Here is a 1013928-nt window from a genome sequence, read left to right on the forward strand (position 1 = left end):
ACATCAGGTTTGCATTAGAAAAGTCAACCTGGCTGCACTCTGGAGAAAAATCCACTAGAGTGGAGAAACCTGTCAGGCGTCTGTTGAAAGACTCCAGATAAAACATGATAGTTGGCTCAAGTAGGGGAGTTGTGGTGGGAACAGAGAGATGTGGACAGTATCTGAAGAGAGTTGACAGAATGCAGTAACATAAGGGACGGCCAAGAATATTGAGTGCCTAAGGTGTGCCAGATACTAAAGTAAGTTATAGGGATCCCACATTGAACAAGACAGAAAGGGTCAGTGTCTGCCTACAGTCTGGTGGAAAACAACACTGATTATGTGATTACAGTTCAATAGGATGTTATCAGCAAGTTAGGCTGTGGGAATCAGTAGACTCGTTTAGTTTGGGAAGTTCACAGGTTACATGGAAGAAATGATGTTTAAGCCGAGACCTGCCTGAAAAAGTGAGCTAAGTGAAGGAGGGAATGGGGGAGGGCATTCTAAAGAGTGCAGCACATAGACTCTGAAATAAGAATAAGCAGGGTTGCACTCAGGAAACTAAAGGAACTACAGTATGGTTGAAGCATAGGAAGCAGAAGAGCATGTGGTAAGAGCTGGTGCAGGAACAATAGGCAGGAATCAGATCATGTCTTCTTGAGTAATGTTACGGATGTTGGGCTTTGTGGCCTCTATTTTGGTTATTGCCTCAGTTTACAGCAGCAGTCAGCAAACCTTTTCTATAAAGGGCAAGATGGTTTCTGTCACAACTATTAATCTCTGCCAGTATAATACAGAAGCATCCTAGACACACACACACACACACACACACACATATACACACATATATATGCATATGGATGTGTATGTGTGTGTGTGAATGAGCATGGCTGTGTTCCAATAAGACTTAATTTACAAAAGCAGGCCGTAGGCCAAGAGAATGAGAGGAGGGGAACAGGAACATTTGGAAAAACCATTCAGGAGGGTAACTCAGTAGCCAGAGGAGAGATGAGGATGGTGTATGATGTATACTAGGGCAGTGACAGAAACCACTTATGTTCTGGCCTGATGGTTGGTTTTGTTATTTCATGAGCTAGAATCAACTTTATCCAGGTATAAAGTTGAATGTGATGTGTACAGATTTTGACCAGTTGAAAGTGAGGCTTTTGTGAGTCATCCAAATGGGGATGTGATAATTGATGGGTTTGAAGGGTAGATGCTCAGGGGAGTCATCACCAACAAATTGTAACTGAAGCCGTGGGACTGGATCTCATCCAGAGAGAAAAGGGCCTGTGGTAATACCCTTAAATACTATCTTCATTTAGAGGACAAGCTGAAGATGGTTAGCCTAAGGACAAGATTTATGAGAGACGCAGATAGGAAGGGGAAAATTTGGAATGTGAAATCCTAGAAGGAATGTTTTTTTAAAAAAAGGAACCAGTCAACAAGTGTCAAGTTCTGTGGAGAGGTTAAGAGCCAAAATGTATTCATTGGATTTTGTGACAAAGGAGGCAGTTGATATCCTTGATGAGGATAGTTTTGGTGACGTGGTTGGGGTAGAAGCCAGAACATGGCTTTTGGAGGTTACAAAGTAGAAAATTTGACAATAAAGTGGATGAGTAGAACATAATTTCCTTACTCTCCCTGGCATGGTCAGGACTTCTGCAGGACACCTGGACATGTTTGCACCAGAACCTACTTCTAATTAGATGTTGTGTTTAGTCCGATGGTATTGTCTACCATTTGAGTTACTTCTCCTTACATGAGTATATCAATTAGGAATGTGTCCTGTTTCAAGCCGCAGAAAACCTGACTAAGAAATGGCCTAAACAAGTAAGGAGTTTATTAGTTTCAGGCAAAAGAAAGGCTGAGGCAGACATACGAGGAAGGGGCTGTGGCTCAAGGGAATCAATATGGATCTCAGCTTCTCTTGTTTTCCTTTTCCATACCATTAGATTATAGGTTTTATCCTCATGGCTGCAAGATGGCTGCTAATATCCAGGCTGCTATGAGGATGAAAGCAAGATAGTAGCTAACCTCATTTTCCAGGCAGGATAAAAGCAAATGGGCCAAAAGCCTTTTCCTAAGCCTTTATCCTTTGTTCAACAAGAGAAGCCCTTTCCTGGTGCACTTGTAAGTACATCTCATTAGTCAGTAATGGTAGGTGGCCGCTACAAAATGCGAGGAAATCTGGAGGGGCTGGGGGCGGGGGGGGGGATTTTAGCTTGCGAGCTGCTATGCTAGAGGAATCCAAAGGCAAAAAGGATTATTAGTGGCTTTTTGGTGGCTAATTCGATATCTGCCACACTTTGGTTTCTTATCTGTGCAATGGAAACAATAGCTAATGTGATGATTAAATGAACATAGACACTGTTGCTTCCAGTAATGGCAGAGTAAGTGATTCAGACTGTATTAGTTGTCTATTGCTGTGTTTCAGATTACTGTAAAACATAATGCCATGAAACAGTACACATTACATCACAGTTTTTGTGGATCAGGAATCCAGGAGCAGCTTAGCTGGGTGATTCTGGCCCAGAGTCTTTTACAAGACTGAATTAAGGTGTTAGCCATGGCAGCAGTCATCAGAGGCTTGATTGGGGTTGGAGAATCTGTTTCTAAACTCACTCATACGGCTGTTGGCCAGAGACTTCAGTTTCTCACCATGTGGGCCTCTCCACAGTGCTGCTAACAACAGCAGCTGATTTTCCACAGAAGAAGTGACCCAAGAGAGGGAGACACAGAACACATAAAAAAGCATGCCTACAAGGAAAGCCCTGGTGTCTTTTATCACCTCATCTTAGAAGTGGCATATTATTTCTGCCAAACATGCCAACCCCGAGACCATGTAGGAGGTTACACAAGAGTCTAAATACTGGGGGGAGGAGAGATCATTAGGGGCCCATCTTACTGAAGAAAAAATGCCAAATGAGTGGGCAAAAGTTGAAGAACCAGGTTTGCATTGTTTCATGGTACATCCCTCCAGGTACATATGAATTACAAAGGGAAAGATTGTAGCTTTACAGAAGAGAAACCTGATAGATAAGTGATTAAAGTTCATTATTACCAGTAAAGACAATAAACCCCTAAATATGATTCACTGAGAAGTTATATAGTATCATTACTGCAATATAACTGCAAATGTTGCATAACTTCATTATAATCATGTAAAAACATAGGACAAAGTCAACTGAAGGACATTCTACAAAATAACTTACCAGTACTCTTTGAAAGTGTCAAAGTGAAAGAAGAGGAAAAATCAAAGACTTGTTACAGACTGTAGGGGACTGAGGAGATATAACTAAATGCAATGTGAAATCTTGGACAAAATCCTGACACCAAAAATAGATAATAGTGAGAAAACGCAAAATCCAAATAAAGTGTTGTTTAGTTAATAGTATTTAGCTAATTTCTGATTTTGATGATTGTGCTATATTTCTGTGAATTGTTATATTAGGGGAAGCAGAGTCAAGGATATACAGGCACTCTGTGCATTATTCATGCAACTCTTCTGTATATCTAAAATTTATTTAAAAATGGGAAGTTTTTTAAGAAAAGACCAATAACCTAAGAAAGCTTTCCTCACATAAAAAGACCTGAGTTCATATTGAAAGAGCCCACAGAGTACCAGGAAAATTGATCATCAATAGTAAACTTCAAGACATACCCTAGAAAAACTATTTAACTATAAAGACAAGTTCCCAAGACTTACAGAGAGAATTAGACTGGGTATTAGACTTCTCACAAGCAAGAGCAAGGCAAAATTGAGCAGAATTTTCAAGAACACCTCAAGGAAAGAAAGTGTAAGCCAGTGATTTTATATAAGGTCATGCTGTCCTTCAAGTATCAGATCATAGAAAAATAGTTTAAAGTATGCCTATGTCAGTCTTTCTAGTGAAAATCTACTAAAAGATTGGCTTCATTTAACCACAAGTAGACTGGAGGAAACTTCAACTAGACTGTTGAAGTGGAGGTATTAATTGTACTCCAGCTCTAAAACAAAATCAAATCTTGGTCACAGACTGCTATTACTCTCTAGTGCCTGGAAAAAAATATCCTCTCTGGAGACTGATGACATCATCCTAATTCTCAAACTATTTCTGAAAGTGTTTCAAGTAAACAAACATGATGAGACAATACACAAAAGCCAGAATCAATAGAAAAATAATAAAAACAGATCACAGGGACTCCAGTTGTTATAATTACTTGACTCACGTAATTTTTTATTTGAAAAAATTTTAGAGATTCTAGTCCTGAAAAGATAACCAAAAATAAGAACTAAATGGAGCTGTTTACCAGATGAAATACAGCTAAAGAAAGACTTGGTAAACTGGGTTATAAATTAGAAGGAGGCACATAGAATAGAGCACAGAGACTAAAAGATGAAAAAGGACTAAGAGGCAAAAGACATAAAGCACCCTGTGAAAACACCAAACACACTTGTAATTGGAGCCCCAGGAAGGGAGAGGAGAGAGAATATGGCAGAGACAATATTAGAAGAGATAATGGCTGAGAATTTTTCAGAAGTGATGAATGACATTGAACCATAAATTCAGGAGGTTCAAAAGATCACAAATAGGATAAATGGAAAATAGTCCATACCTAGAGAAATAATAGTGAAACTGCAATGAATAAAAAGTATCTTAAAAACTGCTCAGTGGAAAAAGGATGGATTACCTCAAAAGGCTTCTGTCTTCTTAATAGTAACATTGGAAACAGAGCAATAGAAAAATATCCTCAAAATGTGGAAAGAAAATAACTCAACCAAAGATCCTCTACACAACAAATACTCTTCAAAAATGATAGCAAAATAATGACATTAAAATAAAAATGGAGAGAATGTAACAGCAGCATAACCACAGTAAGGAAGGAAAACACAAAAAGAGTTTTTGGGCAGAAGGAAAATAAACCCTGGTGGAAGATTAAATTTTGGCAAGAAAATAAAAATTGTGAATATATGTATAGTATAACTAAATGAACGCTTTCTGCATAAAATGATTATGATACTGCATTATATGGGATTTCAGTATGTGTGTATGTTGGTGTTTAACAGAAATATAAGCAGACGGAGATAGATGTTCCAAAGTCCTTGCATTATCTCAGAAAATGGTGAAGGTTAATATTATACTTAGGACATAGTTTTAAGTCCTTATTGCCTTAGATTAGGCAATCATTTCCTAGATATAACATCTAAAGCAGGGAGTCCCTAACCTCTGGGCCACGGACCCATACCAGTCCAAGGCCTGTTAGGAACCAGGCTGCACAGCAGGAGGTGAGTGGCTGTGAACAAAACTTCATCTGTATTTACAGCCACTCCCCATGGCACCCATTACTGCCTGATCTCCACCTCCTGTCAGATCAGTGGTGGCAGCAGATTCTCATAGGAGTGTGAACTCTATTGTGAACTAGCATGCGAGGGATTTAGGTTGCTTACTGCTTATGAGAATCTAATGCCTGATGATCTGTCACTGTTTACCATCACCCCCAGACGGGGCTATCTAGTTGCAGGAAAACAAGCTCAGGGCTTCCACTGATTCCACATTATGGTGAGTTGAATTATTATTTCATGATATGTTAGAATGTAATAATAGAAATAAAGTACACAATAAATGTAATGTGCTTGCATTATCCAAAAACCATGCCCTCGCTCCCACCCCCCAGTCTGAAAAAACTGTTTACCACAAAACCAGGCCCTGGCACCAAAAAGTTTGGGAAGCACTAATCTATAAAGCACAAGCAATTCCCCACCCTTCAAAAGGAAAAATTTGACTTCACCAAATTTAAAACTTTTGTGCTTCAAAGGACACAATCAAGAAAATGAAAAAACAATCCACAGAATGGGAGAAAATATTTTCAAATCATATATTTGCTAAGCCTTAATGTCCAAAATAAAGAACTCCTATCAACAATAAAAGGACAACCCACTTAAACAATAGGCCAAGGACTTGAATACTTTGATCTAAGGAAGATATACAGAAGGCAAATAAGCACATGAAAAGATTTCAACATCATTCATCATGATGGAAATGGAAATCAAAACCACCATGGAATACCACTTCACACCCACTAGGATGGCTTTAATGAAAAACATGAACAGTAAATGTTGAGGAGGATGTAGAGAAATTAGACTCTCCTACATTGCTGGTAGGTATGTGAAAGGATGCTGTGTTCCCTCAAAAGGTTAAACATAAAATTGCCACATGACCCAGCAATTCCACTCTTGGCTATTTACCCAAGAGAATGAAAAATATGTTCACACAAAAACTTGCACACAAATGTTTACACAGCATTATTCATAATAGTGAAAAATGTCTGCCAACCAATGAATAAGCAAAGGGTGGTATATCTGCATGGTGGAATATTCAACCATAAAAGGAATGAAGTACTGATACATGTTACAACATGGACGGACCTTAAAAACATGCTCAGTGAAAGAAGCCAGACACAAAGGCTACAAAAAAGGCCATTTATATGACATATCCAGGATAGGCATCTTTATACAGACAGAAAGTAGATTTGTGGTTGCCAGGGGGCTGGGGGAAGGGAAATACAGAATGACTGCTAATAGGGACGGAGTTTCTTTGCGGTGAGTTGAAAACATTCTGGAATTAAAAAGTGATCATGGTTGCACAACGTTGTGAATGTGATAAAAACCAGTCAGTTATGCACTTTAAAGAATACGTTTTGTAGTATGTAATTGTACCTCAAAAAATAAAGTGACAATCATATGCACTCAAAGTAGCAATGCATATTACAGTTATTTAGCCTACCTTTTGACACATTCTGTGATAAGGTGGGAAAAATATATAGTCATTAGAGATGGGTATAGGTCTGGGTTCAAATCCAGTCCACCCCTTAATGGCTGTATGATCCTGGGAAAATCTCGTTGAAATCAGTTTTCTCCTCTGTATAATGGAGATAATAGTTCACTTGAAGCTTGTGGTGAGGATAGCTGTAATGGTGTAAAAAGATACTTGTAAAGATCCAGAACAGCTGGATCCTTTGAAATGACAAACCCACACCAAAAAATATTTCAAAAAGACTGATATAATAGCTGACAATCTCTACAATAAGCTCATAAAATATTGAATTTATTTGTAAATATATGGTATTTGCAGAAAGAAAAGAAGTAGTGGTCTGAACTTGGGAGACCTGGAGATCCTTCAAAAGAAAAATGAAGAGGTTGACTTAGACTTAAGTTCTTCAGGAAGAGAGACTGTGCTACTCACCTTCTTAGCCCCATTGCATTTTACTTCACCTGATATATGGACATACTTCATACATATTAATGAAAGAAGAAGAGTAATATTATACCTTGGAAAGCTGATTTCTAGGGTAGGTTTTTTGAAAATTTTTCAGATAGAGTATAAAGAGGGTAAAACTTCCAAACTAATGTGGGAGTGGATAATGCAATAATAAAAAGCAATCTAAAATAATAAGTGAAAAAGAAATGTAGCCAGTGAAGAGAAATAAAAGTACAATAAGAGGGTGGTATTTAAGTTCATACAGTAATTACATTAAATTGCGTATGATCTGAATTCCTAGTTAAAAGACAAAGATTGTCAGACTAAATAGAAAACCAGCACATGCTGTTTACAAGAGACACATATAAAACAATTACTGCTATATTTTAAATTACTTTGATAAAAATTAGCTATCAAAAAACTAGCTATAGGTCATATATCGAATGGTGAAAGATTGAAAGCTTACCTTTGAGATTGGGAACAAGGTAAGATGTCCTATTTAGTTCAATAAGACAAGCAAAGGAATAAAAAGTATAATGATAGAATAAATAAAACTCATTTTTCAGTGATGATATGATTGTGTACACCTGATATATGTACACAGAAAATTCAGATATACAGATGTACTATTCCAATTAACGTCAATGGGTTACTGGAAGTAATTTCTAATAATTTGATAAGTAATTTCTATCAAAAATTAAAAAATTTAATAGTTACTATCTAAAAGCATGCAAGTATCAAATTTCTGAGCAATAAAAGATTTGTAAGACTTCTTTAGATAAAACAAGATATCAATAAGAATCAAAGAGAACCTAATTAAACATGTACATGATAAAAATTGGTAGACTCATTGTAAAGATAGTCTTCCTTAAATATATCTATAATCAATGCCAATGCAGTAAAAATTCAAAGATACAAAATTCAAGGATGAATCTAAATTTTATATAGAAATGTAGCATTGGCGAGGCGCTGTGGCTCACGCCTGTAATCCCAGCACTTTGGGACACCAAGGTGGGAGGATCACGAGGTCAGGAGTTCAAGACCAGCCTGGCCAACATGGTGAAACCCTGTCTCTACTAAAAGTACAAAAACTAGCCAGGCATGGTGGTGCATGCCTGTAATCCCAGCTACTTGGGAGGCAGAGGCAGGAGAATCACTTGAAACTGGGAGGCAGAGGTTGCAGTGAGCTGAGATCGCTCCATTGCACTCCAGCCTGGGAGACAAAGCAAGACTCCATCTCAGGAAAAAAAAAAAAAATATATATATATATATGTAGACATCAAGGTTAAGCCAGGACAAGAGCAAGGCGGGAGATTCACTCTGTTATCCGGTCTTTTCAATAGCAGTGAAGATAATGTGCAAGCCAGGTGTGATGGCACATGCCTGTAGTCCCAGCTACTTGGGTGGTGGTGTGAGACTGTAGTCCCCGCTACTTGGGAAACTGAAGTGGAAGTCTTGCTGGAGCCCAGGAGTTCAAGTCCAGCGTGGGCAACATAGTAAGACCCTAACTCTTAAGAAAAAGTTGAAAAACTACCTATCAGGCTGGGCATAGTGGCATGCGTCTGTAGTCCCAACTACTCGGGAGGCTGAGGTTGGAGGATCACTTGAGCCCAGTAGTTTGAGGCTGCAGTGATCATGCCACCCATGATCATGCCACTGCACCACTCCAGCCTAGGCAACAGTAAAACCTTGTCTAAAAAACAAAAAAAAAAAAAAACAAAAAACAAAAAAATGACAACAACAAAAAACTACCTATCAGGTACTATAATATGGTACTATAATATGTTCACTACTTGGGTGAGGGGATTATTAGAAGCCTACCTCAGCATCATGCAATATACTCATGTAACAAACCTGCACATCTACCCCTGAATCTAAAAAAAAAAAAAAATTTTAAAGAAGATAATATGCAGTTTGTGCAAGGGTAATAAGTAGACCAAAGGAAAAGAGTCAAGAGCCCAGAAAGAGAGCTGTGCATCTATGAACACTGATTTAAAACAAGGGAAGTACTGCACAGCAGTGGAAAGAGGATGAGCTTTTCAATAAATGATACAATCTATATTGGATCTCATCACACCATGCAAAAATCTGTTCCAGTTAGATGGTAGCCCTAAATATGAAAAGCAAAACAATAAAGATACTGGAAGATGTCATGGTCATTAATGTTGCCCACCAAATATTTCTAGTTCCTTTTCGGGTCCATGTCAGGATTATAATTCCCTACCCCTTGAAATTGGGTATAGCCACATAACTTGCTTTGGCTAATGTCATGTGACTGGAAGTGATATGTTCTACCTGTGGAATTTTTCAAAGCCAGTGAGTGATCATTCTGTTCTTTTTCCCACTGTCATGACAATTTGCGATGTTCCAGTTGTCAGCCTAGGTCTCAGTTTGAGAACAAGCCAATCTGGCTGGATGAGCAAAATAAACATGAGCAAAAGTAAACCCAGTGTTTTAATGTGATGAGATTCTTGGAGTTGTTGAAACGTAACTTGGATTATGCATACTGATAGAAATTGCTAGGAGGAACACGATGCTTTTGTAACAAAAAGTTATTAATATATGTATTAATGATTTAAAAGTTGATGGTAGGTGATAATGAAGAATGAAAGGGAGATCCATGTTATCCAGGAGCAAAGTATTTGTTGAGCTGTTGTGTGCAGTAAATTATAAGATAATAACACACTGAATGAATTTGTGACCATAAGGAAAAGAGCTGGAAAACAGAATGTGTTGCCTGGCAGTGTTTGCATTACACAGGGTATTACATGGAAGAGATAAACTCATATATATATAAATGGCCATTTTGTAGCAGAAATAAAAAATAGTATAGTCTAGAAATTTGGGGGATTTAAGAGTTGGAAAACACAACTGCTCTTAACCGTAACCACTAACAGATAAACCTGAGAGAGCTTTGAGCAACAAAGATTAAACTCAGCCTTGTGGCAAAGATTAAATGAGATTATGGTCTTGACACTATGGTTAAAACCTCTGAAAAGCTTCTGTGAAAGTGTTTGTCTCAGAATCAAGGTCCAACTAAGGGTGTGTAGCAGTACATCCTTTCAATTAGACAAAATGGTTTAAGGAAAAGAGACTAAAAGTGTGACTCTCTCACTGAAGTCCTGATAAATTCAATTTACCCGAAAATAAGTTGAAAGAGAGTCATGGAAACTAGAAAGCAATGAATAGAGCAAATCTAAGGAGAATGTCTAGAAAGGAGCTGTTGATGTAGATTTTGAAACATGGAACTAATTGGAGTCCAATATATAAAAAGTATGTTTTTAGGAGAGTTGTGTTGTTAAACCATAAATCTAGATATTAAAAGTCTGTGACTCTTTGGGACTTGAAATGACTTTGTACTACCAGCCATATATGGGAAAGAAGCTGAGAGAACTGCACAACTCTCAAGGAGGCATATTCTCAAATACCCACTCCAGATGTGGACCAAGAGTATAATGGGAAGGGAATATATTCCCAGAGCCTGGAGCCACAAGCTACTAAGAACAATGGACAAAGGAGCTCTTCCCAAGGAGCAGAATCTGGACGTAATCGAGAAATATTACATACCCACCCCTAGAGGGACTTCAGAGTATCTTCCCAGCCACATTTCAAAATTGCTATGAATCAGTGACTGCTGTGTTTAATTTTCTTTCTTTCTTTTTTTTTTGGAGACAGTCTTGCTCTTGCTCTGTTACCCAGGCTGGAGTGCAGTGGCACGATCTCAGCTCACTGCAACCTCCACCTCCCAGGTTCAAGTGATTCTCCTGCCTCAGCCTCCCGAGTAGCTGGGATTACAGGTGCATACCATCACACCCAGCCAATTTTTGTATTTTTAGTAGAGACGGGATTTCACCAAGTTGGCCAGGCTGGTCTCAAACTCCTGGCCTCAAGTGATTGGCCCACCTTGGCCTCCCAAAGTGCTGGGATTACAGGTGTAAGCTACCACACCTAGACTAATTTTTTGATTTTCTAATTGGAAGTGTTTATTGTTATTATCTAATCCCTTTTCCCTTATTATATATTCACATTTTATTTTCTATGTAATTCGACTTTTTTACTAAATGTTTTTCTCTGCAACAAATTTTTAATAAATATGATTTTTAAAATGTATATTAAATCACTTTATATTTCTTCTCTTAAAGTGTTCTAAGGAAAACTAATCATTAAAATAAAAACTCCAGGGATTACGGGCTTTAGTTAGATATAAAGAAGCAAAGGTCAAAGTTAAATAAAATATTTTGTCTAAAAGGAATATGACAACTGTAATTAAAATATATATAAGCAAGTACCAAAGGTTAATAAGAAAATTTAGATGAAATAAAATTACAGGTTTTTGGCCTAAAATGTTTGAGAATTCCTGTCTGAGGCCAAATATTTTATTTTGATTTTATTTCATTGTTAATAATGTCCCATATACTCTAGCTAGTTTCCTTTAAAAAATAGATTATAGTTTTTTGCCAGCCATTTGCTGTTAAATTTTCTAAGTTATCCAAACTAGTTATATTATATGGATACTTTAAGAGAATCATAATTATGTAACTTTACCTCTAGGCTTCTCTTTTCCTATATGACATTTGGGTTTTTTTAAGTTTATAACTCTTTCAGTGACCTTTACATTTCTTCAGATCAGTGCCCCTCACTTTAGTTTTTCCAAAGGGGATATTTACAGTGGATGATTGTGTAGAGATGATCCCATCACCTTGGAGACCCAGATCTACACAGATTGGTTGCTTGCCTGGAATGGGTATTATAGTCAAGCAATTTCTCTTTAATGTTCTTAGTTATTTAAAGGAACAGTTGCTTCAAAGAAATTACTTTCTCTGTAATTTTCTATTATTACATATTATATGTATTATATATAATAATATATAATTATAATATATAACAGTGAGAGATCCCCAAAGTTCCTGACACACTGGAGAGTCTGGTTTAGAGACAGTTCAGGAACAACCTTCCTCCACTGACTTTCCCCATACCCACTACTCCCTGGATGTGCTCCTAGACTGGGCTTTGAACTTGCCCTCTACTTACTGTTATCCTCCTTAAAAGCAAACTCTGTACTATAAATGGTAGAAAGAGGGAGATCTTTGTGGTGATTGAAAGAATCTTATGTTTGATTGCGGTAATGAATGGTTACACAGAACCGCATGTGATAAAATGACATAGAACTGTACACACTACCCATGTCAGTTTCCACCTTCCAGTGGAGGAAGGTTTTTATATTGTACTATGATTATGTATGATGTAAACATTGGGTGAAGGATATTGGGACCTCTCTGTACTATCTTTGCAACTTTCTGCAAATCTATGATTATTTCAAAATAAAAAGCTAGAAAAGAAAAAAAAAAGACAGGTGATTCTGTCCATTCCATCTCTCTTTGTTTTTGACCTGCTCATTGACAACATATTTGGGGCCTTTCTCAATATCCTCTAATTGTGTTTAACCATCAGCCTTGAAGGTTTATTTTTCTTGGTTTCAGTTCTGCTTGTTTCTAGATTTCACTGGCTTACTTCCAATTCTAATACTACTCTGGCCCCCACCGCTATACTTATGTCATCATTTGGAAAGAAAGATAGATATACGGTAGAAAAAAAATGTACCTACATATGGCCACACATAAAGATTTATAGGTCAGAAATTCATTAGTCAGGGGACTGAACAATGACCAGATGAGCTTGGCGTGGTGGCTCATGCCCGTAATCCCAGCACTTTGGGAGTCTGAGGCAGTTGGATCACCTGAGGTTGGGAGTTCGAGACCAGCCTGACCAACATGGAGAAACCCCATCTCTACTAAAAATACATTATTAGCCGGGCGTAATGGTGCATGTCTGTAATGGGAGGCTGAGGCAGGAGAATCACTTGAACCCAGGAGGCGGAGGTTGCAGTGAGCAGAGATCGTGCCACTGCACTCCAGCCTGAGCAACAAGAGCGAAACTCTGTCTCAAAAAAAAAAAAAAAAAAGAAAACCAGATGAACTTTTATTTTTATTTACTCGCTCATACACCGTATTTACTTAAGTTCTATGTTCTTATGTTATTCCATCCAAAAAACCCCCAAGGCATACAATCTTCTACATTTCACCAATAAGAAAACTAAAACAGTAACAGAAATAACTGCCTCAGATGATTCAATCAGTGAATGGTCTGACCCAACATGGCGCTAAATCTTTTAGATCTTTCAGCTGTAACTGTTTAAATTAGCCACGAATATGACAAAGATCAAATGCAAACAGGCAGTGTACCTAAAAGAACTATCAAGCATTTCTGTTTTCTGTGGAAATCGATGGCAGAAAGTGGGATAGAGGGATATAGAAGTGTTTTATGTATTTATTTGTTTTAAAGCAACGTGTATTTATTGAGGGCCTCATGTTTAAGGCCCTGTGTCAGTTGTTTCCAGCAATACAAAGAAGTCAAAAGTCCGGGTACTCAAGGAGGTGATACTATATAGTTGGTGAAACATTAATTTACCTGTAAAACAAAAAACTAAGTAGTAATACAATTACAGTATGAACCACACATGGCTAGCAGAGTAAAAACTATAAATGTCCCAGCATTAGAGACATTGATATTATTGAGAAATACAGACTTTGATGAAGGGGAAAGGAAACAAAAGATACAATAGAAGGTGGGAAGTGGAGGACAGATGTTCTCAATCTGCTAGAAGGAAATGGGGGCAATTGTTATGACCATAGACTTTTTTTAATCATACAACTTTATTCTCATTTAAGAAAATTTTTGTGGGTACCTAGTAGGTGTATATGGGCATAGACTTTTAGATCAGATAAATCTGGGAGTAAATCTGTTGTCCATCTTCCAAGTAGGTCTTTGATCTTAGGTAAGTGATTTAGCCTCTCTGGTCTCAGTCTTCTTGTCTATAAAATGAGGATTATAATGGCACTGATTTCTGGGGTCACTGGGAGGATTAAATAAGGTAGAACAGGACCTCCTCCCCGACTTGATGTTGGTTACTGCAAATATCTTCCTCACTGGGTTATCTGTTTTATTTGAATTTTGCCTATAGTGTTGTTCCTGGAGGAGAAATGTTTAGTTTTGGTATCAAATTTATCAATTGTTTATTAGTTTGTCCTTTTGGGGTGACTTGTTTAAATTAGTCAATAGTACCTGGAAACCTGGTAGCAAAATGAGAAAATAATACAAATAAGTAATTCACAGAACCAGAAATCTGTATTATTATTATGTGGATGAAAGAAATGCTCAGCCTCACTAACAGTCAGGGAAATACAGGCTAAAAACATAATGAGATACTATTCTAGAAAGCATTAGGATTTCTTTGCTGGCAGTACCTGGCAAAGATAAATATGAATACTTTATGATCCAGCTATCCCAATCCTAGATATATATTCCAGAGATACTTTTTTTTACACAGGAGATGGGTAAGAGAATATTCTCTGCAGTGTTTTTTGTTATTCAGCACAAAAGGAAAAGACAGATTCTTTTTGAATAGTAGATACATGCTGAGGAAACTCTGCGGCTGTCAGATGTGCACATGGTAACAGAGATAATTGTTCAAAAACATGACACTGGGTGAAAAAAGAAAAAGGAATAAGATCTATAGCCCAAACTATTTATGTATACTAAAATGTATACACATTAAAAAACTGTATATAATTTTAAAGAATACAATCGACACCCAAGGATAGTTTCAGGAACATTCTCTAGAAACCTATGGTTGGGCGCAAGAGGAGGACAGGAAGAGAAGAATTGGGGACACTGGAAAAAAAGACAAAACAAAACCATAGACAGACCTTGTGCAAATAGGGGATGATTATCCCAGCTCTCTGACCCTAAGACCAGCACTCCCTAAATAAAAGTATACCACTCCATGTTTTGTAAGGACCACTAGTGTTAGTCATAGCGGCAATAGTTACTGTCAGTGATAGGTAACAGTGGTGAGTGAAATATGGGTGAAGCTGATGCAAATTTTATAAAACAAGAAGATTTATAGAGATCTAAAAATATTTGTAAATGACTGTTAATTAGATACAGTTAAATCAACACATTTTTCAGGTCATTCTGCTAGTGTTCAATTGGTTAATGCCAAATGCAAACTGCAGTTTCAAAATGCAGTTTACAAATGTTTCAAGACATAATAGCACTCTATTTTCATGTTTATTATTAAATTTTTTGGTGTGGAACAAATTTTCAGAAAAGTACATAATTCATAATTGTTTACTTTAGTGAGTTATCACAAAGTAAACATATCATCACCCAAGTCAAAAATAGAACGCAGCAGAGATGCCAGAAGCCCTCCATGACCCCACCCAGATGCTACACCCTTTTTCCTTTCCAGGCACAATTACTGTCTTCCAACACCATAGCTTAGTTTTGTCTGTTTTTGAACTTTTGTTTAGAATTTTTAAATGCCTTAGTACAATAGAAATTTTAAAAAATCTAAAGTTGAATATTAGACCTATATTTGAGATTTCATTTTATAAATGGTGTTTTCTTAAAAAAAATCTTCGTTTCCAACGGTTTATTGCTAGTATTTAAAAATCAAGTGATTTTTGTGTGTTGGCCTGATATGTTGCGACCTTATCAAACTTATTTATTAGTTCTAGGAGATGTTTTTTCTTTTTTTTTTGTGGTAGCTTTTTTAGGATCTTCCATGTGGATAATTATGTCATCTGTGAATAGAAACAGTTTTTTGTTCCTTTCTAATTTGTATGACTTTTATTACTTTTTCTTGCCTTATTGCACTGATTAGGATATCCAGTCAGGGATAAGAGAGATAACAGCAGATCCTTCCCTTGGTCCTAATCTTAAGAAAAAATTATCCAGTCTTTAACCACTAAGTATAATGTTAGCCATATATATATTTTTTAGTTGTCCTTTCACAGGTTAAGGAAGTTTCCTTATTTTTTAGTTTGCTGCTAGTTTCAATTATGAAGAGATGTTGAATTTGTCAAATTCTTTTTTTGTGTCAATTGGTACAATCTTTACACCATGTATAGGGTAGATTACATTTATTGACTTCTCCCCCTCCCCGTGGAAGTTATAAAATGATTGCTTTTTTGTTGTTTTACATTTTAAGTTCCGGGATACACACGCAGGACGTGCAGGTTTGTTACATAGGTAAACATTTGCCATCATTGTTTGCTGCACCTATCAACCCATCACCTAGGTATTAAGCCTCACGTGCATTAGCTATTTATCCTGATGCTCTCCCTCCCCCCAGCCCCTGACAGGCCACAGTGTCTGTTGTTCCCCTCCCTGTGTCCATGTGTTCTCATTGTTCAGCTCCCACTTATAACTGAGAACATGTGGTGTTTGGTTTTCTGTTCCTGTGTTAGTTTGCTGAGGATAATGGCTTCTGGCTCCATCTATGTCCCTACGAAAAACACGATCTCATTCCTTTTTATGGCTGCATAGTATTTCATGGTGTATATGTACCACATTTTCTTTATCCAGTCTATCATTGATGGGCATTTGGGTTGATTCCATGTCTTTGCTATTGTGAATAGTGCATTTATTATTGAAATCAGCCTTATATTCCTAGGATAAATCCTAGTTGATGTTAGTGTACTATGATTATTTATTTATAATGCATTCAATTATCTAACATTTCATTGAGGAATTTTGCATCTATGTTGATGAAGGATATTGGTCTATAGTTTCCTTGTATTGTCTTTGTCAAGTTTTAGTATCAGGGTAGTTCTGGCCTCATAAAATGAGATGTTTTCTGAAAGACATTGTATAGAATTAGTATTATTTCTTCTTTAAAGGTTAGGTGGAATTTGCCAGTGAAGTAATTTGGGCCTCTTGATTTCTTGTTCAGAAGATTTTAAACCACAGATTTAATTTATTTACAGTTTTAGGACTATGTAGGTTATTTGTTTCATTTAGAGTGAGTTTTAGTAGTTTGAGGTTTTTGAGGAGTTGGTCCATTTTATCTAATTTTTTAGTCTATAAGCATTTAATTGTTCATAGTATTCACTTATCCTATTAATGCATATGAAATCTCTAGTAATATTCTTTTTCATTCCTGATAGAATTTATGTCTTTCTTCTATTTTCTTTTCAGTCTTCCAAGATATTTGTGAATTTTATTATTTTCACAGAACTAGCTTTTGATTTCATTTATTTTCCCTATTGCTTTTCTGCTTTCAATTTCATTGATTTCTGCTTTTATTATTTCCCTCCTTCTTCCTCTGAGTTTGTCTTACTATTCTTTATCTAGTTTCTTTAGGAAGAAGCTTAGATTATTGGTTTGAAATTTTTCTTTTTTTTCTGAAATTAGTATTTAGTGTTTGGATATCTTTCTGTTCTCTTTCAGTTGATGATTTCTGATTTAATTCCATTATGGTCAGAGAACATATATTGTATAATTCCAACTCTTTCAAATTTGTTAGTTTATTTTATGACATGGAATATGGTCCATCTTGGTAAATGTTCTATGTGTATTTGAAAAGAATTCTGCCATTGTTGGGTGGAATATTCCAAAATTTTCAGTTAGATACAGTTGGCTGATGATGTTCAGTTCTTATAATCTTGCAGATTTTCTATGTGCTAGTTCTATTCATTACTGAGCAAGGAGTATGAACTCTCCAACTCTAACTGTAATTTATGTGTTTCTCCTTTCAGTTCTATTAGTTTTTCTTCACGTTCGAAGCTCTGTTGTTAGGCACACACACATTTAAGATTGTTCTGTCTTCTTGGTGAAATGACCATTGTATCATTATAGAATGCCCTTTTTTATACCTGGTCATTCTCTTTGCTCTGAAGTCTACTTTGTTATTAATATAGCCACTCAGCTTAAAAAAAATGTGTTCTTGGTATATATTTCTCCATCCTTTACTTTAAACTTACCTATATCATCATATATAAAATAAGTTTTTTGAAGATATTATAGTTGGAACTTGAACAAAATCATTCTGATAATCTCTGTCTTTTAACATGTATTTAGACCATGTACATTCATGTAATTATTAATATATTTAGATTTAGGTCTATATTTTTAGTGTTTTTCTGTTTATGAGTATTTGTTTCTGTTTTCAGGCTTGTGAGATCCTAAACAAAGAACCTACTAAGTTCTGCCCAGATTTCTCACTTACAGAACAGTAAAATAACAGACTTGTATGGTTTTCAACTGCTAACTTTGTGGTAACTTGTTATGCAGCAGTAGAAAATTAATACAGGTCCCTTTCCACATTAAATCAGTGCTGGCCTATGTGATCAGTACAGTATGGAGGAAGCAACAATGTGTGACTTTGTTTGTGTGTGTGTGTGCGTGTGTGTGTTTGTAGAGATGGGGTCTCCCTTTGTTGCCCAGGCTGGTCTTGAACTCCTGACCTCAAGCAATCTTTCCAACTCTGTGTGACTTTGACGACTACATCACACAAGCATCATGGCAGCCCTGTGAAGAGGCTGACATGGAAAAAAAAAGAAATGCTTCTGCCAACGTCCAGCATCATCTTCTAGCCATATGAATGAGCCACCTTGGAAGTGGATCCTCCAGCTCCAAACAAGTCTTCAGATCTGTGTAACCCTAGCCAATATCCAACTGAAACCTCATGAGAGACCCTTGGCCAGAACCACCTAGCTAAGAAACTCCTAAATTCCTCATCACAGAAACAGTAAGAGATAATAAATGACTAGTATTTAAGCACTACATTTTGGGGTACTTTTTAATGCAGCCTTAGATAACTAATACATGGCCCTATTACATGCCTACATACTAGAAATATAGCAATGAGTAAAGCCAAGTGCCTGTGTCATGCAGTTTTTATTCTACTTTAAAGGAGATATATAAACTATACAAATAGTTAAAAATACACTTTGCTAGGTAGAAATAAGTGTTGAGAGAAAAATAAATCAGTATAAGAAGTTGAAAAGTAATAGTGGGGCTTCTATAAGATGGCCAAGGAACACATCTTTGATAAGTAAAAATATGAGTACTGACCCAAAGTGAGGGATCAAGCCATGCAGGTATTTTGGGGAAGAACATTCTAGCAGAGGGAACTTCAAGTATAAAGACCATGAGGTGGGAGTACCCTTAGTGAGTATGAAGAATTGCCAAAGATGTGAAGAGTTCTGTGTTGTGTTTTAATTGAAAAACTTCAAGAATGTTTGGAATGAGGATTGCCAGATTAAATATAGACCCCCTGTTAAATTTGAATTTCAGATAAATAACTTTTGTTTTAGTAAAAGTATGTTTCAAATACTGCAAAAATTATTAGTTCTTTATCTGAAATTCAAATTTAAGTAGGTATCTTGTAATTTCATTTGATAAAGTAAAATGATTGCAGGAATGGAAAGCACATCCCTTTGGAGGAATGGTGAAGGAGTGCATATGCATATTCCAGAACAGAGAAGGGAGGATGCACCCATTTCCATCCCCAAATTAAAGCCACATTGAATTTCTAAATTCTATGGACAGTACCGGAGGAAGATTAGCTTAGCCAACTCTGTCTCAGACAGCTTCCCTCAGATGTTTTGCAGACACTGGAAACTAAAACCCACTGAATTCATGCATATCTTTGGGCAGCATCCATGTAGGTAGAATATGGGAGTAATGCCAGATAATATCTGCAGTTTCGTTTGGCTTTTACACTGCGATTCAATGAAGGGTTAGAAATTACACACTAACTTCTTGTTTTTCAATCTCCAGAGAGAATAGAGCAAGAGTTGATGAGTCTTGCAATGACAGAATTGATGAAATACTTAAGGAAGAACTTCTTAACTGAAGGGCAATTAAACACAAATGGCTTTGCATGGGAGGATGTGGAAATCTTGCTCCTTTGTGATATTTGAGAAGAGGCAGCAGCTGTTGTGAGCAACTTAGACTCACAGAGTGCTATCCTGGAGGAGGAGGAGGATGAACCAGATCCTGGCAATAACTCTCTATACACTTTAATATATTTTCCTGGTGGTCCTTATGCACACTACAGTTTGAGAATCATGGTTATTGAGAAATAAAAGGCTTTCTTTCTCTGCTTAGGCTTAGGCCTTTAATGACCTATTTAGTCTTACATGTGGTGATGGAGACCTCTGCCTAAGCTTATTTTCTACAGGGATGGTACACATGCTAAGAATGAAATGGGAGATGGAGATGCTAAAGGATTTAAAAAGAGGTTTTTAGATCAAGGTGTTCTAGGCCAGGTAGAGGAGAGGTTTATGGGCTCCTACTTTTGCCAAAAGCTCCCCTTACAACTTTTTCATCTGTATGTCCTAAAACCATCTCTGTCTCTTATCTTCCTCAAGTTTTCTGCCAAATCTTTTCTTTAATTGAATGATATCTTTATTAAGTGAAAATGAAGGATTCTTTCCATTCCACCATCGGTTCAGATTGGGGACCCAGAATATCCCAAACCTTTATGGGGCAGACAACCATCCCTTCTCAAAGTTTCAGGAAGAACTACTGGAGCTAGTGAAAATAAAATAGGGGAAGAGCTTAGGGTCAGCTAGGAAGCAATTTAATGTCATTTAATATTACAAAAGGAATCTAAAGGCACCTAGCATCTCCAAGTTCTATTTTGACCCCATAACTCAAGAGTTGTGGTTGTGAAAGTCCTTGTTAAGAAGGAAATTTGAAGGAAAGACTATTAAGTAGAACATTTCAGACGTCCCCTTTACGGCCACTGGAGATTCTGCTGGGCAGCACCCTCCAGCTGACTTGATGGGTTACATCTCAGCTCTGGGTCGTTTTTGGATTCCTCCAGATTTCTGCCAAGCCCTGGGTTGCCCGTTCCTCTCCTCCTATCAGCATTCCCACGTGTATCAGTCTGTTTCAAGCTTTCTTTGAATGGCCTCCTGCTGGTGGATGACCCTGTCATTATTAGGATGTCCCATGCCTCAAACTCCTTTTACCCTCCACAGACTTTTATCCTCATTTCAAGTTGATGCAGGGCAGATAATGGCTTTCCTGACCTTTTGTCTCCTCTGCCTTAGATACAGAAAGAACCCTGATCTTGTGTCTACGGGTGGCAGTCAACTTGGGGTCAGGAAAATTGCCGGCTTCTTATAAACTGAGAGCACTGAAACATGTCAGAATTTATTGTTCAAGCACCTGAACAAGCCAATTCAGCCCAAACGGGGTAAACCCCCACTCTAAGCCCAGGCCCATGAATCTTGCCCCATAGCAGGCTACAGCCAGTCTTTGCTTATGGTAACTCCAAACTGGTTCTAAAAGTTTCTTCCAGGAGATTCACACAAAATACTTTTCTCCTAGCAGAGCAGCTTGGTTTGATTTGGGCTATCTGACTACAAAAGCCCAGAGGCCTTGCATTTATTTCAAAATATTAGGAATCAGCAGCACAAATGAGATTGCATTTTTGTGAGAAGTTAAAGATTTCTCATTTAGGGAGAGAGTTCACAAAGGACCCCATTAGCCAAGCCTCACCAGTAATTAGTCTGATTTCTCAGGCAAAAGGCAGGTTAATGGTCTGCCATCCATTCCAAAACCTACCACCCATTGAAAAATATCTCTGGAGAATTTCCTGCCATATCTGAAGTATTTTCCATTAATGAAATGTTCAAACTAAAATTAATATATGAAGTTATGAACAAAGTGGCTGACTATAAATGTGTCTTTTCAAATGTCAAAACATGAGCCTATTACTTATGACACTGAACTATAGAGAAATGGAAAGGGGCTGATATTTATAAAGCAATACTGTGAAATATATATTATTATTTAACAGATGGGGCAACTGAAGCCCAAAGAAGGTAAACAACTATTCCAAAGTCACACAACAAGTTAGTGGCAGAGCTGGGATTCAATGGATTAAAGCAAATATCATTTCCACAACCCAATGTAGAGCATGAGAAGAAAGCAACATCGAGTTAGGGGTGTCTGAGGCTGGATATCAAGAGATCTGCAGGATGGTCTAGTTTTAACTGTGTGATCTCTCAAGGGACAGAATCCATTAGCCAAGTGCATATGATGAGACCAAAGTTGAAACCAGTGTAGCAGAGCCGGTTTTTGAGCCTAACCTGTGCTCACCTGAGAGTTGGACTTGTCTCACTAGGTTTGATAGACCAGTGGCCCATCTGGGATATATGCACATAGCATGTTGGCCCATGACAGTGTCCTGGGGAACACGGCTATAGTCAAACTCCATGCACATGAAGCCTGCAGAAGCAATGGTGCTGTATGCTTCAGAAACATTTCTCTCCATGCAGACAACTTGAGACACTGGCAGCTTTGGTGTGAATAGCTCACCCACCTCCCCAACCCTTGCAAGTTCCATGAATGCATCAAGAGGTCCCTGGAAGCAGCAAAGCCATGCTAGATCAGAAACAGTGACCTCTTGGCTACTTCCTCTCTGCACCTCTCTAATGCCAGAGTGTGGCTCTATTCACTCCAGCTTGTCCACATGATGTCCTCTGCTCCTTCTCCTCCATTCCAGTATGCAATGACTGCTGCCACTGTTCCCATGCTGCACCCCAAGGTCTCCCAGCAATCACAATGCTGGGGTGGGGTGAAGTCCCTTCGTCCTCAGTTCCCAAAGCCACAGCCCTTCTGTTTCTTCAAGAGTTTTCATGGGTTCTGCCCCATTATTGATACCTCCCCTTCAGTCCTATGGGTCCCTAGGAGCTACATAGAAATAGACCCCAATGAGCCTGTGCTACTGCACAAAAATGTACAGGTGTGACTAAAGGCACAGATGTGGCTAAAGCTTCAGTGGGGTGTAGGACAGATCTGTGAGTACTAAACTTGGGAGTACTTTAGACACCATTGTTAAAATGCAGATTTCAAGGTCTTACACACAGAGATTCTGATTTGGTAGTTCTGGTGTTTGGGGCCTGGATGCTGCATTTTAAATTAGTTGCTCAGTTACTGTGGTGCAGAAGGTGGGCTGGGAAGCACTGGTGTAGGGCTGGGAAGCACTGGTGTAGGCCTGTGAGCGGCGACTCTACCTGCCTCTCCTGTCTGTGTTCATGTGTCTCGCTGGATGCTGAGCTCCTGCTGGGGAGGGACAATGGCTCGTCCCTCCCCACATTTTAGTGTCTAGACCAGTATCTGGCACACAAATGGGCATCAGTAAATGTCTGTGTCATGAATGGGTGGAGGCATTGTGTGAGGAGACTTCTTTTTAACAAATTAAAGAACTAGATGAAGAACCACCCTTGGTGCACTGTATTTACAGTGGCCATCCTGATTCAGATGCTGTGAGTAGATAGAGGGCGATGGGAAAAGAAAGAATATTGGGAACATAGAGAACCTAATAAGCAAACGATGTGCAGGCAATAAGCATTTAGGACCCGCCCCAGAATCCTCATGTGGCTCAGGTTAAGTGTCTTTGGAAGTAGAGAGGTCACCAGGCAATTCCAAAAAGGTGAGTGATTGAGCCAGGCAGATGATGATCATGCTGCAGAAAGACAGGCGCTGCTCTCCAGGGAGACTCTGGTTTCTTCCTACTTTCCAGATTTCTTAGAGTAGAGTTAACTATTTAAAGGAATTTTTTACTTTTTTTTTTTTTTTTTTTGGGGGGGGGACGGAGTCTTGCTCTGTCGCCCAGGCTGGAGGGCAGTGGTGCGATCTCAGCTCACTGCAAGCTCTGCCTCCTGGGTTCACGCCATTCTCCTGCCTCAGTCTCCCAAGTAGCTGGGACTACAGGCGCCCACCACCACGCCCGGCTAATTTTTCCTATTTTTAGTAGAGATGGGTTTCACCATGTTAGCCAGGATGGTCTCTATCCTGACCTCGTGATTCGCCTGCCTCGGCCTCCCAAAGTGCTGGGATTACAGGTGTGAGCCACCATATCTGGCCCAGTTTTTACTTTTTAAAGTATTTGTTGGGGGCTGGAAAAGTTTGACTTAAGAGAAAGAATTGGTAAATTCTTACAGCAGAGATTTGGCTTTCATGGTAAATTGCCCAATATACCCAGCTTTTTATCAAATAAAGCCTGTGTGCATATGTGTTTTGTCTTATTCAATGGTGGACAAAGGCCTGAGCAGATTGTGGCTGTCATCTGGAGAAGCTCCCCAGAGCAAACACTGTCTGGTCTAAGTTGCTCTCTTGTTAGGCCTTCTCCCACTGAAGAACTCTGCCTTCAGAAGTCCTGCTTCCAGGACCACACCCCCGTGACTACCCTGCGCTTGGACTCAGGAGTCTTTTTAACTGCATCCATCTGCATCCACAGAGTCAGGGGCAGGAGACACCATCTTTATAATAACAGCTACCGATGGCTGAACGCTTACCGTGCCTGAACTTTATATACTCTAAGCACTTCATATAATCTGCTTCCCTCAATCTTCATCATAATCTTTGGAAATTATCTCTCCACAGAGGAGGAAACTGAGGCTCAGGAGACAAAGTAACTTGCCTCAGGTGCCACAGCTGGTAGAGGCAGAATCAGAATTTAGACCCAGATCCACAGGTCTCCCAAGCCACATTCAATCTCTATGCTATATGGCATCTCTGATTTTTGCTCAAAAAAATAGAGTTTGAAGTCGATTTGAGTTTTTGTTGCTCTGTCAGTCCCAACAGCTGGGCATTGTTTATTTTCTGAATTGGACTTGGGAGGCGGTCATGGCTGGGGTTTGCTCTCTCTAAAGCCCTTGCACTGAGCCTGGCATTGGGCAAAATGGAGCCATGGGTTAAACTTGCCTAGCTTTATGCGCCCCACTCTGCCTTCAGCCCTCCTTAGCCCATTCATGTCTTCCTCCAGTGGAAGCCCAGGGCCCCCAGAGTGGCTGCTGTCATGGAGCATTTGCTTCAGAATTATAGGTAAGTTCAAAATGCATTCCCTCTCATGACACCTTGCAAACCTGAGGGGTTTCACTGAGATATGGCCTCATATCATCTTTGCCCTGGTTCAGAAGGTTCAGACTCTAAGAATATGTAAGGATCAGAATAAGTGCAGTTATATTTTTGAAATTTGTATTTGAAAATAAAAATTTCAAAATTACAGAAAGTTGCAAAAATAAAAATAGTACAAAGAGCATCTATTTGGTCATGTTTGTACTCCACTTGCTTTATTATTTGCATGTTTCTCCTCTGCTTGACATACATATATATAATTTTCTGAGTCACTTGAAGGTAAGTTACATATTTCATGGCCCTTTACCCCTAAATATTCCAGTGTGTATTTCCTAAGAACAGGGATGTTCTAATACATAACCATAATACTTGGCTGTAGGAGATCAGTCAGCGTGGTAGGAAAAATTGTAGAAAGATGCAAACCTTTTTGGAAGGCCGGGAGGCTTTACAAAAGCTTTGGGAAAGGATTTGGCTGAAGGCAGCCAGATTCTCTTATCCGGTGCCTGAAAGCTTAGGTTAGATAACAAGGGGATGTAAAGAAACTGAGCTAGATAAGTTAGTTTACTTAGGCCTTGGAACCTGGCCTTTAATCATCCGTGCACAGGACTGCTCTCTCTGGGGTGGGGGTGACCCACAGTGTGTTGACTCAGGCCTTTGTCATTGAATCTGTACTGAATAAATGCCTGCAGTGCCAGTGGGTCAGGGCCGTGGCTGCTGACTCTTTACAGCATCCTCCTTGGGGTCTGTAAATGGCCCGGTCCCCTAGCCCACTCTTTCACTGGATACCTGTGTCTGAGTGCATTCTTTCATCCATCACTTGCCCAGGGTCTGCGGGTTGGACCCGGCAGGTGGTGCCCCGTGTGAGGAACACCACAGCAGATCGCGACGGAACCCTTGAAAACGAAGGTGAAGAGACTGCAGTCAGTAAGTCATTGGTGCCTGCTTGGGATTTCCATGTTCAAGGGAATTGTTCAGGCTAGAGTTTCATCATAGGACAACAGTTATTGGCTCAACAGCAACAGTATATAAAAGTATTGAAACAGCTGCTTAAAGCTAGTGGAGCCTCGGTTTTGCAAGCTCAATTAAGGGACCTAATGCAAACTGTTGTTTCCCATAACCCATGGTTCCTGGAAGAAGGTATGCTAGACATAGAACTCTGGGAACAACTGGGGAGAAATCTTAAACAACATCATGAGCAAGGGCAACGGGTCCCAGTAACATCTCTAATGTTACAGGCTTTAGTTAGGGTGGCTCTGGTTCCACTTTACATAGAAGAGCCTAAAAAGGGAAGGGAGGAGGAACCGTCACCTACTTTACTGCCTCCTTATCCCTCAGCCCTGCTACCACCAGGCCAAAATAACAAAGAGGAAATGGAGGTTTTGCCTAAGCCCCCTCCTCCAATAAATCGGAAAAAAGACAAGGGATACACTACAGCTATGGGACCCTGTGTTAGGCAAGCGGCATTAGAAGGGAAGTTCTTAGCCTGCCCAGTAATGCAAGATCAACAGGGCAATCAGGTACTTGAACCCATTTCTTTTAACACTTATAAAGAGCTATGAAAAAGCATTAAATAAAATGGAGCTGCTAGCCCATTTATGAAAGGAATGATTGAAGCCATGGCAGACAACTTCTGTATGACCCCATGGACTGGTCAGTGCTAGCTAAAACAACTTTGCAGTCCAGCCAATACATCCTCTGGAGAGCAGAATATGATGAGTTGTGTGAACAGTAAGCCAACCAGAACCAGGTTGCCAGGCAAGACGAAACAGCTGCTATGCTCCAGGGGTGGGGCCCCCATGCCGATGTACAACAACAACTAACTTTTGATCCCCAGGTCTATGCACAAGTGTTTTTGTGCACTCTCAGGACTTGGGACTGAATTCCCAAAAGTGGAGTTCAACAGGGATCTTTTATAAATGTTTGACAAGGGCCTCAGGAGCCATTTGTTGAGTTTATCAATCGGTTAACCCGGACAATTAAGAGACAAATTAGTCACGCCAGGCTGCTGATATCTTATTGTTGCAATTGGCTTATGAAAATGCTAATGTGGATTGCCTGCAAGAAATGCAGGCACTCAGAGGAAAGGCAGCCACAGTTGGAGAATTTATATGAGCATGTCAACTGGTGAGGACTGAAACACACAAAGCCAAAATATTGGCTATGGTATTAAGGCCTCTTAAAGTGAAAGGGGAGAGAAACTCAAATTGTTTTCTATGTGGAGAGCCAGGTCATATGAAGAGAGAATGCCTCAATAATAGAGACCAAGATAATTCAGGAAAAGAACCCCCTTCTATATTTCCCCGATGTAAACAGGGGAAACAATGGGCAAATCAACGCAGGTCCAAATTTCATAAAAACGGCAACCCTATAACTAACCAGGTGGGAAACTTCATGAGAGGGCTGGCCCCAGGCCCCGCTTCAAACTGGGGCAACGCCAGTGGCTTTCCTCGGTCAGATGGAAAGCCCACAGTCCTCTCTCTCAGAGCAGCCACCACTGGAAGCACAAGACTGGACTTACTCTGCCCCAGTGAATTAGTGCTAAAAGAAAGAGAAGACCCTAAAAGGGTTGCAACTGGGATCTGGGGCCCACTGCCTCTGGGAACAGTGGGATTAGTCCCAGAATGATCGAACCTATCCAGTAAAGGAATTAATGTGCTCACTGGGGTAATTGATAGTAATTATCAAGGTCAGATATTACTTATGATGGAATGTAAAGGTCTGCATATTCTTCCTCCAGATCAAAGATAGCGCAGTTACTGCTTTCACCATACTGGGTTCCCAACGTCCGCAGAAAGGAAAGGGGAAAGGGAAGTTTTGGAAGTACAGGAGCCATAGGAGTACATTGGAATCAATTAATCACTGATCAGAGACCCATGATTACCTTAAAAATTGGAAATAAAAATTTTACTGGCTTATAGGACACAGGGGTGGACATTTCAATCATTAGTGATGAAAACTGGCCAGAAACTTGGCCTTGGGTCACTCAGAAACAAAAAATTGTCGGCATCAGGGAAGCACACACAGCTAAGCAGAGCATGTGTCCCCTAACCTGTTGGGATTCAGAGGGAAGAAAGGCAGTTATACAACCTTTAATCATGCCCATCCCTGTTAATCTTTGAGTACGGGATCTATTAGCCCAATGTGGGGGGTCACTCTGCAGTCCCCTTTCTAATAATGGCCACTGTTATTATCCCTCTGGTACCCCTGACATGGCTCTCTCAAGATCCAATTTGAGTAGAACAGTGGCCTTTAAAGGGACAGAAATTACAAAGAGCCTATGAATTAGTTGAGGAGCAATTAAAAACCAGCCATATAGAACCATCAAACAGCCCTTGGAATTCGCCCATTTTTGTCATTCCCAAAAAGTCTGGTAAATGGAGACTTTTGCATGACTTATGTGCCATCAATGCTCATTTGCAACCTATGGGACACCTTCAGCAGGGGTTCCCCTTCCCTGAGGAGATTCCTCGAGATTGGCCTATAATCATTATTGACTTAAAAGACTGCTTTTATACTATTCCCCTTGCAAAGCAGGATAGAAAATTTGTGTTTACAATACCAGCTATCAATAATGAAAGGCCAACTCACTGATTTCATTGGAAAGTGCTTCCTCAAAGGATGCTAAACAGTGCTACTATGTGTCAGTATCATGTAAATCAGGCTTTGCTCCCCAGTAGAAAAAAATTTCCTAATTGCAAGGTTATTCATTCTATGGATGATATTTTACTAGTAGCCCCAACAGAGCCAGTACTTGTAAATTTATATGCCTCTGTCATAAAGAATACACAGTTAAGAGGTTTAATCATAGCACCTGAAAAAGTATAGATGTCTTCTCCTTGGAAATATCTTGGATACATACTAACTTCTTGGTCAGTAATACCTCAAAAGTTTAAATTAAATACTAGCAACTTATACACCTTAAATGATTATCAGAAATTACTAGGCAATGTTAACTGGCTTCGCCCCACCTTAGGCATAACTACTGATAAGTTACAGAACCTGTTTTCTATCTTAAAATGCAATGCTGCCCTAGACTCTCCTAGGTATTTAACTCCTGCAGCACAAAGGGAAATTGAAGAGATAAAGCAAGCTATTTCTCAGAGGCAACTAGATCGCATAGATCCATGGTACTCAGTTCAATTGTTTGTTTCCACTAAATACTCCCCTACAGGGTTAATAGGACAGATGACTCCAGGACTGCGCTTCCTATAATGGGTTTTTTGCTCTCATACCGGGACTATAACACTCTTTCCCTATATCCGTTTCGTCAGTAAAGTCATCTATTCAGGCTGCAGATGATGCAATCAGTTGCTAGGTTATGACCCTGATATCACCAGGATTCCTTTAAGTAAAAAGCAATTCAAAGCAGTATTGCCTTTATCTACAGACCTGCAAATAGCACTCTCTGATTACACAGGCCAAATAGAGCATGACCTACCTGCTGACAAACTCCTTCAATTCTTATCTCATACTTCTGTGGTTTTGCCTACTAAAAAAATGCAATCCCCCATATCTAACACTTTAACACCGTTTACTGATGGCTCCGGTAAACATGGAAAAGCAGCTGTTTGGTGGATTCTGCATAATTCCCTCACTTGGTCTGGATTTACTAGCACTCAGAGAGCTGAGGTTGGAGCTTTAATATTGGCCTTGGAAACTTTTTCCGCTCAGCCCATCAATATTGTTAGTGACTCTGTTTACTCTGTTTGTTTATTGCAGAATCTTGAGACAGCCCTCATTTAGTCCACATTGGAGCCCATCCTGTGTGCACTTTTTCTCCAACTTCAGCATTTGTTAGATTAACATACACATCCTATTTTTATCACACATATTTGAGCCTACAGCTCACTGCCTGGTCCACTGTCACATGGCAATGATCAAGCAGACTACCAGTTATGACATCACTGCTTGACCAAGCCACCCAATTGCAACAATTTTTCCACCAAAACTGGAGAAACTTATCTAAACAATTTCAACTTACCCAGAGACTAAACAAATTATCCTGCAATGCCCAGATTGCCAGCTCAGTCATGCACCCTCCCTCCACAGGTGTTAACCCTACAGGACTAGAACCTAATCAGTTATGGCAAACAGATGTTACACACATCTGTGAATTCGGAAAACTTAGATATGTACATGTATCCGTTGATACCAATTATCACTTAATTAGCACTTATGCCTTTCCTAGAGAGTCCACCCAATATGTCATTAAACATCTTCTTTTAACTTTTGCATTTATGGGGCAGCCCACAAAAATTAAAACTGATAATGGTCCGGCTTATGCCAGCTCACAATTTCAACAATTTTGTCACACGTGGAACATCCAACATTCCACAGGCATCCCATATAACCCCAAATACAGGCCATAGAACATATCCACTCCACCCTTAAAAATATGCTCAGAAAACAAAATAGGAGGAATATGAGTAAGGGCCCTGCAATACTATTGGCACAAGCCTTATTTACCCTTAATTTTTAAAATTTAAATGATAAATTTCAATCAGCTGTAGAAAAGCACTTTGCTAAAACCGCTGAAGACATAAAACCTGCAGTTTTATGGAAAGATGTAAACAGTAATGTATGGTGTGGTCCAAGTGAATTGTTAATGTAAGGAAGAGGATATGCTTGTGTTCACACCCCCTCAGGTCCCCTTTGGATTCCAGCACAATGCATCAAAACATACCATGGCATGGCTAGGACCCAACCCAGTACCAGAAATGAAGAAAATGACCCTACAGGACCCACAGCCCCAGAAGATGTGGCTTCCTTTGATGACTAAAGCCTCAGACATTACCTAGGGGATGATGAAGAAGACAACTTAGGAGGCGGAATGAATCCTGCTCCGGACACAGACACAATTCACTCCAGATAATTTGTTCCTTGCTATGTTCTCTGTCGTATATTGCAACTCAGGTAGGGTATTGATCCTTTTTATGCTCTTGCTTTGTCTGCAACCTGTACCTGCTACACTCTGTTGGACTCATATCTTAGATCTGCCTTTCTTCACCCTGTCACCTGGGCAGACACCCCCTTTTCCACCCTCTAATAACATAACTGCTTGGCTGGGAGGGACAGATTTACCCCCAGTGGGGTCCCTCATTAATGGCATACATTGGACTAAGGTGCCTGGTAACACTACATATCACTCCACTATCCTCCCACTGTGTGTAGTTACAAAAGTTCTTACCCTTACCCTTACTGTGTACCTGCCCCAAATACAATTATGGCTACATCACGGCAAAGGAAATGCCTTAACATTCTTAGCTGCAGGTAGCCTCAAACCGGGCAATGCAATCAATGCCACTTTCCCAAACATTCCTCCCAGTACTAAAGAACAAACCCGGAAAAGTAATGGATTCCACTTTAGCTGGGAGGTCTGTCATGGGGGACAAGCCTGTAGCTTCCAGTTAGGCAATTATAACATCTTAGACTGGAGCCCCCACAGCCATTTGCAGGGCAATCATACTGATGTCGGTGTCTATCGTGGCATCAATGACAGTTTCGAAGCCACTTCCCGTTCCCCTATAATTTGGGCTGATAGGAAGATGTGACATCCCAGACCCCAAGTAGAGTCCATACCACCTCAAGACACTTTATGGCGCCTGGGACATATTAGCGCCCCCCTTAACACCTGGCATGGGACATGTCATAATTCCAGTCACAATTATACTATGACATTTTTTCATAATCACACTGATCAGTGCCTGATTTGCACTACCTATGCAGATGTTTTCCCTTACGGGAACCAATATTTCTATTACACTCCAAAACTCCACATTTGTGATCCGAGTACAGGGACAGGCTTGGTTTGCCTCTGTATCTCTAATTATAATATATCTAATTTAAATATTACCAGTGTCATGGTATTGAGGGGACAATCTGAGGCTTTTCTACCGGTCAATTTAATACATGATTGGCAAAGTTCCTCTACCCTTGCCACCTTAGAACGTGCCCTGTCCCAGTTCAGACACAAAAGATTCACAGTTACACTTATAGCCTTTATAGTCTCAGCCATAGTCATCCTAGCAATTGCTAGCGTGGCTGTAGCATCTATTACTGAATCAGTACAAATAGCTACTTTTATAGATATTTGGCAGAAATGTGTCTAATGGACTTCTCTTACAGCAGGGTATAGATCAAAAGATTCTTGCATTGTCTGCAAGCCCTGGAGGCTACCTTGGAAGATGTGGGGGAGTGACAAGATGCACTGGTATTCTGACAGCAATTAAACTGTTACTGGGAGCATAAGGATATCTGTGTCACTTCTCTACCTTGGAATCAATCAATACATAGTTGGGATGAGGTGAAACCACTTCTGGGGAACATTTCATGACAATTTAACAGCAGACATAAAGCAACTTAAAACTAAAATTCTAGAATCCCTAAATGCCATAGATCTACATGCCCAACAAATAGCCACATGGAAGGGTGTGCGAGATCATCTCTCCTGGATAGATCCCCATTCCTGGGGGCCACTCCTTCATTGGAAAAGAACGTTGCTAATTATACTCATGTTTGCTTATGTTATTTACTAATTCTAGGATGCAAAGCCAGAATATGAGCAATGACCGCCACGCCTGACAAACCTGTTCCTGCACAAATCTGTACTCTTCAATCAACAAAACCTAATGCAAAAAAAACAGAAAAAGGGGGAGATGTAGGAGATCGGTCAGGATGGTGGGAAAAATTGTAGAAAGATGCAAACCTTCTTGAAAGGCTGGGAGGTTTTACAAAAGCTTTGGAAAAGGATTTGGCTGAAGGCAGCCAGATTCTCTGAAAGCTTAGGTTAGATAACAAGGGGATGTAAAGAAACTGCTCTAGATAAGTTAGTTTACTTAGGCCTCAAAACCTGGCCTTTAATCATCTTCACACAGGACTGCTCTCTCTGGGTTGGGGGTTTGGGGGGCTGGGGGATGACCCACAAGTGTGTTGACTCAGGCCTTTGTCATTGAATCTGCACTGAATAAATGCCTGCAGCACCAGCGGGTCAGGGTCGCGGCTGCTGACTGTTTACGACACCCTCCTCAGGGTCTGTAAATGGCCAGGTCTCCTAGCCTGCTCTTTCACTGGATACCTGTGTCTGAGTGTATTCTTTCATCCATCGTTCAGCCAGGGTCTGCAGGTTGGACCTGGCACTTGGCAAAGTACTTTATATAGTGTATCACCATATGTCACTTTTATTAATTAACTTATCAATGTCCTTTATGGCATTTCCCCATCTCCAGTACAGGATTCAGTCTAGGGTCAGGTATGGCATTTTGTTGTCATTTCTCTTTAGCCTCCTTTAATCTGGCTTTCACGATGTTGATTCTCCCATCTGACCCCACTCCACCATCACCCACCACCAATGCCCTTTTCTGTTCCTCACAAATTTGTGTCATCTTTGTGCAGGGCAATGCTAATCTTCTCTGTGTCATTTCAATTTTCACATATCTGCTGCCAAAGCAAGCACCGTGCACCATTTTTGTTTCAATAGCATGTTCCTCATTGTGTGTTTGTCTCATGTTTCCTCATGGTCAGATTATATAATTTCAACCTGAATACCGTCCTATCCAGGGTGTCACATCAAGAGCCACACAATGTCATCTGTACTGCAGAAATGAGGTTAATTTTGATCACCTGGTCAAAAAGTGTTACACGGTTTCTCCTTGGTCTCGTTACCGTTTTGGTTTTTTTCTTCCTCACAACTAATAAGAAACTAATAATATGTGGGGATCACTTTAAGATTATGCAGATACCCTAACGATGACAATTGTGAGCGTACCTTTCCCATGCCAAGCACTGTGCATTCCAGATGTGGCCTCTTCCCATCCTAGGAGGGCTCCTTCATTTCTCACGACCACAAACCCATCTTCTCTTGGCTTGAAGCCCTCTCTTGGACGCACTGTATCAGGAGCAGGATCAGATCTGAGGTTGCTAATGTTGTGATTAGGAAGCTGCAGATAGAACTGGAGCAGAGAAAAAGAGAAAAGAAGACATGTTAATGAGGGGGTCCCATCAAGAGGAGGAAACTGTCTTCAGAATCCTGGCTCAGCTCCAGGAAAGGGAGAAACAGACTCAAAGGGCTGGGAGGTTGGGGACTTAGAGTCACTGAGTCATACTAGTGAGACTTGGTCTTGTTCTGTGAAACTGAGCCCCTGGCTTCCCACACTCTGTGGGGCCAGCAGCCTGGGCACTTTTCTCTGCAGGGTTGTCAGTGGGCAGTGGTAACCCAGAACATCTGAGGAATGATACCCTTTAGAGCAAAGCCAGCGGCTGCCAAGGCTTTTAAAAAAACCAAAAAATCCAACAGCCTCATGACAAAGAAAAACAGGCCCAACTTTAATTGCTTCAGAGCCCCAGAAGAGCCATTTGAACTGCTATCCAGACCCCAAACTGTGCACAGCCATTCCAGGACAAAGCAGATGCCAAGGGGCCTGACAGAACTGAGCTGTGCTGGAAGCACACAACCGTGCAACCATTCACTGAGAAATTCTACCCAGGACCCAAGGCAGCCAGGTTTTCATCCAGCTTTTCTGCAAAGGATAGCAAAGAATCAAATAAAGGAGTCTTCATTATTAAATTCTATTGCATGAACCCCAAATAGGCTTAAAAGGTATCTCTTTGATAGGCAGGTCCCTGAAGAAGAGCTACCAAGGAGCATGATGAGGGGTTTCTACCAAGTTGGGAAGGTGTCCTAGAAGGCAACAATTCTGTCCATCTGTCCATCCATCCATCCACCCATCCACCTATCCATCTGTCCATCCATCCATCCATCCACCCTCCACCCCATCCATCTGTCCATCCGTCCGTCCGTCCATCCATCCATCCGTTCGTTCTTTCATTCATTCAACCAATGAATATTTCTTTAGTAGCTACTATGTGCCTAGAGACCCAGGACACTGAGCTGGAGATGAAGTGGGAAGACAATGCCCCAATAATAAAAGAGAAAACTTCTGTCCTCGTAGGGTGAATAGGGAAAATCTTTACTTTTCCTGTCATTGAGGAAATGTATAGCCCTTAAGATCTTTGTAAATATAGAATCTAGACTCTTCTGAAAGAAAAAAACCTTTCTTTCCTTTCACTCTAGGAAAAGAAAAATAAACATGAGCTGACATTCATTAGAATCCACTAAAAGGTGGAATTTCACTTTGATATTGAGCTTTAGAACCAGCACACCACGGACCCCAGAGTGATTCAACACTTTTCTATGCCCTCTGTCTTGAGCTTGTAAAAATAGGTCAGGTAAGTGTGAGATGCCCAGAGGCTGTAAAAGGCTGGAAAGAAGCTCATAGGCCAGCCTCTCTGGGGACAGAGGGTTAGGATATGAGTGTGTATTCCAGGACAAGAGCACCTGTCTCCCCAGAGGGCCCCTCACAGCCTGAGGAGGGCCATTTGCCTGAGCAATGTCCCAGTGCAAGGAATGGTTGGGTACCTCTGCAGTCTTATGCCAGGAGACTTTGGGGGAACAGAAGCAGCAGGGCTCTTCCTGAGCCAATGTGCAGGCTCCTGGGGACAGTTGAGATTTCTGCTGTATAAGGAATTAAATGGTTGGCATCTCACTCACCCACTGAAAATGCGCCCCAGGATGATACTGAAATGTTGGGCTGGGGGTTTCTCCTGGTACAGAAAAATCCAGTGACTGGATGGTGTGCTGCAGGGAGAGGCAGCAGCAGAAGAAGCCCTGCCTGGAAGCCATTTCTGCAGGATGGAAGTGTGGTATCTAGTAGCTCAAGGTCTCCTGGAGGGCAGGGACCCCACTCACAGCCAAACTTATGGAGCAGAGTTCCCTCAGGGATGGGGAAGACCTCATTCTTTTAGTAATTCTCTATAAGGAATAAGGAAATTGTGAGGGTGCCCTCTTCTGCCCCTCCCTCCCCCAACTCTTCTGCCTCCTGCCACAGTCATTGGCAAGTCTTTCCCTGAGGTATTTCAAGAGTTGCTAATCCAAGTGACTGGTTCCATTTCCAACCCAGCTGATACCCATGACGTTCTGGAGCAAGTAAAGCACACCTGAAGCTTAGTCCCCTTGTGAGGTTCCTACCACCCACCAGTGTAGGACATGGCCAGGAATGACAAAACAAGCCAGTAAATCACCAAAGAGGCCAAAATCGATGTCACAAAATGTTTCACTTGTTCTATTTATTTATACCCAACCTATTTTCAGAAAAAGCCTCAGAGTAACTTTAATTTATTCACATGTAAAATATCCATTTGGGACCCATTTACACTAACTTTACACATAATTCTAATAAGTTTTCTAAGCTCTTAAATATAAAAAGCAGCAAATAATTAAATGTGGGAGAAGCTACTACAGACAGATAAACTGATAACAGCAGGAAATGACAAGTGCCAACAAGAGGGGAGACAGAAAAACTGAAATAGTTCCCAGAACTCAAAACCAACAGCCTGGGCCCATTTAGTGTGGGGTTAAATAACCCTTAGACTCTTACACCTAATCTAGACTGGGCCACTTATTGATATTTTCATTGATGACCCCAAGTCTCTTAGAGGAGGTAAAATTATGTTCACTTTAAGGAAGTTGAAATGTATTTGTTTAGAAAGATTTTTGTCTCAAATCACTAAAATTTTTAAGTTTTGTGTATACATGATTGAATTTTCAAGTACTTGGAGACTTAGTCATCTAGAATGACTCACAGCATGAAGTTCAAACAAGCCTGGGTAGCAGGTTTTCAGTGTGAACACGGGTGTGTTTGGGGTTTTAATCAGTTGACTCTTGGTACAAATTACACTTCCCATCTTGAAAGGTGTAATTTGGGGCTCAACATAGACCTTCCTTGCTATTAATGCAAATAGCATTAATATGATTCACACAGCAATGAATCAGAACCACAAAACCAAATGTTTCACCTGGAATCTATATGGGCTTATAAATAAGTGACCAAATGGATTTGGTGCCTCTTCAAATTAAAAAGAGAATTTGCAAATATAACTCAAGGTGTTTTGTCTAAATTCCAAGGCTGTCAAAATTATTATTTTTGATTTGGTTGGTTACATCCTAAACCCCTGGAATTGGGTGGCTGTAGGGTACAGCAGCCACTAGTCTTTGGCTGCTAAGAATCTCCCTTGTTACTTGGAAGAAATCCTGGTGGAAAGATGAGCTGTACTTCTGCCTACAGAAGCCAGAGGAGCCCAGGTATCTCTCCTAGCCCAGAAAGAATGCAGCCATGTGACCCAGGATTGCCCTTGGCCTTTGAATCCACAGGAAGTAGTAGTTGTTCATGACATCTATACTATTTTAATAAGATAGACTGGGAGTGTCAGAGTAGGGGGAAATGACTGCCCTTGGGAAAAAGAAAGGATCTTGCAAGATAGACTTTGATGTGTGTGTGTGGCATGTGTGTAGGATGTGGTGTGTGTGTATGTGTGCATGCATGCATGTGCTTGTGTTTGCTTGACAGAAGGATTTCTAGTGTCATACCTTGGGGTATGGGTGGTGAGACAAAGCAAATAGAGACAGTAGGACCAGAAGAGACTCTGTATCTGCCCTAATATTGATATACTATGGTAAGACAAGGGCGGGGTCCAGTGACACAAAAGGCAAACATATTTAACAATAACAACAATTAAGATATCTTGTATTTTTAACACTTCATATGTCCCAAGTCCTATGCTAAGGAATTAGCATGAATTGTCTCAATTAATACTCATTAACATATGTGATGTAGCCCGTTGATACCCCCATTTCATAGCATCAGTCATGACTGTTTTATTGCCTAATTCAGGGGTAATTTTTAAGTCCTCATTCTGATGTTTAACCTCTCCTTTGGATGTTTGCCTACTTTGTTTTCCAGGACACCATATTCTTCTTGTTCCTGCTTTCTGGTCATTGCTCTATTTTCTTTGCGGTCTACACTCTGCTCTCATCATGTATGTGGGGTTCCATCCTAAGCCTTCACACTCTCTGAAAATGATCCCATAATTTATAGTACCACCTATACATTAATGATGCTCAAGAATAGTAAATGTCAGTTACTATTCTTGAATGGTTTCTATGTTCTAGGTTTTTTTCTAAGTAGTTTAGATGTAATAGTTCACTTGACGTTCAACACCATGAGGTAATTCCTATTATCATTCTGATTTTATAGATGAAGAAACTGAGGTACTGAGGCTGCTCATGGTCATAAGCTACTAAGTGGTGGAGACAGAATTCTAACCAGGTGGTTCAGCTCAAGAGCTTGAGTAAAGGACCCAAGGTTGAGGGCCCTCTTTAAGAAAAAGAACACAAAATTACAAACGAAAATTAAGTAGAAAAGTGAATATTAAGAATGAGAATAGAAATCATAACAAATTATAACTTTGAAATCACTAATAGAGGTTTCCACTTTTGGTTAAGATGGAATAACAGACCACATTTACATCTTGCCTGAAACAGCCAAAAACAACATCCAAAAAAGTGGAAAGCATATATAATCCAGTGATTTTTCAAGACAGTGGTTATCAAGTTACAAAGGACAGTGATCACAAAGAAATAAGAAACAAATAAAATAAATCTTATAATTACCCTTACTTTATCGAGCATTTCCAGGCTGTAGAGCAAAGAAGAAAATTCCAAATGAAACCTGGTGTACTCCTTGAATTGAACAGGCTGAACTGAGAGTCTGTGAAGTCCAAAGCAGCTAGAGTTCATAGGTGGACTGCTGGGGAGGAAAGAGCTCCACAGAGAAGGAATTCCAGAGATCTGCAGAGGGCTGCCCTTGTGTATTGGCAGAGTACTAATCAGTGCATGTGTATGAGAAAACTACACAGGGCCAAAGAAAGAATCACCCAAAAGGATATCTAGTGTTTGTACAGGGCCAAGAATAGTATTTCTTTCTACCAGCCATATTGGAAACCATCAGAATTCTCAAAGCATTAGGTATAATACTCAGAAATGTATAGTCCCTGTGGTGGGAAGTAGTTAGCTCTAGAAAAAACCATGGCCTTCCCTCACATTAAAAAAAAATCTTGGAAGATGGCTGAGTAGAAATAGCTCTGGTCTGCAGCTCCCAGCGAGATTGACGCAGAAGGCGAGTGATTTCTGCATTTCCAATTGAGGTACTTGATTCATCTCATTGGGACTGGTTGGACAGTGAGTGCAGCCCATGGAGGGCGAGCCGAAGCAGGGTGGGGCTTTGCCTCACCCAGGAAACGCAAAGGGTCAGGGAATTCTCTCCCCAACCCAAAGGAAGCTGTGAGAGACTGTGCATAAGGAACGGTGCACTCCGGCCCAGATACTGCGCTTTTCCTAGTCTTCACAATCCGCAAACCAGGAGATTCCCTCTGGTGCCTGTGCCACCAGTGCCCTGGGTTTCAAGCACAAAACTGGGTGGCCGTTTGGGCAGACACCAAGCTAGCTGCAGGAGATTTTTTTTTTTTTTTTTTCCCCATACCCAGTGGTGCCTGGAACGCCAGCGAGACAGAACCATTCACTCCCCTGGAAAGGGGGCTGAAGCCAGGGAGCCAAGTGGTCCGGCTCGACAAGTCCCACCTCCACGGAGCCCAGCAAGCTAAGATCCACTAGCTTGAAATTCTTGCTGCCAGCAAAGCAGTCTGAGGTTGACCTGGGATGCTTGAGCTTGGTGGGGCGAGGGGCATCTGCCATTGCTGAGGCCTGAGTAGGCAGTTTTCCCCCTCACAGTGTAAACAAAGCCACCTGGAAGTTTGAACTGGGCAGAGCCCACCGCAGCTCAGCAAGGCCGCTGTGGCCAGACTGCCCCTCTATATTCCTCCTCTCTGGGCAGGCTATCTCTGAAAAAAAGGCAGGAGTGCCAGACAGGGACTTACAGATATAACTCCCATCTCCCTGAGACAGAGCACCCCGGGAAAGGGGCGGCTGTGGGTGCAGCTTCAACAGACTTAAATGTTCCTACCTGATAGCCCTGAAGAGATCAGTGGATCTCCCAGCACAGTGTTCGAGCTCTAATAAGGGTCAGACTGTCTCCTCAAGTGGGTCCCTGACCCCCGTGTATCCTGATGGGGAGACACCTCCCAGTAGGGGCTGACAAACACCTCATACAGGAGAGCTCTGGCTAGCATCTGGCGGCTGCCCCTCTGGGACAAAGCTTCCAGAGGAAGGAATAGGCAGCAATCTTTGCTGTTCTTCAGCCTATGCTGGTGATACCCAGGCAAATAGGGTCTGGAGTGGACCTCCAACAAACTCCAGCAGACCTGCAGCAGAGGGACCTAACTGTTAGAAGGAAAACTAACAAACAGAAAGGACTAGCATCATCATCAACAAAAAGGACATCCACTCAGAGACCCCATCCAAAGGTCACCAACATCAAAGACCAAAGGTAGGTAAATCCACGAAGATGGGGAGAAACCAGCAGAAAAAGGCTGAAAATTCCAAAAACCAGAATGCCTCTTCCCCTCCAAAGGATCACAACTCTTCACCAGCAAGGAAACAAAACTGGATGGAGAATGAGTTTGATGAATTGACAGAAATCGGCTTCAGAAGGTGGGTAATAACAAACTCCTCCGAGCTAAAGGAGCACATTCTAACCCAATGCAAGGAAGCTAAGAGCCTTCAAAAAAGGTTAGATGAATTGCTAACTAGAATAACCAGTTTAGAGAAGAACATAAATGACCTGATGGAGCTTGAAAAACACAGCACAAGAACTTCGTGAAGCATACACAAGTATCAATAGCTGAATCAGTCAAGCGGAAGGAAGGATATCAGAGATTGAAGATCAACTTAACAAAATAAAGTGAGAAGGCAAGATTAGAGAAAAAAGAATGAAAAGGAACAAACAAAACCTCCAAAAAATATGAGACTCTGCAAAAAGACCAAATCTACATTTGACTGGTGTACCTGAAAGTGACGGGGAGAATGGAACCAAGTTGGAAACACTATTCAGGATATTATCCAGGAGAACTTCCCCAACCTAGCAAGACAGGCCAACATTCAAATTCAGGAAATACAGAGAACCCCACAAAGATACTCTTTGAGAGGAGCAACCCCAAGACACATAATCGTTAGATTCACCAAGGTTGAAATGAAGAAAATATTAAGGGCAGCCAGAGAGAAAGGTTGGGTTACCCACAAAGGCAAGTCCATCAGACTAACAGCTGATCTCTCTGCAGAAACCCTACAAGCCAGAAGAGAGTGGGGGTCAATATTCAACACTCTTAAAGAAAAGAATTTTCAACCCAGAATTTCATATCCAGCCAAACTAAGCTTCATAAGTGAAGAAGAAATAGAATCCTTTACAGACAAGCAAATGCTGAGAGATTTTGTCACCACCAGGACTGCCTTACAAAAGCTCCTGAAGGAAGCACTAAACATGGAAAGGAACAACTGGTACCAACCACTGCAAAAACATGCCAAATTGTAAAGACCATCAACACTATGAAGAAACTGCATCAACTAATGGGCAAAATAACCAGCTAGCATCATAATGACAGGGTCAGCTTCACACATAACAATATTAACCTTAAATGTAAATGGGCTAAATGCCCCAATTAAAAGACAAAGACTGGCAAATCAGATAAAGAGTGAAGACCCATTGGTGTGCTGTATTCAGGAGACCCATCTCACGTGCAAAGATACACACAGGCTCAAAATAAAGGGATGGAGGAAAATTTACCTAGCAAATGGAAAGCAAAAAAAAAAAAAAAAAAAGCAGGGGTTGCAATCCTAGTTTCTGACAAAACAGACTTTAAACCAACAAAGATAAAAAAAGACAAAGAAGGCCATTACACAATGGTAAAGGGATCAATTCAACAAGAAGAACTATCAAATATATATGCACCCAATACAGGAGTACCCAGATTCATAAAGCAAGTTCTTAGAGACCTACAAAGAGACTTAGACTCCCACAAAATAATAGTGGGAGAGTTTAACACCCCACTGTCAATATTAGACAGATCAACAAGACGGAAAATTAACAAGAATATTCAGGACTTGAACTCAGCTCTGGACCAAGTGGACCTAATAGACATCTACAGAACTCTCCACCCCAAATCAACAAAATATACATTCTTCCCAGCACCTCATCACACTTATTCTAAAATTGACCACATAATTGGAAGTAAACCACTCCTCAGCAAATGCAAAAAATGGAAATCATAACAAACAGTCTGTCAGACCAGTGCAATCAAACTAGAACTCAGGATTAAGAAGCTCACTCAAAACCACACAACTACATGGAAACTGAACAACCTGCTCCTGAATGACTACTGGGTAAATAACAAAATGAAGGCAGAAATGAAGATGTTCTTTGAAGCCAATGAGAACAAAGACACAATGTACCAGAATCTCTGGGACACATTTAAAGCAGTGGTTAGAGGGAAATTTATACCACTAAATGTCCACAAGAGAAAGCAGAAAAGATCTAAAATTGACACCCTAACATCAAATTTAAAGGAGCTAGAGAAGCAAGAGCAAACAAATTCAAAAGCTAGCAGAGGACAAGAAATAATTAAGATCAGAGCAGAACTAAAGGAGATAGAGACACGAAAAACCTTAAAAAAAAAAAATCAATGAATCCAGGAGCTGGTTTTTTGAAAAGATCAACAAAACAGATAGACCACTAGCCAGACTAAGAAAGAAGAAGAGAACAGTCAAATAGACATGATAAAAAATGATAAAGGGGATATCACCACTGATCCCACAGAAAAACAAACTACCATCAGAGAATACTATAAATACCTCTATGCAAATAAACTAGAAAATCTAGAAGAAATGGATAAATCCCTGGACACATACACCCACCCAAGTCTAAACCAGGAAGAAGTCAAATCCCTGAATAGATCAATAACAAGTTCTGAAACTGAGGCAGTAATTAATAGACTACCAACCAAAAAAGTCCAGGACCAGACAGATTCATAGCTGAATTCTACCAGAGGTACAAAGAGGAAATGGTACCATTCCTTCTGAAACTATTCCAAACAATAGAAAAAGAGGGAATCCTCCCTACATCATTTTATGAGCCCAGCATCATCCTGATACCAAAACCTGGCAGAGACACAATAAAAAAAGAAAATTTCAGGCCAATATTCCTGAGGAACACTGATGCGAAAATCCTCAATATAATACTGGCAAACAGACTCCAGCAGCACATCAAAAAGCTTATCCACTACAATCAAGTCAGCTTCATCCCTGGGATGCAAGGCTGGTTCAACATTTGCAAATCAAGAAATATAATCTGTCACATAAACAGAACCAATGATAAAAAACACATGATTATCTCAATAGATGCAGAAAAGGCCTTTGACAAAATTCAACAGCCCTTCATGCTAAAAACTCTCAATAAACTAGGTATTGATGGAACATATCTCAAAATAATAAGAACTATTTATGACAAACCCACAGCCAATATCATACTGAATGGTCAAAAACTGGAAGCATTCCCTTTGAAAACTGACAAGGATGCCGTCTCTCACCACTTCTATTCAACATAGTATTGGAAATTCTGGCTAGGGCAATCAGGCAAGAGAAAGAAATAAAGGGTACTCAATTAGGAAAAGAGGAAGTCAAATTGTCTCTGCAGATGACATGATTGTATATTTAGAAAACCCCACTGTCTCAGCCCAAATTCTCCTTAAGCTGATAAGCAACTTCAGTAAAGTCTCAGGATACAAAATCAATGTGCAAAAATCACAAGCATTCCTATACACCAATAACAGACAAACAGAGAGCCAAATCATGAGTGAACTCCCATTCACAATTGCTACAAAGAGAACAAAATACCTAGGAATACAACTTACATGGGATGTGAAGGACCTCTTCAAGGAGAACTACATACCACTACTCAAGGAAATAAGAGAGGACACAAATAAATGGAAGATGATTCCATGCTCATGGATAGGAAGAATATCATGAAAATGGCCATACTGCCCAAAGTAATTTATAGTTTCAATGGTATCTTCATCAAGCTACTATTGACTTTCTTCACAGAATGGAAAAAAACTGCTTTAAACTTCATATGGAGCCAAAGAAAGGGCCTGTATAGCTAAGACAATCCTAAGCAAAAAGAACAAAGCTGGAGGCATCATGCTACCTGACTTCAAACTATACTACAAGGCTACAGTAACCAAAACAGCATGGTACTGGTACCAAAACAGATATATAGACCAATGGAACAGAACAGAGGCCTCAGAAATAACACCACACATCTACAACCACCAGATCTTTGACAAATCCGACAAAAACAAGAAATGGGGAAAGGATTCCCTATTTAATAAATGGTGTTGGGAAAACTGGCTAGCCATATGTAGAAAACTGAAACTGGACCCCTTCCTTACACCTTATACAAAAATTAACTCAAGATGGCTTAAAGACTTAAACATAAGACCTAAAACCATAAAAATCCTAGAAGAAATCCTAGGGAATACCATTCAGTACATAGGCATGGGCAAAGACTTCATGTCTAAAACACCAGAAGGAATGGCAACAAAAGCCAAAATTGACAAATGGGATCTAATTAAACTAGAGAGCTTCTGCACAGCAAAAGAAACTATCAGAGTGAATAGGCAACCTACAGAATGGGAGAAAATTTTTGCAGTCTATGCATCTGACAAAGGGCTAATATCCAGAATCTACAAATAATTAAACAAATTTACAAGAAAAAAACAAACGACCCCATTAAAAAGTGGGCAAAGTATATGAACAGATGCTTCTCAAAAGAAGACATTTATGTGGCCAAAAAGCATATGAAAAAAAGCTCATCATCACTCATCATTAGAGAAATGCAAATTAAACCACAATGAGATACCATCTCACACTAGTTAGAATGGCAATCACTAAAAAGTCAGGAAACAATAGATGCTGGAGAGGATGTGGAGAAACAGAAACACTTTTACACTGTTGGTGGGAGTGTAAATTAGTTCAACCATTGTGGAAGACAGTATGACGATTCCTCAAGGATCTACACTAGAAATAAGATTTGACCCAGCAATCCCATTACTGGGTATATATCCAAAGGATTATAAATCATTCCACTATAAAGACACATGCACACATATGTTTATTGCAGCACTATTCACAATAGCAAAGAGTTGGAACCAACCCAAATGTCCATCAATGATAGACTGGATAAAGAAAATGTGGCACATATACACCATGGAATACTATGCAGCCATAAAAAAGGATGAATTCATGTCCTTTACAGGGACATGGATGAAGCTGGAAACCATCATTCTCAGTAAACTAACACAAGAACAGAAAACCAAACACTGCATGTTCTCACTCATAAGTGGGAGCTGAACAATGAGAACACATGGACACAGGAAGGGGAACATCACACACTAGGGCCTGTCAGGGGGGTGTAGGGGAGAGGGGAGGGTAGCATTAGGAGAAATACCTAATGTAGGTGACGGGTTGATGGGTGCAGCAAACCACCATGGCAGGTGTATACCTACATAACAAAACTGCACGTTCTGCACATGTACCCCAGAACTTAAATTAAAAAAAAAAACACACACAACACACAAATCCAAAGGAAAAAAAAATCTTAAGAACTCAAAATGACTGGCATCCAATGAATTACCAGGCATACAAAGCAGAGGGAAAATATGACTTATAATAATGAGAAAACCAATTGAAATTGACCCAGAACTCATATAGATGTTAGAATTGATAGGTAAAGACATAAAAACAGTTTTTTTAATGACTGCATTACATATGTTTATAACAGTAAATAGAGACATGAAAGATATTTAAAAAAATCAAATTGAATCTCTAGAGATGAAAATTCTTATTTCTTTTCTATAAAAGTCCATTAGAGGGAATTAATGGTAAACTAGACACTGCAGAAGAAAAGCTGCATGGAAACTATACCACTGCACTTATCTAGAAACAGAATCACCACACCCTTCCTAACCAACACACTAAGATTAAACTGTAGGTGAAAGTCTTTCTCTATGAAAGCCACTCTAGATAGATTAGAAGAGGCAATTCCACCAGATGCACAGACTTCAATGCAGAGACATAAGAAACATGAAAAAACAAAGAATTATGACACTACAAAGGAACGTAATAAATCTTTAGTAACAGACCCCAACAAAAAAAAATTGACAAATTGCTGGAAACGATTTTCAAAATGATGATCTTAAGGAAACTCAAATGGGATACAAGAAAATACAGATAGACAATTGGAAAGACAATGAAATCATGAAAACAATTTATGTTATGAACAAGAAATTCAACAAAGAACTAGATAACATACAAAAGCCAAAACAGAAATTTTATAGCTGAAAAATTCAATAAATAAAATAAAAAATACAATCAAGAGGTTCAGCAGCAGACTTGATTAAGCAGAAGAAAGTGTCCCTGAACTTGAAGATAGATTGTTTGGAATTGCCCAGCTAGAGAAAAAAAAAAACAAAAAACGAAATAGGAATAAAAATAGAGAACAAAGCCTATAAGACTTATGGGACAGCAAATTTGAAAGAATTTAAATTACATCCAGTATATTTTCTGACCACAATGGAATAAAATTAGAAATCAATAACAAGAGGAACTTTTGAAACTGTACAAATACATGGAAATTAAACAACATGTTTCTGAATGACCAAGGGGTAAATGAAGAAATTAAGAAGGAAATTTAAAAATTTCTTACATGAAAATAGAAATACAACATAACAACCTATGGAATACAGCAAAAGCAGTATGAAGAGGGAATTTTATAGTAATAAATGCCTACATCAAAAAAGTAGAATAATTTCAAATAAACAACCTAAAGATGCATCTCAAGGAACCAGAGAAGCAAGAACAAATGAAACCCCAAATAAGTAGAAGGAAAAAAAGAATAAAGACCAGAGTACAAATTTTTAAAAACTGAAATGCTTTTACACTGTTGGTGGGAGGTAAATTAGTTCAACCATTGTGGAAGACAGTGTGGCGATTCCTGAAGGATCTAGAACTAGAAATACCATTTGACCCAGCAATCCCATTACTGGGTATATACACAAAGGATTATAAATCATTCTACTATAAAGACACATGCACATGTATGTTTATTACACCACTATTCACAATAGCAAAGACTTGGAACCAACCCAAATGTCCACCAATGATAGACTGGATTAAGAAGATGTGGTACATATACACCATGGAATAGTATGCAGCCATAAGAAAGGATGAGTTCATGTCCTTCGTAGGGACGTGGATGAAGCTGGAAACTATCATTCTCAGAAAACTATCACCAGGACAGTAAACCAAACCCCCAGTGTTCTCACTTATAGGTGAGAATTCAACAATGAGAACACCTGGACACAGGGTGGGAAACATCACACACCAGGGCCTGTGGGGGGCGGGGGGGGGGTGGGCAGCAGGAGGAGGGATAGCATTAGAAGAAATACCTAATGTAAGTGACGAGTTGATGGATGCAGCAAACCACCATGGCACATGTATACCTATGTAACAAACCTGCACATTGTGCACGTGTACCCTAGAACTTAAAGAATAATTTTAAAAATTTGAGACAAAAATACAAAATATTAATAAAATGAAAAGTTGCTTTTTAAAAACATAAAAATAAACCATTAGCTAGACTAACCAAGAAAAAGAGAAAAGATCCAAATAAATAAAAACAGAAACATATTTACAACTGATACCACAGAAATACAAAGGATGATTAGAAACTATTACAAACAACTATATGCCAGAAAATTGGAAAACCTAATAGAAAGAGATGAATTCCAGGAAACATACAACCTACTAAGATTGAACCAAGATGAAATAGAAGACCTAAACAGACCAATTACAAGAAACAAAGTTGAATTAGTAATAAAAGGTCTCCAATCAAAGAAAAGCCCAGGACCTCATGGTTTCACTGATGAATTCTATCAAACTTTTAAAGCAGAACTAATACCAATTCTTCTCAAACTCTTCCAGAAAATTGAAGAGGAGGAAATTCTTTCAAACTCATTCTATGAGGCTAACACTACACTGATACAAAAACAGACAAGTACACAACAACAAAAAAAGAAAATCATAGGCCAATATCCCTAATGAACATAGATGAAAAATACTCAACAAAACACTAGCAAACTGAATCCAGCAGTACATTAACATGGTCATCCCACATGACCAAGTGGGATTTATCCCAGGGAGATCAGGATGGTTCAACATTTGTGAATCAATAAACATGATACATCACATCAACAGAATGAAGGACAAAGCCATATGATAATTTCAATAGATGCAGAAAATGCATTAAGTAACATTCAAGATTCTTTGATAATAAAAATTCCCAATAAACAGGTATAGAAGGAGTGTATCTCAATACAATGAAGGCCATATATGACAAACCCACAGGTAACATTATAGTGAAAAGCTTTCAGTTTCTTCTCTAAGAACTGAAACAAGAGAAAAATGCCCACTCTCGCCACTCTTACTCAACAAAGAACTGGAAGTCCTAGCCAGAGCAATTAGGCAAGGAAAAGAAATAATGGACATCTAAATGAAAAAGGAGAGAGTAAAAATATCCCTATTTGCAGATGACATGATTTTGTATCTAGAAAACCGTAAAAGCTTCACAAAATACTCTTAGAACTGATCAACAAATTCGATAAAGTTTCAGGATAAAAAAAATCAACATACAAAAATCAGCAGCGTTTCTATATACCAACAATGAACCTGAGGAAAAATTAATCCAGAAAGTAATCTCGCTTACAATATCTACAAAAAAAAATACCTAGGAATAAATTCAACCAGGGAGGTAAAATCTCACTACAAAGAAAACTATCAAACACTTATGAAAGAACTGAAGAGGTAACAAAAAAATAGAAAAGCATCCCACGTTCATGGATTGGAAAAACTATAATTGTGAAAAATTATTATACTACCAAAAGTGATGTACACATTCAATGCAATCCCTATCAAAATACCAATGACATTCTTCACATAAACAGAAAAACAATCTTAAAATTCATATGGTATTACAAAAGATCTCAAATAGCCAAAGCAATCCTAGCAAAATGAACAAGGCTGAAGGAATCACACTTCCTGACATCAAAATATACTACAAAGTTATAGTAATCAAAAGAACATGGCACTGGCATAAAAATAGGCACATAGACCAATTGAACAGATTAGAGAACCCAGAAATGAATCCACATATTTACAGCCAACTGATTTTTGACAAAGGTGCCAAGAACATTTAGTGGGGAAATGAAAACCTCTTCAATAAGTGGCGCTGGGAAAATTGAATATCTATATGCTGAAAAATGAAAGTAGACTCTTATCTCTCACCATATACAAAAATCAAATGAAGGTGGATTAAATACTTAAATGTAAGACCTTAACTATGAAACTACTAGAAGAAAACATTGGGGAAATGATCTAGGACATTGATCTGGGCAAAGATTTTTTGGGTAAGACCTCAAAAGTATAGGCAACAAAGACCAAAAAGACAAACGGTATTATGTCAAGCTAAATACCATCCATGCAGCAAAGCGAACAATCTACAGAGTGAAGAGACAACCTATAGAATGGGAGAAAATATTTGCAAACTATCCATCCAACAAGGGGTTAGTAACTACAAAATATAAGGGACTCAACCCAATATCAGAAAAACAATTAAACTTCAAAATGGACAAATGATCTAAATATACATTTCTCAAAAGAAGACATACCAATGGCCAACAGGCATATGAAAAAATGCTCAACATCAATCATCAGGGAACTGCAAATAAAAACCACAATGAGATATCATCTCACTCCAGTTAAAATAGCTATTATCAAAAAGACAAAAAATAATAGACGCTGAAGAGGATGCTGTGAAAAAGAAATGTTAGTATCCTGCTGGTGAGAATGTAAATTAGTACTGCCACTTGGAAAACAATATTGAAGTTCCTCAGAAAATGGAAAATACATCTACCACATCATCCAGCAATCCCACTGCTGGCTAGATAGAAAGCAATCTCACAACCGGGTTAAAAAAAGAAAATCAGTACATTGAAGAGATATCTGCATGCCCATGTTTATTGTAGCAGTATTCACAATAGCCAAGATATGAAATCAACCTACGTATGTATGAATGGATAAATGCAGAAAGTGTAGTATAATTTATACAATGGAATATTATTCAGTTATAAAAAAGAATGAAATATTGTTATTTGCAGCAACATGGATAGAACTTGAGGTCATCATGCTAAGTGAAATAAGCCAGGCACAGAAAGACAAATATTGCATGTTCTCACCCACATACGGGAGCTAAAAAAGTGGATCTCATGGAGGCAGAATGGTGGTTACCAGAGGCTGGGAAGGGGGAGGGGAATGAAGAGCGATTGGCTAATGGATACAAAAATACAGGTAAATAGAAGGAATAAGTTCCAGTGTTTGATAGCACGGTAGGATGACTATAGTTAACAATAATTTATTGTATATTTCAAAATAGCTACAAGAGATTTTAAATATCCCCAACACAAAGGAATCATAAATGTTTAAGGTGATGTACATCTTAATTACCTTATTTGATCATTACACATTGTGTACATGTATCAAAATATATATACCCCATAAATATGTACAATTATTATGTACAGACAAAAAAGTCATTTCTTAAAGATGAAGCCAGTGGGTTCTTTGAGAGAACATAAAAATCCTAAATGTTTATGCACTAAATAACAATGCTTTAAAAGATGCAAAGTGAAAACCAATATAACTGCAAGGAGAAATAGACAAACTCCAATTATAGCCGGAGATTTCAAAACCCCTAACTTAATAGGATAAGTAGAAAAAATAGGAAAATAAAAATATAGAAGACTTGATCAATAGTATCAACTAACTTGATCTAACTGACATTAAGAGACCACTCCACTAATAACAGCAGAATACATATTCTCTTCACAGTCCATTTACCAAGATAAATCATATTCTGCAGCATAAAACAGTTCTCAGTAAATTTTAAAAGATTCAAGTCACATAATGAATGTTCTCTGACTATAATGGATTTAAATAAGAAAACAACAAAAGAAAGACTTCTGGAAAACCTCTAAATTTTTGGAAACTAAAGAGCATATCTCTACATGGGTCAAAGACGAAATCAAAAGGAAAATTAGAAAGTATTTTAAACTAAATGAAAATAAAGCCACAGCCTATCGAGAAGCAGGTGAGGAAGGGTTACAATAGGTTATAAAGGGTCCCACAGAAAGTTTTGAGAGTGATGGCTATATTCACTATCTTGATAATGATGTATGAGTGTGAGAATTTCATGGGTTTACAGAAATGTCAAAACATCAAATTGTGCCCTCCAAATGCATGCAGTTTGTTCTATGTCAGTTATACCTCAACAAAGTAGTCAATGAAAAGTCATAAAAAGCTAACAGGGGGCAGGGCACAGTAGCTCACGCCTGTAATCACAGCTCTTCGGGAGGCCGAGGCGGGCGGATTTCCTGAGCTCAGGAGTTCGAGACCAGCCTGGGCAACATGGTGAAACCCCCATCTCTACTAAAGTACAAAAAACTAGCCGGGCCTGGCAGCCTGTACCTGTAGTCCCAGCTACTCGGGAGGCTGAGGCAGGAGAATTGCTTGAACCCAGGAGGCAGAGGTTGCAGTGAGCCGAGGTCGTGCTACTGCATTCCAGCCTGGGTGACAGAGCGAGACTCTGTTTCAAAAAAAAAAAAAGGCTGACAGATGCAGAAAAATAACATATCTTATCAGCCTTCTGACACATCTTTAAAGTACTTCTTCCCTAAAATCTTTACTGAACACTCTTTCTTTATAAAAGTTTTGTAACATTATTTTTGACCAAGAGAATAGAAATAATTCAGCTTCTCTTTTATCACTGTTGATCAAAGTTGGGTTTTATTTATATCTCAGGAAAATTTTAAACTATTTAACTCCATTGGTGGCAATCATGCATTCTACTTTGGTATCATCAGATGTCATCAGGATAAGGTGAGTCAAATACACTAAATTATGATTTGCTGTGATGTAAAAGCATACGTTTTCATCTATAGCAGCACTTGCTGTTTTTAATGCTGCTGTAGTATTGTGCCTTAACAACACAGGAATGCTAGTATATTCTACTTTGTGTGATTCCAATTGTATATGCTGCATTTTAAAATACAATTTTTGAGGGCCTATAAGTGCCAGGTACTATTCTAAGTGCTTCAGGTATAGCAGTGAATGAGACTGGCAAAAAATCCTTGTCCTTATTGAGCATAGATTTTACTGACAGGAGAAAGAAAATTAATAAAAATCATATATAGTATGTTATATTGTTGAATGCTATGGTGAGAAAAAAAGCAGGAAATGAGGATGGAAGTTGCATACAACGTGGTCTGGGGCAGCCTCACTGAGTGGATGACTTTTGAGAAAAGATCTGAAGAATCCAAGGCAGTGGGCCACGGGAGTAACTAGCGGGACAGTGTTTCAGGTAGAGAGGCAGTGTGTGCAAAGGCTGAGGCTGGCCTGTGTGTGGAGTGTTGAGGAACAGAGTAGTTTCAGGAGTGTGAGAAACATGAGAGCAGAAGGAGGGGAAATCATAAAGGGGAAGTGACAGATTCGGGAGGAGTGTAGTTTGGACTCAGGATGAGCTGGGACTCTTTGGAAGATTTTGAGCAGAGGGGTGATGTGATGTGATTTGTGTTTTAACAGAATCACGGCAGGGGGTTGAAGACTGACCCCTAAAAGATATGTCCAAATCTAGATATGTCCATGTCTAAGACTAGATATATCCTAGTACCGTGAATGTGACCTTATTTGGAAATACGGTCTTTGCAGATGTAATTAAGTTAGGGATCTCAAGATGAGATCATACTAGATTCAGGGTAAGCCCTAAATCCAGTGACTGGTGGGAGATAAGGAGTGAACACAGCTGCAGAGAAGAAGGTAATGGGAAAACACAGGCCGACGCCTGAGCGATGCATCTAAGAACTAAAGACTCCAAGGCTCGCCAGCGCCCACCAGCAGCTAGGAAAGAGGTGTGGAACATCTAGACCTTCCCCCCACAGCCTCTAGAGGAAACCAACCCTACCAAAACCTTAATCACAGACTTCTGGCTTCCAGAATTGTAAAAGAATAAATTTCCATTGTTTTAATCCATCAAGTTTGTGGTAATTTGTTCCAGCAGTCCTCATTAATGAATGCAATCTTGTTGGCTTCTGGTTGGAGAACTGACTCTCAGGGAAGCCAAGGACACCCCTGAGGAGGCCACTGCAGTGATCCAGGTGAGGCCTGCTGTTTAGATCACAATGGTGGCAGCAGAGTGGGGAGAAGCAGTACAATCCTGAAAATGTTACAGATAGAACTCAGAGGATTTGTTGGCAGGTTGGAGGTGGAGGATGAGAGAAAAAGTTTTTAGAAAGTTGTGTGGAGCCTCAGTAGCCAAAGACGTGGGCAGTGCTGGTTCTTAAGTTTATGCTTCTCACCCAATGTTTCTGCAAACCAGTCTTCATTTTTCCCAGCCCCAGCTCCACGTTCAGCAGAGCTAGAGAGAGATACAAGGCTGGGGAGAGAGAAGAGACGTGTTCCGCTGTGTTGACTTTCTGTCCCTGTCAGCAACACTACCACAGGAGCTAGTTCCAAATTCTAGCTTTTCCTCACACTCCCAGAGCGGCCTCACTGGGCCCCTCCGAGGTACCAGCACCCACTGGCCCTCGCGCCTTCCTGGGTGGTCTAACTCTGTGGGTCCTTCCAGGAGGCTGCAGGCTTTTGATGAGCCCAGCTCTTCTGTTTCCCCAGCCCTCCAGGCGGAGGCTGCTTCCTACAGTTACAACCTCCGTGCTGCCTCGGGGACCCCTTTTGCCTTTCAGACCTCTAATACCTGGTTAACAATTATTTATATTCAACTCTGAGAATAACGGTGTGAGTTCTAGTTCTCAGACTCTGACTAATGGAGAAAGCATCAACGATCCCAAGAAAATCCTGAGCCACAGGAAGCACAGAGTTGCCATAAACAAGGCTGTGAACAGCAGGTTTGGGGCCTGGTTTTGGACCAGACATTAAGATGCCTGCTGGACATCATGAGGTGTCTGAGGGAGATCCTGAGTGGGCTGTCGGGTGTGTGAGTTTTGACTTCACGGAAGAGGCCTGGGCTGGAGATGGCCATGCGGAGGCCACCAACATGGGCATTCAGTGCCACAGGCCTCCAAGGCAGCCTGGAGACATTCTGGGTCTTATATTTCTTCTCAGTTCCAGAATCTTAGCACAGATGGCACAGAGAGAGGCTTCGCAAATATTTGCGGAGGAAAGGATATATGGATAAGAGTCAGTGAATGGTATTAGTTGAGTTACCGTGCTTACAACAGTAAACTATTTCAAAAATAAGAAGGAAGTTTCCTAGGAATAGAACCCAGAGGACAGGGAGGAACACGGACACCTCAGAACCGACTTGCATGGCAAGCCGGGTGCACTCCGTGGTGGCCAGTCTCCAAAGCGGGCATTTTCCCCAACAGCAAGTGTCCCCTTGGGATTTTTTGGAACCCACGGCCTGGTTTTTCTCAGTCCAAAACTAACATTTGGAAAGAGAGGCTCAGTTCCCAGCACATGAACGTGAACCTCCCCTTTCTGAGCTTCCTTAGGGGTAAAATGTGGCCTTTCCTGTTGAGTGTTTCTTTTATTCACCCCAGGCCTCACACTTACCTTCCGTTCCGCTTCAAGTTCTGGGGCATTATTAATTATTCATCTCTCCCAGTCCTTTTTCTTGGGAGCAGGATTTCCCCTGGTTTAGTCTCATCTCTGGTCAGGTGGAACAATGGCAGGTAAGGCCCTTCCTCCTCTGCCAGGAGCACAGTGAGTGAAAAATAATGCCTGGACCCTGGTACCTCAGGCGGCCCCAGCAGGCTGGCAGCAGGGCCTCGGGTGTCAGGTGGCTGTCATGATTCTGCTTTTTTGCTTGTCGTTGCAGCAGCATTGGATGTGAGCAGCGAAGGTGCCGAAGAGGACAAAACAAGGTAAGAGGAAAAATTTTCAAAGCCACTCATTCCCCCTCGGAGAACTAGACCTGGCTGCTCTTTCTGTCCTGCATTAATTGGTATCATCCTGAAGAAGCTTCCTTTTTAAGAACATTACAGCTGCGAGTCATGTGATCGTGATTGTGTCAGCTGCGGAATCAGAAGAGTTAAAATTAGTAAGGTTTCAGTAAATTTGTCTTAAACTATGATTGAAAACTGCTGCGTACCCCTCCGCCTGCACGTTCCGGTAAACTGCCTGCTGTGCCCCCGTGATGGGCCTCACCTGCTTTCCCCGTGGGGAGTCATGCAGCTCAAGGAGTGGGGCTGGTTCCCTTCCCTTTAGCTGTGTGACACCTTCCTCTCCCAGAGTAGCCCAGACCATGAGGGAGCCGCAGTGCCGATGGAGCATGGACAGATCGCTGCTGAGCGGGTCACTTAGGAAGCAGGTGGGTGGGCTGCAGAATTGCTCAGACCCAGACCCCTAAGGGCTCTTGCTCAGGGCTTCGGTGAACTTACCTACCTGGTTTTTTCCCCTATAGTCCAAAAGTTTTACCATGCAATCAGTCCTGTGACATTTTTGGAGGGAAAGCTTCAGAGTTCCAAGCACTAGGCAGGTAGGTGGGTGGTCTGATTCCCATTTCTGCCCACCACAGGCTGGGCAGGCCTCCCTCCTTCCCCGTCTCCAAGGCCGCCCCTCTGCGTGGCAGAGGGAAGCTGATGGAAGGCCATGCCAGTGTTATCAGATGATAAGATGACAAGGTTTAGGATAGTGGAAAGAGGACAGATGCATGTAGCTTTCCTTACCCTCATTGTAACCACTGCTCTAAAACTGATTTATGCCGTTCTGCCGGCCCTGAAGCTGGCCAGGGAGTGCCTTTGCTGGCAGTCTGTCTTCAGATGGGAGGAGATAAGGGAGATCCGGAGAATGGGTCATCAGGAAGCATTTAGAGAAAATTGCTTGCCCTCCCAGTGCCTTACACAGTCCACTGACAGACACTGTCGTGGCTGAGAGTTATTTCATGATTTTTAAACAACTACAGAATGTGGTGTGTGATCCCAGATGCAATCATGAGCTCATTGTGTTCATCCTTGCTAATGCCTAGCAGAAAGGCTAGTTGTTGGAAGACTCTCATGAGGAGGCAAAAATGAGGTTAAGATGAGCACATTTTCTTCGGTGGCAATGGGCTTTGTGAGAGGTGGGAGTGGTGCTGGCTCCCATTGCTGCTGGGCATCACCTGGAGTGGTCACTGCTGTTTGCCAGGAGTGGCTGTTCCCAAGCAGAAGACAGTGAACCTAATGCTTTTGCTGTCCTCTTCCCCACTTCCCCAGATGATCTCCAGACAGATCTCTTGGGGGTTTCACTGGCTGCTTTGGGAGTAAATACTTGATGTGCTCAAGTCCTCGGATGGAAACATGAAGAATGCTTTCCGGGTGGTTATCAGCGCAGGCAGGGGACTCCTTGATAAGGATTGCCTAAGACTTTGCTCTCTCATTCTAACCAGAATGAGAACATAGCTATTGTCTACTTAACATCAAAACCCCCACATATGAAGTCCAAAACAAATTCACTTACAGTTTTGCCTGGACAAGGCCATGCATTTAGGTATCTTGGCTCTGACACATGGCTTGGTTGTATTTTTTAATCAAAAATACACTTGGGCTAGTAGATTTGAGTATCCTCAATCTTCTTCTCTATGGTGGTGACCTTGGGCTCAGCCAGAATCTTTTGCCAGGTTGTGAACAAGCATTTTTTTTTTTTTTTTTTTCCAAAACAGAAGATGACTTGACAAGGTAATCAGATATTGAGGTATAAGCATAAGTAACGCTAAATAAATAATTATTTAAAAATTTGAAAAAGAATGTTTTTAAACCACTAGTCAGGAAACAGCAGGGCATTTTTTATGGATCGGCCTCCTGTAATTTTCAGTGGCCTTGGGCTTGTGGGCAGGAGGTAACTGCAGGGTTGGATTAGCTTATTGATGCAGTGTGCTTGGAAAGGACAGTAGGATAAAAGGTTTTTTAACTGGCGGGCCCACGACCCTGTGACTGGCTGATCATCCTGGCGAGGAAGGAGACCTAAATTGATTTAAGGACCCTGCCAGCTTGCCATTGCCCTTCCTGCTTGTCTCTCTCCCTGCTCTGCCTCTGTCTCTTTGCTTTAGTCTCTCCTCTTTTTCTGTTTCTCTCCCTCTCTTTGTTCTCTCTTACACTTGTCTCCACCTATAAACTTTACAAAATAGTAGGTATAATTGGGTATATACATACATTTAAAACATTCTGGAAAGAGTCTCCCCCACAACCCAGCAACATTTTAACAAATATCTCTGAATGACAGGATTACACATGACTTTACTCTTTTCCTTCATATGTGTCAATACTTTTTAATTTTTTCAGTGACTATATCTTTCATACTCAGACATTTTTAATAAAAATGAGAAGTAGGATGCTGAATTATCTACACAGGATGAAGGTAGTAGTCAAATGTGAAAACAGTTTGTGTAAGAGTCTCCTCTCTTGACTAACATCAGCTGGGGACAGTGTGGGGACAGTGTCTTCTTCAATGATGTCCTCAGGCCTGGGAGAACCACTTCACAGAGTGGAATTTGATAGGTGTTTGTGGCATTAATAATTAGGGAAGGATATATGATGAAAAGAAAAAGCAATTTTGGAGGAGGCAACTGTTTGGTTTTCAAATGATTGCTATTGAAGATTCGGTCTACTTGAATAAAGTGAAAAGGATAGTGGTGTAGAACTAAAAGGCTTGACTGGACACAGGCAGGATTTAATAAAACTCTCATTTTTAACCCCAGTAATCTTTTACCAGAAAGAATATTACAGGGATCGGGAAGTGGCTGTCTCCATGAAAAACAAATCTGGCAGATGTTTTTTAACCAAGAAAGTCAGTCCTCTGTGGGAATCCTAAATACTGGTCTTTGGTTACTTGCTAAAAATATATATAAAAGCAAGTGTGGGATGTGGGGGCAGCTCCATTTTTCTCTGCGTTTAACAAGCCTGTTTCTTTCAAGGAGAAATATTAATGGATTTCTCTGGTGCCCAAACCTACTTGTGGAAGGAGGAGCCTGACCTTACTGTCTCCCCATTCTACATAATCTGGGTGTTCAGCCAACTGGCACAGATGGGCCAGACGCCAGGCTCAGCAACGTGCCCTGTACACAGCTTTCTACCTCCCTGAAAGCAACCACCTATAAATGTCTGGTGTGAAGACTACAAAAGTTGAGCGAGTTAGTAAAATGCTAAGCTGCTTCCAACAGGACATTCATCCCAGCTATTGCTTTGATGGGTGAATTTAAAGCTCTGCTAAAGGAATATTTCCAGGAATTCCATCTCTAAAGCAGCACACTCTGGGACTTTAGTGGTGGAGAATCCACACCCATATTTTTCCCCCAAAAATCACTTGTCTAGTTGCCATGTCTCCTCAGGACTATGTTACATGACTCCGATGTTTCTAGAATATTTTGTGCTGAGTGACTTTCTTAGAAAAAAAAAAAAAGAAAAGCAATTGGTAATAGCTAACAGAATTTGGATTGGTGATGACTAAGGACTCAAGGTGCAATTTCTGGTTATTGAGTAGTCACTTTATTTACTTGGCAGGATGACAGCAGTATTTTGAGAGAGTAATCTTTATTAATTTTGGTCCTAAAAAAAAAAACCTGAATTTCTTTTAGAGAGAGGCCCCCAAAGTATATTTTTTCATGTCAAAATAATATGAAAAAAGACTGAAATTTCAATAAGGGAATTCCTCAAGCACATTTTATGTTCAGCATCAACTGAATTGTGTTTTCTCTTTTATGTGGGCAATCCATGGACTGTTGTAAGTCTATAAGCCGTCGTGTCTAACATCTCATTAGCATCAGCGGAAGTATCATTGTGAATGGCCTTTCTCCTAAAAATAGATACCTTCCTGGTATGGATGGGTGACCCTGCATGTCCCTGCTACCATCCCTCTGTGCTTACTGTCTCCTTCGCTTCAGCCTCTTGAGTTCATTTGAAAAAATAGAGCCCCAGAATAGCGACAGATGACTCCAGGAATGCCCTGACCTTTGAAAACGTTTGTGGACACTCTGAGCCAGCCATGAGCTGTGAAAAGACATCTACTCATCTTCCCTGTCTCCTACACGCCCTCTGGCTTTCCTCATTCAAATACAAATTTGCTTAAATGATTAAAGAGAAGTTAACTAAGTAAAAACAGTACTGCTTCCTGTGCAGAAATTACATGCTTGTTTTGATGAGGGCCATTTATTTATTAGATGGTTTGCTGCATGTTATATTGTCTTTGCAGTCTGCTGAGCTACCTTGATTGGATACCAGGAGGAAATTATTTCTTAATGTAATTTTATGCTTAATTTATAGATGCAATGCCTATGTTTTTTAATCATTTCTGCTAGCTTTTAAAGCTCTATTAATACTTTAATTATGAGTTTTCTTTGTTTTCATAACCTAAGGCTATTTGATGGGCAGGCAGATTTTTATAAATTAAGTAGATATGGTTCACTTACAGAGGAAACAAAATAATCAGAGAAAGTAAACTATTTGGAGGAATGACTATAATCAGTTTCCTAATTTAAATAAAGATCTGCCCACAGGGCAGAGCCTTGGCGATTTGACTAGACCATCACTTTCTGAAATAATGGAGCCTCCACTGCCACCTGCTACTGCTCTTACCTCAGACATAGAAAAACTTTCAACCATTATGTGAAAAAGGAATAAGATTGAATTATATTATATTGTAAGAAGAAAAAAAAAGAAAAAGGAAAAAGTACAGAAACTCTAAGACCTGGGAATGCTAGCCTTGACTCTTATTAATTGGCTATGTGAACTTGGGCAAGTTATTTACTTTCTATGAGCCTCAGTTTCCACATCTCTAAAAGTTTTAATAATAACATCTATTTTTTTCTGTCTTTGTAGGGCTTTTTTTTTTTTTGAGACAGGACCTTACTATATTGCCCAGGCTAGTCTCAAACTCCTAGGCTCTAGTGATTCTCATGCCTCAGCCTCCCAAGTAGCTGGGACTGCAGGGGCACACCGCTGTGCCTAGCTTTGACAGGGCTTTTATAAGGGAGAAAGGACATAATAGATGTAAAACTGCTTGTCAAACTGTAAAGTGTTGTACAAATATAAGGCAGATGCCACATGCTGGCAGTCATCGGCCAAATATTGCACATGTATTTCACTTGGTTTGCACTGTATTTTTAAAAACAGAGCTAACATTTAAAAATAGAACAATTTACATAAATTTTAGATTTCCTACTTCTCTTGAAAAACCAAACAATGTGGCAACCTGGGCCCTGTCTCTGTGTGGCAGCAGTTGGCCCGAGTTGAATTGTGGCAGCCCCTCAAGAAGGGGCATGCCTTTCCAGTTCTGGTGATCTGTACCCTTCCCTGACAGCTCTCTGACAATGACAGTGGTCTCTTTCATGGTTGATACAACTTACCTGGCTCATGTGTGCATTTAAATGTGTGATACTTGAGTAAGATATTAGACAGACTGCTTTAATTCTGTGGCAAAACTCTTTGGATTTGTGAAGACAAAGCTAAAGCCCCAGCTTGGACATTTTTCAGCTGGGGCAACTTGGTCAAGTCACTTCGCCTTTTTGAACCTTTTTCTTTCTATGTACAATGGAAATATGATAACTACCTCATAAGATTTTGGAAAGGTTTTATATAAGATAAGCACCTCAGCTTATAAATAAGAATGAGTAACACATATCTGTTATGTGTTAGTAGATATACAGTTATTTATTACCACACTGCTGCTTCGTGTAACAACCATAAAATCTCAGTGGCCTATAGCAATAAGCACTTATTTTTCCCTATTAATTTATAGGTTGAATGGATGGCTCTGCTGATCAGGGTTGGGCTCTCTCACATGTCTGAGGGCAGTGGCTGGGCATTCTGTTCCATGTATCTCATCCTCCAGCAGGTTGGTCTGGGCTTGTTCTCATGGCGATGTCAGAGGAACAAGAGGGAAAAAGCAAGAATGTGCAAGTGCTTTTTCAAGTCATTGCTTGTGTTATATTTGCTATTATCCCAGTGATCACAGTAAATCACATGGCAAAACCTAAAGTCGAGAGTTGGGACAGAAAGGCCCTTCTGCAGTGGGAAGGCACTGCAAAGTTACATAGGAAAAAGACCCAAGGAGGGGTGAGGATTTGAGGCCATGCCTGCCATCAATCAGCCACAGTAGGGCAGGCTAACCTGCTGAAACAAATTCCAAAGTAGATAATAACTGAAATACTCTAGAAGTTAATTTCTTGTTCATTTTAACAGTACAAGTCCTGGTTACTGGGTGGCTCCTTTCATTTCTTAGCTCCATCATCACCTAGCATCCCACTAATGCGTATATCAGGGGTTGACAAACTTCTTAAAAGGCTAGGTAGTAAATATTTTAAGCTTTGAGGGCCATATGGTTTCTCTTGCAACCACTCAATGCTTCTCTTGTACATAAGCAGCAATAGACAATGTGTGAATGAATGGGCATGGCTGTGTTCCAGTAAAAGTTTATTTACAAAAACAGACAACAAGCTAAACTGGCCATGAGTCATAGTTTGCTGACTCCTGCCCCAAGAGCTACAGGCCTGGTAGATATTAGGTTAATATGCAAGTTAACAGAGAGGAAAATTTTACCAAATATTTTGCCCATGGAATGAGAGGAATCTCCAGCTTCCCATCCTGCCCTATCTGAGTCTTTGCTTTCTCTGGTGCCAAAACATTAAGCCAATTCTCATATATGCACATTTTCCAAACAGTTGTTTTCTACTTCAAGATAATAATTTTTTAATTAAAGAGTTAGAATAGGCCAGGTGCGGTGGCTCATGCCTGTAATCCCAGGACTTTGGGAGGTCGAGGCAGGTGGATTGCCTAAGCTCAGGAGTTCAAGACCAGCCTGGGCAACACGGTGAAACCCCATCTCTACTAAAATACTAAAAATTAGCCGGGCATGGCAGTGCTAGTCCCAGCTACTCGGGAGGCTGAGGCAGGAGAATTGCTTGAACCCAGGAAGTGGAGGTTGCAGTGAGCTGAGATCGCACCACTGCACTCCAGCCTGGGTGACACAGCAAGACTCTATCTCCAAAAAAAAAAAAACAAAAAAACAAAAAAAAAGAGTTCGAATAGCTTAACTGCTTTTTCTTTTCTTTTCTTTCTAAAAAGGCTTCAAGATGTGTAATGGCTCTAACATAATAGAAATGTATGTGTAGAATAGTTAAGGCAGGTGTTCCTGATCAATGACTGGCTTTTTTCCACAAAGACATTCAGGGACCTACTTCCTTGCCCTCTTGGGGCTTCACCATCCCCTCATAGCTACTTCTTGAAAGCTTCGGTCATAAATGGCACACATTACTTCTCACTTTCCACAGAGGAGAATGTTGACATATGGCCACGTGGAACTGCAACAGAGGCTGAGAAATCAGTCTAACCACATATGCTACAAGTATGTTCCTATGCAAAGAAAGAATAGCTTCAGATGGATAATTAGTGTTGTCTAATGCTTACAGAGCCACAAATATCCCAGTACCTAACATAGTGCCAGGTATGGGTGAATTGTTAAGTATTTATGGAGGAAGGAAGGGAGAGAGGGAGGCACACCAGTCTAGGTATATGGCCTACCCATTGACAGGCAGATGGGACTGTCTGTGAAGGATCATGCAACCCCATCTTGCCATCTGAGGTTTAATCTTTGCAGTACTAAGTAATTATTTGTGTCCCTTGGATTCTGTAAATGTTGTACTACAATCGTACACATGTCCTCTTTGACTTTTATAGACCTGGGGGAAGAAAATTAAACATTCTTCATTTTACTTACATAATTAACTCGTTCCTTTTGTCACTTATGTGTAAGTCAATAGGAAGGAGGAAACAATATAAGAGTAACTGGAACACAACCTTCCTAAGCATATAGGCTCAGAGTTGTCAGAATCATGTCACAGAACAGTGAGAGAGCATGCTTATATTTCTCTGCACTCTCATCTGCCTTTAAGGTGTATCTTAAATGGACTTTATAAAGGTCAGCTTCATTACAGGACTTTGAAGCAATTCCAAATGGCACTCTCTAGGTGCTGCCTGTGTCTGGTTGAGGAGGAAGACTGTGCAGTTACCTCCCTGGCTGCACATATGGCGCCTCTCTGCTCAGTCACCTCTTACCACCCTCTGCTGTTTTGGTGACCGTGTAGGGAAGTTCCATGTTGGAATCTGAAGAAATCCACTTTACCATTGAGGACAGTGCTAAGGGCCCAGTGGCTGAGGGGGAAATCCTTGGGACGATGTTGAACACAGTTAATGCAGGGAGGGAAGAGACACCTGGCACTCATAGCTACCACTCTGCCTTACTCAGAAGGTGAAGAAGAGAGGATGAGTAGAGAGGTCTACTGGTGGAACAGAAATGATGGGGAATGGACTGGTATCCGCTTTAGGGCCCTGTGGAGCTGCAAGGCTGGTTCACGCTTGCCCCAAGGTACCTACCAGACTGAAGGTCTGAACTGCCATCTTAACCTGACTCTTTCTCTTGGAGTGACTTCCAGTGGTGGGTGTGTACAGTCTGCTAGACACAGTGCCTAACCAACCATGAAAGATGCCTTGGCTGGGATTCCCAGCAGTGGACTGGGGTGACTTTCTAAAACAGAACTCAGGCTCCACCTCTAAGCAGGGTGTGGGAGTCTAGACAGGAAGAGAAAATAAAAATTAAAAAAAAGATTTCTCAATTATATCAAATCTGGCCCAAATGACATAAAACCAGTCTAATTACTTGAGATACATGGTCTAGGAAAGAATTTAATATTTATTAGTCTAGTACTATAAGAGAAAATTTATTTTTGAGCATTTGACACTTTGACATTTCTGGATTGAGTCAAAACAATAGGCCACAGTCTCCTTTTTCTTCCATTCCATGTCATTCCATTTCATTCCACTGTATCTTTTTTCATTTCATAATATTAGCACATACTTAATGTTTCATAGTGTGCTTGTGTTTTTCTGCTTCAAGTGGAATATTGCTTAAGTTGTACAATTGCTTAAGTTGTAATCACTATAGCAAGCACTAAAAAAAAAAACTATACAGAGATACGGTAAGAAAACAAATACATTAAATAGAATACTAAAAAATGTTTAATTAACCCAAAAGAAGGGAGGGAAAAGGAAACTAATTCCAGTTAATACTAATTAAAAGCAGAGATGGTAAAATAGATTTTTAAAAAGGATCCAACTTAGAAACAAACAGAAAACAAATAATAAGATGGTAGAACTAAATCCAAACTGATCAATAATTATATTAAATGTAAATGGTCTAAACACACCAACTATATGCTGTCTACAAGAAATTCACTTCAAACATAGTTATACAGGCAGAGGACAGGAAAAGATTGTACTATGTCAATTTTTTTTTTATGCTGTGTAACAGATTACTACAAGTAGTGGTTTAAATGCTATGTAACAGATTACTATAGGTAGTGGCTTAAATGCTGTGTAACAGATTACTACAAGTAGTGGTTTAAATGCTAAGTAACAGATTACTACAAGTAGTGGCTTAAATGCTGTGTAACAGATTACTATGAGTAGTGGTTTAAATGCTACGTTACAGATTACTACAGGTAGTGGCTTAAATGCTGTGTAACAGATTACTACAAGTAGTGGCTTAAAACAACACATATTTATTATTTCAGGGGTCAGAAGCCTGGGTATGGCTTAGTTGGTTACTTTACTTCAGGGCCTCACCAAGTTTTAACCCTCAGGGTCTTGGATGAAGCTGTGGCCTCATCAGAAGCTTGGGGGTGGATGATGGTGGGGGGAAGTGCAGAATCTGATTCCAAACTTCCTCAGGTTGTTGGTAGAATTTATTTCCTTGTGGCTGCAGGACTGAAGCATAAGTTTCTTATTCACATACATTTGCCAATGTAGATGAAACAGACTAGCTCCTCAGAAAACCAGAAGTTACCAAAACTAACTCAAGACAAAATAGATAATCTGAATAATCTTATAATTATCAAAAGTAATTGAATCTATAATAAAAAATCTTAAAAAACCAGAGTTTCAGTTAGTCTATCAAATATTTAAAAAAGAAATCAATCCTCAACAATTTCTTTCAGGAAATAGAAGAGAAAGAAATACTTCCCAACTCATTTTATGAGGCCAACATTACACTGAAAGCAAAACTAGACAAAGGCAGTAACAAGACAAGGAAACTACACGTCAATATCCTCATGACCATAGACACAAAACCCCCCAACAAATTATTAGCACAACAATCCAGCAATATAAAAAAAGAATACTACGCCACAACCAAGTGGAGTTTATCCTGAGAATGCAAAAGTAGTTCAGTCTATGAAAATCAATCAATGCAATTCACCCTATTAATAGTCAAAAGAAAAAGAGCACATGATTATATCAATTGATGCAGAGAAAACATTTAAAAAATTCAACATTCACTCATGAAAACAAACAGCAAACTAGGAATAGAAGGGAAATTATTATCATTTAATTATTTTTGAGACAGGGTCTTGCTCTGTTGCCCAGGCTAGAGTGCAGTGGCATAAACATGGCTCACTGCAGTCTTGACCTCCTGGGCTCAACCAATCCTTTCACCTCCACCTCCCAAGTAGCTGGAACCATAGGTGTATGCCACCATGCCCAGCAATTAATTTTTTAGAAAATTTTTTATAGAGATGGAGTCTTGCCATGTTGACTAGGGTGGTCTTGAACTCCTGGGCTCAAGCAAGTTTCCTGCCTGAGCCTCCCAAAGTGCTGGGATTATAGGCATGAGCCATTGTGCCTAGCTGTGGCTCATGCCTGTAATCTGTAATTCTTAAACCTAATAAAGGATACCTACAAAAAGCCTTGAATGTGGCAAAAACAACAAAGAGTTCTCAAATGCTGGGCAACACTGCACAGTACAATTGCTTTCCTTGTCCTAGTGGAGTGCAGCAAGAAAATCCCAAGGCATCACCATTTCCAAAATTGTGCTTATCGTTCCTGATAGTCTAGTGACCAGCAGTTGGCGAGAACATGAGTGCAACAAAAGTGAGCTCTGGATCTTTATTGTGTAGCCTTGGGATCGGGACTGCACACTCTGTGTCTTACTGTGACTACATCGTGCAGAAATGGGGTGGTGAAAAGAACATTAAGTTGGTGGAGAAGCACTTTGCTGAACAAGGATATAGGCTCTGATAACAAGGCTGTGCGTCAGGAAGCTGGCAGTTAATCCGATCTTGGGCGCCTTCTGGGAACCAGAGCCAGCAATCAGCATCACGCAGAAAAACAGCAGGGACCTGGAAATGAGATTTCTGAAAGTCAGGAAGTTGGCAGTTGAGTCAGAGCTGCAGAACCAGCTGGAATAAGAACCTTTAGCTATCAGTACCAAGTAACAAAGCAGCAAGGAAGTGCTCACTAAAGGGACCACGGAGAGTTTTTTTCATTGTTTTTTTTTTTAAATGAAGGGACTCAGAAATAAAAAGCTTTGCTTAATTATTGTCACAGCCAGCCAGAGATTCGAAACAGCAGAGTCATAAAGAGAAATGTCTCATGAAGGTTATTGTCTCATGCAGACGAGTGCACTTGAATTTGTAGTCAGGCACTTCTGCTTTTGAGCTTATTTCTGTCAACCAGACTTTCCACACTTTCTTCTTAATGACTGGAACTTCTGACTTCCCCAAGCTCTTCCATGAGAAGCTGGGTCTCTCAGTCAGTTCAAGCAGAAAAAAAAAGTTCAACAATAAGGCAAAGTTGGAAGTATAATTTCAGGAGTTCTAATCTTCAGCACACACTTAAATATGAGTATGTATCTTTTTCTTTCCTGTCCTCCTCTGGAATTGCTAACAGAATGCGTCAGTTTAATCGCTCAAAGAATGTGTCAGTTAAAGCTTAGCTTAACTGTAGTTCTGAAGTTGAGCTGCTCTGGTTCTCAAGATGCCCTAAGCAAAGAAAAGTATGGAATTTTGCAGAGGCAAAGAAGTGGTATGGAAAAGTCTCAGAAACAAGCCAGCTCTTCCTGGAAAGAAAAATCACTGGATCTCTCAGTGGCCAACAGAAGAACTCCAGCTTTTTATTTGAGACTCACAGGCTTCAAAGCAGCACATGTGACAGAGAGCACCCAGTGTGGACATCCAACGACCTGGTTTCAGACCCACATTTGCCCCTCTGGGGTAGTGGTGATGGTGGACTCTTGATTCAGGCAGTCTGGATTCAAGGGGCAAGTCTGATATTTTCTTATTGTTGACCATGAGCAACTTAGTTCACCTCTTTGTGCATCAGTTTCCTTATCTATAAAAAGAGATGATAAGCATATCTATCTTGTAGAGTTGTTGTGAAGATTAAATGAATTCCTACTGCATGTGTAAAACGTCTGGAACCATACCTAGCTCATTATAAGTGCTATATAAACGTTCGCTGTTATTATATACTAACTAGGTCCTAGGATAATTTACCTGTCTGGTTTCAGCTTCCTCAGCTGTAAAGCTAGAGTGCTGGCTCTCAAAATGTGGTCTGGAGACCTCTAGCATCAAAATAACCTAGAGTATCAGTTTAAATAAAATCTCTTAGAGTGGGGCCTGGAAAGGAGCTTATAAAAATGCTTTCAAAGTCATTCTTATGCATGTTTATTTAATCATAGGAGAACCCACATAATTAAATGAGCATTGAGCTCATTCAAACTGTTGGCATTGAGTTGCTTTGGGAAGAAGAGAAAAATTATGCCCTGAGAGGCACAGCACTGACCCTCTGACAAGAGAATGGAAAGCTGAGTCTGAGCTGTAGACAGGATGTGCCCATCCTGGCAGTGAGTGGGAATCATGGCCTGGAGATGGGTGAGTCACCTTTTTCATAAATGTCCATGGACTGGTCATGGAATGACCTGATAAAATTCTCCTTCCCTCTTGTATGGACTCAGAGTGAGCCCTTGAATCTTTGTGGCAATAAACAAAAAAAGTAACTTGTTGGAAGTCGGAACTGACTTCTCTGTCTTCTGTGCTCCCATTCACATTATTTCTATCCTATTATAATTCACATCCGACTGTAACACAGTGAAGTACTATGTGTATCTCCTCCTGAAACTATGAGCTTCTTAAATATAGGGTGAATACCATATTCATCATTGGATTCCTCTCTCTTCCTCCTCCTTTGCCCTGACATTTAGCACAGTGATTTGCATGTGGTTGTTCTTTAGTGTTTGTTGAATGAATCAGCAGAAGACCCTGTTTGAACTGAGTCACTGGGATGGTGTTTACAAGTCTGTGATCCCAGGCAATGTACACTGTAATCGATGAGACCCACAGAAACAAAGGCAGTGGAAAAATCCTGCCTCCATCACAAAGGCCTTTGCAGTATTAATACAGTGGAAGATATAAATCTTAATTAGTAGCAGGAAAAAGTGATGATGTATCAAGGTTCTCAAAATGTCAGCTGGTGGCTGCTCAATCCATTCATTTATAGCCGCTAACCATAGCACTGTGATACTGAAACCAATACTGCTAATTAAAGGTGTAATGACAATCAGCCAGCTCACTGTTAATTGATTCTTAATACTTCAATTACTTGTTTTTATGCCAGTCGAATTTAATCAAAGGAGGTCAGAGAGTCATACAAGGCTTATAATTTTTAAATGATTTGCATACATTAACTTTTATGGGCATCATTTTCAGAAGCCAAGTGAAAAGGTACCTATATTCATATATACTTTACTTGCTCATTAAAACTTTTGGAAAATAAATTTAATCCATGATGACAAATAGATATAAATATTTCAACAACAAAGGGGAAATTTTGTTACACCTTAGACTTTGGTTCTATATTCTATTTCTTTATCCTCTGCTGGAAAATAACCCCTGGATTTTTAATAACTTAAGGAAAAGTTTCCCTTGGGGCCCATTCTCCATCACCTTATTTTTCGCTTCTTGTTGTTGACAAGTTTTGAGGGGAAAGTGGTTTACAGATCCTCTGTAACCCTTACAATGTGGCTTCTGCCTCCTTTGCGTATTTGAAAGCCACCATTAGCCTTTACCAGCTTAACTTAAATGGCCTTTTCACGGTCCTTGGTTGTCTTGTAGACTTTAATACTATCGACCACTGTGTCTCTGAAACTCTGCCTTCCTTGACTAGGATCTCCACTAACTACTCCATCAGAAATATTTTCCAGAAGGAATTAAAATAGCCTGCAAGATAGGCGGGGAACATAAGCATGGAGGCTTACTGGGCCACAGGAGGCAAGGAAACCCTGGAGCAAGAAGTGGTGGCTCCTTCTCAGGAAGAGGTCAATGACCAGCAGGTCAGAACACCCAGACCAAGAGGGAATGGAAAATTCTACTCCAATTCTAGGCCTGTGTTTGTATTTAAGGGGGCAGGCTAGGAGCACATCTCTGGGAGGGTGGGATGCAGATTTTAGTTGCAGAACAATGCTGTGTTGATCAAGTCCTTTAAAGAGAGGACCACCAGGGATCCAGTCCACCCTTGGAAATAGGATTGGCAGGAGAGAGAGAAAGCAGACCCCAGGTGGCTGTCTGGGGCACAGGTCTGGGCTTTTCCTGGGTGGTGGAGGTGAGACAGCTCCTCATCTGGAGTTGATTGGAGATTCCCCATGTGGTGTAGGTGGTATGCACAAAGCCACTGTTGCCAAATTCCTCTTTTGACATTTGGGTGTTTTTTTTTAAAAAAACCACTGTTTGCCAACTTATACCCACAGTTTGCAGACGGCATCCATGACTACGAGAAGCTGGGGAGGGAAAGACACTCCCATAATCCCTCTCGGTCTCTTTTCCCATTCAGTCTCCATCCGTCTTCCCCAACCCTGATAGTCTCTGGCGATCTCTTGGTGATTTCACCTCTCATAACACCAGCTGGGGAGGCAATGAGCTGTGAAGATTGAGGCCTTCCTGAGTTAGGCAGACCCAGGCTGGAAAAGCTGCCTCTTACTCATCCTTCCTAAGCCAGTTTTCTCATCTTTAAATGGCCTTGTTGGGTTGTTGTGAGAATTATATAAAATAAAGCATGTGAAGAGCCCAGCACAGTGGCAGTCACGTTGCTGTTTCTTGATTATTTCAAGCTCTGCCTTCTCTCCATCCCCAAATCCAAATTGTCTAGCCATGAACTCATGTCCAGGCTCTGGGTTCTACACCTCCAGTGGCTTAAAGACATTGAATGGAAGGCTTTCTCCTGTCAGACACTGTGCCAGACTCTTGATTTACATCACCTCAGCTATTGGAATTGTTCCCATTAAAGATGGAGAAGAGGCACAGAGAGATTGTGAAACTTTCCCAAAGCCACACAGCCAGATTCAAACTGAGATTTGTGTGACTTCAAGGAGCTCATACTTTTTGGGTCAAAATTTGGACTCATCATCCCTGAGTAGACCTGCTCCTCACCAGGGGAAGCATAAAAATTAAAAATTCCAAGTCCCTTTGAATTTTCCTTTCTTATCACCCCTAGCCCCACTCCCTATCCCCTCTCCCTTGCTGTCCTACCCCACTCATATCCAACCAGTCATTATATTATCTATTCCTTATTCCTCCAGTGTCCTTCTCCCCTCCTTCCACCATCACCCTGATTCAGTTCTCAACCCCTGGGTGGGGACTCCTGACCTACTTCCAGGAGGCACATTCTGCCCTGGTCTTCTTGGTAGGGTATAACATGGTGCTGAGCAGGACAGACCTGGGAGCCTGACTGCTGGCTGCAAATACTGGTTCCATCCCTTATTAATGGTGTGGCCATAGGCAAGTTACTGTAACCACTCTGTGCATTAGCTTCCTAATACCCACCTCAAAGGGGTGTCATGAGGATGAATTGAGTTAATCTTTAAAAAGCACTTGGAACTGCATCTGGAACACAGTAAGCAATTAAACCAATTGGAACAAATAAACCAATTGCAACCAGACCCCTGGTCCTGAAATGACAATTTTATTTGAGATTCTCTTAAGAAACTTCTAAACCCTGAAGAACTGAAGGCCAGGGTTGTGCCAAAACATCCACCCAGGCTGATCCCACTGCCTCCTGGAGAGCCCCTATGCTGGTTCTCTTGTTTGCTTTCTAGATTCTAGATTTGAGCCTCACATTCCTGCTTCTCAGCTGCGCAGCCCTCTCCTGTGACTCTTAGTCAGCTTGCAGGACCCCTTCAGGACTTCCTCCTCCAGGCGGTCTCCCCAGCCCACAGTGATGACCCCTGCTTGAGACTGGGAGTTTCTTGCCCTTATTTTGTACTTAATCGTGACCTGCCACATGATATTTGTTATATCGCATTTTTTTTTTTTTTTTTTGAGATGGAGTTTTGCTCTTGTTGCCCAGGCTGGAGTGTAATGATGTGATCTTGGTTCACTGCAACCTCCGCTTCCTGGGTTCAAGTGATTCTCCTGCCTCACCCTCCCAAGTAGCTGGGACTACAGGTATGCGTCAGCCTGCTCAGCTAATTTTGTATTTTTAGTAGAGATGGGGTTTCACCATGTTGGTCAGGCTGGTCTCCAACTCCTGACCTCAGGTGATCCACCCACCTCGGCCTCCCAAAGTGCTGGGATTACAGGTGTGATCCACAGTGCCTGGCCCATAATGCATTCTTATACATTTTTATTTAACTTGTAACAATACTTATGCTTTGTCTACACAACTTAATTATAAGCTTCAAGCCAGTAGAGACTTTTCCTTTTGCCTCTTTGTTTTCTCCACCGTGTCTAGGATAATATTTTGCACATGAGATATGTTCCCTAAACATTTGCCAATTGAATCATAAACCACTTTAAAACAAAAATAGCTGACATGAGGCTAAATATAACAAAATTAAGTGTTACTTGGTTTCTTAGTTTCATTTTGAAAATTTTTGTTTCGTTTTCAAAGTTTGGAAGTCTTTAATTAGAAATGCATTTATCCTATATGGTACTTTGAAACCAAAGATGTTAGAGTGACACTTTATTGTTTTCTTGAAGTGTTAAGTGATGTGTAAATAGAATATTGTTTGACTAATTTTTTTTTACATTTGTATATTTTAAGGTATGGGGAGGGTGGTTTTTGAAATATGACTAGAAGTCAAGTGAGAAGAATATACATTATCACCCAATTTAATTTTAAGATTAGACTGAAGCACAAGAAACTTCAGCATCATTTAGTTCTCCTTCACATTATATGGAACCAGCAATCTAATACCTATCCTGAGAATCTGTGGGCTTCTCTCTTTCTTTTCTCACCCTACTCTAGTAACTACTTTAACTTTCAATATCCCTTCACGAGTAGGTTTTTGTCATTTTGAGATACCCCCACATCTTTTCAATCAAAAGGCAGAGTGGGAGGAGAGGAGGAAAAAGAGAAGGAAAGAAGTACAGCTATTCTTTATGTCTAGCACAACTCTCTAATATTGCAGATAGGAACTAAGTACCTTACTGGTGCATGTCATTTATTCAATCTTCTTAATCTTTTCTTTGTAGTGAAAAATCCTAGATTCTTGAGCTTTTCTCAGAACGTATTTATGACTTTAATCATCCGGGTTTCTCTCTTTGAAACCTTTTCCAGTTTCACAATAAAAACAATTTAACAGAGTTTCTGAGCCCTAGTGTTTTTTCTTTAGAAAAAGGGTACTTGCTTCACTGGAATTTATCCTCCTTCCCTTTCTTCCCCACTTCTTCACTTTCTTTTCAGTGTAAAGCTGAATTATACAAGAATTAAAGAAGTCATTTGCTTCTGTTCATTCTTGATCAGTGTGTGTGTTTGTGTGTGTCTGTGTGCGTGTGTACAGTCTTAGCTCAAAAGAACAAACTTTAGTCAATAAATTAAGCCAATAGTGAGAAATATCTAAACTCCCCTCCTGGACTGGGGCTTAAGGCTCTTGGAGCCTTGCCTGATGGAGAAATTTGAATGAGCTTATGGTGAAAACATGGCTTACAGTATGTGGATCCTGAAGCCCTTTCACCCCATCTACTCTAGTGGACCGATGTTGTTTTTGCCCACTCAACATCCTTTCTCCTTTCCTCTGGGAGAGGAAGGAGCAGGAGTCCCATTTCCCATGGGGAGTCCTTGTGGCTTGACTGGGGCAGACACTGCTCACATCTCACAGGAGCAGGCAGTGACTCGGGCCTGGCCAATCAGAGAGCTCCATTTCCCAATTCGCAGTGATTGGTTCAGGGCTAGACACATGATCAAAGCCAGATCAGTTCAAGTTTGCCTTGGGACACTTCTTTTTGTGCTGTTCTTCCAGTGGAGGGGGCTAACTTTATAGATTAGCAACCTTGGGTTGCTGTGGCCACCTTGTTTCTCAGGTGGAGAGAGCCTGTTAGAAAGATGGAGAGAGTGAGAGAGAGAGCTCTGATGAAATCCTGTGAGTGATGCCTGAAGTCAGTATAGCCCTGGGCATGTCTGAAATATGAGCCGAGAAACCACCTTTGGAAAAAAAAAAAAAAAAAAAAAAGCTAGTTTAAGTCATGTTTTTGTCACTTATACACAGTTCCTAATACACTTGTCACTTTATGATGAGGACATTGAGCCACAGAGTGATGAAGTGTCTGCCGTAGCCTCCTAATTAGAATTTTTGCTGCCATGCTGGCATTATCCCATGTCCTTGACTTCCAGCCCACCACTCCCCTTTTCCCTGTGATGCCAGAGTGGTCTTTCTAAACCTCGTATGTGGTTGTCTGATTGAGCTCTTTTTTTTTTTCTTTTGAGGCAAAGTTGCTCAGTCACCCAGGCTAGAGTGCAATGGCACGATCTCGGCTCACTGCAACCTCCGCCTCCCAGGTTCAAGTGATTCTCGTGCCTCGGCCTCCCAGGTAGCTGGGATTACAGGCGCCTACCACCACACCTGGGTAATTTTTGTATTTTTAGTAGAAGCAGGGTTTCGCCATGTTGGCCAGTCTGATCTCAAACTCCTGACCTCCAGTGATCTGTCCACCTCAGCCTCCCAAAGTGCTGGGATTACAGGCATGAGCCACCATGCCTGGCCTGAATGAGCTCTTTATGATGAAACTCTTTGATCACTCTCCAGTTGCCTATGCTGAATACAGCTGAAGCTTCCCAGCACGGCACACATGATCTCACAGTCAGGTCTCTGTCCCACACGACTGCCTCTGCTTCTCCTTGGTATTTATGTTCCAGCTATTCTAAAATACTTAAGGTTCCCCAAGCATGCCATGCCATTTTAAACTTCTTTCTTTTGCCACCTAGAATTCCCTCTGTCCGGAATGTTCTTCATGTTCTATGCTAATTTTGAGCTTTTTATTTGTCCTTCAAAATTAATCTAGTTATAACAAAAGTCAACCTAGTCATCATCCCTCTCCCTGAAGGAGCTTAGAAACTAATAATAATTCAAGTGACTTCCCTGAGATGACTTGACTGGTAGTCAGAACTGGAACCCAAGTCTCCTGACTTCCAGCCCATTGCTCTCCTACTGCCCTATGATAGATTTAACCTGGAAAAGGTCCAGTGGATGCTTAATTCTCCTCTGTTTATGAAAGCACATCAGTTGCACTGGATCACCCTTATTCCCCACCCTGGCATCTGGATGGCAGCAGCAGACTTCATTGTACAGAATTTTTAACGTGCCACCAATTATGTGCTGTCTTTCAGGTTGTGCTAATAGCATAAAATGTACTATTCATGTATAGTGGTAGCTCCCGGCTCTAAGCATCTGGCCTGCTAACTGCATAGTAAATAATAGTAAACATGCTGCAAGTCTTAATGAACTACTTGTCTAAAATTATTTCTGTAAAATCAGAATACTATTGTTGCTATCAATAAAAACAGCCATTGTGGACGGGTGCCTGGGCCCCACTCTGGCCCAATTAAATAAGAATTGCTGAGGGTGAAGCCAGGCCTTGTGATTGTGAAAGCTTCTGTGGTGATTCCAATGTATAGTCAGGGTTGAGAATCACTCGGCTCATCCGTTCCTCCTTGAGAGGAGGCCTAAGCAGGATTGACAAAAGTTTTGAGCTATGGAACCAAAATAAGGTCATAAGGGGAAGATGTGACATTTTAAAAGAGTTATAAAATATATTTACTTTTTGGCTGATTTGGGGCACACTGCCTAGGAGTTAGGCCTCCTCTGGAAAGATATTTTTTAGAAAAGAAAAAATAATTATATACATATATATATGTGTGTATATATATGTATATATGTGTATATATATGTGTATATATATGTATATGTGTGTGTATATATATGTACTTTTTAATGGCTAAAGCTAGATGTTGTCTGTATACTAAACATCATTTTCTTTGTTTCTGTATTTTTTCCTCATTAAAATATCATTATAAAGTGCTGCCTTATTGCCGGGAAAACAGAGAGGAGTTCACCTACTTAGCTTAACCTTTCCTGGAGACTTTGTTCTACTTGATCACACTTTGTGTTCCTAACTCTCCTCATTCCTGCAGTGGTGAGAATACAAAAAAATTCTACAAAATGCTCTGTTGGCTTCTTTTGCCCTTCCCTTTGCCTCTCCAGGGTAGCACTGGTCTGTACATTGTATCTAAATGCACTAACTGAACCCGTTTTGTTTTTACATTTAACTCCTCGTAAGTGATAGATATCTTCTCTAGTTAAAGCAATCTGTACAATATTTAAAAGTTTCCAGTTTAACAAAATCATCCTTGCTTAGTTTTGCTTTGTGCCTGGTATACACAACATCAGGCTCAGGATATTCAGAGTTCATATATGCCTTGGCAAGTGGCAGCAGGGCTTTCCTGGCTTTGGGGATCACGTATGGAAATCCAAACCCCTCAAAATGTGTTCTGTGCTTCTGAATGCTGTTTTATTGTTTTACTCTCTCTGCAAACATGCTACAAGTCTTTTTTTTTTTTTTTTTTGAGACAGAGTCTTGCTCTGTTGCCCAGGCTGCAGTGCAGTGGTGCAATCTTTGGCTTACTGCAACCTCTGCCTCCTGGGCTCAAGCAATCCTCCTGCCTCAGCCCCACAAGTAGCTGGGATTACAGGTGCATGCCACCACACCTGGCTAACTTTTTGTATTTTTAGTAGAGATGGGGTTTCACCATGTTGGCCAGGCTGGTCTCGAACTCCTGACCTCAAGTGATCCACCTGCCTTGGCCTCCCAAACTGCTGGGATGACAGGTGTGAGCCACTGTACCTGGTCATGATACAAGTCTTAATGAACTACTTGTATAAAATCATCTTCTTTCCTTTTGACTAGGAGTAGAAGTCCTATTTTATATGAGGAGCCCATTCCATATGGCTTGAGCAGGGCAGCCCCTGCCCTTATTTCATAGGAGGAGGATTTGACTTAGACCTGGACAATCAGAGAGCTCCATTTCTCCATTCATAATGATCTTTGTGATTCATAGGGAACTCTGGTCGTAGTGATTTATAGTGAACTCTGGTTCAGAGTTTCCTGTGTCCACCTCTTCACTTTTCTCTTAGAGTGGAGAAATTGATTCCTGCACTTCCCACCCACGGAACTGAGTGCCCAAGCCATGGCAATATGTCAAACGAGAAACACATCCATGAATCCCTCCACAATGAGTTATGAATGAAATAAAACAGACATAGCCCATGTTCTAGTGTCTGTAGAGAATGAAAGAGAACTTCATTTTAAAGTGCTACTAAATTCACAGTAGCTTGTGCTATATGTTTTTCAATACCAGATAGTGAAAGTAAGCCTCTGTTATGGTAAGAGGTGGGGTGAAAAAAAAAAGCATACATTTTTTGGCTTTGAAAAATGAGTCTTTCTCTGGAAATGGTGGGAACCATTGTTGTGCATAAAGACACTGGTGCAGTGGTGTTCCTTATACTCTCCCTTTACAGGCCACAAAATGATGAGTTTAGAGCAGGGCTTCTGAATTTGAGGGACACAACATACTCCCCTCAAACACAAGGGCTCATTGCCGCAGTGATCCTCAACTAGTGCTCTGCGTGCTCCTAAGGAGAATAATTGGAATCTAAGGGTGGCCTGGGACATCGTGGTAGGTATAGATGACTGGAAAAGAGACACCATGGTGATGTTTATATCCCTATCCCTGTTCAGAATGTCGGAGAATGTGATTTGAGACCTGAACCTTAATTGCTACTTAATGGCAAAACCAAGAGAGTAAAACAGCTCAGGTACTGTTTCGTTCCCACTCCTTGTTTTGCCTAACCCACTGTTCATTCCTTCATTTGTTCATCAAAATTTTGCTGAGTGCCTCTTATGTGCCAGATGCTATACTACTAGGCAATGGGATTATAGAGGGAGCAAGACAGACAAGGTTAATATCAAAAAGAGATCTTGTATAATGGAGATGTTGCTGCGAATGAAGAAGCCTGAGAAAGCGCTTTTGAACAGGAGAGTTTGTTAGCCGCTGGATATGGTAGTCAAGTGAACAATGTGTTTTCCAGGAACCACTGCAACTTTCTCCAAATGGCTTTGTTTTATAGATTTTTCTCCCAACTCTGCCACCTATTTTTATCCTTGAAAAGGGAATTTTACTTGCAATGTAAAAGAAAAAAATGGTCTTGGGGTTATTTCCATCTCAAATAGAATTTGCTTTCACAATACAAAATAGTTTTTAAAAATAACTTAAACATTCTGAAATTACGTTAAATTATAAAATTTCAAACTTAAGGAAAAGAGCATAAAGTTTAAATTTAAAATGAAAGGAGATCTTAAGACCCATCAATTCTATTCCTAGGTATTACATCAATTCTATTCCTAGGTATTATATGCAAGAGAAAGAAAACATTTGCCCACACACACAAAAAAATACTTTGTGCAAGACTGTTCATAGTAGCTCTGTTCATAATAGACCCAAAGTGGAAACAACTCAGATGTCCATGACTAGGAGAATAGATAAGCTGGGACAGATCCATAAAAGGAATACTACTTAGCAAAACAAACAACCACCACAAAGTAACTACCCTAAATATAACAACATGGATCCATATCAAAATATGCTGAATGAGGTCCAGGCTTCAGTGAGCCGTGATTGCACCACTGTACTCCAGCCTGGGCGACACAAATGAGGCCCTGTCTTAATTAAAACAAAAACGAAAAACCCCTGCATGCCACATAATTCCATTATGGAATTTTGAAACTGGTAAAATTAACCTGTGGTGATAGAACTCTGATCAGTGGTTTCTTCTGAGGGAAGTGGGAATTGCCTGGGAATGGGAACAGGGGGCTTTTCTGGAGTGGTGAAAATATTTTGCCTCTTCATATGCATTCGGCAAAATTAAATTGAATGGTATATGTAAGATCTGAACATTTCAGTCTGAGTAAAGTATGCTTTAACTAAAAAATAACACACAGATATTTTATAAATATAGTATGTTTCTGTCCCTTTCCCTATTAGCTTGAGTTCCTTGAGGCTAAGAAACATTGTCTTACTTGTTCTTTATTCTCTTTTAATTTCAGCATCTACCACAGAGTAAAGATAAAATAAATGTTTGTTGAATGAGGAAGGAATAATATTATCCTATACTGATGTAGTGCTTTCACATTTATAATCTTATTTAATCCCTGTAGTAACTCTGTAAGTTTACAGCTGAGGCCCAGAAAGGTGACCACCTGAGGTCACACAGCAGGGACTGGTATGGGTCTCCTGCTATCATAATCATCTAACTCCAAATCTCATGCTATTTCCATGACATCTCAATTGATGACATTTGAATAATTATCTGTATTTTTTCTTCAATTTTGTCAACATATATTACACATCTATAACTTCAAATTTTTAAAGAATTTAACAGTTATTTGGAGTTAGAAACTTGGCATTGTCCTTTAATATGCATTCCACCATAACGTGTCATTTTCTTTAGACTTCAGACATGATTTGGCAGCTCCTGGCTATAAGTATCTCACCTGAGAGGTAACTGAGAATCAGAGATAAAGAGAAATCCTTTCTGTTGTCTTGAATCAGGTTGCCGTTTAAGCTACTGAAACAGCCCTGCTAATGTTCAATGGTGTTGGCTGACAAAGAAAGGCCACCAGTCTACTGTCTGTCTTTAACATTCAGGGTCAGAGAAATCCTCTTTTCACTGAATTCAATAGTGTTTAACCTTGTGTCAATATAGTGAATATCAGTATGTAGTTGGCATTAATGCTACAGTACCCATTTAATGGGCAAGTGAAGGAAACTGACTCACATTTATTCAACACCTACTGTGGATTTATGTTTGTTCTCCCCTTTAACCCTTACAACAACAAAATGAAGTAGGCACTCTGGCCCCGCTTTAAGGGTGACAAAACTGAGGCTCAGGGGGTTTGAGTCTATTGGCTAAGGTCACATAGCTAGAAAACGGCCAAAGCCAGGATTCAAACACTGTGTCCCTCACTCCCCAAATGTGTTCCATCCACCCCTCATATGCTACATCTTCAGGATACTACACGATGCTAAACGCCAGTTTCAGAAGGTGTGGTTGGGAGAATAACGGCCTTGAAAGACGTCTATGTCCTAATCCCTGGAATCTGTGTTATCTTACGTGGCAAAAAAGACTTTATAGATGTGATTAAATTAAGGATCTTGAGTTGGGGAAGTTACTCTGGATTATCTGGGTAGGCTCTAGGTAATCACAAGGGGCCTTATAAGTGAAAGAGGGAAGCAGGAGAGTCAGGGGTCAAGGTCAGGGAGAAGTTTGAAGATGCTATACTGCTGGCTTTGAAGGTGGAGAAGGGCAGCCTCTACAAAGTGGAAAAGTCAAAGAAACAGGTTCTCCACTAAATCCTCCAGAAGGAATGCAGCCCTGCTGACACCTTGAATTTAGTACAGTAAGACCTATTTCAGATGTCCAATTCAGAACTGTAAAGTAATAAATTTGTGTTGTTTTAAGTTATGAAATTTGTGTTAACTTACAGCAGCAATAGGAAACAAGTACAGAGGAATAGCAGTTAACTAATACAGAAAGTATCTTCTTTTGGCATTTCAAAGAAGCACATATAATTCTCTCTTTTCATAGCTTGTATCTTGATTAGGAATCCTTATAGTCAATACCAAATTAAAATGTGCTTGTATTATGAGTCTTAGTACTGTAGGAGAAATCCAACATTGTCAAGGCTTTTGTAGAGAAATGGTAATAATTAAACATAACAATAACAATGCATTAAAATTCATAGAGACCCAAATAATGTGGAAATTTGTTACTTTCTCCACTATTGTGGACATTATCTGACATGCCATCTTAATTTACAATATTTATTACATTTATTCATCGTTCATTTAATAATAATCAGGTAAAATTATGCAGCAATAAGGTAAATGTGTAGGGGTATACATTAGTAGATAGGTAAATAGACATATCATAAATTCTACAGGGCCTTAAGTTCTGACAGATAGATTTTCCATTTTCAGTATTAGTTCACTTGCCATCTTTGAATTAGGTGAATACATAAATGTTTAAAAGTTTACCAGGTATCTGATTACAAGAGATTATAAATAATTCAATACAGATAATTACCCCTTTAGAGTTGATAGAAGTGGCAAGTAATATAAATTTTATAATATAAATGATAAATTTCAATCTTATACTATAAGTTGCTTTGATGATTAATCTTTTTTTCAAAAAAAGAATTAGAACTCCTACCAGAGAAAGAACACTCTGACAGCTTATAAACACTCTGATCTTATAAAAGGTTGATTTATTTCTTTTTTATCAGAGTTAATTTTGAAACTTAGGAAAAAAATCTTGATGCTAAAAGATATGGAAAATCATTCCATGCAGTAACACGACCCAGTCAGAATTCAGTCTCAATCAAACTGCAAAGCTGCTCATTTATCATTAGAATTGCTTAGCCAGGGACCTAAAAGTAGGTCCTGTGGGGTGTGTGAGGGGCAGTTTAGGGCCTAGATTAAATGCAAAATTAAAGTTATATCTGATTTGGCCTAAGAGTGCTATTTTAAGAGTCTGGTAATCTAGATGAGCTCTTTGAGCCTCTTTTTCTTAAGGACATGTTCTCTAAATTCTCTTCCATTGCTAAAATGTTATGTGTTCCCAAATCATCCTGGGACTTTTCCCCCTCATAGTAGTCTTAATATAATTATCAACTAACAATGTACTCAATCTATTTAATGTTTGCTGATGGAGCGTATTGGCATATTTTAAAACTTTGCTACATTTGGTTGAGGAATATGAGTAAACAAAACACAGAGGACTTGTCTAAGTGCCATTGCGTAAATTGCAAAAAGCTGTACAACTTGGTGAGCAAATGTACCTTTGTGATCATTAGAAAAAATTGCCCTTTTCTCTGGGTGGATGAAGCCCCACACTAGGGCACATGTGTTGGTGAAGAGAGCGTGGGCTAGATTACAGCTTCTGCATCTGTCCTTGGCTAGGTAAATTTGGGCAGGCATAACCTCTCTGACTGTACTCAGCAACTCAGTCACCACTTTGTCATCTACTTGTGGAAATAGCACATCTACTCTACTTTCAGTTCTTACAAATTGCTTCTAATGGTGCATTGTTGATTCCTCTAATGAAATCAGAGGAACTAGGATATTTTCATCCTTAACAACCGTTGTGAGGAAATCACCATATGGCTGTTTGCAAACTGTTTTGTCAAGTTTGTTTTTAAATATCCAAAGTGCTTATGAATTTCACAAGTCTTGCATATAAAAGGGAGGTTGCTAAATCTTATCTATTCATCTAGCAAACATGTTTTGAAAACTGTTGTCAAGCACTAGAAGTTCAGCAGTGGATGGTAAATAGACAGCCACCCTCCCTGCCTGCACAGAGAAATAGTCCAGGGTCGGGGGGGATTAGTAAAATAGGGATCCTGATAAAGGAGTCTTATTCCTGCTAATATCAGGGCTTACTGAGCAGGAGTTGTTGGGGCAGTGGTGCAGATGGTTGCCAAGGAAACCTTTCCCATTTGAAAAGTAACAGGTGTGGGCCTGGGTGTGCAGACGTGTGTATCGTCATGCTTAGCCTTTCTATCCTGACTTGGAAAGAAAAGGAAGCTGGAGGCTTCCCCTTGAAGGGACTGGATAGGCAGTTAGAGAGTGCCAGAGGTACTTAGGAAAATTAAGGAGGCTAATTAATTGGTTTCCTGAGCCGGCATAGCATAGTGTCTCTGAAGCTGCAATGCAGATTGATGGGAGAGTTTCCTTGGGGACCGCATATGCCTGGAACCTGGATGTTTGACATCTAAGTAAGAAAGAGAAAGGCCATGGTTGTCTTTTACCTAGGAGAACCAGTGACTGAAAACAGTTCGTTCATTGTAAGAAATATTCTTAATATAGTCAAAAGTTTTTATATATTTTGATCATTCTCTAGTCTATGCTACATCTTTCCCCAAAAGTTATTCATAAGCCTTAAAAATATTCAAATCCTTTTGTCTAGCAAGTCTGTATCCAGGACTTTAAGTTAAAACCATTAGGTATGTATATATGAATGCTAAGATGTTGATTGTAGTAGCTCATAAATAAGGAAAAATTGGAAACAACAAAATGCTTATGGGGCATCAGTTAACTAATTTGGTGTGCCCATGTAAGGGAAAGAGGAATGGTCAGTAATACCTCTTGCAGACTAGCAGTTCTCATATGTCTGTACAAGCCCTAGCCCACCAAGAAATCTTAATGTGAGGGTGGGTGGAGGAGGATTGCAGCTTCGGAAGGAAGGTATAATTTTTAAAACGCCTCCTTGGTGATTCTGATATCCTGAGAGTGGATATATCCCCTTTTAAGAATCACAATTATAGTTAAATGATGTTAAAACCTACTAAAAAATGATGTAATATTTTTTAAAATACCAAATATCAAACAATAGGTAGTCAACACTGGTAAAAAAAAAAAAAAATGCACACCCACCCATAGACACTCTTTCACCTACCCACATGCATTTTTTTTTTTTTTAAATCTGAAGGAAAGACAAGAAAATGTTGAAAGTGATTAGTTTTTGGGTAGGATTAGGGGTGATTTTATTTGATTTGTATCCTGTCTGTATTTTCCAACATCTCAACTACAAACATGTACTACTTTATAATCACAGAAAAAGACACAACACATTCTTGAATTTAAAAAGAATGTAAAAATTAAAATAGCCAATATTTTCTGAAGAGTGTTAATTTTGACAGAAAAAAAAATCCTGAATTGTTTATTATATTTGTATGATCTCTAAGTTATCCATAGTTTGCCTAGCCTGTTGGCTTACGGTAGAACCAAACCCAGACATTATTTCCCCTCATGGCAGCTACCCAAATTTCAGGACTAGTGTCTAAGAATGTGATAACAAACACCTGAGTTCTCTTCCAAATCAACTTTACACTCTGACTGAATTTTTTTTTTTTTTTTTTTTTTTTTGAGACAGGGTCTCTCTGTCATCCAGGCTGGACTGCAGTGGTGAGATCATAGCTCACTACAGCCTTCTGGGTTCAAGGGATTCTCCCGTTTTAGCCTCCTGAGTATCTGGGACTACAAGCATATGCCACCACATGAGCTAATTTTTAAATTTGTGGAGATTGGTGGGGTAGTTCTCCCTATGTTGCTCGGGCTGGTCTTGAACTCCTGACATTAAGCAATCCTCCTCTCTTGGCCTCCCAAGGTACTGGGATTACAGGCATAAGCCACCATGCCTGGCTTTTGGATTGAATTTCTGGAGAGTCAAATAGTTGTCTAAACATAGCCAGGGCCTTCTGGAACAGTCTCTGGTGACACATGCGTAAATGCTATGGGCAGGTGTGTATGTTACCACCTATGTGGAGAGCTGGTTTCTCCCGTATTTTTCTCAGCACTTTGACAAGAATTTTCTAGAGGACTGGACTTTTCCATTTGTGGGTAGAAGTAAACGCTGGAGGGTAATGAGCTATAGTAGAAGATGACCAGACCGGAAGGCTGATAATGGGGTTCTAGACCTGGCAAAACGAAGGCAGGAGTGCCAGACCTTCTTGCATTCCAGGATTTCTTTAAGAATTGGATGAGATAACACTTGCAAAAGTGTCATGAAGGCTATAAAATGTTAACCCTGCAAAGAGTGTTATTACTTTTTAATAATAAGCCAGCCTGGATTTTTCATAATCTGAGAGTTAAGAAACCTACTGATTGGACGATACTAATGTGGCCAATCCTTGTGAAGAGGAGCAGCCTCTTTTGCTTCGTGAAGTCATTTTTTTCTCAGTCAGAATCACAGATGGCAGGACCAGGGTTTGTGTCCACCTATCACTGGCCTCACCCTGCATGACTCTCCCTGCTCCCTAACCTCTGGCCATGCCTCAAATCTTTTGGTTCCAGGAATATTTGCTTGCCGCGGTGCTATCTCCACTTTGGGCCTTCACACAGTGCTTCCCTCTGTCGAAAACACTCCCCCGTCCCCTATCCCTTCAGCTCACTTCCTCAGTTGGCCTTCTGGAGCAGTGTTTCTCAAAGGGTGGTCCAGCATCACCTGGGAACTTGTTAGAGATGCATATTCCGTGGCTCTTCTCCACCACCAGGGTCAGAAACTCTGGATGTGGAGTCCAGCAGTCTGTTTTGCCAAGCCCTCCAGAAGATTCTGATGAATACGAAAGTTCGAGAACCACCCCCCTAGAGCAATGATTCACAGACTTTTTTGCTTCATTGGGAAGCTTAAAAACTGCTGGTGCTCAGAGCCATACTCCAGAATCTCCAGGGAGAAGTAGGACCAGGAATCCATATTTGTAAATCTCTTCAGGTGATTCCAATGTGCAACCAAGTTGGAGAATCACCTCAGAGGCCTGATTTCCTTTGTCATGGGCTCCTATAGCACCTTGCACTTCCTTTCTGTAACACTCATGCTCTGAGCCCCATAGGGATAAGGAGGCTACTTTATGTCACCAGGACTTGCCACACCACAGGCATCATGGAATGTTTTTGTTTGTTTTGTTTGTTTTTTGTAGAAACAGTATCTCACTCTGTTGTCCAGGCTGCAGTGCAGTGGCAAGATCATAGCTCACTGCATCCTCGAATTCCTGGACTCAAGCCATCCTCCCATCTCAGCCTCTCAAGTTGCTGGGACTACAGTTGCACACCACCATGCCTGGATAATTTTTTTGATCTTTTATTTTTGTAGAAATGGGGTCTCACTATATTGCCCAGGCTGGTCTTGAACTCCTGGGCTCAAGCAGTCCTCCCACCTTGGCCTCCCAAAGCCACTGGATGTTGACAGAATGAATCACACTGTGCTTTGATTACAGGGTATGTTGAAAAGATTGATTTAAAAATACTAATACCAAAAAGATTTCCGCATGACATTTTCCAAAATATGATTAGGGAAGTAGTATGGAAAATCATAGTAGTTTCACCATATTCAGGATGAAGGAAGATTGAGCTTTATGGAGAGAGAAGTATAGAAGTGTAGGAACAACCCCCAGGGATCTCTGTGTGTACTATGTGTGTGTGTGTGTGATAAAGCAGGCGAACTCCAGATACAAATTTTTAAAATCTGAAACTGGACACATTGTTTGCCCTGTTTTTCAGGGCAGACTTAATACCCAGAGATTCTCCTTTTACCATGAGGATTTATTTTGTTTTAAGTATTAGCTGATGACTTTGGTTAAGTTCTTATTTGACTTAGAATGTCATTTGGAATTGAGGGATAAAACCCATGAAATGAAAATGTGGATATTAAAATGGAGCAGAAAATAGATTATTTGGTTCTGCCAAAAATTCATCTGTTTAGAGTAAAACATTTTTTTTTTTTTTGAGACGGAGTCCTGCTCTGTCACTCAGGTTGGAGTGCAGTGGCACCATCTCAGCTCACTGCAACCTCCACCTCCTGAGTTCAAGTGATTCTCCTGCCTCAGCCTCCTGAGTAGCTGGGTTTACAGGCGCCTGCCACCACACCCAGCTAATTTTTGTATTTTTAGTAGAGATGGGGTTTCACCATGTTGGTCAGGCTGGTCTCCAACTCCTGACCTTAGGTGATTCACTCGCCTTGGCCTCTCAAAGTGCTGGGATTACAGGCATGAGCCATCGTGTCTGGCCTGTTTAGAGTATAACTTAGTAGGATGTTCTTTGGAAAAATTATCCAGGAGAAGACACTCAACAGTTAGGTATTTTCTTTTTTTCCTTCTTTGCAATTTGTCAGCCATCAAGTGTAGTGTCTGGCACTCCATAAATGGATGAAGAAAACTAAGAGGTTTACTTGTGGTAATTCATTTTACAGCGTTATTAAATGCTTTGCTAGTTTGAAATGTTTCTGCTATAATAAATAATTTAAGACTTAAAGTCCTTTCTTTTCAATGTAGTTCCTTCTTAAGGTGTTTTTACTTGAAGGGTGTGTGTGTTTGCCCGTGCACACATGTGGGCACGTATGCTTATGAATGAACATGATCATGAAATTATTGCTCTTTTAGTTCTTTGGAAAAATAAATCTTATGCATATATTTCTTAGGTATTTTAATTGCCTTTGTTATGTAAAGAAATCCCATTCATTCATCCATCCAGTAGGTCATTTCTTTCAACATTATATAGCCACATGCCAGGCCCTATGTTAGGCATGGGAGATATAATGGTGGACCTGATAGGCATGGTTCCTGTCCTCCTGTTGCTGTGTAGTGGTTTTAGCACTTGCAGAAGTCATCTATGAGATTCTTTTGCTTCCGGGTTCTTCAATTTTTATTTTTGAGGTGGGATCTCACTTTGTCTCCCAGGCGAGAGTGTGGTGGTGTGATCATAGCTCACTGCAGACTTGAACTTCAGGGCCCAAATGATCCTCCCACCTCAGCCTCCCAAGTAGCTGGGACTACAGGCATGCACCATCATGCCCTGCTAATTTATTTATTTTTTGTAGAGACAGAGTTTTGCTGTGGTTCCCAGGCTGGTCACTTCTGCATTCTTGAGTCATTCCTGACTTGATGTGTGTGCATATATTTTATTCTTGACATTAATTAGCATTTTTCTGCTACTCTCGGATGAACTTTCTAAACACGCTACCTTCCAACCTTATCAGTACATTCAAACCAAGTGGACATCCCAGACTAAGGTGGTGATTCTATAGTAATACAAATTAAATGTCCATTCCCCAAAATGTCTCATTGGAGAGAACAAATAATATACCACATAATTAATAGATTTAAAATCTTTATGGTACTTTAGCTTCATTAAAGATAGCAGCTCAAGCAAATTTAAAATTAATAGATTCTATCTAGTTTGCCTATTGTTATTTTTGAAGTCTGTTACAGAAGAGAAATTATGCAAATGGCTGTCAGGCTATTGCTGCTGCACTCACACTAGGAGTGCATTATAATTTCTTTCTTAGAGGAAACACTTATCTGGAGCAGACCAGGCCCTCGGTTCATTCGCAAGAGGTTGTCCCTTCCTTCAGATGGTCCATTTTGAGGTAATAAGTACTGTCAGGGTTGAGGTGGAGAGGCGGGGCTGTGGGGAAGGAAATTAGGATAAATTACTGGGGCCCAGCGGCTGAAAGGGCCTGGGGCAAATCCCTGGTAAAGACAGTCTAGCCAGTCCTCCTCTGCTGGGGCATCTGGTATTTTTTTCCCTTGGGCCTGGGCAGGCTGTTGGTCACCTTCCAGACTGTGTAGCCTTTAACTCCTTGTTGCAATGGAATCCTGCTGGCCTTCTGATTTGCCTTTTCCTGCAAAAATCTGCCAAGACAATATTTCTCAAAGGAAATTTCCTATGTTACTCTACTGTTTAAAAGCCTGGTGTGGCACCCTGTCACCTTTGAGGTAAAATTCCAACCCCCAGGCTGCCTGAAAGCTCTGCCTTCAACTGACTCTTGTATACAAATTCAACTTCAACTCTTGATTATTTTTATAATTCTTCTATTGGAACCAGGCTGATCTTTTTAATAACCTGTTCATTTATTCATTCATTTATTTATTCTGCAAGCAGATGGGATGATAAATTCAGTCCAACTGTAGGAATCCATGATCTTACTAGCTATAATATGAGCAATTATTATGTGCAAATACTGTAGGAAATATAGGAAGACAGAACACATTATCCCTATTCTTAAGATTCTTATGACAGTAAATGGAAACACAAAGGCTGTTATTGACTAATAGGAGGAAGATCGCTGTCCTTTAAATCACCTTCTTCATATTTGCATTCTCTGTGTGCTGTTTCTTGGCTCTGGATTTCTCTCCTGCCTCATCTACACTAATTCTTTTCACTTCTTCATTCAAAACTGTACCTAGATTTATCTGCTCCAGGAAGCATTCCCACTCAAGTCTTGGTCCTGGGTTGAACTGACTCTTCCTCAGAATTGATGGATATAGCTTATCCAGTGTTATTTAGCTCTTGCTGCCTGCTGCTTTGCACAGTCTTCGGCTATTTCACATGGGCCTATGTATCATGTTAGCTGGCCAGAAAAGAAGCTTTCTGGGGACCCTACCCTCCTGTTTCTCACTTCCCCTCTCACCTCTTTTTTTTTTGAGATGGAGGCTTACTTTGTTGCCCAGCCTGGAGTGCAGTGGCACAATCTCTACTCACTGCAACCTCTGTCTCCCAGGTTCAAACAATTCTCCTGCCTCTGCATCCCCCATAGCTGGGATTACAGGCGCACACCACCATACCCTGCTAATTTTTGTATTTTTAGTAGAGATGGGGTTTCACCATGTTGGCCAGGCTGGTCTCAAACTCCTGACCTCAGGTGATCCACATGCCTTGGCCTCCCAAAGTACTGGGATTACAGGCGTGAGCCACCACACCCGGCACCCCCCCAACCCCCTGCCTCCTCTTAACCTACTGTTCTGTATATAGCCCAGGGCATGCTACTGAATGAATAGTCACTGTTGAATAGTCACTGTTTTATTTATTGGTAATTCAGATCAGAAACTCACGGTGTTTCCCCTGGGTTTATCTGCAGTTCAGAAAAGTGACCCTGACTACATGCTTTGACTATGCCCTTTGCTCACAAAAAGATGATTAGTTTTGATTGTGCAGCATTTGGAATGAAAGAATTTAATCTGGAATGAAGGAACTTTAAAAGGTTGGGGGAATATCACATTGGAACTGTTAAATGACATGCAAACGGGATCTGTGAAAATGGTTTTGATTCTGCTCTGTGTCCCGGTAGGAGACACTAAATAGATCAGGCTCACTACCAATTAGCATCATCTTAATCTTGCCTAATAGTGAAGCAAAGTCACCAAGGATTTGGTGGATTTATCAGCTCCTCCCACAATAGTCATCTGAGGCTAACACCTCTTGGAACCTAGATCGAAAGAAAGTCCTTTGGTAATGACGTGTCATACATTCTAGTCATCAAAGACACCATTTTCTGGGCCTGAAGTGTTCTGCTGGTTTTTGGAGGAATGAGAATCCAATCTCTCATAAGCCGGATTCAGAAAATAGGTCATCGATGTGAGTTGCAGTTATTTTCCTTCCAGCTCTCTTCTGTGCTTGCTTTAGATTGCTTTTCTGCAAAGGGCAGATGCAGCTGCCCTGGCTGGTGGGCAGTTGAGAGGGATGACAGCCACTCTGGCTTTGGGCCTCTGTCTGACATCACCCAGATGCCTGGGTCCTCTCAGTTAGCATCTGCCTTTTGTCTGGGTGGTTAAATTTCTCTTGAAGGAGTAGGAGAAATACCCTCTTGAGTATTGCTTTTTACACAGACACACACACACACACACACACACACACACACGGCATAGTTCATAGTCACTTGATTTGCCACCTGCGGTTTATAATAGAATGGACCTGTGGGATTATAAACCACTTTATTTCTGCACAGAATTTCTCAGCTTGAGGCCAAATTGAAGGGCATTAGTCATCAGTAATTTGCAGATGTTTTTAACGTTTTTCACTCAAGAGAGGTTTAAGGCAGCTAAAGCTAAGATAAATTTCCTCATGCTTTGGTGGGGAAATGAAAAATCTGATCATTAATTAATCATTTGTAAGAGCTATGGGTATGTATTGTTCCTTAGTGACTGCAATATCATGACAGATTTGTTAATTTGGTAACATGACAATGTAAACAATAGTAGATAAATTCCATTATGCCATGATTCTTTTCTTCCTCTCAATAGTTTTGTATATTCAAGGTTTAAAATCCATAGAACATTAGAGAAGGAACTTAGAGATCAACCTAGAGATCATTGGATTCCTCTACCGAGCTCTGTCAAATGCCAGTCCTGAGTCTCTCCCCTGGAGCATCAGGATAAATAGCTAATGCATGGGGGGCTTAATAGGTGAAGCCAACCCACCATAGCACGTGTTTATCTATGTAACAAACCTGCACGTCCTGCACATGTATCCTGGAACTTAAAATAAAATAAAATTTGAAAAAAAGAAAGGAAAAGAGTACATAATCAGTGGAACCATAAAGGTCAGTTCTAGTGGGAAAATTACGAAAGGCCTCCTAAAAGAGAAGACATTTGAGCTATACTTGAACAGGCCCTATCTAGCAGTATCCAGATAGGTGGTTTGTGAACAAGCGAGTTCCTACTCTTACATCTTTACCATTGCTATGGTTTGAATGTCCCCTCCAAAGATCATGTTGAAATTTAATTGCCATTGTGAGAAGAAATGGGACCTTTAAGAGGTGACTAGGTCATGAAGGCTCTGCCCTTATGAATGGATTAATGCTGTTATTGTGGGAGATGGCTCCTAGTAAAAGGATAAGTTCAGTCTCTTTTTTCTCTCTCTTGAGCTGTCACTCTCTTGCCCTGTCTCACTATGTGAGACCTTCCACCATGTTATGATGCAGCAAGAAGGCCCTCACCAGATGTGGCCCCTTGATCTTGGACTTCCCAGCCTCCAGAACCATGAGCCAAATAAACTTCTATTGTTTGTAAGTGATGCAGTCTGTGGTATTCTGTTATAGCAGCAGAAAATGGACTAACACAACTATTATGCACTTGCTTATGTATTGGTTTGGAATTATTCTCTAATTTGCTCACACTTGTATGGTATGTGTTTCCTTATTCTGTGTATCTCTGGGTGTTATATTTAATATTTGTACAGATTTCCTCTGACATTTCACAGTTCAGGTTTCTGATTTCTTCTTTCTAAAATCTATTCTCTAGATTTGAAAGCATTCTATGATTTGTGATTCATATATACCATACTATAACATCTAGAAAAAATATTCTGAATAGCATACTGAGCAATGGAAATCTTCATCATGAATTTTCTAATGAGTATAAAATGTTGCTGGGCAAGTTTCTATTTAAATCATGCTCGCTAGGCTTGACTAACTGCAGACATTCACAGGGTGCATGCTGCAGAGTGCTTTACTTTCAACAAGGTAAGGCTGTACCTCCATTAGGGACTAATTCAGGGTATTCAACAAGGGATCAGACTAGGTCCATTTGGGGGGTTGTTAAAGAACTAAAACTAGCTCACGAGAAACTCAAATCAGCTCATGAAAAGAGGGTCTGCTTAGAAGAATGCAATAGGAAATTTCATGGGTTACAGGACAGACAGCAAAGCTTAGCAGGCCTCAGAGGGCCAAGATGTAGAATTCATAGTGAACCCACTCACTAATCCTCTGTCTCACTCTCTCAAGCATGGTCCTTTCAGTTTCTTATTTCTCTGTTTTCTTTTTCTTCTCAGGATGAGCCTCTGTTTCATACGGTTTCTGCTGTCCTATGACTTCAGCACACATCTGGGTCATAATAGTCTCCTCTGTAGAGATCTCTTATATGTTTTTTTAAAAAAGATTTATTTTAAAAAATAGAATAACAAATGCAGTAGCAAAAAACATGACTAAAAATGTATAATTTTAAAAAGCATATAAATTTCTCTCTTTTTCAAATTCTCTGATTTTTACTACCTCTCCCTGAAGTTTAAGAGTTTCCTGTGTTGCCTTCTGGAAAAATGTATATAAGGATATATACATTCATAGATACATACACACAAATATACACATAAAATGACTAGAAATGCAAATATTCTTTGTATTTACACAAAAGTTGTCCTCCCTATACACTATTCAACACTTTTAAAACAAATCTTAATTGTATATTTGGCATTCTTTCCATATTAATTGGCACAAAATTTACCTTTTTTCTTTTTAGTGGTTACCTGTGGCTACATTGTATTTAATTTTATGTAACTATTATGATTTATTAGATAATCTCTCCATGATGATGGGCCTCTAGGTTGTATCTGGTTTTCTACTGGAAATAATACTATAGTGAACAATCTTGTATGTCTATCTACTACATGTTTAATAGAGTTTTAGCTCTTACATCTGTTTAATGATTAAAGTTAATTTTTACATGTGGTGTAAGGATAAAGATTCTTTTTTTCTTTTTGCATATTGCTCTACAATTGTTTTAGCACTGTTGAAAAGTTTTCCTTTCTAGTATGTAGAAATATAATTGAATTTAAAATATTGACCTTGTTTGTATCCTGTAATTCTGATAAACTCACTAATTAGTTCTAGTAATGTTTTTATAAATTCCATCAGTTTTTTTTAATAGATAATCATATGATCTTCAAATTTAGCCCATTTTACTTCTTCCCCTCTAATCTGGATTTTTAAATTTTCTTTTTCTTGACTTATTATTCTGGTTTCACCACAGTATTCAATATAAATGATGAGAGCAGACATCCTTGGCTTCTGATCTTAAGGTGAAAGCATTCAGTTTTTCACCATTAAGTGTGGTGTTAACTTTAGGTTTTTCCTAGATTCCTGTATCAGATGAAGAAGTTCCTTTCAATTTCTAGTCTGTTGAGAGTTTTTTTTTTGTTTTTAAATTTTGAATAAATGTTGAATTTTTTTCAAATGCTTTTTCTGCATCAATCGAGATGATGATTTTTCTTTTATGTTCTGTTAATATGAATCTAAGTGTGCTTTTTTTGATTATATATGTAAAGTAAATGCCTACCAGTAGAATTACAGAGACAAAGGGTATGGGCATTTGGTAGATTTTGACTAATAATTCCTCAAAAAATTGTTTACACTTTCACTCATGTAGTCTCAGAGTGCTTATTTCTCTTAACACTATTATCAAACTTTTAAAAATCTTGACAGTATGATAGGAGACAAATGGTATCTCATTATTTTGATTTGCCATTTAAAATTTATTAGTGAGATTTAGCATCTTTTATACATTTGAATTTTTTGAGTCTTTTTTTTGTTGTATATAATCTTGATATAATAAGAAAATTAGCTCCTGATGCAAACCTTCTTTTCTAGTTATTTTTTGGAAAAATGTTAGTACTTAAAACAATTCTTTTGGTTGTAGAGACTTTTTTACTTGTATGCAATTATCAATTTTTTTATTAGGCCATGTGAGTTTTCTATTCTACTTGAAAATATTTCTTGCCTACACCAAGACTATAATGTATTTAGCTATTTTTCTTTTTTAATTTTGAGCCACCATACTCTATTTTGGAGAAAGGAATGAAGTAGCAATCTGGCTTAACTTTTTTTCTAAACAGCCAGCAAGTTAAGCCAGCATTATTTATTGAACAGTATTATTTAGTCCACCTTTTGCCTATTGATTTGAAATGTGATTTTTATCATAAACCCTATTTCTTTGTGTATTTGAGTCTACTTTTGGTTTCTAGTCTAACGATCTGACTGCTTATTTCTACTCCTGTGGCATAATGTTTTAATTACTCTAGCGTATAACATGTTTTAGTGTCTGATCAAATTATGTTCACTAATTATTCTTTTCTAAAATTTTCATGTTATGTGTTTTTCTTTTTCGAGACTGAGTTTCACTCCATTGCCCAAGGTGGAGTGCAGTGGCGTGATCTCAGCTGTCTGCAACCTATGCCTCCCAGGTTTAAGTTATTCTCCTGCCTCAGCCTCCTGAGTAGCTGGGATTACAGGCACCTGCACTACTCCCGGCTAAGTTTTCTGTTTTTAGTAGAGACAAAGTTTCACCATGTTGGCCTGGCTGGTCAAACTCCTGACCTCACGTGATCCGTCTGCCTCGGCCTCCCAAAGTGCTGGGATTACAGGTGTGAGCCACTGTGACCAGCCCTCATGTGTTTAATTTTCTAATGAAGTTTAATATCATTTTGTCAAATTCTCAAAAAAAAACTTAAAGTGGCTGGGCGCTGTGGCTCATGCCTGTAATCTAGGACTTTGGGAGGCCAAGGCAGGTGGATTGCCTGAGCTCAGGAGTTCAAGACCAGCCTGGGCAACACGGTGAAACCCCATCTCTACTAAAATTCTACTAAAATACAAAAAAAATTAGCTGGGCGTGGTGGCATGCACTTGTAATCCCAGTTACTTGGGAGGCTCAGGCAAGAAAATTGCTTGAACCTGGGAGGCAGAGGTTGCAGTGAGCTGAGATCACGCCATTGCCCTCCAGCCTGGGCCACAGAGCGAGACTCTGTCTCAAAAAAAAAAAAAAAATTATTTACTTTCAGACTAAATTTAGGAAGAATTGACATCTTCACAGTAAGGTTTTCTATCCAAGCCTAAGGTATATGGTTTTGCATTTTTTTGGTCTCTTTTCATTTAATCCATTGATTTTAAGATTTTACTTTTATACATTCTGTTCTGTTCTTGTTAGGTTTAGCTTTGGGCATTTTAGTCTCTTTAATTCCTATTAAAATGCTATTTGCTTTCTGGCTGATTACTTTTAACATATAGAAAAATATATTTAGAAATTGCTTGATTTCTATATAATAATTTTATACTCAGCTCCTCAATGAATCAACTTAATTTTTTTCGTTGTTAAACTTTGATTGTCCAGGAATAAATCATTCCACTATTTATTTTATTTTCACCATCTTCCCAGTTGTTTATATCTGTTCTTTTTTTGTCTAATTGCAGTGGCTAATACTTCAAAAACAATGCAAAATTATATAATGTTTGTGAGAGATACTTGTCTTTTTTCTTGATTTTTATTAGCAATGATTGTAGAAATCCATTATTAACTAAGATGTTGACTTTTGGTTTGAGAGATATGTTTCTGTGCTGTTTAAATGCTAGAAAGGAATTAACCCATTTGAATTTTTCTAATGTTCTAAAAATTAAAACAGATATTAAAATTTACCAGATTCATTTTGGATTTCCATTTTTAATGATGTTTTATACTTTGATATATTAATGGGAAAATCATAGTAATATATTCCCTAATGTTGCATTATCTTTGCTAAATTCTAATAGCTGATTTTTTTCTGTGGTTTTATGTTTGTTTATTTTTAATTTTTAGTTTTTGTGGGTACATAATAGGTGTATATATTTCTGGGGAACATGAGATTTTGATACAGGCATATAATGCATAATAATCACATCAGGGTAAATGGGGTATCCATCACCTCAAGTATTTATCATTTCTTTGTATTACAAACAACCTAATTATACTTTTAGTTATTTTTAAATGTACAATAAATTAGTGTTGATTGAAGTCATCCCTTTGTGCTATCAAATACTAGATCATATTCATTCTATTTTTCTGTACCTATTAACCATCCCTACTCCCCACCACCACTACCCTTCCCAGCCTCTGGTAACTGTCCTTCTACTCTGTCTCCATGAGTTCATTTGTTTTAATATTTAGCTTTCACAAGTAAGTGAGAACATGCAAAGTTTGTCTTTTTGTGCCTGGTTTATTTCACCTAACATAATTACCTCCAGTTCCATCCATGTTGTTGCAAATGACAGGATCTCATTCTTTTTATGGCTGAATAATATTCCATTGTATATATAAACCTGATTTTATTTTTCCATTTATCTGTTGATGGACACTTAGGTTGCTTGCAAATCTTGGCTATTGTGAATAGTGCTGCAATAAACATGGGAGTGCAGATATTTCTTCAATATACTGATAACCTTTCCTTTGGGGTGTACCTAGCAGTGGGATTGCTGAATCATATGGTAGTTTTATTTTTAGTTTTTTGAAGAACCTCCATTCTGTTCTCCTTAGTAATTGTGTTAATTTATATTCCCACCAACAGTGTACAAGAGTCTACTTTTCTCCACATTCTTACCAGCCATTTGTTATTGCTTATTTTTTTTGGTTAAAAGCCATTTTAACTGGGGTGAGATGATATCTGATTGTAATTTTGATTTACATTTCTCTGATTATTGATTTTGAGCACCTTTTCATAAACCTATTTGCCATTTTTGAGAAATGTCTATTTGGATCATTTGTTCATTTTAAAATCAGATTATTAGATTTTTCTTATAGAGTTGTTTGATCTCCTTATATATTCTCATTATTAATAACTTGTCAGATGGATAGTTTGCAAATATTTTCTCTCATTCTGTGAGTTGTCTCCTCACTTTGTTTATTGTTTCCTTTGCTGTTCAGAAGCTTTTAAACTTGATGTAATCCCATTTGTCCATGTTTGCTGTGGCTGCCTGTGCCTGTAGGGTATCACTCAAGAAATCATTGCCCAGACCAATGTCCTGGAGAGTTTCTCTATCGTTTTCTTTGAGTAGTTTCATAGTTTGAGGTCTTAGATTTAAGTCTTTAATCCATTTAGATTTTATTTCATTCATTTGCATATGGATAACCAATTTTCCCAGCACCATTTATTGAGGAGCCTGTCCTTTCCTCAATGTATGTTTGTGGCAGCTTTGTCAAATAAGAGTTCACTGTGAATGCATTGATTTGTTTCTGTGTTCTCTATTCTGTCCTATTAGTCTATATATCTGTTTTTATGCCAGTGCCATGCTGTTTTGGTTACTATAGCTCTGTAGTATAATTTGAAGTTAGGTAAAGTGATTCTTCTAGTTTTGTTTGTTTTGCTTAGGACAGCTTTGGCTATTCTGGGTCTTTTATGGCTCCATATACATTTTATGATGTTTTTTCTATTTATGTGAAGAATGACTTTGGTATTTTGATAGGGAATGCATTGAATCTGTAGAGTGCTTTGGGTAGTATGGACATTTTAATGATATTGATTCTTTCAAACTATGAACATGGAATATCTTTCCCTTCTCTTTTCATGTGTGTCCCGTTCAATTTCTTTCATCAATGTTTTATAGTTTTTGTTGTAGAAATCTTTCATTTTTTTGGGTTAATTCCTAGGTATTTTATTTGTAGCTATTGCAAATGGGATTACTTTCTTGATTTCTTTTTCCAATTGTTTGCTATTGGCATATAGAAATGCTACCGATTTTTGTATGTTGATTTTGTATCCTGAAACTTTACTGACTTTATCAGTTCTAATAGTTTTTTAATAGTGTTTTGGTTTTTCCAAATATAAGATCATACCATCTACAAACAAGTCTAATTTGACTTCTTCCTTTCCAATTTGGATGCCTTTTATTTCTCTCTCTTGTCTGATTGCTCTAGCAAGGACTTCCAGGACTATGTTGAGTAACAGTGGTGAAAGTGGGCATCCTTGTCATATTCCAGATATTAGTGGAAAGGCTTTCAATGTTTCCCCATTCAGTATGTGGGTCTGTCATATGCAACTTTTATTGTATTGAGGTATGTTCCTTCTATACCCAGTTTTTTTTAGGGTTTTTATCATGAAGCGATGTTGAGTTTTATCAAATGCTTTTTCAGCATGAACTGAAATGATCATATGATTTTTTGTCCTTCATTCTGTTGATATGATGTATCACATTGATTGATTTGCATTTGTTGAACCATTCTTGCATTCCTGGGATAAATCCCACTTGGTCAGGATGAATAATCTTTTTAATGTATTGTTGAATTTGGTTTGCTAGTATTTTGTTGAAGAGTTTTGCTTCTATGTTCATCAGGAATATTAGCCTGTAGTTTCCTTTTTTTGATGTGCCTTTGTCAGGTTTTGGTATCAGGCTAATACCGGCCTCATAAAATGAGTTTGAAAGTATTCCCTCCTCCTCTATTTTTCAGAATAGCTTGAGTAGGATTGGCATTAGTTCTTCTTTAAATGTTTAGTAAAATTCAGCAGTGAAGCCATCAGGTTCCAGGATTTTCTTTGTTGGGAGACTTTTTTATGGCTTTGATCTCATTACTTGTTACTGGTCTATTTAGGTTTTGGATTTCTTCATGGTTCAATCTTGGTAGGATGTATATGTCTAGGAACTTACCCATTTATTCTAGATTTTTCCGATTTATTGATATATAGTTACTCATAGTAGCCACTAATGATCATTTGGATTTCTGTGGTATCAGTTGTAAGTCTGGCTAAAGGTTATTTATCTTTTCAAAAAACAAACTTTTTGTTTCCTTGACTTTGTTATTGTTTTCTTCATTTCAATTTTATTTCTTTCTGCTCTGATCTTTATTATTTCTTTTCTTCTAGTAATTTTGGTTTTGGTTTGCTCTTGCTTTTCTGGTTCTTTTTTTTGTTTTGTTTTTTTGAGATGGAGTCTTGCTCTGTCTCCCAGCCTGTAGTGCAGTGATGCAATCTTGGCTCACTGCAACCTCTGCCTCCCGGGTTCAAGCGATTCTCCTGCCTCAGCCTCCTGAGTAGCTGGGATTACAAGTGTGTGCCAGCATACCTGGCTAATTTCTGTATTTTAGCAGAGACAAAGTTTCACCATGTTGGCCAGGCTGGTCTCAAACTCTTGACCTCAAGTGACCTGCCTGCTTCGTCCCAAAGTGCTGGGATTACAGATGTGAGCCACTGTGCCCAGCCACTTTTCTAGTTCTTTAACATGCATCATTAAGTTGTTTATTTGAAGTTTTTCTACCTTTTTGGATGTAGGCAGTTATAGCTATAACCATTCCTCTTAGCACTGCTTTCACTGTATCCCATAGGTTTTGGTATATAATGTTTCTGTTACCATTTGCTACAATACACTTTTAAGTTTCCTTCGTAATTTCTTCATTGACCCACTGGTCATTCAGGAACATATTGTTTAATTTCCATGTGTTTGTACAGTTTCCAAAATTCCTACTGTTACTGATTTCTAGTTTTAATCCATCATGGTTGGAGAAGATACTTGATATAATTTCAATTCTTTTGAATTTTTTAAGACTAATTTGGTGGCATAACATATGATCTATCCTTGGGAGTGATATATGTGCTGGGGAAAATGTGTATTCTGCAGCCATTGTATGAAGTGTTCTGTAACTATCTAATAGGTCCATTTGGTCTGTAATGCAGATAAAGTCCAATGTTTCTTTGTTGATTTTCTGTCTGGATGATCTGTTCAATGCTTAAAGTGAGGTGTTGAAGTCTCTAGCTATTAATTTATTGGAGCCTCTCTTTAGCTCTAAAATTTACTTTACATATCAGAGTGCTTCAGTGTTAGGTGCATATATTTACATTTGTTATATCATCTTCCTGAATTAACCCCTTTGTCATTATATAATGACCTTCTTTGTCTCTTTGTATAGTTTTTGTCTTGAAATCTATTTTGTCTAATGTAAGTATAGCTACTTCTGCTCTTTTTTGGCTTCCATTTATATAGAATATCTTTTTTTCATCCAAATAGAAGCCCAAAGTAGTTTATATTCAGTCTGTGTGTGCCTTGATAAGTGAAATAGGTTTCTTGTAGGCAACAGATCATTCGGTCATTAAAAAAATCTATTCAGCCATTCTGTCTTTCGATTGGAGAGTTTAGTTCATTTATATTCAATATTATTGATAAGGACTTAATTCTGCCATTTTGTCATTTGTTATATTTTCTGATTGTGTTTGTGGTTATCTCTTATTTCTTTCCTTTTTTTCTTTTTAGTGAAGGTGATTTTCTCTAGGAATGTTTTGATTACTTGCTTTTTATTTTTTGTGTATCTGTTATGTTTTTTGATTTGCAGTTACCATGAAGCTTGCAAATAATATCTTATAATCCATTATTTTATTAATAAACTAATGATAACAGTGATTTCATAAGCAAAAAAGCAAAGAGAAATTAATGAGAACTCTACACTTTAACTTCATCTCCCTGCTTTTTTGGCTGTTCATATCTTATTGTACTGTCTATGTCTTGAAAAGTTGCTGTAGTTATTATCTTTGATCAATTCATCTTTTAGTCTTTCTAGATACGCATAGTTTACACACCACAATTAGTGTTATAATATTCTGTGTTTTTCTGTGTGCTTACTATTGCCAGTGAGTTTTGTACCTTGAAATAATTTATTCTTGCTTTTTGACATCCTTTTTTTCAGATTGAAGAACTCCCTTTAGCATTTATTGTAGGTCAGGTCTGGTGCTGATCAAATCCCTCAGCTTTTGTTTGTCTGGGAAAGTCTTTATTTTTCCTTCCTGTTTGAAGGATATTTTGGATGGATATACTACTCTAGGATAAGAGTTTTTTTCCTTCAGCAATTTAAATATGCCATGTCACTCTCTCCTCCTCAGTAAAGTTTCTACGGAGGAGTCTGCTGCCAGATGACTGGAGCTCTTTGTATGTAATTTGTTTCATTTCTCCTGCTGCTTGTAGGATCTTTTCTTTATTTTTCACCTTTTGCAGTTTGATTACTAAATGTCTTAAGGTGGTTTTCTTTGGGTTAAATCAACTTGGTGTTCTATAATCTTCTTGTACTTGAATATTGATATCTTTCTCTAGGTTTAGGAGGTTCTCTGTTATTATCCCTTTGAATAAACATTCTACCCCTTTCTCTCTTTCTGCCTTCTCTTTAAGGCCATTAACTCTTAGATTTGCCCTTTTGAGGCTACTTTCTAGGTCTTATAGGTGTGAGTTCTTTTTTTTATTATTCATTTTTCTTTTGTCTACTCTGACTTTATATTTTCAAATAGCCTGTCTTCAAGCTCACTAATTCTTTCTTCTGCTTGATCAATTCTGCTGTTGAGACTCTGATGCATTCTTTAGCATGTTAGTTGAATTTTTCCGTGCCAGAATGTCTGCTTGATTGTTTTAAATTATTTCAATCTCTATTAAATTTATCTGATAGGATTCTGAATTCCTTCTCTGTGTTATCTTGAATTTTGTTGAGTTTCCTCAAAGCAGCTATTTTGAATTCTCTGCCTGAAAGGTCAGATATTTCTGTCTCCCCAGGATTTGTCCCTGGTACCTTATTTAGTTTGTTTGGTTAGGTCATGTTTTCCTGGATGGTCTTGACATTTGTGGATGTTTCTTGGTGGCTAGGCATTAAAGAGTTAGGTATTTATTGTGTTCTTCACAGTCTGGGCTTGTTTGTACTTGTCTTTTTAGGAAGACTTTCCAGGTATTCAAAGGGACATGAGTGTTGTGATCTAAGTTTTTGGTCACAGCAGCAATATTTGCATCAGGGGACACCCCAAGTCCAGTAACACTGTGGTTCTCGCGGACTCATATAGGTACCACCATGGTGGTCTTAGATAAGATCTGGAAGAATTCTCTTGATTGCCAGGTGGAGACTCTTGTTCTCTTTCCTTACTTTCTCCCAAACAAACAGAGTCTCTCTCTCTCTCTCTCTTTGCTGAGCTGCCTAGAACTGGGAGAGGGGTGACAGAAGTGCCCCTATGGCCACAACCATTGGGACTATGTGGAGTCAGACCTGAAGCCAGCACAGTACTGGGTCTTGTCCAAGGCCCGCAGTAACCACTGCCTGGCTACCGCCTACATTCACTCGAGGCCCTAGGGCTCTGCAGTCAGCAGGTGATGAAGCCAGCTAGGCTTGTGTCTTTCCCCTGTAGGGCAGCAAGATCCCCCTGGTCCTACATGGGCTCAGTGATGATGTCTGGAAGCCAGGGCCTGAGTCAGAAACCTTAGGGAGGTACCTGGTGCTCTATTATACTGAGGCTGAGCTGGCACCCAAGCCACAAGACAAAGTCCTTCCCACTCTTCCCTCCCCTTTCCATAGCAGAGGAGTCTCCCTGTGGCCACCACCCAGGCCACAGCAAGAACTGCCTGACTACAGCTAATGTTCATTCAAGGCCCAAATGCTCTTCAGTCAGCTTATGATGAATGCTGCCTGGGACTCTCCCTTCAGGGTAGTAGGCTTCCCCAACCCCTGGCCCAGGACAGGTCCAGAAATGCCATCCAAGAGCCAAGGCCTAGAACTGAGGACCCTAAGAGCCCACTTGGTGCTCTACCCTACTGTGGCTGAGCTGCTGCCTAAGCTGCAAGACAAAGTCTCCTTTACTCCTTTCTCTCCTTTTCTCAAGCAGGAGTCCCTCCCCATTGCTACCACAGTTAGGTAGGTCACACCTGAGGCCAGCATGTCTTTGAATCTTACCCAAGGCCTGCTGCAAATACTGCCTGGGTACCACCGCTGAATATTCAGGGCCCAAGTGCTCTTATTAGCAAGTGATGAATCCTGTCAGGACTGGGTCCTTCCCTTTAAGGCAGCAGGTTTCCTTCTGACCCAGGGTGTGTATAGAAATGTCATAGAGGAGATGGGGCCTCAGGGCTCTTCCTAGTGCCCTGTCCTACTGTGGCTGAGCTGGTATCCAAGTTGCAAGACAAACTCCTCTTTACTCTTCCCTCTCCTCTCCTCAAGCAGAAGGAAAATGTCTCTTCTGGAGCTGTGAGCTGCACTGCCTGGGGTTGGAAGAGGGGTAGCACAAATACTCCCTTGGCTCTGGCTGATGTGTTACTAGGTTGCATACCCATCAAGTCCACTGGCTTTGAGCCCAGCACAGTGTCAGGACTTGCCCAGGAATTGCAGTCTTTGTGGCCTCGACTACTTTTCAGATTTCTTTAGAACCCCAGAGCAATTTAGTTCACAGTGATGAGACTTGCCAGAACTCAAGTTCCTATCACTGGGATGTGCAATTTCCCCCTGGCTAGGTTGTTCTAAATGCTTCCTCCATGGGTGCAGGCTGAGTTCTGCCTGGTGTTACTTTCCACTGTGACAGGGCAGTACTGAGTTCCAATGCAAAGTTCCCCAATCACTGTGCTCTCCCTCCCGCAAGTGCACAGATTATCTCTGTGCCACATGGCTGCAGCTGGGAGATTGGGGGAAGGGTGGCATCAGCAATTCAAGACTGTCTGTCCTACCCTCTTCAGTGTCTCTTTCACTAATATGAAGTTAAAACCAGGTATTGTGATCACTCATCTGATTTTAGGTTCTTATAAAGGTGCTTTTTTGTGTGGATAGTTTTTCAGTTTGGTGTTCCTATAGGGAGGACTATCAGTGGAAGCTTCTGTTTGGTCATCTTGCTCTGCCTCTAACCCAAGATTCTCCTATTGGCTGATTTTTAATTTAGTATTTTTATACAGGTATTCTTATGTGAGGTTGATTGTAGTTTTATTTTTCTGTGCTACTTTTATCATGTTTTGGTAGGAATATTTTGTTATTTTACTCTAAGTGATTTGAAGCTTTTTTCTTCATGACCTGGAAAACATAAATAGCATTGGAATTATCTGTTCTTTGAAGGTCTGGAAGAATTTATTGTTAAAACCATCTAAGCCTGTGGCTTTTTGAGGGCTAGCTCTTTTTTTTAATATTCTGAATTTCTTCCATTATTATATGTCTACTTAAGTTTTCTATTTCCTTTGGATTCAATTTTTGTTATTTGTATTTAAGAAAGCATTCATTTTATAATTATTTATAATTACAAAAAATATTTATAATTTACTTATTTAGCGACTTTCAAAGTACTCATAATTTTTAAATTTGTTATGCATCTTTTTCTTTTCTATTTTTATTTGTGTTTTTCTCTTTTTCTTGATTAATCTATTTTGTCTATTTTATTGTTTTGTCCCCAGAGAACTACATCTTTAATTTAATTATATATTCTACTGTTTTTCTGTTTTCTAACTCATCAGTTTCTGCTTTTATTTTTTCTTCTACTTTCCTTATGCTTATTTTATTTATCTATTTCTACCTTTTTGAATAGAATATGAAAAAAAATTCTTTTTAATTATAATTTCCTTGCAAAATATTTAATTCTTTTTTTAAAATTTTATTATTATTATACTTTAAGTTTTAGGGTACATGGGCACAATGTGCAGGTTTGTTACATATGTATACGTGTACCATGTTGGTGTGCTGCACCTATTAACTCATCATTTAGCATTAGGTATATCTCCTAATGCTATCCCTCCCCACTCCCCCCACCCCACAACAGTCCCTGGAGTGTGATGTTCCCCTTCCTGTGTCCATGTGTTCTCATTGTTCAATTCCCACCTATGAGTGAGAACATGCAGTGTTTGTTTTTTTGTCCTTGTGATAGTTTGCTCAGAATGATGGTTTCCAGTTTCATCCATGTCCCTACAAAGGACATGAACTCATCATTTTTTATGGCTGCATAGTATTCCATGGTGTATATGTGCCACATTTTCTTAATCCAGTCTATCATTGTTGGACATTTGGGTTGGTTCCAAGTCTTTGCTATTGTGAATAGTGTCACAGTAAACATACATGTGCATGTGTCTTTATAGCAGCATGATTTATAATCCTTTGGGTATATACCCAGTAATGGGATGACTGGGTCAAATGGTATTTCTAGTTCTAGATCCCTGAGGAATCGCCACACTGACTTCCACAATGGTTGAACTAGTTTACAGTCCCACCAACAGTGTAAAAGTGTTCCTATTTCTCCACATCCTCTCCAGCACCTGTTGTTTCCTGACTTTTTAATGATCGCCATTCTAACTGGTGTGAGATGGTATCTCATTGTGGTTTTGATTTGCATTTCTCTGATGGCCAGTGATGATGAGCAATTTTTCATGTGTTTTTTGGCTGCATAAATGTCTTCTTTTGAGAAGTGTCTGTTCAGTTCCTTCACCCACTTTTTGATGGGGTTGTTTGTTTTTTTCTTGTAAATTTGTTTGCGTTCATTATAGATTCTGGATATTAGCCCTTTGTCAGATGAGTAGGTTGCGAAAATTTTCTCCCATTCTGTAGGTTGCCTGTTCCCTCTGATGGTAGTTTCTTTTGCTGTGTAGAAGCTCTTTAGTTTAATTAGATCCCATTTGTCAATTTTGGCTTTTGTTGCCATTGCTTTTGGTGTTTTAGACATGAAGTCCTTGCCCATGCCTGTGTCCTGAATGGTATTGCCTAGGTTTTCTTCTAGAGTTTTTATGGTTTTAGGTCTAACATGTAAGTCTTTAATCCATCTTGAATTAATTTTTGTATAAGGTGTAAGGAAGGGATCCAGTTTCAGCTTTCTACATATGGCTAGCCAGTTTTCCCAGCACCATTTATTAAACAGGGAATCCTTTCCCCATTGCTTGTTTTTCTCAGGTTTGTCAAAGATCAGATGGTAGTAGATATGCGGCATTATTTCTGAGGGCTCTGTTCTGTTCCATTGATCTATATCTCTATTTTGGTACCAGTACCATGCTGTTTTGGTTACTGTAGCCTTGTAGTATAGTTTGAAGTCAGGTAGCGTGATGCCTCCAGCTTTGTTCTTTTGGCTTAGGATTGACTTGGTGATGTGGGCTCTTTTTTGGTTCCATATGAACTTTAAAGTATTTTTTTCTAATTCTGTGAAGAAAGTCATTGGTAGCTTGATGGGGATGGCATTGAATCTATAAATTACCTTGGGCAGTATGACTGTTTTCACGCTATTGATTCTTCCTACCCATGAGCATGGAATGTTCTTCCATTTGTTTGTATCCTCTTTTATTTCGTTGAGCAGTGGTTTGCAGTTCTCCTTGAAGAGGTCCTTCACGTCCCTTGTAAGTTGGATTCCTAAGTATTTTATTCTCTTTGAAGCAATTGTGAATGGGAGTTCACTCATGATTTGGCTCTCTGTTTGCCTGTTATTGGTGTATAAGAATGCTTGTGATTTTTGTACATTGATTTTGTATCCTGAGACTTTGCTGAAGTTGCTTATCAGCTTAAGGAGATTTTGGGCTGAGACAATGGGGTTTTCTAGATATACAATCATGTCATCTGCAAACAGGGACAATTTGACTTCCTCTTTTCCTAATTGAATACCCTTTATTTCCTTCTCCTGCCTAATTGCCCTGGCCAGAACTTCCAACACTATGTTGAATAGGAGTGGTGAGAGAGGGCATCCCTGTCTTGTGCCAGTTTTCAAAGGGAATGCTTCCAGTTTTTGCCCATTCAGTATGATATTGGCTGTGGGTTTGTCATAGATAGCTTTTATTATTTTGAGATACATCCCATCAATACCTAATTTCTTGAGAGTTTTTAGCATGAAGGGTTGTTGAATTTTGTCAGAGGCCTTTTCTGCATCTATTGAGATAATCATGTGGTTTTTGTCTTTGGTTCTGTTTATATGTTGGATTCCATTTATTGATTTGCGTATATTGAACCAGCCTTGCATCCCAGGGGTGAAGCCCACTTGATCATGGTGGATAAGCTTTTTGATGTGCTGCTGGATTCTGTTTGCCAGTATTTTATTGAGGATTTTTGCATCAATGTTCATCAGGGATATTGGTCTAAAATTCTCTTTTTTGGTTGTGTCTCTACCCGGCTTTGGTATCAGGATGATGCTGGCCTCATAAAATGAGTTAGGGAGGATTCCCTCTTTTTCTATTGATTGGAATAGTTTCAGAAGGAATGGTACCAGCTCCTCCTTGTACCTCTGGTAGAATTCGGCTGTGAACCCATCTGGTCCTGGACTTTTTCTGGTTGGTAAGCTATTGATTATTGCCACAATTTCAGAGCCTGTTATTGGTCTATTCAGAGATTCAACTTCTTCCTGGTTTAGTCTTGGGAGAGTGTATGTATCCAGGAATTTATCCATTTCTTCTAGATTTTCTAGTTTATTTGCGTAGAGGTGTTTATAGTATTCTCTTATGGTAGTTTGTATTTCTGTGGGATCAGTGGTGATATCCCCTTTATCATTTTTTATTGCGTCTATTTGATTCTTCTCTCTTTTCTTTATTAGTCTTGCTAGCGGTCTATCGATTTTGTTGATCTTTTCAAAAAACAAGCTCCTGGATTCATTAATTTTTTGAAGGGTTTTTTGTGTCTCTATTTCCTTCAGTTCTGCTCTGATTTTAGTTATTTCTTGCCTTCTGCTAGGTTTTGAATGTGTTTGCTTTTGCTTTTCTAGTTCTTTTAATTGTGATGTTAGGGTGTCAATTTTGGATCTTTCCTGCTTTCTCTTGTGGGCATTTAGTGCTATAAATTTCCCGCTACACACTGCTTTGAATGTGTCCCAGAGATTCTGGTATGTTGTGTCTTTGTTCTCGTTGGTTTCAAAGAACATCTTTATTTCTGCCTTCATTTCGTTATGTACCCAGTAGTCATTCAGGAGCAGGTTGTTCAGTTTCCATGTAGTTGAGCGGTTTTGAGTGAGTTTCTTAATCCTGAGTTCTAGTTTGATTGCACTGTGGGCTGAGAGACAGTTTGTTATAATTTCTGTTCCTTTACATTTGTTGAGGAGTGCTTTACTTCCAACTATGTGGTTAATTTTGGAATAGGTGTGTGTCGTGCTGAGAAGAATGTATATTCTGTTGATTTGGTGTGGAGAGTTGTGTAGATGCCTATTAGGTCTGCTTGGTGCAGAGCTGAGTTCAATTCCTGGGTATCCTTGTTAACTTTCTGTCTCATTGATCTGTCTATTGTTGACAGTGGGGTGTTAAAGTCTCCCATTATTATTGTGTGGGAGTCTAAGTCTCTTTGTAGGTCACTCAGGACTTGCTTTATGAATCTGGGTGCTCCTGTATTGGGTGCATATATATTTAGGATAGTTAGCTCTTGTTGAATTGATCCCTTTACCATTATGTAATGGCCTTCTTTGTCTCTTTTGATCTTTGTTGGTTTAAAGTCTGTTTTATCAGAGACTAGGATTGCAACCCCTGCCTTTTTTTGTTTGTTTTCCATTTGCTTGGTAGATCTTCCTCCATCCCTTTATTTTGCACCTATGTGTGTCTCTGCATGTGAGATGGGTTTCCTGAATACAGCACACTGATGGGTCTTGACTCTTTATCCAATTTGCCAGTCTGTGTCTTTTAATTGGAGCATTTAGCCCATTTACATTTAAAGTTAATATTGTTATGTGTGAATTTGGTCCTGTCATTATGATGTTAGCTGGTTATTTGCTCGTTAGTTGATGCAGTTTCTTCCTAGCCTTGATGGTCTTTACATTTTGGCATGCTTTTGCAGTGGCTGGTACCGGCTGTTCCTTTCCATGTTTAGTGTTTCCTTCAGGAGCTCTTTTAGGGCAGGCCTGGTGGTGGCAAAATCTCTCAGCATTTCTTTGTCTGTAAAGTATTTTATTTCTCCTCCACTTATGAAGCTTAGTTTGGCTGGATATGAAATTCTGGGTTGAAAATTCTTTTCTTTAAGAATGTTGAATATTGGCCCCCACTCTCTTCTGGCTTGTAGAGTTTCTGCCAAGAGATCTGCTGTTAGTCTGATGGGCTTCCTTTTGTGGGTAACCCAACCTTTCTCTCTGGCTGCCCTTAACATTTTTTCCTTCATTTCAACTTTGGTGAATCTGACAATTATGTGTCTTGGAGTTGCTCTTCTCGAGGAGCATCTTTGTGGCGTTCTCTGTATTTCCTGAATCTGAATGTTGGCCTGCCTTGCTAGATTGGGGAAGTTCTCCTGGATAATATCCTGCAGAGTGTTTTCCAACTTGGTTCCATTCTCCCTGGTGTACTTTCAGGTACACCAATCAGACGTAGATTTGTTCTTTTCACATAGTCCCATATTTCTTGGAGGCTTTGTTGGTTTCTTTTTATTCTTTTTTCTCTAAACTTCCCTTCTCACTTCACTTCATTCATTTCATCTTCCATAACTGATACCCTTTCTTCCAGTTGATCACATCGGCTCCTGAGACGTCTGCATTCTTCATGTGGTTCTCAAGCCTTGGCTTTCAGCTCCATCAGCTCCTTTAAGGACTTCTCTGCATTGGTTATTCTAGTTATCCATTCGTCTCATTTTTTTTCAAAGTTTTTAACTTCTTTGCCATTGGTTTGAATTTCCTCGTGTAGCTCGGGGTAGTTTGATCATCTGAAGCCTTCTTCTCTCAACTCGTCAAAGTCATTCTCCGTCCAGCTTTGTTCCATTGCTGGTGAGGAGCTGCGTTCCTTTGGAGGAGGAGAGGCACTCTGCTTTTTAGAGTTTCCAGTTTTTCTACTCTGTTTTTTCCCCATCTTTGTGGTTTTATCTACTTTTGGTCTTTAATGATGGTGACGTACAGAAGGGTTTTTGGTGTGGATGTCCTTTCTGTTTGTTAGTTTTCCTTTTAACAGACAGGACCCTCAGCTGCAGGTCTGTTGGAGTTTGCTAGAGGTCCACTCCAGACCCTGTTTGCCTGGGTATCAGCAGCAGTGGCTGCAGAACAGCGGTGGCAGTAGAACAGTGGATATTGGTGACCCACAAATGCTGCTGCCTGATTGTTCCTCTGGAAGTTTTGTCTCAGAGGAGTACCCAGCCATGTGAGGTATCAGTCTGCCCCTACTTGTGGGTGCCTCCCAGTTAGGCTGCTCGGGGGTCAAAGACCCACTTGAGGAGGCAGTCTGTCAGTTCTCAGATCTCCAGCTGCATGCTGGGAGAACCACTACTCTCTTCAAAGCTGTCAGACAGGGACATTTAAGTCTGCAGAGGTTACTGCTGTCTTTTTGTTTGTCTGTGCCCTGCCCCCAGAGGTGGAGCCTACAGAGGCAGGCAGGCCTCCTTGAGCTGTGGTGGGCTCCACCCAGTTCGAACTTCCCAGCTGCTTTGTTTACCTAAGCAAGCCTGGGCAATGGCAGGCGCCCCTCCCCCAGCCTTGCTGCCGCCTTGCAATTTGATCTCAGACTGCTGTGCTAGACCCTCCGAGCCAGGTGTGGGATATAATCTCCTGGTGTGCCGTTTTTTAAGCCTGTTGGAAAAGCGCAGTATTAGGGTGGGAATGACCCGATTTTCCAGGTGTCATCTGTCACCCCTTTCTTTGACTAGGAAAGGGAACTCCCTGACCCCTTGCGCTTCCTGAGTGAGGCAATGCCTCGCCCTGCTTCGGCTCACACCTGGTGCACTGCACCCACTGTCCTGCACCCACTGTCTGGCACTCCCTAGTGAGATGAACCTGGTACCTCAGATGGAAATGCAGAAATCACCCGTCTTCTGCGTCGCTCACACTGGGAGCTGTAGACGGGAGCTGTTCCTATTCAGCCATCTTGGCTCCACCCCCATAAAATGTTTAATTCTATAAGGTTTTGTTTTCAGCCCAGCTTCTTAAGTTTTTTGCTTGATAGTATCTTCAATATTTTTATTTTTATGTACTCTGTAATTTCAGTTTTAACTTTTTGTTTTATATCAAGACCTAAAAGAGTTTTAATATTCTCAGGCGGCTAGGTTTCTTCTTTCTATTGTTAATATTTAGTTTTATTGTAGTGTGGCCGGGGAAGATTGTTCACATTTCATTTTCTTGGAATGTATTTAGGCTTTACTTTGTGGCTTAATGTATTCCTTGTTTTTAAAATTAAAATATCCCATTATTGCTTGAAAATAAGTTTTATGTTAAATATGCACTTATTGATGTGCATCTAATGGGTTAATCTTTTTATTGTATCATATATTTCTTATTGTCACCTTGTTCTGTCATAGCTGATAATGTCTTTTACTATTATTGTGTTTTGTTTATTTCTTCTATAAGTTTATGCTTTTATGAATTTTGACACATTGTTTTTGATGCTGAAGGATTTATGACATTTATAAGCTTATTATTGATTTAAACTCTGCCCATTCTAACAGTATATAGAATAGTATCTGGTGCCTAGTAATTGCTCAATTACTATTGTTGAATGTAAAATAACCCTTTATGTTCTTTGATAGTTTTTAACTTTACTCTTTTCTGATATTAATATTATGATTCTTTTTGGTTTTGTTATCATTTACCTGGTTTATCTTTGACTTCTTTTTTTCACTTTTAAAGTTTCTGAGTCATAGACTCTTGAACAGTTTGTTTCAGATGTGGATATCTATAGATCTGTTTTTTCTATGTTTTGACCTTATTAAAGAATCTTAATTGATACAATAGATATTTACCTCTGTTTTTAATGTCCCCCTCACCATCATCTCCGCTCATCCTCTCTTACTCCATGGATTGTCTTTTTGTTGTTTGATGTTTGTATGTGTGTTCATATGAGTAAGTGTGCTTTTTTTGTTGTTATGTGAAAGACTTATAGTCTATTTTTAGGTCTTTTAGAGATTTGATAACTATAGTGGTTTTAGCATCCATTTATTAATTTATCAATTATCTATTGCCTACTTACGGAAATTAGTGAGAAAATTAACATACATATTTTCTCCTTATTAATATTGTCTTTTTGCTTGTTTACCTTAATTTTAAAAAGGATATTTAAATCTCAGTTTCTTAATTTAGCATCTAAAAAAAAATTAGGAAATTTTACCCTTATTTTTCTCTCTGTTTAATTTGATTATTCACTTTTATTTTTGAAATGTATAATATTTCCCTTTTGTAAACATACTTCACACTGTTGATTAGCTTTGTTTCTAAGTATAAATGGGTTCAGTTCTTCTTATCAGACTTTTTACTAGGGCTTCACATTTATCTCTTGGTTAGCTGGATTTTGGAATCATGTGACTTTTTCAGGAAGGACTCAAGCTGTTGCATGTCTGAAAGTGTCTGTTGTTGTCTTTATACTTCAACAACAGTTTGGCTGAATATAAAAATATTTGCTCATACTTTTTTTCCCTTCGGAACTTTGTAAATTCTGGACATGGTGGCTCATGCCTGTCATCGCATCACTTTGAGAGGCCAGGGTGGGAGGATCACTTGAGCCCAGGAGTTCAAGACCAGCCTGGGCTGTTAGGAAGACCCTGTCTTTACAAAAAATAAAAATATTTAGCCAGGTGTGGTAGTGTGCACCTGTGGTCCCATCTACTCCAGAGGCTGAGGTGGGAGGATTGCTTGAGCCTGGGAGGTTGAGGCTGCAGTGAGCCATGATTGTGCCGCTGCACTCCAGTCTAGACAACAGAGCAAGACCCTGTCTCAAGAAAAAAAAGAGCTTTGTTCATATACATGGTTTACATATTTTTCTGGTTTTGAATGTTAATTGGAGAGAAACCTGAGCTTTTGTTTTATTTGCTTTTATTTGGTTTTGGTTTTGTGTGTGTGTGTGCATCCTGTTGTATTAGTCAGGGTTCTCTAGAGGGACAGAACTAATAGGATATATGTATATACGAAAGGGAGCTTATTAAGGAGAATTGACTCACATGATGACAAGGTAAAGCCCTCTGCAAGTTGAAGAGTAAGGAAGTCAGTGGTAGATCAGTCCAAGTCCCAAAACCTCAAAAGTAGGGAAGCTGACAGTGCAGCCTTCAGTCTGTGGCCAAAGGCCTGAGAGTCCCTGGCAAACCACTGGTCTAAGTCCAAGAGTCCAAAGGCTGAAGAACTTGGAGTCTGATGTTTGAGGGCAGGAAGCATCCAGCACAACAGAAAGATGACGTCCAGAAGACTCAGCAAGTCTAGCCCTTCTGCGTTCTTCTGCTTGCTTTATCCTAACTGCTCTGGCAACTGATTAGATGGTCCCACCTAGATTGAGGGTGGGTCTGCCTCTCCCAGTCCACTAACTCAAATGTTAATCTCCTTTGGCAACACCCTCACAGACACATCCAGTGATATGGACAGGAGACAGGGAAACACTAGGTAGAAGAGGGCATCACCTGGCAAAGATCCCACCCACAGGCATGGAAACCCATGGCCCTAATGGGAAGAGGCATTCTGTTTTCATGCCCAAAAGTTGCCTTTTGGCCACGCCCTCCTATCCTGTACCCGTATAAACCTCAAACCCCAGGCTCCACAGAGGATGAGAAGAACAGAAGAACGGCAGAACGGCACAGCAGAGAGAAGAGAAGGAGCATCTGAACGCCAAGAGGAATTCAGCTTGGGGTGGTTGGAGAAGAGATCTGCCACTGGACAGCCAAGCTTCAGGGGAAGATCATCTTCCCACCCCATCCCCATCCATCCCACTGAGAGCCACCTCCACCACTCAGTAAAATCCCCACATTCACCATCCTCAAGTCTGTGTGACCTGATTATTCCTGGACACTGGACAAGGACCTGGGTACTGAGGGCGCTTAGCTGGTTAACACTTAAGCCGTCTGTGGACAGCAAAGCTAAAAGAATGCACTGTAACACATGCCCACTTGGGCTTTAGGAGTTTTAGGTACCCACCTCTAGATGCTAACATGGGTCTGGAGCCCCCAAGGTGCTCAACCCAGATCCTGCACCTGCCTGTCTACGTGCTCCCCCTCCCATAAGGAGTTTGAGCAGACACACAGCCAAACAGTCAAGCCACACCCCTGCAGCATGTCCTATAAGAGGGGTCAGGGAACTCTGCCATTTCACCAGGAACAATAATTTGGATCTTTTAATCCAAGCAAGTTGACACTCAATATTAACCATTACACATATACCTAAAAATTTATTTCTCTACCTTGATGTTCAGTGATTTTAACAGAAATATTTGTTTTTCTGAGAGTTGTTCATTTTTCCCTCAGATTTGTGGGTTTCTGAGTGTTAGGGGCAGCCACAGTTGATGGATATCAGCTTTACTCTTCTTTCTGAAATGTCATTTAATGTGCATATTAGGGTCATTCCGCCTGATAGGAGGCAACTCCTACAGAATAGCTTTGGAAATGTTCCTCATTTTAGAATAGAGCCTGATTATTTCTCCTATTTCCTTTTAAGAGCCTAGTATTGGCCAGGTGTGGTGGCTCATGTCTGTAATCCCAGCACTTTGGGAAGCTGAGTCAGGAGGATCACTTTAGCCCAGGAGTTTGAGACTAGCGTGGGCAACACGGCAAGACCCTGTCTTTACTCTTCACCCCACCAAAAAAATTAGCCAGGTGTAGTAGCACATGCTTGTGGTCCCAGCTATTAATACTTGGGAGGCTGAGATATGATTGCTTGAGGCCAGGAGGTTGAGGCTACAGTGGGCGGTGATCACACCACTGCACTACAGCCTGGGTGACAGAGTGAGGGCCTGTCTCAAAAAAGCCTAGTGTTGAGTATTACATGTAAAAAGTTCTTAATAAATTCTTACTGAATGTATAAATGAATGAACCTAGACTCATTTTCCTGCTGCTGCCTTTCCTTCTCTGTCCATTTTTCTCTAAATAGAGATGAAACTGCCTTTGCAAAAATTATATCAGTGAGAAAATTACAGCAGTGGAGAAGATTTGATCTAGCTAATCCCTCTAGTGCTGTTAGCCTTCAAGCTGCCTTCAGTTATTCCTGGGTTAACTTTAGGAGACATTTAGTTTATAGTTTAAATGATAATAGCCCTTCCCCAAAACTCAACTGCCTTTGCAAAGCTAATGAGAGAGCACCAGGCTAGGAGAAGGAAAGGAGCCTGAATTCTGCTAAGGTGTAGACATACCTGATTGCTAGCCATTATTTCGGAGGTCATAAGATACGCAACTTCCCCAATTACTCCTGCAAGTAACATCACTATTTTTGAACCTAGGATTGGTCTTTTGAGATATCTTTTCAATTTTTTTTTTTTTTTTTTAAACATGTTTGACACCTGGCTCCACCTGGATGGCCAACTCCTCCTGTGGCCCCACCCAGCAGCAACTCAGAGCAAGAGGACAGCTTCAACGCCCTGTGATTGTATCTCTGACCCAACCAATCAGCAGCAAGTGCCCAGTGCCTTGCCACTCCCACCCCTTCCTTCAAACTGCCTTTGAAAAACCCCTAACCTTCAAGCTTTCAAGGAGGTTGATTTGAGTAATAACTCCATCTCCCACATGGTGTGGCCAGCCTCATTTCAAACTTTCTTTACTGCAATGCCATGAATTGATTTTGTTTGTGCAGTAGGCAGGAAGAACCCATCAGGCAGTTACAGGGAGTGTTGCTGAGATTTTTCAATATTTTGTTCCTTCACCATCTGGCAAATCCCATCACACTCTGGGAAAAGAGAGTGAACTGCTTGAGCAGTGATTCTTGGGATCTTCTCTCATTTTCACTGAATGCTACTCTTCAAAGATTATGGCATGAACTTATATCCCTTCTTTTGTTTGATTACTGCTAGTATATTTTGATTTGTTTGCTGGATTTCAAGTTTCCATTTTAGTGTTGTTCATTCATTCGGTTTTAGGGAAAGGAGATACTTGACTTCACTTTGCCATCTCACCCCAGAAGTCATAAAAATTTTTGAAACAAATTCAGAACCTCCAGAGCAGAGCTCAATTTCTTCTTCCTCCTTATATTTCTTGTAGAATCTAGTGTAGCTTGAATGGGATTGGAATTTATTAACTATTTACTGAATACATAAATAACACTTTATGGTAATTTTGGCTAATTTATGACCTGTTATTGAAAGAAGGATAGATGGTGTACAATCACCTTGAAAAAAGTATCATTTCTGATTAATCTTAAGAGGTGATGGGCAAAGCAGCAAGGAATGTGCAATAAGACATGGGAGAATCAGCCACACGTCAGACTGAGCATGTTTAGTGCTCACTGCAACCCTGAAGAATTGAGCCCATCTATTGCTTTTGACCTAACGTGGGAAATAAGCTCCTAGGGCCTCTGAAAAGATACGGGTGAATGATCAGAAATTTATCAGGAGCACCTTTCTCCTTTGGGTTTTTTTTTTTTTTTCCCTTCTTCACTAAACACATCAGTTTCAAGGGCACCATGTGAAATTTCATTTTTGATTCCTTTCATTGCTAACGTCAAGGCCCACTTTACACTATTCTTCATTTTCCCTCCAGGCCTTTCACTGGCTGCTTAAGGGCAGTCCACCCAGCTAGTTAATGTATATTTCTCTCTTCTTTTATGTGACTCTGTTTACACTTGGGCAGACATAGCTTCATGCCAATGGGCAGTTTCTTTTCAGGGACAAGATGAGAAAGATCACAGAGCTTTGTAGTGATGAGCGGTTTTGTTCATCTCGGTTTCTGCATGTTGATATTCTTTCTGTTTTCCTCCTTCAGGAGGAAGGAACAAGAGTTGGACTAGAAGAAGAAAGTCATTTGTATTCTTCTATTGATTTTCCTTCTACCATTCAGCAGTTCAGTAGTTTTTCATAACTACAGCTGTTTGGGCTGGGACATCAGCCATATTGTGGGACTGACTGTATTTCAGTAAGCAAGAAGTAGATTGCGAAGGTGAATTTCTGACAATATGAGTGTGGGTGCTTTAAATTTACTTCTTTTCATTCAAGTTATCTAACATACAGCGAGGATAAAAAAGAAGAAATATGAGTCAAATGCCTGGTCATACACTGATGTTGGGGATTAGCTCCCAGTGACTATCAGGGAGCCCTCATCAAGGTTACCATAACCTAGGGACAAAGGTGTTAGACTAACAGTTTTCAGCCACTTTCCCTGGCAGCAGCCACCATTCAGCAGCCTATCAATACAACTGTCCAATCATGACCAGAACATCCTCTTTGGCTGTTTTACTCTCTCCTGTGGTGTGTACATAATTTGCATTTTTAGAATCATGTTTTTAGGATGTTTCAGATCCATGTTACTCCTCCACTCTATCTTTTATTACCATTTCTTAAGGAGGGTTCAAGTTCTTTTTCAAAAAATTTATTTACAATAGAGGAAGAAAATAAAAAGTAACACGAGGTTGCTGGTTAAGAAATAAAAATCTTTTTGTTTCAAAAGTCCACTGCCCCCAGTTCTGTGATCTGTTGCACATAACAAATTTTTCTCCCAACCAGGAAACATCTGTATGGATTATTTCACTATAATTCTATGATGCTTGGACTTGAATCGCTTCCAGATCCCACGGACACCTGGGAAATTATAGAGACCATTGGTAAAGGCACCTATGGCAAGGTCTACAAGGTAACTAACAAGAGAGATGGGAGCCTGGCTGCAGTGAAAATTCTGGATCCAATCAGTGTAAGTAACAGTTGTAAATTATAACCAGAATTTGGTGTTTTATGCACACTGAGTTTTCAACTTCTTTTCTTGATTTTAGGTTTAATTTTCATGAAACCTGGCATGAAATCTCAAAATGGGTCATGATTTGTCAGCTTCTCTGAATGAAGGGACTCCACTTGGAGTTAAAGCTTCCCTTGACTTTTGTTTCTTGTCCATTTTACTGTTGTGTTGGTTTGAGACCACTGGGATCTTCAAAAGTTTTATTCTCTTGGAAAGAGTAATATATTTTACTACCTGGTCTTTCTGTAAGTTACAAAGTGACCCAGACTTGTGATATTCGATCATCTTAGGCTGACATCTTATTTTAGAGCACCGAGGTTATAATGCTGTATGCTGTTTTGCACAGTGAGGTTTTACATGTCCTATCCTGTGATAGGTCCCTTCAAGCAACTTCTCTGTAACTGCTTTGAAAATTCAGACACTTTTCAATAAAAAAGATATTTGTGATCATATTATTAAAGAAAAAAGAATATCATAAACATTATTGATATAAGTATGTAATAATAGGTGTAGGTTGTAATAATAGAATGTAATAATGTAATACTAGAAGGTGTAGATTCGTATCTGAATGTCCATCGTTAGATATTTTGAAGATATGGTAATAAGATTGAAAATACATAGCAAATATGTTTTACTAAGTATTTGAGCATGATGTCATATCTGTACCCTTCCTTACACATTAGATTTAATCCACCTTGCATTTTTCTACCCTATTTAGGATATGGATGAAAAAATTGAGGCAGAATACAACATTTTGCAGTTCCTTCCTAATCATCCCAATGTTGTAAAGTTTTACGGGATGTTTTACAAAGCGGATCACTGTGTAGGGGGACAGCTGTGGCTGGTCCTGGAGGTAAGAGGCTCCCATTGGGTAACCAGTGATTTGAACAGAGTGCCAGAGGCCAACAGATGCTTGATTACCTAGAGGGTGTTTTAAGGTACACGTTTGAGGAGTAGGTCCCTCCTGCATGTCACAGGTACCTCACCAGATGTGACATTCTCCTCCACAGTTCTTACAGGTAGGCCTTATGCTAAAAATATTTTTGTTTCTCTGCTTCAGAGGTTTAATAATCTTTTATTCTAGTACAGGGTGAATATAGGAATATAATTGAAAACATTAATTTTCTTCCCTAACATTTAATTGTAAACATGTTTGAATTGGTTGCAACTTATTTGCAAAAACTGTTAACCCAAGGTTTACTTGGCTTGCCAAGTTTGGATTTGCCCACTCATGTCCTCATTTTAGATTGGGTTTCCTGAAAACTGACTCTGAGAATTGTGTATGGAAAGTTTGTTGGAGAGTTCTTACCAGAGATAGACCTAGAAAAAAGTGAGGAAGGCAGGATCAGGCAAGGGAGACACTGAACAGCAATATGGTTATAACAGAGACCTAAGCTGGTCCTCTGGGAAATGGAGAGCTGGGAAGTTTTTGGAATTTTGTCCTGAATTGTATCTCCACATCAGCCAATCATTGGCTGCATGCCACCCCTGGGAAGGAGCGTGACTTTGGGGGAGTCAGTTCTCTTAAGTGGATGCCAACTTGGGTGAGGGGTGCAGCTGAGGGCTGGGAGCTGTTCCTATTTCTAGCAGCATCCACTGTGAAGAGGGAATCTGAAGGGAACAACACTGTATCCACTATAGTCCTGCATTTTTTTCTCCAACAAACCTTCCATACACAATTCTCAGAGTCAGTTTTCAGTTATTAATGGGAATGAATGTGTGCATCTGGGTGCAAAAGAGTCAATTCCGAACAAATACAATTCCCTATGAGACTAAAATGACAAGGAAAATAATGACGGTATATGAATTAATATATTAGGACAGGTCTATTGCCACATTCTCACTAGGCCTATCCTGTTTTGTTCTGGGCTCTGACCCTGTGAACCAGTTCATGTCTCCATGTCTGAGGTCACATAGGTGACCTGGCACTGTGTGGACACAAATGGAAGCCTTAAGAGAGAAGCACCAGGGGAGAAACCAGCCCTCACTTCACTGTCTGGTACCTCTTGTCCACATGTTTCTGGCTCTGGGAGGGCCTGAGCCTGGGACAATATGTACTGGCTGCCATGGCAACCGTGTTTGGGGAATTCATTTGTTATATTCAAATGGGATAATCTGCAGGGAAACTGGTTTGAATTTATTTCTGTCACATCAGTTGCCTTCCTCAGAATATAAAGATGTAAGGGATTTTGGTTTTCTAATTATCTTTGTTCCTTTAGTTGACTGGTTAAGTCATATAACACACTTCTTTGGTGTTTTATTAATTCCCCACCCCCACCCCAAGAATATTAGGATTTTATCTTGCCAATGAAGCTCTTCAACAATGCTATTTGGAAATGATAAAATACTGTTCCTGGGGTCTCTGATTATATTTGTCTTCAGCTCCGTAAGATCACTGTGTTTTAAACCTCGTTGTAACTTAGTAATGGAAGTACAGTGACCAAGGAACCTCAGTTTCTGCTCATTTTTAACTCCTGACTAAAAAAGGCTCTGCATCAGACATAGAGAACTGAAAACTTCAGTAATTTTCGAGGGCCTAAAAAGGAGCCTTCCCTCCATGCAACCAGGCAGGCAGGTGGGCTGCTCATACCTGAGGCCACCTGGTGAATGAACATCCTTCCGGATGAGGAGTGACCCTCAGGCATGGCAACTCAGGTATGGCCAAAGCAGCCAGGAAGTAGCACATGGCCTTGAAAGATGAGAAAGAGCCCAGAACTATGAGCTGAGCCTTGCGCAGCTGCTCCCTTGCCAACTGTTTTTAGCTTTTTCAGGGTGACCACGATAATGAGGCTGCCCTGAGACACTGAATTATTCATATCTCTGCAATACAATATGCTGTCATTTATGACTTTTGCTGGTTGTTTTGGTCCATGCCAAAGTGGGTGATATGAGATGCTGGATGTCCTCAGTCTTTTCTGTCCCAGGATGGGCAGTCTAAACCAGGCTGCTAGATGGTCATGTGCACTCAGTGCCTCCAATAGTCTCAGGGAAGCACAGGAATTTCTAGACTCCTAATACCAGCAGAAGCCTCTCTGTTCAGTCCCCTAGCCTTCAGATGAGGGACAGAGGCCCACAGAGTTGAGTAACATGCCTGTGGTCACATAATTGGTTGCATGGCAGAACTGGAAGGAAAAGCACATTTCAGCACATTTTCTTTCACCATGTGCAGCTGCTCCTCTGATGTTATCCATTGGGTCATGAAAACACAGATGTGAAGTCTCTCGCTGGGATCGTAGCACTTCCTGATCACACACACAGAGCCAGATGACAACGACAGTCCACATAGTACCCTAGTTTGTTCCCTCTGCAGCTTTTTAAGGCATGCTTTAGGGGACTCACACAAAAAAATTATGATCCGTTTAATACTGTTCTCCTCATCTTGTATATTAAGAATAAATTTATGTTGCCTTTGCTCTTTATTTGCCTGACTCGATGAAAGGACGAGGGAGAAGCTATTCCACAGAGCAAGTCTAGAAGATAGAAAAATGTTATTAATAATCCCCTTAAATCACGACAACTCTGAAAACAAAAGCAAATAAAAATGTCATTTTCTGAAATTCATTACTAATTGTTAGTAGAAAGCAAACAAAAGCTCTCTTTCATGATAGACACCTACTGAGAGAAAATACACATACATAATGGTGTTTTGGAAAATCTGTGAATGCATTTTAAGTGAATATTAAATTTTTAAAAATATGTAAGTCTGTCTTTCACCTAAATGATATACATATTAATAAATTAGACCTTTAAGAAAAACATGATACTCAGAAAAAATACCTAACTTGTGGTAGCTAAGGCATGAACTATATTTTCTTTTTCCTTTTAGTGTAAAATCTTTGGCAGGTAGAAACTTAATTTCCACATGAATCAAGTGTTCTTCTTAAAAGAAATGGTTTGGAGTACTGGTAAATGAGGCTGGAAAGTAAAATAAACAACTTTGTTCTTTAAACCATTTATGAGAATTAGTTTTACATTTTTTTTTTTCCTTCAGAGATCTCATTGTAAGTTCAGTATCTAATATGTAGAACCAAAGCAAAAGGGGGCGGGGGGGAGAAAGAGAGACAGAGAGACAGACAGATTGATGGACCTTTGTGCAGGTTTTGCTTTTATCCAAGGCCCTAGAAAGTATAATCTAGACCTGAATATCACTGGAAGTGTTATACATCGAACCATTTTCACCTGTTGATACTGTGGCATGAATTAAGTTTATCAGGTTAACAAATCAGGGTCTTAGTCATACTCTGACGGACTCAAATGTAGGACTGGTGGATTTTGATTGACCAGAAGTGGTTAGAAAGTACTGCAGTATTGAACACTGACTCAGTGGGTTCTAGAGTGAGAGACATTGGAATGCTGGGAGCCAGGATGAAGGCACAGAAAACTTGAGACTGGAGAAGGGAAGGACTTTGAAATGGAACAGCATTACATCCTACAAACATATACTATATGTGTTCAACAAAAGAGAGAGAGTTGAGAGGCTGAGACCTGGGAGTGATTCTGCCCACTGTTGGCTCTGTTCAATAAGGATATGCCCCAGAAAGAGAATGAGATGGGAGGTCACTCTCAGGGCCCACTTCCCTCTCATTGTATGAGCATCTCTCCACTCTGATAGAAGCTCTAGGGTTTCAAGTGACATAGTTTTCATTGGTCTTGTGGCAAGCCAGTGACTTTAGCTGGCTTTCATTAAAATAAACATGATTTGTCCAACACCGGAGGAAAAAATGTGCTGTTCTGGAATTACTGAGAGGTGGACCGTGTCCAACATGATACTTCCTAAGGGATTTTCTAAAGTAATTTTGACTATCTTTGACTTTTCCTTTATGTTTTCTGTAGAACCCTACACCCTTAAAAGACAAAGTCTACTGAACAAAAGGGCACCAAAAAGAAATTCCTCTTAATTCTGCAAACTGACTATGTCAAAGCAGCACACTAGTACAGAATCTACTTGAACGTTGGAGCCTAGGTCTGGTGATTGTGTTGCATGGACCATTCTTTAATAATGTGGAAGAAAGTTGATGGCTTATTGAGCAAGGAACATTTTATTGCTTGAAATGATGACTGTCTTAGCAAATGCACATACTGTGATTGAATCAATATTCAATGACGTTTTGGAAAATAGATGTGGAATGTAAATGATTTTTCTATTTTTCTTGGTTTGGAGCAAAATGCTCATTAAATTCTAGATGCATTCAGCTACCACATTTCCTGAATGCTGAGGGCGTAGGGAGGAACTGCAGGAATGAAAACACACTTCTGTATTTGAATCTGGTGGCTGGCAGAGTGGGCGGGAATAAAGGGCTGATGTGTCAACCCTCAGGGCTGGGGTGGGAGGCTTGGTTGCCTTCTTACAATTCTAAAGGGATTATTTTACTCGGTGCATTTAAATATAATTCTTTGTCATGCTTTTAAAATGTTCAACCCATTTCACTGAACATTTATTCTGATTAGACAATTGTCAGTATACACCTGATTTCTTTTTTTATATCCAAGTGCCCAGTCTTTTTTCTGTAACCCATAGGCTGTCCTTGAAAACCTTGCTGGTGGGCTTATCAACTTCACAGGACAGCTTCCTTTAAAAGTGTCCTGAGCAGTTTAATTATATGTTTCTGTGAGTTCTTGGAAGTCAGACAGCTCTTATACTCTGACATTTAGTGAACAAAAAGCACTGGCTGGGTAAGATTCCTTTGTTGTTTTTAAATCCATAGCTGAGTTTTGATCCTGCTGACAAATAGCTACTCTTAATCCCTTCATAGGTTCTAGAGTTACAAATAAAGTTTATAAGTTGGCTACCTATATAAAATATTGCTGAAGAGGCCTTGGTGCAAAAATGGCCACACTTAAAGTAGGGCAGGGAGAGAGACCAAAATGAGGTGTCAGGGGAAAATTCCAGGGTTGCATTTTCTGGGATCATCACCCAGCATTTAATTTAAAATTCCTCTCAGTAGAATTTTAATAGCATGCTTGCAATGCAAGAAAGCCTGTGCCTCCCTGAGATGTGAGCCAGGGTGGGGAGTGGTCCTGATGAAGGTTCTATCATGATTTGCATCCCTATTACTGCCTTTCCTTTAGAGGAGCAAAGACTATTGATATTTTCCTAATTCTCACAGTTTCCCTAGACTCTGTCTCTTCTTCACCTTTCACATGTGGCTGGTCAGAAATTCCCGTTATTTGTATCTCAAAAAAAGTCTCCCAAATCTCTCCTTCCCTTTTATCCTCATGACTTTTTGACCCTGCCTCCCTTGATTACCTCAATATCTTCTAATGGATACTCCAGCTCCTAGTGTTGTCTTCTGTCCATCCTCCAATCTGCTGACCAAGTCATTTTTCTAGAATACCAATCTGAACATTGAGACCTCCTGCCTAAAATCTGTTCATAGTTACCCTTTTTTATCTAGTGATATATCATGGTATTATAATATACATAGAATGTTATATGGGTGGTATACAGGTATATATTATATGGGTAGTATATGGGTATATATTATATGGGTAGTATACAGAGTATATTATAATAAAGCCCATACTCCTTAGCAGGGCATACCTGTCATTCCCTGTCATTGGCCTTCCTCCTCCGTCTTCCCTGCCCCAGGATTCTGGCACCCTTTGTCCCAACAGTAGTAGAGTATTTAGAACTCATCACACACATGTACACTCACATGCACACTCCCCCTCATTCTTTCATGCCCCCTACATTTGCACAAGATGTCCCCATGTTCCTTTTCACAGAATCTTCTTCCCTTCTTGTCCACCTGCCCAAAACCCATTTGTCCTTCAAATCCATTGTAAATGTTACATCCTCTGGGAAGTTTTCCTAGACTGTCCCCTCTTTGCCCTCCCTCAGCAGAGTTCACCCTTCCTTCTTTGGTGCCACCACACTTCCTTAGGCACAGCTCTGCTTCCACATTCCACGCTATAATTACTCGTATGTCCATTACTGGGCAGTGACCTCTTTGAGGCTAGAGATTGTGTCATATTCATGATTGAGTAATAGGTAATAAACTGGACAATCATAAACTATTGATAACAAAGAGGTGCCTTTCTTCTCAATAACCGAACTAAACTGGGTTCTTGAGCTCCCAGCCTGACTAAAGGAGGCAACTGATTCTAACCCATTTTGTTAAACTTAAGTCCAGTTGAGTGACTTCTTTGTGGAGTGGCATATTCCAGTATTTATATCCAATTTTCAATGTCCAGTTCAAGGCTTAGTCATTTGGGTAAGTACTCAGTTTTTTAGGGCCTCTTCTCTCCCTCTTTCCTCTCCCTTTTCCCTGGGTGGCATCTGGATCTGGGTACAAGTAGATGCTTACATAATGCCATGGTAGTGAGGGCAGAGGCTTCTGAACTGTATGGTAACCACAAAGTCCTTGTGATAATAAAACTGTATTTTCTCCCTTTGGTATCTTTGATGTTCCTGGTCTCTGACACTCCCTCCTATCATGAGGTCCTCACGTTCTTTGTCCTTCTTATTTAAACTCTAACCTTATCCGTGTCCCCAAATAGAGCACGAAGTTCTGAATGTCTTACAAGTTGCCAGCAGATTGTAGAAAACTGTTGTTGTAATCTCAAGCATGGTCTGCCTCACCATGCCAAACTTTCATTTCACTTGACACAGACACCCCTTGTTATCAAGAGGTCTCCTCTTAGATTTCCAAATGGGAAGAGGATCATAAGAAACTGAAGTTTCTATTATCATTACCCGCTTACACAGACAGCCCCCTCCCAGAGGGAGCATCCTCATTCTAATCTTGTTCTCTTAATCTCCCCTAACTCTATAAGGACTCCTCTTTTTTTTATCAGGTGAGAACTTCCCTTATGTCAAGTCCTGGGTTCTTTCCTGGTCATCAGTGGACCCTGTGGTCAATTATCCAATTTTTGTTTCTTGATATGTACCATATATTTTGGGGAATTCTGAAAACATTATTTTGTCTCTCTCAAAAGCCTAGGTTTTAAGACTGTTCTATGAATTATGGCACCAAAAACGCATTCAGTGCTCAAGAGGGTATTAGATTGAATACGGAAAGTTATTTGTCCTTTCAGAGTCATGTGAGCCATAGTTAGAATCAAAAGAATATGGAATCCTTTGGAAGACATTATGCTGGCACTTAACGTTTGGGCCACCATCAGAGTCATGGATGTTGAGTTGCAAGTTAAACCTGAAATTGGCAGACAGTGGATTTCAGGGTCATTTAATATAGTCCCAAACTCATGGAATCGTCATAGCCTTCAATGCATTTCACTGCTTTTAGGGTCCCTTCTAAGTCATTCTAAGTCATTCCTGAGATAGTAATTTTATGCTAGTTTTAAAGATTCCTTAATTCTGTATTCAATTTTTAGCCACATACTATTGTATGGTAAAAACATGGGCAGATTCAGTTCCAGGCTATCTTGATTTTTAATATGTGTGCAAGGTATCTGCCAAGTATGTAGCAGGGACTGATACACATGTCAAGTAAAAACATCTGTTCACCCTTTATTAAAATGTTGCAGAGCTTCATAATTAGAGTTGAATAGATCCTAATGTATTATTATCTTGATAAAAGTAATCTTCTTTTAGGGAAGCTGTTAATCTGTGCTTCTTCAGGTTTCCTTGCTTAAGAAAAGCCAGGCACAGTGGCTCACACCTATAATACTAGCACTTTGGGAAGCTGAGGTGGGTGGATCGCTTGAGCTCAGGAGTTGGAGACCAGCCTGGGCAACATGCAAAACCTCATCTCTACAATAAAACAATTAGCTGGGTGTGGTGGCATGCACCTGTAGTCCCAGCTACTCAGAGGGCTGAAGTGGGAGACTGGCTTGAGACTGGGAGGCAGAGGTTGCAGTGAGCCGAGATTGCAGCACTGCAGTCTTGCCTAGGCAATAAGAACCAGACCCTGTCTCAAAAAATAAAACAAAAAACCAGACTGTCTCAAAAAAAAAAAAAAAAAAAAAAAAGTAAGTTGACTTAAGCAGCCACAATGCAGGGGATCACCTGCTGTTCACTAGTTAATTATTTCCCAAATTGCAGACTAAGTGCCAAGAGGAAACCTAGGGCTTTAAAGTAGGGATTTTACCTTCATAAGGTCAAGGATACTGTTGCAGAACTTTCTCCTTAATTCAGCCAAAGCCAGGTTCTTCTCACATGACCAGAAAAGATCAGGTTTGCGGACACATAGAAGGATGAGGAGCAGAATTTACTGGGCAAAAAGGAAAAAAAGAAAAAACTTAGAAAAGTGAGATGGAGCCCTGCTAACAGGCCCTCTACCTCACCGACGGATTCTCAGGTCACCACATGAGCCGAAGACAGCAGAGTCCTCCCATGCATAAGGCAGGGATTCCCCATGGCTGTAGCTCCACCTATTTTCCCCAGTGTGCCTGTCGGCTCTGGTCCGCTGTGGGCTCCGGTCTGCTGTGGGTATGCCCAGACAAGCCCTGGGCAGGTTCCCTCATCTGTACAAAAGCAACTGATGCAAACACTTGTAGGGCGGGTTAGAGATTCTCCAGGGACTCCTTTTTATTTGCCTAGGCATTTGGCTATCTCATTCCCTCATCTAAAGCCCATCTAACTGCCATTAAAATAAGGATAAGGGTAAGGATGAAGACCACTCTTAACTGCTTCCTGCTGGCAGGGGGTGCTGTTTTGGGAAAACAGATCTCCCTCAGAGGCCTACCTAAGGGTTCCCGGCCAAAGGGGTCATCATCCGAGGCTCCAGTTGCATGACCATTTGGAGTTTGATGGCATGAAGGTGAGAAAGAGACAAACTGGGTTATTAGAAAACATATATTAAAACGGAGGCGGGGGGTAAGGATAGCTCAAAAGTCTTGAGGCCTTTTATGTTTGCACAGGAAGAGGGAGGCCAAAAGCCCAACTGGTAAAAAAACTTCTACCCTTCTGCCAGCATGTCAGGCTTTTGGGTTCCCTTCCCCTGAGCCCAATCCTAAGCCAACCAGTCTAAGGTTTGGGAAATTAACTCCTCCCAGTTTGGAGGATGCATCTGAGGGGAGTGTCCCATACTACAGAGAGACAATTACCTATCAGTAAAGAGAGGAAGAGAAAGAAAAAAAAGGCTTTTTTTTTTTCTCAAAGGAGTCCCAGGGGTTCAAGATGCACTCAAAAGGGGTACAGAATGAAGATGAATGGCTACTCATCTAGAAAGAGGAGAGCAAGGCATCCCTGGTTCCCTTCTCTTCCTAGCAAATACCTGGGGTATGTGAGGGAGAGAAACTGAGCCATTCCTCTTTCTTTTCCTCTATCCTTGTATCCCCAAGTTCCAGTGACTGTGACAGGGTACTGCCCATGGAGTCAAAGCAGCTTTCACCCTTGTTAAAAGGGAGTCTAGGGGGTGGGAGTATCCACTCTTACCCACGTATGCCCTATCTCCTCTGTTGTCAGTAGCCTTTGAATTCTCTAGACCTCATTTATGCCATGGATAGTATCATGACCTTTATCCATGAAATGGGAAGCTTGGCTTAATTGGCAGGAAACCAGTCATGCTCACCTGTGCTATGCCTTTTAACTTCCATGATCATCTACCTCTGGATCCCTCAAATCGAGTTTTCTTTCCTAGGGCTTTGACCTGAAGCTTGGAATTGAGTTTGGGACAAAAATGTGCCTCGGAGAAGGGGTGTTGCATGGACTCCTTATCATAAGCCAAATGCTAAGGTGAAGCTGTGGAATTGAGTCCTCCTCCAACAAGGGAGAGAAAAGGATGTCTTGTGACATGCCCAGATAACTGGTGGCTATAGTTATGCTTGCTAAGATCTAGGTGCATGGGGCTTGGCTTTGGTTAGCTCTCTTGGTCTTACTTTCCCAAGAAGAAAACCTCTGGGTGATGGGCACCCTATTTATGTCCTATTTATTCCCATCACCTGGCAGGATTTGCAGGATAATTGCTCAGAACTAGAATTTTGATCCAGGTTTTTACATCACCTATCCCTTTTATTCTTTCTAAGCTGCAGCTGGAGATTCCTGGTTGGTTCACAAGAACAAGCAGGGTTAGTCTAAAGTGTAGGCAAAAACTTAAAAACAACTAATGAGTCTAGAATTTAATGACAAATGTATGGTAAGTTTTGAAACATAATTTCTCTATCTCCAGTCCTCATTTTTTTGTTAAAAAAAAATCATGATAGGACTGAGTTGCTGGCAAAATAGACTTTAGTCTTACACTTGACCTGATTATTTGCATAAAGTGCAGCAAGAATAATTGTTTCTCCATAGGCCTTTTAGATTAGCTTTGATGGAACTCTGTTCCACAAGGAATTTCGGATAAGACCTTTTAAAGCTGAGCACAGCCATGGGTTTGTATCCTCAAATACCTGTGAGTTGGGTGATCCTCTCCTCTTAAGGTCCCAAGATAAACTCAGAGCTCCTGGTCCTGTCATAAAGTAACATTCTTTACTTACTACAGGTCAGGAACCCTATACAGGTACTGCGTAGATAAGGGTATGAGGCCAGTTTTCCCAAGGGGCTTTTATCAGCTCTGCAAGTCGAGCTTGACTCCTTAAAGGGAAGCATACCCTTCCAGTCAAAGCCTTGGTAAAACAGTTTCTCCAATTGCATCATACTGCAAAAGAAAATGGATTCTTATGGCACTGATGCAAACAACTACATTGCTGTAAGTTAAGAATACTCACAACTAGTTTCTAAATTCTGGGGAAGCCAGGCAGAGAGAGGACATATATGCTCCAAATTTTGTTCACAGGAGTATACCTTAATCATTAAAGGCTGTAAATAGTTCCAAATAAGTTTCCTTGACTCTGAAAAACAAAACAAGGATCAGCAATATTCCAAGCAAAAGTCAAAAAGATAGCTTCAGTTTTCTATGAGTTCAGTCCATTTAGTTAACTCTTATTTGATATTCATGAACATTTCAGCTCTTTATGAGTCCTATACGTTTTTCCTTTTTTCCAATGTCACAATCTCCAAAGTTATCAGAAACCTGTATTTGAGAGCACCTGTCAGAGTCCTGTGGCACCTGTCAGAGTCCAGTTTATTATAAACTATCTTTTGAAAAGGACCAAAACAAGACAACAATTGTTGGGAATAAAAAAATTGCCCAGGGTAGTTACAGTTAGAAACACAATTAACAAAGAAGTTTGGTTATCTCTCTTCTTCTCAAAGAAGTTTGGTTTACAATAACATAACAACCTTAATTATGATGATAGCATATACATTAGACATTATAATTTTAAAAATTCCATACAATTTTGGAACATAATATTATTCATCAAAATATAACCTAAATAAGATTGAACACCATTTTGGCAATTCCATGTAACTAAACATGTCAAATGATCCCTTTTACCTCTCTTTTGGATATTCCAGGGCCCTCTGTAGCATCCAAAACTAGGTGTCAGGAAGGCAATTTTGAAACTGAAGTTTGATTTTTGGAAGCCTGTTAAATATGTTAGTGGTTTAAAACACTGAAATAGAATTCCAGATTACCATAAGTTATTTATTTTGCCAAACGATGACTCAGAAATTTAAAAAAGCAAAAACGTTTTATAACCCTTTACAAATTTTGCTACAGAGCAGATTAGTGCCTTAAGAGTACCTTGTTGTGCTTTTATTTCAATGCTCAATTTACAGAAAAACTATATAAAACCCTTTTGAATTTAGTCAATCTGTTCACACACTGAATTTTTGCAATATTAATTTTTACAGTCCTTCCATCATTTGTTTAAACTGTCAGCTTAATTTTATCTAATTCAAAACAATCCTTTAAACCTAGGCAAGAATTTACATTTCCATGCCTTCTTGTAATCTTTTACTAAAAACACATCTTACTGTTCCTACGTACCTTGCATGTAAATCTATTTCCAGTAGTTTCAATTACATGTTATAATGGTAACCCCTAGCAATTTTAAGTTTAATGTAAAACCTGGTAAGTTGTTTTAATTATGTGCTAGGTTCAGGCAAGGTTTGACTCCTTCCAACATAATTAAGGGTGTGGTTAGTTCCATATGTCCCCAGACCTTACCAATTGTCAAGCTGGCAAGTTGAAAAGTTCTTAAAAACCAAAAAGGCAGTTTATAACCTTAAAACATTTAACAAACCTAGTATCTGACCTGCATAATTTAGTTCACCTGTCTATATTTGACAACATCTGCATTTTACCAATAATCTTTAAGTCTGTTTTTATTTCTCAAAGATTAAAGTCACATCAACTAAAACGTACCACAGCTTTAATCTTCCCTTTAAAAAAATATTTGATCCAAGCACTTGTCTTCCATTAGACCAATTAATTAGAGCTTTTTTATAGACATCACACACACAACACATATGTAACTATACAGACAGGCAGAAGAAAACCCAGCAGCCATAAGATTTTCATTTGCCCATCTCCTATTTGGATTATTGGCCTCTGGGTGGAGCCCTTTAAGAGACAGGGCTAGGAAAACATGCAGCTTTTAAGGCCTAATAAACAGGCATGACTGGGAGGCAAAAATAGAGTTTGAGAGAGATCTATCTACTTTTAATTCCTGGGGTTCCATGAGAAAAACAGGTTTCTTCCCAAAACGGAGTGGTGCCTTGTCTGTTTTTCCCAAGGAGTCCCATGGCCCCAGGAGTTACCTTAGGGCCTGCCATGCATGCATTGAGAGTGGCAAGGCAAAATGGAGAAAAGTAATTTAGTCAACTGAGGAAAAGCCTTTTTCCAGCAAAGCAAGAACCCCAAAGAGGAAAAAGCATAAAGGCCTTTTAAATAAACCATAACTTGGACATCCACTTTTAGTTAAGATGAGCACTCTCTAAGAAAATCCTTTTAACTCCCTTATTAGCCGATTTTAGCCATGCCAAGCAGCTAGTATTTCTGGCTTTCAAACTTTACTAAAGGTAACCTCACAGGTGAAACCAACAAGCCTCACTTAAGGTTATGATTTCACTGTGAGCATATGCGGTATTTTCGAAGGGGATAAGGGTAAGCAATTCTTACAAAATTTAGAACCTTTAAAGGTAACTCAGAGAAAGGAAGATGTAAGAAAAAGGCTAGACGCTGTTCATGGTGGGGAAGAGAATCAGCAAATGGCAGAAGTCACACAGATATTAACACATTTCCTAAGCCAGGATTGAACCTAGGCATCATTGTGAAATGAAAGAAAAAAACATTGCCACATGGTTACAGGTCACAATCCCAAGCACATAAAACAAGATGGAGGCCTGCAGGAAAGTTTGCTGTTGGCCATACAGCAAGTCATGCAAAGCACACCAGATTGGCTACAGCTTAAGACCAACCTCACAAATCCTTTTTCATAATTAAAACTTTACAGAAAATATAAACCCTGATAGTTGGGGTCCTGGCCTGGTAAAATGTTTTCTTTAAAAAAAAAAAAAAAAAAAATGCCGCTGGGTTCTGTGGCTCAGGCCTGCAATCCCAGCACCTTGGGAGGCCAAGGCGGGCAGATCACCTGAAGTCGGGAGTTCGAGACCAGCCTGACCAACATGGAGAAACCCTGTCTCTACTAAAAATACAAAATTAGCTGGGTGTGGTGGCATATACCTGTAATCCCAGCTACTCGGGAGGCTGAGGCAGGAGAATCGCTTGGACCCAGGAGGCGGAGGTTGCGGTGAGCCGAGATGGCACCACTGCACTCCAGCCTGGGCAAAAAGAGCGAAACTCCCTCTCAAAAAAAAAAAAAAAAAAAAGTCTGGGGGAAGAATCTCTTATTTTTATGCCAATGAGTTTCTCCAACAGGGAGAGAAACTTGGGAGCTGGGGAGCCACCAGTTTGCCCGTCCAGCCGACATTCCTGACCCCCAGGAATGACATGGTGGGGGGGCATAATTTCTGTACCCTCAGAAGAAGTCCAAGGACAAAAAGGTTTAGAAGCCAAAGGAAAACGACTTTTTGGTTTGCATGTTACTCACCTTTCCTCAAGCCCCACGTCTGGATGCCAAAAATGTTGCGGAACTTTCTCCTTAGTTCCTCCAAAACGGGGTTCTTGTCACATGACCAGGAAAGATTAGACTGGTAGACATATAAAAGGGTGAGGAGCAGAATTTATTGGGAGAAAAGGAAAAAAAGAGCAAAGTGAGATGGAGTCCTGCTAACATGCCCTCTACCTCACCGATTGATTCCCAGGTCACCACACGAGCTAAAGAGAGCAGGCTCCTCCCCTGCATAAGGCGTGAATTACCCGTGGCTCCACCCATTTGCCCCCAGTGCTCATGTCCGGCTCCAGTCTGCTGTGGGGATGCCCAGACAAGCCCAGGGCACAATTGTTGCCTAATCTGCACAAAGCATCTGATGTAAACACTTGTGGGGCAGGTCAGAGATTCTCTGGGGTCCCCTTTTTATCTGCCTAGGCATTTGGCTATCTCAGTAGCTTTTAGAATCTGGTAAAAGCTCTGCATTTTCTCCCCAGTAAACTGCAAGATGCATATACAGCATGCTGCCAACAATTTCAGGGTATTTCCGTGCTCTGCTCAAAACAGTTGAGAACCCTTGATTTAGGATAGCTTGTAGCAAACCCAAACCTGCACATTGACTTCTGCAGTTAGTCATCTTTGGAAATCCTTAAGGTGATGAAAAAGTATTGTAGCAGGACGAGTGGCAGACAAAACTCCTCAGACACCGAGTTAAAGAAGGAAGTGGTTTATTCCGCTGGGAGCATTGGGCAAGACTCCTGTCTCAAGAGCCGAGCTCTCCCAGTGAGCAATTCCTGTCCCTTTTAAGGGCTCACAACTCTAACGGGGTCCGCATGAGAGAGTCGTGATCGATTGACCAAGCAGGGGGTATGTGACAGGGGCTGCATGCACTGGTGGTCAGAGTGAAACAGAACAGACCGGGAAGTTTCACAATGTCTTTTCTATACAATATCTGGAATCTATAGATAACATATTCGGTTAGGTCCGGGGTCAATCTTTAACTACCAGGCTCAGGTCAGGCAGGCCCAGGCCTGGTTTCGGGTCTGGTTCCTAGGCGCCGGGCTACCTGCCTTTTGTTTTGCTTTTCTTTTCTTTTCTGAGTATAAAACAATATGAGAGGGTCTGTCTCTCTTCTCTCAGTATAACTGCCTTATGTACTCAAACTTCAGTAAGATACAATATATGACAAAGAACAAATATGCAAAATAAAATGAGTGTTTTTAATTACAGACAAAAAAGAGAGAAGAGCATAAAGTTGCTGAGAGCCTAAAATTGAACATTAAAAAGTTAATAAATGCACTTATGATGCAACTTCACTCCATAAACTTTATCTGCAATGGCAGTTCTAGGAAGAGCTGCTGGTTGGGCTTCTGATATGTGCTAGCACTGGAGAAATCACTGAAATTTATTCTCTCTCAGGTATCAAGGGCATCCATCTTGCCTCTCCCGGTTTTTCCTTATCCTCAAAATGCACATTAAAAACATAGACAATATTCATATAAAGTGAAAAATAGCCAGTAAGTTGCCATGATTATTTATATGCTTTTTCTTTCCAAAAATTTTATTTCTAAAAAATTTCTAATTGTGCTTTATATTTTATTTTTATTTTATATTTGGCAATCAGAAAGTTAGCATTTTGAACATGCACTTTCACTCATAAATCATCACCTCAAATAAAAAATACATACGCAAAGAATTAGATTAGACTGGGTAATGGAAATGTGAAGTCTGAGTATTCCAAGCTGGAGTTTTGTAATCTGGAAATTTACTACATTGAATCAGTATCAGTCGGTTTTTCTTAATTTCTTTTTCTTTTCTTTCTTACATGTGGTCTCCTGCTCTCCCTGTGTCTGGCACCTCTTCTTGCAGCTGTGTAATGGGGGCTCAGTCACCGAGCTTGTCAAAGGTCTACTCAGATGTGGCCAGCGGTTGGATGAAGCAATGATCTCATACATCTTGTACGGGGCCCTCTTGGTAAGAACATCTATCAAACGGGGTATGACAGCAAATGGGATGGTTTGTTCATTGCTTGGGTCCTTATTGCATATTAACAATGGGGAAACTGCCCTATGATATGCAAGGATTATTAACAGCAGGAAGGTGTAGCCAAAAGTAGACTTTCATGAGACTTTTCAATAGTAGGGTAATTGCTTTAAAATAAGCATGTAAATTTCCCCTTTCTCTTTCCTGTTGTTTGATGGTGGTGGGATGCCATGCAGGGCCTTCAGCATTTGCACAACAACCGAATCATCCACCGTGATGTGAAGGGGAATAACATTCTTCTGACAACAGAAGGAGGAGTTAAGCTCGTTGACTTTGGTAATGACTGCTTGTCGTTTGTTTTCTTGATGTGTGCAGTTTAGCCAAAGGGGACAATTTATTGCAATCTCAGAAGACTGGGGCTTCTCTGCTGCACCATAGGCTGAGGGACTTTTCCAGTCAAACACAAGCTGGAGGGGGTGGGGGCTCCAGATGGATCACCCTAGGAGACGCTGTTTGCTAATCTAGTTTCAGCTTTAGAAGCAATTTTATAAAGATTGAAAATAAAAGTGTTTCAAAAGAAGAACTTGATGGAAAAACTTCTTGGTTTTCTGCTAAGAATTTCACATCTCAGGGCAATTGTCTATAATTTACATTTTGTCATTTCTTCTTTTGCATATGAAAAGAGAAAGCAGTTTGGTCTTTCAAATGACTTTCACTAGCCTTAGGCATACTTATTCCCAGTGAGCAGAAGGTAAAATAGTCCTCTGGGCCTGGGAGCTAACATCCTTTTAAATTGTGTTTATTGCTGCTACATGTGAGGCTGGTTGAACTGGAAACATTAACGGGAAATGGAAGTGTGAGAGGAAATGCAGGGCAATATCACCTAAGGCCAGAGAACTATTAAATATCTCCTTGTAATATCATATGTTGATATTCACAAAACAACAAACCATTTTTTTTTTTAAGTTTATTGAAGGTTTAGTCTTCTAAATGAGTTCAACAATAGTACTTCAGAGTCATTGTTACAAATAATGAGAAAACATTTAGAGAAACACTTTAAACGTGTTGTCAATGTCATTATAGTAAACAAGATTGATGATTTTTAAAAGAATATTTATTGTCTTCTTGCTAAGAAAGAGTTCAGTGTAAACATGTATCAGTTTATCACTTGCTCAGAAGAAATTACTTAAAAATAAATGAAGTTGCTTTAGACGTACTGGTCTATTTTTACTGAAACACAAGCAAAGAAAAATAGCAGAGGAAGCATTTTGTTTAAGTCTTATGCTCCTCTTTATAAGAAACGATATGACTCCAATAATATGCTGTGTGTATAACATTTGAGATTTTTTGCACGTGATTCTGGGGACTGTAAATACGTTGTGAGGGGAAACAGACTGGAAGGATGAGGATGGGCTGGGAATTGATACTGATTTATTCACTCAGCAGCTTTGCGATTTGACATAGAGTAAATGTTCCTAATCTTTCCATTAGAAGGTTCCTGAACTTTCAGTGGCTGCAAAAGAAATGTCTAGAAATTAAAACCAGAAAGGTATAGTTGTTTTTACCAAAATTGTGGTGGAGGACTTGGTAAAATGGGAAATTATCTAGGTCCAATAGACTTTAAAGAGCTTCTTGGCTCTCTAATAAAGAGAATGTCCACAGTGAACACAACAGTCATCCCCCAATAAACCCGCAGACCCTTGGCAAATCTATGCTCATGTTTCAAAGGTGTGTCCTTTGCTAAGAACACATAGTGTTCAGTTTCTAAGTTTTTGTCATCAACGACATTAGTGGCAACCCTTGTCATTCTCTTAAGGGCTATGTGAGACTTCTGTGTGGTATAAAAGAATACCTTATGTGTGTACAATGCTTTGCAATTTATAAAGCATTTTCACATTTGTTCTCCTATTTGGTCTTAAGAAGATCCTCTGTGTTAGGTGTGACTGTTGTGATTATCCCTAGTTTAAAGATGAAAAAACTGAGGCTCAAAGGTGAAGCAATCACATAATTAGTAAAAAGCGTAATTGGGATGGAAAACATTGATTCTTAATCCTGTGGACCTTTACGCCCTCATGATACGAAGAAGACAGCTGGTTAAAGGACATTGGAGTTACATTAGAATTCAGGTCCTCAACATTGAGCCCCAGATAATGTATTAGTCATTTTCTTTTTCCATTTGACAAACACAGCTTTCTTGCCAGGTTTCCAGGCTTCTAGGCAAGATAAGGCACTGAAATCTTTTTATGTCTACACTGATGCTCTGTTACAGATAGTGCAGCCGATCTTCTTTCTCCATAAAATTAAGCCCCTTATTAAGAAAGAAGTCATGTGAAATAATTTGGAAATATAATAGGACGATATTTTGGATTAATCCTAGTTGTTGATATTTTTCTTTTGATTTTTGCAGTGATATAGACAGGGATGTCCATTAGGGGGAAAAAAAATCTCAATGATTTAAATAGAGTGATACATACTTCAGAGTTGTAGTTTGGCAACTACAGCTAGTGGGCTAAATATGACCTACCTCCTATTTTCATATGGCCTATGAGCTAGGAATGGTTTTTGCATTTTTAAATGATTGGAAAAAAAAAACCCAAAATATTTCGTGATGTGAAAATTACATGGAATTCAAATTTCAGCATCTATAAATAAAGTTTTATTGGAATGCAGCCACATTCATTCATTTGTGTGTTTACTATGGCTGCTTTTGTACTATGGCAGCAGAGCTGAGTAGCTGTGACAGACACCATATGGCCCACAAAGCCTAAAGTACTTATCTGGCCTTTGTGGAAACAGTCTGCCAATCGCTGGTCTAGCATCATACTTTGCTCACTTTTGAATTCTGATACTCTTTCCTTATAGGTGTTTCAGCTCAACTCACCAGTACACGTCTGCGGAGAAACACATCTGTTGGCACCCCATTCTGGATGGCCCCTGAGGTAAGCTGGAAATATCTAGTTCTTTCTTTACACTTGTTGAGTGCCTTGGTACTATGCCTTTTTATGGGTAAGTCATATGCTCTCCAGAATTTTTAGGGAGAAGAAAGTCCATTATCCTCACTGAACTGTAAGAGTACTAGTTTGGTCAGTGATGCTGGTGAGATGTAATCTCAGAAAAGCAAGATTAAGTTATAGCTATCCCATAGGGTACCTTCATGCAATTAGAAGAAAGTGTCCCTCCAGAAGATGCAGCCCCCTCCAAGGGCCATGGCTTGGCAAATTCATCCAGCCCTTGTATAAATTAGAAAAAGTCAACTTCCCTGGATAGATGCAGCCCCAGAGGTATATGGCTTTGTGAAGAGCCAGATTTCAGCACCAACTGGCCTACAGAACTGTATGTGGTGGCCCTGGTTGTTTTTGTGTTACCAGATACATAGCAACTTATCTTGTGTACTTTGTCGGCTCTCTGTAGTAAAACATGGGATTTATTCCTAATTTAGGTTTGGCATCATCACAGAACTCTCTAGAAAATGACGCATGTAGAAGTTTGGGGAACCTTCCAGCTAGATGAGGCATGCTCTGAAACACCAGTGCAGTTTAGTTTTTCAGGTCATTTAATTCCACAGTATGCTGACCTTTGCCTGAGAGCAGCTTTCTGGATTAAACAAATGGGTTCTTTTAATAAAAGGACTCAGATGATCACCTCCTTAGATGTCTTTCCATCTCTGCATGATGGTATTTCCTCTGTGTGACTGCCAAAGTGGTCTCCTAACAAAGTAAGTGGTTCACACTAATCTCTGCTTAAATTTCTTCAATGACCCCCCCGCTTCCTATCATCTATGGCTCTTTCTTTCATACTGGGTAATGGATAGGCCCATTTTAAAGAAAAAGAAAAATGCTACAATTTCCAGTGTTTACCTAAATCTTAAATATTTCTTAAATAGGTTTTACAAAACATAAAACTAGATATAAACTCTTTGTCATTTTTATTTGTAGAAGTATAAAACCAAAAGGAAAAAAATGTATTATGAAAAAGCTATTATACAATGCCAGTAACATTCAAGTAAGCAGCTTTAATTTTATGAGACAAATGATACTGTTTTGTGAATCTCCATTGTCCTTTGCAGTGTGCTTATGTTTCAGGACACAATAGTATGGGTTATTTTGAGTCTGGCACACCTACAACCACGTACCATGTGGCTACTCAGTTCTCCTACTACTTTATTCCATTTCAGCTAGCATAATCTGTTTGTTCAAACAGCACCTCCTTTGATCTCCAACTGTTACATCTGTGTTGGCTTTGTGCCAACTTAATAGTAAACATAATATGAACACTGTGTGACAAATGCTCATCCAGATGATCTAGACTATGTTTTTACTCCTCCTTTTCCCATTATTATTATTAATACAGTTATCACTGAAACAAAACCAAAAACATAAAAAGTTATCTAGGGACTTTGTGAATCCCACTTTGAGAAACACTGCAGGATAAAGTCAAAACTTCTTTGAATTTTGAATGAAGCTCTTAATATTCCAGCCCCTATCTATCCAGCTTTATTTCAGATTACTTCCCCCAATTTACTTGTTCTTAATGCCCCAACAGTAGTGAACAACAGGTGACTCTCCAAATCCCTACCAATGTGTCTTTCCTTTAAACCCTTGGTGTACTATTATATCATCTGGAATGGCCCCCAGGCCTCTGGAAAATTCCTCCTTAATTGACAAGTCTCAAATGCTAGCTCCGCTGGGAAACATTCCCTAATCCCTTGCCCACATTGAGGCTCCTTTCCCTAAGTTTCCACCACGTCCTTACACCCTCTGTTAATACAGTATCACCACTGCATTGTAGTTGTTGGCAGGCAGTTCTCCTAACTGGACTCAGCTCTGGCAGGGACTTGGGATGTCTAAGCTCTTAATATAGTGCTTGATACTATATTAAGAGTACAATTTTTGAGCATATATAGAGTACATGCTCAAAAAAAATATCTGTTGGGTCAGGAGTGGTGGCTCATGCCTGTAATCACAGCACTTTGGGAGGCCGAGGCAGGCAGATCATTTGAGATCAGGAGTTTGAGACTAGCCTGGCCAACATGGCAAAACCCCGTCTCTACTAAAAATACAAAAATTAGCTGGGTATGGTGGCATACACCTGTAATTCCAGCTACTCTGGAGGCTGAGGCAGGATAATTGTTTGAACCCGGGAGGCAGAGGTTGTAGTGAGCCGAGATGCCACCACTGCACTTCAGCCTGGGTGACAGAGTTAGACTCTGTCTCTCAAAAAAAAAAAAAAAAAAAAAAGTTGAATGAATGAATGCATCGGTAAGAAAGCCAAAGGGATAAGATGCACTTGGAGGACAGTTTGAGGACTGCTTCACAACTATTGATATTAGCAAATTTCTCTGTAGATTTAGATCTGTTCTTAAAGGAAAGCATAACTAAGGTCACTCAACTAATATTTGGGGTGGCATAACATGGAAGATGGTATTCCTGTTCTAATCTAGAGCAAATTGGTATTTTCAAAATCACAAAATATAATTAAGAGAAGCATTTTCTTGGCTTTGTACATTTATGTATAAATGGCTTTGTACATTTATTAAGAGGTGTTTGTGGCTGGGTGCGGTGGCTCACACCTGTAATTCCAGCACTTTGGGAGGCCAAGGTGGGCAGATCACGAGGTCAGCAGATCGAGACCATCCTGGCTAACACAGTGAAACCCCGTCTCTACTAAAAATACAAAAAATTAGCTGGGCATAGTGGCGGGTGCCTGTAGTCCCACCTAGTCAGGAGGCTGAGGCAGGAGAATGGTGTGAACCCGGAAGGCGGAGCTTGCAGTGAGCCGAGATTCTGCCACTGCACTCCAGCCTGGGCGACAGAGTGAGACTCCATCTCAAAAACAAAACAAAACAAAACAAACAAAAAAGAGGTATTTGTGACTTTTCAACTTTAACTGGCTTGAATAAAATATGTGGAGTGTTGACCGGGCGCGGTGGCTCACGCCTGTAATCCCAGCACTCTGGGAGGCTGAGACATGCGAATCACAAGGTCAGGAGATTGAGACCATCCTGGCTAACACGGTGAAGCCCCATCTCTACTAAAAATACAAAAATTAGCCTGGCAGGATGGCAGGGGCCTGTAGTCCCAGCTACTCGGGAGGCTGAGGCAGGAGAATGGCGTGAACCCGGGAGGCGGAGCTTGCAGTGAGCTGAGATTGCACCACTGCATTCCAGCCTGGGCGACAGAGCCAGACTCCGTCTCAAAAAAAAAAAAAAAAAAAAAAAAAATGTAGTGTGTTTCTGTAGGGAACAGTTTATGGTGAGCTTTTTGCTCAGATTCCCTGGAAGTGGTTCCCCTGTTAGCTGGGAAAAGCCAGCACTGCATCCTGCCTGTTGCAGTGGATGAATTGAAGAGCAAGCAGTTTAAGGTATGGACACCTTGACAGCACGTTGCAGGAGTGAATGTCTGACTGTTCAAGTGCAGGATTCTCAAAGGATGTGTGATTGTGTCCAGTATGCTCTGGGACCCAGGCTGTAGCTCTTGGGAATCAGGCCTGCACCATTCTCACATTTTTATTTTCTAAATGGAGAAGTATTTTTTCCAACAAAGTCTCTTTTTGCGCCATAATCCTCCATAGGAATGTCCACAAGAACAACCTTCCATTTTTCAATTCAATTCAACAAGCGCTTATATTATCCATCTGAGCAATGCTTTGGGTCAAGAACAGTCCTTGAAAGCATAATCAGTGATGGTTCAAATTAACACTGTCTTCATATGATGGCCTGTGTGGTATATTGATCCTGATATGCTTTCACTTCTGCTTGTATGAATAAGTGGCCTTTAGATTAAACACAACAATGCATGCAATATCAATGCCAGTGGAATAAGAGCATTGCAGATGACTTGTGCTTTATTTTTAAAATGCAGCTGAGAGATCCTTGATCCTATTTTATTTTTGAGGAATTGAACCAAATTGTTTTTTCCCTTTTTTATTTCCATTTTTATTCCACAAGCATGAGTAAGTGTAATATTTAATTCAGATAGCTATTCTACAAACCAGGTAGCTAATGGAATGTGACCACAGTACAATCAAATGTTGATGAGCAGTCAAGACACACAATTCACTGGGGCACCTCAAAGCTGCAGCGTGAAATGACTATCATATTGTCAACAGTCTCTACTCATTTTCTCTTACTACCTCATTTGGACACTACTAAAGTTGAAAGATACTGGCAGAGTAGTATCAACTCAGCAGTATAGGAGAAGAGTTCTGTGGGATGCCCTTAGTGTATTAGTACTTTGAAACAATACTACTGGGGAAATAAATTGCTTGGCATAGTAAAAGGGTTAATCTAAAAGTCGAGATCAGTAGAATTTTTTTTTTAAAGATGGGGTCTTACTATTTTGCCCAGGCTGGTCTCCAACTCCTAAGCTCAAGCATTCCTTCTGCCTCAGCCGCCCGAGTAGCTGGGACTACAGGCATGCACCAACATGCCTGGCTTAAGATCAGAACAATTTTCTATAAACTAAACACACTGTATGTCAGTAGCATACTGTGACTACAGGAAAGATTATCTTAAGAGAGAAAGAAAAATTTCAAATGGAGACTATTTAGCAGATTATCATGAGCAAAATAACTTGAACAATAGATAATTAAGTTTCTCGTGTAATAAGATCAGAGGTAGGTTGTTCCGGAGTTTGTTGATTTAGCAGCTCATAATAATAAAGTCATGAAAACTTCAGATTTTTAAATCTCCCTGGCTATGACTGCTGCAGGCTGCCTGGCTTCATTGTTCAGGGACTGACTTTAGGGCAGTTATGACAACAGTGCCTGTGAATATCTGAGGGGCAGTAGTGGCTCCAACATGCCAATAGCCACAGGTGAAGGCACTCACGGTGCAACCAAACAGCAAGAAGTTAAAGTGGGTTTTCCTTCTCTCTTGGGGTTGAAGACTTGTGCACCCTATATTTATTTCCCCGGTCTGCTGTAATCAAGTAGTACAAACTGGGTAGCTTTAAACAACAGAAATATATTATCTCACACTTCTGGAGGCTAGAAATCTGAAACCAAGATGCCAGCAGGGTCAGGCTTCCTCTGAAGCCTTTAGGGGAGGGATCTTGCTTTGTCTCTTCCTAGCTACTGGAGGTTTGCTGGTGATCTTTGGTGTTCCCTGGCTTGCAGCTGCATAACTCCAGTCTCTGCCTTTGTAGTGCCATGGTATTTTCTCTGTGTGTCTTCACATGTCCATGTCTTGTTATAAGAACACCAGTCTCATTGGATTAGAGGCCCACCCTACTCCAGTATGACCTCATCTGAATTCAACTAATTGTATATGAAGTGACCCTATTTCCAAATAAGTTCACATTCTGAGATTTTGGGGGCTAGGACTTCAATGTACCTTTTTTTTGGAGGACACAGTTCAACCAATAACGAGCTCCCAAATGTTAATATTTAGCGCCCTTCCTTTGTATTAAATCATTCAAGTTTCCAAGGTAATTAGTCAACTGTTTAGAATCTGCAGGGCTGCAGGTTATAGATGCTAGCATAGTTAGAGGGCTCAGCTTTGCCTGTTTACACACACATACACAACCACCTCCGCTACTCTACACACACCACACACATAGACTGCACTCTCTCAGCCTTTGGTGTTTGAGGCAAACATGGTTCTTTCTGAATGTACAAAGCATACCAAATTGCCTTCCTGTGTGGACTCCCAACACCCCCAGACTTTTGTTCTCTCCTACCTACTCTCAGGCAAAGCATTTTTAAAATTATTATTACCTCCTGAGATGTTTGGCCAGCTCCTAGTCACTTCCTTGAACCTTCTCTTCACCTGATTAAGCCACTCTGGTCTCCTGGCCTATAACTTTAGCCTGCATTTTATGCACCTAAAAAAACCCACAAAAACAACACAGTCTTCCTATTAGCCATGTTTCTTATCTCTTTTCTCCTCCACTGTCTCCTTACATATTACTTATAGTAAGTAATATGAATAATAGTATCCCACATTTGCATAGAATTTTTACAAATAGTATTTTAAAAACACTATCATCTACCTGTGAGAGTGCCACTCGGGCATGCTTACATTGATGTTGTAGATGAAGAATCTAAGGCTCTGTCCGGCCAAGTGTCTATAGACACAGGGTGGGTAGGTGGGTAATGGTGACTGGAATCCATAATTTGTGACTCACTCAACTAAGGGATTTCCAATATAACCCATGTCCACTGTCAATAGTGCTCAACCAATTTTTATATCAAACACATGCCAGGTAATATCCTGGCCTATAGCAAAAGGGATACAAGGCTAGTTTATGCTGATTAATGGTAATAGCGGGGGGTTAGGGGTAGTTGATACCTAAAATACTTTTTCCACCATCACATATAGCAAAGAATTAAATTCAATGTTTGTAAATGACTGAAACCCAAGAGAAAGAACTAATGTTGTCATTATCGTTTTTATTGAGGACACCAGTAGACTTTTAAAATAATGGCTTATATTTAGCTGATGTACACTGTGTGGCCAGGCTGGTTGTTAAGATATTAAACTGTATTCATTCTGGATGGTAAATGGCCGCCATCCAGAGCCCCTTGAGTGCTCCTCAGCCACCAGAGGTGCCCTGTCTTTTACCCTGGGATGTTTCTAACCTGATGATCCAGTAACTATGGGGGGAAAGGTCTGTTTGACAAGCAGGGATGGCCAGTGCCACATGCCACCTGATTGTCAGATATTTTGAACATTGCACTTGCTAAGCAGAGGCATAGTGGGAAGGAAACTTTCACTTACTGAGGACTGACTCCATACCAGGGACTATGATAGGGGCTTTTAAAATATTTTATTTCATTTTCACAACAGGTCTCAATAGTTGATATTATTTTCTCCATTTTATCACTGAGGAAAGCGAGGCTTAAAGAGCTATAGGAGGAATCGGGCCCAAATTCACATACCTAGTAAACATTGAAGCTGTCTGGCTTTTCAGAGAGCATGGGAATGCAAGTCCCATTTTGCAGATGAAGAAACCAAGGCAGGGAAAGGATACTTGTACTCTTTCACTTTACAGTGTGTTCATATGAGATATTCATTGTGGAAAATGTGTACCAGCTAACTGAGACAACAGCTCATATTACAAAGACATGCAGAGATGTAGTGGAAGTATACTCTGAAATTGGAGTGTGAGACACATCATTTTAAAAGATGCACGTGAAGGACCTATCACCTATAATTTATAGGTTGACTACACTTTGCAATTCCACCATGCATTAAGGATCTAGTAAATGCAGCATCTTCCTAAAACAGCTAACGGTCTGTTTCTGTGCTGGAAAACAGACTTGTGGATAAAATAAACATTTGCTTCTTTTTAGAAAATTTTCCCCCTCTTTACTTCCATCTGCTCATTGTTGCAAACAAGAGCTAATCAGCAGAGCAGAGAAACAGATGTGCTGTGACTGCTCCAAAAATGGGTCTCTCTCTGCCTGGCAAAGGGTCGTTGACAAGGGACGGTTGCCATAACAACTAGCTTACACCAATGCAGAAATATCGCAAGCCTTTTGCAGCCACTCTTGCCTTTGTTAATTATGCCATTCCTAGTAAATGATAACGATAATGCTATTTCCTTTGGCATTGCCAGGGCTAGAGATGACAAATGAGATATTTTGCGTCAAAGGGCTGAGAAAGACATACAACACTATGGAGTTGAATTATTATTATTGTCATTATTACCATTTTGTTCCCTAAGCTCTAGCTAATGGGTTTGGTTCCCAAATAAGAGCTAGCGTTTAGCGAGTGCTTACTATGTGTTAGGTGCTAAGTGAGTTGTGTGTATTAACTCATTTATAAATCTTACATTACCAAAAAGGGGGTGCTATTGCTAGTGCAATGTTTTAGAAGAAGTAGATGAGTCACAGAAAGTAACTGTTCTTGTCCTTGGACAAGTTATTAGGTGATGCCACCAGAATTTGAACCCAGATATTTGTCTCCAAAGTCCTTACTTTTAACCACTATACCACAGCAAATTATTTAATTGTGACAACCAGAGTACCAGATAAGTCGTGAATTGTTTTTTTCCCCCAATTCTTAACTTAGATGAGAATTATCCTTCCTAATATATGAAGGAAAATGTAATATTTCAATGTGATGCTAAAAGCCAGTGTAATTAATGCCCAAGAGAAGGAAACGGAAAAAATAAAATGAAGTTCTTTAGAAGTGAATTTAGGAGATTTACATTTTAGTCTTAGCTCTGCCACTCATTTTCTAAAAAATGATTGTGGTTCAGTTATTTTAATATGGCTTCAGTTTGAGTAAAAAAGCATAAATTTTAGGGTCAGATAGATCTGGGAGCAAATCATAGATACCTGCTACCTAGGAACCTCAGGCAAATTACTTAATATTTCTATTAAATTATTTTCTATCTATTAAATAACTATTAAAATATTTCTATTAAACTAGTAAAATGGGGAGAAGTTAAAAGAGGTAAAATGGGGAGAAAAAAACCTGCCTCAAAAGATAAAATGAAATAATGTACTGCAACTGTTCAGGATGGTGCCAGACACAATAGGGGCCTCTAACAATGGTGGCATATGTTACCCCTACCCCTACCTCTACCTCTGCTTAGCCTGTTCTCATCTGTAAAAAAGAAGAAATTGGCTTAGGTAGTCTTTGCCTTTTAAGGTCCTTTCTATTTTACAGGGAACGTTTGCTGTTTTTAGAGGGAAGAGCCACTTTCAGTTCTCATATTCCATGGCTCTGATGTTCCACAAGCAATAAGGGTGGGATCTCACCAAGTTCCCAGTAAGAGTGAACTAATGATGATGACATGGCTGCTAGGTTCCATTTTACCTGGCTCTGTTAAAAGACTGGAGATTCATGGGACCCTGTCTGCCGGTCATATCCCTGTGAGGAATGCAGGCTTTGGGAGCTCAGGAGAGTTAAATGAGAGGTTTAGAACTTCAGATCATTGGCTGAAAGACCTGCCTACCTTCTCCAGAAACATTCATCTCTGAGATTCCGTAACCTTTTGCTGTTCCCTAGTTCACCCCAGGCATTGTGTGTCAGGCTCAAAGAAACAGATTCCTTCTCTGGTTCTGAGGCTGGCCCTGGCCTGCTTACATTTGCAGAGTGGTTCTGTCTTCTAAGGCCCTGAGGCACAACCCAGACGCTCAGTGCTCCAGCAGGCAAAGGGCCCAAGGTGCGGGGGGTGGAAATGACTGGATGCAGCCCCAGGTTTTCACCTCAGCTCCAGCAATATAGTTCCCTCTCAGCTGGAGCTCTGTGGGGAGGTTGAGTCATGTGTCATATGTCAGTGTGGAGGCGGGAGGCCGGTTCTGGAGGAGGCGGTGATATGTTATCACCCTCTTCCTGGTGGGTCTAAATATAAGACCTTATCTGAGGGCTTTAGATCCCAGATGTGCAGAAGCATGTGAGGCCTAGAGCGGAGGCCTCACATCCCCTCTGAGTGCTGAGCGAGAAGTGCTAAGCCAGAAATGTCAAAGGAACAACTACCAGGAGCATTTGGAATTTTTAAGCCTGTCTTCACTCCTCTCCGGGGAGCTGAGAAGGGTCAAAGCATCTGCTGTTGCCCCTTCTCTTCATCCACCAAAGAGGAAAAGAGGAAAAACTGATTCTGTTACTGCAGGAACAGAAGTGTTTGCTGAAGGAATGTCAGAGTTGGCCTCAGCTCTTCCTGAGCTCTGGGTCCCAAATTACCCATGACTGACCTCCAGTCAGTGCCTCCACTGCCCTGTTCTGGGTACAGTCTCAGCCCATGAAAGAGAATTCCCACCCAAGCCAAACTCTACATTTGCTTCCTTGCCTGATGGCCACTGGGCCACCATGAGCGCAAACGGAGGAGAGCAGTCAGCATGAGGGATGGGACCTCAGAGGAGCCGTGAGTAGGATGAAATAGGAACAAGACAGACAGATGGACTAGTGTTTCTTGAGCTCTATTATGTCCCGGGCATTTCTCATACTTTTTTGCCAGGGGAAGTGGGGGGTACAGGGTCTTGCTCTGTCATCTAGGCTGGAGTACAGTGGTGTGATCTCGGCTCACTGTGACCTCCACCTCCAGGGCTCAAGCGATTCTTGTGCCTTAGCCTCTCTAGTAGCTGGGATTATAGGCATGCGCCACCACGCCCAGCTGATTTTTGTATTTTTAGTAGAGACAGGGTTCATCATGTTGCCCAGGCTGGTCTTGAACTCCTGGGCTCAATGATCCACCTGTTTTGGCCTCTCAAAGTGCTGAGATGACAGGCATGAGCCACAGTGCCCGGCCTCCCATTCCTTTTTTAATTTTAGAGAGCTAAACAGAATCGCTCTCTAACAGGAACATATGACATTCTCAAGGACATCCTTATTTGCATGGTGCTGTCAGCCTGGATGAGGACAGAAACCACAGATACTTGCTGATGAAGGGGTATGTCCAAGTGGGAACTTTCAGATACTCTGATTGATTTGCTTCCCTTCCTGTTTTTCAGATGTGTCATGAAGGAGAAAAACATTTTTTCCTCAATAGTTTCTGATTAGGTACTCATCCTTCAGTTCTATCCACTACTAGCTGTGGCCTTCAGCGCATATATCTCTTAACTTTCTGAATCTGTTTCCTGACTTGGTGTAATAATACGTGACCTGACAAGCTGTAAAATGGACTGAATTGTAGAGGTTCTCCTTGTCCTTAACATACTCTGGTGGAAATGGAGCACTAACTGGCAAAGGAAAGGGGCAGCAAGGGAGAGTGAAGGGACAGGGAAATGCGAGGCGGCAGGAAATCCATCCGCTTAATGCTTGCATGCTGTGCCTATGGGTTCATAGCGTAGACGTTACTGTGACTGCAGCTCTCTGAATATGGACTCTGTTTGGAAGTGGCTCAGCATTCTCCATAATTACAAGGATTCCCGAGAGATGCTCACTCAGGAAGGTGGTAGGTAACCATGGAGTTTGCTCCTGCTTTCATCATGAACCAACTGTGTGATTTCAGACAAATCAACTGACTCTCCCCTCAGGCCCTCAGTTTTCCCTTCTGTAAAAAAGGGGGTTGAATGAGTGAACCTTAAAGGTCCTTTCATTGTCCATCTCTATATGAGGAAGCTCTGGAACAGGCAAGGACAGTGGGATTGCACTGGGTCTCCAAGCAAATGTGCTCCTTCACTTTTTGAGTACTAAGGACAAATACGAAATTTGGACATGCTAGGAGTTCTGCAGATATCGGTCCTGAGTCTGAGAAGGGGACTTAACACACAAGTAAGAATAAATGATCGATTCCCAGGGCTTCAGGGAATTTAGGTGCAAAAATCAGTGTGTGGGCTGACCTCAAACCCAGAGTGAGTTCCCCTTCTACCCTCCTATGGTTCCTATGGTGGGGAACTGGTGCAGTGTAAGCGTGCTTTGTGTGCTTTTAATTTGAACCTGGCTTTATTTCTCTGTAGACGTAAGCTGAAACTTACAATCCTGGGAAAAAAGAGACCCATAGAACATCACATTATAATTAGAGACCTTCCTGAAGTTCATAAGAACAGTCTAATTTAAATTATTTCTGGCAATTTCATAGTGTACAAAATGTGGATTCAATCTTAGCCCTAGTTTTAGTTTTATGAAAGACCATCCCCCTGCCAAATACTTCAATTTCAGTTCATCTAGTCCATATTTCCTTTACCAAAAAAAAAAAAAAGAACGAATCTCAAATATATCCTCCCTTGAAATTATGTATCATCTTACGTAAGAAACTTCATTTGTTTATTCAGTATCTCAGCTTATAACACTTTAAGATGTTCATTTGTAAAAGTGATAAAAATATTTGCCACTGGAGTATTTATACTGTAACTACAATTTCTGATTCCAGAGAAGTTCTGACTTAGAAATCTTTATGATCAATAACATTTATCAATTATGCTGCATGAATTGTGTAAGCAAAATTAAGAATCCTGTTTGCCTTCCTACCTCTCAGCCCATCTTATTTGCCAGTCTATTGCCTGCATTTTTGGGCTCAAGGTCAGCCAAGGATTAATAGCTTTAGGTCTGTTTGCCTTGCCTCTTATTTAGCTGAATTTAGCTCTTGAGATAACAGCATTTTGCCTGTGTACTTGAATGAAATTTTAATCCTATCCTTTGGTTATAATTTTGGATTGCACGAATGATTCTAGTAAGGTGAGAAATCAGAACATAGAAGGCAAACCTAATTACATTTTTAATGACATTTAAAAATATTAGTGGAAAAATAAAGTAGTCTGAATAATACCTGTTGTTTAAGTTTGATAAATTATTTCTTATGACAGCAAAAATACTATAATACTATTTGCTTGAAAACATTGCTTAAAATTACATTATTGGAAGAAATTTCAGCCCAGCAGCTCTCTGATATAAAATTTGATAAATGGTTTAACTATGTTGTTAGAGAAACTAGGTTTTCCGAATCTAGAAGCTCATATATTGACTGTTTTTATCCCTTTCACGTATAATATAATACAGATGATCTCTCTGGATAATGAAGATCTTGAGATGAGAAGCTGTAAGCTCAGATTCTTATATACCAAGTCTTTGTGCAAGAGAGGGTGGAACTCACCCCTATCTTGGTAACTTTATCAATAAGTCCTAGTTATGGATCATGATGGTCCGAGAAAGTGAAAGTACTCTACTCATGCCCTGTGCTTATAGTAGAAAGGGATATAGTTGTGAAGGGAATTTCATTTGTAAAACTGATTTAAAAAAATCTACCACTGGAATAGCTATACTGTGACTACAACTTCTGATTCCAGAGAAGTTCCATTTTAGAAAGCCTTATGTTCAATACCATTTATTGATTATACTACATGAATAATTATGCTTCATTCTTCTGGTATTAATCTCATGGAGACCTAGTTTTGTTTTTTTTTTTTTGAGACGGAGTCTTGCTCCGTTACCCAGGCTGGAGTGCAGTGGAATGATCTTGGCTCACTGCAACCTCTGCCTCCCGGGTTCAAGCAATTCTCCTGCCTCAGCCTCCCGAGTAGCTGGGATCACAGGCATGTGCCACCACGCTTGGCTAATTTTTTTTTTTTTTTTTTGTATTTTTAGTAGAGACGGGGTTTCACCATGTTGGTCAGGCTGGTCTCTAACTCCTGACCTCGTGATCTGCCTACCTTGGCCTCCCAAAGTGCTGGGATTATAGGCGTGAGCCACCATATCCAGCCAGGGACCTAGTTATATAATCAAGACACCACCTTTAACCTGCCAACTTCTTGATAAAGAATCCCAGCAGTCAACAAATACTCCAGAAGAAAGAAACATGCCCTTGAAAATTAAGGCAAACTTTCCAATATTTATTTATATTTTCAAGACCAAAAAAACATAAAATTTGCTTCTTTTTATTATAGAAATAATCCATGCTCTCTATAGACACTTTAGAAAACACAAAAGATCTTAAAGAAGTAAGTAAATAAAATAATTATTACCCATATGTCAGTGATCCAGTGATATTTACTATTAACATTTTAGGGCCATAGTAAAAGCTGAATAACCAGCATTTTCATAAGCAGTGCTTCGGATGAGGCCCATGAAAAAGGGGTTGCTTGGTTTGCTTGCAAAGAAGAGGTACAGGGAGATAAAATATTTTGTCAAAGTCACCCAGTGAGAGGGTGGCAAAACCAAAACAAAGATGCCAGGCTCTGGGATTTTCTAGCATTAGTCAGAGGTGAAAGTCTCTTCGTGACCCAAGAGCTGCTGACAGTTGTTTTTCTCTGCCATTCTCTGGCTGGTGGCTAAGGAAAGGAACAGCCGTCTTCAACAGAACACAGCTGACCCTGCTCAAGGACAGACAAGGGGATGATATGTGTCAAAGCAGTTGTGGATGTGGTTTCATCCCATAGATTCCCACAGGAGAGGGGAGGTGTTCCCTGTGTGGGGTAGGAGGGAGTGACTGGGGGTAGATTTAAGGAGTCTGGATCTGTGAACTCCTTAGCCTGAAGAAGGCTAAAGAGAATTGCCTCAACAATTGAAGACAGATAATGACTAGCCTTTGCTCCAAAGACCTGTCAAGCTAAACCATTAGTGAAAACTTGTTTCTTGTTCTCAATCTTCTCCAGAAAGAAAAGTTTTTGGCAGCTAAGGTGGTAATGACCAACATTTGGGAGTCTCAAGCCCACTGCTAGGTAAAACAGCTATTGGCCTTGGGCACTAAAGCTGCCAGTGGGTAGATATTGCTAGTAATCCAGGATTAGTGTTTTTCTTCTTCCTAAAATAAGCAGCAGTGTAGTCTAACTGTACCAGAAAAGCCATAAGTTTGCATTTCAAGGTAGGAACCCGGACATGCTCCATTAACCAGCTTCCAAACAATTGCTCTGTCGCTGAAGCTCATCTTCCTTAACAGAGGCATTATTACAGCAACCAGCATATTTTCATAGACCTTAAGACCTTCTACAAAACATTGGCAACAAAATCCCCTCAAAGTTCCAGCCATCCTGTTCACATCTCAGAATAATGTACTGTTCGCTCTAGCTCATTTGTATGGCAGTGTTAGCCTCTCAGTTTGAGATACTACCCAAAGATCACTTACTTGGAAGTCGCAAAGTCGTAGAATATTAGAGCTAGAAGGGGTGGTATAGGTTGTTTATTTCCACCTTACCACTTTATAGATAGAGGTCCTGAGAATATAAGTGATTTGTTTTCAGATGTGAAAGGGTGTGCATTTGGGGTCCTGGGCCTTTGTCAACACCATCTCATTTCTCTCCACTCCTTTAATGTGACTTACAGAACCTGGAAAACCTGGTCCCAAAGCAGTGCACTTACTTGCTATCGCCACTCTCCTTTCTTAATGGAGCATCCCAACAACTGATTCAGAGAGTTCTTTTTGAGGTCACCTTCTCCTGGGGGCAAGGGAAGAAAGACCGTTCGACCATCCAAGCATCCTTAACTCAGCTCTATTTAACCTAGAGACAAGGAGAATGTTGAGCTAAAGAGAATGATAGTAGTGTTTTCTCTTAAAGAAATAGCTTCAGACTTTAATATTGGATTGATAGGGAATCCCATTCCAGGATGTTGACCTTCAGTTGCCATGCATCCTCTTAAGAGTGCTTCTTTAATTCTCATCGTATGTGTAACCTGCAGAAAGGGCTGTTTCCTACTGGTAAGGAGCAATCCTGAAGAGAGACCCCCAAAGAAGATGGAGTTGAAATGACAAAACCTCAGAACACCTGAGTGTAGTCAAAATATGAGTGCAGAAGCTGATAATTTTAACAATTTTAACCAACTATAACTTTTATTATAGATAGCACTTATATGGCAATGATTTGTTTAGTTATCTTTCTCCCTGCCTGGGTTCAAATTCTGGCCCTGACAATTACTAGCTATGTGATGCCAGGTAAGCTGTTTAACCATGCTATCCTCAGTTTCCACACCTGCATAAGTGATAATAGCACCTACTTTGCCAAATTATTATGAAGATTAAGTTCAGCGTGTATTTGACTTTCTCTTCCTAGGGCCTACTATCATGCCAGACTAATGAGTACTCAATAATTATTTGTGAATTATTTTATTAGCATAATTTTCAATAAACTTCCTTGGAAGGCTGAACTTTAATAATTTCTTTGTTACATGATGCACTAAAGAGAAGAATTAGGCCAAGATATGCTTTTCTATTAATCAGAATGAGCTGAAGATAATGTTTGTCTGTAAAGAGAAGTTGAAACCAGATACAAGTTTTGAATATTTCAGGATAACACTTGAGAAATGTTAGAATATCTCCATTTTCACATTTAGATATGTTCTTAGAATTGCCTTTTGTGTCCCATCCAAGTTGGCTAGAAGCTGATTTGAGTTTCTTTGCAAAAGTTGTAGACTATGGGTACTAGATACTTTTTATTGTCTTGCTTAGCCAGCAGTGGTCTCCTTCTAAAATCTTAAGCATTTAGAGCCCATATCCTTTATTGGACATGTTAGTACACATTGTCTTACAGCATTTATAGTTGTCATGGTTTGTCATTTAATTATGATAGGTTCACCTTATATTTTGATTGGCCATAGCTCCTACTGGGGAAGGACAGAGTCTTATTTCTCTCTCCCTCACAGGCCCTATCACAGTGTCATGAATAACAGTGAACTATTTGTTGATTGATAGGTCTAAAATTATGTTTGTCTTACACTTTCGAAAGTGTCACTTCTGAAAGGAAAGGTGTTGAATAACCTTCTCTAGGGATCTTTAAAAATAATGTAGGTTCTCACCTGATTGGGGTGAGGAAAGGGAGGTCTTTGGGGGCAATGAAATGGCCTTTGGTTCTGAAATTGGAATTATTTGAACTTCAGTTTGAATGTACATTTGAAAATAACGTGTTAAAAGTATGACAGGATATTCTATTCAGAAGATGGGGCTGGGGCCAGGCCAAGGATATGGATATATAGAAAATATTTTCCAGCTCAGAAGAGAAGAGTACAGGGCAATTACGAGAACAAGAGCACGGAGTTTAGAGCACATTTTGCACGGTTGGCGCATTTTGCCAGGCCTTACAAGTCCAATGCACTGTGTCTGGAAGAGAGCAGGAATACTAGTTTTCTATCACTGCCATAACAATACCACAAACTTAGTGGCTTAAAACACCCGTTTCTTAGTCTTAATCTGTTTCATGCTGCTATAACAGATTATCTGAGACTGGGTAATTTATAAAGAACAGAAATTTATTTTCTCACAGTTCTAGAGGCTGGGAAGCCTAAGGTCAAAGTGCTGGCATCTGGTGTGGGCCTTCATACTGCGTCCTCACATGGCAGAAGGCAGAAGGGAGCAAACCCAGTCTTGCAAGCCCTTTTCATGGTAGCATTAATCCATTCATAAGGGCAGAATTCTCATGACCTAACCACCTCCCGAAAGGATCCACCTTCCATTGGTTGCATTGGGGATTAAATTTCTAACACATGAATTTTGGGAGACATGTTCAGACGATGACAGTTATCTTACGATTCTCTAGATCAGAAGTCCAGTAGGAGTCTCAGCAGGCTAAAATACTCTTCTCCATTTAGAAGTGTCCCAGGCATCTGAGGCTTAATATATCCTAAATGGAGCTCCACTCTTCACCCCAAACCTGACCCTCCTACTGTCTTCCTCATCTTAGTAAATACGAATTCTATTCTGGTGGTTGCTCATGTCAAAAACTTTGGAGTTTTCCTTAGCTCTCCTTTCTTCTAAGCCCTGTTCAACAAATCCAGTTGACTCTACATTCAAAATTATATCTAGAATCTGATTATTTCTCACCATCTCACAATCTCTCATCTGGATCCCTGCAGTAACATATTTAACTGCTTTTGTTTCTTCTCCTCATAATCTATCCTCTGCACAGTAGCCAGAGTGATCTTGCTAAAACATAAGCTAGATCTGTCACTCCTCTGCTCACCACAGTCAGTTGTCCCATCTCATTTGGAATAAAAAAAGCTAAAGACATTATGATGGCCTAAGAGGGTGGCTCTATTACTCTGGTCTTCCTGTGCTCACCATTATAGGTGTTGCCCCCTCCCTGATGTTTTGGATCATCAGACATCGAAGTCTCCCACCTGGCCATGGCCATGGGTCATCCTGGTGGCAGATTTTAGGTCAAATAGGAGTTCCTGGTCCTCCACATCCTCTGGCTCACTCCTGACTTCTCCTGTCACCATTGTGATAGTCATCAGAGTCTGAGTGTAGGAGATGTTCTTGCCTGACTCAAAAAGTTGATAAAAACATTCCTCCACAGGGTTACAGACTCCTCAACCCAACGACAAGCCCAGGGTCATTTTCTGGTTCTGCTGCTCTTGTACCTAGTCAGGCCAAGTAACTGGAATGGCAGTTGTTTCTGTGATGTACACCATTGTTGGAGTTTGAGGAGGGGAAAGATGCTCTTAGAAAAAGGGAAGGGTGGAGTGGTGTCATTTCTACTTTATGTTAACCATGTGAGTCTTCCAACATCTCTCTGCTTAGTTTGTTATACTCTTGGGGATTTCATGCATCTCAAAGTACACAAGCATCTTTGAGAACAATTGTTGCTTGTTATTGAATTCAGTAGCTGGTAATGAGGTGAAGGATGTAGACAAAGCCTTTCCTTAAAGAATAGCAGGGTTGGGATGGTGTGGTATACACCCACTTCCTCCCCTTGCACTGTTCTTGTTACTTAGACGGTTCAATGCGTGCTTTTTAAAAACAAAACTGACACATTTTTAAAAGCTAATGAACATATAAGGTAATAAATTGGTTACACACAAATAAGGCCTAGAATATACACATCTTATTACTGGAATTCAATATCATCGTGGCCAAGAAAACTGAGAAGGGGGCTAAGATCAGCCCAGGGCCTTTTTAGGACATCTGATGTGGCAGTAGGGTTGATGTGTCATGTCCTACTTTTGTCTAATAGGTCATTGCCTGTGAGCAGCAGTATGACTCTTCCTATGACGCTCGCTGTGACGTCTGGTCCTTGGGGATCACAGCTATTGAACTGGGGGATGGAGACCCTCCCCTCTTTGACATGCATCCTGTGAAAACACTCTTTAAGATTCCAAGGTAAGACACAAGATGGCGCTCTTGACTCATTAGTTCTTTGTGAAAGCGTCTAGTTAGAGGGATAATAAATAGTTTGTAAGCAATTTCTCTCCAAACCTGACAAAGCCTGATTGTGAAATATATTTTCTTTGAAAAAGCAAGGGGGGTTGGGGGGATAGAGAAGAGGATGTTCCTGAAAGATAACATAGCCCAAGGAATAATAAGACCATGTTGGAACAATTGCATATTTTTAGCACTCAGCTTTTTCTGAGATACTCATTTTTTGTACTTTGCACGATAAGACTACGAATGGAATTGTGGATTAAGTAATCTGTCTAAATGCTAGTGTTTTCTTTTTAATTACATACTTTCTCTAGTATTCAGTGAAAACATATGTATATCATATTGCTGTATTCATTCAGACTAGCATTGAAATGTATCAGAAAATGTTACATCAGTGCTATATCTTACTCTCCATCCCTTAATTTCTGTCTCAGTGGAAAATTGTGCGGAAAGAGGTCTGTTTGGAGAGCATTTAAATGCAAGTATACTTTCTATTCTGTGTATTCATTAGGGGTTTGTACAAGAGGTTGGGTTGCCTTTCATTGGAATCGGGCTGATGTATGGCCAGCTCACGGCTCTAGTTACGGAAAATGAAGCTATCCAGGGACTCCTTCTCAACCAGGGTGCAGATTGAGAGATAATTTGTACCTTCCAAATGTCTCTTTCAAAGGAAGGCTCTGGGCAGGCTGGGAGCCATTTAACTGCCTTAACAATACAAGTGTTGACCTTTCCTTATCTGCACAATCACAGAGCTATCACAGCCTTTAAAAATTTCTCCTGATTGCAATTTGCATTTCTGATTAGGTCTATTTATATGCAGATGAGGCTCTCTGGTGTTCATCATCATAATGTTATCATTTTATACCTAATCCAGATGTGAACAACCACCAACCACTATTCCAAAAATGATTCCCACCCAAGCCAGAGTTAGTCTTTTTGCCTTTTTCGAATCACAAAAACAGGTCACAGTAATTAGAGGAGCAGACGAAGCACCTGGCTTTTTAAATTAATAGTCTGGTGAGCATTCAAAAGGATATAAGAATGCAGGAGCTACAAGCTGCATTGTGTATAGTAATAAGTCAGAAAATGGGAAGTGGTGTCTGGAATGATTTGTGTGTGTGCTTTGATTTTTTTACAAATGGTTTACCCCTCACCATTTATTTAATGTGGGAACATAATTTCCTGAATATCAGGATTAAGGTGTAGCTTCTTATTAGCAAAATAATATGTACTTTTGATAAGAGATCATCTATATTTTTTCCTTTCTTGTTATGTATTTGTATATAGACCAGGTGTTCAAAAATTTCTTAAGGTGATAAATGTGAGGCAGCAAAGAGTGTGTGTGCTGGGGGAGAGGGGGTGTGTATGTGTCTAAATAGACCCTTCCACTCCAGTGACTCCACTTAGCTTGCTTCTGTGCCCAGCCAAGCTTATGATCTCTAATAATCTCTATATTCTCTCACCACTCATCTCTTCCATCTTGGGAGAAGCCTCCAGATCTCCAGATGTGGGATACGAGTAACTAAGTCTCTACTGCCTGCCTCGGGACAGAGTGGATCCCAAGAATTGGGCAATTGTTAGAAAAGGATCCTTATCCCAACTTAGTTTAAGGCTTTGTTTCTCTCCTCCTAGTGTAACCTCCTGCCCTTTTAATGTCTCTTGGTTCCTGTGCAAATGATGAATCAGATTGAACTAGGCAATGTCAGCAATAATCAGTCAGCAGATTCTCAGTGTGATTATGTGTGCTCATGTGTGTTCAACACTTGCCGTTGTCACAACCTTAATGGCTGACTTGACATTCTTGGACAAGAATGATAAGAAGTTTTATTTTAAATCTCAGCATATTTACATACACTGTACAGCTTTTTTCTTCCCCAAACCAAGAAAAATATGTTGGGTTTATATTCACCAAGTTATTTACTTTAAAATTACTCTGTCAATTAGAATTGCACAGTTCTCTTTGAAGGGTTATGGATTGACCAAATGTGTGCATCCCGTGTCAGTGCTACTTAATTTCTAGTGCTAAAAATGTATCCTTTCCCCAGAAAAGCTCTTTGATGAAAAGTAGAGAAATTAAGCATTTATGTATTTTAAAAAGGCATTCAAATTATTTACCTGTGTGTTTCATTGGAATCGATTTCAGTTCAGTGCCTGTCTGTCTGTCTGTCTCTCTTTCTCTCTCTCTCTCTCCGCCCCCTCAGTGGAGAAAAGCAAATGAAAAATAATGACAAAAATCCTTTGAATCCATTTGGCTTCAGAATTAATTTTCTTTCTATTTGAATGTGACTATTGGAGTGTTTTGGAATTCTTGTCAGTGAAACAATGAAATCCTTTTCAGGATATGCTGGGATCCAGAATACTGCGTGTGGCTTCTTCCTCTGGCTTTCCTCACTGACCTTTTCCCGGAAACCCTTTCTTTATTGGAAATAAATTGAGTAAATTACCCAGTAAGGGAAGAAAATAAAACCTTGACGGAGTCAGGGAAGAAGTGACTTTCACAAGTTAAAGAAAGATTTATGAGTTAATGAAGTGCTGGTTACCTGTGAGCCTCAGATGTCAATAAAACAGGTAATTAGGAAGGTTCCCTGGGTACTGTCAGGAAATAGGAAGCAACTTGCCTTGATGTGGTTGATTTGCCTGTACATGGGTCTCCTTGCTTTTCCCTTTTCTTCCTTTATCCACCTTCTCCTTTCTCTTGACCTTCACATTAGAAGATCACACACAGGGTCATCGTGACCTGCTTTGAAATACTGCGTGACTCACAATCTTTCCCACTTTGCAAACGTACAGAAATTATCTGCTGATTGGCAGAGCATCCACTATTTGCTGAACCTGTCAGCATGTGTCATCTCGTCTAACGCCTTTGCTCCAAAAAAGTCACCCCTCTCTGACTGTCACTGCTCTGTCTGCTGCTATTTTTCCCCAGGAGTTATAAGAGAGCAAATGAATGAAAATCATTTCTCTCAACATCAGTGGATTCAACTCTCTCTCATGAGTCTTTACTGAGCACTTCTTTCAAATTCCAAAGGCTTAAAAGGATCCTGAAGATGACCTGGATATATTTTTCCCTTAAAAAGAGATCCGTTTCATAGATATAATTGCAAGAATCAATAGAGTTAGTGGAAATATACAATTATGTTGGTCTCTTGACAAGCAGGTATCTTTCCTTAGCTTTGAGTCTTTGGCTAATGACCCCCTCGACTTCCATAGAGGGGAGTGAGGAAGGCTGTGGGCATCAGTGTGGGTGTGTTCACTAGTCAGTCACTGACAGCTGCATCATCTGCCCATTTATTTGGGGCCAGGTAGGAGCTGACTCTGTCCGTTGTCTCATCACACATTGAATATTTCCACTTTATTCCTTGTGGAAAAATGCAGAATGTTTTCAGGATTCTCAGCAGAAATGTCTTTGGCTGGAAGTGGACAGCACAGGCTGGCCTGAACATTCCAGTCCCTGAAGCTGGTGATTATCCCTTCCTAAACAGAATTTCCCAGCAGTACACAATTCAAAAAAAAGGACAGCTCATGATCATCACCAATTTGCATTTCGGCTTGTTTCCCTCACTAAATCTAGGTTGTTCCAAAGTCACCTGGACCCAACTGTATTTGTTTCTTAGGGCTGCTACAGCAAATGGCCACAAACTTGGTGGATTAAAGCAACAGACATTTATTCTCTCAGAGTTCTGGAGGTCAGAAGCCCCAAATCAGCTGGTCAGCAGGGCCACACTCCCTTTGAAGACTCTAGGGAAGAATCTGTCTTTGCCTCTGCCAGCTTCTGGTGACTCCAGCTTTTCCTTGGCTTGTGGCAGTATGATTCCAATCTCTGGCTTTGTCTTCACATGGCCGCCTTTCCCATGTCTTTGGGTCTTCTTTTCTGGTCTCATATAAGGACGTAGACTTAGGGCTTATCCTAATTCGGGATGATTTCATCTGGGGATCCTTGCCTTAATTACATCTGCAAAAATTCTTATTCCAAATGAGGTCACATTCTCAGGTTCTGAGTAGACATATCTTTTGGGGTTCACAATTTAACCCTTTATACCAACCAACTTTTATGTTTACCACATTCCCTGAGAAACTAATTTGGGGGCAAGATACAAGACAATTAGCTCAACGATCATGGAAAAATAATAGCTGCTAAGATCTGTCAAGTGCTAACTATGGGGTAGGTACATCGTTCTGTGTTTTAGAAATAGAAATGCATTTAATCCCCACAGCAGCTCTGTGAAGTAAGTACTGTCACCACTCTTTTTTCCAGATGAGAAAACTCAAGGATGTTAGGCAGGCTTGCTTCCTCTGGTCATGTACCCAGGGAGGAAAAATGATTTGAATCTGAGAAGTTTGACTCTAAAGCCCACACGTTTTGCTACTACATTGAAAAGTTAAAGCCCTTCCTTAAATTATATTATGTGTTGATGAATTATATGTTGAGCACTGAGGGGACTGGGGTATATGGAAATGAATAGAAAGTGGTCCTGCCCTTTAAGAAGCTTACAGTCCAATATCTTTCCTTCTCCCAATTTTAAGCTGACATTATCAACCTGAAAGTTAGAATATTGTTAGCATCATAACTGAATCAGCCAAGAAACGGAAGAAGAGAAATCAAGAGTGTTGTCATAGGTGAACATAAGCTGTCTCTGGCTCATTGATTTATGACCCCCAAACCAGAAATCTCTTCTTTCTGCAAACTCCCCTTAAAGCAACTGCTTTTTAGTTCCTAATTTAGAACACTTAAGGCAAGTTTTTAAACTAAAGAATTGTGGAACACATGTTATATAAAAGTAGAAAAATACTTCAGGATATCATTATTCTCACCCAGAAGTTTCTGTCCCATCTCACCTTCCTTGCAAAGCTGTATCTCCCGTGTTAGGGCTATTTCTAGTATAGCCAACACCTTGTCCCCCTTTGCCTTTCTCTTATTTTTTCTCTTCCCTTCTATTTATTTGTTTATTTATTTGTTTATTTTTTTTTTTTTAGCAGGAAAAGCTCATTCTTGGTCTTGAGGAAAATGGAAATCTGTTTCTGGCATGCTAAGTTGGAACACATTTTCTCATGAAAGCAGTATTTTCAATGGTTATTTAGGAGGAAGCAATAGAATAGCTGAAGTTCTCTACTTTGGATGCATTATTAGATTTTTGTGGCTAAATAGAGCTGTATGACCTAGTGTAAGGACTTAGGCTCTCTCTAGAGCTTTATACTTATGGAAAAAGAAAATGCTTTCCAAGTTCTAAACTACCAATTTACAAAAGCGCTTTGGAGCACAATCCACTGGGAACTTGGGAATGCCCTTGTCCTCTGCCCTAGGACACCTTAAACTTTGTTCGTCCAGACTCAGGCTTGGGTTGGGTGCTTGAGTTGCAGAGATGACAGAGTTTTTGCTGTCAAGGAGCACATCAGTTTACTGCATCCTCCTCATTTATCGGTAAAGGTGAAATGGAGAGAGTTTGGATAACAAAAAGGAGAAATCAGATTTTTGGGAACCCAGGGTCTGGATCCTTGTGGACTGCCTGGACGCTGTGGGTAGTGGGGCTCAGATGGGCAAGTCACTGCTTGAAATATTTGTGTGTCTATTTGAAGAGCTTCCTCAGGGACTCAGAGCCTACAATTGACTCTCATCCTGAAATAGGATCCTTGGGCTAAATTTTTATCTTACATAGGCATTTTGTTTTTTTTAAGATTCCTTTTGATTCTGACTTTCCTAATTCACAAACCAAATTGTTCCTATATGGGAAGCAGTAGTCCCTGCCTGCTCCTCAGCTGTGAGATGCAGAGGCAGCAGGGAGCCCTGAGTCACCAGTAATTGTCTCACTATTACAGAATTGTCACAGGACATTTTCCTTTAGGGCTGTGAAATATAAAGAAAAGAAATTAAAACTAAACTATTGTTGAAGTGTAATGAGTGAGGGATGGTGAGTGTTTAATGGCACAGTGAGGCTGGATTTGCCCTGGGGAGTGTTAGTTTCTCTTCACCAACCCAGGTCACTTAGCTATTGGCCTTTTGAGTAATGAATCCTCACAATCCAAGCTTCACTCATAAAGCAAGAAGTGCTAGAAGAATTAGCATTGTTTAGCATTTATTGAGTGCCTAATAGCAAAAAAAAAAAAAAAAAGAGTTTAAAAATATTCCAATAGAAAAACAATTATCTTTTATGAATCTTTTTCTTTCTTTGAGAGATTTCTAATCCCATTTTTAATGGATTGCCTTCAGTATGTACCCTGTTCCAGATCTCCGGAATATCTTCTGGGCCCAGGACTTGACACTCCATTTCTGTGGGAACCTAGTAGCTGAAGGCATCTGACAGAAATGCCCCAGAAGGCTTTCACTCTGTGGAACACATTTCCAAATTATTTTAAAATTCGAGTTGAGCAGCTGGGGTCGTTGAGACCTATGTAGGTACTGCTTGCTGCCCCCTGCCTGAGTTCTGGCAGGCAGGGAGAATTTAGCTTTGCAAGGTTTCATTTGGGGATCAGGTGGCAAAGCAGGAGCATGCCTTCAGGGACTTTGGGTCCCCACCACTGCTGAGTAAGAAGCTCACCCTGAGAGACCGGCCAAAGGTGCGAGGGGTTGATTCACAGCGCTATCTGTGCCTTCTTCTCATTACCCTGGTTTCATTATTTTGGCACCACTGACTGTGGCTAATTCCAACCCAGCTCCTAAATGATGGAGAGATGGGCAAAGAAGTAGGCAAGGAAACAGAGCTCAAAATTGTACTAGAGTTGAGGCACCCTAGTTTCCTCTCTACTCCAGAAAAAACTAAGGAATAAAGGTGAGGAAGAATTATAACTGCCTTTATATATAACTGCCTTTATATATATATATAACCCATAATATATTTGTATCTTTGGCCTTAAGTAAAATCTGTTGTGATATCTTAGTGGCTAAGATGGAAAAACATAGACTGGAGAATGGTGGTAGTGATGGAGTCACAACCCGGGAAAGATTGTGTTGAGGGACACTGGGTAATTGTGTCAATATGAACACACTGGCTGGGGGAAAATTGTGTCAGTATGAATGCACTGGCTGGGGGATAATTGTGTTGGTATGAACACACTGACTGGGGGAAGTTCTGGGGGCCTGTGGCAGGACTCTGCTGACCGTCCTGCCAACTGAACATTTAAAAATATTTAATGAGTTGGAGGACATTGGCAGCCTTTCTGTCACATTCAAGGAAGGGGTGGTTGTTGTGCTGGATGACAGGCTTGGAATCCCAAAATATCTTAGTTGTTAAAGGCAATGGGGGTCTCTAACTAGCAAATAGAACCCTTGGAAACCCTGGTGAACTGTATAGGCTGAGAGAGCCGTGACTTAATAGCCCGCGGTGAAAAATGAATTTATTTGTAACTGTAAGCCCAGTGGGGGGGTCAAATAGTAAGACCATCTTGCATGAAACATGAAGTTTGATAGAGCACCCACTACCAGCATCCCCCAAAGTGGCTCTGTCCTAGCCAGATGGAATGATGTCTTCCTTCGGAGTACCACACCAAAACTGCCACAAGGGAGTCTTACCCTGGCAGAACTCTAAACCTGAAGCTGACATTTCAAACTTGGATTCAGATACCTGGGTTCTGGTTCTGCTCCTGCTCTGTTACTATTCCATCATTTCACCTTTCAGAGGGGAATAAATGGCTACCATTCTTGAGCAAGAATGTTCTGCACTCAGATAACAGGGCTTATGTAAAGTTTTCTTAAGCATCCTCTCTACCTTCTGTGGCTTCTCAATAGACAGGAATGAGAATAGCTACCAACTGCAGGGCTGGGGCCATGCATTACAGCAGCAAGTCTCACCCAGGACAGGGTCCTCAGTCCTTGCTATAGATGAGAATACCCCGGGAGCTTTAAAAAGATACCAGTGCCTCAGGTATACATAAGTAACAAACCTAACAAACCTGCACGTTGTGCACCTGTGCCCTAGAACTTAAAGTATAATAAAATAAATAAATAAATAAATAATAAAAAGATACCAGTGCCTGGGTACCATTCCCGAAGAATTTCAATTTAATTGGTTTGGGTCAAGTTCAGCATTTATATACAAATACAATTAATTTTACAAATATATTGTTGGGATAACATGCATATTATTTTATATTTACAAGTTCCCTAGATGATTCTGAAGGGGTTGAGTAAAACCCTTCCCTGAAACAACTATCAGACCCTTTTTTTGTTGTTGTTGTTGTTGATATTTTAAAACTACAGAGTCTCCCTCTGGAAATTCTTGCTCCTACCTTCCCTATTCCCGCCCCATGGTTGATAATTGAGAAATGAGAGATGATATCAACGGAAGTGTGTTGCACATTATGAAGAATGTAAAAGTAGAAAAAAGGATTCTAGCAGAATAGCCAGTGGTGGCGTTATGGGTTGAACTGTGGTGTGCCCCCCACAAACAGATATGTTGAGGTTTTAACCTCCAGTACTTTATTTGCAAACAGCGTCACGTGGACATAATTAGCTCACGTAAGATGAGGTTATACTGGAGCAGAGTTGATCCTTAACCCAATGTGACTGGTATCCTTATAAGAAGAGGAAAATTTGGACACAGACCCACACACACAACACACACACGAACATCATATAAAGACAGACACACAGGAAGACCACACTAGAAGAGGCAAGGAAGGATCCTCCCCCAGAGGCTTCAGAGGGAGCATGGCCCTACCAACACCTTGATTTTGGATTTCTAGCTTCCAGAACTGTGAAAGCATAAATTTCTGTTGTTTAAAGCCACCTGGTTTGTGGTACTTTCTTATGGCAGCCCTAGGAAACTAGTACAGTGACTATCTAGTTTGGAGTCCATTGCTCCTAGTAGCATCCTGGAGGTCTGCCTAGGGCATGGTTAGGGATGGGACAATGCGGGGAGGGAGGTAGGTATTCTTCCTAGGAGAGTCCTAGGGGTGGGTATGGGGGTTAGATTGGCCAGACTTCCATTCTTCAACCCCTAAGTTGCATTTCTGTAGAAGTCAAGACAATCTTACATAACATGCTTGGCAGGTCTCAGTCTGCTTCTAGATAGGAAGTGGGTACATGAGAGATTCTTCCTCTCCCTTGCTCCAGACAGCTGAGCCGAGAACTTCCCTTTCTATCCAGACTCTTCTGCAGTGCTCAGGGTGGAGAAGGGAGCTCTATGTTTCTTCTCTGAGGTCTTCCCAGACTCAGTACTTCCAGAATGAAGTACAGAATAAAGACATGGCTTTTAACCTTCAATCTTTCCATCTCAGAACACAGTAGTACTTGGGGGCATTGAGAGGTAGCTGTTGTGGCCTATCAGCACAGGTCCTCTGAAGTTAGGATTTCCGAGAAGATTCAGGTGTCCCTCTGTGCAAGGGTCAAGCACCTGTGGAATATGATCCGAAGAGCAGCACCATCCGCTTCTTATGTCCCAAAGGGGCTTAAAACCTGCACAGAGGGCAGGCAGCATCCTGACATCATGCTTCATCCTGGTCATGGGGAATGGGCATTGACTTCTACCAGGCCTCATCAAGGTTTTGTTCTTTATCTCCACGCCAAGCAACTGGCCCATTTAGGGTGTCTTCGTTCATTCAAGCTGCTATAACAAAATACCTGACTTAGACTGGGTAGCTTACAAACAATAGAAATTTGTTTCTCACAGTCCTGGAAGCTGGGAAGTCCAAGATCAAGATGTCATCAGATTTGGTGTCTGATGAGGGCTCACTTTCTGGTTCATAGATGGTACCTTCTTGCTGTGTCTTCACATGGGGGAAAGCATGAGGGGGTCTCTCTTAGGCCTCTTTTATAAAGGTACTAATCCCATTCATGAGAAGTCTGTCCTCATGACCTAATTTCCTCCAGAGACCCCATTTCCTACAACAGTCACACTGGTGATTAGATTTCAACCTATGAATTTTAAGGGGACATAAACCTTCAGACCATAGCACAAGGAATGGTAAGGAGCACTGTGTGGGGAGTCCCCTCCTGAACCCTCCTTTCTTCTTGCTTCCTCTACATCTGAACCTTCAGCTCTTGCTTCCTTTGGCCTCACATTCTTGGTGGCAATTTTGGCTTGCTCTCTGGATTCATGGTTCCCAGCTCCCCCTCTTTCCGTGCCACCTGTTGTTTGGACTGGAAGCTCTTGTGTTCATGCTGCATTACTCATCAGTCTTGACTGGCAAGACCCCTCCTGGCTGCCCTTACTCCTACAGTCCACACTTATCTCTGAAGAAAATATCTCTTTTCTTTCCTCCTTCCTTCTGGAAGAGTGAAGGGATAGGAAGTCTCCCACTTGAAGGGCTGAGGAGGGGTTTAAAATTAGTCACACCTAGGCCTCCAAGTCACAGGGATCCTATCTGCCTGATAATACTGCTTTCTATTTATGTGGTTCTGATGTCTTCAGGCTCAGTTCCATACTAGCAAGATCTGAGCTGCATACCTCTTGTGTTAGTTTTAAGAAACTGCAGTAACAAATTACTGTACGTTTAGTAGTATAAAACAGCACCGATTTATTATCCTCTAGTTCTGAAAGTCAGAAGTCTGAAATGGGTCTCCCTGGGCTAAAATCAAGGTGTCATAGGGCTGTGTTTCTTTCTGGAGGCTCTAGGGGAGAATCTGTTTTCTTGCCTTTTCCACCTTCTAGAAGCTGCCTGGATTTGTTGACTTGTGGCTCCCTTCTATCTTAAAAGCCACCAATGGCTGCTTTAGTCTTTCTCACGTTGCACCACTCTGACACTGTATCTTCTACCTCCCTCTCCCCCAGTTTAAAGACCCTTTTGATTATACTGGACCCACCCAGGTAATCCAGGATAATCTTCCTATTTTGTCAGCTGATTGGTAACCATACCTGCCTGTAAACTTAATCCTCCCTTGCCATATAACCTAACATATTCACAGGTTCTGGGTATTAGGACATGGACATCTTTATTCTGCTTACAACGCCTCCCAAAGCATTGCCCAAGAATTTTTAGAAACCTTCAAGAGCGTGCTCCTTATGTACTCATAGCCATTTTGAGCTATCATTATTGTGTGGCCTCTGCCTTGTTATTTCTCTACCATCTAGTTCTTCTTTGGCCATGTTTACTGCCTTCTTATCTACCATCAGAACATCCAGGCCTTTGCGGGCTACTCATTCTGGTAACTCCCAAAGCCTCCAGTCCTGGGTGCCAAAGCACTGGGTTCCACCCAGAGGAAGGGAGGTAGCCCCTATCCTGAGCTCTGAGCCATTCTCTGCCACTTAGGACCCTGAGCAACTCTTGTGGCCAGAGCCTCACCATTTTGGCTCTCCTCTCTCAACAGAGTAACATCGACTCCCTGTATATAAACACGCCTTTCTATTTTTATCCTTATTCTTTTAATTATTCCGAGGAACTAGAGAGAAAACAAACCCACACCACTCTGCCCACCTTCCTCCACATTTCCTCTGCCCCAAACCTAACCCTTTTGGCCTCAGCAGTTTAGTAACAGATGTTCTTATTTGTATCAACATTTGCTTGAGGGAGAAGAGAAATAAGGGAGAGTTACTGACTATTCCTGTGGTCTCCAGTGCGGGAACATCTGAACCAATCCCTTGGAGTGCAGAGAGAAAATATTAGAACTTCTGTTCCTAAGTATTTCAGATCAAAAAACAAGAAAAACAAGAAACAAATTATGCTTTCCTATTACTAAGTGTAAAGATGATCACTGCTGCCTTTGCTCAGTCCAAACATCGGACAGTCCTGTCTGGTTGGGTTTACAGATGAATCATGAGGGAGCTCCACAGCAAAAAGGCTGAGGAAGCTCCACTTGTGGGTTCAGTTCTAGAATTCTGGAAAGCATTTTCATTTAAGGGTGCCTCGTTAGTGGTTATATGGCAAACGTCCTTGAGTTTCAACTAAAGAGAACTTCACAAAATGGACAAGTGGCTTTCAAAGATTTCTGTAAAGAAACCTCAGACTGAATCTAATTCTACTAATACAAGCAAAAGTGAGCAACAGAAAAAAATGGCTGAAATGCTGACACTTCTCCTCCTATGACAAGCTCTTCATCAGCCACTTGAGGTTTAGAACAATGACAGGCTAATCAGATCTGACAAGAAATCATTAAAAAATTCAAAATTATCGTGAAGACTATTGGAAATACGGATTTATATCCACTATTATTGATGATGAGCCCTCTTCATAAGTGTGTTTTATGCATGAAGTTATTAGCATGACACCATCAAAATTATTCAGCATTTAGATCAGAAAGATAAATTACTACAATTCAACTACAAAATATTTTGGGGGTACTGTTAAAACATGTTATTTATTTCATCTTATTCATTTTAAAATTTAGTAACACTTGTACACAATTGATAAGAAAGGAAATAGTTACTGGACCATATACTCAACATTTGTTACTGATGAAGTGTGCAGTCAAAAACGTTTGGAGACCACTGTCTTAAAGCAGTAGCTTTGGGCCCCATTTCAGCCAATGTGAAATGGGAGCATTCCCTGACCCCCATCGCAGGATGTGACAGGGGTGTGGCTTTTCTGTCCGGTTGCTCCTGCTGCTCAAACCCATTACAGGAAGGGGGACATGCAGATGGACAGGTGCAGGAGCCCAAGCGGGCGTGTGTTACAGTGCATTCCTTTAGGTTTGCCATCCATGGATGGCTTAAGTGTTAACTAGCTCAGTAGATCTTCTGCCTTTTTGCAAGGGTAGAGGGCCAGTGTGACAGCCTTCTGTATCCCGAGCTCTTGTCCAGTGTCGCGGAAGAATTGGGTCACACACAGACTTGAAGAATGTTGAATGCGGGGTTTTATTGGATGGTGGAGGTGGCTCTCAGCAGGACGGATGAGGAGCTGGACAGGGGATGGAGTGGGAAGATGATTTTCCCCTGGAGTTTGGCTGTCTAGCGGCCGCCTCTCCCACTGTCCCGAGCCGAACTTCTGATGTTCAGACACTCCTTCTCTTCTCATGCCGTTCTGCCATTTGTCTGCTTGTCTGCGTTTCTCCTTCTGGAGCCTGGGGTTCGAGGTTTATATGGGTACAGGTGAGGGGGTGTGGTGGGCCAAAAAGCAACTTTCTGGGGTACAAAAACAGGAATGCCTGTTTTCACTTACGGCCACGGGTATTCAGGCTTGAGGGTGGGGCCTTTGTCAGGGAACCGCCCTCTTCTACCCAGTATTGCCCTGTCTCCTGTCCGTGTCAACTGTACATAGCTTTTTTACAATTGTTTGTCCCTTCACAATTTACATTTACTGTCTTATACAGTTTCTTTGAATCTTTACTGCAACTCTGATAGGTATGGTTTTTTTTTTCTTCATGTTAGAGTTCAGAGGATTCAGGACTCAGTGTCGTGATTGGCTCAAGGACACACAGTTAATAAAAACAAATAAGTGGCAGAGGGCAAGCTTGAAGGGATCTGCATTCAATCAAGATTGATTGCAAAATGGACCATTTTTAGGAAAATGGTTTTTATGGGTTGAATCGTGTTTCTCAGAAAAGAAACATTGAAGTCCTAATCCCCAGTGTCTCAGAATTTGACCTTATTTGGAAATAGGGTCTTTACAGAAGTAATCAAGTTGAGTGAAGTCATCAGGGTGGACCCTAATTCAATATGACTGGTGTCTTTATGGAAAGGAGTTAATTTAGACACAGAGACAGACACGTAGAGGCCCAGGAACGCCTGGGCTACCAGAAGCTGAAAGAGGCAAGGAAGGATCCTTCCCTTACAGGTTTTAGAAGGTGAATGGTCTTGCTGAAACCTTGACTTTGGACTGCTAGTTTCCAGAATTGTAAGACAATAAATTTCTGTTTTTCTAAGCCAGCTGGTTTGTGGTGCTTTGTTATAGCAGGTCTAGGAAACTATGGTCCATTGCTCTGAAAAGAGTCTAGGATCCAAAAGCAGCTAAAACCACTGATATAAACCAGTACAACCATAAGCAGAGGAGGAAGCCCAGAGACTGAGAGTGAGTTTTCCTAGGTGATATGGCTAGTTAGAGAGATGGCTAGTTAGATCCATGGCTGGATCTCATGCATTCTGACTCCTAAGTTCAACTTTAAGGCCAGGAGAAGTAAATGTGGGGAAGTTGGCTTACCTCTCTCATCATTAGGCTTGGTGATCTGCCTTGATCTGGCATAGTTCACCATTCTTCCAATGACTTCAAAGGAACAAATGGAAAATATGTTGCATTTTCCATTTGCACTTAAATGGAAATTTAATTTGCACTTAAAATATGGCTTAGATAATGCACTTACCTGAAGATCACAGTCCTCCTGCTGGCTCCACCCTTCACTCCCTTCCTTTCCACAGTTTGCATGTTATCACTTCAGTGTCTATTAAAAAGGAAAAAAACCCAACTGTTACTAAATATGTATATCTACAAGGAAATAGTTCATTGGATTGGTAATAATATGCTCTCCAACTGGAAAGGGATTTTAAAAGTCAATGCACCTGGCACAAAATTGTAAGTAAGGAAAGAATGACCTTAAGGGAAAAATGTTTGCCAAATGAGTTTGGCAAAATACAAGACATTTAATTAAAATTATTTTAATTCTCTAAGAGCATGTGTATGGGTAGTGGCCTACTTACACATGGACTATAAGTTCATGCTTGGAACTAGTTTATTCAATCATTTATTAAATATGTTTTGAGTATTTACTATGGTCAGGAACTATATCAGGCATGGCAGTAAACAAAACAGTCCCTGTCCTCATGGAGCTTACATTCTAGAGGGGGAAAGAAATAATAAACAAGTAAAAATAAATAATATGCTAGGTGACAATATGTGCCCGTATGAAGAAAAATAAAGTGAGATAAAGAGAATACAGAGTGACAGTTGGGGTGGGGTTTGTTATATAATGTGCTGAGAGAAGGCTTCTCTGATAAGATGAAGAAAAATGTCTCAAGGGAATAAGGGAGCAAGCCACATTTAGAGGAAACATAAGTGCAAAGGTCCTGAGGTGGGAATGAGGTGGGAACATGGTGGAGACGTTTTAGGAATAGCAAGGAGACCAAGGCAGCTGGAGCACATGAGAACAGTGGAGAGTGGTAGATAATGATGCCCTGGAGAGAGCTGGGGACAGATCATGTAGTGCCTTATGAGTTATTGTAGTGATTTTGAATATTTCTGTGAATGAGATAGGAAGCCATTAGGGTTTGGAGTAGAAAAGTAACATGAATTAGCTTCTGTTTTAAAGGGGTCTTCTGCATACTATGTGGAGAATAGAATATTAGGGAAGGAGGTGGTAAGAGTAGAAGCAGAGAATCAAGGTAAGAGGCTCTTGTCATAATTTAAGTAAAGGAGAATGGCAGCTTGGACCAAGGTGGAGGTAGTGAGACATAGTTGGATTATGGATATAATTTGGAGGTAGTGCTGATAGGATTGCTTATGGATTGGATGTAGGGTATGAGAGGGAGAGAGGACTTAGTGAAAATCTCAAGATTTTTGACTTGAGCAACTGCAGAACAGGAGTTTCCATTTTCCAAGTTGGAGATGGTTGAGCAAAGAGCTAACTTGGTGGGAGTATGCAGCCGAATCGAGTTCCTTTTCAGACATTAAGTTTGAGACGCAAATTTGTCATCTGAGTGGCGACATTGAGTATGCAGTTGATACAAGTCTGGAGTTCAGTGGAGACACCTAGACTGGAGACATAAATGCAGGAGTCATCAGAGTCTAGATATTTAATGTCATGGGATGAGTAGAATTTACCTGGGCAGTGGGTGTGTGTACAGAAGACAAGAGCTCCTGAGGGCTACTCCCACACTGATAGATAAGAAAGATGAGGAAAAACCAGGAAAGGAGTTTGAGAAGGAGTAGCCATTGAGATAAGAGAAGAATAAGAGGATAGTATTCCAGAAGCCAAGGAAGAAAGCGCTAAGAGAGTAAATGATCAACTGTATCAAATGCTCCTGAGTCAAGCAAGGTGAAGATTGAGATTTCACCATTGGATATGACAACTCGGAGAAAACTGGTGATGCTGTGAAGAGCTGTTCTGGGGAGGGGAGGGCGGGCAGTGATAAGATGGCTGATTAGATGCAGCCAGGAAGTGCCTCTCCTACTGAGAGAAAACAAAATATGCAGTAAATCATCATACTTCAAACAGATCTTTTGAGAAAAAACACTGAAAGTTGATAAGAGAGATGATGCAGACACCAAGATTGAAGAGGGAGGAAGCTGGAAAGCCAACATGGAGTCACTGAGCACCAGGACCAGCTCCTGGTACTGAAAAGGTTCTCAGGAAGGGGTGAATGAAGGAACTCTTTGGCACTACACTCCTGCCACAAACCTCTGGGATACTAGCTAGAAAAGATCCCATGATCCCTATAGACATTTAGATGGACAGGAGGAGCTGCCTGTAGAGTAGGCAGAAGTAGAGCTGGAACCTGCATGGCGCCCAGAAGGTTACACTCATGTGCGGCAGCTGCAGCAAAACACCATAGACGCCCACCCGCCAAGGCTCTCCATCTTACTCTGAATGACCACAGCCCTCACTGACTGCCAACCTGAGAGAGAGAAGAGCTGCCTTTCCTGCGGGACTGGGGTGCATCTGATCTGCATGCTCCCAGTGTCTGCTGGCCCCTCCCAAGGCCTCCTGCCTGGCTGCTCCCACAAGAGGGTGCACACAACAGAGCCACCACTGTCCTACCTGCGTGTTTTGCTAGTGGGCTGGGAGCAGTTCATCATCACCCCCAGCACAGCTGGTGCTTGACCCAGAGGGGTCAGAGGACAAAGCCACAGGCCTTGTTCCAACTTCCCAGGGTGTGAGCACACCACCCAGGGATATTGAGCTGAGATCTGTGGCCAGAGCTTGAGTGAGAGAGGAGGCCTCACTCTCAGAACACAGAGAGGAGTGAGGCACAGGTTCATGTGCCAGCATGGGAACTGGGTATCCCACCCTGTTCAAGACCAGTCTGGGAAGAGTGTAGCCTGTTGGCTAGCCACAGCTTCTACCTGAGGGAGCCCCATATCCCTGAACACCTGGAATGGTGCAGCAATCTGGGTGCAGAAGGTTTAGGACAAAACTAGTTGAGTGGGCCTGCTCCTGGGGCAGACACTGGAGGGAGATCTGATTTGGGAAGACAGAGCTGGGCAGACCCCATAGTCCTCTGCTGGGATAAAAGCCCCAGGCCACAGGTGCCACACCAGCTGCACACCCATGGCACTACTGCCCTGCCTGGGGATCCTACGCCCTTGACTCGTTGCATCACCAGAACACCTGCACACATACTCCATCACCCGCTCTGACTCTGCCAACCTCAGAGAATGAGTGGGTCTCCTTGTGACCTAACCTTTGGCTTGAGCCGTTGCTAAAAGAGGTGGGAGTAGAGCCCGCTAGGGTCCCCTTGGGGTGAAGAAACACAGATGCAATGTCAGTGATTGTAGGAGCCTCCCTGAAAACCCAGGAGTGGACTTGGTAAGGGAGTCATCTCTTGTGCACCTCCCCCCTTCCCCCACCATCCCTCCCTGCCCAGAGCACTGCTGTGCACACACTGAAGTACAAAAAAGGTACATAACTAAGAGCCTATCTGCTGGCCCTTACTCTTAGGCACTGCCTACTGGATTGCAGCCTGAATTATACAAAAATAAGTTCCTTCAGCACCCAACACCTGTGAAACTCAATACAGGAAATTAGCTACAACCAAGGAACTCATATAGAGCACTGGCCCTCTGAAAGCACCAGAAACGAAGCCAATTGACTGTGTACAGCATACAAAGCAGCCAAACTCTGAAGGGAAAAAGAAACCCCAGAACCCCATTCAAGCAACAGCAAAGTCAAAAAGAAAAACACCAGGCCCCTGAGATGAGAAGCAATGAGCCAAAGAGCTCTGGCCATTCAAGAAATCAGAGTGTTTCCTTACCTATAAAGGATTGTACTAGCTCCCCAGCCATAGATCCTCACCAAATTGAAATGTCTGAAATGACAGATGTAGAGTTAGGAATCTGGATGGCAAGGAGGCTCAACAAGATTCAAGAGAAAGTTGAAATTCAATCCAAGGAAGCCAGTTGTTAATACAAGAGTTGGAAGATGACATAGCCACTTTAAGAAAGAATCAAACTGAACTTCTGGAATTGAAAAATTCACTACAGGAATTTCAAAATACAGTGGAAGCCTGAACGACAGACTAGACCAAGCTGAGAATTTCAGAGCTTGAAGACTAGCCGTTTGAATCAACCCAGTTAGACAAAAATAAAGAAAAATGACTTAGAAAAATGAACAAAGCCTTTGAGAAATAGATTATCTAAAGAGACCAAACCTATGACTCATTGGCATTCCTGTGAGAGAAGGAGAGAGAGTTAGCAATTTGGCTAACATATTTGAGGATATAGTCCACAAAAATTTCCCCAATTTCACAAGAAAGGTTAATATGCAAATTCAAAAAATTCAGAGAACCTCTGTGAGATACTATATAAGATAGCTATCCCTAAGATGCATAGTAATCAGACTTTTCAAGGTCAATGTGAAAGAAAAATCTTAAAGACAGCTTAAGAAAAGAGTCAGATCACTTACAAAGGGAACCCCATTATGCTAACAGTGGACTTCTCAACAGATATCTTACAAGCCAGAAGAGAATGGGGGCATATTTTCACCATTTTTCAAAGAAAAGAAATTCTAACCAAGAATTTCATATCCCACCAAATCAAGATTCATAAGCAAAGGAGAAATAAATTTTTTTCCAGGTAGGTAATCATGAAGGAAATTGATTTCCACTAGCCTGCTACCACAAAAATACTGTTAAGGACATAGCCCACAGACTCTATAAAGCAACTACACAATTGAGACTACAAAGCAACCATATGGGCTGGTTGCTATTAGCAACCAGCTAATAACATCATGACAGGATCAAAACCTCACATAACAATATTAACCTTGAATGTTAATGGTCTAAATGCCCCACTTAAAAGGCACAGAGTGGCAAGTTGAATAATAAAACAAGACCCAACTGTCTGCTGACTTCAAGAGACCTATCTCACCTGTAATGGCACCCGTGGACTCAAAGTAAAGAAATGAAGAGCTATCATGCAAATGAAAAATAAAAAAGAGCAGGGGTCATTGTTCTTATATTAGATAAAACAGACTTTAAACCAAGAATAGTAAAAAAGGACAAAGAAGGGCATTACATAATGATAAAAGATTCAATTCCTCAGAAATAATTAACTATCCTAAATATATATGCACTCAACGTTGGAACACCCAGATTTATAAAACAAGTACTTCTAAATGTATGAAAAGACTTAGACACAATAATAGTGGGGGACTTCAACACCCCACTGACAGTGTTAGATCATCAAGGCAAAAAACTAAGAAATTCTGGACTTAAATTTGACACTTGACCAATTGGACCTAATAGATGTCTACAGAATATTCCACCCCACAATCACAGAATATACATTCTTCTCATCTCCGTACAGAACATAACTCTGATCAACTGCATTCTCAGCTATAAGACAAGTCTTGATAAATTCAAAAAAATTGAAATAATACCAACCATACTCTTGGACCACAGTGGAATAAAAATAGAAATCAATACCAAGAAGATCTCTCAAAACCACACAATTGCATGGAAACTAAACAACTTGCTCCTGAATGACTTTTGGGTAAATAACAAAATTAAGGCAGAAATCAAAAAATTATTTAAAATAAATGGTAACAGAGATGCAACATACGAAAATTTCTGGGATGCAGCAAAACCAGTGTTAAGAGGGAAGTTTATAGTGCTAAACACATATGTCAAGAAGTTAGAAAGTTCTCGAATTAACAATCTAACATCACACCTAGAGGAACTAGAAAAACAAGAACAAACCCCAGAGCTAGCAGAAGATAAGAAATAACTAAGAGTGGAACAGAGCAAAATAGAGGCTCCAAAATACAAAGGATCAATGAAACCAAAAGTTGGTTATTTGAAAAGATAAACAAGATCAACAGACCACTAATTAAGTTAAAGAAAAGAGAGAAGACTCAAATAAACACAATCAGAAGTGACAGAGGTAACATTACAACCAATCCCACAGAAATACCAAAGGTCTTCAGAAACTTATGAACACCTTCATGCACACAAACTAGAAAATCTAGAGGAAATGGATAAATTCTTGGAAATGCACAACCTCCCAAAATTGAATCAGAAATTAATTGAAACCCTAAACAGATCAATAACAAGTTCTGAAATTGAATCACTAATTAAAAATTTTAAAAACCTGGCAACCTAAAAAGCCATGGACTAGATGGATTCCCAGCTGAATTCTGCGAGACAAACAAAGAGCTGGTACCAATCCTACTGAAATAATCCACAAAAGTCAAGGAGGACAGACTCCTCCCTAACTTATTCTATGAAGCCAGCAACATTCTGATACCAAAATCTGGCAATGACACAATGAAAAAAGAAAACATCAGGCCAGTATCCCTGATGAACATAGATACAAAAATCCTCAACAAAATACTGGCAAACTGAAGCTGGCAGAACATCAGAAAGTTAATTCATTACAATCAGGTAGACTTTCTTCCTGAGATGTAAGGTTGGTTCAACATATGCAAATCAATAAATGTGATTCACCACATAAACAGAATTAAAATAAGAAATCATATGATCATCTCAATAGATATAGAAAAAGCTTCTGATAAAATCCGATATTCAGTTAAGACAAAAATCCTCAAAAAACTAGGCATCAAAGGAACATCCTGAAAATAATGAGTCATCTATGACAAACCCACAGCCAACATGATACTGGATGGGAAAAAGCTGGAAGCATTTCCCTTAAGAACTGGAACAAGACAATGATGCCCACGTTCACTACTTCTATATGTCATAGTATTGGAAGTTCTAGCCAGAGCAGTCAGAGGAGAAAAAGAAATAAAAGGCACCCAAATAGGAAAAGCAAAAGACAAATTATCTCTCTTCACTAATGATATGATTTGATACCTAGAAAGCCTTAAACCTTAAAGACTCCACCTAAAAGGCTCCTAGAACTGATAAACGACTTCAGTAAAGCTTCAGGATACAAAATTATTGTACAAAAATCAGTAGTATTTCTATACACCAATCTTGTTCAAACTGAGAGCCAAATCAAGAACACTGTCCCATTTACAATACACACACACACACACAACCTAGGAATTCATCTAACCAAGGAGGTGAGAGATCTCTATGAGGATAACTAAAAATGAAACACTGCTGAAAGAAATCATAGATGACACAAACAAATGGAAAAACATTCCATACCCATGGACTGGAAAAATCAACATTGTTAAAAAGGCCATTCTGTCCTTTAGCAATCTGTAGATTCAACACTATTCCTATGAAACTATCGATGTCATTTTTCATAGAATTATAAAAAACTATTCTAAAATTTATATGGGACAAAAAAATAGCCCAAATAGCTGAAGCAATCCTAAGCAAAAAGAACACAGCCAGAGGCATCACGTCACTCAACTTCAAACTATACTGCAAGGTTACAGTAGCCAAAAAGCATGGTACTGGTACAAAAACAGTCACATACACCAGTGGAACAGAATAGATTACCCAGAAATAAAGCCACTATAACCATCTAATCTTCAACAAAGTCAACACAAATAAGCAATGGGGAAAGGACTCCCTTTTCAATAAATCGTGCTTGGATAACTGGCTATCCTTTTGCAGAAGAATGAAGCTAGACTCCTACCTATTGCCATATACAAAAATTAACTCAGGATGGATTAAAAACTTATGACCTAAAACTATAAAAAATCCAACTGGAAGCCTAGGAAATGCTATTATGGACATTGGCCTTGGCAAAGAATTTATGACGAAGTCCTCAAAAGTAATTGCAATGAAAACACAAATTGACAAGTGAGACATAATTAAACACAAATTGATAAGTGGGACACATTAAGCTTTTGCATAGCGAAATAAAATATCAATAAATGGATAACTTACAGAATGGGAGAATATATTCACCAACTATGCACCCACAAAGGTCAAATATCCAGAATGTGTAAGGAACTTAAATAATCTAACAAGCAAAAAACATATAATCCCATTAAAAAGTGGGCAAAGGACATGAAGAAGAAGACACACAAGCAGCCAACAAACATGAAAAAAAATGCTCAACACCACTAATCATCAGACAAATGCAAATCAAAACAACAATGAAATATCTCACATTAGTCAGAATGGCTATTATTAAAAAGTCAAAAAATAACATGCTGGTGAGGCTGCAGAGAAAAGGGAATGCTCATACACTGTTGATGGGAATGTAAATTAGTTAAACAGTGGAAAGCAGTTTAGAGATTTCTCAAAGAACTAAAAGTAGAATGACCATTCAACCCAGCAATCCCGTTACTGGGCATATGCCCAAAAGAAAAGAAATCATTCTACCAAAAAGACACATGTGCATGTATGTTAGTTGCAGCACCATTCACAATAGCAAAGACATAGGTGCCCATCAGTGGTGGATTGGATAAAGAAAATGTGGTACATATATATCATGGAATACTATGCAGCCATAAAAAGGGATAAAATCATGTTCTTTGCAGCAGCATGGATGCAGCTGGATGCTATTATCCTAAGCGAATTAATGCAGAAAGAGAAAACTAAATGCCATATGTTCTCACTTAAAAGTGGCAGCTAAACATTGGGTACCTACGGACATAAAGATTGGAACAGTAGACACTGGGTACTACTGGAGTTGGGAGGGGAAAAGAAGGGTTGAAAAACCACCTATTGGGTACTGTGCTCACTACTTGGGTGATGGGACCAATTGTACCCCAAACCTAAGCATCACACACTATACTTATGTAACAAACCTGCACATGCACTCTGTCAATCTAACATAAAAGTTGACGTTTTCTAAAAAAGAATTCAGTTGAGAAAAAGAGCTGTTTTGATGGAGTATGGGGATAAAAACCAAATTGGAATGGGACCTGGGGTGCTGGCAATAGCCTATTTCTTGACTCTAGTGGGTAATTATACTAGTGTTGGGTTATGTGTGATATATTTCATAGTAAGAAGAGAGGGGAAACAAAAACAGTCATTTGAGATAGCGAGCACAGACACTCTTATGAGAAGTTTGCTTTAAAGTGAAGCAGAAAAATGGGATGGCACCTGGAGAGGAAAATAAAGAATACATTTTTTCTTTTCTTTCTTTTCTTTTTGTTTTTGTTTTTGTTTTGAGACGGAGTTTCACCCTTGTTGCCCAGGCTGGAGTGCAATGGCACGATCTTGGCTCACTGCAACCTCCGCCTTCCGGGTTGAAGCAATTGTCCTGCCTCAGCCTCCCAAGTAGCTGGGACTACAGGCATACACCACCACGCCCAGCTAATTTTGTATTTTTTAGTAAAGACGGGGTTTCTCCATGTTGGTCAAGCTGGTCTCGAACTCCTGGCCTCAAGTGATCCCACCCGCCTCAGCCTCCCAAAGTGCTGGGATTACAGATGTGAGCTACCACGCCCAGCCAAGAATACATTTTTTCAAGACCAGCCTAGGCAACATAGCGAGACCCTGTCTCTACCAAAAAAAAAAAAAAAAAAAACCTGGACATGGTGGTGAGCACCTATTGTCTTAGCTACTTGGGAGGCTAAGGAGGGAGAATTGATCCCGTCACCAGATTGAGGCTGCAGTGAGCTATGATTTTGCCACTGTATTCTAGCCTGGGCAACAGAGTGAGTTTCAATGGTCATCACTACATGTGTGTTTTAAGTAGGGAGACTGCCAGTACACATGCATAATCCCATGATATGTGTGCTAAGTGGCCACATATAATGTGATCTTTCATCATGAAGTGTACACAGTATAAAAAGTTTTAGGAGAAAATGCCTGGTTGTGGCATGATGCTGTGTTTAGCATTGTTCCGCATTGTTTCATGCTACAAAGGATGATTTGATCCTGTCAGCATTTAATCTGCATCTTTTTGGCTGATGGTACAAATGTCTAAGAATGAGATAGATTAGGCAGGCTTAATCAAAGTTCAAATATATAAATGTTTAGGAAGATTGGAAATAGAATATAAGATAGCATCAATAGAAGATATATATGTGTGTATATATATATGTGTGTGTGTATATATATGCATCTACAATGTATGAAGGACTACTCAAAGCTGGGGAGATGTGGTGATCAGTGAGGCAGTGCTTCTGCCCTTGAGCGTTTGCAGTCTGTTTGAAACTCCATATTATGACTAAGTGTACACATCAGACAGAATGGAATGAAGGTATAAAGAAAGGGCTTTGGAAACGTAAAGGGGAAAATGATTAATTTTGACCAAGGAGATCCAGGAAGGCCTTGTACCTCATTTAAGCTGAACCTACAAGGGACAGAATTTTCAAAAGGATGGGGATTGGGGCCAAAGTGATCCTTCAGAACGTTAGTGAGAGCATTAGCAAAGGAATAGCTGTGCAAAAGTGGGTCCAGGTCTGGAGTTGCTGGGGTGAGAGATGGGGCTAGAAGGTTACCTTAAGAACAGAATGCTTAGCATCTTGGTAGCCATGCAGAGCCATTGGGTGGGACTCTGGGGAACTGGAAGCCATCAGCTGCTTTGAGAACAGTGACAAGAAATTTACTTGTGTTTTAGAAAGATCCTTCTAGAGACAGTAAAGATGAGTTGGGGAAAATAGGAGGGAGGAGGCAAGGTGAAATGTGAGGAGGCTGTAACAAGGTTGTAACAAGCAAATCAGCACAGGGCAGAGGACGGGACAATGAAGTAAGAGTTGGCCATGTGGACTTGGTGACTGGTTGTGTGACAGGTTCTGAGGGCTAGGGAGAAATCAAAGCTGATCCTTGTCCACATTTGGGTAGATGCGCATCCATGGACAATGTATGGAAGCCACCCTCTAAATCTGGGGGTCCCAGTCAGAACCCTGGGCCTGTGCTCTTTCCTGTTCAGGTTGCTACTCTAGCATCATCTTTGCTCACTCCTTTGTGTATTTAGGCCCATTTGTGTATTTGGTTATCTCTCTCTCAGGATGTAAGAGCCTTTGAGGTCTAGGACTATAAATTTCTGAATTTTTGTATCTGTCGTAGCACCTAGCACCACATTTAATGCATACTTAATCTATTCAAAATGCTTTTAAATTTAAAATTAAAACATGATTTTGACGTTACCAATGATCATTTGATCATTGCATCATTAAATGACTTGAAGGATAAATTGGTTTGATAGAAATTAGGAGATGGTAAAAAATTGGAGGGGCTAAGCAGCAGGAGATCTTAGAACCAGACTTTGGTTATTTATTGCTGTGTAACAAACAACCCGAACACTTAGCAGCTTAAATAACAATTTGTGGTTTATCATGAGTTGGTAGGTTAGGAATGCAGGCAGGGCTTGGCTAGATGGTTTTCCTGCTCTACATAGTGAGTGTCAATTGGAGTCATCAACTTGGCTGCTACATTGAGTAGGTAATTGGGCTGGGTTGGAAGGTCCTAGAAGTCTTCATTTGAAGGGGTGGCCTGCCCCGCCACACCTGTGGGTGTTTCTCGTCAGGTGAGACGAGAGCCTGGGAAAAGAAAGAGACACAGAGGCAAAGTATAGAGAAAGAAAAGTGGGCCCAGGGGACCGGCACTCAGCATACGGAAGACCCACACCGGCACCAGTCTCTGAGTTCCCTCAGTGTTTATTGATCATTATCTCTACCATCTCAGAGAGGGTGATGTGGCAGGACAATAGAGTAATAGTGGGGAAAGGGTCAGCAGGAAAACATGTGAACAAATGTCTCTGTGTCATAAACAAGGTTAAGAAAAGGTGCTGTGCTTTGATGTGCACATACATAAACATCTCAGTGCATTAAAGAGCAGTATTGCTGCCAGCATGTCTCACTGCCAGCCTTAAGGCGATTTTCTCCTATCTCAGTAAATAGAACATACAATCGGGTTTTACACCGAGATATTCCATTGCTCAGGGACGAGTAGGAGACAGATTCCTTCCTCTTATCTCAACTGCAAAGAGGCCTTCCTCTTTTACTAATCCTCCTCAGCACAGACCCTTTACTGGTGTCGGGCTGGGGGATGGTCAGGTCTTTCCCTTCCCACAGGCCATATCTCAGGCTATCACATAGGGGGAAACCTTGGACAATACCTGGCTTTCCTAGGCAGAGGTCCCTGTGGCCTTCCGCGGTGTATTGTGTCCCTGGGTACTTGAGATTAGAGAGTGGTGATGACTTTTAACAAGCATACTGCCTTCAAGCATTTGTTTAACAAAGCACATCCTGCATAGCCCTAAATCCATTAAACCTTGAGTCAACACAGCACATGTCTCTGCGAGCACAGGGCTGGGGCTAGGATTACAGAATTTTTCTTAGTACAGAACAAAACGGAGTCTCTTATGTCTACTTCTTTCTACATAGACACAGTAACAGTCTGATCTCTCTTTCTTTTCCCCACATTCATTTAAATGCCCCAGTGCTCTGTTACATGGCCTCCTTTCTTTACCTGACTTTTTCACAGTATGGTGGTATCAGGGTAGTTGGATTTCCTATGTGGCAGTCATCATCCAAGAGGGTCCTCTCCCAGTACAGGAAAGCAGAGCTGCAGATCTTGTAAGGCTCAGTCTTGGAAGTTACACCCGTCACTTTTGCCACATTCTACTGGTCAAGACAAATCACAGGGCCAGCCCAGTTTTAAGGAGAGAACTATACTTCTTCAAAGGAGGAGGGACAAAGAATTTACAGTCATCCTTAATCCACCATGCAGACATTCAATCTGCCACGTGCTGGTTGTGTGATTTTGGATGAGTTATGTGAACTCTTCTAGCTGACGTAATATCAGTGTTTTATTGGGTGCTATGAGGGAAAGAGATGGTAGGGCAAAATACCCTGATATATAGTAGTTGCTCAATAAATAATAGCTACTATTGTTACTATTGTCTTATGCTCTTAAAGGATAAATACAATGAAAATTGGAAAGAGGATGTTTGTTGGATTTGACATTTGAGGGACTTTGGGTGACGGCTTAGTTTTGGAGGACGGCAGTAGTAAGGTAAGGAGCAAAAGCTAGTGGCAAAAGTTAAGTTGTAAGTGGATTTGAGGGTAAGTGAGTGCAGCTTGTCAGTGAAAAGGGAAATCCTGCTGTCATGTGGGAAAATCAGGTTAAGCCAAAGGGGCAAATGGAGAGGTAGAAAATGAAGATATGTGATAGGAGATAATTGTTGAGGGCAGAGTTTTAAAAAGGCCTTTTAAGATTTTACAGAATTCATATTTAAAATGCTGTGATTATAAGCCAGAAAGCCTTTGGGGCTGGCTTTCATAATGGCACCCCATCTCTTTACTGAAACAGTTCTTACCTCCTGACAGAGGGCTGTCTTTTCCTCACCTCCCAAAGTCTTCCTCTAGTTGGAGACAGACTTTTAAAGAATATGTAGCTCCTCTAGATTTTTAAGTCTTGGCCTCAATTTCAGAGCACCATGAATTCTTAGCCTATAAATTACATAGCTGGAGGTTCCAAACTCTCAAAAGGTTTATGTATTTCAGAAAGGTTCTAAAAAGAAAGCACTCTTTTATATAACTTGGAAAGTAATTGTGATAAAAACCTACATTATATGTGAACTTGAGAATAATTATAGCATGGCTGGGGCCAGAATCAACTAATCAGAGTTATTAGGAACACTGCCAGGTATCCAAAGGCTCATGCCAATTGGTCAAGACAATTTCCACTTTTCCTGTCATGAACAAGGAAAAGTTCTTCCCATGCCAAGATATGAGTGATACAGAGACAGGGCACAGGCAAGGTCAGGCTAGGTCAGGGCATGTGGCAGGCATGGGCCAAGACACAAAGTTGTTGTCAGGTCAGAGGGATATCAAAACCAGGAGCATCAAGATAGGCAGAGATAGTGGAAGTAAAGGAATGTTTGTCTCTGGTTACATTACAGTCCAGGTAATACCAGATTTTATTGCTTGAAGAAAATCTGTGGTCCTACTGAGAGTCTCCTTTTACCTTCCAGTCCTGTACCTTGATTTTTCTCTTTTCTCTAGTTATGTGTACATCCCTCTATTACTTGGCTCATTCTAAAAAGTATTTAAGACCATTTACAAAAGCACAGAGTATGCAACAAGATGAAAACACATGATGGAGGAATTTTGTATGAATACAACATAAAAATAGAATAAAAAATAGGAAAAAGAAGATTAAGCCAAGGAGAGGCTGCTAAACAAAATGCACACCATACTTTCCTGTTCACTAGTGGACCGCACACTTACTTCTGAGCTCCCTAGCTGCCAAGGCAAAAAGGAAAATATAGTCAGTTACACTATTTGCAGTATTCAGAAAATTAAACACAAGCAGATTACTCAGGATGGGTAATTATAATTATAATTTTTATGGTAAATCCAATAATAATTGTTCAGTGTAGATTGATATAATGATTATAAAGAAAAATTCAGTCAAAATTAATAAAACAATGCAGCCTCATGTATATAGCTCCCTGGTGGCTTGGCCTAATACAAGATTAATTTTTGGATTTTTTAGAGTAATGGATTGAGTGCCTGCGTTGCCCATAAAACAAAACAGTTCTAAACTCAACAAAACATTAATTTTTAAACTAGCTGTATGTCATTTCTTGGTATGCTAAGTTAAACAAATGCATTTCTAGATAACTGATCAATGTGGTTTGTTGCTGGTTATAAGCTAATTACATTTCTGTAGGATATCTACCAGAAATTATAACTTGGTTTTAGAATACTCTTAAAGTCATTCTTTCAATGGCTGATCTATTTCTTAACAGTTTGTGTCAAAGAGGCCAGTGCTCTGCATATAGAAATGTGCTTATTATGCTTTTTTCTGTCAAGCAGAATAGTACAAGGACTCTGACAAATGAGAGAAGGAAGTCCCAGGTTCTTACGTAAGTGTCACAATACCTAGGGGTCTATAGTGAGTTCATACCTCTTAGTTCATGACAGATCCTCATCTGTGGGGTCAAAAGTTTATGGAAAGTCAATAAAAGCTGTAAACAGCCCCATGTCATTCCTAATAGGTTTCTTCTGATGGCAATAGAGTGAAACAGTGGATAATGGAGGAATGACAACACTTGGCATCCTCTGCCCCTTTTGGGGAATATCAGCTGAAAATGACCAAACTTGCAGTTTTCCAGAAAGGAAACTGGTATATAGATTTTATTGTTTTGAAAACATTAAAAAAGTTTACAAGTAATTAGAATACATAAATAAGCCAAATGAAGGAAACAAACCCCAGTATCTGATTAACATCTTGATATACATTTTCTCAGACATTTTTCTAGGGATATATTTCTGTATTAGAGCCAGGAAAGTTAGCTAGAAATCTTCCTGTTCTCAGTGGCTCAACAGATGAAAGTTTATTTTTTGTTCACAGAAAACTCAAATAGCAGCTGGGGATGGGGTGGGGATTGGGTTCTGCCCCACACAGTTTTTGGGGAACCCAGCCTGATAGAGGCTCTGCATTATTTAGCAAGCAGACCTGCCATCTTGTAGGGCCCCTTAGTCCTCTGCTGGACGCTCAGCATTGGGTTGGCAGACACAGTAGAAAGAATATGGAGGATTGCACAAGAGCGGCTTCCATTCCTTATGCCCACATTCCATTGGCCAATACTTAGTCACATGGTGATACCTAATTATAAGGCTGGGAATATAATCTAGTTTTGTGTGCAGGAGGAAAGAGAATTGGTTTGGCAGACTAGTTGGTTTCTGCTACTCACACATAACATATTATTCTTCCATAAAAATAGAATTATACTGTATATACAGTTATGTATCTGTTTTTACCATAGAGACAAATATCATTATTCATCCAAGATGTGGGGATAAGGTCCCTTAGCTGGTCTTGAGCTCTGTAGGGTTATTCATTCCAAAGGCTCATGCCAACTGGTCAAGACAATTTCCACTTTTCCTGTCATGAACAGTTAGTTTATCTTGTAGAAACTTTCTTCCTCTTGATATCTGATAGGAACAAAGTTGCAGATAGAGTAATCTGTGCTAATATTTATTTTCAAGGACATAGATGACAGAATTTGAAGAATTGGCCTGGAGACCCAGAGTAAGAGATTAGTGTTCAGAAAATCTGGCATTTGGGCACATAGTTGTGAAAGAGCTTAGGGTTGGACAGAATCCATGTTGGAGGGAAAAAATGGATAAAGAAACTATGGAAAGTCCAGGTGTGGTGGCTCATGCTTGTAATCCCAGCACTTTGGGAGGCTGAGGCAGGTGGATTACCTGAGGTCAGGAGTTCGAGACCAGCCTGACCAACATGGTGAAACCCCATCTCTACTGAAAATACAAAAAAATTAGCTGAGTGTGGTGGCAGACACCTGCAATTCCAGCTACTTGGGAGGCTGAGGCGGGAGAATCACTTGAACCCGGGAGGCAGAGTTTGCAGTGAAAGAAAGAAACTAAAGGAATGGAGGTGGCCTTTATGCATCACACCTGGATGACAAAGGATATATAAAAGAGGAATTTGGAGATGATTTCTGGAGAAAAGGGCAAACTCCGCTAAAGTAGGATCCTGTTGACTATGATGAAAACAAGCCAAAATGGGTTAGAAAATGGCAGAATGATTAGACCTAGCTTTTATGGTGGCCAAAGTAGTGTGGGCAGAATAAAAGATGAACTAAAAAGAAGGAATGGCTTGACCCAGAGAATCCAATTGTAAAATCTGTAGGCCAGAGTGATTTAAAGAAAGAATGCTAGTGAAAACTGGTCAAAATATTGAGTAATACAGCTTTATGTACATAAAACTTTGCTTTTCTAGATAGTCGTTTATTCACTTTATTGAGCATTTTTGCCTACATATACCTCCACTACAAACTTGGGGGCTAGAAGGGATGAGGAAATAAATTTTAAAATGCAAGTCATATTTACTGCCCTTTAGTCCTATAGTTGTCTAGTTGGAAAAACACATAAAACTGATAAATAATGTGATAAATAAAGGGGTACCAAACTAGCAACACGCAGATGGAAAGAAAATATTTACAACACATATAACAGATAAAAATTAATATACATAATATATAAATAACTTCTTCAAATAAGAAAAAGATCGGCCACACGAAAAGAAGACAAAGGATAGAAATTAGCATTCCACAGAAGAAAAATACAAATGGCCATTCAAAACACGAAAAAGGTCTTAACCTGGTCAAACCACTATACATATAAATCAAGAAAATGTGAAATAAAACAATGGGACATTGCATGATTCAGGTAACAAAAGTGCATGATAGGTGCACTTCTGTTTCCTGAATCCAGCTCATTGTAGGGATTGAGGTGGGGCAGTTCTGCCTGAGTGAAGGTAAGATGCCAGCTGTGAATCTGCTTTTGCTCAGGTGGTTGTACACCTTACAGGCTGCCTCTTAATCTAAGAAGTTCCTGTCATACAGAGTGTGAGCCCAGCATTTAAAGATATGTACTTTTCATATGACAATGCCCCCAAACATTTTAAACATTTTTTCCTAGGCTCCAGAGACAGCCTAGGAAAACAATTTGACTGGGTTCTCTCCGTATTGGTCACCAAAGTGGCATATTTCTAAAAGATCTTCAAAGGAAATTTTGACTATACAATATGTGGTTCTCACCTTACCACTTCAGAACCTAAATCCCTCCTTTCCCAATGGCATGTGATTTTATGCTTCCATTTTTTTTCCCCACCTATCAGAGTAGGAAAACTAGGAAAGACTGATAATAACAAGTGTTGGTAAGAATGTGGGGAAACAAGCACTAGCACTTTCAATGGAAGTATTGATAGAGGCTTTTAGAGGACAATTTGGCATTATCAAAATTTGAATAAAAATACACTTGGCACAGCAGTGGCTCTTAAGAATCCATCTATAGGCATGCCACATAAGTTCATTGAGGTAATATACCAGAATGTTCATTGCAGCATTTTCTTTTAATATTAGGAAAAACTAACCAAAAGTAGGGAAATGGCCAAACAATTAGGATATATAAATTCTATGGAATAAAATGCATCTGTTAAAAAGAATGTGGTAGAGCTGTATGTCCTGACATGCAAAGATTTCAAAACCAGAGGTCCTCAAACTTTAGTGTGCATCAGAATCATCTGCAAGCCTTATTAAAACACAGATTGCTGGGCTTCCCAGAGTTTCTGATTGAGTAGGTTCGGTGAGGAGCAGGGCAGGAATAATTTGTATTTCTAAACAAGTATTAGGAGATAATGATGCTGCTAGTCTGGGGTCCACATGTTAAGAACAACTGTTCCAAAACAGTGTTAAAGGAAAAATATCAAGTTGCAGATTATTATGCACAGTATAGTCCCAGTTATAATAAATATTTGCATATTTGAATGGTCATAAATTCATGGAAGAAGGCTCCAAGGATATACATCAAATGGTTAACAGTGCTTTCCTCTGAGAGGGGAGTTATTTTACTTTTTCTATGCTACTGTATTATTTAAATATTTTACACTGAGGGTATATTTATATATTACTTGTGTTAAAAAGAAAAATTACAAAAACTAACGGGAAGAGTGCAAACCCATTTTGTTCCACCCTCAGAACTAGTAAGTGTGCTCAATAGTTGTAAGAAAAATAGTACTAGAGTTTGGATGAGAAAGACTGATCGTGATAGGATGTATCCTGAATCAAGAACCAGAGATTTTAAAAAATGATAGGGTTTAGAACAATAGAATTCAAAGCTTTACTTTGAATTTGCTCATCTCTCAGACTCTGGACACAGCTGGCTTAGATCTGATGTATTTGTTTACTTTTCTCTGAGCCTGTTCTGTCAGATTTTGGATTAGATTTTTCTAGTCCTTGGCTTTAACTTCATGTTGTTTAAAACTGTAGTATCCACCGACATGCACAGTTTAGTCTCCTGTCCTTGCTGCCCTGCCCTGTATAGAAGCCCTCCATTGCCTGACAGTCACTGCTAGAGCCACTTTCTATGTTTCCTCCAACTGTGGCAAGGGTGTTGGAATGGTAGTTTAGGAGAGGACATAGCAGGGTTTGAGAGGGTTGGAGGTGTGACCCCAGGGAAGAAGCGTACTCAACAAGGGAGCTACAACCGATGGCTAGCCATTGCATGAACTTAAACATTTGGCCCTTTTCATTGTGTGTTTCGTAAGCCTTTTGTAGTTGAATTTGGATGGTAAATATGAGATAAAGGAAGAAAAGTACTTTATTCCAACAACCACTACAGCCAGTTCCACAACCGTGGAGTTGGGTAACACTTCACCGTTTATAGCATATCCACATGTATTATCTAAGTTAATTCTCAGACCTTGAAAGGCAGTTATATTTATTTGCCAGATATAGAAATTGGAGCCGGTAAAGATTGCTACTAAGTAGCAACTTTGGAAGTCACATGCAGGTTTTGTAACCTGGTTTCCAGGAGTTCAGAAATGAGAAAGACTTCTTCCTTTTCTCTTCAGGTGTTGTTTTAGTATTTGTTAATGGAGTAAAGAAATGGGTGGGACACAGGGAATGTTAAAATGGTGAACATTTAGCCTTTAACTGGAAAGCAGCATAATCTTAAAATAAATGTTATTTTGTTTTTAAATAATACACATATTTCCTTCAACAAAATGGAATCTTATAGGTAGCTCATACATCTCTTGAATAGGGGCCTCTGGTGCCTACAGATTTAAATAAATCACACTGAGAGAATGGTGAACCATGAAATGACTCTGTTAACATGTCATCTGTCTAGAATATATTTTCAACTCTCCAACAGAAGTGTCTCAATTATGAAGGGAGGTGGCCTACCAAAGTTGATACTTTGATATTTGATGCTTTTAACCTCCTCCATCTGCTGCCTTTGCCTAAGTGTGGAATCTGGCCCAGTGCATAGAGTACAACGTGGCCTAACGGCCGAGAGTCATTGTAACTGGTGATTTTAACATGCAATGAACTCTGAAGTTCCTCAAACTGTACTATCTTGTGAAGTCATATATCAGTGCTACTTGTCTGGTCTTATTAAGGAATTCTGAAAATTGCTAATTGTTATAATAAGAATTTTAACCACAAACAAGCCAAATTTACTGAATTCTTGCTTTATGCCCAGCACTGACTGACACTATAGTGGGCTTTGGAAACGTTCCCAAAATGACTTTTGTTTTTAAGTTACTCTGAATGTAGTCTCGGAATTTGAGGTGGGGACTAGTAGGTTTTAGTGAACTATTTGTATTCAGGTTTCAGTATATAATAATGTGAAAATAGCTCTTTGTATCTAGTAAACTTGCAGATGCCAGCTGACTGGTGAGTGACTGTTCTATTTCTACATTTCATCTTACTGCTTCTAACCCAGTGATGTCCCTCTTTCTAAATAGTGACAGAAGGGAAACTTTTTTTTTTTAACTTGGCCCATGGAAATGGGCTATTCCAATGATTCTCAAAGCTTGGTCTCTGAACCAATAGCATCAGCATCACTTGGGAACATGTTAGAAATGCAAATTCACAGGCCCTAGCCGAGACTGACTGAATCAGAAACTCGGAGTGGGGACCAGTGATCTGTGTTTTAACAAGCCCTGTGGGTGCTTCTGAGGCTCACTCAAACTTGAGAATCCTGTGATGGCTCCTTTCCAACCCTTCTGTTACTGCCTTGGTGTAACCCTCATCAGTTTGGACCATTGGTGCAGTCCCCAGCTGGTCTCCCTACTTCCAGAGTTAACCTGTCCAATCCATTCTCCACATCAGTTGGCCTTTGATTTTTGTCTCATCACCAGTGGAATACTCAACACTCTAAAGGGAGCCCAAGTTTTCCTCCTTCAGTTTACTCACCCACAAGGAGTAGACCAAGGCAATGAATGCAGTAGTCCACAGTAGTGACAGGGCAGGTAGAGGTGGGAGTGGTAACTACCATGGTTTGAGAGTGTCTCCCAAAAACCATGTGTTGAGAACTTAATCCCCCGTGCAACAGTGTTGGGAGGTGGGGCATAATGATAGGTGATTGGGCCATGAGGGTGGAGTGACTGTATTAATGCTATTATTGTAAGAGTGAGTTCTTTATAAAAGGACAAGTTTGGCCCTCTTCTGTTTTTCTTTTGCCCTTTCTTTGCCCCTTTGCCATGGGACGATGTAGCAAGATCCTTAAGCCTTCAGTTTTGTACATCTCAATCTTGTACATCTCATAATACTATTCTGGTATAATGAACAGAAAATGTATTATCTTGTGGATACCAATGTCTGGTATTCTGTTACAGCAGCACAAAACAGACTAAGACAGTAACCATTATGGGAAGGAGTATTGGGTCAATTGCTCTTTCTCCCTTTTCTTTTAGATGGGTTGGGGTGGGGTGGTGTATATGTGTTTCCCTTCGGATCAACTGTATTTGCCATTTGAGACTTAAGACCAAGAGGGCCAAGATTCAAAAGTGGATCTCCAGGAAGAATCCAGAGAGACTACTCAGCCAGGAGCCAAGGCCAAAAGGATGCTCTGAGCAATCTATAGTCTGGCCCATCTCACCCAGTGACCATGTGGGGGTTTGAGGTCAAAGCCTCAACTGATAATTAAAAGTGATTTAGCCTGGAGCAACCCATCTGCATTTCTGTCTTGGGAACTGGAGGCGAAACTAGGGATCTCAGAATGCTGAGACCCTGGGTCCTTGCTGTATATTATCCCAATAAGTCTAGAATCCTCCTCTTGCCTTACACCCCTGGATGGCCCACAGCTGCCCAAAGATGAAGTTCAAATCTCTTGTTACAGCCTAGAAGGCCTTTCATACTCTAGTTCCTGCTTATTTTCTCTTGACTCTGCCTAAAGAACCTGCTCTCCAGCTGTATCAAATTAAGTCTCTGAAGAAAACATAGTCTTTCATTGTTCTTTATGTTTAACACATACTGTATAGTCTGCCTGGGATGCTCATTTCTTCCTTCCTGTCACGTACCTCATCTTCCATATTCCCCTTGGACCTGCCACTATCTACATGGTGACCATCCTTCAAAACTCAGCTCATATGTCACTTCCTCTGGGAAACCTTCCTCAAACCCGTCAAGCAGGATTGGACTCATATGTGTATTTATCACATAAAGTTGCTCTAGTAAATATTTTTTTTGTGACAATTGCTTTATTCCTGGAATAAGACATTTCCAGGCTCAAAAGGACCGCAATTCCCTAGCCCCTAGCTATTAATGAGAGGCCTGGAGACCCCACTTTAAATGGCGGTCGGGGGGCACCAGGGGAAGCCATAGATGCGGAGCTGGGCCAACCAGATTTCCTTTCTTGGAAATTCTAACTGAGACACAGAGAGTCATTTCATCGGTGATGTGCATATCAGCTGAAAAGTTGGAAAGAGTTTGGGCTGGGCTGGCCATATTAGACATATATCACATGCATAGGTAGAGCAAACTGCGAGAGAGAGAGAGAGAGAGAGAGAGAGAGAGAGAGATCAAGACCGAGAGAGAGAGACCAAGATGGCTTTAGACAGAGGGAGGGAGAGAGAATGAGAGAGAGAGACACTGAGAGAGAGAGAAAGACAGAGACCAAGCTGACGTTAGACGTAGGTGAGACAATAATATCCAGGGATTAATCCAAATTTCCAGACTTTCTTCTTTTCTGTTCCTAGCTTATTTACTTGAGGCCTGTCTGAATGTAATTTTGGATTCTCAGATTCATTGGAATGCTTTATCCCTTTGCATCCTTAAATAAAACTCCTTAACTCAAGCTTTTTGAAGCAGGTTTCTTTTCAATGCAACTGGGAAAGCTTTGATTAGCACAAGGATTCTACTCACTGTATTCTCAGTTCCACATAGCAAAGTGGCTACTTTTAGCGGGCTCGGTAAATATTGGATGAGTGAACTAACAGTAGGCACTAAAGATGCTGCAGGGCACCCAGAAAATTATTCTGTAGAGTCAATACCTGAAAGGCATAGGGTTGTGTGAGGAAGAGGGAACTGACTACAAAGAGGCATGAAGCTACTGTTTGGAGTGATGGAAATGTTCTATATCTTGATTCTAGTGATAATTACATGACTCTATATGCTTATCAAAATGCACAGAACTCTACATCTAAAAAGGTAAATTTTACTGTATGTAAATTATAACTTAATAACTTAACCTAAAAAAGAATCAATAAAAAAGAAAAAATGCAAAGTAAAATACTGTAACACATTAATTTCCTAATTAAGAATCTTCCATTTTTTTTGCATCATTTTACCCAATTCTTTTTCTTTTTTCCTGTGACCATAGGATCCGGATAATAGAAATGTTGATTATGGAACATGATATTGCTTTTTGACTTGCTTGACATTATTCAAAATGTTGCCAAAATAGAAAGTACTATTTCTCTACTTTCCAGTTCTGAGTACTGATAAAAACAAAATATTATGTTCAAAAAGAAATAAGCCCATATTTCTGAGCTCCAGCTTCCGCTAGGCCCCCATTTAATGTTGTTGCCTAACTATTAACTATTTGATTTGAAAGCTTTAAACAATATTGATTATACTCTCCTGAGCAGGCATCTCTCAGACTTAAACATTGCTTCATAAGATATTTAAGCACGTCAATTGAAAACAATAATAACAATGACAATTTACGAAGGTTGCATTCCCAAATGTATTTGGGAAATTCTAGTTTAAGCAAAGTGAACATGTTTCTTTATTTCAAGACTTCCCGATGTCTTAGAATAGTCAGACATCAAGTTTCATCCACAGTTTCCAGAGTTGCTATTTCTTTCCCATACCTTTGCTTTGGAACTTGATTTAATGGAATTGTTACTGTTACTATGACATTTTTCATGTGTACTATGTCCTAAAAACACTCTGTGGTTGCATTCATTTTATTTTATTTTTGAAAGACATGAATCTAGGGCCTCTTGAACTTTTTATTCATAGTTATGCTGAGTACTAGCTTACTTTAAAAAATAAGTCTCCAGTACTTGTGAGGAAGACTCATTGTCAGAGCATGAAAGATTTTTCTGCCTTTTGTTGTGACTTCTAAGATACATTTCTTTATTAAGGGATAGTTTTATGCTTTGCAGAAGATGCATTGTACCATAAAAACCAGTAAAATCTGTGCATTAAAAAAAAATGCCTGGATTTAAACCAGTTACTTGGCATTCTGTGAAGGTAAAGGAATACATTTTTACCTTAAATGATAGTGTTTATATTTTGTTCACACAGAAAAAAAAAACAAAATAAAAACAAGCAACTCTTAGTGATTCTGCATATAGTTATAGTGGTTGTGGACCTTTAAATATTCTCCATCAGTTATGTTTTTTTAAAAGCAGAATTTTGTAAACTACTAAATTCAAGCTGCTCTCCTGTCTGCGATGGCTGAGGACATTGAAAGAATAGTTCTGTACTTTTCCATGGCAGCCAGTGTCACCTCCTGGAAGCAATCATTCGTAGATTACTTATAAATTTTACTTCTAGAATAGCAATGGTCACTTTAGACAAATGAAGTCATGCAAAGAGCTGGTATCAATTTCCCACCTATACCCACTTTCACCCAAGTCAGGAGGGGGCAATGTGGAACCTGGTGTGGGTCCAAGTCCTAAGTGAATTATTCCTAGTATAGCCCGTTGAAATGGCAAATAAATGGCCACTTAGAGAATGCTTGAGTGAAACAAATTGGTCGTCTGTTATTTTTAGACTACTTATTCATAAAATCCAAGCTATATTATCTCTGGCCTCATGATGCACTAAATAATTTTCTATTGTAGAACCCATATGCTTATGGTTATCCAAGAGCTTCTAAAATCTACTTTGGTAAAATAAGGAAATATTTTATATAGTATACAAACCCTGTAGCCTAACCATCCTGCCATCTTTATTGTACAGTTTGCTGCTATAATTATTAATAGATTGTAAATTAGGGACAGCTGGCCAATTATTAGAAACACAAAAATAAATCTTGAAATTGTTATGAGAGCCTAAAGTGATGACCATTAAAAAGTCAGGCAGGAATATTTTGTCTTTCGTCCTTCACAGGTAAATAATTTAATGCCTGCCTAATAGTTACCTTTCTTGTAAATTTAATTCTTTGATCTCCATTTCCTTTTGTAGCAGCAATTTCCTATGTAAATTTCAGCAGCAGAAAAACAATCAAGAACCTATAATATAAAACAACTGTATTTTTTGCTTTCTAATGTGTTTATGTGGATCATCATTCTCATTTCTGGTTTCTGTATAGTCTAAAAGTCAAGGATTGTTCCCCTCCCCAAGATATGGGCCATTTTATGGATTATATAATAAATTGGCTCTAACGGTAAATTGTTATTATTCAAAACCAGCTGGTCAGGCAGGCAAGGCAGCTTAGATACAGTGAGTTCTGTTTTGCTCCAGTGGAAAATGTCATGCTGACAAGGTCAGTGCTGGGAACCGGTGTCATCCAGAAGCAGGCATGCAGCACCTGGGGAAGGCTGAGAAGGAGGCCCCTGCTCAGTTTGCTGTCGGTCAAATGAGTGCCAGAAATGCAGGGCTTCAGCAGCACCTAGAAGTCCAGGTTTAGCAGTAGGTTTGGGGGCTCACATAATTTGTACTAGTGATTGTTATTGTTAATCACATAATTACTAGTGTGTTTTTAGAGTATACTATGCTTTAAATAGGATTTCCCAAGGAACTAAAACGTAATGGTGTTTTTCGCTGACCACAGTTGTCTTGTGGCAATCTCTTGAGTAGTCAACATCTGTGGCTGGCACAATAAGTCATTAAATCAAAATACATCAATTACTGGTTTTCAAAGAGAGTCTGGATTTCTGTATAATGTAACTTATATAAGGGTAACTGTATTGTTGCTGAGTGTGATTGCACAAAGAACTCACTGGGCACTGCTTTAACAAATGAAAGCAGGTCAGAGGGAAATGCATCCTTTATAAATGGCTTCATCTATTCATTCAATTTAGGAAACCATTTCTTTTAGGCTGGTAATTTAAGGATAGCACTGCTGAGGACTAGGAATTTGTTTTTACCTGTACTGTTTCATCTGATTATAAAAGTAATATATGCTGACCAAAAAAAAAAAAATATTACACAAATAAATGTCTTACAGAGAATGAAATCTGCTGAGATCCTACCCCTCAGTACCACTGTCACCAGTTTGCTGCACATCTTTCAGATATTTTCCATGTAAAATACATACATATGCATTTCTGCAATTTGCTTTTCCCCTGTAGCAATGAAGGGGATATGCATTTTAGAAGGACATTTTCTGATATATCTGAATATTTCTGATAGAAATTAACTTTTCTGTATATCAGCTTTTAAAAATTATGTGTGTGCCTGGAATAGGTTAAGATAGAGACATTTTCAATGCCTATTTATCGCTGTAATATTCAAAATCCCTGAGAGACTGTGGATAGTTTATTAGTTAGAATTAGAAAGAATAACTGCAGTACTAAGCTTTTTGCTACAGAGTGGGCTTCCAGTGCACAAAGCATTATGATTATTTGAAGACAATCTGTAGCCTTGGAAACAATATGGCAATAGTGACATCAGTAGCAATTATGTGTAATTTTTATCCCCAGTTTATCACCAAGGTAACCAGAGCAGGTCTCCCTGCTTGAAATTTTAAGAATGTCATAGTCTTATATACAGCAAGGATGTAGGAAAGGATTATATTCCGAATTCCTTCTACAGTTCATTCTATTTCCCTTATAAAAGAGCTCTTTAGAATTCAAATAGCACACATCTATTTTTGGCAACAGCTGCAAGTTTTTGAAGCTATTAAATATAATTCCAAATATTGTAGATACTAAAAAGAGTTCATTCTAGTGCATAAATTTTTTCTTTTTACTGATACAGAATATTTGTGCATATATGATGTTCATGTGATGTTTTATGCATAGAATGCCTAGTGATCAAGTCAAGGTATTTAGGATATCTGTCCTCAAGTGCCTTATAATTTTATGTGTTGAGAACATTCGAGTCCTCATTTCTAGCTATTTTGAAATGTATAATACATTGTCAGTAAATTTAGTAACCCTACTCCACTACCAGACATCAGAACTTATCCCTTTTACCTAACTGTATGTTTGTACCCGTTAACCAACCTCTCTTCCTTATCCCCCTAACCCCTGCCACGTATACCCACATTGTTCCCAGCCGCTGGTAACTATTCTTCTACTCCCTACCTTCATGAATTCAATTTGCTTAGTTCCCACATTTGAATGAGTACATGCGATATTTGTCTTTCAGTTTCTAGGTTATTTTGCTTAATGTAGTGACCTTCAGTTATATCCTTGCTACTGCAAGTGACAGGATTTTATTCTTTTTTATGGCAGAATAATATTCCATTGTGTAATTCCATTGGGTAAATGTATCACATATTCTTTATTCATTCATCTGTTGACAGACATTTAGGTTGATTTTTTATCTTTGCTATTGTGAATAGAAACATGGGGGTGCATGTATCCCTTTTATATATTGATTCCCTTTCCTTTGGGTAAATACCCAGCAGTGGGATTGCTGGATTGTACAGGAGTTCTATTTTTAGGTTTTCTGAGAAATCTCTTTACTATTTTCCCTAATGGCTGTTCTAATTTACATTCCCATCAATAGTGTATGAAAGTTCCCTTTTATCTGCGTCCTTGCCAGCACATTTGTTATTTTTTGTCTTTTTGATAATAGCTATTCTAATTGGGGTAAGAAGCTATCTCATTGTGGTTCGATTTGCATTTCCCTGATAATTAGTGATGTTGAGCACTTTTTCATATTACCTCTTGGTATGTATTTTTTTGAGAAATGTCTGTCTTTATCCTTTGTCCATTTAAAAAAAAAACTTTTAGGTTCAGGGGTACATGTGAAGGTTTGTTACATAGGTAAACTTGTGTCATGGGGGTTTGTTGTACAGATTTATCTCATCACCCAGGTATTAAGCCCAGTACCCAATAGTTATCTTTTCTGCTCCTCTCCCTCCTCCCACCCTCCACCCTCAAGTAGGCCTCAGTGTCTGTTGTTTTCTTCTTTGTGTTCATAAGTTCTCATCATTTAGTTCCCACTTATAAGCGAGAACATGCAGTATTTGGTTTCCTGTTCCTGTGTTAGTTTGCCGGAATAATGGCCTCCAGCTCCATCCATGTTCCTGCAAAAGACATGATCTCATTCTTTTTTATGGCTGCATAGTATTCCATGGTGTATATATACCACATTTTCTTTATCCAGTCTACCATTGATGGACAGTTAGGTTGATTCCATGTCTTTGCTATTGTGAATAGAGCTGCAGTAAACATTTGTGTGCATATGTCTTTATGGTAGAATGATTTATATTCCTTTGGGTATATATCCAGTAATGGATTGTTGGGTTGAATGGTAGTTCTGCTTTTAGCTATTTGAGGAATAACCATACTGCTTTCCACAATCATTGAAATAATTTACACTCCCACCAACAGTGTATAAGTGTTTCGTTTTTTCCGCAACCTTGCCAGCATCTGTTATTTGACTTTTTAATAATAGACATTCTGACTGGTGAGAGATGGTATCACATTGTGGTTTTGATTTGCATTTCTTTAATGATCAGTGATGTTGAGCTTTTTACATATGATTATTGGCTGCACATATGTCTTATTTTGAAAAGTGTCTGTTTATGTCCTTTGTCCACTTTTTAGTGGGGTTGTTTATTTTTCTCTTATAAATTTGTTTAAATTTCTTATAGATGCTGCATATTGACCTTGGTTAAATGTGTAGTTTGCAAATATTTTCTCCCATTCTCTAGGTTGTCTTCTTACTCTGCTGATAGTTTCTTTTGCCGTGCAGAAGCTCTTAAGTTTAATTAGATCCTACTTGTCAATTTTTGCTTTTGTTGCAATTTTGCCATGAAATTTTTGCCATTAAATTTTGTCATGAAATTTTTGCATGTTTCTGTGTCCAGGATGGTATTGCCTAGGTTGTCTTCTGGGGTTTTTATAGTTGGGTTTTACATTTAAGTCTGTAATCTATCTTGAATTGAATTTTGTATATGGTGTAAGGAAGGGGTCCAGCTTCAGTCTTCTGCATTTGGCTATTCAGTTATCACAGCACCATTTATTGAATAGGGAATCTTTTCCCCATTGCTTGGTTTTGTCAGCTTTGTCAAAGATCAGGTGGTCATAGGTATGTAGCCTTATTTCTGGGCTCTCCATTCTGTTCCATTGGTCTGTATACCTGTTTTTGTATCAGTACTATGCTGTTTTGGTTACTGTAGCCCTGTAGTATAGTTTAAAGTTGAGTAATATGATGCCTCCAGTTTTGTTCTTTTTGCTTAGGAGTGCCTTGGCTATTTGGGCTCCTTTTTAGTACCATATGAATTTTAAAATACTTTTTCCTGGTTCTGTGAAGAATGTCATTTGTAATTTGATAGGAATAGCATTGATTATATAAATTGCTTTGAGCAGTATGGCCATTTTAATTGTATTGATTCTTTCTATCCGTGAGCATGGGATGTTTTTCCATTTATTTGTGTCTTCTCTGATTTCTTTGAGCAGTGTTTTGTAATTCTCATTGTAGAGATCTTTCACCTCCCTGGTTAACTGTATTCCCAGGTATTTTATTCTTTTTGTGGCAATTGTGAATGGGATTGTCTTTCTGATTTGGCTGTCAGCTTGGCTGTTGTCAGAATCCTCCTCCCAAAAACAACAGAATATATATTCTTCTCATTGTCAAATGGCATGTACTCTAATATTGACCACATAATTGGACATATAACAATCCTCAGCAAAGGCAAAAGAACGAAAATCACACCAAACACACTCTTGGACTACAATGCAATAAAAATAGGATTTAAGACTAAGCAAATTGCTCAAAATCATGTTTATATTCCTGAATGACTTTTGGGTAAATAATGAAATTAAGGGAGAAATCAAGTTTTTTGAAACTAATGAGAACAAAGATGCAACATACCAGAGTCTCTGGGACACAGCTAAGGCAGTTAAGAGAGAAATTAATAGCACTAAATGCCCACATCAAAAAGTTAAAAAGATCTCATATTAACAACCTAAAGTCATAACTGAAATAATTAGAGAAGCAAGAATAAGTCAACTCCAAAGCTAGCAGAAGCTGAACTGAAAGAAATTGAGACACACAAAAAAAATTCAAAAGATCAATGAATCCAGGAGTTGGTTTTTTAAAAAAATTAATAAGATAGGCCACTAGCTAGACTAATAAGAAAAGAGAGAAGATCCAAATAAACACAATTAGAAATGATGATGGGAATGTTACCACTGACCCCACAGAAATAAAAATAACCATCAGAAACTACTACAAATACCTCTATGCCCACTTTTTAATGGAATTTTTTGTTGTTGTTGAGTTCCTTGTATATTCTAGATATTAGCCCCTTGTCAGATGAATATTTTGCAAATATTTTCTCCCATTCAACATGTTGTATCTTCACTCTGCTGATTATTTCCTTTGCCATGCAGCTTTTTAGTTTAATGTCTTCCCATTTATCTACTTTTGTTGTCAATTTTGCCTGTGCTTTAGGGGTTTTAGCCATAAAATCTTTGCCTAGACCAGTGTCCTGGAGTGTTTCACCTATGTTTTCTTCATAGTGTTTCAACTATGTTTTATAGTTTGGGGTCTTAAGTTTAAGTCTTTAATCCATTTTGATTTGATTTTTGTGTATGTTGAGAGATAGGGTTCTAGTTTCATTCTTCTGCATATAGATATCCAATTTTCCCAGCACCACTTATTGAAAAAGGTAACCTTTCTCACTGAATGTTCTTAGCACCTTTGTCAAACATCAGTTGGCTGTAAATATGTGGGTTTACTTTGGGTTTAACTTTATTCTGTTCCATTGATCTACATGTTTGTTTTTATACCAATACCATGCTCTCATTGTTACTCTAGCCTTATAGTATATTTTAAAGTCAGGCAGTGTGAAGCCCCTAGCTTTGTTCATTTTGCTTAGGATTTCTTTGGCTTTTCAGGCTCTTTTTTGGTTTCATATAAATTTTAGGTTTTTTTTTTCTAATTCTGTGAAAAATGTCATCATATTTTAATAGGGATGCATTGACTCTGTAGATTACTTTGATTAGCATGATCATTTAAACAATATTAATGCTTCCAATCCCCAGGCCTTGGGTAGTGTCCTAGAGTGGGTGCAGTAGCAGTGCAGTGGGTGGGGAAAGCCTATTCTTAGAGTGCATGCAAACACAGAGCTGTTGAGGGGTCAGGATTGCTATCTGTGACAGCCACCTCAGGCAGGCAGGTTTGAGGCTCTGAGGAGTACATACTTTGGCTCCCCTTTCCCCAGCATGCAGATCACTGTGTGGGCTAGAGTTCTGGGGACTCTGTTTTTCCAGTGAATCCAAGTGGCATTTCACCATTGCAGTCCTCTGGGTGGACTCAGGGGGATGCCAGTGGTGTGCTCCCAAGAGGCAGAGATGCAGAGGCTGTTGTGCCCTGTGCTAGGATGCAGTTTGGTGGGGCTGGGCTCTCAAAATCGTGCGGTGCTGCCGCTGCCTGGAACTTCAGGAATGTGTGGGACCCAGTGTAAGCTCCTTCTCTAGGGCAATGATATTGTATAGACTCTGGGAGCTCTCTACTTCAGTCTCAGGGAGAGTCAAGAGACTCTCCTGTGGCTAGGGTTATAGGAGCCTGAGGTGAGAATGTGGACTGCTGGAGATCCCTCTTATCCATTTCCCACACTGGGGAACCTATCAAGGCTCCCAGGGGATCCCAGCTGGGCTGTCACTTGCCTCCTTCTCCTTCATTGCCTCAGGTGTTTCCTGTCACTTCTTTACTTAGATGTTCTATTTAAAGCGTGACTATCTACTTGCTATTTTTGTTCTTTTTGTAGGAGTTTGTGTCCTGCATCTCTGGTCAGCCATCTTGAATCTCTCCCCTATAGTGTTTAAATTTTATGATGCTCCTTCCTGTTAGAATATCTCCTTTTGCTCTTAACTGTGGTTATGGAACATACCTTTTTGGTCTTTTGGTCCTTTGTAAACCCCATACAGACTGGATCATTCCTGAAACCAACTGCTGTAAAGCTACAAGCCACTAATAACAATCATAATTGTCTCCTCCTAGATTGGAAGATTGTGGTCAGTTAATTGTGTGGGTTAAATATCAGAAGGCTGGAGGTGAGCAGTAGTACCTCTGGTTGAAATTGGCAGTTTATATTGGCACTTTCTGATTGAAAGTAGCACGTTATATTTAGATTCCTGGGTTATTCTTGATAAATTTGGATAAGTTGCATACTGATTCTGAATGAGTGAATAAGTGGATGAGTGAATGCAAAGATGCATACATGTACATCACTGTGCATTATTGTAACAATACAGTGGCTTCTCAGTTTTCCAAGAATCCCTTGGTCCTATAGCTGAGCAGCTCTTATGAATTCTTCACGCATATATGCTACTTCTAGTCCTTTCCATAAGTAGAACTCCATGGAACAAATACCAAAACAATGGTTACTCTACAGTTCCTTTCTGATCTAGGCTGGAAAATGTTTGTGTCAGATGTCTATCCTTTTAAAGCTGGGGGGAAGAGACTGAAAGAGAGGTGCAGAGGAAATTCCTCTCATTATGGGACTAATTTAATTTAAATGTCCAAATGAGTGCCCTATATGTACCAATCCTTAGATAGGGCAGTGAATCAAACATGGACATTCAAGGGTTCCAGAGTCTGATAGCAAAGACAGATATGTAAATATCATTATCAGTTAAACTATATGACATTCCCTATATTCAAATGTTTTGACCTACCAAAAGCAGCAATCTCTTATGGTTCAGCTCAATACATGTCAGTATGATAGCTAAGATAATAGAGGTGTGTGTACATCCAGCAGGAGTGCAAAGAGGGGAGAGGCAGGCAGAGTGAGGGCTCTGGAAATTTTTTCAGGAGTTAAGGCCTACAAAGCACATTTTGGTGAATGATGGGGAAAATAGGGAGAAGGGGAAAGGGAGCGAATGAAAATTTTGGAAAATATAAAAGGATGTGTTTCCTGAGGAGAGTGGCCTACATTGTTAAATTTGATTTTGTTTTTATGTCTAAATATTTAAAACATACCAAAAAGCTTAAAAAATAATATGACCTCCCACATACTCAAAATAATGTTTTGAGAAAAAGGAATTCGCACATTTGCTTAAATTCCTTTTTCTTCATAAATCAAATGTAATAAGGGTAAAGCACCACTATCTATCCTACTTGTCTTTCTCCTTTCCAATAGATGACCATCACAATGAAATTGGTGTGTATTTTTCTTATGCATTTTAAAAAACTTTTATTGCATATGCATATATTCATAATATAGAGTATGGTTTGATTGTTTTAAAATGTTATATAAACTGTCTCATACCGTACATATCCAATTGCATCTTGCTTTTGAGTTGCTAAACATAATGTTTTGAAAACTTATCCATGTTGATGCATGCAGATCTAGTTTATTCAGTTTACCTGCTGCATAGCATTCTGTTATTGGACTATATCATACTTTATCTATTAATAGCTATGTTCTTACTGATGGATGGGCATCTACATTGTTATTATAATACAAATAATACTCTACTTGTCTTCTTGTGGACAGGTATGAAGATTTCTCTGGAGGACATATCCAGAAGTAGAATTTTGATGTCAACTTAATCAGATATTAACAACTTGCATTCCAAAGGGTTTTTTTTGTCTTTATTAATTTATAGGTACATCTTATATATTCAGGATACTAATATTTTATATTTTATGTGTTGCAAATATCTTCTGTCAGTCTGTGACCTTTTTTTTTTTTTTTTTTTTTTTTTGGGAGACAGAGTCTTACTCTGTTGCCCAGGCTGGAGTGCAGTGGCACAATCTCGGCACCTCCGCCTCCCAGGTTCAAGTGATTCTCCTGCCTCAGCTTCCCAAGTAGCTGGGACTACAGGCATGTGCCACCATGCCCAGCTAATTTTTGTATTTTTTTAGTAGAGATGGTGTTTCACCATATGTTGGCCAGGCTGGTCTCAAACTCCTGACCTCAGTTAATCCACCTCCCTTGGCCCCTCAAAGTGCTGGGATGACAGGCGTGAGCCACCGTGCTCACCTGTGACCTATCTTTTAACTTTGTGGTATTTATTATTGTGCAAAAACTTTTAAGTTTAATGTCAAATTTCTCAATCTTTTTATTTTTGGGTATGCTTTTCATGTTATAGAAATCATTATTTATGTGAAAGTCATAATGTTGTTGTTTTTTTTTTACAAGTTTTAAACGTTTGCTTTTCTCACTTAAGGTCTTTAATTCATCTGGAATTTTAGATTTTTATACATAATATGAGGGAGAAACCTAAGTCTTTCTTACATGAAAAGCCAATTGTTCCAATATCATTTACTGATTAGTGTTTTATCAACTGATTTATCATGTCATGTCTACCATATATCCAGATCCCACCTATATGTGGATCTATTTCTGGTCTCTTTGTTTTGTTCCATTGATCTGTTTGACAATCCTTGTGTGAATACCACACAATTTGAATTATTGTGCTTTGATAATAATTTTTGATATTGTAAAGCAGGCCCCTTTTAATAAGCCAGATCATGGAGTGTGGTCCAGGTTTGAGGATGGGTAAGCAGAACTTCCAAAGCAGCCAAAGCAACGTAAAGGAAATGGATAAGTTTCTCCATTGCTCTGTTTTATCTCATTGAACTATATCTGATGTTCACAGTTCTTGGTAGTCCTAACAGAGTAAGACGCCCTCTACATCTGATTAACCTAAAGCTGGGGGCATGAATATATGTCAATAATTCTACACGGATCTTGGGGTCTTGCTTGCTGGGTCAGTACTGGGGCAGTTGGCTTCTATCTGTACCTGTACCACATGATGTAGGAAGTTTCTCATTTATATCTATTTAGAGGCTTTCCTGGAGCATATCTAGTCATGGTTGCTATATTCTTTCTCCTTTTCCCCTTCCTTCTCAAAAATTATTATGACTAATCGTGGCTTTTAATTTTTTTTATATAAAATTTAGGAACAGTATGTCAAGTTCCATCTTACTGGGAGTTATTTGGAATTGCATAAAGAGTAATTTAGGAAGAATCAACTTTTTTGAGGTATTAGTCTTCCCATGTGTCAAAATGGCATAGACCTTCTTTAACTTAGGTCTTCTTTTATGTCCTCCAGTTAAGTTGTTTTTGTTTGTATTTTTTCATTTTATTTTTTTATTGGGTAAAAAATAAACGTAAAATGTATCATCTTTACCATTTTTAAGTGTAGAGTTCAGCGGTAATAACTACATTTATATTTCTTTTTTCCTCTTTATCCCTCCCTCCCTGCTACCCTTTCCTGGCCTCTGGTAACCATTAATTTACTCTCTGTCTTTATGAGATCCACTTTTTTGAGCTCCCACAAATGAATGGGAACATGAGGTATTTGTCTTTCTGTGCATGGCTTATTTCACTTAACACAATGGCCTCCAGTTCTATCCATGTTGCTGCCAGTGACAGGATTTCATTCTGTTTATGGCTGAATAATATTCTATTGTGTATGTCTACCACATTTTCTTTACCAATTCATCCATTGATGAGCACTTAGCTTGATTCCGTAGTTTGGCTATTGTGAATAGTGATGCAATAAAGATGGGGATGCATGTATCTCTTTTATATACTGATTTCCTTTCCTTTGGATATATACCCAGTAGTGGAATAGCTGGATCATATGGTAGCTCTACTTTTAGTTTTTTGAGGAACCTCCATACTGTTCTCCATAGTGGCTGTACTAATTTGCATTCCCACCAACAGGGTATCAGGGTTCTCTTTTCTTCACATCCTCACCAACATCTGTTATTGCCTTTTTTTTTTTTAATGTAAGCTATTGTAACTGAGATGAGGTGATATATCATTGTGGTTTTGATTTGCATTTCCCTGATGATTAGTGATGTTGAGCATGTTTTCATATGCTTTTTGGCCATTTGTATGTCTTATTTTGAGAAGTGCCTCTTCATATGTTTTGTCCATTTTTAAATTGTAGTATTTGGTTTTTTGCTATTGATTTGTTTAAGCTCCTTACATATTCTGATTATTAATTCTTTGTCAGATGAATAGTTTACAAATATTTTCTCCTATTATGTAGGTTGTTTCTTCAATTTCCTTTGATTTGCAGAAGCTTTTTAGCTTGATATAATCCCATTTGTTTATTTTTGCTTTGGTTGCCTGTGCTTTTGATGTCTTACATAAAAAAACTGCCCAGATTAATGTCCTAGAGCATTTTCTCAATGTTTTCTTCTAGTAGTTTCATTGTTTCAAGTCTCAGATTTAATTATTTAATCCATTTTGATTTGACTTTTCTGTATGGAGAGAGACTGGGGTCTAGTTTCATTCTTCTACATATAGTTATCCTGTTTTCCCTGCACCACTTGAAAAGACTGTCCTTTCCCCATTGTATGTTCTTGGTACCTTTGTCAAAGATGAGCTGATTGTAAATTCATTGATTTATATTTGGGTTCTCTATTCTGTTCCATTTGTCTCTGTGTCCATTTTTTTGCCAGTACCATACTGTTTTGGTTGCTATAGATTTGTAGTAAATTTTGAAGTCAGAGAGTGTGGTGCCTCCAGCTTTGCTCTTTTTGCTCAGGATTGATTTGTCTTTTTGGGGTCTTTTGTGGTTTCACATAAATTTTAGGGGTTTTTTTCTATTTCTGTGAAGAATGTCATTAGTATTCTAATAGGGACTTCATTGAATCTGTAAATTGCTTTGAGTAATGTTGTCATTTTGACAATATTAATTATTCCAATCCATAAGCAGGGAGTATCTTTCCATTTTTTTGGTATCCTCTTCAATTTCTTTCATCTGAGCTTTATAGTTTTCATTGTATAGATCTTTCACTTCTTTAGTTAGATTGATTCCTCTGTATGTCATATTTTTTGTAGCTATTATAAATGGTATTGCTTTCTTGATTTTTTTGTTTGCTCTTGGCATATATAAATGCTGCTGATTTTTGTATGTTGATTTTGTATCCTGCAACTTTATTGAATTTGTTTTTAAGATATAACAGTTTTTTTGGTGGAATCTTTAGGTTTTTCTAGATATGAAATCATGTGGTCTACAAACAAAGCTAATTTGACTTCTTCCTTTCTGCTTTAGATGCCCTTTTTTTCATTCTTTCCTAATTGCTCTGGCAGGGACTTCCAGTGTTGTATTGAATAAGAGAAGTGAAAGTGGGCATCCTTCTCTTATTCCATTCCTTAGAGGAATAGCTGAAAGCTTTGTAGTACAATGTTTGTTGTGGGTTTGTCATATATAGCCTTTATCATATTGAGGTATGTTCCTTCTATACTCATTTTGATGAGCGTTTTTATATAAAGCCATGTTGAATTTTATCAAATGTTTTTCAGCATCTATTGAAACAATCGGTTGGTTTTTGTTCTCAATTCTGTTCATGTGTTGTATTACATTTATTAATTTTACTGTGTTGAACCATCTTTGCATTTCTGGGGTGACTCCCACTTGATCATAGTGAGTGACCTTTTTAATGTGTTGTTGAATTTGGTTTGCTAGTGTTTTATTGAGCATTTTTGCACATGTGTTCATCAGTGATATCAGCCTGTCATTTTTGTTGTTCGTTGTGTCCTTGTCTGTTTTTGGTATCAAGGTGATGCTGTCCTTGTAGAATAGTTGGGAAGTAGTTCCCTTGTCTTCAATTTTTTTGAAGACAAAGAGTTTGAGTAAGATTGTTACTAGTTATTCTTTAAATGTTTGTAGAATTTATCAGTGAAGCCATCAGATGCTGGACTTTTCTTTGATGGGAAACTTTATTACAGCCTTCTTCTCATTAACAATTATTGGTTTTGTGAGGTTTTCTATTTCTTCATGGTTCAATTTTGATAGGTTCTATGATTCCGGGAGTTTATCCATTCTTCCAGGTTTTCCAATTTGTTGGCATATAGTTGTTCATAACCATCTCTAATGACTCTGTATTTATGAGGTCTCAGTTTTAATGTCTTTTTTTCATTTCCGACTTTATTTGGGTATTCTTTTTTCTTAGTCTAGCTAAAGGTTTGTCAATTTATTTATCTTTTCAAAAAACAAACTTTTCATTTCCTTGACCTTTTGTGGTTTTTTTAGTCTCAATTTCATTTATTTTTGCTCTGATCTTTATTATTTCTTTCCTTTTACTAATTTGGGGTTTGGTTCATTCTTTCTACTTCCTTGAGGGGTGTCATTAGGTTGTTTATTTGAAGTCTTTCTACTCCTTTTGATTATAGGCATTTACTGCTCTACATTTCCCTCTTAGTGTTGCTGTTACCATATCCCACAGATTTGGGTATGCTGTATTTCTATTTTTGTGTGTTTCAAGAAATTTTAAAATTTCCTTCTTAATTTCATTGACCCATTGGTCATTCAGGAGCACATTATTTAATTTCTATGTGTTTGTGTGTTTTCCAAAGTTCTTCCTGTTTTTGATTTCTAGTTGTATTCCATTGTGATCCATTGTGATCAGAAAAGAGACCTGATGTAATTTATATTTTTTGAATTTGTTCAGAGTTGTTTTGTGGCCTAAACTGTGATTCATTCTGGAGAATGTCCTGTGTGCTGTTAAAAAGAATATGTATTTTGCAGCAGTTGGGCCTATTAGATCTAGTGTGGAGTTTAACTCTACTTTTTCTTTGTTGATTTTCTCTCTGGATGATCTTTACATTACTGAGAATGGAGTGCTAAAGTTCCCTATCATTATCGTACTGCAATCTGTTTCTCCCTTTAGATCTGTTAATTTTTGCTTTATATACTTGAGAGCTCCATTGTTGGGTGCATATGTACTTACAATTGTTATATTCTCTTGCTGAATTGACCCTTTTATCATTATATAGTTACCTTCTTTGTTTCTTTTTACAATCTTAGATTTGTAGTCTATTTTATCTGAAATAAGTATAGCTATTTCTGCTTTCTTTTTAGCTTCCAGCTGCATGGGATACATTTTTCTACCCCTTCATTTTCAGTCTATGTGTATCTTTATATGTGAAGTGGGTTTCTTCAAGGCAGCATATAATTGGATCTTGTTTCTGTCCCTTCAGCCACTCTCTAACTTTTAGTTGGAGAATTCAGACTTTTTACATTCAGTGTTATTATTGATAAGTAAAGACTTACTATTGCCATTTTGTTGCCTGTTTTATGGTTGTTTTGAGACTCCTCTCTTCCTTTCTTCCTGTCTTCCTTTGTAGTTATTTTCACTGATAGTATGTTTTACTCTTTTGCTTTTTATTCTTAGTGAATCTATTATAGGCATTCATGCTGTGGTTACCATGAGGCTTCCAAAAAAAAAAAAAAAAGGAACTTGTAGATATAACAGGTTACTTTAAAGAGAAGAAAAGTTATCTTAGATCACAAATAAAATAATAAAAACAAACAAAGGTGGCCAGGTACGGTGGCTCATGCCTGTAATCCCAGCACTTTGGGAGGCTGAGGCAGGTGGATCACCTGAGTCAGGAGTTCGAGACCAGCCTGGCCAACATGGTAAAACCCCGTCTCTACTATAAATACAAAAATTAGCCAGGCATGGTGATGGGCACCTGTAATCTCAGCTACTCAGGAGGCTGAGGCAGGAGAATTGCTGGAACCTGGGAGGCAGAAGCTGCAGTGAGCCGAGATCACACCATTGCACTCCAGCCTGGGCCAGCAACAGTGAGACTCCATTTGAAACAAACATACAAACAAAAAAAAAATCCAAAGTCAAAAGACAATCTACGCTTTAACTGCATCCCCCCAAATTTTGACTTTTAGTTGTCTCAGTTTACATAGTTTTATATTACTTGTCCCTCAACAGGTTGCTGTAACTATTATTGTTTTTGATAGATTTGCCTTTTTGGCTTCATACTAGAGTTATGAGTGGATTGCACACCAAAATTTACAGTAATAGAATATTCTGGGTTTGTCCATGCAGTTACTTTTACCAGTGGTTTTTATACCCTGAAGATTTTTCTTTTTGCGTGATAGTGTTTTTCTTCTTTTAGATAGAATAACTCCCTTTATCATTTCTTGTAAAATATGTGTGGTGGTGAATTCTCTCAGCTTTTATTTGCCTGGGAAAGATTTTATCTCTATTTCATATTCGAAGAATAATTTTGCTGGGCATAGTATTCTTGGATGACAGGTTTTTTAAAATTTTCTTAAAGCACTTTGAAGATGCCATTTTATCCCTTCCTGGCCCATATGGTTTCCATTGAAAAGCCTGTTGCCAGACAAATTGGAGATCCTTTATGTCTTATTTCCTTCTTATTTCTTGCTGCATTTAAGATCTTCACTTTGTCCTTGACCTTTAAGATTTTGATTATTATATGCTTTGAATTAGTCTTTTTTGGGTTGAATCTGTTTGGTGTTCTTTGACCTTCCTGTACCTGGATATTTATACCTTTCTCACATTTTGGAAAATTTTCTGTTACTTCTTTGAATAAGCTTTCTACCACTTGCTCCCACTCAGTTCCCTCTTGTACATCAATAATTCTTAGATTTGGTCTTGTGAGATAATTTTCTGCACCTTGTAGTTGGTTTTCTTTCCTTTTTACTCTTCTTTTTTCTCTGACTGTGTATTTTCAAATCATCTTCAAGCTCACTGATTTTTTTTTCTCTGCTTGGTCCATTCTGCTATTGAGAGTCTCTAATGAGTTCATTTCAGCAAATATATTTCTCAGTTCCAAGGTTTCTATTTGATTTCTAAAATTATTTTAATGTCTTTGTTAAATTTCTCTGATAAATTTCTGAATTACTTTTCTGTGTTACCTTGGAGATCACTGCATTTCCTTAAAACTGCAATTCTGAATTCCTGGTCAGAGAGCCTACAAATGGCTGTCTCATTAGGTCAGTCACTGGATTTTTGCTTTGTCTTTTTGGGGAGGTAATGGTTCTGTTTGCTGTTGTTTCTTATGGGTAAATGTCTATGTCTTTGAAGGATTAGCTATTTATTCCAATTTTCTCTGTCCAGCTTGTTTTGGTTTTTATTAAATATATTTGCTTAGTATATCTTTATCACAAGGTTGCGGTTTCCTTTTTGCCTCTAGGTGGTACCTTAAGCCCAGGTCTACCTCAGCTCTAGTAAATGATCTGAGCCCTGCCTCTCTCAAATGTGGAGATCCCAAAGGGATTATCCAACCAGTGTGGGAAGGCTGGGTAGGGGTTCATGTTCAAAAGACCTCTGAATTGTATCTTCTACAATGTGATGCTGCTGAACAGCCACTCTGATTTGGCATCTTCTTTAGCCAAGTTACGGAACAGTTTCCAGGAATAAGGATGGTAGTCCTGCCTCCCACCTTTGTCTTTGCAGGCAGTATGATGCTTCCAATGGGTAGAGGCAAGTACAGAACTCCTGCCAGGGAACCCAAGCTGGTGGGAAAGTTGATTTACCACCTCAATCTCACATTTTTCCAGTGTAGAAATTGTGAGTTGGGGAAAGATTTTCCACACACTTGTTGCAGGGCACCATGATGGGGAGAGGCCTCAAGGATTTGGAAGTCCAATTCTTTCACTGTTGACTTGGAGTTTTTTCACCTCTCTGTGGCCCCAGGATGCATCTCATCTTCATATTTGACTTCTTGGTTGTTGCTGGTGAAAATCTTGGCACTGTATATTTGGTTTTGGTTTTCTGTGGAGGCAAATGAAGCTAGATTGTTTTTGTACTGCTATTTCAAAACTGGAACTCTTCCAGTTAAGGTTTATACTTTTTCCATAAAAGTTTGGCACATTAAAAAAGATTTATTTTTAGATACTTATTTTTTGTTACTATATAAATGATATTTTTGCTTGTTCTAATGTTTATTTGTTCTAGTTAGTTCTACTGCTTATTTCTTATATTATGTTGAATAAAGTGGTGACAATGGGCATCTCTCTCACTTCCCACTTTAAGAGAATGCTTCCAATGTTTTCACAGATTTTTTTGGTGGTAATACTCTGTCAGATTATAAATTTTTATGGAATTGCTTTCTCAACCTCTTCTCTCTCTGCAATCTCCATGGTACTGTCTGGCTTCCTGCAGTTTCCCTTTTCAGTCTTCCAGTCAAAAATCTAAGATTTATTTGGTCTGCTTTGCTACACACTTTTTATGACTGCACTTGTGTCTGAGGCCAAGTGGCTGGAGGATAGAGAAAGAGAAGCAGTAGGGATTCACCTCACCTTCTGAGACCGCAGCTCCCCTGATTGAAAGGAAATTTCCCTTTCTTTAGAGTTTCAGCTGACAGTTGCTACTGTACCAAAGAAGCCTTTTTTTTTTTTTTTTTTTAATACTTCTAGAGCCCAACCTAAAGGTATTCTGCATGAGCTTTTCTCTGCCCATGTCAATATCCACTTCTTGGTTTCAGGGTGCCTTGAGACCAGGCTAAGGGATATGGAGGGAAAAAAATGATAAATTCACCACTGGTTGGGTGATTCTTAGAATTTCGTTCTTTTTTTTTCCCTGTTCACCTGCTCCTATTTACTTCTCAGAATCCTCAAATAACTGCTCCATGCATTCTGTTCAAATCTTGTAGCTTCATTCGATAGGAGAGACAAGGCAGAGTTTATCTATTTCAGATACAGAACCTATTGATCTCTTTAAACAAACAGTTTTTGGCTCAATCAACTTTATTCTTTCTTTGTTTCTATTCTATTTAATTTCTCTTCTTAAAAACAAAATTCTCTATATACTGTTTTCTTTGGGCTTATCTTGCTATTTCTCTACCACCAATCTTGAGTTGCAGACAGCCTAATTTTTGGTTTTTCCCCTCATAATATATAGATAAAATAATATATTATAAAACTTATTCTAAAAACTAATTTGGGTATGTTTACTTTCATTTTAAGTTAGTTCTAATTAGTTCCTAGTTTCTATTTTTGTAGTTTTCTTTGACTCAAAAATATAAGTTTCAAACAAATAGCTTGCTATATTTTTGAAGATTGATTTCTAGTTTTATTTTACTGTGGTTATATACTGTGATTTGTGTGAATTCAATTTTATATTATTTATTAAAAATTTGTGACCCAGTTTATGTTCAATTTTTGAATTCATGTATGCTTGGAAGGAATGTGTACCCTTTAATTGTGAGTGGCAAGGTTCAACATATCACTATCAAATTAAACTTATTAAAAATTATCATACTCAGTGAAACTACCCTGTATGATACTATGGTGGTAAATATATGTCATTATAAATTTGTCTAAATCCATAGAATGTACAACACCAAGATTGAACTTTAAGATAAACTATGGACTTTGAGTGATAGTGATGTGTCAATGTAGGTTCAATTGTACCACTCTGGTGGAAGATATTGAGAATGGGGGAAGCTATGCTCATATAAGGTAGGGGATATGTGAGAAATTGCTGTACCTTCTGCTTAATTTTTCTGAAAAACTAAAATTACTCTAAAAAATAAAGTGTATTAAACATAATTCTCACCATGCTGATTGTTAATTGATTCATTTCTCCTTGTAATTCTTTCAATTTTTAAAAGTACCGAACTATTATTTATTACTGATGAATAGTTACCTTTGTCATTATACAATCTTAGTTTTACTATAACTAAATTTTTGTTAGTATTTGTCTTATATCTTATTAAATCTCCCTCCTTTCAACATTGATGAGCCATTATGCTTCAAGTGTATCTTGTAAATGACATATAGTTGGGTTTTTAAAAAAATTTATCCTGAGACTTTCTAACTGGCTAGTTTATTATCTTTATACTCATTATTTCTGATATCTTTGGATTCATTTATACCATTTAATTTTATTTTCTATTTATGATCCTTTTCTTTTTGTGTACATTCTGTTGTATTGATTGAGTTTCTTTATTCTTTCTCTTTTTTTCCCCATCTATCATTTGGAAACTATATATTTGATTTATATTATTTTAGTGGATTCTCTTAAATTTTTAATATACTATATTGGTTTAACGAGGTAAAAAGAATCTCTATCTTTACCTGTTTGCTAAAGAATATATGGGACTTAAAAAACTTTAACTCTAGAAATCTCTCAATTCATCCATGTATTCTATTTATATCTTATTTTTAACATCCCCTGCTCCCAAATTAGTCATTACTATTATCATTTAAAATAGATGTATCCATGTTGAGCCAAATGTCTTTGTTCCATATAGTTTTTTGTATAATATTTTTTCATGTAAGATCAAAGTATAACCTTAAATAGTTCTTTCAGAGTCTTTGAGTAATAAACTCTCAAGTCTTTGCCTTTGTAAAAATATCTTAATTTCTTCTTTATTATAAGACATATTTACTTTTGAAAAATAACTTAGCTGGGTATAGAATTCCATGATGAGAATTATTTTCTCTTGGTATGTTGAATATGTTATTCCATAACGTGCTGGCTATCTTCTCCAAGTCTTCTCTACCTGAAGCCCACTCTGGACCTGCTAAGCCAGTAGAGTGCACCTTTTTCAGGGGTCCTAAACCTGTAGCAGCCTACTGAAAATCATATAACTTTCTCCCTAGAAAAATGGATAAAATATTTCCTACTAATTTGAGAGTTACAGATGCTCTGACACTCATCCTAGCCTTCAGTTTAAGAACACTTGTAATAGGGCTTTCAAAGGTGGAAGATCTTTCCCAGTGAGAGACAGGCCCTACATCTTTCCTTGTACAAGTTTGGCCCTAAAGTTCCCCCCCAATGAGCAGAGTGCTGGATCATGGGCTGAGAGAGCTGCTTTTGTCTTTCCAGCCTAAGGCTTAGCTGAAAGACGGTAATGGAGACAAGAAGCTTATCCAATGTGAAATAAATTGCTAAACAGCTATCTGTGTAGAAGCTGGAGGTGAAATACAAGTTGCTATTCTGTCTGTATAACCATTGGTGGTTAGTGGTACAGCTACACTCACATGGTACACCACAAGAGGGGTATTCAAACAGACTTATCAACAGGAATTATTTAGACGTCTCCATGTCAATTCAGTCAATAGAAGGTTCTTGTTAACCAGGCATTGGAGACTACAAAATAACATTGTGTGAGATTAGGAAGAGGCTACAGAACTGAGCAGAATCCTGCAATGGGGAGGTATGGGGGTCTTTATGGGTCATAAGCCCACTCTTTATTGCCCAAAGGAGAGCAAAACCTTTTTACCAACTGACCTCCGTATTAGTCTGTTCTCACGTTGCTATAAAGAAATACCTGAAACTAGGTAATTTATAAAGAAAAGAAGTTTAATTGGCTTGCAGTTCCACAGGCCGTAAAGGAAGCATAGCAGCTTCTGCTTCTGAGGAGACTTCAAGAAACGTACAGTCATGGTGGAAGGTGAACAGAAAGGAGACACATCTTATATAGCTGGAGTGGGGACAAGATAGAGAGTGGGGAGGTCTACACACTTTTAAACAACCACATGTCATGAGAACTTACTCTTGTGATGACAGCACCAAAGGAGGTTGGTGTTAAGCCATGAGAAACCGCACCCATGATCCAATCGCCTCCCACCAGGCCCCATCTCCAACATAGGGGATTACATTTCAGCATGAGATTTGGGTGGGTACACAGATCCAAGCCATATCAATCTCCTTCACGTATTGAATAAGGTTATGAATAGGTAAGAACCATGTGAGAAATTCACAAGAAGATGTACAACTTTTTCATCTTCAATAAACTTTTATCTAACATCTGTTGTGACTGAGGTATGCCGCTAGGTACTGGGATGTAAGAGCTCACCTTAGAAAAAGATTTTTTCCCCAATTCCTCTTCCATATTTTATAGGCCTGAAAAACAAAACACACCCGCTCCCAATGACCACCCCCTCCCCCAATGACATGCACCCACAGACAGTTAAGGATGTGTGGGTATTTGTATACCTTGTAAAATGAGTTGAGCTAAATTATAGCTTCCCATTTGAAAAACAGTGGTAGTCTAAAGCTGCAGAGTGCAAAATTCAGAGATTGCCATAGTAACTCTGCTTTTCCCAGGAAGTAATTGAAAAAAGGCACATTTTATAAAAATAGAATATTGATGTTCATATCTATAAAGGAATTAATTTACTGACTGATAGAGGGGAAAGAAGAAAGATGAGCCATTGAGCTGCATTTTAATGTGATTGCGATTATCCCCAGGGTGGCAAGCAGCTTAAACTCGTTCTTTTATTTTTGCAGCAAAGAGCACTTTTCTTTTCAGCTTGGTTTGTGTATAGAAATAGTTTCCAGAAATATATAGAGTAATAAGGAATTAGAGAGCACATTTGGTAAAACACTGAAAGACTCCAATTTGTTTCTTGCCATTATCAGTCTGATGAATGTTAAAATTGCTTGGAGTATATTTAATCGCTGTTCATGATTAGTACAGCAGCGATACTGTAGGAATAGCTGCAAATGTACCATTAGCAATTAGGGAATTCTGGTCTATCACAGGTGCCATCATGAGACCAAAGACAAATACATGAATGAAAAATGATTAGGCTAGGAAATAATAATAATGATAATCATATTCTAGAAATACTATTTAGAGGGTTGACAGAATTTTGATGAAGACTTATATATGTGTATATTTTTATATATGTGGTATAAATATATGACATAAATATTCCAGGGCCTGTTCTCTGGAAATTTTCTTCTAGAGAATTAGAATTATTCTCAAGGTAATTTTTTAAAATTTCCCAATCAGATCCCAGCTGGCTAAAAAATGATCCAGTTGAAAGCATCTCAGATGGTGAACTCTTAGGCTTTATGGCAGGAATAGGGAGGAGAGTTTGAGGAGAGAGCCCTCCCTAGAGACCAGTGAGATCACACCCCTGGTAAGATTGGTTCTAGCTGGCAGGAAGTGAGAATAATGTGGGTTTTCTCTCAGAACAATTCTTAAATTGAAGGATTAGAACTTTAAAAGTTGAATTTCAGGCTGGGTGCAGTGGCTCATGCCTGTACTCCCAACACTTTGGGAGGCCGAGGTGGGTGGATCACGAGGTCAGGAGTTCATGACCAGCCTGGCCAAGATGGTGAAACTCTGTCTCTACTAAAAATACAAAAATTAGCCGGGTGTGCTGGCAGGCACCTGTAATGCCAGCTACTCAGAAGGATGAGGCAGAGGCAGAGAATTTCTTGAACCTGGGAGGCAGAGGTTGCAGTGAGCTGAGATCACGCCACTGCCCTGCACTTCAGCCTGGGTGACAGAGCAAGACTCTGTCTCAAAAAAAAAAAAAAAAAAGTAGAGTTTCAAGCATAGATACCCTGGCATGGGAGTTTTGGATGGATGGAGTTTTGGAGAGGCTGCACTGGGCTCTATTTAGGATTTATATCTATAGTCATACACCATATAATGATGTTTTGGTTAATGACAGACCACATATATGACAGTGGTCCCTTAAGCTTATAATACCATATTTCTACTGTACCTTTTCTATGTTTAGATACATAAATACTATTGTGTTAAAATTGCCTACAATATTCAGTAGAATAACATGCTTTACAGGTCCATAGGCTAGGAGGAATAGGCTATACGATATAGCCTAGGTGTGTGGTAGGCTAGGTTTGTCTAAGTATATTCTATGATGTTCACACAAGGACAAAATTGCCTAATCATGCATTTCTCAGAATGTATGCCTATCTTTAAGTGATGCATGACTGTATTATGATATTTCTTAGGCTTTGGAACAACACTACTATTTTTCATTTATCTATTGCTTCCCCTACTAGGATATGAGCTCACAGAAGGAGGGAAGGATAGTGTCTTAATAATCTCTGAGGCCATAGGCCTGGCACAGTTCCCGAAATAGAGAGAGAGAGTGGTAAATAAATGCCTGATTGATTGATTAAATGAATGAATCCAGTGAGGCAGACTCACATTCTCTTTTTTAGGGCCGTCCTTGCTCCCTGGACATTGCCACTGGCTTGTCTGATATCACAGTCACCTTCACTGCTGCCATGATCCTTGATAGAATTTTACAATAAATTTCTTTTCTAAAAATGAAATTTCTTTTTTTTTTAGAAGAAATGAAAAGAGCCAATATTTATTGAATACTTGCTATAAGCCAGGCACTGGCCTGAGTACTTTGTATGTTACTATGTACCTTTAATCTTTCCCAAAACCCTGGTAGAGTATTATTAATATCCCCACTTTTCAGAAAGGGAAACTGAGGTCCAGAAAGAATAAGTAACTTGGCTGAGATTTTGTAACTGGCAAATGGCAGGGCCAGAATTAGAAATCAAGCAGTCTAGCTTTCATTATTTTCCCCTTTGTTCTCAGAACACTGAGTATAAATGGAAATAAACCCAATTCTTAGATCTCAGAAATTAGGGTAAAGATCTTTTCATTATGGGCAACAGCAGTAAGGAAAAAAGATGCATTGCTAGATCACAGGAATAATTATGTGGGGTCTTTGATAAAATCTAAAAACCTAGAAAGCATTTTCCAAGTATTAGAAAGCATTCATGTTTACATTGTTGGAATGAGATTGTAGCATCCCAGTGTAAGAAAGGTCTTGGATAATTCTTGATGGTGTGCCACTTAATGATAACTCACTATTGTTTTGAGCTTGCAGCTTTTAAAAATACTTTCATATCTTGCTTTGTTTGATCCTCACACCCCCTCTGAGATATTCAGTGCTGATAGGGCAGACATTAGAGAAGCTCAGTATTCTGGCTTTCTTCTTTCGGCCCAGGGTAGATTGTACTTACCTGTACCTTTGAAATTGGGTCTGACTGTATGAGCTGCTTTGGCCAAAGAAATGTGAGTGGAAATAACACGTGACATTTCTAGGTGGAAGCCTTTGAAAAGTGATTCACCATGTTCTCTTTTCCCTGCTACAATGATGAGCTATGTTCTGGATAGTGTAAGTTCATTAGCTTGTGTGTTTAGAGGACTGATATGGAGGAGGGCCTATATGCAAATTATGACTCCATTATTTTAATATCAATATGTCTTATATTTCTGATTTTCTAAATCCTTATTATAGTGCATATATTATTTGAATCTCTTCCCCCAAACACGTGTCCCTCTGGGGAGTAATGTGGATTGCACTGGTCTCCCTAGGAGGCTGGTAATCAGGCACAAGGGCATTTGGTGCCTGGATAAAGGTGGCAGAATAAGGAGCTTAGTGTTATAGATACAAGAATACCTATTTCTCCTTTTCTTTTCATTTTTGGGCTTTGAAAAGTAGACGATCAAGCATTATAGGAAACAACAACAGTATCCAACTCAGAATTCCTGCTGGCTATTTTCACCTTGGCACATCCAGTCTGCAACCAGCTTCAAGTGCTCATGAAACAGACATCAGAGTATTTTTCTACTTTTTGAAACCTACCACATTACATCTTAAGTGACTTACTTGATAAGACTTATATTTAGGGTTTTTTTTTGTTTGTTTTTATTTTCACCCATGTCAAAATTGGCTAAGCATGAAGATGAAACAGATTTCTGTATGAAGACTAAAATCTCAAGAAGAGGTGCTGAATTACAAAGGGAGTTTGTTTAGTTAGTTGATGAACCATGGTAGGTGCCAGCATGTAGGCACGTCACGTTTTACAGGCTACGTCTTTGTGCCTTGCCTGTTGAGAAGGCATCCCAGCCAGGATATATCCTCCAAAAGGAAAGGGAATTGGACTCTAACTGGGCAGCAATGAGAATAATTTCTTTGAATGTTACACCATTTACTTGTCAGTGAGTGCTGAGCACTCAGCTTAACTGTAATGACCACAGGACCCTGAGTTATCTGCACCAGCTGCTCAACCAGGTTTTATTTTGGTGATTGAAATCCTAGTTAAAAGTATCCTAGTTGACTAATGAAGATATTCTAGACTTACATAAGTAACTGAGTCCTAGCAATATATTCAAATGTCAAATTAGAGATGTTGACATTTTAGATTACTTTATACATCAAATGATTTATCTGAAATCAGGAAACAACCACTTATAATACCTCAGATTGAATTGATAATAGTTTTAGATCACTCTATTTTTATACATTTCTGGGCACAAAACATGATCAAAATAATGTGGGATGTAACTAAAAAATTTCTCTCCATTCAAACTCTTCTACTAAATTCAATTTACGTTTAAAATGGCTGGAAGGTGAAAGAGGCAGAATCCTTTAAGGAGAATGCCCTTAGCCAGAATCCCAGCTTCCATCAAGCGAAACAAAACAGTGGCTGGGAGTAGATGGGTGTTTAATGACTAAAATCTTCAACAATATATGGGCAATAACAAATGACAGTGATCATGAGTAATTGTTTCCTGATTGTGTGATACACAGTCATGCGCAGGGTGGCAGTGAGGACACGTGGTCCAGTATTTCATGGCCTTTTTGTGTGTAAGAGTATGTGCAAGGTGAGAAAGCCTACAGGAAACGAGCAACATAGAGCGGCCACATAGGCAAAGTGGAGGCTTTTTTTTTTTTTTTTTTTTTTTTTAGGAGGCTGGATTTTCCCTCTCAGGCACTGGCTTGATAATTAGAGCCAGCAGCAGGAGGCAAATTAAAGCCTTATTGGAAAATTCTAAATAGATAGGTGTTTGTGGGTTTTGGACATTTCTCCAAAGCCCTGAAGCAAGACTGAAATGTGGGAGCAGGCATAAGCAAGTCTTCCCACCAAGCCAGATACATCCTTTAGCAGCTCTCAAAGTTCTTAAAAACCGTAATGCTGCCATTGAGAATGAGGTCTGCATGACTTCTGTTTTTAAAAAAGAGCAGGCATAACGAGTAATAACAATTGAAGTTGAAATTCTGTGACTAAGGTTCCTGTATGTGGTCTTGTATTTCTTCAACTCTTACTCCACAAGGCATTTTCTTTGAGAATTAAAACATAAATGTACACAATTAATATCTACTTAATATGATTATTAAGAGTTTCTAAATAGAAAGAAACCCAGCAATATTGCATGGAAGTACTTGCCTTAAGTGGGTGAGTTCTCTGTTTTCTGTAATTGAAATGACTTCAGCTGGGGCTGGAACTGTACAATCTAAATAAGCATTATTGTCCACCTAGCGACAACGGCCCCAATCTCAGCATGAGATTTTGAAGGAACTAACTTGCTAACTTTAGAGCTTCCTGACTCCAAACTCTTAAAGCTGTAACATCTATTAGGAGGGACTTTCTATATTCATTAAAGTTTATTCCAGTTCGTTCTAGTAAAAGTCTTGCTATACCAAGGCAGGGGTGGGGGAAAAGATATCTGGAGGGGATGAGGAAAGTGTGGTTTAAAAAATTTCTTCTTCTTGCATTGAGATCACTGGTTTAAAGAATGAGTCCTGCAAAAAGCAATTTTATATGTGTTAATTTCTCAGGTGTTAAGCATATATTAGGAGAAAGAGCTAAAACATAGAGCTATTGCCTATGAGGCAAGGATGCAGGCAGTTTTGGTGATATGATGCAGCTACAAAGAGAAGATGGTGCTTGATCTATTATTATCCCTTTTATGTCACTTATTTTTGTTTTTGTTTTCTACTTGAACATTTATTGAGCAGTTATCTTTTCGTTCTTGAGTCTACTAAAACAAACATGCCACATTTTGTTTTACATAAAAGGCATACCATATATAATGTTTAGGATTTTTTTTCCAATCACTTAACAATATATCTTAGAGCTACAACAAAACTACTTCATTCTTCCTTTATGGCTTTATAGTTTACTATTATTGTAAATGTTCCAACTATGTTAATAGTTGTCTATGAATGGAAAACTGTTTTTTTGGTTTCTTGTTACTAAAAAAAGTATTATAATAAATGTTTATGTGTATACATCTTTGCTGTCCAAAGAGATGGGCATTTAGAAGTTTGGCAGGTTTTACCCAATTCTTGCTCAAAGAAGTTTTGCTAAATTGTACTCACACCCACAGCGTATGAAAGTGAATCTCTGCCCCCTTGGCTATGGTATATTGTCATTTAAAAAATCTCCATCCATCTTATGGGTGGAAAAAATGGTATTTCATGTTCTCATTTACATTTTTAAAATTATGCATGAGGCTGATTATATTTATAATTTTTCTTAACGTTTATTTGAAGTTCAGGGGTACATGTGCAGGTTTGTTATATAGGTAAATGTGTGTCATGAGGATTTATTGTGCAGATGATTTCATCACTTAGGTATTAAGCCTAGTACCGATTAGTTATGTCACTTTATTCTTTGAGTGCTTTCCTATTTTTTAAAAAAACTGATAGATCTTTGTTATAAAAAGATTGTTCAATACAAAATACTGTGAATCTCTCCATTAGATGGAGCCACTGATTACAGTTTGTTTTATATTTGCCCAGACATCTCTTTTCTGGAATATGTATCTATTCGTGCGTTTATGCACACGTGTTTTTCTTATGCATGTACTAATATATATTAATATGCAATTACTCATTTGTAACTTTGATTTTTTTACCAAAATATGATCATACATTTGTGTTTTGCTTTTATTCACTTAGCAATTTTATTAAAGATGTCTTTCCTTGTTAGTACTTACATAGACACACCTTATTCTTTTAAAATGGCTGCGTTGTCTTCAATAATATAGAAGTTTCATAATATATTTAACTATGCCCTTATAGATGCACATTTTGGTTCTTTCCCTTTTTTGTTGCTGTTATAAACAAAGCTTTGGTGAATATCATTCTGTGTGTATTTGTATATCTATGTATTCGGTGTGAGAAATTCTGTAGGATAGTAAAAAACAGAACCTATGATTCAAAAGATTACTTATTTTTAATATTGACACATATTGCCAAGTTATTCTAAAAAAATGGCCATAGTGATTTATATTTTCCTTCAACAGTGTATGAAAACACCATTTTCTTATATTTTTATCAACACTTGGTATTACTAATCTTCAAAAATTTTTCCAATATGATGGATAAAATTATATCTTGTTTTCATTATTTTGATTATTGGTGGAGTTGAATATAATTCTATATATTTCAGGCCATGTACACTTCATCTAAGTGAATTGTTGCTCATTTTTTCACTTTATTTTTTTTTCTTTTTTCTTTTTTTTTTGAGACAGAGTCTCGCTCTGTCACCCAGGCTGGAGTGCAGTGGCGTGACCTCAGCTCACTGCAACCTTCATCTCCCAGGTTCAAGTGATTCTCCTGCCTCAGCCTCCTGAGTAGCTGGGATTATATAGGCATATACCACCACACCCAGCTAACTTTTGTATTTTTAGTAGAGATGGGGTTTCACCATGTTGGCCAAACTGGTCTCAAATTCCTGACCTCAAGTGATCCACCTGCCTCAGCCACCCAAAGTACTGGGATTACGGACATGAGCCATTGCGTCCGGCCCTTTTCATCCATTTTTCTACTGGGGCTTTTATATTTTCTTAGTAATATATTATGGCTCTTAACCCTTTGACTGTTATGTCACAGATACACAGATATTTTTTCCCCCAGTTTTCTTTTGGCCTTCTAAGTTTGTTTAAAGTGTTTTTTTTTTCCCCCTGTAAGAATCTGACATTTTAATACATTTAAACCTGTCAGTTTTTCCCTTTATGGCTTTTGAATTCTATTTCATGCTTATGAATCTCTTTTCTGTCTCAAGATTTTAAAAGTATGCTTTATTTTATCACTGAAGTTTTATATTTAGATAATATAAATATTTTGATTTTTAGAAATTTAGATTTCTAGTTACACTGGAACTTTTTCTGATTGATTCAAGTAGGAATGTAATTAGACTTCTTAAGTATGAATAACCTGTTGTTTCAATACCATGGGACACATCCTCTATTCTCTGTCACTGTGTAGGATAGTTCATCCTTTCCTAGTGATTTGGAGTATTTATCCTACACTAAAACGTTATGTACACATAGATATGCTTCTCTACTTTTTATTCTGTTCTGTGATTAAAATAGTACTATACTGTTTTAGTTATTTTAAGGTATATTTTCTTAACTGAGAGGGTAAGTCCTCATTTTCCCCCCAAAATGTTTCTGCCGATTTTTCCACAATTATTCCTCCAGAAGCTTTTCATTTTAAAATATGGTAGTGATAATCTCAGAGGCAGTTGTCTTGGTCCAACCCTTGTAGTTCTAGTTTTCTAGCCTTTCTTCCAAGCATTATCATGTCTTGAATAATAATGGGGAGAAAGAGATACAGACTTCCCTCTGTCTGCTAATTAATGCCTTCCCAGGACACTTTTCCCTGTGCCCATCATTCAAGTAGTCTTAGCCCTGAGATCCTATAAATTTTTGTCCCAAGTACTTATTGCTGCATGATAGACTACCCCAAACCTTTTTGTTAATGGGCCAATTGGGACCATTAACAAATAAATAATAGATAAATTTTTATTTATTACTTTTTGAAACAGGGTCTTACTATATTACCCAGGGTGATCTCAAACTCCTGGGCTCAAGTGACTTCCTCCCTCAGCCTCCTGTGTAGCTGGGATTACACGTATGCATTACCACTCTTGGCTGTATCCCAAACCTTAGTGGGTTAAAGCGATAAACATTTTATTACATTTTATAACTTTGGGGTCAGGAAATAGGGCAGAGCTTAGCTGGGTAATTCTTTTATTTTACATGATATGAACTGGGGTCAGCCAATGCTAATCTGCTGGTAACCAGTCCAGTCTACGGGGTCCATGGTGGTTTCACTCATATGCCTGGGTGCCTTTGGTGGGAATGGCTGGTAGCCTGGGTTAAGCTGGATCCCGCTTCCTATGCTTGTGGTTTCTTCAGCGGGATAGTTGGACTCACATATCTGTTCAAGGCTCCAAGAGTAGGCATTCAAAGGCATAGGAAGTGGAGGCTGCCATTCTTTGAAGATCTAAATTCCCAAACTGGCACCGCATACCCGCAAGATACTGTTGGTCACAGAAGTTACAGAGCCTGCCCAGATTCGAGGAGTGAGAGCATAGACCCCCACCTCTTAATGGGAAAAGTGTCAAAGAATTTGCATGTGGCAGTTTCTAATGATTACTTTGTGCATGGTTCCATAGCATTTAGAACCTAAAATCAGACCATGCGATGACTTTATTGTTTTATGAACTCCAGAAATGTACATATACAATTTATGTGAGTGTGTGTGGGTGATGATATGGGGAAATTAGAATTCAAACGACCTGATCCTTGAAAACTATTGGTTATCACACAGTGACTGGTGACTGGCCATTAGTCTGACTTGTGGTTTTCAAAATGTCATTGTCAAGTAGAGTTCAGTTGTCTGGAGCACTGAGCCTGTGAGCCCAAAGTCAGCATGTCCATTCCCATGTCAGACTAGAAAACTTCTGTCGTTCTGGCCCTGAGTTTACCTATCTGCCATTGCATGTGTGGGTGTGAAGTGGCAACATGACAGATGATTATTTTAGGGAAAAACAAGCCTAAGTTCTTCTGCACTTGGGTCTGAGGTGACATCTTAGTGCATAAAAATCATAGGTTCACATTGCATGTGAGTATTTTCCATATTTGGAGACTCTAGTAGAAAAGTACATTTTAATTAATGTTTTTTTTTACAAGTAGCTTTGTATGTTCTCAAGCATATGGAAATGGGGAAAACATTTTTTTTAACACTTTTTATTCTCATTCACCCAAAAGTGATATTATTTTCCTTTTATTTCAGAATTTCTGTGTTTCCCAGCCTGGGCAACATAGCAAAACCTTGTCTCTACAGAGGTAAAAAATGAAAAAATTAGCCGAGTGTGATCGTGCACACCAGTAGTCCTAACTACTCTGGAGGCTAAGGCAGGAAGGTCACTTGAGCCCAAGAGTTTGAGGTTGCGGTAAGCTATGATCATGTCACTGTACTCCAGCCTAGGTGACAGAGTGAGGCCTTATCTCAAAAAAAAAAACAAACAAAAAAAAAACAACTTTGTGATTCACCATTTATTTTAGGTTGCTCATAATATTATCTGCTTTCCTCTTGACTAGTGGCTTAAAAAATCATATGTACTTTCACCAAAGAACAGGTTCTCAAACAGATAACGAATTGTGTCTTTAACCTGAGAAAATTAAAATGCTCTGTTCAGTGAGTCAAAAGTTTTATTCTCAATGCTACCTTTCTTGCTGTTATCAATATAATAGAGAATTTATTGCATATCAGTAGTACATGTGATCCTCTTAAACTGTGAAATTCTATTTTAGTGTAGATTCCCTATCCTACCATATGGCCTTGAAGTGTTGCAGGACGGGGGGCCCCAAAATTGAGGCTCTGCCCAGGAAGTTTCTTTATTTTTCCCAGGAAGAAATTCAAAGGCAAGCTGGTGGTGAAAGAAAACAGCTTTATTGAGGCAGCAGTATTACAGCTTCATGATTGCTCTTGCAGAGCAGGGACACCCCATGGGTAGTGCAGCAAGAATAGCAGCTCAAGGGCAGTCAGGCAGTCACATTTATATCTGCTTTTAATTACATGCAAATTCAGAGGCAAGTTATTCAGAAATTTCTAGAAAAGGGTGGTAACTTCTGGGTTGTTGTCAGGGAATGGGTGAACTGTCATGGCTTTGGTGGGCATGTCAGCCAGTCTTCAGTCTGGTCCAGAGTCGATCCCTGCCTCCTATTTCAGAAATAGGAAGGCAAGACCCTTTGTGCAACAGATGTAAAGAATGATTTATCTCAACTGAGAATGAGAAGTCATTCTCTTGTATCCCCACATCTAGCCTGCTCTGGCTCATAGTAAATACTCAATAAATATTTATTGAGTCAATGGCCAGGGCAATGATTTGAATGTACTGATCTATTTCCAGCCTTTTGTTTGCCCTATTGAACCCCATTGTCTCAGAACATGCTGTGATAATAGAGTACTCTCAGGTTCTGAGAAAAACGTGAATGTTCTGTTCTAGCAACATTGCAAAAGGATGTTGTAATTGCTGTAGGCAGTGCCCTTTGGAGGCCTCTCTGGCATGCAGAAGCCCGAAAGCAAAAATCAAAGAAATGATTGCTTCATGTAATTATTTTTGTAGCCATGTTGCTGAGTGCGACACATGCATCTCTCTCTCTGTAGAAAGGCACCTCCCTGGGCCTGGTGGGTACTGATCACAACATCCCTGCCTAGGATTTATGTCAACGGATGTGTGAAAATCACTGATCCCATAACAATTTTGACATTTATATAGGGATAATTGCTGCCTCCTTTTTGATCTTAGATAGTCTTTACTATCTGAGGCATACTCTGGGTATATCCGGGTCTCTGTGCCTTTAAGTCCAATGGGGCTGGCTTCATATACTCATGTTGATTTAATTTCTCATCTTTCTCCCCAGGATCCTTTTCTTTCTTGATATATTGGAAATACCACTTTTATTCTGTATTATAGTTACTGATTCCTTCTCACAGTCCTACACACCTTTCCCTGTTGGACTCTCATGTCCCTTTCCTCCCCAGCCTTCAAGAAAGACAACATCAAAGCCAGTCACTCGTGGAAAAATGCCTGTTCCTTTAGAAGGGGGGACACAAATTCAAATGTAGTCAGAGGCCAAGCAGAAAATGAAAATGAGGGAAACATGTAGGTGTAAAATTAAACAATAGGAAGTAGAGGGGCCTGGGGTTAGACTGAAGAGGTTATGCCCTCTGTAAAGGCATTCAGAATCTTATTTTTAAGGCCAGGGAGGCCAATAAAAATGTGTCTTTTGGCTGAATCTGGCCAGCTCTCCCTGTTGAATCTATAGAGCACTGGATGATCTCAAGGGGATTCTCTTGAGACCTTTAAATAATGTATGTCACTATGGCATATAATTTCCCCTGTAAAATGCCACAAAGTATGTGAAAATTTTAAGTAGACCCTTCAATACTAATGAAAATATGATAGAACAACTAAGTTGACTAGGGCCACTCAGCCTTACAATTTGAATTGGTATCTCTACCAAATCGTAAATTACTGTGGGTAATAAACCAGTGGTTTGCTTGCAAATAGTCAAAACTATTACTGATAAATCATTCAAATGCTAAGGAGGTACTAGCTTCCTTTTTATCCTGCCACTAGATCTTTATACATGTTGTTTCCCTTGAAGGAATGTTCTCCCCGCCGCTGCCCTGAACCTTCCCTAACCTCTGAACTCTAACTTATCTTTTCTACCTTAGCTCATATTTTTTGCATCTTCAGGGAGATCTTCCCTGATCCTGTCAGCCTAGAACCTTATCTCTTTGATTTGTGGTATTTACACTTCACGAGGGTGATTATTTGATGAAGTCTGTCTTGGCTGCTAGACTGGCATGCGTGTGCTCACTGTTTTATCCCCAGTCCAGTGCCTGATCCATCGTACTAGTTCTGCACTGAACCTTTCCCTATTGTTGAATAAATGAATAAATGAATTTTCTGTAGACATCTTTTTTTTTAATTTGAAGTTTTTGGATTTTCTTTTTTGAGGTGAAATTGACACAGTATAAAATTAACCATTTTAAAGTAAACAATTTAGTGACATTTAGTACATTCACAATGTTGTGCAACCAACACCTCTATTTAGTTCCAAAACATTTTCATCACCCCAAAAGGAAACAGTGTACTCATTAAGCAGTTGCTCCCCATTCCCTGTTTCTCCCAGACCCTGGTAACTATCAATTTGCATTCTGTCTCCATGCCTCTACCTATTCTGGATATCTTATATAAGCGGAATTATACAATATATGGCTGTTTGTATTTGGATTTTTTCACTTAGCATAATGTTTTCAAGGCTTATGCACATTGTAGCGTGCATCAATACTTATATCCTGACTGATCTGAGTGAATAATATTCCATTGATTTATAAACACAATTTGTGTATCCATTCATCCATTGATGAACATTTGAGCTCTCGACAAAAAGAGTCAAACTCTGTAAAATATTTGAAGAGATTTATTCTGAGCCAAACATGAGTGATGATTGCCCATGACAGCGCCCTCAGGAGGTCCTGAGAATCTGTGCCCAAGGTGATTGGGATGCAGCTTGGTTTTATACATTTTAGGGAGGCATAAGACATCAATCAAATACATTTAAGAAATACACTGGGCTGTGTGCAGTGGCTCATGCCTGTAATCCCAGCACTTTGCGATGCCTAGGCAGGCGGATCACCGCGGTCAGGAGTTTGAGACCAGCCTGGCCATCGTGGTGAAACCCCATCTCTACTAAAAATACAAAAAATTAGCTGGGCATGGTGGTAGGCACCTGTAATCCCAGCTACTTGGGAGGCTGAGGCAGGAGAATCTCGCTTGAACCTGGAGATGGAGGTTGGAGTGAGCCGAGATTGTGCTACTGCACTCCAGCCTGGGCGACAAGAGCAAGACTCCGTCTCAAAAAAAAAAAAGAAATACATTGGTTTGGTCCAGAAAGGCAGTACAACTTGAAGGTGGGGGATGGTTCCAGGCTATAGGCAAATTTAAACATTTTCTGGTTGAATCTGTCTAAAGACCTGGGATTAACAGAAAGGAATGTCTGGGTTAAGATAAAGGATTGTGGAGACCCAAGTTCTTATTTGCAGAGGAAGCCTTCAGGTAGTAAGGCTTCAGAGAGAATAGGTTATAAAATGTTTCTTATGAGACTTAAAGTCTGTGTTAATGTTAATGCCAGAGATGTATAATGATGCATGTTAGACCCCCCACTTCCCATCATGGCCTGAAACAGTCTCTCAGGTTAAATTTTAAAAGAGCCCTGACTGAGGAGGAAGTCCATTCAGATGGTTGGGGGGCCTTACGAATTTATTTTTGGTTTACAGGCCTGTTTCCACCTTTTGTGTATTGTGAATAGTGTTGCTGTGAACATGCATGTATGTATATTTGTTGGAATACTTGTTTTCAGTTCTTTTCACTGTGTATCTGGGAGTGGAAATGCTGGGCGAGTCTGTGTTTTAGCCTTTTGAACAACCACCACCAAACCATTTTCTACAGTAACTGCACCATTTACATCCCTACCAGCAATGTATGGGAGTTCGAATTTCTCCACATTTGCTCCGACACTTTTTGTTTTCCATTTTATAGCCATCCTAGTGGGTGTAAAGTGATACTGCTGGTGGTTTTGATTTGCATTTTTCTGATGACTTAATGGTGTTTTAACATGTTTTCATGTGCTTCTTGGCTATTTGTATACCTGCTTTGGAGAATGTCTATTCATGTTTTTTGACCACTTAAAAATTTAACGGTTTGTCTTTGTGTTGCTGAGTTTTAAGGTTTTTTCTAATATATTCTGGATACTAGATCCTTATCAGATATATGATTTACAAATATTTTTTCCTGTTTTGTGGGTTGTCTTTTTACTTTCTTGGTGATGTCGTTTGAAACATAAAAGCTTTAAATTGTGATGACATCCAGTTTTTTTTTTCTTATGTTGCTTGTGCTTTTGGTGTGTCATACCTAAGAATCCATTGCCACGTCCAAGATCGTGAAGATTTACCCCTATGTGTTCTTCTGAGGGTTTTATGGTTTTAGTTCTCATATTTAGGTTGTTGATCCATTTTGAGTTAATTTTATATTTGTTGTAATGTATGGGTCCAACTTCATCTTTTGTGTGTGTATATGCAGTTTTCCCAGCACCATTTGTTAAAGAGACTATTCTTTCTCCATTGAATGGTCTTGGCAATGTTGTTGAAAATCAATCAAATATATGGGTTTATTTCTGGACTCTCCATTCTATCCCATTGATCTGTACGTCGCTTCTTATGCCGGTAATCACACTACTTTGATTGCTGTTGCTTTGTAGTAAGTGTTGAAATAAGAAAGTGTGAGTACTCTTTTCTTATTTTTCAATATTGCTTTTTGCACGGGATAACTTTTTATTTGCTCCTAACTATGTCTTATTTCTTTGCACACCCTCTTCTACCACTCACACAGCCAAGTATCCTAAGATGCACATTTCTTCAGGGTTTCATCTTTTCTCACAGTCACAAATGTGTCTAGACCACAGTTCAGGTTTGTTGTGAGTTCATGATATGACTACTTTAAGACTGGTCTGGGACAGGTTAAATTGATAGAAGGGAGCTGAAATGTGACATGAGCATCCTTCTCTGACTCATCCAGACAGCATTTACTTAATGGTCCATTTACTTATCTATGAGAAAACTCAGTGTGAGAATGGCTCCCCTAATATTTAGTACAGCTCCTGGCTTTTAGTAGGGGATTACTGTGCCTATTTAGTGTATTGCTGAACAAAGAAATCCCTGACTAAATGTGAGTAGATGTCATGTCATGCCTAGGCAAGTGTTCTGACCCCATTGACAAAGGACTTGCTGGTGGTGGTAATAAACCAGTTCTTAAATTGTGATCTAAGTTTGATCTGAACCAAGAGGCAAATGCCGTCAAAGTGAATCCTGCATGGAAGGCTGGTAGGAAGGAATAGAAATGTTTATTTTGCAATTAGCTAAGCATAAGGGAGACTTTTCTGATTATTTTGCTTGGTAGCTCTGCAGACCACTGTTCTAACCACATTCACTGAGGGTTAGAGGCCAGTTGAAATCACTTCCGTTTGGTATCCAGGGAAATCACACCTACGTACAATTTTGGGGGCATGTTTCCCTACAATTATTGTTTGAATTCTGGTTGCACTTAAAGCTGATGAGTTTCTTGGTGCCTTCTATGGAGTGCTGATTTTCACCTACATACCTGCAAATGTTTCTAAGTTACACATAGAGGAACTATTTATATTTCATTTGTGATATAATCATGGTGTTTTATTTTCTTAACCATTATGGAATTGAAGGACCTAGACAACTGGGTATCTGTTTTAGACAAGTGTAATAAATACATTAGCATTGCCCCTTCTTCTACTCTTAGTAATTGGCATTCCTGCTTTCTAAATTTGTGATTTTTTTGACTGTAGTAAGAAATAAAATGCTGCACTGTTTGGCACTTTGAAGTTGGCCTGCCTGGGTTGTTCACCTTAATACTTAACATCCTTGAGATAGTTATTTCACCTTTCTCAACTTCGTTTTCCCTCTCTGTAAAATAAGGGTTATGACCTTTCCCTTGAAGGGGAGTAATGTGGATTATGTGAGGCATGTAGATAACATGTATGGCCAGGTGCCAAACATAGCGCTCAGTAAGTACATGAGAGCTCCCCATATACATACTAAAAAAAAAAAATAAAGGTTAGGTGTTGGGTTAACCTTAGAAAAGTGATTCCAGATGAAGAGAGGGAAAAACCTACAGCTGAGCCCATCTTCAGGGCCAGCCTTGGTCTATGTCTAATCTTGCTGCTCTCTGATCAGTGACAGCATCTCTGCACTTGAACACTCAAAATGTTCCTGAAAGGGACCTACGTTATTCAGATATGCAGCCAGCCACCTGGACCCTAGAATCAGTTTTAATGTCGGCAAGCATGATCTCTTCAAAATGCTCCTTTGAGAATATCCTGAATTCATTTTGTATTGTTTCCCCCTCTTCTGACAGGGCCTCTCTTCCTCTTTCCACGCCCACCTCTTGGCCACCCTCTCATCCCAGCAGCTGCAGGCAAGATTTCTCTCCAGCTGTCCATCAAGTCTTCAAAGCCCAGCCGGAATGTAATTGTAATCTATTTTCCACCCCTCAATAGTAGCGGGTGAAACACACACACAGACACACACACACAGCTCAAAATTGCAAGGAGAAGGGAGCCAGAGCTACCTCATGACTCACACAGAGCCCTGCATGGATAATTACTGCCATTCATTACTGGCCCAGGAAAGAAAACAAGGGTCCAATTGGGTTTTCGTGAACCACAAGCCTGACAAGTAAGAGGGGGAAAGAAGGGGACTGTGCTCCCTCCCTACAGCCCCCCTGCCAATGCCGTTTTCAGAAAAGTAACATCCTGCTGGCCTTCTATTCCCGGCGCACATCTTTTATTATGTTTATTTAGTGTGCAGTTTAGAATTGGTACTGTGGCCAAATTCTGCCAAGCACCTCTCTCCAGAAGGCCTCAATCACCTTGAGCCAGGTCCTTATTTGCCTATTTTCCTGTATGAGGGCAAAATAGGCTCTGTTTCATTAATTCATGTATACGTTCAACCAACAGTTTGCATGAATTCACAGAAAAGAGCTAGATTCTGTAGGAAATGTCCAAGCTGCATTCATCTCAATGAAGTGTGTATGCTTCGCTACCCACTGTAACCCCTGCCTAGTAACATCTCTTGCAGCCATACTAGGGTGCCATGTGCTGGCTCATCCCACTGAAGCATTCTGTCCCTCCTCTGAATTCCCTTGGTTGTGCTCTCATCTTATCACCTTTCATTAGATCTTTAACTTGTTGTGGACAGAAAACATCACTAAGAAAGGGGGAGTATATACAAAAATACATCTAATCAGCTTTTGGCGGTTTTTTATATTATTGGTGGGAAATTCAATTAAACTGTATTGAATGAATGAATGAATGATCAAATAAAGAACTATGTATTTTAAACTAAATGTTTTGTGATGACTATGGGGAGAGGCAAGTCCTAATGAAACAATAAGATTTGGGTTAGTTGGCAGAGATGGAAAGTCCTTCTAGAATGGAAAGTGTTGGAAGAAAAGCATCTTGTGCTGGTGCTGGGAGTGAATCTCTAGAATTAGAATACATAGAAGACTACACTACAGCTATATTACTCAACGTTGTATTTCTTACTCAGGCATTACTCAGTTTTGTGCCCACTATGCTACTCAAGACTGGTGCATCAGTATCCATGTATTTCATTTGGCAGCAGCCATTCTTTGCAGGAGCTCATTAAGTGTATGGACTTTGTACTGGGTGATTATGGACCCAATTGACATTTTTAGGACTATCAAGTTTTGCTTCAAATTACAGGCATTTTGTTGTTCTTAATGTTTTATTCTGTTGGTTTGTGGTTCTCACAAATCAGTACACAATTCCCTATTTCTTTTGCTTCTGAAAAGACTGAAGCTTCAGGAATTAGAAGCAGCATTTAACTTATGATTCCTGAGAGTCTGCATTATTTTGCAGACTGATTGACTGATTTCTCAGAAATGTGTCATACCATGTCAGAGATAATCTGGAGAATTAGTGACAGTGAAGAGACATACAATTTACTTATAATTCTTTTTTTTTTTTTTGAGACAGTCTCGCTCTGTTGCCCAGGATGGAGTGCAGTGGCACGATCTCAGCTCACTGCAACCTCCGCCTCCAGGTTCAAGTGATTCTCCTGCCTCAGCCTCCTGAGTAGCTGGGATCACAGGCATGCACCACCACACCTAGCTAATTTTTGTGTTTTTAGTAGAGATGGGTTTTCACCATGTTGGCCAGGCTGGTCTTGAACTTCTGACCTCACGTGACCCGCCTGTCTCAGCCTTCCAAAGTGCTGGGATTACAGGTGTGAGCCATCGTGCCCGGCCTTATAATTCTTAATAATAGGGGCAATTTTACCTATTGCTTATTGAATGTTTACTTCATGTTTGACAGTGTTAAATGTTTTACATGAATCATTTTATTTAACACTCATTTGATTTCTGTCATATATGTACCATTGCTATCGCATTTTACATGTGATACAACTGAGGCTTAGAGGAGTTAGGAAATTGCCCAGGCTGATGAAGATAGTAAGAACTAGAACTGGAATTTGAACCCAGGCAATCTGACTTCAGAGCCCACACTCTGCAGGCTCTCCTAGCCTTAGCTTATCTCTGTGACTGGAACCCTCATCCTGACAGATATCTGGAAAAAATCACATTCTTTGTCTCCTAGGATCTAGGCAGATCAATGCAAATGTGATCTCAAAATGACAGATGTCTGGGCTATTTCAGAGATGATTCCAAAGCTGATTTAGTGGATTATTTTTTACTGGCATGATTACTATTGATTGTTATTGTGTTCTTAGATGAAATAATTGGCCTAGTATTCTATATTCCCATATCTCACAGTGTTATGATCTTCAAAACTTCAGCCATACATGCATATGCATATAGACACATATATATGTGTGTGTATTAATGAAGTATATGTACGTGTGTGTGTATTAATGACGTATCTGACTTTAAAAGCTAATTAATTATTTTAGATATAACAATTTACTGAATTATTTCCAAATTACTCTGAAACCAAGGTATTTCTAGGAAAATCAGCTGAAGTTCTTAAAATGGTCTTTAAATGAATCATTTCTTCTTCCAAAGAATTTATTTTTGTCCCTAAGAGCAATTTTCCCTCCCTGCATCTTCTGAATACTCATAAAATCTTCATTCTAAAATCTGAAAAGGTCATCTTATCTACCCGCTTATGACTGGGCAGGAAATCTTAGAGGATCATATTACTGTTTTTAATGACCTATAGAGGACGCCATGCCACCTATTTTGGCAGTTTATTGCCTTTCCTAATAATCTAGCTAGTCAGCAGGTACTTCCTGATGTGTGAACAAAATGTCTTCTGCTGCCTTGGCTTATTCCATTTGATGGTCATGAGACTAATGTTATCTTGTTCATGGTCCTTTTCCTAAGGCCAGGAAATCACAGTATTTATAACTCAGTCGATAGTTATGGTCACATTCTAATTTCCTTAAGTGCCTCCATCTTGAACAGTCCTCTGAGTCCCAATTTTTGTAATGTGGCTGAGGTGCTGTGAGCATGCCATCTGTTTGCAAGAATGGGGCCACTGATGGCTACACATTTGACACTGAAGATGGCACTGCTCATCTAAATCAAAATTTGGGACCTATAGAAGCTGGCCGCAGACACCTGCGTTGACTCTCACTTTGTAAAGAGATGTGGCCATTGAAGGTAATTGGATGGAAACACGAGCCTGGAGTGTCATTTGTATTGCATTTTTGTTTATTGAGGATAACTGCTATACTCATCTTTGTATAAAGCATGGAAGTAATAGGATCAAATTAAGAAAAACTACTTAGATGGAATAGCAGGGAAGTTTCCCTAATGAAAAGATCTGATAGACCATGGAATAGCCTTCCCCAGGAAGGCTGGTCTCATTGAGATGTGGTTATTACCGAGAAACCAAATAGTCCCCCACTGGATGCATCTTGGGCGATTTGCATTTTGGTTTGTGACTTTGATTTAATTGGAAAAGTATCTCACATCTGTTGTTGACTACATAAGGCTGTGTTTCTCAAATTCTAGTTATGTCACAGTCGCCTAGCGAACTTGTTAAAATGCAGATTCCTGGGCCCTGTTCCCAGAGGTTCTGTTTCATTAGGTCTGTGATAGCCCGGGACTCTTTATGTTCACCAAATTTCCTGGATGATTCTATGCAAAGAGCTGTAAACTCTGTTTTGAAAAACATGGAGTTAAGGCCACTTTGGGAAGATTTCAGATCTGATAGTAAGTATAGCTGTGTATTTTGATTTGTCCCTTATCCTCATCCTAATACTCTACTTTGCCCCATCACCAGAGTCCTCTTCTATTTGCAGACAGGAGGAAATGTTTGGTGAAAGGCTGGAGGTTGCTAAGAGGAGAGTATTCCTCCAAGGAGCCCTATCCTTACTCAATCTGGCATTCCCTGTGCTTTCCATGAGGCAGCTTAGTATAGGGTAGTGTTTTTCAAAATTCTGTGGGAATTTATTCTTAAAAAAGGAGGTTCCATGATCAGAGAAGTGTGAGAAACATTGTGGAAAACAAAGGTAACCAGATGCTTTACTGCAAGATTTCCTAGAGTTTTTATCGTGATAAATCTTCAACATTTTCTAACTTTTTGGTCACAGGATTTCTCATGGGACTACTGATTCATGGGACGCATTGAAAAACTCAGTGAGTTGAAAGCAAGAAAAATTAGTTTATAACTGCTACTTTTCACCCAAATAATAGAGTGACCTTGGATATGTCCTTTATTTTCCTCAAGTTTGTTTTCTCATCTGTGAAATAAGAATAATCATGCCACCTTACCTAGGTCATAGGGTCATTTTGAGGATTGAATGAAATACATTTGTGACAGTGCTTTGTAAAATATAAAGCGTCATTAGTTGTCATTGGGAAACTAACTAGTTGCCTACAAGTTTGGAGAGTAGAGAGAAAGCACTGGACAGTTTATATTCATCTTTGCTTAGACTTTCCTTATATTGACCAAATGGGACTGAAAAATCTGGTCTGTTTGCTTCACCAGGGTTTGTCTTAATACCATGTTAATGGTTAACTAGAAATTCTCTTTTACTACTTTCTAAATTATTCCACTGACACACTGATTTGACTAAATATTATAGTCCTTAATACCTTGTAGTCAGTGCAGATCCAGGACTAGGAAGTGGTGGCACATGGTGAAGGAGATGTTCAGGGCGATGAGCCAATAGGATGGGGAGGGCTAGGACTGAGAAGAACTGGAACCTGGGATGCTGATGTGGTTATTGGGCTGTACCCCGTGATATGTGTGGTCTCACGCCAAATTTCCTTGTCTCAAAGAGTTTGGCCAAACTTGGGGTCAAATAAGTAGGAGTCATATGTAAGAGATCCAGTATAGTGGGTGGCAAGAGCAGAGCAGGAGGTACCTCTCTGCAGAGAAGATGTATATAAATTCAGTAGCTGTGGTGCTGTAATTCTGAGTTGTTAGTGTGGGTTGGAGCTTGATGACAACTAACACCCAAAGGTATGAGAATCAAGGTCCAGACCTTCTGGAGATGAGGCCAAAAAAATCTGTGTCATGTGTCAAAATCTCACCAAGTGAACTTAGTATTAGCCCTAGTGGTGTGACCATAGTGTAATTTAGCAAAACAATAGGGAAACCCAAATATACCTACGGAACAAGCATAGTGGAACTTGAGAAGAAAGAATAGGAAAGGCTGAAGAGGTCACATATGTGGGGCTAATCTTTCTTACCCCATATCTCAGGTTTGGAGTATGAAACTAATTTCAGTTCATGTCTGCTAGGATGACCAAACTCCTACATCAGAGTAATAATAGCAAAAGGTTATTGGGATGCTTATTTTATGACAGGCTTTACTCTAAACAGTTTATGTAGTAGCTCAATTCTCAAACTGCACTATGAGTTAGGCACTGTTGTGGGAAGTCAGGGACCCCAAACGGAGGGACCAGCTGAAGCCATGGCAGAAGAACGTGGATTGTGAAGATTTCATGGACATTTATTAGTTCCCCAAATTGATACTCTTCTAATTTCTTATGCCTGTCTTTACTGCAATCTCTAAACATAAATTGTAAAGATTTCATGGACACTTATCACTTCCCCAATCAATACCCTTGTGATTTCCTATGCCTGTCTTTACTTTAATCTCTTAATCCTGTCAGCTGAGGAGGATGTGTATCGCCTCAGGACCATGTGATAATTGCATTAACTGCACAAATTGTACAGCATGTGTGTTTGAGCAATATGAAATGTGGGCACCTTGGAAAAAGAACAGGATAACAGCAATTGTTCAGGAAATAAGAGAGGTAACCTTAAACTGACCGCTGGTGAGCCGGGCAGAACAGAGCCATATTTCTCTTCTTTCAAAAGCAAATGGGAGAAATATCGCTGAATTCTTTTTCTCAGCATGGAATATCCCTGAGAAAGAGAATGTGCACCTGTGGGTAGGTCTCTGAACTGGCCCCCCTGGGCGTAGCCTGTCTCTTATGGTCGAAGCTGCAGAGATGAAATAGACTCCAGTTTCCCATAGCGTTCCCAGGCTTATTAGGAAGAGGAAATTCCCACCTAATAAATTTTGGTCAGACTGGTTGATCTCAAAACCCTGTCTCCTGATAAGATGTTGTCAATGACAATGGTGCCCAAAACTTCATTAGCAATTTTAATTTCGCCTCAGTCCTGTGGTCCTGTGATCTCGCCCTGCCTCCACTTGCCTTGTGATATTCTATTACCCTGTTAAGTACTTGATGTCTGTCACCCACACCTATTCACACACTCCCTCCCCTTTTGAAAATCCCTAATAAAAACTTGCTGTTTTTTGTGGCTTGCGGGGCATCACGGATCCTACCAATGTGTGATGTCTCTCCCAGACACCCACCTTTAAAATTTCTCTCTTTTGTACTCTGTCCCTTTATTTCTCAAGCTGGCCAACGCTTAGGAAAAATACAAAAGACCCTACGTGATTATTGGGGCAGTTCCCCAGAAAGACACTTTCAGTATTTGCATTTTCTAGGTTATAAATTTGATGTAGAGAGAAGCCAAGTAAATTGTTTTAGTTCACACAGCTAATAAGTGGTGGTATGCAGACTTGAATTCATAAAGCTTGGCTCCAGAGCTATGTTCTTTTTCACCATTTTAGGCTGCCTCCATCCCAATGATGGTGAAAAGTGTAATTGTTGAAATGAAAAAAATTAATTATGGATCTCAGCAGATTTGAGATGGTAAAAGAAAGAATTAGTGAACCTGATGAGAGATCTATAGAAATTAACCAACCTGAAGAACACAGAGGGAAAAAGGACATTGCAGAAAAATTAACAGAGCTACAAAGACCCATGAGACACCATAATGCATTACGACTTACCTGTAAAGGAACTTCCAGAAGGAGGTGAGATAAATGTTCAAATTTTTTTTGAAAATATAAGAGGTCCAAACATTCCAAATTTGATGAAAAACATTAGTCTACACAACTGAAAATCTCAACAAACCCAAAGTAGGATAAATACAAAGAGATTGCAACCTGTACACATCCTAGTTAAACTGTTGAAAGATGAAGAGAAAATCTTGAAATCAGCAAGGGAAAAAACAATTGATCATGTACAAGGGAAGGTCAGTATGATTAATGGCTAACTTTTCATCTGAAAAATAGAAGTCAGAAGGCAGTGGGATGACATATTCAAAGTGCTGAAAAAAATTGTCAACCAAGAATTTTTTATGTAGCAAAATTATCCTTCAAAAAAATGAAGTTAAAATAAAGGAAACCCCAAATAAACAGAAATTGAGAGAACTTGTTGCTAGCCAACCCATATTATAAGAAATACTAAAGGTTGTCCTTCAGGCTGAATAGAAATGGTGACTGAAGTCCACAGTAAGAAATAAAGAGCACAGGAAATGGCATAGATGTGGGTTAATATGAAAGATTCTTTAAATATATTTTTCTCATTTTCTCAGTCCCCCCCTGCCCCCCAAGTTGCTGGGACTACAAGCATGTGCCACAATGCCCAGATAATTTATTTTTAGTTTATTTTTTGTGGAGACAAGGTCTCACTGTGTTGCCCAGGCTGATCTTGAACTCTTGGGCTCAAGCGATCTTCCCACCCTAGTCTTCCAAAATGTTGGGATTACAGGTGTGAAACACTGTGTCTGGCCAGATGTTATTTTATAACGAAAATATAAGAAGTATATTTATTTATGGCATCACATTCATAAAGCAGAAGCTATGAAAAATACAAGGAGATGCACATTGGTTGCAAAAGTTATTTAATGAACCTCTCTCATTTTATGAGAAATAAAATTTAAAATTAAGATAGATTTAAAAATAAGCAACAGTGTATGTTTTTGTGAATGTTTCATGGGCACTTGAAAAGAGATGCATCCTCTAATTTCAAAGACAGGGTTTGAGATAGCTATCTATATACACTTAGTTTTAAATATAATTATATATTTATGATATATGTTATGTATGTCATATGTAAATATTATTAATATTATTTTTATATATATATATGCTTATACCTGCTATGAAGGCTACAGAGACATTCTCAAATTTCAAAAATGTAAGTAGTACGGACAACATTCTCTGACTGTAATGCATTACAACTAGAAATAAACAAACAAAGAAAACAAAAAGTCCCTACCACCTAGGTATGAAAAAACAAAACCATCTTTAACAGGTCAGGTGAAAAAAATCAAAATGGAAATTGAAGAATACATAGAAAATAATAATTTTCAAAGTACTGTATAACCAAGCTGGGTGCAGTGTCATGCAACTGTAGTCCCAACTACTTGGGATGCTGAGGCAGTAAGATCACTTAGGTCCAGCAGTTCAAGGCTGTAGTGCCCTATGATTAGGCCTTTGAATAGCCACTGTAGTCCAGCCTGGGCAACATAATGATACCCCATCTGCTAAAAAAATCAAGAAACAAACAAAAAAACTCCATGTCAGAATTAATGGAAAATAGTTAAAGCAGGGATTAGAGACAAATTCATAGCCCTGAATACCTATATTAATGATCCAGAAATAATGAAAGCAAATGAATTAAGCTTTCCACCCAAGAAATTAGAATTTTTAAAAATCTAAGTAAAACATAAGAAAGGATTTAATAAAATGGAAGTAGAAATTACTGAAGCAGAATGTAGAAACATAGTAGAAACAATATATAAATCAGGAGCTTTTTTTGGGACAAAAATAATAAAATAGATCGTTTATTAACTAACCTAATCAAGAAAAAAGAAAGTTTAAATATACAAAATATAAAAAGAGGGAAGTAACTACAGATACAGAGGAAGTTAAAAGAACTTCTTAGCTTAGTTCCTTGCGAATGAACTTGAACACCTAAATGAAAGGGTCCTTTTTGTAGGAAAATATAATTTAGTGAAAAGAAGGAGACCAGACACACAAGAATGCAGCATTATTCACTAGTCATTCACAACTAGGGTGAGGTGACAGAGATTACAGTTTCCTCTCAGGCATGTCTGGGACATGCCTGAGAGAGAATGGTGATATGGGCACTGAATACTCAATGTGTTTCTGATGACTTAATGTTGATGTATTTATTTTTCATCTTAATTAATACGCAGTATCAGTGATACACTTCCCCAGTTCCTGAAAATTCTTGGGTAAATACACTTGCTGGCACTGTGTGTTCCTGCTAGAAGAGTAGGCCGGGTACGGTGGCTCACACCTGTAATCCCAGCACTCTGGGAGGCCAAGGCGGGTGGATTATGAGGTCAGGAGATTGAGATCATCCTGGCCAACATGGTGAAACCCCGTATCTACTAAAAATACCAAAATTAGCTGGGCGTGGTGGCGCGTGCCTGTAATCCCAGGTACTCGGGAGGCTGAGGCAGGAGAATTGCTTGAACCCGGGAGATGGAGGTTGCAGTGAGCCGAGATCACGACACTGTGCTCCAGCCTGGCAAAAGAGCAAGACTCTTTCTCAAAAAAAAAAAAAAAAAAAAAAAATAGCAGCACTGTAATACAGCACAGCTCCTCCACCTTCACCCCACTCCCACCCCAGGAAGTGACAACAGATTGATTTTTGAAAAGAAATCTGTGAAATAAACACTTATCTATTAGTCTCCAGTATCCTTCTTCCTATTTCTGTCCCCTCAAAAGGTTGCTAGGCAACCAGGTAGGAAAAAATGTCCAAAGCCCTTTTAAAGAGAAGACATGCTTACAGTGTCAGAAAAATAAACGTGTGCTTCCTCAGTTAGGCCCCCTTACAAACTACCAGGACCCGCAGCATAATCCATTCAGTAGCAATTATTGCAATTGATCTTGAGGTTGGTGAAAACAATTGGCCATATTCTGGCTCAGTGGAGACATGACCCAAGCCATCCAGGTGTGAGAGGGGGTGTTGCTGTGCTGTCTTTTGCCCTTGAAAGAGGACGAATGTTCGGTAGTTACTGCTTGGGGCCTCTCTGCCCATGTGTGTGATTCCATTCTTGCAGTTCGCACAATCTCTATAAAGCCTTTGTAGCGCTCAGTGTTGTTGATAGCCAGTCTTCCTCAGGAACTGCTACTACCTCTCCTCTGGTATTTCGTATATCCACCTGACTTTAAACGGAGCCTGTCAGCCTATGCTTCTGTGGGCATGCACATTTTCTCTGGTGACCCAGGCTCAGATTGCTCTAAGGAACTGTACAGCCTTCCTACCTGGTGTGTGTGCCAGGGTCTGCTCATGGTGACAGGTGTTGATGTTCAGCTGCTAATTTCCCCCATTAGAGACAATGTGGTAGGATCTGACGGTACAATCTGTTCATCTGAGGTCTGCCCTGATTTTTTTTCTGTCTAGAATATAATGCTAACTTTATGGAAATGATAAAAGAAGGAATAGATGCACAATCTGCCCTTTAAATGGTTTTGCTTTGCTGAGGAAAAAAAAAATCCATAGTAGTCCATTTCTTTTTGTCTATTACAAATTTATTAACAGTGTGTTGTAATTAGGTGCATGGCTTTGCCTTAGAGGACAAATGGTGCTTGTTGAACTGTGACGTTGGTCTTATTGTGGTAAAATGACCCATTTGGTTTTACCAGCTGTGACTTTGGAGGGAGCTAAATGACAGAAAACACATAAAACTCAACAGATGAAAACATTCTCAGCTTATACTCTCTATCGCTGATCATTCAGCATCTCAAACAAAATGTTCTTTGGATTTGCTTGCTAGTGTCTTACAATCTGAAGAATGCTATGCTTAAGTTGATAGGATGAACTGAAGAATAATACGCTTGAGTTGATGCTTAAGTTGATATGATGTCAGAAGGGCAACTGGCTTATCATATCAGGCCTGGATTCCCCATTAATATGATATAAAATACTCTAGCAGAATCTAAAGAGGTGGTGTCTCATTAACCAAGAATGAATCCCAAATGCAGAAACAAGATGGTTGTAATTGTGGGCTTTGGAATTGGGCTGCCTGCATTTGAAGCTCGGCCGCACCATTACCAGCTTCTGAACTTCTGTAAGCCTCTGTTTTCTTATCTCTAAAACAGACTTGTTTATCTTCCTCATAGGGTTTATGTGAGGATTAAATCCGTGCATTATTAGCACAGTGCTTTCACATAGTAAGTTCTCAAGAAGTGTTAGCTGTTATTATTATTATCATGAATGACTCAGGCTTCAGAAATAATATTAGACTCTGCAGAAAAATGGCCCAGCTTATAGGAAGTCTTGGGTTCCTGACTGGACCTAAAAGAGCCAGGGGGAGACCCATGAATCAGCTCCCTTCAGCTGACTCCCTACCTTTGACTTAGCACTCATGACCGAGTTGGTGAGAAATTGGGGCCCAGAAGAAAAAAGAGTTCCCCTTTTATGGCCATGATCCTGGCAAAAGAGTTTTGAATCACATGGACTTTCACTGGTTCTTTCACCTTTCTATGCTGGGCGAAATCCTAGAGGCAGAGCGACAGGAAAGAGTCAGAAAGGTGCCATGCCACCTGACTCTTCACTTTTTCAGCTCATACAACATTGGAATCATAAGAATGGAAAACCATAAAGAGATTAAGTCTGTATTTGTGGTCCTGTCCCCTCACTGGCCCCTTTGCTGGATCCCTTTTTCTACATTATTATTCTTGACTGTCATTTATCCCAAGGAAGTTTTGGTCAATAAAGGTTTACAAAAGGATGCCTCACAGAACATTCCCATTTCAAATAAGGAACTTCTGGATTGAAAAACTGAGTCTTAATGAGGAAATTTCATGCCCATCACAAGACCTATCTTTTTAAGTAGGGGAAGAGGGTTTCTATAATCTCTTCATTATCTCTCAAATATATACAAGTGCTCCTAATGTCGGAGGAGACTGGACTCATTCAGTTGACGATAGCTTGAAGTTGCCTATTGCAAGCCCCAAATTGAAATTCCTTGAAAGCTGGTTTTTCATCTTTTTTTAAAGAGCATTGTAACATTCCTGGCCTCTCTCTGTTTTCTAATTCACTTCGTTCCTGCACTTTCAGCGCTGAATCTACCCTTTGCTCTGCTTTGTGATGCTGGAGTGGACTTGGTGAACATTTCTTCTTTGCCATGTGGTAGATGTTAAGCTCTGTCAGTAGAGGGCACTAGAAGGCCATTGCAGGAGGAAAGAACGCTCTTGGCAGGTTTCAGTGTGCTTTTTCCTAATTGCTTCTGTGGCCTTTGGCTCTCAGTGGCATTTGGGACACCCTGTGGTGCTCACCCTCCAGCGAATTCTTCTGGCACCTAATCTGGTGGCTTCTCAATGAGTTTCAAAGGCACCCCAGCAGGTGGTCTTATGCTTGCCAGCCCTGGCTTGTCTCACCTCAGAGAACTTCACCACCGAGGCCCATAGTGATAGCCTTTCCACTGAGGCCTGAATCTCAGGGTTGGGTCTGGGGGCAGGGGCTCTTCCAAATTTGTTTCTTCTTGGGTACTCCAGCTCAGTAGAGGTAGCAGCTGCTTCCAATACCTGCTATATCTGTATTCTTTAGAATTCTCTTTACTCCTTAGTATCTAGTCCGCTGTTACAAGTTAAACATTCTTTTTTGTTTCGTTTTGTTTTGTTTGTTTTTTTTGAGATGGAGTCTCACTCTGTTGCCCAGGCTGGAGTGCACTGGTACAATCTTGGCTCACTGCAACCTCCGCCTCCCGGGTTCAAGCAATTCTCCTGCTTCAGCCTCCCAAGTAGCTGGGATTACAAGCACCCACCACCATGTCCAGCTAATTTTTGTATTTTTAGTAGAGACGGGGTTTCACCATGTTGGCCAGGCTGGTCTTGAACTCCTGACCTCAGGTGATCCACCCGCCTCAGCCTCCTAAAGTGCTGGGATTACAGGCGTGAGCCACCACGCCTGGCCTAAGTTAAACATTCTTTATACTAAATTTTCCTTGTTCAAATTTCTGGTGTGGTTTCTGTCTTTTGATTGGACCCAAACTGATAGATGCTAGAGGATGAGAAGTGATTTATGCAGATGGTGAGTTTGGGGAGGAACTGGTCATGCATGCTCCTGCTCTTTCCCTTCTGCTTTCTCCCAGAAGTTAGCCTGCCTGCTTGATTGCTCTCAGCATAGTTAAGCTCAGGGGCAAAGGCTCTGCTCCTGAGTGAGGTACCTGTGGGGGTCTAGCCCAGTCCCAAGGCTGGCCAGATGAGTCTATCTCTACCTCTGCCTTTCAGTTTGAGAAAGCCCACTCCCTGCAGATGAAAGCTACATTCTCCAAGATCAGTTCTATCCATAATAAAGGTATTATTTTGGACCTTATCTGCTGACTGTGTTCATCGTGTTCAGAATCCAGGTAGGGAGAAGTCCTGTTTTTTATTGCCGACCCCCTTTCCCCAACAATTTTCATATAAAACAACTATTTTAAAATAACTTGCCACCAGAAAAAGTGATTGATAAGCATGGCATGTTTAACCTTTGGCTTTAACTATACTCCGGCCCTCCGCCATACCACTGGGGTTTTTATCCCACCACACATATAAAGCTTTTTTTTTTCCTTAAAATACTAATCTAATTGAGGAGTGATTCTACATCTCTCATTAGACACACTGTAATGATGACCTTCAAAGAACACACTTCCAAAGAACCCACATAAACAGTCCAGAATTTGATGATGGAAAAGCATTTAGAGAACAACATGATCTCTTTGAAACACATCTCTTTAAAATCATAATTTTTTTAAAAAATTATGCGTTTACAAATGTGTGTGAAAAAGAACAGCGTTGTGGTTTCCACTCCGTATGTGAAGGACCACCTAGGAAAAGGGTCATTAGCCAGCCCTGGGGCAAGGTCTGCTTCCCTGACACATTGGACATGAACAGTTGGAATTGATGATATTGCCGAGTTCTTACTGAAGGAAGAAATTAAAGAGTGGATGTCAGTAAATGCCCACATTGGCTCCGACAGCAAGCCACACACCCACTTGTCCCCTCCATCATCTCTATTGACATGGCACCTTCTATTGTCCTTGACTTTCTCCTGCACTCTTCACGCATGGCTGAATTGCTTATGCGTCCTCTGTGTTTGTGTAAGGAGAGTACAGTAGAGGGAAAGGTACCCCAATGTGCTTTAGATATAATAAGAAAATGTCATTCGTGCCTTTTGTGAATATTTAAATTTTGAGGTAGTGATCAAGGATTAATAGAGCTTGGTGACACCTCCCAACCTCTGCAAGTCATTCCCACAGGCCTGGGGTGATAATGCCTGACATGGGAAACATGTAATCTTCATATTCTGGGATGACCTTCGAAGCAGATTGGTGCTGGGCTGGAAAGCCAGAGGACGTGAACACCTGTCACTTACTGACTACAGTGGTTAGGAATGGTTTATTATGAACTGTGTGATTCAATGTAGTAACTTTACATTTTAGTGATTATAGCCTAACACTGCAAATGGCATTATTTAAGGTATAGGACCAAACAGGTCATTAAGAATCAGAATCAAAAGAATCGACAAGGCTGGGTGTGGTGGCTCACGCCTGTAATCCCAGCACTTTGGGAGGCCAAGGCGGGCAAATCACAAGGTCAGCAGATCGAGACCATCCTGGCCCACATGGTAAAACCCCGTCTACTAAAAATACAAAAATCAGCTGGGTGTGATGGCACACGCCTGTATTCCCAACTACTCGGGAGGCTGAGGCAGGAGAATCTCTTGAACCCAGGAAACGGAGATTGAAGTGAGCCGAGATCGCGCCACTGCACTCCAGCCTGGGTGACAGAGCAAGACTTCTTCTCAACGACAACAAAGAAGAATCAACAAGCTTGAAATTTAACTACAAGCTTTTGCTTTTCTCCTTACTACCTTTAGTAATTTCTTCAGTTACTGTAAAGTATCATAGTTATTAATCATAGAAGCTTCCCTTTGTTAGACAGTGGTGATCTAAGGCTGAGATGTGATCTAGGAGCATTTTGTCTTTGCTTTCTTCCAGACATTTCCCCATCTCATGTTCTCCTTACACACCTCTTCTTCTCTTCCTTTTCCCTACTTTAAGGGATTGACCGTGATTGGGAGGTGCCTTTGTGGTGGATTTAGCACTTAGCATGGATATCTTTTCTAACCTGGACAAATCCTTCACACTTAATGATGGTATAGTATGTAGCATTGTGATACTGATTTCTGTTTCATTTTCATATCATCTGTTTTCTAATTATAAATGTCTCCAACTATTTCTGTAATTTTTTCAAATGTTTTCGCTAGTGGAATTATTAGCATCTATATATACTATATATATAATGTATAAATATATATATTTGAAAGACAGTCTCACTTTGTCACCCAGGCTGGAGTACAGTGGCTCCATCTCGGCTCACTGCAGCCCCGACCTCCCAGGTTCAGACGATCCTCCTGCCTCAGCCTCCGAAGTAGCTGGTACTACAGTCACCTGCCACCATGCCTGGCTAAGTGTTGTATTTTTAGTAGAGACAGGGTTTCGTTGTGTTGCCCAGGCTGGTCTTGAACCCTTGAGCTCAAGGAATCTGCCTGCCTCAGCCTCTCAAAGTGCTGGGATTACAGGCATGAGCCACCACCCTGGCCACATATGCATATTTTGAATATATCTTCATCTGTGTCACGTATGCTGAGGTTATTACCCAGGGATATCCACCACTGGAACGAGGTAGCAGATTCTTGCAAGTGGAACCCAGCAATAAGGTTCAGTGTTTGTAGCTGCTGGAATCGAACCACTCAAGGTCACTATTTACAGTGTGTTCTATGGAGTTTTGGCCCACAGAACACTGTTAATAATCCTGTGGGACCATTTGCTGATTGCTTCCTCCTTGGCTGTAGCTCTGTTGCCCCCACTGCTCTGAAATTCTCACTGAGCCACCCCCAGAAGATGCGGCAGTATATTCTCTCTTTGCATTTAAGTTTCTTGGAAGGATACTAAGTGTTCATTTGTCAGTGCTTTTGCCACCTAAGAAATATTTTAAAAGTTTGAAATCCCATATGACATGTGGCATATGTAAGCCATTTCAGCCTTCTTTCTAATAGTAACAAAAATAGAAACAACCTAAAGGTTCACCAATACATGAATGGCTAAATAAACTATAGTTACCCACTTTGTGGAATGCCATTTAGGTATGAAAGTGATATGGATGAACTTTAAGCTGTGTTACTGAATGGAAAAAATAAGTACCAGGACATTTGTGTGGTATATAATCCCATTTCTATTGGGATTATACATTCAACTATATTATAAAAATTATAAAAATTAAGGCCGGGTGCGGTGGCTCATGCCTGTAATCCCAGCACTTTGGGAGGCCAAGGCGGATGGATCACCTGAGGTTAGGAGTTCAAGACCAGCCTGGCCCACATGGTGAAACACTGTCTCTACAAAATTTAGCCGGGCATGATGGCAGGTGTCTGTAATCCCAGCTACTTGGGAAGCTGAGACAGGAGAATCACTTGAACCTGAGCGGCAGAGGTTGCAGTGAGCCAAGATCGCTCCATTGCACTCCAGCCTGGGCGACTGAGTGAGACTCTGTCTCAAAAAAAAGAAAAAAAAATTAATATATTGTCCAATTTATATTGTAACATTTACTTACAACACAGAAAAACTGTGTGTGTGTATATATATATATATAAAATATTTATAGCAGATACTACAAATGCATATAATAAAAGGTCTAAAAGAATACAACCCATACTGATAATGGGGAGGAGACTGTATAATGAGGAGGAATTTTGCTTTTTATTCTCTACATTCCAGTATTGGGGATTTTTTTTTTCTGTGTTGCCAGGCTGGAGTGGAGTGGCGCCATCTTGGCTCACTGCAACCTCCACCTCACAGGTTCCAGTGATTCTTCTGCCTCAGCTTCCCGAGTAGCTGGGATTACAGGCACAGGCCACCACAACTGGCTAATTTTTTTTTTTTTTTTTTTAGTACGGATGGAGTTTCACCATGTTGGCCAGACTGGTCTCGAACTCCTGACCTCAAGTGATCTGCCTGCCTTGGCCTCCCAAAGTGCTAGGATTATAGGGGTGAGCCACCGCGCCTGGCCAGGGAATGTTTCTTACACTGAGATGAAACATGTATTACAATTAATGTAAACTTTTAAAAATAATTAATTTTGAACAGGTAAGATGTGACTTAGGGAGAAAAGCGAAGTTAGGAACAGCTGGGGCAAGATAAAGAGACACAGACACAGACACATGACTAGCTATTCAACTTTATTAATGGGATCTACCAATTGTAATCAGAATGGCAGCTCTGTTGCTGTAGTTAATACTATCAGAACTGTTAATTACACTCAAATGTCTTGCTTTCTTGCTTTTATGAGTAAGTAAACAGAATTTTTTTAACACATTCCTAAGTGTTTAACTGGATGTTAACAATTGTTTCTTAGTTATTATACTTCATTCTTTGTATCTTCCTCTGTTATTCCCCTTCTCCCATAACACCCTCCTCCCCTAGTTAGCTGATTTATGTCCCCTCTGTGAACAGAGGTCCTGCTTTAAAATTCACAACTTTCAGGAAGCCTTTCTTAATTAACTCTGCCTCATTGAGAAATTTTTTACTCAGCATCTCCTTGGTGAGTGTGCTTTAATGTTTGAGGGCTTGATTTTGCACCTTCTTGAGGCATTGCTTGCTAATTAGTTTTCTGTCATTTTTTTGCATATATGTTCTCTTAATTCATCTTCCAAAGTAATGGACTCTTCACGAGATAAAATACAGAAAAGAGTGAGGTATATGGGCATTGGAGACAGAAATACCTGAATTTAAAACCTGGTTCTTCCAATTTTTGCTGAATGTTTTTTAGAAAATTTCCTCTTTTAAGTTGCATTTTCTTCACTTGTGAAACTGGAATAATTCCTATTTAATAGGATTATTGCAACATTTAGTTGACCTACATGTGAAGCACTTGGCATGAAGCTTTGTGTAGTAAGCACTCAACATATGATGGTTATTGGTATTCATCTCCTGTCTCTGACCCACCACGTATGTGTGTATAATGGTTGTGACGTCAGCTTATGTCTACAATGAGGTTTAAATCATGATTTATTTGCTCATTTTGGTTATATATATTCAGGGACCTGGCGACATTTGGGCTTCAAAAGTAGAGGAATGAGGCTTATATTTTCAAATCCAAATCAAGTCAATACTCCTTTATTCTTCAAACCTGCTTGCTGTGAATAATTTAGTTGGAATTTGCTCATTTCCAAAAGAGCTGTTCCATATTTGTCTAATTTTATGCTACTTTGAAGACCAAGTCATATTTTGTTATATCACCATTTCTTGGCCTACCTACAACACGTATATGTTTGTGTGCATTCATTCAAAAAATTTACCGAGTAGTTCTGTGCTGGGCACTATAGATACACATGAAACATGAGTAGGAGCCTGCCAGGTGGACAAATTAGGGAGAGTAATCTAAACTGAAGGTACATCATGTGCAAAGGCCCTGAGGCATGAAAGAATAGGACCTGTTTTGGAGCTACAAGTGCTGTGCAGCACAGTGCTACAGCATCTGGTGAGCAAGTGATTTAAGATGAAATCAAGTAGACAGGTAGGTGGCAGGCAAGACCATTTGTATATATCATGCAAAGGGGTTAACATTTTATCATTCTGGCAGTGTGCATCTGCTGAAGAATTTTGAGGAAGGAAACAACGAGGTCATATTTGTATGTTATAAAGAAACTCTAGCTACCAAGTACAAGAGGGATTAGAGGGGTATGAGGTAGAGGGAAGGAGAAAAACAAGGAGGACATTGGAGTAGTGTGGGTATGAGATGATGGGTAACTGGACTAGGATGTGAAAGAGGGGACAGGTTGTGAGTAAGGGATTTAGGAAGTAGAACTGAGAAGACTTGATATTTGATTGGTATATTAGTTTTCGATTACTGTCATAACAAATCACCACAAACTTAGAGGCTGAAAACAACACAAATTTATTATCTTATGGTTCTTTAAGTTAGAAATCTGCCATGGGTCTCAGTGGGCTAAGATCAAGGTGTCAGTAGGGCTGTACTCCTTTCTTAAGGCTTAGGGGAAATTTATTTTCTGGCTCATTCAGGTTATTAGCAGAATTCATTTCCTTGCATCTGTAGAATTGAGGATCTCATTTCTTTGCTAGGTATCAGCTGAGGCCCATTTCCATCTTCCAGATGCTGCCTGCATTCCTTGGCTGATGGCCACTTCCTCCATTTTCAAAGGCAGCAATGACGGGTTAAGTCCCTTTCATACGTTGAATCTCTCCTGCCTCTTCTTTTTTCTTTCTGCCTCCCTCTTCCACTTTAAAAGACTCATGTGATTAAGTTGGCCCATCCAGGTAATCCAAGACAATCTCCCCGTCTCTAGGACCTTTACCTTAATTACATAAATAAAGTCCCTTTGCCATATGAAGTAGCATATTAATAGGTTCTGAGGATTAGAATGTGGACATCTTTGAGGGAGCCATTATTCTGCCTGCTTTAATTGGATATGGGGTCAAGGGAGAATGTAGAATCCAGGTTTCTGACTTCAACAACCAGGTGGGATGCAGCCTTAAGAAAGGAAGATGTTTGGTTTTGAACATGTTGACCTTAAGATGTCTCTGGGAAATCAAAATGCAACCATCTAGTAAGTAGTCAGATTCACCAGCTAAAAGGCAGACAAGAAATCAAGGCATGTTAGGAAGCTGTCAACATACAGTAAGCCCTCAGTGAATGTATGGAATGGGAAGAGAATAGGGAGAAAAACAGGATTCTGGGATCAATAATGTTCTAGCTGCAACAGAGAGGAGCACTCACAAATGAAACAAAAGAATAACCTACATGGTTTCCCTTCACTGGTGTTCTTTCTGGGTTGTGAGAGAATTAGAATTTATATTGCCAGTCCAAACAAAGTACTGCAAAGTCTTCAAATTCATTTGGTTTTCATTATATCAGATAATAATTTTCACAAGATCTTGCTTTACTGAACCAAAGTAGGATGAACTCCAGGAAAGGCAGGACATTTACAGGATCAAATGAGGTTCTCTTAACCAACTTGATATGACGCTGGGCTTCAAAGAAGATATTTCCTTGTGTTTATGTGAAGCCATAGAGGGTTGGTGGTGACCTGGGTGAGTGGTGGTTTGCTGCCATTCTCCTCAGCCAACAAATAAACAATACCCCTTGTGCATATTTCCTGCTGAGAAAGAGACTGAAAACAAGAAGGTACATTGTTCTCTATACTAAAGTGGATATTCACCATCCATTTCTCATTGGACCCTTGCCAGGTCACTCTCTATTTATGGAAGAGAGATGCCCCTTCCCTGCTGGGCTGGCCAGTGTTGAGCCTACTAGTGTTGTTTCAGTCAAATCTGTTCAGTCTGTCTACAAATGACTTAGTCGTGGTGAACTGCTTTGGGGGTGAATTAAGTCTATTAGACAGTAGATTGCTTAAGCAGCTCTTCTATGTGGGACTGACCTCAGTGAGAATAGAATGGTCAGGAAACCTGAGATCAAGGAAAGTGCAAATCCTGGAAAGGGCTGTAGAGATGATCTAGGATAACTGACTCTCTGAAAGATATAGCACCAAAGCTGCCCACAGAGGTGAGCTGGCAGGGCATGTAAAACCTCAGATAGCCACAGGCAGTAAGAACTGCTCAGCCAAACTAGGATTGAAGCTGAAGTTACGTGATGGTACTAGGGAAAGATGAAGGCATATATTGTTGAATGGAGTGAATGAGATAAAGAGGCAGCCTCCTCCTTTGTCTCTGATCCAGGATAAGGGGGAAAAAAACTTAACTGCTATTCTTTCTGGGTAATACACAGATAATTTACTGGTTTTTGAATTATAAGATATGAAGGGTAACTAAATTCGTATGCAGAACAGATAAATCATCTCCTTCCTTCCTCTAATCATTCTTCCTTCTCACCTTATCCTTCCCCCCACTCTCTCTTCAGATCCAAAAGATCATATGTAGTCTAGCCTCAATAAATGAGGTTTTTTGGACTTACTATGCTTTTTTACATGCCTGTGTCTTGGTACATATTGTTTTCTGAGCCTAAAATGGCTTCACTCTCCTTCTCTATCTTGAACAATCCAATCTAATTTTCAGGAGCCAGCTCAAGTTTATCTTCTTTATAAAGTCTTTTGGGACTCCCTAGATTGAGTAAGCAGCACCTTAATTATTCTACCCACATATCGTGCTTGTGCTTCTAGTATATCACTTATCATATTATGTTCTAATCATATGGTAGGAAAATACTCGGAAGGATTATCTGACTGAGGATTAGACTCAGCTGCATGTACCAGTGCCTTGAAGAAGATGGAAGTTTATTTCTCTCTCTTAGTAAGGAAGATTAGGGAGAAGCAGACTAGAGCTGGTCTGGCAGCTTTGCAGTGTCATCATGAATCCAGTTTTCTATTTGCTTTGTCATATTCAGCTCATAGTTTTCACTTTCAGGTTCATCTGATGTCCACAATGGCTGCTCAAGCTCTAGCCATCGTACCCATGCTCTAAAAAGAAAGAAGGGGAAGGAGAAGAACGGCATGTCTCCGCTCTTTTAAGGAGACTTTCTGGAAATACCATATAATACTTCTATTTATATATCATTGACTAGAACTTGGTCACAGAACCACATCTAGCCATAAGGAACTCAAGAAATTGTAATCTTTATTATGGCAGCAGTATGCTGAAATAAAAATTGTACTATAAGAAATGAGAAGATGATGGATATCGAGGGGCAAATTGTGATCACATTGTCTGATATATATTTATTTCTGGTAATTCTTGCTGCTTCCCATTCCTCTGCTTATTGAATCTGAGCAGTCCATGGCTTTAGGAAGCAGTTAGAATCCAGGTAAAAACAAGGATCACATATGATGGCTTTAAAATTTACAGCCATAATTCAGGTGTGCAGAACTGTCACTTTCTTCATTTTCTGAACTTGAGTTGCCGACACGCCCCTATTTCCATGTATTGCTAGAAAAAAGTCTCATCAATTAAAGGTAATATAGTCACTTCTGTTTTGAAATCAGATCCCTCTCTTTGGGGTATTCAATCAAATTCAGGGCTCTTCCCACATCCCCTACCTCCTTTTTTTTTTGTCCTCTCACCAGGAGGTGGTCTGCTTACCTAAAGTTCTTTCTGCCATTCTCTCATTCTCTTGGACCTCCAATTATTAGGTATGGTGTACGTCTGTCTACTTCTCTACCCAGGAACTTCACGGAGTCTGGGACATTGTTTTGACTGTTTGACTTTCTCCAGTGCTTATTGCAGAAGTTGATACATAGGAAATAGTTAAAAATGTGACTATGAATTTATGAGTATACTGTAAATGCGTCACATAATTAATTCAAATGATACTGTAATGATCTGAAAATCCTGTACAATTAAAAGTCTATTAACTAAAGCCCCTAGCACTATGTTTATAGCTTTCTTATAGCACTAATAATCCTCAGCTCTGTTATAGTAGTTTGTGTGCTTGCTTCACCTCTCATTAGGGTGTCTGCTTCTGGAAGAATGTTCCTGATCTTTGTAACTTTCACAGGTCCCGAGAAGGCCAGGAACATAGTAGGTCTTCAGTCAATGAAAATGAATGACTACAGGAACAAGGGTTGGCACTTTATAATCTACCACCAAAAAATGACTCTCATGTGAGAACAAACAGATTTTATGAGAGCTATTTAGAATGATATCAATAAAAACAAGCTGATATTTTGCCTTTAATGAAACTCTTCTTTTTTAAGAAAAAATTGCTTTTGTTTTTTCAGAAATCCTCCACCTACTTTACTTCATCCAGAAAAATGGTGTGAAGAATTCAACCACTTTATTTCACAGTGAGTATTTCTTCCACTAAAAACTGCATTTCTAGCAAGGCCTTGAACAGTGATTGGAGAAATCCAGGCTGTGGAATTTACTTGGCACTAGAGATTGTTATGCCTGTTAGCACATTATGACTCAGGCTTTGTTCTAGTAAATGATAGAAGATGCCTTTGCAAGATGTGAAAAGTAAGGTGTTCCATTTGACTCTTCGTTATAATAAGTCCTTCTTATCATATGGGTCACATTTATCTGAGAACCTACTTTGTCCTAGGGCAAATATTGACAACTTGTCATGTTTAATTGGAAGAGATGAAACATCTGAAAATCTGATGCCCACACTAGGACCAAAGAGAAGACAGAAGGTAGCAGCCTCCAACAGAGTTTGTGCAGTGTGAAAGTTGGGCTTGCTCTAGGATCTGTGGCATGGGAACAAGGGTCCAGTTTCCAAGATGATTGAGGGGCAAAGTAGAATCTCAGGCCTGGGGTACCAAGGTAAGGTATCCCAGCAAAGGCTCAAGGTATGAGGAACAAAATGAAGACCAAGCTGATGGTGTGACATACCTGGTAGGAGCTATGTCACTAGGCAAGAATTACTGGGACTCAAACAGGAGCAGAATCAACAGTGAAACCAACAGTGGCTCAGTTCTGGGGTCATGGGCTTTTGGACCACACTGGTCCTAAATCTGAGAAAGATACTCAGACTACTGGAGGGGTTTACAAGTCCCCAGGCTAGGGGCCTGGTGAATTGAGAGGACAGGAATCTAGACCAGGCATTACCAAGCGTACCAAGGCACAGGAGCTTGGAAGAAGTACTGTGGGATCTAGTATATCAAACAAGGTGTTCAGAGGTCATGGGAGGAGAAAAGAAGTGACCAAAATAGCTGATAAATAAGAAGTGGGGAAGGGTCAACACAAATTTTTCTAATTTATGCCTCTGTGCAAACTTAGCTTTCACAAAGAAGCCAGGCAATAAAGCAAAGTGGGTCTTTTGATCATCTTCCTTAATAAATCACAATATAGATCAACAATCTCTTATCCATAATTCCAAAATCCAAGGAGCTCCAAAAGCTAAAAGTTATTTTGTAGTTGAGTCATTTAGCAGCAAAACCTTACCTTACATGAACTGACTTGGTGGTAACATATGACCTTAACTGTGAGGCTATTTATAGTTGTTATTTATCTTACTTAATGTGAATATTCATGTGTTTGGCAGCAGATATATTTGTTTGATTATAGTGTGCTGCCCCAGATCCTGCTGAGGCTGTTACATAATATACAGTAAATGTACCAGTTTACCTTTGTAAAATTCGATAAAATTCTGAATTCCAAAATACATTTGGCTCCAGGGTTTTGTGTAAACAGCTGTGAACCTGTATTTCACTTTCATTTTCATTTCAAATATAGTATAGTTCAGGGTCCCTGAATTTGTTTTCTTGTCCTATCCCTCCTGGACTTTTGCCATGTTCCTCAGGAAAGGGGAGTGGAAAAGAACTCAAAGACCCCTACTAAGAAAGACTGTGTTGGAACATGACCATGAAGTTGAAGGTCTGGGGTGGAGGGTATCTCGTTGCCCCTTTAGCCCCATGTTGACATTTTTGTCCTGGCTGCAGAATGCACTAGGAGCAGCCACAAGTCAAAGGTGGTGGTGTCAGGCCATGTTGAGAGGAAAAACAGATACTTGTAGGAGGGATGATGCTCACATAACAGCAGTGGAAAAGCCACTTCCAGAGGTTTGGGACCCAAAAGAGTAAGAGGGAACCAAAGGGCTGAAGACATGCTGGTAGCTTGGGACCACATTTCAGACCACCCCAAGGAAAGACATCTGGGAGCTAAGGTTCCAATGATTTTGCTGGTAAAGGCTGGATCCAAAGATTTTTCCTTTTCATTTCATTGCCGCACACAGATACCCTTGATTGACCTTGTCTAAGCTGTTGTCCTAGAAAAATCCATTACATATTCACTAACACGCCTTCCCATACCAAACTCTCCTGATGTGATTTGACTCACTCTAAAAATGTGATTTGACTCACAAAACTTAGGCTTATGTATACTTTTTCAAGAGTATGTTCGTAATCATAAACTAAGCACAGTATTCCTTGGATGCATTTGAGAATAAAGGTACATAATTGATGAGATTGGACTGTACATAATGCAGTTGACTCTTAAACGATGCAGGGGTTAGGGGTGCTGACTACCCCCCACCTAGTGAAGTCAAAAATTGCCTATAACTTTTGACTCTCCAAAACCTTAACTACTGATAGCTTACTGTTGACTGGAAGCCTTGCTGATAACATAAACTGTTGATTAATACATGTTTTATGTGTTATATGTATTATATACTGTATTCTTACAATAAAGTAAGCTAGAGAAAGAAAATGTTATCAAGAAAGTCATAAGGAAGAGAAACGTGCTTACTGTTCATTACTTGGAAGTGGATCATCATAAAGGTCTTCACCCTCATCTTTTTCACATTGAATAGGCTGAGGGGGAGGAAGAAGAGGAGGGGTTGGTTCTGCTGTCTCAGGGTTAGCAGAGGTGGAAGAAAATCCACGTATAAGTGCATCTGTGCAGTTAAAATCCATGTTGTTCAAGGGTCAACTATGCAGAAATTCCTCCCTAACACTGATAGTTCCTTATGGCAAATCCTATTATATGCCAATTCAAATCTGCTATGTTTTTCCCAATTCTGAGAATTTCAGATGCACTCATTCTGAGTTGCAAAAGGTCTTGAATACTAGAATGGAGGGCTAAACACAGAAAACAATGCCTTTAAGTATGCATACTGTCAGGAGCAAAGCGAAAAGCATCCTGTTGAAATTGCAAGGGAGGGAGAGTCTGGAAAGTTTATAATGAATCAGGAAGGCAATTAGAAATTAAGTGATTATGTGGTTTATTACTAGTTTAAGATGGAAATATGTCATCAGTCTTCTTTTTGTTTACTGAGTTGTCTTTACAGTTTTTTATTAGTGAAAAGTTTTATATAATAGGTGTTTATAGATTCCTTATTGACCTCAGCCCTCCAATCCTGTTTTCCCGTAACATCTTAGGTTCTTCAACCATAAATTCTTCTGCAATATTTTTGGGAATATTTCTCAAAATTGGGAACTGATTATTATATTATATATTTTTAAATAGAAGCCTGCCCACCATTCCCAAATAATATACTTTCTTTTTTTTGTTGTTTGTTTTTGTTTTGAGACAGAGTCTCACTGTGTTGCCCAGGCTGGAGTGCAGTGGCATGATCTTGGCTCACGGCAAGCTTGGCCTCCTGGGATCAAATGATTCTTGTGCCTCAGCCTCCCAAGTAGCTGGAATTACAGGTGTGTCCCACCAGGACCAGCTAGTTTTTGTATTTTTAGCAGAGATGGGGTTTCGCCATGTTGGCCAGGTTGGTCTCAAACGCCTAACCTCAAGTGATCTGCCCACCTCAGCCTCCCAAATTGCTGGGATTACAGGTGTGAGCCACTAAGCCCAGCCCCAAATAATATCCTTTCATTCTGTAGAGGAGACTGCTGACACTAGGCTGCCATTACTCAGCCTATCAAATGCAGTTTGACTAAATGCCATGCATTATATTTATTCAAATCTCTAATTCAATATAAACAATGATATTCACTGGGTTTGAAATGTCTATTTAAAGAGAGAGCCTTCGTTTGTTTTTATACTTATCTTGCTCATGTTAGGAGTCAAGGGAAAGAGAGATGGAGGATTAAGACCTTCAGATTATAAGCTTTTCATTATTGGAGGGACTGGGCTGGAGATGATGATTATCTGGTAATTTTAGGAAAAGTTTCTTTTAACCTGGATTATACAGATAATTGCTTCAGTTCCCTTTGTAGACCAAGACATAGTAAATCTAACTGTTTTTCTTTAAAGAATAAATAGGACTAAAAGTTCCTTAACGGCTTTAAGACCTTTAATACTTTGTCCTCGTGTGACTCCTGAGCCGTAACAGAGTTGATTCAATACTCTAGGTCTGTTTTAGTCCATGCTGGTCACTACCCAGCAAAAGATTTCGTATCGACTGCTGCAGGGATCTGAACAAGCTGGTCTGGCTGCAGCCTAGTGATTATAGCTATGTAGACAGGGCACGGGGGTGCGTGTGTGTGCACGTGCATACGCGTGGCTATGTAGACAGGGCACGGGGGTGCGTGTGTGTGCACGTGCATACGCGTGGCTGTGTAGACAGGGCACGGGGGTGCGTGTGTGTGCACGTGCATATGCGTGGCTATGTAGACAGGGCACGGGGGTGTGTGTGTGCACGTGCATACGCGTGTAGGAGGGCCAAGAAGGTAGGAAAGCAGGAGAACTGGGGGTGTGGCTTAGTGTGTTTCAGATTTATTTCCAGCCTCCTTAATTTGGAGATAGTAAGAGAGATTTTTTAAAACATCTAAAAGTCTGAAATACTATTAGTAAACCTATTTGGGGGTTTTAAAAGAAGCATTAGCCTGTTTGGTTCTGAAGCTTTGGTTGTTAGTGATAATTGATTCATTTATATTCATTAGTTATGCGTTTGTCAAAGCATGATTCCTGACAGCTTAGTTATGATAAATTAAATGCAATGCTCACATAAATTCTGCACTGCTTTTTATCCATATGCTAGGACCCTGCTTGATGTGTTTTGTCACCTCTATAATGTGTAGTTGGCTTTGTAGAGATTTCATTATCAGCCCTTTCCCCTATTACTAAAGCTATTTGCATAACAAGTTTATCTGGTTCAAGTACCAGCCAGACTTCTGCTTTGTCAGGAGGCTCCATTCAGAAGTAGCCTTTTGATAAGATAAAAATAATTTTCATTTTGTCAACTTCACCTTGGTCCTAATGGATGTCACTTTTCTTTTTAAGTCAAACTAATTTCAGGTCTTTGGAATAAACTACAAAAATACTTTCCAAGTCATTGGTCAAGGTATTTGTGAGCTATGCTTTCTCATTTTGCCTCTAAAACTTTAGGGGTTTTATTAGGAATTAAATTTAGGACCTCATCATCAATGGCCCTTGAGCCAATTATTGAGACAATCAAGATGGATTTCTCTTGGTCAAGGGCAATTCCACCAATAGCATCATGGCTGCTCAGCTTTGGATTTAATGATGACTTGAACTACATGGTCACCTGCACATGAACTGTTCTTTCTTGAGGTGGCTGGCTTGGGTAGTATAGGGGAGAAAAAGTAATATCTTTTCGTCACCTACTGTGAGGTTAATGGCTGACATTCCTGTAACAAAAGACAGATTAACAAGAGAAAAGTGGAACAAATTTATTTAATGTAAGTTTTATGTGACACAGGAGCCTTCACTCAAAAACCGAGTGAAAACTACTTTTGTGTTAGGTTTAATGAATGATGGACAGTTGTATAGAAGTATGATTGAACAAAAAAGGCATATGATCTAATGGTAATAAACTGGGGAAAACTTAGCAAGTCCTCAGATTCTTCTCAGCCTCTCTGTGTAACATTTCTTCCTTCTGATTATATGGCAGGTCACCTGTCACATGAGGATCTTCAAGAGAGAGAGAGGGTGGGAGAAGGTCAGAGGGACCTTTCTGTTTTTGTGGTTTTCTTAATTGTCTTCTGCTTAAAATACTCAGTATGCTGAGGGGCCATATTTTGGAGTAGCATTTCCTGAACTGCATCACCATCTAGCATACTGGTGTGTCTATTTCTCATTTCTCAGAGTGAGCATTGTGGCTGAGCCCTGCCATTTAGTCATCAAATGTTGAAGCAGCCTTTCCTAGCCCCCTAAATGACATTCAAATGGGTATAAGCAGTTGCCCTGAATGTTAACAAGATAAGATCACTCTGAGCCATAAAACTACTAAGACTAATGGTCATTTGCATATGTTTATTCTTTAAAAATTGAAACTCAGATCTGGAACATTTGCTTTCACTGTAGGCCTGAATGCTGATAAAGCTAACCATTTTGGGGTGGTTGTTTGCTTGACATTGATTATATTTCCCTGAAGGCAACAATTCTCAGCTCTTAGCCTTTCTCCATTTTGTGTTTCAAGGCTGCTTAATTCCATATGGCTTTATAGTGTCAATGAACAACACACTTGCAGTGATAAATATTGTAACTCACTGATTAAGTTCCACAGATATTCTTGGCTATTTACGTCTTGTCAGATTCTCAGGAGGCCATGCAAAGGGTTAATACTTCCTAGAGTAGAAGGATACAATAACCTTTATTTACGTTACTTCACAAATTCAGAATTTTAATTAAAATGAGCAGTGGTATCTCTAGTGACAGACTCTCTCCGTTTTAGATTTATTTAGCCAATGATTAGCTATTATGATTTGTTGAATTAATTAGCATCTCTTGAGCTACAGGGAATTAGTGAATTAATAAAAACTCATGGAGAATCTCAAAATTAACACAAAAAATAAGTTAACCTCCCCCCCAAATTATCCACTCCTCACTTAACATATATTGATCAATATACTTATAAATGCAACTCAAATCCTCTCTTATTTTGAAATATTGGGATTTTGTTTTTCATGAGAAGAACAAATAAAGCTATGTGTGAATTTCAAGGTTATATCTCCCTGAAGAGCATCTAATTTAAATTACCTAATAGATCATCTAAACACCAAGGGCCTGATTTGATCTCACTTATACCCTACTTATAAAGTCACCTGATAAAATCTGATTTTCTCATAGTGTAAACCAGGAAGCAGCTGAGTGTGACTTGAAGTTTGAAACATGGTACCCACATATACCTGGAATATACTAGGAATATATTCTGTCTTCTCAGGAACCATGGCAATGTGAGAGAAATGAAGGTTTAGCCTCATACAAAATAAGAAAAAGCATAGTAACGTGGGTAATCTAGACTGTTGTCAGCATATCCTGTTTATTTCCTGACAGATGCTGGGTTTAGATCTTGCGAGAAACCAGATCTATGGCGTATGTCATAGATTTTATGTTAGTGCTTGTGGCACATTATATTAGCTGACTTTTGTAGCTGCTGTGGATTCATTAAATTATGTCTGTACCATTTTCTCCATACTGGCTTTTCTTTCTTCTTTGAAAAAAATTACACTTGATTTTCATACTGTGAATAAAAAAGACTCTGCAACTGAAATAATAGAAAGTGAGGGTGAGTGCTGCATTGTGTGTGTGTGCTTGTGCCTGGAGGTGGTGGCTCACACATTCGCCTCTCCCCAGAGTCCTGCCTGGATCATCACCAGGAAGAGGCAGCTGTGGAAGAGCTGTGCTATAGGGTGTGTATCCAGCTGTGTCACTTACTGGCTGTGTAATCTTGGAAAAGATATTTAATGTGTCTGACTGCCGGGCCTCATTTGTCAAATTGCGGCTGAGAGTAGTAACGCTGTGAGGATTAAATTACATAATGTATGTGTAGCACTTGACAAATAATAATAATAATTAACATATGTAACTCTTATGCTAGGCACTGTTCTCTACATGTTGTATAATTTACTTAATCCTCATAATTCTATGAAGTAGTTCTAATATCCTTATTTTATAGAAATTAAGGTAAAAAGAGGCCAAGAGTCCCAAGACCACAGCTAGTAAGTGGCGGAGCTGGGATTTGAACCCCAGAAAGCTTGTTCCAGAGTTCACGCTCAACCAGCAGTAGAGATTATTTTTATTACCCTTTGCATTTGGTCTGTGCTGCTATTCTGAAACTGTGTTTTGAAAGTGGCAATGACTTTTTCCTCTTTGACACCAATGTGCTGTTTCAATCTGTTGTCCACTGTCTCTTTATTTAGACTTCAGCTCACTTACTTCCACAGTTCGGGCCTCTAACACATACACACACACACACACACCTCTCCACCCCTTCTCAATGACAACAGCTCCCTCAGCCTGAAAGAATTGGCTGCAACAGGAGTCAAGACAGAGTCAGGCCAGATGTGGTAGGCTTATGACTGTAATCCTAGCACTTTGAGGGGCTGAGATGGGAGGATCACTTGAGACGAGGAGTTCGAGCCTGGGCAACAAAGGGAGCCTGTCTCTACAAAAAATTTAAAAATTAGCCAGGCATGGTGGTGTGTGCCTATATAGTCCCAGCTACCAAGGAGGCTGAAGCAGGAGGGTCCCCTGAGCACAAGGGTTTAAGGTTATAGTGAGCTGATTGTGCCATTGCACTCTAGCCTGAATGATGAAGAGAGACCTTGTTTAAAAAAAAAATCGACTCAGGCTCACCTTCACTTCTTTGCTCTGCAAACAACCCTACCTTCCCCACCTGGCCCAGGTAACACCTTCTCCAAGTTGAGCTGTCAGTCAGCCACAGGCTTCTCCATGGGGAGGGAACAGTGGGAAGGAAAATGGGTGTCTGGACCCTGAGGGGTAGAATCCACAGTGCTTGGCAACTAACTATGGGAGGAGACAGGTACTACAGAGAGAGAAGAGTTAAACATGACTCCAGTGTTTTCAGCATGGAAACAGGGCTTTTTTGAAAATATATATTGGAGAGACTAAGAGCGTAGGGTCTAAAGTCAAATTGTATTCTAGCACTGCTAATTAGATTTTTGGCCTTGAATAAGTCAGTTAACTTTTCTGAGCCTCAATTTCCTCATCTGCAAAATGAGAATAATAATACTTCTATAATGATAACTAGTTGGGATTAAGATCAAGTCTGTATGTAATAGAAAGCCCAAAAAACAGTGGCTTCAAAGAGTTAGGCTTTTATTTTTCTCTCACATGAAATCAGCTGGGAGTTAGGCCACATATATACTGCTGGTGTGGCAGGGCCACATGGCAGCCACCTGGGCTCCTGTCCTCAGGCTGCCCCACTAAATATGATTTCCATTCTGTGGAACCTCATGGGCCAAGATGGCTGCTGGAGCTCTGACATTCACATACTTCTTTTAGTTAGAGAGAAAGAGAAAAAAATGCAAGTCTCCTTACTTTAAGACTCTCTGGGCCGGGCACGGTGGCTCATGCCTGTAATCCTAGCACTTTTGGAGGCCGAAGCGGGTGGATCACAAGGTCTAGGGTTCAAGACCAGCCTGGCCAACATGGTTGACCAATAGAGACTTAGTAGTTAGTTTCTACTAAGAATACAAAAATTAGCCGGGTGTGGTGGTGGGCACCTGCAATCCCAGCTACTTGGGAGGCTGAGGCAGGAGAATTGCTTGAATCCAGGAGGCAGGGGTTGCAGTGAGCTGAGATCACACCACTGCACTCCAGCCTGGGTGGCAGAGAAAGACTCCGTCTCGGGGGGGCGCGGGCGGGGCGGGAAGGCTCTCTGTCAGTTTCACACAATGTATCATTAGCTACAACTTTATCACATGGCCACACCTAGCTGCAAAGGAAGCTAAGAAATACAGTACTTGACTGGGCAGCAGTGGACCCAGGTCACTACTAGGGCTCTATCCCTAAGTAAAGGGGAGAGTGTATGGACAGGAAGCAGTTTGCATCATGCTACTTATAGGGTGACTGAGAGAATTAAGTGAGATACAGAATAAAAGCTCAGCAAATACTAGTGATGAGAATAGTATTATTAAATGAGTAGTATCAAATGACAGTGATGAATACTATGACTCACAGTAGTGATGCCATCCAAAGAAATGTAAGAGTCAGGAAGGAGAAACTGTAGGGCCTGGGGGGGATGAATCACAACAGAGAGGATCTTGAGGAGTAGCCGTCAGGATCCCTCTGAACCCCAGGGCTGATCTGTGGCCTGTGGGGAGAGATGAGGAAAATAAGGACAAGGTGGGAGCAGTAGTGTGGCCATGTTGACACCTTTCCGGGTTTTCGCCTAAGAGCTGTGATGTCTTCCTGGTTCAGTGCAAAGCTCCCAGCTTCTTGCCTGCTCTTCCAGTCTCTGCTGCTTCCACTGTGGCGCTTCCACAGGCTCTGGTGCAGAAGGAAATCTGGCTCTGGGTCAGTTAGAATTTTAATTAAAAACGGAAATGCAGGCTCATGTCACCAGTACTACATTCTTTCAGCCCAGTGATGATTTCTGGCAGGGATAAAAATAACAGACACAGCCCTTTGGCACTAATGAAGAAAGGGGTATATGTGTGGCTGTGTTTTAATGAATTAAAAATGTATAACAGAAAATTTAGATATAATAAGTCATCATAGATTATCTTGGTCTTATGTGCTTTTGGGCATATGTGTGGCTTCCACTGCCTTCTTAGTATTTTAATTCAGAGTTTTCTAGGGTCATCAAATGCATAATATTTAGCTGTCATACCAGGTTAGTGAATGGAGGGGGAAATCTCATAATTTATTTTTAGTATGAAGGGCTATTTAATGATTTTTTGAAATAATAGTTTTATTTAAAAGCTGACATTTTAGTGAATAATGAGAATTTTTGCCTTTAAAAGAGGCCCAAAGCTTGAACCCTCAGGCTCAAGCAGTGCTTCACACACACATACAGAAAGCCTGGCTTCAATCCGCCATGTCATGGGTCGAATTGTGTCCCCTCAAAATTCATATGTTGACGTTCTCATCCTCAATATCTCAAATGGGGCCATTACAGATGTAATTAGTTAACATGAGGTCATACTGGAGTAGGATGGGCCCCAATCTAGTATGACTGGTGTATTTTAAAATGGGGCAATGTGTACACAGACAAACAGATAAGATCATGTGAAGACTGGAGTTATGCTGTCTTAGGCCAAGAACTACCAGCAGCTAGGAGAGAGACCTGGAATAGATCCTTCCCTAGTACTTCCAGAGGGAGAATAGCCCTGCTGACATCTTGATCTTGGAAGTCTGTCCCTCAGACTGGAGATAACAAATGTCTGTTGTTTAAGTCACTTGGTTTGTGATACTTTATTATAGCAGCCCTAGGAAATTAATACACTTCATGACTGGGTAGTTACAGGACCTTAAGGCATTTGATCTTCCAAGACTTTGTTTCCTAAGTTGTGGGACAGTAATATTCACCCATCTACCAGTGAGGATCAAGTGTACCTTTGAATATTGTAGAGCAAGCTTGTCCAATCCTCAGCTCATGGTTCTCATGCCACCCAGGACAGCTTTGAATGTGGCCCAACACAAATTTGTAAACTTTCTTAAAACACTATGAGATTTTGTTTTGTGATTTTTTTAAAGCTCATTAGCTATTGTTAGTGTTAGTGTATTTTATGTGTGGTCGAAGACAATTCTTCCAATGTGGTCCAGGGAAGGCAAAAGATTGGACACCCCTATTGTAGAGCATCACTACAATGTCAAGTATTAATATGATACCATAAAACAATCACTACAATGTCAAGTATTAATATGAAATCATAAAACCATAGTGTATTTTCTTCCCTCCCTACCTTCCTTTTTCTCTCTTTCATTTTATTTTTTGTTTAAATATATATCATAATGGTTTATGTTAAATTCCTCCTCCTGAACCAACTGCACAGTAGTAAAAGTGGAGAATTTCTGTAATCGTCAATGATTTGCTGACCTTTATAGAGGACTTCAGGAACTAAATATATACTGTACATTAAGATTTCTTGGTAACAAGTATCTCTCTATGAGGAACAAATTATAGAATGAGATGGCCAATTAGTGTCATCTTGCATCCCAGCACTGACCAACTGATCACCTCCCTGCAATGCTGTGTTAAGGAGGATTCTGACACTGCATCTAGGATGGAGCATCATGATCGCTTAGTGACATTTACTATGGGTCTGAACTGCAGTAATTGTAGCTCATACTTTTGTGGACCTACAGTTTACATTTCTTTTTAATTATGACCAAGTTCTTTGTTATGTGAAAATCTTTATTCATGGCAAAATTCATTTAGCCAAAGAAAGCAAATTGGCATACGTTCAACTAAATCAGCTGTAGCCTAAAAATACCTGAGAGCTAAAATAAAAGTAGTTGAATAAATTTGGAGTTGTCTGTGTGAGGAGTACAGATAATAATATTAACAGTAAGATTTATTTAAAGCTTACTGTCAGATGTTGTGCATCTGACATGGTGAAGTGCACTTTACTTGCATGATTTCAGTGAATCCTCACTGCTGCCATATAAAGTAGGTCACTACTCAGATGGGAAGCTGAGTCTCTTATAAATCAAGTGATGGGGGGCCAGGTGTGGTGGCTCACACCTGTAATCCCAGCACTTTGGGAGGCTGAGGCAGACAGATCACTTGAGGTCAGGAGTTCAAGACCAGCCTGGCCAACACAGTGAAACCCCATCTCTACCGAAAATACAAAACTTAGCCAGGTGTGGTGGCATGTGCCTGTAATTCTAGCTACTTGGGAGGTTGAGGCATGAGAATCGCTTGAACCCGGGAGGTTGAGGTTCCAGTGAGCCAAGATCCACTACTGCATTGCAGCCTGGGTGATGCAGTGAGATTGTCTCGAAAAAAAAATAAAAAGAAAATAAATCAAGTGATGGGCTTTAGGCCTCACAGCTGGCAGAGCTATCATTTAACACCAGGTCTGTGACATATTTCAATGTCTGCTCTGACGCTCGTGAAGCTAGAGTGTGCATGCGTGAATATGTGTGTTTGAGGTAAAATTCACATAAAATATTAACCGTCTTAAAGTGAACAATTCAGTGGTATTTAGTACATTCATTGTGTGCAACCACCACTTTGATCTACTTCCAGAATGTTTCCATCACGCCACAAACAAACCCCACATCCATTAAACAGCTACTCCTCATTTCCTTCTCCCCTCCAGCCCCTGACAAACAGCAATCTGCTAGATTTACCTATTTTGGATATTTCATATAAATGGAATCATACAATAGGTGACTCCTTTTTCTTAGTAAAATATTTTTGGCCAGGTGCAGTGGTTCACACCTAGCACTTTGGGAGGCCAAGATGGGTGGATCATTTGAGCCCCAGAGTTTGAGACCAGCCTGGGCAACATAGCAAGACATTATTTCTGTGAAAAAATTAAAGCAAAATATAATGTTTTTAAAGTTCATCCATGTATCAGTACCATGTATCAGTATTTCATTCCTCTTTATGGCTACATAATATTGTGTTGTTGTTGTTGTTGTTTTGAGATGGAGTCTCGCTCTGCCACCCAGGCTGGAGTACAGTGGCACAATCTCAGCTCACTGCAACCTCTGCCTCGCGGGTTCAAGCAATTCTCCTGCCTCAGCCTCCGGAGTAGCTGGGATTACAGGTGCCTGCTACTATGCCTGGCTATTTTTTGTATTTTTAGTATTTAGTATTTTGTATTTTTGTATTTTGTATTTTCATCATGTTGGCCAGGCCGGTCTCGAACTGCTGACCTCAGGTGATCCTCCTACCTCGGCCTCCCAAAGTGCTGGGATTACAGGTGAGCCACCACACCCAGCCCATATTGTGTATATTTTGAGGCAGAATATCAACATCCTATGTACCTCTTTCACCTGGAAGTACGAAGAAAACCCAAGTCTGGCTACTCAGACACCTCCTCCATTTCCCCCTGTCATTCTCCACATGGTGACATGGATGACCACACTGCTAAAATATCAGGTGCTCTCCCTCTCCCTGGATATGGAGTGTTTGGACATGGTCTTCTGCCCTCCTGATGCATGAAGCCAAAGCATCCACAGGCTCTAGATGTAGGAGAGCTGGCTATAGCTTAGTATATGTGCTTTCCCTAATCCACTTCTAATTTGGGGTAGTAGTTTTGTTGTCTGGCTTTTTCTGGCTACCCAGAACATTCCATCTTATAGGGGCCAGGTGTTTCTGGGTGATGATTCAGATCTCTGCTCCAACTAGAGCAGCAGCTTTCATAATACTCTCCCTGGATCTCATCACAAATTATCCTGCACAAAACAGTCAGTGTGATCTTTCTGAATCCCTAAACTGATCAAGTCATGCCCTACTCATAATTATTCCGTGTCTTCCCAGTGCTTACAGGGTGCACTAAAACTCTTTAACACACAAGGTCATGAAGGATCTGCCCCTTTCTATGTAATATCATTCTCTCCTCCAAACTCCCTGCACATTCTAGAAAAATTGAACAAGTGATGCTTCCCCTGACTTCCCCAGGAGGACTCAGAGGCCCCTTCCTTCATGCTTTTATGTCAGCGTTGTGCCTTTTACAGAACTTTATAATAACGAGGAGAGAGGGAGCATGTCAAGCCATCTTGGAATTATTTGCTTCTACGTCTGTCTCCCCACTCAAACTGTAAATTCCTTGAGAGCAGAGAATGTATCTTTACTGCTTCATATCCCCAATACCTAGCACAGTTCCTAGAACATGGCAGGAACTCAGTAAATATCCATTCCTTTTGAAGAACCACAAATTCTTTAGAGGAAGTGATACTCTTAAAATTATGCACCTCATGGCCGGGTGTGGTGGCTCATGCCTATAATCTCAGCACTTTGGAAGGCCGAGGTGGGTGGATCACTTGAGGTCAGGAGTTTGAGACCAGCCTGGCCAACATGGTGAAACCGTGTCTTTACTAAAAATACAAAAATTTGCCGGGAATGGTAGTGGGTGACTGTAATCCCAGCTACTTGAGAGGCTGAGGCAGGAGATCACTGGAATCCGGGAGGTGGAGGTTGCAGTGAGCTGAGATTGCACCACTGCACTCCATCCTGGGTGACAGAATGAGACCCTGTCTCAAAAAAAGAAAAAAAAGAAAGAAAAAAATTATGCACCTCATATAATGGACCTCGTTAGAAGTTGGATGTTAGAACTCATGATCTTTGGACAGTCTCTCCAAATGACAAACATAATGCTAAGGAAGAGAATAAGGGGTGGCAAAAGTGGTCAGATACACTTTCCTCTCCCAATATACATACAGTATCCCAGAACAAAACTGAACATTTTTTTTTCCTTTGAGATAGTGTCTCGCTCTGTTGCCCAGGCTGGAGTGCAGTGGCGCGATCTCGGCTCATTGCAATCTCCACCTCCCAGGGTGAAGCAATCCTTCTACCTCAGCCTCCCATCTCAGCCTCCCAAGTAGCTGGGATTATAGACACGTGCACACCCAGCTAATTTTCTGTATTTTTAGTAGAGACTGGGTTTTGCCATGTTGCCCAGGCTGGTCTCCAACTTGTGGGGTCAAGTGATCCGCCCGCCTCGACCTCCCAAAAACCGAAATTTTAACTGTAAGAAGAAACATGATAGGATTGTTAAATTCATAGCTACATGGTTAGCTGTGGATTCTTTTTTGATTGCATTGAATACATGAAAATAATGTCAAAATGAATCTTCCCTGGCAATCTCAGTGGGTTATTCCTCTCCAAAAACTTCTGCCCATTCCTCTTCATCCCCTCCTTCCCTTACTTCCCACCACCAGCTCCTTTATCACGTGGTTTAGAATTCCACAGAAAGGTTGAAGAGAAGGCACTTCTGAACTCTGAATTACAGGAAACATCACCATTTGAAGGCTGCCTTAGGAAAATATGCAGAGATGATGGGTAAAAATCGAGATGTGGAAAAGTTCAAGGCCTATGAATGCAACTTTACTTCCTCACTATAAAATAAAATTAGGTTAAAATCAAGGTGTTTGCAGGGGGAAAAAAAGATTAGGGGCACGTCTCACAGATGTTAATTTTGGCCACGTACCTTAATATCTTAATACATTAATATGATACTTACATTAATAGCTTAATAGCTTCACACTAATAGATCTTACTAAAGAAAAATGATTTAGGATGGTAGTAAGCAGAAGAAATGATTGGATAAATTTGAATTTGAAGGATTTTTGCCTTTAGATGTTTCCATGGAAGATATTTTCTGTAAAGGTGATGCCTTAAGTTTATGCTTTTCCAAACACATGATATTGATAGGCCACATATATAAAGAAAAGGCCAAAAACATATTAAGAAGGAAGGAAGGGAGAAAAGAAAAAAGGGAGGAAGGAAGAAGGAAGGCAGGGAGGAAGGGAAAGCAGGGAGGGAGGGAGGGAGGAAGGATGGAAGGAAGGAAGAAAGGAGGGAAGGAAGGAAGTTAGTTATATTCAGAATGTTCATTGTGATGGATGAGAATGGAATGCTCATGAAGTGCTCAGCTGGGCTGAAGTCACAGGTCTGCAGGTATCAAGAGCAGTGGTGACTCCTGTGAGTAAAAAGACTAACAGGGCTCCAAACAAGATAGGATTCAGAGTTGAGACTCCTACTTGAAGCCAGTAAATGAGGTGGTTCATTTAGGCTGATAAAAAGCATCTGGGAAAAAGAATGGGGTAGGGGAGAGGTTATGTGATCCTGTGCTGTAACTGTAGCAATTTCTTCCACATGTTCTCCATTGTCTGGGGTGATGCTGACCATCACCCGGGACTATGACTTTTAGCCACCTTCTGGCTGAGGGTGGTAGAAGGATATATAAGCAGCCAGGCCTGTGGCTGCCACAGTCATAGGCTCTTCCATATGCCCAATAAGACGATGGGACAGCAGCACAAAATGCCATTCTAAAACTTGGCTCTGGGCTAGAGACCCAGATAGCCAAGCAGACATAACCATAACATTACTAGAATAGGAGGGTGGGTACAGGGGAAGTGAGAGGGAGAGAGAAAACAAAATCCTCTTCCTCCTCACCCTTTCAGTGAGCCTGCAAACTGAAATTTCAAAACACATGAATAAATCTAAAGCTGAGGAAGACAACCCACCAAAACAACGAATGAAGCATAAATTCATTTGAAATGAAACTAAATTCATGGAATAGTCTGAAGGATTAATGTAGATAACTATTAACTGTAAGAAAGAAAACAATTTGGGATAAAATATGTAAAAACTAACTCTAGTCATACAGTTGGGGCAGGGACGGTGTCCAGTGTGTGATTTAGGCATGCATAGGTTGGTTTTGTTTGGTTGGTTTTTTGTTGTTGTTTTTGAGATGGAGTCTCGCTCCGTCACCCAGGCTAGAGTGCAGTGGCATGATCTTGGCTCACTGCAACCTGTGCCTCCCAGGTTCAAGTGATCCTCTTGCCTCAGCCTCATGAGTAGCTGGGATTGCAGGTGTGTACCACAACACCTGGCTGATTTTTGTATTTTTAGTAGAGATGGGGTTTCACCATGTTGGCCAGGCTGGTCTCGAACTCCTGACCTCAGGTGACCCGCCCTCCTTGGTCTCCCAAAGTGCTGAGATTACAGGTGTGAGCCACTGTGCCCGGCCTAGGCACGCATAGGTTTTTGTACTCAGAAAGGGGATAGAACTACAGGAAAATTTATAGTTAAGCAAACATGTTAAACTAATTTGTAGTTAAGCAAATATGTTAAAACTATAGAAAAACAATGTCTAGTTTCTAAACCAAAAGAAGAAAGGGTCTACAGAAAATTTAATCAATCTAACAGAAGGCAGGAAATGAGGGAAAAAAGCATTGGAGGAAAAGGTCGGTAAAAAGAGATTTCTATCTATATGACCGTGCTTTTGAATTATCAGGCAGTCAGTTTTACCCAAGATTTCCAGTACACAAGCAGTGGTGTGCTGGTAAATGTTTAAACTGGCTGGTTGCGGGTAGGGGTGGGAGTGGGGCTGATTTTCACTGTTTACTCATTTTCATGGTGTAAATATTCCCACCATAGCCAATTTCAAGGTATCAATCTGATATCAACCAGTTCACAGAATTCCTGAAAATCTAACAATAATGTCTAGTAAGCTTATGCATGCTGGTTCTAGGATACTATTGTTTACTCATTTGTGATAGACAGGATTTTCTCATAGTCTTCATACTGCATATAACTTTTGACAATAAAATAAAAAGATTCAACAATGAGATACCACTAATACCTATTGGAATGACCAAAATCTGGAACACTGATAATACCAAATGCTGCCAAGGATGTGGAGCAAAAGGAACTCTCCTTCATTTTTGGTGGGAATACAAATGGTACAGCCACTTTGGAAGACAGTTTGCTAATTTCTTACAAAAGTAGACATATGCTTACCATAGGGTCTAGCCATCACCCTTTTCAATATTTACCTAAAGGAATTGAAAACTTATATACACGTAAAAATCTGCACATAAATGTTTATAACAGTTTTATTTACAATTGCCAAAACTTGGAAATCACCAAGATGTCCTTCAGTAGGTGAATGGATGAGTAAACTGTGCAATATCCAGACAATGGAACATTATTCACTGCTAAAAAGAAATTGGCTATCAAGCCATGAAAAGACATGGAGGAATCTTAAATTCATGTTACCATGTGAAAGAAACCAATCTGAAGAGTCTATATACTGTAGGATTCCAGTTACATGACATTCTGGAGAAGGCAAAACATGGAGACAGTAGGGAGATCAGGAGTTGTCAGGAGTTGTGAGCAGGGAGGGAGGGGAAGAACAGGTGGAACCCACAGGATTTTTCGGGCAGTGAAAATACTCTGTATAATACTCTAGGAATGGATTACATGTCATTATAAATTTGCCCAAACCCACAGAATGTACAACACTGAGAGTGAACTTTAATGTAAACCATGGACTCTGGGTAATTACGATGTGTCAGTATGAGTTCCTTAATTGTAACAAATGTACAGGTGGGGGATGTTGACAGTGGGGAGGCTGTGCATGTAGTGGGGCTGGGGTATATGGGAAATCTCTGTACCTTTCTCTCAATTTTGCTGTGAACCTAAAACTGTTGTGAAAATAAAGACTTTAATAAAATAAAACAAATTCTCTGCATGCTACTTTTCTAACTGAAATCATAAGAGAATTTATTATGAAAACAGGACCTGGTGGCATTCTGTTATTAGAGTATTCATCATATGGTTATGGAAGGCTAGTAATTTATGATCCTTGCTAGCAAAGCCAGATCAATACAGAGATAAATGTCCTCAGCACAATAGAATTTATATCACCCACATGATAATTGACCACTGTGTCACACATTCAATCATTCATCGCATTATCTGATATAACTAGCAGGAAGGGTAATATGTCTATGATTTATTATTAATGCGTACTAGTATGAAATTCATGGTCCATCTAACCTGTTACCTGTCCTTGGCAACATAGTATGTACAGTCATCTACCTCCAGTAATAGGATCCCACAGAAAGAATCAGACAACCCTGTTTAATGCTAGGCGTTGCCTGTTGAATTAGAAGAGATCCAAGAAGTGCCTGAGCTAGTGTTACTCCCTCTCTTCTTTCCCCTTCTCTTCCCTTTCTCCTTGTCATGAGTTCTGGTTCCTTTTTTTTGTTCTGTTTTGTTTTTCTTTCCCCAGAGCACAGTGGCCTGTCTAGAGCAGACATGGGTGGGTAAATGATCCTAAAAGAGCCTTTGATGTCACTGATTTGCTGCTATGTGTATATTTTGTGACAGTCATTCTATATCACCTATCTATGCGTGCCAGTGAATTAACAGTGGCTTCAAGCTCAGGACATACCGTAATACCAGGGCGGGGAGGCAGCACGTGCCCTGGGGAGACAAAATGGAGAAAATTAGAAAGGAAAACAGAAAGATAACCATTTAGAAACCCATGCATAGAGTTAGTTCCCTAACAGTAGGAGTCAAAACTATTCCAAACTGTGTCCCCCTCCCCCTTCTTTCCCAACCTCTTGGGAACATGTGTTGGTTGCCTGCAACGTCTGTGCTTTACTTTGCAAGGGTTAATTAGATGGCCTATTATTCAGCAAATTAAAGGCTTGGTTGCCTGAGTTCCTTTCAGAAAGGATTAGGGTCTCTGATGAGGCTTTGATGTAATAGATGGAGCTGCTCTGCTCCATCTTGTTAATGGAGGAGTTTTAAGGACTCCCCAGACTCTATTTGGCAGTCAGTCTCTTTATTCATTCCCTTTCCTAAAGAAGAAAAATATTTTATCTTGCAAAAATTTAGTGCTTGAACAAGGCACTGCATTGACATCCTGGGGGTGGGGTGGGGGGTGGAGGGTGAAGTGTTCATTTCTTGTCTAAAATCACACAGAAGCAGCACTTCCTGGCTTCCTTGGGTGGCCACTTCCTCTGCAAAAACCATCTCTCCAAAAAAGCAGCAGGGGCAGTAATTTGGGCCTTGTGGTTCATTGTCCTTTGAAGCATTTTTGCTAAGAAGTTGGGCAGCAGAGATGGCAGGTGACAGGCATGGTGGTGGTTTGTGTCCCCAGGAACATGAACCAAGACAGCCAATAACTGTGCAAAATACTACCTTGCATAAAATGTGTGCACCTACATATTATCTGACAAGATTTTTTTCCAGACTTTTTAGTGTGGTTAAGTTGTTATGAAAATCTGGCTTAGTTCATTTTCTCCAATTTGATGTTCACATAATTGGCAGTCAGCCAGAGAAGTGTTTAGTCAATTTTAGTCTTTACCAAAAGAACACACATTAAGGGAAGGGTACAAAATGTGGGTAGACACAATGCCAGTACGACTATTGCAGCTCTAGGTCATTATCCTGCCTCTTTATCTAATCTCCTAGCCCCACTGTGTATTATGGCCTGACATTTTAGCTGGAGTAATTATTGTCATCATTTAGGGAGCAAATCAGCTGTCCTTTTGTTGCCAACTCCCACTTGTGTGATGCTCCAGTCTTATTCCTGCCCTTCCCAAACTCACATTGTTGGGACTGAATTGCTCCCTCCTTTGAGTTACTTTTGATTCATGGGCTCAACATTTTCAGCAATCTTCTTTTCATTCTTTGCAATGAATAGCACATGGTAGCTTGGCATCCACCTTTTCTTTCCTTAATCAATGCCAGCATCCAGACATTCAACGTGTCAGGAATCAAGGGGCCTGACCCTATAAAAATTCACCAAGTTGCTGATAGATTTAGCAATGGATTAAGACAGATGGCTCTTGTCTCTTTGTGTTGGCCACCCAGGGAGAATTTTTTTTACTAGATGATGTAAGGCATCAGTTTATTTATTTATTTATTTATATTTTATTTTATTGTTTGAGATGGAGTCTCGCTCTGTCACCCAGGTTGGAGTGCAGTGACGTGATCTCGGCTCACTGCAAGCTCTGCCTCCTGGGTTCATGCCATTCTCCTGCCTCAGCCTCGCAAGTAGCTGGGACTTCAGGTGCCTGTCACCACGCCCGGCTGACTTTTTTGTATTTTTACTGGAGACGGGGTTTCACCGTGTTAGCCAGGATGGTCTCGAACTCCCGACCTCAGGTGATCCACCCACCTCGGCCTCCCAAAGTGCTGGGATTACAGGCATGAGCCACCGCGCCTGGCCTACCGGCTTCAGTTTATGTTGAAGAGTGTCATAACAAACAGCCCTGTTAAACCCATAGCTGCATTTACTAGAGAGTGATAATATTCATTACATAGCATGGAGCCATTTCTTTTCTTTTTGAGACAGATTTTCCCTCTTTTTGCCCAGCCTGGAGTACAATGGCGTGATCTCAGCTCCCTGTAACCTCTGCCTCCTGGGTTCAGGCAATTCTCCTGCCTCAGCTAGGATTACAGGCATCCGTCACCACGCCTGGCTAATTTTGTATTTTTAGTAGAGATGGGGTTTCACCATGTTGGCCAGGCTGGTCTCGAACTCCTGACCTTAGGTGATCTGCCCGCCTTGGCCTCCCAAAGTTCTGGGATTATAAGTGTGAGCCACCGCACCTGGCTGCATGGAGCCATTTCTATGAAAACCCTGGAAAGCTATATCTTTAGTCTTGTTACCTGTCATTACATCATAGTTCTCCAAATTGCTGGTCTGTTTTATTTATTTATTTTTATTTTTATTTTTAAAAAAATGTTTTAAGACAAGGTCTCACCCTGTGGCCCAGGCTGGAGTGCAGTGGTACAATCATGGCTCACTGCAGCCTCAACCTCCTGGGCTCAAGCAGTCCTCCCACCTCAGCCTCCCAAGTGGCTGGGACCATAGGGGTGCACCACCACACCCCCCTGATGTAAAAACAATATTTTTGGTAGAGACAGGGTCTCCCTGTGTTGTTCAGGCTTGTCTCTAACTCCTGGGCTCAAGCAATACTCCTGGCTCAACCTCCCAAAGTGCTGGGATCACAGACAGGTTTGAGACACTGTGCATGGCCTAGTCTGTTTTTATATCATGGATTTTAAGAAATATAGAACAGAATCCCCGTCTCTACTAAAAATACAAAAATTAGCTGGGCATGGTGGCAGGCGCCTGTAATCCCAGCTACTCAGGAAGCTGAGGCAGGAGAATCCCTTGAACCTGGGACGCGGAGGTTGCAGTGAGCCAAGATCACGCCTTGCACCCTAGCCTGGGCAACAGAGAGAGACTCCGTCTCAAAAAATATATATATATATAAAAATATATATATTATATAATATATATATAATATATAATATATAATCTATTATATATTATATAATATATATGTTATATAATATATAATCTATTATATATTATATAATATATAATTATTATATAATATATAATACATATAATCTATTATATAATATATAATATATTCTATAATATATAATATATTCTATATATTATATAATATGTAAAATATATATTATATAATATATAATATATATTTAATATATTCTATATTCTATATTATATTATATATTTAATATATAATATAATATAGAATATAGAATATATTAAATATATATTATACATATATATACACACATATATATATATTATACATATATAAAATATATAATATATAATATATTATATATTATACTATATTATACATAATCTATTATATATTATATATTATACTATATTATATATAATATATTATATATTATACTATATTATATATAATCTATTATATATTATATATTATATTATATTATATATAATCTATTATATATTATATATTATACTATATTATATATAATCTATTATATATTATATATTATACTATATTATATATAATATATTATATATTATATATTATACATAATATTATATATTATATATAATATAATATATAATGTATTATGTATATAACATATATATTATATATATAGAATATATATAATATATGTAATATATATTATATAATATAGAATAAAATATATAATATTATATATAATATAGTATATAATATATTATATAATATATAATATAGTATATAATATATTATATAATATATAATATATTATATATAATATTCTATATTGTATATATCATATATTATATATTATATATTATACATTATATGTTATATATATTATATATTATATATTATACATTATATATTATATATTTATTATATATTATATATTATATATTATATATTATACATTTTATATATTTATATATTATATAATAATAATATAATAATATATTAATATATATTATATATATTATATTTCATATATTATATATAATATTTATATATTATACATATATAAAATATAATATATATTATATAATCTATATTTTATATAGATTATATATAATCTATATTTTATATATAGATTTATATCTATATATAAATATATATCTATATTTAAAATCTATATATTTAAAATCTATCTATATTTAAATCTATCCATATCTATATAGATATAGATAAAAATATATATTTAAAATCTATATTTTATATAGATTATATACATAGATTATATATAATCTATATTTTATATAGATTACATACATAGATTATATAGAGATTATATAATCTATATTTTATATAGATTATATATAGAGATTATATAATCTATATTTTATATAGATCATATATAGATATATAATCTATATTTTATATAGATCATATATAGATTATATATTCTATATTTTATGTAGATTATATATTCTATATTTTATATAGATTATATATAGATTATATATAATCTATATTTTATATAGATTGTATATATAATATATATGTATATAACTGACTACATTTTATCTTTCACATTGTCTGACATAAAGCCCAGAGCCCCATCTGTGGACACCTCTAACAAAGTCTTTTATTTGGTATTCTAATTCCTATTAGATTCCAGGGTATCTTTCTTCCCTAATTTCACCTTTACTTCATTTTTCTCTTTGGTTTATAATTTTTTTTATCTTTCCTTATCATATATACGTTTATTTAAGCACCTATTGTTTTAAGATGTCTTATTTCTGGAGCAAGATGGAATATTTTAAAATTTGCATACGTTGGTAGGAATATAAAATGATGCTATGATTTTGGAAAACAGCCTAGTAGTTCCTCAAGAAGATAAACATAAAGTTACCATAACCAGCAATCCAGGGGAAATGAAAACATGTGTCCCCATAAAAACTTGTACAGAAATGTTGGTAGTAGCAATAATTCATAATAGCTTAAAAGTAGAAAAAACCGGCTGTGTGCGGTGGCTCACGCCTGTAATCCCAGCACTTTGGGAGGCCGAGGTGGGTGGATCACCTGAGGTCGGGAGTTCGAGACCAGCCTGACCAACATGGAGAAACCCCATCTCTACTAAAAATACAAAAGTAGCCGGGCGTGGTGGGGAGTGCCTGTAATCCCAGCTATTCCGGAGGCTGAGGCAAGAGAATCACTTGAACCTGGGAAGCAGAGGTTGAGGTGAGCTGAGATCGCGCCATTGCACTCCAGCCTGGGCAACAAGAGCGAAACTCCTTCTCAAAAAAAAAAAAAGTAGAAACAACCTAAGTGTCTATCAACTGATAGATGGATCAACAAAATGTCCATATAATGAAACATTATTTAACAATAAAAATGAATGAAATATTAATATATGCTGTGATATGAATGAACCTTGAAAACATGCACAATGAGAGAAGCTAGTCACAAAAGACCATACATATTATATGAAATATCCAGATTAGACAAATCTACAGAGACAGAAAGTAGATTAGTGGTTGCCTGGGACTGAGGAGGTTGAGGGAGTATAGGGTGTGAATGCTAATGGATATAGGGTTTCTTTTTGGGGTGATGAAAATGTTCTGAAATTGATTGTGGTAATGGTTGCACAACTGTGTGAATATATTAAAAATCATTGAATTGTACATTTTTAATGGACGAACTGTATAGTATGTGAATTATATCTCATTAAAGCTATTATAAGAATTATTAGCAATAATCAGTTGTAAATTTTATTGAGTAGTTTTTGCTGATTTTCTTACATTTAAAATTTTTACTTAATGCCAGCTATGCACATTATAGTTGCACCCACTCATTTTGAGCAGAATCTACAGACTTGTTTGGGATTGTGGGTCTCCAAGAATAGGGACGGCCTTCTCCATAGTATGCAAAGTCCCTCTATATTACTTAATTTATAAATTTGAGCTACTAGGCAAAGGCAGTAGTTGTTCAGGAGCAAGTTCTAAGCCTGTGCACATAAAAGCTGTCAGTTCTGTTTTCACTTCTCCTTGTCTTTGCATACCCTATCTCCTCTGCCCTTGTCATCTTATTCCACCTGGTAATGAAAATAAATGAACGAGAGTAGTCAGAAAAGTAAAAGAATAACTAAGAGATGTGGCATCACTACAGGCAATGAAACAGAATGTTTCAAGAAACTAAAAGTATAATAAAAAAATAAAAAGAAAAAAAAGAAACCAGGGTAATAGTGGTCATTAGTGACCTCTTGAACAGAGAGGTTGAATACAATGAGAACTAAAAAGGGAACACAGAATCGGCAACTTAAAGGCCTTTAGGGTCCTTTAAGAGAGGTTTTAGTTGGGTATTGAAGATAAAAGATTTTTATGTTCACAAACATTTAGCTACAGGCCCATCTATTAAATTTAAGTTTGCCTAAGATTCCATTGGTGACCTCTTCTCTTTTCTTTCAACACTCGACTTGTCTTCAAGTTCCAGGGCTACAATCATCATCTTTCCCTTTCTACTTCATTAATTCAGACTGTATTCTTCCTAAATGAATTCACTCCCTCCCTCTAATCTACTCTCTAATGTGGTGCCACTTTGCTTTCTAACGCAAATATCCAATTGTGTTATATCCTTGTTCATGAACCTCAGTTTAATGTGGCTAAGAAAGCCCAAACTTACCAGCGAGACCTTCTGGGTTCTGAAAAGATGTTCCAGCCAGACTCTCACCCCCATCTCTATTACAACTGCATTGTTCTGTTCTACTCATATCCCTAGATGAGCCTTGCATTTTATACCAATGAACTTCCTCAAAAGGCTACTGTACCCTCCACTTGGAATGCCTCTTCCCTGCATTTTCTGTCAATACCCCTTTTGTTCTTTAAGACCCAAGGATCATCTCTCATGTGAAACTCTTGCTCCTAGTTAGAATTATTTACTTCGTCTGCGCTATTCTAGTGCTTATACTTTTCAGGCTTAAATTATTATTATTTATGTCTATGTCTATTCTACTACTTCTTTCTAAATCCCATGAAATCAAATGTCTCATTCCAGGCATTATCTTCCCCAAGCATTTGCTGTAGCACCATTTACAGTAAATACCTAGTAAGTTTTTGAATGAATCAATGAAATCAATCTCATCTGATTCTCTAAATCTTTCATATGTGTAAGTTTGGTATTACCCCAGAAGCTGGTAAGTTTCTTGTGGATGAATATAATGTCTTTTGTTTGATTTGCACTCTCTTAGCCCCAACCCCAGTTCTGGTATAGTCCTGAGCATGTAATGATCATGCACTGTGGAACAGATTGTTCATTTCTATTAGAGGATGGCTGGGTACTATCTATTCCTTCTCCTTGTAGGGAGAAGAATGCATACAAATGAGAATTGTGAATGTAATTCAGGGAAGTGTGGCAAGTAGGATCACGGGAAGAAATACAATTCATGTGTCCCTGGGCATTTAAGCCTGGACTAAGAAGCAGACCATGACTGTTTGTCAAAATGGAAATTGATTTTCGAATCAAACAAATGAGCCAGACATTAAAAAAAATTACCCAAAGGCATGAACTTGAAAATGCCAAAGTTCTTTGCTTTTGCTGAATTGCCAGACCCCAGAAATTCCTTTCCCCTCAGAACTTTGAAAGTTCTGATCAGGACATCTACTATCAAACAGAAATTTGTCCTCAGTGGTGGGAATCACACTGAGAGAAAGTAGCTAACTAATGAGCACAGTATTATTAAAATCTAACTCAAGGAGCCATTGCACGTTAACATTTCCTTGTTGCTGTGGTTTGAATGTGTCTCCTCCAAAATTCAGGTGCTGCCTTTGTGATAGTATTAAGAGGTGGGTTCTTTAAGAGGTCGTTAGGTCATGAGAGCCTCTCCGTGGTGAATGGGATTAAGGATTAAGTACTGGATAAACAGGCTTGAAGGGGAGGCAGTTAGTCTCTTCTTGCCTTTTGGCCTTCCACTGTGTGAAGACACAGCATTCCTCCCCTCTGAAGGAGCCATCTTGGAAGTAGAGAGCAGCCCTCACCAGACAACTGAACCTGCTGGAGGCTTGATCTTGGAATTCTCAGCCATCAGAACTGTGAGAAAGTACATTTTTGTTCTTTATAAATTACCCAGTCTTGGGTCATCTGATAGAGCAGTGCAAAATGGAGTAAGACACTTATGTAGCACTCATACTGCTAATTATCAATAGGTGTACCACAGCTGTCTTCCTCTAATGGACTGACTGACTGTATACCCAGCAACTAGTACAGTGTCTGGCCCAGGGAGCTGGCATTTATCAAGTGTTTGCTATGTACCAAATACTAGACATGAATTAACTCATTTATTCCCCACAATAACCTTTCTGACCATTTTAGGCGTGATCTCCCAGGAACCACACCTTCTCCAGCCCTTTGAACTAAAGGGTGGCATTTGAACATATACTAACAATCTGATAAGCTAGTTGCTGGGGCTGTGTTTATCTGTGTCCTGACTGTGTCACATGGGTGGAGTTGCCTGGAGAAATATCTGGTTAATTGCAAGGTGCTTTTTATAAAAACTCAACCAAAGAAAAAAGAAAGCCAGGAGGAGGGAGAAGGTGATGACTTGGGGTCACCAGTTAACAATCCTTAAGATTGCCTTAATTCTCGGACACAAAAATGACATCTTCTTGGCTGCTACCGTGTCCAACAGAGGGCATCCTTATCCCCATTCTTTGTCAAATGCCGTAGGACAGTTTGAAAGCATAGCTTAAACACAAGAAGGAGGTGCCAATAACAAGAACAAAACAGCCAACTCGGTCAGTGTGCCTTCAGTAACTTCTTGGAGATATCTCTCTTTACCTTGAATCTGTGCCCCATCTTGACCTGCTACTTGGCTCTGGCCTGGTTCACTTGGCCATTCTAACTTCATCTCATTTGTTTAGCACTTTTACATCTCTCTCCTTTTCCTCCTCCCAGACTGATTCTGCCTTTTGTCTATAGTATAGTCTCCTTTCCTCTGTTCCTCCTCACTGTGGCTCTCCACTTGTCCCCAGACAAGCAGGGCTTGAGGATCTAGAATTTTTGTTACCACATCTCCTTCCCTAAGAACATAGTCAGTTAGTCTGGGCTTTTCAAACTATTTCATATTGACTAAGGGATTAGAGATAGAGGGTAAAGAGGTTCCTGGTTGACAGGTTTCACTGAGGTTGCAACCCTGGGGCATTACAGGGTTACAAATTGCAGCTCTCTGCCTTATTGGGGGTCTCTGATCCTGGGCCTTGTTTTTGCATAGAGACTTTCTCCAGCCACACTGGTGCACACTTCTTAACTCTAGAGGTAGATTCTGTCCCATTTGCTCAGAGATGTGATATTTTGGCTTCAAACCACCGCCCTATATATTTTCTTTCGTCACCTTCTTTACTTTCTTTGAGTCTTCTCTGGGTGAGAAAAGTAGATGTTCTTTATCCCCAAGTTTTCTGCCCAGTGTCAGGCTTCAGGAAATGCAATGTTCTTCCCTTTCCATTTCCGTCCTACATTCACTTGAGCTTACTGTGGACCTTTGGTGCTGACAGCTTTGTCTAAAGATCAGGCTGACTTGCTTATCCTTCAAACCTTGTCCCAGGATCTCTGGCAAGATGGCAGCTGCCCTGTTGTCCAGTAGCCCTGTGGTCTCTTGCTTTTTACACAGACTCTATTCCCATTACTCATTTCAAAGGGAGATTCAGCTTCCTGTTCAAAAACTCTGCATCCTACCTTCTTGGGGATTTTTGTCTTTTAGCAAATACTGACTATTCTCCTCTGATTGATAACCATAGACCTGCCTAACTGAGTAATGCACTCCCAGCTCTCATTTACCTGTTTCAGGGGAGGACCCCACTTCCCCACCCCAAGTGTGAAGTTAGCATGCAATTTCAATTCTCACCAGTGAGACTTTAAAACAGCGTCAAATGTGATATTCAGACTTCAGGAAAACTGAAATGCAGTTAAATATTCCACCAAACGGGGGTGATGTTTCACAGAAATACCATACACAACATCAAGTTTCTCATTCTGCCTTCTTTTGAGGCATTAGTCATTTTGGGAAAATGCCTGTTTGTCATAGTCTTGTCTTGCAGAATGGAAATTTTTCTTCCAAGACAGAGTACTGTGGGCTCTGATATTTAACCTATAATTAGTGTATCCTCTGGAGGATTTTCTCCCCTTGATGTAGAGGTCTCTTTGTCAGTCAGCCTTCTGTTTGATGATGATAGCAACCACGGGGCAGCACAGTGAATCACAGAGCAGGGAAATGCTTGCTCAGACCCAAAATGTTTAGATCTTCTGTAGCAATGGGAACACATAACAATTCAAGTAGCAGGCCTGCAAGAAAATAGCAGGAAGTATAAAAGACAGAATATTTATAAAGAAATGAGAAGAGTCATAAATCCTGAGTTTTGATCTAATTTTGCCCCAATGTATGGAATACATTGCTCACCCTCATGCTTTTCTTACTCAGTTACTAGTATTTTTAGTTTTCGCCTTTTCAGCTGCTCTATATCAAGTGTTTTGTTCATTGGTAAACAACAGTCAGAGGCTCTTGACAAATAGCTCCCCCTTGCAGGCACCCGGTTTTTTGGTTATGAAATGGCAGTTTACAGACACAGAGTAGCTGTGTCACGACAGCATTATTGACTGGGAGCAGAGGGCGCACAGATACCACCAGCTCGAGAGCCCGACCATGCTTCTTGCTAAGAAATGTCTCCTTTTTGCCTGTTTTTGGCAGAAGCCAGACTGGGAGATTGCTGCAAATGGCTGCAACAACCTGTGTTTAATGTGGTGACACTAATAGATTCTGAGAATTAATCTTCAGCCAAGAAAGCATGATGGAAGGTAATAGAATTTCAAATTAGGTAGTGGATTGATTTCCTTCAAGGCTGAAATTTGCTTCCTTTAACTTCTGGTGGACTTTTCTATTGTATTCAAACCACCCACCATGGCCTTATTTCCAGAGTCTCTTGCATATATCTCGTGGTATAAATAAATTGTTATTCTGTTGTTTTGTCTGTTAGCACAGAGAAAGCATATCTAAATCCAAATTTTTTAAAAAAGATTAAAAAATCCAGGAATGAATAAAAGAAAGAATTACTTATGATTTGGGGAAAAGTAGTTTATCTAAATCTAGTCCTTGCTACTTGTTTTCTAGAATAAAGGACTCTGGAAAGAACTGAGCTCAGGAAAATATCTCCCCAGGTTGAAACTCTGTCTTTTGCAGAAACAATAGCCCACCAGAGTGTCTCAGATGTGACAATTATTAAGAGTTCTTACAGTGTCCCCTCAGTCCACTGAGTTGAGGACTCTGGTGTCCATTATAAAATCATGCGACTAACTGCTTACAACAGAACTTCCAAGGATATCATTTGTGGGGCCCAAACAACAACAACAAAAAAAGGTCTCTGTGGCTAAGTAAGTTTAGAAACGTGGGCTCCAACAGAATTAAACTTTTTTTTTTACCCTAGCTCTTGTAAGAACCTTTAATAGGCTTGTGTGCATTATGAAACTCCAAACTTACTTAGTTTAGAGAATCACCATTGTTTTCCAAACTCTTTTGACTAGGAAACTAGTTTCTTTTTTTGATGGAATGCTTTATGTGTCTAGTGCTTCCCCTAATTCACCTCATGTTGGCAGGCCCCCAGTCCCATACAAAGTTTAACATTTTATGCGTCCTTTTGTAAAAACTGCTCAGTCCCTGGCTGGGGGAATATAGTCTTCATTTGGAATTTGCAATTCCTGGTTTAATAAGCAATACCTGAAATGAATAAGTATATTAGAACTCCTTTAGTTTTACTTGTTTGTTCTCCAAATCAGGTTAAAGGATTCTGTCTTGCTTTATAAAAGGACATGGAGGCTGTCAGGAGTTTTAGGAATCCCAGCTGTCAGTTTCATCTTCATCTTCATCCACTAAATCTCTGCTGACCAGGGATAGAAATGACAAGCCGACAAACTTAAACAGCAAGAATTTTGGGCACCAAACTACAAAGTCTTAAGCAACAACAGTTATACCTTAGTTAAAGTTGGTAAAGGGACTAAAGGCAATAAATGTTGTTAGGCATTCAAAAGAAGCAGCTTAGGAGGTGAAGGTCAGTGTTCTGGTGGCCTCCTGACTTACTGGCTTTGCAGCTTGTCTAGTCTGCTTCTTGCATTGCTGATCTGGCTCCCCAGTATGACTTCTGCCTTTACTCGCACAGTTTAGTTCAATTTAGTTCCGAAACTTCCTCCAAGACTTACCTAGCTCAATTCTTACCAGCTCCAGGAAGTCTTCTCTGACTACAGTTCTTCCCTCTGGCCCCGAAGTATTGTTTAGTACGTTGTACCTTTGCCATTTTTAACAACACGGAGCAGAGCAGGAAGGGTCCTCCTGTGGGAGTTGAGGAATTGACCTCATCATTGCCATGACTTGATCTCATTTCCTCACCTCTTAAAAGAGGGGCTAGAATGGAAAATCTCAGTCCCCGTGGCTCTGAAACCCTGTGCTTTTGTGCTATTATTTCTTATCCTAAAGATACAAGCAAACATATGGCTTTTGCTGTTTCTTGTGTTTCTCTTGTCCTTCTGTCTTTCCAATTAGATTGTAGATCCTTGAGGAAAAGGGTCATAGTTTTTAATTAATTTATATATTGTGGCTAGTTCTAGTGATGTGTAATAAATGTTTGCTGAGTAAACGATATGATGCTATGCCCTCCTATCTAGTAACGCAGGACTTTCTATCTGCTCTTAAGGCATAACTTTCCTCTATTTATCTGTAAAATAATAGTTCCATTTCAGACTGGCTCTTTGCTCCCCATAAGAAAAAAATATATAGAGGAGTATTTTAGAATAAAGCTATACCTTCAAGTTCTTCATGCCCTTTCCCTAAAAATCTTCCAGTGCAGTTGGAGAGTCACAACTCTGCTTAGCCTTCTTCCTCTTTACACTCAGCTTCAGTTGTGCTGATCCTGTGGTATGATGGTATACGGTAGACACACCCGACAGCAATAATTTAACTTGAGCATACCCTGAGGATGACCCTGTATGGCAATTGCACCTGAATATGTGTTTGGAGTTCAGAGCATGCCCAACCCAGAGATAAATTCCTTGTCTGTGAGGAACATCTGAGCTCTGGGCCCTTCCTGTGGAACATCAGCATACAGGGGAGTGAGGCTCTTTGTTTTGGGTTAAATGAAGGTTGCCAGGTGGAGGTTGTTAGGAGGAGGGAGTGAAGTGAAAATGCTATATAAACTGCATGCTTTTTGCAGGCAGTGGTGGTTCTTCTGTCCAACACATGGCTACTGCATCATCCCTGTATGTGAGTTTCTCCTAATAAAACCCTATGTCTCATTTGTTGGCTCTGGGTCTCTCCTTCAGCCTCTTGAACCTGCTGCCATCCCTACTGAAGTTAATAGGGGTTTATCGTGCAGACATTCAACCCACTTGTTACTTGGAGAACTAACAAAGCATTTTTTTCGTTTGTTTTTTGGAGACAGGGTCTCACTCTGTTGCCAGACTGGAGTGTAGTGGTGTGATCATAGCTCACTGCAGTCTCAAACTCCTGGGCTCAAGTGATCCTCCTGCCTCAGCCTCCCGAGTAGCTGGGACTACAGGTGTGCTCCGCTAATTTTTGAATTATTTTTAGTAGAGGTGAGGTCTCACTATGTTGCTCAGGCTTGTCTTGAACTCCTGGGCTCAAGTAATCCTCCTATCTGGGCTCCCAAACTGTTGGGATTATGGGCGTGAGCCACCACGCCTGGCCAACAGATCCTCTTGATCATTGCTTCCAGAAAGTAGAATGCCTACTATCTTCATTTTTTGGATCTTCAAGAAATAACAGATTTACTCGTTGGTTTCTTCTTTGTCTAATTCTCTGACTTCATTATTCATTCATTTCTTTTATTCCTCCATAATCTAGAGAGGGACCCTCTCTAACATATCAAATGATCTTGCAACCTTGTTGGAAGTCTTGCTTCTCCAGTGGATGCTAACATTGTGAAACAAGCTATACCACCTTTAACTGTGGTCCCTAGACTCCAGTGGAGACATATTTTCATAAGGCTGGATGGAGTATGGGTTTCCTAGTCTTTCTCAATCCCTGTTCAAGCAGCTTTACTTACTGAAGTACCCAAAGGACCTTGTTTTCAGGCCTCACCTGGAACACTGCCCTGAGGTACCTATCTTAAGAAGGAAGGTAGAGGCAGCTCCAGCTCACTTTCCCCTTCACGTGCTATGAATTTTTTATGAATTGCCTCCTCCCACCTTCAGCCTCTGCCCCTGTGTTTACTAATTTGAAGTGTTGCCACTAGTCAACAGGCTATTTAGGGACCCCTGGTCCTTTTGTTCATTCTTTCTTTTCAATGAGCATTTCCTGGTAGTCAGATGACTCTTCAACAATTAACACAGGAAGAAAGCCAAAAGAAAAATGTGGGGAGGGTGACAGATGGGTGGGATGAATATTATGTGAGGAAACAAGAAATTTCTCTCCCCATGTTTGGGAAATACTTCAATACTGATATGCCTATTTGGTGATGAGAAACAGACATAATGTGACTTATTAAAAAATCACTAAGCAGGCTTAGCTTCAGATCCAGCAGTTCCTGGACTCCCATCCTACCCATTCCCTCTGAGGTTCCTGGGGGTGTGCAAAACTACCGGGTGCATCTTCAGTAGGAACTTTCAGAGGACATAGGGGCTATGTTTATCTTAGGAGTTTTTATACACTATTCCTAATGCTAGAAGGACTGGGCCATACACCTATGTTACTGACAGTATAACTACCTCTTGGGTTCCCTCTTTTTTCAGGAAACATGGTTATTAGCATTTTTGCATGATATCAAAGCATATTAACTTTGATAGTTACATATAGAGATGAATATACAAGGAATCAAGGGAAGATTGCTGATGTAAAGACATGAACACAGTATTTTTAAAGCATATGCACTGATTTTTTATTTTTCACAGAAAAATGATAGATTATACAAAAGGCCCTGAACCTATAAAAGTCAAATGATGTATTTCTTCCCATGGCAAGGCAGAGGTGGTATTTATAGTCCTGCAAGCAGCCAAATGGAGATAATTTAGGTTCTGTTGGCTTTTCTGGCTGAAAGCTCCAGTTCCAATAGATAGGGAATCCCCTGAATCAATATAAAATGGACTGACTGGGAAATTTACCGAATATCTTTTCGGGACTAGAAGGTAAGGGATATGAAAGTGTTTTGAACTGAAAACTGCAAAAGCTAAAGCTTTTTTGTAAATTTAACTTTTGAGGATTGTTTCAAGAACTCTGCTTAAATGTTTTGAAAAGATGTTCAAGGTGAGGCTGAACTGTTTTACCATTTGTCAGTGAATTTCATTAAAAATATGTTGTATGTTAGATGTTGCTGGCATGCCACTGTTGAGAAAACTAAAGACGTTTATTTCCTGGAGTGGGCAGAATGGCATCCATTTATCCTAAGCCTCCAATGTGGGCTAAAGACTGATAGCTTAAAAGGGTAGATGTTAAAATTTCTTCGTCTCGCCAAGGGCAGCTACGCAGAATAGAAATGTGATGGCAGTTGGAGGGATATTCGTCAGATTCAATTTCACTAGAAATTTCCCTGTATCAAAATCATCTTGAATAACACAGAAGGTGCAGCAAAATGTACTAAATCATTGTTTGCTTTGAAAAGGATTTTGAATCTAAAACAGAAAGTAGTTATGCTAGTATGATTTTAACCAATTAACCACAGAAGAGTTTAAATGCAACCCAGTTTTTACCATTTTGAATGGACTTTTTGTTCCCTGTTTGTATAATTCTATTCCAGTTCATCTGAATTATATTGTAGTCACTTCCTGTTCTGTGGTTTTTCCGGTTCTTCAGAAGACATTAGAAATCAAGCGCCAGAGTTTCTGTGAAGGTTTCTTTATGATTAGTTTCTTTCCTTTTAACACCTAGATGCCTTTTCCCTACCACTAAACAAAGGGCATTTCATATATTAGGATTTAATTGAGGTGATAGTATTTAATTCTACATATTTCTAAAAGAAAGTATATATACAAATCAACTTGACTCCACTGAAAATATTTTTCTGTAATGAAAATGCGGATAGAAAATTGAGCAGTCTATATTTTTAGTGTTTTGAGTACTTCAAGTTGATGGTACAAATTGTGTTTTCAACTTTGCTTAAAACAAACTAAGACAGATTTCTGATGTTTTAATTAATTCAACTAATAGAGAATTACTATTTTTCTATTTTCTGGTACATATTAATAAAGAAAGAGCTGTGTATCATTAACCAATGATCAGGTTGTATAAATGAGCTTTTACCTTCTTTCCCTCTCCCATATTCATAGGGGAACAGGGTGTCTAAGATTGTACTTTGGATTGTTTGTTGGTTTTTGCAAACAGGTGTCTTATTAAGGATTTTGAAAGGCGACCTTCCGTCACACATCTCCTTGACCACCCATTTATTAAAGGAGTACATGGAAAAGTTCTGTTTTTGCAAAAACAGCTGGCCAAGGTTCTCCAAGACCAGAAGCATCAAAATCCTGTTGCTAAAACCAGGTACTGTACTCTCTTTCTTCTTTCTCCCTGTGGTTGTTTATAAAAATGTCATGTCATGTGTTTTGATTTGCCCAGCATTATTACTGGTAGTTATTACATTCCTGCATTTTTAACAGTTTTATTTACATGACATTAAGTACTCCATGCCCAGTGGACGAGAGCAGGAGAGCTTCAGAAACAAACTGCCCATTTGTGCTCTTACAGCCAATTTCTCTCAAGTAGCTGAAATCTTACTCTGCCCTGGTGTTCAGTTAGCTCTAGTTAAAAAATCAACAAATATATATATTTACATTTAACAGAAATTTGGATTTTTTTTTTTTTTTTTTTTTACCAATAAAGGTACGAAAGCAACCATGGCTGACACTGTGTGACATACCTTTACTTGGCCATTGTAGACTGAAGAGCAGTAATGTAGGCTGTAAAGTGATTTTGGAAAGATTATGAGCTAAACACTGGAGGCTGTTTCTCTAATGTGCTCTGAGACCATTTTCTCTTTAGTTTCAAACTCCTTAGAGTCGATTTAGTATTTTTAAGTAACATTTTTCAGGTATTGCTTATGCTATCTAAAGCAACTGTGATTCCTGCCCTACCTCATCCTCTTTTTTTTTTTTTTTTTAAGAAGGTAGATTTTTATACAAATGTTTCTTTTCAGGGGCAAGTGCTTTAAACAGTATTCCCTGGTGAATCTCTAAGAAATAGATCTTCGATTTCTGTCCAGAGGGTGGCAGAATTTCTCTTTAAAAAAAATTAAATGCAAATAAACCTGCTTCCTATGCTCAGCAATTATTTGGTTTTATGAAACCATCCAGGATGTAGATAAGCTCCAGTCCATTATTATTAAAAGAACATTGGAAGTACTGGAGGTGAAGAAAATAAAATATCATAAGTTACAAGTTCTGGAAATATTCATGTATTCTGCAGAAAACTGTTTACTAATCAAAAAGCCAAACACTGGCATCAGAACTCTTGGAGCTGGAGGCGTAGTATCAAGGTGACTATATTTTGCTGATTTTTCTCCACCAGGTTCCCTTTTGGATAGCTCAGAGTGGATTTTTTTTCCTACTTGTTTCCTTTTTCCACTGCCTTTTCTGTTTCTATGGGCTCCCTACAGAGTAGAGAAATGCAGAGAAATTCTTGTGACTTGGGGTCTTTTTGAAGCAGCAGGAACTTGTGTTTAAGCCCCAGGGAGCTGAAATCTCTTTTCTTCCTTGTTTTGGTTCCCGTACACCAGCCACCACCCCTACTACCCACCTACACACACACACACACACACACACACACACACACACACACACACACACACACACACACACAGCACCACCACCACCAAAAATGAAGACGAAGTAAAAGAAAATACAAACCAAGCAAAAAACAAACCCAGCATCTAAAGGATGTGAGTCAAATCCAGCATCTCCTCCTTGTCTCCCTGTTCTGGGATTTGCCATGGAATGATTTCTAAGACTTCATTTGCCAAGTTATCTGGACTTTCACATTTGCCTGACTTTGCCTGTCCAGATCTACACTCTCTCTCTCTTTTTTTTTTCAAAAAGAAAAAGAACAGGCCAGGTGCGGTGGCTCACGCCTGTAATCCCAGCACTTTGGGAGGCCGAGGTGGACGAATCACAAGGTCAGGAGTTTGAGAACAGCCTGGCCAACATGGTGAAACCCTGTCTCTACTAAAAATACAGAAAATTAGCTGGGCGTAGTGGCAGGCACCTGTAATCCCAGCTGCTTGGGAGGCTGAGGCAGGAGAATCGCTTGAACCTGGGAGGCGGAGGTTGCAGTGAACTGAGATCGCGCCACTGCACTCCAGCCTGGGCGACAGAGTGAGACACTGTCTAAAAAAAAAAAAAAACAAAAAACACCCAAACCTTTCTTCTTTTACCATAAAAAATTGTAACAGGAGCCTCTCTCACCCCCTTTCTCTAATTTCTCTTTATCTTTGTTAACTCCTTTGATGTCAGAAGCCTCGTGGTGGCAAAGGCTTCTCACAGAGTCTTCGTAATCTTGAGTTTCACTCAGTGGTTTGTGTTTCTTTGAACTATCATTAAAAAAAAAATACAACTTCACAAATAGGTATCAACACTTTAAACAGTCACTTCCTTAGGATGTAGGAAAATTAATTCCAAAGGAAACACAGTGCACGTAATTGACACTTAACCTGCCACCTCTCTTGTACTATTACTTCCTCTTAGCAACTGGCAAGGAGCTGGCTACATAGATGTTTTTCAGCCCACCAGGAAAAACTCTCAAATATCATTCCATGCTGATAAATCAATATATTTAAAGCTGTGGTTTTTCAAGTTAAAGCAGAAAAAAAAAAAAACCAGAAAAATCGAGGTGAGTATATAGATGATTGAGGCCAAATTACCCACTCATCATTTTTCTACACAGTTATGGCCACCCGGCAGGCAGTGCAATGTGGTGGTTAAAACCACTGACTTGGCAGGGTGTGGTGGCTCACACCTGTAATCCCAGCACGTTGGGAGGCTGAGATAGGAGGATCACTTGAGCCCAGGAGTTTGAGACCAGGCTGGTCACTATAGCAAGACCTCATCTCTACTAAAAAATTAAATAAATAGTAAAAAATAAAAGAAAAATTAGCTGTGCATGGTGGCACATGCCTGTAGTCCCCGAGGCTGACATGGGAGGATCACTTGAGCCCAGGAGTTTGAGGCTGCAGCAAACTGTGATTGCACCACGGCTCTCCAGCCTGGGCAACAGAGTGAGACCCTGTCTCAAAAAAAAAAAAAAAAAAAAACAGAGAAAGAAAAACAATCTATTGCTCTGCCAGGTTTGGATCTCAGGCCAGCCACTAACTGGATAAGTTTTTAATCTTTCTCTTCCAAAGTTTCTTCTATAAAATGGGGGTTATTTTGAGGGTTAAGTGAGTCAATACATGTAAAATGCTTAGAATAGTGCAACCTCCATAAATGTTAGTAGTAGAAGTAGTGTACAAGGTCTATTTAATTCTGAGTCTTTCATTTCTTTTTAACACTAACTACCTCTTGCCCATAATCCATGCAAATTCATCTTTTTACTTACTGTAAAAGATCATGAAAATAAACACTACTGAGGTACTGAATGTTAAAAATATCCCATTTTATCTCTTATTCAATATCTAATTTATTCATTCAAGAGGCATTTATACATGTGTATATGTCAGGCCCTATGCTGAACAGAGGGACTACAAAGGCAAATCAGATGCAGTTCCTGATAAAGAGCTAATAGTCTGGTGTGTGATAGACACAAGAATCAGGTGAGAACAGCTCAACATGAAAAGTACCTAGATAAAGGAATGCCTGGGATACCTCCCAGGGCACCTGGGAAAGACACCTAAGTCAATCTGGGGTTGGGATGGTAGGGGAAGACGCCCTGGAGCTGCTGGGTAGATGATCCTTGAACTGGCCTGAAGAACAAATCAAAGATAGTCAAGGAAAGGGGGTTATTCGAGGTAGAGGGGAAAGAATGAGCAATGAGCAAGGGGCAAGGCACAAGGGCTAGAGAGAGCTTGGGGAATCTGGTGAACAATTAGTTGACATGGCTGGAGCTTGGCGTGGGGTACATGGGAGGGAGAGACAAGGTAGACAAGAGCCAGGTCATAATGGGCCTAAGGAGCTTGAATTTGTTTCTTAGGTGCTAGGGAGCCATTGAAGAGTTCCAGAAAGTTGTCCTGATTGCAGTATGGAGAATGAAGTAGGGCAAAGCTGCAGCCAGGGACACTAGTAGCAGATCATAGTAATTACAAACGGCAGAAGATATTAAAATAATGGCATTGTCAGGACTTAGTGATGCATTGATTGAGGGAGATTAGGGAAGCAGAGAAGTGTGTTGGGGCCTACCCAAACTGGGCTGCCTGCCTGGCCTGGTTCACAATGCAATCATGTAGAAATTGCAAGACACGTCTTCATAGTCTATCAAATGCAATGCCAAGTACTTCCAGATATTACACAAAGCTTCCAGCTTTCTGCCCAAAAGAGAGTTCTTCAATGGTCTAAGCAGTCCTGGGCCCTCCAGCTGTAGCAACTCTTTTGGATTTGAGAGCTGATACAGAGTAATGAAACCTATAACCTACAGGGAAAACTTTCTTACCATTCCTGCAAAGGTAAGGAATGTTCTGTCCACTGTAGTACTTTTCCCAGGGGAGAGAGAAGTTGGTAGTTTCAGCGGGGTGCAGGGAAGAATGCAAGTTCTTAAAGGATGGGGGAACACTTGGACAGGTAAAGGGGAAGGATATATAGAGAGAGGGAGACAATGAAGACAGAAGAGAGAGGAAGCAATGGAGGAAGCAAGAGGGAGTGGGTCAGGGGCCTAAGAGGAAGGCTGACTTTAGAAAGAGAGAAACCCTAAGTTGGGAAAGACACAGAAAAGTTAGATAAAAGTACTCAGAAAACTTAGGAGAGGAGGCATTGTGATGAAGTTGATGTTGAATGGCCTTTAAAAAAAAAAAGAAAAAAAAAACTTAGCAAGGTTTCAGAGTTGGGAGTGGATTGTGGACTCCAGGGAAGCGTTAAATCTTTGAGATAGTCACTATGAGGAATATGATAAAGGGTCAATTAAAGATCGACATCATGATTGCTTAATAGCATAGAAAACCCAGGTGGAATGTAACTGAATAGCATCCTATTGTAGTGAAGTTAATCAGCGTCTAAGATAATGCATGTAGAGCATTCAGGACAGCACTTGGCACTAGAAACTCTCAGAAAATGCACCATCGCCACTGCCGCCTTTCTCATCTGTCATCTCAATTAACTCTTAGCAGCAAGGAGTTGGGAGTAGAGAAAGCAGACATTATGGTCTTCTTGAGGCTGGAGACTGACTTCAGTGGACATGATGAGTGGGCAAGGAAGCAAGGGAATCGAGGTTAGTAGAAGAGTGGCCTTGGGATCTTTGGGGGTAGGGAAGAAAGTGACACCAGACTGGCTTATTGACTTTGAGGCTGATCTAGTCCCGGGACTGGCTATTACAACAAAGATGAAGAGCAGATTCGGTGAGGGGATGATGAGAAAAGGGATTGTAGAACTGAGATCCTAGGAACTTCTGATAGATAATTAGGAACTAGGGATAGCTGAGCTTGTGGGCAACTTCAGTGGAATAGAAAGAAATGTTTTTTAAGTGTTGACAAGTTGAAGAACTCTTAGATCAAATCCACCTCAGTTATGGCACATATTCAAGAGTATTCAAAAGCAAGGCTAAGAATCATGGAGGGTTTGTTCACATAGAGCAGAAGCTGTACTGTGCATGGAGGGCTTGAGTTTGTTAGTCCCACGTCTCACCTCTCCTGGGTCTAACCATTCAGGCTTTTCTGAGTGCTTTTTGGAAAGCCAGGATGTGATTCATCCCTATTTCACTATATATATATGTGTGTGTGTGTATGCATATATATATATATGCATACACACACACACATATATATATACACACACATACACACACACACACAACAGATATAGATACAGGACAGCAGAGGCACCTGTGGAGAAGTGATATTGTACTATCTGAGATTTGATAGATACCGTTACCTGATGCTGATTATAGTGTATGTATGACACCACTGGAATTTAAGTTTTTCCAGTAAATTATAATTGTGCCAATGCATGTATTTGATTCCGGTACAATAGAGCAGTTATTAATCCAAGTCTTACTCTTTTAAAGGAGTAAGCCCTAAAGGGCTAAAGAAGCCCTAAAACTACGTGAACAATGGGCTGAAGGTACATTGTTACTTAATCTGTTGGAGGTGTTTTTAAACTATTTGGTCATTTCCTTTATATCAGCACCTATTTCCTTGATCTGCAAAAAGACTTCTTCCCCAAACCAGTTTTACAAATCCCTGAATTCATTAGTATCATCTGGTATGTCATCTCACTGTTAAAGTTCAGAGAAGTAGATTGAAAACATGCTTTTTATCATTTTACAAGGGTTATTGGGAGAAGAGTGAAACCACTCTCTGGAATGTGAGTGGAGGCAGGGAAAGGACTTGATTGTCTCTGCCACGACCATGAAATCAACTGTGAACCTCAGTAAAATTACAAGATCCAGCATGCCGTGCCCCTGCAGGTGGCTTGGTACTAGCTGAAACCGCAGATGTTAAACCCTAAATGCCAAGGGTCTGTTCTAAGTATTACTTGGTAGAAGAATTAAGTTGCTGGGTTTTTTTTTTCTGCTCTGTTTAATGGATTGTAATTTTGCCCTTGCAATTTGCCTGAGGCTGATTAAAACAATGACTTTAGCTTTTGATTTTTCAACCCGCAGCAATGACCTTTAAAAACAGATTTCTCACTATTTAACTGCTGAGTTTTCCCCAGTAATCCTTGCTCACTCTCTCCCTCTTCTACCTTCAAATATGTGCATGCATGCACACACACACACACACACACAGCACCCCATATTATATACACTAATGGGTTCTTGGGTTCTTATGTAAATGAGTAACTCCAGAAAGATTACTTCATAAAGTGCTGAAGAAGCTTGACACACAAGAAGTTAAAGATCCTTTTATCTTCCTAACAGAAGAAATAAATGTACACCTTGCTATAATTAGTATCTGCTATCTATCTATACCTATATCTGTCTATCTACAAATGAGTGAGGAAGTTAGTTAATATTAATTTTATGCTGGTGTTACTGATTCTTGCCGCTTAGAGAAGTTGGGTATATCAAATACTGTTTAATATGATTAATGATAAGATGCTGACTTATTGGGATTCTGGCCAAAACTGTGCTTAGATGAAAAATGGGCAGATACTATAATAATTTCCACCCAAACAATTCTCCTATTTTAAATTTGTGCACTGTATTGTTTGAAAGACATAGCCTTAAGTTCAGGGTAAAGATACAGCTCATGTAGTTAAAGGTATCCAGCTGCTACCTCTGTCCACATTTGACTTTCAGTAGAATAATGTCATTCCTCAATGGTCTGCTATTGTTTTTCTCGCTCGAGGTCCATTATTTTATAGTTATAGTTAAAATAAAAGTCCCTCTTTCATTGGCTCTGTTATCAAAGGGTATATTGAATGGAAATAAAGATTTAGAAGAAATATTCAACATCACTGACCTTGGTTTAGTAACAGTACTCTATTCTCAGATTTGAGTAATGTTTTCCTTCTTATATGGAATCCACTGAATGTAGTGATAAGGGAGTGATTCCTGAGTTCTCTCTATGGCCATGGAGGCTTTTGTCCTAGATTCTTGAGGACTGACATCTTTGAGCCTGCACCTTTTTCCTTATTCTCTCTCTCTCTCTTTTTTTTTTTTTTTTTTGCCTCTATCCCCAACAAATTTTACTTCCTTTTCCATCTGGAATCTGGTAACAGTGATAGTCTTTCTCCACTTCTTGCAGTTCCACTCTTGGATGGAGGAGAGGGTTCTTATCCTGGGTGTGGAGGAGCAGAGGCAGAGGTGACCTTCACAATGGTACTGACACAGGGTGACTCTCTAAGAAGCCAGCAGGCATTTCTCAGTGCAAGGATTAACCTCTTAGGAGTATATTGCTTGTTGTTATTATTATTAGGCCGAATTGATAAGCTAGAATAATTTGTTTCCTTCTCATGTTTGAGTTATGATTTAGAGCACCTTCTTCTATTACTTGTGCTTCATCATAGTTGGGGAGTGAAGGGAAGAGCATATCCTGTCTCACCTATGTGAAGTTCTTGCAGCCCTGTTTGTACCTACCTACATGGAAGCCTCCACTTCCACAGGCATAATTGGCAGACAGAAAGAGGCTAATTGATTAATGAGTCACTTTTGGGCAAAATATGTTTGTCAATATAGTTCATAGGACTAGCAGCTCAAACAAAGAAGCTAGCAGGCCCAGTGATGGGATATTAGAGAACAATGACACAGAAATAGTTTTAACCATAATACAGATATAGAGATTAAACTAGCGTGAAAGCTGCAACACTTTAGGAGTTTATTTCATGAGAATAATTCCTCTAGTATTTGAACCAGTTTGGTGCCCTCTAAAGCTCCTTTCCCACTCATTGGCTGGGCCAAAGATCTGAACAAAGACCCCCATCCTCTACTTCATCTATGCCCACTGTTGTCTTAGGGGAACTCCCAGCCTCTACCTCTGGCTCTGTCTTTCCCGTTCTTCAGATTCTATTCTTACGCTGCACCCATTTCCTTGGACTTGATGGTACAGATTTGCCCTCATTCCCACCCTACTTGATCCATGGATTCAGGCACCAGTTTCCCCTTTACCTGATCCCTGAAACCTAAGGCCCGTCCTGCTCTCCACACTCTCCCACTCCACTGCCACACCAAAAGCAAACTCCAGGAACCAGTCGAAACCAAGACTTTCCCTCTAAGCTCCAACTCGCAAAGTCTGTTTGTCTGAGAAGCCAGCCTTGGCAGCCAACGTACTTACAGACTCATAAAAACAAGTAGGAAATCTAAGAAAAGCAATATAAACTTTACTGGAATTTGAAAACATCTTCTGAGCCATTAAAACTACAGTGCCTTACCACATACTTTTGATTTAGTAGAATGTTTTTTGCTGTTTATCCATTCATTTATCTATGTCTCCATTCCTCTGAGCTTTGGAATACTCAATCCAAGTAGCTTTTAGTTGGAGATCTGTAATTTTCACATTAAACGAGGAGTTCTTCAGCAAAAATTGATAATAGGTCCTATTCTCAAGTAGGGCACTAGATGGAGCATGTGAATTTAAAGGAAATTAAGATCTATAGTTACTAAATGACACAAATCACTTAACTCAATAACATTGAAAAAAATTAAACCAAATTTATTTTTATTAATTTCAACTAAAAATAGAGAAATATAAAACAACGTAACACTTTTTATAAGCTTATGCAAAGTCTAGGATAATGTTTTAAAAGGAGATAAAAATTGAAATAAATAATGCTTTTTCTCTACAATAGACCCTCCAAACCCCATAGCCAGAGGAGGAAAGTTAAGCGGGCAGCAGTCTCCAAAGAACACTAGTTGGGGAAGGCAGAAATAGTGCTACCCATATATATTTTTTTTCTGGTTGAGAAAACGAAGTGTTCTTTATCAGAGTAGAGAAGTCTTGCATCTACACCCACTTCTAGATTGCCTACTTCACTTTTAGGAGCAAATATTTCTGAAGAATTTGATCACCTGTAAGCAAGGAAAGAGGTCACACATTGCGACTAATAGCAGTTAAAATTTTTAAAAAGTTATTTGTTGTTAATATAATATTATTGGGGAAGATTTTTTACAAGAATCAAGCTCAGATTTGCAGACAACATCTGCATGATTCTTGGAAGTTATATCTGTGAGACAGATTGGCATAGCATACAATCTGCTTCAGGCTCAGAAGATACTAATTTTGATCCTAGTGATATTGCATTGTGTATATTCACACTGAAAATTAAAACTTTCTACTAGACTGCATCTATTTGTGAGATTGCAAGTAAGGTTTTGTCCGTGCTTCCATTTTTAGTTGGCTATAAAAATGTCATCCAATGTGAAGCTTGGCATTCCTGTATGAAGCTCAGGCTGCCATTAAATCCAGGTCAGGAGTTACTGAAGGAAAAAGAAACCCTGGAAAACTCACCATTGGTTCAGTGGTATTTTGAATTCTGACTTCCTTCCCCAGTCTGCCTGTTACAATTTACTTCTCAGAGTCTTAAGACAGCTGCTCCATGCATTCTGACGAGGGTATTTAGTTGTCTTCAGTGAGGAGTGGAGAGGGCTTACTCCATCTTGACCAGAACCAGATCTGAAGTAATTTTTTAATTATTGATTTTCTTTGTCAAATGATGTGCAGAATATGCAATTATAAGATATAAATGTGAGAAGGAGACAAACTAGCTGAATTTAATATGGTAATTTAATTATTTCATGAAAATGTGGTGTAATTTTTTTTTTTTTTTGAGACAGAGCCTTGCTCTGTTGCCAGGCTGGCATGCAGTGGCTTGATCTCGGCCCACTGCAACCTCCGCCTCCTGGGTTCAAGCAATTCTCCTGCCTCAGCCTCCTGAGTAGCTGGGGCTACAGGTGTGTGCCACCACGCCCAGCTAATTTTTGTATTTTTAGTAGAGACGGGGTTTCACCATGTTGGCCAGGATGGTCTCAATCTCTTGACCTTGTGATCCACCCGCCTCGGCCTCCCGAAGTGCTGGGATTATGGGCGTGAACCACCGTACCCAGCCAGTATTTTGTTTTTTGATTAACTTCAAGCAAAATTATTCTTCGGTTTTATGTGAAGGGGATTTTGATCAGAAATATGTATCCTCCTGCTGTTTTATTTAACAAAATGGCTAGCTAGAGGCAGGCAGCAGCTCTGAGTTTTAGTAAAAATCTGTATTACAAACCAATTTGATTTTTCTTTGCCATCACCAATATGTAAAGTCACAGATAAATAATTCTGTTTAATAATTTTAAAATGCTTAGGTTATAAATTTGATTTGATTAAATAAAAACTAAGCTTCATTCTGCTTTGGACCTTTATATGAATTAGCAGCAAAACTGATTCTAGGATTGGAGATGACTAATAGCATGCTTCAAATATCCCTTTTCAAATTTATCAGTGATGGAGATTGAAAGGTAAGATTTAACTTAATAGGCTAGAAAGAGAGAAATCAGTTTTATTTGGCCATTTCTATTGCATTATAAACTCAAGACTCAATATGCAGAGCTGATAAGTTTGCTTCTTCCTTTTTACCTACTTTTGTGAAATGCATACCAAAGGGTGGGGTGTACATCAAGATTCCATGACTTCTAGCTGGTACTTACCATAAAACTTTCAGTCAACACCAGCTTCTAGGATCTAGCTGGATAGAATTGTATTGGTGGGTGATATCCTCATAAGCTGTGATGATGATGGGCATAAAAGTGACAGAGAAGAACCAAGAAGTTATGCTTCTGGGCTAGTGAATTTACAGTATGTAGGACAGTTTATGTATGATTTTGTTTAGTCAGTGATATTCAGAGTAATGTGTGTAGTTATGCACATTGTTGATTCCAAATTTTAACAAGGATGTAAGAATAATAATTAGTACATGTTTTCAACTTTATTGCATTTTTATATCCATGACTATATGTGCTTTCACAGCTACCTGGGAGATAGACAGATCAGTCATGAGTAATTCTATTTGTAGATGAAGAAAACTGATATACTGGCTGTTAAGGGATTTGCTGAGTGTCTCATATCACATTGCTCGCAACTCTGAAACTAGGGTCCAGAGCTCTTCTAGCCAATGCTTTCCTCCTAAACCACATTGAGGAATGATGAGTTTATGAAAGGAATTGTGGGAAGGCCTACTTTGACCTTGAATTAATTTTAAACCTTAAAGAACTATATTTTAGTATACCAGAGAGGATTATTACTGATTATCAAACAAGATTTTTAATCCCTAGTGAACCGTGCCCTCCAGGAGAAAAACTCACATATATACACAAAAAGATGTGTATAAAGCTTTAAGTGTTGCATTATTACTAGTAGCAAAAAAGTTGGAATCAGCCTAAATGTTGATCAACACAGGACTGAGTAGGCCGGGTAGAGTGGCATATGCCTGTAATCCCAGCACTTTGAGAGGCCAAGGTGGCAGGATCACTTGAAGCCAGGAGTTCGAGATTAGCCTGGACAAAAAAGCAAAACCCCATCTCTACAAAAAGTAATTTTAAAAAATTAGCCAGGCACAGTAGTGCATACTTCTAGTACCAGCTAGTCGACAGGCTGAGCGGGGAGGGTTGCTTGAGCCCAGGAGTTTGAGGCTGCAGTGAGCTATGACTATGCCACTGCATTTCAGCCTGGTGACAGAGCAAGACCCCGTCTCTAAAAATTACTAAATAAATAAATAAAATTTTAAAAACAACAACCCCCCCATCGGACTGAGTAAATAAATAGGTACATATTCATAAAGTATAATACTACCCAGTGATTAAAGTGAATGAACTAGGTAGGTAGGTAAGTGGGTAAGGTAGATAGGTAGATAGATAGATAAATAGACTTTAAAAATCATAATGTTTAATGAAAAAAGTAAGCTTACAGTATAAACCTAAGTATGATATCATTTTTATAACTAAACATACAGAACCTGTATATTGCTCATGGCTATCTATATGCATATGACCAATATTTAAAAATAGACTGGAAGGAAACCCATCAAATAGTGGTCATCTCAGGAGAGAGGAGTGGGATGGGACAAGGGTCACAAAGGGATTTCACATAAATAAGAAAAAACATAAACGATGATCAATTATTTGGTATTTACTATATTAATCTCTGAAAGTATTACATAGGTTAAAGACTGTCACAAAAGTTGGGGGTGGTGCTGGTAGATAGAGCAAGGGGACCTCAAGGGAAGTAAGGCACTTATTGGCTATACCCCAGTGAGAACTATGTGCCTGACACTGAGCAGAAATCAGAGGTGTTTATTCTGGAAGTGCTGTCTTTGGCGTTTAAGAAAAGCAAATACGTGTATTAGGTGGGCCCATTTAGTAACACTCCTCACTCTGGCAGGAAGTAGACTTGAACTATGGAGATCACTTTATCCCATAGTTCTACAGTGGCAGGAAAAGCTTGGGGACCTGGACTGGGCTTCCTGTCCCTGTCTCTGAAGTCTCTGAACATATCATGTGATAAGATTGTGAATGAGCCATGCTTGCTGCCTGCTTTCTGCTACATTATTTGCTGTCTTAATGCTTAAACTCTCTTGATAAATTTCTAGGCACGAGAGGATGCATACCAGAAGACCTTATCATGTGGAAGACGCTGAAAAATACTGCCTTGAGGATGATTTGGTCAACCTAGAGGTTCTGGATGAGGTACTAAATATTTAGTAGACAATTCTCATTGAAGACATTTGTTTCATGTGAATGGTCTGACCTTTCTGTTGTAGACCATGTCCTCCTAAGGTCATTTGACAGTTTAATTGTTTGTGTAGCCATGGGATGAAGTTCAGGGAGCATTCAGTTGCTGTGACTATGATCCTGTGCTGTGTTTATTTAGATAGCCCCTAGAATGATGAAGAGAAAAGGATTTGGAGTTTTGCAATAAAGCTCTTTATATTGTAGCCTTAATGATGGATTCTATCAGGTGAAAATATTTTCTGTTTGATAAAATTTGATAAAATATTTCAATTAACCCTTAAGAAGTTGTTTGTTCTTCATAAGAAAGAGCTTCATTTAGGGAAATAGTGAAGTTAATATAGCTTGAATTCTAAATTTGAAGTCTGTGATAATCCCCATTTAAAATATGCATGTTTAATAGAGCTGTTAATTGCACTGGACCTGTTTATGCTGAGTCTAACTCTGGGGATTGTTACTTTCAATGTCTAAATCACTAAAGTATAATAAAAAGTGGTTAATTCTGTATTTATGCCACCTAGGTTTTAAGTGCAGTGCTTTGAGAAATTAACTTACCATTCTGTCTGTGCTCTATCAGTAGGAACAGCCTATTAAATAAAACTTTAAATACAACATTTTGACTGGTTGAGATGAGTTTTTTTTCACAATAACAAGTAAAATCTTTGTTGGATATCTCAGTGTCTTTTAGCAAGTCCTAAGTGGGCCTAATTCTTTCAGTGTATTCCTATTTTTTCTTTCAAGGCAAATATTGGCATTGTTTTAATGAATTAGGATCATTAGGGTCATCGTATGATTTAAATGGATTACTTTCATCGTTTAAAGAAAGATGTTCTTGGAAGAATAAATTTGTTGTCATTTTTAGAATCTATCCCTTGACTGGAAATAATATTTACTCTCAATACCATTTATCCTCTTCTTAGGATACAATTATCCATCAGTTGCAGAAACGTTATGCAGACTTGCTAATTTACACATATGTTGGAGACATCTTAATTGCCTTAAACCCCTTCCAGAATCTAAGCATATACTCTCCACAGGTAAGGGATGTTTTAAGAGCATACTGCTCCTTAATAGGAAATTAAAACTCACAAGGGCAAATGAAAAGAAAAAGTAAGAATAAAGTTATGCTACCCTAGATGTATATACTCCAAACTGCAGATAGTAATGTAGTACAAATGGAATTTTTACATCTTGAGGATAACTTTTTAAAGCAAGCTATAACAATAATAGTTAACATTTATTGCGTGCTTACTGCATGTTAGACACGGGTTACCTCACTTTTTCACATCCTGTGGGACAGGTACTGTTGTTAAACCAAGTTGGCAGACAAGGAGACTTAGCATAGAGTGAACTCCCTCTTACTAGCTCATGAAGCCAGTAAGCACAGAAGTGAAATTTGAACTCAGGCCTGCAGGCTCCAGAGCCTGTACCCTACAGTCTTCCTAATGCAACAAGTACCCTAATAAGTGACAGATTCTTGGTTTCATGGGCAATAGGTAGTGGAGTGTTAGATGGTCCAGGGGAGAGTTTCCTTTAATTATTTTTCCTTCAGTTTTCCAGACTTTATCATGGGGTGAAACGCGCCTCCAATCCCCCCCACATATTTGCATCAGCAGATGCTGCTTACCAGTGCATGGTTACTCTCAGCAAAGACCAGGTAAGAACTCACCTTCCTTTCCTACGGAGTCACCCAGTTAAGACATGTTCTGTCTTCCTCGTCAGCTCCTAAGTCTTCCTGAAACCTTTCCATTCTGGTTGCTGGTGCTGACCCAAAGAGACAGGAGATGAAGTGGCAGCTCTGTGGAACTTGAGCATAGGTAAAGCCATAGCATCTGGAGAATGTGAAAATGCTTTTCAAGAAACATAAAACATTCACATCAAGAGCACTCATTTTCTCTGATAAGATATAATAAAAATGTCTCTAATATGAATATGATGAGAACAGTGCAAACGCAACCTGATTACATGGCAATGATTGTAATAAAAATAGCATATAGAATGGCATAAGTGAAATTCTTTCCTATTAAGGTCTTAGAATTTTCATGATTCAGTCTTTTTTGTATGAAATATTGCACAGAGGTTGACAGTGACCATGCACCACACCATTTAGCTGCTGAAAAATTGTGATAGATTGGGTAGAGAATGAACAAACCTTAAACTCAATGCTAAACACAGGCTCATCCATTTTACCTTTCTAGCCTTCTAATTCACATTGCTCATATATCTAACCTTTCATCCCTCCTTTACTTTCAATAGGTATATTTTTCTTTGTTTCTTTATTCTGTTTGAAATAGAAGTAGTCTAATTTGGTAAGCAAATTTTCTGAGGGTATCACTGTGTGGATTTCCTAAGATCTGGGAAGGTCCCAGCTTTGGGGTTTGTTGAGTAATAGATGACATTATAACAATGTAGATTATAAAATGGAATACATGGATTCACTGTAGCTTAGAAACTAACCTCTTCCAAATTCTTACCTTTCCCAGATACTTGTAAAATGTGCATAGATTTCATAGGGAGGAAGTAAATGGAGAGAAATATATATTGTTTTTAAGTTAAGAAGTTGCCTCACTGTGTTGTCTTTTCTGACACCATTTCTGACACCAAATGTTGTATTTTTTCCAACACGAACCAATTCTCCAACACCAACTGGGTGCCCAACAATTCAGTTCAATTCTGACACTACCTGGAGTTAGCGCAGACTCCACAGATTAAGCGATTAGTGGCACAAGACTGTTCCCACTTTAGATGCCAGCTGCAAATGGAGTACCTAGGCTTCTCACACATCTGCCCAGCTGAATACCAGTCCAGGGGTTCTTGTGACTCTCTTTAGGTTTGACAATTCACTAAGAATGATTCAAGGAACTGAGGAAAACACTTTATTTACATTTACCAGTTTATTATGAAGGGTGTAACTCCAGGAACAGCCAAATAGAAGAGACACTTGGGGCAGGGTATATGGGGGGAGGAAGGGGGCATGGCACACAGAGCTTCCATGCCTTTTTTGGGCACATCCCCCTCCCAGCACTTCAACGTGTTCACCAACTCAGAAGCTCTCTGAATCTCATTGTTCAAGAATTTGTATAACTTAATCTTTAAATCCCCTCTTCTTTCTAGAAGTTGGGAGGTAGGGCTGAAAGTTCCCACACTCTAATCACATGTTTGGTCTTTCTAATGACCAGTCTGAAGCTGTCTAGGGGCCCCACCTTGAACCACCTTCTTAGGAATAAACTGAGGTATGGTTGAAAGGGGCTCCTTGGGAATAACAAAAGATACTCCTACCACTCTTGGAAATTCCAAAGGTTTTAGGAGCTCAGTGCCAGGAACCAGGGACAAAGACCCAATATATAATTTTTATTATACCACATCCACTAATTTCCTTTATACATAAAGAGCTCCTAGAAATGAATGATAAAAATATCAACAATACAATAAAAAATGGGCAAACAATATGGACAGGTCACGTAAAAGAAAAGCCTCTTAAGCATATGGAAGGAGGCCTCATTCATAATTTTTAAAATGCAGAATAAGGCTGCACTGAGATACCATTTTTTTAACTTATTAGATTGTCAAAAATCTAACATTCTGTTGTTGAGGCTACAGGATAGCAGGCACTTTCATATATTGGTATAGTCCCTAGGGAAGCAATTTGGTAATGTGTGTCAAATTTATAAATGTATTTACCTTTTGATCCAACATCCCCATTTCTAGGAATTTCTCCTGCAGATGAACCTGCATAAAAATATAATGACTTAAGTATAAGGTTATTCATTGCAATGTTGTTTATAATTACAAGGAAAAAACTCAAATATCCCAATATTGGACTGATTAAACAGGTTATGGTACATCTGTACAATGGAACAACAAGTAGCTATACAAAAGGTTGAAGAAGGTCTCTATGTACTGAAATAGGAAGATGCCTAAGATCTATTTCTCAGTGAAAAATTAAGTTGTACAGTAGTGGATGTTATATGAAGCATGCAAGTTGCTTCTGTGCCATAAATTCTTCACTTGACGCTCCATTTTCTGTGCCAGTGCATTGTCATCAGCGGAGAGAGTGGCTCTGGGAAGACAGAAAGCGCCCACCTGATTGTTCAGCATTTGACTTTCTTGGGAAAGGTATTGACTAATCTGCTTTATGTATTGTGGCGAGAAGTTCCTACAGAGTAACTGCATATTTGATAAATGATGGAAGTACTGGGTTTTTTTATTAGGGCTTACATAAAGACAATTCCATCTTTGCTATGTTTGCCTCCTGATAGCGAGGCCTCTTAAGATGTCAGCATGCTATCCTTCTTTCACGTAGGGAGGAGAATAATTCCAGCACAAATTTACTAGATTACTGGCAATTAATTTTCATGTTTTCAATGTAATAGAAACATTCAGCCATTAAGTAGTAAAAATGGTTAAGCACTAGGAACAGGATCAGGGAAAGCCACTATAGTGATTTAAAGGATGTAAAATAGAAGCCTTTGAGCAAAAGTTGAGGGAAATGAAAATTTTCAGCTTGGTGAAATCAATATTGAAAGAATGAATTCAAAAGTAGTCTAGTAGTTACTTACACTCTGAATTAGTGTACTAGGTGACTAAGAAAGAATGTATGGAATTTTTATAGATAAGGGTTATAGACTATTATGATAAATGCCAGAAAAGTTACGGGATCTATTTAAAAATCTTTCTAAACTGGTTAGGCATTTTATCTGTCAAGGATTTTAAATGAAATATGGCTGGATTTTTAAAACTACTGTCCTAATCTAGCCAAATCTGATTCATATGCGGATCTGGGGAGTTGCTCATATGAGAAAATGATGCTGGTGGTTGATGCTAACTTCCCCCAAATGGGGCTCTCTGTAAAAAGACAATGTGGATTTTGGTGGGCAAGGGATGGGTGCATGTCAACTTTGCTGGTGTAATGTTTCTAGAGTCTCTTCTTGACTGTTCTCTGTTTGGCACAGGCCAATAATCAGACCTTGAGAGAGAAAATTCTACAAGTCAACTCCCTGGTGGAAGCCTTTGGGAACTCATGCACTGCCATCAATGACAACTCGAGCCGTTTTGGAAAATATCTGGAAATGATGTTTACACCAACTGGAGTTGTGATGGGGGCAAGAATCTCTGAATATCTCCTTGAAAAATCCAGAGTTATAAAACAGGCAGCGTAGGTTTACTACTTTATCCTTGTGTTTTTGCCCTGCGGTAAAAACTCGGAGGCTTTGGGAATTTTAATGGTTCAGTTTTCATCCTTGTTCTTAACATTCCCCTACCCTCCCCAAGGGCAAAGAATTATTTAAGCAAAGGATCAGTGGTAGTTTTTGACCTAAAAGAAATTAGTGGAAAGAGTACAAAGGGCTGGGGTAGGTGTGCTTTGGGGATGGGTATGCTTGTTTCTCCCGAGTTGGTTGTGTCAGGTCGAATTTAGCAGCTTTGCAGACATTTTTTAAAACTCTGAGGCCCCTTAAAATTGAATTTGTTTGTTAAAAAAAAAAAAAAAGACACCAAGAATATTTCACATGTTAATTTTTTCCTTAGATCGAGACAGATAGGGAAAACAATTATTCTGTTTTTAGGGAAAGCATTTGGTAATAGAAATCAATAGCACAGACTTTGATCTGGGTTCAAATGCAGGTTCTGATACTCACTGTGTGACATTGGGCATTTCACTAACCTCTGTGCCTCATCTGTGAAATGGAAATGCTACTAGTGCTGACCTCATGGGTTTGTTGTAAGGATTAACATGTTCATTTATATAAAATTACTTAAAAGAATGCCTAGTGTGGTACATCCTATCAGTGTTAGCTACTCTTCCTATTATAATAATATAACCACTAGTGTGGTACACACTATCAGAGTGTTAGCTACTCTTCCTATTATAATAATAACTCTTCATATAATAATAATAGCTACTATTATTAATAATAGTATTATTAATAATAGTAGTATTATTTAATATTAATAATAATTATTATTATATCTATATTATATTGTAAAATATTAATAAAATATAATTATTAATAAAATATAATTAATATAATAATAAAATATTATAATTAATACAATTAATAATGATAGTATTAATAATAGTATCATTAATAACAGTATTGATAGTATCATTAATAGTATCATTAATAATAGTATCATTAATAGTATTAATAATAGTATCATTAATAATAGCATCATTAATAGTATTAATAATAGTATCATTAATAGTATTATTCATAATAGTGTTATTAATAGTATTAATAATAGTAGCTATTATTAATAATAGTAGCTATTATTATTATTGTAGGACACCAGAGTTTCTCAGGAGCATGGCTCCGCACTTCCATATTAATGCATTGTTGAATCCCTGCTGTTTGCCAGTGCTGTGCTTCGTGTTGGCTTGTAAGAGTAAACTAAATAAAAAAGATTCTTGTATGCACGGGGCTTGGAGTATGCGGTATATGAGGAAGCAGTAGGGGAGGATCACAGGCATTAAACAAATAAACTTAAACGTAGAACAATTGTAATAAGCACCAGAAAGCAAAGTAGGTGCTATTAAGGTGAAACGAGAGAAGGGAAGGACACATAACCTAGTCTAGGGAGAAAGAGGGGCTCCCTGTATGTGAGATCACAGGATCACTAGGAGTTAGGCAACGAGGTGGGGACCAGAGTAAGGAGGAAAAGTGGCAAAGATAAGACTGAGACCAAATCATGCAGGGCTTTGGAACCAGGATGAGGATCTCAAACTTTTTTCTAAGGGCAATAGGAAGCCACTGAACATTTTCAAGCAGGGGAGTCACCAAACCCAACTTGCATTTTGAGATGATCACGCTAGCTTCAATGGGGAATGGACTGGGGGAGATGCAAGGATTGTGTTGACATGATTAGGAGGCTGTTGCCAAATTCACGTGAGAGAGAACGCTGGCCTAGACTAAGGTGGTGGCAGTGGAGATGCAAAGAGGTTGAGGAGTCTGAGAGATACTGTGCAAGTAGAATTTACAGGAATTGTTCTGGGTTGAAAACCCAAGCATCTTCCTCTATCATGTACTTGCAGTTTCCTCACGCAGTAGGGACTGGCATGAACATTAAACAAATGAAAGATAGAGTCATTTACAGTTCCCTGTGGCTTTTTGATTAATTTTTATGAGGTCCCCTGCTTTTGTCTCCCCAGCTTAGGGTGGTTTTAAAATTTAGGGAGCTACCTCTGACAGAATGGAAAGCATAGTGTTCTGTGTTCAAATGTAAAGTGGTCTTTTACAAAGATAATGTGAGGAGAGTTCTAGGTCACTTAATGTGATATGTTGCTTATTAGTGTAAATATTCATATACCTTACTTTCCTCATATGCAACATGGGCATAATGATGTCAACTTCACAAAGCTGTTATGAGAATTAAATGAGATGAAGAGAAGATGGGGCCTGTCCCAGTCCTGTTCATCTAACTGTTGGGGTTCATCCCCTTCTGGGCACACTGTAGGGTTCCTGTGTGGCTGGGTGTGGTCATATAACTGGTTCTGGCAAGTGGGCATGTAATGGCAACCCTCCAGAGTCCAGCACAGCGTAAGATGGGGGCTGCTCTGCCAGCCACAGCCCATCAGTGACTGCAGTGAGCACAGTCCCACCGCTGACCCGCCATGGACATGTACTCTGTGCAAGAACTAAACCTTTGTTGAGTTAAGCTACTAAGATCTTGGGGTGTTTATTGCCGTAACAAAGCCTAGCCAATCCTGACAGATAAAGGGATGAAAATGAAACTGAAGTGATGCTAGGGATGGATATCGGCAGGAAAAGCTTGGAAGAATTGAGAACTAGATGGATCTGTAGAAAAGCTATAGGAATGTAAGACTAAGATGGGCCAGCCAAAGCCTGCGCATGTAACAGAGGTTAAAGAACAAGTGACATGCATCTTAGGCCTTTCGGTTCCTGTCTCAGTGAAGGGTGCCACCATCACTAGATGCTCAAGCTAGAAATCTAGGAGGCAGACTCTAGGTTTCTTTCCCTCACCATCCTCATTCAGTCTATTAGGATGTTCTTTCGGTTGTTTCTCCAGAATATATCTAATATTTAAGCTTACTCTTATTCTCCATCACCACTACCATTACCCTATCCAAGCTATTATGCTTTCTCACCTGGACCCCCTCACTGGTTTCCCTGTAGCCATCTTGGCTTCTTATAATGACACTTAGAGAACATGAATCCCTTTAGTCCTGTATCCCTGGCACCTGGTACAGTGCCTACCATGACTGGCAATTAATATGTTTATTCATTGAATAGTCACATTTTTCTATTTATGTATATCCTATAAAATGTTGTATATCTTAAATATACACAATAAAATTTATTTTTAAAAAATAAAAATGGGCTGGGCACAGTGGCTCACACCTGTAATCCTAGCACTTTGGGAGGCCAAGGCAGGAAGATAGCTTTTTTGAGACCATTCTGGGCAACATGGTGAGACTCTGTCTCTACAAACACAAAAACCTTAGCAGGGGATGGTGGTGTGTGCCTATAGTCATGGCTACTTGGGAGGCTGAGGTGCAAGAATTGCTTGAGCCCAGAAATTTGAGGCTGCAGTGAGCTGTGACCACACCACTGCACTCCAGCCTGGACAACAGAGTGAGACCCTGTCTCTTAACTAGATTTATTAGTTAAGTGAACAAGTGAGTGAGAAATGGCAAATAGAGGCATCTAGAATACAGGGCAAGGATAAAGAATGTCACAGAAGGGCTTTGACAGGATAAACAACCAAAGGAAGATGAGGAGACCCAGGAGAGGCTGAACAGAATGGGGGCCATGCCACAAAGGCGGATAAGGGGAGAAGAAAGACACGATTTCTTTCCATGGAGCTAGGTTGACCAAAGAAAAGATTTGCCAAAATCCAAGGGTATCTACAGAAGAGACTGTCCTCCTCCAGAGGAAAGAAGGGGATGTGAAGCAGTGCTTTTCAAACTCTGTGCTAAAGGACCACTTTTTAAAAAAAAATCTCCAACCCATTTTGAACTAATACCTTTGTAAAATGCAATGAAAATTAATTATCAGAAAAATTATCATGCTCTTGGATGTCATGGCAGTGTCACTTGCTATAAAATGTCCAGGCATGTACTTACCAGTTCCTTCTCTTGTTATAAACTGACAGCAGTCCACAGACTATGCTCAGAGCTGACAGCAGTCCACAGGCTATTAGCACCTATCTGAAAGGAGCCTGGCCAGGGTAGCCTAAAAGAGGTGGATGGCAGGAGACCAGACTAATGAATGACATTTTGAGTAGTATTTTTAAGAATACCAGCTTGGGAGAGTGAAAACCTCAGTTCTGGACCAATTCTGCTCCCTAACCTGCTGTGAGACTTGCAGGCCACTTCCTGTCTAGGGCTCCAGTAAAGTAGAGGATTTGGCTGATGTCTCTAAGATGGACCTCACTGTCTCTGAAGCAACATGTGGTACAAACAGAAGGCAGTAGGCATTTGGGCTACAAAAGAAAGATCTCAACATATGTAACCTGAGCTGTTTCCTGTAAATGTCCCATTCTCTGAAACCTTTTGCTTGTAGTAACGTGTGTTTAATAATGCAACATTATGACAATTACTATACTAATCCTATCACTATTCTGTAAGTGGAATTTATAATATTTAATTGCCTGAAAATACAAATTTGCCATGGAATAATATTTTGTACAGAAAGGAAATGGTGTAAAATACTTGGGATGGGGAAGCCAGAATATATTATTACTAAAGTCTCTTTTTTTTCAGGGGAGAGAAAAATTTTCACATATTTTACTATATTTATGCTGGTCTTCATCACCAAAAGAAGCTTTCTGATTTCAGACTTCCTGAGGAAAAACCTCCTAGGTAAGTGTCAGGGGGGTTGGTTGTTAATTTTTGATGAATGTACAATTAGCAGTTGACAAACTTGGAAGTAAATGGAGCTGTTTTCCTAACTGGAAACTCACAGTTTATTTAACTAAGGTGCCCAGGATGAGGTGGCAGGAACTATCTCACCATTTTCATTGTCTAGAAAGTTCAAAAACTCAACTGCACATGGTTTATTTTTTTCAGCCATTTGCATCATTATTCCACCACAGTATTAGACTATAAAGGAAATGGGCTGGGTGTGGCGGCTCATACCTACAATCCAAGTGCTTCGGCAAGCTGAAGAGGGAGGATTACTTGAAGCCTGGAGTTTGAGACCAGCCAGGGCAGCATAGTGAGACCCTGTCTCTACAATTTTTTTTTTAATTAGCTACTCGGGAGGCTGAGGTGGGAGGACTGCTTGAGCCTGGGAGGTCGAGGCTGCAGTGAGCCAAGTTCGTGCCACTGCGCTCCAGCCTGGGTGATAGAGCAAGACCCTGTCAAAAAAAAAAAAAATTAGCTGGGTGTGGTGGCATACACCTGTAGTCCAATCTACTCAGGAGGCTGAGGCAGGAGGATCACTAGAGCCCAGGAGTTCAAGGCTGCAGTGAGCTATGATCACACCACCGCACTTCAGACTGGGCAACAGAGTGAGGTCCCATCTTTAAACAAACAACAAACAAAAAATGGAAATGCCTGTACCACTTTCCAAGTCAGTGCTCATTCTGTTTGGTCATGCTCCACTTCATTTAGGTACATAGCTGATGAAACTGGAAGGGTGATGCACGACATAACTTCCAAGGAGTCTTACAGAAGACAGTTCAAAGCAATTCAGCATTGCTTCAGGATTATAGGGTTCACGGACAAAGTAAGTGATGATCAAGAGAGAAACTGAAGTGACAATATTCTTATATGAATGTGAGTAAAGATGTGGTATTTCTCACTTGGATAAGATACTTGCTTTCAAATGCCATGTTGGTCATGTTATAAGGTCTTGCTACTCAAAGTGTGGTCCCAGGACCAGAAACATTGTTATCACCTGAGAGCTTATTAGAAATGCAGACCCTGAGGTCTATCCAAGAATGACTGCATCAGAATATAATCATTTTAACAAGAAGCCCAGATGAACATCAAACTAGGAGAGCACTGTTGTAAGGACCATGTGCTGATAAATTGTTATCATTGTCATCAATTCATTACACGTGTAATAACAAATACCAAAACAATACTGTGGTTTTTTTTTTTTTTCTGATTTAGAGTTGTTCCAACCATTAAAGTGAGTGGGGGGTAGGAGTACAGGAATATGTAGATGACACCCAAGTCACAGAAATATATTTATGCAAGTAGCTCCTTAGGTAACAAGACAAATTAATTAAAACCCTTTCAACTTTCTTGCAGTTATTTCCTTCTCCAGGGTACACAGTTGCACGTTATTAACTATAGCTCTAAGTACTGTACTACTTTTTTTTTGAGACAGAATGTCACTCTGTCACCCAGGCTGGAGAGCAGTGGCGGGATCTCAGCTCACTGCAACCTCTGCCTCCTGGCTTCAAGTGATTCTCCTGCTTCAGCCTCCCGAGTAGCTGGGATTACAGGTGCGTGCCACCATGCCTGACTAATTTTTGTATTTTTAGTGGAGACGGGGTTTCACCATGTTGGCCAAGCTGGTCTTGAACTCCTGACCTCAAGTGATCCACCTGCCTCGGCCTCCCAAAGTGCCGGGATTACAGGCATGAGCCACCATGCCCGGCCAATACTGTACTACTCTTATCATTCCTAGATACAGGCTGTCTGTATTAAATTTATGCTAGGGGTGACAGACAATATTTATAACCCTAGGCTCAAATATTATTCTGTGATACATTATGTCATAGTTTCTGGGCTTCATGCCACCAATTTTGCAAAATATATAGATTCTTTTGCTTTTCCAGCAAAGGGGGTGAATGATTAGGAGGTAGGCGAGAGTGTTAAATCTTAAGGGATTAGATTACAAGACACTCCAGTTACCCTGGGATGGCCACTCCAGATAAAGGATTACTTCTGTGTAATGCAGTATGATTGGCTAGCCCTTCCCTCCCCTGCATGGTTGATTTTAGTCATAATAGCACCTTTCTTTTTTGTCCAGACAGCTGTTAATTTTCTCTGTCAGCCTCCCACAGACTTTAAACTGACAGACAATGGAAAATCCCAAAGGTCAGATGAAAATATAAATATATTTTCCTTGGCTCCTTAGGGGGGAGCAATTAAACAGGTTCTAGCATTGTTAAAGGACCTTTGTGGTTATTAACTTATAGAACAGGTTTTTTAAATCAAAGATGCATCCCCAGAAGAGTTAAAGCTTGGTAGGAATGGCAGTGGAGCAATTTAAAGTCACTTGTGTCATGCCGAAGTACGCAGGGGCACATGTCCTTAAAAGGGTACAGGAACCATAGAGAAGTCAAAGTTAATAATCATTAATAGAGTTAATATTTTGTTTTCTTTGAGTACAAATATGGTTGTAGAATACTGTGAAGAGATTGATCCTAGCTGAACCCATTTATGCCTAGTGTTCCATTATTGGAGTGCTAAACATGTGGGAGTTATTTATACCCTACTGCTCAAGGTCATCACCAAGGTCTGATTGCAAAAATTCAAAAAATTGCAAGCTCAGGCTGAGGTGGGTTAAAAGAAAGTATATAATGTTGCCATTCTAATAATAGCAATGTACTGCTAATAATAATAAAACAGATGCTATCTGTTTCAGGATAAACAACATTGAAAACTGTTAAAATCTGTTTTAGTACAACAACACTAAAGCATTAAAAACGGAAGAAATTAAGTGTGTTAAGTATATGTCCTTGAAGTAAGCCATCCCTAGCCCCTCTGGGAAAAAAGGTACAATAGAAATAAATGAATGACTGCATGAATAAACATGAAAAGAAAAAAATGTAAAAGATGGTGAACATTTTTAATTTGTGCCTGGTCTGTACTGTTGAATGAATAACCAGAATGTAATGGTGTTATGTGTGTATATTTTCACCATGTCCCACATTAATTCATACAGGAAATAAACCAATCTATATAAGCTGCAACCTTAGAAATGAAAGGAAGAAGCAGGATCTTATCTCTCCACCTCTGAACTCTGTGGTTCTATCTCTGCAGACAACCTGTTTTGCTGAGTTAACTCAGTTCACTTTATGTTTATAAACTCAAAAAGTAGTGTGACTAAATTCAGAAAGATCCAGTTGGATGTAGTCAGGAAACAGATGCCAAATGCTGATGTAACAGAACTTTCTCTTAAGTTTTTCTGGCAGACATTTCTAGATAAAGCTTAAATGAACTGGTCAAGTCAATCAAAATTATGGTTCTTCTCCTTTCTTACAATGTCACTAGTTCCCTGCAGGAATCCCTTTAGTTTTTCTCAAACCCTTACAGCAAAATTATGAGTAGCAAACTTTAGTGTGGAGTCAGGAGCATGAATTTTAATTCTGGGACAACAGCCAAAGTATCTGAAAGAACACTTGACCCTGAGTTTATTGTAAAGAAATTTCCCTGGTGGAGGAGTCTTCCACTAATGATAATGACTCCTTGTGGAGGGCTGGGGGAATTATACCTAAGATCTTATTGTGAAGATTGTGCTTTTCAACTCTTATTTCTGGAGCCAAACCATACTATTTTTGTTTAATATTATACTTGTCTTCCTGGTAGGAATTAACATATTACATAAATTGGGTTTTAGATATGTTTCTATTTAATGCTACATGAAAACTTTTTGGGCACATGATCTATGTGATGGTGAAAATTGGATGTACACTATAGATCCCTGTTGGAGAGGTTAGGGAGAAGCCTTTGAGATCGGTGCAAAATTTCTTCCCTTTCTTCAAAATAGATTATGAATTGAGAGAGTACTGCTCTGAAGAGAGATTGAAGGATTATATGTGAAAATATGACTTGGGAGTCTCGAGGATTTCTAATGTCTTGATGACAGACAATAGGATACCATTGACTTTTAAGATGCCAAAAGTTGTGAGCCTCTGCGAAGGAGACCGAGAAGTGTTGGAATAGAGCCTGTAGGGAGGTCCTTCAGCTGGTCCTAATGCAGTGCTTAGGGAAGAACTGATGAAAAACTGAAGAGATATACAAAAAAGAAAGAAAGGGAGACTGGGAAGGGAAGTAAATTCCTAGGGATATACCAGAGAAACAACTACCGGAGATGCCTATGAGCCAGGCCAAGGGGGATTTTCTTAGAGTAGTGCCAGGCTACCAGACAGAACTAAGTTTTCTCTCAACTTTTCAATTAGCCTCAACTCTATCAAGAGAATATCTACACCAAAAGAAGTGTCTTATGAGAAAAGAGAAGAAAATATCAGACATCCTGCAGTGGGGCTTTGATGGAGAAATGCCCTTTCTTCCCCACTTTTGTTGATTGGTAGTGAAACAGTTTATACTTGTCAACAATAAATTGAGAAACCCAGTTGGAGGACTTGGTCTTCTTGAGTAAAGCTATTCCACTTTATAATATAGAAAGTTGAAAACTGGTAGAAATAAAAAGAGATAGCAGCATAGCAAGATTCTGCAGAAAAGGCAGAGATGTCAGGAAAGGCTCTGCAGCTGGAGATGAAGCAAGAGAAAATGGACAAGGTAAAGAAGGTGAAAAAACCTTCCCTGGCTGTCTGTGGGGAGACAATAAGAAAAATTTGATCGAAAAGTTTTAAGGCAGGAAGGGTAATCCCTCAGGTGGACATATAACTAATTGAATTTTGCCATGAGTGTAACTGATGTTTTGACCTGAACGCAGAGGCTCCTAGATCAGAAAGGGAGAACTAATTAACCCAAGGTTAGGACTGATGGAGTCAAGTGGATGGAATAGACCAGAAACATAAACTCCTTAATAAGGTGAGCATTGGTTACCCCTCTGTTAGTTCTCACTAAATCAAGGAAGGAGACCCAATCGATCATTAATTTCAGTGATTCACACAGTGTTTGAACCTAAAAGTTTTTGCTCAGGGTCATAGATAGTTTTTCACTTTAAATGGTTGTCTAGGCACTATGCTGAAGAGGGTATTGCCAGAGAAGCAACAGGGCAAGATGCTGGTTTCAAGGGTATTGTCTTTGACAGTCATTTTCTATGGTGATTATCCCAGTGGTGAAATGCTGCAAGTCTTACTTTGGGAGGTTTCAGAGCTTGTACTGTAATACATGAAGAAAGAGAGAGAGAGAGAAAGTCTTTGTGTGATGTATGTTTTAATTACAGGAAATACATTTATTTTTTCTAAGAGTACTGAGAGTTTCAGATAACCTCTTGAGATAGCTGGATATAGAAACAGCTGATGTAGAACTCACTGCAAGAGTTTCTGTTTTACCCCCTGGGATCTGCCTCTGTGGGAAGTTGCTCAGTGTAGTGAGCAAGCCTCACACTGTATTGATCAAAGTAATGAGGTGCCGTCATGTTAAATCCGAGCAAGTCCCAGAAAACCTACTTAGTAGGTGTTCTCCTTAGCCACTCTTAAGTTGGGTGATTAAACAATGATTCTTAAAGTAAAAAACATGACATATTGCCTTTGATTTAGAAGTTGGAAGAATAACATGTATCCATTGTAGAAGCCTAGTTTAAAATCTTCATTTGTCTTTGTAGCATTATCAGGTATCCAGCAGATGTCACTATTATAGTCTGTGTTCCTTTTTTTGGCTTTACTGAGTAATGTTTACAGGAAGTTGTAATCTGTGAGGCAATGCTTTATCAATGGTCTAGTGACCGTTCCTATTCCTTTGCTGCTGTGTAGAGTAGTAAATCAAGTTACCTGCCTTTTTTGTGAAAGTACTTTTCTCTATCTATAAGCATAAAATGCAAAATTTTCCTGGCTATATATTTCGTTGTTTCACACATAGAAAATGTAAGGTTTTAAATAGGTAAATATACTTTAGTTTCTTTTTACCATTAATGATACATATGTATTCAACTTTCAATATAAAAATAGAGCTTAGATAATCGGAACCGTTTTTACTCACATTTCTGACACCAAATATGTGGGTTTTTCTCCCCCATACCTACAAATTATCTGGCACCAGCTGGGTGTCCTACAATTCACTCAATTCTGACACTCTCCACCTGGAGTTAGCATCAGATCCCACAAGCTAAGGGCTCAGTCCCACAAGACTACCCTGACTCCAGACACCTATGCTTCTGTCTCCTATACTTCTGACTGACTGGCTATAAATTGAAAGTCCCCACAGCTCCCTCCTCAAGTTTGATAATTTGCTAGGATAGTTTATAGAACTCAGGAAAACACTTTACTTACCATTACTGTTTTATGTAGGATACAGCTCTGCCAGGCGTGGTGGCTCATGGCTGTAATCCCAGCACTTTGGGAGTCCGAGGTGGGTGGATCACCTGAGGTCAGGAGTTCAAGACCAACCTGACCAACATGGTGAAATGCCATCTCTACTAAAAATACAAAAATTTAGCCAGGCATGGTGGCAGGCGCCTGTAATCCTAGCTACTTAGGAGGCTGAGGCATGAGAATCACTTGAACCTGGGTGGTGGAGGTTTTAGTGAGCCACGATCATGCCATTGCACTCCAGCCTGGGCAACAAGAGCAAAACTCTGTCTCAAAAAAAAAAAAAAAAAAAAAAGGATACAACTCAAGAATAGTCAAATGGAAAAAATGCATAGGGCAAGGTGTGTGGGAAGTAACATAGAGCTTCCATTCCCTCTGAGCACACCACTCTCCCAGCACCCATGTGTTCACCAACCTGAAAACTCCCCGAATCTCATCATTTAGGGGTTTTTACGGAGGTTCCATTATATTCACATGATTGGTTAATTATTGGCCATTGGTGATTAACTCAATGTCTAATCCCTCTCTGCTCCTCAGAGATTGGGTTGAGGAGGACCCAAAAGTTCGAACACTCTAATCACATGACTGGTTCCTCTGGCAACCAGCTCTCCATCCTAAAGCTATCTAGAGGTCCACCAAGAGTCACCTGCTTAGTATAAACTCAGGTATGGTTGAAAGGGGCTTGTTGTAAATAACAAAAGACTCCTAGCATTCCTATCACTCACTTTCAAGGGTTTTAGATGCTTTTGTGCCAGGAACTGGGAGCAAAGAACAAATACAATAGGCCCTCGATATATGTGAGGGATTAGTTCTGGGAACCCCCAATTCATATACCAAAATCCAAGCATACTCGAGTCCTGCATTCAGCCCTGCAGAACCCACATATATGAAAAGTCAGCCCTCTGTATATGTGGGTTTCACATCTTGTGAATACTGTATTTTTGATCCGTGTTTGGTTGAAAAATATCTATATATAGGAGGACATGTGCAGTTCCAACCTGTGTTGCTTAAAAGTCAATTGTTGGCCAGGAGTGGCTCACGCCTGGAATCCCAGCACTTTGGGAGGCTGAGGCGGGCAGATCACCTGAGGTCAGGAGTTCGAGACCAGCCTCAACATGGAGAAACCCTGTCTCTACTAAAAATACAAAATTAGCCGGGCGTGGTGGTGCATGTCTGTAATCTCAGCTACTCGGGAGGCTGAGGCAGGAGAATTGCTTGAACCTGGGAGGCAGAGGTTGCAGTGAGCCGAGATCGTGCCATTGCACTCCATCCTGGGCAACAAGAGCGAAACTCCGTCTCAAAAAAAAGAGACCAGCCTGGCCAACAGGGCAAAACTCCGTCTCTACTAAAAAATACCAAAAAGAGCCGGGTGTGGTGGTGCGTGTCTGTAATCCCAGCTACTTGGGAGGCTGAAGCAGGAGAATCACTTGAACCCAGGAGGCAGGGGTTGCAGTGAGCCGAGATTGCCCCACTGTACTCCAGCCTGGGTAACAGAGCAAGACTCTATCTCAAAAAAAAAAAAAAAAAGGTTAATTATATATATTTCTTGTTATATAAAAATATAATTTAATATACAATTATCACAGATAATTTCTAGTGAGTCTTTCAAAATATTTCCTGACTTCATAACTATATATTCCATCATTTAACTTTAAAATGTTCTAGGAGCCATGAATGAATGTCTTCCCAACTACTTCATAAAAGCGATATTCAAAAGAGGTTAAGGAAACAGCTCCTCTCTTGCTTTGAACAAAAGATCAGACCTGAATTTGGGAACTGGTATTAGGGTAAAAGGCTAAAAGTGGCTTAAAGAACAAAGAAGATTAGTTATCTCTTAATAACCATTTCCAGATAAGAGGTTCAGGTTGCAGAGCAACTCCATTTATGCAATTGTTGGTCTAAGGCATCTTCATCAGTGGCATGGTTAAGGCTGTGTTGCTGGGAGTTCCAGCCGGCAATAATGAGAAGGAAAGTGTGGAGGAGGCATGCTCATGCCGGTAAGGCCTGGGCCTAGAAGTGACCCACATCATTCTGCTCACTTCATTGTTAAAATGTAGTTATATGACGACCTCTAACTGCAAAGAAGTTTGGGAAATTTGGCTGTGTGTCCAGGAAAAGAGGGAGAATGGACTTTGGTAGACAACTAGTAGTTTCCACTACAGATCTAATGGTTCATTAGTTTGACTGGCAACGACCTTCATATATGGTTCTTGATGTCCTTTTCAGGAGGTGCACTCAGTGTACAGAATTTTGGCTGGAATTTTGAATATTGGGAACATTGAGTTTGCAGCTATTTCTTCTCAACATCAGACTGATAAAAGTGAGGTGCCCAATGCTGAAGCTTTGCAAAATGGTAATTATTTGATGTTTGTGGGCTGTGTTGTTGCTAAAGCACATGCTTCTTTAGGCTCTGTAAAATATAATGCAGCATTTGCTGGTCCTTTTTTTTTTTTTTTTTCTTTTTTATTGAGATGGAGTCTCGCTCTGTCATCTAGACTGGAGTGTAGTGGTGCGATCTCCGCTCACTGCAACCTCTGCTTCCCAGGTTCAAGCAGTTCTTTGCCTCAGCCTCCAGAGTAGCTGGGATTACAGGCACCTCCCACCACGCCTGGCTAATTTTTGTATTTTTAGTAGAGACGGGGTTTCACCATCTTGGCCAGGCTGGTCTTGAACTCCTGACCTCATGATCCACACACCCCCCCCGCCCCCCCAGCCTCCCAAAGTGTTGGGATTTGCCCAGCCTGCTGGTCTTTCTAACGGCTCTGGATGTTTTCACGAACTAGTATTTCCCCAAGGATGTCCTGTGGAACACCAGTGTTCCTTCCATAAGCTGCAAGTATTCTGCAGAAAAGAATTCTATGGCAGGTAATTTTGGGCAGTGGTTTTTTTTTGTTTTTTTTTTTTGAGGCGGAGTCTTACTCTGTCGCCCAGGCTGGAGTGCAATGGCGCTATCTCGGCTCACTGCGGGCAGTGGTTTTTAACCTTAGCTGTTTTTGAAAAATCATCTACAAACTGAAAAAAATACAGGAGGTTGGGCCCATTCTGAATCCACTAAATCAGCCTATACAGGAGAGAAAGCAGGCACCTATTTATTTTTAAAGTTCCACAGATAATTATGGTGGCACAAAGAGTGAGAATCCTCAATTATGAACAACAAACAAACAAACAAACTGATTTAAATGAAGTAAAAACCTTTTTGTGTGAAACTGTAGGACGTTTTAGGGCCTTTAATATACGAATGTATTTTGTGACTAAGGGTAGAATACAGTCTGCAGCTATTTCCCCAATTTATTTGGCAAAAGACCACCTCCTCTTCCTTTTTTTCATCAAGCATCTATGAAGTAAGACTTTCAGAACAGTTTGGGAGATACTGTGTCAGTCTGGAAGCTTCTTGGGGTTAGGGATCTAGCCTGTTTGTCTTTGAGTCAAAAGTACCAAAATGGAGTCTGGCACATAGTAGATGTTGAATAAATGCTGACAGACTGACTGAATGAAGGTCTGGCTACATGCTGTGTTATCCTTACTCTTTGTTTCAGCTGCCTCTGTTCTGTGCATCAGCCCCGAAGAGCTACAGGAGGCCCTCACCTCCCACTGTGTGGTCACCCGGGGCGAGACCATCATCCGTGCCAACACTGTAGACAGGGCTGCGGACGTTCGAGACGCTATGTCCAAAGCCCTGTATGGGAGGCTCTTCAGCTGGATTGTGAATCGCATTAATACACTCCTGCAGCCAGACAAAAACATATGGCAAGTTCCTCGGAGACAAGAGGGTCTCAGGAGAGCTGTCATTGACCCCGCCGTCTCTTAGAGTTTGCAAAAGGAAGCATTTGGTTCTCTCTGGGATTTTCTTTCTCTCTCTCTTTTTTTTTTTTTTGTGGAGTCAGAGTCTCACGCTGTTGCCCAGGCCGGAGTGCAGTGGCACAATCTCCGCTCACTGCAACCTCCACCTCCAGGGTTCAAGCGATTCAACTGCCTCCGCCTCTTGAGTAGCTGGGATTACAGGCGTATGCCACCACGCCCGGCTAATTTAGGCATTCTCTTTTAGAAGACACAGTGAGATCTAGGAGAGTTGAAGCATTTGTACCCGAGAGGCAAATGACTGAAGGAGCCACTAAATATAGTATTTGAGAGAATAGTCTTGGCTGGGAGCTGGACAAACTGGGTTCGCACCCAAACTCTACAGCTTAACCCATTTATGCCTGAGGTTGCAATTTTTTGAATTTTTTCAATCAGACCTTGGCGATGACCTTGAGCAGTAGGATGTGAATAACTCCCATATGGTTAGTGTTCCAATAATGGAACACCAGGCATAAATGGGTTTTAATCAGCTGCATGTTCTAAGTCAGTTTTCTCACCTGTAAAATGAGGATAATACTATCCTCTTCATAGTTTTGTTTTTAGAATCAAAGAGATATTTTATGGAAAATTTTAAAGCACACTATCTTACATTATTATTCCTACTTCTTCGACTACTTTTTCTTGCTCTTTCCTAAGCATAGTTTCCTATATTGTGGAGGAATTCACCACATCAAATTCTGAAAAGTACTCCTCCACTTACCTTTGTGGGTAGATAGGTGGGAGAATAAATAAGCAACAGCTGCAACCCCTTCAAACAAAAGGACTTTTAAAATTTTATTTTATACATGGAGTTTCTGAGTAAGATTTTAAAGGATTCTACTGCTTTAAAAAAAAAGAAGTTGAAAATACTATTGAAAGGTCAAAAGAACAAACAGTTTAAGACATAAACTGCTTCTTTTCTTAGGGGTGGCAGGATCCTGCTTTCCATGAGTGGGTGAATTGGGTACTTGAGTTGATAAGCACTTGGGCACATATATTCTCATCATCTTGAGGTGGGTGTTTCCTCCCCTAAAGAGTTTTATTCTTCTCTCTCATGCAGTAGTGCAGGAGATGGAATGAATGTGGGGATCTTGGATATCTTTGGATTCGAGAATTTTCAGAGAAATTCATTTGAGCAGCTCTGCATAAACATTGCCAATGAGCAAATCCAGTACTACTTCAATCAGCACGTTTTTGCTCTTGAGCAGGTAATAGTGAACTCTGAGGTAACTAAACTTGATGGGGAAGAGGTGTCTCCAAGCTGCCCACAATTTGTAGCAGAAACCCTGTAGACTAACAGGTAAAAGACCCTAGAGAGAAAATAGGGTAAGGCAGTCCTGGCTAAATAGTCTAAATTTGTCTGAAAAAGGTCTTGATTTCTGTGGAAAGGTATATTTCCTCACTTGAGTGGAGCTGGTGACAAGCCACTCATTTAAATCTTGCGTCAAAACTCTTTCGTGCATATTGCTCAAAATGCTGTATTTCTTGTACTTTATTTAACTAAAAATATTTATGATTGCATTCAAAATGACACAGATGAACTTGAATTCGGGACATAGGTTCTTAACTGCTACACTAGCCCTCCCTATCCCCTATCTGCTATGTACCAGATCCCACAGTAACTGGAGAGGTATCTCCAGGGAGGAGTAAGATGTGTTCTTGGTTTTCTAGAAATGGAAATCATCCCTCTATGAGTTTAATAATAAATAAGACAGAGTAAGAAGCTAGTGGACCCAAGGGATGGGGCTCTTTTCCTGTGGCAGCAGTCTATATAGCAGTCTGCTCAACCCCAACCTTTACTTAAACCTTAAGACTCTCTTCTGTATGAAGTAGTTGCAATAATGAAACATTCTGGCTAAGCCTCTTCCATGCAGGCATGATTGTTTTAATGCAGGCATGAGGACACACAAACTAAACTTTGATTAGATAGACACAAAGACATTTAGTGAAAATACCAGCATTGCTTTTATCTCTGGAGCTGGATAAATCTGTATAGCACTCCTCTCCCATCCACCCTTGTTTCAGTCCAGGTTCCTTCCATTCATTCCCCGGTAATCTGGACTTTTTCTAGTTTTCCAACCCTAGATGATTCCTTTGTCGAATTCCTTGCAGAAGAGAAGTCTGTTTTCTTGGTTTAAACAATATTTCTCACCAAAATAAATTTTTTTTCAGCTTCACTTCCTTGTACATTAGTTTCTAAATGATAAGTTACCAAGTCCACGTTTGAGAGAGAGCTTTTACTGGTTTAGCTGCCTGCCATAGGCCACTTGTAAGTCAGATTTAAATGCACAGCTTTAATGGTGTTATATGCAGAAGATTCCTTTATTATACACATAAAACATATCCTGCTTTCCACATGCATTCAATGTTGCTAGACCCAGAAAGTCCATGTCAAAGTATCCTGGTGGTACCAAGGCTAGTTTTGGGCTGGAGAGAATCACAATCGATTTCCCTCCAGATGGAATATCAGAATGAAGGCATTGATGCTATACCCGTGGAGTATGAGGACAACCGCCCGCTCTTAGACATGTTCCTCCAGAAACCCCTGGGACTGCTTGCACTTTTGGATGAGGAAAGTCGGTTTCCCCAAGCAACTGACCAGACCCTGGTTGGTAGGTACCTTCTGAGAAAAAGGCATATACATTTAGAACAAAACTTGGCTCGTGTCATCAATTGAGTGTACTTTAATGAATTTACCCTACATATTTTGTCTATATGGTGGGTTGTAAGAATATAGGCCTTCTTTTTAATTGAATTGAAGTGTTGTGGTAGAATTTGAATCTTAAAGCAAACCCATCACTATTCCTAACCCCTTCCCACTTTCCTATTCTTGCCAACATGATTAGCATTACCCCCATGTTGATTTCATTTTTACACCTTCCTCTCTCTTCTTTCCTATAGGCAATGTTTGCTTCTCCTCCTTTGTGTGCCCCCATCTCATGTCTTCCCCTGTACCCCCATCCACCACCTCTGATCTGATTTCATGCAGAAGCCCTTTCCAGTCTCCTGACTTCCAGGCTCCTACCTGCCCCATCTACCCTGGACATCCCAGCTAGTTTAGTCTTTTTCTAAAGCCACCTTCTCATTAGGTTACTATTATCTACAGGATGAATATAGGGCACCTCGTCCTGACATCAAAGGCCCTCTATTCTGTACCCTATTCTTCTTGAATCTTCAGTGTTTTTCACAACCTTTGTTCCTCACTTAGATTGTGAGGTGCTTGGGGCAATGAAGCCTCAGTCTTTATGTGCCTTTAGTGCTTAGCAGTTTCTCACACGTAAGATCGTGTGTTGAAGGAGGAACAAAAAGTTTCAAGCCTTTTCCCCAGTTGGAAAATTGATTTGTGGCAGAGATTCACTTTTATGAGTTGAAATTATAACCCTCAGTGGTTTTCTTTTATATATAACATTGTCACAAGTTGTCCAGATGAGTTTAAACCAGGTCCTAAAACTAACTGGCAGGGCCTCTGGTGTCATCAGTGTCCATGCTAGGAGTTCTTAGAAACAGCAGGAGAATGTATGATCTTAGAGCACACCCTGACATTAAGACAATGCTACACAACTAAGCAAGGTTATAATGATAAATGCCCATCATATCGGTGATCTTTCTCCACCCTTGTTAATATCAAGGCCTTATTCTGAAAGCCCTTATTCTGAGTCATTCATGGCTTAAGGAACAAGTTTTTGTTTGAAAGAGGAAATAATTCACATTCTAACTCTCCAACATAAAAATCCACACAGATAAATTTGAAGATAATCTACGATGCAAATACTTCTGGAGGCCCAAAGGAGTGGAACTGTGCTTTGGCATTCAGCATTATGCTGGAAAGGTGAGGCCAGTGTGACAGTTATTAGACCTGAATTTGACAAAGGGTAAGTGTCTGCATTACCTTGTCTGTGCTGCTGGTGAAATTGCTTACAGATTTCTTTCCCCTTTTAATTCTTCCTGAATACCTAATCATAATTCTTAAAGTTTCTCAGTGGTGCCACTCACAGAAAGTTGCCCCTGGCATAGAAGCAATTTCTCACTGGGGTGGCCCACAGTGTTACCATCTGCTTCTCACCTGAGGTTTGGCCTAGAACTGACAGCTCTCCAGAGAGAAAACATATTACAGCTTTTTGTGGTGTTTAGCAGTAAATGTTCACATTCTAAAGTCATTTGGAGACATGTAGGTAATGGAGGAAGGTTAATATCACAGTGGGACTCAATTTTTAGTACTTTAATCATAAGTCTAAGGGCCCCAAAATGTCCAGATGAAAAGAAAAAAAAATCACATTATTATCCAGATGTTAAGCTTTTGCAACTTAACTGAAATGTCCACTTTTCATACATTATGCCTCAGTCTCAATTTCAAGTTCCTAAAGCAGATTAGTGACTGATTCAGGAAATTCCCTATCCCATAACCACAAGCTCCTTGCTTATGTTACTCTCAAAGGAGCCATTTGAATTATGGCTAATTGGTTCCTCTGGGGTCTGCTGAGTCTGTAGGTCCAGAAAATTGGTAGGAGTTCAATAAAAGGCATTTTTGATTATTTTATTGATTTAAGATGTATTGAAATTGTCATTCATATTCACATCATGGCATTGGAACTGATTTTCCTAACTGGATGTTGGGAAATTCTAGTACAAGGGAAGGGGATTATTTTTCTCTCCGCATAGTACTTTATGATATCTATTTTGGATCTTTGTCAGACATTGCAATTCAGTTTTTGCCCTTAAATATTTTATTTACCTTAGCATATTAATGTCCTCCTCAGAGTCTGAAATACCAGCATCTACCCTAATTCCCCTCCCCATTCCTCTTTTCTGCCTCCCATTCCTGTCTTCCTCTTCTCACCTCTTTCTGTCCTTTTATACCTATGTGTTACCCACCCTTCTTCTTCATTCCTTCTTACTATTTTCCTTTCTTGATTTTAGGGGAAAAACTTTTTTTATTTTTATTTTTTCTGGGCTCTGTGTCCTTTGCTGCATCCATTTGCCATTCAAAGCTTATTTGTAGAGAAGGAATTCTCTGAGGGTGCTCCTTAAAATTTATCTGAACTGGATCCCCTCTGTTCTGAGAACCAAGAACTACTCAGCATCCTTGAGTGATCACTCAGATCTCATGAGGACCTAGGGAGGCAGTGAGAGTACTTAAAGTAGTTGTGAGCATAGAGTCAAACTGCCTGAGTTTTGATACCTACCTACCACTTGTGAAATGTGTGACCATGGGCACATTACTCAGCCTCTTCCTAAGTCTCTGCCTGCCTACCAGTAAAATGGAGGTAATAATAGTGCTTACCTCATAGGATGGATGCTTTGCACATGGTATCTAATATATTTTAATAATTATTCTGATGTGATTATCTTTGATAGGACTCTTCAAAAAGCAACTAGACAGGCCAGGTGCGGTGGCTAACACCTGTAATCCCAGCACTTTGGGAGGCCGAGGCAGGTGGATCACAAGATCAGGAGATCGAGACCATCCTGGCTAACACAGTGAAACCCCATCTCTGCTAAAAATAAAAAAAAATTATCTGGGCATGGTGGCACGTACCTGTGGTCCCAGCTAGTCGGGAGGCTGAGGCAGGAGAATCACTTGAACCCAGGAGGCGGAGGTTGCAGTGAGCCAAGATCATGCCACTACACTCTGGCCTGGGTGATAGAGTAAGACTCCATCTCAAGAAAGAAAAAAAACAAAACAACAACAAAAAAAACCATAAAAAACAAAAACTAAAGCAACTAGACAATAAGTTAAGATAAACTGGTCTGTCAAAATCATAATTATTCCCTTTATCTGGTGCTCTGGATATAAAAGCATGGCTATGTCAAGATGAGTTCTATATAGAGGTCGATTAACAACTGGTTAGACAAGTTGCCAATGTCACCAATGATGGACAGTTGACTTGGCTAATTTGCCATTTGCTATTCATGTTACAGGTATTATATGATGCTTCTGGGGTTCTTGAGAAGAATAGAGACACTCTCCCTGCCGATGTGGTTGTGGTCCTGAGAACGTCAGAAAACAAGCTTCTTCAGCAGCTCTTCTCAATCCCTCTGACCAAAACAGGTACCTGGGAACCCTCTGATAGCCCTGCTCCTAAAGCTTTTGCAAGACCAGGTGGAATTTTCCAGTTAGTGTCTGAATACTGCCAGGGCTGCACCACTAACATTGAACTTCCTTAAGCAGGAGTAAGGGTCTAAATCCAAGAAAAGGAAAATGTTTGTTTCTTTTGTAATTTAATTGTGCAGCATCAGTGTGTACACAGACACATGTACTTGCACACATATACATACATACACTATCCATAATATCAACTCTTAGACTTTCTTGTCTTTCTTTTCATTCTTCCCTTTATAAAGCCATACGATATCATTAATTCATGCTAAGCACTCTAGGATAGTCTCAGTTTACCAAGACTTATCAGGAAGATTATTTCTATTTGTGTGTCGTTCCAAGTGAAAGGAGTATGTTGAATCAGAGTTCAGGGGATCCTCAAAGATCACCTTGGTCCAATTTCTACCCAGTTATGACCCCACCCCACCTCTCTCCTAACTAATTTGGAACAGGTCCATCACCTATGTATGTGGCCTTTGCCTACTTACAGTTACCTTCTGTTTAATTGCTGTCAGTCCTCATGCCAAAAAAGCAGGAAACTAGGGCCAAAGAACAGAACTTCCAAGTCCTAACTGTTTTTCCAAATGGATTCTAATAGAGTCAGCCTTTTAGAATGTACCTGGGATTCTAGCTGGGCGGCCAACTCAGCCTTCTCACAGCTCTACTCTCAAGGGCTTTGTGTTTTTTAGGCTAGGTCTGGAAATAGCAGTGGGCATGCTTTTAAGAAAAAAAGGAAGAGAAACCTCTTTATCACTGTCCATTGTTCACTATTTCCTCTTCTTTTCTTCCCACATCCCTCTTAACTGGCTGCCAGGTCTGATTTTTAGCAGCTTGCAGAGGAATGAAAAGCCTGGCTAAGGAAAAAAAAAAAAAAAAAAAGCTACAGTCTACAGTATTTGCTTCATCTTAACTTGGAAGGAAAGTTGAAATCCAGCTCTTTTTTCAGACATGCTCCTGTAAACAGAACTAGTAGCAGTGCCCATCAGAAGGCTGCCCTCCAGCTTCCATTCCAGACCTTCCTTGGGGCAGCCGGGATTTAATTCAGTATGGACTCCCGGGAGCTCGGGGAAGGTGTGGAAAGGGCTGGCTGGTGTTTCCTTACCAGAGACCCAGGGATGTAGACTTCTCATCAGGCGACTTCAGCACAGAGGTGAAGAGACAGCCATTATTGATAGGGGACATGCTGTCTGGGAAAAAAATCTATCCAAATAACTCTTCAGCTTGCATTTGCATCTTCCCACAAATATTAATAACGACTTGTCAAATCTGTTCACAACTTTGGAATTTCCGATTTTTCAACCTTTGGCAAAATAAAAACCATTTAACAGCCTGGACCACTAGGTGGCGCTATGCAGAAAGTAAGGCCCTGCAGCCGGTGTCTGTTCTCCCTTGATTCACCCAACTGTGGGAGGAACAGGAACAAAGAGATAACCTCCGCCGCTGCGTCTTTTTTACCCCCTCCCAAAGAGCTTTCCTCTTGTCTTGTAACTGTTTCTGAATCTTGTTTTGAAACTACACTCCACACCACTTGATAGAAACAAAAGTGAAAAATAAGACTAGAAACAAACGTGATGTACCAATAGGCTTCCCTGTATTCCTGACTATATATTATGCATAGTAATTTCCTTTGAGATCCTAAGCTTGAGTATAGCTTAGGATTCTCCACATTTTGAGTATAATTAAGAAGCCACAAACATCAAAACTTATAAGCATGATTCTGTTTTCTTTTTCTGGAATTATTTATGTAGGAATGAATTCAATCAACAAACATTTATAGAACAGCTTCTAGTAATAAGGTACTTTTTAGGCAACGAGGGAAATATAGGAGTAAAGGTAATATGGCTTTGCCGTACACCAACTAGAACTTTCTTTTAAATTCATTTTCTGTGTAGAATTTTCTATACAGAATTGGGCACTAATTTATCTCCTTATGACAATAGTTGTCCTCAAACCTCGATTCTAACATGATTGTGCATCCTGTGTTCAATGTCAGAATATTACTTTTCTAAATTTTAAAACATTCATAGTCTGTTTTTTTGGGGGTTATTATGTTACAGCCTTTGAAGATGGGAAACCTCACTGGACAGAAATAAGTTATGCTGTTCATTTCCAATGCTTGTTTCAGGCATGTCCCTCTCGTGAAGGGGAAGGTGCCTATACGTCTTGACAGTCCCACTGAAAGCAAGATCCCACACTATCCTGGCAGTTTGGAAAAGAATATGCTAATATTTTCAATGCATAAGAAACCATTTTCTTGTCAGTTTTATTTTTCCTTGCTTTAATTGTTTTATCGAAATTAAATGGAGCACTAGTTCAGTAAGCATAGATATTATGGGCAATTACTTTACAAACCTCTTTTGAGGAATGAACTACAGAGAGGAAGGAAAAAGATCAAAGTTGAGGCCAGGCGCAGTGGCTCACGCCTGTAATCCCACCACTTTGGGAGGCCAAGGCAGGCGGATCACAAGGCGGGTGGATCACGAGGTCAAGAGTTCGAGACCAGCCTAGCCAACATAGTGAAACCCTGTCTCTACTAAAAATACAAAAAATTAGCCGGGTGTGGTGGCGGTCACCTGTAATCCCAGCTACTAGGGAGGCTGGAGCAGGAGAATTGCTTGAACCCAGGAGGTGGAGGTTGCAGTGAGCCAAGACCATGCCATTGCACTCCAGCCTGGGAACAGTGCAAGACTCTGTCTCAAAAAAAAAAAAAAAAAAAATCTAACTTGGGAAACCTTGGAGGCAATTAGCCCAAAGCATAAAAGGAGGTTCAGTGCTGGACTCCTCAATTTTGAAAGAGGAGAGGATGTTTGTTAGGAAGACCCCTAAGAGATGTTGGCAGTGGTCTGGCTCCTGATCTTGGTGGTGGTTACATGGATGCTTGCATTATATTTATTATGCTGTACATTTACGTTTTGCATACTTTTCTGTGTGTGCATTCTGTATCACAGTAATGTTGGTTTTTTCTCCCCAAAAGATAGAGAAGACCCCTTAAAATGCAAAGAAAAAGAAAGCTTGATGTGGTAGTGCATGGCTAGAGTCCCAGCTACTCAGGAGGCTGAGGCAGGAGAATCACTTGAGCCCAGGAGTTCAAGGCCAGTCTGGGCAACACAGTGACACCCCCATCTCTGAAAAAAAATTAGAATTATAATTGTTTAAATGCAAAGAAAAACTTTAATTTCTTTATCAAAGGATTCCTGACAGTTAACTTGAGGTTTTCTGGTAGCTAGGTTGCCACTGTCCTTTGTTTTCAAAAGAGCCCTAGTATCACTTTCCTGTTCTTTCAAGTTACGTCCTCTTTGGGCTGCTGGGCAGGTAACAATCCCTTCATTAGTATATATCAAAAAAAGTATAGTCATGCATAGCTTAATGATGGGGATGCATTCTGAGAAATACACTGTTAGTTGATTTCATCGTTGTACAAACATCATAGAGTTCTTACACAAACCTAAATGATATAGTCTACTGTACACCTAGGCTATATGTTGTAGTCTACTGTTCTTGGGCTGTAAACCTGTACAGTATGTTACTGTACTAAATGTTGTAGTTAATTGTAAGACAATGCCAAGTATTTGTGTATCTAAACATACCTAAACATAGAAAAGGTACAGTACAACTATGGTATGATAATGTTACGGGACCACCAGTTTATATGCAGTCCATTGTTGACCAAAATGTACGTGGCGCATGACACTACTGGGGCTTGATTTAATTTCTTATCAAGGTTGAGAGGATCAACCTCTGTGTGTATATGTGCAATCATAGTATAAAATCATAGATAGTAATCCAGTTGGCATTTTCTTGTTTCCAGCTCCCACTTTCCAGACTACTGAAGAGATTAAAAACCATGAGGAGTAGAATAATGAGGCCCAAGGTCACCAGGAGACAGGGCTCCTCCCAGGTTTCTGCAGCCCCCTTCTGCTTACACCCGGCTGCATCTGGCTGTGGAGGTGCCTGTGCCTGAGAGGTACACTCTCCCTGCAAGGTTCTCAGTGACCTTCTGGTAAAAGGAGGCAGCCACAGTCAATATGAATTCTCTCTGTTCCCTTCTCATGCTTATGCAACCAGCCTTTTGCCTGCAGATAGGCCACTTCAGACATGATGAAATGTTCTTTGTAATACTTCCTATTGATAGGAAATCCTCTGAAGATTTTAGGTGTGAAAATTTGAAGTAGCAGCAACACTGCTTTCTAACCCTTCGGCTGGGACTTTTCAAACTGAATAATCTAGATAGAAAAACATTAAAAGGAAAGATGTTATAACATGGTTTCAAGGCATATTTTCCTGTTTGGGAAATGTTCCACTTGCTACTAGCAAATTGAGAGAAAAGCTTAAAAGGCTCAGGGGAAGAAAGAAAGAGGGTTTCAAAAAGAACTTGAAAATTCATTTTTGTCTTTGAATCATGAATTCTGACTTCCAAATAGTAGTTTGGGGTGTTAAAGTAGTTATGAATTTGGGAGAAACTAGGAAAAATAAGAATAGCACCAGAGGGAACATTCTCTGAACCTCAAAGTTTGATTTTTGCTTCAGAACCTAGAACTGAGTTTTACCCTCATTGCTTTCTTCTGTCTGAAGACTCCGGTCTCTTCCATGGGATTTGATTTGCAGTGAAAATCAACAATAAAATATCTGTTTCTTGACTTCTATTTGCTCCTCTTTTTTTGGATGGGGGGGACAAGATGAGCCCCCACATTATCATATCTGTAAAGCACTATAGCACCTTCACTGCTGAAACCCTTGCAGTCAATTTTCTGAGTCCTTATTCTGTAATGCCCAAAATGAATTAAGCTCTTAAGAGAGCGCCTTTTGGTATCCATCTCTCAGTTTCCATTTTCCATTTGTGGCTGTTGGTCTATCCTGACAGTTTAGCAAAAGGGTCTGGCAGATGAGCTGAACCTAAGTGACACAATTTCAGGGCCACAGACATGGATAGTGCTGGCTCTTCCTGAAATGGAGGCTCTGATGAGCCAGCCCCATCAGGGAGCCCTGGGGAATGAGTTCCTCCTTACAAAGAGACCCACTTTTTTCTATTTAATTTGGGAAGTGTATCTCAGTCAGTAGATAATTATGTATTTAGAATCTGTCTAGATATGGTGCTATGTATAGATTATTTCTAGAAGTAGAACAACAAAGTCCCAGCTAGAATGGCCAGAGATCAATAGTGCCAAATCCCAAAATGTATAAAAGATGAACAGAAAATCTACATTCTGAACAGGCATGCAAATCCATAAGTGAAGCAATGTAACAAATATATCCATACAAATAAAAATAGAAGGAAAAGTCAGGGAAATGTCATGGGTAAACATGAGGAAAGACTTTTTTTTAACTAAGAAAGGCTTATTGGAGTGGTGTTTGTTTGTTTGTTTGTTTTTAATAGGAGACTAGAGAAAATTGGATAGTCTGGGAGTAATGAGGCATTCTAAGCCAGGGCCTACAGCACTGGAAAGGAGAGGGAGGTGGAAGTTAGATGATTAAATGAATAGGGCAAGGAGAAAAGAACTCTTTGGGCAGAGGGAGGTTGTGAGGAGGAAGAAATGATGGCAGGCTGCTGAGCAGAGGATGGCTCATGATGCTGATCTGAACTGCCATGAGTGGTGGGGCTGTGCTCTTGAAGAGCACAGCTTTAGGGTGAGAAAGGAAAATTTGAACAAGGGTGTTAAAGACTGACTAGTGAGAGCCAGGGTGCACCCACAGTGTTGTGTGTATATCTGTGTATGAGTAGGTGCTCAATTAATACTTTTACATTCTAGATTTAGATTTAGGATCCAGTTTGAGTAAATTTTTGTATAAAATGTAAGGTTAAGGTGTTTTGGTTTTTTTCTTCACAATTGTGCCTAGTTGTTCCAAAACCATTTGTTGAAATAACTATCCTTAGGCCGGGCGCGGTGGCTCATGCCTGTAATCTCAGCACTTTGGGAGGCCGAGGCGGGTGGATCACGAGGTCAGGAGATCGAGACCATCCTGGCTAACATGGTGAAACCCTGACTCTACTAAAAATACAAAAAAATTAGCCAGGTGTGGTGGTGGGTGCCTGTAGTCCCAGCTACTTGGGAGGCTGAGGCAGGAGAATCATGTGAACCTGGGAGGCAGAGGTTGCAATGAGCCGAGATCACGCCACTACACTCGAGCCTGGGCGACAGAGCGAGACTCCATCTCAAAAAAATAAATAAATAAAATAACTATCCTTTCTCCATTGAATTGCTTTTGCACCATTGTCAAAAATCAATTGGTTATTATTTATGTGGGTCTGTTTCATTGATCAAACTATCTCCCTCTTCACCAATACCACACTAATGCAGATTTATAGTAAGTCTTTTTTTTTTTTTTTTTGAGATGGAGTTTCACTCTTGTCACCCAGGCTGGAGTACAATGGCGTGATCTCAGCTCACTGAAGCATCCATCTCCCAGGTTCAAGCGATTCTCCTGCCTCAGCCTCTTGAGTAGCTGGAATTACAGGCCCCCACTACCATGCCTGGCTAATTTTTTGCATTTTTAGTAGAGATGGGATTTCACTGTGTTGGCCAGGCTGGTCTCGAACTCCTGACCTCGTGATCCACCGCCTCGGCCTCCCGAAGTGTGGGGATTACAGGCATGAGCCACGACGCCCAACTATAGTAAATCTTAAAATCAGGTAGTATGATTCCTTCAACTTTATTCTTCTTTTTCAAAATGGTTTTGGCTGTTCTAGCTCCTTTGTCTTTCCATATAAATTTTAAATGCAGCTTGTCTATATCTATAAAAAGTCCTGCTGGGATTTTGGCTAGAATTGCATTAAATCTACAGATGAATTTAGGAAGAATTAGCAACCTTGCTATGTTGAATATTCCATTCCATGAACATGGTGTGTCTATTTATTTGGATCTTCTTTGATTTATTTAATCAATAGTTTGTTGTTTTCAGCATGCAGATCCTGTACATGTTTTATTAGATGCATAATGAAGTATTTTAGTTTATAGAACTAGTATAAATGGGTTTTTTATTTTGATTTTAGTTATTCATTGCTAATATGTAGAAATACAGATGATTTTTGTGTACTGACTTTGTCATTCACAACCTTGCTAAACTCATTAGTCCTAGAAGTCGTCTTGTTTTTGTTTTTGTAGATTCCTTGGGATTTTCTGTATAGACAATTATGTTGTCTGTGAATGAGAACTCTTTTGTTTCTTCCTTTACAATCTTAATGCTTTTTATGTATTTTTCTTGCCTTATGATACTGGCTAGGACTTCCACTGTGATATTGGATAAAAGTGGTGAGAGGAAACATATTGCTTTGTTCCTGATCCTGAGGTGAAAACCTTCTGTCTTTAACCATTAAGTATGATGCTAGCTATGGGTTTTATGTAGGTGCCTTTGCACTTACTGTTCCCTGTATCTGGAACTTTTTTTTTTTCCTAAGACATACCCATGGCTAACTTCTCTTCATTCAGATCTTTTCTCTAAACCTACCTTTTCTGGCTATCCTATCTAAAATTTCAACCTATTCAACATTTTATAACCACATTCCTGTTTTTTCTTCTTAGCACTTACTATTACCTTACATACTGTATACATTTTACTTATGTATCATGTTTATTGTCTGTCTTCCTTCACTATAATGTAAGCTCCAAGAGGGTAGGGAATTTTTATCTCATTTTTCCATTACTGTGTCCTCAAAGCCTTAAAATATGTCTGGCATATAGTAGGCATTCAATATATTTTTGCTCAATGAAAGAATAGATAGATGAGCCGAATCTACGCATCTACCTGCATTGTTCCTGTTTGCTCTATCTTCCTTCTATATATTTTTTTTCACAAAGATACCACATGACCAATGTATCTATCTTCCTTCTGGTCTAAGGGCTTCTGAACCATCCCTGCTCTTCTTACAGATAAGATGCTCTCTACTTGTACGCAGCATCCCTTCCTCTCTTACCTCCACAAAGATTTTGATCCTGTAGGTATTTCTCATCTCTTCTGCATATCTGTTTATTCCTCTTGATGTGGTTGTTCTTATCAACATAGTCTCTTTCATCTTTTCAATTATTTCTTATGGGTTGAATTGTGTTCCCTCCAAAAAAAGATACATTGAAATCCTAAGCCTCAGTACCTCAGAATGTTACCTTATTTGGAATTAGGGTATTTGCAGAGATAGTCAACTTAAAATCATGTCCTTAGGGTGAGCCCCCAATCCAATATAAATAATGTTTTTATAAAAATGGGAAATCTGAACACAGACACACACACCAGGAGAACACCCTGTGAAGATGAAAGCAGAGTTCATGGTGATGCATCTACAGCATCGCTCACCTGAACCTGCTAACTTAACTCTGCTTCTCCACTTGCCTCATATAGCCCAACAGCCATCTTAAAAGATACAAACTAGGCCGGATGCAGTGGCTCACGACTGTAATCCCAGCACTTTGGGAGGCCGAGGCAGGTGGATCACTTGAGGTCAGGAGTTCGAGACCAGCCTGGCCAACATGGTGAAACCCCGTCTCTACTAAAAATACAAAAATTTAGCCAAGCGTGGTGGTGCATGCCTGCAATCCCAGCTACTCAGGAGTCTGAGGTAGGAGAATCACTTGAACCCGGGAGGCAGAGGTTGCAGTGAGCTAAGATTGTGCTGTTGCACTCCAGCCTGGACAAAAGAGTGAGACTCCGTCTCAAAAAAAAAAAAAAAAAAAGATACAAACTAGATCATGTCATTCCTCTGTTTAAAGTTTCCACTGGATCCTCATCACACCTAGAATAAAATCCAAACTCCTTTTTTTTTTTTGTACGCACAAACTCCTATGTGATCTGTCCCTGCCTGTATCTCTGTCCTCACTTCCTTGAAGTCTTTCATTTACTCTGTTTTCATTTTGTTCCTTAGGTATTCCAAACCTTTTCCTGACTCTGCTCCAGCTGCTCACTCTGCCTGGAACCCTCTTTCCCCAGATTTTTTTTTTTTTTTTTTGAGACAGAGTCTCTCTGTGTTGCCCGGGCTGGAGAGTGCAGTGGCACGATCTTGGCTCACTGCAACCTCCGCCTCCTGGGTTGAAGCAATTCTCCTGCCTCAGCCTCCCGAGTAGCTGGGTCTACAGATGTGTGCCACCACACCCGGCTAATTTTTTTTGTATTTTTAGTAGAGACAGAGTTTCACTGCGTTAGCCAGGATCTCAATCTCCTGACCTCGTGATCTGCCTGCCTCGGCCTCCCAAAGTGCTGGGATTATAGGCTTTCCCAGATCTTTATGGGTCCATCTCTTTCTTGTGAGCCAGAATTTAAGCTCAAATGTCACCTCCAAAGAGAGGTCTTCTCTGTCTACCCAATGGAAAGTAGCCCCTCTCTTCCCCACTCATTCTATCACATCATCTGTTTAACTGTCTCCTTCAAGAGCCAACATACGTCTGTCTCTATCCCTGCCCCCACTCCATGCTAGCCTGTAAACAACTTGAAGATAGAGCCCTTATTGGTCCTGTTTACTACTGTATATCCATGACCCAGAGCAGTGCCCAGTGCATAGAAAGTATTCAATAAATATTTGTTAAATAACTCAGTTAACTACTGCAAGATAGAAACTAAAGTTGAAGTCCAAGTCTGGACTCCCAATCTAAGGCTCTGTATTAGTATAATAGGGCTACCATGTCAGAACACCACAAACAACAGAAATGTATTGTCCTTGTTCTGGAGGCTACAAGTTCAAGATTCAGGTGAAGGCAGGGTTGGTTCCTTCTGGAGGCTCTGAGGGAGTGTTTGTTCCAGGCCTCTCTCCTGGTTCCCAGTGGTTTTCTGGCAATCGTTGGTGTTCCTTGTTTCTGCACCAACCGTCTGTCTGCCTTCACCTTCACAAGGTGTTCTCCCTCCACGTCTGTGTTTAAGTTTCCCCTTTTTATAAGGACATCATCAAAATGGATTAAGGATCCACCCTACTCCAGTATGACCTAATCTAAACTTATTAAATCTACAAAGGCCCTATATCCAAATAAGGTCACATTCTGAGGTACTTAAGGGTTAGGACTCCAATATATGGATTTTTTAGGGACACAATTCAATGTATAATAGGCTGTTTCTGAGTGGGAGGGAATGGGGGATTGGGAGAGCTTAAGGTACTGAGGCATCACCAAGGAGGAGGGAGTGGGGCTGCCAAGCCCTAGGCCTGGGTAAGGATGGGACCAGATTCCTGAGTTTAAATCGCCCAGTCCTGTGGGTGTGTAGGAGGCTTCAGTGAGGTCAGGTCCTAGTTTGACCTTCATGCCATTGCCAGCATATTGTCCCTAGTGAGTTGAGATTGCTCTCATTTGGGCCAAAAGAGCTAGGGAGCCCTGGTTTCCATGGCTGAGGGGCCTGTGTGTCTGGCTTGCAGGGCAGAGGAGGGCCCATGCTGTCCATACTTCCCTTGCCCTCCTGTGTTATTTCTGAGTCTGACAATAAAGCATTGTTGGTTTGTCTTTTACATACCTAAGCTAAGTTAAAATGCATCTTTTTATTAGCAGAGGCATTATTGTATTAATATCATCACTACTAAATTTTCTCTTTGCAAAACTAGAATTTTAAGCTGGAATCTGGAGAAGTGTGATTTCCCTGGAAAAGAGTTTGTAGACCTCTTTGTTTGTGAAAAGTGCATCCCTAGGTCTTCATAAAAGTTCTAGCACCTAACTGAAAAACAAAAGGAGCTCTTAACAACAGCCAGTGTTTACAACAGGGTGGAGTGTGGTGCTCGGTCCAGACCTGTTTTCCTGGAAATAAGGCCCATGATGAGAACAGAAGTCCCTGCACCTCACATTCTAAGTTCAGGAAAGGTCTAAGAGTTGTTACCTCCATCCCCTGGCCCTGGGCCACCTGGGGGCAAAGGGAGAGTATGCTTTTCCTCCCCCAAACTGGGGGAAGGAGGCAGTTCTCAAAAGAATCACTCGTGAAATTTGGAGGCAATTACTTTAAAAAAGAAAAAAAGATGCTTACAATTTCATCCCCTAATTGGATGCTTGCTTAGCTGGCAAAATATATAACCTTTCCCTTTGTAGGGGAAAAGGTAACTAGAGAGCAAGAGATGTCATGAGGGGGAACTGTCCCATTTTCAGTTTTCAGTTCTTCACAAAAATGGAGGGATCCTTTGTGAGCCCACAGCCCTATCATTGTCTGAGGACATAGAAGAAATCAAGGGCTACTGTCTCATTGGGAATCAGACAACACAAGGCAAAAAGATGCACACATCAGACGAATGTACTGTGAGTGTTGAGCTCAAGGTCAGTTAAAAGATGTAGCCAGTCTGGCAAGGGATCATATATTAGTTTGATATGGTGCTGGAGCAAATCCCCAGCTAGTGCTGGGACCTGTCAGCCTCTGAGGATCAGGATGTACTTTTCACAGATAAAGAGGTCTAGGAAACTCTATTTTATCTAGGGCTGCCAGAACAAATTAACACAGACTGAGTGGTTTAAACAATAGGCATTTACTTCTCACAGTTCTGGAGGATAGAAGTAGGAGATCAAGGTGTCAGCAGGTTTGGTTTCTTGTGAGGCCTCTTTCCATGGCTTACTAATAAGGACACCAGTCATAATGGATTAGGACCCACTCTTACAGCCACATTTTAATTTACCGTCACCTCTTTAAAGACCTTATCTCCAAATACAGTCACATTCTGAAGTACTGGGGGTTATTAGGGCTCCAACATGCGAATTATGGAGAAGAAACAACTCAGCTGGTAACAGATCACTAGGAGCTTGGGTAGCTGTTAAGTGTGAGCTCCTTAATTGTGGGGCATTGGGGACTACCACCTTTCCTTATAAAGCCCAAGGACCACTGTGGCCACCTAGAGCAGGTCTGCAGCATCCCCAGTCAGAGAAGGAGAGCTCTGCCCCTCTGATCCCCACTCCCTCTGCCACACCTAGGGAGCTAGCCTAGAGAAGCAGAGCAGAGAGAAGAACCCTCCAAGCCCGTGAAAGCCATACATCCAGCCTGGGGGCAGGAGGAAAGTGGGGGAAAAGCTGCGAATTGATGTAATATTAAAGGTTAAAAACAAACAAGAATGAAGCCAGGTGTGGTGGGTCACGCCTGTCATCCCAGCACTTTGGGAGGCCGAGATAGGTGGATCACAAGGTCAGGAGTTCAAGAGCACCCTGGCCAACATGGTGAAACCCCGTCTCTACTAAAAATACAAAAATTAACTGGGCGTGGTGATGCATGCCTGTAGTCCCAGCCACTTGCGAGGCTGAGGTAGGAGAATTGTTTGAACTGGGACCCGGGAGGCGGAGGTGGCAGTGAGCCGAGATCGCACCACTGCATTCCAGCCTGGGCTACAAGAGGGAGACTCTGTCTCAAAAAAACAAACAAACAAAAAAAACAAGAATGAATTATCAAAACCATAATAATATTTAATAACTGAAAAATCTATGAAATGGGACTATAATACAGTTAAGGAGCTGCCATCTTCACAGAAAGCTGAGTCCGCATGGGTGAGGGAAGTTAGAGGGAAAAGTGAAATTGTTTCTGGATTACCCCCAGAGAACGGAGATGTCTCAGTATGTTGATTTCATGCCTAAGGCACAAGCAGAGAACCACAGAGCTTTTGCAGACCTGATCTTGGAAGGACTGGCAGGTTCTATCACTAGCTGGGGATTTCTTCCAGCACCAGCCTGGAGTGGGTGACAGATTCTTGTCTCAGGGAAAGGGCAAGACACAGAGAGTCGCTTGTGAATAATGGAACTAGCAAATGTTAATTACATGGGCTCCTCATCTCCATCAGTCTGCCGCTGGAGCTGTGCAATTCAGCACATCGGTCTAGCCAGCTGCACAGTCCTGTCTCATGTGACCATCTTGTCTGACTGACGAGATCGTAAGTGCCATGAGAACAAAAACTGGGTCTCCTGTTTCATTTATATACCAAACATGTAGTCAGTACTGGTCACATTACTTCACAGCTCCAGGCTAATTCTGCTTTTAGAATTACTTCTGCTCCGCGCCACCACCCCTCATCACCACACCTTCCAGCCCTGCCCTTCCTCTGCCTCCCCAACATTTGTGTGTTCGAAACTCAGTCCCAGCATCACCTCTTCCAGGGATTTTCTAGTCTGGGTTGGGTAAAATTCCTGGTACCACTAGAATGTAAGTTCCATCAGGACAGGGATTTTTGTCCATTTGGTTGGCGCCTCTTTCCATCGTCTAGAGAGGAGTGTGACAGCAGGTGCTCAGAGAGTCTTTCTGTCCAGATAGAGAGTGCGATTTGCGGACAGTTTCCTGGTAGTGCTGGGAACACTTTGAAAGCACATCACAAATGTGGGTCATCCTGTGATTTATGGTGCTGGCAGGAAGCCCACCAGAATCAGATCTATTTTAACAAGTGGTGAAATTCAGAAGACGCTCCATTCAGAACTTCATATTCTGAATGTAGAGAGATGAGTATGAAGCCCTTATTAGGATGCTTGCACCAGAGGAGTGCAGATGTAATTGCAGTTACTTCTGGCATCTGAAACCAATTGCTGGCCCCCTTCTTGGATTGGTTGGGGTGGGGGCTTTCCCAGAAGCAAACAGTACACTTGTGGCTAAAGTACAGATCTTGAAGCACGACAACCACTTACTCCCTTCACATTACAACTTCCCTCTTGAAACTTGGCTGCCCCGGGGTTCCACCCAGCCCTCTCCAGCCGCCCTGACTGGAGGGCGTGTGAGGGTGAGTCCCACCTTACTGCCACAGCCTGCTGGGAGGACCAGAAGCTGTATCTGTGAGATGTTGTGAGGGCTGTGCCCTCTTCTGCCCTTGTTGTGGCCTCATCTGGACAGCTGCAAGAGGAACTTCACACCTTCCTGGCTCTTCCCCTGTAAATGGTTTTCAGCCCTTGTTTAGAAGAATCTGATTTTCTTTGTAAAGCTTATTGAGGGTAAAATACGTGTATGATGTGGCTGTGGGGTGAAAAGAGCATCCCTTGAAATTCTTGTTGCCTTTTTCCCCCATCCCTGAATGTTTTTAGGTTTTAATTTATACTCTGCAAGTGCTGTTTTGTTTTTTGTTTAAGTATAGGTGGCTTAAGTGTTTCTTTCATTTTTAAAATTCTCCATGTAGTTTCTCCTACCCTATCAGCTATGGTGGAATGAAGAACTCTGGACTGTACGTCAGGAGATAAGCTAAGAGCTACCTGAACTGGTACTTTGCATCTGGCAGATTTGATTTAAAGTTCTGAGCAGCTTCCACATCTGCAAAGTGAGGGATGTGCATTAAGAAGAGCCTCCAGATTAGATGGGACCTTAAAATTGAACAGACCACCCCCTAATATCTCTAGACCAGATGTTCAGTCTTGAGTTGCTTTGTTGTTGTTGTTGTTTAAGGAAATGGGGTCTCACTCTGTTGCCCAGGCTGGGGTACAGTGGTACCACCATAGCTCACTGCAGCCTGGAACTCCTGGGCTCAAGCAATCCCCCTGCCTCTGCCCCCCAAGTAGTTGAGATCACAGGCATGAGCCATTGCACCTGCCTGATTTACTCTGGTTTGGAAGTGTTTACTTGGCTCTCTTTAGAAAACCTTATGGGACAATGCTATACAATGAAATGTAAAATGTTCTATTAGCCACTTTTTTTTTTTTTTTTTTTTTGAGATGGAGTCTCTCTCTGTTGCCCAGGCTGGAGTGCATTGGCTCGATCTCGGCTCACTGCAGCCTCTGCCTCCCAGGTTCAAGCGATTCTCCTGCCTCAGCCTCCCAAGTAGCCAGGATTACAGGCGAGCGCCACCATGCCCAGCTGATTTTTGTATTATTAGTAGAGATGGGGTTTCACCATGTTGGCCAGGCTGCTCTCGAACTGACCTCAGGTGATCCACCCGCCTTGGCCTCCCAAAGTGCTGGGATTATAGGTATGAGCCACCACACCCAACAGCCACATTTTTTTAATTAGCCACATTTTAAAAGTAATAAATAACAAGTCACTGAAATTAATTTCAATAATAGATCTTCAATTCACATATCAAAAGTATTATTCAACATGTAACCAATATAAAAGTTATTGAAATAGTTTACTTTTTTTTGTACTAAGTCTTCAAAATCTGATGTGCATTTTATATCTATGGCACATTTCAATTTAGACCAACCATATTTCTTTCTTTTTTTTTTTTTTTTTTTGAGACAGAGTTTCACTCCTGTTGCGGAGGCTGGAATGCAATGGCATAATCTCAGCTCACTGCAACTTCTGCCCCCCGAGTTCAAGTGATTCTCCTGCCTCAGCTTCCCAAGTAGCTGAGATTACAGGTGCCCACCACCACACCCAGCTAATTTTTTGTATTTTTAGTAGAGATGGGGTTTCACCATGTTGGCCAGTCTGATCTTGAACTCCAGACCTCAGGTGATCCACCCACCTTGGCCTCTCAAAGTGCTGGGATTACAGGCGTGAGCCACCATGCCCAGCCTAATCCAGCCACATTTCATATGCGCAGTAGCCACCATATTGAGTAGCATGACTGCAGAGAATCGCTGCATCGGCCACAGAAGTGCCTCATTCCTGCTCGCAAAGAGAAATGCAGAAATGCCAAGGAGCCCTTCTTGTTGATCCTCCCAAAGAAAATAAAGTGAGGTGGGGTAGCACAAAATAATTCTGCAGATTGGCTTCTTCATAAAATATTTATTTTCTTGTGTGCAGACTTGACTTCAGATTATCTCCCAGTGTGTAAGAGACATTATTGTTCCCCGGATTTGCAGAGTTTCAGCAAAAGCTTTTTTTTTTTTTTTTTTTTTTTTGAGACATAATTCACTCTGTTGCCAGGCCAGAGTGCAGTGGTGCAATCTCAGCTCACTGCAACCACCGCCTCCTGGGTTCAAGTGATTCTTCTGCCTCAGCCTCCTGAGTAGCTGGGACTACAGGCGTGCACCACCACACCCAGCTAATTTTTGTATTTTTGGTAAAGACGGGGTTTCACCATGTTGGCCAGGATGGTCTTGGTCTCTTTACTTCGTGATCCGCCTGCCTCGGCCTCCCAAAGTACTAGGATCATAGGTATGAGCCACCACGCCCAGCCCATAGCAAAACTTTTTAGCAGTTTCCTTTGTTCTTTTTGGAGAGATAGAAGTGTTCCATATTATCAGTACTGAGCAGTGTTTTCCAAAGTGTTTTTCTTGAAACACCAGATTTGTTAAGAGGTGTGAGCTGAATAAGATTTCCATGACCAAAAAGTGTGGGGAAGGAACATTGATTAAGAATATCCAACAGGTATCTTTACTGCAGAAATACCAAGAGATGGCTCCTGTGTACCAGACATCCAAAATCAGTGAGATCCTTTTTGTGAGAAGCACCTTGAGGGTCAAGAATCATGTGGGACCTGCTAAGGCAATGCTGATCAGATGATCTTCCTGAGTCTTCCTTTTTCAGGACATCCTTCCAGTGTGGGTCTTAAATCCATTTCCAAAAGTTCCTCTTGCCTTCCTGGCTCTAAGACCCTGTTGCTACTGCGTCTTTGAAAAAGAAAAACTAGGCCAGGCACAGTGGCTCACGCCTATAATCCCAGCACTTTGGGAGGCCGAGGTGCGTGGATCACAAGGTCAAGAGTTCGAGACCAGCCTGGCCAACATGGTGAAACCCCGTCTCTACCAAGAATATAAAAATTAGCTGGGCATGTTGGTGCGTGCCTGTGGTCCCGGCTACTCGGGAGGCTGAGGCAGGAGAATCACTTGAACCCGGGAGGCGGAGGTTGCAGTGAACCGAGATTACACTCCAGCCTGGGCAAAAGAGGAAGACTCCGTCTCAAAAAAAAAAAAGAGAAAAAGAAAAACTAAAATAAACTTTAATAATGAGTTATGATAATGACTCTAATCTTGGGAAAATTAGTGTCTGTTGTGAATCAGATTCACCATCTTCCCCAACACATTTTAATAGTTCTCTTATAGGTCCTGAATAAGACAGTGAATGTATATTTTAAGTGGAAGTTCAATTTAGAGCCATTTTGTTTTATTTCTTTAATGATCCTGCTAAGTATAGCAAACATAGCAGCTTTGATTTTTCAAATGGTCAGAATACAAGAAAAAGAAATTCTGCTTCTCTCTGCCAGCATCCTTCTCATTCATAGAAAAGAAAAATGTTCCCATTTGAAATGAAAGATTCTTTACTTTTTCCATATTTATTTCATATTTCAATAGCTCATATTGGAGAAAAGGTCTCAAAGCCATTTATAGTTTATTAAGTCATCCCACTCTAAAATCTTTTTATAATGAGGCTTTCAGGTCATTTCCCTCCCCTAGTAACAGATACCTCCTGGCACTTTAAATCAAATAAATTAGAAACAAAACCATTCTAATTATCATCTCTCTACTTAAAGATGGAATAAAACTTAACATTTTTCCCCAGGAATTTAGGTCATGTTAATAGAAACTGTATTTTTCTTTTTAGAACACAAGACTGCCTTCTAACAGTCTGGTCCATATGTTAGAAGCATATAAAGTTAATCATTTTGCTTTGGTGCCAACGTGTTGTGTGCAAAGAGACGCTGTAAACCACAGCTGTGTGGAGTAACAATTGTGAACTTTACTGGCTTGCACATGTGAGTCATCAGTAAACTAAATTAAATGTTGCTTAACTGAACTTGAGAGCTGGAGGTTGCAAGGGAAGACTGCTAAGATTTTATTAAGGTTTGAATTTAGTAGAGTGGTTCCATCTTTGCATTTCGCAAGGGACTTCAAGTTATACAAAAATCAAATCAACTGTTGTCCAGATGATTAGGTTTTTTGGCTTCTCCATAACAATAGTGATTGCCGGGTAATCAGTGGGAATCACTGTTCAGTTGACCTAGTTTGGTGTGTAAACAGCCAAAAAAAATCCAGACATCCTCTAAAATCAATTGGGCCCAATTAGTTTGGCCAGGCAGCAATCCCATCAGCTACTCAGTAGTCTTCCTTGCATAAGATCAAAATCCCTGCAATGATTACAGTGTAATTGGAGCATCTTGATAGGTTCTCTGAGCATTACTACTTAGTGCTACGACCTTGAGCAAGAGACTTGAATACTCGGCCTCAGTTTTATTTCTTTGTGAACAGGTGACATGGCTCACAGGGTTGTTGTATTAAGTAATTCATTTTAAAACATTTAGCATGGTATGTACGACATTGTAAACCCTCAAAAAATGTTAGTATTTAAGTATTGTTAAATATTTTTTGATCTGGAGCAGAGTGATAAATATGAGACAAAAGTACGTAGATTTCCACATTTATTTTCTTAATCTCTGATTTTTTTTTTTTTTTTACAATAAAGCAGTAGATAACATTTGTTTATTCTCTTTTTCCTCTTTCTCTGTCTTTTGTTGAGAGTTTGAGATTTCTGTGTTTACCTTAAGAAGATAAACAGAGGGTGCTGGGGCTCATGCCTGTAATCACAGCTACTCAGGAGGCTGAGGCGAGAGGATTGCTTGAGCCCAGGAGTTCGAGACTGCAGTGAGCCACGATTATGCCATTGCACTCTAGCCCGGGTGACAGAGCAAGACCTCATCTCTTTTTTTTTTTTTTTTTTTTTTTTGAGATGGAGTCTCGCTCTGTCACCCAGGCTCGAGTGCAGTGGCGCGATCTCAGCTCACTGCAAATTCTGCCTCCTGGGTTCACACCATTCTACTGCCTCAGCCTCCTGAGTAGCTGGGACTACAGGCACCCACCACCATGCCTGGATGATTTTTTTATATTTTTAGTAGAGACGGAGTTTCATCATGTTAGCCAGGATGGTCTGGATCTCCTGACTTCGTGATCTGCCCACCTCGGCCTCCCAAAGTGCTGGGATTACAGACGTGAGCCACCACGTCCAGCCGACCTCATCTCTTAGAAAGAAGATATACATGAAAGAATAAAATAAACCCCCAAACCTTATAATGTTCAATTTATTTACTTTTTTCCTAGTCATCCAATTCTACATTAAGGAGGATTTAGGCAATAGAAAATTGGATCGTCTGTAAAACTCTGATTAACCAAAACTCCTAATTAATAGCAGTTTTATAAATTTCAAAATATATGCTGAACTCCATAAATATGTGTAATTATTGTGTCAATTATAAATAAAAATAAATTTAAAATACATATATATATATGCTGAATAGATCATTACTTAGCTGAGCCAACTGATTTAGCTTGAACTAAAATTGCTTGGCTAACTAACACCTCTAAAGGTTCCACATGGCTCCAATCAAATTCTCTGCACCATCAACATCTGCATCTCCACTTGCCATTGGAAACTCTGTTAACTATACATTTTTTATTTTTTTTGAGATGGAGTCTCGCTCTGTTGCCCAGGCTGGAGTGCAGTGGCTCAATCTCGGCTCACCCCAACCTCCACCTCCCACATTCAAGCGATGATTCTCCTGCCTCAACCTCCTGAGTAGCTAGGACTACAGGTGCGTGCCACCACACCTGGCTAATTTTTGTATTTTTAGTAGAGATGGGGTTTCACTATGTTGGCCAGGCTGGTCTCGAACTCCTGACCTCATGATCTGCCCCCCTCGGCCTCCCAAAGTGCTGGGATTATATGCGTTACACTGCGTCCGGCCTAAACTCTGTTAACTATAAATTTAACAGGAACACTTTATTCCTCACGCTCAGTAAACATTCATCCAGCCCTCTGTGGTGGATGAAACCCAGGTACTAAGAAGGCAAGTAAAGTCACCCAAGCCCTCCTAACAAGTATGTGGCAGAGCTGAGACAAATCCCGGGTGGTTTGACCCCAGAACATACATCCTTTTTTCTTTTAATTTTTTTAATTCTTATTTTTAATTTTTGTAGGTACATAGTAGGTGTATATATTTATAGGGTACATAAGATATTTTGTTACAGGCATTCTTTTTTTTTTTTTTTTTTGTGGAGTTGGAGTCTCACTCTGTTGCCCAGGCTGGAGTGCAATGGTGCGATCTCAGCTCACTGCAACCTCCGCCTCCCAGATTCAAGCAATTCTCCTGCCTCAGCTTCCTGAGTAGCTGGGATTACAGGTGTGCGCCACCATGCCCAGCTAATTTTTGTATTTTTAGTAGAGACAGGGTTTCACCATGTTGGCCAGGCTGGTCTCAAAATCCTAACCTTGTGATCCACCCACCTCGGCCTCCCAAAGTTCTGGCATTACAGGCATGAGCCACCGTGCCCGGCCGATACAGGCATTCTTAACCACTGACTGCACCTCTGCAATCCAGGCATCAAATAGCTTGAGCAAAGAGTCTGAAATATGAAAGGATCTTGGCATGGCTAGAGACCAGCAAAGAGTTCGTGGTATGTGGAGGGAAGTGGGGTAAGCTGGTGTCTGCTTTTAGAGGGCTTTGGATGTTATGTTAAATTTAAAAATTTAAGAAAATATTCAGTGCCACACAATTCATTCATCCACTCATTCATTCACAAATAATTATTGAATGCCTACTATATGCTAGGTATATTGTGCTAAGCATTAAGTGTGAGGTGCTAAGTAGAATAGACTTAGTATTTGCCCTCATGCAGCTTAGAATGGGGAATCACAGATAATGTTAGATTCATGGATAGCTTTCAGTGTTGCATCATTAATTAACATCTTTGCCTTTGATGAGACATTCTCTAGAAATATTTAAACCATAAATCTATTTCATTAAGGTGTTTTTTTTTTTTTTTGAGATGGAGTTTCGCTCTTATTGCCCAGGCTGGAGTGCATGGTGTGATCTCGGCTCACCGTAACCTCTGCCTCCCAGGTTCAAGCGATTCTCCTACCTCAGCCTCCCAAGTAGCTGAGATTACAGGCATGTGCCACCACACCTGGCTAATTTTTTAAATATTTTTAGTAGAGATGGGATTTCTCCATGTTGGTCAGGCTGGTCTCAAACTCCTGACCTCAGGTGATCGGCCTGCCTTGGCTTCCCAAAGTGCTGGGATTACAGGCATGAGCCACTGCGCCTGGCCTTCATTCAGTTTTATCATTCATCCATGGTGATACACTAGCCCTGCAAAATGGTTCACAGTCAGTTGCTTAAAGTGTTCTTGGACGATTGAAAGAAGAACCTGTGATGCTGATGTTTGCCAAGAGATAGTAAATATAATCCGTCTCTAGGCGGCAAGGGTAGAAACATTCTAAAATGTTCTTCTAGTTCATTGTAACTTTTTCTTTTCTTTATTGTCTATGTGAAGGCTTAGGCAAAGGGCCCTTGGCAAGTCTTACAGCAGTAGCTGAAGAAATATTTTTTGAATTAATGAATGGAAGTAGAAATAGATACTTAGGGCCAGGCGTGGCAGCTCACGCCTGTAATCCCAGCACTTTGGGAGGCCAAGGCGGGCGGATCATGAGGTCAGGAGTTCGAGACCAGCCTGGCCAACACGGTGAAACCCCGTCTCTACTAAAAATACAAAAAATTAGCCAGGCATGGTGGCATGTGCCTGTAATCCCAGCTACTTGGGAGGCTGAGGCAGGAGAATTGCTTGAACCGGGAGGCAGAGGATGCAGTCAGCCAAGACTGCGCCATTGCACTCTAGCCCGGGTGATAGTGCAAGACTCGGTCTCAAAAAAAAAAAAAAAAAAAGAAAAGAAATAGATACTTAGTACCTGGCTTCAAAGAGGTTGTAACATCTATAAGGAGCCAAATCATTTCTAAAGATTAATACTAATATAAGATAGCATATTTGCATTGAGTTTAAAGGACTCAAACACAAATGTACTGACTAGCTGCAACCTCTAGAATTAGTGTAGAGTTGTGATGCTTGTAGAGTTCCTTCATCAGATAAATAATCTTTATTGCAGCGCACCAGCATGGCACATGTATACATATGTAACTAACCTGCACATTGCGCACATGTACCCTAAAACCTAAAGTATAATAATAATAAATAAATAAATAAATAAAATAATCTTTATTGGCCTTTATTCTCAATAGGTTTCACTCTTTCAAAAAAAAAAATCAGTAATTGCATCGCAAGTCTGTCAGATAATACTTTAATTTAGAAAGTCTTTTTGAAATCAGTTAGTTTGGATAATACAGCATTAGAGTTCCATAAAGCCAGGGTCTCCAAAAAACAATGCCTGTGCTTAAGAATGTAAGTTATATTAACTTCATTCTTCAACACCGTGAAGCATATAAGTTTCAATGGAAGAAGTGTTTCTGAGCACTGACATTTTATGAACGGGTTATACATATATCTATGAGAAATATGGGTGTTCAGAAACATTATGACAATGTAGCTTAGATATGAGTAATGCTGGCCAATTGGGCACATTGCAAGTTTGGTTTCCTGTAGAATACTACCTATTTCAGTATGCTTCTCCTTATTTTCTGGATTCTCAAGTTGCTATAGTTTTCCCAAGGATATATACATACACATGGATGTTTATACTAGGTCATTTTATAAAAGAGCTAGTGACATGGAATAGTCATTCTTTAAAATATAACAAAAATAACTGGTAAATGTGAAAATTAGACTTGGATACCTATATATCAAAAGCTACCCTTGAGTACTTTCAGAGACCCAGTAGAAAAAAAAAGCTCATATAAGTGATTATTGCCTTGACAGTAGCACCCAGTTTTTCAAAATGGCTGGTATTTGCCAATATGCAAACAGAAGCATAATCTTTTACTAGGAGGATAGATGTTATAAAGATGTTGAGAAATGAACACCTTGAATTCATTAATCTTAAAAAACATTGCAGAAAGGGAGCAAAAAACTATACCTCTGTCTCCTCTCATGTGCTAAGAAACAAGAATGATATTAAAAAATTAGGGAACTGAATAAGCTCACCTTAGCCACAATAGCAAAGTAAAGAAGGAGGAATAACTGAAGAGATCATAGCAACAGAGCCGTTGCTGGTTGCCTATGTTAGCTGTGAAGAGAACATTGGCAAATTAAATATCCAGGCCTCTGTAAAACCACTATCTAAGCTTCCTCCACTTATCTAAGCGAGGCTATCATCACCACCTACTTCTTCTGTTGCCTACTGAACTGCTAAGAAATAATATATTTTGCAGATTTTAGTTTTATTGTCTTTATTCTGTTCTTTCTTATTTCCCCCACTTCATGGGTCTTTTAGGAGATATTTCACAACTATAGATAAAATTTCAGGGCTGGATGGAAGCCTAACACTACTTAACTTTTTTTACTCCAACTTGCATCTAGTTATTGCACTTACGTGTTTCGTTGTTGTTCAGCGTGTTGTTGATTTTTGAACAATACTGTCTACTTCCTTGATTAGCTCTCTGATTTATAGCTTAGGTAAAGCTCACACATGTCCTGGCCATAGATATCACACAATATTTTATTTTGGCACCAGGTTGACATTACACACTGTTTGTTGTAGTTCCCTTTCAGAGAACAGTCCACACCTGTCTACACCACATGCCTGGCATTGATCTAGGTGAAGCTACGTAGTCACAAAGGGTGTTCATTATGGGCACCATGACGGAATGCCATGACACACACATGCAGAACCACTGATCTTCTCAAACTCCTCATTTGACATATAATACAAACGAGTCATAAAGAGTAGACATGATCTCCTTAAGTCAGTGGCAGGTTTGGGATAGGAATCCAAGTTTCTTGCTTTCCAGTGTCCTTTTCCTTGCTTCCATGCTAAAGAGGGAAATTCAAAAAAGCAGTTATAGTTCCAAGCACTGAATCATAATCCTGCACAATGGGAAGCTAGCAGCGTCTTGTTTGCTGAAGCCTTGTGTAACTTTTTCAGGCTTAAAAACACGAGGAAGCATAGGTGTTGTGGGAAATGATATGACTGACCTACCACCAATAGATAAGGTATATTGTGCAAATCTTCTAGGGAGAGATTTTTTAATTTGCAGTAATCAGTTGATTTGCTCCTGCCTGGGCATTTTATTTAGGATTCTATTCTTAGACTGTGGAATGTAACTTCTCTATATGAAACTACCTGACCCATATGAGATTTTACTTAAGACTTTGGCCATATCAGCACTATTTTAACTGGAATGAGTCCCCTAGTAGCTCGTATCCAAACCATCCTACCTTTGGCCACACAGATGAATGGGCATTCTACCTGAAGGCCACCTGAAGAGCAGAACAAGCTTTTGTTCACAGTCCCACCAGTGACTTATGATACCTTAGCAAAGCCTTCTTACCCATATTTTCTTCCCCCTAAAACTGTCCCCATAGGTAGTATTTTCACTGGAAGGGAGTGGTAAGTAACTTGTTTTTATGTTTGCAAGGGCAAAATAATAAATGTTTTAATGCTATTATTAAATGTCTAATTTTAAAAATAAGCCTCCTAGAAATTTGCCTTACAAGCTCCCTGGAACCCTCTGGAACCCTCAGGTTTACATTCTGTATCATCTTGCGCGTGTCTTCCAGATAGAATACCTTCCATTTCCTATCAAACTCATGTTAAGCTTTCACAATCTAGCTCATTCATTGACTACTCTTCAGTTTTTGTTTTCCTCATTCTCTCATGAAAACTTAGTATTCTGTCCCCTCGTGTCACTTTATTCAGGGATTTATTCTAACACTCACCAGTTTCAATCGCAATGAATTGTTTATATGTCAGCCTTTCCCCTTCCCTGCAAGAGCTTCTCTGGGCTGTCTTCTCCTTAAAACAAAGAACTGTATAGTTGGCTCTTGGACAATGTTGGTTTGAACTGTGCAGGTCCACTTATACACAGGTTTTGTTTTTTTTTTTTTCCAAACAAATGCAGATAAAAAATACAGTATTGGTTGGATGCAAAACTGCATATATGGAGGGCCAACTTTTCATATATGTGGGTTCTTCAGGGCTGAGTGTGTAGGTTTTGGTATACTCGGGGGTACTAGAATGAATCCCTCATATATACTAACTGCATTCTATTCATCTTTATAAGACTCATAGAAGGCCTTTACTGTATTATTTCAAAGTATGAATAACTTGAGCATCATTAAACGAAATGTCCCCTATTTCAAAACTGTCCCCCTTATCTGGACACTAGATCATCTACAGGTTTTCAACATTCCCATCAAAATTTTTCTTCTAGATAGCTTTTTTTTTTTTTTGAGACGGAGTCTAGCTCTGTCACCCAGGCTGGAGTGCAGTGGCACAATCTCAGCTTACTGCAGTCTCTGCCTCCTGGGTTCAAGGGATTCTCCTGCCTCAGCCTCCTGAGTGACTGGTATTACAGGCGTGTGCCACCATGCCCAGCTTATTTTTGTATTTTTAGTACAGATGGGGTTTTACTGTGTTGGCCAGGCTGGTCTTGAACTCTTGACTTCGTGATCTGCCTGCCTCAGCCTCCCAAAGTACTGGGATGACAAGCATAAGCCACCGCGCCTGGCCGAGATAGCTTTTGTACCATATAAACATCTCACCTGAGTGAATTAATACATTTATTTGTCCATTAACAAATTACACCTGGATTAAGTATCAGAAGAATAGTAACCTGAAGGTTTGGAACAAAAACAAAAGGAGATTTGATGAGAATATGGAGGAGGTGTGTACTGCATGGAAAAGTTCAAGGGTGGGACAAAGAAGTAGGGGGAACTGGATATTGGGATAGGGAGGAGATAGCATTAAAGCCATGTTGCACCTTCAGAAGTGGAAATAGGTGAAAAGGGATGTGGGGAAGTTGAATACATCCTTTGCCTAAATTGTGATTTTGCCCAGGACTATCCCTGATTGCTCTGAGATTGGAATAAGCCATTCTCACACCTCATGACATGGGTGCTGACAGACGTGTATGTGGCTTTTATTTTGTTGTATTTTTAAATGGGTCAGGTCTTCTTGGGTAGGTATTGGGTAGATGTCAGTAGCATCGGCTCTTGTACTTTTGTGAACACACATCAGGCCATGTGGCAGCCATGTTATTTTCAAGCAAACTCCACCAAGAAAATATGGGAAGAGCTTTCTTCATCTGGCTCTAAAAGGAAATTCTCCTCGTTAAAAGAGACTGACCTTCTGCCAACGTGGCAATAAAATGCAGAAAACAGAGCAACTCCACTATTGACTGTGTTAGGAAAGAGAAGCCTTGTTAGCTCCTTGAAACAGTCTGGGATTCAGTATAGTTGTTTGCTGGACTGACATCCTGTTTATGAGTTTTAAAGCTTAAGGACAGAGGAAGGAGTTACTATTTTTTCCCTAGCTCTACTATTTGAGATCTCTGGGTCACAAATCTTTAAAGCTGTAGTTTACATTCTAAAGAAAAAAGTCAGTGAAAACATTGGTTTGGCTTTCTTTAAGCAAATAGTGTAAAGGTGTTAATTATGCAGAAATTCCTTAAAATGCCAGACAATTACCAATTAAAAGTCAATACAGGAATAGGGAAGGGATTTCTTTGGGGCTTTGAATTTCCCACATGCAAGATAAGGTTGTATATTCAGAAAAGAGAGTGAATTTGTTATCTGTGCATACCTTTCTTCAATAAAACAGATGGGAGAATAGTCTGGTCTCTTATTTACTCTTGATTCCTTCCCTCCACAAAACTACAATCCCTTCTATATACAGTCATGCATCACATAATGACATTTCAGTCAATGACAGACCACATATACAACTGTGGTCCCATAAGATTACAATGGAGCTGAAAAATTCCTATCACCTAGTGGTGTCCTAGCCTTCGCAATACATTACTCAGGTGTTTGTGGTGATGCCGATATAACAAGCCCGCTGCTTTGTCAGTTGTATAAAATATAGCAGATACAGTTATGTGCAGTACATACCACTGAATAATGATAATAAACAACTATATTACTGGTTTCTGTATATGCTATAGTAGGCTTTTAAGTTATTACTTTAGCATGTACTCCTACTTATTTTTTTTAAGTTAACTATAGAACTGCCTCAGGCAGTTTCTTTAGGAGGTATTCTAGAAGAAACCATTGTGATTATAGGAGATGGCAACTCCCTGTGTGTTATTGCCCCATAGACCTTACAGTGGCATAAGATGTGTGGAGGTAGAAGACAGTGATATTGATTATCCTGACCGTGTGTAGGCTTCGGCTAGTATGGGTGTTAGTGTCTTTGTTTTTAATTAAAAAATTAAAAAGTAAACAAAAAAATCTTAAAAATTTAAAAAGGCTTATAGAATTAAGATATAAAGAAAATATTTTTGTACATCTTACAATGTGTGTTTTAAGCTAAGTGTTATTTCAAAAGAGTCGAAAAAATTTAAAAAATTTTAAAGCTTGTGAAGTAAAAAAGTGATGGTAAGTGGTTAATTTATTATTGAAAAAAAGAAATATTTTGTATAAATTTAGTGTAGCCTAAGTGTGCAGTATTTATAAAGTCTACATTAGTGTACAGTAATGTCCTAGGTCTTCACTTTCACACATCACTCACTCACTCACTCACTCACTCACTGACTCACCCAGAGCGACTTCCAGTCCTGCAAGTCTCATTCATGTTATGTGCCCTATATAGGTGTACTCTTTTTTTACATTTTATACCATATTTTTACTGTACCTTTTCTATGTTTAGATACACAAATACTTTCCATTGTGTTATATAATTGCCTATAGTATTCCATACAGCAACATGCTATACGGGTTTTTAGCCTAGAAGAAATAGGCTATACCATATAGCCCAGGTGTGTCAACCAAAACAAAACAAAAAAAACCAAAGAAAATTATCTATAAATATGCTGGGTTTCCTTAGGAATAAAAATAAGGATTATAATCTGGAATGGTATAAAATGGCAAGCCACCAGTGCATTCAGTGAGGGAAGGGGAAGGGGAAGTTTTATTAGCAAAAAGAGATTTACATAAGCTGCTTAGAAACAGAGTTCATTGGTTCCAGAGGTTCAAAGCCAGAGTTGTCAGTTCATTGGTGGAGATACTGTTACTGGGCAAGTGTTCTTCTGAGAACATCTTAACTGAATTACTTCAGTCCTATAGAATGCCTAGTGATAAACCTTATCAAAGCAGGAGATGCATGAAGGATGCAAAAGGGTTTTTTGTGGGGTTTTTAGAAAGTCCTTGGAAACAGTTCTTATCTCAGACATGTAAGCATGAGCCTCCTCTTTTTCGGGCCTTCCCAGCTCTATCTTGTCTGGGTCTGACAAAAGTGATTTCATCCTGTATCTGTAACTTTCACGGTGTGCAGAGGCTATATATACCATCTAGGTTTTTGTAAGTACACTCTATGCTGTTCACATAATAACAAAATTCCCTATGACTCTTTTCTTGGAATATGTCCCTGTCATTAAACAGCACAGCACGTGACTGTATATAAATTATCCATGTTCTTTTCATAAGACATTAGGTCATGTCCAAGTGGGCTGGGAACTCTTCCATCCTGCTCTGCCCATTTATCGATATTAACCCGAAAGCTGTAGATAAATGCTAAGGGAGAAAGTAAAAACTGCAGAACAAAATTTAACATCACACATGATCTCCTTTTCTTGGCTTCCTACAGCAGTGTCATATTTTGTGGCTATCTTAAGTTACTTCAATTTATCAAATCTAAAATAAATCCTTCTTATAAATTTAGGAGAGATGGTTATGTGAAGATGAACTAAGTTTTTTTAGTATACAAAATACTATAGGTTTGTGTTTTTTTGAGATTGGGTCTTGCTCTGTTGCCCAGGCTAGAGTACAGTGGTGTGATCATGGCTCACTGCAGCCTCAACCTCCCGGGCTCAACTTGTTATATATAAAGTTTCAGTGCCGCAAAAGGAATAGCACTCGAATATAACATTTTCTTTTAATTCTCAGCAAGGCAAGGTACTTCTGTATAGAAGGGTGCGCCCTTACAGATGGAACAATGGTGAGCGCACACTTGGACAAGGGAGGGGAAGGGGTTCTTATTCCTGACGCAGGTGGCCCCTGCTGCTGCGTCTTTCCCCTATTGGCTAGGGTTAGACCACACATGCTAAACTAATTCCGATTGGCTAATGTAAAGCGAATGACGGGTGAGTGCTTTAGCGGGAGTCAGGGCAGAGAAGGTAGCAGGTAATTGGAATGAGTTAGGGTGGAGCAGGTGATTGGAATGTAGGGTGGAGCAGGTGATCAGAATGAGTCAGAGTGGCGTAGGTAATCGAAAAAGGTTGCTTTACGAGGAAGTTAAGTTTAGAAGCAAAGAATTGAACACACTGACATATTCTTTGGAAAGAAATTCAGAACTCATATCTAACAAACTGTTCCTACCACTTCAGCCTCCTGAGTAGCTGGGACCACAGGCGTGGCACCACGCCCAGTTAATTTTTAAAACTTTGTAGAGACGGGGCCTCGCTATGTTGCCCAGGCTGGTCTCAAACTTCTGGGCTTAGGTGATCCTTACACTTGGACTCCCCAAATTCTGGGATTACAGGTGAGAGCCATTGCACTTAGCTACTATAGTATTTTTTTTATAGTATGTTTGTATACAACTATGTACTGAATTTAACTCCTTGCATTTTTGTTAGCTACAGTGTTATAAACTGAAATTGGAACATGTTAATTACTGCAAGTATTGCACTAGCATAGGTCTGTCTCAAGCTTGCTCCCAAACATTACCAGCACAACTCGCTGATAAGATAAAGTGGAGGTTATTGCTTCCCACCACCTCTCAAAGCTTTGGCAATATCTCGGAGAAGGGAAGTCAAGGTCAGAGTTTGTTGAGAAATCATTGATTTTTAGGAGGGTCTTTCAAAGTGAGGGCCTTTGATTAGGATTGGGTAAGGATCACAGTGCAGCAGTCCAGGGCTGGTGGAAACAGCAAGGGGAGGACTTTGAAAGGAGACGTTATAGGAATCATAGGGAATGAACTGTCAGGTTGATCCTTTCCATGGAAGAGCTGATGAGTCTTTCAGTAAGTTTCTGTAATGAGCAATCTAACCATTTGCCTGGGCTTAGAGACTCCTGAAAAAAGAAAGTCATACTAATGGAGACAGGAATTACACAAAGTCATTGTATTGTAGACAGTAAGATGTGGTTTCAGTTCTCAGTGTCTAAGCTGAATGTGGGCTACATGGTTTCAGTTCTCAGGTCTACTGAGATATAACTTAATCTTGTAACAGATGAACTGAAGCATCTGATTTTTATTTACTGCTCCTTATATTTGTAGCTATTTGACACAAACAGCTTTTTACATTTCAGCATTGCTTTGCAATCATTTCTTAGTTTATTAGCCTATTTCTTGTGTTTGGAGAGAAAATTAAAATTGGAAAATTTCTCAAATGCCCACCAACAATCACCACTGGAACCCTGCAACAAGTCCTATAAACCCAGAGGGTGCAGCAGAGGGAGACTGAATTCTATGTTTGATTATTTAAAACAACAACCTGTCCTTTGGGGCAGTTAGTAAAAGATGACTACAGGTGACACCCTGGATTCTGGGTACTTTCCAAGCAAGGAAAATCCTCTGAAGCAGGCGGAAAATTGCCATCTTTTAAAAGTTCCAGCTCTGTCTTCAGACCACTTGTGTCTTTTCCTTTAAGTTGGAAGCAGGGAAATTGTGTGAGATCTTTGTAATCTCCAACTCAGATTCTCTCTTAACACAGTTCCCACATAGGATATAAATTCCATTAGATGCCTCTGACTTCCGTTTTCTTCTTCCAACACAGGACACATGTTGGTAGTTGCAGTTTTGAGAAGCACAGAAGGGTGTTCTGGGGCAATGAGCGATGCTTAGCTGGGAAGAGGCTGTCTAGGGGGTGAAGCACTGAGGATGCTTAACATTTGAAAGAAGTGTGAGCACTGTATTTACATTTAAATTAAAATGGAAACTTTGTATGGTTATGTTTCTGAAAGGTGTGTGTGGTGCATCTGCTGAGGTCTATTGTTTATTCATGCTGTAAATCCTTTGAAATGTGTTAAAATGCTTCCCACTCATTATAAAGCTCCTGCCACCCCTGGATTACGACTTTGATGTCACCAATCCTGCTTCAAAGGGTTCTTTCTGGGCTATTAATCACAGTTTAGCCTCTGAAGATATCGCCAGAGAAAACATTTGGACATCTTTGTGCTAGACTTGCTGAAACTTTGAAATCTCGAGTGACTTGCATATGCACAAATTGCAGCACTTCCTTTCATTAACAACTTTTTATTTTGCTACAGAATCAAATGACACTGTAGGTAAAAATGCAAACAAATCTCTTCACACACTTGGTTTGGGGGAAGAACAATCAGAGAAGTGGTGAAGGCTGTGTGGGGTAGTGAGCAGGCCATTCAGACTCTTCAAAGGCAGAAAGTGGGAGGAATCTGAGTAGCCAAGAGTTGCCCTATCATTTTTTCTCACCTTTCATAGTTTTTTTGACTAGCCAGTGATCACACAGAGATTTGGTGAGATTTCCTGGTCTTTTCTTGCTCTCTCCTTTGAGATCTTTGTGAACAGTTCACAGCAAATAATAATAAAATACTACCTAATGTGAAATGAATAGTTGCCTTGCTCTAGTCCTGTATTGACAGTGCTTTTTGTGGGTTGTCTTGTTGAATCCCCATAATAACTCTTATGGGAGGAAAACAGATGGTACTGTTTTCTTGTTATGGACTAGGAAACTGAGGCTTTGAGAAGTCAACTTGTTCAAGGTCACGCTCCTGACAAATGCAAAGCTCTGCAAAACTTCATTGGCCCCCAGGACTCAGAAGCTGCTGTCTCCCACTACTGGGGGTGGCTAGGTTTCTCCTTATGTGCAGAGAGATTGATGGGGTTCAGTCAGGGCTCACTATCCCAAAATGTGGCCCCTTGACCTATTGAATATTTTAAGCCGAAGGAATTTGAGAAAATGACAGATGCAGGAATGTCACTCTTAGCCCCCACCCCCTTCTCCCTTGAAGCAGGTCATAAAATCTAGGAAGGGTTTTTCTGACCTTCTCCTAAAGCAGGCTGTAAGACTCATGCAGGAGCTGCTCTTCCTATACCCACAGAAAAGAAGTGTCTTTATCTCTGCAGACACAAGGACACAGAGAAGAATCTGAACAAATAGGCCTTGCTAAGTTTCATTAGTTTCTTACCATTAGATGATACTTTTTCCTATCATATTTCTTTACTGCTTTCCTTTTTATTTCCTTATAAAAGCTCTAGTGTCAACTAAAACTTACATTAAGTAAATTTTTGTGCTTTTCACTTAGTAATCTGTCCTTTGTTATAAGTGCCTCAACCATGAACCTAGGATGGGTAGAGAAAAAGATATTTTTCCTCACCTGAAGGATCCTTACTGCCCAGTCTACTAATCGGTGTCTGTGTCCTCAACCCTCACAATGGTGCGCTCTATTGTCTAACTTCTTTCTCGGGAAAACTTCCTTCACTTCCTTTTTTCTTCCATATTCATCTGTTTCAATGATTAGCAGTGTCCCAGTTGGAGACTTTTTCTTGTTGTTGTAGTAAAAAATATATATATAACATGAAATCTCTCTTTTTAAGTATACAGTACAGTATCGAATATGTGCAGTTTTGCACAGCAGATCTCTAGAATTTTTTCATATTATGCGACTAAAACTCAATACCCATTGAATAGCCGCTCCCATTTCCTCATGCCCCCAGCCACTGACAGCTACCATTCTACTCTCTGCTTTTGTGAGTTTAGATACCTCAGGTAAGTGGAATTGTGCAGTGCTGTGTTCCTGTGACTGGCTTATTTCACTTAGCCTAATGTCCTCCAGGTTCATCCATGTTGTAGCGTATGGCAGGATTTCCTTGTTTTTTTTTTTAAGGATGGGTATTCAATTGTATGTATATACCAAATGTTCCTTGTCCATTTACCTATTGATAGGCATTTAGTTTGTTTACACTTCTTGGCCCTTGTGAATAATGGTGCAATGAACACAGGAGTGCAAATATCTCTTGGAGATCTTGTTTTCAACTCTTTTAGGTAAATACTCAGAAGAGGGATTGCTGTATCATATGGTAGATCTATTTTTAATTTTTTGAGGAACCTTTATGCTACATTTTCCATAGCAGCTGCACCATTTTATATTCCCACCAATAGTGCAGAGTGTTCTAATTTCTCTATATCCTCTTCAGCACTTGTTTCTGTTTCTTTGATGATGACCATCTTAATTGGGATGAGGTAATATTTCTTTTTTTTTTTTTTTTTTTTTTTTTGAGACAGAGCCTTACTCTGTAGCCCAAGCTGGAGTGCAGTGGAATGATCTCAGCTCACTGCAGCCTCCCCCTCCCAGGTTCAAGTGCTTCTCCTGCCTCAGCCTCCTGAGTAGCTGGTACCACAGGCGCCTGCCACTATGTCTGGCTAACTTTTGTATTTCTAGTAGAGACAGGGTTTCACCATATTGGCCAGGCTGGTCTCAAACTCCTGACTTATGATCCACCAGCTTCCGCCTCCTAAAGTGCTGGGATTACAGGTGTGTGAGCCACCGCGCCCGGCCAAGGATGACGTAATATTTTATCTCATTATAGTTTTGATTTTCATTTCCCTAATGTTTAGTGATACTGAGTATCTCTTCATATACCGGTTAGCCATTTGTATGCCTTCTTTGGCGATACGTGTAGTCAAGTCCGTATTTAAATTGTTTTTTTTTTTTTTGGGGCCAGGCATGGTGGCTCACACCTGTAATCCCAGCACTTTGGGAGGCCTAGGCAGGCAGATCATGAGGTCAAGAGATCGAGTCCACCCTGGCTAACATGGTGAAACCCCATCTCTACTAAAAATACAAAAAATTAGCCAGGCGTGCTGGCAGGCACCTGTAGTCACAGCTACTCAGGAGGCTGAGGCAGGAGAATGGTGTGAACCCAGGAAGTGGAGCTTGCAGTGAGCCGAGATCATGCCACTGCACTCCAGCCTAGGCGACAAAGAGAGACTCCATCTCAAAAATAATAATAATAATAATAATAATAATAAATAAATTTTTTTTGTTATTTAGCTTTTTTACTATTGATTTGTAGGAGTTCCTTATATATTTTCATGTTAATCCTTTATTAGCTATATAGTTTGAAAATAGTGTCTCCTATTCCATAGCTTATCTCTACAATCCATTGATTGTTTCCTTGGTTGAATAGAAGTTCTAGTTTTATGTAGTCCCATTGTCTATATTTGCTTTTATAGCCTATGTTTTGGTTTCATATCCAAAAAAATTTTTGCCAAGACTAATGTTATGAAGCTTTTCTCCTATGTTTTCTTCTGGGAGTTTTATAGTTTCAGTTCTTTTTTTTTGAGACGGAGTCTCGCTCTGTCGCCCAGGCTGGAATGCAGTGGCGCGATCCCTGCTCACTGCAAGCTCCACCTCCCAGGTTCACGCCATTCTCCTGCCTCAGCCTCCTGAGTAGCTGGGACCACAGGTGCCCACCACCACGCCTGGCTAATTTTTTGTATTTTTAGTAGAGATGGGGTTTCACCATGTTAGTCAGGATGGTCTCGATCTCCTGACCTTGTGATCCACCTGCCTCAGCTTCCCAAAGTGCTGGGATTACAGGCGTGAGCCACCATGCCTGGCTATAGTTTCAGTTCTTGCGTTTTAATCTTCAATCCATTTTTATTTGATTTTTGTGTATGGTGTAAGGTAGCAGTTAAATTTTATTCTTTTGCATGTGGATATTCACTTTTCCTAACACTATTTGTTGAAGAGATTATTTTACCCCATTGTATACTCTTGGTGATTTTATCAAAGATCATTTGATCATGCATCTGTTGTGTGTTTTTTTCTGGGCACTCTATTTTGAATTCAGGAAATGTGAGTCCTCCAGCTTTATTCTTTTTCTCACTGTTGTTTTGGTTATTCTGGGTCCTTTGTGGTTCTATATGAATTTTAGGGTATCTTTTCTATCTGCAAAAGATGCCATTGGGACTTAATAGGGATTACACTGAATCTGTAGCACGCTTGGGGTAGTATGAACATTTTAACAATGTTAAGTCTTCCAACCCATGAACAGTGATGTCCATCAGTTTATGTGCTTTCTTTAATTTCTCCCAGCAATGTTTTGTAGTTTTTGGTGTAAAAGTCTTTTGCCTCCTTGGTTAAATTTATTCCTATTGTATTTTGATGCTATTTTAAATGGAATTATTTCCTTAATTTCTTTTTTGAATAGTTCATTTTTAGTGTATAAAAATGCAACTGAATTAGCTGGGATTGGTGGCGCGTGCCACTAATCCCAGCTACTCTGGAGGCTGAGGCATGAGAATCACTTGAATCTGGGAGGTGGAGGTTGCAGTGAGTTTGAGATCACGCCACTGCACTTCAGCCAGAGCGACAGAGTGAGACTTTGTCTGAAAAAACAACAACAACAACAACAACAAACTGATTTTTGGGTGTTGGGTTTTTTGTTTGTTTGTTTGTTTGTTTTTGAGACGGAGTCTCGCTCTGTCCCAGGCTGGAGTGCAGTGGCATGATCTCGGTTCACTGCAACCTCCACCTCCTGGGTTCAAGCGATTCTCCTGCCTCAGCCTCCAGAGTAGCTGGGATTACAGGCGTGTGCCACCATGCCCGGCTAATTTTTGTATTTTTAGTAGAGACGGGGTTTCACCACGTTGGCCTGGCTGGTCTCGAACTCCTGACCTCATGATCCACCTGCCTCGGCCTCCCAAAGTGCTGGGATTACAGGCGCGAGCCACCGTGTCCAGCCTGGGTGTTGGTTTTGTATCAGCAATTTTGCTAAAGTTAGTTCTAACTTATTAGTTCTAACACTTCTTTTAATGTGGAATCTTTAGGGTTTTCTACATATAAGATCGTGAACAGAGATTAATTTTACTTCTTCCTTTCTGATGTGGATGCCTTTTATTTCTTTTTCTTACCTAATTGCCCCAGCTAATACTTCCAGTACTATAATGTTTTGAATAGAAGTGGTGAGTGTGTGAATCCTTGTCTTGTTTTTGATCGTGTGGAAAAAGCTTTCAATTTTTCACTGTTTGGTATGACGTTAGTGTTACTGGAAGGGGATCCCAATCCAGATCCCAAGAGAGGGTTCCTGGATCTTGCACAAGAAAGAATTTGGGATGAGTTCATAGAGTAAAGTGAAAGCAAGTTAATTAGGAAAATAAAGGAATAAAAGAATGGCTGCTCCATAGGCAGAGCAGCCCCAAGGGCTGCTGGTTGCCCATTTTTATGGTTATTTCTTGATTATATGCTTAATAAGGGGTAGATTTGTCACGAGTTTTCTGGGAAAAGGGTGGGCAATTCCCGGAACTGAGGGGTCCTCCCCCTTTTAGACCATATAGGGTAACTTCCTGATGTTGCCATGCATTTGTTGTCATGGAGATGGTGGGAGTGTCTTTTAGCATGCTAATGCATTATAATTAGCATATAATGAGCAATGAGGATGACCAGAGGTCACTTTCATTGCCATCTTGGTTTTGGTGAGATTTGACCAGCCTTTTCTTTTTTTAACTGCGACCTGTTTTATCAGCAAGGTCTTTATGATCTGTATTTTGTGCCAACCTCCTATCTCATCCTATGACTAAGAATGCCTAACCTTCTGGGAATGCAGCCCAGTAGGTCTCAGCCTTATTTTTACCCAGCCCCTATTCAAGATGGAGTTGCTCTGGTTCAAATGCCTCTGACATTTCACTGTGAGATTTTCATAAATGGCCATTATTATATTGAGGTAATTTCCTTTTATTTTTTTTGTGGACATACATTTTTATTTCTCTTTGGTAAATATCTGGAAGTGTTATTGCTGAGCTATATGAATTTATGCTTACTTTATAAGAAATTTTCCACCTGATTTCAACAGTAGCTCTAATATTTTGTATTCCTATCAGCAATGAAGGTTCCAGTTGTTCCTAATACTTGCCAACACGTGTTATTGTCTGCCTTTTTTATTTTAGCCATAATAGCAGGTATGTAGAGCTGTATCATTGTGGTTTTTATTTCTACTTCCCTAATGACTAATTAAGTTAAAGTTATATCATGTGCTTATTTGCCCTTTGAGTATCTTCTTCAGTGAAGTTTCTGTTCAAATATATTGCCCATTTATTAATTTATTGTCCCTCTTCTTGTTATTTAGTAGGAGGTGTTCTTTTTTTTTTTTATTATACTTGAAGTTCTAGGGTACATGTGCACAACGTGCAGGTTTGTTACATAGTATACATGTACTATGTTGGTGTGCTGCACCCATTAACTCATCATTTACATTAGGTATATCTCCTAATGCTATCCCTCCCCACTTCCCCCACTCCCCGACAGGCCCCGGTGTGTGATGTTCCCCACCCTGCGTCCAAGTGTTCTCATTGTTGAATTCCCACCTATGAGTGAGAACATGCGGTATTTGGTTTTCTGTCCTTGCAATAGTTTGCTCAGAATGATGGTTTCCAGCTTCATCCGTGTCCCTACAAAAAAAGGATGACATGAACTCATCCTTTTTTATGGCTGCATAGTATTCCATGGTGTATATGTGCCACATTTTCTTAATCCAGTCTTTCATTGATGGACGTTTGGGTTGGTTCCAAGTCTTTGCTGTTGTAATAGTGCTGCAATAAACATACGTGTGCATGTGTCTTTATAGCAGCATGATTTATAACACTTTGGGTATATGCCCAGTAATGGGATAGCTGGGTCAAATGGTATTTCTAGTTCTAGATCCTTGAGGAATCGCCACACTGACTTCCACAATGGTTGAACTAGTTTACAGTCCCACCAACAGTGTAAAAGTGTTCCTATTTCTCCACATCCTCTCCAGCACCTGTTGTTTCCTGACTTTTTAATGATCGCCATTCTAACTGATGTGAGATGGTATCTCATTGTGGTTTTGATTTGCATTTCTCTGATGGCCAGTGATGATGAGCATTTTTTCATGTGTCTGATGGCTGCATAAAAGTCTTCTTTTGAGAAGTGTCTGTTCATATCCTTTGCCCACTTTTTGATGGGGTTGTTTGATTTTTTCTTGTAAATTTAAGTTCTTTATAGATTCTGGATATTAGCCCTTTGTTAGACGGGTAGATTGTAAAAATTTTCTCCCATTCTGTAGGTTGCCTGTTCACTGTGATGGTAGTTTCTTTTGCTGTGCAGAAGCTCTTTAGTTTAATTAGATCCCATTTGTCAATTTTGGCTTTCGTTGCCATTGCTTTTGGTGTTTTAGTCATGAAGTCCTTGCCCATGCCTATGGCCTGAATGGTATTGCCTAGGTTTTCTTCTAGGGTTTTTATGGTTTTAGGTCTAACATTTAAATCTTTAATCCATCTTGAATTAATTTTTGTATAAGGTGAATTTCCTTTTATGTCTAATTTGTTCAGTGAATTTAATAATTTCATGTTCTTTCTTTTTGCTTATAAAATGAATATAAATTCAATTTATAAGTTACTTACAAATTATTTTAAACTTATAAATAATTATTATAATTTATAATTTATATCATCAAAGTTTCAAAATTTTCCAAATTTGAAAAATTCAGAGCAGATTATTTTGAAAATTCAGAAAAATACAAGGACACAAAGGGAAAAGTCACTCACGATCCTATTCCTTAACTTTTCCTTTAATTTATGTTCTTTGTGGTCTCTTTCTCAGGTAATTTGGCCCAGACAAGAGCTAGGATAACAGTGGCCTCAAGATCTTTGCCTCCACATTTCAGTGCTGGGAAAGCCAAGGTGAGTAACAGATTTGCACCAAATATGGTATGGACTGGCAGGTAGTCTTGACCCAGGGATAATGTTAGAGTGGGCAGCATTAGTTCCCTTCAAGCAGCCCTCTGCCTGGGCAGTCTAGTAGAGAGATTAAAGGCATTTAGGAAATCAGGGGTTAGGAAATTGGAAACATCATGGAATCCTTACAATCCTGATTCTTAGAAAGAGCACTTAAGAACAATGCTACCTGAAAAAATAAAGTATATCTAAGAAAAGATAAAGCATTTCTCTGAAACTATCAGCAAGCTAGTGGACCAAATGGAATCAGGGAGGAAAGAAACTACAGTGTTTCCTATTGCTCTCCTTTGCCCTCTGAAAAATGAGTTGTACACTCATCTGTGCAAAGGAGATATTAGAAGGGTTAAAAAATATCCAGCTGTAAAATATGTCTTTAACTGTTCTATCCTTCCAGCTAAAGTTTAACAAGAGTCTTAAGGACTGCTTGGTTAATATTCATTGTAAGTGCTAACAGAGAAACACAGTTATCTTGAAGGTGTTGGAGTAAAGGCTGGTCACATTTCTGAATTTTCTTATCTTTTGGTTTACACTGAAAATTTATTTAATAAAGAATAAACAATTTGGCCACACGTTAATACTGTTGAATAGTATTCCAAAATTGATACAGATATACATATTTATACTTACTTTGCTTGAGAATAAAAGACTTATTTGCACAGAGTAGGAAATCAAATCATTTTTTGTTAAAAATAATTTTTATACCAATATTGCTATTATAATTCATTGTAATACCCTACATTTCAACCTTGCTACTTCACGGCAAAACGTTAGTACTATCTGGGCCTCTAGAAGAGATTTACACAGGAGTTTCAGTGGTTCTGATGGCCTCTTGATAGCGCATGTAAAATTTTATCTGTATTTAATACAGTTGGTTCTCATTATTTGTAAAAGTTGTGCTCTCGACAGTTGCTGCAAACTCTGAATCAGCAAATACTGAACCATTGCTTCTAGGAAGAAATACGGGGTCAATACTTAGGCCACAATATTTTTGTGAAGTGATCAATGCATAACCTCATTTTACACGTTTCTGTTAAAAGACGCCTTATTTAACACATGTTTATTCTAAATAATTATAGTCAGTATTTTAAAATATAAAACAGTATGTCAGTTACAGCATTTGTGTCATTGAACTCATAATCAACAGCACTGTAACACATGCCTGAACAATAAGTATTTTCTCCATGAGGCATATCACAACCTTCTTGTGCTTAGAAACACTAGACAGCACCACACTTGCAGGGATACATTTTTAAAAATTTTTTTTTGAGACGGAGTTTCACTCTTTTGCCCAGGCTAGAGTGCAATGGCGTGATCTTGGCTCACTGCAACCTCTGCCTCCTGCGTTCAAGTGATTCTCCTGCCTCAGCCTCCCGAGTAGCTGGGATTACAGGCATGTACCACCTCGCCCAGCTAATTTTGTATTTTTAGTAGAGACAGGGTTTCTCCATGTTGGTCAGGCTGGTCTCGAACTCCCGACCTCAGGTGATCCACCCACCTGGGCCTCCCCAAGTGCTGGATTACAGGCGCTCGCCACCACACCTGGCCCATTTTTTTTTTAGACAAGGTCTCACTCTATTGTCCAGGCTTGAGTGTAGTGGCATGATCATAGCTCACTGTAACCTTGAATTTCTGGCTTCAAGAATCCTTCCACCTCAGCCTCCAGAATAGCTAGGACTATAGGTGGGCACCACCATACCTGGCTAATTAAAAAAAAATTTTTTTTTGTAGAGATGAGGTCTTGCTATGTTGTTCATGCTGGTCTCGAACTCCTGGTCTAAAGTGATCCTTCTGCCTTGGCCTCCCAAAGTGCTGGGTTTGCAGATGTGAGCCACCACACCCACCCTGGGTTGGGGAGGGGTGGGGGGCAGCATTTTAAACAGCAAAATTACCAGTGGCAAATCACAAAAATGCAAAAAAAAAAAATGTGGTACTTAAACAGACCTCAAAAAGGACACTTGTTTATGAGAGCTGAAATAAGAAGGCAGAGCATCATCCTCTTTGACATCAGCTGGAAATGTGCGCATCGGGGGACTAAGCATTCTGTGAATGACCAAGAAAGCATTTCAGATATTGACTTTGGGTTACAACTAAATTTTAGCAAGTAGGCAAATCCTCAGATAATGAAGATGGATTGTCTATGTGGTTTTTTGGAGTCACTGGCTTCCACCAGTTCTAAAAGGGATTATGACACAGAAACATTAAAGAACCCCATGTCATATTTCCTGTCAACCCACATTCCTCTCCTTTCCTCTGTTTGATTTTTGACTACTGGACTAAGGCATATCCCCTGCCTTCCACACCCATAGTACCAGCACAGTGTTGCCTCCCTCCCTGTACTATCTACCATGGCTCAGACCCTACCCACATGAAAAGCGTGCCTTCTAGTGTGTGGCATATATTTACATCATTAATAATAATGTGTATGGGTCTGATGAAAATGACTAAAGATTTGTTTTCACTTAGAAAATGAGTTGAAAATTAATTAAGGCATCAAAAATATGAAGTGCAGTAACAGCAATAAAAAATGAAACAAAACCAACTCCAGTTACTATCTGACTTATCCAAGGTAAAATTACAGAAGTGGCCCTGGATAAAGCTGGGCTCTATAAGTGTGGGGGAAAAGTAATATTGTTTCCTCACCCATCAAAACGTTTATGGCTGAGACCTCTATAACAAAAAACAGACTAATAAGAGAAAAAGCATACAAATTTATTTAATATAAGTTTTAGATGACATGAGAGCCATCAGATATGAAGACCCAAAGAAACAGGGAAATCTGTGTATTTTTATGGTCAGTTGTGCAGAATTATGACTGAAAAACAAAAGGGTATGATTTAGTGGTAATAAACTGGGTCTTACTTAGCAAGGACTGTTTGCTCAGATTCTTCTTGGTGTCCCTATATGACATTCCTTACCTCTGGGTATTCCTTACCTCAGGTCAGGACATCTGTCACATGAGGGTCTTCAGGGGAGAAGGGAGAGAGAATGGCAGAGAGTGACCTTCCTAGGTATTCTGGCCTGCTTCAGAGAAGAGCTGTGGGAAGGTGACAGTGGCCTTCCTGCTTCTGCTGTTTAAATGCCTAAGTCCCATGTTTGGGGATAGCATGTCCTTTACTCTGTCAGCTCCAACACATGGAGCAGCACTGCACAGAGTCAGTTTTCAATGTGTCTTGCTTTCTATTCAGTACTCTAAAGATGTTTGAGATCAGTGGTGCTGTAGGGTTTTTTTTCTTCTTCTTAAGGGATAGATACATTACTTGATAGCAATAAAAATTCTTCTAAAGAGGCTTTGTCAAGAAGATAATAAATATGAACACTTCTGAGGCTTCAGGATGCAAATGGTGAGCACTTACTAAGAACAGGAGGAAATTCTTCAGTTTTCATTTATTGCCAAAATCTAGATGGTTTATGGGATTCTTTGGAGTCTATATCTTCATCCAAGAGTAAATTTAGTTGACAAATGAGGCAAATCTTTTTACTGATACCGTGCTTTCAGACTTTTATTTTCTAAGTTATATAAACCACATCGGGTGGTGTAACCACCCAGTGGGTTCATCTTGGCCACTGCCTAGACAGAGCCAATTGATCAAGATGGGAATTGCAATAGAGAAAGAGTAATTCACACAATGCTGGCTGCGCAGGAGACCAGAGTTTTATTATCACTCAAATCAGTCTCCTCGAGTAGTCAAGGATTGGAGTTTTGAAGGATACTTTGGTAGGTAGGGAGCAAGTCAATCAGGAGTTCTGATTGGTGAGGTCAGAGATGAAATAATAGGGAGTTGAAGCTGTCCTCTGGCACTGAGTCAGTTTCTGGGTTGGGGCTATAAGACCAGATGAGTCAGTTTATTGATCTGAGTGGTGCCAGCTGATCCATCAAGTCCAGGGTCTGTAAAATATCTCAAGCACTGATCTTAGGTCTTACAATACTGATGTTATCCCCAGGAGCAATTTGGGGAGGTTTAGAGTCTTGCAGCCTCCAGCTGCTTGACTCCTGTACCATATTTTCTAATCTTGTGGCTAATTTGTTAGTCTTGCAAAGGCAGTCTAGTCCCCAGGCAGGAAGGGGATTTGTTTTGGGAAAGGGCTGTTATTGTCTTGGTTTCAAAGCTAAACTATAAACTAAGTTCCTCCTGAAGTTAGTTCGGCCTACACCCAGGAATGAACAAGGACAGCTTGGAGGTTAGAAGCAAGATGGAGTCAGTTATGTTAGATCTCTTTCACTGTAATAATTGTCTCAGTTACAATTTTTGCAAAGGTAGTTTCAGTCCCTTTCTTTGGGTTTTGTAACACCTTATTCTTCAGATGTGGGCTGTGAAGATGGAAAAAGGATGAAGACCACTCTAACATCTTCCTGCTGAACAGGGGGAGTAGTGGGGTTAGGTATTGACCCCAAGGTAAGAGGAGTAGAACTGCTTTGCAGCTGTCTGCACGTACTCATAGGTGCCTGGTTGGGGTTTCAAGGCTTACATCACAAGGGTGTTAGTATTCTCATCTATGGTTTTAATGCAGCATTTATAGAACAGCATACTGTAAGGTAAATAATGCGTTCTGGGATAAGCAGTGCAATTCCAAGTTTTAAAAGTAAAGATTTGAAAGCATTAGTTTGGGGACTTGTAGCCCACAGATAATTTAGAATTTAATCCAAATTGCAGAAAATAATAAAAACTCAAGAACAACTAACAACAGGTGTACGATAGTTGTTGTTGTTGTTGTTTTGAAGTATAATTTTTCTCTCACTAGTCCCCAATTTTACTAAAGATAAATCATAGTAGGTCAAATTTACTTGCAAAATAAATTTTAGCCCTATTATGCTTGGCTTGATTATTTGCATAAAGTCCAGTAGGAATAACTATTTGCCACATAGGCTCTTTTAAAATTGGCTTTGCTGAAACTTTGTTCTATAAGGAATCTCAGATTGTACTTTTAAAGCCTTGAAGCCCAGTCACAGATTTATGTATGCCTGCAAACACCTGTATGAGTTGAGTGAATTTTCCTCCTCTGAAGGTCCTAAGATAACTTGGTGCTCCTGGGCCTGTCAGAAAGTGACATTCTTTATTTAGTACAGGTCAGGAACCCAGTACAGGGACTGTGTAGACAAGGTATCAGGACAGCTTTCCCTTTATTGGCTCTATAAGTCAACTTTGGTTATTTAAAGAAAGCATGCCATTCCAGTCAAGGTCTTGGTAAAATAACCAGTTTCTCCAATTGTGTCCTGTTACAAAAGAAATGAGATTTTTATTGCAGTTATGCAAAAAACTAGACTGCCATAAGTTGAGAATACTCACAAATAGTTTCTAAATTCTGGATGAATCAGGTAGAGAGAAAGCAATATGCTCCAAATTTCATTCATGGGAGTATACTTTACTCAATTGCTAAATGTTCTAAATAGCTCAAAAAAAAAGTTTTCTTGGCTGAGCGCAGTGGCTCATGCCTATAATCCCAGCACTTTGGGAGGCTGAGGTGGGTGGATCACCTGAGGTCTGGAGTTTGAGACCAGCCTGACCAACATGAAGAAACCCCATCTCTACTAAAAATACAAAATTAGCTGGGCATGGAGGTACATGCCTGTAATCCTAGCTACTCAGGAGGCTGAGGCAGGAGAATTGCTTGAACCCGGGAGGCAGAGGTTGTGGTGAGCTGAGATCGCGCCATTGCACTCCAGCCTGGGTGACAAGAGCAGAACTCTGTCTCAAAAAAAAAAAAAAAAAAGAAAAAGAAAAAGAAAAAGTTTTCTTGACTCTGAAAACTAAAAGGATTAGCAATTTTTATCACATCAGCTCTCCATGAGTCCTAGAAGTTTGTTTTGTTTCCTCTATTCCAATAACACAATTTCTACATTATCAGAGACCTGCATTCAAGAGAACCCATCAGAGCCCTATATCTGATTATAAACTGCCTTCTGAAAAGGATCAAAACAAGACAATTGTCTGTGGATGACAAAAGTCTTAGGACAGCCACTATTAAATCTACAATTGACTAGGAATTTTGGTTACTTCTGTGGCATACAACAATTTTACATAATAATTAAAAGGCTTAATATACATTAAATTATATCAGAATTATAGAAGCCTCCTATAATTTTGGAACACATACAAATAACATATTTATAAAAATGCAGTCCAAAGAAAGCCAAACATCATTTCATATTTGACAATGTTTCCTGTGTGATTTTTATATGAAATAAGCAAATACATCATTTTTGCACTTTAGGGGACCTAATATCTAAAAGATTAATTAGGTCAGAAAAAGACATACTTTATCATTTGATTTTGCAAAGTTTGTCACATATCAAAGGTTTACAACACTGGATATCACTAAATAGAATCCCAGGTCACCGTAAGTCATTCATTTAGCCAAAATGATAACCCAGAAATTTTAAAAAGGAAAAGACCTTTACTCCGATAGAGAGGAGACTCAGCTTTCTAGACAACAAGATCCTATGAAGACAGCATGAGGCCAGCTGAATCTGTCTCTTCTCTCTCCCCTCCCTTTTTTTTGTAGTTTACTCAAAAGGCAAACAAGATTTGTTTTAATTGTCTCTTAATATTACATAAAAATCTTTTTCAAAAGAGAAAACTAAGTTTCATGTTTGCTTTAGGGCGTCTTTAATGCTAAAGCTAGTTTTTAATAAAATTTTATAAATTTATGCAGTTTTAATTAGTTTGACCATAAGGTAAGATTTTCATAAACTTCTTATAACTCTTTACAATTTTCTGTTAAACAGATCAATTTTTTTAAAAGAAAACCCTGTTATTCAGACACGTGGGCCCAGATTCTGGCTCCACATCAATGTGCTTTTATTTTAATGTTTGAGCTACAGAAAAATACTGAACAATTGCCTTCAACTCTTAGCCAACTTGCTGCTTCTCACAGAACTTCCTTTACCACATCAACCCTTCACAAACCTTTCCAACTTGCTTAAACCTTCAGTTTTGTCCCTTTACTCTTTTAGGTTAAGACATTCTTTAAAACCCTCTGAACTAGACAAAATTACATTCTCTTTAACAAAAACCGTATTCCCATGACTTCTTATAATTTCCCACCAAAACCACATCCTACTTTCCTTCTATACCTTGCAACCTTGCATGTAAAACTCTTTTTCCAGTGGACTCAAGTACATGTTACACTATTAACTTTTAGCATCTTTCATCTTTGGTGAAAAGCCTGATAAGTAAATGATTTTAATATATACTAGCTGTGGAGCCTAGGACACCAGACAGAAGTACAAATAAGGTTTGATTCTTCCTAGTACAGGTAGGGGGCATGGCTTACGCCATATGTCCCCAGGCCTTATCTAGAACCTAATGGCTCCAAAGTAGGTAAGTCAAACAGTTTTCAAAAGTCAAAGAAGTAGTTTATTACCTTAAAGCATTTAGCAAACCTAATATCTGACCTAATTTAGACCAAATGTTTTGACCAAATGTCTAAATTTTGAAGACATTTTTATTTTACCAATAATCTTTAAAATTCTCTTTATTTCCAAAAGATTACTAAAGTCACATGAACAAAAAGCATTACAGTTTCTATTTTTCTGACAAAATATTTGATTTAAGCCCTTACTTTTACCCCCAATTGTTCAGAGCTCTTTCATATATAAACGTCACACAAACAGATATAAATATACAGAGAAAAGAAGATCCAGTAGTTGTCAAGATTTTCATTAGTCAGTAATTGGATTACTGGCTTCAGGGTGGAGCCCTTGGAGGAATAGGGTGAGGAAAGCTTGCAGTTTTCAGGGCCTAATAAGCAGGCACAGCTGGAAGGCAAAAACAGATCCCCAAAATTAAGGGTCCCATTTTTATATCACATCCTGGATCCCCCAAAAGAGGGAAACACTATGGAAGAAGACAGTGCAATGCTTTTTCTGTGCATTTTATTGCCAGGCAACCAAAAGCCAATCGGCCCATTTTGTAATCAGCCCATCCACATGGGAGTCTCATCTCTCAGTGGAAGGTGGGGATGTTTGCATACCTTCCAGATGGCCAAGCATGCTTCTCTAATCCAAGCATGCAAAGAGCCAAGTCTCCCTCCATAACAGCCAATATCACTTAAAGTTGCTATACACCAAGGCTAAAGGCTTTTCCATAATGCAAAGTAATTTCTGATACCCCCAAAAGTAAAAAAAAAAAGGTCAGGTAACATAATGTAAAACCAAACAGAGCCTTAGATTTTGAGAGAGATCTATCCACTTTCAATTCCTGGGGTTCTATGAGGAAAACAGGTTTTTTCCAGAATGGGGTCTGTGGTGCCACCTCTGTTTTACCCCAGGAGTCCCAGGCTGTTTGAAATTCTTAGGTTCTCTCATGTGGCCATCAAGAGCGGCAAGAAGACAAAATGGAGAAAAATAATTCCGTCAACTGAGAAGAAAAACCTTTTTCAGAAAAACATGATTCAAGAAGAGGAAAAAGATAAAGCCCTTTTAAATATGTATAGCTTGGATATCCATTTTAATTAAGCTGATTTTAACAGTAGAGCTCTTTTGTTTTTTTAAAAAACTTTTAAAATCTCTTATTCCAGACTCCAGCCAGGAGAGCCAATATTTTTGGCTTTTGAATTCTACCACAGGTAACCTCCCAGTGAAATTAATAAGTTTTAACTAAGGTTATAACTTAACCATGAATGCATAAGTTGTCTCAAAGAGACAGTGAACAGTTTCTTTATTTACAAGATTTAGAATCTACCCAAAGGTAATTCAGAGAAATAAAAAATTAAGACAGGAAATCAGAAGCAGTCCATAGGGGAAAATAATCAATAAATGGCAAAAAGTTACACAAATAACAAACCAGAAAGGACTGATTTCCTAAGCAAAGAATTGAACCTAGGCTGCCATTGTCAAAAAAACAAAGCCTTAGCTATGGAGCTACAACATTAAGCAGTTCCTATTGTTCTTCCCAAAACAGGCCTAGAGTAGCCAATTTTGAGCTTGCAAAGGCTTTAAACCGCTTAAGATAATTTTTAGGGATAGCTATGACATGAACCACAAAATCCTTGTCCTCTGGATGGCAGAGACTAAAATAAAGTATCCCCACATGGTCACATGGTTAAGATTTTAAGGACATAAAACAACATGAGAAACTTCATCCGGTATTGGTTTCAGGGGACTGCAGCAAAGTTTGTAACTGACAAGCCTGCCAGGCTGGCTTGAAAAGTAGGGGTTTAGGGGTCCACAGCCCATGTTCTATCCTGTGGCACTGCCTCTCCATTACAGAAAGACAAATTCTTAGCACAAAGTACACCAGATTTGCTGCAGCCTAATAAGACGAGTCTCACAAATCCTTTTTTTCTATTAATCAAACCTTTGCAGAAGAGACAAACAGTGATGTTTGCCATTTACACACACACACACACACACACACACACCCACCCACCCGAGAGAGAGAGAGAGAGAGAGACCAACTGACCAGAAACCTGGCTGGTAAGAAATTCTTACCCTTTTTGCCAGCATACCAAGTACCAGGTTTCTGGGCTCCCTTTCTCTGCAACTTTCAGAAGAACAGAGCAGCTTTTGATGACCCTGCTCACTGCACCATAGCTGTGGGGACCAAGCCCCATCACAAAAGAAAATCATCACTTTCTGTTTTATGGAACCATAGGCAAAAGCTTTCTAGTTTTGCAAGATGCCGCCCGATAGGCTGCATGAGGAACCGAATTAACATTTTCCATCCCAGCCTAAGCAAAATACGCATAACAAAACAGACACTAGTCACCTCATTCCACACCCAATATTGACCTAACAAGGCTCAAACTTTCTCCCATTGGTCTCTGTCATCTTTGATCCACTTAAGGTGAGGAGGGATGACCTCCAACCAGGAATTCAATGAGTGGTCTCTGGGCAAGACGAAGAGTGGAGAATCACAGAGTCAGGCCTGTTGAGCTTTCATCAGGGCTCACTGAATGTGATTACACTTACAGAGGGTTCTTCAAGTTAGGCCTGTTGGACTTTGGTTAGCAGTTTCTTCAGAGATCCGTTCCACACATACAAACACACAAAACAAAGACAAGATGGACAGAAGGCCTTCCAAATCAAGATCCTTTGCCAAGAATTCCAGGAGTATTCCTTCCAAACTAACCTCCTATTCTCCATCTGAGAAATCTCTCCAAAATCTTCCTGATTGAGGAGAAATCTCCGGAACCAAGACTCTTCTTACTCATTAGGGAGGGCCAGCTGAGACCTTGAAGGAGCCAAACCTATCAGGAGAAGGGAAGAGGTGTTGGCAGCTCCTAGAATACTCACCAAATCAGACACCCCATAATGGGGCTACAGCTATAGACACTCCAAGATTGGGCTACAGACAGAGACACACCCTGTGATATGGCTCCAGTTACAGACACCCTGTGGTGGAGATACAGACAGACATCCTACCATGGGGCTACAGTTATGAAATGTCTCCGCAGGACTACTTCTCTATTGCAATTAAATTCATGCACATTGGGCTGGCAGTGACCTGCCAGTAGAGACAGTGCCAGAGTCAGCCCCTAATCCAAGAGAACTAGGTGGCTGCTTGGGCTGGCCTCTGGATCCATCAAAGGAGAGGGGCTACCAAACCACAGGCAGGTAGCCACAAAGGCAATCCCAGACCAGCCCCCAAATTTGTAACCACCTAATGGGCTCACCTTGCCCGCTGCCTAGACAGAGCCGATTGATCAAGACGGAAATTGCAATAGAGAAAGAGTAATTCACATAGAACCAGCTATGTGGGAGACTAGAGTTTTTTTTATTACTAAAATCAGAGAATTTGGGGATCCGAATTTTTAAGTATAATTCTGTGGGTAGGGGGGACAGTGCATTAGGAGTTCTGATTGGTCAGGTCAGAGATGAAATCATAGGGAGTCGAAACTGTCCTCTTGCACTGAGTCAATTCCTGGGTTGGGGCCACAAGACCAGATGAGCCAGTTTATTGATCTGGATGGTGCTAGCTGATCTATTGAGTGCAGGGTTTGTAAAATATCTCAAGCATTGATCTTAGGTCTTACAATACTGATGTTATCCCCAGGAGCAATTTGGAAAAATTTACAATCTTGCAGCCTCCAGCTGCATGACTCCTAAACCATGATTTCTAGTCTTGTGGCTAATTTGTTAGTCCTGCAAAGGCAGTTTAGTCCCCAGGCAGGAAGGGGGTTTGTTTTGGGAAAGGGCTGTTACTGTCTTTGTTTCAAAGCTAAACTATAAGTTCCTCCTAAAGTTAGTTCGGCCTACACCCAGGAATGAACAAGGACAGCTTGTAGGTTAGAAGCAAGATGGAGTCAGTTACATCAGATCTCTTTTCACTGTAATAATCGTCTCAGTTATAATTTTTGCAAAGGTGGTTTCAGTGGCAGTATATAATGTTTAAGAATTATGGTTTACGAATCAAAGTGGGTTCAGATATAGGCATGGCCGTCTACTGGCTGTAGGACTCTGAGAATTTTATCTAAAATATGTTATTCTTAACTTCCTCATATGTAGAATGGGAAGAATAATATCATTTACCTCATAGGTTATTTTGAGAATTTAGTGACATAACATAGGAAGTGTTTAGTACAGTGATTTCAGATAGGAAACACTCAATATATACTGTATTACTCAAGTTTTGATAACCATTTAAAATTCCATGTGTGGAGCCTTATGTATATAGAAGCTTGCTCAACTGCTGTGGCGTAGGGACTGTAACACAATTTGTAAAACTTATTCGTGACTACTCTGAAGGCTAACCATTCACAAGGAACCAAACAGGATGTTTATCATGTGGGCAGAAAACACGCTTGCTCAGCTCCAACTGACTTACATTGTTGTGTAAGTCTGTGTTGTAGGAGGAAAGTATACTGGGTTAGACAGACAATGGTTTTGTCCAGAATATGGCTTGTATTGATCATTTTGATATTGGTCGTATAGGGGCCAGGGGAAAACTTCCTCACTCTCTGAAAGTTTGCTGAAAATAAACTGAGAAGAGGCAGATTAATAGGAGAAAAGGCATACAGATGTATTAACAGGAATAGGGGAGAATCACAGAGTGATTACCCACCAGACAAATGGTACACAGATGGTTATATACCCTTCTTAAGGGAGAGGGAGATGGAGAAGTGTGGATGATTTTGAGGGGGCGGTAAATGATTTTAGGGGAATTTAATGGCCTTGAAGAACATACAGTGGCCTGGGACAAAGTCTGCTAGGTCTGCAAAACAAACTATGGTTTGGGACAAGTCTGTCCAGTTGTGTTGACAGACTGCAGCCCTTCTTCCTGTGATAGGAGTTTAGTTAATGAAAAACTCAGGGAAGGGATCACAGGTAATTGTTTTCTTTGGTGGGTCTAGGCTTCAGGCAGATAAAGGAATTTCAGAGAACAGCTTCATCCTGGGCTATGGGAGAGACAGAGGATTAAGAGATGGGGGTTGGGGTATCAGAGAGACCTTGACTCTTCTTCAGTTCAACATGTCAAAGCACCATATTTTGGGGTATATGTTTCTGTACCCCAACAGTTTCATTGGAACTATTTTTCTTACCAATAAATATACAGATCTCCTTGCTGAGTTGCGTGGTAGCAGAACTCTCCTTCTGCCACTGAACGCGCTTTGCGTCCTTGATGTTTATCACTATGCTAAAACTAAATCAATCATGGTAATGATGGAAGGAGAACTAATGTTATTTGTTATATGTGTGCAAGGCAGCAGTTTTGACTAACCAGTTTTATTAACGAGGAAAACAGAGGCTTTTAAAAGTTAAATACAGTCATCAGTCACTTAATAAGGTGATATATATTCTGAGGACTCCGTCATTGGGTGATTTTTGTCGTTGTTCAATCATAGAGTGTGCTTACACAAACCTAGATGGTATAGCTTACTATACACCTAGGCTATAAGCTATAGCCTATCGCTCCGAGACTACAAACCATACATGTTACTGTACTGAATACTGTAGGCAGTATAACACAGTGTAAGTATTTTTGTATCTAAACATAGAAAAGGTATAGTAAAAATGTACAAAAGATTAAAAATGGCACACCTGCATAGTGCACTTACCATGAATGGAGCTTACAGGACTGGAAGTCACCCTGGGTGAGTCAGTAAGTGTGTGTCGAGTGAATATGAAGGCCTCAGACATTAGTGTACACTCCTGTAGACTTTATAAATAATGTACACTTAGGCTATACTAAATTTATTTTAAAATGCATTTTCTTCAGTCATAAATTAACCTCAGTTTACTTTAATTTTTTTTAATGAACTTAAAAAGGCCTATAAAACAAAGAATGTTTTGGGACAAGTCTGTCTAAAGACTTTTTCACTCTTTTTTTGTAATAGCACTTAGCTTAAAACACAAACACATTGTACAACTGTACAAAAATCTTCTTTCTTTATATCTTTATTCTATAAACTTCTATTTAAAAATTTTTTACTTTTACAACTTTTTTGTGAAAAACAAAGACACCAACACATACATTAGCCTAGGCCTACACAGGATCAGGATCATCAACATCACTGTCTTCTACTAACGCCACATCTTGTCCAACTGGAAGGTCTAACACGCATAGTGTCATCATCTCCTATGATAACAATGCCTTCTTTTGGAATACCTCCTAAAGGACCTGCCTGAGGATGTTCCACGGTTAATGTTTTTTGTTTTGTTTTTAATGTAAGTAGAAGGAGTACACCCTAAAATAATAATTTTTTTGTTTTTTTGAGACAGAGTCTCGCTCTGTCATCCAGGCTGGAATGCAGTGGCATAATCGCGGCTCACTACAACCTCCACCTCCCAGGTTCAAGCAATTATCCTGCCTCAGCCTTCTGAGTAGTTGGGACTACAGGTGCCCACCATCACGCCTGGCTAAGTTTTATATTTAAGTAGAGACAGTGTTTCACTACGTTGGCCAGGTTAGTCTCGAACTGCTGACCTCAAGTGGTCCACCCACCTCGGCCTCCCAAAGTGTTAGGATTACAGGCGTGAGCCACCACACCTGGCTAAAATAATGATTACAAGTATTGTAAATACGTAAACCAGTAACATAGTTGTTTACTATCATTATCCAGTATTATATACTGTACATTATTGTACATGCTCTGCTTTGATATAATTGGCAGCGCAGGTTTGTTTACACCAAATCACCACAAACACATGAATAATGAAGTGCACTATGACATTATGATGTCTACAACATTACTAGGCAATGGGATTTTTTCAGCTCCATTATAATCTATGGGACTACTGTAGTATATACAGTTTACCATTGACTGAAATGTCCTACTTCTGTGGCACATGAGTGTAACAGGTGCATGGCCACACAGCTAGCAAGAATTTCAACCAGGTTTGTCAATAGCAATCACTCAGCCTAGGAAAGCTTTTCTGGTCTCTTTTTTTATCCTAAGGTAAAAAACATATACTTTGGAGAGGATTTTCTCTTTGTCAAATCCCCACTTTTGGGAAGAATTATTTGCTAGATGATGCCCTAATAGAACTCACTTTCCAGGTTGTTTCTAAAAGCATTTTTGGTTAAAAAAGTAAATGATGCTACTACTATTATATTAATGACATTAGCTCAGGAAGACAAACTCTTAGGTTATATACAACAGCCTTCTTAGCCCTTTTGGTTTGGAGTGTTGGGGCTGGCTTTGGAGCTCCGTGGAAGGCGTGATACAGAGAGAGGTCTAGTTTAAAAGGCTGAGAGAAGCAACTTCTGGTTTGTTCCTTGTCAGAAATTCTTTTAGATCCATTCCAAGTTCAGAAGAACCTTATGACTATGCAAATATACAAGAGATCCCTCGCCAACCAAAGACCTTTTTAAATTCTTAAATTAGAAAATACTCCAATAACATACTGTGAATTGGTGGGTTCTTGGTCTCGCTGACTTCAAGAATGAAGCCACGGACACTCGCGGTGAGTGTTACAGTTCTTAAAGATGGTGTGTCCAGAGTTTGTTCATTCCTCCCATCCGGAGTTGTTTGTCCCTCCTGGTGGGTTCGTGGTCTTGCTGGCTTCAGGAGTGAAGCTACAGACCTTTGCAGTGAGTGTTACAGCTCATAAAGGCAGCGTGGACCCAAAGAGTGAGCAGCAGCAAGATTTACTGTGAAGAGTGAAAGAACAAAGCTTCCACAGCGTTGAAAGGGACCCCAGTCGGTTGCCACTGCTGGCTCCGGCAGCCTGCTTTTATTCCCTAATCTGACCCCACCCACATCCTGTGGATTGGTCCATTTTACTGAGAGCTGATTGGTCCGTTTTGACAGGGTGCTGATTGGTGGGTTTACAAACCTTGAGCTAGACACAGAGTGCTGATTGGTGCATTTACAATCCTTTAGCTAGACACAAAAGTTCTCCAAGTCCCCACTAGATTAGCTAGACACAGAGCACTGATAGGTGCGTTTACAAACCTTGAGCTAGACACAAGATTGGTCTAGCTTTAGACCAAGGTTGGTGCAAACCTTTAGCTAGACATAAAAGTTCTCCAAGTCCCCACCCCCACTCAGGAGCCCAGCTGGCTTCCCTAGTGGATCCTGCTGCAGGTGGAGCTGCCCGCCAGTCCCCGGCCACGTTCCTGCACTCCTCAGCCCTTGGGCAGTGATGGGACCAGGTGCCATGGAGCAGGGGGTGGTGCCCCTCGAGGAGGCTCAAGGTTCGGGCCGCATGGGAATCCACTGGGGTTGGGGGGGCTCGGGCGTGGCGGGCTGAAGGTCCCAAGCCCTGCCCCAGGGGGAGGCGGCTGAGGCCCGGCGAGAATTTGAGCGTGGTGCGGGCAGGCCGGCAGTGCTGGGGGACCTGGCACAACTTCCGCAGCTGCTGGCCCAGATGCTAAGCCCCTCACTGCCCGTGGCCAGCGGTGCCAGCCAGCCGCTTCCAGGGCGGGGCCCACCGAGCCTGCATCCACCTGGAACTCATGCTGGCTCTTAAGCGAGGCGCAGCCCTGGTTCCCGGCCCGCACCTCTCCCTCCTTATCTCCCCGCAAGCAGAGGGAGCCAGCTCTGGCCTCGGCCAGCCCAGAGAGGGGCTCCCACAGTGCAGTGGTGGGCTGAAGGGCTCCTCGAGCGTGGCCAGAGTGGATGCTGAGGCAGAGGAGTCCCCGAGAGCAAGCAAGGGCTGCTAGCATGGGCCGCTAACACGTTGTCATCTCTCAATATCACCTATTCTAGGCCGGGCGTGGTGGCTCACGCCTGTAAACCCAGCACTTTGGGAGGCCGAGGCGGGCGGATCTCAAGGTCAGGGGTTCAAGACCAGCCTGACCAACATGGTGAAACCGTGTCTCTACTAAAAATACCAAAATTAGCCAGGCGTGGTGGTGTGCACCTGTAATCCCAGCTACTCAGGAGGCTGAGGCAGGAGAATCACTTGAACCCAGGAGGCGGAGGTTGCAGTGAACTGAGATTGCACCATTGCACTCCAGCCTAGGTGACAGAGTGAGACTCTGTCTCAAAAAAAAAAAAAAAAAAAAAAAAAAGACATATCACCTATTCTGTCAAACACAGTACTAAGTATGTAGGTGGTGAATTACAGACAAGCATTAGCATTTCCAGGTTGTATATATCAAAGAATAGGTTTTTACTTTATTTCCAAACATCACTCTGTATGTGATTGCAAGGACAGAATTTAAAGTCCTGTTGAAACACAGATGCTGTGCAGTTAGACAGGGGCTGTCACTAGCTGGGAGCTACCTCCTGAACACATAGCCTTATAACTTTTAGAGTGCAAATTGGTGCTTAACTCTGCATTTTTCCAATTTGCTGCAGGGAACCGGTGCTGATCTTGAAAACAATACAGATTATTCCTTTTATTTATTTATATTTTATTTGTGCAGATTTATGGGGTATATGTGAAATTTTCTTATAAGAGTATTCCTTTTAAATTGTGTTTCAGCTGAATTAATACACATCAAGGATTTTTTGGTCACTAAACTTAAATTCTCAAATGCTAAGTGTCTAAGTTCTGAGGGAGGGTAATAGGTCAATTCATAAACATCTACCAATAGAAAATTATAAATGAGCTTTTCAGCTGCCTGGGGGGCTGGTGCTCACTAGTTAATTTGAATAAAAAGGGAGGGAAATGAAGGAGGAAAAGCCAGGTTCAAAGCAAGAGGTGCTTCTTCAGGGAGGATCTCTTAACAAAAAGAAGTGCTGAGGCCGGGCGAGGTGATTCACTCTTGTAATCCCAGCACTTTGGGAGGCCGAGGCGGGTGGATCATCTGAGGTCGGGAGTTTCAGACCAGCCTGACCAACATGGAGAAGCTCTGTCTCTATTAAAAACATAAAATTAGCCAGGCATGGTGGCGGGCACCTGTAATCCCAGCTACTCGGGAGGCTGAGGCAGGAAAACACTTCAACCCCGGAGGTGGAGGTTGCAGTGAGCCGAGATCACACCATTGCACTCCAGCCTGGGAGCAAAACTCAGTCTCAAAAAAAAAAAAAGAAAAAAGAAAAAAAGGCTGGGCCGAGCACGGTGGCTCAAGTCCGTAATCCTAGCACTTTGGGAGGCCGAGGCAGGCAGATCGCTTGAGGTCAGGAATTCGAGACCAGCCTGGCCAACATGGTAAAACCTCGTCTCTACCAAAAATACAAAAATTAGCTGGGTGTGGTGGCAGGCGCCTGTAATCCCAGCTACTCAGGAGGCTGAGGCAGGAGAATTGCTTGAATCCGGCAGGTGGTGGTTGTAGTGAGCTGAGATCGCGCCATTGCACTCCAGCCTGGGCAACAAGAGTGAAACTCCATTTAAAAAAAAAATAAATAAATAAAAAGAAGTGGTGGAGAAATTCCCGAAGTTGTGTGTATGTATATGTATGGAGGTCGGGGGGGCCGGGGTAGAAGAAGAAAATAAGGAGAAAAAAGTTGAAGAAAATCCAGAATTTACAATTTAGCCAAAGGCTGGCCCTAGCCAAGACCTTTTCTTCAGACCTGATTAGTTTGCCCCAAACCTCACCAGCTCTGAGTTCTGTACTCAAATGGGGGTGAGAAAGGGAAAGAAACCTCCAGAGTGGACCCATCTGGTGACAGTGGAGAGAGTGTAACACGCTCTGCAGGTGGGGCTGGTGTGTTGTGTTTTCTCTTTATTCCCTCTTCTTTCTAAACCCAGGATCTTTCCTTTCCTCCTTTCCCATTAGAAAAAATTAAAATGTCAAACCTACAGGCCGTTGTATCATTGTTTCAGCTGCATGTGAATGGACTGATGGCATCTGCCATGCAGCTCATTAAAATAAAGCTGCACTGTCTCTGATGTCTTCACTCGGGTCATAGAGCTGCTCACTGTTTAGGTTGTTTTTCTAGGTTTTGAAAACTTAGCTGCATGTTTTCTCCCCTTTTTAAATAAACCTGTTTTCTTTACCCCTCCCAATTGAAACATTTCCTTCCATTTTGCACACAGTCTCCCACATACTCCTTTAGGCAAGCCTCTTTATTCACCCCTCCTAACTCCCACCCCTTTTAGCACCTGTTTTTCACTTTCATTGAACAAGGCTGCAGACATCCTTACCCCATGGGAAGGTGGCTGCCTGGATGGCAGTCCACCCAGTCTAAACCACATGCTGACAGCAGTGTCTTCCATTTCAAACATTTCTGCTTTGTACCCTTGCCACCTGTTCAGAGCAGATGGGAAGCTGCCACGGCAAGGCCAGTGCTAAATGCCACTCATGCACTCTGCAAACCAAAGCAGGGTTTTTGTTGTTGCATTATAATAATGGAACACAGGCTGCTTGCAGTCAGCCCCTACAGTTGTTTTCATCAATAAATTCCTTCCAGTCAGCCCAGGTAGTTGGGATAGATATTGAGAACAGGTGCATTCCATTGGGTTTCCGAGTGATTTGGTGCCTGAGCTCCTATCTGCAGTGAGCACATGGGAACCGTGGGAGGCAGGAGGAGTGTTGCAGCATCAGAGTCTGACGACATGGAAGGCAACTGATGCTGGCCTAATTCCCTGTGGTACAACCTGGGCTTTGGGGCCGTCATGTCTTTACAATGATTTCGCCTCATGGCCTTTTGCCAAGTTTCCTTTTAAGCAATAGTTTGGTCTCATATGACCTTACTAGAGAATTTAACAGGGGTTCATTAGAAGATGTAGAAGTATAGAAGTACCAGGGGTTTACACTGAAACCATATGGTATTTTATAGAGTGAGGTATTGTTGTCAAATGAGTAGAACAATGCATATTCTTTTGTTTCTATGTTTTGAAAAATTCTCCCCACAGTATACACTATTGTGTCCTAAATACCATGGCCCCTCAGATATTTGGCCAAACAGCCTTTCAGATTTTGGAAGACATGGAGCATGAGGTAAGTGCCTAGATCCTCAAACCACTTGCCTCCACCTATGCTTCCAGGTGGACACTCTGGAGGTGATACGGCATCCGGAAGAAACCACCAACATGAAGAGGCAAACTGTGGCTTCTTACTTCCGGGTATGGAGTCTTCTTGATCTCTATTCTGCCTGCTTCCAAAAAGGACTGTCCAAGCCTTCTTATGAGATGCCCAGATGGAGTCAGTGAAACAACGGCAAAGCACAGAGTCAAGAAAGATTGGGTTGGGGAAGTGGCGGAAGCAAGGAGGGAAGAGAACATTGGGCACAAAATCCTGCCCATTAAATGACTGATTCTGTTAGCATTTGAGCCGCTTCTTGGTCTTAAAGCTACTAGAGGCAGCCACTTTTCTAGCATACTGAATAGTAAAGTAGTTAATAAAGTTCCAGAAGGTGGCTTATAAGTTCAGATACTGAGAGAATCTGTCTTAGCATTGACTTTATTTTCCTAGATTGAATTGACCCATTGTAAAACCCACTTGTCTGAGCCCTATTATTTCCCATTTCTGCCATCCCTATTTCTGATACTTCATCTAGTTAAATGCCTCCTTTGGGTAAAAACATGGTCTCCAGAAGGGCTCTGTTAAATGCACATTATATAGCAAAGATAAGACATATACACTCTTGCAGCAATTTGCACAGATTTGTTTGTCTTCAAATTATAAAGCATTAGAGTTGGGAGGCCCTTAGAGACTGGGAGCTAAGGTCCGGATAGTTTCACAGTAGAAATACTGTTAGGCCGAGTGCAATGGCTCACACTTATAGTCCCAGCATTTTGGGAGGCTGAGGCAGGCGCATCACCTGAGGTCAAGAGTTAAGAGACCAGACTGGCCAACATGATGAAACCCCGTCTCTACTAAAAATGCAAAAATTAGGCATGGTGGCAGATGCCTGTAGTCCCAGCTACTTGGGAGGCTGAGGCAGGAGAAGCACTTGAACCTGGGAGGTGGAGGTTGCCGTCAGCCGAGATTGTGCCATTGCAGGCCTGGGTGACAAAGTGAGACTCCGTCTCAAAAAAAAAAAAAAAAAGTGCTGTTGGATCAAATTTAGAACTGATCTCAGGGATAGCAGTATGAGGTAGTAAGACAGGGTTGGCACAGGAAAGGGCTTGGCAGGTATGAGAGGTCAGGTGGGAGGGAAGCTGGAAGAGCCAGGAAGGCTGAAGGGCAGGACTTGGGAGCCAGCACTCTGGATAGAAGGCTCCATGGAAAGCTAGCAGGTGCAGGGATCTAAAACGCAGAAGTCCAGCCTAGCCAATTGTGCTTCAGAGGCAGGCTAGAATTGGGCTCAGGGTATGAATTGCAGGAGCCCCAGACCTTTGAATCCAGTATTCCATCCATTCAGTGAGTCGTGCTATATAGCATCTGTGGCAGGTGGACACTTCCTCATCATTCTGATGTTTGGTTATTTATAATTGCTACTTATATTGAGACCCACCTGGTCCTGTCCCCTTCAGTGGGTCTATCCTCATCTGTTAGTCCATTTTATGTTGCTGTGAAGGAATACTTGAGACTGGATAATTTTTTTTTTCTTTTAAGACAGAGTCTCGCTCTGTCACCCAGGCTGGAGTTCAATGGCGCCATCTCGGCTGACTGCAACTTCCGCCTCCTGGGTTCAAGCAATTCTCCTGCCTCAGCCTCCCATGTAGCTGGGACTACAGGCACGTGCCACCATGCCTGGCAAATTTTTTTACTAGAGACGAGGCTTCACCATTTTGGCCAGTCCAGTCTCGAACTCCTAACCTTAGGTGATCCACCCACCTCGGCCTCCCAAAGTGCTAGGATTACAGGCACGAGCCACCATGCCCAGCCAAGACTGGATAATTTGTAAAGAAAAGAGGTTTATTTGGCTCACGGTTCTGCAGGCTGTACAAGCCTGGCACCAGCATCTACCTGGCTTCCGGTGAGGCCTCAGGAAGCTTTTATTCATAGAGCAGACATGTTACATGGCAAGAGAGAGAGAAATGGGGAGGGAACAAGACAGAGGGGGGATCCCAGACTCTTTTAAATAGCCCGATTTTGCATGAACTAATAGAGTGAGAACTCACTCATTGCCGTGGGGACAGCACCAAGCCATTCATAAGGAATCTGCCCCCATGACCCAAACATCTCCCACTGGGCCCATCTCCCACATTAGAGGTCACATTTCAACATGAGATTTGGAGGAAACACTCGTCCAAACCATATCATCCTCCTGGTAACCCTTGGTGTCTGTATGTGTTTTCCCACTGGATTTAGTGGCTCCATTTACTCTGTGAAGTGATCCTCAAGATCTTAGGGCCCCCCTATCAGCAGAAAAGCCTCTGGCTTATGGTTTTTCAGAAATATACCCATAACAACCAGTTTGGTGTTCTCAAAATACCCATTCACAATGTTAAACCTGAAAAATAAGTTATCTTGGTAAGCTAGGTAACACCAATTTTGATCGGTAGGAGCAGTGACTATGAAATAATGGAACTGATTTCCTTTGGCTTATAATAGCTTCTGAAGGTGTGCCCAGAAGAGCTCCAGCAGTGGATGCCCCTGAGGAACAACTGAGGCCCCCCTTCATAAGCACCCCTCTGATTTTCTGTGTCCTTCCTCCCCCCTTGCTATGAGAGCCCTGCACCAGCTCTTGGTTTATGTTAGTTGATAGTCACCACAATCTTCTTTTTGTGTACTTCTCTCATTTTCTTTGCCTTGTTTTTGTATTTTTCTTTTCTGTCCCACTACCATATTACCAAGCTGTCTGTAGGATTTGCTTAGACTATCTGGTGGTTCTTAGGCTGAAGAAGCAATTATCCCCTTCCTCAAAAGCTGGACATTTTAAATTACAGATACAGATTGTGGAACATCACCTTGGAGTAACAGTGACAAGCATTCTAGTTCTGGCAGTGGAATTACAGGTTAACCTAGAGCATGTTCTTAGCTAAGTTTCTGCCATATGGGATATTGCTTGGCACTAGGTGATGTTTAAAAAATGTGTTTGAGTCTGCAGATGGCTATAAGTGCAACTTACATTATTATCTCCTATTGTTGATTTCATGTTCTTCCTCAAGGTCTGTGAGCCTCAAACTGCTCTAGAGGCTTCTGCAGGCCTGTGTTGTAATTATCCATTGCGTTGGTGGTAACCTTGTTCCTTATGCATTTTTCTCCCTCATAGTATTCTCTGATGGACCTGCTCTCCAAAATGGTCGTTGGACAGCCCCACTTTGTGCGCTGCATTAAACCCAATGATGACCGAGAGGCCCTGCAGTTCTCTCGAGAGAGGGTGCTGGCCCAGCTCCGCTCCACAGGGATTCTGGAGACAGTCAGCATCCGCCGCCAGGGCTATTCCCACCGCATCCTCTTTGAAGAATTTGTGAAAAGGTCAGACTGTCATCTACGGGAATGCATTCTTATAAATGTAACTCTACTCTGGCCATCCCTGTGTCCTAAGATTGTTCCTCCTGCCCGCTCTCCTCCAAACATGTAATTGGCTAGTTGCCAGCTACCATTTACTTGCTTGAATGTTGCATTTTTATTGTGCTTCAACTAAACTACAGTGATCCAGCAGCCAGGTTAAGCTTCCTTCTGATCACATTATTTTAAATGTCCATATACGTTTATATGTTATAAATCCTTAGGTCTCAAGTTCTCCAGGTATTTTGTTGTTATGATGAAAGTATCCCTCCATAAGTGGTCCCAGATTCTGGTGGATTTGAATGCACCCAAGCACCAGTTCTTCTTCCAGATTCTGGCATAATATAATACGATAATTAACACTTACATAACACCTGAAGTATCCTAAGAGTACAGGACGTTTTAGAGCACTATTCTAAAATGTATTATCTCATTTGATTCCTAGAACAACTCTATAAGCTAGCCTCTATTATTATCCCCATTTTACAAAACGTAAAGGTTAGAAAACTTGGGTATGAAAAGAAAGTAAGTGATTTTCCCACGGTCTTATGCTGGTCAGTGTAGAGCCAGGATTTGAACCCAGGCAGTCTGGTTTCAGCATGCATGCTTTTAATCTCTTCAGTTCAGCGCATTCAATCAATATTTATTGAAATAAATTGCATGGCACTTTCTTAACCCAGAAAGTGCCTTTGCCTAAGAATGAAATGCTACTCTTTTCTGAACAACTGCCATAGAGATTATGTATGAATGTGATTACAAGTAGAATTTTCTGTGAAGAAATAAGGAAAACAATAACAAAAAAACACCTCTGAGAAGCACTGCTGTCTGAGGATGCCTGGAGAGGAATATTGAAATCCACTGTATGCCTGACAAAGACAAGGCAATCAAGAAAAAAAAATACATTGTAGAATCTGCCTCACTCCTTAAGCCATCTTTAGTGTCTTTTTACCTCCACTCTGAAACATGTGCCCAAAGTCATTTTTTCCAACTTTTTCTCAGGAGAGGATGGGTCATAAATATGGTAGCTTGCTTTATCAAGTCTCCCAAACTCTGCTAAATTCCATGGAAAAGATAAGGCAAAAAAAAAGTTCCTTGCAATGAGAGCTTTTAAATTAAAAATAAGAATGAAATGGCTTTTTTTTTTAAGTGTCTTTGAGCCTCTTTTTTCCTCTTAAATTTGGAAGTGGAACAAGAAAAAAATTTAGCACATGAATTTGACTAGTCAAGTATTTTTTGTAACAATGTTTGAATACATAAAAATATTTAAGAAAACAGGTCAAATGCTGAACAGATTGGCACTTCTTTGTTCATAATCAGAAAGCCATTAGGCAAGTATGAACAGGAATTTCAAAATGCCAGTAAATCTGAGGATATCAAAGATTTCTGAGCCAGCAAGTTAATTGGTATTTTGATCCTTTTGAACCACTTAACAAAATGGATGAGTTAGCAGTTTTCTCCCTTGATGTTATTCAAGAAATAGGTACACTTCTTATCTTCCTGTTCAAGAGTGCTGTTTTGTAAACTCTTAGCAGGAAATATGCAGACAGGACAATCAAAGACAGGAAACAGAGCCATTCAAGGTTTATTAAATGGAGGCAAATAAAAGATAAAAACTCATTTAATGTTACTCTACGTTTTTGTATTTTCTGGCATTCAGGACTGAAACCCTGAGTATACACCTGGTGGTGTTCTTGGGATCATGTTGTTGGGTTCCAGAAAGGGGAAAGACTTCCCCAGTTCCCAAATTACCCAAGTCTGCAGGCTTGGACAAACCTAAAATACTTTCTCGCCCCTATTATCTTTGAGCTTTCTGTCAAAATGACTTGGAAATGCCCTTCCTTATCCTCTACTCATGGAGCCTTTGAGGAAGAGGGTGTCCCCAACATCCTCTCATCAATAGGGCCAGGTGAATTGGAAGTCTTTATGTTCTTAACTAGGCATGAAAGAGGCCACCTGGAAATGCTGGAGCCACACTGTTGAGGGACGTCACAGAAAAGCAATCTAAGCATTTATTGTTTTTATGGTCAATGGATTCTGATGCATAGTCTCTCAGAATGTCTACAGAGGGCAAACACATAACTGCATGTATTGGGATGTGTTCTGGCAAATGTCTAAAAAGTAGGGCTGAGTCAGGCTGGGCACGGTGGCTTACACCTGTAATCCCAGCACTTTGGGAGGCAGGCAGATCACCTGAGGTTACGATTTCGAGACCAGCCTGGCCAACATGGTGAAATCCTGTCTTTACTAAAAATACAAAAATTAGCTGGGTGTGGTGGCTACTTGGGAGGCTGAGACAGGAGAATTGCTTGAACCCAGGAGGCAGAGGTTGCAGTGAGCCAAGATCGTGCCACTGCACTCCAGCCAGGGCGACGGAGTGAGACTTCCTCTCAAAAAAATAAAGAATAGGGCTGAGTCTAATTGTTTGTTTATGAAGCTATTGTAGTAAATAATGCAGTTTAGTAAGGAGACCTGAATTCTAGTCTCCTTTGATATATAACATCTGGAAAGTAACCCAATATTCTGTAAAAGATGTTTCCTCGCCTGCACGACAAGAAGGCAGGAATATACAAAGCCCACATTCTAAAGATTTTCAAGGATTACTTGCAGATGCCTGGGGCTTACTTAGTTTCTAAGTCTTCTAGGGATTTTTGCCTTCCCAGTCGAGCTCACTGGATGAGAGACCTGCATCTACCAGGCTGTGATGCATAACAGTTGTTAACCATTGAACAAAATGAAACTCTTCCCTCTTCTCTTTCATTGGCATCTTCCATTTCTTCTCATGATGGCGTGGAGAACCATGGTGTCTTGGTATCTCTTTCATCTCATTCTCCTTTCTATTCCTTCACTCTCTCTCTTCCAGAAACTGGGAGTCACCTTTGACTTCTCCTCACTTCCTTTAAGTAATCCATCACCAGGTCCAGCTCACTACCTGCTAAAGTTTCTCAAAAACGTTCCCTTGGGAATCTCTCATCCCTTCTCCCATAGCTTTAGTCCAGGCCTTTTGTTATTAATAACAGCTCAATTTAGATATAATTCATGTATGATAAAAGTCATCTTTTGAAAGTACACAATTCAGCTGGGCACGGTGGCTCACACCTGTAATCCCAGCACTTTGGGAGGCCGAGGTGGGTGGATCACCTGAGGTCGGGAGTTTGAGACCAGCCTGATCAACATGGAGAAAAATACAAATTAGCTAGGTGTGTTGGTGCATGCCTGTAATCCCAGCTACTCGGGAGGCTGAGGCAGGAGAATCACTTGAACCTGGGAGGTGAAGGTTGTGGTGAGCTGAGATCGTGCCATTGCCCTCCAGCCTGGGCAACAAGAGTGAAACTCCATCTCAAAAAAAAAAGAAGGAAAGTATACAATTCAAAGGTTTTTAATTATTCACAGAGTTGTATAAACATCACCACCATCTAATCATAGAACATTTCATTACCTAAAAAACTCCAAACTCGTTAGCCATTCTCCCCTTTCTCCTCAATCCCACCAAACTTAGGCAACCAATAATCTAACTTCCGTCTGCATGGATTTGCCTATTCTTGACATTTCATGTAAATGGAATCATACAACATGGCCTTTTGTGTCTGGCTTCTTTCACTTAGCATGTTTTCAGTGTTGGATGAAATAAATACTGGTACTATGTACCAGTATTTTATTTTTTTGTAGATGAATAATATCCCATTGTATGAATATATCACGTTTTGCTTGCTCATTTATCAGGGGATGAACTTTTGCATTGTTTCCGCTTTTTGGCTGTTATGAATAATGCTGCTATGAATATTCATGTACAACTTTTAATGTGGACATATGTTTTCACTTCTTTGGGGTATATACCTACGAGTAGAATTTCTTGGTCATATGGTAACCCTCTGTTCCAAGTGGCTGAACAATTTAAATTACCGTCACCAGTGTTATGAGAGTCCCAATTTTTCCACATCGTCTCCAACATTTATTATTGTTTGTCTTTTTTATTTTAGTCATTCTAGTTGATGTGAAGTGGCATGTCATTGTAGTTTTGATCTGCATTTCTCTAATGACTAATGATGTTGAGCAGCTTTTCTGTGTTTCTTGGTTATGTGTATACCTTCTTTGGAGAAATGTTTATTCAAATCCCTTACCCACTTTATATTGTTGATGTTTATGTATTCCAAATATTAGTCCCTTATCAGATAGATAATTTGCAAATATTTTCTCTCTCTCTCTTTTTTTTCATGAGCTACTGGTCACTTTGATATTTCCCACTCTATGAGTTGTTTTCTTTTTTTTTTTTCCTTTGAGATGGAGTCTCGCTCTGTCACCTAGGCTGGAGTGCCCTCGCACAGTCTTGGCTCACCGCAACCTCCGCCTCCTGAGTTCAAGCAATCTCATGCCTCAGCCTCCGGAGTAGCTGAGATTACAGGCATCTGCCACCATGCTCTGCTAATTTTTGTATTTTTAGTAGAGATGGGGTTTCACCATGTTGGCCAGGGTGGTCTCAAATTCCTGACCTCATGTCATCCGCCCACCTCGGCCTCCCAAAGTGCTGGGATTACAGGAGTGACCCACTGCACCTGGCCTGGGTTGTCTTCTTGATGGTGTCCTTTGAAGCACAAAAATTTTTAATTTTGATGAAGTTCAATTTATGTATGTTTTCTTTTGTTGCTCGTACTTTTGGTATTCTACCTAAGAAGCTATAATCTAATCCAATGTGACAAAGATTTACTCCTGTCATTATTCTGGGAGTTTTGTAGTTTTAGCTCTTATATTTTAGATCTGTGGTCCATTTGGATTTAATTTTTTGTATGGTGTGAGGTAGAAGTCTAACTTCATTCTTTCGTATGTGGATATCCAGAAGTTTCAACACCATTTTGTTGAAAATACTGTTATTTCCTCTCATTGAATTGTCCTTGGATTCTTGTTGAAAATCACTTGACCAGGCCGGGGCCAAGTGGCTCACGCCTGTAATCCCCGCACTTTGGGAGGCTGATGCGGGCGGATCACCTGAGGTTAGGAGTTCGAGACCAGCCTGATTAACATGGAGAAACCCCATCTCTACTAAAGATACAAAATTAGCCGGGCATGGTGGCACATGCGTGTAATCCCAGCTACTTGGGAGGCGGAGACAGGAGAATCGCTTGAACCCGGAAGGCAGAGGTTGCGGTGAGCCAAGATCGTGCCATTGCACTCCAGCCTGGGCAACAAGAGTGAAACTCTGTCTCAAAAAAAAAAAAAAACAAAAAAAACTCACTTGACCAACTTGACCATAAATTTAAGGGTTTATTTCTGGACTCTCTATTCTATTCTTTTCTCTATATCTTTTCTGGGCCTTTTAAAACTTTTTTTGCTCACCCTCTTGCCAGTTTTCTAAGTGGACTTCCTGCCTATTTCATTCTCCAAAGAGACAGCAGAATAGAATTTGTTAAAATTCCTATCTGCGCATACTGTTTCCTTGATTAAAATGACCATCCAGGCCCCCATGGGGTGAGCTGCAGTGCTCTGGCCTGGTGTAAGGGAGTCCACCTGATTTGGCCCCTGCTTACTTTCCTAGTCTCTTCTCTCATTTCCCACATCTCAGATCACACTCCAGCCAAAACTGAATTACTTGGTGTTCCCTAACCACCCCACGCTGTTCTATTCTTTTGTGCTTTGCTCAGGCCATGTCAACTAAATCTCCCTTCAACAAGCCCTCAGTCTGCTGTCTTAGCCAAGCTAACTCCTGCTCATTCCTTAGGTCTTTGACCAGGCATTAACTTTTCTGTGATACCCTCCTTGACTTCCCCAGGCTGGGTTAGGATCTCTTTTGATGAGCTTCTTTGGTAGTACTTACTACATTGTAGAGCAATTATCTACCTCTCATCTCAACCTTAACTGCCTGGGAGGCAGGGATATTTTTCAGCTCACTTTATTTTTATTTATTTATTTATTTATTTATTTATTTATTTATTTATTTATTTTTTGAGACAGGGTCTCACTCTGTCACCCAGGCTGGAATGCAGTGGCACAATGTTGGCTCACTGCAACCTCTAACCGCTGGCTTCAAGCAATCCTCCCACCTTAGCCTCCCAAGTAGCTGGGCCACAGGCGTGAACCACCATGCCTGGCTTATTTTTTGTATTTTTAGTAGTGATGAGGTCTCACCATGTTGCCCAGGCTGGTTTGGAACTCCTGAGCTCAAGCAATCTGCCTGTCTTGGCCTCACAAACTGCTGGGATTATAGGTGTGAGCCACCATGCCTGAACTTCAGCTCACTTTATGTCTGTGTTGTCCAGTGCAGTGCCTGGCACAAATTCAGTGTTTAATAAATATTTATTGAGTTGAATCAAACACTTACCTCTTCTTTTTAATCACTATTTTCTTTTTTTCTTTTTTTTTTGAGAAGGAGTCTTGCTCTGTCGCCCAGGCTGGAGCGTAGTGGCGCGATGTCGGCTTACTGCAAGCTTCGCCTCCTGGATTCACGCCATTCTCCTGCCTCAGCCTCCCGAGTAGCTGGGACTACAGGCGCCTGCTACCACGCCCAGCTAATTTTTTTGTATTTTTTTTTAGTAGAGACGGAGTTTCACCGTGTTAGCCAGGATGGTCTCGATCTGCTGACCTCGTGATCCGCCTGCCTCGGACTCCCAAAGTACTGGGATTACAGACGTGAGCCACCGCGCCCAGCCGTTTTATCACTATTTTCTTTTACCATCCTTTGACTCACACTTTGATCCTTGCTCTTTGAAATATATGACAGATATCTAGAACTGGCTTTGTTGAGGTTAAGTTTTACTTGTACTGTAATGTACAACCTAGATTGATAGAATGTAAGATTTCAGGTAAGTCATAGTAGCTCTTTATCAATAAAAGGTAAGAAACCTAAATAAGTTGATTTAAAATAAGGCTCTAACCCAGTTTGATAATGCTATTATTAGAAGTTAATACATTGAAAGGCTAACTTTAAACAAATTTGCCTCCCTTCTCTCTATAACAAAAAATGATTTTTTTTTTCGAAATCCAAAGAGATAAGCTTAATAGGACAAGGAAGACTCTCTCGTTTTCCAGCTTCTTCTCTCTCATCTCCCCATCTCTCAGCTCATACTCCAGAAAAAAAGAAACTACTTGGAGCTTCCTAACACAGCATACGTACATTTTATGAAAGCACTTTTCTGTGAAAGCGGGCTGCTTACTTGGTGTGTTAGTTAGGAACCTCTCAATAACAAGTAACTGAAACTCAAACTAGTTGAAGCAACAATTAAAAGGGGATGATGTATTGGCTTATAAAATTAGGAAGTCCAAAGACATGTCTGGATCCAGGCAATCAAACAGTTTTACCAAGCCAGTGTCTTTTTCCTTGTAGCAGTTTTCTTTTTCCCTTTTTTGAGTTTCTGATAAGGAGCCAGGTTAGCTCTGCTTACATGCTGGCGAAGATGGTCCCTGGATGCTCCCATAGAAAGCATTCTATAGGCTTAGCAATATTAGCAGCAAGAGAGTTTCTGAGAGTTCTTATGCAAGGAACTCTCTGATTATCTGAGCCTGGATCACATGCCCACCTTTGAGCCAATTACTGTGCCCAGGGGTATGATTGGCAGGGTCCTGGGTCAACTGCCAGGGATGGAGTCAACCCCACTTGAACCATGGCCTCATGGACTCTGTTAAAGGAAGGAGAGAGAGGGATGGATAGGCTAAAACGACAGGCATCCATGGCTGGACATGGTGGCTGATGCCTGTAATCCCAGCACTTTGGGAGGCCGAGGTGGGTGGATCACCTGAGGTCGGGAGTACAGGACCAGCCTGACCAACATGGAGAAACCCCGTTTCTACTAAAAAAAATACAAAATAAGGCTGGCGTGGTGGCACATGCCTGTAATCCCAGCTATTCGGGAGGCTGAGGCAGGAGAATCACTTGAACCTGGGAGGTGGAGGTTGCGGTGAGCTGAGATCACCCCATTGCACTCCAGCCTGGACGACAAGAGCGAAACTCCATCTCAAAAAAAAAAAAAAAAAAAAGATAGGCATCCATTACCCTTAATTTTGGCTGTTTTGTGTCCTAGAATAAATGACAACAGTTCAGAAAGGTTCACCTTAGCCCAGGTATCTACATACCTATAGGAGCCCTTTAATTTAGAATTTCATAGGAACAAAAATGTTGTTGACAATAACTGAATGTTAACTTTGGAATAAGAGCTAAATATATATAGTTACTATCGTTTTCACTTAAGAATGGTCATCTTGTTTGTTTTGTTTAAACACGACTTCACATAGCATACAGTGGGTTATTGAAAATAGTTTCCCGCTCCACTTCACTAAGGGATTAGAGAAAACTCAGTCTATTCTGGCCCAGTTTGAATTCATCTTCTTGCATTTGACACAGTTCTCTGACTCTCTCACCCATGATGTTCTTGTCCCACCTAGGACCCAGCATAGAAGTGCTGCATGTCACTACGTCACTTCCCTTTTGCAGGTTCTCTTCTCCTAGCCTCTATTTGTGTTTTGTTTGTTTGAGATAGGGCCCTGCTCTGTTGCCTAGGCTGGAGTGCAGTGGCGTGATCATGGTTCACTGCAGCTTTGAACTCCTGAGCTCAAGCAATTCTCCTGCCTCAGCCTACAAGCAACCGATAGTACATGTGCGAACCACCATCCCTGGTGAATTTTTTAATTTTTTGTAGAGACAAGATCTCATTGTGTTGCCTAAGCTGGTCTCAAACTCCTGGGCTCAAGCTATCTGTCCTCCCACCTTGGCCTCCCAAAGTGCTGGGATTACAGGTGTGAGCAACCACATCCAGCTTATTCTCTCCTTTTGACTATTTCCTGCCATACTTTCAGAATACTAATCTTAATCTTTCAGCTAAATTTTTGCTTACACTTTGTGCCTTGCTAACTCTAGTCTCTGTTTACCTTACATGATCCTTTATACTGCCACCAGGGTTACGTTTATAAAAATATCAAGATGATCATGTCACTCTCAGGAATAAACTTCTGTGCCTCTTCTTCGTTGTCTATAGGACGAGGTCTAAAGCCTTTAGCTCAGCAAAGTGAGGAGGCCAAAGCAATTCCATCTTGGACATTAACTTGCCATGTTAACTTCTGCTTAACCCCAGTTCCAGCAATGCCTCTAAGATTTTTATTTTATTTACTGTTTCTTCTGCAAGAGCATCTACTTACCATAAATCCTGCCCTTAGGTCAGAACAACCTTGACCATAAATCCCGCCCTTAGGCAGATTTACACAGCATTCTTGCTTTTCCCTGGGAGGTTGACTTTGATTGTCCTACACGTTCCTTTCCTTTTGAAACGGGAGTGTTCCCTGACCCCCCTCAAAGGACATGTGACAAGGGTGTGGCTTGTCTGTTTGGTCACCATCACTGCTCAAACCACCTGCGGGAAGCGGAGCACATGGATGGACACGTGCAGGAGCTGGGACAAGTGCTTGGGGTTCCAGCCCTACTCCCCAAGTAGTGTCTAGGGGTGGGGTATCTGCAACTCCCAAAGCCCAAGTGGGCATGTTACAGTGTGCTCTTTCAGCTGGCTGTCCGCAGATGGCTTAAGTGTTAACCAGCTCAGTGGACCCTCTGCCTTTTCCCAAGGGCAGTGGGCCAGTGTGATAGCTTTCTCTATCCCAAGCTCTTCTCTTGCATCCCAGAAGAATCAGGTCATACATGGGCTTGAAGGATGCATGCAGGGGTTTTATTGAATGGTGGAGGTGGCTCTCAGTGGGATGGATGGGGAGCCGGAAGGGGGATGGAATGGGAAGATGATCTTCCTCTGGAGTTTGGCTGTCCAGTGGCCAGACTCCACTCCAACTGCCCCTAGTAGAACTCCTCTCGGCCTTCAGACGCTCCTTCTATTCTCTCTTTCGCTGCCATGCTGTTGTGCCATGCTCTGCTTGTCTCCTCGTCTGCTCTGAAGCCTGGGGTTCATGGTTTGTATGGGTACAAAATAGGGGATGTGGTGGGCCCAAAGGCAATTTTTTGAGTGCAAAAACAGGAATACCTGTCCTTATTTAGGGCCACAGGTATTCAGACTTGAGGGTGGGACCATTGCCAGGGAACCATCCTCTTCTACTGAGTATTTCCCTGTCTCTTGTTCATATCACTTTCCTATGGTATATAAGCACTGGGTTGGGGGGTAATGGTCCAGGGATCCTCCATCTTGTCCCACTGCCATCCTAGACACAGACATGGCTTTTGTTCATAAATCTCTATTAAATGTTTCTTTCCTTCTAAGGAACTGGATACGTCAGCCTCTTTCTTTGGCCTCTCAGCTTCCTTGGACTTTTGGGGGTAGGTTTGCCTAGGCCTGCCTACCGCAGAACACAAAGCTTTCCGTAACTGGTCTCAACTGACTATTCTCATTTTTCCCCACCGTTCTCCCTCACACAGCCTAGACTGCTGTCAGCCTGACCTTGGGCCCTCCAGCCCCATGCATGATGGTCAGCCTTTGTGCATTCTCTTCAATGATGGAAAGCCTCTTCATCTGGTAGTTTTCTCTTCATCTTTCAATCCCCAGCCCAGGCACCTTCTCTATGAAGCCTGCCTGGACTCTGCCAAACTAGTTGTTGCTCCATCCTCTGCGCTCCCACAACTGGATGTTGATATCTCTGTATTAGAGCCTATAGTCTTATTTTTATCCTAACATGTCTGTCTGCCCCACAAGACTGTGAACTTTTACAGGGATGGAGTGGACCTTACTCATTTTTTTATCCCTAGCACTTCATGTGTTATGGTATCTGGCTCATGGTGTGTGTCCAGTGTTTCCTGAATGAAGGACTCTATTAATCAGGAATACATCTGACTGTGAATAGCAAATAAACATTCTTAGTGGCTTAAGCCAGAGTTTCTCAACCTCTGTGTTGTTGACATTTTGGACCAGATAATTCTTTGTTGTGAGCTGTCCTGTGCCTTACAAGATGTTTAGCAGCCTCTTTCTAGATTCTACATACTAGATACCAACACTTCCACCCCCAGCAGTTGTGACAATCAAAAGTATCTCTAGATGTTGTCAAATGTCTCCCGAGGGAGAGGGGAGAGTTGCCCAAGTTGAGAACCACTGGCAAATAGGTTTGTTTATTTCTTCTCACGTAAAAAAGAAGTTGAGAGGTAAGCTGTTTCTAGCATTAGTTCAGCTGTTCAGCGATGTCATCAGAGACCTGGACACGTTCTGACCTTCTTTCATCCCTTTTGGCCATCTTTAGTGTGTGGGTTGGCTTATAGTGCCACAGTCACAAGATGGCTACTGCCCCTTCAACTATCATGTCTGCGTTTAAGGCAGGAAAAAAGGAGCAGGATGAATGGCTAAGGCAGCCACATCTCCACCATTTTTTATCAGGAAAGAAAAAATTTTTTCAGAAGCCATTTTACATATACCTCATTGACCTGACCTGGGTCCCGTGACCATTCCTAGCTTCAGGGAGAGGCTTAGAAAGTGGAGAGCAGGACTGGGGCACATTGTCACCCAGTAAAAAACTGGTGTTCATTTAGCCAGGGAGAAGTGAGTGTGGAAATGGGGGAGGCAGTTAGTCATGTTTCTCTCAGAGAAGAAATCTAATATTTATTAATCGAATGAGGGAGTGATTGAAAGAATAGGGGCTGAATGAATATTAAATAAATATTTTGAGTTCCTTACAATCCATTCATTTCTTACTCCTTGTTACCTCATTTAAGAATCAGAAAGTGCAGAAGTGCCTGACTAGAAGCAGGTGAGATCCTGGGAATCTTCTAATTCCATGGCCATGGAGAAGGTGTGTGGGGTGTGTTATACACACACACACACGCACACACACAGGTTTTGTTTTTTTTTTTTTTTTTTTTTTTTTGAGATGGAGTCTCACTCTGTCTCCCAGGACGGAGTACAGTAATGCGATCTCAGCTCACTACAACCTCTGCCTCCTGGGTTCAAGTGATTCTCCTGCCTCAGCCTCCCTGAGTAGCTGGGACTACAGGCAAGCACCACCACACCCAGCTAATTTTTTGTATTTTTAATAGAGTTGGGGTTTCACCATGTTGGCCAGGCTGATCTGGAACTCCTGACCTCAGGTGATCTGGGAGGCCTTGGCCTCCCAAAATGTTGAGATTACAGGTGTGAGCCACCATGCCCGGCCCATATATAGGTTTTACATATGTGTGTGTATATATATATATACACACACACACACACACATTAAACCTATATTATATATATAAAATACGTGTTATATATATGTGTACATATATTTTAAAAACCTATATACAAATATATATTATGGCTGGGCATGGTGGCTCATGCCTGTAATCCCAGCACTTTGGGAGGCCAAGGCAGGTGGATCACCTGAGGTCAGGAGTTCAAGACTAGCCTGGCCAACATGGTAAAACTCTGTCTCTACTAAAACTATGAAAATTAGCTGGGTGTAGTGGCGCATGCCTGTAATCTCAGCTACTCGGGAGGCTGAGGCAGGAGAATCACTTGAACCCAGGAGGCGGAGGTTGCAGTAAGCCAAGATGGTGCCACTGCACTCCAGCCTGGGCAACAGAGTGAGACTCTGTCTCAAAAAGAATAAATAAATAAATAATTAAAATATAAATATTATATGTATGTGTGTATGTATATAAAACCTATGTATTTATATATAAAAATAAAAATATAGAATATAATTGTATATCTATTATATAGATGTGTGTATATGTATTTAAAATATATAAATATATAGGTTTTATACATATATACACACATGTATTTTAAAAACCTATATATAAATATATGTTTTATATATATACATACATCTATATAATAGAGGTGCATTTTATATATATTCATATAAATGTATGTTTTATATATATACATACATCTATATAATAGAGGTGTATTTTATATCTATTATATATATAAATACATAGGTTTTTTATATATACATATATAACAGATATTATATATACACTATATATATAAACATAGGTATTATATATACACATATATAACACCTATTATATGTAGGTTTAATATATATACCCACTGTGGAGATATATATATATACCCACATATATGTGTGTATGTATATTTATGTATACACACATGTGTATATGTATATTAATGTGTACAATGTGTATTAATGTGTACAATGCATATTAATATATCTACACATACATGTAACTGTTAACTTTGTAATAAGAACTAAATATACTAATATACATATACACATATATAGGTTTAATATATACCTATATACACATATATAGGTGTATATGTGTGTATATATATGCACACATATTTATAGCTTTAACATATATTTTATAGGTTTAATATGTGTGTTAATATATATTAAACCTATAAAACTGTGTATGTGTATATACATATATGTGTATATATGTATATGTGTATATATGTGTGTGTATATATATTAAACCTATATATATGTATGTGTGTATATATATAATAACACCACACACATATATTTATTTATTTATAGACAGAGAGGTTTTCAGCATGGTTCCTGGCTCATAACTCCCATAACCCTTATTACAGTCTTTTATTTATAATGTTGGGTGCATCAGGCCTCAGGAAACAGAATCCTTCTGCCCTCCTTTCACGGGCCCCAAGGCAAGGCTTTAATCTTCCCCTTTTTGATTGTGGGTCATAAGACCCTCCACAGAGAGGGTCCCATCATATATTGTAGGGGAAGGAATGCTGAAGTCATGAAGCTTTCTTGATAACCCAACAGGTTTGGATTCTGGGTAGTTGAACACATGGAGGTTCCTGGAGGGTGGCATACCAAAGCAAGGCATGGAAGCTTTGCGCCTTTTCCCCCGTAACTTGCCCTACTCATCTCTTCATCTGTATCCTTTGCAATATCCTTTATAATAAACTGGTAAAAGTAAGTAAGTGTTTCCCTAAGTTCTAAGAGCTGCTCCAGCAAATTAATTGAACCCAGAGAGGGTGTCATGGGAACCCCAACTTGAAGCTGGTCAGTGAGAAATTTCAAAGGCCCAGACTTGTGACTGGCACTGGGGGGTGGGGAGTGGTTAGTCTTGGGGACTGAGCCCTCAACCAGTGGGATCTGACACTATCTCCAGGTGGACAGTGTCCAAATTGATTTGAAGGATGCCCAGTTTGTATCTGCTGCAGAATTAACTGCTTGCTTGTGGTGGGGAAAAACTCACACACATTTGGTCATAGAAGTCTTAGTGTTAATGATTGTTGTAGTCATGTGAGAGCAGAGGAAAAACATCATTTGAGAGTTTTTCCCACAACAGTGTGTTTGCAGTTTTAAGCCTACAACACATCCTTTAACTCTCGCAAAGTGAACTGAATATCATCAGTTAACGTTGTGAAAAGTTCACCTGTGAGGACATGGTCCACCATATTCCCTTATTAAGCCCTAAGGTTAGTGCCTACTCACAGCATAGTGTTTAGAGAAATCAGCAGCACAGAAGAACCCAGACATCTCGAGAAAGGCTGAATGTCAAACTTCAATTTTCAATGAGTGAAAGCTTCGGCTTTTTTTTCTGGGCAGACAACAGTAAATAAGGAATAAGAAAACACAAATCCTCCAGGACATCATTGTACTTCTTTTCTTTTCACCTGTAACTACATAGATGAGAGTCTGATATAAACAGATCTTAATGTGTCATCCAGGTAAGCTAGTACATTTGCAGCAAAGTGAACAGCATCCTCAGTTCCCTGGAAATTGCTGGGTGCAGTGGCTAGCACCTGTAACCCCAGGAGGCCAAGGTGGGTGGATCACTTGAGCCCAGTAGTTCGAGATCTGCCTTGGCAACATGGCAAAACCCTAAAATACAAAAATGAGCACAGTGTGTTGGCGGACGCCTGTGGTCCTAGCTACTTGGTGGCTGAGGTGAGAGGATCGCTTGAGCCTCAGAGGTCAAGGCTGCAGTGAGCTGTGATTGTGCCACTGCACTCCAGCCTCGGTGACAGAGTGAGATGTTTCAAAAAAAATTTAAAAATTTTTAAAAAGTGAAGAAAAATATTCCGTGAAAATTAACTTACATGGTGAAAGGAACCTGTTAAGACATAGTTAGGGAGGATGACAGCTTCAACATTGTGAGTAAAATATATTTCATGCTTGTGTGAAGTATCCACATCTACCTTCTAGGGGGCAGGAGTGGCATGGTGGCTTCTCTGGGAGGGTCTTTAACATTGCTGTCCTTGCATACTATCATTTCCATCTGCTTTTCTTTGTTTAGTTGAGAGGGTGAGTTGCTACCTGCTTCCCAACTGTGTGTGTTGGTACCTTTTAGGTAGTTTATGTATTAGAGTATTAGGGAGGTGAAACTTTGAATGACTTCTTTTCTCTCTTAATCCTTACATTACCAATGTTATAATCTTGGTGATATGGTTTGGCTGTGTCCTCACCCAAGTCTCATCTTGAATGCCCATGTGTTGTGGGAGGAATGCAGTGGGAGGTAATTGAATCATGGGGGCACATCTTTCCCTTGCTGTTGTTGTGATAGTGAATAAGTCTCAGGAGATCTGATGGTTTTAAAAAGGGGAATTTTCCTGCACAAGTTCTCTCTCTTTTTTTTTTTTTTTTTTTTTTGAGACAGGGTCTCACTCTGTCACCCAGGCTAGAGTGCAGTGGAGCGATCTCTGCTCACTGCAACCTCTCCCTCCAGATTCAACTGATTCTCCTGCCTCAGCCTCCCAAGTAGCTGGAATTACAGGCACGCGCCACCACGCCCAACTGATTTTTGTATTTTTAGTAGAGACGGGGTTTCACCATGTTGGCCAAGCTGGTCTTGAACTCCTGACTTCAGGTGATCTGCCTGCCTTGGCCTCCCAAAGTGCTGGGATTACAAGCATGAGCTCAAGCTCTCTCTTTGCCTGCCGTCATCCACGTAAAAGGTGACTTGCTCCTCCTTGCCTTCTGCCATGATTGTGAGGCCTCCCCAGCCATATGGAACTGTAAGTTCAATTAAACCTCTTTCTTTTGTAAATTGCCCATTCTCAGGTATGTCTTTATCAGCAGCGTGAAAACAGACTAATACACTTGGTTAGTGCAGTAAACAAAAAACTTTCTTAGAATGCCTTTTACAATATCACTGAAAGACTCTAAGAGATGGCTTGATCCAACTTTCTCATTTACAGATCTATATTTACAGATCTCATTTACAGAGTCTGAGGCAAGCAATAGAGGTAAAATCACTTCCCCAAGGTATCTCTAGGAATAGGCAGTATCAGTCTCTCCAGAATGTTATAGGCTAAAGAGAACTTCTGTGACCACCTCTACTCATTCTTTTGGGGCAGGATGGGTTCAAATTGGCATTGTGGGCTGAGGACCCTTTCTTAGTTGCCTAAGGCAATTGGGACAAAATCCCAAAACGAATTCTTTTAAGCCCTGCCTTTTTCATGGAGCCCATGCTGCTGGCAGCAGCTTTTCACATAGTCAGTTAGAAAAATCATTTCTGTAGTTGACAGCTCTGTAGATTTAGCCAGGAATTTGTAGTGGTGGTTTGAAAAAGTGGATGCAAGAATTAATATTCATTTCACTGTTCTCCAGTATACTGAATGGTGGCAGAATAATAAGCCCAGGCTATCTTTCCTGATTTTCCAGATGTTCTGTGTTATAAGCAACCTCGTGAATTAATTCAGTTGTAGGAAAGAAGAAATAATAAAGGAAAACAAGAGGAAAGACATTATGAAGGCATTAAATAATATCTGGACATTTGGATTTGCTTGCCCAGCTTACTCTGGAAATCAGTGGCTGAATTAAAACTCCTTGCTTGGGGAGTCTTTAAAACAAATATCAGTGGGGCTAACTTATGTCAGATAATAACAATGAAGCAGCAATAAGAAAAAGGAATGAAGAAAATAACAAAATGGAGAAAAGGAGGAAGAGGAGAAAAAGAGGAAAGAGAATGTGAGGAGACCTCCTGGCATGGGGATGGCAAATACATGGGTATGAGCACAGCTTCACTCTTCAACCCTAGCTGCAGACCTGGCTCTTCAGTCAAGGCAGGTTTTCTTCACAGCCTCGATGTGGCCTTGGAATCCCTCCCAACATGGTGCTCTAGGAGAACACTACCCAGTCCATCAACTAAGCAGTTGTCCTCTTAGCCATTACTGGTACAGCATGCTCTAGTTGCTTACAGTAAATATCTGTCTACCCCTGAGCACAATGGTTTAGGGATGACTTACAGAAAAGATTGCTAACTATGTTTCTTCACATGTTTGGGTAGGAGAAGAGAAAAATAGATTTTTCTTAAAGGGAAGAAGAGAGAGATGGACATTTATTGAGAACCTACTTATGGTGGGCTTCATGCTAGGGTTTTACATATATCATCTCACTTAACACTGGTAGTAGTCTCCCAGATAGATAGTATTTATTCTGGTTTTACAAATGAGGAAACTAGCTCAGAGTTACACAGACAGTATGTGGATGGTGGAGTCAGGATGTGAAATGCCCATCCTCAAAATAAATAAATTGAGATGGTTGAACCCATCTGAATATTCATTGTGAAATCAATCTGTAGAGTTCAATCAGAAAAAAATGCATTAATAAATTTTCTAAGTGTAAATAATCAGTTTAAACTTAAGCTTTTATTACAAATTAATTTGAGTAAATCCAGCCTCAATTTCCAATTCCCAGTGTCATTGTGATTTTTCCCCTTTAGGGGCCTCTCATTTAAAGTTTATGAGGAGGCAGCAGCAGCAGTATCAGAAACATTTATTAAGCACCTGTTGTATGCTAAGTGCTATCTATAGTGAGTAATACTGCATTGGAAGGAATCTATAATTTCAGGACTTTTTCTTTCTAATAGCACAGATTAGTGCAATTTCTTAACCCAAGGCCCAAATTTAGGAGTCTAAGGATATAATGAATATATGGCTTTTTTTTAGGAAGCAGATGGTGGCCAGCTGTTCTCTCTCTTTACTCAATGCCAAACATGAAGGGAAAAAATTAAAGTAACAGGGATTATGGTAAATATAAGATAGAACTTAAACTAAATCTGAATTTTTATACACACAAAGGGAAATGGGCAATTGGGGGTAATTATCAAATTATCCAAGCCAAAATAGTTCTGCTGCCTCCATTATCTACATAAGAGAAAATTATGTATATGGATTGAATTGTTCAGATAATTGTCTAGTATTTTGGGTCTCTGAGTAGACAGTCTGGGTGGTCATTGTTATAGATTGAGGGTCCTTCAAGGAATATTTTAAAATGGGAAAAGCGTTTATTTCTTTGCCATATAACTGGGGGCGTTTCTACTTAGATGCAAGTAATATTGATCAAATTTGTATATTCACGATTCTTTGACCAGGATTTGGGCCCATTACAATAAAACCATAACAATTTTTACCCAATGTTTGAAGTCAATTTTTAATTGTAAAAATAATGTATGAGTACCCTTTCCTCTATAATTTTTAAGTATCACATAGAAAGCTAAAATTTCTTTTCCATATCCCTAATTCCATTTCCCAGCATCTGCCCAATGATGGCCCCTCTCTAAAGTAGCTTTAGTAGTGTTATCCTTTCAGAACACACACACACACACACACACGGAGAGAGAGAGAGAGAGTTAGAGGAAGAGGAATTTGCACTTTTAGCTTGTGAACCACACTTTTTATACCATTTGCCAACTGCTTTTCTACTTAATACGTGTTAGAGATAAAACCATGTTATTCCATAGCTCTAACAAAATTCATTTCAACCCCCTCATTGAAATTCATGATATTTATTTAGCCATTCCTCTACTGGTGGATACTAAAATTGTTTCCAATTGTTTGCTAGCAGTGCTCAATAAACAATCCTAAATATTAAACATGTGTGAGGATTTCTTTAGGGTAGATTCTGAGCAATTGACCTTTTCCAGGAGAAAATGATGTGCTCCAGAGACTCCGTAAGTCATTTGGGCCTAACAAAGAGAAAAGATGATGGAGAGACTTGGGAGCCAGTTTCTTTGCTTATATAAACTCTGTCACTGGAAACAAGTCACTTAATTTCCCTGGGATTCTATTTCTCTAAGTCAGTGATTCTCCAACCTTCTCACACAACAGAAACTCCTGGAGGGCTAGCTAAAATGCAGATTGGTGGACCTCACCCTCAGAGTTTCTGATTCAGTGAGAAAGAAAGAGGGAGAGAGAGAGAGAGAGAGAAGAGAGAATTTGCATCTTTAACAAGTTTCCAGGTCATGCTGCAGCTGCTGATGAGGACACTACACTGACAGCCACTGTTCTAGGTGTATGTTGGGGAGACTATCCTGTGAACAGATCATAGTTGAGGTTTTAAAGCCCCTAATAGATTATCTAGGGATATTTTAGGAGGCTTCCAACTTATTATCCAAGCATAAGACAATAACTCAAGATTTGTCACAGTAACAGTATTGGATCAATGATAAACATCTATTTTAATATTTTAAAAATCACAGAATCCATTCTTTTTTTTTTTTTTTTTTTTTGAGATGTAGTTTCGCTCTTGTTGCCCAGGCTGGAGTGTAATGGCGCAATCTCGGCTCACCACAACCTCCACCTCCCAGGTTCAAGCAATTCTCCTGCCTCAGCCTCCCAAGTAGCTGGGATTACAGGCATGCACCACCACGCCTGGCTAATTTTGTATTTTTAGTAGAGACGGGGTTTCTCCATGTTGAGGCTGGTCTCGAACTCCTGACCTCAGGTGATCCGCCCGCCTTGGCCTCCCAAAGTGCTGGGATTACAGGCGTGAGCCACCGCGCCTGGCTTAGAATCCTTTCTTTTTAACCAAGAGAGAAGTCAACCTAGAATCTTTGTTAGAAGGAATCTTGAAGGGTCGTCCCGTCCAACTACCTGGCTAGGCTTTCATCAGTAGCATTCTTGACCTTGTCAACTAGCATCTCATTGAATAAATTCAGTGTTTACGAATTCACTCCCCAGCTCCTGAAGTAGCCCATTCCCTGTGTTGAGATGTGTGATCACCGTCATGTCCTTCATAACCCTGACCGTAGGAAACCATCCTTCAGAAGCTTCTAAGCATCTACCCCCGTTCTACCCTCAAGGCTTTACTGAACAAATCATCTCCCTTCTCCACTTGATGGCAGTCAATTATCATGTTCCCCTAAGTCAGTGGTTCTCAAACTTTAGTACTCTATATCACTGTAGTTTATTAAAATATAGACTCCCAAGGTCCAGCCCCAGAGATTCTGATTCTATGTCTGGAGTGTGGCCCAGGAATCCAAATCTTTCATTATATCTCCAGGTGATTCTGATGCAGGTGGTCTGCATATGACTGTTTAAGAGACCCTGCTAAGTCTTTGTTTTTAAGCTCCATGTTCCCAGCCTCTTCATCAGTTTCTCATGTGACATGTCTTGAGTTTCATCACTATTCTGGTTGCTTAAGGCTGCCTGCCAAAATATACCCCCAAAGTATACTCATTTACCTTCCCACGCTGATTTTTTATTCTTATCGTTAGCCAAAATGATGTCCTTCATATTTTTGTTTATGTTTGTCTTCCCAACTAGAATATAAAGCTTCATGAGGGCAGGGAAATTATGTGCATTGCTTACTCATGTCATTCAGCACTTCTGCCCATGCCTGATACATCAGTAGATCCTACGTAAAGTTTTAGTTAATGGAGATGAAAAACCAATTTGATTTACAAAGTGGTAAATGGTGACAACATGGTTATACCAAAGCCCTAAAACTCTACAGAGTGAATGATCCATTCTAAAAGAAGGAATTTGTTTAAAGTCTTTAGAAATAAAAAAATGTTTTAGTCTGTATAATTAGCCTTGAGATAAATTTTCTCATTGACTTAGGGTTGTGCAAATCTCCAAGCTGGCTGCACATGTTTTATATGCCTTTGAGTGCAAAACTCAATTGGAGGGAGGAATCAAAGCAGAGCTCATTCCTTCTAGGTTAGGATTTCAAAGCCATCCTTAAAACATACAAATCCTTCCCCAGTGTAAAAATGCAGGAGCAGAATGACCAAAATGAGAGGTGCAAATAAAAATTTAAGCCATCTCCCACGCTAATACAATTTTTATCTAAAATGGTGATTCTTCTTTCTCCTCTCCCTTCCAGGAGTAAGAGTAACCATGGGGAAAAAAATAGAGAAATACAATTCATTGTTCATTGTGAGAGAACATCATTGAAAACAAAAGGAAAAGTCCAGCCTCTTTAATCAAGGAAATACAAATTAAAACCACAATTCAATACCATGTTATACCCATTTTGGCAGTAACCAATAAGTCTGTTAATTCCATAGATTGTCATAGTTAGAGAGCAATGGGACTCTCATATTCTAGTGGTGAGGATATAAATTGGTGTAATCTCTTCGGGAAATAGTTTGACTTTCTTGGTAAAGTCCAACATGAGCATATTCCACGAATATTTTCCACTTCAAAGATTATAAGTAGAAAAGTGACAGTGGTTTTATTTACTTATTTATTTTATTTATTTATTTATTTTAGCCTAGTAGGTAGGCCTTTTAGGATTGCTTGCTAGCATTGGGTCTACCCAGGTATGAAGAATTCCTACCTCAAAACTTGCCGATTTGTGTGTGCGCCTTTGTGTCAAACCTGGATCTATAGCCTAGATTTTTGTACTTCTTTCTTTCCCTTGTTAAAAAAAAAAAAATGTTCGGAAGAAGATAAAATCATGACTGGCATACAGAAATAAAGATGAATGTGTTAAAAAGAATTTATTTTAGTCATATGTTATGAGGGAACTAGGCAGATGTTATAATCAGTTCAAAGGAAGAGTCAAAATAGCATAGCTTATATGAAATAAAAGAATGTTGGGATGAATTACAAATGGAAATAAAACTGGTTTTCTGCAGTGGGGAGGAAGTCAATTCGAATCATTATCAGTCTGGACAGAATTTACATATCTGTTTATCAGTTGGAATTTAGAAAGAGTTGCAAAATGGCTCAAAGGGGATAACAGGACTCTAATAATCTGATAACCCAGAAAGGTATTTTAAAGATAATGTATATAGCTTTCTACTGAAACAGAAGCACCTTCCTGATACACTAATCCAAATAGAATATTCTCTGGATCCCTCACACATATGTCAAGGAGAGCCAGACTGCTGGTACTCAGATAGAAGAAATCAACACTTTAAGTCAAAAGCCTGATATTCCAGATACCTGTAAACACTCATGAGTTCCAATGAGGTGAAAGGTGCTGGAGCATCAAAAGTGCCTGCTAGAGAGTCAAAGATACCAGGTGCACACAGGAAGAGCTAGGAAGGTTTGATAAGTATAAAGAAGCCTGAATTAGCAGACCTGGTAAGCCTCAGATCTACATACTAAATTTCTCATCTTGGGCCAATTGCCTTCTCTCTGGCTTTCTTCTCTGTACAAAGAAAGAGTTTTTATCAATGATTTTAAGTTCTCCCTCAGGATTTAAATGTTTGCTAAAGGAGCCAGCCAGTCCCTTGCAGAGACAGCCCTGTGGGAATGCCCAGGCATAGAGTTTTGACGCAGGGCAGGGAAGATCTGTTTGTGAGTGTGAGGAGGAACAACGGGATTGGGGTGTCCTAGATCGCCAGTGTGCGGTGCAGAAGCCCCCAAATCTGTGGGGAACTTGGGTAGTCAGTGAACAAAGAGAAGAGAAATGATAGGGAAGGAAGTCACTAAAAACAACCTTCTACCATTTATGGTTTTGCCCAGAACTTACCTCTACCTTTAGCAATATTGTAAGTTTATCACCAAGGTTGGCTCTGTCTCCCCAGTTTACCTACATGAGAGCAATCCGGGTTCTCCAGAGAAACAAAACCAGTAGGGTATGTGTGTGTGTGTGTGTAAGTGTGGGTAAGTGTGTGTGGTGTGTAGACTCAGTATAGTCTAGAGACAGAATCCCTTTCTTCCTCGTCACGGGACTTCAATCTTTTAAGGCCTTCAACTAATTTTATGAGGTCCACCCACATTACAGAGGGTAATCTGCTTTACTTAAATAATAACAATATTAATTCTTCTGACCTATAAACATGATATCTCTCTCCATTTATTTAGGTCTTCTTTAACTTTTTTTAGCCAGTGTTTTGTAGTTTTCAATGTATAGGTTTTATACATTGTCAGATTTATCCCTATTTATTTTACATTAAAATGCTATTAGAAAATTATATTTTTTCATTTTCAGTTTCTTTTTTTTTTTTTTTGAGACGAAGTCTTTCACTGTTGCCCAGGCTGGAGTGCAGTGGCGTGATCTCGGCTCAGTGCAACCTCTGCCTCCCGGGTTCAAGCCATTCTCCTGCCTCAGCCTCCCGAGTAGCTGGGACTACAGGCATCTGCTACCATGCCCGGCTAATTTTTTGTGCTTTTAGTAGAGATGGGGTTTCACCATGTTAGCCAGGATGGTCTCGATTTCCTGACCTCGTGATCCACCATCCTCGGCCTCCCAAAGTGTTGGGATTACAGGCGTGAGCCACCGCACCTGGCCTCATTTTCAGTTTCTAATTGTTTGTTGCTAATATATAGAAGTACAATGGTTTTTGTATATTGATCTTTATCCTAAAGTCTTGCTAAATTCCCTTACTAGTTATGGTAGCTTTTTTGTAGATTACATTGGATTTTCTGTTCAAATAATTGTGTCATCTTCAAATTAAGACAATTCTACTTATGCCCTTCAAACATGGATGTTATTATTTATTTTTATTTTTTTGTCTTATTGTGCTGGCTAGGACATCTGGTACAATGTTGAATAGAAGTGATGAGAGTGGACATCTTGATTGGTTCCTAATCTTAGGAAGATAGCATTCAGCTTTTCACCATTAAATATGGTGTTAGCCTTAAGTTTTTCATAGATATTTTTTAAAAATCAAGATTCAGAAAGTTGTCTCTTAGTTTGAGGTTGTTGAATTAATTTTTTTTAATTTTAGTAAGAATTAGATGTTGGATTTTGTCAAATGCTTTTTTTCATTTATTAGGATCATATGCTTTTTCTCTTTAGCTTATTGGTATGGCATAAAGTCATTCACAATATTTCCCTGATTATTCTTTTAATATTTGTAGAAACTATAGGATATCACCAATCTCATACCTGATATTGGTAATTTGTTTCTTCTTTTCCTTTCTTTTTTTCTGATCTGTATGGATAGAGGCTTACCAATTTTATTAGCTTTCTCAGAAAACCAGCTTTTGGTTTCATCAGTTGCTTTCCTATTTTCTATTTCATTGACTTCTACTTTGATCTTTATTATTTCCTTTATTCTGCTTACTTTGGGTTTAATTTGCTCTTCTTTTTCTAATTTCTTATGGTGGAGGTGAGGTCACATATTTGAGATCATTCTCTCCTGATAACTTTTTAACACTACACATTTCTAAATACTGCTTTAGCAATCAAATCTTGAAACATTGTATTTTCATTTTTATTTAATTTAAAATACTTTCCAATTTTCTTTTTGATTTTTTCTCTGGCCTCTGGGTAATTTAGAAGTCTCTTCATAAATATTTGGGAATTTTCCAGATATCTTTCTGTTGTTGATTTCTAATTTAATTCCACTGTGGCCAGAGAATATACTTGTGTGACTTGAGTATTTTTTAATTAATTAATTATTATTATTATTTTTTTTTTTGAGAGGGAGTCTCGCTCTGTCAACAGGCTGGAGTGCAGTGGCGGGATCTCTGCTCACTGCAAGCTCCGCCTCCCAGGTTCACGCCATTCTCCTGCCTCAGCCTCCCGAGTAGCTGGGACTACAGGTGCCCGCCACCGTGCCTGGCTAATTTTTTGTATTTTTAGTAGAGACGGGGTTTCACCGCGTTAGCCAGGACAGTCTCGATCTCCTGACCTCATGATCTGCCCGCCTTGGCCTCCCAAAGTGCTGGGATTACAGGCATGAGCCACCGTGCCTGGCCATGTATTTTTTAATTTATTAAGTCATATTTTATGAAACAGAATATGATATATCATGGTAAATGTGTCATGTACACATGTCAGCACTTTGGAAGGCCAATCACTTGAGTCAGGAGTTCAAGACCAGCCTGGTCAACGTGGCAAAACCCTGTCTCTACTAAAAATACAAAAATTAGCCAGGTGTGGTGGCGCATGCCTGCAATCCCAGCTACTCAGGAAGCTGAGGCAGGAGAATCGCTTGAACCTGGGAGGCAGAGGCTGCAGTAAGCTGGATCTCACCATTGTACTTCATTCAGCCTGGGTGACAGAGATGAGACTCTGTCTCCAAAAAAAAAAAAAAAAGAAAGAAAAGTTTTGTTAGGTAGAACCAGAGCTGTGTTAATGACTAATATTTCCTCACTATGAAGTAAGATCCTTCTGAGTACTCTATTGTCCTATGAATTATGAGGTCAACTGGTCGGGCTGGCATAAGCAGCTGGTATTGCCAGCCCTTTGTAAGCACTAGGTACTGTTCCCTCTAATCCTCTCAGATGGTTCTTTCCAGCCTTGGATAGTTTCCTCGTATGCATATGCCAGTTAGTACTCTGCTGAATGCTTGAGGATATCCTCCACAGATCTCCAGGGTTCTCTTTATCTTTAGCTTTCTCCTAGTTTTCTGTCCTATAAATTCTAGCTGCCTAGGTGGTAGCTCTCGACATGTGGTAGTAGAGTCTGAAGTCTGATCAGTTAAGTTCAGTTCAGTTTTGCCCATGTTGTGTTGAAAGAGGTCAGCTACTAGTTCTTTACATGAACGAAAACAACCTAAGAAATAATCTGACAACTGATCAGGAACACACAAAGATTCCAAAATTTCTAAACACTTCTTTTCCTCCATAATTAAGTTGTCTTTCAGAAATACAGAGCTCATGTTGAATAAAGTCCAGGGCCACATTCCCTCTTTACTCCTTCTCCATAGTGCCCTCAGTCTCTCCTACCTGTCTTCTCTTTAAGGTCCTGCTTCCTCTGGGGGAAAGCCTGGAAGTTCTTGGAGACCTGATAGACTTTGTTTCTGGCACTATCCTGGAAAAGCAATGTTTGGTCGTTACAATTTCTCAGACTTATGTCCTTCACATTCTTCTGAGTGGAGCCAGAGCAAAGACCACAAATCTTGTTTTTGCTGACATGGACCAGGTCTCATAGGACAACTGTGGTGCATTTAACAAAGTCTCTGTTTCCCTACTCTGTCTTACCAAAGATTTTTCTTCATTTGCACTAAAGAACATAAGAAAGGAGAATGAAGGGAAATGAAAGCTCCCTTCTGCCCTCAAAGGTAATACTCTTCAAGTTAAGTCAGTCAGCCAAGAAATTAACCACCATTGATTTGATGAGGGATGTGCCTACATTCCAAACAATAGCATTTTGTTGGGACCTCTCTATAAAGAGCATAATAAAGTGTAACATGGAAAACCCATTATATCTAAACAAACAAAAGCTAAAAAACTAAAAGAGATCAATTTTTCCCAAATCTGCGATTTTTTTTTTAGGTAGGAAAATTTTATTTTTGTGTAGGCAAGTTTGTCAGTCTTTTCCTTTCTGGCAAGAAGTAGCATTTAACTTTACTCTGTCTTGTTTTTTTTCCCCTTGCATCAAAAATTAAACTTCATTAGCTGGAGTCTTGTCAGTTGTTTAAAAATATTAATGACCTGGACATTGGTGACCTTGGATAATAATTTTAGCCTCTGTCATTTAATCTGTCATCTTGGATAAGTCATTTTATATCATTGAGAGTGGTTTTTGTTATCATTACTAGATAGAAGACTTGATGAGCTTGAGAGATCTTTTGTGGTGGCTTTAACATATGTCTACAAATTATTTGATATTCTTCCCTTCATTCCTCTCCCATTGAATGTGATCTGGACTTAGTGACTCACTTCTAAGGAATAGAAGAATATAGAAGAAATGAGAGTATGTCACTTCTAAGCCTAGGCCATAAAACACATTGTGAATTCTTCTCTTTCTCTCCCTCTCTGCCCCCCACCGCAATCCCAAGACGCTTTGTTCTGAGGGAAGCCATCTTCTATATAATGAAAGGACTCAGGCAGTCCCCTGGAGAGGCCCATGTGGCAAGGAGCTGAGGCCTCCTGCCAACAGCCAGTGAGGAACGGAATCTTGCCACCAACAGCTATGTGAGTGAGTCATCTTGGAAATGGATCCTCCAGTGCCAGTCAGGCTTTAAAATGACTGCAGCCATGGCTGACATCTGGACTGTAATCTCATGAGAGACCCTGGGCCAGAAATAAGCTGCTCCTGAATTCCTGACCCTCAGAAACTGTGTGATGATAAATATGTTTTTAAGGCATTAAATTTTGAAGTAATTTGTTATGCAGCAATATAAAACAAACATATCCTGGAATCTTACAGATCCTTCCAGTTTATGATTCCATAATTTAAATGCAGGAAGATGTATCTCTAGTTGCCTGTTGCTTTTGCTAACAAACTGCTTTGCCTGTTATATTTAAAAACTCTTCCTTGAACAGCCTGCATTCCATGCAACAAAACATTTTAGACAGAAAATGAAATGACATTTTTTGAATAGAGATATTTTTCAACTGGATACTTGCTATTTTGATAGCTTATATGTTTTAATAAAATGAAGCCTTGGGAAATTTATGTCTTCATAAAGTTCTGCAGCAGGAAGTGCTCTTTGGTCCTTGAGGGCCATCAGAAGTTATGTGGGGCCAGATGCGTTGGCTCATGCCTGTAATCTCAGCACTTTGGGAGGCTGAGGCGGGCAGATCACTTGAGGTCAGGAATTCAAGATCTGCCTGGCCAATATAGTGAAGCCCCGTCTCTACTAAAAATACAAAGGTTAGCCAGGTGTGGTGGCACATGCCTGCAATCCCAGCTACTCAGGAGGCTGAGGCACAAGAATTGCTTGAACCTGGGAGGCAGAGGTTGCAGAGAGCCCAGATCACACCACTGTACTCCAGCCTGGGCAACAGAATTAAACTGTGTCTCAAAAAAAAAAAAAAAAAAAAAGAAGAGAAAAAAGAAAAAAAAGTTACGTGGATTTCTTGACGTTGTGGATTTCTTGACGTTGTATGCAATGTATTGTGTTAAGAGTATTTTCCAAGATAGAATTTGTATAGCTTTTACCAGACTTTCACAAAGCCTAGAGCCCCATGTCCTTCTCCCTACCCAAGATAAGAGTTAAGAACCACTTATCTGGTTCCTATTCCCACCTGTGGAAAGTTATGTACAGAGAGGTGAGTGACTCACCCACAGTTAGAGACAGAGATCTTCTGACTCTGAACTCAGTGCTCAGACTCCAATATATAAAATCAATTCTACTTAGAAGAGGCAGCTCAGGGAAGTCTGGTTTTTGCAATGCCCTAAAGTGTGCAGATTCTCAAGACAGACTTTTACATTTATTATTTTGCTGTTGCATATCTTTTGCTTAACTCATCATGCTGCTTCAGGAAAGGGGTAAAATGGATCTTTCCAGAAAACTCTCCCTTCCTGATGGCCCTCTTGGCTTGATTCCTTTCAGCTTAGCCTTTACATTGAAGTACACAGGAGCTCAAAATGATTTATCACCATGGTGCCTGCTAGAATCCAAAATTATTCCATGAAGGAAACATATTATGCTTTTCTTACTTGATTACTATAGATATGTCACTTACATGTTTCTTCACTATATTTTGAAAACTACCTCTTTACATATAGTACTGTTACCCATGTCTTTCTGAACTAAGGTAGATATGAATATTATTATCATAATAAATTAAGATGTTTTGGTTGATGGACTGAAAATCAAAGTTAAGTTCTAATATTAATGTTCAGAATACATTCTGCCTATTTAGAAACTAACAGTTGCTAAAAAAACACCCATAGATGTCCGAAAAATAAGTATAAATCTTTGATTGGTGAACTGGAACATATCTTGCACTCCACTTATATCTTTCAAGTGCTGGTCATTCATCAGATTCTTTAAATACTTCATCACCAGTAACACTGAGCATTCACCATAAGCAAGCCTGGGCTACTTAAAGCCAGTGGAGCTCATGTTGTAAATGGCTGGTCCTAAAAGTATAGGAAATCCTGATTTTACCATTGACTTTTCTCACCGCAATAGATTTGCCAGCCATTCCCACTATCCCTATGTGCTCCATGACACAATCTTTTTGCCGTGGCCAAAGCCAAGTCAGAGAAATCATAACCAAAACTACAGTCCTGGAGAACCTGGGGCTGAAGAATCTGTGCTGATGCCATGAACTGTCCAGAGAAAGGTCTAAGCTTGACTCCTGGCTTTCCCTCGTCCCACTTAGCTCCGGAAGATATCTGCTATGAGCAGATTCCTGGGTTCTGCCAAATGATCTAGCATCATCTGGTCTTGGCTACTGTTCATGTTCAGACAGCACTGCCGCTCCTCCCCAAAGGTGGAAACAGAGATTCAGAGCCTTGGAAACAGTCCCAGGGTTTCTGAATGCAAATGTTTCCAGCAAATTCAGCATTGTATCCTAACTTGCAAAATAATCTTGTTGCAGGAAGATAAAGTTGAATGAGTCAAGTACTAATTAGGTACGCTTATTCTTCCATAAACAGGAAGATATGGATATATTTGGCAGGGGGGAGGGATATCTTTCACATTTTAAAAAGTAAAAACAGCTCTATATTTAAAAGTAATTTCAAAATATCAGATTAGTCTCGTTTGAGGAATGGCAGGAAAATCCTTTGACAAAGACATTAAGTTTATTTCAAAGTTTTCAAGGGGTTGAACTTAATTATAGATGGCAGCAAAGAGCAGAGAAAAAAATGCCTTGCAAGTTTTCTAAAGAAAAACTAAGGTGAGATTTTCTAAAAGGATAATATATTCAAAAAGTTATATATAATATATATGTATAATATAATATATAAAATACATATTTATATATATGTATATTTTTAAATTTTGAGACAAGATCTCCTTGTGTCACCCAGGCTAGAGTGCAGTGGTGTGATCATGGCTCACTGCAGCCCCAAACTCTGGGCTCCAGCCTCCCAAGTAGCTGGGACTACAGGCACATGTCACCATGCCTGGCTAATTTTTTAAATTTTTTGCAGAGACGGGATTTGGCCATGTTGCCCAGGCTGGTCTTGAACTCCTGGGCTTAAGTGATCCTCCCACTTTGGCCTCTCAAAGTACTGGGATTATAGGAATAAGCCACTATGCCTGGTGCCTCAACAAGTTATATTTTTTAAAAACAGGGAGAATAAAGGAGAAGAAAGGAAAGGGGAGGAAAAAACTCTTTTGGTAATGATGGAGTTCAGGACACACTACCCCAAAATATGGCACTGTAGCATTTGAGAAAATAGCAGAGGCAGGAAGTTCACTCTCACCTTCTCCTGCCCTTCTGCCCTGAAGCAGTTCATAAGACCCACATGTGAAAGGTACTCTTCCTATACCCAGAGAAAAGGAACATTTGTATCTCTGAAGACACAGGGACACAGAGAAGAATCTGAACAAACAGGTCTTGCTAAATTTCCTCAGTTAATTACCATTAGGGTAATAAACTCTTTTTTCAATTCTGTTTCTCCACCATCATCCACTTCTTCATCAAAGTTGGCATAGAAATACACAAGTCTAGGCCAGGCGCGGTGGCTCACGCCTGTAATCCCAGCACTTTGGGAGGTCAAGGTGGGCGGATCACGAGGTCAGGAGATTGAGACCATCCTGGCTAACATGGTGAAACCGTGTCTCTACTAAAAATACAAAAAATTAGCCGGGCACAGTGGCGGGCGCCTGTAGTCCCAGCTACTCGGGACGCTGAGAGGCAGGAGAATGGTGCGAACCCGGGAGGCGGAGCTTGCAGTGAGCTGAGATCACGCCACTGCACTCCAGCCTGGGCAACAGAGTGAGACTCAGTCTCAAAAAAGAAAAGAAATACACAAGTTTAATTGTTTCTTCAGGTTTTCATTTCCTCATGAAGGCTCCTGTGTCACTTAAAACTTACGTTAAATGAATTGGTACGCATTTCTCTTGTTTATCTGTCTCTTGTTCTAGGGGCCTCAGCTGTGAACTTGGATGGGTGAGGAAAAGATATTTTTCCTGGCTGGGCAAGGTGGCTCACGCCTGTGATCCCAGCATTTTGGGACACTAAGGCGGGTGGATCACCTGAGGTCAGGAGTTCAAGACCAGCCTGACCAACATGGTGAAACCCCGTCTCTACTAAAAATACAAAATTAGCTGGATGTGGTGGCGTATGCCTGTAATCCCCAGCTACTCGGGAGGCTGAGGCAGGAGAATCGCTTGAACCCAGGAGGCAGAGGTTGCAGTGAGCCGAGATGGCACCACTGGACTCTAGCCTGGGCAACAAGAGCGAAATTCTGCCTCAGAAAAAAAAAAAAAAAAAAAGATACTTTTCCTTCACTACAATGTTCTTTGAAACTCTTTAATCTGAAAGTTTAGAAGATCACTAAAATGAAGTAATTTAAGAAAACAAATGTGGTTTTCATGATTGTATCAAGAAAATACACCTCCTCTATACGCTGAGTAAGATGAATAGCTCAGCAGAATCAGTAGTGTTAGGCTGTCATCACTTCTGCTATCTACAAATTGCTTTAGATGGGACTTTGCAAAGCAGAGTCAAAATATATACAATGGAATTTATTTTTTATAATAGTAATACTAATATTTAGGAGTATTACTTTCATTAGGAGAGTTGTCTAAGTTTCAGCTTTCTAAAAAGACTATTTTGATTTTGAATGCACTAGACACCAAGTATGCACTGAATATGAATTACAAAGCAACATTAAAAGGGAAATAAATATACATTGCAGAACATATGAAAGTAAGGAAGAGCCAAGTTCATAAGTATAAATTTTGTATCTTTTACTACCTACTATGCTATTATTGGTGCTCGACAAATATTTACTATTAAAAAACAAGGTTGTCAATGGTCCCAAGTAATTCTTCTATGCTGAGTCAAATGGTGACTGAAAATGCTTCACTTAACTGTTTTGTTTTGCAGGTATTATTACTTGGCATTCAGAGCACATCAAACACCTCTTGCTAGCAAAGAGAGCTGTGTGGCTATCTTGGAAAAGTCCAGATTAGATCACTGGGTGCTGGGAAAAACAAAGGTAGTTCGTTCTTTATTGTTCAAATTGTCCCGTATGATTTCTTTGTCTCTTGTCAGTGATGTCACTGGCATGAATGGCTCTGTAAGTTGTGTAGCTTAGCAAACAAGACTCCAACCTAACAATGATCTCTGCTGGTCTTAAGTCAAGAGGTTGGGGACCTTAGGGAGCAGAGGAGGAGGGTTTGCCTCCTGTTCTGTGTGTAATTTGAGAGCCATTTAGCATTTTTAGAATGAGATCTTTGAGCTCATTTAAAAATGTTTCTTTTCTCAATGCTGCTTATTCCAGTACCACATGTAAATACACAAATCATATTAATGGCAGTGATGAGTTTCTAGTAGAATTTTGTCCATTTTTTCACGGGACTCATGTTATTTGCTGCATAGCCTGATTATTAGTCTCAGCATCTGTAGCTTTTCATGTGGGAGAACATCACGTCCCCATAGGATCCCAGGTTTTTATGGTCTATCCTGATTGCCTTATAAAACCAGCCTCAGCCTGAGAGTCGATGGCAGCATTGCTCCTCCTCAACAGATCACTGTGGATCATCCAGGTACCTCGCCCTCTGAACTTCCACTGTTGGCTGGGTCAGTCCTCTTGGTTAGTACCTTTATCAGAGGCTATGGGGAAAGAGAGTAGATAGAGCTCAAACTGAGAAAATGAACTCCTGACTGACATGAGACAGGCCTGGAGAGCATTTGGAATCGCTAAAACCCTGTTGACCTCATCATCTGTTTATATCAATTATCAAGGATTGGCTCAATCTTAGAAGGAGAATTGTATTTACCCCCATGAAGTCAGTAATGTGAGCATAAGTCACATCGCTATAAACTTTATTTATATCATTGTTTTAATATTTTCATTTAGAATATGCGGTAGTGGAGTGAATTTCTGCTGAGGAACCCATATGTAATGCTAAAACTAATGTCTCATTTCAGGTTTTTCTCAAATATTACCATGTTGAGCAATTAAATGTGCTGCTTCGAGAAGTCATAGGCAGAGTGGTTGTGCTACAGGCATATACCAAGGGGTGGCTTGGAGCCAGGAAATACAAAAGAGTCAGAGAGAAGAGAGAGAAGGGAGCCATTGCCATCCAGTCAGGTAAATGGTCCAGCTCTCATAAATACTGCCCTGGGTATTGGCATGTCATTAAGTACTGGGGAATACTCAACTGTTTCTCTTCTAAGTGGTTTCCCTCCCTCCTTCCCTCCCTCCCTCCCTCCCTTCCTTCTCCCTTCCCTCCCTCCCTCCCTTCCTTCTCCCTTCCCTCCCTCCCTCCCTTCTCCCTTCCCTCCCTCCCTCCCTTCCTTCTCCCTTCCCTCCCTCCCTCCCTTCCTTCTCCCTTCCCTCCCTCCCTCCCTTCCTTCTCCCTTCCCTCCCTCCCTCCCTTCCTTCTCCCTTCCCTCCCTCCCTCCCTTCCTTCTCCCTTCCCTCCCTCCCTCCCTTCCTTCTCCCTTCCCTCCCTCCCTCCCTTCCTTCTCCCTTCCCTCCCTCCCTCCCCTCCTTCCTTCCTTCCTTCCTTCTTTCCTTCCTTGCTTTAGCAAATGTGTATGAAATGTGTATCAAGTGCCTACTACACAGGTTCTGTGCCAGGTGCTGAAATCACAGCCATGAGCAAGACTGTGTAGGGGTGAAAGAAACTTTCTGTCCGTGTCCTGAAGGTTTGATAATTTGAGTCTATAAAACAAACTGAGAAAGACAGATTAACAGGAGAAAAGACATACAAATTTATTAACATGCAAGTCATAAAAAGTGTGAAACTCAAAGGCCAGATGGTTGAAGCTTAAATACCCTCTTCACAGGGGAGAGGGAAGTGGAGGATGTAGATAATTTTAAGGGAAGATTCAAAGGTTTACAAGGGAAATGAATGGGCCTAAAGAACAGCAATAGCCTGGGACAAAGTTCCTCTGACCTCTGGGTGATATTTACTCCAGTCTTCCTTCCTGGGGTATGCATCAGTTTCTCCTGGTTGAGGAGATATCTGGGGAAGGGATTCACACAGTTGAATGTCTTCTGGAGGAGCTTGCCTTTAATAGATAGGGAGAGTTCAGAGAAAGCCCTTCCCTGCATTTGCTGCTACCCAGGTGCTCTAAGTTTGAAGTTCAAAGCAGCGTATTTTGGAAAATTACTATCTGAGCCCCAACAACTGCCATGGTCGCTGACCTGCAGGTAAGCAAACAAGTCTTTACAACATGAGTGACAGGATAGATAGTGGCAGTATAAATGGACCAGTGATGTAAAGCCCCAGTCACACAGATATGTGCCGCATCTCCCAGAATGACTGAGATAATATACAGTTCAGGTCTGTGGTCGGGTGTTCAGTACCAGAGTTACTAATGCCATTTCCAGAAGGCTTTTCTAGTCCAGATGGAACTTATAAACCAAGGGAACAGGTTGTTAATCTCTTTCATGTGCCCTGCCTAGTCAGTGCCTCTTTGTTTACATATATGCGTTATTAGTGTTACACACAACATTTAAGTTCCTGTGCAATAGACATAAATGATTATGAAAGCACCAGATCTTGAACAAAGTGGATGATTTCCCTTATGCTCTCATAACCCAGAATCCTAATGTGGCTCAGTCTATTTTGGACTTCATGAGCTCACCCAGCAACTTCGAGCGTTGTGATGCTGAGATGGGAGGAACAAAGAGACATTATGCTCCTCGTGGGTGGCTTAATGCCCCAGTTTTGTATCTAAAGGGCTTACCACCTTTGCCCCAGATAGTCCCTTCCTCTTTTCTCTCTTTTTCTTCACCTTTCTTCCGTGCCTTTTCCCTTCCCACTGCACATCTTTCCTCTCCCTCAGCATACCTCTCGGCACAGAATTCACTCACAGCAAATGACGGTGTTGTGCTACTTACTATTTCCCTTGACTCCGCTCTTTCTCTTCTTCAACTTTCATATTTATATTTTTCTCCCAAATAACAGATTTTGAAAGGGTCAGGCTATTCCAGTTCCTTTCTACCATCCCTCCCAAACCCCTCCCCCGTATCATATCCTCAAGTCTTGAAGACAGGGCTTTCACCAGGGATTAGAATGATAGGAAACCATCTCACCTGGAGTAGGGGTCCCACGTGATTCATCAGTGGAACCCAGAATGCCTGAACAAATCACTGCCTGAACAAAAGCAACCCCTCAGAAGCATCTTCAAAGCCAAGCTGTGAGAACAGAGAGGCCTCTCTTCTCGCCATAGATCACGTACCTCTGCTTATTTTGTTCAGTGAGAAAGCAGGAGGGAGGATGAGACGGGCAATAGACTGGAGGAGAAAACAGCTTATATCAATTCTCCGGCACGTTCTTAAATTAATGTCATTCCTAGCACATGGTTTTATATTTTTAGCCTGGAGAGGATATGATGCTCGGAGGAAATTTAAGAAAATAAGCAACAGAAGGAATGAGTCTGCTGCTCATAATCAAGCAGGTAATTAAAACATCATTTTCACAGTGTCCACTTGAAAATATTCTGTGACTAACTTCCTGTGAATGTAGAAAAGCTGAAAGGTGAATAATTCAGGAGCACTGGAATGAGTCAAGAGTTCTGGGAGACAGGAGTCCTAGTGTTCCGACCCTCCTTGTGTGATAACTATGATGCTAACAGTGAGCATGAGCATTTGCTGTTTGCCACACTTGGCTAAGGATGCTCTGACTGGGTTCTCTTGTATACCTGATATTATAGAGGAGGAAATTGAGGCACTGAGAAGTGAAGGGACTTGTCCACCATCACACAGTTCATCAGTTGCAGAGCCAGCATTTGAACACAGGCCGTTTGGATAGAGTCAGCATCGCATACTGCCACCTGAACAAAACCGTTTCCCTCTCGGAGTCACACGTCCTTCATCTGTTAAATGAGAGCGCTGGTTAAAAAGGTCCAGAAGGTGCCTTCCCATTTTGGAATTCTCTAATTATATGCAAGACCTGTTTCTTAGCATCACAGAGGAGGAATCACTCAGGGAGTTTCCCAGCAAACTGAGTTTCCCAAACCCAGGCTTATATGTGGCTATCATGGTCCTCTGGGCCCCATGGCATGAGCACACGGTGGCTGTTATGGCTCAGCTTACTGTTGGCAGCCTGAGAGGTGTAAGCTCTGGTTTCTGACTCATCCGTCCCCTCTCTGGCTCTTCAGTCACTCTGCTCTTCTGCAAATGGCAGTGTCCACTGTGGGTGCCAGGCTGGGCTCCTTCCCTCATTTGAAACTGCATATTCCTACTCGAGGCTCTGGAAGAAACAGGCCCCTGAGCTCCAGGAGCCACAAGAAATTAGAGACAGAATGAGAGAAATAGCCAGGCTGGTAGACTCAGCAGCAGAGAGAGAGATAGGATTTCACATACAGCTGAGCTTGAAGTAAACTCTTACATAAAACAGCTGCAACCTTTTCAAAGAGGTCCCTGCCCAGAACCTGGCTCCAAGTAAACTTCTCAGAACTCTTAGACCACTGTAGAAGCCTGATGTCTTCATTCAAAACTAAAATAGTTGGGAGGAAAGGGTGCTATTAAAATGCAAATGTTAACTTTTAACACCATCCCCTAGGAATTCTAAGCTCTACAACTTCAAAGCCCCAGGAAGAGGGATGCAATTCTTGTTACAGCTTAAGAGAGAACTTAAAGTGCATCATTTGTTCCCTACTTGCCTGCCTCCCAACACACACACACACACACACACACACACACACACACACACATAATCTCTCATTAAAAGAGGGTACCAAACTGATTTCTGATCTTGCAGTTTGGTACAAAGCCCAACATGTGTTTTAAAATTTAAACTTGCTTGAGCTTATTTATTGTTGATCCACTGAGTTCAGTATATAGGAATCATAAATCCAATTTTCCCTAAGTGAAAATCATCTTTAGCGTGCTCCCTGTTTTGCACTCTGTTAATGCCAAGTGAATACTGCTGTAAAACAGAAATGGGTCTGCTTCATCATCATGCTATCAGGATAGTAATAATTGTAACTTTTCAGTGGAGCACCTATGGGGAAGCTACCGTGGAAGGATAATGTTGCTCAGCGGAACTTTAAAAAACATATTTCTTTAAGGGTGTCTCCCTTTTTTTTTTTTTTTTTTTTTTTTTTTAGCCTTACAAGCACCCAGGAGAACTTTAGAAAACACATTTCTTTAAGGGCGCCTTCCTTTTTTTTTAGTCTTGCAAGCACCTCCCCTTTCTTAGCCTTGCAGCCAAAGTGTTCTTGCCTATCAAGTGATGTTGGGAACTTCCATTAACAGAGTCTGCAGCAGCTTAGATGGGCATGAAGGTGGCACCAACACCACCTCTGCCCTCTTAGAAGTAGTGTGGCAGCCAGAAAAAAGGCAGACAGCATCTGCCCTTTGGCCAACACCACGGACAGGAATTGTTGTGCTGGTTTTTGTTGGTGGTAAAGATGCACGAATAGGGTAGCAATCTTTGCAATTTTATGGGCAGTTTACTTTTACTTGGGAATATTTTCCTTATCTTTAGATTTGAAGGCATAATTGCATGTATCTAAGAAGTAAAGCAACTCATTCTGACTTTTCTGTTTGGGGTTGTGATCTTCTCCAAACATAATCTCATTACAAGCCTCTCTTCGTCCCACTAGGACATTTCCGAGTAGAACCAGACCCAGATACAGCAGCTCCCTGCTTTAGGAGCCTGCAGGAAGTGGCTTAGGGATGTTATCATAGCACAACCATTTCCGGTTGTTTTCTAAGGTTATTCTCTAATTTATCATTTTTTCAACAAATCGTTTCATTTGAAATTTAGATTCTGTGGAATGCATTTGTATTTCTAGTTCTGGCCCATAGTATTTTCTTAAGTGGTGTTGCTAAGATATGTTATATATTTTTAAAAGAGCAGCCCTTGAAATTTAGGAAGCATTTGGCCTACATGTTGCTACAGAGCAGCGCATATTGAAATTTGTTTTCCTTTCATCTCCTTCCCAATAAAAGCAGCCGTGCGGCTTATCCCTTTAGCTTCCTCAGAACTTCCTTTCAGAATTCCCGATCTATTACGGCACATTCACATACCAGAAACAAGATGCCTTTTCATGCTGTCAACCTTTTTCATCTGAAATGTAAATTAATTCTTGCTGGTATGCCTTGACAGAGATCAAAGTCAGGGTATTAACCTTCCCAGGCTTTCTCCTCATAAGGACTGGGCGGCCACCATTAGGAACTCTGTGTCCTTGTTATCGGGCCCTCCTCCAGGCAGCCCTCAGTTTAGGAGCCACCATTTCAAAGGCTCAGAGTCCTTGGTAAATGTCCTCATCATTACTTTAAACTGGGTGAGACATAATCTGCCTGGCTAATTATTGCTCATTTTTAATTGTGGGCCCTTCATTCAGATTCCAGGAGCAGGTTTCAGTGGTTCTAACAGCCAGTGGTCTTGGTGTGATCGAGGGAGGGACAGGGCTTCAGATTGGAAACCTCTCCCCCAACTCAGTGGGTCATTTCTTGCCTGTCAGTCTTTGAGGTAGGCCACATTTGCATTTTCAAAATAAACAGATGCCTTTCAAATACATGAGCTGGTGGTCTAGAGATCTCTGTGGGCCCAAACAGTTCACCAGCCAGTAATCAAATGCTGGAAGAGAAAACAAACGGAAAAAAAATACCCTGGGTACACAAGGATACATTTCCTATGTGTATAACACTGCACAGTCAATAAAGGGCCTTTATGAGATGTAGGGAGGAGAGGGGAGAGGGGAGAGGAAGAGAAAGTAAAGGAGCCTGAGCAAAGGTATCATCCATCAGTTTCTTTTCTGAGGGGTTGGGGGAGGTAGGAAGCAACTCTGACTATCACCTTGGCAAGAAGTGGCACGTTTCATTGTTTTTTATATTGGTTAATTCTGACAATGGGTTCTTGCCACAGGAAAACACATTCCTTTAAATGCCAAATAATTAAAATACATACTTTGTTAAAATCTGAAAAAAACTGTACATATTAGTGTTCAAATAGATGGTGTATTCTAAGTAAAAGCTAACAGTGACCTTGATTCCATTGCTAATCTACTATATTTTTAAATTACCTTATGTTTCAGAAATTGGACCTAACTACATTTATTCAACCAAAAAAAGCTTACATTCCTCAGTGAAAATTATCAAAACAAACAAACTGCAGGGAACTTTATTAAACACCTACATGTAGTGTCTCATTCATTAATTTTTCTAAAGCACTGGCTTTAAAACTGCCCCTCTAATTCAGGATATGTGTTTTAGATGAGAGCAAAGTTGTGGTCCTCCCTGTCTCAAAGGAGAAATGCCCTTTGAATAGGTGACAGTGGAGCCCTAGGGGCTGGAAGCATCTCCCAGGAGGAGTGGTCTTCCAGCACCTCACTGCTTCTCCCCCCACACACACAGAGGAGTCGGAAGAGCCACTAGTTTACAGGACATTTTCATCTAATTGCTTCAGTGCTGTGGAAATTGCTATTTTCTCTTTCTCTCTGTTGTTGGATCAGCTTCCTACATACTCCCCGCCTTGGCCCTGCCAACAACACAGATGTTATCAGAAGATAACAATAGCTGTAACAGTGACGGCCATTTCTCCTCTGATGCTCTTTGGGGAGAGTGCTTTTCCCAGCATCAGCAGGGACTCTGACAAGGCTGGCAGGGTGCCTTCCTTGAGCCTGTGAACAGGCATTTTAAGCCACTGCAGCTGGGAACCACTGGGCACATCATGTGATGCGTGCAGAGCAGAGTTGCTTTAAATGCTGCTACCAGAAGAGAAAGCAAACATCGTATCCAGACAGCCTGACCCTACTTTGTAATAGAACCAAGTTTTTGGTGTATAAAACTGCCTGAACTTTTAAACTCTTTCAGTGCAAGGTTTTCTCCTAGCCGTTTCAAAAGGCTGTTTAAAAGGCTGTTTCCTTTAGCATCGTCAGTGGGTTGGCAATGATTAGGTGGTTGTAATTTCCTAGAACTAAATTTCCCGATATATCCCTACATGTGCAGGACAACTATATTTAAACTGGGATATTTCTTTCATTCACTTACTTAACTACTATTTGTTAAGCACCTACTTTATGCTAGGGCTCCCGTGGTAAGACAATGAGATTTAATTTGGGGCTTCAAATTCTCCAACTCCAATACAGAGCACTCTAAAATATGCTTTCCCTCAAAGGAATGCTGTTTGAATAAATCAAGTACTCTGTATTTTGCCAACACTCATTGGAAAGGAGCTCTGTAAAATCTAAAACAATACAAAGAGTACAAGTTATTATAAAACACAGCCAAGGGTATGCATTGAAATGACCCATGCTTCTTGAAGGTAAAAATGACTGTAGTCGATATTTTCCATCCTGCTAAAGCTGTACATAAGTAGATTGTTGATCCCAAGCCAAACAAGAGGGGGACTGTAAGTAAATGCACCATTGAGAGAAAAGGTCCATTTTGAACAAACAGAAGGAAAACAATCATGCCCTCTGTCACACTTTTCTGTGTCTCTATTTGTAGTTCTACCTCTATTTCACTTTTTCTTCACTCATTTCATTTCTATTTCTTAGATCCCTGGTCATTTCACACAAAAGCTTAATTCCTCAAACTGACATTCTTTATCAGAGGAAGCACAGGTGTGAGAGAAGACAAGATCCAAACTCTTCTTGGCCATAGGGCAGGAGGCAGCTTCTTCTCTTTTCCTGGTGTTTTCCATATCCACATATCCACAGAATAGCAATGAAACATCTGGGGGAAATAATTTACCTGGTGCACCTGAGCTTGAGATGCACTGTGAACTGCAAACTAGCCCTCCCCATCCCCCTACCCCGCCATCTTCTAAACCTTTGTTTAACACAAGACAGGATGCCCTTCAGTCCTAGGCGAGGGGTCCTGCTCACTTCACTCTCATGCTATCTTGGTTTCCCTAGCTCTCCCATACTTGAGAAAGTGGGGCTTTCTTTCTTCTTTTTCTTTTTTTTTTTTTTTGAGATGGAGTCTCGCTCTGTCACCCAGGCTGGGGTGCAATGGCGCATTCTTGGCTTACTGCAATCTCCCCTTCCCGAGTTCAAGGGATTCTCCTGCCTCAGCCTCCCGAGTAGCTAGGATTACAGACATACACCACCACACCCAGCTCTTTTATTAGTAGAGATGGGGTTTCACCATGTTGGTCAGGCTGGTCTCGAACTCCTGACCTCAAGTGATCCACACCCCTCAGCCTCCCAAAGTGCTGGGATTACAGGTGTGAGCTACTGTGCCTGGCCTGGGGCTGATTTCTGACAGCTGCAGGCTTAACATATCTTGTAGGGGAAAATGTCTAGGGGGCAAGCATTGTGGTTTACTTTAGGAAAACATACCTTGTCTGTGACAAGGCTTAGAGCAAGTGGTGTAGTACAGAGAGAGGATGGCCTGTGGCTTCAAGGTTTCTGACAAGAAATGAGCTCTGCCAAATCTCTCTTTGGCACAAACCATAGAATTTTTGTCATGGCATAGCTTGGAATGCACAGGAATCTCCTTTGCTATGGAATAAAATTATTGCCCATGCTAGGATTAAATAAGCCAGAGGGCAGAATACCGTTTACCTAATGCACAGAGAGGAAGCTGCAAAGTCATTGTGGGCTGGAGGTCCACTCGTGCCCAACATCGTACTGGCATGGCACAAGTATGCTTAAGATGAAACTTTTGTGCAACAGTAGGTACCCCTAGGACTCGATATTATAAGTTCGGAGGATGCCAGTGGTTAGAGCCTACAATCTGGAATCAGTTTTCTCCATTATGAACCTTGTTTAGCATTCCAGACTCGGCCGCAAAGAAGTGGTGCCTGAAAAGGTATCTTTGCCACCTCAACACGGAATGAAACAACATTATTATGATCAATTACATACTCGAGTTGTCTTTACGTCTTTAAAAAAATTTCATGTAGAATCGTAAAATATGTTATCACATTTTATAACTTTTATTAGTTGTGTAGACTGTAACTATACAATAGTAAAGAAACATTTAGGGGAAAGCTAACTGGGCTGTGGCAAGAATGATCATGCTATTTTTCTTCAAGAGACTCTTGGAAATAGAAAGGCAGACTTTGTTTTACCTCTTAACAGAGGAACCAGGAGCACAGAGAGTTAAATAAGTTGTGTCTCCCCTTACGTGTTCTGCGAGTTTAAACACTGGTTTCAGAGCCCTCTTCAGAGCCTTCACTCGGTGCTCTTTCCAGTAGACCATGCCCTGCCATTGGTTTCCATCTTGAATATGACACATTAGACATAAGGTACCAGTCAAAGCTTTGGAAAGAGTTAAAATACTGTCCTAGGCATGTGGAGTTTAGAGTCAAACAATGAAAGTTAAATGATGGCTATGCTGCCATTTGCCATGTAGTTTGGGGAAAGTTCCTTAACTTCTGAGCCTTAGTTTCCTCAGCTGTAAAATGGGACTCATTAAGGCCTAATCCTCAGGACTGCTATGAAAATGGTAGCAGGTAATATATGCAAAGCATCCTGCACAGTACCTGGCACATGGTACGTATTCACTAAATGAAATGTTACTTCCCTCTCTGTACTCCCTTCCTAAATGTGAACTTCACTGGGGGCGGGGGTGGGAAAACTCTGTGAAATACTCTTCTATGGAGAACATAATAATGCTGTAACTTCAGGCCGGGCACAGTGGCTCAAGCATATAATCCCAGCACTTTGGGAGGCCGAGGTGGGTGGATCACTTGAGGTCAGGAGTTTGAGACCAGCCTGGCCAATATGGCAAAATCCCATCTCTACTAAAAACACAAAAATTAGCTGGACATGGTGGCGCACGCCTGTAATCCCAGGTACTTGGGAGGCTGAGCGGGGAGGATTGCATGAACCCAGGAGGCAGAGGTTGCAGTGAGCCAAGATCGCACCACTGCACTCCAATATGGGTGACACGGTGAGACCCCGTCTCAAAAAACAAAAACAAAATGCTGTAACTTCAAAAAGATGAAACAATTTCTTTCATTTCTGGAGAAAAATAGTACCTGTCAAATCTCAAATTCGATTACAGTAAAATCTTCATAAAAAGAATTTTCCAAGTCTTAACTTACGTCTTATTTATTTGACAGGGAAAAAATAGAATACAACAATAACATGTAAGAGATTTCAAGTGGTTTTGTTTTTGTTTTTTTGCGAAGAGCTGTGCTCCATTCATGCTGAAACCTTGATTCGTTTGTGTATATAAAATTTTCAGGAACCTCAAAATTGTTAAGACTTAGGTGTGCTCCTGACATCATTTGTCCCCCTCACTAGTTTGAGGCCCTTTTGCAACTTGTTCTGAAAGATAGCAAGTTCCCTTGTCACCCTGCTTCTGTAAAGCCAGAAATTCTAAAATCTAGGAGCTAAATATCACCCAGATTTGTTGCCTTCTGGTGTGGAAAGCAAGTTGCCTTTCAGATGTCTGAAGAGCTGGAAGATCTTGGTGTACGTATCATGTTTAACCCACAGTGACGGGTGATTGGCAGCCTAACAGCTGAACGACAGCCGTTTGGCCAGGAGTTCAAACCTCAACACGATGAGCCATAGCAGGATCACGGTTTGATTTGCTGTGGCCATGAAGTCTGAATCACCAAATACAGAAGCAGAGGCAAGGGTGACAGCTGGTAGCCATTCTCATCAATAAAGTTGTGACGGTTGAGATGTACAAGTAACTAGAGCCTGCTAATTTCATAGACTTTGAGCCAAGTGCTTAGTGTCAAAACCAGCTATGGTCAATGATGCAAATGGTTGTGAAAAGTCCCTCATCAACAGCAAGGCTCTCCCCATCAGACTCTTTCCTCTGATGGATTAGAAGCAAATCTATTCCTGCTTTCTAGGAATAGATCCAGTTTGAAGAAAAGGAGGCCTTATTTTTTAAAATTCTAGTAAATTCTTAAAAGTCTATTAAGTATAATTTACATACAGTAAAATTCAGTTTGAGAAAACTAGATCCCCTCCATAATCAAGAAAAAGAACATTTCCAAAAAGTTCCCTTATGCCCTTCTTGACATCCACCCCCCCTCACCCTCACTAATGGGTTTTCTGTCCTATAGTCTTACCTCTTCCAGAGTCTTGTCCTTATAGTCTTGACTCTGTAAATGGAGTCATACAGTGTGAAACTTTTGAGTCTGGCTTTTTTCACTTAGCATAATGCTTCTGAGATTCATCTGCATGTTGCGTTTTTTAGTAGTTCATTTATTTTCATTGCTGAGCAGAATTTCAGTGTATGGATGTACCACAATTTTATTCATTTACCAGCTGAAGGACAATTGGATTGTTTCCTGTTCTTGGTGATTATGAATAAAGCTGCTATAAACATTTAGAGCATTTTCCTTTTTATTTTTTATTTTTTATTTTTTGAGACGGAGTCTCACTCTGTTGCCTAGGCTGGAGTGCAGTGGCGCCATCTCAGCTCACTGCAAACTCCGCCTCCCAGGTTCATGCCATTCTCCTGCCTCAGCCTCCCAAGTAGCTCGGACTACAGGTGCCCGCCACCACTCCTAGCTAATTTTTTTTTTTTGTATTTTTAGTAGAGACGGGGTTTCACCGTGTTAGCCAAGATGGTCTCGATCTCCTGACCTCGTGATCCGCCTGCCTCGGCCTCCCAAAGTGCTAGGATTACAGGTGTGAGCCACCGCGCCCAGCCTTAGAGCATTTTCCTTTTAAGGAAAATGTATAGTAAAGTAAATAACTTTGCTTCACAGGAAACCAGAACTGTAGGAGCAGGAATGATCCTAGAGGTGGAGGAAGTTGTTTTCTTTTTGATTAGCTGACAGGTATAGTTATTTTATACTTTTGCATAGCAATTTAGTCTATTCAAAGCACTTTCACACACCTTACTTCCCGTAATTATCATTATAGTAACCCTGAGAAGTAGGCTAGGAATCTTGCTTCATTTTACAGATAGAAGCTAGGAAATCTCCTATAATCCAGACTTCCTAATCCTTATTTGCTGTCGTTCCTTCTGAACATTTTCTCAACATCCTGTCTGTGCAGAACAGTCTGCTAGATTCTTTTGGGGTACCCACAAAATTTTTTTTTCCCATCAAGATGGAGCAGTCTTACATGGAATCAAACTGACCACTCTGGCCCAGGCTTGAAAGGAATACAAAACTGGGCCACTTAACACAGCCACAAGAAGCAAACAGTCTATGAAGCTACCAGAAGCAGGCAGGACATAAATTTTAAGAAAGAAATCCTGAAGCTGGTGGGAGTCAGAAGAGAATGGATTGACGGTCCCTAGATGATCAGCAGGAAGGGGAATTCCCCAGACAATGCTGTTCCAGGACAAGCAAGAAACTGATTTCTAGGATAATGGAAAACTTCCCTCCCTGGCTTCCAGGTTGGGAAAAACAGTTACCAGGGAAGATTTTCTTTGAACTCAGTCAAAGTTTAACTGGGATAATGACTGGAATTAAGTACTGGATAATCAAAGTGGAAAATGCTTTCAGAGGCCTGAAATTACTAGACTTGTTTTGTGTGGTAGAGATGGAGGCCAGGATTTCTTATAGGGCTGTAGAAAAAAAAAATGTGTCAATGAGATTCTATTGTTTAAGAATCCAACTTTCTTGGTGCTGCTTTTGGTGGCATTTGCCTGTCAGACCTCCCACAAGTTGGCCTCTTTATCCTTTATATTCTGATAAGATGGCTGATGACCAGCTGTCAGTCCAAGCCAGAAACCACACTGGCTCCTTGTAAAATCTGCCAGCAGCGGTTAGGAGGGGAAGCCTGGGCTTTTGTGCCTCATCCGTATACGCCTTCTCTGCCAGATACAGTGGGTGCCGTTTGCCAGGCCCATTATGAGGGCAGGAACGTTTACCCAGCCTAGATCACCAACCAGGAAACCTACCAGGACAGTGTCTCTGCTGAAACAATGCCTGATCTGTCCTTTGGGTGGGTCACTAAATGCCAGGCCAGGCCAGAGCCTCTTTCTGCAGCAGCTAGTCTGTGGGACCATTAGAGGCCCAAGCACATGAAAGAATGTAACAAAGGTCTGATTTTTTTACTTTCATTTATAAAGGGGGAAAAAAAGGAGAATAGGGATTATTATTTTTAAATGTTTAAATAAATGACTTGCATCATGTAATATTTAGGAGTTCAGACTTTAGGAAAAAATTTTGTGCTTGGGTTCAAATCCTGGCTCTGCCAGTCTACAGCTGTGTGACTTTGGGCAAGTCATTTAACCTCCCCTTGTCTCAATTTCCTCAGCTATAAAATGGGAATAATGTAGTCGCTCTCTTTTACGGTTACTATGAGGATTAAATGAGTTAATGTTTGTAAAGGGCTGAGAACAATGCATGGAACATAATAATCCATATGTGTGATAATTGTTAAATAAAAATAATGGAGCTTTTCTTCCCACCCAATTTTTCCCCGCACCCCCCAGCCAAATCAAGCTGAAAGTACATACCTTTCAGCTTGATCTTTTCCTTCTCTTTCTTCGAATTTCAGTGCTTAACATCTGTCATGCCACTCCCCAACCCCAAAATTAGATTCCTAGGGCTGCCATAACAAATTACCACAAACTGTGTAGCTGAAAACAGCAGCAACTTATTCTGTCACAGTTCTGGAGGCTAGACATCCATCAGGGTGTCAGCAACATTGGTTTCTACTGGAGGTTCTGACGGAAAGTCTGTTCCAAGTCTCTCTCCAGTCTCCTGTTGGTTCCTGGCAATCCTTGGCCTTCCTTGGTTTGTAGACCCATCACTCCACTCTCAGTTTCCATTGTCATATGCATTCTCACTGAGTCTCTCTGTGTCTTCACATGGCCTGTTTATGAGGACACCAGTCATTGGCTTCAGGACCCACCTTCATCCAGTATGACCTCATTTTTAATTAACTACATCTGCGAAAACCCTGTTTCCAACTAAAGTCACATTCTGAGGTTCTGAATGGACATGAATTTTGGGATATCACTAGTCAAACTGACACACCCCCTTAAAAGTTTCAGGTGCTTTCATATCTTTAATCTCTTTTTATTCTTACTTTGTGTATTAGAATGTGAGCTCCTTGGAGGAAGGGCCTGTGTCTCTTTAATTTACTTTGAGGCAGCTAGAAATGTTTACTTGGCCACTTGAAAGGAATGGAGAGACAAGGGTGACACCAAGCTGGGTGTGGAAAGGTGATACCTGAGATGGAGGAGTCAACCAGAAGGAGGCAGAAAGACAGGATTTTAAAAAATCACATCTGAGCAAATAATAAAGGAGAAAGATCAGGGATACCAAATATTCTAATGTGGTATATTTGGAAGCACTGCTGCCAGAAATAGAAATAGCCAAAGCCAGAAGGAAGGTGCAGGAAGTGAGAACAAGGTCTAGGTAAGAGGCCAGGAAAAAAGGAGATGGGGACAGAGTTATTGCCTTGGGGCAGGAACCAGAAAAAATCTCCTCCATGAGGAGGGGGACTCCTGCTGCCAGTGTAGTTTCTGTCTAAAGTCAGGAGATCCAGTGGAAAGAACCTGCCTTCTCCAGATATCTGAGGTAAAAGATGTTGGAACATCTTCAGCCCCTCGTGACCTTGAGGTCATGGAGAATGGAAGAAGAGATGTGACAGCTGGGAAAATCCCTGGTAGAGCCATTATGTTGTGGAATCCAACAGGAAGTAAGCTGACTAGACAATGAGAAGCTGCAATGTGATATTCCTCAAGTGAATAGAGTATGTAGTCCATCTTCTCCCTGACAGCATAATAAAGATCTATGATCAGGGCTGCAAGACCATAGGAAGGGAGGGGCACTTCCAAGAGGCAGAGATGTGGAGGAGAAAAAGGAGCAGCTTCCTGGGAGAGAGCTCACCCTTCTGTTTACTTCCCTGGTAGTGGCAACTGAAAGACAGCAGGAAAGCTATCCAGTGATCAAACCAAGAGTCCTAGCCTGGTGCACTGATGACCTGTGTTTGTCACTGAGTTTCCCTGTTTGACTAATGTGATCAGTGACACAGTTTCCCCAAATTACCCGATGTCATCCAGCTAGTAGAGAATCTAGCCAGAACAATTATTAATTCTCCTGTTTCCTACTATTGTGCCCTTTCTCAACTACACTGTATTAAATCTTAAAAATAAGCACCAAGTCCATAAGTGAGATTAGTCACCTTGGTGCCTTGAACCATAAGAAAAGTATGGATTTTCCTGGCTAGCTTGTATCACTCAGTTTGGTAATTCATCTAGGTGTGGGAGCATAACTTTGAGAAAGTCCTTTTGTTTCATTCCACAGGGGACACTTCAAACCAAAGCAGTGGGCCACATTCCCCCGTCGCAGCGGCTACCAGGGGAAGTGCCAAGGTTCAAGACTGCAGCGAGCCTGCTGACCATAAAGGTAGAGTCTTTCGAGGTTTAGAATGGGTGTTCTAAATTCAGGGCATTCCAGAGAAGGTTCCAAAGCTGGAAGTGATCACCTCTTATATAAGAACCTTCTGTCCACCACTCCTTCTTTTTTCTATAGGTGACAGCCGATTAAATTTAAGGCCAATCTTGCAAAGGATTCTGAAAGGTGATTTCATAGAAGGGAATAGAATAGACAGGGATAAGCTCAGTTCCTCGAGCTGGCTCTCCACCTCCTTCCGTGTTCCCTGGGACACTGGTCTCGTTGCAGCTCTCCTTACCAATGGCTTCGCCTTAACCCATCCTCTTGAGGCAGACTCTGACATGTTTGTATCAGATTTACCTTAAGACTGAGGAAAGTTTAGTGTCTCGGGAAGATCTTTCTATGATCCAGAACCTGGTATATAGATCTCAGACTAATTGAGAACATTCATGGAAGGAAAGAGTACTGTGGACAAGAAGTGGAAACGTGGGTTTCTGGTCTCAGTTCTCCACCAGTTAATATCCCTAAGCTCCAGTCATGGTAACATGAGAGAATTGGACTAAATCATGGTTTTCAAACATTTTAAAAATATTGCAGTCTCACCCTTTTGAATTTTGAAGGTACCTGGACTTCTGCTTGAGAGGCTGTGATTTTTGAAGTATGGTCTTTAATGCCAGCACCTGCATTTGATGGAAAGTGAAGATTTTGTGGTAGAATTTACAGTTACAGTTTATCTGCCAGCCCAAGTGCCACTGCCCAGTGTGTAGGCAGAGAGGGTCTGGGTAGTTCAGACTCCTTTAGTATCTCTCACTCAGTCTGTTTCAAGGAAATACTGAACTGGAACTTTACCTTGGGGCAAGGAGGTTAGGAAGTAGGAGAAAAAGAGAAGTAGCAGGATCCAGGAGAACATCAGTGTTTCTTGAACTTGAGGAGACTTGGGGATGGAGACAATGAGAAAGTTTTCATTTTCAAAAGAAAGGTGTCTGGCTATTACTGACTGAGGATGCAGACCACTGTTTTCCCCTAGAAATCACAAATAGGAGATCCTCCAGTATAGGAAGTCACAAATAGGAGATCCTCCAAAGATGTGTTATGCTTGGCCAGGCACAGTGCTTTTTAAAAAACTTTGAACCTGAATGTCTTTAAGTGGGGTGTGAATTCTCTGGTTCATCACAAACCCCATGATTCCCCATCCTCTTTGCCTGATACTTCACACATTGATATGTCTTCCTATATGGCCCCGAAGGCATTTGCAACACCTCCTAATGGTGTTCTTGGTGGGTTGGTTGGTTTGTTTGTTTGTTTGTTTTCTGACAGGCAGATGCTTTTCCATCTTACTTCAAAACAGTCTGATAGAGACAGGCGCAGTGGCTCATGCCTGTAATCCCAGCACTTTAGGAGGCTGAGGCAGGTGGATCACCTGAGGTTGGGAGTTCGAGACCAGCCTGACCAACATGGAGAAACCCCATCTCTACTAAAAGTAGAAAAAATTAGCTGGGCGTGGTGGCGCATGCCTGTAATCCCAGCTACTTGGGAGGCTGAGGCAGGAGAATTGCTTGAACCTAGGAGGCGGAGGTTGCAGTGAGCCGAGATCGAGTCATTGCACTCCAGTCTGGGCAACAAGAGCGAAACTCCATCTCAAAAAAAAAAAAAAAAAAAAAAAGTCTGATAAAGACTTGACACTTGACTAATTTTTCTCCTTGAAAAATATGAATGGCTCAGCTGGGCAAGGTACCTCACGCCTGTAATCCCAGCACTTTGGGAGGCCGAGATGGGCCGATCACGAGGTCAGGAAATAGAGACCACCCTGGCTAACACACAATGAAACCCTGTCTCTACTAAAAATACAAAAAATTAGCTGGGCATGGTGGCAGGCACCTGTAGTCCCAGCTGCTTGGGAGGCTGAGGCAGGAGAATGGTGTGAACCTGGGAGGCTGAGCTTGCAGTGAGCCGAGATCACGGCACTGAACTACAGCCTGGGTAACAGAGCGAGACTCCGTCTCAAAAAAAAAAAAAAAAAAAAATATGAATGGCTCATAGAGCTCAATCAGATTTTGGAAGGATTCAGTTCCTCCAGAACTCCACTCCAAGTATTGCTTTACTTCATTAAACCAGAAACACTTAGGAACCCTCCCTGATGAAAGGTGACCCATCTCTAGAGAAACTTCTATTGTCACACCTGTACATTCCCCAAGTTCGGCATTTTATGAATATTTCTACTATTTAAGTTCATAATTTTATTTTTCAGCCATGTCACTGGTCTAATTTTTTTTTTAACTCAACCTATTCATACACTTAAAATGAGTCACCTTCTCTGTCTTTTTTTTCCTTCATATCTCCATTTCTCCAATTTCCTTGTTCAGCAATTCATTTGCCAGCGAGAAGCCAGGTGATTCCAACTGTCACCAGATCATACTGAAAACCGTTTGACAATTTTGGATGCTGCCTTGAATTCGATGGTTTGATAATCTTATTTATCTCTTTAGTTTGACCCAAATCCTTCTCCCTGTTCTTCAGCAAAGCTGGGGGATGGAGGAGCAGATTCCCTCTAAGCTTTATTCAGAATATTCTGTAAGTTTCTGGTTTTATACTTCAAATAACTCTTAAAAATCAATATTTTGATGACTGAAGTGTAAATTAATAAGAAACATGGAATAAGTTTTCCCTTCAATTACATGAACAGAAATTCTATGGAAACCCCAGCAAAGTAGCTGGGGTCATTTGCTGAACCAGGTAAAGATGTTGCTTCCTCTCATTCTGGTCTTGGACATGGCACCTTCATAAGGAGAGTCCCAAACCAAAAGAGATTTTACAGTTTTTTTTTTCAGATCTCTTTGTGCTATTTTCTTCTTTGGATGGCTATTGCTCCTTATTATTATTAGTTTTTTAACTGAGGATTTCAAAATAGGTACAGACAAAAGCTTGCAATCTTAGCTTTCCACAAGGGCACTATCATTTGGCCTTTGATCAGTGGTAGCTCTTAGTGCTGCTGATTTGGGCCAGAGAACAAGATTAAAAATTATTTGTGGTGATTTTTCCTTCTTAACAGGGAAACAGAAAGATATTTGTACCCCTGAAGTGGGTTCCCCTTTTTTGTTTTTATGTCAGTTCTTGCTTTTATGTTGCTTATCACAGCACTGCAAGTGAGTGTGGGCCAAACAGTGGTTTAGAATCTCCAAGAGGGGGAAAACCTGCCTGGTGCTCTAACTAGAGGATTTTATCAACGGAGAAAAGGCAATGGGGGAAGGGAAGGGAATTAGTTAATGAAATTCTAATAGGCTGTGGCTATTTTTCTTTATTTCTACTTTTTCCTTCTTTCAATATTGTTGTTTCACTGTTTGGCCATAATGTTTTGTGTGTGTGTGTGTGTGTGTGTGTGTGTGTGTGTGTAATAATAAAAATGTATTAATGTCTCATTTAAATTTTTCTCTTTGTCCTTTTGGTGTTTGTAGCAATAATAATAATAACAACAACAACAAATCTTTTTATCCATTACCTTAGCTCAAAGAATTGCACTTATTCCACACAAGAAATATTTATGCTAAGGAACCAAACTAACAATTTAAAATCAGCACATGTTCTTTCCAGAACAGACAACACAGAAACAACTGATTTATATACTTTTTGTTTATTTTTCTACACTCCATTTCTATCATGTATTCTGTAATCATAATGTCAACCATTTATGCATCTTCCCAGTAAGTCACAATTCCCGAATTTATAGATTATCTTTGTTGGTTATATTTCAGTTTGGATGGTTCTAGGTTATCTAAAATAAGGATGACAAGTAGGTGTGCGGTCTCCTTCCAACCCTAACTGATTGGTAGTGACTACTTGGAACAGTGGTTCTCAGCCCTGGCCACATATTAAAATTGTCTAGGGAACTTTTAATAATTGAAAGCAGCTCCCATCCCAGATCAATGTCAGAATCTCTAGGGCTGGTCCTAGGCATGTTTAAAATCTTCCTGGATGTTTCTAATGTACAGCCAGGAGTAAGACTCGCTGATCTGGAAGCAGTGTCTCTCAAAATTTAACATGGATCAAGATCACCTGGAGAGCTTGATAAAAACACAGATTGCAAGACCCTACCTGTAGAGTCTCTGATTCACTAAGTCTGAAGTTGGGCCCAAGAATGTTCATTTCTAGTAAGTTTCCAGGTGATGTTGATGCTACTTGTTGGGCCACACTTTGACAACCACTGATGCGAAGTGTTAAGAAGGAACTTGAGGTTGAATTAAAGTTCAGTGGAAAAGAAGGCCATGATTGATTAGCCATGGTCACTGGAAGAAAGAATTCTATTTGTTACCCTCATTCTTGAGAAACTCATCAATAAACTGTCCTCAATCAAGATGTGGAAATAGGTTACTCCTGGGACGATTCCCTGTTTACAGTTAATCCTAGCCACATCATCACATTTTGTTCCTTGCCCTATCCACATCAGCAGGCAGCCTAGCCAGAACTAGAAGTTGATCTGCTGACTCTGTCTAGCACAGTGTTGTTCCAGCTATTGTATACTGCTTCTACCAGGACCCAAATCACTTGGGGCCTCTAATCTGTGTACTCTTTATATCTATTGCCAAAGAGAGGTAGCTTGTTTTCCTATAAGCATAAAAACAGTTTGCTGACTGAGACCAAGCATGGAACAAGACCTGGAATTGAGAACATCTCAATTTTAATGACACATCCTAGAAAAAAAACCTATAGCAAGTCAGGGAGTGGTATAAGGGCGGGGAGAGAAGGGCTGCAGAGAGTGCAGATGGGCACCAAAAGCTAACCCTACCTACTTCTGAACATATGCTTAGCCCTCCTTTATTTTCTCTCAGTTCTCAGGGGCTCTGTAGATCGTAGAAGCCATTCACAAGCAGAATCCAACAATGGCCATGCACAGACTTCAAGCAACTCTCCTGCTGTCACAGAGAAAAATGGGTGAGTGTTATCTGTAAAAGTTCCCTGTTGTAAACTCAGGTGCTCCATGGTAATGGATAATGAAACAAGTATTTCTACCACTATGGTATTTTGGTGAACTGGAGAGAGTGAAACCAAAAAGTGCTTCCAGGACTGGGCATGGTGGCTCATGCCTGTAATCCCAGCACTTTGGGGGGGCCGAGGTGGGTGGATCACCTGAGGACAGGAGTTCGAGACTAGCGTGGCCCACATGGCAAAACCCCGCCTCTACTAAAAATACAAAAATGAGCCGGCCATGGTGGCATGTGCCTGTAATCCCAGCTACTCAGGAGGCTGAGGCAGGAGAATCACTTGAACCCTGGAGGTGGAGGTTTCAGTGAGTCAAGATTGTGCCACTGCACTTCAGTCTGGGAAACACAGCAAGACTCTGTCTCAAAAAAGAAAAAAAAAAAAAGCGTTTCCATCAGATTCTCCCAAAAGTCTTTATTCTACAGAGCAACCTGAACACAACCCTACTTTTTGGGTTCTCTTCATGGTTAAATCTATACTTAGCCTCATTAGGTTAAACATCCTCCCCCTGGATATTTAGCAATGTCTGGAGACATTTTTGATTGTCACAACTTTGGAGGGAAGAGTTGTGCAGTTGGCATCTAATGGGCAGAAGCCTGTGACGCTGCTAAACCTCCTACAATGTACGACAAAGCCTCCCCGCAGCAAAGAATTGTCCAGCCTCAAATGTCAGTAGTCCCACAGTTGAGAAACCTACAGCCAGGCATGGTGGTGTGTGCCTGGAGACCCAGGTAATTGGGAGGCTGAGGTGGGAGTATCACTTCAGCCCAGGAATTTGAGTCCAGCCTAGGAAATATAGTTAGACTCTGTCTGTATATTAAAATATAAACATATATATATATATAAAATCTCATTTGGGGGAGATATATATATTATCTCATTTGGGTAGAAAAATGATGAGCTTCTAGAAAAACCCTAGATTTAAGCTAAAGCAAAAAGGGAGTATCATTTCCTGTTTAGCCACAGGTTTGAGTTAAATATAATTCAAAAGGAGTATAGCAGAGCTTGCCTTTCAGTGACCTCTGAGCTGCTCAAGCTGCAGGGCCCGATACCCTGGCTAAATGTAGGCTCAAGACACTTTAAGTCCAGCCAGGCCAGGCATGACACCAAGAGCTAAAGACACAAACAACTCCTAGGCCTGTTCTTCAGGGAAGCCTTTATAATCTGCCTTCTCTCAGATAAGGTTTCCAGAACCCATCACATATGTCACCAGGAGGAGGACACAGCTACAGGAAGGAGTGGACCATGGCAAAGGGAAGGCCTAATAGAATGAAACTTGCCTCTCTTATTTTCTTCCACATTGATTATGGGGAACTTCCTTAAAAGTTTTAGTCAAAGATTTCAAGAAAGAAGCAGGTCATTAGAGAGTTCTTTGCATCTTTTCACCTGGAAAAGAGAAAGTCTTAATTTACAATTTTAAACAATAATTTTAATTATTTTTATTATTTTATTTTGTGAGATCTCTTAAGATTTTTGAGACTTGATAAATTCTTAATACTTCCCCAGTGGTCTCAAATTGTCATTGGGCTGCTTTTAAAGTAAAGTACTTGCCTAAAAAGTCAGAATAGCTCATTTAAGGGCACTTTAGGAAAAGACCTAATATCTCATATTAGAATAACAAAGTTTACAATTTCTAATGTGGTAGAAAGATCACTGAGCTTGGGTGGAAGACTTAGTTTCTGATCCTAGCTAACATTTTCCAACTGTCTGACCTTGGGCAAGTCAGTGAACCAGTTTGGAAAATGACTTCAACCCCAGTCTGACTTCCTTAACCTCAACTGATGTCTGTCTTTACTGAGAACATCAGGACAGTGCTCTGAGCTCTTCTACTGCCCTTCTCTTCACCTTAGAATCTCTCCTTATCTTCAGCTGTCCTTCCTTCCTTTGCTCCCATCTCACAGACCCCAGATCCTCTTCCTTGTGCTGTGTTCCTGCCATCCAGGCCCTACCACTGTCAGTTAGCACCTCCCCTGCTTTCCCATCTTTTACATTCTACTATCACTTTCCATTTTGCTTATACCTCCCCCCATCCTAACAAAAGCCTGCCCTTGGCCTGTCCTTCCCTCTTTTTACTTTTACCACCAGACTTCCTCCAACTGCTATCCAGGTCCACACTGCCTCATTTCCTTGCTAAACCAACCCCTTTCTCCTTAATCCTGAATTCTGATTTGTGTCCCTACAATGTCCCTAAAACTCTTCTTGGGAAGCACAGCTCCCAGTTGCTAGAGCTTTATGTTCATCAGACTCTGCAGCATTTAGTTCCATGGGCCGTGTGTGCTTTCTTTGAAGAGCCCTCTTCCAAGGGTATCTGTAGTATTGCCTTCTTCAGGTGCTTCCTCAGAGGTATTCTCAGTGTTTGTTTTCTCTGGTTCCATCCTTCTTCTCTTCCACTCACCATTAAAATAAAGGCAATTCTCCAAGTCTTAGATTCTCTCCTTTCTCTCTTTCTCCCCTGGATGATACCATCTCTCACCAGTGTGTTATGGTATCAAGTCTCAGCTGTGTGAGCACGAGTCCCAAGTCTCTGTTCTGAGCTCCACACTCCTACACCCAACTCAGAGTGGACGTATATTCCTGATTCACACACCAAGACTTCAACAGAAAAGCCCCTCCTAAAGCACCTCCTCCACTCACCCTTCCGACTTCTATGATTGACATAAACACTCTCTTGTGAACTGGCCTTCAAACCTGGCACAGTCACTCTTGACCCCTACCTCTCACTTAACCTCACTTCCAATCATTTTCCAAGTACCCTTTCCTGGTCAAGGACTGCCATTATCTCTTTTTCTTTCTCCTTCTGTCTTTACAGACCAGCTTTCATTTCTCACACCTGATCAATTGTCTTACAACATATTCTGACTTGTTCAAAGAACTTTAATGGCTTCCTATTTTAGACCAAAAGAGGTTCCGACTTCTCAGGCTGCTGTTCCATGCTTCTCTCTAGCTCACTTCAGTTTGTCCTCCAGGATCACCTCCACCTTGTCCCTAATACACCTTATGGCCAACAAGAATCAGACTTCTTATTGTTCTACCAGTGCACCTTCCTCTCTTCTCTCTGCCCATTCCTTTCTGTTCAGCTCTTACCTTTTGGTCAAGACACATTGTCATATCCCTTTCCTCCATGAAGACCTAATTCTTTTTAATACTCCTTGAGCTGTAGCCCTTTTGTAACAGTACTACTCAAAGTGCTTTTTCACAACAGAATAATGAATTTGTCCCCAAATGTAAATCAACTCACTGCTTTCTTCATTAAGAAAGTCTCGTTACTAAAAAAAAAAAATCAGCTGAACCAAACAATGTACTTGGTGATGAATTAATTTACATTCTGGCACTAGCCCCTTATGTCATTGTGAGTAGTAACAATTCACAGACTGGGTCCTCACACCACACTTTGGTGTTTCAGTCTCTCTGGTGCTCTTCATATTTTACCTGGTGTTATGGTTGACCTTGTGCTAGCAAGTTAGCTTCTCAACAGTGAGGACTGAGTCTTACTCTTTCTTGTATCCAGTATACACAATAGCTACTCAATAAGTTTATTGAGCTAACTTTCAAAGCCACTTCTCAGCACTCAGATTTTTATGAGGGAAGTGTTTTTCCTGTCAGTCTTTGGGTAGTGGCAACAATAAGAGGATCCCGGATAACTTACCAAACAGTGGGCCAGGGTATCCCTGATCCAGGGACTGGGATTCTGTTGTCCCCCTTATGTTTGTCAACTCAGTGTTCTGTGAATCAACAAGGGCTGATAGGAAGGAGTTCTGGGGCAGAGGGTGGGGTAGGAGTAGGGAGGGGTTTGGGGTGGGCAGAGTAAGAAGAGAGCTGGGTTGTGTCACTGGTGATGTTCTCATTGGGAGTAACAAACATTCAACCCATAGATTCAAGGATCCCTCGAGACAAAAGGTCCAAAGACAGAAGTTCCGGGGCTGGGTCAGCCATTCAGGAATGTCAGCAAAGACACAGGCCCCTTGCATCTCTTTGCTTTGCTGTTCTCGGCATGTCAGTCATGCCCCAACTTATGGCCACGAGGTGGCCGAAGCAACACTAAGCATCACTTCCTCACGTGGCAATGTCTGGAGCAGGAAGACAGAAGTGGATGGAAAGGGGGTTCTTCTCAGGAGTCTCTCTCCATTTGCTAGGAGGGAAATCTTTCCCAGAAGTCATCCAGGAGACTTGTCTTGCATATGATTGGCCAGAATTTGCAGTGGTGGTTCTGCAGGAGAGCTGCAAAGGAGGTTGAGAGATTAGGCAAAGAAGAAGAGGGAAGCAACAAACAAGGTCTGCCTCAAGAGTCCTGGAGAGACAGTGATGGGAGCAGATAGGTACCAGGAAAAGATGAAGGGAAGGCAAAATCAGAGGGAAGAGTTCATAAGGAAGATCCATACACGTCAAGAAATATTGCTGCAAATAAGAACTGAAGGGAAGTGTTGAGATCATTCAGATTTATTGTTAGCATTTATTGCTATGCCAGTTTTTTTTTCCCCCACATTTTATCTCATGTAATTCTCACACCAGCCTTCTGGGTTGGTGTTACTCACTCTATATTACAGATAAACTGAACCTGAGGAAAGCTAAGGCAAATAGCTCATAAACAGTATCTCAGAGACCAGTGCTGGATTGGTTTCAGATCTACCTACACCTGCCCCCCATCAGCTAGTCGGGGAATCACTGGGTTATGCAGGGTCACACAGAGAATAAATGGTGGGTCTGGGCTTTGAATTCAGATCTTCTGTCTCCAACAATATTAACAACTGCTAGCATTTGGTTCATTAGGAACTTCCTGGGCACTGTGCTAAGTGGTTTTGTTTTTGTTTTTTGAGATGGAGTTTCACTCTGTTGCCCAGGCTGGAGTGCAATAGCACGATCTCAGCTCACTGCAACCTCCACCCTCTGGGTTCAAGTGATTCTCCTGCCTCAGCCTCCCGAGTAGCTGGGATTACAGGTGCGTGCCACAACACCTGGCTAATTTTCGTGTTTTTAGTGGAGATGGGGTTTTACCATGTTGGCCAGGCTGATCTCAAACTCCTGACGTCTAGCGATCCATCCCCCTCAGCCTCCCAAAGTGCTGGGATTATAGGCATCAGCCACCGTGCCTGGCCTGTGCTAAGGGTTTTACACGCATTATCCTGTTCAACCTTGTGGGAAAGGTACAGATTTTGTAATCTCTGACATTGAGAGATTACAAGTAACTTGCCAATGTTACTTAATCAGTAAAGTGACAGAATCAGGATTTGAACATGGGCCTTCTGACCACAGCACTCATTTTTTAACTGGTACATTCTACTGCCTCTCATGGCTCCAGGCTCCAAATAATTAGTCCAAGGCTTTTTCTCTCTACCCACATTGTCTCTATACCTGTCATTGTTTAAATCTTAAATCACCACCCACTGAGAAATACACCCTAATTGTTATAACTGTCACCCTGTGATTGATGAAGAAAATTCCAGCACCCAGTTCTTGGGAGAAAGCCTAAAGCCTTTCATGGGAAAGGTGGTCCCATCTGTGCATGATGGGACAGGGTTAACTTGGCTGGAGAGAAGGAAACCTCAAGTTGAAAGTAAAAGTGAGTGGTTGGGGTGATGCTTCTCTGCTTCACTTCCTATGTGAGCCTGTAACTGTGTACAGTGAATGCCAGAATGGAAATAGTCTTTTATGTTGTGGGGCTTTGTTCCCATGATGGTAGTCCCCCATTTTAATGCTGATAAATACAATGGTGAGGATTATGCCCCTTAATTTAATTTGGCCTGCATATGGCAAAGCTCTCACAAGGCTTTTATGTGATATTCTTTAACACAGCTAGCCTGTTGTTGTGTAAAAGGAACCCATATGAAGAGGCAGGAGATTGATAATGCTGGTGCAAATGTTTTCACAAGACGGCTTGTAACACACCCCCAGTGAAGCTGCTTCGTTATGGGCCCTTCAGTGAGGATTCAGATTCAGAGTGATGGGAACCTCCGTGACTCAGGCAGCTCGAGGAGAACTGGCACCTCACAAGGGGAAAATGAGTGCATATTTCTCCTGTGTGTCATCCTTGCGGCTCTGGGGCTTGGAGCCAATTGGGCTGACCTCAGAATTGATGAGCCAGAGAAACAGCCTCCCAGTCAGCAGGGCCAACTGTGGGCCAGATTTTCATGTGGGCTGTGAAGTACAGATTGTCACATATCTTGACGAACGTTGTGTGTGAGGGGTCACGGCAGAAATACATGGCAGTTCTAAGACTGTTGAACAGAACAAATCCTCCAGCAAATTTCCTACCAGTGTGGTCAAGTTAGTGCACTAATACGTTAGAGGACCCCATATGAAACCAGAGGGAAAATGGCAGGATGATGTGGGAGTGGTGGTAGGAATAGTAGCCTTCTCTGATCAAGTGCTTAAGATGTGGTAGACACTGTATATATTGTCTCATTTGGGTAGAAAAATGATGAGCTTTGGTGACAGACCTGGGTTTGAATCCTAGTTCAATTACTTACAAGCTATGAGACATTGGACAAGTTCCTTCCTCTCTCTGAACCTCAGTATCCTAGACTGCAAAAAGGGAATAATTGGGAGGACTGGAGATAATCAAAGCAAAGGAATTAGCACAGTTCTAGACATGTAATGAATACTCAATAAGGAATTATGGCAAGCTGTTGTTGGTCATGGTGATAGAAGTAGCAGCAATAATAGTAGTAATATTAGTATGGAGAAGTTTTCTATAAAGTTAAACTCATATGAAGGATCAAGACTTTGACTTAGCTCTAGAATTGTAGACTAAAATAAGCATTGAGGTTTCCATCACCTTAGAAACTTTGAACAATGCTCACTCTGTGCTTTAACTTTAGAGACAAATTTTATTTTCTTGTCTCTAAAGACTCCTGGCTCTTATCTCAGGAGTGAATCTGAGATTGACTTTGGGCTCAGGAGTCACCCTTACCAACATTGCCAGCATGACATTATCATACCCTCAAATAATAACTTTCAGAGCTTAGTTGATTGCTAGAACTTTCTTAGACTTTCTAGATTTTTAAAATATTAATTGGTCACATGTATTTTCAAAACCCTTTTGAAGGCAGAAACCTTATCACCAGCTGAAAGAAGCTTCAAGGAAAAAATCTGTTTTGAGTTATGTTTTTCCTTGAGGACTTGCTTATGGCCGTACATAAATATTTATCTGAACTATTTCAACAAACCCTAAATCATCAGTGATTCTTATGCAAAGAGTCCTTTTAGAAGATTTCTGTATGTCAAGAATTCCAGCAGTCTCTTTCTAAGAACAGATTCCAAGGACCAGAGGCCTCTTTTAAAATAGTTGGAACTCTTTGGTGGTTTTCAACATGTCTTTTGTTTTCATATTCTGTATATCTGTTCACACTATTCCATCTAAATAGAATTCCCTTGCCAGTCCTGTCTTTACCTGTTGATGTTTTACTCATCCTTCAAGGTCTCATTCACGTGACATGCAGACAAGGGCAAGAGAAGAGCATCCCAGGCAGGAGAAACAGAGTGTGCCATAGCCAGAGGCAGGATATGCAGAGCCACTCTTGGAAGGTGAGAGGTCCAGTGAGAAGAAGGCAGAGGGTAGGATGGGGGTGGTGTGAGGCAGGAAGAACTATTACAGGGAATAAGGCACCAAGATATGGGAGGTCTTCAAAGTACACAAAATGTTTTGTCATTCTATAGGTCAAAAGATGTAAACCCATAGTGTTTGGGTAGAATATAGTCTACAGACATGTTTTGTTTGGCTGAATGTTTTTAAATTTTTAAAATTAGATTCTAACACATAAAAATAGATTTCATGTCATTCGGACTTCTGATAGCTCTTAAAAAACCTGAGTATCTGGCAGCAAACTGCTGGAAGTGAGCAGGAGCTGTCTTTTACAGATCCCTACTTGCCCGCCTGCATAATTCATGGCTTGGCCTGCCAGCATCCAAGTTTGATTCTTGCCCGCTGTGTGCAGGGCACCATCTAGGTAGAGGAAACGATTCAGCTACAGACCCTGGAGCTGAACTGCCTCTGTTCTGGCCCAGGTTTGTGTCCAACTACCTCAATGACCTTGGGCAAGTGTGTTTCTAATAATGGTACTTACCTCATGTGGCCATTGTGAGAATAAACCATAGGAAACGTTTAGATGACTACCTAGTATGTAGTTAAGTGGACAAAAATGTTAGCTCTTATTACTGTATCCCACATGAGATAATAAACTTTAGGGCTGAAACTGTCGCTTATTTCTGTAGCACTCACAGACTCTAGAATTTAGAATCTTTGGCCATAACTGGCATAAAATGAAATAATTGATGAATGGATAAGTGAATATGTGCTCCTTGAGTTTTTATTTCTGTGAGGTCCAAAGCTAAATTTAATTACTTTGTTCTCTAGAAATGCTTCCTATTTACCTTGAGTTTGATTTGAGCATCCTAGTTAGTTGATAAAGGAGCTAGCTTCTCAAAAAGTCAAAAATCCTAATTAAACAAGTGAAGGGAGATTCTATTAACACTGTGTCATTTTTCTGTGATGCATCTACCTTCCTAACTCAAAAATAAACTCCAAGTTTGGGAAGATGTTTCTGTGTTTTCTTTAGGAAGCTCACTTATTGGCTGGTAGCCGTCTATGGTTAATATCTCAAATTGAGGGTCAGTTGCTAGGAACTAGGATGTGCTGGACTTCAGCAGATATGATGTTAGAATGGATGTTTGACTTGGGTTTTCTTATACCCCATGCCTGCCATGTGATCCACACTTCAAGGCAAAACTTTATTTATTTGTTTTTTTGAGATGGAGTTTCGCTCTGTCGCCAGACTGGAGTGCAGTGGCGCAATCTCAGCTCACTGCAACCTCTGCCTCCTGGGTTCAACTGATTCTCCTGCCTCAGCCTCCTGAGTAGCTGGGACTATAGCTGCGTACCACAATGACCAGCTAATTTTTGTATTTTTAGTAGAGACGGAGTTTCACCATGTTGGCCAGGATGGTCTCAATCTCTTGACCTCAAGTGATCCACCTGCCTCAGCCTCCCAAAGTGCTGGGATTGCGTGCATGAGCCACTGTGCCCAGCCTCAAGGCAAATATTTTTGTGTCCGATGCATCAGATGACGATGGACGGTTTGGCATAGGAACCAACTTTCAGTTTTTTAACATTTCTTCTGTATAACTGAAGTCACATCATCATCCCCATCAAGGCCTTCAATGTGATCACCTGTGGACGTGAACTTTTATGTTTACATTAATTTATCCCTAAACATACTTGCTGTCAACAATGTTGCTCTACAAAGTTGACTAGCAATGTTGGGCTCACGGGCTCTCTGGAAAACTTGAACATTTTCAAACCCATTTTAATTTCGTTTGAATAAACTTCATCTAAAACTGAATCATGTACTCAAGATTCCAAAAAATTGCTGTTTAATTTCACCTGATAGCTCTCTTCTTTCTTATAAAAAGTCAATTTTTTAGTATGATATTTTTAGCATGATAGTGCCTCTGCTTTTTCTAAAGAACTCTAAATCTCTCACACATGAACACAAAGAGTAGAACAACAGACACTGGAACCTACTTGAGGGTAGAGGTCGGGAGGAGGGGGAGGAGCAGAGAAAATGATTATTGGGTATTAAGCTTAGTACCTGGGTGATGGAATAATCTGTACAACAAACCCCTATGACACAAGTTTACCGATATAACAAACCGGAGCATGTATTCTTGGACCTAAAATAAAAGTTAAAAAAAAAAAAAAGAAATTTCAATCTCCTTTAGACCTCTCCTTTCCTTCCTTCCCTTCTGTCCTCCTTCTCTCCCTCCCTCCCTTCCTTCTTCCTTTTCTTTCTTTCTTCTTTGTGTCTCTCCTTATACTATTTATATCTACATCTCTAAAGTTCTGGTTTCTGATCCAAAAGACAATTTCAAATAATAAGAAAATCTGATAAGATCTCTAACCATTTCTCTGTTCCTCATCCCCTTCCTGCATTACCCGTAGAAATTCAGCACATTGCTGGTACCTACATTGTATCCTCATCAAGACCTTTATTATATTCAGTCTCAGAATGAGTTTCTGCCCAAAAGATCTTTACATATTGAGCCTATTTTCAAAAGTTTGAGAAAGGAAAATGGACTCAAGTGGAAAATATTACAGGAAACAAAATTTTGTAAAAATGTGCTTTATATAAGAGTGCTTCATTATCAACACATAAAGAAACCTAGATTATAATCCTACAGGTTGAAAGAAGATTAACTTTGTACATTTTCACAATTTTATTAACTTCACTTTCTTCACTGGGTTATAAGGAAAACATAGTGGTGTTTCAGTTCCAAGTATATTTTGTGAATTAAATAGCAGCTTGTTCCTCACTATAAAAAACAAATATGCCAATGTATTTTCCACTAGCATCGCCCTGGTCACCTTAAATTAAGAAGACACTGGAGTATTTGCCATTAAAGGCTGTTAACAGTGGTAATGCCAAATCTCTGTGTGCATCTTAGTAACTTCTCAGACTTGTCTCCTTGATGAATAGACAAAACAGGAGGAGGGGTGAATTTGTTCTTTTTATCTGAATGGTGTAGGTAGGGAAGACAGAGAGCAATAGAGAGCTCTCGTGAAACAGAGCTGTAGCAACTGCTGTGCTTGGGAAATTAGATAATAAACAGTCCCTGATACCAAAATTCTAATGGCCTAAGATCAACACAGTCTGGAGACGCAGGTGGGAGTGGCCTTCCTTGCTCTGATCCAGACCCTCCCAGGAGAGCTCTTTGTGTCAACAAGAACAGCCAGTGCTCCTGGCCAGCTCCCAGGACTCAGAGTGGGGCTATCATTTTTGTTTGCTTTGCAAATATCTTAATGGGAAGTGGTTCAACACCACCTATGGGTTAATCTGAGGGGTTCTGCTTGGCAGCTGTTAGCTCTGAGAACCACATGGCCACTCTCGGGTGCAGGGAGTCAGGCTAGCTGTTAACTACCCAGTGCCAGGTTGAGGCATCATCTTTGCTTATTGGATTTACTGACTGGCAGGAAACACCTTGTTGACTTTTATTTTTAGTTTGTTCCTCCTGGGAGAGCAAGGATGTTATTCTCAGATCCAACTGTGCTTTTTTCTCCAAGGGAGGGCAGTTGTTTAAATTATTTTTACTAGCGTGAAGGATCCTTTCACCTAAGCTCATTCTCAGAATCTGAAACTTCATATTAAAAGTGGTGGTATGGTGAAGGTGGAAGGGGCATTGTTGCCACGAGAAAGATTTAGTGTATTAGCCTGCAGGGAGGGCAAACAGTGGAAGCCACAGCCCTTGTCTTCACCTGGGATCTAAAGAGTTGGATAGACAGTGAATTTCTCTGCTCTACAGTTCCCTTAGTCCTCTCCCCCTCCCTCTCCTCCACCCCAGCATGGCTTTAACTTGTCTTATCTTGACCCATAGGAATGTTTCCCTGGGTGACACAACGAAGTCATGCCTTTCTGGATCTGTGTCTGCTGACATTGACACAGATGATCTCTTTCTTTATGCTTTCCTTACTGGATTTCAGGCAGGGTAGGATGGTTTCCACGAAGCAGGTTAGGGAAGTACCTGGAGTGATGACAGACATGTAGACAGTTTCCAAATGCCCCATTTGTGAAAATGCAGAAAGTTCAGATTTCTCTGTAGGTCCTGGAAAAAGTGTCTAGCTACCCTCAGGAATAGTGTGACCCTGCTTTTAAAGACTCATTCTTTCCTGGGGGTTTTCTACACCTACTTGTAGGATTGTCTTGTGGTTGACAACAAGGGCCCTAGAGTGCACTAGACCTGCTACTACAGGGTAAGAACTTCATAAACCCACTTATTTTCTCAAGGCTTCAGTTTCCTCATCTTTAAATGGAAGATCAAATAGCACAATATCTACCTCACCAAGACATGAAAGTTAAATGAGGTAACATATACAAAGTATGTAGCATCTCATTTGATGCATAAAAAGCACTCACAAATCGTAGTTCATCAGCCACTTTCTCTTTAGACTCCTGATCCCTCTCCATTCACACCTAAAAGTCTATTCCACATCATCATTGCCCTGCTCAGTGATGGTCCTCAAGCTTCTCGGCTGTGACATTGCTGACTAGTCACCACCCACTGCACACAATCTTGTTTAGGCTTTTCATTTGTAAAAGTTTCTGAAAATGTCCTTCCCTCCTCTCACGCCCCCTCCCTCACCTGTCCTTGGGCCCCATCGTTTAGTGTCATGTGCATCATGCACTTCATTTCAGCACTTCTTTCTTCTCCTTCCCTGAACTAAGTACTACTTTCAGAATTAAAAGAAGAAAACTGGGTTAAATATTATCTTTTGTGGGGGTGGGGGTGTGTGCAGTGGTGAAAAGAACATCCCCCAGTTACAGCATGAAAAGGGTGTAATAAATGGTCTCTGAAGTTTCCTTTTTCTCCACAAGTCTATGCCTTGGCCTAATTCAGTCTTAAAGTGCTAGAACTGTAACTCAAAAGTAGCTCAACCCACAAGTTATCTTAAGACTCCACCCAAAGGAAAAGCACAGATTCTAGAAAGGCAGCCACACAGATACCTCATCATTATTATTCTCCCTTGAAGTTTCCATGTTTACGGATTTGTCTTTCAGATGTGCAAAATCATAAACAATAAGTAACCACATTGTTAAGTATGTGTTTTATTTCTAACTTCTGACTATATATGCATCTTTAATTTAATTATTTTAAAATCTTGTCTTGTGTTTTTATTTTGTTCTGCCCAGGAGAACAAATGTAATCATTTTTTCCTTAGCTCAGGCAAGAGTTTTTATTTATATTTTGCTGATGAAGAAGTGGAGAGGTGATTTGCCCAAGTTAGAGTTGCCATGTTTGGCAAATAAAAATGCAAGATACCCACTTAGATTTGAATTTTCTATAAACAACAAATAATCTTTTTTGTTTAAGTATATCCCATTAAGTATTTGAAAATACTTATACTAAATAATTACAAACATACCTTGTTTTATTCCCTTTTGCTTCATTACACTTCACAGATACTGTGTTTTTTACGAACTGAAGGTTTGTGCCACCCTGTGTTGAGCAAGTCTATTTTTGCCATTTTTCTAATAGCATGTGCTTACTTCATGTCTCTATGTCAGAATTTTTTAGCCATATTTTGAAATTAAGATATGTACATATTTTAGACATAAGGCTATTGCACACTTAATAGATAATAGTGTAAAAATAACTTTATATGCACTGGGAAACCCAAAAATGTGTATGACTCACTTTATTGCGATATTTGCTTTATTGAGGAAGTCTAGAACAAAACCCACAGTATCTCTGAGATATGTTTGTTGTTAGTCTGGAGTTCAAATTCAACTGGTTATCCTGTTTTTTTGTTTGTTTGTTGAGACAGGGCCTCACTCTGTCACCCAGGCTGGAGTGCAGTGGAATGATCTTGGCTTACTGTAACCTCAACCTTCTGGGCTTAAGTGATCCTCCCATTTTAGCCACCTAAGTAGCTGGGACTACAGACGTGCGCCACCATGCCTGACTAAATTTTTTTGTAGAAACAAGTTCTCACTATGTTGCTCAGGATGGTTTTGAACTTTTGAGCTTAAGCAGTCCTCTCATCTTGGCCTTCCCAAAGTGCTAGGAGTACAGGCATGAGCCACCACACCCAGCCTCGGTGTCCTGTATTTTATCTGGCAACTCTAGTTCAGGTGTTTTAGAACTAATGTATCATGAATATGTATGCGTATAGCCTGACTGTATATCATGAAATATATTGCTAAATCTACCAAGTGTTTATAGCATTCCTCTAACCTCTGCATGCCATAACACATAGTGTTTTTTGCCCTTTAAGGACTTTTGAAACCATATTCAGGGATATCAATTCCTACTTATTTATTAAGGTCTTTATTCAAATGTCACTTTCTGTAGCCACTCAATCTAAAATTGCAGACCCTGCCTCCAGTACTTTCTATCCCCCTTCCCTGCTTTAATTTTCCTCTTTGGCATTTACTTGTATTTAATATGCTACATAGTTACTTTTCTGTTTCAATTTGAATTGAATGTAGGTTCACTTGAATGTAGGTTCATGAGCAGAGGACTATTGGATCTCCTCTGCTGTATCCCCGGTACTTACAATAGTAGGAGACAAATTTAAAGGTGCTCAGTAAAGACTTGGGAGCTGAATGACTGATGTCTGGGAGCCTATAGAAGACCTTACATTGCACATGTCATACACATTGTTCTTATACAGAATCTCAAGGAGACTTGCACCAGATTAGAGTCTTCAGTGTGGTACGAGTGTGTATAATCTTAGTAATAGTCCACAAAAGACACAAGATAAATAGAAAGTCAGGCCAGGGGTTATACCTCCAGATATCATTGGGCTTCATTTAATCTGCCTCCTAGCAAATTTTCTAGAACTAAATGTTAGTAGCCCCAGGTATTATTCATTAAGATCCTTAATAGAATTGTGTGATTATCTGGAAGAGTCCAGTAACAAAATTATGCTGAGGCTGAGAGCATGGGCTCTGGGTCAACCAGATCAGGATTTGTATCTGGTTATGACCTATGTTACTCAAATAGGCCAAGCTTGGGTTTCCTGGTCTGTGAATTGGGAACACTGGGGGACCTATGCTGCTAGCACTGGCATGGGATGAAATGGATACTCCAGCCAAGTCCTCAGCACAGTGCCTGACAGAAAGGAAGCTGCTTCCATCACCATCACCCAGGCCACACCACAAATTCCACCTGAGCTCACATGAAGCTCAGTTGTTCTAGCCATGCTGTGGCCCTCAGCCCACAGCTCTGCATCCCTTCAGATCATAGTGCGCTTCTCCACTACTGCATCTTTTGTTTTATCCCTGAACTTTCAGCTCCCTTGGTTGCTGACAAAGAACTGAAATAAGCTTTATGGGCAGCTCTCAGTTGAGTGTCCTTTTTTCCAATAAAGCAAGCATTCTCAGCAGAATGAAGAAAAGCCTTCTGCTCCTACCTTAGGCTTTTACACAGTGACAGCTGCCTGCAGTAAAGTAGTGAAGGAGGGAAAAGAAAATAAATGAGAATGCAAGGACTGGCAAATTAAGACTGTGTGGGCTCACGGTTGGGGAAAAGCAATGAGGTAAACAAATATGATCACATTTAAAGGGCTCAGTGGGATTTGAGAAATTAGCATAAGTGCATAAATCTAACTACTGCTAACTTAGAGCAATGGCATTATGAGACAGTCATCAGCCTTTTTGAGCCCTTCTGATGAATTTATCCTTGAGCCATGTTCTAAAACTTAAAATAATTGTGTGTTTTAGAGCAAACAAATATCCATATATTTAGATGTAACTTGCATATTCAACTCATTCAGTAATGATTGGTGTGGGATGCAGTGCATGCATTCAAAATTGTTCTAAAAGTTACTGGGTATCCAAACCTAATGAGAAAAAGTAATACAAAAGGTGTGAAGTTTATTCCTTCTTGTTTCCCTTATTTTCCTGCAATAATGGTGATCTTATTGTGTACTGTTATTGTTTCTCCTTTCCTATGCTCTTTGCATTTCCTTCATATCACACATTAAAGCCCAGGAATAATGTTTTTCCTCTTTAGAAATCAAGAAGTACAAATTAAAATAATAGTGAGGCATGCTTTGCAAAGAGATAAGCAAAGATTTAAAAGACAGACTATTCCCAGTGCTGGCAATATAATAGGAAATGGGCCCTTTCATATTTTTTGTGGATATGAGTGTTAATTTTTGTTGCTTTTTAGAGAATTTGATGACATAATTTCAAAACTTTAAAATAGAAAAAAATTTCTCACCCTTTGACCTGACAGCTTTATGTATAAGATTTATCCTAGCAAGATAACTAAATGAATACTCATAACACTGGCTCCAAATATTTAATGATCCATTGTTTATAATGTGAAAAATTTATAAACAACTTAAATATCCAAACATAAGAGATTAGTTAAATCATGATAATCACCCAATAGAATACTATATAGCTATGAATATGATGATATACGTGTACATGTGGATGTATGTGTGTTATATACAAATATGTGGAAAGATGCTCATAATTGTAAGGTAGGTTAAAATGATAAATATGATGAGCTATTATTTTTAAAAATGTATTTTATGTGCATAGAGAAGTATCTGAAAAGATATATGCAAGAAACTAATTATATCTGGATATGGACATTTTCCCTAGTCTTTATTTTCTTCTCATAGAGTATCTGTATTTCGTACAGTACAACAATATATATGTATTATTTTTTAATCATACAAAATAATTTTTGATCAGAAAAAAGGGAAAAAGAGCAACATTTTGCCATCAGTTCTTTTAGTCATTTACTTTGGGAGAAAGGCAGATATTACTACATTTTCATTGATTAGTGACTGGTGAATATTCAGACAACTTGGGAATTTGGAGCATTTTCATCAGCTAAAAAATAAAAGACAAAGATAATGAGCACAGCAATACCTAGAGCTCCGATATCTCAAAAGCCAAGTGGCTTATGGTACTTGCTATGGTTTGCTGTCCTCCCTTGCAAAATTTTCTACAGGATGCTTTCAGTAGGTGATTTGCAGACACTTTTAGTTGGTCAGAAAGTAGCACCAGACAAATCAGTTGCAAACCAATTTTCAGTGTGGTTATCCTCAATATATTGTGTAAATACACCAGGCAGCCTCCAATTCTTCCTAGAGTGGAAGTAGATGGGGGAGTTGAGGCAGGAAAGGCTTTTCAGAGGAGCTGACACCTGAGCTAAAAGGTAAGAATGCAACGACCAGTTGAACAAGAGAAGAGGGAGCATTCAAAAGCATGGAAATCAGAATACAACCCTCGGAGATTTTGTAGGTACTTGACAAAAGCTTATTTGTGGTGGTAGTGCTAGCAGTGAATAGGAAACAAAAATGTTCTATAAATCCTAGCTTTCCAGTTTTTGTAATAAAAGGTGCATTAATTTACACATTTTGGGGTGCCTTTTAACTTAACCCATAATGACACACAATAATACAGTAGATAGTTTGTGTTTTTCTTGAGACATTTGTTACCTTCCAATCCTCTATGTCTTCAAAACTATTTAAATATCTACATAAAGTAAGAAAAATATGCAATAATACCCAGCTGATGCAAATCAGGGAAGTGATACATAGTGACAATGTTGGGGGATTCATATCTGGGTGTTCTTCTGCATTTATACCCTCAGTCCTTGGAATGTTCAGATTCCATATAAAAACTAAATAAGAATGCTTGAGTTGCCAATTGGGGTTCAACCTATGCCAAGTTCATATGAAAATCCTGTTGGCACTTAAGTCAGCACTGCATCATTAACAATGGACAGTGTCCTCTTCTCTGATATCATTCCTTAAATGTCTTAATTTGCCTTCATAATTTGAATTTACTGAAACCGTTTCTGAAGATGTATATGTTTTCTATTATCTCTTATGGTAATAACTTCCATAATGAAAGTTATATGACTTGTTTATCTGAAACTTGCCTCCCTCAAGATTCTTGGGGACCCCTACTATTTATAAGTATCCTGGTCTCAGCTGGGCGCAGTGGCTCACGCCTGTAATCCCAGCACTTTGGGAGTCTGAGGCGGGTGGCTCACGAGGTCAGGCGTTCAAGACCAGCCTGGCGGCCAACATAGTGAAACCCCATCTCAACTAAAAATACAAAAAATTAGCTGGGCGTGGTGGCAGGCACTTGTAATCCCAGCTACTTGGGAGGCTGAGGCAGGAGAATCGCTTGAATCCGGAGTGGCCGAGATCGTGCCACTGCGCTCCAGCCTGGGCGACAGTGCGAGACTCCATCTCAAAAAAAAAAAAAAAAAAAAAGTATCCTGGTCTCAGGAGGCTGAGATAAGAGGATCACCTGAGCCTGAGAGGTTGAGGCTGCAGTGAGCCATGATCTCACCACTGTACTCCATCCTGGGTGACAGAGTTAGACCCTACCTCAAAAATAATAATTCTGGTCTGATCATATCTTCTGCAGAGTGGTTTTACTGCTGCTTCTTGGGAACAAGAAATTGACCTTCTCTTATTAAGAGCTCTTTGATATTTTTTTTTTTGGTGAGGAAGCTGGAGTGCAATGGCACAATCATAGCTCACTGCAGCCTCGACCTCCCGGGTCCAGATGATCCTCCCACCCCAGCTTCCTGAGTAGCTGGGACTACAAGGGCGTGCCACCCTGTCTGGCTAGTTTTTGTATTTTTTGTAGAGACAGGGTTTCACCATGTTCCCCAGGCTAATCTCTAACTCCTAGATTCAAGGAGTCTTCCTGCCTCAACTTCCCAAAGTATTGGGATTACAGGCTTGAGCCACCATGCCCAGCCAAGAGCTCTTTGGTTTTTGTTCAAAGTTATCAAAGAAGTAGAAACAAATTACTTGGCTATGCTGATTAGCCTTTCTTCTGGGGCTACCAAATGAGACACAAATTTATTAGGAGAAATACTCCCAAATTTAGAGACAATGGAAAGCTAACAAAAATCAACCAACGTTGAATTAGCTATTTTGAAATTAGAGTATGCTTTCAAGTGTGAATGAATAAATGGATTTCTCAGTTTGTCTCCAAGCCATTCTAACTTATAATTGATAAAAGATAATCTTGAAAACTTTATCAAAATTAATAAAAAGTACACAAAGAAACTAAGTAAAGTTTAGAAAATGGAGAATCTGAGGGAAGCCAGTGTGTCTCAACGCCTATCCAAGCAAAAAGGTACTGATTCTAACCCTAAAATAGAAAAAGCCAGTTACTAGACAAGCTTGACTGATCAGATACATCCTCAAAGAGCACCCTGCTTCTTTTGCTTTAATTCTAATGTGTAATTTAGTCTCCAGAGTGTATCAACCAACTAGAGAGGGGAAAAGTATAGTCCAGATCATACCATTCATTGTAAAATCACACTTGCATTGTACATTTCAAATATGACTCTTTTGAGATTGGTTATTGCAACTCAGCTCTCCCTAAAATCATCATCCCTCAATGAACTGACAAATTGAATTTTGGAGCCTGTGAAGCTGAGGCCCAGTCCCTGGACCACGGTGACTTCACCTAGTGCCACCAGCGCAGCGTGACAGAGCCAGCTGGCCTCATGGATCTCTGCTGCAGAAGAAGGGAGATGCTGGGTATTCTCAGCAGCCAGCTACTCAGGAGTCAGCCTTCACTTTGCCCCTCATCCACTCACACTGGGATCCGGGTTTAAGAAGAAGGAATTAGATGTGAGTTTTGTCTGGGGGCTTTTTCAGGACAGATGCCCAGCAGAAGGGTTCTCAACGGTGACTGAGAGTTTCCGTCTCCCCTAGAACCCACAGTTCAATGAACTGACTTCAGCGAAGCAGTTGAGCCCTGGAGGCAATCTGTTTGAGACTTTAGTTATGCTTCCAAGAGGCCAGTGGAGCCCTAGAAATATGTGATGAATTATACAAAGAGGGACAAGTACTTTCTATTCACCTTATTTTGATAGTCATATACACTGCTTCTGCCCATTTAGCTTATGATTTCCAACAGAGGCCGAGGACAGTGTTATTTGTTAAAAAAAATTTCCTGCGGATTCAAAAAACAGTATCACACTTCATAAATGAATTAATTCCTTAATATCGTCCCATACCAATTCATAGTCAAAATTTCCCAATTGTCCTAAGAATGTCCTTTGCACATGTTTATCCAGGCCAGGATCCAATCTAGAATGTTACAGTGCATCAAGTAGTTATTTCATCTAAATCTCTTTTGATACGGAATAGTCACTTTTTTCAGAATATTGACTTTTTCAGAGGATCGAGCGATAAAATAGGATTATCTCATAAAATAGCTCACCTTCTGTATTTAGCTGCTTGCTTCCTGTGGTCTTATACAGCTTGTCCCCCTGTGCCCTGTGTTTTGTGTAGACTGTAAGTTAGATCTAAAGACTTAATCCGATTTAAGTTAAATGTTTTTGACCAAAAAGAAAAAATACATCCTGGGTGATATTACGTACTTCATGTTGCCTCACATTACAAGACAATGTTGTCGTGGCGTTAGTGGTGTTAAAATTGAGCACTGGATTACAATAGTGACCTTCTGATTTCTCCAGTGTACATTGCCTCTCTTGTGAAATGAAAGGAGGTATATCACCTGTATGGTGGTACTTTGGCTCCATATGAATGTCCTGTTCCCTATTAACAGTTTGTCTAATGATTTTATCAGCAATTAATAATTGTTTTGTTTTGTTTTGTTTTGTTTTGAGATAGGGTCTCACTCCGGCTGTCCAGGCTGGAGTGCAGTGGTGCGATCTTGGCTCAGTGCAGCCTCGACCTCCGGGGCTCAGGTAATGCTCCCACCTCAACCTCCTGAGTAGCTGGGACTACAGGTGCACATCACTACGGCCCGGCTAGTTTTTTGTATTTTTAGTAGAGACAGGGTTTTACCATGTTGCCCAGGCTAGTCTCCAACTCCTCAACTCAAACAATCCACCTGCCTCGACCTCCCAAAGTGCTAGGATACCAGGTGTGAGCCACCACACCCAGCAACAATTGATAATTTTGGCCTGATAATTTCCCTCTGGCATCACCTTTTCCATAGTCAATATACCATAGTCTTATGGTATACTGCTTACCAGTTATAGTTTGAAGCAAATCACTGGCTTCTTGATGCTTAATTCCTTTATCTGTAAAAATAGGTTATTTTAGGAAGCAGAGGCAGGAGGATCACTTGAGGCCAAGAGTTCGAGATCAGCCTGGGCAATATAGTGAGACCTCATCTCTCCAAATAAAAAATTAGCCAGGTGTGGTGGTAGCACATGCCTGTAGTCCCACCTACTTCGGAGTCTGCAGTGGGAGGATCACTTGAGCCCAGGAGTTCGAAGCTGCAGTGAGCCATGATCATGTCACTGCACTCTAGCCTGGGCAATAGAGTGCGATTCTATCTCAAAAGAAAAAAAAAAAAAAAAAAAAGAACTAATCCACGTGGCTGTCAGCAGTATGTAACATGCTTTGCCTGGTGCCTGGTGGTATGTATCCATGCAATAAGCATTGGCTTTTTTTTCTTTCTTTTTAAAAAATATTTTAAAAATTCAATTAAATAGAGACAGGGTCTTGCTATATTGCCCAAGCTAATCTTGAACTCCTGGGCTCAAGCAGTTCTCCCACCTCCACTTACCCAGTAGCTGGGATTGTAAGCTTGAGCCATGGCTTTTTGTTATTATTGTGCTTTTCCTTATTTTGGTAGTGATGGATTGCAGAGCATTATCCAGTCTCCTGTCCCTGAGGCAAAAAACAACAACAACAACAACAACAACAACTCTATAAAGGAGTTGAGGAAGTTAGATTTTTTAAGAAAACTGACTTGTACCATTTTCTTAAAAGCAACGTGTGTTCTAAGAATCAGTAGTGCCTCAACATGCTACAGAGGAGAAGGGCCCATTGTTAAAATAATGTCTAGATGTTTCCCATTCTTTTCCTTTCTTGGAGTCTCATTGAACATATTATTAAATTAAAGTTGCTGGAAAGCCTCTCAGGAAAGAAACCTGGCTTGTAGGCTAATCTAGTATTTTCTAATTTATTTGCCTGTAGACGCTACTCCCTGATCTCTGCCGCTTACTTTTCTTAAACACACACAAACATTACATTGAGCTGCCTTCGATTCTTCCAAAGGCTTGAATGAAGAGGGAATAAAACAGATAAGCTGACTCCCTGTGGAGAGTTGGGAGGTGTCTGCCATTGGCTTTGGATTCTGAAAAGCCACACAAGCTAGAGGAGTTGTCAAGAGGTTCATTTTTTGAGGGGTCAGGAAAGGCATAAATTGGGGGTCTGGCAGTAATTCAACAGCTAAACTCTCTTTCTTAGACTTTCTCCTAGAGGATCTTAGAATCCACCCATCCTATAGGTGTGTCACAGCTACTGGGATTTGCCTAGGCCAGACAGGAGTGAGTCCTTTGGGCCAATGCTTAGATACTGAAGGGTATAGAATATATTATGGTTCAGAGGAAGAGTAGAGGATTTGGAGTCAGACAAACATGGGTGAATGCCGTAGCTCTACCACGTATTTACCATGATACCTGGGAAAATCTCTTAACCTCTCTGAACCTCTTTGTTCATCTATATAATAGATACAATTAAAGTACTTAGACCAAATGGTTGTGAAGCTTTCTTAAATATTTAAAAGCATTTTTTTTAAATGAAGTAGTATATAAATGATAGTTAATTTAATTTTAATAGTAAGAGTATTCTTACTGATCTACATGGCCCCACATTTTGTGGATTGACTAATCATTGTTTTATTTATTCAAATGGTCAATATTTATTGAGCATTTACTATGTACCAGGCACTGGGTAGGTGCTTACACAGAACGTGAAATAGAGCAGATCCAGTCCCTGACTTAATGTAGCTTACATTCCATTGTGGGAGACATATGATAAGCAAATATACACAGAAATAAATATAGAATTATAGTCCCCTCCTTCCAGGTACTGATGTGGTAATTTTTAAATGGGCATATTGCTTATAATACATATTTTGAAGGTAATATCCACAAATAAATATATGGAAATGAATTTGTCAGCTTAAGTAAAGAATAAGATTATTAATATAGAACTGGAAGAGATCTTGGGAATAATTTATCTCAATCTCCTCATTTTATAGATGAGGAAAACTAGGACCCCGAATACTATAGAAACTTACCCAAAGTCACATGTTTGTTGTGTCATGTGTGTCACATGTGTGCGTGTGTGTGAGGCAGGGGTCAGAACACAGATTTCCCTTCTTTACTCAGTGCTTTCCACTCTGCTGGTTCCGTCTGAAAGGCATTATGAGTGGCTCCTATTTTATCTGTGTGTTAGAAGCACACTCTTATGCAATGTGTTCTGATTATAAAAAATTGGGGACCCAGACCAATTGATTTTTCCAAACTTTGTTCCATGAAGCATTAGGATTTTACTAGATGTTAATAGGTTATCACTTTAAGCTTCTTGGTCAAATTACTTTTGGACACTCTGCATCCCCCCTGGATCTTTACAATAGAGATCCATAAATGTATATTGTAATTTTAAAAGATTATTCCTGCAGTAAGGAAACCTTTCAAACTACACCCAACCTAACATTCCCCAAACTTACTTGATTACAGAATCCATTTTAAATTCTGTAACCGTGAATGTGATTCATGTGCTGTGCAGGAAGGGTAGCCTTAGCATCCATTTAGTTGGCTTCTTGGTAAAGGTTGTGGAAGCCCAATAGAGCTCACTAAACCGAAGCCAATCACACAACTTTAAAAGGAGCAGTTTCTTGGGTCTTAGGAATTCAGGCAGACTGTGGATGTGCTGTAACATGTAGGAGCAACACCTAGTAGGACTCATTTTCTTAAGGTGACCATGTCCTTTTAACCAAGGACTGAAATGGGAAACCATGGAAGCATAAAGAGTATGTTTTGATATATCTTTGAAGAAAAACAGTCCTCTTAAAGTTTTTCTATTATATTTTCAAGTCTTTTAAAATTATTATTATTGTTATCTTTTCAGGCATTCACAAGCCCAGAGTTCTCCAAAAGGGTGCGATATCTTCGCAGGACATGCAAACAAGGTAGCTGGATATCTTGATTCCAAAGTAACTGTGTATCACTCCTTCAGACTCATCCAAGTTCATAGGCATGAAGCTTGTCTGTGGCTCCTTGGTCGGGCCATCCAAACTTGAAACTGTTAGTGATATTTTGAAGTCTTTGAGACAAAAGCCCAGCTTGCTAAAGAACTTTGGTTCAGTAGAGAGACAGGGAGGTACAGTGGAGAGAGAATCAAAAGCCTGGAAATTTGCTGCTGAGAATAAATGTTAGCTGCTCCCTGAGGTGATTTGTCTGTGCACTCCACTCTCTACAGATGTTAGAGCCTCTTTTTGAGTAAGGACCCGAGGTTCTTTGGTAGCACTTTGATATCCTGCTCGAATTCAATATGTGAAATGGAGGCGTCTCTCTGTGACTTGGAGCCCACAGCAGGCTTTGAAGTCTGATCCAATTTTTGCTGCCGACTATTTGATGTTGAAAGGATGAAATGAAGAAAATGTACAGTTTTTGCCAGTAACTCTACTGAGCATATGTAAGATTAAAAAAAATCCTTTGGATGATGTACTTAGAAATGTTAAGCAGATTAATACCTTCCTATAGGTTTTCTTTTTTCTTTCTTAGAGATTAAAAAATAAGAATAGGTGAAAATCAGCACATAGCTGTTTTATATTCTGGACTATAATTAATTTAACAGGAAGCTATGCTGACTTGTTCTGAGGAAGAAATGAATGAAGCAAAAGATGTTAAGACTTGGCTTCTAATTGCCCCAAGGAGAGGACCTCCATTCAATTCTATGTAAGATGGGAGCAACTTACAAATGACTCCAGTATACTTAGCCTCTTGCTTTTAGTCAGGGTTAAGTGCCCCTTCATTAAATAGAAGCCATGTCCTTAAGGCTGTTTCATCAGAGGATAAGAATAATATTTCTCTTACTGGGTTTTTCTGAAGCACTCGGTTTCTGGGACTGATTTGCTGTCTTCTCAGATATGCCATCCTGCTCCAGATCACCAAGGATTGAGTCTCTGGGGACCCCCTCAAAAGCCTGGTAAGAAGAACATTTTGAATTGCATGCTGCTTCTACCATTTGCATGTTTGTGTACTTTTTAGTGTGTTGTTTGGGCAGGACTCAATTAGATAGTAATATGACCAAATGTTGGCAAAAGGTTTTGGGAAGCCGTACATGCTGGATGTAAAACTTGTATTAAAGGTAGCAGTTTACCATGTACCCATGTCATTTAAGACAATGAATATCAAAGTCCATGCTTTTCCATTTACTTAACCTTAAACTAGGAAACTGTTCTAAAATTCCATTTTATTAAAGGGAAGATAAACAGCTGACCAGCTTTTAGTGGAGCAGATCACGCAGGGTCGAAGTCTAGGAGTTGATAAAGAATATGGATTTAGAAAGTAGTTCTGCCCTTTTGGCAACATGGCCATTCTTTGAGCAAGAAGACAGACATGCCTTTGGGACACAACTCTTTCTGGCTCGTTTTCTAAATGTCTTGCTACAGAATATAGTAAAAGTCAGTTTCAGGTTTGCATGCAGCTAAAACCAGTGCTTCTGGAAGATAAAATAGAAACATAATTGTAAGAAATATTTACAAGCTAGAAGATACTAAGGACTACGTGAACCATTCCAAGAAAAGAAATGCTCCTGATGTTACACTTAATGTCAACCTCATCTATTTTTCTGAAATATAAAGTAATTTCTCAGATCTCTTCAATTTTCTTCTTAGCCTGTTTTTCAGTGACAAAGTAGCACAATAGGAAGTGGGAAATGCATAATAAATGTGTTATGACTTCAGTCTATATGGATCTTAAACTTTTGGAGAGAGTTGGGTCCATTATAGCAGAACCTTTTAAATGGACGTGTAGTAAATGATAAACCTGACAAAGGAAATATTTTCCTCATAGGCAGACAGTATTCAGGAATAAGGCCACAATGAAGTGGAGGTAAAAGTAGTACAAAAAAAGAGGAGAGAATTTAGGGGAAAAACAGTATAATGGAGCAAAATTCATTATGCAAGAGTTTGGTTGGTACTTTTCTCTATCCAAACAGACAGTCTCTGTATTTTAATTAGAGTGTTTAGATCATTTATATTTAATGTGATTATTGATATGTTTTGGTTTAAATCTATCATCTTGCTATTTATTTTCTATTTGTCCTATCTAGTTTTTGTTCTCTCTTGGTATATTCTATTTTTAAATAGATGTAATTCCTAAAAACAAAACTTTGAAGTACGGTTGAATAGCTAAACCATACTGACAGGTTCTGGCATCAGACCTGCCTGGATTCAAATCTCTGCTCTCCTGTGTTAATCAAGTTACATAGCAACTCCTTACCTTGGTACCTACACATGTAAAGTGAGGGAAATAGTAATGCATATCTGAGAGGTTTTACTTAGGATTAAATGAGCTAGTGTAAGTAAAGGGCATAGCATAGTGTCTGGCTCATAGTGAGTGTTTAGTAAATGTCAATTGCTGTTATGGTAATTATTGTTATTGACATTGTATAAATACAAAGTTAATTTATGAACATGAATACTAGGTAGAGAAATAAAGTTCTTTTTGTAAGGCATTAAGTTTTGGTGTGATAGTTCAGGGGAAGTAAAAATACATTGCATTTTGAATTAATATTTATTAAAAAGAAAAGAGACTTGTTGGATTACAATAATCTTTCCCATTCTTTAGGAAAGTATCTTAAAAAGTCAAATTGATTAATAAGTTACACATCTGATTTGCTATAAATGGCTCATATGCACTTTTTTTCTAGAGTTGTCTCTTCCTTCCAGTCTAAATGATTTTCTATTGGGTCTGCCACCATCACCATTACTTCTGCTTACACTCTTATAAACAGCATCCTAAGTCATCTTCCTGCCTCCATTCTTCTCCTTTAGCTTCTCTTATGCCAACAGAAACCTAAGATTTCTAAAGCAAAATCCTAATCATGACATTCTCTCCCTCCATAGTCTTCAGTGACTCCCTAGTATCCCAGCATGACCTTCAAAGTTTTCTCTGTTCTGGTCCTAATCTTCTTTTCTAGCTCTAACTTCCACTGCTCTCTCTTTTTCATTCTGTGCTTCAGAATCTCCAAACTATTCTCTATTCTCCGAACATGACTGGTGTGTTCTTTCCCTCCTCTGTGACTGTTCATGCTGCCTCTTCCGCTCCACATGTCCTTCCTCGTTTACTTTTCAAAATCCTCTCCATTCTTCGAGGTCCACAATGGCTCCCTACTCTTTTACTCTTTCTTATAATACTTATCACATCCTGCTTTGTATTATAGTTACTTTAATGCATCTACTAGATTTAAAACTCTCTAGAATCATATCTTCCCATTTATGAGTTCTCTCCTCACAACCTAGCCTAGGTCTCGAGTTGAATTCTTGAGCATCCAAAGTGGTGATGAAATATAATGGAAGCAATAATGAAATGAAACTCTACCTAAGTAGGCAATCAGAGAAAAGTTTTAAAATGTTATTTCCAACAATCCTAGAACAAAGTAAATGTTTCTGAGACAACCTCCAAATAGATATAGTGTACTAGTGGAAGAAATTAAAATAATCCAAGCTATTTCATTTTGTTGCTATTGCTGTCTTGAGCACAAGAAGCAAAGAAAGTTTAGACATGAAGACATGAGAAAACATTACATGTAAATCAAATTGCCCTTGATCTTAGAAAACGACAAAGATGAAGAACAAAATATTTTTTCTGTTTCGCTTATATTGTCAGTTGTAGAAACAAGAATATATTATTTAAGCAACATTTTTAGCAAATTATACCTTTGTGTTTAATTCTGTGCTTTAAACGACCCATTATTTTAACCCATGTTTTTGTGGAAGGCTGAATGAGAACATTGTGACATTTTCAGTTTAAAAGAACACTAACATCCAGAAGGTTTGCCTTCTAACTTGCAGTGAGGCCTAACTTCGTTATTCTATGAAGGGGTCTGGTGAGGTGAGAGTGAGAGGCAGGGAATAAGTCTAAAGTTACTCCATCTCAAGCTCAGCTTAGAGCAGCCACGCAAAGAAGTCTCTAAATATGGGGCTTAAACAAGGCTGTCTTCAGAGTATAAGAAGTGTCCCTGGCTGCGCGCGGTGGCTCACGCCTGTAATCCCAGCACCTTGGGAGGCCGAGGCGGGCAGATCACGAGGTCAGGAGATGGAGACAATCCTGGCTAACACGGTGAAACCCCATCTCTACTAAAAATACAAAAAAAACGGGCGTGGTGGCGGGTGCCTGTAATCCCAGCTACTGGGGAGGCTGAGGCAGGAGAATGGCGTGGACCCGGGAGGCGGAGCTTGCAGTGAGCCGAGATCGCGCCACTGCACTCCAGCCTAGGCGACAGAGCAAGACTCTGTCTCAAAAACAAAAAAAAAATGAAGTGTCCCTAACTGGCCCATGTGGGCCGGCTTATTGCTCACACTAAGAGAAAAGCACAATATACCCAGGAAGTGCATAATTTTAGTCACTTGGTCACTAATCCAAGCAGTGAAATTATTTAATAGGACTGACAGCAATGTATACAGACCTCATCTGTTTTACTAATGTAAATGGTTATACTTTAGGCATTTGTACTTCTATTTATTTATTTATTTATTCAAAAAATAATTATTAACGCTATGTGCCGGCAACTGACCAGTATTTCTCAAAACTTTTATAAAAGACCAGTTTTTGGTTGGTTGTTTTCCATTTCACCACAGTCTGATACTTTTGTGGAATACAATAAAAATGAATTACTAACACAATAATCATGCACTTGGATGTTGTGTCAATATCAAAACACTGTCCACTTGATGCTACACTCTAGCAGAGGGAGATAGACAATAAACAATAAGCAGACAAATAAGTCAATTATGTGGGATGTTAGCGGGGTGAGGAGTTACAGGGAGAAAATACAGCAGCAAGGGTGATAAGGAGTGGCCCAAGTGTAGAGGGTGAGTTTGGGTGGTTGTATTTTTAAACAGGGTGGCTTCATTAAGAATGTGAGTTTTGTAGCCGGGCGTGGTGGCGGGCGCCTGTAGTCCCAGCTACTCGGGAGACTGAGACAGGAGAATGGTGTGAACCCGGGAGGCGGAGCTTGCAGTGAGCCGAGATCGCACCACTGCACTCCAGCCTGGGAAACAGAGAGACTCCGTCTCAAAAAAAAAAAAAAAAAAAAAGAATGTGAGGTTTGAGTAAAGGCTTGAGGGTGGTGAGCCAGTTCACCCTGTAAATATCTAAGAGAAGAACATTCCTGGCAGAAGACCATGATAAAGGCCTGGAGGAGAGAACGTGAATGGACTATATGAAGAGTAGAAGTCCCTGTATTGGAGCTAAGAGAGCAAAAAGTAGAGTCATAGGAAATGAGGAGCCAGATAGTACAGGTTCGTACCGCTTAATGTCCTAACCAACATCCTAGGGATCTAGATACAATGAAGATTCTCATTCAGCAGCTCTGAGTGGCTCTGAGATTCTGCCGCACTAATGAGCTTGCGGGTGGTTCTGATATTGTTGGTCTGAGGTTCACTTTATGAGTAGTGAGTGTTTAGTCTCAGTGAAATGGGAAGCCAGTGAGTGGGAGAGTGGCATGATCTGGGTTATGATTTTAACAATAACTCCAGTTTTGGAGTTGAGAACCAACTAGATATCATCAAGAAATGAGATAGTCTGTGTAAGTACATTTTCTGTACAGCTGAAACTCTCTCAGACCTAAAATTACCTTCCATATTGAGTGCACAAACACAGTTCTCCTTATTCTTTGTATCTAGGGGCATGATTATTAACAGCAGTTATCACATTGGGCTGTAATGCAGAGCAATCCTCAGAGACCATTATGAAATGGGGCCACCTACCCTTGCAGTAAATGACCCTTGACCATTATGATTTTTAGTTAATGTGCCAGATTCTCTGTTTAGTTTCTCCTCTCTCAACACAAAGCTGATGTTTCTTGCTGTTGTTAATGAGCTGACTTTTTGTAACATACTTTTCTTCTCCTTCTTCCTTTTTCGTCTTTGCTGTGGTCTAAAAAACAGGTTTTAAGCATTTTTTTTAGGCAGTAAAAGAAGTGGGTTTGAGAGGGAGATCTGAGAAAATCCCCTATGAATAAAAGAACAGGAACTCTCATGTATGTAGTACCTATATTAGGTACCATGCCAGGCCCTTTACTTACATTTTCTTAATGTAAAGTACACAACCTTTAGTTTAACCTTGTGACCTGTGCTTGTTAAAGAACCCTCACTACCTGCGCTTGGGTTTTCTGTTATACCTCACCTAAGAGGTACCTCTGTTCTGGGTTTTCTTCCTGTCTACAGGGAGTATACCTTAATCACATTTCTTTTTGAAGGTCAAAAGTAGCAAGCAGTATTCTACTGGCCTCCTGAGGGGCTCACAGTTGGCAAAGCACACTGTTGGGATGTGGTAGAGTCACCAGAGAGCATGTGGAACCTGGCATCGGGCATTAGTGATTGATTTTGTATCTTTCATGGCCTGTCTAGCCACGGCTCCTGAGCAAATCACACCACTTTCTTTCACTTAGCAGCTTCTTTAATGCCATCTACTTCATTATTTTCCTTTACCTTTCCAGTTTCTCTCATTACTAAATTTTATAAATTTTATAGTTTTTGGCAGCAATTCAGCTATCAGAAAGCAAACTCAGGCTGTATTTTATTCTTGGAAACTTTGATCCTTAAGGTGACCAAATATCTCAACTTTCCTGTGACAGAAATGTTTTCCAAAATGTGGGATTTTCAGTGCTTACACCAGGACAGTCCCAGGCAAACAGATGAGTCGGTCACCCTGTAATAATACAGGAGATTGAGTTTGATTTGAGCAAGATCACTATATCGGGCAAGACTATGCCTCAGATCCATGCAACAGAATCACTTCACACTGGCCGCCTGTGTTTGGAAGGGAGTGCAAGCAGCTTGCCAGATAGCAATGCTGTGATCATAAAGGGCTAAGATGTCTCCCATTTGATAGGGAAAGCGTGTTCCTACAACAGAGTCTCAAAGGCCGCATAATCTCCCTCAGGAAGGCACATGGAAATCAGACACTAAACAAAGGCAAGGCTACTGGGCCTGTCTGTCCCATACCCAAATTCATGACTGAATGTCACACACAAGACTGTATTCATTTATGGGTAGTCTCTGAGGTTCTGAATCCCTGCTCTTTTTGGCTCCCTTAGGCTGAAAATATCTTTTCTTCTTGTCTGGATGCCATTGAATTCACCTTAAACCCTCATCAGTAAAACTTGGTAAAGTCTTATGTGAGGACTTTTCTCAGTAAAATGACAAAGGAATTACAGGTATAGAATTGTTATTGCTACCATGTGAGGTTAGAAAAACACCTCATATTAAGGGATCTTTTTAGACAAATGGCTCTCAAACTTCACTGTGCTCTCCAGAATCACCTAGAATGCTAGCTAAGACAGACTGCTGAACCCACTGCATAGTTTCCAATTCTGTGTGTGATGGAGGCGGGGATTCGTATTGTTATCAAGTTTCCAGAGGATGAGATGCTGCTGGTCTGGGGACTTCCCTTTGAAAACCACTGCTCTGGACATTCCCCATCTCTGTGACACAACACTGAATCAGAGAAAGTGGGCTTTATATATGTGGCTTTCTCCTCATTCATTCAACAAACATTTATTGAGCACCTACTATATGTCAAACACAGGGCCAGGAAACGAAATAAGACACTTAAGAGACTAATACGATTATAATATCTTGGTCTTTGTAGCTGTTGTTTTCCAAAGCTAGTCTGGTGACATGTCGAGTGTCCTCCTGTATCTCAAGTGATCTCATTAAATTCTCAGGAAGTTGTCAAGAACAAAGTTACATTTACTTTTAGCTTTGCTGTGCAGGAAGAGGGTGGGAGTGTTCCAGACTTCTAAATAGTCTATAAAGTATTTCATTTTCTAAAATTATTAGGAATGACTGCCTTTATTGTTTGTTTGTTTTTGTGAGACAGAGTCTTGCTCTGTCACCCAGGCTGGAGTGCAGTGGCATGATCTCACCTCACTGCAACCTCTGCCTCCTGGGTTCAGGCTTTTCTCATGCCTCAGCCTCCTAAGTAACTGGGATTACAGGCCTGAGCCACCACACCTGGCTAATTTTTGTATGTTTTTGTAGAGACAGGATTTCACTATGCTGCCCAGCCTGGTCTTGAACTCCTGGACTCAAGTGATCCACCCGCCTCAGCCTCCCAGAGTGCTGAGATTACAGGCATGAGCCACCACACCCAGCCAGAAATTATTGCTTTTAAAGGTTATTTCCAGATTATAAACTATGCTACTTCTGCTAACCTGGCTGTAGTATATTCTCCCACATGGCAAAATTACTCTAAGCCCCACCAGATCTGAATGTTTTCATATATATTTAATTTAATTAATTAATTAATTTATTTATTTATTTATTTATTTATTTATTTTTAGATGCAGTCTTACTCTGCCACACAGGGTGGAGTGCAGTGGTATGGTCTCAGCTCACTGGAGCCTCCACCTCCCGGGTTCATGTGATTCGTTCTTACATATTTCTAATACGTATGTCATTGCCATAATGTTTGTTCCCTGACTTTTTGCAAAAAAAAAAATCTAGGCAAGACCAACATAAGGAAGTGTACAGTTTGAGGCTTGTGGGCATGAGGACAAAGGGATGGAAGGAGAAAGAAGACAGATTATAGTTGTCTTAATCCCCAATCCAATTTCTAATTTAGCTTCATTTATATTAATCATACACTTTCTCTATTTTGCTTAAGAGACTGATATGGTTTAGCTCTGCGTCCCCACCCAAATCCCATATTGAATTGTAATCCTCAGTGTTGGGGGAGGGACCTGGTGGGAGGTGATTGGATCATTGAGGTGGGGATTTCCCCTTTGCTGTTCTGATGATTGTGAATGAGTTCTTGTGAGATCTGGTTGTTTAAAAGTGTGTAGCACTTCCCCCTTCTCTCTCTCCTGCTGCCATGTGAAGATGTGCTTTTTTCCCCTTCCCCCTTCTGCCATGATTTTAAAGCTTCCTGAAGCCTCTCCAGTCATGCCTCCTGTACACCCTGTGGAACTGTAAGCCAATTAAACCTCTTTTCTTTATAAGTTACCCAGTCTCACAGTCTCAGGTAGTTTTTTATAGCAGCATGAGAATGGACTAATACAGAAAATTGGTACCAGGAGTGGGGTATTGCTATAAAGGTATTACCATAAAGATAACTGAAAATGTAGAAACAACTTTGGAACTGGGTAATGGGCAGAGGTAGGAACAGTTTGGAGGGATCAGAAGACAGGAAGATGAGGGAAAGTTTGGAACTTCCTAGAGACTTGTTAAAGGGTTGTGACCAAAATGCTGATAGTGATATGGACAGTGAAGTCCAGGCTGAGGTGGCTTCAAATGAAGATGAGAAACTTATTGGGAACTGCAGTAAAGGTCACTCTCACTATGCTTATCAAAGAGACTGGTAGCATTGTGTCTCTAGAGATCTGTGGAACTTTGAACTTTGAGAGAGATGATTTAGGATATCTGGTAGAAGAAATTTCCAAGCAGCAAAGCATTCAAGAGGGGTCCTGGCTGCTTCCAAAAGTCTACACTCATTTACATAAACAAAGAAATGACCTGAAACTAGAACGTTTATTTAAAAGGGAAGCAGAGCATAAAAGTTTGGAAAATTTGCAGCCCAATCATGTGGTTGTAAAGAAAAACACATTTTCTGTGGAAGAATTCAAGGCTGCAGAAATTTGTATGAGTAAAGAGGAGCTGAATGTTAATAGCCAAAACAATGGAAAAAAATGCCGCCAGGGCATTTCAGAGACCTTTGTGGCAGCCCCTCCCATCAAAGGCCTGCAGGCTTAGGAGGGAAAAATGGTTTCCTGGGCTGGGCCCAGGGTCCCACTGCTCTGTGCAGCCTCAGGACATGGTGCCCTGCATCCCAGCCGTTCTAGCTTCAGCTGTGGCTAAAAGGGGCCAAGGTACAGCTCAAGCCATTGCTTCAAGCCCCAAACCTTGGTGGCTTCCACGTGGTGTTGGGCCTGTGGGTGCACAAAAACAAGAGTTGAGACTTAGAAGACTCCGCCTAGATTTCAGAGGATGTGTGGAATCACCTGGATGTCCAAGCAGAAGTCTGCTGCAATTGCAGAGCCTCACGGAGAACCTCTAATAGGGCAGTGCAGAGGAGAAATGTGGGGTTGGAGCCCCCACACAGAGTCCCCACTGGAGTACTGCCTAGTGGAGCTTTGAGAAGAGGGTTACTGTCCTCCAGACCCCAAATGGTAGATCTACCAATACCCTGCACTATGTGTCTAGAAAAGCTGCAGGCACTCAATGCCAGCCTGTGAAAGCAGCCAAACTTGCAGAACCAAAACACCGAGCTGCCCAAGGCCTTGGGAGCCCACCTCTTGCATCAGTGTGGCCTGGATGTGAGACATGGGGTCAAAGGATATTATTTTGAACCTTTAAGATTTAATGACTACCCTGCTGGGTTTCAGATTTGCATGGGGCCTATAGCCGCTTTCTTTTGTCCAATTTCTTCCTTTTGGAATGGGAGCATTTACCCAATGCCTATACCCCCATTGTATCTTAGAAGTAACTAACCTGTTTTTGGTTTTACAGGCTTATAGGTGGAAGGGACTTGCCTTGCCTCAGATGAGACTTTGCACTTGGACTTTTGGGTTAATGCTGGAATGAGTTAAGACTTTGGGGGACTCTTGGGAAGGCATGATTGGTTTTGAAATGTGAGAAGGACATGAGATTTGGGAGGGGTTGGGGTGGAATAATATGGTTTAGCTCTGCATCACCACCCAAATCTCATGTTGAATTGTAATCCCCAGTGTTGGGAGAGACACCTGGTGGGAGGTGATTGGATCGTGGGGGCAGATTTCCCCCTTGCTGTTCTCATGATAGTGAGTGAGTTCTCCCAAGATCTGATTGTTTAAAAGTAAGCAGCACTTCCCCCTTCCCTCTGTCCTGCTGACATGTGAAAACGTGCTTGCTTCCCCTTTACCTTCTGCCAGAACTGTAAGTTTTCTGAGGCCTCCCCAATCGTGCCTCCTGTACAGATTATGGAACTGTAAGTCAATTACACCTCTTTTCTTTATAAACTACGGAGTCTCGGGTAGTTCTTTATAGCAGTGTGAGAATGGACAAATACAGAGACTTTTCTCATTTTTACTAGATCTGGGTGTTTGGTTTCTTTGTTTTTGTTTTGCTTTATTTTGTAATTTTGAAGAATAGGAACAGGATGCTTTGGACATCAGTTATAGTCCTAGTAGTTTACCTCAACTGAGGGCTCTGTTCAAAATTGGGGCTCTCTGAAGGAACTCTGTGGATACCTACCAAGATTGATCATAGCACCCCATTTCCCTTGAAAGAATCAGGATGATAAGGAAGAACGAGGGATGTACTCCACAAAGGTCAGTGCTTTTCTCCACCCTCAGCCAGCTGAATCAATAGCAATTTTCTGACTCTATTGGAGGAGCTGAGGCTAAAGGAGTCTAGAGGAGGCTGGAGGGGAAAGTGGCCACAGCTGTGAGAGTGTCAGATACAAGCCACAGAGGTCACATGCCAGGCCACCATTCCTGAGGCCACATACCTCAGGAAAATCCTTTCACAGCCTGTTCTCATTCCTGCGACTCATTAAAGCACATTACAGAATTGAACAGTTTTTGACATCATTTCTTCTTAGATTGTTGCTGCAAACATAGCTGTGAAAAGTTCTTGCTAAACTTTTCCGGTGCTTTCCTGAGTTCGTTAGGTCATGATGCACTTTTTGCCAATGCCAAGTTAGGTTTTGGCGTTGGCCCAGGACATCAGGAGTGCAGATGCCAAACAACACAAGGCGGGCAGTGTGTGAGTCAAGTTAGGGTATTTGGCTTCCAAGATTGGATGTTGATGGCATGGCTGTAAAACGTGCCTAGAGAAAATTTATTTTTAAATTCTTTTCTTATTTGATATAATTGAAACAACACATACTCTCTAGACTGCCCTGTTAACCACAGCTGCCTAGTTTATTTCATTTTAAAGGATTCTTTCAGCTTGAAAATCAAACATACATTTGTTTAATGGTAGGGGTGTAGTGATTTTTCTTCTTTTTATGTTTGTTTGTTTTCTAAGATTGAGAATAATAAATTTTTTTGAGTTTTAAAAAATTAATAGAGTTTATTTATTTGAGTAATTTTCGGCTTACAGAAATATTGAGCTGAAAGTACAAAATTCTTACATACCCTTGCCCCTCTCCTTTTCTCCCTGTTTCCTCTATAATTAACATCTTGTTTTAGCATGGTTCATTTATTACAATTGATGAGCCCATATTGGTACACTATTATTATTATTATTAGATTAGAGTTCACTCTTTGTGCTGTACGTTCTGTGAGCTTTGACAAATGCATGATGACCTGTATTCATCATGACAGTATCATACAGAATAATTTCACTGACCTAAAAATCCCATCTCTACCTCTTTATTCCTCCTTCCCCACAAGCCCTTGGCAACCACTATTTTTTTTTTATTTATTTACTTATTTATTTTAGTGCCTCTGTAGCTTTGCCTTTTTCAGAATGTCATATAGTTGGAATGATACAGTATATAGCCATTTCTGATTGACTTCTTTCACTTTAGCAATACGTACTTAAGAGGCCAGGTGTGGTGGTTTACACCTGTAATCCCAGCACTTTGGGAGGCTGAGGTGGGAGGATTGCCTGAGGCCAAGAGTTCAAGACCAGCCTGGACAACACAGCAAGACCCTGTCTCTACAAAAAATTTAAATGTTAGCCAAGTGTTTTGGTGCATGTCTATATTCCTAGCTACATGGAAGGCTGAGGTGGAAAGATCACTTGAGCCCAGGAGGTTAAGGGTGCAGTGAGCTATGATGGTACCACTGCACTCCAGCCTAGGCAGTAGAGCAAGATCCTATCTCTAAAGTAATAATAATAATATGCATTTAAGATTCCTCCATGTCGGCTGGGTGTGGTGGCTCACGCTTGTAATCCCAGCACTTTGGGATGCCAAGACAGGTGGATCACTTGAGGTCAGGAGTTCCAGACCAGACTGACAAACATGACGAAACGCTGTCTCTACTAAAAATACAAAAATTAGCTGGGCATGATAGCACACGCCTGTAAACCCAGCTACTCAGGAGGCTGAGGCAGGAGAATCACTTGAACCTGGGAGGTGGAGGTTGCAGTGAGCCGAGATCACGCCATTGCACTCCAGCCTGGGCGACAGACTGAGACTCTGTCTAGAAAAAAAAAAAAAAGATTCCTCCATGTCTTGTCATGGCTTGATAGCTTAATACCTTGGTTGCTTCCAAGTTTGGACAGTTATGAGTGAACCTACCATAAACATTTGTGTTCAGGTTTTGGTGTGGATGTAACTTTTTAATTCATTTGAGTTAATACCTAGGAGCATGATTACTGGATTGTGTGGTAAGAGTATGTTTAGCTTTGCAAGAAACTGCCAAACTGTCTTCCAAACTGGCTGTACCATTTTGCATTTCCTTCAGCAGTGAGTGAGAGTTCCTGTTGCTCTGCATCCTTGTCAGCCTTTGGGGTCATCAGTATCTTGGATTTTTACTTTTTTTTTTTTGAGACAGAGTTTAGCTCTTGTTGCCCAAGCTGGAGTGCAATGGCATAATCTTGGCTCACTGCAACCTCCGCCTCCCAGGCTCAAGTGATTCTCCTGCCTCAGCTTCCCAAGTAGCTGAGATTACAGGCGTGTGCCACCATGTCTGGCTAATTTTTTGTATTTTCAGTAGAAATGGGGTTTCACCATGTTAGCCAGGCTGGTCTCGAACTCCTGACCTCAGGTGCTCCACCTGCCTTGGCCTCGCAAAGTGCTGGGATTACAGGTGTGAGCCACCGCACCTGGCCAGATTTTGACATTTTAATAGTTGTGTAGTCACATCTCATTATTTTAATTTGCAATTCACTGATAACATGACGTTAAGCATCTTTTCACATGCTTATTTCTTTCACATGCTTATTTGACATCTGCGTATCTTATTTGGTGAGGTATCTATTCAGATTTTTTGACCATTTTAAAATTGCATTGTTTTCCTATTGTTGAGTTTTAAGAGTTCTTTGTATATTTTGGATACAGTCCTACGTTAGATATGTGTTTTTTTTGTTTTTCTTTCCAACTTTTATTTTAGGTTCAAAGGGTTTGAATCTGCAGATTTGTTACACACAATTGTAAATTGCAGGTCACAGAGGTTTGGTGTAAAGATAATTTTGTTACCCCAATAATCAGCATAATACCCGATAAATAGTTTTTCAATCCTCGCTCTCCTCCCACCCTCCACCCTCAAATAGGCCCCAGTGTCTGTTGTTCCCTTCTTTGTGTCCATGTGTACTCAATGTTTAGCTCCCACTTATAAATGAGAAAATGTAGTATTTGGCTTTCTGCTCTTGCATTAATTCACTTAGGATAATGGCCTCCAGCTCCATCCATGTTGTTGCAAAGGCCATGGTCTCGTCCTTCTTTTATGGCTATGTAGTATTCCATGATGTATCTGTACCACATTTTCTTTATCCAGGCTACCATTGATGGGCATCTAGATTGATTCCATGTCTTTGCTATTGTGAATAGTGCTGCAATGAACATACACGTGCATGTGTCAAGTATGTGTTTTGCAAATACTTTTTCCCAGTCTGTGGCTTATCTTTATTTCTCTTAACAGTGTCTTTTGCAGAAAAATAATGATTTTTATATGTATATAATCAGGGAGAAGAACGTTTTTAAATAAGCCACTTTGGCTTGATACCCACTATACCTACCTAAGAAAAATAAGAACAGCTTGAGAGGAACAAGGTAGTTGGTGGTACAGAAGTTGAATACATAAGAACCATGGCGTGAGTGTGATCCCTAAATTCAGTGTAATCAGTTTTTAGTGCTTATAGGGCGGCCAGAGAGATGTGGTCCCAAATTATATAAGGAGAAAAAAGAAACTTGGCTGTGTGATTGTAGAACCATATATTTTCTCTCAGTCTTTATTTTTATTTTACTCTCTTGGTTTCGTCACTATTTATGTTTGTTAAGTAACTATAACTCCTGGAAAAACTAGAAAAACTCCGGTTGTCTGCTAAAACAGTATTTAGCAAGAGATCAATTTTTTGGTTTAAATTTCAGAGGGGGCTGAGAGAGAATAAAATATACCTTTATTCGTCATTCATTAGGATATTTGTCCAGCAGATGTTACTTGAGCACCCACTAAATGGCAGACACTATGTTTGATGTAATACAGGGAGCAAGATCCAGGCTTGCTCTTGGGAAATTTATATTCCGAGAGAGATGGACAAATAAATTTGAAAACAAGTCTCCTTTGACTAGGGTGTTGATAGGGGTGAGCACAGGAGCTGTGGGAGCTGCAACAGTGATATGGTCTCCGGGAAAGGTTCAGACAAGCTTACTCCAAAACTCAGACCTGCGGTGAAGAGTCAGAAAAGATGTTTCCAGCCGTCTGCCCATTCTTTTTCCACACTGGGAAAAGCTCACATGTGAGAGATACAAGATCAAGGTGGTTGTTTATTTTTGTTTTGCACCCCCAGCCCCCATCCTTAGTTATTTTTGGTTTTGCCTTTTTAAAAATTCTGAAAAGTAACATGTTTACAGAAAAAAAAAATGCTTAAAACGGAGGCCAGGTGCCATGGCTCACACCTGTAATCCCAGCACTTTGGGAGGCTGAGGTGGGCAGATCAAGAGGTCAGGAGATCAAGACCATCCTGGCTAACACGGTGAAACCCCGTCTCTACTAAAAATACAAAAAATTAGCCGGGCGTGGTGGCGGGCGCCTGTAGTTCCAGCTACTTGGGAAGCTGAGGCAGGAGAATGGCGTGAACCCAGGAGGCGGAGCTTGCGGTGAGCTGAGATCGTGCCACTGTACTCCAGCCTGGGTGACAGAGTGAGACTCTGTCTCAAAAAAAAAAAAAAAAAAAAGCTTAAAACGAAAACAGACAGTGTAATAAATTATTATAATGCAAGCACCATGTGAGCACAACCGAGATCACAAAACAGACGTTGCCAGTGCCACGGAAGCCGTCAGCATGCCCTTTCAGGATTATGACTCTCTTCCTGCACCCTACAGGTAGCCACCTAAGTATGCATCCCTAAATACTATAGCTTAATTTTGCCTGTTTTTAAACTTTGCACAGCTGGAACCACATAGCATATATTCTTTGACTTCTAGCTTTTTCTCTTTTTTTCCCTTAACATTATATTTTAAAGATTCACTTGTATATTTTCATTACTGTATAGTATCCCATTTTAGGATGAGAGCACACTTTATGAATTCACGTTTCTGTTGATGGGCATCTGGGTTGTTTCTAGTTTGGAACCCTTACAAAGAAGAGATGTTCATGGATGATGGTCCCATACCCTTGGCAGGGTGGCAAAGCTGGCTTTGGAGTCAGTCAAACTTAAATTTACATCCCAGCTGTGCCACTCTAATAGCTTTGTGACTTTGGTCAAGTTAACTTAACCTCCCTATATCCCTCTTTCCTCATCTCCAAAACAGGAGTAGTAACAGCACCTACGTCATAGGGTATAGATGTAAAGTGCTTAACACACTACTTCACATGTAGTAAGCATTCAACAAAAATTTGGTGCTGCATGGAGTTATTCTTGTTACTCATAGAAATATTTCATTTTTCTTTGAGGAAGTTTTCTACAGAGTTAATATGGCCTAACCCATCCAGATTTAAGATTGTAGAAGCTTTTGAGGTCCTTTTGTTCAACTCTCATTTTATAGATGAAAAAACTGCATATTAGTTGGCCAATCCAGAGCTAGAACCCAACCCAGAGCTGGGCTTTAGTGAGACATAGAGTCAGTAGTACCTCTGGATCAGCATTCTGGCCCAGGCTATTCTTAAGGGCTCATTGGATGGCCATTTTAGCTTCTTAAATGTATTTTCCTCTTTGTTCTATAAATAAATGGTAAAACAGAAGCCTTAAGGGGTTGACCAGTTAGCTCTATATTTAGCTGTAGACTGTAAAGTCTATTACATTATATCCAAGTTGTTTGATTATTTATTCATTGGTCAGAATTTAGGGTTTCAAGGGCTCTATCCTAATTAGGCCCAAAGATCAGAGAGCAAAATAAGGGACATAAAGCCATGCCTGGGGAATTATTGGCATTAGGTAGAGGTGTTCTGTTTAGTTTGGACTGCTGTTGAATTTGGATTAACAATACTTGCAATTTTTTAAAGAGAACAGCTATATCTCTTATTAAACAAACTGTAAATATAGTTTGGATAATGACAGGAGGGAGAAATTCAACATAAACTGGATATTAAATGAGTCTGTAATTTTTCTCCCAACCAAGAACAATTCACAATGACTTCCTGACCTCCCACCTTCAAATCATGCACTCTGTCCTAGCCTAGAGCTTTGCCTGAGCACTGCCCATCACCATCACCGCCACACTCACTCCTCCGGTCCCACATTGTCCCCTCTTTCCAGTGTTTTGCTGATATTTAAGGTTTTTATTACACTAAAATTCCCTGTTCTGTGATCTGTGTTCCTAGGTTCCTAAGAATGTGTATGTGTTTATCTGTGTGTGTGTGATACTCTGGAAGCTTTGAGGGGATTCTGGGTCAGGACTTATCCAAAAATAAGACTCCAGATTATTAGCTTACTACATGTAGATTAATGCCTGGTACATAGTAAGCATCTAATAAAGTTTAGCTGCTGCTACTGCTATTTCTCACTCTTCCAATGAGTATCACTTTTGAAAGTACCTAATTTCCAAGTTAGCAACTCCTTTCTTCTTTCCATTCAAATGATCAAGTCTTCTGGAGTGTGCTACAATTTCTAAAAAACTGTACTTATTTTCTCTCGATACTACCACAAGTCTCAAGAGTATATCACCTTGAATCTTTACTGCATTTGAGTGGGACCAATTTGTTGGTATTTTCTGTGTGTGGCAGTTTGTGCAATGGGAGGGAGTTGTTTCATTAATCCACCTAAACGATTTCAGGAATATTTATAGCTCCCACAGACTCAGATCCCCAAGTCACCATCCAGAAAGGTCTGTTTGGCTGCTTAGCAGTGAGCAATTAGAACAGCCAGTCTACCCAGACACCAGGCTGGTTTGTCTGACCTAATATACGTGAAGACTCAGTGTTCCCAAAGGGATTCTTCCTTTTTAGAGGAAGAAATTAATGATATCCCTTTTTGTTAAATTGGTGCCAGTGTTTTCCCTAAGCAGCCCATTTAAAAGAGCAAATTCAAACAGGGTCCAAGAAACAATTGCAAGAGATCTACAAAGCTCTTAGGGGATGAGTTTACACACTATCCTAATTTCAAAGGAGTCGTTTTTATGCCAAGACACAATGGCTGGGTTCTCCCAATGGATATACACCCACTTTAAATGGCAAACTCTGCATTTGTGCAGAAATCAGATAAATGGAAAGAGCTCTAGATTTGTTTCTGCTCTTAACTGATTTGTCCTCCAAAGTACAGTTTCCATGCTAACTCAGCCTGGGTGAATGTTTGGGGTACCGATGGGGGACAGAACATCCAAGGATCCATTCTAAATCTCTGAGGGTCAGATTACAAAGTGTTCATTCCTTTTTTGTCCTTTACTGCTATGTTTACCCATGTCCAGAGCAGTCAGCTCACAACACACTTGTACTCTGCCTTCTGATTTTCAACTTGGGTTGCCATTAAGAAAGCAAGGTACCTCCCTTCTCTTGTGCACTGCTTATTCTTTGCCCTAGACCCACATCCTCATATTCAGTCCATTAATGTTCAACCTCGAAATTTAATGAAAAATAAAAATTTATTTTTTTGCATATCAAACAGGCTAGGATTGAACAAAAAAGATAGTACATGGGCTGTCAAGAATACAAGGAAACAAGAGCATTCGTAGTATTGTTTGTGGCAGGAAACAGCCTTTTTGTAGAGCAATCTGCCAATATATTATTTGACCCAGCAATACCTGTTTTATAAAGTATCCTCTGTACATAATTGGATTAAGCTATGCATAATATTTTTGTGATGGTTGTACTGAAACAAAAACTCAATGATGTTCATTTTGGGTCATCCTGAGAATGGTGGTAGATGAACAGAGGAACAGGAAACTGCTCAACGTGGTACCTAGCACACAGTAAGTGCCTAATAAGTGTTTGCCGAATGATGAAATTCATTCAGATGGGTAGTCTCTAAGGGAGAAATTGGTTTTGTTTCAAACAGCATTTTGCATCTTGCATTTTAGTCACACTTTGTAGATATTTCTTGTCAACAATTATAGCCATAGGACTGGAGCTCAGGAGATGGGCACAGCCGTCTGCCTGGAACAGTGGGGAACTATAAGGAATGACATTTCTTTCTGTTTGTCTTTTTTTATATAGTCAAATTCATTGCGGAAATGAAGTCTCCAAGTGAGAGTAGAGAAAGAGATTAGTAGTGGGCCTTAAAAAGTCTGCAGGGGGCAAGGTAGACCAAATGAGGTTACTCTTGTGGTTTATGTAACTGTATACAATACTTTCGATGAGAGAAAAATTAACTGGGTTATCTGATTGATAAGCATAATCATTTTAGATAAATTTGCATAGTCTATAGAGATGGTCTCAGGCCCTACTGAGAGAGGAGGGTGTAGCTTGCTTTAAAGTCTTTTCTCCTCCTCTGCTCAGATACTTTTCCCATAACACACCTCAAAAATCCCCAAACCTTTGTTGCAAGATTCTGACTATAATAATCAGTGAAGGCAACTTGAAATATTACTCTTCATATCAGTAGGTTACAGTACATTAAAATATCCTTGGATTTTAATGATGAAAATATGCTGAATTAGAAACTTCTGCAAGTTTCATTATTTTCTCAGTAATTCCCAACAGATTGTACTCAAATCATTTAATGTAAGAAAGCATCTAAAATAGGAGATTAAGGAATTTATTCTTAACTGTTTATGTTACAAAAGGATGAAGTAATGCTGCTAGTTAGAATGATTATTTCGGGTTGAAAGTGCAGTGTAAGTACATGGTGACAAATAAAAATTATGAGTTCCAGAATATGGCATTGCACAATGATTTTGTTGATTGTAATGCTTGAGAGTTTTTACCACGTGAACCATGTAGGCAATAATGTTAAAATAGTTTAAAGTTTAGTCTCTTTTTGAATATGCATTACAGCTAGAATTCTGTCACCTGGATTTTCCTGGGTTCTGCTTACCCAGGTAACTAAGTATTACTGATCTTATAGAGGGAGTTATGAGTAGCCAGTGAGAAAATTCTAATTTCTTCAATAACATTTTTCACTGATCAATTTATTACTGATATCCCCACTAATTTTATTAAAATATTGAAATCTCTGGAGTTACTAGATGACACAGGTAGAAGAAAGCTCAAATTTTAAAAAATTGTGCACCAAGTGTGAATGGATTTAGGATTTTGAAGAGGGTCTCATTCTCAGTAAATAAATCTTCTCTGTATAAATCTGGAGTTCAGATGGCTCTGATTTGAACCATTTGAGCCCTGCTGTCTTACTGGTACCTCCTGAAAAGCAATTAGATTAGTGGAGTGCATGAATCCTTTATATCTTGTCATGATTGAGTCCAGGTTTGAAAGCAGGGCAGTAACCCTGATGAAGAACCACATCATTCTATGCCTGAGTCACAGACTCAGACTTTAACATGGCTGTTTTTCAACCATCCAATCTTTAATATTGTCGTATTTAAAATGAGACACTTAGCCAAGTGGCATATGAAAAAGAGGTGGTAGATCTTTGCAGGCAACCTTCTGTTGAAACAACAATTTGAGCTGTATTTATTGCATACATTGTTATGAAGAGGATGTCTTGTCTTTCCAGAGCCTATTTCCTAAGAGCAAAAATTAAATAAGGCAGTAGAGGAAGAAGAGGAGCTGATTTAGTTCTAAACTTAGTACCAATTTTAATAATGTATTCTACTGAAATTGTCATTCTGATACCAAAATCATGGCTAGATGAGTATTAATGAAATGAATAAGGATTTCAATAAGATCTTTGTGAATTTCTTTAAGATTCTCAGCTAACCATGTAAATTTTTTCCTGTAACCACTGATTTTAGTTGATGCTAGTGAAGCGTAGGGGAGATCCAAAGCAAAGGACTAATAGAAATGTTTGAAGCCCTCTTTGGACCTGAAAGTATGACATTCCTTTGTTTTTATTGTTTTTAATCACATAATGAAATGTTTATGAACGTTAACAGGACACAAAACTCCAATCAGAGCAGCAAAGAACAAATCATTGCGCTTTGCTTCTGTCAGCAGAGAATGCTTTGTTTCAGTCTTTGGCTGAAGTTGGAAGGGGAATGACCTTCTGAACAGCTCTTCTGGTAGTGCTGAGAGGCCTCCAGGCAGAAAGTCCAGTGCAAAAAGTACAACACAGCAAGAGTGACAAACTGAGTATCACTGTGAGAAAAGCGGACATGACTCCAGGTGTTTGGAGAGTAGCATCTTAAGTAGTCTTGACACAGACCCAAATTCTGAAAAGTTTGATGAAATTTAGACACGGGATGGTGAAAAGCCATGCACATTTTTTATGTGCTTTTAAGTAAACCTTTATATTCCATCTAACAACTTTTTAAAGAAGTAGTAGTATAACATCACATGGAAAATGAATACATTTTATAATGGAACTTCAAGCAAGGTCCCAAGGTGCATTGATGGGTCATGGATGTGTTATGGTTGTGCCAAGATATTGATACCCTCAGCTTTCAAAGCAGTCAGGCAGTGCTGGGCAACTGGAGGCACTTCTGTGTACTTGATCTCTGTTTACCAGACCAGACCGTACAAATATTATCATTTTCTATGTGTGCCATGACATGGCAAAGCCTGAAAAACTCTGCTTTGCAAACGTACTTTGCAAAACCGCTGAATTCCAATAAGAAGGGGTATGTAAAGTTATCTTATATCTAAATAAACAGAGGCAGAAAGAGTGTAGTATATATCCCCAGATACTATGCACAGTGCATTTGGTAATAACAGGGGCGGAATATGGAAGAAGGCCAGTGAAGGAAAGCCAGGGACTTCCCGTCTGGGCTTTTCTGCTTCTTCTGCCTGACTGCACTGACTCTCTAACAATAAATATTCAGAAATTTTCTAGCAAATGTTCAGGAGTGAGGGCATATGGAGCGTTTGATTTTGTTTGTGTTTAAAATATTGTTTCCACACAGATGGCATTGGTTTAGCTATTGTGTGACTTTGTTTGGATCTTCTTTTGCCCAAATAAGAGATGAGAACCATAGCTCTTTGAAACTCAAGCTACTAGGTTTGTATTCTGCAGTTTGCCCCACCACATTCTGCAGAGGCTCTTGTCCCATTTTGTCCACAAAGATACCTTTGCGTATCAATGAGAATACAGTGACTTTCAGCAACGATTTTAATTGGCTCTGGAAATATAAGGATTAAGACATAAAAGGAGACCATGAAAATTGCATGAACCGTGGGTTTAGATGTTTAGATATTTAGATTCCAGAGTGCAGTGACTGTAGCAGCAATCTGGCCATGATACTAGGGCTGACAAAGTCAACTCACTGTTTCTTTAAAGGTTGGACAGTCTTCTTAAAAGATGTTTAGGGAAAAGGTCTACAAAAAATGAACTTGGTGACATGTGTGTCCTATTAGATAAGTTTCTGTTTTGTATCTAAAGATATTTTTAGACATCCAGTCTGCCATTTTTTTGCTTCTAACCTTGTTAGTGTCGGTGGGTAGGAGGAGAGAAAAACAAGCAAACACATAGAAATAATACCTTAAAATACAAGAAATTTATAAAATTGTGAACGTTTTTCTTTTGTTTATTAACCCTCATGACTACACTTTCCTGTTACCAAGGGCCTCGATACTACTCCAGGGAACAAGAGAGTGCCTATTTGTTTCCTCCCCTCTGTATTTAGCTTTCCTTCACCCATTCTTCCAAAAGTTGGCTAAAGTCAGAGTCTCACTTTTGCATCTCCCCAGAGCTAGGCAAAAAAAAGTCTACTTCCAGCAATAATCAAATATATGTTCTTCTCTTCACAATATGACTGTATAATAAGATACCCACTTAGTCACTAACAGCCTCTAAAGGCTGTTCTTCTGGAATCTGTGGACCTGAACTTGAATTGTATGCTAATTCATAAGCAGAAGAGCCATTTCCTTCCTGGAATCTTGTGAGAGAGGGAGAGACAGAATCTATAAAACTGGGCTGAGGTTTTTTTTTTTTTTTTTAAACTTTACTTTTTGAATTATGATCCATAGCAAACTGAGAGTTGGCTGGGTGAGGTGGCTCACGCCTGTAATCCCAGCACTCTGGGTGGCCGAGATGGGCAGATCACTTGAGGTCAGGAGTTCAAGACCAGCCTGGCCAACATGGGGAAACCCCATTTCTACTAAAAATAACAAAATTAGCCAGCCGTGATAGCACGTGCCTGTAATCCCAGCTACTCGGGAGGCTGAGGCAGGAGAATCACTTGAACCCTGGGGTGGAGGTTGCAGTGAGCTGAGATTGCACCACAGCACTCCAGCCTGGGTGACAGAGCAAGGCTCCATCTCGAAAAAAAAAAAAAAAAAAAGTAAGAAAACTGAGAGTCATGGAAACGTTTTGCTCTTCTATTCCCTAAATCCTAGAATTCAGACTGTTTTGCCAGGTCTTTCTGAAGGACCTGGCTCTTTTAAAAAGCTCCTCAAGATAAGACAACATGGATTATTTGAACATGAGCATATTTCGCCTACCTAAACCCAATTTAACTAGAAGAGGGTTAAGGAGACAGACACTGGTGTGATTCTGGAGGAAGATCCAAGATTAATATACTGAGATGCCAGAATTATTGTTTCAAATGTTGCAAAATCAGATTTAGATCTTGTATGAAAGTTCTTGGCTGAAGAAAAAGAGTTTTCCAATTTAGAGAGAAAACCAACTTTGCCCAGTTGCTGTAACAAGAGTAAGTAAGGAAATGATGTTTAGAGGGAAAGGAGACCTGAATGTAAAACATTAGTTTGAAGATTGGAGTTGAGTTGGTTTGTCTATCTTCCTTGTTATTTAGCTCCTTCTTTTATGCTAGGAAACCTTATATTATGAGATACTTAATCTTTTTTATATTAGATCTCTGTGAACCAAATAAAAGAATATTTCCATCTCACCGGTGAGGAAACTGCTGCTTGTAAAGGTTGGGTGCATTGGCCACATTCATTCAGCCAGAAAGTGTTGGAGCCAAGATGCAACCCAGGCTCTTTTCACTCCAGTGCCTGGGCTCTAGCAGACCTTGCTATGTCTTCCACAGCAAATTACTCTACTCAGTGTTGTAAGACATGTAACTGTGCTTTTTGGCGGTTTTCTTTGATCATTATTGTAAGGCCAGCAGGGCTGATTTTATTTAGCAAATGACCATTTTGATTATTTGTCCTTGAAGAAACAGTCATTTGCATGTTATTCTGGCCTTGTTTTTGGATTCTTTATTTGATTTTTTTTCAGTGGTTTTTCAGATTTCCAGGCAGTTCTCAATTGTTGCACAAATATCAAAATGCTCTACAAATTAGCATTATCCCAGCAACCCTCTTTGAGCCTCTTGCTCTCATTGTTCTCTGTGTGGTGCTAGGAATGTAGATGGGACTCAATCTCTGTGAAATGAATGAGGCTATCCCATCATCCTAAAAGGATCACCAATAACATCTCTTTTGCTGAAGTAGGATTACCTCCAAAAAACATATTTTTAATATAACCTTATGTTTCCTAAGACAGGTAACCTGTATATAGATTTAATTTGTCAGACTAGCTGGCTTTCACCAAGCAATGAGTAATTTCTGAAGGAACAGGAGATGTTAGTGGATGTTTTTGAGCAAGAGCAACTAAAGGATTTATTCATTCCTGAATATACATTCCTTTGTTATTTGCTGTGATCCATGCCACAGAAATAGAAATATGAATGATTCTGTACCTGCCCTCAGGTGGATAATATTATTATGTTGTTATGCACAGGATGAAATGGGAGCCCTGTGGAAGGGCATTTAACATGGACCTAGAAGTCAGGGAAGGCTTCCAGAGAAGATGAGCCTGAGGTGTTTCTTATGGGGCTAGCAAGGCTAGTAGTTTGCTGTGTTAGAGTGTAGGTTGAGTTCTGAGGAATGGCAGGAGGTGAGCTGGAGAGGTAAGTAGGCATCAGATTAGGAAGGGCTTTATGTGCTGAAGAGTGCCATTTTTGTTCTGAATGTTGTGGAGAACCACTAAAGATAGTAAGCAGAGGCATGACATGTTCATTTAGAAGATTATATTGTCTACCATGTGGAGAATAGATAGGATAGTACAAAACTGGAGATGAGATTAGCAGAGAGGCTGTCACTGTGGTCCAAGCAAGAACTGATGAGAGCCTGAGTCAAAGCAGTGAGATAAATGGGATGATTCATGTGGGGAGGATAAAAGTGGAGTATATAGGGCTTGATGACTGATGTATGGTGGGGAGTAATAGAGGGAGGAATCTGGAATGATGAGGAATTTGGAATGTTTCTGACTTGTGTTCTCTCTGAACACATTGCAGAAAAGTGATGCCTTTTCAACAACTTTTTAAGGCAGTAAATCTCAATGACAGCTGCTACATGATGATGAAATGATGCTAGAGAAATAAGCATGTAAACAAGGGTTAGTCTTTCAGTATACCATTGAAACATCAGTGGTCAGGTGATAGAGAGGTGGAGAAAGCATTCAAAGGTTAACACCTCAACCAGGAGCAGTGGCTCACCCCTGTAATCCCAGCACTTTGGGAGGCTGAGGCAGGTAGATTGCTTGAGCTCAGGAGTTCAAGACCAGCTTGGGCAACATGACAAAACCCTTTCTCTGGCCGGGCATGGTGGCTCACACCTGTAATCCCAGCACTTTAGGAGGCCGAGGCGGGTGGATCACGAGGTCAGGGGTTCGAGACCAGCCTGACCAACATGGTGAAACCCCGTCTCTACTAAAAATACAAAAATTAAATGGGTGTGGTGGCGGGTGCCTATAATCCCAGCTACTCAGGAGGCTGAGGCAGGAGAATTGCTTGAACCTGGGAGGCGGAGGTTGCAGTGAGCTGAGATTGCGCCACTGCACTCCAGCCTGGGTGACAGAGCAAGACTCCGTCTCAAAAAAAAAAAAAAAAAAAAAACCACCTGTCTCTACAAAAAATACAAAAATTAGCTGGGTGTGGTGGTGTGCTCCTGAAGTCCCATGAAGTCCCAGCTACTTGTGGAACTGAGATGGGAGGATTGCTTGAGAACAGGAGCTTGAGGCTGCAGTGAGCCATGATTGAACCACTGCACTCCAGCCTGGGCAGTGACCCTATATCAAAAAAAAAAGAAAGGTAAGGACCTCCTCCTCCTCCCACCAACAGCATACGCCCTATGCTCAAGGCCAAAGTTAGCAACTTTTGATGTGATGCACCCCTTGTACAACATGAGAGATGTTCCACTGGATAATCCTCTTTTTGAAATAATTTTAGCAAACATAAATATCTACAAATATGTTTTGCTTAGTTTAAGAATCAAATGCACAATGTAATATATGTTGTGAATCTCTACCTGGTTTCTCACTTATTCCAGACTAAAATATTATGAGAAATAATTAATGACTGTTTTTTTCCCTAGTTATTCCTTAGTCTCTTATCCCTTCAGTAATTCATTGTATAAACTCTAATCTCCCATGCTTAGTATTTTGGCTTTGCCTTTTAGTTGGTCTTTGTGTTTTAGTGATCAGAGATAGGACTCTCATAAAAGGTATATATTCTTTAGAGGTACAGTATGAATCTCTAAGGCAGAACTGCTCTCTCTTCTAGAGAGAGTCTCTAGAAGAATTCTGTTATTCTAGAAATTGGACTGCTTCTAGGGGATACTATATATATATATACACCTAGTATACATCTATATGTAGTAAACATATGTAATAAACATATATGTATACTATGTGTATATATATGTATGCTATGTTGTACTAGCAAAGTTTAACTGAATTTAGAATCAAACTGAATTATCTAATAACTAGTAGGCTGTAGCATGCTTGTGAATCAAAGTACAAGAAGACTATAGAGTGGATACCTGTGTGATTAATTAAAAATTAATTCTTCCAAAAAGAGCTGCATATAGGCCTAAGAACATAACTCTCCTATGGTTCAAAGGGGCTGTCAATTCCATTATAAGTCTAGGATATTGTTTATTTTCCAAAGTAAAATGAACAGCTGGCAAAAGGCAATTAACCTTATAAATAATCAGGAATAATTTATGCTATTTAGTGGCATACAAATGCCACTTTAGTTGGCCTTTCATTGATATAAAATTCTCCTAAAAATATTTTGTACCATTATTAAATAAGCTCTAAGGGGAGGGAATGACTGTCCCAGCACAAACTGGAAGAATATTTCAAGGTAAGAAGTGAAAAGATAATGCTAATACATATTTTATTTTTTTAAGAAAAAAGAGACTTGTTAAAAGACTAGGTGTGATCATAAATAGGACATATAAGTGGTCCTGCTTAAGGTGAATTTCTATCAATCAACCATAGTTGTCCTTTTCCCTCCCTAGTCATTCTCAAGTTAATTATTAACTAGAATCTCAGTTACGTTTCAAGTTCCTTTAAATTGTGTTCGGTGACTGCCTTGTTATTATTTCTTACTTGTGCTTAGAGTTGGAATATGCCTTAGAATTCACCATTAGAAAACACCCTGTTTTAAAAATACAGGAAACTGAGGGCCAAGAAAGCAAAATGACTTGCAGCAGCTCAAAGGAAGCAAAGAAGACTCCCACCCCGCACTGCTTCAGAACCCTGAAGCACTTAATAGAATGTGCATATATTCATTAATCGGAAACACTTTATTGTGTTCTATTTACTAAAGATAAGTAAATCACAAAGCCTTTACTAGTTTAGCCCTGAAATGTGACCATCTTGATGATATGCATGCACGGTAGGCTCTCATTAACCTTTGTCAGATTTAAGTATACTTAATTCTAATTGGCTTTATTTTCAGTTGGCCGTTATTTGATTTATTGAGATTGACTAATGTAATATATGGTTTTTAGGATTTCAACACAATTTGGGGATTTTTTTGCAATGCAGATATTTTCCTTTTGCCCAAGGTAATAATAGACAGGGATGAAAACACTACTTTAAAGAGGGTGTCTGCTGATTTACATATTTTAAAAGTATTAAGATCAAAGGTAATGAGAATTTAATCCATATGGCATGCAGAAGATAAATAAGAATATTAATACTGTATCAAATACTAATTAAAAGAAACACATGGATCTAATTTTAAGAATGTAACGCAAGGATGAAATACTCTTTGTAAAGTTAAAACACGATTCTTTTGTAAAAAGGACAGTTATGTTGCGTTGTTTTTCCCCCCTCAGGGTGAAAACTGGCTGGTTCATATATACAGCTTTCTTAGAATCAGGGTAATAATTATGAGCACAGTGATTGTGCCTTAACAGTTAACAAAGTGCTTTCACATCTTTTTTCATCCTCAAAGGAAATCTTTTAGTTCCTAGAACTCTTACCCCTGTTTCACTGAAGAGGAAAGATGCTCATAGAGGCAAATGAACTTGGACCTAATAAATCAGTCTCAGTCTTGATCTCCTTCTCCCTCTCCCTCTTCTCTTTCCCCTTTCACTTACCCTCCCCACTCCCTTTAATAATAATTACTCAGAAGAGTGCAGGGAGATGAGTGCTCTCATTCACTGGGAATAAGGGTGTGTAAACTGGTTTTGAGAGTACCTATAACTTAAAATCAAAGATGTAGTGAAATATTTATGCCTAGGGATGTTTGTGGCACTTCTAAGTGAAAAATTTTAATAAACTGAGTGTCCAACAAAAGAATATTTGGATTATATTATAGCTTAAATGATATAATATTAGGGCACTATTAAAATCATGTTTACGAAGAATACTTACAGTTTACCAGCAAGTGTTTGTATTTAAATGTTAGGAAAGAAGTAGAAAATAAAGTATATAATTTTCATGTATGTATTTATATATTCCCATATGTTTGTATTTTTTTTTCTCTCTATCGGGGTCAGCAAATATTTCATGAAAGAAACCAGAGAGTCAATAGTTCTGGCCTTTTGGATCTTAAGGTCTCTGTTGCAGTTATTCAGCTCTGCCATTGTAGGGTAAAAAAAGCATAGACAGTACATAAATAAACATGAATGTGGTTCCAGTAAAACTTTATTTATGTGCACTGAAATTTGAACTTCATATAATTTTTATGTCCCACAAAATATTATTAGTGTTTTGGGCTTTTTTTCTAACCATTTAAATATGTACAAACCATCCTTAGCTCATGGGCTATCCCTGAACAGATATGGGCCAATGGTCATATCAACCCAATTGATATTACGGACAAACATACCCTAAAATAGTCAGTTACCTCTGGGTAACAAGATTATAGGCAGTCCTTACTTTCTTCCTTAATACTTACCTATACTTCTAATATTTTCTCTAATACATATTCTATACTTTAAAAATACAAAGAAAAAGCATTTTTTAAAAGAAAAAGTTTGTCCAAGCTTAACAAATCGTAACTGGCAGGGACAGGTTTTGAACAGAAAACCCCTTTCTCCCATTCTTATTGCCTCCTAGACTCTCATAGCTGAAAGGATTCATTAGAGATTTATGAACAATCTATTCCTTTATTTTACAAAAGAAATGAAGACTCCAAAAACTTAAACAGCTTACCCAAGGTCATGAGGCAATTAGTGGCAGAGTCCCAGCTAGCCAAAGTCCCCAGACTCCCTATGCAGTGCTCTTTCTTTAAAGAATTTAACAATTCAACATTTTTTTTAGTTGTTAACTTATATTAGAGAACTGAAAAAGACAGAAAGGAGATGCAGCAGTATGCCAGAGATAATAATTTTAGGAAGCAGCTACCACTCCTAAAGCCTGAGGAACAGAGAGAAGATGTGATTGTTGGAACTTAGACTTGGATGAGGGGCCTCATATAGTTGAAACTCAGACCTCTGTGTAGGGTTACTGTCTGGCTGATGCTGGTCTCTGAAGGGATTGCTGAGGCTAGTTCTGGGAGTATGGGGACCCTGCAAACTGGAACTACTGCTACAGCTGAAATCAAGCATTGCTGCCAGAATGAAGATCTGTTGCTGTGGCAACCGTGGTAGGAACAAGAAGCAAACTGGAAGAAGCAAGTCCCTCTTCTCCCTCGTGCCTTGTAGTTTTCCTCTAGCATCCCCTGTTGGGAGTCTAATGAAGAGTCATATGGCAAAGGAGAAGTATGATTTGTGGAGTCCCATTCCACCATCACACAGAGCGTGAGGCTGTGAGTGATATTATTAGGACAAGAAAGAAAGAGAAAAGAAATTAATGTTCTTGTGTGTACATACTTGTGCATTAAAACAAGCAAGAAGAAAATGTATATAACTGCTATAGTCCTTGTTACTGTAAGTGAAATGGCCACAAAGCAATAGTTGATGCTTATAATTTCCTTATTCCTTACTCTATGATCTCTTAGCAGGGACCTCAGCTTGTTGAGATTCTTTGCCTGGCAAGGTGAGCCTAGCCTCATTCCTGAAGGGTCTGAATCACCAGCGGTTCTGCAGATTTCTGCTTGCTGTAGTTTTCTGTAAACCTTTACTATTAGACATGCAAGTACTAAGAGGTACTCGGAGAATATCCTGGGCTCCAGACATAGTTCTCTTTGCCCCCATTGTATAGTCCCAATCCTAGCTAATCAGGATCAATACATCCAACAGAGTAATTTCTTGGCCTATCGGTTCAGTTGCAGAAGGAAGCCAAATGCCAAGTGGCAGTGTCAACTTCTAATTCAGTGGAACCGTTGTTGCATCCCTTGGTAGAAGCATTCCCTTCTTAAGTACAAAGATCTTTGAACCAGTAGAACTCAAAGTTGTGAGGAGAAAGAGCAAAAAATTCTACGTAAAACTATTTTAATTATTTTAAAAGTAATTTTTAAAATCCAGAGTGGACCGATTATCTCTGATTTATCATTTCCCTGAAAATACGTTTTTTACCTTTGACTTTAATCTCCTTGAGGACAAAATCTGTAGCTGGTTCATGTTCACATATCCAGTGGGCCTTATTATAACGTCTGTTACCTGGCAGGCAGTCAATAAACCCTGGTTGAATGTATAGGTTGATAGGTAGCTATAAACCAGCTTATATTGACTAACTGGTTAATATTAGAAGACTAACAATTTTAAATTTTCCTTTGCTACCTTGCACATGAAAGCTGTTTCTTCCATCTCTGGACTTACGAATAAACTCTAGTAATTTGTGACTCAGCAATTCCATTGATCAGTATTAGGTTGTTGGTTACAAGTATATGCATTCCTTAGGGGAGACAGTGGGTCTCCACTCCCCATCAGAGAATTGTAGCTTTGGGTAGTGTTAATATTACTGGGCACTTTAAAATGAAATATCTTAAATTTTAGAAGATTCATTTTCCTGTGAGTGACTTGAAGCAGAGAAGCATTTCATTAGCTCCTCTTCCCAAGTCCTGAGGAACTTCTGAAATAAGAACCAAAGCAGTCTTCCACTGCCTGGAGCTCCTTTGCAACATCAAACACTTAATAAAAATGTTTTCCTTAAACCTCAAGCATTTCCAAATATTAAATGTGAAGAGCAAAGATTTTGCTCAAACATACATGCACACACAGGTATGTTTTTCCTGTTTAATATTTTGGAAATGGATTTAATATTAGGCCCAAACCCTCTCTAAACAAGGTTGCATAAACAAACATACCTGCTTATGTTTGCCTGGTCCCCAGTGTTAACGTCAAGCGTTCATTAGGAAGAGGTAGAAGGGGCGTATGCTCTCCCCACAACACAGACAAGCTGTTAGCCTGAGAAAAAGTGGGTTCTCACAGCCAAGGTCACAGCCTGCAGCTCTTGGGGTTGTGATGTCTGGAGACCTGAGGGATGTTGTTTGTGGGGAGGACGAAGGCAGGGCCAAAAGGGTGACCACTCAGATTAATTTGGATTGTATCTATCTTACTGAAGCACAATTTAAGGGATGGCCTGGACTTTTAAAACAGAACAGCTGTTTTGTATTTGAAGTTTCACTCTCTCCCGAGTGTCTATGAAGTACTTTGTTTTAAACAAACCATATCAAAAGTAGTTCCCAGTGAGTGGGTGTTGGAAACTTAGTGTACATTTTCTGTTGAAGTATTTCAAAAGCATTGAAGGTAAAGAGGCAAAGGCTGTTAATTACTACTAATTTTAATTACTACTAAAATTTACATTTTACATAATCTGTGCGTTGTTAAAAATTTATTCAACATCCTAGTGTGTTAATGTATTCACTGCATTATCCACAGTTTGTACTCATTTCTCTAAACTAACTGCTAAAAAAATATTTCCGATGTTCACTTGTGAAACTTGCTTTAACAGGTAGCTATTGTGGTCTAAGTGAACGGACCTCCGCTGCCCCGCCGCGAGGAATTGTGCTGTCCTCAGCCTGTTGTGGCATTACGCAGAGGGCCTTGAAAGCCTACCCAAGGCTTGGCTCTTTAGCAGTAGCTCCAAAGCGCTTAGCATTTTCTTAGAAGAATGACTTGGTACTGAAATTTTGTATAGTCTGGGGAGCAGCAAGTTATTGTACTCAGGAAGTCCACATTCTAATTAGTCTGTAAATCCTGGGCAAACTCAAAGTTATGGATTGAATATAATTACTCAGTATGTTTGCAGAGCACATCGCCATAGAAACAACTATTCATATAAAGCAATAGAAGTATAATTCTTGGTTGTGTAACTAGTTATGTGGAAAAACTATGACTAGCAAAGAACTGGAGAATCAGGATCATCAAATGTAAAGATTTGCATTCTGTAAACAATATGCTTTGTTTGCATGAGACCATTTCCAGCAATTTGAGCACAGTGGGGCACTACTAGTTACAACCCAATACTTGGTCCTTTGATTTTTAAAAATATAATTATGTAGTATATTATAAACAAAATATAATTATTATATTATAAATAAAGTATAATTATATCTCAAACACCCAGAAGAGAGGGAAAATACCAAAAACCACCCACGTAATAGGTTTTAACATTTTACCATATTTGCTTCAAGTCTTGTTAAATTGAAATTCTGTTGAAACCCCCACCATTCCTCTGTCCCAATTCTATCCTTCTTCTCTCATCTCCATAGTAATCACTATCCTGAATTTTCATTTTATTCCCTACCGTATTTTTATACTTTTACTAAATGTGTAGGCAGAAGCCAATTTATCCTGAAGCAAAGGAATACTGGGCCTCTGGGCCAGTCACTCCCACCACTTCCTCCAAGGCCCAGAAGTTGTCGGGGCCATTGTCAGGGAAGCAGCCACAGCCACAGGCTAGAAACCTGGAGCACCACCACAGCCTGGAGGGCAGTGCCAGGTCTTCAGTGGGTGGTCTTGGAGCCATTGGCACTACCTCCAGAGCCTCCCAGCTCCCAAGGAAAACCTGCTCTTGGTGGATCCCTCAGTGCCTCTGATGACCGTACATTATCCTGTGTGAACTGATGACCATACATTATCCTGTGTGAAGGATCTGCTCCTTGTTCAGGGGCCATAGCCCAGGCTGCTCTGGGAACCCTGCCCAGAGAGGTCAAACAGCTACTCTGCTATCCAAGAACAGAAGTTGTAGAGTTGTGATGCTTAAAGACTCTTTTCTAAAGTGCCATTTTTCTTCCTTAAATTTGTTGATCAACCATGCTAGAGAAAAAAATGGCATTATCTTTTTACTCTTTACAGAAAAATTTATTACTATATTAGAGTTAAAAAGAATGCAACTAATAAATATAAGAAAAACAATATTATCAAGGTATGTCTAATAGTAATCATAAAGGTATGTCTAGTAGTTAATAATATCACATTGTTTTTCTGGACTTTATTATGTAGGGTATTTGCCAGCTTTTGCAAATTTATAACTTAGTATGTTTTTTTATTCAAACTTGATATTCAATTTTGTACCTAATTTTATATTTATAATTTTATATTCCTTTTCTTAAAAGCAAGTGCTCAGGCCAGGCACAGTGGCTTACGCCTGTAATCCCAACGCTTTAGGAGGCCGAGGTGGGCAGATTGCCCAAGGTCAGGAGTTCAAGACCAGCCTGGCCAACATGGCAAAACCCCGTCTCTACTAAAAATACAAAAATTAGCTGGGTATGGCGGCACATGCCTGTAATCCCAGCTACTCGGGAGGCTGAGGCAGGAGAATTCCTTGAACCTGGGAGGCGGAGGTTGCAGTGAGCTGAGATCACACCACTGCACTCCAGCCAGGGTGACAGAGCAAGATCTGTCTCAAAAACAAAAACAAAAGAAAACAAAAAAAACCACTCCTCAAATTGTATAAGTTTCAGGTCCCACAAAACCTTATATACATATGTGTGTGTGTGTGTGTGTGTGTGTGTGTGTGTGTATGAAAGCATAAATAGTATATGTTTTTAATCTTTGTATAAATGCAGAATATATTTATCACTCTGCAGGATTTTATTTTTCCTTGAAATGTTTCCAATATTTATCATGTTGATACATATAGAACTCTCATTAATTTCATGACTACAACACAATATTCTCTTTTTTATTGCCATTTTGGTTGTTCATGATTTCTCGCTATCATAAATGACACTGTGATGGATGTTCTTGTATATATCTCTTCACGTGGAAGCACAAGAAAATTTCTGGGGTATATATCTCCCTAGGAAGGAATTGCTAAGCCACACAGGATGCACATCTACCATTCAGAATATCGCCAACTTGCTCTCCAAACATGTAGTACAAATTTGCACTCATACCAACAGACTGATGAACCTTCCTTTTCTCCATATTCTCACCAACTCTTTGAATTTCCAGATTAAAAAAATAAATATCGGAGTCAGAAACACAAATGACATATCACTTTCTTTGCTTGTCTCTGATTAGTAATAAAGATAGTCATTTTCTCATGTGTTACTTTTTGGTGAACTACGTATTCATGTCCTTTGTCCATTTTTCATTTTTTTGTAAGAATTATTTCTATATTGTGGCTGTTAATTATTTGCAGATTATATGCATTGCAAATATATTCTCCTAGCCTGTGCCTTGCCTTCTGTATGTATATGTAGCATTCTTCATTGAACAGATGATTTTAATTTTAACAGTTTTATTAGTTTCTTTTTTTAATGGCTTATGTGCCTTAAGAAGTCTTTCCTCTGCAAACTTATAAAGATATTAAGCCTTATATCTTTTTAAAGTTTTAATCTTTTTTTTCCACACATAGGTAATCACTCCACCTCAAATTTATTTTTATATATGATATATGGGATGAACTTAATTTTCTTTTTTTCTATATGTATAACTAATAGGTCCAGCTCCATTTATTGAATAGTGCATCCTTCCCCATTAGATCTTGCTCAACTCTCACAATTTTAGCTAAACAACCTAACCTCTGATTTATTATAAAAGCTAATATTTCCTGTATATACAATAATAACATCACGCTTTTGATGATGATGGTATATGTTAATGAGCTACCTTCTCAGGCGAGATTTTTTTATGGCAAGTTTACCAAAGCTGTAAATGTCTCCTTAATGTAATGTGGGATATACACCAAGATTGGACAGGCCAACAGTTGGAAGGCAGTTGTAAGGCAGCCTATTGATTTATAAATTACCTTCTATCCACTTTTGCGGAAGAAAAAAATAAATATCTGCAAGGGCAAAGATTCTTTCATGCAACATAACTTTGTGAAGAAGTAGTTTTAGGGCTGTAATCAGATTAAAGTTCATGATGGCTACAGACTCACTACCAGTAGGTCTGTAGAATTACCAGGAAGCAAAGGGATAGGAGCTTCTGGGGTTTGATGTCATTCAGAGAAGCAAATGAAGTTAGTGTAACAAGTGTTGCTTCCCTACTTCTACTCTGGAAAGAAAACAGGACAATAAGGCTTTGGGGCAAATGTGCGTGGGGTGGAGTCAAGCTTTAGGGGAGCAGCGCTGTTTGCAGGGAAGATGACCTCACTGCCCTCCTCTTCAGTTCTGGTATCATTTTCGGGTGAGCTGAATCCAACCACACATCCCTGGTGAGGGGTGCTCTAAATGGCTGCCAAGATGGCCCCTCCAATGGGCAGCACTGATTTACAGGTGCTCAGCAAGGCCTTGTTCTCCTCCAAAGCAGGAAGAAATCCCATTTCCTTCAGTGGCTTGCTTTTTCTTCCACCTTCCTTTCCCCTACTTTGCCACCCTACCCTTCCTCTACTTCTTTCTTCCTCTCTCAACTTTTTATTAAAAAAAGAAAAAAAAAAAATCCCAGCAGGAGTTGTTGCTCCTAGTTCCCCTGGAAAAGCGAAATAAGTACTCAGCAACAGGCATTAAAAATTCAGGCCTTTTGTTAAGAAAAAAATTGTCATTGTGGCTTTTCTTTCTTGAGGCCCAGGGGAGAGAAACAATGGGATTTTCTCTTTCCCTCTTCCACAGAATTCCCTCCTGAGCTTATTCTCTGGAGGTCAACAGATCCTTTTCAGCCACAGCTCACTTCAAAGGGTATAAAAGCAGTAGCTTGGCTAGGAGACACAACCCCTTTGCCACAAAAACTTGCCTTGGACTCTCTGGCTGCTCCTGACAGCTCCCCCTGTCCTGGAGTGCTGCCACACTGCAGAGTCTACCCGCCACACCGCCTGACACCCCGCACCCCCCCCACTGGATCCCCTCCACCCCCTCCCCCTTGACTGAGCTCTGATGATTATTTGAGTGTACTTATGTGTGTAATTACCCCTTGTCTCCCTTACCAGACTGATAGATTTTTTAGAGCAGGGATAAAGTCTAGCTCAATATAATCCACATCTGATCCCTATCTAGGGTTGATCACACAGAAAGTGCTCAGGGAGAGATCTCAGCCTGCCTCACCTTCTGACATGAGGCAGAGGCTCTCAGCGGTTAGGTCCTTTCTCGCTGAGCCTTGCCTGCAGGCCTCGAAGAACATGGCATCATTTCTAAATTTGCCTCCACCATTCCCTTGGCCACATCAAAATCTCTAGAAGAAATGGGAATGACAGGTCAAGGCTAGGAGCATAGTTTTTTTTGAATTTTTATTTTACTTACGGCCACTGGTCTGTATTCATATATAAACCGAAGCCTTTGCTCTGAGGGCTCCACTTCTATAATAATTGCATTTCTCTGTGGAAAAATTAAGATGGATACTAGGATTGTCTATGCATAGTAAATAACAACAACAAATATTTCTTGAGCACTTTATTCTGTGCATGCAACTGGGTTAAGTGTTTTTCACACAATATTGTATTTAATCCTGACAATATCTTTTTAAGTAGGCTAGTGTCTAAAAGTATCTAGTATCTAAAAGATACTCTTCCTTGATGAGCAAACAGTTTGAGAGAAGTTTAGCTCCTTGCCCAAGGTCACACAGCTGGCAAATAGTACATTGTGACTTCAGACTCAGGTCTCATGGTAAGGAAAAAATATTTTCCATCTTGAAGATGTGATTTTCCATATGCAACAGTAAACTTGAAAAAAATTAAACCTCAGAAAGCAAGCTAACTTACAAAAGATCTTTTTTGTTTTCAAGATAACCTGGCAAAGAGCTGTATGTTTCTCCTCTCCTGTCTCTGTCTTGCTTTCTTTACTTCTGTCTATGGTTACAGTTACACAATGCCAACCTAGTGGATCAAAACAAAAATATAGTGACACCCAGATGTAGAGAATGTCTTATGTGCGTGCCACCAGGCTTCTGGCCAATTAAATGAATCTGAATTTTTTATTTGATTTTAAACTTTTCATCCAGGATTGTGGTCCCCCTATGGGGCTCTAATTCTGTGGTGTGTCTCCCTCCAACAAACTTGGAAAACGTTATGAAATTGAAGAGGGTGAGATGTGGGTATTTATATCAAAGCTATGGATAAAGTTTTTTAATTTTCTTTTTAAGAGTAAAACAGGGTCTGTACACCCATCACCATCTTTATAAAGTATTTATTTACCAATTAGTCTGCACTGTGAACTGGTTGATTTAATGATCTCTCATATGAGTTATGCATAGCTTTTATTAATTGAGCCTGTGGAGATGAAGGGCAGATATAAATTAATGTGGAAAATGTATCACTTGTCATTCCTTTAAGGAAATACATTTCTCTTCAACTATCTTTGTTGTTTGTGCTTTTTCCCCCATTAAGTGTTTCTTGGATTTTAGGTAAAGAATTGCATAAGCGCCAGAGAATACTCATAGGGATTAGGTGTTGGATTGGACCTTTCGCACTTGTTAACATGATTAATAAGACCTTTTATTGATCTGTAACCTGATTCTTAATAGTTACATTATTTCAAAGGGAGAAGGCAATAAGCTTAAGTTAAAAGGCAACTTAGAATTTCCAACATTGCCATCAGCCACGCAAGCTGCTAATGAGTTATTTTTAGGCTGTCTGCCTTTGATTCTAACCCACAGGAGAAAAATTGAAATAAGTTTTCAGTAGACAGTAGGTAGTTACTTTAGACATCTGGGATGCTTTTAAGAAGTCAGCTGAACTGAGAACCTTTCCACCTTTGTGTTCTCAGCTCGTGAAATGCAGGTTCATGCTACTGACTGTTATTCCTCTCATGCAGCAGTTCTCAACCTTGGCTACACATTGAAATCACCAGAGGAGCTTTAAAGAATATTGATCTGCTGGAGTCCCACCTCCAGAGATTCTGATGTAATTGTGCTGGGGTGTGGCCTGGCCATTGGGATTATTTTAAAGTTCCCCAGATGACTCTAATGTGCAGCCAGGGTTGAAAATTACTGCTCTAGGGGCATGCACAAAAAGGAAACCTGATAAATAAGTCTTACACATAAATTCCAGCATGTCCTCAGGTTTCTACTAGCCTAAATAATGCATCCCAGGTGAGTAATGTAGTACTCATAGTAATTCTATGTGTCCTGAGCCAAGAAGAGTTTCAGGAGTCACTTGAGCATGTCTTCATTTTATGCAGTTGGGGAGGACCCAAAAAAGTGTCAGTTCTTATACCCAACTGCCCTCTGAAATCTCCAGACAGAAAAAAAAAAAGCAACATGGATGTCCTACCTGCTCACCTCCACCTCCTGCCTGCATTGTAGAGCGTTGAGCTCTTGCAGAACCATCCTCAATTTTTCATACCTTTTTGTGGTTTTTCAGGAGTGGACACACTAGGCACAGGTATTCTCTTGGCCTGGCCCCCTTGTGAGATTTGTGAGATGATCAACTAGCATTAGGGGTACCATTTGTGGGCAGTACAACAGTCCAGGTGATCAGGACACCTATAGCTCTGGCCTTACCAGCAATGGGCTCTGAACAAGCAATAAGTAAGGAAATCGAGTCACAGTTCTTGGAGTTGGAAATCACTTCAAGAAATCACACAGTAGCCAGGCGTGGTGGCTCACGCCTGTAATCCCAGCACCTTGGGAGGCCGAGGCAGGTGGATCACTTGAGGCCAGGAGTTCGAGACTTACCCGGCTAACATGGCGAAACCCTGTCTCTACTAAAAATATTAAGATAAAAGTTTGCCTGGCATGGTGGCACGTGCCTGTAGTCCCAGCTACTTGGGAGGCTGAGGCAGGAGAGGTGGAGGTTGCATTCCAGCCTGGGCCACAGAGGAGACTTTGTCTCAAAAAAAAAAAAAAAATCACAGAGTGTTTGTTCAGGGAAAGAAGGTTTTATTGTCCTCAGTTAGGAAGCAGCACCTTTGGCGGAGTGAATTTACTAAGCAGTGGAGTGAAAACTGGAAACTAGAATGCAGATCTTTTTCTAGTAAACACTATATTATAATCCAAAAGTATATCTCTAGATTGCTTTGTGTTTGGTCTTTGACTTTGTGGGATGTAGCCATTTGTTTTTGTTGCCTTTACTCTGTGACCTAAAGTTCACAGGCCCAGTCATTTTGCAGTTCCTCTGCACTAGACTCAACAGAAACACAAGGCTGAGAGCAGTAATTTTCACAGCAGCCTGGACCTCACCAACATGATTTATGTGTTTTTACTTGGAGAATATACTTTAATGCTAAGATTTTTCTGATTATCTTTTTGTGTGCACCCGCTCACCACATGGGCTCTTAATTTAGAAAATATTTAGCAATTACATATGGAATTGATACTTTACATAAAAGCAAAAATGGTGTCTGTTATGTATGTTACTAAAAATTTTGATGTCTTTTATTTTTCTGGCAACAGAGATACATGACCCAAAGAAATGGCTCATTATTTTTCATTTTCTGTGAGATGAAAAGTTCTTAAGTTAAAAGTGGATCTGCCCCTGGAATAAAGGTCACATGGTAGAAGTTTTCGTTTTAGTGGTCCTGAAGCCTTTGCCAGGCACCAGAGATACTGCTGTGTACTCATAAATTTTAATTACTGATGTCTGGGAGCCAAATCTAAATTTGATTTGAACTAAGTCTAAAATTTTGTGAAATTAATTTTGATGTCAAAATCAGATATCTTGGCAGCCTTTTAGAACATAATTCTTCCAGAACTTCTACTTTGACAATTGATTATCCAAATATTTAAGAGTTTGTATAAACAACACTCAACTAAAAGCTTTGGAACTCAATTCGTATGGATTTTCTTCTTTTAATGAATGAATATGTTGGTTTTCTCTCTTGCCAAGTCTACCCAATGCCAACAAAGCAAGAATTTCAGCATTTTTGCTGAAGGGTCACTTTGTGATAAGAGAAAAATTACATAAACATCTGTGCTACCAGTTGTGTAAAAGTATAGCACATATACTTACGTATATTACATAATTTTAGATAATGATAATACTGACTTATGTATTTACTATACTGTACTTTTTATTATTATGCCTTCTACTTATAAAACAATGTGTGCCGTAAAACAGTATGCCATGTTATGCCAGCAGCAGCCTCATACATCTTGTGTTTACCACATCTCTTGATTGCATCATTTTCTCTTGTGCTTGATTTAATCTCATGTTGTTTTGTTCATTATGGCCCCTAAGTGTACAAAACTCATGGCTAATGTTGCCAGTAAGAGGCCACAATGAGTGACTGACCTCGAAACAAAAGTGATTAAGAACCACTTAATTACAAAGGTAGAAAGTCAGTGATGGTTATTGCTCACCAGTCAGGTATGTCCTATTCCACCATAGCTATGATCTTGAAGAACAAGAGCAAAGTGATGGAAGTTGTTAAGGGATCGGCTTTATTGAAAATAATGAGACTCACAAAAATGCAAGAAGGGTCTATATCATGTATAGAGAAACTTTTAATGACCTGGACTGATGGCCAGTCACAGAAGCACATTCTTCTCAGTACCATAATGATCACAGCCCAGGCAGAAGGTTTGTTTGCAGTGTAAAAGAAAGGCCAGACCTGACTACCGTGTTGAATTTACTGTTAGCTCTGGATGATTTAAACAATTCAAGACTTGTTATTCACTACATAATGCAAAAGTGAGCACTGAATCTGTGAGTGCTGATGTGAAAGCAGATGAAGAATTTTTGGAAAGTCTAGATAAGCTGATTATGGAGGAAAATTACTTGTCAGAGCAAATTTTCAGTATGGATGAAACCTCCCTATTCTAGAAATAGATTTCTAAATGGACTTATACATATGGAGGCCAAGTCAATGTCAGGTTTCAAGGCTTTTAAGAATAGGATAACAGTCTTGGTTGGGGGGAATGTTGAAGGCTACAAATTAAAACCGTTTATGATCTGGCACTATGAGAACCCCAGGGCCTTCAAGTATATCAATAAACACACACAAGCCAGGCTTGGTGACTCACTTCTGTAATCCTAGCCCTTTGGGAGGCCGAGGAGGGTGGATCCCTTCAGGCTAAGAACTTCAAGACAGCCTGGGCAACATAGTGAGACTTCATCTCTATACAAAAATAAAAGAAAAAAAAAAAATTAGCCAGGTGTGGGGCACATGCCTGTAGTCCTAGCTACTCAGGAGGCTGAGGCAGGAGGATTTCTTAAGCCCAGGATTTTGAGGTTGTAGTAAGCAATGATCTTGCCATTGCACTCCAGCCTGGGTGACAGAGCAAGACACTGGCTCAAAAAAAGGGAGAGGGCACACAGTGCCAGTGTACTACAGGAGCAATAAGAAGTCATGGTTGACTCAACTCCTCTCCAGGATGCCCTCCTGAATTGCTATGCCAGTGAAATGAAGTACCGTTTGGAGAATACCTTCCAAGGTTTTGCATATTGTTGATAATGCTCCCACACAGTCTTCTTTTATTGACAATCTTTATCCCAACATCGAAGTGGCATTTCTCCTTCCAAATATCACCTCTGACCCAACCAATGGATCAAGGAGTTATAGCAGCTTTTAAGGTCTACTGCCTGAAGAGGACCTTTGTTCAAGCTATTGCTGCAGCTGAGGAAGACACTGAGAAAACACTGATGCAATTCTGGAAGGATTATAACATCTATGACTGCATCAGGAACCTTGCTTGGGCCTGGGGTAATGTCACCAAAGAATCTATGAATGTCTTCTGGAAGATGACACTCAAGAGGTTCATCCATGATTTTAAAGAATTTGCCAATGTTGCAAAAATCAACAAGGCTGTGGTTGAGATGGCCAACAACTTTATTTTATTTATTTATTTATTTTTTTTTTTTTTTATTTTTTTGAGACAGAGTCTCACTCTGTCGCCCAGGCTGGAGTGCAGTGGCGCAATCTCGGCTCACTGCAAGCTCCGCCTCCTGGGTTCACACCATTCTCCTGCCTCAGCCTCCCAAGTAGCTGGGACTACAGGCGCCCGCCACCATGCCCGGCTAATTTTTTGTATTTTTAGTAGAGGCGGGGTTTCACTGTGTTAGCCAGGATGCTCTCAATCTCCTGACCTTGTGATCTGCCCGCCTCTGCCTCCCAAAGTGCTGGGACTACAGGCGTGAGCCACCGCGCCCAGCCAAGATGGCCAACAACTTTAACCTGGGTGTGAATAAGAATGAGATTGGGAGCTTCCAGAAGTGATTCCTAAGGAATTAACTAATAATTAGTTATTGGAACTGGAACAAGAACATGTAGCTGAAGAAGAGGCAAGAGAAAAGGAAACTACAGGAGAAGATGAAAAAAAGAAGAACCCCCAAGAAAATTCAGGGTTTAGCAGAAGTTTTGCAGACCTCAACAAGCTCCTTAAAAAGTTTGATACCATGGACCCCAACACTGAAAGGTTTTCAATAATACAGAGGATGTTCATGGTGTATTATCTGCTTACAAGAAAACCTAGAATGAAAAAAGAAATGAACCAAGTAAACTACTGTGGACATATTTGTGAAAAGAGTGACACCACCTCCTCAAGAAGAGCCTCAGGCAGGTCCTTTAGGAGGTGTTTCAGAAGGCATTGTTATCATAGGAGATGACAGATCTGTGCATATTCTTGCCTCTGAAGGCCTTCCAGTGGGACAAGATATGGAGGTAGAAGACAGTAATATTGATGATCCTGATCTTGTGTAGGCCTAGGTTAATGTATATGTTTTTGTCTTAGTTTTTAACAAAAAAAAAGTTTTAAAAGTAAAAAAAAATTTTTTTTAATAGAAAAATGCTTATAGAATAAAGATATAAAGAAAATGTTTTTGTACAGCTGCACAATGTGTTTATGTTTTGAGCTGTGTTATCATGAGTCAAAACATTTAGAAAATTTAAGTTTATAAGGTTAAAAAGTTACAGTAAGCTAAGGTTAATTTATTATTGAAGAAAGAAAAAATTTTAAATAAATTTAGTGTAGTCTAAGTGTACAGTGTTTATAAACTCTGGCAATGTACAGTAATGTCCTTCGCATTCACTCACCACTCACTCACTGACTCACTCAGTGCAACTTCCAGTCCTGTAAGCATCATTTATGTCAGGTGCCCTATACAGATGTACCATTTTTTATCTTTCGTATCATATTTTTCCTGCACCTTTTCTATGTTTAGATACACAAATACCATCATATTGTAATTGCCTATTGTATTCAGTACAATAATATGATGTACAGGTTTGTAGCCTAGGAGCAAAGGCTGTACTGTATTAACCAAGGTATGTAGTAGGCTGTACTGTCTAGGTTTGTGTAAGTACTCTATGAAGTTTACACAATAACAAAATGACCTAACAACACATTTCTCAGAACATTATCCCCATCATGAAGTGATATATGCCTGTATATACGTGATATGGGAAGTTACTTTCCAGGACAAAAGTCTTGTTACAGTTACTTTCTCCAAACAGAACCAAAAGGGATAGGAGAGTAAATGTTTTCTATGGGTAAAAGAACAAATATTTTTTTAAATGAGGAGTTTCTTTCTCAAAAGTTCTATCTTAACTTTTCTCCTTCTAGTACAAGAGTAGACACCTGAGGTGGTTGGAAGAAATGGAAATACTCCTTCATATTTTGTTTTTCCATCCAGTGAAATTTCTCATTGTATCCCCACCTCACCCTCACACCCCTACATTAACATATTATTTTAAGTTACCTGTAATGAGGGAGCCAGAACCCACCAAATGTACCTCTCCTCACACCAGCTGAGGCTACTTTCTTCAAACATTTCCCTGCCCATTACCCGAAGTAGTATACTATATATGATTGATTGATTTTTTTTTTTTTTTTTGCCTCAAAACTCTCTGAATCTACAAAATTCAGTTACCTGAAAGATCTTCCTTTTTGTATTTTCCTGCATGGAACTGAGCTAAGAAAAATCTGGCTGAATTTGGAGAAGAAAAAGTGGTCTGCTGCAGAGAAACCCAAAAGGGGAGAGTCGGTGGTGGGGTGCTACACTTGGACACCAGACTTAGAATTGCCTGGACCATGGGTCATAGTATTCACAGTGGCTTCTCTCCCTCAGACCCTCTAGGGTGCTGCAGGGAGAAACGTTTGGCCGCGATACTCTACACTCACAGTCTCTCAGATTTTGGCTTTGCAGTGGGATCTTAGAGTCAATTACCTTGGGAGAATATGTCTCAATATTCAGAGGCCACAGACTCCTGCTAAAATGGGCTGGAGAAGAAAAAGGGCATAATAGCAGATTTGCTCTCAACGTTTAAAAGTGAACATTATCAAAGTGGGCCTTTGGATGCTTGATTACTTCTCTCTCCCAACTTGGAGCTTTATTTTTTCCAGTTGCCTCAGGTGTAGGTAATTTTTTCTTTCGGAAAATCTATTGACATAATTATTAATTTAGGCTTTTGATTGCTCTCCTTTGAGCATCAGGGGATTCCTGTGGACTTAAGAGATTGTACAGTATCAATATGTGTCTGCAATTTCAGACCTTCACAAAGGCTCATCTCATTTCCAGGAGGCCTAAAACTCTTGGGTATCTGTATTAAAGGTTCATAGACCCTCTAGTATTTTGCATGATATGCTAAATAAGTCCAAACTACTTTCTCTGAGATCAAAAATTAAAAATCAAAGAGATGTCAGGGTTGTAAACTACACCTTTTCACATTCAATGGACAGAAGAGATTTTCTGTGAAAATGTGAGGTTAATGACAAAGAGGTTAGTGACAGCAAAGGGTGGCTAACACAGTCATCAGTTGGCAGGTCTAGTGTGGAAAGGGAGGGTGCAGCAGAGCAGGAGAAAGACTATTTTTTTTTTCTTTTGTGGAAAATTCTCCCACAGATTTTCAGCCCTGCAATCATAGAATTTAGAATTAAAAAGGATTTTAGTGATTATCTATTCCAACCCTCTTGTTTCAGGGGTGAGGAACTAAAGCCCAGAGCATGTGATTGGCCCAAGGCCACTACATTTCCTGGTTACCTTTCTTAATGTCTCTTCCCCCATACTTCTGCCAAAAGAATAATGTATATACAGAATGCACAGTATTACATATTGAACTTAAAAACACATTAAGCTTGGTCGTAGAAATCTAGAACCAGCTGCAAATGTTTACTTCCAGAAGTTCAACCATTTTGCAATAAACATGCAGTTGCTTCTCAACTCAAGGCAGTATATTCCATTATTAAACACGTACTCCATACTAAGCATTATCTTATACACATTATCTTATTCAATTCCCACAATAATTCTGTTGAAGTTGATTTTTTAATTCCCACCTACAATGTGGAAAGTGAGGTATGAAGAGGTTAAATCATTTGCCCAAATCCCATACCCAGTGCTGGGATTCCAACCAGATCTACCTGAGCCAAAGCCCTCACCATAACCATATCACTAAAATTGTTCTCGTATGTGCCATTCTGTTGATAGAGGTGCTTTTTGAGGATGTTTCAGGTGTGGCAGGGTACAAATATCCCTAAAAAGCTTTATATTATTGTGAAGTGGGTGGTAAAGGGCCAACCTGGCAATACTAATGAGGCTGTCCTTCAAAGACATAGGATTCGAGTGAAAGTTTCTCTTTAATAAGACCATTCCCTACACCCTGGGTGAAGAGGAAAGAGAACCAAAAATCTGCAGAATTTTGGGGCAAGAAGAGAGATTAGAAAGCCTCCCCAAACACCTCAATAAACCCATGAGGAAACCACAGCTTAGAGAAATTAAGAGCCTTGCCACCATTTCTAGGTTAAAACAAAATGAGTGAGTGAATTGGCAGGCAAAGAGAAAATAAGGCAATTCACATTTATTGAGCACTTACTGTGTACCAGGCCCTGTCCCTGGGTGCTGTTTGAATTTCCTTTCCTTTTGTCTGTCTCCTTCAATGACCATAAGGTTCATGAGGACAGGGCAGGGATCATGTCCATTCTCTTTAGTGAAGTATCCTTGGTGCCCATCATATGGCCATGGTAGATGCTCAATAAATATTTCTGACTGTTGGAATACATTAATGAATGAATCACTCACCAACTCTAAGGAGTCTTACCATCTCTGAGATCTCTTTCTCTCTCTCTATCTATATAGATAGATATATCTATAGATACATATAGATATATAGATATCTATATAGATACATATAGATATATAGATATCTATATAGATACATATAGATATATAGATATCTATATAGATACATATAGATATATAGATATCTATATAGATACATATAGATATATAGATATCTATATAGATACATATAGATATATAGATATCTATATAGATACATATAGATATATAGATATCTATATAGATACATATAGATATATAGATATCTATATAGATACATATAGATATATAGATATCTATATAGATACATATAGATATATAGATATCTATATAGATACATATAGATATATAGATATCTATATAGATATATACACAGATATATCTATATGTTTTATGAGATAGATATATATAGATATCTAGATATCTAGATCTATATATAGATATCTAGATATCTAGATCTATATATAGATATCTAGATATCTAGATCTATATATAGATATATATCTATAGATAGAGATTATATACCTAAAGAGATAGATAGATAGATAGATAGATGGATAAATAGATATATAGATCTCTAGATAAATCTATTTACATCTCTTTCTATACATAGATCTATCTGTCTATAGCGAGAGGAGGAGACAGATTTCTAGAAAGAGAGAGAGAGAGTGAGCCAGCCTTGATCTGTTGCCCAGGGTGGAGTGTAGTGGCATGATCATAGATCACTGCAACCTCAAATTCCTGAACTCAAGCGATCCTCCCACCTCAGCATCCCAAGTGACTGGGACTACCTGAGCTTGCCACCACACTTGGCTAATTTTTTAAAATTATTTTTTGTAGGGACAAGGTCTCACTATGTTGCCCAGGCTGGTCTTGAACTCCTGGGCTCACGTGATCCTCCCAGCTTGGCTTTCCAAAGTGCTGGGGTTGCAGGCATGAGCCACCATGCCTGGCCCCATCTCCATTTTATAAATAAGAAAACCAAGGTGCAGTGACCCAAAACAACTTACCCAGGTTCATAGAGTTTACCTAAGTCAGTTGATTGCAAGGTGCATAGCCCCTTGTATACATCAGCACAGAAAAGCTACATCACCAAGCTGAGAAGCAAATCTGAATATCAGCTAACACTGGCTCTCTCCTGCCTCTTAGCAAGAGCTGGAGAACAAAGACCCAAGTGAGGTCTGTTAGTCCTAAGATGTTGTTGTTATCACAATACATACTGGGATCTACTTATAGTATGCTGTGAGACATCATAAGTAATTAAAAGAGAACTGCACATCTTAAAATAAATGAGCTCTATACACTTGAACATGATGCAGCCTTGGCCTTCCACTGTTGTTTCCAGCTCTCTCTGATGTGCACCTTAGTAGTCACTAGTCAGGAGCATCTGCAAGATTTTCCTGTATCATGAAACATCCAAACATTTTTCCTAGAGAATCTTTGTTATTTCTTGGGGCTCACTGATATTGTACATTCTGATATTCATAAAGACACTGTCACCAACTGTTAGTGGTGTCAGCCCAGCATTCCTTCTTGTCCACTTTAATCATGTTACCTTCCTTCCTTTGGAAAATTATACCCTCACATACACACTGTGGTTCTGATGGGGCTGTCAGGCATATTACACTAAACCCTGGCCAGAACTTTGGGTTTGTGACCCAAGCTCATCTGTCCAAATCAACTATCTCTCTGATCACTGTAATTGGTCCAGAGTAAGACAAATGCCTCAAGTTAGGCCTCTCTGAGACTTTATATATGGCTACCTCTTGACCTCCAAATCCCATCCTCCTGCCCTATCATTTCTACCACCACCGCCATGGCCAAGTAGAGGAAGGCTGTATGAAGTTAAAAAAAAAAAAGTATCGTCAGTGCATAGAGAAGCTGGGGAGAAGAGAGCGGAGATGAGAGATGAGGAGAGGAGAGACTCTAGGCTTACAGGGGACAGCAGGAGAGAGAAGATACAGGTTACATGATTTTAGTCCCTGGAGTACCTAAAGCCAGCTCTTCTAGTAAGCCAGTGTTTCCTATGTTGGGTAAACACATTTACAGTGGTTTCTGTTATTTGCAACTAACAGACATCTAACAAATTTTCTAATAGCAAATAGGAATTTTACCACAGGTTTCAAGGGAGAGGGGAACATGATGGCTAACTTTGTGCTGTGAACTCATTGCCATGCTGAACATCCCACCCAGTAGCAGATGTGTTGAGGTAAACTGTGCCTCAAGCTAAGACTTACCCTTTGTGTGCAAATCCCAATCCCATCTATATTTCAGTCGCCACCTCCTCCTTGCAGCCTTTCCTACCTTGCTTTTCTCTGGTTGTTCCAATCTGCCCAATGAGTGTGCACTCTCCCAGCACACACACACACCCTTGTTGCTGTCACTTTCCTCTCTACTTTCCTGAAGGCAGCAACTACCAGGTACAGAAGGTAATCATTAAATCCTCATTAGCTGCTCTTGACCCAGCTGAATTTGTGGTGTGAAGAGGATCTAAGGACAGTGTCGTGCCCCAGGCTTCTGAGAAAGAACCTGTGCAGGAGAGGGACATAGACATGGGCTCTGGAGCCTGATGATCACATCTGGCTCTGATACTGAGCCATGGGATCTCAGGCAAGTAAGTTACTTACCCTCCCCAAACCTAAGTTTTGATTTCTGTAAAATAGGAACAGTAACCATCATTTTGCAGGGTTGTGGTGAAGAGTAAAGATAGTACATGCCAATCACACCAGGTAGGACGTGTTCCAAAAATGATAGTTTTTGCACTACTGCCTTAACTAAAGATGGCCAGATGATTGATGGGGATCTTGTGGGCACTGGAGACATGAGTTGTCTGGTGCAGCCTTAGATGAATTACAAGGTAGAAGCCATTATTAGCTTTATGTCTCTGCTGCATCTTAATTTTGCCCCTTTTTTCCTTGTTTACTGTTATTCTCTAAGTGCTTGTTTTTGTTTTTGTTTTATGAGACAGAGTCTCACTCTGTTACTCAGGCTGGAGTGCAGCGGCATGAACATGGCTCACTGCAGCTTTGAACCCCCAGATTCAAGCAATCTTCCCACTTCAGCCTCCTGAGTAGCTGGGACCAAGCACATGCACCACCACAACTGGCTAATTTTTGTATTTTTTGTAGAGATGGGGTCTTGTCATGTTGCCCAGGCTAGTCTTGAACTCCTGGGCTCAAGCAGTCTTCCTGCCTTGGCCTCCCAAGGTGCTGGGATTATAGGTGTGAGCCACCATGCCTGGCTTCTGAGTGCTTTAAGGGTATTCCCAGCTATCCAAGGTCCCCCAGCTCCAAAGAGCACGCCATCTGTGCCTTCGTAGCCTTCCCTTCTCACTGTTATTCCAACCAACTTTCTCCTTGCTCAGCTAGCCTAATTAATGAATGAGGCTTCTGTGGTTGTGGTTGCTAAGGAATCCACTCTCCCAAATGTAGTTGCGTCTTAGTGAGGACCTTTTACAGTCAAAATACCTGAATCCAGGTGTTTCTAACATTTTCATCATCTATTACACCTTTTATTATTCTCTGTCTTCTTGATGCTATATTTTGAAATGGATGTCTTCTCCCAAGGGTAGGATTTGTTTAATAAAATTAACTTTCCTACTTCATTAATTATAGGAATGGTTGCCATTAGGGCTTAACCCAAGAGCATGATACAGTCAATGTTACCACACAGAGTAAGTTAGTTTCTGGCCAAAAGGAAAAAAAAATTTGAAGTACTAATTAGCCTGTTTGTGATTCTGGCTGGGTTTGTTGTAATACTGCAAATAATTCAAGTCCCATCACAACCTTTCTGAAGGGCACCCCTACCTGAACTCCCCCAAAAGCTGTCACTTCAGGTAGAGGCCCTGGAGAGGACTGGCCCGTGAGCCCCTTACCTGGTAGGTGGTCCCTGTTTGACTGTTACCATTTCCAGCCCCTCTGCTTTCTCCTCACCAGAGCTGGCTTTTACCTGAGTTTATCTGGGCCTCAGAGTACAACGTAAATCGTGCAGAACGATGTTTCTAAATGTTCCACATACCTACGCATTACCACACATTCATAATTGGACTTGATTTGGCCATAAATTCCTTAATTCTGACTACATGTTTTCTCCCACCCATAAGGTTTATAGGGGGAAGAAAAACTCATTTAAATAGGCAACTCTTCCTCTGTTCTTTTTCCACCCTCTGCCCCCAAACCACCACTACCCTACAAACCTCTCGCTGCCCCCCAGGGCCTAGAGAAGGCCCTTTAAGGGGATAAGAAATGGTGCATTTTGTAGAAAGCAACCTCCAAGCTGAATTAGGTGAAAGAAGCCATTGTTCTTAACACACATAGTCACCAGCCACAGGCCTGTAAAATAGGCTTAGATTCCTTCAGAAAAGGAGTCTCTTTGAGCAGCCTAGCCCCTTCTAACTAGGTGTACTATCTTCACCTCTTCTTGACCCTCATGAAGTTGGTTTTCTGTCTACACATTTTTCTGCTTAGGCAGGAAAATATGGCTGGGGTGGGGAATCTCTGTTTCAGGAGTGTAGTGCCAGAATTCTGGGCTGTCCAACATTTACTTTGCCCTACTCTCAGCATCCCTGTCTTCTTTGGGAAATCTCACTGTCTAGGTGGGAAGTAGGCTCCATGTTGTCTCTCTCCCACTACAGAGCCACCATGGAACAAACCCTTGAAAGAGGCCCTGCCTCGAGAGCAGCCTGGCCAACATGGTGAAACCTCGGCTCTACTAAAATACAAACAAAATTAGCCGGACATGGTGGCACACCTGTAATCCCAGCTACTCAGGAGGCTGAAGCAGGAGAATCGCTTGAGCCCGGGAGGCAGTTGCAGTGAGCCGAGATTGCGCTACTGCACTCCAGCTTGGGCAACAGAGGGAGACTCCTTCTCAAAAGAAAAAAAAAAAGAAGCCCTGCCAAGCTGGTGCTCCTCCCAGACTCTGCAGCCAACCAAGCAAGGAGATGTGGAGGTTGGAGAACAACAGCAGCAAGGCCTGTTTGTATTGCCTGGCCCTCCAGAGTACCCCTGGATCCTGCCTATTGTCCATGCTGGGTTCTCAACCCTCCCATCAATTCTATGAGTCCCTGACTTCCTTCCAGTGAATTTCCTTTTTGCATAAGGTGGTCTCAATTGTTCCCACCCTGTCTAGTGGTTAGGGGAAAAAAAGAAAAGATGGTCTCAGTTTCTGATGACTACAGTCATGAACCCTATATGACTGTGGTATTATCTTCAAGGTGAATGAATCTTCTGGACAAGTAGATATAATAATATCTATTATTAGTGCCTCTGTTGCCAACATTTCTGGCCCTGTGTTCTGCTGTTTGTTGCTCACTTAACTAAAAAGCTTCACATTCTAATACAATGAATTAGAATAAGATGGCTAGAGAAAGATCAGGACAATATCAGAGTAGGGAACAAACAATTCTAAAAGGGTCTAGTTGTGCAACCTATTTCTCAACATAGCACCTAAACATAATTATAGCATTTGGGGACAGCTAAAATGATTGATTTTCCAGAAAATATCTGTTGTTTAATTACAGGATCATATGGGTCTTTTGGCAACGAACAGATGCCAAAACAGACTTTAAGCACCATCTTGAGAAACTTGTGATTTGCTTAGTGTGCTTTTAATTTAAAGCATATGGTTTCACATGCAACTCCAGTGTCCAAAATGAAGACATTCGCAATGAATCACTCTATTGGAGAAAATGCAGTGCTCCTGGACCAGGTCTTTTGGTCTGTGTATTCAAATGGTTCTGTTTAGAGGCATAAACACAAAGCAGCTCTGCCTGCTTCAGCCGGCTGTTCCTGGGATTCATGAGACATCAAAGGGCCTCACGAACGAATTCCCCTGCAATGCACAGTGCTTGGCACCACGGCCTGCCTCCATCTGAATAAACAGAATGCAGTTTGGTCACTGGAAACTACGATTAGAATGATTAGAAGGCCGAAAAGATCATTTATTTTGTGGCAACTTTTCCTTTTTGAATCTCTCAGCCTTCCAGCTTAGTCTGACACTTCATGGCCCTTGGGGAATCCAGCTCTCCTGTGTGGAAATTCAGAACTGCAGCCTTTATACTAAGAACCACGCTATGGCTACAGGCCACAGACCTGAGTCCGTTGAGACCACATGTGGTGTCTACCTGCTGGTGAGGGATGGCAGTAAGGACACAGAGTGTAGTTGTAAGGATGTGGGCTCTGGACTTACATGGCCCAAATTTGTATCAACAAGCCATTTCCTAGTTATGTGAACTTGGGTTAAGGGGTCCTGGGCTACAGTTTCAGAATCTATAAAATGGTATAACAGTACAAATCTTTCAGAGTTGTTACGGGAATTAAATGAAATTACCCATGTCCAGAGCTAAGCTAAGAATCTAGTACCTAGTAAGCTATAAAACTATAGTTAACCATTATCGTAATTACATTTACAATTATTATTAGAAATAGGTCCTGCCTCTTTGCCTCAAGTCCTTTCATGCCTCTGCTTAAATTCAATGCACATTTAATGAAGTGCCTACTGCAGGTCAGGCCCAGTGTGTTAGATGCTTTTACATACTTCTCAGAGTGCTGTATGGCTTGAAAAATAGCTTTTGTATTTCTGTGTTCATTTTCTTCAGTGTTCCACCCATCCTGTCTTCATTTCACCCTACAGGACATTCTCCCTCACTCCTCATTGTGTTCCTAGTCATTCTTTATCTCTGTACCACCCAGTAGTAAGGACTACATCAAGCTAAAGCATAGAATACTGTTCGTACTGGTAGCACCCATTTGACAATACTCCAGGCAGTTACATCAAAGGAGAGGCATTTCAGAAGGTGTATACAATCTGTTTTATTTTCTGGGTAGAAAATCTATTACTCCCAAAGATTTGTAGTAGCTCTTTACATATTAGGCACAGTAATCTGTTGTCAAATATAGCTGTTACAAGTATTTTTTTTCTATTTATCACTTGTTTGTTTTTACTGTTAAAAGGGATTTTTTTGCCTGTAATCCCAGCACTTTGGGAGGCCAAGGCAGGCAGATCATTTGAGGTCAGGAGTTAGCGACCAGCCTGGCCAACATGGTGAAACCCCATCTCTACTAAAAATACAAAAACTTAGCCAGGCATGGTGGCAGGCGCCTGTAATCCCAGCTACTTGGGAGGCTGAGGCAGAAGAATTGCTTGAACCTGGGAGGTGGAGGTTGCAGTGAGCCGAGATTGTGCCACTGCACTCCAGCCTGGGCGACAGAGTGAAACTCTGTCTCAGAAAAACAGCAAAAAAAGTTCTTTTTGATGTACTCAGCTCAATATTTTAGAGTGCTTGCCCTTAGTCTCATGCTTAGAAAAGTCTTTCCCATCCTGTGATTAAATATTCACCCATATTTGCTTTTATCATTTTTCAAATTTTTTAATATTTAGATTTAATACAAATATCCTTAAAATGTTTATCTTTAAACTATCTAGGATTTATCTAGCAAAAATTATTAAATTCATAAGTCAGCCATGATTGTTGATTATTTTCCCTTCCTGGAGATCTTGCCTTGCATCTTATGGCAGTGATGAAGCAATATGGCAGCTCTGGGAAGGCACTAATGAAGGAATGCAAAAATGGTCCACTGGATGTAAACAATAGAGAACTCTGAAGATAAGCCCTTCCTTTTTTTTTTTTTAACTCTGCAATTATTAGTTTATTAGTATCATCTAGGACTCAGATGTTCAGTATTCCTCCTGAAATTACATAAACAAATGCAAATGGAAATAATCCAAGTCAAAATTATATAACAAAACAACACTCCATCATAAAAGCATGTAAAATTATAAGAACGCCATTTTAGAATACTGGCACTTCAAGAAAACGATAATCTGGAAACCACAAAATTGCCAAATTGTTCCCTAAACTGCTAAGCAGATAAACATGACTAATGAATGAGTTTGGGCTTTGTAAAAAAAAATCATTCAAATAAATTGAATAATTCATACCGAAATGCAAAGTTTAAGTGTCTTCCTTCCTCCTATCTACTTGGATTTATAAAGGGGCAAACCATAATATGGGAAAATATACCCCATTTTAAAAGCTGGCCCAATTAATTAAAAATACTTTTAATGGAAAGTCTCATTTCCTGAGCAGTCCATATTTAGATAAATGGGAAAAGACATTTATAGCCAGCATTTTCGTAGTCTTCACTGAGACTAATGTCAACAAAAAATTTAATTTGGCAGTCTTATATTCTAAGCTCATGCTTTTGGCAATACATTCTCAGGTCTTCTTTAATGTGGGAACTGCAAAATATCACTGCCATTACATGGTAATGGGAGTTAAAAGAATAGAGTCTTCGTGTAAAGGATAAAGCATACTTTTCTATTAGTCCTTTAAGGACAGACTTTCAAAATGTTTGCTTCTAATAATCCCATGCTGTGAGTAGATTGATTACTCATCAGTTTGTAAATATAAGTGGGCTATGTGAAATTTCTTAACTGATCAAGATTTTGGATTTTCAGTTACGGATGAAAACTATCTCAACTTAACTTTACCCCCATTATGATATGCAGGGTGCATAGACAAAAGTTTTTTATTAGCTAACTATATGAAAGGATAAACGCTGTAATAATTCATGTGATTCAAAATGGGCAAAAGCAAAAGACTAGCTTCCCCTCAAGAAGAAAAATTTCAGACCTATGAAAAGGACAACAATACTAATAAAAAAAAATTGTATTTACTTAGAAGCATTCAGAATGTCAACAAGACAGCTGCAACTTTTTATTTTGCAATTACAGAGTGGTATTCAGTTAACAGAACAACGATTATTTCATATAAGCTGCATCAGAGACAACTAAAGATGAAAAACTACCATCCCCATATATAACTAATTTGTGCTGTGCACCAACAAGAACCTGCTTTAAATTTCCATACCAGTTTACAACCCCCATACTGTACCAGGCAAGGTTAGTGGCTATTGAAAATACCACCAGGACAGGGCTATCTAAAGACACATTTGGTAGTGTGTTAACTGTACAAAAAAAGACATTGTACAGTGTAAAAACAAATCTTACACAGCCTTACATTTTAATTTTTTTCTTTAAAAGGAGTGAGTTGTATACAGGGGGGTTAAATGCTTTATAGACAAGGAAAACTAGGCTAGAACCAACTTATTCATCATCATCTTCTTCATCTTCCTCATCTTCCTCCTCTTCCTTCTTTTTCTTGCTTTTTTCAGCCTTGACAACTCCCTTTTTTGCTGCATCAGGCTTTCCTTTAGCTCGGTATGTAGCAGTATCATTTTCGTATTTTTCCTTCAGCTTGGCAGGCTTCTTTTCATAAGGCTGCTTGTCATCTGCAGCAGTGTTATTCCACATCTCTCCCAGTTTCTTCGCAACATCACCAGTGGACAGGCCAGGATGTTCTCCTTTGATTTTTGGGCAATACTCAGAGCAGAACAGGAAAAAGCCCATAGGAGCCTCTTGGGTGCATTGGAATCCTCGAACTTCTTTTTTGTCTCCCCTTTAGGAGGGATATAGGTTTTCATTTCTCTTTCATAATGGGCCTTGTCCGCCTTTGCCATATCTTCAAATTTTCCTTTCTCTTTAGCAGACATGGCCTTCCACCTCTCTGAGCACTTCTTAGAAAACTCTGAGAAGCTGACTGAGGCATCTGGGTACTTCTTCTTAAGCTCCTCCCGACAAGTTTGCACAAAAAATGCATAAGATGACATTTTGCCTCTCGGCTTCTTAGGGTCTCCTTTGCCCATGTTGAGTTATTTTTCCTCAGCAAGGCACAGAGTCGCCCAGTGCCCGTCCAGCTCTCACTTGCCCCAGCACTGTCTCTATGGAGCTCAATGTACTGCAGTGGCTGTGAGAGTGGGAGCCAGGCACAGCCTCCTCACCCTCTCCGCTCTGTAACATTACCCTTCCTTGTTTTTATATAGTTTAATGATTTGTACCAATATACTGTAATAGCTTAGCCTTTTAATTTGGGTTTTCTGCTGCCCTTATAACAAAGTTTTGAATACAGAGTGAATCACTGTTAATAGGATTTGTCTTCTCAAGTGTGCTAGGGCAGGAAAAAAAGTTAAATTCACTCTTAGGTCCTTTTTACTTTTTGCTTCTGCTGTTCCCATTCCAGCCAAGGCTTTCCTCACCTCAGTTGGACTATTATAATGTCCTTTTTGATTCTCTTCTTTCACTCTCTCCTCTAAATTATTCTGCATGCCACTGCCGATTACTATATGTCATCCTCCTGATCAGAAGCTCCAATGTCTCTCCAGAGCCCATGGGATAAAAGACAAAATCTTTAAGAATGACTTCTGCCAGGCGCAGTGGCTCACACCTGTAATCCCAGCACTTTGGGAGGCCAAGGCGGGTGGATCACCTGAGGTCGGGAGTTCGAGACCAGCCTGATCAACATGGAGAAACGCTGTCTCTGCTAAAAATATAAGATTAGCCAGGCATGGTGGTGCATGCGTGTGTGGTCCCAGCTACTCAGGAGGCTGAGACAGGAGAATCACTTGAACCTGGGAGGCAGAGGTTGCAGTAAGCCAAGATCGCACCATTGCACTCCAGCCTGGGCAACAAGAGCGAAACTCTGTCTCACAAAAAAAATAAACAAGCAAACAAAATAAAACTTCCAAACCTTCATAAACTTTATTTTCCTAAAATCTCCACTTCCCTGCCCCTGAAATCAGTGGTGACACTAGGGGAAGGCCTGTGGGCACTTTAAGCACCCTCAGAATACATTACTTAGGTCCATGAAATCCACCCCCCCCCCATAGAAGTCTTAGTATTGTTTGAAATTGAAAATATTAATTGTCCATATAAGTGTGAAAGAAAGCATCTTTAGGAAACATTGCTATTTTGAAAAAAATCTAGTAGCATATTATTATCTAAGAAAATACAAAATACTATGCATTTGCTATATAAGCCATTTGATAGCCCATAAAATATTTTTTATTCTGAAAGATTGTTTTTCTAAAAGTCTTAAAACTTTCATATTTTTTCTCTTCTCATTATTCCTATGGCATAGATTAGTGTCACTGATATCCCCAGATTTCATAGATGAGTCACACAAACATCCGCCACCTTTTTTTCACCACAAAACAGGAAAACAGTAGTTATTCCCAATCCAACCGTCTTTGGGATTTAGGATGACAGTTGTCTACTTCATATTGGGTAAAGATTTTGTGTGTTTTTAGGCAAAGGTTTTGTGTAATCATTCAAGAAAATTTTTGGTTTGGTTTTAAAATGCTTAGAAAAACATAAATATTCATCAGTAGAAATTTGTTAACATAATGGCACATCCATAAAATGGAATACTATGGAACCATGAATAAGAATGAGACAGCTATATCATCACGGACCACATAACAATGTTGTGATCAACAATGAACCACATGTAGGATGGTGGTCCCATAAGATTATAATACCCTATTTTTGCTGTACCTTTTCTAAGTTTACATATGTTTAGATACACAATTTTTTTACCACTGTGTTATAATTGCCTACAGTATTGTGTACAGGAACATGCTATACAGGTTTGCAGCCTAAGAGCAACAGGCTATAACATATAGCTTAGGTGTCTGATGGACTATATCATCTATGTTTGTGTAAGTACACTGTAGGTTATTCCAACAAAGACAAAATTGTCTAATGGCACATTTCTCAGAACATATCCTCGTTGTTAAGCAATGCTTGACTTTATGCAAAAGCCTCCGTGTTATATTGAAATATGAAAAAAGCAAAGCACAGAGTGTGTAAATATGCTCACATTTGAGGCTTTTGTTTTTATTTTTATTTTTGTTTCACAGGCAGGAGATGTAGCCTTAGAATTGTGTGTATATAGAATAGTTCACACAAGATAGTAATGGCAACAGTTTCCTCTGGAGCAAGGGCTAGGGTTCTGGGGAGGACTTATTTATTCCATAATCTTTGGTGCTGTTTAACTTTTTTCCTATACCTAAAGTGTGGGAATTTTTTCAATTAAAACTGTTAATTAAACATTTTAAAAATAAAATTTATAATACCCTCATTTAATGACCCTTAAGCTAACAGGGAAGTGAACTCTATCAACAGATACAGAAACCAACTAGGTCAGCACCTTTGAGTTAGAGAGGAACAATAATTCTTTCTGAAACAGAAGAACATTCTTCAGTGACTGCATATCATTCAGAACTTAAGCAACAAAAAAAAGACAAAGCAGGGATAGAAAAGCTATAATAATGCAACCCAAACCATTTCCTTCCAGAAATGTGGGAAAAGAAAGTAGAAGAGAAGGTGACCCTTAAGGAACATGGTATTCCAGAAACAGGTCACACAATGCAGTTGTGCACATGTATAGCAAGTTAGCTAGTTCTCAAGTCTCCATTTTTGCTGATGGTAGAAAACAATCTGGTAGCTTCCAGGTAAACTCAATCACTTCCAGGATTTTTCACAGCCTCTCTTTAATATAAACACTCAGTTAATTTAGGCTTCTCCTCCCTCACCCTTCTTCTCTTATCCCCTTCTTAGCCAAATTTTGAAACATTTTTTACTGTACCTGTTATCTGTATTTCCCCCTAGAGAACTCCTTTGGGTCCTATCGCTCTCCTGAAACACATTATCAGGGTTGCCAAAGACCTCCAGGTTGCCAGATCCAGAGGGTCTTCTCTGTCCTTTTCTCATTCCACCTCTCAGCAGCATTTGACAAGGCTGACCCATGGTTTTCTTAAACCACTCTCTTCTCAGCTTCTGTGAAGACTCACCCTTCTGGCTTCCCCCCAGCCTCATGGCTGCTCTTTGTTTCCTCCCAAACCTCTAAATGCCAGCGTTCGTCAGGCATCAGAGAACCTTTTTTCTTCTCCCTTTACATTTATTCTCCAAGCCTGAAATTCCACTGATGTGTTGATGATGCCCCAGTTCATATGTCCAGCCCAGATTTTTTCTCTGGATTTCAGACACACACAGAGCTTCCTACTTGATATCTCCACTCAGATATTTCCAGGGTATCCTATGCTTAGCATGTCCAGAACTGAACTCTTGATCCCCTCACATCTTGAAAACCTTAATCCTCCCTTGGTATTTCCTGTTTTAATAAGTGGCATCATGTTTGGCCGGGCACGGTGGCTCACGCCTGTAATCCCAGCACTTTGGGAGGCGATGGGGGTGGATCACCTGAGGTCAGGAGCTCAAAACCAGCCTGGACAACATGGTAAAACCGCATCTCTACTAAAAATACAAAAAAAATTAGCCAAGCCTGCTGGCGGGTGCCTGTAATCCCAGCTACTTGGGAGGCTGAGGCAGGAAAATTGCTTGAACCTGGGAGGCAGAGGTTGTAGTGAGCTGAGATCATGCTACTGCACTCTAGCCTGGGTGACAGAGTGAGACTCCATCTAAAAAAAAAAGAAGTGGCACCAACGTCCATCCAAGGATTCAAGCCAGAAGTCTAGAAGCCATTCTTGCTGGTCTCCTTTTCCTCATTTTCCACATCCAGTGCATCAACAAGTTCTGTTTTGGCCTTCTGCGTACATCTTGATTTTGTCCGTTTCTCTTCCTCTTAACTGCCACAACCCTGGTCCAGATAACCATCGCCTCTTACCTGTAGTAGCCTCCTCACTGGTCCCCTCACTTCCCCTCTTGTGTCAGTACGTATATGGGACTCCCACCAGAGACAGTGATCAGTGTTGAAGAAATAAACTGCTTCATGTCTTTTTCTTCACATTTTCCTTCCATAGTTTCCCATTGACTTAAAAAAAAAATTCAAACACCCTCCCTGGCCATCAAAGCTCTGTATGACATGTCCGTACTCCATTTCTTCAGCTTTACCTCACATCATGATCCCCTTCCTCACTACATTCTAGCTGCACTGGGCAGATCTGATCTGCCTCCGGGATGTGGAGATGGCATTTGCATTATGCTGTCCCCTCAGCCTAGAACACTTTTCTCATTCTTCAGGCCTCAACCATCAACTCTTCAGAGAGGCCATCACCCACCACCGTATCTTCAAGTTCCTTTTCCTCTGTAATTTTGACTTAAAACAACCTATTCGTTTCCTAGCCTGCAATTATTGTTTATAGTTGAACTCCATCACTAGAATGAATGAAATCTCCATGAAGGTATGAGTCATGTCTGTCTTGCCCACCTAATACATTCCTAGAAAGTGACACATGGAGGACATTCAATCAATGATGAGGGTTGCTGTGGATTTAGGAATGCGTAAATATTTGCGACATTTTCTCTAACTCTGCTATGGTGTTCCTTATAAAAATAAAATACAGGCTGGGCGCGGTGGCTCACACCTGTAATCCCAGCACTTTAGGAGGCCGAGGAAGGCAGATCACCTGAGGTTGGGAGTTCAAGACTAGCCTGACCAACATGGAGAAATCCTGTCTCTACTGAAAATACAAAATTAGCCGGGCGTGGTGGCACATGCCTGTAATCCCAGCTACTGGGGAGGCTGAGGGAGGAGAATCGCTTGAACCCAGGAGGCAGAGGTTGCTGTGAGCCCAGATAGCGCCATTGCACTCCAGCCTGGGCAAAAAGAGTGAAACTCTGTCTCAAAAAATAAAATAAAATAAAACAAAATACAAGTAATAAATATGCTCTTCTCTTAATAAGTAATTATCGTCTGGGAGGGAAAGCATTCATGAGTAGAAATTTATATTCCTATTTTTCTCAGTTATAATAAGTCAAATTGTATGAGATTGTTGCTATTAGATAGTTTGTTACTACCAAACAACAATTTCAAAAGGTACAAACTAATAAAGTGTACATATTTAGTTTAAGCTATTGTATCAGTAGGGATAGATTAGATTATGATGCAGAAATAAAGAATCCCCACAACTTCGTGGCTTACAACCACAAAGGTTTCTTTCGTATTTGTGCTATACTATGTGGGTCAGCTGCGGCTCTGCTCTGTGTCCTCTTCACTCCAGACCCCAGGCTGATAATAGCAGTTTTCATCTAGATCATCCTGGGGGTTATGGCAGAGACTTGGCAAACCACACTCCAGTTTCTATCTACAAATACACATATCCTTTTGGCCCACATTTCACTGGCCAAAGGAAGTTTCACGACCATTCCTGAATTCAGCAGCGTAGAGAAGTGAATCTTTCTGCTGGGAGAGGCACTTCAGGGATAGGAACACAAATATTTAGTGTAAAAGTAATACAGTCTATCACAGTTAGCCTGAGCAGCTACTGTTTTCACCTGGCAGTAGTTAGCTACATTTTAATTATTAATATATATCCTAGCAGTAAATAGGACTAGGCTTATGCCATTTAGCCTATTCATAAATGCAATATTATGTGGTAAAAATACCTACATTAGTGTTCTGACCTGTATTTAGTATTTTATAATAATGTAGGTAGGTTTCTTTTATTTAGTAGACACTCTAGGTAAAGGAACAAAGTTTGTAGAAATCAGGAATTCTAAAGTATAATAGAAATCCCTCTCCTTTGCTTGTTGATTTGAAAGATATGTTTTGTGAAGGAGAAGTAATGTAATTAGGGGTCACTGACTTTTGATGTTCTGTTTTAAATTTGTACACTTTTAAGGATACCTATAGACAAAATCCAGAAATGCTTATGAAGTTGCCTGAAATTTAGGGACAGGTACACTTCTGGAGGTTTCCTATTCTAAGTTAATCCCATGATGTAAAGAATAGTTACAGGTGAGGCGAAGGTTGCAGTGAGCCGAAATCAGGCCACTGCACTTCAGCCTGGGTGACAACGTGAGACTCCGTCTCAAAAAAAAAAGAATAGTTACAGACATCAGAATGGTTTGGGAGCATATGGATTCTGGGGTAATTTTATTACTTACTTGCTATGTACCTTCTCCTTCTACAAGATACAGATATGTATATGTAAGTGACACAGACTTCTGAGTACAGTTCATGGGCAACAAAAGAACTGATAATCAATTAATAGACATTAAAAGGATGGTACTTTGTAAGCATTACTTTGACTTCCCAATGGGATTATACAAGATTGAAGGATCCAAAAGGCAACCAAGAGAAGTTCCCATTAATGATAAACAGCATTTCTCTTATCCTCTCCTTTGCTTCTCCAGAGGTGGTACTTCAGATTCTTGTTACCGTTTAAATGTCCTTTGCATAGATGTGCTCAGAAAGACATCATCCAACAGGAAAAAAAAACATATAACTTTGCTCATGGTCCCAGTATGCTTCAACTGGCTTATTCAAGCCCAAAGAGAAAGAGAGACAGACAGATAGAGAAAGACAGAATGTGTGTGTGTTTCAGCACTTCCAGCATCTCAGGAAATTAACCATTGATCTAAAACTCAGAGATGCAAATCCAGAGAAAACTGGAAGCAGTCCAGGGCCCACAATGTAAAGTTAATTACCTAAGGAAAACTACAAGAAAGACTTTTGTTTTCCATCAAAATCTCCTCCCCAGGCTGTTAGCTATGTCGTACATGGGCCCAATCGATATATTAGCGCTTGAGAACCAAAGTCCCTTGGAATAAATTAATCTGTCAGGGAAAGAAATAAACAAAGAACAAATTAACATGTTTTAAGACATTGCTTAAATTTTCATAAATACAGACCTTGAGATGGGATGATTAGTTCCCAGGAGCCAAAGCTAATATTTGGTTGTAATTAAGAGTTGCTCTTTCATGTTTCTTCTGATGTAGGTGGGAAATGACCCACGTGCTTGCTGAGTTCCTTGCCCATACTTCTACACAAATGCCACTGTTTACTTCATTAATGAGAAATGGGTGCCCCACACATTATACTGGCATACTTAGCTTGTTTCACCTCTAGCTAACATTAACATAATGGAAAACTATACACAAATGTACACACTCACACATATACATACCACACACACACACACACACGTCATATAAGCAGGCATTCCTTCAGGAATCTCCATACATTTTTAGTGGCTCAAAAGGACCTAATGGCCTAATACATGATATGCTAGACCCATCCAAGATGTTCATACCTCAGACCTCTGTTGCTAACAATCCCTATGTGCCCTTCACTGTGTGCAGGTGTGGAGTGAAATTGCTGATGATTAGCAGGAAGAGAGACAACTATGTAAGTTACTTATTTGTAAGAACTCTTTTAAATACAAGAACCAGAAAAAATCTATGTCAAACTAGCGTAGACTAAAAGACAATTTATTGGGGTCCAATGATGTCATTAGGCTGCTGTTTCTGTCTTCCTATGGTTCAGTGCTGCTTATTCTCAGCAGGTGACATTATCAGTGCTGGTTAAGGTGGCCACTGCCAGCCCTGAGCCTATATCCGTGAAGTAGAACTCAAGATTCCAAAAGACAAAGAGCTGTTCCTCTTCCAGTGTCCATATCTCAGATCTCCTAGAGGAACTTCAGCTCTGCCTAGGTCCTGTGCCCACTCTTGAACTAATTAATCACTCTGGGTGGGGAAAGGGGGGCCAGGCCCTGGCCATGTGTTCAAATTGATTTGGAAAGAGGCAGACCGGGGGGATCAGCCACATCCAAATGCCTGCAAAGGAAAGAGAAGACTCTCACCACAGCAGAGGGGTAGAGATGTTAGACAGGTCAAACAACCAATGCCCCCCTCAAGAATTTTATTTCCAAGGCCAGGAATGGTGGCCCACACCTGTAATCCCAGCACTTTGGGAGGCCGAGGCGGGTGGATTACGAGGTCAGGAGATCGAGACCATCCTGGCTAACACAGTGAAACCCCATCTCTACTGAAAATACAAAAACAAAATTAGACAGGCATGGTGGCGGGCACCTGTTGTCCCAGCTACTTGGGAGGATGAGGCAGGAGAATGGCGTGAACCTGGGAGGTTGAGCTTGCAGTGAGCTGAGATCATGCCACTGTACTCCAGCCTGGACAACAGAGCAAGACTTTGTCTCAAAAAAAAAAAAAAAAAAAAAAAAGAATTTTATTTCCAGTGTATTCATCATGTTCAATTGCTGAATTAGCTGATTTACAGAAGAGGCCAAGATAGAGATCCTTATGTTTATATAGCAAGTCCAAGCTCTGTTATCAAAATTGATTACCCTCTATCAGGCAGTCAAGTAATTTTCTATCAAGTTCTAAACAAAAACTCACTATAGGCCTTTAAAAGCTGACATGAGTTACCTACATATGTTTCTTTTTCCAGTTATGGTAGCTTTCTCAAATGAATTTAAATAACTTCCTACTTCCCACTACATCCTACTTGATGGAATATATCTGTGCTAATTATTACTTACTATTACTAAAGCATACCCAGGAAAAACCAACAGAGTACAGTACTTTTTATCAGTTGAGAACTTGTAAAATGCTCATTTCTGTGTTTGCATAATTTCATAACTCAGCACTCTTGAGGATTTCGCATTTGGGTAGTAGATGAAATTTGAATTGCTTATTTTGGTGTGAGATGCTTGTTCTAATTATTGAGCAATTTATATATTGTGAAGCTAGTTTATATAATTCTCAATACATGGACACAGAGCTGGAAATATATTAATATTCTCCAAAGCTATACTATCATGGAAAAGAGAATAGTCTCTGAACCAAGTAGTTGCAGATCCATGAGACCAGAGGAGCCATTGAGTCTGTTCTTTTTGGGAAGAAAGATAAGCATGGCTGGTGCTTCATTAACGTCCAAGTAGGATTCAGATTTACCCCAGTGAAAGGCATGGCAAATTCATCAGGATTACAAACAAACCATGTTCTGAGATGGATGGGATTAGCAGGTCAGCCCCCTCGGCAACTGGAGGGGCACCACCTAGATCCTTATGAAGCGGAGATTTGGCAGATTAAAAACACTCTGCCTCAAAATTACTTACATAACATCCATCATGTAGAAGCAGTATGTTTAACCCATGATTGGGGTAATGTTTTTAAGTAAATATTCTATCAACAATGATTGGGCTCTTTTGTTTGTTTGTTTTTTTAAAGGGCAAGGACCAGAGTCATTTTGATAAAATAGAATCCCCAAAGACCAGCCCCTGGAATAACACTTATTGCGGCAAAGCTTCATGTAAAATGTGTAAAATGTGTGTGAAAAAAAATTTGCACAAAATGCGGGTGTTGAGGACAGTGGGGACAGTGGGAATTCTACAGATTGGAAATGAAATCAGGAGTAGTTCAGTGTTTTCTCCTTGAAAGTTATATTCCTGGGGATGGGAGAGGACCAGGCAGGAGAATTCAAAAGCCTCCTACTACTGCATTCAATAAAATAAAAAGAAGACAGCATGTTAAAAAGACTAGCAGTAACATTTCATAAATCTTTGAAAATAGCAACCATGGGTATAGCACAATTAATTTCTATACACCATCTCTTGTTCATAGGGAACTTGTCAGTTTCTCCCTCCCTATAGCTTCAATGAGGAGTTTATGGCTTTATTTTGCTTTGTTACAAGTGAATAGACTGAAGCAGGGTTTTTCCTCCTGTGTGGACCTACATCCAAATGTAGAAACTTCACACATCAATTTTTGAATTCCATTTCTTCCTTGGCCCAAAAATGCTTCTCAAAAAATAGAAAAATATGTTGTCTATAGCATCCTAATGGATCTCCAGGTCAGTTCTCAGGGACACTGAGTCCTACTCATAGAGCAACAGTGGACTGCCTGGCCACACCTTCTCTTGATACCTGGGCACAATAGGAGAGCCTGGACTCAGCCACCCCCTCCCTAAAAATCTGCACTCCCACCAGTTAGCATAATCTAATGCATTGTCTTGTCTGTCACCTGTTCCACTCTTTGGTCCAGCTCCCATTAACCCAAACATTTTACAGGAAACAGCATGACAGGGCAGGCCAACCCTGGTGGTGCAAGGGCCATTCCTAGTGTGTGTTTGTATTAAGGGGTTTGTGTGAGGTGTCATCAGATCTTGGGAAAGGAAGCTTGGCAGCGCCAGTGCTCAGGGCCTTATGGACAGCAGGGCTAGTCGTTGTGCCCTGACTTATGATTCCTTTTTTTGTGTAAATAATCTCTATCACTTTCTAACATTCTATATGCCACACTTATTTATTACCCCTGTTGTTTATTGTGTCTGCCCCTCATTAACTTCTAAACTCCATAAGGGCAGAGATCTTTGTTCACTACCACATCCCCAGTGTGTAGAAAAAAGCCAGGCCCAGAATAGGCACTGAATAAAATCAAATGAGCAACAAGGAACAGATTTCACCATCAGGGAGAAAAGGAGTCTGACACACTGACCCACACGTAACAGTGGAGGCAGGAGTTAGAGGGAGTGAGGATTCTGGGTGCAACATGGCAACTGATATTTGCACTCATCTTACCTCACCTAGCCTAGTGCAGGTATTGCATGGAGAAAGAGACCATGCTTGTGAACAAGAGAGAGGCCTTGTTAAATTCCCTAATACTTCAGGACAAGCAACCTTACTGTGCAGCTTTCTTAGCAGAGCATGACCCAAGGAAGATGTCTCCTTTTTCACTTTAGAAAGACTCAAGCACTGTCTTTTTGAGGACTATAAGCTCTCACAGATTGGGTGCATCAGAAGCGATCTGTCCTTGGTAAGTGGGGAGGCCCATGCAGAGCACTGGGACCAGGAACAACACTCAGCTGAGGGTGTGGACTGGCCATCCTGAGCAGGCGACTCTGGTAATGCGGAAAGCACGGCCATACTCCAGTCTCTCTCACCACCCATCTGGAGCTCTGCAGGAACTTCCCAGCTACCCTCCAGCTTTCACAAACTATTCTGTGTACCAACACCAGATCATCTCTATTAATCTCACTCACTCTCAGCAATGACTTTTCAGAAGCATGAAAACAACCTCCCATCAACTTCTGGTTTGGAGTGCTGAACACAATCCAGCCTGCCAGCTCTTAGTTCCCACCCCTGCCTGCAATCCAAGTTCACACTGGCACTGATGGGACTTCACAGAAGAGGTTGTTCTATTTGATATCTTAAGTCTATGTTGAACTCTGACGCACACCTCAGTCCTTCCATCCTCTACCCAGAGCATCCAAGCTCCACATTAATCCTTCTTTCTCTATTACCACACCTGAGATTCTAAGCACGACTGCTAAAAAGCATATTAATGCAGATTGATGCCACTCACAAAATCATCATCTCCAGTCCTAGCTGGGCCTATAACACTCTCCCAAGTCTGAGTCCTGTGATGGTTAATACTGAGTGTCAACTTGACTGGATTGAAGGATACAAAGTATTGATCCTGGGTATGTCTGTGAGGATGTTGCCAAAGGAGATTAACATTTGAGTCAGTGGGCTGGGAAAGGTAGACCCACCCTTAATGTGGATGGGCATCATCTAATCAGCTGCCAGTGTGGCTAGAATATAAAGCAGGCAGAAAAATGTGAAAGGAAGAGACAAGACAAGACGAGCCTCCCAGCCCACATCTTTCACCGTGCTAGATGCTTCCTGTCCTCGAACATGGGACTCCAAGTTCCTCAGTTTTGGGACTTGACTGACTCTCCTTGCTCCTCAGCTTGTAGATGGCCTATTGTGGGACCTTGTGATCATGTAAGTTAATACTTAATAAACTCCCCTTAATATGTATATCCTATTAGTTCTGTCCCTCTAGAGAACCCTGATTAATACAAGTCCTGAACAAGTTCCCATTCCCATCCCCTTCTGCATTCTATTTCAAGATTTCATCCCTCTCTTCAATGCTCATGCTCTCTCTCCCACCTCCCCTACCACTAGGGTGTAGCAGAAGCAATGGGGCATATCAAAGGGGGCATGGACTTTGGTGCCAAATGAATCCTGGCTCGACTCTCTGCTTCTTAGTTGGATAAACCTAAGTGATTTATTTTTTTCTGCAAAATGAGGATAATAATTCTCACCTTGTAAGGTTGCTAGAGTATTAAGTGAGATAATTTATATAAGGCATCCAGAATGCCACCTGACACAAAGCACACTACTCAACACATAGTAGCTATTATGATGGGGATCATCATTGTCAGCAGACTATCTGGATTCCTGGGCTCTCTTTGGAGTAGGGAGAGGCCGCAAGGTAGGAACTCCCTTTACTTCCTACTGGGATTTCCAAATGTTAAATCCACCTGTACCCATCATGAGCTGACCCTGCCATTTCCACAAACAAATTGCTCTTCCTTCTCTCACCAGCACTTACTTACTCCTCTTTGCTGTGCTCTTAACCAGAGTTTCTCAAATTTAATGCCCTCACAGATCATCTGGAACCTTAATATCAGATTCTGATTCAGTAGGTCTGGAACAGACTGAGATCCCATATTTCTGACAATCTCCCAGGTGATGTTGATGCTGCTGGTCCAAAGCCCAGCATCTATAGCATAAGGCTTTCTATCACATTCTGTCCTGCTGCACCAAGGCCACAACTCCCCTCAGTCCTGACTCTCAGAGAATTCACAGGCCCTATCTCTTCTGTCTTTAGAAAGTTCCCTCCCAGCATGAACCCTCCACCCGTTACTGTCTTGTCTTCTCCACTCTTCACAGCCTCATTCCTTGGAAGGTAACTCTTACTACTGGCCCTTCTTCACCTCCCGCTCCCTCCCTTGCTCACTAATCTAGCTTTCGCCTCCAACACAGTCTTGAAACTGATGTTATTTAATGTTACAGTCACTTTCTGTTTCTTACATTAAATGACCTCCCTGCCTCTCTGTAGCATTCACTACTGTGGAGTCCCTCTCCCTGTGTTTCGGTATCACACTTTCCTCTGTTTTGCCCCCTGCTCTCTGATCCTGCCTTCACATGTGACCACACTTGAAAATCCCACAGGCCTTCACATGTGACTACACTTGAAAATCCCACAGGTACCTAAAACCCAACATATCTAGCTCTAGACGTATCTTCCTCCCTCACTTCACCACACATGTTTACTCAGTACCTACCATGTACCAAATCCACTTCTAGGCACTGAAGGAAAAGCTGTGAACAAAACAGGCAAAAATCCCTGGCCCCATGGAGCTGACAATGGGAAAGTCAGACAAGAAAGAAAATCACTTGTATAGAAGGTGGCACCTACAAGTCAGGACGGAGGGATAGGGTGTGCTAGAGGCACAAAGCTGTCTGAGAAAAGAGCTTTCTAAAGACGGAATGGCCAGTGCCAAGGTCCTGAAGTGGGAGTAAAGCTGGTATGTTCCAGAAACAGTAAGGAATTCAGTGTAGACAGAGGGAAGTGAGTGAGGGTAGGAGGAGAAGTGTATTCATTATCTATTGCTTCTTACAAATTACACCAAAACTTAGTGGCTTAAAACGGCAAACATTTGTTATATCACAGTTTCTGTGGGTTAGGAATCTGGATACAGCTTAGTATTGCAGGATCTGGCCAGCAGCCTGCAATGCAACGGGGCTCTCTCTTTGTTCCCAGGCGGATCGGCAGGTTGAGAAATAATAGACACACACAAGATAGTGAAAGCTGGGTCCAGGGGGGGTCACTGCCTTCCGGTCCCATGGTGCCAACAATGCACTGGATATACCAGCATTTATTATTAAGTTTAGTGAGGGCAGGGGTAGGTTAGTGAGGGATTTAGGGTCATTTGATTATGAGGTGAGATGGTCACATGGGGATGAAGTAATTCTTTAACATAACATTTGTATGTAGAAATATAGTATACAGAGATAAGAATTTACAATATAGTATGTGCATCAGTAATTTCTAACAGAGACTTAAAACAGAAACACAATCTTTCCATAACCTATGATTAGCAAGCTGTTAATCAGCAGTAACAATTGAAACAAAAGCTGGTTACAAACAATCCATGGAAACAGGACGTGAAGCTAGACAAGCAGTTAGACCAGAAATTCTCAGAAGGGAGTATGCCTTAACCCTAAAGAGGCCTAGAAGAGCCGTGGCAAGATGAGGACGTTTATAGCCCTGTCTTATCCATATGGACAGGTGCCTCCCCATGCGTCCGTTTATAGGCTCTCCACAAGGGTCGCATTCCATTCCCAAAGCTATGAACATCTGCTTTTCTGGGATAGGAATCTTGGTGATGTGAAACCTCCCTGACTGCACGTCCATTCATAGGCTCTCTGAAGGGGGAAGCACATCACACGCTGTTGGCTCGTTCTGGCAGTCCAACCTGGCATTGTCTTTACACAATCCCGCATGCAACTTTGTATTTACAATAATCAGGAGCATTTCATCTTTTATTCCGTAGCAATAGTTTCAGGGGATCTCCCTACATCTCCCCCTTTTCTCTGATTTAATTGAACCATAGCAATCATAGCTTGGCACTGATCACAATTGGATTGAAGAATATTTTTTCCAATTTTATACATGAACAATAAACCAATAGTACAAATTATACACAGAACAAAATTAACGATAGTGGATCCTCCCAAAGATTTTACCCATTGAATGGGGTTGAGATTAGATAATCCCTCAGAGATACCGTCTAAAGCTTCAGCACCAGGTAAAGCAGTTAAGTGTGCTTGGGAGGCCTCAAAAATCTGTTCTTTTAGCTTGCTTATGTCTAAAGATTTAAATTATCTTCACTTCCTTATAAATGGCATTTTACTGATTCCCAATTGTGAACAGACTCATTATATTGAAATGGAGTTATACAAAAATCAGAAGTATTCCAATCACATTGCATTTGTAATCTATGTTCTAAACTCATAATTCTGTCTCCCATCCATATAACAGTTTGTCTTAGATCGTTAATTTGATTAGCCAATTTTTGATCAATACCTGAGAATTCCACATCCGAGTAGAATTTTTTTGCCATTTATCCACAAAATGAACAGTTTGAATAGATTGCTGTAATGCAACTCCAGCAGTAGCAGCAGTCACAGTAACAGCAATCAAGCCATTATTGCAATTAATGTAAAAATAAATTGTTTACTCCATATTGTTAATAACATGGATAGAGGGGGAAGATTCCCAAGGCCTATGTAAGGCTACAGGGAGCCAAATACCTTCTCTGGCTCACTCTGACTATTAAAATACTATGATATTGATTAAAGGATGAGTCAATACAAGTATACAAGTAACAATTAACACAGGTAATTATGTTGGTTTTTGAACTAATATGCAGCTTTCCTACTAATAACATATATGGTGGTTTAACACAACTTTTAAGTGGTATAGTTTTGTTGGACTCCATATAGATAATATATATATTTTGAGGTGACAAGGTGGATTTACTTATAACACTTTCTCCAGCCCAAACTCTCACACCAGTCATAGCTATTGTTAATCTCCATAATTCTGAATGTTCAGGTCCTAAGTGGGGAACAATGAGCCTTGGCTTTGGAGGTGCAACCCCTGCCCTTTTCCACTTAAGAGAAAAAAAGGAGTTAAATCTACAATATAATAGGGGAGGGTTGTCACTGCCTTTTTGATAAGTAATATTAAAGAGAAAATGTTGACAATCTCTGTGACCTTGAGAGCAATCATTAGTAATATGACCTTTAGGAGCCCAATCAACAATGATGTAGTGAGAAGAATTAAATAACACGGTTCCTTCTGAGCTAACACAATCTTTCCATATTAATTTGTGAGCATCTGAAGACAAGTTGAGAGGACACGCAGGTCCTAAAGGCTTATATTGGGATGTGTGAATATAATCAGTGATTACTGTTTTGATCTGCCTTAGAGGTTTTAATGAGAGCCCTGATACCAAGTGTCCTAAAGGAGGGACAGAGTGACCAGATGGTAGTGTGGCAGCCCAAGTTTGAATATCTAATGAGAGACATCCATTAGTGGGTCCCAGGCACAAAGGTGGATACCTCAAACCTAAAGTGATATTGAAAGGGGTTCCGTCTTTTGAAGGTTGTGCAGGACAACGATCATCTACAGAACCAGGCATCCAAATACTATCATTAACATAGACCTCGATAGGAGCATCCATCCATGTCACGGCTCGAATAAGAGGAGGAAAAGGAATATAGCCCAATATGTATAGTTTTTAACAGTCTGTGGGGTGACAGAGGGTAGAAGGATCAGTGTCATCAGGAGGAGGTAGAGGTTGAGCCATACCTGGATCACTGGAGACAAGTTGTTCAGGGTGGCTGTCTGGATTGTCTGTTGTAAAGGTGTTTGTTAGTGTGATCTTTTCTTCTTTTTGATGATTGGATGTGTTAGTTGTTTCCTGCTATGGTGCTTTTTCAGCAAGTTTCTCTGTCTTGTTGTTGCATGCATCTTCAGGATCTGGCCAGCAGCCCACAATGCAACGGGGCTCTCTCTTTGTTCCCAGGCAGATCGGCAGGTTGAGAAATAATAGACACACACAAGATAGTGAAAGCTGGGTCCAGGGGGTCACCGCCTTCTGGTTCCATGGTGCCAACAATGCACTGGATATACCAGAATTTATTATTAAGTTTAGTGAGGGTGGGGGTAGGTTAGTGAGGGATTTAGGGTCATTTGATTATGAGGTGAGATGGTCACTTGGGGATGAAGTAATTCTTTAACATAACATTTATATGTAGAAGTACAGTATACAGAGATAAGAATTTACAATATAGTGTGTGCATCAGTAATTTCTAACAGAGCCTTAAAACAGAAACACAATCTTTCCATAACCTATGATTAGCAAGATATTAATCAGTAGTAACAGTTGCAACAAAAGCTGGTTACAAACAATCCATGGAAACAGGACGTGAAGCTAGACAACCAGTTAGACCAGAAATTCTCAGAAGGGAGTATGCCTTAACCCTAAAGAGGCCTAGAAGAGCCATGGCAAGATGAGGACGTTTATAGCCCTATCTTATCCATATGGACAGGCGCCCCCCCCCCCCCCCCCGCCATGCATCCGTTTATAGGCTCTCCACAAGGGTTGCATTCCATTCCCAAAGCTATGAACATCTGCTTTTCTGGAATAGGAATCTTGGTGATGTGAAACCTCCCTGACTGCACGTCCATTCATAGGCTCTCTGCAGGGGGAAGCACATCACGTGCAGTTAGCTCGTTCTGGCAGTCCAACCTGGCATTGTCTTTACACAATCCTGCATGCAACTTTGTATTTATAATCATCAGGAGCATTTCATCTTTTATTCCGTAGCAATAGTTTCAGGGGGTCTCCCTACAGCTTAGCTGGGTGCTTGTGGCTCGAGGTCTGTTGTGAGGTTACAGTGAAGCTGTTGGCCAGAGCTGCAGTCTCATGTGAAGTCTCAGTTTGGGGACCAGGGTTGGGGATCCACTTCCAAGCTCACTCCCAACCATGTGTCCCACCACATGGGACTCTTCACAGGACTGCGTTACCACATGGAAGCTGTCTTCCCCTGGAGAGAGTGAGAGAAAGCACACAAGATAGAAACCACAGTCTTTTTGAAACCTCATCTCTAAAGTGATGGCCCATCACTGCTGCCATATTCTTTTTTTTTTTTTTTTTTTTTTTGAGACAGGGTCTCATTCTGTTGCCCAAGCTAGAGTGCAGTGGGGTGATCTCAGCTCACTGCAACCTCTGCCTCCCAGGTTCAAGCAATTCTCCAGCCTCAGCCTCCTGAGTAGGTGGGATTACAGGCATGCGCCACCATGCCTGGCTAATTTTTGTATTTTTAATAGAGACGGGGTTTCACCATGTTGGCCAGGCTGGCTTGCTGCCATATTATGTTTATTAGAAGCAAGTCACTAAGCCCAAAGAGAGGGAATTAAACAGAATGTGAATACCAAGAAGTGGGGATCATTAAAGGACCACCTTAGAGGCTGTCCACCATAATATGAGATAAGGCTTATAAGGACTTTGGCTTTTACTCCAAGTGAGATGATAAATCTTTGGAGGGTTTCAAACAAAGAAACAACATGATTTCTTTGCTTTTTCCAAACCAAAAAAACACTTCTTCATTAAGAATTTCATACAAATACCTCAGTCTAACATTCAAGGCAAAACTCCACTTTGCTTTTAGACTGTACTTCCATGACACATAACAGGCTGAGGCCAATTAATAAGAGTTTACTGTACTGGTTAAGAGTTCAATTCTAGAGACAGAGCGCCTGAGCTGGAATGTCAGTTCCTCTTCCATTTATTAACTATCTTAGGCAAGTCATCAAATCTCTCTGCCTCTTTCTCTATAAATAGTGACAATAATTGTACTTTTGTCAAGAACTGTAAAGGGTCTGAGATTTTACCCTGCTTGTAAGCTAACAAGTTAGCCTGCCCCATCTTCACAGAAACTAGCAGAAGGCATGAGATTCCTATGTCAGAGACAAAAGACTTTATTATTCACAGGACAGTAGGCAGCATGAGCTTCATGTTCCCATTTGTTTCCCTTGTCCCCAAATCCCATGGGGTAGATGGAAAATGGCCCAAGTAGATCTGTGCACACAGTGGATTTGTGTCACTGTTGAAGAACCCTGAGCTTAGGAACCTTTCAGTCTCATAACAGGCTGCAGCAAGCCTGCCCACCATTTGGCCTGGAGGGAGACATTTTCTTTATTATCCTAGTCAGGAAGCAACTCTGTCCTCTGCACTGGAGAAAGACATGATCTCTAGCCTCTCAGGGTGTTTGCCATACAAATTTTTTTTTTTTTCAGATGGAGTCTTGCTCTGTCACCCAGGCTAGAGTGCAGTGGCTTGATCTCGGCTCACTGCAACCTCTGCCTCCCGGGTTCAAGCGCTTCTCCTGCCTCAGCCTCCCGAGTAGCTGGGATTACAGGCACCCACCACCGTGCCCGGCTAATTTTTGTATTTTTAGCAGAGATGGGGTTTCACCATCTTGGCCAGGCTGGTCTCGAACTCCTGACCTCAAGCAATCCACCCACCTCGGCCTCCCAAAGTGCTGGGATTACAGGCATGAGCCACCGTGCCCGGCCAACCATACAAATATTTTTGAAAAGATAATCCAGGACAACAGTTGTCACATATGTATAGAAACACTTGGAGAACTGCTCCCCAGGAGGTTACTTCATAGGTTTATTTTATGTTTTATTCAATGAGTTAATTCATGTGGAGTATCTGGTACATAGTAAGGGCTCAATAAATTATTATGACACCGCTTCTAATATAACACCTTCCTTCAGGCAACTTACAAGATGCTCTTCTTTCCCACCTTTCACACATATTTTAAGCTCCATATTAAATACTGCAACTTATATGAAACCTTTTCTTACTACCAACTGGAAATGATTTTTTTTTTTTTTTTTTTTTGAGACAGAGTCTCACTCTGTGCCCAGGCTGGAGTGCAGTGGCATGATCTTGGCTCAGTGCAACCTCCGCCTCCCAGGTTCAAGTGATTCTTCTGCCTCAGCCTCCTGGGTAGTTGGGACTACAGACGTGTGCCACCACGCCCAGCTAATTTTTTTGTATTTTTAGTAGAGATGTTATTTCGTCACGTTGGTCAGGCCACTCTCAAACTACTGACCTCAAATGATCCACCCGCCTCGGCCTCCCAAAGTACTGGGGCCACCGTGAGCCACCAGGCATTAGCCACCATGCCTGGCTAGGAATGACCTTTATAATCTGAATTGCATACCTGTTTTGGAGCACATGTCACATTCTGCCATGTATTACAATTTACCTATTTTTCCCACCTGTCCCCTAGATTTTAAACCCTTTGAATGTAGGAGCTGATCTTACCCTTGTATTTGCTTTGCATACAACTGACCCTCAGGAAGTAATCTTGCAACTTGGTGGTTGTTCTCGACCTTCATTTCAAAAGCCAAAAGCCAACTATTTCTACCTTTAAATTGGCTCCACCCTTCTAAATACTGAGAATCTAAATCTTACGTCCTTTACTTATATAGTTCTAAAAAGAAAAATGCTCAAGTTTCAATTTTCATGTAAGAAAGCCTGAACTACTTAATGTTCAGAAAATCAGTAATTTCCAGTGTTGCAATGTGGCTAATTATTAAGGATCCTAACCCTAGCCTACTGTACAGTTTTGAAGCTAGAAATTATGCCTTAGTCCTTTCACAATGTGAGGATATTTTAAAATATTCTCAATCAATGCTTATTTGAATTAGAAAGGAATCAAAATGATTTTCTGTCCTGAGAAGAGCAACTTTTAAATATCATATAAAGTAATACATGCTTGCTTAAAAAGCAAGCAAAAACTTCAAACAATACAAAAGGAATACAGTGAAAATTACTTTCCTCCCACAAGCCTTACCCCAAGTCCCTGTTAACAGTTTCTTATGCCATTAATATGCAAGGAAATAAATATGCACATTCTTACATTCTTTTATATATATATATTTTTTATTATACTTTAAGTTCTAGGGTACATGTGTACAACGTGCAGGTTTGTTACATACGTATACATGTGCCATGTTGGTATGCTGCACTCATTAACTTATCATTTACATTAGGTATATCTCCTAAGGCTATCCCTCACCCCTCCCCCCACCGCACAACACGCCCCAGTGTGTGATGTTCCCCAACCTGTGTCCAAGTGTTCTCATTGTTCAATCCCACCTATGAGTGAGAACATGCGGTGTTTGGTTTTTTGTCCTTGAGATAGTTTGCTCAGAAGGATGGTTTCCAGCTTCATCCATGTCCCTACAAAGGACATGAACTCATCATTTTTTATGGCTGCATAGTATTCCATGGTGTATATGTGCCACATTTTCTTAATCCAGTCTATCATTGTTGGACATTTGGGTTGGTTCCAAGTCTTTGCTATTGTGAGTAGTGCCGCAATAAACATACATGTGCATGTGTCTTTATAGCAGTATGATTTATATTCCTTTGAGTATATACCCAGTAATGGGATAGCTGGGTCAAATGGTATTTCTAGTTCTAGATCCCTGAGGAATCGCCACACTATCTTCCACAATGGTTGAACTAGTGTACAGTCCCACCAACAGTGTAAAAGTGTTCCTATTTCTCCACATCCTCTCCAGCACCTGTTGTTTCCTGACTTTTTAATGATTGCCATTCTAACTGGTGTGAGATGGTATCTCATTGTGGTTTTGATTTGCATTTCTCTGATGGCCAGTGATGATGAGCGTTTTTTCATATGTTTGTTGGCTGCATAAATGTCTTCTTTTGAAAAGTGTCTGTTCATATCCTTCACCCACTTTTTGATGGGGTTGTTTGATTTTTTCTTGTAAATTTGAGCTCTTTGTAGATTCTGGATTTTAGCCCTTTGTCAGATTGCAAAAATTTTCTCCCATTCTGTAGGTTGCCTGTTCACTCTGATGGTAGTTTCTTTTGCTGTGCAGAAGCTCTTTAATTAGATCCCATTTGTCAATTTTGGCTTTTGTTGCCATTGGTTTTGGTGTTTCAGACATGAAGTCCTTGCCCATGCCTATGTCCTGAATGGTATTGCCTAAGTTTTCTTCTAGGGTTTTTATGGTTTTAGGTCTAACATGTAAGTCTTTAATCCATCTTGAATTAATTTTTGTATAAGGTGTAACGAAGGGATCCAGTTTCATCTTTCTACATATGGCTAGCCAGTTTTCCCAGCACCATTTGTTAAATAGGGAATCCTTTTCCCGTTTCTTGTTTTTGTCAGGTTTGTCAAAGATCAGGTAGTGTAGATGTGTGGTATTATTTCTGAGGGCTCTGTTCTGTTCCATTGATCTATATCTCTGTTTTGGTACCAGTACCATGCTGTTTTGGTTACTGTAGCCTTGTAGTATAGTTTGAAGTCAGGTAGCGTGATGCCTCCAGCTTTGTTCTTTTGGCTTAGGATTGACTTGGCAATGTGGGCTCTTTTTTGGTTCCATATGAACTTTAGTTTTTTCCAATTCTGTGAAGAAAGTCATTGGTAGCTTGATGGGGATGGCATTGAATCTATAAATTACCTTGGGCAGTATAGCCATTTTCACAATATTGATTCTTCCTATCCAAGAGCATGGAATGTTCTTCCATTTGTTTGTGTCCTCTTTTATTTCCTTGAGCAGTGGTTTGTAGTTCTCCTTGAAGAGGTCCTTCACATCCCTTGTAAGTTGCATTCCTAGCAATTGTGAATGGGAGTTCACTCATGATTTGGCTCTCTGTTTGTCTGTTATTGGTGTATAGGAATGCTTGTGATTTTTGCACATTGATTTTGTATCCTGAGACTTTGCTGAAGTTGCTTATCAGCTTAAGGAGATTTTGGGCTGAGACAATGGGGTTTTCTAGATATAGGACAATCATGTCATCTGCAAACAGGGACAATTTGACTTCCTCTTTTCCTAATTGAATACCCTTTATTTCTTTCTCGTGCCTGATTGCCCTGGCCAGAATTTCCAACACTATGTTGGATAGGAGTGGTGAGAGAGGGCATCCCTGTCTTGTGCCAGTTTTCAAAGGGAATGCTTCCAGTTTTTGCCCATTCAGTATGATATTGGCTGTGGGTCTGTCATAAATAGCTCTTATTTTGAGATACATCCCATAGATACCTAATTTATTGAGAGTTTTTAGCATGAAAGGCTGTTGAATTTTGTCTAAGGCCTTTTCTGCATCTAATGAGATAATGATATGGTTTTTGTCTTTGGTTCTGTTTATATGATGGATTACGTTTATTGATTTGCATATGTTGAACCAGCCTTGCATCCCAGGAATGAAGCCCACTTGATCATGGTGGATAAGCTTTTTGATGTGCTGCTGGATTCCATTTGCCAGTATTTTATTGAGGATTTTTACATCGATGTTCATCAGGGATATTGGTCTAAAATTCTCTTTTTTTGTTGTGTCTCTGCCAGACTTTGGTATCAGGATGATGCTGGCCTCATAAAATGAGTTAGGGAGGATTCCCTCTTTTTCCATTGATTGGAATAGTTTCAGAAGGAATGGTACCAGCTCCTCCTTGTACCCCTGGTAGAATTCGGCTGTGAATCCATCTGGTCCTGGACTTTTTTTGGTCGGTAAGCAATTAATTATTGCCTCAATTTTAGAGCCTGTTATTGGTCTATTCAGAGATTCAGCTTCTTCCTGGTTTAGTCTTGGGAGGGTATATGTGTGGAGGAATTTATCCATTTCTTCTAGATTTTCTAGTTTATTTGCGTAGAGGTGTTTATAGTATTCTCTGATGGTAGTTTGTATTTCTGTGGGAAGGGTGGTGATATCCCCTTTATCATTTTTTATTATGTCTATTTGATTCTTCTCTCTTTTCTTCCTTATTAGTCTTGCTAGCAGTCTATCAATTTTGTTGATCTTTTCAGAAAACCAACTCCTGGATTCATTGATTTTTTGAAGGGTTTTTGTGTCTCTATCTCCTTCAGTTCTGCTCTGATCTTAGTTATTTCTTGCCTTCTGCTAGCTTTTGAATGTGTTTGCTCTTGCTTCTCTAGTTCTTTTAATTGTGACGTTAGGGTGTCAATTTTAGATCTTTCCTGCTTTCTCTTGTGGGCATTTAGTGCTATAAATTTCCCCCTACACACTGCTTTAAATGTGTCCCAGAGATTCTGGTATGTTGTGTCTTTGTTCTCGTTGGTTTCAAAGAACATCTTTATTTCTGCCTTCATTTCATTATGTACCCAGTAGTCATTCAGAAGCAGGTTGTTCAGTTCCCATGTAGTTGAGCTGTTTTGAGTGAGTTTCTTAATCCTGAGTTCTAGTTTGATTGCACTGTGGTCTGAGAGACAGTTTGTTATAATTTCTCTTCTTTTACATTTGCTGAGGAGTGCTTTACTTCCAACTATGTGGTCAATTTTGGAATAGGTCTGGTGTGGTGCTGAGAACAATGTATATTCTGTTGATTTGGGGTGGAGAGTTCTGTAGATGTCTATTAGGTCCACCTGGTGCTGAGCTAAATTCAATTCCTGGATATCTTTGTTAAATTTCTGTCTCATTGATCTGTCTAATGTTGACAGTGGGGTGTTGAAGTCTCCCATCATTATTGTGTGGGAGTCTAAGTCTCTTTGTAGGTCTCTAAGGACTTGCTTTATGAATCCGGGTGCTCTTGTATTGGATGCATATATATTTAGGATAGTCAGCTCTTCTTGTTGAATTGATCCTTTTACCATTATGTAATGGCCTTCTTTGTCTCTTTTGATCTTTGTTGGTTTAAAGTCTGTTTTATCAGAGACTAGGATTGCAACCCCTGCTTTTTTTTGTTTTCCATTTGCTTAGTAGATCTGCCTCCATCCCTTTATTTTGAGCCTATGTGTGTCTCTGCACATGAGATGGGTTTCCTGAATACAGCACACTGATGGGTCTTGATTCTTCATCCAGTTTGCCAGTCTGTCTTTTAATTGGAGCATTTAGCCCATTTACATTTAGGGTTAATATTGTTATGTGTGAATTTGATCCTGTCATTATGATGTTAGCTTGTTATTTTGCCCGTTAGTTGATGCAGTTTCTTCCTAGCATCGATGGTCTTTACAATCTGGCATGCTTTGGCAGTGGCTGGTACTGGTTGTTCCTTTCCATGTTTAGTGCTTCCTTCAGGAGCTCTTGTAGGGCAAGCCTGGTGGTGACAGAATCTCTCAGCATTTGCTTGTCTGTAAAGGATTTTATTTCTCCTTCACTTATGAAGCTTAGTTTGGCTGGATATGAAATTCTGGGTGGAAAATTCATTTCTTTAAGAATGTTGAATATCGGCCCCCACTCTCTTCTGCCTTGTAGAGTTTCTGCCGAGAGATCCGCTGTTAGTCTGATGGGCTTCCCTTTGTGGGTAACCCGACCTTTCTCTCTGGCTGCCCTTAACGTTTTTTCCTTCATTTCAACTTTGGTGAATCTGACAATTATGTGTCTTGGAGTTGCTGTTCTCGAGGAGTATCTTTGTGGTGTTCTCTGTATTTCCTGAATTTGAATGTTGGCCTGCCTTGCTAGGTTGGGGAAGTTGTGGATAATATCCTGCAGAGTGTTTTCCAGCTTGGTTCCATTCTCTCCATCACTTTCAGGCACACCAATCAGACGTAGAGTTGGTCTTTTCACATAGTCCCCTATTTCTTGGAGGCTTTGTTCGTTTCTTTTTATTCTTTTTTCTCTAAACTTCCCTTCTCACTTCATTTCACTCATTTGATCTTCAATCACTGATACCCTTTCTTCCAGTTGATAGAATTGGCTACTGAAACTTGTGCATTCGTCACATAGTTCTCTTGCCATGGTTTTCAGCTCCATCAGGTCCTTTAAGGACTTCTCTGCATTGGTTATTCCAGTTAGCCATTCATCCAATCTTTTTTCAAGGTTTTTAACTTCTTTGCCATGGGTTCGAACTTCCTCCTTTAGCTCAGAGAAGTTTGGTCGTCTGAAGCCTTCTTCTCTCAATTCGTCAAAGTCATTCTCATCCAGCTTTGTTCCGTTGCTGGTGAGGAGCTGTGTTTCTTTGGAAGAGGAGAGGTGCTCTGATTTTTAGAATTTTCTGTTTTTCTGTTCTGTTTTCCCCATCTTTGTGGTTTATCTACCTTTGGTCTTTGATGATGGTGATGTACAGATGGGGTTTTGGTGTGGACGTCCTTTCTGTTTGTTAGTTTTTCCTTCTAACAGGACCCTCAGCTGCAGGTCTGTTGGAGTTTGTTGGAGGTCCACTCCAGACCCTGTTTGCCTGGGTATCAGCAGCGGAGGGTGTAGAACAGCGAATATTGCTGAACAGCAAATATTGCTCTCTGATCGTTCTTCTGGAGGTTTTGTCTCAGGGGGGTACCCGGCCATGTGATGTGTCAGTCTGCCCCCTACTGGGGGGTGCCTCCCAGTTAGGCTACTCGGGGGTCAGACAGGCAGTCTGTCCGTTCTCTGATTTCAAACTCCGTGCTGGGAGAACCACTACTCTCTTCAAAGCTGTCAGCAGGGACATTTAAGTCTGCAGAGGTTTCTGCTGCCTTTTTTGGGGCTATGTCCTGTCCACAGAGGCAGGCAGGCCTCCTTGAGCTGCAGTGGGCTCCACCCAGTTCGAGTTTCCTGGCTGCTTTGTTTACCTACTCAAGCCTCAGCAATGGCGGACACCCCACCCCCAGCCTCACTGCTGCCTTGCAGTTCGATCTCAGACTGTTGTGCTAGCAATAAGCGAGGCTCCGTGGGCGTGGGACCCTCCTAGCCAGGCGCAGGATATAATCTCCTGGTGTGCTGTTTGCTAAGACCATTGGAAAAGCACAGTATTAGGGTGGGAGTGACCCAATTTTCCAGGTGCCATCTGTCACAGCTTTGCTTGGCTATGAAAGGGAATTCCCTGACCCCTTGTGCTTCCCGGATGAGGTGATGCGTTGCCCTGCTTCAGCTCACGCTCGGTGCACTGCACCCACTGTCCTGCACCCACTGTCTGACAAGCCCCTGTGAGATGAACCCGGTACCTCAGTTGGAAATGCAGAAATCACTCGTCTTCTGCGTCGCTCACGCTGGGAGCTGTAGACTGGAGCTGTTCCTATTCGGCCATCTTGGAACTGCCCTCTTATATTCTTATAAATCAAACTCTGAGATTACAAAACCTATAGCCACTAAAGGCATCAAAGCCCCCCTAGAAGTTCACTTTACCAACAATGGTCCATACAGCATCTTTTGTGAAGCTTTAGTATAGGATTGGACACTAGGTTCAAGTTTGGTTATTTTTACCAAATAATTGTTTTTAAAAGAATCTTCCCATAGTCTTTCCCAGGAACCCTATAACTCTGATCAGGTCTGGGTTTTCATTACTCAAGTGTCATGTTTATGTAGGCACACTTATATCCTATGAAAACCAAAAGTCTCCATGAGAACAGTGAGAAACATCAAAATCAGAGTGAGCCCAATTAAAGAACATTAAGGACAGGATTCATCCATACCCACAGTGTTCTGTCTCTGGGACTTGCTTGTCTGTTTTTAAACAAACTCTGTTCTGTGTAATTGGACCTCCAATTAATACACTGTCTCGGACAGGCTGGCCAGTATGGGCATAAACTGTCAAAAGTTTAGGATTGGATGATTTAAAATGATCCAGATTCAATCCCCAGCATCTTGCATTTCTGCTGGGCTGCCAGCCACCTTGATTACCCCTCCAAATGATGCCCACTTTCTGGATCAGCAGCCAGTATCACCTGACTCACCCTCTGGTGAGGCTGTATCTGAGGCTACAGAGTCTTAGATCTTCCCTGTTATTTTTCTCCCATCCCAGGCATCTATAAACCGGCCAAAAGCTTCATGAGGGTAATTTTAGCAGAGGGTAAAATTATCAGAAAAGTACCATCACCATCTAAAAACAAATATACCCTGAATCCTTTTTCTTGTACTAGCTTTTTAATATCAGAACTAAGGGTATACTGAAGACTAATGTTAAAAGCCACACAACGGGCTGGGTGCAGTGGCTCACGCCTGTAATCCTAACACTTTGGGAGGCCAAGGCAGGTGGATTGCCTGAGCTTAGGAGTTCAAGACCAGCCTGGGCAACATGGTGAAACTCCATCTCTACTAAAATACAAAAAATTAGCTGGGCATGGTGGCACATGCCTGTAATCCCAGCTACTCAAGAGGCTGAGACAGGAGAATCACTTGAACCTGGGAGGCAGAGATTGCATTTAGCCAAGATCGCGCCACTGTACTCCAGCCTGGGCAACAGAGTGAGACTCCATCTAAAAACAAACAAACAAAACCCACACAAGAATGAACTAGAATGTAATTCCTCTAATGAACTCAGCTATAATATTAATGATCTGATTTCTGTTCCAAGACGGCCGAATAGGAACAGCTGCATTCTACACCTCCCAGCGTGATCAACACAGAAGGTGGGCGATTTCTGCATTTCCAACTGAGGTATCTGGTTCATCTCATTGCGACTGGTCAGAAAGTGGGTGCAGCCCATGGAGGGCGAGCTGAAGCAGGGCGGGGCATTGCTTCACCTGAGAAGCACAAGGGATCAGGGGATTTCCCTTTCCTAGCCAAGGGAAGCCATGACAGACTGTACCAGGAAAATCGGGACACTGCCACCTAAACATGGCACTTTTCCAAAGGTCTTAGCATATGGCACACCAGGAGATTATATCCTGCACTTTGCTCAGTGGGTCCCACGCCCATGGAGCCTTGCTCATTGCTAGTCCGAGATCAAATTGCAAGGCGGCAAGGCTGGCTGGGGGAGGGGTGTCCACCATTGCTGAGGCTTGAGTAGGTAAACAAAGCTGCCAGGAAGCTGGAACTGAGTGGAACCGTGGAACCCACTGCAGCTCAATGAGGCCCGCCTGCCTCTACAGACTCCACCTCTGGGGACAGGGCATAGCTGAACAAAAGGCACAGAAATTTCTGCAGACTTAAACCTCCCTGTGTGACAGCTCTGAAGAGAGCAGTGGTTCTCCCAGCACGGTGTTTGAGCTCTGAGAACGGACAGACTGCCTCCTCAAGTGGGTCCCTGACCCCCGTGTAGCCTAACTGGGAGACACCTCCCAGTAGGGGCCGACTGACACCTCATATAGCTGGGTGCCCCTCTGAGACGAAGCTCCTGAAGGTTCAGGCAGCAATATTTGCTGTTCTGCAGCCTCCGCTGGTGATACCCAGGCAAACAGGATCTGGAGTGGACCTCCAACAAATTCCAACAGACCTGCAACTGAGGGACCTGACTGTTAGAAGGAAAACTAACAAACACAAAGGAATAGCAACAACATCAACGAAAAGGACATCCACACCAAAACTCCATCTGTACGTCACCATCATCAAAGACCAAAGGTAGATAAAACCACAAAGATGGGGAGATACCAGAGCAGAAAAGCTGAAAATTCTAAAAACCAGAGTGCCCTTCTCCTCCAAAGGATCGCAGCTCCTCGCCAGCAATGGAACAAAGCTGGACAAAGAATGACTTTGACAAGTTGAGAGAAGGCTTCAGACAACCAAACTTCTCTAAGCTAAAGGAGGAAGTTTGAATCCACGGCAAAGAAGTTAAAAACCTTGAAAAAAGATTAGATGAATGGCTAACTAGAATAACCAATGCAGAGAAGTCCTCAAACGACCTGATGAAGCTGAAAATCAAGAGAACTACATGACGAATGCACAAGCTTCAGTAACCAATTCTATCAACTGGAAGAAAGGGTATCAGTGATTGAAGATCAAATGAATGAAATGAAGTGAGAAGGGAAGTTTAGAGAAAAAAAGAATAAAAAGAAACGAACAAAGCCTCCAAGAAATAGGGGACTATGTGAAAAGACCAAATCTACGTCTGATTGGTGTGCCTGAAAGTGATGGGGAGAATGGAACCAAGCTGGAAAACCCTCTTCAGGATATTATCCAGGAGAACTTCCCCAACCAAGCAAGGCAGGCCAACGTTCAAATTCAGGAAATACAGAGAACACCACAAAGATACTCCTCGAGAACAGCAACTCCAAGACACATAATTGTCAGATTCACCAAAGTTGAAATGAAGGAAAAAACATTAAGGGCAGCCAGAGAGAAAGGTCGGGTTACCCACAAAGGGAAGCCCATCAGACTAACAGCGGATCTCTTGGCAGAAACTCTACAAGGCAGAAGAGAGTGGGGGCCGATATTCAACATTCTTAAAGCAATGAATTTTCCACCCAGAATTTCATACCCAGCCAAACTAAGCTTCATAAGTGAAGGAGAAATAAAATCCTTTACAGACAAACAAATGCTGAGAGATTCTGTCACCACCAGGCCTGCCCTACAAGAGCTCCTGAAGGAAGCACTAAACATGGAAAGGAACAACCAGTACCAGCCACTGCCAAAGCATGCCAAATTGTAAAGACCATCGATGCTAGGAAGAAACTGCATCAACTAACGGGCAAAATAACAAGCTAACATCATAATGACAGGATCAAATTCACACATAACAATATTAACCCTAAATGTAAATGGGCTAAATGCTCCAATTAAAAGACACAGACTGGCAAATTGGATGAAGAATCAAGACCCATCAGTGTGCTGTATTCAGGAAACCCATCTCACATGGAGAGATACACATAGGCTCAAAATAAAGTGATGGAGGAAGATCAACCAAGCAAATGGAAAGCAGAAAAAAGCAGGGGTTGTGATCCTAGTCTCTGATAAAACAGACTTTAAACCAACAAAGATCAAAAGAGACAAAGAAGACTATTACATAATGGTAAAGTGATCATTCCAAAAAGAAGAGCTAACTATCCTAAATATATACAGGAGCACCCAGATTCATAAAGCAAGTCCTGAGAGACCCACAAGGAGACTTAGACTCCCACACAATAATCGTGGGATACTTTAACACCCCACTGTCAATATTAGACAGATCAACGAGACAGAAGATTAACACAGATATCCAGGACTTGAACTCAGCTCTGCACCAAGCAGACCTAATAGACATCTACAGAACTCTCCACCCCAAATCAGCAGAATATACATTCTTTTCTGCACCACATCACACTTATTCCAAAATTGACCACATAGTTGGAAGTAAAGCACTCTTCAGCAAATGTAAAAGAACAGAAATCATAACAAACTGTCTATCAGACCACAGTGTAATCAAATTAGAACTCAGGATTAAGAAACTCACTCAAAACCGCACAACTACATGGAAACTGAACAACCTCCTCCTGAATGACTACTGGGTAAATAACAAAATGAAGGCAGAAATAAAGATGTTCTTTGAAACCAATGAGAATGAAGACACAACATACCAGAATCTCTGGGACACATTTAAAGCAGTGTGTAGAGAGAAACTTATAGCACTAAATGCCCACAGGAGAGAGCAGGAAGGATCTAAAATTGACACCCTAACATCACAATTAAAAGAACTAGAGAGGCAAGAGCAAACATTCAAAAGCTAGCAGAAGGCAAGGAATAACTAAGATCAGAGCAGAACTAAAGGAGACAGAGACACAAAAAAACCCTTCAAAAAAACCAATGAATCCAGGAGCTGGTTTTTTGAAAAGATCAACAAGATTGATAGACCACTAGCAAGACTAATAAAGAAAAGAGAGGAGAATCAAACAGACATAATAAAAAATGATAAAGGGGATATCACCACCCTTCCCACAGAAATACAAACTACCATCAGAGAATACTATAAACACCTCTATGCAAATAAACTAGAAAATTTAGAAGAAATGGGTAAATTCCTCAACGCATATACCCTCCCAAGACTAATCCAGGAAAAAGTTGAATTGCTGAGTAGACCAAAAACAGGCTCTGAAATTGAGGCAATAATTAATAGCCTACCAACCAAAAAAAGTCCAGGGCCAGACAGATTCACAGCCGAATTCTACTAGAGGTATAAAGAGGAGCTGGTACCATTCCTTCTGAAACTATTCCAATCAATGGAAAAAGAGGGAATCCTCCCTAACTCATTTTATGAGGCCAGCATCATCCTGATACCAAAGTCTGGCAGAGACACAACAAAAAAAGAGAATTTTAGACCAATATCCCTGATGAACATCGATGCAAAAATCCTCAATAAAATACTGGCAAACCAAATCCAGCAGCACATCAAAAAGCTTTCCACCAAAATCAATTTGGATTCATCGCTGGATGCAAGGCTGGTTCAACATACACAAATCAGTAAACGTAATCCATCATATAAACAGAACCAAAGACAAAAACCACATGATTATCTCAATAGATGCAGAAAAGGCCTTGGATATAATTCAACAGTGCTTCATGCTAAAAACTCTCAATAAACTATGTATTCAAGGAAAATATCTCAAAATAATAAGAGCTATTTATGATAAACCCACAGCCAGTATCATACTGAATGGGCAAAAACTGGAAGCATTCCCTTTGAAAACTGGCACAAGACAGGGATGCCCTCTCTCACCACTCCTATTCAACAGTGTTGGAAATTCTGGCCAGGGCAATCAGGCACGAGAAGGAAATAAAGGGTATTCAATTAGGAAGAGAGGAAGTCAAATTGTCCCTGTTTGCAGATGATTGTATATTTCGAAAACCCCATCGTCTCAGCCCAAAATCTCCTTAAGCTAATAAGCAACTTCAGCAAAGTCTCAGGATACAAAATCAATGTGCAAAAATCACAAGCATTCTTATACACCAATAACAGACAAACAGAGAGCCAAATCATGAGTGAACTCCCATTCACAATTGCTTCAAAGAGAATAAAATACCTAGGAATGCAACTTACAAGGGATGTGAAGGACCTCTTCAAGGAGAACTACAAACCACTGATCAACGAAATAAAAGAGGACACAAACAAATGGAAGAACATTCCATGCTCATGGATACAAAGAATCAATATTGTGAAAATGGCTATACTGCCCAAGGTAATTTATAGATTCAATGCCATCCCCATCAAGCTACCAATGACTTTCTTCACAGAGTTGGAAAAAAACTACTTTAAAATTCATATGGAACCAAAAAAATTCATATGGAGCCAAGACAATCCTAAGCCAAAAGAACAAAGCTGGAAGCATCACGCTACCTGACTTCAAACTATACTACAAGGCTACAGTAACCAAAACAGCATGGTACTGGTACCAAAACAGAGATATAGACCAATGGAACAGAACAGAGGCCTCAGAAATAACACCACACATCTACAACCATCTTATCTTTGACAAACCTGACAAAAACAAGCAATGGGGAAAGGATTCCCTATTTAATAAATGGTGCTGGGAAAACTGGCTAGCCATATGTAGAAAGCTGAAACTGGATCCCTTCGTTACACCTTATACAAAAATTAATTCAAGATGGATTAAAGACTTACATGTTAGACCTAAAACCATAAAAACCCTAGAAGAAAACTTAGGCAATACCATTCAGGACATAGTCATGGGCAAGGACTTCATGACTAAAACACCAAAACCAATGGCAACAAAAGCCAAAATTGACAAATGGGATCTAATTAAAGAGCTTCTGCACAGCAAAAGAAACTACCATCAGAGTGAACAGGCAACCTACAGAATGGGAGAAAATTTTTGCAATCTGACAAAGGGCTAAAATCCAGAATCTACAAAGAGCTCAAATTTACAAGAAAAAATCAAACAACCCCATCAAAAAGTGGGTGAAGGATATGAACAGACACTTTTCAAAAGAAGACATTTATGCAGCCAACAAACATATGAAAAAACGCTCATCATCACTGGCCATCAGAGAAATGCAAATCAAAACCACAATGAGATACCATCTCACACCAGTTAGAATGGCAATCATTAAAAAGTCAGGAAACAACAGGTGCTGGAGAGGATGTGGAGAAATAGGAACACTTTTACACTGTTCGTGGGAGTACATACTAGTTCAACCATTGTGGAAGACAGTGTGGTGATTCCTCAAGGATCTAGAACTAGAAATACCATTTGACCCAGGGATCCCATTACTGGGTATATACCCAAAGGATTATAAATCATGCTACTATGAAGACACACGCACATGTATGTTTATTGTGGCATTATTCACAATATCAAAGACTTGGAACCAACCCAAATGTCCATCAATGATAGACTGGATTAAGAAAATGTGGCACATATACACCATGGAATACTATGAAGCCATAAAAAATGATGGGTTCATGTCCTTTGTAGTGACATGGATGAAGCTGGAAACCATCATTCTGAGCAAACTGTCTCAAGGATAGAAAACCAAACACCACATGTTCTTGCTCATAGGTGGAAATTGAACAATGAGAACACTTGGACACAGGGTGGGGAACATCATACCCCGGGACCTGTCGTGGGGTGGGGGGAAGGGGGGAGGGATAGCATTAGGAGATATACCTAATGTAAATGACGAGTTAATGGGTGCAGCAAACCAACACAACACATGTATACATATGTAAGAAACCTGCATGTTGTGCACATGTACCCTAGAACTTAAAGTATAATAAAATATATGTATATATTAATGATCCTTACGGTGAGATTAAGAGATATTACAAAGCTTCCAAAGATCACATTATAGGGCATCTCTGTTCTCTAAGTCTAATCTGTGATCAAAAGAAACAAAATACTGTATTTTACACGTTTTCTTTCTTACATATTTATAGATAAGGAGAAGGAGGAGGAGATACCCAAAGGTCTAAAAAAAAGAAAGAGAAAATGAATTTAATCAATAATGTAAAGTTGGTAACCATGTTTATCTAACATGCAACACCCCTGACTGCCATTTCCTTGTACAAATTACCTTAGAAAGTGAACCCAGGCTTGTTTTATAATTCTTTAAGTTGTGTCAAAAATCATAACTTAAATGATCAGCTTGAACACAAGTTAAGCAAAGCTGTTTTTTTCTTTTTAGTCACAGATCATATTGTAGTGTGTGGAATACGATTAATGCATTATTGGATATGAGCCGTGCCCCATACTTTACATCTGACATATTCCAGTTACCTTATTATGAAGCATGTGTGTTACGATCTCTCGCCACTATCAAAGTATAAGAGTTTGTTGGCCATACACTTGGTCTTGGGCTGGTCCCAACCCAGGTGCCAGTAACTGGTTCATCATGGCCAGAAACAGGCTTAGAAATGTGACTGCCTGGCCCTACTCTCAAAAACAGAGCACTTTGAAAATAATAACCTAACTTCCAAGGAAGGAACCACGTTGGAAATAACATAACTGTTTGTGTTATGTTATTGAAAAGAAAAGATCTCCATGAAGTTCTTTTTTTTTTTAAAGCCAACTTTGACAGCCTCTTTCCTTCCAGATGGTGCCTGGAGCCAAGCCTGTCAGAGACCCTTAGTCTCCTGCTGCCTTTTAATGCTGGTCCTTGATTGCTAATGACCCCTGGCTGGACTGGCTTCTCAACCCATTTAACCCCTCTCTGCTGGGTCCCCATCTCATGCAGGATGAGCGGCCATGAGAGCTGGAAGTGGGAAGGTGCCAAGTCAGCCAGAGCCTCCCACCCTTTCAGAGCTGGTGGCGTGTTTCCCGGTGCCATCATGGATGTCCAAGATCATTCCAGTGAAGAGCTCATGTTAATATGATTTCCTCTATATTGTCAGATAAATGCTGCCAGGTTTCTGATTGTTAATATTTTATTTGACTAAACCAAGACAACCAAGTCCCTGAAAGAATGTTTCCTTCAGGGGTCAAGAGCTGAGGACCACTGATATGAGCCTCCTGGAATATGTTCATTTGGAAACTTAAAATTACATTGCACTGGAACTATCTTTTAGTTTGGTCGAACTTCATGGCCAAAGCATTTGCTTTTGTGCGTGCGTGCGTGTGTGTGTGTGTTTGTGTGTAGGCAATAATTTCCTTGTCAAGGCTGAAATATCACTTGTATAACACAGGAGATACCCATTTCTCAGCTTTGTTAGCAACAGCTGTAACCATTTACTTTGGTTAAGCTTGGTTTGTTTTTTATGACATACAGGAAGGTGCTTATAGCTATACTGATCAGGTAGGTCACTCAGAGTATAGGGGTTTTTTTTTTTTTTTTTTTTTTGAGATGGAGTATCACTCTGCTGCCCAGGCTGGAGTGCAGTGGCCTCATCTTGGCTCACTGCAACCTCTGCCTCCCGGGTTCAAGCGATTCTCCTGCCTCACCTCCCGAGTAGCTGGGATTACAGGCATACGCCACCAGGACCGGCTAATTTTTCGTATTTTTAGTAGAGACAGGGTTTCGCTATGTTGGACAGGCTGGTCTCAAACTCCTGGCCTCAAGTGATCCACCCGCCTCGGCCTCCCAAAGTGCTGGGATTACAGGTGTGAGCCACTGAGCCCCGCCTGAGTATAGGGATATTTAAAAGGGGTGGGGGCAGGAAGCTGCTGATGCTAATTTGTTGAGAAATCTTGAGTCCAGTGGAGAAATTCAGATCTCTTGCAACCTCCTCAGGTCAGGGAGGGCATGAGAAGTCATCATTTTATGCATTATTTCCATAACGGATTTTTACTAATCTCATATTGGATTGTAAAACAAGGCAAAGAAATTTGGTAGTTCTCTGTGACCCTGAAGAACTGAAATTTAAATTCTTGATTAGAGCAGAGAACTGAAAGCTTTGTGCTGCCCTACTTGTATAAATGTCTTAATGTTTACTGGATAGTTGGACCAAATTGATTTTATAATGTACTTAAGAAATTTGTTCCAAAATTCAGCACAAATTAGGAAAATAACCAAACCATACCTTTCTATTTAATCTTTGCTTCTCTCAGATACTTACTATTTTCTTGGCTTTTTTGAAGATTAAGACTGAAAGAATCACAACTGAATTTCTCACCACTAACACTTCATTGATTTCATTTTTACATCTTATTAATTAAATGCAAGATAAAAACTGTATTTGTGATTTTATTTTGGTCTACTACTCACATTCTTTTCTATTTCCACTCAATCTCTCTCTCTCTCTCACACTCACACACACACCTGCCAGACATTTGTAGATATAACCTTCCCCAAATCATGTCACTCATACTAATGACTGCCCTGTCTATTATGTGTAAAAATATTTTATAATTTATGGACCTGGGTGGGTATTTGCACAGCTGTGCAATATTAATCTATACACTGCAGGTTTTGTTCACAGCTGGGCAAAGGCTGAGGTGAGGTTTTAATGATGTCCTTTAGCCCATCAGTAACCAAATGACCCAGAAAGTGGTTCAGAGGAACCTACCTTGTGCAGCTTTGCTCTTTGAATGAATGAATCATGTTAGAATGAAATTCTGGTGTATTTATGGAGAACTTTTTCCTTTGAAGCCTAAATACATTTTGATTGGTCATCTTTAAATTCCAACAAGCTGAAAAGCAAAAGCATTTATGTCAGTTTCACAGATGAGGCTCCAAGAGGTTAACTGGCGATTACTCTGGAGTTATAGCGTCTTAAAGTTGGAAGGAACTTTAAAGGGCCTCTGGGCTAACGGTTCTTACCCTTTTCCTGCCTTCACACTGGCTTCAGGCAACAGATCCCCATCAGGCATGTCTCTCACTGCACACGGATGTTCATACACTGGGAAAGAATGTGACTCCAAGGAGAGCAGCTCAGAATCTTCAGGCCAGAACATGTGTAATTTGCCACACCAATGTCCTCCATTAAAAATTACTACCTCAGTCCACCCCTCTCTTTATCATTTTACACATAAAACATGGCAGCAGAGGGGTAAGGGATTCACTTAAGGTCACATACCAATATGTGTCAGAACTTGAACTATGTGTGCCCAGGTCTTCTGATCCCCCATGTCCAGTGCTAGTTTTGCTACAGCTGACCAACCCCCCCTTGCACACTCACAGTAGAACTGGAACTAGCTCCTCAAAGAGTGAGGCAGAGCTGGAGACGAGTGCCCCAGGGTCCCCTGCTGCAGGGAATCAAAGACCCCGTCACAATTAGCTTAGTAAAACCAACACTATCTGGTGTCCCATATCCGCAAGCACTTAAAATGTCGTTCCAATCTTCAAAGAAATTCTTTCATTCCATTTTTATCTGCTTTTACCCAGGACATTGTTTCCCAGCTCCCCAGTAGTTCACTAGGTGATTTGCATCTCATTAGAAGCTCCAGAAGTGACATCTCCCAGACTGCTGCCTGGCATTGTGGGTCCACTAAGCATCAGATCTAGGTCTTGGATTTTCCAAGTTGATGCTTTTTTTAAAAGCTGAGTTAATGCTGTTTTCCCACTGGGTGCCATTTGGGTGGCCATTTTCGCCTTAATTTCTGCTCCCGTGCTGGATCGAGGTTAGGGAACTGCCATTATCAAAGATGAAGTCAGTCATCTCCACGTGAAAGCACGTGGTGGATGAGAATATTCTGGGGCCTCAGAATAAAGGATTTTAAAGACTCCTAAAAATAGAAAGATGCTACATGATGCAGATATTCTGAGCACTACACAAAGCAAAACAAAAAGACAGCAAGACAATAGCAAACCATTGCTGAAGCTGTATAACTGATTCTAAACGTTTGCCTTGTAAACATTTTCCCCTGGATCCAATCCTCCTGAGACCGCAGAGTTTTTGCCCTACATTTATATTTTGATTTAAAGAGAGTCTCCCTAGTTCAGAATGCCTTTTTGGCTTTGTCATTTCTTCATACTACAACCTCCAGAAGTGCACTGAACAGCATTTTACCTCTGGAAACCAGAGATAGTATTTCCATGGTCAGCAAAATTGTTTTCTTGGAATAAGAGAAATGATTTTCTCAGTGTCCAGGGAGATAAGGAGCCCTTATGTCTGCTTTGGGCTCAAGCCATTTGATGCAGCTTCCAGCACAAAGCAAATGCCTGATGGTGCCTAGAGCTTCCCCCATCCAGAATTCCTTTCGTCCAGTGAATACTTCCCTGAGCCTATGCCACCTTTTCAAAATGGCAGATAGCTAATCTGCAGAACTGATCTAAGCTCTTAGGAAAGGGTTAAGTCCATGGGTTTTTCCAACACTGGCTACAAATTAAAATCACTGGGAAGGAGGAGGAACTTTGTTTTAAACAAGTAACAATGCCAGAACCCTACCCCGACCAATGAGGATCTCCAGGGGTGAGGTCATGATATCCGTATTTTTAAAAAAGCCCTTCAGATGATCCTAATATGCATCCAGGGTGGAGAACCACTCCAGTATAACAAGAAATACAACAGCCCCTCACAGCACCTGCTAATGCCTCTGGTACCATGTTTTATCTTTTCGTATATTATCTGTCATTCTCACTACAACCCTACAAGGAAGGGGTCATCATTCCCAAGTGAAGGCCTCTAATAAGTGCTGAGGTGGTTATCATACTCCAGTTTTTCTGATTTCAGATTCCCACCCCAACACATGTTTCTCAAAGTGTGGGACATGGGCCACTGGTGGTCACCAAGTTGACTTTTGATGACGTATGGATGTGGCATTAAATAACATAATTCTTTTACATAATTTCCTATGTAAAATAAAGTTACTTTTTTCAATTCTCAATTTAAATCCTCCAGATTACTTTAAGGAGAAAGTCTTAGTGGTGCTAGTATGTCTTAAATTCCTCTCACATTTACTCATCTCTCTTTTTAACAAGCCTTTTAAGAAACCCAGAACCTTTTATAGGAAATGGAATCTAGCACAAGTGTGATGATACCATTTCATTTTCACTGTATTTACTATATAGTTCACTTCTATATACGGCAAATGACACTGGTTTTCCATTTACAGTGGTGAATAAAGTTCCAGTTTTAAAGAAATGTATTTAAGCAAAAAAAAAAATCAGTCGAATTTTAAAAATATTAAATAGTAGTACAGGTGAATAAAGTAAAAAATGCCTAAGAGTTAGATATGTGACAAAAGTTTGAGAAATATTCCCCTACAACATGCTAATTTTTAAAATAGGCATACCCACACCTGTTAGCCAAGGGGACTGCTCATCTACCATCCTACTCCAATAGACTGGCAACAACCTGTTCCATCCACTTTATATCCACCCACGACCTGTGAACTTTGCTGCTGTTTCCAACTGAAAAGGAATCCTGAAACACAAATGGTTAATAAACTGGGAGGGTAGGGAACATTCACCCTTTTCAAATAATCAATGACATGCAAATAGAAACACAAATGAGGTGTTATTTTTGCACCTATTAAATCATCAGACTTTTTCTTAAGAACCATCTCATGCTGGTGAGGGCTTGCTTAAATGGGTAATATAGGTACGGGTAGCAGAAGTGTATTTTGCTGCACAATTTCTGGATGGCAATTGAAAAAAACAAATCATAAGTTTTTAAAATATGCATACCTTTGGCCAGTAATTCTTCTTTTAGAAATTTATCCTAAGGAATAAGGAGCATTTGTCAAACACCAAACTATGAGTATGTTCCTCAAAGCACTGTTATTATAGAAAAACATTGGAAACAACTTCTATGCCCAAAATAGGAAATTGTATAAATTAATCATGATTCATCCATAAAATGAAATACCATGCAAGCATTAGAAATGATGCCATTTAAACTATCTCTGGAAGACAGGTATCTCTGGAAACTTGTCTCAGCAGTTACTACTATTGTGGGAATGAGATTGGATGTGGAAAAAAGACAAACTTTTCACTGCTTAACTTATTTGAACATTAGGTTCATTTATTACCTTTTCAAAAAGTAACTCTAAAAGAAACATACTATTTTAAAAGTTACCTAATAGAATGGAAATATTTATGATTTTATTATTAAGTGGGGGGGTAGGGAGCCATAACCCAAATTAAATGAATGAATGAATTTTTTAGTTAAAAAAAAAAAGAATACATATTCCTATAAAGATACTGAAAGGACAGTAATAAAAAATAGTAAGGAACTTTGTTTTTAGAGACTGATTTCATCTACCTCTTTGAAATGCCTCTGGACAGTTTCCCCAGAGGTATCCCAGGATAGGAAAGACCCTCTTCCTATTGGAAGCCTGGACAAAAACATCCCAATTAACAGTCTGAGAACCAAAGAATAGGCCACATAGATGGAAGAGGTCTTAATGAGAATGGTGAATAGTCAGTATTCACTCATTCACTCATTCACTCATTCATTCTTCATTCATTCGTCATTTGTTGAGAGTGTGCCAGGCTCTGAGCTATTGGTTTCAGGAGAAGTTATTGCCACCTCCTTAACTAATAAGTAGAAAATTCCACATAGACAATTTATAACTCCAGCATCTTCCACAGGCACTAATTTCACTCAGGGATGTTTTCTTTGTAGCAGTTTTGCAATTTTGAAGAAGATTGTTCATGACATAACATGGCAAGTGGGAAAATTTGTAGTTTTCCTTTCATCTTAAAAGCAGGATCTGAATTACATGCACCCCAGGAGAAAATCTCTCTTTCTGGTTGTGTGTGTACGTGTTTTACAAAAGCCCACTGAATTCCTTAGTTCCTCCTGAAGTTAGACTTGGTGAAGTGAAAACTTATGAAAATGTCTCAGCAAAAGTACAAGCATCATAATAGAGGCCATGACCTAGGCCCTGGGATTTTGAATCAAGAATCTTGAGTTATAGCTTAGGGACCTAAGCTCCTTGAACCTCAGACCTCTCAGATATAAGAGCAAGGAGCCAGACCACAGAGAATTATCCTCCATGACATGACTTAAATTTGGAAATCTGAGCTACCAGAGCATACTTACCTTTCTCCAATAACCTGAGGATCTGTTAGGCTCTGAGCATTCCTGAAATAGTCCATGCCTCAAGGCATATTAGGGACAAGGGGATTACAATACATTTCTTCATTTTTAAGGTGATGTAGATTATTGGTAGACTTTCTGCTGATATAGTTCTTATTGGGAAGGAAAGATTTAATACGGTCAAGCACAATGGTTCTTAACCCTGACTACACAGTAGAACCACCTAAAGAGATTTGAAAAAAAAAAATCGATGTCCAGGCTTTGACCCGGGCATTAGTATTTTAAAAGTTGAACAATTGGTATCATGTTAAAAAATACTCTCAGTTGGACTTCAGAAACCTGTCATTTGGGCTTTGCCTCTAACTGTATAATCTCTTAGTCTCACTATGCCTCTGTTAGCTCTTTAGGGTTATTTGGCCTTGCTAAAATGAGAAGAAGTAAACAAAAAGCACTTTGCAAAACAGGAGTTGCTATATAAAAATGAAATGGTTAGGGGAAGAGACAGAGCCAGAAAAGACAGGTCATGTCTTCAGAAGCTATTTCATAGGAGTATCCACTGGAGTACCATGCGCATGGTCAACCCTCATTGAGGAGAAAGATTGTCTAGCTGACAGCTGGGTTATTGTCACCTCCAAATGCCCTGAGAACCTTGGTCAGAGGAGTGACGCACCTTCCTTTATGCACAGAGTTGACAGAGCTCTGTAAATTAATTGCACAACTCTAATCCTATTTAAATGCCCCAGGGGTATAGCTTATAACCTCATATAGGATTTGCCATCTGTAAATCTAGAACACTGAACACTCTGTTTGCTTAAAGGGGATGTTTCATTTGGCAAACGAACCTGAGAACACCTCATCCACAAAATGGCAATCAGATCAGCAATCACACTGCTCAGAAAGTATCCATACCTGACGAAGGACCATAGGAGAGTGCCAGGGACTATGGCTCTCCCAGGATATTCTCTCCCTTTCTTCCCAGGACCCCTGTGCGTTCCCTGCCCGTTCCTCAGGAGCCAAGAACCCATTCTGCCCCACCAAGCTGGGGAATACGTGGGCTGCCTGCTCCATCCTGCCCTTCCTTGCAGTTGTCCTTCCCTTCCTTCAATCTTGCTAGGAAGTTTACCAGAACTGGCACATCTGTAGCAGGTGATGAAAATTGAAACATTAAGTTTTAGAGGACAGTGTAGGAGGGGGCATGTGTAGCCAAAATAGCTGGAACTCAGCAAGTCAAATGGAGTAGAAGAAGACATTTTCTTCTTCATCTCTGAAACCTTGGAAGACAACAAAAGCCTCATTTGTGACTTACAACTGTGCATGAATTAGGGTTGCCAGATTTAACAAATAGAAATGCAGTACACTCAGCTAGATTTGAATCTCAAATAACCAATCATTTTTTAATATGTCTTAAATATTTCATGGATGTAATAAAGAATTATTCGTTGTTTATCTGAAATTCAAATCTATCTAACTGTGTGTCTTTTTTTTTTTTTTCTTTTTTGAGACGAAGTCTCAGTCTTGTCCCCCAGGCTGGAGTGCAATGATGCGATCTCAGCTCACTGCAACCTCTGCCTCCCGGGTTCAAGTGATTCTCCTGCTTCAGCCTCCCCAATAGCTGGAATTACAGGTGCATACCACCACACACAGCTAATTTTTGTATTTTAAGTAGAGACAGGGTTTCACCATGTTGGCCAGGCTGGTTTCGAACTCCTGACCTCAGGCCATCAGCCCACCTTGGCCTCCCAAAGTGCTGGGATTACAGGCGTGAGCCACTGCGCCCAGCTGAGCCACCGCACCCGGCAGTGTCCTCCATTTCATCTGGCAACTCTAGCTTGAGTATACCGGCATGTTCAATAAAGAGAAAAGAAAAATTAAACTTACAAACCAGTTGTTTGAAATTATGTGACAGATTGACTGAATTCAGCTATTTGTCTCTCACCAAGGGCTTGGGCGCATGTGCAGCCACAGTGTGACAGTCTGGGATTAGGAAGTAAGGAGTATGCATTTGCCAGTGCTCCTGAAATGCTGTCCAGATTTCTTCCATTTTCGGACAGATTTAGCTCCAGTTTATTATAAAGTTCTATAACAATTCAGAAGAGAAAGATGTGTTAAAGTTCTCAAATATGAAATCAGAAGGTGCAGGGCAGGGGGTTGCGGGGAGATGCAAAGATTCTTGAAAAGGAAAGAGACCTATGTTAAATGCAAACTGGTATTCATAACATAATATACCTTTAAAAGCCCAGTAAGGAGGTAGTTGCCAATGTACGACAAAGTGGAGAATTTGGTTTGTCTCATGGGCATCTATGCGAGGTAGAAATAAGCCACTTTGAGAATATGAGCATTATGGTCCTCAAAGTAAAAACTCACATTCTAATGTGAATATTCAGGTCAGCGGCAGTGGCTCACGCCTGTAATCCCAACACTTTAGGAAGCCAAGGCAGGTGGATTGCTTGAGGTCAGGAGTTCGAGACCAGCCTGGCCAACATGGTGAAATGCCATCTCTACTAAAAATACAAAAAATTAGCCAGGCACAGTGGTGGGCGCCTATAATCCCAGCTACTCAAGAGACTGAGGGAGGAGAATCACTTGAACTCCGGTGGTGGAGGTTGCAGTGAACCAAGATCGTGCCACTGCACTCCAGCCTGGGTAACAGAGCAAGACTCCGTCTCAAAAAAATAAAAAATAAAAAAATAAAGTGAATGTTCAAACTTGGGTTGCCCAGTTTCTGTATATAAACTAATCAAACAAACTAGGTAACTATCTGATAACCATATTGTTTTATGTCTTAATGCAAACTGACCTGCCCAAAATCCAAAAGACAGGGTTCAAGTTTTCACTCTGCCACTTACAAATTTAGCCTTTTTTGGTTATACTTTCTTCATATATGCAAAGAACTAACAATTTTGGTACTATGTGCCTTATTGATTTTTTAATATTTAAATTTTCAAGGGAAAAATTATGATAAACTTCTCAATGCATGTACATGCATAGATTTAGTCAATGTGCTGTATGTTATTTTGTATTTTACTTCTTTTTCCAAGTTTTGAATTTTCTTCTGTCAACATCATACACATTTATCGCTGCTTTGTCAGTGACTCAAGATATGAAACAATTTTTATATCTGAGTTAATTTCTTCTCGATTATTAAATATGTATCATGTTTCCAGCTTTTTTACTGCTATAAAAGTGTTATGGCCGGGCACGGTGGCTCATGCCTGTAATCCCAGCACTTAGGGAGGCTGAGGCAGGCGGATCACCTGAGGTCGGGATTTCGAGACCAGCCTGACCAACATGGAGAAACCCCGTCTCTACTAAAAATACAAAATTAGCCGGGCGTGGTGGCACATGCCTGTAATCCCAGCTACTAGGGAGGCTGAGGAAGGAGAATCGCTTGAACCTGGGAGGCAGAGGTTGTGGTGAGGTGAGATCACGCCATTGCACTCTAGCCTGGGCAAGAAAAGCGAAACTCCGTCTCAAAAAAAAAAAAAAAGCGTTATGTCTGTCTGTCTTCATACAAATTGGGTCTTTTTATTTTGGTTTACTTCATTGCAACGTATTCCTTGGAACAAGTTGCTGAGTTCTGGGGGTTTTTTCTGGTTTTTTTTTTTTGGAGACCAAGTGTCACTCTATTACCCAGGCTGGAGTACAGAGGCATGATCTCAGCTCACTGCAACCCCTGCCTCCTGAACTCAAGGGATCCTCCTTTCTCAGCCTCCGGAGTAGTTTGGACCATAGGTGCATGCCAACATGCCTGGCTAATTTTTTGTATTTTTTGTAGAGATGGCGCTTCGCCATGTTGCCTGGGCTGCTCTCGAACTCCTGAGCTCAAGCAATCTGCCCGCCTAGGCCTCCCAAAGTGTTGGGATTACAGGCGTGAGCCACCGTGCCCGGCCAGCTCTGTTTATTGCCAAGTTGCACTTCAGGAGGCAGGGAACCTGTGGATTCTCCTGTTTCTCTGGGGCCCCTCCCACATTGTCTTTTAACCTTATGGTGTATGAATTAATAGAGAAGCGGTAGTAATTGTTAAATTGAAGCTGTTTGTCAGAATAGTTCAACATTTTTCAGTATCTCGTCTTCTAACTATATTTCTCTGTCTCTTGCCTCAGCCTTTCCACATTATGGATGTAACTTTTATGGGTATATATCTTTTAATTGTTTTTATCTTTCTGTTGTACTTCCTTTCATCTTAGTTTTGTTACTGTCCATCATATGGAATGTTTTACTTTAATATAATTAAACGCATGCATGTCACATCTTCTTGTACAGCTGAGATACTCTATTTCATTTCTTTCTAAAGTTTTTTGGAGAATGTTTAAAATTCTCAACTATATAACTCATCTAGAATTTATTGTGGCCTGTGAGAATCAAGAAATGTATTGAGAAGAGTAAAGGATTTAGAATTTTAAAAACTAAACAATTTGAGTACAACAGCACTAGCTTAAACGGCTTTAAAGAAGTCACAACATCTTAAGACGGTGTCCTCTACTAGATTGAAAACAGGGACTTTGTCTTATTTCTCTTCGTATTTTCCACAAAATCCAGTAAAGTACCCTGTATATAGGATAAATGTTAATATGTCTGTATTTAAGTTATATTTTTGCATATTGCCATTAAATTGTTCCAATAGCATTTATTAAATAACGGTCTACTTCCCAATTATTTATTTGGTTCCTTACAATGGATCATTATATCAGTGACACTCAGATTTCTTCCAATGGCAAAGCACCTGGAAGTTACAGCATTCTTTGCAGAACATTGTGAAATATGGAAAAATTAAACTTAAAATAATGAAAATTAAAATTTGATGCTAAATCAGATAACTAGCTTATACCAGATTCTAGTATAGTATAGAAACCATAAGATTAGACACCAACAGTTGTTTTTAAGTAATGGGAGAAATATTAAAATTAAGAACATTCTATCCAATAACTTAATTCCTTATAAGAATCAGGAAAAAAATAAAAGCCAATGAAACAGCAAGTTCGTCAAGAACAAAAGTTGAAAATCATATCGTATATAAAGCATTACCAGTTGAGACAATATAAATAAAAACCTCTGATAAAATGTAAACACTATATAAATATGAAGTCCAGCTGAACTAGGCTGAACTCTAGTTGAACCCAAAAACTTCTTAAGATCAGTCTTTTGAGTTACCATGGACGGAATTCCTGCCGTATTAGAAAGTCTGAGGGAGAGTGGATGTCAGACCTCCAGAGCATACTTCACACCAGCAGCCTGACCTAAGGACACTTCTGTTCATTGATCTATAAATCAGAAAGGAGATGACACAAAAGGGACTCACAGCTTCACATTCTACCATATTGCAGAGTATGGACTTCAGAAAGCAAACAAGGAGGAGGTATGCTGGAACCATCAGAAAGAACCGCTGTGTTCTTTGTGTTCTGAGGACTCTGCCAGCACAACAGGCAAGATTCCTGTGCTCTGCACAGTGATCATGAAGAGGTGGATGAGAATGTCTGTTAAGGCTGTTGGACCTTCTGCAAGCAACACTGTTTTGCTATGCTAATTAATATGTTTTCATTGAGGCCGGACATGGTGGCTCATGCCTGTAATCTCAACACTTTGGGAGGCTGAGGTGGGCAGATCACTTGAGGTCAGGAGTTCGAGACCAGGCTGAGCAACATGACAAAACCCCATCTCTATTAAAAATACAAAAAATTAGCCGGGTGTAGTGGTGTCTGCCTATAATCTTAGCTACCTGGGAGGCTAAGGCAGGAGCATCGCTTGAGGTGGAGGCTACAGTGAGCTGAGATCATGCCACTGCACTCTAGCCTGGGCGACAGAATGAGACTCTGTCTCAAAAAATATGTATATATAAAATATATATAAAATATATTATATATTCTATAGAATATATAATATGTATAATATAATATAATATATTCTATAGAATATATTATATAGATTATATATAGAATATTTTACATATTATTTATAATCTATATATTATATATGAAATATAATATAAAAAATATATTATATATAAATATAACATATATTATATAAAATATATTATATATAAAATATATATTATATAATATATTATATATAAAATATATATTATATAATATATTATATATAAAATATATATTATATAAAATATCTTATATTTTATATAAAATATAATATAATATAAAATATATTATAGTATATAAAATATAAAATATATTATAGTATATAAAATATAATATATATTATATAAAATATAGTATATATAAAATATAATATATATTATATATATTTTTTCATTGAACTTACTATTACTTAGACCTTTGACTTTAAAAAATGTTTCTTCTTAAGAAAGGCAATATCCTATAAGATGGGCATGGTGGCTCACGCCTGTAACCCCAGCACTTTAGGAGGCCGAGGAGGGCAGATCACTTGAGGCTAGGAGTTCAAGACCAGCCTGGCCAACATGATGAAATCCCATCTCTACAAAAAATACAAAAATTTGCTGGGCGTGGTGGTGCACACCTGTAATCCCAGCTACTTGGGAGGCTGAGACAGGAGAATAGCTTGAACCTGGGAGGCAGAAATTGCAGTGAGCCAAGATCCCACCATTGCACTCCAGCCTGGGCAACAGCGAGACTATCTCAAAAAAAAAAAAAAAAGGACCATATGCTATAGTGCAAAAAAAAAAAACCTATTGGAACAAGAAGTAAGAAATCTAGGGTTGAGTACCCACCTGGCCACTTGATCTGAGATGAGCCATTCAATGTTATGGGCCTCAGTTTCTCTTCTGAAAAAAAAAAAATGGGTATTTAGAATGGATGGATCTGATACTTTTTTTTTTTTTTTTTTTTTTTTTGAGACAGAGTCTCACTCTGTCACCCAGGCTGGAGTGCAGTGGCTCAATCTCGGCTCACCACAACCTCTGCCTCCCGGGTTCAAGTGATTCTCCTGCCTCAGCCTCTCAAGCAGCTGGGACTACAGGCACCTGCCACCACACCCAGCTAATTTTTGTATTTTTAGTAGAGATGGGGTTTCACCATGTTGGCCAGGCTGGGTTCTGATAGTCTTGTCCAAATATAGATATGTCCCAATTCAAGAAAAATCAAGATACAAAACTTTATGCTTAGGGAACAAATATTTTGCTATTAATAATGGACCTTGTTAAGTCACCCTCTACTTTAAAAATTCCCCCAGAATTTTTTAAATCTTGGAAATCTCTGGTGAAGTTAAAACATGATTCCAAGTAAAATCTCCAACTCTTTTTAATGAATAGTTTATAATAAACACTCTGTCCTCCAGGATAGTGATAGCTTTTCTCTAAATAACAACAACATTCATGGACAATTTTCTATGACAGAGGTGTGTGTGTGTTGCCAAGAAATTAGAACTGCTGAATCCTGATTCAGATATAGAGCCAAAAGGACAGTAGATCCATAAAATCATTTGCTTGGAAAGGAAATGAATTATGACTTTTTTTTTTTTTTGAGATGGAGTCTCACCCTGTCGCTCAGGCTGGAGTGCAGTGACACGATCTTGGCTCACTGCAACTTCCGCCTCCCGGGTTCAAGCTATTCTCCTGTCTCAGCCTCCCGAGTAGCTGGGATCACAGGTGTGCACCTCTACACCCAGCTAATTTTTGTATTTTTAGTAGAGACGGGGTTTCACCATGTTGGCTAGGCTGGTCTCGAACCCCTGACCTCGTGATCCACCCACCTCGGCCTCCCAAAATGCTGGGATTACAGGCATGAGCCACTGCGCCCAGCCATGAATTGTGACTTCTTCTGACTCGTGGTTTCTTAATCTCCAGTGCACTCTTGGTCCAGAGTTCTGAAATCAGGTCAAACAGGGAGAGACTGCTTCATGTAATCGTGCAATCATCCTTTCTCCTTCTTTACATTACCTCCAAAGACTGCATGCATCAGTGGTATTGTTCAAAGCATTTCAGTAAATTTTAGCTCGAGCCATTTCCCCCCCGACAAAATGTATCCCACCAAAAGGTTTGCTTCTCATCTCCCCAAGAGTATGTGTGCTCCAGATGTTTTTGAACTCTCACTGCAGGATGTGGTGCAAACAATCCCAGATTAGTTTGGTTGTCCTAACATAGTCATCCCACTAAGGGCACCCTACTCTATAAATGCTGACCACCAATTTATACTTCACCAATGTGGAAACAGCAACTTGCTTTCTGTCACCCTGGACCGCTGTTTCAGATCAGAAAGCTGAATGCAAGGTTACAGACAGTGGCCCCTGTTTACACTTAGCAATCTGTGTGTATTTTTTAGGATGGCATTTCTCCTAATATTAGTAAAGCTTTTAATATGCCCATTAAAATAGGACACAGTTTATACTAAGTGCATTTATGTGAACAGCCATTTTTCACTTAATTTTCCCAACACCTCGGACAGTTTACAGCAAAGTTTTGCTCTTTTTTCAGGTTCAGAAAATGGTCTTGCACAGAAGCATCGAACACCTCGCCGACGATGTCAGCAGCCCAAAATGCTGAGTAGCCCTGAGGACACCATGTACTATAACCAGTTAAATGTGAGTTCAAAGTGGCCATAAAGCTGTTTCACTGGCTTTGTTTCCAGTTAATAATTCTGTTATTACTACCTGTTCCAGCCCCTGCAGCCCCACCCCCACCCTCATGCTCTTGTCTTGAACATGTGCTTAGGCTCTTTATCTGTTGCTTTCATGTCAGGATGTCTGCCTTCACGGTGAATAATTGATGTGGTTTATCAAAGATGAGCAAGATGCATGCTTCATCAGGCTCACTTGAGCCCTTTGATCAAAAAAATTATGCTGTGACTTCTGATATTATCAGCATCTGCTTGCATTCAACACAAAATCACTTTGAATTAAAAATTAACGACTTGCTGCTTTGCTTTGACTGTGTTCTTGGCCCTCTCCACAGGGAACTCTAGAATATCAAGGGAGCAAGAGGAAGCCAAGAAAACTTGGGTAAATATCTGTCTTCTTAGTTCTAAGCAACTGTAAACAGAAGGGGTCCTTTGTGATATTACAGAAAATGCAAAACTTTCCAGAGAGGCTTCTAAAAATATGCAATCCAGATATTGCCACTCTTATTGACATTGGAAATTACTTTTCACAGTAGCAAGTATACAAAACTTGAATCTATTCTGTCCAAAAAGGTTGAAATTGTCACCTAAGGGCAAATGTTATTTCTCATAATTATTCCAGGGAATTGTACTTTCTTCATAATTAGAGACATGTAGTGGGTTATATAAAACTCTCCTTCCACAAATAAGAGCACTCTACAAAGTACAAATAGGCCACTTCCTCCACATTATCCTACCCCTGGGCCTTAAAAACATGGACAAGGAGAAACATGCCCAACTGGTTAGATAGAGGATAGTAAGGAATTTGTCGTTCATTTCATTGTTAGCATCTCAATTGAGAATAGCAATGAAGTACATAATGGTAATAATTAGAGAACTGGGGGAGGTCAGGAGGAAAACTTTCTCATCTAGAGGGAACCAGATGGAGACAGAGTTCAATCCCATAAAGCAAGTTGCAATATGACCACAACTTCCAGACACCACAAAACTGGACCCATTATCAGTGCGTGACCCAAAGGTGAAGGGCTTTGTAGATCAGACCCTGGTACCTCTGTACTGGGAGACCCTGAACTACCTAGGAGCTGTCCTTCCCCTCCGGTGTTGGACCCCAACCCTGTTCCATCTACTCACATGATTTTAGCTGCCCCAGTGATGATTGTAACATTTGTTTTCTTTTTTGTTGAAAATCCTGTTGTTTTCTTTGTTGCAGCCAAATCAAAGTACTTGATGGGGAAGATGAATATTACAAATCTCTGTCACCAGTGGACTGTATCCCTGAGGAGAACAACTCAGCCCACCCTTCCTTTTTTTCTTCATCCTCAAAAGGAGACTCTTTTGCTCAACATTAATTGTACTTCCTAACCCCAAATCTGTCCAGAGTAGGAACATTCATGGTAATTGACTGTCTGTCATTGCAGAAGAAAGCACTGATATGGGGTCAGCTTCTTTGGACATATGGTCCATGCCTGAACCTTACTGAACAACTTGCAGATTCCAAAACATCTTATCCTATCTCCACCACTCTCCCATATCTGTTGTGCAGCCTGAGCTGGACGCTCCCTTCCTTTCTCATCCCATGGGGCCCTGTGGGACACTGAGAACAGCTTTACAACAGTATAAACAGTCATTCATGCCCCCAGTGTCTAGGAAGATAACAGTCTCACCCCAGTCTAATCATGGACACTGATAATATTTCTTGATTTTTCCTATCAAGTTACTTTTCAATCCATTCAGAATCTGTCCCAGTGGAGACCCAGGAGTTCCTTTCCTGCACTCTTCTCCACCCTCCCACCTTTGCTGGGCTTTTCTATCACTCCCACCTTCCCCAGAGTCAGGGCTCCATTGCTGAGTGCCCCATCCTGGAGGATTGGCCCCAAGATCTCCTAGAACAGGATAATTGCCTGTGTTTAGGCAGATAGGCATAAATCTTTCAGATTCTTTCTACAAGGCAAATAACCCCTCTCTTGTGAATTGTTATGCTGAGAAAGCCTTTGTCTCTTTATTTCACCTTGCCAAGACACCCACACTACTTTAGTAATGAAAAGAAAGGAATGAGAGGGAAAGTTTGGACCTGTCACTTTGGTGACAGGGAAAGTCCAGGTCACTTTATTCTGTAACTCTCCATTCACTGGTCAAATAACTCCATGAGGCTATCAGTGGCTACAGTGGAAGGACCTGATCTTGTCCATCTTTGTGTGCACAGAGCCTAGCACAGGGCCTGGCAGAGGGGATATCTAGTGAATGTAGAATACATGGAGAGACTTAACTAAGTTACACAAGCATATCTGACAGGAATGTTACTTTCAATTGTATGTTACATATGATTAGTCACTTTTCGTACACTATAACCTCTGATTTTTCACTCGTTTGGGCTAATTCTATTGTAATGATATTAGATAATATAATACTCAACATGATTCAATATGACAAACTTTTTTGAGCACCTACTTTATATAAAACACGACAAATTGCTGTGTGATGTAATCAAAAACAAAGAAGCTCTATAAGACCATTTCTGTAGAACAGATGTTCTTAATATTTTTCTTACTCTAAAATATGTGGTAGATAGTATGCAAGAAAAGCCGGGTGCGGTGGCTCAGGCCTGTAATCCCAGTGCTTTGGGAGGCCAAGATGGGCGGATCATGAGGTCAGGAGTTTGAGACCAGCCTGACCAACATGGTGAAACCTTGTCTCTACTAAAAAAAAAAAAAAAATACAAAAATTAGCCCGGCATGGTGGCGCATACCTGTAATCCCAGCTACTCAGGAGGCTGACGCAGGAGAATCACTTGAACCCGGGAGGCGGAGGTTGCAGTCAGCTGAGAGCGCACCACTGCACTCCAGCCTGGGCAACAGGGCAAGACTCTGTCTCAAAAAAAAAAAAAAAAGATAGTATGCAAGAAGATACCTAAATTTTGAGAGAAGTAACCTTGAAAAATCTTATCAGAGTTTTGAAAGGGAGCACATTAATAGGCCTTTTATGAAGATGAATAATGAAATGAGGCATTTAAAGATCTCAGAAATTATAATTTTACAAGTAAAATAAATATAGCCAATTTTTCAATAGCTGAACTTCACCCAAAAGGTAATGTTTATAAGTAGAGCAGAAAAAATGCAGATAAATTTTATTTTATTGTTTAAAAAATAATGCATAGAATATATAAATTTTTCATGTTACTATTAATATATGAGTGCTTTTGGAAGTTTCACTTTTGTCATTGATTGTCTACTTTTGGTTTGATAATATTAGCTGCTTTTCAAATTGTTGAATGGAAATGTTCATAACTCCCTGTTTGTCTGTGCACAATGTAATTCTAAACCTGGCTTGTTTCTCATTTAAATATATCTATAAATAAACTTAAAAAGAAAACAGAAGTAATTGTGGAATCATAATCCAGAAGCTCTGCATAATTAAGTCATTAATACAGCTGTACTCCTAAGAGTACTTTAGAAATGATGTTCACTTTCAGTCACAGTATAGAGAAGACAGACTGTAGACATTATTCTTGGGCTAGTCACAGTGCCACAAACTCAAAAAGCAATTCTTTTTTTTTTTTTTTTTTTTTGAGACAGAGTTTCACTCTTGTTTCCCAGGCTGGAGTGCAATGGCATGATCTTGGCTCACTGCAACCTCCACCTCCCGGGTTCAAGCGATTCTCCTGCCTCAGCCTCCCTAGTAGATGGGACTATAGGCATGTGCCACCACGCCCAGCTAATTTTGCATTTTTAGTAGAGACGGGGTTTCTCCATGTTGGTCAGGCTGGTCTCAAACTCCCAACCTCAGGTGATCCGCCGGAATTGGCCTCCCAAAGTGCTGGGATTACAGGTATTAGCCACTGTGCCCGGCCTCAAAAAGCAATTCTTAAACCAAGTAGATGAGAATGATGCAACCTGGAATCTTGTAACTTTTATTAGATTTATCAAAGTAATATGCACATGACAAAAATCAAATAGTCCAGAGGGTTTATAGTGGAGAGCAGTCTTCTTCTCCGTGTGCCTCTCTCCAGGAAGCAATCACTGTTTAAAATTATTTCTAATTCTTCTAATGGTTGCTAGTGTGCCTCTGAATAATTTGCTTCTATCTTCTTGATTTGTCATTTTAGACAATATTTAATCTCCCCCTTATGAAAAATGTAGATTTGGCCTGGCACGGTGGCTCATGCCTGTAATCCCAGCACTCTGGGAGGCCGAGGCAGGTGGATCACCCGAGGTCGGGAGTTCAAGACCAGCCTGACCAACATGGAGAAACCCTGTCTCTATTAAAAATACAAAATTAGCCAGGCATGGTGGCACATGCCTGTAATCCCAGCTACTAGGGAGGCTGAAGCAGGAGAATCGCTTGAACCTGGGAGGTGGAGGTTGCAGCAAGCCAAGATCACGCCACTGTACTCCAGCCTGGGCAACAGAGTGAGACTCTGTCTCAAAAAAAATAAAAATAAATAAAATAAGAAAACCAGCAGACTGAACAATGTCAAGTCAAACAGAAATGATTCTGGGAGTAGAACATTTTTTAAAAGTTCCACTGCAGACATTTAGTGTTCATATTTTGAGCTGCTGCTTCTTCCATTTTGGTCATTTGCAGAGATGCCTTCATCCACTTTTTTTAAACTTTTTCTTTTTTTCTTTTTTTTTTTTTTTTTTGAGACAGAGAGTCTTGCTCTGTCACTGCAGCTGCAGTGCAGTGGCACAATCACGGCTCACTGCAACCTCTGCCTCCCGGGTCCAAGCAATTCTTATGCCTCAGCCTCCTGAGTAGCTGGGATTACAGCCATATACCACCACACCTAGCTAATTTTTCTGTTTTTAGTAGAGATGGGTTTTTGCCATGTTGCCCAGGCTGGTCTCAAACTCCTGGCCTCAAGCAGTCCACCTGCCTTAGCTTCCCAAAGTGTTGGGATTACAGGTGTGAGCCACTGCACCCGGCCCAAACTTTCTTTTCAAATATAATACATATCTAGAAAAGGGCACAAATCAGAAGATTGAGCTCAATAAATTATCAGAAAATCAACGCCCATGTAACCATCCTCCCATCTAGAACAGAGCATTGTTAGCACCTAGAAGCCTCTCTCCAGGCTCTTGCCAATTACCGCTCCTGTCTGTGCCTCCCCAAAGATAAACATTCTCATGACTTTATTGGTAAACACTTCCTTGATTTTCTTTATAGTTTTATACTTACATGCATTCCTAAACACTATAGTTAGGTTTTGCCTCATAATTAGGTTTGGAGAACTTTATATAAATGGAATCCTACAGTAAATAATTTTTTAGGTCTTGTTTCATTCAATGTTGCATTTGCAAGGTTCACCTATGTCATGGAACGCAAATGTAGTTTGCTCATTTTCATGTCTGTGTAGCATTCTAGTAGAAGAATATGACATAATTGATGTAGTCATTCTACTTTTTTTTTTTTTTTTTTTCGAGACTGAGTCTCACTCTGTCACCCTAGCTGGAGTGCAGTGGTGTGATCTCGGCTGACTGCAACCTCCACCTCCCGGATTCAAGTGATTCTCCTGCCTCAGCCTCCCAAGTAGCTGGGATTACAGTCACCTGCCACCATGCCTGGCTAATTTTTGTATTTTTAGTAGAGACGGGGTTTCACCATGTTGGCCAGGCTGGTCTCGAACTCCTGACCTCAAGTGATCCGCCAGCCTCAGCCTCCCAAAGTGCTGGAATTACAGGCATGAGCCACCGCACCCGGCCAGTCATTCTACTTTTAATGAATATGAATTTTTTCCAATTTGGGGCTATTTTAGAAATTGCTGCTATGAGCATTATTCTATCTATCTCTTGGTGTCTGTTTTTGCATGGTTTTCTGTTGGCTATATACCTAAGATGAGAGTTGCAGAGTCATAAGGTATACATATCTTTACTTTAGTACAGAATGCCAAACTGTTTTCCAAAGTAGTCATACCAGTTTACAATCCTGTTAGTCATATAAAAGAGCTCCCATTGTTCTGCATTCTTACCAACTCTTGCCAACTCTTCGCCTGTCATCTGGGGACTCTGATGCGGTGCTGAATCCCAGAATCTCACTGTGATTATAGCTTATATATCCCTCATTAATAATGATACTGGGCACATTTTATGTATTTTGTGCCCAACTTAGATAACTTTTATAACATGACCATTTTGAATTAGTTTAACCATTTTTTCTTTTAATGTGAAGAAACACATTACATGTCAGTTATATGTATTGCAAATATTTTCTCCGCTAGGCAGCTTACGCTTTCATTCTTTTAAAGTGCCTTTGATGAGAAAAAAGTATGTAGTTTTAATGTGGTATAATTTATCAATCTTTTCCTTTTTTAACTTTTATTTTACGTTCTGGGATACATGAGCAGGTTTGTAACATAGGTAAACTCATGTCATGGGGGCTTGTTGTACAGATTATTTTGTCACCCAGCTTTTCCTTTTTCATTAGTGCGTTTTTATGGTCTGTTAAGAAATCTGGTGGCTCACGCCTATAATCCCAGCACTTCAAGAGGCCAAGGTGGGCAGACTGCTTGAGCTCAGGAGTTCTTGACCAGACTGGGCAACATGGCAAAACCCAGTCTTCACCAAAACTACAAAAATTAGCTGGGTGTGGTGGCATGCACCTGTAGTCCCAGCTACTCGGGAGGCTGAGGTGGGAGGATTGCTTGAGCCCCAGGAGGTCAAGGCTGCAGTGAACTGTATTGCACCACTGCAATCCATCCTGGGTGACGGAGTAAATCTCTGTCTCAAAACAAACAAACAAACAAAAAACTTTTCCTACCCCAGGGCCACAGAAATACTTGCTTTTAGAATCTCCTGGAAGCATTATTGTTTTGCCTTTCACATTTAGCTCCTCAGCCCTCCAGAATTGATTTTGTGAATGGTGTGCAGTGAGGGTCAATTTTCATGTTTTCTATAGGGTTATTCAATGGTCTCAGCCCCATTTAATAAAAAGGCCATTACTTTCTTACTGCTCTAAAATAGTACCATTTATGTAAGTCAAGTGTTCATGGGTCTGTTTCCAGATTCTCTATTCTGTTCATTGATTTGTTTTTCCTTGTCTTAAATACTATACCTTTATAATAGGCTTCAGTATATGGCAACACAAGGCCTCCAACATTGTTTTTCTTCTCCAGAAGAAACTTCCCATTAGTCTGGGCCCTATGTACATAATGGAATCAGTCAACCTCTGAAAAACAAAAGCTGTTGGAGGGCCAGGCATGGTGGCTCATGCCTGTAATCTCAGCACTTTAGGAGGCCAAGGCAGGAGGATCTCTTCAGACCAGGAGTTGAAGACTACCCTGGGCAACATAGTGAGACCCCATCTCTACAAAAATAATTTTTTTTAATTAGCCAGGCATAGTAGCATGGATCCTTTCAGGCCAGGAGTTGGAGACCACCATGGGCAACATAGTGAGACCCCATCTCTACAAAAAAAAAAGTGTTTTTTTGTTTGTTTTTGAGACAGAGTCTGGCTCTGTCACCTAGGCTAGAGTACAGTGGCACAATCTTGGCTTACTGCAACCTCCACCTCCCAGGTTCAAGCAATTCTCCTGCCTTAGCCTCCCGAGTAGCTAGGATTACAGGTGCCTGCCACCACACCCGGCTAATTTTTGTATTTTTTAGTAGAGATGGGGTTTCACCATGTTGGCCAGGCTGGTCTTGAACTCCCGACCTTGTGATCCTCCCACCTCGGCCTCCCAAAGTGCTGGGATCACAGGTGTGAGCCACCATGCCCAGCCAAAAAAATGTTTTTAATTAACCAGGCATAGTAGTGTGCACTCGTAGTCCCAGCTACTTGGGAGGCTGAGGTGGGGGGATCATTTGAACCCAGGAAGTCAAGTCTGCAGTGAGCTCTGGATTGTACACTGCACTCCAGCCTGAGTGACAGAATGAGACTGTGTCTCTAAATAATACTGTTAAAACTATTGGGATTTCTTTGGAATTATCTTGAATTTATAAGTGAATTTAAAAGGAATCGTCATGTTTACAATATTGACTTTTTCGATCCATAAATATGGCATATCCTTCCATTTATTTAGTTATTTATTCCTTTTTGTCTCTAAATAATGATTTATACTTTTTTTTTTTGAGACAGAGTCTCACTCTGTCACCTAGGCTGGAGTGCAGTGACGTGATCTCAGCTCACTGCAACCTCTGCCTCCTGGGTTCAAGCTGTTCTCCTGCCTCAGCCTCCTGAGTAACTGAGATTACAGGCACACGCCACAGGCCCGGCTAATTTTTTGTGTTTTTAGTAGAGACAGGGTTTTGCCATATTGCCCAGGCTGGTCTCAAACTGCTGAACTCAAGCAATTCACCCACCTCGGCCTCCCAAAGTGCTGGGATTACAGGCATGAGCCACCACATCCGGCCAGTGATTTATAATTCTACATGAGAATTTTGGCACAGATTTTGTTAGTTTTATTTCTATGTGCCACATATGATTTGATGTTATTTGAAAGGTTTTTTTTAGTTATTTTCTATTTGTTTCTGTTATATGGAAATGCAGTTGATTTTTAGCATTTGAGATCCACAACTCATTAATTCTAATAATCTATCTATGGATACCTTTGGATTTTCCGTATACACAATTTTACCATCTGCAAATAACTATCGATTTTTTTTCTTTTTCATCTTTATACCTTGTTTTTTCTTGACTTATTGCCTGTATCATTTAGCTATTACTACATTACCCAAAACAACTACATATTTCTCACAAGTCTAGGGGTTGGCTGAGTATTTCTACTGATTTGAGCTAGTCTTGCCAGGGTTCACTTGTGCATCTGCAATTAGCTACAAGTCAGCTAAGCAGCTTTGTTGATTTTGGCTGGGTTTCTCACATACTTGGGGCCACAGCAGAGACAGCTGGGCTAACTTAGTTCTGTTCTACATGGTCTCAAGCTCCAAGTTGCTATTATTCCCAGTGGCAGTGGCAGAGTCTCCAAGAAGGGAAGGGAGAGAGAGAGAGGTCTCTTTATTCTCAGAAGTGCTACATTGACAATTCCACCACATTCTTTGAATCAAACCAAATCACAGGGCTAGATATTTTTAATATTGTACAACCTATTGTAAGATCCTCTTTATCATTTGTGATGCTGATTGTCACTTATTTTTTGTTATTGAGTTCTAGCTTACTCGTATTACGAACAGAGAACAATTCAGTAATGATTTCAAGTCTGAAATTTGTTGAGACTTTATAGCTGGAGTGCAGTGGTGCAATCATACCTCACTGCAGCCTCAAACTCTTGGGCTCAGAGATCCTCCTGCCTCCGCCTTCTAAGTAGGTGGGACTATAGGCACACGCCACTGCACCCAGCTAATTGTGTGTGTGTGTGTGTGTGTGTGTGTGTGTGTGTGTGTGTAGAGACAGGACGCTCACTTTGTTCCCCAGGTTGGTCTTGAACTCCTGGGCTCAAATAATCCTTCCCCTCTCATTCTCTCAAAGTGCTGGGATTACATGGGTTTACAGGGATAAGCCACAGTGCCCAGCCAATTTTTGTCAAATTTTAGTACACTTTAAAACTGTAATACATTATTAGGTGCATACAAACACTTTTATCATCATTCTCTTGTAGCTACCCAAGAAATTACAGTATGCATCCTTAACTTATCCAATAATAGTAATCCAATAATAGTCACCTAATATGATTTGTATTTTTACTCTCTACCTAGACAATTCCAGAATTGAAGGACCTCAAAACATTATCTATACTTCTATGTGTGTGTTCATATATATATGTGTGTTCATATATATGTGTGTTCATATATATATACACACACACACACATATAACATATATTCCTTCTTATTTTGCCATTGTTGTGGTATATTTAATTTTGTAGCTATTGCAAGTCACATAAGACATTATTATTATTGTTTACATTACTCTTCATTTCTTCTCACATTGACCTGCTATTCTGGGATCAATTTTCTTCTACCTAAAGAACATTCTTTAGTGTTTCCTTTAGTGTGACTCTGCTGCCGTAAGCTTTTGTTTAACAGAAAATGTCTTTATTTCACTGTCATTCTTGAAAGATGTGTTTGATGGGTACAGAATTCTATATTGGTGGTTATTTTCTCTTATCACCTTAAAGATTGTACTTCATTATCTTCTAGTTCTCCTTGTTTCTGCTGAAAGGTCAGCTGTGAGTCAAGTTGTTGTTCCTTTGAAGATAATCAGTCTTTTTCCCTGACTGCTTTTAAGGTTTTCTCTTCCTTTGGTTTTTAGCATTTTTACTATAATGTGGTTCTTATTCATGTTTTCTTACTTTCTTGGTTATTTGTTTATTGCATGCTGGAAATTGCATTTGCAAAATTATTTGTAAAGATAATTGGAGGCCCAGGATAATATTCCATTCCTCCATAAAATAGTAATATAGTTATATTTGCTGGGGGCATGAGTAAGTCAGGATCACTTTAATCCAACTTCAGAGCTGTAATGATTTGAAACTGGCCTGCAGTTCCTCTAAGAGCAGTTCACTCTCTGGTTCACTATCTCCTACAGTGCAGCTCTTTGTGATCCTAAGTCAAAGTGCAAGTGTGTTGAGGGGTAGATATTTAAGACTTCAACTTTTGTCCTGTTGGCCCCACACTGCTCAGCCTCACAGCTTCTTAGTTACCTCTTCTGGAATGGGCAAATGCCTCCCAGAACTCTCCTCTTAGAATGTGTCTTCTGGCTGGGTACGGTGGCTCACACATGTAATCCCAGCACTTTGAGAGGCAGAGGCGGGCAGATCACGGGGTCAGGAGTTGGAGACCAGCCTGGCAAACATGGTGAAACCCCATCTCTACTAACTAAAAATACAAAAATTAGCCGGGCATGGTGGCATGCGCCTGTAATTCCAGCTACTCGAGAGGCTGAGGCAGGAGAATTGCTTGAACCCGGGAGGTGGAAGCTGCAGTGAGCTGAGATCGTGCCACTGCACTCCAGCCTGGGCGACAGAGCAAGACTCCATATCAGAAAAAAGAAAAAAAGAATTTTGTTTTCTACTAGACCATGGTTCAACATTTCCCTACTCTCGTGCTAGCTCTCCAATGCCTACAATAAGGTATATTTTTAATTTTGTCCTAATTTTCAAGAGGAGGCCAATTTGAATCACCTATTTCTTTATTACTAAAAGCAAGTATCTTCTTCTTTCCATTTGCCATCTTCCAGAAATACGTTGAAATCTGCCTTCTCTTGATCAGTTCCTCTTCCAGTCTTATCACTATTTTGAGCTTATTCTCTTTTGTTCTTATTTGTTGTGATTAAAATTGTAGGCATGTACCACCACAGCAGCCAATTTTTAAATTTTTGTAGAGACAGAATCCCACTATGTTGCCCAAGCTGGTCTCAAACCTCTGGGCTCAAGCGATTCTCCTGCCTCAGCCTCCCAAAGTATTGGGATTAAAGATGAAACTGAGGAGAAAATTCCGGAGAAATTGAGATAAATGTGTGCATGCTATATCTGCCATGTTGTACCAGGTCCTGCTTAAAATTATTATTATTATTATTGTTATTATTATTATCATTAAGACGGAGTCTCGCTCTGTCGCCCAGACTGGAGTGCCCTGGTGCGATCTCGGCTCACTGCAAGCTCCGCCTCCCAGGTTCACGCCATTCTCCTGCCTCAGCCTCCAGAGTAGCTGGGACTACAGGCGCCCGCCACCGCACCTGCCTAATTTTTTGTATTTTTAGTGGAGACGGGGTCTCACCATGTTAGCCAGGATGGTTTCAATCTCCTGACCTCGTGATACTCCCGCCTCAGCCTCCCAAAGTGCTGAGATTACAGGCGTGAGCCATCGCGCCCGGCCTAAAATTATTTTTAAGTAACTTAAAATCATTCGTTAATATTAGGATTCAGGCTGGGTTATGGTGGCTTATGCCTGTAATCCCAGCACTTTGGGAGGCTGAGGCAAAACGATCTCTTGAGCCCAGGGGTTCAAGACCATCCTAGGCAACATAGTGGGATTGTCTTTACAAAAATTTAAAAATTATCCGGTATAGTGGCACGTGCCTGTAATCCCAGCTACTCAGGAGACTGAGGTGGAAGGATTGCTTGAGCCCAGGAGGCCAAGGCAGCAGTGAGCTATGAACACACCACTGCACTTCAGCCTGGGAGACAGAATGAGACCCTGTCTCAAAAAAATAGATAAACAAATAAATATTAGGATTTGAACTATTATTTTTATAACAACTGTTTTGAAATATTATTCATATACCATATAATTCCCCCTTTTACAGTAAAGCCAAAGTACTTGGAACTGTTATTAAGAATAAATTATTTGTGCCATGCCTCATGACAATTCTTCAGATTCTACTGTAGGTTTCTGTTTGTGTTTGTTTGTTTTTGAGACATGGTCTCACTGTGTCACCCAGGCTGGAGTGCAGCGGTGCAATTTCAGCTCACTGCAACCTCCACCTCCTGGGCTCAAACAATCCTCCACCTCAGCCTCCCTAGTAGCTAGGACTACAGGCGCCCACCACCATGCCCAGATAATTTTTGTATTTTTTTGTAGAGATGGGGTTTCACCATGTTGCTCAGGCTGGTCTTGAACTCCCGAGCTCAAGTGATCCGCCCGCCTCGGCCTCCCAAAGTACTGGGATTACAGACATGAGCCACTGCGCCCAACCAGATACTACTGTTTTAAGACACTGTTGTGGAGCTGCTCCAGGAGCTTACAACATAGAAGGGGAGATGTGACACATGCATAGACATTTACAATAAGAAATGGCAAAGCAGGTAAGATGAGAGGAGGCCGCATAAAGGAATGTTTCATGAAGGAATTAGTATTTAAGTTGAATCTTGAATGGTCAGTGCAGCAGAAATGGCCAGAAGTCGGACAAACTGGCACTCCATCAAGCGGGTCACCAAGACTGCTGGGCTAGCCCTTGGTGAGGTTTAGAGACAGCCTTCCTGCCCCACATTCTAAGCAGCCTTGTGCAACCGGAACAACTAAGTGCCCTGGAAAAGCCCAGTTAGACTGAGGAAATAGGAAACTTCAGGCCCTATTGTCATTTTGTGTTTTTTTGTTGTTGTTGTTTTTTGTTTGTTTTTGAGATGGAGTCTCACTCTGTCAACCAGGCTGGAGTGTAGTGGCGCAATATCAGCTCACTGCAAACTCCACCTCCCGGGTTCAAGCGATTCCTGCCTTAGCCTCCTGAGTAGCTGGGATTACAGGTGTCCGCCACCACGCCCAACTAATTTTTTATTTTTATTAGAGACGGGGTTTCACCATGTTGGCCAGGCCGGTCTTGAACTCTTGACCTCAGGTGATCCACCTGCCTTGGCCTCCCAAAGTGCTGGGATTACAGGCGTGAGCCACCACGCCCGCTCCCTGTTGTCGTTTTGAATAGAGCATAGTCAAACTAAAAATAAAAGGTAAAACTGAAGAAGTAGACTGTGGGAGACTTTGAATGCTACAGTAAGTAGTTTGGACTCTATTTAGTAAACAATAAGAAGCCACGGGGGATTTTGTTCAGAGGAATGCCATAAACAGAGCTGAAATTTGAAGAGGGCTTGTTGGCAGTTGTGTAAAGGGGAGAAGCAAGAGACAAGGAGATCCATTAGAAGATCAATTAGAGATCAATTAGTAAGCTAGAGTAATGATAGGAGAATAGAGAGGGGCTTGAGACCAACACATCGTGCAAAGACATCACTTTACATACCGGAGAGCATGGGCTACAGAAGGAAGGGGTGGAGGAAGGATACATTAAAGATGATGCCATGCAGAAGAAATGGGTTGAGATCTGGCTCCACAGTTTTTTAACTGCGTGATTAGGACAGTCACTTTAGTTTCCTGTGGCCTCAGACAACTCCAGAAACTTGGTGGCAGAAGGAAGGAAAGAAATGGAAAGGTAATTAAAGGGGGTTGTGGGATTGGCCAGATTTTTAGGATGGAAACGATCAGAGACTGAAGAGAAGGATTAGGATTAAGGTTTAGATTGAAGATGGGAGGGATTAAATATTTTCTATGTTAATGAACTAGACGAAGTTCAAGAGTGAAAAATCAGTGTATTAACTGGACTTCACATTCTTATTAATCATTACAGTAGTCATCGAAAGATAGTTTGCTGAGGGCTGTGTTTGCTAATGTTGATTTATGGGATTTCATAATGTATTTATTACCAGTTCCTTGGTGACAGTTAACATCACCTCCAACAGAAAGGGCCAGTTATATCACATATACCATTTTATAGATATTTCAAAGTTCAGAGACTATCCCTAAAGTAAATGTTTGGGTATTGCTTTCTTTTTAATTGCATATGGTGCCACTTTTCTATGGAGCTTTGACAGAATTACATTAATTTTCATCCTAAATCAAATTTGTTTGAAACGGACATTTTAAAGAGATACTGAGATGTTTTCACTTAAATGTTTTTTGTTTGTATCCATAACTAACTCATAATCTCATATTTAATTATATGTGGTGGTTTGAATTATTTGATGCACAGAGGACCTCTAATAAAGTCACTAACTGGTTATTGATCAAGTTAATTGGTTAAATGACTGAACGGGTCATCAATTCAGATTGTGTCTATGTGTAAAAACCAGTCTGACTGCTTTTACTGAAGTGTCCAGCCAAATCAGGTTTTCATTATATTCATGTTAAAAGTAGGGAAGGATTTTGTGCATTTACACATGACGCACACAAACCATCGACAACCTGTGAATATAGCAGGTGGTTGGGGCGGACACTATACTTGTTTAATTGGGTAGTGCTTCCCACTTCCGTGAACTTCTGGTATTTACTGTTCTCCAAACCGGCTCCTTGGTTGATGACAGCAAAAAATGCTAGTTTTTGAGTCACGCAGAATGTTTTCTTCATTTCTATACTGTTAATATATTACTGGGCCACATATCATTCAAAACAAAAGGAGGGGAACACAAATAAAACCACAAAGACAAAACCCTTATTGCTACTCACCCTGCAATGTTAAAAGCAAAGAAACTATTCCGACCAACTAACATTTCCTTGACAACACTAGACAGTTGGATGCCTCTTGCCAGATCAGTGTAGACACATAAGTAATGCCATATCACTGCCCTATACACACAAAGCCTATGTTTTAGAACAGTAAGAATCCGTAGAAAATACGTAGGCCAATCCACTCTTTACAGGACAAGACAGAGATCCAGAGAGCCACTAACAGAGTCAAGAATCTAGGTTGATTTTTTCTGCATTCTGAGCTCGTTGGACCAAACTGCCAATGATATACTATCCAAGACCAGCCTTGTCTGCACACAGAACAGACAGCTTGCTTAGAAAGAAGATGTTCTGTCGGGCACGGTGGCTCACGCCTGTAATCCCAGCACTTTGGGAGGCCGAGGTGGGCGGATCCCCAGAGGTCAGGAGTTCAAGACCAGCCTGGCCAACATGGTGAAACCCCGTCTCTACTAAAAATACAAAAATTAGCTGGGCATGGTGGCAGGCACCTGTAATCCCAGCTACTCGGGAGGCTGAGGCAGAAGAACCGCTTGAACCTGGGTGGCGGAGGTTGCAGTGAGCCGAGATCGCGCCATTGCACTCCAGCCTGGGGAACAAGAGTGAGACTTCATCTCAAAAAAAAAAAAAAAGAAAAGAAACAAAGAAAGAAGATGTTCTTCTCTCCAGAAATATTTCCCTAACTAATTCTCCCAATTTGTAAGATATTGATACCTGGCCTAATGCCTTGCAAGAACTCCACAGATATTTGCAGATATAAACTGAGGACATCCAAGACCATTATTAAAATAAAAATATTTAACAAGAACTTGCCATTTCACTGGCATTCTCCCATGATGTACTGTCCATACCAGCTGTACATAGGTAAAAATTATAAATGGTAAACTCAGTAAAGCAATGTTACCTGACCATGGTCAGAGAGCTAGTAGGGAGGAACAATGTGCACATCCAAGTGGGTCAGATTCCTAAACCATGCTCCTTGCAGGAGCCAAGGAGCCTGTTTTTCAGTGTCTTTAAGGAATGCTAATGGTTAAATGGCAATCTGCTCGTAGCTAGAGCAACCAAAATATAGCTCAATATAAATTATGCTGATACCGAGCCAGGCATGGTGGCTCACGCCTGTAATCCCAGGACTTTGGGAGGCCAAGGCGGGTGGATCACCTAAGGTCAGGAGTTCAAGACCAGCCTGACCAACATGGTGAAACCCTGTCTCTACTAAAGATACAAAATTAGCCAGGCGTGCTGGTGCGTGCCTGTAATCCCAGCTACTTGGGAGGCTGAGGCAGGAGAATCGCTTGAACCCGGGAGGTAGAAGTTGCAGTGAGCCAAGATCACGCCATTGCATTCCACCCTAGGTGACAAAGTGAGACTCCATCTCAAAAAAAAAAAAAAAAAAAAAAAAAGTGCTGATGCTTTTATCTCATTTCTATCTGAGAATAACAATAACTGACATGTATTGAGTACTTGTGTACCAAGCTCTGGCTTTACCCTATTGCTTCATTTAATCTTCACAAGTAACCTATTAGATAAATGTTTTTATCATTGTTAGTAACATTTTTACAAGAAACTGAGGTGTAGAGCAATTTAGTGACTCACCAAAGACCTCACAATTTGCAGCAGGGATTTGAGCCTGGGCAGTGACTCCAGAGTCCTTAATTACTACTTTATGCTGCCATGTAGACACCTTCAGCCTCCATAAGAAGCCTACAGAAGGGGCCTGGTGGTGGTTCCATGAAGAAAGTTGTGGAGACACCAGATTGCTAAAGGTGCAATGGAGGCAGAGGTAGAAAGAAGTCTGAATCTTTTAGACAACTATTATTAATAGTTTACACAATTATCAAAGGTCTTGAGGCAGCATGAACTAGCCTTTACAGAGCCTTGTGGAGAAATTCCTGATCTCTTGCTGACAATTAACAAGGCAATGGGGGAAATGATGTGAGTCTTCTCTTTGGAGACCACTCTGAGCCATCTTTTTTCCCAAAGAAGAATGCCTAAAATTATTATTACAATCTATGCTTCGGTTGTAATTAGTGCCTCAGATGAGAGCTGGTCCTGAGACAATGAACCAATGAACCGGGATAAGCAAGTTTGTTGGGGATCTGTGGGCAATAAGAAGTCTAGGGCATGTACTGCAAAGGCAGATGGAGACACAAAGCAGGAAGAACGTTAACCAGCAAAGAAAACCTGCAGGGATAAAGGAAAGCAGGAAAAACAGAAGACAATTTCTCTGTCAGTTCTGGCTGTAGTTCTGACATTCAGAAACTAAACTGAAAAACTCAGGCAGTTACCCAACTATTGTGCAAGTATAACTCTAAATTAACAGTGTCTTTATTTTTGGTTAGCGATCATTTCTGCTTTCATTCAAAGAACATTCAGACCAAAAATTCAAGCATATAACTCATTGGGCTTCTCCCCAGCAACCCAATAGTAAATCTATCCAGGGAATAAAATAAATATTATCAACTTTCTTTTTTTTTTTTTGAAACGGAGTTTCGCTCTTGTTGCCCAGGCTGGAGCGCAATGGTGCGATCATGGCTCACCGCAACCTCTGCCTCCCAGGTTCAAGCGATTCTCCTGCCTCAGCCTCCTGAATAGCTGGGATTACAGGCATGTGCCACCACATCTGGCTAATTTTGTATTTTTAGTAGAGACAGGGTTTCTCTATGTTGGTCAGGCTGGTCTTGAACTCTCGACCTCAGGTGATACGCCTGCCTCAGCCTCCCAAAGTGCTGGGATTATAGGCGTGAGCCACCACGCCCGGCCCTTCAACTTTCTTAATTACTTACATGCAAAATTTGTTCCTCATCTTGGCCATGCAGGGAAGTGGCATCTCTCAATGTTATGTGTTCACAAACTACCACCTGTGTGGGCCAAAGCTCCGGAACCACAGTGTTTTTGGTTTTATATTTTTTTCTTTCGTTTTATTTTGTTTTTGGTGATGGAGTTTCACTCTTGTTGCCCAGGCAGGAGTGCAATGGCATGATCCAGGCTTACCGCAACCTCCACCTCCTGGGTTCAAGCCATTCTCCTGCCTCAGCCTCCCAAGTAGCTTGGATTACAGGCATGCACTACCATGCCCGGCTAATTTTGTATTTTTAGTAGAGACGGGGTTTCTTCACGTTGATCAGGCTGGTCTCGAACTCCTGACCTCAGGTGATCCGCCCACCTCAGCCTCCCAAAGTACTGAGATTACAGATGTGAGCCATCGCTCCTGGCATGTTTTTTTTTTTTTTTTTTTTTTTTACTAGAGATGAGGGTCTTACTATGTTGCCCAGGCTGGCCTCAAACTCCTAGGTTCAAGCTATCCTCCTGCCTCTGCCCCCCCAGGTAGCTGGGACCATATTGATTGCCTCTGTACCCAACTCCAAAGTGTCTTTTTATAGATAAAGTTTTATTGGCACACAGTCACACCCATTCATTTACATATTGTCCACAGCTGCTTTCACACTACAACAGTAGCGTTGAGTAGTTAAGACAAAAACCTTATGGCCTACAAAGCCTAAAATATTTACTATTGGCCCTTTACAGAAAAAGTTTGCCAACCCCTAGTCTAGACTACTAATGATAGAAATGGAGGAAAAACTTTTTTCTAACACCTTTCTAACAATTTTGGGGGGAACACCATATAAATTTGGCTTAGTAAAAGACTCTTGGACTGCCCCCAGAAAATTGTGCCAAAGAGTTTAGAAAAATACATATACAATAAAAGTAAACACACACACACAGAAAACAGCAAACTTCAGGTAACTATTTTGGATTGCAAACAGGATAAATTAAATGTTCAAACAATCTGATAAAATAACCATTTGGAAACTGAAAAAAAAAAAGACTCTTAGACCACTATCAGAAGCCTGATAATATGATTCTGTTGCCTTTTTTTTAAGTTACAGGATTAATATTATATGAATGGGACTATGGAATATGAGCCAGTAAGGTTATCCTAACTACTGGCCCCTGTATCAAGCAATAACTGTGGGAAGAGGGAAGACAGTGTGAAACGCTTTACAGCTCACCATGCAAGAGGAGAAAAAATGAGTGAAGGAGCCTAGAGGGAAAGAATGTTTTCAAAGCTGTGGTTTCCTCATCTATTGAATAAGGGCACTGGGCTTCTCCACGGGGCCTAGGATTAACTTCACTGGCTTTTTCTGAATCACCACAAAAATCCCAAGATTTTATGTCCTGAAATCCAGCATCCTACATTCACTCCTGGATGTGGATGTCTTCTTGGATTATACCATCAGTAATCATCAAACCAATGAGGCATCTATTCAGTATACTGGGATTCTCTGGTTACCTATTACTATTCCAACATCTTTAGTTTCCATATGTATAATATGTCTGAATGACTTAACAACTTTAATTATTAGCAAATTCACATCTTTTCCCCAATATTAATACATACAAGCCAGCTATCACAAGACACCATTCTCAGCCGAACACTACAAGATTCAAAAGTTCTCTGAGGCCTCAGCAGTATCTTATTAATGACTAACTGCCGACTAACCTACACATTTTGGGTCAGGCTAGGAGTGACTAATAACTGTCCGTGTGACTGGGTAGCTGTAGGTTCCTGACAATCATGGTAGGTAATCTTGTGACCAAATAGCAGCTTAATTGAGATTTTAAAAACTGTCACAGCTCTCTGAAGAGGTGTAAATAGAAATTATCTGTGCGTCTCATATGTCTATATTATACAGCTAGGAATAGGGCTTGGGCCTATTAAAAACATATTCAGGCCGGGAGCGGCAGCTCACGCCTGTAATCCCAGCACTTTGGGAGGCCAAGGCGGGCGGATCACAAGGTCAGGAGATCGAGACCATCCTGGCTAACATGGTAAAACTCTGTCTCTAATAAAAATACCAAAAAAAAAAAAAATTAGCCAGGCGTGGTGGCGGGCGCCTGTAGTCCCAGCTACTCAGGAGGCTGAGGCAGGAGAATGGCATGAACCCGGGAGGCGGAGCTTGCAGCGAGCCGAGATCGCACCACTGTAATCCAGCCTGGGCAACAGAGCAAGACTCCGTCTCAATAAATAAATAAATATATATATATATATTCATTTATTCAACAAATATATATATATATTCATTTATTCAACAAATATATGCTGAATACCTACTTTATGCCAGGAATTGGGTTAAACTCATGTCTCCAGCTATAATCCTTACATTATTTTGTGTTTCATTTTATCCCACATTCTTGCTAAAATAAGCCACACTACACAAGTTTTCCCTGATTTTTCTGATAAATATTGAGCTGTCTACTTGATGATATTTTCACACAAAAATCACAGGGAAAAAGCACTTCCTGCAAGGACATCAGAGGCATTACCCACTTTTTCTTGATGGCTTTGGCTCCAGGGGGTCAAAATGTCCCATCATATTTAACTAATACGGTTCCCTCAGTGATAGTGCCCACTTTTTCCATCCCATTTAGAGCTAAAAAGGAGCCTGCCACTTTTAGCTCCAGGATATGTATGAGAAAGCCATAAGAATTCAAGAAAGGGATGGGGGAGATGGGGCGGGGCTGGTCACAGAAACTGGATTGTCCCTCTCAGCTTTGGAGGGCAGAGAGAAGTATTGGGGGCAGAAGCCACCTTTTCTTCTTCAGAAATAGGAGAGATGAGAGGAGGTTCTTGGGACCTGATCCAGGGCAGAAGGGGTAAAAATAGTGACTGCTAAGCTGATGTTTCTCCAAGAGCCTCCCAGCTCAGTATATCAGAGCTGCCTGCAGTGCTCCATACGGTAGACCTTTCCCTGGGCCCACCCAGACCTGGGGAATCAGGGCCTCTGGAGTGGGGTGAGGGAAAGTCTATACACCAAAGTGATTTCCATGCACAAAAAAGTATGAGAACCCCTGTTGAAATATTTATGAATTTATGAATTAATGTACAGGCCTTTAACTTTAAATTAATTAAAACATTGATTTAAACAAGTGTGGCTAATATTATAATGGAGTTTATTAAAACTCAAGCCCTTAAAGCACCATGATGAGTGACAGAAAATTACCTTGGAGTGGGTCTTTCTTCCCACCCTCTTCTCTCCAGCTTCCCTGTCTCTTCCCACCCCTCTCTCCCTTTTATCATATGGGAAGGGCTGTAGGACTAAAAACCAAGCAATAAAAGCAGCAGCAGCAGCACCAACAACAAAGACTGAAGGCCAGATGCAGGGCAGGACTAGGCATTAGCTCATGGATAAGAAAGGTTGCTGAAAAAAGCAGAGAAGGGAAAATGTTTACATTTCTGTTGTAGACATTTCCATATATACATATATATATCCCAGATGTGATATATGTATATATCACATTTGATCTGTAAAGGTTAACAAGACTGGCGAATTTATCCCTGAAATAGAAATCTCCTTCCAAATTATCCCTGAAGCTTAACTTCTTAATAATGATTACAGATGATATATGCGATTACCCCTATTGCAAGAAGTAGTTTTCCTCAATCTCTCTATCCTGTTCTTGTGTTGCCTAAACAGACTGACACCCAGGGGTCCCTTTCTTCCTCATCCTGCTGCTCTCAGAAGCCTTTTGCTCCACTGACCACTCTTCTATCCTTGGGCAGGTTCTCTTTCTGTCTTCTTAACTTAACTTTGTCCCCACACTCCTACATATTCTGTGATGTTTTAGACAGAAAGATGAAATAAATATCCTTGCCCTCCAGTCTCATGCCATCTACATGAGACAGCGATCAACTAAACCTAAATCAGATGTTCAATTCAACACAGCTCTTCCTGGCCACTCCTCAGCTCCTTCTCTTGCTCCTCTTTCTGCTCGCTCACCCTTTTAAGTTTCCAACTTTTCTCCTATGCCCTTTGCTTTTCTCTAAACACTATCTTTCCCACACATCACTGAAAACATTTTGCTAATGAGAAATACTTCCTTTGCTATGTTAAACAAAAGGCATTTGATGATGAAGTCATTTTAAAATCTTAAATCATTTTTTAAGGTAAGTGCAAGTACCACCTGGGCTTTCAAGAAAGAAAATAGTTGACTTCAATAGTTGTTTTATTTTATAGGATAACCAAAACAGCTTTTAAATTGCACCAAAATAATGGGGAGCAATGAATGAAAGAGCAGTATAAAAATACATGTTTAAGCCGGGTGTGGTTGTACATGTCCACAGTCCTAGCTACTCAGGAGGTGGAGGTAGGAGCTCCAGGAGCTCAAGACTGCAGTGAGCCATGATCCTAACACTGCACTCTAGCCTGGGTGACAGAGCAAGACCCTGTCTAAACAAACAAACAAACAAAAAAAAACGGCTGAAGCACAGTCTTTCCTATTTCCCTCCTGATTATACTGAAAAATACATATTGGTGTCAAGACAGATACATACAGATAGATAGGTAGATAGATAGATACATAGATACATAGATACATAGATAGATACATAGATAGATACATAGATAGATACATAGATAGATGGCAAAGTGAGAAAATTAAGTGGAGACTATGCAGGAACTAATTCATCAAGAGTTGTTGGTTAATACCTAATGGGCAAAAAAACAGTAGGAAGAATATGAAATCACACCATGTGGGAAGGCTGTCTGTACATTAATATTTTAATTCATGCCAAAAACAAAACTATATGAGAAAATGTTAAAATGCAGATAATTTCTCCTTAAAAGTGAAAATAGGGTGAGGCATGGTGGCCCACACCTGTAATCCCAACACTTTGGGAGACCAAGGTAGAGGGATTGCCTGTGGCCAGGAGTTGGAGACCAGCCTGGGCAACATAGTGAGACCCCCATCTCTACAAAAAATTTAAAAATAAGCTGGGCATGTTGGTACATGCCTGTAGTTCCAGCTACTAAAGGAGGCTGAGGCAGAAGGATCCTTTGAGCCCAGGAGTTCAAGGCTGCAGTAAGTTATGATTGCACCACTGCACTCTAGCCTGGGCAACAGAGCAAGACTCTGTCTCTTAAAAAAAAAAAAAAAAAAGGTGACAATAGCTCTCCAAGTGGGCAGAAAGGGGATACAGAACACTTGAACGTGTTATGTTACTATACAATAAATCAACCCTCACTTACCCATCCTAATGAAGGAAAATAGCAGCACATCAGTCCAGGGTGGCCAACCAAAAATAGCATTACTATTAGACTTTAAATATATTTGAGTTACTCATTTTAACAGGGATGGGGTTCTGTTCTGAGAATTCATCAGATCTCAAACCAATTAACAAGGAAATATTTAGCGTGCTCTTTTTATGTGCAGAACACTCAACACAATGTCTTGATGTGGCAAAGACTTGGCACCGTATGGGATAGTTTAAAACATTCCTTCACATTTACATAACATCTTTTCCAAAATGAATTTTTTTATCATTCATTCATTCATATACTCATTCATTCAATGAATCTCCGACCTATTAGTTCCAAGCACTGCTCCGGCCCTTGGAATATGTCAGTAACCAAACAGATAAAAAGCTCTGCCTTCTCACTCCTGTGAAGCTTCAATTTAGGTTGGGGGGATGACTGGTAAGCATAATGAAAAACTCAACTACATGGTGTGTCTAAAGTTGCCAGACATCCTAGTTTGCTTCAGATAGCCTCAGACTGTAGACATTGCCCTGGCTTCCCTCATCCCAGGTTGATGACCCCTTTCACTCTCAGAAGGGTCATATTTGATTAATAAATTGTATAGTCACTCTAAGTATGTTTGAAGTTAATAAGGATCATGGAAAGAAGGGAGAACAGAGGGTGGATTGCAATTTTAACAGGGTGGTCCAGGTGGGTCTGATCAGAGCAAGAGACATTTGAGCTAAGATGTGAAGGCCAGAAGAATATGACTTTAAAAGTCTACATCCTTATTATAAAAGATTGAAATAATACCAAAGTGTAAAAAGTTACCTCTCTTTCTTCCCTACTTAATTCTACTGTTAAACAGTTTCTTTTGCACTTTGGGAGGCTGAGGCAGGCAGATCACAAGGTCAGGAGATCGAGACCATCCTGGCTAAAATGGTGAAACCCCGTCTCTGCTAAAAATATAAAAAAAAATTAGCTGGACGTGGTGGCACGCACCTGCAGTCCCAGCTACTTGGGGGCTGAAACAGGAGAATCGCTTGAACCTGCAGGGTGGAGGTTGCACTGAGCCGAGATCGCACCATTGCATTCCAGCCTGGTCAAAACAGCGAGACTCCATCTCAAAAAAAAAAAAAAAAAACAGTTTCTTTTTCAGGCATATACAAGACTTTAAAACATAAGTTGTATCATATTGCATACCATATGGCATTTTTAAAAGCAACAACTTGTTATGAAAACATCACATTCTACATCTTAAATATATACAATTTTATTTTAAAATAAAATAAAATGATTTAAAAAAATTTATTACCTCTCCATCTAAATCAAATATGCTCTAGTAAAAGAAGGGAGTGGGGCATTTGGGGGAAAGGATGGGGAGAAGGGAGAGAAGGCTTAAACTTTTCTTGGTAATGGAGTTTATGCTAAGACTCAATGCATCTTGCAGGCTACAGCAAGTTTCTGTAAAACATACAGAGATACGCCAGGCGCAGTGGCTCACGCCTGTAATGCCAGCACTTTGGGAGGCTGAGGTGGGTGGATAACAAGGTCAGGAGTTTGAGACCAGCCTGGCAACATGGTGAAACCCCATCTCTACTAAAAATACAAAAATTAGCTGGCTGTGGTGGTGGGCACCTATAGTTCCAGCTATTCGGGAGGCTGAGGCAGGAGAATGGCGTGAACCTGGGAAGCGGAGCTTGCAGTGAGCAGAGATCGCGCCACTGCACTCTAGCCTGGGTGACAGAGCGAGATTCCGTCTCCAAAAAAAAAAAAATACAGAGATATTGAGGATGACCACAAAGAATGCTTTAAGAATGATAGTATCTTTCCATGCAGAAGTTGAAGAATTTGATCATCTCAATAGCAGTGAAATCAGCAAAGAAATATTTGAGAGATTTCACTAACATCATGAATGCATTGGATTCATTTCTTTTCTTCACTGGGGTTCCCTTCTTTCTTTCCCCTGCAAACAGGGAAGAGGGTGGGTGTCACTGACATTATGGATGAGTTTTTATTTTGTTTCTCCTCTTTCCTGACCCCTCCCACACTCCATCTGAAGAGTGGGGCCATCATGATGTCACATTAAGCTAAGGGTATCCGTAAGGATAAAAGGCTGGGTGGGTACAAGGTCATGATTTATAATAGAAACACTTCTCCATGACCAGCATATTGTAAGCTCCACTTGATCAAGTTAATGTTGTGGCAAGTTAAGTGTGTAATTTATTTCTTTGGGTGAAACTAGTCCTATAATAACGGTACATTTTATGTAAAATCTGTCAGCAGGCACTGAGTTAATAAAAAGACCATATCACCAAGACATTTATAGAACCAGATTCAGTACATCTTAGTAACTGATCCTTCCTTTGGTGATTTATTATTATTGTGAAGGCATATGAACTGATACTGGGTGTTCAGGACTTCAAAAATATCAGAATGAAAAGTAAAAAGATTCAATCTAGCATCTGGACCTTATGGCCTACCGTGCACCAAGCATTATCTGGCTTTTTCTAAATAGTATCAGCATGTTCCCAAGTCTCTGGAGGACAAAACACCCAGGCTGAAACCATCACTTGTCAGTCCTGAGTTTAGGGTATGTAGACATAGCTTAATACCATAACTCAGAAAGAAGACAGGAAAGCCTTTAGCAAATAGGATAAATCCTTGTTAAGGTAGAGCTAATTAGACAGTGTATATAAGCCTTTTGGTGGTTTAAATTGAATTCCCTCTGAATTGTGAGGATCTTATTCATGAATAAGAGCCTGATTAGCTTTAGTAGCTTTTCCAAAGTATGTGTTCAGGAAAATAAGACCTGCCCTCAGAGGCTGAGTCTAGCAACTCAGTCTCATAAAGGGATGTGTTTATTAGTTTGTAATGTAAGTCTATAAACTATAGTGTTTTTTGTTTTTGTTTTTGAGATAGGGTCTCACTCTGTTGTCCAGGTTGGAGTGTAGTGGTGCCATCACAGCTCACTGCAGCCTCGACCTCCTGGGCTCAGGTGATCCTCCTACCCAGCCTCCCGAGTAGCTGGGATTACAGGCACATGCCACCACGCCCGGCTAATTTTTTTATTTTTAGTACAGATGGGGTTTCGCCATGTTGCCCAGGCTGGTCTCAAACTCCTAGGCTCAAGTGATCTGCTTGCCTAGGCCTCCCAAAGTGCTGGCATTTCAGGTGTGAGCCACCACTCCTAAACTACAATGTTTTTATTAGTGACTTAATTTTTCTTACAGTAATCCATTTTATATCAGATGATAATATTTTTATATTGAATAAAATATCCTTTTCTTTTTTAAAAATTGTATCATGTAGGCCTTCCACAAAGTCAGACTACCCATCCACAGCCACACACACTCATTCTCAAGTAATGAAATCGAACTGCACTATTATCATTATACAAAGCTATGTAAAATGACACAAGTGCGTTAGGATGTATTGCACCCAGCTTTTGTCTATAGGAAAACCTGAGAAAAAATGAAATGGGTGTCTATCCCTAATTCTTAACAGTAAATGTCTTTGCCTTTGGACCTTTCTGTGTTCTTGGACAGAAAAGAGATCCAGGTGAAAAATATCAAGGAGTAAGAACAGACAAGGCTAAGATGAAAGAAGTTTGCCAACCACCTGCTAGATGGGAAAATCCTTACAGTTCACGAGCATCTGAATTGCCCAAGATTTTTTAGAGAGAGACATAAGTTATACATAGAAGAGGAATTGCCTGAGCCTCTGATTCACAAACTCTCTAAGACCGCCTAATGTTATTTTTAAAAATGTATGAATATATACATCTTCATTTTTACTTTATAATCTGAGCTACAGAAAATTTACTACAGCATTATCATCCACGCCTCATTACCTCTTGGTTAATTAGCTAACATTTGTAAAGTGCTTTGAAGATGAAAAGCATCATATAAATACTAAGAATTATTAAATAATATGAGGGGAAATTATAAAATAGCTACATTGTTAACATTAATTTGTATTTTATCTGATTATCTTCTCCCTAGCATTTGACATTTAGGGCTGGACTATACATAAAGGCTGAGGAAGTTACAATGTCTATTACAGCTGCACTCAGGATTTCAACTAGCTCCAAATTAATACTTGCCAAAAAACAAGTTTCAAGCAGAAAGAAATCAACTATCCAGAGATCGCCACTTATACTGGTTAAAGTGTTAACTAGTTAAGCAAACAATTTGCCCCCCCACCCACAGTTAAAGGGAAAAGTATGTTGATCCAGAGACTATTAATAAACATTTCTACATCAAGAAAACACAAAATATACTCATGAATAGTGAGCTCAGCCAGACCATTTTGGTGTGAAACATGTGATTCCACTTTGCACCCACAGTACAGTTGCAGATCCTGCTGCTGAGTAGCTCAGGGCGGTATATTGTGCAGTGTTGACTGTTCCGGACATTTTGCTGTCATCAAAGTGAGTTAAACAAACTTTTCTGAAGCTGCAGTTCCACTCCCTGTCATCTCACCTCTCCCTTCCCCCAATCCCAAATGGACAGAAGGACAGGCAAACCTGCCTTAGAAAGTCTTTGGCAGCCTGCCAGGGATTGATACAAGGGGGGAGAAAAGCTATAGTAAAATATTATTTAAATATATGTATCATGAAAGCTTTCAGTAAAACAGGAAGTAATAGATCAAGTACATTCAAAGTATTTGCAAACTGCTTAATTGGGTAAGGGCAAGTCAAACTCTTCTGATCACAGCAACTTCCTTATTGTAAAGCCCACTTCAGTGATACTGAAGTTAATCCCAAGTCCTGTTACAGGAAACGCATCCTTATTAAAGTAACATTAAGTGCTCCTTTTTTATTGATCTTTCCCTTCAGCTTAATGATAGAAACTTACTGATGTTTTAATAATAACCTCACAAGCTTTATCTCATTTTACTTTGCCTTGGTACTAAAAGATGCAGTGGAAACTAACTTAGCATAAACATTTTGCAGATGTCTTTAAAGGCCAGAGGGAGGTGAAAAAAAAAGATTCAACTGAGCTGCTTGTTAACAAAGATGGCTGAAAAACTAAAAGATAAAAGGGAGGCTCCAGTGTGAACATCAAAGAATTGTTAATGACAAGAAATACCATTAGGGTTAGCATCTCTTTTGTTTCAACCCTTTCACACCTGCAGTGTGTGGTGAGCTAAGCCTTTGTTCCAAAATCTGAATTACCTCCATTAGCATTTATAGAAAAATGGTTGCAAAACAACAGAAATGTACTTTTGGTTCTCCCCCTTTGCTTGAAAAGTCAGAAATTAGCTAGGTATCTGTGGGTTTCCTTCTAGTTACTGGGTGTAACTATAGAGACTATAGAGGTGGAAGGTAATAGGTTGCAAATGAGTTTGGTTGAAATCTGAGAATAGCTTTGTAACTGAAAAAGAGAAGTAATACAAGCAACGTGGAGAAGCTCACATAAGAAGCTCAGACATTAGCAATAGCAAAATCAGAGCGTGAAATTCAGATTAGCCCTCCCCAGGCTGTGAGAGGAAGGGGGTATTGCAAGACTTGGCATGGCTAAAGGTGTAACCTGTTTTATTTGGCCCCTGAAAAATTTTAACAGATGGTGGGACCAGCTGTCTTTTTCAGCCATTTAATAAACTCTTCGGTGGTAACAGTTTGGAAAGTGGGGGTTTTTCGTTTTAGGCCAGAGGAGAAAATAAAGAAATCTGTCCTAAATTGTCTTTGCCAAGTAGTAAAGCCTGGAAACATTTTGAAAAGTTAAAGGCAAAAAAAAAAAAAAAAAAAAAAAAAAATCTAACAGACTATACAGTTGTCATTATATTTTTTAAGAGAGCAGCAACAAAAACAAATCTGCCAAATAAGATGACTAAATACCGGCCAAATGCATTTTGTACCAGTCTTCTAATCTGGGTTTTAAATTTTGGTCTTTTAAAAAGAGATGCCTGGTTATCCTGTTTAAGACTTATTGGCAAATTAACAGCACTTTAAGGCAACTATCCACAGCAGCACAAAAAGAAGCAAACTAAACATTTATTACAAGTTAGTACTCATAAGATAAATACTTATTCATAATGAAGGGGTGAATTCCCTCCAATTTACATAATTAGTCTAAAATGGCATAGAACCCTCCTAATCATGTCATGTAAATTACAGAATCCAGGCCAGACCTCAGGGAATGTGGAAAATGCTTATGTCAACTTATTTTCAGAACAGGATCTAAGAGATTTTGCTATTTTGTAAAATTGGGCATTTTTTTCCCCACCAATAAAATGGCAACTCTCAATTATGAGAGAAAGAGTTTATTTACAAAGATTCTCTCCAATGGCTACAAACACAACTCCTCTTTTTGCAAATGTTCATGATTCCTGGCTGAGCAACAGCTACTTCCATGTGACAAAGCTTTGTTCGGCCCACAGGCCTATTATGGATACCAGATCTATATTGTCCCAAGTAAATTGCAACAGTAAAATGCAAACTCTTTTTAGGAGAGATTCAGACACCTTTTCAGACACCTCAGCCATTTGCAGCTTTCATTATGTGTAGTAAATCTCTTTTACTTAGATTCCAGCTTGCTTGCTTTCTGGACTGCTAGTGATGTTTGCTTCTAAAACAATTAGTAAAGTGTAGCTGGTTGAGGAAAGCATAATGAATAATCCTACCTGGAATAAGTTATACAGTCATCAAGCTAGTTACCAGAATTCACGGAATGCCATTTCTAATTCCCCGATTGCCATGACAAATTGCAGTTCTTCTTTTAGGAACACTTTTTCTTTTTTTTTTTTTGAGACGGAGTTTCGCTCTTGTTGCCCAGGCTGGAGTGCAATGGCGTGATCTTGGCTCACCGCAACCTCCGTCTCCCGGGTTCAAGCAATTCTCCTGCCTCAGCCTCCTGAGTAGCTGGGATTACAGGCATGCGCCACCACCCCGGCTAATTCTTTGCATTTTTAGTAGAGACGGGGTTTCTCCATGTTGGTCAGGCTGGTCTTGAACTCCCAACCTCAGGTGATCCACCCGCCTCGGCCTCCCAAAGTGCTGGGATTACAGGCATGAGCCACCAAGCCCAGCCAGGAACACTTTCTCTAGTCTGTAACACCAGCTACCATTCATGCAACACATTCTTACTGAGCACTTACTATGCTTCGAGCACTGGGTCAGCAGCTGAAATATCACGGCGACCAAGACAAACAAGATCCCTGCTCTCTTTGGCGCTTACACAGCCTCACGTCTTCACTGGATAAGGAATGAGAGAAAAGACAAAGGCCATAAACATAAAGCCCTTCACAGCAGGATGTTTAGGATCGATCCATGCAACTTCAAAACTATCTAAATGACACAGATGAGTTTGACAACTAAATGTGGGGGAAGGGGACTCGCCCTCCACTTCAGGAGGAGCAATGGAAGAGATTGCAAGTTCATCTTAGCAACCCTTAGCAAAGCACCTGGCTTTTTTATTGTAACATTTTTGTTTTCCAGTCACTGGTTTCAAACAGACGTCATAAGCCTCTCACTAGAAAGTATGATCATCTAGAAATTGTATAAATCTAGAAATTGTATGTATTTCCTTACATATTACAAAGTGCTTTGCTAAATTTTGGGAATAGTTTCAAGTGAGAAGAATAAAGAAATGGAGCCTTACTTTATAGAAATAGAAGCATTAGCCAGGCATGGTGGTGTGTTCCTGTAATCCCAGCCACTGGGGAGGCTGAGACAGAAGGATCGCTTGAACCCGGGAGGTGGAGGTTGCAGTGAACCGAGATCGTGCCACTGCACTCCAGCCTGGGCAACAGAGTGAGACTTCATCTTAAAAAAAAAAAAAAAAAGAAAGAAAGAAAGAAAGAAATAGTAGCATTAACACTAAGTAAAAGCCAGGTTGATCTTGTGGCTAGAAGGCAGATACTTGCAAATATTTCTAGTCCCTACCTCCAAAACTTCAACACCTTTATGTCTATATGAACCACTGCAGGTACCAAAGTCATTTAAAGACTGACAGCATAGTGGCCAGGCGTGGTGGCTCACACCTGTAATCCTGGCACTTTGGGAGGCCAAGGCGGGCAGATCACGAGGTCAGGAGATCAAGACCATCCTGGCTAACACAATGAAACCCCGTCTCCTACTAAAACTACAAAAAAATTAGCCAGGCGTGGTGGCGGGCACCTGTAGTCCCAGCTACTCGGGAGGCTGAAGCAGGAGAATGGCATGAACCTGGGAAGCGGAGCTTGCAGTGAGCCGAGATCATGCCACTGCACTCCAGCCTGGGCGACAGAGCAAGACTCTGTCTCAAAAAAAAAAATAAAATAAAAAAAGACTGACAGTATGGCCAGGTGTGGTGGCTTATGTCTGTAATCCCAACGCTTTGGGAGGTGGGCAGATCACTTGAGGTCAGGAGTTCAAGACCAGCCTGGGCAAAATGGTGAAACCCCATCTCTACTAAAAATATAATAATTAGCCAGGCATAATGGTGCACACCTGTAATCCCAGCTACTTGGGAGGCTGAGGCAGGAGAATCGCTTGAACCCAGCAGGTGGAGGTCGCAGTGAGCTGAGATCCCACCACTGCACTCCAGCCTGGGCGACAGAGTGAAACTCCATCTAAAAAATTTATATATATAATAAAATAAATAAATAAATACTGACAGCAATTCTACCAGATTTTCCAGAATGTGGAAATGGAGTTTGCCCTGAACACAAGAGAAGAACGAGAAAATTCATGTGAACTCAACTAAACCTGTGCTGGAAAATTTATTTGTTTCCCTGTAGGGTATTATCCTTTTATTTTTCTTTCAATATCGTCAATCAACAGGTCATCTGGGCTTAGTGAACATGGGATTTAGGACTAGTTGCCAGCTTTAATGTTTTCAGGTCAACAAAGTTAGGATCCCTATCTGTCTGCAAGGCAAGTGCTCTAGAAGTTGCTGCCTTTGCCAAGGTCTTAGATACCCACGTACGGGACACTATCTGCTGTGGCTGGCCATGTCACCTTCACAGTGCCAGGCAGGTCACCAGCAGTGGTCACGGCCCAAGCAGCGACTCAGAGTAGCCCATAGAAAGGCAGCAACCCCTGGCCGGGCACCGTGAATCACGCCTGTAATCCCAGCACTTTGGGAGGCAGAGGCAGGCAGATCACCTGAGGTCAGGAGTTCAAGACCAGCCTGGCCAACATGGAGAAACCCCGTCTCTACTAAAAATACAAAATTAGCTGGGTGTGGTGGCAAATGCCCGTAATCCCAGCTATTCGGGAGGCTGAGGCAGGAGAACAGCTTGAACCCTGGAGGTGAAGGCGAAGGTTGCAGTGAGTCGAGACCACGCCATTGCACTCCAGGCTGGGCAACAAGATCGAAACTCTGTCTCAAAAAAATTAAAAAAAAAAAAAAAGAGAAAAAGAAAAGAAAAGCAGCAATCCCTAAGAATAATCTCAGTGACACCTAAGTAACAATCTGATAACAGACTAAGTTCACATATTTACCCTGTCCCTAATGTCTCGCATAAATAAATGCTATATTTGACATCAATTTTTTTTTTTTTTTTTACTAAAAAGTCTCTTCTGAGATGGTAAACTGTAACATTCCTAGCAAAGACAAAAGCAATATTTTACTCTAATGGAAAGCAGGAATGACAAAATAATAAAGCCCATTAAAAGATGATAAATAAATATTGGCCTATAAATGTCCTTAGGATTGTTGAAAAATATCATTAATTTCAGAACTCTCTAAATATCCAGGAAACTGAAATTTAGAAAACAGTGCAAGAACACTTTTTACTTATATTAGGCATTTTGTAATAGGTTAAATTCTTTGCTTAAATTGTATAATCAGTAACAGTTGAATTCTTAACATTTAAAGGAACGGTTTAATAAATTAGTAGTACATGTGAAAATTGTTTCCAGTTTCATTGCTATAATTATAAAAATTCAAAAGGGATTGAGTACTTGACAAAATAACTTAATTTCACTAACATTGTTCAAAACATATTTATTGAATATTTGCTGTGTGCCAGGTACCATTTATCTGGTACAAAGAGCCCCAGAAAATACTAAAAGTGACAGGGAAGGAAAAAAGAAAAAAGGAGGGGGGAAAATCAGAAAGAAAGAGGATATTTACCGCTCAATGTTAAAATAAACTATAAAATTACAAAAATAAGAGCATTTTGCTGGCACCAGAATAGACAGAGAAATAGAACAGCAAAGATATGAAACAAACACAAGTATATCTTCATATTTCTTATGATACAAGTGAAATTTCAAATCAGTCCAGAATAATTCAATAGATGGCATTGAAAAAATTAAACTTTCAAAAAAAATACAGTTCAGTCCTTGTCAAAAACTGTGAGGGCCTCGGGCTTTTTACCTACTTGCAAACTACCAAGTTAGCCTGCTGTAGTTTCACAGATATTGGCAGAAGGTACAAGACTTTTGGGTCAGAGACAAAAGGGCAGTAGCAGCAGCCCGGAGGTCAACGTTTACACTGGCTCCCTGAGCCCCCATTTCCCACAGGGTGATGTGAAGAGGGCCAGATGCTGCCTGCAGGCAGCAGGGTGGATTACAGGAGAGGAATCCCAAGCTGAAGGAGCTATGCTCTTTTGTAATGGGCAGTATGCCTGCTTGATCTTTGCCCCTGATCTTTATTGCATGCATAAGTCGCCAACCTGCTCTCTGCTCCTAAGAGGACACCATCTCTGTCTTCCAAGTCTGTTCACTATACACACTCTGAAAAGATAGTTGAGGACGAAGCAGTGCCTTTGCTCAGAAAACATGCAGCAACATGAGAGACATGGAGAATTGTCCCCCTCAATGGCCATTAACTAGTGCTTTATTTTAAAAGAATTCTAGATAGATTAAAGAAGGAGTTGAATATAAAAAGAACAAGGTGCATGGGCCTGTAATCCCAGCTATTTAGGAGGCTGAGACAGGAGGATTGCTAGAGTCCAGGAATTCAAGACCAGCCTGGGCAACATAGTGAAACCCTGAGAAAGAAAAGAAAAGAAAGAAAAGAGGAGAAGAGAGAGGAGAGGAGAGGAGAGGAGAGGAAAGGGGAGGAGAGGAGAGGGGAGGGGAGGAGAAAGGAGGGGAGGGGAGGGAAGGGGAGGGGAGGAAAGAGGGAGGGGAGGAAAGAGGTAGGGGAGGAAAGAAGGAGGGGAGGAAAGAAGGAGGGGAAGAAAAAATGAGGGGAGGAAAAAAGGAGGGGAGGGGAGGGGAAGGGAGGGGAGGGGAGGGGAGGCAAGGCAATAGAAAAACTAGGAGAAAATGTATATGAACGTATCCATGTTTCTCAGGCAGGGAGACCTTTCTAAGCATAACATCAAAGACAACTTAAAGGAAAAAATCATAATGTATTTTACTACATAAAAATTTAAAACCTGCTCATGTCAAAGACACCATAAAATAAATTGCACTGAGGGAATGGAGTTATTGTTTAATGTGTACTGAGTTTCAGTTTGGAAAGATGAAAAAGTTTTGGAAATGGGTATCAGTGATGATTTCCCAACAATGTTAATATATTTAATGTCACTGAATTGCACACTTAAAAATGTTTAAAATGATAAATGCTATATATATTTTACAATAAAAATGTTGTAAAATATTAAATTGCACCAATAAGCTGGAAAGAAAATTTGTTGCATATAGGATAAAGACTAATAGCCTTACTATTTTTTTATTCAACGAATACGTATTGACTGCTATGATGCATTAGGAATATGATGGAAATCAAGACATCATGGTCTTGCCTTCAAGGACAATAATGAGCTTCTGCAAGCTATTAAGAACAAGAAAAACATCCCAATAAAAAAATAAAGAAGAGAGGCATACACAGGTAGTTCACAAAATAATACAAATGGATAGATATGAAAAAGTGTTCAGGTTAGGCACGGTGGCTCACACCTGTAATCCCAGCTGAGTGAGGGAGGAGAATCACTCCAGTCTGGGAGATGGTGGTTGCAGTGGGCCGAGATGGCACCACTGCACTCCTGCCTGGGCAACAGGAGTAAAACCCTGTCTCAGAAAAAAAGAAGAGCCAGGCACGGTGGCTCACGCCTATAATCCCAGCACTTTGGGAGGCCAAGGCGAGTGGACCACGAGGTCAGGAGTTTGAGACCAGCCTGGCCAATATGGTGAAACCCCATCTCCACTAAAAATACAAAAATTAGCCAGGTGTGGTGGCAGGCGCCTGTAGTCCCAGCTACTTGGGAGGCTGAGGCAGAAGAATCGCTTGAACCTGGGAGGCGGAGGTTGCAGTGAGCCGAGATTGAACCGCTACCTCCAGCCTGGGCAACAGAGCTAGACACCATTTCAAAAAAAAAAAAAGTGTTCAACCTCACTAGTAGTAAAATAGAAATTACAAACAAAATACCATTTTACTTTCAGAATAGCAGTTTTTTCCTTAAAGTGCTCAGTGTTGGTGAGGATACCGGGAAATGGGTACTACCCAAGTCAGCTGAAGTTCATGAATTGGCATGAAGTTCCTGGCCTGCACCCAGAGTGAATACATCAGAAACCTGAAAACCATGCTTATTTCTTGCCCAGCTATTCCCTAATAGGAAGGCATCCTGGGAGAATGGTCTGAGATACATACAAAATGTTCTTTGCAGCACTGTATATAATAGCAAAAAAAAAAAAAACAAAAACAAAAAAACACTGGAAACAATTTAAATATTCAAAGGTAGGACATTAATTAGGTAATTATGTTGCCACCATTCAATGGAATAATAGTCTTTTTCTTTTCTTTTTTTTTTTTTTTTGAGATGGAGTCTCGCTCTGTCTTCCAGGCTGGAGTGCCCTGGCGCGATCTCGGCTCACTGCAAGCTCCGCCTCCAGGGTTCACGCCATTCTCCTGCCTCAGCCTCCCGAGAAGCTGGGACTACAGGTGCCCATCATGCCCGGCTAATTTTTTTTTTTGTATTTTTAGTACAGACGGGGTTTCATTGTGTTAGCCAGGATGGTCTCGATTTCCTGAACTCGTGATCCGCCCGCCTCGGCCTCCCAAAGTGCTGGGGTTACAGGCGTGAGCCACCCCGCCCAGCCGGAATAATAGTCCTTAAAATGGCTCAAAAAAGGTAGAAAAAGAAGCCTGGCTATTAAAAAAATACAAAATGACACTATTTTTATTTTTCAATTAAGCCTAAGTAGCCGTGAAAATATTAGAAAGTTATACTAGAAAGTTGGCAATGTTTGTCTTTGTGCATTGAACATTTAATAGTTGTTGTGGCCGGGCACGGTGGCTGACGCCTGTAATCCCAACACTTTGGGAGGCCAAGGCGGGCGGATCACAAGGTCGAGAGATCGAGACCATCCTGGCCAACATGGTGAAACCCCGTCTCTACCAAAAATACAAAAATTAGCTGGGCATGGTGGCGCACACCTGCAGTCCCAGCTACTCAGGAGGCTGAGGCAGGAGAATCGCTTGAACCCGGGAGGCAGAAGTTGCAGTGAGCCGAGATCATGCGACTGCATTCCAGCCTGGGTGACAGAGTGAGACTCTGTCTCAAAAAAAAAAAAACACAAAACCAAAAACAAACAAAAGCACAGAACAAGCTGTTCTAGTTTCAGAGAAGGCAGAGCCGGCCCAAGCTCCTCTCCTTCAGGTTCCCTCACCCCCAGTACTCCGAGGCACCTCTGCTGAACCCTAAGCCTTTAAGCAAGTTAAAACCTCCACATAATCTTCCAGAAGACAGATTTATAAAACAGAATAGCAGTTTATTGTCAGTAGGAAAATCTAAACAAACTCTGAGAAGATCAAGCTAAGATGACTGGGGAGGTCGCCAGGCATGGTGGCTCACGCCTGTAATCCCAGCACTTTGGGAGGCTGAGGCAGGTGGATCACCTGAGGTCGGGAGTTCGAGACCAGCCTGACCAACATGGAGAAACCCAGTCGCTACTAAAAATACAAAATTAGCCAGTCGTGGTGACGCATGTCTGTAATCCCAGCTACTCGGGAGGGTGAGGCAGGAGAATCGGTTGAACCCAGGAGGCAGAAGTTGCAGTGAGCCGAGATCGCATTATTGTACTTCAGCCAGGGCAACAAGAGCGAAACTCCATCTCCAAAAAAAAAAAAAAAAAAAATGACCGGGGAGGATGAGGTCAATAGAGGAGCTGTAGGCACATTTCTCAAAGTGCTGGGTGAGAACCACTGCATGACAACCACACAAGCCAAGTGCCTTGTGGCTACATGAAAGGAAGTTGGGGGTATGAGTCTCCAAGGTAGGGCCCGGGAGTCTGCATGGAGACACACTCTCCAAGGAGGGGGCTGTCGCAAGGGAGAAGGTGTGGAGTGACAAAGTCCTCATGTATCAGCTCCATCACCTAGTCTCCTACAAGGCAGGACAGGTTGTGTCAGGCTAGCTGAGCACCATTTTCTCATGACTGACAAATGCTTCTTCATTCAAGATCGTTTCCGATATTTTACCTTCATCACCATGATCATCTGACCTTACAACATTGTTTCAGAGCAGAGGAAACACCAATAATTAAAATACTGCTAATCCCGAATGAGTCACCTGTTTAGCTGAGAGTTGGGAGAAACATCAGTCCCGTCAGTCACACTTGCCAATCATTTATGAGAATAGTTGGAGAGATTTCCAAAGATGCAACATTCATACATGCAAAACTTCATCCATACTTATGTTATTTCCAATTCAGAGAGAGATATTTCCTTCTTACGCTCCTAATTTTGGAGATACACTCTACTTAGGGTCTGAAAATCTCTATATATTAATAAAAATCAACACTTTAAATCTGAACTCCTCATAGACAACAAGAAGATAATTTAAAAATCCTTTCTTGGCTGGGCACGGTGGCTCATGCCTGTACTCCCAGCACTTTGGGAGGCCAAGCCACGCAGGTCACCTGAGGTCAGGAGTTTGAGACCAGCCTGGCCAACATGGCAAAACCTCATCTCTACTAAAAATACAAAAATTAGCTGTGCATGGTGGCGAGCACCTGTAATCCCAGCTATTTGGAAAGCTGAGGCTGGAGAATCGTTTGAACCCAGGAGGCAGAGGTTGCAGTAAGCCAAGATCACGCCACTGCACTCCAGCCTGGGCAACAGGAGCAAAACTGCATCTCAAAAAAAAAAAAAAGACAATAAATCCTTTCTTTACCAGCACTCTTTGATTAAAATAAAAACTTCTAAAGAAAAGGTAATGTCCATGGCACTGATTTATTTCATTTCTGACAGCAGAATTCAGGGCCTAAAACTTTGCATTAATTACATTATTCTTTTGATAATACAAGCGATGCATCTGATTCTTTGAAACACTTGTGGCCAGATGGAAGTATTGTGTGAATATGACAGCAGCTATGAAAGTTGTTGGATTGACTGCTCTGGGGACCAGAACTTGAGATTTCTCTGCAAAACAGAACATAAGCAAAAGTGAAGGTTTTAACTCTAGCCGCCCACTCTCTGTCACTGAGCCTCAGCCCTGTCCTGCTGAGGCCACCAGCTCCAGGTGGAAGAGCAATTTGGTCTCCTCTCGACTTAATCCTCTCCTGTCTGTGGAGGCCTCACCAAGGGTGCCAATTCTAAGGATGGCACGGAGTTTCAAACACCTGTCCACTAGGAACTGGACTCATACCCCCAACTTCCTTTCATGTAGCCACAAGACAGACATCAGATGGTGACGGCTTCTGGTCCCGCCTGAGCAGATCAGTTACACGGTGTCCAACAGCTCCCTGCTACAGCGTCACTATTTTCTGGATATTTATCTGGCTGTGGAATTTTAAATCTAGACTAAAACAGCAGCAAAATCTTCAGGGAGCCTTGCCAGAATCATAGGCAACATGACTCCGCTTTCCTTCTATTTCATTCCCACAGCATTCCTTTATGCTCATTGTATTTTTTGTGCATTTTAAAAATGTAATTGACATTAATTTTGTGCATTGCTCTAAGTCCTTTACATTTAGGAGCTGTTTTAATCCTCATAACCCTATAGGGTAGATATTGCGATTATGCCTATTTTGTAGATGAGAAAATGAGGCACAGAGAGAGAGGTTAAGTGTCCAAAGTCACGAAGTAGGAAGTGCAGGGGCTGGGATTCACCCCCAGGCAGTCTGCCTCCAGAACCTGTGCCTAAGGTATAACACCAACTGTCCACATTTTGCGTATCACTAAAGCCAGGTGCAGAGAGGTTATGGCACTCACACCGCTTGACCTTGCCTCTGCCAACTGAAGCCCAGACTTGCTCTGCTCCTACCACCTCGGTGAGGCCTGTGGTGGTAACCTTGTGCACGTCCTCCCAGGCTGTAGTGCTTCCCTCCGAGTGCTCACTGTCAACCTGACAGCTGGAAACCCCTAGCAGGGAGAAGTCAGTGACCACCCAAGGCTCTGCCTTCTGCTCAGGCTTCCTTAGCCTCCACCGCCCTGAGTAAGGAGCAAACCAGGACCTCCTCAGGGAACTCACTGGGGGTGAAATCCTCTCCTGCCACACACACTAACGGGACCCTGGGGTCATTCATTTGTTCATCCATTCATCATCTGTTTAATGAGGACCTACTATCAAGCACTATGCCAAGTACCAGATAAAATGTGAACAAGACACACATCCCTGCCCCCAAGGAGCCCACAGTGCACATACAGATGAAGACAGACACAAAAAGAGGCAACTTCAATATCCAGGAGGAAGTGTCATAAAAGGAACAGCCACGCTAGGGTGTTGTGGAGCACAGCAAAGGGGCTAAAACCAACAGAAGTTTCTCAGGAGGAAGTGGCGCCCACCCTCAGACTTCAGCCCCCTCAAAGTTTCACGATATACGAGCTAATGAAAGCTTGCACGTAGGACCCCAGGTGATTATTGCAATAGCCACTGAGGAGTTTTAGGCCAGGAATCAACAAGACTTAAGTTCAGTTTCCAACACAATAATAATAAGCACTAGCACTTGCCGAGCTGTGTTCTAAGTATCTATGTACGTTATATTCATTGCATGCTCACAACGATACAATGAGCTGCCAGGCACAGTGGCTCACACCTGTAATCCCAGCACTTTGGGAGGCCGAGGTGGGCAGATCACCTGAGATCAGGAGTTCAAGACCAGCCTGGCCAACATGGTGAAACCCCATCTCTACAAAAATACAAAGAATATTAGCCAGGCATGATGGTGGGTGCCTGTAATCCCAGCTACTTGGGAGGCTGAGGCAGGAGAAGCGCTTGAACCCAAGAGGTGGAGGTTGCAGTGTGCCGAAATCACACCATTGCACTCCAGCCTGGGGGACAGAGCGAGACTCCATCACACACACACACAAAAAAAAAAAAAAAAAACAAACCCAATACAATGAAGTTGGTGTTGCTGCCCACTTTATAGATGAGCAGCAGCACGCAGGCTCTTATTTACTCTGATACACTCCCTACCACACAGCACAAGCTCACACAAGGGATTTAAGAAATGTTTGGGACATTTGGTATTCAAATATCTACGTTTTTCACTTCCCCACCTAGTCCAAGGGTTCTTAGCCCTGCTTCTCATTGGAATCACCGGAGAAGCTTTAAAAAAATGAAACAGGTGTGGTGGCTCACACCTGTAATCCCAGCACTTTGGGAGGCCAAGGCAGGCGGATCACGAGGTCAGGAGATCGGGACCATCCTGGCTAACACAGTGAAACTCCGTCTCTACTAAAAATACAAAAAATTAGCCAGGCATGGTGGCGGGGGCCTGTAATCCCAGCTACTCAGGAGGCTGAAGGGGGAGATCGCTTGAACCCGGGAGGCGGAGATTGCAGTGAGCCATCTGCACTCCAGCCTGGGCAACAGAGCAAGACTCCATCAAAAAAAAAACAAAGAGAGAGAGAGAGAAAGAAAAGAAAGAAAAAGAGAGAGAGAAAAAAAGAAAGGAAGGAAGGAACAAAGAAAGAAAGAAAAAGAAGAAAATGTGCATGAATGTTTATAGCAGCTTTATTTGTAATAGCCCCAAACTGGAAACACGGGGACATTTGGTATTCGAATATCTATGTTTTCACTTCTCCACCTAGTCCAAGTTTGTCCCAATATGCCCATCAGTAGGTGAATGGGTAAACTGTAGCAGCTCTGTACAATGGAATACCATGTAGCAATAACAAGGCCCAAAGACAGATGCACACAACTTTGAACAGCTCACAGGGAATTATATTCAGTGAAAAGAGCCCGTCTCAGAAGGTCACATGCTGGAAAATCTCGTTTGTATGACAACCTCAAAATGACAAAATTAGAGAGATGAAGAACAGATTAGCATTACCAGGGGTTAGGGATGGTGGAACATGGAGAGTGGGTATGACTATAGAGGGTAAAGGGGCAACAGGAAGGAGTCTTGCAAGGATGGAATAGTCTGGGTCCTGACCGTGGTGGTGGTTACACAACAAAACAACAAAATTGCATGTATCATAAAATGGCAGGAACCATACACAGTGCACCAACACAGATGTGGTATTTTTTTGTTTGGTTGGTTTTTTTGTTTTTTTTTTGAGACAGAGTCTTGCTCTGTCTCCCAGGCTGGAGTGCGGTGGTGCGATCTTGGCTCACCACAACCTCTGCCTCCCAGGTTCAAGCGATTGTCCTGCCTCAGCCTCCTGAGTAGCTGGGATTACAGGCACCCGCCACCACATCTGGCTAATTTTTGTATTTTTAATAGAGACAGGGGTTTGAAATGTTGACCAAGCTGGTCTCAAACTCCTGACCTCAAACAATCTGTCCACCTCAGCCTCCCAAAGTGCTGGGATTACAGGCATGAGCCACTGCACCCAGCGACGTCCTGGTTTTAATATTGTACTATAGATACCTCAGATGTAATCACTGGGGGAGCCTGAATGAAGGATACATGGGACATCTCTATTTTTGCAACTTCCTACAAATCTGTATTTCAAAATAAAAGTATATTTTAAAAAGCCCATGCCTGAGCCTCACAGATTCTGATTTAATTAGTGTGGGTGGGGCCTGGGTGGCATTAGGTTTGAAAATCTCCCCAAATAATTCTCACCTACAGCCAGAGTTAAGCACCTCTGTGGGAATCCCTAAAGATGGAGACACTCTTTTGAGTTGAGATGTTGTCTTCAAAAGCCTCTGATAGAATGCACGAGGCCGTTTATGAGGTTCCTAGCTGTCACCTGGCAGAAGACAGACCACTGAGAGGCCGGGACCCCAGACATATCCACATTACTTACGGGGGTTGGGGACCGTGGGGGGTGTCCTACAGCAGGAGGTGTGATCAGCAATCAGCAGCGTCAATCCCCAATGTGCTGGTTTGGCTGGGCTCCTTGCTGGTGTTGCCTGCGGAAGTCGGAGCCCAGATGCCCACAGAGGGATCCCAGCTCCTGCATTAAGACCTTTTTCCCGCTGGATTTGGTGGTTCACGTCTGTAATCCCAACAGTTTGGGAGACCAAGGCGGGCTGATCACTTGAGGTTGGGAGTTGGAGACCAGCCTGACCAACATGGGAAAACCCCATCTCTACTAAAAATACAAAATTAGCCGGGCATGATGGCACATGCCTGTAATCCCAGCTACTCAGGAGGCTGAGGCAGGAGAGTCGCTTGAACCCCAAGAGGCAGAGGTTGCGGTGAGCTGAGATGGCACCATTGCACTCCAGCCTGGGCAACAAGAGCGAAACTCCGTCTCAAAAAAAAAAAAAAAAAGACCTTTTTCCCCTCCTGGAAGCCCTAGTCACCAGGTCCAGTTTCAGGGCCTTTTCTATTTACTCTCTTACCATAGCCTCGTAGAAAGTGTCGCTGAGTCCCAGAAGGCCAACACTGATTTGCTGGGTGATAAGCCGTCTCCAGAACAGTCTCATACACAAAGGTACCACCTTGTACCCCATGTATGTGAATGTTTTCAAAGGGGTTATTCAATCGGTATTGATTAAGAGCAGGTCGAGAAATCCACTGCTGATTCTTGGCAGCCGGCAGCTCAGGTTTCTGCTGGAAGTCTCCAAGAGCTCCAGAAGAGTCTCAAATCAAAGAGGGAAATAGACATTGGGTGTCTGAAGCCCCCAGCTTCCCTGAGACTGCTCATCAGATGGGAGCCACGTGTGCTCCCACGTTAGCAGAGTGGCCACCCACGGAGCTGCCTGGGCAGCTGCAGAGCAGCCCTGGAATGAATGTTCTGGTCGCTGCATCTGGGTGAGTGGCAGACTTCCTGGCCGCCTCTTTTTCTTTTTTTATAGCCTTTTGGCTGCCAGTGTGCAGAGATGTTCTGGCAGCTGGGGACCTGCCTTGGGGCAGACTTGGGGTCAGGGTCCTGATGAGTGGCTTTGTTCTCTTAAACACTATTGTCATCTGACTCACCTATTACTGTGAATAACTTGCCAATTTTGGCCAAAAAAAAAAAAAAACAAGTTCTTAGACAATCTGCAGTAATGTGTCTTTTTATGTCGGTCAGGGGAGTATTTTCCTGCCTCCTCTTTGATATGGAAATGAGCCTGATAGGTTCATAGGCAGCCAGGAGCTGAACAGAGGAGAGAAAGAAAATTGTGTCCATCATAAAGGTGGCTTCTGCTCTCTTCTGCAAGTCTCTGAAGAATTAGTTCTCAGAAAACGAAGTCTCTCAAAATAAATGAACATCCAGTTAAGGTTTCCATGGGTGTGCGTGAGTACATTCTGGGTGTCTATAAAACATACATATTATGTGTTGCCTGATATTGCTATTCATGAATCATCTGAGACAAAGCTTCCTTGTTAAAGAAACGAACTGGGTTAAGAAAATAAGATCATCATAAATCATGCAAATCTAATCTATGGATTCACATTCATATTGTCTGGCCACAGCAGGTCTGCCACCCAGGCCTACCACCACCGCAGACAAATGAGGCTGAGATCAAGCCATAGTGCAGGTGTCTTTGATTTGGCTTCCCCCGTGGTTCCCTCCTGCATGAATACAGTAGCTCCCTTTTTAGCAATCCAGCAACCCACCTGTTCCGCTCACTCTCCTTCCCAGAAGTTTCTGATAAAAATCATTTACACTTGTTGAAGGCTGGTTGATTATACTCTAAAGGGCCAGAGTGCCAATCAATCTGTTACCTCAGCAAGGCATGTGCAATTTAAGACTTCTCTCCACTGCCTGAAAGCCATTGTCCTACTTTCAGGTATTTCAAGCATCAGTGGACAGGTAGGAGTCGGGGACACTAGAGAATTCCATGCTTTTTCACTAAACTTAGCTTATTGAAGGAGGTGGGCCTGAAGTAAATAGGATTTAGCTGCTATAGGGCAAGAGTAATTTTTATTCACTAGCACTTAAAAAGTTTTTTTCAGTTTTTGGAGATAAGGTTGCTCTGTCCCCTAGGCTGAAATACAGGGGGCATGATTATAGCTCACTGTGCTCTCCAACTCCTGGGCTCAAGGGATCCTCCCATCTCAGCCTCTGCAGTAGCTGGGACTACAGGCATGTGCCACCACACCCAGCTAACTTTTTAAATTTTTGTTGAGACAGAGTCTTATTATATTGCCCAAGCTGTTCTCAAGCTCCTGATTTCAAGTGATCCTCCTGCCTGGGCCTCCCAAAATGCTGGGATTATAAGCGTGAGCCACAGAGCCAGGTCACTAGCACTTTTATAAAGCCTGGGTCTTCCACCATCGCTAAGTTCCCATCCTTCCCTCTCCTTCCCTCCTCTCCTAATTTTCTCTCCCTTTAACTTCTCCCTTCCCCATATCAGTCTTTCCTCTACCCCCACCCCCTCCTTATATTCTAACCCCTCACCTGGCTGGCTGCCGCACATCCCCAGGTGCACATTGTGTTGTCCTGCACAACCAAGGCTATTTTCCCTTCTCTCTAATGCTATTTTAAACCCTGTAATTTTTCTTTTTGGATTACCTGTAGTGCAGCCCCTCATCTCCTCATGTGGCAGAAAAAGTACTTCCTCTGAATGTCCTCAGACCCTGGTTTCTGACCTAGGCACCTACACTCACCTTCGGGGTGGCTTTCTATGAGTAACTTCTCTGGCCCTCAAATTGGATTTCCATGTCTATCTCTAGCCTAAAATACTATAATCTTATCTACCTTCCAGGCCTATCTCTAACCTAAAATGTTATCATCTTATCTACCTCCAGGAGCAAGGTTTCTTTAAAAAAAAAAAAAACAAAAAACACACACTGTCTTGATTTCAGGCTTAAAAAGGAAGGAAACCCTGGCTGGGTGTGGTGGCTCATGCCTGTAATCTTTGGGATTACTTTGGGAGGCCAAGGCGGGCGGATCACCTGAGGTCAGGAGTTCGAGACCAGCCTGGCCAACATGGTGAAACCCCGTTTCTACTAAAAATACAAAAGTTAGCCAGCCATGGTGGCAGTCGTCTGTGTCTGTAATTCCAGCTACTCAGGAGGCTGAGGCCGGAGAATCGCTTGAACCCGGGAGGCGGAGTTTGCAGTGAGCTGAGATCGCTCCATTGCACTCCAGCCTGGGGGACAAGAGTGAGACTTCATCTCAAAAAAAAAAAGGAAATCCTGATGTGCAATACAACCTAGAGGAACCTTGAGGACATGATGCTAAGTGAAATCAGCCAGACGCAAAGGGATGAATACCGTATGATTCCCCTTATATGAGGTGTCTGGAGTGTCAAATTCATAGGAACAGGAAGTAGAATGGTGGTTGCCAAGGGCTGGGGGTAGGAGGAGAAAGAGGGAGTTATTGTTTAACGAGTACAGAGTTCTCATTTTGCCAGATGAAAACGTTCTAGAGATTAGTTACACAACAATGTGAATATACTTAACACTACTGAAATGGTTAAGAAATGGTTAAGATGGTCAATTTTTTGTGGGTTTTTTTTTTATAACCACAATTAACAACATTTTTTAAAGGGGAAAAAAACTGGCCAGTGGCTCACACCTGTAATCCCAGCACTTTGGAAGGCCGAGGCAGGTGGATCATGAGGTCAAGAGATCGAGACCATCCTGGCCAACATGGTGAAACCCCGTCTCTACTAAAAATACAAAAATTAGCTGGGCGTGGTGGCACACGCCTGTAGTCCCAGCTACTCGGGAGTCTGAGGCAGGAGAATCACTTGAACCAGGGAGGCAGAGGCTGTAGTGAGCTGAGATGGTGCCACTGCACTCCAGCCTGGCAACAGAGCAAGACTCCATCTCAAAAAAAATAAAAAATAAAAAATAAAAAGGGGAAAAAGCCTTCTCAAACTTCACATATAAGGAAAAATTATGTTATTACTGTATTGTTGGAATCCAGAAAGAAAAGCAGGCAGGAAGAAAATTTGTCCCTTATTTCACAGGTGACGAAAATGCATTGTCAAGAGCCTTGCTATGGTCACACATCTCTGCCTGTGGGCTCACAGAGAGCGCTGAACTTCTTACTAGTTTATCATCAAAAACAGGAAAGTTAAAGCCTCTATGGTTTCTTGTACAGCTTTTAGAAGAAAACAATGTTAACTCTTCATGCTATGCCAAGAGTGCACAGCAATATACATGTTTGTCAATTATTAATTAGGTTAGTAGAAAATAAAATACACAGGTGTTTTATATGGTTCTCCCTTTTAGATCTAAATGTAAGCCATCATATTCTTAAGCTGTTGAGGTCTGAAGAGTGATATTGCTATTGTGGCTAATTATGTGGAAAGTTATTAACACCCCCTCCTGGTCCTGGGATGTGCGTCCAGGGCACCACTCACTTGGCAGACACTCCCTGGTAAAGAAACAGACGGTGGCCTCACCCTCAGCAAGTACTGGGGATGGGAGAAGGGTGACTGACCTGCTGTGGGCCACAGTGAGATGCCCCTGCTGGAGTTCTGCTTTGCCTCAGCCCCAAAGGCACTTATTTATTTATTTATTTATTTATTTATTTATGTTTATTTAAGATGGAGTTTCGCTCTTGTTGCCCAGGCTGGAGTGTAGTGGTGCAATCTCGGCTCACTGCAACCTCTGCCTCCCGGATTCAAGCGATTCTCCTGCCTCAGCCTCCCGAGTAGCTGGGATTATAGGCACTTGCCACCATGCTTGGTTAATTTTTGTATTTTTCGTAGAGACGGGGTTTCACCATGTTTGCCAGGCTGGCCTCAAACTCCTGACCTCAGGTGATCCACCCACCTCATCCTCCCAAAGTACCAGGATTACAGGTGTGAGCCACTGCGCCTGGCTTGCTTTCTGCATCTTAAAAACACATCCTAACAAAATAAGCACAAAATGTTGTCATTGTGGCTGAAATAATAATCATTCTTGGCCAGGTGGAGTGGCTCACGCCTGTAATCCCAGCACTTTGGGAGGCCGAGGAGGGTGGATTGGAGGCAGAGGTTGCAGTGAGCCGAGATCACGCCATTGCACTCCAGCCTAGGCGACAGAGAGAGACTCCATCTCAAAAAAGAAATTATTCTAAAGTGACAGCTAAGTTAGGAGAGAGGCCCAAAGGTATCCAAAAGTCATGAAATCCAAAACCAAAGAGCAATGACCTGATTTTCGGCATCTATTCCAGATAAATTCCCATTTATTACTGTTAGATAAAAGTAAGGTTATTGAGTAACTGAAAAGGGGCTTCTGTTACAGAGGCCAGGTTTTTATATTTAAAACAGAATGTTTAAGCCAGGTGCGGTAGCTCACGCCTGTAACCCCAGCACTTTGGGAGAAGGCCGAGGTGGGTGGATCACTTGAGGCCAGGAGTTTGAGACCAGCCTGGCCAACATGGTGAAACCTTGTTTCTACTAAAAATACAAAATTAGCCATGCATGGTGGCGGGCATCTGTACTCCCAGCTACTCGGGAGGCTGAGGCACGAGAATTGCTTGAGCCCAGGAGGTGGAGGTTGCAGTGAGCCAAGATTACACCACTGTACTCCAGCCTGGGTGACAGAGCAAGACTCTGTCTCAAAAACTAATGATAAAATAATAAAATAGAACGTTTAGATTAAGTAAATATTACCCTCAACCTCAAAAATGTCTCAGGTTTAAGAGGAGCTCACTCTCGGGCTGTGAGTGAAGGGAAACGAAAACAGTCAACACTGTTAACATGAACACATCATCATGTGATATATGAACACCATCAAGGGCTATCTCTACAGGGCTTGTGAAAGGCCACGTTAATTAACACAGTGCATCTATCACATGCCTAATAACTGCTTTCTTGTACAGGTAAAATTTAGATGGTTAACTTGAAAATAATTACACATACATACAATCAAGTAGTCTTGTCACATAGCATATAATGTTAGAATTCAATTTTTGTGCTTTATTAGTATGAATTTAATAATTTAGGGATTGGTGATAATCTTTTCTGAAACTGGAAGGAATTTCATCAGTCTGGTGATTGGTTGTGCTTATGTCTTCCTTGGTCAGAGAAGCAACAGTGAGAAGGAAATTCTTCCTTGGCTTGATGGCATGTAGCGTTGGCAGATAGATTAAGACGTCAGGAGGACTAGGCAAAAAACTGGCATACATTGAGACAAAACACATGCAAGCACACACTCTAAAATAATTAAACACCTAAAATAGCTGCTGGAGAGAACAGAAACAGCTATACCAGAATGGCAGAATGCTCCTCTCAAGAGACCTTCCTCCCAAATCATCTGTGATTTAAAAAATAGCTATCCTGGTAGATTATACATTGTTGAAGATAACAGACTTATGTTGTTTGTTGAATATTTTACTGGAAAAGATCATAAGAGGTCATTTCACCCAGACCCGTTAGTATAGTATAGAGATTAACCACTGCTTCCTCCCAACTCAATTAATATTTGAGCCACCTCCCATTTACAGAGCAGTGCACTAGAATGGTAGAAAGCCAAGGTGTATCTGTAATTTTATGGATTTGGATTACACAATCCTCAAAAATATTCAGGTCAAAATTGCTAAAAATGCATTTTTAAGGTTATATGGGAGAAGGAGAGATTAGTTGAGAAAGGAAAAGCTAAAAAGACAGTGCTGTTCAGTGGGATGTGGCCCCTGAGCACTGAAAGTGGCCAGTGAGACTGAGGAACTAAACTTTAGATTTTAATCAGTGCTATTTTAAATGTAAATAGCCACATGTGGCTACTGGCTACCACATTGGGCAACAAAGTCTTACAGGATGTGAGATTTGCACCGAGCTTGAAGGAAGGATAGCTAGGAATTTGGTAAATATAGAAAACGACAATTTCAAGCAAAAGGCCAGTGCTGGTGAAAGGGCACAGGGATAGGAAGGCATCAGTCGTGGCCCAGTGAAGATCTGATATACGGTACAAGTGGATTGAAAGTGAGTAGCGGGTTAAAGTGAAAGATAAGGTAGTAAGATTCAAAACTGAGCAGGATCTTGAATGCAAGCCTAAAGAACATATAATTAATTCCATATTCAATGGGGGAACCATTTAAGGTTTTTTGAGCAAGATAAAAATATGAGCTGCTTGGTAACAGTGAAAGATAACCATCAGATAATAAGCAACATGAATGTGAGGGGTGTTTTGATTCCTTATTGCTATATAGCAAACCACCCTATACTTAGTGGAGTAAAACAAAAGCCATTTCATTGTGCTCATGGATTTTCTGGGTCAAGAATTTGGACTGTGCAGAGAGGATGGCTCATCTCTGCTCCATGATATCTGGCATCTCAGCTATGGTGGCTCCAACAGCTGGAGGCTGGGTCACCTGAAGGCTTCTTCCCTCACATGTTGGATCCTGGGCTATATATACATTGGTTTGACCTAAAAAGGTGGAACATCTCAAAGGGGGCCCACAGGTCATAGGTAAATTCTAAGATTTTCTTATTTGCAATTGGTTAAGGAGGCGAAGCTTCATCTAAAAATTTGGAATCAGTAAGAAGAATGTTAGCTCTGGCTTGTGGGTGTGACCTCCTCCAGGCCCCTTAGGAAGAAATCTGAAACAAGGAACAGTGGTCAGAGTTCAGTCCTCAGTTCCCCCTTATCTGACTGAGGTCTGCATGCCAGGGGATCCATTTTGTGGGGTTCCAGGTTTCTAAAAAACAACTCAAGGACATATATTAAGAGGTGACTTTTGCCAGGTGCGGTGGCTCACACCTGTAATCCCAGCACTTTGGGAGGCTGAGGCAGAAGGATCACGAGGTCGGGAGTTCAAGACCAGCCTGGCCAACATGGTGAAACCCCGTCTCTACTAAAATGCAAAAATTAGCCGGGCATGTTGACTGGTGCCCGTTAATCCCAGCTACTCAGGAGGCTGAGGCAGGAGAATTGCTTGAACCAAAGAGGCGGAAATTGCAGTGAGCCAAGATGGCGCCATTGCACTTCAGCCTGGGGGACAGAGCAAGACTCTATCTGAAAAAAAAAAAAAAAAAAAAAGGTTATTTTTAGTTTCTACAGGGAACCAAACATTCTTATGACTCTAACTTCCTTGGCTATTACTTTAAGCGACAATTACATTCTCGCTTATCCAATTGCTCATTTACTTCTGAGCTCTAGCCAGGTGCCTGGAATTACCCTTAAAGGAACTCAAGATTTTCCTTTATTTCCATGCTGGGGGGTCCCTACTCCATCTCAATACCATGATATGTGTCTTATCTCTTGACAACTATGAATATAGGGCTGGGACTTAGGACCTGTTACATCTGTCATAGAAAAACCAAAGGTATCACCACTGTGCTTACTAGTAGGAACAGCCAAAGCACAGTTCTTGCCTTACAACTGTTTACTTCTGCTTTCCAAATTTGGTATGCTACATCTGATGGGTATGATCTAAATATTATATATGGAACCCTAGCTGCAAGGGAATCTGGAAAATATACTTTTTTTGTTTTCTGTCTTAGAAAGAGATTGGAATAGCTGAAATGAACCAATCCAAATATCTGCTACATTTGCTAATTATGCAGTTGCTTCATGTTAATTCCTGGTCTCCATTCCTAGAACCTCACTTCTCCTTTATGGCCAAAAACCAATGTGCTCTTTCTGCTCACTACAAACACTAATTATGGTTTAGCCAGTCTGGTCCCAGCTGTGATGGGGTTATGTCATTCAACCAACATTTATTGAGTTCCTACAATGTGCACTCCCTTGACTACCTCTCTCTCACATGACTCCCAAATCTGTCTCCAGCTTCACTTTTCTCTAGAGTTCCAGCTCTGAATTACTAACTGCCTCCTTGATATCCCCTCAGGAACGTCCCACTAGAGCTTCAAAATAAATACATGCCCAGGAAACACCTCCCCTCTTCCCACTTTACAAACCAATTTGTCTTCCCAAGATTTCTGATTGGTGTTTTTAAATTGGTTCAAGTTCAAACTCAGTTCTTGGCAGAACTGTGAATCAATTAAACCTCTTTTCTTCATAAATTACCCAGTCTCGGGTAGTTCTTTATAGCAGTGTGAGAACTGATTTATAATTTTGCCTGTGTGTTAGTCTATTCTCACACTGCTATAAAGAAGTACCTGAAGGGGCTGGGCATGGTGGCTCATGCCTGTAATCACAGCACTTTGGGAGGCCGAGGCAGATGGATCACGAGGTCAGGAGTTCGAGACCAGCCTGACCAACATGGTGAAAACCAGTCTTTACTAAAAATACAAAAATTAGCCAGGCATGGTGGCGCGTGCATGTAATCTCAGCTACTCAGGAGGCTGAGACAGTTAAATCGCTTGAACCAGGGAGGTGGAGGTTGCAGTGAGCCAAGATCGCGACATTGCACTCCAGCCTGGGTGACAGAGCAAGACATCTGAGACTATGTAATTTATGAAGAAAAGAAGTGTAATTGATTCACAGTTCTGTGAGCTAGACAGGAAGTATGGCTGGAAGGTCTCAAGAAACTTACAATCATGGCAGAAGGCAAAGGGGAAGCAAGCATGCCCTACCATGGTAGAGCAGGCGAGAGAAAACAAAGGGGGAAGTGCTACACATATTTAAACAACCAGATCTTGTGAGAACTCACTACCATGAGAACAGCAAGGGGGAAGTCTACCCCCATGATCCAATCACCTCCCACCAGGTCCCTCCCCCAACAATGGGAATTACAGTTCGACATGAGATTTGGGTGGGGACACAAAGCCAAACCATAGCAGCCTATAACATCTTCCTCCCTGCCTTTAAAAACCCTTAACTGCAAACCATCTGGGAGTTCAGGTCATAAGCTTTAGCTGCCCAGTCCTTCTTGCTTGGCATCCTGTAATAAATGCCTCACTTCTCTTGCTGCAATCCCAGTGTCAATGTTTGGCTTTGCTGCGCTAGGTGGGCAGACCCAAGTTCAGTTTGATAACAGTAGAGGTGGCATGAGTCTGAAGCTGGGCAGCTGTCACTATGGCTTCCCAGGAGGCAGGCAGCTTTCTGATTCCACAATCTCCTGATCCTGGTGGGAGCAGCAGCTCCCTTGTCAACCTAAGTCTGTGATGTGGCACTGGGAGTCATGCCTGAAAGCTCAGTAGCAATTCTGTTTCTTCTGCCCTCCAGTCATTCTGAAAGACATTAAATTTTTTTTTTTTTTTTTTTTTTTTTTTTGAGACAGAGTCTCACTGTCACCCAGGCTGGAGTGCAGTGGCGCAATCTTGGCTCACTGCAACCTCTGCCTCCCAAATTCAAGTGATTCTCCTACTTCAGCTTCCCGAATAGCTGGAACTATAGATGTGCACCACCATGCTCAGCTAATTTTTGTATTTTTAGTAGAGACGGGGTTTCACTATGTTGGCCAGGCTGGTCTCAAACTCCTGACCTCAGGTGATCCACCCACCTTGGCCTCCCAAAGTGCTGGGATTACAGGCATGAGCCACTACGCCTGGCCTAGACATTAAATATCTTATAATAAGTCCCTTTCTCTTAAACCAGGTAGAATGGGTTCTGTTCACTGTGAATGAGCCCTAATGACGTAATAAACAAGAGATAAGCAGAGATTCTGGTGCAGGTTTAGAGCTTCTTGTAGCAGTTACCTAGGGAAACCTTTAAAAAATAACAAATGAGAAGGGCATCAGGGAGCAGCCATGAATAAAGCCTAGAGAAGGAGAAGAGAACAAAGGCAAAGGGGGATTGGTGCTGGTGCCCTGGAAGGGAGGATCTATCTCTGTGATTCTGCAGGGGAAGGTGCAGAGGAAAGAGGACAGATCCAGCTTGAAACTACACCATGACACTGAAACACAAATAAAAAGGGCATTGCCTCCCGAAGACCAAAAGGCCCATGGGTGAGACACTTGTCAGTCCTAAAGGAAGTAGAGATGATCTTTTAAATGGAAATGGGGACAGACACCTGATATTAGTGTTAGTCTATTCCCAGCTGTACCTCTAAAGATACTGGACTGATATTTATCCATATCCTTAAAATTGGTGCCTTAAATTTTCCAAGGTAAATGGCCAATTCTGTGTGCCCCCTGGTGGCTTGGGGCAAGGGGTGGGGGGAAGAAAAGAGTACTCTAGAAGTGAAAGAAAAAGTCATCATGGATCTGAACTATAATCCTTGAGGTCAAGACCCATATTTCTCTTGGGTAAAACCAGATAACAAACATCTCATGTGGGACCGACATTTTCACCATGAGGCAAATAATAAACAACCTGTAATGTGGCCAGTAAATATCCCAGACTTCATATTTAATAATTCCACCACAGACTGACATACGTGTTTCATTGTTTTTCCAATAATAGAAAGAGATTTGCACTCACCCAAGGAGGCACTCTAATCTGATGGTTAAAAGGTTGCCCTCTGGAGTAACATTACCTGCACTCAATTCCAAGAACAAGATGTGGGATCTTGGGCAAATTACCCATCTATAAAATAGAGTCATTGAGAGGATTCCATGAGACTCCATGCTGTGATTGGCAGCAGCAGCATGGTCGTCCAACCACATGGTCAAACAAGCACACTGGGTGGGAGACAGCGCACAGGCTGTGACCCCCAAGAGACCACTACCAACAAACCAGAGCAAACCCATGACCTCACCAGCATGCGTCTCTCCAGCCTAAGTTAGCCAACCCCCACCTCCATCTAGGGGTGCTAGACTTAGAGGGGTGGAAATGGGGGTTTCAGACTTTATTTGCATTTCTTGATATATGACAATGTTTTTCATTAATTCTTTGTTGGGTTTGTATCCAAAGTAATTCTCCTATATATTTATGCATGTTTTAGTTTATTGCTATAATCCAGATCAAATTTCAAGATTTTATATGTGAAACATTATTGCTCAGCCTAAAAGAAAGATTTATCACATTCATTTCTTTTTAGGAAATAAATGCCACCACAGAGGGGTAACAGTACATGGAGAATCTTTTCTTTCAGTACTCATGTTCCCTAGAAAAATGTTCACTGGAAAAATGATGAAGCTGGGTGTGGTGGCTCACATCCATAATCCTAACATTTTGGGAGGCCAAGGCGGGAGAATTACTTGAGCCCAGGAGTTTGAGACCAGCTTGAGCCACATAGGGAGACCCTGTCTCCACGAGAAAATAAAAAACAAGTTAGCTGGATGTGCTGGCACATGCCTGTGGTCCTAGCTACTAGGGAGGCTGAGGTGGGAGGATTGCTTGAGCCCAAAAGATGGAGGTTGCAGTGAGCCGAGATTGTACCACTGCCCCCCAACCTGGGTGACAGAGAGAGAACCTGTCTCAAATAATGTATGTGAGACTCAGTTCTTTCACTCTGTGATCTCAAGGAGCCACGTTACTTCACTGGACCTGTTTCTTCATGAGTCATAGATAGCTGCCAGGCCCTTGCAGCCAACAGTATTCTTCCCAAGATTGTGGGACCCACCTGTGCTCCCCATGACCTCTTTTTTTCTCAGGGCTGGATTCTAAACTCTCTGAGGGCGCAGTGACTCTTTGTATCGGGTCCTCTGCAGCACCTGGCACTGTGTCTGTGCTCACCTGGGCATTCTTCCACCACACTCAGTAAAGATTTGGTTTCTTGTGCCTAGAAAGAAAGATAGATGACACAGCCACAGAGTACAAGGCCACAGTACTGTGAGCTTCTGCAGGCTCCTGCCATGACCTTAAGTTCATGCCTTATCCATGAACCTGCCTTGATTCCTTCTCACATCAAGTGGTACTTGCTACAGGGTCATTTTGAAACATGAATATTAATGACTAAATAGGAAAATATATACTTAATAAAGGAATTTTGGCACTACCTTTTCCTAACATGTGTCTGTTGTAAGGAGGCCTTGTCTGTACCTAAAGATCATCCGTGTCCATGGCAGTACTGTTGAAAGCAACTGTGCATGTCTAAGCAGGTTTACCAGAGGACCTCCCTGCCATGGGAGGCAGGTGGCACCCAGGACTCCTCCCTTTGCTCCAGATCACGGCACCTGCTCTCCTTACCTTTTTTTTTTCTTTTTTTGAGATGGAGTCTCACTCTGTCGCCTAGGCTGGAGTGCAGTGGCATGATCTCGGCTCACTGCAACCATCGCCTCCTGGATTCAAACGATTCTCCTGCCTGAGCCTCCCAAGTAGCTGGGATTATAGGCACCCACCACCATGTCTGGCTAAATTTTTTGTATTTTTAGTAGAGAGGGGATTTCACCATGTTGGCCAGGCTAGTCTCGAACTCCTGACCTCAAGTGATCCGTCCACCTCCACCTCCCAAAGTGCTGGGATTACAGGCATGAGCCACTGCACCCAGCCCATTCTCCTTACCTTCTTATCTAAGGGAATACAAATGGCAGCAGAGTGGAAGAGAAGGGCGTGGCTGACCTGTCACAGTTTCCTACTGCCTTTTGAATGTGCGACCACCCTTTTCACTCCCAGCAACGACTGCGCCCTTGTCCTTTCAAACCAATAAAGCAGCAGCTTCTCCTTGAGTTTGTTTCACTCCCCCCAGCTCAGAAGTTCTGTCCTGGGGATATACTTGCTTCACCCCAGGCTGGGAAAAAGAAGTTCCTCTCCTCATTAATGGAAACACCCACACTCCACTGCAAATGGCCAGTTTCTAGGCTCCCTACCTACCACTTCCCCCTTTTTACCAGGTCCTAAAACACAAACATAACTTTTTTCTTGCCCTGCTATCTGTTCTCACTGCTTCTTAAACTCGAATCTTCTGCCTTCTTCCCCACCTCGGCTCTGCGAATGGACCCTCAAGGCTTCCTCTCCAGCAAATAGACTCTTCCTGTTGCTCACCACGCGGCCCTCTCCACCGCCTTCCCCAGCCTGGGCAGGCACATTGGTCTTGCTCATCCTCCCACCCCTACTCTCTGTGTTTTCTCCTGCCTCTCTCACCCTTTTTTTCTTGGGCTGCTTTGATGGCTTCTCTTCCTCTGTTTATCTTATATTTGTGCATTCTCTCCAAATCCTGTTGTAGCTTTTCTCTACCTGTTTGATCTCCACTCACTCTTATGAGCTCACTTTTTCAGCCCTCCCTACTTACCAAAAGTTCATGAGTCTTCTCTTTAGCCTTGTCCATCAGACTCACTGCCACTGCTGGCATTTACAGCTTTCTGCAGGCATTTCTTCATGAGCAGCCAGTCAAAATCTTAGATTCAACAGCCCACCCTGAATTCAGTCCTTCTGCTTAACTCCCAACTGTCTCTTTTCCTTGTTCTCCTGCTTTTGTCAGCAACTGAGCTATTCCTCCTGCTGCACAGGCTAAAACCTTGGGGTCCTTTTGATGTTATTTTTAAACAGCTTTATTGAAATAGAATTACATATCATATCGTATCATATAATTCATCCATTTAAACTGTACAATTTTTTTTAGTACATTCACAGAGTTGTATAACCATCACTACAATTGATTTGAAGATATTTTTACCCCTACCAAAAAGCCTTACCCATTGGCAGTCATTCCCTCTTCCCCCACCCCAAGTCCCTAGCAGCTACTAATGTGCTTTCCGTCCCTGGATTTTTCTATTCCAGACATTTCATATACATGGAAACATAAAATAAGTGACTTTTGTGACTGGCTTCCTTTAGCATGTTTTCAAGGTTCATCCATATTGTAACATGTGTCGGTACTTCATCCCTTTTTATAGCTGAATAATATTCCTTTACATAGATGTATCACATATGATCCATTTATCAGGGGATGGACATCTAGGTTTCCAACTTTTGGCTATTATGAATAATGCTGCTATGAACATTCATGTACAACTCTTTATGTGGATGTATATTTTCCATTCTCTTTGTACCTACCTAGCAAGAGAATTATAATTCCATGTTCAACATTTTGAGGAATTGCCACATTGTTTTTCAATTGTTTTCTGTACCATTTTACATTCCTATTAGCAATGTATAAGGGTTCCAGTTCTCCACATCCTTACTAACACTTACTATCTTTTCTATAATCTAGTCATCCTAGTAGGTGTGAAGGGGTTCCTCTCATTGTGGTTTTAATTTGCTTTTCAGTGATGGCTATAATGATGTTGGGTTTCTTTTCATGTGTTTATTGGCCACTTGTATATCTTCCTTGGGAAAATGTTTATCCAAATCCTTTATCCAGTTTTAAATTGGGTTGTCTTTTTACTGTTGAGTTGCAAGGGTTCCTTTATTAGATATATAATTTGCAAATGATTTCTCTGATTCTGTGAGTTGTCTTCACTTTCTTGACAGTGTTCATTAAAGCACAAAAGTTTTAAATGTGGTGAAGTTCAATGTAACATTTTTTCTTTCGTCATTTGTGCTTTTGGTGTCACATCTAAGAAGGTTTTGCCTAACTAAGGTCATGAGGATTTACTCCTTTTTTTTTTTTTTTTTTTTTTTTTTTTTTGAGATGGAGTCTCACTCTGTCACCCGGGCTGTAGTGCAGTGGCATGATCTTGGCTTACAGCAACCTCCGCGTCTCAGGTTCAAGCAATTCTCCTGCATCAGCCTCCTGAGTAGCTGGGATTACAGGCATCCGCCACTATGCCCAGCTAATTTTTTTGTATTTTTAGTAGAGACAGGGTTTCACCATGTTGGCCAGGCTGGTCTCGAACTCCTGACCTTGTGATTCGGCCTCCCGACCTTGTGATTCGGCCTCCCAAAGTGCTGGGATTACAGGTGTGAGCCACCATGCCCAGCCTCCTTTGTTTTCTTCTAAGAGCGTTAGAGTTTAACTCTTACATTTAAATCTATGATTAGCGTTAATTTGTGTGTGTGTTGTAAGGAAAGGGTCCAATTTCATTGTTTTACATGTTGATATGCAGTTGTCCCAGCACCATTTGCTCAAAAGAGAAGTTCTTTTGAGTGCCCCCTTTATTTAATGTCTTATTCCAACCTGTCACCAAATTTTGCTCTTTTTCCCCTTTAAAATGCTGAGTCATCCTTTCACTACTGCCACCAGTTCCCAATCAAAACTTTCACCATCTTACACCTAGGTAACTGCATTTGCATCTATCCTTCCAGACTCTGCAAGCCAGTCCTTCTAGGGAAGAAGCTTTCAGAAATGGAATTTAACTCACATTATTTACCTGCTTAGGAGTTCCTACTATAATGTATACAGCATGGGGGCAAACTCCTTGTTCTGACTTCTCTCATCTGGCCCCACCATGTCCACACCAACAGATCAAAGGCCCAAAACTTCATTGTTGTTCAACTTTTCACTGAAGTGGAATTCTCTTTCTTCTGCTGTCCCTTTCCCCTTCATCTTCTTCCTTTCTTTGCACTAAAGTTAACTAAAGTTAAAATTCTGTAGGTCCTTAAAGTCTCCTCCAAACCCCAGCTCCTTGATAAAGCCTCCCTTGACCACCCCAGCCCTCACCAATCCTCTCTGACTTCCTACTACCTTTGTGTGCTCTGTGGCACCAGTCATTACGCAGATGACATTGGTACACACAATTCCACTCCACCACCCAACATCAATGAGCATTCATTGAGCATCTACTGAAGCTCACAGCGTTGTGCAGGCAGGATACATATCATAAAAATGCTGTTTCCTCCTCCCACCAAATGAGGGAGAATTAGATGAGATTTTTAAAAATTCCTCCTACTTCTACAACCAGTATTGTATACTGATCCAATTTGGAAGTTTAAGTTTAAAATTAATTCAAGGATTCCAGTTGAGGAAATGGTCCCATTTCCTTGGAAAGTAAACTAGCTCGGTCACCAGGCTAGGTTACCCTCATTATAATTGCTTGTGACTGACTACTCCACCGTATTAATGATGAAGTGCCCCCGACTTGAGACGCAGGCGTTAGGGCATCTGTGATTTGATGTGCAGCTTAAACTGGGAGACGACTCCAAATCCTCAAAGTTAACTTTGAGTATCAGATTGCAATCCCTCCCCCCACCACCATAAAAAAAATCTTTCAAATTGAAGAGGCAAAGTTTGATCCTTTCCTTGTTGAGAGATGAGAACAATAGAAGCTTTCTGCTCTAGCACAGCTTCAAAAGGCTGCCGAGGGACTGCTCTGAGAATTCTTGGTTGTAGATGACTGAAGAAATGCATGGGCAGCCTCCTGCGATTCAGTGCCGCATTAGCACGGGGGAAATTCTGTCCCCACCCTCCCAGAACCTTTAGTATAGCAATGATTTAACTAGGCAGATTTGGGCAATTGCAAAGTTGAGTCTCCTTGGCAAGGAGGGGGGAGATCCAGCCGATTAAGCAACATCTTACCGTGAAAGGCCAAAGCATTAAGAATTTGCTGAAATGATCTAAATAATATCTAGATTTTTAAAAAATCAGCTGGAGAGGGGTGACTATCTGGTTGGATTTATGCCAGAGGCGTGCGTCCCTTCTTGCTGCAAGAAAATGCCCGAGGCGAGGTACCAAGCTTGGGCTCGAAGTAGCAACCCCAGAGTTAATCCCAGAGCGCGCAGAGCTGGTCTGTCCCCTGCGCAAGTGTCGCTGCGGGTTCACCTACCGGCCTCTTCCTCTCGCAGGTGGCATGCAGTCGGCGCTCGCCGCCCGCCCGCAAAGAAACTGCAATGCAAACTTCCCAGCCTGGGAACCCCGTTGCTTGGAGAGCAGCTCCGCTGTGCCAGCCGCCGCCAGGAGACTGGTATTCAACCTCCCCGCCCCCCGCCACGGTTAAAGTTTGCTCCACATTCGCAGCTCCCACCCCACCCCCATCTCCGCCCCGAGGCAGGAGGACCACATAGGAGTTCCTGGGTCCACCGTGCGCAAACACACCCACCAACAAAAGAAAGCCCATTAAATCTTCCCTCCTGTGAACTCGCGCCCCAGCGGATACCTCTTTGAACTGACCCCCGCCCCCGCAGCCCCCGCGCTGTCTGGGGCGCGCCTGGCCCTCCTGGGCTTACTTCCTCCCCCACAGCTGCGCACTTTTGCAGCGCGCTCAGTCTTTGATGTCTCTTTATATTATGGCAGAGCAGCCACACGCTCTTCCTGGGCGCGGGGCTTTGTGTAATGGAACTGACATTTGGCCTTGATACCTGTATCTCTTGGTGATTGCAACAAATTTCTAAAATAAATATTGTACTTTGATCTCCCAGCATTGCATTTTTAATGGACGCTCTCAACATTACTTCATTAAGAACTTTTTCCGGGAGCTCCGAGGGCCAAGGGGGTTGGGGGAGACTAAAGAGCTATTCGGCAAAGCCTCTCTCCAAACTTCAGCTGGGGCCTGGGAGGACCGGAATCTGGGTGGGTTTTCACAAACGGAGATGAGGCCGAGAGCAGCCAACTGCGACCACTCAAGAGAGGGCCTTCTGCGCGCTCAGCACAGTCCTAAAGACCTTGCGTATATTAACTCTTAAACCTATAGCCACTCTACAAGGAATGCACTATTGTAACTCCCATTTTACAAATCGCAAAACTGAGGTACACAGCGGCTGAGTACCTTGCTTGCCAAGGTCACCAACTAGAAAGTGGCAAGACGGGAAAAAAGTCTTCAGAGAGCTCGGACTCCGAGCTTTTAACCACCAAGCCACTAACTTTGACCCTGTTGGCCCACTGATGGTTTAATTGGCTAATGGGAGCATCTTGGAGAAAAAGTTTATTCCTATAACTATGGAGATGTGAAATGGCTTTTCTGGCCTTTTTGGGAAAGTAGCTATCAGATTCAACAAAAAGGGCTGCCTTCCATCCTGCTTAGCCTGGCCCTGCCCGCCTCCCTGGGAAAGGGGACTTCGAAGAGCTCAAAGGAGCTGGAGAGGAAACCAGCGCTAAGGAACCAGATCGCTTCGAGGGTGCGAGCATGTGCAGGCGCGAGTGTGTGCCAAGGGGCTCCCTGGCCTCCGACTTGATCCAGGAAAGAGCTCCCTCGGGTCCCACGCTTCTCCAAGACTCAAATCCTGGACGGGAGCGTGGGAAGGAGCAGGTTGGCCAGGCCTCGGATGAAACCACTAAGCTCTCTCCCCTTCTCCGCTCCCAGAGCAGCCGACCTCATCTTCAGAAGCCAGATCGGGTCGGCCAAGCTGTGTGGTCGCCGCTCGCGTTTTAGAGGGGACAATTCGTTGGGGGAGAAGGGGGCGTGCGAGTGCAGGATGTGCGAGGGGCCCATTGTATTTGGGTCGCAAGCAGCCCACTCGTCTTCAGTACGATATTCTCATTCCGCAGGCGCGCCCTGGGCGTGGGAGAAGGTGGGCCCGGAGACATCGCATCCCCGACCCCTGATGGAAGTGCGGAGGGCATCCTTATACAGTCCAGACTCCGAGTCCGTTGTGGTTAGGCTAACCTCTGACGCTGCATCGGGAGATAGGTCACCCCGTCCGTCCTCTCCCGTCCGTCCCGGTCGTGGTGCGGTTCCCGTGAGGAAGACGGGCAGAGAGGCCGGGCGCGAACTGATTAGGGGTTCCCCCACGGCCGGCGGCCTGGAGAGTGGAGACTGTGTCCGACAGGAGGTGGGTGGGGGAGAGGAGTTGGCCGAGCTCCCGCGGCCACTCCGCAGTGCGGTCTCGCGAGCCGGGGCCGCGAGGCCTCCAACGCGGTTCCGCGCCCCTAATGCCCCAGGGCGGTGAGGACCCCGCGGTTCCCCGCCCGCCTCTTCCTCCTTCCCCGCCCGCGCGCCCGGGGGAAGCGATCCTGGGGTCCGCAGTGCCGGGGCAGGACGCGCCCTGCGCCCTGGGCCAGGAGGAGGCGGACGGCCCTTCTCCGCAGGAGGTGAGCGGCCAGGGAGGGATGGGGGTCACCCAAGCCCCTGCAAGCGCGACCCTGCCCAGGGCAAAGCACGCCCCGCGCCTGGTGAGGAACTTTTTCTTCCCAAAGGTGACAGGAACAAGTTTGTACTGACTTTTCTCCCCTCTTCGGGATCCTCTCTCGTATGATTTGTGGTTTGTGGGACCACAACAACCAGGCTTTCTCGACCTCGCCTTTTTTCCAGTAGTTTCTGGTCTGCCAGGCTTGCGAGAGCGCGCGCTGGCTTGGCGGGGCTCTGGGCGAGAAATCACCAGCAGCGCTGGGGCTTTCGGACCCCCACAGCCCAGCCCGGGCCTCCTGGGCGTCCAGGCTGGCCTAGGGAGAAGGGGGCGGGAGAGCACAGCTTCTTCCCTTCGGGTGGGCATGACGGGTCGCCTTGGGTGTCCTGCCAAGCTCAGCTTTGAGGGTATGTGCGGCGCGGGTGTTTTTCCCAGGTCCACTCTGCAAAAGTTGTGGCCTGAGGAAAACTTCTAGGTCGCCAGCAGGAACGTCCCAGGAGAGCCCCGGTCGCTCGTCAGGCGGGCGGCCCTGAAGCGTGGGCGCCACCCAACGCTGCGCTGGGCGGCCGCCAGGCCCCGCCCCAGGTCACAGCCCTGCCCTCGGCCCCACCGCGGCGGGCGGGGGACACGCGGCGGGCCGGACGCTATCGGTCCCACGCCCCACCGGGGATCTCGCTTGGGACCGCTGTGTGCGCGGGCGGGTGCGTGTGCGGCGCGGGTGCAGGGTGTGCAAATAAATACAGAGGAGAGTTACACTCTTTCCAGTCTCAAGGTCCGGCGCCTGGAAGCCGAAGGCAGATTTTTCCAGAGATAACAAAGACACTTTGTCACTTTGGGCGCTGCCTCGCTGCAAATCTTTAATTGCAAGTGTGTGTGTGTGTTGGGGGGGCGGGAAGAGTGTCTCAAGCAACCCAAGCGCGGGTCTCCAGGCGGCAAGGCCCCCTTTGATCAGGAAAATCCAATTATTTGTGTATATACATTTCCCACATAGTGATTACTTCATTAATTGTCCCGCCTTTATCTCCTCCCTTCCCATCCCCCCTAATAATCAGTTCTTTTATCCAGACCAACAAACACACCATAGGAGCTTTGTGGATTCAAAGGATTTGCTTTCGCTTCTGAAAGAGCCGCTATTCTTTGATGATTGGGTAGCGGCAAACTTCAAAGCCATAAATCTTCCCTCTGACTGGCTGGCGGCCCAGCAAAGTCCTTATCAAATTCTTGGAGGTGATCCTGAAGCGCTCAGACCGCGCGCGGGGCGAGAGAGCGGGGCGCGGCGAGGGGCGAGGGCGGGGAGAGCCCCGGCGCGCAGAGCAGGCGCCAGGGAGGCAGGCTGGGCGGCCCTTCGTCCTCGCCTTCGGGTGTCCATGCCTCGGCGGCGGCGTCCCGCTCCGCAGCCAGGGGCCTGCAAGCCGTAGCCATGGCCGCGGTGGCCGTCCTCCGGAACGACTCGCTGCAGGCCTTTCTCCAGGTCAGGGCCGAGCCCGGAGGGGGCGGGAGAAAGGTGGAAAGGGCCGTGTCCGGCTCTCTCCTGGTACTCTGTGCACCTTGAACCTCAAAGGGAACCCCGCCGATGGGTGCAGCCGGAGCCAGGCGTAGGGGTGCTCACGCCAACTTCACACCTAATCCGGTGTGGCCTTTGCGGGAGGGACGCGTGGATCCGGGGTTGTTCGGAGGTGCCCGGCTGGCCGAGAACAGGACCGGAGCTCACCCTGCTGGGCCCTCCTGCTGATTTCAGCCTGGGGCGGGCCAGGGAGGAGCGCGAAGGCAGTGAGGACAAGAGAGCTTAAAAGATGGGAGGGAGAGCGGCTGGGCGGCGGGGTTGTGGGTGTTTCCCGACTCTTACTGACCACGGAGCCGGGAGCGGCCCGTCGGATGCCTCCCCCTCCCACTTCGCGCCTGCTTCCTCTAAGGCTGGATGGCGTCTCAGTGCACCAAGTAGTTTAGCAAGAAGCGCTCGCGGGTCCCACGTTCAGGTAGCACAGGCACCAAAAGTTTCCCGCGGCCGGTGGGTGCGTGCGTGGGGTGCGGTGGCGGGGGAGGGATGGGAGGGACGGCCGGGACGGAGGAGGGGTAGCAGTATAATAGCGGGCGTGGGGGCGGCGGGCTGGCCCGGAGTCCGCGCTTGGAGCTAACCTTTTGTCTCTTCTCCGCCCTCCCTCGCCGCCTATGCAGGACCGCACCCCCAGCGCCTCCCCGGACCTAGGCAAGCACTCGCCCTTGGCATTGCTGGCCGCCACCTGTAGCCGCATCGGCCAGCCGGGCGCGACGGCGCCCCCGGACTTCCTGCAGGTGCCCTACGACCCCGCGCTGGGCTCACCCTCCAGGCTCTTCCACCCGTGGACCGCCGACATGCCGGCGCACTCGCCAGGCGCACTGCCGCCCCCGCACCCCAGCCTGGGGCTGACGCCACAGAAGACGCACCTGCAGCCGTCCTTCGGGGCTGCGCACGAGCTTCCCCTCACACCCCCCGCCGACCCCTCGTACCCCTATGAGTTTTCGCCGGTCAAGATGCTGCCCTCGAGTATGGCGGCTCTGCCCGCCAGCTGCGCGCCCGCCTACGTGCCCTACGCGGCGCAGGCCGCGCTCCCGCCAGGCTACTCCAACCTGCTGCCTCCGCCGCCACCGCCGCCCCCGCCGCCCACCTGCCGCCAGTTGTCACCCAACCCGGCCCCCGACGACCTCCCGTGGTGGAGCATCCCGCAGGCGGGCGCCGGGCCGGGGGCCTCCGGGGTTCCGGGAAGCGGCCTCTCCGGCGCCTGTGCCGGGGGCCCCCACGCCCCCCGCTTCCCCGCCTCTGCGGCCGCTGCTGCTGCGGCCGCAGCCGCCCTGCAAAGAGGCCTGGTGTTGGGCCCGTCGGACTTTGCACAGTACCAGAGCCAGATCGCCGCGCTGCTGCAGACCAAGGCCCCCCTGGCGGCCACGGCCAGGAGGTGCCGCCGCTGCCGCTGTCCCAACTGCCAGGCGGCGGGCGGCGCCCCCGAGGCGGAGCCGGGCAAGAAGAAGCAGCACGTGTGCCACGTGCCGGGCTGCGGCAAGGTGTACGGGAAGACGTCGCACCTGAAGGCGCACCTGCGCTGGCACACGGGCGAGCGACCCTTCGTGTGCAACTGGCTCTTCTGCGGGAAGAGCTTCACGCGCTCGGACGAGCTGCAGCGGCACCTGCGGACTCACACGGGCGAGAAGCGCTTCGCCTGTCCCGAGTGCGGCAAGCGCTTCATGCGCAGCGACCACCTCGCGAAGCACGTCAAGACTCACCAGAATAAGAAGCTCAAAGTCGCTGAGGCCGGGGTTAAGCGGGAGGACGCGCGGGACCTGTGAGCCCTCCCGGAGGTGGATCCCCTTCCCAGCACCTCTGCGGGAAATCCGGGGACCTGTGGGCAGCTGGCGGAGAGGAGACTCAGCAGACGGACCCTCTCCGTTGCCTGCCTCCCAAAATGGAGCCAGGCTCCCAACTTCCCCTGCCCTCGGATATAGGGACCCAGTTCCCAGGAGCGGGGAGGTGGGGTTGGGGATGGGGCATTTGGATTATAATTGGGAGCTCTGCCTTACGCCAGGGCGGTTCCAAACTCTAAACCGTTCCCACCGTCAGGGAGACCTACAGTTTTGGGGGACTACCCTGGGCTGGCCTTGTATATAGGAAATGCTGCTGAATTGAAGCGAAAGGAAGTTGGGAGATTTGAAATAGTGCTCGGGTTTTCGCTAGGACCGGTTTGGGCTTTGTACAGGTTATTTAATAGCTTTGTTAAAGATAATTATAATAATTATAACATTAATAAAAATGTTGCTTTTGTCTTCAGCTCCATGCAGAGCTACAGCATGATATGTCTCTGTAAAGTGATCAGCAGTTGCAGCGTGAAAATAAATACGTTAACTCAGGGGTCACTACAGGAAGACCCCGCTGAGCCGGTCTCATTTGATCTTTTCTTCTTCTGGGAGGCTGTACTAAGCGGTCGGGTTTCCCCAGGAATTTGATGGTTCCTATAGTCTGCCTGTGTCGGAGGCTTCTTTGGTTTGGAAGGATCTGGGCAAATGTGTTGGGTTCAGGAATGGGAAAAGGCAGGCAATTCCGTTTTGTGCTAAAGAGGTAGGGCAAGATTTTCCAATCACAACTTGAGTTTCTCATGCGGCCTTAGGATTCACCCGAGACTGTTTCTCTTCCAAGTTTGTTTTTACCTGACGAATTCCCTGTGGCTTTCTATTTGTTGGTACTCTCGGGACAGGTCACAACTATGCTGGTGTTAAGAGAGGTATTAGAGGCGCGAGAATCTGTTCACAGGTGAGACTTTGTGGAGAGGTACAGAGAAACGGGACCCTTGTTCAGGTTAGTCTTTGCCTGGGAAAGAACCAAGAAGATGGTTTCCCAGACGCCACTCCTGTATTTCAGTCCCGTCACGATACCCAGCGTTGTCTTGCTTGTTTTCTTCTTAATCTTGCGATGGAAATCTTAACAAGTCTTATTTCACAGTAACCACCCAGGAATTTCTGGCTAGGCCAAGACGTTTAGTTCCATTTTGTATCTGAATTTTGTTATGTTTTTAATCATTGAAATAGTCTAAGATTTTCTCAAGGAAGAGCCAGGAATACTCATGGTTTGGAAATGTGGAAATAGGGTATTTTTTGTCCAGGTGCCTCGCCTTTCTCTAAAAGTTGAAGTTTTGAAGTTTACAAATGTTTTATCAAGTGTCTAACTCCTTGATATTTTCTAATATTTGAGTTTTTAAACCTGTAACTGGAACTTTAATCAGCAGTTAAATCTTCTGATTTAAGATAGCAAAGAACAGAAAATGTTGTAAATTTTATTAACATGTTAAGCTAGCATCATTAATGCCAAATTTTAATAGAGCCGAATAATCTTTTCATGATAGTTGAAGTGTGTACAAATTGATAGGATTTCACAGTTTACAAACTGCTTTTACCTTGCCTTTTGTTTGAAGTCAAACTGAAGGATCAGTTCTTAAAAGCTTTGAGGGTTGTTCTTGAATTCTTATACGAAGTGAAACACAAATATCAACATAATTCAGATGAAAATTACTTTTATACTCCTAAGAAATAGCATTTTTATTCTGTAACTTGGGACAAGGTAGTAAATGAATATTAGATTCATAGTGGCAATATACCTTAGAATAAGAGATATTGGAACTATTTGGTGACTAATTAGAATGTGAGTCTTCATGGTTCTTCACCTGGGAAGAGGAGTTTGGGTTAAATTTTCAAGGGTGTGGCAGTTTTGCAAGCAATAGTGATAAAGTTACTAGGCAGTAACATTAATAAACACTTAAATATGTAATCTTAATCAAAACCATTAGATCTAAGTCATTAGATCAAGACTACACATTTTGATGTATAAAGCAATGTGAAAAGTTATAGAAACTCTCACCTTTCTCTAAAAAGTTACAGAAACTCCCATCTGAACCATGCCCTGGGATCAACTATAGATTCAGAAAAGTATTTTTGGAAAGTGGTGAGAAAGAGGAATCCTTGTTAGAGAGTGAAAAGACCAACGGCTTTGGACTCAAAATTTGAAATGATTCTTTCATCTGAAAGAATGACCTCGGTAGAGAAAGAAAAATGGCAATTTAAAAATGAGTCTACTAGCTATTATTGACAGAGCCAATCATTTATTTAGTATCCAAACAGAAGAGGTGTTGAAGATAAAGTTTTCTTATAATTTTTTGGTTGTTAAATATATGGAATTTAATATCTAAAGAAATGAGATATTGGAGATAGATAATTTTGTGGTTATTAGAGAAAAACTGAATAAATATATATAATTTTTTAAAGCAGAACAAAGTCATATGACAAAATAACTTTCTTATGGTTTTACTTAATTACACCTGCAAATTGAAAAAGTATGGTCTTTAACTTGGTACAGCTGAAAGGCTTGCTCATTGTACCACTGCAAATCTGATAGGATTTGCAACATTAAAAAAGTAGGCAGCATTAAAAAAGTAAGTTTAATCCACCAACTTTATTCAAGGTTTCACTTAAAGATCCCAGCACACAATTCAATTAAGTTTAAAAAACTAATTGAAGAAAATATGTTAATGATTGCCTCAAATGTCAGTAGGCATTGTAGATTTTAAAGCAACTTTTATTAGCATGCAAATGTAATGTAGAGTATTCTTTTAAAATACTAAAATTTGTGTGGTGTTATTTTAACAATTTTTGAACCATTTTGAGCAAGAACTTGGAAACATGGAGAAATTGAAATATCAGTAAATTAGTTAATTTAGAAGCATGTGTTTCTGAATTTATTAACACTGTAGTTATCTGCTTTTCTCAAGAAAAAATTGTGCAAATATACTCTTACCTGATCACTAGTTTTAAATAGTTCTGGTAATGAAAGAAAGTAAATTATGTTAAAGAAAATACAACTGTAATCTCCATGTTATTTTCTAGTTTCAATTAGTGTTTAAATCTTATGACTATATTATATATATATATATATTTTTTTGAGACAGAGTCTCGCTCTGTCGCCAGGCTGCAGTGCAGTGGCACCATCTCGGCTCACTGCAACCTCTGCCTCCCGGGTTCAAGCAGTTCTCCTGCCTCAGACTCCTGAGTAGCTGGGACTACAGGTGCGTGCCACCATGCCTGGCTAATTTTTGTATTTTTAGTAGAGACAGAGTTTTACCATGTTGGCCAGGATGGTCTCAATCTCTTGATCTCATGATGCGCCCACCTTGGCCTCCCAAAGTGCTGGGATTACAGGCATGAGCCGCTGTGCCCGGCCGTATATTGTACATTCTTTTAAATTATTTTACTTTAATCAAACAAGACATGCCAATTAAAAAATTAATCTTGCCAAGCATGCCTTTTGCAGAAACCTATTTGAAACAATGACATTTGTAGAAAAGTCAGTTTTTTTACCCCAAGCTGTACTATTTTTTATTCTAATATTGTGGGGTTTTAAGTATTAGTTTAAAGCAACATCTTCAGTGTTTTCTATTTATTTCATTTCTGCTATGACTTTCACAGAATGTTATAGCTTTAGCTATGACTTCAAATTCTTGTAAACATCTAGTAAGTTGTTTAGGGCTCTAAAATTGCAAGCCACTTTTACTTGCATTAGCTCATCACATTAAATAATGACTAGTCAAGGTAAGTTGACCATTCTCACTGGGAAATAGTCAGTGTTATAGAATCAGATTCAAACCTTAAGCTTTGTGTTATAGTAAGTGTAATTATAGTTTGCTAATGTCCCAAATTGAGGGCCACTCAAAACAAGCGATATTAATTTTCTATTAAGTATCGTGACCTTCTGGTTTGCACGATAGAGAGAACTTTAAAGGAGTATGAGACCCAGGGCAGTTTTGAAATGTTACGCACCAACATAGTTCAATAGAGTAGAAAAAAATAACGAAAATATCTAGATAAATGTATGTTAGTAATGAGATATATGTTTAGATTAATACAACAAAAGAACTTGTTTCATTATTGGGCCACTATAATGGTAACCTGATTAGTGTGGCATGTGATTTATTTAATATAGACAGTAAATTTTTCTCTGATGTTCAGACTCAACACATTTTTGTATAAAGATCTGGATGTCAGTTGCTCCTTCCTTGATTATTTTTAAAGAATCTGATATGTTGCCAGAGACAGCAATGTTTCAGATTAATTTATGGACATTGTAGAATAACTTAATGTTCCTGACTATAATTAACAAGTGATATTTGTTCAACAAAGATGTAATCAAACAGCTACGGATTGATAGTTCACAATTGTTTTACTATTACAACTTATTACCAACTGAAGATTTGTACATGATGATTGATATAGTTTCATGCTGACATTTTGATGACTTCCCTTTCGAGACTTTATGCACTTTTCTTTCCGTGCCTTCAGCAATTATCTAAAGTCTAATCCTCTATTGGATATTTGAGACTTAATTCATAAATCAGCCTATGCATATGAACTATAGTAGTATCTGCACAACACATAATAAACCACATTAACTAATACATTTTGGTTGTCTATCTAATACCAAAATTTAATTCAGGGTAAATAAACCCAGCTCTTAGTTTGATACCACTTGGAAAATCTGCAGCTTTCACTTTTCAAAAAGTTGCTTCAGCATTATGAAGATTCATTATGCCTATTATGAAATGGAAGTTTGTTTTACAGTAAAACTATTCATCTAATATTTTCATTACTTGTCAAAATTCTGACATCAAAATACACTAAAATTTTCTAAAGTCTAAGGCAGTGTCTAAATGTCATCCGATTTTTTCATGTATAGTTAAACCAGTCATATATGGGTGCTTTCTAATCATTTTATGTTTAGCATAATCTAAAACACAGATGGAAAACATCTGGCCCTCAGCTTAATTTTACCCAATTCATGAAGCAAATATCAAGGCTAACTCATTTATGCTTATGGTTGGGAAAATGTGTCCTAATTTTAAAAATATTTGGTGGCAATTTCCTAAAAGCCTACATCAGATATCATGAAAGCTCATTTCTCTTATCTCTATGTGAGTTTTATTCTTATAAATTCTATGTCTTGCTTTCTTTTCCATTCTGACTTGTGGATGTCACACGTCTTCTATATATCCATGTCCATCTCTAGCATGGAACTTTCATTTTGTGTCAAGTGTCTCTCTTGCTTTTCTCAAAGTATTTATGTCCATGATTTGATTTTGCTCCCAATAATGCAGAACTCAACAGGATTCTAAATTGTAGTATTTTAAATCTATTGTTTTGTTTTTTGGTTTTTTTTTGAAACAGAGTCTCACTCTGTCACCCAGGCTAGAGTGCAGTGACAGGATCTTGGCTCACTGCAATCTCCGTCTCCTGGGTTCAAGTGATTCTCCTGCCTCAGCCTCCCAAGTAGTGGGATTACAGGTGCCCACCATCACACCCAGCTAATTTTTGTATTTTAGTAGAGATGGGGTTTCACCACAATGGCCAGGCTGGTCTCGAACTCCTGACCTCAGATGATTCACCCACCTCGGCCTCCCAAAGTGCTGGGATTACAGGTGTGAGTCACCATGCTTGGCTGTATTTTTAATAGATATTTTTATTCTTTGGTCTAAATTTTACATGTGCATGAATTAAATTTATAGTTCTATTTGTCAATTCAATTCATATTTTATTTAGTACATGGCTGATGTTTCCTTTGAATTTGTGAACATCAGTGGGAAAAATACACGGCAATTGAAAGTAAAATTATAAAATATAGTAGAAGATTATGGTTTGAGGTAATACCAGTTTGGATAGATTTTAGTAAGTAAAAAATATACAAATGAAGTATATTTATATACCTAAGTCATTAAACAGCCCTTTATTTCTTGAGCTATAATTTTAATGAGGGGAATGTGAACTAAGACCTGTAAGCACATAGCTATGTATTGTTCTCATTGTGGTTATTACCTTTGATGGAGACTTGTTTTTCTTTTAAGTTTTTTTCTCCCCTGTTTGATCCTTGAAGTCCATGTCATCTCTTAATAGTACTGCAGACAACCGCCAAGAAAGTCACTGTGGTAAGAAATTCTGTAGTGAGCCTGGGTTTGAAGTAGAAAGTTGCCAAGTTGTTTTCTAGGGAGAGAGCACTCCCTTCGACAGTCATGATTCAGACTTGTCAATAGCAAGCCTGTGTGCCCTGAGCAGCCAGCAGCTAGAGGCTGTGGAGCTGTGGCTGCCCCCTTGCTTCTGGAGCAGGGAGATCTAGGAGTAAGGAAAGGGGAAACAAATGGGGAATAACAGACGTGGGGAATATCCTATCTAAACAGGATATCAAAAGGGGTTGAAATAGGGTCATTGGGTAGAAGTAGAGAGGCAAGGTTTGAGCACCTTCTCAAATTTGGAATGGACCCCAGGAAGGAAGGTGCCTCCCTCACCCCAGGTTTTTGGAATTTTGTGTTTTGTGTTTTTTTAACTAAAGGTGAGTATGAGTAGGCTGTAGAGGAGATGTGGTGCACTTTAAGGACCTTTGGACTTGAATTATCCTTATGGTCGCTTCCAAAGCTGAAAGGCCTCAAATCTAACATCTGTAAGCCAGAAAGTCTGAATAAATCTTATTATAGCTGGGCACAGTGGTGCACGCCTATAATCCCAGCTACTTGGGAGGCTGAGGCAGGAGAATTGCTTGAACCCAGGAGGCGGAGGTTGCAGTGAGCGGAGACCACGCCACTGCACTCCAGCCTGGGTGGCAGAGTGAGATTCTGTCTCAAAAAAAAAAAGAATATGTGAGCTGCAACCTTGATATTTGTTGTTTATAATTATTACATGTAGGAAAGCAGGCACAAAACATGTATACATCACTAAATTCAATTTACCAAACAATGATTTGAAGTCTACAAGATGTAAGGTACAATGAGGATTTAAAGATGAACACAGTCCTTCAAAGAGCTCACAGTCACAAAGGAGATAAAGCATAGGTACAAATGAGTGTAATACAAGGCTTAATGCCTGATAAAAGCGACCAACAAAACTCCTCTAAAAACACAAAGGAAAGAGAAATTACTTCAGGTAATAACCATGATAAACTGTTTTATTCCACAAATGGATATTCTGCTTTGAAAAACAACCTCCAAACTGCATCTGTGGCATTCAGAATCCAATTAGATTTTTATTCAGAGCTGTTAGTTCAAGACATTGGTCCCCAGACCTGCAGCATCAGCATCACTTGGGATCACTGGTTAGAAATGCAGATTCTCAGGTCCAACGGCCAGACTTACTAAATCAGAAACCCTGAGAATGGCCTGGCAATCTGTGTTTTAACCAGCCCTCCAGGTGATTCTAAGGCACACTGATGTTTGAGAACCACTGGTTTAGGAAACTGCACATTTTAACCATGTGCAAGATGGAAAATATATAAGCAAATTCTAGCCTAAGACATTTCTCACAAGTTACTTTGGGGAAATAGAAAATGGATAGACTGGCCAGGCACAGTGGCTCACGCCTGTAATCCTAGCACTTTGGGAGGCCCAGGCAGGCAGATCACCTGAGGTCAGGAGTTTGACACCAGCCTGGCCAACATGGTGAAACCCCACCTCTACTAAAAATACAAAAATTAGCCAGACATGGTGGCGCGCACCTGTAATCCCAGCTGTTCAGGAGTCTGAGACAGGAGAATCGCTTGAACTCAGGAGGTGGAGGTTGCAGTGAGCCAAGCTCGCACCATTGCACTCCAGCCTGGGCAACAAAGCAAGATCTGTCTCAAAAAAAAAAAAAAGAAAAGAAAAGAAAATGAATAGACTATTTGGCTGAAATTCTCACCCAATTGAGAATATTGGGCTCTAACTCCCAATGAGAATACAGCAATAGTCTTAATTAAATATTGATCCTTACATGCATGTTATGTAATTCTGTAGACAATTGTCCTTTTATAGTATGTAATACCAATACAGGATTTACATTTTTGAATTATAAATCATATATTTTATATGCTAGTGGAATTTTCCCCATTAAGTCGAACAGTGACTTTAGCAATATCTGGTTTCCTAAAGGGAATCCTGAGCTAACTAAGCAGTATTTAGTGTCATTGGATGATTAACAACTAAACATCATGAGTCACATATAAACTCCACCACTAAGAGTAAAAAACGCATGTATATTCTGCGCTGCAGAAATGCAATGATGGCTCTTATAAAAGATAAAAGCATAGTCACCACCAGCCTCTGTTTTGCTACAATAGCTTTTTAAAACTACCCACAGGGAAGTGTAGGAGCCTGGATCTTCTCTGTAGTACACATGAAAAACTTAGAAGGTTGTGGATATTTATCTAAACCAAGAATGTTCACTTTTCTCTGGTTCTAGCCCAATCCTCATTGGTCCACCTTTTTTCTCCTCTACAAAGTCTTTCTTGCTCAAAGTGCATTTCAGGGCTGTATCCCAGACCAGAACATGATTTAGTAAAATTTTTTTGGCAGTTTATTTCTGACCTTTGGAATTGTAGAAAGCTGCTAGGAATTACCAGTACCAGGGAAACCTGTAACATAAATGAAAATACCTCTGTGATTCTATGATTTTTTTTTTTCAGAGAATGGGCCCCTCACTCTGCCCCCAAGTCTAAACTATCTAATCATCGTTGTTTGGGGTCCTTTAGGAGGCCTCCCTAGTGTACAATAACAAGAAGCTAGGATGATGCTGACTGTAGCATATTCCCAAGGAGGCCCCAATGCCTGAGAGATCAAGGGAGCTCTCTAAGACAAGATAAATCTTCCCAGCCACAACTTACAGAATTTAGCATGTTGGGGTTAGAGACTTAAAAATCACTGACCCTGAGGCTGGGCACAGTGGCTCAAGCCTGTAATCCTAGCACTTTGGGAGGCTGAGGCAGGTGGATCACCTGAGGTCAGGAGTTCCAGACCAGCCTGGCCAACCATGGCCAATATGGTGAAACCCCATCTCTACTAAAAATACAAAAATTAGCTGGGCATGGTGGCAGGCGCCTATAATCCCAGCTACTCAGGAGGCAGGAGAATCACTTGAACTGGGGAGGTGGAGGTTGCAGTGAGCCGAGATCGCGCCACTGCACTCCAGACTGGGTGACAGAGGGAGATTCTGTCTTAAATAAAAAAAAAAAAAAATCAGCAACTCTGACCCTCTCATTTAACAGAGGAGAAAACAGCATGCCAGATCCAATGAAAACATCATTATCCATGTGCATTAACAAGTAAGCACATTCAGTAGGAATCCAGCAGCCTAGCAAAGGGAGAGATGGTTGAGGAGCATAGAGACTGAGAGAAGACTCGGAAGAAGTATGGAGAGAAGCTTTGGTCTGAAGTTGCCAAAGTACTAAGAATGGTGGCTCTCAGCTTTTTACATGCATGAAAATTACCTGGGATGCTTATTTAAATGGAGGATCCTGAGCTACATCCCTAGAACTGCTAATTCGTTTGGTCTAGTGGTGACGAAGCTAGTTTCATTATAAACATCACCCCAGTGACTCTAAGACAGGTGGTTGGAAGATCACCATTAGAGAAATGCTTCCTTACAAGAGAAAACCTAGTGAATGGGGTAACATCTACACATTTTGACAACGGCAAATGCTCAGGTAATAAATCCATATCTGATTTTCCTTTTTAAAAAGTCCACAGCTGATTGCTGAGGTCTGACACAATATATTCCATGATCTCGAAGAGGAGAAGTGACTTAGAAGTTTTATCTTATTTACGTGGGTCTGTACCAAATGCTGTAGTAGATGTCATAATCCTTTCCCTGTCAAAATATAAGAATAAAGACACTAAATAATCACTTGGGTTTGCTAAATTCCCAACTAAAATTAATTAAATTCTGAACTGAAGTCACAAAAATTGAGTTAAATATATATGTTCTGGATATTTTATTCTGTGCTCATATCTTTCTGTGAGAGTTCAGAATCAGAGTCATTGAGGTTTATAACCAAAATGATTTCAGAGTTCATCAAATCAAGCCTCTTTATTGTACAGATGAAGCAACCAATACTCATCAAGGTCTAGCCCTCGTAGAGTTTGCATTCTAGTTAAGTCACCGTGTTGTAAAATCTTACTCCCTCACCTGATATCTTACCTCTTTATCATTCCATTCACTTTTGGATTCAGGTATTCCACAAATATTTATTAAATATTTACAGATGGCACAGATGAACATCCGTCATGAAAAAGTCATACAAGTTTCTTGCTGTCATGGAGCTGGCAGTCTAGTAAGAAATACAGAATGTTGACAGGGAATATTTAGGGACATCAGGAGAGCAGAGGCTATTCACTACCACATACTGGAGCCTAATATAATGCCTGGCACATACTATATACTCAATAAGTATTTTGTTGTGAATATAAGGTACTACAAGTATGGTCAGTATAGTAAATATGCCATAGTTTTAACTGGTAGTGTCTCTTCCCATTGGCATCTATAAGAGGTGGGTTCAGATTAAAGACCAGAATCCCTTTCTTCCTTGAGCTGTTTGAGTGGGGATATGGTGGTGGTTCTAGGAAGATCCTAACTGTCTCTCTCTATCTCTCCCAGAATCCTGGGTCTGATGGCTTCTCTGAGGCAATCTCAACTTCCCAATGTCTAACAGTCATTCGTTTGCATTCCTCAAGTCTCATTTCTCCAGCTTTTAAAGACATTCCTGTGCCACTACCTTCCTGGCTATTATCATAATCTAAACTAACTTAGAAGAGTATGTTGAGTGACCATTCAAAGGAAAAAAAAAAAGCAAAAACCACAAGGAAGGAGGTGGAAGAAGCCACAGCTGAAGAGAGAAGGAGAGTGTCTCAGATGGAGAAGAGGTGGTAGTGGTGTGGGTGTGTGTTGTTTGGAGGACTGATGGATCTGGAGGTATGGAAGGGCCATGCCTCAGAAGGAACAGGTACGGTGCTCCTTAAACAGACCCAGAGCAGCAGTCTTAAAAACAGTTAGACCCAGAGCAGCAGTCTTAACAAAGACCCCTATGTATTAGTTATTTTTTGTTGCAACAAATTACCACCAACTTAGAGGCTTCAAACAACATACATTTATTATCTCACAAGTTCTGTGCATCCCAAGTCCAGGCACAGTTTAGTTGCATCATCTGCTTCAGGATCTTTCATAAGGCTACAGTGAAGGTGTCAACCAAGGCTGGGGTCTAATCTGAAGGCTCATTTGGTAAGGGATCCATTTCCAAACTCAAGTGGTTATTGGTAGGATTCAGTTCTTTGTGGGCTATTGGACTGAGGACCTCAGTTCTTTGTTGGCTATTGCTTGGAGACCGACTTTGGTTTCTTGCCATATGGGCCTCCCCAACACGGCTGCTTCATCAAAGCTTGCAAGCTGCAAAGGCAATAAAGTCTGCTAGGAAAATGGAGGTACATCTTTAATAATCTAATCATAGAAGTGGCAGCCTATCAACAGTCTATTAACTTGAAGGAAGTCATTCAAGAAAAAGGGATTACACAAGGGCTTGAGTACCAGGAGACAGGCATCATTTGAGGCCATTTTAGAAGCCACCTACCACACCCTGTGATGCACATTGTCAGTAATATGGAGTTACATATATAGGCCATAAAGACTTGGGCAAAGAGTTTCTCAGCATCAGTCATGATGCTTTCCTACTGATGAGAGACTGCCAATCCCACCCATTCATATTTTCTTTCTTCCTTTTGGTAATAGTAATCCCCAAGTTTTTGGGAGGTACATGATTGTCCATCTAGAGATGACATATCCCAGCCTCACTTGCAACTAGGTGTGGCCATATGACTAAGTTCCCACCAATGGCATGTGAGCCTAAGTGATGTATGTCACTTCTAGGTCACATCCTTAAAAGAAAGTTGCATGCTCTCCCTTTCTTCTTTCCTCTTTCTTGAGGCTGGAATGCGGACATAATGGTGGGCATTTAACTCAATCATGTGGATAGGACAACACCCCAGAGGATGGCAAAGCAACAAAACAGAAGGCATAAGGGTCCTCAGACCATCACATGAAGCAGAGCAGCCCACCTTTCCTGGGCTGCCTACCAGCTGGACTTTTATTTGAAAGACAGACCATCTTGTTTAAGCCATTGTTACTTGGTACCTGTTACAGCAACTAAACAAATATCCTAAATGATAGATCACAAAATGCTTCTAAGGCAGTTATTAACAGTGTTCCTGGTGAGTCTTCTTGGGACAGCTGTGAATTACATCCTTTTAAAAGAGTACCTGAGAAAGCAAGCCCAGGTGATATCACCATTTAAGCCCCTCTTAGGCTGTGTTTGCTGATGTCCTCAAAATGCGTTCTCACCCACTCAAGGGTGTCTTCTTAGGATGCTGCTATGGAAAACTCCATCACTGTTTTCCAGCTTTGCCCATACTCAGGTACCAAGAGGATTTCACCCATGTGATTCTTCATTTATTTCACTATTTTAGGGGCTCTTCTCATGTGGCAGTCACTGTGTCAGGCACCAGGGAAACAGCAGACAGCAGAATAGACATGAGCTTTACACTCTCAGGAAGCTGATATTCTAGTAAGGCATGAAAGACCCAATAAACAAGATAATTTCAGGGAATTATACAACAAAACAGCAACCTGAAATTTGTCTTCATGTCCTCTATAAATTACACAGGCAAACTGAGTTTATCACGTTGCTGAATATCTTATGGTCTCTGTGATAGCCAGCCTCAGAGATGGCCCCCAATAGTCCTTATCTAACTGCCTCAGCCTGAAGGAGACACATTATTTCCACACACATTCCATTGGTGAGAATTAGTCCCACGAACACACCTAGAAACATAGAGAATGGGAAATATAGAGAAGCACATGGATATTTGTTGAACACTAACCGTGATCTGCCAACATGCTCATCATAAAAATTCAAGCAGGTCAGGGCATGGTGGGTCATGCCTGCAATCCCAGCACTTTGGGAGGCCGAGGCAGGTGGATCACCTGAGGTCTGGAGTTCAAGACCAGCCTGGCCAACATGATGAAACCCCATCTCTACTAAAAATACAAAAATCAGCCAGGCACGGTGGTGGGCACCTGTAATCCCAGCTACTTGGGAGGCTGAGGCAGGAGAATCACTTGAACCCAGGAGGCAGAGGTTGCAGGGGGTCGAGATCACGCCATTGCACTTCAGCCTGGGCAACAGGAGCAAATCTCTGTTTCAAAAAAAAAGAAAGAAAAAATTTCAAGTAGGCTGGGCGCAGTGGCTCACGCCTGTAATCCCAGCACTTTGGGAGGCTGAGGAGGGTAGATCACTTGAGGTTAGGAGTTTGAGACCAACCTGGCCATCATGGCAAAACCCTGTCTCTACTAAAAATACAAAAATTAGCCGGTCATGGTGGTGTGCACCTGTAGTCCCAGCTACTCGGGAGGCTGAGGCAGGAGAATCACTTGAACCCAGGAGGCGGAGGTCACAGTCAGCTGAGATGGTGCCACTGCACTCCAGCCTGGGCAACAGAGCTCAACTCCATCTAAAAAAAGAAAAAAATTAAGTACAAAACACAAGTAGACAATAAAAGGGTTGCCTTATCCTCTACCTCTGTTAAAAAAGAAAAACAAAAAACTGTTAACATTTGGCTCATTCATTAAATCAACACAACTTTATGTATCACCTTCAGTGTGCCTTGCCATGTCCCAGATGCTGGATATGATTCCTAACCTCATGTGGCTTCCAGTTTGAGTGTGTATGTGTGTGTGTGTGTGTGTGTCATTTCCTCATTTGCAAAATGGTTATAACAATAGTGTCTAACTTATAGGGTTGCTGTGGGGATTAAGTTGTATAGGTTAACATGGAATACAAGGGAATGAAATAATGGTGTTTGCAGCAACCTGGATAGAGTTGGAGACTATTATTCTAAGTGAATAGAATAACTAAGTGAATTGAATAACTCAAGAATGAAAAACCAAACATTGTATGTTCTCTCTTATCAGTGGGAGCTAAGCTATGGGGACGCAAAGACATAAGAATGATATAATGGACTTTGGGGACTCAAGGGGAAGGGTAGGAGTGGAGTGAGTGATAAAAGACTACACAATCAGTACAGTGTACACTGCTTGGGAGATGGGTGCACCAAAATCTCAGAAATCACCACTAAAGAACATTTCCATGCAACCAAACACCACCTGTTCCCCCCAAATTATTGAAATTTAAAAGAGAAAAGAATTCATCCATTAAAAAATAAAATATGTAGATTAAATAACTTAGAAAAATGGTACATAACAAGTATTCAATAAAATTGTTTTGCTATATATGCACAATATAAATATTTACTTTAATAAAAATAGCATTATACTACTTATATGGTCCTATTCTATGGTCTACTCCTTAAACCATTCAGTTATAGGGCTCAATTTCTACTTCAAAACGTAGAAGATGGAGTTCATCATTTTAACCACTTTATCCATTGTCTAGATTTATCCTATATTTAGCCCAGAGATTCACAGATGTGGGATTCATGAATGGGCATTGTATGCTGTTATAGATGGAATGTTTCTGTCTCCTCAAAATTCATATGTTGAAATCCTAACCCACCATGTGATGGTATTAGGAGGTGGAGCCTTTGGAAGGTCATTAGGTCATGACCCTCATAAATGGGATTACTGCCCTTATAAAAGAGACCCCAAGGAGCTCCCTAGTCCTGTTTCTGCCATGTAAGGATGCAATGAAAAGTTGGCTGTCTGAAACCTGAAGAGGGTCCTCACCAGAACCCCACCATGTTGTTACTCTTATCTTGGGCTCCCAGCCTCCAGAACTATGAAAAATAAATTTCTGTTGTTTATAGGCTATCAGGTTTATGGAACTCTGTTACAGTAGCCAGAACTGACTAAGACATATGTGAATTTTTTAATGTCCAAATTTTTCTGGAGAGTGGATCCAAACTTTAGTTGAATCCTGAAAGAATTCATAATCCAAAAGCAGTTAAGAACTGTGATTTAAGTGGACCAATCCTTGACCTTGATCAACTATGTTTACCTTTTTGTGCACCAGTCTCTCCATCTGTGTGTTTAGTTAAATCATTCATCTTTCTGGACTGGGCATGGTGGTTCACGTCTGTAATCCCAGCACTTTGGGAGGCCAAGGTGGAAAGATTGCTCGAGCTCAGGAGTTCGAGATCAGCCTGGGCAACATGGCAAAACCCGTCTCTACTATAAATACAAACAAACAAACAAAACAAGTTTAGCAGGGGATGGTGGCACGTGCCTGTAGTCCCAGCTACTCGGGAGGCTGAGGTGGGAGGATTGCTTGAATCCAGCAGGCAGAGGTTGCAGTAAGCAGAGATGGCGCCACTGCTCTCCAGCCTCGGCGACAGAGCAAGACCTTGTGTTAAAACTAAATATATAAAAATCATTTCTCTTTCTTTTCTGGAAATGTGAAAGCTTTCTAGAAAATAGATAAAAACAGCAACATAGAACCCAAACCAACAATTTTACTAGGTTTAAACTTAATGATTCCTTTATATTTCCAGCTCCTCAGTGGGACAGAATGAACTGTCAACCTCTTAGATATACTTGAGTTTAGTTAAACAACCCCTAAATATCTTCCCAGACCAGGCCTTAAAAATCCGATTTTCTGTTTTCTTTATTCATAAGGGTTATTTTTTTCCTCTGAAGAATATGGCCTTGTTTTAGAATTTCCCCTCTTTATAGTCATGCTAAAGCACCACTCTTGAGAAGATACATATGTTCCATTAAACACTTGAAAAGCATCCTTTTAATGTGTTCCCAATGCTAGAACTTAATGCTGCTATCTATAAAGTCTAAATTTTTGATGTTGAAAATGTACCTTTGAATATCAGTGATTTAAATATTAAACGGCCACAAATAAAATCTTTAAAGGAGAAAAATGCAACTACCCATTTTGATGCTTTGGGATTTCCAAAGAGGCACAAAGACTATGTATGATCTAGGAAAATCATTTCACTTCTCTGAGATCATATAAATGGAAGAGAGGTTAAAGAATTTCCAAATGTAATTCCTTAGGACCCTGGTGACTGATGAGATGTGTCAGGAGTCTCCTTGTAGATGGGGTGCTCTACTTCTGTCTGTTTCATATCTTGAGCTCCTCCGATAACTACCAACAGCTGGATGATCCCTTTCACTTCTGTTATGAGTCTTACCCCATAATTTCAAGCATACTCTATGCCCCTCAAGGCCATTGGTTGATACACAGTATTTCAATACCCAGTGTTGAAAAAGGGAAAGAGAAGAAAATAGTGGAGTGGCAGAAGCCACAAGGAAGAGAGGGAGAAAGACCAAAGAAGATTGAGAAAAGGAAAAACCAAGTTGGCCAGCCTAGTAAAGTGAGGGATGACTCTTTAGATAGACCCCACAGGGAGCTTCAGTTTAAAGGCTTACCCAAAGTCAGGGCTTTCTCCCTCCAGAGAGCTGGAACTTTAGAGAAGAACCTGTCCCTGGCAGAACAGCTGCTGTAGTTCCAGTTCATAGGAGTTTGCAGGGCATGATGAGCATGTCTGTATCGTGATGGAAAAGGACTTCAGACTCTTTGTCCGCCAGCTAATTGCATGACTTCAGGCAAGTCATGTAACTCATTCCTTATCTGAAAACTGAGGGAGGAGGACTGGATGATCTCTTGAGGTCTTGAGGTCTTTTCCTGCTTGAAAATGACATGATTCTTATGAATGCTTGTGTATCTAACCAGGTGTTCTGGCTTACCTAGTGCTAAGTAGAACCACCCCAATACTTAATGGCATAAAATAGTAACCATTGTACTATGCTCATGTACTCTGCAGGACAGGAATTCACAAAGGGCACAGTGAGAGTGGGCTGTGTCCTACAGTGTCTGGAGGCTCCTTTAGGAATGACTCCATTGGAGGTGACTTGAATGCCTGGGAGCTAGAATCATCTGGAGACTGCTTTGCTGACATGCCTGGTGCCTGAGCTAGCATGAATTGAAGTCTGAGCTCAGTTGAGTTTGTCAACCAGAGCACCTATTTGTGGCCTCCACACATGGCTTGTGTTTCACACAACATGGCAGCTGGGTTCCAAGAGGGAATGTCTTTTTAATGATAATTCTGTCACATTTTATTGGTTATAAGCAAATCACTAAGGCTAGCCTAGATTCAAGGGAATCTAGTTCTGGAGTAGACTCCAGAACTTGAAGGGGGAGTGGCCAATTCACATTGCAAAAGATCCATCTTCCATTGTAAACCAAAAATAAAATTCTAAGCCAACTGAATGGACTCCTCCTCTTGGCCAAGGGCATTCCAAAGTAAACCTGAAAAACTAGCTCAAGCCATGATGGAAAGGGAGGGTTAGACATGCCTCACTATGCCCTCCTCCCTTGAAATTCAGGCACAACTGACCAGCATTAGCATTGTAACAGAGATCTTAAGACTGACAAAAGAGCTGGCGTGGTGGCTCACGCTTGTAATCCCAGCACTTTGGGAGGCCAAGGTGGGTGGATCACCCGAGGTCAGGAGTTCAAGACCAGCCTGGCCAACATGGCAAAACCCTCTCTTTACTAAAAATACAAAAATTAGCCAGGCAAGGTGGTACGCACTTGTAATCCCAGCTACTAGGAAGGCTGAGGCAGGAGAATCACTTGAACTTGGGTGGAGAAGGTTGCAGTGAGCTGAGATTGTACCACTGCACTCCAGCCTGGGTGACAGAGAGAGACCATCTTAAAAAAAAAAAAAAAAAATATATATATATATATATATATATATATATATATGGACAAAAGAGAATGTTTGTAACAATAAGATACCAAATTCCAGGCTGACTGTAGTATAGCATCACATGACAAATAGCAGGCCCTGAAAGTAATCAAAGTATTTTACCCCTAAATATGTTTCTTTGATGTATTTTGCAATGACCCTGAAAAACTATCTCTGTTGGAGAAAAATCTCCATTCTGTAGAAAATCCCCTTCTCTTTCCAGGTCTTTTCCTGATCCAGGAGAGATTAAACTGAGTCCGGTATCCTTAAGGGTCTGATAAGAGACATTTACCATCTATTCTCTCTGAATCCTGCTAGCTGGAGGCTTCATCTACATAATAAAAGCTTTGGTGTCCACAACCCCTTATCTTAACCCAGTCACTCCTTTCTATTGATTCCAAGTCTTCTTTTGCTTTTTTTTTTTTTTTGAGACAGAGTCTCACTCTGTCGCCCAGGCTGGAGTGCAGTAAAATGATCTCAGCTCACTGCAATCTCTGCCTCCCAGATTCAACTGATTCTCCTGCCTCAGTCTCCCAAGTAGCTGGGATTACAGGCACGTGCCACCATGCCCTGCTAATTTTTGTATTTTTAGTAGAGACAGGGTTTCACCATGTTTGCCACGCTAGTCTCAAACTCCTGACCTCAAGTGATCTGCCCGCCTCAGCCTCCCAAAGTGCTGGGATTACAGGTGTGAGCCATTGTGCCCAGCCAATTCCAAGACTTTAGATAATAACTTAGCTCTCTCTAGCAATTGCCAGTCAGAAAATCGTTGAATCCATCTGTGACCTGGAAGCCCCTGCTTTCAGTTGTCTCACCTTTCTGGATCAAACCAATGTACACCTCACATGTATTGATTGATGTCTGCCTGTAACTTCTGTCCCCCTAAAATATATAAAATCAAGCTGTAACCCAGCCACATTGGGCACATGTTCTCAGGACCTCTTGAGACCGTGTCTCGGGCCTTGGTCACTCATATTTGGCTCAGAATAAACCTCTTTTACTATTTTACAGAGTTTGACTCTTTTCATCAACACCATCATCTTTGGAAAAGTGCAATCTGTCACAGTCCACACTCCGGCAATAGCAGCTCACATCCCTCCCACATAGAAAAGATGCAGCCAACGATGTGACTCTAAATACTTTTATAAGACCTCAGAAAGATTTCAGATGGTACCTCATGAACACTTTCAGACAGAAGTAGGCCTTTCAAGGATCTTAAGACACCACTTGTGTCTTTGGCCCACAGGTCTTCCAGATTTCGAGAAACCATACTAAAGGGGCTGTACCTGAGAAACCTCATCAGTGCTGGCACCTGATTTGATGGCAAAATCTTGGACTTTGAACTGATGCAGTAATAGGATAAGACTCTGTAGACCTTCAGGAAAGGGAGAGTACATTTTGTATGTGGGAGAGATGTGAGCTGCTATTGAGACTGAATTTAGTCTCAGAATGTGCCCCCAATTCAGCCATTGCACTGAGGACCTTTCTTTGAGAATGCTTTGCTAACTAGAAAGACTGATTTGAGCCCTCCATACTTCCTCTAAAGTGTCCTGGAAAACTGACAGTTCCTCTTTCTCCAGCCATATTTCATCATAAGTAGAAATAAATTGACACTTTAAATTGTCTGCCAGGAAATATCCTTGGCCAAACCCACTGGTTCATTAGGTATATTTTCTATTTTCAGTGTTACTGTAGGTGACAATGTTGCTAGACCTTTTGCTACATTTAACAAGGTCACTTTTCTTCCACCCTCCAGTCATAACTTCCTCCCCATCTTTCCAGCCTTCACTGATAGTCTTCTCAAGGTCAGTCCAGCTTTCACCAACAAACTTCTCAAGGCCATTTAAGCCTGAAAGACTGAATATACATACAGACAAAGGCCAGAAAATATATAAAAATAGAACTCTGACCCACAATCTGCAGCAACCAACCTAGAAAACCAGCCCATGATTTAGAGAAACCAGCCAAAGAAGCAAGCCTACTAGAAATCAGACTGCTATCTCTAGCAACAGTCCAGGAAACCAAACAATAGCCTCTGTAACAACTGGCCCCAAATGATCAAGACTTGATTAATAACTGACAGCTTCCCTAATTTTTTTATTTTTGTCCCCACTTCCAACTTACGGCCAACCAGGGAAAGCCAAATGTGCAGTCTAACCAGTCAAAGAGGATGCCCCACTTCTAGTTAGCCTTCCCAATGCCAGCAGCCTCCAATAGGGCATACCCAAAGCTTTCCCTTTTTTCCACTAAAAGCTTTCCCACTCCTCCGCCTGCCTTTGAGTGTCTTCCAAAATGCAAGTAATGGCAGCTGGCTCCCTTGCTACAGCAAATAAATAGCCTTTGGTTATTCTCATTTGGTTGATCTTCCTTTATTTCCACAAGCTTCTTTCTGCTGACTAGTCAAAAGCTGATTGCTTTCGCTTATGTTTTGGGTTTTTGTTATGGGAGAATCCCACTTCCAGGTACCAAATTCTGTTCTGGTTATCTATTACTCCACAACAAACCACCCCCAAAACTTAGTGGCATAGACAATAGTTATCTTACTGTGCTCACAGATTCTGTGGGTCAGGAATTCAGACACAGTAGAACAAGGATGGTCTATTTTTGCCCCACAATATCTAGGGTGTCAGTTGGGAAAACTGCAATGACTAGGGGCAGGAATCACCTGGCGGCTGCCCCACTCACATGTCTGTTGCCTGGGCTGGGGTGGCTTGAAGACTGGGCTCAGCTGGAGCTGGCAACCAGAAAACCTGCCATGTGGCTTTCCCATGTGGCTTGGCTCTTCACAGCATGGTGGCTGGGTCCTGTGAGGGAATGTCCTGAGAGGCACAGCCAAGCCATGAATGTTCTAAGAGAGAAAGGTGGAAGCGACTGACCTTTCTGATTAGCTTTGGAAGTCACATTTGTTGGTTCAAGTGAGTCACTTAGACTAATATATATTCAAAAGGAGGGAATTAGATTCTGCATCTTTTTTTCTTTTTTCATTTATTTAGTTTAGAGACAGAGTCTCACTCCATCACCCAGGCTGGAATGCAGTGGCACAATCTCAGCTCACTGCAACCTCCGCTTCCCGGGTTCAAGCGATTCTTGTGCCTCAGCCTCTTGAGTAGCTGGGCTTACAGGCAAGTGCCACCATGCCCAGCTAATTTTTGTATTTTGGGTAGAGATGGGGTTTCACCATGTTGGCCATGCTGGTCCCGAACTCCTGACCTCAAGTGATCTGCCTGCTTCAGCCTCCCAAAGTGCTGGAATTACAGGCATGAGCCACCGTGCCTGGCCAGATTCTGTCTCTTGATGTGGGAGTGACAAAGTCCCTCTGCAGAACACGTGGAATGGGAGAGACTGTTGCAGTCATTTTGATAACTATGATTTGCCACTCCAGGCCACCCTCTTCCTGAAATCCATCTATTCATTTATTCATACATTACTTATATTTACCCTGCTTTCTTTCAAAAATAATTTCAGAGCTGAGTACAGTGATGCAAATGTGTAGTCCCAGCTATTCAGGAAGCTGAGGCAGGAGGATTGCTTGAGCCCAGGAGTTTGAGACCAGCCTGGGCAATATAGTGTAGAGATGGGATCTTGCCATGTTGACCAGGCTGGGCTGGAACTCCTGGGCTACAAAAATTTTTCAAGAAATTAGTGGTGCATGGTGATATCTGCCTGTAGTTCTAGCTACTTAGGAGGCTGAGGCGGAAGGATCACTGGAGCCCAGGAATTGGAGGTTACAGTGAGCTATGATTGAGCCACCGCACTCCAGCCTGGGTGACAGACTGAAAGACCCTGTCTCTAAAAAAAAGAAGAAGAATTTGAGGAAACTTCATTGTAGTTAGAAGATGGATTGGTGGGCATGGAAGCAAAACAAAGGAAGTTGGTTGCTCTCAGGTGATAATTTCATACAGGTATTCATTTATTCATTCCGTACGTATTTTTTAAGCATTAACAATAGGCTCACGCTGTGGTCAGCACAGATGTGAGGGGAGCAAAATTAATACAGATCCTGTTCTCATGAAGCTTAAGTCCAGTTGGCAAGGCAAACACTCTAAAATAATCACACAAATATGTAACTCTGAGTGCCGCGTAGCTCACAAATGTTATGCAGTCATGGTCCAGGAATGTGCAGCATAGGAGCTTGGTCTGGTCCAAGCAGTTAGAGAAGACTTCCCTAAAACAAAGCAATATTTAAGCTAATAAAAAACTCAACAATGAGTAAAAAGTAATTAAACTAGGGTGTTGCAAAGTATGTTACAGAAACTACTAGTGGTACACAGATATATTATTGTCATTATTCTGTATTTTACAGTTTTGCATTATTTGTGGCCAGTGAAATTGGCTTTCCGTTTACGTTGGCATATAAAATTTCCTTGTAAAATAAATGTATTTAAGTTTTAAAAGCTGTCAATGTAAAGAAAGATCGTAAGAAAAATAATAGAGTACGCATTACACAGAAAGGGCAAACATGAAGGTATTAGGTGTAAACCTGAAGCTTGGTAAATACTGGACTAGGCGTGTTGGAGGATGGGTTGAGGAGAGGAGTCATGGGCATAAAGGGAGCTCCTGGTGCAAAAGCCTGAAGTGGAAGAAAGACTCAGGGGTCCAACAAGCAGAAAAGGAGCCAATATGGTTTGAGCAGAAAGAGGAAGTCACTCACTGTGAGCCAGGAGAGGCCAGCAGGACCTTGATATTCAGGGACTTTAGTTCAGAACTGAAACCCCCTAAAATCAAAATGAGCAGCTGCACTTTTTTTCCCTTAAATATTGTACTTGTGGAAGCTTACTACAAAATCACTGATACTTCACTGAGTATTTGAATAGTGATTTTTTTTTTTTTTTTTGAGACACAGTCCTGCTCTGTTGCCCAGGTTGGAGTGCAATAGTGCAATCACAGCTCATTGCAATCTCAACCTCCTAAGCGCAAGCGATCCTCCCACCTCAGCCTCCAAAGTAGCAGGGACTGCAGGCACCTGCCACAATGCCTGGCTAATTTAAAAAAAAAAAATTTGTAGAGATGGGATCTTGCCATGTTGACCAGGCCCATTCTGGAACTCCTGGGCTCAAGTGATCCACGCACCCTGGCCTCCCAAAGTGCTAGGATTACAGGCAAGAGCCACTGCACCCAGCCTGAATAGTAAATTTTTAATAGAACAAACTTAGGCTATATAAATAACAACAATATTAACTTGCAGTGTCTAAGAGCTAATATTCCCACAGAAAAATAGTGTCGTTCAATCTGTTTTAATTATCCTAAAAGCAATGGGACACCAGTGAAGAATTTGGGAAAGGGGAGTGATAAAACCTAGTTTGTGAGTTTTTAAAAAGTGATTTCTATCAATGTATCCATGCATTTAAAAAATTGTACAGGAATGCTAATAATAATAAGATGCAACATTCTGCTCTCCAACCTCTTTCCCACCTCCAGAGACAACCACCTTACCTTTTTTCTGTTTGTATTCTCCTGGTGGTTTCCTCCTTCTCTCCAGAAAAAAATATGCTTCTATCTCCCTTTATTGCTTTTTCACATTTGGACACTGCAGTGCATACATCACAGGTGCTTGCTTAGATATCTTAGGCTCAGCTGTCTCCCAGCCACTCGGCCTGCCCTGCCCAGGCCATCCCAGTGGTGACTGACCAAGTGTGAGCATGTGGTTCCACCGCAGGAGCCATCAGGCCACATGCCTAGATCTGGCTTCCCCAGTGGCTACCAAAGGGACCAGGTGACACAACTCGGATGTCTGAGGGCATTAACTGCCCCAGCCAGCAAATTTTGACCAGCAGAAGAAAGAAGACAAAGTGAGCTTGCAGATACATTTTCTCTCCCTCCTGCCTTTGAGGGACTGTCCTAGGCACAGTATTTCCATAAAGCCTGTCCAAAGAGGTCCTTTGTGACTGAGCAGCCAGTCACCTGCTGAGAAACTGGCTCTGTTTTTTCATGGCTCTTCGTGAAGCAATGGCCAGTGCAGTCATTCATCACCTTGTACTTGCTGCCATTCCTTCTCTGCCTCTCTTCCTTTTCCCCGGCTCTCACAGAGCTGGGTCTGTACCTCCCGAAAAAGCGTAAGCACTTAAGCTTCGCCTCAGGCTCTGTGTTCTAGGGAAATCAGACAAAGACAGACATTGCCAATATTATTGATGAACTCAAAGTTATGATTTATATCATCACTTCCATTTCCCTCCCATGTTAACTCATTGTTTCTAGTTCTATCAGTTATGCTTACAAGCATAAGTTACAACTTTCAATTTTGTGCTTATAACTTTACTTCATTTTCTAACCATCAGAGCCAGTCTCTTGTTTCTGATACTTTGCAAGATGAAGACATTGGTGTCATTTCCCTTCTTTTCACCTCTCCTTCCCTGATCACCTCCAAACCTCTGTCATCATACTGTCCCATCCTTAAGGTTGAAAGCATCTACATACTGTTCTGTAATCATAATTATCTTCTGCTATTTTCCTAAGTGCTGATTCTAAATTTGAAAATCAATATGCAGTGTCAATTACTATGATGACTATCCACTGAACAGTGAATGTTTATCAAGAGTTTTCTATGTTTTGGGCACAGTTCTCTAGGCTCTAGGGATAGCACAGGGAACGAAATGGACAGAAATCCTTGCCTTCACAGAGCTTTCATTTCAGTGGGGAGACAAAAAAAAAACAAGACAGATATGTAAACTATAGAGAACGCTGGGTAATGGAAAGTACTAAGAGGAGAATAAGGCAAGGAAGAAGAATAAGAGTCGGTCAAAGGAGTTGAAATTTTAGGTAGGCTGGGCAGGGAAGGCTGCTCTGAGAAGGTAACTTAAGGAAGTGAGAGATCGAGTCAAGCAGCCATCTGCTGGAACAGCATTCCAGGCAAAGGGAACAGCAAGTACAATGGCCCTAAGACAGGAGTGTGCTTACTGTATTCAAGCAACAGCAAGGAAGCTCATGTGGCTAGAGAAGATTGACAAAGGGGGAGAGTAGAGGGAAATAAAGACAGAGAAGTCATGGGGAGCAGATCATGGAGGGCCTTAGAAGTCAAAGCAAGGACTTTGGCTATTACTATAGCGGAGGCAGATAGCCTTGAGAGGGTTTGAGCAGTGTACGGACAGGATCTAATGTACACATGAACACAACCCACTCTGGATATTGTGATAAGAAGAGACTGAAGAGGGTGTGGAGAGGAAGCAGGAAAAGTAGTTGGGAGACTCGAAACAATCTAAGCAAAGGATGATGGTGGCCTGAAGTAGGGTGACGGCAGTGAAGGAGATGAGAAGAGGTCAGAATCTCGGTCTATTTTGAAGGTAGAGCCAATATGAATGGTGAATGATTGGATGTGGGAGAAAATGCAGTCAAGATGACTCTAGGGTTTTTACCTGAGCACCTGGCAGAGTGGAGTTGTCACATAAAGAGACGGGGAAGACTGTAGTGAGAATAGAGCTTAAGAGAAAAGATACAGGCTCTGCTGTAGCCAGTTTGAGTTGCTGTTTTATGTTTTGTTTGTTTTTTTCGAGACAGAGTCTTTCTCTGTCGCCCAGGCTGGAGTGCAATGGCGTGATCTCAGCTCACTGCAACCTCCGCCTCCCAGGTTCAAGCCATTCTCCTGCCTCAGCCTCCTGAGTAGCTGGGATTACAAGTACTCGCCACCGCGCCAGGCTAATTTTTGTATTTTTAGTAGAGACGCGGTTTCACCATGTTGGCCAGGCTGGTCTTGAACTCCTGACCTCGTGATCCGCCCACCTTGTCCTCCCAAAGTGCTGGGATTACAGGTGAGAGCCACCACGCCTGGCCTTGTTGCTGTTTTAATTATCTGTACTGCATAACCAATCATCCCAAAAACTTAGTTGCTGAAAACAGCAATTTACTGTCATCACTCATGGTTTCTGTAGGTCAGGAATTTGGATAGGATTCAGTTGAGCAGTTCTTGCTCGAGGTCTCTCACTGAAACTGCCCCAGTTTTAGCTCTGAAAGCCCTGTGTCCTGGCAAATCCCTTCCAAGGATATGAAACGTTCTGGTTGTCAGTAATGGGGGCAGAAGTTGGAGAGAAAATACAAAACCTATACAGTGGCCGTGAAAACTAGAGACTGAAAGCCATGCTATTTATAATGTTAAATGGATACAGCATAGACTCTCTGCCTTTGGGAGTCACTATCACTGATTTTCCCTGACCACTGAGGTTAGCAACAGTGGTTTGTGGTTAACATAATAGATCACTCATTGTGGCATCACTTCAAGTAACAGGAATTAAGTATACAACTTGAGTTGCAATTATGTGTATTAATAGTCTGTTTGACTTCACCTATAGATTAACCGTTGTGCTTTTTTTTTTTTTTTTTTTGAGACAGGATCTTGCTCTGTCACTCAGATTGGAGGGCATTGGCACAATCATGGCTCACTGCAGCCTTAACTTCCCAGGCTCAAGCGATCCTCCCACCTTAGCCTCCTGAGTAGCTGAGACCACAGGCACGTGCCACCACACCCAGCTAATTTTTTATTTTTTGTAGAGACAGGGTCTCCCTGTGTTGCCCAGACTGATCTCAAACTCCTGGGCTCAAGAGCTGGGATTACAGGCGTGAGCCTCCCACCTGGGCCTCCCAAAGAGCTGGGATTACAGGCGTGAGCCATTGCGCCCCACCAAATGTCTGAAGGTTACTGTGACCACTCTGGAGAACTAGGATAAGCCCCACCCAAAGTTCAGTTCAGATGTTAAGACTCATAATGCCAAGTACACCTCAAGCGATAATGGAAAGGTTGATTACTTACATACTTGAGGTCTCTGGGGAAAGCAGAGCAGGCCTCTCTGTAAATCCAGAATGGCTTGAGAGAGCAGGGAACAGAGACTGGCTTTGAGTTTTATTGCAGTTAGGGGGTGGGGGGCGGGGTGAGGGCTCTCCCCTGTTGGGAGGAGCTTATGTAGTTTGAGTCTCTCCACAGCACAGAGAGAACACCCAGCCTTTCTTATCAGCTTGCCCAGATGTGGGGCAGACGAGAGACAGAGAGGTGGGTCTCAATGCTGTTGCTAGTCAAATGCCAAAGAGTGGAGCCAGACTCCTTATTCCAGAGAGAGTGCTAGTTTAATTTTTAACATTGTGAATATTGTGGCAATATTTTCTAAAAGTTCAGATCGTGAAAAATAGAATAACTACAATATCACCAGCATGACCCAGATCTCACTGAAAAGGAACGCTAAATGACTGTGTTCTTTTAAGGACAGAAGGAAGGACACATACAACTGGATTAGGGAGGTAAGTCGCCAAAATGGCGCACACTGCACACTATGCAGAAAACAGCTTTGGCCTGGGCATTGCGGAAAAGGTGATTGCGAGAACACATGTGGACGCTGGATTTCACAATTCTGGGATTAGACAAGGAAGAATTTCTAAATCAGAAGAGGTTTTTTTTTTGGTCTCCCAAAGACACCTATGCTCAGTTAAAAACAGTGACCACTGAATTGGTATGGGCATACCACATGAACAAACACACCGTATTTTATCATTCTCTTGATGGTACTATGGAAGTGAGTGAAGTTACATTTCCTGATTCGCAAGCTGAAGCTATAATGTCCTGTGGGCAAACAAAAGGGGGAAATTTGAGAACTGACATGTTGGCCCCTGTAATAGGTTGCTAGGGCCGCCATAACCAAGTACCACAAAACAGGTGGCTTGACACAACAAATTTATCCTCTCATAGTTCTGGAGGCGGAAACTCTGCAATCAAGGCGTCAGCAAGACTGTGCTCCCGCCGAGGTTCTAGGGAGGAACCTGTCGCGTGCCTCCATCCTAGCTTCGGGTAATCCTGGCAGTCCTTGGCATGCCTTCGCCTGAAGCTACAGCACTCCAATTTCTCCTTCCAGCCTCTCCTGGAATCACACGTCTTCTGTGTGTGTGTGTGTGTCTGTCTGTCTGAATTTCCCTCTTAAGGACAGCAGTTATATTGGATTTATGGCCCACCCTAATCCAGTATGACTTCATCTGAACTTGATTACATCTACAAAGACCCTTATTTCCAAATAAGGTCACATTCACGGGTTGCAGGTGGACATGAATTTTAATGTTGGGGATGACACTGTTCAACACAGTACAGCCCTTTGGAACTCATCTCATCAGGTTGTACCTATGATCATGCCTCCTATAATATATTAAGAAATGAGTCAAATTATAGCAACAACAAAATGTTCTCCTGCTCTTAGTTACTTTAATTTGAAAAATGGAGTTTCAAACAATTGCCTTATTTCTATGAAGATTTTAGGGAAACTACAGAAAGCACAAAACAAAAAATTGTTGATATTTTGTTCAAAAAAAAAAAACGACTTTCCTCATCTGTCTGCATATTCAGCAGAAAGTGCTGCTGGGAAAATCCTGGGAAATTCCATTCTGTTTATAAACTTCTATAATACAAACTTGATAATAGCAGAGCTGCAAGTCAAAATGAATTTACATTTGACTGTATTCAGTTTTACCACTATATAAAAGGAAGGAAGGATGTCCTAAAAGCTGCAGGCAGTTCAGAGAAATATTATTGAAAAAGGCGGCCAGGCCCAGTGGCTCACGCCTGTAATCCCAGCACTTTGGGAGGCAGAGGCGGGCAGATCACCTGAGGTCAGGAGTTCAAGACCAGCCTGACTAACATGGGGAAATCCCGTCTCTACTAAAAATACAAAATTAGCCAGGCATGGTGGTGCATGCCTGTAATCCCAGCTACTCAGGAGGCTGAAGCAGGAGAATTGCTTGAATGATCATGCCATTGCATTCCAGCCTGGGCAATAAGAGAGAAACTCCATCTCAAAAAATAAAAAAAAATAAAATAAACAAGAAAAAGGCAACAGAAGATTAAAAAAAAATACCTACCATATCACAGGACAGAAGGAAACATGTCATTGCAATTTTTTATTAAATATAGGTAATATCTGGTTAATAATACTATTTATGTTCTTTTAAAATACCTTATGTATATTTTCTTAAGAATATATAATAATAGAACCTGCAAAATTTAAATACCTAATATAGAGTTAAAAAAAGATAAAACAAATTGCTGTATCAAAGGACAAGAAGAAAGTTCTTAAAATATTGTCATATTTTGCTCACACATATTATGTGTTTAGTTAATCCTACTGTTAATTACTTCTAATGGCATTATTTATTAGTCCCATTGTTTATTTACAAATTTTTAAGTAATTTAAATAGTTAATTTAAATTTATGTTTGTGTGCATATAAGATCTCTGATAGTCTACTTTTGAGAATAATTTAGTAAAGCTTTTAAATAAAAACCAGAAGTAACTCCATTAATTGCATTATATATCATAATTACATTTTTCTGTTTATTTAATGAAATAAAACTTTATAGCTGACTAAAAAAAAAATTCTTTTTTTTTGAGACAGGGTCTTGCTCTGTCACCCAGGCTGGAGTTCAGTGGCATGATCTCATCTCACTGCAACCTCTGCCTCCCAGGTTCAAGCGACTGTCATGCCTCAGCCTTCTGAGTATCTGGGACTGCAGGCATGCACCACCACACCCAGCTAATTTTTTGTATGTTTAGTAGAGATGGGGTTTCACCATGTTGGCCAGGCTGGTCTTGAACTCCTGAGCTCAAGTGATCCACCCACCTCGGCCTCCCAAAGTGCTGGGATTACAGGCGTGAGCCACTGCACCCAGCCACTAGCAACCATTTTTTAATAGGAGGTAGATAATATTTAACACTTTATGACAGTTGACTGTAAGTGAAATATTTCATGATATAATTTTATAAAATAGGTACTAACTATATTATTTAATACAGTACACCCAATCTGAAAGAAATCACATAAAAGTTTTATCTATAGCTTTTATTTAATATATCTTTTTAAAACTGGTAGTCTCAGAAATCATTCCAGTTACAGTGGAAGAATTCTTGTTATTAACTTACACTGATTTGCTATTCAAAAAGTTTTTTTCTTCCTAGGTAATCACATAGACCTAAGGATGAGAATAGAGAAAAAGTTTTTCTAATGTTTAAATACATTTAAAAAGTCTTTGGTTTTTTTTTGGCCAGGCGTAGTGGCTCATGCCTGTAATCCTAGCACTTTGGGAGACCAACGAGGGAGGATCTCTTGAGCCTAAGAGTTTGAGACCAGCCTGGGCAAAGTAGTGAGACCTGGTCTCAATTTTTTTTTAATTAACTCTAAAAAAATAATTTTTTTCTCATTAATAGTCAATAATTTACCAATCAATATCCTCATCAATATTTCTCACTAATCATCTCTTTGTTCTCCTGGACTGTCCCCCAAGAGTGATGCATTCTTGACAAAAAGTCTGGGTGTTTCAACAAAAACTGTCAATGATCTACCATCCTACTCTACAATGTATAGGAACTGAAAACACTTCAGTGTGGGTCAAATACTGACTTCCCTTGAATGGAAATATACTCAGAACAGAGAAATGTTAAATGTTTCTGTGTCTTGATCAGAGGTGACAGGGAACTGCCCTGTGGCTTAGCCCAGGAGGTATTGAGATCCTCAGGGCCACCCTGAGATTGGAGGTGGTGAGAGATTGCCTTTGTTTTGTACAGTGAGAGAAGAAACTTTGTGATGTGAATTTTAGGAAACTCCATCATGTAGATGTTGAGGATCTGGTAGCTAATTCCCTTCAACTCTTTTCTCCTTGGAAAGCCATCACAGTTTGAAAACCACTGGTACAGGAGAGAAGGAGAGCAGACAGACTGAGCACATGTGGTATGAGGGAGGGCCGCACTGAGGGTCTCCTGAGATTAACCAGGAAGAATCTGAAGTGAAACTGGTCATGTGTTTCCATCAACTGCAGTCTGCTGTGCTGATACAGTCATGAAGGAGTCAGAGATCTGGATTTAACCAGGGTTGTAGATTTAACCAAGCAAGTAGTTTTGAGAATTTAAAGATGTGATACAGGCCAACAATGAACAATAGGGAAGAAAAAAAAAAAAAGACCATACAAGAAAGGAAACGTAATCACAGTACACCACTAGATTGTGCAGCAACACGTTTGTATAGACTTTAGCTCCTGACTCATCATGCTCTCTAAGATCAGCCAGTCATGTTCCTGATAAGTCCATTACCCATGCAGAAGCATAAGGGATTTAAAGGTATATGCCAGGGAGTGATTAAAATGATTGTGGCCAGACGTGGTGGCTCACACCTGTAATCCCAGTACTTTGGGAGGCCAAAGCGGGCAGATTGCTTGAGCCCAAGAGTTTGAGACCAGCCAGGGCAACATAATGAGACCCTATCTCAAAAAAAAAAAAAAAAAAGATAAAAAGAAAAAAAGCCGGATGTGGTGGCATGCACCTGTAGTCCCCACTACTTAGGTGGCTGAGGTGGGAAGATCACCTGAGCCCTGGAGTTTGAGGCTGTATGAGCTGTGATGGCGCCATTGCACTTGAGCCTGGGTGACAGAGTGAGACCTTGTCTCAAAAAAAAATTTTTTTTTAATGATTCAACATGGCATTTTAGCTAGGTAAGAAAGGCTGTGAGGATCCTAGGGGAGGGGAGAAGGTTCAGTGAAAAGGTGATAGCATCAGTGAATTAAAAGTTTGGTGGGAAGGAAAAGTTATTAGAGGTGAAGTCCCATAGGAAATGAACTGAGAAAATAATGTTCAGCGAACAGGGTGATTAAAATGGAAATTAAGGAGAATTTTCTGTGATTGATAATAAAATCTAGTGACTGCTAATAGAAATATAAAGTGAGTAACATATGTAATTTAAAATATTCTACCAGTCACATTTAAAAAAGTAAAATGAAACAGGTGAAATTTCTTTTGATAACATTTTACTCAACAAATATATGCAAAGTACTATCATTATAATATGTAATCAATATAAAAAATTCATTAGATATTTCATATTCTTTACTTTCTGAAACTACATCTTCAAAATTCAGTGTATATTTTACACTTGGGTACATCTCATTTTGACCTAGCCACATTCAAGGCTGCAGTGAGCTATGATCACATTGCTGCACTGAAGTGTGGGCAACAGAGCAAGACCCTGTCTCTTATAAAAGAAACCAAAAAACGGGGGAGGGGTGTTTGTAAGATTAGTCATTTGAAACTAACCTAGATTTGATACAAATGATAGAATTCGTGGACAAGGGTATTAATGCAGCCATTATAATTATCATCAAGAAGCTAGAGAAAAGGTTGAGCATGTAATTGAAGACATGGAAGTTATAAAAAAGATCCATATCAAACTTTTAGAGATGAAAACTAAAATGTCTAATATGAAAAACACACAGGATGGGATTAATATCAGATTAGACATTGCAGAAGAAATGATTAGTGAATTTGAAGACATTTTCATAGAAACTATCCAAAATGAAACACACAGAGAAAAAATATTAAAAAAAGAAAGGAATAGAATATCAGCAAGCTATGGGACAAGGGGCCTAATACATGTGTAACTAAAGTTCCCACAGAAGAAAAATGAGAGAAGAGAGAATGTCAAGTAATAATGGATGAAATTTTCCAAATTTGATAAAAGGATAAACCAACAAATTCACAATGCTCGCTGTATTAGTCCATTCTCAAGCTGCTATAAACTGCCCCAGACTGGGTAATTTAGAAGTAAAGAGGATTAATTGACTCACAGTTCCACACTGCTGAGGAGGCCTCAGGAAACTTTCGATCATGGCGGAACGCAAAGGAGAAGCAGGCACTTTCTTCACAGGACAGCAGGACGGAGTGAGTACAAGCAGGGGAAATGCCAGATACTTATAAAACCATCAGACTCCATGAGATTCATTCACTATCAGGAGAACAGGGTGGGGGACACCACCCCATGATCCGATTATTCCACCTGGTCCCACCCTTGACACGTGAGGATTATGGGGATTACAATTCAAGATGAAATTTTGGGTGGGGACACAGAACCAAACCATATCACTCACCAAACCTCAAGCATAAGAAACTTGGAAGAAACTACATCAAGGCTCAGAGTAACAAAATTGCTTAAAAACAGTAATAAAGAGAGAATCCTAAAGCAGATTGAGGCAAAACAACATCACATGCAGAAAAACAAAGAACAGTATGACAGATTTCTTTTTAGAAACAATGCAAGTGTAGCATGGCAAATGAAGGTGCAAGACAATGGAGCAACATTTTTTAATGTCCCGAAGGGAGGCAAGGAGAGGGAATCACTGGCAACACAAAATCCTTTACTCAGCCAAAATCTCTGTCAAAAAATGGAAGGCAAAACAAGGACCCTTTTTAGACATACAAAAGCCAAAAGAATTTATCATCACCAGACCAGCACTACAAGAAATGTTAACAGTAATCCTTCAAGCAGAAGGAAAATGCTACCAGATATAAATCTGCATCTACATAAAGGAATGAAGTATAGTGGAGATGGTAACTATGTGGGTAAATATAAAGTTTTTTCTTATTATTTAAATCTCTTTAAAAGATAACCAACTCTTTAAAGCAAAAAATAAGACAATGTATTATCTATTTGGAAACTAAATGTAAATATAACACATACATATAACACAGATAGAAATATAGGACAACAAAAGCACAAAGGACAAGAGGGGAGAAAAGGAAGCATGTTTTACATTTCTTATATTCTACGTGTAGTGGTATAATATTACTCAAAGATAGATTGTGATAAGTTAAAGATGTCTACTCTATGCCTTAGCAATCACTGAAATAATACAGTAAAGAGTTATACTAATAAACCAACAAAGGAGATACAATTTAATCATAAAAATAATTTAATCCAAGACAATGAAGAAAAATAGGAAAAAGGGAATAAAGAACAGGTAGGATGAATAGAAAACAAATAATATAAAATCCCAACCATATCAACATAATATTAAATTAAAATGGTCTAAATACTTCAATTAAAAGGCGAAGATGTGAGACTGGTTAAAAAGGCAAGATGCAAATCTATTCTAACTACTAGGGACCAGCTTTATATATAAGGACACAAATAGGTAAAAAGTAATAGGATAAAAGATAGATCTATCACGGTAACACAAATCAAAAAAAGTCTGGGGGCTATATTAATATCAGACAAAGTAGATTACAGAGCAAAGAATACTACCAGGGATAAAAAGGGTCATTTAATTTTGATAAAATGATCAATTTATCAAGAGGCTATAACAATCCTGAATGTTTATGTCCCTACTAACAGAACTTGCAAACACATGTAGAGAAGCTGATAAAATTGCAAAGAGAAATAAACAAGTATACAATTATAGTTGGAGATTTTGACACCCTTCTCTCAATAATTGGTAGGATAAGTGGACCTAAAATCAGTAAGATATAGAAGATTTGAACAAAACTATCAACCAACTTGACCTAATTGACATTTATGAACTCCCCATGTAACAACAGCTGAATACACATTCTTTTCATGTGCATATAAAACATTTACCAGGATAGACCATAGTCTGGGCACTAAAAAGTACAAATATGTTTAATAGAATTCAAGTCATACAAAGTATTCTCTGATCACAATGGAATTGAATTAGAAAGCAACAACAGAAAGATCTCTGCAAAATCCCCAGTTATTTGAAAACTAAGCTATACACTTCTAAATACCTCATGTGTCAAAGAATAAATGAAAAGGGAACTTAGGAAGTATTTAGAACTAAATGAACATGAAAGACACAACATTCAAAATTTGTGGAATGCAACTAAAGTTGAACTTAGGAAGAAATTTATAGCACTGAACATATTTGAAAAAAAAAAGCCTTCAATCATTGATGTGAGAGCTCTCATCTTAAGAAGAAACTTGAAAAGGAAGGCCAAATGAAACCTAAAGTAAGTAAAAGAAAGGAAATATCAAAAATCAAAGTAAGCCAGACATGGTGGTGCACGCCCATCATCCTAGCTACTCGGGAGGCTGAGACAGGAAGAGTGCTTGCGCCCAGGAGCTCAAAGTTGCAGTGAGCTATGATTGTGCCACTGCACTCCAGCCTGGGTGACACAGTGAGACCCTGTCTCAAAATAATAATAATAATAATAAAGTCAGAGTAGATATCAGTGACAGAAAACAGAAAATAATACAGCAGATTGATGAAACCAAAAGTTGGTTTGAGAAAACAAATACAATTATGAAACCTCTAATTATACTGATACGGAAAAAAGAGAGAAGACCCAAATTATCAGTATCAGGAATGAGAAGAGTGGCATCAATATATATTTTATAGGTAGTAAAAGGACAATAAGGACTACTATGAACATCTTTATGCCAATAATTCAACTTATACAAAATGGACAAATTCCTTGGAAGACATAAACTGCCAAAGCTCACTTAAGAAAAAATAGGTAACCAGAATAGCTCTATACCTACGAAAGAAAGTTTTAAAAACTTTCCAACAAAGAAACTCCATGTCTAGATGGCTTCACTTGGGAATTCTACCAAACATTTAAGAGAGAAATTCTATACAAATTCTCCCAGAAAATTGAAGAGAAAGAATACTTTCCAACTCATTCTAGAAGGTCAGTATTACTCTGATACCAAAACTAGACAAAGACTTTACAAAGAAAGAAAAGCAATGACTAATGTTATTATGAATGTATACATAAAAATTCTTAATAAAACTTCAGCAGATTGAATCTGGCAATATTTTTCAAAGATAATATATCATGGCTAAGTTAGTTTATCCCAAGAATTTGTTCGGTTTAATAGTAGAAAAATCAATGCAATTCAACATAATAGTAAACTTAAAAAGAAAAACCATATGATCATCTCAGTAGGTACAGAAAAAGCATTTGGCAAAATTGAATGTTTATTCCTGACAAAAATTATCAGGAATAGAAGGAAACTTAAAATCTTATAAAGGGTATTCGTTAAAAAAAACTACCAAAAGCATTATACTTAATGTTGAAAGACTGACTGCTTTCCCCATCTCTGATAAAAAATAAAGCAAAGATGTCTACTCTCACCACTTCTATACAGCATTATACTGGAGGCTCTAACCAGTGCAATAAGACAAAAAAAAAAAAAAAAAGAAATAATAGGCTCCTAGAATGAAACAAAATGATAAACTGTCTTTATTCACAGATGACATGCTCTTCTATGTATAAAATTCAGTGGAATTCACAGAACAGCTATCAGAAATAAGCAAATTTAGCAAAGTTTCAGGATACCAAATCAAAATACGAAAATTACTTGTATTTGGCTGGGCTCAGTGTCTCACACCTGTAATCTCAGTACTTTAGGGGGCCGAGGCAGGTAGATTGCTTGAGCCCATGAGTTCAAGACCAGCCTGGGCAACATGGCGAAATCCTGTCCAGTCTGGGTGAAAGAGAGAGACCCCAATTGGCCAGGCACAGTGGCTCACGCCTGTAATCCCAGCACTTTGGGAGGCCAAGGCAGGTGGATCACGAGGTCAGGAGTTCAAGACCAACCTGGCCAAGATGGTGAAACCCCGTCTCTACTGAAAATAAAAAAGTTAGCCGGGTGTGATGGCAGGCACCTGTAATCCTAGCTACTCGGGAGGCTGAGGCAGAGAATTGCTTGAACCCAGGAGGCGGAGGTTGCAGTGAACCGAGATCAGGACACTGCACTCCAGCCTGGGTGACAGAGTGAGACGCCATCTCAAAAAAAAAAAAAAAAAAAAAAGAAAAAATTAATTGTACTTCTATATACTAATGGCAAATAATCAGAAATTGAAATTTAAACACTCTTTACAGTAGCATCAAAAAATATGAAATACTTAGGAATAAGTCTGACAAAAGATGTTCAAGACCTGTACACTAGAAACTGCAAAACATGGCCGGGCGCTGTGGCTCAAGCCTGTAATCACATCACTTTGAGAGGCCGAGGTGGGCAGATTGCTTGAGCCCAGTTTGAGACCAGCCTGGGCAAAATGGCAAAACCATATCTCTACAAAAAAACACAAAAAATGGCCGGGCGCAGTGACTCACGTCTGTAATCCCAGCACTTTGGGAGGCCGAGGTGGGCGGATCACCTGAGGTCAGGAGTTCGAGACCAGCCTGACTAACATGGAGAAACCCCGTCTCTACTAAAAAAAAAAAATACAACATTAGCCAGGCATGGTGGCACATGCCTGTAATCCCAGCTACTCGGGAGGCTGAGGCAGAAGAACCACTTGAACCCAGGAGGCGGAGTTTGCAGTGAGCTGAGACCACGCCATTGCACTCCAGCCTGGGCAACAAAAGCAAAACTCCGTCTCAAAAACAAAATAAAATAAAATAAAAGTTAGCCACACATGTTCACAGGCCCATGTAGTCTCAGCTACTTGGGAGGCTGAGGCAGGGGGATCACTTGAGCCCAGGAGGTCAAGTCTGCAGTGGGCCATGATTGTGCCAATGCACTCCAGCCTGGGTGACAGAGCAAGACCCTGTCTCAAAAAAGAGGAAAAAAAGCCCAGGCGCGGTGGCTCACGCCTGTAATCCCAGCACTTTGGGACGCTTAGCGGGAAGGATCACAAGGTCAGGAGTTCAAGACCAGCCTGATCAACATGGTGAAACCCCGTCTCTACTAAAAAAATACAAAATGAGCCAGGCGTGGTGGCGCGTTCCTGTAATCCCAGCTACTCGGGAGGCTGAGGCAGGAGAATCGCTTGAACCCGGGAGGCGGAGGTTGCAGTGAGCCAAGGTCACGCCATTGCACTCCAGCATGGGCGACAGAGCGAGACTCCATCTCAAAAAAAAAAAAAAGAGGAGAAAAGAAAAAAAAAGAAACTACAAAACACTGCAAGATAAATTATTAAAGGAGATCTAAATAAATGAAGAGATATATAATCTTCATGGGTGATAAAGCTCAATATTGACAAAATGTCAAATCTCTCCCAAATTCAATGTAATTGCAATCAAAAGTTCAGCAGGCTTTTCTGTAGAATTTGACAAGATGATTTTAACATTTATATGGAAATGCAAGACAAAAAACAATAAAAAAACACCCAAAAACCTAGACTAGCCAAAACAACTCTTTTTTTTGGACACAGAGTCTCATTCTGTCACCCAGGCTGGAGCATAGTGGCACAATCATACCTCCTTGCAGCTGCAAATTCCTGGGCTCAAGGGATTTTCCTGCCTCAGCCTCCTGAGTAGCTGGGACTATAGGTGCATGCCACCACACCAGGCTAATTTTTTTCATTTTTTGCAGAGGTGGGGTCTCTTTGTGTTGCCAAGGGTGGTCTCAAATTCCTGGGCTCAAGAAATCCTGGCACCTTGGCCTCCCAAAGCACTGAAATTACAAGCCTGAGCCACCACGCCCAACCAACAACTGACAGAGAAGAACCAAGTTAGAAGACATACATTACTTGAATTCAAGAGTTATTATAAATCTACAGTAATCAAGATATTTTGAAATTGACACTAAGATTGATGAATAAAATAGATTAATGTAACATGATAGAGCCCAGAAATATACTGATTTATTTGGTCAGTTGATTTTTGGCAAAGGTACAAAGGCAATTCAGAGTAGAAAAAACATTTTTTAACAAATAGTGCTGGCTGGGCACAGTGGCTCACGCCTGTAATCCCAACACTTTGCGGGGCCGAGGCAGGCAGATCATCTGAGGTCAGGATTCTTTCTTTTTTTTTGAGACAGAGTCTCGCTGTGTCGCCCAGGCTGGAGTGCAGTGGCACAATCTCGGCTCACTGCAAGCTCCGCCTCCCGGGTTCACGCTATTCTCCTGCCTCAGCCTCCAGAGTAGCTGGGACTACGGGCACCCGCCACCACGCCCAGCTAATTTTTTGTATTTTTAGTAGAGACGGGGTTTCACCGTGTTAGGCAGGATGGTCTCGATCTCCTGGCCTCGTGATCCACCCTCCTCGGCCTCCCAAAGTGCTGGGATTACAGGCGCAAGCCACCGCACCCAGCAAGGTCAGGGTTTCAAGACCAGCCTGGCCTTCATGGTGAAACCCTGTCTCTACTAAAAATACAAAAAAATTAGCTGGGTGTGGTGGCGGGCGCCTCTAATCAATCCCAGCTACTTGGGAGGCTGAGGCAAGAGAATCACTTGAACCCGGGAGGCAGAGGTTGCAGTGAGCCGAGATCGCACCATTGCACTCCAGCCTGGGCAACAAGAGGGAAATTCCATCTAAAAAAAAAAAAACAAAACAGTGCTGGACTACTTGGAAAACCATACGTTTTTAAAAATAGACTTCAGGCCAGGCGAGGTGGCTCACGCCTATAATCCCAGCACTTTGGGAGGCCGAGGCAGGTGGATCACGAGGTCGAGTTCAAGGCCAGCCTGGCCAAGATGGTGAAACCCCGTCTCTACTAAAAATACAAAAAATTAGCCGGGCATGGTGGTGGGTGCCTGTAATCCCAGCTACTCGGGAGGCTGAGGCAGGGGAATTGCTTGAACCCAGGAGGTGGAGGTTACAGTGAGCCATGATCACACCACTGCAGTCCAAGCCTGGGCGACACAGCGAGACTCTGTCTCAAATAAATAAATAAATAAACAAACTAAAAATAGACTTCAATTCATACCTTGTACCATATAGAAAAATTAATGAAGATGGATAGTAGACAAAAATATAAAACCTAAACATATGAAACTTCTGGAAGAAAATAAAGGAGAAAATCTTTTTGGTCTAGGATTAGGCAAAAATTTCTTACATATAAAACACACAGGTCAGGTGTGGTAGCTCACACCTGTAATCCCAGCACTTTGGGAGGCTGAGGCGGGTGGATCCCTGAGGTCAGGAGTTTGAGACCAGCCTGGCCAACATGGAGAAACCGCGTCTCTACTAAAAATACAAAAAAAGTTAGCCAGGCATGGTGGCGGGCACCTGTAATCCCAACTATTTGGGAGGCTGAGGCAGGAGAATCACTTGAACCTGGGAGGTGGAGGTTGCAGTGAGCCGAGATCACGCCGTTGCACTTCAGCCTGAGTGACAAGAGCAAAACTCGGTCTCAAAAAAAAAAAAAAAAAAGATATAAAACACACAATAGTGATTTATAAAAGCAAAAATTTGATCTAGACTTCATCAAAATTAAAAGCTTCTGCTTTTGAAAGACACTTTAAGAGAATGAAAAGACAACATATATGGATTTATTTATTAGTATATACATATTTATACTATATATGTGTGTGTATATATATATTTTATATATAGTCCTATGCTACATAACATTTAAGTCAAGGACAGATTGCAGACAGTCGCATAAGATTATATCATATTTTTACTGTACCTTTTTTATGTTTAGATATGTTTATTTATTTTTGAGACAGAGTCTCGCTATGTCACCCAGGCTGGAGTGCAGTGGCATGATCTTGGCTCACTGCAACCTCTGGCTCCCAGGTTCAAGCGATTCTCATGCCACAGCCTCTCAAGTAGCTGGGATTACAGGCATTCACCACCACGCCCAGCTAGAGACAGGGTTTCATCATGTTGGCCAGGCTTGTCTTGAACTCCAGGCCTCAAGTGATTTATCTGCCTTAGCCTCCCAAAGTGCTGGGATTGCAGATCTGAGCCACCGAGCCTGGCCTAGATATGTTTAGATACACAAATACTTATCACTGTGTTATAATTGCCTATGGTATTCAGTACAGTAACACGCTATTGAGGTTGGTAGCCTAGGAGCAACAGGCCATACCATGCAGCCTAGGTGTATAGTAGGCTATAGCATCTAGGTTCGTGTACGTTCACTCTAGGATGTTCCCACAAGGATGAAATCACATAATGACACATTTCTCAGAAAGTATCCCCACCATTAAGCAATATAAGACTGTACACAAACCCTCCCATCTAAATAATTAGAAAGGAAATTTTTAAACAGTCCCAATATTTGAACAAAGACTTCACCAAAGAAAATATATGGACAGCAAATGAAAAAAGCCCTCAAAATCATTAATCATTGGGGAAATTAACATTAAAACTACAATGAGATAATGCAACGGACCTAATAGAATGGCTAAAATTTAAAAGACTGCCTATGGAGAATCGCTTGAACCTAGGAGGCGGAGGTTGCGGTGAGCCGAGATCGCACCATTGCATTCCAGCCTGGGCAACAAGAGTGAAACTCCATCTCAAAACAAAACAAAACAAAACAAAACAAAAGACTGCCTATACCTGGACTAAGTGAGGAAGTAGACGAACTGGAATTTTCATATGCTGCTGGTAAGAACATAAAACATACAATCACATTGCCAGTGTCTTAAAAAGTGAAACATACATATACCAAAAGACCCAGCCATTTCACTCCTATGTGTTTACCCAAGAAAACAAAAGTATATGTCCATAGAAAGTCTTTTTGTTTTTTTTTAATTTATTTTTCTTTTATTTTATTTTAATTTATTTTATTAGAGACAGGGTCTCACTCTGTTGCCCAGGCTGGTCTCAAACTTCTGGGCTCAAGTGATCCTCCCACCTCAGCCTCTTGAGTAGCTAGGACTACAGGCACATGCTACCACACCCAGTTAATTTTTTTTATTTTTGTATTTTTTGTAGAGACAGAGTCTCACTATGTTACCCAGGCTGAACTCAGACACCTGACCTCAAGTGATCCTCCTGCCTTAGCCTCCCAAAGCATTGGAATTACAGGCATGAGTCACTGCACCCAGCCTAAAGTCATACATGTGAATGTTAATAACAGCTCCATTTGTAACAGCCGGAAACTGAAAACAACCCAAATGTCCATCAACAAGTGAACAGATAAATTGTGGTATATCCATGCAATGGACTACTGCTTGGCAACAAAAAGGAATGAACTATTGATTTTGCAACATGATTAAATCTGAAATTATGATGCTGAGTTAAAGAAGCTAGACAAGGCCGGGCTCAGTGGCTCACGCCTGTAATCCCAGCACTTTGGGAGGCCGAGGCAGGCGGATCATGAGGTCAGGAGATCGAGACCATCCTGGCTAACACGGTGAAACCCCATCTCTACTAAAAATATAAAAAGTTTTTCAGGCATGGTTGTGGGCGCCTGTAGTCCCAGCTACTCAGGAGGCTGAGGCAGGAGAATGGCGTGAACCCGGGAGGCGGAGGTTGCAGTGAGCCAAGATCACGCCACTGCACTCCAGCCTGGGCGACAGAGCGAGACTCCATCTCAAAAAAAAAAAAAAAGAAGCTAGATAAAAAAGTATATACTGTATAATTCCATTGATATAAAATTGTAGAAAATACAAAGATCTATAGTGGTAGGAGGCAGATCAATAATGGCTTAGGAATGAGAGGAAGGACAGAAGATCTTTTTTAAAGAAAGAGAGTTCATTTAATATTTTTGGAGATACACCTTCACCTCCTCCTCCTTCTTTGGCCTAAGGTAAGGTAGGGAATACTTGGCTACTAACTGTTCTGTCCTAGAAGGAATGAGGAGGATGGTGTTCGTTGCAGGCCATCACTTAACCTCTCTTTTTTCTGTTCCATGTCACATGTCTGCCTTTCATACCTGCAGCCATCTAGTCCAAAATATCTAGGCTTTTCCAGAAGAATCTCTTTTTGGATCTATTTTCCATGCAACAAAGAGGCTTAGACTACCTCTATCTTGATTCATCAGTCACTATTTCTCCATTGCTTTCCTCCCTCTAAAAATGTTGAACTTAATGATGGTCAGCCCTGCCTCAATTCTCTTTGTTATGGATGTAGGCGTTTCAAAATTTTATATTATTTTAATAAAGGTATTGGGAGGAAGAGATGACAAGCATAGCTGCTTAGTTTGTCACCTTGAACAAAAAGTTATCAAATTGCATTTTAAATGACTACTCTGGCTCTTGAATGGAGAATGGATTTGATAGAGGGGACAAGAGTGAATGAAGTGACATTAGGGGACAGTTGCAGTAATCCAAGTAAAGTGTGCTGGTAGCTCGGCCTAAAGTGGTAGAAGTGGAAATAGAGAAAAGTGCATGGTGTGGAGAGTTATTCAAAATATAAAATTGACATGACTGGGTTATGAATTGGACATGGGGAAAGAAAAAAAAAAAAGAAGTTTGCCCAGGCTTCTTAACTTGACAGTGGTTATAGTCACTAAGATAGGGACTGAAAGAGGACAAGATTTCTGGCAGAAAATCATTAATATAGTTTTAGAGCTATCAAGCTTGTATCATTGATACATCCAAAAGAAGAAGTCAAGGAGGCTCATGCTGTATGAATTCAGAGGTGAGGTCTGAGAAGAAGACATGTATTAGGCAGTTATTGATGGACAATGAGCCAAGCTGAATGGATGAAATCTCTTAGAAAATGATTATGAAAAAGAAGAGGAAAGGGTTGTAGTATACTGTAAAAAAAATAGCCACATATGCCTCTTGCCAAATTTGCATGACTCTGCAATGTGATTTTGTCTCCCACTAAAAGGTGGAGTTTATTTCTCCACCCCTGGAGTCTGAACTGGCCTTGTGTCTTGCTCTGACCAATAGAATATGGTGAAAGTGATGAGGGGGAATCTGAGCCCAGAAGTCAAGAGGACTGGCAGCTTCTGCTCTTGCCCTTGAGACCGCCATATTAAGAAGCCTAGATTAACCCTTTGAGAAGGTAAACGACAATGAGACAAAGGCTCAGCCAACAGCCACCACCAACACCCATACGTGAGAATAAAGTCATAGATTACTGAGGCCCCAGTCAGCCACCAGACAAGTACATGAGTGACCACAGATAGGAGCAGCAGAAGCCCTCAGCCAAGCCAACCTCAACTTGCTACCCCATAGAATCATGATCAAATAAAATATTTGCCATTTTTTTAGCCTCTAAGTTTCTTTTTTTCTCTTTTGTTTTTAGACAGAGTCTTGCTCTGTCACCTAGGCTGGAGTGCAGTGGCACGATCTTGGCTCACTGCAACCTCTACCTCCAGGGTTCAAGCAATTCTCCTGTCTCAGCCTCCCAAGTAGCTGGGACTACAGTTGCACATCACCACACCTGGCTAATTTTTGTATTTTTTAGTAGAGACAGCGTTTCACCATGTTGGCCAGGCTGGTCTCGAACTCCTGACCTCAGGTGATTCGCCCGCCTTGGCCGCCCAAAGTACTGGGATTACATTTAGCCACTAAGTTTCAAGATTGGTTGTTATGCAGTAATAGACCACTGATGCAGTAGCCGAGGAGTCTTGAGAAACTCCAATATTTAAATATTTAGTAGAGAAATGTAAATTGGCAAAAAAAAAAAAAAAAAGGTAGTCAGAAACAGTAAGAAAATCAGAAAGGTACAATGTCACAGAAACAAGATATAGACCCACAGAAACAAAGCAAAATGTTTTCAGAATAAAGGAACACAATGTGTCAAATATAGCTGAAAGGTCAAATAAGATGAGATGAAAAGTTACTTTTGAATTTAATGACATGAAGGTTGTGGTCACACAGTGACAACTGGGACAGAGGGAAAACTTTGAAGCTCAGCTTTGGACAAATACAGTTTGAGATGTCTATGGGATATTTAAGTATATTTGTCCAGCATGTAGTTAGATAATATATGACCTGAAGCTCGGTTTAGGGCCAGTCAGCGTAAAGGTGGCCGATAAAACTATCAGTGTAAATGAGATCACCAGGCAGACCGTGTCGACAGGTGGGAGGGGATCTTAGCGCACAACAAGGTTTTATAGCGTGAGCACAGGTAGAAAACACACAAAGAAGCTCATGAAGAGGAGAACTGGGAGAATGAGGTTGATGAAAGACAAAAGTGTTTCAAAAAGAAACGAGAAAGACCAGGCATGGTGGCTCATACCTGTAATCCTAACACTTTGGGAGGCCAAGGTAGGAGGATCATTTCAGCCCAGGAGTTCAAGACCAGCCGGGGCAACACAGGAAGGCCTCATCTCTACAAAAATATAAATAAAAAAATTACCCAGGCATGGTGTCACACACTGTAGTCCCAGCTATTCTGGTGGCTGAGGAGGGAGGATAGCTTAAGCCTGGGAGGTGGAAACTGCAGTGAGTTGTGGTGGCGCCACTGCACTCCAGCCTGGGCCACAGAGCAAGACCCTGTTGGTGCAGGGTAAGTGAGTGCCAAAGTGGACCTTAGCTCACTGGGTTCTCGGTTTTGCCCAGGAAAGAATTTAAGGGCAAGCCAAGGGTGGAAGGAAACAGCTTTATTGAAGAGGCAGTGTTACAGCTCTGTGACTGCTCCTGCAAAGCAGGAGCATTAGGCAGAGAGTAGCAGCTCAGGGCATTTTGCAGTCATAGTTATACTCATTTTTACATGCATGCAGATTAAGGGATGGTTTATGCAGAAATTCCTAGGGAAGGGATAGTAACCATTGGGCCATTTCCATGGAAAGGGGTGGTAACTACCAAGTGTTGCCATGGCAATAGTACATTGACATGGCACACAGTGGGCATATCTGATTGAAAGCTGATTTTGTCCTGGCCCTGTTTTAGCTACTTCTCAATCTGGTCCAGGGTACAAGCCCCGCCTCTCGAGTCGAGACCTGCCTCCTACCTCACCATCTAAAAAAAAAGAGAAGGCCGGAAGCCGTGGCTTACGCCTGTAATCCCAGCACTTTGGGAGGCCGAGGCGGGCGGATCACAAGGTCAGGAGATCGAGACCATCCTGCCTAACACGGTGAAACCCCATCTCTACTAAAAATACAAAAAATTAGCCGGGCATGGTGGCGGGTGCCTGTAGTCCCAGCTACTCTGGAGGCTGAGGCAGGAGAATGGCATGAACCCGGGAGGCGGAGCTTGCAGTGAGCCGAGATCGAGCCACTGCACTGCAGCCTGGGCGACAGAGCGAGACTCCGTCTCAAAAAAAAAAAAAAGGAATGAGAAGTAATTATGTCAAATGCAGTAGAAAGACCTCCTAAGGCAAGAAACAGAAGGTCCCCTCTCACATACCGCTCTGAATCTGACACTATTTGCCAGAGCAGTTTCAGCAGTGCAGTGCGAAGCCAGCAAGGGCACGCTGAGCAATGATGAAAATTAGAATATGGATGCCCACATGTAGAGACTCTTGGTGCTGAGGACGGGAAAAAAGGGCACTTTTGAGGGCCATGTGCTTTGTTTTCTGTTTCATTTTGTTTTGAGACTGACTTAAATTTGTTTATTAATTGAGGGGAAACACCCCAGTGGAATGTTTTTCCAACATTTGCTTTCCCCAGCTTTTATGAAAAGCCCTTCAACTTGTATTTAGTTTTAACAATATCACTTTTCATGTCAATATACAATTGGGTACAATTCCCAGGTTTATTTGCTTTTAGATTAGTTGATTCTCAATTGAGTGAGGGTGGGGCGGGGCCTTTTTCTCACCGCTATCTTCAAGTCACAGTCAGAGGAAGTATCTAGCACTTCAAGAGTTCCTAAACAGCACTAAGAAAAAAAGCAAAATTCCCTGGTCAAATAAATTTGAGAAAGGCTACACATTAAAAAAAACTCCCTCTGAGAAACTGACAAAGTATATTAGCATATTAAAGCCTCTGAGACATTCTACATTAAACAAAAAACTTTGTTTAACAGTTTAATAAACAAACTAATTTCCTCCAGGGGGAATGCTTTTTTCTCTGCATGTTAATAACATACCAGAAGAATTTTTCCTTATCACCAGTTTAGGAAACCCTGCTGTAGCCGATTGATTCTATCTACAGATTCCTTTTGGGTTTTACAATAGAGAGAGAGATTCTTCCCCATTTTATCTCTAGATTTAGGGATTCCTGTTACCTCAGGAACTTGGAGCCCTCCCTAGACTATTTACAGTAAAGAATGGTGGTAATACCACCAGTTATTACCTTAGGAACCCCTTTGTAACACTAGGGTCAGTGGGTACTTAATAAAATATTGGGCTGAGGGCAAGGATGATTGAGGAGAGCTCAGCAAGAGACATCTTTAACTAAGGGTAACAAAATTCCCAGTCCGTGAAAGGATTGGTAAGTTATTAAACACTTTCCTAGAAGGACATGAGTTGGTGACAGGATCCAAGTGCCTCCTTACATGTCTGGAGGAAGCCATCAACTAAATTGCAATGACTCTAAGATACAAAACTGGGAATGGTAACATATTTTGAAGTTCTGTTGAAATACAGAATCATGATATTAATGCCCATGGAAATGAAAGAGTGATCAACACTATGGTTTGAAAAGGGAGAAATTGTAGAGCACAGATGTGTTCGTGTGGCAGTGTGCTGTCTCTAAGCAATACTCAGAGAAGAGACAGAACAATGAAATTCTGATTAGCCCCAGCGTGAGCCCAGATGAGGTTCAGCTGCCAACCTTCTCTTTCACATCTTATGAAAGTCATTTAAGCACAACTAACTTTTTTTTTTTTTTTTTTTTTTTTTGAGACAGAGTCTTGCTCTGTTGCCCAGGACAGAGTGCAGCAGTGGCTCAGTCTCGGCTCACTGCAGCCTCCACCTCCCAGGCTCAAACGGTTCTCCTGCGTCAGCCTCCCAAGTAGCTGGAATTACAGGAGTGGCCCACCATGCCCAGCTAATTTTTGTATTTTTAATAGAGATGGGGTTTCACCATATTACCCAGGCTGATCTCGAACTCCTGGCCTCAAGTGATCCATCTGCCTCCGCCTCCCAAAGTGCTGGGATTACAGGTGTCAGCCACTACGCCCAACCCAACCAACCTTTTTTAAAATAAATATTTTAAAAATTGCTATTTCACATATATACTAGCATTTACATTTATCCACACATCAAGAATTGGAGGATAATAATCATTTCCATGAAGCCTACAATAACAATGTTTTGGCTCCAGGCTCCCTCTACTGTCTTTGAAATAATAAACAAACATTTTATGGCACCCTCCTGACTAGATTCTAATACTTATGAAAGTCAAAACAAACACAATCTCATGCAATAATAAAGGATATCCTTAGTATGATAATCAGGAAGTTCAGTATTCGAAGAAAGTTGAAAAAATATAAACTACTTAATAAAATATTAATTTAATAAAGCCATATGAAGTTGCCATTATTTGACCATTTTTTATCCACAAATGGTAATTTCATAAGGTTTGACCTAATATAGGAATGTTTAATTGTCAAAGAATAGTAAGGTATGTGTGTGTTTGTGTGTGTGTGTGTGTGTGTGTGTGTGTGTGTGGTGTGTTGCAGGAAAAATTGTTGCTTTTAATCAATAATATCTATTATTAAATTCCCTAAATGCATTGGTTAATTTACATGATGTTTCTTGACAAATATTAACTACAGGATATGTAAAGTCCATGTCTTATAGGAATATATGTATTATAATTTGGATTTAGAAGAAAAAAAATCTGCCCTCAGATTAATAAGTGTGAAAATACAAAATGTTTCATATGAAAAGGTAAATGAAAGAAATGCAGCAAAGCCACATGCTTACAAGAGGAAAGCTGGAAATAAAATAGTTAACATTTTAACTGTGAGAGAAGGAAGTAGGGCAATTTGCATAGACTTCAAACAATCTCACACTGTTGAGAAAACCAGCAAATCCTGGAAAGAATTAGAGGTAAAAGCCAAAGTCAATACACTTCAAATATCCTGGGTATTTCACAGTAACTAACAAGAAAGCATCTTCTGGGTAAGTTCACACTTTGCACGAAATAAATATTAATTCAGTTGTTGGTAGTTTTCCAAAAAGTTAATATTTTACAGTTCAGAAATTTGGTTTCTTAAATTTGCCTTTGAAGCTCGAAGAATGCCTTTTGAAGTTGTGTTTTCATAGTCCTAGGAATTGAGTCTAAAAATGAAAGATGCCACCAAAGATTTGTTTACAAAGATGTTCATCAAAACCTTATCTTTATAGTTTACTGTTCTTCAATTAAATCTTATGTCTGGCATAATGCCTGGTAATATACTAAGTACTCAACAAATTTTTCTTTTTTTTTTTTGAGACGGAGTCTCACTCTGTCGCCTAGGCTGGAGTGCAGTGGCACGATCTCGGCTTACTGCAAGCTCCGCCTCCCGGGTTCACGCCATTCTCCTGCCTCAGCCTCCTGAGTAGCTGGGACTACAGGCGCCCGCCACCACGCCCAGCTAATTTTTTGTATTTTTAGTAGAGATGAGGTTTCACCGTGTTAACCAGGATGGTCTCCATCTCCTGACCTCGTGATCCGCCCGCCTCGGCCTCCCAAAGTGCTGGGATTACAGGCGTGAGCCACCGCGTCCGGCCCTCAACAAATTTTTTTCAAACAACGAGTTACATAAGAAAAGTTGAAAAATTTCAAATTGGGGACTGTTTGAATACATTATGGATAAATATTATACAGCCATTAAAAATGTTTTGAGACTTAAATACATTTGGGAAATGTTTAAGAGGGAAAGTTAAGCAAAAAAGGATGCTAGCACTGTGTACACATCTAATGCAAATGTTGTAAAGTACATATATGTATGTGAGCACAAAGAGGATAGAAGGAAAAATAGAATTATTGACTGAGGTTATTACTGAGTGGTAGAATTCTGGATGGTTTTAATTTTTTCTTTTGTGTTTCTCTGCATTCGTTTTATAATCAGAAAAACACTAAAAGTGATTTAAACATTTTTAACATAAGGCACTGCTAACATTCAGATCTGTAATAAAAATGAGTCCATGAAAAATCAGGGAGTCAGCCGGGCACGGTAGCTCACGCCATGTAATCCCAGCACCTTGGGAGGCCAAAGTGGGTGAATTGCTTGTGCCCAGGAGTTTGAGACCAGCCTACGCAACACAGTGAGACCTTGTCTCTATAAAAAAAGAAAAAAAAAAAATAGTGGGGGGGCAGTGGCCTGTGCCTGTAGTCCTAGCTACTCAGGAGGCTGAGGGGATACAGAGGTTGCAGTGAGCTGAGATCAGGCCACTGCACTCCAGCTTTGCAGCCTGGGCTGCAGAGCAAGACTCTGTTTTAAAAAAAGAAATCAGGGAATTTAATGAAATGTAGTTGCGGAATGATTCAATATTTGTATAAGACTGGCTCTTCCTCTCCACTATGTTAGAACAAACTCTTGCTAGACAGACACTTTTGGTAATTTATTCAGTGATGTAAATGCACAGGCCAGGGCTAAACTGTGCTTTATTTTTGAGTATAACACCAATAATAACTTCTGCACAAAAGTTAGGTGAATTGTTTCTCAAGTTATACAAATAAAGATGAAATGTAGTGCTTTTTCATCAGAGAGAAGCAAAATAATCATCAGGGGTTCAAATAGGCACTGGGCCAGGCACTTTACCTAATGATCTTTAATTCTTATGGCTATCCTGAAAGTACTTTTATTTATATACAGAATATTACGGTAGAAGTAATAATATCTGAGTTGTTGACGAATTGTCATGTGCCAGGCTCTGTGTCAGGGGCTTTATTTTCTCTCATTCCATGTTCTGAGCTACAGGGGCAGGTAGTGCATGTATTTCCACTTGGCACTTGAAGACCTTGAGGCCCAAGGTGGAAGCCAGATCGCTCTAACCGCTCCTCCATGTGGAGAAAATACCTTTATTCTCCAAGGTCATGAATCTTTTTTTTAATACAGGGTCTCACTTTGTCGCCCAGGCTAGAATGCAGTGGCGCAATCAAGGCTCACTACAGCTTCGACCTCCCTTACCCCACCCGACCCGTGCCACTATGCCCAGTTAATTTTTTATATTTTTTGTGGAGACAGCGTTTCGCCATGTTGCCCAAGCTGGTCTGAAACACCTGAGCTCAAGCGATCCGCCCACCTCGGCCTCCCAAAGTGCTGGGATTACCAGGTGCGGTGGCTCACGCCTGTAATCCCAGCACTTTGGGAGTCCGAGGTGGGCGGATCACGAGGTCAGGAGATCGAGACCATCCTTGCTAACACGGTGAAACCTCATCTCTACTAAAAATACAAAAAAATTAGCCAGGCATGGTGGCGGGCGCCTGTAGTTCCAGCTACTCGGGAGGCTGAGGCAGGACAATGGAGTGAACCCGGGAGGCGGAACTTGCAGTGAGCCGTGATCGCGCCACTGCACTCCAGCCTGGGCGACAGAGGGAGACTCCGTCTCAAAAAAAAAAAAAAGTGCTGGGATTACAAGTGTGAGCCACCATGCCCGGCCCATTAATCTATTTTTGCTCCCTTCAGGAGCAGTAAGTAAACTAAACACTGCATTCTACAAACGAACTTGAGCTTTTCTGTTAGGGGGAAGAAGAGTAGGTAGAGAAAGAAAGTTTAATCAAAAAAATTTGAGGTTTTCTTACACTTCCTTGTAGTAGATCAATGGGAATAACCAGTCAGTCATTACCCATTCATCAGTACTAAGCAAATTCACCAAAACTAATGTTTTCAAAGGTGTTGATGAAGACATACCCTTTGCCCTGTTTAAATGAAAAGTCCTCAATCAAACAAGACATTTTTTATGTAAGGGTGTTCCTGTAATAGAGGAGGCAGTGGCCTGCTATGTCCTTATCAAACTAGGGATGTATTTGTCAATGACTCCATTGAGTTCTTTTCAAAAACTTCCATTTTGGCATTTTTCCTTTGCCTCCTACCTATCATCAAGGGCTCACAGGAGATTTAAAGAATGAATGTGAACAGATGACTAAGAGAATTAAAAAATGACCACATCTCTGTATTCTCTTGGTTCCGGAAATGGTGCAGCTGGTTCTATTTTTGTTATAATAATAATAATAAAATTTGCCATTTATTAAGCATCTTCTACATGTCAGAGCTTTATATATTTTTATGTCATTTTAGCTTCACAACCATCTACCAAGGTACATATCCTCAGCGGGTACCAACTCCAGAGATTAAATAGGGAGTACACCTGATTATTATGTGTCTACCATGTGAAAGTCGAATCCAGATTTGAGTCCAACAAACAGGCGTCCTTCAAAACACGTTGCCTAGCAACAAATTGATTCTAGTTACTTCCGGCATCCCAAGTGGAGAAAAATAACCAATTCCTTCCTAGAAGCCAAGCCTGAGGGACCTTTAGAATTCTGTAACAGAAAAGCTCCCCACCCCCTACTGTGACCCAAGCAGTTACTTAAACACTAATACCTCCCATTGGCCGGCGTGGCAGAGCAGCAGCTCCGGGGCTAGAGGGAACCTGGGCTGCTCTCGCTGGGGGAGAGCCGGGTCTCTGGTTCTAATCACTTGAACTTGACTTCTGGGAAAACTGGCATCCAGGGACTCCCCCCGGAGACCCATATTCTTCTTGGGGCGACCTCAGGTTGGGGGACTAAGTCCTGCAGGGGACACTTGTTCATCCACAACCAGGGACACCCATCTCTCCCAACTCAAGACTTCTTTTTACTCCCCAAGTTTAAAACTCTGAGGCCACCCCGCCCCTTTCCCTGTCCCTCGCTTAGAATCAGGTATGGACACCGACATTCCAACCCTCTTTCCTTCTTCGGCGCTCCTGAAGGTAACCGGTGCGCGTGCGCACGTCAATCTGAGGGTGTGTGCGCCCAGTTTCCGGCGCCGCGGGACACCCACGACCGCGGGGCTGTCCCTCAGCTCTGCCGCCCGCCCCTCCCCGCCCCCCCGGGCCCGCCTCCCAGCCCCGCCCCGGGCCCTCCGCGCCCCGCCCGCTCCGTCCCGCGCCCTCCACCGCCCTACGGCCTGGGCCTGCCTCCACCCTGCATCTCCGTGGCTCCCAGGGCTGCCCCCGCCCCCGCCCCCGCCCCCGCCACCTCCCCCGCCGTCGCCCCATTCCCCCAGCCCCCACTCTCGGCTGCTGCCCGAGCTTCCTCCACGCGCCGTGCAGTCTCCACGGCGACGCTGCGTCCCCGACTCGGAGCCCCGAGCTCCGCGCGAGCAGCTAGCCGGGCTGGCTCTCGGTGTGTGCCCTTCGGATGGTCGGCTGGAGAGGGCAGCCAGCTGGTAAGACACTCCGAGGCAACGACCGGTCTCCCTCTCCCCAGCCCGGTGTACAGTCTGACCCAGCCCCCACGGCAGACCACCCCCAGACCTGGCGCCCGAGCCTGCGGACTGCTCTACCGCACCTGGTTCCGGCTCTGGGCCCCAGGCCCGTGGCTGCCAGGGGCCGCCGGGAAGGGAGGATGCGCGCGACTGGGGTGCGCCTGGCTCGCGGCACCCTCCTCCCGCAGTGGTCGGTAAGAGGTGAGGAAGCGCTGTTCGTGTCTACGCGGGTGTGGAGATAACTGGGCGATTCTGACAGGATTGTCTACACTACCATGCTTTGACCGGCCGGTTCACACGCACCAACTCCTTCCCCGCAAATAACGAAGATGGCCCAGCCCATCCCAGGGCTTCCCGACCCCCTCCCTCAGTCCTTGCCCTTGCCTGGAATTCTTTTACTTATTTTTGGAAAATTAGTTAAGACATCACTACTAGCTAGATATAACTTGCTAGCCATGCAAATTTCGATGGAATTTGGACAAATCATTTATATTCCCGGGACTTATTCTCATCTTATGAGATGATGAAATTGACTTGAAACTTCCAAAATGTTGATATTGTTCTTTTGACTACTCAGACTGCTCTACACTGAGCCCCTGTAGCATTTAAAGTAACACATGGTGTAATGATCAATTTATTGTTTGGCATAGGTGTCTTAGCTGAATTTATTTTTACCCTAGGAGAACCCCTGGAAGTCACTTTTTAAAAATCTGAAAAGGACACTGGAAATGTCTTTTAATATGTTTCATTTTTCTAAAAACCAAATACAATGATCCCCAAATCCAACTTATTTTTAAATTTTTATTTTGTTTTTTGTGAATTGAAATTGTTTTGGTTTTCGTAATCTCTGGAAAACAATAATAACAATAGCATTTATCTTTAAGTGTTAAGAGTTTTCCAGAGCTGAAATTCCAGCATCTCTAGGTATTCTACTGCACCCACTCCAGAATTCCAGAGCTTTCTACCTACGCTCACCGGTTGAGCCACATCCTCAGTGTTTTCTCCCCTCTTTGCCCCATCCAGTTTCGGCGTTTAGAACTGGCTTCATTTGTGACAGTTCACCTTCAGGACTGGCCTCCCTGGGCTGTAAATATTAACAATAGTATAGGAGGAGGAATTATAGTAATTGCAGTTCTAGCAGGAGATGAGTGCTACTATTATTATTTATTAGTAGCTAATTATTTTAACCCTTGCAATTTAACTCTATAAGGTAGGTGGTATTTTTATCCACACTTTACAGTTGAGGAACTGAATCACAGAGAGGTTAAGGAATTTGCTCAAGGTCACACAATTTACTGGGATTTAAACATAGACAACCTGACTCCAGAGTCTGGAATCCTAGCACTATATTACACTGTAAAGAAAATATATAAAATTTATATTTAATCAGTTTAAAAAATGAATGTAAGTGATGGATGATCCTTGACACCATTTGTATACACATTTGAAGCTATGCCATGAAATATTGTTCCTGCATCATGTAATGTTTCCCCCACCAAGCTCCCAGAGGATAGAGGGTAGTGCTTAATCAGCTCTGTCTCTCCTTCTCACCAGAGTTGCAGGGCCTGAGTGTGTAGCTAGCTAGCTATTTATTCATTCTGTCTTTGCCTATTAGACTACAAGGTAGCTTATAAAAACCAGTAGCACAAAACAGTAAAATAATTGCATAAGTGGGATGAAGAAAAACATGTAATGTCTTCCAATATTACAAGAGAAATGTAAAATAAAAATTTTTTGAAATCTGAATTTTAAATGTTGGTAATTCATTTTATAAAAGGTGTTTTTGTTTTTTTGTTTTGTTTTGTTTTTCCTGAAGTCTGTGGAGTGTGGAGTCCAAATAATACCAACTGGGGAGGTTCAGAATCTTTTGGCCTCTGGTTGCATGACTCCTAAACTACAGTTTCTGAATCTTGTGGCTAATTTGTTAATCCTGCAAAGGCAGTCTGGTCCCCAGGCAAGAAGAGGGTTTGCTTTAGGAAAGGGTGGTTATCATCTTTGTTTCAGTGTTAACTATCAACTGATTTCTTCCCAAAGTTAGTTTGGCCTATACCTAGGAAAGAACAAGGGCAGCTAGGAGGTTAGAAGCAAGATGGAATCAGTTAAGTCAGATCTCTGTCACTGTCATAATTTTCTCACTGTTATAATCTTTGCAAAGGCAATTTCACCTCTGTCCTTCCAGTTCTGCCTCCACTGCCTGCTGACTTCCTAGGTATCTCCAGTCCTTGAGCCCAAAAGAAAGAATTTGATTGGTCCTCGTAATCACTCTTCCTCAGTTTGGGCAGTATGGGAAATTACACTGTAGCCCCTTAGAGGGAAGCATTTGTTATAGTATTTTGAAGCTTGCTCTGTGACATACATATAAGAAATTAGTACCCATTTCACCTATAAGATTCTGAACTTCTCAAAGTAGAGTATCTTCATCTTTGTGTCCCCAGAGCTTAGCATAGTTACATCTGACATGTAGTAGGTGCTCATCAAATGTCTGGTATTGTATTATTATTGTCTTTTAGAGACAGAGTCCCACTCTCTTGCCCAGGCTGGAGTACAGTGGCACTATCATAGTTCATTGTAACCTCAAGCTCCTGGGCTCAAGCCATCCTCCCACCTCAGCCTCTTGAGTAGCTGAGACTACAGGCATACACCACCATGCCTGGCTAATTAATTTTTTATAGAGGCAGAGTTTTGCTGTGTTCCCCAGGCTGGTGTCGACCTCATCCTCAAGCTATCCTCTGGCCTCGACCTCCCAAAGTGTTGGGATTACAGGTGTGAGCCACGACACCTGACCCAAATACCTGTTTTAAATAGACATTGAATAGTGCATGAAAATTTGGAACTATCATAAACGGTGTTGTTCCCATTGCCACAAGGACTGTTAAAAGATAACAACTTTATCTGTGTTCTAAATTAGTCTGCTTTTTCCCTGGAGTCAGTGATCTTTCTAAACAAGTATCAGTACTTTAGGTAGTTTTTAAAATTAATTAAAAGCCCTCAGAGATAATCTGCTTGTCTCAATCACAGTAAAGGCCCATTTTTGCTTCCCTAAGCAATTTTAATCATCCCCATAGGACATCTTTCCAAACTTTTCTTTTAGATAAAACATTGAATTGTTTCAACAGTGTCCTTCCTTTATGCCAGGCTCTGCTGAACACTTTACCCAGATTATCCCATTTAATCCTTATAATAATCCACCAAAGGTGGCACCATGGTAATCCCCATTTTTCAGATGGAAGAATGGAATCTTGAAGAAGTTAAGTGACTTCTCCAGGCTCACCTGGGAAGTGACAGGAACTGGGATGTGAATCTAGTCTCTTTCACTCAAGAGCCCCATCTTCTTTTTTTTTTTTTTGAGATGAAGTCTCACTCTGTCACCCAGGCTGGAATGCAGTGGCATGATCTCGGCTCACTGCAGCCTTCACCTTCACCTCCCGGGTTCAAGCAGTTCTCCTGCCTCAGCCTCCCGAGTAGCTGGGACTACAGGCTCACACCACCACGCCCGGCTAAATTTTTTTTTGGTATTTTTAGTAGAGACAGGGTTTCATCATGTTAGCCAGGATGGTCTCGATCTCCTGACCTCGTTATCCACCTGCCTCAGCCTCCCAAAGTGCTGGGATTACAGGCATGAGCCACCATGCCCAGCCCAAGAGCCCCATCTTTTGAGTATTCTTTACTGCCCCCCAAGGAATTCAATGTAATGAAAGGAGATGAAATGGACATTTCCTAGCTAATGATAAAGCCAGACCTAGCAGAGCATGGGTCTCCATCAAGGGCTGGGATCTGTCCATCCTACGTTTTCACCAGGTGAAAATGGGAGGAGAATTATGTGCATGAATGTTTCATCTAGGTGAAGAGTTGAATGTTGCAATCCTTGAAGATCCTAGAGCTAGAAAGGAGAGGACTGCTCTAAATATAAAGGTGGGCCAGCACGGTGGCTTACACCTGCAATCCCAGCACTTTGGGAGGCCCAGGCAGGAGGATCGCTTAAGAGCCAGGAATTCAAGATCAGCTTGGGCAACAAAGTGAGACCCTGTCTCTTCAAAAATAATAAAAAAATAATAGCCGGATGTGGTGGTGCACACCTGTGGTCTCAGATACTCAGGAGGCTGAGGTGGGAGGATTGCTTGAGCCCAGGTGATTGAGGCTGCAGTGAGTCGTGATCATACCATCACACTCCAGCCTGGGTGACAGAGCGAGACTCTGTCTCAAAATACTAATAATATTATTAATAAATATAAATGTGATGCTGTACATCACATTTATATACAGGTACCCATGGGATTGTGGAACTCTGTGAAGTGAAAGTGTCTCTCAGGGGAGATGATGTTAGATTTCTTTTGTTAAGGCCTTATTTAGTTCATTATTGCTTTGTTTCCTCTTTGGAGCTTTGCTGCCCTAGATAACCAGAGGAAAATCTTTCATTTATCCTAGAGTTTGGTCTTCCACAACTGTGTTTCCCCAAAAGATGCCGTGCTGTTCTGATAGACTTTAGTTCTCTGTGAGCCTCTTGGAGAGCTAATCGAATTAACATATGTAATGTTGGCTTGGTCAGGGTTCCCCAGAAAGCAAAGCCTGAGGCAAAAGTTTATATACAGCTGCTTTATTCAGGAGCATAAGTCAATATAAGGGAGTTGGATTAAAAAAAATAAAAACTTAATATGAAATAATGACGCTTTGCTTTTAATGTCCACAGTCTTGGCCCTGAATTTTATATTCCAGAAACCCCTCAGTAGGTAATAATTATGATAATTTTTAAAGTCTGGTTTGGGTGTGAGAACAAGTGTTAGAGGGGTGAGGAAGTGGATTGTTACTTAGGAAAATTTTAAGTGTGGCCACTCCCATACTTGAAAAAAAACGTAAGAGTTTATTTTTCTCTTAACTATGAGAATGAAATTTATCCAGATATATAAAAGGCTACATTATACGAAAATCAGTCCTATGATCAGGTAACTTACGTAAAAATTCATAGAGAAAACATTGTACCTTTATATTAATAAACACATGAGAACTTACGAGGTAAGGATTATATTTTAAAATCAAAAGTAATTTCTATATGTATTTGTTTAAATAATACTTTATTAAAAATACCATAGCTTGAGACACTGTGGAAGAATTTCTTCTTGTTCTGGTCACATGTACTCTAAAAGGTGTTTTGTTGTTGTAGTTGTTGTTTTTTGAGACAGAGTCTCACTCTGTTGCCCAGGCTGGAGTGCAGTGGCGCGATCTCGGCTCACTGCAACTTCCACCTCCTGGGTTCAAGCTATTCTCATATCTCAGCCTCCCGAGTAGCTGGGCTCACAGGCACCTGCCACCATGCCCGGCTAATTTTTGTATTTTTAGTAGAGATGGGGTTTCGCCATGTTGGTCAGGTTGGTCTCGACCTCCTGACCTCAGGTGATCCACCTGCCTTGGCTTCCCAAAGTGCTGAGATTACAGGTTTGAGCCACCACGCCCGGCCTTAAAAGCTGTTTTTTATTTTTGTGACACCAATAAACTGGAATGTGGCAGATAAGTTATGTAAAACCAAAAAGATAACAGAGAATTTCTTTTTTTTTAACTTTCATTTTAGATTTGGGGGTACGTGTAAAGGTTGGTTACATAGGTAAACGTGTCATGAGGGTTTGTTTTACGTGTTATTTCATCACCCATGTATTAAGCTCAGTACCCCTTAGTTATCTTTTGTGCTTCTCTCCCTCCCCACCCCCTCCCCCAGAAGGCTTAATTTCTCTAGATTTTTTTAAACTAAATTTCATAATCCAGAAGAATGAGGTTTTACAGTTAGAATGGAAATAATGCTACTACATACAAAAACAAAATACATACTTAATACCCAACTGACAGACTGTGTTCTGTGTTCTATTTGTATTTTAAATCTATATAAGTGTTTAGAGACTTATGAAGTAAATATTTTGGTTTTTGCAGGACTTCTGTAGACAAGACAGATACTGTAAAGGTAAGAGTATATAATTTTTTTAGGATGTTTTGGGTCTATTTTACCATCAATTTATACAGTTTTTAAATAACCAGCTTTAGCATAAAATTGTATATTATTCTAGCTAGTAGAAATGTTTACATAAAGGCTATTAGTAAATTATTTCAAATATCTCAAACTAAAATAATAATGCTAGTTTTTATTTTTGCTTCTACTTTAGACAGCAAAGAACAAACAGAATGGCAGATTGCTAATGTTTGATCCAAAGGGTAAATGATTTATTACTTTGAAAGAATATGTTTAGCCACTATTTTGTCCTAAATAGTAAGAAGACTATTGGAATGTTGAGTGTCATTGAATGACTTAGCAATTAAATCTTTTATTATGTTGCCTATCCTTTTAAAAATCCTAAATATTTGCCATTTAGAAATGTATGTTAGGGACATCAGTGTTAATAAAATACTGAGGGTATTTTTTTCTCTTTCAGAAAAAGTGATGATTGAATCAAACAAAGCAATGTCAGAGTAAGAAGATGTTTTTGATTGTGTAGCTGATCTCTCCTATGCCTTTTAAGCAATTAGAACTAGATAATGCAGCCATTTGTCACCCAATTAAATTTGAAAGGCCAGAAATGCGTGGATTAGCACTTCAGGTTTTGCTGCAGTCAAATAAATTGTTACTTAGATAGAAGGACAGTTAAAATGAAAAATGAATTTTGATAAAAATGTAGAAGTATAGATAATATTCACTTCTACTTTTTAATGCTTAAACACCCTGTATTCCATATTTTACTTGTATCATAATTTTCATTGCTCGTTCCTGTTTCCCTTTGATACTTATTTCTTTCACAATATTTCTTCAAGTGAATATGTACTTTAAAATTAAACAAATTATTTACTATAACATGAATTGTTACTACTCAATAAAGAAAATAATCACCTCAACTAGTTGAAGAAACTGGTGTTAAAAAAACTGTATTGTTTCCAGCCTTTTGGCTAAGATCAAGTTTAAAAAATCACAGTACAATATCAATTTAGTAACTAAATTTTAAATATCTGCTCTGTTCAAGGCTCTGATTCTGATAATCTATTAAAGCTCTTCCTGTAGTCATCTACTTTCTGAAAAAAAATCTCTATTCTATGAAAAATTACAGCTTGAAAGTTGATCATAAACACTTTTGTGGGGATTACTGACAAATTAGTAGGTACTATTCTGGTGGGATTCTTCTATTCGAATTCATATTGTTTTGGTTTATTCTAAATATTGGCTGGGAAAAATTCTACCCTAGGCAACATATATTTAAATTTTCATATTGTCAAAACTAAAAATGTCCACCTTGGCTTTTGTTGTAAATTACATGTATATTACATATTATATAATATATGTTTTTATATTAAAGAGAAAGTAATGTATAGCAAATCAGTGATAGAGGAATGTATTTATTTTCATTTAAAGTTAAAACCAACTAGAAAAAAAGAGCCTTGTTACATATAGTAATCTACATGTAATTTTATATGTATCCTATTACATGGTTGAAAACATTTAATAAAATCTAAAAAATGTTTAGTTGTCTTTGAGGGATATTTGAAATATAACTTTCAATAATAGTAATAGAAGTTACTAGATCACAGATGAAAAGAAATTACTGTTGTATCCATGAGCCCCAATGTTCTTTGAGTGATAAGCAGTGTTGGAACTGGAGCAAGGGGTGTTCCACCTCCTGAGGTAGATAAACCCCAAGGATAAATCAGATGCAGCCTAGGCCAAAATAGAAAAGCAGAGTGGCTACTTGTTCTCTTGATCTCAGTCATAATTGCATCTGCCTCTCAAACTGCTTCTTGCAAGGTCAAAATGATCATTTCCCTTTAATTTGCTTTCAGAGAAGGACAAGGGTGGATAGTGTAGCCAGTAAACTTCACAGGTATGTAGTTTTGTCACCTCAGGTACTTCACCCAGAGTTGAAGGTAAACAGGGCTAGTCCTAGAGAAAAATGATCAAGTAGGAAAAAACATCGGAGTGGGGGGATCTTTGCATGGGAAGAGTGTCACTGACCTGCAAAGTTGATGAATTTTTTCAACGTAGCTTCCATTCCACTCTCCACCCTGCTGCTGGCTTCATAGTCTGACTGGCAAGTGAGATTTGCCAAAAGATTTCATTTAGGTTGGGTTAGGGAAAACTAAAAGTTTTTTCTTTGCTTTAGTTTTTGTATTTTTCACTTCAGTCCTAGACACAAGAAGTATGTGGACTCTATAAACCACAAGTTTCAAACTTCTGGGTACACAAATGCCACATTTACCATTTTCTTTTTCCTTAGAAATCCTATGTGGGAAAGATTTTGTCTACCCAGCAAATCGCTTTTAGTTAACAAACTATTTTCAGCAAGAGAAATAAAATATGTATTTAATGCTGGATAAAGTTTTCTAGATTTTGGACCTTACTTGATTTTTTGGTCAAGCTTTCAAGCATAAAGATTGAGGGGAAAATGGCTGAAGCAAATCCACAGCACTCAACGCTGACTGAGCTTGAAAAAAATTGTTATCTCTAGGACTTTTCTTACATAATCACGTTTTATCACCTTTTCTAAAATGAATAATGAGCTATTTTTTATTCCCATTTTTATACCTCAAGTAAATGCCTCTTTGGACGCAGACCAAGATTGGCAAGCAAACTTAATACCTCACCAACACAGGTCTCTGTAAATGTAGCTAAAACATTCTCAGAAAAGTAAGTTTTAATTAATTTTGTTTCTAGGCCCATGTTTGACAAGTATAAATCATTTTATGACAAAGTTTAAAATAGAAATCTCCTGAAAAAATTATTTATTTCAATAGAAGTTTTGGGACACTAAATATACCCAACACGCTGAGGAAGAAATTCTAAAACTTAGGTTATCTGCCCTCTAGCATAAATATGTTCCAATGGAATGTCTAACCTGATTAACTCTGTAATTTTATTAAGTACTAAATTAAAGACTTGCATTTCCAAAGAATATTATTACATAAAGTAAAATTTTAAATCTTTCCTCAGTTGTAATTGCAGTTAACAAAAACAGATCTGTTAGAGTATATTAGTTACCTGTTTTTCTTAAATAGTTAGGGGCCTTATTACCATAAATAACATCACTTTCTCAAATAGAAGTCAATAGATTTTAGGTGAAGAGGAAATTGACCTTTGGGCCTCTGATTCTTTGAAACTGTGCAAGAAAGACCATAGAAAGTAAACAGAAAAGCCATTTATATCTTACTTTTAAAATCAGGATTTGATCAGCTCTCAGATAGGTATTTTTCTGGCATGTTCACTGCTTCCAAATAGTAATATTCCATTTATCTTCAGGTCATTGAGTATGTTGGCTGCCTTCATGTGTGTTTCATTAAAATTATTATAGGCATTTCCAATTATTCAAATACTCAGAACTATACTAGCTAAATTCCTGTTTTAAGGGATGTAACTCAGTGGGATATTTTATTCTAAAGCACACATTTTTTCATATTTTTACACCTTTTACAATCAATGTCATCTTACACTTATATTTGGCAATTTTTTTTCTTTTTTAGTGTACATAAAACAATGGTATGTCTTATAATAAACAGATTGTATCTTAAATTCAATGAAATACTTTAATTCAGGGAAGAAAAAAGACATCGAAGCCCTTTTATGTAGATCAGCTATGAGAGCATATAAATTTTAGTAATCACTAGTGTGACCTTTTACATAACAGGAGTCTCACAATCCTGGAAACTGAATATTTCAGTGATTCCACAACTTTTCATATGTAGAGTTTCTTGGATGCTTTCTGTCACAATTAGAAGATCAAGCAGGGCAGAGGCAGAACAAATGTAAATCATCTTTGCTGTGCATTTTTCATTTCCAGAGAAGGGTTTTGCTTTAGCTATATATACTGGAGGAATAAAGATTCCATTCCCTCCCGTAGTATTAAGGAGATAACAACCTGGTCAACCTATTTGCTAAATTAGTGCATAGGACCACTAACTTAACTACTAATGTTCTGGATTTACATTTCCATGAGGGAAAAAAACAGAGCCATTGTAACTTTGGGGAACAAATAATACTTTACATCTTTTTATATATTTCCATGCAAACTAGAAGGTGAATTTTTAAAAGTTTATGAAGGAGACAAATTGAAAGATTCTCAAGACCTCAAAAAAAGAGACTTGAGGGGCCGGGCACAGTGGCTCATGCTTGTAATCCCAGCACTTTGGAAGGCCGAGCTGGGTGGATCACAAGGTCAGGAGTTCAAGACCAACCTGGCCAAGGTGGTGAAACCCCGTTTCTACTAAAAATACAAAAATTAGCCGGGCATTGTGGCGGGTGCCTGTAATCCCAGCTACTAGGGAGGCTGAGACAGAGAATTGCTTGAACCTGGGAGGCAGAGGTTGCAGTGAGCTGAGATCGCGCCACAGCACTCCAGCCTGGGTGATAGAGCGAGACTTGGTCTAAAAAAAAAAAAAACAAGAGACTTGGGTTTTTTTTCCCACAAGCATAGGGTGCCTGTCTTTGTGAACAGTGGGCACCGCATTAAGAATTCCTTGTTTCAGTGTGTTATTTACTAACATGAAGCTTCAAGTTTAAAGATTAAAAGGGAGAGTTAACCCATTTTTAGATAAGCTACTTAATGAAAAAGGCTATTTTATATTATGACCAAGGTTAATAGTATTGAACTCTGCATAGCATTTAGCAATGGCAAAAATCGATTTGTAAACTTAAAAACTCAAGGCTAATTTTCTTAGTTTTATTTCATCATATCACTATGATGTACCAAAGACATTTATGTAACTGATTACTTAAATGCTCTGTGTTAAAGAACTCTGAAAAGAGTCTACGAATTGTTATACAATAACAAATGCCAGTCAGCAATAGAATTTTAATCATCGTAAAATAATTTGTAATGCTTTTCCACAAAGAAGATACTACATTTCAGCTATTTAGTTTATTGTTGGCATATTATATTGTATGTTTATATTAAACAGAATTATGACCTAAGAAAATATTTTTTCACTGTCTAACATAAAGGAAGGAAGTCCCTTCTAAGAATATTGAAAATAAAGTCTCTTTAAAGACTACTGAAAATAGAGTATCTTCAAGGAGTATCGAAAGTAAAGATATCGTAACAAGTCTACAGTCTGACCTATTGTCATCTCCCTGCTTAAAAGAAAGCACAGGTAATAACATCTGTTTCATTGAATTAACTAACTATGGCTTCTAATTGAACCCTCCTTTTCTGCGACCTTTGGGAACTGACAACTCTGTAGATCTGGGGCAGGTCATGAGAATCAGTAGTTCTTCAAAGTCATGTTCTAGGTGATTCTTATATTCAGCCAGGTATGAGATCCATGGATATACATTACATAAGATGATAATTACAGTCTTAAGTCCTGGAATGAATTAAAATACCTATGAAAGCATTAACACGTTCCATTCATTTAACAACAGTTGAAAGCCAGAGTGCCAGGCACTGGTTTAGAGGCTATGGATACAACAGTTGGCAAAATAGGGAAAGCCCTTGTCCTTATAAAGTTTACATTCTAGTAGAAGACAGACAGCTGACTATTAAAAATAACAGGCCAGGTATAGTGGCTCATACCTGTAACTCTCAGCACTTTGGGAGACCAAGGTAAGAGGATCAGGCCAGGTCGAGCCCTAGCGTTTGAGAACAGACTGGGCAATATAGCAAGACCCCATCTTTAAAAAAAATTTAAAATTAAAAGAGAAAAATTGCGAAGCACGCTAGTATACACTTGTAGTCCTAGCTACTAGGAAGGCTGAGGCAGGAGCATTGCTTGAACCCAGGAGTTCAAGGCTGCAGTGAACTATGATCATGCGTCTGCACTGGGTGGGTGACAGAGCAAGACCCTGTCTCAAAAAGAAGTTTAAAAAATTTTGAAAATTAAAAATAAAAATAAATAAAAATAGGCTGATGCAAAGATAGTAAGTTATCCAAGTTGATTGTTCATAGCTACAGAATTAACTCCTTGTTTTACTCTTTCTCCCCTTCTCACTACTGCACTTGACTAGTCTAAAAGAAAAGACAATTAAAAACACAAAGACTATAAACTTAGCACTTTGGGAGGCTGAGGCGGGTGGATCACTTGAGGTCAGGAGTTCAAGACCAGCCTAGCCAACATGGCGAAACCCCATCTCTACTAAAAATACAAAAACTAGCCGGATGTGGTGACACATGCCTGTAATCCCAGCTACTCAGGAGGCTAAGGCACAAGACTCACGTGAACCTGGGAAGCAGAGGCTGCAGTGAGCCGAGATCATACCACTGAACTCCAGCCTGGGTGACAAACTGAGACCCTGTCTCCAAAAAAATAAATAACTAAAAATAAAAACACAAACACATAAGCAAGGTAATTGCAGGTTGTGGTAGGTGCTATAATGTAAATAAACAGCTCCTGGGGAGAGGACTGCTTTAGATCTAAGGATCAGGAAACTTCTTTCATGCTGCTAAGTGTTTGTGAAGTGAATGAGACAGTTCCTGTGACATCACAAAATGTCCCTAATTCCTCATTATGACCTCCGTTGGTGACATCAGTGCATTGAGTCAGTCTACAGGCTGAGTGCACACTGGATGATCAGGGCGGTTGTGAGCTGATGGAGACTGTAAATGAACCAGAAACAGGTAGACAGATGGCCTGAATAACACAACCATCATACTCTTGGAAGAACTTGATATTCCTTTTCAGGGTAGCACTTTGGGTTTAGAGTCAGGAGTTTGTTTTAGAGTCATAAGTTTTATCTTTTTGTTGTTGTTGTTGTTCTGTGTTTTCTTAACATTGTCTTCTATAAGTTCTCCTAGATTTCCTCATTTTCTTCTTTCTAACACAATATATATACACTATTTAGAGTAGCTCATGGCCACCTTCCCATCAAAGAAGGCATCTCAGAGACTTCCCAGGCACTCAAAATCATACAAGAAGGGGTGGATGTAACACAAGTTCAATTTCAAACTGTGAAAGACTTCCACAAAGCTGAAGGAGCCAACAGGCTCACTCAGTAGTATTTCCCCAGGAGATGATTTAAACTTACTTTAATAGAAGTATATTTATTTTATTGTGTATTAGTAAAAATAGTACAAGATATAGTTAAGAATATGGACTCTAGGGCCAGACCAACTCACAGATCTACCACTTAATTAGCTGTGTGAAGTTGGCCAGTATATTTAACCTCTCTGTCCCTCAGTTTCCTCACCTATAAATGGGAATAAAAATAGTACATACTGCCTTGATGTTGAGAGATTTAAATGAGTTAAAATATGTAGTGTTTTGAATATGTTTGTTATGATAATTATGTTACTTTAATTAATATATCAGTTTAATGAATAGTAATAGGATCTGGCAAAATTTGATTTGTGAACTTTTCGATGTCTATTGTTTAAATTAGGTATATTCTCTTTTAGGTGAAGTGAGCAAAGATGCAGTCATTGTAAAGCAAGAGAAAAATAATGAATATTGCCTTCAGGATATTGATGATAAATTGTCAGAATCAGCAGAGGATGATGGTGAAGATGATACCAATGATGAAGATGATGATGAAGATAGTAACCCTAAAAAGAATACTCAGGCCCCACTAGAATTAATGGCAGAAGTAAGTTTTACTTGTGCATATAATTTAAGAAACTTTAAAATATTGAAGTAACTAAAGATTGAAGATTTAAAATCACTACTGTGAGAACTAAAAAAGTGGATCTCATGGAGGCAGAACATAGAATGGTGGTTACCAGAAGCTGGACGGGAAGAAGGGAGATAAAGAGAAGTCCATTAAGGGGCACAAAAGTACAGTTAGATGGAAGGAATAAATTCTAGTATTCAGTAGTACAGTAGGGAAATTATAGTTAACAGTAGTTTATTGTATACTTTAACCAGAAGAGAAAAATTGTAATATTCGCAGCACAAAGAAAAGATAAATGTTTGAGATGATGGATAATCCAATTGCCTTGATTTGATCATTACACATTGTATACAAGTATCAAACATGTACCCCCAAAATGTATACAATATTATATATCAATAAAAAATAAACCTTTTTAAAAATTAATAAAAAGATCCTTGTCCACACACAGATGCTTACCTGGCTACTCATCTCTCTTACTACTTTCACCAGGTTAGAGGTGAAAGAAGATTCTGGAAGGGACATGCAGTGTTTTGGTAAGGCTGAGGCAGGAGTAAGAGAAGTTTTGGTATAAAACTCTTCAAGGACTGCTTTAAGGAAAGCTTTCTATACACGGGCACCATGCTAGTTGCTGGGGATATAGAAATAAATAAGAAAGACCTGTCTTCACCCTTGATAACAGGTGCATATATAAATAATTACAGTAAGATGAAATGTATGCTAGTAACAAAAGTATTTATTAAGTTTTCTGGGAACAAGGAGGATTAAGGGACTAACTGAGAAAAGAAGCAGGAGGATCAAAGAGTAAGAGGAGGATTTTTAGAGGAAGAGACGCGAATAGAATCTTGGAAACCTGAAGGAAGAGGCAAGTACAGAATTCATCTGTTAAAACAAGAGAAGGCATTACTGGCATCAGAAAACGCACATATGAAGGCATTGAAGCCTGAAACAACACACTCAAAAATTATACGTAAGCATTTACTGACAATTCTATGGAGAACAAAACAATTTTACCTCGCTTGTTGTGACATTACAGTCTACCTTTAATTATTATTATACAACCTCGTGTATGTTGTATAATAGGACACTCATTTCCCTTTCCCATCCTTTGTATTATTTCCCATACATTTTACTTCTATTAATGCATATGTTATAAGCCCCTCAATACATTATTTTTAAATGGTTAATTCTCTTTTAAAGAGATTTTAAAATCTCTTTTCAAATGTCCTTTTTATTTACCCACATATGTGCAATTTCTGGTGTTCTTCATAGCTTTCTGTAGATCCCAATTTCTACCTGATATAATTTTCCCTTTACCCAAAAAACTTATTTTAGTATTTCTTATAACACAGTTCCACTGGCAATAAATTCTCTCAGCTTTTTTTTTGTCTTAAAAGGTCTTAATTTCATTTTCATTTAAAACAAATATTTAGCTGGAGAATTCCAGATTGCCAAGATTTTTTTCTAGTGCTTTGAACAGTTACTTCATTGTCTCATAGCTTGCATAGTTTCAGAAGAGATATCTGCTGTTCTTATCTTTATTCATCTGTATATGTCTTATAAAAATTTTTTTCTTCCATATTATTTTATTTCACAATTTGATTATGACATGCCTAGGTGTGGTTTTCCTCATATTTCTTCTGCTCATTAAGATTCTTGGATCTGTGAGTTTACAGTCTTCATCAGGTTTGGGAAATGTTCAGTTATTCTTCAAATATTTTTGCTGACCTCTGCTCTTCCTCTTTTCATCTAAGGTGCAATTGCTAAAACACTGAACCACCCAGTATTGTCCCAGAGGTCACTGATATTCCACTTAAATTTTTTTCAGGTTTTTTCATTTTTTTTTTAGATAATATCTATTGCTGTGTCTTCAAGTTTATAATCTTTTCTTTGCAGTTATAATCTGCTGTTAATCCCATCCTGCATTATATTTTTTTGCATTTCAGATACTATAGTTATCGTCTCTAGAAGTTCTATTAAGATATTTTTATACCTATTATTTCTCTCATCATCATGTTCATATTTACCTCTATTTTTGAGCATATGGCATATATTTATAATAGCTGTTCTAACATGCCTGCCTGCTATTCTATCATCTTTGTTAATTCTAGGTCAGTTTCTACTGATTGTTTTCTCCTGCTTATGGGTCTTATTTTCCTCCTCCTTTGCATGCCTGTATTTTGTGTGTTTGTTTGTTTGTTTTAACAGATAGGGTCTTGCTTTGCCAGGCTGGAGTGCAGTGACTACTCACAGGCGTGATCATGATACACTACACCCTTAAACTCCTGGGCTCAAGCAATTCTGCCTCAGCCTCCTGAATAGCTGGGACTACAGTGTGCACACCACCACACCTGGTACCTGGCAATTATTTACTGAATCCCAAACATCGTAAATTTTATGTTTTGGGGTACAAACTTTTTTGTTTTTCTGTAAATATTGGTGGACTTTGGTAAATATTTGTTCTGGTGCACAGCTAAGGTGCTTGGAAGCAGGTATCTCTTTGACCCTTGCTTTTAAGCTTTGTTAGGGGGCATCCGGGGCAGCCTTTATGTAGCATAAGGACAGTACTAAGGCAGTGCCCTTATGGGGATTCTCCCCAGTGCGCTGTGTGTTAGGAGGAACTTCCACTCTGGCTGGTAAGAACATGAGCTGCTCTCAACCCTGTCTGATAGCCAGTGATTATTCCACCTGCTCATTCTAGCGATTCTTTCTCCAGGTTCAGATAGTTTCTTCACACTCACATGCAGATCATTACCAGCCAAAGACTCAAAGAAACACCTCTGCAGATTGCTGGAGCCCTCTGTCTTTGTGAAACTCCCTCCTCTTTTGAAAATTATAGCCACCTTGGCTATAATCTCTGCAGTCCAAACTATGTTATTTCAACCCAGAGAAATCACTGGTTTCTGTTTAGATTCTTCTTCCTCATGCTGGCCCCTGGAAAGAGCCTACAAGTGGTAAGCTAAGGCAATCATAGGACCCACTTTGTTTCCCTACTCTGAGAAATATCACTGTCCTGTGATATCTGTTGTCCAGTGTCTGAAAACTGTTGTTTCATATATTTTTGTCTAATTTTATGGTTGTTTAAGGAAGGACAGTAAGTCTGGTCTCTATTACTCCATCAGGGCCAAAACCCTCAATTAGATTTTTAGCACAAAATAAAAAATGCTTATGTACTTCTCTTCTTAGATAATTTAATTGCTAGCCATGGAATCATATAAAGAAATCAGTCATATTATATTTACTATATTTCCTTCCGAGAATAAAGCATATATAGGAAATTTTGAAACCTCCTTAATATTATAAGGTGCTTTTAAGAAGGAAGAAGAAAAATTGATGCCAAATATTAGAAAGGCTTCACTTAGTCTTCTTTTGACTAGACACCTAAATCATTCATGAATTATAGAGCATTCAATGACCCTATCTACCATAACTAGACTCTCTGGAGTTGCTTGTTTTCTTTTTTTCTTTCTTTTTCAACATTTAATTATAAAAGTTATCCATTAATTCATTTTCATGTAAAAATTCAGATAATATGAGATTGCTTACTTTCATATCTTGTTTTGTACTGTGCATAAGATTTTTTGTTTTCACAATGCGTCCCCTTTTAGTTGTCCCAATTTTTAATTTTTATTTTATTTTCGAGATGGAGTCTCGCTCTGTCACCCAGGCTGAGTGCAGTGGCATGATCTTGGCTCACTGCAGCCTCTGCCTCTCGGGTTCAAGTGAGTCTCCTGCCTCAGCCTCCCGAGTACCTGAGAATACAGGTGCACGCCACCACGCCCAGCTAATTTTGTGTGTGTTTGTTTTTAGTAGAGACGGGGTTTCACCATGTTGGCCAGGATGGTCTCGATCTCCTGACCTTGTGATTCACCTGCCTTGGTCTCCCAAAGTGCTGGGATTACAGGTGTGAGCAACCACGCCTGGCTGATTTTGTAAATTTTAAAACCTATAGAAAAATGGAAAGAGTAAAACAATGAACACCTGAATACTCTTTACCTAGATTCACTACTCATTAACATTGTGCCTCATTTGCTTTATCTTTCTCTTTTGATAGGAGAGGCATAGATATAGCCTAGCCATATACTTCTTCTTCTTTATTTATTTATTTATTTTTTTAATTTTTTGAGACAGAGTCTTGCTCAGTTGCCCAGGCTGGAGTGCAGTGGCACGATCTCACCCCACTGCAGCCTCTGCCTCTGGGTCGAAGTGATTCTCGTGCCTCAGCCTCCTGAGTAGCTGCGATTACAGTTATGCACCACCATGCCTGGCTAATTTTTTTTTTTTTTTTTTAAGTAGAGATCGGGTTTCACCATGTTGGCCAGGCTGGTCTCGAACTCTTGGCCTCAGGTGATCCGCCCACCTCGGCCTCCCAAAGTGTTGGGATTACAGGCATGAACCACTGCGCCCATCCTAGATATATACTTCTGACTGAAACACTTGAAATTAGTTGTAGACATCATGAAACTTCACCCATAAATACTCAAGCATGGGTCTCCAAAGTTCATTCTTCAGTGTAACACTATATCCTTATCACAACTAAGAAAATTAGTAATTCTGTAATATATAATATTCCACCAAATTCAGATTTCTGAATTTATCTTTAAACTGGCTTTTGTAGCTTCTAGCTGGATTTTTTTTCCAGTCAGATTTCATCAGTGTTTATGCTTTTTGTTTAGTTGTTAAGCATCTCTTTATTTTGAATATCACAAATAATTTTTTAAACCTGTCTTCAGCTTAATTTTGGAGTGTTAGTTAATTCTCATCAAGGGCTTCTGCAAAACATCCATTGCAAGAATTTCTTAATTTTACTGCCTTTTGAATTGTTAAAGGAAATATATTTTATGCTAACAAAAACAACAAATAGGTCAATACAAGGGAGTCTGAAATTGATTCCATACTTCTTTTCTTTTTCTGAGGCTAGTATTATTAATATAATGCTTCATTAAATAGACTACCTATTAGATAATATTAAGAAATTCCTAAATGTTTAGGTATGATAGTAATATTTTGATTGGGTTTTATAGTAATGTAAAATGAGATGATATCTGTAAAGTACTTTAAAATAATCCAGACAGAGGTGGGGAAAGAGTGTGTGGTGATATTGGTAGAACCCAAATTTTGAAGCTGAGAATTGGGAAATTGGATTTCTTTTACTATTCTTTCTACTTTTGTGTATATTTAAATTTTTCACAATAGATTTTAAAAATATAAAAATAGCTGCATATTTTACTGATCACATTCTCTGTCCATGATCAATTAAACTAGGCATTAACAACAAAAATAACAATGACAAATTAAAACCACTTAAAACTAAAAAAAAATTTTCTAAATGGCATGAATGTAAAACAAAAATAAAAAATAAACTTAAGCTGGGCGTGGTGGCTCATGTCTGTAATCCCTGAACTTTGGGAGGCTAGGCAGGAGAATCACTTGACGTCAGGAGTTCAAGACCGGCCTGGCCAACATGGTGAAATCCCCTCTCTACTAAAAATACAAACAGCCGGGCGCGGTGCCTCACGCCTGTAATCCCAGCACTTTGGGAGGCCAAGGCAGGCAGATCACCTGAGGTCAGGAGTTCAAGACCAGCCTGAACAACATGATGAAACCTTGTCTCTGCTAAAACTACAAAAATTAGCCAGGCATGGTGGCAGGCGCCCATAATCCCAGCTACTCAGGAGGCTGAGGCAGGAGAATCTTGAACCTGGGAGGCGGAGATTGCAGTGAGCCGAGATCACACCACTGCACTCCAGCCTGGGCAATAGAGCGAGACTCCGTCTCAAAAAAAAATAAAAAAATAAAATAAAATAAAATAAATAATTAGTATGTGAATGAGAATTTTGATGAATTTAATGACTTATAGAAAAGTCTCTGGAAGAGTTATATTTACATTAGAAATAAATTTTTTTTAACCCATGGGAGAAATTGAGAAAACTGATAGAGAACTACTTCTGAAAACAGTATCTGGGTATTTATCAAATATCTGGAAGTGTATGAGAAGGGTCTCTTTTATATTACTATATGCTTCTATCTCTTACAGAATAAAACTCATATACCTGCATGTGGTTCAGAATGTGTCACACACAAGCAAGAACAATCACCAAAGTATAGGTGATTTTTTGTGCATTTTTTAAATGGAAGCAGTCTAAATAGCTATAATAGAAGATTAGTTTAGTAAATTGTAGCCTAAGTAAGTAAAAAATATGTAAGAATATTTCATGCCATGAGGAGAAAATGATCACAATCTGTGGTTTATTTTTTTTAAGTTACTAAATAATCTTAAATGTTATAAATGCATATGTGTTAATTTATGGAAAATAGTACTTGAAAGAATATACATGAAGATGTTAAAAATAAATGTGTTTATTTTTCATAGATGGTAGAAATTAAGTGCTTCTTAAATGGGGACAGAATGTGTGTATTTAGCTTTTAAATTTCCTACATAAAAAAAGATGTATTATTTTGTAACAAGAAAAGTATAATAAAAATAATAAAAACAAAACTGGATGATATAAGAGCAATGCTGGAAAATATCAAATGTACATTTTGTAAGTCTGCATTTTTTTCAACTGTCATATAATTATGGACTAAGTTACAAATGAAACCTGTATCTGAACCAAAGGAATATTAAAATAAAGTGATTAATGTCTTCACTATCTGTGCCAGTTGAATCAACCTACATATTCTCAAATTGTTCAGTAGTACATACACAGTATGGTTGCAGGAAAGCAGAGGTATCATCCTTACCCCAGGTGGCTTTGCCATCAGAGGTACTTCAATATCCTTGATTAACTGATTGAGTATTCATTATAGACTGACTCCTGGAAAAACATGTGCAAATGTTAAAAGCAAAATAACTAATGATTAATGGAAGATTTTCTAGGGAGTTTAGAGTTGACAACATTTAAATTCACTTATCTGAAGAATTTAATGTTTTCCAGTTCCTGAGAGCAGAAATGGCCCGAGAGTACCAGCTGGCAAAAAAATTATGTCAGATGAGTAAGTACAAAATACTTTCATATTTTCTAATCTTCTCTTTGTTTTCAAAAATGAATTCCATAATATATAAAATGGCTTGATTATCATAGGTCTAGTGAATTCCCTGATAGTGTCTCAGTGATTCCTTGATAATAAATTAGGTTGATTGGTATAAGGACTAATTTAGATCTCTAGAGTACATTTTAGTGGAATAAATTAATATAAACTAGCATCAGCTAATTACCATCACTGGAAAATAAGTCAAAAATGTTACCCTCATGATGATGGATTAGTAACTTTATACCTTTAGTTTCAAAGAAGTGTCAGGTGATACAGCAGTCAAACCTTAACTGAGCGTGCATTTATCCCACAAACATTGAGTGCCTACACGTGCCAGCCACTGTTCCAGGCACTGGAAATACAATAGTCAATCAGACAGATGACAAACCCACATTTGTGTCTAGTGTTGGAAAGACAATAAACATATAGTGTGTCATGAATGATAGGTGCCATGGTGAGAAATAAAGTAGGGAAGAAGGAATAGAAGGTACTGGAGGAAGGCAAAGCAGTTTTAAATAGGATGGCCCAGGAAGGCCTCACTGAAAGGCTTGAGGAATAGCCACGTGAATATCTGGAGGAAGAGTGTGCCAGGGAGGATGAATGGCAAACGTGCTATGACAGGAGTGTGCCTGAAAGGAATAGTGAGGAGGACAGTGTAACTGGAGCAGAATGAGCATGGGGAAGTGTGATAGGAAATGAAGTCAGAGGCGTCATAGGCAGGGGGTTGTCAGATTGCATAGGATCTTTTCTTTCCCTGAGGTGGGAAAACCACTGGAGGCTTTTGAGTAGAGCAGTGATATGATCTACCTTATTTTTCTTTTTATCTTTGGTTTTTAGTGGTTTGACTTGATGTTCAAAATAGTTGTGGGTTTTTTGTTGCAGTTGTACTGTTCAGGGCATTTGCTGAGTTTCTTAACTCTGTGGGTTGGTGTTTCTATCAGCTTTGAAAATTTCGTGGCCATTACCTTTTCAAATACCACTTCTACTCTATTCTCTCTCTTCTCTTCCTGGGTCTCCAATTACACATAAATTCGACTTTTTTTTCATGGTGTCCCATGTGTATCTTATACTCAGCTCTAGTGTGTTTTGTTTTCCTTCCTTCCTTCCTTTCTTTTCTTTCTTTCTTTCTTTCTTTTCTTTCCTTCCTTCCTTCCTCCTTCCTTTCTTTTTTTTTGACAGGGTCTCGCTCTGTCACCCAGGCTGGAGTACAGTGGTGCAATCTCCGCTCACTGCAACCTCTGCCTCCTGAGTTCAAGCGATTCTTATGCTTCACCCTCATAAGCAGCTGGGATTACAGGCTTGTGCCACCATGCCTGGCTAATTTTTGTATTTTTAGAAGAGATGGAGGTTTCACCATGTTGGCCAGGCTGGTCTCGAACTCTTGGCCTCAAGTGATTCTCCTGCCTCAGCCTCCCAAAGTGCTGGGTGAGCTATGGTGCCTGGCTCTCTTTCTTTTATTGCTATGTGTCAGTTTTAATATTTTCTATCTACCTGTTTTTGAGTTTCTTTATTCTATCTTCTGCTGTGTCCAATATGCTGTTAAAACTATTTAGTGAGTCCAAGGTTGTCTTTTCCAATTTTAGAATTTCCATTTAATGATCTGGAAAGATTCTGGTTCTTTGTTGAACTCTATCATCTTTTCAACTATTTTATGCATCTTTTTCTTCTAACATATTAGTGATAATACGTTAAAAAAGAGAAAATAGCAACTCCACAATTAAACTTGTTGACAGTAGGACTCAAAATATTAAGCAGTGTTAAACTTAAATTCATTCTTACAGTAAAGTCCTTAAGTGAAAATGTAGCACAGGGATTGAGTGAGGGTCTGCCCTGGTTTGCCTCACAAGAATCCCAACTGTGGATAGAGTACTTCTAGATCATTGGCTCATTTTACAAATTGGTTTCTTGAATACTTCAACATTTCCTATCTTGTATCTGAGGTAAATAATCCTTTCAAGCACTTTTGACCTTTAGAGCCATTGAATAAATATTTTAGTCAAAATTATTTTTGGTGACCCACGAATATAGAATTTTTTTTGAGACAGGGTCTTGCTTTGTCACGCAGGCTGGAGTGGAGTGGCACAATGTCAGCCACTGCAGTCTCAATCTCCCAGCTCAGGCAATCCTCCCACCTCAGCCTCCCTAGTAGCTGGGACTACAGGTGCGTACAACCACACCCACTAATTTTTGTATTTTTTGTAGAGACGGGTTTTGCCATATTCTCCAGGCTGGTCTCGAACTGCTAGGCTCAAGTGATCTGTCTGCCGTGGCCTCTCAAAGCAATGGGATTACAGATGAGAGTCACAGCATCCAGCCAGAATTTCAAATTAGAAGGAATCCTGATAGAATGATGTTCAATTCTCTATTTTTATAAAAACACTGAAGTATTATTATTACTATTTTTGAGGCAGGGTCTCACTCTGTCACCCAGGCTGGAGTGCAGTGGTGTCATCACAGCTCACTTCAGCCTTGAACTCCCATGCTCAAGGGATCCTACCACCTCAGCCTCTCAAGTAGCTGGGACTGTGGACATGTAACACCATGCCCAGGTAATTTTTGTATTTTTTGTAGAGGCGGAGTTTCACCACATTGCCCAGGTTGGTCTCAAACTCCTGGGCTCAAGCGATCCTTCCACCTCAGCCTCCCGAAGTGTTGGAATTACAGACATGAGCCACTGCACCTGGCCAAAAGTGGTTTTTAAATGGAACTGAAAGTCAAGAGTCCAAAGTACTTTACGTTTCTCCATTCATCTCATGAGTGACTATGAGATTTGGTGCAAATCAGTCTTCCTATTTTTTGGTCACTTCACCTGTAAGTCAAAAGCCTGCAGCTCTGTCTCTTTAGGGTACCACACTTCTGCTCCCAGGCAGCCTGAGATTCTCTACATAATACATGGAGGTCCTGGAAGATTTATTTAATAAGTCATCAGTTGTAAATGCTAAAGAATAATGGCTCAAAAACCAAAATACTTCATGCCATTATATGTCTAATGCAAATACAGATATACTGTATCTTCCGAAAATATAGTTCCTACAAAACCTTCTATTTATTTTTGAATAAAGTAACTCACTCTTTCCTATTAGCCTACAGTATACTTTTAAAGAAACTAGTATCTAAAGAAGCAAGCTGGAGAAACCCTCTTATGGAAAGAAGCTTAGCCTCAGAGATTTAGACTATTAATGATAAGCATATTTTAGTCCAAGGTAAAATGTGCAAAAAATTACTTTGCTCAGAAACCTTATGGGTATGTATAATGATACATAAAATACTTACAGGACCCTTAAAAGCAGCTTCTAAGCAGGCACGCAGTCATGCTAACCCAGATTGATGACAAATTGTTAGTTATATTAGTAGATTAGGAAATAAAGTCCCTTATTTGGTGTATCAAGATGAAAGCCATGGGTGGGATCCTATGAGCCAATGGGGTCTAGTTGAACCATCCACAATGGTTATCTCTCTCTCTCTCTCTCTCTTTTTTTTTTTTTTTTTTTTGAGACAGAGTCTCCCTCAGTCACTTAGGCTGGGATGCGGTGGCACGATCTCAACCCACTGCAACCTCCATCTCCTGGGCTTATGTCATCCTCCTGCCTCAGCCTCCCAAGGAGCTGGGACTACAAGCACGTGTTACCCATGCCCAGCTAATTTTTGTATTTTTTTATAGAAACAGGGTTTCACCAGGTTGCGAAGGCTGGTCTTGAACTCCTGAGCTCAAATGATCCACCTGCCTCAGCCTCCCAAAGTTCTGGGATTACAAGTGTGAGTCACCATGCCCAGCTTCACAATTATGTCTTACTTTTAGCCAGATGAAGAGCACACTTTATGTTTCAGTGCCCCCCTTGGAGGCCACCAAGATATTGAGCAGGAGTCACAACATTAAACGGATGATGCGAAATTATGAATACTCCTCAAGGCTGGTAGGAAGAAGTAGAGAGAGATCTGTGGAGCGAGATCTAAAAAAGTGAATAAAATAGTCTAGACAACTCTGAAACTAAGGGTATAAATCTTTCTGGCCTCTAGGATTTCGGTAACATACTAACAAGCCTAAAAAAGTCTATTGGTGTGGTCCAAAAGAAAGGTGACACAGTCACATAAAGGATCAGCAGAAAGGAATAAATAGTACTGAAAACAATGGGTCCAATGAAGGTGGAGAATGTTGTTGAGCAGGCAATGACCAACGTGTAGACTACAGTAAAAGTTGTCAAGATGAAGAGAAAGAAGTAACATCAGTTTCCCCTATTGCAAAGATGTAACAAAATGGCATCTCTAGCATGGAAGAGGTTGCATTAAAAACAAACAGAAACTTCCTCTGTGTTCCGATGAGACCTTTAGTAAAGGATGTCATGTAGATGGGTGGATGACATGAGATGAAGGATTAACAGATCTCTAGGCACACAGTCTTCTCATTAGCAAAGTCTCCATATTTTGCAGAATTTGTACCTTCTTTGGGAAATGATTATGTTCATGAAACACTCTGGCTACTGGCCTATGAGGGAAGCTATATTGAGGTGATAGAGATTGCTTTCTATGGATAGGAGGTAGAAAATATAATGAGGGCTGGGTGCAGTGGCTCACGCCTGTAATCCCAGCACTTTGGGAGGCCGAGGTGGGTGGATCACCTGAGGTCAGGAGTTTGAGACCAGCCTGGGCAACATGGTGAAACCCTGTCTCTACCAAAAATACAAAACTTAGCCAGGCATAGTGGCACATGCCTGTAGCTACTCAGGAAACTGAGGCACGAGAATCACTTGAACCCGGGAGGCAGAGGCTGCAGTGAGCCAAGATCATGTCACTGCACTCCAGTCTGGGTAACAGAGCGACACCCTGTCTCAGGGAAAAAAAAAAAAAAAAGAAAAAGAAAATATAATGAGGATAATTTATCTTCCAAAGCACAAAATATAAGTGCAGCATTTTCTCTATTTGCACTCAGATATACCTGTGGTATAATTGTTAGTGTTTATCGCATTGTGCATTTCACCTGTTCTGACTGACAGTTCAATTTCATTCTAAGGAGCCTGTTTGCTGAAACACTGAACGTTAATAACACACATTCTGTTGTCCATTTTCATTTTCAGTCCTAATCTATGAACCGGAAAATCCTGAGGCCAAGGAGTTTTTCACACTTATTGAAGAAATGTTGCTGATGGGTAATTTTAAAAATTGAAATTCCTTGTTTCTCATAGAACTATAAGCAGTCACTTTTTAAAAACCCATTATCCCGGGAGATTGTCGATACATCTTTAGGAAGTGGTTAAGAAAAGGCTAAATGGCTGTCTTAAATGGTTTAGTGAAACAGCTTATCCTCTGTGGATGGTCACAATGACCCCCATCTCTCTGTGGGATAGAACTGCCCGAGCAGAGCAGGCTCCCTGGGCACCAGGCATCAGATATTGACAAGCAGAACATGCTAACACAGCTGTGTGTTAAAGGAATTACCCACAATTCCAAGGGAAGCCAAACCCTCTCAATTACCCTGTCTCACTTCCTTTCAATGGACAATTTTACTATTGTCAATAAAATTCTATGATAGAAAGAATTCTATGAAATTATTAAATAGAATTTCATTGACAATAGTAAAATTATTTTTATAGACTTATGTTTTAAATTATCAAAAACACCTGTATGCCAGTAAAAATACATTTCTTCTTTGTACTACCGCTTTGACCCTAGTGCAGTTAGCCAAGTCCAACCCAGTTTTTATGTTACAAATATATGTATTTCTTGGTAGAAGGAGTGGCAAGGAGAATTATTTTTCAGAGTGAAATATTAAGAAACACTTTAAGCAATCCTCTTCCTTTCTGTGGCAGAGAAAACTCAGAATCATGAGCAAGACGGTGAACACAGTGATGAAGACAGCAGCGGTGAGAGTAAAGGAGAAAGCGATGAGGAGATGAGTGACGAGAGCTCTGACGAGGGTGAAGATGGATCATGAGTGTTGCTGCGATACTTAAAGCTTCATGTATTTTCATTAATGTATACCATGCAAATATAAAGACGAGAGTGACATTTTAGTCTAATTCTTCCTTATTTGGTACAGTTTCTTTTAAGTTATCTATATTCTTAGCTTAAGACTCTTCCTAATATTTAGGCCTTAGCTCAATATATGAGTTACTCAGAGAGGAAAATAGTTGAAAACACTTACATAGCACTATGTGCCAGGTTCAAACTGCTCTACACACATTGTATAATTCAATGTGTGTAGAGCAGTTCAAACTGCTCTACACACATTATATAATTCAACAACCCCATTAAGTACTATTATTATGCCATTCTACAGATGAGAAAACTGAGGCACAGACAGGGTGAATAATTCGTCCAGTATCATACACCTATTTGTTTGTAGAGCCTGGATTTGTGCATGGACATTATTGCCCCAGAATTCATATGTTTAGTCCCCTATAAATTACCACCATTTCAGGCACTTTTATATCATTCATCATTTGTTTGTTTGTTTGTCTAGATAATGGGATCTTGCCACATCAACCAGGCTGGTCTCGAACTCCTGGCCTCGAGCAATCCCCCCATCTTGGCCTCCCAAAGTTCTGGGATTACAGGCGTGAGCCACTGTGCCCAGCCCATTCACTGTGAGTTCTTTACAGCATGTATCAGTGTCTGAAATGTTTAATTGTTCATTTCATCTTCTCCCTACCTGCCAGAGAATGTAACACCCATGAAGCAGAACTTTATCATTTTCCTCATAATATCCCTAGCAACTGGACAAGTACCTGGCAAATAATAGAACACATATACCGAATTAATGAACAAATGAAGTGAAAGTTAGTGGAAATATTTATATTCTTTCATAAAACATTTACAAGACTTATACTTCTTATGTATCAATCTATTTTATTGTGCTGATTCTGTAGTTCTTGCTGGATTTCTGCCACCTTCAAATTAGGTTGTAAGGTAACTGTCTTAGTCTGTTTTTTGTTACTATAAGAAAATACCTGAGGCTCGGTAATTTGTAAAGAAAAGAGGTTTATTTAGCTTACGGTTCTCAGGCTGGGAAGTTGAAGATTGGGTAGTTGAATCTGGTGAGGGCCTCATGCTGTTTCCACTCATGGCAGAAAGTAGAAGGGAAACAGGCATGTGCAAAGAGATCACACAGCAAGAGAGGAAGCAAGAGAAACCAAGGAAGCCACACTCTTTTTAACAACCCACTCTCATGGGAACTAATCCATTCCTATGAGAGCAAGACCTCACTCACCCCCAGCCCCCAAATTAATCTACTCAGGAGGGATTCAACTCACCTGCCTGACCCAAACACCTCCCACCTCCCAACTCCACCACATACTGGGGATCAAATTTCAGCATGAATTTTGTTTTGTTTTGTTTTTATGTTGTTGTTGAGACAGGGTCTTGCTCCATCACCCAGGCTGGAGTGTAGTGGTGTGATCATGGCTCACTGCAGCTTTGAACTGCTGAGCTCAAGTGATCCTTCTGCCTCAGACTCCTGAGTAGCTAGGAATACAGTCATGTGCCACCACATCTAGCTAATATTTTTTAAAACAATTTTTGTAGAGACAGGATCTTGCTATGTTGCCCACACGGGTCTCAAATTTCTGGCCCCAAGTGATTCTTCCACCTCAGCTTCCCCAAATCCTGAGATTATAGGTGTGAGCCACTGCACCCAGCCCAACATGGGTTTTGAAGGGGGCAAACCACATATAGACCAAAGCAGTAACTGAGGTAAAAGAAAAATATTCCTAAGTAATTTGTTTACAAATGTGCCAATCTGATTTGAGGGGAAGCATTTTGAATTTTTATCTTATGTCAGTACAGTGTCACAACATATCCAAAATGCTTGTGGCATTGCTTATTCTTTAGGCATTTTGTGGCCTGTTAACATTCAGAGGAAGAAAATCTGCAGCACCAATTCATAGGGATGACCAAAAGAAATGAAGATGGATATGTGTAATCCTCTAGTTACCCTTTCTGAATCTGCAGTAAACTCTCAGGGCTTCATGCATAAATAACCAAATAGCATCAGAGGTTTGGCTGACAGATCTCAGGAATTACCTGTTCTTTTCATTTTCATTTGGGTTTAATATTCATTCCACCATGGGAAAACCACCATATCTCAATCTGATGATGCTTACCTGATTAAGGAGAACTCTCCATAAGAAGTTCATAGCATACCCTAAAGCTGACATTGAAGACTAAATAAGTTACAATGAGATTTTAGTTGTCTTTTAAAGGAACAGGGAAGCTTTGAGGAAGAAACTGTCTGAATAAAAAGCCATGATATCACAGGCTATGTTATAGCTAAATCTAAGAATTTATGAGGTTTGTTCATTCAGGATCATCAGTACCCCCTGTCCATACTCTTCATCCTACTAGCACTCACTAATGAATGAAATGGTAAGGTGTTGGCATGACCTGAAAATAGGCATGTGTGTATAATAGGTATGTAGTAATAATAGCTTTTAAAAAATCTGCAAATTATTGTTTACATTATTTAACCTACTTGCTTCTCACAGTCATCTGAAGAGCATGCTATTATCCCCATCAATTACACAAACTGAATTTGACATAATTGAGGAATCTAAGGTTAAATATTGGCTAGGATGTTGGAATTCAGATGAGGAAACTGAAACTTAGAGATGCTTGGTTATGTCCCAGTATGAGAGATTTTGTGAACCTTAAACCCAATGTTCTCTGTTACCTTACACAGAGCTAGCATCTAGGAACTATTTAGTAAGTCTGCCAATGAGTTATGTCTGTGTAGACAGTTCAGTTCCAGACCTGTGCCTTCTTCAATAACTTTACAACACATTGTAATGATGTTAATGAACCCAAATATCCAACAATATGAGACTATATAAGAATGCCTACTCAATAGACTTCAGAGGGGAACCCACTGAAAAAGTTTCATGTATTCAATAAGGTTTGTTTTTGTTTGTTTGTTTGTTTGTTTTGAGATGGAGTTTCACTCTTGTTGCCCAGGCTGGAATGCAATGGCGTGATCTTGGCTCACTGCAACCTCCACCTCCCAAGTTCAAATGATTCTCCTGTCTCAGCCTCCCGAGTAGCTGGGACTACAGGTGCCCGCCACCACGCCCGGCTAATTTTTGTATTTTTAGTAGAGACAGGGTTTCGCCATGTTGACCAGGCTGGTCTCGAACTCCTGACTTCAGGTGATTTGCTTGTCTTGACCTCCCAAAGTGCTGGGATTATAGGCATGAGCCACTGCATCCAGCCTCAATAAGTATTTACTGAAGGCCTTCTAGGTATTCTGGAGGGAACAAAACCCAGTGTCTGCTCTTCAACAGCATTGTTGTTAAATACAGGGAGATAAACACTGCCATTGTAGGGGTCCTGGGCACTAAGGGAGAATGTGGGAGGGCAGGAGAGACAGTCTAGGCATCCAGGAAAAGCATTTAGAGGGAAGTGAAGTCTAAGCTAAGAAGGTAGAGGAAGTGGGAACTAGCAGTAAGAAAAGGGTATGTAGAAGACAGTCTGAGCAGAGTAACACAACTTGCAAAAGTACAGAGACACAATCTGAGTTCAGAAAGTTAAGCAGGTAAGGTTGGATTATAAAATGAAAATGAACCAGTTAGAGTGGAGAAAGACAAAGCTACAGTGATAAAAGAACTGGGTGATGGGAGGGTCTTAGAAGCCATGTTAGAGTTTGAACTTTATCCTTAGAGTCATGGAGGCATTGAATGCTTTTAAGGAAAATAATTGTATTTTAGAAAGAGCATTCTGGTAGTCAGGTAAAAAAGATGTCTTCTTAAACTACACATTACGATCCATTGGTCAGTTATGAAATCATTGCAGTAAATCACAAATACCTGGGGTTTTACAAAGTTACATACATAGAATAGAAAATATCAGCATATACTGCAAAAGAGTATGGCAAGTATTGTTTTATGAAACTTTTGTTTCAGGAGTGTATTCCCTAGACCTTGAAGTGAAATGTATTTCTTCCTATGGATCTCAATGAAAAATAAAATTTGAAAGTTTAAAGAACAGACTAGAGTTGAATACAGACTCTAGCAGTTCAAACTCGTAATCTGAAAAGAGACAGTAGCAGGGAGATGGAATGGAGGGGTAACTCTAGAGGTAGAAAGAATTGGCAGGAATTGGGGATAAAGTAAACATGGTAAAGAGGCAGAGGTCAAGGATGACTCTTAGTGGGAGGACAAGGTATATGGTGATGCCAGCCCCTAAAGACAGGAACACAGGAAAGCAGCTTTGTTGAAGAAGATGGAGGTTCACTTGCACAAGTTGACTATGGGAAATGTATTAGTTTAGTATTGCTGCTATAAAAAGTTACCACAAACTTTGTGGCTTAAAACAACACAAGTTTATGATCTTATAGTTCTGGAGGTTCTAAGTCCAAAATGGGTCTCACTGGGCCAAAAGCAAGGTGTCAGCAAGGCTGCATTCCTTCTGGAGGCTCTAGGAGATAATCCATTTCCTTGCCTTTTCCAGACGTCATGCTGCCATCTCTCTATTCTCTCTCCTGACTTTTTCTTCTGCTTTTAAAGATGCTTGTGATTACCTTGGGTCCATCTGGATAATTCAAGATAGTCACCCTATCTTAAAGTCAGCTGATCAGCAAGGTTAACTCCATCTGCAATCTCAATGCCCCATTGCTATGTAACCTAACATATTTGCAGTTTCTGGGTATTAAGATGTAGACATCTTGGGAGAAGAGGGGTGCATTATTCTGCCTAACTCAGGAAGTATTGGGTAAGTGTTAACTAGTTTTCATGGTATGAAGCTTAAAAAAGACACTTGGGTGGGAAATATACCTTTATTAGGAGTCACCAATTAGAGATAGTAGTCAAATAAACAGAATGGAGGACCCATGGAGAGAGTGTAGTCCAAATAGGAGAGGACCAGGGATAGAATTATAATGATCACCAACATTTAAGTGGTAGTCCATGAAAGAGAAGTGCACATAATAGACTGAGAAGGAACAACCAAGAGGAAAATTGGGAAAGCAAATATAGTGGGCACTGTTGGTTTCCTACTCAGCAACTATCTTTTTCCCTTTCTTTGCAAAGAGCAAAGACAGTCCTGATTCTGTTCAGACATTCGCTCCCCACATACATAGCCACGAGACTCAGCCAACCAGTCCCTGGCATTTCTCTGGTGACTGTTATTGTTCCAGAGATGGACATGTGACCTACTTCTTCTAAAAAGATCGAGGACTTTATTTCATGATTGGGAGGAGATGTTCCTCCATTCTTCTGGTTAAGAACCAGGAAGCATGCTGCCCTAGTTTCTGCTGGCAGTCATCTCATGATCATGAGAGAAGCTAATCTTAGGAAGAAGCTGACGCTGTGGATGGAAGAACAAAAAGAACCTAGGTCCCTGCTAATGCTCAGCCACTGAGTCGATGGGCCTGGGAGCCACCCCTCTGAGTTTATGTTATGAGATAAACTTTCTTATTGTTCAAGCCAGTTGGATCAAGGTATCTTTTACCTGCTGCCAAAAGCCTTCTAACTGATATTGAGCAGCACCACTGAAACCCAGAAAAAGAGTTTCAAGGAGCCTGCAAAAACCTGCTTTGCCAAAAGTTGCAGAGAAGACAAGTAAGATAAGAACTAAAAGGGTAATTGGATAGCAACAAACAGGCAGTTGGTGATATTAGGAAAAGCTGTGTCATTTGAGTGTGAATTGGGGGTGCCGTATTTCAGTGAATTTGAATGCATTGGAGGTGAGGAAAAGGAAAACAAGGAAAGAAAAAAGATGAAGCATCATTGGAAGACATAAGGTAAGTGGAGTATTATTTGTAAAACATTTAAGATGAGCATGTTTACCGGCCTGGGCAACATGGAAAAAACATCTCTATAAAACATAAAAATTAGCTGAGAGTGGTGACACATGCCTGTAGTCTCAGCTACCTGGGAAGCTGAGGCAGGAAGATCGCCTGAGCCTGGGAGTTTGAGGCCTCAGTGAGCCATAATCTGATTGCGCCACTGCACTCCAGCCTGGGAGACTGTCTCAAAAAAAAAAAAAAAAAATAGATGAGCCTGAGCCTGTTTAATAGGATGGATGATAATAACAGCTACTGATAGCCTGTTATGTGTTAGGCACTATACTAAGCATTCATATGTTAATGTTTTTAATCCTCATAACACCTGTATGGGATAGACATTATTATTCCCAATTTACATACGAAGAAAGTGAGGTGTAGAGAGGTTGAAAGTAACTTTCTAAAGATCACATACTTGGGAACTGGCAGATTCAAGTCCAGGTCATTTTATTCTAATACCCTGCCCTTCACGCTATGGCTTCCTCCCTAAGAGGCCAGTAGAGAGGAACAGATTGGAAAAACGGATAACTTACAAGGCATTTATCTAATATTTTAGAAGATCCACGTAAGAGAACCTTAACACATGGCAGTGTTTAGTTGAACCACTGCCCCAGCAGTCCAAGTGTGAAATCAGAGCTGTCTCCTCTTCTCCAGTATTGGTCCTTTCATAGCCTTCAATTACCCTATATTATATACTAAACAAGGTGATAACCTGCCTTTATTTATTTATTGAGACAGGGTCTCACTCTGTTGCCTAGGCTTAGGCTGGTGTGCAGTGGCATAAACACGGCTCACTGCAGCATCAAACTCCTGGGCTCAAGTGATCTTCCCACCTAAGCCTCTCGAGTAGCTGGGACTACAGGCGCACACCACCACCCCTCGCTAATTTTTTAATATTTTGTAGAGACTGGGTCTTGCTATGGTCCCAGGCTGGTCTTCAATTCCTGGCCTCGAGGGATTCCTCCCACCTCAGCCTCCCAAAGTGTTAGGATTATAGGTGTGAGTCACCATGACCAGCGTGCATTTACTTTAATTACAACGTTTATTTCCCTTTAGCTTGATCGTGGTGGACATGTAAAATAGATGTAATTTTGGTATTTGCCTGAAATATTGATGTTGGTCAAGGGGGAGCACGTGAACAGAGCTCATGGTACCAGATGTGAAGTCAAGCCTACGGCCATTGGAAACACTGTGGGGTTTGGGGCAAAAGTCCTATACCATGAGGTCTTGAGAGTTCACAAGAGGCAGGTAAGATAAGGCCTCCAAGGCCAGACTAAGGAGTACAATGGTCTTTCTGACTGTCTCTCCTAATAAGCCCCCCAGTCCTCATAGGATATGAGTTATAATGGAGCAGGGGGTGCATACAGAGCTTGGAGGAGCTTGGGAAGTAAAGCACTGGGAGAAGAGATTGGCTTGCATAGCCTGTTCAAAATGTACCCTTCTGAACAAAGAGACAACTTATGACACATATTGTGGTTGGTTCCCCCTATGTCCATTCCACCCCAGATGATAAATCTAATCATGGTAATCCTATCCCCTTTGCTACTAGTTATCGCTAGGCATGGGCAGAACTACACCAATTTCAGCTGATAAAACATCAGCAGGAGTTGGATATTAACAAGAAGGAATGGAGCCCTCATGGCTGCTGGCAGCCATCTTAGAACAAGGAGTAGGCCTTATAATGAAGCCAAGGCTAAGGACAGCAGAGCAGAGCGAAAAAGGAACCCGGTCCTTGAAGACATTTTCTTACTATGTAAGACAGTACATTTTCTTGCTATTTAAACCATTTTGCTTCAGATTTTCTATCACTAGTAGCTGAGAGTATATCCAATGTATCTGCCACAGCGCAGTAAGCATGATAATGCCAATAACATCTCCTAAGAGTGTGTAAGTCAAACTGGATGCTTCCGTTACCCTCAGTTCCCCAAGGGTTCATGGCCATTCGAAGCCAAGGAAGAGGAATTGGTGGGTCCTTCTGTCAGTCAGAAAAAGCAGAAACATGAAACTGGTTACAATGGTTATCTCTGGGTTGTGCAATTGAGGGGAGGTAGATAAGAAGAGTTGTACTTTTCATTTTACACCTTTTATTTATTCCCTTAAAATTTTAAAATCATGGGCATGTATCACTTTTATAACTAAAAGCTTTTTTATTATAAACCATACACAGCATGCAATTTATCATTTTAAGCATTTTCAAGCGTATACTTCAGTGGTATTACGCACATTTACATTGCTGTGTAACCACCACCAGCACCCATCTCAGAAACTGCTTCATCTTCCCAACTGAAATTCTGTCCTCATTAAACAATAATTCCTCATTTCCCACTCCCACTAGCCACCATTCTACTTTTTGCTTCGATTAATTTGACTACTCTAGGTACTGCATATAAAAGGAATCATATATGTCATTTTGTGACTGGCTTATTTCACTTAGCATAATGTCTTCAAGGTTCATGCATGTCATAGCATATGTCAATACTTTATTCCTTTTACTGCTAAATAATATTCCACTGTATGCATATGCCACATTTTGTTCATCTGTTCATCCACTGATGGACATTTGGGTGGCTTTCACCTTTTGGTTATGGTGAATAATGCTGCTATGAACACAGGTGTACAAATATCTGTTGGAGGCTAAAACCTCTTAAATTAAGCCTATACATGGGGTAGGAGAAAATATGGGGGTGGGGGGATTACTGAAAATGCTAACCATGGTTGTGTTTGTATGATGAGGTTATTTCCTTTTTCATCATTCTAAAGTCATAAGCTTTCTTTAGCAATCATATATTACTTTAAAAGAAAGAAGATGTACATTTTTTCAAAAGAAAAAAATTTTAAAAGAGAATTAAGGTAAAATTGACCTTAGAATCAGAAAAGTTAACATAAGGAAAGAAATCAACATTCATAGAGTACCAATTATGTGAGGTATTTTAGCAGGCCTTAGTATTCTTTCTGGTGTGATGGAAGCTTTTAATGAGGATAAATACTAATAAATAAGCCAATAAATAGTTCATTAAGTACAGGAAAAAAAAAGTCACCTGAGATAGAAATTTGCTGATTTTCATAAAATATTAACCAGTTAGTACATTTATAAATTGCTTACCCTGATGCCTAATAGGATATTTAAGCAGGGTTAATTGTGATCCATCACAAATAGCCCCCAAAGTCCCTGTTTTCTTAGGATTTATTATGTAGTTCCTGTTGCTGCACAACAACATATATTTTAATACTGAATTTTCATAAACTCCTCTCCCCGCTTTTTAATACTTCAGCTATTTTGTAACAAGGCTTTTGGTGTCCCATGCTCTCAGGTCCCTAATGTATCTTCATCTCTAATTAAGTTCTAAATGTTTTTCCATAAAAAGCCTTGCTTGAAAGTGACTATTCTTTAAGATGATAGATTTCACAGTTCCCTGCCTACCACTGGATAATATATTAAGAGGAAAATCTCTTTCCCATCAAAACATGCATCAAAATCAGTTTCTTCCAACTGGCACCAGAAGAACCCAACTAAAGTTGGGAGCAGGGTGTTTTTTTGTTTTGTTTTGTTTTGTTTTGAGACGGAGTCTCGCTGTGTTGCCCAGGGTGAAGTGCAATGGAGCGATCTCAGTTCACTGCAACCTCCGCCTCCCAGGTTCAAGCGAGTCTCCTGCCTCCGCCTCCCAAGTAGCTGGGATTACAAGTGCGTGCCACCATGCCTGGCTAATTTTTGTATTTTTAGTAGAGGCGGGGTTTCACCATTTGGTCAGACTGGTCTCGAACACCTGACCTCAGATGATCCGCCCATCTCGGCCTCCCAAAGTTCTGGGATTACAGGTGTGAGCCACGGCACCCAGTGGGGGGACAGAGTATTTAAATCAGCAGACAACATCCTCATCTAAAGCCACCTTCTCTTAGCTCACAACCTGCCAATGAAAGAAAATAAGAGAAAAAATATTAAAAATCATATGCCACTAAACAAAATTAAGGGAATACTTCAAGAAACTTATCTCAAATGAAAAGTTGCTAAATTGAGCTTTCTTTGAAAACCTGTTAAAGCAGACTGGGCACAGTAGCTCACACCTGTAATCCCAGCATCTTGGGAAGCCGAGGTGGGAGGATCACTTGAGCCCAGGAGTTCAAGACCAGCCTGGGCAACATAATGAGACCCTGTCTCCATAAAATATAAAAAACCAAAACCAAAAAATTAGCCAAGTGTAACGATGGGAGCCTATAGTCCCAGCTACTCAGGGGTGGGGCCGAGGTGGGAGGATCATGTGAGCCAGGGAGGTCGAGGCTGCAGTAAGACATGATTGTCCCACTGCACTCTAGCCTGAGTGACAGAGTGAGATTCTTGGCCTCCCAAAGTTCTGGGATTCTAGGCATGAGCCACAGTGCCCAGTCTGCAATTTTAAATACAAGGATAAAAGAAAACCTCACTGGGAAAAGAACACTTGAACATTTGAGTAAAGACAGAATGAGAAGGAACAAACCCTACAAATGCCTGGAGGAAGAGCTTTCCAAGCACAGGGTTAGTAATTACAAAGTCCCTGGCCCATTCTATTCTAGTTCATATTTATGAAACAGCAAGGAGGCCATTGTCCCTAGGGTGGAGTGAGGATGGGGCAGAGCAGTATAAGAAGAACTCAAACAGTTAACAAGGTCAGACCGTGTAGGGCTTTGTCGGTATTATAAAGACTTTGTCTGTTCCTCTGAGATGCGGAATCATTAGAGGGTTTTGAGTAGAGGAAAGCCATGATATGAGTATGACCTAGTATTTTACATTGTGTGTGTTAGGGAAGGAAACGAGGGATAGTAAGAGCAGAAATAGAGAGTGAAGTTGTTAAAGTTTGAAAGTAGCTCCACCAGAATTTACTGACAGATTGTAAGGAAGAAGTCAGTGATAACTCCAAGGTTTTGGACCAGACCAACTGGAAGGTGGAGTTGCCTCTAGTTATTTACAGAGATGGAGAAAACTATAATAGGAGCAGGTTTGGAAAAAAGCATCAGGAGTTCAATTTGGGACACCTTAAGTTTCAGATGCCTATTAGAAATCCAAGTGGATGGCCAGGTGTGGTGGCTCATGCTTGTAATCCCAGCACTTTGGGCAGCCGAGGCAGGTGGATCACCTGAGGTCAGGGGTTCGATACCAGCCTGGCCAACATGGCAAAACCCCGTCTCTACTAAAAATACAAAAATTAGCCGGGCGTGGTAGCGCACGCCTGTAATCCCAGCTACGAGACAGGCTGAGGCAGGAGAATTGCTTGAACCTAGGGGGCAGAGGTTGCAGTGAGCTGAGATCACGCCACTGCACTCCAGCCTGGGCGACAGAGCAAGACTCCATCTCAAAAAAAAAAAGAAAAAAGAAAAAAAAATCCAAGTGGAAAATTCAACTGGACATATCAACCTGGAATGCTGGACAGAGGTTCAGGGTAAAGATATAAATTTGGGAGTCAATAACATCTAAATTTTTTTATTTTAATTTAAATAAAAATTAAGATATTTAAAACTGCCAGATTGGATGAGATTACAGAGGGAGAGAATGAAGGTAGGAAAATTGAAAGATCAAAAGATTGAATCCCAGCAGAAATCCATAATTATGTGTAAATGTCATCTCATCACAAAACTGGCTCCCTCTCTCCCTTTCCTAAGAGAGTCTGAATACTCCATCAGAAAACTTTCTCTACAAATCAAACTATCTTTGTGGACTAATAAAAACCTCTAAGGCACTAAAGAGGAGGGCTTTGAGTCCTACGTCCGGGAATGATCAGTAGCTCTACTAAAAGAAATTGGCAAAATAATACAAATATTATGCTTAGCTTATACATCCAAGGAGAACAAATTTAAATTGATCAAAATCACTGTTGAACTAAGGGGAAGGAGCAGAAGCAGCAATTAAACATGTATTGAACACCATTAACTAGGCACACTTGAGCTTGCTAAAATGGGTTCTTTTTTAGACTGAGTCTTGCTCTGTTGCCCAGGCTGGAGTGCAGTGGCGCAATCTTGGCTCACTGCAACCTCTGCCTCCCAGGTTCAAGCAATTCTGCCTCAGCCTCCCGAGCAGCTGGGATTACAGGCGTGCGCAACCATGCCCAGCTAATTTTTTTATTTTTAGTGGAGACGGTGGTTTCACCACGTTGGCCAGGCTGATCTTGAACTCCTGACCTCAGGTGATTTGCCTGCCTCAGCCTCCCAAAGTGCTGGGAATTACAGGCATAAGCCACCACGCCCGGCCTAAAATGGGTTCTATGAGCATCAAATAAGATATCCCACAAGGCTGATATTAACCCCCATTTCACTTAGAAGTAAACTTGGAGCAGTCAAACAATAGCCGATAAGTAGAATCTAGATTTAAACTCAACAACGTTTTTGCTTTTCTCCCAGTAAAAGCTGCCTTGAGGGCCTCAAGAGGTTCTTGAGTCCATGGTATTTACAACATGAGAAGAGTTGCCGGTGAGAAGAATCACAAAATACCTGTAATAATAAATTGTTTCAGATGAATGAAGCCTCATCTGGTCTTATCTTGTACCCTAACCCTCCCATCATGGGGGTTTGGAGAGATTCTGTGATTTTTCCAAGGTCAAATGATTATTATGTGACAGAGCCAGAAGGCTTCACTGAACAAGCATAAGGTGCTGGGACTGAGGGAAGAAGAAAGCATTTCCAGCCCCCTGCGCACTAAGCGTGTGGTCTGGGAAGTCCTGTAGCCTCTCTGGACTTAAGTTTCCTCATCAAGAAAACAGAAGACCTCAGGTGATAATTAACTGAGAATTCATACAATAAACACACCACACAATTTCCCTGAGACTTATTTCCTACCTCTATGAGGATAATTATTAGTCATGTTGCTAAAGAGAGAGAGGTCTCTAATGTCCCCCACAGACCCCAGCACCACCACTGTTGGCCAGACTGGGCCCACAGTAAGCAATTCTGGGCAGCCTACATCAGACTTTACCCTGAGTTCCACCTTGCTCCTGCCCTGGCATTTTTTTTTTTTTTTTTTTTGAGATGAGTCTCACTCTGTTGCTCAGGCTGGAGTGCAGTGGCACGATCTTGGCTCCCTGCAACCTCTGCCTCCCGACTTCACACGATTCTCGTGCCTCAGCCTCCCAAGTAGCTGGGATTACAGGTCATGCAGCACCATACCCAGCTAATTTTTGTATGTTTAATAGAGATTGGGTTTCTCCATGTTGCCCAGGCTAGTCTCGAACTCCTGGCCTCAAGAGATCTGCCTGCCTCGGCCTCCTAAAGTGCAGGGATTACAGGCGTGAACCACCGCGCACAGTCTCCGCTTGCCCTTCTTGGTATAGGAGAGTGTATTCGTCAGCTATTGTCACAATATTTGATGTAGTTTGGATGTTTGTCCCCTCTAAATCTCGTGCTGAAATGTGACCCCCAGTGTTGAAGGTGGGGCCTAATGGGAACGGCAATCAATCATGCACCCCTTCTGTTAAGGTTTCAGTTTCCTCCCCTGAGTAACTGGCCAGGATTAGGGGAAGAAACCTGGTCTGGAATAGAAGTTTAAATTATTAGATTCTCCACAACTAAGTCAGAACTTTCCAGAACCTTTTCACAAACAACAGTCCCAGATACCTATGTTTGAAAATGGGGACTAAATATCTGTTATTTTAAATAGTTCAAGAGCTTTTACACTAAAAGAAATGAATAAAATATTACTCTTCTCAGTCTCCCATGAATTCTGTATTTCACGAAAGCATCTCAGGTGGGAAATCCTCCTTTTTGCATCCCACCCTTTTGGGGAAGGACTGATTTTGCCTTGGTTTTTGTTGAGATCAGAAAACACAGATATACCTTTAAAGCTCCCCATCAGAATTACAATCCAGAACTGTATTACCTTGGTTTCCAGTTTTGCAATGAAACAGTTTCTTGCCTAATATTCAAAGGTTCACTACATTTGAGACACAGCTAGGTGGGAAAAAAACAGATGCCATGCATCCCCTAGTCTTTCACCAAAGGGACACACCACGCTGGGTGCTTCAGGTCACTTCCGGAGCACTTCTGACCATTTGAAAAGGCCCTGCTTTGTGAAATATGGCAGGGATGAGTATGAGCCTGCATTCTTCCTTGAAGAACTGCTCCCTTGGGAGGCCTGTTGTTTCTTCTCAGAAATTGTAGTCTATTGCCACCTGGTGTTCATTCTGTGTTCGTGTTCAGAATAGCAAGAACTGGACGTTTTAAGATTTGCACAAGGAGATTTGCCCAAACACAAATCACCTGTCCTCCTTGATTCATTTCTTTGTATTAGAATATTTTCATCTTCTGACTATCAAGGGGGAAGGACCATTTGCCAGTTATTCGAAGAATCCAGCTCTCTTCTTTAGAAAAAGTGACTGTAATTCCTAGAGTCCTCTCCAGCCTTCCAGCATTCTGCTGTCACCCCTCCCACCCCCTCGCACTCTTTTGACACTTTCCTGCCTCCCAGCTGTGAGTGTTGTGTGGTCTGTTGGGATGGGGGTGTGGATTTAGCTATGGTCCTTCAAGAAAGTCCAGAATAATTCAGGGAACTATCTTTAAAGAACAAAAACAGCAAATGGACCTTAGCTCCGACTTAAGCAGAATGAAAGGTTAAGTAACGCTTCCCCCAGTTCTCGTGTCGGGAGACAGACGTTTAACCGGTGAGCACTGCCATTTTTTTTTTTTTCCTTTTTGGTCATAAATTAGACACTTAAAATAGATTTTAAGGAGCCAGCTGAAACGAACCAATACCGTGGCTCTAAATTACGTTTCCTGGAGGCTAAAAATTCTAATTGCGTCAAAAAAAGAATTGACGTGTCCTGTCTACTCACCTTGACTGACCACGTTTTAGGCATGAAGATCTCCCCGCAGCCCGTTTGGGCGCTCCTTCAACGCCTCACGCTCCTCCTACTCACCCGTTTTTCCCTTTGCAGAAAAGGCTTGGCCCCAAATCCGGTTGGAATATCTTTCAACAATCCCCCACCCACCCACGACGGGGAAAGGAATGAAGGGCATTGTGGGCGGAGGGTCGTGTTCCCAAGTCCCAGCCGTGGTTGACCTAAGGAAACGTTATCCTCGGCAGACAGGGTGGAGTAGCCGGGGCTGCAAGCTCGCAAATCCCTAAAGCCCGAGAGAGACTGGAGGGGTCGCACATCGCCCCCTCCTTCTTCTGCCTTTGAGCGCCGCGTTCCCATTTCTTCAAAACGCTTCAAATACAATCGAAACAGCTGGGCGGACACCACTCCCTTCCGGGCCACCCCTCATCACCGGTTCGAGTCCCTGGAGAGGATATCTTTTTTCCACCCCCATTATCCCAAGAATCCTCCCCCAGGAGTGATAAAAGATTAAAGGAAGAGTGAAAGACATAAACAAAAATATAGGTTTCAAATGTTGTTTAGAGCCGAATGACAACCACGGCCACTCAGTTCAAATTCCTACCGGAGAGAAGAGCAGTGGGCGAAATACCTCACCCCGCAACTAGGCAAAACAAACACAGCGGTTACTGCCAGGAGGGAGGGGGGCTGGGGCGAGCCTGGTGGGTTGGCCCATAGCTATTGGCGGAAGCAAACGAAACAGAGGCGTGGGGACCAGAAGGGCGGGCGCTGTCCTTCGTGCTGAAAGATCTATGCCCTACCTCAAAACTCAGTATCTGAATGGAGTGGAATTCCAGGCCTTCAATTCCTTACCATTCCTGCTGTGCCCAAGAGTCCGAGTTGGAGGAGGAGATCATTGAAAATTAAATCAAATTATCAAATTTATGAAGTTTCTAAGTCCGCTTCTCTCCCTGCCTCACTGGAATGTCCACTCCCGGCGTGCAGGATAATATAAACCGCAGGGATAATGCAAGCTCCAAAAAATAAGTGCTTGGCACATAGTAGGGGATTAATAAATATTCGTTTAGTCAATTATTGCTAATATTCAATTAAACATTCTAAACAAGGACGGGCAAGAGGCTTCATTTCTCCCCTACTCACCATAAAGGAGAAAGAGAGGGATGTCCTCGAAGCTGGACGGACTCAACTTCAGCTTGCGTTACCTAGCCTTGCAGGAGATTCCTTCTCCAACGAGATTATTTTATTGGCTAAAACGTTAGGGGTGTTTTGAACTCTGGGGTCAAAGGAGGAAGTGGTTGGAAATGTCTGAATCTCGTGCCACAGGTGAGGTAAACGAATCTTCCTTTCCAGGGAATCACGGGTTTTGGGAAAAGGTTGAGGCGAGCGGACGTCTATGCTGGACAATGAAGAACGAGGGGCAACGGGAGATGTGTTGCCTCCTCCCTCCTGTCTCCTGCCCCGTGCGTCTTGAATGATTTAGCACTGGCACCTGGCTCCCTGATTGGTGCGACCGTCTCGTTTAGGGAAGGCTCTAGGAGGGCCGGTGGATGGAATTCCGAGCTTCACCTGATTGTATGCCGCCCACTTCAAGCGGCGCAGAGCAGCTGCCGGTTGAGTGGTTTGGGGGGACGTTTCCTACGTGGAGCAGGCACCCCCAGCCTGTCCAGCCCCAAGCCTCAGTGCCCAGGGCTGCAGTCACCGCGCGCCCCGCCGTTTAGGATGTTTTTTGTGCCCTTAAAAAGTGCCCGGGATTTTATCGTCAGGTGGAGACAAGGCGACAAAACAGTAGTTTCTTTAGTACCAAAGGCAACGCGATTATTTCAAACCCCACAGCGAGATCCCTCTTGCTGATCAGGCCATGTCTGCCCAGAGCGGACCCTTCGATCTCCCTTATGGAACTGTCGGTGATTTACAATTTTTTTGTGTGTGTTTCCATTGTGTTGTGGTGAAAGGCGATAAGGCATTCAAAGAAAACGGACGGGCCTCGGCTGAACCAGTGAGGCCCCAGACGCGCATAAATAACCCCTGCGTGCTGCACCATCCGGGGAGAGGGGGAGGACCACGGTAAATACCAGTAAAGGAATCACTGCCTACACGGTGTCACCCAGATACGCACAGACATCAACTTTTTTGCCCTAAAGAAAAAGAAACTGGGGGAGAAGAAAGGGGAGAACTTAAACTAGTGACAGGGCGGTGAGGGAAGGCATGAAGAGGCAGGCCGGCGCGTAACCGCCTGGCCAGCAGCTCCAGGTGTGGGCTCCGCTCGGGCGCTGGAGGAGAGACCCGGGAGCTCAGGGCCGCTCGGTCTCTGGGCTCTTGGCGCCCTCTGGTGGGAATTTCTCTATCAACGCATTTTTACGGCGAGGGGCTTTTCCCAACGCAGCGGTTCTTTTAACTACGCCTAAATATTGCAAAGGGAGAATCCTTAAAGCGCGTGAAATCGAAGGGGGAGTGGACCAGAGCAAGGGGGGCTGGTCCGCCCCTCCCGGGGCACCTCTGTGCTCGGGTTCCCCATGCGCGTGCAGCGGCGCTCGTGCGTGTCATGAACCTTCAGACGTGATTAATCAGGAGGCCTTCTTTTCCCATCACCAAGAGGGCCAAAGCGAGGAGCGAGCGCATAGCGAAAGGGACGCGGGGTCCTTTTCTCTGCCGGTGGCACTGGGTAGCTGTGGCCAGGTGTGGTACTTTGATGAGGCCCCGGGCTGGATGAGGAAACTGTAATTCCTCCATGGTCTGAGAGGGCTCCCCTCATTTCTGCCTCCTTTGCTGTTACAAAAATCCCAGCTCGGTAGAGAGCCAACGAGGACACGACTCAAAGCGCGCTTTCGCTCAAGGAAGCATCGCAGGGTCACAGATCTGGGGGAACCCCGGGGAAAAGGACTGAGGCAAAGCCGCCGCTCGTCTCCTACAAGATATGGGAGGGGGAGGGGAAATGGGAGAGGGGAAAGGAGGGGAGGGAAGAAGAAACGCTCAAAAAGGCAGAATTCTTCGTAGGAATTATCTTTTCCCTCCTCTCACCCGACAGCCTTCCTATTTCCAAAGGAAAAAAAAAGCGTGTTGAGTACATTCTGGATTACTCATAAGACCTTTTTTTTTTTCCTTCCGGGCACAAAACCGTGAGCTGGATTTATAATCGCCCTATAAAGCTCCAGAGGCGGTCAGGCACCTGCAGAGGAGCCCCGCCGCTCCACCGACGAGCTGCCCCCGCGAGCAACGGCCTCGTGATTTCCCCGCCGATCCGGTCCCCGCCTCCCCACTCTGCCCCCGCCTACCCCGAAGCAGTGCAGCCGCCTCTCCGAATCTCTCTCTTCTCCTGGCACTCGCGTGCGAGACGGAACTAGCGAGAACGAGGAAGCAGCTGGAGGTGACGCCGGGCAGATTACGCCTGTCAGGGCCGAGTCGAGCGGATCGCTAGGCGCTGTGCAGAGGAAAGGCAGGAGTGCCCGGCTCGCTGTCGCCGAGCCGAGGTGGGTAAGCGAGCGACCACCTGGACTTCCCAGCGCCCAACCGTGGCTTTTCAGCCAGGTCCTCTCCGCCCGCGGCTTCTCAACCAACCCCATCCCCAGCGCCGGCCACCCAACCTCCCGAAATGAGTGCTTCCTGCCAGCCCTAGTCCCTGCTCTCCACGGGTGCACTGCGCAGGGACCCCCCCCTCTCCCCGCCCTCGTCACTCTTCTTATCCCTGCCCTCCGGATTCACGCCCCGGGGACGCACGGAGGCTGAGGCTCTAGTTGAAGTGGGGCAAGAGCGATTTTCCCTTGAGCTTCCATGCTGCGAGCGCCTGTCCTTCCAAAGGGCGCCTGGGCAGCAGTAGCCGAAGGCGCTACTAGGAACGGTAACCTGTTACTCTCCCAGCGGCCGTAGTCGACCGGCTGCCCGAGTTGCTGTGCGAGTGCGCGCGCGGGGCTAGGTATGAGGTCGGAGGGAGGGTGTGGAGGCGATGGCCGGTGGGCGCTTCTCTGTGGGGTCTTCGATCTACCCAGATTAGCCCGCACTCTCTCTGTCCCGGGGCCTTCGGGCGCCATCGCGCCAGCGCCGAGAGTCAAGCAGGGGCGCCGCGCAAGATCTTTGTCCGCCGCCTCCTGCGCGCTGCGCGCAAGTTCGTTTCCCCGGTGACGTTCCCCATTCTTACTTACCCCACCCTCTCGGGATCTGTACCGCGAGAAATCTGGGGTCCTCAGGGGGCTAGGTAGAGGAGAAACGCTGAAACCGGACCGAAACCTCGCCCTAGGCTTAGCGATGGCTAAAAACCGGCTGGGATAAGAGGGAGACAAGCAAGGTTCCGACTCGCTGCTTTCTGGCTGTCTGGAGTGCAAGGTGACTGTGGTTCTTCTCTGGCCAAGTCCGAGGGAGAACGTAAAGATATGGGCCTTTTTCCCCCTCTCACCTTGTCTCACCAAAGTCCCCAGTCCCCGGAGCAGTTAGCCTCTTTCTTTCCAGGGAATTAGCCAGACACAACAAAGGGAACCAGACACCGAACCAGACATGCCCGCCCCGTGCGCCCTCCCCCCGCTGGCCCACACGCCGGCTGCTGAGTGCCCAATGGGGCTTGTAGCGGCTCGGCTGGAAAATCGCTCACTGAGCGCTCCCCTGTGCTCCTAGCCCAGTCCCCCACACCCCTGCGTCTTGTACTGGCCTTGGACCCCCCCCCGACCCCGACCCCGACCCCGCCTCGTCTCGGCGCTTCACTCCAGGTCGCGCTGATGCACCGCCAGACTCGAGAGCGGCCCAGGGCTACGCTCCCCGCGCCCCAGTACCGGAGCTAGCGCGCACGTCTCCTCCGCTGCCCCCACCCCTGCGCACCCCTACCAGGCAGGCTCGCTGCCCTTCCTCCCTCTTGTCTCTCCAGAGCCGGATCTTCAAGGGGAGCCTCCACGCCCCCGGCTGCTCAGTCCCTCCGGTGTGCAGGACCCCGGAAGTCCTCCCCGCACAGCTCTCGCTTCTCTTTGCAGCTTGTTTCTGCGCCGGACCAGTCGAGGACCCCGGACAGTAGAGGCCCCGGGACGACCGAGCTGATGGCGTCTTCGACCCCATCTTCGTCCGCAACCTCCTCGAACGCGGGAGCGGACCCCAATACCACTAACCTGCGCCCCACAAGTAGGTCCCGCCCCAATTTTCTATCAAATGAACTGCAGGGAAGATGGGGGCGCTGGGACGTCGGGAGGCTGAGCTGGCGGAAAGGGAAGGGGGAGCGCGGAGATGATGGAGGCTGGGAAATAAATGGGGCTCTGACCCCGTCCCTGCCAGAGGTCATTCGGCTGTCAGGGACGCTAGGTGACTCCCAGAGCACCGGAGAGCGAGGACCACGCAAAGTCTGAGCAGCGGCGATCGTTGAGGGCTTCGCGGCGGAGGAGGGGCGCGCAGCCAGACTGTCGTTTTTATTCTGTTGTGTGTGGTTTCTTTGCTCCGTGGGACGACAGGGGTCAGGGCAGGGGGCAGAATGAAGAGCTAGGAGCCCCAGCAGGAATAAGAGTTTTCAGTCCCTGGCTTTCGTTGAGCCAAGATCTGACCTCCTCCTTTCCCCCTGCGCTGTGTTCAATGTCTATAATCAGCGGAAATTTCGACGTTAATTGCAGCTTTTAGAAAACTCAAGGTCCCTAATTGCTCCAAATTTGCATCAAGCTATTGACGAGTTAGGGAGAAGTCAGGGGCGGGAAAGGTGCATAAAACTGAGACTGAGCCTTGACATTTCATACAATTAATTACATCTCAGAGACATAAATAAATAAATAGGGGAGTGGGCAGCATCCTGAGTGGCAAGAGATGGGGAACGGGGAGGGGGCAAGAAGATTTATCATAGTGAGGAGAGAGCACCTCTCTCCTTATCCCAGGCAAGAGATCTGTCAGGAGGTGACACGTCCCGAAAAAAGAGAAAGAAAAGAGACACCAGATAAAAGAGGGGGGAGGATTTATGCTTCCCTGTCTTAAGTGCGACAGGCTCCTCAACCCATTTCCAGAATCTGTCTTTAATTTTATTTCCTACCTCTGTAAAGGCTTGAGATGAGAAAATTGTTTTTCTTCTTCCTTGTTGGAGTGAAGAAGTGTCTCCTGACCCCATCCCCCTAAAAAAAACTATCAGCTTCAGACTGTAAGTGTTCCTGCTCCCCCCTTTATTTATTTTGTTTCTGAGATGTAATTAATTATATGAATTTCCAGAATTTGTATACAGAAAGGGCTTAAGAAGGATAGTGTGGTTACAGGGAGTTCTTATTGATGTGCTTTTATGGCACTTTATATTTGAGAAAATAAGTATCCTCATCAATGAAGTGGGGATTATTACCGGAAAGCCCCTTTAGACGCTGGCATTGGCTCCCGGGCAGGAGGTCTTGTGTTAAGTCCTCAGGTCTCATTCCAATTTCCTTTGCAGCTCCCTCTTCCCGCCACCCAGGAGGGATACAATTACCCACACAACAAAGAGGGCCTCGGGAGAGTCGCCAGCCCTGGTAGCATATGAACCAGGCACCGGCATTGGAGCTGGCTAGGGCAAGGCGGGAGGAACGCGAGGCCTGCGCGCCTTTGTGTGTTGCTTTCGCCTTGATGGATTTCTTTTCTGACGCTTTACACATTTCCCGCCCCCTTTTGCCGCCTGGGGGTGGGGGTGGGGGGTTAGCAGGCAGTTGTGTTAATTTACCCTCCACTCCCGGCGCCCTTACTTCCCGTGGCCGCCAGTCGCCGGCGCAAATGCCAAGTCACAGGTAGGAGACCCAACAGAGGCGATGACCTGAATCCGCAAGTGGCCTGGTTCGCCTGGAAGCTACCAAAGTGAAGGCAAGAGAGCCGGGGACCCTGATGTAAAACAGCAAGCAGCACGTGTCCCAGGCACACTGTTGCGGACCCTTAGCCTAGCTATGGCATCGCACCCCAGGCTTCAAAGGCGCGCTGGGCGCTCTATCCACTCTCACCCTCCCTTGCAGACAATACCTTTGCCCGCCCAGCTAACTCCACTTCTCTGCCCCTTTAGAGTCTCCTGGGAGGTGGCCTTAGTGCAGGCAACCTTAGGCACTCTCTTGTTCCAGCAACCTTTGGGTGGGGCTTGGAGCCCTCCTTGTCCTCAACCACTAGGTCTTCCCGACCCTTGCTACATCAAAGGGGCTCTCTCGCTTGCTCTCCCCGTCTCTCTTTCCCTTTCTTTCATTGCAACCCCCAATTTTGAAAGGCAGTGCAATGTGTCTGAACTCCAACTTCCCTGCTGAGTGACCTTGGAAAACTCATGTAACCTCTCTGAGCCTCGATGTTTTTTCTTTGTCAAATGACTCTTAGATCAACACTCCTGCCAGTTTCACAGGACTGTTAGGAGAATTAGATGAGATGATGTTTAAAGTGAAAGCACTTTATCAGGTCCAAATAGCTCATTATCCGCCAGGTATTATTAGGGTTTTGCTTTTGCACTGATTTCCTGTCTGTCACTGGAACTCCATCTGTGACATGTCTCACCGACGTCAGGCTGTTTCTTCTCCCCGCTGGGGCTCTGTTGTGCCTCGGGTTTAATGGATGTCACTCTCCTTATCGCCTCCAACACTTGTGCGAAGCTGGAGGCACCAGTCAGGGTAGGGTAAGCGAGTGCTTGGAGAGCTTTGCTTTGAGAGATTGGAAGGGGATTTCATGCTGGGCTCACCACACCAGTCCGCTTGGGGGCTTAGCGGGGATGGGGCTGCTTTCCACGCTTCTTGCTGGAAGTTGAACACCGAAGGCAGCAGGTAGACCTTGAGGGGTTTGAGAACAGCCTGGAAAAGAAGGAAAATCCAGCAGCACCTCCACCCTCAGTTGTAACTCAGAGGAAAGGTGCTTGATTCCATTTACCTTTGCCTGCTCCAGACCCAAGATGTCAGAGGGAAGGGTTAATGAGGGGCAGGTTGGAAAGAGGGGCCAGGGATAAGGACCCGAGGCGCACTATTGTCTTCCCCACTCCTCGGTCTGACTGAAGAGCAGCCATGCGAGCCCGATGATCTAGTCAAATACTATTTTTCACCCAATTAATTCTTGAACTCTTCCGCGACCCCATTTCATGCCAGTTTATTTTAAGCTGCCACTAGGCTGGAGACCCGCCAAGAAATTATGAGACGTTTCGGTCCCAGATGCCTGTGTTCCCTTTCTGGGCTGCTGTGGTCGCCCTTTGAGTCTGCGGGACCTGGCCAGTGGGTGTTGGGCAGCTCTATCAGAGCCTGGCTCTTTGCGTGTGGGTCAGCCTTCACCCAACTCCGACCCCACCTCCGGGGCTGCCGGGCGGGGGTCGCTTGGGGGCTCGGAGGGGCGCCGGGTGCCCCGCCTCTCAGAGACACCGTTCTGTATTTGAAGCCAGAAGCAGGAAGGGAGTATGATGGGGGCTTAGAGGATATGCCTGTCGGCTCACAGATTTGGCTCCTAGCTCCTTTCAGGAAGTAGCTTTTAATGAAGAGCTCTGGCAAAGACCTCATCCTCCCCCAAGAAAACCATTGCCCTCCACCCATTTCCCCACGGTCGGAGCCTCTCTGACCGAACCTCTCTCCCTCTCTCTCGTCCTAGCGTACGATACCTGGTGCGGCGTGGCCCATGGATGCACCAGAAAACTGGGGCTCAAGATCTGCGGTAAGTGACAGGACCCACTGGGGCCCGGCTGGGAGGCGCGGCGCGCGGACCTCTGGGGCTTGGGAGACTGGGACGCAAGCGCAGGGGGATCCGGGCTCTTGGGTCTGATTTTCTAACGTAATTACAGCCAGGACAGCCAGCGACCACGCTCCCCTACAGGCCCTGACCCTCCTCTGCCCACCCCAGACCTGGTCCCCAGGGGTCTTTTTCTCTGGAGTCCCCGATCCCCAAGACCCCGTGGAGCGAACGCCGGGTGCCCTGCCTGGGCGCAGAAGCGGGAGGAAAGCGCCCCCGCGCTGCAACCCCGCTTTCCTAGCCCCGCGCGCAAGCAGCTCCCACCCGGTGCCGTGCACTCTGCCCGCGCGTCCCAAAGGTCGCGTAGAAAAGGTGAACTGATCTGGCTTGCTGGAGAGCAGACCAAAGGCGCGTGTATCTGCCTAAAGCTGTAGCTGACACGTCTCCCCCATCCCCTACATCATCGCCTACCCCTCACTCGCACCTCCACTCGCGCAGTGGAGTCGCATTGAAAGTGGTCTCTCCACCTTGAGGGGTTTCGCCCTGAGATGTCATAACGGATTCAAGTTTCTTTATTTGGGGCCTCGGAGGCTAAAGAAAAGGATTGCCTGGAGCCCACCGTGGCCTGCCTGAGGGAGGCACGAGGGTTTGCCTGGCGCATCCTTGAAAGCTAGGAGGGAAGGGAAGGGGACGAGCAGGCACGAGGAGCCGCAGGGGGCGAAAGAACCGGGAAGGAAGAAAATAGATCAGGGAGCTGGAGAGGAGAAAGAACTGCTCTCTGGAGACAGGAGGGTCTGAAATGAAAATGCCTAAAGGATGTTATTTTTTTAAAGGAAAAAGGGAGATTTGTTTGAAGGGACACAGCTGAGTGACTCTGGCTGAACAATGAGGACTTGCTTTCCTTGCTACATTTCACCGACTAAAATTCTCTAGCCTTATCGAGCCAGAAAATACGGATGTCCCTGGGCAGAGGTTGGAGAGGCGGGGGAAGATTAACGAGGGGCTTATTAAAGAGCCGTCCGTCAGCTGCTGCGCGCGGGAGATAGCGGCAGAGCAGGCACGGGACACGCCCTCCCTCCCCACCCCCAGCCCCGGAGCGCCAGAGCCGCCCGCCGCCTGGGTGCTCTCTGCACCTGCTCTTCCCAGCCTCCCTGCGTCCTGGAGCGAGGGCGGTGGCAGTTTGCAGTCAGAGCAGAGTAGCCGCTTTGGGGAACTACTCCCTTCCCCGCTTGGCCGCGCCGCGCCCTCCCTGCGTTTCTGGGGCTCTGTCCTCTAGACCCTGGGACTCGGCGTTTAGGGAGGAAGGGGTGCTCGATTCCTAGACCCAGCCATTTTCCACCGAAAGCCCAGCCCTGCCGCCGGGCGGCCTTGGGGTTTTGCCTTCTCCCCAGCGCGGGACGCCCGTGGGGCGAGGCCAGGGCTACATCCCTGTGCTGGGGCAGCCGGCGGCCTCTGATCTTTGTTCTATAAATAGCCCCGTCCCACTCCCACCCCCACCCCCACCTCCACCCCCACCCTGCCGCCATTCTGGGCTTAATGGCCCGTTTCGCGCCAGGTCTCTTCAGCGGCCGCAGCGCTCGGCTTCTGCAGCCGTCATTGTCATGCAGCCAGCCGGGCAGGCAGAACTGAGCGAGCCCTGGGCAGCCGAGGACAGGGTAGGGGCAGGCTCTGGGTGAGGGCTCCTTACCCGCGGCGCCTGGCCTGCTGAGGGTGGGGGGCAGCCCTCATTCACCCCCATCCTGCCCCCTGCTGTCCCCTGCTCCTCTGGCTGCAGGCGCTCCACTTCCACGGGAATAAAAGGTCTAAGTGCTTCTTATGGGGACATACCCGACGAGTTCAGAAAGGGTAAAGAGGCGGGAAAGAGTGGGGCTTCGCTGGGTCCGGAAATAGGGAACCCGGAGTTGGCCTCACCTCCCCCTCCCCCACTGTCAGCCAAAGCTAGGAGGGAGAGCTCTTGGGGGCTACAGTCCTCAGTTTCCTCCCTGTGTCTGCTCCCCACAACCCACGGTAGTCTGTTGAGGAGAAATTCCCTTGGGCTAAAATGCCCTGCTTTTCGGGCCACAGGTTAGGAGGCTTCCCATTAGGTTTGATTCTGAAAGAAAACAAAACACCAAGATTTATTTTCCACACCTTGAGACAACTTTGGCTTTCCATTTTAATCTAGTGGAGGCAGAGTGCAGTCTTTGGTGTTGGCCCTGGGTCCACAGCTCCCTGCCTGCCTACGTACACACACACACACACACATACACACGTGCGTGCACACACACACACACACCCCTCCCTTCATCCCTGGAGGGATGGACCTGGAGGGTTCCTTCTTGACTTGACAGCATCCAGGTTGGTTTACCCTTTCACATTAAGAGAGCAGAGGAACTCATGGTCCTCTTCCCACTTCCAAACCCACTGCCCTGGATGACTCTCAGAAGCACCCTCAGTGCCTTGCCAAAATTCAACCCTCACCCACTCTCCCCTTGCCCTTCCCCAAAAGCCACAGAATGAGGCTGCAAGGAAGGCCCTGGGCCCCACTAGTGGTAGGTACCCTTAGCTCTGGAGGCAGAATCCCCCAGGGAGAGTAATCAGCTAGAAGAAACCCATGGTCTTGCCAAGAGCTGGAGAGTGCTGCAGGCATGGTGGCATGATCTAAATACGATGAGTTGCAGGGATCCCTAAGTTCTGGCTCTGGGCTCTGCTAACTTCCCAGGGTGTCCTTGGGCTGCCATCACTTATCTCTTGCTGCCAACTATAGCCCCTGAGCTGTTTTATGTAGCCTACACTGTGTGTGTGTGTGTGTGTGTGTGTGTGTGTGTGTGTGTGTGTAATTTTGTATCAAGTGCCAAACCTTAAAAATAGAGAGATTTCAAGTGCTCTCTTTTTCTGGTTTCTCTTGAAAAAACTTGGGGATGGGCAATGGGAAGGGAAACATGGCAGGTGCTGTTAGCCCAAGAAAATCAGAAAAAGAAGTCATGGTGGCTCACATCTGTAATCCCAACACTTTGGGAGGCCAAGGTGGTAGGATCATTTGAGGCCAGGAGTTTGAGACTAGCCTGAGCAGCATAGGGAGACCCCATCTCTACAAAAACTTTAAAAAAATTAGCCAGGTGTGGTGGCCACATAGCTGCAGTCCTAGCTACTCAGGAGGATGAGGCAGGAGGATCGCTTGAGCCCAGGAGTTTGAAATTACAATGAGCTATGATGGTGCCACTACACTCCAGTCTGGACAACAGCAATAGAGTATGACCCTGTCTCAAAAACAAATGAACAAATGAAAAAGAGCCCCTTCGTCTATGCATATGCAATTCCATGCCGTAGCTTGGTGAACAGAGAATGTGCTGGGCTTCAGCTCCCACGTGCCCTGTTGGCCACAGGTGCTTATGCCATGCACAGCTCAAAGCCCCACTTGGCAACAACTGGCTGGAGCCAGGTGCTTTCTAGCTACACATACATGTGCACACATGCACACACACATACACATACACACTCTCTCACTTGGCCCCATAAGGCTTTGAGTTTGGCAGCTGGGGTGAGGAACCTGCAGCAGGAGCTCCCCTCAGCTCAGAGGTGGAGCCGTGACTTTTTCTCCCCTTGCGGCTGGCCAGTGTGCTAGCACCCAACCAAACACAACTGCAGCTTTGCCTCTCCTTTGCTTTCCTCTTTGCCTCTAAGAATGTAGAGCTCTGTGACCAGTTACCCACAGGCTTAAACTAGGTCCTTGAAGCTGGGGTGTAGAGCAAGAGGGAGTACACTCGGCTTCATTCTCTGGGACCCCTTCTTACAGGACCCCTTGCTAGCCAGGGAGATTGTCAAGGCACTGACCTCCAGGTCATCCACCACCTCTTCATCCTTGGAGAAGCAGTTCCTTCCAGGGCCTCTCAGAGCCAAGGGAGGCCTGGATCACCTACCTTTCTGAGGATCCCAGTATTTTAGAAAACAAACACCTTCCTAAACAAAGTGAAAGACATGACAATATATATTATATGTTTATATTAGCAAATTAATTGTTTTACAGTAAATTATAATGCAGTGTAAGTGTGCTATTCATAAAATAATTACAGGATTTAGAGAGGATTCTGATTCTTAGTACATTACTGGAAGTGCAGCCCAAGGAATGGGATGCAGGTTTAAAGCTGCGTCGTAGGGCCAGGCGTGGTGGCTCGCACCTGTAATCCCAGCACTTTGGGAGGCCGAGACAGGTGGATCACCCGAGGTCAGGAGTTTGAGACCAGCCTGACCAACATGGCGAAAACCCCGTCTCTACTAAAAACACAAAAATTAGCCGGACGTGGTGGTGGGCACCTGTAATCCCAACTACTTGGGAGGCTGAGGCAGGAGAATCACTTGAACTCGGGAGATGGAGGTTGTGATGAGCCAAGATCATGCCACTGCACTCCAGCCTGGGTGACAGAGCGAGACTCCGTCTCAAAAAAAACAAAACAAAACAAAAAAAACTGTGGCATAATGATCGTTTCTCAGCCTCATCAGGGCACCTCTGGGAGAGCCTGTGTCAAAACCTCAAGCCGAGTTTCTGCTTCCTGCAGCTGCCCAGAGGGAAGGGGCTTCAAGGTGGGGAGACTCAGGGAGTGAGTCAGAAGCCTAACCAGATGTCGGGGACAACAGAGTGGGGGTTCAGCTGGGCAGGACCTCACTGCATGAGGCCACATGGGTTTAGTCTTTCAAGTCTGGCAAATTCCACAGCTCAATGTTCTGGGACGAGAGGAGCAGTCTCAGAGCTCAGGTGCCATCTGATCCTGCATCCCTCTGGCAAATGAGTGCTGGCTCCTGGTTCTGGACTTTGAGGATTTGGAGGAGGAATTCAGGAAGTAGGCAAAGAGATATGGAAAAGGATACAAACCCCATCTTTATACCCAAGTGTGGAGCTCTATTATAGTGTATTTCCCCCCGTCTCATGTCCTTTGGGCTTTAGTGATAAATGTAAAAGGTGCTGGGAGCAACAAAAAGCTTGGTGGCTCTGCTTTCCCATTCTTCCCTCCAGAAATAGCCCCTGACTCCCTTGTGTGGGAGGATTCTAATCACCGCAGCCTTCCCATGCATCCCTCCTTCTCCCACCCATCACAGCTGAATTGTAGTCCTGGGAAGCAAAGCTGAATTCTCCAGATTAACTTGCCTTTTTGCACCTCTTGGGACTTTCTTCCAAGTCTGCCTTGTGACACATGTGACTCCCCAAGGATCTTGGTATTTACAGAGACAGCTTTGGGGTCACCAAGAAGCTTAGAACTTTTTTCCTCTTTTCAGTACACTGCATTTTGGGCTAAGACTGAGGCTGAATTGAAGGAGGAGAAGCCAAGGGAAAGAGCAGACGTGTGGGCCAGGAGCCCCACAGGGGATGGTGGAGATGTGGAGGGAGTGTGCTCCACGCTGGCAGGTTCTCCTGCCCTTTTGGCTCAACCCTCCTTCCCCATTTGCTGCCGAAGTTTGTCCTGCTCACCTCGGGCAGGAGAACTTTCCACTCCCTCCGAGGGGCAGAGGTGAGGCACTGAGAATCCCACCCTGGGCTCAGATCCCTCCTGTCATCTCTGTGGAGTTCTTGGATGACTAGTTTTATTCCAGCATTGGTCACCATCTGCCAGGCTTGTAGGCTCCTGGAGGGCAGGAGATCTGTCTCACTAGCTTTATCGGTCCCCAATCCTAGATGCTTAGCAAAGTGTTTTTGTACAACAGGTGCTCAATAAGTACTTATAGAATTAAATGGCAACACACATAAGATTGAAGCTTTTTTTTTGTCTCGCAATACCTTTATTCAAGGAGAGGGGGTGGTGCAAGAAAAGCTGCATTCAGGTTTGCATTCAGAAAAATACCACTTATGTTCAACCCTGTGAGCATTACCTGGTGCTGGAGGAAAGTGTCTGCCCGAATCCTCTGTGTTGGACCGCATTCCTTCTCCTTCTGCCATCCTCACCCCTCCTCCTTCTGCTGTCATCCCTCTGCTGTCCTCACCCTCCTCCCTCCGCAGTCCTCACCTTCCTCCCTCTGCTGTCTTCATCCCCTTCCCTCTGCTGTCCTCATCCTCCTCCTCTGCTGTCCTCACCCTCCTCCCTCTGCTGTCCTCACCCTCCTCCCTCTGCTGTCCTCACCCTCCTCCCTCTGCTGTCCTCACCCCTCCTCTCTGCTGTCCTCACCCCTCCTCTCTCTGCTGTCCTCACCCCTCCTCTCTCTGCTGTCCTCACCCCTCCTCTTCCCTCTGCTGTCCTCACCTCTTCTCCCTCTGCTGTCCTCGCCCTCCTCCCTCTGCTGTCCTCACCCTCCTCTCTCTGCTGTCCTCACCCTCCTCCCTCTGCTGTCCTCACCCTCTTCCCTCTGCTGTCCTCATCATCTTTCCTCTGCTGTCCTCATCTTCCTCCCTCTGCTGTCCTCATCCCCTTCCCTCTGCTGTCTCCACCCTCCTCCCTCTGCTGTCCTCACCCCTCCTCTTCCCTCTGCTGTCCTCGCTGTCCTCCCTCTGCTGTCCTTGATCTTCTCCCTCTGCTGTCCTTACTCTCCTCCCTCTGCTGTCCTCACCCTCCTCCTCTGCTGTCCTCACCCCTCCTCTTCCCTCTGTTGTCCTTGCCCTCCTCCCTCTGCTGTCCTCACCCTCCTCCCTCTGCTGTCCTCACCCTCCTTCTCTGTTGTCTTCACACTCCTCCTCTGTTGTCCACACCCTCCTCCCTCTGCTGTCCTCGCCCTCCTCCCTCTGCTGTCCTCACCCTCCTCCCTCTGCTGTCCTCACACCTCCTCTTCCCTCTGCTGTCCTCGCCCGCCTCCCTCTGCTGTCCTCACCCCTCCTCTTCCCTCTGCCGTCCTCACCTCTCCTCCCTCTGCTGTCCTCGCCTTCCTCCCTCTGCGGTCCTTGCTCTCCTCCCTCTGTGGTCCTCACTTTCCTTCCTCTGCTGTCCTCACCCCTCCTCATCCCTCTGCTGTCCTCATCTCTCCTCCCTCTGCTATCCTCATCCTCCTCCCTCAGCTGTCCTCACCTCTCCTCCTCCCTCTGCTGTCCTCACCCTCCTCCCTCAGCTGTCCTCACCTCTCCTCCTCCCCCTGCTGTTCTCTCCCCTCCTCCTTCTGGTTATACAGCCCATAAACAGTGCTGGCAGCATCTTCTCTGATTGTGTCCCCTCCTTTAAAGCCCTATCCTGGGGCTGGTCACTGGAGTGGAAGCTGTCCAACTTACTTAATTGTGAGTTCACTGTCACATTCAGAGAGGAGAACGGGCTTCACTTACTGTTTTTCTCTCTTGCATGACTGGGTCTCTGCCACTGATGACACTTGGCACTGCCCCCCTCCCTGCCTGAAGGCGAGCAGTGCCACAGCCACTGTATTTAAAACACAGACACTCACTTCTTTTCTCAGGAGAAAGAAGAGCCCTGCTTGGAGAGTTAATTCGCTCTGCAGCTGACCCTCAGGGGCTGGGCAGTTTGCAGCACTCTCTCTGACCAGCTTCTTGTGCCATAGGCTTCTTGCAAAGGACCAACAGCCTGGAAGAGAAGAGTCGCCTTGTGAGTGCCTTCAAGGAGAGGCAGTCCTCCAAGAACCTGCTTTCCTGTGAAAACAGCGACCGGGATGCCCGCTTCCGGCGCACAGAGACAGACTTCTCCAATCTGTTTGCTAGAGGTAGCCCCTGCCCCACTCCCTTCCCATGCTAGCCAGTAGATTTCTTATTTGAGTTTCTTGACTTTTTCCTGGAATTTTACTTCTTTTATCAAGAAATGTCATTATTCTCTCTGAACCCACATGAAACTGCTTTTGTGACTTTGGGGGAATATAATTGACTCCCTCCCTCCCTGCTGCCCAGGTCTCCATCATTTTGGAAACTGGATGAAGGCAGTCAATAAAAGTCAACTCTAAGGACACTCGAGGGAACAAATATGGATTCATAGACTCTCAGAGTCGAAGGAACCTTGCATATAAGAAAATCTAATGATTTCCTTAATAACATTTATCCTGGAAGATTGGCCACACACATACACACAAAATCACACTATGGGAAGTTGCATGCTGAGCCTCATAACCAACGAGTGTCCTGGAACTTGTTTTCCTTTCAGAGATGTTTCACTAACCCCTGCTGCCCTACAACTCTCATCTCAGGAGGTGCTTTACCAGTCTCTCCCAAACAGCTCACAGGTAGATCCACTGCCATCCCCTTCCGTGAACTTCCCACAGTGCCACAGAAGGCAGACCAGAGTATTAAACAATATGTCCCTAAAACCCTGGAGCTAACCCAGGGAGTCACAGAGAGTATCGTGCACAGCTGCACAGCCTGCCTGTGAGCTACAGAATTGGGCCCCTACAGCTTTTTTCCCTGCCTAACCCCTAGCTTGACTACTGCAGAGCCTGTCATCCAAAGTCATCTCTGGATATCTCAGAGTCCAGGCCCAAAAGGGTGGGGTCAAGAAAGAGGCAGGGGTTCCCTGTCTCACCTTCTTGAGCCCCATCTTCCAGCTCCAGTTTCCTGTCTAAGGATACCACCAAGGACCACCCTCTTCAGGGGGAACCTCAGCCTCTACCCACAGAGGCCTTACCCTCTGATGCCAACAGACCAAGCACATCACAACACCTAACCAGATGGACAGGGACACACCTGGTCCCAGGGGAGCACGACAGATGCCCCCTCCATCACACTCCTCACAGGTGCCCATTCAACCTGCAGATGACAACCGCAGTCGCAGGTTTTTCACGGCGTCTCAGAGCACTTCATTCCATGTCTGAGCAGCCTGTCAGAAAGGCTGTGAACTCCCAGGAAGCATGTGCAAAACTTCTGTGTATGTGCATTTTTCTGGGGATGTGGCGTGTCAGATTCTCAGTGCACATACCTATCCCAGAATGAAATCAGGCCTATACAGATAGCATGGTTAATATTAGGGGTCTCTGGACTGAAGAAATCTAGATATGAGTCAGGTGATAACCATTCATTGCTCTCCTCAATTCAGATCTGCTTCCGGCTAAGAACGGGGAAGAGCAAACCGTGCAATTCCTCCTGGAAGTGGTGGACATACTCCTCAACTATGTCCGCAAGACATTTGATCGCTCCACCAAGGTGCTGGACTTCCATCACCCACACCAGTTGCTGGAAGGCATGGAGGGCTTCAACTTGGAGCTCTCTGACCACCCCGAGTCCCTGGAGCAGATCCTGGTTGACTGCAGAGACACCTTGAAGTATGGAGTTCGCACAGGTAAGGCGGAGAGTCGGGTAGACAGGTGGTGGCAACTTTGCCCTCCATCTCACCCTTGCCAGTTGTGAGGATATTAAACTTGTGTTGGAGGAAAAACACAGCCCTGGTGAGAGAAGGCAGCAAAGTACCCAGTGACCACAAGAACAAGCTTGGGCAGTAACAGTTGGTGGAGGGACCCGACCCAGGCAAAAGTTCATCAGCATATATCATGGTAAAAGTAGATAAAAAAGATACAAATGCTTGGTGCTAGGTCAAGTTCTGTATAAAGAGTTTTCATTCTGGCCAAGCGCAATGGCTCATGCCTATAATGCCAGCACTTTGGGAGGCCAAGGTGGGCAGAACACTTGAGCTCAGGAGTTCGAGACCAGCCTGGGCAACATGGTGAAACCTTATCTCTACATATATATATATATGTTTATATATATATGAAAATGAGCTGGGCATGTTGGTGTGCACCTGTAGTCCCAGCTATTCAGGAGGCTGAGGCCAAGAGGCAGAGGCTGCAGTGAGCCAAGATCGTGCCACTGTACTCCAGCCCGGGCAACAGATCGGGACCCTATCTCAAAAAAAAGAATTTTCATTCTTGGATTTAGGCTATTCACAACCTAAAGAGAGCAGAATGACCATCCTCTGCTTCTTTTCTTGCCTCCATTTTCAGGTCTATTTCATTCTGATAAATCCTGCCCTTGCCTGTCCCTGACACTGGGGAGAATTGGGCTATTTCCCCTCCCTTTCTGTATTAGTTTCCTAGGAATGCCATTATAAATGACCACAATTCGGATGGCTCAAAACAATAGAAATTTGTTCTCTCACGGTTCTGGAGGCTAGGAGTTTAAAATCAAGGTGCTGGCTATGCTGTCTCTGATGGCTGTTGGAGAGGATCCACCCTTGCCTCTACTAGCTTCCAGGTGTTGTGGATATTCCTTGGCATTTGTTGGCTTGTAGAGGCATCGCTCCAACCTCTGCCTTCACTTCACATGGCCTTTTTCCTGTGTGCATGTCCAAATTTCCCTCTCCTCATAAGAATGCCAGTCATTGGATTAAGGCCCACCCCAATCCAGCATGACCTCATCTTAACATGATGACATCCGCAAAGACCTGATTTCCAAATAAGGTCACATTCACAGGAACCAGGGATTAGGACTTGAACACATCTTTTTGAGGAACACAATTCAACCCATGACACCTTTTACCGGCTAGGCCAAAAAGACACATGCACACATGCACAGGCATACACACACACACACACACACACACACACACACACACACATGCCTTCTCATTCTACTGCAACTTCTGGAACTTAGGACACTCTGAGTCACCAAATTCTATTTCCAATGGGAGTCCTTGAGGATGTCCTCTTGCCTCCTTTTCATGTTCCAGGAGCCCTCTCTAATCAGCAATCCTCATCAAAGCAGTTGCTTTCCAATTGCCTCAAGTTCAAGGACTTTGGGGCCTCTGTCTGAGATGCTTAGAAACAGCTCAGACTGCGGACTAAGCCCAGGAGTGACGCAGTGGTTTCTTCTCTTCTCCCTATAACTCTCTCCACACTACAGTCTGGCTTTCCTGAGCTCTCAGGCAGACAGATCTAGAAGAATTGACAGTCCCTAGCATAGTTGCCACCACAGGGGAAGCCCCAAGGCCACAACTGGCAATCCTGTGTTCTTTCTTCTTCTTTGTCTCTCCTTCTTTATTTTCCCTCTCATTCTTCCTCGTCATTTGAAGATAGATTTAAGACTGAGACTAGGAGGCTGGTGGTGATAGAGCTGAGTAAGACTATTGAATGTCAAAATCAAAGTGTTATAATGAAATAATGATGCTGGCCAAAGACGCTTTTTAAAATGAGGAATCCCAGAGAGCTGCTGAGGTCTGCCAGCACCACTGGAATAAGTGTAGCTTCATTAAATGACTGCTGGATACACAAAACTCAATTATATGTACAAAATTTATGTTGTTTGATTTTTAAAGCAAAGCACTCTATCAATTTACATTTAGTTACTTCTCATCTTGGCCATATGGCTAATATACTCCTGATTGAAAACAAATAGTGTTATTTGGCTGCATTTTAAAAAGAGTCAGAATTCCCCATGTATGTTTAGCTTGACTTGCTTTGGGGTGATATTTTGAACTTTGCCAGTTTGCTCTACATGCGCTTTCTCAGAGAGATGAGAACTACATCATTTTATTATGAAAGCCCAGAATGGTGTTGTCCCTCAAATAAAAATATCTGATTTTGTCATAATATAATCTAATATTATCTACAAAACCAAAGCATCTTGCGGTCAGAGAAAGCACTGATGGGCCTGGCCTTGTGGCCCACGCTCGTGATCCCATCACGTTGGCAGGCTGGCAGGTGGATCACGTGAGCTCAGGAGTTCAAGACTAACCTGGGCAAAACCCCATCTCTACCAAAAATACAAAAATTAGCTGAGCGTGGTAGTGTGCACCTGTGATCCCAGCTACTCTGGAGGCTGAAGTGGGAGGATCACTTGAGCCCGGGAGGTGGAGGTTGCAGTGAGCTGAGATCGCACCACTGCACCACTCCAGCCTGGGTGACAGAAGGACCCTGTTTCAAAAAAAAAAAAAGCAGAGAGAGAGAAAGCATTGACTTTTATTAGTCCAGTGTATGAACCCACTTAGGTACTTAGCCTGCACACATTCATTTTTGTTCCTCAGAGTTGCTTCTTGGGGCAGATATTTGTCTTTACAGAGTTCACAGTCTTCCAAGCAATGTGAAACCTCCTGCTATATCTCAGGATTTTGGCCCTGATAAAAGCATGCTGTTGCTGCCGTGTCAAAACAGCTCCTGGTTGCTGATGTGGAATTTAAGCATAGATAAGGAGCAATAGGGTAAACCCCACGGGTAGCTACACACAGTAGAAAGTATTTTTTCAAGGATATTAATGCATTAATAGGCTCAGCCAAAATAATGAATTGGATTTTAATGGTGAAAACATACTGATCCGGGTATAGTCTGTGAAGAGATTATGGCATTTAGAAATTTCTCTATAAATTAATAAAAGACTTCTTTTAAAAAATGAACCAGCCTATAGAGATTTCCCATGAACTAACAGGCACCAGTCAGCCTTCAGCCACAGCAGCTACTTAAGTGATTTGTAGATATGCTGGACTCTCTTCGTTGTTCTTTTTAAAACTTTTTTTTATGGAAAATTTTAAACTTATACAAAAGTAGAATCCTATAATGAACTCTATATACTAATGCCCTGCTTTATTATCAGCTTTTACCTGTACCGCCATCCACTCCCCATCACCTACATTACATGAAAGCAAATCCCCAACATAATATTACTGTATCCATAAATATTCATTCTTTTTTTTTTTTTTTTTTTTTGAGATGGAGTTTCAGTCTTGTTGCCCAAGCTGGAGTGGAATGTAGTGGCATGATCTCGGCTCACTGCAACCTCCCCTCTTGGGTTCAAGCGATTCCCCTGCCTCAGCCTCCTGAGAAGCTGGGATTATAGGTGCACGCCACCATGGCTGGCTAATTTTTGTATTTTTTTAGTAGAGACGGGGTTTCACCATGTTGGCCAGGCTGGTCTCGAACTCCTGACTTCAGATGACCCACCCGCCTTGGCCTCCCAAAGTGTTGGGATTGCAGGCATGAGCCACCGCACCTGGCCCAATATTCATTCTTAAGAACTTTTTAAAAAAAATCCACAATGTCATTGTCATACCCTAAAAAAAAAATTATAGCTCCTTAATGAAATATTTAGTGAGTTTTCAAATTTCTATTGTATCATGAACATCATAAATGCTTTAATTTAGTTAAACTCATTTGAATCGGGATCCAAATAAGTTTTTTACATGCAGTTGTTTGCCATGTCTCCTAATCAAGAGATCTCCCCATCCAACTCTTCTTTTTTTCTTGTAGTTTATTTGTAGGAAAACTTTACTTTAAAAAATAATTCTTTCCTTCTCCTCCTACCTGAATTTAGGCCATGAGCCGCCCAGCACCATATCTATCATCTGTTATTTTCATCCAATATAGAGAATTGAAATTGAAATTGAAACTATTTCGTTACTTAATAGAAATTCTGGTAGATATAAGATTTGGGGGCACAAGGTTGTCACCATAAGCTAAAAATAAGATTTTGAAGGACTTTGTGTCCTTTATATTTTAAAGGACAAAGAGATACTATTTCACTTTGTGTTAATCTCTCTTTATCCATCTTTTGTTTCTGCCAAGCTGTATGGTTTTGATACATTATCAAATAGTGTGATTGCATTTATTTACCATTCAGTCTTGTCTTAAAATGAAGTGTTATTGTTAAAAGTTTTTAAATGGATATTGCATATATATTTTAATGACTTTCAATACAATGTGTTGTTTCAAAAGACCTCAGATTCTGTTGGCAATGAGCAAAGTAGAGTAACATGGAATCATTTAACTATCTAGGATAGTCCACATGAATATCTAGAATATGGCCCCATACTTAAACTAAGTTTACTAGTTATGCTTCTTTTAGTTTTCTCTAAAAACCAGTATTATTTTGTGAGGGCTCTTAAGATGCAGAGATTGGTATCTTCTGATATAAGAAGTCATAGTCCAGATGTTCTGAATCACATCTAGGGAAGAATAGAGATTCTCAGAGAGGAGAGTTAGACCAGGAACATTCTAACACTAGCTCTGTGACCGTTTTTGGTTTTTTTTTTCAGAAGCAAAGGCAATTTCCACTGGAAACACAGCAGTCAGCATATCTTTCTAACACCAGTTCCCAGCCACACGTCCCTAGATAATCTATTGCGTTGACTCCTTCCTGACAGCTGAGCCAAGCCTGCTGATGTGGAGTTGAGTTTTCTGTTGAATGCCAAGTTGGCAAAAACTTGGCAACAATCCTGAATTTGCTGAGAGCAAAGCCTGTTAAAGCATACTGTGGGTTGCACAGGGATTTAGAGTTACGTAGCAAAAGCAATTATTTCACCAACAACTGAATGAGTGAAATAGGCTGCCCATTTCACAGAGGAGAGCTAAGTTATCTCAGCCATAAATTTAATTTGAAGGTCATTTGACTATATATGTATTGGCAAAACACATCAAAACACAAAACACTGGAAAGCATGATTTGTTTCATGATACTGGATATTATTCTTTAAAAGCATGATGCTTTAGAAACATAGAAGTTTGAGGGACATCATGAATGTTAATGGTTGGTATAGGGTGGGTCAACCTGCCCTTCCTTCTTCAATATCCTTGAGCAGCCTTATTCGAGATATCACTGGGATGGAAGCCCCATCAGTGTGACCCACTGGGGCAGGCTGTTTGCCTTCAAGATAGGTTGAGAAATCTGCATTTTCCTTGATGCTTTTCTGTTTCCTACCCAGGTCATCCTCGATTTTTCAACCAGCTCTCCACTGGATTGGATATTATTGGCCTAGCTGGAGAATGGCTGACATCAACGGCCAATACCAACATGTAAGTCTCATATGTTTTCATATAAGCAACCCTGATGTATGACTATGGCTTGTTGCTTTAAAAGTTCAATCCCAGTGGTTCTATTTTATTAAAGTTTCCCTGGTCATTTTTTCTCTTAAAATCTTTAGGTTTATCACAGTTCTGATTTAATGGTAAATACTTGATAAACTATTGTTGAATTTAATAATGGAATTTAAGAAAACCATGGTCATGAGAAATAATAACTCTAACTTCCAAAACGTAGTGTTGAAATTTCATGTTAAAAGACCCATTTTTCTTAATGGTGTATCTAAAGAGGTTATGTTTTGAGGTATGATCTTGGTTTTACCTTTTTCCACCCAAGCACATTGGTCCTTATCATTTAGGTCATGTTTCTTCCATAATTAAAGCAGCCATAAACCCACAAACCAATTTGATCAACCTATTGCTTAACTAAAAATTCTAAAACAAAATTCAGCTGGTACTGATACAGTATATATTCTTTTCAAAATAAGTGATTGTTTTTCTAAACGTGACATTTTTTTCATACATGTTTGTGTAGGCAAAGCCTTTCTTTGTTTTTAAGTTCTTGAAAATTTACACAAAACTGACTCTAAGGTCCTGTAGGGTATGGGGTACAAGTACTACCTGGGTAGTCTTAAAGCAATCATCCCAGATTTTCCTCCACATACATGTGCCCTCTTTTAAGAAAATGTCAGATTACTAATCGATGGAGGGCCATCAGAGTACTGCCTTTGCTCTCAACACTAATGACAATGTTTTACCAGTATCTATACATCCAGACAATGGCACTACATCCTATTAAAGTATCCAAAGGAAAATAACAAAACAAATATCTTATAATAATTTAAAAACAACTATATAAGAATTATATGGGTGTCCATCACTGTGGAAATATTCAGAAAATAGCCACTCACTTTTTAAGTTCATAGAAAAGTAGATTCCAAAAAATGAATTTAGGTAAAAGGGTAGTATTGCTTAAAATGAGAAAATCCATTTGATATCAAGATAGAATGTAAATTATTGAAGTTTAAGGTAGTCTGTTTTTCTTAAACTACTCTCAGCCAAAAAACCTGAAGGGCATTTAAAATTATATAGTGACCCATATGTATTCTAAAGCTGTTTAATGCTGTGACTCGAAATACTTAACTATATTCAGAAAAGTTTCTATTAATTAAGGATTCCTGTTTTCTTGGCTAATTTAAAACAACAGTGACAAATTTTAAAGAGCAAATGTGACAACTGAAGCCTCTGGTGGTAAAAAAGCATAAAAGATTAAACTGATTGAAAAACTAAAATGATTTTCATGCTCCCTGCTTGCAAGTCATGGTTAGCTTCACAGAGTGTCCATGTTGGGTCACTGAGATTTGGAAGGGCCAAGAGGAATACAGGTCAAAGATACAGTTGCTTGGAATTTGAACAAAAAGCTCCATTTAGCAATCTTTACTGTATTGTGATTTTTGAGATAAAAATATACCAGCCAGCACAGACATCATAGTAGAGTTAATTATAACTTGAGAAAAGACACTAATGTTTACTTGTAGTATCTAGCACTAAGGAACAATTTAAATTAGGAAATATAGTTGTTGTTTTTAACTCAACCATTTGGAAAGTAAGTGAGAAAAACAGAGTAAAAGATACATATCTATTAAAGTCCAAGTACCCATATTAATACAGGCACTGAATTTACTCAGCACCTTTAAGTATGTGTTCTGCAGGGCATTCAGCTGCTTTTTCCATGTATATATATGTCTCCAGTCTCAAGGTAAATACGGGACCTCCCCCCTTTCAACCGCTTATGACCAGATATTCCTAAACCAGAAAAATCCCACAAATTCTTTTTTTGGCATATGTTCATAAAACCAAAGTCCCTTACTCTTCTCTTAGCTCAGCTGCAAAACAGTAAAATGTGTCCCAGCCATCTGAGGTCAAGGCCAATCCAACTAAATGACATGTAGTAATTGCAGCTGTACTGAATGGGAGATATTTATAAAATATGACCGATTCCAAGAGATCGATAGAGAAGGTTATTTAAAATAGCAAGATAGTTTCTGTCAGTTCTAGAGACAAGGCATTGTCTGAAGGAGTAATAACTATTATCTAGAAATTGTTCTAAGCCAGTTCCCCTGGAAGATCATGAAATGTGGCAGCACTGTCAGGAGCTGAGGCAAAATTTGCTCCCTTGTGACAATTCCTTCTCCAATTGGGAACAGTGTTCAAAATAAGTCTGGGAAAGAATGGCAAAAGGATCTTTCTATGGCAGTGCAGGATTTATTTAGTGATAATGCCTGGTTTTTGGTCCTGTACTCTCATTGAGTTTAGGTGGCACCTGACATAGAAAATAAGAACTATGTTCCTCAGTCATAGCCTCTTTAAAAGAACGATCCAATAACCTGACTCAGGTGCAAAGTGCAAGGTGTCTGACAATTAGAATAGAAAGACCGTAGGTCGGGCGCGGTGGCTCACGCCTGTAATCCCAGCACTTTGGGAGGCCAAGGTGGATGGGTCACTTAAAATGGGAGTTCAAGGCCAGCCTGGCCAACATGGTGAAACTCCACGTCTACTAAAAACACAAAAATGAGCCGGGTGTGGTGGCGGGTGCCTGTAATCCCAGCTACTCAGGAGGCTGAGGCAGGAGAATCGCTTGAGCCTGGGAGGTAGAGGTTGCAGTGAGCTGAGACTATGCCACTGCACTCCAGCCTGGGCAACAGAACTAGACTCCATCTCAAAAAAAAAAAAAAAAAAAAATTTATGTCCATGCCTTTACACCTGCTTTTGCACACAGCTATGCAGTATATTCTTCTTCTAAGCAACGACCCAGTGAAGATCCAAAGAAAACTTCACAAATATGTAGTTGTCCAAGGCACATACAGCTCTTTTCTTCCAGAACAGGGCCACCAAGCACAATTGTGCAGGTTAAGCAGGGCCCGAGTGTAAACAACAGCCTGCCCTCAAACATCTAATGGCAATACATAATCTTAATGGCAAGATCTATCATAACCCTTTGCTATGAGGTTATGATTTCAAGCATCTAGCACTTTATTTTCATAGAAAATATCCAGGAGAAATTCTCTATGGGAGTTATTCATCATTTTACACCACCGGGCAGGTCATTAGAGAGGAGCCTGCAGTAAGCAGTTCTCGTTTGTCATGGAAAAGCAGCTGTGACATAGACTTGGAATTCTGGTTAAACACACTAACTCGGAGATCTTAAAACAAATCACTGAATTTCTCTGAACCTCAGTTTCCTCATCAGGAAAATGGAGGATAATAGTATCCATCCTACAGAGTGGTTCTGAAGACTAAAAATGGCTCCAGTCCTAAGTGCCTAGTGTATACAAGGTACAGTGTGTGCACCTAGGAAAGGCAACCAACACACAGTCACTGTTGCTATTTGAGACCTTCCTGACTCTTTTATTTCTGTCCCTCTTCATCTAGACAGTAGAGTGTTTCCCTAAGCTCCCCTCAGCTATGTTACCTTTTAAGGAGAAGGTGTACTACCTGCCACATCTGTAAGGAGAAGTCAAGAGGAGTATCAGGATAGAGTCAGCATGGAAGATTATTTCTCTCATTAAAGAAGTTCCCAGTTTGACAGTCACCAGGGATCCAGATTTTGTGTGCCTTTCTAATCCCTATTGTAGCACATGGCTCCCATCCTCAAAGTTGCATTATGGTGCAGCCTGGCTGCTGGAGCTCCAGCCATCACTCCAGTGTTCCAGAACTCAGAAAGGAAGGGAGGGAGGGAGGAAGGGGAGGAAGGAAGGAAGGGAGGAAGGGAGGGAGGTGGGGAAGGGAGGGAGGGAGGGAGGGAGGGAAGGGCAAAAGAGACATACTCCTTTTTTATTTAAACAAAAAACAAAAAACAAAAAAGCAACCTTCTCAGAAGTCTCACACATTTCCATTAAGCCTCTTTAGCCAGAACTTAGTCCAAGACCACACCAAAAAAGGGTAGAAAATATAGTCTTTGATCAGAGTGAACAGCAACCCTAAATAAAATTTAACAAAGCAAGGGAAAATTGATATGGCTAGCAACAAACAGACTCTGCCACACAAGAACTACAGCTTGTTGACAGTCAGTTTGCCTTCGCTCTGAGTGAACCCCTCTGGGAAGGTGAGTTGAACCACTGCAAAAGGGCTGACTCACTTCCCTACTCAGAATATAGACATGCTCAGAATGCTCCTCTAGTGTCACTCCATGAACGCCACCATCCTACTGTTTTAAATCTTTACTTCCAATCCCATGTTCTCATGCTTCAACCCAGAGCTTCTGGCAGGTTTAGTTTCTGGTTCTGACTCTGAAATGTAATCTTGTACTTCGACTTTAGCATCTAACCAGCTTCTTCTGAATTCATATTTGACCTTTGATCTCTTGACTTCATTTGCTTTCCTCAGTCATTTAGGAAAAGGGTACCCAACCTGGAGTCTAGGTTGCAAGAGAAGAATCTCCTATAGTTCTATACAAAATGATGTGCCTATCTTCATTTTTTACTTGGAGAGAAGGACTACAGATTTCCTAGGATTCCCAAAGGGATCTGTAATCCCAATTAGGTGAAGAACCACTGGGCACGGTGGCTCATGACTGTAATCTCAGAACTTTGGGAGGTGAAGGCGGGAGGATTGCTTGAGGCCAAGAATTGAAGACCAGCCTGGGCAACATAGTGAGACCTCCATCTCTACACAAAATAAAATAAATTTTAAAAATTGAAAATAAAAAATTTTAAAAAACTGTTTTGGTGAACTACAAGGCCTTCTTTAAGGCTGTGGGTGCAGCTGCACAGATTGTAAACATGGCCCAGGATGGGGCAGCAGGGTCAGAAGAAGTGTCAGGAATGAAGAACACCATGTCAGCCCATTTGTCAGGCCTGGCTGTGGATCAGCAGCCATGGACTGATATACTAGCTTTCAGGAGAGAGTGTCAGGACTAAGCTAATGAGCCAGGAAAAGAGTGAAAAATTGGTCCTTTAGACTCAGGCGGGGACTTTCAAACTGGATACAGCTAAGGCCAAGAACCAGATGCTAGATTCATCCTAGTAGGTTTCCTCCTCAAGGTTGAGAATGGTGTCTTCTAATATCTTAGTTTCCTTAGTACACAGGATGTCACCTGGCAGAGAATAGTCACTCAGTAAGTATGTTGAATAGAACTGAAAGAAAGTTTAGGAATCAGGTACCTGGCATAGATAAGGAACCTGAAATAGATTAGATCAGTTAATCTCATGATAAACTCTCTAGACTCTTCCTCCTAATCCTGAGAGTGATGGCCATGTTCCTGGTCCTTGGGGAGGCTAATTCATGCAAACCTGGGGCCTAATTGGTTTTAAATCTGAAGCATGGAGTGGGACCTATGCCTGATATTCAGTCCCATTCCCTCTCCCTTGTCCATGTGGTTCCTGCCTGGCCAACATTGACTTGATCCTAAGCCAGCTTTCATCCAGTCTTTGATATGGTTCTGATATTATGGTATGTGATTTCATTTGTTCCTTGCCTTACCCCAGAGAGCTTTCTTATATAGTACTGGGAGATTCTGGCACAGTATCTCCTCGCCATGCAAACATTTTTGTCATGTCAACATTTCCAAAAACCAGTGCAACCATTAATAACACATTTGTTCAAGAATGGTTAAAAGCCCATCATGAGTTTGCCTCTTGGTACACTTGGCAGCACAGGCTAAACCAGGAATCCTTCTCTTCTTCTTCCTTTATCAGGCCATCAGACATGAGGGAGTGTTGGTTGCTACGGTGATGGGGCTCAGAGCAGAACCAAAGCATGATTGTGACCTCCAGAGGTGATGGTAACTGCACACATGGTTTCCAAGGGTCTTCCTCCTAAATTTCCAGGGGCCTCCCAAGGAAAATGGACATATTCTTTTTGGAAATAAAATACTTCTACCAACATATCTGAGGATCCTTCAGGATCTTTTTGTCTTCTTTTACTTCCATGTGATTAATTTGACTGCTTTTTTCATCCACAGTTAAAACTTAGTAGCTTCACCTGTGTCTTATGTAAAACAATAGTTATCTCATCCTTACAAATAGCTTTGCCTTACATTAAGCAAGCAAGAATTCCCATTAGTCTTCAACATTAGCACTTGGCTCAAACACCCTAACCAGTGATAAAGCTTCCCCATGTCACTTAGCTGAGTCAGTCTAGGCATCTCTTTTCGGTGAGGATGATCTGAGCCCAGCCTACAGACACTAATGCTAAAGAATGCCAAGCAAAAACAAGAAAGACAAAGAGCCTCAGAGCTTAGTAAATATCTTTTTGTTTTCTGGCTTAATTTTCTGTGGACAGACCTTCCTTGATTTTTCTTAGGCCCCACGTTTGGTCTCACGATCTTGTTTCAATGACTAGTCTACCAGACTATGCCTCTGTGTTGAATTGCTTTGAAAAGAGCATGGCTTGCTACTTTTAAATCAGTTTGTTAGAAGACAAATGTAACCTTCCAAGATATCTGATGCCCACAGCTAGTTGTTTATGCCAGTTGACCGTCTTCTTGTTATAATTTGTAATTAGAAGATCATCACTTAGAATTATTCTTGACAGATATTGACTTCAGAGAATTACAGAAACATAGCTGTCCTTGAGGATTATTAGTAGAAAAACCACGTAGATAATTATATTGAGATCTTTAAAACCTGGGTCAATATTTCCAATTATCTTCACAGTTAGCCTTCAGATGTTTACATTATTTTTAAAAGATAGACTTTGGCTCTGGCTTTTATATATTCTACAAGTGTGAAACTGGCAGTCAGTTTTTTTTTTAAAACAAATTGTAAACCAATTTTACATAGAACTTGGAATGCATTTTTCAATTAACATTTGCATTGTCCTATAATCTTAGAGGTAAAAGGGACTCAGAAAAGTCATTTTCTTTCCTTCTATTCCTCTGGGTGGACCATGCCTAAGACATTCCATTCAGATAAGAATCTATTTTGTTGGTGAAGTATCACAGGGCTGGCACTTCCACCACCTCTCTCAGTAACCCAGGCTGGTTTCTGACATTTTATGATCGGCGACTTAATGCATTTCCAGGAAATGAATCATGTTAGTGGTTTGGAACAGCTTTTTTTTAGAACCCAACTACAAATACTAAACCAATCCTCTGTGTTCCTAAAATAAGTGGCTTCTTTATTTTCTTTCATCCTTTTTCTTACCACCTTTCCAGGTTTACATATGAAATTGCACCAGTGTTTGTCCTCATGGAACAAATAACACTTAAGAAGATGAGAGAGATAGTTGGATGGTCAAGTAAAGATGGTGATGGGATATTTTCTCCTGGTAGGTTTCTCTTCTCTTCCTCTTCTCAAGGTTTGGGATTCTTAAGAATACAAAATATGAAGTAGGTTTGTGGAAGAATAATGCCTTAAAATTTTTTTTGGATACTCTGACTTCCTGTTTTTTCAGATGAAGGCTAACAAAAATGCTACATTCTATATGAATTAACTAACAAAGGCTATGCCTAAATCTGTAAAAACTGACAAAGGCTGTGTCTAGATAATGCTAAAGAACCCCATTTTTTTTTTTTTTTTTTTTGAGACAGGGTCTCACTGTGTCATCCAGGCTAGAGTGCAGTGGTGTGATCCTAGCTCACTGCAGCCTCGAACTCCTGGGCTCAGGCAATCCTCCTGCTTCAGCTTCTCAAGTAGCTGGGACTATAGGCATGTGCCACCATGCCCAGCCGTTTTAAAATTTCTTTTGTAGAAACAAGGTCTCACTATTGAACAACTCCATTCTGTCAACAGCAGTTTGATTACCTGGGGATCAGTGAATCAAGATTATTAATTAATTGATTGATTTCAGCCAAAATAGTATATCTACTTTGAATCTCTAGTTTGAAGTAGATAAAATAAGAATTTTTAAAACAAGGATAGGTATTCTGATGGTGTCAGAGACAGTGTGATTGTGTACAAGGGGAAAAGAAGAAATAAGAATTGCGGTTATCTAGGTAATTCAAGCAGACCACAAATTTGCCTAAGTTTAATTGTCAGATAATTAATGTAAAATTAACTAGTTTGTATTGGCCAAACATACATAGTTATGTCAGTTCTCCTTGTGTCTTTATTTAGGTAAACATGAGTTTGTTCTTATTTTAATAAACTTAGAGTTCTCCTAAATGACTCAGTAACTCAGTTGGGCTGAAGAGAGCACCTAGGCAGGTAACCAAGAAATGTCATTGTTTCTTTCTGTAGGCTCCATTCTCTTTCTTTCTCTGTCTTTCTGAACTCAGGGAACAGATTCATCTTTGTTCAGTAAATAGATTGAGCAGAAAGTAAAGCAGGAAAGATATAACTCACCTATCCCTTTGCAGCCACTGATGCAGCTACCTCTTATATTTCTGTCTAGACTTCAGGTGGAAAGGGCACTGAAGTACACGAATCACCTCCAGCCAAATTGCCTAGATAGCTTTGGTAATAAGTGTGACTACTTGTATTCCCAGGGTAAAGGGTCCAGTGGGAAGCCCCAGCAATAGGGAAGCCAGCAAAACCTATCAGGATATTATCCTTCCGCTTCCTGACCTCCCTTGTCTCTTGAGACACCAGCTCAGCGTTCGTTTTTAGAAACAATAATGAAAGAGCCCCAACACCTCCCAATATGTCCGCTTGCTGACAGGGGGCGCCATATCCAACATGTACAGCATCATGGCTGCTCGCTACAAGTACTTCCCGGAAGTTAAGACAAAGGGCATGGCGGCTGTGCCCAAACTGGTCCTCTTCACCTCAGAACACGTGAGTCGGGGATGCTTTCTCATGGATAGTGGTGTTTTTTAGGGGACTTTCCAACTTCTAACCTCGAGCCTTTGTTTGTTGCAGAGTCACTATTCCATAAAGAAAGCTGGGGCTGCACTTGGCTTTGGAACTGACAATGTGATTTTGATAAAGTGCAATGAAAGGTAGGCAGGGGAGAGTGAATATTAGGTTCTTGATGTATTAAATGTGTTCATCTGTTAAATTTGTTTTATTGTGCTTAAGGACTGGCTCAGTACATTGTACCAAGCTGCTAATGGTCTGTTGAAAATGTCCGATTAAATTGCTTTCTGCTGCTGCTAAAGTTTTTTTCATGTGCAATCTCATTGATTCTTCATTTTAATTTCCCTCCTTTTCCAATAATTATAGGGGGAAAATAATTCCAGCTGATTTTGAGGCAAAAATTCTTGAAGCCAAACAGAAGGTATGTACTCTGTGGTGCATCTAAACTCCAGTTTAAAAATACCTTCTTTCTGCCCTAGACAAAAAAGTCCTTGATAATATGAGACAATTTTCTTGTGCTTCTAAAATTCTATTCTTAGATATTTGCTTATTTCCAACTAGTAAAATAATTTGGTTTTAAAACTGTGTCTACACAATATCAGGGTTTTTATGAAAAATTTGGTCATTAAACTATTTGTCCTGTCTTCATTGTGCCAAGTGATTGGTTTGATGTTCTTCAATAAATCAAATCCCTGAGCATCATGAAGATATAGCCTAATTGAACTTTTTACTTACTACTTGTTGGGTATTATCTCATTTTAACAAATGCCATTTTAGCTTAGGATTCTGTTTAGCAAAGTGCTTCCATGCCCTGGCAGATGGCCCATGGTACTTGGCACATCCAGCCTCAACAAACTCTATTAAACAAAAAAACTCATAGAACAGATGTATCCACAAGTCAGTGCCAGGTAGCTGTCAGGCCACTTACCAACACATGGTTGTTTCAGTCACATTCTTATACCTCCTTCTCTAATTGTAGTTATTTGCTGGGGTCTTGGCATAGGAAGTGGATCTAAGTGTTGTAAAGACTGAGCAAGGAGCAGAGGTGGAGCTGAGCTTCACAAAAGCCTAAGAGGCAGGGCATAGGGGCTCACACCTGTAATCCCAGCACTTTGGGAGGCTGAGGCAGGAGGATCCCTTCAGCCCAGGAATTCAAGACCAGCCTGGGCAACATAGGGTGACCCACATCTCTACAAAAAATTTTTAAAAATAGCCAGGTGTGGTGGTGCACGCCTATAGTCCCAGCCACTCAGAAAGGTGAGGTGGGAGGATTGCTTGAGTTGGAGAGGTAGAGGCTGAAGTGAGCCATGATCATGCCAATGCACTCCAGCCTAGGTGACAGAGCAAGAACCTGTCTCAGAAAAAAAAAAAGCTTAAGATTCACAGATTTCCCCAAACTTGTCTTAGATCTATTACTCTACTCCTTCATTTATTTTTTGTTTATGTCAACATTTCACCACATCCACTGTTAGTGAGTGTATCAGCTTTCACAGTGTACAGACCTTTTTTAAATAATCGAACCCCACAATGTTTCAGTATAATTATTATATCAGTACACTTAAAACAACACAGCCTCTTAAAAGAATGATGCACAGGTGATATTCAGAACAATCTGACCATCATTCCAAACACTTATTATTACTCTTTCCTGCTTTATTTTTTGCCATAGAAATTATTGCTATTAAATATACTGTATATTTTGCTTATTTAATTTAGCTTACTATCTGTCACCTGCCACTAAAATGTAAACTCCGCAATGACAGAATTCTTTATCTGTTGTGCTCACTGCTGAGTCCCTAGCATCTATGGCAGGGCCTGGCACATAAAAGGCAATCAAAAAATATTTGTTGAATAAATGAATGAATGAATGAATGAGCCAACAAAACACTACTAGACGTAGTATCTGCTAACACATAAGTTTTGCCATTTACTGTTAGAAATAAATGTTACACAATTCTTCTTCCTGTGAAAATCAGCAAATGAGAAAGGTTAAAAATACTCATCAGCGTGTATCTGTCTTACCTTGTAGGGATATGTTCCCTTTTATGTCAATGCAACTGCTGGCACGACTGTTTATGGAGCTTTTGATCCGATACAAGAGATTGCAGATATATGTGAGAAATATAACCTTTGGCTTCATGTCGATGTAAGTGCTATAACTCAAGAGAGGCCAGTCCATGTGGGGCGTGGAGGCACCTCTTTTTTATGATTTGCCTCAAGCTTCTCCCCATGCCCCAACCAGCCCTCTCTACACACCACATTAGTTCCAGTTCTTGTCTGGACCCTAGCCAGCCATTCACAACTGGTACACACCACAGACCTGGAACATCCTCTGGGACTCATCCAGTTCCTTACTAGTCGATTGCTGTCTTCTGTGGTTCATCCTAGAATATGGTCTCATTGCCTTCCCAGGTAGCTTTGTTGGGACAAATGGCTACAGAATAAAATATAACTGATTTCAGAGGGAAAAAATAGAAGACACAACATACAGAAAGTGGCCATGAATGTGAACCCTCAGCTACCTGCCTTCAGTCCAGCCATCTATGACACATCTCTTAAAAAGGACATATCTGGCTGGGCGCGGTGGCTCACGCCTGTAATGCCAGCACTTTGGGAGGCTGAGGCAGGTGGATCACCTGAGGTCAGGAGGTTGAGACCAGCCTGGCCAACATGGTGAAACCCCGTCTCTACTAAAAATACAAAAATTAGCCGGGTGTGGTGGCATGCGCCTATAATCCCAGCTACTCTGGAGGCTGAGACAGGAGAATCACTTGAACCTGGGGACGGAGGTTGCAGTGAGCCGGGATCACGCCATATCACTCCATCCTGGGCAAAAGAGCAAAACTCTGTCTCAAAAAAAAAAAAAAAAAAGAAAAGAAAAGAAAAAGAATATCTGCTACATTTAGAAAAAATAAGGCAGTATACGGAAGACATTATCAACTAAGAGACTTAATCCCAAATTTTCCCAGGAACACAAAAGATGCATTTTTACATGTGTGACTGGGTGTACTTTTTTTTCTTTCTCTCTGCCCATTTTCTTAGGGATTTAACTTCTCACAATTGGCCAATAGGATAATCTGCCTTGCTACTGAACTAATGACTGACAAAGGCTGTGTCACGTGGCATCCCAGCTATTCAGTAAACATGCATCATGGTACCCACAAAAATGTCTTGTTGTTATATAAGTTGTTGTGAGACCTCCAAACCCAGCAGGAACTGCTTTTTGAGTTTTTCAGGAGCTGTTAGAATTCTACTCTGGGAAGAACCAGACAGCAGGTCTCCGTTTTTTGGGCAGCTTCCAGAGCCACCCGGAGGGGGACTTACTGTGTTGGCTTTCCACAGCACACTGGGCTAATGGGCCATTGGACCTTTGGGTCTTGGTAGAACAGGCACCTCAGGCTCAGACCTGGCCTAGCTATATCACTTGTGCAGCTATACTCCAGAGGAACTTTGAAAAAGAAATGACAAGCAATGAAGAATCACAACTGATTGAACAATCAGTGTGGGCTGAACTTTTCTGAGAAACTTATGTTTTTCACCTTGTACTTTCTTGCTCATGTTTTAGTAGAAGTGAGGAGTGACTAGTTTTAGATTCTTAAATGTCACTGCTCCCCTCTTCCTCTCCTTTCTCTGTCCCCACAGGCTGCCTGGGGAGGTGGGCTGCTTATGTCCCGGAAGCACCGCCATAAACTCAATGGCATAGAAAGGTAACGGCCAGAACTCGCCAGGCCTCCTTCCACCCAGCACATCAAACAGACCATGCTCTGATGTCAGCCTGCACCGCCCTGCCCTGATCCCCAGCATCATATTTCAGTCTAAGTTTGCTTCAGTTCAGCAGGCATTTGTGGAGCATTTATTGGATGATTGATTTCCCAGTCAAATGAGTCCTGAAGGAGTTCACAATTTAGAAAGAAAGAAAGACAGGCCAGGTGTGGTGGCTCACGCCTGTAATCCTAACAATTTAGGAGGCCGAGGTGAGAGGATCGTTTGAGCCCAAGAGTTCGAGACCAGCCTGGGCAACATAGTGAGACCCTGTCTCTAATAACAATCAATCAATCAATCAATCAATGAGAAAGACTGTAAACAAGTAGTTAGAACACAATGTGATAAGTGTAACAGGAGACAATTGCAGGTACCCAGGTAGGAGATGAGAGAGACTAACCAGTGAGGGGAATTGGAGGCCATCAGAGTTTGCCAAGGGCACAGGAAGGGTCACTGGTTCACTTTCCTCTTCTTCCTCATTAAGCTTACTTCCAGAAAGGGCAGGACACTCAGCTCCTAACTTATTTTCTTTTTCACTGTTCAAATTCAGTAGATGTTCTAGGCCAAATATGATTTTGACCTGACTCCTAAGTGTTGATCCATAACAAAGTCACAATGATTCATTGATTCATTCAGCATATATTTACTGAGCACCTATCATGAGCCAGGTAGGGGTGGATGTGAATATTCAGTTACGTGTCTTCCATCCAGCCACCTATGGTGCTTTTCTAATAAAAATGCATATCTGATAAATGCAGGAAAATAAGGCAGTATATGAAAGGTGTTATCAACTAAGAGATTTGCCCTCCTGAAGTTTACATTCCAGTGGGCTAGATGTTAATAACAAATATTTAATCTGTCTCATAGTAAAGAAAAATAAAACAGGGTTAGGTAACAGTGAGTGACAAGGCATGCTGTTTCAGACAGGGTAGTCAGAGGCCTTCCTGAGGAGGTAACATATCAGCAGATACTGCGATAAAGGGAGACAGGAAGCAAGGATATGAGGAAGAGTATTCTAGGCAGTGCAAGTGGCAAGTGCAAAGGCCCTGAGGCAGGACTGTTCTTGGCAAGTGGGAGGATGATCAAAGAGGCCATTGGGGCTGGAGCAAGGTGAGACAGGTAGAAGCAGACTGAGGAGGGAGAGGCAAACATGGAGCAGGCAGGGAGAGCCCGCCCAGGGCTTCTTCCACAGCCAGGACTCTGGCTTTTGTTACCTCTACTATGCCTCCCCAAACTTTTGTCTCAGTTTTGAAAGACCAGTGTCAACGTGGGTGAGACTGGCTCTGTGAAGTGGACAACCCCTAACTCGAAGGATAATGTAAAAAATATGGGCAGGGTGTAGTGGCCTGTAATCCCAGCACTTTGGTAGGCCAAGGAGAGCAGATCACTTGAGGTCAGGAGTTCGAGACCAGCCTGGCCAACATGGTGAAACCCTGTCTCTACTAAAAATACAAAAATTAACTGGCATGGTGGTGCACACCTGTAATTCTAGCTACGCAGGAGGCTGAGGCTGGAGAATCACTAGAACCTGGGAGGCAGAGGTTTCAGTGAACCGAGATCACGCCGCTGCACTCCCGCCTGAGTGACAGAGCTCTGTCTTAAAAAAAAAAAAAAGAAAAAGAACTCTGGATGAGCCAGCCCAATTTAACTTTAGATTTCTCAGACAATTTTAATTTTCTGTCTTTGAGTCTAGGAAAACTTAAAACATTTCACACTAGACTTTTTCTTTTCTAACACTTTAAATCACATAAGTCTTCTAAAGGAAATTGAATTCATATTATGTCTTATTACTTTCCTTTTGTAGCAGCAAAGAATCATTTACTTCAGACCTTTAGAATATGCAGAAAACCATTTAAGACATTTTATGAGACCTAAATATAATTTTTTAACGACTTGGTAAATGATAGCAATGAGAAATTTGATTAAATTCACTACCATTTAAAAATGACCTGACACTGATGCTTTTTAGTGAGCTAAGCACTTAGTTAACTTTCCTTGGAATTTTTCGCAGGTCTCTTTCACAAAGGGTTTATTATACACTGAAGGGAAAAGTTCTTTAGACCTTCCTCTCTTCTCCTTGAAACACAGTGCACTAAATTATTTTGTTAGGTCCTTTAGTTAAAGGACCTAAGCACAATGAAGAGGTTGAAAGTTCACAGCAAGGGTTTAGCTCTAGGGAGAGCAGAGGCAGGATGATTCTGAGCCAATTGCTCTATCTAGGGGAAAAGATCCTTCACAGGTACTAAAATGCAGCACCTAGCTATGGGCCAGGCCTTTGGGAAGGAGTCTGCAAACCAATGAAGCAAGTTATCCATGTTTTAATCATCATACATTAGACTTAGTTGTTTCTGTAATGCCCTAGCTAGTGTGCTCCTTAACCATCTAATTGTGTCTGACAGAATGATGCAGTTGCTAGGAGACCATGCTTGTTAAGCTATGCTTGCAGCCCAAACTGGCAAAATCACTCTAATTTAGCATTTAAATAATGCTGCTAGGTAGTCAGAGTCTAGAGTAGTCCAGTCGAGCCTTGCTTTTAGGTGCCACTCTTGATAACTGCCCCGTAAGTGGGTAGGTCTGCATCACCAGCCTATAAATGAGAAGAGAAAGGCAGAAAGAAGCCACTGTGTCTCCTAGAGAGAAGCAATCTAGTGGAGTGGTTATGAACGAGGGCTGTGCAGTTAGAGGCCTTGGACTTGAATCCAGGCTCCAACACTTCCCAGCTCTGTGACTTTGGGTAATATATTTAACCTTTTGGCATGTTAGTTTCCCCATCTAAAATAGAGGTAGTAATAGTACCTACCTTATAGGGTTGTAGTGAGAATTATGTGTGCCAGGTACTCTTATAAGCATTTTATATGAAGTTATTTTGTCCTTTATTCAATTCTGTGAGGTACACACTCCTCATTTAAAAGCAACTGAGGCACATAAGAGTTATATAATGTGCCCAAGCTAACAAATGTCAGAGCCAGGACTCAGACTTAGACAGTTTGGCTCCAAAGCCTGAGTTCTTAACCATACCATATTGATATAATACCTAAAAGCTCTGAAAACAATAAGATATATAATAAGTTATTCATAAATGTTAGCTGTTGTTAATAGCAGTTACTTCTAAAATATAGTCCATAATGTTATACTCCGAGACTGCCTGCAAAATATTTGTTTGCTACTTGATTAGTCAATTCAGGAGAATAGGCATGGATAATATTTACTGACTTGGGTTGGAATGGGTGATGTTTTCCTCAAGAGAACAGTTGCCTCTTTCCGACTCCTGCACCTTCTCGAAGTCTCATGTGCTTCTTTCAGGGCCAACTCAGTCACCTGGAACCCTCACAAGATGATGGGCGTGCTGTTGCAGTGCTCTGCCATTCTCGTCAAGGAAAAGGTCTGTACTCCCTCCAAAGCTATACTGGGGCCCATACATTCTTTAGAAAGCACAGAAAGAGACACACATGGGGTCTCTTTGCAGTACTTGTTGGCTGACTCACGAGATTGGCAGCCCCACTGAGAGACTGCTGCTGCTGTCCTTTCCTGCCCTTGCAGCTAACCTGGTTTCTTCTCTTGGCTCTTGCTGGCTACTGTGCTTCTTCCTTGATCAGTACTCAGGGTCTGTCAGCAACTGAACCTTTAAGGGAATTATTTAATTGAGTATTCCTTCATGTTTGCACAAAAAAAGTGAGAGCATGTAGGTGAGGCATCCAATCAGTTTTGTCCTCAGTGAGGACAAAAAGCACTCACTGGAGCATACTCGGAGTTCTTAGTATAAATGTGTGGTCCCAAGAACTGAAATAAATGAGACAGAACAACAACTACAAATATCAACTTAGGGCCACAAGGAATATTGCCCCAAAAGCTGCTGTAAATGGTTGAGCGTCATATTCCCTTCTTCACATGCCTAATGTTAGGACCCTGCCCTCCAAGGCTTTGTTGCTCCAGTAAGACTTCTGCACACAGAAGCATTCCAGAAAGTCTGTCTCCAGCCTGTAGGAGCCAGAATCTGCACAGCCTCTTTAGTCCACTCATATGTGGAATCCATATTAATGTCATAGGAGGTCCTGGAAAGGTTGGAAGACTTTTGCCAGAGCGCTTTTGGAGAGAAAAATTCTTCACAGCATGAAACTATCCCACCCACTGAGGAATTTTCTATCTCTAACCCCAGCCCACTGAATGCCATAGCACTTCCCAATCTTGAAACAATCCCAGACACCCATACATATTTCCCCTTAGAGGGATGGCATCTGAGACGGAAAGATCATTTTCTAATCAGAGAGTCAGAGACAAAGGGATGGCAGTTTTTCCAAGAGTGATTTTAGAAAAGGGCATCAGAACAAGTGTAAGGCCTCATAAAGACATCAGAAGAAAGATTGCATATGACCCCAAGCCCCTCCTTCCAAGCCAGCCTGGTTTTAAAGCCACCCACATCTCTGATGGGTAAATGCAGATGCACCCATCTTAATTTTCATGACAGGGTATACTCCAAGGATGCAACCAGATGTGTGCAGGATACCTCTTCCAGCCAGACAAGCAGTATGATGTCTCCTATGACACCGGGGACAAGGCAATTCAGTGTGGCCGCCACGTGGATATCTTCAAGTTCTGGCTGATGTGGAAAGCAAAGGTATGAAGGGAATAATTCAGGAAATAGAGCAGAAACATAATTTGCACAGACTGGCTGGCAAAAGAGGGGCAAAGATATATCACAGATAATTCACTATATGTGGAATCAATATCTAGATAATTGAATTAACTGTGTTTTCTTTGTGAATGAAATTACTTTATTCCTTATGTCAAATTCTCTCTCCTTTTGTTCAGTCTCCTCAATTTGAACTATTATGAAGTCTTCTTATAACATTCTCTTATAACAACTAAAAATTATGCCAAGATAAGGATTTCTACAGCAATCCTTGGGGATGCTGGAATTATTTAGTGCAGGCATAGACAAAGATAAAAAAAAATAAAATTACTGCATTATTCTGAGTAGAACCTTGAATTTTTTTTATTTTTTTATTTTTTATTTATTTATTTATTTATTTTTTTTGAGATGGAGTCTCGCTCTGTAGCCCAGGCTGGAGTGCAGTGGTGCGATCTCGGCTCACTGCAAGCTCCACCTCCCAGGTTCATGCTGTTCTCCTGCCTCAGCCTCCAGAGTAGCTGGGACTACAGGGGCCCGCCACCACGCCCGGCTAATTTTTTAAAAAATATTTTTAGTAGAGACGGGGTTTCACCGTGTTAGCCAGGATGGTCTCAATCTCCTGACCTCATGATCCGCCCACCTCAGCCTCCCAAAGTGTTGGGATTACAGGCGTGAGCCACCGTGCCCGGCCCCTTGAATTCTTTTATGAGGCTTTTCATCATGGGATATGTATGACAGTTTTAACTTCAACTTCAATAATGCCTTTCCCATTGTTTGTACTTAATACACCATTCTGGAAAATGTATACTTTATTGTGAAAAATCCTACTTTTAGATGGTAGCATTCTGTGTCTGCATTCATCAACCTTTTGGGTTTCATTTCTGTACCTAAGGTAAAAAGCTAACTATTGGAATTTCCCCCAAAATATGAGTGAGGGAGAGGATTGCCATTTGACTATTTGTTTCAAAAATATTTGTATGCAATCAAGTAAAAGAAATTTTGATTTCATAGTTTTATATTACATACCTTGTTTTGTTTATTATAAATTAATTTTAATAATTTCTGTGTTTAAGATTGAGTCTAACAGTCAAACAAGATTTTCCGGCAAAATTTCTAGTCAAGTATTTCTTCTGTAGGAAAAATTTGGTAGATTATTAGTTTTTTCCTCAGTAAGTCATTTTGTCTTTTTTTTTTTTTTTTGAGACAGAGTTTCGTTCTTGTTGCCCAGGCTGGAGTTCAGAGGCACAATCTCTGCTCCCTGGAACCTCCGTCTCCCAGTTTCAAGCAATTCTCCTGCCTCAGCCTTCCAAGTAGCTGAGATTACAGGCATGTGCCACCATGCCCGTCTAATTTTATATTTTTACTAGAGATGGGGCTTCACCATGTTGGCCAGGCTAGACTTGAACTCCTGATCTCAAGTGATCCACCCGCGTTGGCCTCCCAAAGTGCTGGGATTACAGGCGTGAGCCACTGCACCCAGCTCTATTTTGACTTAATATAGAAATAGTCTGAATTTGATTTCTATTACAAAGTAATCATAGGAATTTTAAACATATAAATAGCCATAGGCTGGGCACGGTGGCTCGCGCACGTAATCCCAGCACTTTAGAGGCCAAGGCAGATGGATCATTTGAGCTCAAGAGTTCAAGACCCAGCTGGGCAACAAAGTGAGACCCCATCTCTACAGAAAATACAAAAGTTAGTCAGGTGTGATGGCACATGCCTGTGGTCCCAGCTACTTAGGAGGCTGAGGTGGGAGGATCACTTGAGCCCAGGAGGCAGAGGTTGCAGTAAGCCGAGATCATGCCACTGCACTCCAGCCTGGACAACAGAGTGAGACTCCATCTCAAAAAAAAAAAAAAAGCCATAAACGGCAACAACAGAAAAGGAGTCTTGTCATTTTGAAATATAATGACCACACAACCTGTTTCAGTAATTTGTGTCTTCTTTTTCATTTCTAACAATAACCTCTTGAACCATCTGCTGGAGGTTTTGACCATAGTGATTGTTTGCTGAAATGGGACCCTGGTACAGGCTTCATTCCTAAGTGGACTGACTAGAGTGTACAGTCAGCAGTGACACTACATGGGGAGGCTGATGCTTTCTCAGTGCTGGACTTTGCTCAGGCCCATTAGCAATCCACAGCCAGCCTTGTGCATCTGCTCTCCTTGTTAACACTGACCCACTCAACAACCCTCATACTGCTGTTATTAATCAGCCATGCTGGCTTTTGAAACTCATGCTCAACCAGTTTGTCAGTAGTTGGAACTATTGCAATATCAGGGCATATACTGAGACCAATGGCTTCCCCATCTGCCTGCCTGCCTGTCACCTAAAAGGCATAACACTGTTATGTGGAAGGTTGCCTGCCTGAGAGGGCATGGGATATGTTTCACAAGGACTTACTGCTGGGGAAGATGAGTTCTACAGCAGTATCTTTCAAAGTTTCTATGATGAAGAACCAGTTATTTGTTGTTGTTGTTGTTGTTTTTCACCTATCATGGACCAATACCCTAAAGATGAATTGTTAGAAAAATGAAATTTAAAAACATACAAAGAACAAGCCACTATTTTTTATTAGAGTCAACAGACAAAATCCCTTTGTCCAATTGCCATAAAAGTTTCCTATGCTTAGTCTCAATTTCTACACTCAATTTCTACATTTGACTGTAGACCAGTTACAGTTGTGGAGTGGCCTCAGTTCATAGATGACACTTTGAGTAGCACCATCCTAAAGCAAACCAGAATCAGGCATAGGTCCAGTTGAGAATAACTACCCAGAGACTGGAGTGCCTTTGAAAGAGGAAACAGGCATACATCATTGATTGCATGCACATCTGTGAAAAAGCTGACATATTTGATTAGATTGTTCTTCCTGACCATCTCCGAAAATCCTTTTTTTGTTTATTTCCCATAGACAGGGACAGCGTAGCCTTCCCAAATGCTCATCACAGGGAAATGCAACCACAAACGTGACTTTTCTCTTTAAAACAGGGCACAGTGGGATTTGAAAACCAGATCAACAAATGCCTGGAACTGGCTGAATACCTCTATGCCAAGATTAAAAACAGAGAAGAATTTGAGATGGTTTTCAATGGCGAGGTAGGTAATCATCATGGACCAGGTACACAGTATTTCCAGAAAAACTACTGAGGGAAGCTCCTGAAGCTTCTGGCAACATGGGAAAATCAATCCCATGTTGCCAGAAACTGCTTCAAAATTTTTATTCTTATACACTCTTAATTCCTCTCTTTAATTCCTTCCATGTCTATGAACTTTTCTTCTGGTAGCACTGGGATGACTTTTTCCTTTACATCTTTTAAAACTGTGTTGCTCTTGGCCAGCTTTTGGCAGACAAGAGGTCTTTCCTTGACAGGTCTGAATCCTTCATCATTCTTGGGTTTGTTTTGTGTTGAACCTTTATGATAAAGTGTTTTTCAGGCTGGGCATGGTGGCTCACACCTGTAATCCCAGCATTCGGGAGGCCAAGGCAGGAAGATTGCTTGAGTCCAGGAGTTCAAGACCAGCCTGGGCAACACAGCAAGACCCTGTCTCTATAAGAAAAAATATATATAATTTATAAAAAGAAATTTTACAAAACGATAAAGTGGTTTTCATTTCCAAGAAGCTTATAGGATGGGTATATTCTTACCTCCCAAGACTTGTTCTAAAATAAGGTTCTACTTAACATAGACTCATAAGGAAGAGAGCAAGATAAAATTGTCTCTGCCCTGAGTTCATGTGCATACTGCACACAGCAAAGTGTTTGTCAGTGTTTACTGAGTACCCACTGTGTGCCAGGCCTCCTGCTAGGACCTAGATTCTAGAGTATTGAACTAAACAGATACATTCTCTGACCCAATGGAGCTTACACTTGAATAAAGAAAGATGGAATAGAAGCCAGTGTTGAATAAAAGAAAATCTACTTATAAGCCAGTATAATATAGCACTGCTTACAGTCAACATTATTCTATTTATCAGGCAACCTAAACTACTAGGAACACATGTGAATCACCAAATGAACAAAAAAGAGCCCTGGGCAGTTTAAAATCAATGACACTGCTCTGATCATTTACATACTACTTTAAACACTCTTAACAGCAGATTAAAAACAACAAATGTGATATCTCAAACCAATTAGAGGCAGGCACAGTAATGGCAAACAGCAACCAGTGAGAAAACTTTATAGCAAGAATACACAGAACTCAAAAAGCACAGGAATCTTTAGAAGAGGGACACTAAACAGTTTGAGGCATCTCAACAGGCCTTGCCTTATGCTGTAGAACCATAAGCATAAGGGTTTTAGGAGCAACCCTATTAATTGATATATCCAGTCTTAATGTTTATTATGATAGTCCTGAGTCATCAAGAAAAGATTCAATATCAATATAATAAACTCAATAAAATATTCATCAGCATCCATAAACTATGTTTCAATTATCTTCTATATGTGAGGCACTACAAAATGACAAGATGGACAGACGGATACCTTTTTAAAAAAATTGCCCAAATGTAATTATTTGTAACATTTCAATGTTTAAAGTCGGTAACTTTAGTTACCTAGAAAATTGGTTGTAGGGAACAGCTCTCTTGCCAGATATGATTGGATAAATGAGGCATTGTTCTCCCTAGTATGGAAGTAACATTGCCTTTGAGATGAACATTCAACCTCTTTCTTTGGTCTAAGAGACTTCCGCCAAGGATGCATATTGGTTTGGGAACAGCTTTCTCTCAAGTTATCCTAATTTTCTTTGTTTGTCTGTTAAAATCTCTGCAGCCTGAGCACACAAACGTCTGTTTTTGGTATATTCCACAAAGCCTCAGGGGTGTGCCAGACAGCCCTCAACGACGGGAAAAGCTACACAAGGTATGGACTCGCTTTTTGTCTCATCTAATCCTCTGCAATTTCTCTGGCTGGTCAGGACATCCTCATTCCAATGTGCCTTTCTAGTGGGGGAAATATAAAAAATAAAGCCTTGGGGTGGGTTTCTAGTAATGGGGTGGTGGGGAGCCATCTTGTTATATTCCTCTTGAGCCTGCATCGCCCCCTTACTGTGGTTACCACGGGAACTTCTAAAGGATGCATCTTGTCTCCTTGTCCTTGGTTGATGTTCTTCATTAAAGGAGCCCTATGCAGGGTAAGGGAATAATGTGCATATTCCTAGGGACATGCTAGATTAAACTGTATCTGTTACAATAACATTTTAAGTTGAGGCCCACTGTAATGCTGATTCCTTCGAGCTGTTTTCTATAACCAGTTTATATCTTATCCAGCGTTCTTAAGATTGTATATAATTTATATAACATTTCATTCATACAACCATTCAACAAATATTTGTTAAACATAGTCTGTGTGCCAGGCAGTATCCTGGGCTCTGGGTTAAGCAAAACTCTGAATTTGTGGTGTTGTCTATAAGAGTTTTCTGGTTTTGTCTTCATTTTTTATTTTACTATCATTGTTCCATGACTGACTTTCAAAATTCGGTTGCACAGTACTTTCTGAGGGAACTCGTGACCAGGTAGTCATTTGATATTAGCCCCCGAAGATTCCTGGATATGAAATATTTCTTTGCTTTTATGTCAATGTAAACACAAATAGTAAAATGCAAGTTGGGTTGAATTGCTAAAAAGAGAGGGTGTCAATATCAGTCTTGAGTTTTGTTTTGTGTTTTCCATCGCAAGGTGGCTCCAAAAATCAAAGCCCTGATGATGGAGTCAGGCACGACCATGGTTGGCTACCAGCCCCAGGGGGACAAGGCCAACTTCTTCCGGATGGTCATCTCCAACCCAGCCGCTACCCAGTCCGACATTGACTTCCTCATTGAGGAGATAGAAAGACTGGGCCAGGATCTGTAATCATCCTTTGCAGAACATGAGTTTATGGGAATGCCTTTTCCCTCTGGCACTGCAGAACAAACCTCTATATGTTGCTGAAACACACAGGCCATTTCATTGAGGGAAAACATAATATCTTGAAGAATATTGTTAAAACCTTACTTAAAGCTTGTTTGTTATAGTTAGCAGGAAATAGTGTTCTTTTTAAAAAGTTGCACATTAGGAACAGAGTATATATGTACAGTTATACATACCTCTCTCTATATATACATGTATAGTGAGTGTGGCTTAGTAATAGATCACAGCATGTTTCCCGCTCCAAGAGAATTCACTTTACCTTCAGCAGTTACCGAGGAGCTAAACATGCTGCCAACCAGCTTGTCCAACAACTCCAGGAAAGCTGTTTTTCAAAACGCCATGTCCTAGGGGCCAAGGGAAATGCTGTTGGTGAGAATCGACCTCACTGTCAGCGTTTCTCCACCTGAAGTGATGATGGATGAGAAAAAACACCACCAAATGACAAGTCACACCCTCCCCATTAGTATCCTGTTAGGGGAAAATAGTAGCAGAGTCATTGTTACAGGTGTACTATGGCTGTATTTTTAGAGATTAATTTGTGTAGATTGTGTAAATTCCTGTTATCTTCTGACCTTGGTGGTGGGAGGGGGAGACTATGTGTCATGATTTCAATGATTGTTTAATTGTAGGTCAATGAAATATTTGCTTATTTATATTCAGAGATGTACCACGTTAAAGAGGCGTCTTGTATTTTCTTCCCATTTGTAATGTATCTTATTTATATATGAAGTAAGTTCTGAAAACTGTTTATGGTATTTTTGTGCATTTGTGAGCCAAAGAGAAAAGATTAAAATTAGTGAGACTTGTATTTATATTAGAGTGCCCTTAAAATAATGATTTAAGCATTTTACTGTCTGTAAGAGAATTCTAAGATTGTACATAGAGTCATATATATGGAAATCCTGTTACTTAAATAGCATCTGCTCTTCTCTTACCCTCTCTGTCTGGCTGTACGTCTGGTGTTCTCAATGCTTTCTAGTAACTGTTGGATAATAACTAGATCTCCTGTAATTTTGTAGTAGTTGATGACCAATCTCTGTGACTCTCTTAGCTGAAACCTAAGGCAACATTTCCGAAGACCTTCTGAAGATCTCAGATAAAGTGACCAGGCTCACAACTGTTTTTGAAGAAGGGAAATTCACACTGTGCGTTTTAGAGTATGCAAGAAGAACATAAATAAATAAAAATATTCTCCATGGAGAATTTGAACAAAATTTTCTTCTAGTTTGTGTTTCATACAGAGACGTTTCTAATTAGAGTTCCTTGGGTTGCCCATAGCCCATTTGCTTTCTGGGCATGGTGGTGCACGTCTGTAATCCTAGCACTTTGGGAGGCTGAGGCAGGCAGATAACTTGAGCTCAGGAGTTCAAGACCAGCCTGCGCAACAGGGCGAAACCCTGTCTCTGCAAAAAATATAAAAATTAGCCAGCTGTAGTGATGTGCACCTGTGGTCCCAGCCACTTGGGAACCTGAGGTGCAAGGATCACTTGAGCCTAGGAGATCGAGGCTGCAGTGAGCTGAAATCGTGCCACTGCACTCCAGCCTGGGTGACAGATTGAGACCCTGTCTCAATCAATCAATCAAATCATTATGATTATAATTAATTAAATGTGCAGTTCCAGCCTTGAGAAAGAAAAGCCATCCCTGTTTCTCCTTTTCCTACTTGCATCTTGGAGTTACATTCATTCAGTCATTCAACAAAAGATAAGTATTCCTTCTAGTGGGCATCTTACATCACTTGGTGTCTCTGCTAACTGAATGCCTGTAAGATCACAGAAGCATAGCTTCCTGCTGCTTTATGCTTGTAGAGTGGTCCCCATTCACTTCCTAGGGAAATATATGTTGGTGCTGGATCATTAGGACATAGGATTCATTTTCTACAATATTCTTTGTGTGTGTGTGTGTGTGTGTGTGTGTGAGTGTGTGTGTGTGTGAGAGAGAGAGAGAGACAGAGTCTCACTCTGTCACCAGGCTGGAGTGCAGCGGCGCCACCTCAGCTCACTGCAACCTCTGCCTCCCTGGTTCAAGCGATTCTCCTGCCTCAGTCTCCTGAGTAGCTGGGATTACAGGCATGCACCACCACACCCAGCTAGTTTTTGTATTTTTAGTAGAGCCAGGATTTCCCCATGTTGGCCAGGATGGTCTCGATCTCTTGACCTTGTGATCTGCCCGCCTCGGCCTCCCAAAGTGCTGGGATTACAGGCATGAGCCACTGTGCCCGGCCCATTTTCTACAATATTTTATTCAGCTATATTAATACAATCTCACTCATTTGGAATACAAGAAGCTCCCTATTTAGCACAGGTAGGGAATACAGAAGAGTCCTTTGTAATTAGCACACTGATTGCATGTAACCATCGTATTAAACGACTCTATAGGGAGTGATCATAAAGCCACTTATTCTTTCTCTCACTGTTTCTTTAAAACCCCTCTGGGGGCTGATTTTTTCCATGCCCCCATTTGAATTTAGGCCAATCTCATAGCTTTTCTGGCCTCTCGGGTGCACGAACAGTCTCATTTTTGTAACTGAGGGTCCAGGTTGATGTAATAAGCAAAGTTTCAATTTTTATACGATATAGAGTTTCTCCCCCCTCCCCCTGATCTGGCACTGCTTCAGCTGCAAGCCTACAGTGGCAGGGAGGGCAAGGCTGATGGTGGGTGAGGTCACCTTTTTTCTTCATCTTTCAGCTTATCTCCCTAGCTCCTGTGCTTCCTCATTCAGGGTCAGGCCTAGCGGGAGAAAGGGATAAAGAGACAAAGGTAAAATTTTACATGGCTATTAAATTGTCATTGGGCATCAAGTTCCCTGGAATATGAGTTTTTGGTTTTTGGGGTTTTTTTTTTTTTTGAGAAATTTTCTGGAGTGAATGAGGATTTTTTGAATTAAGGTAAAATTTAGATACAATAAAACTTTTTGTAGTGTACTGTGTATAGTTTTCTGTGGATTTTGACAAACCCATTCAGTCATGTATTAATAGCTATCATCATGATCAAGGTCTACAACAGGTCTATCACCCCAATGAATTTCCCATCCCCCTTTGTACTGAACACCTCTCCTACTCAGCCCTTGGCAACCTCTGCTTTGTTTTCTGTCCCTAGACTTTTGCCTTTCCCACTATGTAAATGGAATCATATAATATTTAGTCTTTTTTTAATCTGGTTTCTTTTGCTTAACGTAGTGCACTTGAAATTCATCCATGTTATCTCTATATCAGTGTTCATTCCTTTTCACTACTGCATAGTATCCATTTGCATAAATGTACCATACTCTGTTTATCCATCCCTTAGTAGAGGGAAATTTCTGTTGTTTCCAGTTTTTTTGGCAATTAGAATAAAGCTACTGGAAACATTAGTGTGCAGATTTTTGTGTGAACACAGATTTCATTTAACTTGGGTAAATACCTATGTGTAGGATTGCAAGATAATAATATGTTTAATTTTATTAGAAACTGCTAAACTATTTTCCAAAGTGGCTGTACCATTTTGCATTCTCACCAGCAATGCACAAATATTCCAGTTGCTCCATATTCTTGCTGACACTTGGTACTGTCATTTTCCCTCCATGCTGGCCATTCTAAAAGTGTTATCTTGTGGTTCTAATTTGCTTTTTCATGAAGCACTTTTGAAGGATCCCTTTGGGGTCCTCCCAGCTCATTGCACAGGAGGCAGTAAAGGTTTATCCTCCTGCAACCACTTAGGACTCAGACCCTCAGGCCTAGGCCCCTGGCAGTCTACACTGTCCAGACCTTGTAGTTGGGACCCTTTCTTCTCCAAGTAGTACATTTGGCCGGGATGCCTTTTATTTAAAATCAGTTACTGGCCAGGTGCAGTGGCTCACGTCTGTGATCCCAGCACTTTGGAAGGCCAAACTGGAAGGATTGCTTGAGCCCGGGAGTTCAAGGCCAGCCTGGGCAACATTGGGAGATCCCATCTCTACAAAAAATAAAAAAATAGCTGGGAGTGTGATGGTGAGCCCCTGTGGTCCCAGCTACTCAGAAGGCTGAGGTGAGCAGATCACTGGAGCCCAAGAGGTTAAGGCTGCAGTGAGCTGTGATCATGCCACTGCATTCCAGCCTGAGCAACAGAGTGAGACACCATCTCAAAAAAACAGAAACAAAAACAAAACCCTCCTTAGATAATCTACAATAACTGATTTTTTTTTTTTTTTTTTTTTGAGACAGGGTCCCGCTTTGTCACCCAGGCTGGAGTATTGTGGCATGATCACAGCTCACTGCAACCTGGAACTCCTGGGCTTAAGCAATCCTCCCACCTCAGCCTCCCAAGTAACTGGGACTGCAGGTGCATGCCACCATGCCCAGCTAATTTTTAATTTTTTTGTAGAGATGGAGTCTTGTTCTGTTGCCCAGACTAGTCTCAAACTCCTTAACTCAACTGATCCTTTCACCTCGGCCTCCCAAACTGCTAGAATTACAGGCATAAGCCACTGTGCCTGACCAAGAAGGGCTCTATTAGATATACATGTATAGGACAAAGGGTGATGACATTATACTTGAGTACCCATTACTTTTAGCCTAAGATATAGAACATTATTATTATCATGACGTTAGCACTCTCCAACCCCGTCATGAACCTTCCCTAATTGGATGCTCCCCACTCTCTAAGAAGTGATCACTATTCTGACTTTTGTGTTACTCACTGTCTTATTTTTCTATATAGTTTTACCACATACTCATGCATCCTTATTGTTTAGTCTTACCTGATTTTGTACTTTATGTAAACAGAATAATACAGAATTTTTATACTTCTGTGACTTTTCTAGTCAACATTATGATTTTGTTTGTCCAGAGCTAACCTGTAGGGAGACTTTGTGCAGTTTAAAATAAAAAAGGTACCCCTTTCTTGATAGCCAAGCATCCCTGTGCCAGTGGAGCTGGAATAGACTTCAGCGCCTACTCAACCCATTGGCACACCCTGCAAACACGGTCTCATGTAGAAGCCTCATGGTTTTGAGAGTCACCTTTGACAATGGCTCCAGCTATAATTCATTCATTTTTATGGCTGCAATGCTATTACAGTGTATTAATATACTTCAGAAGGTTTATCCATTCTATTGGGGGTGAATATATGAGTTTTTCCAGTTTTGCCTTTAGAGATAACATTGCTATGAGCATTCTAGTACTTGTTTTCTGGGGTACATGTACAAAAGTTTTTCTAAGGTTTATACCTAGAAGTGAAATTGCTGGGTCACAAGGTATTTATTGAACTTTACTGAGTAGAGCGGTCATACCAAGTTGCACTTCAAGCAGCCGTGCACATTGTTCTATAACTTCACCATCAGTTGACCTAAGATTTTTGCCGGTCTGGCAAGTATGAAATAGTATCTAATTGTAAATTTAACTTGTCTCTCCCTGATTACAAATGAGGCTGAGCATCTTTTCACATTATTAGGAACCATTTGTGTTCTGTCTTCTATGAAATGCCTAAATCCCGCCTTTTGTCAAATTTTCAATTGTTTGTCTTTTTCTTTTGATTCTTTAGGTATTCTTTATATATTCCAAATCCTAATTCTTTTTAATTATGTTTGGCAAATGTCTTCTTCTAATTCAGGGCTACCCTGTTTACTCAGTTAATGGTCTTTTCTGAAAACATAAGTTCTTAAATTTAATGTAAATTTATCAATTATTTTCATTTTTCTGCTTTTCTTGTATGTCTTCTTTTAAGAAATTCTTCCCTATCCCAAAGTCATAAAGACATTCCCATATATTGGCTTTTAAGTTTTAAGGTTTTATGCCTTTCACATTTAAGTCTTTAATCCACCTTGAATTGATTTTTGTGTTTGGTTCTTTTTTGAGACTGAAAGGGCTATTAATAGCCCCTCAATATTCCATATAAATTTAGAACTAATTCATCAAGTTTCTAAAAAATTCCTATTGGCATTTTTATTGAAATTTCATTGAATCTGTGGATCAACTGAAGAACACTAACATCTTTTTAATATTGAATATAGTAGCCATAAGTAGAGTATATATTTCCACTTAACTAGGTCATCTTTAATGTATTTCAATAGTTTCACAACAGTCATAGACAACTTTTTTTTTTTCTCTTTGAGATGGGGTCTCACTCTGTCACCCAGGCTGGAGTGCAGTGGCATGATCTCAGCTCAATGCAGCCTCGACCTCCTGGGCTCAAGTGATCATCCCACCACAGCCTCCCAAGTAGCTGGGACCACAGGCACACGCCACCATGCCCAGCTAATTTTTTGAATTTTGGTGGAGATGGTGTTTCGCTATGTCACCCAGGCTAGTCTTGAACTCCTGAGCTCAAGAAATCTGCCTGCCCCAGCCTCCCAAAGTGCTGAGATTACAGGCGTGTGCCGCCACACCCCATCCACGCAAAACTTTTGATAGATTTATTCCTAGGTGCTTTATATTGTTGTTATTTTTAATGGCATCTCTTAAAAATTACATTTTCTAACTGTTGCTGATGTATAGAACTATAATTGCCTTCTAATGAAGGATTTTTTAAAAAAAGAAGGAAAGCAATTAAAAGGATTTATTCCTAGGTGCTTTATATTGTTGTTATTTTTAATGGCATCTCTTAAAAATTACATTTTCTAACTGTTGCTGATGTATAGAACTATAATTGCCTTCTAATGAAGGATTTTTTAAAAAAAGAAGGAAAGCAATTAAAAAGAACAACAACAAAAAAGAAATGTAATTGCCTTTCGGTTGATGATTTTATATCCATAAAGCTTGCTAAAACACAAATAATTTGTTTCTTTAATGCTTTCCAAACAGACAAATATACCATCTATGAATAATGGCAACTTTGCTTATTCATTTCTGATTCTTATGTCTTTTATTTTGCTTTTCCTTGATATACTAAACAGTCCAGGATATCCAGTACAGCATGCAAAAGAAGTATTAGTAGCAGGCATCCTTACCTGATTCCTGATATTAGAGGGAATGCTTTCACCAGTCACCATTTGGTTTCACATTTCCTTTAGTTTTTTTGTAGATCCCCTTTAATGGGTTAATGACATTTCTTTTAATTTTTAGTTTCTATAGTAAATAAATGTTTAATTTCATCAACTTTTTCTGCATTTGTTCAGATGATTGTCTTTCTTCTTCATGTGTCAATGTGGCATTATTCATAAACTAAATTTTCCATGTCTTGAGTCAGTTTTTGCGAGTTGTATTTTTCCAGGAATTTACACATACTTTAAGTTTTCAGATTTATTGGCATAAAGTTGTCTATAATATTCTCTTATTTTTAAAATTTGTTTCTATCTGTAGTTACATTCCCCATTTTTTCTTAATAGTGTTAATTTGTGTCTTCTTTCATTATATTGCTTTTTCTTAGCAGACGTTTGTCAGTTTCATTAAACTTTTCAGAAATTGTTTGTCTTTGTCAATATTCTCAATTGTATGGTTGTTTTTTACTTCATTAATTTACTTTCTATATGTATTATTTCCTTCCCTCTACTTAATTTTTTTTTTTTTAGTTTCGTCTTCTGCTCCTATTTCTTTCTTTTCTTTTCTTTTCTTTTTTCTGAGACGGAGTCTTGCTCTGTCTCCCAGGCTGGAGTGCAGTGGTGCGATCTCGGCTCACTGCAACCTCTGCCTCCTGGGTTCACGCCATTCTCCTGCTTCAGCCTCCCCAGTAGCTGGGACTACAGGCACCTGCCACCAGTCCCGGCTAATTTTTTTTGTTGTTGTTTGCATTTTTAGTAGAGATGGGGTTTCAACGTGTTAGCCAGGATGGTCTCAATCTCCTGACCTTCTGATCCGCCCGCCTCGGCCTCCCAAAGTACTGGGATTACAGGCGTGAGCCCCCACGCCGGGTCTGCTGTTCCTATTTCTAACTTCTCAGGTTGTATACATGGATCATTAATTTTGAACTTTTCTTCTTTTCTAATGGTAGCATTAAGAATAAATATTTCCCTACAAGCATCCCTTTAACCATATACTACAAGGTTTGGCACATATTATTTTGTTATCATTTGATTCTAAATACAGTGAATTTATCAATTTTCTCTTGTAGTTGGACAATTTTTGCTCTATTATTAGGTATAAACAAGTTTATCATTTTCATATTTTTCTGGTGATTTAAGCTTTTATCACTATGTGGTGACCAGTGTTGGGTGTGGGGGTTTTTTGCCTTTTTGTCTAATAGTCTATTTTGTCTTATATTAATATAGCTATACCACATTTCTTTAGATTAGTCTCTGCTTGATATACATTTTCTTCCTTTAAGGATATTTCTGTATCCTTATGATTTAGATTTGTGTTGTATAAATGGCCTAGAGCTAGATTTTATCATTTTCTTTTTTGTTTCTTTTTTTTGTTTGTTTTGTTTCTTTTGAGACAGGGTCTCACTCTGTCACGTGCTGGAGTGCAATGCCATTCTCATGGCTCACTGCAGCCTCCAGATCCTGGGCTCAAGCGATCCTCCTGCCTCAGCCTCCCAAGTAGCTGGTACCACAAGCATGCACCACCACACCCAGCTAATTTTTGTATTTTTTGTAGAGACGGGGTTTCAAACTCCTGAACTCAAGCAATCCACCCACCTCAGCCTCCCAAAGTGCTGAGATTACAGACGTGAGCCACCATGCCTGGGCCTTTTTCTGACCCTCTTTGTCTTTTAACTGAAGGATGTCATTCACTTCATATATTGTGATTACTGATATATTTTGATTTAATTCTATCATATTATTTTGTGCTGTTTGTTCCACTTTTTCTGCTCTTCTTTTTTCTCTGCTTGTCAAAAAATTTGGACTCATTGAGGTTTGCTTTTTCTTTTGTTTTTCTGATTTTCCCCCTCTGCTTATAAGTTATACTCTCTATGTCTGTTTTTCATTGGTTACCCTAGATACAACAGCATAAATATTTTACCATTTCAAAAGTTAATAATTTTATTCTCCTCATGAGTCACTTAAGAATCCAAGAATAATTTTAGTCTGATCCTCTTCCCAATATGTATGCCAATGCGATCCAGTATTTTAAGTCTCTCTTCTTTTAACCCCACAATTTGTACATTATTAATAATTTTGTTCGGTTGATTTTTGCTTGATGTGCCCACATATTTACCACTGCGTTTGTGCATGATTCCCTCTTACATCTCAGACCTTTCATTTGGGTCATTTTCTTTTTTCCTGATATGCATGTGTTTGAACTTTTCCTTATTGAAGCCTATTAATAGCCCCTCTCTAGAAGGAGCTCTCTAACTTTGTCTGCTTCGTGGGCATCATTTCTGAGGCTGGTTTGAAAGCACAATGATCCAGGTGATTTGCTGCCTTGAGGATGGCAACAGTAACTCTTAGATAAAACAGACTTTGTTAAACAGGAAATGTTCCAGTCACACCACAGGGCTCTGCCTCTAGGCATTATGAGGCCTCTGTTATCTCTTACACATAAAGGATACCAGATACATGCACCAAAATGTACCTGCCAGAATCTTAAATCCTTTAATCTGAGCAAATGATATAAAGCAAATTTATAAAGAAAATCTCACTATATTTTGGGCTGAAAAGTGGAATTCTTTATAATAAATGTGGTATGCAAGGTTGCTTTAATATTCCAATAAAACCACTTCAAAATAACTGCTCCTGGTTCCCTCGTTCTCCATAATGGACATTTGTGTTTTATGCCTGCCTGGCATCTATTATTTCTTCTTCTGGTCATATCACCCTCATTTTTCTTTGAGAAAATATTCTTTCTTCATTCTTTCCCAATGAAAGTAAAGGGATGAGCTCACCTGATTCCAGAGGTAGTCACCCAACTCAAGTGTGGTCAATCAAGGCATTCTAATTCTCTGGGCAAAATGGATGGGCACCTGACCCTAGACAGGCTGATGAGATTCCTGAGGTGAGATCATGAATCCACAGACCAGTACTGCAGGCTGTACAAGCTTCCTGAGGTCTCACCAGAAGCAGAACAGATACTGGCACCATACTTGTATAGCCTGCAGAATTGTGAGCCAGTTAAACCTCTTTTCTTTATAAATTATCCAGTCTCAGGTACTCCTCTAGGGAGCCCTCAAAGCAACTGTGTGTGGGTGATATGGTTTGGATGTTTGTTCCCTGCAAATCTCACATTGAAATGTAATCCCCAATGATGGAGGTGGGGTCTGGTGGCCTAATACAGTGGGGGGAAAGAAGAGGGCATGAGGAATGGCATTCTACTTTGTAGCAGGTTAATGAGTGGGATTTTCTGTTTGCCCCAAAATTGGTGCTTTGGATCCAATGCTGGAGACAAAAAGGCAGTAAGTACCCCACATTCTAAAGAAAGCGGCTGACCATTGGGATGCTCACCACACTCACAGCTTTCTGGGTGGGGTGGGGTGTGGTGGGCATTGAGCTGGCCTTTCTTTTTGTTTTTTGAGACGGAGTCTCAATCTGTTGCCCAGGCTGGAGTACAGTGGTGCAATCTCGGCTCACTGCAATCTCTGCCTCCCGGGTTCAAGCAATTCTCCTGCCTCAGCCTCCTAAGTAGCTGGGACTGCAGGCGCACGCCACCACGCCCGGCTGATTTTTGTATTTTTAGTAGAGACAGGATTTCACCATGTTGGTCAGGCTGGTCTCAAACTCCTGACCTCAGGTGATCCGCCTGCCTCGGTCTCCCAAAGTGCTGGGATTGCAGGTGTGAGCCACCACGCCTGGCCAAGCTGGCCCTTCTAACACCAGCCATAGCCTCGAACCAGCCCCACAACCCCACCACCTTCTCAGAGAGGAGAGAAGGGATTTGTTAGGGTTGTGAGTTGGGGCCCAACACCCCATTGCAGCTAGAGCCTGGAGGCTGAAGAGGAGGCAGCATCCCAGAGGTGATACAGCCCTTCCACTCTGAGGGAAGGTGGAAGGAGAGGACCAGAGCAGTTCACGGCCCTGTCCCGACCACTGCAGTTCCTTTGAGCCATAAGCCTGACAAGATGGGAAAATAGACATCTTTGAGAAGCTGGAACATCTTTAATAATCAAGGGTGTTCAGGAAGTTATGGAATCTAAGCTGGTGGTGGTGCTAAGGGGTCCACTACCTAATGAGAAAGAGATAATAATTGGGAAAGGAGACAAAGAGAAATAAAACCAGTTCATGTTTTACCCCACCCAGTTAGGATTGTACAAAAATGTTTACAACTAATTTACAATAATGGCAGAATAAGCACCAGGGATCGTCTTTTTGCGGGGTGGAGGGGCACGGAGTCTTGCTCTGTCACCCAGGCTGGAGTGCAGTGGCTCAATTTCAGCTCACTGCAACTTCCACCTCCCAGGTTCAAGCGATTCTCCTGCCTCAGCCTCCTGAGTAGCAGGGATTACAGTCACCTGCCACCACGCTAATTTTTGACTAATGTTTGTATTTTTAGTAGAGACTAATTTTTGTATTTTTAGTAGAGACAGGGTTTCACTATGTTGGACAGGCTGCTTGAACTCCTGACCTCAGGTGATCCACCCTCCTCGGCCTCCCAAACTGCTGGGATTACAGACATGAGCCACCACACCTGGCCATATCTTTTTTTTTTTTTTAGGCAGGACCTCACTCTGTTGCCTAGGCTGGTGTACAGTGGTGCAATTATGGTTCACTGCAGCCTTGACCTCCTGGGCTCAAGTGGTCCTCTCTGCTCAGCCTCCCAAGTAGCTGAGAGTACAGGCACACACCACCACACCCGGCTAATTTTTTGTATTGTTTGTAGAGACAGGATTTCTCTGTGTTGCCCTGGCTGATCTCGAACTCCTGAGCTCAAGAAATCCTCTCACCTTGGCCTCCCAAAGTGCAGGGGTTATAGGCATGGGCCGCAGTGCTGGCCAGTACCAAGGATCTTATTTTCTCCTGATAGTAGTCAAGCTGCCTTACTCTTTCCTATTAGGGAGAAACAAGCTTGATTGTGAATATTTTCCCCCAGATAACTTCAGAGAACAAAAACAAAGAAAAGGTCCCAAAGTAGACTCAATCATTTTATGAGCAGAGAAGGACAAAGAACTTTGACTAGATTTCTTATGTTCTTACACACCAGAAGGAAGGCGTGAAAGGACATGCCATGGGGTCCAATCAAGGCAATGGCTCCATGATGCCAGGGCATGGTGTTAGTGAAGTGAACAATGGAGCATGGCCTGCAGACTTAGAAGAGCATCTCCTATGTTGGGCCACTGTGCAGCCTGGGGGACCTTTGGCACATCACAGCAAGAGCTGGAGAATGCCTCCCAGCAGGGCTGGAAGAAACGGTGAATTTCTCGTGGTGCCTGAGGGCACAGCATCCCCACCTGGGCCTTTGGTTTTTTGAAGTTTTATTTTCTTCTTAATTGACAAATAATAATTATATATATTTATAGGGTATAATGTGATGTTTTGATACATGTGTACATTGTGGAATGATCAAATCAGGCTGATTAACTTATCCATCACTTCAAATACTTTTTGTTTCTTTGTGGTAAAACATTTAAAATTCATTCTTTTAGCTATTTAGAAATATGCAATACATTATTATTAACTATAGTCAGTCACCATGCCACATAATAGATCACCAGAAAAGCAGACCTGGAGTTTCCTCAGATAATGCACACGGGGTAGCCTGAATAAATTGGTTTTTACTACTAATGTCGTAACCCTATTTTTCCTTCCATGCAGATGTGGCCTGGGGAAAGATGGGAAAAAGGAGACCGGAGGCAAAACTCCAATCTCTTTCCTCCCTTCAAGCTGATCTAAAAACTCACTTTTTTCTTTGTGTCGTGGCTCACACCTGTAGTCTCAGCACTTTGGGAAACGGGGGCAGGAGGATTGCTTGAAGCCAAGAGTTCGAGACCAGCCTGGGCAATATAGCGAGACCCTGTCTCTACAAATAAATAAAATAAAACTCACTTTTAAAGTACAAACTGCTTTGCATTCCCTGGAAATGGGAATGTATTTGATAGGCATTAGCTTTAGTTGTTATTTTCATGGAGCAAATCCTTGTAACCTCTCACTTCTTAGGCCACACCATGCCCTCCGCCTGCATAGACTCGTGCACTGCATAGGCCCTGTGTTAAATCCCGCTTAATTGATAGTAGAGATTTTCTTTTCCTACTGCTCCTCCTTCCAAAGTAAATTTAAAATGGAGCAAACTTGAAAGAAAAAAAGAGGGAGAGAGAGACAAAGGGAGAAAGAAGAAGGAAAGAAAAGAAAAGGAAATCTATGGCTTAACTTCTTACTTGTGGGCCTTGGAGAAAATCAGCTGAAAGCAAGGGATGGGAGGAGGTGAGAGTTACTGGTGTTCAGTGAACTCCAATTACAACCTAATGGCAAACTGGGGAAAGCACAGACTTCTTGTCTTACTCTAGTCAGGGGGGTCTGAAAGAAGCTGCAATCCCCTTGGGAGGGAGACTTAGAAAGCCGCCTTGTTTTAGTGTTACTTTTAGAGTAGTGGGGGCCGTGATGCTGGTGAGTGGAATAAACAGGAAAAAGAAAAGCAAAAGAACACTTCCTTTGTGCGTTTTTAACAGGAAAGCCCTCATTGTCTCCTCAGGCTCCACAGACGCCACCTAGTGGGCAAACAACCAGCTGACACTCAGCCTGCAGCTGGGGTCAGCCAGGGTTGACATTTCACGTTGCCCTTACTTCACCTGCCCAGTGCAGGAGTGTAAACAGCGCTTTAGCTCCTCGAAGGTTGCCCATCACTTTTGGGGTAGAAGCAGCAGCTGATCAAGACTGATGGAAGGTGGCTCGGGAGAACCAGGGAGCCCCAAGAGGTGGGGCAGAGCAAAGGGGAGTCCTGGCTGCCGCATGCCAGCCAGGAGTCAGGAACTAGAGAGGCCAAGGACTGGCCAGGGTTCCAGCAACACCAAGGATCTGGAATCTAGGGTATCTGATGAGGCGAGTTGGAACTCACTGGTCCTCAAGACAGAGGTCTAATGCTTAGAAGGTCATCACTATTCAAGACGGTAGCACCAGCCTGCAGACATGCAGTGGTGAGGTTCATTCTAGGCAGGAAATAGCTCTCCTCTGATCCACGCTATATTTTATACTACTGTGTGTGCCTTTGTGGGCCTGGAGAAGACTTCTGGGGCCCGAGAAAGTCTGGATATAAGGAATATTGATCATAAGTTTACCAATCAGTTGACCTTCAGATAGGGAGGTTAGCCTGGATCATACAGGCAGGCCCAGGGTCATCACTTGAGTCCTTAAAGGCAGAAGGACTCAGGCATGGCAGAATGAGAAGTCAGTGCACGGCTGCTGTTTTGCAGATGAAGGGGACCACGTAAAAAGGAATACTGGTGGCCGGGCGTGGTGGCTTACGCCTGTAGTCCCAGCACTTTGGGAGACCGAGGCGGGTGGATCACGAGGTCAGGAGATTTTTGACCATTCTGGCTAACACGTGAAACCCCGTCTCTACTAAAAATACAAAAAATTAGCCGGGCGTGGTGGCAGGCGCCTGTAGTCCCAGCTACTCGGGAGGCTGAGGCAGGAGAATGGCGTGAACCCGGGAGGCGGAGCTTGTAGTGAGCCGAGATCACGCCACTGCACTCCAGCCTGGGCGACAGAGCGAGGCTGTGTCTCAAAAAAAAAAAAAGAGGAATACTGGTGGCCTTAAGGAGCTGGGACAATGCCAGACCGAAAGTCAGCAAGGAAGCAAGGACTTCAGACCTACAGCTGCAAGGAACTGGATTCGGCCAGCAACCTGAATGAGCTTGGAGGCACGTCTCCCAGCGAAGCCTCGCAATGGGAGCCCGGCCCAGCTGACCTCGGGAGCGTGCGCATCTAGGCAGTGAGTCCAGCCAAGCCCACCCAGATTTCTGACCCACTGAACTGTGAGAGAATAAATGGATGTGCTGTAAATTTCCCAATTTATGATAGTCTGTCAAGCAGCAATGGAAAACTAAGACCAACCCTAACTGAGTTAGCTGGAATGGAGGGTGACTCAAAAGTTACATGGCATAGCCACTTGAGCAAACACTTTCCACAGCAGTTGGGAGGCTGAGGTAGGAAGTTCACTTGAGCCCGTGATTTCAAGACCAGCCTGGGCAACACAGCGATAATCTATCGCTACATAACTTTTTAAAAAAAATTAGCTGGGCCTGGTAGCATGTGCCTGTAATGCCAGCTGCTTGAGAGGCTGAGGTGGTAGGATCACTTGAGTCTGGGAGGCGAAGGCTGCAGTGAGCTATTGCACCACTGCAATCCAGCCTGGGTGACAGAGCAAGACCCTGTCTTGGGAAAATTTTATTTATTTATTTGTTTATTTAAACACTCTCAACTCAAACAAATTTGAAATGGTTCTATTTTTCTCTAACCACTGCCTTCAACTGTATGAAGATACATCTTACTGCCTACTGGATAACAGGTACTCTAATAATATCTTGGGTGGTTTCTTTCTGACCTCAGGTGATCCACCCGCCTCGGCCTCCCAAAGTGCAGAAATTACAGGCATGAGCCACCATGCCCGGCCAAAATGTCCCCTTCTTGTAAGAATACCAGTCATATTGGATTAGGGCCCACCCTAACGACCTCATTTTAACTTGATTGTCTTTAAAAAGACCTTATCTCCAAATAAGTTCCCATTCCGAGGTACCTGCATTTAGGACTCCAACATGTCTTTTTCGGGGGAGACTCAACCCCATAACAAATGAGGAGAAGGATGGCTGGGATAAATCCCCCAGGGAAGGATGGCAAGGACCTTTAAGAAAAGCAATGTTTAATAGTCAATTTAAATGTTCTCTTACACCTGTAATCCCAGCACCTTGGGAGGATGAGGTGGGAGGATTGCTTGAGCCCAGGGGTTTGAGACCAGCCTAGGCAACATAATAAGACCCCATCTCTACAATTTTTTTTTTTTAAAGTTTAACTGGGCATGATAGTATGCACCTGTACTCCAGCTACTCGGGAGGCTGAGGCAGGAGAATTGCTTGATCCTGGGAGGCGGAGGTTGCAGTGAGCCGAGATCGCGCCACTGAACTCCAGCCCGGACAACAGAGCGAGACTCTGTCTCAAAAAAAAAGAAAAAGAGGCTGGTCGTGGCGACTCATGCCTGTAATCCCAGCACTTTGGGAGGCCGAGGTGGGTGGATCACCTGAGGTCAGGAGTCCGAGACCAGCCTGGCAAACATGGCAAAACCCCGTCTTTACTAAAAATACAAAAATGAGCAGGGCATGGTGGTGGGCACCTGTCCCAGCTACTGGGGAGGCTGAGGTAGGAGAATCACTTGAACCCAGGAGGTGGAGGTTCCAGTGAGCCGAGATTGCGCCACTGCACTCCAGCTTGGGTAACAGAGCGAGACCCTGTCTCAAAAAAAAAGAAAAAAGAAAAAGAAAGAAAGTTAGAGCCCCAAAACATCCCAGCCATGGGTGGATGAGGTGAAGATTACTCTGAGGTGTTTCTCATGGTCTCCAGATTCCCCAGCGGCATCGAACTCCTGTTGCCCACGGTGGAAATACACACTTCATTCACTTCCTTCCCCTCCTGGTCTCACTTTCCCACTGCCCCATCAGTGCTTCCTGGGCTCAGCTCCTACATGAACTACTTTTTTTCTTAATTTTTTATTTTATTTTATTATTATTACACTTTAAGTTTTAGGGTACATGTGCACAATGTGCAGGTTAGTTACATATGTATACATGTGCCATGCTGGTGTGCTGCACCCATTAACTCGTCATTTAGCATTAGGTATATCTCCTAATGCTATCCCTCCCCCTTCCTCCCACCCCACAACAGTCCCCAGAGTGTGATGTTCTCCTTCATGTGTCCATGTGTTCTCATTGTCATGAACTACTTTTGATCAAACTCTAGTCTGTGGGTTTGATACTGGATGATCCTAAAGTTGGACAATAACAAAAAATCTGCAAACTAAAACTGGGATCCGAGAGCTTTCTTAGCTCAGCATGGAAAAAAATCCTAATATTCTTAATTAACGTTTGTTAATGTCTTTGATAACCCCTTGCCCTGGAAAACAATAGTATATCAAAGTCTCTTGTTTCTTTCAGGGCTTTCAGCATTAAATTGGAAAAGCTGAAAAACAACAAATGTTTGTATTTTTGGAGTTCAATTTTACTTTGCTCCCTGCTAGCACCTTAAAACAGATGGCATCCATTCAGATGGAAATGAGGTATAAAAGTGATTTTTATTAAAATTAACATTCAATTTAGATTTTGCTTTATTATGCATACCACAAATAACTGTGTGAGTTCCCTGTAAAGAGGTTGTATATATAACATAATTTATAGTTATTCATGCTCTATCAATTACATTGAAATGATGACTGGAGTTACCACAGAACCTCAATAATCGTTACTATGTAATTTGCAGTTTTCTGGATTAGGGAACTCTTTAGAAGCTGCACGTAACTAGCCAATTGTTTTTAGAGAGTACAGTAATGACTGTTATTACTGAGGAGTTGAATGAAGCTCCTTTTTATGCCCTGAAGATTACTTGATGATATCATTTTTTTTTTAAAAAAAGTAACCAACAGATAAACAGACAGCAAACCAAGTATGTAACGGTCCAATAATGTGGGCCAACACTGTTGGCTGTGAAAATTACCACAATCTTCCATTGATTTTTATTTCTCTAGTGGGAACACCTGCCTATGCAAGCATACTTAATTAGATGGATTGCCTTGGCCCATGAATGGTATTAGAACAGGTGAAAATAAAGGGAAGATTTCTGAGATTTTGTTTAGTATATAAAAGTGCAATAGGCTGCAAACACGACTCAAACTGAGTCAGGCTCACCTTATTCAAAACAAACCTAACTTTATCCTCCCTTTCAAACTTCTTGAATATAGTGCCCAAACCCACTTCCACTTCCCTTCAGTAACCTGACCCTGGGCTAGAATTTATTACTACAGCTCGCTTCTCAGAAAATCTTTATTTTCTATATTTATCTATAGAAAATAGCCCATTAAAATCTTTCTTACATTTAAGTACTTGAAAGCAATATTTCCCCTCTATATTTTTCCCTTTTAAGCTAAACCATAGTCAACTGTCTTCAGACATTTTTTGGTGCACAAAAATATGTTTTTCCTCCAGAAGAGACCCCAAGCTGAAGTGTTAGGCATTCGCCATTTGCTTTCCATACCACTAACCTCCTTTCTTTTTCCCCATGTCCCTGTTCCTACAGTCACCTTTAGATGTGTAGTCCACGTCTGAGCAAAGCCTGCTTTTATGACAGTGCCTCATGCCTGCCCATGTGTTACCTTTCCCAGTGATCCCTGCTCTGTAAAATTACCACTAGGCAGTGAATAAGATTTTCATCCCATCTTAAAGTACCTCAGCCAGTGGGTGGGGGAAGGCGTTTGGGGATCGCCAAGTAGCTTCTGAAATCTGTGTCCCAGGCTGTACCTTATCAAGTTATCTTCCTTAACTATGGGTATAGCTGGTGAAACTGCCCACCATCTAGATTTCCCTGCTAGAAAAACGGACGTCCCTGTCTGAAAACAACCACAATGACAGCAATGGGATTTAGTCTTTGATGCCCTCATTTTCTGCAGCAGTGACTCTAAAATCAAAGCTCCTGCCTTTCACTGGTAAGTTCCCCTAGAAACCACTGTAATATGTTTGTGAAGATCTTTGTGTAAGCTCTGTCTCACTACTAGTATTGGGCTCCAGTTTCTAATTTTAGTAAGACTTACACTAGCCAGCTCAGCGAAATAGCCCTCTTATATTTTTGCTCAATGTATCAACTCCAGCTGTTTTATAACTAAACCATTTTATTTAGTAGTGTCCAAAAGCACCCCATAAAATGCTTTATGAGTGCTTTCTTGGGCCCATTTTAATGAGCAAGACCTACTACATTTTGGAAATTCCCATACTCAGAATCTCTTTTACTTCTAGAAAACTCCAACTGATGGTAATACAACCTACAGAAAATCTATCACCAACCGGGTATGGTGGCTCACACCTGTAATCTCAGCACTTTGGGGGCTCACAGTGGGAGGATTGCTTGAAGCCAAGAGTTCAAGATCAGCCTGGGCAACACAGTGAGACCCCATTTCTACAAAAAATAAATTAGCTGGGTGTAGTGGTATGCACCTGGAGTCCCAGCTACTTGGGAAGCTGAGGCAGGAAGATTGCTTGAGCCCAGGAGGTTGAGGCTACAGTGAGCCATGATTGTTCCACTGCACTCCGGATGACAGAACAAGACCCTGTCAAAGAAAGGAAGAAAGAAAAGAAAAGAAAGAGAAGAAAGGAAAGAAAGAAGGAAGGGAGGAAGGAAGGGAAGAAGGAAGGAAGGAAAGGGAAGGGAAGGGGAAGGAAGGGGAAGGGAAGGGGAAAGGAAGGGGAAGGGAAGAGGCAGAGGAAGGGGAAGGGAAGGGAAAGGGAAGGGGAAGGGAGGGGAAGGGAGGGGAAGGGACGGGAGAGGAAGGAGGAAGGGAGAAAGGGAGCAAGGAAGGAAGGAAGGAGAGAAAGAAAAGGAAGGAAAGAGAATCTGTTGCCTATGTGGGATGAAATGACAAAGTGACAAGACTGACAGAAAGGCTGAAGTAGACACATTTGGGTGCTGCTCAGTTCTCTCTCCTCAGGAAACTTCCCTCTTTACCCAGTTCCACAGAGGAGGGCCATCGGCAGCTATGTTTATACTACACCTCTCCACTGCCCTGGCCACAGCCAACTGGACCTGAGGGGACCATCTAATCAAAGTTGGGCCAGTCCAATTCTTTGTCCCAGGAATTTGGAATTGGGACTGAGAACTCAGTTGGCCTGTATATGTTTTGCAAGCTTAGGAGCAAGGGATGGGGTTGAGGGCTGGATGTCACATGCTGCCAGGTGGGCAAGAGAAGCAAGAAAGCCAATCTGAAGAGAAAGGAGAATGAAGGCAACAGGTAGAGAGCACAAGAGATCAACAGTGCAGCATTGGTTTTTTGGGGTTTTGTTTTTTTTTGCCTTTATTTATTTATTTGTTTATTTATTTATTTCCATAGGTTTTAGGGGAACAGGGTGTTTGGTTACATGAGTGAGTTCTTTAGTGGTGATTTGTGAGATTTTGGCGCACCCATCACCTGAGCAGTGTACACTGAGCCAAATTTGTAGCCTTTTATCCCTCTACCCCTTCTGACTGTTTCCCCCCCAAGTCCCCACAGTCCATTGTATCACTCTTATGTCTTTAAGGGATAAGGTCAGAACCATATCCCAGTCCCTGGGTCCAGTCCTTGCTGAAGCTCAGCTTCACTTTGTGCTGCCATCAGATTCCATGAGCACCCCCTGTAGCCTTATGACAAAGCCTTCAGTTCTGCTAAAACTGGCCTTTTCTCATGGCCCACGTGATGTCTTTAAAATGTATCCACACATTCTTTGACACTCCTCCCTTACAATGATGAAGGCTAATTTCTCTGCCGTTGAATGTGGGCTAGACTTAGTGACTCACTTCTAAGAACTACACTGGGGTGGAACTGACCATATGTGACTTCCAAGGTCAAATCATAAAAGGCATTGCCACTCCACCTTGTTCCATTGCACATCACTTACTCTGGGGCAGTCCAGCAGCCATGTCTTGAGGACAGTCAAGCAGCCTGTGGAGAGGCCCAAGTGGAGAGGCAAGGAGGCCCTGCACATCTACCAGCTGTGCTTCCCAGCCATGGTGTGAGCCACCTTGGAAGTGGGTCCTCCAGCCCCATCATGCCTCTCAATGACTGCAGCCATGGTCAACATTGAGACTAAACCCTCATGGATTTAGTCCTCATGGATTCCAAGCAGCACCATCCAGCTAAGCTCCCCCAGATTCCTGGCCCATAGAAACTGCAAGGAAAATAATTGTTTATTGGGTTTGTTTTGTTGTTGTTGTTGTTGTTTTTTGAGACAGAGTCTCGCTCTGTCGCCCAGGCTGGAGTGCAATGGTGCGATCTCAGCTCACTGCAACCTCCGCCTCCAGGGCTCAAGCAATTCTCCTGCTTCAGCCTCCCAAGTAGCTGGGATTACAGGCACCCACCACCACACTCAGCTAATTTTTGTATTTTTAGTAGAGATGGGATTTCGCCATGTTGGCCAGGCTGGTCTCGAACTCCCAACCTCAGGTGATCCACCCGCCTCAGCCTCCCAAAGTACTGGGCTTACAGGCATGAGCCACCACACCCAGCCTGTTTATTGTTTTAAGCCACTAAGTTTTGGGACAATTTGTTATGCAGCAGCCTTCAAGACCCCACATGGTCCTTGGGCACCCTTTCAGTCATCATTTCTGGCCCCCCACACTCTCTTCTCACTATGTTCTGACCATGTGCCTTCCCCCTTACAGCTTCATACAGGCATCCTTATGACCAGAAATCCTCTTCCCCCAAACAACACTTTCTCATCTTTTAGCTCTCAGCTTAAATGCCAATGCTTCAGAGATGTTTTACCTCTAAAGCCCACTCTAAAGCCTGTCTTTCCACCACAACCCCTCTATTCCCTCACAGCATCTTGTTCTTATTCTTCATAGATTTTACTATAACTTATAATTACACATTTCTTTGGTTAGGGGTTTTCTGGTTTATATCTGTCTTTCCATTCTAAGTTCAGGGCCAGGTATATAGAAGACTCTCAATACATATTGTACATAAAGTAGTTTCCATTAGTTACGACCAGACTCCTAAATAATGGTCCAACACATAAACACTGGGCCAGGAAACCTAGATTCTATTTCCTCACTTACAGTAAGCTGAATGCTCTTTTGGGGTATTATCAGCTCTTCAAGGAAATCTGTAGGACAGGTTAATGCTCAACTAATGAGGAAGGCACCTAAGCCCAGGTGGTGAGGCTGTCAGAGGCCAAGCAGTGAAAGGACTGTGGATGAGCTGTCCCCCCAGTGGCCAAGAATCACAAGCACCAGCTCTCCCAGGCCATGCCACCACTCTCTGTCCACCCACAGATTCCACATAAAGTGTTTTTCAGCCTGTTTTAGAACGGCAGCATTTACCTTAATCCCAGAACATTAGGAAGATCTCATTATCACTGCATCTGGTGTTGAGGTCCCAATTTCCTTTCTGCCAGTGCTGGAAGCTCTTCACTCTCCTACTCTCCTCTTCTATGACTCAGCAGAGCTCTTCCCCTTCCCTCTCATCCCGACTCCACCCTGCCCAGCTTCCACAGCTCCCTCATTCCTGAAGTCCCCAAGCTCTACTGCATTCTCAGGCTGCCTGGCACCCACAGTGCTACCCCCACCGGGCTCCTACCTCAAGTCTATCATGTACCTCTTAGGAGAGCTTCAGCCTCGGGGACCCCCATCCCTCGGGTCACCCACAGGGAAGGTGACATTTCCTCCCAGCTAGCAGGGCCCAAGCCTGCGAATGACACAGATAAGCTCCAGGAGTAGCCGGTTCATAGGCACAGCCCTTTGCTTATGTGGCTGAGGTACATATGGTAGCCACAGCTCTCTCTATTTCTCTCTCCTTCCGAACTCCACTGGTCTCATTCTGTGTCTCTTTCTCTCCGTGCACCCACCACATTCTTTTTTCACTCTCAGCAGCTTCCTTTTTTACTTAAACAAAGCCCACCCTATGCTGCATTTCTGCAGGCCCGTACATCACAGTACCCACAGATCACTGGAGTTTCTCTGTGTCTTTTATTTCTAATTCTCAAAACAGCTTCTGAGAAGTTCGGGTCATCTTTTTAGGCCATCCAATGCCAATCAGAGGCACTGGCTCACCTCTGCATGGAGGCCCCTGGCCAGTGGCCTAGGGATTTAGGGGCTGGGAATGGGGTCCTCAGCAGAACGGGCAGGAACTCTTCCAGAAGGTTGCAAGGTGGGAAGTCCTCCTGATGAAATGCCACTCCTCTACTAAGACCTGCCTCTCTCTTAGAAGGTTAGGTGTGATCTGAGGGTAACCCAACCACCTAAATATCTACTCTATCGAATCTCAAAGTTCAAGAAATTGTCTCCAGAAAAGTCTTGCTACTGGATGATATGTTACACACAAGCACAGCTTGGGAGTCTTACAAAACAGTACATTAGAGACCATCTAGTCCAGGAAGAGCAAACCTGACTCATCTCATGCCAACTCTGACTGCCTGCAGTATTGCATTGTAAAGAATGTGCCCTATTCTCAAAAGAAGACAGACAACTGGCCAAGTAATGTGAAAAAATGCTCAGCATCACTAATCATCAGAGAAATGCAAATCAAAACCACAATGAGATACCATCTCACACCAGTCAGGATGGCTATTATTTAAAAGTCAAAAAATAACAGATGTTGCCAAGTTTCAGAGAAAAGGGAACACTTATATGCTGTTAGTGGAATTGTAAATTAGTTCAGCCCCTGTGGAAAGCAGTTTGGAGACTTCTCAAAGAACTAAGAATAGAATTACCATTCAACCCAGCAACCTCATTACTGGGTGTGTACCCAAAGGAAAATAAATCATTCTACCAAAAAGACACCAGCACTCACATGTTCATTGCAGAACTGTTCACAATTGCAAAGACATGGAATCAACCCAGGTGCCCATCAACAATGGATTGGATTAAAAAAAAAAAAAGTACATATACACCATGAAATACTATGCAGCCATAAAAAAGAACAAAATCACACTCTTTGCAGCAACGTGGATGTAGCTGGAGGCCATTATCCTAAGTGAATTAACATAGAAACAGAAAACCAAATACTGCATATTCTCATTTATAAGTGAGAGCTAAACACTGCGGACACATGGACATTAGAATGGCAACAATAGACACTGGGGACTCCAAAAGTGAGGAGGGAGGATGGGGGAGGACTATGGGTTAAAAAGCTACCCATTGGGTACTATGGTCACTATTTGGGTGATATTCATTCGAAGCCCAGACCCCAACATCATGCAACATATCCATGTAACAAATCTGCACATGTACCTTCTGAGTCTAAAATTGAAAAAAAAAAAAAGAAGAAGAACAAGAACATGCCCTAATCATTTTGTGATGTTTGGGTGTGAGTTATTTGCTGGATATTTGCTTGACACGTTGAGTCGTTCACCACTGTTTTCTCAGGGGAACTATCTTTTCCCTACTCAATGTGGTGGAGTGGACTGTCTGTGATGGTGTCCTGTCCCTTCCATCCTCAGTGGTTGGCAAATGATCCAGGCTGAACCAATTACAGTACACCATCCCTCTGGCCTCAGTGATGGTGCAGAGAGGATGTGTGATCCCTGCAAGACTTGAGTGTTTTCTATGATAAATATGCCTTGTTAAGCTAGCAAGCTGAGGTTGCCAAATGCCCTTTTCCTCATGACATGAGAAAGCCTGAGGCAGCCTGAAGACAAGGGAAGTCCTGCAGAACAGAGAGTTGGAGAAAGAAAGAGAGAGAGAAAGCTAAATCATTTTATAATATAACTTTTATAATAAGTTTTCTCTACTGGATCCAGCTATGCCCAAAGAAGCCAATAAATTCCTTTTATTCCCTTAAACTATTCAAGTGTTCTGTTACATGCAACTAACAGAATTCTAACTAATATTTCCATTCATTGTAAAGATGAGGGGACTGGTAGTCTAAGAGGTTAACTGATTTGCTTATGACCAACCACTCAGCTATTAAGTTATATGGCCAGTTAGACAGGAGGTTCTAAAAGAATGTGACATGGATCATTTATTCCTGCTGGCTCACAGAAAAAAAGGTATTTGGTTGCTGATTCTGTCATTAATTCTCTTCCAGTTCTATGTCATCTGAAAATTTGATAAGGATACGGTGAATGTCAAAGCCACTACTAATATTCTTAGACAAAACAAAACTAAATCCCAAGCATCGAAATCTTTCCCCCAGGGCTGGGAGTGGTGGCTCACACTATAATCCCAGCACTTTGAAAGGCTGAGGCGGGAGGATGTCTTGAAGCCAGGAGTTCAAGACCAGCCTGCGTAGCATAGCGAGACCCACATCTCTTAAAAAAAATTAGCCAGGCACAGTGGTGCTCACTTGCAGTCCTAGCTACTTGGGAGGTTAAGATGGGAGGATCACTTGAGCCCAGGAGTTGGAGGCTGCAGTGAGCTATGACCACACCACTGCACTCCAGCTTGGATGACAGAGCAAGACCCCAACTCGAAAGAAAAAGAAAAAGAAAAGGAAATTTTCTTCCAGAATAACACTGACCCATTAACCAGTGTTCATTTGCTATCACTGTTCAGTTGCTTACTAACCCCCCTCACTGTACAGCTGTGCAGTCTACACCCTTGCCACTCAAAGTGTGGCCTGTGAACCAGCATAATTGGCAGCGCCTGGCAGTTTGTTGAAATACACTCACGGGCCCCATCCCAAACCTACAGAATAAGAATCTGTATTTTAACAAGATGCCCAGGGGATTCACTGCACAGTAAAGTTCAGATGCGCTGGTTTTCTTGGTTTTCATTCCTCTCTCTCTGTCTCTATGCCTTCTAAAATGGAATGAACTTACACACACATGCCCCTTATCTAAATGTCAGGCAACCCTGTTGAAGTAGCCACTGTAGTCAGTTTGATGTGTCTTTTCGTGGTGAACCTGTGCAAGTTCATATTGATCACTACTAATAAACCATAATTTTAATAAAAGGAAATATTGGCTGGGCTTACTGCCAGAAGTACAGATTAGAGGACCTTCTTCTTTTGACTTTTTGAAAATTGAGATTTTTTTTGGAGATTTGCCCATCTCAACTCTTTCTAAAATCACCCCTTACATTCCTCCAACACATTCCTCACAATTCCTTAAAGACAATCAAAGGAGTTCAGTAATTTCATTTGCATGTGTTTTCAATACTCTGAAATTCATCCAGGTCAGATCACTGAAGCTGATTTAGAGCACGTAGGTCAGTGGACTGCAACCCTGGCTGCACATTGGAATCACCTGAGACAAATTTAAAACCACCAGGGCCTGGACCTGTCAACAGGACAATCAAATCAACTCCTCTGGGGTGAAGCCCCAGCAGCATATTCATGTTTTAAGCACCCCAGATAATTCTAATGTCCACCAAGGTGAGAAGCCATTCACAGAGGGTTTGTGTGTATGGTTTTAAAAAATCTAATATCCAGAGCCCACAGACTTAGAATCTCTGTGGCTGAGGCTGAAGCCTTGATAGTTTTAAGCTTCCAGATGATACTCAGGTGCAGCAGGATGAAGAACCACTATTCCAGGTGTGCTCAATACACCTTTCTCTCCTATTTGAGCTCCAGTTCTCTCCTGCCTCATCTTTTCTTTCCTGTCTAAAGGGAGTTCTTGACAAAGAAGTTCAAAATGAGAAAAAAAAAGTTAAAAATTAAAAAAAATTTGAAAAAGAAAGTAAATTGGGAGGCCGAAGCAGGTGGATTGCTTGAGGTCAGGAGTTTGAGACTAGCCTGGGCAACATGGTGAAACCCTGTCTCTGCTAAAAATACAAAAATTAGCTGGGCATGGTGGCGTGCACTTGTAATCCCAACTACTCGGGAGGCTGAGGCAGGAGAATCACTTGAACGTAGGAGGCAGAGGTTGCAGTGAGCCAAGATTGTGTCACCGCACTCCAACCTGGACAACAGAGCAAGACTCTGTCCCCCATTCCCCCAAAAAGGTAAAAACAAAACAAGTTCCTGATGCCTTTCAGAGAAACTAGTTTTATAGTTTTATTTTGGCATTTTTCTCTTTCCCCCTCAGGATACTTTGAAGTCTTCTAGATTTGACCAGCTTGTCCCTTGAAACACAGTTTACATTCCTCATGCAACCTACCCTGTCCCCAGTTTTAGAGTCCAAAACCCAAACACCATTCTCAGATATTTATAGTCAGTAGAGTCAGCAGTTTATATCATCCACCACTTTAATGCAATATTCCTCCCAGATTATTTTCGAAAGGGGAGGTATGACTGACACCATTTTGCATATGGAGAAACTGAAACTCAGGAAAATTAAGTGACTTACTTAAATCCATACAGCCAGGAAGTGAGAGAACTAGGATTTGAATCCAGGTCTCTTTGCTCTAAAGAGCATACCATTTTTTTTTTTTTTTGCTTCTGGTATCCTGAAAAGAAAAAAAAAAATAAGATCATATCCTTTCACTACAGCATGGTGCATCCTGTGTTGTTTTTTAAAATTTGTTCCTAAGGATTTTTTAAAAAATCAAAATCTTAGGTGTACAAAGCGTTGCTGCAGACATAGGGGAATTTGAATTCTCATCACAGACAAGATTGGTCGTAGAACATCTGTCTCAGATTCCCAGATAAGCTGTATTGGGCATAACCTTGAAGCAGGCAATCTATCCCTGTCTGAATGTCACAACTATAAGATCAGACCCTGACTTTCACAAATGGTTGCAAGAGCTTTTGAGCTATGGGAATACAATGCTTACAGACCACTGTATCTTCCACATGTTCTCTTGCTTGTTAAGCAATATTTTAAAACACTGAAATTCCTTGCAACTCTCTCCTTAAAAGGAAAAATCTAAATATATCCAATCTACCTACCTGTTAACCAAAGTACTATCTTTTCTTCTGAGAAATAAGTGTAAGGTGGCTAATTGGTCTCAATTTCCAATGATGATAAAGCATAAAATGGATGAGTTATATTTCAGAAATTTAGATTACATAGAGGGAAGTTCTTTATAATGTTAAGTATGGGGACAGGGAAAGTTGCCTCTCCATCTGTAAGAGTCTCTATCAGTAGAGTCAGCGCTTTAAGAAGACAGAGAAAGAAGAACATTCTACTTCTTCAGGAATTTTTTGTTTTGCACTGGCAGTTCTGAGCTGTTTGAGATGCTTTAGGATGAGTTGCAGGAATTCTGGCCTGATACCCAGAGAAAGGCAGGTGGAATTCTGAGATAGACCCGATTACAATTACTTAGGGGCCACAATAAGATGCTCTACCAAGAATGGGAAGTGAAGGAAATGTCGACTTTTCAAAGGTTAAAACGCAAGAGAAATACATTCTGGATTAGAGTAGGTAGGGTCAAAGTCACTTGAAGAAGACAGGATGCCTCCCAGGCTAGAAACTCTCCATTACAATGTGTTTTAATGTAATTTCTGCTCTTCCTCCTTCCTGATGCCAGGAATGTGTTGAGACGGCTGGAGCTCTCCCAGCTATCTTGGATCATGAGATGACCTTGAGAAGAGAAGCCACTTTGCTGAAGATAGCAGATTAAAAGTATAGCAGGCTAAGATTTTGTTGACACAGAAAAACTGCTCTAACACCACACCTAGAAGGTCTACTTGCAGATGACAAATTGTTCTCAATTTAAGACAGATATTATGCATTCTTCTGTTATATGTGGCCTAACCTAATCCAAACGAATGCAACTAGAATTCACCGTTTGGGTAAATTCCCCAAACGTATAATCACTTGGGCACTCCTAGTCCAGGGCCCCCTCGAAAGCAAGGAGAAGAGATCAATTGAAGGAAAAGCAAAAAAATAAAATAAAAAACAGTTTAGGAAAATAATACAGCTATCAGATTAGCTCAATAACTGAGGGCATATTGTTAAGGAACTGAAAATATTCCTCTAACCAGCCCAAAGATGGTAAGATGGCCTTTTGCCAGACCAGAAAAAAAATAATTTTAACTTTTAATTGGGTTTTGGTCCAAGTCACTGGAGGAAGCATCAGGGCAGCTAGGAGTAATAATAAAGGTGGAAGCTGGGTGGAGGGAAGGATGGGGGGCAGCCTAAGGGCTTCACCTGCACTCGGGCTAACAGTCTCCTATGCAGGTGTAAAGATACAGGAATCCATGCATCATGTCACCCAGACCCCAAAGCTGAACTAGTGAGGCCGCTCCGATGTCACCCTGAACAAACCTCATGGCAAGGGCAGCACATAGGAGGAAGAATCTCTAGTTACTTTGCCCTTTTATTAATTTCAGCTGATCTATTAATTTAATCCAACCTGCTCTGAATGGAGGCTGGTCCAATTTGTCTCCTCCTGGCTGTGGGGCCTGCTTAATTATACTTGGCATCTAGTTTATTGCCTTAGAGTCTTCCTCATAAAAGATGTCATTGACCCCCTGGAAAAGGAAGTTCTTTATAACATACCATTTTCTGGAGAGGACTTCACTTGCCAAATGGGAAAATACAGCTTGTCAGGCAGCTGGGCAAGGCATTCTTCATGCTCTGAGTGTTTTCTTTCAGCTGTTCAGTGGGCTATGGCCTGGGCTATTTTCAAGATCTACTGAGAGCCAGTGAATGCACACCAGGCTGCATAAGCCACATAGAACTGCTGGCAACACTTCCGTGGTTAGGCCCCTTTTAGTTCTTCAGAGGTGCCACGTTGCTTTAGAACAAGCAATGAACTGCTGATCTGGGTTCAAATGCTGACTCGTCCAATTAAGACATGGCCTGGGGTGACACCTCCAGGCAAGTCAGCTAACTTCCCCAGGCTTCAGTACATTTATTTGTTAAATAATGAGTTTAAATGTCCTTTAAAAAGCTTTCAGCTTTAAAATACTAGAATTTTGTGAGTTCTCTTATTTAGAAAAGAAGAATGAAAACTTATCTATATTTTTGTTGCATGTGACCAATTATTTTTTCCAGCTTTATTGAGGCATAATTGACTAATAAAACTATATATTTAAAGTACACCACATGATAATTTGCTTTACATATATACTGAAACGATTACCACAATCAAGTTAGTTAACGCATCTGTCACCTCACATAGTCAACTTTGTGTATGTGGTGAGAACAGTTAGAACTTACTCTCAGCAAATTTCAAGTATACAGTTCAATATTATTGACTATAGCAAATTTGTATTACTGAAATAGCCCACATTATTTGCCAAAAGTACAAATACATATTCACAGAAAGATGAAAATGTGAACATTCCGTAATCTCACCACTGTTAATGTTTTGTGTATATCCTTCCAGACTTTTATCCAATCATAAACATGCTAAAAATCTTTTTACAAAAAAATCACATCCTATAAACTGTTCTGTCATTTTTCACTGAACGCAATATTCAAAACATTTTTCTGGCCAGGTGTGGTGGTTCACAACTGTAATCCTAGCACTTTGGGAGGCCGAGATGGGAGGATCACTTGAACTCAGGAATTCGAGACCACCCGGGCAACATAGTGAGACCTTGTCTCTATAAAAAATAATAATAATAAATAAAAAAGAAAAAAAAATTTTTCTATGTCATATATGACACATATATATACATGTTTCATGATCATAGTATTTTATTGTAAAAATATACCAAAATTTAACAAAACTCCTAGGCTTTTTGCTATTATTCTGTCATGTATATTATTTTGTTATTTTTTATGTCATATATACATATACACACACACGTTTAATGATCATAGTATTCTATTGTAAAAATATACCAAAATTTTACAAACTTCTAGGCTTTTTGCTATTATAAATACTGCTGTATTAAACATTCAGGTATATATACCTTGTCTAATTTCTTTGTTTCCTTATGAAAAATTCCTAGAAGTAAAATCCCTGGATTTAATAATATCCTCCATTTTTTTTTTTTTTTTTTTAAAGACAGGGTCTTGCTTTTGTTGCCTGGACTAGCGTGCAGTGGTGTGATCTTGGCTCACTGCAGCCTCGACCTCCTGGGCTCAAGTGATCCTCTCACCTCAGCCTCCAGAGTAGCTGGAACTACAGGCATGCACCACCATGCCTGGCTACTTTTTTGTATTTTTAGTAGAGATGGGGTTTGCCATTTTGCCCAGGCTGGTCTTGAACTCCTGGGCTCAAGCAATCCATCTGCCTCGGCTTCCCAAAGTGCTGGGATTACGGGCATGAGCCACTGCGCCCAGCCAACACGATCTTCTTTTTAAAGACTTTATAAATATTCCAAATTGTCCTCCAGTGAGGTGCATGAATTTACATTCCCCCAGCAGTGTGTAAAAATGCATTTCCCCATCCTCTCTCTCATTCCTTTTACTTTTTATCTTTCTGATAGATACAGTCTGTTACTTTTAATGTTGCATTCTTTCATAACCAGCAACCCACTCCAGAGAACAGAGGAAAGAGACACAGAACTTGCACCCCTAAAGATGTGGGGAAAGCTAACACAGCCCTCCAGGTGACTACCTGAAACCTTGGCTGCAGTAGCAAGCCAGGGCACTGAGAGAGCCAGAGCAGCCCACCAGCTGTCATTTAGAAAAAGTGACTAGTAGAGGGCAATATCCAGATGTACTACTAGCACCCACTACATATTTATGTTTTTGGTTATTTGATAAATATTTATTATTTACTATGAGCCAGGAACTGTGATCTCCAAAATAAATAATATGGTAAATTGTTACTTTATACCTATTTGCATTTTGTTTCTGCAAAAGGATTCTATTTTCAGTGTTCAACATTCAGAAGACTATTTCATTTGAAATATTTAAGAGGTGTAGGATCCTCAGATCCTCAGTGGAATAGGATCTGAGTAGATGAAATGGAATACTTCTCCAAATGATATGTTGTTTCCATTGAACCGTGAGATTAGACAGGACCTGGAGATGACATGTAGAATTGCAGAAATGCTCTAAATGGTTTCTTTGGGACCTGGGGAATTAATACAACCCAGTCCCAGCCAACTCACCACGTGGGATATGTTTTCACAAAAGGCAAAGCTATCAAGAGTTTGTATTCAGTAGTGATGGTGGTAGCACTATTAGCAGTGGAAGTAGAACATCTAACAGTTTTTACAGTGATGTAAGTTAAAATATTTTAGTGCAAAAATCTTCAGACTATTGACATAAAAAATGGAAACTTCTGAATATGACACTGTGGCAGCTGTTCAGTAATTCACTACAGCTGACTCAGAGAGGATTTCAAAATCAGTAGAGTTCAGCTCCTCTTCCTTACCTGCTCCCAAATAGCACTGTCTGGTGCAATAAAAAATCAATAGTTCAGTCATGTGCATTATCTCAAAGGTATAAGGCAATACAATAAATAAGACCATCCTTTATTGCCTGCTCAGATTTGTGGGGCAGTTTTCACATTTCGCCCTGGGCATACTACTTGCCCAGGCAGTTTTCCTTCCTGTGAGCTTTGTTCCAGCGGACCAGAGGCTAAATGCCACAGCTTGCAGCTTCCAGTACAGGGTGGGGGGTGTCTATAGCAATCTTCCAAATAAATAACAGCCATTCAGGAACACAGACCTTTGTTTCAGCAGCTCAGGAGAATTCATTCTCCGTAGAGAAAACTCATTTGCTCGTGGCAGTGATTCAAGCCACCAACTTCACAGAGAATATTGCTGGAGCCAAATTCTTTCTCAGCTATGGAGGTCACAGGTGAGGCAACTGTGCTTACAGGGCAAAGCTCTTTTATGGATTCCCTTGGCTTTCTGCTTTCTTCTTTACAGCTGATTAACACCCAATGGCCATTTCTTTAAAAAAGAAAAATTCGATTTCTTGATTTAATTAACTTCCTTAACACAGTATTTACCACAGCCTGCCAGAATTCAGACAGTGATTTGAGACTTCCTAATACTTGATTTCAGTTTGAGGTAATTCATTGCTTGCAGCTCACTAAATTCCAAGTATCATCTCAGGGCTGTATGGTCAAAATCAGGTATGGACTTAACCCTTAGCTCGCACACATGAGGACGCCTGAGTTCTGAGTCCATCAAAGGTGATTTTGGACAGCCTGAAACTTTTTGCCCTTAGTTTGTCATTTTGCCCCCACTTCATGGTCAAAGCCCTAAAATCAGTCTCCCATCCGTTTCCCAATCCCAGACTTGCTGACAGCATTGGTTTTGTTATTGTTCATTTTAACAAACTGTGGGGTACTTCCCTCTGCCTCATTTTTTGAACAATCAATAAACAAGTTTTTATTGAAAATCCAGAGAGCATGGTTTACTTTCTACATTTACTTAGTAGCTGTGGATTTAGACAATCGTATGCATTTTTATTATTTGAATACAGCTCTTCAGTACTATATGGTAGAGGCAATACGGTATAAAGGTTAAGAGGGTGACTGTTAAGTCAGTTGCGTGTCTTCAAATCTAGCACTGATATTTAGCAGCTATGTGATCTTGGGGAAATTAATTAATAGCTCTGTGCCTCAGATCCTTCATATGTAAAATGAGGATAATAACAGCGTCTACCTTGGTGTTAAGTAGTAAATAAGTTAACAAATGGAAAGCAGTTAGAATGGAGCCTGGGCCCATAGTAAGCCTTCATCATGAGCATTTATTAGAGGATGTCACTAATGAAAGATCATTATTTCATCAAGGGGTGAGACTGTAAATTATCTACAACTAATTGTCATGTCAACTACCATTCATCTATTACCCAGTTCATGGGTAATGGTGGGTGATGGAGCCACAAGGGTGACTCCTACATAAGCTCGTCTTTCTGGTTGCTTGGGGATTTTGCACATACATCACAATCATGTGATGAGTTGCTGCATGCAGAAGTCACCCCACTGTAGCAATGTGGCTGTGACTGAGTCAGGGCCTCATATATCACCAGATAATATGAAGCGTCACAGTGCTCTGATATCCAACTCATTATTTCCTTTAAACCTTTCTAAATTACCTCACCATTGTCTGTAGTCTGTGCTTCTGGAAAAAGCTCAGGACACAAGAAAGTCTCAGGACACAAATTCAGTCTCCTTTAAAGAGAACCCTGAGGAAGGTGTTACTGTATACCAGTGATTGTAAGGTGCATATTTTTTTCACTTTTTTCCTCCTCTGAAATTGGATGCAGCAAGAAAGCATTGCCATTGCCTACGTGTGCACATACATGCTTATAGCTGCTCATCTGTCCCCGCAGTTGAGTGATGTGCATTGTTCGTAGCACAGGATTTGAGATTTATCGATGTTAAAATGTCTTTCAGATTGAGATTGAAGCGAAAAGTTATCACACATACAGAAAGGCACAGAAACAGAGCAGTACAATATATGATTTAAGAAATAATGCCTAGTCAGCCTAAAAGCGTGCTTTCATTAAACATAAAACAAAATTCTAAGTGCTAAGAAAGCACTGCATCATAGTTCAGTTGGCAGCATTTTCTTCTTTCCCCCCTCAGCGTCCCAAAGTGCTGGGATTACAGGCATGAGCCACAGTGCCTGGCCATATTTAATTAATTTTAAAACTTGGCTGGGTGCAGTGGTTCACACCTGTAATCCCAGCACTTTGGGAGGCCAGGGTGGGTGGATCATCTGAGGTCAAGAGTTCAAGACCAGCCTGGCCAACATGGTGAAACCTTGTCTGTACTAAAAATACAAAAATTACCCGGGCGTGATGGTGTGTGCTTGTAATCCCAGCTACTCAGGAGGCTGAGACAGGAGAATCACTTGAACTCAGGAGATGGAGGTTGCAGTGAGCCAAGATCGGGCCATTGCACTCCAGCCTAGGTGACAAGAGTGAAACTCCGTCTCAAAAAAAAATTTTTTTTAATAAAATAAAACTTATTTCATTGTTTAAACCTAAGCACATTTATTTTGGCAAAAAAAAAAGTATATTATTCTTGTAAATGTAAAATGAAGGTTTTGATGAGCTAGTTGAATTATTTAAATATGAATTAAAGCTGGGCTTGGTGGCTCATGCCTATAATCCCAGCACTTTGGGAGGCAGAGGCAGGCAGATCACCTGAGGTCAGGAGTTCAACACCAGCCTGGCTAACATGGTGAAACCCCGTTTCTGCTAAAAATAGAAAAAATTAGCCAGGCATGGTGGCGTGCACCTGTAATCCCAGCTACTCGGGAGGCTGAGGCAGGAGAATTGCTTGAATCTGGGAGGCGGAGGTTGCAGTGAGCTGAGATCATGCCATTGCACTCCACCTTGGCCAACAAGAGTGAAACTCCGTCTCAAAAAAAAAAAAAAGAATTAAAATAAATCTATTCCCATTAAGATGAACAAAAAAGTTTGACCATTTACCACATAAAATTGTCTTACAGTAGAATACAGACATGCACAGGATCCCTTCGGGAAATACATTTCGATGATGTTCTACCTCCTCAGATTTATCTTTTCCTCCCAGCCACTGAGGCAGATCCCAACCTGACATTTCCAGACTCGATTTGCATTTGCTTCAAGAAATTCCCACTGAAAAACCCTGCACAAACTGAATTCACAGACCGCTGCTGCCAACTTAGTGTTCTAGTCCTCCGTACCCATAATTCCCAACTCTGATTTTTGTTACTAAGGGATAGAAAGTTTGGTGTCCTGCTTTGGCTATGATGACTGACTGTCTTGGGTTCTGACTCTCTTGGGTTCCCAGACTTCATGGGAGACTTTGCCATGAATTTTTTTTTTTTTTTTTTTTTTTGAGACAGAGTCTCGCTCTGTCGCTCAGGCTGGAGTGCAGTGGCATGATCTCGGCTCACTGCAAGCTCTGCCTCCCAGGTTCACGCCATTCTCCTGCCTCAGCCTCCTGAGTAGCTGGGACTACAGGCGCCCGCCACCACGCCCGGCTACTTTTTTGTATTTTTTAGTAGAGACGGAGTTTCACCATGTTAGCCAGGATAGTTTCGATCTCCTGACCTCGTGATCCGCCCGCCTCGGCCTCCCAAAGTGCTGGGATTCCAGGCATGAGCCACCGTGCCCAGCCTGCCATGAATTCTTACCAGCATTTTGACACAATAATTTTAGAACTTTGGGAGAAGGTCTGATTTTAGCCTAGAGAAATCATTTTTAAGGTTGGCACTTGTCCTTCAATTAAATGTGTAAACCCCATCCTATGTCTTCTTTGACTCAATAGAGCATCACTTTCACCTATGGGCTGGATTCTTGTACCTTGAAGATGAGGAAATCCTGTTCATCAGCAAGTGACACTTTCCCCACTTTGCACTTCCCACTCATCATATAGCTGTTGTCAGGTCCTATCACAAAGAGCAGCTCATTAACTTTAATTATTTTTGAAATTCATTGGTTCAAAGTGAAGCTAACAGGTGCCAGAGGTTCATAGCTACAGATATTAATTAACAAATAAGTGGAAGCTCTTATTAGCTGACACTTTTTTTTTTTTTTTTTTTTGAGACAGAGTCTCACTCTGTCACCTAGGCTGGAGTGCAGTGGTGTAATCTCAGCTCACTGCAGCCTTGACCTCCCAGGCTCAAGCAATCCACCTCAGTCTCTCTAGTAGTTGGAACTACAGCTGTGTGCCACCACACTCAGGTAATTTTTTTTTTTAGAGACGAAGTCTCACTGTTGCCCAGGCTGGTCTTGAACTCCCTCCCAAAGTGCTGGGATTACAGGTGTGAGCCACTGCACCAGGCTGAGCTGATACTTTTTGCTATCTTTTTTTCCTGCCATTTAATCAGTTCAGAGTGGGTCTAAGACTCTTCAAACTGGAAGCAGAGGAAAGGTAAGAGCTAAGTGTCCAAGACACAAGAAATCCAAGTGTCAGGCCCCAGACAAGAGCAGAGAATTTCCCTGGCTCCCGTTCCATCATTTTCCCAACTAAATCACTATTGCTTCTGGATTTAGAAAACCCACAGATCAGTTGGTTTCCAATTCACCTCCAGCTAATGTTTATGTTTAGTTAATTCCAGATAGAAGGTGATACTTGAAAGCTTTGCTAGAATCCTTCTGCGTGGCAACCTGTTAAAATCATATTTAATGGCTCATGGCAGTCCTCGCTCTGTGAAGCGTGGACTTTGCTGGTGTTCTTTAAACATCAAACCAGTTATAATCTGTTGTAGATTTCATTACTAAGTCCATGCTTGTTCCAATTTATCTTTTTGAAAGTAACTTCCTGATGTGGAAAAGTAGTATCCTCCAACACTGCTAGAGGCAGTATTAATTAGTATAATCTTCCTTTGTAAATTTCTCCTTCTGCTTTTTTTTTGGTACAATCTTTCTTGAAAGCAAGATAGATGTAAGTTTCAGATGCCGTAAAATATACATATCATTTGATCAAAATTTCCACAAGTATTTTGTCCAAGGAAATTATAAGAAATGCAGGCAAACATTTATCAACAAAGATATTCATTACAACGTTAATTACAGTACTGAAACATTAGTAAAACCTAAACATTCCAAATAGGCCAATTTGTTAAATAAATTCAAGTACATCATCGGAATATAATATAACCAGTGGAAGTGATATCATATAATATTTGACACAGGAACATATATACTCTATAAAATGAGATCAGAGAACCATATTGCAAAACTATATATAATGTTATTCTAATTTTATGTCTTTTTAAAATTATTTTAGAGACAGGGGTCTTGCGGTATTGCCCAGGCTGGCTTCAAAGTCATGGGCTCAAGTAATCCTCCTGCCTCAGCCATCTTAATAGCCAAGACTATAGGCACACCACACTGTGCCCAGCCTAATTTTCAATATTTGTATGTGTTTATAACAGTTATGAGTGGTAGAGTTACAGTAAATTTTATTTTCATTTATTTATGTTTCTGTATTTTTCAAATTTTCTGCATTGAACAACTACCCCTCTTTTAACTACCCCTTTTTAATCTTTTAAAGGAACATTACATGATTTTTTTTTTTTTTTTTTTTTTTTGAGATGGAGTCTTGCTCTGTCACCCAGGCTGGAGTGCAGTGGCGCGATCTCAGCTCACTGCAAGCTCCGCCTCTCCCAGGTTCATGCCATTCTCCTGCCTCAGCCTCCCGAGTGGCTGGGACTACAGGTGCCCACCACCATGCCCGGCTAATTTTTTGTATTTTTAGTAGAGACGGGGTTTCATTCTGTTAGCCAGGATGGCCTCGATCTCCTGACCTCGTGATCCGCCCGCCTCGGCCTCCCAAAGTGCTGGGATTACAGGCGTGAGCCCCGGCGCCCTGCCCATTACCTGATTTTTAAAAGAAAAGAAAGTGGGCTGGGCACAGTGACTCACGCCTGTAATCCCAGCCATTTGGGAGGCTGAGGAGGGCAGATCGCTTGGGCCGAGAAGTTCAAGACCACCTGGACAACGTGGTGAAGAGACGGGGGTCTCTACAAAAACTACAAAAATTAGCTGGTAGCGCGCACCTGTAGTCCCAGCTACTCAGGAGGCTGAGGTGGGAGGATCACCTGAGCCTGGGGAGGTCAAGTCTGCAGTGAGCCAGGATTTTGTCACTGCACTCCAGCCTGAGTGACAGAATGAGACCTTGTCCCAAAACAACAACAAAAAAAACAAGCAAGCAACCTTCTTGATGCATAGCAGAATGGTATGCCTTAAGTCATACAGAGTATATAAAAATCCAGTCTCTAAATTCAAAGCTTACAAAAATTAAACGTTTATAAAAATCAAGCTCTTATTCTTTCTAAAAGTTCAGGAAGGAAGGAGACTATGATTCGTTGAGGGCTAGGACCTTTTGTATATATCATGCCACTTATCATCACAATAGTGCTGTAAGGTGGCTACTATTAACCTTATCCTGTGGATGAAGACACAAAATAAGAGAACTTTAAGTAGTTTAACTCATCTCAGTTCAAACAACAATTAAATGAGAGGGTCAGAAATCAGAGTCAAGTTTCATTCATTTGTTCATTCATTAATTTTTTCATACATTTATACACACCTAGTTTTGAGAATAAATAAATGCTTCTGGCAACTGAAAACAGAGTCTAATATAATGAACAGAGTCTAATATAATGAACATAGACAATAATATGGAAAATACCCACAAATTCACCTTCCAGCTTAAGAAATAAATATTTCAGATACAGAAGATGCCCCTGTGTACTTATTCCCACTTCCATTCTCTCTCTTCCAACCAGCAGTAACCAGTATCTTGAACAAGGGGTTTATTATTCCCACGGAAGTTTTTATTCCTTTGCTACATGTTTGTATCCATAAACTATATTCAGTCAACCACTGTCCAATCAGGAAAATGGAAACCACTCTATGCATTTCACAGAAAGGAGATTTAATACTGATAATTGGTTATAAAGGTATAGAAAGGAAGGGCTGAATATGCAAATGGAAAAAGGAGTTATGTTCAATTTCACCCACTTATCCACCAGATCAATTCTCTACCTTTTTTGTGCTCAGAAAAGTGGGTGGTGCAGACTGCCTCACTGGACTCCTTTTATCTCTGGCTTCTGGTTGGCTTTGGCCAATGGGAAGCACTGGTAAAAGGTGAAGAGGAAGAGGAGAAGGAGATCAGAGTACCTATTCACTTGGCTTCTTCCCTGTTGGGTTGCTACAGGTTGGCACTACCACTGCCAAAATAGCCATTGATACTACTGAAATGCTCCTCTTCAGTCACCTACTATTGCTGCTGCTGCCATTGCTAGGAGCACTGCCAGGAACAGAAAGAAAAATGGCATCTCCCTTTCTTCTGTTTTCTAATCTCCTGCTACTGCCTTGCATTGGCAAAACCTAATCAGAATCCAACTAGCAAGGAAGCCTGCAAGAGGTATGTAGCTCACAGGTTTTTAGCCTCTTGCAATACAGAAGAGTGCACAGCACATAACAAGTACAAGTGCCTAGTAACTGTTTGCATTTTTTTTTTTTTTTTTGAGACAGGGACTCATTCTGTTGTCTAGGCTGAAGTGCAGTGATGCAATCATGGCTCAGTGCAGTCTCAACCTCCTGGACTCATGCAATCCTCCCACTTCAGTCTTGTGAGAAGCTGGGACTACAGGCGTATGGTACAATGCCTGGCTAATTTTTTTAAAATTGTTTTTTGTAGAGATGGGGTCTCACAATGTTGCCCAGGCTGGTCTCGAGATCCTGGCCTCACCCAATCCTCCTGCCTCAGCCTCTCAAAGTGCTGGGATTACAGGTGTGAGCTCACTTGGCCTTGTTTGCCTTTTTTTTTTTTTTTTTTTTTTTGAGATGGAATCTTGGTTTGTTACCCAGGCTGGAGTGCAGTGGCACGATCTTGGCTCACTGCAACCTCTGCCTCCCAGGTTCAAGTGATTCTCCTGCCTCAGCCTCCCGAGTAGCTGGGATTACAGGCACAGCCATCACGTCCAGCTAATTTTTGTATTTTTAGTAGAGATGGGGTTTCACCATGTTGCCCAAACTGGTCTGGAACTCCTGACCTCAAGTGATCCATCCGCCTCGGCCTCCCAAAGTGCTGAGATTACAGGCATAAGCCAACTCACCCAGCCTTATTTGCATTTTTAAAACTTTACATAGATTGTATGTCATACATATCCTTGCTTTTTAAACTTTATACCTTTGAGATCTATTCATGTTGATACATGTGGCTCTAGTTTTTCCATTTTAACTGCAATATTGTATTCAATAATGATATTTCTTCAAGGGAACTAGTGAAGAGAGAAACACTGAAGCACTGGCATTGGAACAAAAGAGGTATTAAAGTTACTAGATGGCAAACCACAAAAAGTAGGTAAAACTGGATTAAAGGAAAATGTTCCTAAAAGCTGTTCCTTTTTTACCTTAGGCATGTTGAGTAAAAATAAATAAATAGAGAAATAAATAAATAAGACATCTCTTCTTTCATTCAACATATAATAGATTCATTGAGCTTCTACCATGTCCTAAGCATTATGCTTGACACAAAGGACAGAATATAGAATACAATCTGGTCCCTGCTCTCCAGTTTCGTCAAGGTCACAAGTACTATGATAGAGGCATGACTAGGATACTATGAAGGCACAGAGCTTGATAGAAAAAAAGAGACTACAGAGTCTCTTTAAACTTAAAATTTTCTAAATACATAAAATGTTTTACAAATGGAATCCAGCAGTATAGTGAGAAAAATAATAATATGACCAAAAAAGGCTTATTTCAAGAATGCAAATGGTTCAATATTTTTAAAAACTTATAAATACCACAGGTTAAATGAGAAAAGTCATGAATTAAGGGGGATTATGTCAAAAAGTCACTTGAAAAATTTCAGCAGCTTTTCCTAATAAAAACTTGAAGTAAAACAGGGTTAGCAGGAAACCATCTTAACATGAAAAAGACTAGTCAGCAAAAAACAAACAAACAAAAAACAAAACCAAAAGCAAACATCATATTAAATAATGAATTAATGGCCAGGAGTAGTGGCTCATGCCTGTAATCCCAACACTTTGGAAGGCCGAGGTGGGAGGATTGCTTGAGCCCAGGAGTTTGAGACCAGCCTGGGCAACATTATGAGACCCTGTCTCTCAACATTATGAGACCCTGTCTCTACTGAAAACAAAAAAAAATTAGCTGGGTGTGGTGGCGCATGCCTGTAGTCCCAACTACGTGAGAGGCTGAGATAAGAGGATCGCGTCAACTTGGGAGGTTGAGACTGCAGTGAACTGTAATTGAGCTGCTGCTGCACTCCAGCCTGAGCAACAGAACAAGACCCTGTCAAAAAAAAAAAAAAAAGAATTATTAAATACATTTCCATTTAAGTCAAGAGTAAGATAATACTTGTAATTGTCTTGGTTTGGAAGTCAGATAATACAGCAAAATTTTTTAAAGGAAATAAAAATTAGGCATTTTAACAAGTATCAAATTATGTACTATAATATTGCTATCAAAATAGAAGAATGTTCATGATATATTATTAAATGAAAGGAAGGGAAGCACATCACAGAGTCCTGTATATAATACGACCCCGTTTTTTGTGCGGGGGGTGGGGGCTTGGGCAAAAAGAAAACCAGTGTGTGCATAGGTGTGTATCCATTTATATTTAGCCAAAGAAGTGGAACTATATACACCACACTCTTAATATTGGTTATTTCTGAAGAGTAGAATTTGAGTATGGGAATTGTGAATTTTTTATCATTTTAATTATACATTATAATAATCATTTGTATTATTTGCCTTTCTATTATTTAAAAATGGTCTGTAACCTTTTACAATCTAAAAATCTAATAGACCGGATGTGGTAGCTCATGCCTGTAATCTCAGCACTTTGGGAGGCCAAGGCAACCAGATCACTTGAGGTCGGGAGTTCGAGACCAGCCTGACCAACATGGCAAAACGCTGTCTGTACTAAAAATAACAAAAATTAGCTGGGCATGGTGCTGCACGCCTGTAGCCCTAGCTACTCGGGAGACTGAGGCACGAGGATTGCTTGAGCCTTAGAGGTGGAGACTGTAGTGAGCTGAGATCGCACCACTGCACTCCAGCCTGGGTGACAGAGGAAGAGCTTGTCTCAAATAAATAAATAAATAAATATTAAAATCTAATAAAGTAAAAAGAATTTTTAATCAGGTGGGAGGTAGTCAAAGATGGCTTCCTGGAGTTCACTGAATAAAGAACCAGTAAGAAGGGTGTTCTCTGCAGAAAACAGTAAGAGCAAAGGCATGAGACTAGATAAAGTTTTCAGGAAATCACAAAAACCTGAGGACAACTCAAGCAAACATGGTATATGTGTCCCTCATTACTAAATTCTGGTATCTCTGGGTTTATAAGGTGGTTCTAACCAAAGAGTAGCTAACAAATTCAGCACCCTGTTGGGACTTTAGAGGCTGTAGACACACCCCTTTCATCCTCATAGAGTTCAGAACCAACTCTGTCCTTTGAAAGATAAGACATAAGGTTTAGGCAGATGGTGACTTTTGTCATGCCATTATGGTGGAGAAAGCAACCGAAGTAAATGGTTTAAATGTGCAGCCACAGTGGGCTTCCTAATCCTTCTTCATCCCAGCATTTACTTTTCCACTTAGTCATAGGAGGAGAGCTGGATACTGCAGAGCTAGCACGGGATGATTACCACAGAGTGAACAACAAACCTGAAAGCCTGGTCTCTGCGGGGTGGCCCACCCAGCAGGCAGAGCCAAGAGTACTGGAACCCAGTTCCTTCCCCAGACACTTCAGTGAGATCCGCCACTCCCCTCCCTGGACAGAGAAGCTGAAGGGATACTCCCTAACTTATTTTTTGTGGCAAGTGTGTGGAAATCACCTCCCTATAGAAGCTTGAGGAGGACAAATAAGTGTTTGTCCTAATACTCTCCAGCTTTACGTTCTCACTTGACCCATTGGGCGTAACATTTAAGTCCATAGTCAAACAACACACTTTTCACTTTTTTTATAAAGTCCTTTGATGTGCAAAAGTTTTTCATTTTGACAAAGTGCAATTTATCTATTTTTTGTTGTTGCCTGTGCTTTTGGTGTCATATCTAAGAATCTATTTCCAAACCCAAAGTCATGAAGGTTTCCCCATATGTTTTTTTCTAAGAGCTTTATGGTTTTAACTCTTATACTGATACTTAGGTTACTAATCTATTTTGAGTTGTCCCAGTGGGGCAAGACTCCTTGCAGTGTTTTTAGATTTTAATTCATTTCCTCTGCTGACTTGAGAAGCATGAACAAATGAATGCCAGGCCCATACCACCTATCAAGCATAATGAATAAGGGCTAGGGAGAGATGACAGGAGAACTCCTTCAATTTGAGACCCTTGTGAACAGATGAGGCCAGGGGGAAATAGAGGCTCTCCTCAAAAGCAATGTGGTAATGCAAAGACCCTGACATGCGGAATCAAATGCCATGGATGGAAAATTTAGAACAAATTAGTACCATGACAAGAGCTTCCTTCAATCTCTTGGAAATCATTTCCCCCAAAGAAATGAAACGTGGTTACTAGCTTCAAGGAGGACCCTTTGAGACTGGTATTGTTTGAAACAAAAATATCTCATTTTTCCATTACTAATGTTTTTTCTTTTCAATTCTATCTATTACTCTTAACAATATACCTTAGGTAATTTATCTCTAGAACTCACTTATTATTTCCTGCCCCATACCTAGCCTTGACCATAAAAAGGATTTTTTTTCTGAGTAACAAAATAATTTCAGATTTCAAATAAGGTAATGATAATCTTATGGAAGGTCTGAGCTCAACTATTTGCTAGAAATCTTTTTTCTTGGAATGAAATACTACTGTCACCTGACCAGAAGGTTTGTTAAAATAGTACTTGAGAATTGTTAGTGTACAGAGAGAAATCTTTAGGTTGAAAAAAAAAAAGAATTGTTAGGGCATTGCCTCCATAAATATTTAGCCCAAAATTTGGACAACTTGTTATTAAATTATTGGCTCTTTGCTAAACAGCTATACCATCATTAGGTGTCATTGTCTAAGAAAAATAGATCAGCATTCATTACCATTCAATTATCTTTGTCTTTAAAAACAAAACGCTGAAGATGGTTGTTCAATTTCCATGTAGTTGTGTGGTTTTGAGTGAGTTTCTTAATCTTGAGTTCTAATTTAATTGCGCTGTGGTCTGAGAGACTGTTATGATTTCAGTTCTTTTGCATTTGCTGAGGAGTGTTTTACTTTCAATTATGTGGTCAATTTTAGAGTAAGCACCATGTGGTGCCAAAATGGGCAAAGGACATGAACAGATGCTTCTCAAAATAAGACATTTATGCAGCCAACAAACATATGAAAAAAAGCTCAGCATCACTGATCATTAGAGAAATGCAAATCAAAACCACAATGAGATACCATATCACACCAGTCAGAAGGGCGATTATTAAAAAGTCAAGAAACAACAGACACTGGCGAGGCTGCGGAGAGATAGGAACGCTTTTACACTGTTGGTGGGAATGTAAATTAGTTCAACCATTGTGGAAGTCAGTGTGGTAATTTCTCAAAGACCTAGAACCAGAAATACCATTTGACCCATCAATCCCATTACTGGGTATATATCCAAAGGAATATAAATCATTCTGTTATAAAGATATGTGCATGTGTATGTTCACTGCAGCACTATTCACAATACTAAAGAAACGGAATCAACCCAAATGCCCATCGATGATAGACTGGATAAAGAAAATGTGATACATATATACCATGGAAATACTATGCAGTCATAAAGAGGAACAAGATCATGTCCTTTGCAGGGACATGGATGGAGCTGGAAGCCATTATCCTCAGCAAATTAATGCAGGAACAGAAAACAAAACACTGCATGTTCTCACTCATAAGTGGGAGATAAACAATGAGAACACATGGACACAGGGAGGGGAACAACACACACTGGGGCCTGTCTGGAGTGGGGGAAGAGCAGGGAGGGAGAGCATCAGGAAAGATAGCTAAATCATGCAAGGCTTAATACCTAGGTGATGGGTTGATAGGTGCAGCCGACCACCATGGCATATGTTTACCTATGTAACACACCCGCACATCCTGCACATGTACCCTGGAACTTATACTTTTTAAAAAGTTAAAAAAAAAAAAAAACTCTATAAAGAAAATGGTAATATAAACAGTAAAGAAAGCTGTGTTTATATTTACTATTATATTTATTAATAGAACAAGATTTTTGAAGCCGGGCACAGTGGCTGACACCTGTAATCCCAGCACTTTGGGAGGCTGAGGCAGGTGGATCACTTGAGGCCAGGAGTTCGAGACCAGCCTGGCCAACATGGTGAAACCCCATCTCTACAAAAAATACAAATATCGGCCGGGAATGGTAGTGGGCGGCTGTAGTCCCAGCTAATTGGAAGGCTGAGGTAGAAGGATCACCTGAGCCTGGGGTCGAGGCTACAGTGAGCTGTGATCTCACCACTGCACTCCAGCCTGGGTGACATAGTGGGACCCTGTCTCAAAAAAAAAAAAAAAAAACTTTTTTGGAAATATGACCCATGAATGACAACTGCATCCCTCACTGATCCCTATTGTTACCACTGTGTATCTAGTCTATTGTTCTGCAAATTGGGGTAGACCTAACTCTAGAAATTTTGCAACGGTTTGAACTCTCTCCAGCAGTAGTGCACATATTTTTGCTAACACTGGGTTTATCATTAAAATGGTAAGCCAAAGCCGGGCACAGTGGCTCATGCCTGTAATCCCAGCACTTTGGGAGGCCGAGGCGCGTGGATCCTGAGGTCAGGAGTTCAAGACTAGCCTGGCCAAGTTGGTGAAACCCCGTCTCTACTAAAAATATTTTAACAAAATTAGCCGGGCGTGGTGGCAAGAGCCTGTAATCCCAGCTACTCGGGAGGCTGAGGCAGAGAATTGCTTGAACCCAGGAGGCAGAGGTCGCAGTGAGCCAAAATCGCGCCACTGCACTCCAGCCTGGGTGACAGAGTGAGATTCCATCAAAAAAAAAAAAAAAAAAGATAAGCCAAAAAAAGGTAGTATCTATTTTTAAAATTTTATTGTGATACATATCTATGAAATAAATGCATATCTTTTTCTATTTTATATATATGTAAATTTACCACTTAAATAGTTTTAAGCATACAATTTTGTGGGATTAATTACATTCACAATGTTGTGCAACCCTATCACTATTTCCAAAGCTTTTATCTCATTAAGCAATAACTCTCCATTCTCCCCTCTCCCAAACCTCTCATTTACTTTGTCTCTATGAATTTGTCTATTCTAGATTGTTGATATGAGTGAAATCACCCAATTTTTTTTGCGTGTCTGATTTATTTCACTTAGCATAATGTTTTCAAGGCTCATCCGTATGTATCCATTCATCTGTTATGATCAATTGGGTTGTTTCCACCTTTTGGCTATTGTGAATAATGCTGCTATGAACATTCATGTACAAGCATCTGTTTGAGTCCCTGTTTTCGAATCCCTTGGATATATACTCAGGAGTAAAGGTGCTAGGTTATACGGTAATTCTTTTTTTTGAGACAGAGTCTCACTCTGCTGCCCAGGCTGGAGTGCAGTGGTACTATCTCGGCTCACTGCAACCTCTGCCTCCCAGGCTCAAGCAATTCTCTTGCCTCAGCTTTTTGAGTAGCTGGGGAGTTGCCTTTGCTGAGGAGTGTGCAGGCACCACCATGCCTTGCTGATTTTTGTATTTTTAGTAGAGATGGGGTTTCGCCATGTTGGCCAGGCTGGTCTTGAACTCCTGACCTCAGGTGATACACCCGCCTCGGCCTCCCAAAGTGTTGGGATTACAGGCGCGAGCCACTGCGCCCAGCTGCAGGGTTATATGGTAATTCTATGCTTAACTTTTTGAGGAACCACTAAACTGTGTTCCACAGTGGCTACACCATTCTACATTCCCATCAGCAATTCATGAGAATTCCAGTTTCTCCATATCTTCATGAATATTTGCTATTTTTCTTTCTTTCTTTTCTTTTTGGCTTTTGGTTTTGGGGTATTTTAAATAATACCCACCCTAACTGGGTGTGAAGTGGTATCTTACTGGGGTTTGATTAGCATTTCCCTAATGACTAATGATGTGGAACACCTTTTCACCTGCATTTTGGCCATTTGTATACCTTCTTTAGAGAACTGTCTGTTTAAATTCTTCGTCTATTTTTTATTGGGTTGTTTGTCTTTTTGTGATTGAGTTGTAGGAGTTCTCTATATATTCTGGATGTTAAACTTTTATCAGATATATTATTTTGTTTTCTCTTATTCTTTTTCTTTTCTTTAAAGACAGAGTCTTGCTCTGTCACCCAGCCTGGAGGGCAGTGGTACAATCATAGCTCATGATAACCTTGGACTCACTATAACTCTTGGGCTCAAGGGATCTTTTTGCCTCAGCCTCCTAAGTAGCTAGGACTACAGGTGCACACAACCATGACCGGCTAATTTTTAAATCTTTATAGGGGTCTTGCTATGTTGCCCAGGCTGGTCTTGAACTCCTGGCCTCAAGTGATCCTCCCATCTCAGCCACCCAAGGTGTTGGGATTACAGACATAAGCCACTGAGCCCAGCCCATTTTCTCCTATTTTATAGGTTGTCTTTTCACTTTTTTTATAATGTCCTTTGAGGTGCAAAAGTTTTTCATTTTGACAAAGTGCAATTTATCTATTTTTTTTGGTTGCCTGTGCTTTTGGTGTCATATCTAAGAATCTATTTCCAAATCCAAAGTCATGAAGGTTTCCCCACGTTTTTTTCTAAGAGCTTTATGGTTTTAACTCTTATACTTAGGTTATTAATCTATTTTGAGTTAATTTTCATATATAGAGTGTGGTAAGAATCCAACTTCGTTCTTTTGCATGTGGTTATCCAGTTGTCCCAGCACAATTTGTTGAAGACTATTCCTTTGCCATTGAATGAACTTGGCATCCTTGTCAAAAATCAACTGGCTATAGATGTAGGGTTTTTTTGGGGAGTCTCAATTATATTCCATTGGTTTATATGTCTATCCTTATGCTAGTATCACATTGTTTGATTAATGTATTTTTGTAGTAAGTTTTGAAATCAAGAAGTATGAGCCCTCTGATTTTGTTCTCTCGCCGTCTCTGTTTTTGAGACAAGGTCTCACTCTGTCACCTAGGCTGGAGTGCAATGATGCAATCGTGGCTCACTGAAGCTTTGACCTCCTGGGCTCAAGCCTCAGCCTCCCGAATAGCTGAGACTATAGGCATGTGCCACCATGCCTGGCTAATTTTTTAATTTTGCTTTTTAGAGATGAGGTCTCATTATGTTGCCCAGGCTGGTCTTGAACTCCCAGGTTTACACAATCCTCTACCTCAGCCTCCCAAAGTACTGGGATTACAGGCATAAACCACTGCTCCCAGCATTTTTTCTCAAGAATTATTCGGCTGTTGTGGGAGGTGGGATATGCAATGCATATGAATTGAATATCAGCTTTTCCATTTCTGCAATAAAAGGTTGTTGGAATTTTGATAGGTATTGCAGTGAATCTTTAGATTGCTTTGAGTAGTGTCACTTTCTTAACAAGATTGTCTTCCAAGCTATGAACATGGTATTTTTTTCATTTAATTAGGTCTCCTTTAATTTCCTTCAGCAATATTTTATAGTTTTCACTATAGGTAGAAACTATTTTAATTGACTTTAAAAATTTTTTTCTGGAGATACTTGGGTTTTTTCATATTTCTATTGGCTATCTGATTTCATCTTCTATAATTACTTGTTTGAATTATTTGCCCTACTGCCTCTTGAGATGGCACCTTTTCCTATTAATTTGCCTTCCCAGTCTTTCTCCTTCAAGTCATTTATTGTTCTGTCATCTGTGGGTTTCATATATGTATTGAGAATATTTCCTCATTCTGTGACTTTCCATTTTTAACAATTGTCTTTTGAAGAGCAAAAGCATTAAATTTCGGTAAGTCCAATTTACTGTGTTTTTGAAACCTATTTATAAATCTGTGCCAAATCCAAATTGCTAAGATTTTCTTCTATTTTTTTTCTTGCAGTTTTATAACGTTTGTTTTTACACTTGGGTAAGAAAATGGTCTAGGACCCATTTCAAGTTAATTTTTATATGGTGTGGGAAGAGTTGAGGTTTATATTTTGCATTTGGCCATCCAATTGTTCCAGCATGATTTGTAGGGAAAAAAAAATTTCTTTTTTTTTTTTTAGACGGAGTATCTCCGTCTCCCAGGCTAGAGTGCAATGGCGCAATCTCGGCTCACTGCAACCTCTGCCTCCTGGGTTCAAGCGATTCTCCTGCCTCAGCCTCCCGAAAAGCTGGGACTACAGGCACCCGCCTCCATGCCTGGCTAATTTTTGTATTTTTAGTAGAGACGGGATTTCACCATATTGGCCAGGCTGGTCTCGAACTCCTGACCTTGTGATCCACCCACCTCGGCCTCCCAAAGTGCTGGGATTACAGGTGTGAGCCACCGCACCCAGCCTGGAAAAAATATTTCTTTCCATCTAATCGCTTTGGTAACTTCATGCCATAGCTGAAAGAAAGGCACTAAGGTCACCCTTCCCCAAACAGGTTGATGTCCAGCCTGACAACATCTCTGTAGACATTATCTTAAATGCTCAAAGAGGAGTCCTAGGCACAGTTCCACTGACATGGTACCAGTGTGCCCTACAGTGTCCTGATCGGCCTCAAGGAGGTAGGGCCTGAGATGATCAGGTCAATTCCATTCTTTACCACCAGCTAAATAATTTTCCCTTCCTTAATTCATTCTTTTTCTCTCTTTCTCATCCACTCTATTCCCAACATTGCCCTCATTTTCCCCCAGGTGCTATGTGGCTGCACTGTGAACATTTGTACCATGGATGGTCAAGCGATCCCTTGCATGCAATGATGGCATGAAAAGACTCCATAGGGAAGAGCTTCTTTTCCCCAGGATACCCACCCAATGGGAAGACTTCACTGTGGAGTTTAGTTTACTTCCAGACAGATTAACACTAAACATACAACAAAGCTGCTATAAACAGTCATATATAAGTTTTTGTATGAACATTTTGGATGGACATTTATTTTCTGTAAATGTCTAGGAGTGACATCACTGGATCATATGTTAAGTGTTTGTTTAAGAAACTGCCAAACTGTTCTCCAATGTGGCTGTACCATTTTGCATTTCCACCAGCAATGTTTTCGCATTCTAGGTGCTCTGCATCCTTGCTAGTGCTTAGTATTGTCAGCTTTCTAATTTAATTTTATTTTTTGAGACATGGTCTCCTGTCACCCAAGCTGGAGTGCAGTGGCACCACCATACCCAGCTAATTTTTTTTTTCGTATTTTTAGTAGAGATGGAGCTTCACCATGTTGCCCAGGCTGGTCTCGAACTCCTGGCCTATACAGTGATCCGCTTGCCTCTGCCTCCCAAAGTGCTGGGATTATAGGCATGAGCCACCACATCTGGCCATGATTACTGATATTTTAAAAATTGGTTGATTTCATAAGAGTACTGTAAGTTTCTAGATCTCTTGAAAAATCGAATTTGACAACACTAGACTCCAATTCCTTAACGTCCTCAATCAGGTGGAGATGAGCAGTAGCTAGCCCTTTAATGAGGGGCTTGAGATTTCCTATTTCCCACGGCCCCCACCACTCCCACATACTCAGCCCAACTTATTTCCCTCTGTGGACATATGAGTTTGTGACTCCTGGTTATGAAGCCATTCTCACAAGGTTAGCAAGAATCCTGGACAGCAATGTACTTTTAATTGTTAATCAGAGACTGCACTTTGACCCACTTTTTAGAAACCAAAATAACACTAGATACTGATCATTTGCATCCCCATTGGTCCTAGAGACAGGATTCCTGATGTTAGAATCATGAGACTTTTGTTTAAGAATTACTTAAGGTGTACTTCAGGTCCTGAATTCCAGTGACCAGCTGACACCAAGTTTAAAGATCCCCACAGAGGAACCAAATCAGGATGAGAATACAGGTTCTTCATCTCCCTGTCCCCTGACTTCACCCCGCACTTTTTGATCAATCAATGATCTCCACACTCCAGCCCACTCCAAAATCCTAGCCCCAAAATTCCTTGAGGAGATGAATTCGAGGTTTCCTCCAGTCTCCTTATTTGGCAGTCCTACTGTGTCCGCAATTGGTGGGTTCTTGGTTTGGCTGACTTCAAGAATGAAGCCACAGACCCACGTGGTGAGTGCTACAGTTCTTAAAGATGGTGTGTCCGGAGTTTGTTCCTTCAGATGTTCAGATACGTCTGGAGTTTCTTCCTTCTGGTGGGTGCGCAGTCTTGCTGACTTCAGGAGTGAAGCTGCAGACCTTTGCAGTGAGTGTTTACAGCTCTTAAAGGCAGCGCGTCTGGAGTTATTCGTTTCTCCTGGTGGGCTGGTGGGTAAGTGGTCTCACTGGCCTCAGGAGCCAGGCTGCAAACCTTCACGGTGAGTGTTACAGCTCATAATGGTGGCACGGACCCAAAGAGTGAGCAACAGCAAGATTTATTGCAAAGAGCTAAAAAACAAAGCCTCTACAGCATTCAAAGGGACCTCAGCAGGTTGCCACAGGCAGCCAGGGCAGCCTGCTTTTATTCCCTTATCTGACCCCCACCCACATCCTGTGGATTGGTCCGTTTTACAAAGAGCTGATTGGCCCATTTTACAGACAGCTGATTGGTCCGTTTTGACAGGGTGATGATTGGTGCATTTACAAACCTTGAGCTAGACACAGAGTGCTGATTGGTGCATTTACAATCCTTTAGCTAGACACAAAAGTTCTCCAAGTCCCCACTAGATTAGCTAGACACAGAGCACTGATTGGTGCGTTTACAACACAGGGTGCTGATTGGTGCATTTACGAACCTTGAGCTAGACACAAAGTGCTGATTGGTGCATTTACAAACCTTTAGCTAGACATAAAAGTTCTCTAAAGTCCCTACCTGACTCAGGAGCCCTGCTGGCTTCACCTAGTGGATCCCGCGCCAAGCTGGCACCATGGGCGGTGCTGCCTGCCAGTCTTGCACCGGGAGCCGCACTCCTCAGCCCAAGCGCACTCCTCAGCCCTTGGGTGGTCGATGGGACCGGGCGCTGCAGAGCAGGGGGCAGTGCCCATCAGGGAGGCTCGGGCAGTGCCGGAGGCCACCATGGGCGGTGGGGGATGGGTAATCGGGCATGGTGGGCTGCAGGTCGTGAGCCCTGCCCCGGGGGGAGGCGGCTAAGGCTCAGCAAGAATTCAAGCACGGGGTGGGCGAGCCGGCAGTGCGGGGGCAGGGGGGACCCAGCGCACCCTACGCAGCTGCTGGCCCGGGTGCTAAGCCCCTCACTGCCTGGGGTTGGGCCGCTCCGAGTGTGGGGCCTGCCAATCCTGCACCCACCTGGAACTGCCTGCAGCCCCGTTCCTGCCCATGCCTCTCCCTCCACACCTCCCCGCAAGCAGAGGGAGCTGACTCTGGCCTCGGCCAGCCCAGAGAGGGGCTCCCACAGTGCAGCGGTGGGCTGAAGGGGTTCTCTAGCATGGCCAGAGTGGACGCCAAGGCCGAGGAGGCACCCAAAGCGAGCAAGGGCTGTTAGCACGTTGTCACTTCTCACTATGATTAAACCTCTTTCTCTGTTGCAACCCATATCTCAGCTTATAGATTTGCAATGTGTGGGCGGCAAGCCACCCAGGTGCCGAGGCAAGAGACCGAGGGCACGAGCTGTTCCAGTATAATAAAATATAAAATAAGAATAGTTATATTAGATCCAGATCATAGACATGATTATATATGAATATCATTAATCATTAGTTTGTAGCAATTACTCTTTATTCCAATATTATAATAATCCTCGCTCTATAATCATAACCTAGGAAAAACCAGGCCATACAGAGATAGGAGCTGAGGGGACATAGTGAGGAGTGACCAGAAAACAAGAGTGTGAGCCTTCTGTTATGCCCAGACAGGGCCACCAGAGGACTCCTTGGTCTAGCAGTAACACCAGCATCTGGGAAGATGCCCATTGCCAAGCGGACCGTGGTCTAGCGGTAGTGTAAGTGTCAAGGAAAAACACCCGCTACTTAGCAGACCAGGAAAGGGAGTCTCCCTTTTCCCAGGGGAGTTTGGAAAAGACTCTACTCCTCCACCTCTTGTGGAGGGCCTGACATTAGTCAGGCTCGCCCGCAGTTATCTGGAGGCCTAACCATCTCCCTGTGATGCTGTGCTTCAGTGGTCATGCTCCTAGTCCGCCTTCATGTTCCAGCCTGTACACCTGGCTCTGCCTTTTAGATAGCAGTAGCAAAATTAGTGAAAGTACTAAAAGTCTCTAATAAGCACAAATAATGGTGTAAGCTGTCTCTCTCTCTGTCTCCTCTCTCTCTCTCTGCCTCGGCTGCCAGGCAGGGAAGGGCCCCCTGTCCAGTGGACACGTGACCCACATGGCCTTACCTATCATTGGAGATGGCTCACTCTCCTTATCCTGCCCCTTTGACTTGTATCCAATAAATATCAGTGCAGTCTGGCATTCAGGGCCACTACCAGCCTCCATGTCTTGGTGGTAGTGGTCCCCCGGGCCCAGCTGCCTTTTCTTTTATCTCTTTGTCTTGTGTCTTTATTTCTACACTCTCTCATCTCCGCACACAGGGAGAAATCCACCGACCCTGTGGGGCTGGTTCCTATAGCAATGCACATAAGGCAATAGATCTATTACAGTTACAGTGACATCAGTAATATATTACTACCTAATAATGCATCATTTGCAAATGACATTTTCTCCACACTAAAGCAGGTTCAAAGTTTTCCTGTAATAATAGTAGTATCATCCAGTTACATTACAATACATTTTTGATGCAGGATTTTTCTCAGTTGCTTTGCTAGCCAGAGACCTCCAGCCGGTGACACCCCTGCCCAGGCCTTGCTTGGGCCTTGGTCTGCCACAGGAGATGCTCCATTTACTCAGCCACCTGGGCCACACCTGGCTTGCATTCCAGCACAAATTCCATAGCTGCCATGACTGCAGGCTCAACCCCTGGTGGAAGAGGGTGTGTGAGCAAGCAAGTACAGGATCCAGCCAGCCATTCCAAGTGCCAGCACAGGAGCAGGATCCGTGCAGGGCTTCAGGCTGGACCAGGCATGTTGCCAGCCACCTCCACAGTGGACTCCAGTATCCAGATGAGAGGAAGTCGGTGACACCCAGGCAGGGATGCCTGCAACTCCAAAGCCCTAGAGGGGGTGTTATAGCATGCTAATAGCCCTTTCAGTCTCACCATCCACAGCCCAACAGATGGCGGCATGTTAACAGCTCTGTCAGTTCTGTTGCCCCGCTCCGGCCCATGGCTCTGGGGCTGGCTCCACCCTACCGCTGCCTCCCATCACGTGGGGCGGCTGCCTTCTGCTGGCAGAGGGCAGAGGGTCACAGTGTTACAGGCTTCTTTGTACCTATGTTCTGTGGGTCCTGAGCTCTTGTCCCATGTCAAAGAAGAATGAGGATAGGCTGATAATCGAAGGGTGAGGAGGGCAGAGAAGAAGTTTATTGAGTGACATAACAACTCTCAGCAGAGAGGGGATGTGAGGGTGGCCCCTTACCCAAAGTCAGGTGGTTTCTCCCTCAGTGTGGCTGGGTCCAGGGCTTCCACAAGCTCAGAATGGGGAGTGTATGCTGATTGGTTTGTGAGTTTCAAAAAAGGCTAAAACAAAGGCACCACTCAAAGACGGGCGACAGTGTAAAAAAACAATTAGAGAAAGGTTGATATATGTAAAATAGGTAAAGCTGGGGGATCAATCAGAGGAAAGCATGCCAATTGGGAAGAGGCATTCTCACCAGTCCATGGATTTATCCAAGACTTGGAGCTTGGCTTTCAGGCTTTAAACTGTCTTTGGTCTCACTGGGGGCCCCCCGTCTCCCTAGGATTTGTCTGCCTCCTGCTGCTATCGCTTTCTTAAGAAAGGACTTGAATCACAGCTATCAAACTGAGAGTTTTGCATAATCCTAGATATGCCCCAGATGTGTGTGTCTTCCAAGTGAAAACCATCTGTTAACAGTGTCATGGAAGGGGAAAGAATTTATCTTAACATGAAACAGAGCTCTCCCCTTGGGGCAATTTCCAGGAGAAGTAAGGAATAATGTGTTACCAAGCCTTTTGTAAGCCTGGAAAACCTCTTGAAATATGTGACCTTTAGACAAGAGACCTTTAGCAATCACCTCTTAAACATCACATCACTGTATGTATCATGCTTTAACAACATGATTGACACTGTCCCATGATACAGCAGAGGAGGCAAGGAGAAATAAATTGCCTGAAATGGCAAGATAGGCTCCTCTCTATTGCCCAGAACCATATGGAACTACACCAACTTCTTCCATATTCTGAGGAAGTAATTTGGTGCAGCTCATGGGTTTTGTAAACCAAAAAGTATCCGAGACAAGTCTCAATCAATTTAGAAAGTGGATTTTGCCAACGTTAAGGATATGACCATGACACAGCCTCAAGAGGTCCTGAGGACATGTGCTCATGGTTGTTGGGTTACAGCTTGCTTTTATACATTTTAAAGAGACATAATACATCAATCAATATATGGAAGATTTACATTGGTTTGATGTGGAAGAACAGGACAACTCTAAGGGTGGGGCTTCCAGGTCATAGGTAAATTTAAACATATTCTGATTGGCAATTGCTTGAAATAGTTATTTTCAACAGGAAGGAAATATCTGGATTAGGAAGATGTTGTAGAGACCTAGGTTTTATAAGCAGATGAAGTCTCCAAGTAGCAGGATTTAGAGAGAAGACTGTAAATGTTTCTTATCAGACTGAAGGTCTGTGTTGATGTTAATGCTGGAGGGGAATAATGAGGCATGTCCAACCCCCACTTTCAGTCGTGGCCTGAACCAGTCTTTCAGGTGAAATTTTAGAGTCCCCTGGCTGAGGAGGAAGTCCATTTGGATGGTTGCAGGGGCCTTCAAATTTTATTTTTGGTTTACATTCTCTATCTCTTCATAATATCAAGGGGAATTAAAGAAGTATCAAACAAGTAAGGCAGGCATCAAAAGGTGAATAGTATTCTTACTGCAGTAATTACTGACCCTACCAATATCTTTCATCTTCAAAGGACCCACAGGTAATAATTAACCTAAGCAATTATTCCCTAAAATTAGGCACCTGCAAAGTTGCTAGAAGGACTCAACTGCAAGGAGACAGTTTGAGGCAGGCCCAGGAAGGCTGTGTTAAGAAGATTATTTTATCTGAAAAAAAACAAAACAAAACAAAACAAAACCCCGAAGAAACAGATTGGCAGCCTACCTTGAGTAATAGAGGTTTTAGTTAAAAATATATATGTGTGGCCAGGCACAGTGGCTCACATCTGTAATCTCAGCACTTTGGAAGGCCGAGGCAGGTGGATCACAAGGTCAGGAGATCAAGACCATCCTGGCTAACATGGTGAAACCCCGTCTCTACTAAAAACACAAAAAATTAGCCAGGCATGGTGGCGCACGCCTGCAGTCCCAGCTACTTGGGAGGCTGAGGCAGAAGAATTGCTTGAACCCAGGAGGCGGAGATTGCAGTGAGCCAAGATTGTGCAACTGCACTCCAGCTTGGGCGACAGAGTGAGACTCTGTCTCAAAATAATAATAATTATTATATATATATATGTTAATGAAGATGATGGAAATGTCAAAGAAATACAAGAATATCAGTATAATTTGGGCCTTTTATTGAGTTTGCTTGCTGGGAAGATTGTATCCAGCTCCAGAGATTCTCTTTGACAGAGGGACAAAGACAATTCAATGGAGGAAGGATTGTCTTTTCAGCACATGGTGCTGGGAAAACTGGATATCCATCTGTGAAAGTAATCCACCTAAACACATATCTCACACCTATACAAAAATTAAGTCAACATGGATCATAGGCCTATAAATAAAATGTAAAACTGTAAAACTTCTAGAAGAAAACTTAGAAGAAAATCTGCATGGCCTTTGGTTTGGTGATAAGTTTTTAGATATAAAACCAAAAGCACAGTCCATGGAAAATATTGATAAGTTGGACTTCATCAAAATTTAAAGCTTTTGCCCTGGGATTTACACTAAGAGAATGAAAAAATAAGCCACATCTTGGTTTCTAAATACCATTCTCGATTCTAAGGAATTCAGGGTGCCTTAAAGAAATGGCTAACTCTAGGGCTAGAGCAAGAAAAAATACAAGATGAACCTGAGCATCCAATAGTGCCAGAAAGTACAGGCGTGCTCAAAATACAAAAGGATAATTGCACAACAATGTGAATATATTTAATACTGCTTAACTGTACATGTAAAAATGATTAAGCTATTAAATATTATGTATGTATATTTTACCACCAATTTTTTTTTTAAAAAAGAATGGTGGTCTGTCAAAGGGACACAAAAGCCAACCTGAAAAGTGCTTCCCATGGTCAAAGCCAGTACCATTTAGCAACAAAATATTGCATTCCCACCAGCAGTGAGAGAATCTATCTCAAACAACAACAACAACTAAAAACCAACTAAGGACAAAATACATATACATGAACCCATATTGATATATAAATAAATGATTTAATTAATTAATAAACGGGAGAGATGGGGCAAAAATCCTTACAGAATTCCAAATTATTTTTGTCATTGTTGTGTTTTTGTTTTGTTTTTGTTGTTGTTGTTGTTGTTGTTTTGAGACAGAGTCTCGCTGTATTGCCCAGGCTGGGATGCAGTGGCGCGATCTCGGCTTACTGCAACCTCCAACTCCCAGGTTCAAGTGATTCTTCTGCCTCAGCCTCCCAAGTAGCTGGAACTACAAGTGTGCACCACCATGCCCGGCTAATTTTTTTTTTTGTATTTTTTAGTAGAGATGGGGTTTCACTATGTTGGCCAGGCTGGATTTGAACTCCAGACCTTGTGATCTGCCCGCCTCAGCCTCCCAAAGTTGGGGTTTTTTTTTTTTTTTTTGGAGATTGGGTCTTACTCTGTTGCACTTTGGAATGCAATGGCACTGTTCACAGCTCACTGCAGCCTCAGTCTTCCAGGCTCAAGTGATCCTCCCACCTCAGCCTCCTGAGTAGCTGGGACTACAGGTGTGCACCACCATGCCAGGCTAATTTTTAAATTTTTTATAGAGACAGGGTCTTCCTATGTTGCCCAGGCTGGTTTCAAACTCCTGGCCTCAAGTGATCCCCTCTCCTCAGTCTCCCAAAGTGCTGGGATTACAGGTGTGAGTCACCACACCCCACCCCAAATTATTTGCATAGATAATCCCCTTCAGGAGGTGCAGCTTAATTCCCCTCCCCCAACACACACACACACCCCCTCAAGGATGCCTAGACATGGTGACTTGCTTCCATAGGAAAAAGGGGAACATAGTAACTTTACTATTAAAATGGACAGCATCTTAATGATCAAGGTTAAAACCACCATTAATAAGTCATGTTAATAGCACATACTCCTGACATGACCTGATAAGCATGGGCATTTCACCTCTGTGGTATTCCTCCCCAAAATCCATAACCTCAGTCTAATCATGACAACAGGCATATCCAACAGGAGGTATATTCTTTAAAATACCTGAGCAGGGCCAGGCGCGATGGCTCACGTTTGTAGTCTCCGTACTTTGGGAGGCCAAGGCAGGTGGATCACTTGAGGTCAGGAGTTTGAGACCAGCCTGACCAACATGGTGAAACCCTGTCTCTACTAAAAATAAAAAAATTAGCTGGGCATGGTGGTGCATGCCTGTAGTCCCAGCTACTCAGAGGCTGAGGAAGGAGAATCACTTGAACTTGGGAGGTGGAGGTTGTAGTGAGCCGAGAGATTGAGCCACTGCACTCCAGCCTGGGTGACAGAGCGAGACTCCATCTCAAAAATAAACAAACAAAGAAACAAAGAAACAAAACCAGAGCAGTGCTCTTTGAAACTCTCAAGGTCAAGAAGAACAGGAAAGATTGAGACACAGTCGCAAACCAGAGAAGACAAAGGAGACATGACAACTAATTGTGATGTAGGCCTGGACTGAATCCTGCAACAGAAAAAGAACATTAGTAGAAACACTTGTGAAATTTGAATAAAGTTTAGAGTTTAGCTAATAATGTACAAATGTTGGTTTCTTGGTTTTAACAAATATACTGTGGTTGATGTAAGATGTTAACAATAGGAGAAACTGGGCAAAGGGGACCTATGGGAACTCTCTGTACTGGCTGCAACTTTTCCTTAAATCTAAAATTATTCCAGGCTGGGGGTGGTGGCTAATGCCTGTAATCCCAGCACTTAGGGAGGCCAAAGCAGGAGGATCACTCGAGGCCAGGAGTTCGAGACAAGCCTGGGCAAACTAGCAAGATTCCTGTCTCTACCCAAATTTTTTTTTTAATTTAAAATTATTCCAAAATCAAAATTTTGTCTAAAAAATAGATAAAGACAAAGAAAAATTTGACAATAAAGGTGATGGAAACAACAAAGATATATAAGAAACTGAGCACAATTTGGGTCTTTGTGGCCAAGTCTGATTACTAAGAGGATTCCTCCCAGCTCTAGAGATTCTTATTCATTATCTGATTACCCACAAAAAAGCAGAAGTTTATTAAGCATTGCTCTAATGGGGAAGTTCTCAAACGTGTGTATCAGAATCACCTGGAAACTAATGACGAACACTGGGACCAGGGTCATCAAAGTAGACTAGCGCTGGGACTTCTGTATTTTTACCAGGTTCCCTGGTGAACCTGATACATACCCCAGCTTGAGAACCACTGTTCTAGTGCTTTTCTGTTGACATTGTCACAGGATCCTCAGGGTGTTGCTTTGCCAGCTGGAAACCTCTGTGATCAGCAGCACCTCTGCTTGAGTTTTGCTTGTGCCTGCTGGGCTTGTCCTGCCCACTTGGCCTGGCAGGCTGCACTTGCTTGTGCTGCCGGCCTGGATCCCACACCTGACAAGGGTGAGTCAGGTGTGGAGCAGTGAGGGGTATGTGAGTGAGTGAGCACAGGTTCTTGCCTCTTTGCACAGCCAGGCACACTGGCTGCTGTGGCAGGGTGGGCAGCTCCAGCCACTGGCACAGGCGCTGGCTCCATGTGACGCTGCAGCTGGACCAGATATACCACAAGCGGCTTCCACTGTGGGCACCAGCATCTGGACAAGGGGAGTCTGGTGGCACCCAAAAGCTCAGAGATGCCAAGAACTGCAGAGTCCCAAAGAAGGTGTTACAGTGTGTCACAGCTCTTGCTCAGGGAGCCCCAAGTTCTGGGCATCCAGAAGGGCCGCAGCTCTTCTTTCCTTCTCATTGCCCACAGCATGGTGAGTGGGGGGGTGTGTTTTGGGGGGCATGTTTCAGCCCATTTGTGTTACAGCTCTTTCAGTCCTGCCGCCACACTCTGGGCCACAGCTCCTGGGCTAGCCCAGCCCCACTGCTGCTTCCCATCGCATGGGGCAGCTGTCTGGTGCCAGCAGAGGGTGGGAGAGCTATAGTGTTGCAGCCCCTTTAGCTCCCACCATAGCTCAGGAAACCAGCCAGGAAGTGTTACAGCTCCTTTCACTCCTGCCATTTGGTGGGTCCCAAGTTCTTGTCCCATGTCCAGGAAGAATGAGGTTGCATGGGCAACTGGAGGGTGATCAAGGCAGAAAAGAGCTTTATTGGGCAACCAAACTGCTCTCAGCAGACAGGAGACCCAAACTGGGTAGCTCCTATTCACAGGCAGGTATTCCCAACGAGTATAGAGGAAACCCAAAGTGGGTAGCTCCTATCCACAAGCAGGTAATCCTGATGAGTCTCTGAGTCTGGCTGAGTCTGGGGTTTTTATGAGCTCAGAAGGGAGGAAGTACATGCTGATTGGTTCATGGAAAAGGCACCATCCAACTGGCCAAAAGGCATCAAGGAAGTTCTCACTCTGGGTCATGAACTCCACTGGGAACTGGGAGCCAGGCCCCCAGGTTTTAGGCCTGGCCTGAAGATGGGGTTTCACCGGGGACCTGCCTCTTCCCACCTAGGAACCTGTCTGCCTCCTGCCACCATCAACAGGCCATTTGCAGTGCCCAGGCTGTCTGCAGGCCCATGTCAAGCTACCCTCAGCACCCCAGCCTTCCTCCCATGCTCATTAGTGCCCAAAGTCTGAAGGGGCCAAGGTAGCAGAGGGCTGGTGCCTCAGTATTGCCCCAAGCATACAAACACCTGGCTGGGTTGCACCAGTACCTGGGCTCGGCCACAACTGTGTTCCACAGCAGAGTGGGTGCTGGGGATGTGGAGAGGCCAGGGAGTGGGAGCAGGCACTTCTGAGCTTGTGGGGGAAGGAGGCTTCCTGGGCCCCTGAGAGCATAGGGATGCCTGGGTCTGGAGCCATAGCTGGGCAGCTGCAGCTGCACCCAGGAGTTGGTGGGCTCCCACCCCACCAACTCGGTAGGGCATAGGGGCTCCCCACTGGGATCAACTGTTCCTGGCCCCCCCGGGCCAACAAGTGCACAGCCCTGGCCACACCTCCCCCGCTACAGCCGGTGTCCTTGCAATGGCCACTCCATACGGGTCGTCACTGCCATCAACATGACTACGAACATGACCATTCATACGTTCAACAGCCATTTATTAACTATTATGTGTCAGCTCTTTGTCAGTGCTAAGAGCACAGTAGTAAACGCTCAGGCAAAGTCCATGCCCTAATGGAGCTTACATTCTAATATGCAAATAAATATACACTGACGGAGTCTCTCCTTGTATTTCCCAGTTCCAAGTCCCCAGAGAGAAAACCTGATTGGTGTGACTAGTCACTACCATCCACTTGTGGGGGGAGAACCTTTTCTAAAGGCCACCTCATTCAGTGTGGGTGTTGGCTGCCTGTATATCAGGGTTCCCCTCTAGTACAGTCAGCTGTGACTGAGAGTGCATGACACATAACATGGTCTCTCATGTGGTCTCATGTGGTTTGCTCCCTCAGCAAAATAGGCTAGGTTAGGAGATCCTCGTCTGCCCTATCCAATGTGGTTCTTATTCAAATATGGTAGGAACCAAACTTTCTCAGGGTGGTCTGAAGGCAAAAAGATAAGGCTGCACTAACCAATACCAAGCTGAGTATCACTAATCTGAAAATCCAAAATGCTCCAATTGGAAACTTTTTGAGTACTGATATAACACTTAAAGGAAATGCTCATTGGAGCACTTTGGATTTTGGATTTTTGGATTAGAGATTCTCAACCAGTAATGTTTCAAAATCCAAAATCCAAAACACTTCTGGCCTCAAGTATTTCAGATAAGGGATATTCAATGTGTATGATAACAATGATCCCTCCATCATGAACAACTTATTTACAAGAACTCAGAATTGGCCAGGTGTGGTGGCTCATACTTTGGGAAGCCGAGGGCAGATTGCTTGAGGCCAGGAGTTTGAGACAAGCCTGGCCAACACCGCAAAACCCCATCTCTACTAAATATACGAAAATTTTCTGGGCATGGTGGTGCATGCCTGTAATCCCAGCTTCTTGGGAGGCTGAGACACAAGAATTGCTTGAACCTGGGAGGTGGAGGTTGCAGCAAGTTGAAATTGCACCACTGCACTCCAGCCTGGGCAACAGAGCGAGACTCTATTGGAAGGAAAGAAGGCAGGGGAGGGGAGGGGATGGGAGGGGAAGGAAGAACTCAGAATTAATGTTAATGGAACTCAGAACACACACAAAATTGAGTACCAGATATTTCTTCCAGAAGAATAGATTACTTCCGGTTTTTTAGCCTGTAGACATTTGCTTCTGTTGGACTTCACTTTTCTGCTGCCTCTGATGTTTCAAAATACCAACCTGCCTGCAGCAGATTCTTACTCCAGTTGAGGCTGACTTGACAATAATCTCCCACGTGTTTCCTCCATCATGTTGTATTATTTATATTAGCTTTGGCAATATCCTTGAGATTTTATTCCTTGCCTTCTGTTGGAGCGTATTCTCCAACTAAAAGAGGAAACAACTGGTACCAGGAAAAATGGGGCAATCATTCTCACATTTTTTTCAGTCCCAAACCAGGTGGGCCCTGTACCTCACCCTCACACCCCCCACCAACTGCTGCTAAAGAAATAACATGGGTTTTTACCATCACCCTGGGAATTAGGAAAAAAAAGAAAAAAACCCCACAGATTTTGATGAGACACAAATAGTAGCCACACAGGTAACTTATTAACTGATTTTGAAAAAAAGGCTTTGAAGCTATTCATTACACACATTCCATTCAAATCAATAAACAGTACTACCATGTTCCCAATACTCAACCAGGAACTGGGGATCTAAAGATGAAAACACATGATCGGCTGGGTGTGGTGGCTCACACCTATAATCCCAGCACTTTGGGAGAATGAGGTGGGAGAATCATGTGAGCCCAGGAGTTCACAACAAGCCTGGCAGCATAGTGAGATGTCATCTCTGCAAAAAATCAGAAAAATTAGCTGGGCGTGGTAGTGCGTGCCTGTAGTCTTAGCTACTCGGGAGGCTGAGGTAGGGATGATTTTGAGCCCGGAGAACAGAGAGCTTGGTGTGTGTTGAGTTCGCTGCTATTCATCAGCAGCTCTTTCCCCGCCTCTGGCCACCAGGGGGACCTGCAACCAAGTATCTGCTCTTTCCGGCGAGCGGGAACGCGTCTGCATAAATCTGGTCCAATCCAGGGCGCCGTAGCAAGGCGCCAAAGCCGGGGTAAGCGCATTTCTGTTCTCTCGCGAGCACGACGCGGTGCCTCTCAGTTCTCCTCCGGCCCTCCCTCTCCGCCCTCCCGGCCCGCGCGCGCTCGGGCCCCTTCCAGTGGCTCGCGGCAGGTGGCGCTGTCTGCGGCGTCGCAGCGGCCCGGGCTGCAGCAGAGACAATCTCCCGGCGGGCTGTGCGGCCCGGCTCTCCGGCGGCAGCGAGTGCCACGTCCCAAGTGCTACGCGGAGGAGCAGAGCGGGCGGTGCGCTGGGGGCGGGAGCAGCGCGGCGCCCGGCTCGGCCACACCGATTGCCCGCCGCCATGGGCTCCTCGCAAAGCGTCGAGATCCCAGGCGGGGGCACCGAAGGCTACCACGTTCTGCGGGTAAGGGCTCCGACGGCGGCCGGGGAGCTGCGGGCTGGAGGCGGGGCCGGCCGCGGGGAGGCGGAGGCCCCCATGGGCTCCTTCACGGGGCAGCCAGGCCCGATCCCGCGAAGCAGCAGCGGTCGCGGGCGCTGCCTTGGCTGAGGCTGGTTCCGGAGGCCGCTCGCATCCCGCCTCCGCGGAGCGCCCTGTGCACGGGGTCCGCGGCTGTAGGAGGACGGGCTGGAGCTGGAGGCGGCTGCCCGCGACTCGGCCGGGGGCGGCCCTGGGAAGGGGGGACAACCTTGCTCTTTTCCGCACGGCCTTCTCTCTCCTCCACCCCCCCTCATTTTTAGCTTCCAAAGTTAGGAAGGGCGCGGAGGCAACGTCTGCAAAGTGGTGACTGTGAAGGCAGCCTTTGCGCTTTCCTAGGAGAGGGATCCCGACCCGCAGTCCGGAGGCGGGGCCTGCGGCGGCAGGTGTTAAATCACCTCGGCGCCGGCCGAGTGGCCTGAAAGACCAGCGGGGCAGGAGACGGAAAACGAAATGACCTGGAAGTAGGTTCGACGGACTTAAACAGACTTGATTTTGACCAGACTTTTCCTTTCCCGTGCCACTCCTGACCCTCCCAAACCTCCTCAAGATTTCCTGGAGTGGGAACTTCCGTTCTGTTCCGATTGCTGAGGGTGTGGTTTAGATTAAGGTTTAGATCCACAGTGGTAAAGAGGTGGTGCAGAGGAATTTTTTTTAAAAATCGGAGTATATAAAGGAAAACAACCCTAGCTTAACTTCCAGGACGCAGAGAAACATAGTATCTCAAAAGGCGTCAGCTAAGCTCCTACCTATGAACGGCCTGGGCCTGGGTGGTACAAAGCATGTGGTCTTTTCCTCATGGAACTGGGCGACTTTAGAAGTAGCATTGATGGTTGTTTGCTGTGACACCTGTGTGAGTGTTAACATGAAGAACTGTCAACAGAGTGGCCGCAGCGCGTAGCGCCATTGAGGGGTGTAATAGAGTGTCACTCAATATTAGCTCCTCACAGGCGAGAACGTTTTCACTGAAAGTAAGAGAGGGCACTTCCTGGTGCTACCTTTATTTCCTGCCCTGGGTCCCCTGTTTTAGGTGAGACAACATTCTTAAATTGCCCAGCTGTCTAGGTGATAGGGCTGAGACAGATCATCTTTCTGATCTTCAGGATTATCGTGTCTATTGCCTTTCCGTTACACTAAAAATCCCTCCTCTACCATACTCTTGGTAGGAACGGGTGATTTTTTTTTTCCCCGAAAGGAAAAGGGAGCCTATAAATAAACCGTATTATCTTCCTATCCCCTTCTGCTAACCAAACACCGAAGAGCCAAACTGAGAGAGGAAATGGAAGAATTGTCAGTTCCCAAATGTGAGGTGAAAGCTGTGCTTTTCTTTGTATTATCTGGTCTGATTTTGAGTTCTCTACCCTGGGATGTTACCCAGTATTACCAGCTCTTTCTCACAGTGACCGATTGTGGTCATGAATCCTTGGGGATTCGTGATATTTTTATAATACATGCACTCAAGGAAACTCAGTAAAACACATTAGTGTTAACAAGCAAAAAAAAAAAAAACTCGCGTGTTTGAAAGAAAGCCATACACATCAAAAGGATTCCAACTTAGTGACTACATTCCGACATAAAATGAGTTTGTATTTTCTTTATGTAAGTGCAGTCAAGTGAAACAGCATTCATACATATTCAGTAGTGCAGATATGTTATTAATCTATAAATCTGATTTTTAGAAAAACTAGGGACAACCTTAGTTACCAATCTGCATCTGGAGCATTAATGTTGCACATGATGAAATAATTCTTATTTAGTTAGACTTTTACTAAAGAGAGCTTTAAAATAGTAATGATCTAGTTTAGGAGAATTTTGTGTCTGCGTTCCTAAGACCCTCTGCCCCCGATTCTGTAATTGGTTTTCTTTGTTTTTAGAGGGAAAAGTGCTATGTTAAATCTTAACTTGTAAAAATGTCTTCCTTTCATTTGTTATTGCCTAAATGGACAGCGATATATTTCATTGGTAGATTTCCAAGCTTGTAAACTAGAGTAACTAACTGTGGCAGGAAATTTTTGAATAAAATCACCCATATTCAACAAGTTCTAGAATGATTTAATTAGAAGTTAGTTTTCTTGAATAACCAATTCCCTGGCCAATCTTGTTGTAGTAAAAACTTAATATGATTGACTGGGTTTTGAAATACCAATTATAATAACATTTATATCCACTGCTGTCTTTTGATTTCATGAGTCCCTATAATTCAGATAGATTGAGCTTTCCATTTTTTTCATTATTTTTCAATGTCCATCTAAAAATCTTTAGGGGACAGCCTTTAAATGGATTCAGAAGTTCTGCTATGAGCAGTGTAGTTCCTTTTTATGTATTCTCTATGTATGAGTGCATATTTTCAGATTGTGATCATATTGTGTACCCAACTTCTTATCCCTACTCCAGAGTAACCACTGTGGACAGTTTCTTACATAGCCTTTCAGATATATTTTATGCTTATAAAAAAGTCTCTTTGGCCACGCGCAGTGGCTCACACCTGTAATCCCCACTTTGGGAGGCCAAGGTGGGCGGATCACCTGGGGTCAGGAGTTTGAGACCAGCCTGACCAACATGGTGAAACCCCATCTCTATTAAAATATAAAAAATTAGCCGGGCATCGTGGTGCACACCTGTAATCCCAGCTACTTGGGAGGCTGAGGCAGGAGAATCACTTGAACCTGGGAGGCGGAGGTAGCAGTGAGCTGAGATCATGCCATTGCACTCCAGCTTAGGCAAAAAGAGTGAGACTTCGTTTTAAAAAAAAAAGAGTCTCTTCTTCTCCCACCCTTCTCTCTTTGTTTCTTTTTGTTACCTTGTAATCATGATCCATGCTGTTGCACACCTCAGTCTTCTCAGTTGTTGACCTATCTTGGCAGTCTTTCTGTAGTAGCAAGTGGCCATCTGCTTCATGCTTTCAGTTAGCTCAGGGTAGTCTGTTGTACCATAGATTGGTTAAGGAGTACCTCCTGGTGTTGAACATTTGGTTATCTAGTCTTCTGTTATTATAAGTACATATTTACAACCTTAAATCCTACTTTTTGTTTTCTCATAACATACATCCTTTTCCCAGATTACTGTATTGAATTTTAATGGTAGCTGTCTGTATAAATGTTGATCTTTATTTTAGTAAATAACTACATTGTTTTCTGATCATCAACATGTGTCCATTAGAGAACATTTGGATATGGTAAAAAAGTACAGCAAAGAACCTGAATTACCTGTAATCCCACCATCTAAAGGCAAATACTGTTGAAGTATTTCTCTTAGTCTCCTTTTTTTCCTGGGCCTAACATCACCCCTTAGCCATGTTTCACAAAGATTTTGAATAATATGACGTATTCAAGGACTATATGGCCAAAAGTTATCTTAAGAGGTTAACATTACAACCAAAATATCCAACAGCTGAGAAATTGTTAAGCAAATCAGGGCCTAACCACAATTAGAATGCTATACATTCGCTCAAAATTGTGTTTCAGACACCCTGTATATGTGCAGGTACATTTGAGTGCTCAGGAAAATAAAGCTGAACGGTAATAAACAAGGTTGTCTAAAAAATTATTAGTGGATGGTGACTTTTTTTAACTTTAATGTATTTTCTAGGATTTCTGAAGTGATCATTAAATACTTGTATAGTCACCCAAAGTGTAGATATGCAAAATTAGTTTTAAAAAACAAGTGGACTCCTAGTGGAGGATTTAAAATTTTGTGTAGAAGTCTTTTTTTAAAAAATAGCATTTCAGATTCCCTTATATAGTGGGTCAGATTTGTGCTCACTATGAATGGCACTTTTATTTTGGTCCTCCAATCCTAATGTAAGGCAGGAAAAATGTTAGGGCTTCTCAGTTTTTGAAGTTATTGTAAGTTACCCCCTACATATGAACTATGTTTAATATCGAATTTTTGCCTACATTTTCCATTAATTATCAAGTGAACCCAACAAGACCATTTTCAAAATTAAATTAAACCAAAATATCCAACAGCTGAGAGATTGTTAAACAAATCAGGGCCTAACCACAGATAGAATGCTATACATTCGCTCAAAATTGTGTTTCAAACACCCTGTGTATGTGCAGGTACATTTGAGTGCTCAGGAAAATAAAGCTGAAAGGTAATAAACAAGGTTGTCTAAAAAATTATTAGTGACATAGTTCACAAAATTAAATTTTTGGAGTGACCTCACAGATGCCTATTATAGGACCTGCTTTTAAATTAAAATATTCATATTCTGTTGCACACTTACAAACTCTGAGATGGGGAATAGCTGAGGGCATACTTTCTGGAGCAAGTATTCACACCAGTGTGGAGACATGGAAAATTGCATTTTCATTCTTTCTCATGCTTTCTTCTGGGAGAGATTTTGAGGTGATGGATATTTTGAAGGAAGGGTCATTGACATGAAGTGTGTCACCAGTGTAATAACAGGTTTTTATCTTCTGAGCTATTTGCTGCAGACTGGGCAGCATTTAGGTGTTCTCAGAGAAGCAAGTGACTGCAAGTGTAGTCACTTCTATCGAAGTGGAATTACTTCTATCGAAAATGTAATGCCTAGACCATATCTACTATCATATGGAACTGCTCTTTTTATATATTTTTTCTATTTTGTCAGCGATGAGGTCTCCCAAAGGTACTGCTCGTTTTAAATGGTGCCTAACTAACCTACGTGCAATCCTGTTGCGATGGGATTTCAATTTAGTACTTATTTTGAAAAAACAAATTTCTGATATTCAATAGTCATTGTTTTCTTTATTCTTCTAACACTCTTTCTCAAACTTTTGAAACTCATGCCCTTTTTTTTTTTTGAGATGGAGTTTCGCTTTTGTTGCCCAGGCTGGAGTACAATGGCGCGGCTCGGCTCACTGCAACCTCCCGGGTTCTCCTGCCTTGGCCTCCCAGGTAGCTGGGATTACAGGCACCTGCCATCACGCCCAGCTAATTTTTGTATTTTTAGTAGAGGTGGGGTTTCACCATGTTGGCCAGGCTGTTCTCGAACTCCTGACCTCAAGTGATCCACCCGCCTCCACCTCCGACAAGTGCTGGGATTACAGGTGTGAGCCACCACGCCCTACCTCATCCCCTAACACAGAAATCTCACTCTGGCTCCCTTCTCACTCATTCTGGAAACAATGTGTAAAAAGAAAACAGTAGGGTTATTTGGTATTGTTTTCTATATATAAAATTATAATTGTGAAACCTGAAGAGTCTGACCCTGCCCCCAGAATTGATCTCTCCTTTTTTTTTGTTTGTTTGTTTGTTTGTTTGTGAGACGGAGTCTCGCTCTGTTGCCACGGCTGGAGTGCAGTTGTGCAATCTTGGCTCACTGCAACCTCCACCTCCCAAGTCCAAGCAATTCTCCTGCCTCAGCCTCCAGAGTGGCTGGGATTACAGGTGCCTGCCACCGTGCGCGGCTAATTTTTGTATTTTTAGTAGAGACGGGCTTTCACCCTATTGGTCAAGCTGGTTTCGAACTGCTGACCTCAGCTGATCCACAGGCCTCGGCCTCCCAAAGTGCTGGAGTTCTAGGCGTGAGCCACTGTGCTCGGCCCAAAATTGATCTTTTCTAATAAAAGGCCCAGAAGTTGTTTAATAAACATAGTTTTAAATTGCTTTCAAATGTAGGAATCAGGATATCTCAGTTTATTAAAGCCATGGAATACAATGTATATAAATCTTGGGATACTTTTAGGAATTATATCATTGAACATAAACTTTTTCTAATATTAATAGGCTTTGAACAAATTAGTAGTTTCATGTTGTTTATATACAGTTTTTTTTTTTCTTTGAGGTGGAGTCTTGCTCTATCACCCAGGCTGGAGTGCAGCAGCGCAATCTCAGCTCACTGCAACCTCCTCCACTCCAGTTCAAGTGATTCTCCTGCCTCAGCCTCCCAAGTAGCTGGGATTACAGGCACCCACCACCACACCCAACTAATTTTTGTATTTTTAGTAGAGACAGGGTTTCACCCAATTGGCCAGGTTGGTCTAGAACTTCAGACCTCAAGTCATCTGCCCACCTCAGCCTCCCAAAGTGTAGGGATTTCAGGTGGGGGCCACTGCACCCAGCACCCCCAACCCCCCACCTCTTTTTTTTTTTTTTTTTCTTTTTTTCTTTTTTTGACACAGGGTCTCACTCTAGGCTGGAATGCAGTAGCACAGTCTCCACTCACTGCAGCCTACAACTCCCAGGCTCAAGTGATCCTCCCCCATCTCAGCCTCCCCAGTAGCTGGGACTACAGGCACACACCACCATGCCCAGCTAATTTTTTGTATTTTCGGTAGAGATGGGTTTTTGCCATGTTGCCCAGGCTGCCCTTGAACTCCTGAGTTCAAGCAATCCACCCACCTCAGCCTCAAAGTGCTGGGGTTACAGGCGTGAGCCATTGCGCCCGGCTTGTATATGCTTTCATACTTATGTGATGAGGTGTGTTTTAGTGCCTGCACTATCATCCTCAGGATTTCTCACTGGGGGAGATCTGCTGTTAGTGGTTAATTATGGTTTCAGTAAGTAGTAGAGTGTACAACACTGATTCTTCTGCCTTCTGGGTCAGATACTAACAGGGCTTTTTAATAATTCCTCTACAAATTTTATAAAAATTGAGCTTAGAATAACTATTAACATCAATGTGTTCATTTTGCTTACTTTAATATTCTACTGAAAGGATTATATATATTGATTGATTCACTAATAAAATACTAATGTAAACTAGGAAATATGAAGTTTGATATGTGCTTTCGAAACTGACTTTTTTTTTTTTTTTTTTTTTTTTTTGAAACAGGGTCTCACTCTGTCGCTATGGCTGGAGTGCTGTGGTGTGGTCATGGCCCACTGCAGCCTTGAACTCCTGGGCTCAATTAATCCTTTCATCTCAGCCTCCTGAGTAGCTTACAGGCATATGCTGCCACGTCTAGCCAATTTTTAAATTTTTTTGTAGAGAGATCTTTCTGTGTTGCCCAGGCTGGTCTTGAACTCCTGGGCTCAAGCGATCCTCTCCTCTTGGCTTCCCAAAGTGTTGGGATTACACTTATGAGCCACCACGCATGGTCCTAAGTAGTTACTTTGAGAGACTGTACATTTCCCTGTTGGCATTGCAAATAAATTTACTGTAGCATGAAGATAATTATTCTGGGGTTTCGTTCTCTTTTTTAAGCACCAATGAGAGAAAGCTCAAGCACATTGTCAGAAATAAGGAAGCTTGAGCCGGGCATAGTAGTATGCACCTGTAATCCCAGCTACTCCAATCAGGAGACTGAGGTGAGGTGGGGGCCCAAGAGTTTAAGACCACCCTGGGCAACATAATGAGATCCGGTCTCAATAAAAGCAAAATTGTCACTTGATCAAGGACTTTGAGGCTGCAGTGAGCTATCCTCACGCCACTCCACTCCAGCCTGGGTAACAGCAGCATCTCTAAAATTAATTAATTCGTTAATTTTTTTAAAAAAAATTTTAAGGCTGGGTGCGGTGGCTCACGCCTGTAATCCCAGCATTTTGGGAGGCTGAGGCGGATGGATCACCGAGGTCAGGAGATCAAGACCAGTCTGGCCAACATGGTGAAACCCCCTCTCTACTAAATTAGACCGGCGTGATGGCGCATGCCTGTAATCCCAGCTACTCAGGAGGCTGAGGCAGGAGAATCGCTTGAACCCTGGAGGTGGAGGTTGCAGTGAGCCGAGATGGTGCCACTGTACTCCAGCCTGGGCAACACAGTGAGACTCCATCCCCAAAAAAAAAAAAAAAAAATTTTAGAGACCCGGTTTTGCTCTGTTGCCCAGGCTGGAGTGCAGTGTCACAGTCCCAGCTCACCGCAGCCTCGACTTCATGGGTTCTAGCAATTCTCCCTCCCTAGCCTTCCAAGTAGTTGGGACTACAGGTGCGTACCACCACAGCTGGCTGATTTTTTGAAGGGACAAGGTCTCGCCACATTGCCCAGGCTGGTCTCAAACTCCTGGGCTCAAGTGATCCTCCTGCTTTAGCCTCCCAAAGTGCTGGGACTATAGCTGTGAGCCACATCCCTGCCCTAATTAATTAATTAAAAGTAAAATCCAGGCTTTGTGGCATGTGCCTGTAGTCCCAGCTACTCAGGAGGCTGAGGTGGGAAGATTGCTTGAGCCCAGGAGTTCAAGAGTAGCCTTGGCAAAATATTGAGAGCTTGAGAAAGAAAAAGAAAGAGAGAGGGAAGGAGGGAGGGAAGGGAAAGAGGGAAGGAAGGGAGGGAGGGAAACAAAGGAGGAAGCACCTGGTACAGTGACTGTCACCTGTAATCCTAACGCTTTGGGAGGCCGAGGCAGAGTATTACTTGAAGCCAGGAGTTTGAGACCAGCCTAGACAGTAAAGTGAGACCCTGTCTCTAAAAAAAATAAAGACAGAAGGAAAGAATCTTGTTATCTTTGTGGACATGAGTACATTGAGAAACTGTCATAGTCAACCACCAGAGACCACCTTTGGGAACTGGATTCTAGTGCCAGCTCTATCACTTCATTCTATTTCCTTGAGCAACCCTTTGAACTGCTTTGAAAAGCTTCAGTCTTTGTATCTGAAAAGTGCGGATAATAGCAGAGCCACTTCCACCTTTTCCACTAAAAAACACATTAGATACTGTGTATGAAAATAATGAAAACAATTGAGCCTTATTAAATCTCTTTCTTAAAACAACACTATCTACCTCCTTGATTATCCTGTGGATTAAATGAGATATTCCATGTAAAGCACTTAACTTAGAATGTGGAATATAATAAGGATTCAAATGTTAGCTGATGCCTTTATTACTAGCATTTGCATTATTGTGTAGAACCAGTATCGTGGCAATACTAGCTAAAATATACTACTGTAGTTGTAAACATTTTTAGTATTTTTATTTGATTAAGCAACAGTTACTTTTTGTCTGTGTACCTAACCTGTACTTTACTGCTATTTAAAACGTAAGTTTGAGGTCAGATCTGACCCATTAATTTTAGTCATCTAGGCACACACCTAAATGGTGCCTGTTAATTTCCTCCGATCCTCATTTTTAAGGAAATTGTTTTTTAATTTTAAACGGGGAGTGCCAGTATCCTTTTCATTGCATTGCTACAGTGTTACTACACACATTAATTAAAATGGCTGAAAGAGTCTATGTAATTAAAATGATCTTGCTGTATTTGATTTTCTTCATTGTAGAATCTATAGATAGCTTAGCAACAGTTAGAGTTTTTTCATGGTGGGTCATTCAGGCTTACAGATTACATAGTTAGCCTCCTCATTTTTGCAGCTAAAGAAAAGAAGCACAGGCCTGTAATCCCAACACTTTGGGAGGCCAAGGCAGTGATCACCTGAGGTCAGGAGTTTGAGACCAGCCTGGTCAACATGGTGAAACCTTGTCTCTGCTAAAAAATACAAAAAATTAGCCAGGCATGGTGGTGGGCGCCTGTAATCCCAGCTACTTGGGAGGCTGAGGCAGGAGAATTACTTAAACCCAGGAGGCGGAAGTTGCTGTGAGCTGAGATTGCACCACTGTACTCCAACCTGGGAACAAGAGGGAAACTCCATCTCAAAAAAAAGAAAAGAAGCACAGAGAAGTTAATCTGATTTGCCCAAGATCACAGAGCAAGTTTTCTTTCCCTAAGAAACAAATCCCTAAGTTATTTGAAGAATATAAAATGCGTTAAGAAGTTGTCAGAGTTTTTGCTTCTTTTAGAGCGGACTTCAATTTCTTCCAGTGTTATTTTTCTAATGTACAGATCTTTTCTGTAAAACTATTGTGCAATAATGGGTTTTTATTTCCTTTTAGTAGCCATTACAATTTTATTTTAAATTGCTTGAATGTTAAAAGTTATGTCAGGGTTAGTGTCAGGAGAACATGCACTTTGCTTTGTTTGGGAAGAACATGTGAAGACAGTGTTTTAGCAGGTGAGGCTTGAACTCTTCTAGTCTACTGCAGAATTATTTACCACACATTCGTATCAAGACCCAAATAAGGAAACTTACCCATTTGCAGACATAGAATATAGTAGTCTCTCCTTATCCACAGTTTGACTTTCTGTGGCTTCAGTTACCTTTGGTCAACTGAGGTCCAAAAATATCAGGTGGAAAATTCCAGAAATAAACAGTTCATAAGTGGTAGATTGTTCTGTTTTATATTATTAGTTATTGTTGTTAATCTCTATAAATTAAACTTTATCACAAGTATTTGCATATGGGAAAAAATATAGTACAGTATATGTAGGGTTTGGTACTCTGCAGTTTCAAGCATCCATGGGCGGTCTTGGAACATATCCCCTGCAGATAACGGGGACTACTATAGCTCCCTCACCCTTCCTCACTAAAAAAAATGCCTATTATAACCACGGAGGATTTAGGATTTCTTTTTATTATATCACATTCCCAGATCTTTTCCCATCATTTTGATCACCTACGCACACATATAGTGCATGAGGATTTATGTTTATAGTTGAGGTGGGTCATCATTTAGGTATTGCTTGGATTGAATTTATTTTCTAGTCTTGTTTAACATCTCCACTGTTTTTAAAAGCAGTACAAGAGGGAGAGTGTTAGACGAGATGATAGTGTAGATAGTCATTCAATGGGGCTTTTCTACATTTTATGTGTGGAAAAGGAATATATGGTGTAGTAATAAAAAGGAGACAGTTATACATTCTAGTAAGCCAATTTTATGGTAAAATTTTCATTGTTAGAAAACTTAAGGAAGATAATTTACATATCAGCCAGAAACATGGATAAGTGTGTCTTTGTATATCACCTAGTGCAGTATGTAGTCTGGTGATATCCTGTGTGCTGCAAGTTGCCTTGTGGTTTCCTTTCTTTGTTACTTTAAGGTAAAAGGTCCGTATACCTCAACTGAAAGTATGTAAGTCAATAGACCAATGCAGTTGGGAGAATGCCCCCTGACACCCAACTCCACCCAAACATTTCTTCCCTCTTACTCTGCCATTCCTCCCTCCCACAAGTGAAGAATTAAAGAGAGAAAGAAGTAATGTGAAATGACCCAAACCTAGCATAAGTAGTAGTAGTTGAACATTCTTAATTCTGGAAGAAGAAATGAATGCTTCACTGGAAAGCAATAGTTAGGTCTGTGTGTTAAAAGAAAAGAAAAGTTTAGGCTAAATCTGGTAAAACTTTTAATGATCCAGGATCAGAAGTGGAGGGAAAAGTCAAGAAGTGAATTGCTTTTTTTTTTTTTTTTTTTTTTTTTACCAGGAACTTGTTGGAGCAAAAGTGTTAACAGTATCTTGTAGGACAGCTTTTCCTAACTTTATTTTTATTGTAGCTCAAACCAAAAAATGTATTTTCCATTGCAACCAGTACATATTACATTTCATGAAGAATATAGGCCTTTATTATATCATGCATTTTTGACAGATTTTCTGTTGTGATATTGTGTTTTGATACTTGTCTTTTGTGACACACTAAATTGATTTCAGAACCTATTGAAATCATCCACTGTAGTTGAATGACACCACTTTAGGGATTATTTCTATAAAGTTGGTGATTAAAAAATCCAGCTTCTAATCATTGATGCAAATTTCTTTTTATGTAATAGAGATGCCCCTTTACTGTGCAGTTTCATCATAAGCTTCTCATTTTTGCTTGTTGAGGGGTAAAAACTGTCTAGCAAATATCATCTTGTTTATTGCAGCCGTTTTTTCGAGAGTGTTAGGAGAGAAGCATTTCTTTCACGCTGCTGTAGTTTTTATTTTGTAAGCTAACCTCATGTATAGTTTGAACCTTACAACTGCCAGTTAGTGTGTTCATAATTTCTTCTACCTGTACATGTTTTGGTAATATATCTTTTTATAATTATTATTTTGTAAGCATAATTGCTCTTTAGTATTTTCAGCTGCTTTATTATGTTTCTTAATTGTCAAAGTAAATTGTGTGGCCCTAAGAAGAATTGGGAAAAAAAGCATTGGAAAAAGTGTAACCTCAATATACTTGTTTTGATACAGGGAGCATCTTTTAAGGCTTTATATTAAAAGAGTGCACACAAGTGTATAGCTTGGTGAATTTTCACAAGCAACACACTTAATGTAACCAGCCTCTTATCCCTTTCCAGTGACATCCTGCACAACCCCCACCTCTACAGGATGAATATCCTGATTTCTAACAGCATAGATTAGTTTGGCCTGTTCTTGTACTTTGTATAAGGGGAACCATGTGCTAGATACTCATTTGTATCTGGCTTCTTTTGCTCAGATATTGCTTGTGAGATTTATTCATGTGTATTATTGTAGACCTTTCATGTCATTAATGTATTTGGTGCCATTGAGAGAATATGCCAATATTTATTAACGTGTTGATGGGGATTTTTGTAGTTTTCAGTTTGGGGCTTTTATAAATAGTGCTACTATGAACATTATAGGATATTTGTTTTAGAGAACATGTGTATACCCATTTCTGTTGGGTATATACCCTAAGGTTGGAATATACGGTCAAAAGGTGTGCATATTTTCAATATTAATAGATATCGCCAAGTCATTTACTAGTTTGCATTCTAACCAGCAGTAATTGAGGTTTCTAAATGTCCTACATCCTCACTAACACTTAATATTTTTCATCCTTTTAATTTTGTTCATTCTGATAGATGTGTAGTAGTGTTGCATTGTGGTTTTAATTTGCATTTCCTTGATGACCATTGAAATTGAGCACATTTTCATATTTATTGATCACTTCAGTATCCTGTTTTGTTTAGTTTCTGCTAAAATCTTTTCTCCATTTCTCTATTGGGTTGTCTTTTTTTCTGTTTTAAGCAAATTTATTGTGATAAAAGTTACATACCAGAAAGTTCAGACTTCTAAAGTATACAGTTTGGTGGGTTTTTAGTATATTCATAGAGTTCTGCAACCATCACCACTGCCTAATTCCAGAATCTGTTTATTACTCCAGAAAGAAACCCATATGTATTAGTAGCCATTCCCCCATTCTTCCACCCACAACCCCTCATAACAACTAATCTGCTTTCTGTCTCTATGGATTTGTCTATTGTGGATATTTCATATTAATTGAATCAAACAATATGTGGTCTTCTGTGACTAGCTTCTTTCACTTAGCATAATGTTTTCAAGATTTATCCATGTCATAGCGTGCATTGGTACTTCATCCTTTCTTATGGGTATACCACATTTTGTTTATCCATTTATCAGTTGGGGGACATTTGGGCTGTTTCTACGTTAGGGATATTATGAATAATGCTGCTATGAAATTTGTGTACAGGTTTTTGCATGGAGATATATTTTCATTTTCCTTGGTTGTTTGTATACCTGGAGTGAAATTGCTGGATCATGTGATAACTTTGTGTGTAACATTTTGAGGATCTGCCAAACCGTTTTCCACAGCGGCTACACCATTTTACATTCCCACCAGCAAATATATGAGTGTTCCATTTTCTCCACATCCTTGCCAATGCTTGTTACTCTCTTTTTAATTATGGTCATTCCAGTGGACAAGAAATAGTATCTTGTGGTTTTATTGTCTGTCTTTCTTAATGCTTTACAGTAGTTCAAGATTTCTTCTGGATACAGATCCTTTGTTGGATATGTATTATATCTTTTTACTTTCTTAATTATACCTTTTGATGAGTAGAAGTTCTTAGTGTAGTTCACTTTATCAGTTTATTTTAGTTTATGGTTAGTGCATTTTGTGTCCAGTTTATTAGGAAGCCTTTGCAAACTTGAAGGTCTCAAAGATATTCTCTTATGTTTTTCTCTACAGCGTTTATTGTTTTACCCTTGACCTTTTAGATCTACCATCCATCTGGAATTGATTTGTGGGAGGCAACATTTGAGAAAATGGTTTGTCTCTCTTTCCTGCTAACACTTTACAAGTCTTATTTTTTCTTTTTAAGAGTAAAAGGTATTTAATATGGTTGCAAAAATAATGTTGTGTCCAGGAATTGGTTAGCTATAAAGATTTACCCTCAGATGGTGATTGCAGAGTTAGGAGGATGAGCTTAAGATTTCTTGGCCTTCTATCATAGGCTTGAGACTTAGCTAAGCATTTCATAAACTTAACTCATCGAATCTTTACAACATTCTTGTGAAGAAGATGGCGTTATCCCTTACTTGCAAATGAGAAAATTGAGGCCCAGAGTGGTAAATAAACTTTACCAAGCTCACACAGCTAATAAGTGGACAAAATCATGGCTTAAAACCAACTCAGTCTGGCTCTAAAAGTCTATTATTTTTTCACTGTATATAATCTTTTAAAATCTTATTTATTTATTTATTTGTGAGATGGAGTCTTGCTGTGTCGCCCAGGCTGAAGTGCAGTGGCGTGATCATGACTCACTGTAGTCTCCACCTCCTGGGCTCAAGCAATCCTCCCGCCTTAGCTTCCTGAGTTGCTGGGACTACAGGCACGTGCCACTATGCCTGGCTAATTTTTTAAAAATATTTTGTAGAGATGGAGTCTCACTTTGTTGCCCAAGCTGGTCTTGAACTCCTAGGCTCAGGAGATCCTCTCACCTCTGCCTCCCAAAGTGCTGGGATAACAAGTGTGAGCCACCGTGCCTGGCCTTAATTATTAAATTTACAAATTTAACCTGTTCATTGTAAATTGCTTTGCTATTTGGCCCAGTAATAAATGTTAAATGGTCTGTGGAGCCAAGTATATATAGACTTTTAGTTAAGATGACTTGAAGAAAGCAGAAGATAAATTAATCAGGAGATCTCATAGGGGATAGAAAGTATTGAAGTGGTAATCTGATGCTTGAAAGATTACATGCCAGGAGATTCTTGTCAGTGGATAACATTGCAAGAGAAACTTACCTGTGTCAGTGTTTGGTTTGCTATGTTGTAGATCATATTTTCCATGCTACAAAATATAGGAAATTTCCTTTAGGTATATGAGGGTCAAAGAAAGGATTTTTGTGGGGCACTGTCTGCTGACTTCCTAGCAGTAATTAAGATACCCACCTACGTAATTGTGCAGATACTAATGATGTAAATAAATTTAGGAAAGAAGTTAATTTCAAGGGCCATTAGAAACAGAGAGGAAATCGATGTTAGTAAAAAATGAAATAGAAAAATAGAGCTAGGGAAAGGATCAAGTTTATTTTAGAATTCAAATTTAGCTATTGAATCATTTTTGAATTATAGGAAAAATACTTCTGATATTGGACAATTTCCATTTCAGGCCAATAGTTTAAACTTTATACTCTAAAGGTTATACTTTAAACTTTATAAGGGTGGCCTAGTAAGAATCAGTATGCAGGGTCAGCTTTCTAAATGAGTGATTACGTTATAAAAGTGCTGTCTTTAGCCCTTTTTAACTAAAAGATAAACTTCTGGCAGTCTCAGTGGCAAAGTCTGAAATTGATCAGTGACCTAGTTGAGTTCTAGATAAAATGCTATTAATAGTTTTTTAGGAACATTCAAATTCAGAGAATTAGATGATTAGATGTAGGCTTTATTAGATGAGAAACTCCACTCTGAGGAGGCGCTTAAGGATCTGTGCTGTTCATCCCCTTTCACACCTGAGGCCTTTCACATCTAATTGATAACCACCTAATAGGCATTTCACATCTGGTTGATCTGACTTTGTCCCAAATAGCTGTGACTTGACCTCCCTTTTCTTGTGACTCCAGGCAGCCACTACTTTACCTTTCAGAGTTGCCATTTGAGAAGAAATATGCTATTTTGAGTCCTAGACATTTTATTTGATAACATACAGAATATGAAATAACCCCCATAGAAAACTGAGTATACAGAAACTAAAAGCTGGGCATGGTGACGTGCCCCTGTAATCCTAGTGCTTTGGGAGGCTGAGATGGGAGGATCACTTGAGACTAGGAGTTCGAGACCTGCATTGGCAACATAGCAAGACCCCCATCTCTACAAAAAATTAAAAAATTGGCTGAGCATGGTGGTGCACTAGAAAAAATTTAAAAATTAGCTGCGCGTGGTGGTACGCTAGAAAAAATTTAAAAATTAGCTGGGCATGGTGGTACACACATGTAATCCCAGCTACTTGGGAGGCCAGGAGTAAGCTATGAATGCATCCCACTACACTACAGCCTGAGTGACAGAGTGGGACCTTGTCTCAAAAAAAAAAAAAAAAAAGAAGCTGAACACCTTTAATAGATCCCTTTGATACTTAACTTATTTAATTTACAAAATGATTTGGTACCAAATTTGCAGGAAAACATAAAAACATGATCAAGCAGTTTTAGGGAGTTAGATATTGAACCGTCTGTATAGGGCAACTATTCTTTACTGTAACAAAAGAATATCAAGTTTTACTTCTTCTGAGACAATACTATAATTTGGCTTAAATAAAAGGTAACATTAAGAGGTAATGAACAATTCTGATTGACACTGGTATTAGAGGGATGTATTTTAGGAACAATCTGGGTTCCATTTTGAAAGTATTAAAATGACTTGTTACCATATAAATAGCTGTAGCTTTGTGTATGGTTGAATGTGTATCTGTCATTTGCTGTTGTTATTTGCAAAACTGACTATAGAACTATTTGGACTATTATAGAAAATCAATGTATAAATATCAATGCAAACTTTTGTTCTTGTGGAATAGGTTTTTTGTTTTGTTTTGTTTTATTTTGAGACAGGGTCTCACCCTGTCACCTATGCGGGAGTGCAGTGGTGCGACCTGTACTCATTGCAGCCTCAACCTCCTGGGTGCAAGTGATCCTCCCAGCTCAGCCTTCCAAGTAGCTGGGACTACAGAAGCATACCCCCATACCCGGCTAATTTTTTTGTAGAAACAGGGGTCTCCCTATATTGCCCAAGCTGGTCTCAAACTCCTGGACTCCAGTCCTCCTGCCTTGGCCTCCCAAAGTGCTGGGATTACAGGCATGAGCCACTGCACCTGGCCATGGAATAGTTTTGACAGCACTTAATAATATCAAGCAGAATAAAAATTCCTTAGACAGGAAGATATTTTGGAAAAAAAAGTAGAGTGGATTATATTTGTTTTTTGCTTTTTGTCATATATCTAATACTAGCTACTAACATTTTACTACTGTAAATTTTGAAAATTTGACAGTCCATTATCAAATATAGGATGATAAACATTTGAGTTGTTGAGAAGCTAAGTAATCTTTTTTATTCTATGAACCTATGAATTATATTAAAAGTAATCTCACTCTTTTATTTAAAGGCCAATAAATGTAGCTGTACCCCTTCTTTCCAGCCTTTTGTTGGACTAATAGTTTTAAAGATGGACTTTTGGCCGGATGCAGTGGCTCACACCTGTAATCCCAACGGGAGGCCGAGGCAGGCAGATCACTTGAGGCCAGGAGTTTGAGACCAGCCTGGCCAACATGGTGAAACCATGCCTCTACCAAAAAAAAAAAATTAGGCGGTGTGGTGGTGGTGCACACCTGTAATCCCAGCTACTTGGGAGGCTGAGGCACAAGAATCGCTTGAACCCAGGAGGTGGAGGTTGCAGTAAGCCGAGATTCTGTCACTGCACTCCAGCCTAGGCAACAGAGCAAGACTGTTGTCTCAAAAAATAAAAATAAAAAAGGTGGATTTTTGAGTTTAACTTCCACCATTAAGCAGCTATGGAATCATAAGCAAGACACGGTATTTTTTTTTTACCTATCAAATGAAAGAATTGCACAAAATCCATGGTTTTTAAACCTTCTTGGAGTTATGGAGAAACCCTTTGAGAATCTGATGAAAGCCACCAATATTTACACCCTGAAAACTGCTTATTCATATAAAAGATTGTGTGTAATTTCAGGAGCTGTAATATTCTCTGAAGCCATCCACAGACCTCAATTTAAGATCCCTGGATTAGAGGATTTCTGGGTTAATCCTAGTTTTCAAAGTCTGTAATTCTCTCTTTCTGTTCACACTACTCTGTCGTCTAGCTACACATGCTATGATCCTCATTTTTCAGACTCCTGCTTCGGGTGTTTACTCGTACGGTTTTGTCCATTTTCAGATGTTCTTGCTACCCCCTTGACGATCTGCCCTCTTTTTAAACCACAATTCCTTATCACTTTTTATGTCTGAAGCTTCTTCAGTCAGAATTAATCTTTCCCTTAGAACCTTATACCAAATAGCCTTTAGCCTGTTTGGTCTTACATTATAGTGATTAGAGGGCTGTGTATCCATTGCCCCTTCCTCTTCTCACCTATTCCTCAACAGATTATAAATGTCTTGACATAGGTGACTATGTGCCTGTATTCGCTTTGTAACTGAGTGGTGCCTTGCTAGCAGTAGTCAAGGAATAATTGCTTGAATTTGTCACTTAATTGTAGTGACTAACTGTCTGCTGTGTCCCCTGCTAATTGCTGAAAGGATTAGCCCCTTTCTCCCAAAAAAGGAGAAAGTGGTGCGGAAATAGAACCACAGGGGGAAAACCTCATATAGGAGATGAACTAGGCCCGGTGCAGTGGCTCACACCTGTAATCCCAGCACTTTGGGAGGTTGAGGTGGGTAGATCCCTTGAGCCCAGGAGTTCAGGACCAGCCTGGGCAACAAGGCAAAACCCTGTCTCTACAAAAAATACAGAAATTAGTCGGACATGGTGGTACGCACCTATAGTCCTCCCAGGTACTCGGGAGGCTGAGGCACAAGAATTGCTTGAATCGGGGAGGCAGAGGTTGCAGTGAACCGAGATTGTGCCACTGCATTCCAGCCTGGGCAACAGAGGTGGAGTCTGTCTCAAAGAAATAAAATAAAAATATAAATAGAAGATTAACTTAAAGAAAGGGGAGAGTTCAGGGAGCTGGACTGGCATTATCTGGGAGAGATGAAGAGAAATGAGAGAACTAGCATGTACTGTATTTCATTATCAATGAAATTGGTCTATTTTTACTGAAAAGAAAGATTCGGCTTACAATTTTCACCTAAGCTTTACATTTTTTATTTTTGTCGTTTTTGTTTCCGCAGGTACAAGAAAATTCCCCAGGACACAGAGCTGGTTTGGAGCCTTTCTTTGATTTTATTGTTTCTATTAATGGTTCAAGATTAGTAAGTTCAACTTTTTGTAGTTTTGTCTATAGTATTTGTAATCTCTCAAAAATGGAATTTTTCAGATGACCTGAGATGGGTATTTATTAGTTACAATCATTATGTGTAGTATGCCAATTTATAGAAATAATCATGTATTAATAAACATTGAAATATCTAGAATATTATACTTTATGTTCCACTGATTATCTTAGGGAAGTCTCCAGAATCAGTGGAGTCTTTTATATATTAAATATTTAATTTTTATAAGCAGAAAGAAATAATTGAGATGTAAAAGATTGCTTTTTAAAGATGTCAGACTTCTGTTGGTTGTGGACAAATGGATTACTAGAAAGATTCATTCTCTCATCTCATTCTCTCAAACTTGTCAGTTTTCTTGGTGCTAAGTTTCACAATATACGAATAATGTTATTAGAACCAGACAGAGAGATGTGCTCCAAAGTACCAATTAAAACCACTTTTTATACCTTGTTTAGAGTTTACCCATAATAAAGTTCTAAAATAAGGAAATTATATAATCTCAGCAAATTCTTAGGACAGTAGCCACTTGGTTGGTTGAATTTTTCGTAACAGTCTTAAGTTTTTGTTCATTACTTACAACGTCTCTGACATATAAATAAAGGCCAACATCTGGCCTTTATTTGTTTATGAAATGAAATATTTAATATGCTATTTCTACTTTCTTTTCTATCCAGCTCTTAATAAAGCATGTATTTAGAAATAGAGTCCAAAATTAAACGTTAACCGCAGTAAATGTTTTAGATTTTTATAATCAAAGTCATCCCAACTTCGTTAGTAATGTGACTTCTTATGGAATATTTTGTTTTTACACATTGAAGCCCTAGATCATTCTAAATAATGTTGGGTTGCAAATTCCATAATCCATAGTGAGCTATTAGAAAAAAGTCAGTTTCAAGTTGTTGCTAACATAAGAGTTGTTCTTAATGTCTTGACATTCTTTTACATAGAAGAAAATTTAAATGTTGGTGAAACCTTTGTTGAATGTTTTATTTATGTTGATTATTAATAGTACTCTTATAGGGCCATAGGATGCTTAAGCTAACATTAAATTTTTATTTACTAAGGAATGTGATTTCTATGTGTTCACAGAATAAAGACAATGACACTCTTAAGGATCTGCTGAAAGCAAACGTTGAAAAGCCTGTAAAAATGCTTATCTATAGCAGCAAAACATTGGAGCTGCGAGAGACCTCAGTCACACCGAGTAACCTGTGGGGCGGCCAGGGCTTATTGGGAGTGAGCATTCGTTTCTGCAGCTTTGATGGGGCAAATGAAAATGTTTGGCATGTGTTGGTACGTATCAACTGTGAACTGTTACTGGAGGTTCATGAAGCAGTGTGGAAAGATGTTTTAACAATGGTTGTTTCTGGCTTAATAAGATTGTAAGGATATTATTAATAGGCAATTTTTGCCAAAAATCAGCATTCATTGCTTTTTAAATATGGATCAATTTTTTTTAAGTTGAGGAAGAGAAGCAAATGTACAAGTTTAAGAACTTTTTCTAATGATTTATTCATTATAAGATGTATTAGAGTAGATAGCTACAAAAATATTTTAAATATTTGTTAAATATTATGTAATTTTTATGCTCAGAAGTTTAAAATATATTCTGTAGTTTCTGACATCTGACACATCTCTAGCAAGACAGAAGTATACAGATTTTAAAAATCAACATAATTAAAAATTGTGACTATAAACCTTGGAAATTTATTTTATATATATTAATTTTAGGGTGTGTGTTTATGTCATTCTAGGAAGTGGAATCAAATTCTCCTGCAGCACTGGCAGGTCTTAGACCACACAGTGATTATATAATTGGAGCAGATACAGTCATGAATGAGGTAATTCATGTGTTTATTCATAGTGAGAACTATATAAAATTTTCTCATTGATGTTTGAGTTGAGAAAGATATTTGCATGCTTTGCATTTAGAGTTAAAATTTCAGTCTTTGCTGATCAAGAATAACTTATGCCTCAGGGTGTTAAATGGAACATCTGGTAGGTGTCTTATTAGGTATAGCTGTGAGGAAAAACACATACTGTGCGGCAATTGCACAGATTTTGTGTGTAATATACAGAAATCTTTGCATACCTCAAGTCTAAATCAAATTCTCATTTTCAATTGTTCATTGATTTCATTTTCTCTTCCCCTTTTTGTTCAGTGACAACATTAGCTCAGCTGTATTACATCCTTTTCCTTGTCTGTTAGCTAGCGGAAGTATACACTGCTAAATCAAAAATGAGAGAAAAGGCTGGGCACAGTGGCTCATGTCTATAATCTCAGCACTTTGGGAGGATGAGATGGGAGAATTACTTGAGCTCAGGAGTTCGAGACCAGTCTGGGCAGCATAGTGAGACCTTGTCTCTACAACAAATACAAAAATTAGCCAGGCATGGTGGTGCATACCTATAGTCCCAGCTACCTGGGAGGCTGAGGTGGAAGGATCACTTGAGCCTGAGAGGTCAAGGCTGCAGTGAGCCAAAATCATGCCACTGCACTCTAGCCCAGGCAACAGTTAGAGAGACCCTGTCTCAAAACAAGAAGAAAAAAAAAGAGTGAGAAATGAGGTGCCCAGACAACCAGGTCTTAATAATGGGAAGTAAAAGCTGAATATATAGAACTTGGGTGTAAAAGAATTGTACTAAGAGTGCCAACTAGATCTTAAGGAACTGGCCATAAAACCTTGTATGTAGTAAGTAGGCTTTGCTTGAATTAATATATTGAATTAAACCTGCTTGTGATTTTTATGTCTGGGGCAGGGCCCAGAATCTATATTTTTTTCTTAGATTTCTCAGGTGATTCTGATAGTAGCCAGGTTTGAGACACACTGTTCCAAAGTATGGTAACATGAAACGTTTTTCTTCTGTGACACTTTTGCAGTCTGAAGATCTATTCAGCCTTATTGAAACACATGAAGCAAAACCATTGAAACTGTATGTGTACAACACAGACACTGATAACTGTCGAGAAGTGATTATTACACCAAATTCTGCATGGGGTGGAGAAGGCAGGTAAGGTCATTTTTTAGACTAAGTTATGACTGCTTAAACATACGAGTCAGATATGTTGCAAACATTGATTGTTTTTATTTTGAAAGAAGTTACTGGTTTATTATAAGACTCCTTAAAAAAAGGGAAGAGCTAGTCTAGAATATTGAAACAAATTTTTTTAAAGTACATATCTAGGGAACATAGTATATATACTATAGTCCTTTTCTTTACTAACCTAAAAGCTAACAGCATTTCTTTTTAATTTGAGAAATTATTGCACATAAGCCATAATTATAGAAAAGCCTAGAATTTGGAAACTTTCCACATGTTTTCAAAAGTTCTAATCCCATGCTGGGAAAAGGATAACTTAGTTGCTGCAGGCAGGAAAAGCCTCCCTTTGCTCACGGTATCTTTACCCACACTACCTGATGAGATTCTCCAGCTGAATGTTTCGCCACAAGTATTCTAACTTGTTGCAGTTTGAGAAAAGTAAGATAGATGTGTCATCCAAGAGTCTGGCCTATCTGGGGCAATACTTGATCAAATTATCATTGTCTATTGCCCAGGTTTGTAAATGCCCAGAAATAGGATCTACTCGAGGCATTCAAAAATTATTCATTACAAGAGGCACTTCCTCATATAAACTACATTTGCAGAGAAGCTGCTGTATTTATTTGAATGACAAATTTTCAGTTTGCAAAAGAAAAATACCCCCTCTCTAGTTAGAAGAATACTCAGGTCAGATTAGTACCACAAGAGTGCCTGCTGAGCATGGAATCGAACTGGAGGAAGAGATTCTGTGGACAGTGAAGACCAACAGCAAAGAACATCACATATTCTTTCATTTTTAATTATGTTAACTAAATTTGGCTACATTCTTTGGAAGACATTTTTTCTTTTGATGTGTTTAATACTGTCAATTGGCCATGGCATTAGGTAGGCCCATACAGAACATTTTCCTCAGTTTGCCTCTGACCATGCATTTGGTCTTTTTGTGCTTCTGTTTTTATTCCTTCCTCAGAGGCTGACCACATTTCATTTATTAAATCTTATTTCTCTTAATTTCATTCTTAGGCTGTCTTTAAGTTTGCCTAGGGTCTTGCTGTTGCCTCAAGTGCATTGTCTATTACCACTTAATTACTTTGATCAATAAGCACCTTATTTTCAAATGTAGCTACCTCTGAAAGGCCATAATTGATCAATATAAATTATTTAATCTTTATTTCTCTAAATCTATGTGAGATCCAGTCCAGTGAGAATTGCGGGGTTTTGTTTGTTTGTTTGGAGACAGGGTCTTGCTCTCTGGGCTGGAGCACAATCATAGTTCACTGCAGCCTTTAACTCCTGGGCTCAAGCTGTCCTCCCGCCTCAGCTTTCTGAGTACCTGGGACTACAGGTGTACACACTGTACTCGGCTAATTTAGAAACTCTTTTTTAGAGATGGGGCCTTGCTTTGTTTCCCAGGCTAGTCTTGAACTCTTCACTTCAAGCAATCTTCCAACCTTGGCCTCCCAAAGTCCTGAGATTATAGGTGTGATCTTCCATGCCTGGCTGAATTGCAGTTTTGATTGTAAGGGAAGAAGGAACAAATAATTGTGAGATGAAGCATCATTGTGCATATCAGACTGGTTAAGGAGGAGCTAGGCCTGGCACGGTGGCTCACGCCTGTAATACTACCGCTTTGGGAGGCTGAGGCGGGTGGATCACTTGAACTCAGGAGTTCAGTACCAGCCTGGGCAACCTGATAAACCCTTGTCTCTACAAAAAATACAAAAATTAGCCAGACGTGGTGGCATGTGCCTGTAGTTCCAGCTACTCAGGAGGCTGCGGCAGGAGGATTGCTTGAGCCCAGGAGCCAGAGGTCGCAGTGAGCCAAGATCATGCCACTGCACTACAGCCTGGGCAACAGAATAATAAATTGTCTAATAAATAAATAAATAAAATTAAAAAGAGCTGAAGTTGGCCACTGCCTGCTCACCCAGCTTTTGGCGGCAGTGGAGATAATAGATGATGTGGCAGGAGAAAGGCACAGAGGTATTCATGCATGGCCTACTCTGAAATTGTCAAGTTGTTTGGGAAATAAAAGACATCATGTTGGAAACATAAGTTGGCACCTGATTGTGGAGAGCCTTAAATACCACGGTCAGGACTTCTGATATATTTTGAGCAGTTGAGGCTGTGATAATTGTATCAGTAGGGGGTTTTGGGTTCAAATGGTAAAAACCAGCTGTCACCATCATAAGCAGATAACATACTAAATGATATGGATTAGCTCATATAATCAAGGAAACAGCTGAAGAACTAGATGTAGAAAGGACAGGACTCAGAAAACTTCTAGGGATTTAGATAGGAAGAAGTATTTGGCAATGTCATCAGCATTCGTTCTACTAAACTCATTTTTGTTTTTTCTCTGACTCCCAAGGTTTGCAGCCATGGGCAAGAGAAATTGGCCTGGCTTTGACCATGAGCCATGCCCTTGGTTTGGGCAGGGCAGACACTCTGATTGACAGTCCTACCAGCACTGCACACAACAGCAGAGAAGTAATTCCCCAAAGGGAGGAAAGAGAAAGGAATGTTGAGAAGACATCAGACTAGAAAGAAGCAATGTGATCACATCTTACTAGAAAAATTCCTCTGGTGGCAGTGGGAGGATGAAATAGAAGAGATCTGGGTTGAACATACATGACTGATTTGTGTCAGGTTCTAAAAGAGAACTATGGAATGTGTAAATGATGTCATTCATACAGAAGTGCTTAGAGCTCTTCAGTGGAAAGGCTGTATAGATGTCATTCATTTAGTAAATAATCATCAAATGTCTGCCATGTGCCAGCAGCTATGAAGGCAGTAAACAGACAAGGTCTCTGCCCTTCAGGACCTTAACATTTTGTTGGGGGAGACAGTAAATAAATATGCAGTGTGTTGGATGGTGATGAATGCTTGAAAAATAAAGGAGTAAGGGTGGTATCCACAGTGGAGGGAAGGGTGCTATTTTCTGTGGGGTGGTCTGGGAGACCTCTGCTTAGATGACATTATCTAAAAGAATAGAAATTTGTTTGGTTTTATCTTTTAAAATCTCAAAGAAGGGAGTGCATGTTCAGGGCAACTTGAATCTATGCTCTTGGGCAACCCCCCCCCCCCAAAAAAAAAAACAACACCTCAAAGAAATACAAGCTGTGATTGATAACAATGTTAAGAAAAAAATGTTTTTATAGCCTAGGATGTGGCATTGGATATGGTTATTTGCATCGAATACCTACACGCCCATTTGAGGAAGGAAAGAAAATTTCTCTTCCAGGACAAATGGCTGGTACACCTATTACACCTCTTAAAGATGGGTTTACAGAGGTAAGATCACGTTCCTACCTGAGTATATCAAAGTTTTTACCAAAACAAGTCACGTGTTTAGTGTATATGGCAGTAGCACTATGAAAATAGGGTAGATGATGAATTAAGTATTGATTGTGTTAAATTTGAAGTTCCTGTAAAATACCTAGATAGAGGTTAGATATATGAGTCTGGATTTTAGGAAAAAGGACAGGGCTAGAGATGCAGATTTGGGAATCATCAGCAAAGAGAGGGTAATGTAACCCAGTGGCTGTTGGGAAACCTGTACTGCTAGGGATTGGGTCTGGGTGGGTCGCCATCTTGAAAATCTGGATGGGCAGAGATCTAGCAGAGGAAGCTCAGCAGGAGGCCAGAGGGAAAACCAAGCTTCAAGAAATCGAACACAGTCAGCCATGTCAGGTACTGCAGAGAAGTCAGGTGAAAGGAGTGAAAAAAACCATGTCCTGGGCGAGACAACTTCAGAGACTTGCCAGGGGACAAACACAAATTGCAGGTCAGCAGAGTGAATAGGTGAAAAGGTGGTGCTGGCTGTTGCTTATTGTTTCAAGAAACGATTGAGAAAACAAGGAGAGCTGTGTGTGTGGGGGTCATGAGGGGAGTGAAAGGGCTATTACAGGATCAAAGTAAGACTTTTTAAGGAATGAGATATTTGAGCAGGCTTATAGGGTTTTTGAATGTTTCTTAAGGAGGTATCTCAGGGCAGTTAACTCTTGTCTGCACAACTAAATAAAAACCAAATACCCAAAAAGAAGATGCTGCTGTTGTAAAGACAAGGCTGCTGCCACTGTGGTTTTGTCTACACAGTTTGGCCATCTTCAATTCTAGAGGAAGGAAAGAAGAGCTGCTGGGAAGTTTCACCTCCAACATTGTCTCATGGCCAGAGCCAATATAGTTACATGTTCAGACCCCAACCGCCATATCCACTGGCCCTAATCAGGGCTTTCCCAGTTGAACCTCTTTGGGTAGTCTGAGAAGATGAGAGTGACTAGCAGCTAGGCAAAGGGCCAGAATACAGGTTGTCTTGGAATGTACTGAAGGGCACTGGAGCTGCAGAAGGTGGGTTATTCAGAAATGAAACCACCCATCTGTAGAGTCCGTATAGACTCCTTTTTTTCTTCCCCTGAAAAGTGGAGATCTGGCTGCCACATTTATTCACTGATGAGAAAATATTAAATGCACTCATGAGGTTGGGAATCTTGAGGAGTCTGTCATGTATTAAGACTTCCAGCTGATTTCTTTCCTGAGCAATGAAAGTTAAAACAAATAAACCAGCTGGGAATTCAGGAAAGCAGTGGTGGTTTAAAGGTTGAATAAAATGATTTCCAGGTGGTGAGGAAAGAGGAGAGAGTAGAATCTCTTCTAGTGTGGAAGTATGAAGAACAGCATGTGCAACTCGGGGTAGAAGCCATGTGTCTCAAGACTAGAAGTGACAGGACAGAGAGATGCTTACAGTGCATGGTCTGTGACATGTACCAAAATTAGGAGGGAGTGTCTGGAGGCAGACGTGCCAGATGAAGCTTGTGACAGCTCATGTGTGAACCAAATATGTATCTGCAGGGCAGGTAACAGCCAATATTTATATTTTCTTTTAAATAAACTTAAGTAATCTTTGTGGTTTTTTTTCTTTTTTTGGAAGGTCCAGCTGTCCTCAGTTAATCCCCCGTCTTTGTCACCACCAGGAACTACAGGAATTGAACAGAGTCTGGCTGGACTTTCTGTTAGCTCAACTCCACCAGCTGTCAGTAGTGTTCTCAGTACAGGTGTGCAGAAAAATATATTCTGTTTTCAGTCTATTTTATGTAATATTATTGTATATAATTTTAAAAATTGACCAGACACAGTGGCTCACACCTGTAATCCCAGCACTTTGGGAGGCCAAGGCAGGATTGCTTGAGCTCAGGAGTTCTAGACCAGCATGGGCAATATAGTGGAACCACGTCTCTAAAAAAAAAAAATTTTTTTAATTAGCCAGGTGTGGTGGTGTGCACCTATAGTCCCAGCTCCTCGAGAGCCTGAGATGGGAGGATTGCTTGAGCCTCAGAGGTTGTGGCGGCAGTGAGCTGTGATTGTGCCACTGCATTCCACCTGGTCCACAGAGTGAGACTCTGTCTCAAAAAAAAAAGAATTTAAAAAATTAATGCCAGTGTACCTTGAAAACTGCATATGTACTCTGTGTTGACAGGTCCTGGCTATGAAAGCTTGTTCTAAATCACCATGTGGATACACACGGGGTTTAAACTTCTTCCCTGCATATTTTAGACCCTGAGCTTTCCTTAGATTCTACAGCTTGTAAAGCCAGGACTCTGAGTTGAAATTCTGTTTAACTGCTCTGGTTACTCAACACGTTTGCGTGTTTCTGAAGTAGTAGGCACTGGGGATGCAAAAGTGAGTAGGAACTCCTTTCTGAGGAGCTCAGTCTTGCTTAGGGGACATGTGTCTGTCTCCTTCCTTTTCTTTTTTTTTTTTTTGAAACAGAGTTTCACTCTTTTTGCCCAGGCTGGAGTACAATGGCATGGTCTTGGCTCACTGCAACCTCTGCCTCCTGGGTTCAAGTGATTCTCATGCCTCAGCCTCCTGAGTGGCAGGGATTACAGGCACGTGCCACCATACGACGGCCAATTTTTGTATTTTTAGTAGAGACAGCGTTTCGTCATGTTGACCAGGCTGGTCTTGAACTCCTGACCTCAAGTGATCTGCCCTCCTCGGCCTTCCAAAGTGCTGGGATTACAGGCGTGAGCCACTGCACGCAGCCTCCTTCCTTTTCTTCATCCCTTGTTCTACCTGATATAGTCCTTTTTGTTTGTTTTGAGTTTTGTTTTTTTTTTTTTTAAAGCTTTCTCGAGATAAAATGCATATTACCATATAATTCACCTGCTTAAAGTATACAATCCAGTGTTTTTTTAGTGTATTTGTAGAGTTGTACAACCAATAACCTCAATCAATTTCAGAATATTTTATCACACCAAAAGAAACCCTGTACCCATTATCAGTTTTTCTGAAGTTTTAGTTTTTATGTTTTTGTAGGGATGGGGTCTCTCTGTTGCCCAGGCCGGTCCCTAACTCCTGGCCTCAAGTGATCATCCTGCCTTGGCCTCCCAAATTGTTGGGATTACAGGTGCGAGCCATGGCTCCTAGCCTCATTAATACCTTTTATTTCTGGACTGTCTTAAATATTTATATTCACAATTTGTTTATATCCCACTTTGTTCTGTAATGGACTTAAAACAGCCTACCAAGATGCAGTAGTAAGGTTGACAGTTTGGTGTCTAGAATTGGTCTCCTACGTTCTCATCCCAGCTCTTTAGTCCTGGTTTTATTTCTCTAGATGAAATTTAAAATTTCAAACATACACAAAAGAGCTGGAATTGTATAATGAACCCCATCACCCAACTTTATCAATTATCAATATTGGGATATACTTCCCTTTGCCTTCTTTGCTGGTTTTTTTTTCCAGCTTTATCGATAAATAATTTGCATACCATAAATTAACTCACAATAAGTAAACAACTAAATGATTTTTAGTAAATTCATAGAATTGTGCAGTCATCACCACAATCCAGTTTTAGAATGCTTCCTAGATGAAATTAAATATTAATGTCATCAGTCTCTAGTCATAGAGTTGGAAGGGAACTTAAAGTTTATTTCATTCAAGCGGTATGAGTCCTTTTTATGATACTACGATTTTTTGCCTACATCTCATCACATAATTCTCTAGTTTATTCCTGAATAGACTTAGTAAGGGTAGGGTAGTGTACTTCCCAAGGCAGCAGCCCATTCTGAGTCTGAATTGTTCGTATTTGTTTTAGAGTAAGCGTGTTCCAGGATGCTCTTCTTTCTTTCTTTATTTTTTAAACAGAGTCTCACTCTGTTGCCCAGCAAGACTAGAGTACAGTGACACTATCTCTGCCCACTGCAACCTCTGGCTCCTGGGTTCAAGCAGTTCTCCTGCCTCAGCCTACCCAAGTAGCTGTGATTGATTACAGGCACGTGCCACCGCGCCCAACTAATTTTTGTATTTTTAGCAGAGATGGGGTTTTGCCATGTTGGCCAGGCTGGTCTCAAACTCCTGACCTCAAGTGACCCGCCCGCCTCTGCCTCACAAAGTGCTGGGATTACAGGCATGAGCCGCTGTGCCCAGCCCTTTTTTTGAGGCAGAGTTTCGCTCTTGTTGCCCAGGCTGGAGTGCAATGGCGTGATCTCAGCTCACTGCAACCTCCGCCTCCCGGGTTCAAGCGATTTTCCTGCCCCAGCCTCCCAAGTAGCTGGGACTACAGGTGCACGCCACCATGCCCGGCTAATTTTTTGTATTTTTAGTAGAGACGGGGTTTTACCATGTTGGCCAGGCTGGTCTCAAACTCCTTGACCTCAGGTGATTCACCCGCCTCAGCCTCCCAAAGTGCTGGGATTACAGGCATGAGCCATCATGCCCGGCCCCAGATGCGCTTCTGATTTTAGGCAATAGTTGACATGTCTTTTCAAGCCCCAGTTTCTCTTTGACATTTTAAATCTTTCCTCATTACTTTGTAGTTACACTTGTGTTGTCTGATAAACACATGCACAGAGATCCCTGGCTTACGGCACTGCAGAGAAATGGCTTCTTGACTGTTATAGACAAATGTAAATAAAGCACTGATTGCCCAAAAGAGACTGAAAGAAATTGGCATCATCACTTTTGAGTAAATAAATTTAAAAAGACTAAAATGTTCTAGCATCACAACACGTGAGAAACAACTTTTTGATGGGCATTTTTCAGTCTTCACTTTTCATTATATTGCTTGCAAAGTAGCCTATACATTGTAACATAGTGTAATGTAGTAGCCCATGTAATGTAACTGTAGAGACATAAAAGTAACTGTAGAGAAATAAAAGTATATGTATTTTTAAACTTTTTTGTGGATTTGAAGATTTTTGGATTATAAAATTTTTAGAAAAGATTTTGAAGTGGCATCGATCATTGTGACCTGCTTGATTTTTCTGCAGTGTATCACCTTTTTCCTTTTTTTTTTTTCTGAGACAGAGTCTTGCTCTGTCACTCAGCCTGGAGTGCAGTGGCTTGATCTTGGCTCACTGCAACCTCCACCTCCCGGGTTCAAGTCATTCTCCTGCCTCAGCCTCCTAAGTAGCTGGGATTATGGGTGCTCACCACCATGCGCAGTTAATTTTGTATTTTTAGTAGAGACAGGGTTTCACCATGTTTTCCAAGCTGGTCTTGAACCCCTGACCTCAGGTGATCCACCTGCCTCAGCTTCCCAAAGTGCTGGGATTGCAGGCATGAGCCACCGTGCCTGGCCCAAGTGCATCACCATTTTACATGCTATGTATTTTACTTATTTGATCTTTCTCCTTTCCTTTTTCTGCCCCTCATTAGAACGTAAATTTCCTGAAGGTTCTGATTTCTGTTTTCTTCATGTTGTAAAGTGCCTCAGTGCCTAGAACAATGTGTAACATACAGTAGGTGCCCCCCAAAAAACTTGAATGAATGACCACACTCAACTATCCATTCAACTCCTTTGAGAATCTGATGAAAGCAAAGAACCTGCCTTCCAAAAATTGTTGTATACAATTTTAGGAGTTTCACAGACCCCCTGAAGCCCACTTGTGGGCCCTAGATTTAGAATTCCTGGCTTAGATTTAGTCTTCCTGGCTTAGATTTAGTCAGTTATTTTTGAGACTTGTGAATGTATCTATCCTTTAAGAATGAAAAGAAACTTATGTGAAAGACTTTATTGGGAAATAGAAGAAATTGGCTTAACCAATCCAAGCTGCTTTTGTTTTCTTAAAACCGAGATTTCAAAACAAATATAAAAAAATTATAGCATTGCTATTGTGTGTGACCATTAACAAAGCACACACTCGCTAACATTTTGGTACAGAGTAGAGAACAGCTTCTTTTATTTCAGTGAAATTATGCAGTCTGGGATCCAGTAGAGCATTTGCCAGTGCTTCAGTTAGACTTTTCTTATTTTTGCTTGCCTCTGAATTCCGCAGAAAAGTAGATAAATGAATAAATAATAGACTGCCTGCATGGTTGGTTCATACTTTTAGGCACAATTTATTCCCGCTACCATATGTAAGCAGATCTGTAAGACAAAATCTGGAATCTGTATGCTAGATAAATGAAAATGAGTGCTAAATAAGTGAAAGGTGTGCTTTCATTTATTGTTTCGACATCAGCAAAACCTCCCACTGGGGTAGGTGGTAAACGTGATTAGGTGGTATCCTGAGGCTTACTTGTACATGAGGAACATAACCTCCTCAAGCTAATGTTAATACACATTTGTGTTAGGCTTCGAAGGACTGTCAAGAACCTAAGGTCAAAAGGAAATGGACATTCAGGAAGCCAAGTCATTCTCTCCATCCAGGAGGTTCATGTGCTCTTTTGTCTCTTTCAGGCCACCTATGTTATTCTCTTGTTTCACAGACTAGCATTCACTGTTTCACAGGGCACGTGGTCCCCCTGCAACCCCCGGCTTACGTGGCATCTTAGTTTAGGAGCCCAGTTGAGATTGACTAGAATCCTTGTGTCCCATATACAAATTTCTAAGACAGTTTTCTAATCCAGCCCTGCTTGGGTCAGGTGTAAACCTCTTGTCCAGTGAGCTGGGCTGGGGTGGGACTGCATGGCCTCCTGCCCTCTTGTCACAGGCTCTGGTAACAGCCTTTGTTGAGAGCCGTGGGCAGAGTTAGTGAATCTGCCGTAAAGGGTGATGGACAGTCAGTTGCAGCTGGAAATCAGGACCAAATGAATACCTGACCATGGGGCAAGGAGGGACTGCAGATTGTCCTAAGTGTTCTGTTCATTTCTTGTCGACTAAATTTGTTAGAAATGAAAAGATCGTGCTTTCTTTTTAGGTGTACCAACAGTACCGTTATTGCCACCACAAGTAAACCAGTCCCTCACTTCTGTGCCACCAATGAACCCAGCTACTACATTACCAGGTAATCACCAGGGGACTAGAGATGTGGCTAATAACAGCATTACTGATATTTGCATCTTAAAAACAATGAAAAATATTATACCTATGTGGTAACTTTTTATGTCTTTTAATCTCAATTTATCTCTGCAATAAGTTTGTGATAAATGAGAGCTAGGGCAACTCTCCTTAGTAAACAAGGAACCAGAGATGTCATTTACCAGCTAGCTAGCTGCCGAGCCTAGTGCTCCTTACCCCCAGCCAGCGGCCACCTACTGCCCCTGCAGCTCTACAGTGCAGCATCGGCCAGGAATAAGGAATCTGCAGAAGTCCATTCTCCACTGTCTCCTTAATGAGGACTTCCTGACAGTTGTTCATGTGAGCCTGAAGAGAAGGCTTCTTATTTGGTCTTCAGTAGCTCTAACATTAAATTAAATTTTTGTGTTTTTCTCTTCATATTCCCAGTGAAGACCAAGTCCCTTTATCCAGCCAATAATAATCAAATACTATTTTAGTGATCAAATATACTTTCATTGTGAGGGCTTTTAATGTGTGGCTAAAAATGTCATTATCCAAGCATATTAAGCCGTGAACCAAATGTGTGCACACACAGAATGATGAAGCAAGTGTGCTGATATGTGGACATGTGGGAATTTGGGTGAAAGGTGGATTCTTTTTACTACTTTTGCAACTGAAGTCTGCAATTATTTTTCAGAATAAGAAATTTTAGAAGTCATAGAGACTGTTAAACCTCAACCATCAAAGAAAAATTCAGTTTCATTATCTGCCATAGCTACTGAAACAAATCAGCCTTTTCTCCAAGGCACTCAGGCCATCATCATTCTTATTCCAGAGTGTTAAGAGTATTAGTTATTTATTTTCATCTTCACCCAGTTAGCCACCTAATCTATCTAATCACTTAGGTAGATAAATATATTTCAATTAAGTGAAATTTTGTCATTAATATGATTATGATACGCAACTGCCACATTTTAGGTGGACTTCTGGTACTGTCACTTAGAGGTGGCTGGGATTGTTTTTAATACACAAGGATTTATTTCTTCCCCAGGTCAAGTGATTTCCCTTTTTTTCTTTTCTGCCTTCTCTTCAGGTCTGATGCCTTTACCAGCAGGACTGCCCAACCTCCCCAACCTCAACCTCAACCTCCCAGCACCACACATCATGCCAGGGGTTGGCTTACCAGAACTTGTAAACCCAGGTATGTTGCAGATCTCACCCTCCTAGGACTCTCTCTAATAAAAGTTTTATTCAGGAATGCCCATCCTCTTCAGTTTTTTCTGGAGACAGCAAATCAGTTTAACAGATTTCAGCTACTTCAAATAAATATTCATCTTTTTTGTTTAAAAAGCTTAAGAGGATCACGCCTGTAATCCCAGCACTTTGGGAGGCCGAAGTGGGTGGATCACCTGAGGTTAGGAGTTCAAGACCAGCCTGGCCAACATGGCAAAACCCCATGTCTACTGAAAAAATATAAACATTAGCCGGGCATGGTAGCAGGTGCCTGTAGTCCCAGCTACACAGGAGGCTGAGACAGAAGAATCGCTTGAACCCAGGAGGTGGAGGTTGCAATGAGCTGAGATCATACTACTGCACTCCAACCTGGGTGACAGAGCAAGACTTCATCTCAAAAAAAAAAAAAGCTTAAGAGGAAAAAAGAATGTCTCTGAGTCCCCACTGCATCTCCTCCACCTCCCCTTCCCCCTCCCCATCCTCCTCCTCCTCCTCCGCCTGCACCCTGATGGCTTAGCCTCAGAAAAGCCAGAGTAGCAGTAAAGCACAGTAGAGTGGCCCTGCTGCACTGACTTTAATGAAAGTGTGCAGGCTGCCTAGTGGAGGCGAATGAATTCCCCACCGTTCTCTTCATATTTGGAGCCGCTGCCCCTGGGGAGGTAGTGGAGCCTATTGTGCATAGCCCAAGCCCAGAAATTAGGCCATAAAACATCACCCCTGCTCAGCTGGCTGGGCTTGTATTTTTTGTTTTGTTTAGTTTTTTTGAGACAGAGTCTTGCTTTATCACCCAGGCTGGAGTGCAGTGGTGCCGATCTTGGCTCACTGCAATCTCTACCTCGCAGGATCAAGCCATCCTCTCACCTCATCCTCCCAAGTAGCTGGGACTACATGCACACACCACCACACCTGGCTAATTTTTTGTATTTTTTGTAGAGAAGGGGTTTCACCATGTTGCCCAGGCTGGTCTTGAACTCTTGGGCTCAAGCAGTCTTCCTGCTTTGGCCTCCCAGTGTGCTGGGATTACAGGCATGAGCCACCTCGCCCAGCCAGTATTCTTTTGTTAAAAAAAAAAAAACAACAAACGTGAATATTCTCCATTATTTACAAATGTTTTTATACTCAAAACTATGGGAAATTTTAGCTGGAGATGTCTAAGGTAGCAGATATTCCAAGTGTCTGCACTCAGATTTTCTGTCTGAAAATGAAGCAGCAGCGTCCTACAAGTCCATACAGTTAATGATCAGCATACCTTAACCTTTGGGAGGGCTGACTTTTAATAGGCCATGTCAGTAGTTTGGCCCATCAGTGATGTCAGTGAGTGATCTTACAGCACCATGGTATGCATCGTCACCATCTTGTTTCTGTCTAGATGATAATTGTCTCTCTTGTAACACTCACCATCTGTATATATTCCTTAACCTACTTAGTTTTCAGGCTAAAGGTTTAAAAATGAAGTACTAGGCCAGGCACAGTGGCTCACGCCTATAATGCCAGCACTTTGGGAAGCCAAGGTGGGTGGATCACCTGAGATCAGAAGTTTGAGACCAGCCTGACCAACATGGTGAAACCCTGTCTCTATTAAAAATACAAAAAGTAGCTGGGCATGGTGGCAAGTGCCTGTAATCCCAGCTACTCGGGAAGGTGAGGCAGGAGAATCGCTTGAACCCGGGAGGCGGAGGTTATAGTGAGCTGAGGTTACACCACTGCACTCCAGCCTGGGTGACAGAATGAGACTCCATCTCAAAAAAAAATAAAAATAAAAAATGAAGTACTAGTAGTAGTCAAACTACCATTTACTGTCGCAGCGCTCACCCCACCTTTTGTGCCCTGTATTCTTGGCTCCTCCTCTGCCCTTTCCCTAAATTTGACAGGCTCTAAGTAGTGAGGATTTCACCAGCTGGTGGTTGCCCTGAACCTGTGCTTTACACCCTGCCTGTCCTTTGTTTCTTGAAATAATTCTCCTTTCCTTCATTATGCATTTTACTTTTTTTTTTTTTTTTGAGACAGAGTCTCACTTTGTCGTTCAGGCTGGAATGCAGTGGTGTAATCTCATCTCACTGCAACCTCTGCCTCCTGGGTTCCAGCAGTCCTCCCACCTCAGTGGCCTTGTAGTCTCTAGTAGCTGGGACCACAGGTGTGTGCCACCATGCCCAGCTCATTTTTGTAATTTTTTTTTAGTAGAGACAAGGTTTTGCCACGTTGCCCAGGCTGGCTCCAACTCCTGGCTGGGCTGAAGCGATCCTTCCACCTTGGCCTCCCAAGGGGTTACAGGCGTGAGCCTGTATATTTATTAATGGTATATTTATTAATACACGCTGGGGTTACAGGCGTGAGCCACCACGCCTGGCCTTGCATTTTAAAATCATCATAATGAGCCCACTGAGTGTAATATAAATAGTTATCAATCACAGGTTTTAAGCAAATGCTGGGTACTCCTGGTGAGGACAGTGGAAAGGGCGAGAATCCAGGCCCCTTCCTTCTGCTGCCTTCGCAGGAGGGTTGTGGCCCACCCTGTTGTCTGTCAAGAATGCAGCTGTAACTCAGCTTGCAGCTGGCATGGGTGAGCATGAGTACCCCTGTCTGACATCCAGTGTAGCTGTGTCACCTGCTGGGTGGGCTGCTATCTCTTCTGACTGGAAGGATCCTATCTTTCTTCCCTGAGCCAGTTTCCCCCAGTGCTGGGCCAGGTCACATGGAGCCTAGAAGCTGAGAACCTGTTCCTCCAGGCAGCTGCAATTGTAAGGAATAGTTAACCCTGCCAGGGCCTCTATCTGGAAATCAGCCAAGGTTGTGATTTGTGTTACCTCCTCAACTTCAGTTTCCTTAATGAAATGTAAATAAAAATAGCCCTTTGACAATGCCTGCTGGCCTTTCGGTGCTGGGAGGATATATGATCTATGCCGTTTTTGTCCTAGGTCTGCCACCTCTTCCTTCCATGCCTCCCCGAAACTTACCTGGCATTGCACCTCTCCCCCTGCCATCTGAGTTCCTCCCGTCATTCCCCTTGGTTCCAGAGAGCTCTTCTGCAGCAAGCTCAGGAGAGCTGCTGTCTTCCCTCCCGCCCACCAGCAACCCACCCTCCGACCCTGCCACAACTACTGCAAAGGCAGACGCTGCCTCCTCACTCACTGTGGATGTGACGCCCCCCACTGCCAAGGCCCCTCCCACCGTTGAGGACAGAGTCGGCGACTCCACTCCAGTCAGCGAGAAGCCTGTTTCTGCAGCTGTGGATGCCAGTGCTTCTGAGTCACCTTAACTTTGAACCATTCTTTGGAATTGGCGTGGTATATTTATTTAACCACGGGAGCGTGTCTGGAAACGCAAACTATCATTAATTTCATACTAGTTTGTACCGTATCTGTAGGCATCCTGTAAATAATTCCAAGGGGAAAACTAAACAAGAGGACGTGGGTTGTATCCTGCCAAGTTGAGTGGGGCTCACACGCTAGGGTGAGATGTCAGAAAGTGCTTGTATTTTAAACAACCAAAAAGAATTGTAAGGGTGGCTTGCTGCTAGGCTTGCACTGCCGTTCCTGGGAGTGTGCATCTTCGGGAAAGGTGGTGGTGGGGCGTCCACTAGGTTTCCTGTCCTCTGCTGCTCCTTCCGTAAGAAAATGAAATATTCTATGCCTAGTACTCACACGCAACATTTCTTGTACTTTGTAAGTCGTTTGCGAGAATGCAGACCACCTCGCTAAACTGTAAACGGTAAAGAGATTTTTACTTTTGGTCTCCGTGAGTCGCATCTCTATTAAGGTTTACACAGGAATTCCACCTGAAGACTTGTGTTAAAGTTCCACAGCGCGCACTGTTAATTGAACGTCTTTTTCTTCAGCCTATACACGGATCCTTGTTTTGAGCTCTCAGAATCACTCAGACAACATTTTGTAACTGCTGCTGTTGCTTTCTACGTACACCTTATAAAGTGACATTTCAAAAGAAATAAAGAAGGTGTCACAGTTTTAAACCAGAAGGTGGCACTCTGTGGCTCCTTGTAGTATTATAGCTATACTGGGAAAGCATAGATACAGCAATAAAGTACAATAATTTTACTTTTTTTCTTGTGTTACATCTAAATTACAGCCCTTAATTGCCACGTGTGCACTTACTACTCTCCAGTATGTCTTACTCCAGTATGTCACGCATCTTTAACTTTTCACGTCCTATGTTTGCTTTCTGCCGTTTTTAAGAGATGGTAAGTTAACTGGAATTGGCTTACTGAATGAAATTAAATGCAGATATCCCTGTTTTTGAAATAAGACAAAAGTGGTTCCTCGGTTATTGCCCTGGTATGAGTCTGAAGATGCTCATCCCCTGCAGGGAGGGTGGCAGCACCCTCACATCACCCTCATGTCGCTCACCCCTGGCCGCCCTGCTGGACACTTGAGGTCAACGCCAGCGCAGCACTCTCCTAGGAGGCCCAGTGCCAGCCAGTTTTGGGAGTAAATCTGTTTCTGGGGCCACGTTTGTACTTAAAAGTGAATGATGAAAGAAGGCTCCAGCCTTAATCATAGCTGCTTCTGTTTACACTGTAAATGTTTCTAGAATATTTCAGTTAATCCCGTTTTTTGAAAAGGAGCTTCTAACAGGTGAGGAAAGTATTCACAAGCACATTTAAATGTTATGATTTTTGACTTTCCAGGATAGGAAAAGTTGAGAAAGTTACTACTTTCTAAAAGATTTCTTAAATATTAAGATCTCCTTAATATTTGTTGTTTTTACATTAAAAAACAAATATTAAGGAGATCCCTTAGTGGAAAGCAAGTGAGTAATTTTTAAGTTTTACAAAACGATTTTTTTTAAAAAAACAGTTCTTCCAAGGCAGTGCTTGTGAACTCTGGTGCAGTGACAGCTCTCATTTGGGAACGATAACAGGCTGGGCTCTCTTCCTGGGCAGATATCTGTAGCATAAATGAAACACTAATCTCTAGGGAGATTGAGGGACTTTTTTTTTTTTTTTTTGAAACAGGGTCTCGCTCTGTCACCCTGGCTGGAGTGCAGTGGCTTGATCTTGGCTCACTGCAGCCTTGACCTCCTGGGCTCAAGCGATACCCCCACCTCAGCATTCCGAGTAGCTGGGACCACAGGTGTGTGCCGCCATGACAGTGAGGGACTCTTGACACTGACTTGACAAATGGACACAGACTCAGCCTAGATTGGCTCGTTGGATCTTCCCTGAGGTGGAAAATACTTCATTATTTTCTGCTGTCTTCAGAAAAACCAGTTTCAGTCTTTAACAGTGGTAGATCTGGTACCAGGTTTCAGAAACACGATGTTAGAGATAGCTTCCCTGACAGTGGGCCACTCTCCGTGGCCTTGTAGGGAGACAGACCAGGGAGTCAGTCCTTAGGGCCAAGGCAGAAGGATTGCTTGAGCCCAGGAGTTCAAGACCAGCCTGGGCAACATAGACCCTGTCTCTACAAAAAATTTAAAAATTAGCTGGGCGTGGTGGCACGTGCCTGGAGTCCCAGCTACTCAGGAGGCTGAGGTGGGAGGATCGCTTGAGCACAGGAAGTCAAGGCTGCAGTGAACTGTGAGGAAACCATGCAAGGTTAGGAAAAGTCTTGAGTGTTTGTGTGCATGGGGCTGGGGCCTGTGTGCTGGACTAGGGAGTTTGAGCTTTGGCTTAAATACGGCAGTCACAAAGGCTGGAGGGGCGGCACAGTGGGGGACCAGCTTCAGGAGGGACTTTGCTAAGACTCTACTTTGAGTCTAGGATGATGACTGTGTTAGTCTATTCTGACACTGCTATAAAGAAATACCCAAGACTGGGTAATTTTATAAAGGAAAGAAGTTTAATTGACAGTTTCACGTGGCTGGGCAGGCCTCAGGAAGCTTACAATCATGGCAGAAGGCAAAGGGGAAGCAAGAACCTTTTTCACATGGCAGCAGAAAAAAGAAGCGCAAGCAGGGGAAATGCCAGAGGCTTATGAAACCATCAGATCTCATGAGAACTCACTCTCACAAGAACAGCAGTGGGGAAACCACCCCCATACTCCAATCACTTCCCACCTGATCCCTTCCTCCACACATGGGGATTATGGGAACTACAAGAAGAGATTTGGGTGGGACACAGCCAAACCATATCAATGACTTTACCTTTTCCCCTCTGATTTTTGTTCCTGTTTTATTTTTAGTCCATTACTAATTGTGCTTACCTGGAGCAGCTTAACTTAGCTCATTTTCTGAAAATTCTGGAGACCTAGAAATGGCCTTGTGGCCTCTTCCTCACCTGAAAGGCACCTACTAAAGCTCAAAGACGGCTCTGCCTTGGATGTCCAAACATTTCTGCTTTTGACTATAGTGAAGATGAGACCGGTGGGCTGCTGGAGCTACGGTAGTGACATGGAAGCCCTGATCCCACCTTTAAGGAACCTATGGTTTAGGTGGGAACATGAGGCAACTTCATGCAAACTGCAGCAAGTGGAGTCTCAGCTGAGCAGAGACCTGGAGAGTCTGGGTGAAGGGAACATTCTCTGGCACCTGAAGAAGGCTTAGCCAGACCTACATTTTAGCAGGTGGAGAAGGAGTTAAAAAATCCAAGCAGGAGCCCTGAGGGAGCTCACAGTAGGAAAGCCATGGGTGTTAAAGCCTCCAGCAGCAGTTGGCTACAGGTGCATTTTATTAGAAAATTAGATACATCTTATTTAAAGGATTTATTTGTGAAAGTTTTTTCTTCCAGAGAGTGGCCCTATTTTTTTTTATCAGTAACTTGTGAAGGAAGGTTGGGTCTTCTCCCTGTGACCCTGAAGATGAAGATCTTCTTTAATTATCTGACTACCCAGCAAGGTTTCAACCCTGTCTTCAAATTAGAATCGCCTCAATTAGAATATTAATTCCTGGGCTCTTGGAGTTTTTAAAAACTTCCCCAGGGAGGGTGGACCTGTAACTGTGGGAGGGAACAGGGGCACAGGAAGGTCATCGTTCTTGCGAGGTGTTTACTTTTACCACTAAGCAAAGTGCACAGGTTAGAGGAGGGATCCTTTTGTCACTTATATATATATATAGTTTTTTTTTTTTTTTGCATTAGATCTAGGAAGAACAATTTCCGGCTTGGCTAACCAAAGTGTTCCTTTATAGGCCTTTTGCATATCGAGCCAATTGATAAAATGGGGAATTAATGCCACAGCCAATTATTCAAGCACTAGAACAAGAAGACGTGGAAGGGCAAGTGGGCCCCACTCCCAGCTGGGGGCTACAGGTGAGGGGGATGGGGAGGGGTGAGGAGAGTGAGAATGCGCGGCAAAAGAGCAGAGGATTGAGGAGTGCAGACGGGTGTAGATGCCGCCCCACTGCCTCTCCAGGGAGTGACACAAAGGTGGGTACTCTGGTCACTGACAGTTTAGAGGAAACGTCACACTGCAGCCATTGATGGAGGTGGGCCTCGAACTTTCAGTGTTACCAGAGTTGAGGTTACACTGTATTTCCTGGCAAGAAATAGATACAAGCCCATGCTCCATGAAGGCCTCTAGGGTTTGGGATAATAACAGTAGCCAGCATGTATTAAGTGTTTCCTGTACATGGGGTGAATAATGAGATAAGACAGTGCTCTGCCCAGCAAACAAGAGGAAGCAAACGGGTTCCCCCCAGGCATGTTTCCTTTGAACTCCCCTGTATATATTAAAATATGAATTAATTGCCAACATTTAAAAATCAGAAGGTTTCACATAAATCCAGATTTCTGGTTTCTCAAAGTCACAAGATCTGGCAACAGATCAGTCCTACAGGGAAATGAACGCCCCTTGGAGTCTCTGTCCTCCAGTCTCCAATTCCCACAGCCCCACCTGCGTGCACCAGCCCCCCTCCCACCGCCTGGAGGTGTCTGAGTTTGCAGAGCCCTGTGTTATCCTGGTAGTAACACAGCTGAGTCTGGGGAGAGGGGAGGGATAGTTGGGAAACTGAGGTTTCCTTACAGTCAGCGGGGCCAGAACCTGTGGGGACACAGGATCAGGAAACAAGGTCCTTCACGGATTTCATTATTTAGGATCCAATGAATCGTGTGGAATGGGCACTAAGGTTAGAAAAATTTGAAGCAGTCGCTTAGACTGTAAACCTGAGGGAGAAAATGTCCCTGGACAATGACTGGGACAGAAACAGCAATTTGAGTTTCACTAGTCTCTTTTCCTAAAGCCATATTCTGGGTCCCCAACCCATTATTTACCTAACAACCAACTCTATTGGAATTGATCATCAATTCTCTTTTCCAGAGACTAAGGGTTGTGAATAAGAGTTCATGAATCCCTGACTGGCTTTCTTGCCGTCTACTCTCCATGGCCTTGCTTCCTGGGGAGGGGCCTGTTTGCCCAGTTCTGCCCAGGCTGGCCTGGTTTGAGACCCATACTAAGAAGTCTGCCTGAGGTTCGGGGCAAGCCTCTTCCAGAAGCACTTGAATTATGGTGGCTGGGGGTGGGGTTACAGGAACTTCTCATTTCTTCTCATAAACTTGCATATTGCCAGAAATTTTAAAAAAAAATACTTTTTATTATTTTATTTTACTTTTTTTTTTTTTTTTTGAGACGGCGTCTTGCTCTGTCACCCAGGCTGGAGTGCAGTGGTGCAATCTCGGCTCACTGCAACCTCCCAGGTTCAAGCAATTCTTCTGTCTCAGCCTCTTGAGTAGCTGGGCTTACAGGCACGTGCCACCACGCCCGGCTAATTTTTGTATTTTTAGTAGAGATGGGGTTTCATCATGTTGGTCAAGCTGGTCTTGAACCCCTGACCTCAGGTGATTCACCCGCCTCGGCCTCCCAAAGTGCTGGCATTACAGGCGTGAGCCACCGCGCCAGGCTTTGAATTGCATTTTTGTTTTGTTTTGTTTTTGAGACGGAGTCTCGCTGTGTCACCCAGGCTGGAGTACAGTGGCACGATCTCTGCTTACTGCACACTCCGCCTGCAGGTTGACGCCATTCTCCTGCCTCAGCCTCCCGAGTAGCTGGGACTACAGGCGCCCGCCACAACGCACGTCTAATTCTTTGTATTTTTAGTAGAGATGGGGTTTCACCGTGTTAGCCAGGATGGTGCCGATATCCTGACCTCGTGATCCATCCGCTTTGGCCTCTCAAAGTGCTGGGATTACAGGCTTGAGTCACCGCACCCGGCCTGAATTACTTTTTAATCACTAAAAACAATAGGGTTATTTTTATCTAGGGGGTGGATGAATGGGAGACTTACAGAGCCAGAAAAAGCCTTGTTCCGGGCCAGGCGCCGTGGCTCATGCCTGTAATCCCAGCACTTTGGGAGGCCGAGGCAGGCGGATCACGAGGTTGGGAGATCGAGACCATCCTGGTCAACATGGTGAAACCCCGTCTACTAAAAATACAAAAATTGACTGGGCGCGGTGGCAGGTGTCTGCAGTCCCAGCTACTTGGGAGGCTGAGGCAGAGGCAGGAGAATCGCTTGAACCCAGGAGGCGGAGGTTGCAGTGAGCCGAGATCGCGCCACTGCACTCCAGCCTGGCGACAGAGCGAGTCTCTAAAAAAAAAAAGCCTTGTTCCATCTCTTCTGAAGCCTTTCATTTCAGTCTGTCCAGGACGGCCGCTGCTGCAGGGCCAGGGAAGCGTTTTCCCCAAGCAGCGTCATGACTGGTCAGACTAAGAGAGCTCTCTGCTAAAAACCCCCAACACTGTCCCTAGATTAGAATTATCCATGAAATTTCCCTGAATAGACTTGCACTGTGACTGATTTGCAATGCTGTGTTATGTTTGTAAATCAGTTTGGCCAGAACTGTGCAGCTCAGACAGCTATGCTGAAAGAGCCCAGAAACACAATGGCAAGAATCCATGTTGTACCCAGGTGCTGTTTTGGCCTCTGGAGCTCTGGAAACAGTGTTAGCGTCAGGTAGTGAAGTATGCATGGTTCCAACACGTTCACTCGAGATCAGTGGCTAAACAACCTGTGTGCTTCTTGGTGGTGAGGAACAGAACTGCTAGAGGAGCCTCATAAAATCAAGAAGAAACAGATGCCTGTTGTATGAGTCCAGGAGCTCAAAGCTCATTCCGATTTCAATAAACAGTTACTTGCCTTGGTCTCTGTCAAGGTTTTGTTTTCAAAGGGCATGAAACTTTAGAGACTAATTCATTTTCCCAAATTCAGACCTCTCAGGTAAGCCGTACAACCTGAGAAAAGAGGACAACCCTCTGGGATCTTTGGCACCGTGACGCTGCCATATTCCAGGAGGGGACAGGTGAGGGTTCACTGTGGCTGAATCGGAAGGAGACAGAAGAGGCAGGGACGAGCCACCGGGCAGGTCTCAGGCCAGGCTCAGGTTCTGAACTTGATCCCGTGGACTGGTGTTACCCAGAGTGAAGAAAACTGTCTTTCCTCCTTTAATACCTATATATTTTATTTTAGCACGTATTGGGGAAAAAATAATAGTTGCATTGGATATGGCTAATTTTACAAATTCAGTGAAAAAAGGGAATGGTTTTAAAGAGAAGTGCTGGGTGAGTTAATTCCCTTAGGCCCCAGGAAGCAGGTGCACCTGGAGAGCTCAAACCGAGGCCCCCGCTTCACAGGCGGGCAGGCTTTGGGGTAGGAGCTGAATCCACGTAGGTCTGTCCGGTCCCACGCCTCAGTTCTGTCCCCACGCGGCAGGTTCCTGGAACGACATTCACCTTTGTTCAGGAACCCTGGTCTTACCGCCGCCCACGTGGAGTGGGATCCGAGCCAAGGGGGCCTCCCTAGCGGGGACCGCAGTGCGCGCCACGGGCCACCAGGTGGCGCCGGGAGCCTGGGAAAGCCGCGCCCCTCCAGCGGCCGCGGGGTCTCCGGGACGCCCTCGCAGGGCCCCTGGGCGGGGCCGGGGCGTCGCGGTGGGGCGCTTTCTGTTCTTTGGAAGAAGGGCTCTGGTCCCCCGCTTTCTTTCCGTCACAGACCCAGTACGGAAGCGTGGGGGATGAGCCTGGGCGCCTTCACCAAACGGAGCCCCCTTTAATCTGATGTGAAGGCAAATCTCTCCACCGGGGGACCCGTTGGGTGCGGCGGAGACACCCTTCGGCGGCTGAGAAACCCTCAGACGCCGTGGAAGCACCAGGGCTCTGAGCGCCCAGTGCGGGAGGTGCGGGGCCGGCTTCCCTCTGCGGGGCTGGAACCTTCAGGAGCGCCGCCCCCACCCGGCTTCCTCCGAGGGCTGTGCTGGACTCTGGCCTGGCCCCTGGCCGGCTGCTGCCCTTGGCCTTGTCCAACCCACACCCGCGGGGCAGAGGCTCCTGCTGTGCACAAGCCCGGGGCGCCGGGGTGGGGGCGCCGGGGTGGGGCGGCTGGGTCTGGGCCCAGGTGTCGCGAATCCAAAAGCATCCCACTGCGCTGCCTGTGAATTAGCCATTTCGGATCTAGTGATGAGCAGAGGGCACAGAATAGCCCAGAGGCCTGGTAACTAACATGTGCGGGATCAAGGAAGGCGTTCGTGGGCAGCTACTATTAGGGCTTTGAAGGATGCATAGAGGTTCTCTTAGGTGGTGAAAGTGGAAGGAAGAGGTTCTCTTAGGCAGAGGGAACAGCGTCTGCAAGGACACACAGGAGTGTGGCACGTGGTGTGTCCCGGAACTACAAACAGCTCTGGCTGCTGGAATGTGAAAAGTCAAGTATGGAGCGGTAGCAGTTGCCACAGAAGGGGGAGCGGGGCCAGATCGCCAAAGGCCTTGAATGCCATGCTCAGGGGCTTAGACTGCACTGCCCTGGGGAGTTTACAAGGGGGGTGTTTTTTGTTCTTGGCAGTGAAGTACCCAGGAAGCTTGCCCCTTACATAGGTCAGTGGTCTGAAAAACCTCCTTTTTAGCAAGCAGGGGCCTTTCGTGAAAAGAAAAAAAAAAAATCATATGGAACATAGATTCAAAAGCCAGGCTAATGTGGAGCTGCCGGCAGTTTCCCTGTGAGCAGGAGGGAAAGGCGGGGCATCCCTGAGAAAGGAGCCATAGTCATCCCAGCCGGATGGCGTGGGAGAAATCTCAGGAGTCTATTATCCCCAAAAACTAAAGTCCAGCAAAGTGCTGTGCCACACGTCATCCCCCACCCTCCACCTGCCTGCTCTAGTTGTGGCTGGAGGAGTAACTCACATTTTCCCTGGTCTTGTAGCGGACTGAGAAGAACCAAAAGCTGGATAGTGTGACAGAGCGTCCTCTTTCTTCTTCAGCTCTTTAGCCAAAGGACTCTTTCAATCCGGAGCTCGGAAAAGCAACCATGGACCAGCACTTCTCAACCCTGGTGGCTTTGAAAAACACTGATGCCTATGGATATCAGGGACAGCAGTGTGGAGATCCTCCCTCTCGATTCCTTCATTTTATAGATGAAAACAGTGAAATCCAGAAAGGTTAAATGTCTCTCCAACAAGCATACGGCTAGGGGGTGGTAGAGCTGGGCCTATACCTAGTACCCAGGTGGAAATCGGATCCAGGGATTCTTTCAGCAAGCCCGAGACCCGGGCAGGTGTGGGGCGGGGCCGGTGGAGCAGAAACAGACCAGGCTGCAACTGCAGGGCTGCATGGAGGACCTGGGTGCAAGGTCCTCAGGGGACTCGTGGGGGATTCTCAGAACCCAGCCCCCAGGGCTTTTAGTAGCTTCATTTTGATCAGAATTTAAAATAACAGTGGTTTGTGGGGTTTTTTTTGTTTTTCCCAACAAGGAGATGGTGTAGTCAGTGATCAGGCCTCGGTTGTGAAGTCAACTCGATTCAGCCTAGTCAAATGGCCGCCTGCTACTTGGGGAGCTTCCACCACTGCAGGGGCCACGCACCTGGCTTCAGCAGTCTTCCTGGGCACGGGCATCCTTCTGCCCCTGCAGACTGGCAGAGCAGCAGAGGCAAAGTGGACGACTAGGGTGAGAAAGTGCTACAATGCGACCTGTGAGGAGGGGAGGTGGCCTCAGGGGTTACACTTATCTGTCTTCAAGCCTTGGTGTCGGGGACAAAGTCTGACTTAAAGTTCTCTCCAGCACCTAGCTCCCAGCAGGCACTCACCATATGCCGCATGAAGGCACAGGCGATGAGTGTAGCTCCGTGTGCTGGGTGCTAGGTTAGAGTCGAAGGGGTGGCAGTCAGTGCCTGGCATGTGGTGGGCACTCATTGGGGTTTTCTGCCTGGGCCACTCCCTTCTCTGGACCCTGGACCCTGGACAGGGATTTGAGTGGGGAGGGGCCTACCTTCCTGGGAGGAAGTTACAGAATGGAGCAGGGTGGGGAGGGGAAGAGGTTTCAAACCATTTCCCACCGCCCCCTGGGGGGGCATGGGCTATCTCTGGAGGTAGGCTGTGCATGGGTCAGTGTGACCAAAAGGCAAGGGCTACTCTGCCTCTAACACCCAGGTCCAAGGCTTTGTATTCTTGAATTTGCCATCCAAAACCACAAAGTTGTTTAAAAAAACCCACGAAGTTGTTTAAAAGATACAATTTAGGCTGGGTGTGGTGGCTTATGCCTGTAATCACAGCATTTTGGGAGGATCACTTGAGCCCAGGGGTTGGAGACCAGCCTGAGCAACATAGTGAGATCTCCATCTCTACATAAAATGAACAAAATCAGCTGGATGTGGCGGTTTGAGCCTGTAGTACTTAGAAGGCTGAGCTGGGAGGATTGCTTGAACCCAGGAAGTTGAGGCTGCAGTGAGCTGTGCTTGCACCACTGAACTCCAGCCTGGGTGACAGAGTGAGGCCCTGTCTCAAAACAAGAAAAAGAAAAAATATATGTACATACATATACACACACACATATATCATTTGATCCTTAAAGAACAGAGCTGTCGGCCAGACGCGGTGGCTCACGCCTGTAATCCCAGCACTTTGGGAGGCTGAGGCGGGCAGATCACCTGAGGTCAGGAGTTCAAGACCAGCCTGACCAATATGATGAAACCCTGTCTCTACTAAAATACAAAAATTAGCCGGGCGTGGTAGCATGAGCCTGTAATCCGAGCTACTCAGGAGGCTGAGACAGGAGAATCGCTGGAACCCAGGAGGCAGATGTTGCAGTGAGCCGAGATCACGCCACTGCACTACAATCTGGGCAACAAGAGTGAAACTCCATCTCCAAAAAAAAAGGCGGGGGGAGGGGAAGAACAGAGCTGTCTTGCACCCTGACTACATTTACAGACTTCACTCAGAACCAGAGAACACTATTTATATTTTTCCCCAGGTGGGTCTTTGATCCAGTATTTAAGCAAAAAACTTTTCAAAATTCCCCAATACAATTGTTTTTCTGTTAAGAAAATTAAATATCTCATTAAATAACTTTAAAATCTCAAAAAGCTGTATCAAGCATGATCCGTGGAAGTTAAACGTAATTTATTAGATATTGCACCATGGGCCGGGCCAACCAACATGGTGAAACCTCTTCTCTACTAAAAATACAAAAAAATTGGCCAGGCGTGGTGGTGCCGACCTGTAATCCCAGCTACTTGGGAGGCTGAGGCAGGAGGACCACTTGAATCTGGGAGGTGGAGGTTGCAGTGAGCTGAGATGGTGTCACTGCACTCCAGCCTGGGAGACAGAGAGTGAGACTCCCTCTCAAAAAAAAAAAAAAAAAAAAGATACTGCACCATGAATTGACCAAATACTCTCCCCTGCCATTACTTTGGTCACTTCAAAGGTTTCTTTCATGCGCGTCCGTCCGTGTGAAGAGACCACGAAACAGACTTTGTGTGAGCAATAAAGCTTTTAATCACCTGGGTGCAGGCGGGCTGAGTCCGAAAAGAAAGCGAAGGGAGATACGGGTGGGGCTGTTTTATAGGATTTGGGTAGGTAAAGGAAAAAGGGGGATTGTTCTCTGATGGGCAGGAGTGGGGGTCACAAGGTACTCAGTGGGAGCTTTTGAGCCAGGATGAGCCAGGAGAAGGAATTTCACAAGACGATGTCATCAGTTAAGGCAGGAACAGGCCATTTTCACTTATTTTGTGGTGGAATGCCATCAGTTAAGGCAGGAACCGGCCATCTGGATGTGTATGTGCAGGTCACAGGGGATGTGATGGCTTAGCTCGGGCTCAGAGGCCTGATATTCCTGTCTTCTTATATTAATAAGAAAAATAAAACGAAATAGTGGTAAAGTGTTGGGACGGTGAAAATTTTTGGGGGGGTGGCATGGAGAGATAATGGGTGATGTTTCTCAGGGCTGCTTCGAGCGGGATTAGGGGCGGCGTGGGAACCTACAGTGGGAGAGATTAAGCTGAAGGAAGATTTTGTGGTAAGGGATGATATTGTGGGGTTGTTAGAAGAAACATTTGTCATTTAGAATTATTGGTGATGGCCTGGATACCATTTTGTATGAATTGAAAAACTAAACGGAATAAGAGAAGGAGAAAAACAGGTATTAAAGGACTAAGAATTGGGAGGACTTAGGACATCTAATTAGAGAGTGCCTAAGGAGGTTCAGCATAGCCTTGCCAGCAAAGATTATTTATTTACTTTAAGAGTTAAGAGTGGCGGTTTGGGGATAGCACCAGGAGATATCAGCTGTGATGGCTTGGAGAAACAGTGTAAAATGGCAGTGTAAACAAGAGCAGGGAATGTATGAGTAGTTGACAATGATGAATAGGAGTATGACTAGACAGAAGACAGTAGGGATGACAAGTTTTTTGGGGTGCAGTCCAAGTTGGTCTGGTGTCTGGAATGAGACTGGGGCCTAATAAAAAGGAGCATTTATACGGGAGCTTAAATGGGCTGTACTTTGTAGCATTCTGAAGACAGGCCTGAATTCTGAGAAGGGAAAGTGGTAAAAGTATTGTCTATTCCTTTTTAAGTTGGTGGCTGAGCTTGGTGAGGTGTGTTTTTAAAAGACCTTTAGTCTGTTCTACTTTTCCTGAAGACTGAGGACTGTAAGGGATATAAAGGTTTCACTGAATACTAAGAGCTTGAAAAACTGCTCGGCTGATTTGACTAATAAAGGCTGGTCTGTTATGAGACTGTATAGAGGTAGGAAGGCTAAACTGAGGAATTATGTCTGACAGAAGGGAAGAAATGACTGTGGTGGCCTTCTCAGACCCTGTAGGAAAGGCCTCTACTTATCTAGTGAAAGTGTCTACTTAGACTAAGAGGTATTTTAGTTATCTGACTCAGGGCATGTTGAGTAAAGCTAATTGCCAGTCCTGGGTGGGGGCAAATCTTCAAGCTTGATGTGTAGGGAAGGGAGGGGGCCTGAATAATCCTTGAGGAGTAGTAGAATAGCAGATGGAACACTGAGAAGTTATTTCCTTGAGGATAGATTTCTACGATGGAAAGGAAAAGAGAGGTTTTAAGAGGCGGGCTAGTGGCGTGTACTATAGCATAGCCTGCCTTTGCTGGTGTGTGGTTATTAGGCCTGGTGGAACTGCCATCAATAAACTAAGTGTGATCAGGGTGAGAAACAGGGAAGAAGGAAATGTGGGGAAACGGGGTGAACATCAGGTGGATCAGAGAGATGCAGTCATGAGGGTCAGGTGTGGTATCAGGAATAATGTGGGAGGCCGGATTGAAGTCCAGGCCAGGAACAATGGTAATTGTGGGAGACTCAACAAAGAGTGAGTACAGCTGAAGGAGCCAGGGAGCAGAAAGTATATGCATCAGGTGTGAGGAAGAAAATAGATTTTGGAAATTATGAGAGCCATAGAGAGTGAGTTGAGCATAGTTTGTGATTTTAAGGGCCTCTGAAAGTATTAGGGCGGCAGCAGCCACTGCACGGAGACATAATGGCCAGCTTAAAACAGTAAGGTCAAGTTGTTTGGACAAAAAGGCTACAGGACACGATCCTGTTCCTTGTGTAAGATTTCCGACTGCACAGCCCTGCACTTCAGCTGTGTGTAATGAAAAGGGTTGGGATGAGTCAGGGAGAGCTAGAGTGGGGGCAGTCTCTAAAGCTGTCTTCAAGGAATGAAAAGAGGAGTGGGGAGAGGATTTAGGATCCATGGGGTCAGCTAGGTTTCCTTTTGTGAGTTTATAGAATGGTTTTGTTAGGATGGCAAAACCAGGTATCTAAAGGCGAAAGTATCTAACCATGCCTAGGAAGGAAAGGAGTTGTTTTGTAGAAGGGGTTGGGGTTTGAGAGATTAGTCGGACACGATCAGCAGGGAGAGCACGTGTTTTTACGAGAATTATGCCGAGATAGGTAACAGATGAGGATGAAATTTGGGCTTGACTGAAGTAATGGGGTCTGTCTGTGAAGCCTTGCGGCAGTGCAGCCCAGGTAATTTGCTGAGCCTGTTGGGTGTCAGGGTCAGTCCAAGTGAAAGCAAAGAGAGGCTGGGATGAAGGGTGCAAAGGAATAGTACAGAAAGCATGTTTGAGATCCAGAACAGAATAATGGATTGTGGAGGGAGGTATTGAGGGTAGGAGAGTATATGGGTTTGGCACCATGGGGTGGATAGGCAAAACAATTTGGTTGATAAGGCATAGATCCTGAACTAACTTGTAAGCCTTGTCTGGTTTTAGGACAGTTAAAATGGAATTGTAAGGAGAGTTTATAGGCTTTAAAAGGCCATGCTGTAGCAGGCAAGTGATAACAGGCTTTAATCCTTTCAAAGCATGCTGTGGGATGGGATGTTGGCATTGAGTGGGGTAAGGGTGATTAGGTTTTAATGAGATGGTAAGGCGTGCATGATCAGTCACCAAGGAGGGAGTAGAGGTATCTTATACTTATGGGTTATGGTGGGGGAATAAAAGAGGAGGACGCAAAGGAGGCTTTGGATTGGGAAGAAGGGCAGCAATGAGATGTAGCTGTAGTCCAGGAATAGTCAGGGAAGCAGATAATTTAGTTAAAGTGTCTCAGCCTAATAAGGGAACTGGGCAGGTGGGGCTAACTACAAGGAGTGCTTAAAAGAGTATTGTCTAAGTTGGTACCAGAGTTGGGGAGTTTTAAGAGGTTTAGAAGCCTGGCTGTCAATACCTACAACAGTTATGGAGGCAAGGGAAACAGGCCCTTGAAAAGAAGGTAATGTGGAGTGGGTAGCCTCCGTATTGATTAAGAAGGGGACGGACTTACCTTCCACTGTGAGAGTTACTTAAAGCTCGGCATCCGTGATAGTCTACGGGGCTTCTGAGGTGATCGGCAGCGTCAGTCTTCAGCTGCTAAGCTAAGAAGATCTGGGAAGGAGTCAGAGAGCCTTGGGCCAGAGTTCCAGGGGCTCTGGGAGTGGCTGCCAGGTGAGTTGAACAGTCTGATTTCCAGCGGGTTCCTGCACAGATGGGACACAGCTTAGGAGGAATTCTGGGCTGTGGGCATTCCTTGGCCTGGTGGCCAGATTTCTGGCACTTGTAGCAAGCTTCTGGGGGAGGCGGGCCTGGAGGAATGCCTGGCCACTGCAGTTTGGGCATTGGGAAGTTCTTGTGTGCTGGAGATGTGGCTGGGGTTTGTCTCACAGTGGAGGCAAGGAATTGCAACTCAGAAATATGTTGCTATTTGGCTGCCTCTATTATTGTACACCTTGAAGGTGAGGTTAATTAAGTCCTGTTGTGGGGTTTGAGGACCGGAATTTAATTTTTGGATTTTTATTTAATGTCAGGAGCAGATTGGGTAATGTATATTGAGAATAAGATGGCCTTTTGACTTTTTGGGGTCTAGGGCTGTAAAGCATCTCAGGGTTGCTGCCAAATGAGCCATGAACTGGGCTGGATTTTTATATTTGATGAAAAAGAGCCTAAACACTATCTGATTTGGGATAAAGAAAAAGGAACATTAACCTTGACTCTGCCTTTAGCTCCAGCCACCTTTTTAAGAGTAAATTGCTGGGCAGGAGGGGGAGGGCTAGTCACGGAATGAAACTGTAAGCCAGACCAGGTGTGAGGAGGGGAGGCGATAAAAAGATTATAGGGTGGAGGAGCAGAGGCTGAGGAAGAATTGGGACCTAGCTTGGCCTGGCAAGGAGCAGCCTGGGGAGGAGGGGAGAGGTCAGATGGGTCTGTAGAAAAGGAAGATTAGAAAGACTTAGTGACACTTGGGGTTGGGACTGAGGGGACAGGCAGGAGGGAAAGAAGGAAGATTTGGGACGAGTTGCACTGGGCACAGAGACTAGGGAGGGACTGATGTGTAAAAGAATCCCTGGACGTCAGGCACCTCAGACCGTTTGCCCATTTTACGACAAGAATTATTTAGATCTTGTAGGATGGAAAAATTGAAAGTGCCGTTTTCTGGCTATTTGGAACTACTGTCGAGTTTGTATTGAGGTCAAGTGGCATTGCAGAAGAAAATAAGGCATTTAGGTTTTAGGTCCAGTGTGAGTTGAAGAGGTTTTAAGTTCTTGAGAACACAGGCTAAGGGAGACAGAGGAATGGAGGGTGGAAGGTTGCCTGTAGTGAAGGAGGCAATCCTAGAGAAAAGAGAGAGTAGAGACACGGAGGGAAGGGGTTCGGGGGTTCTTACCTTCCAGAAAAGTGGGAAAGGGGTTGGGGCATGGAAATAAGGGGTTGGGGCACAGAGATAAGAGGTCAGGGTGTGGAAATAAGGGATGGGGTGCAGAGATAAGAGGTTGGGGTGTGGAAATAAGGGATGGGGCACAGAAATAAGAGGTCAGGGAGTGGAAATAAGGGATTGGGGGTTCTTGCCCCTTAGAAAAGTGGGACTTGCCACTAAGGGTGAAGGAGAAGGGGTTGAGGGGTTCTTGCCTCTCCCCCAGAAAAGCAGAGAAGGGGTAGAGACACGGAGAGAAGGGGTTGAGGTACTTGCCCCTCCCCCAGAAAAGCAGGAGTTGCCGCTAAGGGTGAAGGACCAAGGCAGGCATCCTTGCATGGTCTGACACCTCTGAAACGTGGGTGAATAATCAGAGAGGCATCCCTGCAATGATTAAACACTAAGGGAAGGCTGCCTTCCCAGTCCATGACCGGCGCCGAAGTTTGGGTCCACGGATAAAACGTGTCTCCTTTGTCTCTATCAGAAAATGAAAGGAATTGAAATTGAGAAGGGAGAGATTGAAGTGTGGCGCCAAGATTGAAAGGAGAAAGAGGTTGAGGGATAGTGAGAGAGGTTGGAGAAGAGAGTAAAAAGAGGCCGCTTACTGGATTTGAAATTGGTGAGATGTTTCTTGGGCTGGTTGGTCTGAGGACCTGAGGTCATTAGTGGATCTTTCTCATGGAGCAAAGAGCAGGAGGACAGGGGATTGATCTCCCAAGGGAGGTCCCCCGATCTGAGTCATGGCACCAAATTTCATTTGCATCTGTATGAAGAGACCACCAAACAGGCTTTGTGTGAGCAATAAAGCTTTTAATTACCTGGGTACAGGTGGGCTGAGTCCGAAAAGAGAGTCAGTGAAGGGAGATACGGGTGGGGCTGTTTTATAGGATTTGGGTAGGTAAAGGAAAAATGGGGGTTCTCTGGCGGGCAGGAGTGGGGGTCACAAGGTACTCAGTGGGGGAGCTTTTGAGCCAGGATGAGCCAGGAGAAGGAATTTCACAAGACAATGTCATCAGTAAAGGCAGGAACAGGCCATTTTCACTTCTTTTGTGGTGGAATGTCATCAGTTAAGGCAGGAACTGGCCATCTGGATGTGTATGTGCCGGTCACAGGGGATGTGATGGCATAGCTTGGGCTCAGAGGCCTGACAGTTTCTGAATAGTGGGTTGGGGATTTCAGACTCTCAAAACACAAGAACATTGTAAGAAAATTTGACATTTAAAACTTATTAAGCCTCACTTTGTTACTTTTATTTTTTAAAAGATGCTGATGGATTATAGAATTAGTGATGTCTAATCCAGTTGAGTTTTGGAGTCAGCCAGGCTCAAGTTAAATCCCATGCCTGCTACTTCACTATTTGAGCAAACAACTTAATCTCTCTCCAATGCACCCCTCCCCTCTTCCACCTATAAAATGCCATAATCATAGGGCTGTTTTTGGGGATTCAAGGAAATGTAGGTTACAGTGACTGGTATACCATAAGTGCTCGACAAATTGTTCTTGTTACTCTTTCCTTAAACACAAACCCCTGCTCAAGTGAAATGTTTATTTTCTCCATCTTTGTAATTCCAAGTCAAAGTCTGTGGTAGAGTTGTTGGAAGAGAATCTCAAATAATTAACTGGGTCTAAAATAATCCTGGCTTTTTCTAGAATCTTTTTTTTTTTTTTTTTGGCTTTAAAATGTCAACCTAAAATATTCTGTTCTTCTTCAATATCTACACAATAAACCATTCAAAATGAACCATGAGGCAGAGGGCATGGCGTTGAGCTGGTTTGCTCCTATTCTTGGGTATGGTCCTCCAGGGCTTCCCATCCGAGCCTCAGGCATCTGTAACTACCTCAGTGAATTCCTACTGATGAGAGGTTTTTAGCTAAGCTCTTCAGGTTCCTGCTCCACACAGCTTCCAAAATCTGGCAAAAGTCCTGAGTCACAGAGTAGTTATGTATGTATCTGAAGTGGAGATTCCCTTTAAAAGGTACAAGCAGGTTACATGTAAATCTGGATTGTCATGCAAATTCTTTTTTTTTTTTTTTTTTTTTTTTTTTTTTTTTTTTCTGGGAGAGAAGAGTGAAGTCACTTGCATTTATTTTTATTTACTTATTTTTTTTTTTTTTTTTCATAGTTTATAGTTTATTTATTTATTTATTTATTTATTTTTTAATTTCTGAAGTATTTATTGATCATTCTTGGGTGTTTCTCGGAGAGGGGGATATGGCAGGGTCATAGGATAATAGTGGAGAGAAGGTCAGGAGATAAACACATGAACAAAGGTCTCTGGTTTTCCTAGGCAGAGGACCCTGCGGCCTTCTGCAGTGTTTGTGCCCCTGAGTACTTGAGATTAGGGAGTGGTGATGACTCTTAAAGAGCATGCTGCCTTCAAGCATCTGTTTAACAAAGCACATCTTGCACCACCCTTAATCCATTTAACCCTGAGTTGACACAGCACATGTTTCAGAGAGCAGGGGGCTGGGGGAAAGGCCATAGATCAACAGCATCCCAAGGCAGAAGAATTTCTCCTAGTCAGAACAAAATGGAGTCTCCTATGCCCACCCCTTTCTACACAGACACAGCAACAATCTGATCTCTCCTTCCTTTCCCCACACTTCCTCCCCTTCTCTTCAACAAAACCGCCATCGTCCTCATGGCCCGCTCCCGATGGTCGCTGTCTCTTCGGAGCTGTTGGGTACACCTCCCAGACAGGGCAGCCGGGCAGAGGCGCTCCTCACCTCCCAGACAGGGCGGCTGGGCAGAGGCGCCCCTCGCTTCCCAGACGGGGCCGCCCGGGCAGAGGCGCTCCTCTCCTCCCAGACGGGGCGGCCGGGCAGAGGCGCTCCTCACTTCCCCGACGGGGCCGCCCGGGCAGAGGCGCTCCTCAGTTCCTCCCAGACCGGGTGGCAGCCGGGCAGAGGCGCTCCTCACCTCCCAGACGGGGCGGCCGGGCAGAGGCGCTCCTCACTTCCCCGACGGGGCGGCCGAGCAGAGGCGCTCCTCACTTCCCAGAGGGGGCGGCCGGGCAGAGGCGCTCCTCACTTCCCAGACGGGGCGGCCGGGCAGAGACGCTCCTCACTTCCTCCCAGATGGGGTGGCGGCCAGGCAGAGGCGCTCCTCACCTCCCAGACAGGGCGGCCGGGCAGAGGCGCTCCTCACTTCCCAGACTGGGCGGCCGGGCAGAGGCGCTCCTCACCTCCTAGACGGGGCGACCAGGCAGAGGCGCTCCTCACTTCCCAGACGGTGTGGCGGCCGGGCAGAGGTGCTCCTCCCTTCCCAGATGGGGCAGCCAGGCAGAGGCGCTCCTCACTTCCCAGACGGTGTGGCGGCCGGGCAGAGGTGCTCCTCCCTTCCCAGATGGGGCAGCCAGGCAGAGGCGCTCCTCACTTCCTCCCAGACGGGGTGGCGGCCAGGCAGAGGCGCTCCTCACTTCCCAGAGGGGGCGGCCGGGCAGAGGTGCTCCTCACTTCCTCCCAGACGGGGTGGCAGCCGGGCAGAGGCACTCCTCACCTCCCAGACGGGGCGGCTGGGCAGAGGTGCTCCTCATCTCCCAGACGGGGCGGCCGGGCAGAGGTGCTCCTCATCTCCCAGACGGGGCAGCCGGGCAGAGGTGCTCCTCACTTCCTCCCAGACGGGGTGACGGCCGGGCAGAGGCACTCCTCACCTCCAGACGGGGCGGCCGGGCAGAGGCGCTCCTCACCTCCCAGACGGAGTGGTCAGGCAGAGGCGCTCCTCACTTCCCATATGGGGTGGCGGCCGGGCAGAGGCGCTCCTCACTTCCCAGATGGGGCAGCTGGGCAGAGGTGCTCCTCACTTCCTCCCAGACGGGGTGGCAGCCGGGCAGAGGCGCTCCTCACCTCCCAGACGGGGTGGCCGGGCAGAGGCGCTCCTCCCTTCCCAGACGGAGTGGCCAGGCAGAGGCGCTCCTCACCTCCCAGAGTGGGCGGCCGGGCAGAGGTGCTCCTCACTTCCTCCCAGACGGGGTGGCGGCCAGGCAGAGGCGCTCCTCACCTCCCAGACGGGGCGGCCGGGCAGAGGCACTCCTCACCTCCCAGAGTGGGCGGCCGGGCAGAGGCGCTCCTCACTTCCCAGAGTGGGCGGCCGGGCAGAGGCGCTCCTCACTTCCCAGAGTGGGCGGCCGGGCAGAGGCGCTCCTCACTTCCCATAGGGGGTGGCAGCCGGGCAGAGGCGCTCCTCACTTCCCAGATGGGGCAGCCGGGCAGAGGTGCTCCTCACTTCCTCCCAGACGGGGTGGCGGCCAGGCAGAGGCGCTCCTCACCTCCCAGACGGGGCGGCCGGGCAGAAGCACTCCTCACCTCCCAGACGGGGCGGCTGGGCAGAGGCGCTCCTCACCTCCCAGAAGGGGCGGCTGGGCAGAGGCGCTCCTCACTTCCCATATGGGGTGGCAGCCGGGCAGAGGCGCTCCTCACTTCCCAGACGGGGTGGCGGCCAGGCAGAGGCGCTCCTCACTTCCCAGATAGGGCAACAGGGCAGAGGCGCTCCTCACTTCCTCCCAGACGGGGCGGCCGGGCAGAGGTGCTCCTCATCTCCCAGACGGGGCAGCCGGGCAGAGGCGCTCCTCACTTCCTCCCAGACGGGGTGGCAGCCGGGCAGAGGCGCTCCTCACATCCCAGATGATGGGCGGCCGGGCAGAGGCGCTCCTCACTTCCCAGCTAGGGCGGCCGGGCAGAGGGGCTCCTCACATCCCAGACGATGGGCGGCCAGGCAGAGACGCTCCTCACTTCCTAGACGGGGTGGCGGCGGGGCAGAGGCTGTAATCCTAGCACTTTAAGAGGCCAAGGCAGGAGGCTGGTAGGTGGAGGTTGCAGAGAGCCGAGATCACACCACTGCACTCCAGCCTGAGCACCATTGAGCATTGAGTTAGCGAGACTCCGTCTGCAATCCCAGCACCTCGGGAGGCCGAGGCAGGCAGATCACTCGAGGCCAGGAGCTGGAGACCAGCCCGGTCAACACGGCGAAACCCCGTCTCCACCAAAAATACAAAAACCATTCAGGCGTGGCGGCGCGCGCCTGCAATCCCAGGCACTCGGCAGGCCAAGGCAGGAGAGTCACAGGAGCCCGAGGCAGGGAGGTTGCAGCAAGCCGAGATCCCGGCAGTACAGTCCAGCTTCGGCAACAGAGGGAGACCGAAAAAAGAAGGAGAGGGAGACCGAAAAAAGAGGGGAGAGGGAGAGGGAGAGGGAGAGGGAGAGGGAGAGGGAGAGGGAGAGGGAGAGGGAGAGGGAGAGGGAGAGGGAGAGGGAGAGGGAGAGGGAGAGGGAGAGGGAGAGGGAGAGGGAGAGGGAGAGGGAGAGGGAGAGGGAGAGGGAGAGGGAGAGGGAGAGGGAGAGGGAGAGGGAGAGGGAGAGGGAGAGGGAGAGGGAGAGGGAGAGGGAGAGGGAGAGGGAGAGGGAGAGGGAGAGGGAGAGGGAGAGGGAGAGGGAGAGGGAGAGGGAGAGGGAGAGGGAGAGGGAGAGGGAGAGGGAGAGGGAGAGGGAGAGGGAGAGGGAGAGGGAGAGGGAGAGGGAGAGGGAGAGGGAGAGGGAGAGGGAGAGGGAGAGGGAGAGGGAGAGGGAGAGGGAGAGGGAGAGGGCAAATTCTTGATGGTGACAGAGATATAGTACCTACTGTGCAGCTGATTTGAGGCCACGACTCAATTCTAGCAAGGAAAGACAATACTTCTGGTCCAAGGCATTTAAGAACTAGGATGCCCCCTCCTTTCCTGCCTTCTTCTCCTTAACTACAGATTGATGTGAATAGAACCATAAGATGCAAGCAGCCTGGATGCCCCAGCCACCACCTGGAGAAGAGCTGTCTTGTAAAGTTGCCTAGGAGTCACCAAGCTCAGTGTGGATTTTGCATAATTGAGAAACAAACCTTTGGGGGAGTTGTTACTATAGCTTAACCTGTTTTCATTTCACACTTAGATGTGGGGTGCGGGAGGCGGGGGACCATGAAGATTTCATAGTTTTGGAAAAAACAATGAAACAAGAACATCTAACAACCGTTCATGATGCAGTCTAGGGAAGTAGCTGAGAAAGGTACATGGATAGAAAGCTCCCATGTTTGGCTTTTTGTCAATTAAACAGTATTTACTAAAATTTATTAAATAACTTGTATATGGTACAATATTAGTCTATCAGAAAAGGGTAAATGGACACAGAATAGTCATCTTTTGTAGAGACAGGGTCTCCCTATATTGCCCAGGCTGGTGTTAAACTCCTGGGCTCAAGCGATCCTCCCACCAGCCTTCCAAAGTGCTGGGATTGCAGGCACGTGAGCGGCCTCGCCCAGGCCAGAAGAGTAATTGTAACCTACGTATATTTCTTGTAGAGACCAGGATCAGGCTTTAATTTTAAATTGTGTGGTAATGGCAAACTACTGCAGCTGTCAATGTTTCCCCACATGATCTTATTCAACTCAGTGAGCCAGTGAAGGAAACAGTTCTAGTGCCAAGATGGTTGATTTGTGAGAGGAAAGAGCTTTTTGAGGTGTTTATATTACAAGTTCAAAACAAGTCACTTTGCCACTTTTATTTTGCAGTGCCAGGCCAATAAATAAATGGGGGAATGCTGTTCCTTCTAACTAACATGGCAGTGAGAACTCTGCTTTTCCAAATTTTATCTCTGAATATAGTTTTTTACAGAGATGTGGGGAGGAGTAAACTTTATACAATGAATTTCTGCGGTGGAACAGCAGTCCCCAACCTTTGTGGCACCAGGGACTGGTTTCATGGAAGACAATTTGTGGAAGACAATTTTTCCTCGCATGGGAGTTGAGGGCATGGTTTCAGGATGAAACTGTTCCACCTCAGATCATCAGGCATTAGATTCTTATAAGGAGCACCCAGCCTTAGATCCCTTGAATGAGCAGTTCACAGTAGGGTTTGTGCTCCTGAGAACCTAACTCCGCCTCTGATGTGACAGGCAATGAAGCTCAGGCAGTAATGCTCACTCAACAGCCCATCACCTCTTGCTGTGCAGCCAGTTTGCTAACAAGCCACAGACCAATACCAGTCTGTGGCTTGGGGTTTGGGGACCCTTGCTGCAGAACATGAAACTTGGCTTAAGCAATTTCCATGGTCATTAGTGGAATGAATATCTTCCATATCTGCCACTGGAAAGTCTATCACTTTTTCTAAGTCTTGGTCACAAATATGCCAATTTACAATTAAGGGTTACTATTTTCCTTATTGTGTAATTTTTTAAAAATCAGCAAAGAAACATCTTAAACTGCACTTTAGCATAGCTTCAGTCCCCTAAAGGTTATTTCGCTCCCCCAAACTACAAAGCACATATTCTTTTAGTCAAATGTAAGGGTATGTTTGAATACTACAATGCTATCGACATAAGACAAATAACCCTACTCATGTTGCTTAAGTGTACTTAAAGTTTCTCATCTTACACAAACTTTGTTGCTATATGGCTAATTCTGCATCTAGAATAATGCATGATCTCATTCTTTCAAGCTTAATTTCTTTTAAAGCTTTTTCACTAAAAGCTATATACATACATAGTCTTTACTTCTGGGAATGAAGCTCACAGAAATTAAACTTTAAAAATATTTCTACTATGGCCGGATGCAGTGGCTCACGCCTGTAATCTGAGCACTTTGGGAGGCCGAGGTGGGTGGATCACGAGGTCAGAAGTTCAAGACCAGCCTGGCCAAGATGGTGAAACCCCGTCTCTATTAAAAATACAAAAATTAGCTGGGCGAGGTGGCGCATATCTGTAATCCCAGCTACTTGGGAGGCTGAGGCAGGAGAATCACTTGAACCCAGGAGGCGGAGGTTGCAATGAGCTGAGATCATGCCATTGCACTCCAGCAAAACTCCATCTTAAAAAAAAAATATATATATATATTCATTCATTCCTACTAATGAAGTTAAACTTCATTGTCAAAGTGAAATATCAATAAATTTTGTTAAATTAGTTCAGAAACCACAATAGTGTTAATTTTCATAGTGGTTTCAACATAAACACTCTTGAGATCTAAACAGAATCCCAAAAGTGATGAAAACACAGACCAGTTGGGACTCCAACCTGCAGCAGTCCTGTTCCCCCTCGGTGGATGCACACACGTCCACAATAGCTGTGTGTACCAGAGTGGGAAAAGGAGGCACTAAAGAGCGTGCCACAGTCAAGAAGGCATGCAGGCTCAGACTAAGCATTTATGCACAGATATGGGTTAAATACAGAAAACTTCCAAGCCAGTAGGTAGGAGACTGCTGCCAGGTCTCCTGAGCAACTCCTCCTCACATCTCCCAACCATTCTCAGGCCCACCCCCCAAAAAAGTACAAAACACATAATGACCCTCTGATAGGGGCCTCTTGGTCTTCTGCATTTGTGGCATTTGTTCCATTTTGTCGCAGCCCATGCCATTATCAGTTGGGAAAACTTCTGAACCCCACTCTTGATGCTAGGTTCCCATGAGGCAGGTGCTATTACAAATAGTTTACAGACAAGGAAAATAAGACCCCAGAAAGGTTAGTGATTTCTGTAAGGTCATATGATATTAAGTAACAAAGCTAGGAGGCAAAGCCAGGTCAGACTTCCAAATCCATGCTTTCACTTTCATCCTTCTAAATATCTCCTTAAAAGGAAGCTATGAATTTGGCAAGTAGCAGACATAAAGAGATGCTCTTAGGATGCAATATGAGGTAAGACCATTTGAAACACCAAAAACATGACTAATATTAGTAACAAATCAGCCATGCTCATTCTTTGGATCAGGTAATTTTAGTATCTGAGTTTGATGTCTGTCATATAATGGAAATAAGACCTTAGTACCCCTGTGACATACCACACATCCAATCAAGAACAGGTGGGATGCTGGTCATGCACATATACTGTTTGGCCCAAGGCATATAGTTTTGGGAACAATCTAAGGTCCTTCAGGTGAAAATGGATCACACAGAGAATCTTAAACATAATTACATACAGCAATTTTAAACCCCAACAGAGTCACTTGATGCAATCAGAAGTACCCATTTGTGATCTTGGTGGTAGAACACCACACATAGGTAATTTATCAGATTTAGAAGACTTCGAGGTACAATGTTCAGGGGCCATGTATTGGTGAATTGGTAATTAGTGAAATCTCTCCAAAGTTCCAGGGCTTCCTTTAGAGGAGTTACTGACTTACTAGAGTCAGTTTTAAACTTTTTTTTTTTGCGGGGGGAGGGGGGGACGGGGGACGGAGTTTTGCTCTTGTTGCCCAGGCTGGAGTGCAATGGCACAATCTCAGCTCACCGTAACCTCTGCCTCCCGGGTTCAAGCATTTCTCCTGCCTCAGCCTCCTGAGTAGCTGGGAATACAGGCATGTGCCATCACACCTGGCTAATTTTGTATTTTTAGTAGAGACAGGGTTTCTCCATGTTGGTCAGGTTGGTCTCAAACTCCCGACCTCTGGTGATCCACCCGCTTCGGCCTCCCAAAGTGCTGGGATTACAGGCATGAGTCACTGCGCCCAGTTTAAAAAAAAAAAAAAAAAGACCCACTGGTACCACTGCAGGGAGAGGAACCAGGTGTACTTTCTGTGCCTGTGACAGTGGGCAGAGGAAGACCTCTATGAGGTGCTTTCTGTAAGACAGGTAGAATGCGGTAGCTCATCGATGGACCTGATCTTTGACTTAATAAGACAAGGGAAAAAGATGGAAGAACAGAAAAAGGTGCAGCCCACTCTCCATCTTACCTAGAATGGGTCTGTGGCAGGGCTCTGCTCTCTAGTGACTCACAACCAACAAGACTCAGCTCAGATGGCATTCTTCATCTAACACTTGAAAAATTCTTAGGTCAGGCGTGGTGTGGGTCACATCTGTAATTCTAGCACTTTGGGAGACTGAAATGGGTGGATCACTTGGCCCAGGAGTTCGAGACCAGCCTGGACAACATGGTGAGCCCCTGCAAAAAATACAAAAAAAAGTAGCCGGGTATGGTGGCATGTACCTGCAGCCCCAGCTACTTGGGAGGCTGAGGTGGGAGGATTGCTTGAGCCCGGGAGGTAAAGGCTGCAGTGAGCTGAGGCTGCACCACTGCACTCCAGCCTGAGTGACAGAGAGAGACCCTGTTTCAAAAAAAAAAAAAAAAATCTTTAGATTTGCTCTTTTAAAAAGATGACAATAATGTTTGTAGCTATTTGGCTGTCACCTTTGAAGAGTCATGAGATTTAACTCACTAAGCCATGTTTACTATATACCAAGATGTTAACATAGTTAAGAACCTTGCTCCATGACTCCAAAAGCTGTGCTTACCAGTTATGTGGCTTTACCAAGTTATTCCCCCCTCCAAATCTGTTTCCTCCTTTGTAAAACATGGATACTGTCATCTGTCCTACCTCAATCAGTTGTTACTAGCAAGGAAACTCTGGAAAATATGACAGATATCTGTGATGAAACAGCATCAATAAGGCATGATCCTTTTGGCAATTAGTTCACACATACAGCTACTACTTTTTGTTTCAAATTGCTACATTTCCTCACCTTCCATTTCCAGACAATCTAATCATCACTTGTTTGAAACCTGAGTCAAGCACTGTGAAAGTATTTCTTAAAATAATTAAAATTACCACAGGAAGCAAAGCAGACTGAATTTTATAAATAGGGCTAATAGAATAATCTTTTGAGTTTTAAAAAGGGATGATGACAATAGCAGCTTATTATATACAGTACCTACTTATGAGCTGGGCATATAAGTAAAGGTTGAGTGCGTTACATACGTGAATTCACTTATTCATTCCTTGCAGCCACTCTGCACAATGAGTAGTTATTATCCTAATTTTTAGATGAGGAACCAGAAACACAGGTGGTAAATGTTAGTCAACATTTTAATCCAAAGACTCTGGTTCAAAAAAATTGAGATCTTAACCTATTTTATTGCCCTTCTTAAAACAGTCATATGGGCCAGGCACTGTGGCTCACACCTGTAATCCCAGCACTTTAGGAGGCTCACGCAGGTAGATTGCCTGAGCCCAGGAGTTCGAGATCAGCCTGGGCAACATGGTGAAACCCCGTCTCTACAGAAAGTACAAAATTAGCTGGGTGTGGTGGCACACGCCTGTAGTCCCAGCTTGAGCCCGGGAGGCAGAGGTTGCAGTGAGCTGAGATCACACCACTGCACTCCAGCCTGGGTGACAGAGTGAAACCCCGTCTCAAACAAAAACAAAACCAGTCATGTGTGTAGATAATCCACATCCCTATTACTTTAGACAAATGAAGATTTCCAGGTGAAAGCCATGCATTTTTGTCCTAACTATAAATAACTCTTCTACCCCATTCTCTGGCTCTCTGCAAATAACTTTAAAAGTTGATTTAAACATTTACTCAAATCTTTCCTTTTCAAAAATTATAGAATTCCTGGGGGAGCGGGAGGAATCCTCAAAAAAGAAATGAAGGTAAATGGAGATGTTTATGTTGTAGGAAATACATCTAAATTTAATTGAAAAACAAGTTATATAAATTCTAAAACTGCCGAAGAATGAACTGAAACACAGGAACTAGAATTCCAATTTAATTCTAAAACTAGCTGCTAAAAGCATTTATTTATTTTTTTATTTTTGAGATGGAGTCTCACCCTGTCGCCCAGGCTGGAGTGCAGTGGTGTGATCTCGGCTCACTGTAACCTGCGCCTCTGGGGTTCAAGTGACTATCCTGCCTCAGCCTCCTGAGTAGCTGAGATTACAGGTATGCACCACCATGCCCAGCTAATTTTTTTGTACTTTTAGTAGAGATGGTGTTTCACCATGTTGGTCAGGCTGGTGGTCTCCAACTCCTGACCTCAAATGATTTACATGCCTCGGCCTCCCAAAGTGCTAGGATTACAGGTATGAGCCATCACTGCCAGCCGAAAAGCACTTTTTGAATTAGATTAAATCTTCAGAACATTGAAATTTAGTATATGTAGAAGAAAAATCATCAGTTAACAGGTCAAAACGTAAGGCAGAATTAAAGACCTGTCAATGGGCTTTTAAATGTGTAAGTAAGGTTATAACATTCACACAAAAATCAAACAGCAATGTAATTAAATTTTAAGAGTAAATTAACAATCTAGGTGAACTGTACTGTACAACTAAAACACAGCTAACAGCATGAGGGCAATCAACATTACTGCATTTAATAAGTAATGATGAACAGCAAAACACACAATATACTCTTTAGATGTTTCACTGAAGCTCACCATTTTGACTTCATGTAATGAGGTGTTTGTTCACATTTTATATGCCATTTAAACTGACAGAGTTGTTTTAGAAGGAGATGGCAGTGAGTGTTCAAAAAAAAAAAAAAAGATTGAGTCTTTATTTTTGAAAAACCACCAAGTATCTCCAACTCCCAACTTACAAATTAGGGTGGTTTCTACACTTACTTCCTCTCAACATGCACACACTAAAGCAAATTCAAATCAAAGAAATATTTTAAAATCATATGCAAAAACTGTAGATTTTACCCTACATCAGTGCTGACTCTTAATAAAAGAGAGGCCTTGGCTATCATCTTAGGGATGTAGGACATGCTTTAATTCTGAGGACAGACACCAGGAGACCAGAAAACAATAAAACCCTAAAAAAAATAGTAGTGTCAAAGACTGTCAGAGTGACCTTGAAATCATTTAGCAATAGATACCAACTTTCCGTGTGAGGGTAAAAGTAAGTTATTCAATGTGGCTCAATTAGCCATCTTGGATCTGCTGGGTCACTGGCATGTTATTCAAAATCTGTAACATTTTTTTGGGAAACTTTTAGAAGGAAAATATGGGTCTAAAGTTGATTCATCTCCTACACATCTTTGATTTTAAAATGATGACCTAAACCCAGGTCAAGAAAGCAACTTCATTTCATGGCTTGTTTTTTCCCCTTTTCTGCGTTCTGCCACTAGCAGTCGCTCTCATTCATTTGAAAGTAAAATGGTAAAGCAGTGATCTCTAGGTCTATACTACTTAACTTACTTACTGAACCTCAAAGTTAGATTTACACATTCACTTCGTATCTCTCCAAAATTTTAAGCACAATGGGCATTTTCTTTTAGTTCAGGAATTTAAATGTTACTTTATGAACATAGTACTTTATCATTCATAAAGATGAAAACTGCAACAACAAAACTGAAAACTTGCAGGCAGCATGTAAAGCACTCAATCAATGCTAAGATTTCATTACCATGTAGTATTTTTTTTAATAGGATTTCTCTCTGCTCTACAGAGGAATGGGTATAGCCAGCCCCTTAAACCACTCTTGATAGTTCTAAGTGTTACTTACCCAGGAGTTGCCTTGATAATGGTTATTAGGTTTAACTTTAACAGCTTGAAACAATTTACGCTTGTCTTGAAGTATACTTAAGGAATTTATTCAGCTGATTTTTAAGTAAAGGAGCTCAGTCAATATCCTACCATCTTGAAAGCTCCCTTCCAATGTAATTTTCATAGTCTTTACATTTTAACTATCATTGTTTATTACTGTTTTGGCTATATTCTCTACAATTTCAGCAGCATTTTAAAGAGACAATGTGTCTATGTACAATGAAAAAACAGAATGGCTTGCAACATCAGAAATACAGTTTAACTGTACAATATTAAAGAGAATCTGTGGTAAGTATAACCTCCTTTTTCTGCAACATGAACAACTTACACGTAAGTATCAGCATTATGAATGTGACAATAAAGAAAAAGTCCTTACAGGAGTGAAATACAGCATCCTGAAAAATATTGGTTTCTACCCTACAAGGCAGTTAGAAAACGTTCACATTTTAACAAATCTGTACAAACCACAAGAAATTTGTTTATGGGACCATCTTGATGATAAGAACTTTCTAGAAATGTAGAATAACCATGAACAAATTAAAAATCTAGTATCTATGTGTTCTACAGCCCTAGAACCCAATAAACTGATTTATTAGACATAAAAACTCAATTATGTCCAACATGGATCACTTTTACGTCTTGATTGTTAATGACTGTCTGCTTTTTAATATCTCTCTATGATGTACAGTCAACTTGCACCTTCTAGGTCATTTAATTTTTTAGCAAAGAAGCAACATCATTTAGCAGCAATTAGAGCGCCTTCAAGAAGACTTAAAAAAAATACAATATCCAATTAGAAAAGCCATATTTTAAACATTTTTACAAGAATAAGCTGCTGAAACTTAGTAATTGAAATATGACATCTGTACAACGATTTACAATAGAGCTAGAAGGGAATTTATCATTATCCTGCATAGAACTGGTCTGCATTTGGTTACACACTGTCACCTGTTTTGATGAACAAGGCCTGGTAACAAAAGAAAAATACCTGTTATCAATTCTAACGTATTGAAAACACTGGCAATATTATAATTTTGTGAATTCAACTGATTTCAAAACAAGCAGCTCATTTTGTCAAAGGTGTAAAGTATTTAGAAATAATAGCTCTCCCTTTAATATAACCAGTGAAAGAAAACGGACATGTGATCTCGAGGTACAACTTGGTAAAAGTCTGAATAGGCAAATGACAAAGCCTAACTTTGTCCAAAGATTCTAACTCTCACATTCTATTACTATAAAACACAACTGTCACTGTCATTCAGTTCTTACTTTGGTTTCAGCAGATTAACTGCCAAATGCTGAAGAATGTATCCAGGCACTATAGTTCGTATGTTAGAAATATGTCTCATATTTTTCCATGTGTTTTTAAATAATGAAAAACTACCCTTCATATTAGAACTCTCTAGTAACAACCAAATGTATTTAAGTATTATAAACGTTATTTACAGTGTTCCCCCAAATAAACAAAATTTTTTTCTTCTATCTTAACATGGTATTCCTGTTTCTGTGTAACAGGCAGTCATCCTTCACTGCTCAAAATTATAGTCAGAAGTGTGCATTTACTCTTGTCCATGATCCACTCTCATACAAATGACACTATGAGGAACTTCAGTTTACAAACAGTTCTTAACCACGTCTTGTGTAAAAAAAAAAAAAAAGAAAACAAAAAAACACTCAAATGCTCTCAAACTTAAGTGTGCATCTGGAAGCAATTCAAAGGTATCATGCCAATCTTGGAGGAAAGTCAGTAAGTAATTATGCTTGAAGAAGGGGGTGTAGGGGATGCTGTCAGCCCAGCCATGTGTAGGTTTCCTGAAGAATTTGATCTTCTCATGTGTGGGAGAAGGTATGGGTCATTTGCCAGCTGGTGCACATCAAATCGATCTTCTTTTCGATATGCCAAACAGCGTCTTATAAAGGCCTCAAAAAGAGAAAGAAAATGTCAGCAATTAATGATCTTTTTCCCTTCTAAATATCAATCAACTGAATCAACAGAAGGATGGACACATTTAAGACATAAGTAGATCTCATTTTATTGGAAGTTCAAACCTTAAAAAAAAATTCTGTAGCTATAAAATTCTCACTCCAAATGCAACTCACCGCTGAAAGCCCCTGCAGTGGTTCACTTTACAGTCTAAATTACTATTGCAGCCATTTGAACTTATACTGGAAAGTTGTTTCTGCTTACGAAATTCTGAAGACTTTTTTCTAGCATTTTTCTTCTGCTAAACAGTCCTCCCACCCTCATCCCATTTTGTTATCACTTCAGTTTAGCAAAGGGTAAGATGCCATTTTCAACCATTATTTTTTTTCCTACTGACATAAAGACTTTCTTTAGATGAAGAGATCACTGAAGTGACACTTTCATTAGGGACACTGTTTCCCAGGTTAACCCTATGCATCATTACACTCCTGGAAAGATAAATAAATGGAATATAATCACTATTTTTTTTTCTCACACCAATTTTACTTAGTTTTTCTTTGAGAATAGCCTCTTACAAAAAAAAAAAAAAAACTTTCCTGAAGTGTAACACATTTTTAGAAATGCACACAAATCGTAAGTGCATAGCACAAAGTAAATACATCTATGTAACTGGCAACCAGATCAAGAAAAAGAACCTCTGAATCCCCCTCATGCCCAGTTCCAGGCACTGGCTCTGTCCCCAGTCGAACCTGGGTAACCTTTATCTTGACTTCTAACACCATAGTTCAGTTTTGATTGTTTGAATTTTATATAAATAGAATTATAAATTATGTTCTCCTTTGCCAGGCCTCTTTCACTCAATATTAAATTTTGAGGTTCATCTTTTTTTTGGGGGAGAGGGAACAGATAAAATATTCTCAGGAGGTAACTGGTTAATTGTTTCCCTTTCTTATTGCTGACACTAGAAATTAATATATACCATTAAACAGAAGTATAATCACATTAAAAGGTAACTATTTTGCACTTTCTTTGCTTTGAAATTCATTAGAAGTATATTTTTCTCTAAAAATATACCTAGCTATTCTCATTTTACCATAACTTACTGTTTATCAGAAGTCGATCTGATCCCTTAGAGGTCTTATCTTTTTTATCTTTAACAAAGTTTCAGAGATCACTTTGAAAAATGATTAAGAGGGAGAAAAAACATCAAGACTGATATGTTAGAGCCTGAGGGGTGGAAAGGCTATCAATAGCAAGGTTAAGGTTAAGAAGTCTGCAACAAATAATATACTTAAAGATGCCCACACCAAGTCAGGGAAAGTAGGGATACAGAATATAGAGATATTATATATTACATTAAAAAATATTAATATGATACAATTATATAATATATCCCCCCAACAACCCCTTAACCCTTCCTGGATTCTAGATCTCAAAAAGGTGACTGTGGTGCCTATAAAGAGCCTAAGGAGAGAACCAGGAATGGCTAAATGAGACTTTGCCTTTGGCAACTCCACTCCTCCTGGTCTTTTCGGTCAGTATTAAAAAAACAGATCTTGCGTCAACTAAATTCATTTAATTTCTGTTCTCAATGAGGCTATAGACAGAAAATAAGACAAGATTTAGATGCTAGCACAGTTAAAATATTTTTAAAGGAGTCACGTTTATCTTACAAAAATCATTCATTTTGCTTTAAAATAAGAATATTTATCTCTTTTGTTTTTTTTGAGACAGGGTCTTGCTCTGTCGCCCATGCAGGAGTGCAGTGGTGCAACCTCACCTCACTGCAACCTCTACCTCTTGGTCTCAAGCGATCCTCCCAGCTCAGCATCCTGAGAAGCTGAAACTAAAGGCACGGGCCCCTACACCGGGCTAATTTTTGTATTTTTAGTAGAGATGGGGTTTCACCATGTTGCACAGGCTGGTCTCGAACTCCTGGGCTCAGGCAATCTGCCTGCCTGGGCCGCCCAAATTGCTGGATCACAGGCGTGAGCCATCACACCTGGCCTATTTGGTTTTTTTTTTTGAGACAGGGTCTCACTCTGTCCCCCAGGTTCCAGTGCAGCAGTATCATCATGGCTCACTGCAGCCTTGACCTCCCTGAGCTCAGGTGATCCTCCCACCTCAGACTCCCAAGCAGCTGAAGCAGCTTAGACTAGATGTGTGCCACAATGCCTGGCTAATTTTTGTATTTTTGGTAGAGACCAGGTTTTGCCATGTTGGTCAGGCTGGTCTTGAACCCCAAGGCTCAAGCAACCACCTCTGCCCCCCAAAGTGTTGAGATTATAGGCATAAGCTACTAAGCCTAGCCTCTTTTTTTTTTTAAGAGATGGGGTTTCATTATGTTACAGCCCAGGCTGTTCCTGAACTCTTGGCCTCAAGTGATCATCATGCCTTGCCTTGGCCTCCCAAAGTGCTGGGATTACAAGTGGAAGCCACCATGCCTGGCCTATATTTATCTTTTTAATTGTCAAAATGTTTTAACCACCATTCATATAATTTACAAAAAACCAATAAAGATATGAGACAAAATGGAATGCTGGACAGTTCTAATAAACACAATCAGTGAGATTACAAAAAACCCAATATTTTCAATTAGGTAGGTTACTATGACCCCAAACATCTCGCAGTATTTATCTGCACTGTGTAAGAATAACAGAATATAGAAACTCTACAGTGTCTTTTCATGAATTCTTATGGCCTGAACTATTCACACCAGAAAAAAATAGGAGCTTCATGTGTCTTATGAATTTGACCAGGTTTAAAAAAGAGAAGACTACAACAGCAAGCCACAGAGAAAAGAGCTTTGTGATGAATGCAACAGAGGAGTAATAAAAAAACAAACACAAAAGGCTGATAGGATGAAGGCAGGAAGATATTGAACACCAAAAAAGTTTTGCTATTAATTAGAAATAGCTATTTCCTGTAATTTTATTATATAGACATATGGATTATACTGGATTAGCTCTCAAGAGCTAATACAGAACAGCATAGAGGTCGAGGCTATGGACTTTGGAGTCTGGAGGAGTAGATACTTGTGAGCTGCAGCTCTGCTGCCTACTAGCTGGTATGATCCTGAACAAGGTCCTTTTGCCATGGCATGGCTGTTCTCCTCTTTTATAAAATGAGAATAACAAAAGTACCTATACCTCATAAGGCTGTTACAAGATAATATATATAAAAACACTAAAATAAATGGTATTTATTACTTTTTTTGAGACCGAGTCTCGCTCTGTCACCCAGGCTGGAGTGCAATGGTGTGATCTCAGCTCACTGCAACCTCCACCTCCCAGGTTCAAGTGATCCTCTTGCCTCAGCCTCCCAAGCAGCGGGGATTACAGGCATGTGCCACCACGCCTGGCTAATTTTTGTATTTTTAGTAGAGACGGGGTTTCACCGTGTTAGTCAGGCTGGTCTCAAACTCCTGACCTCAGATGATCTGCCCACCTTGGCCTCCCAAAGTGCTGGGATTGCAGGTGTGAGCCACCACGTGCAGCCTTATTATTACTTTTAATATTTTTTATATACTTATATATCTCAGTATTAACATAAGCAGATAAATAATACATAAAAGGTAATGCTGAGCCCAGATCTTGTGATTTTTCCCTAATTTTCAAAGTAGCAGCTGATGAACGTAAACAATCAGAGGCCATATTTGGGTGCTTAAAAGATAAAAACTACAGCAACCAGAGGCTGATGCAACTCCTTCTCTGAAAGTAAATCACCAGCCCTTGCTGGACAGATCCCCTGCAGCAGCGAGTCTTGTGACTTTACTTACTGGAAAGTACTTACCTTGTTGTCAGCACAACTGATGAAAGAAAAGTTACTTCACAAAACTCATTTACAAAAATTTAATACCTTGGCTTCACTGCTTACAACCGGTTTTACAGGGAACTGGACTTCTGTGGCTTTTAATATTGTATTTTCTTGAAGAATGTCTTGTTGAGATTGATTGTGACCAAATGGCTTAAAAAAAAAAAATTAAACGTTAAGATACTTTTCTCACAAAATATTTAAACACAGATATCATTTCTGTTTAAGCGAATTCCCAAAACCCAAAATCTAAATATTTTGTGTTCTAAAATCTTCCTCAGTTATTTGAAACCTGAGATGAATTCTCATACAAACAAGGTATAACTGATAGCAGGCCAAGAAAGCCAAGAAAGCCTTTCTAATAGATCTTCAACACTGTAAGAAGAAGAAAATAATGCTGTTGCAATATAAGATAAAAACATAGAAAGAAATTTAAAACTTTATTCTGAATAAACAATGAAGTTCAGTTAGAGAAGAGATGAAGTAGTAATGAAAATGTCTATGACAATTTCCAAAGAATAAAATACTTTGTGCATCGCAGGCGAATTTAAATGAAAGAGCTCTGGATTTGGAGTGAGGAGATCCCACATAAATCCCTTAACCTCTCTTCCCCTATTGATGAAGGGATGGGGTGGGATGTGGGCTAGATAATATCTATGGTAACCTGCACTTCCAACTTCAATATAAAAAGAAGTTGGGAAATAAGACTAAGTTTGATGGTATCTCCCTGATGAGCAACAGGGGGAAAGTGCCCACCCAGGCCAAACTGTGTGTGTGGGTGGGGTGGGGGGTGTAACAGGAGGTCAAGTGAAAGGTGGATAATGAAAAGTATTGACTCCAGTATTTCCAATAGTAGACGAATATTAGCATGTTAACAGATAGTTACTTTTCTTAAAAAAAGGAAAGAAAGCAAAAAGTAGGTCAAGTAAACTGGGGTGACATTAAAATAATTCTGATCCATGGAAATTTTAGGAAGAAACAGAGGAGAAGCCTGGCTTTCTTTAGAAGGATCTAAATTGACTTTTAGTGAAATTTTGCTTTTAAGAAGGAAAAATTCAACTTAATTTATCTCTGTATAGCTGAAGGCTGGTAGAATTCAATTTACCTTTCTACCATAAAGACACTGAAAGAAGATGACTCCAACCGACCATACATCAACCTTGTTGGAAATCTTTGGTGGCTCTTTTCCAACTACAAAACACTCAGGAGGTAAATACCTATAAGTTTTGTGGGAGAGAAAAAAGGTTACTACTGACAATCTGTGACTTAAAATCTTCTAAGTGTAAAATCTTAGAACACTAATTTTATTCATACATAAACTCTAGGACTCCCATCAGTGAAAATCATCAACTGAACTTCTGGAGCATTTACATTCTTTTATCATTTAACTCTAGAGCCAACACGTATAACATTGTGATAAAGTTCATATCTATCTATCTAATCTGTCTATCTATCTATCTATCTATCTATCTACCGAAACAAAAACTTAAAGAGATTACAATGGTCTAATTTGGAGTATCTAATAATAGTAGAAGAAACCCTCTCCCATTCTCTTTAACCACTGTTCAAACTGTAGGCACTTCTCTCCCTAAAATATACACCTGATCACGTGGTTCATTTGTTCAAACAACTTCGACAGCACTTACTGCCAACAAGACCTTGTATCTCTTGTTTGTAACACAAGACCCATGCTAATCTGGCAACAACATACATTTTCAAAATCTGCACACACTATTTTCCCCCACCGTAACCCGCCAAATTGGCTAGTCAAAACCAATTCACTTGCGTCCCCACTTGGCTCTCCTTTATCCTCTGAGCTCTTGAATATGACAATCACTACTGCCTTCCCTAATCACTCCAATTACTTAGCATCTTTTCTGCTTTTCTCTGTGTTACTGCAGAATGGTGCAATGCCTCTATTATGGCATTAAACTACAATCACACCAGACTGTGAGCAGCTCAAAGAACTCTTATTCACTGTGCAGTTTCAAGCACTAGCAGTATCTGAAACACAATGGGTATTCAAAATTACTATTTTAAAAATATGTAAGTTCTATTTATAAGTTCATAATTTTTTTTGATACAGGTTCCCACTCTGTCACCCAGGCTGGAGTACAGTGGTACGATCATAGCTCACTGCAGCCTCACACTCCTGGGCTCCTGTGACCCTCGCACCTTAGCCTCCTGAATAGATGGGACTACAGACGTGCACCAGCACACCCAGCTAATACTTTCTTCTTTGTAGTGATAGTCTTGCACTGTTGACCAAGCTGGTCTCGAACTACTGGCCTTACATGATCCTCCCGCCTTGGCCTCGCAAAGTGCTAGGATTACAGGCATGAGCCACCACACTAAGCCAGTTCATAATTTTTAATAGATGAAGGGTAAAAATCAATTTGTCATCTCCAGTTATAAGTAAAAGATCCATCACAGGGATGCAAGCATCTCACACCTCAAAAATTTAGATAAACTTAAAATTATCAAAAAGAATAATGCTGCTAAATGGGAATTTACTCTTTTTTAAAAAAAATGCAGTTTTGTATCTACTATGCTAAAATCATTAAGATTTCAGCAGGATGTTGACAGATCTCTTAAAAAACACATGAAACTTCTGTGAAGTAAAACCACCAAAGATAACCAATAACTCATTTGTAATGCAGTAAAAAGCTGGATTTATCAATAAAAGTGTGTATTTTATGCAGGTGTCTATGTGTGTAACTGAAACAAGAATGGCTTGTAAAGATTAAGCTATACTCTCTCCAGGCATGAGGTTTATGTATGCAAGGAGAGCAACCACAGAAATTGACGTCAAAGTAACTTGGGAAAAGATGTCCACCAGGATTTAGTGCATTTGAGACCAGAGAGACAAAACTAAACATTTTAAGTTTCTGAGGATGAAAGGTAATTTATAAGAGCAATATTATATGTGTATTCTAAAATATACAAGTATTTATAGTGCTATCCAAATATATCAAATACAGTTGACCCTTGAACAATATAGGGGTTGGAGGCACTGACCCATGCAGTTGAAAATCCATGTATGATTTTTATTTTTTATTTTTTGAGACCGGGTCTCACTGTATTGCCCAGGCTGGAGTGCATTGGTGCAATCACGGCTCACTGCAGCCTCGATCTCCAAGGCTCAAGCGATTCTCCCACTTTAGCCTCCCAATTAGCTGGGCCCACAGGCACATGCCTTGCTAATTTTTTAAAAAAATTTATACAGACAGGGTCTTGCTATGTTGCCCAGGTTGGTCTTCAACTCCTGGGCTCAAGTGGTCTTCCTGCTGGGATCAGAGGCACGAGTGAGCCACCGTGCCTGGCCACATGTCCAACTTTTGACTCTCCACAAAAAGTTAAAAAGTTAAAAAGTTAACTACTAGGCTGAGCGTGGTGGCTCACGCCTGTAATCCCAGTACTTTGGGAGGCTGAGACGGGTAGAACACGAGGTCGGCAGTTCGAGACCAGCCTGGCCAACATGGTGAAACCCTGTCTCTACTAAAAATACAAAAAAATTGGCCAGGCATGGTGGCGGGCACCTGTAATCCCAACTACTTGGGAGGCTGAGGCAGGAGAATCGCTTGAACCTGGGAGGCAGAGGTTGCAGTGAGCCAAGACCGTGCCATTGCACTCCAGCCTGGGATACAGAGTGAAACTCTGTCAAAGAAAAAAAAAGTTAACTACTAATAGCCCACTGTTGACTGGAAGTTGACTTACTGATAACATGAACAGTTAATTAACACATATTTTATATGCTGTATTATATACTAAATTCTTATAGTAAGCTAGAAGAAAAAAATTGCTATTAAGAAAAATCGTAAGAGAAAATCACTATTCATTAAGTGAAAGTGGATTATCCTTGTCATCTTTAGGTTGAGTAGACTGAGGAGGGGTTAATTTTGCTGTCTCAGGGGTGACAGGGGGAAGAGATGAAAGGGGAGGCAGACACACTCAGGGCCAACTTTACAGACATCATAATTTGCTTTGCTTTTTTATATAGTATCAATCCTTCTTCCACCATTTGCTTTAGTTTCAGTGCCTGTATTATGGAAGGGTCCATGTCATAAAAGTCAAAAGCAATGTCTTGACTAATAGAAACCCTTCTGCCAGGCTGTCTAATGTCAACTTGTTTTCTGGCAGTGCCTCTTCTACTACTACTTTCTCATCATCTGGCACCAGTTTGGAAGCACCCATCTCCATCAAGTCACCTTAATTCCTCTGGAGGGGTGTCTTTTAGCTCTTGAATTTCTCCAAGATCCATATCTTGAAACCCTTCACCCCACCTTCTTTGCCGTATCCACAGTCTCTTTCATGATTTCCTTGACTGCCTCTGTCATAAATCCTGTGAAGTCATATGCAACATCTGGACACGATTTTCTTTTGCAGGAATGTACTCTTTCAGGCTTGATGGCTTTCACGGCTTTTTCTAAAATGATAACATCTTCAGTGGTGTAATCCTTCCAGACTTTCATGATGTTCTGTCTACTGGGGTCCTCTTTAACAGCACTGACAATCCTTTCCATAGAGTATCATGTGTAATGAGCCTTAAAGTTCCTTAAGACCTCTTGATCTAGAGGCTGAATTACAGATATTGTTGTGTCTGGGGACAAGTAGATGGCTTCAATATCTTCAGTGTTAAACTCATGGGCTCCTAGGTGGCCAGGGGCATTGTCCAGTATCAAAAGAACCTTAAAAGGTGGTCCCTTATTGGCAAGGTACTTCCTGACTTCAGGGACAAAGCACTGATGGAACCAATCCAAAAAAAGGGTTCTAATTGTCCAGGCCTCCTTGTTGTATAGGCAAAAGACTGACAGCTGGTATTTATCTTCTCTGTTTGAGGCTCCAGAGTTAGCAGCTTTATAGATAACGGCAGTTCTGATCATAAACCCAACTGCATTTGCATAAAACAGTAGAATTAGCCTGTCCCTTCCTACGTCAAATCCTGGTGCTCACTTCTCTTCCTTACAAATAAATGTCCTTCGTGGCATTTTTATTTTCCAGAATAGGGCACGTCTGTCTGCATTAAATTATCTGTTCAGGCAGCTATCCTTTCTCCTCAATTATTTTTTCTTTTTCATTCATTCATTCATGAATGAGACCGAATCTTGCTCTGTTGCCCAGGCTGGAGTGCGGTGGTGTGATCTTGCTCACTGCAACCTCTGCCTACTGGGTTCAAGCAATTCTCCTGCCTCAGCCTCCCTAGTAGCTGAGACTACAGGCATGCGCCACCGCACCCAGCTAATTTTTGTATTTTTAGTAGAGATGGGGTTTCACCGTTGGCCAGGATGGTCTCCATCTCTTGACCTCGTGATCCACCCGCCTCGGCCTCACAAAGTGCTGGGATTACAGGCATGAGCCACCGCGCCTGGCCTCAATTATTTTCTTAATAGCATCTGGGAACTCTTGGTTGGCGGGAGCTGTTTCTCCTGTTATCTTGACATTTTTAAAGCCAACCCTTTTTCTAAAATTATTAAACCATCCTTTACTGGCATGAAATTCTCCAGCTTTAGATCCTTTACCTTCCTTTTGCTTTAAAATGGTCATATAATCTCTTTTCTTTTTCTTTTTTTTTTTTTTTTCCCCCACTTTTGAGACAGAGTCTGGCTCTGTCACCCAGGCTGGAGTGCAGTGGCACAATCTTGGCTCACTGCAAGCTCCGCCTCCCCGGTTCATGCCATTCTCCTGCCTCAGCCTCCCGAGTAGCTGGGACTACGAGTAGCTGGGACTACAGGCGCCTGCCACCATGCCTGGCTAATTTTTTATATTTTTAGTAGAGACGGGGTTTCACCGTGTTAGCCAGGATGGTCTCGATCTCCTGACCTCGTGATCCACCTGCCTCGCCCTCCCAAAGTGCTGGGATTACAGGCGTGAGCCACCGTGCCCAGCCTGCTTTTTCTAAAATCACATTACAGTCTGTGGGTATCATGCACCCAAAAAGCTGCATTTTCTTTGTCCTTTTGAGACATGTTCTCACTTTGTTACCCAGGCTGGAGTGCTGTGGTGCAATCTGGGCTTACTGCAATCTCCACATCCCAGGCTCAAGCGATGATCCTCTTGTCTCAGCCTCCTGTGTAGCTGGGACTACAGGTGTGTGCCACCACATTTGGCTAATTTTTGTATTTTTATGCAGAGATGGGGGTTTCGCCATGTTGCTCAGGCTGATCTTCATCTCTCAGGCTCAAGTGATCTCATCTGCCTGCCTCAGCCTCCCAAAAGTGCTGGGATTACAGGCATGAGCCACCGTGCATGGCTTGCATTTTCAATTAGAGATAAAAGGGTATTTTGCAAAAAGTACAAGGTTTCGCTGGGCGCAGTGGCTCACACCTGTAATCCCAGCACTTTTGGAGGCCGAGGCGGGTGGATCACGAGGTCAGATCGAGACCATCCTGGCTAACACGGTGAAACCCCGTCTCTACTAAAAATACAAAAAACTGGCCAGGCGTGGTGGCAGGTACCTGTGGTCCCCAGCTGCTCGGGAGGCTGAGGCAGGAGAAGGGTGTGGACCCGGGAGGCAGAGCTTGCAGTGAGCTGAGATCGCACCACTGCACTCCAGCCTGGGCGACAGAGCAAGACTCTGCCTCAAAAAAAAAAAAAAAAAAAAAAAAAAAAAACAAGGTTTCTGTGCCTGCTGACATAGCTGCAGTGACAGCTTTACAAATTTCTTTTTTTTAACAACGATCTTTTTGTTGAATTCATTTATCTTGGAATGGTGGGCAACTGCAGCTGCAGACCTCAATCTACGGTACATATCAAGCAATTCAACTTTTTCTTGTAATGTCATGATTTTTCTCTGCTCCTTGAGAGCACTTCCATCATTACTGGTGTTATTCAAGGTTGACAATATTGCACTAAACGTGATGAAAAATATTTGAGAATCATGAGAGATTACTTTTTACTGCAATAGGCCTTTTACTGGAGAGATTAATTGCTCACGTGGAGATTAGCATCACAGTGTTTTAAACAGATACTCAAAACAGTTGAGCTCCTTACAATAGCAACAAGATGTAGCTACAAAATTATTACGGTACACAGTATGTGGTACAGTTAATTTTATGAAGTCATTTAATTCGGCATCTTTACGTTTGTTTACATTTCTCTCAACTGCAAATAGCACCAGGTACAGTCTGTGTTTGTATACATGTTTTGATAAATTTTAACTTCTTATAATAGATTTGTGTACATTTTATGGCAGTAAATGATAAAACAGACGAGTATCTACATATATTCCATGCCTTCGTGACATACCTTTTTCTTAATTTTTTCAGTATTTTTTTTTTTTCGAGACGGAGTCTTGCTCTGTCGCCCAGGCAGGAGTGCAGTGGTGTGTGATATCTCAGCCCACTGCAACCTCTGCCTCCTGGGTTCAAACAATTCTCCTGCCTCAGCCTCCCGAGTAGCTGGGATTCCAGGCATGCGCCACCACGCCCAGCTAACTTTTGTACTTTTAGTATTTTTAGTAGAGATGAGGTTTTACCATGTTGGCCAGGCTGGTCTCGAACTCCTGACCTCAAGTGATCCGCCCGCCTCAGCCTCCCAGAATGCTTGGATTACAGGCGTGAGCCACCGTGTGCAGCCAATTTTTTCAATATTTCTAGGCTACATGGTTCATCAGTGAGATTTTTCAAATTGTTGCAAATCTCCAAAAAATTTTGCAATGTATTTTTCGGGAAAAAAAAAAAAGCCACAAAGAAGTGGACCCATGCATTTCAAACCCATATTATTCAAGGTCAGCTGTACAAAGCTAAACAACTAATATGACTGCAGACATAAACCCATTTCTGGACCACAGATTTCCATGAGAAATACATTCCATGTTCCTATATAACAACACCATTATTGTATCTCCTTCCAGTACAGCCCCTGAAACGTAAGCTCTTTGTCCCTCGACCATCTGTAAAAGGGAAATTTCCTTGTCCTTTCCTATACTACTGAAGCCAGAGTGAGAGAGAAACAAATAATGAGAATGTACTGCAGAGGAAAAATAATTTATTGTTTAGAACATGGTTTTCAAGCTATCTTCCATGGAATCTAAGATTCTACCAAGATGCTTTGTCTTTGTTGGTTTTATTAGAATAAGATTTTGTTGTTAAAAAAAAAAAATGAGCCTTGTTGCTAAAAGAAAAAAGTCCAAAGACTTTGAGAATATTGACTTTCAGGGGGTTACCAGTTTGAATAGTTTTCTTAAAATATGAAGAAAAAATTCATGACATTATTATCTTATCCATGTTCCTAGGAAATGCCACAAGCCAAATTTAAAATTTTAAAGTGGCTTTAAAAGAATACACGAATATGACTATTCCCTGTTCATTAAAAGTGAAATCTATACAGACAGTGGCATCGTGTGTAACTGGTTATGATGTGCTCAGGTTGTGTGAACACTGTTCTGGAAAACCTGAAGTCACATTTATGTTTGTAGTCACAATCCTGTTTCAATGAAGTTGAACGCAGTTATCTTTCTTCCCATTAAAATGTCACTCTTTATGCTAAACTAATTTTCTCTGAGAACTAAGTTTGTTTTGAAATTTTATAGTTTATGTTCTCCACTTTGGTGAATTTAACAAGTTTGAAAATTCACACTGAAGTAGTTTTTGTGAACACGTAGGTATACTGAGGGGATGACAGTCATTCAGATTTATATCTATGAATCTGTGATTATATCTAAATTTAAATCTATACATATCAAGTCTTTAAAAGGGATTTCTGGAAGTTAAGTCCAAAGAATATGCCAAATTTATCTCCCATTCACAACCAACAAAACATCCATCTTCCACAAAAACTACCAGCCAGGTGCAGTGGCTCATGCCTGTAATCCAAGCACTTTGGGAGAGGCAGATCACTTGATACCAGGAGTTCAAGACCAGCCTGGGCAACAAATTAAGACCTTGTCTCTACAAAAAATTTAGATTAGCTGGGCATAGTGGTGCATACCTGTGGTCTCAGTTACTTAAGAGTAAGTGGGCAGACTGCTTGAGCCTAGGAGTTTGAGGCTGCAGTGAACTAAGATTACACCACTGCACAGGGCAAGACCCTGTCTCAAAATAAAACGAAAATCCCTGCAACCATATAACCTCCACAGAGAGGGCTTGATGCTTGCAACAGTTAAAATATTATATTAACATAAGTATTTATATTTACGATAAACATCACCCTAACATTGTAGAAGAAAACCCATGAATGAATTCTTCCTGTTAGGAATTTCTGACTGGCAGGTACTGAAGTCACTTGTTAATGCCAAGTCATTCTCTTTCCAGTATGCTGTTATTTGCAGTTAAGAACAGATGAGAAAAGAGGAATGACCACAGAAGTCTCCCTCTCAACTGAGAGCTTAATATCAGTACCTTTACCACAGTAATCTTAATGGCTACATGGAAATAAAAAAACACTAAATTATCATGAAAGCACTGGGCACTAATCTAGACATTCTGATGTTTTTAGTAATACACTTACCAGTAAGTGCCTGCCCCCTGGGAAGTTAGATCCATTCCATCTACACCATAGCTATCATCATCCATAATCTTGGACAGACCAAAATCAGTGATTTTGATTTCACCACATGCTGTTCCATCTACCAGTAGGATGTTTCCTAAGAATAAAATATAAGATTCTTTTAATGATACATACATGAAAAACATAACTTTAGTAACTTTTAATTTTACTAGTATTCTACTGATGTCTTAAAAGCAAAACCAAAAAACATGTTTTCAGATAACTTAATGAATGACTTTTAAAAACTATACTCAAGTTTAAAAAAAAATTAGACAAATTTCATAATTACCTGGCTTGAGATCATAATGTATAATAGGGGGTTTGATCTCATTGAGATATCTTAGTGCATTTACAATCTGCATTACAATAGACCTAGCTTCTTTCTCTGACATTAACTTGTGTTGCTTCAGATAGAAATCCAAGTCATTGCCTTCACAGTATTCTAACACTGTACAAAACCTACAACAGAGAAGAGAAAAAAATTAGATATAAGTAATATCCAAGAATTCAGAATCACAATGGGGAAATGGAGAGTATTTATATCATCAACACAGGATGGGGAAAGAGAAAGCAAGCATACCTTTCCTTAAAAATTAAACCTTAATATTCACTTACGTATCTGTATCCAAGGAGAAATAATCATAGAGTTTAACTATTCTGGGGTGATCCAGTTCTTTGTGTATTCTATACTCTCTGCAGGCATGTCTACGAGAAGACAGTGTATTAATTCTCCATGATCATTCAAAAAATATTCAATTTTTAAAAACCATAAAGTATTAGTATTTACTTGTGGTAGTTTTCTTTCTTCTCATCTCTCCAGCTTTTATTAAGCTGATGTATCTTCACAGCAGCATATCTTTGTTCATAAAGGTCAAAAGCCTAGGATTTCAAGTCAAAAACAATTAAGATGAAAGACCAACTGAATAGCTGAAGAGATGTTTTTAATTTTGGTGATAATTTTTGCAATAATATGGAATTAGGACAAACCCTACAATTATTAATGATCTTCTCTGCTAAGACTATATATAGTTCAATGACACTTTTATTATCAGAAGGCAGAAATTCCATGGTAATAAATCAGAGAAAACCTTAATGTGAATTTTCACATTAAATTTTATAAATGCCAATATACTGAATAAAAATAAAACAATAAAGCTATTATTTGTTTTTAATGTGGACTTATTCCTCTATACTAGTAGTAAGCAGCCAGGAAAACAGATGACTGTACCACTTTTTTTGTAGGTTGGATAAAACCTTTTAAATCTATCTTTTCCTAGCAACCCCCTACTTCTCACTTTTTAGAAAAATTTAAAAGTTCCTAACAGTTATTTTTCCAACTGTTGAAAAAAATTCTACAGTTACTATAAAACTGTTCAAACATATACACAAGTAGACTACTATAATGTGCCCTTATGCCCCTACCATCCAGTTTCAAAAATTATCAATATTTTGCCATTCTTGTTTCATCTATTCCCCAGTATCCTTGCATCCCACCCTCCCCAACCAGAGTATTATTAAAACAAACACATTATTTCTCCCAGTAAACACATCAGTATTTAAATAAAAATAACCATATACCATTATCACACCTAACTACATCAGTAATAATTCCTTCATCTCATCTAATACCTAACCTGTCTTCAATTTTCTCTAGTTGTCTCAAAAAGAATTTATACTTGATTTGTTCAAATCACCAGCTTATTTCTTAAATTAAAAACACAGAATGATCAGTGTTTTAACAGCTTTACATGACTTATTTTTTTTAAAAAACAATGAATACCATTAAAGAGACATTTAATAATTTTAGTTCCATTGTGATTTATACACAAAGGTGTCCCTTTCACTTAAAAGCTTACGTATTTATTAGAAAGAAGGTCCTCATTCCCTCCCATCAATTTAACCTAAAAATAAGCAGGAGGGGATAAGCAGTAAAGTGACTACTTTGGTACAAAACTATAAAAGTATGAGATCAGATATAATATAGCACACAGTTGTTAAGAATATTCTCTTTGCAATCAGATTAGCTTATTAGCTGAGTGACTCTGTGCTAATACCCTCTCTGAGCCCCAAAAGTTAGGGTTATTGAGAGGATTAAATGGGGGTAAAACATACGAGGTGTTTAGAATAATACGTGGTACAGCCAAGAAACATTAGCTAATTACATATTATTATTAAGGGTTAAGTGTAAAGAAACTGAAAAGAATAAAAATAAAATAAGTTTATGTAAGGGACAAGGCAGAACAAATCTATAAAGAATTCAAGGCAATCATAGTAAAGGATAACTGAAGAAAAAACCAAGCAATAAAAAGTTATCATCAGAGTATACTGATTATAATAAATTATATATAACATATCTTCCTCCCAAAATTTCAGGTGAGTAGAAGTATACCTTTCCATAAGGTTAATATGGCAATCACTCAGCAACTGACTCAACATCTCCCATCCTGGTATAAAATACAACTCTTTACTTCTTGACTTACAATCTGCTTTTTGTCTGGTTGTTTCCCAACAGACCTGGGAATCAGGAAAGGGCTTTAAAGGGCTTAGAGAATGATGTCACTAGTATTTAGGTCAGTATAGAAAGTTCAAGTCACTGGGCCCCAATCTGCACTTTCTAATCTCTATGTAAGCCTCTTCTACAAAAGTCCTACCTATGAGGCTAAAATAGTTATTTAAAATACAACCAGGCAGTAGCAGAGGGTTGTTATGAAGGCTCATGATAAGTCCATAAGCTCAACAACTTTTAGGCCACGCTAATGCTAATTGCACTTTTAGTGACTTTTAGATCCCAGCTGAAATATCATGATAATCTTTTCTACCTTATGGTAAGCCTACTTCACCCATTAAGTGCTTAAGGATAAACTATTATTAGAATCAGACAAACAGGAATTGGAAGAGAGCCCAAAGATCACTTTTGATGAATGAGGAAGGTGAGGACCCTGACATGTAATGCTTATCTAAGTTAACAAAATAACAAAAAATAGTGCATGGTTGAACTGAAGTTCTCTTAATTCAAATCCCATAATTTTTCCAAGTCAGAAGCAGGAACGAGAAGGGCATAGTCTTTGTCCCGTGCAACAGTCAGGATTTCTTTTTCTTTTTTTTTTGAAAGAAAGTGTCTCCCTCTGTCCCCCAGGGTGCAGTGCAGTAGCACAATCTTGGCTCACTGCAACCTCTCACCTCCAAGGTTCAAGCAATTATCATGCCTCAGCCTCCGAGTAGCTGGAACTACAGGCATGTGCCATCATGCCCAGCTAATTTTTTTTTTTGTATTTTTAGTAGAAACAGGGGTTCGCCATGTTGCCCAGGCTGGTCTTAAACTCCTGAGTTCAGGCAATCTGTCTGCCTTGGCCCCACCAAGTGCTAGGATTACAGGTGTTAGCCATGGCCAACAAGCAGGATTTCTAATAATCTTATCAGCTTATCTTAGCACCTATGTTCTATATGATTTACATGTGATAACTCAGTTAATCACTGCAACAACCCTATAATGTAGGTATTGTTATTATTCTCAGAAGGAGGTGATGAGTCAGACAGAGATTTAAGTAAGAAGCCCAAATTAATAAAATTAGTAAATAGCAGTCAGGATTTAAACCTAGCTGTCTGGCTTCAGAACCAAAGCTTTTAACCAACTATGCCAGTACATAATGAAGCACAAAGTATTACAAGGAGCTTATAAAAAGGCACACCAAATCTATCTGAGAAGATGCAGGGGGTCAGGGAAGCTGTTTAGAGGAACTAAAGATAAGCATATAACCCTTCACTAGGACTTCATCCTAAGAGCAAGTGGGAAGCTACTGGGGCTTTCAAGTGGGACAGATGATCAGGTTGCCTTTTATAAAAAGTTCACTCTAGTTCCAGTGTACAAAATGACTTGAGAAAAGTAATGCCCAAAAGAAGACAATCAGCTATGAGGTTCCGGAAGAAGCCTTGAGCTAAGAGACAGAAGGGAAGGGTCATGGCTGAATTTAGGAGAACTTAATGACATCAATAATAGCAGGAACTAGGGGCTTATAATATGTGAGGGGAGGGGAACAAAGGGAAAGGAAGAGCATACGATGGTTTTTGTGTTTTTTCACTTGAGGGACCAGGAAGATGAATGGCAATGTTATATACTGAAATCAGGGAAGTCAGAAGCAGTGTTAAAAGGCATTTTAGAGGAGAGGAAGATAAGTTCTATTTCAAATGTGAGTTTCCAGTACCTGTGAAGCACCCACATGAAGTAAGTCATGTATACAAACACACTTTGAGGTACTGAACTCAGAAAGAAAGTGTGAGCTAGATATCACCTGGGGGTGACACCAAATAGATAACCCAGTGAATGAGAGAGGATAAAAACCTTCTTAAGGGAGAATACAGAATGATAAAAGGGACCTTAGGAATCCAATATTTAAAGGTTAGGCTAAAAGATACAACATAAAGTACAAAAAAAAAAAAAGAAAGAAAGAAAGGCATAAAATAAACATGGGGAGTAAAAATGCTACATTTATACATATGCATTTGAGAAACAGACTTGACATAGGTAGAAATTTGGATAAATTCAGGACATGTTAATACTTCAGACATTTTTAAATTAAGGGGTACAATCTTTCTAAGTGTACTGTATTAAATGGCTACCTGCCTATCTTGATTTAAATAGCTGTTACTCTTTGTATTGGACTGGTTAATGGTGACTAGGTATCAAATATCACAGGGACTGTGCAGGTGGCAAGGACAGTCTTTGGATTCTGGAAATAAGACAACAGAAGCCACAACAAACCCTTTTTTATAATGAGGACATATAATCAATAAACAAAAGACAAGTATTTTTTTTTTTTTTTGAGACAGGGTCTTGCTCTGTCACCCAGACTAGAGTGCAGTGGTGCAATCATAGCTTATTGCAACCATGAATTCCTGGACTCTGCAATACTCCCACCTCAGCCTCCTGAGTAGCTGGGGCTACATGAGTGCGCCACCACACCTGGCTGATTTTTTTTTAAGTAGAGACGAGGTCTCACTATGTTGCCCAGGTTGGTCTCAAACTCCTGGCCTCAGGCTCCCTCCCATCTCCCAAAGCCCTGGGGTTACATGTGTGAGCCACCATTCCCAGACAACATAAGTACTTCTTAACCAAATACTCCTATATCCTTGCTACGTTAGCGTAAAAAAACAGAATAAAACATACATTACCTTATATACTTCACTAAAGCCACCTCTACCAAGCAGATGAAGTAATAAATATCTTTCATTTAATGTTGGGTGATCTTTGAACCTTAGAGGTGGGGGCAAAAAACAGACATATTAAAACACACACACAAAAATTCCTTCTACACTGAAGTTCTACTCTCTTATTCTATTCCTAGCTATTTATTTCTCAGCTATTCCACTGCTAATTTCAAATTTCATTCAATATTTCTTTTCATTCTCTACCAGTCTATCTGTATGACTACCACCCATCTTAAGGCTTTGGCGCTCACAAAACTTTTATAGCTCAATATTCAGGATCAGTGACCAATATAGCACTCTCACAAAGACCTAACAATTACTGCATTGCCAAGAGCTTCATAAAATCCTTTATGTACTCAGCAGGAATCACTTCTCTGGAAAAAACAGACTTTTATATTGGGAGTTATATCAAGCTTTTACAGTATTGACATATGATTAAACATAATTATAAACTGGCTTTCATCATTAAATTTTACTGTCTTTGGACTTTTGTAAAATAACCACCAATTTTAAAAAGATTTTTTAAAATTAAAAAAAACACTCGTAGGTAATACTACTACTATTACTACTTAGAATTTACTGTACTTGCCATATATAGGCTGAGTATCCCTTATTGAAATACCTGGAACCAGAAGTGTTTCCAATTTTGGATTTTTTTTTTTTTTTTAATTTTAGGATATTGCCGACTGAGCATCCCTAAACTGAAAATCCAAAATCTGAAATGCTCCAATGAGCATTTCCTTTGTGCATGACCTTTGAATGTCATGTCAGTGCTCAAAATTTTTCAGATTTTAGAGCAGTTTACATTTCAGATTTCCAACATTAGGATGTTCAACTTGTGCGTTTTATGCTCTTACCTGTATTAACTCATTTAGTTTTCAACCCACCCTATCAGGTAGGTCCTATAACTATGTCTATTTTATAAATGAAGGTACTGCTGCACAGAAAAGTTAAGTAACTTGCTTAACAGCTAATAAAAGGCAGGGCTTAGCAGAAAAATGTGGTTCCAAATGTACACTTTCAAAAAAAAAAAAAAAAAAGTCAGCTTTGCAATGCTAATACACTTTATTTATTTATTTATTTATTTTATTTTTTGAGACAGAGTCTCGCTCTGGCTGGAGTGCAGTGGCGTGACCTTGGCTCACTGCAGCCTCTGCCTCCCGGGTTAAAGCTATTCTTCTGCCTCAGTCTCCCGATTAGCTAAGACTACAGGCACGTGCCACCATGCCTAGCTAAGTTTTGTATTTTTAATAAAGACGGGGTTTCACCATATTGGCCAGGCTGATCTCGAACTCCTGGCCTTGTGATCCACCTGCCTCGACCTCCCAAAGAACTGCGATTTCAGGTGTGAGCCACCACGCCTGGCCAAAATACATTGTATTTTATTATTTTTTTCAAGATCAATTGACTCTAGATTTAGTAATTTAAGCTTTTTCTTGAGAAACTTGTAGATATAAGAAATTTCTGCTTAGTTTCAAGCCACACTGTAAAGCTGTAACAGTTGATTTTATTTTCATCAATGTAAGTCAGATCCACAAAATTTGAAATGTAATTTTCGGAATAGTTAGTCTTAAATTAGTTTTGTACCATATGCTCTATTACATTTTTTTCTTTTGGAGACAGAGTCTCACTTTTTTTTTTTTTTTTTAAGACAGTCTTGCTCTGTTGCCCAGGCTGGAGTGCAGTGGCGCAACCTCCGCCTCCCGGGTTCAAGCGATTCTCCTGCCTCAGCCTCCCAAGTAGCTGGGATTACAGGCGCCCACCACAATGCCAGGCTAGTGTTTTTATTTTTAGTAGAGATGGGGTTTCATCACGTTGGCCAGGTTGGTCTTGAACTCCTAACCTCAAATGATCCGCCCACCTCAGCCTCCCAAAGTGCTGGGATTACAGGCATGAGCCACCACACCTGGCCCCTCGCTTTTTTTTTTGGAGACAGTCTCACTTTGTCACTCAGGCTGGAGTGCGATCTAGGCTCACTGCAGGCTCAACATCCCAGGCTCAGGCGATCCTCCTTCCTCAGTCCCCCAAGTAGCTGCGACTACAGGTGCATGCCACTATTCCCTGCTAAGTTTTGTATTTTTTGTAGAGACAGGGTTTTTCCACCTTGCTCAGGCTCGTTTTTGACTCCTGGGCTCAAACGATTTGCTTGCACTGGCCTCCCAAAGTGCAAAGATTACAGGCGTAAGCCAGCACACCTGGCTTTCATTAGAATTTTAATCTGACATAATTTAGGTTATTCCATAACTATATTATTTCTTTCCCTTCACACAATGGAATGATCTGTGTATTTATGAACTATACATACACAGACATCACAAGAAGGCCTTTCTAAGCAAGATTTTCATATTTCACACAGAAATTGGCCACTTCCTATTCTGATACTTGTATTAACTCATGAAGCTTTAAACTACATGAACAGTCAAAATGAAGTGTAAACAGAAACCTTTCCTCTCTTTTACACCAACTAAATCCAAGTAGTACCTTGCTTAATTTCTACTTCCATGTCTTGCTCAATTTCTGGCTTTTTCATGAAGCTCCCACAAGCCCACAGATATTTTCTTTTCTTTCAATTGCTTCAACATATACTATCTATGGCACTCATTCTGACAACCGATTAAGAACACAGACTGTAACCTGTACTTTTCCATTTCTCTCCCAATTCTTACATAATGTGGGATACATGGCTTACTGAAATACTTTTGGTTGAAATAATTTCTCCTTCACTACTATAACAATTAACTTTGGTATTCAAATATTTATCAAGTGCCTGCCATGTCAGGCACTGGTCTAGGCTTTACGGATACAGCAAGAACAAAACCAAGTCCTTGCACTCATGAAGCTTACATTCTAGAGGGAGGAGACAAATAATAACTAAAAAATAAATTTATAATTCCAGATAGTGATCAACATTCAGAAAATATAAAGCAAGGTAACGATATTAAAAAAGGAAATGAAGAAGCAGAGACTGCTTTTTTTTTTTTTTTTTTTTTTTTAAATGGGGGTCTCACTATGTTGACGAGGCTGGTTTTGAACTCCTGGACAAAGCAATCCTCCTACCTTAGCCTCTTGAGTAGCTGGAACTACAGGTGAGCACCACTGGGCCTGGCTAGGGACTACTATTTTAAATAGGGTGATCTAAGAATGGCCTTTCTAAAGAACATTTGGAGTGAGATGAGTAATTAAGCCAATTAGGTGTTTAGAGGAGGAACATCCAGGCAGAGGAAATGGTAAGCACAAAAGCCCACTGAGATGGGAATGCTCTTGACATGTTTAAGAGAAGTGAAGACAGTGAGGTGGCCAGGGACCAGATCATAAAAGGCCTTCCAAGCCATGGGAAGGACTTTGGATCTTTTCTAAGTACGATGAGACAACCCAAGAAGGAAATATTGTGTTTATGCTCTATGCGGGGTGGGGGTAGTTTTAATAATATGAAACTGTGAAATGCAAATAATGACTTACTGTGAATTATCTTCATTGTTTATTCTTTTCAGCTCACGTATGTGAAGATTTCTGACTCTTTCCAAACGTTCAAGTTCTGCCTGGATTTCTGCCTCTTCCTGAAAATGAAGAGAGGGGACTATAACAAGCTCAATTTATTTGCGATATAAAAAAGATATTTTTACCCATGCATCAATTTTTTACAGTGATGGGAAGAATAGTATATTATTAAGTACCACTGAGTTAAAAGACCAAAGTGCTCTTTTCAATGCCCAAAAGATGGAAAGAGATAAGGCAAAAATCTATTTCAAGAAACCATTCTCCACATGAAAATCTATACCTAATGAGATGCTGGGTTTTATTCTGTACTACAAGAAATCTATTTTTATAATGCATATACTGAAAGGTAGTTGAAAACTGACATGACATAAAATGAGCTATTTCTAGTCCATGCAAATTTTAATTTAAGAAGGAATAATTTACTAGTAGAAAACAAAATGAAAATATTTTATAATAGTTAAAAAAGGAAGAAAAAAAAAAAACAATGATTCTTCCTACACCTTACAGCATTTGGAGTACACATACACACACACACACACACACAAACTGACCACTCACTTGCAATCCTAAAGATACATTACAACAAAAAATTTATAAATTGCTGTAGTAGACTCTAAGGTATCAGAGCAGATGTAAATAAACCTTAAAGAGATTTAATAATCAATATAAATATTTTGATAAATACATTTTTGTCTTAAAATATACAACTTTTAGACTAGCCACCAAAACAAATAAGTACACATAATCACTCATGTCATTCATGTCATTCATTCATACACACACACACACACACACCCCCCCCTTTTTTGTCAATACAAATTTGAATACTACTTAAAAAATGGATAAGACTAGGGCTGGGTGCAGTCGCTCACACACGTAATCCCAGCACTTTGGACTTTGGGAGGCTGTGGCGGGCGGATCACATGAGGTCAGGAGTTCAAGACTAGCCTGACCAACATGGAGAAACCCCGTCTCTACTAAAAATACAAAATTAGCGAGGCGTGGTGGCGCATGCCTGTAATCCCAGCTATTTGGGAGGCTGAGGCAGGATAATTGCTTGAACCTGGGAAGTGGAAGTTGCAGCGAGCTGAGATCGTGCCACTGCACTTCAGCCTGGGCAACAAGAGGGAAACTCCATCCCCACTCTCCAGTCCACCGCCACCCGCCGTCAATAAAAAAAAAAGGATAAGCCTGTGCCAGGTTTCAGTGAAAATTTCTAGCCCAATTTCTTTCTTCACTCTGTCACTCAGGCTGGAGCACAGTGGCATGATCACAGTTCACTGCAGCCTCGACCTCCCAAGCTCAAGCAATCCTCCTGCCTCAGCCTTCCAAGTAGCTAGGACCACAGGCATGTGCCACCACACCTGGCTATTTTTTTGTGGAGATGGGGTCTCACTGTGTTGCCCAGGCTAGTCCTGAACTCCTGAGCTCAAGGGATCCTCCTGCTTCAGCCTCTCAAAAGTGCTAGGATTATAGGTGTGAGCCACCATGCCCTGCTTAGAATATTTTTAGTACATAATTTTGAAGTAAAGAAATACAGATCACCTTGGCCTAATGTGTACCCACTAGAATTATAAATCTAGACCACATGGAACAGAAATTTTTTCTGAATAATGCATTTAAATATTTCATCAGCTCCTTTGCTTCTTTTTAGTAATTTATCTTTTGATATAAAAAATTATTTACCTCAAAATATAACTCTGAAATTTACTTTGAAAATATAAATATTATCATTTCATTCAAAGACAGATAACAGAGGTATAAAGCTTATTACACCAGTACCTAAGACAGAAATTCAGAGGAATATTCTAAGCATTATGAGAAAAAACAAATTATATCTCTAAAGATTATGTTGTTTGTACTTCACATTACTCCTAAGGTTATTTTTATTATTTTAAAATGAAATTCAACCACGTCTTGTTGCAGAGATATTTAATGCAGATTTGATATTACATGGCAAATAGAACATTTCAAAATAAATTCAAATGAAGATAAATCTTTCTACAAGTATTTGGAGATTTTCTACAATAGGTACACTACATAGATTCTCTTAACTGAAATTTCCTAATTAACAGCTTCGGTCACATATATTTTTAATTTTAATTTTAAAAAGTAAAGTGATATCCTAGAGATTCAATAATCAAAGTTTCATTATAAAAACAGGAAGTAAATTTTAAAGCTTTGAGACAAAAAACTCAAAACATAGCTTAGTTATCATAGTTTAGCCATGTAAAACAGACAAGAAACTGGCCATACAGGTTTACCCAGGAGTATGAAAGAATTTAAATTAATTTACACTAGAAATCTAGAATCTAGATTCAATTCTAATCTAGACTAGAATCTAGAAAGCAACGACTCTTTCCCTTCGTGTTACTGTTTGCTGCTTAAAAACTTAATTTGACTGTCACACGTGTAGGAAGCTACTCAACATTTGGTAGGCTGGTGAAAGTTTAAATAATCTGATAAAACTGTGAAAAGCCTATTAGAATAAATACTTGTTTTAACTTTTATTTGAAATTGTGGCATGGGGAGACTATTTCAACAGTGAATTTATAAAAGCTAATTTTTACTGAGTCATAAATATATAAGATTCAAATAGGTTGTTGATGAACATAATTACATTTGTTTTATAATCTTCAGATGTCTATACAATGGTAGTAATCAATATTACAAAATAAATACTTGTTAAAGAAAACAAAATATGTCTGTATGAGCAAATTAAAGCAAGCTTTTTTTATTTTGCCTCTAAAAACATGACAAATATGTCCCATAAAAATCTTACAAAATAAAAGCACAAGCAAGTTTCATTCCATCTGAATTGTTAAGTTTACTGGAAGAAAAACAAAATGTCAGTAGCACTAGAGAAAAAAAGATGGATTCTGGGTATTTAGAAGGAAATGTCAAGGGAAGAAACTATGTCTTAAATAGATAGATATAAACCCACCATACTCAGTGAAATATATTTGTCTTTCATCTTGTAAGTTAGTATTTCACAGTATCTTGGACTTCAAGCAAACTGACACACTTCTGGGGGAAAGGTAACTCTGCTACTCTAAAAATTCCACTAAGAAAAAGTACATATATTGCGATGGGCTGAATGTCTGTGTTCCCTCAAAATTCATATATTGAAGCCCTTATTCCCCAATATGGCAGCATTTGAAGATGAGGCCTTTGGGAGGTACTTAGGGTTGGATTAGGTTATGGGGCCTTCATGATGGGATTAGTGGCCTTATGAGAAGAAAAGCTCCCCCACCCCTCCCTCCAAGGAGCACAGAGAAAAGGCCATGTGAGGACAAAGTGAGAGGGTGGCTATCTGCAAGCCAGCAAGAGAGCCCTTACCCAAAACTAAACTCTGCCTGATCTTGTCATGGACTTCTAGAATAAATTTCTGTTGTTTAGGTGCCCAGTCTGATATTTTGTTATGGCCAACACACATACTTGTAGATAAACGCTAGGGCAATACTGTCTAGCACACCTTGTCCTCAGAGAATGGGGCAAGGCCTGGTTTTGGTTTGGCCCAGGGTACAACAGTTTGAACAACTTATCTTTGCTACAGATCATTTCCAAAGATCTATCCAGCAGGCTACATTCTCCTTGCCTGAGACTGACATTAACCTGTGGGCCATCCTCAGAATTAATCTTTTTCCAAGGGTTCAGGAGAAGACAGGATTAACTAGGCTCACAATTGATCTGAATTCATCACAGAATAGAATCCTCAAACTCATAGCAAAACTAGGCCAGACGAGTAGACTGAAAAGAGACAATCCAATCAGCTAGGTTGTGCTTAGTAAGAACACCAAGTTTCAGTCCTGAATTCATACACTAGCTGAGCAGTTAATGAAAGCAGAGAAAATCTAGAAGAAACAAAGAGACAAATAGCATCTCCAGAAATGAACTGGTCTCTGTAGGCTATTACAATGAAGAAGAGACATAAATAAGAACAGACTGCATTAAAGAGAGAGGTAAGTTTGGCAATTAAATACACAATAAAAGGACATGGCTCTTTTCTGTTCAAACAAAAACTACAATGGAAAATTTAACAGTACATACTATAGCTATTTTAACAGTATTTAAAAATAAAATCTAATACTCTCACTCACATAAAAAGCCAAGTCAGACAGGTATACAACAGATCTCAACACTGTCTCATTGTTTAAGTAACTTGCAAAAAACACTACCTTCTAACAGTTAAAATTAAAAAAAAAATGTGTATGGATAACTCCCACAGCAACTTCACTAAAAGACTTTGCCCCTCACCAGATCTTCAGCACAGAAATGCTTTCTATTTGTAATCAAAGTCGCTTATGGCAACTTAATATTCCTTTGGCTCAAGTCTATAAGCCAAATGTAGGCTGTAGCAATGTAGAATTTCTGTAAAATTCCAGGTTAAAAATGATAGGTGGTTCCTATGTGAAGGAGATGTTTTTTAAAAAGAAAAGAAAATGGTAGGTGAATCTGGAGTATTTTGGAGCATTTCTCATAATGGCATTTTTTTCAAAAGGCAATTATTAAAAGGTGAAATATGGTAGGCATTAAAACTATAAGGCTTAAAAAGTTATAAAATACATTTTTATATGTAAAACCAATACATTTACTGAAAAAATAAAACTTGCTAGTTTAAAGTTATTTAGCAAATCCTGAATGTATGTTACATATTCTCTCTACCAAAAAACTCAATTTCTAAGAACTGCCTTTGCATAAAGCCAAAATAAAACAGGAAATATTTTGATGTATTATTCTCAGCGTGCCTATAACCTATGGGAGTTGGTAGAAGAATATAACTTAGAACAGTCTATTCACCGTAACAACACTACTTGATTAAGAAAACCAGTTCAGAATGAGGTTTTAACACCAGCCAGGTGAGGTGGCTCACACTTATAATCCCAGCACTTTGGGAAGCCAAGGCCGGTGGATCACCTGAGGTCAGGAGTTCAAGACCAGCCTGGCCAACATGGCAAAACTCTTTATCTACTAAAAATACAAAGATAAGCCAGACATGGTGGCGCTCGCCTATAACCCCAGCTACTCGGGAGGATGAGGCACAAGAATCACTTGAACCCAGGAGACTGAGGTTGCAGCGAGCCAAGATCACACCACTGCACTCTAGCCAGCCTGGGTGACAGAGTGAGACTCCGTCTCAGGAAAAAAAAAAATTTTAACACCAAATTCACTTTAGTAATGTGAATAATATTAATCCCTTAAAAGTTAACATCTCTAAATCCTAAAAAAATTAAATTTTAATTTCACAAACTATTTATAATGCCATTCTGAAAGTTTACCACCAAGAAAGTGAAAGGTGAAATTAACAAAAGGCACTATTAAAATCTAATTAAGGGCCAGGTGCAGTGGCTCATGCCTATAATCCCAGCACTTCGGGAGGCTGAGGTGGGTGGATCACGAGGTCAGGAGTTTGAGACCAGCCTGGCCAACACAGTGAAACTCCATCTCTACTAAAAACATATAAATTAGCCAGGCATGGTGGCAGGACCCTGTAGTCCCAGCTACTTGAGAGGCTGAGGCAGGAGAATCGCTTGAACCCAGGAGTCGGAGGTTGCAGTGAGCCCACATTGCGCCACTGCACTCCACACTCCAGCCTTGGTGACACAGCGAGACTGTCTAAAAAAAAAAAAAAAAAAAAAAAAAAAGCTAATTAAAAGGAAGGGCAGTGCAAAAAAACAATTAAGGAGAAAATTACCAATTTATTTTGAATTTATCCTTATTATGTCACCATATTATATGCTTTCCCATATCCTAAATATGAATGTGTGAGATATGAACCAACGAAAATAAAAGCCAGCCAACCAACCAAAATAACCACCTAGACAAAGCAGGTCTGAATTTTGAAACTATTGCACCATAATCATATTTTTGCCTGAGAATAATTGTGTAGATTGGGGAGAAGGGTAGGAGAAGGAGAAAAGATAAAAATCATTAAATATTGGGGGCTTTCTTTGCTAATTATATAAATGTTCCCTCCACCCCCATCCCCAATCACTAAAGTGGCTTATTACTGATGAGAGCATACTGTATCACCTCAGGTGTGTTCAACTAGCTTAGATAATTAACTTAGTACCTTTACTCAATGTTTTGCTCTCTACACACTTCATTTCCTGTATTTCTGGGTGTGTGTGGAGGGGTAATGGCTTATTCTCCCTTCAAATGCATAAATACATACATTAATACCCGTAACTTGGAATGACTGTTAAAACAGGCAGGTTTTAATTCTGTCAGTTCCTCTACTTTATTACAACAAAACAAAACAAAAACTACCTCCCCAGCATCAAATAAATGTTTAAGAATTCAGCTGATTGGCAAAATTTAAATATCTAGCACACTTGTCTTAAAAATATTTACAGCTGCTGTATTATAGGAGTGAAATTAACGTTCAACACTAAGCAAGGGGCTGACACCAAGCCTGATCACACACAGGTGCGATGCCTTCGTGTAGTATACTGCAGTCCTTCTCCCAGTTTTCTTTTCTGCTTTCCCGCCCCGACTTTTTTTTTTTTTTTTCTTTGGTAGAGACAAGATTTCCAACTCCTGGGCTGAAGCGATCCTCTGGCCTCTGCCTCCCAAAGTGCTGGGATTACAGGCATGAGTCACTATGCCCGGCCTCTGCTTCCTTTTAAACCTAGTCTTCTACATGCTCATTATGCGTATGGCATGGATTTACAGTTATGATTGGGAAGGGCTGGTAGCCAAGCAACTGTTTTCTCTTTTTTGTGAAAGTTATCTCTGAACTGAATTTACAAATCTGAATTAGTTACAAACCTTGCTGATGGCTAACATGACTTCTAAGATTCTTTCCAAAATGTTTTAAATTCCATTGCCTGTATAACAACAGGATTAATATTAAACACTGTGGATCAGGCACGGTGGCTCATGCCTGTAATCCCAGCACTTTGGGAGGCTGAGGCAGGAGGATCACAAGATCAGGAGTTTGACACCAGCCTGACCAACACGGTGAAACCCTGTTTCTACTAAAAAATATATATAAAAATTAGCCAGGCATGGTGGCACGTGCCTGTAATCCCAGCTACTCAGGAGGCTGAGGCAGGAGAATCGATTGAACCTGGGAAGCGGAGGCTGCGGTGAGCCGGGATCATGCCACCACACTGCAGCCTGGGCGAAAACACACACACACACACACACACACACAGACACACACACACAGACACACACACACACACAGACACACACACACACACACACACACAGGGGAAGTAAAACACCTTTTACCTCTACATTTTCATTTTGGTAGCTGAACATTATCTACTACCAAGTTAAGGTTGTGTGATTATAAATATGGAAAAATAGAGCCAGAATAGTTTGCAGGTCCATATGTGAGTAAGAGATAAGAACGTAAACACTGAGTTTTCCCATCTACAGCTAGTTCCATGTTCTCTCACCACAGTCATCTTTTTGGGACAACTACTCATTTTTAAATGGAAAATAGTAGTAAGGACAAATTGTAAAGTTAGAATTCCAGCACTCTTCTTGGCACCTTTCTTGCACACACACACACACACACCCTCCAAGAAATCAGGAATCTTTTAACATTCTTCATGGGCTTAATCACGACTTTTTCCAGTATAGTGTACTTTTCCCAGAATTCCACTGAAAACTACTGCCTACACAAGCAGCATCTTGTGTCAGGTTCTACAGAAACATCATGTACAATGTAGTTGGCTTTAATTGAGAGAATTCCTAGAAGATTTCTTCCAGTCATGGCTATAAATATAAAGATGAACAACAGGTTTAAAGATTAAGCCCTCTAGCATTATAATGCTCATTATTTTCATATTTTCATTCAAACCTAAAGTGACAAAAAATGTCACATATGCAAACTTATTCTTTGTGGTCATACTAAGGGTTTGATAAGTCAGATGACAATGGTGTTCTATAAAGAAAGACCAAAGGGGACATCAAACTTCAAGAATATTTGGGGGTCAATTCACCTAAAGCCAACGCCCTGTATTCTCCACTGTTCAAAAGGCTTGTAGACAATCCATTGTCTTCCATTTCAACTAGTTGCATGGTCCACTGTGAAGGAGTGAGAAAAGAGCTGTGTACTTGTTCTTGACCTGTAAAGATTTCATCATGGAAGATTAATACTGATGCTGCTGCTGCCTGTTACTGGTTGTTTCTCTTTGCAGATGCCAATATCGGTCAGAGAACAGGATTTCAGTGGCAGAGTTGTTGCTATACTGTTATCTCTTCAGAACGGAGGCACAAGGAGAGATGAATGCCACATCGCAAGGAGCAAAGGAGAGAGAGAGAAAGAAATGGTGTCAGGTGGCATGTTGGATGTGATTTTTGTTTTAGTAGAGATTGAGATGACTGTAAATTGTTTAGCTGATTCCTTCGGTCTGCAAAGATACATTTGTGTTGGTGCTGATGATTCTTGACTAATCCTGTTTCAATTACAAATTGGTTATGTTTTTCAAATAAAACTTCTGGCACTTATATTCAGGGCTCATAAGTCAAATGCACTCACACACACACACACACATACCAAAACACACACATTAAGGCCAATCCCTACTACACTATTTAATACTCCATACTGAGATGTCATACTTTCTAAACACATTCTCTCCAACTAATCAAATATTTAAAATCAAGAAGACAAAAAAATTTGAAGACAAGAAAATAAAGAGTAACATACCCACATGCTGTTCATATCACAAACTGGGGTAACAGCAGTCTCAAGACATAGTTACTGGACCTAATAACTTTCAAAATTCTCATTTACTCATCAGTTTGGGGTATTACGACTAGTAACTTGTATCTTTTTAAAAATACGGACATTTCAAGGAAGTTGATTTTGCAGGGATTGTATTTTGTTTTTAGTTTTATGTATTAATTTAGTGACAATCCTTGAAAGCAAATCCACACCATTTTCTTCAACTCCAGAATAAAGATCTGACTATATAATCAACCTAGCAGAGCTTCTGAATCACAAAGATAAATTGTTTTCCCATAATTAGAACTTATCAGAGACAGGTATCAAAATCTGATCAACTATAAGAGCAAACTGGTTTTTGGTTGGTTTCCTTGAACCCACGATTCCACATGGGCACAGGTAGATAAAATAGGATCATTTAGAAGCTTTGCCTCAAATTAACAACTTTTTAAAGATAGGAAATTAATCTCTTTGCAACTACAAGCTTTTGTTAAGTAATAACTGGGGAAGTTTGTATATAATTAATGACAACCAAAAAAGTTACTTGTTCCTTTTGAAATAGTTTCAGGAATAATTTGTATAGTCTCCACATATTTTATTATATAGTTCTAGTCTAAGAATTCCTTAAGATACATTTTAAAATTATTTGAGTTTTTATTTAAAAATGTGCTTTTTAAAAAGGTCTTTGTTGACCTTTAAAAATAAATCGAGTGAAAATCAATATATTAGTTAATAATAAAGAAATACTGTAGTTGATTCAACAGTCACTAACATAATGCCCAAGAAACAATGTGAAAGAGAATGAAAAAGAATGTGTATGAAAAATAATTAACTTAAAACTCTTCTCCTTTATCTGTAACGAAAATGAAATAGCACATTCATCCCACCACACACCAAAAGAAAACTTACGGAAAAGCAAACAGTCCAGTACTTAGCAGAGATGCAAGGAAAGCCACAAATGAATTAATTTTTCTGAATACAAAGAATCAACTTACTATTAATCTACAACAAAATAATTCTAGGAATTAACTACATGGGTACAGTCATTGAAATAGGAGTGGGAATGGTTCAAGTTTTGGCTTTGTCACTTATTGGTGGATATTACTCCAGAGGAAGTATATATAGATCTGGGCATTCAAAAAGGTGTAATTAATGTTCACTCAAAGATGGTGAAAGCTTCAAAGTCTATAAAAAGTAATATTACGTAATTCCGTTAAAATGGGAATTTGAATTATGCCTGTGTCAGGCAGAGTATGGCAATAAATCACTTAATAAATGGGTGAGCAACGACTGCATAAACTGGGAACAACGATAACAATAAATATTAGATAAAAGAATTCTTGATACAGTTGAGAGGAAAAAAAAGTGATGCTCTGCCGTGATTTTCGTAATCTCAGAAGAGAAGACTAATAAGCCCGTAAGGAAGTTTACATTTACTTTTTGGTAGTAACTAGAAACACCTATTTATTTTAGCCATGTATTTACTTTTGGAGGCTTCTGCCTGACTCTCTTTCCTTACTCTATCATACTTTGGATAACAGAGTAAGGCTATCTTTGGATTTATTATTTTTCTAACCCTGAAGAACAGCATAAAATATGAACTAAACTTCATGATTTATTCAAAGGTAAATATACTTTTTTCATATTTTAGTTTAGCTTTTCAATTACAGTGATTATCATTATGAAACACAAAGCATGTCATAAATTATCCACTTCAAGAAAAAGTAAACAGGCCTTTCTATTCTCCTATGTCCATATGCCATGGGCTTCCTCAATGAACTTTTGTCCTTCAGTGCTAAGAAAGTTAGTCTAATAATTAGTTCTGCTTAATGTTAAGAATTTATTGAAGGGAGAAAGGGCAAGAGAGTCACCCATGCTAATGCAAGAGTATGCCAGGCTCCAAATCTAAACCGTAAACTGACTGGTTCTATTTCCTGTGCAGGATACAAGGGGCATCAAATATTCAGATCCAGCCCACGGTAGAAGCTGTATATTTACAAGTTAGGGTTCATGTCTGCTTAATAAACCCAGGAGCATAGGGAGCTGATAAGACAGAAGTCATAACATCTTTTCTTTTGACTCAAGCCTGTCCTGTGTGTTTTAAAAGTCTGTTTAATCTTTTTTAGAAAACAGAATGACCTATTTTCCAACTGTGCTTCAGAATGCCAAATAACTTATTTTTATACATGTAACTTATTGCTTATTATTTTTTAACTGTATAACTCAAAAATTAACACTCGGTTCTAAGCAGGCAACTGCTATTTATGCTCTAAGGTGACATTACTTGCTTAATTTTGTTCCCTGTATGTACTACTGGCCACTTTCTTTAAAATACACTCATTCTTCTCACCCAAAATAGTCTCTCAGAAGAAAACATGGGTATTCATGACATGAGAGTACGTTTCAGCATTATTGTTAATCCATTTCCCCAAAATATTCCATGATGAAGGTCAAAGAAAAGAAAAGTTATGTTGTAAATTAGTTAAAAAGAAGATAGAGTTAGAAATCTAAGACTGCTCAGTAAATTTGATAAAAGCTAGAAAAAAAAGCAGGAAAAAGATTATGGAAGGGAAATTATTGGAAAGAGTAAGTAAATACGAAAAATATAGAAGTCAAACACTGGGAAAGAGGAAAACATGAAGGTTAGAAGGTTTAGTGTTCTACAACATTTTACAAATGTCTATATAATATTTGGACACTAAGTATACCTTACTTTAGAAAAGTGTTTTTCACAGAAACCAGTATTTTCAAAGTACCAGGAAAGCTTTAAAACCAACCAACCAAAAACAAAAACAAACCCTCCTTTGAAGCCTTTTCAAAGTGTACTTTTTGTAACACAAATAGCCAATTCCTAATTTAACTGCTCTACAATTTCGGATTTTATAACAGATTTTCATAAAATAAGGTGCATATGTAAAATGTCATCATTTAGAAAGAGTAATCTGAAATTTGGTATTACACGTGAAAATAATAACCCTTCAGTAAAACTCTTAAGTACACCTTGGAATCACTATAAGTAAGTAAATAAGTATTCCTTTATCACCACAGGCTGGTTAGAAAATAACTGGTAAATCTTTATATGAGACATAAAGCATAGGCCCTTACAAACTCATTATCAAAACAGTTTAAGTGGGCACACAGATACTTATGACTCATCCTGTACTAAAAATTCCCTTTTCCCTTCCATAGTTCCTTTATATGGTTCTATCATTATTATAGAACTATTATGATAGTTATATAGCTCCATCTATTATAGAGAACAGACTGAAGTTGTCAACTAAGTCTCAAAGCACAGGAAAAGCAGTCAATAATTACAACAGAACAGAATAGAACTACTTAAATAACAAAACCAAAATAAATCATTTTTTAATTCACTGTTCAAGTAGTTTAGGTTGAAGCTTTCTGGGCAGTTGGCATAGACAGATATAGCATATTAAAGGATATTAATGCAAATTATATATAATAATTTTCTATTCCCTATAAATGGTAGGAATCCCCAGCATGTTAATAACATTTCCAAAACAAATTAGTATGCAGTGTAACAGTAGCTGCTACCAGAATGGGTTTCTCCATCCTACCTCACCCTATCCCATGGAGACAACTTCACAGATACTATCTCCAATTAGTTCACTCATTCAATTTTACCTATAATTCAGTCTATTTAAAAAATTTAAAGAACCTGACAAGCAGAAAGCACAAAAAATTGGGTCAAAGAAAAAGAATTTTATGTCTGTCAGTAACTTAATTTTGAGGGAAAAAACCTACTCTGTTATTACTACTTCTCTGAAATCATTTGAACTAAAATTAAGACCTGTAAAAACAATAACCTGATTACAATTTCAGAGTTTACAAACAAGTAGAAAGATACACATTATTTAAAGTTTACGACAATAACACACAGCAACATTTTTTCTGTTTTATCCCTTTATACTATCACTAAGTGCTTTTTCCTATGTACATCTTCTAATCGAAACATCACACATGCAACAAATTAAAAGATAAGCCAAAGAAATAAGTTTGCTATTTAAAATTGCTATTTTATTATGAAATGAACATAAACAATATGGAATTTTAGATTTCATCTTTAAAATGAAGTATTTTTTACCAAAAGGTAGTTCTTAAATAGAGTAATCTAAAGACCTTGGAAGTCTATCCAAGAATCATTCCTCCACTATAGGGACATGGTGTATCACCATCTCAAGATTTTTAAGTTGACACAAGATAAAGGAATGTTATTTTAATATACTCAACATAAAAATGTAATTTTGGCCGGGCGCGACAGCTCATGCCTGTAATCCCAGCACTTTGGGAGGCCACGGTGGGTGGATCACACGAAGCCAGGAGTTTGAGACCAGCCTGGCGAACATGGCGAAACCCTCACTCTACTAAAAATGCAAAAATTAGCCAGGTGTGGTGGCACATGCCTGTAATCCCAGCTACTCAGGAGGCTGAAGCACGAAAATTGCTTGAACCAGGGAGGTGGAGGTTGCACTGAGCTTAGATTGTGCCGCTGCACTCCAGCCTGAGTGACAACGAGACTGTTTCAAAAAATAAAAATAATAATAAATAAAATAAAATAACTTTAATGCATCTCTTTTTAATCTGAAATTTTTAATTTGAAATCTTACTCTCTTAAATTTTGGCTTTTAAAATAAATGACTTATAACACAACTTCCCACAAATTCTGGTAGCAAATTGAACTAAAAATGAAGCATGTTTCACATACCTTTTTGAGATGTCCTAGTCTAAGTTTGAAAATTTCCTCCTGTTCATGATATTCTGCCAAAGTCAACCTGTCAAAAATGAAATTTTAATTCTACATATTGAGATTAATACTTAGTTTATCAACAACTAGCAAAATATAAAAATCAAGTGGAAATACTAAAATGTGGACAACTTTAAGCTCAAAATGTATGAGCCAAAAATCCTTTGAGATATTCTTCAGAATACATTTAATACTTTTAGATGAAACAGTTAACTAATTCTACAATGCTTTAATGAGTACCATTTATCAAGTGATGTTCTAGAATTTATATCCTAAGGATGCAGTGAAAAACAAGACAATTTCTCCTTACATGTTAGTTTGAGCTTACACTCTATAGTGGAAGTACGCAAGCATAAAAAAAACCATGTGATGAAATAAATAAGTTTAAGTAACAGTAAGTGTCATGAAGAAGGCAAAAAAGGATGGTATGGTAATGACTAATTGCATTATGTTAATTTGGACTGGGTGTTAGAGAGAGGTGACCTTCATCTAAATAACAAAAAGACAACCATGAGAGGACTCTGGGGAGTATATTCTAGACATGAGTTATAGAAAGTTCAAAACTGTAAGATGAAAATAGTCTTGGCATATAAATAGAAGAGAAAAAAATGGGAGTAAATCAGATGTAGTCAAAAGGGTTGTGAGTAGTAGGAGAAGCAAGCTGGGGAGACATACTATGTATAGATTTGCAGGCAAAGTAAAGAATTTCAGTTTTACTCTAAGAGTAATGAGAAATCACTGCACAGGGAGTCAGTCCAGTTTGGGAAGTTTTTAAAAAGAGGAAAAAAACAAAGACATTTTTCCTTTCCCTGCTTCAGTGTGTTGGGAGTAAATAAGCAAGATAAAAAAATGCTAAAACTTTAGTCAAAGTACTAAATTCTGGCCAGGTATGGTGGCTCACGCCTATAATCCCAGCACTCTGGGAGGCTGAGGCAAGTGGATCACTGGAGCCCAGGAATTCCAGACCAGCCTGGGCAACACAGCAAAACCCCGTCTCAATCTCCCTCACCCCCAAAAAAGCACTAAATTCTTATACTCCAAATATAGACACAGGGTCTTGCTTTGGTGTCCAGGGTGAATTTGAACTCCTGGGCTCAGGTGACTCTCCTGCCTCAGTGTCCCAAGTAGCTGGGAGTACAGGTGTACGCCACCATGCCTAGCTACTTCAAAATCTTAATAAAAATAGATACAGGACTTTAAGTCTTGAAAGTGCTTCATGGTTATCTTATTATTTCAAATATTCTTACCTAACTTTGAAAAATAATCAGTTTAATATATGCAGAACTATAACAAGACTTATTAGGGTCTCGCTCTGTTGCCCAGGCTGGAGTGCAGTGGCCACGATCTCAGCTCACTGCACCTCCACCTCCCAAATTCAAGTGATTCTCCTACCTCAGCCTCCAGAGCAGCTGGGACTACAGGCATACGCCACCATGCCTAGCTAAGTTTTGCATTTTTAGTAGAGACGGAGTTTTGCCATGTTGGCCAGGCTGGTCTTGAATGCCTGGCTTCAAGTGATCCACCGACCTCAGCCTCCCAAAGTGCTGGGATTACAAGTGTGAGCCACCACAACCGGCCCATACTCCAACTTTAAAAGAATAGCTCTTATCGATCATATTCAAGCCCTTGTTTGTTAATTTACTTATGTGTTCTGAGGTTATTTCATTAAGCTCCTAACTCAGGTGTGATCTGTTTGGTTTCAGTCCCTCAGCAACATTTAGTATAAATGCCATTTCCCTTTAGCTAGATGCTAATTAAATTTACTAATTCTAAAAAAGGAGTATTCAAAGGAAATAAACAAAAACAAGAAATTCACTTAGTATTCCACCCGCAACATCTTAAGAGCCAAAAAAAATTAACATTTTAAATTAAACCTCTCTACCCAGTCTTAGGGTGACACAACTACTGGATTTTATTACACTGAACATAGCAATAGTTAATAGCTGTAGCAGTTGCTTATAGTAAATTTAGAGAATTAAATGTTGGAGTGTGAATGTGGATGAAGTGAGAGAGGGAAGAGGAGGAATGTGATACTAAAGAAAATGAGGTTTGAAAACTAAAATGTATAATATCTCAACTAATCTAGAAAAGATAAGATGTAGGAATGTTAGCAAAAAGCTTCTGGATATGGGTACAGGTTTATGCCACTGGTGGAAGTTTGCCTGTATAACAGTATCATAAATTCATATTCTTAAAGTAAGGTTTTAGGTCCACTAGTAGGCCATAGGATGGGTTCATAACTAATTTTTAAAATATATTTAAATTTGTTTTGTTTCTATATAGAAATTCTGTACTTTGATTTTTACTGAATCACAAAACAGCTAAAATTTGGCATATCTTAAACCAAAATTAGTACATGACTTGAGTTACTTGAAATTTTTGTCCCACCAAGAGGTTTGGCTATCGTGTATAACTGCAAAGCTCCTCCTACACATGCATATGGCTAGACTTTGTGCAGTTTAGGAGAAATGGTATTTTGTTGTTGTGTGTTGTTAGGCTACTCACTTTCCAGGGCAGTGATTCTTACCATTTTACAATCATAAAAAAAAAAAAAAAAAAAAATCTGAAGGAAGTTATAAATACTCTCCCCAGAAAATTTTACATATATATAATTTTGGGATTCACAAATCTCAGTAAGAGTTCCTCTGCCTGGGTCTTGTCTTGCCAATTAGAATGCAAACCCCCAAATAACAAAAGAGCCATTTCTTATATTTTCTCTCCATCTTCCTACTAGCAAGTATTAGGGATTATTAATACCTGACACATTGTAGCTTCTTCGATAATCTCTGTTGTCCACTTGTATTAATCAAAAACGCTTTTAAAGAAATCTATGTATTTAGATAAAAGAAATTGGGAACAATCTTCTTTAAAGAAACAGGATTTTAGACACAGAATGAAAAGAGCTAAGCTAGGATAATGTTCACATCAGTGGCTTTTAATTATCAATACTTTTATGTGTGTAAGATGCTTTTAAAAGAGCCTGCCCTCTCACACAATTCAGTTGGTTAAATTACTTAGCAAATCTTTTATTCATAGGTAAGGCAAAGATATAGTCCATCTCTTCCCATAGGCTCATATCTGATGATAGCTAAATTATTATTTTTATTACAAACATAAAAATATTTTATTATGCACACATAACAATGTATTATTTTTATTATGCACACATAATATTTAAAAAGTTAACAAATTTAAACCCCAAACATAAGACTTGACTCCTGATAATCTTCCATACTAAGTCTGAGTAAATGAAAATTTTAATTTTAAAAGTGTTCTAAAATAGTTTAACAGAAATATGGGGTGACAGTATTTTAAAAAGTTAGTAGAAATAACAAAAACAGGGAATACTCATTTTAAACAAATTTGGTATTCAATGTCTTAAAGACATTCTGTTTAAGCAGAGAATTAACCTGAAGCCTCAAAGAACACAAGCTATGGTAAATAGACTGTTAGAGGCACTTAAACAAAAATTAGCCAGATGTGGTGGTGCATGCCTGTAGTCCCAGCTACTCAGGAGGCCGAGGCATGAGAATCACTTCAACCTGGGTGGCAGAGGTTGCAGTGAGCTGAGACTGTGCCACTGCACTCCAGCCTGGGCAACAAAGCAAGAAAAGAAAAGAACAACAACAACAACAACAACAACAAAAGGCAACAACAACCCAGGCAAACTAACTTCATACTTAATGGTGAAAATGGACAGATTTTCTCCTAATGTCAGTAAAAAGACAAGGACGTCTACTTTCATGACTGCTAATCAATATTGCACTGGAAGTCCTACCAGAGCAGTCAGGTAAGGAAAAGAAATAAAATGCATCTAAATTGTAAGCTAAGAAATAAAACTATCTATATTTGCAGATGACATGCCTCTATATTTAGAAAATCCCCAAAAAATGCACAAGAAAAAAATCACTAGAACAATAAATAAATTTGGCAAAGCTGCAGGGTATGAGAGCAATGCACAAAAATCAGTTACTTCCATACACCAGCAATGAACAACCTGAAAAGGATATTAAGGAAGCTATTACATTTACAATAGCATCCAAAAGAATATAATACCTAGGAATAAATTTAACCCAGGAGGTGAAAGACTTGCCTACTAAAAACTACAAAATATTGCTAAGGAGTTCAAAAAGAGTTAATTAAATGAAAAGATATCCTATGTCCACAGATTGGAGACTTTCAAAAAGTATAGTACTGCCATGAGAATACACATATATACCTATGAAATAGATCTGAATTCAGAAATAAACCCAAAAATCTATGGCCAGTTGATTTTTGACAAGAGTACCAAGACCACTCAATGAGGAAAGAATAATCTCTTCAACAAATGATGCTGGGACAACTAGGGAACCACATGCAAAATAATGAAGTAGGACCCCTACCTCACTCTATGTACAAAAATTAACTAAAAATGAATGAATGACCTAAATATAGGAACTAAAACTATTAGAAGACAATACAGGAGGCTGGGTACGGTGGCTCATGCCTGTAATGCCAGCACTTTCGGAAGCTGAGGCAGGTGGATCACCTGAGGCCAGGAGTTCAAAACCAGCCTGGCCAACATGGTGAAACTCTGTCTACTAAAAATACAAAAATTAGCCAGGCGTGGTGGTGGGCACCTGCAATCCCAGATACTTGGGAGGTTGAGATGGGAGAATCGCTTAAACCTGGGAGGCAGAGGCTGCAGTCAGCTGAGATTGTGCCACTGCACTTCAGCCTGGGTGACAGAGCGAGACCCTGTCTCAAAACAGAACAAAACAAAGGGAAGATAACACAGGTATCTTCATGACTATAAATTTGGCAATAAATTCTTAGATTTGTCACCAAAAGCATAAACAACAACAGTAACAAAAATCAACAAAATACATTTCATAAAAATTAAAAACATTAAAAATTAAAACAATTGAATTCATGGATAGTAGCATGATGGTTACTAGAGGCTGGGAAGGACAGTGGGGAAGGAGGCAAAAGGTGGGGTTGGTTAATGGGTGCAAAAACATAGAATGAATAAGATCTAGTATTTGATAACACAAGAGGATGACAACAGTCAACAAAAATATATTGTACATTTAAAATAACCAAAAGAGTATAATTGGAATGTTTATAACAAAGAAATGATAAATGCTTGAGGCCATGGATACCCCATTTACCCTGATGTCATTATTACACATTGTATGCCTGTATCATAATATATCATGTAACCCATACATTGGTTGGTGCAAAAGTAATTGCGGTTTTTGCCATTGAAAGTAGGCAAACACCACAATTACTTTTGCACCAACCTAATACTATGTACCCATAAAAATAAAAAACTTCTGTACATCAAAGGATATTATCAAAAAAGTAAAAGACAACTTACAGAATAGCAGAAAATATCTGCAAACCATCTATCTGTTAAGGGTTTAGTATCCAGAATATATTAAAAAAAAAAAAAAAAAAAAAAACCTCCCACAACAACAAAACAACAAACAGTCTGGTGAAAAAATGAGCAAAAGACTTGAATAGACATTTCTCCAAACAAGATATATAAAGACCAGCAAACACATTAAAAGATGTTCAACAACATTAAGTCGTTAGGGAAATGCAATTCAAAATTACCGTGAGATATCACTTTACAACCCACTAGGATGGTTATGATTTTTAAAATGGGAAAGTAAAAAGTATTGTCAAAGATGTAGAAAAATAGGGATAATTGTCATGCTGGTAGGAATGTAAAACGGTGCAGACTGGAAAATAAGCAGTTCTTGAACAAGTTAAGATACAGAATTACCATAATACTCAGTACTAGACAGATAAAACAAGCCCACACAGAAACTTGTAGACAGGTGTTTATAGCAGAACTATTTATAATAACCAAAGGGTGGAAACAACCTAAATGTCCATCAACTAATGAATGGATAAACAAATTGTGCATAATCACACAATGAAATATTGTTCAGCCATAAAAAGAGTGAAGTATTGATACATGCTACAACATGAATATATCTTGAAAACTTATACTAAGTAAAAGCCAGACACAAAAGGTCATATAAGGTATGAGTCATTTTATTAAAACATTCTGAAGAAGCAAATACACAGAGAAAGAAAACTGACTATTTGCTACTGGAGGTGAGAAGAGAAAGGGCTAGGGAGTGATTATTTAATGTGCACAGTGTTCCTCTGGGTTAAGGGAACAGTTTTGAAACTAGAGAGAAGCAATGGTACATAACACTGTGAATGTACTAAATGCCACTGAACTGTACATCTTTAAATGGTTATTTGTATGTTATGTGAATTTAACCTCAATTAAAAAATGTTATCACTAGGAAAAAAAATAGGTGATTGTGGGAGGGATGAAACTAGTCTTCCTTTGAAGAGTCCAAATGTTCACAATGTAATAGAAATTGAAGTGCAATTACTTTACTTAGTATAAGTATAATGGCTGATATGGTTTGGCTGTGTCCCCACCCAAATCTCATCTTGAATTCCCACGTGTTGTGGGAGGGACCTGGTGGGAGGTAACTGAATCATGGGGGCAGGTCTTTCCCATGCTGTTCTCATGATAGTGAGTAAGTCTCACAAGATCTGATGGCTTTAAAAAGGGGAGTTTCCAGCCGGGCTTGGTGGCTCATGCCTGTAATCCCACAACTTTGGGGAGCCAAGGAGGGCGGATCACCTGAGGTCAGGAGTTCCAGACCAACCTGCCCAACATGGTGAAACCTCATCTCTACTAAAAATACAAAAAATTAGCCGTGGTGGCAGGCACCTGTAATCCCAGCTACTCAGGAGGCTGAGGCAGGAGAACTGCTTGAACCCAGGAGGCGGAGGTTGCGGTGAGCCGAGATCTTGACACTGTACTCCAGCCTGGGCACAAGAGCAAAACTCCGTCTAAAAAAAAAGGGGGTTTGGGAAGTTCCCCTACACAAGCACTCTTCTCTCGTCTGCCACCATGTGAGACGTGCCTTTCACCTTCTGCAATGATTGTGAGGCCTCCCCAACCATGCGAAACTGTTAAGTCCATTAAACCTCTTTCTTTTGTAACTTGCCCAGTCTGGGGTATGTCTTTATCAGCAGCGTGAAAACGAACTAATACAATGACTTACATACCAAGTACTACTGTGATATGCAAAATAATGGCCAAAGACTTCCATATCCTAATCCTTGAGACATGTCAATATGTTAGGTTATAAAGAAAAGGAAAATTAAGGGTAGCAGGTGAAATTAAGGTTGCTTATCAGCTGACAGTAAAACAGGGAGTTATTCTGCATTACCCATGTGTGCCCAGAGGGAAGGGGTGGCAGTGTCAGAATCAGAGTAATGTGACAGGTGAGACACTTGACTGGCCGCTGCTGGCTATGAAGATGAAAGGGGATCATAAACCAAAAAATGTGGGCAGCTTCTAGAAGCTGGAAAAGGCAAGGAAATGGATTCTCTTCTAGAGTCTCTAGAAGTAACATAGCCCTTTTAACAATTTGATTTTAGCCCAAATGAAGCCCATTTCAGATCTGTGATTGCTAAAACGGTAAGGTAATATGTGTGTTGGTTAAAGCTAGGTTTGTGTGATTTGTTACAGCAGCCGTAAGAAATTACTGCAGATCTTCTTACCTGGAAGTAGAATGCTCCTTTAAATAAATACCTAAAATCACGGAAGTGGCTTTGGAACTGGGTAGGGGACAGAGGCTAGAATTTTAAGAAGCATAATTTCTAAAGGCTGGGCACAGTGGCTGACGCCTGTAATCCCAGCACTTTGGGAGGCCAACGCGGGTGAACTGCTTGAGGTCAGGAGTTCGAGACCAGCCTGACCAGCATGGTGAAACCCCGTGTCTATTAAAAATACAAAAATTAGCCTGGCACAGTTGTGGGCGCCTGTAAATCCCAGCTATTTGGGAGGCTGAGGCAGGAGAATCTCTTGAACCCAGAGCGAGACTCTGTCTCCCCCTCAAAAAAAGGCATAATTTCTAAAAAGTTTACAGATTGTTAGCAGACTAAACTTCATCAAAAAGGACAACCTAGAGGACAGAACACTGTGCCCAAAAGGCAGAAGCACAGAAGATCATCATAAAAGATTATTCCCAGACCTTGAATCCAAATGGAGTTTGAATGGATTTTGAAATTCTGCAGGAATTTCCTTCCACTTTTTGTTTTGAACAGAAATGTCTCTAAACTGTCATCAGATACCTGTACCTCCATCGTACTGTGGGAGGAGGTAACTTGCTTCTCGAGTTTCAGTTTCACAGATGAAGAAAAATTGTGTCTCAGGGTGGATTATACCCCAAGTCTCACTCATATCTCATTTATTTGACGAGAATTGGAACTTTGAGCTTATGGGATTTAGATGCGATGTTAGACTTTGTGCTGACACTGTAATGGGGATGTTGAGATAGGGTGAATGTACTCTGCATGTGGAAAGGATGTGAATCTTTGGGGGTCAGTAAACAGAATAATGGTTTTCCCAAAATGCGATATCCTAGTCTTTAAAAAAGGCTAGATTTAAATGGGATCAAGGTTGCTCATCAGCTGATTTTAAGATAATTAATTTTTATAATACAGCTATGAATACACAGAGCAAAGAAAAAAATACATTCTATCTGCAGGAAACTAGTAAAAGTCACAGAAAAGGTAATATCTGAACTAAATTAAAAAGAAGCAACAGCAGGAGGCCAGGAAGAAGAAATGGGGTATTAAGAGGCATGATGGGCCTGGCACGTTGGCTCACGCTTGTAATCCAAGCACTTTGGGAGGCTGAGGTGGGCGGATCACCTGAGGTCGGGAGTTCAAGACCAGCCTGACCAACATGGAGAAACCCCATCTCTACTAAAAATACAAAATTAGCCAGGCATAGTGGCGCATGGCTGTAGTCCCAGCTACTCGGGAGCCTGAGGCAGGAGAATCACTTGAACCCAGGAGGCGGAGGTTGCAGTGAGCCAAGGTCATGCCATTGTACTCCAGCCTGGGCAACAAGAATGAAACTCCATCTCAAAAAAAAAAAAACAAACAAAAAAAAAACCCAGAGGCATGATGACCCAAGAGTACAGCATGGAGATACTCAAGCAAAAGTAAAAAGGAATGCAAACTGCAGATTAAGAAAGTATCTTCTGCTTGTTTGCTAAGAGTTTTAGTCACAGATCAATGTTGAATTTAATCTAATTTTTAAAAATTTTTCGTATCTATTAAGATAGTCATATGATTTTTCTATTTATGTGAAAAGTTATATATATTTTTCTAATCTATAACAAATCTTGCACATCCAATATAAACCCAACTTGGTCTTCATAAACTAGCATTTTTATATATTCTATGTTGTGTTTGTGTTACTATTTTATTTAAGATTTGTGCATTTATTTTCACAAGTGAGATATGCCTGTAACTGTCATTCTTGTACAATCTTTGTTGAGTTTTGGCATCAAGATTATGTTGGCCTCAGAAAATAAGTGGGAAGCATATCTACCTTTTCTGTTCTTCAGAAAAGTTTGTAAAAGACTGGCACTATTTCATCCTTAAATGGCTGATAGAATTCTTAGATGTGGTTATTTGGACCTGCAGTTTTTCTCTGAATAAATGTTTAAATTACAGATTCACTTTATTTAATAGTTACAGAACTATGGGAATTTTGTTTCTTCTACTGTCAGTTTTGGTTCCACTGTACTTCTCTTTAAATTTGTCAATTTCACAAAGATTTCAAATTTAAGCAATTTATAATGTGTTGTTTCCTTTAAATACCTAGACACAGTAGTAATATTCCTTTTTTCATTCCTGGGGATGGCTGTGGTTTTTAAAAATCAGTCATATCAATTTTATCAGGTTTTTTCCCCTACAAAAATTTTAACGCTATTTTTAAAAAACTAGTTTATTCTCTGTATTGTATGTGTGTTTCCTACATTAATTTCTGCTACCTTTTCCCTCTTCCTTCTTTGGTTAATTCTCTTGCTCATTTTCTTTCTAACTTATTGAAATAGATGCTTAGTTTGTAAAGTTTTAGTTTTTCTTCTTTTCTTACATACATAAAGCTATAATTTTCTCTCTAGATACTGTTCCAGATACATTTTACCAATTTTGTTATGTAGCACTTACACTAACATTCATTTCAAAATATTTTGAAATCTTTCATTTCAGAATTTTCTCTCATTTCCATTGGCACTTTTCCACTACCTTTTAGTTACAGATTTCTAGCTAATTGCATTGTGGTCAGGGAACATATATAATGATTTCAATCATTTTCATCCTGGAGTTCTACCAATGACTAAGGGAGAAAGAATACCACTCTTACATAAACTTTCAATCCTGTGAAATTTGCCGAGGCTTGCTTTATAACCAATTTTTTTATAGTCAATATTTTTAAAAGAACATGTATTCTGCAGATGTTGGAAGGTATTCTATATTATGTCCATTGGTTCAAGTTTGCCAATCCCATTAATTTTGCATGCACTGTGTGTTTTGTTTTGCAATGCTTTATTTTTATCTACATGTTCTATTTCTAAGAAATGTGTTTAAATCTCCCACTATGATTTGTGGATCTGCCTATTATTATTAGTTTTTTATTTATCTTGAGGCCATGTTATCATATTTATATAAATTTAGAATTATTATAGCTTCCTAGTGATTTCAACCTTTTATAACAACCACTTCATTTCTAATAATTTTTTTTTGCCTTAAATTTTACTGTGTCTGATTTAATATAGCTTTCTTTTGGGTGGTGTTTGCCTATCTTTTCTAAACTGTTATTTCAATGTCTTTTTTCCCTCTGGCTGCTTAAGAATTTTTTTCTCTTTGCCTTAATTTTCTGAAATTTCACTATGATGTGTATAGATGAGCTTTGTTTTGTTTTGTTGTTTTGTGTTTTGAGACAGAGATCTCGCTCTGTCATCCAGGGTGGAGCGCAATGGCACGCACGTGGCTCGCTGCAGCCTTGGCCTCCCAGGCTCAAGCGATCCTCCCACCTCAGCCCCTCAAGTAGCTGGGAGTACAGGCCCATGCCTGGCTAATTTTTGCATTTTTAGTAGAGATGGGTTTTTGCCATGTTGTTAAGGCTGGTCTTCAACTCCTGAGCTCAAGCGATCCACCCACCTCTGCCTCCTAAAGTGGTAGGATTACAGGTGTGAGCCACCGCACCCAGCCTCGATGAGTATTTCTTTTTATTCATATCCCCTGGAATTTGCTGGCTTTCATGAACCTGTAGAATGATCTTGTTCATCTGTTTTTGAAATACTCTTAGTTATCTCATCTCCAAATACTGCTTATGCTGCATTCAGGATTGTTTCTCTAAAGGCTATCAGCTGCCTTGTCAATAGTAATAATGTAAATCAAAAGACAATAAAAATCATCTCTTCAAGTAACTACCAACCTAAAATTCTAAAACCAGTAAAGATATCTAAAGAATGAAGGCAAAATAATTTTCAGACAAACAAAAACTGGTCACTACCAACAGACCCCCTTTGTAATTTTCCTTTACAAAGGAAAATTTGTAAAGGGTATTCTTGGCAGAAAAATCTTGTGAGAGGTATAGAAATAAGTAAAGAGCAAAAAATAAATAAATATGTGGATAAAGTTCATATGAACACTGACTATGCAAGACAATAATGATGTCTTATAGGTAGACGTGTGTATATATGTGTGTCTGTGTATAGAAACATGCTCATACTGTAATAGAGAAAAAGAATAAAATAAAAACTGGTCAATGCAATAAAAGGTGAGAAAAAAAAGAAAAAGGGGGAGACTAGGTAGGATAAACAGAAGCATAAAGAAAGACCAAATTTAAGCCTCAATGAGTAATTTCATGAATTGAAAAACAGATTAAATTCTCCAATGAAAGGAAGATTTTTCAGACAGGATTTTAAAAAAATCAGTTATACATTTGTCAAAACCCATAGAATGTACAACATCAACAGTGAACTCTTAACGTAACTTTGGATGATAACGATGTGTCTATGCAGGTAACATATGTGCCACTGTGGTGTGGGATGTTGACAGTAGAAGAGAATGTACCTGTGTGGGGACAGGGGTTAGGTATATAGGAACTCTGTACTTTCTGCTCAATTCTGCCATACTACTGCCCTCCTCCTCTAAAAAATAAGTTCACTAGTTTTAAAGAGAGATAAGTAGTCTACTAATAATGTTATACAAAATATATTCCTTTTTTTTTTTTTGAGACAGGGTCTTCCTCTGTTGCTGAGGCTGGGGTGGAGTGCAGTAATGCAACCACAGCTCACTGCAGCCTTGACCTCCCCAGGTCAAGCAATTCTCCCACCTCAGCCTCCTGAGAAGCTGGGACTATAGGTACATACCACCATGTCTGGCTAATTTTTTATTTTTTGGTAAAGATGGGGTCCTGCTATGTTGCACAGGCTCGTCTCAAACTCCTAGGCTCAAGTGATCCTCCCGCCTCAGCCTCCCAAAGTGCTGGGATTACAGGCCTGAGCCACCATGTCCAGCCTAAAATACATTCTTAATTTAAAATTAAAGCTATAATGGAAAAGCAATGACCTGTCAAACTTCAATAACATATGAGGTAAAATATTACTTACTCTTAACTTTGCAGTCACCCTCTGTGAAACATGCAACATGTAAGTCTAACAGATACAACCAAAGCTTAATTTGAAATATATTTTAAGTAAAAATCTTGGTTAAAATGTATTAGTAAAGGAAAATCAATGCAAGTGTCATCAGACTTTATCTAGAGATAGTATTAACTACCCAAACTATTTACTCTGAATAAAAAGTCTTTGTAACTAAAATTACAAGTTATTACCTAAAAAACTGACTCTTGCTAATACGTAAAAATAAATTATGAACCAAAAACCACGCCAAGTACATGCATTACCTCCTACCATCTTTTCAACAATATAATGTAGATACTTTCACAAGAAAATGGAGATTCAAAGAAGTAAAATAACTTACTAAAAATAATCTGGGAGAGTTAAGTTTGGAATCCACATCTGTCTGACTATAGAACCTAAAGTCCTACCTACCACATCTGGATTCCCCACCCCTGGGCCACAGACCCGTACTGTCCATGGCCTGTTAGGCCGCACAAAAGGTGGTGAGCAGCGGGCCAGCAGGCATTACCACCTGAACTCCATCCACCTCCTGTCAGACCAGCAGCGGCATTAGATTCTCATAGGAGCACAAACCCTATTGTGAACTGCGCACGCAAGGGATCTAGGTTGTGCACCCCTTATGAAAATCCAATGCCTGATTATCTGAGGTGGAACAGTTTCATCCCAAAACCATCATCCCCCAGCCCCCACCCCAGTCCATGAAAACACTGTCTTCCACAAAGCTGGTACCTGGTGCCAAAAGGTTGGGGACTACTGTACTACATAATAGTAACTTCATTTTCTATGTTAATTTCTTGATCAACAATTGATAACTAGATTCATAACTTGTCCCCTAATTATACTAGATATTCTGCACACAAGCCAAAGCCATTTTCATTACTAACAATGATTCAAAAGAAATTTTAACAAGATAGTTTGCCAAGTAGAGATGTGACATTTTGTGTTAAAAAAGCATTATTCAAACTGCAGTATACACGAATCAAAGTGCTTCTGTGGCCTTTTGCCCTATTTAAACCTATAATTTGTTTAAGAATGCAATCAAATTGCTATGTAGTACCCATCACTTCATTTGCCACAGAGTTAGTTTTAGGTCAACATATGGAATAAAATGGGATAGAAACGAGAGAAGACTATGACTATTAGACTATAATTAAAGCTGTTAGCATCTTGGAAGACAACTAGTAAACAAAATACCTGTGACAAACCAGAAAGATGATCTATCAAAAAGAAAATGAAATTCGATCAAATGTGTTTTTTTTGTTTTTTTCCCTTTGAGGCCGGGTCTCACTGTCACCCAGGCTGGAGTGTGGTGGAGTGATCATAGCTCACTGTAATCAAACTCCTGGGCTCAAGAGATCCTCCTGCCTCAGCCTCCTGAGTAGGTGGGACTACAGGGACATGCCACCACACTTGACTAATTTTTTTTTTTTATTTTTGTAGGGATAGGGTCTTGCTCTGTTGCCCAGGCTAGTCTCAAATTCCTGACCTCAGTGATCTTTCCACCTTGGCCTTCCAAAGCAGTGAATTACAGGCATGAGTCACTCCACCCAGCCTAAATGCTTGTGTATTGTAATTTAGTATTGACCACTTTCCATACACCAAACACTGTGCTAGGCATTAGGACTACAGAGATAAAACAGTGAAATAAATGCTACAATACACACAAGTATGCACAAAATATGGCACCTAGCGTGAGAGGCAATAGGAGAAACTGGTTAAAAAGAAAAAAAAAACGGTTAGAGAGAACTTCCTTTTGAAGATAGCATTTAAGCCAAGTCTTAAAGGATAAACAGGAAATGAGACAAATGAAGAAAGGTAAGGAACAAGATAAAGTCACAGAAGCAAGAAAGCACAGTCCATTTAGAGAATTGAAAAAGTTTAACTTAAGATATACGTAGGGCAAATGCTGGAGAATGAGGATAAAGTGAGAAATAAGGTTTACATAAAGGGTCTTCATGTGGGTAAATTTTATCTAGAAAGCCACTGACAGAGATTAAACATGGTGAGACATGAAAAATAGTAATCTAGGTTAAAAAAAAACCAAGGTCCTATACTAAGACAGTGACCGTGAAAATGAAGAATGGAGCAAACATGAAAATGTTATGGAAACAGACACAGAGAATGAGGGAAAGGGAAACATTAAGATGACAGGCAGATTCCTAGTGTTATTACCTGAGTGGACACTGATGCTGTGACTGAAGAGATAGAGGGTACTTACTATGGTGATACCTCAAAGTAATAAATAAATCCCATCTTTCATGTATTAAAGAAAAGCTTTCAGGAGGAAGTGATAACTACTGTGGGACTTAAAAGATTAACAGAAATTAAGACAATGGGTGAGAGACTGAATGTTGGCAGTGAAGTAGAAGTACTGAATGATGGCAACGATGAGGCTAGATAATGAAGAAGGAGCCAGATCAAAAGTGCTTTATAAGCCATATTAGGACTTTTGGGTTATATCATTCAAGTACTGGAGAGCTTTGTTAGGGTTATAGGGAAGAGAATGAAAGGATCACATTTTTATTTCAGAAAAATGACTCTACGACATGAAAATAGACTGCAGGAAGAGACCAAAATTGAAGCGGGAAGAGGGAGAGATTATAAACATAACCCAAGTAAAAGACAGCATTAACTTGAGTTAGAATGAATGGTGTTAGTGGGAACTTGCATAAAGGATGAGTGGACATATCTGGTATCTAGCAGGACTGGGTATCTACAGGGTAGAGTTAAAGCTAACACATACTTTCCTTTTTTTTTCTTTTAAAGAAACAGAGACAAGGTCTCACTATGTTGGCCAGGCTGGTCTCAAACTCCTAGACTCATGCGATCCTCCCACCGCAGCCTTCCCAAGCACTGGGATTATAGTGTGAGACATCCCACCCAGCCCACACTTTCTTTTAATACAATCGCCCACCAAGCCAGTCATTCACCTGGGTTTTGGTTTTTTCTTAAACAAATTTACTAACTTACAAAAAGTACAGTTCTTTTAAAAAATTAATATAGTCAAAATGTTTTAATTGTAACTTACAACAGCTCAAGAAAATTAAGAAAGGCTTTAAGAAGAAAGTACATTTTGAGATGGACTTTGAAAGATTAATACTATCACCATCTAATCACTAATGGATTAAGAAAAAATCAACAAAATCTGGCCAGGTGCAGTGGCTCATGCCTGTGATCCCAGCACTTTGGGAAGCCAAGGCAAAGAGGACAGCTTGAGCCCAGGAGTTCAAGACAAGCCTGGACAACATGGTGAGACTCCATCTCTTCAAAAAAATAAAAAATAAAAATAAACAAAATCTGTACTTAAAATGTTACAGGTGACAACTAGAATTCTTACATGTGAGAGGATGGTAGTGCCACTCACTAACAGAACACAGAAAAGGGGCAAGGTATGTGTGTGTAAAGACAGACTGAATGGGAAAGATAACAGTAAATACAAGGTTTTGTTTGTTTTTAGTAAATATAGTTTTGAACAGGCTGCATTAGAAGTTCCTGTGAGACATTTAAGTACTGATAGCAACTAAGCAGGATGTGATATTCAAGATTGAGACAGAAGTATCTGATACTCAAGAGAGAAAAGTGGGCTGGAGATGGTAATTTTGATGTCAGCAGGACATATATGGTAACCGAAACCCTAAGAGTAGATACTACTCAAGGAGAATACGCAGAGTGAGAAATGTGATGGCCTAGGACATATCCCTAAAAGTCATCTACATTTTACAGATTGTAAGTAAATGATGCCCATAGAAAGAGACTGAGAAGATGCAGCCGGATGAGTTAAAATGGAAACTTCAGTGTCTTCAAAACTAAAAGTCTTTTTGGAAAAAAATAAGTTAACAATATTCAGTGCTGCCACATAAGTTAAAGACCCAAAGGTTACAGCATTTAGCATCAGGAAGATAATCTTAAGAACAATTTCAGTTAAGAAAGGGGAACTGGAAGACAAGGTAGAAAAGACTACAAGGACAGGCAACTCTTTGAAGAAGCCTAGTTATGAAGAGGACATACAGAATATAGAGACTAAAGGGATTTGTAATTGAGGGAGAGTTTTTTAATGGTTTTGCTTACATGTTTTCTGAAGGGAAGTAACAAGCAGAGCACAAAGGAGGTATCAACAGAAGAGGTTCCTGATACAGTTGCGGATGGGATTCAAAGCATGGATGACAGACAATCTTTCAATAGAGGAGAAAAGAATACATCACATACAAGACATTAGAGGGTATATGTATTTTCTTTTTTTTTTTTTTTTTTTTTTTGAGACAGTCTTACTCTTGTCCCCCAGGCTAAAGTGCACTGGCACGATCTTGGCTCACTGCAACCTCCGCCTCTCGAGTTCAGGCAATTCTCCTGCCTCAGCCTCCTGCGTAGCCAGAATTACAAGTGCCTGACACCATGCCCGGCTAATTTTTGTATTTTTAGTACAGACGGGGTTTCACCATGTTGGCCAAGCTGGTCTCGAATTCCTGACCTCAAGTGATCCGCCCACCTTGGCCTCCCAAAGTGCTGGGATTACAGGTGTGAGCCACCGGGCCCGGCCTATGTATTTTCTACTCACGTGAGTTTACGTAAGTTCCTCTAGAACAGAAAATTTATATAAGTTTGGATACATCTGTATATTGAAATTTTAACAATATGTGTTCTCTGTGAAATGGGATCATGGTCTATATTATTATTCTTGTCCTATTTTCCAAATTTTCTTTTAAAAAATGTCTTTGTCCTTTAAATTATAAAGAACAATTTCTTAACAAAGAAAATCCAGAAAACAAAGAAAAGCAGAAAGGGAAAAACAATACCTATAACCCACTAATGAACTGCTTTCACAGGTTGAGAAAACATAAATGGCAGTTACATTACTTCATTATCTCAGACAAAGGAATGTGAATGGAAACTTTGAATTAGAATAATCCAAAACTTTTAATTGATTCCTAACTGATTCAGACACAGAAGAAAGGGTGAATTCTGGTAACCTCTTAGCTACCTAAGTCTCTGTTTTAAAAGAGAATTGTTAAATCTCTGCTTAAAAAGGTAGAATTCAGATATTTGGGGCTATTAATTTAGAGCTAAATTTTCAATACTGCCTTCCTTCCTGGTCTTAATCATTTTTGCTATCTAAGTATTAATTATAAATAACATCCATTAGTAACATTCACACTCACTGGCAATAATTTTAAAAAAGAAAAATTTTAAATGGAGGCTTACAGTTGTGGTAAATTTGGTCTAACAAAGGGATCATTCTCTGCTCCATTGACTGCTTTGTTTTTCCTTTGTTTTGGTTCAGAATTGGTAGAGGGTGCCTGAGAATTATTAGCTGTGGGAGGTTTGCGTTTGGCTAGAAGTTTCCTTTGCCTTTCAATATCTTCCCTTTGCTGATTCACCCATTCTTGTTGCCTGTGTAAAAATAAACAAATAAAACCATATTAACCTTCCATTACTTTTCAAGGCTAAAACTGGAAAAAAAATGCATAAAAAACATGAAAATCCATATAATATACATTCGTAACCTTTTGGTTCCACTCTTGTGAACCAACTTGTACTTATCCTTCAGGTCTCATTTGAAAGAATTTTTTTAAGTGAGGTGTTCTCTAAACCCTTAGATTAGGGAAAGATGTGTTGTCATATATAATTTCATGGGACCTTCTATCTCCCCACCTCACTCTTTCTAATAAATATCATTCCTATAGATAGTTCATCAGAAAGTGTCCAGTTAGATGACATCACTCCCTAAGAACAGAGATGGTGTCTATTTATACAGTATTTATACTGCTGTATCCCTAGTACCTAGTATAGTGATCATCACTTACTTTTGCTCAATAAATGTTTCTTGAATGAAATGAGATAAAACAAGCCCCCAAACTATTAAAGTATGGGGTACATGTTACACATGCACCTCACCACAGTATTTGCAAACAAATTTACAAAAGGCAAATATGAATTTAATATGAAGAGAGTTATTTTCTAAATCTACTTTTGTTAAAAAAAAAAATTGGTAATGGGAAGTTGGTGTTTTGAAATGAAACAAATTAACCTTAATATAAGAAATTTATGAGAAAATTTTTTTTGATAATTTAAGGGGAAAAAGACAAGAAAACAGCAAGAAAAATTAGCATGGCTCTGAAAAATGGGAAAGTAACAAAAATAAAATGCTTCCCATTCAAGAAACTGAAACAATTTTGCAAATAGCTCCCTAATTCTAAAAACTAATAGATACCATGTCTATTATTAAAATGTAGATTAGATATTTTAGCAGTTTGAGCAGAGCATAAAGTAGTTAAAAGTAAAGCTTTTTAAAACCAACTTATCATATAACACCTTAAGCTTATTCTAACAGTAACCATGTTCTCTTTCAGGTCACCTCACTATGCCAATAAAAAAATTTTCAAACCCTACATGGTTACAATACTTAGAGCAAGTCAAATATTTCATGCCCTCCTCTCCCCAACCACTGACATCAACTAAAGGGCTCCTACTTTGCTAATGCAGAATTGACCTTACACACAACCCCTTCCCTACGGTTTTAGTGATAAAGTAGCAGAATATGATAGGAATGAAAAAAATCAAGAAGAACCTAGGTAGAAGATTAAAAGAGTAGAGAAAAATCTAAAGAATAGCAAAGTGAGAACAAGACTTTAATCCGGTTTTCATTTAGAAGCAGGAATAAATTTCAATTTTTAATAAGTAAATCTTGAGGCTATTTTAGGGCACAATCAAGATGGTATAAAATGCAAATAAGCAGTAATAATCCTAATGATTAAAATATTAATGGAAAGTAAAGAATTACTGGAATAGATATTAACAGCTGATTACTCAGGGATGACTATACAGTTTAGAGATTAGTATTATTACTTTTTATTTATTTCTCTTCTCATCTTCTAACCACTCTGGGTTATATCACTGATTATAAACGGCTTGATATGCACACAGTAGGTCCTCAATAAATGCTTATTAGTGAAAGTCAGGACATACAAGTAATTATTTTCTTTTTTGACGTTATTTTTTGAGACAGAGTCTCAATCTGTCACCCAGGCTGGAGTGCAGTGGCATGATCTCGGCTCACTGCAGCCTCCACCTCCCAAGTTCAAGCAATTCTCATGCCTCAGCCTCCCGAGTAGCTGGGATTATAGGTGCACACCACCACGCCTGGCTAATTTTTGTATTTTCAGTAGAGACAGGGTTTCACCCTGCTGGCCAGGCTGGTATCAAACTCTCAACCTCAGGTGATCCTCCCAACTCAGCCTCCCAAAGTGCTGGGATTACAGGCATGAGCCACTGCACCTGGCCTCTTTTTTGACAGTTAAGTGGAGAAATTGGAACTACTGGTAGAATTTATATTTTAGAACATTCATATTAATTATATAACCGTCTCTTTTATTCATTGCAGGACAACTGCAGGTCTGGGTTTAGTAGCAGAGCCTCTTGCTCATAAAACACTAAAAAATTATCTTCTCCTGCTTTCCACTTTACTGTTGATATGTTAGTTCATGCTTTAATCACCTTTCATCTGGATACCCCTCCATCTTAACTACCAATAACATTCATCCTCTTTCTAATAATATTTTCACATTACCATCAGTTATTATTCTACAACTATCACTGTAGATATCACTCCGATCACGTACACTATATGTAAACCTTTAACAAGTGCCATTATCTGCAGAATTGAAACCCAAACTCTCTAATATCACAAGGACATTATCCTTTGTTTCACTGTGCTATAACTAGCACAGCTGTGTTGAAGAAAAGTTGAATAAATCTGCTGAGAGAGAAGGCCATTCTGTGGCAAGTCCTAGGAGGCAGTGTTTGAACAGCAATGTTGGTGTGATACCATGTGAAAGAAGTTCTGCCTCTATTTCAAATAACTGGATACTCTGGAAAAGCTGATGCTCATGCTGGCATTACTCCCCATTTTCAGGTTTAAAAAAATTTTCCACCAAAAACGGAGTAGCATATTTAGCACTCCTTAACACATAAACAGCCAATAAATCCTTATCTACCACCATCTGAACTCAAGAAAATATGGTAACTATAATTTCTCTGTTTTAAAGTTTGATCTGAAAAGCAACAGAAAACCAAATACCGCATGTTCTCATGTATAAGTGGGAGCTAAACATTGGAGACACATGGACATAAAGATGAGAATGATAGAAACTGGGGGCTACAAAGATGAAGGAGGCAGAGACAGGGGCAAGGACTGAAAAACTACTGGGTACTATGCTCACTACCTGAGTGGTGGGTTCAATTGTACCCCGAACCTCAGTATCATGTAATATACCCCTGTAACAACCTGCACATATATTCCCTGAATCTAAAATAAAAGTTGAAATTAAGTAAATAATAAATAGAGTTTACCTCAGAAACGCTAAAGCCACATGTTCAGTTTAACTGATAAATCAGTTACTATATCTGAGGCAAAAGAGAAGTTTTTTTCCTTAGGAATAGAGAGCAGGCAAGTGCTGAATATTAACACATAAGGATTGGGGAATGGGAAAAAACTAAGTAGGAAAATCCTAGGAGATAAACACACACACAAATCTTCCAGTGAAAATTAAATTTTCAACAATTTCCCTCTCAAAACATCATCTGTAAAGCTAAAGGTTCAATTAATATTTCGGAAAGTCAGAATTAGAATAACATATTACATTCTATAGATGACTGCTAATTAATCAAGAAATTACTAAGCTAAAACTGTAATACTCTTGGTTTCATATCCCTTTCAAATGTACTAAATTCTATGATTTCAGAGTAGTGAGGAACTGGAGAGCATAATTACAAATCTATAATCTTTTAAAGTAATGAAAACCCAAATGAATACTAAAAACTTTTAAATGTTAAGAATTACTAACTTCACAAGATTCTGAAATGCAAAACCATCTGTCCATTGTTCAGTAAATGAAGCGCCATGTCTAACTGTTGTAAAGTGCCCAAGGCGTAATCGATCTTGCATACTCTTCTCTCTGCTTGACAATTTTTCTTGTGTACTCTGAAAAGAGGAGAAAAAAAAATCATCACTCAATTTTATTCATTAATTTATAAAAGCATACAAAGCAAAAGGGGCTAACGAAGGGAAAGCGAAAATTTACTCAACTTTTGGCCTACCTTTTCAATAAGAAGTTTCTTGCTCATTGATATGCACTTATTTAATCGTTCTTTGTATTTTTCAAGTAATTTTTGTTGTTCATCTATTTGCCGTCTGAGATCACAGTTAGCCTATGACATAAGTAGAAAATGCAAGAGGTCTAGACTGGGGAATATGAAAAGCTTAGAAATAGTTTTAATGTTCTAACTAAATTATATACAGATAGGACTAATAATATTAAATATCTGAGTATGATACAAGAAAAAAAAAAACCTACTTAACCATGAGATAATACTGTTAAATGTTACTTAAGTGTGCAGTGGAAAGTACACACAGGGAAATTTGTATCCATATCCATACATTCAAATCCATACTCTAAGGTTAACTTTGGCTAAGTTATAAGAACTTTAGTTCAGCTTTATTTCTAAATAGAAGCAACACAATCTACCTCACTTTGTTAAAAATATAACTAAAATATGGTATATAAAGTGTCTATCACTTAAAAATAAATGTGAGTTTTCCTCTATCTCTTATAACTAACAAAATATTTTCTCCACTGAACTTATAAATGACATACACAAGCTGCCTACCCAACAATTGTCCTCACCTTTCTTCCTTAGCAATAGGATACTAATTCTCTTCACTTTGTAGGTGGCCATATGCTCAGAGAAGAGGCCTCCCTCTAACATCAAAAGATGAGTCTGATTAGTACAGTGGCAAGAGAATAACCTACAGGGCTTGTTACAACAGATTACTGGGAACCATTCCCAGAGCTTCTGAATCAGGTCTCAGGAAGGATCTGAAAATTTCCGTTTCTAATAAGTTCTCCAGCAATACTGATGCTCCTGGTCTGAAGATCCCACTTTGAGAATCAAAAGTCTAGGCCAACCATAGTGGAATCCACAAGACAAGGGCACAATATCTTGAAAGTGCTGAGAGAAAACAATTGCCAACCTAAAATTAGATACCCAACACAATTGTTTTTCAAGGAAGAGGAAACAGAATTTAGCACCAATAGACCCTCAGCAATTCAAACAAAATCTCAACACTGTGTGTGTATGATGCATATCCAACTTGAAACCTGATTCTAAAATTTCTCTAAGACTGTGAAGGGCCAAAAATAGCCAAAATGAAGAAGAGGATATCTGTTTAACCACATATCATGACTTAACATAAAGCTACATAACTATGATCACCCAAGCCTCCTCCTTCCTTAATAATGGAAATTCAATGTTTTATCCTGGATTGCTATCTGCCTAGCCAAAAGACTACAGTTCCCAGCTTCCCTTGCAGCGAAGGATGGTTAATGAGATGCAAGCAGAAGTTGTTCAATGAGATATCCAAGAAGGCTGCACACAGAATTGTGCTTTGTGTTCTCTGCTCCCATCCTCCCTCCTGTTATCTGCTTAGAACGCAGATATAATTGTGACCCTAATAGATATATTGAACCTTGATGTGACCTTTGAGATATAAGCCATGAATTAACAATGACAAGGTCCCTTATGATACTGAATAGTAATAATATCTGAGCTGCCCACTTCTGTTCTTCTCTTGAAAAATAAGCTTCTATCTCATCTGAAGTACTGTTATTTATGTTCACTGTTACTAACAGCCAAAAACAACTGACAAAATTGTTTTATCAACAATGATAAAAAGATGCTGCAGTACTTGTGTAGACACACAAACAGAACAAGGAAACATGATACAGAACACAGAAATACATCCACTTGTATACTGGAAACAAGATTTTATGATGATAGAGCTGGCAGTATAAGAATTAGCTTTTAATTAAATGGGGATGAACAACTGGTTATCCATATAGAAAGAAATTGAAATGAAACCCTATATCATGCCATACCCAAAACCAATTTCAGTAAGACCAATAATTTATATTGAAAGATCAGCTGAGCACGGTGGCTCATGCTTATAGTCCCAGCACTTTGGGAGGCCAAGGTGGGAGGATCACTTGAGGCCAGGAGTTCAATACCAGCCTGTAGACTCCCAGCTCTACAAAAAATAAAAAAAATCAGTCCGGCATGATGGCACAAGCCTGTAGTCCTAGCTACTTGGGAGCCTGAGGTAGAAATATTGCTTAAACCCGGGAGTTTGAGGCTACAGTGAGCTATGATCCCCCACTGTGCTCTAGCCTGGGTGACAGAGTGAGACCCTGTCACTTAGGGGGGAAAAAAGAAAGACCAGACCAAAAAACCTTGAGAAATAACTGGTATTATACAGTAAAATGGAAAATGTGTATGCCCTGTATTCTGGCTATGTCTTTCCTAAACATATACCATAGAAAAATTCTTTCATATTTGCCCTGAAGACATGTACAAAGAATGTTCTTAGAACTGCTTATATTAGAAAAAGTAGAAATAAAATGTCAACTAAAAGCAGAAAAGATACAGAAATTATGGTATACTTGTAACACCTTACAATATTGCAGTGAAATGAACAAACTACACTTATACTCATCAAAGTGGATGACTCTCTGACATATAACATTCATTGAAAACAAGCTGGGCAAAAGGGTCCATACTGGAAAATTTCACTTAACGTTCAAAAACCAACTGAAATAATATGCTGTTAAAAGACACTGTCAAATACAGTAGGATCACAGGTGTTGGTTTTATCGAGTTTCTATACCAGTAGTTCTCAATGCTGGCTTAAATTAGAATTATCTGGGAGAGCCTTTAAAACTACCAATGTCCAAGACCTACATCGTCATCAACTTGATCAGAACCCCTCAGAGTAGAGTTCAGGCATTAGTACTTTCACCCTTCCCAACTGGTGAGTCTAAGGAGCATCAAGGGGTTAATAACTGCTGCTTTAAACCCTTACATTGTTAAGTATACTTCTAGATGTATTTTTAAATAAAGCTTCCATTAAAAATCCTACAGAACTGCAGCAGTTACTTCATCGTATCGGTATCAGATGTCAGGCATATAATAAAATCAATAAACTTTAACATGAAATGGCTATTTGTGTCATGGTAGTTGGTCATATAAATGTTATTAACTTCCAGTTCTCCAACAGTTTCTCAATTCCCAATTTATTGAAGATCTAATAAAATATTTCACTTTAAAATTGGTATTTTCAATCATGTACTTAAACTAACAGAAAAAGCTTATTGAGTTCTAGCTACAGAATTTTTTTTTTTTTCTGAGACAGAGTCTCACTCTGTCACCAGGCTGGAGTACAGTGGCGCGATCTCAGCTCACTTCAATCTCCGCCTCCTGGGTTCAAGCATTTCTGCTGCCTCAGCCTCCCAAGTAGCTGGGACTACAGGCACGCACCACACTCCCAGCCAATTTTTGTATTTTTAGTAGAGACGGGGTTTCACCATGTTGGCCAGGATGCTCTTGATCTCTTGATCTTGTGATCCGCCCGCCTCGACCTCCCAAAGTGCTGGGATTACAGGCATGAGCCACCGCGCCTGGCCTAGCTACAGATTTTTTTACAATGCTAAGTATTTTCTGAACAGTTTGACTGTTGCCAAATAATTTATTCAATTTTTTTCCCCTCTATGACTCATTACTTACCCTGAGCAAATCATCTATACGTCCCTCTTTCTTTTCCAGGTCCTGGATTTTATTACTTTCTAATGCTGCTAATTTCAGCATTGTGAGATCAGTCTAAATGAAAAAAAGTTATTTTATTATCTCCATTATATACGTTGTTTCAAGCAAACATAAAACTAGATTTTACTCCCAGTTCAAAAGGTAAAGAAAAACATATTTGTGTGTATATGTAAAGTGAATCTCAAAAAGTTTTAGTGCAGTTTTAATAACTTCAAGTGTATAAATGCTATAGACTTAGCAAGAAACATCTAGAAAGGTCAATTACTTAGAATACTGATGTTCCTTATTATAATTCAATATATCCACTGCTTTGTGCTATACGTTCCTCTAGTTGATTTTTTTGAATTTTGCAAAACCTTTTTTAAATTGATAAGTAAAAACCTATCTATTTATGGTACACAACATGATGTTTTGATATATGTATACATTGTGGAATGGCTAAATCAAGTTATTTAACACATATCTTTTTTTTGTGGTGTGAATAAAATCTACTCTCTTAGCAATTTTCATATACACAAAATATTCTTTTTAACTGTAGCCCCTATGATGTATAATAGTTCCCTTGAACTTACTTTCTAACTAAAATTTTATGTCCTTTGACCAACATCTCATGCAGCAAAACCTTTCATGATCTACTCAGTGGCTGAAAGGAATGTACTTGTAATCCTAGCCTCAGGATCATCCAAAGAAAGAGGTTTTGATACATGCACAACAGTTTGGATATGACCTCACAAATAAAGTCTAATAGAAATAAACTGGCAAGCTGAGGTTAAAGAGTAAGATCTACTCTCCCAAACCCCAGTCTGATAAAGTGCCATTCAGAAACTGTCACATGTAAAAAATTAAAACGAAAAACTTAGTGCTCAAAATTCATGAAACTAAATAAGTGTAGAAAATATACAAATAATTCAAATAATGTTTATAATTTGTCACATATATGTATTTAATAAAGACAGTCAAATGAGCGGCTTTAATGTCCACTTATAAAAAATACAGCAGTCACAAAATATCAATTACATATACTTGGAAATTAAGTTCAGAAAGAATCAGTAAACAGAACTGACATGTTACGGTTGTTTAAAAAGCTGATACTAAATTGTGTGTTTCAGTTTCTTACTCCTTCCTACAAATTCTGTTGTTTTTGTTTAGTAAGTTATCTTTCTTGATGTGTAATTCTGCTTTATGACTACATATAAAACAGACATCTTAGTTGTTAGTAAGTTAGTCAATGGTTTCTTAGAAGCCATAGAAAAAAACATTTTAATTATCGTTTGTTTACCTGAATAATTTTAAAGGATAACTGCTTTGGTTGTACAATAGGGTGGTCCCCAAATGCTAATGCAGTAGGAGAAGGGCTATTCGGTCGAACCTAAAGAAATTATTAAAATTTTTATAATAGCAAAAACAAAACAAAAACGAAACAAAACAGGTTTCTACTTAGCAACAATTACTTAACATTTCTGAAGAAGTTTCTATCAGAATAATACCTAAATTGAAACATAATTGACTTTTAAAAACCTTTAATCACCATTTATTCAACAAGCATTCATTAAGTACCTCCTACATAAGACCCAGTGAGAAATACAACAATATATTCCCTGCTCTCATAGAGCTTACATTCTAGTGCCATAAAATAAATCTTAATGCTTTCATACAGTTAAAAAAAAATAAGGCCAAATAAATTATTCTGAAAAATATTAAACAATGATTATGATAGTTGAAAAAACAAACTTACTAGGGACAATACATGCCCATATGTAGTTTAATATCAATTTATTAATGAATTTCATAGTTTATCTGGTCACTAGTTCAAAAACACACTCACTGAAAGCAGATTATAACATTGTATCAACGCTATCACTACAACTCTTAGTTACTGTTGAATCTTATGCCTTATTTTATACACGGCAATGTGATATCCTGAAAGGTACAAAATGAGTAAGACAAAACCAAGTATGTCTAAAGACAAGGACAAGAAGGGGACACAAGAAATAAAAACAAGGTGTTTGAATAAATAAGTGAAACTCTGATTTTTAAAAATCTTTAATTCCTCTTTAAATTACTGAAAATCAATATTGCTTTTCTAGTTAGATATTGAACTTTCACACAATGAAAGTAAATTTAAAAATGAAATCCAATATGCAAAACAATGCATATAAAAGAACTATATCTAAAATGTTATGAAAAAAACAAAAAGTTTAAGATAATTTTAAGTCCATGATTCTTTTCCTATACTGAACTACATACCCTGCCTTTTTCTTAAGGATTCCCAGAAAGGAATTATGCTATCATTTTAGTGGTTAAGAAATTCAATTGTTAAGAAAGTTATAAATTAGGAATCAACAACTGAATACAGACTGATACAAGAGTACTCATGTTAGTCCCACAGACTCAACAGGCATTCTTTTAACATAAACAATGCTTCTTGGATATAATTAATTCAGAAAATCTTTAAGAGGCTCACTTCCAGAAATAAAATTCCAATAGCACCAGATAATTTAAAAGGATTTAATTCATGTCACAGAAATAATGTATTAAAAGATAAATGCTAACTTATTTATATAGAAGTTCTCAATAAAAAACAACAAATTATAAAACTTATTCAATGTACATAACCTCCCAAAGACTACCCATGAAAAACTTGAAAGATGACTTACAGATGAGGAAGGAGTGGAATGTGAATGTGAATTTTGAGGAGAACGGATTGCAGGAGGTATGCCTCTTACTGGACTTGAGCCATTTCCACCCTGGTACTGAGTAAAAGAAAAAGGAAACATTATTATTTACTAAAGCAGGCTCAGACAGTTATTTCAGATATGACATTAAGAATTAATCTAAATATACCTAATTTTAAAATAAGTAGTCATTTAAATGGGTCCAGAACAAAAAAAACCACTAAGGTCAGCCAAGTCCTAAAAGACTGAGAGACTACTGATCACAAGAACATGACAAGACTGTTTTATAAAGATCCTTATTACTCTATGTTCTGACTATAGTCTGTTATTTTGGTCAACTCAAAGACAAATAAATTCCTCCAAAGCAATAAACATATTTTGTTTTCCCCCCAAATCTTAGCACAGGTCCCCTACAAATGTTTATTGAGCCATATAGTCCCTAATCCCAAGAAATTTCAAAATATTTACACATAGACCTTAGTGAACATAATCAACTATTTTAAACAGACTATCATTCTCAAGATATCCAAGTGTTCACGGCACTACATAAAAAGAATTATAATAGGTCCCTTCCCTCTAACAGCACAAAATCTTTAAAAAAATCAATTCTTCTGTACAAAGCGCATGACTTAGCTGCATATGAAGAGAAGCCAACTCATCTGTTCCATAGCTATCTTTTCTCCTATTTCAAGTTTACATACGAAGGATGGGAAAAGAAAATAACTTGCTGCTGCAAAGTTTCTCTGGGGGTGTAGATTATTGTCCATTTCATCATTTCTTGTTTAATTACTTTACTTACATGAACAGCACAGATAGGGACTTCCTAGCATGTGCATTAAACAACTTCCTGCAACCTAGGGATTTTGCCTTATTTATTTTATCAATAGAGCCTAGCATAAAATTTAGCACATAGTAGGCATTCAAGAGACATTTGTTGATTTGAATTCATCGTACCTTTGGCAAAGGTTCTTAATTAATGATATCAGTAAGTGACTGACCTCAACCAAAGAGCATCAGGTATCTCATGGTCAGCAACTGCTTTACTTTAGATTTTACGAACCCAAGAAAGAAAGCAGTGGTGGAAAAAAAATCAGCCCTTTCCTTAATCAGCCAATTCTGCTCTCTCAAGTAAACATAAATATTTTTCAATTGAGTAGACCATGTTTGTTGTTTTAATAATTACACTTAAAAATTTTCTAATTTAAAACGGTAGCCAAAAGTGTTTCTATATAGAAGTAAGGCGACATTCCAGATTGGGTAAGAATCTAAATTTATTGTTTTCACATACTCTTAGATTCAAGCCTCTATCAAATACTTAATCTCCATCCACAGGGCTCAAATGTTGCTGTAATGTGATGAAGTCTCTATTGATAGCAGAAAGAATTCTGAATTAGAGAGCCAGTGAACTTTAACTTCTATTCTTTACTCTTCAATTCAGACTCTGCCTTAAATGGGTTAACCCATTTATGCCTAGTGTTCTATTATTGCTCAAGGTCACTGCTGCCACGGTCTGACTGCAAAAATTCAAAAAATTACGATGTAGGCTACTTTACATTTCTGGTCTTCAGTTTCATCATCTGTAAACTGAAACACTAATACGTATTTTGCCTATTTTACAGGTTATTATAAACAACTATGTGAGAAAGTATTTAGAAAAAAAGGATATGGCATCCCAATGTAAATGTAAATCTAATTTTCCTAGAAAGGTATCACATAGTAATAAAGCTCTGCTCTAATCAAGTAAGTAATCAAAAGCTGACTTCGTGCTTCTAAGAAATTATTTCTAGCTCACAGCAGAATAGTACTGAATTAGGAACTGGAGACAATCCTCAATGAACTTACTTCAAAATAGTCGCTAATTTTGTGGCCACGTCCCCCAATACTTTTTCCTAAAATATAAGAAGGGCATGATGTTAGTAGGGTAGTGATGGGCATCAAAAAAATATTAAGAGTCCACAGGACATCAGCTATCGATTTCACAAATATGAAAATCAAATGACATTTCAACAGAGACATGCCAATTTTTAAAAGTTCCAGTTACTGGAGAATCATACAAATAAATGATGTAAGTGATGTCCTGTTTTAAAACTACATTATTAATACTGCTTAATAACTACTAATTTTGGAAAAGCAAATCAGTAAATAAAAAAGTAGCGACTGCATCACTGACAAACTAACCTTTACTTGTAAATAATAATAAAACAGCTTTAGTTATACAAACCATAACATGATTCCTGTCAAACTGACAGTAACACACTTCAACAGGAATGTTATTTTGTAAAATGTATTTTGATTTTCTAAAAAGCATTCCCAAATTAAATACAATGTTTTTTAAAAACTAGATTGTAAATATTGCTCATATATGACCATACTGACAAAGTGAACCAACTCATTGGAGATCACACTATTTTTTAAATATTTTGCTCTAAAATGGATTCTTCATCAGTCCTATAAGTTTTAAATTAAGAACTTGCTAAGAAATATAGTGTTTAGAGATGCTTTCTTGGGGGAGAAGTAACCATCCTTGACTGGAACTATACAGAATACACGATTTCTTCAAGTTACAACTAGTGATATCACAAAGTCAAAAGCTTTGCTTAATATAAACATACATATATTTATTAATTCAATGCTGACTTATTTCATGATTCATTTATTTTATTTAACAAATATTTCTTAAGTGGTTACTATGTGCCAGGCATTACTAAGATGAAAAACAGTATTCTTAAAAGTTTAACAACTTTAAATTCCTTCTTGGAACAAGGTGGGGGGAGTTTTTAAAAACTAAACAAGTATTCAGGACTACCAATGCTATCTGGAAATTTTGAACATTAGTTCTGCACAGATTTATTTAGAGGTCAGAGATGACTGTAAAGGTCTTATACTAAAGGGACTTCCCTTCTGTCCATAATAATTTCTCTGTAGATTGTAAAGAGGTACTATATTTTAATGAAGACAGATGGTTTTGGTTGCCTACTCCAGAAGCTATTTCCCCAATTCTCTTTCCTTAACTGAATGAAAATTTTGTTCTGTTAACACCCTTCACCCTACATGGCACATGTAACTTCAGAGGAAGCTGACTCCTATACAACTTCCACTTCCAGGTCCCCTTCTCACCTTCTTATTAGAAATCCAATTTTGTTCAAGTATCATCCCTTCTCCATACAGGCTGTGTGTTTAAGAACTTAACTCCATTTCCAGGTTCAAAGATGGCCCTGATTTTTTTCTTTTTTTCAAATTTCTGACACTATCCACCTAGAGATGGCCTGATTTTTTTTAAGGCAATAGTATCTCTGTTGGTCATAACTAGTTTTGGAATGGACATATGACCAATCTAGTCCATAAGATCAGTAGTTCCCCACCTTTTTGGCACCAGAGACCAGTTTTGTGGAAGACAATTTATCCACAGACTGCGGGGAGTAGGGAAGATGGTTTTGGGATGAAACTGTTCCACCTCAGATCATCGGGCATTAGATTCTCATAAGGGAGTGCATAACCTGGATCCCTTGCATATGCAGTTCACAATAGGGTTCACACTCCTATAAGAATCTAACGCTGCCACTGATCTGACAGGAGGCAGAGCTCAGGCGGTAATGCTCACTGGCCCACTGCTCACCTCCTGCTGTACGACCCGGTTCCCAATAGGCCAAGGACTGGAAGACCGGGAGGTTGGGGAACCCTGCAGAAGATGACAGGAGAGGTCTGCTTTGGACTTGAAGTCAAGTTTACTCCAAAGGAAGGGGAGAAAAACACTGAAAGCCAGACTAAAGCAAATATAAGTGAGGAAGGTGAAACAAGAAGAAACAATTTAGGCAACCATCCTAAAAACAAAGATAATCAGACAATTCTGCAGATGGCAGACCACAAAGGAAAAAAACATGGTTCAACTAATCCAGAAGCCTCATCTTATTTGGGGGTTTGTTTCTGAGTTTATATCTTTACAATAAATAAAGCTCCAAGTCCACTAACTACAACTTGGGGGAGCTACACTAAGACCAAAAAGGAGCTCAGTGTAAACTGAGATACAAAATACAATACACCTCAGAAAAGGCACTAAAATGACTTACCTCTTCCTTCCATAAAGACAGTTACTGCAACTATATTCCTTGCTTCCAGTGCCCTATATACACCAGTTAAGTCATGGGTCACAGCCATAGATCTTATGGCTAAAGATTGGCTCCAACACACGTAACATTATGTATAAAGTCACCATTATACACAATTTAAGAGCCCAATTTATTACATTTAATTTTGAGTGCTCAAATTAAATGACAATACTATTTTTCTATTCATTATAAGATATTTAGTTAAATGAAAATAATTTTCTCAGTTCATATCACAAAAGGTAGGTATGCAAGAAAGGATGGAAAGAAAAACAGATAGTACTTTAACTGGAGTCTCTCATAATTATTTTGATAGCCTTTTTTTTAAATAAATGGGAAAAGTTTGAGTAGTTCTGTTAAAGTGAGATTGAAGTTTTTAATTCAAAAACAAGCCATTTCAATACAATACATATAAAGAATGAAAAATGAAAAGTCGTAAGTTAATGCTTGCCAGATTTGGACATGATACTTGTCTTTCAGGACCCAAATGAAAACAATAAGGGAAATGCTGAAAAGCCTAAAAGCAATCATTATATACTAACTACCTGTGCACACACCAAGATTTACAACTTCATATTATTTTACAATTAGAATATTAATTGGTTAAAAATTAAAACAATTAATTTTAAGTGTCCACTAGGCTCTGAAGGAAGATGTTATGTGCTTACCCTGACTACTTTCATTCTGGTTTTCTGCTTTTCTCTTTCTTCCCCTGGATGATTCCGATTGTTTCTTCTCTGGTGTCTACAGAAAACAAGATAACAGATTTTTAAATGACAGTTTTAATATACAAAATTATCAAGTCAATATAAAACCATGTTTCGAGACCAAAAAAATAGCATTCAGTAGTGCTCAAGAGATGTTAATATACTGTTATTTACACACAATTTATTTAAAAGATAAAATTTCCTATTGTATAAATTTTAAAATTCCAAGTAGAGAAGACCTTGTACATATTTTCTGATATTCAGTTACAGAATTTGACATGAAGTGGATGAAAAATCCTAGAGTAATTAGCCTTTAAAAGATGACCTTCAAATGCTTAACTGGATGAGGGGGAAAAAATCACCTTAGTGTTTCCTATGAGTTTTTTCCTATGAAGTTTTTCCTTAGTTTCCTACTACTCAAACATACTTAGTGTATAAAAGTAAACCTGGATGAGAAAAAAGGGGCAGAACACAAACCCTGATATACATAATCCCTACTAAAAAGGACCATTCACGTAAATGCCTGGCAATTATTACCCAACAATTATAGCCAATTCACAGATTATGCCCTAGATAACGGATCAGTAAACTATGGCCTATGGGCCTAATCAGTTTGGTCACCTGTTTTGTATGATCGAACCATAGCTTTCACACTTTTAAATGTTTGAAATTTAAAAAATTCAAAACAATACTTTGTGGTGTGAGAATTACAAGAAATTCAAGTTTCAGTATTCCTAATAAAATTTTATTGGAACACAGTCACACTCTTTCATTTAGGTATTGTCTATAGCTGCTTTTACATTACAACGGCAGAGCTGAGTAGCTGCAACAGAGTTGGAATGGCCCATAAAGTCGCAAACATCTGGCCTTTTACAAAAAAAGTTAACAGATCCCTGCTCTAGATGGTGGCTCTGGTTCCAAATGACATGTGTGTTCCTATAACAGATAGCAAGTATTTTCATTAGACTAATACAAGTAATTTTTCTGGAGTTTGACAAACTTTCCTGCTTAGTCAAAAATTAAAACCAAGAGCAAAAGCACAGGCAATGGCACCAGGCCCTCAAATTCTAGAAACTTGGTAAGCACCTCTGGTGCCAGAAAAATTCCTGAACTTCATAAGAGCTCCATTAATATTTGACTGAATGAATGAATGAATCTTACTAAACAACTTAAAATAAATCTCTTAAAAGCATCATGGTCCCCCAACAAGGAGGGGATTTAATCCGTATTTTTATGTCTCTGAGTGGGCCTACAATTAAATATATGAATAACAATACACAGCCTAATTCTTATTGAACACATATTGTTCCTCTAAGTACCATCTTGAGTATTTAAAGTTCTCTCACCTCCATTTTGCCAACAAGATAACAGATTCAGAGAAATTGGACCAAATGTTCATAGCCTCTGAATTCTTTAAAAACAGATGTTACATCTTCTCCCTACCTCACCCTCTTACCCCACTCCTAGCATACAGTTATTACTTGATAAATACATGAATGAATATTAAGTAACTTACTCAAGGTAACACTACCAGTGTGGCAGAGCCAGGATTCAAATTAAATTCAGTTCTGTATAATTCTAAGACCTAAATGCTCTTTATTTTTTCTATGATATCCTATATCAAGAACTAACTAAATGAATCTACTATACAAAAATATTTCAGAATTTTAGTGTTTATAAATAAAACTCAGTATGTCCAATGAAATGCCAGTATGTTTTCATTTCACAAACCAGAAGTCTTAAAGAAATCCACCCTAACTGGCCATCTACTCGGGAGGTAGACTGCTATACCAGCAATTTTGGGTAGGTAGTTTACTACTTTTGTTTCATTGTCAAAATTACCAAACTCAAACAATAATCAATCTTCTGTTTTCCTAGAAATAAAAATATCACTACATTAAAAATTCTTTTAATATTTATTAAAGAACCCTAAATCGGCCAGGTGCAGTGACTCATGCCTGCAATCTCAGCACTTTGGGAGGCCGAGGTGGGCAGATCACATGAGGTCAGGAGTTCGAGACCAGCCTGGGCAACATGGTGAAACCCTGTCTCTACTAAAAATATAAAAATTAGCCGGGCATGGTGGTGCCTGCCTGTAGTGCCAGCTACTCGGGAGGCTGAAGCGCAAGAATCGCTTGAACACAGGAGGTAGGGGTTGCAGTGAGCCAAGATCACACCACTGAACTCCAGTTTGGGTGACATAGCGAGACTCCGTCTCAAAAACAAAAGAACGCCAAGTCTACGTTAAAATAAAAGATCTCCAAATAATTTATTCATATCCTTCCTAACTTAATTTATATATAAAAAAGTCAAGAAAACATAATTTTTCAGAATACTTTAATGTTATACAATTTTTTAAGCATGGCAGGATCCTATTCGAATTCCATCTTAAATCTTGACTAGGTACTCTTGAACAGGCAAAAATAGGGGGGAAAAACCCATACAAAATGTTATAATTCTGAAACAGTTATATTGGAAACAGCATTTTCTAGCTAGAAAACAAAACAAAATGTAAAGTTCAAAATGGTTCTGTACCATTTTCTAAAGTATATCCTAAGGAACTAGTGTTCAATGGTGGGTTGAGAAGGCTATATTCTAAATGAGGGTGAAAAGGGGTGAGTTTAAATGGGGTAAACAAAATTAGATTTCTTTACTGCAAGGCTTCTCAGAATCATCAAAATGCTAACATGCACTGGCTATTTCCAAAAGAGGGATGAGGTGGGAAGATACAATAAATTTTCAAAACTTATTTGAGACAACATTCGTTAAATACTTCACCGGATATGCACTTTAGGATATTTAAGGTTGTTTTGTTGTTTAACATACAGATTACTTAGTTTTGTTGTTTAACATATAGATTACTTCGTGAAGATTTTTTCCCCTAAGGCAGAATTTCCCAGTGTGGAGGTACGGGACAATCCATTGGCAAAAATGTCTTTTCATTAAACCAACCAAAAAGCAAACGAATGCATTATAATTATAGTAAAGAAGGCAACAAGTTTACCTCCTTTAAACCAGAGAAGAATTTACAGATGGAGAAGAAAAAGGGTAACAGGACTAAAATTAATTTTAAGACTGTTGTGCCCCAGAAGTTATTAAAGGGGAAGGAGAAGGGAAGGAAGTATGTGGCTGAGTTAAGGCTCTAGCCTACCAGAGACATATCCTATGTTTACCTCTACCCTGAATCTGCAAACACAGCATCTCCTATTTAATATTGAGATTCCAGATGAGATTTCCTTTGAAAAAATATTTCGGCAGCTTTTAAAAAAAACTACTGATCATGACCAATGATTTCCTTGAGGAAATCCAAAGGACATCAACCAGGCCACCTATGTATTTGCTAAGGTATACAATGTGCACATATTAAACATTTTATATAGAACATTTTCAAGATTGCTCTTGCTAATAATGCTGTCATTTCTTTCTTTTATTCTCTATTTTTTTCTTAACTATCCTACTATAAATAGACCACTAAAGAAAAGATTAATATGGAAGGCAAATTTGGCTTTGAAGTAAAGATGAAAAGTATGCAGTAATTATAAAAGGCCAAAGAGCTCCAATATACAGTGAAACAGTCGTTAGGAGAAAATGAAGAAAGGAGAGACTAGTACACTTTAAATCAAGTTAGCTGTGTAAATGTTAGACTTGTAATCACACCAAAACCTGAATGACTACTCTGGCATTTAGAGATTCCAAGATATTAGTATGAATTTACACAGTATTTTCTACCAGTTGAAAGTTTGTTGAAAAAACACAAAGACAAATTTAAAAGACTCAAGAGGTGTAGTGACATAATTTAATCCTCCAATTTTACTTGGAACTTAGGTCAGTGATTATTAATCAAGGTTTTCATATCTAATCATGTAGTCTGCTGGTTTTATCTTATAATAAAATATAAATGAGTCTTTCTTCAATGTAAGTAAGACCAAACATAAGAACACATGAATCTCAATGCTGTTACAGTATGAGGGACAGAAATCAATATGAATTATTCCATGAAAACAGATAACCACCTGTATAAGCCTCAAACTAGAGAGAGATTTAAAATTATGGAAATAAATGCATTACAGAAAATTTTACAGTATACAAAAAAAATTTTAATAGCAACAAAAAAAGAGGGAGTGGATATTAAATTTGTTCTTCATTGGGCCTGACTGAATAGACAACAAAATTCAGGTATCATCATCTCTAATAAAATCACTACAGTTAATAGACATTTTGAGATGGAGTCTCGCTCTGTCGCCCAGGCTGGAGTGCAGTGGCACGATCTCGGCTCACTGCAAGCTCTGCCTCCTGGGTTCACACCATTCTCCTGCCTCAGCCTCACAAGTAGCTGGGACTACAGGCACCCGCCACGGCGCCCGCCACTACGCCCGGCTAATTTTTTTGTATTTTTAGTAGAGAGGGGGTTTCACCGTGTTAGCCAGGACGGTCTCGATCTCCTGACCTAGTGATCCACCCATCTCGGCCTCCCAAAGTGCTGGGATTACAGGCGTGAGCCACCGCGCCCAGCCCTCACTGGCTATTCTAATGATTCACACTTGGGTACCAAATTCAAGGGTACTATAATTTGAACAAATGGCATGACAAGCCTTTTTGCTGGCAGCTGGTAAAACAATGTTCAATTTTTATCCACATTTCTAGGCAAAACTTGTTGAACCAGATGCGAGACAGGAAAATGTTTGCTGCTTTGTATCCTATTTACATTTAAATGTTACCATGAAATATGCACATCGGAATTCAAGGATGATTTTGAGCTGGTATGACCTGAAATTCACATAGTCTGTCTCTGCCCAAGAGTTAAAACTTTAATATTGATAACTATTATCTGTAAATATTTACTTGAACCTTTGACCTCTAAAAGAAGATCTCTATTATAATGCTGATTTTAATATTTAGTATAAAAAATTTATGTATGTAAAATTTTGGAATCCTATCATCAAATAAAAGCATTTCCTTGTAGTTCTAAGTAAATCAAAATCATCATATCAGCAATTTGGAGTGTAGTATATTTTCTGCTGTACTGCCTTTATTGTTTAATAACGTGTAATATAAAAGATGGTAGAACACCAATAAGAAGAAATTGGGTAACCACCCAACTAAAATATGTGCTGTCTTACAGGTATATTTAAAGTATGTCACCTCATACATTTTTGTAAAGGCTGAAGGACTCTATTTACACATGCACAGAATTCACAACCATATCAGTACTCCAAAGAAATGTAATATTAAAACAATTACTTTTATGCTCAATTTTTAACAACTACTTAACTTGACATCCTCACATTGTGACTTCTTAAACTATCACTTGGACCCACTGCATTCATACATGTTTAAAGGAGTATACTAAGTTTTTAATATTGATGAAAATGATTTTGTCTGTTATTTTCTTATCGCTTATGTAGTCTATTTCCTGGCATTTTCCCTTCTCTGGCTATCCCTTTAAGGCTTTATTTGTTAAACAGTATATACTATAAAATTAGAATAAAGTTGAACTTTCTCCCCTACTCAAATTACCTTGCCAGTAGTTTTCAAATCATACAAGAATAAAACAGCCATTTAGAACAACTGCTGAAGGGTGGGGGCTGGGAAGTAACATTTTCAGATAATTTATTCCGGAAATGCTGGCATTTTGAAAGTGCTTATAATAGTCAAATTCAGAGCTGTTGTCTCACAACTTTTGGCCCATTGTGACACTCACAATGGAGTAACATACTCTTGTATCACACCCCTACAAACATTCCTTTGAACATGAATCCCTAGGTCTGTACAATTATTTCTCTGGTATACATACTTTTAAATGTAAATGCTGTATCACAGAATATGCGCACTTAGTTTTTTTTTTTTTTTTTTTTTTTTGAGACGGAGTCTCACACTGTTACCCAGGCTGGAGTGCAGTGACACGATCTCAGATCACTGCAAGCTCTGCCTCCTGGGTTCATGCCATTCTCCTGCCTCAGCCTCCCGAGTAGCTGAGACTACAGGCACCCGCCACCACACCTGGCTTGTTTTTTTTTGGTATTTTTAGTAGAGATGGGGTTTCTCCATGTTGGCCAGGATGGTCTCGATCTCTTGACCTTGTGATCCGCCCGCCTTGGCCTCCCAAAATGCTGGGATTACAGGCATGAGCCACCACGCCTGGCCACACGCTTAGATTTTTAAAGATAATGCCAAATTGCACATTCAAAGCCAGTATCAATTGAAATGTTTACATTAACACTGTATGAAACTACTCACCAATCCTTTGAGATCTGATGGGTAAAAAAGTGTTACTATTTTTCTCTATACCAATACAACATTTTTTTTTATTATTATACTTTAAGTTCTGAGGTACATGTGCAGAACATACAGGTTTGTTACATAGTCATACACGTGCCAAGGTGGTTTGCTATAACCATCAACCTGTCATCTACATTAGGTATTTCTCCTAATGCTATCCCTCCCTCAGCCCCCACCTCAAAATAGGCCCTGTTATGTGAAGCCCCCTCAACCGCCCTGCCCCGTGTCCACGTGTTCTCACTGTTCAACTCCCACTTAAGAGTAAGAACATATGGTGTTTGGTTTTCTGTTCTTGTGTTAGTTTGCTGAGAATGATGGTTTCCAGCTTCATCCATGTCCCTGCAAAGGACATGAACTCATCCTTTTTTATGGCTGCTTAATATCCCATGGTGCCAATACAACACTTTTAATCAGAAAAATAGTGATCTTTTTTTTCCAAGAGATGGGATCAGCCGGGCATGGTGGCTCAAGCCTGTAATTCCAGCACTTTGGGAGGCCAAGGAGGGTGGATCACCTGACCTGGCCAAGGTGGGTGGATCACGAGACCAGCCCGGCCAACATGGCAAAACCCCACCTCTACTAAAAATACAAACAAATTAGCCGGGTCTGGTGGTGAGCGCCTGTAGTCCCAACTACTTGGGAGGTTGAGGCAGGAAAACCGCTTGTATCTGGGAGGCGGAGGTTGCAGTGAGCCAAGATCGCGCCACTGCACTCCAGCCTGGGCAACAAGAGCAAAACTCCACCTCAAAAACAAAAACAAACAAAAAAAAGAAAGATGGGGTCTCCCTTCATTGTCCAGGCTGGACTGTAACTCCTAGGTTCAAGTGATCCTCCTGCCTCAGGCTCCCAAGTACCTGGGACTACAGACATGTGACCATACCCAGCTTCTTTGTTCTTTTTTTAAATTGTTCTATCATATCTTTATTAGCATTGATTCTCAATGCTGACTATACATCAATCATTTATAAAGCTTTTATTTAAAGCTTATGCTGGAATCTCCAGTCCAAATTTAACCATCTCTGGAAAAAGACCAAAGGAATCATTAATTTTAAAAAGGTCCAGAAGTGATGTTATGTATCATCAGGATTAGGAACAGTCTGTCTGTCTATCTAGGTTTATATATAAAATAATAAGTTGTACAGTTCCCACATACTCCACTTTACAGTATCTCTAAAATTAAGAATGTTATTCCTTACAATCTTCCATATTAAAGACCAAAATTATTACATATAGCAGAAAACTAATTAGGTTATAAGAAGTCAAATGGGTTGTCATGGTTACTCGGTTATTTTAGAAAAATGAGAATTTTAAAGAAAATTGGTAGAACATTCACTGTGTTCTACTGACATAAAAATACATCTAATATTTTTTAAACTAAAGAATAAAATTCTGAAACAAAATTTGTCAGTAATGTCAACTTGTGCTCAATGCTTTAAAAATCCAGTCTAAAAGCAACATTTAACAGATTAAACATTTGTGAAGTGCTGTTAGCTCAGGTATATCTTAGATTGGCAAATCTGCTAATTACTATAAGTTATCTGAAATCTAAATATTTCCAAAGAGTACCATTTTTGTCCAAGACTTATCAGGGTAATTTATATAACAAGTTATATACTATCTTAGTTATATGGAAAGATTATAACAGCACAGTAGTTGAGAGCATCGCTTTGAAATAAGGCATACTTTGGGATTCAAACTCTGACTCTTGTTAACTTGTATCTGTGTGACTATGGACAAATTTATTTACTCTGAGCACCTGTTTCTAAATTTAGACATGTAAAACTTAAGAAGTTGCAATCTAGCTCCATTGGTAACATGCTAAAAACTTTCTTTTTTCTCCTTCCAGTAATGAGTTGGTTCTCAACCAGGAGAGATGGTTATTTGGCAATACCTAGAGGCATTTTTGGTTGACACACTGAGGATGGGGGTAACAAGGCTGTAGATATCTAATGTACAGAGGCAGAGATGCTGCTAAACATCCTATATTGCATAGGACAGGAACCCCACCCCTCAAAATTTATCCAGTGCAAAACGTCAATAATGTTAAGGGTGAGAAACCTTGCTTTGATGAATACATTAAGAATCATTTGTAGTTGGTACATAAAACTAACTGTATGGTGTGCTTTTTTACTTTCATTCTGAGTTTACAGTGAAAATTACCAGAGGCTATATGACGTGTGATGACATCTCACTGGATGATTTATGGATTATGTATTTGTGAATTCTAGGGTTACAACATTTTGTTTGAAATCCTAAAATGGTAAATACCAAATAGTTGTAACCAACATAAACAAAAGCTCTTTAGGGTCCTTCAATTTTTAAAGTTACAGAGCAGTCCCTGAGACCCAAAATTTAAAAACTGCTTTTGTAGATACACTCATCCTGATCGTATACTAGGAAATGCTAGCAAGTGAGATGAGTATGCTAGAGAATAAGTAGTAGCCTATTAACGAGGTGGGTAGACAGTGATGTTACCCTGTCGTGTTATCAGTCAACAGCTATTTACTGAGCACCTATTATGGTAAAGAACTATACTGGGTTCCACTTTAAAAGAATGTCTTCACTCTCTTACAGTAATAGGCCATTTTTCTCTTCCAATCTTGTTTCCACCAATCAGCTTAGAGGGTTCCTTTTTAATTTTTTTTTTTTTTAATCATTGTGGGTACGCAGTGGGTGTATATATTTATGGGGTTTATATTTTGATACAGTTGTTACAAACAACTGTAACACAAAGGTGTTACAAACAATCCACTTTTAGGTTTTTTTTTAAATATACAATTAAATTATTTTTGACTATACACACTGTTGTGCTAGCAAATACCAGGTCTTATTAATTCTTTCTATTTTTGTACCCATTAACCATTCCCCCTCCCCACCACCACCACTCTTCCCAGACTCTAGTAACCATCTTTCTACCCTCTATCCCCATAAGTTGCATTGTCTTAATTTTTAGCTCCCACAAATAAGTGAGAACATGTGAAGTTTGTCTTTCTGTGCCTGGCTTATTTCACTTAACAATAGGACCTCCAGTTCCATCCATGTTGTTGCAAATGACAGGATCGCATTCTTTCTTATGGCTGAATAGTACTCCACTGTGTGTATGCACCACATTTTCTTTATCCATTCATCTGTTGATGGATACTTGGGTTGCTTACAAATCTTGGCTATTGTGAATAGTGCTGCAAAATGGGAGTGCAGGTATCTCTTTGATATACCAATTTCTTTTATTTTGGGTATATATCTAGCAGTGGAATTGCTGGATCGCAGGGTAGCTCTATTTTTAGCCTTTTGAGGAACCTCCGAACTGTTCTCCATAGTGGTTGTACTAATCTTCACTTCTACCAACAGTGTATGAGGTTTCCCTTTTCTCCACATCCTTGCCAGCATTTGTCATTGCCTGCCTTCTGGATAAAAGCCATTTTAACTGGGGTGAGATGATATCTCATTGTAGTTTCGATTTGCATGTCTCTGATAAACAATGATATTGGGCACCTTTTCACCAACTTGTTTGCCACTTGTATGTCTTCTTTTGAGAAATGTCTCTTCAAATCTTTTGCCCATTTTTAGATTGGATTATTGTATGTTTTCCTACAGAGTTGTTTGAGCTCCTCATATATTCTAGTTATTTATTCCTTGTCAGATGGATAGTTTGCAAATATCTTCTCCCAATCTGTGGGTTATCTCCTCGCTTTGTTGATTGTTTTCTTTGCTGTGCAGAAGCTTTTTAATTTGATGTGATCCCATTTGTCCTTATTTTTGACATGGAGTCTCGCTCTGTCACCCAGGCTGGAGTGCAGTGGTGCGATCTCAGCTCACTGCAAGCTCTGCCTCCCAGGTTCACGCCATTCTCCTGCCTCAGCCTCCTGAGTAGCTGGGACTACAGGCGCCCCGCCACCATGTCCAGCTAATTTTTTGTATTTTTAGTAGAGACGGGGTTTCACTGTGTTAGCCAGGATGGTCTCGATCTCCTGACATAGCGATCTGCCCGCCTCGGCCTCCCACAGTGCTGGGATTACAGGTGTGAGCCACTGCGCCCGGCCCCATTTGTCCATTTTTAGCTTTGGTTGCCTGTGCTTGTTGGGTATTACTTAAGAAATCTTTGCCCAGACCAACGTCCTGGAGAGTTTCCCCAGTGTTTTCTTATAGTAGTTTCACAGTTTGAGGTCTTTTTAGATTTCAGTCTTCAATCCATTTTGATTTGATTTTTGTATATGGTGAGAGATAGGGGGTCTAGTTTCATTCTTCTACATAATGAATATCCAGTTTTCCCTGCACCATTTATTGAACAGACTGTCCTTTCCCCAATGTTTGTTCTTGGCACCTTTGTCAAAAATAACTTCACTGTAGATATATGGATTTCTATCTGGGTTCTCTGTTCTGTTCCACTGGTCTATGTGTTTCACTGATCTATGTGTCTGTTTTTATGCCAGTACAATGCTGTTTTGATTACTATAGCTTTGTAGTATAATTTGAAGTCAGGTAATGTGATTCGTCTGGTTTTGTTCTTTGCTCAGGATGGCTTTGATTATTCTGGGTCTTTTGTGGTTCTATACAAATTTTAGAATTATTTTTTCTATTTCTGTGAAGAATGCCATTGGTATTTTGACAGGGATTACATTAAACCTATAGATTGCTCTGGGTACAATGGACATTTTAACAGTATTGATGCTTCCATTCCATGACCATGGAATATCCTTCCATTTTTTGGCATACTCTTCAATTTCTTGCATCAATGTTTTATAGTTTTTATTGTAGAGATATTTTACTACTTTGAGTAATGTCTAAAAGCTGGGTGGGGTGGCTCACGTCCGTAATCTCAGCACTTTGAGAGGCCAAGGAGGGTGGATCACTTGAGGTCAGAAGTTTTACCAGCCTGGCCAACATGGTGAAACCCCATCTCTACTAAAAGTACAAAAAAATTAGCTGGGTAGGCCAGGTGCGGTGGCTCACACCTGTAATTCTAGCACTTTGGGAGGCCAAGACTGGTGGATCACCTGAGGTCAAGAGTTTGAGGCCAGCCTGGCAAACATGGTGAAACCCCATTTCTACTAAAAATACATTAAAAAAATATATTAGCCAAGCGTGGTGGTGGGCGCCTGTAATCCCAGCTACTGGGGAGGCTGAGGCAGGAGAATCACTTGAGCCCAGGAGGCGGAGGGTGCAGTGAGATGAGACGACACCATTACACTCCAGCCTGGGCAACAGAACAAAAACCCCATCTCAAAGAAAAAAAAAATGTTGGGTGCAGTGGTTCACTCCTGTAATCCCAGCTACTCAGAAGGCTGAGGCAGGAGAATTGCTTGAACCGGGGAGGTGGTGGTTGCAGTGAGCTGAGATCATGCCACTGCACTCCAGCCTGGCAACAGAGCAAGACTCTGTCTCGGGGGGTGGGGAGTTAACGTCTACATATTTCATAGTATTTATAGCTATTGTAAATGGGATTACTTTTTGGTTTCTTTTTCAGATTGTTTACTGTTAGCATATAGAAATGCTACTTTTTTTATACTGATTTTGTATCCTGCAACTTTACTGAATTTATCAGTTCTAATAATTTTTTGGTATAGTCTTTAGATTTTTCCAAATATAAGATTATATCATCTGCAAACAAGGATAATTTGGCTTCTTCCTTTCCAATTTGGATGCCCTTTACTTCCTTCTCTTGTCTGACTGCTCTAGCGAGGACTTCCCATTCTATACTGAATAAGTGGTGAAGGTGGGCACTCTTGTTGTGTTCCCTTAGAAATTTCTTGCTGTAAAAAAACAACCACTGAACCACATCAAATATACTTTTTTAAAGGGTAATATTTAACAGCTGTTTGTTTGCTTGCTAAATAGCTTACAGAACCATTTCAAGATTTCATGACCTACAAGAACTCAACTAGACAGAATATATCAGAATTTCCAAGCAGGGAGCCTGGCTACTTAAACATTAAAAAAAGCTTCCTGAGGAATTCTGATATACATATTCTTCTACCTTTATGGAAAGAGATGTACACCACCAGGAGGAGACTCACATTTGGTTTCCAGTTCACTTTTCCTTCCAAGAGACTAATAAGCATGAACATATTCAAGCAGGACTCACTTCCTTTGCTATGAACCCGGTTAATACAATATATTTTAGTGTCAGATACTCTAATTTCTGCCTGAATATAGGTCTCTAAAAGACTGCGTCCTTCAATATATAGTGGTGAATTAAATACTGTTTTCTCTTTTTTTAAAAAAAAAAAAGTTACAAAGTAATTTCAGGTGTTTCACAGAAACTTTTAAGTCTAATAATTCATGTTTATTTGTCTTAGTAACAGAGAAGAGAATAAACTTAACATCCCCCCACCCACCCCCGCTTTTGTTTTCTTTCTTTTTTTTGAGACAGAGTCTTGCTGTGTCACCCAGGCTGGAGTGCAGTGGTGCAATCTCGGCTCACTGCAACCTTGGCCTCCTAGGTTCAAGCGATTCTCCTGTCTCAGCCTCCTGAGTAGCTGGGATTACAGACATGTGCCACCACGACCAGCTAACTTTTTTATTTTTAGTAGAGATGGGGTTTCACCCTGTTGGCCAGGCTGGTCTCGAACTCCTGACCTCAAGTGATCTGCTTGCCTCAGTCTTCCAAATTGCGGGGATTACAGGCATGAGCCGCCCCTCCCGGCCACATTCCCCATTTTTTATGTTACAAAATAATACCATTTTCCATGCATACAAAGAGTACTTGCTTTCAAGACATCATTACTGTACATATTGTTCATTGTATATAGCAACATTGTTGCGTATCATGCCTCAGTAAAAACAATGACATAGGCCAGAGGTGGAGGTGTAGTGGCTCATGCCTGTAATCCCAGCACTTTGGGAGGCCAATGCAGGCAGATCATTTGAGGTCAGGAGTTTGAAATCAGCCTGGCCAACATGGTGAAACATTGTCTCTACTGAAAATACAAAAACTAGCCAGGCAGGCTGGTGGGTGCCTACAATCCCAGCTACTTGGGAGGCTGAGGCCAGAGAATTGCTGAGCCCAGAAGGCGGTGGTTGCAGGGAGCAGAGATCGTGCCATCGCACTCCAGCCTGGGTGACAGAGCGAGACACTGCCTCAAAAAAAAAAAAAAAAGAAAGAAAGAAAGAAAGAAGGAAAAACCAGTGACATAAAAATAGTAAGATTTCTGGTAAGAACAAAGTGAGAACATACTAGCAGGAAGATAAATAAAAGACAGAGGAGGTCAACAAGCAGAACACCACAAACATCATTTATCACACTAACATATTTTAGAAAATAATTTAGGCAGCAAGATAGAATATGTCTTAAAATTGATGATAGGTGTCTAACATCTTAAGGAGCAGAACAGATTTAAAGAGAGTAAGTCAAAAGCAAGGTAATTTATTCAGGAGTAAAAGGCCTAAAAATGTAAATTTCAGTGATACTTATCCCATCCAACAGTAAATCAATTTTTAAAGTCTCTCTTCTTTCTTACTAGGTACTCAGAGTAAGGCATTAAAAAAAAAAAAAAGATTTCTCCAGGTCACAGCAAATAAATATAGACAAATTAAAATTTAATGAAAATGTTAACAAAACTTAAGGCCAGTATCACCTCTGTTTTCAAATAGAATCATAGCTAAGCACTAGTGCTTAGAATCACGCTAAGCACTAGTGCTTAGAATCACACTAAGCACTAGCTAAGCACTAAGCATTATTAAGAGGGCAAAAAAGAAGGTATGAGAAAGTGGAGGTGGGTATGTATATAAAACAAAGTTAAATCAGGAAATGCTCTAGATGCAACAACTGTCCCAGCTTCCACATATCCACATAATTTAAAATTCATAACTCAAAAATCCCAAAATATACTTTGATGAAAAATACACAGTAATTTAAGGTCAGTGGATAAAGGCTTAAGATTTGGTAGTTACCCAGGAAAAAGGGTGGAAAACTACTTTGGTTATAGAGATAGTATATATTTTAACTTGTTCAAATCTGATTGAGATTATACAAAAGTATTCTGAAAGATGAATATTAAGGATTAAATTGAGAAAAACAGAATAATTTGATATATGTCTGCTTTATAAACGTGAATATTCTGGAGTATATTGTATATAAGCACACATATAAACAGACATAACTGTGCTTCTCCAACATTAATTATTAAAAATGATGTAATTAAATGATATGTTCAGTCACAAATATCCCAACTTCAGTAAGAAATAAATAAAGCAGATAAATGTATCCTAGGGCATCCAAAATGAGAAGAGGAAAAATGGTTATGGTTTTAATAATCATTAAGAACTCCAAATGAGCTAGAAGATACATAGTCTAACTTAGCATCTTGGGCTTAGGTAGAGACAGCAATTGTACAGAATCTGAAGGTGCTATGGTTTGACTATGTGCCCTGAAGTTCATGTAGAAACTTACTCCCTGGTAGTAAGAATATTAAGAGGTGGGGGGAGGCAGGCACGGTTGCTCATGCCTGTAATCCCAGCACTTTGGGAGGATGAAGTGGGCGGGTCACTTGAGGTCAGGAGTTCAAGACCAGCCTGGCTACTAACATGGTGAAACCCTGTCTCTACTAAAAATATAAAACTTAGCCAGCCATGGTGGCGGGCGCCTGTAATCCCAGCTACTCAGGAGGCTGAAGGAGGAGACTCGCTTGAACCCAGGAGGTGGAAGTTGGAGTGAGCCAAGATCGTGCCACTGCACTCCAGCCTAAGCAACAGAGCAAAACTCCATCTTGGGGGTGGGGGGAGAAAAAGAGGTAGGGGCCTCATGAATGGATTAATGCCATTATTGTGGGGATGGGTTCGTTACTGACAGAGTGGGTTCCTGATTAAAAAGATGAGTTGAGTCCAATTCTCCCTCTCTGTCTCACACGCTCACTTCTGCTTTCCATCTTCTACCACGGGGTGATGATCCTCATCTGATGCTTGACACCATGCTGTTGGACTTCCTAGCCTCTGGATCCAAGAGCCAAATAAACTTCTGTTCATTATAAATTGCCCAGTCTGTGATATTCTGTTAGAGCAGCAGAAAATGAACTAAGACACAAGATCATTGTGTTTAGATAGTGAAAGTGCTACAAGAAGAACTGCAAATAGGTGGATCAAGGCAGGTTTTAAAACTTAGAAAACACTGAGCAGGGCGCGGTGGCTCACACCTGTAACCTCAGCACTTTGGGAGGCCGAGGGGGCCGGATCACGAGGTCAGGAGATCAAGATCATCCTGACTAACACGGTGAAACTCCATCTCTACTAAAAAAACAAAACAAAACAAAACAAATCAGCCAGGCGTGGTGGTGGGCACTTGTAGTCCCAGCTACTCAGGAGGCTGAGGCAGGAGAATGGAATGAACCCAGGAGGCAGAGCTTGCAGTGAGCCAAGATGGCGCCACTGTACTCCAGCCTGGGCGACGAGTGAGACTCCGTCTCAAAAAAAAAAACAAAAAAAAAAAAACACTGGTACTCAAGAAACACGGGCTCTTATCTTCATAAAATAATGTGGGCTGTTAGCCAGCAGGTCAGGTACATGACCATATTTCTAACTCCTTCAGGTATTCTAAAAAATTTAAATAAAGGATGAGTGGCCTTGGTAAACTCTCTTCTCTGGTCCTCCCATAAAATTTTTATCAATCCTCAAATCCACAACCCACTCACACTTCTTTCCTTTCAGCTGATAACCTATTTTCACTGTGAAGTAAGAGAAAAGGTTATCAGATATGCAAGTTCATCTACCCCAATTCAGGGGAAAGATGTTCCTAGTCCTGTCTATGAATAACGCTGCCCACTCAGGGTCTGGATTTCACCCATTCATTCCTCCTCCAGGAAAAGATGTGTGGTTTTGTTTCTCTTTTCCTCTCTCTTCAGCACTTTGTCTCCATCACAGCTCTGCTATGACTCTTTCCTTAGCACATGATATGTCAAACCTGTCTGACTCTAGATACTGTCTCCTTTCCTTTATAGTCAAGGTTCTGCCAAAAGCAGTCAATATTTGCTGTCGCTATTTCCTCACTTTCTAATTTCTCCTTAATTAACTACAATCTGGCATTTTGTTCCCATTAATCTACTAAAATTAAGTCTAAGTGTCAAATTCTTAGTCACTTTTTACAGTCACTATCTTAACTGACTTCTATGACATTTAATTCTACTTACTATCACTTTTGGGTCTCAGGATCCCTCTATAACTTTTAAAAAATTGTTAAGGGCCCCAAAGAGCTTTTATTTACATGTGTATAACTATCGATATTTACTATTTTAGGATTTTAAACAAAAACATTATAACAATAGAATATACAAGTGTAAAAGAATAAAAATGAATAAATCAGAGTAATGATATCACATGTTATACAGCTTCTGGAAATTTTCATTGTGAATTCATGAGCTAATGAAAGTTCAAAAGTCAAATAATGTGTTAGCACTTTTATAAAAAACACTTGACTTCGTGGACTCCTTGGAAGAATCGCAGGGGACCCCTAGGAATCCTCAAACCATACTCTGAGATCTGCTTATCTACAACCAAGCCTTTTTAATTAACACCTATGCCAAAGACCCCTAGGTCTTCTTATCTAGCCTGACCTCTTTCCTGAATTCCAGATATCTTCTACTGTGCCATTTACACTTGTTATCTTCCTTCTGTGATGCCTATCTCAATCAAAGGCACTCTAGCTAGATCCCTTTAAATCATCTTAGGCTCCTCCCTTTCCCTCTTTACGCTAATTCCAAGTCATCAAACCCTACTGATTCTACTTTTTAAAAATCTAATGAAATCTGCTGGGCTGGGTGGCTCACACCTGTAATCCCAGCACTTTGGAAGGCCACGGCAGGCAGATCATGAGGTCAGGAGTTTGAGACCAGCCTGGCCAACATAGTGAAACCCCGTCTCTACTAAAAATACAAAAATTAGCCAGGCATGGTGGCACACACCTGTAGTCCCAGCTACTTGGGAGGCTGAGGCAGGAGAATCGCTTGAACCTGGGAGGCGGAGGTTGTGGTGAGCTGAGATCATGCCACTGCACTCCAGCCTGGGCAACAGACGAGACTCCGTCTCAAAAAGAAAAAAAAAAAAAAAAAAAAACTAATGAAATCTATAAGCTTGTTGGAAATGCAAAATTCTACCCCAGACCTACCGTCATAAACATTAAGTGATTCATTCACACAGAACAGTTTGAGAACCACAGTCTTGGGTGGTGATAGTCTCAGTAACCAAAGTTAGAGAATCCGAAGAAGGCAAAGCCCAAACAGCAAACTTGAAAATACTAGTTAGAAGTCCTCTTATCTCAAGTTTTTCCTCCTAATATGAAACCTTGAAGGTTTTAGAGTTTTATAAAGAAGGCTGTATTCCTTAACTAAGTGATCTTCCTAACTTGGGTTTCATGTCCCTCCAACGCAATCCTCTACATTCCATCTGTGGGAGCCTTTCACCTCTACTTTGTCTTTTGTTTCCCCTGTTTCAATGGCTATCCACCTGAAGTCCAAATTCTTTACTATGAAATACAAGGGTCTTCAAAACCTGACCCCTGCCTACCTTTCACCATTCCTGCATATACTCCCTCTACCAGAAGTTTGAAAACCAGTGGAATCACCGAAGCAGCTAGGCATTTTTTAAAGCTTTTCCGGAGATCTAAAGAGCAGTAGTGGCTGAGAATCACTGTCCTCTCTTAAACCAAACTACTTGTCATACTCCCACATAAAAGCAAACACATATCCTCGTCCCTCTGTATACCTTCTTTTCATACTTCGCTCTGTCTTATGGGATGAATTCACAGCCTCTCTTAAAAACTCGACTATCACCTCTTCTTTGAAGGAAGACCTCTTTGCTTCCTTTCCCCTACAGGCAAATGGAAGTGGTGGTTTCTTGAACTTTGCTTCCATAGTATCTTGTGCTTGTATATGTTACAGCACAGCCTACACTGTCATGAAGCAGACTGTCTAAATGTTTGTTCTACTAAACACTGATTTCATTTGAAGGCAGGGATTGTATTCTATTCATCTTTATATTCTCAGTGATTGGGCAGAGACTAAAAGTTAATAGTTATGCAAATGTTTACTGAAAATATCCTGAATTTTTTGGAGCCTGCTGAATGGACCAGGAGTGATGTAAAATAAAACAAAATAAAAACAATACCTTCCTACCTACCATCTTCTTTTATTTACAAGAGGAAAAACTTTTTCATTCTAGTTAATTCCACATTTAGAAAAAAAGTCAGATTCATATATAAAATAAACCGCATACAAACTGAAATAAAAATTTCACTTGAAGTAGATTAATCAACTTAACAATGACAATTGGATGCTTTCCAGTTTTAACAGTAAGGGTAGAAGAAAACAAGAGGATTCTGGATGTCTGAAAAAGAGTATTGGGTAGGAGAAAACAAAGTACAGAAAAGGGATTGTAGTGAGTTAAAACCATCACAAATCCTAAGAGGGATTCAACAGAAAATGTCCAACTGGTGAACTACAACAGGGTATGCATACTAATTATATTAAAATATGGATATAAATTTCAGGAATCCAGGGTGGGGTATAAGGGTGGTGGGAGAAAGCAATTTTTTTTTTTAAAAAAAGTAATAAACTGGCTGGGCACGGTGGCTTACACCTATAATCCCAGCTACTCAGAAGGTTGAGGCAGGAAAATCGCTTGAACCTGGGAGGCGGAGGTTGCAGTGAGACGAGACCGCACCACTACACTCCAGCCCGGGCAAAACAGTGAGACTCCATCTCAAAAAAAAAAAAAAAAAAAAAGTAATAAACCTTCCAGTACTATTTGCTCCCAAAACCAAAAACTACTATTTTAACAACTGTAGTCAACTGGAGAATGGATTACCAAAAGAATAGTGACATCAGAAGACAATGAAATACTTCATAAACTTTACTATTAGGAGTACTAGGAAAAACAAAAGTACTTCTATCCTGCAACTGTTTCTTCTCATGTTTACTTAATGATCTATAAATATCTGTATTTTGACATATATAAAATTTCACCCCAAAGGAATTCATTAAGGTATCAACTATACAGATAAAACCTCAGAATCATTTTCCAGATAAGCAACTCCTTAAATGGAAAGATACAATAAAATAATAATAATAATAATAATAATAATAATAATAATAATGGTAATAGTAATTATTTCTTTGAATCTTAAGGACAATGTATAATCTGTAGTCATTTCTGTGCCACTAGACTTAACCATTAATTTGTAAAACTCCAAGACAGAGAATGCAGAACAGCAAAAGTCAAAAGATTTTTCTTTCTTTTTTTTTTTTTCTTAAGACAGGGTCTCACTCTGTTGCCCAGGCTGGAGTGCAGTGGCACAATCATGGCTCATTGCAGCTTCGACTTCCTTGGCTCAGGTTATCGTCCCACCTCAGCCTCTCGAGTAGATGGGACTACAGCCACGTGGCACCATACCCGGCTGATTTTTTGTGTTTTTTGTAGAAATGGGGCTTTGCCATGTTGCCCAGGCTGGTCTCGAACTCCTGGTCTCAAGCAATCCTGCCTAGGCCTCCCAACATGCTGGGATTACAAGCATGAGCCCCCATACATGGCCCAAAAGATTTTTCAAGATTTTCTATTGCTGCCCCAAATGTCAAAACTTCAATACAGATAAAGCTAAGTATATCTAATGATTAACCAAATTGTGTTTCATTGCAAATGCCAGTATGGTCTTTTAAAAAACAAAAACATGTTTTAACTAAAAATATAGCCAAAAGTGATCCTTGGGATCTTTAAAGGGAAGTTGAATTCTCTTACAGACTAATTCCTCTGAAGAAATCCAAATACTAAATCTATAACTTATATTTGGAATATGGGTACCTATAAAGAACGTATAACTGTGATAAGTGATCTAACTTTCACCATGTTTTGCTTTTTAAAAAAATCTATCAAAAATATATTTAGTGAACAGAAAAGAGAAATATCTAAAATTATTTTATTGCTCTTCATAACACAAATGCCTATGAAACAGGAGGCAGGTGAAATTACTAAATATTCCCAATTCTGGGAAAATATCAAGAAATGTTCCAAAGTCCAGGAAATATAAAGTGAGAACATTCTTGATACAATTTTTAAAAAACTTTGACTAGAGCTAAACCTACAATTTTCAAAGGCTTAGTATAAGTATGTTAATTTTTTAAAAACTAAACTGATAATCTGATGCTACAGTGGCTACTAACGCTTACCTCAAGGGAACCTACTGCAGATAAAGTCCCGTCACTTGCACAGTCCTTTCAGCTGCCTGCCAGTTGTTTCTGTGGAAGGGAAAGCCTGATGAGTGAGAGCCCTATGCCATACTCCTTTGCAGTGTCAGGGTGCCTGCACAGAACTGCACGAAACTGTCTACCTAGAGATTTCTAGATGCTTTCCATAACACAGAGCTAAAAAGATGCCACCTTTGAAGTTCCCTTTCCTCTGAATAGTGAAACAAAATGCCTAAGAGTTTCTGAGTGCTAATGAACTACTGGTATTATCAAGGTGATACGTCTATACTAACCAAGCAGAAAAAAGTCTATACTAACCAAGTAGAAAAAAGACAAAAATGGATCAAGTAGAAATAAGATTGACAGGGAAAATACACACACACACACACACACACACACACACACACACACACAAGTCACAGACCTGTATCATCCGAGAGAAAAGGCTATACCCACAAGAGTCAAGCTGTAACATCAACAAATGAATGCTAAAACCCACAGAACTTCCCGTCTACCCATTTTTAAAAGATGTCATCAAGTATATCATGCTCAGAGTAAATTAAACCATGGATCCAAATGCCTGCTTGTAAAATCCCAGATATTTTCTTGGTGGGATCAGTAAGTGGGTAAAAGGGGGAGGGATTAAGAGGGGAGGGAATTCTTCAGATTTTTTAAAATATGAAAAATGAAAACCAGCAGCATGATTCCATAAGAAATTCTAAAAAGAGGGAAAAAATGTGTATCTGTATCTCAGAAAGTACACAAACTCTTACTAAGGATCAAACTAAAAGGAAAGAATAAAGAGAAATAATAGAAAACTGGGAAACTCAACATACTTAAGAACCACCTTCCTCTCACAGAACTATGAACGGCTAATAACTGTCTCCAGTAAGAATATACATATATCATTCATTTACAAGTTCAGCTACATAACCAAAGAAACTACATTTTCTTTCTAATGCCAAATGCAGTCTTCAATCTGATTGTTGTGCTTCATAAGGCAGAACAAAACATTCCTATAAGAAACTTTAAAAGCATTAACCTTTAGCAAAAGAACTGATGAAGAAACAAAATACTAATTAAAACAGTGATTCCAGCTTTTACTTTAATAGCACCATATTTAAAATGAAATTACTTACCTCTGATTCTTTGTCACTTAAAGATCCCAAGCTTCCAAAACTGTGATTAGAGCTTTCGTTATTTGTTGAGGCCTGTTAAAGATTTTTTAAAAGGTAAAAATTAGGAGTAATTTTTTTAAAGCAGTGGGAATAATTTTAAACAAACATATTACAAAGTACATAATCTATCTTCATAAATAAATTCCTTTAAACAAGCCAAATGAGGTAAAAATAAGAAATACTAAATTCTTCACAATATATACTTTGAAAAGTTTTATCAAGTCAATAAAGTTCTGCTGTGTTTTAGGAACTGAATTCTATTAGCTGGTTTTTTAAATCCCACTTCAAAAGCAAAGGAACTGGGCCATTGTTAGGATGACAAGATCCCTAAAATTATTACTCAATGTATTAAAAACTAATGCTACCTTTGGCTGAAAGTATTATTCGGGCTCTTCAGGTCCCTTCACAATTATCAAATTCCATCATGTCTGAAACACACCTCTTTGCCTTTCTCTGTATTAACAAACTGTCCTGTTTTTCTTTTTTTTTTTTAATTTGTTTTAACTCGATCTCTTCAAAAAAAATCTTTGACCATCTTGACCATTTTAATTGCTTTGCTCAAGAATTTCTCCATTTCCTTGACAATATTTTTGAACTGTAACAAAGAAAAAAGAGCTAACATTCTGTAGGATGATGTCTGCTTTGTTTCCAATATGCTTCTATGATACTTATTATCTTGTGCACTTTTTTGTACCATCAGTACATCAGATCAAAGTCTTCCAGAAATGCTTAGACCAGGAGGCTGACAGATTATGGCATATATGTCAAAGATGATGCAAGAATTAACATTACATACAGGCGAGCCAATTGATATCCTCATGTTTCACCTCCACTTGTAACAGGAGTGGCTGCTAATCCTACTATTAACAGGTTGCAAGTTAGACTATAATTATATAATTGAAATTAGATTAATTTCCAAAGTGACAATTCTGAGCCATTGCATACATGCCCAGTACTATGCTGGATACTGTAAAAGCTGCTGTCAACAAAGGATAGCACTTGAACTAATTACAATTCAAGTAGTACTTAGAATAAGTTATAATCTAATTATGGCAGGATTATCAAATTTGAAACAGCAGTAATTAAGAAGTAATACATTAGAAAGATTCTGGGACAGTAAGGGCAGTGGCAAAGCATTTGAGCGTCTGTAAATACCCACCAAAAAAAATGTATAAAACTAAATAGTAAACCAAAAACCCACAGACAATATTTACAACAAAACGAGGTGACAAGAATCTTCATGAATCCCCCTCAAAACATCAGATGGAAACAAGTCAACAACCATAGATAATGTATGGTATCATTATCAATATGGGAGGAAACAGAAAGAAACAGATGTCTGTTAACAGATTTAGAACAAAAGACACCTAAAACAGCCAACAAGTTAGGTACAGAAGCTAGGTTAACTTAAGTACAGAAGGGTTTTGCACTTTCAATTAATGACTAAGTGGGAAGAGTCCACGGTTACATCTAAGAAGTGAGAGCAGTCTAGCCTCTATGAATCCTTGAAACGGATCTTTACATAACAGGGTGGTACAATGAGTACAAATTACTGGGTGTGGAATGAAAATTAAGTACTATATAGGTACAATTACAATAATGGAAAGAGAATATTCAGATAAAGCAGGGAGGGAACGCAGCCTAGCAATCTCAGAAAGCAAATGCCACAGTTTTGAAGCATGCCTAAAAACAGCAGTGGAGAAAGCCCTGTAAGAAAAGCCATCCTGAACCACACCAACTATTTAAGTGTTCAGGAAATCCAATTTCACATGAAAGTAGGCAAAAGAAAATTATGCAGGTCATAAAGGTACAAGAAAAAATAAAGTCAGATACAGAATAACATCCAGATAATAAAAGCATACCAGGAACACACATCCACAAAATAGGTAAAAATTGTAACCTACTATTTTAAAATGAACTAAAAGATATTACAAAAATGACTCAAGACATGAAACAACTATATAAATCAGATTTCAAAAAAACTCAGAAATAAGGTAACAGAACTCGAGAAATCATTAAAAGTAAAAGAAAAAGTTCCAGAAATAAAAAGTAAATCTGAATGAACCCAAGAGCAAATATATACAGTAGATAATGCTTTAAGATAACTAGAAGGCAAAAAACAGGAACATTTTCGAAATCAAAAGAAATAAAGAGATAAAAAGGATTTGAGAGTAAGCAACAGCTGATGAAGCAACAAAGATCAATATACAGATAACAGAAGGCCCTAAAAACTACTAAAGCCAGAAAATAGTAAAAACTGTAATTCAAGAAAATGTCCCTGACGGCTGGGCACAGTGGCTCATGCCTGTAATCCCAGCACTTTGGGAGGCCGAGGCGGGCAGATCACCTGAGGTCAGGAGTTTGAGACCAGCCTCACCAACACGGTGAAACCCTGTCTCTACTAAAAATACAAAATTAGCCAGGCGTGATGGTGCACACCTGTAATTCCCAGCTACTTGGGAGGCTGAGGCAGGAGAATCACTTGAATCTGGGAGGCAGAGGTTGCAGCGAGCCAAGATCACACCATTGCACTCCAGCCTGGGCAACAAGAACAAAACTCCATCTCAAAAAAAAAAGAAAAAAAAAGTCTCTGACATTTTCAGTTGTCAGTCTCTTGTTGTCAGTTGTTGTTTTTTAAATGTTCAATTAAAAAAATTGAAATTACTGACAGAGCACCATGCACACCTAAGAATAACAACCCAGAACGCGAACATCAAAGGCAAACACTTTATGCCAGACAAAAATGGAGTGACATAAGCTATTCAAGGAAAGAAAATAAAAGCAAAGTGTTTTATGTTCAGTAAAATCCATTTTAAACACATGGAAAGCATAGATAAACAGTTACCAAAAATGCAAGCAATTAGGGAACCCTGCTCCCATGAGCCCTTCCTAAAGAATCTACTACAGAACAAGCTTAAGACAACCAAAATGAATAGTTTACCAGTCTAAGAACTGAAGGCAAGCAATAATATGACTTACTGTTGATCAAGATTAAATGATAATGACAAGGGAGAGGATATAATATTTAATGACTAAATGCATGCAAAGTTAATAGTACAGTACTTTTAAAACTAGGGCATGGAAAGCATATACAAAATAATTGTTTTCAGTACCCACTTTGTTCACTGTGCTAATGTTATTTTGAGACAGCTATGTGTGTGAAATACAGAATAAAGTAAAATATTTAAGGGATATCCAATTCTATCCTCTGCTTCATATCTTCGAATTTCATAATTCACAGTATAAAGATGCATATAAAAAAAAACCTTATAATCCTGAGTTTGAATTGGAAATATCAATAAAAATTCATGAAATATTTTTATCTTTTAAAACAAACAATAAAAATATAAGTAGGTAGGTAGATGAATAAGATTCCACCACCAGTAAAAACAGAATACCTTATTTTCTACAGAAAACTATATATAAATTCTGGAAAAAAAAGATTTAAAAAAGTCACTACCTGAATCAAAAGTAGGCAGAATCTAAGTACAAGATAACACTTAGAAGAAGGGAACAGAGGCTGGGTGCAGTGGCTCACGCCTGTAATCCCAGCACTTTGGGAGGCCAAGACGGGCAGACTTCTTGAGGTCACGAGTTCAAAACCAGCCTGGCCAACATAGTGAAACCCCGTCTCTACTAAAAATACAAAAAATAGCCAGGCGTCATGGCGCATGCCTTTAATCCCAGCTACTAGGGAGTCTGAGGCAGGAGAATTGCTTGAACCTGGGAGACAGAGGTTGCAGTGAGCAGAGATCACACCACTGTATGCCAGCCTGGGCAACAAAGCAAAACTCCGTCTCAAAAAAAAAAAAGAGGAGGAAGAGGAAGAGGAAGAAGAAGGGAGTAGATCTGGGTAGGTTTCCTGTTTTTACAGCTTTTGCTGAGGGGAAGGTCCCGGAGATCAGAGCTGCACAGACAGCAGTTGAAACCTAGATCAAAATCTTTAGTCTTACTGGCTTGAAAAACAAGAGTTTCAAGCTTCCAAAGAGGCTGCAAAGTAAGCAGGGATATGCTGGAAAATAAAGAGCCACAAAGGGAGAGTCCCAAATTCTGCATATTAACTCTGCCTACTTCTTTGGCTGGTCAGTGATCTATGCAAAAACGGAGCAGACGATAAGCAGCCTAGATAATAGATAAGACTAAAACAACTAACAGGGATGTCAGTGCTGCCCTCTGCAGGGAGACATAGTTTAAATTTCAGTCTAGCCAAGTTAACTGCCTCCTAAAACAAAGAAAAACAAACAAACAAGTCTCCAAAGTCACTGTAATGTGTCATTCACAGTGTGTAGGATACAATGAAAATTTGTAATCATATGAAAAACAAGAAAAAGTGAACCATACTCAAGAGGAAAGACAATCAATAGATACTAATCATGAAGTAACACAGATTTGGAATCAGCAAATAAATAACATAAAGCAGCTAATGTAAGTAGCTCAAACGACAAGATTGGAAATTTCAGCAGAAAAATAAAAACCGTAAAAAGAGCTGAACGTAAATTCTACAACTGAAAATTTCAGTCTCTAAAACAGAAAACTTACTGAATGGGCTTAAGAGAAGAATGGAAAAAGACAGTACTGAAGATACGTCAAGAGAAATTACTCAAACTAAAGAAAAGAGAAAAAAATATTGAAAAATAGTGTCTGTTGGACACCATGAAGCAGTCTATCATACATGTAACTGGAGTCATAAAATGAGAAAAATAAGCAGAAAAAAATATTTGAAAAAATGACAGCCAGAAAAATCCCAAAATTTGGCAAAGACATTAATTTACAGATTGAAGAGCTCACTCAATCTCCCAAGCAGGATAAGTACAAAGAAAACCACACCTATGCACATCATAGTTGATGAAAAACCAAAGATAAAGAAAAGCAGCTGGAGAAAGTACACATGAGAACAAAAAAGGATAAAAGTAACTGCTGACTTGTCATCATAAATGCTGGAGGCCAACTTTTTACTCTCTGGAAATAGTGAGCTAGGAGAACTCTGTACTAAGATACATAAAGCACAGCTGAGAAAACAGAGAAGGTTAAGTAGAAAGTCTACACTAAAGAAACCCTTAGCCCCCTTTCTTGTTCTCAATTCTAAAAAGTTAGCAGCCAAGCTTTTACTCCACAGGTATGAGATGATAAAATCTCTCTCTGGCAGATTCTATAAGTCCCTCAGAAAAATGATTTAACTAGATCACCCTATTGCAAAACCCATCCATGGCTGGGTATGGTGGCTCACACCTATAATCCCAGCACTTTGGGGGGCTGAAGTAGACGGATGGCTTGAGCCCAGGAGTTTGAGACCAGCCTGGGCTAACATGGTGAAACCCTGTGCCTACAGAGGAAAAAAAAATTAGCCAGATGTGGTACCATGTACCAGTAGTCCCAGCTACTCAGGAGGCTAAGGTAGGAGGATCACTTGAGCCCAGGAGATAGAGGCTGCAGTGAGCTGTGATAGCGCCACTGCGCTCCACCCTGGGCGAGTGAGACCCTGTATCAAAAACACCTCAAAAAACAAAACCCATCCATCAGTCAGTAAACCCTGCCTAGTTACACAGTTTCCAGTAAGTGTTTAAGTGCCTAATGCACAGATATGAACAAAGTCCAATATCACTCAAAAAATTCTTCCAGAACTGGAAAGCATGTTTCTGGATTGGAAAGACACATGTTTAAAAAATCAAGCACAATGGCTTAAAGAAAACCAAACCAAAATACATCAGAATAAATAATTTCAAATTCTAGAGACAAACACAAGCTCCTAAATAAAAGCTTCCAGGGAAGAACAAATAAGAGTATTTACAAAGAATCAGGAATCAGAATGGCATTGGAGTGTGCAACAGTAACACTGGAAGCTAGAAGACAATGGAACAATGCCTTCAAAATTCTGAGAAAATGATTTCCAACCTAGAATTCTACCCGTCAGATACACTAAAAACAAAGTGGGAGGAGGAAAATACGCAAGGTCTCAAAAATTTCACTACCCATGTATCTTTCCTCAAGAAGCAACCAGAGAATCTGCTCCACCAAAAACAAAGAAATAAACCAAGAAAGAGAAGATATGGGATACAAGAAATAGCTCAAACACAGGACAGACACAAAAGTCTCCCCGATGCTATGATGATCTTGGCTCACTGCAAACTCCACTTCCCGGGCTCAAGTGATTCTGCCTCAGCCTTCTGAGTAGCTGGGATTACAGACATGTGCCACCACGCCCGGCTACTTTTTGTATTTTTGGTAGAGACAAGCTTTTGCCATGTTGGCCAGGCTGATCTCGAACTCCTGGCCTCCCAAAGTGCTGGGATTACAGGAGTGAGACACCACATCTGGCCTGGCTTTTGAAATTATGAACAAGAATTGTGTGTCTTTTCCTTCTTGATTTGTAGGAATTCTTTCCATATTCGGGACATGAATCTATGGTTTGCCTTTTCACACCTTACTGTGTCATTTCAACATAGTTACATTTATCAAATGTTTTTCTTCTTGGCTACTGCCTTTTGGAACCTATTTATGAAATCTCTGCCAATCTAAAGTAATGAAGATAGTCTATTCATTTTATTAAAGTTTTATTGCTTTACCTTTCCCATTTAAATCTACAATTTACCTGAAATTGATTTTTCTATCATGGTAAGAGTTCAAAGTGAAGAGTTATTTATTTTCCCTTATAGATATCCAATTGATACAGCACATCTATTATAACGATCAACTCTTTCCCACTGCACTGCAATATCACCTTTGTCATAGATCAAGTTACTACTTACAGATGGGTCTACTGCTGGACTTTATTCTCTTTCATTGGTCTATTTTTCTATCCATGTCAATATCAGACTGACTTAATAACTAACTTTCTCTTTATTTTTTAAGAGACCAGGTCTTGCTCTGTCTCTCAGGCTGGAGTGCAGTGCAGTGGCATGATCATAGCTCACTGCACCCTCGAACTCCTGGGCTCATGTGATCCTCCCGTTCAGCCTCTTAAGTAGCTGGGATTACGAGCCACCGTGCCTGGTTTAATTTTATCAATAATATCAAAAAATATTCTTGATATCTAGTAGTATATAAGGCTGCCTGGACCATTCTTGGTCTTTACATTTTTATATAATTTTGGAATCAGCTTGTTAATTTCCACCCTCCCCAAAATCCTGCTGGGATTTTAATTGGTATTGCACTGAAGCTACAAATCAACTTAGTAAGAACTGGTAACTTTATAACATTGAGTCTTCCAATTTTTGAATATTGCATCTCATTTATTAAGGCCTTCTTTGATTTCATGTTTTACAGTTTTCAGTGAAGATGTCTTGAGTATCTTTTGTCAGATTTATTTCAACTTATATTTTTATTACAAATATTTAATAACATATTTATATTAACAATTTTTAATACTGTTGTATATAGTACCTTTCTAAAACTTCATTTTCTACTTTCTACTTATTTGTTGTTGATATGCAGAAAATATAACTGGTTTTAATATATGATTTATAATCAATGACCTTAACTAATTTACTTATTAGTTTTAATTATTTGTAGATTCCTTGTGATTTTTCTCTAGGTCATAATCATGTTATGGGGATAATCTTTATTTCTTGATATGGGTGCTGCTTACATCACTGTGTTCAGTTTGTGAACATTCATTGAGTGTACTTATGATTTGTGCATTATTCTAAATATAGTGAGGAAGAGAACTACTTATTGCCTATGCTATTTATTTGAATGGTTTTTTGCTACAAAGTCATCAAATCCTTGGGATTTTCCTAGGTATTCACTTTCTAAAATCATGTATTTAAAAAGGTTAAATTTCAGTATTAATTCTTTGGAGACTAAAGTTGGTAATATTTCCCCATAGATAAGCACTCATTTATTCTTAATGCTTTTTATGCCAGAATTCATTCTCTATCAATAAAAATATCTTTCCTAGCTCCACTATAACTCCACTTTATAAGGTTTTTTATTGGTAATGTTGCCAAAAGTTTAGTAAAAAGAACAATATTTAAACTAGCAGACACAATAGTTTTTCACTAAGAAACTATTAAAATTAAATTGAAAATTAATTTCCTCAGTCGCACTAGCCATATTTTAAATCCTCAGTAGCCACATGTGGCCAGGGGCTACTATTAGGCCATACAGATACAAAAGATGGCCATCATATCAGAAACTTCTATTGGACAGAGTTGCTATAAGATAGGGGGTCAGCAAACTATGGCCCTCTGCCTGGTTTTTATATAAAGTTTTACTGGAACAAAGCCATACTCATTTGATTACATATGGTATATGTCTGCTTTAGTACTAAAATGGCACAGCTGAGTTGAGTAGTTTTGATAGAGACCACATGACCTACAGATATTTAGCTACCTGGCACTTTACAGAAAAAGTTTGCTGACCTCTGCTACAGACATACGAAAATCACAAAAATCAGTGCTTGAGTTCAATGCTTGAGAGGAGCTAAATGGGTTAAGAGGGAATGTTATATTTCAACAACAGATGCCCCCATCTAGCCAGACATAATCTAGTATAAACATTCCTTGCATCCCTAAAAAGCATTAACTATCTTAAATCTGGGGTTTGAAAGTCAAGTCTTATGATTCAGAACACAGTAAACATTTCCCATTTTAGGTATTCAACCTCCATTCCAATTTCATGACAGCAACATAGTTTCTTTTTAGAAAACCATCCTGTCCTTGTATTTTTGGTAGGACTGGAAATCAACCTGCCCAGTAACTATAGAAATTCTAAGGAGGGTCCTTCTCCCATACATAATCTTTACCCATACCTATAATCAAGAAACAAAGGGGAAAATTAATCAACTCTCTTCTCCAGAAGTTTGAATCTCAAAGGAATGACATAAGCATGGGATGGGGGGGGGGGGTCTTTTTTTTTTTTTTTGAGATGGAGTCTCACTCTGTCGCTCAGGCTGGAGTACAGTGGCATGATCTTGGCTAACTGCAAGCTCTGCCTCCTGGGTTCACGCCATTCTCCCACCTCAGCCTCCCGAGTAGCTGGGACTACAGGCGCCTGCCACCGCACCCGGCTAATTTTTTGTATTTTTAGTAGAGACGGGGTTTCACCGTGGTCTCAATCTCCTGACCTTGTGATCCGCCAGCCTCAGTCTCCCAAAGTGCTGGGATTACAGGCGTGAGCCACTGCGCCCAGCCGTCTTTTTTTTTTTAATTCACTGGAGATCCCACAATCAAAAGGATGAGCAGTTTCTGTTGCTTCGTCACCCAAGGTTGCCCTGGTTCCTGTGCAACTTTGGTTTTCCAGGCCTCCAAATCATTCTGTGAATTGACTGATATTCGATCAATAACTTCCCTTCTTTGCTCAAAGTAGCTAGAGAGCTGGGGTTTATTTCTGCCAAAGAAAAAAAAATCCATATCGTTTTGGCAAAAAATCTGGAGTGGACAAAAGTAGAAAACGAAGTCAAATGTCTTAAAGAAAACTTGTCCATCAATGACATTCACTTTCACACTACATATTTTCACTATGACCAGCTGTAGGCAAAACTGTAAAACAGACTAAGTTTTGGTTACCATCCACATTCTTATCAGCACCACCACTACTGGCTCTCTGTAGTTGTCAATTAATTCTAAATATTAATCAAAATGTTCAGATTTTAGCTTGTAGCTGCCATCTCCCCAAACATCTCTTTAGTTCACTAATATCCCAAAATATCTATTTACTGTGCCAACGGATTTAATTAGAACGCTTCATATTTTAACATGTTTTTTGAAATGTGGGTTCAACCTGCAAACTGTTAAGACCACCCTCCTACCCCCATGGACAAAACGATGAATATGTCCACCTGGAAGTTACCAAACTATGCTTGCTCTGCTGTGGTTACTACTACAACAGACTAAAAGCAGCTGAGGGCAAGGATTCTGTTCTCTGTCTACAAACCAAGGACACTAAATGGAACCTTACATATGAGTACTTTAAAATATATGCTGAGAAAATGAAGCAACTAGATAGGTACTTTTTTTTTATGTGATGCTAACAGGTTAGAAGTTAGGAAAATTAGTAAAATATACAGATACTGGCCTTATTTTCAATTCCAAAGAGCTTGCTGATACTGGGCAGTGCTAAGAACATAATATTAAAGCAAGTCCAGAAGGACCACATGACTCCATGTAAACTCTAAATGCAATTCAAAAATTTCCCCCAGTACTCTTAAAAATATATGCTAGTCTCAAAATTAGCCTCCTACTGCCTGAGTCTCCAAAGTTTCTGAATCAGGATACACTGTTTTGATTTCTCATAATAAAAGGATTTCATTCCCCCAAAATTGAGGACATAACTAAAGAGTAGACACAGAGCTAAGTGCTGAGACCATTAAAATATGCCACACAGTCCTTTGTCCTCAAGAGCTTAGTAGTCTAGTAAGACACAAATAATTAAAATGTGATGGGAAAAATTTTGTCTAGGTACACACAGGTGTTGAAGAGGGACACAGGAGGTCCACTAGATTTGGATTTGGGCAATTAGATGGAATGAGGTAATCAGAGAAACATCCTTAAAGTGATACCTGATCTGACCTTGACATTCAAAGAGTGATGCATCCGATGAAAAGAAAGGGCATATGGGCACCTGAAACAAAGTGAACTGTATGTTCAAAGGAAAGATGTGAAAAACCATATCCATTTAGGGAACCACAAATAGGTTGTTATGAGCAAAGTACAATGTGAAGAAAAGATGGAAAGTGGGGCATGAAACTGGGCTACAGCGGTAAGGTAGGAATCCGAAAAATGTCAGGTAATTTGAACTTCAACTTAAAAACTATGTGAAACCATTAAAAAAAAAAAATTCCAAGCAACATCTTCTTAATGCCACTGTTAAGAAAGCTAGGAGAATCAATAATTCAGAATAGGTAAGAAAGATCAGGCCTGCTTTTCTGGTCAAATCTACGGTGAAGAATGTCCGTAGGGCTACATAAAGGTAGATCTGACAGAGACTTAAGTTGATCACTTCTGCATAATGAGAAGACTCCCCTTACCCACCTGTCCCATGCTGCTCTAGACGCCACCTGATTGTAGCCAACACCAGGAGTAAGAGAAGGGAACACCTGTAAACCTCACCACCAACCAATCTATCACTACTCAGAAGATCACCAGCCTAACCAGAATGGATGCTGTGGCAAGAAAATCTTACAGGTAATTTAAGGAGCCGAATTAGCTTGCAAGGGAGAGCCCTAGGTCAAACACAGAATAGGTGGCTCAACTGGAGGAGAAATTAAGGTCAGAGCAGAAATAGATCTTTTATAAGTATATTATTTGAATTTTAAAGTAAATATAATTAGAAATAAAAGAGTTGACAGTGAAATGCAATTGCAAAAATTTTAATTCAGTAAAGAGTAGGGGCAGAAACACTGCTAGAAATGAAATTAGTAATCTAGAAAATGAAGTAGAATCATCCCGTAACATCAAAATATGAAGAAATTAAAATCATGAGTTAAAACAATAGATACAAAGGACATATCTAGGGGATCTACTATGAAAATAACTGGTTTTCAGAAGGGAGGAAATAAATTAAGAAAAAAAATCAAATATGAAAAAGAAAACTTCCCTGAGCTGAAGAAAAATTAAAAACTAGAAGACATCAAAAATAGTATCTATAAACTACTGAGATACTACAAGAAAGCAAAAGAAAGACATTTTCAGACATGCAAACTCAAAACATGGCAGCATGTATTCAAGAATGCTTAAAAGATTGACACTGTAAGGGCAAGCAATACCCTCAAACTAAATTTTATTTTTTTCTTTGCTTTGAGACAGAGTTTTGCTCTTGTTGCCCAGGCTGGAGTGCAACGGCGCGATCTCGGCTCACTGCAACCTCCACCTCCCGGGTTCAAGCAATTCTCCTGCCTCAGCCTCTCGAGTAGCTGCAATTACAGGCATGCACCACCATGCCCGGCTAATTTTGTATTTTTAGTAGAGACAAGGTTTCACCATGTTGGTCAGGCTGGTCTCGAACTCCTGACCTCAGGTGATCTGCCCACCTCGGCCTCCCAAAATGCTGAGATTACAGGTGTGAGCCACTGCGCCCGGCCTCAAACTAAATTTTCTAAAGGGGGAGAAGAGGGTAGCAGATACAGGTTATTGTATGACTGCCATAGAGATTTGTTATAAATCACAAACATGTAGAAATTAAACACACTCCTAAATAACCAATAGGTCAAAGGATAAATCTCAAAGGAAATTAGAAAAAAACTTTGAGATGAATGAAAACAAAAACAATGCATATCAAAACATATGAGATAAAGTTAAAGCAGTGCTTAGAGGGAAAACTGTAACTGTAAATGTTTACATTTAAAAAGAGATCTTCAATCATAACCCAACCGTCCACCCAAAAAACACTAGAAAAAAGAAAAGCAAACTAAAACCAAAGCAAGCAGGGGGAAAAATACATATCACAGCAGAAACAAATGAAATAGAGAATAGAAAAAAAAAATCAATGAAACCAAAAGTTGGATCCTTGAAAACAAAATTGACAAATCTTTAGCAAGTCCTACCAAGACCAAAAGAAGGAAGACTCAAATTACTACAATCAGAAATGAAAGAGCTCATGTTATTACTGACTTACAGAAATAAGAATTACAAGAAAATATAATGAAAAGTTTTATGGCAACAAATCAGATAACCAAGATGATATGGACAAATTCCTAGAAAGACACAAGCTACCAAAAATGATTCTAGAAGACATAAATATCCTCAACAAAACACTAGCAAACCAAATTCAACACCACATTAACAGGATCATCATACATCAAGATCAACTGACACTTATTCCTGAAATGCAAGGGTGGTTCAACATACATAGTCAATAAGTATGATACACCACATTAACAGAATGAAGAATAAAAATCATATGATCATCTCAATAGATACAGAAAACGCAACTGACGAAATTCAACATCCTTTCATGATTAAAAAAAAAAACTTTCAACATCGTTTTGTGATTAACTCTCAATAAACTAGGTATAGAAGAAATGTACCCAACATAATAAAGGCAATAAATGATAAGCCCACAGCTAATTTCATACTCTAGGATGAAAAGCTGGCAGCTTTTCCTCTTAAGATCAGGAACAAGACAAGTAAGCCCATTCTTACCACTTCTACTCAATATAGTACCGGAAATCCTACCCAGAGCAATCAGGCTAAAGAAAAAAAAAAAGAATACAAGCCATCCAAGTCAGAAAAGAATAAATAAAATTATCTCTACTTGCAGATGACATAATTGTATATATGGATAACCCTGAAGATTCCACCAAGAAACTATTAGAGTTAGCTAAACTAATTCAGTAAAGTTGCAAGATAACAAAATCAACATACAAAAATCAGTTGTGGAAGGGCATGGTGGCTCATGCCTGTAATTCCAGCATTTTGGGAGGCCAAGATGGTAGGAATGCTTCAGGCCAGGAGTTCAAGACCAGCCTGATCAACATAGCAAGACCCCATCTCTATAAAAAATAAACTTTTAAAAAAACCCACACAAAAAATCAGTTGCATTTCTATATACTAATGATCTGAAAAAGAAATTAAGAAAACACTTCCATTTACAATACCATAAAAAAATTTAAGAATAAATTTAATCAGCCCAGGAGCGGCAGCTCATGCCTGTAATCCCAGCACATTGGGAGGCCAAGGCAGGTGGATCATTTGAGGCCAGGAGTTCGAGACCAGCCTGGCCAACACAGTGAAACTCCAACTCTACCAAAAAATACAAAAATTAGCCAGGCATGGTGGCAGGCACCTATAGTCCCAGCTACTCAGGAGGCTGAAGCAGAACTGCTTGAACTCAGGAGGCAGAGGATGCAGTGAACCAAGATGGCACCACTGCACTCCAGCCTGGGTGACAGAGCAAGACCCTGTCTCAAAAAAAAAAAAAAAAAAAATTAACCAAGGAAGTGAAAGATCTATAAAATAAAAACTATAAAACTGTTGAAAGAAATTGAAGACAATACAAATGGAAAGATATCCTGTTTTAATGAACTGAAAGAATTAATATTGTTTAAATGTCCATGCCACCCAAAGTGATCTACAGATTCAGTGTAATCCTAATAAAATTCCAATGGCATTTTTCACAGCAATAGAAAAAACAACCCTAAATTTACGTGTAACCTCAAAAGAACCCAAAGAGCCAAAGCAAAACTGAGTAAGAACAAAGCTGGAGGCATCACAGTACCTGATTTCAAAATATACTACAAAGTAACAATAATCAAAACAGTACAGTACTGGCATAAAAAGAGACATATCAACCAATGGAACACAATAGAGAGCCCAGAAATGAATCCACACATGTAGGGTGAATTGATCTTTGGCAAAAGTGCCGAGAACACACAATGGGGAAAGGATAGTTTCTTCAATAAATGGCATTGGGAAAACTGGTAATCCACATCCAGAAGTTGGAAACTGGACCCTTATCTCATATCATATACAAAAATCAACTCAAAATGAATTAAAGACATAAGATATGAAATTTTTAAAATATTAGAAGAAAACACAGGAAAAAAAGCTTCTTGACATTGGTCTGGGCAATGATTTTTGAAAATGATCCCAAAAATATAGGCAACAAAAGCAAAAATATACAAATGATATTACATCAAACTAAAAAGCTTATGCACAGGAGAAGAACCAATCAACACAGTAAACAGACAATCTACATAATGGGACAAAATATTTGCAAACCATGTATCTGATAATAGCTTAATATCCAAAATATTGTAACTCAAGAGCAAGAAAACAACCTAATTTAAAAATAGGCGGCTGGGTGCGGTGGCTCACATCTGTAATCCCAGTACTTTGGGAGGCTGAGGCAGGTGGATCATGTGAGGTCAGGAATTTGAGACCAGCCTGGCCAACATCGTGAAATGACATCTCTACTAAAAATAACAAAATTAGCTAGGTGTGACGGTGGGTGCCCATAATCCCTGCTACTCAGGAGGCTCAGGCAGGAGAATCGCTTAAACCTGGGAGGCGGAGGCTGCAGTAAGCCAAGATCGCATTACTGCATTTCAGCTTGGGTGACAGAGCAAGACTCCACTAGGAAAGGAAAGGAAAGGAAGGGAAAGGTGAAAGGGGTGGGGTGGGGAGAGAGAGAGAGGGGGAGAGAAAGAGAAAGAAAGAAAGAGAAAAATAAAAGAAGCCAGTTAAATACTGCATGATCTCACATGTGGAATCTCATGAAGCAATGAAGCAGAGAGTATAACGGTGGTTTCCAGGAACTAGGGGGTAGAGGAAACGGGGAGATTTTGGTAAAAGGGTACAAACGTTCAGTTACACTGAATGAGTAAGTTCTGAAGCTCTAATGTACAATATGGTGATTACAGTTAATAATATAGTACTGTACACTTGAAATTTGCTAAGAGAATAGATCTTAAAAGTTTTCCACACAAAAAAAACTACATGAGGTGATGAACATGTTAATTATCTTAATAGTGTTAATCATGTCACAATGTATATGTATATCAAAACATCACATATACACCTCACATATATATAATTTCTATTTGTCAATCATACCTCAATAAAGCTGGGGTAGAAAGGTAGAAATAAATAATCTGAATAGTCCTATACAAGTAAAGAAATAGTAGCAGTATAATTAAAACAAGAAAACAAATAAAAATCTACCTTCGAAGAAAAGCCCAGGCCTAGATGGTGTCACTGGTAAATTCCACCAAATATGTAAAGCAGAACTAATACTAATTCTTCACAAACTCTTCCAAAGAACAGAAGGGAGGGAACACTTACCAACTCATTCTGGAAAAACAGTATTACCTGATAGTGAAACCAGAAAAAACATCACAAGAAAATTATAGATCAATAGCCCTTACAAATACAGATGCAAAAATCCTCAACAAAATACTAGCAAACCAAATCCAGCAACATATAAAAAGGATTATACACTTTGAGCAAACAGTATTCATTCCAGGAATGCAAGGTTAGTTCAACATACACCAGCTATATTAACAGAACAAAAAATAAAAACCACTGATCATCAAGACATAGAAAAAATATCTGACAAAACCCAACACCCTGTTGCTGATTTAAAAGGAACAAAAAAGAGTCACTCAGCAATCCAGAAATAAAAGGAAACTTCCTCAACCTGAGAAAGGACATTTATGAAGCACTCACAGGTTTCCTCTCTAAGATGACAATATATGTGCTCTCACCACTTCAGTTCAACATTGTATTGGATGTTCTAGTCAATGAAAATTAGGCAAGAAAAAAAATGAAAGGTAAATACTAAAGATAAATACAGTAATAACAGCAAAACTGTTAAAGCTAATAAGTTCATAAAGGTTGCAAGACACAAGACTAACACACAAAAACCAAATGTGTATCTATAAAACAGCAATGAGCAATGTGAAAAACAAATTAAGAAAACTTCATTTACAATACTATCTAAAAAATTAAACACTTAGGAATAAATTTAACAAAACAAATGCAAGACTTATACAGTATAAACTAAAAAACATCATTGAAAGAAAATAAAGGAGACCTAAATGAATGTACCAACAGTTGTGCTCATGTGCTAGAAGACTTAATGCTATTAGGATGGCAATACGACCCAAATCAACCTAGAGTCACTGAAATTCCTAACAAAATCCCAGTTGGCCTTTTGCTGAAATTGACAAATTGATCATAAAAGTCATATTGAAATGCAAGGGCCCCAGAATAGCCAAAATAATCTTGAAAAAAGAACAGAGTTGGAGGATACACACTGCCAGTTTCAAAACCTACTACAAAGCTATATTAACCAACACAGTGTGGTATGGCAAAAAGATAGACATACAGATCAGCAGAACAGAATCAAGAGTTCAGAAATAAACCCATATATTTACAATCAACTTTTGACAAAGATTCCAGGACAATTCAATGGGAGAAAGAATAGTCTTTTCAACAAATGTTGCTGAGACAACTGAATAGTCCAACGTAAAAAAATTATTTTGGATTCCCTACCTCATACCATATATGCAAATTAATTCAAAATGGATCAAAGACCTAAATGTAAGAATTATTTATAATTATAAACTCCCTAGAAGAAAGCATAGGTATATAAATATGTGATTCTGGATTAAGCAATGATTTCTTAGATACGACACCTACAGAATGAGACAAAAATCTGTAAATCGTGTATCTGATAAGAGTCTAGTACCCAGTAAGTATAAAGAATTCTTATAACTCAAGATTTAAGAAATAACCCAATTTTAAAATGGGAAAAAGATTTTAACAAACACTTCACCAGAGAAGATATATGAATGGAAAATAAGCACACGAAAAGATGCTCATCACTCATTAGGGAAATACATACCAAAAACACAATGAGATCCCACTTCATACATCACCCAGAATGGTTATGCTATGGATTGAATATGGTCTGTTCATCTCCACCAAAACTCATGTTGAAATTTGGTCCAAAGTGTGGCAGTGTGGAAAGTAAG

General features: G+C 40.7%; 7 protein-coding genes, 2 long non-coding RNA genes, 1 other non-coding gene and 1 pseudogene across 21 annotated transcripts in view; 5 read left to right on the forward strand and 6 right to left on the reverse strand.

The window, feature by feature from the left end:
• Positions 1-33290: 33290 nt before the first annotated feature.
• Positions 33291-33392, reverse strand: LOC129032202 (U6 spliceosomal RNA). The gene has a single exon (XR_008501228.1). It is a non-coding gene; the product is annotated as a U6 spliceosomal RNA (small nuclear RNA).
• Positions 33393-88790: 55398 nt separating this feature from the next.
• On the forward strand, positions 88791-573793 carry MYO3B (myosin IIIB). 3 transcript variants are annotated; one of them, XM_054476982.1, is made up of 35 exons: positions 88791-88937; positions 115882-116065; positions 116826-116960; positions 132818-132922; positions 133168-133267; positions 135794-135870; positions 154199-154344; positions 252907-252972; positions 288348-288503; positions 301160-301256; positions 302219-302335; positions 302851-302955; positions 305331-305414; positions 306251-306453; positions 311020-311118; positions 311872-311986; positions 319662-319788; positions 320972-321182; positions 322333-322480; positions 323731-323884; positions 325013-325101; positions 327192-327321; positions 365562-365641; positions 384957-385034; positions 388073-388278; positions 420015-420126; positions 421062-421224; positions 423465-423545; positions 436232-436333; positions 441145-441247; positions 464685-464745; positions 465668-465764; positions 570278-570384; positions 570755-570801; positions 571630-573793. In XM_054476982.1, coding segments are annotated over exons 1-35 (4026 nt in total). In that variant the 5' UTR covers positions 88791-88935; the 3' UTR covers positions 571769-573793. The 3 variants fall into 3 exon arrangements, with proteins under 3 accessions (XP_054332957.1, XP_054332959.1, XP_054332958.1); XM_054476983.2 differs by having other exon boundaries at positions 88925-88937; positions 465704-465764; positions 571630-573737; XM_054476984.1 differs by lacking the exon at positions 423465-423545.
• LOC134737738 (uncharacterized) lies at positions 116927-131137 on the reverse strand. Its single transcript, XR_010122932.1, has 4 exons — positions 130949-131137; positions 127718-127840; positions 125158-125280; positions 116927-119577 (listed from the first exon to the last, which is right to left on the reverse strand). It is a non-coding gene; the product is annotated as an uncharacterized LOC134737738 (long non-coding RNA).
• LOC129031117 (high mobility group protein B1-like) lies at positions 520475-521132 on the reverse strand (annotated as a pseudogene).
• LOC134737739 (uncharacterized) lies at positions 554842-629997 on the reverse strand. Its single transcript, XR_010122933.1, has 10 exons — positions 629854-629997; positions 600939-601102; positions 600436-600532; positions 568577-568630; positions 567025-567134; positions 562783-563010; positions 560517-560550; positions 557709-560253; positions 557455-557578; positions 554842-554921 (listed from the first exon to the last, which is right to left on the reverse strand). It is a non-coding gene; the product is annotated as an uncharacterized LOC134737739 (long non-coding RNA).
• A 431-nt stretch (positions 629998-630428) lies between these two features.
• Positions 630429-632579, reverse strand: LOC129031118 (uncharacterized). The gene has a single exon (XM_054476985.1). The coding sequence runs from the start codon at positions 632453-632455 to the stop codon at positions 631655-631657; it is 801 nt and encodes a 266-aa protein (XP_054332960.1). The 5' UTR covers positions 632456-632579; the 3' UTR covers positions 630429-631654.
• A 297-nt stretch (positions 632580-632876) lies between these two features.
• Positions 632877-636084, forward strand: SP5 (Sp5 transcription factor). The gene is made up of 3 exons (XM_054476986.1): positions 632877-632956; positions 633155-633560; positions 634265-636084. The coding sequence occupies exons 2-3, from the start codon at positions 633510-633512 to the stop codon at positions 635408-635410; spliced, it is 1197 nt and encodes a 398-aa protein (XP_054332961.1). The 5' UTR covers positions 632877-632956; positions 633155-633509; the 3' UTR covers positions 635411-636084.
• A 50828-nt stretch (positions 636085-686912) lies between these two features.
• On the forward strand, positions 686913-714362 carry ERICH2 (glutamate rich 2). 4 transcript variants are annotated; one of them, XM_054476987.2, is made up of 10 exons: positions 686913-687722; positions 693678-693708; positions 693908-693956; positions 694175-694211; positions 696316-696411; positions 698719-698867; positions 701108-701295; positions 708258-708315; positions 713427-713498; positions 714159-714362. In XM_054476987.2, exons 1-10 carry the CDS (start codon positions 687217-687219, stop codon positions 714281-714283), a joined length of 1311 nt encoding a protein of 436 aa, XP_054332962.1. In that variant the 5' UTR covers positions 686913-687216; the 3' UTR covers positions 714284-714362. The 4 variants fall into 4 exon arrangements, with proteins under 4 accessions (XP_054332962.1, XP_054332965.1, XP_054332963.1 ...); XM_054476988.2 differs by lacking the exon at positions 696316-696411 and adding an exon at positions 710420-710515 and having other exon boundaries at positions 687006-687722; XM_054476990.2 differs by lacking the exon at positions 696316-696411.
• Positions 714363-732251: 17889 nt separating this feature from the next.
• Positions 732252-777988, forward strand: GAD1 (glutamate decarboxylase 1). 4 transcript variants are annotated; one of them, XM_054476991.2, is made up of 17 exons: positions 732252-732380; positions 733866-734010; positions 737416-737478; positions 744937-745095; positions 746412-746654; positions 751998-752088; positions 759251-759363; positions 760696-760811; positions 760896-760975; positions 761199-761253; positions 762862-762978; positions 764475-764539; positions 767898-767976; positions 769060-769209; positions 772219-772326; positions 774002-774091; positions 774907-777987. In XM_054476991.2, exons 2-17 carry the CDS (start codon positions 733929-733931, stop codon positions 775078-775080), a joined length of 1785 nt encoding a protein of 594 aa, XP_054332966.1. In that variant the 5' UTR covers positions 732252-732380; positions 733866-733928; the 3' UTR covers positions 775081-777987. The 4 variants fall into 4 exon arrangements, with proteins under 4 accessions (XP_054332966.1, XP_054332967.1, XP_063504371.1 ...); XM_063648300.1 differs by lacking the exon at positions 732252-732380 and having other exon boundaries at positions 733868-734010; positions 774907-777988; XM_054476992.2 differs by lacking the exons at positions 760696-760811; positions 760896-760975; positions 761199-761253; ... (5 more) ...; positions 774002-774091; positions 774907-777987 and adding an exon at positions 757791-757876 and having other exon boundaries at positions 759251-759353.
• A 60395-nt stretch (positions 777989-838383) lies between these two features.
• On the forward strand, positions 838384-876294 carry GORASP2 (golgi reassembly stacking protein 2). The gene is made up of 10 exons (XM_054476993.2): positions 838384-838731; positions 857640-857720; positions 858831-859034; positions 859496-859582; positions 860623-860753; positions 863945-864077; positions 865714-865837; positions 870930-871016; positions 872103-872210; positions 875158-876294. The coding sequence occupies exons 1-10, from the start codon at positions 838669-838671 to the stop codon at positions 875496-875498; spliced, it is 1359 nt and encodes a 452-aa protein (XP_054332968.1). The 5' UTR covers positions 838384-838668; the 3' UTR covers positions 875499-876294.
• A 28581-nt stretch (positions 876295-904875) lies between these two features.
• TLK1 (tousled like kinase 1) overlaps positions 904876-1013928 on the reverse strand; it is a 173422-nt gene continuing 64369 nt past the window's right edge. Inside the window, exons 3-21 of one of the 4 annotated variants that reach the window (XM_054476994.2) lie at positions 996477-996548; positions 974858-974933; positions 971929-971975; positions 970069-970164; positions 968691-968780; positions 967373-967465; positions 963854-963964; positions 963601-963737; positions 959960-960148; positions 942189-942255; positions 928738-928835; positions 925243-925324; positions 920861-920952; positions 920689-920778; positions 920363-920532; positions 920035-920170; positions 911693-911804; positions 910633-910740; positions 904876-906771 (exon numbers count right to left, since the gene is read on the reverse strand). In XM_054476994.2, coding sequence (XP_054332969.1) covers positions 906595-906771; positions 910633-910740; positions 911693-911804; positions 920035-920170; positions 920363-920532; positions 920689-920778; positions 920861-920952; positions 925243-925324; positions 928738-928835; positions 942189-942255; positions 959960-960148; positions 963601-963737; positions 963854-963964; positions 967373-967465; positions 968691-968780; positions 970069-970164; positions 971929-971975; positions 974858-974933; positions 996477-996548 — 2043 coding nt within the window. In that variant the 3' untranslated portion in view covers positions 904876-906594. Of the gene's footprint in view, positions 906772-910632; positions 910741-911692; positions 911805-920034; positions 920171-920362; positions 920533-920688; positions 920779-920860; positions 920953-925242; positions 925325-928737; positions 928836-942188; positions 942256-959959; positions 960149-963600; positions 963738-963853; positions 963965-967372; positions 967466-968690; positions 968781-970068; positions 970165-971928; positions 971976-974857; positions 974934-995319; positions 995389-996476; positions 996549-1013928 lie in introns of those variants that run through there. The other 3 variants (XM_054476997.2, XM_063648302.1, XM_054476996.2) reach the window with 3 other exon arrangements.

The sequence above is a fragment of the Pongo pygmaeus genome, chromosome 11, assembly GCF_028885625.2.
Source record: "Pongo pygmaeus isolate AG05252 chromosome 11, NHGRI_mPonPyg2-v2.0_pri, whole genome shotgun sequence".
Classification (NCBI taxonomy): Eukaryota; Metazoa; Chordata; class Mammalia; order Primates; family Hominidae; genus Pongo; species Pongo pygmaeus.

Bases quoted from the DNA above. Each gene is read 5' to 3' on its own strand.
- GAD1 (XM_054476991.2), top strand. From the start codon at position 733,929: ATGGCGTCTTCGACCCCATCTTCGTCCGCAACCTCCTCGAACGCGGGA. The intron at 760,812-760,895 runs GTGAGTCGGGGA...TGTTTGTTGCAG, and splicing joins TCCTCTTCACCTCAGAACAC to AGTCACTATTCCATAAAGAA. The intron at 772,327-774,001 runs GTAGGTAATCAT...AAATCTCTGCAG, and splicing joins AGATGGTTTTCAATGGCGAG to CCTGAGCACACAAACGTCTG.
- ERICH2 (XM_054476987.2), top strand. From the start codon at position 687,217: ATGGACACCGACATTCCAACCCTCTTTCCTTCTTCGGCGCTCCTGAAG. The intron at 693,709-693,907 runs GTAAGAGTATAT...CTTCTACTTTAG, and splicing joins ACAAGACAGATACTGTAAAG to ACAGCAAAGAACAAACAGAA. The intron at 694,212-696,315 runs GTAAGAAGATGT...TTATACCTCAAG, and splicing joins TCAAACAAAGCAATGTCAGA to TAAATGCCTCTTTGGACGCA.
- MYO3B (XM_054476982.1), top strand. The intron at 436,334-441,144 runs GTAGAGTCTTTC...ATTTTCTCTCAG, and splicing joins CGAGCCTGCTGACCATAAAG to TTCTCAGGGGCTCTGTAGAT. The intron at 570,802-571,629 runs GTAAATATCTGT...TCTTTGTTGCAG, and splicing joins AGGAAGCCAAGAAAACTTGG to CCAAATCAAAGTACTTGATG.
- SP5 (XM_054476986.1), top strand. From the start codon at position 633,510: ATGGCCGCGGTGGCCGTCCTCCGGAACGACTCGCTGCAGGCCTTTCTC. The intron at 633,561-634,264 runs GTCAGGGCCGAG...CCGCCTATGCAG, and splicing joins CGCTGCAGGCCTTTCTCCAG to GACCGCACCCCCAGCGCCTC.
- GORASP2 (XM_054476993.2), top strand. From the start codon at position 838,669: ATGGGCTCCTCGCAAAGCGTCGAGATCCCAGGCGGGGGCACCGAAGGC. The intron at 860,754-863,944 runs GTAAGGTCATTT...ATGTTTTTATAG, and splicing joins GCATGGGGTGGAGAAGGCAG to CCTAGGATGTGGCATTGGAT. The intron at 865,838-870,929 runs GTGTGCAGAAAA...CTTTCTTTTTAG, and splicing joins CAGTAGTGTTCTCAGTACAG to GTGTACCAACAGTACCGTTA.
- LOC129031118 (XM_054476985.1), bottom strand. From the start codon at position 632,455: ATGCCCACCCGAAGGGAAGAAGCTGTGCTCTCCCGCCCCCTTCTCCCT.